The 996905-nt window shown below is 36.0% G+C and overlaps 2 protein-coding genes, 1 long non-coding RNA gene and 1 pseudogene across 17 annotated transcripts; 2 read left to right on the forward strand and 2 right to left on the reverse strand.

The window, feature by feature from the left end:
• Window positions 1-22246: 22246 nt before the first annotated feature.
• LOC140845385 (uncharacterized) lies at window positions 22247-24744 on the forward strand. Its single transcript, XR_012124188.1, has 3 exons — window positions 22247-22376; window positions 24047-24173; window positions 24465-24744. It is a non-coding gene; the product is annotated as an uncharacterized lncRNA (long non-coding RNA).
• A 38703-nt stretch (window positions 24745-63447) lies between these two features.
• VPS13B (vacuolar protein sorting 13 homolog B) lies at window positions 63448-925050 on the forward strand. 15 transcript variants are annotated; one of them, XM_073229878.1, is made up of 62 exons: window positions 63448-63586; window positions 64163-64337; window positions 93072-93215; window positions 112115-112235; window positions 121725-121892; window positions 127004-127185; window positions 141912-142086; window positions 154239-154507; window positions 161291-161386; window positions 161850-161972; window positions 162440-162577; window positions 163395-163482; window positions 177574-177765; window positions 197974-198143; window positions 201013-201207; window positions 207638-207762; window positions 235963-236144; window positions 333384-333518; window positions 334261-334434; window positions 433015-433124; window positions 437821-437968; window positions 467808-467935; window positions 477555-477789; window positions 508606-508826; window positions 522645-522848; window positions 555916-556087; window positions 556666-556780; window positions 559077-559218; window positions 562312-562720; window positions 571010-571121; window positions 614380-614583; window positions 628539-628665; window positions 630713-630856; window positions 698184-698871; window positions 735999-736136; window positions 769981-770376; window positions 786541-786743; window positions 788333-788540; window positions 788834-789018; window positions 827800-827996; window positions 836311-836492; window positions 837741-838090; window positions 843176-843337; window positions 866316-866471; window positions 874822-875085; window positions 875730-875813; window positions 875991-876166; window positions 876653-876823; window positions 877176-877377; window positions 878425-878613; window positions 881017-881163; window positions 883057-883340; window positions 885654-885781; window positions 886016-886215; window positions 900619-900737; window positions 904472-905277; window positions 909239-909415; window positions 911146-911316; window positions 917693-917869; window positions 919993-920095; window positions 920659-920908; window positions 924795-925050. In XM_073229878.1, the coding sequence occupies exons 2-62, from the start codon at window positions 64191-64193 to the stop codon at window positions 925041-925043; spliced, it is 12057 nt and encodes a 4018-aa protein (XP_073085979.1). In that variant the 5' UTR covers window positions 63448-63586; window positions 64163-64190; the 3' UTR covers window positions 925044-925050. The 15 variants fall into 15 exon arrangements, 12 of the variants coding, with proteins under 12 accessions (XP_073085979.1, XP_073085982.1, XP_073085978.1 ...); XM_073229881.1 differs by lacking the exons at window positions 63448-63586; window positions 559077-559218 and adding exons at window positions 63593-63728; window positions 558453-558519; XM_073229877.1 differs by lacking the exon at window positions 63448-63586 and adding an exon at window positions 63593-63728.
• Window positions 221442-231800, reverse strand: LOC140848096 (Y-box-binding protein 1 pseudogene; annotated as a pseudogene).
• A 1896-nt stretch (window positions 925051-926946) lies between the features above and the next one.
• On the reverse strand, window positions 926947-961675 carry COX6C (cytochrome c oxidase subunit 6C). Its single transcript, XM_036995308.2, has 4 exons — window positions 961533-961675; window positions 960263-960389; window positions 955309-955437; window positions 926947-927066 (listed from the first exon to the last, which is right to left on the reverse strand). The coding sequence occupies exons 2-3, from the start codon at window positions 960374-960376 to the stop codon at window positions 955324-955326; spliced, it is 228 nt and encodes a 75-aa protein (XP_036851203.1). The 5' UTR covers window positions 960377-960389; window positions 961533-961675; the 3' UTR covers window positions 926947-927066; window positions 955309-955323.
• Between the last annotated feature and the right edge of the window lie 35230 nt (window positions 961676-996905).

A 996905-nucleotide genomic window follows, 5' to 3' on the forward strand; every position in this document is an offset into this window, starting at 1 on the left:
ACTCTTGTCGACTTGATCAACATTTCATTTCCTGCCCAGGTCAAAAGAATAAAAAGAAATAGCTTTAACCAACCATCTCCATAGAAATATAGGCAAGTGAGTCAGATATTGTGGCCTAGACTAGTGACATTGAAGATACATATTCCTTCAATACAGTGATCCCTTTTGAGAAACTCAAGCATATCTGTAGAAAGAGACATGAGCAAGAATATTGCTTGAAAAATTGTTAATAGTAAAGAAAAACTCCAAAGAACGTAAACGCCCAGTAATGGGAAAATGGGTAAATAAATCATGAATTTTCACGTAGTGGAATAGTTGTTAAAATGGATTAAAGCATTAATGTATCAGCATGGATTAATCTTAAGTACATAATGTGTGAAGGAAAAAAGGCAAGTTGCAAAATGACATCTATTATTCATGTAACATTTGAAGACAAGATATGTAATTTATATAAATATAGTAAAAGTATAAAATGTTTTTGAAAATGATAAACACTAAGTCCCAGTTTGTAGTTAGCTTTGGGGAGAATGAGGAAAGAAATCAGGGAATGGTACACATGAGTGAGGACTTCAGTTGTATTTATTATATTTTATTTCTTAAAAAAAAAGACTGAAGTAAATATAGAAATTAAGTCTCGATAAAACTGAGTGATGCACGCAGGAGTGTTTATTATTTAGTCTCTGCTTTTCTACATGCTTGGAAATTTTCACACTGAATTTTTTTCCCAAAAAAGAATCAGATTTTATCACTGAAAGAGACTTTAGGAACCATCTAATATTGGGTATTTAATAAGCAATTACTCTAATGCTAGAAATACACTGGTATTGTAGAGAAGTGAGTTCTCTATAGCCTTGGAGCTTGCATTCTACTGGAAAGGGGCCATATAAAAAAAGTAAACATGTAAATATACAAAAGCAAATATTAATAAGAACTACATAGAGTGTTTCATTTCATTTGAGGATGAAGCAATTGACTGAATAAAAGATAAGGGATTTTCCCAAGGTGCAAACCATTTCTAGAACTTTGCTTTCCCTTTCTGCCTTCCCACCTACTTCTATTTTCCCCTGGTCACTCCCTCACGTAATGTTTTTCTAATTATTGGTGCTGTTAGGCACAAGCACATTGACAATGCCTCATTTATTTTGAGCCATCTCTATTTTAAGATATAAGGTCAAAGGTACAGATTTATCAAACACTAATATTTAACCAAATAAGGTTTAAAATTATTGGCAAATTCTGAACATGACATTAAATTCATACAACTTGCTTATTAGGTAGGTCAGCATTATCTTCATTTCATGGGTGAGGAAAGAAATGAATGGGGGCGTAGTACAGGGGTGAAGTAAATGCCTAAGGCTCTGTAGGAAATAAGAGTGACAGGTTCTGGATCAGAATTCACAACTCTGACTAATCTAGTGCAAAATCTCGAATACCTTTCTTTCTGATCTTTCCTTTCAGGTTAATGTGCTTCACTTTCATACATTCCTTAAAGCCAACACTACTCTTTTGAAAATTAAAAGGGCCCATAACACTAATATGTTCATTGACAAATTGAGTATTTTTTCGCCTTCAAAGTTGTTAATTGATTGCTTAAATGTTTTATGTAAGCTTTGTGACTATATAAGTGTTCAAACCGTTCTCTCCAGATGGTCTCAAAGAACGTTCAGGGAAATAATTTTCCAGATTGCAACTATTCTACTCAAAGCTTTGAAGACAGATTTCAGGTGCGTTTTATCTACTGTCGGCAAATAGAGGGAGCCAAAGAACAGAATGATTATGGTGACCTAATCTACCTATATGGCGTTATAATATTCATTCTACATATAAAGTTCTATCATTTATAAAGTTTCTATTAATATAATTGTCTTTATTTCTGTCAATTAAAATAATAGTTTTAATATTATGACAGCCAAAGGTGATTGTTTCAGCTTCTTTTTCCGGTATTCATTAAAAAAAACAACTGTCACTTGAAGTCCTTATGAGGAAAATTATTCCAAGCAGAACTTAAATATTGAAAATCAGAAGGTAGTATAGTTTAATGCAATTGGTACCCAGGAGTCTTTACCCCTGTGGACTACATATTTCCCTACAAAGCTGATTATAGGTTTATGTTGTAAGTGCTCGATATTGACTGACTGGTACAGGAATACTCAAGTTACTTATTATCTTCATTTTCCAATGAATTCTTTCTTCCCTTGGCTGATGTGTGAAGCTAGGCTTCTAAGGACTTCTTCAGTGTCCTTATTAAGAACATCTGTAAAGAGCATCAGAATGAAGTGTTGAATTTCACCCATTTGGATTTCATTAAAGTGTCTATAGTTGTCAAGCATTTAGAAAGTCAAGACACTAACAGTTTGGGGTTTGACCCAAAGGAAATTGGTCCTCATTTTAAAGCTAAACAGGAGGGATAAGTGAGCCAAAGTTTTTTAGGCAATTAAAAAAAAATCATTCCTTTCAGATACATGCCCCTAAAGAATGAAAACTTAAACAATCATACTTTCTAATGGTAAGTTTTCCATTTTGCAAAGTGTGCGTTTATTGCAGAGGTTCTTAACACAGAGTTCATGGACTTCTAGTGGGTCCATACGCAGACCTCAGTGAGTCCATAAACTCTGCAAAACTGTAGCAAAATTTCATGTGCATATGCACACGTGTTTTTTTTTTTTCAGGGAAGAGGAAGCTGTTAGCTTTCATCAGATTTTTAGAGACATCTGTGATTCAAAAAAGGTTAAGAAATGGTTTATTTTCATATGTATTTAGGTATCTCAAAATTTTCAAATTACCTGAGCTAGCAGAGCTTTTATTTTACCTTTTTACTAAAGCACATTATGCACGTAAATGTATATAAGTTTTAAAATGCTAATAAGGTAAACTAAATTTTAAATATTAACAAATGACCAGAATTTTGTGAGATCCCAGTGATGACTCAATTCACCTACCTATGCACTCTGATCCAACCAGTTTAACAAAAGTAATCTGACTATTAGGAATAAATAACAAAAAGAGTAATTTGGTTGAAAAGTGAAAATATGTTGTACTGTTGTTACAAAGAGGTAAATAAAGCAGCTTGAAATTTTTCCATCATATTTAATAGTAATAATAATAATACTCTTTGTTCGGTTAATTAATTATGCTCTAATTACAGTAAAGTGGCATGAATTAATTTATATTGTGACTCAATCCACTTTGAGTAAAAACAGCAATTCCATTTTATAAAAAAACACTAAGTGAAATAAATTCTCATGTGAAAAATCCACTGGGTATTTTTAAGCTTTGTAACATTTAAAATGACTGCCAAATAATCTGATCATCATTACACTTATTCTAGTTACATTTATACTTGGAACAGTTGGTAAAATTTAAGAGGTCATATTTTATATTCAAATACATTACATTATTTCTTCTCTGCATGTGATTTTTTAAAAAGTGTTGTTTTAACTGGATCCTATAATTACATTTGTCTTTAAAAATAGTTTAGCATATGTTGAGCTAACAACATTTTTTCAGTGTGGTTTTCCTGGTGAATCATCCATTTCAATTGGACTCAAAACACAGAATGCAGAAAAACAGCATGAATCTTTGATTAATAGGCCTTCTGCCACTTGTCTTTGTTTTATATCACAAGAATATACAGAAGTTATTTTTTCCCTTGAGTTAAACTTCAGGCATCAGTCTATTTGGATTTATATTTGCTCCTTGTGCAGCAAGCCTTCTTTGGCCACCTTCTTGAATTACCTATCCTCTCAGCAGTTCTTCAGCTTATTATATGTGAACTTGGCTTGTTTCCAAATTAGCTTGGCTAGTCTCTTAATCTTTCCCATCCTCTCTCAAAAGCCCTGATCCACCCTCTTTATACTTACCAAATCAAAGTTAGTTTCCAGGCTTCACACACCCGGGTCTCCCTACACCCCCTTGATATATATATGTTGTGTATCATCAACCTTTCTTTTCTGATATTATTTTTCAGATTCCCTTATTCTCTCCTTAAATGTCATCTCTCCAACTTTGCACAAAATAGTTTCTTCTTTTTGATCTGTCTTCAAAACATAAATTTAAATATTAGTGAAATATGAACTCTTAAGAGTTGCTTATTTGTTTTAAAGTTAAGGCTTTTTCTTTTCTTCAGCATTAAGTTTATCTCTTACTTTTTATATAAGGTTAAAAATCAGTAAGGTTATAGTATGCGAATTACATCTAAGGCTATTGTTTTTAAAAAAACAGAGAACAGTGAAGCAGAGGGAAAAAAGAATAAAGTAAAGGAATTTACATGAAAGTGTTTTGAAAGCTATTAATTGCAATATGGATCCTAGATAGTTATCATTATTATAATTACTATTACATGCCCTATTTAGCTTTACAAATTCTCTGAAGCCTTCCTAAAAGCCAGTAATTTAAACTCCTCCGCTAACTCACTGCCTCTAAATATCTAAATCCAAACTAGGCGAAATCTTCTAGGAAAATGGCTGGCATATAACAGGTGCCTAATAAATGTTAAAAACAAAAAAAAAGTTAAAGTACTACTGCTAGAGTAAAGATGTGCATATTAGTATAGGGTTTAAAGGCTAGAAGAATTTAACCTATGCCAAGAAGTCAGAAGTCAATTTAACATTATAAAAAGTCTTATTCTTTTATATAAGTAGTAATACATGCTGTTACACAGTAACATAGTTGGAAAACATCAGATTGAAAATTGATTTTTTAGGCCTTTCTAAGAGTACTGTTATTAAATAGCAGTTCAAAGTTGATTTTGTCTAGTAATATGATTTTTCCCAATAAGCTTTCTTCTCATTGTGGGACTCTCACAGTTCTGGTGACCAGAATATTTATTCCAACTTGGTTCTTCCTTTTGGAGATGGAGCAACTACTAAATGTTCTGTTAAAGTATTCAATGAATGCAGTGAATATGTAGTGCAAGAAGTTTTAGTAACTCATTTTGTTTTTTTCTACATTTCAACCCCACCCCACCCTCTCAGGTTCTCAGAACCAATACTTTGAAACATTACTTATCAAAGAAGGTAAGGACCCGAGCTGATGGAACGCACTGGTTTGTTAGGACGTCTAGCTTATTTTCAAAGTTGTGGTCTTCATTATGCGTCAAGTATAGTAATGTTTGGGGATTGGAAAGAACTTCAGAAGTGTTTTTGTCCATCCTTTACACTGTATTATTAATAACATGAGCATTCACTATTTTGTGAAGCCACAGTTTTCATTGTTAGATAACTCTGAATGTAAGACAGTCTTATACTCAATCAAAAATATACCTCATTGCACCTTCCAGTGATTGGTCCCAGCTCTGCCCTTTACTTGAGCTATACTGTAAACTTCAGGGAGGAGAAATCCCCTTATATAAGCAGACTAAATGTTTAAGTTGAACTTAGTAAAATGGTTAGAGTTGTTAGAGAATGGTGTTGTCACACCATCAGGTTCTCAAAACTACATTGCTTATTCTTTCTTTATTGAGATTCTAGACTAGTAAATTTTCATCTCTCTCATCCAAATATGCCAGTGAATTTAGCAAATTTTCCGTCTTCCTGGTAGAGCTGCCAAAAATTACCAATGAATCAATGTTAGTACAACTTATGGGAGGAGGAAGAAGGAATTAGAAGTTTCATAGTTTTATTTCCTCCTCTGGTGGTATGGTAGGAAGGACGAGGATTAACTGGTTAGAGCTGAAGCTTTACTGAATCTTTTAAACCCTGGCCCAGATTAACAGAATGATCCCAGAGTTGAGCACACTGATTGTCAAGAGTACTTGTATCACACTGATTTACCTAATAACTAATCTGTTTGCAACCTCCTCCACGTTTAATGAGGAGGTTCTATTGTCCTCATCTTGCAAATTCTGACATGTTATATTCCTATCTTGATTAAAAATGATCTGAATTGCATGATAGTATCTCAAGCTGTCAAAGGCCACAGTTTCTTCATTTAAAAAAAAAAGGAATTATTACAGATCACACAGAACTCTTAGAGTGTACACCTGGATGGCTCTTCCTCATCTATTTATTCATCCAAATAATGCCTTGAAAAACAGTAAGAAAAAAAAGTCACCCTGCTTCCAAGCCTGAGATAATGTATATGAGCTTTGATCACATGCTGTGAGGTTTGGGAAAATAAATTATTATAAACTGGGTGTCATCCTCAGTTCTTCCCTGGAAACACTTTTCTTAAATGTTGCTTTTGATCATATTTTTAAGATGTAATTAAGGATTCCTTTACCCTAGTCATGTTTTCTCTCTTGAGCTAAAACCTTATGGAAACAATCCAATGGAATTACGCAGCTATGGTTCCACTCACAGGAGCTCTTGGTAATGATTAAGGTTGCCTGGACAAAAGGATATGGAATAGGTGCTTGCCTAGTGGGTGTGTCAACAGAGGGGGAGCCCTTTTTATTTTCCTGCAACCTGAGGTCTTATGAGGTCTTATGAGGCATACCTGCAATCAAGAAATTCCTCTGATCGAATTTATATTTTTTCTCAATACTTCTCATTCATTTGATAGCTATTCAACAAATATTTGGGTATCTGATGTGTTAGGCACTGTATTAATCTAGTCTTTATTTGAGAGACAAATAAAAAAAGAAAAATACAAATAGAAATAAATATGTTATGATCCAGATATATGTTGATTTTTATGGCAGTATGTGGAAGTTTTCCTTGTCAGTGAGGCAGGAAGGGAGGGGATAAGGTGAATGTGATTTCAATGATGAGAGAGCATTCAAATGACTTTCCCCAGTGGAATACGCTATTCCAGTGATGATCAGATACCAGCGGCAAGTAGCAGTTTTCTTTAAAGCATAATTCATGACACAAAAGTCTCTTTAGACTCTCTACGACAAAAAGGATTTTGTAGTAAAATACAACTGAAACTTCACAATGCACATTAACAGTTAACATCTCTGAGAAGCCCAGTAATAAAAAGACCTGATTAACAAAGTGTAACCCAGAATTTCCCATATGGCCCCTGAGCACAACTCTCCTCTTTTTTTTTATTTGTTGGGGGGAGACCTATTGCCATCCTGATAGATGCCATTCAAATTCTTAGCCTAAAGAGGATCATTTCCCATGAAAAATGGATGTTATGGGTCAATGAAATAGATTTCAGCTTCTCTATGCTCCACAGGTAACTATTACCATAATAATGGTAATGGAGAAGATGACTTTTAAAGGGGGCAAATTTGGCCACAACTTGGAGTCTCTTGCTTATAGAAGCTCTATGTGTAGCCCTCAAAAAATCTGCATAGGATCCTCACCTTAGAGGTAAACCAAATGGAACTTTAGGGCAGAATATGTCTCTACATTCCTTGAAATAAGTGTGAAGAAACAAATAAAAGAACTGCCATTATGAATTGTACTAAAACCATGATCAAAAGCTTCTATACCTTGAAATACCTAATCATATTACAGGATTAAAAACACATGAGTGGACACTAACCAATAATTTATTCATTTCTGTATCTACTTACGTCTTTTAATTTTGAAAACATAAATTTTTGGTTCTTTCTTGATTATACTGACAAAATCTTTCTCATACTTTCAGCCTGGTAAGTCCTTTTGCCACACATCTTGCTGTTGTACTTGGACAATAGTCAGTTTCTGGCTTATCCCAACTCATTTTTCAGAGTGGTTTCTGAGTAGCAGCAGGCCTAGCAGTCGTGAAAGATTAAAAAGAGTTCATACAAGAAGGTTATCTTATTATGAAAAGAGTGTAACCCTAATATGAATATTGGGCTTGTTTTGTTGTGTTCTAATAAGGCTCTCCTGCTGAGGCCATAGTTGTATACACTCCTAGAGATAGACAAGATCCTCTCTAAAGAGAGTGGGCATCCCATATCAATCATCTGAAAGGGGTAGTTCCCCTAGACAGGTAACAGGACCTTGGAAGGTGGGTGTTGGACTGGAGCAAGAACTGCTGACTCCCTGTGGGATCTCACTTTTAGTGACTTTAAGGAGTATTGACTGATGATGCTCCTTGATGGTTTGGGAATGATGGCTTCTCCCAGGGCTCAGCAGGAAGGTGGGACTCCTGTAGGGGATTCTGAGATGACGTGATACACTTTCAGGTTGACTAGCTGTATGTGCTGTGTTCATTCCCATCTGGCTATGCTCAGATCTTTAGTAAAGGTTTATCATAACACCTTAGCCTGGTTCATGTCTCCATTGTGCACAAAGGACCTTTGAGTTTGGGATCCATGTTTAAGCCAAAGAGCTAAAAAAGAGACAGTAACACTCAATGTGACATAGTAATATATGGTTATGGTTATTAATAGGGATGATAACTATCAGAGTGCCCACTCTCTGCCAGGTATTTACATATATATGTTAAGTCATATAGTCTTCACAATAATCTATTTTAGTCCTGTTCTGAGGATAAGGAAATCAAGACTCAGAAAGATCACCTATTGTACATATCCCATAGCTATTGGGAAGTAGGATTTCAATCTAGGTTTTATCTGACTCCAGAAGCTGAACATACTCTAGTCAAATTACTTAACTTCTCCAAACTTAAGTTTTTCTATTTGAAAATATCTACCTTCTAGGATTGCTGTAAGCATTCAGTGAAATAATGTATGTAAAGATCCCAGGCCATTGACTAGAAGATAACGATATCTCCAAAATGGTACTTATCATTGTATTTTCCTTCTGCCTTTCTGGAAATTCCTTCTTAATAACCTATAAGACTTCTTTTTTTCTCTGATGGCCTACTAAAGTAGTCCTAAATTTGTTTTTCACTCTCCTTGAGTGACTTCAGTAAACCCAAGGCTTGAGCTACTATTTTTATGCTGGTGACTTCCAGTCTTTACCTTTAGCACAGATTGCTGTTGAACTCCATTCCCAGATATTTGTTCACCTGACATCTCCATTTGGATGTCTCTTAGACACACCAAATTCAACATGTCCCAAACTGAACATATCATCTTTCTGTTCCAATTCTCTCTCAGTAGGTGGCATCATCAAATCTCCAGACACCGAAGCTACAAGTGTGAGAATCTTTCTCTGTTCCTCATTCTCACGCATCTCTCACACTCAGTCATCAGGTTCTCTCAAGTCTCCTTTTTTTATATCTCTTTTATGAGTCCCTCCCTCTCCCGCTATCTTCCCTCAATTTCATTTTACAGCCACTATCACTGCCTAAATTCAGACTTTCATCACTTCTATCAGTCTACTAACTGTTTTCCCTATGATCTATCCACTGAACTCTCCTATGAGTCCTCAATATCACCATCAAAATAATCTTTCTAAAAGCAAATTGTATAATTTATTTCCTATTTAAAACCTTTCAAGGACCTCCTATAGCTTTTGGGATAAAGTTCAAACTCAGCACACAAGGCTTTTCCAGCCTCTTCATGCTTCTTCAGTGCAGTTCCCATTATTCTTTTTTCATCTTTACCATTTGTTTCTGCTTTAAAGGATTACATGAACTTCTCTAAAGGAAGCTACTTAATAACCTTGGGCCTTCAAGGCATGTCCTTTGGATGCCCACTCATTGCCCCCATTTGCCTAACTGTCCTCTTTCAACTGATTCTTTAAAGCTCAGCTTAAGAGGCACTCTCTGGAGAGCTTCTCCTTGATCTTGAGTCTGGTTCTTCTTCTTAATGCTCTCATGGCACCCATGGATAATTGTGTAATAGCACTTTTCATACTACTAGTATTTACATTCTCACTAGTCTGTAAACTGGAGCCCAAAGCTTGTTCAGCATAGCATCCCCAGCACCTAACCCCCAGTGCCTAGCTCATTAGATGCAGACTTTTGGTTAATGAATGAGTGAATTCAGCAAGAGTTTTTAAACCCTTGGCTATATTGTGTGTAAACCTAAGAAACTGAAGAAAGGTAAGGCTTTGAGCTAAGGTGGTAGTTAACCATTGCTGGAGATTCCTTTAACCTCATTTCTCTCTTCCCAACCCAGTCCTTTTTTCTCCATTTTACTTATAGCCAAGTTCCACCACTCACTGTAAGAACATTAAGAGATAACAGCATTTAGACACACCCGTGGAAAAAGCAGTTAAGATGCAGACTATTTCATTTGGCAGCCTAGGGAGATGAGATAGGATGATTGGGATCTACCAAATCAATACACACCCTGCCTCTACAAACTTGAGCTTCAGTGTTCCTCTGTAAATCTGAACCAGAGTCTTAGTTTTAAAAGGCTCTGTTTGGTTTTATTTGCACTGGGGAAATTGGATACTCTTTTTAAAAACATTACATTAATTGATCTCTTCACTTTATTTCTCCATTTTTTTTCAGATGTCTCTGTTCTGTCCTTTTTAATTTTAAGCTGTTTCCCACCAGTTCTTCTCTGAATGTAATAGAGGTAAAAAGGGTTAAGAAGAAAAGCAAAACCTACTAATTCAAAGCTAATTGCATTTTAAAAAGAGTCTTTTTGTGGAAAAAGACCAGAGGGATCACACAGCTTACCCAACAACTCTATGTAGTAAATGATGACGTGAAAGGAAAGGAAGAGTTAGTGACTTGCCCAAAACCATTTAACCAGTCGAGAGAGTATGAACTGTATTGTGGCCCTAGATTCCCAAAATTCCAGTCTTGGCAATTTCTTTTTCCTTGAAGGCCATCTCCACTTGTGCCCACAGGTAATACATTTCTGTTTTTGCAAGCCAGGTAATTGGTAAGAATATACTTATTACATATAATGTATAATTTTGAAAGAAAAAAACAAGGTTAACACACAGCAGAAAGAAGCCATGTAGTAGACTCTCAGGGCTTGGACGTGGCTCTCTATATTTTGTCCCTGGGATAAGAAAGGTTGCCAAGGGACTCCAGGCCCGCTGGACAGAGCCACTGTTCCTTTGGGGCATTTCTCCAAAGAGTGAGTTGAGGTGTAGAGGGAAAGCCATGGGTGCATCCGCCCTTTTCCAATGCCTGGTGCGAGAAAACTTCCAGGAGCTGGTTAGAAGGAAGAGTCTGCGGAGAGCTGGGCCGTTCTCACCTTGGATGCCAGTTCTCAGCTTCGGGGCCACAACTGCCGGGCTCCGGTGGGTGTTTGGCCCAAGTCCGAGGGACCTGGGCGTTTGCCCGCGGCGCTCTGCCAACGCCGGGGCAGGGGGGCCTGCCTGAGCTTCCTGCCGGTGGTGGGGCCCTTTATGAGCCTTGACCCCTGCCCCCAGGTTCTTACTGTCCTGCCTGTCACTTCTACGAGGCAGCCCGGGCCCTGTCTTTGAATCTTCAGAGCATGGGCTTTGCCCAGGTCAGAGGCCAAAAGAACACGGTCTGGTCAAGCAATGTAGAACTCTTTTGCACCGATGGCAAAACAGGACCTTCGAATGACCAACGGAGGAAAACTCGTTTGTGTAAGGATCCATTTCCTTTCGAGACTTTATTGGATATTTATGCAGTGCCCCGTGTATACCAGAAACTGTTTTATGTATCGTAGGTAAAAAAAAGATGACAAAAGGCTTTTACTCGGGTACAGTTAATTTCCATATATACTAAGAAACGATTAGGTTATAAGGTCGGGAGCAATCAGATAGATCTAAGGATGGGGGACAGAAGCAGGCGCGAGGGGCCTGCGGGAGCAAGCGGGGAAACGGAGAGAAGACGGGAATGAGGAGGTTTGGAGAGGACAGAGCGAGGGAGGAGAGCCGGGGGAAACGGGAAGGCGAGAGGGCAAGAGAGAAAACAGGGCGGGTGGGGAAAGGACGAAGGGAGATTAGAGGCTGGTAGGGTGGGGAAAGGTAGGCGGGACCGGGGGAGAGGGAGGCCCAGTCTGTGTCCCGGAGGCCTCTCCTCATTGCCGGCGTCCATTATAAAAGCCTTGCAGCCCCCCAGTACGCTCCCGGGAAGCCTCCCAGCTTCGCGGAGCGCCTCCAGGCCCTTCCACCGCTCACGCTGTTTCCCCCCGAGACCAGCTGCGCGCGCACCTCGCCCTCGCCCGCGCCAGCCAATCTGGGGACCCGACGGCCCCCCGCCGGAACCAAACAGTTGGCCCTCTTCGACAGCCTTCCAACCCGCGTGGATGCTGCAAGCCAGGTGGGCGCGACGCGAGCGACTCCAGCGCGCCGTGGGAAGACTTGTGCCCGCGTCTTGGGCCTGGGAACGGAGGGGCTACCGGGAAGAAGCCCCTGTGGCGACGCTAGGCGCAGGCCCAGAACTTGGAGAAGCCGCGAACCCTGCGGACGCCCCGGCTGGAGACAGGGCCCAGGAGCTGGCTTCTCCCCAGTTAACACTTAGGTTACTTCTGTTTGTTTCGTCGTCGATAAGCGCCGTGGGAGATTAAAAAAGGACCGCAGCCGGCCGTGTGCCCGGGAGGTCGCAGGAAAGTAGAAGAGATAATATTTGGAGAGGAATCGACCGCGCGCGGGCGCGAGCTGCGGCGCCAGGGGCCTGGGCGCCCGAGGGGCGCCCCTCAGCGCGGCCGGCCGGAAGCTGGGGCACAGGAGGGCATGCGCGGCGCGCGGCCGCAGCAGTCTTTCCCGGCTGGGTAGGGGCGCGGAGTGCCCTTGGGGAGGCGTTGGGTACGGCCTGGGTAGGAGCAGCCCTGGGTGCCGGGCCTGACGTTGGTAGCGCAGTTGAGGCCACACGGAGGCCCCTGCATCCTGGCCCCCTGCCCTAGACGGGGCGTAGTCGGGCCCACTTTAGGCTCCTACTCCTCCAGGTGGAAGACCGGCCGCTCTGCCCATCGTCAGCCGCATGTTCCTGGCACCGGGCGGCGGGCGCCGAGGCCGCTTGCATTTTCCCGCCTTCTGCGCGCAGCCCCATCGCGAGCGCGCCCTGCTGCCCGGGCTAGAGAAGGGCAGCGGCGGGGCGGGCGGTGGAGTCCCGGAGGCAGCCTTCCCGGATTCCTCCACCCCCGCCGCGGCAGCGGCCTTCAGGACCGGCAGGAGGCGCTGTTCGGACGAATTAAAAAAGAAAAGATTTTTAGGGGTGTCGTTTTCGCATCCTAGGACGGGACTCCTTTTAGTTAAGTGACCCAATGCAGGCCTTCTTCACCTTCTCCCTCTCTGAAATGTATGTATGTTGAATTAGAAGGATGAAAAGTCAGCGAAAGAGGTGGAGAAGTAGTTTTAAAATTGCAGATTCTCTGAGGATAAACGTAGAAATTCTAATTTTTTACTATAAAGGACTCGCCTATCACTGCCATTGTTAAAATTCTAAGAATCTAATACTGTTTTATAAAACATATTCGTGGGGCTTGTTTCAATTTTGGAAATAAAGTGTATGGAGACCACTGCTTATGCTGTCTGTAAGACTGCAAAGCTAAGAGGAGCCAGGAGAAGTAATTCCGATATATAATTGAAATTCCAATATAATTATAAAAATACTGTGTGAAGGCCTTTATCAGGTCATAAAAAAAGCCTGTTATTTGTGAATATGTAGTCGTGTGACTCATTAGTGGATCAACAGGAATTGGAGCAGTTATGCAAAAATGAAATGTACTATTTAATTTACCATCATGTGGAAGTGTAGGGCTTATTCATAACAGTGAGTAATCTTCTTAAAACGCCAGTTAGAAATAAAGGGAAATCCCTGAACCTGTAGTATATATGATCAATTTAGACTCTCTAGTTACGCGTTAAGTGTTGGGCTCTGGAGGGATTAAATAGCACTGTCTCAGTCTTATTATATGTGTTCTCAGCCTCAGAGGATCAGCCTCACAGAGAGTGGCCTCCTGATAAAAGCTAGCATTCCTGGACTTCGGTTTTCAAAAGAGATTTAAGACATTTTGGGAATTATTCAGCGATAATCATAAATGAAGAAGGACTAAAGTGCATGGAATATAAAGAAACATTTTATTCTGTTAATTATTAGTGGAAGAACTCATTTCCAAACAAAACATATTTAAAAACCTAACATTTGTTTTATGGTAGTATGATTTGGAAGTGATGCTGTTCTAGCTAACAGCTATTTCAGGACCTCAGGATATTAAACTTGAAATCTGCATGAATTTCAGGGAAAAGGAAGAGTATATGGGTTAAACAGATGCTAATTATACTTGGCTAGACAATCCACAGTTTTGCTCAAATACAGTGCTTTAACCTGATGTGCAAGTTTCTGATAGTATGATTCTACCTCTTCTTTGAACATGTTAACCCCACAGTAGGTATAAAGTAAACCCTGGTTAAATAGGATTTATTTTTTTTAATTTAATTAAGATTAGGTTAGATAGGAAGGTAGTAACAATACATGGGAAGTTAAATATATAGTGATAATCACTTTACCTTTTTGTAGCATTTTGTAGCATATAAAGTGCTTTAAGATACATTTATTTATCTCATTTATTTCTCACAATAAACTTTCTGAAGTCGATGCCATTTTGTTGTTTTCATAATTCGGGAAACAGCCTCACAGTGGTGGCCCCAAGTTCACATAGCTTTGGGGCAGAGCTGGGTAGACATTTCTTTATATATATATATATATATTTATCTTTTAAATGGTACATTCTAAACATATGTTTTTAAACTTCGTGTAATCAAAGTTTCTTTCAAATTACTCAATCTAGATTATGGAAAGATCTATTTTACTTCAGGAAAGACACCACGAAGGTGTGAGTGAGTGAAATGTAGCAAAATTCACAAATAATTTGATTCATCAACACTTAAATATCTTCTATATTAAATAGGCATAATTCTGCAATTTCCCTCCTGTTATTTTTATGTTTTAGTTTAATGTAAGTTAGAGTATTAATTTTGTTTGTTATTTAGAATATACATGCCACTGGAAACAAATTCCATGAATGCAGAGAATAAATTTATACATCTTGTGAATAATTGTATCCTTAGTACCTTACATGTGCTAGAATTTAGTGGTTATAATCAATACATTATAAATAAATGATACTCATACCCTCCACCTCATCTCTTTGGAAATTCTATCCATCCTTCAAAGCCTGACTCAGATGCTACATCCTCTGTGAGGTTCTTCTCTGATCTCTCCCACTTGTAAATTCTTTTTGCGCTTTGTGTGACTCTCATGTACAGCATTCACCCATTTTAATTGCTCCCTATTTGTGTACATGTTTTTAATCTTGCCTCCTAGACTGTGAGTTTCTTGTGGGTAGAGACACCTTACCTAGCATAATGCCTTGTACCACAGAAACCATTAGTGTTAACTAAGTGAATAAAACCAGAACTGTCTACATGTACTATTCAATATGAATTTATATAACTTGATTGTAAGTTTTATGGTAAAGTTTATAAGCACATATAAATTTGTCCTAGCAAAATAAGTTACATGCTCAGTATTGGTCATAATCATTTTCATTACGGGTAGTCTACAATTTTTTACTTTGTGATATAAAACCAGCATTTAGCAAGTATACTTACTGTAACTTTTTAACATTAACTGTGTATCTAGGACAAAAGTTATAGGCATTTTCAGCATAACCTTTTATGACTAATAAAATTAATTTACTAAATTACAAACGATTTTTTCTCCAAACTATAAATAAAAAGATGTATGCTATAACCATACCATTGCACATATTTTCAGAGATGGAGGACTGATTAACATTTAGCATTTTTACAGTAGTTTTTTAACTCTTGAAATTAGCAGTTTAATGGCAAGATTTAAAAAAAACCTGAGTCATAAGCAACTGTTTTTGCTTCCTTTTTTTTTTTAACCCCTAGAACACAATTGGAGGCAAAAGGGACTTATTAACTTCATTTATTCTGCTTTCAAATTTGGAAATAATTTGATATCAATGGGAGGATATGATTTGGTCTCTGGAAAATTCTTGCTTTTCACATCAGTAATTTTACATATACCCTACTACCAGAAGTGTACCAGGGGTAGATACATTTATTGACTTAAATTTACTCCATACCCTTGCAGAATGTCACTATAAACTGGCTCTTCAGAATAGTATCCTTAGTAAGCTTGTGGACATTTGATACTTATATTTAATTCAATTAACTCTGCCATGCAACGGAGTAACCAGCAACCAGTAACATCTTGGTTTTCAAATTACATGGAAAACTGGGTGTTCCTGAGCCAAAGAAATGAATTTTAAGCCAGAGAATGCAGAAGCAAAGTTGTGATACAATTTTAAAGTGTGAGGTGTGTGTGGGAGAGGTAGATGGTGTTTCTTGTCTAAGAATTAATACAGAAAAGTACAAATTATGAATCCTTAAAAAGCAATAGTGTGATAGTTTTATAGCAAGATAGTACTGCTTTATTGAAAAAACTATGCAACTCAAAATTTAAAGTCACATGTCTTTTTTCATTAATTCACCTAAATGAAAGCAATTTGTAAAAGTTATGTCTTTAAACTTTGAAATGTAATATATTTTGGCCAGGTGACTTGAAATAGAAAACAGATAAAGATGACTTACTGGTTAGTGAAACACTGGTCTAAAACAGGCAACTTACTTTTTTCCTCTTCATTTCCCCTGGGCCAGCTGTTAATGTTTAACCTTCATTTACTACTTCAAAAGTCATATTTACACTTCTTCAGCAACATTTTATCCATATGTTCCTTGGCCTTAAACATTATATAAGGCCTTTTTAGGGCAACTTCCTAATCTTTGCATTAAGAAAATGTCACACTCACCCCAAATAACCCTATAGAAGATGTCAGATGATATCACCACTAAAATGACCCCATAGAAGATGTCATCTGATATCACTTACAAGCTTCCGTTCAGTTTTGCCAGTAATAGTCTTTGCCAGGTTGTTCCCATTCAGACAACTAGGACGTTTCCTTTTCTTTATTCAATTGATAGGGAAAGCTAAAAATGCTCCACAGTTCACTTGATATCAGATAATGAATATAGTTTCCATAAGAGGATCATAATGCAAAAATAATTTTTCATTGTCATCAATTGTCTTATCTGAAACAAGTGATCATTATTTGGTTCATAAATTTCATACTGGAAAGTTACTGCTTTTAGACTATGTAGGGGATATGATAAGAAAGAACAGAATGGACTTTACCTCTTGTCTGGTAACTTGCTTATTCCTTGGTCTTTATGTTCCAGAGATTGAAAGAATTGACAAGTAAGGGTTAGGAAGTGTTTTTATGAAAAAGTCAATCTCTTTATTTTTATTTCCTTGACTTCTTAAGGTAGTTACATATGTTGGGGGGAAAAGTCAGGTCAATGAATTTTCAAGTTGCTTTGTCTAGGTTTCATTATTAGTAGTTAGTGGTTAATTCAGGGAAGTTGGAGTTAAGACTCTTGTATTTAAAACTTGTAATAAAGTATTGATTATCTAACTGAGTTTTAACCACTCAATACTACCAGGTTCAGGGTTTTCATCTGTAAAATAGATATAGTCATATTTACCACCTTTGAGGAATATTAACTTATTTACTTAAGAAAGGCCAGATAAGTTCTATTATAAAAATAAATTTAATATATGATAACCAATTATTAGATCACTTGTATCTTTAAAGTTGACTGATTGACAAATAATGTGTGATGTGAGTGGATGTATCTCATTCCTCTCTGGTTTGTTCTTGGCTTGGGAAGATAATAACTTTTACCAGAATCTACCCCTCTTGTAAAGTAAGCCCAGTTGACAGAAAGTTGAACTGAAACTTCATTTTGTGAAAAGTAATGTCTTCTTTACATAGAGTTAGGTCGTCTTGTGTAGGACTATTCCCTGTATTGGTATGGTGCTGAATATCCATGGTTCTTACACTACTTCATTTTTATGTCTGTAGAGTCATTCCTAGGAGTGTCTATTTCTAGAATCAATGTGAATGAAACTCTGCCTAAATATCCATATATCTAAAAAAAGTTAGTGATTTTCTGTATAATCTTTTGTGACTAATAGAATTCTCTTACTAAGTTATACACTACTTCCTTTTGCCAATTTTGTTGTGCAATTTTGACAGCTCCTATTAAAGTAAATTACAGTTTTTTCACATTTAAACTTACACTCCCAATTCTGACATCCTTATTATCTGAATCATTAATTTTGGCACTTAATCACAGACTTACATTTTAACATTTGTTTATGTTTTGTTCCTCTTGAGACTGTAATGCTCCTGAGGGCAGGTTCTGTGTATTGTAAGATTGTTTTCATGCCTCCCAGCTCCTGAGCATAGTTTTGGCATATGGTATGTGTGCACTCAGTGAAGAATCCTTCAAAGAAACATTAACTGTTTTTATTGAGTGTTATGCAAAGCACTTTTCTAGGAATATGAAGAATTAAAATATACAATCTCTGTCCCTGTGATATATACAGTCATACTAAAATTCACATAATTTATTAGGTCTGCAATCCTTTATGTGTAAATCTGAAATCCAAAAAGCCCGGAAAACTTACTTCGTTATTTTTTTGGTAATGTATTTGGCAGTAAAATCTAACCCAAGATGAACTCATCTAGCTGAAAAAAAACTGACTTGAATTGAAGGGAAGCTATTTATAGACTTAATTTATTCCATTTAAGAAGAATATTCATATGGTTCAGAAATACTGATGCTTTTAATTATGGTGGTGTTATGTTTTACACGGTATATGTACTGTATTACCTTTTGAGATCTGAAAATTTCTGACAGCTAAAATACATTTGAACTTAAGCGTTTTGGTGATTGTGGATCTGTATAACATTCAAAAAGTTAAATTATAAAATATTTAAATAAAAACTAATATAATAGTAGAAATATCTCAAACCAGTACTGGAAAAGTGCCTAAAGGATTGTGGTGTCTCTGTTGGGGGTCCCAAATGGGCAGGTACTCAGTCTTGGAACCCAGGGGTGACAGGCAGATAGCATGGGAGTGTTTTCCTGACGTGCCCAGAAAGAAGACCTGGAGGGTCTGTACAAACCAAGTGCTTTATAGAGCACTAAAGATCAAAATCAGGGAAACCAAGTTCAGTTGTCAAGGTGGGTAAAAGATAGACTGAAAAATGAGCCAGAGAGACACTGAAATAGAAAGAGAAAGTGAGTACGGTGAGAGTCCTGGACAGGTGCTACAACCAAGAATGATAGCTCTGCAACCCTATGCCATGTAAGTGAATGACTTGGATGTAAAGCGTAGAGTTGGAATGGACTGGTACAGACAGTTGTTGCTTAGATCTGAAAGGAGCCTTTAAAGATAATTTATACCTGCACCTTCTCCCTATTTTACAAATGAGTGATCTGAAGTTCAATAATTATTTTTCGAACATCTAGTTAGTAGCTGAGCCACAACACAAACCAAGGTTTCATGTTGCCTATTTAATACTCTTTCCAGTACCAGAGAAAGATGGTACTTCAGTCTGGAGTGGTCATGAATGACATTTCAGAGAATATGATATTTGAATTGAATTATCATAGTAGTTTATCAAAATGTATATTTTTTCATTTTTTAGTACCTTGATGCATAGAACTGTCTTAATTTTTTAAATCCTTAGATTACCTAGGAAGTGTTTTGCATATCTATATTACACAATATAGAATGAGGAAAAAAAGGTTAAAGTGGAGGCAGACTAAGAATAAGTGTGTTTTATAGTGGGAAGAACACCACTGGGAATCGGAAGACCTGACTTCTATTCTAGTCCTGCACAGATTACCTGGATTACCTTGTGCAAATCACTGAGCCTCTTTGACATACCATTTGCACTGTTAAAAATGGTGGGGTCAACACCATCTCCTGGACTTGCCATAAGAATGAGGAGGGAGATGTCTAGGCTGGCATGTGCATACAGTGAGACAACGAATTTGACCGGATCTGTACTGTTGGAACTCAACCAGGAGTTGGGAGGGGTGCAAGTTGTAGCACTCCAAAATCTCATGACTATAGACTATCTATGGTTAAAAGAACATATGGGATGTGAACAGATCCCAGAAATGGGCTGCTTTAATTTGTCTGATGGTTCAAGTACAGTTGGACAATATCCATCATATCATAGATAAATTTTCACAAATGCCTAGGGTGCCTAAATGGTTTTCTTGGCTTCACTGGAGATGGATGGTAGTTATAGATTTGCTTTGTTTATGTCACCGTATTCCTATTATGTTAATATATGTGTGCAAATTAGTAGTTTAAAACCTATACATACTTAAGGTACTATACAAGAAGATATGTCAAAGAAATAATCAATCCTCCCAAGTTTCCTTCGTATGCTACATCTATAGCTTTTCTTCTTCCTTCCTAATTACAACCCTTAAATAGAATTCGTGCCTCATATCGAATTTACCGAGTATCATAATTCCTCCAGGTGGTAAAGATACCTTGAGACAAGTGCTGGGCATAGAAGCCACAGGGCATAAATCTGCAAAGAAGTAAAAAGCTAACCTTTGCAAACAATATGGCTTCTCTCTCACTTACCAACTTTACATTTCCCTGTATGGCCCCGGAAGATGACTGGTTAGCCAGAGACGGGTAAGATTCCTCAAGGGAGGAACAACCTAAGACAGGCACAGTCGCAGGGGGGCCATCAGGTGAGAATTTGGGGATCAACAGAGGTGAGGCTCAGAACCTCACCCCCCCTGCTTTGAGAGAAATCTTCTGCATCCGTGGATGTCTTGATGCCCTTGTCTAGCCTGGATTAATACTTAGTCCATAGGCACACACCTGATCATCTGATCATCTACATTTGCCTTCTTACAGCACTAAACTATGTTTTCTACCTTTATCTTGCATCTACCTACCACTTCAGCATTTTATTAAAAATAAAAATAATAATAATAGTAGGAGAAATGGGGGATCAACATATAGATCAAGTACAAAAATCAAACGAATATTCATATTTGACCTGATTGTTTATAGGTCATATTGCATGATCAAAACCGAAAGTTTCTGTGATGACTGCCCTTGTACTGTTCACCATGTAAGAATTTATTCACTATGTAAGAATTCGTTCACCATGTAAGAACTTGTTCGTTATGCTTCAGAAGATTGGAGACTGACGAGAATTAGGCTTGAGATGGATTAATGATTGTACATTGAGCGTTGACCCCCCTATACTGAATTTTACTGTTGTTAACAACCATTTGATCAATAAATATGAGAGATGCCCTCTAAAAAAAAAAAAAAAAAATGGTGGGGTCAAGTGAATTTAAATTCTCTTATTCTGTAATTTATGTCTGTGCCTGATTTTGCTAGGACAAAACGTTGCCATTAACACTTACTGGATTTAATTGCTTAAATATTACAAAGGTATAGATCGTATGAATTTAGATTTTCCAGGTACTCTATTTCTATATAGAGAGAACTCTGAATATATATGGAATATTAATTCAGATATTTTGGTAAAATAAGAATACAAAATAAATTCATATCAATACATTCAACAATAATCATTTAACATTCACTATGTGTATGCAAAGCATTGAATGGTCCTCTAACTTCAAGTTGTTTAGGATTTAGTAAGTGTTTACCTTAAATAGTTAAAACAGTAAGTAAACGTAACAAGCACTATGGAGCTCAGATATGTTTAGTCGGAATGAATCAGCCTCTTAAAGGGTGGTATGACTGGCTGTTCAACCTTTTGATGAGAATGTTTAAATTACTTAGCATTTCACAATGTAAATATTTTTATACCATGCCTTCCTTGATTAATATGAAAGTAGTTTACCATCTTTGAAGTAAACTTGTAACACTTACAAATCAACTCAGAGTACGTTTTTATTGAATATCATCTGGAATAACATAACTATATCCCCAAACCCCTTCTTCTGAGTCCCAGGCATGTTAGGGAAGTATCATATTCATTTCACTTCATGTTGTATTAACTAATGGTAAAAATATTTGGTTGGAACTGCAATAACATTGTGATTGACTGGTGAACATTATAATAAAAGAGATCTAAATAAAGATAACATTTTTCAAAAGAAGGACATTGCTGGTGCTTGACTACCTGTTCTGTAAGGCATTTTCTTTAGTCTTGTCAGTTAATTTAGATTAGAACATTTGAAGTTACCAGCTTGTGACGACCTTTATAGAAGGAACCATTTCGTGAAAATCTCTTGTAGGTATTTTCCTAAACAAAGGCTTTATTCAAACTCTTGACTGTGATCCACAGTATGAAATAAACTTTGCATTGTGATCCAGAACATATATACATATATAGTTAACTGAAGCAAAACTTTCATATATCAATACTTATCTTACTATGTATGATGCACAGTGAGTTTTTTATTCTGTTCTATTTAATCCTTTTAAAATAATTGGTCAGAAACCCAGTAAGTTGATTCATAACTCTCTAAATGGTCATAATCTGCATCTTGGAAAGCTTGACCTAAACACTTTTTTGAGGACGGACAGTTACTATACTTTTATTCCTCAGTGCCTAGGTCTTTGCTTAGCATATAGATGGAACTCAAATGATGTTTGTTGAATGCTTTGTTCTTGATCTAGTTTCAGAACTGTTACTTTATCAGTGAAGTTTATCTGAAGCAGCTGCATGAAAATATTGAAAGAAATTAGAAGAAAATTAGTAAATAGAAGATGAAGGTAAACCATGCACGAGAAAAGGCAAAGTCACCATACATGTAAGCAAAAAATCCATATTAACAGTGTGATAGTTCTCTAAGAAGTTAGAGAATCAAGTGCTGACGTGTATTTTTTTTGGTAACTATTTTAAATTCAGTATTCATTCCTCTAATAATTTTATCTTGAAATTATCACCTGACAACTATATAGTGACTTTCTCCTAAATGCTTTTATGTGTATGTGTATGTGTGAAGCTTAACTTTGATTAGGTGTTATTTTCCTAAAAAGTATTTATATCTTACAAACTTTAACTTATTTTTTATTACTATTCTTTAAACAATACTCTAAGCCAAATACTATTTGTGTATAAATCACAAATTTTTTTTGTCTTCTGATAGTACACATTTTTTCCCATAGTAATTTTACTTGATTTTTATCTTAACTATGGTCATTAATAATTTAAACTTTTCTATTCATACTCATTAATAACTTCAGGAGGATTTTGGCAAATATTTTGGTTCTTTTTAAGTTCAACTTATATAAAATTTTACTACAGCAAATGTAATTAGAACAGAAATTTCTGAAAGATTACCTGGTATTTTCTAGCTATTGACTTTTTTCTTTGTAGCAGTAATTTGTATAATGGGGTTTCTGTTAGGCAAATAGCTCAATAAAATTTTCTGGGATTTGATTAATCCAAATAAATAAAAATACATAATTTATTACCATCAAAGTTGAGCAAAGTTAAATTATATAAACTGATGAGGTGATTTTCACAACCTTTTTTACACTGGTGATACATCATTTTATAATTATTCTCAAAATTAATGTTTTATTCTCAGCCAGATACTAAGTTCTCCAATGGAATCTTCTCTTCTTCCCTTTTTTCTTTTTCTAAAAATATTCCAGTTTTTCCTTTTTGTTTCTTTTTGTATCACACAAATGCTTTGGTCCTTTATACAATATAGAAACTTGAATGCTTGCTGATTATCTTTGAGTTATTTCCTAAAACATTTAGGATCACTGTTAAGCTCTCTGATATGTTAAGCGGATAATGAATTAGGGTTAGAAGTTAAAAAACTAGGTTCATAATTCTTTTTACTAACTCAGTGATTTTAATGTCCATGTCCTTTTATATTCTCATCTGTAATTTACATAGGGCTAATAATTGCTTTTGTCTTTTGTCTGTTTCATAGCACAATATGAAAATCATATGAAATAATTTTAAGAATGCTTTTTGAAAACTTGGTTGTGATTAAATGAGATGATGTATGCAAAATGACCAACAGAGTGCTTAACACAAAGTAAGCACTTAATAATGTGGCTACTGTTAATATTAACTTGCATATATACTTATGAATTTCAGTTATTGTATATTTCACATTTTAAAATTTAATAGTCTAACAATACTAACTCTTTGTAAATCTTTTTTTCATGCTTCTCATTTTCTATGGTTCTCTTCAAATCTGGTCTGTTGTTTTTTTATATCTACTTGCCATTTATGTTTTACATTTAAAATAGTTAAAATATATAACTGGATAATTGAAAATAAAAATTTTAAAGTGACTGTTTAATTTGACAGTTATTCTATGAGGTTGAATATTTTGAATTCTGAAAACCTGAATTATTCAATATACAGTAATGTAATGACAGGACATTTGGTTATTTGAGTAATAGCAGTTGCTTTGAATTACACAATTTGGATTAATTATATTTTGTCCTCTTTCAGACAAATAAAATTTATATTGCATTACTTACAAGCAACAGATATTTTACCCACAAGGGGAAATTCTAGCCAGTTGAAGATAAATAAGGGACAAAAGCATCTTAAACTTAGCAACTTAGATCTCATACAGGTAATTATCTTTTTCTTATTTATAACATACTGCTATACTTCATACTTTCTCTCAAATTATTATTTTTTGTTTTCCCTATCAAAACAAGTAATCTCATTAGAGTGACTGGAGACTTCTTTCTTTAAACATTAAAGATAATTCATGCATTTGCAATTCAAAATTATATAAATGGGAGTTAGTCAAATAGTTTAACTCTTCCTAAAGAGAAAACAAGTGTGTTCATGTGTGCATATTTATGTGTGTGCATGTGTGTGACTTAACTAAATTAAGATTCTTTTTATTTCCTTGCAGGAACATTTCCCCAGAGGTTAGAAGAGGGATAGAAAAACACTTGCAACTTTTGTTTCACTTGGTGAACCAGTCAGGAACTGTTTGTGCAAAATAATCCAAAATCTGCTTAAGTTTTTTGGCTGGGTTTTCACAAGAGCAAGAAAAGATTTTGCTTCCAGTTCCTCCACATTATTGTTATTTTTTTATTGGCTGGTTGGATTTCCTATTCAGCACTGCTTTACTTCATTCTTTTGGTCAGTAATCTGTTCATTTTGGAAGAATAAGTAATTAAACAGTTTTGAAAAGATTTTTGTGTGTGTGTGTGTGTGTGTGTGATTTTTTGTTGGCGCATCTACAAAAGCAATAAAAATACTTGTCCAAACTCTCAAGATGCAGATGGTGTCATGAATGTTTTGAAGGCAGGAAACCATGCAGTCCTATTTTAAGAAATTCTGTTTATTTTTAAGTCAAATAAAAATTTTTCCTCCTCTTTAAAATACCTAACTGGCAAGAGCATTTCTATGGCATCCATTTATGGGGGAAACTCCCCCACAAAAAACCCTTATTCTTCTAGTAGATTTGAATACCACAGCTCTTGGAGACATAGATATCTAGGACTTCATTTGGAGTTAGCTTATGTTTTCACCTACTTATTTGCTGACTTGAAAAATGTGTTAGTTTTTCATGTATTTTTCTATTTCCTTCAGTATAATTACATCATCTTCTTAAACAGGAGAACTGCTGTCTGCTTCTCAGCTCTGTATCATTAGTGAAGATCTCTGTGTTGGGTTTCCTTGGTACAGGTTAGTACTTGACTTTCAGTTTGCTCAGATTCATTATCAAGATTTTTATAACTGTATTATCAGTGCTTTACTTCTTTTTTTATTTGTTTACTTCTTTCCTAAAATTTTTGTATTATATTTTCTTATTTCTGTTCTCTACTTTATCTTTCATAGAGGTTCTAATAAAAACTGACCAAACAACCAAAAAATAAAAATAAAAATCCCAACTTTTCCTGCTTTCTGAAAATCTTGACTCTCTCCTTAGTTTCCCTTTTATTTCATTCCTAAGTATTACTACTTGCAAAAATTGCTTGGAGTCTTTTCTTAATCCCTCTAGGTAATGCTCTCATTATTCCTAATGTTTCTTAAATCTGTCCTTTCCATATCAATATCAGCACGGTTTCCAGAGTCTAACAAAGTGATCCATCTAAAACAAAAACATGAACAGATTGTTCCTCCTTAAAAACCATTTAACGACTCTCTATCACCTACGGAATGAAATAAATCTTACCATTGAATTCAATGATCTAGCCCCTGCCTACCTCCCCAACACTTATTTTGGTGTCAGTATAATTATATCATGTCCTTAAGCAGGAAATCTACTAATGCTGTTTTCTCACCTCTGTAACTTGGCTCATGTTTTTCCTTGCCTAAAATGTTCTTTCTCTCTCATTCCTTCCTTGCCTGTCTAGGAAGGAAGACTTCCATCTTTCAAGACAATGTTTGTGTATCATTACTTCCAGGAAATTTTATCTGCTGGTTATGTGACCTTGTCTCATTCAATTTTCCATTGCAGTCTTTTGCTGTATCATACCATTTAGCTGTTTATCTATTGCTGTCATTGATTAGAGAATGAACTTTTCAAGGGCAGGGGACAAACTGTAGTTGGCTTTGTGACTGACAGTGTTGTAAAAAATACATATTGAACTTTTCTCAACTCCTGTAAAAAAGTTGGATGTTCTATGAAAGGTGTTATAAAAAACAAAACAATTTGCCAAACACAACAGCACATTATAAATTCTGATAGCTTTCATGATAGAAGGCAACTGCTCCAACAGCCTACACATCTAACTTTTTCCTGTTCTGAATCCATTCATGAAGAAGGAGAGGGCCATACTACACCCTGAAAAGCCTGGATCAGGGAATTTTCTCTGTTTGCTTTGTGGAACTGTCTGACAGATAGTTTTGGCAAGACAGTTTTGGCAATTCACAGATCATTTTAGAAGTGATAAGCTGTGGGTAGCAGGTTTATTTCCCAGTATATGCTAAGAACAGAAAGAAAAAATACAGCTAACGCATTCAGGCTACAGAACCCAGCCATTCTCCAAAAACCTATGGCAGGAGATATTTTGGAATGCTCTGTCCATGATTTGGGAAAGACAGCAATAGGAAAAAAGTTGCTTTTATCAGGCCAGGTTTGTACATTTCTTCAGTTCTTGAAGTTTAACCTTTCAAAGAATTTGAAAAGGCAACAGAATTTTAAACACATTTATGAAAGCACATTGACATTAATCTCTACTTCCACCCATTCTCACAAAACTTGACTTATTTTCCATATATTTCTGGGAGAAGAATTTCCCTAGAATTTATGGAGAATAAGCATTTTAAAACTAATGAGGATCATATACAGTTTGAAGGGTACACATGCACTTGTGTATATACATTTATTTATAACAGGAAGGATAAAAGTAAGACATGCTCTATAGTTTATTGTGAGTTAAAACAGTTCTCCACTGCATTTTTGCTAACTTGTTCAATTAAACCTATTTTAAAAGCGATTTACTTAGGAGCATATGAAGTCATCTTATGTTATTTTAAAAGTGAAATAATTATTTCTTAGATACAGTTAAAATTTATTTCTGACTGACTAATAATTATACTGATTATTATCTCATGCTGTGTTTAATTATCTAGCGTTGTCCAATAAAACTTCCTGTGATGATGTAAATGTTCTGTCTGCGACCATCCAACAGGGTAGCTAATAGATGCATGTGGCTATGAACAATTGAAATATGGCTAGTGTGAGTGATTAACTGAATTAATAGTTGTATTTAACTTTAATTAATTAAAATTTAAATTTAAATAGCCACATGTGGCTAGAGGCTATCATGTTGGATAGTGCAGATATAGGACATAAAATATCATCAGAAAAGTTTTTTTTTTAAATAAAACACTGGGGTATAAGGCAACTATTACCCATAATCAGCTGATCCATAATCTATAATGCTGATATGTCTTCCTATTATGGAGATGCAAATTTTTGTATCAAAAATATCTTCATGACCTGAAAAGCTCAATGTATTTGATATATTTAAGAGAACTGGACATCTTAAAAAGATACTATCATTATTATTTAGAAGGGGTCTAGATATAGTAAATACAATGAATGGTTCTAGCTCTGAATCAATAATATTATTCCAGACTAACTGGCACATTTCCTAAGATTCCTTCATTATATTTGCTGAGATTGTCTAAGACCTGATTAACATTTTTGGAAAACAGAGAATAAGAAATTTTACATACTAATCACCATCTAAGAATTTCACTATTATGGTGATGTAATCAAACAATTTTGTTAAATTCAAGACTGCACATTGTGGTTAAGGGTAGAGGGAATAACCAAAGGGAGGAAGTTAAAGGGTAAGAACAGAGGAAAAATGAGGTCAGGAAACTAATTTGACTTAGGAACTCTGACAGGATTGAGAGTATATACATAAATTTTTTAAACTTGTCTCTATTGTGAGCCTCAATTACTTTAGAGTTTTGGGCAGATGGATGTTAGAGAAGTGAGAAAACAAGAAAAAACTGACTGGAAGACATTATTGATGAGACAGAGGAGATGAGATTAGTGGACTGCCTTAACAGTCCATAGTTATCATCATCATCATTATCATCAGTGTGGTCTAACCCTGTTTAGTAATTCTGTTGAATTGGAATTAAAATCACCTTTAATCATCACCCTTTCAACTGGTTGTTTATTCCCACTTTGTAGAAGATTATTGTGTTCAACTGAAGTACAGGATATGGTTGCTGTATAACATTTTAATGTTTCTTGGTTGGTGCCTAAAGAAGGTTTGCTATGTGAAAAGCTACTGTCACCCTTATCTGCCGCACACTCCTAGAGAAGGCAAATAAGGAAACCAACTACAGTAAATTTTCCTGCACCCACAGAGGTGAAAGTTCCACCAATCTGACCCTGTTAGCCATTTAAAACAGTGGGAATACATTATTGCACAGTAAATAAATGCTGACTTAAGTCTTTACCCTTAATTAAAATAAAACTCATTTAAGTAATGTACAGCATGGGGAATATAGTCAATAATATTGTAACAACTGTGTATGGTGACAGATGGTAACTAGCCTGTCATGGGGACCATTTCATAATATATAAAAATAATGAATCTCCGTGATGTACACCTAAAACTAATAGGACATTGTATGTCAATGATACTTAACTAAAAAAGATTTGATTAACTTTCTCTTGGAGTCATATTAAATTTTTGATGATGTGCTTGTACCTCTGAGCAGGCAGGTTCTGTTGAGATTTCTCAAGACATTCTTGGTACATTTGAAGATGGAGAGTGCCAAAAAATTTCATGAGAAGAAGACAACCTGCTTTCTCAAGATTTCTACTGTAGCTAAGGGGAAATCAAGAAGGAGATTCTTAACTTCTAGTATTACCTGTAGTTTGTGGAAGAGAAACCAAAGAACAGAAGTTAAGTAACAGAAAGCGGAATAGTAAAAGGGTATTTCTACCTACTTCTTTGCTTGATGGAAGAGAAGGATAGAGTGTGTGTGTGTGTGTGTGTGTGTGTGTGTGTGTGTGTGTGTGTGTGTGTGTGTATGTGTGTGTGCTTGCACGCAGGAGTATAGGTATAAAGTGCAGGCCTTCAGAGGCTCCAGGTGAGTCAAAATAGTGAGTATGAAGCTGACTTGCTTCCAATTTCCAATTTGTTTCCAATTTAAAAAGTGGTTTAATAAACATCAAGTACTCCATATCGTAATATCCTTTTTACTAGTCAGCATCTTTCTTATTTATCTTTCTTCAAACCATAACAAGGGTTTCATTAAGCAGTAATACCAAGACAAAAACAAATCTACAGATATTTTAAGTCAAAATTTTATTTTTTAGATCTGGCATTTTTATTTGCATTCACATATTAATCCACTTTTCTTGTCTCATAGCAAATTTTCATTCCTTTTAAGCCACATCCTTATGTATGGCTTTGGTTTCCTTTATTTTTCCATTTCATGATTGATGTTATATCAGAAATTTACACAAAAGTAGCAATTTGTGAAATGAAACTTAATTTTCTTTGTTTTTCCATGTATTCGATTAGTTTTTCATTTCCATTTCTCTTCCACCCACCTCTCATCTTTTATTCTTTTATAACAATTCCTCAGAAGAAAGCAAACGTTTATTATATGCCTTCTCTTTAGCAAGCTCTCTGCTTTTCACATTTATAGATAAGAAAATGGAGGCTTAAAGAACTTATGTACTTAAAAAAAAAAGGAAGTTATATACTCGCCTAAGGCCATACAGATCATTAGTGAATGAGCTGTTTAAATCCACATCTGACTCCTTCTCTCTTCAGTATGCCTTGTTTTACCTCTACGTAGGCATTCTTCAACTACTCATGATTCTTGTCCTTCCTCCCTTCTCTTCCCTCTTTGAGTTTTCCTCCTTCCATATTTTTTCCCAGCTTTCTCTCACTACCTCTCAGACTTACTTTTCTCCTAAATTACAGTTTGGTTTTCTTCTAGTGGGAATGATTGCATTTTTGCATTAAATGTCTTATAATTGTTTATATCTCCTGGCCTTGTAATTCTAAATTTATTCTAAAGAAATCATCAGAGATGTATTCAAAATGTATATACAAGGAAAAAAATCCAAGCATTATTTATAATTCTGAAAAGTAGGAATAATTTCAATGCCCACCATTAACATTAAACATAGGTTAAATAAATCCTAGAAAATCTATATTGGACTCTTACAGAGTTAGGTAAGTTAATGAGTAATTAATGACATAGATAAATGTTCATCATATATTATTTTGAAAACTAATTTATTACAAAAAAAACTCATGTATTATAAAGGTATCCTTTCTACAAAAGGAAATTAAAATATATATTTAAGGGAAAAAGAATACCTATGTTATCTACCACCTACTTACACCAATTTATTTAAATCCCCCTATATGATACCATATGATGGTAAGTGCAAGAAACAAAAAGCATTTTAGAAAGTAATATATAAAAATATAAAAATGATAATAGTTTGTTCAGTATAACTTAATTTAGTGAAAAATATGTATGTATAGAAGAAGATGGGGGATATATACACTAAAATGTTAGTTGTTACCTCAGGTTGATGGCATTGTAGGTGAATTTTTTAAAATTTCTAATTCTTTGTTTCATTCTTTTCCAGTGAACATTTATCAGGTTTATAACAAAATACATAACTAATATTTTATATATACATGTAACTTTTTATTATTATCTTCTTTAGTGAAAAATATAGATTGAAAAGTCAAGAAAGTTGTTTTTTCCTGTGAGGCTGGGAGGACTAGAATCAGAGATTGGACAGTAAAAAAGATTGTTTATAATTTGTCATCAAACACAAAATCCTTAAATTATCATTCTTAATCAGTATAACAATATTAATTCTTTTTTGCAGCAAGCTCCGTACTAAGTGAATAGTACAAATAGTACTAAGTGAATAGTATTCTTCTTTTTCACCAAGTGAAACGAACCATAAGTGTAAGAGCCCTTGGTATTCAGATTAGACAGAGTAGGAGATCCTCTCTAGTTGCAGCGGTCAAAAAATTTATCAAGGAGGAAGGCTTTGATTTGGACTGTAAATGTTATAGAAGATTTAGATCAGCATTGTCAAACACTTTGGCCTTAGGACCCTTTTATAATACTGTTAAAAATTATTAAGAAGCCCAAAGAGTTGTTGTTTGTGTGGGTTATATCTATCTGTACTTACCGTATTAGAAATTAGAATCAGAAAAATTTAAAGCTGTTGATTAATTTATTTTAAAATAAATTACATGTTAACATAAATAACCTATTTTTATGAAAAACAACTTTTCCAAAATAAAACCATCGCATAAGGAAAGTTTTACATTTTTCTCATACTATTTCCAACATACTATTGTTTTACATTTTTGTATTTAATATATGGTTTATGGAAAACAGCTGGGTTCTCAGATGTGCTTCTGTTGTGATATTACATGTCATGTAGCCTCTGGAAAACTCCACTGTACACTTGTGAGTGAAAAGGCAAACAGCATCTAGTGTTACTATGAATGTAGTATTGACATTGTGAGTCCCTGAGAACCGCTTTGAGAATTACTGATTAAATAGATTGAGGGCAAAATAGAGGGATGGCATGATCTCAGAGGAGGAAAGCGTAAGGCACATCAGAGTCCAGACCAATCTGGTAGTTGTGAAAGATCCATGGGGGGGTAGATGGGAGAGAGATGTCTGGAGATGTAGGTTGAGGGAATCATATGTCAATTAAAACATACCAGATTCCTTATTTATGACAATAGTCACTGACCTTTACATTTGGCTTCAGAAAGGTCTGGGGCAGGAGTGAGAGAAAGAAATGCCTACTTGTTCCAGGCAATACTAAGCTATGTGGCTAGCAGTATTCTTACTGATTTATTCATTGCTTTATTCATTCTATTTATTTAGTGCTTACTACATTCCAAGCATCAAGGTAAGAACTAGTGATACAGAGATGGAAATGCCATAATTTCTACCCAGTAACAGTTCTCAATTAAGTGGAAGGTTCAGATATTAAAAGATAAGTAATACATTCTTTAAACTGGAGGAACACAGGGGAGGGAGCAGCTAACTTGACTGGGAGGTGTGGTGGACAGGTTTTGGCGTAGACAGGAAGTCTTAAAGGTTAAAATCCCAAATACCAACATCCAGTCACATCTAACGATGCTGAGAAATACTAGAAGCATAGGGATGACAAATATAATATTAGAGGTAATACGGTAGATCTAGGGAGATGGTCAGATAGTAATATAGAATAATTTCCTGAACATATTTTCTCTCTTAGAAAATACAAGTGTACAGTTTTTCCCCCTAAATCCCTACAGAATCTTTCCAGTTGCAGGCTTAGAGACACCAATTATTCTAATGTCTCTCTTTTTTTCACTTGGATCACCTTTTTCAGTCTTTTATGCTCTCCTCTGTGACTCAGTAACTAGAGTGAAGGGGAGAAGAACATATAGATAGTTACAATTTTAAACCAAGTACTGAGAACACCCTCACTGATCCAAATAATTTTGATTAAATAAGTAAATAAATGAAGAACCTGTCTCCCAGCACCACCTGCAGGGAATGAAGAAGTCTGCAACAGGAATCAATACTCTGCCAGAATATCTTTAAGCCTGCATTCCTTTATTGAGCATCTACTAAGTAAAGACCTTGATTTTAGTAGCTGAAGAGAATGCAAAGATTAATAAGACACCATCCACTCACACTCTAAGGAACATTATTAGAACTTGGGGCTTTTTGTGGTGACTAGAGTAGCTTGGAAGGAACTGATTAAATCTAAGAGAATCAGGGTTATTTTTCGTGCAGATTGAATAGTAAAGCAAATATTGCATTGCCTTTTTACATCTTCCATTGATAGAAACTAAAAACAAAGGTGATTTCATTTTAAGTAATTAAGTCATGAAGTCTGCTTTTGAGACTTCAAGTCTGTTGAACAGACCTGTATTGTACTTCACTTCATGTGGGCCAGTTAAAACTGCTCTTTTCCTAATTTAAAGTTATTCCCAGACAAGTGTCTTATGGGATAGCTCTCTGTTGCCCATAGAGGGATCAGATGGAAGAAGATGCATGGCTTAGTATAACTCCGTAATAACCTATTTAAAATAAACTCCAAGCGTATCCTAGTAAGAACCTTTTATTTTCCTTATCAAATCATGTCCAAGAAGCTAGGAAGAAAGAGGTTTTCAAAAGTTCCTAGCCTTTTATAGTCATGCAAACAAGTAAAAAATATTTTTCTGATTTCTAGCATTTTAAATAAAACAGAATGCACCAGATACTCAAGGAGCAAAATAAGTGCAATGAACATTCATTATAATACCCTTAGAATAAAGAAAGACTTCTGCTGAGTGAATGATAAAGGATATGAATAAGGCTGATCTGCAGGATTGCTTTCAATATTTTTCTTTGTCTAGATTTGGAGTCTTCCTATATATACAGGCAGGATTTTTAGGGGGACAGCCAGTCAGGTAAACTGTTGCCCATCCCACAGCCTCAGGCAATGCTTACATGACTTTTGAGTATTTATATTCTGTGTTTTCAAAGTCTCTCTCACTAGGCATTTGAACTACCTAATGTGGATTAAGTCCTGAATCAACACTCTCAATTATACCTCTTTCCAAAATCACAGTGCTAGTTATAAAAGTAATGACATGAATTGGTAAGTAAAATAATACACTGTCAGAGGTAAGAGAATCTTAGATATCATGTAGTCTAATATTTTTCAAAGTGTGGGTCCTCTATCTGCAGAAGAATTTCTTACTCATTACATCAAACCTAATCAATTTCAGTCCCTGAGAGTGGCCAGGGAACTGTGTTTTTAACAGGCTCCTTAAGTTGTTATGTACAGTAAGATTTGGGAACTACTCATTTAGTCAAACTATTTCATATTACAGATGAGGAAATAATATCAGAAAAGTCAAGTGATTTGGCCAAAATGACACAGCCAATCCGAGGCAGAAACATGACTCAGACTCACATCTTTTGACTCCCAGGTTAGAATTTGTTCAACTCTAAGTAGTTTGTATTTACTTGTAAATTCCCAATATATCTCAGTGAAAAGGGAATTTATTTGAGGTCTTCATTCCTTGACATTCCCCCCAAATTTAATATTAATAATTTACCATTTGTGGGTGCCCAGTACTTGCTAAGTAAACCATTACCTTGAAATTTAGGGAATGTCAACTATAGAGACTCATGGACAAAGGTATTTTGATATCTTGTTACTGTTAATCCCCCACCACAATAAGACAAGCAAGATCATTTATTAATAAGAGCATATACTAATTTTTCTCAAATCACAGGACAACAATAAAAAGTAAATAGAAAACCCTGCTACTAGTGTTAAACAAGAAAATCCCACCTTCTAGAACAACATACCATATGGTATTTCCCTACCTTGTTCAGTATTTAACCTAACAATTTATTGCTAGGCGTCTTGGCAGCAAGCTGTGCAAGCTGAAGTGGAATCTGATTGAGGTGAGTTAATTAATGTGGTGGCAGCTTGGAATGTTGTCCAGCTGCCAGTGAGAATTATGTTTGTTTGCCTTTGGTCCAAGTGTGAAATGGCTGGCTGTTGATTTCAGAAGTGTGAGTGTACATTTTTATATCTTACACGAATGAATACATTTTTTGTATCCTACACATTTGGGGAAATGCTAAAATTTACTGGGCAATGTTATTTACCACTTGTGTGGCAGAAAGAGAAAAGTGGAATTTTGCCCCAGAGGTTGACTTTGCATCTGTAGAAAAAGCAAATGCAGGTGGCATATAAATCTATGAGCAAGTAAATAAACCATCTGAAATTAGTTCATCTAGGCTAATGTTTTCAGGAATAATTTTTAAAAGACAGTAAGCAAAATTTGAGCCAGAAAAGAATAACTCTTGTAATGATGAAAGGATTCTGAAAGTAGAAAACATAGTTTTAAATTTCTCTTGAAAGGAATGGCTTTTGGATTTACTATTTACTTACATTTAGAATTATTATTATTTTTCACCAAATGCAAACCTCTATTGAAGGCATTGTCTCTGTGCACTCTTTCTTCCTATCAGTAACTGATTTTGTGATTCCTGTGAAGCATTTTTGATGTTAAAGTTATTACATAGTTTTGACTGGTTGTTACAGATGTGGGCAGGGGTTCTCCAACTCAAGTAGTCAATAACTGACACTAAACCAACACAGTTCAAAGTATATTTGAAGGGTGTCAGATATTTGTTCCCCTATTATTAACATAAAATGGCTTGACAAAAATTTACTTTAGTCGATTAAGAAGATGAGTATTTGAAAATTTAATGTATACACACATTTCTTTCTTTTATTCCACCATTTTGAGGAAATCTAAAATACACTGAAACTACAAAGGAAATGGCAGGCAGGAAATATAAGTGGATATGTTATGAAGACAAGTTTGCAAATGTAACAAAACAAGTATTACCAGACATCCTTTTTGATGATAAAAAGATTTCCTTAAATTTTGATGTTGCCTTGAAAATATTAACAATGTTTAAAACAAGAGTGGTTACACTTTGAAGAAACTAAACAAAATTAGTTTGTCAGGTAAAAATCTAGCAAAAATGGTGTTTTAAGTGTAGAAGTGTATAGAAAAAAACGGTGCAGTTCTTACCACATACAAACTTTTAATCAAAGAAAGTATGATGATATCTTTAAAACTTTTATCAAGTAGGTGAGAGGTACTTTGAGGTTTAGACTTCATTTTATTTGAAGTTGGAGAAAGGTAATTCTTTTGGTCACATGCTAAATAATAGAATGTGAGGATGTTTTCATTATTCTCAAGAGTATTTGCTATGGTATTATTTGTGATGCTTTTTCTATGCTAAAATTTTTTAGTAATAAAAGATGTTATTATAACTACACATAAAGATATAGTTAGCTTTATGTTATTATTTACTCTTATCAAATATTTACTTTTATCAAATATAGACATTTGGTGCCTACCTTTCACATAAAAAGAAAAAAAGTGGTAAACATTATTGTACTCTTTAGATTATAGGGTAATCATATATTTGACTTTCTAAATCTTGTTTTAGATTATATTATTGCCAGAGTGAATAAGAAATCAAACATTGTAATCTAATGTATACCATATAATGTACACCTATAAGGTCAGACTTATCACAGATAGCTGGCCTGAGAAGGAACTTTCATAAATTATTTAGTTGTTATTGAAAAAAAAATTTAATTTAATTTGGCATAGGTATATTACACACAATGTTTTCCCCTTAAGATTTTCTGATGTTTATGGTATGTTTACAAGTATATAATGACTATGGAAGATATCCTACCCTAAATTTATTATTGTTATCAACTTTAAATTTAAAAAGATAATGTGTTAAATACTTTTGATGAAATGCTAAGTTTAAAAGTGTGTTTTTTTTAAAGAAAAACCAGGACCAATTAATGATAGGTCCTCAAATAATTCTAGCATCAGGAGATTAAATAACACTACATTATAGGTTTTCAAAATTAGAGAAAAATGTGTATCTTCTGTTTACAAAAATGATGTACCAATGGAGATAGTGAGGCAATTTATAAGAAGCTTTCACTGTCTTTAGTTACTGAGTTCTGCCTTCACTTTCACAGCCTTGTAAGTTATATATGATAACATTTGAGTTATTATACTGAAATGAGAGTAATAAAAATTTGTTCTCATTTTAATGAATTTGACACTTTATTAAGCATTAAGAAATGTGTATGCTTTATTTTCCCATAGGCTCCTTTCAGATTAACTAGATCAGTGTCAGTAATAAAATCATGTATTTACTGAACCTTAGACTTGAAAGAGACTTGACATCTCTCAGTCTGTGAAATATAAGAAGAGTAAACTAATGTCTATAGATTTAAAGCAACATACTGAAATTATGAAGCAAATCATAAGTAGAGCCAGGCTTTGGACTCAAATCTGTAAGTCCAGTGTGATTCCTAAATGTATTAAATAGTGTCCTAAATAATTACATAAATATTTTGTTTTAGAGCAGTTTTAGATTTACAGGAAAATTCTGTAGTTCAGAGAGTTTTCTTATACCACACACCCACTCTCCCCTATAATTAACATCATACATTAATATGGTATATTTGTTACTGTCAACAAATCCATATTCATCCATTATTATTTACTAGAAAAGTCCATAAAATTTCAAACTTTATTTTGTGCCTAATGTGCTCTTTCTGTTGCAAGGATCATGACATTGGTTGTCATGTCTATGCTCCCCTTGGTGATGACAGTTTCTTAGACTTCCCTTGTTTTCAATGACATTGACAGTTTTGAGGAGTACTCTAAGGTATTTCGTAGAATATCCTCTCAATTGGGAACTGTGTGATGTTTTTCTCATGATTATATTGGTTATGGGTTTTTAGGAGAAAGACCACAGAGGTAAAGTGCCATTTCATCAGTCACATCAAGGGTACATACTGTAAATGTGACACCACTGTGGGTGTTGACTTTAATTGGACAGTAGTATCTGTCAGATTTTCCCACTGTGAAATTACTCTCCTTTTTCATCTTTTCATATTTTACTCTAAAAGAATTCACTATGTACAGTAAGGAGTTCTGCTCTAACTCCTAGAGGGTGAAGTATATGTATAAATTTAGAATTCTTTTGCAAAGGAGATTTGTCTTTTCTCCTTCATTAATGTATTAATTTATTCTACTATTTACTAAAGTCAGTATGGGCTCAAGGATATTTATTTTATGCTTTGGATTATAATCTAGTACAGGTATCACCCACTTTTTGAAAGTTTGTGTTATGCAACTTTGCTTTTACAAAAGACTTACATTAGTACCTATTTCTGCTAACTGAAAGAAATCCAAAGAGGATTTTTGCTTTTATGGAATAAGGAGAAAAGCAAAAATAGCATTTAGTGTTTGTTTTGAAGGAAGCCTTATTGAGCAACTAGAATGGCACTGCTAAGCTCCTTCCTGGGGAACTATAATCAGCCTCTCAGTGTCAAGCTGCCATGGTTTTGAACTGTGCCTATGAGCATCTGTGCTTTATCTTGATTTATTTTGTGTATCCACTAGTGAGATGTGTCCTAAAGTATCAGAAAAGTCTAAGAGAGGTTGTTTTTTTGGTTTGGGATGCTAAATATTTTTCCATATACATTAATGGTTAAGTACTTCTTCACTTTAAGCCATTTTGGCTTATGAAAGGTTTCATAGGAAGCTCTACTGTTGGATAGTGGAGGAAACCTGTACTACTTTATTTAGCTCTTGACACAAATTGTTCCAGCATGGTTAATTGGGAGCTCTTGCAGTTGGCTCCTATGCCCTTTTGACACACCCCTATCACCCTGTGTGTGTGTGTGTGTGTGTGTGTGTGTGTGTGTGTGTGTGTGTGTGTGTGTGTATCACTTTCCCACTCTGGCTTTACAAGATGCCCAACACTTATCTTGCATATGTCCTGCTTGAGTCCTAAAATCAGGTCTCCAAAGAGCTCTGAGTCCTGTTATTGCGGAATGGTATTAGAAACCAGGAGGTGGGCACTGAGTGAGGTTATTGTTTACTGGTGTGTCATTACATCTACTTTTCAACTGACAAAGCAAGGAAATACATGTGTGCACACCAGTCTGTGTACATACACCTGTCTATAAATATTTATGCAACCAACTGCGTCTGTAGTAAGCTAAACATGAGTTCATACTAATATTTTCAACAATGATTCAATACATATATATTTTTCTTTTATTAGTTTATTTTTATTTTCTTAATTTTTTAATTTTGTTATCATTAATCCAATTACAGGGAGAACATTAAGCATTAAGTTTACCAGGCTCTCCCCTACCCCAAGTCTCCTCCACAAACCCCATTACAGTCACTGTCCATCAGCATAGTAAGATGTTGTAGAATCACTACTTGTCTGTGTTGCACAGCCCTCCCGTTTCCCCCATGCCCACATGATACGTCCTAATCATAGTACCCCCTTTCTTCTTCCCCGCCCTTATACCTCCCTACCCTCCCATTCTCCCCAGTCTCTTTCCCTTTGGTACCTGTTAGTCCATTCATGGGTTCTGTGATTATGCTTCAGTTTTGTTCCTTCAGTTTTTCCTTTGTTCTTATACTCCACAGTATGAGTGAAATCATTTGGTATTTGTCTTTCTCCACTTGGCTTATTTCACTGAGCATAATACCCACTGGCTCCATCCATGTTGTTGCAAATGGTAGGATTTGTTTTCTTCTTATGGCTGAATAATATTCCATAGTAATATATGTACCACATCTTCTTTATCCATTCATCTACTGATGGACACTTAGGTTGCTTCCATTTCTTGGCTATTGTAAATAGTGCTGCGATAAACATAGGGGTGCATCTGTCTTTTTCAAACTGGAGTGCTGCATTCTTAGGGTAAATTCCTAGAAGTGGAAATCTTGGGTCAAATGGTATGCCTATTTTGAGCATTTTGAGGAAACTCCATACTGCTTTCCACAATGGTTGAACTAATTTACATTGCCACCAGCAGTGTAGGAGGGTTCCCCTTTGTCCACATCCTCGCCAACATTTGTTGTTGTTTGTCTTTTGGATGGTAGGCATCCTTACTGGTGTGAGCTGATATCTCATTGTGGTTTTAATTTGCATTTCTCTGATAACTAGCAATGTGGAGCATCTTTTCATGTGTCTGTTGGCCATCTGAATTTCTTCCTTGGAGAACTATCTGTTCAGCTCCTCTGCCCATTTTTTAATTGGATTATTTGCTTTTTGTTTGTTGAGGTGCATGAGCTCTTTATATATTTTGGATGTCAAGCCTTTATCGGATCTGTCATTTATGAATATATTCTCCCATACTGTAGGGTACCTTATTGTTCTATTGATGGTGTCCTTTGCTGTACAGAAGCTTTTCAGCTTGATATAGTCCCACTTGTTCATTTTTGCTTTTGTTTTCCTTGCCCAGGGAGATATGTTCATGAAGAAGTCACTACTGTTTATGTCTAAGAGATTTTTGCCTATGTTTTTTCTTAAGAGTTTTATGGTTTTATGACTTACATTCAGGTCTTGTTTCCACTTTGAATTTACTTTTGTGTGTGGGGTTAGACAGTGATCCAGTTTCATTCTCTTACATGTAGCTGTCCAGTTTTGCCAGCACCATCTGTTGAAGAGACTGTCATTTCCCCATTGTATGTCCATGGCTTCTTTATTGAATATTAATTGACCATATATGTTTGGGTTAATGTCTGGAGTCTCTCATCTGTTCCACTGGTCTGTGGCTCTGTTCTTGTGCCAGTACCAAATTGTCTTGATTACTATGGCTTTGTAGTAGAGCTTGAAGTTGGGGAGTGAGATCCCCCCCACTTTATTCTTCTTTCTCAGGATTGCTTTGGCTATTTGGGGTCTTTGGTGTTTCCATATGAATTTTTGAACTATTTGTTCCAGTTCGTTGAAGAATGTTGCTGGTAATTTGATAGGGATTGCATCAAACCTGCACATTGCTTTGGGCAGGATGGCCATTTTGACAATATTAATTCTTCCTAGCCATGAGCATCATGGGATGAGTTTCCATTTGTTAGTGTCCCCTTTAATTTCTCTTAAGAGTGTCTTGTAGTTTTCAGGGTATAGGTCTTTCACTTCTTTGGTTAGGTTTATTCCTAGGGATTTTATTCTTTTTGATGCAATTGTGAATGGAATTGTTTTCCTGATTTCTCTTTCTATTGGTTCATTGTTAGTGTATAGGAAAGCCACAGATTTATGTGGGTTAATTTTGTATCCTGCAACTTTGCTGTATTCTGATATCAATTCTAGTAGTTTTGGAGTGGAGTCTTCAGGGTTTTTTATGTACAATATCATGTCATCTTCAAATAGTGACAGTTTAACTTCTTCTTTACCAATCTGGATGCCTTCTATTTCTTTGTTTTGTCTGACTGCCGTGGCCGGGACCTCCAGTACTACGTTGAATAACAGTGGGGAGAGTGGGCATCCCTGTCTTGTTCCCGATCTCAGAGGAAATGCTTTCAGCTTCTCGCTGTTCAGTATGATGTTGGCTGTGGGTTTATCACATATGGCCTTTATTATGTTGAGGTACTTGCCCTCTATGCCCATTTTGTTGAGAGTTTTTATCATGAATGGATGTTGAATTTTGTCAGATGCTTTTTCAGCATCTATGGAGATGATCATGTGGTTTTTGTCTTTCTTTTTGTTGATGTGATGGATGATGTTGATGGATTTTTGAATGTTGTACCATCCTTGCATCCCTGGGATGAATCCCAGTTGGTCGTGGTGTACGATCCTTTTGATATATTTTTGAATTTGGGTTGCTAATATTTTATTGAGTATTTTTGTATCTACGTTCATCAGGGATATTGGTGTGTAGTTTTCTTTTTTGGTGGGGTCTTTGCCTGGCTTTGGTATTAGGGTGATGTCGGCTTCATAGAATGAGTTTGGGAGTATTCCCTCCTCTTCTATTTTTTGGAAAACTTTAAGGAGAATGGGTATTATATCTTCTCTGTATGTCTGATGAAATTCTGAGGTAAATCCTTCTGGTCTGGGGGTTTTCTTCTTGGGTAGTTTTTGATTACTGCTTCAATTTCTTTGCTGGTAGTTGGTTTGCTTAGATTTTGTGTTTCTTTCTTGGTCAGTCTTGGAAGGTTGTATTTTTCTAGGAAGTTGTCCATTTCTTCTAGGTTTTCCAGCTTCTTAGTATATAGGTTTTCATAGTGGTCTCTAGTAATTCTTTGTAGTTCTGTTGGGTCCATTGTGATGATTCCTTTCTTGTTTCTGATTCTGTTGATGTGTGTTGATTCTCTTTTTCTCTTAATTATTCTGGCTAGAGGCTTATCTATTTTGTTTATTTTCTCAAAGAACCAGCTCTTGTTTTCATTGATTTTTTCTATTGTTTTATTCTTCTCAGTTTTGTTTATTTCTTCTCTGCTCTTTATTATGTCCCTCCCTCTGCTGACTTTAGGCCTCATTTGTTCTTCTTTTTCCAATTTTGATAATTGTGATGTTAGACTATTCATTTGGGTTTGTTCTTTCTTCTTTAAATATGCCTGGGTTGCTATATACTTTCCTCTTAAGACTGCTTTCGCTGCATCCCACCAAAGTTGGGGCTTTGTATTGTTGTTGTCATTTATTTCCATATATTGCTGGATCTCCATTTTAATTTGGTCATTGATCCATTGACTATATAGAAGCGTGTTGTTAGGTCTCCATGTGTTTGTGAGCCTTTTTGCTTTCTTTGTACAATTTATTTCTAGTTTTATACCTTTGTGGTCTGAAAAATTGGTTGGTAGGATTTCAATCTTTTTGAATTTACTGAGGCTCTTTTTGTGGCCTATTGTGTGGACTATTCTGGAGAATGTTCCATGTGCTCTTGAGAAGAATGTGTATCCTGTTGCTTTTGGGTGTAGAGTTCTATAGATGTCTATTAGGTCCATCTGTTGTAGTGTGTTGTTCAGTACCTCTGTGTCCTTACTTATTTTCTCTCTGGTGGATCTGTCCTTTAGAGTGAATGGTGTGTTGAAGTCTCCTAAAATGAATGCATTGCATTCTATTTCCTCCTTTAGTTCTATTAGTATTTGTTTCACATATGCTGGTACTCCTGTGTTGGGTGCATATATGTTTATAATGGTTATATCCTCTTGTTGGACTGAGCCCTTTATCATTATGTAATGTCCTTGTTTATCTCTTGTTACTTTCTTTGTTTTGAAGTCTATTTTGTCTGATACTTGTACTGCAACACCTGCTTTTTTCTCCCTATTGTTTGCATGAAATATCTTTTTCCATCCCTTCACTTTTAGTCTGTGCATGTCTTTGGGTTTGAGTGAAGTTTCTTGTAAGCAGCATATAGATAGGTCTTGTTTTTTAATCCATTCAGTGACTCTATGTCTTTTGATTGGTGCATTCTGTCCATTTACATTTAGGGTGATTATCTATAGGTATGTACTTATTGCCATTTCAGGCTGTAGATTCATGGTTACCAAATATTCCATGTTACTTTCCTTACTATCTAAGAGTCTAACTTAACTCACTTAGTATGCTGTTACAAATGCAATCTAAAGGTTCATTTCTCTTTCTCCTCCTTTTTCTTCCTCCTACATTATTTGTATATTAGGTACCAAATTCTGTACTTTTTGTCTATCCCTTGATTGACTTTGGGGATAGTCAATTTAATTTTGCATTTGCCTCACAATCAGCTGCTCCACCCTCCCTACCATGGTTTTACTACCTCTGGTGACAGCTAGCCAACCCTATGAACACTTCCATCTATAGCAGTCCCTCCAAAATAGACTATAGAGATGGTTTGTGGGAGGTAAACTCTCTCAGCTTTTGCTTATCTGGAAATTGTTTAATCCCTCCTTCAAATTTAAATGATAATCTTGCCGGATAAAGTAATCTTGGTTCAAGGCCCTTCTGCTTCATCATGCCACTCCCTTCATCAAATACATCATGCCACTCCCTTCTGGCCTGTAAGGTTTCTGCTGAGAAGTCTGATACTAGCCTGATGGGCTTTCCTTTGTATGTGATCTTATTTCTGCCTCTGGCTGCTTTTAACAGTCTGTCCTTATCCTTGATCTTTCCCATTTTAATTACTATGTGTCTTGGTTTTTCTTCCTTGGATCCCTTGTGTTGGGAGATCTGTGGATCTCCATGGCCTGAGAGACTATCTCCTTCCTCAGATTGGGGAAGTTTTCAGCAACTACCTCCTCAAAGACACTTTCTATCCCTTTCTCTTTCTCTTCTTCTGGTATCCCTATAATGCAAATATTGTTCCACTTGGACTGGTCACAGATTTCTCTCAATATTCTTTCATTTTTAGAGATCCTTTTTTCTCTCTGTGCCTCAGCTTCTTTGTATTCCTCTTCTCTAGTTTCTATTTGATTTATTGTCTCCTCCACTGTATCCAACCTGCTTTTAATACCTCCGTCATGCTCTTCAACAATTGGATCTCCGACCTGAATTCATTCCTTAGTTCTTGGATGTCTTTCGGTACCTCCATTAGAATCTGGATGATTTTTATTTTGAACTCCCTTTCTGGAAGAGTCACGAGGTCCATATCATTTAAATCTTTCTCGGAAGTTGTATTAATAATTTTACTCTGGACAAGGTTCCTTTGGTGTTTCATGTTTGTATATGGCGCCCTCTAGTGTCAAGAAGCTCTATTCTGGAGCTGCTTGGCCCCTGAAGCAATGTCGGGGGTTGCAGGGGAGCTGTACTGGTGCCTGGGGTTAGGAAAGAGCTGTTCCCCGCCTCCGGCTGCTGTGCCTGTCTCCACTGCCTGAGCCAGTGGGCCAGTCACACAGTTATAAGTTTTTGTCCCAGAGCAGCCGGATATGGATCCCTGCTTTCCACAAGCAGCCGGAATCCCAGTCTCCCCAGGAACTCTGCCTGTATTAACTTTCCAACCCGGTAGTCATGCGAGTCTCATGAAAGCAACATGAAATGTAGGTTTGTGCTCCCAGTGCAGATCTCCAGAGCTAGGTATTCAGCAGTCCCAGGCCTTCCACTCTCCCTCCCCGTTCATTGAGGTCTGCTCTTTTCTCCAGGTGTGTGCAGTCTGACGCCATCTTCTTTCTTGTTGCTCTCTCAGGATTTGTTGCACCAATTAAATTTTCTAATTGTATCCAGTTTTAGGAGGAAGCCTCTACCTCTCCTTTCATGCCCCCATCTTTAATCCCTTCTCTTTTATTAGTTATATATTATAAATGTATGTCCTTTTTATTAAAGTGAAATTCACATAACAGAAGTAACCAGTTTAATGTGTACAGTTCAGTGGCACTTAGTACATTAACAGATGTACAACAACCACCTCTGTTTAATTCATAACCCCTCAAAAAAACCTTATACACAGAAGGCAGTCACTTCCTGTACCCCTAGGAACCACTAGTCTGCTTTCTGTCTCTATGGATTTACCTATTCTGGATATTTATAATAAATGTAATCACATATTATGTGACCTCTTGTGTTCTTTAACTTAGCATAATGTTGGGCAATTCATACAGGTTGTAGTATGTATCAGAATGTCCTTCCTCTTGTGACTGAATGATTCTCCTTATATGTACCTATTACATTCTGTCTCCATTCCTATGTTTATGGACATTGGGTTGCTTCCATATTCTGGCTACTATAAATAATACTGCTATGCATATAGGCATATCAGTTTTTTGTTTGAGTCTCTGTTATCAATTTGTTCGGGTATCTACTTAGGAGTGGAATTGGTGAGTCATATGGAATACTATGTTTAATTTTTTTTTTGAATTGACATCCTGTTTTCCACAACAGCTGCACCATTTTATATTCCTACCAGCAATGTATGAGGATTCCAACTTCCAAACCCTCACCAATACTTTTTATTTTATTTTTTTTAAAAGTATGGCTATCCTAACTGTTAGGAAGTGGTATCTCATTATGGTTTTGGTTTTCATTTCCATAATAACTAATGATGTTGAGCATCTATCATGTGCTTGGTTATTGGCCATTTGTTTGTCTTCCTTGAAGAAACGTCTTTTCAAATCCTTTGCCCATTTTAAAATCAGGTTGTTTGTCTTTTTGCTGTTGAGTTGTAAGAGTTCTTCCTATATTATGGATATTAAACCCTTGCCAGAATTATTACTTACAAATATTTTCTCCTGTTCTTGGGTTGTCTTTTGATTCCCTTTCTACTGTTTTTTTATGCACATAAGTTTTGAATTTTAATGAAGTCCCACTTATGTACTTTTTTTCTTTTTTGCCTGTGCTTCTGTGTCATATTTAAGAAACACTGTCAAATCCCATACGTTTTCTTCAAAGACTTTTATACTTTTTAATAACAGAGCAAAACTGAGGGGACAAAACAGCAGCAAACTCACAAACTCCAAGAAGAGACAAGCATTTACTAAAGGGAAGGCGGTGGGGAGTGTGGGTGGGGAGGGAGGGAGAAGGGGATTAAAGGGCATTATGATTAATGTAGGCAGGTCACAGAGGAGGCAGTATAGCACAGAGAAGACAAGTAGTGACTCTGTAGCATCTTACTATACTGATGAACAGTGACTGCAATAGGGTGTCAGGGGGGACTTGATAATATGGTGAATGTAGTAACCACAGTGTTGCTCATGTGAAACCTTCATAAGATTGTATATGACCTACACCTTAATTTAAAAAAAGCTTTATATTTTAACTCTTAAAATTAAATATTTGATCTACTTTGAGCTAATTTTTATATATGGTATGAGATAAGGGTCTAATTACATTCATTTGCATGTGCATATCCAGGTTTCTCAGCCCATTTGTTGAAGATTGTTCTTTCCCCATTGAGTGGTCTTGGAATCTTTGTTGAAAATCAGTTAACCATTAATGTGAGTTTATTTCTGGACTCTTAATAATTTTATTCCATTGATTTATATGTCTACCCTTATGCCAGTACCACATTATTTTACTTACTATAACTTTGTCTTTTTAAATGTATTTTTTTTACTGAAGTATCATTGATATACAGTCTTATATTGGTTTCAAGTATACAACATAGTGGTTCAATAATTACCCATATTAAATCCTCACCCCCTCTAGAGCAGTTATTATCTGTTGACATAGAAAGATGTCACAGAATCATTGGCTTTATTCTCCATGTAGTACTACCATCCCTGTGACCAACTTACATTATGATTTACAATTCTTGTCCCACTTTATCCCCATACCCTCTCCACCTACACACTCCCAACGCATTCTGCATGGAAACCACCATTCATTTCTCAGTGTCTATAAGATTGCTGCTGTTTTGTTCATTTTGTGTTGCTTTGTTTTTATATTCCACAAATAAGTGAAATCATATGGTATTTGGCTTTCTCTGCCTAGCTTAACTCACTTAGCATAATGCCATCTAGATCCATCCATGTTGTTGAAATAGCAGAATTTCTTTCTTTTTTTTTAGCTGAATAATATTCCACAACTTCTTTCGCCATTCATCTACTGATGGACATTTGGGTGGCTTCCACATCTTGCCTTTGTAAATAATGTGGCTATAAACATAGGGGTGCATATATTCAAATCAGAGATTTCCTTTTCTCTGAGTAAATTCCTAGAAGTGGAATTACTGGGTCATATGGTACTTCTATTTTTAGTTTTTTGAGGAACCTCTATACTGCTTTCCACAGGGGGTGCACCAATTGACATTCCCACCAACAGTGAAGAAAGGTTCCCTTTTCTCCACATCCTCTTCAACACTTGTTACTTCTTGTCCTTTGGGTAGTGGCCGTTTGGACTGGTGTGAGGTGATATTTCACTGTGGCTTTGATTTTCATTTCCTTGATGATTAGAGATGTGGAGAATCTTTTCATGTGCCTGTTGACCATCTGAAATTCTTCATTGGAGAATTGTTTGTTCATACCCCCCACCCATTTTTTAATTGGGTTATTTGCTTTTTGGTTGTTGAGGCATGTCAGTTCTTTATATATTTTGGATGTTAACCCCTTGTTGGATATGTCATTTACAAATATACTCTCCCATATTGTAGGATGCTTTTCTGTTCTGCTGATGGTGTCCTTTCTTGTACAGAAGCTTTTTAGTTGATTTAGTCACATTGTTAATTTTTAATTTTGTTTCCCTTGCTCGAGGGAGATGCATTCAGGAAAAAGTTGCTCATGTTTATACTGAGGAGATTTTTGCCTATGTTTTCTTCAAGGAGTTTTATGGTTTCATGACTTACATTCAAGTCTTTGATCCATTTTGAGTTTACTTTTGTGTATGGGGTTAGGCAATAATCCAGTTTCATTCCCTTGCATGTAGCTATCCAGTTTTGCCAACACCAGTTGTTGAAGAGGCTCTCATTTCCCCATTGTATGTCCATGGCTCCTTTATCATATATTAATTGACCATATATGCTTGGGGTTATATCTGGGATCTCTATTCTGTTCCACTGGTCTATGGGTCTGTTTTTGTGCCTGTACCAAATTGTCTTGATGACTGCAGCTTTGTAGTAGAACTTGAAGTTGGGAAGCATAATCCACCCAGCTTTATTCTTCCTTCTCAGGATTGCTTTGGCTATTCAGGGTCTTCTGTGGTTCCATATGAATCTTAGAATGATTTGTTCTAGTTCACTGAAGAATGCTGTTGGTATTTTGATAGTGATTGCATTGAACCTGTAGATTGCTTTAGACAGGATGGCCATTTTGACAATATTAATTTTTCCTATCCATGGGCACAGGCTGTATTTCTATGTATTGGTATCTTCCTTAATTTCTCTCATGAGTGTCTTGTAGTTTTCAGGGCATAGATCTTTCACTTCTTTCATTAGGTTTATTCCTAGGTATTTTATTCTTTTTGATGCAATTGGGAAGGGAATTGTTTTCCTGATTTCTCTTTCAGCTAGTTCATCACTATTGTATAGGAATGCAACAGATTTCTGTGCATTAATTTTGTATCCTGCAGCTTTGCTGAATTCAGATATTCTAGTAGTTTTGGAGCAATTCTTTAGGGTTTTTTATTTATAATATCATGTAACCTGCAAACAGTGACAGTTTAACTTGTTATTTACCGACCTGGATGCCTTTTATTTCTTTGTGTTGCCTGATTGCCATGACTAGGACCTCCAGAACTATGTTGAATAAAAGTGGGGAAAGTGAGCATCCTTGTCTTGTTCCCCATCTTAATGGGAAAGCTTTCAGCTTCTAGCTGTTATATATGATGTTGGCTGTGGGTGTCTCATATGTGGCCTTTATTATGTTGAGGTAATTGCCCTCTATACCCATTTTGTTGAGAGTTTTTATCATGAGTGGATGTTGAATTTTGTCAAATGCTTTTCCAGCATCTATGGAGATGACCATGTGTTTTTTGTCCTTCCGTTTGTTGATGTGGTGGATGATGTTGATAGATTTTCTAATACTGTTCCATCTTTGCATCCCTGGAGTAAATCGTACTTGATCATAATGGGTGATCTTTTTGGTGTATTTTTGAATTTGGTTTGCTAATGTTTTGTTGAGTAGTTTTGCATCTATGTTCCTCAGGAATATTGGTCTGTAATTTTCTTTTTCTGTGGTGTCTTTGCCTGGTTTTGGTATTAGAGTGATGCTGGCCTTGTAGAATGAGTTTGGAAGTATTCTCTCTTCTACATTTTGGAAAACTTTAAGGAAGATGGGTATTAGTTCTTCACTAAATGTTTGATAAAATTCAGTGGTGAAGCCATTTGGTCCAGAACTTTTGTTCTTAGGTAATTTTTAAATTATCAATTCAATTTTGTTGCTGGTAATTGGTCTGTTCAGATTTCTGTTTCTTCTTGGGTCAGCCTTGAAAGGTTGTATTTTCCTAGAAAGTTGTCCATTTCTTCTAGCTTATCCAGTTTGTTACCATATAACTTTTCATAGTATTCTCTAATAATTCTTTGTATTTCTGTGGTGTCCATAGTGATTTTTCCTTTCTCATTACAGATTCTGTTTATGTGGGTATACTCTATTTTTTCTTGATATGTCTGGCTAGGGTTTTATCTATTTTGTTTATTTTCTCAAAGAACCAGCTTCTGCTTTCATTGATTCTTTCTAGTGTCTTATTCTTCTCGATTTTATTTATTTCTGCTTTAATCTTTATCATGTCCCTCCTTCCACTGACTTTGGGTCTTATTTGTTCTTCTTTTTCTACTTTCATTTATTGTCAGTTTAGACTGTTCATAAGGGATTGCTCTTCTTTCCTGAGGTAGGACTGTATTGCAATATGCTTTCCTCTTAGCACGGCCTACAATGTGTCCCACAGATTTAGCGGTGTTGAATTATTGCTGTCATTTGTCTCCATATATTGCTTGATATCTGTATTAATTTGGTCATTGACCCATTGGTTATTTAGGAGCATGTTGTCAAGCCTCCAAGTATTTGTGGGATTTTTGTTTTCTTTGCATAATTTATTTCTAGTTTCATACTTTTGTGGTCTGAGAAGCTGGTTGGTACAATTTCAATCTTTTTGAATTTACTGAGGCTCTTTTTGTGGCCTTGTATATGATCTATTCTAGAAAATGTTCTATGTGCACTTGAGAAGAATGTGTATCCTGCTGCCTTTGGGTGGAGTGTTCTGTAGATGTCTGTTAGGTCCATCTGTTCTAATGTGGCGCTCAGTGCCTGTGTCTCCTTACTTATTTTCTGTCTGGTTGATCTGTCCTTTGGAGTGAGTGGAGTGTTTAAGTCTCCTAGAATGAATGCATTGCATTCTATTTCCCCTTTTAATTCTGTTTGTATTTGTTTCACATATGTTGGTGCTCCTGTGTTGGGCACATAAATATTTATAATGGTCATATCTTCTAGTTGGATTGACCCCTTTATCATTATGTAATGTCCTCTTTGTCTCATGTCACTTTCTTTGTTTTGAAGTCTATTTTGTCTGATACAAGTACTGCAACTCCCATTTTTTTTCTATTAGCTGATGAAATATCTGTTTCCATCCCTTAACTTTTAGTCTGTATATGTCTTTGGGTTTAAAGTGAGTCTGTTGTAGGCAGCATTTCGATGGGTCTTGTTTTTTTATCCATTCAATGACTCTATGTATTTTGATTGGTGCATTCATTCCATTTACATTTAGGATGATTATCAATAGGTATGTCCTTATTGCCATTGTAGACTTTAGATTCATGGTTACCAAAGGTTCAAGGTTAACTTCCTTACTATCTAAGAGTCTAACTTAACTCACTTAACATGCTGTTACAAATACAATCTGAAGGTTCTTTTCTATTTCTCCTCCTTTTTCTTCCTCCTCCATTCTTTATATATTAGGTATCATATTCTGTACTGCTTGTCTATCCCTTGATTGACTTTGGGTATAGTTAATTTAATTTTTCATCTGCTTAGTAATTAGCTTTCCTATTTTCTTTACTGTGGTTTTATTACCTCTGGTGATAGCTATTAAACCTTAGGAACACTTCCATCTAATATAGGCTATAGAGATGGTTTGTGGGAGGTAAATTCTCTCAGCTTTTGCTTATCTGGAAATTGTTTAATCCCTCCTTCAAATTTAAATGATAATCTTACCAGATAAAGTAATCTTGGTTCAAGGCTCTTCTGCTTCATTGCATTAAATACATCATGCTACTCCCTTCTGGACTGTAAGGTTTCTGCTGAGAAGTCTGATGTTAGTCTGATGGCCTTTCCTTTGTATGTGATCTTATTTCTCTCTCTGGCTGCTTTTAGTAGTCTGACCTTATCCTCGACCTTTGCCATTTTAATTACTATATGTCTTGGTGTTGTCTTCCTTGGGTTGGGAGATCTGTGCATGTTCATGGCCTGAGAGACTATCTCCTTCCCCAGATTGGGGAAGTTTTCTGCAATTACCTCCTCAAAGACACTTTCTATCCCTTTCTCTTTCTATTCTTTTTCTGGTACCCCTATAATGCATATTGTTCCATTTTGATTGGTCACAGAGTTTTCTCAATGTTCTTTTATTCCTAGACATCGTTTTTTCTCTTGTGCCTCAGATTCTTTGTATACCTCTTCTCCAGTTTCTATTCCATTTACTGTCTCCTCCAGTGTATCTTATCTGCCTTTAAATCCCTCCATTGTATGGTTCTTTTCTGATAGTGTATTCTGTGATGATTGAATCTCTGTCTTGAATTCTTTCCTGAGTTCTTGAATATTTTTCTCTAACTCCATGAGCATGTTTATGATTTTCAGTTTGAAATCTCTTTTAGGAAGATTGATGAATTCAGTTTCCCTGGTCCTTTTTTCTGGTGTTTGTGGGATTTTGGTTCAACCAGGTTCCTTTGACATTTCATATTTGTATGTGGTGCCCTCTAGTGCTCAAAAGCTCTACTCTCTGGAGCTGCTCAGTCCCTGGAGTGATGTCGGGGATTGCAAGGGAGCAGTGCTTATGCCTGGGGGGAGGAAAGAGCTCCTTCCTGCTTCCTGGATGCTATGCCTGTTTCCACTGACAGTTCTAGTGGGCTGAGCACACAGGTGTAACACTCTGTGCTTTGCTTTTGTAGCTGCTGTAGGCAGGGCTTCTCTCTGGCTAGCCTGATGCCAGGGCAGGGGCTGCTGGTTTGTGAGCCAGGTGCAGGTCAGCTGGGAAGAAGTTGCAGCAGTCTGTGTATCATGGTGGGGGACCTTGGAGCTGTGTAGCAAGCCAGAGGGATGGAGTGCCTGAAGCTCCTGAAAGTTCCCAACCTGCTGGGCAGAGTATGCCTAGACAATTTTTTGCATCTGTCTTTTCTCCTGAGCAGTAATCTCTGTTCAGTCCTTGCCCTTTTGCAGCCCTCTCATGGTTATAAAGTCTCTCAGATTGTCCACCTTTCTTTTTCCTAGAGTAGCCAGATGTAGAGCCGTTTTCCACAAGCATCTGGAATCTCAGTCTCTCCAGGTATTCAACCTATCTTGGCTTTTCAACCCCGCTAATCACCAAAGCACCATGAAATGTAGGTTTTTCCTTCCAGAGCAGTTCTCCAGGCCTGGGTGTTCAGCAGTCCTAGGCTTCCACTCGCTCTCCACTCCATTTCTCTTCCTGCTGTCAGTGCACTGATGTGGTTGAAGGGCTTGGGTCCTGCTGGATCATGGCTTTGGTATGTTACCCTGTTCCATGAGGTCTGTTCTTTTCTCCAGGTGTATGCAGTATGGCACAGCCTTCTTTCTTGTTGCTCTTTCAGAATTAGTTGTATTAATTATATTTTCATATTATATGTGGTTTTGGGAGGAGTTCTCTGTCTCACCTCTCATACCGCCATCTTTAATCCTCTCGACAATAGTGTTGTTATAAATTATTTCATAACATCCTGTAGTGACTCCTAGGAAAGTTGGGGTTTTTGTCATATTAAGGCATCCCAATCAGAAATATCACTTGTTGGAGCAGGTGCATCTGCATATTAGTGATCTATTTTTGTGCAAGAAATCACCCCCAAATGTGACAGAATAAAATAATAAACACTCATTATTTCACAATTTCTTCTGTGGTTTAAGAATTCAGGAGGCTGTTAGCTGGGTGGTTTAAGAATTCAGGAGGATGTTATCTGGATGGTTCTTGCTCAGCGTCATGGGGTTGCAGTGAAGATGTCAGCCAGAGGTGCAGTCATTTTAAGGCCAACTTTTGACAGAAATATCCAGTTTCTTCCTTGCTTTTGGCAGAAGGCCTCAATTTCTTGTCATGTGAACTCTTTTCTAGTGCAACTTGAGTGTCCTCATGTCATGTCAGCTGTCTTTTCCCAGAGCAAATAATCCAAGTGAAAGGGCCAGGAAGAAGCCATAATATGTTTTATGTCCTAATTGCAGAAATCACCCAATGACACTTCTGCCTCCTTGTATCTCTTAAAAGTGAATCATTAAAATACAATCTATACTCAAAGGGCAGGGAGTATAAGGGTTACTCCCACCTTGTAAAAGGGTTACTATTAAGAATTAGTAGATATGGATGTATTTTAAAACAACTGCCACCAACAGGGAAATTTGTGCAGAAAAGGAGTTTTTAATGGTGTTTCTGGTGCTGCTCACTTAGGAAAGAAAATTATTCAGTCCTTACCTTTCTAACAAAGTTTCTGCATAGAGATTTCCTAGAAAATCATCACACCAATCTTTTTCACCTGTTTTCTTCCTAAAATATTGGGCCCACCACAGGTAAAGGAATGTTTCAGTTATTTAATTGTCATGAAATACTGGTCTTGTGGAGAGATAGTCAGACTTGTCCTGTAAAAGAGTTTCCACTGGAGTTCTGTCTAAAGAGCTTTGGCCTTCAAAATAAGATTTTAATTTATATTTTTCTGCTAACTCAGGGTTAGTTTCCATGTTATATGAAGATCATATCTCCTCCCAATCTGGCCTAGTATATTAGTTTACTATGTCTGCTGTAAAAAGTTACTACGGACTGGGTTGGTTAAGGTGACAAAATTTCTTCTCTTGTAGTTCTGTAGGCCAGAAGTCCAAAGTCAAGGTTTCAGCAGGCTGCATTCCCTCTGGAGGCGGTAGAGAAAGACTCTATTTATGCATCTTCCAATTTCCATTGGCTCTTGGCATTCTTTGACTCAGCTGCATTATTCTAGCCTCTGCTTCTATGGTCACATTGTTCCTTTCCTGTCTCTGCTATCTTCCTTTGTATCATTCTTTCTCTGTCTTTTAAATAATAACATCTTATCTCCAAAGTTTCAGAATTTTACTTATAAATGTGGAATTTCATCCAAGGTTGTCACCAGGTTACAAAAGAAGGAGTCAAGAAATCAAGGCCTCTTGAATCGTCAGGGCCTACCTATTATTTTTAAAGACTTTAATGCTTATGATGCATGAATTGGTAATGTAGGCCCATTACAAATTTCAATTTTAGCCAACTGATCTCCTTTACTTTTTAAAAGCCGTTTATGGAAAATTCAATTCAACCACATATCTACGTAAGGTAATATGGGCAAAGACTTTGTAAACTAGTGAAAATTGTGCAACTCAAATTATTAACATCTGCATGTAGTTGCAAGTGAAAGAATACATTTTATTTCTTTATTTTTATTGTTGCATTATCCTTTTTTATTGAAGTATAATTGACATACAGTATCATATTAGTTTCAGGTATACATCATAGTGATTCAGTATTTTTATACATTACAAAATGATCCCAATAAATATAATTACCACTGATGTTATTGTATGATTATATTATTGAGTATATTTCCTTTGATATGCTATACATTATATCCCTGTGACTTATTTATTTTGTAACTGGAAGTTTATAGCTCTTAATTCCCTTTATCTGTTTTGCTCACCCTCTATACTTTCTCCTCTGTTAATGAACTGTTTGTTGCCTATCTCTGTGAATCCACTTCTGTCTTGTTTGTCCATTTTTGTTTTTTAGATTTAGAAATCTCATAGTATTTGCTTTTCTTTGTCTGACTTATTTCACTTAGTATAATACCCTCCAGGTCTATCCAGGTTGTTGCAAATGAAAATATTTCTTTTTTTATGGGTAATATTTCATTGCTTACATATATATGTATCTCATTATCTTCCTTATTCATTCATCTACCAATGGACACTTAGGTTGCCTTTATATCTTAGCTATTGGAAATAATAATCCAGGAGAAGTTCCTCTTCTCAAAATTCTTAATCACACATTTTGCAATATAAGGTAATACTGAAAGGCTGTGAGGATTAGGATGTTGCCATATCTTTTGTGGGGCCACCATTCATATCACTACACCTGGTACCACTACTAATTCATCTGGCAAAATAGGTGAACAAAAAGATCAAGATAGCCCCTAAAATATGTCTAAATTTTTTGTTTCTTTAAAATATACTGTAAATGATTAAGATAATCAAATGTCTATAAATACATAAATGACTTCTTAGAAAAAGTTGAATTTATGATTCTTCAAAGGTGTGATATAAGTTGAGAAATATTTGTCCGCTTTGTTATCAAGTGTTTTGTAGATATATACAAAAATAGCTTTGTAATCACTACCTAACTCGATCAAATATTAATATTTTGCCTCATTTTAAAATAAAATATTACAGATACAGTTGAAGTACCTTGTCTTCCCTTCTCTTCTATCTCTTCTTCTTCAAAAGTAGTTACTGTCCTGAATTTGGTGTTTATCTTTGTTATAAAAATGTTTAATACTATTTCCAAATATGTATGTAGCTATCCCAGTATAAAGCATTTCTTAGAATACCATATATATGTATGTGTATGTATTATAGTACATATGCTATACTTTCTGTATTACTTATTTTTACTGAATGTTGTATTTTTCAGACTTATTACTGTTGATAAATAAGTACCTTTGCTCAGTTTTTTATGATTGTGAGCTGCAAACGTTTAGTAGCTGACAGTATCAATTCAGTAGACCATGAACTACTTTAGAAAAAAATTGAATGATAGAGAAAATAGAATGTATTACATGCACTCAATTGAAGCATAGTTTTGTGAGAGTTTTCAACATATGTATGTGTATTGACTCATGGTGTAAACTACATTTCAAATTGTAGGTAAAACATTTGAAAGACATAGCTGTAGCTCATTCTTTTTCACTATGGTATATTATTTCATTATTTGAAAATACAACATTTTAGTTTTTAGTTTTAACCACTTTTCCTGTTGACGATTCAATTGTTTTCACTATTTCACTACTACAAACAATGCTACAAAATACTGTTAAACATGGGTTTTAACCACTTTTCCTGTTGACGATTCAATTGTTTTCACTATTTTACTACTACAAACAATGCTACAAAATACTGTTAAACATGTCTCCTTGTGCACATTTGCAAGACTTTTCTATACTTACAGGTGGAACTGCTAGAGTATATGCATCTTAAGCTTTGCTGGATAATGCTAAATTCCTCTCCACTGTTTTCACTAGCAGGGTAGATATCATTCCATATCACTGACATAACACATGAAAATCTTGTCTTTGTTCAGTCCCATTGGTATACTTACCTATTCTTCCAGTTTATTTTGATCTACTAGTGGTTTGTAGGATTGTTTCTGTCTCCAAACAGGAATTTAAACTAGGTCATTCCACTTATAATAGCATTCATTTATTGTAGTAAAAATTACAAACAGGGAGTTTCCTGATTTTCTTTGAAGGACTTAGTGAAAAAGTACATTGTTTTGCATGTGGGTAGATATTGAATTCTGCCTAATTCTCCTACTTTCTGATACTCTGGAGAATCATACTACTTTAATAGAGGTAACATTAAAATACCATCCATAGTGGGTATTTCCTCTCTTAAGCCTTGATTGATTTTTCTCACATAGGTCTAAATTATTTTTTCACATCCCACAGTACTTTGATTTTGCTTAATCATGTATTTTAATTAATCATTTATCTCTGTGTTTCCAATGAAACCGAGCTCCTTCCATATATGCATTCCTTAGTGCATACAGCATGGTGTTTGTTACTCAGTGGCATTCAAAAAATGTGAGTTAATGAGTAAATTTAGAATTCCAAACTAATACATTTAAATAATTTGAAGCATCTTTGATTATTATGGACTTCTTACCAATTGGACTTCTTAGGAATTATATTTTCTCAGTCTTCAAGGGAGATAATACTTACAGGACTTGCACAGATTCTTGTTTTTAGTTAATTCTGAGCCTACATTAAACATCTTTAACATGCCATAACTCTTGAGGAAGCTAGTTAGAAGTTTTGTGTAGCTACTTAATGTGTTACTTTAAACCCAGAGAGCTTTCCTTATTGTTCTATTATCATAGTAGTGAATGTTTTTTTTCTTTATCTCAAAAGGGGAGAAATGGAGACTCGATGTCATGAATTGGGTTGATTGGCTGTAACCACAGGTAGTTCACTTAACCTTTCTAGGTCTGAACTTCTCACCTTCCATACTTTTGTTATAAAAGGAACAAGTATAACATGTAAACAGTATTTAATCACTAACTCAGCGATTTTCTAGTTACATATATTTTAAAATTTAATTAAACAATGATAATTTTATGAGTAAAGTTACAATTTTAATGTTCCTGAAGTAACAAAATTGAATAGAGTTCAGCTCATGTCTATTATCTATTTACTATGAGTTACTTAAAATAACACTTTCTGCTTGTCTTGCCAATGGGTTTCAGCTCCCTGGCAAGTTCGCTATGGATTCGATGTGACCAAAGAGATTGACAGCACAACGCTCTTTGGGGTGAAAGGGTTATACCCAACTTTATTTCCAGGGGGCAGATCAGTCACTAGAATCCCATTCACTCAGAGCGAGTCTGTATGCAGCAAGCCGGTCTCTGCCTCTGGGCCCCTCTGTCCACACAGCCATCTCATGCAGCCATCCTCTGGGCCTCTCTGCACAGTCATCTGGCACAGCGGTCCTCTGGGCCTCTGTCCTCAGCACTGCCACCACTCAGCCTCTGCTTTGCTCTCCTGCAGCCTTGCAGCCCTGCCACTGTGTTGTGCCCAGAGCACTGGGTGGAGCTCTTTTTATAGAGTCAACAGCCATGTATTGCCCACAGGTGTGCAGTGAGCTAGTCCCACAGCCAGGTGAGAATCCTGGCCACAGGAACTCTCATTTTATTCACACTGCTGTAATAGATAAAAAAAAAATCTATGCTATAAATAGTTCTCAATCATGCAAAATGCTAATAGATACTAGTAGTCAGCAGTTTGTGTTCTTCTGGGGAATGATTCAGACTCAGTCTCCTATTTTTTTTTTTGTCTTTGGCATCTCCTTAATCCTCTGTTTCATCCTATTTGTCTAGCTTGATGATGGGGGAGAATAAGGTTATTTCATAGAAGGCTTCTATGAGCCAGACCTGTACCTACATCATTTCTATCCACATTCAGGTGGTCAGAACTCATTACTTGACAACACTGACTGCAAGAGAGCCTGAATAACAATCCAGCCATGTGCACAGGAGGAAAGGAAAAGAGATTTATTCAATAATTGTTAAAAGTCAATAATGCCACAACCTATTAAGTACCAAATAAAATGCAAGGCACTAGGGATACAAGTTCCAAAACTTGAAAATCTCACACTTACACCACACATAATAGAAAAGTAAATAATAAAGGAAGTCTTTCTCTGCTTTTTTCAATCTTTTAAACACCATGCAAGTATTTAAAAACTTCACCTGAGACTTTCAGTTTCTGGTCCAGTATGTAAGTAGCTTAGAAGTCACCTGTCTTGCCAATGGGATTCAGCCCTGGACAAGTTCACAATGGATTCAGTGTGACCAAAGAAATGACAATAGAACATTCTTGGGGTGAAAGGGTTATACCCAACTTTATTCCCATGGTGGCAGGTCAATCACTAGAATCCTGTCCACTCAGAGCGAGTCTGCATGCACGAAGCTGGTCTCTGCCTCTGGGCCTCTTTGCCACCGCAGCCATCTCAGTCTCTGTCTTTGGAGATGTCACCACTACAGTCTCATCTCTGCTCTCCTGGAGCTTTGCAGCCATGCCACCATGTCTCCCAGAGCACTGGGCGGAGTTCTTTATATAGTCAATAACAACATACTGCCTACACGTGTGTAGTGAGCTAGCCAGCAAGGGCCAGGTGAGAATCCTGGCCACAGGAACCTTCACTTTATCCACATGCCACTCCATCTTAACAACAAGTAAAAAGCTGAACAAACTCAAATAGCACCAACTCTTCTTAGATCCATCAAAGAATTGAGGTCACAGGGCAAACCACTGCTGCCCAAATTGGAGAGACAGGTGAATATAGAGAACTACAACTTAACAGCAGCAGGAACGCATGAGCAGAAATCTAGGGAATCAGTGTCAGAGTAGGAAAACCCAAATCATAATTGACAAATTGCTGAAGGCTCAGTGTGGACATATCTGAGGGTTTAAAAATTCTAGGGGGACCCAGTCATAGGGAGGTCCCTACATTTTTGTGACTGTTACCTCTATGAGTTCTACTAGGTCATCACAATTAATATTAGAGAAAAATTCCCCTATGTTTCTGGCAGGGGAATGGGAAAAGGTGCCATTTTGAAATACACTGGAGTATTTTGTTCTTGATAAGGCCTGCCCTCAGAAGAACTATTATAGTTTCCTATATTCCTATATATTTTATAGTTATAGTTTCCTATACAGCCAAACCTGTTGGGGTTTTATCAGAGCCCAAATCACATAGGGGGAAGGGAATTACACAACTTCAGCTCCCTCTAGCCTTCCTCTCCAGGGGAAAAGGGAATACCCAACTTCAGGACCCTTTAAAATGGATGAAGAGAGAAGACTCAACTATATGTTGTCTACAAGAAATCAGTTTTAAATATAAGGACATAGATAGATTAAAAATAAATGGATGGAGAAAAATGAACCATGCTTACACTAACCAAAATAAAGTAGGAGTAACTATATTTAGACAGAGCTGACTTTGAAGCAAGGGAAGTTATCAAGGATAGAAAAGGGCATTATGTAATGATAGAGGCATTAATTATCTAAGACAACAAATCTTATTGCCTAACAATAGGGTATCAAACTATAGGAGGCAAAAACTAATAGAAGTGCAAAGGGAAATAGACACACTTAAACATAATTAACTGATTTTTGACAAAGAGCAAAGGCAATACAATGGAGCAAAGACAGTATTTTCAACAAATGGTGCTGCAGCAACTGGACATCAACATGCAAAAAAATCTGGATGCAAACCTACACCCTTCACAAAAATAACTCAGAATGGACCATAGACCTAAGTACAAAAGAAATGAACAAAACAATAAAGTCCTTAGAAGATAACGGAAAACCTAGATGATAATGGTTATGGTGAAGACTTTTTATATACAACACAAAAGACACAGCCCATGAAAAAACAATTGACAAGATGGACTTCATTAAAGTTAAAAACTTCTCTGCAATAATCTCAAGAGAATGAGAAGACAAACCACAGACTAGGAGAACATATGTGCAAAACACATATCTGCTAAAAGACTTTTACACAAATTGAAGAACTCTTAACATTCAACAATAGGAAAATAAACCACATGATTAAAAATGGGCAAAACACATGAATAGACACCACACCAATGAAGATATATAGATGAGAAGTAAGCATATGAAAAGATGTCCAACATTATATGTCACTAAGGAATTGCAAATTAAAACAGTAACTATACACACATATCAGAATGGCCAAAATGTGGAAGACTGACAACAGAAAATGCTGGCAAGAATGTGAAGCAACAGGAACTCTCATTTATTCTTGGTTGGAATGAAAAATAATATAGATACTTCAGTAGACAGTTTGGCAATTTCCTGCAAAACTAAACATACTCTTACCATACGATCCAGCAATCATGCTCATTACCATTTATATTAACGAGCTGAAAATTTATGTCTACACAAAAATATGCACATGGATGTTTATAGCAGCTTTATTCACAATTGCCCAAAATTAGAAGCAACCAAGATGTCCCTCACTAAGTAAATGAGTAAGGAAACTGTAATACATCCATACAATGGACTATTATTCAACACTAAAAAGAAGAGCTATCAAGCCATGAAAAGCCATGGAAGAAATTTAAGTGCATATTACTAAATGAAAGAAGCCAATCTCAAAAGGTTACACACTGTGTGATTGCAACTATGTGACATTTTGGAAAAGACAAAAACTATGAAGATAGTAAAAAGTTCAGTGGTTGCAAGAGATTTGGGGGAGGGATGAATAGGCACAGAAGAAATTTAGGGTTGTGACACTGTTCTGCGTAAAGTGGATGGATACATGTCATTACATATTTGTCAAAATCCATAGAATCGCAATACCAAGAGTGAATCCTAATGTCAACTGTGGACTTTGGGTGATAATGATGTATCAGTGTAGGTTCATCAATTATAATAAATGTACAATTGTGGTGGGGGATATTGATAGTGGGGAAGGTTTTATGTGTGTAGGGACAGGGAGTATATGGAAATTCTCTGTACTTCCAGCTCAGTTTTGCTGTAACCTACAACTGCTCTAAAAAATAAAGCTTATTAATTAATAAAATTAAGAAAATTTAAAGAAAAACAAAACACCTCTGCAGGACTATTGCCTTTATAACCAACCTGCCTGTAGGGAAAATGGAAGAGCCAATGGCCAGGATCCTCACCTGACCCTAATTTACTTGCCCACTGCTCATGTGCTTGCACATTTCTTGGCAATGAGCCATTGCTATGTTGCTGTACAAAGAGCTCTACCCAGTGCAAAGAAGGCGTGAGGCCAAGGCAAAGATGGATTGCAGAGACTTGCTGGCTGCATATGATTCTAGTGCTCCACCTGACATCATGAGAATAAAGCCCCAAAGGTTCTGCTGTTGTTATTCCATCTCACTGGATCCAGAGTGAACTTGTTGGGAGCTGAACTCTCCCTCCCCCACAGCGAGACACTGCCTCAAAGGCTTTTTAAGATTTAAAAAATATTAAAAAAATGTTACAATGAAAAGAAATATAATAGTAGGAGATTTGGGAAAGTCTGCTTATTTGATATTAAAATATGAGTGATGAATGAAACATATTAGTGAAAAAGGAATTATAATAACTTTATCTTGACTGGTTAAAGAACAGGGGACATGAAAACACACGTTAAAAACCACTATTTTCTGATTCTTAAAATCAAATTAAAAAAACAGTGCCCAAACAATTTTCCCAAGGCAGGAATTTGGCAATTTTTTTTGTTGGCTCCAAGAGAAAAATGGCATACTAGAAGGAAAAAAGTTTAGTATACTATGTTTACTATTCTGTTTATACAATAAAGAAACCTACTATATAAGTATCTGGCTTATTTTTCTTAATATGGTGGTGTTTATTGAATTCCCACACAAATGAGTCAGCCTTTTTCTTTCTCTAAAAAAATAACAAGACTCAGAGCTCCTGTTTTGGACCACCTAGGACTTTTATATAATTTGTGAAACAATTTTCTTTATATTACTTCTGAGTCATGGCTTCAAAGTGCTCACTTTTCAGATCAATCAGATAGCTAAGAAATTACTTAGCTAATTTACTTGGCTAATTTGGTAGGTTTTAATAAGACCCAGATTATTTGGGTATTCAAGGCTTTTTGTGAGGGGACAGTTGTTCTGAATTAGCAACTAGCTGCTTTTTAAAAAAATAGTTCACTATTTTCATTAACAAAATAAATTTAAACCCTTGGCATCCTCATTATGCCTCTTTTCTGAAACTCTTTCAAGAAATCATAACTTGAATTCCAATAAAGAATTTTAGGAGTTTCCTTCTTGTTAAGTATTTCCAATTAAATACAAGGACAACATAGGTGGTATTATAATAACTTAATAAGCATTTTCAAAATGCAGTGGTAGGTTACTGTCTTCAAAGGTTATCAAAATTAAGAGATAATGGCAAAAAATTAGGCAGCATGTCCTATGTTATTTCTTTAAGCCTAGTGTTTATTTTTCTGAATTAGCTGTTTGACGTTCTTGACTTTAACAAAGTACTAGAAATGTAAAGCAAAGTAATGTTTTATGTATCTATTTCAGCCTAATAAGACCGACACTGCCTCTTAAAACTCTTTAATTTCTTCCCAATTGGCTGTTCTTTCCACTTTGTCTCTAGGAGTCGCATGTCCTTTTTTTCTTCTATTTCCTCCTTTTTTTCTTGAGTTTGATATCAGACAGCAATCCAATGGTTCTCCACAATCTTTTACCATTCTTTCTCCACCTCGCATCAGCAAATTTAGGAATGCCTAACCACTGCTTTGCAAAAGTAAAAACGCGAGAGCTTGCCTATATGTTTGGTAACAAAGCATTCTTATAAACTACAAATTCGAATCCCTTCTATTTCTCTTTCCAGTCCACCCTTCTTCCAGCAAAACAACGTCACATCTAATAATCTGCCCTCCCACCTCCCACCTCCCACCTCATTTCTCCAACCTGCGGCCTTATTTTTATTGCCTGCCCACTGAACCCAAGTTCCTATTCCTAGGCCTTCCCTTTCCCAAGGGAAACAATAACCACTTGTTTTTCAGGATTTTAGACACCAGGATCCGTTTTCTGCCTCCTCATCGCACCTGCAGCCTCCCGTGCTTCCCCAGGGGTACAGGACCTCCAACCGCAGCCACTTTCTCCCCCAGGCGCCACTTCCGGATCTCCGGTGTCTCCACTTTACCGGTCCGCCCACCACCGGGCACTTCCTCGAGCTTTGTCTTAACCACTGGCGGGGTCGAAGCGGCGACGCTAGGCTACCCGAGCCTGAGAAGTCTCCTGCTAGAGGACGCGGAATGCCTTCTCCAGCCTGAGGACTCCAGTCCTGCTGCGGAGGCGAGTGGCGGCGGTGGAGGAACAGTTTGTTCTGAGCACCGAATGGGGCATACCCGGAAGTGGCGCCTTACAGGAGCCGCGCCGGCGCCGGGGCCGGGTGGCAGTACCGGGAGGTGAAGGGGACGCTACTGTACTGCATGGCGTGAGTGTCAGGCGAGGATGGAGTAGGGCGAGGGGCGTGAGTCCGCCAGATTCCAGCTCCGTTCTCCAGTGGTAGATTGGGCTCGGTTGCGAAGAGCAAGGGCCTCGTGGGGCGGCAGGGCCACTGAAGGGGTGCTGCGGACGAAGGGGAGTCCAACTCGCTACATTCTCCCACTCCAGGGCACCCGCTGTCCTTAGATTACCACCTGTTCCTCCCCCTATCGGCCTGCCAAATTGAGAGGGGTTGTGGTAGTGAGAAAGTCGCAGCTGGAGCAGAGCAGTCCACTTGAGGTTTCCCTGCTTCTGGGAGGAGGCAAGCGGCAGCTTTGGTGGGGGCTGTTGTTTTTCAGCCTCTTCAGTCCCTGAGAAATGCTTTTTCTTTCGCGGCACCTCCGACTCAATTACTTCTAATGTTTCTGTCTTTACCCCCTTCAGCTTCTTTGACTCCACGGCACCCTAAAAGATGCTGGAGTCGTATGTGACTCCAATTTTAATGAGCTATGTGAATCGCTACATCAAGAATTTGAAGCCATCAGATCTACAGCTTTCACTATGGGGGGGAGACGTGGTTCTCAGCAAGCTCGAGTTAAAGTTGGATGTGCTGGAACAGGTAAGCTGTGTAGCTGTCACTGACTGGAAACATTTTCAACTTCTTTAGGAATAATTCAGTGTTTCCTACACTTTGACATAATGCTTTAAAACTTGATTTTTCTGTCTACATATTTTTGGCTGTGCTGAAACTAGAGACTTACCTTTAGAGTAATTTTTTTATGGGTTGATAGACCTGGATTTCCAAAAGTTGCCTCAGTAGATAGAGGTAAACAATTTTATTGCACTTGTCAGAGTACTCAATTCTCAAGCATTATCGAATAAACTAATTTGCATTGCTAAGGTTCTGTTTGAAGTTGGAAAATATTACATTCTCGTTCTCCTTTTTGGGGAATGGATGGGTCCGAAAAACAACAAGGTAAGATCTTGAAGAAAGTTTTTTCTCTTAGTAGGAAAGAGACATTACCATGGCATCCTCACAGTATTGAATAGACACAGATTGTGAATGCTAGTAAAGTTGAAAACTTCTTTCGTAATCACTGTTTTTAGTTTCTTTTAACATGAGGATGGTTGATGCAAATGAACTGTAACTTCATAGATCAGATACTTATTCATTCATTTAGTGTATTTATTATTAACATATGCCAGGCAACTATTGGACAAGAGGGTAGAAAAATTCTTTGAAACTCAGAAGAGTCAGAGACCAACTTCCTTTTGGGTTGGAAAACTTAATCTGATGGTGATGATTATCTATGATTTTTATATTTCACAGTTCATTATTGAAAAATCTGGAGTTAATTTTGGTTCCTTCTCCTTCCTCTCTCCAAGTCTAGTTATCTTAATATTTTCATTAAAAAAATGAGCACATATCTTAACTACACAGCTCAATGTTTACATATGTATACACCTGTATACCACTATGCAGATCAAGAAATAAATATTTCTTCCACTCCAAGTGGCTCCTCTATGCCCCTTTGTAATTAGTAGCTGCACCCTTAAAACAGGTGACTGATATTCTGACTTAGATCAACACAGATTAGCTTCAAAAATAGGTGAAACTTCACTAAATTGGAATCACTTGTGTCTTGGTTCATTTGTTTAACTTTATGGATAACATTAAGCCATGTTGCAGGAGTGGTAGTTCTTTATATATTTGTAGTATTTCATTGTATAAAGACTCACAATTTATACTTATTTTCCTGTTGATGTACATTTGGGTTGTTTCTACTTTTGGCTATTATGAAGAGTGATCTTATGAACATTTTGTCCATATATTTTGGTGGACATAGGTATTAATTTCCCTTAGATGTATACCTAGGAGAGATAGGCATATGTTTACTTTTAATGGATACTGCCAAATAGTTGTATCAATTTAGAGCTCACCAACAATGCGTTGAGTTTCAGTGACTTCACCTTTCTGCTATTACTTGATGTATATATTTTTTCATTTTAGCCTTTCTGGTGGGTATATAGTGGTATTTCATTTTAATTTAAATTTGTATTTCCCTAATGACTAATGATGAGCACTTTTTCATATACTGCTTGAGGACTATTTGGATATTCACTTTTAAAATTTCTAATTCTTTGGCTTTTTTTGTAAAATTGGGTTTTCCATCTTTTTCATAGGGGTGGTTCTTTATATATATATTGAAAATGAGTTCTTTGCCAGACAGATCTGTTTTGCAGTATTTTCTCCTAGTGTGTGGCTTGTCTTTTTATTTTTTTAAAGATATCATTTAATGAGCAGAAGTTCATAATTTTATGGAGGTCTAATTTTCTCAGTCTTTTCCTTTATGGTTAATACTTTTCATATCTTGTTTAAGAAGTTTATGCTTGTGCCAACGTCATGATGAAACTTTTTTTCTTTTAGAAGCTTCATTGTATTCTGTGATTTATCTAAAATTAGTTTTTCTTCACGTGTGAAGTAGAGGTTGATATTCATTTTTTTCCATTGATATTCAGTTAAGTGTCATTTGTGGAAATATTCTTTCCCTACTGAATTGCAGTAAATCTTTGTTGTAAATCGGGTGTCACGTGTGTGGATGTATATCTGAACTCCTTGTCTGTTCAGTGATACATTTGTCTGTTCTGTGTCACTACCATATTGTCTTTCACATCTTACGATCTAATTTGTACTACTTGGTTCTTTTATCCTTCAAGATTGTCTTTAACTATTGTAGGTCCTTTGTATTTCCATTTCCATTTTAATTAGCTTGTAAATTTTGTAACTTCCCATAAAAGGGAATCCGTTGATGTTTTTATTAAGGTTACACTGAATATAATAGATTAATTTGGGAGGAATTAACATATTAACATATATTGTGTTGACAAAGTATTGAGTTTTTGAATCTACACGACATTGCTTTCTGTATTTTTACATCTTTAATTTTTCTCAGGAATGATTATGAAGTTTTCAGAGGTTTTGCACATATTTCATTACATTTTATCTTTTTTTTGATGTTATAGGCAACATTATTTATTTTTTAAATTTCATTCTCTAATGGTTTGTTACCAGTACAAAGATAGTTGATTTTAGTATATTAAACTTATATCAAGTGGCTTTTCTAACTTGTCTAATACCTTTTGGTGGGTTCTTTTGGATTGTCTGTATACACAGTCATGTCATCTACAACTAATGACAGTTTTACATATTTTTTTCTAGTGCTTGGACTTTTTATTTCTTTTTCTTTCATTATTGCACTGCAGAGTAGAGATAATGAGAGTACACCATTCTTTTTTCCCAACTAAAGTGGAAAGCATTCAGTATTTTACTAAATGTGTTAGCTGTTAATACTCTTTATTGGGCTAAGAAAACTTTGTATTATATTCCTGCTTTTCCAACAAGTTTTTAAAATCTTAAATGGGTATTGAATTTTATCAAATATCACATTTACGGAGTGGATTTGATTTTTCTCTTTCATTTTGTTAATGTGGTGAATTACATTAATTGAGTTTTCAGATGAAGTTTGCATTTGTGGAATAAACCATACTTATTAAACCATACATATCCTTTTTATATGTGGTTAGAATTGATTTGGTAAATTTTTCTTTAGTGTTGTTGCATGTATGTTTATAGGTGATACTGGCCTGTGATTTTTTCTTTCCTTGTCATGTCCTTATCAGGTTTTGATTATCATAGATACGTTGGCCTCATTAAATAATTTGTGAACTTCCTCTTTTGTAATCTGAGTTTGTATAAGATTGGTATTAATAGTTTTGTTCTTTTTGTTATGGTAAAATAGAAAAAAAACATAAAACTTACCATTTTAGGCATTTTTGATTGTGCAATTCTGTGGCATTGCTTACATTTACATTGTTCTGCAGCCATCACCACCATCCATCTCTGGAATGTTTTCAGTTTCCCAAACTGAATCTCTCTGCATTAAGCATTAACTCCCATTCTCTCCTTTTAGCTCCTGGCAACCACCACTCTGTTTTATGTTTTTATGAATTTGACTACTCATATAAGTGGAAATAAATGACATTTATCTTTTGTGACTGGCTTATTTCACTTAGCACAGTGAAATAAGCTTCAGGCTTCATGTTGTGGCATGTGTCAGAATTTCCTTCCTTTTTAAGGCTGAATAATATTCCATTGTGTGTCTGTAACGTTTTTCTTACCCATTCATACATCAATGCACATTTGGGTTGCTTCCACTTTTTGGCTGTTATGAATACTGCTGTGAACAGGGGTGTATAAATATCTGTTTGAGTTCCTGCTTTTAGTTCTTTCGGGTACATACCCAAAAGTGGAATTGTGTAGTAATTCTGTGTTTAATACTTTGAGTAATTGTCATACTGTATTCCAGAGCAGGTGTACAATTTGTATTCCTACCAGCAGTGCACATAGATTCCAATTGTTTCTTGTCCTCACCAAAATTATTGTCTGTCTTTTGATTATAGTTATCCTAATGTGTGTGATGTCGTATCATCTCATTGTGGTTTTAATTTTAATTTTCCTAATGATTAGTGACATGTTGAACATCTTTTCATGTGCTTTTTGGCCATTTGTATATCTTTGAAGAAGTATCTATTCAAGTCCTTGCCTATTAAAAATTTTTTTTTGTTATTGAGTTGTAGGAATTACTTACAAATTCTGGATATCAATCCCTTAGATACATGATCTGCAAATATTTTCTCGTGGGTTGCCTTTGACTCTGTTGATAGTATCCTTTGAAAGGAAGTTTTAAATTTTGATAAAGTGTACCTTAACCAATATTTTCTTTTGATGCCTGGGCTTTTGGTGTTATACTCAAGAAATCATTGTCAAATCTAATGTCATGAAGCTTTTCCTCTTTTTTGTCTTAGAGTTTTAAAGTTTTAGCTCTTACATTTAGGTCTTTAATCTCTTTTGAGTTAATTTTTGTATGTGGTATAAGGTTTGTTTTTGCTTGTTTGTTTTTGCATGTGGATGTCCAGTTTTCCCAAGACCATTTGCTGAAGACAGTCCTTTTCTCATTGAACAGCCTTGGCACCCTTCTTGAAAATCAAATGGCCATAAATATGAGGGTTTATGTATGGGCTCTCAATACAGTTCCTTTGGTCTGTATGTTTGTCTTTATGTCAGTATCACATTGTTTTGATTACCATAACTTTGTAGTAAGTTTTGAAGTCAGGAAATGTGAGATTTCCAACTTTCATTTAATGTTAGAAAAAATTAATCATGAAGTCATGTGAGTTAGGAGTTTTATTTAAGTGTAAAGTTTTAAATTACTGATTTAATTTTTTTAAACAGATACAGGACTATTTTGATTTTCTTTCTCCTTTTGTTTTGGTTAGTAGTGTTTTTCAAGGCCTTTCTTCGTTTCCTTAAAATCAAGGATCAGCAAACAATAGTCTGGGCCTACTTTTGTAAATTTTTTTTGGAGCACAGTTATTCTCATTTGTTTACGTATTGTCTTGTGGCTGTGGCTGTATCTTGTGACTGCAAAAGCAAATTGAAAAGGCAGAGTTGAGTAGCTGGGACTGAAGTTGCATGGCTTGCCAAAGCCTAAAATAATTTGCTTTCTGGCCCTTACTAAAAAAGTGTGCCTGCCCCCGCTCAAAATTGCCATACTTAAGCTATAACATCAGTTTTTTTGTTGTTTATTTTAAAGTTGACCTAATTAAAAAAAACAATCTGGGATTTGTTGTGATAGCATCTCTTCATTGCTGATGTTGTCATTTGCACTTTCTTCATCAATATTGTTAGGATTTTACTAATAGTAAAACCAACTTAAATGTTTTTGTATTGTATTTCTGCTGTCTGTATGATTACAATTTGCAAAAAACCAACTTAAATATTTTTCTATTGTATTTCTTCTCTTTGTCATGTATTTTTGCTCTTAATTTTATTACTTCTTTCACTTTCTTTGGATATGATTTGCTAATGTTTTTCTCTAGCTTCCTGAGGTGGAAGCTTAGGTCGTTGGTTATTTTTTTTCCCTACCCTTTTTAGCTCAAATATGTTTATTTAATGTTATAAATTTCTCTCTAATCACCAATTTAGCTATATGGCACAAACTTTTTTGTTGTCTTTTATTCAGTTCAAAAGAATTTTAATTTCCATTTTGATTTCTTCATTGATCATGGGTTATTTAGAAGTGTTCCAAACATTTGTGGGGACTTACTAATTATCTTTTGTTATTGATTTCTAATTCCACTGAGGTCAGTACATTCTCTGTATGATTACAATCCATTATAACTTATGACTTAGTACATGGTCTATTTTTATAAATATTCCATGTGCAATTGATTAAGAAGTATGTATTCTGCAGTTGTTGTATTCCTCCATAAATGTCAGTTACTTCAAATTGGTTGAGTCCTTCAAATCTTGTAAATCCATATGGATTTTCATTGTCTGCTTGTACTATCAGTTACTAAGAGGGGTATGTTAATATCTCGAAGTATGAGGATCTGTCTACTTCCTTTTTTAAGTTTTGTCAACTTTCACTTTATCTTGAAGTTATGGTACTAAGTGCATATAAATTTAGTATTGTGATACCTTATTATAGAATATACTTAAAAAAATCATTCTGAATGTGTACTTCTTTCACTCTAGTAATTCTTCTTGTCTTAATGTCTTTTTAATTAGTCTTTTACAAGTTAGTTGCTTACCCTAAAGATGACAGGATGCATATTTGACTTTCTGGAGTCTACCTTAGGTTAATACTTCTACCATTTCCTGAACAGTAGCAGTTTAACTGCATATGCCCTCCCCCTTCCATGCCTTTTTTTGGTTTGTGGTTATTGTTTTTGCTTGTTTAGTTTGGGCTAGCTTATTTAGTTGGATTTAGCTTATTTTTCTACTGTCTTCAATTAGAAGCCTAGGTTATTGATTTGAGATACTTGTTTTTATTATAGGCATTTATAGTATAAATTTCTTTAGCTGCATCCCATAAATTTTGGTATGTTGCCTTTTCATTCAGTTCAAATGTTTTCTGATTTTTTCTTGAGATAAATGTGTATTTTTGCAGTTGTTGGAGTGACTGGTTGATAGTGTTGTTCTGGTCTTCTCTATCTTTGATTTCCTGTCTATTGTTCTGTTTGTTGTTGTGAGGTATTAAAGTCTTCATGATTGTTGAATTATTTCTCTCTACACTTTTGTCTGTTTTTGTGTTACGTATTTTGGGGTTTTGTTGCTATGTTCATATATGTTTTATATTTTCTTGAGTTGACTGTTCTGTCATTATAAATGTCTCGTGTTATCTTTTGTAACATTTTTTTCTTGAGGTCTCTTTTGTCTGATGATGGTATAATTATTCCAGTTCTCTTATGGTTACTGTTTGCGTGGTACAACTTTTTCTTTCCCTCAGTACACTGCATTCCTAACTACTGCTAACCAGTTTTGCCTTGTGTTTTGTTTCATTACACCTAGTTTCATACTGTTTGAAAGTTTTACTAGCATGTTATTTAGTTTTAACTATGTCTTTGACATTTCATATTGTTAATTGTAGTTTCAACCCATGACTGAGATAAGTTATTTGCATTGGAGAATAATCATATGAAAAATGAAGGAAAATATTGATGGAAACTAAGATCATAGAAATGAAAAAATTTTTTATATTCCTAAAATAGAATCCTATGCCATTTCCCAAATAGCAAGAAAATGTTGTGATTTGAGATATTCAAGGCAAGATGCTGGATTCCATGACTTTCTGGGGTCTAGTTTACTTTCTAAAATTGAGGTATAATTGCCATATTAGTTTCATGTGTACAACATGATTCAGTGTTCCTATGTATTGCAAAATGATCACCACAATAAGTCTAGTTGATATACATCAACATAGAGTTAAAAAAATTTTTCTTGTGATAACTTTTTAAGATATACTCTTAGCAACTATCAAATATACAATACAGCATGGTGGCTGTACTCATGTTTTTTATTACATACTCATGATGTTCATTTTTACAATGGAAATTTGTTCATTTTACAAATGCAACTTTGTTCCTTTGACCTTTTTCACTTGTTTTGCCCACCCTCAACCCCAGTTTATCTGTATGGAAAAGACATCTTTAAAAACAAATTTTTTTAAACCTTTTAAATTCAACCTATTTGTGTTGTTAAATCTAAATTACGTTTCAGTAGACAGTGTACAGCTGGATCTTGTTATTTTTAAAAAATTCAATCTGATAGTCTTTGCCTTTTGATTGGAGTATTTTATCCATTCACATTTCATATTTTTTTTAATAAGGTTGGAGTTCCATCTACCATTTTGCTGTTTTCTGTGTCACATGTATTTTTTCTTTCATAATCCTTTCCTGCCTTTTATATTAAGTAGATATTTTATAGTGTCCTATTTTAATGCCTTTGTTAACTTTCAAATTATTTTTGAGTTATTTTCTTGGTGGTTGCTCAAAGGATTACAATATGCATCTAATTTATCACAATCGATTGGAGATTAATGCAACTTAATTCCATTAAAATACAGAAACTTTCTTCACTCTAGCTATATTCCTCCTCCTTTGTGCTATTATTGCATATATTGCATGTAACAAAATATATAATGATATATATATTGACTTTGTCATGAGTCAAATAGAATTTTATACTTGTTTTATGTAATTGCCTTTTATATATTTATTTTAAAATTTTTTATTAAGGTATGATTTTATTAAGGTAAGATATACATTCTTATGAAGGTGTCACATGAAAAAACAATGTGGTAACTACATTTACTCATATTATCAAGTACCCACCCATACCCCAATGCAGTCACTGTCCATCAGTGCAGCAAGATGCCAGAGATCCACTATGTCCCTTCTCTGTGATACACTGTTCTCCCGTGATCCCTACACCATTTGTACAAACATAATACCCCTCAGTCCCCTTCTCCTTCCCTCCCCACCCGCCCTCCCACACCCCTCCCCTATGGTAACCACTAGTTCATTTCTGGAGTGTCTGAGTCTGCTGCCATTTTGTTCCTTCAGTTTTGCTTCATTGTTATACTCCACAAATGAGGGAAATAATTTGGTATTTGTCTTTCTCTGCCTGGCTTACTTCACTGAGCATAATGTTCTCCATCTCCATCCATGTTGTTGCAAATGGTAGATTTGTTTCTCTGTTATGGCTGAATAGTATTCCATTGTATATATGTACCACCTCTTCTTTATCCATTCATCTACAGATGGACACTTAGGTTGCTTCCTTACCTTGGCTATTGTAAAAAGTGCTGCAATAAACATAGGGGTGCATATGTCTTTCTGAATCTGAGAAGTTGTATTCTTTGGGTATATTCCTAGGAGTGGGATTCCTGGGTCAAATGGTATTTCTATTTTTAGTTTTTTGAGGAACCTCCATATTGCTTTGCACATGGTTGAACTAGCTTACATTCCCACCAGCAGTGTAGGAGATTCCCTTTTCTCCGCATCCTTGCCATCATTTGTTGTTCTTAGTCTTTGCGATGCTGGCCATCCTTATTGGTGTGAGATGATACTTATTTTGGTTTTAATTTGCATTTCCCTGATGATTGCTGATGTGGAGCATCTTTTCATGTGTCTGTGGCCATCTGAATTTTTTCATCAGAGAACTGTCTCTTCATATCCTCTGCCCATTTGTTAATCAGGTTATTTGCTTTTTAAGTGTTGAGGTGTGTAAGTTCTTTATATATTTTGAATGTTAACCCCTTGTCGGGTATGTCATTTACAAATATATTCTCCCGGAGTGTAGGATGCCTTTTTGTTTTGTTGATGATATCCTTTCCCATACAAAAACTTTTTAGTTTTATGTAGTCCCATGAGTTCATTTTTGCTTTTGTTTCCCCTTCTCGAGGAGATGTGTTCAGAAAGAAGTTGCTCATGCTTATATTCAGGAGATGTTTGCCTATGTTGTCTTCTAAGAGTTTTATGGTTTCATGACTTACATTCAAGTCTTTAATCCATTTCAAGTTTACTTTTGTGTATGGGGTTAAACACTAATCGAGTTTTATTCTCTTGCATGTAGCTGTCCAGTTTTGCCAACACCAGCTGTTGTAGAGGCTGTCATTTCCCCATTGTATGTCCATGGCTCCTTTATCATATATTAATTGACCATATATGGTTGGGTTTATATCAGGGCTCTCTAGGCTCTCTTTTTGTGCCAGTACCAAATTGTCTTGATTACTGTGGCTTTGTAGTAGAGCTTGAAGTTAGGGAGCATAATCCCCCCTGCTTTATTCTTCCTTCTCAGGATTGCTCTGGCTATTCGGGGTCTTTTGTGGTTCCATATGAATTTTAGGATGATTTTCTCTAGTTTGTTGAAGAATGCTGTTGGTATTTTGATAGGAATTGAATTGAATCCATAGATTGCTTTAGGCAGGATGGCCATTTTGACAATATTAATTCTTCCTATACTTGAGCATGGGATGTTTCCATTTATTGGTATCTTCTTTAATTTCTCTCGTCAGTGTCTTGTAGTTTTCAGAGTATAGGTCTTTCACTTCCTTGGTTAGGTTTATTCCTAGGTATTTTATTCTTTTTGATGTAATTGTGAATGGAATTGTTTTCCTGATTTCTCTCTCTGCTAGTTCATTGTTAGTGTATAGGAATGCCACAGATTTCTGTGTATTAATTTTGTATCCTGCAACTTTGCTGAATTCAGATACTAGATCTAGTAGTTTTGAAGTGGATTCTTTAGAGTTTTTTATGTACAATATCATGTCATCTGCAAACAGGGACAGTTTGACTTCTTCCTTGCCGATCTGGTTGCCTTTTATTTCTTTGTGTTGTCTGATTGCCATGGCTAGAACCTCCAGAACTATGTTGAATGAAAGCAGGGAGAGTGGGCATCCTTGTCTTGTTCCCTATCTTAAAGGAAAAGCTTTCAGCTTCTTGCTGTTCAGTATGATATTGGCTGTGGGTTTGTCATATATGGCCTTTATTATGTTGAGGTACTTGCCCTCTATACCCATTTTGTTGAGAGTTTTTATCATGAATAGATACTGAATTTTGTCCAATGCTTTTTCAGCATCTATGGAGATGATCATGTGGTTTTTGTCCTTCTTTTTGTTGATGTGGTGGATGATGATGGTGGATTTTTGAATGTAGTACCATCCTTGCATCCCTGGGATGAATCCCACTTGGTCATGGTGTATTATCCTCTTAATATATTTTTGAATTTGGTTTGCTAATATTTTGTTGAGTATTTTTTACATCTGTGTTCCTCAGGGATATTGGTCTGTAATTTTCTTTTTGTGGTGTCTTTGCCTGGTTTTGGTATTAGAGTGATGCTAGCCTCATAGAATGAATTTGGAAGTATTCCCTCCTCTTCTGTTTTTTGGAAAACTTTAAGGAGAATGGGTATTAGGTCTTCACTGAATGTTTAATAAAATTTAGTGGTGAGGCCATCTGGTCCTGGGATTTAGTTCTTAGGTAGGTTTTTGATTACCAGTTCAATTTCTTTGCTGGTAATTGGTCTGTTCAGATTTTCTGTTTCTTCCTGGGTCAGCCTTGGAAGGTTGTATTTTTCTACAAAGTTGTCCATTTCATCTAGGTTATCCAGTTTGTTAGCATATCATATAATTTTTCATACTTTTCTCCAATAATTCTTTGTATTTCTGTGGTGTACATAGTGATTTTTCCTTTCTCTTTTCTGATTCTGTTTATGTGTGTAGACTCTCTTTTTTTCTTGGTAAGTCTGGCAAGGGGTTTATCTATTTTGTTTATTTTCTCGAAGAGCCAGCTCTTGCTTTCATTGATTCTTTCTATTGTTTTATTCCTCTCTTTTATTTATTTCTCCTCTAATCTTCATTATGTCTTGCATGTAGCTGTCCAGTTTTAGAAGTTTAAAAGCTGTCCAGTTTAAAAGGGTTTAAAGTGAGTGTCCTTATACTGGCTTTGGGCTTCATTTGTTGTTCATTTTCTAGGTTCATTAATCTTGAGTTTAGACTGCTTATATGGGATTGTTCTTTCTTGTGGTAGGCCTGTATTGCAATATACTTTCCTCTTAGCACAGCCTTGGCTGTGTCCCACAGATTTTGCGGTGTTGAATTGTTGTCATTTGTCTCCAGATATTGCTTGATCTCGGTATTAATTTGGTCATTGATCCATTGGTTATTTAGGAGCATGTTGTGAAGCCTCTATGTGTTTGTGGGATTTTTCATTTTCTTTGCGTAACTTATTTCTAGTTTCATACCTTAGTGGTTTGAGAAACTGGTTGGTACAATTTCAATCTTTTTGAATTTACTGAGGCTCTTTTTGTGTCCTAGTATACCATCTGTTCTTGAAAATGGCCCATATGTACTTGAGAAGAATCTGTATTCTGTTGCTTTTGGGTGTAGAGTTCTGTAGATGTCTGTTAGGTCCATCTGTTCTATTGTGTTGTTCAGTGCCTCTGTCTCCGTACTTATCTTCTGTCTGGCTGATCTGTACTTCAGAATGAGTGGAGTGTTTAAGTCTCCTAGAATGAATGCATTACATTCTATTTCCCCCTTTAATTCTATTAGTATTTGTTTCACATATGTGGGTGCTCCTGTGTTGGGAGCATAGATATTTATAATGGTTATATCTTCTTGTTGGATTGACCCCTTTATCATTATGTAATGTCCTTCTTTGTCCCTTGTTACTTTCTGTGTTTTGAAGTCTATTTTGTCTCATACAAGTACTGGAACTCCTGCTTTTTTCTCCCTGTTAGTTTGCATGAAATACCTTTTTCCATCCCTTAGCTTTAGTCTGTGTATGTCTTTGGGTTTAAGGTGAGTGTCTTGTAGGCAGCATATAGATGGTTCTTGTTTTTTTATCCATTCAGTGATTCTGTGTCTTTTGATTGGTGCATTCAGTCCATTTACATTTAGGATGATTATCGATAGGTATGTACTTATTGCCATTGCAGGCTTTAGATTCATAGTTACCAAAGGTTCAAGGTTAATTTCCTTTCTACCTAAGAGTCTTAACAACTCACTTAATATGCTGTTAGAAACACAATCTAAAGGTTCTTTTCTTTTTCTCCTCCTTTTTTTCCTCCTCCATTCTTAATATATTAGGTATCATATTCAGTATTCTTTGTCTATCCCTCGATTGACTTTGGGGATAGTTAATTTAATTTTTCATTTGCTTAGTAATTAGCTGTTCTACTTTCTTTACTGTGGTTTTATTACGTCTGGTGCAGCTATTAAAACTTAGGAATGCTTCCATCTGTAGCAGTCCCTCCAAAATGAACTGTAGGGATGGTTTGTGGGAGGTAAATACTCTCAGCTGTTGCTTATCTGGAAATTGTTTAATCCCTCCTTCAAATTTAAATGATAATCTTGCTGGATAAAGTTCCAGGCCCTTTTGCTTCATTGCATTAAATACATCATGCCACTCCCTTCTGGCTTGTTTAAGTTTCTGCTGAGAAGTCTGATGTTAGCTTGATCGCTTTTTCTTTGTATGTGATCTTAGTCGTCTTTCTCGCTGCTTGTAATAGTCTCTTCTTATCCTTGATCTTTGCCAGTTTTTATTACTGTATGTCTTGGTGTTGTCTTCCTTGGGTCCCTTATGTCGGGAGATCTGTGGATCTCCATGGCCTGAGAGACTATCTCCTTCCCCAGATTGGGGAACTTTTCAGCAACTACCTCCTCAAAGACACTTTCTATCCCTTTCTCTCTCTCTCCTTCTTGTATCCCTATAATGCGGATATTGTTCTGTTTGGATTGGTCACAGAGTTCTCTCAATATTCTTTCATTCTTAGAGATCCTTTTTTCTCTTGGTGCCTCAGCTTCTTTGTATTCCTCTTCTCTAGTTTCTATTTCATTTATCATCTTCTCCACCATATCCAAGCTGCTTTTAATACCCTCCACTGTGCTTTTCAACTATTGGATCTCTGACCGGAATTCATTCCTGAGTTCTTGGATATCTTTCCGTACCTCCATTAGCATGTTCATGATTTTTATTTTGAACTCCCTTTCAGGAAGAGTCATAAGGTCCATGTCATTTAAATCTTTCTCCGGAGTTACATTAATTTTACTCTGGGCCAGTTTCCTTTGGCATTTCATATTTGTATATGGCGCCCTCTAGTGTCCAGAAGGTCTACTCTCTGGAGGTGCTCAGCCCCTGAAGCAATTTCGGGGGTCGCAGGGGAGCGGTATTTGTGCCTGGGGGTAGGAAATACCTGTTTCCTGCTTCCCATCTGCTATGCCTGTCTCCAGTGCCTTAACCAGTGGGCTGAGCACACAGGTATAAGGTTTTGTCCCCAACCAGCTGGATATGGATCCCTGCTTTCCCCAAGTGACTGTAATCTCAGTCTCAGTCTCTCCGGGAATTCTGCCTGTATTAGCTTTTCAACCCTGTAATCATGCGAGTATCATGAAAGCATCATGAAATGTAGGTTTGTGCTCCCACCGCAGATCTCCAGTGCTACATATTCAGCAGTCCGAGGCCTTCCACTCCCTCCCTGCTCAGTTTCTCTTCCTCCCGCCTGAGAGCTGGGGTGGGGGAAGGGCTCGGGTCCCTCCGAGCCACAGCTTTGGTACGTTACCCTGTTCTGTGAGGTCTGCTCTTTTCTCCTAGTGTATGCAGTCTGGCTCAGTCCTCTTTCCTGTTGCTCTCTCGCACCAACTATATTTTGTAAGGAGGAAGCCTCTGTTTCTCCTCTCACGCCACCACCATCTTTCTGTAATTGCCTTTTAAATTAGGAGAAAAAAGAAAAATGCATTTATAATAGTCTTTAATAATTATCTACATGATTATATTTTTGGTGCTCTTTGTGTGGGTTTGAGTTACTGTCTTGTGTAACTTCCTTTCAGTCTGAAGAACTTTTAATATTCTGTTAGTTATTAATTATTTGAGTATTTGGGTGTACCTTTTTTTGAAGAATGTTTTTTCTGGATATAGATTTCTTGGTTGACAGTTATTTTCTTTTGTTATTTGAATGTCATCTGCCTTTTTTGCCATTATTGTTTGTAACGAGAACTTAGCTGATAAACTAAGACTTTCCTTGTCTGTTACAGGTTGATTTTCTTTTTGTGCTTTCAAGATTTTCTTTTTGTCATCTGGCTTTCAGTGTTTTACTATGATGTGTCTGGGGGTGGATTTTCTCTTTCTTTCATCTGCTACCCAAAGTCTGAGGTTGACATCTTTTAGTGAATTTTACATTCATTTATTGTGCTTTTCAACTCCAAAATTTCCATTTGGTTCTTCTTTGTAATTTATATTTGCTGAATCATTGTCATGTGTTCCTTTAATTATGCAAATATGGTTTCCTTAATTTTTTAGGTATTTCTAATAGATGTTTTGAGGTCTTTGTGTACTAAGTCCTACATTTGAGCCCCCTCAGATAGTTTCTATTGACTACTTTGTATGCTTTTCATGTTTTGTAATTTTTCTTGAAAATTGGATGTTTTGGATAATGTAGCAACTCTAAATTCTGATTTCCTTTCAGGGTATGGTTGCTTTTGTTTTTGGTTTATTTATTTGTGTGCTGACTATTATTCTTTACTGCCTGAACTAAATTTGTGATGTCTGTCCTGCAATGCATGGCCTCTGATGTCTCTGCTCATTAATTTTTCCGCCAAATTCTTTTTGTTTTTAGGCCTGGCTCTCTAGGGTTTACCTCTGACTCACTTTAACTTAGTCATCAGTCAGTGATTCGTTAAAGGGTACTTAATTCTTTGAATCAGTAAAGATTTCCACTCTTTCGCATGGGACATATGCATGTGCTGGATAATGCTTTGAAAGTTCAGGGAGTTTACAGGTCTGATTTTTTCTTTTCTTTTCTTACTGTGTTTATAAGGTCTCTTGTTTAACCACATAGCTTGTTAGGCCCCTCTTCGGTATCTCCTAAGGAAGCACCACCTGTTACATGCATATAGCTTTCCAGATTACCAGGAATATGTGAGGTCATAGCAAGGCTATATTTGGCTGTCTTGTTCTCCGGTTCTCTCTTAACTTTCTAACTGGTCTTCAGAAACTTCTATTGGGACCTCAGGCTAGTCTCCCTTTTTGCCCCAATTTTTCTGTTTCTGACAACTTTGCTCAGTTTTGTCATTGCTTTTGGGAGAGGATTGGCCAACCTCCTGGCTCAAAATTCTTGAAGCCCTGTCTTGTATTCAATTTTACTCTATGTTAAAAAGCAAAGTAACACAAAATTTACCATTTTAACTATTTTTGAATATACAGTAATGTTAACTGTATGCACCTTATTGTTCAAGAGATCTCCAGAACTTTTTTTTATCATGCAAAGCTTAAATTCTATACATTTTAACAAAATCCCTTTTCCTTTCTTCAACCTCTAGCAACCACCATTCTGTTTTCTGTTTCTGAGAATTTAACTACCTTAGATACCTTTTATTAGTGGAATCATATAATATTTGTCTTTTTCCACTTAGCATAATGTCCTCAACTTTCATCCATGTTGTAGCATTTGATAAAATTCCATTTTAAAGACAGAATAGTATTTTATTGTATGTAAATACCACATTTTCCTTATGGGTTTAAGTTTTCATTTACATTTAGGCTGTTTCCACCTCTTAACTCTTGTGAATAATGCTGCAGTGAACATGGTTTTGCAAAGATCTTTTCAAGATCCTGATTTCAGTTTTTTTTACATATACCCAGAACCAAGATTGATGGATGATATGGTAATTCTATTTTTAATTTCTTGAGGAATCTCCATACTGTTTTCTGTAGTGGTTATACCATTTAAAAATTTCAGCAACAATGAATAAATGTTCCAATTTCTCTACACTAACACTTACTAGTTAATTTTTTTTTATTCTTTTTGTTTTTATTTTTTATTTTGATATCATTAATGTACAATTACTTGAACATTTTGGTTACTAGACTCCCCCCATTATCAAATCCCCGCCACATACCCCATTATAGTCACGTTCCATCAGTGTAGTAAGATTCTATAGAGTCACTACTTGTCTTCACTGTATAACCTGCCTTTCCTATGCCCCCCCCCACCCACTACATTATGTGTGCTAATTGTAATGCCCCCTTTTCCTCCTTATCCCTCCCTTCCCACTCATCCTCCCCACTCCCTTTCCCTTTGGTAACTATTAGTCCATTCTTGGGTCCTGTCAGTCTGCTGCTGTTTGGTTCCTTCAGTTTTTCCTTTGTTCTTATACTCTACTCCACGTATGAGTGAAATCATTTGGTACTTGTCTTTCTCCGCCTGGCTTATTTCACTGAGCATAATACCCTCTAGCTCCATCCATGTTGTTGCAAATGGTAGGATTTGTTTTCTTCTTATGGGTCCATTCTCTCTGTGTACCACAGCATCTTTATCCATTCATCTACCGATGGACACTTAGGTTGCTTCCATTTCTTGGCTATTGTAAATAGTGCTGCAATGAACATAGGGGTGCATGTGTCTCTTTCAAATTGGGCTGCTGTATTCTTTGGGGAAATTCCTAGAAGTGGGATTCCTGGGTCAAATGGTATTTCTATTTTGAGTTTTTTGAGGAACCTCCATACTGCTTTCCACAATGGTTGAACTAATTTACATTCCCACCAGCAGTGTAGGAGGGTTCCCCTTTCTCCACATCCTCGCCAACATTTGTTGTTGTTTGTCTTTTGGATGTTGGCCATCCTAACTGGTGTGAGGTGATATCTCATTGTGGTTTTAATGTGCATTTCTCTGATTATTAGCAATGTGGAACATCTTTTCATGTGCCTGTTGGCCATCTGAATTTCTTCTTTGGAGAAGTGTCTGTTCAGCTCCTCTGCCCATTTTTTATTTGGATTATTTGCTTTTTGTTGAGGTGCGTGAGCTCTTTATATATTTTGGATGTCAACCCCTTATCAGATATGTCATTTATGAATATATTCTCCCATACTGTAGGATGTCTTTTTGTTCTACTGATGGTATCCTTTGCTGTACAGAAGCATTTTAGTTTGATGTAGTCCTACTTGTTCATTTTTGCTTTAGTTTCCCTTGTCTGGGGAGATATGTTCATGAAGAAGTTGCTCATGTTTATGTCCAAGAGGTTTTTACCTATATTTTTTTCTAAAAGTTTTATTGTTCATGACTTACATTCAGGTCTTTGATCCATTTTCAGTTTACTTTTGTGTACGGGGTTAGACAATAATCCAGTTTCATTCTCTTACATGTAGCTGTCCAGTTTTGCCAACACCAGCTATTGAAGAGGCTGTCATTTCCCCATTATATATCCATGGCTCCTTTATTGTATATTAATTGACCATATATGCATGAGTTCTTATCTGGACTCTCTATTCTGTTCCACTGGTCTATGGGTCTGTTGTTGTGCCGGTACCAAATTGTCTTGATTACTGTGACTTTGCAGTAGGGCTTGAGGTCAGTGAGCGTAATTTCCCCTGCTTTATTCTTCCTTCTCAGGATTGCTTTGGCTTTTCTGGGTCTTTTATCATTCCATATGAATTTTAGAACTATTTGCTCTAGTTCATTGAAGAATGCTGTAGGTCTTTTGATAGGAATTGCATTGAATCTGTAGATTGCTTTAGGCAGGATGGTCATTTTGAAAATATTAATTCTTCCTAGCCAAGAGCATGGGATGAATTTCCATTTATTAGTGTCCTCTTAATTTTCTCTTAAGAGTGTCTCGTAGTTTTCAGGGTATAGGTCTTTCACTTCCCTGGTTAGGTTTATTCTTAAGTATTTTATTCTTTTTGATGCAATTGTGAATGGAATTGTTTTCCTGATTTCTCTTTCTGCTAGTTCATTGTTAGTGTATAGGAATGCAACAGATTTCTTTGTATTAATTTTGTATCCCCCAACTTTGCTGAATTCAGATATTAATCTAGTAGTTTTGGAATGGATTCTTTAGGGTTTTTTATGTATAATATCATGTCATCTGCAAACAGGGACAGTTTGACTTCCTCCTTGTCAATCTTGATGCCTTTTATTTCTTTGTGTTGTCTGATTGCCGTGGCTAGGACCTCCAGAACTATGTTGAATAAAAGTGGGGAGAGTGGGAATCCTTGTCTTATTCTGATCTTAAAGGAAAAGCTGTTTGCTTCTCGGTGTTAAGTAGAATGTTGGCTGTGGGTTTGTCACATGTGGCCTTTATTATGTTGAGGTACTTGCTCTCTGTACCCGTTTTTTTGAAAGTTTTTGTCATGAATGGATGTTGCATTTTGTCCAGTGCTTTTTTAGCATCTATGGAGATGATCATGTGGTTTTTGTCCTTTCTGTTGATGTGGTGGATGATGTTGATTGACTTTTGAATGTTGTACCATTTTTGCATCCCTAGGATGAATCCCACTTGATCATGATGGATGATCTTTCTTTTTGTATTTTTGAATTTGGTTTGCTAATTCTTTGAATATTTTTGCATCTATGTTCATCAGGGATATTGGTTATAATTTCTTTTTGTGTGGTGTCTTTGCCTGGTTTTGGTATTAGAGTGATGTTGGCCTCCTAGAATGAGTCTGAGAGTATTCCCTCCTCTTCTACTTTTTGGGAAACTTTAATGAGGATGGGTATTAGGGCTTCATCAAATGTTTGATAAAATTCAGCAGTGAAACCATGTGGTCCAGGAGTTTTGTTCTTAGGTCGTTTTTTGATTACCAATTCAATTTCTTTGCTGGTAATTGGTCTTTTCAGATTTTCTCTTTCTTTCTTATCAGCCTTGGAAGGTTGTATTTTTCTAGGAAGTTGTCCATTTCTTCTAGGTTGTAAATTTTTTGGCATATAATTTTTCATAGTATCCTCTAATAATTTTTTGTATTTCTGTGGTGTCCATAGTGATTTTTTCTTTCTCATTTCTGATTCTGTTTATGTTTGTATACTCTTTTTTTCTTGATAAGTCTGGCTGGGGGTTTATCTATTTGTTTATTTTCTTAAAGAACCAGCTCCTGCTTTCATTGATTCTCTCTATTGTTTTCTTCTTCTCAAGTTAATTTTTTTCTGCTTTAATCTTTATTATGTCCCTCCTTCTATTGACTTTGGGCCTCATTTGTTTTTCCTTTTCTAGTTTCATTAATTGTGAGTTTAGACTGTTCATTTGGGATTGTTCTTTCCTGAGGTAGGCCTGTATTGCAACATATTTCCCTCTTATCATGGCCTTTGGTGCACTCCACAGATTTTGTGTTGTTGAATCATTGTTATTTGTCTCCATATATTGCTCAGCTCTGTTTTTCTTTGGTCATTGGTCCATTCTGATTTTTTTTTATAGTGTCCATTCTAACAAGTGTAAATGATATGCCATTATGGTTTTGATTTGCATTTCCCTGATGATTAGTGATATTGAACATTTTTTCATATACTTGTTGGCCATCTGTTTTGTATTTTTATGTATTTTTTTAATTGAGCTATAGCTGATACACAGTATTACGTATGCATCAGTATATAATGCAGTGATTCATCATTTATAATAATTATGAAATCCTCACCCAAACTAGTACAGTCACTATCTGTCAGCAGAGGAAGATGTTACAGAAACAATGGCTATATTCTCCATGCTGTACTTCCATCTCTGTGACCAATTTATATTATGAGTGAGATTTTTGTGCCCCTTTATCCCCCTCAACCATGTCACCCATCCACGCAAATCCCTCCCGCATGTCACTTCTCAGTGTCTGAGTCCACTGCTGTTCATTTTGTTTTTAGATTCCACATGTAAGTCAAATCTTATGGTATTTTTCTTCTCCACCTGGCCTGTCTCACCTAGCATAGTACCCTCTAGATCCATCCATGTTGTCACAAATGACAGGATTTCTTTCTGTTTTATGGCTGAATGATTTCTGTTGTGTATATGTGCCACATATTTATCCTTTCATCTGTTGATGGACATTTTGGTTGCTTCCATATTTTGGCTATGGTAAATAAGGTGGCAATAAACATAGGGGTACATATATCTTTTTGAATCAGTGATGGATTTTTTTCTTTGCATGAGTTCCTAGAAATGGAATTAGCAGGGTGTATCATGTTTCTGTTTTTAGTTTTTTGAGGAACCTCCATAATGCTTTCCACAGCGGTTGCACCAGCTGACATTCCCAGTCAGTGTAGGAGGGTTCCCTTTTCTCCACATCCTCACCAATACTTGTTATTTCTTGTCTTTTGCACAGTGGCCCTTCTGACTCTTGTGAGGTGATAATCTCATTGTAGTTTTGATTTTCATTTCCCTGATGATTAGAGATGTGAGGAGTATGTTTACATGTGCCTATTGGACATCTGTATTTCTTCTTTAGGAAAATGTCTGTTCAGGTCCTCCACCCATTTCTTACTTGGGTTATTTCTTTTCTTGGTGTTGAGGCATATGAGCTCTTTATATATTTTGGATATTAACCCCTTACCAGATAAATCATTTGCCAAATATATTTTCCCATACTGTTGGTGGCCTTTTTCTGTTGAAGGTGTCCTTCGCTATTTAGTTTGATGCAGTCCATCTTGTTCATTTTTTATTTTGTTTCTCTTGCCCAGGGAGATGCGTCCTGAAAAAAAAATTGTTCATCCTTATGTTCAAGAGATTTTTGCCTATGTTTCCTTCTGAGAGTTTTATGGTTTCATGTCCTACATTCAGGTCTTTAATCCACTTTGAGTCTACTTTGTGTATGGAGTTAGACAGTGATCCAGTTTCATTCTCTTGCATGTAGCTCTCTATTTGCCCAGCAAAGTAGTTATTGATGAGACTGCCCTTTTCTGATTGTATGTTGATGGCTCCGTTATTGTATATTGGCCATATATGTGTGGGCTTATTTCTGACCTCTTTATTCTGTTCCATTGATTTGTTGGTCTGATCTTGTGCCATTACCATGCTGTTTAGCTTTGGAGTATAACTTGAAACCAGGTAGCATGATGCTCCCAGCTTTGTTCTTGTTTGTCAGGATTGCTTTTGCTATTTGAAGTATTTTGTGGTTAATAATAAATTTTAGATTATTTGCTCTAATTTATTGAAAATGCCTTTGGTATTTTGATAGGGTTTGCATTGAATCTGTTAATTGCTTTGGGCAGGAAGGCCATTTTGACAATATTAATTCTTCCTGTTCATGAACATGGGATAGAGTTCCATGATTTATGTCTTCAGATTCTTTCATCATTGTCTTACAGTTTCCAGAGTACAGGTCTTTCACCTCCCTGGTTAGGTTTATTCCTAGATATTTCATTGTTTTTGCTGCAACTGTAAATGGATTGGTTTTCCTCATTTCTTTTTCTGCTAGTTCATTCTTAGTATACAGGAATGCAATAGATTTCTGTGTATTAATTTTGTATCTTGCAACTTTGCTGAATCCTGTTATTATTTCTAATGGTTTTTTTTGTTTTGTTTTGGTGGAGTCTTTAGGGTTTTCTGTATATAGTATCATGTCGTCTGCAAATGGTGGCAGTTAAATCTTCCTGACAAATTTGGATGCCTTTTATCTGTTTAAATTGTCTGATTGTTGCGGCTAGGACTTCCAGTACTAGACTGCATAAAAGTGGTGAGAGTGGGCATCCTTGTCTTATTCCTGATGTTAGAGGAAAAGCATTTAGCTTTTCACCATTGAGTATGATGTTACTTGTGGGTTTGTCATATATGGCTTTATTATGTTGATGTACCTACCTTCTATATCCATTTTGTTGAGAGTTTTTTTAAATCACAATTCGATGTTGAATTTTGTCAAATGCTTTTTCCTCATGTATTGTGATAATCATACAGCTTTTGTCCTTCCTCTTTTAAATGTGTACAGTATTCTGTGATTTATGAATATTGTGCCATCCTTGTATCTCTGGAATAAATCCTACTTGGTCATCATGGATGATGATTCTTCTGTTGGGTTTTTGAATTCAGCTTCCTAATATTTTGTTGAGGATTTTTGCATCTCTGTTCATCAGTGATATTGGTCTATAATTTTATTTTTTTGTCTGTATAGTCTTTGTTTTTGGTGTTAGAGTAATGCTGTCCTCATAGGATGAGTTCGGAAGTACTCTCCTCTCTTCTATATTTTGGAATATTTTAAGAAGGATGGATATTATCTCTTCTTTAAATATTTGGTAGAATTCAGCTGTGAAGCCATGTGTTCCTGGAATTATGTTTGTTGTGTGTTTTTTGATTACCCATTCAACTTTGTTGCTGGTAATGGGTCTATTCAGATTTTCCATTTCTTCCTGGGTCAGTCTTGGATAATTATATTTTTCTAGGTATTTGTCCATTTCTTTTAGGTTGTCCAATTTATTGGCATATAATTTTTCATACAATTCTCAAATAATTCTTTTTTATTTCTGTGGTGTCAATTTTAACTTTCTCCTTTTTGTTTCTGATCTTCTTTGTTTGTGTCTTCTTTCTTTTTTTCTTGATAAGTCTGGCTAGGGATTTGTCTCTTTTGTTTCTCTTCTCAAAGGACCAGCTCATGGTTTCATTGATTTTTTTTTTAATCGTTTCATTTTTTTCTATTCTTATTTACTTCTGCTCTGATCTTTATTATGTCCCTCCTTCTGCTAACTTTGGGTTTCATTTGTTCTTTTTCTACTTTGTTCCATTGTGAGTTTAGACTGTTTACTTGGGATTATTCTTGTTTCTTGAGGTAGGCCTCTATTCCTATATACTTTACTCTTAGAACTGCTTTTGTGGTGTCCCACATATTTTGAACTGCTCTATTTTTTGTTTACATAATTTTCCATCTAACTCTTGATTTCTTTTATTCGTTGATCCCTTTGATTCTTTAGAAGCATGTTTTCCCTGCACTTGGTTGTCTTTGCTTTTTTTCCTTCATGTTATTGATTTCTAGTTTCATACTGTTGTGATCTGAAAAGATGATTGATACAATTCCAATCTTTTTGAATATATTGAGGCTTACTTTGCTTCCTGATATGTGATCTATTCTGGACAATCTTCCATGTGCACTTGAGAAAAATGTTTATATATTGCTGCTTTTTGGTGTAATGTTCTGTATATATCTTAAATCCATCTCATCTAATGTATTGTTCAATGCCATGTTTTCTTTATTTTTCTGTCTGGGTGATCTGAGAATTGTTTTAAGTGGGGTGTTATAGTCTCCTAATATAATTGTGTTGCTCTTTCCCTCTTTAGGTCTATTAGTATTTGTTTTATACATTTATATATATCCTATGTTGGTTGTATAGATATTTACAATTGTTCTATCCTCTTGTTGGACTGATTCCTTTATCATTAATTAATGTCCATCTTTGTCTCCTGTTACTTTCTTTGTTTTGAAATCTATTTTGTCTGCTAGAAGTACTGCTACTCCTGCTTTTTTCTCTTTTATTTGTATGAAATATGTTTTTCCATCCCTTCACTTTCAGTATATGTATGTCTTGGTTTGTGAATTTAGTCTATTTACATTTAAAGTAATTATTGATAGGTATACATATTGCCATTTCATTAACTCTTTTCTGGTTATTTTTGTAGTTCCTCTATGATCCTTTTTCCCTCTCATATATTTCTCTTGTGATTTGGTAGTTTTCTTTAGTGTTATGCTTAGATTTCCTTTTTTCTCCTATGTTTGTGTATCTATTACAGGATTTTGGTTTGTAGTTATCATAAGGTTCATAGTTTCCTAAATATATAACAGTGACATTAAGTTGATGACTGCTACATTTTGAACACAATCTAAAAGTGCTAGTTTGTAATTCCTCCTCCTCCACATTTTTATGTATAAGATGTCATAATCTATATCTTTTGTGTATCCCCTGACTGATTTGGTGTATAGTTGATTCTACTACTTTTGTTTTATTAACTTCATACCTTCTTTATATTTTACTTGGTCTACTCCCTTTACAGTAGTTTAATTTTAAATATACAGTAGTATATTTAAACTTAATATACATCTAAAGAAGTCCTTTAAAAATATCCTGTAAGGAGTGATGGTGAATTCTTTTAACTTTCATTTATCATGGAATATTTTAATCTCTCCTTCATTTCTGAATGATAACCTTGTTGGATTCAGGATCTTGGTTATAGATTCTTCCTTTTTAATGCATTATATAGATTATGCCACTCCCTTCTTGCTTGTAATGTTTCTGCTGATAGGCTTATGGAGTTTCCGTTATAGGTAACTGTATGCCTCTCTCTTCCTGCTTTTAAGATTCTTTTTATTTTTAATCTTTGATATTTTAATTACTATATGTATTGACTTTGTGTTCCTGGGGTTCTTTTTGTTATGGGCTCTCTGTGCTTCCAGGACCTGAGTGTCTGTTTCCTTCCACAGATTGGCAAAGTTTTCAGCTATTATTTCTTCAAAGACACTTCCTATTCCTTTGTCTCTTCTCTTTCTGGGACCTTCAAATAATATTTGAATATTGTTTTGTTTGGAGTTGTCATACAGTTCTCTCAGCATCCTCCATTTTTTGAAATGCTTTTTTCTCTCAGTTCTTCAGTTTGGTTGTTTTTCTGTTCTTTACTTTCCATGTTAATTGATTTTTCTACTTCCAGTAGTCTGCTATTCATTCCCTCTATTGTATTTTTCATTTTAATTATTATATTCCTAAGCTCGCATGGTCTTTTTAAAATCTGTCTCTTTGTTGAAGTTCTCCTTGAGATTGTCAGTTCCTTTCCTCATGTCAGTGAGCATCTTTATGACTGTGTGAAATCTTTATCAAGAAGATTGGTGATCTCTGTTTTATTTAGCCCTCTTTCTGGTGTCTTATCCTGTAATTTTTTGGGAACATATTCTTCTCCCTCCTCATTTTGTCTGGATTTCTGTGTTAGAAAGATCCAGTATGCCTCTTAGGCTGAAAAGTAATAGCTTTATGAAGAAGTTATACTGTTGTTGTCCAGAATCTCAAGAGTCTTTGCTCATCAACAGGTCCTCTTTTGCAGTGGAGCCACAGTTGCTCTTGGTGAGCTGTGGGCAGGGCCACTTTTCTGCCTGACTGAGGGCAGTGGTGGATCTCTGTCAGTAGAGGCTAATAGCTAGCCTCAGTGTTCCCTTTGTGTGCCCTGTGGTCCTTGTGTTGGGATCGTTGTGTATGGCATTGCTCTCTTCCTGCTGGTCAGCAATGGCACTACTGCTGGGATGGGTGTGGCAGGTATGCAGATGAGTGCTGCTGTGAGTGTTAGCTGCCAGTGAGGAAGATGGAGTGTTTGGAGCTGGCTTCCTTAGAAATCTCACCTTTTGGGCTGAGAGAGGGCCAGGAAATCTGGAAAAGCCTGTTTCTGCCTTTCAGGCAGCAAAGTCTGAGGCCTGCTGGGTGACTGTTTGCACAGGGAAGCATGCTGTGGGGCTGAGCTGCCAGTGAGGGAGATAGAGCTTTTGGAGCTGCCTCCCGTGAGCACCTGGCCAGCTAGTCTGAGGGAAAGCTGTGGGAATGTAGTCCACTTTCCCTTTCTCCTCTGGAGGGAGCTTCCTCTGACCTCCACCCCTCTGGCACACTTCTCGCTGCTTGTAAATGTTTCAAACTGCCATCTCTGGTTGGGTCTCAGTGGGACTGATGGGATGTGCCTGTCCTCCATAAGTGACAGGAGTCTCAGCAACCCAGAGTACTCCAACTCTCCCTGGTGTCCAGCCCCATTAATCACCAAAGCTCAATGCAGTATGGACTCCTGTTCCCAGAGCAGATCTCCTGGGCCAGGTGTTCAGGATTCTTCAGCGCTTCTTCCCTCCCTGCTCCATTCCTCTCCCTCCTGCTTGTGGAATGGAGAAGGGCTTGTGTCAATGGATTGTGCCTCTGCCACTTTACCCTTCCCAACGTTGTCTTCTCTTTTTCACCAGGTGTAAATGATTTGTCCTGCAGTCTTCAGGTCATTTACGGAGTTAGATTTATTTGCTGTAGTTGCTTCCATGGTTTGTGCATGGGAGGAGGTTTCTGCCTTGCCTTCCTATTCTGCCCATTCTTTTCTATCACTTTCTACTTGTTGGCCATTTGTATAAGTTCTTGTATAATCAACTCATTTACCCAGTTTTAAATTGGATTATTATTTTATTATTTTGGTGGTGGTTGTTTTAGTTCTGTATGTGTTCTAGATATTAACCCATTGTCAGATATATGGTTTGGAAATATTGTCTCACCTTCCATAGATTGCCTTTTTACTCTATTGAATGTTTTCTTTGATGCATGAAAGTTTTTTGTTTGATTTGCTTATTTTTTCTTTTGTTGCCTTTTATAGTCATTTTTAAAGTATCTTTTTTCTGTATTAGGATATTTTGTAACCACCTACTACAGTTAGATTTTTGAGCATTATGCAACCTTCTTAAATTCTTAGCTATTAATATCTTTTGTGTAGTCATATGTGTTTTGGTTTTAGGGATGCATTTCTCCTAATGTGTACATATTAACATATAATGTATTTTGAGAAGAAAAGGAATGAAAAAGTCATTTGTTTTTGGTTATCTTAAGGATGATCTAATAATCCACATTTTTGTATTTCTTTTTGAAGGCATAAAATCTATTTGTCAGAGCAACTGCATGATGAGGAAATGTAAAGGATATAATGTAGTAAGATGACCAATAAGTGTTGAACTTCAAGTAGGTCTCCAAAATGGACCATATGATTCAAAACAATATATTCTAGAATAATATGTTCAAGAATGCTTCCTCTTGTTAATGTTTGGTTAGTAGTTTAGTTGATTAGTAGCATTTTTGAAGACACCAAGGTCTTGAGTTTGATTGAGGTGGTTTTAAAAATTAAAATTTTTTATATTAAAGTATAGTCAATGTACATTTCTTAGTGTACAGCTTGTGAATTTTGACATCTGTCAAAATATACTCATGTAACTGTCAGCCAGGTCAATATATCAAATATTCTCAGTAATTTCTCCCTACTCTTTACCTATTTCACCTGTCACCTTACTCCCCTGCTCTGTGGCAACTACCATTCTGTTTTTAATTCAGGTCTTTTTTAACTTCTCCCTAAAAAATCCAGATTGGGCCCACAGAGTGCAATTTTAGTAGCCATTTCACAAATGCATCATTGTTACACTAGTCAAGAGTAATAGAGTGGATATTTTGGCTCATTATCCAAATAGATGTATAACCTATGGAGCAGTATTCAATGCTAATAGTGGAAGTATAGATGCAGTATAATAGTGGTTAAGAGCAAAAGCTCTGGCATCATATTTTCCAGTTTTCAGTCTGGCTTTCCTAGATAGTCATTTTGGGAAGTTACTTGACCTTTCCAGGCCTCAGGTTCTTCATCTGCAAAATGGGTATAATAATATTTACCTTTTGGGGTTCTTAAGGAGTATATAATTGCATGAGAGTAAAGTGCTTAGAAGAGTACCTGGTACATAGTAAATGCTCATTAAACATTGTCTTTGTTACAGACACTGATCAAACTATAGTCTGTGCCAGTTAATTTATACTTGAAGAAATTAACCGCATCTTTAAAATTATGGTACTCAGAAATATTTCATTAGAACTGTATAGTAGAAATAGATTTTTAGTATTCTGTCCTGTTTAAAAAAAAAGAATGTGAAGACATTCATTAATTAGGTTCACATATTTGTTTTTATAGTAGTACTAGTAGTAATAATTGTTAGCATCTGTATAATGATCTTTGAGGAAGACAGTGTTTTAAGTAATTAATGTAAATTTGTTAGTTAATCCTTAAAGACATAGTTATCCAAATTTTATAGATAATCCAAGGCATAGATACATTAAACAAATTGCCCAATATCATTCCGCTAGCAAGTGGCAAAGGTAGGATTTAAATCCATGTGGATTGGCTCCAAAGTTACTGCCTATATTTGGCTATTTTGCTACTATGTTGCTAAACCAAGTAAGTGGACAATTATTCGTTGAAGGAATAACCTTAATGTTTCCTAACTTTCAGGGATAGGTACAATAATGTTGAAAGTGTGATTTAAATAAAATTTGTTTTTTTTTCTTTGTTGATATGTAACAAAAATTCTATCAGGAAGTGAAATAGGTTATTAGTGTAAGGTGGTTATGGTGATACTTATGTTTCCAATTCTGATCTTCTTTCTAATAATAAGGGAAACCAGCCAGAAAACATTTAAAATTTATGGCCACTTAGTATCCAGGTATAATTTTATAATTAGGTAAAAAGCTCAGTAAGTTACCCCTCCCCAAGAATGGTCAGTTTTTATTTTGGCAGGTCACTCTAATTCAGCTCTCCTTTCAAGTTGCCTTCTTGTCCTCTTTGGTTAGTTTAAAATACATTTTGAGTTCATTTATTCAGATGTAGATTTTAAATAATATGCCATTCAGTTATCAAAATTACTGCTGTGTACCACTATATCTATTGCTCCCACTACCATATGTGAGTCTTTTTCGTATACCAGGTATTGTATATTGTTTCCATTCAACAGAGTAGGAAACACAGTTTTAGATTAAATATTTTATTAAGTGTAACTTGCACTATGTTTTTAAAGTTTATTATTAATGATAATTTAACAAATTATTTGCTAGTTTTTAATGAACAATAAATCTCAAAATATTTTTGTGTCAAATTTCATTTCTCTTTTCAGAAAGTAATTTCAATTTTAGAATGAAAAAATATTAGTTACTTACTAATTTTTATTTAATATTTTGTGTTTTAAGGAATTGAAGTTACCATTCACTTTTTTAAGTGGACATATTCACGAATTAAGGATCCATGTACCATGGACAAAACTGGGTTCAGAACCAGTGGTAATTACCATCAATACAATGGAATGCATTTTGAAACTTAAAGATGGAATGCAGGTATGAAATTATTGAACCTAGTTGTTTGTTAACCAATTTTAAGTTTTACTAGCATTTTATATTTCTTTAATTTTTGGTATATGTCAGTTTTTACATAAGCAAATCTTATATACTTACTGTTTTTTACATGCCTATTGAAGTAATATAATTAATAGCAAAAGGGTGTTCTTAAATTTGGATAAACATCCCAACAGATATTCTCATACTGATTTTACTTAATTTAATCACAGCCCTAATAAGGATCATGTAGATTGCTTATTACCTTTATCAACTAGAATTAGGGCCCTGATTGTATCCAATTTTTAGGTGAAGGTTTTTGAATTTTTGCTAAAAAACTATAATTTTTATTTACATGACATTTCTAAATGATGTGAAAATTTATCAAGTTGTTTTTTTGAGAAGATGAAAATATATACCATATACTTTTTACCAAATTTCACTGTGTCTGAAATTTTAGCATCAGAAGCTGATTTTTTTTCTGACATTTACTTTTTTCTCTGGTCCATGTTACATTAAAAAAAAATTTTTTTTTGTTAAAGTGTACTTTTTTTTAATAGGCATTTTTATAAAAAATTTTCCAATCTAGGAAGCAAACAGGTCTAGACAGCAGCACATTGTGATTAATTTTTTGACTTTTATCTTACAGAAAAGTGTTTCTTTCATTTCTACTTTTTTCCTTAGCTCATATTTAACTTTCAGTTAGACTCAAGTGCGTTGATGAGTATTATTAAATTGACTCTTTTTGTAAGCACCTTTAATCAATTTGTATATCTTAAATATAACTTCAATCTCTGTGAAATTAGATTATTTATGAATTGTTAAAATCATTTCCTATTTTAAGTAGATACTTTGAGTATCATATCAACCACTGGGCTTTAGTTTTTTCCTTTTATAAAATCTTTGATTCTAAACCTTTATTACCAATTTAACTAATAGAGTTCCTGGAAGTAAGTAGACCAATTCTACAGTCTCATGAAAATTTATTTTGTGAATTTTAAATATTTTGGAGATTGAGTTAGAAATCTGTAGATAGTTATATTGCAGTAGAGTTTTATTTTCCATTTATATTTGCTAATACTTAAATGGTTCTTAATCATCATCTGTCCTTGGAATTTAATTTTTTGAGAAGAGTCTGGACTTGGTTATGCCATCTATGCAGTGATCCATACTAAGAAAAAGAAAAATCCAGACACTAAGTATTTTTCAATGGGGAGGTGGAAGTTTCAAGGCCAGCCAGATGTCCCGTAAGAAACAGATTTTAAAAAAGGCAAATTATAACTAATTATAGAGTCTACAGAAAGAGATTTGTAACACATGGCTTAGTGCAACCTAGAACTAATATTTGATATTGGACCAATGCAGATGGCTACTGCAGGAATGATCAGATTTCTTCCTTGCATCTTGCATGGTATTTGAGACTTGAATTTTGTGGTGTTGGTACAGCAAAAGGTCAGGTCTCGTGAATGTAAACAACTCTCAAAACAAGTATTTTTTTACAGATGTTTGAAACTTTGAGGTAGAAAGGATTTTTGAAAATTGCAGTTGACATTTGAACAAGTTATTCAGCAATATATATCCGTGGAGAGTAATATTTGGGTTAGTTATTGGAATTAATTTTTCAGTAAAACATTATAGATGAAACATATTTTTAAACAGTTTATTTTCCTATTTTAAGCATTGGTTAATATAGTGGGAAATTAAGTTTAAAAAAATGTATTGGTACAACTAAGCCCATACATAGTTTATTTCAAGTTGTTGCTTTGTAGAATCAGAATGAAGAAAAGACTTTTCCAAATAAAATTAATGTGGGATGGTAGATTAAATGAAAGGGCCTTTGGTGTTACAGATATGAATCTGTTAAAAATCATACTATTAATATATGAGGATGCAATAAAATAAAATTTAAAAGTTAGAAACCTGAGGTTTCATTCAGAAAACATCATTACAAAAATAAGATACTGCTAAATGCCTTGATAAGAGGGCATGTCTAGATTGTAAAGTTCAATTTAATTTTACCAGTATTTGTTGATTTTCTACCCTTCAATGGACTGACAAGTGTTTCTAAGATTATTTATGTAATATGTTTGTATAATTTTCTCTGAAAAAGATACTTAGAGATTTAGCAGGATTGTGACTCTAGTGACAATAGTTAACAATATACTTATTGCCTTATATGTCTTTGTAATCAGTTTTAATTATAGATTTTTAAAAATAAGATCAACTTGTATTAGGTAAAATAAAGGCCACTTTGATGTTGACACTGAATTATTTTTAATATATTGTTATTTCACTGAGAAAATATTAAATACTATTTATTCTGAGAGACATATCTGTGTCAGTCATTATACCTATCAGATCCTGCAGATTTGTTACTTGTGAACTGATTTTTTGGACTTGAGATTTGGAATTTGATTCATGACACATCATCAATGGTCCAGGTCTGACTTTATTTAGCTAGTTTAGTCTGCTCTAGTCTCATCTAGTAAATACTTATGGATTCAGCACACAGCTCAAGAATGAAGACATTATCAGTTCCTACAGTTTATCACTTGTTCCTCTCCTTTTGTGTATTCTTGTTCAGCATCTGTGGAACTCATCTGTAAAATAGGGCAAAACTTGCTACATAGTTCTTCTATTTTGTGACTGACTGGATATGCTTTCTTTGGTCATTGTGTTAAGTCTTAAAAAAAGCTGCTTCAACCTAGAGAGTAGTGCGTTTGTTTTTTGAAAGTAGTTTTTCTGGTCTTTCTACTACTTAGAAACTAAACTTTAAAAATCTTTTGGCGTAATAAATGTAATCATTTGGAAGGCTATTTATAGAAGTAACACTGATTCATAAAAAAAACTTAGAAAATCTTTTCAACCTAAATCAGAATTTTAAAATATCATTAAAAATTTGAGGTAAATAATTAATCTTTTGGTTAATGTATGTACTTTTAATCCATGATTAGTTGGAATGATAGGATAATCTTACTGGTCCACTTTCCTTGCATGTTTGGTGTTATAGAATCTTTTTTGACTTAAGTAGTTTCAAAGAGAATAGAGAAGTGTCATGTATTGTTCTTAAAATTTGGGTACTACTATGCTGGAGGAAGTATTGGTTGAACTATGAACAATATTTATATGATTTTTTAGCACTTTAATTTTCTTAAGTGAGACTGGATGAATCTGATTGACTATTGCTGTGGTTTGAATGTTTTCTTTCGAAATTCTTATGATGAAATCCTAACTCTCAAAGATGAAGAGGTGTGGTCTTTGGGATATAATTTAGTCATGAGAGCTCCACTCTCAGGAATGAGTGAGTGGCTTATACAAGAGGTTCCAGAGAGCTAGTCCCTTCTACTATATGAGAGCACATTGAAGATACCAGCTGTGAACCAAGAAGTGGCCCTTCAACAGACCAAGTTGACACCCTGGTCTTGTACTTCCCAGCCTCCAGAACTGAGAGAAATGAGTTTCTGTTGTTTATAAGCTACCCAGTCTGTGGTATTTCATTATAGCAGCCCTAAAGCTACCTTTTCAGAAATTCAGGTGGAGCTCACCTTACATAGTTACCTTTTTCCTTTTTTTTTGGTGAGAATGCTTAATCTCTTAGCAAATTTCAAGTACATATACTTTCAATATAGTATTTTTAACTATTGTCACCATGCTGTACATTGGATCCTTAGATATTACTGAGCTTAGTACTCTTTGACTAACTTTGCCCGTTTCCCCCAGGCCCTGGCAACCACCATTCTAATCTCTGTTTCTGTGAGTTTGACTTTTTTTTTAATTTTTAAGATTCCATTTATGTGATATACAGTATTTGTCTTTGGCTTATTTTACTTAGCATAATGCCCTCCAGGTTCATCTATATTGTAAAAAATGGCAGAATTACTTTCTTTTTCATAGCTGAACAATATTCCATCATATGTATACATGTATATTTATGTTTGTGTGTGTGTATATATATATATATGTGTATATATATATACACCACATTTTCTTTATGTCAGTGGACCCTTAGGTTGTTTCTGTATCTTGGCTATTGTGACTAATGCTGCAGTGAACATGGGAGTGCAGATACTTCTTCAAGACAGTGACTTTTTTTGTTACATTTCCTTTGCTGTGCAGTAGCTTTTTTTAGTATGATGTAGTCCCTTTTATTTTCTTGCTTTTGTTGCCTGTACTTTTGGTATTATCCAAAATATCATCAAGACTGATATTAAGGACTGTGTTTTCTTCTAGTAGTTATATAATTTCAGGTCTTACATTTAATGCTTTAATCCATTTCAAGTTAAATTTTGGGGGTGGTGTAAGGTAATGGTATTAAAAGTTAATTATTTTTTTTTTTGCATGTGGAGTTTTCCCAGCACCATTTATTGAAGAAACTCTGTCCATTGTGTGTTCTTGGTGCCTTTGTCAAAGATTAATTGACCATATATGTATGGGTTTACATTTTGGTTTCATTGATCTGTATGTCTGTTTTTAATGCCAGTGCCATACTGTTTTTGTATATAGCTTTGTAATATAGTTTCAAATCAGAAAGTTGGATGCCTCTAGCTTTATTCTTCTTTCTTAAGATTGCTTTGGCAATTCAAGATCTTTTGTGGTTCTGCATGAATTTTAGGATTGTTTTTCCTATTTGTGTGAAAAAATGCCATTGGAATTCTTCTAGGGATAGCATTGACTCTCTAGATTACTTTGGGGTAGTATGGACATTTTAACAATGTCCTTCCAATCTGGGAACATGAGAGATCTTGTCATTTATTTGCATCTTCATCTATTTCTTTTGTCAGTGTCTTAGTTTTCAGTGTATAGATGTATCACCTTCTTGGTTGAATTTATTCCCAAGTATTTTATTGTTTTTGATGCTTTTGTAAATGAGGATGCTTTCTTTTCTTTCTGATAGTTATTAGTATATAGGAATGCTACTGAGATTTGTATATTGTTAATTTGTATCCTATAACGACTGAATTTGTTTATTCTGTTTTTTGTAAGAGTCTTTAGGGTTTTCTGTATGTAAGAAATGTCATCTGCAAGTAGAGATAATTTTACTTCTTTTCCAGTTTGGATACTTTCTGTTTATTTTTCTTGCCTAATTGCTCTGGTGAGGACTTTCAGTAGTATGTTGAATAGAAATGGTGAGAATGGGCATATTTGTCTTGTTCCTGATGTTAGAGGAAAAGCTTTTAGATTTTCACTGTTGAGTATGATGTTAGTTGTGGTGGTGTCATATATGGCCTTTAACATGTAGAGGGACAATCCTTCCAAACCTAATTTGTTGACAGTTTTTATGGTGAAAGGATATTGAATTTTGTCAGATGTTTTTTCAGCATCTAATGGGCTGATCATATGATTTTTGTCCTTCATTTGTTAATGTGATGTATTACTACTGATTATCTATGTTGAACCATTCTTGCATCCTGATAATCCCACTTGATCATGGTGTATGATCCCTTTTAATGTGCTGTTGAATTCAGTTTGATAGTATTTTTTAAATGATTTTTACATCTTTGATATTAGCCAATAATTTTTTTCTTGTAGTGTCCTTGTTTGGTTTTGGTATTAGGGTAATGCTGGCCTTGTAAAACAACTTTGGAAGTGTTTCCATTCTGTTGCATGTTTTGGAAGAGTTTGACAAGGCATGGTGTTATTTCTTCTTGAAATATTTGGTAGAATTCACCAGTGAAGCTCTGTTACTGGGGTTTTCTTTGATTGCAGATTTTTGATTACTGATTCAGTGTCTTTACTAATTATAGGTATGTTCAGATTTATGTTTTCTTGATCAGTCTTGATAGGTTATATATTTCTAGGAATTTATCCATCTCTTCTAGGTTAACCAGTTTGTTGGTGTTCATAGTAGTCTCTTACCCTTTATGTTTCTGTAGTATCAGTTGTCATGTCTTGTCTTTCATTTCTGATTTTATTTACTGGAATATTTTTTTTTCTTAGTCTAGCTGAAGGTTTGTCAATTTTGTTATTGTTTAAACAGTTCTGTTGGTAGTTTCTGTTATCTTTGTAGTTGATTTCACTTATTTCTGTTTGGATCTTTGTAATTTCCTCCTTCTGATATCTTTGCACTTAGTTGGTTCTTTTTCTAGTTCCTTGGAGGGTAATACTGGGTTGAGATATTTTTTTCTTAATGCAGGTATTTATTGGTATAAAATCCTCTTATTACTGCTTTAGCTGAATTCCATAAGTTTTGGCATATTGTTTCCACTTTTGTTTGAAGATAGTTTTTTGATTTTACATTTAAAAAAATTATAGATTTTAATAAAGTTGGAACAATTTAAGAGAGAGGAGCAATTCTTTATTCATTCATACATCTGTTTCAATCTAAACCAATCTCAGATGATAGGGCCTCTTTTCTTAACATAATACTACTAGAGCTGTAACAGAAACTTTACTTCTACTAGGAATTTACCCTATGATGATATTATTATTATTTAAAAAATTTTTATTAAGGTATTATTGATACACACTCTTACAAAGGTTTCACATGAAAAAACAATGTGGTTACTACAATTACCCATATTATCAAGTCCCCACCCATACGCCAATGCAGGCACTGTCCATCAGAGTAGTAAGATGCTGCATATTCACTATTTGCCTCCTCTGTGCTACTCTGTCTTCTCCGTGACCCCCCAGACCATGTATACTAAACATAATACCCCTCAATGCCCATCTCCATCCCTCCCCATCCACCCTCCCACACTCCTCCCCTTTGGTAACCACTGGTCCCTTGGAGTCAGTGTTTGCTGCTATTTTGTTCCTTCAGTTTTGCTTCATTGTTATACTCTACAAATGAGGGAAATCATTTGGCACTTTTCTTTCTCCACCTGGCTTAATACCCTCTAGCTCCATCCATGTTGTTGCAAATGGTAGGATTTGTTTCTTTCTTATGGCTGAATAGTATTCCATTGGGTATATGTACCACATCTTCTTTATTCATTCATTTACTGATGGACACTTAGGTTGCTTCCATATCTTGGCTATTGTAAATAGTGCTGCAATAAGCATAGGGGTGCATATGTCTTTTTGAGTCTGATAAGTTGTATTCTTTGGGAAAATTCCAAGGAGTGGGATTCCAGGGTCAAATGGTATTTCTATTTTTAGTTTTTTGAGGAACCTCCATATTGCTTTCCACAATGGTTGAACTAGCTTACATTCCCACCAGCAGTGTAGGAGGGTTCCCCTCTCTTCACATTCTCGCCAGCATTTGCTGTTCTTAGTCTTTGCGATGCTGGCCATCCTTACTGGTGTGAGGTGATATTTATTGTGGTTTCAATTTGCATTTCCCTGATGATTACTGATATGGAGCATCTTTTCATGTGTCTGTTGGCCATCTGAATTTCTTCTTTGGTGAATTATCTCTTCATATCCTCTCCCCATTTTTTAACCAGGTTATTTGTTTTTTGGGTGTTGAGCTCTGTGAGTTCTTTATATATTTTCCATGTTAAACCCTTGTTGGATATGTCATATACAAATATATTCTTCCATACTGTAGGAAGCCTTTTTGTTCTGTTAATGGGATCCTTTGCTGAACAGAAAGTTTTTAGTTAGATGTAGTCCCATGTGTTCATTTTTGCTTTTTTCCCCTTGCTTGAGGAGATGCGTTCAGGAAGAAGTTGCTCATGCTTATATTCAGGAGATTTTTGCCCATGTTGTCTTCTAAGAATTTTATGGTTTCATGACTTACATTCAGGTCTTTGATCCATTTCATTTACTTTTGTGTGTGTGTGTGTAATCAAGTTTCATTATCTTGCATGTAGCTGTCCAGTTTTGCTAACACCAGTTGTTGCAGAGGCTCTCATTTCCCCATTGTATGTCCATGGCTCCTTTATTGTATATTAATTGACCATATATGGTTGGGTTTATATCTGGGTTCTCTAGTGTGTTCCATTGGTCTATGGTTTTGTTCTTGTGCCAGTACCAAATTGCCTTGATTACCGTGGCTTTGTAGTAGAGCTGGAAGTTGGGAGCATGATCCCCACAGCTTTATTCTTCCTTCTCAGGATTGAGGTGGGATGGGGGGAGTGCTCAGGTCTTGCTGGGTCATGGCTTTGTATCCTACCGTTTTCCATGAGATGTTAGGTTCTCACAGATGTAGCCTGGCTCGTGTGCTGTTGCTTCCATTTTCTCTTTTAGGAATAGTTGTATTCACTGTATTTTCAAAATATATATGATTTTGGGAGGAGATTTCTGCCACCTTACTCATGCTGCCAGCTTTAGAATCTCCTTTTCAATGATAAATAATATTAAATAAATAAATAATATTTGCAGTGCGAACAACAATGTCATGAAAAGGCAGAAATGTTATTTAGGTTTCTCTCCCTTAAGTGATTCACATTTACAAAGATTTTCATTGGTATTAAATGAATGCTGATAAGTGATTAGATATACCTGTATGAAACAAAATCAGAGAAGAAAGGGCATCAAAATTGTTAAGTAAAATGTTTCACTATTTGTGGATGACATAATATTATATATATAGAAAACCCTAAAGATTCCACCAAAAAAACCATTACAGCTATTCACAATACAGTAAAGTTGCAGGATACAAAATTATTATACAGAAATCTGTTGCATTTTTATATGCTAATAATGATGATTACTGTTAGCAGAAAGAGAAATTAAGAAAATCCCATTTGCAATTGCATAAAAATAGTAAAATATCTAGAATAAATTTATCCAAGAAGGTGTAAGAACTGTACTCTGAAAACTAACACAATAATGAGAGAAATTAAAGAAGACGTAAATTAATGGAACTCTATCCCATGCTCATGGATAAGAAGAATTAATATTATTAAATTGTCCATTCTACTCAAAGTAATGTGCAGTTTCAGTGCAATCCCGATGAAAATATCAGTAGTATTTTTAATAGTATTAGAGTAAATAATCCTAAAATTTATGTGGAACCAAAAAAGACCCCAAATAGCCAAAGCAATCCTGAGAAAGAACAAAGCTTGAGGTATCACATGCCCTAATTCAGACTATAGTAGGAAGCTATAGTAATCAAAACAATGTGGTACTGGCACAAAAAGAGACACAGATAAATCAAACAAAATAGCCCAGAAAAAACTGATGGCTTATATGATCAATTAATCTATGATAAAGGTAAGAATACACAATGGAAAAAAAAGTCTCTTCAATAACTGATGTTAGGAAAACTGGACATCTACATGCACAAGAATGAACATGGACCATTTTCTTAAACCATACACATAAGTAAACTCAATGCAGATTAAGGAAACTGTAAAACTCCTAAAAGAAAACATAGGCAGCAATCATTTGGTTGTTGGCCTTAATGTAATTTTTCTGGATTTGTCTCTTCAGACAAGGGAATTAAAATAAAAAAATGCTTAAACAAGTGGACTACATCAAACTAAAGAGCTTTTGCACAATGAAGGAAACAATTAAAATGAAAGGTGGAAAGGGCAATATACTTGAATAGAAGATATTTTCAGTGATATGTCTGATAAGCTGTTAGTATCCAAAATATATAAAGACCTCATACAGCTCCACAGTCAAAAAATAAATGTGATTAAACAATGGCAGAGGACCTGAATAAACATTTCCCAAAGAAGACATTCAGATGACCAACAGACACATGAAAAGATAATCAACATCAATAATTGTCAGGGAAATACAACTCAAAACCACAATGAGATATCACCTCATACTAGTCAGAATGGCCACTATCCAAAAGATAAGAAGTAACAAGTTGGGAAGGATGTGGAGGAAAGGGATCCCTTTTACACCGCTGATGGGATTGAAAAAAGGTGCAGCCACTATGTATAGCAGTATGAATATTTCTCAAACTAAAAATACAAATACTATATGACCCAGCAATTCCATTTCTGGGAGTTTATCTAAAGAAAATGAAATCATTAATTCAAAAAGATATTTGTACTCCTAAGTTTATTGCAACATTATTTACTATAGCCAAGATGTGGAAACATCCAAAGCGTCCCTCAATAGATGAGTGTATAAAGAAGATGTGGTACATATATATAATGGAATATTACTCAGCCATAGAAAGCAATTTGGCCATTTGTGATAATACGGTTGGACCTAGAGGATATTATGTTAAGTGAAATAAGAAAGATGAATACTCTGGTTTCACCTATATTTGGAATCTGAAAAACAAAACAAATGAACAAATGAAACAGAAATAGAGTTATAAATAGAGATGGATGGTTGGTGACCATAGGGAAGGGATGGGTGAAATAGGTGAAGGGGTAAAATGTACAAACTTCAAATCATAAAATAATCACAAGGATGGAAGTATATCATAGGGAATATAGCTCATATTGCAGTATCTTTGTATGGTGACATATGGTAGTTACCCTTATGGTGAGAATTTAGTAATGTATAGAACTACAACTACAAAAAGATTTCAACTACAAAATCTATGAGTGTTTCTTATATAAACAAGAATATAGTAAACATATTTTCTCTTTGTTTTTAGCAACATGCTCATAGCATTTCTTTAGGAGCCAAAGTCCCCTTCACAGCTAAAGTTAAGTATGTCATTATAATCTGTATACTGAAGAGTTTGTAAGTTTTATTTCTGTTAATATTATTATAGTGTATAATTTAACTTTTAACCTTCAGTTCCTTTTTGTAATTCTTTAAAATTTCATTTGGTTTCAGTACTATTGACCATGTGCTCATGGTACTATTGAGAAAATTCTGTGCTTTACTGAAAATTTATCTGAAATGCATTCTTCTTATATACTGAATATTCCTGACTTATTTATTTTTTGGATTTATGTATGATTAGAAGGTGTTTCCAGTCCTCCTCCCCCAAACTTACGTATCTTATTCCAAAGTTACTTTTAGATTTCATTTTCTTTATTATGGTGTTCAGATTTTAACTTTTACTATTGGGTATATTTAGAATATACTGTTTTGATAATATGCATCATTACATATATTATCTCTTTCCAGAAATGTCCATATTTCTTTTTGGCCTGTTGAATCTTCTTCACCCTGTTTTCTTACTGACACTTGTTTTCCTCTTATTAAACTTTTTCTTTTTCATTAGCAATTAAAGGGATAACAGTACAAACATCTTTTCTTAATACTTTTGCCAAGCAAAAATTTTGTGCCTTTTACTTCCTTGTTATTCTTTAGATCTCCTCAAAATTTAGATGTAATTTTGATCCAAATTTTTGCCTTCTTTGATAAAAACACTGGATTACAAAGGTTGAATAATTATACTGTACACTTTTACTAAGACAAGTGTTTTAAAGCAGGGATCATCCATGACCTGTGAGCCTACTGCCTGTAAACACAGCCACTCTTACTATTTATATATTGTGTGTAGCAGTTTTCATGCTTCAGTGGGCAATGGCAGAATTGAGTAGTTGCGATAGAGTCTGTATGGTTTGCAAAACTAAAATATTTACCTGGCCTTTTGTAGAAAGTTTTAAAGTATATGATCATTTAAAAATTGACATTTAATTCTATTAAAATTAAGAGTGTAAAATAATAACATATCCTAGTGCCTCTTCTAGATTGATATTATGTAAGGAATTTGCATGTTTGTGATTACTAAAAGTTTAAAGAGCCTGTAGATATTTATGTGGAGGAGTTGACATTTTCAGTGTGGACAGTCTAGTTATTGCATACGCTTACATTATCTTTATGCAGATATAGATGATTTAAAAGGCAAAGTTACTTAGTGTTAAATTACCAGATACCTTGACTTAAGTAATACTCAAATAATTTGTGCCCTTAAATAAATGAAATCATTTCTTTAGAGACATGAAGAAAACAAGCTAATATTGAGTGACCAGAAGTAAAATTATTAAGAATATATATGTGAGTATATGTGTATGTGTGTGTTCATGTGTAGTGTAAGGCAGGAGTATGGCTAATCAGTTCTCCTTGTACCATTTGAAAGGTCCCTCTTCTTCACTGACTTATAATACCACCTCTGTCATAACTCAGGTATTCAGATCTGTCTGGTTCTGTTTCTGGGCTCTCTTCTGTTCCGCTGGTTTATTTGTTTAAATTACTATAGTTCTATAATGATAACATTGAAGGAGGCAACAGTGTTCCCACTTCCTTGATGTGTTATATGTGTGTATGTAAATAGATAGTATACATTTCTCTCTGTGGGGATCCTAATATATTAATTTAAAAATCTGTTAAGGCTGTTCTAGAAAATTAATTTTACTGTGCCCAAATTTCTTTTATTACTTTAGTTTTCTTGGCATTAGATTTCTTTGTGTGCTTTAGAATAGTGGTTTGTAAGCTTATTTTGAGTAGGAGGTTACTATCTCTTTATTTCACTGTTTTCTCTCTATCTAGCCCTTCATTTGCTCATCCCTTCTTTTCAGGTAGTTTCAAAGTTATTTCCTCTGGTCTCTCGTCTGAAATCAGGTCTGTCTTTGGGAGTTCTTGGCCCCTGCAGCATTGAGGTTGGGTGATACTTGCCTCAATTCTTATTTGTGAGGTTTGTTTCCTTCTAACACCCTTGCCATGTAGCTTCATGTTAAGTTCTAGGCCAGCTCTTTCTGGCATCCTTTCAAGAACTGGAGGTATTACTACATTACTTGTTTCAAGTCCTGAGCCTGGTAAAGGTCTTCTGCCTTACATGGACAATTTTGAATCCTCTTTATTCCTCAGCTGCCTGTCAGCTTTTGCACTTGGAGTGTAACTGTGTCTCCTCTTCAGTCTGACTCACTGCTTTGAGCCTGCCTAAAATTGTACTTTTTAATTTTATTGTTAGCATTCACCTCCCTTGCCCTAAGTGTTTCCAGTTAATCTAGTCTGCAGTGTTATCCTTTTCTTGGAAATCTTCAAATATCACTTCTATTTGGATGAGTTCCAAAACTTTCTCAAGCTCTGTTGTTTTGATTTTAGTACCTGTTTGGTTCCCTTGTGGATGTATATATTGGTATGATGATACCTTCACCCAGAAATGTCATATATCTAAAATTGAATCCATTACTTTACTTAAGAAATTAGATTGAAAATGCTATTGCATATTTCCTGGATAATCTGGAGCATAGAGAGCAGTGTCATCCTATATGAGATTTATAGTCCAGCATCTCTTTCTACCCAGAAAATTTCAAAGCTCCTTAACATCATTTTGCAAAAGTTACAGCAGATATAAAAAGTATGTTTCACTTTCTTAGGAGACAGAGAAGATGCTAGTGTTACCGAATTAGGATGGAAAGGGCACAGTATATTTTTTTGGGAAATGGGAGTAAGGGAACAGAAACAGTCATTTGCGGAGTTTGAGTTTTGCTTTAAACATACTGAATTTGAGGTGCTAGCAGTTAAAAAAGTTATCATTGCTATTTCCTCATCATTTAATTGATTGGTATCTCTATTTTATTAATTGTTGAAACCTCTGCTTTTGCTTTCTCCCGTATAATGAGAAGATTCTTCTTCCTGAGTGAAGTGTTTCATCTTGTTAATCTCCCACTACCGAGTTTCATTGGTTTGCCAATATGTAGAATAAAGCTTAAATTTCTTAAACTGATGTTCATGGTAGAGACCATTTGCCTTAGCTTCTTTTTACACCCTAGTATTTCATTGCTACCTAAATTGAACTACTTACTCTTTTTTTTCTATAAGACACATACTTCCTTCCTAAACTTCTTTGTTCAACGTCCTTCTTTTTTTTTTGTCTTGCAGGCATAGTCTTTCAAGCCTCACATTTTCTTGATTACTTAAGCTCACTGTGATCTCTTCCTGCTTAGAATATGTGGTACTTAGTACTGTACTGTTTAGTTGGTCTTTTCTCATGGGGAGGCAGTGGAGCAACGTGGTTAAGATTGTGCTATTTAATAGCAGTGTGATTTTTGAACCACTTAATCTCTTTGTTTTCCTCATCTTTATGATGGAACCTTGCATGGGAATAGTGTAACTCATAGGGTTGTTAAGGGGATTAAAAAATATGAGTGTAATATCATTAGCAGGAGATGACACATTGGAAGTGCCGTAAGTAAAAAAAAAAAAAACTTTTTCCCATTTGTCTTGTTTTTTCTTCCCTCTCTGCCTTTTTTTTTCCCCCCTTCATTTTTGCTTTCCTGTCTTTCTTTCAGGTTTAGTGGTTATAGGCTTTTCCACCAGATCTGGGTGTTCATGCCAGCTGTTACTTCTTATCTTTCTGACCTTGGAAACTGAAACCTTGTTTTTCTCATCCTTAAGAGACTTGAGGCTTATCACATACAGGTGCTCAATAAAGATCACTGTTGTTTTTTTGTGATACATGTAATTGTTGGCTAACCTCAGTTGCTCTTAACCTATTTAAAGTATTGTTCCTCAAGTTAGGTAAGTAGTACCTGATTGAGGGTACCATCAATTTATACTACTTATTTTTTCTCAAAATGCTGAACACATACTTTTCTTTGTTATTTGCTGAGGGATGTTGTATATAAGAAAACGAACTACAGTTTGATTAGTCTGTTTCAGCACCCAATTCCCCCCAGTGAATTCTGGTAAACATTAGATGGTAGAATGTGGTTTAGAACAGAATGCCTCTGTATATACTTTTGTTCTTTTTTCCCTTAATTTCTGCCTATTTCACTTTCAGATTTAAGAGTGGGCATAACCACTTCAATCCAGTAGTTAAAAAGAAGGGAGGAGGAGAGATTGGCAGTATGATATATACATAGTAATACCAAGGGCAAGGGAAGTCATGGGCAATAATAAAGAACAACTTTTCCTTAAATGTGTTGCTGTTAACTGGCATAGTTTGTTCTCTGGCTGGTGCAGTATCTTAGGTCAGGGGGCTGTGTGTGTGTGTGTGTGTGTGTGTGTGTGTGTGTGTGTGTGTGAAAAGAGGACAGGAGAGATGGCTAATTTGGGGGAAATGGCTCTGGTCCTGTTACTGAGTAGCATGGTCTCAGAGATCAGAGAGGGGCTCCATCACACAGGTGTTTATACTTAGTACAGTGATCTCTTCCACTATTAAAATGTGGCCTAATGAATGTTCAACTTTGGCCTACCAGGTCAGCCGTTCCTCCTTTTGGGCGGATCAAGTCAAAGACCGCAAGGGAGCATCAGCTCTCTTCTCCAGCCTGTGCTAATCCCTTATCCTCACCCTTGATGGGAGAGAAGTTGGAAGCAACAGCCTTGTGGGCTGAAGTTGATCTGTGAAGAGATTGGGAGCATATACATTCCTCCTTTACTAAAGCTTGCTTGGTATTTTTTTTTAATGACTTAAATTAAGCTTATTAACATTACTGTCAGGGTAGAGATGAACCAGAGTTTCCCATTTTGACCACAAAAGCTAGTGAATGTATTTTCCCTGATTTACTTTTGTGTTCTGCTGCAGTACTTCTGTATTGGTGACTAGACTATATGGCTCTCCATTCTCCAAAGGATAGTGTTACTCTTAGAGATTTGTTGCATCTGACAATTGCCTTTGTACCTGCTACTGGAGACGACAGAGGGGTCAGTCCTTTAGAACTTTGTACCAGTCCATTTTCAAAAGCCTCACACTCTGTTTCAGGAGCTTTTGGTGACCAGGGCTGCCAGATGAACTTTATTTCTTTTTTACTTGCCACATTTGGTGCCACACGCTGAAGAACATAAAAAGCGCATCACTTCTTAGTACTACCTTCCAAGTTTTACTTCAACTCTTTCTTTCATTTTAACCTCTTTGTTTTCAAACAAGGACTTGGAATGATTCAGTCACCTGTTTTAAAGTTTTGTCCTTAATCTTATTCATATCTTTGTGAATCTGGGAGTTGATGGTTTTCAGATTTTAATTGAGCAGCCCTGTGAAGGCTAAGGTGAAAAGTATGCAACATGATCTGTCAGTATGAAAGTCATGGATTTACTTACATGCAGTGTGTGCCACATTTTCCCTCTGTTAGGAACTTTTGTAAGGAAATGACATTCTTGCTTGTTTCATGAGGAGCAAAGGGCAGTATTTTCAGAAATAGCTATGTGGTCCCCAAGAGAAAACATTCTTTTGCCATGAAACATACTTACCAGACATTTTGGAAAAATTGCAACCTAAATAAGAAAGATATAATTGTAATGTGTTTGGGGTTGAAAATTATCTCAAAACATTTTAGTTAGCATTTTTGAGAACAGTGTTTCTTTTATTAGAAATCCATTTTCAATGAAGTAAAACATGTAATAGTTCTAAGTGATACATACTGGTTAAAAGCAGATGAACTCAAATGACAGAAGTAATTCCAGTTTTGATAGTCAATATTATAATTTTTTTGCTTCATTTTTATTTAGTTGCTGCAGGATTTGGATGGAAACTGATTTTTAATTGATACAATTAAAATGTAATTGAAATGAAAAGAAGTTCAAATTATCAAAAGGATTATTTTCTAATTATATATATGCAACCTTAATTCCTAACCATAATTAAGAAAGAAGTATTTACACAGTTGTTAATGTTTGTTTCATAGTATATATTCCTATGGGTACCATAATTAGTGCTCATTTTAAAAGCACACTAAAATTTTAGATTTATTATAAATTTTTTAAAGCAAATAATTTAGTTTGTTCTTCTTTTGAATAATAAAAATGTGTAGTTCATAGGGAAGCTTTATTCACTGTTTTTTTTTCTGAACTATTTGAAAACTATTCTGCACTTTACACTTTTTTGCTGGTAGTAACTTTTTGAAAATAAGATAAAAATAATTTGTTCTTTCTTTTGGTTTAAAATGTTTGTCATCTCATGTATGCCAAATTTATTGGACTGCAATAGTTTTAGTGCATTTTGGCTGCAATGTTTATTATGACATCACTGTAATCTATATACAGTATGTGATTTCAGATGGTTTCAGTGTTAAATATTTTCATAATTATGCTAGTTTTGGCAATTCACTTGGAACTTTTTCACATCTCTTTAATGAACATGTTTTACTTCTGGGCTTTTGAAACAACCATATGTTTCAAAAGTTAATAGTGTACTTTTAATGTTAATGTTGTACAGAAGTGTATGACTACAGACAATTTTAAGGATGTAAGTTGAAGTAAAAGTAATTACAGTAAGGTTTTCACAGTAGTAGTCTTGTAGTATTTAGAGACTATAACATCTCCTCCAAATAACAGAGGGTGTCATTATAAAGATTGAATAGTGGAGTTTTTTTGTGGAATGAAACACTGTGAAGTTTGTTTTTCATTAACTTATAATGAATATAAGTTCATGTGAAATTCTTTTTATTGTTCATGGCGAATCTCTTTTTACTTCTATTGAAGTTTCAAATAGATTGTTTTTCTTTGCTAATAATATATCTCTAATATCTGAAACCATCTTGTAAACGATTGCTATCTTGTAAATGATTTGTCTTTTATTATGTATAATTTTCTTAATATGCTATTTAATGAGAATTTTTTTCTAAAGTTGTCTAAATTTTTGTTTTAATTTCCTTTAGAACCCTATTAGACTGGTAAATTTAGTGGTTATCCTTTTTATTCTTGAAATTTCTCTACAAATACTTAAAATAGAAAAACTAAATTTATTACCATTCTTATATTATAAAATAGTTTTATTATTGATTAATGAGTTGGTGATGCACACAGTATACCATCAGTTACTCTTTGTGTTGGTATCTTTGATCTCTCACTTACCATATGCTTCTATCCTTCAAGCAAAATATGCTTTTTTATCCCCAAAAAGGACTAAGAAGATGTCAGATGCCTTTTACTTCTTTGCTACTCCATCTGTTTCTGCCTTGTAATGCCTGTCTTCTTGAAATAGCAGTCTTTGTCTATTGTTTCTACTTTAATGTCTCATTCATTCTTTGTACTATTTACTATTCTACTCCTGTCCCTCTACTGTAACCTGTTAAATCTCCTTTCTTGTAGGTTATTCACATCTTCCTCCTATTTACCAAATCTTGAAACATGTCAACTAGAACGAAGACTGAGGACATTTCTATAGTTCTTAACATTACCCCATTTTTATTGAACTGGTCCATGCCTTTAGCTTTTGGTATTATTCTGACATCTTAAAAATTATGTTCTTTAGCTTTATTTGAATAATCATTATTCCTTGTACATGCTATACATATTTATATTGTTTTGCTTTTGCGTATAGTTTCCTCCCTACTTAGCCTCCATTCTTAACCTAAAACATTCCTATACTCATTAAGGGTGTGACTAACTTCTCTAGTTCTTGCAAATAGAATGACTCTGTTTGTGTCTCTAACTTAAAAATGAACAAAAAGGTCCTCTGTAGAATAAGTTGTATGTGTTTTCAATAGATTCTAAACTCCTTGAGGAAAGGTATATATATAATTTATTTCTGTAAGTCTAGCAGTTTAGCACATAAGAGCATATATAAACTTTTGAATCAAGGCAGGAAACAAGTATTGACTTGCACTGTGTAATTAAGGGAATAAATTTCAAAGGTATGTATGATTTATTGAAGTTTCTTTGTTGCACATATCAAAACCCAATTAAACTGTATGTCTAATTTGAATAATTCAGTAAACATTACTAAGGATACAAAGATTTTAAGGATGATTAAGATTAATCATTAAAAATTATTAACAGCTTACTTGGATTCTTAGTTTAAATTGTAAAATAATGAGGGCCTTAACATGTAAATAACAAATAGGGGAAAATTAAGACCATTTCCACTTAGTTTGTGCTCAGAGATGGAAAGTGTTTAAAATGTCCATTGAATAGTCTTTTGCTAAAGCCATATATGAATTCTTTTGACATTATAAAGTGGTTTGTTTAGATATCAACTAGAGAAATGAAGAATTTGTGATTTTAAACTACTAGTTATTTTAAAATGCTGTTTGAGAATGCAAATTAGGAAAATTGGCTACATAGTTTTTTAGAGCTAAAAAATAAAATTAGAGTAGTCTAGTTAATCACATTTAGTAACCATAAACTGCATATTTCCAACAAACTTTTCCTAATTCTTAAATGGTGATTGATGCTTTTCTTATTTTTCTTTAAAATAAAAATAGGATGACCATGAAAGCTGTGGTTCTAATTCTACCAACCGTAGTACTACTGACAACACAAAATCATCAGTAAAACCCCGAAGAATTCAGCAGGTTGCTCCCACAGATCCTGACTTACCACCAGGTAACTTTTAATGGGATTGATGAAGCCAAAACTTCAGTTGTTATTAATCACTGTTGTAGCCCTTTATAAAAATACACGTTCAGTATTCTTTAATGTCATAAAATATTTAGACTGTATGTGCATGATGTGAGAACAAATTGAGTTCAGAGTCCTCACTAACATCTTCCATTCAAATTTCAGTGCTCTTTTGCAGTATGTTGTTCCTTAAGTTTCTTTCTTAACATTTTCTCCAAGCAAAGACTTCCATCTGGTTTTCTCACTCATAGTATCTCTGTTCCCCTTGCTTCTTGATAAACAGAGGAAGACACTAGATTGTTCTGAGTTTCTGGAAGCTATAAAACTCACTACCAGAATCACAGAATTTTTTAACTGGAGGAGACTATCTTCATTTTCTGAAATTTTTATTTATTTGAAACAGCAGTGGCTTACAAATAACAAACTCTTTGTAAATATTTAATGAAGGAAAAAAAATGATCCTTAATCTTTACGTGTCACCTTTTGGCCAAAGTACATGCTGCCTTTTTAGTTAGGAATTGGTTATCAGTCTCTTCTCTTTTGATTTTATCACTTTTTTTCTCTGAATTTAGTTGACCTTGGTATAGGCTTGTTTTGTGTGCCAAAGGTTTGTAGACTTTCTGCTGGTTTTAATCCAGTTTATTTTTGCTAGTCTTCTGGCACCATCTGCTTTACTTGTAAGAGCCAGGAGTTAGGTACACCATTTAATAGCAATTCTTTCAGATAGGTGTTCTAAGTTATATTTGAATTGAATGTTTCTTTTTATTTTCTTCTTTTTTTAATTGAGTTGTTTTATTAAAAAATTCTGGCTTCTCTTTATTTTTTGAAATTGGGCATTATTCTTTTTGTGTGTATGTGGGGATGTCGTGTAGCAGATATCATGGATCACCTCTTATAGCAATGATTTTTTTTATGTTGAGGTACATACAATACAATGCACAAATTTTAATGTAGAGCTTAATGAATTTTAACATGTGTATACGCTCATGTAACCATTGTCCAGACCAACATATCAAGTATTCTTGTTAATTTTTTTTTCCCTTCACCTATTTCACCCATCCCTCTGCACTCTTCCCCTATGGTAACCACTAGTCTGTACTGTATTTATGAGTCTATTTCAGTTTTGTTTGTTCATTTGTTGAACTGTTCATTGTTGAAATGTTCAATTGAACATTTCAAACTAATGTTATAATTATGTTAATGCTGATGCTTGTATTCTTTAGAACTGTACTAAACAGGTCTCTGTAATCCCTCTGGCTTTAAAATGGATTAATTGCTATAGCGGGAGAAAGTGCCAGAAAGAAGAAACTTTACTTCTGAATGCTTCTAATGTTAGAGTACTGTGATGGTTCCAGAACTTTCTAAATTTTTTCTTACTGAGGAATTGGGAAAAACCCCTGCTGAATTAAATTTAATTGTAAATTAAATTAAACTGTAGCTTATTCTTATTTTTGAAATGGGTAACCCTATACCCCTGCAAATTTAAGACTACATGTCCCCTCAAAATTTCTTATACCAGCTCATTGTATAGAATACTCTCCATCAAAATTCTGGCAAAGAATAATCAGGTTTAGGTGCAACTGTGACATCTTGTTACAGTTTTTTTTCTTTAAAGAAAGACTTGTTTAAGAAAAATTTAAAGCTTTGGTCAGTTGTTTCTTTCACTGATAAAAATTTTCTATGGGCTAACCTGCATATACTCAAAACAGGTCCCAGACTTTTAATGATCATTTAGAGGCTGTATTAGAATTTATACTGATACTCAGAATTGGGAGAACTGGCCTATTTTTTAGGATCATAGAACATAAGAACATAAATATAACATAAGACATCGTATTTTTAGTGGCAAAAAACAGAGTTGTCTTCTACCTGAACTACTTGAGGTTGCTTTTGGATTAGCACGTGCTTTTCTGCTTTACCTAATAGGAGGACTCATGTCCTCTTTATAGTGACATAAGTCACACTTAGTTTAGGAAGTAAATGAACTTGTTGGGTGATTACTAGGAGGTAGAGCAGCTACATTTAATTGTGATATCAGTAAAAAGAAAAAAAAGGATAATTTGAGAATCCAGTTGGATAATGGTAAATCATTTTATTTAAAGGTTAACTTATATGATTATTTGAGGACTCATTTATGGCAACTTTATGCTGCCTGGGAACCACATTAAGGTTCTTTTATGGTAGAGATGAATTCCTGTTTACAATTTTCTAGGGCAAAGTTACTTATCTCTGGTTATAATTTTGGAATTTGAACATTTACATAGATCCAGAGATGCTGTTGGAGAAAAGTTTTAGTGTTAGCAGTAGTTATTTGTTGGATATCTTTGAAGGATGGGTGGCTCTATAATAGGGAAAGGATCTAAGTCAATATCTTTGTCTTCTTTGCAATCTCTGTTTTTGGTATCTAGAACAGTCTTTTTCATCTTATGGATCCTGACCAATAAACGCATTGTGAAAACAATTTTGTGGTTCATGGCAAGCATTTAGAAAATATATGGCATAGAACAGAAAACTTCATAGCATGTAGTAAAGATTAATAGTAGTTCAAGAAAATTGGGTTTATGTGTACACTTGTGCTGGATTATGATACGATATTTCTCACTGGGAGAGAAGTCAGAAGAGTAAATCTGACTGATTCAAAGTATACACATTTTCTTTCAGTTTATGATATAAAGTCTGGGATCTTCAGTTACTGCTCATAACAGTTCTGAATTGTGAGTTTAGCATGTCCTGTAAAATACGCTGACAATTCCTATTTAGAGAGAAAGTTTAAGGATGTTTACTTCTTTGTTCATCATTCTTTCCTTGGTATTCTTATTTCTATGAAGTGAGACTACTTCTAAACTAGATATGTAGATTATTCAGTTCTGTGTTCTCTGAAGTGTATATAGCCTTTGGCTTTTATTGAAGATCATTTAAAAACGTCCTTTATGGCTGTTTCTGCATTTGCTTTAAAATGGCTTTCAAGAGTATTGTCCTTTAATTTATTCATGGTCTTTGAATTAACTGGTATGTTTTTCCTTATTAAATAGTCATTCATCAAAAAGAATTCCTACTTGTTTACTAGGAATCTCAGAGATAAATTTTGTGTTCCATTTGCATAGCTTCCTTTTTCTTGTTTTTGTCATATAATTATCTCTTCCATACTCTCACTCAGAATATATACATATATATATGTATGCATGCATATGGTTTAATAGAAATATTCAGAGTACAGATAAACTAAAAACTATGTTGTCCACTGGATCTGAAGTTATGACTTAGTCATCTTTGATCTTCATCATCTAACATAGAGGTTGGCAAATATTTTCTGTAAACGGCCAGTTATTAAGTATTTTAGGCTTTGCAAGCCATGTATTTTCTGTTGCAGCTGTTCCACTCTTTTGATGTAGCATGAAATCAGCAATAAATGATAAGTAAACATGTACATGGCTGTGTTCCAGTAAAACTTTATTTACAAAAACATGATATAGACCTCATCTTGCCAGCCCCAATCTAATACAATGTCTGGTTCGTAATAGGCATTTATGTATTTATTGCACTGCACAAAAATTGAGCTGTACAAAGATCACTGTTTTCAGACTTTAATAATCAGAGTTATAGAGTCATTGAAATATGGAATAAGAAGCTACTTTAGATTTTCTGTTCTAGCAGTCTAGCTTTTTTTGGGACATAGACCCTTGAAAATCAGTTGTAAAGGTTATAGACTCACAATGCACATTCAAAATTTGCATGTAACTTCAGGGTGTTCACATACCCTCTGAAGTCCATCTGTAGACTCCAACTAAGCCTCTGTTCTAGCCCACATTTTGTGGATAGAAAATGGAAACTCAGATATTTAGATGTACATGAGAGCTATTATTAAATTAGTAGGCATTTACTAAAAATTTTGTTTTCTGCAGAAAATAATATGAGATGGAAGAATAATTGTGCATGTTTAAATGCTTGCTATTTGGGCTGCTAAGGCTTGATTTTCTGAAAATTCTCTTGAAGGGATTTTAATAGTAGTTGTAGAATATATCAGATAATTTAAGAATATTTGTGTATATCAACTGTTCAAAGACCCTGAGCCCAAAATGGCAGTGCATTATAGAAGATAGCATTATCATTTCCTATTTACCTGTGGGAAGTGCACATGAATTTAAATCTTATCTAATCACTGTCTCTTTCTAGAACTGTTGAGAGTAGAGAAGACCTCATTGCAAATAAAAAAGAATTGTATAGCTTATTTCATATCTATTTTTGTGCTTTTATTATTTTAATATCTTCCATTAACATTTTCTGGAAAAGCCATTTTTTAAATAACTGGCAAATTGTATTAGTTAGGTGCACATGTTAACCTCTACTTTCAGTGAGTTGACACAGCAAAGTGTTACGTTTTCTTTATGTACCAGTCCAAAGACTAGGTTCTAGCTGAAGCTCAGGCTCCTTTTTCCTTGAGGCTCTGCTCTGAATCTGTTGCTTTTAACCTTTGCAAGAGGAGAGCCTGGAGAAGACCTGTCTACTTCTTAATACCTCCAGGCTGGACACGATACATTTCTTCTGCCCAAATTTCATTGTGGAATACTATTTGCATGGACATTATGTATGTCTTAAAAGTCATGTATCAGTAACAATTCTACATTTTCAAGGGAAAACACAAAATATTGATGATAGCTAGCTATTTCTGCCACGCAGATGTTCTTTCTCATTTATATATTGAACCTTTAAAAGTTGGATATGCCTCAAACTGATTTTGTCAATAGTTTTAAAGATATCTAATGTTTATACTTTATTACAGAGAAGGTTAAAATTGGAAAGCTTTTATTTTATTCTAATTAGATTAAATTTTAAAGCATTGCTTAGTGAAGGCAGACTGTTCAATTCCCTAAATCTTTTTTGCTGTATAAATGAGAATATGCTAGAGCAGCTCATTGTACGCTACCCTTCCTCTCAAAGAATTAATTGCTTAGTATAGGAGACTTTGTGAACCACTAACTGCAGTGCAAAGCCAAAGCAAAGAGGATCTCTAAGGAAGTACAAGTAATATTTTTAGGGTACTAAAAGGAAGGAGTGTTTAAGTCCAGGCTTCCAAAACACACAGGTAAAATAGAGAAGCAATAAGAGATTGAAAATGAAAGGGTGGGAAATGACATAACAGACAAATATGATCCAAAAATAAATCTGTATTTATGGCATAAAAATCAGGCAAAATGAAACTTAAGGCAAAAGCATTAACTGAGATACATAATAGATAATAAATTATAATAAAAGGTACAGTTCTACAAAAAAAATACATGATTACTGTGTGCTTAACAACTTACTTTTGAAATGTGATAGATCAGGCAGAAAAATCCCAAAACTGGATCTTTGAATATGAAAATTAAAAAGGTTGGTTTGGTAGATACATGAAAACCTCTGTCCCCGGCAGATAAGATGTACATTTTTTTTGTGCACACACTGGTTATCTACAGACATTGAAAAAGACTTGGTCAAAAAGAAGTCTTGACAAGTTTCAAAAAGTCATTATAATAAATACCATCCTTTCTGGCCATGATACAATTAAATTAGAATGTAGTTACTGATACATTTAAATTAACCTTTACCATTTAATTTTTTGTTTTATCTCTGTAAGCTCAGATTTTCATTCTTCTATTTCCAGTCTCATGCTGATCATTTACTTTTCAGATTCCTGAAATAGTTGCTCCATATATTCTTTACAGGTTTTATGGCTGCATTCAGTGGAAAAGACAGAGTGGAATGCACTTTATCTTACCCCAAACTGGCACCTGTTAACCTGTTGCACAACTTTCAGATCTTTTTCAGTATGGTGTACATACACATACACACAGACATTTTCTTTTGTAACTTGAATTTTTTACTTCATATTAGGAACATGTTTGTAGGACATTAACATTTTTCACATTGTTATTTCAATCACTGGCATGTATTACATTTTATAATTCTATAGTTTATTCCCTTTTTGTTTTGACATTTAGGTTATTTTTCATTTTGTAAAATGCTTTAACAAATATACTGGTGGGTAAATATGCAGGCACGCTTGTTTATTTTCTTAGGAGAAATTCTTACCAATTTATAGAATCAAAATTTATGAGTAATTTTAAGGTTTTTGTATGTATGGCCAAATTACCCTGTGAAAAAATAATATTTTCTTCCAACCACATTTTTTTGTCCACTGCTGTTTTTTATTATTAAAAAATATTTATTTGGAACTCCTGTAGATGGAAAATGCTGTCATTTATTTCATTGCTACTTGGGATTACCATTTTTTAATATTTTATTCTCTTCACTATGTAGGAAAGCTGATTTTTACATTTTGTTAGCTGATGAGTATTCACTTGAGTCTTTTGCAACTTCTGAACTGCATCTTTTGCATTTTCTATATAAAAAATACATTCATTCTTTGTGTAATGATAATTTGGTTTTCCTTGTCTGTACTTATTTCTCTTTTTTACCTTTATTTAGTTGTTTAGAATTTCTGTGACATCTTAAATAATACTGATAGTGAGTATCCTCAACTCAAAGCTATTTCTTTTTTAGTTCCTACAGTAACTCCCCTGTTATCTTATAATTACCAAGTCTGATAGATGCTTTTTTAATTCATGTTTTATTGATCCTGTCTACTATATTCACATTAAAGAATCTTATTCATCCCTTAACCTTTTAAAAGCGTTTTACTTTGAAATAATTTGAATGTTCCAAAAAAGGCAAGAATCATTATGAGGAACTTATTTTCCCTAAGTTGCCTATATGATGCTGCATAACTCCCAAATAAATTTTACACCAAAAACTTGATCAAGACATTTTTAGGTACTGTAACCAAGTCATCAACCATGGAATTTCTGATTTTGAGCAACTTGGCTTCCCAGTGACCATATTAAGATAAATTGATTTCAGATGTTGTTTCTTTGTATCCAGAATTATTTGATACATGCCATTAATTTAAGAATGGCAGAGAAATAGATATAATTTTTGCCCTCTAGGACTTCATAGTTTAACAGACAAGGTAAGTACACATGAACACACTCAAGTCGCTGTAGAAACATAAGCCTAAGAAAAGTGGTAAAGACAGTCTCCTTAGTGTTGATATAGCGGGGACCATTAGAGAAGAGGATATAGGGAAGAGGACATTCATACGTGGCCTGAATGAGAAGGTAGAATAGACAAAAAACGATTCTAAACAGAAGGAAGAATATGAATTCATGAAGTCAATGACAATTCATAGTGTTTTATCTGCTCCTCTGGGCATAGAAGTATGTGTTTGGAGGAATGGGATTTGTGGGTTGGAGAGTGTTGGATATTGATGGTAATTTCTGGGAAGATAACTAGGTTGTTGTTTTACAGCCACTTACTAGGATGGTTCTTAGCTCCAGAGTGACCTTGAATTTTCAAATGTGGAATGGATCTTGATTACTCTTGTCATTTGAACAGACTTCCAGGGAATATCTATGAGAGCTTTTGGATCTGCTGTTTGATACTCTTCTGTAGCTCATGTAGTTATTAGTTATTAGATCACTTAGTATTAATTTAGTTATTATGAGGGATTAAAGAGATGATGTGTTATTGAGTTCATCAGTTAGTCACTGTTACTTTAGGGTTGCATTTTTAATAAGGGAACATCAACAGTCTTCTATAGAAGTAGTTTTTCTTTTGAGATGTTCTTTCACTTCGGTAAAACAGTTGGCTTATACTTTTGAGATGAGTGGCTTATCTCAATTTGTCAGTTTTACAATGAGATACTGAAGGAAAATATTAAAAAATACTTGAAAAATCCATCAGTAGTGTTATGTCAGTAAAAGTATTTATAGTTATATGTTTCTATGACTCCCAATCTATCTTTGAGAGTTTTTGTTGTGAAGATAATGGAAGCCCAAGAGCTCTTAAGAGATTTTATGAATTCCTTATTGATGACACATTTTTCAAAAATAGGACAAACAATATTAGTTACATTTCTAGACTACTTAGAAACAGGATGTTAATTTTTGTTTTTATTGTTAACATCTGTGTTGAGTAGCATAAGGGAATATACATTCTAAGGTTGAAAATTTTGATATTTAAAATTTCTTTTGGAAGCTTAATTTGTTAGGCATTCAACTATTTACACTTACTAATCATAATCTCGTACAAGAGTATTTGTTGCCATAAGTTTATGATATTTCGTATGTTAATTTCTAGCATATGATAATTGGCACTCTAAAAGTTGCTGATAGTTTTTGTATATGACAAAAATTTGAACTTAGTAATTTACATTTCTTTTCTTTTTTATCTATTGGGAATGAATAAGGAGTTAGTCTTTGCAAACATGTTATGGTTGAATATTTAAATACACTTTCTCCCAGCAGGCTTTGGTGTAGATGTTAATAATGTCAGTTGCTGACAGAAGTTGATTCTGTTTTGTCCAGTAAAGAACACAAGATTATTATGTTATGAAATAGCTAAAAATTTAATTAGCTTTTAAATAGGTTTTATAGTGGAAACTACATTTGAATAAAGTGAAGTTTTTAATCTTGTATGTCTTTTTAATGCTCCTTATATTTGTATTTTCAGTTAAATTCCTGAATAATATATCTATACAAGTATATATAGTGTGAGAAACTTCCACACTAGCATGAAAGTAAAGGAACCCTTTTGTAGATTTTGGGCAAACTTTGGGATAAGAGAATGTTCACTGGTTCTGTGGTTTTGAATTTTTTTTTTTTTTTTGAGAGGGCATCTCTCATATGTGGTTTTGAATTTTTAAAAAATTATTTCAGTTTCTCTTTTATTTCCCTGTGTTCTCATTAAGCATTCTCTTTCCTTCTATACATTTCTTTTTTCTTCATTGTGTTCTTTTTTTCTCCTTCTTTCTTTAATTCTCTCTGTATTTTCTTCCTCATTCATACTCTCTCCCCATCCTGTTTCAATATTGTATATTAGTAAGTGGAAATAGTTGAAACCATTATGATGGTCATGTTTATCCTTTCTTTCTTCTTCCAGGCCTAACTTTGAAATATTTTTATGGCTATTAAAGTAGGAAGACAAGATGGCAGCTGGTTCAAAAAGAAAAAAGAAGCTTAAATAATCTATTCTTCTTCTACTGTATTATATAATCAGCATATAGTAACATTGTTTGATTTGGCAAAATGTTTATAAAATAAGCAGAAACCATACAGAATACTTTTGTAGTATAGGATTATTATAGGCATCTAGTTTTATGTTATTCAAAAGGTATGATCTCTGTGATTTCTCTTAGTATATGAGTACTTCACTATATAGAACTTCTCAGTAATGATTTTTGTTGGTCTGGATTTGCTACTTATTAGCTGTGTCATTCTGGCAAGCCTGTTTTTGCCTGTCTGATTGTTAAGTTTCCTCTTTGCAAAATATGCTAAATGATACTCAACTTTCACATACATTAAGATCATTGACACTTAAAGAATAATTATTGATAAGGCATGTGACTGATTTAATCCTTTTTTTCTCCCTCTTTTATAGGTTATGTGCAAAGTCTGATTAGACGAGTTGTAAATAATGTAAATATTGTTATAAATAATCTCATACTGAAATATGTTGAAGATGATATTGTTCTTTCAGTCAATATTACTTCTGCAGAATGCTATACAGTAGGTGAATTATGGGATCGTGCATTCATGGATATTTCTGGTGAGTTTCAAGGATAGTATAGATTTTTTTCACTATTGAAACAGTTGTCTTGGATTTTAAACCTTTTTGGGCCAACTGGCTCTTTGATAAATCTTTATACCTACAGCCTGGAAAAATGCACATATGTAACATTTATCATTAATTGCAGGAGGTTCATAAACCCTCAGATTAAAAAACCCTTGTTCTTTAGTATCCTTAATCTTTATTCTTTCTTAAGTATCACATGCTTGTTTCAAAAGTGATACATAATGTTTTACGATACTGTGGGTTGTAATAATAAAAATTAAATAATTTTAAAATAAATAATTTAGTTAAAAATTTTAATGTTTTTGAAGGAGAAAAGGGATCATATTGATTTTGCATAACTCAGTAATGGTAAAACAATGTATCTGACCGACTTATATTTTAGGTTTGTATATTCTAGTGCATATTAGGGACTTCTGGATAGTCCTGAAGCCCTCTTGAAATAACTACCACTTATTACCATTTTATTTACTATGTTCTATATGTTAGACACTGTAAGCATTGAAAAGAGAGCTACAAAAGAAATAGACACTGCTTCTTACTTTTGTCAGAGATGTTAAATAAGTACTCATATTTTCTGTTACATGCTCTTATAGGTTAATGAGTAGATATTTTTGGAAAATATAGTAAGGAGATTATTGTGAGCACCTTTTGTTTGTGACTTGCCATGCTACATTATTTGTTAAAAGTGCTTGCACTAAAGTTAGACTACCTGAGAGTTTGAATCCTAGCTTTCCCACTTGGTAGAGATGTATGACGTCAGGTCAGTTACTCTAATGTACTGTTTCTCAGTTTCCTCATTTGTAAAATGGGTATAAAATAGGATCCTCCTTATAGAGTTATTAAGTTAATTAATGCACTGAAGGGAATACAAAAATGTCCTATCATAGTCATTGTTCAGAAAATGAGCTGCTGTAATTATTCTTTGTATTCTTTTTCTCAAATTCTCATAACTCCAGAAGATGATATCCTTTCTTGTTCATTTAGTCATATATTTATGTATTTATCTTAAGTCATACTTAAAGGAAAGCAAAATGAAGTTGGGTCTCAGGGCTCCTTAACTTGCCTAGTTAAGGCATACCACTAGGAATCAGCAGAGGTAGTACACAGGTACATTTTTGTGTTGTCCAAGTTTCAGCCATCACATTCTAAAAAATGAAGAATAATCCTGATCTCACAACTCTGTGATGCATAAATAAGAGTCTATGCAAAGGCTGAAGCATTGTTTCTGAGACATTTTTGTTTTTTTGTAAAGTATAGTTTATATTCAAATTAGTTTCAGGTGTATAACTTAGTGATGCAATCATTACATACATTACAGATGCTCACTATGATAAGTGCAGTTACTATCTGCCACCCTACAAAGTTATCACAGTGTTATTGACTATATTCCCTATAGCTGTACTTTTCATCCTCTTGACTTACTTATTTTATAACTGAAAGTTTGTACCTTTTTATCTACCTCATCTGCTTTACCTGTCTCCTATCCCTCCTTCCTCTGGCAGCCACCAGTTTATTCCATTTATTTATGACTTTATTTCTGTTTTGTTTGTTCATTTGCTTTATTTTTTAGATTCTACATATATGTGAAATCATATGGTATTTGTCTTTCTCTGTCTGACTTCACTTAGCATAATACCCTCTAGGTACATCCATGTTGTGGCAACTTTTTTATGGCTGAGTAATATTCCATTGCATGTATTTACTACATCTTCCATTCATCTCTTGATGGATGCTTAGGTTGCTCCCATACCTTGGCTATTGTAAATAATGCTGCAATAAACATAGGGGTGCCTATATCTTTAGAGCTAGTGAATGTTTTCTTTGGGTATATACCCAGAAATTTAATTACTGCATTGTGTGGTATTCAAAAATTTTTTTAGCAACTTCCATACTGCTTTCCATAGTGGCTAAACCAGTTTACAACCCACCAACAATGCACAGGGGTCCCCCTTCTGTCTACATCCTCACCAGATGCCTCCTTCTCATCCTGTGTGGAAAGAAATACTTGATAAAAAGGTCAGAAGAAGAAGTTATGAAAAATAGGTAGAAAATGGAACTGGATAATGCAGGATTGAATAAAGGAGTTGACATTTTAGAGGAAGAAATTTCATGTAGAGTTTTAATATAGGAGTAAAGAAAATATTTCAAAAAATATGGGATGTAACAATGAGTTAGAAAGAATCTTAGACTGAAGGTTAGGGGATCTTTGTTTGAATCTTCCTTCCATCATCACTAGCCTTGGGTGAGTCATTTGTAAGTATGGATTATCATTAGTGCCAACCTGCCAATGTATCATGTATTTATGAGAATCAAATATGATACCACAAGAAAATTCATTATGATGGTGGTGATAATGACAGTTGAATAGCATCTTCCATTTATTGAATGCTTGTGAACTGCTGGGCCTGGATGCTGTGCCTTTTACATCATCTTGTAATTCTTTATCTTTCTGAGTTAGATGTTACTATTTCCCCTTTTATTAATTTTTAATGCAACATTTGATATTTAAAAAGGGTGTTATGTAACAAATATTCGTTACAAGACAATTTAAGGATCACCTAACCTCTGGGTAACTCCCACTAACATGCATTTCCCTATCCCATCCTTTTGCTTCATCCTAGAATTAATTGTTGTATGAAATTTTATTCAGTTTTGCTTAAAAAAAAAGTGATATAAAAAGAAATGAAGTTCTGATATATTCTATAGCATGGATGGACCGTGAAAACATTATGCTAAATGAAAAAATCCAGACAGCAGATGTATATTGTATGATTCCATATATATGAACAATGCAGAATAGGGATATCTATACCCATAGAAAGTAGACTAGTTGATTGCTTAGGGATTGGGGAGTGGGGATGGCAAAGAGAGGATTTGATATCTAGAGGGTACAGAGTTTCTTTTTTGAGGTGATGCAAAAGTTTCAAGATGGATTGTAGTGGTGTTCTACAACAATGTCAGTATGTTAAATGCTGCTCTGTTGTACACTTTAAATTTGTTAATTTTATATTATGTGAATTTTAGTTTAATTAAAGTTTTATCAGGTGTGAATATATACATAAAGTATTTAGTTATACATATTTTTGAGCTTTGTAAAAATAGTGTTCTTTACGTTGACAATTTGAGGTTGGAGTAAAACCTCAAAGGTTTGCTGTTTTCAATCAGCATTTTGCCTTTAATAATTTTCCATATTGTTGCATGAATTTGTAGATCACTTGTTTTACTTATGAATAATATCTGTTTAAATTTGCCAAACTTAATTATCTGTTCTCTTGATAATGGGCATTTTGGATGTTTTCTGATTTTTGCAATTACAGACAGTGCTGCTATGACTGTTTTTGTTTATATCTTTTGATGGATATGTGTAAGCATGTCTTTAAGACATATGCTTAGGAGTGGGTTTGTTAGATGGGAGGATGTTCAACTGTTCACATTTCAAAATAATGCCATTTTTCAGAGTGCTTATTGGGTAGGCATTATTTTTCCCATTTTATAGATTAAATTGCAGCACATTATCAAAAGTAAAGATTCATTTTGTAAGGTTTTAAAAGACAGTTTCTGTTATATTTAGTGTTTAAAAAAAACATTTTCAAAGCTCAATACCTTCCTTTCTCAATGAATAATTTTCTAGAGTATCCTTGAAATATGACCATTGTGCTCTTACAGCATAATAGATGAGAACATGTTCTCTGGAGTAAGATTGCCAGAGTTCAAATTACAGCTTTGCTCTTTGTAAACTTTCTAACATTAGATTATTTCCCCTTATTGTGCTTCCATTTTCACATCTTTTAAACACAGCCATATAAATATAAGAGATAATGGATGTAAAGACTTAGAATAGTATCGAATAGCAAATACTCAGTAAATTAAAATTCTAAAGAGAGCAAAAGAAGCAATTAGAGGGTTTCCTTCATTTCCAGTCTTATATTTTCTTTAATTTGTGTACATGTATATAATATCAGTAACTAAATCACATATATATGATGTAAAATTAAGTAAGGTGTGTGTAATTTTTTTCAGCTAAAACAAAGTTTATTTGCTAATAAAATTTTGCTTTTTTCACATATGTGCCTACTCTTTAATTTTTACATCTAAAAACTTAAATCCAAAAAAGGAAAAGAAAATTAAAGGTTGCATTAATCAGTGGTTGCCAGAATGTACTGAGAAATAGTGTCACAGAATGGAATAAAGCATATTTTATTGTTTTAAAGGTTCCCATGTCCATAGCGTGGGGGTAGCTGCTAACTTAAAATCACTGACCAAGGAGATTTGGACCTACTATTTGCCTAGAAATTGCTTATTAAAAATAAAAGTACTATTTGCTGAAGGTTTCACTTTCTAGTTTGACACTCTACCTGGAATTGTTTCATTCTCATTTTCTTCAAACAAATCTTTATACTCTTATTTTTTAATTTGATAATTTGTTCCTTGGTAATTCATTATTTAGAGCAGGGCTACCCACTAGAATTTTCTGTGACGGGAGTGTTTTATATCTTTAACGCCCAGTACTGTAGCCACTGTAGCCACATGTGGGTATTGAGCAATTGAAAAGGGGCTAATGCAACCAAGGATCTGAAATTTTATTTTTATATAATTTTAATTAACTCATACATAAATTTAAATAGCTGTATTCCAGTGATGACTACCGTATTGGAGAGTAGTACCAGTACACACGTTGGTGTAAGATAAATATTAAATGTTATTCAGAATATTCTTTTTAATATGGTTTCCGAAGTACTTTATTATTAAATATTTCATTACATGTAGCAAAATGTGGAAGTTTTCATAAATTTTGCTTTAAATCTGTTAGGTGTCAAGCAAATTGGTCACAAACGACTTCATTTCTCTGGCTTCTATTTGATTCTTCATCCATAAAATGAGGATTATTTTGCCTATTTTATAAGGTTGATGGAAAATTTAAGTGATATAATAAATGCGAAGTTCTTTGCACAGGTTCTGGCATTAAGAATTGAATGTTCTATTAATATTATTTCCACCATTTTTATTATTTTTACTAATAAATTGTAGTTGCCTTTTTTCTCTAACTTTCCTTTTTACTTAAAATGTTTTTCTTGTCTTTTTAGCAACTGATCTGGTGCTGAGAAAGGTTATCAATTTTTCCGACTGTACAGTTTGCCTTGATAAACGAAATGCTAGTGGTAAAATAGAATTTTACCAGGATCCTTTATTGTACAAATGTTCCTTCAGAACTCGTCTGCATTTTACATATGACAACCTAAATTCCAAGATGCCATCTGTTATTAAAGTAGGTGTTCCTTTTTCTAGTAGTAGAGTTGCATGTCTTCATTTTGTTTATTGGTTCTTTTGTGTGCTAATACAAAACAAAGAAGAAATTAATCTTATATATTCCATTAGTTTTTGTAAAGTTTTTACAAGTATTTGTTACTGTTATTTGTTATATATTTATAACTTATTGTATTATGTACTTTAGTGGAGATATTTTGGGGATAAGTTTTTTTCTCCCTGTGACTGTAGTTTCATTTTTAGTTTGCCTCGCTGTCTATTAGTGTTTTTCTCTTTAAGTAGATAAAGGTGATCATATAAAAAAGTATATTTATACCCACTCTGGACTGAATATAAATCTATATTTCAATCCTTATAATTTGTTTTGCATGATCTCATAACTATAGTTATTATCCCTTCTCTTTCTTAGATAACTTTGCTAGGCTGAATTTGCTTACCTAATATCTTAGTTTATTGATTCAGGAAATTTCAGCTTTAGAGCTATGGTTTCAAAATGCAATTACAATGTTAGAGTATGGAAATTTTTCAGGTAATGTTTTGTTCAATATGAAAATTTGTTCTCCAAGGTATTGGTATATATATTCAATGTATATAGTTAGTCTCTAAGTGTAAATCATGTACTTTATTAGGTAACAGTTTTCTAAACCTCTATCTGTATATCTACTTATCAGCCTTTAAAAAGGCATTCACACAGTGACTTGTGATATTGTTATAATATGGAATTAATTTTTATTGCTGAATTGCATGTGTTTGAGTATTAAAGTTCTATAATGGAAAAACAGGTCTTAACTGAACATGGTATTGACTACTCTGCCTGTCTGAGTACAGATGTTTAAATTATTTTTTTATATTATGTCTTTTGAAGACATATAACACTTATTATTTTACTTACCTTTACTATATATGTATATTTTTAAATTCATTTTATTATCATTAATCTACAATCACATGAAGAACATTTTGGTTACTAGACTGCCCCTTCACCAAGTCCCCACCACAAACTCCACTACAGCCAATGTCCACCAGTGCAGCAAGATGCCGCAGACTCAACTATTTGTCTTCTCTGTGCTGCACATCCCTCCCTATTCCCCGCCCACATTATACATGCTAATCGTAAGGCCCCTTTTCTTTTTCCCTGCCCTTATCCCTCCCTTCCCACCCCTCCTGCCCAGTCCCTTTCCCTTTGGTAACCGTTAGCCCATTCTTGGGTTCTGTGATTCTGCTGCTGTTTTGTTCCTTCAGTTTTTCTTTGTTTTATACTCCACATATGAGTGAAATCATTTGGTACTTGTCTTTCTCCACTGGCGTATTTCACTGAGCATAATACCCTCTAGCTCCATCCATGTTGTTGCAAATGGTAGGATTTGTTTTCTTCTTATGGCTGAATAATATTCCATTGTGTATATGTACCACTTCTTCTTTATCCATTCATCTATTGATGGACACTTAGGTTGCATCCATTTCTTGGCTGCTGTAAATAGTGCTGCAATAAACATAGGGGTGCATCTGTCTTTTTCAAACTGGGCTGCTGCATTCTTGGGGGAAATTCCTAGAAGTGGAATTCCTGGTCAAATGGTATTTCTATTTTGAGCTTTTTGAGGAACCTCCATACTGCTTTCCACAATGGCTGAACTAATTTGCATTCCCACCAGCAGTGTAGGAGGGTTACCCTTTCTCCGCAACCTTGCCAACATTTGTTGTTGTTTGTCTTTTGGATGGTGCAGATCCATACTTGTGTGAGGTGATAATCTCATTGTGGTTTTAATTTGCATTTCTCTGATGACACGCAATGTGGAGCATCTTTTCATGTGTCTGCTGGCCATCAGAATTTCTTCTTTGGAGAACTGTCTATTCAGCTCCTCTGCCCATTTCTTAATTGGATTATTTGCTTTTTGTTTGTTGATGTGCATGAGCTCTTTATATATTTTGGATGTCAAACCTTTATCGGATCTCACATTTATGAATATATTCTCCAATACTGTAGGGTACCTTTTTGTTTTATTGATGGTGTCCATTGCTGTACAGAAGCTTTTCTGCTTGATATAGTCCCACTTGTTCATTTTTACTTTTGTTTCCCTTGCCTGGGGAGATATGTTCATGAAGATGTCGCTCATGTTTATGACCAAGAGATTTTTGCTTATGTTTTTTTCTAAGAGTTTTATGGTTTCATGACTTACATTCAGGTCTTTGATCCATTTCGAATTTACTTTTGTGTGTGGGGTTAGACAGTGATCCAGTTTCATTCTCTTACATGTAGCTGTCCAGTTTTGCCAGCACAATCTGTTGAAGAGACTGTCATTTCCCCATTGTATGTCCATGGCTCCTTTATCATATGTTAATTGACCAAATATATTTGGGTCAATATCTGGGGTCTCTATTCTGTTCCACTGGTCTCTGGGTCTGTTCTTGTGCCTATACCAAACTGTCTTGATTACTGTGGCTTTGTAGTAGAGCTTGAAGTTGGGGAGTGAGATCCCCCCACTTTATTCTTTCTTCTCAGGATTGCTTTGGCTATTTGGGGTCTTTTGTGTTTCCATATGAATTTTTAAATGATTTGATCTAGTCCATTGAAGAATGTTGTTGGTAATTTGATAGGGATTGCATCCAATCTGTATATTGTATTGCTTTGGGCAGGATGGCCATTTTGACGATATTAATTCTTCCTAGCCAGGAGCATGGGATGAGTTTCCATTTGTTAGTGTCCTTTTTAATTTCTCTTAAGAGTGTCTTATAGTTTTCAGGTATAGGTCTTTCACTTCCTTGGTAAGATTATTCCTAAGTATTTTATTCTTTTTATGCAATTGTGAATGGAATTGTTTTCCTGATTTCTCTTTCTGTTAGTTCATGGTTAGTGTATAGGAAAGCCACAGATTTCTGTGTGTTAATTTTGTATCCTGCAACTTTGCTGTATTCTGATATCAGTTCTAATAGTTTTGGAGTGGAGTCTTTAGGGTTTTTTTTATGTATACTATCATGTCATCTGCAAATAGTGACAGTTTAACTTCTTCTTTACCAATCTGGATGCCTTCTATTTCTTTGTTTTGTCTGACTGCCGTGGCCAGGACCTCCAGTACTATGTTGAATAACAGTGGGGAGAGTGGGCATCCCTGTGCTGTTCCCGATCTCAGAGGAAAAGCTATCAGCTTTTCACTGTTCAGTATGATGTTTGCTGTGGGCTTCTCATATCTGGCCTTTATTACGTTGAGGTACCTGCCCTCTATGCCATTTTGTTGAGAGTTTTTATCATGAATGGATGTTGAATTTTGTCAGATGCTTTTTCAGCATCTATGGAGATGATCATGTGGTTTTTGTCCTTTTTGTTTATGTGGTGGATGATGTTGATGGATTTTCAAATGTTGTACCATCCTTGCATCCCTGGGATGAATCCCACTTGGTCATGGTGTATGATCCTTTTGATGTATTTTTGAATTCTGTTTGCTAATATTTTGTTGAGTATTTTTGCATCTACATTCATCAGGGATATTGGTCTGTAATTTTCTTTTTTGTTGGGGTCTTTCCCTTGTTTTGGTATTAGGGTGATGTCGGCTTCATAGAATGAGTTTGGGAGTATTCCCTTCTCTTCTATTTTTTGGAAAACTTTAAGGAGAATGGGTATTATATCTTCTCTGTATGTCTGATGAAATTCTGAGGTAAATCCTTCTGGCCTGGGGGTTTTCTTCTTGGGTAGTTTTTGATTACTGCTTCAATTTCTTTGCTGGTAGTTGCTTTGCTTAGATTTTGTGTTTCTTCCTTGGTCAGTCTTGGAAGGTTGTATTTTTCTAGGAAGTTGTCCATTTCTTCTAGGTTTTCCAGCTTCTTAGTATATAGGTTTTCATAGTGGTCTCTAGTAATTCTTTGTAGTTCTGTTGGGTCCATTGTGATGATTCCTTTCTTGTTTCTGATTCTGTTGATGTGTGTTGATTCTCTTTTTCTCTTAATTATTCTGGCTAGAGGCTTATCTATTTTGTTTATTTTCTCAAAGAACCAGCTCTTGTTTTCATTGATTTTTTTCTATTGTTTTATTCTTCTCAGTTTTGTTTATTTCTTCTCTGCTCTTTATTATGTCCCTCCCTCTGCTGACTTTAGGCCTCATTTGTTCTTCTTTTTCCAATTTTGATAATTGTGATGTTAGACTATTCATTTGGGTTTGTTCTTTCTTCTTTAAATATGCCTGGGTTGCTATATCCTTTCCTCTTAAGACTGCTTTCGCTGCATCCCACCAAAGTTGGGGCTTTGTATTGTTGTTGTCATTTATTTCCATATATTGCTGGATCTCCATTTTAATTTGGTCATTGATCCATTGACTATATAGAAGCATGTTGTTAGGTCTCCATGTGTTTGTGAGCCTTTTTGCTTTCTTTGTACAATTTATTTCCAGTTTTATACCTTTGTGGTCTGAAAAGTTGGTTGGTAGAATTTCAATCTTTTGGAATTTACTAAGGCTCTTTTTGTGGCCTAGTATGTGGTCTACTGTGGAGAATGTTCAATGTGCACTTGAGAAGAATGTGTATCCTGTTGCTTTTGAATGTAGAGTTCTATAGATGTCTATTAGGTCCATCTGTTTTAGTGTGCTGTTCAGTGCTTCTGTGTCCTTACTTATTTTCTGTCTGGCAGATCTGTCCTTTGGAGTAGTGAGTGGTATGTTAACGTCTCCCAAAATGAATGCATTGCATTCTATTTCCTCCTTTTATTCTGTTAGTATTTGTTTCAGATATATTGGTGCTCCTGTATTGGGTGCATATATATTTATAATGGTAATATCCTCTTCTTGGACTGAGCCCTTTATCATTGTGTAATGTCCTTCTTTATCTCTTATTAATTTATTTATTTTGAAGTCTATTTTGTCTGATACTAGTATTGCAACACCTGCTTTTTCTGTTTGCGTGCAATATCTTTCTCCATCCCTTGACTTTTAATCTGTGCATGTCTTTGGGTTTAAGGTGAGTCTCTTGTAAGCAGCATATAGATGGGTCTTGCTTTTTTATCCATTCAATTACTCTATGTCTTTTGATTGGTGCATTCTGTCCATTTACATTTAGGGTGATTATTGAAAGATACATACTTATTGCCATTGCAGGGTTTAGATTTGTGGTTACCAAAGGTTCAAGGTTAGCTTCTTTACTACCTTACTGTCTAACTTAGCTTGCTTATTGAGCTATTAAAAACACAGTCTCATGGTTATTTCTCTCCCTTCTTATTCCTCTTCTTCCATTCTTCTTATGTTGGGTGTTTTGTTCTGTGCTCTTTTTAGGAGTGTTCCCATCTGGAGGAGTCCCTCTAAGATACCCTGTAGAGGTTGTTTGTGGGAGGCAAATTCCCTCACCTTTTGCTTGTCTGGGAATTGTTTAATCCCTCCTTCATATTTAAAATGATAATCATGCTGAATACAGTATCCTTGGTTCAAGGCCCTTCTGTTTCATTATGTTAAATATATCATGCCATTCTCTTCTGGCCTGTAAGGTTTCTGTTGAGAAGTCTGATGATAGCCTGATGGGTTTTCCTTTGTAGGTGACCTTTTTTCTCTCTCTGTCTGCCTTTAATACTCTGTCCTTGTCCTTGATCTTTGTCATTTTAATTATTATGTGTCTTGGTGTTGTCCTCGTTGGGTCACATCTCTCGGGATTTCTGTGTGCCTCCATAGTCTGAGCAACTATTTCCTCTCTCAGTTTTGGGAAGTTCTCAGGAATTATTTCTTCAGATGCACTTTCTATCCCTTTTTTCTCTCTCTTGTTCTTCTGGTACCCCTGTAATGTGGATATTGTTCCTCTTGGATTGGTCTCACAGTTCTCTTAATATTGTTTCATTCCTGGAGATCCTTACATCTCTCTCTGTGTCAGCTTCTATGTGTTCCTGTTCTCTGGTTTCTATTCCATCAATGGCCTCTTGTATCTTATCCATTCTGCTTATAAATCCTTCCAGAGTTTCTTTCACTTCTGTTATCTCCCTCTGGATGTCTGTAATCTCCCTCTGGACTTCATCCCTTAGCTCTTGCATATTTCTCTGCAGCTCTGTCAGCATGTTTATGATTTTTATTTTGAATTCTTTTTCAGGGAGACTGGTTAGGTCTGTCTCTGCACCTCCTCTCTTAGGTGTTGTCTGAAGTAGCTTGGACTGGACTAAATTTTTTTGCCTTTTCATGGTGATAGCGGTGGCTGTAGGCAGGTTGCCGGTGTGTCAGCTGGGAGAAGAATGTCCTTTCATTCTTGCTGGATGCCTTGCCCTTCTCCACTTCCTGTGTCAGTTACCCGCACTCCTGGAGCAGCCACCGGGTTAGTCCCCTAAGCTGCTGTGGGCGGGGTCTCCATCAGAGCAGTGCGGAGCCCTGTGGGGAGTGGCAGGCACGCCAGGTGTGCTCCTCCTTGATAGTGGCGCCCCTGCCGGGCAGTTGTGTTCCAGCAGCAGACTTCGGGTCTGGCCCGGGTGGCTGCTGGGAGCACACCTGCTCCCTCTGGCTCTTCTGCAGGTGTGTGCAGGGCTCTTCCGCGTGGGCCTCTACCGGGCTCCTCTGGCTCCATTGCTGCTGGTGCATGCAAACCATACCTGGGATGTTTGGTCGCCGCCGCTGCGGTCTCGCACAAGTCTCTCCCGGTCCCCTGTGGTGCTTTTGGAGCACCTGATCTGCTCCCAGTCCCTTCTGGCGCCATCACCCCTGTCACACGCTGCCACTCTCCCGCTACTGGAACGGTGTGTCAGGGTCCGCGCCAGTTGGAGGAATGACTGGCAGGCTGCTTAGTGCTGTCAGGGGCTTCAGAGCTGTGCTGCCTTCCCTGGGTTTAGGGTGCCTAAGTTTCCCCGGGATTCCCAGCTGCTGGCTAAGTGTGCTGGGCAACTTTGTCCAGCTATGGGGTTCCTGTCTTTTTAAAACTTGCAGAAAGCACTCGCTTTTCTTTTGTCTCAGGGGCGCCGGTTGCGGGGACCTGCCCACAGGTTTTGCTTTTCCATTTCTCTAATACCCAGCACCCCATGCACCTTGTGTCTGTGCTCTGGGTGCGGATTTCTAGAGCTGGTTGTTTAGCAGTCCTGGGCTTTCACTCCCTCCTCATTCCGACTCCTTTCTTCCTGCCGGGTTCTGGGGTAGGGGAGCGTTCATGTCCCGTCTGGCCACGGCTTGTATCTTACCCCCTTCATGTGGTGTTGCGTTCTCGCAGATGTGGATGTATCCTAGCTGTTGTACTACATTCGCTGGTGTCTCTTTTAGGAATAGTTGTATTTTCATAAATATATATGTTTTGGGAAAGAGATTTCCTCTGAACTACTCACGCTGCCATCTTCCAGTGATCCTTTTTTCCTTCTAATTTTGAATTAGCTTTTTTGACAATGATGTAAATGGAGTAATGGAAAAGTAGTAATTCAGTGGTATTGATATATCTTTCTTAGGATAATGGGTTAATTTTCCTTCTTTAGCCTTCAGTCTGCTTGTAAAGTAGGCAATGTTAATGGTAAATTCAAGATACAGGCATAACATGGAGATACTGCAGGTTCTGTTCCGGACCACTGCAGTAAACCTAATACCACAATAAAATGGGTCAAGTGAATTTTTTTGTTTCCTTGTGCATATAAAAGTTGTTTACACTGTATTTTAATTTGTTAAGTATGCAAAAACATTATGTTTTAAGAAAACAAGGTGCATACCTCGTTTAAAATATTGCTAAAAAGTGTGAGCCATCATCTGAGCTTTTAGTGAGTCATAATCTTTGTGCTCTTGTTGAGTTATGTATGCCTTGATTGGATGGCTGTTGATTAATCAAGGCGGTGGTTCCTTAAGGTTGGGCTGGCTGTGGCAATTTCTTAAAATAAGAAAACAGTGAAATTTGCTCCATCAGTTGACTCTTCCTTTCATGAATGATTTCTCTGTGGCATGTGATGCTGCCTGATAGTATTTTACCCATAGTAGAATGTCTTTCAAAATCGGAGTCAACCCCTCCACTCCAAAACTACTAGAACTAATATCTGAGTTCATCAAAGTTGCAGTATACAAAATTTATGCACAGAAATCTGTTGCTTTCTAGTACACTAATGATGAACTAGCAGAAAGAGAAATCAGGAAAACAATTCCATTCACAATTGCATCAAAAAGAACAAAATACCTAGGAATAAACCTAACTAAGGAAGTGAAAGACTTTACTTTCCTGAAAACTACAAGACACTCTTAAGAGAAATTGAAGAGGACACTAACAAATGGAAACTCATCCCATGCTCTTGGCTAGGAAGAATTAATATTGTCAAAATGGCCATCCTGCCTAAAGCAATATACAGATTCAATGCAATGCCTACCAAAATACCAACAGCATTGTTCGATGAACTGGAACAAATAGCTTTAAAATTCATATGGAAGTGCCAAAGACCCTGAATAGCCAAAGCAATCCTGAGAAGGAAGAATAAAGTGGGGGGGATCTTGCTACCTACCTTCAAGATCTACTACAAAGCTGCAGTAATCAAGACAATTTGGTACTAGCACAAGAACAGACCCACAGACCAGTGGAACAGAATAGCGAGTCCAGATATTAACCCAAATATATATGATCAATTAATATATGATAAAGGAGCTATGGACATACAATGGGGAAATGACAGTCTCTTCAACAGATTGTGCTGGCAAAACTGGACAGTTACATGTAAGAGAATGAAACTGGATCATTGTGTAACACCATACACAAATGCAAATTTGAAATGGATCAAAGACCTGAATGTAAGTCATGAAACCATAAAACTCTTAGGAAAAAACATAGGCAAAAATCTCTTGGACATAACAATGAACAACTTCTTCATGAACATATCTCCCCAGGCAAGGGAAACAAAAGCAAAAATGAACAAGTGGGACTACATCAAACTGAAAAGCTTCTGTACAGCAAAGGACACTATCAATAGAACAAAAAGGCATGCTACAGTATGGGAATATATTCATAAATGACAGATCCAATAAAGGGTTGACATCCAGAATATATAAAGAGCTCACACACCTCATCAAACAAAAAGCAAATAATCCAATTAAAAAATGGGCAGAGTAGCTGAACAGACAGTTCTACAAAGAATTAATTCAGATGGCCAACAGACACATGGAAAGATGTTTCACATCGCTTATCATCAGAGAAATGCAAAGTAAAACCACAATGAGATATCACCTCACACCAATAAGGATTGCCACCATTCAAAAGACAAAGAAACAACAAATGTTGGCCACGATGCGGAGAAAGGGGAACCCTCCTACACTGCTGGTGGGAATGTAAATTAGTTCAATTATTGTGGAAAGCAGTGGAGGTTCCTCAAAAAACTCAAAATAGAAATACCATTTGACCCAGGAATTCTACTCTTAGGAATTTACCCTAAGAATACAGCAGCCCAGTTTGAAAAAGAGAGATGCTCCCCTATGTTTATTGCAGCACTATTTACAATAGCCAAGAAATGGAAGCAACCTAAGTCTCCATTGGTAGATGAGTGGATAACGAAGATATGGTAGATATTAACAAAAGAATATTATTCAGCCATAAGAAGAAAACAAATCCTACCATTTGCAACAACATGGATGGAGCTAGAGGGTATTATGCTCAGTGAAATAGCCAGGCAGAGAAAGATAAGTATCAAGTGATTTCACTCACAAGTGGAGTATAAGAACAAAGAAAAAACTAAAGGAGCAAAACAGCAGTGGTCTCATAGAACCCAAGAATGGACTAACAGTTCCCAAAGGAAAAAGGACTGTGGAGAATTGGTGGGAATGGAGATGTAAGGGTGGGGTTGAAGGAAAGGGGACCTTATGATTAGCATGTGTATTGTGGTGGTGGGGCACAGGGAGGGCTGTACAGCACAGAGAAGACAAATAGTGATTCTGTAGCATCTTACTATGCTGATGGACAGTGACTGTAATGGGGTATGTGGGGGGAACTTGCTGATGGGGGGAGTCTAGTAAACATAATGTCCCTTATGTAATTGTAGATTAATGATACCAAAAAAGAAAATTGGAGTCAACACTCTCAAACCTTCTGTTGCTTTGTCCACTAAGTTTATGGATATTTCAAATTGCTCTCTATTCAGTAGTCTTGGCCATCTTTGCCAGGAGTAGATTCCATCTCAAGGAACCATTTTCTTTTTCATCTGTAAGAATTCCTCATCTATTCACGTTTTATCATGAGATTGCAGCAACTCAGTCACATTTTCAGGCTGCACTTCAATTCTAGTTCTCTTGATATGTTTGCAGTTACTTAAGGGACAATAAGTGCAGTTTCTTTCACTGGTAATAAAGTCTTGACCAGAGCCCTCAGAGTCATCCATGATGGGTCGAATAGATTTCTTTCAAATTCCTGTTAATGTTGATATTTTGACCTCTTCCTATGAATCATGAATGTTCTTAATGGCACCTAGAATGGTGAATCCTTTCAAAAAAATTTTCAGTTTGTTTTGTCCAGATCCATTAGAGAAATTACCTTCTGTTGCAGCTATAGCATTAATTATAGAAAATGTATTTATTGAATAGTAATACTTGAAAGTTGAAGTGACTTCTTGATCCATGGGCTGCAGAATGGATGTTGTATTAGCAGACCTGAAATAAAAATTCTCATACATCTCCATCAGAACTCCTGGTCAGCCAGGTGCATTGTCAAGGAGCAGTAATATTTTGAAAGGGATCTTTGCTCGTAAAGACTTATAGGTCTAAACAGTGGGATTCAAATATTCAGTAAACCATGTTGTAACAGATTGCTGTCATTCAGGCTTTGTTGTTTCATTTATAGGGCACGGGCAGTGGAGATTGAGCATTATTCTTAAGGGCCCTAGGATTGCCAGAATATTCAGTCAGGATTGGCTTCAGCTTAAAGTTACCATCTGCATTAGCCCCTAACGAGAGAGTAAGCCTGTTCTGTGAAGCTTTGAAACCACGCATTGACTTCTCTTCTCTAGATGTGAAAGATGTATGTCTTTTCCCAGTATAAAGCTTTGTCATATGCACTGATAATCATTTAGTGTAGCTGTTAATGATCTTAGCTAGATTTTCTTATTATCATTAATGCTTAGCTAGATCTTCTGGGTAACTTGCTGTAGCTTCTGCATCAGCACTTGCTGCTTTACCTTAGACTTGATGTTATGGAGATGACTTCTTTCCTTCAACTTCATGAACCAACCAACCTCTTCTAGCTTCCAACTTTCCTTCTGCAGCTTCCTCACTTCTTTTAGCTTTATCGAATTGAAGAGAGCTAGGGTCTTGCTCTGGATGAGGCTTTGGCCTGAGGGGATGTTATAAATGGTTTGATCTTCTATCCAGACCACTAAAACTTTCTCCATTTCTGCAGTAAGGCTGTTTTGCTTTGTTATCATTCATATATTCCCTGGAGTCGCAATTTTAATGTCCTTCAAGAACTTTTCCTTTGCATTCACAACTAGGCTAATTGGGGCAAGAGGCCTAGGTTTGCCCTATCTTGTCTTTTGACATACCTTTCTCATTAAGCTTAATCATTTCTAGCTTTTGATTTAAAGTGAGAGATGTGTGATTTTTCCTTTCATTTGAGTACTTATAGGGTGATTAATTGGCCTAATATCAATATTGTTGTGTCTTAGGAAAAGGGGAGTCCTAAGGAAAGGGAGAGAGATGGAGGAAGAGCCAGTCAGTGGAGCAGTCAGATTACACTCAAAACTTACCAATTAAATTTGCTGTCTTATATGGGCATGGTTCATGGAACCCCAAAACAATTACAATAGTAACATCAGAGTTCACTGTAAAAGTGTGTAATATTGCAGTTATTACCAAAATGTGACAGAGACATGAAGTGAGCAAATGCTTTTGGAAAAATGGTGCCAATAAGCTTGCTTGATACAGCGTTGTCACAAACCTTCAATTGTAAAAGAACACATTCTCTGTGAAATGCAACAAAGTGAATCCTTATAAAACAAGATATGTTTGTATATTTTGAAAGTAAGTAATGGATACATGGTAAATATAAAATAATCTTACTGATCACAAGTACAAACTCAGTTACACATTTTAGGGTGCGGCTAGGAGGAAGGTAAAAATAAATGAACTTGAAGAAACCTTAGTGTTAGCAAATGAGTAATTTTTTGTTCTTAAAATTGATTAGCCATGATATTTCATTGTAAAATCACCTTAATATAAATAAACTTATTAACATAATGGTTTTTCACTCTTGAAATCATCAAGTATAAGATACCCTTATGCTTAGCTGAAATAAAATTTTGAGTTCAGTTAATAGTATTGTGATGTAAGATTTACCATTTTGAGTTAGACCCATCATTCTTGCAACTCTTATCCTAGGAAATATGAAATAGACATGGTTAACTTTATTGATCACCTAAAAGATGTGATTTCCCAAAATGTTCCAGCTACCCTAATTGTTTGTGTAAGCTTCTTAAATATGTGTGTTTATGTGGCTTTTGAATTTATATTTTGGGCAGGCCTTTTATAATTTTCTATCTTTTGTGAAAAACTATGTTTTAAAGATTTTGTTGTCTATAAGAAAAATATATCAAGTGAGTGTATTATTTAAGATCTTGCCCCATTTTTAAAATTTTACTTTAAAAAAATATTTTAGAGTAGTGAAAGTCTGCACATAAATCTTTGACCATATGTCTGACAAATTCCTTAGGAAAGATTTCTGTAATTGCAAATATTTTCTTAATGGGTTTAAAATTATTTAAGGCCTGTGATCTGTAATGCAAAGTTGCTTCTGGAAATGTTTAGCCAGTGTATATGTTCATAAACATTAAGATGAGTACCTGTATTACATTCTTGATATCCTTTAATGTGATCATGTTTAAAGTGTCCATCAGTAGAGGAATGGATAAAGAAGATGTGGTACATATATACAATGGAGTATTACTCAGCCATAAGAAGAATACAAATCCTGCCATTTGCAGCAACATGGATGGAGCTAGAGGGAATTCTCAGTGAAATAAGCCAGGCAGAGAAAGACAAGTACCAAATGATTTCACTCATATGTGTCATATGTGGAGTGTAAGAACAAAGAAAAACTGACAAAACAATAGCAGAATCACCGAACCCAAGAATGGACTAACAGTTACCAAAGGGAAAGGGACTGGAGAGGATGGATGGGAAGGGAGGGATAAGGGCAGGGAAAAAGAAAGGGGGCATTACGATTAGCATGTATAATGTGGGGGGGCATGGGTGAGCTGTACAAAACAGAGAAGACAAGTAGTGATTCTACAGCATCTTACTACACTGATGGACAGTGTCTGTAATGGGGATTGTGGGGAGGACTTGGTGAAGGGGGGAGCCTAGTAAACATAATGTTCTGCATGTAAAAAAAAAACACAATTTGACAAAATATGTATTTTAATTAACATTTATTTGATTATTAGTGAAATGAGGTTTTTGAAAATAACTTCAGTGGCCCCATTCAGGTTCTTTGTCCATTTTTCTGTTGTGGATTAATCTTATATATATGTATGTATAGTAAATCAATATGTATGATACATATGTATTTATATGTATTATACTTTAGAAGATATAAAATCTCATTTTAAAGAAAGATATTTATATATAAAATTGTTCACATGTGTGTGTATATAAATGGTTGAGTCTTTGTCATTGGTTTTGCTGAGCCTGCTTATCATTGGTGGTATTGGTGCCATATAATATTTAAAAGAATGTGACAGAGAAATCTGAGATTAAGAAGAGCTTGGTAGTCTTCCACTGTACATGCCTCCCTTCCTGTACCCACTCATCCCATTTTCTTATCTCTGCATGGTCTATTCAGTATATGATTTTTAGGTCAGTTTTGGAAAAAACCTGTATTCATATTTGAATGTGGCATTTTACACCCTGCCATCCCACAATGCAATTTTTTTGCCTGCAAATTCAAGTTTTTGCAGCTTTAGTCCTAGAAGTATGATGATTACCATTATTTCTTTTTCATGTTTCATAGACACTCAAATACCAGTTAGTCAAAATAAACCTCCAAGAGACTTGACTTTATGACTTAATTGGTTTTATTCCATGTTTATGTAACAGCAGGAAGCCATTACATTGAGGTTGTGTTTATATTCCATTGATGTCTTTTTCTATAAGGAAAACTCTGATTGACTGCACTGTAGCCTATTTGCTAGCAATTAATCTTATTTTTTTTTCTTATAGTTGATTCATGTAATAAATTTTATGTCATGTGTAAATCTCTTATTTAACATTTGTTTGAAGAAATTTCCTGAACATATGTTTCACTTGGTTTTATATATTTGACAGTAAAAATTTTATTACGTCCATACTTCTATAGTTATAGTGTTAGTAATTTTCCCACTTAACGTATGTTTTTAGGATCTGCATGTGTTCTTTTTTGGTTAATAAAGCTGGAAAGGGCAGTTGAACTTTTACTCAAATGACATTGTGAAATTTTTGTTCTTGATTGTGAGACACCTGTCTGTTTTCTTTTGTGGGGGGGTCCTATCATATTCATGTTATAGAGTGGATATTTTGGTTACATAACCTCTCTGGAAAAGTTAAATGGAAATTTATTTGACTATATCATTTCTATTTGTATTTATATAATTTGACTTGATGTAGTTTCTGTCTAAAATGTACTGGTCATCATAGCAAAGTTTGTTTTCTTTGTTAAGGTTTTAGAGTAAATTTATTTTGCCTTAAGTATTAGAAATGTTTGGGCATCGCTATTTCTCTTACGGTATTTCATTTTAAGACTTCTAATATTTCTCTGTGTTAAAAGATATTTTTTTGAACATGTTTTTGTTGATGTTTTTGTTTTCAACATACAGATTCATACATTAGTGGAGAGTTTGAAACTTTCTATCACAGATCAACAACTACCTATGTTTATCCGTATAATGCAACTTGGGATTGCTCTTTACTATGGAGAAATAGGCAATTTTAAAGATGGAGAAACAGAAGATCCTTTCTGTCACAATAAAGATATGTTAGGAAACATTACAGGTAAATATAACAAAAATACAACTTTATTTTAGAACTATTCTTCTTACAAAGTGTTTTTGCCATTGTGAAACTTAAAAAAATAAAACATTGGGTTGAGTTTTGCAGTATTCTAATGTGGCTGTATTCTAAAATCATGGGATGATTGTATTTTGGTTGTTTGACACTACATTGATGTTTTTATTCTTTTCTACCTGCTGGATACAATTCTGATTTTCATTTTTCGACCTGTTAAAAATAACCTTTGTATTTATTATAGGTGTAGATATTCAGAATGTACATTATATAAAAGTTAAGATAGTTGCAACATCAAGATTTTGTAGTGTGATATAATGAGTTATAAGAAATACATATTCGGTTGTTCATATGACCAGATATATATTTCCCAGATATATTTAGTCTTCATCCACAGTTCCTGAAAACACTGCAGTCTTAAGGGTGAAACAGGTGTTTTGTCATGTTAATGAGAGATTTTGGACCCCTACCCAAGGGCATGGGTTGGAGGCTGAATCAGCCAATGGCCAATAATTTAGTCAATCATGACTGTGCAATGAAGCCCTCATAAAACCCATGAGAGTGGGTTCTCTTGGTCTCTGCTCTGCTTTGCCGGCTCTGCTCAGTTGGATCCTGCTTCTTGGTCAGAGAGCTTCTATGCTTGAGGAACCAGAATGCCTCCATGTACCACTGAGCCAGGCCGCCCAGCACCACAAAAATAGAAGCTCCTTTATTTGGCACCTTGCCCTATGTCTCTCTTCATCTGGCTGTTAACTTGTTTCCTTTATTAAACTGGTAAACCCCAAGTGTTTTCCTGAGTTCTGTGAGCCATTCTAGCAAATTAATTGAACCTAAGGGGGAGGTCGTGGGAACCTCTGTAGCTGGTAGGTCAGAAGCACATGTAACTGCCTGGGTTTTGCAACCTGTGTCTGGAATTGGGAGTGGAGGGCAGTACTGTAGGATGGAGCTTTTAACCTGGGAATCTGGTGCTGTCTCCAGGCAGATAGCATCAGAATTGAGTTGAGTTCTCCAGCACCCTGCTGGTGTTGGAGAATTGCTTGATTTAAGTATGTGCGGGAAGAACTCCTCTCACATACTTACAACACATTGGAATCAGGTCCGGGGACCTGAATGAAGTAGCGCTATTACTGCTGTGTATAATATTGTTGTTGTTATACATGTATGTAGGGAAAAAATACACCATGGCATTTGGTGTCAGAGACATGACACCTAGTAAACTCTGGTGTTGTTTATTTTTCTGCAGAGGCTCTCCGAGAGTTATTTCAACTAATTGTTGTATATATACTTGATGAATCCTTAATTATTTGTAATTATCATTAGCAACTTTAAATTTAATGAACTACATGGTTCATTGGAGGATATCTAGTTAATTAATTGGAACATTAATTAATGAAGTACATCTCATTAAAGGATATGTAATGGGTTAGCTTGCATTATGCAATTCATTATACTTTTAGTAAAGTCTATTATATATAAGACATTATTCATAATGTGGGAAAATACAGCGATAAAATGATATGTTCTTCTCCCTTAAAATCTTAAGGTACAGTGGAGTGGACATACATGTGAACAATTAGTTTAGTACGATGTGTGGTAAAATGATATGATGTTTGGTTAAATAGAGGTATGAATGAATGATCTGACGTAGAAAGATGATAAAAGAAATGATCGACTTTCACTTGGCATAGGGCCTGAGACTCAAGAAAAACTTGGGGAATATGATTAGTTTCTGTTGTTAGAGCCTTTAGAAAAGGACATTTAAAAGTTAGGAACAAATAACTCATTAAAAAATGAACAAAATACCTGAGCAGACATTTATCCAAAAAAGATATGTGAATGGAAACAAGCACATTCATTCAAAGATGCTCAACATCATTAGTTACAAGGGGGCATACAAATCAAACCATAGTGAGATACCATTTCATAGCAAGTAGCATGGTTGTAATCAAAAGACTTAAAATAAGTATTGTCAAGGATGTGGAGAAATTTGAATTTTTTTGCTGGTGGGAATGTAAAATGATATAGCTGGTTTGGATAACAATTTGGTTATTAGAAAAGTTGAACATAGACTTACCATATGACCTATCAATTCTGTTCCTGTGTATATATGCAAGAGAATTGTTATGTCCACATAAAAACTTGTATGTAATGTTCATGGCAATATTATTTGTAATAAATGAAAAATGAAACAAATGTTTATCAGCTAATGAATTGATAAATAATAGTGGTATATCCAGACTTTGGAATATTATTCAGCCATGTAAAGGAATGAAATACTGATACATGATATAACATAATGAACATAGAAAACATTATTTTAAGTGAAAGCAGCCTCCAGTCAAAAAGGAACACATTTCATGATACCACTTATATGGTAATAGGCATTTTCTGTAGAGGGTGAAAGTAGATTAGTAATCTGGGCCTAGGTGGATAAGGGATAGGGGAGTCACTGCTCACAGGTAGAGGCTTTTCTCTTGAAGCAAGGAAAATGTTCTAAAATTAAATAGGGATGCATGTTGCATGACTTTGTGACTATACTAAAAACCACTGAATTGTACACTTTTAAAGGCTAAATTTGACAGTTTATTTAAAACTTATTACTTAAAAAAATTAGGTGACTATATTAATACACATATGTGGGGATAAAACACCTTTGTTTCATACTAGACAGTGAATACCTGCTGGGTAATTAATTCCTAGGAGCAATGTCTCACACTTAGAACAAAAACTAGCACATAGAAGGTGTTCAACTCATTTTTTTCCAACATGCTATTATGACAAACTTCAAATATATACAAAAGTTGAAAGTATTATTCAGTAGAGACCACTATATGCATCTAGATTCTACAATTGTTTTTTACATTTGCTTTATCATATAGTTGTTCATCTAACCCCTCTCTTTCTTGATCAGTTCAACCAGTATTTCTGATGCCTTTCTAAGTTATAGGCTTCAGTACACTTTACCCCTAGTAAGCAGCATTAACTAGAGTTTATATTTATTTATCTTTTTTCTTTTTTTATTGAAGTATCATTGATATACAAACTTACATTAGTTTCACACATGCAACACAGTTCAACACTTACCCATATTAAATCCTCACCCTCACAAATGCAGTTGCTGTCTGTCAACATAGGAAGCTGTTAGAGAATCATTGGCTATATTCCCAATATTATACTACTATCCCTGTGACCAACTTATGTTATGATTGAGAAATTTTGTGCCACTTCATCCCCCTCACCCTCTCCACCCACCCACTCCCAACCCCTTCTGTGTGGTAGCCACCATTCATTTCTCAGTGTTATGAGTCTGCTGCTGTTTTGTTCATTTTGTTTTGCTTTGTTTTTATGCTTCAGAAATAAGTGAAATCATTTGGTGTTTGTCTTTCCCTGCCTTCTTTCACTTACCATAATACCCTCTAGATCCATCCATGTTGTTGCAAATAGCAGTATTTCTTTTTTAATGGCTGAGTAATATTCCATTGTGTGTGTGTGTACCACATCTTGATCTACTGATGGACCCTTAGGTTGCTTCCATATCTTGGCTGTCGTAAATAATGATGTGATAAACACAGGTGTGCATAATACTTTTTGAATCAGGGATTTTGCTTCCTTTGGGTAAATTTCTAGAAGTGGAATTACTGAATTGAATGCTATTTCTATTTTTAGTTTTTTTGAGTTTCTGCTTTCAACACTGGCTGCACCAATTTACATTCCCACTAGCAGTGTAGGAGGGTTTCCTTGATTACAGGTCTTTCACCTCCTTGGTTAGTTTTAGTCCTAGGTATTTTATTCTTTTTGATGCAATTATAAATGGAATTGTTTTCCTGATTTCTCTTTCAGCTAATTTGTTATTAGTATATAGAAATGGAACAGATTACTGTGCATAAATTTTGTGTCCTGCAACTTTGCTGCACCCAGTAAATTAGTTCTAATAGTGTTTTGGTTTCATCTTTAGGGTTTTCTATGTATAACATCATGTCATCTGCAAATAGTGACAGTTTAAGTTCTTCATTACTGATTTGGATGCTTTTTATCTCTTTGTGTTGTCTGATTGCTGTGGCTAGGACCTGTTGAATAAAAGCGGGGAGAGTGGGCATCATTGTCTAAGTTACTTAACTTAGAGGAAAAGCTTTCAGTTTTTCGCTGTTAAGTATGATGTTAGCTGTGAGTTTGTCATATATGTCCTTTATATATTGAGGTATATACTCTCTATGTCCATTTTGTTGGGAGTTTTTATCATGAATGGGTGTTGAATTTTGTAAAATGCTTTTGAGCATCTGTTGAGATGATCAAGTGGTTTTTATCCTTCTTTCTGTTAATGTGGTGTATGATATTGATTGATTTATGAATATTATACCATCCTTGCATCCCTTAGTCCCACTTGGATGAATAAATCCCACTTGGTCATCATGCATTATCCTCTTGATGTATTTTTTATTTTGTTTTGCTGATTTTTTGATGTTTTTGCATCTGTGTTTATCAGGGATATTGGTCTATAATTTTCTGTTTTTTTTGTAGTGTTTCTGTCTTGTGATGTATTCAAGTGATGCTGGCTTCATAGAATGACTTTGGAAGTATTCTGTCGTCTTCTACTTTTTGGAATACTTTAAGAAGAATGTGTATTAACTATTTTTTAAATATTTGGTAGAATTGAGTGTTTATCTATTTTCTTATTTTCTCAAAGAACTAACCCTTGGTTTTGTTGATTTTTTTCTCTTGTTTTACTCTTCTCTATTTTATTTATTTCTGCTCTGATCTTTATTATGTCCTTACTACTAATTTTGGTTTTCATTTTTTTTTGTTTTTCTAGTTTCTGTGAATTTAGACTCTGTATTTGGGATTGTTCTTGTTTCTTGATAGGCATGTGTTGTTATGTATACTCCCATCTTAGAACCACTTTTGCAGCACCCCACAAATTTTGGACTGTTGAATTTTTGTTTTCCTTTGTCTCCATGTATTGCTTCATTTCTCTTTTAATTTTTTCATTAATCCATTGATTATTTAGAAGCGTGTTGTTTAGTCTCATGTTTTTGTAGGCTTTTTTGTTTTTTTTTCAGGTAATTTACTTCTAATTTCATATCATCTTGGTCTGAGAAGTTGCATAATACAATTTCAGTCTTTCTCAATTTATTGAGGCTCTTTTTGTGGCTTCATTTGTGACCTGTTCTAGAGAATGGTCAATGTACTCTTGAGAAAAATGTGCATACTGCTGGTTTTGGGTGGAGTGTTCTATAATCTGTTAAGTCCATCTGATCTAATGTGCTGTTCAGTGCCTCTGTTTCCTTATTTATTTTTTGTCTGACTGATCTGTCTATAGTGTCTTTTGACATGAGTGGTGTGTAAAAGTCTCCTAAAATAAACGAGCTACAATCTGTTTCCCCCTTTAATTCTGTTAGTATTAGTTTAACATATTTAGGTGCTCCTATGTTGGCTGCATAGATATTTATAATGGTTATATCCTCTTTTTGGTTTGATCCCTTTATCATTATATAGTGTCCTTCTTTGTCTCTTGTTCCTTTCTTTGTTTTGAAGTCTGTTTTGTCTGATATAAGGACTGTTACTCCTGCTTTCATCTCCCTATGATTTGCATGAAATACCTTTTTCCATCCCTTCACTTTTAGTCTGTTTATGTCTTTGGGTCTGAAATTAGTCTCTTGTAGGCAGCATATAGATGGTTCTTTCTTCTTTATCCATCCTGTCACCCTATAATTTTTGATTGCTGCCTTCAGTCCATTTACATTTAAGATAATTAGTGATAGGTATGTACTTACTGCCATTTTATTAATTGTTTTCTGGTTATTTTTATAGTTTCTCTCTGTTCCTTTCTTTGTGTCTTATACTCTTCTCTTGTTATTTGATGGTTTTCTTTCTAGTGTTGTGATTGATTTCTCTTTTAAAATTTTTTGTGTATCTATCATAGGCTTTAGGTTTGTGGTTACCATAAAGTTCAAGGATAGCTTCCTAACTATATAACAGTCTATATTAAGTTGCTGATGTGTTTCAAACAACCTGAAAGTATTTCTTTATTTTCTTTTTCCTCCACACTATATGTATTAGGAATCATAATCTGCACTTTTCGTATGTCCCTTGCCTGATTTTGTTTATAAAAAGTTTTACTATTTCATACTTGCTTGGTAAGTAATTGGTCTACTATCCTTACTGTGGGTTTATTTTCATTGGTAAACTATTTAGGTTTAGTAATGTTTCCATCTACGTTAAGTCCCTTTAACGTATCCTGTAATGCTGGTTATAGTGGTTATAAATTCCTTCAGCCTTCATTTATCTGGAAAATGTTTTATCCTTCAATTTGAATGATAATCTTGCTGGGTAGATTCTTGAGGGATGCTCCTTCTGTTTCAATACATTAACTATTTCATTCCATTCCCTTGTGACCTGTACAGTTTCTGCTGAGAAATCTGCTGGTAGCCTGTTGGGGTTTCCCTTACAATTAATCTTTTTCTACTTCTCTCTGGCAGTTTTCAATACTCCTTCCTTATCCTAATTTTTCTCATTTTAATTTATATGTCTTGGTGTTGACTTTCTTGGGTTCTTTTTGTTAGATGTGCTCTGTGCTTCCATGCCTTGGCTGTCTGTTTCCTTCCCCTGATTGGGGAAATTTTCAACAATTATTTCCTCAAAGAGACTTTTTATCCCCTTTTTCTCTCTCTCCTCCTTCTGATAACCCTATTATGTGAATATTGTTTCATTAGGATTTGTTGCACAGGTCTGTTATCATGCTTCATTCCTAGAGATTCTTTTTTTTTCTCAGCTTCGTTGTGTCACTGTTTTCTAATTTCCACCTCATTGATCATCTCCTCTTCTTGAAGCAATCTGTTATTCATTCTCTCCATTGTAAATTTCATTTCAGTTATTTTATTCTTAAAGTCTGAGTGGCTCTTTTTCTGTGTTTCTCTTTGCTGCCATCCTCCCTGAGATCTTCAAAACTTTTCTGCAGATCAGTGAGCATATTTATGACTGTTACTTTGAAATCCTTACCAAGAAGATTGGTAATCTCTGTTTCATTTAGCTGTCTTTTTGGTGTCTCATCTTGTAGTTTTGTTTGGAACATACTTGTTTGTCTTCTCATTTAGTCAGGGTTTCTGTGTTTCTTCCTTTTTGTTGGATGTATCTGCTATGCTTCCTTGTGTAGACAGTAATGGTTTTTATGAAGAAGGCATCCTGTGGTGATCAGAAACTCATAACTTCTTAGTGTTCAGTGCCTGGTTCTCCTTTGTAGTAGAGCCCCAGTTTCTGTTGGTGGGCAGTGGGTGGGGTCACCTTTTAGTGTGTCTGCTGGCAGTGGTCTGTCTCCCTCACCTTTGGTGGCATTTTGCCTCAGCAGACCCTTTGTGATAAGAGCAGTGGCTTCTGCTGGGATTCTTGTTTGGGGCCACCCTCTGCCTGCCCTGCTGCCATGGTGGTTCTGCTGGGCCAGTGGGGTGGGCAGGTTGGGCTCTGACACAGGTCACTAGGTGGGGAGTTGGGTGGCTTCAGGGCATCCAGGAGCTCAGTGGCAGCAAGCTGTGTGCATGCATGGCACCAGCAAGTCCCGGAGCTTATGTTTATTAATGTTTTTTTTGTTGTATTTTTGAAGGTTATATTTACAATGTGAAATGTCATCATTTTTACTATTCACATTTTGAGAAATATGTGCACCTATGTAATGCAAAACACTCATCAAGATATAGATCATTACATCTCAGAGTGTTTTCTCATGCCTCTCTCCAGTCATTCCCACCCTCCATCCCTACTCTGCAGAAAACAGTTTTGAATTTCAAAAATGCATTGATTTGTTTTGCTTGTTCTAGAATTTCTTATAAATAAACTCATATGCAGTATGTACTCTTGTGAAAGTATTCTTTCAATAGTGTAATAATACACATTAAGAAAATACTGTTTTTTACTTATAATTTTTTTAACATTGTGTTTGAGACTGTTTTTTTAGAGCAGTTTTAGGTTCAAAGCAACATTGAAGGGTAAATACAGGGATTTCCCTTATACCCCATGCTGTCACACATTTATTCATTGTATGAATATACCATATGATTGTACCAGAGTTTACTTAGCATTCTCCTGTTGATGGATGCCTCAGCAGTTTCCCATTTTGGCTATTATAAATAAAGCCAAATTTTCTACAGGTTTCTTGTGGACATATGCTATTGTTTTTCTTGGGTGAAAAGCAAAGAGTAGAATTGCATGTTTAGTTTCTCTTACCCACCTTTTTCAGAAGTGGTGTGCCATTTTGTTCCCATCAGCATTATATGAGAGTTCTGATTTCTCCACATCCTTGTCAACATTTGGTGTTACCAGTTTTTCCTTTTTTAAGTTTGTCATTCTGATGGATTTGTTGTTGTATCTCCTTGTAGTTTTAATTTGCATTCCCCTGATAAGCAATTATTTTGAACTTTTTCATGTGGTTATTGACACTGATACCTTTTTGAAGAGTATGTTAAATATTTGTCTTTTTTTAAACCTTTTTTATGTTTTATTACTGATTTGTAATTCTTTATTCTGAATTGAAGTCCTTTGTCATATATATATTTTGGGAATATTTTTTTGCTTCTACTTTCCTAATTCATTTTTTAAAATTTAGGTATCATTGACATACACTCTTATGAAGGTTTCACAAGAAAAAAAATGTGGTTCTTATATTCACCCTTATTATCAAGTCCCTCCCCATACCCTATTGCAGTCACTGTCCATCAGTGTAATAAGATGCCACAGAGTCCCTATTTGTCTTCTCTGAGCTACACTGTCTTCATTGTGAGCCACCCCACCCCCCATATATAGACACAGACACACACACATAGAAAAATTTTGGCATTATTTCTTCAAAGTTTTTTTCAGTTCCCCCTCTTCTCTGGGGACTTCAGTTACATGACATTAGGCTGCTTGAAATTCAGTAGAGTTCTCTCATGCTCTGTTCATTTTTTTTCTTCATTTTTCCTTCTATTTTCTGTGTTTCATTTTTGATGTTTCTATTTCTGTTCAAGTTCTCTCATCTTCTGTATCTATATTCCCATTTCATTTATATTTCATTATAGATACTGTTTTCATCTATAGAAGTTCAATTTGTATTTAAAAAAATCTGTTGTATCGTTCCTTGTTTATGGTTTTTTGAATTTTATATTTTACTTATATAGCTATTTTAATATTCTTGTTTACTAATGCTGTGAATTGTGTCATACCTAGGTCTTTTTCTGACTGACTTTTTTCCTCATCGTATGTTATACAGATGATCCTTGGAGAGCATGGGAGTTGGGGAACTGATGCCCCACACAGTTGAAAATCCATGTATAACTCTTTAACTCCTCAAAAACTTAAATACTAATAAAGCCTACCCTTGACAGTTGGAAGGCTGATTACATATCACATAAACAGTGAACACATAGTTCATATGTTATATATGTTACATACTGTATTATTACAGTAAGGTAACCTAGAGAAAGTAAAACACTTTTCAAATTGTTGGAAATCTCCAAATACTTTTCCATTATATTTATTGAGAAAAACTGCATGAAAGTGGACCAGCACAATTCAAACTTGTGTTGTTCATAGGTCATCTGTATTTCCTGTTTCTTTGCATGTCTGAGTATTTTTAATTGGGTGCCAGATACTGTGATTTTTGTCTTGTTGGGTGGTGAATATTTTTGTATTTTTAAGTAACAGTTCAGTTACTTGGAAACAATTTAATTCACTTATGTTGCTTTAAAGGTTTTTTTAGATGGGATCAGAGCAGCCAGTAGCTTATACCCAGTTTTGTTTCAGTACCTAGATGATTATGCTTTTGAGTACTTTGCCTGATACTTTGTGAATTAAAGGTTTTTCTTTCTTGCTGAAGGGAACACAGACTATTCCCAATTCTGTATTAAGTCTTGGGGATTGTTTTCTTTGCTTCATTCTGGGTGTTCTTTTCATAGCTTCTGTCGTTTCCTTACGTGAAACTGATTATACTCAACTGACGACTGGAATGGGACCCTCTGAAGATCTCTGGACCTCTTTTTGAGCAGGTCTTTCTTGTTTGTACTCTGCCTTGTAAACTTTAGTCACTTTAGTCTCTGTGGACTCACTCCTTTGTCTTCTCATCTAAGGAGACTTCCTTAAATGAGTTCTGCTTGGATTCCCTCTTCTTTGGCCATGGATTTTCTGGCAGGTAGCTGGGGCAATCTGAGGGCTCATTTCTCTTATTTCCTGTTTCTCACTGGCCTTTGACTGCCTGATACCCAGTGTCTGAAAATCATTATTTCATATATTTTATCTTCTTTGTGTTTTTCTATGTGCTTCTATGTTAACATTAAATAACCAAACATAGTAGGAAGTCTAATAGCTATCATAGTTTCAAACTAGTAATGTGTATAAATGACATTTTGAGTTAGCTTCACAACTGATATATCTGTGATTTCTATAGTTTCAGCATTGAGGGTACTGCTGATATAACTGTGATTTCTTACCTAGGTTCACAATTAGAAGAGTGCTTCATTTTAGTTAAATACTTAATATATATTTTCCACTGAAATTCATGGAACTCCTGAATTTTGTCAAATTGCCCATGTTAAGGTGCACTGTTCCAAAGGAAAACAGTGTTTTAGAAAAATCTGACCTGAGATCAAGGTGATGGGAGATGTTATTTTCTTTTCCAGGCCCTAATTTTTTATTATACAAAGCAGTCAGCAAAGATTTGGAAACTTAAAAGCATCTTTTATAAAAATTCCTTTTAATTTTTAATAATAAATATAAATTATAGTGACTCTCTTAGTGATTCTTCCTTTTGTTTCAAAAGATCAGGCAATGGATACTCCTTTTGTTTTAATGGTTTAGGCAAGAATGGTCCAGAGTCCAGCTGTGTGGGTCTAACCTGTCACAGGGTTGAGGTTACCTGACTGTTTTATAACCAAGATGGTATTCAGTGATGATGACCATTTTGATATCTTAGTAGGTACAGTTGTTAACAGGCTTTACTTATTCCCGAATAGAAAGTTACATAATGTTTATAGTTAAATAGCAAGATAGAAAGATTATGCAAAACATTTTCTGGGTTTATAACTTTCATAATTCATTTTGAAGTAAAATGGCTAAGGTCTCTTGCCACTATATTTCAGGCACTCTAGTTACTACTTATCAAGTATTTTCCTTCCCAGGTGAAAGAGGATAAATGGCCATGTGTGATAACCTTTATGTGTAGGATGTTCCAAGAGTCTCCTGTCATAAGGATTAAGGAAGTTAGGAAGTTTTTCTAGCCAGATAACCTTGAAATGGAACTGAATGTGGATATTTAACAGAGTGTGTATATTATTGATTTATCACTGAATGTTAGATATGCTTGAATCTGCTGAGAGTGTTTATACCATTAATATTTTTCTTTTAAATGTATATATTTTTAATTCCATGATATACCTCTTTTTTTTGTATTGTTAGAATAATATTAAGGGACTTTGATGGCATATATCTTTACAAAGATGGAATAAGTTAGAGTGGTTAGAATTTAAATCCTTAATCTTCCAGTTTCTAATCAAGTAAAAGTTCTTTGCTGTAATTTTTTCATGTGTAGAATAGGGAAGAAACTAATTTCTGTTACCCACTAGTAAGAGTCACCAACATTGTTTTTCTTAATTACATATAAGAATAATTTCATTATAGGTTTTACTTCATCCTTAGGGATAATTCATTTTCTGGGGGATACATTTTGCCTGGGAGCACTTGCCATTCTCTTTGTACACTGGGTGTGTTAGGAAATCAAGAGCTTCTCTTGGATCTTTCTGATGATTATGTTTCTGAGAAAAACCAGTTTTCAGCACTTTTAGCCTTATTTTTGGGAGGTAAGTTTCTGTTGTTTTTAAATTAATGAGTGAAACACTAAAGAAGGAATTTATTCTTTGTATTTATCAAGTATACTTGAAATTGTGATAAACTACTCCCCACATAATGTTAATGTGGACTCTGAGAAGAGGTAGATACAGTACAACATGTAGAAACTCGGAAATGGTGATGTTAGTTTATTGGTTTCAAATAATAATAACCAATATATGATTTATTCATACTTTATATGTAGAAAGAAGGATGTGGGAGAAACACTTTTCTATAATTTTTCTCTTAGTTAAATCCTCTTGATTTATTTAAGATGACTTTATTTTGATTGATAGGTGCTGAAGATGAAACAAGAATAGATATGCAGTATCCTGCTCAGTATAAAGGCCAAGAGCTATATTCACAGCAAGAGGATGAGCAGCCACAGGGTTGGGTATCATGGGCCTGGTCATTTGTGCCTGCAATTGTGAGTTACGACGATGGTGAGGAAGACTACCTTGGGAACGATCCTGCCTTGACCACACATCAGCAAAAAGCACAGACTTTGAAGGATCCTATTGTTTCCATAGGATTTTACTGTACAAAGGCAACTGTGACTTTCAAAGTAGGTTTCCTTTTTCTTGCTAGCCATGTCTCAGTCAAGTTTAATGCTGAAGTTTGGATTTCTGATAAGGATCTAGCTTAAAGTTTGTTTTACACTCAGTAGATGTAAGGTAGTGTCTAACAATCCTTACTTCATAAACATATGTCTCCTTATCTGCAATCTGTGAATTTTGATCTTCTTAAAGATTTCTCTACTTTCCTTTTTTAAAATCAGCCTAATGGAAGGTTTTTCTCTCCCTTCTTAGTCTTTCAATTGGTTACAAAGATGTCTTCATATTTCCATAAAAAATTCAATTAAAAAATCTCCCATGGGTTAATATACTTCTCCAACTACTGTTTCCTATTTGTGCTCTCTTTCATTGCAAGATTTCTTTAAACAGCTGTTTATATATACTTTATCTTTTTCCTCACCTCTCAGTCTTCAAGATGGTCCAATTTCTTTTCTAGGTCCTCATCTAATGCTTTTTCATCAGTAATACACTTTGACTACTTCCTCCATTAGCAAATGCATGAAAATATATACTTAAAACAATTACATAACAGCTATTTTTATGTTAAAACATGATAAAGTGAAGCCCTTTTATTTTTATTTTTATTTATTTATTTTTTTATCTATACTTACATGAAGAATACTATGTTTACTATGCTCTCCCCTATATCAGGTCCCCCCTAACAACCACATTACGGTTACTGTCTATCAGCTTAGCAAAATGTTGTAGAGTCACTACTTGTCCTCTCTTGTGTTGTGCAGCCCACCCTCCCCTTTCTCCCTCCCCCCCATGCATGCTAATCTTAATACCCCCCTTGTTCTTTCCCCCCCCCCTTATCCCTCCCTGCCCATCCATCCTCCCCAGTTCCTTTCCCTTTGGTACCTGTTAGTCCATTTTTGGGTTCTGTAATTCCGCTGCTGTTTTGTTCTTCAGTTTTTCCTTTGTTCCTATACTCCTCAGATGAGTGAAATCATTTGGTATTTCTCTTTCTCCGCTTGGCTTATTTCACTGACCATAATACTCTCCAGCTCCATCCATGTTGCTGCAAATGGTTGGATTTTTCCACTTCTTATGGCTGAGTAGTATTCCATTGTGTATATGTACCACATTTTCTTTATCCATTCATCTACCGATGGACATTTAGGTTGCTTCCAATTCTTGGCTATTGTAAATAGTGCTGCGATAAACATAGGGGTGCATCTGTCTTTCTCAAACTTGATTGCTGCATTCTGAGGGTAAATCCCTAGGAGTGGAATTCCTGGGTCAAATGGTAGGTCTGTTTTGAGCATTTTGAGGAACCTCCATACTGCTTTCCACAATGGTTGAACTAATTTACATTCCCACCAGCAGTGTAGGAGGGTTCCCCTTTCTCCACAGCCTTGCCAACATTTGTTGTTGTTTGTCTTTTGGATGGCAGCTATCCTTACTGGTGTGAGGTGATACCTCATTGTAGTTTTAATTTGCATTTCTCTGATAATTAGCGATGTGGAGCATCTTTTCATGTGTCTCTTGGCCATCTGTATTTCTTTTTTAGAGAACTGTCTGTTCAGTTCCTCTGCCCATTTTTTAATTGGGTTATTTGTTTTTTGTTTGTTGAGGCTTGTGAGCTCTTTATATATTCTGGACGTCAAGCCTTTATCGGATGTGTCATTTTCAAATATATTCTCCCATACTGTACAGTTCCTTTTTTGTTCTATTGATGGTGTCTTTCGCTGTACAGAAGCTTTTCAGCTTAATGTAGTCCCACTTGCTCATTTTTGCTGTTGTTTTCCTTGCCCGGGGAGATACGTTCAAGAAGAGGTCACTCATGTTTATGTCTAAGAGGTTTTTGCCTATGTTTTTTTCCAAGAGTTTAATGGTTTCATGACTTACATTTAGGTCTTTGATCCATTTTGAGTTTACCTTTGTATATGGGGTTAGACAATGGTCGAGTTTCATTCTCCTACATGTAGCTGTCCAGTTTTGCCAACACCATCTGTTGAAGAGACTGTCATTTTGCCATTGTATGTCCATGGCTCCTTTATCAAATATTAATTGACCATATATGTTTGGGTTAATGTCTGGAGTCTCTAATCTATTCCACTGGTCTGTGGCTCTGTTCTTGGGTCAGTACCAAATGGTCTGTGGCTCTGTTCTTGGGTCAGTACCAAATTGTCTTGATTACTATGGCTTTGTAGTAGAGCTTGAAGTTGGGGAGTGAGATCCCCCCTACTTTATTCTTTTTCAGGATTGCTTTGGCTGAAGCCCTTTTATTTTAAGAATTATAAAATTACTGGTACTTTGACACTCGTTATGTGTTCTTCTTTGATCATATATTGTCTTCTCTGCCCCTCAAATATAACCCAACCTTAATTTTTTTTATTGCTTGGCTTTTTGTAATAGTATTACCACACATGTAATATTCCAGAATAGTATATAATTCATTCAACAAATATAAATACCAGCTATATGCCAGGCACTGTTTTGTCTTTAGCGATTCCATAGTGAACAGATCAGATATATATACCTGCTTCTTAAAGTGTAAACTGTTACTATAAACAAATAAGATATATAGTATACCCAATGATAAGGGTTATGTAGAAAAAATAGAGGGAAGAGGAATAGTGAATGTTTCTACTACATGGAGGGAGATGATGCGATTTAAAATTGGGTTATTGGAGAAGTTCTTAGAGGGAAGAGAGTGTTTAAGCAAAGACCTGTTAAAGAGGAAGCTTTATAGATATGTGGGACAAACATCCTAGGAATTGCAAATGTTAAAGCCTCAAAAGTTCCAGGAACAGCAGGAAGAACAGTGGACCAAGAAAAAAATGTGCTAATGTTGGAAGTAGGATAGAGTCAGGTCAGAGAGGTAATGAAGTTGAGAGAGGTCCATAAATTGTAAAACCGTGTAAGTCATTTTAGCAACTTTGTTGTTAATCCTGATTGAGATAGAAATTTTTCAACAATGTTTAGCACAGTAGCTAGGATGATCTGAGTTATGTTTTAAACTGCATCACTCTGATTGCTGTGTTGAGAATAGATTTTAAGGAGATGAAAGGCTGTCAGAAGACTGCAGTTGTCATGCAAGAGCGATGATTGGTTGTTGTAGGGTGGAGCAAGTGGAGGGGGGAAAAGGAACTGCAAGTTGGATGTGTTTTGAAGGTCAAGAGGACAGGACTTCCTGATAGATTTTGTGAGACAGAAATGAGAAAGGACCCAATTAGAACAATTAGGAGATCTGAGCTCTGATTTTCTAAGATGAGGACAACTGTGAGAGCATTAGATTTGAGGTAGGTATCAGGAGTTTGGTTTTGGGCAAGTCTGAGTTGCCCACTGTATATTCAGGTCGAGCTATCCAGTTGGATTAATGAATCTGGAGTTCAGATTAGAAGTTTGGTCTTAGTATAAATTTGAGAGTCAGGGTTTTACTAAGTTAAGAATCATTGTGGCTAGAAAAAAGCAAAGGACCAAGCCCTGGGTCACTGTGCTATTAAATGTTTGGAAAGACAAGGAAGAAACAGGGTGGGAAATTGAGAATAAATGATCAGTGATGCAGCCAGAGAACTAATAGTGTGTCTGTCTTGAAACTAAATGCCACAAATACTTTTAAGTGGAGGGGGTAGATGAGTTGTAAGAATGAATGGTTGGATTTGGCAATGTGGAAATTGTTAGTTCTCTTGACCAGAACAGAGATTGGGCACCAGTGTAATCTTACTTAGAGTGGACTAAAAACAAATATGGGAAGACTGGTGGGAATGTAAAATGTGCAGTTACTGAGGAAGATAGTTTGGTGTATCATAAAGTATAACAGAATTATCATATATGACCCAGCAATTCTATTTCTATGTATATACTCAAGAGAATTGAGAAGTGTACTCTAACAAATAGATGTACATTATGTTCCTAGAAGTACTATTTATAATGGCCAAAAAGTATAGACAACCCAAATGTCCATCAGTGGAGAAAGGAATAATAGCCTTTTCAGAAAATTGTGGATCTTGTTTTCTGAAAGTTCACCAAACTCATTAAGTTGTAATTATTAAGAGAAAGAAGTTGCCTGGTACATATTCAACAAACAAACATTTGTTAAATTAATCCACCCATCCATCATCCATCTATCTACTCATCCCCTCATCTGCTTTCTGTCTTCCAAATTTTTGGATCCTCTTTTAGAATTTATTTCTTCAGTTTTATTTGTCTTTATAGGTTTATGTTTTTTTCAGGGAGGCATTTTTCTGAAGGAGATGAACTCATGTGTCCCACCTGTGAAGTGGTATTAAAGGTATTAGTTTAGGCAACTTGTTAGATACTGGAAATATAGCAGGGAAAAAACGTCAAGTTTCTGCTGTATGGTATTTTAATTTAGTTTGGATTGTTTGACTACTTGAAATTAATTTTTCAGTCAGTAGTAAAGCTATACAATTTCTAACTACAGCAGATGATAGATGAATAGTATTTAAAAGTAGGTAATCTTTACAGATTTTTTTAGTTGAAATCATTCAATATTTTTTTTATGACAAAACTTGATTTATTAAATGACTATGGGTCAGTCTGCAAAATTAAAAATTATAAAACAATAAAATCTTTAAAAACAAAAAGCCGCATCTTACTACACTGATAGACAGTGACTGCAGTGGGGCATGGGGGGGCACTCGATAATGTGGGTAAATGTAGTAACCACATTGTTTTCCATGTGAAAGCTTCATAAGAGTGTATATGAATGATATCTTAATTAAAAAAAAGAAAAGCCATGTTACCAACTGCTTTCAGATACATTGCCAGTTTTAGATATCTAAATGAAGTTATTTTTAAGTTTGTGGGGAAAGTTAAAGATTGCTAGAAAGGAGTACCTTTTCTGGTGATATTTGCATATTTACTTTAAAATTTGAAATTATTTTGGTACATTTTTATCCATTGATGAAAAGAATTGCATTTAACTGGGTCAGAATAGGCATTTATATATAAAACTTTTTAGGCTTTTGGGGCAGTGTTTGTCATTGGTTAATACATCTTTTTAAAAATTTGAAATAATCATATTTGACCTGATTGTTTATAGTTCATGATGCATGATCAAATCGAAAGTTTCTGTGATGACTGCCTTTGCACTGTTCACCATGTAAGAACTTATTCACTATGTAAGAACTTGTTCACCATGTAAGAACTTGTTCGTTATGCTTCAGAAGATTGGAGAGTGTTGAGAATTAGGCTTCGGGTTGATTAATGATTGTGCATTGAGTCCCCTATACAGAATTTTATTGTTGTTAACCATATGATCAATGAATATGAGAGATGCCCTCTCAAAAAAAAAATTTGAAATGTCTAAGATTTATAAGGGAAATATTTTGATATTTAGATGGAAAACATTAGTATTCATTGTTCAGATTGGATTTGAATGTATGGAATTAATTGTGGTTCATATTTTTGTCAGAAAGTAAGGTCATGTTCTACATTAGCATTCTGAAACAGTTTATATCAATCCAACAAAAATCATGTCAAATTAAATGTAGCGTTTAAAAATCATGTTGAAAATTGTTCTTGTAATGCTTGAGTCCTTTTAATCAATTAATTGCTTTTCTCTACAATAATTGTACACAGCTGAAGGGTGATCAGGTTTAAAATATTCAGCTTCACTTTTTTAGATTATAGAATTGTACTTTAATATAGCCACCTTGTGTATAGCAGTTCCAAAAGTATCCAATAAATAAGGGCTTATATAAAACACTTTGTTATAAAAAATGAAAATAATTGATTTTCAATATAAATATGGTTACCATGCTTAAAATAAAAACTTTTCAGTTTAATAAGTTTTATTTGACCTAACTTGAATACAGATTTTTAAAAAAAGATTTGATATTTGATTTTGCATTGAAGTATGAAAATATATATTTTATAAGAATGAGGGTTGCTGAAACATTAGCAAACATGGACAGAATATCTTTTTAAAAAAATCTCTACTTGGAACAGTTTTAGGTTTAAAAAAAATGGCAGAGATAATAAGAGAGTTCAGATATACTCTTCTCCAGTTTCCCGTTGTTAATGTCTTTTGCTGTCACAGTAGTTGTGAAAATGAGGAAACCAACATTGATGCTTTACTGTTTAATTCCTGACTTCAATTGAATTTCATAATGTCCTTTTGGGTAACATGATTCAAACCAGGATACCACACTGCATTTAGAAAAGTACCCTTTAAAATTAATTATCTAATTTTGGATACATATAGTATGCTGTAAGCTTCAGGGGAGTTAAGAATATTTTTTTTGATCAGCATCTAGATTAGTACTTGTTATCTAGCATGTATTCAGTATTTGCCTGATTGAGTGAATCTGTGAGACATACTATGAGACACATACTTTGAAAGTAGACACCCATGAATCTACTTCCCTCACAGAAATAGGTTCTGTTGAATCTGTTTTTGTTTTTTTCACAGCTTTCTTCCTGATTACAAATGGGAAGAAATCTTAGAAGTGATTGAATATATAATATGAATTGAGGTTAAAATATATGCAAATGTTTGGCAGACTATATGAGCCATTATAGCTACACTGCTTTCATCTTTTTAAGCAATGTAGTTAAGAGAAAGGAGTTAAAGTAAGATGGCATTTAAATTCTCTGTATGAGCTTAGATTGGTGTATTCAACCTTTATACCATGGATAATTTGTTACAGCTGTTTTTGCTGCACCTGTTTTCCTGCTTAATAATGAAATTTCCGGAATCTTAAAGTTGGTCTTGTTTCCATCAAATCATCATAATAATGACAGTTTATTGCCATTTAATCTTAATATGATTGACTTTTTATTCTTATATTGTTTCTTAGCTCACTGAAATGCAAGCTGAGAGTAGTTATTACAGCCCTCAAAAAGTAAAATCTAAAGAAGCATTGTGTTGGGAGCAGGAAGGAACTACAGTTGAGGTAATATTGCAACACTGAATGTATGTTTTTAAAATCTTTTGAATGGTCCTTAAAGTTAATATTTAATAAACACAGGCTTTTATCATAAGTGGTATGTTTAAAAAATACGTAATTTCATATTTCTGTTTAAGTGGTCAGTAGTGTTGATTGAAATTATTCCTTTAACAAAGATTTTACTTTGTAATATGCAGTTTAATTCTTTAATTTAGCTTGTGTGTGGTCATATGTATGTTTATGGATTAATGTTTATGAAGTACCAGTCATTGAGGATACAAAGGTTTGAGGATACATAGACAGTTAAGATGTTTCTTACTTTAACAGGGTTTATGATCCAAGGAGAATAAATTTGGGAAAGCCATAATCCTAAAAAAGTTTCATCTAATTTAGATATGCTATAAGGAAAACATGTAATTTTTTAATGAAATTGAAGTTCTTAGTTGTAATGTTTCCTTTCCTCTTATAGGCCCTTATGATGGGAGAGCCTTTCTTTGATTGCCAGATTGGTTTTGTAGGTTGCAGAGCCATATGCCTTAAAGGAATTATGGGTGTTAAAGATTTTGAAGAGAATATAAATAGAAGTGAAACTGTAAGTCAAAGTCTACCTTCCCCCTTTTCTGGATTGAATGCAGGGATAATGAAGTGCTTATTGAAGTGTTTAACTATACCAAAAAATCTGTTAAGACTACATATATAACTTTGGTTTGAGAGAGGAACTTTACTGTTTTTTCCTCTAAGAAATAATAGAGTTCAGGAGACTTTAGAAAGTTGGTAGCAGTTAACACCTGGACAGTAGGTCCAAATATTTTCCAATTCCTAAATGTTTTTTCTATTTTGTTTATGGTGGCTGTTTGCAGTTCCTTTTTGGTTTGTTAAAAAGTTCTTTGCCAAAATAGGAACTGAAGATGGAGACAGCATTCCTTGTCTTTTTTACAGGACTTCATGTTGTAGTGATTTCTCTTGACTACTTGCTGGGTGTTACCAAACCAAGGTTTTATTTTCTTTAATAGTCTGATGATTTTTCCTCCTGTTTAAAAATTTTGCTTGTATTTTCAGGAAGCCTGTTTCTTCATTTGTGGTGAAAGTTTGAGTATGAAAGGTTTAACATACCTTACAAATTCATTGTTTGATTACCGAAGCCCAGAAAATAATGGTACTCGTGCAGAATTTATCTTGGATGCAGCTCATCATAAGGTCAGATAATATATATTTGAGCCAAATTCTAGGCTGTGTTTGGGTGGAAACTTTGTGTGGGTACTTGTGTTTGCCATCTTTCTTCTTAATAATTCTGAATGCAAGTTGTTTAATGAAATATTCAGAATATTTTCATCAAGCTTCTACATCTAGAAAGGTTTGAGGAGTGCACAAAGATCTCTACTTTTATATAGTATGTGACCACAGTTACTTTAGGGGAGTGGGGTAAATAGGCAATGATGAAGAATTTCACATTTTACTATATATATATATATGTCTTAGTATTGTTTGACTTTTTCATATAAGAGTATATTACTGTACTTAAGCAATAAATTGAAAAATTCAGTTCCCTGAAGATATTATAACCCTTCCCTCTATAGATTTACTTTTAGGTTCAAATTAAAAGATTTAATTTTGGCTTGCATAATTAACATACATCTTAAATATTTAAGTATATCTTAGTGTTTCAACTGTTTCAGGTAAGTGTAATGATATATTTAAGGATTAACTCTTTGAGAGTATATGATATTAGACAGTTTTATGATAGTGATAAAGGTCAAGAGTACTATCCTGTACTGTTATAGGAATTCATTAACCAGAGATTATTGGTAAGGTGATCAAAATATCTGGTAGAATTATGAATTTTGTGTGTGTGGAGACTATATAGTAAAGGTAACATTTTGTAGAAGTGAATTCTTTGGATAACCTCTCTTGTTTTGGTAATCCTTTGAGTTGATACATATTCTATGTAAGGATGTGTGTCTGACTGTTAACTTGTCAGGTTTTAACATTCTCTTTGTTTTGCTTTGTTTCACAGGAGACATATACTGAGATGGCTGGAATTCAAAGATTTGGGGCTTTTTACATGGATTATCTCTATACATTGGAGAACACCAGTGGCAAAGGTACTGGTTTCTTTCCTTTATGTTTGCTTTTCATTGAACAACAGAAAAAAAAGGCTTCTTCAGAATCAGTGGGTCCTTAGCTGGTTGTACTCTGTTACATCAGATATACTTTCTGTTACTTTGGAGAATGGTTTAATTTTAATGTCATGTTAGAATTTTGTTGGATTGTAGACATTTTTAGTCCTTTCCTTGAGCAGCTGAGAGGACATTTTTTATTATCAACTAGAATTAGTTCTAATATATACCAAATATGAAAGATTTAATATATCAAATTTCATATTAAGCTGCAAGAAACCTAAACATTGTCTTTTATGTATGAAGTACATTTTGAAACTTGTATGCCTCTTTTTACCAAAAAAGCTTGTTTTAAGTAGAAAAGTAGTTGTCCTAGAAACTATGGACAGAATCTTTCATTATTTTATTATGTGTTTCATTTTATTATGTTAGCAATCAACTTTAACTATTTGATATATTATGTGCACATCCATATACTATGTTGTGACTATTATTCCAGTCTTTTTTCATATTGAAAATGTAATGAAAATAGGTTCACCTTTTTTCTTGTTAATTTTTCATATTTTAATGAATGATTTGTGTGTTAGGAATGAATTAGATACTGTGAATGCAAAGACCAAGGCATTTCTCAAGAGACCAATAGGTAGTGTTTAACTATACACTTAAATAAGTGATTATAATACAGCATATTAAGAACAGTGGTGTAACAGAGAGCTAAGGTAGTTCCAGGTAAGAAAGTGACTACTTTTGTCTGTGAGGTCAGGTGTCACAGAGGAGGTGGTCTTGAAGATTCATTAAGTTTTGTTAGATGAAAACGGAAGGAAGAACAGTAATTTTTTGCTTCCTCCTTTTGTAATGGATTTCTAAATGTTGGCATTCTCATTGACCAAACCTTGGATTCACTTCTTCCTCTAAACTCTTTCTTGAAGTAATCTTACTCTTTTCCATATACTAAGTATCTTTTATAAGTATCTTTAATATTTTGTTGATATTTGTATTTTTTAAAATTTTTACAATTTTTAAAATTAAGTATTAGTGATATACACTCTTACGAAGGTTTCACATGAAATACATTCTGGTTACTACATTCACCCATATTATTGAGTGCTCCCCCATACCCCATTGCAGTCACTGTCCATCAGTTCAGTAAGATGCCAGAGTCACTACTTGTCTTCTCTGTGCTACAGTGTCTTCCCCATGATCCCCCCCACACACCATGTGCACTAATCATAATAACCCTCAATCCCCATTTTCCTCCCTCCCCACCAGCCCTCCCACACCCCTCCCCTTTGGAACCACTAGTCCCTTGTTGGAGTCTGTGAGTCTCCTGCTGTTTTATTCCTTCCGTTTTGCTTTGTTGTTATACTCCACAAATGAGGGTAATGATATTTGTGTTTTTTAGTCTAAACTTTTTCAAGATTTACAATTAAATATCCAATGCATACTTGACATTTTAATTCTGTACCCCACAAATGTCTCAAAACTGAGTATGTCCAAATTGAATTATTAATATCCCTGACCACCTACTGCATGTTGCTTCTCCTTTATTTTCAGTCTTCTCAGAAAATTTTTCTACTGTTTTCTAGTTGCTCAAGTCAGAAACCTGGGAATTGTCATGACACATTCCTTTTCTCCTAGCATCCAGTCTATCAACACATTCTATCAAATTTTCTCTCCAAAATCTATCTTGAATTCATCCACATCTTGTAAGCTCCACTGTTATCACTCTCACCCAGTCTCCTATCATCTCTAGACTAAAATAATTTTTTTACTGGCTTCCTGCTTTCACTCTTGCCTTCCTATAATCCATACTGTAGTCAGATAAGGTTTAATTCCATGCTTTAATTCAATTCCTTTGCATTGCTTTATTTAAAAATAAAGTTTAAATAGTTTATCACATTTTGGTCTTGAGGTACTTGTTGGATGGTGATAACCACTAAGGAAGATGAGAGACAAGAAGGGAAGATTTTTTGTGGTACCTGTGAGCATCAAGGTAGAGATGTTCAGGAGACAGTTAGGTATGTGAAATTTCAGCTCAGAAGCCTATGTTCTAAGGGTTTTGCAAATTTTTATGGTGCTATGGTTGACAAATGTAAGCTGGTAAGGTTCTTCTTGTTCAGTATGATGCCTCATGCATGTGCTATGGATTTGTTATCTTGTGAGGAGGTGGAGTGTGAAGTTGCCTTTTAAGTAAAGGAAACTTTGCATTAAAATTTTTGTTATTTTACACAAGCTGCTTCTATAGTTTTAAAAAAGATATATACATGATTATATTTGCTAGGGGGTTTATGTATTTTCTGTCTGAGAAGCTGTAATTTGTTTGCTTTTGAATTCTTATTTTTCATTTCTGTGAATAATACACAATGTCACAGATAATAGTCCTTCACTTTATTTTAAACAAAATGTTGGATGATAAGACACAAAAAGGTTCTATACATTTATGTACGGAATAGCAAAGTTCTATGCATTTATAAAGTAAACACCTGTGTATTTTTCACAGAAGCAAGAAATAAGACAGTGTCAACATCTGATAAGATTCCTGTGTTTTCTTTTCTATCATACTCTCCTCCCTCCCTCATTCACTAGAGCAAACTGTTATTCTGAGATCTGTGATCATCATTTTCTTGCTTTTGGTTTACAGCTTTCATATCTACTTAGTCAGTGGTACAAGCAGATAATTTATTTTTGAGGAAATAACATTCCACTATTAATTTTTGTGAATGGCACATGTACTTTAAGAATGTGTTCATTCATTCACTTGATAATCTCTTCCTTCATTCCTTATCTGCTTTTAGGTAGCTATGTTTATGTTTGTTTCTCATTGTGAATCTGCATTCATAGTGACGGTGATGGTGTTGATAATAAGTAGCTAATACTTACTCAATGGCTTTAAATACAAGGCAATATTTTGGTGTTTTACAGGTATTAGCTTCTTTAATCCTCATAATAACCCTGTAAAGTAGAAAACATTTTACATTTTAGAGATAAGGAAAAATCCAGTCCAAGACTTCATACTTATGTGAAATTTGACAACATAGCCCGTATTCATAATCACCGTGTTTAGATTTTCTTCTTTCTTGAACTACTGGAAACAAGAAACTTCTAGAATTTTTATTGTTTAAAGAACCTAAGGTATTTTGAACTCTCACAAGAGGTAATTTTATGTACTTCAAAGAAATATTTTATCTAAAATTCTTGGTTTGTAATGACTCGACACATATTGGTTCTGTGGTCCAAACTGATAAAAAGTGCCCTGAGTTTTATCTAGGTATCTAAATAACTAAAAATTTCACAAAGTTTCTAGTGAGTTCTGAATTTTCAAAGCAGATTTGATTGGTTTAACGAAGCTTGTAATACTATTCTAATTAACATAAGAAACCAGTAAATGCAGTAAGGAAAAGAGCTTGTATTATTTGTTTATGTTGATAAATGATTTAGTAGTATTTTACCCACATTATAAAATGGCATATAAATTAAACTTCAGTTAACATGTTTCCTGTGGTACTGCTTGATATTGATAAGCACCGTCTGACAATTATTTTGTTTTTGTTACCTTACTCAAAAGCATTCAAACAATGTTTTAAAGACCAAATTGAAATATTTCTTACTAATATAACTGCCTGTTTAGGAAGTTACTGCAAATGTTTTTATGGACCTTAAGTAGATAGATGAAAGCATACTTTTTAAGAATTTTGGTATGATTAATCTACAATTACATGAGCAACATTTTAACATTTTGGTTACTAGTCCCCACCACCTACTCCATTACAGTTACTGTCCATCAGCAAAGTAAGATGCTATAGAATCACTACTTGTCTTCTCTGTGTTGTACTGCCTTCCCTGTGCCCCACCCCCACATTATGTCTGCTAATCATAATGCCCCTTTTTCCCCCTTGTCCCTCCCTTCCTACCTATCCTCCTCAGTCCTTTTCCCTTTGGTACTTGTTAGTCCATTCTTGGGTTCTGTGAGTCTGCTGCTGTTTTGTTCCTTCAGTTTTTTTCTTTGTTCTTATACTCCACAGATGAGTGAAATCATTTGATACTTGTCTTTCTCCGCCTGGCTTATTTCAGTGGGCATAATACCCTCTAGCTCCATCCATGTTGTTGCAAATGGTAGGATTTGTTTACTTCTTATGGCTGAATAATATTCTTTTGTTTATATCTACCATATCTTCTTTATCCACTCATCTACCAATGGAGACTTAGGTTGCTTCCATTTCTTGGCTATTGTGAATAGTGCTATGATAAACATAGGGGTGCATCTGTCTTTTTCTAATTGGGCTGCTGCATTCTTAGGGTAAATTCCTAGAAGTGGGATTCCTGGGTCAAATGGTATTTCTATTTTGAGCTTCTTGAGGAACCTCCATATTGCTTTCCACAATGGTTGAACTAATTTACATTCCCACCAGCAGTGTAGGAGGGTTCCCCTTTCTCCACAACCACGCCAACATTTGTTGTTGTTTGTCTTTTGGATGGTGGCCATCCTTACTGGTGTGAGGTGATATCTCATTGTGGTTTTAATTTGCATTTCCCTTATAATTAGTGATGTGGAGCATCTTTTCATGTGCTTGTTGGCCATCTGAATTTCTCCTTTGGAGAACTGTCTGTTCAGCTCCTCTGCCCATTTTTTAATTGGATTATTTGCTTTTTGTTTGTTGAGGTGTGTGAGCTCTTTATATATTTTGGATGTCAATCCTTTATAGAATATGTCATTTATGAATATATTCTCCCATACTGTAGGGTCCTTTTTTGTTCTATTGATGGTGTTCTTTGCTGTACAGAAGCTTTTCAGCTTGATATAGTTCCACTTGTTCATTTTTGCTTTTGTTTCCCTTGTCCGGGGAGATATGTTCATGAAGAAATTGTTCATTTTTATGTCCAAGAGATTTTTGCTTATGTTTTCTCTAAGAGTTTTATGGTTTCATGACTTACATTCAGGCCTTCGATCCATTTTGAGTTTACTTTTGTGTATGGGGTTAGACAATGATCCAGTTTCATTCTCTTACATGTAGCTGTCCAATTTTGGCAAGACCAGCTGTTGAAGAGGCTGTCATTTCCTCATTGTATATCCATGGCTCCTTTATTGTTTATTAATTGACCGTATATGTTTCAGTTAATATCTGGACTCCCTATTCTGTTCCACTGGTCTGTGGGTCTGTTTTTGTGCCATTACCAAATTGTCTTGATTACTGTGGCTTTGTAGTAGAGCTTGAGATTGGGAAGCGAGATCCCTCCTGCTTTATTTTTCCTTCTCAGGATTGCTTTGGCTATTTGGGGTCTTTTGTGGTTCCTTATGAATTTTAGAATGATTCATTCCAGTTCATTGAAGAATGCTGTTGGTATTTTGATATGGATTGCATTGAATCTGTAGATTGCTTTAGGCAGGATGGCCGTTTTGACAATATTAATTCTTCCTAGACAAAAGCGTGGGATGAATTTCCATTTGTTAATGTCCTCTTTAGTTTCTCTTAGGAGTGTCTTGTAGTTTTCAGGGTATAGGTCTTTCACTTCCTTGGTTAGGTTTATTCGTAGGTATTTTATTCTTTTTGTGTTTTAATTTTGTATCCTGTAACTTTTCTGAAATCAGATATTAGGCTAGTAGTTTTGGAGTGGAGTCTTTAGGGTTTTTTATTTTTTATTTTTATTAAGGTGTTATTGATATAAACTCTTATAAAGGTTTCACATGAAAAAACAATGTGGTTACTACATTCACCCATATTACCAAGTCCCCACCCATACCCCAATGCAGTCACTGTCCATCAGTGCAGTAAGATGCCACAGATCCACTATTTGCCTTCTCTATGCTACAGTGTTCTCCCTGTGATTACCCACATCATGTGTACTGAACATAATACCCCTTAATCCCCTTCTCCCTCCCTCCTCACCTGCTGTCCCACACCCCTCCCCTTTCATAACCACTATATCCTTCTTAGAATCTCTGAGTCTGCTGCTATTTAGTTCCTTCAGTTTTGATTTGTTGTTCCCAAATAACGGAAATCATTTGGCACTTGTCTTTCTCCGCCTGCCTTTTTTCACTGATCATAATGTCCTCCAGCTCCATCCATGTGGTTGCAAATGGATTTCTTTCTTTCTTATGGCTGAATAGTATTCCATTGTGGATATGTACCCCATCTTTATCCATTCATCTACTGATGGATGCATAGGTTGCCTCCATATCTTGGCTATGTAAAAAGTGCTGTGATAAACATAGGGGTGCATATGTCTTTTTGAGTCTGAGAAGTTGTATTCTTTGGGTAAATTCCAAGGAGTGGGATTCCTAGGTCAAATGGTATTTCTATTTTTAGTTTTTTGAGGAACCCCAGTATTGCTTTCCACAATGATTGAACTAGCTTACATTCCCACCAGCAGTGAAGGAGGGTTCTCTTTCTTCCTCCTTGTCGCCATCATTTGTTGTTCTTAGTCTTTTTCATGCTGGTCATTCTTACTGGTGGGTGGTGATATCTCATTGTGGTTTTACTTTGCATTTCCCTGATGATAAGTGATGTGGAGCATCTTTTCATGTGTCTGTTTGCCATCTGAATTTCTTCTTTGGAGAACTGTCTCTTCATATCCTTTGCCCATTTTTTAATCAGGTTATTTGCTTTTTGGTGTTCAGGCATCTAAGTTCTTTATATATTTTGGATGTTAACCTCTTGTCAGATATGTCATTTACAAATATATTCTCCCATACTGTAGGATGCCTTTTTGTTCTGTTGATGGTGTCCTTTGCCATACAGAAACTTTTTAGTTTGATGTAGTCCCTTGAGTTTATTTTTGCTTTTGTTTCCCTTACCTGAGGAGATGCGTTCAGGAAGAAGTTGCTCATGCTTATGTTCAGGAGATGTTTGCCTATGTTGTCTTCTAAGTGTTTTATGATTTCATGACTTACTTTTAGTTCTTTGATCCATTTCAAGTTTACTTTTGTGTATGGGATTAAACAATAATCGAGTTTTATTATCTTGCATGTAGTTGTCCAGTTTTGTCAACACCAGCTGTTGAAGAAGCTGTCATTTCCCCATTGTATGTCTATGGCTCCTTTATCATATATTAACTGATGATATATGGTTGGGTTTTTACCAGGGCTCTCTTGTCTGTTCCATTGGTCTATGGCTCTGTTCTTGTGCCAATGCCAAATTGTCTTGATTACTGTGGCTTTGTAGTAGAGCTTGAAGTCGGGGAGCATAATCCCCCCAGCTTTATTCTTCCTTCTCAGTTTTGCTTTGGGTATTCAGGTTCTTTTATTGTTCAGTGTGAATTTTAGAATGATTTTCTCTGGTTCGTTGAAGGATGCTGTTGGTATTTTGATAGGAATTGCTTTGAATCTGTAGATTGCTTTAGGCAGGATGGCCATTTTGACAATATTAATTCTTCCTATCCATGAGTACAGGGTGTGTTTCTGTTTATTGGTATCTTTTTATATTTCTCTCTTCAGTGTCTTGTAGTTTTCAGAGTATAGGTCTTTCACTTCCTTGGTTAGGTTTATTCCTTGGTATTTTATTGTTTTTGATGCAACTGTGAATAGAATTGTTTTCTTGATTTCTCTTATAGTTCATTATTCATGTATAGGAATGCCACAGATTTCTGTGTGTTAATTTTGTATACTGCACCTTTGTTGAATTCAGATATTAGATCTAGTAGTTTTGGAGGGGATTGTTTAGGGTTTTTTATGTACAGTGTCATGTCATCTGCAAACAGGGACAGTTTAACTTCTTCCATACCAATCTGGATGCCTTTTATTTCTTTGTTTTGTCTGATTCCTGTGGCTAGGACCTCCAGAACTATGTTGAATAGAAGTGGGGAGAGTGGGCATCCCTGTCTTGTTCCTGATCTGTAAGGAAAAGCTTTCAGCTTCTTGCTGTCAAGTATGATGTTGGCTGTGTGTTTGTCATATATGGCCTTCATTATGTTGAGGTACTTAAGCTCTATACCCATTTTGTTGAGTTTCTATCATGAATGGATGTTGAATTTTGTCGAATGCATTTTTAGCATCTATGGAGAGGATCATGTGGTTTTTGTCCTTCTTTTCATTGATGTGGTGGATGATGTTGATGAATTTTTGAATGTTGTACCATCCTTGCAGCCCTGGAATAAATCCTACTTGATCATGATGGATGATCTTATTGATGTATTTTTGAATTTGGTTTGCTATTTTGTTGCATATATTTGCATCTGTGTTCATCAGGGATATTGGTTTGTAATTTTCTTTTTTTGTGATGTCTGTACCTGGTTTTGGTATTAGAGTGATGCTGGCCTCATAGAATGAGTTTGGAAGCATTCCCTCTTCTTCTACTCTTTGGAAAACTTTAAGAAGGATGGGTATTAGGTCTTCATAAAATCTTTGATGAAATACAGCAGTGAAGCCATCTGGTCCATGGGTTTTGTTCTTAGGTAGATTTTTTATTACCGGTTCAATTTCTTTGCCTGTAACAGGTCTGTTCAGATTTTCTGTATCTTTCTGGGTCAGCCTTGGAAGGTTGTATTTTTCTAGAAAGTTGTCCATTTCTTTTAGATTATCCAGTTTGTTATCATATAATTTTTCATAGTATTTCTGATAATTCTGTGTGTTTCTGTGGTGTCCATAGTGGTTTTTCCTTTCTCATTCTGATTCTGTTTAGGTGAGTAGACTCTCTTTTTTTCTTGAAAAGTTTGGCTAGTGGTTTATCTATTTTGTTTATTTTCTCAAAGAATCAGCTCTTGCTTTCATTCTTTCTTTTGTTTCATTCTTCTCTACTTTTTTTATTTCTGCTCTAATCTTTATTATGTTCCTCCTTCTACTGACTTTGCGCCTCATTTATTTTTCTTTTTCTAGTTTCGTTAATTGTGAGTTTAGACTGCTTATATGGGATTGTTCTTCTTTCCTGAAGTAGGCCTGTATTGCAATATACTTTTCTCTCAGCACTGCCTTTACTGTATCCCTCAGATTTTGCAGTGTTGAATTATTGTTGTCATTTGTCTCCATATATTGCTGGATCTCTGTTTTTATTTGGTCATTGATCCATTGTTTGTTTAGGAGCATGTTGTGAAATCTCCATGTGTTTGTGAGCCTTTTTGTTTTCTTTGTACAATTTATTTCTAGTTTTATACCTGTGTGATCTGAGAAGTTGTTTGGTAGAATTTCAGTCTTTTTGAATTCACTTAGGTTCTTTTTGTGCCCTAGTATATCGCCTGTTCTCAAAAATGTTCTATGTTCGCTTGAGAAGAATGTGTATCCTGCTGCTTTTGGGTGTAGAATTCTGTAGATGTCTGTTAGTTCCATCTGTTCTAGTGTGTTGTTCAGTGCCTGTATGTCCTTACTTATTTTATGTCTGGTTGATCTGTCCTTTTGAGTGAGTGGTGTGTTGAAGTCTCCTAGAATGAATGCATTACATTCTGTTTCCTCGTTTAATACTGCTAATGTTTGGTTCAAATATGTCGGTGCTCCTCTGTTGGTTCCATATGTATGTATAATGGTTATATCCTCTTGTTGGACTGTCCCCTTTATTACTATGCAATGTCCTTCTTTATCTTTTCTTTCTTTCTTTGTTTTGGAGTCTATTTTGTGTGATACAATACTGTAACACCTGCTTGTTTCTCCCTATTGTTTGCATCAAATATCTTTTTCCATCCCTTTACTTTTAGTGTGTGTATATCTTTGGGTTTGAGGTGAATCCCTTGTAAGGGGCATATAGTTGTGTCTTGCTTTTTAATCCATTTTATTACTCTGTGTCTTTTGATTGGTGCCTTCAGTTCATTTACATTTAGGATGATTATTAATATATATGTACTTATTTCCTTTGCAGGCTTTGGATTTGTGGTTCCCAAGTTTCAAGGGTAGCGTCTTTTTTGTCTAACCATCTAACTTAACTCTCCCATTATGCCATTATATACACAGTCTGATGATTCTTTGTTTCTCTCCCTTCTTATTCTTCCTCCTCCACTCTTTATATTTTAGGTGTTACCTTTGACTGCTTTTGTGGATAGTTGATTTTATTTTTTGCCTTTAGTTAGTATTTGATTGGTCTGCTTTCTTTGCTGTGATTTTATTTTCTCTAGTGACATCTATTTAGCCTTAGGTGTGCTTCCATCTTGAGCAGTCCCTAGAAAATCCCCTGTAGACCTGGTTTGTGGAAGCAAATACCTCAACTTTTCTTGTCTGGAAATTGTTTAGTCCGTCCTTCAAATTTAAATAATAATCTTGCTGGATACCGTATTCTTCATTCAATGCCCTTCTGTTTCACTGCATTATATCATGCCATTCTTTTCTGGTCTGTAAGATTCCTGTTAAGAAGTTTGATGATAGCCTGGTGGGTTTCCCTGTGTAGGTGATTGTTTTTTCTCTCTCTGGCTGCCTTTAATACTCTGTCCTTTTCTTTGATCTTTGCCATTTTCATTATTATATGTTTTGGTGTAGTCTTCCTTGGGTCCCTTGTGTTGGGAAGTCTGTGGGCTTACATGGTCTGACAGACTATTTCCTTCCCCAGATTGGTGAAGTTTTCAGCAATTATTTCTTCAAAGACACTTTCTATCTGTTTTCTCTGTCTTTTTTTTCTCATTCTTCTATAATGTGAATATTGTTCCATTTGGATTGGTCACACAGTTCTCTTAATATTCTTTCATTTCTGGACATCCTTTTGTCTCTCTTTGCCTCAGTTTCTCTGTATTCCTGTTCTCTCATATCTATTCCACTCGTAGTCTCTTGCATCTGGTCTAGTCTGCTGTTTCATCCCTTAGCTCTTGCATATTTCTCTGCACGTCCATCAGCATGGTTATGACTTTTATTTTGAATTCTTTTTCAGGAAAATTCCTTATCTCTCTCAGTAGACCTTCTCTCTGGGGTTGTCTAATTGATTTTTGATGACCAGATTCTCCTGCCTTTTCATGGCAAGTGGTTGCAGGCAGGTGGCATGTGTGTCTGCTGGGAGAACAAAGTTCCTTCCTGCTTGTTGGTCACCTTGTCGTTCTCCGCTGCCTGTGCTGTGTTCCCCACACCAGGAGCAGCCTCTGGGATAATCTCCTGAGTTCCCAGGGGCAGGGTAGCCCTTGGGATAGTCTAGTGCACTGCGGGGGTTGTAGCCACGCTGGATGTGTTTTCCTGTGAGAATGGCATCCCTTTGTACCTTCCTGACCTTGCTCTGGTATCCACTGCCTGTGCCAGTTACCAGCACAGCAGGGAGCAGTCTCTGGGATAATCTGAGCCGCAGTGAGCGGGGCTGCCCTTGGGCTAGCCTTGAGCACTATGGGTAGTTGCAGCTGCGCCTGGTGTGTTCTGCTGTGAGAACGGCACCCCCTTGCTCTGTCTTCTGCTGCCTGTCCCGATTAGCTGTGCGCTTGGAGGAGACTCTGTGTGGTTGCTGTGGGCATGGCTGCTCTCCTTCTACTCCTCAGCTGTGGTGGGTCAGCCATTATGCTTGCAGCCTTGGTTGGGGGGAATAAATGGTTAGCTGTTTATCGCCATAAGGGGCTTCGAGGTTGTCTTACCCCCTCATGGGGTTAAGGGGCCCGACATTCCTCAGGATTCCCTGCTTGCTGGCCTGAGTGTGCTGCAACGATTTTGTTCAGCTTTTGAGCCCTGTCCCTTTAAGACTTTTAAAAAGCGCTTGCTTTCTTTTGTCCTAGGAGAGCTGGCTGTGGGGATCCACTTGCAGTCTCCATCTCGTACCCTACCCTTCCATTTCTGTAATACCTAGTACACCACGCAATGTGTGTCTGTGCTCCTGGTGCAGATTAATAGCGCTGGTTATTTAGCAATCCTGTGCTTTCCCTCCCCCCAACTCTGACTGTTTTCCTCCTGCCTGTGAGCTGGGTTGGGGGAGGTGCTTGGGTCCTGCTGGGTCACGGCTTCGTATCTTACCCCCTTCGTGAGATGCTGAGTTCTCTAAGATGTTGATGTAGCCTGATTGTTATATTATATCTTCTGGTTTCTCTTTTAGGAATAGTTGTATTTGTTGTGTTTTCAAAAATATATATTGTTTTTGGAGGAGATTTCAGCTGCCCTACTCATGATGCCATCTTGAGCCCCTCCTGAAAGTATAATTTACAATGGGAAGATTTTAGAGACAGAGACAATTGAAACAGTTCAGTTACTGGAATGAGGAAAAGAATGAGAACAGCATTAATATTCACTGCCCTTTTGAATTTGGATGTCTTGGGAGACTGTTGGTGTTAATTTAGGGGAATGCTGGAGTAGAAGGATTCCTGATTACTACATTAGTCTACTTAAGGATTAATTTTTTAGTTTCTTAGGTATAGCTAAGATAGGCTTTTTTTTCTTTAAAGCTGTGGGTTTTATACAAAGATTTAGACTTAATAAAAGCTTTATATAAGTTATACAAGCAAACTTGAATAAGAACCAGTGGGGTAATAAAGCTGGTGAATCTCCAGGAGAGGACAAGTGGGGATATATAATTTTTCCCTAGTGAAAGTAAGAGTTCCTTTCACTCTGAGATCACCAGTGGTTGGTGAAATTGTTTTGTTAGCTTTCAGATTTCTCTTCAGATAGGAAGAAGATTAATTTTCTATCAGTAGGTATAAAAATATAGACAGATTTGGACACTGTAGGTTCTGATGGTTCTGGCTATCCTGGAGAGACTGACAAGTCCTTCCTTTTTGTTGGGCTAGCTGGGTGTTACTTTGACTCTTAATACGTGTAATGAAATATTCAGGGGGCTAGAGTGAGCGAACATATTGAAGGTGGCACCAGTAAATATTTTGCTGAAAAAATATAGTTAAAACCCTGTCACAATTTTACATTTCAGAGAAGCCTATAGTGTGTATACTTAAACTGCATTATAATTAAGTTGTATTATCTGGAACAAAAAAAGTAGCCCATAAGCTCCTATTAGACGTAATTTGATGTCTAAAAATAGGGTCTTTTTATACAGTAACATTTGCTTAGGAAGCCAGATAGCCCCTTTAGGACTCAAAGCAGGGCATTTTCCTAGTTTTTGAATATTGCGTTTTGCACCCAAAGTTCTGGTTGTATTCAAGTGACCTCATCCTAACAGGTAACTCTGGAAAAGGTCTGGTTTGGCTGTGGTAGGTAATGGTTTTATATGTGAATTGTGTGTTACTTAATCCTAATTTCTAATGTGTCTTCATTATTTATGCATATCATAAAATATGTATAAGATTAACTTTGTATGTTTTATTTGACATGACATTAAGTCTGTGTGTGGTCGTTTTAAGAATATGTAAATAAATTATTTTTTCTGTAGTACTGAGACTGAAGATTGAACTGAGCTCCCTTGTTTGGAATTTATTTTTGAAAAAGTTATTAGAAGGTGTAGATACAGAATTTTTGTGTTTAATTGGGCAGTCCTAAAATCTAGAGTTATTAAATGCTGGAAAGCCTGCATTTCTTTTTTTGTTTGAGTTAACAAACTCAGCTTAAGAATTAATAGTTACTTTCTTGTCACTTAACTATAGTGGATTTATGTATTAATACCAAATCCCTCATATAAGGAATGTACATATAAGATAAGGAAAAGAAGTAGCTGTAGGTAGAGCCAGGCTTTTCTTTAGAAGATAATTTTGGTTCTTCAACATGTAGGCATATAAAGGATTGAAAAAGTTGTTTTGCACTAAGGAACATAGCCATAATTTATTCAGGAAAAAGTTCAAATCAGTTAATACTATTGTTTATTTCTATTGTTATTGTAAAACTCTAATGACACTCTGAGAACATGTAATTTTAAACAATCTATTTTTTCAGTGAAAATTGAGACAAAATAGTAGTAAAGTGCAACTTTTTCTCCCTTCCCAGCCTTCATAATGGTATTGTGTATGGAATTATTGGATATAAGCCAATTAGAGTTTAGAGAATAATTTTCTAAGAATAATAATTTCAGTTCTATAGCAGTTCTTATAATCTTAGATAGATAACAGGAATAATTGTTTTTTGAGTCAATAGCATTTGTTGATGATATTTGTATAGAGAAAAATTTAGGCTGACAGGGTTCTTTGTATCTAACTGATGGAGAATTGTTTTTAAGGCATTAATCTATAAACTAAAAAGATAGATGTACAAAGTATGTATTTTAATATTACTCTTCTCTGACTGATGCTTCAAATATTAATATAAAATGTGGCTTCTTGTAGGTTCTGGAAATCAACAAGACTTTTCTTCAGGAAAAAGTGAAGATTTGGGAACAGTTCAGGAGAAGTCTACCAAAAGCCTTGTTATAGGTCCTCTTGATTTTCGCTTGGATAGTAGTTCAGTACATAGAATTTTGAAAATGATTGCTTGTGCATTGGAACACGAATATGAACCATATAGCAGGCTAAAACCAGGTTTGTTTTTGGCTTAATTTTGAATCTCTTGCAAGTTGATTATAGTGATTAATCTAATTTGTTGTATTTTGCTAACTTACCATTTTGCCTGTTGACTTTCATATACTTAGATGTGAATTTAAAGGGTACATTTATGTGTGGAAGTTATGAGAGGTCAAAATTTGGAAGTTATTGACATAAGTACTTTCTTTGCCAGTATTTGTGTTTTATTGTCATACCTTTATTTATTAATTTTTTATTTTGGTATCATTAATCTACAATAACATGAAGAACATTATGTTTACTAGGCTTCCCCTTTCACCAAGTCCCCCCCACAAACCCCATTATAGTCACTGTCCATCAGTGTTGTAAGATGCTGCAGAATCCCTACTCGTCTTCTCTGTGTTGTACAGCCCTCCCCCTGCGCCCAACCCCCCACTACACCTGCTAATCGTAATGCCCCCTTTCTTTTTCCCCACCCTTATCCCTCCCTTCCCACCCACATCCTCCTCAGTCCCTTTCCCTTTTGTAACTGTTAGTCCATTCTTGGGTTCAGTGATTCTGCTGCTGTTTTGTTCCTTCAGTTTTTCATTGTTCTTATACTCCACAGATGAGTGAAATCATTTGATACTTGTCTTTCTCTGCCTGGCTTATATCACTGAGTATAATATCCTCTAGCTCCATCCATGTTGTTGCAAATGTTAGGATTTGTCTTCTTCTTATGGCTGAGTAATATTCCATTGTGTATACGTACCACATCTTCTTTATCCATTCATCTACTGATGGATACTTGAGTTGCTTCCATTTCCTGGCTATTGTAAATAGTGCTGTGATAAACATGGGGGTGCATCTGTCTTTTTCAAACTGGGCTGCTGCATTCTTAGGGTAAATTCCTAGAAGTGGAATTCCTGGGTCAAATGGTATTTCTATTTTGAGCATTTTGAGAAATCTCCATACTGCTTTACACAATGGTTGAACTAATTTACCTTCCCACCAGCAGTGTAGGAGGGTTCCCCTTTCTCCGCAACCTCACCAACATTTGTTGTTGTCTGTCTTTTGGATGGTAGCCATCCTTACTGGTGTGAGGTGATATCTCATTATGGTTTTTTTTTTTTTTTGAGAGGGCATCTGTCATATTTATTGATCAAATGGTTGTTAACAACAATAAAATTCTGTATAGGGGACTCTATGCACAATCATTCATCAACCCCAAGCCTAATTCTCAACAGTCTGCAATATCCTGAAGCATAACAAACAAGTTCTTACATGGTGAACAAGTTCTTACATAGCGACTAAGTTCTTACATGGTGAACAGTGCAAGGGCAGTCATATCACAGAAACTTTTGGTTTTGATCACGCATCATGAACTATATAAACAATCAAGTCATATATGATTATTCATTTGATTTTTATACTTGATTTATATGTGAATCCCACATTTCTCCCTTATTATTACTATTATTATTTTTTAAATAAAATGCTGAAGTGGGAGGTAGATGCAAGATAAAGGTAGAAAACGTAATTTAGTGCTGTAAGAGGGCGAATGTAGATGATCAGGTCTGTGCCTATAGACTAAGTATTAATCCAAGCTAGACAAGGGCACAAAATATCCATGGATGCAGAAGATTTCTCTCAAACAGGGGGGGTTAGGTTCTAAGCTTCACCTCTGTTGATCCCCAATTTCTCTCCTGATGGCCCCCCTGTGACTGTGCCTGTCTTAGCTTGTTCCTCCCTTGAGGAATCTTACCCGTCTCTGGCTGACCAGTCATCTTCCAGGGCCATACAGGGAAATGTAAACTTGGTAAGTGAGAGAGAAGCCATATTGTTTGAAAAGGTTAGCTTTTTACTTCTTTGCAGATTTATGCCCTGTGGCTTCTATGCCCAGCATTTGTCTTGAGGTATCTTTACCACTTGGAAGAATTATGATACTTGGTAATTTTCGATATGAGGCATGAATTCTACTAAAAGGTTGTAATTAGGAAGGAAGAAGAAAAGCAGAAGTAGCAGACAGAAGAAAACATGGGAAGATTGATTATTTCTTTGACATATCTTCTTGTGGAGTAACATAAGCATGTATAGGTTTTAAACTACTAATTAAATTGTGTACACACATTAACATAATAGGAATACAGCTACATAACAAAAGCAGACCTACAATTACCAGCCACATCCAGTGAAACTAAGAAAACCAGTTAGGTACCCGAGGCATTTGTGAAAACTTATCAATGATATGATGGATATTGTCTAACTGAATTTGAATAGTTTGAGAAAAATCAGACAAATTAAAACAACACATTCCTGGGAACTGTTCACATCTCATATGTTCTTTTAACAGTAGATAGTCTATAGTCACACAACGTTGGAGCACTGCAACTTGCACTTCTCCTAATTCTTGGACAGTGTAGATCCAGTCAAATTTGTTGTTTTACTGTATGCACAGGCCAGCGTAGATATCTCCTTCTTAATTCCAATGACAAGTCCAGGAACTGGTGGCATGAATTCAGCTATAACTGCAACAGTGCCAGGATCTTTGTTGAAGTTTATTGATGATCATCTTCTGGAATAACCCTTCCAGAGGATGTTGATGTTGGAAGTTCTTCATATCATATCTTAATTCATTTTCTGGGTAGGCAAATTACACTTTGATCCTCTGTATAAACACAAAAAAACCCTTTGCCCACACTTTGATATGACCTTTATACCATTGTGAAGAACCTATTGGAGATCACCACACAGGAACTGCTTTTTTTCTTTTTTAAGAGAAAGGAATATTACCAGAAAAATGTACTTCCATAGCTGATCATCTGACACCCTTTAAAAGATCAAAATTAAGGATATGTAAAGCATGCATTAATCATTGTTTTGCAGTTAGTTTTATCCTATCAGGGAGTAATCCCCCTTTTCTTTCTGTTTTTTTTTTTGTAATCATTAATCTACAATTACATGAAGACTGTTATGTGTACTAGGCTCTCCCCTATACCAAGTTCCCACCACAAACCTCATTACAGTCACTGTCCATCAGCATAGCAAAATGTTGTAGAATCACTACTTGTCTTCTCTGTGTTGCACAGCCCTCCCCTTTCTCCCACGCCCCACATTATGTATGCTAATCATAATTCCCCCTTTCTTCTTCCCCATCTTATACCTCCCTCCCTACCCACCCATCCTCCCCAGTCCCTTTCTCTTTGGTAACTGTTAGTCCATTCTTGGGTTCTGTGATTGTGCTGCTGTTTTGTTCCTTCAGTTTTTCTTTATTCTTATACTCCACATATGAGTGAAATCATTTGATACTTGTCTTTCTCCACCTGACTTATTTCACTGAGCATAATACCCTCTAGCTCCATCTATGTTGTTGCAAATGGTAGGATTTGTTTTCTTCTTATGGCTGAATAATATTCCATTGTGTATATGTACCACATCTTCTTTATCCATTCATCTACTGATGGACAGTTAGGTTGCTTCCAATTACTGGCTATTGTAAATAGTGCTGCTATAAACATAGGGGTGCATCTGTCTTTTTCAAACTGGAGTGCTGCATTCTTAGGGTAAATTCCTAGGAGTGGAATTCCTGGGTCAAATGGTAACTCTATGTTGAGCATTTTGAGGAACCTCCATACTGCTTTCTACAATGGCTGAAATAATTTACATTCCTACCAGCAGTGTAGGAGGGTTCCCGTTTCTCCACAACCTCGCCAGTATTTGTTGTTGTTTGTCTTTTGGATGGTAACTATCCTTACTGGTGTGAGGTGATATCTCATTGTGGTTTTAATTTGCATTTCTCTGATGACAAGCAATGTGGAGCATCCTTTCATGTGTCTGTTGGCCATCTGAATTTCTTTTTTGGAGAACTGTCTGTTCAGTTCCTTTGTGCATTTTTTAATTGGATTATTTGTTTTTTTGTTTGTTGAGATGATTGAGCTCTTTATATATTTTGGATGTCAATCCTTTATCGGATCTGTCATTTACAAATATATTCTCCCATACGGTAGGGTACCTTTTTGTTCTATTGATGGTGTCTTTTGCTGTATAGAAGCTTTTCAGCTTAATATAGTCTCACTTGTTCATTTTTGCTGTTGTTTTGCTTGCCCAGGGAGATATGTTCAAGAAGAGGTTACTCATGTTTATGTCTAAGAGATTTTTGCCTATGTTTTTTTCTAAGAGTTTTATGGTTTCATGTCTTACATTCAGGTCTTTGATCCATTTTGAATTTACTTTTGTGTATGGGGTTAGACAATGGTCCAGTTTCATTCTCTTACATGTAGCTGTCCAGTTTTGCCAGCACCATCTGTTGAAGAGACTCTCATTTCCCCATTTTATGTCTATGGCTCCTTTATTGAATATTAATTGACCATATATGTTTGGGTCAATGTCTGGAGTCTCTAATCTGTTCCACTGGTCTGTGGCTCTGTTCTTGTGCTGGTACCGAATTGTCTTGATTACTATGGCTTTGTAGTAGAGCTTGAAGCTGGGGAGTGAGATTCCCCCCCGTCCCGACTTTATTCTTCCTTCTCAGGATTGCTTTGGCTATTTGGGGTCTTTAGTGTTTCCATATGAGTTTTTGAACTATTTGTTCCTGTTTGTTGAAAAATGCTTTTGGTCATTTGATAGGGATTGGATCAAATCTGTTAATTGCTTTGGGCAGGATGGCCATTTTGACAATATTAATTCTTCTTAGCTAGGAGCATGGGATGAGTTTCCAATTGTTAGTGTCCTCTTTAATTTCTCTTAAAAGTGTCTTATAGTTTTCAGGGTATAGGTCTTTCACTTCCTTGGTTAGGTTTATTCCTAGTTATTTTATTCTTTTTGATATAATTGTGAATGGAATTATTTTCCTGATTTCTCTTTCTATTAGTTCATTGTTAGTTTATAGGAAAGCCACAGATTTCTGTGTGTTAATTTTGTATTGTGCAACTTTGCTGAATTCTGATATTAGTTCTAATAGTTTTGGTGTGGAGTCTTTAGGGTTTTTTATGTATATCATGTCATCTGCAAATAGTGACAGTTTAACTTCTTTAACAATCTGGATTCTTTGTATTTCTTTGTTTTGTCTAACTGCTGTGGCTCGTACCTCCAGTACTATGTTGAATAACAATGGGGAGAGTGGGCATCCCTGTTTTTTTCCATATCTCAGAGGAAAAGCTTTCAGCTTCTCGCTGTCAGTATCATGTTGGCTGTGGGCTTCTCATATCTGGCCTTTATCATGTTGAGGTACTTGCCCTGTATACCCATTTTGCTGAGAGTTTTTATCATAAATTGATATTGATTTTTGTCAAATGCTTTTTCAGCATCTATGGAGATGATCATGTGGTTTTTGTCTTTCTTTTTGTTTATATGGAGGATGATGTTGATGGATTTTCGAATGTTGTACCATCCTTGCATCCCTGGGATGAATCCCACTTGGTCATGGTGTATGATCCTTTTGATATACTGTTGAATTCTGTTTGCTAATATTTTGTTGAGTATTTTTGCATCTACGTTCATCAGGGATATTGGTCTGTAATTTTCTTTTTTGGTATGGCCTTTGCCTCATTTTGGTATTAGGGTGATGTTGGCTTCATAGAACGAGTTTGGGAGTATTTGCTCCTCTTCTGTTTTTTGGAAATGTTTTAGGAGAATGGATATTGTGTCTTCTCTGTATGTCTGATAAAATTCCTAGGTAAATCCATCTGGCCTGGGGATTTTGTTCTTGGGTAGTTTTTGGATTACCGCCTCAATTTCTTTGCTGGTAATTGATGTGTTTAGGTTTTGTGTTTCTTCCTTGGTCAATCTTGGAAGGTTGTATTTTTCTACAAAGTTGTCCATTTCTTCTAGGTTTTCCAGCTTCTTAGCATATAGGTTTTAATAGTATTCTCTAATAATTCTGTGTATTTTGTGGGGTCTGTTGTGATGTTTCCTTTCTCATTTCTGATTCTGTTGATTTGTGTTGATTCTCTTTTTCTCTTAATAAGTTTGCCTAGAGGTTTATCTATTTTGTTTATTTTTTCAAAGAACCGTCTCATGGTTTCATTGATTTTTGTATTGTTTTTTACTCTTCTCAATTTTGTTTATTTCTTCTCTGATCTTTATTATGTCCCTCCTTCTGCTCACTTTAGGCCTCATTTATTCTTTTTCAATTTCAATAATTGTGACATTAGACTATTCATTTGGGATTGTTCTTCCTTCTTTAAATATGCCTCGATTGCTGTATACTTTACTGTTAAGACTGCTTTCGCTGTGTCCCACAGAAGTTGGGGCTTTGTGTTGTTGTTATTTGTTTCCATATATTGCTGGATCTCTATTTTAATTTGGTTATTGATCCATTGATTATTTAAGAGAATGTTGGTAAGCCTCTGTGTGTTTGTGAGCCTTTTTACTTTATTTTTACAATTTGTTTCTAGTTTTATACCTTCGTGGTCTGAAAAGTTGGTTGGTATGATTTCAATCTTTTTGAATTCATTGAGGTTCTTTTTGTGTCCTAGTATGTGGTTTATTCTGGAGAATGTGTATCCTGTTGCTTTTGGATGTAGAGTTCTTTAGATATATGTTAGGTCCATCTGTTCTAGTGTGCTTCTCAGTGCCTGTTTGTCCTTTCTTATTTTCTGTTTTGTGGATCTATCCTTTGGAGTGAGTAGTGTGTTGAAGTCTCCGAAAATGAATGCATTGCATTCTTTTTCCTCCTTGAATTCTGTTAGTATTTGTTTCACATATGCTGGTGCTCCCATATTGGGTGCATATATTTTTATAATGTTTATATCCTCTTGTTGGACTGAGCCCTTTATCATTATATAATGTCCTTTATCTCTTGTTACTTTCTTTGTTTTGAGGTCTATTTTGTCTGATACTAGTACTGCAACACCTCCTTTGTTCTCCCTGTTGTTTGCATGAAATATCTTTTTCCATCCCTTGACTTTTAGTCTTTTCATGTGTTTGGGTTTGAGGTGGGTCTCTTATAATCATCATATAGATAGGTCTTGCCTTTTTATCCATTCTATTAGTCTGTGTCTTTTCATTTGTGCATTTAGTCCATTTACATTTAGGGTGATTATTGAAAGGTATGAACTTATTGCCATTTCAGGCTTTAAGTTTGTGGTTACCAAAGGTTCAGGGTTCGCTTCTTTACTATCTTACTGTCTAACTTAACTCACTTATTGAGCTATTATAAACACAGTCTGCTGATTCTTTATTTCTCTCTCTTCTTATTCCTCCTCCTACATTCTTCATATGTTGGGTGTTTTATTCTCTGCTCTTTTGTGTTTTCTTTGACTGCTTTTGTGTGTAGTTGATTTTATGTTTTGTCTTTAGTTAGTATTTCATTGGTCTTCTTTCTTTGCTGTTGTTTTATTTTCTCTGAGACTTCTATTTAGCCTTAGGAGTGCTCCCATCTATAGCAGTCCCTCTAAAATACTCTGTAGAGGTTATTTGTGGGAGGGAAATTCCCTCAACTTTTGCTTGTCTGGGAATTGTTTAATCTCTCCTTCATATTTAAATCATAATCGTGCTGCATGCAGCATTCTTAGTTCAAGGCCCTTCTGTTTTCATTCATTTAATATATCATGCCATTTTCTTCTGTCCTGTAAGGTTTCTGTTGAGAAATCTGATGATAGCCTGATGGGTTTTCCTTTGTAGGTGACCTTTTTCCTCTCTCTTGTGGCCTTTAATCCTCTGTCCTTATCCTTGGTCTTTGCCATTTTAATTATTATATGTCTTGGTGTTTTCATGGTTGGGTCCCTTCTGTTGGGAGTTTTGTGTGCTTCCATGGTCTGAGCAACTATTTTCTCCCTGAATTTGGGGAAGTTTTCAGCAATTATTTCTTCAAAGACACTTGTGTCCTTTTTTCTCTCTCTTCTTCTTCTGGTACCCCTATAATGCGAACATTTTTCCTTTTGAATTTGTCACACAGTTCTCCTAACATTCTTTCATTCCTGGAGATCCTTTTATGTCTCTCTGCATCAGCTTCTCTGTGTTCCTGTTCTTTGATTTCTATTCTATTAACGGACTCTTGCACCTCATCCAGTCTGATCTTTAATCCTTCCAGAGATTGTTTCATTTCTGTTATCTCCCTCTGGAGTTCATCCCTTAGCTCTTGCATATTTCTCTGAAGATGCATCTGCATAGTTATGACCTTTATTTTGAACTCTTTTTTGAGGAGATTGGTCAGGTCTATGTTCCCTGGCCCTCACTCAGGTGTTGTCTGGACTATTTTGTACTGGTCTAAATTCTTCTGCGTTTTCATGGTGATAGAGGTTGCTGTAGGCCAATAGCACGTTTGTCAGGTGGGAGAACAAAGTCCTTTCCTGATAGCTGGTCACCTTGCCCTTCTCCACTGCCTGTGTCTGTTATCCGCACTTTTGGAGCAGCTTCTGGGTTAATCCCCTAAGCTGCTTTGGGTGGGTTCTCCATCAGAGTAGCACAGAGCCCTGTGGGGTATGGCATGCGTGCCAGGTGCACTGTCCTGCAGAAGTGGTACCCCTGCTGGGCATCTTTGTGTCGGAAGCGGCCTTTGCTTCTGGCCCAGGTGGCTGTGCCCCGGGATGAGTGGCTACTGGGGGTGTGTCTGCCCCTCCTCTGGCTCGTCCAGGCCGCTCCCAGGCCCCTCTGGTGCCACCATGAGCTTGCGCAGGTCTGTCCCGTGCCCCTCCGGTGCCGCCACTGCCGGCACATGCAGGCTGCTGCCAGGTAGCTCGGTCGCCACTACCGCGGGCTCATGTAGACCGCTCCCAGTCCCCTCTGATGCTGCTGCCACGGGCTTGTGCAGGCCGCTCGCGCTTTATTCCGGTGCTGCTGTCACGGGCTCACGCGGGCCACTCTGTTGCTGCTGCTGCCAGTCCATGCATGCCAGTCCCGGGCCACTCAGGTCCCGCTGCTTCAGGCTTGCGTGGTTCGCTCTATCACTGCCACCGCCATTGGCTCACACGTGCCGTCCCTGGGCCGTTCGGCCACTGCCACTGCGCAGTGCAGGCCGTTCACGGGCCCCTATGTCGCCTCCTCCCTCGGTGCGTGCTGCCACTCTCTCACTACTGTTCTGGTATGTCGGGGTTCGCACCAGTTTGGGGAATGACTGGCATACTGCTTATCATCGTGAGGGTCTTCAGAGCTGCGCTTCCACCCAGGGAGTTAGTTCGCCTAGAGTTCCCTGGATTCCCTGGTGCTGGGGTGCGTTTGTGGGGATGACTTTGTCCAGCTGTGAGGTCCCTGTCCCTTTAAGATTTGCAAAAAGCACTGGCTTTTCTTTTGTCTCAGGGGCGCCAGTTGTGGGAACCTGCTGGCAGGTTTTGCTTTTTCGTTTGTCTGATATCCAGCACCCCGTGTACTGTGTGTTTGTGCTCCTGGTACAGATTTCTAGAGCTGGTTGTTTAGCAGTCCTGGGCTTTCACTCCCTCCTCGCTCCAACTCCTTTGTTCCCGCTGGGGTCTGGGGTATGGCGTGTTTGGGTCCTGCTGGGCTGCGGCTTATATTTTACCCCTTTGGTGTTATGCTGAGTTCTCGTAGATGTAGATGTAGCCTGGCTGTTGTACTGTATCTACTGGTGTCTATTTTAGGAATAGTTGTATTTGTTGCATTTTCAACAATATATATGTTTTTGGGATGAGATTTCTGTTGAACTAGTCAAACATCCATCTTGGGCATTCCTTTGTCTTACCTTTTGACATTCTTTCCAATGTATATTCTTGACATATGACTATTTTGCCACTTTAGTGGACTCTAAAGAGCAGGCATGAAGATGGCTCCAAACATACAAATTTAACATTCGAGAAAACTTATGTCTTACTGGTTAAAAAAATTAATTTTTTCTGTAGTAATTTTTCTTCATAGTATGAAGATATGGTTATCACAGTTTCATAAAAATAAGTTCATTTTTTTATGCAGTAAACAACTCTGGAGTAGGATATAATAGCAGAATGAGGGGATACTGGATAGTAGAGAACTTATCCTATGGGGTCAGATAGACTAGGGTTTGAATTCTGAGCCCTCACTTCTTATTGACCTTAGGAAATTTAATTAACAAGATTGATTTCCACTTCTCTATATCATCTCTATAATGAGTTTAATTAATTGTGACAGAGATGGCTAAACTATCTTGCCAATAGACAGACATTCTCCTTTTATTTTATAGTAATAGAAATTTCCATGTAGAGACTTTTATGATAGAAATAAAGTCTACACATCCCAAATATAGTCATATGACTAGGTTCTGGCTACCAAAATGGGGTACAACTTTAAGTGAATTTTTGGGCCAGGGCTTAAAAGGAAAAGAGCATACCTGCTGGTTTTTTTTTTTTTTTTCATCTTCCTTCTTTCTGGAAAGCGATTTAATGGCAGGGTTTGGAGTTGCCATCTCAGCTGAGATGCCATTTCACTCTGAGGTGAAAGCTGCATGCTGTGGATGACAGAGCAACAGGATTAAAGATCCTTGGTCTTTGGTAGTGTGGTAACACCATGTCACCTCTGGATACTTTAGACTGAGCATGTTGTGTGAAAGAGAGATAAACTTTTGTTTTTGTTGAAGCTTCTTTTTTATTTTTCTCACAGTAAATTTACTGTTGTCCTTAATGATATGTTAACAAGACCTTCCAAAGATTAGTGGACATAAATGCCTGTAATGCAGTGCTTAGTGCATAGTAAGTGCCTTGTTCATGCATTCATTTGTTGCACTTTGCTTGAATGCCTCACCCATGCCAGACACTTATATAAATGCTAGGGTAATATGTACAGAATGGCTAAAATGAAAAACAGGGACAGCACCAAATGTTGGGGAGTACTTGAAGAAACTGGATCACTCATTCGGTGCTGGTGGTACTATAAAATGGCTTAACCATGCCTGAAAACTGCTTGGCTGTTTCGTGAAAAAGTACACGTAAAACTACCATATAGCCTAGCAACTGCACTCCCGGGCATTGATCCCAGAGAAATGAAAACTTAGGTTCACCCCAAGAAAAGTACATAATATATTGGTTTTTCTCATGTAAAAGTCTAAGTTGGTAGGTACTCCAGGGAATTAGGATGACTGTTTCATGAGGTGACTGTGTTTCATGTCTCAGACCCAGAGTTCTTCTATCTTGTTATTCTAACATCCTCCATGATACCATGGCCAGTACACCAATGCAATGTCTACTTTTAACAAACAGGAAGGGGGAATAAGAGAAAATGGTAGGCATGTAGTTTCATTTAATGACATGGCTCTGTCATCCTATTGACAAACTCAATAATGTGTCACTATACCTAGCAACAAGGGAGGCTGGAAATTGTAATCTCCAGGAGTCCTACTACCTATTTAAATTCAGAGGGTCTTATTCCTAAAAGAAAGATGAGGAAATTGCAGGTAGGAATCTTCCACAGTGGGATTATGCTATAAACACATACACGGAGATATGTTTGTGTGTGTGTATGTGTGTATGTATGTAAAATGTGAATTTCTATTTGATGTACTTCTTAATGTCATACATATACATATATATAAATTGCTGCTAGCTGACTTTAATGTACAGGCAGTTCTCACTTTGCATGGTAGGTAGGGACCATAAAAATATGCAAGCTGAAATCATGTAAAGTGATCATCATGATGGTACAAACTACTGTTCTGCACTTTTAGATATTTTTGTCAGAATACTAAGAATTCTTTCTCTTGGTATAAATATATGTAGAAGCAATATAAATGGTATAAAGAATAGTAAAAAAGTAAGGGTTTTATTTCTTTGTAAAAAAAAAAACCTATGGAGTAGTTTGAATAGTGCTTGACTCCTAGTTTCATAACTTACTGTATGGAGTCTTTCAGATACCTTGGCAAATTGCCATACTCCTAAGCTTGATTCAGATTCCAAGATTTTATTCTATACAATTTCAATATGGTGAAAACTTTGAGATCTTCTTTTAGGGGAGGTATATGGCTCGCATCATTTCCTCTGGGGTATCTTCACCATTTCTATCACAGCCACTTTCCCCATCTACAAGGTAAGTTTGTCTTCACTGTAGTTCTCTAGCTACGTGTTTAGAGTCTCTTCAGTGGTGCAGTGTCTACATTCCCATGGTCAGCTTTTTCTTCTGCAGCTCTATTTATGTTGCATTAGAATTTTACTTGCAGCATTAGCAGTTTGTGTTTCTTTGCTGTACTTTGTCTTTGCCATCTCTATTTGTTATCCATTTTTGTAAAATGTGTGGGTTTATTGCTGTCAAATAAGGCAGCAATACACAACTGCATGCTTTGCTGTCAGTGTATGGGCTAAATAACAGATAACCAGTAACCAGAAATCAAACCTGACAGACTTTGGAAGAAGTGACATGATTGGTCATGGATCATGATACTTACCTCTTTTTTATGTAATGGTTTGTGGACTGAAGAACTAACAGTGAAGTTTTGATGTTATGTAGTTATTTACAGTTATTATATACTGTGGTAATTGATATTTGAGCTGTGCTTTTTGGGGGCTGGCATTTTTTTTTTAAACTAAAAAAAGATATCTGAAATTCATGCGTATCAGAATTATGCTAGGTGAGAGCTGCCTGTAAGTGCACATTGAATGCATATGTATTAAATCTAAGTAGTTAGCAGTTCTTCACTTTTTCTTTTTTACTACACATTGAAGTATGAAATACTTATTGGAAAACACACAAAACCTAAGGGTATATAGTTCTGTGAATTTTGCAAACTTAACCACATCTGTGTAACTGTTCAATAAATGGAACCTTAATAGCTCTCCAGAAGTCCCCTTTGTGCTGTCTTCTGGTTACTGCTCTGACCCTAAGGGTAACAACTCTCCTTACTTCTAACATGATAGATTTAGTTTTGCTAATTCTTGATTCTTGTAAATGGAATCACACAGTATGTACTCTTTTGTCTGTGGCTTTAGCTTACATTGTGTTTATGAGATTAATTCTCTTTGCTGTATAGAATCACATTGTGTGAATATACTGTAACTTATCCATACACTGTTTATGAATATTTGATTCATTTATGGTTTTTGGTTATTCTGGTAGTGATGGTACAAGCTTTCTAATTCATGCCTTTTGGAAAACATATGTACTCATTTCTGGTGGGCATTTAAGACTGAAATTATTTAGGTAAAAGGTCATCTTCACCTTAAGTAGGTATTTCCAAACTTTTCTCAAATGGTTGAACCACTTTGCACTCCTACCCAACAGTATAGGAGAATTTTAGTTGCTCTTGATCAGGGTTTGAAAAACTGATTTACTTCTTTTTGTACTGTTCTTTTTGTACATGAGCTGGTAATTGGTTTTCCATTTTAAATATTTGGAAAAAAATACAAAAGAGAATCATTTTATGACACATGAAAACTATTTGAAATTTGATTTTTAGTTTCCATAGTTTTACTGGAACAAAAGCTCATTCATTTATGTATTATCTGTGGCTGCTTTTGTATTACAGTGGCAGAGTTGGGTAATTGTGACAGACACTGTATAGGCCACAAAGTCAAAAAAACTTTCTGTATGGCTTTTCGTAGAAAAGGATTGCTTATGTTTGCTCTGCATGCTTGCCAGCACTGAGTATTCTTAGTTTTTTTTCATTTTTGCCATTCCAGTAGGTCTGTAGTGCTGTTACAATGTGACTTTATTTGATACCTAATGATGTTAACTAGCTTTTGGTAGAATCTTTGGCCATTTGAATATAGTACCTATTGCTTGTTCAAGGTCTTTTTGCTAACTTTTCTACTGAATTCAGTAGCTTAATGATTTTTAGGTTTAAAATTAAAAAGATTAATATGCAAGTCCTTTGTGGAGATATCTATGAATCAATCTATGGCAAATATTAATTTCTTTCCTAGTCTGTGGCCAGCGTTATTTATTAATTTATCTACCTTTTTAAAATTATTTATTTTTTTAATTTTGTTATCTTTAATCTACAATTACATGAAGAACATTATGTTTACTAGGGTCCCCCTTCACCAAGTCCCCCCACACACCCCATTACAGTCCAGCCTAGTAAAATGCTGTAGAATCACTACTTGACTTCACTGTATTGCACAGCCCTCCCCATGCCCCCCCCACATGATAATTATACATGCTAATCATAATACCCCCTTTCTTTTTCCAAACCCTTATCCCTTCCTTCCCACCCATCCTCCCCAGTCCCTTTCCCTTTGGTAACTGTTAGTCCATTCTTGGATTCTGTGATTGTGCTGCTGTTGTTCCTTCAGTTTTTCTTTATTCTTACACTCCACATATGAGTGAAATAATTTGATACTTGTCTTTCTCCACCTGACTTATTTCACTGAGCATAATACCCTCTAGCTCCATCTATGTTGTTGCAAATGGTAGGATTTGTTTTCTTCTTATGGCTGAATAATATTCCATTGTGTATATGTACCACATCTTCTTTATCCATTCATCTACTGATGGACACTTAGGTTGTTTCCATTTCCTGGCTATTGCAAATAATGCTGTGATAAACAGGGGTCCATCTGTCTTTTTCAGACTGGGCTGCTGCATTCTTAGGGTAAATTCCTAGAAGTGGAATTCCTGGGTCAAATGGTATGTCTATTTTGAGCTTTTTGAGGAACATCCATACTGCTTTCCACAGTGGTTGAACAAATTTACATTCTCACTAGCATTGTAGGAGGGTTCCCCTTTCTCCACAACCTTGCCAACATGTGTTGCTGTTTGTCTTTTGGATGGTGGCGATCCTAACTGGTGTGAGGTGATATCTCATCGTGGTTTTAATTTGCATTTTTCTCTAATGACTAGCAATGTGGAGCATCTTTTCATGTGTCTGTTGGCCATCTGAATTTCTTATTTGGAGAAGTGTCTGTTCAGCTCCTCTGCCCATTTTTTAATTGGATTATTTGCTTTTTGTTTGTTGAGGTGAGCTCTTTATATATTTTGGATGTCAACCCTTTATCGGATCTGTCATTTATGAATATATTCTCCCCTACTGTAGGGTACCTTTTTGTTCTATTGATGGTGTCCTTTGCTGTACAGAAGCTTTTCAGCTTGATATAGTCTCACTTGTCCAGTTTTGCTTTTGTTTCCCTTGCCTGGGGAGATATGCTCATGAAGAAGTCACTCATATTTATGTCTAAGAGATTTTTGCGTATGCTTTTTTCTAGGAATTTTATGGTTTCATGACTTACATTCAGGTCTTTGATCCATTTCGAATTTACTTTTGTGTTTGGGTAAGACAGTGATCCAGTTTCATTCTCTTACATGTAGCTGTCCAGTTTTGCCAGCACCATCTGTTGAAGAGACTCTCATTTCTCCATTGTATGTCCATGGATCCTTTATCCAATATTAATTGACCATATATGTTTGGGTTAATGTCTGGAGTCTCTATTTTGTTCCACTGGTCTGTGGCTCTGTTCTTGTGTCAATACCAAATTGTCTTGATTGCTGTGGCTTTGTAGTAGAGCTTGAAGTTGGGGAGTGAGATACCCCCCGCTTTATTCTTCCTTCTCAGGATTGCTTTGGCTATTTGGGGTCTTTGGTGTTTCCATATGAATTTTTGAACTATTTGTTCCTGTTCGTTGAAGAATGCTTTTGGTAATTTGATAGGGATTGCATCAAATCTGTATATTGTTATGGCAGAATGGCCATTTTGACGATATTAATTTTTCCTAGCGAAGAGCATGGGATGAGTTTCCATTTGCTAGTATCCTCTTTAATTTCTCTTAGGAGAGTCTTATAGTTTTCAGGGTATAGGTCTTTCACTTCCTTGGTTAGGTTTATTCCTAGGTATTTTATTCTTTTTGATACAATTGTGAATGGAATTGTTTTCTTGATTTCTCTACTAGTTCATTGTTAGTGTATAGGAAAGTCACAGATTTCTGTGTGTTACTTTTGTATCCTGCAACTTTGCTGTATTCTGATATCAGTTCTAGTAGTTTTGGAGTGCACTCTTTAGGGTTTTTTATGTACAGTATCATGTCGTCTGCAAATAGTGACAGTTTAACTTCTTCTTTACCAATTTGAATTGGTTGTATTTCTTTGTTTTGTCTAATCGCTGTGGCTAGGACCTCCTGTACTATGTTGAATAACAGTGGAGAGAGTGGGCATTCCTGTCTTGTTTCATGTCTCAGAGGAAAAGCTTTCAGCTTTTCACTGTTCAGTATGATGTTGGCTGTGGGCTTATCATATCTGGCCTTTATTATGTTGAGGTACTTGCCCTGTATACCCAATTTGCTGAGAGTTTTTACAATGAATGGATGTCGATTTTTGTCAAATGCTTTTTCAGCGTCTATGGAATGATCATGTGGTTTTTGTCTTTCTTTTTGTTTATGTGGTGGATGATGTTGATGGACTTTCGAATGTTGTACCATCTTTGCATCCCTGGGATGAATCCCACTTGGTCATGGTGTATGATCCTTTTGATGTATTTTTGAATTCAGTTTGCTAATATTTTGTTGGGTATTTTTGCATCTACATTCATCAGGGATATTGGTCTGTAATTTTCTTTTTTGGTATGGTCTTTGCCTGGTTTTGGTATTAGGGTGATGTTGGTTTTATTGAATGAGTTTGGGAGTATTCCCTCCTCTTCTATTTTTTGGAAATCTTTAGGGAGAATGGGTATTATGTCTTCTCTGTATGTCTGATAAAATTCCTAGGTACATCCATCTGGCCTGGGGGTTTTGTTCCTGGGTAGTTTTTTGATTACCACTTCGATTTCTTTGCTGGTAATTGGTGTGTTTAGGTTTTGTGTTTCTTTCTTGGTCAGTCTTGGAAGGTTGTATTTTTCTACGAAGTTGTCCATTTCTTCTAGGTTTTCCAGCTTCTTATTATATAGGTTTTAATAGTAGTGTCCAATAATTCTTTGTATTTCTGTGGGGTCTGTTGTGATGTTTCCTTTCTCGTTTCTGATCTGTTGATGTGTGTTGATTCTCTTTTTCTCTCAATAAGTCTGGCTAGAGGCCTATTTTGTTTATTTTCTCAAACAACCAGCTTTTGGTTTTGTTGATTTTTTTTTTTTGTATTGCTTTACTCTTCTCAATTTTATTTATTTCTTCCCTGTTCTTTATTATGTCCCTCCTTCTGCTGACATTAGGTGTTGTTCTTCTTTTTCCAGTTTTGATAATTGTGAGGTTAGACTGTTCATTTGGGGTTGTTCTTCCTTCTTTATATATGCCTGGATTGCTATATACTTTCCTCTTAAGACTGCTTTTGCTGTGTGCCACAGAAATTGTGGCTTTGTATTGTTGTTTTCATTTGTTTCCATATTTTGCTGTATCTCCATTTTAATTGGGTCGTTGATCCATTGATTATTTAGGAGCATGTTTTTAAGCCTCCGTGTGTTTGTGAGCCTTTTTGCTTTCTTTGTATAATTTATTTCTTGTTTTATACCTTTGTGGTCTGAAAAGTTGGTTGGTAGAATTTCAATCTTTTTGAATTTATTAAGGCTCTTTTTGTGGCCTAGTATGTGTCTATTCTGGAGAATGTTCCATGTGTACTTGAGAAGAATGTGTATCCTGTTGCTTTGGGATGTAGAGCTCTATAGATGTCTATTAGGTCCATCTGTTCTAGTGTGTTGTTCAGTGCCTGTGTGTCCTTACTTATTTTCTGTCTGGTGGATCTATCCTTTGGAATGAGTGGTGTGTTGAAGTCTCCCGAAATGAATGCATTGCATTCTATTCCTTCCTTTAGTTCTGTTAGTATTTGTTTCACATATGCTGGTGCTCCTGTGTTTGGTTCATGTATATTTATAATGGTTACATCCTCTTGTTGGAGTGAGCCCTTTATCATTATGTAATGTCCTTCTTTATCTGTTGTTCCTTTCTTTGTTTTAAAGTCTATCTTGTCTGATATTAGTACTGCAACACCTGCTTTTTTCTCCCTATTGTTTGCATTAAATGTCTTTTTCCATCCCTTGACTCTTAGTCTGTGTATATCTTTGGGTTTCTTGTAAGCAGCATATAGATAGGTCTTGCTTTTTTATCCATTCTATCAGTCTGTGTCTTTTGATTGGTGCATTCAGTCCATTTACATTTAGGGTGATTATTGAAAGATATGTACTTCTTGCCATTGCAGGCTCTAGATTCGTGGTTACCAAATGTTCAAGGTTAGCTTTTTTAGTATCTTACTGCCTAACTTAACTTGCTTATTGAGCTATTATAGACACTGTCTGGTGATTCTTTATTTCTCTCTCTTCTTATTCCTCCTCCTCCATTCTTTGTATGTCGGGTGTTTTATTCTGTGCTCTTTTGTGTTTCCTTTAACTGCTTTTGTGGGTAGTTGATTTTCGTTTTTGCCTTTAGTTAATATTTTGGTTTATCTGCTTTCTTTGCTGTGATTTCATTTTCTCTGGTGACATCTGTTTAGCCTGAGGAGTGCTCCCATCTATAGCAGTCCCTCTATAATACCCTGTAGAGGTGATTTGTGGGAGGGAAATTCCCTCAACTTTTGCTTGTCTGGGATTTGTTTAATCACTCCTTCATATTTAAATCATAATCGTGCTGCAATAGCATTCTTAGTTCAAGGCCTTTCTGTTTCATTGCATTTAATGTATCATGCCATTCTCTTCTGTCCTGTAAGGTTTCTGTTGAGAAATCTGATGATAGCCTGATGGGTTTTCCTTTGTAGGTGACCTTTTTCCTCTCTCTTGCAGCTTTTAATCCTCTGTCCTTGTCCTTGGTCTTTGCCATTTTAATTATTATATGTCTTGATGTTTTCATGGTTGGGTCCCTTCTGTTGGGAGTTTTGTGTGCTTCCATGGTCTGAGCAACTATTTTCTCCCTGAATTTGGGGAAGTTTTCAGCAATTATTTCTTCAAAGACACTTTGTGTCCTTTTTTCTCTCCCTTCTTCTTCTGGTACCCCTATAATGCGAATATTGTTCCTTTTGGATTGGTGACAAAGTTCTCTTAATATTGATTCATTCCTGGAGATCCTTTTCTCTCTCTCTGCATCAGCTTCTATGCATTCCTTTTCTCTGGTTTCTGTTCCATCAGTAGCCTCTTGCATCTCCTCCATTCTCCTTATAAGTCCTTCCAGAGATTTTTTCATTTCTGTAATCTCCTTCTAGATGTCATGTCTTAGGTCTTGCATATTTCTCTGCAGCTCCATCTGCATGGTTATCCATTTATTTTGAAGTCTTTTTCTGGGTGATTGGTAGGTCTATCTCCCCAGATTCCTTCTCAGGGTGACTGTCTGGGTTAGTCTGGTCTGTATCAAATTTTTCTGCCTTTTCATTGCAATAGAGGTAGTTGTGGGAAGCTGGTGTATGTGTCGGCTGGGAGAACGTCCTTTCTTGCTGGTTTGTGGCCTTCCTTTCCTGGGAAAATAGCAACCCCTAGCGGCTTGTGCTGGGCAGCTGAGTGCAAATGACATTTCTATTTCTTGCCCGCCACTGTTAAAGAATCTCTGCCCTTCCTCTGTGAGTGTGGCCAGCCTCAGGCTGCTGCTCCACTATGGTGGAGTTGAGTTGGAGGGGAAATGGGTGGGAGGCTGTTTATCACTGTGAGGGGCCTCCAACGTGTGCGGCTGCCCATGGGGTTCGGGTACCTGCAGTTCCCCTGGATTCCCAGCTGCTGGGCTAAGTGTCCCGGGGCTTTTCTGTCCAGCTTTGGGGGCCCTGGCCCTTTAAGTCTTTCGAAAAGGACTCACTTTTCTTTGTTCCAGGGGCGCCGGCTGCAGGGACCTGTTCACAGGTCTTACTGTCCTGTTTCCCTAGCATCCAGCACACCACGCAGTGTGTGTCTGTGCTCCAGTGCGGATGCCTAGGGCTGGGTGTTTAACAGTCCTGGGCTCCCTCTCTCTCCCTGCTCTGACTCCTCTCCTCCCGTAGGGAGCTGGGGTGCGGGGTGCTCGGGTCCTGCCTTGCCTTGGCTTGTATCTTACCCACTTCGCAAGGCGCTGGAGTGTTGCAGGTGTAGATGTAGTCTGGCTGTTGTCCTGTGTCTTCTGGTCTCTCTTTTAGGAATAGTTGTATTTGTTATATTTTCAAAAATATATATGGTTTTGGGAGGAGATTTCCACTGCTCTACTCACGCCGCCGTCTTGTCTCCGCCTCTGTGGCTAGCTTTTATATTATCTCAATGATATTTTTTATGCACAGAACTGTTATTCTATTAATGAAAGAGACTAAGAATTTCTTTAAGATTTGGAAATCAGAATGTTAAATTTTCATGTAGCAAAATCACACATTTATATTCCAGAGTAGCATAATTTATATTTGTTAAAGGTAACACATTATTTTATTATTGCTTCATTGCTAAAAGAAAAATAGTATTTGACTTTAAAATTTGGGGAACCAATTAATTAAATTTTCAGTTACTTAATATTAATTGTGATAAAATTGTTTTCATCATTTTAGATATTAAGGATGAAAATGATACAGTACTGAATACTGAGGAGGTGGCATCTTTGGAGGAATATATTCCTACTCGACATACAAGTGTTACTCTACTCAAATGTACCTGCACAGTTTCCATGGCTGAATTCAACTTGCTGGATCATTTACTACCTGTCATTATGGGAAAAAAGGTATATTTTGCTATTGACTACTTGTTTTCTCATATATGCATATTTTTTTGTCCTGTGATATTGTACTGGGAAGGTAACTAAGTAAAAGAATATCTTTTCACTATACTAAGAATATAGTATTCCACGATGAAGTTACTAAACCAATGTAACTGATTAATTCTTAAAAAATAATTTGTGTATAAATACATAAATACATATATACACACATATATATATATGTATACATATGTATTTTAAAGAAAAGCTAAGACTATACAAAGAAATATTGAAGAACATGGGCCTAGAAGTCACACCATATACTATCTATGACACCTTATGATACCATGCTTTAATCTTTAAGGTTATTTTCCTTTTCTGAAAAATAATACGGACTTATATTTCTCAGGTAGCTGACAGATTCATCCAGTAAATAAACAACAAGTCTAGATAATATTCAGATAGTTTATTAGTTATATAGACAGCAAAAGCAAATCAGTAGTGGTGTCAGCTTGCTTATCCCTTAAGGACAACCCTCAAACCAGAGGGTCAAATGACATGCAACACACATGGTAGTATACTGTGTTGACGGGAATTCAAATCCACACTGCAGCTAAGCAGTTATATAGCCTACAGCTGTGCTCTAAGAGGGTGAGTAGAAAGTCCCATATCTCACCTGAATGAGGAATGTTGATGAGAAAAATGTCTCATATATAAATGAGAAGGAAAGTGAGAAATAGTCTTAGCAGATCCTCAGAAGATCATATACCTTCCCTGATTCTGAGAGTGTCACAGAATGTTCTACCAAGGCATGGGTCTGCTGTGGTTGATCCTTGCCTTTGTGATCTGAAGGGATTTGTGTAAGATTGTCACGGTGTTGGCACAGAGCACTGCCCCTACCATACCTAGCTCCTTGTATTACTTTTAATATTCAGTGAGATAATGCATGTAAACCATTTTGCATATATTAGGAACCAAGTGATTACTACTGTTAATGTTAATGAGAATGTATTAGATGCTTAATATTTGTTTAAGGTCCATATACACTGCTTTCTAGATATGTTGGCATATACATATAAGGTATTATCTGTTACTCTTATTTTTTTGATTACATTTTATTTAATATCTATGTAATGATGATGATGATTATAGATGTAAAAGTGTCCTGACATTAAATAAGAACTTGTGGAAGTTTGACAAGCAATTGACTATGATGCAGTTGTTTCATTTTGTATATATATATTTTGTATGTTATATATATGTTCTCTATTGGCCACTCATAATTATGTTGCTGGTTAAAGAGATCTGCAGGTGAAAATTTCAATAGAGAAAATTAAAACATTTTACTGAATATTTTAAGTCGTGAACTTTAAAAAATATGAGTGATTAATGAGTTGAGGAAGGAGACAAAAAGAATATTTGAAAAAACATCTTAGTCCATAGGAAAAAAAAAAAGAATCAAATGAAATTTTGAAACTGAAAACTAATGCCACTTAAAAGTAAAAGGATGGGAAAAGGTACGTCATAAATTGTAATCAAAGGAAAAAGTAGTGGAGCTATTTTAAAGCCAAAAAATGTAGAAATAAAAAGAGCCAATTTATAATGATAAAGGTGTCAACTCAAAGAAGGAACAGCCTAGGTAATACTCATAGATGTTATATTGAATGAAAGCAGTAGGCATGAGTATAAACTATATGATGATCTAAAACTGATCCATGGTGATGGAAATGAGAATGTTGGCTACTGCTGGTGGGGATTCGATATATCCTAAGAAGGGACATGGGAGAGCCTTACTGGATGCTTGAAACATATGGTCGTTTATATATATATAGTTGGTTTATATATATAGTTGAGCTCTACATTTGATGTTTGTGTGCCCTACATATGTTATACCTCAATAATCCAAAATAAAGTCACTTAAAAAAGTAAAGTAATTGTCCAGGAAGTGGTGTTTTAAAAATTACTAATAATAAGTCATAAAAGCAGGATTATATATTCAACTTAGTTGATTTTAGGAACAGTGTTTCTCAGTAATGGCATATTGGCTTTTTGGACTGGAGAAGTATTATGTAGCATTTACTAACAGTCAGAGCCTGCTAAATGCCAGTACTGTGCCCCAATTATTGTGACAATGAAAGACAGACAAAACAAAACAATGAAGCAGCTCTTCCCACATATTTTGTATACCTCTGGATGAAAGAACTTTTTCTTATTGAGAACTACTGGTATGGCATTATAAGGGAGTAACTTCTAGGACAGGAAAGGGTTGCTTGCTAATCAGGGTTCACACTCTGGACATTTTGAAACTTACATGCATTTATTTGGAAGATTAGAAAAGATCTGTAACACTGAAAATGCAAAGCCCACCTTGATATTCTTAACTTTTTTGAGCCTTTAGCATGTGTATCATTAATAGATACGATATGGGTCAAAAATATTTCTTTCCTGCAAACTTTGCTGCTTGTGACTAATTTTGAAACATCAGGATTGGTCCACTTAATCATATAAATGTGAATAAAGGGAACAAAGATAAAAGGTGGCTGGCTCTGGGATATCTAGGAAATATTTTGGAATGATTGAGCATAAGAAAATAATCTTAATGTAGTGAGTCACTGGTGAAATATTCCAGTTGACTGGAAAAATAAAAAGCTTGGGCTAAAAGGGCAGTGATAAATTTACAATAAACATGCATTCTTTGAAATCTGGGACATAGCTTGAAAATATGTAGAAGGTGTTTGTATTTGGGTTATGATAAGAGAGTCCCATAGAAAGGCATCATTTCTGGATTGATTTGATAACACTGCAAAATGTACTAGTCTGAACCTTATCTAGAAGGCATTGCACATCAGTAACTGTTCTTTTGAAATATAAAGTGAACATTGTTATTTTTCAGAGTTCAAGTAACTTCATGAATACCACCAACTTCCAGTCTCTTCGGCCCTTGCCATCCATTCAGATATTGGTGGATAAAATTAATCTGGAACATTCTGTGCCAATGTATGCTGAGCAGTTGGTGCCTGTGGTCAGCAGCCTTTCTCAGCCTTCTGATAATCTGCTTCACTATTGCTATTCACACTGCTACCTTAAGGTATGAAAGGTGAATTTTCTCATTTATTAGTGTCTGGTTGGCTTTGGAAGAATGAAATCTTTTCTCTTGGAGTTGTAATTTCACAAAATCAGTGGCTCATAATATAATATTGAAAATAAAATATATTCATTATTCAACATAATTAAGTAAAATGAAAGTGTACCTGTTTTAAAGATATTTCAGTTACTTGGGATTAATAGCTTGATGTTTGTAAGATAATAACAGTTTGTGAAGATTTTATGTATCGATGATATTTATCAACTGTTGAAAGAGCACTTAGTTTTTAAGAATGCTTTAAAAGACTCATGATTTCTTGGAGGGGAACATTTATTGTGAGACTGTTTTTTAAAGAGGGTTTAACACATTTCTATTACAGTCCCTTTCCTCTTACTGAACTCCTGTCAATTTCTTGATGCAGAGGGAAAATTTATTTATTGCTTTAAATTAAATTATGTAAGGTTAATTTTTGAGGGCTTTGCTCAGCTCGTCCATATCTTTTTTTTTTTGGGAAATAAATAATACATTCCCCACATAGGTACATACAAAAAGATAAAACTCAAATGTTGAGTAGTAAATGTGTTTACTAAGCAAACACAGATGTGTAGTCTAAGTAGAGACAACATATACATAATCATTAAATTTTGTTTTATGGACTAAAGGAAACTATATAAGTTGCATTCATGAATAAGTGCTAAAAATACCCTAAATTTCATGTAAGAACTAACAAATTAGAGGACTCCAAAAATAGACTCCTGACTTTACTGGTTTGTGCTTTATTGTTTGACATTTCAAAGTTCTTAAATATTTGCCTTTTGCAAAGGAAAAAGAAACCAATTTAAAAGTATCAGTTTTAGATCACCCCCAGGTATATTCAGATGTAAAATTTGACCATTTTCAAACCATGTAGAGTAGATGGAGGACTGACAGTATCATGTTATGAAGGGGTGTAGACAGGCAAGTGTGATTCTTTGAGGGTCCCTTTTATAATAGTCTGTCAGTGTTTTGTGTCATGCAGAGAGTAGCAGAAAGTATTTTGGAAAACTAGATATGTAGATAATGTTTTCTACATTTGTATTTTTTTTCAATCCCACAATACACTGAGGTGTATGAGTTTGAAAAAATATTGATACAACTTGAATAATGTTGGGAATATTTGCCTTGTTTTGTTGAAACAGATCTAATTTTTGGCAATTCACTAATCATTCCAAGGTACTCTACCTATGTAGGATTCATTAATTTGGTAAACATTAAGTTCCTCATATATTGCAGACATGCAGCCTTAAAGGTGAATAATGCATGCCCATCCTCAAGGAAAATGGTCACGAAAGCCATTGGTCAGCAATATTGTTGTCATCCATACTGACAAAGAAGTTATTGGAGTAGTTGTTTATCACTACTATTTGTTACTATGTTAAAAGCTCACTTAAATTTTCAGGGTAGTGTGAAAGTTACAGTGAAGCTCAGATAAATTGTGTTTTGGCAACAGGTCTCTTGGTACACATGCTGTCTAGTTGTCTTTTGTGTTTTGGTTAGTTTGACTTTAGCAATCCACAGTGGATAAATTAAACGTCCCAGGAAGTTAGGTGTTTGGCAGACAAACTTTTCATTGGTATTAAGAATACTGAATATTTACAAAAATAAAGCTTTGAGTGTTAAATACTTCATTGTGTTTTTGATGCTAGTTCAGTGGCCGTGTACATTTTAAAGCTTTCAGGATTTAGTAGAGTGTTTTAGTTTGTATTACTATTTGGAACTGACTCAAAATACCAATTTGTTATAAGGTTAATAGTAGTTCATGTAACTTGGGATGATTACTATAACCTTTGAAGAAATTTTCAAAGTTTAATTTTCAATATTATAGTGTTACAATATTACAGTAGAGGATTTAAATGTCTTTCATGTACGTGTGGCATATTATATTCTAAGTAATTTCAATCAAGTGCTCAAATGCTTAAGTTTTAACTTTGTGCACCTAAATTTGCCTATTTCATGTAATGAAATTTATTAATTAAGAGAGTTGGGCATGGATGTGTGAGGAAAACATGCAGATGAAACTTTCATCTTTTAGCAAATCTCTATTTAGCTGTTATTGAATATATATGGCACTAGGTAGCTAAGACTGCAAAGCATTTGATGTTACAAACATGCGGAAAATAAGTTAGTGAAAGTATGTTATAAATTGTAGAATAATATGTAAATTTAAGGCCTTTTTACATGGATCAGCTCTGTCAGATGCTTCAAAGAGAGATCAAGGAGGTTTATGGTAGAATCAAAACCCTTTGGATTTTTTAGATTTGACAATTTTTTGACCTCTATCAGTTTTCTCTGGGCATTTGGAGGAATGGTGCTTTCATATACAGCTGGTGGGTGTATAAATTGATACCATTTTGGAGAATACTTTTTGCAAGGTCTAATAGATTTTAAAACACATCGTACACCTATCCATTCTAATTTTCAGTACACCTTCTACAGTAGGGGTTAGCAAACTTATCTCTAATATGCTAGATAGTAAATATTTTAGGCTTTATGGGCCAAGAGACAAAATTTGAGATATCATGTAGGTACTGAAATAATGAGAGAACAAATTTCCATAAAGTTTGAGTTGATGAAATTCAAAATATAATACTCTTTTTGTAAAACAGTTTTACTAATGAGAAGAATAGAATCATTTTTCTTGGGATAATAGTTTACCTTACTGGGGTTCCAACTTGGTGTCCCCTATCATCAAATCGATTATAAATGTTCATTTATAAAAATTATTTTTAGGTTGTAGACAATATGAAACAGGCAGTGGGTAGAATTTGACCTGTGGGCTGTAGTTTGCTAACCTCTGACCGAGAGAAATTTTTCATATGGAGATATATACAATAGAGGTCTATGTATGCTCACGTGAATAGCTCTCTACCACAAAATTTTTGGTGGGAATATCAGGAAGCATAAAGGTATATATAGTATGATGCCATTTATGAGAATGAAGAGAACAAAATAATGTTAAAAGTTATTCACAGATATAAAGTAGTTTATAAAAATATAACAAATGGACAAGATATATTCTAAACTGAAAGTGGATTTAGCTGATCTGGTGTGGTTGGGGGTGTGTAGTGGGATGGTAAAGGTCATGGTTAAAGTAGTCTTTAGCTGTGGTGTAAGGTTTTTTATTTTTTAAATATGACTATTGAGATAATTTATATATTATAAATCCTCCTTTGTTAAGTAATAGAAATTAGTGATTTTTAGTATCAACAACTCAAATTGTTGGTGGAAAAAAAACAAGAGAAAATACTTAATTTCATAAGAAAAGAATACAAGTATCAGTGTCAGTTTAGGGTTTATTTTTGTTTCAATAGCTACAAAACCAGTAACTAGGTTTAGAGGGTGTAAGAAATGAGTAGGCAATGAGAAAAAATGTAGCCTTCTACAGGCTTCTCTTTATAAAGATATTTGCTGATGAAAGGTGAGAAATGGAATGTTACTAATGGTTTGATGTGAGCTGGTGGTGAGAAAGAATGTTTCTTTAAGAATAAGTGGAGAATCAACCATACTTTTTTGGAGAGGGAAAGGAGGAAATGTAGAGAGGAAACAAGACAGAGTGAAATTATGAGCTAATAGATGAGCTAAATCAAATGAAACATCATGTTGCTGTTCTGGCAATATGTAATTCTGAAGAAGTCTTACATCCTTTTGGACTTCATTTTCCTCATATGTGAAATGAGGTAATTTAGCTCAACAGTTTTAGCTCTAAAGTTAAAAATTTTAATCAACTATGTCTGATTCTATCATAGTCCCCTGAAAGCTTTCCTTTGTAAAATGTTTATTATTATGCTGTAGAATTCTGGTTATAATCATTCTTCAGTTTTTATGTGTCCAGTGTATTACTGTATACAGATTAACTTTTGACCTGAAGGTAAGTGCTTGATTTTTCTTTTCCCCTTAAGAAAGGCACAAATCTTTAGGATGCTGGTTTTATTATTTTACTACTGGGTGTCTTACAATGGCAACAGCATAAAAATGATTTGTTTTATATCATAATGATTATGTGTTTTTATTGTCATTTACAGTTAGTGTGTGCTTTTTATAGCATTTGTCTTTTTGCCATTGTAAATCCTAATTTAGCATACCAACTTTTATTAAAAACTTGAAGTTTTGTTTCTAAATACAGTTTCTTCTACTCGAGATGTTGTTTCAATAACAGTTGTAAAGTATTAAAATACAGATGCTGTATTTTTTTATTTTCTAATTGGGTTTTAAAAAGTTTATATATTTAACTTTTCAATATGATGTGATTATTCAACTTAACATTTCCTTCAGCTAAAATTTCCATTAGTAATTACACTTACTGCTTTACATACTCCTCCCACTTCAGACTATTTGTAGTGTTCAGTACTTTTATTCTATTTGTAAATGTTTGAACTGTCCTTGCTGAGAGCAACCTTAATTCATACTGTGCTGGTTTTCCTTTTTCTACATAAAGTATTTGTAATCTTGGTTAGGAGTTGTTGAGAAATTATTAGATCATTTAGGTATTGTAAATCTATATATCATTGCTGTAATTTAAAAGAGTTGAAAGTTGGTTATTTTGAAATAATTATTTTTGATGTGGTAGATAGGCTGTTTTTCATTATAACTTATACTTGCTTGAATGTTCCCTTAGAAGTATCCCTGGACAATATGTAATTTAGTAAAAGCTTTAAAAAAATTACGGAATAGTTTCCCCAGAGTCATTTGCAGTTATGCAAACAACCAGCAGGGGATCTCCTCTACACCCAGTTTCCATCTGAGAGTAGCTAGTGATAGTGTCTGTGATTATACTGTTGGGGCATTTTATAGAATATTACAAAGTAGCTTGAGAGTGTTCTTAGTTGAACATAGATAATCTAATGTGATAAAATCTTATCCTAATTCATACTCTAGAAAAACTTCAAGGTTGGGCAGTTTTAGTGTTTTTTATTAAGTGCTATTAACAATTGTAAATCTCAGAATCCTTTAAATAATGGAGATTTCAGAATAAATATGAAATGTTATAATTGAACAATGCCCAGAAGTTCTTTGCATACATTTTTGCTCAGAACAAGTCTTCAAAAATAATGAATATAAAAAAATTTTTTTTTTAAGGTTGGTTATTTAAATATTAGAAACATGTTTTTTTCTTTCTCTTCCTCAATTCTGTACTTCTTGCCACTTGGCTATTAGTGGAACTTACAGAAATTAATAGTGTATCATTTTCATTTTCCTTGATAGGTAAGTAGGTACTTTGAAATGCAGTTTTCTCTGAAAATATGTAACTCTAACTAGTGTCTTATTTCCAAAAAATTATTTTGTTCACTGAAAACTGATTTTAGAGGAAAGGATTTGGCGTTGTCAGTTTGATGAATGATAGGGGCATAATGGCTTTTTGAAACTATTTGGAAGTAGCTTAATACTTTATAACAAATTGATTAGCTTATGCTCATTAAATGAAAGTTGTTTTGAAAATTAGTTACTGAAAAATTTTAAACATGTACAATGTAGCAGTTAATATTAGTCTTAGAGATAGGGAAGTCAGTGCTTTATAAACTCAAGGAATAAAAAATGAGAGAGAAATGGGGTTAACCTGCTTTTGCATGTTGTTGGAAAATAGTAACTGTTTGTTTTGTGTCCTTGTGTGTCAGTGTTTTCTGTTTTGAGACATTTATCTTTACCTTAAAGGAAATAATTGGAGCAGAAATATCACAGTCAGTTCTGTGCAATGTTTCATGTAAAATGTGATGTAGTTATTCTTCCTATTAAGGCAAATACAGTGTTCAGGAATTTCAGGGAATGCTTTTAAAAATTTTTAGTGTAATCTGCTTGTTTTAAGTATAAACATGAAAAGTAATATATGCCATGTACCAAATTTCCTGGGGTGAAACACCTCAGATCTACAATTGTTTTCACAAAAGAAACGGGAAAGATGTCACATTTTAAGGCATATTTGCATATCCCTTTTGTGCCTGCTTAATGTAAGTTCAAGGTAAAATACATTTTTAAGATTGTTCTTCTAGTTACTGTTCTTTTAGGCATAAAATGATTATTAGGAACTTACTGAAGTTCATATCTACAATGTGCACAGTGCAGTCAGTTGTTTATATAATAGAAAATTTGCATTTTACCAGTGAAACACTAAATGAACATTATGTATAGGAATAAAATGTGAAACTTAAAGTCAGTTAAAAAAAATAAACACAGATCTTTCAGGGATGTGGAAGAAATACTGTATGTTAAATCTCTTAATTCTGACTTAGTTAATGTCAAATTGAGTAAAAGAAAATGTTAATGTTTGGGAAGTGGAAAAAGACATTGGAACATATTTAGTGTGCAGCTGTTGTAGAGCAAATTGAAACTGACGTATTTCACCCTGTGCTTATTAAAACTTAGTCTCTGTGAACATGTGGATCTTTTCTTTTTGTTTCAGATATTTGGTTTCCAGGCAGGACTGATGTCTTTGGATTGTAGGGGATCTTACTGCTTACCTGTACCGATTATTCCCTCTTTCAGCACTGCTCTTTATGGTAAACTTCTGAAACTACCCACATGCTGGTAAGTATTATGTTAAAATGTGGTTTACAGTAATTTTCATTTATTTCCTTAGGAGGGGAAAAATCCAATTGTATCTGTCTTACGCCAGTGCATTAGTTTTATACAAAGCTTTAGAAAATTATCTTAAGCTATATTGTCCTTTACTGAGACACTAAAATCTCTTTTTAGATCATAGTATGTTTTGTCATAGTGATAACTGTTGTTGTAATAACTGTTAATCCATGTTGGAGCTGTAGTAAAATGTTGCTGCTTCATGCTGTAATAGGAATTGCAAGAGTACATACCTTTTTTTTTCCCTTTTTGAGAAAATACTTTTTTTTTAAAGTTGCAAATTAATACCAAGGCCAAAGTATTTATCATCTAAATAGTAAGTCATGTGTATTCACAGCCACCGAGGATGTGTACCCACGATATAGATTTGGAATATTTGACATGTCTACATATAGTCACTGCAGTTTGGATGAAACTTATTTTTGTCCTTATATTTATTCAGTATTGGGTTACTTTATTAGGAGGTCCTATTTCCTTAAATTCAAAGAGATTTATAGAAAGAAAGCCAGTAGTTACTAAACATCTTTTTTTTTTAGTTGAAAGCAATACTTTTAATGTATCAAAAAAATAGTTGTTTAAACATATGAAATAAGGTTTAAGTATGTGAAATTATATTCTTGTGAAATATTCCTACATTTTAAAATTTAGATTACTTCAATTATTTGGAATGTACTTTTGCTTTTTTATCCTCATTAGTAAGCTTATTATTACAGGATGTATTTCCACTGGTTATTTAAGAAAAACAGCATAACTTTCAAAAAGTAGATATTAATCACTTTATCTAAAATACCTCATTTGCTGAAAATTTGTTTCTTTAGTAGTTTAAAACTTTGAAATGAAATTTGTATAGTAAATGCTTACATCTTCAGTGAACTTTGTCTATTGATCCAGAAAATTAAAAAATACAGAGTTGCAGGTAGTTAAGTCTTGGAACCAGTTCTTCTATAAAATAAAGCCATTATTAAGTGATTGTTCTTAATTTCATTGATGTTTAATTTTGTCCTTAGTCATCCACATTCCTCATGTCATTTCTTATGCTGTACAGTGATTCACTTTTTAACTTTTTATTTGTATGTATACACATGTTGCATGTAAGCCAAGTTTTATATCCTGATCTGCTAAGTACCTTAGATTTGTCCCAGTTGATATGTTGATAGCAACTTTAATAGATACTTCTGAATAGATATTTTTGAATCTGTTGTGTGCCGATTTATTTATCATTCATAACACTGAAATTTTATTAGAAACAGTGCAATTTACTACAGAAGATACATAATAACTTTTAAAAAAAGAAAGCCAAAATTTCCAAAATGAATTATAGCCTTCCTGTGAAAAAAATTGAGTATTTAAATAGGGAAGGCTTATTTTAAGAATGTATAGAGCTCACTGTAAATATTGTCAAATGTGGTTTAAAATATGTCTGCTGACATTTAAAAGAAAGTGTTCTAATTAAATACTAAAAGCATGAGATCACAGTGCTAATATTTATTTGGATGTCATTTGTTTTTTTGTAGTTAAGACTACTACTGCATTATTTCAGTGACATTTTTGCCATGATTTACAGAAGTACATTGCTTTGAAATAGTTTCTTAAATTGTTTTCCTTAATAGACAGTAAACTATGATTAATCTTTCTTAGTAACTCTAAATTGAAAGTAATAAGTACAAAACTCAGTTAATTGAGATGTATCTTAATTAAATGAAGTGAATAAAATACCAGATAAAATACATCATATAATGCTTGAATTAAATAAAAATCATATTAAAACTGAGAATTTTATTTAACTCATTCAGTGAGTGAGGATTATTTTAGTAAGGCCACCCTGGTTGTGTCATTAAATGTCAGCTGTTCCCATTCATATTCTCTCCTTCCTCAAATTATACATTTTCATTTGGATTTTTAAAATTCACATTCCAGAGTTTCTTAAAATTACATAAATGGTGCAATGGTGCAGTGTATATATTTCTTTTGATAATGGGAAGAGCATATTTACCACAGGCCACCGCTTTTGAAACAAAGATATTTATAGGACAGTGAAAAAAATTTTAGGTGGTTTGAGTTAGCAATGAAAACCTGGATTTCATGTAAATCAGAAAAATAGTTTATATTTTGTTTAAAAATATTTTTGTATTCAGCTATTAATTATATATGAAGTTTCAATTTAACTAGGTTTGCTGATAAATTTTTAAAAATATGTGGTTTCAGTAACATGGAAAACAAGTTATTTTCCTCTCATTTGTGTTCCTATTATGTTTTAGCTTCAGTGAATAAGAAGATATTAGTAAATTCCAGTTTCTTAGAATTAATTTTTTCCAAAACATTTTAGTTACATTTTATGTTTCATTCTGTATTACAGATTTTCCAACATAGAAATAAACTTTCCAAAAAATTTTTTTCCTCATTGTTTTACATCAGGTTAACATTTAGTTCTTTTAGTCCCTTAGAACAGGATTGAAATATGTCTGTGGGGCATAGTGGGAAAGACACAGTGAGAGTAGTATTATTGAAATTCCAGAGCAATTCATTTAAATTTTAAATGCACCTCTTTTTTAAAAATAAGAGGTTATTTAGTAAGGGCATCCGAGGGTTGGTTTTAAAGGGTAATGCAGTATCATAACCTTGTCATTGCTCGCAGAATTAAGCCTTTATCTTCTGTCGACAGTTACTTTTAATATCTCCATAGTAATGCTTTTAGTCTTGTAGATACATTCTTGGACTGAACTTTTTTTTCAGAACAGAGAAACTATAATATTTCAACTCTATTTAAAAAATTTTTAATTGATGCCTTAATATCTTATAGAAAAGTTCATCTATTATGGTAGTTTATAACTGAACTGAATATTGGTAACTAGCTGAAAGATCTAGAAACAGTATGTTAACTAGCATCCCCAAAGCTTCTCTGTTCACCCTCTTCCAGGGTGAACCATTATCTTGAATTCCAATATGTAAGATAGTTTGTCCCCTCTTAAATTAAATATAAATGAAATCTTCCAACGGGTATTCCTGTTTGACTGGCTTCTGTCGCTCAAAGTAATATTTATGAAATTTATCCATATTGTAGAATGCAGTTTTTAGATTTCTTTTGCCACTATACAATATCCTGTTATATGAACATTGACAATTTATACACTTATGATCTGCAATTTTGATTTAAAATTAGGTACCTGAAGTTTATGTCAATTTTTTATTCCTTTGCCATTTTCGTTAAGCTTCAAGTATATTAGGGGAGTTAAGATGTCATTCATTAAATATTGTTTGATTTTCTATGTTTAAATAAGCATTGTGCTATGTGTTGGGATTGGGAAAAGAACTAAGCAGAATGCAATGAAGACAAGAGATATCCCTTGACCATACAGTGTAGTGGGGGAGGGACACTAGACACATGTGAAAACAGTTGTCTTTAAATAACAAAATTGATGCTGAAGCAGAATGTCCTGTTAAAGAAAGTAGAAAATTTCCCTGGGACATCAGGGATGGCTTCAGAAAAGAAGTGACATTAGAATTGGGCTTTAATGGTTAAATCATATAGATACCCAGGTATCGAGAGGTTGGTTGGGATAATACTGTCTGATGTACCAAGTTAGGGTTGGTACATTGAATCTGTGAATGGATACAGTGGGGGAGGAATTTGGAAAGGTATTTAGGGCCTAGACTTGTACATGAATAAGGATGTTGAAGCTTCTTAATATGAACACTTAGGAATAGTTAAACCAGTTAAATATTCATTAGCTCTGTTTCTTCTCAATCAGGCTTGTTAAACTGCAGTCATAAGACAGTTTTAAGTTACTTTCTCCTATGATTGAGGGTTCAAGAATGTAATCTTAATCTTAGATACATGCAACATACTTTGGAAAAAGTTCAGAGAAAAATTACTTTGGCTTAGAAAGTCATGGAGAACGTGAAGAAAGTCATTGTTAAGCAGGTTATTAAAGAACGAGTAAGATTTGAAAGAGAATACTATACTTTTTAATACAGTGTCAGATACTTAGTTTGACAAAATTTCCATATCCTGTAAGATGATATTCTGTCCTAGAAAACTAAAACTCAGAGAGATTACATAACTTGTACACAGTTTACACAGTGGCTGGACAAGGATTCTCATGGAGGGTTATCAGGTATCAAAGTCCTTGATCCTTTTCTTACCTGAAGGAGTGAAGATGTGCGTTAGCCTTTGTTAATCACCTTTGAGGGCTCAGTGTGCTTCTTGCCTTATAGTGAACGTATATTTCCATAAGTTGGGAGGCTAGTTATGATAGCACAGCTAATAAATCTGAACTCTTCTAGTACCAGTTAATAGTATGTAGATATTACTGTGATGCTGATCTCATAGAACCATAGGTATTTGGGTTAGGTGGAATCTTATGTATTACCTCAATTTCTGAGTCTGTGACAGAGCTTTAATTTACAGTTATCTATCCTTGAATATTTTATTCAAAGGGAGTTAGTTACTGTGTGAGGCAGCCAGATTCATTGTTGGGCAGCTCTAAATTCTTCCTTTTATTGAATCAAAATCTGTTTTCATGTTTCTTCTTTTTCATAATTATTGCTTATATATGCCATGAACCATTTCTGTACTCATAGGAATGTGGGGAAACACATTTCTTTACAAGACTGAGGGATCCCTCTTAAGTACATTCCTTACTTGACACAGTGCCAGATAGTTTGGTTTTGGCTAGTAAGGTTATTGAACAATTAATTGGTTTGAGGAAGATGCTTCTGTGGAATCTGTGTTTGAGTTCATGTTAATTAGGAAATATAGGATTTGGTGCCGGAGGCTCATGATATTAATGAGTCTATAGGATTGTTTTTGTTGTTGAGTAGTAGGTGTTCCTTATATATTCTGTATATTAATCCCTTATTATACATATATGATTTGCAAGTTTTTTCTCCAAATTCTGTAGGAACACATTGCTTTTCAATGTTAAGTCTATCTTAATCTAACTTGAGAGTCAGAAGCTGAGTTTACTTCTTTTTTATTTTTTGCTTTTTGTTTGAAATAGTTATCCTTTAGATTTGACACAGTTTGTCTTAAAAATTGGCATAATTTGAACAGGTAAAAAGTATGTATTTGGAATACTGCTTAATTTGGGAAAGAGGGGAGACAAATTTTTTAGAATTCTTTGGGTTGTCAGATATTTTTACCTTGTTAGTTTTTGCTTTTACTGTTTACAGGGATGGCTGATTTATAACAGATTGTTTCTACAGGATGATTTTATAGATTCCTACAGTATAATGAGATCTTCTGCTTAATTTTCTCATTTTAAACATGTTTTAAAGATATGTATCTGTTAAGCAATTCAAAAGGTACAATGCTTGGCAGTTTTGAGATTACAGTCAAGTTCAGTACTATGAAACAATCAAAATTAAAGCAAGTGAACAACCAATTAAATGACCATTTCATTTTGTCACTTTATTTCATTCAGGATGGGCTTTAGGAGGACATAGAGGTTTTAGAAATAGTAGAGGAAGATTGGAATCTTAGTAACTATTTTTAATGTGAATTTGTGAACACCTCATGTTTCCCATACATCTGGGCTGAGACATATATATGTTTTGGAATACATATACATATTGGCTTCATCACCTTTTGTTATTAGTAGTAGTACTTCTTAATTATTAGAAAATGGAAATATTGAAAAATGGTAATATGAAAGGAATCCAAAATTTATTTTTGTTAGCATTATTCATTAAAAAGATACTATCATAAGTCAATGCTCATCGTTTTTCAGTTTGAAATCTAAGAGAATGCTGAAATATAGCTCTTTGAGGTATTATTAAGTGGTGAATCAATTCAGCTAACACACTTCATGTTCTGATTATAAGACTATTTCTCTAATGATGGATGTTAATGTTAATTTTAACAATCTGATGAAAGAATATATTTTAAATCCAAGTATATATGAACACTATTTTGTGTATGATCACATAGCTAGACATTCAGGATAGACTGGGATTTATATGTTAGTCTCTGAAAAATCTAGCATCGTTTGATTTTTAGCTCTGTCACATATTCTTGAAACTGGCATACTCTGCTGGTGCAGGTTTTTACTTGAAAGGAGATGAATCAAGTATGACTCATTCATCCAAGTAAGATTCAACTCATTAAAATGTATGAATGACTTCTGAAAATATAACCTATTTTAGTCAAATGGCTCTATAATTCTTAAAAACTTACAGATCTTTTAAATATGCTTAAGGGCAGTTGAGAGTGAAAAATATAGCAATCTTCATTATCTTTGGCCTCATTCATGTATCCATTTTACATTTGAACTTCAGTTTCCTAAAAAGATGCTCTTCTATGCCCATCTAAAGTTTTAGATTAACCACATAAGAATCAATTATCATAAGACCTTAAGGGTGAGGTGTTTAAGTTCAAATTTTACTGACTTTTCTTTTTAAAAGAAACAAAATATACATGCTTTATTTTTTCTCATTAGCCTATATGTTAGAGGTGGTTAAGCATGATCACAGTGAAAATATCTCATCTTGATCAATTCTCCATTACATCATACGCTAAATTGATTTAGTAAGTTCATAATACAACTCTTTTTATACCAGTTTTCACTTTTGATTTAGGTAACTGTTGTTGAAATACTTTTTTTCCTGCTTTTGTATGTAACAACTCCCTTTGTATCAGATTAGCTCAGTTTAAAACAAATTTCTTAAAGCAAATTGTTAGGTCTTACTAGTACTATCCACTAAAGTGTGGGATATTTTTATTTGAACTGTGATCTCATGTTAGGCATACAACAGTGGACCGTATGCCAGATGACTCTGTACATGAGGTAACTTAGTCTTCCATCTCAGGGGATTCTGTGTTGTGTGACTTGGGGGGGGGGCACAGTTGCCCCCTTGCCTTGTCTTGTTAATGAAACTGTCTTTCCATTATTGATCAAGCATTTCCTTGTGTATTTCTCAGAGCCTATCTTTGTTTTGCTCATAAGTTCTGTTTTTGTCTTTAACTTTTTAATGCTTAATTGCTTTGTATCCTTATTGGGATGGTTAAAGCAGGGAAGGATCACCAGAGTAGACAGGGTGCATATTTTTTCAATTTTGAACAATGTTCAAATGAACATTTGTTGTTCAGTGAACAACATTCTCGAGTCTCAGTTCTTTTTCTAAACTCCAGGGAGTTTTTCCACTATGTTTCTATGTCTTTTCACATGCTTCAGATTGTTCTTAGTTCAGATTTATTCCACAGATATGTGATGAATGTCCACTATGGGCCAGACACTCTGTAGGGCCCTGGCTGGAGATGTACCAATAAACAAAGTAGGCAAGATACCTGCCCTCGTGGCAGTAGAAAATACACATTCTACTAGTAAAATGAATTTTAAGAAGAGAAAAATTGTTTTAAGAGGTAGTATATATTGTCTCCTAAAACCTTATTATAAAATTATCCTTTTTGCTGTCTTGAGCCTTGGAAGGAGATGTTTACATAGTTTTTGATCACATAATACTTTTCTATTTGATTTTTCTTAGTTTTCAATGCAAGTATGAATCATTATCTAATTATTAGTGGAGCAAACAGTAATAGGAACTGTTTCCTATACTGACAGGAATGGATTCCTACAGATAAATGAAAACTTATTGAAAATTAAATATATCATCATTTTCCTTTCCAACTTTTTGCAGACATTCTCCAGCTATGAAAGATTTTGTAGAGTATACTTGATAATTCTCGACATAATGTAAGCATTTCTAAATATTCTTTTTCTTGGCAGTTATTTTAACATGTATCATAATGTCTAATATTTATAGAGGTTAACTTGTATTACAGTCTTAAAAACCTATTTATAAGTATACATATTTTAAATTTCCATCTTTGCCTTAATACTTGTAATTACCATTTTTCTACAGTATAATGTTTAGTTTGAATAAATCTATAAAGTCTAATTAAACATTTTTTATTATAACATTTAAAAATGTATATTCATATGAAGATATATTCTCTTTGATTATAAATTACTGGGATTAATTTTTTTGATAAGACTTTCAGAATGTATCACTGCCTGTTATCACATCTCATGCTAATAGTTATTTTTTAATATTTCTAATTTGCATATGACTTAAATTTGAAAAACTAATGAACAGAATTTTTCATCTTTTGTAACTGATGTGAGAAATTTATTGGGAGAGTTTTAATAATTCAGAATTAATGTTAATAGCAATGTGTGCAGAAGCAGTCTAAAATCTTACATGCATTATCTCATCTTCATAGTATCCCTGTTATACATACCTTTGTCTTAACTTACTAGTGCTCATAAATAAAGTAATTAGTGGAGTTGGAATTCTATTTTGGGTCTATTTGAATGAAGTCCCAATATTAGCAGTCCCTTCCACCACTGATAAGAGAGTGTATTGTAAATTGGCATTGTTTGCATCCTTCCACTGTAATACCTTTGATAATTTGTATTTCTTTTTTTTATAACAGCTTTATTGAGGTACCCTTTATATAGCATAAAATTCACCCATCCTAAGTATACAAGGCAGTGATTTTTGGTAACTTTACTGAAAGGTGCAACTGTTACCATAAGTCAGTTTTAGAACATTTTCACCCCCCCAGTGCTCATTTACAGATACTACCAATTTTCAACCCCAGTTAACCACTGATCCTTTCTCCACAAATTTGTCTTTTATGGCATGTAAGTGGATCATAGTGCCCTGTATCTGGCTTCTTTTACTCAGCGTAATGTTTTTGAGGTTCATCTTTGACATAGCATGAGTCAGTACCTAGCTTGTTTTTTTATTCTACATTCTCTGTGTAGCTTTCCTTAACCAAGTAAAATGTATTCAGGCTTACAAGTAAGTATCCCTACTTTTATTTAGAGATATTTAACTTCCGGAGTTGGATGAGGGGTTTCCTAACCTCGTTACAGTTGATTCTGTATCTATGACTTTGGAATGTTTTTAAGAATGCCCTTTGGTGTCATTTGTCCCCTCTTCAACCTCAAATAGACGTAATTTCTGAGTTGGGACTGTTGTTTGGGTTCCTTCTTGCTCTGTGATTACTGGTATTAAAGTTCATTAAAATGTAGAATTTAACTTGTGTCAGACTTGTCTGCCTTTCTCAGGAAGATGAAGAGCTGGCACTGAATATGTTTTTTTAAAATAATTGTTTGCTAACTTAACTCACTTTGAAAATGCCTGTCTTGTCATTTTTAAGACTTAGTTATTTTTACATCTGGACTAGTATTATTCGTATTTGCATTTATGCTCCAGGACCAAGTGTATAGTTGCTTTTCAGTAACTGTTAACTATAATGAAACTGAACTGTAATTTAATTAATTCTATTATAATTTTTAGATCAGTTAATTGAAGTTTTGAAGACATTAGAAAAAAGAACAGGCATATTCGATCATATTAATGTTCAAGGAAGAGAAGGTAGCTGAAAAGCCCAAATTCAGTTTCCTTTTTGGTTCATCTTTAATTTTTTTAATTACTGAAGGTTTAATGTTCTAAAGCAAATAGAGGCATACCTCAGACATACTGTGGGTTTAGTTCCTGACCTCTCTAATATAATGAATATTTCAATAAAGTGAGTCAAATGAATGTTTTGGTTTCCCAGTGCATATAAAATTAAGTTTATACTTCACTGTAGTCTGGTAAGTGTGCAATAATAGCATTGTCTAAAAATGTATATACCTTAATTAAAAAAAAAACTAGATAAAAGGTACTAACATGTGAGATTTCAACAAGTCATAATCATTGATCACAGATCACCATAACAAATGTAGTAATACTGAAAAACTTTGAAATATTGGGAGAATTACCAAAATGTGACACTGAGACATGAAATAAGCAAATGCTGTTGGAAAAATGTTGCCGATAGATTTGCTTGATGCAAGGTTGCCACAGACCTTTAGTTTGTAAAAAAAAGCTGTCTGTGGTATGTAAGAAAGTAAAGTGCAATAAAATGAGGTATGCTTATCTTGTATTAGATGGTAGTGTCTGAAGAGAAATACAAGTTAAGTGTTAGTCTCACAACGTTCTTTATTTTTTTAGAGAGAATAATATTTGAAGATAAACACTTAATTTTTCATACTTAATTTATTAAAGTACTACTTTTTCTCATAAAATCCCTGTGAGTAATTTGAAAAATTGTAAAAGCACTTAGAGGTTTGGCTGTATCTGAAAATACAATATAACTGTAGTAAGCTTTCAGAGTACGTTAGAATTATGTAGAATGTGGTTTATAGAAGTTCTCCATAATACACTATTTTATGGATCATACCAGTGTTTTCAGTGACGTTGTTTTCATTTTAAAGTTACACTTTAATTATAGCAAACTTCAACAATTTTATGTGTACAATTCAGTGATTTTTTTTTCTTTTCACTGAACAAGTATTTATTAAGCTTTTTTTTTTTTTTGAGAGGGCATCTCATATTTATTGATCAAATGGTTGTTAACAACAATAAAATTCTGTATAGGGGAGTCAATGCTCAATGCACAATCATTAATCCATCTCAAGCCTAATTCTCATTGTTGTTTAGTTCCTCTCTGTCCTTACTTATTTTCTGTCTGCCAGATCTGTCCTTTGGAGTGAATGGTGTGTTGAAGTCTCCTAAAATGAATGCATTGCAGTCTATTTCCTCCTTTAGTTCTGTTAGTATATGTTTCACATATGCTGGTGCTCCTGTGTTGGGTGCATATATATTTATAATGTTCATATCCTCTTGTTGGACTGAGCCCTTTATCATTATGTAACATCCTTCTTTATCTCTTTTTACTTTCATTGTTTTGAAATCTATTTTGTCTCATACTAGTACTGCAACACCTGCTTTTTTCTCCCTATTGTTTGCATGAAATATCTTTTTTCATCCCTTGACTTTTAGTCTGTGCCTGTCTTTGGGTTTGAGGTGGGTCTCATGTAAGCAGCATATAGAGCGGTCTTGTTTTTTTTATCCATTCAGTGACTATGTCTTTTGATTGGTGCATTCAGTCCATTTACATTTAGGGTGATTATTGAAAGATATGTACTTGCTGCCATTGCAGCATTTAGCTTTGTGGTTTCCAAAGGTTTAAGGTTAGCTTCTTTACTATCTTACTGTCTAACTTAAGTCACTTATTGAGCTATTATAAACACAGTCTAATGAATCTTTATTTTTCTCCCTTCTTATTCCTCCTCCTTCATTCTTTGTATGTTAGGTATTTTTTTTTGTGTGTGTGTGTTTGTTCTTTTGTATTTCCTTTGACTGCTTTTGTGTGTAGTTGATTTTATTTTTTGCCTTTACTTAGTATTTGATTATTCCACTTTCTTTGCTGTGATTTTTTTTTCTCTGGTGACATCTGTTTAGCCTTAGGAGTGCTTTCTTCTGCAGCAGTCTCTCTAAAATATCATGTAGAGGTGGTTTGTGGTTGACAAATTCCCTCAACTTTTGCTTCTCTGGGATTGGTTTAATTCCTCCGTGTGTTTAAATGATAATTGTGCTGGATACAGTATCCTTGTTTCTAGGCCCTTCTGTTTCATTGCATTAAATATATCATTCCATTCTCTTCTGGTCCGTCAGGTTTCTGTTGAGAAATTTGATGAAAGGCTGATAGGTTTTCCTTTGTAGGTAACCTTTTTTCTCTCTCTGGCTGCCTTTATTACCCTGTCCTTGTCGTTGATCTTTGCCATTTCAATTATTATATGTCTTGGTGTTGTCCTCCTTGTTTCCATTGTGTTGGGAGTTCTGTGTCATTCCGTGGTCTAAGAGGCTATTTTGTCCCCCAGTTTGGGGAAGTAGTAAGCAATTATTTCTTCAAAGACACTTTCTATCCCTTTTTCTCTCTCTTATTCTCTTGTACCCCTATAATGCAGATATTGTTCCATTTGGATTGTTCACACAATTCTCTTAATATTCTTTCATTCCTGGAGATCCTTTTGTCTCTCTCTGTGTCAGCTTCTCTGGTACCTGTTCTCTGATTTCTATTCCATCAATGGCCTCTTGCATCTTGTCCATTCTGATTTTAACTCCTTGCAGAGATTGTTTCATTTCTTTATTCTCCCTCTTTAGCTGTTACATATTTCACTGCAAGTCCATCAGAATGGTTATGACGTTTATTTTGATTTCTTTTTTGGGATGATTGCTCAGATCTATCTCCCCAGGTTCCTTCTCAGGGGAGAATTTCTGTGTGATTCTGGTCTGAATCAAATTCTTCTGCCTTTTCATGGCTATGGACAGATGGTGTGTGTGTCAGCTGGGAGAACAAAATCCCTTTCTGCTTGCTCCTTGCTTTCCTTTCCTGGGAGAACAGCAACCCCTAGCGGCTTGTGTTGGGCAGTTGCTCGCAGACGGGGTCTCTGATTCTTGCCCAGGCTGCTGTTGAGTAAGCTCCACGTGGTTCCTGTGCGCGTGGCCACTTTCAGACTTCTGCTCCACTATGGCAGGGCGGCGCCTGAGGGGAACAGGTGGGAGGCTGTTTATTGCTGTGAGGGGCATCCAAGCTGTACTGCCACCTAGGGGGTTAGGGCGCCCGGAGTTTACCAGGTTTCCCAGTTGCTGGGCTGAGTGTTCTGGGAGGACGCTTCCATCAGCTCTGAGGCCCCTGTCCCCTTAAGACTTTGAAAAAGCACTTGCTTTTCTTTTGTCCCAGGGGCGCTGGCTGCGGGGACCCGCTCACAGGTTTTACTGTCCCATTTCCCTAATATCCAGCACTCCATGCACTGTGTATCTGTGCTCCTGGTGTGGATGCCTAGTGCTGGGTATTTAGCAGTCCTGGGCTCCCTCTCCCTCTCCCTCTCCACTCCGACTCCTCTCCTCCCACCGGGGAGCTGGGGTAGGGGAGGGGCTTGGGTCCCTCCCGGCTGCAGTTTGTATCTTACCCTCTTTGCTAGGCACTGGCTTCTCGCAGTTGTATATGTAGCCTGGCTGTTGTCGTGTATCTTCTGGTCTCTCTTTAAGGAATAGTTGTATTTGTTGTATTTTCAAAAATATATGTTTTTGGGAGGACATTTCTGCTGTCCTACTCACTCCGCCATCTTGGCTCCTCCTCTGTTCTATCATTTTTTTAAAGAGCATATGTACATGGAATTAAAAAGATGGGGAAAATGCAACTTTACGTACATATGTACATGGAGTTAGATATGAAAAATGCAACGTTAGGTATATACTCTCTGTGTGTATATCATTTAGATTTTGCCCTTTGATTTTTTACGTAAGGACTTGAAGAGTATTTCACACATGTTAACAACCAGACAGCATTGGTAGAATGGAAACAGAGGGTTTTTCTTTGATTTTGGTTTGGAAAACTTGACATTTTCCATATTGAATTTTATGATCAATTGGGTGGGAAGTTGCATAGGTAAGTTGATCCATTTATTCCCTTTTTAAAAGTTTTAAACTTGATAAAATAGTTTGTTTATTGTTTCCCAAAAGAGCATTTACAATTCATTTTTGGATTATTGCCTTTCCATTTGATATTTGAGATACTAGGAAATATTATTATAAGACGTATATGTCTTTCTGTGATCAGAATTACACTAGCTTTTTCTTATTTGGTTTTATCTATGTACAACTGCAGGAGAATATTGTCCTGTGACAACATTTTATTCTAGTTACCCAATCTTTTAAATATGTCTGTGTCTCATTATTTTTTGGGATCTGAAACTTGAATATATTATTAATTAGAGTTGCAAGTTATCAACATATTTATTAAAACAAATGTCATAGAAATCACTAAATTTAGTCTGTTTTTTAAAATCATTGCCTCTAAATTTCCTTCTTAACTATGTATGATGATTTAATCTCTGTAATGTGTAGATTTGAAAGTTAGGAACAGATAAATCATTGTCAGTTCCAATATTCAAAAGGTCATACCATGTATATTTAGTGCCAGTAGAAAAATCTCTTAAGAACATCATAGTGCTCTTGCATAGCATTTTGTATTTACCTAATTCCACTACATGCAAGGATTTATTTGAACCTCACAACCAACGTTTGTAACAAATGAGTCAGGTATTACTATCTCTATTTTATTGATGTGGAAATAAGGATTAGATCAGTTGATAATGATGAATCTAAAGAGATGAAGTGACTGTTCTAGACATCTTTTAATTTATTGGTGATGAAGCCATTCCTACTATGTAGGTAACTATTAGCAAGTTCTTGACGTTAATACTGTATTCATTGTTATGATTTATAACTGAAAAATATTGCCACTTTTGTAGATGAATCTGTTAATTCTTAGCATTTTTCAAGTTTTAGCTGAATGATGAATAATTTATTTGTTTTAAAAATATATATTTTAGGCACCTATCAGGTTCAAACTGTTTTGTTTTAGTTCTTGGATCCCAGTATGAGTAACATGTGACCTTTACCGTTTCTTTTTCTTTTGTTATTATTATTTAAGGCCTTTTTTAGCAGATGCTGTTGTCTGTTGACTTTTTGGAAAAAAATCAAATTGAAAACTTTTTTTATAAGTTAAAAATGAGGTTCTAAAAAATCTCAACTTGACCAGTTATAAAACAATTTAAAAACCTTTAAAGGTGTACTGAGAAAAACCAGGCTTTAAAAAATTTTTTTATTTAAAAAACACCATATTTGTTATTACCAAAAAGTGTCATCTGTAGGTAAGAATAATAAAAACTCATGCTACACAGATAATGCAGATAGTTCTGGTTATCTGGTCAGTGGGCAAAAAGCAAACACTTAAGGTCTTCACTTCAGTCTTCTGTTCATTTCTTCTGGAATTTCATGTTCAGTTCTTCTTGTTGGATTACTAAACCAGGTGATGGTAGAGATGGTAAGTGGGCATTTACTCAGCCATGCCCTGCTCAGCCTTGGGAGCAATGGAATTCTCAGCTGGTGGATCGGCTGCTTTTGTCTCTTTGCCATCTTGTGGTTTAGGGTTTTCTGGGCATCTGCATTGGTAATTGAAGTTGAAGCAGTACCAACATTGAGGTGACTTCTGACCTTGGGTCTCATCTCCTTGATCTTCCTTATCCTCTTCATTGCTGTCCTCTCTCGGCTGTGGCTGGTGAGGAAGACCCCTGTTGAATTGTGATCTGTAACCCCAGTACATATTCTGTCACACTGGCCACCTTGCTCTCCTGCACCTCAGTTGTCAGCACCCTCCTTCACTTCTCCCTATACAGGAGAGTTGGAACACTGTGGTCTGCATGTTGTAAGGTGGGAACTGTCACCTGTGGTGGTAGGGCTGGCGCTGTTGGGTCTGGCCTTTGAGAGCACTCTCCCACCCCTCATCCTTTTCCTCATTCTTGCTATTCTGGCAGTTCTGGTGATTGAGTGGAGGACCCCTGCGATGTGCATAGTGTCTATAATGGTTAAAGCTGCTGCATATTTACTGCCTTGCACTGGAATTCACCAGAGCCTGTAACTTTTGCTGCCCTCATGTGCCTTTTTCTCCTTCAACAACATCAAACTCTTCATCTTCTACACTGCGAAGGTACTTCCTGGCATTATTATTTATGTTAGTCTGGTACACAAATACATCTTCCTTTGTTTCATTCCTATTGATGAAGCCATATGCCTTTCTTACATTGAACCATTTCACTGTTGCTGACACTCTTGTTTGGTGATACCAACGTGAGCCCAGCGGGGCCACCTTCCCTGTGCCACTGAGTGAGGTGTGGGGCTTGGTTCCGCATCACTGAGGGCTAGGGTGGCGGGTGGCTACTCATGGCTGTGGTGATGGTGACTGGGGTTGGGTCCGGAAGCTGCAGCTCCTTCTGGGGTGTGCTGGTAACTGAGATGTGATAATAACTAGACTGCTGGCAGTGGTGGGACTGCTCAGGGGTCTCTGGGCTCCATTCTCTGCTCTCACTACCATCTTTGCTCTAAGTATTTAGAGAATTGTTCTTAATCACCAGCTAACTCATACATCTGCAGCCAGTTGTGGTTTATTGGTAGGGGTGCGCTCCGTGATCAGGCTCCTTCTTGGCTGTCTAGATTATTCTGTATCTCTTACCTCCTTTCACCTTATTCCTTTTTCAATTTGTCTTATTTCAGCCAAGTCTTCCATAAAATGTTTTACTAGTCAATAACCTAAATAATCTTTACTCATCCATCAGGTATTGGCCTAGTTGATACTTTTTCTGACTAGGACACATCCCCTCACATATTTTTCCATGGGATATTGTTTCTGTTTTTTACTGTACTTCCATAGTACAGATTTTACACTGCTTTGTGTGATTATTTAGTAGCTTTTCAGTTCTTTAAGGACCATCTCTTTTCAGTGGAGGACATTTATCTTTAAAACTTTGAATCTGTGGTAGCCACAAGTAAATATTTACTGACATGCAGGTGGTAATTTCTTTAGCAGTTTAAGTATTTTTGGTTGTCTGATTAATGAGGTTTTAGATGGTATGCTTTTTTGACAACCAAGTGTGTCTCCTATTTACTTATATAATACATGTAAATTGAGCCCTTGGCCAAAGCAAAACCCAATGACTTTAATTAGGTACTGAAATTGTCCTAAAATTTTAGTGATTTTCCTAATCATAATTCTGAAAGTTATGCTTAAATATTATTAATTACATGTATAAAATATATTGGCTAAGCACACTCTTGTTCTCTTTTTTCCTGTATAGTTAAATGATTTTATTTAAGTAGGTGAATTGATTATCTATGTTGAATAACTTGTCTAGGAGATGATGAGATTAATGAAGAGACAACATTTTGCTCTTTTTATGTTTGTCTGTCTGCCAGCATCCATAATAGTTCCTTGTAAGATTTTGGACTTTACATATTTTAGTAGTCAAGGTATTCAGTGTATTTCAGTTTTCATAATAGACAAATTTTTCTTTCCATTTTCTCTGTGCATTATCTAACATTTGAACTAATGATTTATTTATTTCAGAAATTTGAAAGATGTTAAAATGTTTTCATATCTCAACATAATAGGATATAAGTTGTATTTCACAGCTATTTGCAAATGCTAAAATCATTGTACTTAAAAATAGTTAATCCTGGTGGGGATGTTGAGAAAGGGGATATTGTGATACATGGCTGATGAATGTGAAACTTGATTCACACAGTGTATGTCAGGCACACATTAAAAAGATCAATGTAAAAGCATGTGTACTGATGTAGAAAGAGCTTGACGATCTCTAAAATTTGTCATTTAGTCATAAAAAGCTGTAGGCATATACATACAAATATAAATGTCTGTTAAAATTATGAGTATCCATGAATGCATGAAATCAGTAGACAGACCTGTAGGTATTTATGCTAAACTCATAAAAAGTGATGATCTATAGGGAGTGGAGTGGGCTCTGCATGAGGAAAAAGGAGATTTAACTTTTCATTTTACCTATCATTTAATTAAAAATTGTTTTTTCTTTTCATTGAGTATTGGTGTCTTATGTAAGTTAAAGAGAGACTGTATACAGAACTAAATATAAATTTCTTACATTTTAAACTGCTTTCATTTCTGAGTTGAGTTAGTAAAGTTTTGTATTCATTTTATTTTGGAAAAAGTGATCTAGTTTATTTTACTGTGCAGGATATGAGTAATAACACAAATACATTTTTGGAACCAATTTGTAGGTTCAAACTTTGCATTTGGGGACTCTATATAAATCTTTAGATCCAGCTGTTGCTTAACATATTCTTTGAATTTCTATGAGGTGTGTTGATTTTAAAAGAGTGGATGACTGTTTCTCAAGTCTATATGTAGGAAAAATTTTATGTATTCCTGTGAACATGAATGAATTGTTTAAGTTAATTCTTCTGCATTGAGTAATAAGCACTTCCACATTTTTTATTTAAAATTTTGAAGAAAGAATTTTCTTACAGAAATGCCAGATTGGTCCAAAATTTCATCAGCTCTGTATTTCAGTTTGTCAGTAGATGGTCAAGCAGAGTCTTTAAAAATATTTGTTAATTAGGGCATATTCATTTTCAGCCTTTGCTACCACACAATCAAGACCTTCTTGTTTTTATTCTTTAAATTTATCCTGGAGTTTTTCCAAGTTGAGTTTTAATGAGTTGTTTATCCCACTAGTTACATTAAGATTTATTTTACCCTAGAGAGTAATGTTTGAATTGATAGTTCAAAAATGTATTCTGTAAAATGAACATATGTTAAGCCTAGGACTTCTGCATATGTGGAATAGGCATTTGTTGAATAATTTTATTTTCACCAATTTAACTTGTTAAAATGTAGACCTGGTGATATTTCAAAAGAAATAATTGAATAAGTCCAAAAGTTGTTAGATAATTTTAGCATGAATTTTATTCAGCTAAATAAAGTTGAATAGCTAAATAAAGTTTAAATAGATTTGTAATGGTACAGATCACAAGAAAAATTATATTTTTATTGTGCATTTTCATGGTATTCTAATGATTTGTTAAAAAGTTCCTGAAGCAGGTACATAATGTTATGGTTGAAAAATTGGATTTGATGAGATGGCTATATGGGTATTTATTATTTTCTATACTCATTAACATGTTAGAAATATTTTTAAATTGACAAAATCAAAAGGGAAAAATAATTATCTAAATCTGTATTGTTACATTAACAGGTACATTGTATAATATACTATCTATTGCCATATTATTTTTAAATAGTTTATTTTTGTTCAAATGCTACTGGAGTACTTAACAGAAGCATGATAAAACATTCTTTTACTTGTAGTTGGTTACATCTGGAAAGTAAACCACAAAACATGTCCTATGTGTATGATATAATTTACTTGTTTAGTATTGAATTCTGGCATTTGTACAAAGTGAGTTATTTCCTTTGGTGTTAAGTTAAATCTGAAGGAGAGAATTGTCCCTCACCCTTGGGGATTGTTAAAATGTAGAATAGATTTCTCTTTTTGAATTTGCATATGTTTAAGTTTTTATTTAAGACTACGTTATCCATTTGGGAACCATTTAATGTGGCGTATGATGGCTTGAAAGTTACAGTGCCATATATATTAGCTGAATTTGTTATGAAATAATAAAGACCCAGTTGTGAAAGAGAATCCCGACTATAATTTTGCCTTACAAATAATTATTGCTGTAGTTATAAGAAAATGGCTCTTTTACACTGTAGGGTTTCCTAAATGCCACAGAGGAGCTGACTAAAGATAAAGTGGCCAGATTAATTGTATATTTTTATATTGTATTTCAGATGTCTATTTTTTTTTTTTTTTTTACTTAGTATCTTTTTTTTTTTTTGGTCAGGAATTTTGAGAAATTTGAGAACAGTAGAGATACAATCACTTCTCAATTTTTAAACCCTTAAAAAAGAGAATAAAATGATTTAAAAAATGGCTGAAATGTTGGAAAAGCAAAGGAACTAATAATGATAATGAAGTAAAATTCGTGAGTTGGGTCCTATTCATTTTTCCTTCTCTCTCTTTTGATCATTACTGTTTTACCTGTTTGGTTTAAAGAATCTTTTACTCAGTGCATGTTTACTTCCTCATCTATTAATTCAAGTCATTTGGTTTTATGGTAAAATTTGGCCAAGATTGTGGATTGAAGGGTAAATATAAGTAGAGCCACATATTGCTGTTAAGTATGTGAAAACTGTATAGATGAAATGGTAGATATCTTAATGTGCAACTGTATATTTAAATTACTTGATAATGGTAATTGAGAAAGACAGGTCATTCCAGGATTTTGTTTTTGTTGTTTTGATATTTTTATGTGAGAGAGGGCAATGGTTAGTTGCTTGGACCAGAGTTCGTAGAAACAGAGTTCTGAACACTTAAGGGAGATTTTTTTTTTGGTTTTACTGAGATACAATCCATATAACATAAAATTCACCATTTTAATAATTTTAAATTGTACAATTTGTTGGTCTTTTGTATTCACATTGTAGTGCAATCATTATCACTATCCAATTATAGAACATTTTCAAAGCCCCAATATACAAACCCTGTCTCTGAATATGACACTGACATTTCATGTAAACGTAATTGTACAATATGTGGCATCTTCTGTCTTCTTTCATTTAGCATGTTTTCAAGGTTCATTCATGTTGTAGCATGTATCAGTACTCCATTCTTTTTATGGCTGAATAATATTTCTTTGTGTGGATATACCACACTTTGGTTATCCATTTATCTATTATTATATTTTTGGGTTGTTTCCACTTTTTTTGCTATTAAGAATAATGCTATGAACATGCATGTGTGTTCCTTTGATATATGTTCATGTATGTGTTTATATGTACATGCGTTTAATTCTCTTGGGTATATACCTAGCAGTATAATTGCTGGGTCATATAATAATTCTGTATTTGCCTGATGAACTGCCAAATTGTTTTACACAGTGGCTGTACCACTGTACATTCCTACTTCCAATGTATGAAGGTTCCAACTCCTCCCCATCCTTGCTAACATTTGTTATTTTCTGTTCTTTTTTCCTTCTTTTATTATAGCACTCTTACTGGGTGTGAAGTGGAATCTTCCTTAATATGAATTTCCTTAATATGATATGGAATTATGATAAACAGGATAAACTTAATATGCCTTCAAATCTCAACCAGGCAGTTTGCAATTCTGCCTTTTTTTCTTGTGCAGACCCTAAAAATCAGCCAGTAGCGAGAGCTCAAAATGTTTCTCTGGTCTTCCTCTGCAAGTGCATAGCCCTGAGCATGTGTATTGCCTGTTTTCCCAGGAAGATGTTGGAGCTTTTCAACTTTTTTCTCCTCCAAATCATCACTTCCCAGGCTTTCCTTTCAAAATTTTGGTTAGTTTATTTTTTGGCCCTTCTTGTATCCACTGTTCCAGGCTCCAAGGACTAATCTAATACACTTGCCTGTAATGATTTCTGCAATTGCCCCTGGGCAGTTGTATCAGTACTGGTAGAATTTTGAATTAGAACAGATAAAGCAAGCTCTTTGAATTTAGTTAGCCACCAGACAGGTTAAAACAAATAATCACAATTCCTTGTGAATAAGGCCTGTTTTACTTTCTATGTTACTTCTACCTGTTCAGGGTCAGTGCTGAGCAGGGAGAAGACAATGTAACACAGGTAAGTAAAAACACCACAAAGCTCACACTGTTCCTACTGAGATTAGCTGTTTTGTTTTTCCTTTCCTCTTTTCCTCCCTTAAGTGTTCCCCTGTTTGCTACAGGCTTTTGGTTAGTTTCCAGAGTTCTGAAAATGCTAAATCTTTAGTTTTTACTAGCTTTTTTGTTGATTATATGGAGGGGCAGATTTGGTGTACCTTACTCTGCCAGTTTTGCTGATATCATTCCTCATTAGGGAGATTAAAAAATTTTTTTATGAAGGTATCATTGCTATAAACACTTACGAAGGTTTCATAAGAAAAACAATGTGGCTATTAAATTCACCCTTATTATGGAGTCCCCACCCATACCTCATTGCAGTCACTGTCCATCGGTGTAGTAAGATGCCACAGAGTCCCTATTTGTCTTCTCTGAGCTACACTGTCTTCCCTGTGACACCCCACACACCATGTGCACTAATCATGGTACCCCACAATCCCCGTCTCCCCCTCTCCTCCTCTCCCCACCCACCCTCCCCCACCCATCCCTTTCAGTAACCGCTAGTCCCTTCTTGGAGTCTGTGAGTCTGCTGCTATTTTGTTCCTTCAGTTTTGCTTCATTGTTATACTCCACAAATGAGGGAAATCATTTGGAATTTGTCTTTCTCTGCCTGACTTATTTCACTGAGCATAATGTCCTCTAGCTCCATCCATGTTGTTGCAAATGGTAGGATCTGTTTCTTTCTTATGGCTGAATAGTTTTCCATTGTGAATATGTACCACCTCTTCTTTATCCATTCATCTACCGATGGACTGTTAGGTTGCTTCCATTTTAAATCTTTTTATTTTGTGTATCCCTTGAGTAATTATTGTAGGTCCAGATGATTTGGTCACTTTTGTCTCTTAACCTTCTTACTAGCTATGTAGTTAGTTGTTCCACTACCTTTACTATATGTTTACCAGTGAGATTTTTTCCTTTCATAATTTTCTGATTTCTGGTTATGACCTTTACCATTTAAGGAATGCCCATTAACATTTCTTGCAATACCACTTTGGTGTTGATGAACTATTTTAGCTTTTGCTTTTCTGCGAAACCCTATATCTCTTGTTTAATTCTGAATGATGACCTAGCCAGGTAGAGGATTCTTGGTTGTAGGTTTTTTCTTCTGGTACTGTGAATATATTGTGCCACTCTTTTCTGACCGGTAAAGTTACTGCTAAAAAATTAGTTAATGATCTCATGCTGTCTCTTTTGTTTCATCTTACTTGGAACCCTGTGCTTCCTGGACTTGGATATTGGTTTCCTTTGCCAGGTTATAGAATTATTCAGCCATTATATTTTCAAACAGGTTTCCTGTCCATTGTCTCCCCTCTTTCTGGGTTCCCTTTAATGCAGATGTTAATATGCTTGAAATTATTTGAGTATGCTTAAACTATCATTCTTTTTTCTGTTCTGATTGGGTGATTTCTAGTATGTGCTCTTCTGCATCATCTAATCTACTGTTGACTCCCTGTGGTGTATTTTTCACTTCATTTGCTGTATTCTTTAGCTCTGATTTATTGTTTTTTATAATCTCTGTCCCTTTGTTGAAGTTCTCACTGTGTTCATTCTTCTCTGGAGTTTGGTGAGCAATTTTATGTCAATGACTTTGAGCTCTGAGAGATTGCTTATCTCTGTTTCATTTGTTTTTGTTTCTGAGGTTCTGTCTTGTTTTTTCATTTGGAAAGATTCTTGAGCACACTGGTGGGTGGAGCTGGTGCCTTACAGATGATCTAGTGTGTAGGGATGGTCCTTTGGGGGTATGTGGCTACTTTGGAGGGGCACCAGTGCCAGCTGAGGCTGCCTACCAGGTGTGGCTGGATAGGGGCTGCTTGGGAGGCACACTAGTTTGGGACAATCTAGTAGCTGGGTAAGGCAAGTCAGTAGGAGATTACAAGGGCAGGGCAGGTGGTGGTAGCACAATAGATGGTGCTAGCACACTAATTGCTCTTGCCAGTGCTGAGTCAGCTAAATAGAAGGGGAATTAAAAAAAAACTAAAGGTGCCTGCCAGTGCCCTGTCCTTGGACAACGTTCCAACAGATCCCTGTTCTGTGTCACACACCCTAAAATTAGCCAGTGGATCTCCTTCACATGTAACCTGGCTCTTTTTGAACTGCTGCTTCTATGTTGGGACATGGAGCTAGTGAAAATTTATGTGTGCCCTTTTGGAACAGAGTTCCAGTTTCCTACTGTCCTTCAGCTCTCCTAGATGTAAGAACTGCTGGCTTTCAAAATTGAATGGGATGGGGGCTTGTCTTTCTATGTCAGGTCTCCCTGTCTGGGCAACCTGATGTTGTGCTCAAACATACCATTCCTTAGGGAATTCCTCTATTGTGTGATACCATCCTGCTTGTACGTCACTGCTCCAGAGGTGTGGGTCCTGACTACACCCAGATTCTGCCCCTCATACCCTTCTCAATGTGTCTTTTTCTTAGTGTCCTTGCTTGTAAGGACTGTTGTACACTTCTTCGGTTTATTCTCAGATATAGTTGTTCTGTGTGTACAGGCATACCTTGGAGATATTATAGGTTTGGTTCTACACCAGTATAATAAAGTGAATAATATCACAATAATGAGTTTTTTGGTTTCCCAGTGCACATAAAAGTTAAAACACTATACTAAAGTATATTAAGTATGTGGTAGCATTATGTCTTAAAACACAGTGTTACATACCTTAATTAAAAAATGTGTTATTGCTAAAACATCTGAGCTTTCAGTGAATTGTAATCTTTTTGCTGGTGGGGTGTTTTGCTTTGATGTGGATGGCTGTTCATTGATCAGCCTGGTTGCTGAAAGACTGGGGTGACTGGCAATTTCTTAAAATAAGACAACAGTGAAGTTTGCTGCATTGATTAACTCTTCCTTTCATGAATGATCTTTGTAGCATGTGATGCTGTTAGATAGTATTTTACCCACAGTAGAACTTCTCTCAAATTGGAATTTATCTCACACTCTGCCACTGCTTTACCAACTAAGTTTATGTAACATTCTAGACCATTTGTTGTCATTTCAACAGTCTTCACAGTATCTTCACTAGGGGTAGTTTCCATCTTGACTAACCACTTCCTTTGCTCATACATAAGAAGCAGCTCCTCATTTGTTCAAGTTTTACCATGAGATGCAGCAGTGCAGTCACATCTTCAGGTTCTGCTAATTCTAGTTCTCTTGCTATTTCCACCATATCTGTAGTTATTTCCTCCACTGAAGTCTTGAACCCTTCAAAGTCATCCATGAGGGCTGGAATCAACTTCTCCCAAACTCCTGTTAATGCTGGTATTTTGACCTCTTCCTGTGAATTACGAATTTTCTTAATGGCGTATAAGATGGTGAATACTCTTAAAGGTTTTCAGTTTGCTTTGTCCAGATCCATCAGAGGAATCACTACATATGGCAGCTATTGCCTTACAAAATGTATTTCTTCAATACTGGACTTCAAAGTCTGAATGACTCCTTGATTAATTGGACAGAAAAATGAATGTTGTGTTAGCAGGCATGAAAATAACATTAATCTTGAACATCTCCATCAGAGCTCTTGGGTGAAGAGGTGCATTGTTAAGGAGCAGTAATATTTTGAAAGGAATCTTTTTTCCTGAGCAGTGGGCTTAAATACTTAGTAAACCATGTTGTAAACAGATGTGCTGTCATCCAGGCTTTGTTGTTCCATTTATAGAGCACAGGTAGTGGAGACTGAGCATAATTCTTAGGAGCCCTAGGATTTTCAGGATGGCCAATGAGCATTGGATTAAACTGAAAAGTCGCCAGGTGCAATGGCCTCTAACAAGAGAGTTAGCCTTTCTTTGTAGCTTTGAAGCCAGGCATTGACTTTCACTTGCATAGATGGTATCTTCTTCCAATATAAGGCTACTTTGTCTATATTGAAAATCTGTTTTTTAGTGTTGCCACCTTCATTAATTCTTGTAGGTAGATTTCTGGATTAACTTGCTGCTTCACCATGCATTTTGGTGTTATGGGGACAGTTTCCTTTTTTCAACCTCAGGAAAGAGGGTAGCTTGGAATTTTTCTTCTGCAGCTTCATCACCTTTCTCAATCTTCATAGAATTGAATAGAGTTGGGGGCCTTGTTCTGGATTAGACTTTGGTTAAGGGAATGTTGTGACTGGTTTAATCTTCTATCCAGACCACTAAAACTTTCTCCATATTTGCAAATTAAGACTATCTTGCTTCCTTATAATTTGTATGTTCACTGGAATAGCATTTTAAATTTTATTTAAGAATTCTTCTTTAGCATTAGCAACTTGGCTATTTGGTGCCTAGCTTTTAGCCCTTCTTGGCTATCTCAGACATATGCCACTTCAGTAAGTTTAATAATTTTTAGCTTTTGATGGAAACTGAAGGACGTGTGGCTCCTCCTTTCACTTGAATACTTAAAGAGGCCATTGTAGACTTATTAATTAGCCCCCAATATTAATTTCAGTATTGTGATGTCCCAGAGAAAAGGGAGACCCAAGCAAAGGGAGAGAGATGGGGAAAATGGCTGGTCAGCAGAGCAGTCAGACCACATACAGTTTATCAATTGTTTGCTGTCTTGCATGGGTGTGGTTCGTAGCACCCCAAAACAATTACAATGGTAACATCAAATATCACTGAGCAGAGCTCACCTAAACAGATATAATAAAAATGAAGTTTGAAATAATTGTGAGAATTACAAAATGTGACAACAGAGACACAAAATGAGCACTGATAGTCTTGCTTCATGCAGGGTTGCCACAAACTTTCAATTTGTAAAAAACTAAAACTAAACCGGCAGTAGTTATGAAGGGCAATAAAGCCAAGTGCAATACTTTGTTAACTTGTTGCTCACAGTGTTCGCTTACTTTGAAGCATTGCTTTTTGGAAAAATTAGATAAGGCACCTTTTTCAAATATGGAACCAGACAAATAAATCATCAATGAATTAGATATTCCAGGCAGAGCTTTTAAAAATTATTTTTGTGTTACCATCAAGTGGGAACCTGGGTATAATATAAGTACTTGATAAGTACTTATGAGATGAAATATAGGGTAGAGAGCTCTGGATCAGATTGCCCAGACTTAAATTTCCTACTTTTTCATTTATTAGTTGTATGATATTTGACACCTTAATTTATCTCATTGTGTCTTAGTTTCTTCAACAGCAAAATGAAGTTAATGATAATACCTCCCTTGAAGAGTATTTTGATAGGATTCAGTGAGTTAATATTAGACATTTTAGAACAATGCAGATCTGCTAGTAAATCTTTAATGTTAGTGTTATTTTCATGGTTATTTTTGGTGATTGACTTGATTGAAAAGGTATAATTACTTGAGCAGAATATATGAATACATGTGAATGGATATTATTCTGGTTTGAATTTTTATTTTTTATTGTAAGAGGTTCTGAAGTAGTGAATCTTTAAGTTAGTAGAATTGCCTGTTTGATTTAATTCTGCTTTTAAAAAGTTTTTATTTTATCTTCTGCATCTGTGGTTGTTTTATTGCCCTTGTCTAGCTTGGATTAACACTTAGTCTACAGGCACACACCTGATCATCTACATTTGCTCTCTTACAGCACTAAACTATGTTTTCTACCTTTATCTTGCAATTACCTACCACTTCAGCATTTTATTTAAAAAAGAAAAAAAAAATAATAATAAGGGAGAAATGTGGGATTCACATATAAATCAAGTATAAAAATCAAACGAATATTCATATTTGACCTGATTGTTTATAGTTTATAATGTGTGATCAAAACTGAAAGTTTCTGTGATGACTGCCCTTGCACTGTTCACCATGTAAGAACTTATTCACTATGTAAGAACTTGTTCACCATGTAAGAACTTGTTCGTTATGCTTCAGAAGATTGGAGACTGACGAGAATTAGGCTTGGGGTGGATTAATAATTGTACATTGAGCATTGAGTCCCCTATACAGAATTTTATTGTTGTTAACAACCATTTGATCAATAAATATGAGAGATGCCCTCTCAAAAAAAAAAAAAGATAAGGGAGCTGAAATCCACAAAGAATTGACAAAATGGCTCTCACTTGATCCTTTTACCCCATTCTTTCCAACATTTCCAAACAACAAACACTATTTACACTATAGCCTTCTAGGTACTATGAATGAAGTAAATAAACTTTTAAATATAATCAGTTATTATCTTTGAAACTTGTGTTCTATTTGGGAAAGAAAGAACTAATTTCAATGGAATGATTGAAAAACAACTAAGTGAGAAACTGTAATATGAATGGTTATGAGATGAACTGTGTACCCCCCCCACCCCCCAAAGTGGTATGGGTGAAATCCTAATCCCCAGTATCTCAGAATGTGACTGTATTTGATGAAAGTATCTTTAAGGAGGTAATTAAGTTCACATTAAACCTTTTAAAGGGACCTTACTCAACTACGACCGGTTCTTTAAGAAGAGATCATAGAAAGGTGGGGCCACGTGGAGACCCAGGGGGAGACGGCCAGCCACAGAGCCAAGAAGAGACGTGTGGGCAGAAGCCAATCAGGCTGCCAACAGCCTCCAGACTTCCTGTTTCCAGAGGAATGAAGAAATGAATTTCTATTGCTTAAGCCACCAGCCTGGGGTCCTTTGGGTACAGCAGCCCTAGCAAATATGCATGGGCTCTGTTGAGGAATGATATCAGGGCAGGGGTACTCGAGGAAGTCTTTGTGTAGGTTATGGTGTCAGAACTGAACAGAAACAAAAATTAAGTAGAGGCAGAAAACTCAGTGAGGTGAGCATAATAATTGGTAGAGAAAATAATGTAGTCACTGGCAGCAGTCTCTAAAACCAGTGAACCTTTGTTAATTTTTCATATTACATGTTCACATATTTCTACTAATGTATATATCCAGTTACATTGGATAGGAAATTTAAACATACACCTGCATTATGGTTAAAAGAGCTACAATGACATTTATGTGAATGTATACTATTTACTATACATGTTAAAGCTTGAAATCCATAGCCAACTGAAAAATGTTTGTGATTCAGGTCGAAATACCATTGAAGCACTATAAATTCAACTGTATTTTATATGTTTTTTCATATGTGCACAGGAGCCATATGTGTAAAATGAGAAAGGGAAGATACCCTTAATACATGGTATTAAAAAAAGTGAAAAAAAAAAGTTTGTATTTTTTCCTTTGCAACCTACTGCATTTTATATGTTGTTGTTTGCAAATATTATTTACCATATTGTTATTTTTTCTCTTTTCTTATGCAGGGCCCAAAGATCTCAGATTGCTATAAATGAAGGCATATTTGAACTTCCAAATCTCACAATTCAAGCTACCAGGGCACAGACACTTCTGCTGCAAGCAGTATATCAAAGTTGGTCTCATATTGGAAATGTCAGCTCTTCAGCAGTGAATGAAGTTTTGATGAATGAAGTTTTCCAAAGTATAGGTAGGAGCACAATCTTTTTGACAAGTATATGGAAAATTCTCATTAGTGGTCACTAATATTTTATCCTTCAAATCCATATGTATAGCATGCTCAACTTAAATTGTGTAGTGTATTTCTGCTAAAATAGATATTTATAGCTCCTGTGTAAAACCCCAGATATGACTTAAGCCATTCTGTTTTGTTCCCTGCTGCCAATTTCTGGCTATATTTTATAGTTGCAAGAGATTATTTTTCACCAATTCCTTGTTCATTTGACCTTTTGTTTGGTGTTACATGGAAAACTTTTGAGTGATCAGGTATGTATGTGAAATGATAACCAAATCAAGTATTAAGTACATTAAGTTTGATTATGCTGGTAAAGTGGAATAAAATTCTTAATCATGCTTTAAGACTTGGTAAGCTCTTTTGGTGAAAAACAGTCTTACACCCTGAATTAGTGAATTAACTACCAAAAGTAAAAAATCTGCTTTGATGCCAGAGATGTTATCTTCATCTTGTTCCTCACTTTGCATGTAAACAAAAATACAGGTGGCTTGAGTATTTTAGTTTCAGATCAAAATAATCATGTTACTTTTGTTAGTAACAAAAAAGTTTTTAAGGAAGGATATATTTTTATGAAGTGTAATCACGCTTAAAATAACCTTTTTCTCATCATTTGCCCGTGAAAATAAAAAGTTGGTTTTTGTTTATATGCTTTTGAAGATTTAAATTTCAGACATTACTATGGAGAATATATTATCAAATCTAAAAAATACATTATAATTAGAGCCTTTTTATTTGATATAGCCATTGACTAATGTAAAATTTAAAGTTGATTTTTATCAGGTATTATGATTGTATAAAGAATGGCAAGACAAATGCTTCATTAGTCTGGAAGTTCTAAACTTGTGGCTTATATGAAAGTGTTAATTTGCAAAGTCCCTCAAAATAATTGGTAGACTTTAGTTATCTTATAAACATATCGTCCCCCACCCCCACCATATGCATACTTCTCTCTCTTTTTAAATTGATTATTTTGTTAAATATAGTGAGTCTGTCCCTGTCTTTTGATTTACATCTGTTTTTCCTTATATTAACATGGTTACAGTTAACTTTTCTGTGGTTAGAATTTGCCTGGTTTCCTTTTACATTCTTTTACTTAAAATCTGTTTTTATGCTTAGGTGTATGTTTTGGAAATAGCATATACCTAGATATTTTAGATCAGATTTCATGATCTGCCTTTTAGGTAGTAAATTCAATCCATTAATATTAGTCTGATTGTTGTTTTTGACTTTTTTTCTGTCATCCTGCTCATGTCCTCCTGTAGTATATTAGCTCTCTTTTTTAAAAATTGCCGTTTCTTATTTCAGTTTTCTCTATTTGTTTGGAATTTGTATATTCCTGTTGAGTTATTAACTTATAAAATAACTGATGCTGATTTGGAAAACAATCTGGTTATTCTCCAGGAAGTAAAATTTTAAAGTTACCGTATGACCCAGCAAGTTTACTCCTAGGTATACACCCAAGAATTAAAAATACATGTCCACACAAAATCTTGTACATGAATGTTTTTATCATTATTCTTTTTGCATGTGAAAGTCTTTAATTTTTAATGAATATTCTATGTATTTAAATTGTGTAACTTGATGTTCTGATATTCTGAAAGGATGGCTATAGTTAAACTGATCAACATAAAATCTCCTGACGTAGTTACCATCTTTTTCTGTGGTGAGTGCCCACTGAAATCCACTGTATTAGCAAATTTCCATTTACAATACAGTATTATTAATTATAGTCATCATGCTTTACACTAGATTCCACATAAAAAGGAGATCACATAGTGTTATTCTTAACAGCAAAAAGTAGAAAGACCACAAATGTCTATTAACTGATGAATTGATAAACAAAATGTGTTGTATCTGTACAATAGAAAATTATTCAGACATAAAAGGGAATAAAGTACTGATACATGGTTTAATATGGCTGAATCTTGGAAACAGTATGCTAAGTAGAAGCAGCCAGATACAAAAAGTCACATGCTATGATTCCATTTGTATGAAATGCTTAGAATAGGCAAATCCGTAAAGACAGAAAATAGATTAATGGCTGCCAGAGTGGGGAAAAGGAGGAATGGGGAGTGACTGCTATTGGGCATAAGTATCTTTTGGGGTGGTGAAAATGTTCTGGGAGTAGATAGTGGTGATGTTTTCACACTTGTGGATATGCTAAATTCCATTGAATTGTACACTGTAAAAGGGTGAGTTTATGTCATATGAATTTTATTTCACTCCAGAATTTTAAAAAAATTAATGAATATTTTAAGTATACTAAATTAGGTGCTATTGCCTGAGTGTTGTGTTCTTCCAAATTTCATATATTGAAATTCTAATGGTCAATGTGATTGTGTTAGGAGGTAGGGCCTCTGAGAGATAATAGGTAATAAAGATGGAGTCCTCATAAAAAAAAAAAAGAGTTCAAAGAGAGTGCCGTTGCCCTTGTGAGGACACAGTGAGAAGCCAGCAGTCTGCCACCTGAAAGAGCTTCTCACAAGAACCTGACCAGTCTGACTCCCTCATCTTTGTCTTTCAGTCTCCATAACTGTGAGAAATACATTTCTGTTTTGTATAAGCTACCCATTATGTTGTATTTTGTTATAGCAAACCAAATGGAGTACGATATTATGTTGTTGTCATTCACAAGGCCATTGTTTGATGTGGAATTACTGTACGAAACTTTTCCTTTTAGATACTCATCCATAAGGCCTATAGTGAGGGCTTTGTTGGCAATGGCATTTCATCACTATCTGAAATTATCTAATTCATTTTTTTGTTTATTTGTCAAATTTCTTTTTCTTGTGATATTCTCTCCAGAGTTGTTTTGGTTTACTCTCTCACAATATTAGTATCTCTCTTGATTTGAATTTTCGTTTTTGTCAACTGGCTTAGCTAAAATTCATATTAATATACAGGTGGTGGTGTTACTTACTTTTGTATTTTGCCTTTTTTCTAACCGAACTAATTCCCTATTTCTTTTTCTGAATTTATCAAATAGTGAAGGAACATTTTATTTAAAATGTCGTATTCTGGGGATATTCTGTCTTAACAGAATGATGGCACAAATATTTTAAAAAATGACCTGACAAGCAACCACAGATTAAGTGATTCACAACCTGATCTGTCATTTGAGAGGCCTCAAATTAGTGAAACTAATTTTTTCAAATTAGGGAGATTGAGGAAAGTGAATGATTTTAGTAAGTTTTACGAGGGAATTTGTCAGGAAATTTTATTTCTATCAAATTAAGCAGCTATAAAATTTACAATAGATAAATTAAAAGGACCAGCTGAATATTTTTAAAAAGCCAGATTCTTAGGTGTCCAGTTCTCTTATTTTGTTGCCTACCCCCCCAGTCTTACTTTGTTATTTATTCTGAGTAGAGTGCTTGTAATATTGGGTCTCTAAATTTTCTATCTTAACATCCAGGGAGGATACATTTAAGGCATAAAGTTTAAGCATTTGGTTATCTTGCATCAATAGACAAAATTCTGCCCTTGCAAACTTTGATATGTTTTGTTTAAGCATGTGATCCTTTACATTACAACTAATTCTCATTTACTGTGTCAATGAGTGACTATGCCATGTACATTCTTGGACCCCTCATACTTATATTCTGATTTAATGTGTGGAAGAACAGTTATTCTTCCATTCTACAACTGACTGTAAGCCAAATACTTTTCTTGAACATTTTTGCCTCACCTTCAGTTGCAATCTTGTGCCTCTAGCCTACATTCCTGCTTTGTCCTGTCCTACTGATAGTTACTAACCCACAGCATCCAGTTTTCTCCTGTCCTTTACCCTAGTGGCTTTTCCCTCTGTCTCTATTGAACATAATTCTGATTTGGCAACATTCTCCTACCTTATCCATTTTTGTTTGATAACTAGTTCTTTAACACAACACAAGTCAACACAAGTTGGATTTAATATTACACTAATATATTCTACTTGTTCTTCAGAAAAACTGAATTATTTTCCACATTTATGTCTTTGTCCAGGGTTACTCCTCTCTTCCAAGCCAGGATAGTTTTCTTGAGATATAATTAATATACGATACAGTTTACCCTTTTCAGGTACCCATTATTTAGCTTGTAGCATATTCAGTTCTGCATCTACCACCACAATCATTTTTAGAACATTTTCATTGCCCCAGAAAGAAGTCCCACATTCTTTAGCCATTACTCCCCAAATCTCCCTCCCTGCAGCCCTAGACAAATACTAATCTAGTTTTGTCTCTATGGATTTACCTATTCTGGACATTTTTTATAAGCGAACCATATGAAAATACAGTCCTTTGTGACTGAATTCCTTCACTTAGCATCCTGGTTTTGAAATTTGTCCATATTGTAGCATGAACCAGTACTTCATTTCTTTTTATTGTCGAGTAATGCCCCATTGTACATATATGCCATATTTTGTTCACCCATTCATCAATTGACAGATATTTGGGTTGTTTGTAGTTTGAACAGTATGAATATTGCTGCCATGAGCATTCATGTACAAATTTTTGTGTGGACATTTGCTTTTATTTCTCTTGGGTGTGTATCTAGGACTGTAATTGCTGGGTCATGTGGTAGTTCTATCTGTAACCTTTTGAGGAATTGCCAGAATGTTTTACAAAGCATCTGCACCATTGTATATTCCAACCTGAAGTATAAGAGGGTACCAGTTTTTCCACATCCTCACCTTACTGTTGTTACCTGTCTTTTTTGGTTCGAGCCATCCTAGTGGGTGTTTAGTGCCACATTGTGGTTTTGATTTGTATTTTTATATTGGCTAGTGATATTGAGCATTTTTTCATGTGCTTATTGGCTATTTTGTATGTATATATAAATATATATATATCCTGTGGAGAAAGTCTCCATATTGAAGCTATTTATTTTTTAATTGGCCTGTTTATCTTTTTCTTTTGAGTTGTGAGAATCCTTTATAAATTAGAGATACAAGTCCCTTATCAGATATGTGGTTTGCAAATGTTTTCTGCAATCCTATAGGTTGTTTTTTCATTTTCCTGATGGTGACTTTCTAATTTTTTTCTTAATTGTAGTCTCAAATTCATCTTTATATTAGACCTTGTTAACATTTATATATGCTTTGTTTCTTTGTTACTGATCCTGATTCCTGGTCTTCATCAGTACATGTGGCTCTTTCAACTATTTTAAACTTCTTTAGGTCACAGAATCCTTCTTGCTCTTACTACTCAGCTTGATCCCCAAGGTCAGCAATTTCAGTGATACTAACCGTCATATTCATTTCTTCCTTTCTCTTTTCACCTTTTTTCATCCATGCCTGTTTCTGCAACATGTTCTTGTGAATAAGAAATTTCTGTATGTTTATATATAATTTATATATTTCCGCTGCCACAAAAACAAGATTAATCCTGTCTGAACTTAACTGTTACTGATTCTTGACATTTTTAGAGAAACTCATTTGTAATTGCATTCCTGTTATACTGTCTCATTAACTGGAGGTTCTAACTTACAAGGACAGTTTGAAATCAACTTTGTTTGTTACTACTAAGAGTTTGAAAATAATAAAATGCATGTAATGTAGTAAGAGAAAGTGTTATATTTATTATATTTATAAACATGAAAGGTGCACATGGTTGTAAATACAGGTACTGCTCTAATTTTTTTCTTGGTAAGAAGAGAAATTAAAATTCTGTGCAATTGCTTCTTGAATAGTTGAGTTCTAGAAACCGAGAGGACAGGAGAAGGCCCAGATAACATCAACAAACAAATGGGGAAAACCTTAAAATGTTTCTAAAGAAAAAGAGTTTTATATTAATGACATGCTTTTCAAAATCTAAAATTCCTCAGCTAGAAGATACAGTATTGATTTTTATGCCAGTTAAGAGGTGGCAGGGATCATTGGCAAAATACTTACTTGTATACATAAAGTAAAAGACATTCCTAAAAAATTTTAAATGTGAAAAATGTTCATTCTGAAATCATGATACTTAAGAAAATATAGTTATTGATTCCCTAATTATAATAACACATATTGTGTTATTATATGTGTTACTATTGTGATCAATGTCAATTTGTGAAATAATATGAATACTAATCTTTAAGGAAATAAATTCTTTGATAGTTAAGTTTTCTATGTGTCCTTTTCATTTTTTTATAAAGAAAACCAAGGACAGAAAAACATTTTATTTTTGATTTACAGGGATAGAATTATATATCTATTTTACTGAATAGATATTTTAAAAATATCTAGTATCCCTCTTTTTTCCTTTTAGTAGCTGACGCTGTTAAACAGGACGCTATATAAAATCAAGTAACAATAGGTTGTTGAATTTCATTGTGTCTTAAAACAGAATATGCAACAGCTTTGTGCCTAAGTGTTCTCATTCTAAATGTTGGGTTAATAATGTGATGTCAAATTTAATTTCAAGCATCAAAACTGCAAAATGCCTTTAAAAAGAAAAGGTGTTTTCTTTAGCAAACTCTATTATGTCACATAAACGAGATAATTTTTGTTGAATCAGTTTTTTCTATTTTGTGAAAGTTTAAGGTTTAAGAGAATACCTATGTGAATATTGAATTTTATTACTATCTTTGAAGCTATAGTAATGAATTTTTCTTCCTCAACTCTTGCAAAAATCAGAATGAAATCAAAATACACTAAATTAATGAAAATGTCTATGCTAATGCTTCTTAGAGATTTAATTTCTGCATTGAATTAATCTGTATTTTACATGTAGATATTGGTGTAATGAATATCTCTGTCACATAATAATAATATTTTCACTTTCAACTATTGAAATTTAGGAAAGAGCACTGAATTGTAATGTGGAAATCCTGTCCGTATCTGGTTATATGGTACTGGAAGGAAGGAGGGTCGGGTCCATTTATTTCACTGAGTTTCAGTTAACTTTGTCATCTGTAAAATGGTGATGATATATGTCTATTCATAGAGTTCTTGTGAGTGCTAAATACAGTATAGTTTGTGGAGTTGATTTGTTACTCTTGTCTGGATAGAATCCTACTGGAATCTTACATACGGGGTTATTACCTATGGAGGTGGTTCTTGGGTGTGGGGTTCTTGGAGACTGAGATAACCCCTGTCAGAATTGGAGTTTTGTGATCCATCCAGTATTTTATCTAAAGATAGAGGGCAAAGGTAAATTCAAAGGTAAGACAAGAAAGTAAATAGGATAATGAGTATGTAGAATCCTACTGGAATCTTACATACGGGGTTATTACCTGTGGAGGTGGTTCTTGGGTGTGGGGTTCTTGGAGACTGAGATAACCCCTGTCAGAATTGGAGTTTTGTGGTCAGTCCAGTATTTTATCTGGAAAGATAGAGAGCAAAGGTAAATTCAAAGGGTAAGACAAGAAAGTAAATAGGATAATGAGTAGTGAACTTCATGAGAGGAGAATAAAATTCAAGAAATTGGTTACATTCAATTTGGAGTTATTGAAGAAACTGTGTGTTGTGCCTCTTTAATATAACTGTTTACAAGAGAGGCCACACTAGGCTCACAGAAACCTCTAATGAACCATATATTCTCTCTTCTGCTAGGAGAGTGGGACAACAGACCTATGAATATGACCTATGCAATGCAGTGCAATAATAGAAATATGAAACCCTATCCTTTTATCTACTTTTTAGGTACTTTACAGCTGTGTCTTAAGCATTTTTCCTCTAATGAGCTGCATAATGTAGAACTGGATACTATAAAACTTACTTGAATAGTCTGAATTGGCTCACCATTTTTAGGTTGATGATTCTCATGCATTAATTTCCCTGGCTTACCAGTAATACTGATGTTGGTAGGTTAAATATCCAGTGTTATACATATGAAAATTTATGCTTATGACGATTTGGTGTTTTCCTTAAATATTGTCTCACAGATATTTGCTGATAAAAGTGTCTTTTAAAGCTAGCCCTTTGGGCCTTTCTATTACTATTATTTCTGTTCTATCAAACACTCTCGAGTGAATGAGACCAGCAATACAGTAAGATCTTTAAGTTTACTATTGCATTGGAAATTACGTAATGAAAGAAAAGCAAATATCCAAAATTGAATTAAAAAATAAAGAAATTATAAAGAATAAAACATGTTAATGTTAGAACTAAATATGTATAAATTGGAATTGTTGAATTACATATTTTTATGTTTCTCATGATGTGCAAATCACAGAAATTATAACCCTTGTCACTTTGCCAGAAGATAAAATATAGTCTCATATGACTGTATTTGCTCAAGAAAACAAGGAATTGCTACAACCTTTTCCCTATTCAGGTAGTTCATTGTTTTGTTAATAGTCTACTTCTGTTAATCTGGTATTTGTAGGAAAATAATTTACAGACTTAAAAAATCTGTGCTGAAGGCAATCAAATAGACATTTGAATCCCTCTTTTAAGTGATGTCTTAATGTTAAGATAAAAATCTACTTTCCATAATGTAACTGTAAAAGTATTTTATGCAAGATTTCATGTGGGATACCTTAATGGTTGAATAATAAATTTTACCTCATAAAATTGAAACTCAATAATACAGTAGCTTTCTCAGCTCAGTAGCATCTGGTCTATTCTCATGAGAGCCAATATTTTCCAACTCATTAGGATCATGTCGTTTTGTATGTCGTCAACATTGACTTAGCCAAGCTACCTTTACTTACATAACCGCCAAACTATTAAATAGGTCTCTTGTGGAGTGAAGTCAAATATTCCTCTTACTTTACTTCTGCCTTAGAAGAGGGGAAGAAAATGTACATACTGTAGCATTTAAACATCTGGTCTAAAACCACATCAGTGTAACTTGGAGCAAAGTTACAGATTCGGTATTCTTACCAGGTGTGCATATAAAAGGGATTTTTGAGTTGTTGAATAGTTCTTTAACCAGTTAGGAAAAAGATTGAGATATAAGGGTATGCTTTTTCTGTTCTTCTGTTTTCAAACTATCTTTTTGCCTCCCTCATATTTATATGTCCTAAAATATATATTTTTGAGCTGTCATAAAATTTTCTTCCCAGATAGAGGCAGTGACTATAAATTTATCCTTGTCTAAAAATAAGTTGAGTTAGATTTGTATGAAGAACTACCAATAAGACTTCTTGATATTTAAATTGGAGTAAAAAAGACATTACTTTTGGAAATCCTGTGAGTTTCAAATATAAAGTGCCCTGTGTGAATTTTGCATAATATGTTTACCAAATTTAAGGATTCCCTTTCATTTGAATTCATGTGAAATATTGAAAGCTCATTTACAGTTTATGTGATAATTAAGAAATAATCACATACATAAACATCTATTTTTCTTTAGTATAGTTTAAAGAGTTAAGAAGGTACTAAACATATCCTGAATATGAGCACAGTCCTAAGTAATAAATCAGATGGCCTGGTTCTGTGATTAAGTGAATAAAAAGAAGAGGGCAGATGAATGTATCACCAGAATCTTCTTTCCTTTATTTAGCCTCACTTTTACATATATGTTCTGGGAATCAGTAATCCCTGTCATATGAATAATTTTCTAAAACAGTAGCTCATTTTACACTGGAAATTCATTGTGCCCCACCTCTGATCCTTCCAGCAGATTCTTTTATTGACCCTAGTGTTCTGAGACTTACCTTCCATTGAGCTATGCTCTTTTGAGATATACTTTTATAGCACTCTACTTAGCTCTAAATGTATTTCCATCTTGGCCACCATTGGATTTCACTGGATCTGATCTGAAGTTGTTTTTGCAGTGGTTGGTGTACAAACAGTATATACTCACATTTAGTATCCTTGTTAGAACCATCTTTTGGAAAGTTGAAATGTCTAGAAGTTGAACAATTTACATGTTGTAAGGACTTAAAAAATAAAAATTTCTAACTCTCTTTGATACCGGTTTTACATTCTTTGGGTTATGAAATTAAGAGTGATTGTGAGAACTATCTCAGGTGGCCAGTGACTGTGAGACAGGCAGTGGTGCTTAGTTGTAGGAACCTACCAGACTTGGCCACTTTCCACACTCCCACTGATTCTTACCCTTACTCTCATCCTTGTTGCCTTGATTGTAAGGTGGGGCAGTCATTGCTACAGAGGAAATTGTCCGTCTTTAGTCATGACCACATGTTCTTTATCCATTTATCTGTTGATGCAAAAATACACTAACTTTTCCACATACAGGGTGATTATACAGATATCCTCATGTAATGGGCAAAAGTTAAAATTGTATGAAAGCTATGGGACTTCTCTGTTATGCTAATATAGTGATTTTCCTCCTTTAATTTTTTTATTGGGTTACAATTGACAGCATTGTATGAGTTTAATGTGGCCAGCATAATGATATGACTTAGAGATATTATGAAATGATTACAATAGTAAGGTTAGTTGCCTCATACAGATAAAAAAATACTTTTCCTTTCGATGTAACTTTTTAGGATTTACTCTTTTAGCAGCTTGCAAATATACCATACAGTAGTGTTAACTATAGTCATCATGTTGTACATTACATCCCAGTACTTACTTATTTGTTTGTTTGATTGTTTATTGGAGCAACCAGCACAATTTTTATTTTCTATTTTATTTTATTTTTATTAAGGTATTATTGATATACTCTCTTATGAAGGTATCACATGAAAAAACAATGTGGTTACTACATTTACCTGTATTATCAAGTCCCCACCCATAGCCCATTGCAGTCACTGTCCACAGTGTAGTAAGATACCACAGCTTCACTATTTGCCTTCTCTGAGCTACACTGTCTTCTCTGTGACTCCCTCACACCATGTGTACTAAACATAGTACTCCTCAATCTCCTTCTCCCGCCCTCCCCACTCCTCCCCTTTGGTAACCGCTAGTCTCTTCTTGGAGTCTGTGACTCTGCTGCTGTTTTGTTCCTTCAGTTTTGCTTAGTCGTTTTACTCCACAAATGAGGAAAATCATCTGGCACTTGCCTTTCTCCACCTGACTTATTTCACTGAGCATAATGTCCTCTAGCTCCATCCATGTTGTTGCAAATGGTAGGATTTGTTTCTTTCTTATGGCAGAATAGTATTCCATTGTGTGTATGTACCACCTCTTCTTTATCCATTCATCTACTGATGGAAGCATCTACTTACGTTGCTTCCATATCTTGCCTATTGTAAATAGTGCTGGGATAAACATGACGGTGCATATGTCTTTTTGAATCTGAGAAGTTGTATTCTTTGGGTAAATTCCAAGGAGTGGAATTCCCAGGTCAAATGGTATTTCTATTTTGAGTGTTTGAGGAACCTCCATATTGCTTTCCACAATGGTTGAACTAGCTTACATTCCCACCAGAAGTGTAGGAGGGTTCCCCTTTCTCCACATCCTCGCCAGGATTTATTTGTTCTTAGTCTTTTCGATGCTGGCCATCCTAATTGGTGTGAGGTGATATCTCATTGTGGTTTTAATTTGCATTTCCCTGATGATTACTGATGTGTAGCATCTTTTCATGTGCCTGTTGGCCATCTGAATTTCTTCTTTGGAGAATTGTCTGTTCATATCCTCTGCCCATTTTTTAATCAGGTTATTTGCTTTTTGGGTGTTGAGGTGTGTGAGTTCTTTATATATTTTGGATGTTAACCCCTTGTTGGATATGTCACTTACAAATATATTCTCCCATACTGTAGGATGCATTTTGTTCTGTTGATGGTGTCCTTTGCTGTACAGAAGCTTTTTAGTTTGATATAGTCCCATGTGCTCATTTTTGCTTTTGTTTCCCTTGCTTGAGGAGATGCGTTCAGGAAGAAGTTGTTGATGTTTATATTCAAGAGATTTTTGCCTATGTTTTCTTCTAAGAGTTTTATGGTTTAGTGACTTACATTCAGGTTTTTGATCCATTTCGAGTTTACTATTGTGTATGGGGTTAAACAGTAATCCAGTTTCATTCCCTTGCATGTAGCTATCCAGTTTTGCTAACACCAGTTGTTGAAGAGGCTGTCATTTCCCCATTGTATGTATGTCCATGGCTCCTTTATCATATATTAATTGACCATATATGCTTGGGTTTATATCTGGGCTCTTTAGTCTGTTTCATTGGTCTATTGTTCTGTTCTTGTGCCAGTACCAAATTGTCTTGATTACAGTGGCTTTGTAATAGAGCTTGAGGTTGGAGAACATAATCCCTCCAGCTTTATTCTTCCTTCTCAGGATTGCTTTGGCTATTCGGGGTCTTTTGTGGTTCCTTAAGAATTTTAAAATGATTTTCTCTAGTTTATTGAAGAATGTTGTTGGTATTTTGATAGGAATTGCATTGAATCTTTCAATTGCTTTGGGCAGGATGGCTATTTTAACAATATTAATTCTTCCTATCCATGAGCATGGGATGTGTTTCCATTTATTGGTATCTTCTTTGATTTCTCTCATGAGTGTCTTGTAGTTTTCAAAGTACAGGTCTTTCACTCTCTTCTTTAGGTTTATTCCTAGCTATTTTATTCTTTTTGATGCAGTTGTGAATGGAATTGTTTCTCTGATTTCTCTCTCTGCTACTTCACCGTTAGTGTATAGGAATGCAACAGATTTCTGTGTATTAATTTTGTATCCTGCAACTTTGCTGAATTCAGGTATTAGATCTAGTACTTTTGGAGTGGATTCCTTAGGGATTTTTATGTTCAATATCATGTCATCTGCAAAAAGTGACAGTTTAACTTCTTCCTTACCAATCTGGATGCCTTTTATTTCTTTATGTTGTCTGATTGCCGTGGCTAGGACCTCCAGTACTATATTAAATAAAAGTGGTGAGAGTGGACATCCTTGTCTTGTTCCCGATCTTAGGTGAAAAGCTTTCAGCTTCTCACTGTAGGTATGATATTGGCTGTGGGTTTGTCATATGTGGCTTTCATGTTGAGGTGCTTGCCCTATATAACCATTTTGTTAAGAGTTTTTATCATGAATGGATGTTGAATTTTGTCAAATGCTTTTCAGCATCTATGGAGATGATCATGTGGTTTTTGTCCTTCTTTTTGTTAATGTGGTGGATGATGTTGATGGATTTTCGAATGTTGTACCATCTTTGCATCCCTGAGATGAATCCCACTTGGTCATTGTGTATGATCCTCTTGATGTATTTTTAAATTTGATTAACTAATATTTTTTTGAGTGTTTTTGCATGTATGTTCATCTGAGATATTGGTCTGTAATTTTCTTCTTTTGTGGTGTCTTTGTCTGGTTTTGGTATTAGAGGGATGCTGGCCCATAGAATGAGTATGGGAGTATTCCCTCCTCTTCTACTTTTTGGAAAACTTTGAGGATGGGTATTAGGTTTTCGTTAAATGTTTGATAAAATTCAGCAGTGAAGGTGTCTTTTCCTGGCATTTTGTTCCTTGGTAGTGGTCTGATTACCAATTCAATTTCATTGCTGCTAATTGGCATATTCAGTTTTGCATTTTCTTTCTGGGTCATCCTTGGAAGGTTGTATTTTTCTAGAAAGTTGTCCATTTCTTCTAGGTTTTCCAGTTTATTGGCATGGATTTTTTCATGCTCTATTAATTCTTTGTATTTCTGTTGTATCTATAATGATTTTTCCTTTCTCATTTCTGATTCTGTTTATCTGTGTATACTCTCTTTTTTTCTTTGTACATCTTGCTAGGTCTATTTTTTAAAATTTTATTGAAGAAACAGCTCTTGCTTTCATTGATTCTTTCTATTGTTTTATTCTTCTTGATTTTATTTATTTTTACTCTAATCTTTATTATGTCCCTCCTTCTGCTAACTTCGGGCCTCATTTGTTCTTCTTTTTCTAGTTTCGTTAATTGTGAGTTTAGACTATTCATATGGGATTGTTCTTCTTTCCTGTGGTAGATCTGTTATTGCAGTATACTTTCCTGTTAGTACGGCCTTTGATGCGTCTCACGGATTTTGCAGTCTTGAATTATTGCTGTCATTTGTTTCCATATATTGCTTGATATCTGTTTTTATTTGTCATTGATCCACTGGTTATTTAGGAGCACATTGTGAAGCCTCCATGTGTTTGTGCGATTTTTCTTTTTTTTGCGTAATTTATTTCTAGTTTCATAGCCTTGTGATCTGAGAAGCTCATTGGTACAATTTCAATCTTTTTAAATTTTCCAAGGCTCTTTTTGTGACCTAGTATATGATCTATTCTTGAAAATGTTCCATGTGCACTTGAGAAGAACGTGTATTCTGCCGCTTTTGGGTGTAGAGTTCTGTAGATGTCTTTTAGGTCCATCTGTTCTAATGTGCTGTTCAATGCCTCTGTCTCTTTACTTATTTTCTTTCTAGTTGATGTGTCCTTTGGAGTGAGTGGAGTGATTAAGTCTCCTAGAATGAATGCATTGCATTCTATATCCCCTTTTAATTCTGTTAGTATTTGTTTCAAATATGTAGGTGCCCCAGTGTTCAGTGCATAGATATTTATAATGATTGTATCTTCTTGTTAGATTGACCCCTTTATCATTATGTAATGTCCTTCTTTTTCTCTTGTGACTTTGTTTTGAAATCTATTTTGTCTCGTACAAGTACTGCAGTTCCTGCTTTTTTCTCCCTATGAGTTTCATGCAATATCTTTTTCTATCCCTTCACTTTTAGTCTGTGTATGTCTTTGGGTTTAAAGTGAGTCTCTTATAGATAGCATTCAGTGACTGTGTCTTTTGATTGGTGCATTGAGACCATTTACATTTAGGGTGATTATCGATGGGTATGTACTTATTACCATTTCAAGCTTTAGATTCATGGTTACCAAAGGTTCAAAGTTAACTTCCTTTCTATCTCAGAGTCTAACTTAATTCACTTAATATAATATTATGAACACAATCTGAAGGTTCTTTTTTTCTACTCCTGTTTCTTCCTCCTCCATTCTTTACATATTGGGGATCATATTCTGTACTCTTTGTCTATCCCTTGATTGACTTTGAAGGTAGTTTATTTAATTTTGCAAATGCTTGGTGATTAACTGTGATAGTTCGCTTACTGTGGTTTTATTACCTCTGGTGACAGCTATTAAACCTTAGGAACACTTCCATGTATAGCAGTCCCTCCAAGAAACAGCATAGAGATTGTTTGTGGGGAGTAAATTCTCTCAGCTTTTGCTTATCTGGAATTATTCATTCCCTCTTCAAATTTAAATGATAATCTTGCTGGATAAGGTATTCTTGGTTTGAGGCCCTTCTGCTTCATTGCATTAACTATATCATACCACTCCCTTCTTGCCTGTAAGGTTTCTGCTGAGAAGTCTGCTGATAGTCTGATGTCCTTTCCTTTGTATGTGATCTTTCTCTGGCTTCTTTTAATAGTCTGTTCTGATCCTTGATCTTTACCATTTCATTTTTATATGTCTTAGTGTTGTCTTCCTTTGGTCCCTTGTGTTGAGAGATTTGTGCACCTTCATGGCCTGACAGACTGTCTCCTTCCCCAGATTGCAGAAGTTTCCAGTAATCACCTCTTCAATGGCACTTTCTATCCCTTTGTCTCTCCTTCTTCTGGTACCCCTATAATATGAATAGTGTTCCTTTTGGATTGACCACACATTTCTTTCAATATTTGTTCATTCTTAGAGATCCTTTTTTCTCTCTGTGCCTCTGCTTCTTTGTATTCCTCTTCTCTAATTTGTTTCATTTATCTTCTCCTCCACCGTAGCTAATCTGCTTTTAAAACCTTCCACTGTAGGTTTCATTTCTGAGACTGTGGCCTGTAATATTTGAATCTGCAACTGGAATTCATTCCTGAGGCCTTGAATATTTTTCTGTACCTCCATGAGCATGTTTATGATTTTTGTTCTGAAATCTCTTTCACAAAGACTCATTATATTGGTTTCATTTGACTGTTTATCTGGTGTATGTAAGATTTTGGTTTGAACTAGGTTCGTTTGACATTGTATTTGTATATCTGGCACCTTGTAGTGCCCAGAAGCTCTACTATCTGGAGCTATTCAGCCCCTGGAGCAATGTCGGAGGTTGCAGGGGAGTGGTGTTATTGCCCTGTTCCGTGTGGTCTATTCTTTTGTCCAGGTGTATGCAGTCTGGTGCTTCCTCTTTCCTGTTGCTCTTTCAGGAATAGTTGTATTAATTATATTTTCATATTATATGTGGTTTTTGGAGGAGGCCTCTCTCACCTGTTACCCCCATCTTTAATCCACCTGCAAAGTTTTTAATGAGGAATGAAAAGGAAAGAAAAGGACTCCCACTAATTGGGTATGGTTCTACTAGAGGACATCAGTGCTTACTTATTTTACATGTGGAAGTTTGTACATTTTGACCACCTCCATCCACGTCTTCTACCCTACCCCTCATCTCTCACTTCTGGTGCTCATAAAGATGATCTTTTTCTGTGAATTTCTTTTTTTGCCCCAGATTCCATATGTAAGTGAGATTAAACAGAATTTCTCTTTGTATGACTTATTTCACTAGGATAATGCCTGTATGGTCCATCTATGTTGTTGTTGTAAATCACAGGATTTCCTTCTTTTTTATGACTCAATAGTATTGTAGTATACATGTGTACCACATTTTGTTTATCCACTTGTCTGTTGATGGTCTCTTAGGTTGTTCTCGTGTCCTTGTTATTGTGAATAGTGCTTTTGTTAGCACGGGATCGTACATATCTCTTCAACATAGTGATTTTATTTTCTTTGGGTATTGAAACAATAAAATAATTGCTGGATCATTTATCAGTTATATTTTTTAGGCAGTTGCATACTCCTTTCTGTTGTGATCATACTGATTTGCAACCCCATGAACAGTGCACAAGTGTTCCCTTTCTCCAATTCCTGTCAGCATTTGTTATCTCTTGTCTTTGTGATGAAGACTGTTCTAACAAATGTGATGTGCTATCTCCTTGTGGTTTTGATTTGTATTTCTCTGATGACTAGTGGTGTTGAGCACCTTTTTTCATACCTGCTGGCCATTTGTATATCTTCTTTGGAAAAATATCTATTCAGGTCTTTTTCCTATTTTTAATTGAATTATTTGTTTTTCTGCTAATGAGTTAAAGGAGTTCTCAATATATTTTGGATGTTAACCTCTCAGATGATTTGCAAATATATTCACTCATTCTGTAGGTTGAATTTTTATTTTGTTGATTATTTACTTTGCTGGGGAGAAGCTTTTTAGTTTGAGGTTGTTTCACTTGTTTACTTTTGATTTTTGTTTATTGTGTTTTAGGTATCATACCCCAAAGTTCATTGCCAAAACTCCATATCATGGGTCTTTTTTCTGCATGTTTTCTTCTAGGTGTTTCATGGTTTCATGTCTTATAATTAAGTCTTTAATTCATTTTGAGTTCACTTTTGTGAATGGTGTAAAATAAAGGTCTAATTTCATTCTAAAATATCCATTTTCCCTTGCAACATCTGTTGAGGAGGCTCTCTTTCTCCATTGAATATTCTTGGCTCCCTTGTCAAATATTAGTTGACTGTATATGCATAAGGTTTGTTTCTAGCCCTCAAATTCTGTTCATTGGTCTACATATCTGTTTTTATGCCAGTACTATACTGTTTTGATTATTTTATATTTGTAATATAAGTTGAAATCAGGAAGTATAAAACCTCCCACTTTGTTCCTTCTCAGGATGGCTTCAGCTATTTGGGGGTTCTTCGTTCTTCCCTGTAAATTCTAGGATTGTTTTTCTACTTTTGTAAAAGAAAATGACTTTGGAATTTTGATAAGAATTACACTGAATCTGTGGTTGGCTTTGAGTAGTATGGACATTTTAAGAATATTAATTCTTCTTATCTATGAACACTGGATGTTTTTCCATTTGTGTCTTACTTGATTTCTTTCATCACTGTCTTACATTTTTCTGTGTAGAGATCTTTCACCTTCTTGGTTAAGTATTCATAAATATTCATTTTTTTGATGCTATTGTAAAGGGATCATTTTCTTATTTTTTTCAGATAATATGTCATTAGTGTATACAAGTGCTACCCATAGTTTGTGTGTTAATTTTGTTTTGTGAAACTACTGAATTTGTTGATTAGATAAGGTTGTTTGGTAGAGTCTTTAGGAATTTCTGTATATAAAATCATCATCTGCAAATAGTGACAGTTTTACTTTTTCCTTTCCAATTCCGATGCTTTTTGTTTCTTTCTTGCCTGATTGCACTGGCTGGGCCTTCAGTACTGTGCTGAGTATGAGTGGTGAGAGTGGGCACCCTTGTCTTATTCCTGATCTTAGAGTAAAAGCTTTCAGTCTTTCATCATTGAGTCTGATGGTGTCTGTGGTTTGTCATTCATGGCCTTCATTATGTTGAGGTACATTCCTTCTATATCTAATGTGTTGAGAGTGTGTATCATGAATGGATATTGAATTTTGTCAGATGCTTTTTCCGAGTCTATTGATATGATCATATTTTTTTCTTTCATTCCATTAATTTTATGTATCGCATTTATTGACTTGTGTATTTTGAACTGTTCTTGCGCCCCAGGGGCAAATCCCGTTTGATTATGGTGAATGGTCCTTTTAATTCTGCTGAATTCTTTTTGTTAGTATTTTATTGAGAATATTTGCATCTGTATTCATCCGGGACATTGGCTTGTAGTTCTTGTAGTGAATTTATCTAGTTTTAGTATCAGGGTACTGCTGGCATCATAAAATGTATTTGAAAGTGTCCCCTCTGGATTTTTTGAAAGAGTTTAAGAACCCAGTTGTGAACCCTGGGGCCCAACTTGTCAAAACTTTCTGCTGTCTTGTTGAGGGAATATGAATGGGTGGATGATGGATGGTGGATGGATGGCTATCTTGGGATTCACAGTGCTTTACACACACACGTGTACACAAACCACTGAGTCATCATGATAGCCTGGTACAGGAGTATATGTGTATCTTTGTGCACAAAATCTTTACATTTAACGTTTGGACATATTTAAGAGGGAATATCATGGAAGCAGCAAAACTAAGGACAGAGCCACTTTTGGATTCTGAATCTCAGCATGTGAGAAAGACTGTACTTGAAAGCCCTCATGAGTCATCTTTGGGTCCTTGGTTCAATAAAGCACTGAGGGAGTTGAGTAATGAGCATGCTGTCCTGTGGGGCCTCTTGAGAAGACCACAGTAGATCCTGATGGTGGGACTGGGACTAGGTGCAGGTCAGTGGATTGGGATTGGAAAACTCTTTTTTCTTTTTTTTGAGAGGGCATCTCTCATATTTATTGATCAAATGGTTGTTAACAACAATAAAATTCTGTGTAGGGGGGTCAATGCTCAATGCACAGTCATTAATCCATCTCAAGCCTAATTCTCATCAGTCTCCAATCTTCTGAAGCATAACGAACAAGTTCTTACATGGTGAACGAATTCTTACCTAGTGAATAAATTCTTACATGGTGAACAGTACAAGGGCATTCATCACAGAAACTTTCGGTTTTGATCACGCATTATGAACTATAAACAATCAGGTCAAATATGAATATTCATTTGATTTTTATACTTGATTTATATGTGGATCCCACATTTCTCCCTTTATTATTATTATTATTTTTATTTTTAATAAAATGCTGCAGTGGTAGGTAGATGCAAGATAAAGGTAGAAAACATAGTTTAGTGCTGTAAGAGGGCAAATGTAGATGATCTGGTGTGTGCCTATGGACTAAGTATTAATCCAAGCTAGACAAGGGCAGCAAAACATCCACGGATGCAGAAGATTTCTCTCAAAACAGGGGGGGTGAGGTTCTGAGCCTCACCTCTGTTGATTCCCAATTTCTCACCTGATGGCCCCCCTGCGACTGTGCCTGTCTTAGGTTGTTCCTCCCTTGAGGAATCTTACCCGTCTCTGGCTACCCAGTGATCTTCCGGGGCCATACACGGAAATGTAAAGTTGGTAAGTGAGAGAGAAGTCATATTGATTGAAAAGGTTAGCTTTTTACTTCTTAGCAGATTTATGCCCTGTGGGTTCTATGCCCAGCACTTGTCTCGAGGTATCTTTACCACCTGGAGGAATTATGATACTCGGTTAATTCTATATGAGGCACGAATTCTATTTAAGGGTTGTAATTAGGAAGGAAGAAGAAAAGCTATAGAGGTAGCATATGGAAGAAAACATGGGAGGATTGATTATTTCTTTGACATATCTTCTTGTAGAGTACCTTAAGCATGTATAGGTTTTAAACTACCAACTAATTTGCGCTCACGTATTAACATAATAGGAATACGGTGACATAAACCAAGCAAATCTATAATTACCATCCATCTCCAGTGAAGCCAAGAAAACCATTTAGGCACCCTAGGCATTTGTGAAAATTTGTCTATGATATGATGGATGTTGTCCAACTGTACTTGAACAGTCTGAGAGAAATCAGACAAATTAAAGCAGCCCATTTCTGGGATCTGTTCACATCCCATATGTTCTTTTAACCATATATAGTCTATAGTCTTAAGATTTTGGAGTGCTACAACTTGCACCCCTCCCAACTCCTGGTTGAGTGCCAACAGTACAGATCCGGTCAAATTCGTTGTCTCACTGTATGCACATGCCAGCCTAGACATCTCCCTCCTCATTCCAATGGCAAGTCCAGGAAAAGGTGGGGTGGATGCAGCCACAACTGCAGCATCGCCCAGATCCCTGTGGAGGCTTTTTGATGATCATCCCCCTGGCACAAGTCTTCCAGAGAGTGCTGATACCGGAAGCTCCTCCTCATATCGTATCTTAGTTCATTTTCTGGGTATCCAAGCTAGGCCTTGATCTTCTGCATAGAAACAAACAGACCCTTTGCCCACACTTTGACATGCCCTCTATTCCACTGTGCAGAACTCATTGGAGGTCAGCACACAGGAACTGCTTTTTTTTTTTAATTAAGAGAAAGGAATACTATCAGAAAAGAGTAGCTCCATAGCTGATCATCTGACACCACTTAAGTGATCAACATTAAGGATATTTAAAGCATGCGTTGATCTTTGATTTACCAATAGTTTTATCCTATCAAGGAGTAATCACCCCTTTTCTTTCTTTCTTTCTTTTTTTGTTTTAATCTATAATCTGCACTTACATGAAGAGTACTATGTTTACTATGCTCTCCCCTATATCAGGTCCCCCCTAACAACCACATTACGGTTACTGTCCATCAGCTTAGCAAAATGTTGTAGAATCCCTACTTGTCGTCTCTGTGTTGTGCAGCCCACCCTCCCCTTTCTCCCTCCCCCCGCATGCATGCTAATCTTAATACCCCCCTTCTTCTTCCCCCCCCTTATCCCTCCCTGCCCACCCATCCTCCCCAGTTCCTTTCCCTTTGGTACCTGTTAGTCCATTTTTGGGTTCTGTAATTCTGCTGCTGTTTTGTTCCTTCAGTTTTTCCTTTGTTCTTATACTCCTCAGATGAGTGAAATCATTTGGTATTTCTCTTTCTCCGCTTCGCTTATTTCACTGAGCATAATACTCTCCATTTCCATCCATGTTGCTGCAAATGGTTGGATTTTTCCACTTCTTATGGCTGAGTAGTATTCCATTGTGTATACGTACCACATCTTCTTTATCCATTTATCTACCGATGGACATTTAGGTTGCTTCCAATTCTTGGCTATTGTAAATAGTGCTGCTATGAACATAGGGGTGCATCTGTCTTTCTCAAACTTGATTGCTGCATTCTTAGGGTTAATTCCTAGGAGTGGAATTCCTGCGTCAAACGATAGGTCTGTTTTGAGCATTTTGATGAACCTCCATACTGCTTTCCACAATGGTTGAACTAATTTACATTCCCACCAGCAGTGTAGGAGGGTTCCCCTTTCTCCACAGCCTCGCCAACATTTGTTGTTGTTTGTCTTTTGGATGGCAGCTATCCTTACTGGTGTGAGGTGATACCTCATTGTAGTTTTAATTTGCATTTCTCTGATAATTAGCGATGTGGAGCATCTTTTCATGTGTCTCTTGGCCATCTGTATTTCTTTTTTAGAGAACTGTCTGTTCAGTTCCTCTGCCCATTTTTTAATTAGGTTATTTGTTTTTCATTTGTTGAGGTGTGTGAGCTCTTTATATATTCTGAACGTCAAGCCTTTATCAGATCTGTCCTTTTCAAATGTATTCTCCCATACTGTAGGGTTCCTTTTTGTTCTATTGATGGTGTCTTTCACGGTACAGAAGCTTTTCAGCTTAATGTAGTACCACTTGCTCATTTTTGCTGTTGTTTTCCTTGCCCAGGGAGATATGTTCAAGAAGAGGTCACTCATGTTTATGTCTAAGAGGTTTTTGCCTATGTTTTTTTCCAAGAGTTTAATGGTTTCATAACTTACATTCAGGTCTTTGCTCCATTCTGAGTTTACCTTTGTATATGGAGTTAGACAATGGTCCAGTTTCATTCTCCTACATGTAGCTGTCCAGTTTTGCCAACACCATCTGTTGAAGAGACTGTCATTTTGCCATTGTATGTCCATGGCTCCTTTATCAAATATTAATTGACCATATTTGTTTGGGTTAATGTCTGGAGTCTCTAATCTGTTCCACTGGTCTGTGGCTCTGTTCTTGTGCCAGTACCAATTGTCTTGATTACTATGGCTTTGTAGTAGAGCTTGAAGTTGGGGAGTGAGATCCCCCCTACTTTATTCTTCTTTTTCAGGATTGCTTTGGCTATTCGGGGTCTTCGGTGTTTCCATATGTATTTTTGAATTACTTGTTCCAATTCATTGAAGAATGTTGCTGGTAATTTGATAGGGATTGCATCAAATCTGTATATTGCTTTGGGCAGGATGGCCATTTTGACGATATTAATTATTCCTAGCCATGAGCATGGGATGAGTTTCCATTTATTAGTGTCCCCTTTAATTTCTCTTAAGAGTGACTTGTAGTTTTCAGAGTATAAGTCTTTCACCTTTTTGGTTAGGTTTATTCCTAGGTATTTTATTCTTTTTGATGCAATGGTGAATGGAATTGTTTTCCTGATTTCTCTTTCTATTGATTCATTGTTAGTGTATAGGAAAGCTACAGATTTCTGTGTGTTAATTTTGTATCCTGCAAATTTGCTGTATTCCGATATCAGTTCTAGTAGTTTTGGAGTGGAGTCTTTAGGGTTTTTTATGTACAGTATCATATCATCTGCAAATAGTGACAGTTTAACTTCTTCTTTACCAATGTGGATTCCTTGTATTTCTTTGTTTTGTCTGATTGCCATGGCTGGGACCTCCAGTACTATGTTAAATAACAGTGGGGAGAGTGGGCGTCCCTGTCTAGTTCCCGATCTCAGAGGAAATGCTTTCAGCTTCTCGCTGTTCAGGATAATGCTGGCTGTGGTTTTATCATGTATGGACTTTATTATGTTGAGGTACTTCACCTTTATTCCCATTTTGCTGAGAGTTTTTATCATGAATGGATGTTGAATTTTGTCAAATGCTTTTTCAGCATCTATGGATATGATCATGTGCTTTTTGTCTTTCTTTTTGTTGATGTGGTGGATGATGTTGATGGATTTTCGAATTTTGTGCCATCCTTGCATCCCTGGGATGAATCCCACTTGGTCATGGTGTATGATCCTTTTGATATACTGTTGAATTCTGTTTGCTAATATTTTATTGAGTATTTTTGCATCTACATTCATCAGGGATATTGGTCTGTAATTTTCTTTTTTGGTGGAGTCCTTGCCTGGTTTTGGTATTAGGGTGATGTTGGCTTCATAGAATGAGTTTGGGAGTATTCCCTCTTCTTCTATTTTGTGTAACACTTTAAGGCGAATGGGTATTATGTCTTCTCTGTGTGTCTGATAAAATTCAGAGGTAAATCCGTCTGGCCCCGGGGTTTTGTTCTTGGGTAGTTTTTTGATTACCGTTTCAATTTCTTTGCTCGTAATTGGTTTGTTCAACTTTTGTGTTTCTTCCTTGGTCAGTCTTGGGAGGTTGTATTTTTCTAGGAAGTTGTCCATTTCTTGTAGGTTTTCCAGCTTGTTGGCATATAGGTTTTCATAGTAGTCCTTAATAATTTGTATTTCTGTGGAGTGTGTCGTGATTTTTCCATTCTCATTTCTGATTCTGTTGATTTGTGTTGATTCTCTTTTTCTCTTAATAAGTTGGGCTAGAGGCTTGTCTATTTTGTTTATTTTCTCAAAGAACCAGCTCTTTGTTTCGTTGATTTTTGCTATTGTTTTATTCTTCTCAATTTTGTTTGTTTCTTCTCTGATCTTTGTTATGTCCATCCTTCTGCTGACTTTAGGCCTCATTTGTTCTTCTTTTTCCAGTTTTGATAATTGTGATGTTAGACTATTCATTTGGGATTGTTCTTCCTTCCTCAAGTTTGCCTGGATTGCTATATACTTTCCTCTTAAGACTGCTTTTGCTGCGGCCCACAGAAGTTGGGGCTTTTGGATGTAGAGTTCTATAGATGTCTATTAGGTCCATCTGTTCTAGTGTGCTGTTCAGTGCCTGTGTGTCCTTACTTGTTTTCTGCCCGGTGGATCTATCCTTTGGGGTGAGTGGTGTGTTGAAATCTCCTAAAATGAATGCATTGCAGGCTATTTCCCCCTTTAGTTATGTTAGTATTTGCTTCACATATGCTGGTGCTCCTGTATTGGGTGCATATATATTTAGAATGGTTATATCGTCTTGTTGGACTGAGCCCTTTATCATTATGTAGTATCCTTCTTTATATCTTGTTACTTTCTTTGTTTTGAAGTCTATTTTGTCTGATATTAGTACTGCAACCCCTGCTTTCTTCTCACTGTTTTTTGCCTGAAATATGTTTTTCCATTCCTTGGCTTTTAGTCTATGCTTGTCTTTGGGTTTGAGGTGAGTTTCTTGTAAGCAGTGTATAGATGGGTCTTGCTTTTTTATCCATTCTATTACTCTGTGTCTTTTGATTGGTGCATTAAGTCCATTTACATTTAGGGTGACTATTGAGAGATATGTACTTATTGCCATTGCAGGCTTTAGATTCGTGGTTACTAAAGGTTCAAGGTTAGCTTCTTTAGTATCTTACTGCCTAACTTAGCTCGCTTAGTGAGCTGTTATATACACTGTCTGGAGGTTCTTTTCTTCTCTCCCTTCTTATTCCTCCTCCTCCATTCTTCATATGTTGTGTGTTTTGTTCTGTGCTCTTTTTAGGAGTGCTCCCATCTAGAGCAGTCCCTGTAGGATGCGCTGTAGAGCTGGTTTGTGGGAAGCAAATTCCCTCAGCTTTTGCTTGTCTGGGAATTGTTTAATCCTGCCATCATATTTAAATTATAGTTGTGCTGTATACAGTATCCTTGGTTCAAGGCCCTTCTGTTTCATTGCATTACGTATATCATGCCATTCTCTACTGGCCTGTAGAGTTTCTGTCGAGAAGTCTGATGTTAGCCTGATGGGTTTTCCTTTATAGGTGACCTTTTTCTCTCTAGCTGCCTTTAAAACTCTTTCCTTGTCCTTGATCCTTGCCATTTTAATTACTATGTGTCTTGGTGTGTTGTCCTCCTTGGATCCTTTCTGTTCGGGGTTCTGTGTAATTCCGTGGTGTGTTCGATTATTTCCTCCCCCAGTTTGGGGAAGTTTTCAGCAATTATTTCTTCAAAGGGACTTTCTATCCCTTTTCCTCTTTCTTCTTCTTCTGGTATCCCTATAATACGAATATTATTCCTTTTGGCTTGGTCACCTAGTTCTCTTAGTGTTGTTTTATTCCTGGAGATCCTTTTATCTCTCTCTATGTCAGCTTTTATACGTTCCTGTTCTCTGGTTTCTATTTCTTCAGTGTCCTCTTGCATCTTATCCATTCTGCTTATAAATCCTTCCAGGGATTGTTTCACTTCTGTGATCTCCTTCCTGACATCTGTGATCTCCCTCCGGACTTCATCCCATTGCTTTTGCACTTTTCTCTGCATCTCATCCCGTTACTCTTGCATTTTTCTCTGCATCTCTGTCAGCATGTTCATGATTTTTATTTTGAATTCTTTTTCAGGAGGACTGGTTAAGTCTGTGTCCTTCTCAGGTGTTGTCTCTGTTATCTTTGTCTGCCTGTAGCTTTGCCTTTTCATGGTGATAGAAATAGTTTGCAGAGCTGGTACGAGTGACCGCTGGAAGAGCTTCCCTTCTTGTTGTTTTGTGGCCTTCCTCTCCTGGGAGGATAGCGATCTCTATTGGCTTTTGCTGTTCAGCCTTGTGGAGACAGGGCTTCTGCTTCCTGCCCGTTTGCTATGGAGTTCATCTCCGCTGTTGCAGTGGGCGTGGCCTGGCTGGGTGTGCTCCTCCAACATGGTGGAGCCCCGTTGGAGGGGGAGCGGCTGGGAGGCTATTTATCTCCTTTAGGGGCCTCTGTGCTCCCTGTTGCCCAGGGTGTTAGAGTGCCCAGAGATCCCCAGATTCCCTGCCTCTGGTGTAAGTGTCCTGTCCTGCCCCTTTAAGACTTCCAAAAAGCACTCTCCAAACCAAAACAACAACAGCAACATTGAGAGAGGGAAGAGAAAAAAAAAAAAAAAGGAGAAAGCACTTGATTTTTTTTGTCCTCAGGCGCCGGTCCCAGGCACCCACCCACCGGTTCTGCCGCCCTGCCTCCCTAGCACTGGGGTCCCCATCCCTCCAAGGCCTCCAAAAAACACTCGCCAAAAAAAAAAGGGAGAAACGCACGACCCTCTCCGTCCCCACATGCTGGTCCCAGGCAGTTGCTCACCAGCCCTGCCGCCCTGCCTCCCTGGCACTGGGTTCCCTGTTCCCCTAACGCCTCCAAAAGGCACTTGCTAAAAAGAAAAAAACGGGAGAAACTCGTGATTTTCTTTGTCCTCAGGCACCGGCCCCAGGCCCCCTTCCAGTGGTCCCACCGCCCTGCCTCCCTAGTATTGGGAAAAAACCCCGATTTTCTTTGTCCTCAGGCGCCGGTGTCAGCCACCTGCTCACCAGTCTTGGTGTCCTGTTTCGCTGGTGTTGGTGTCCCTGTCCCCTTAAGTTTTCCAAAAAGCACTCGCCAAAAAGAGAAAAAAAAATTTGAAAACGCACGATTTCCTCCGTCCTCAGGTGCCGGTCTCATGCACCCGCCCACCGGTCCCGCAGGGAAAAATGCGCGATATTCTTTGTCCTCAGGCGCCAGTCCTGGGCACCCGCTCACCGTTCCTACTTCTCTGCCTCCCTAGCACCGGGGTCCCTGTCCCTTTAAGGCTTCCAAAAACACTCGCCAAAGAAAGAAAAAAAAGGGGAAAAACGCGTGATTTCCTCCGTCCTCAGGCGCCGGTATCAGGCACCCGCCCACCAGTCCCGCAGGGAAAAACGCGTGATATTCTTTGTCCTCAGGCGCCGGTCCCAGGCACCCGCTCACCAGTCCCGGCGCCCTGCCTCCCTAGCACCGGGGTGCCTGTTCCTTTAAGGCTTCCAAAGAGCACTCGCCAAAAAAACAAAAAACCGCTCCGGTTTCTTTCCACCCGCCGGGAACCGGGGGGAGGGGCGCTCAGGTCCCGCTGGGCCGGGGCTTGTATCTTACCCCCTTCGCAAGGCGCTGTGTTCTTGCAGGTGTGGATGTGGTCTGAATGTTGTCCTGTGTCCTCTGGTCTCTATTTTAGGAAGAGTTTTCTTTGTTATATTTTCATAGATCTATGTGTTTTTGGGAGGAGATTTCCACTGCTCTACTCATGCCGCCATCCTGGCTCCGCCCCGAAAAACTCTTTGAGTGGGTAGCCTCATGCTCTTTGTACCCACTTCCCTTGAATGGGTTGCTGCCGAGAATGGATTTAGCCTCCGCTTTCCCCTCGTCTGGTTACTCAGACACTTCTGAGCTCACCCTTCCCAAACATTGTACCAGGAAGACAAGCGTGACCCCATCACTATTGTCCTCAAGAATTGTCAGTGGCTCTTCACTGCCCTCAGGATAATCAATAAGACTCCTGGTATGGCTCTCAGGACCTGGGCCTTCCCCAGCTTCATTCCTCTCTTCTCACTGAATCAAATCCTATATACCTTCCTCTTCAGATTTCCTTGTCTTTGCTGGTGTTTGGCAGGTGTGGAGTACTGATTGATTACCTGTTTCCTATTTGAAATGTAATACTAATATAGTGTTAAGTATTAGCATTTCCCTTTCCTCTGAGAATACTTTCATTCACCCAGAGTTAATTATTTTCTTCTTTGTTGTATCATTGTGATTAATTTATCAGCCCAGTTCAACAGATACTTAGTACCTAGCAAGTGCTAGATTTGGACCCTGTTTTCAAAAATCTTTCAGTCTACCAGGAAATATTTAATCTGTGATTACATACATCATTCTGCATTGTAGTTACTTTTATACTGAGCTTGTCTGATAAAATCTAATGTGCTGTAATAGAGCACATTGTTTAGACAAATCTGATGTGAAGTATGTTTTAGTTATTACTACTTATAATAGCTGGATTAAAAATTTATTGCAAATATCGAATTAAATTTAATGGGTCATTGGTTTTAAGGATCTAATACAATAACATTTATTGCAGATTTTAACATTAAAAGTAAGTAAGTCTTTTGATATTTTTTTAATAGTATGTAATTTGAAACAGCTTTATTCTGTTTTGTTAAAATGTATTGACTATGAAAAGAAAACATTAGAAAATTTCATGTAATGTTAGGTTAATATTTATAAATTGGAAAGCAGAACTTATCCATAAAATAGCTAGTAATTTCTTCTCTATCTGACTTGACCTGCTTTTGTAAATCTTTCCCCCATGATATGTAGTCACTTTTTAATCATTGTTTATTTCTCTAAAAACCTGCTTGATAATTCACACCTATCTACTCTTTTCAGATAGAATCACTTGATTTCTGCATTTTTTTCAGCCCTTCCTCAGATCTGGGTCTGATCCTCTCATTAATCTGTAAAAGATTGAAGGAATATACATGCAGGAGACTCAGGGACATCTATTCCACTTTGAAGTTGATCTTACTTTGACTATGTTCCTTAGCTCTATTGATTGAACTTCTGCTTGAGTTGACCAAGTTGCTGTGGTGAACTGTCTTGTTAGTTGCTGAATGCCGGGTTGTTCTGCTAAGCCAATTCCCTGACTCATCAAAAACTAAGCTCGTGAATTTCCCTTTCCAGACTGGCAAAAGTTCTGGAGATTTCACCCTTGTGGATGTGGTACTCCCTACTAACTGTTATCAGACCTGTTTGAAGGCATCTACCTGCTGACTACCCATTTTACTTTTCTTCTTTCTAATTGTTACTTGCTGAGATAAGTACTGCATTCTTTTTTATTGGATATTGTATATGATCTGACTGACCACTTACCTCAACCTTTGCATTTTTTTTCATTCTTTATATCAGGGTTTGGTAAATTTGGCTCACTAATTGTTTTTGTAAATCAAATTTTATTGCACCATTACTATGCTTCCTTCAAGTATTTTTCATGGTTGCTTTTGTTCAACAATGGCAGGATTAAATAGCTGTAGCAGAGTTGTTATATTCCACAAAGCCAAAAACATGTACTATCTCACCCTTTACCAGAAAACTCTTGTTGACCCTTCGTATGGTGTATATCCTTGTAGTTTTTCATTTGATGCCTATTTAAAATACTGTTCTTTTTATTTTTTAAAGATTTTATGACAAAATTAGCATATGTATTCTTTTGATTTCCATGTAATTTTCAAATCACTTAATCAAGAATTAGGCAGAAGAGCTCCTGGACTTAACATAGTATTCATTTTTACCTTAAAAAAATTTTTAACTATTATTTTGTTAAAGAAAAGTATATCATCCAAAATAGATAGGATTAAGTGATTATGGTGATTGCTTTTTACCTATATTTAATCATGTACCTATAGTACATGGGTATTTATCAATTACCAAGTATTTCCAGATTTATTTTCCAAGTACTTTTATAGTACATCTGTTTCTCTCCATCTTTACCACTGTCACTCTAGGCAACTCCATTTATTTTTTCAACTCTGTTAATACACAACACAAAAGAAACTGTGTTAATACTGTTTACTTGTGTCTCTCCTTTTCCAGAGGAATATATTCTCATATAGCACATCATATCTGGTTCATTGTCTAGAGTGAGCATTGAAGAATTTAAATGTGATCGTAGCATTTGCCCTTTATTGACTTCCTTTTAATTGTATGATAAAGACTCAAATCTGGTTCTGTACTCCATTAACATTTCAGTTTCTCAAAAGAGCTGTGCTTCTTTTTGTCTTAGGGCTTTTCTCACGCTATTCCATTTTTTTTGCAGTGCTCTTCTCCATTTCACTTATTTGTATCAGTTCATCATTCAGAGCCCAGCTCTAATGTTAGTTCCTTGGAGGATCCTTTCAGTAGGTAATAGGTTCCATCAGGACAGGTATCATGTCTCATTTAGTCCCTTGCTATATCCCTAGCAACTAGTTTTTATTTTGGAGAATGTCTAAAGATGATAAGTGTTTGTATGACTCCTTTTTTGGAGTCATACATACATTCAGAATGTAAATAGTTTGTAAATTCTTAAGATTACCTCCAATTTTGCTCTCCATGACACTGTCTATAGTATAGTGGATGGGAGCCAGGAGATCTGTCTTTGTTAGTAAATAAGCAAAGTAAACCACTTAAAATAATGGATATAATTAAATTATGGGAGATAATTGTTGGAAAATACTGTGATTTAAGTTTCCTGTGAAAATTTTTAAAAATAGAATTGCTATATGGGTTCTTTTCTCTGGTATCCCCAAGTCCCATATTATTGGAGATGCTCTAGAAGAACTCAGTTGTACTCGTTAAGATTTATTATAGTAAGTAGTAAGGATACATGTTAGATTAGAAAGGAAGAGAGACATAGGTAGTTTGGAGAAATCCATATACAAGCTTTCTTATGCTCTCTACCTCCTATGAGGGATTACAGTTGAATGTGCCCTAAAGCAGGTATTAAGTAGAAAGGATATTTTTTGTACAAAAGTCTAAGTGCAGTAAACTATTCTAATAGAGATGGAGACAAGCTAAGTTCCCCAAGGGTGCCAATCAAAGGCCAGTTTTCCAAGGGAGCCTTTCTACCTTGTTATTGTTACATCTTCTCTGCACAATTCTGAAAATAATATTTATATTACCTAATAATATTTGCTTTTTATTCTATTTAGGAAGGTGAGTGTTTTTAGCTAGATACTTTCCTATGCTGAACAGAGTTGGAAAGCCAAGAAAGAGAGATGAATTTTAGGTAGACAGCTACTAATCTATTTAATATTTTTTTCAAGTCTCCCCTAGGGAAAATTTGAATACCCGATGGGGCAAGTCATGAGTGACACTTAATCTTGCTCAGTGTGACTACCACGTTGGTCTTCATTCCGTTCAAGTACTCTATGAAGTCTCTTCTGCTTCAGAGCTTTTACCGTGTCCTCTTTTTCTGTCATGTCCTTCCCTTTTACCGTGTCCTCTTTTTCTGTCATGTCTTTCCCACACTTATCTTTTGTGTTTCACTTTAGACTTCATCTATCTTTATCTCATTAACCTCTCTTCTTAAGGCTGTTAGAGTAGCTGTTCCCAGATCACTTTGCAACTGTGTTAATACTGTTTACTTGTGTCTCTCCTTTTCCAGAGGAATATATTCTCATATAGTACATCATATGAGTGAATGAAAAACGAACTAAATATTGGGGTGAGGGAAGAAAGGGGATGACTAGAGGAGGGGTAGGGAGAGGGGGATTAAAAATTGTGTAACATTTTTGAGAATTATGTTTTTAGTAATTCAGAATTGTGCTATCCAGTATGGTTGCCACTAGCCACATGTGGCTAGCTGTAAGTGTGAAATATTTATGAGGTCCAAACAGTTTGTATAAAACAGAAGAATGTAAAAGACCAATTTTTTGCATTAATTAAATACTAAATAATAACATCTTACATATTTGGTTAAATTAATGTTATTAAAATTAACTTCACCTATTTTTACTTTTTTACTGTGGTTACTACAAAATTATAAATTACGTGTGCGGCTTACATTATAACTATATTAGCACTTATTCAGAAAGTGAAACATTGATGTTTTACCTTAGTGGGAGGTGATACAAATTTACACTTTTGGCTGTTACCAAGAAAAAGTAACCAACTGAAAAATAACACGTTAGGTTTTTTAAAAAAAATACTGTTGTAGAACTTGTTTTGGGGAAAAATTGACACAAAATTTGCTATTTTTTCATTTAAATGATCAAACCAATTAGAAGGGATCACTTGACAGGTTTATTATAATGTATATGTATACCTCCTCTAATAATAATTAGTAATTAATACATAAGTGATTCTGTGTGTAGCATTTATTTTAAGTGCTTTGTATGTATTAACCCATTTAAATCCTTAAAATGGCTCTTTCTTGGTTATACACTTATTCCTTTTTTCCAGATGAGGAAACTGGGGCACAGAGGCATTAAGTAACATCTCAGTAACATCTCAAGTACACAGTATGTTTGAATCTTAATTTCCATGGTGATGACAGTATCTCAAAAGGTGATTTGTAGGGTTGAATGAGATAATATACTTTCAGATCTCTGGCCATCTGACTTAGCACATACTAGTTGTTCATTATTTTTGATGTGAATCAAATCGAGATTGTGTAGTTTTTACACTTTCCAGGTATAGTACATGTGGATGTTTTAATGTTCTTTAGTCTTAGTAATATGGTAATGAATCTCATAATACAAAAGAACACAAATACGAAGTTGGCAAACTAACACTCCCAGGCCATATCTGGCCTGTGGCCTGTTCTTGAGGAGCCACAAACAATTTTTTTGTGACAATTCTAAATGCTTGGATGAAAACAAAAAGACTGTGAGACAGGTCATATGCTTGCACAAAGTCTAAAATATTTACTGACCTCTTGTCCAGGGTAGTATTAGGCAGAATTATGAGAATAGCCTTGAATTCTGCTCACTGAGCTGGTTTACACATTGTTAGAACTAAGGCTGGACATCAGTAATAGCACAGTGGACACCATTATGTTTTACTTTAGTTGAACTTCCAATGATCAGATCTACGCATTTGGTGAACTTGTATGTATCAAATGTCCCATTTAACTTTGCTTCAAGCTCTGGAGTGGAAATTAAGGTTCCTCCAAGGGGTAGCTCCATTTGTTCATGTAAATCCAAAATGCTGCAAGGGCCAAGCCAGATATGATCTTCAATTTGCTTTTTCCATTTGACTAGTGGTAGGCACCTTACCGAAGCTGAGTCACTTGTGGTGCCTACCAGTGAATTAAAAGTCCACAAGTCCCGGAAGAGAATAGAGAGTCCAGGTAAAAACCCATGCATATATGGCCAATTAGTACATCAGAAAGAAGTCATGAATGTACAATGGGGAAAAGACAGCCTCTTCAATAACTGGTGTTGGGAAAACTGGATAGCTATGTACATGAGAAAAAAATGTATTACTCCCTAACTACATACACAAAAGTAAACTTGAAATGTATCAAAGACCTGAATGTAAGACATGAAACCATAAAACTCTTAGAAGAAAACATAGGCAAAATCTTTTGAATGTAAGCATGAGCAAATTTTTCCTGGACACATCTCCTTAGGTAAGGGAAACAAAATCTAAAATGAACAAGTGGGACTACATCAAACTAAAAAACAAAGGACACCATCAGCAGAACAAAAAGGCAGCCTACAGTATGGGAAGATATATTAGTAAACAATTACCCAATAAGGAGTTAATATCCAAAATATATAAAGAACTCATATGCCTCAACATCAAAAAAAAAATACAGATGGCCAACAGACACATGAAGAGATGTTCCCTATTGCTAATCATCAGAGAAGTGCCAATCAAAACCATGAGACACCACCTCAGAACAGTCAGAATGGTCACTATTATTCAAAGGACAAGAAGTAACAAGTGTTGGTGAGGATGTGGAGAAATGGGAACCCTCCTACACTGTTGGTGGCAGTGTCACTTGGTGCGGCCACTGTGGAAAGCACTGTACTGTTTCCTAAAAAACTAAAAATAGAAATACCATTTGACCCAGTAATTCCACTTTTAGGATTTTACCCATAGAAAATTAAATCCCTGATCCATGTGTACCCCTATGTTTCTTGCAGCACTTTTTACAAAAGCCAAATTATGGAAGTAACCTAAGTGTCCATCAACATATGAATGGATAAAGAAGAAGTGGTGTATATATATATAGATATATATATATATACATACATACATACAAGTGAATATTATTCAGCCATAAAAAAAATAATTGTGCCATTTGCAACAACATGGATTGATCTAGAGGGTTTCATGCTCAGTGAAATAAGCCAGGTGGAGAAAGACAAAAACCATGAAATTTCACTTAATTGTGGAATATAAGTACAAAGCAAAACAGAGTGAGCAAAACAGCATTACAGTAGACTCATAGACATTAAGAAGGGACTGGTATTTACCATGGGAATAGGGTTGGGGTGGGTGGGTGGGAAGGGTGAGTGGGATAAAGGGGTACAAAAATTCTTAATCATAGATAGGTTGGTCATAGGAATAGTAGTGCAGCATGGAGAATATAGTTAATGATTCTGTAACACCGTCCTTTGTTGACAGATAGTAGCTGTATTAGTTGGGGTGAGGATTTAATAATATGGGTAACTGTTGAACCATGTGTTGTATACTTCAAACTAATATAAGATTGCATATCAATTAAAAAATGTAAACTAGTACAGCAAAGAAATATAAGTCCACAAGTCCCAGATTAGCCCAGTCAGAATCTTTTTCTAGAAATGTTGAACTTGGAACCAAAGAAAATGAGTTTAATTTTTTCTAGTGCTGAGCAAAGACATAAGATTTAGGAATTGGAAGTTACCATTGTTTGTTTCCTACCTTGGTGAGAAATCAGATCTGCAGAGAATTAAACTGATCTAAAAAGACAGGGAAACAAATTTTCTGGAGTCATTTGAGATCTCAGTTACCAGTTGTTTTGAGGCTTTGTGTTTTCCTTATCACTGGGCTGTCAACCGTTCTTGGTATTCTATAAGCCAATTAATCACATCCTTTTGTTCAAAGTTGTTGGAGTTGATTTTTGTTTTTGACCTATATGAGTTCTAACAAATACCTATCACTGTGTTATGCCAGATATAATTATTGCTGGTTTGGCATCTTCATCTGAGATATATTAATTGGTATTTCACCATGACCTACTTCTACTTATTTATAGTGATGTCATGGAGGAAAGAATGAAAAATATATACTCATTACCTGTTACACCTAAATAGATTAGAGTTGTTATTCAGATAAAAGAAGTGTAAAACATTAAAATGTGTTTTGGATTAAAATAATAAAACTAGAAAGCAGATTTGATTGGAACAAAAAGACATATTATGGTATTTTATTGTACATATAGTGAATATAAACCCATAGCTTAAATACACATCAGTACATTGGTGAAACAGCTCACATCATTTTGGACTGATTCCAAATAAAACTCAGGAGGAAATGAGAGACTCTTCTTAATTTTATTCTTTATTAATAAGGATTATGAGCAACATTTCTGATTACACATGAGAAAATATTTAAAAAAATACTTAACAGGTTTCAAATAAACTATTTTGACCATGAACAGTCTATATTCACAACTGGAAAAAGAAGAACAAATGAGACCCAAAGTCAGCAGTAGGAGGGATATAATAAAGATTAGAGAAGAAATAAATAAAATTGAGAAGAATAAAGCAATAGAAAAAAAATCAATGAAAGCAAGAGCTGGGTTTTTGAGAAAAATAAACAAAATAGATAAGCTCCTAGCCAGAATTATCAAGAAAAACAGAGTCTACACACATAAACAAAATCAGAAATGAAAAAGGAAAAGTCACTATGGACAAAACAGAAATATGAAGAATTATTAGAGAATACTGTGAAAAATTATAAGCTAACAAACTGAATAACCTAGGAGAAATGGACAACTCTCTAGAAAAATACAACTTTCCAAGGCTGACACGGGAAGTAACAGAAAATCTGAACAGACCAATTACCAACAATGAAATTGAACTGGTAATCAAAAAACTAACTAAAAAAACAAAACCTCTGGACCATATGGCTTCACTGCTGAATTTTATCAAACATTTAATGAAGACCTAATACCCATCATCAAAGTTTTCCAAAAAGTAGAAGAGGAGGGAATACCTTTAAACTCATTCTATGAGACCAGCATCACTCTAATATGAAAACCAGGCAAAGACCCCACCAAAAAACAAAATTACAGACCAATATCCCTGATGAATTTAGATGTATAAACACTCAACAAAATATTAGCAAACCGAATTAAAAAATACATCAAAAGTAAACTTGAACTGGATCAGAGATCCAAATGTGTCATGAAACCATAAAACTCTTAGAAGAAAATATAGGCAAAAATCTCGAATATAAACATCAGCAACTTTTTCCTGAACACATCTCTTCGGGCAAGGGAACCAAAAGCAAAAATGAACAAGTGAGACTACATCAAGCTAAAAAGTTTCTGTACAGCAAAGGACACTACCAGCAGAACAAAAAGGCATCCCAGGGTATGGAACAATATATTTGTAAATGTAAACAACATATCTGACAAGGGTTTAACATCCAAAATATATAAAGAACTCACATGCCTCAACAACCAAAAAGCAAATAACTCAATTAAAAAATGGTGGAGCATATGGACAGTTCTCCACAGAAGAAATTCAGATGGCCAATGGGCATCTGAAAAGATGCTCCACATCATTAATTATCAGAGAAATGCAAATTAAAACCACAATAAGATACCACCTCACATCAGTTAGGATGGCCAACATCAAAAAGACTAGGAACAACAAATGCTGGAGAGGATGTGGAGAAAGGGGTACCTTCCTATAGTGTAAATGGCAATGTAAATTAGTTCAACCATTGTGCAAAACAGTATGGAGGTTCCTCAAAAAACTAAAAATAGAAAGACCATTTGACCTAGGAATTTACCCAAAGAAAACAAGATAATACCTGATTCAAAAAGACATATGCATCCCTATGTTTATTGCAGCACTATTTACAGTAGCCAAGATATGGAAGCAACCTAAGTGTCCATCAGCAGATGAATGGATGAAGAAGAATTGGTACATATATACAATGGAATACTATTCAGTCATAAGAAAGAAACAAATCCTACCATTTGCAGCAACATGAATGGAGCCAGAGGGTATTATGCTCAGTGAAAAAAGTCAGGCAGAGAAAGACAAATACCAGATGATTTCCGTTATTTGTGGGGTATAATAATGAATCAAAACTTAATGTGCAAAACAGCAGAGGACTCACAGCCTCCAAGAAGGGGCTAGCGGTTACCAAAGGAGAAGGGTGGGGGAGGGTTGGTGGGGAAGGAGGGAGACAGGATTGAGGGGTATTATAATTAGTACACATGGTGTTGGGTGGGATCATGGGGAAGACAGTGTAGCTCAGAGAAGACAAGTAGTGACTCTGTGTCATCTTACTACACTGATGGACAGTGACTTCATTGGGGTATGGATGGGTTGATAATATGGGTGAGTGTAGTAACCACATTGTTTTTCATGTGAAATCTTCATAAGAGTATATATATCAGCGATGCCTTAATAATAATAATAATAAAGATATTTTCCTAAGCTAAAAAGAAAACAAAAACAATAAAACAAATAAGCTATTTGAAAAGAAAGCAAATTTAGAAAATTCTTGAGTAAGAAAAATATAGTTTTCTGAAGCCAGAGAGAGGCTTTAGTGACTGTTCTCTAAAGCATTGTCTTTGAGACTTATTCTGTTACACTGAAAACAAAACATATATCCAAATGACTTGCTTTTCTGAGAAATTTTTTTGGTCACTACTTTCCAGTTCATAGACACTGCCATGTACACAGGTAAAAACCTCTAAAATTTTATTTATAGTCAATTTACCATATACGCAAGGAAATTGGCATCTTTGTTTTAAATACTTCTTTTAAAGAGTGCCAGTGAGAAAACGTAATATAATTTTGTGTTTTATGCAGAGCAATGCCTTGGGTTAGACTTTAAAGATTTGTTGGAATCCAGTGCTACTCATCTTCCCTACAGTTCTCTGAATGCTATTTATATCTTTCATATTTCTTTTAGCTCACTCCCTTAAATAATAAAAAAATCTGGCGTCATTGGGACAGTTCAGAACGGTGACTCGTGGGCCCTAAGTGTAGCTGTAAATAAGGCATATGAAAAATACTTTGATCAGTGAAACATTGGTAGTTAGCTTATTACTGCTTTGAAGCATAGTTCTTGGTATCTGTTAATTCATGTTAGCATAGTCCATAACCTTATGGTTTAAATCCCACTTCCATTCAACCTCCTCTTCCCCATTGCCATATGCCAGTTGTGGTATCTGAGGCATGTTGCTTAGATTCTTGAAGTTTCAATTTCTTTGTTGTGAAATATGCATAATAATACATTTTTTGTTATTGTGATAAATCACATTCATCACAGTACCTGGCTTGATGTCTTGTGGCTACTATTATTACAATGTAATAATCTATTATTACTAATAATAAAATGTCTAATATTTCATGATTTTATAAAAGGTAAGGTCACAGCATTTTCTAATTCTATAAAGGAAGAAATGTGCAAAGGGGAGGAGGATTATAGTTTGATGGAAAGAAGAACCAGTGGGATTTTTAAATCCCTGATATTAGAATGGAACAGGCTGACAGTTATTCATGGAATGACTGTGCATTATTTGTTTTTCTAATATTCTTTCCCTACAGAAAGCATTGTGTTTTTGTCTTGTAATATTTAGCAATGTAGTTACTATAGGATATCAGTCATTTAAATTGCTCCATTTCCTTTGAGTGGATTTTTAATTTTTTTCTGAGGCTCATAGTTATTAATATTATGGAAAAAGTTGGCCCTTATATATAGTTACTAGGTGTTCACTGCTGGGGCAATATCACTGTATCACTGTTGGCATTGGAGATGACTTTAAGTAGTATGTTGGAAACTTTGTTTTTAATTATAAAAATTACTTATTTTACTGTGTTTTAGGAAAAAATATATGTTATACCCATGATTTCTTTGGATAATAGTGGAATAAGAGTATGCTCATGAAATAAATTTATCATGAAGTAAAAGTAAAAAATTGTGGTAAAGTTAGAGAAAAATATTAACCATAGTGTTAATTAATTATTTGGTGCTCACTATGTGATAGGTACTCTTCTAAGTGCTTGATATCTATTGAATCATTTAATGCTCCCACCATTTTTGAGAGGAAGGTACTATTATTCTCCTTATTGTGCAAATGAGAAACTGAAGCATAGATTAACTGTCTTGCCTTTGTTTATAGATATAGTAAATGGCAGAGCTGGAATATTGATCTTTGTTCTCTGACAGCATCGAAGCTTTTAGCCACTGTGTAACACTGCTGTTTCTTTACTTCATCAAGTAAGTAATAGTACCAAAGGTACTTGGATAGGGTAGTAATAATAACTTTGGTACACAAGTGCATAATGTTTGTGAAAAGTACAGTAGATAGTAATTCTAATCTATAAAAATATATTTTCATATATTCCATATATAGAATTAAATATAGATACAGTTAAGGTATGTGTCATGTTATTCTCAGTGTTAAATGAAGCATTATTATTTTATCATGTCTTTATTATAATGAAATAGTGCTTTATTTAAAAAAATGAAATGTATTGTGAGGTATAGTGTTTTTTCACCAGTTCTACACCTGTTTCTGTGAAAAGGAAGTGTTCATATAACTAGAGAAAGTTAGTTTTTTAAGTCATTCACAACTGTACTCCAAACTGTTTGATATTTTAGTTTCAGGATTTAACTTCCTAAGAAAAGTCATGTGACATCAGCAGCGAGGTGCAATGAGAGCTCTCTTAGGAATACTCTTAATAGAAAGGAAGATTTTTGGGTCTGTGAGGTTGTGTGGGCTTGAATGTGATTTTTATTTGATATATGAGCTGTGACATAACTATTGCATGACTGAGATGTACTTGTAAGTGCCGTACTATGCAGATGGGTTTTTTCTGAAACAAAGCCAGAAACAGAATCTTGAATGTGTTCATTTAGTGGGGAAAGAATACTTCATAGAAACATATGGAAACACTTCTAAGTTTTTTCATTAAATGAGCCTTTTACTTTCTAAGCATTTTTATGATTGTTCAAGTTAATATGTCATTTGCTCATATTTTCCAAGTTTAGTGAAATATGAAAGTCTTAATGGAACTGTGATGTTTTGAAACAACCAGATCATTTTTATGAATACACATTTGAGAATTAGATGATCATTAAAAAATTAGGGTTGAATTTTGGGTTTATTTTTCTTTAAATTTTTAATCACAAGACTATCCATCTCTGAGTAATTATTTTAACATTATGATGGGATTTGGTAAGGAGATATTTAGAGTGGTTATTCTCTTTCTACTCATTTTTAAACTGTAAAAGCATAGGACAAACTAAAGGAAATCATAAAAGGAAAAAAAGGCACAAGTATAATATGACTTTTTAAAATTTTCCATGTTCCCTTCTAACCCATGTCATTATGTATAAGGTTTTATATGGTTCTATTTATTATGTATATACCAGTTTATGTTTTTCTTTTATAACATTACAGTAAATATTTTTTTCCTTCTTGGTGGTCACATTCTTTTGTCTCTCCCATTGTGAAAAGCATACAAAGAAAATTTCCTTATATTCTAAGTCCCTTTCAGCCTCTCATTTATCTTCCTCTTTTCCTTCACAGAGAAATAACTTAGAATGATGTATAGTTGCTTTTCCACTTAGCTTCGATGCTGAATCCAGTATTAATTTTGTAGTTTCTGTCTTCTTTGACTACATATTTGACGCACATAGAGCTCTCTTCTTGATTTGTGGTTTCTTTTCCTTTGTCTTTTATCCTTGACCTTGGAAGTACTTGGACTCATCTCTTTCTCCTATGTGGCTTCAACTACCACCCTTACACCAATAATGCTTCATTCATTTCTCTAGCAGAACTTTTTCCTGAGACTGATAAATTCATTTGGATGTGCCAAGGTATCTAAAACTCACTGTATTCGAAATGAAACTTAACTCATTGTCTATCATACCTAATGGTATCACCATTCACCCATCGTTTTATACAAAACACCTAAGAGTCATGTGTTCTGTCAGTTCTTTCTCTTAAATCTTCCTGATTTCTGTGTTACAATGTCTTTATTTCCAGCTGGGATTGTTGTAGGATCTTCTTAGTGATCTCACAGTCCTATCTTGCTCTTTCCCGTTTTTTTTCTTTTCTCAATTCTATTCTAATTCTGTTCTCCTTTGCAGTTTCAGTGATCTTTATGACATGCAGTTCTGATTATGTCCTTTAGTCGTTTCCTATTTGTCTTCAAGATAAAATTCGAGCTTCTTTGCATGTAAGTACAAGGTCATTTTATGATTTCAGATTCATCTCTGGAAACTTTCTTCAAGTCCTTTCCTTTATGTGTTTTGAACTAAGAGTCTCTCATACCTCCTTGCTGTTGTGCATGAGTTTGGATCTTTTGGAACTCCTTTCCTGCTCTCGTATCTATTTCCTCCTCTTTTCTGCTTAACTACTTCTTTCCTTAAAGACTTAACTGAAGCTTTATTTTGTGGTTTGAGTTAGGTGTGCTCCTTTTATATTCCCAGAGTATGCTAACATACCAGATATGTAGTATATGCCTCAAAAAAGTTTTTTAATTGAATTATTAAACATTATTCCATTGAATTAATTTTAACACTTGGAATTTAGGTGACTGATAGTTGTTTATTAGATAAAGCATTTTTCATCTCCTGCATCTTAATATTTTTACAAGTTATTTCCCTATGAAAATATACCAAGAAATATTTAATCCAAGATAGGGACACTTTTTATCATTCTTGGACATCATTGTTTGGGTACTGATTCTTAAAATAATCTTGCCCAAAAATGTAGTTATAGAATAGGTAGAGTAATTTTCAGACTATTGGTGCTGGTAACATTTTTTCTGTCTAGAAATTTTTTATCCATCCAAAAAATTGATCTTGGGATGTTCATTAATTATTGCATTTAGTAAAACATATGTGGGCACCTTGTATGCCACTCTTTGTGCCAGAGAACACAAATATAGTAAGACTCTTCTCTGTGATTCCTTTCTTGGTTAATTGCAAAGTAGGTTTACTAAAAACTTTGAATAGTAATATATATCATATAACTCATAGAGGTTTATTCCACCAATTAGAGCTGCCTATTAATATGAAGACAAATCAATGTTCAATTTAACCTATTAATGCCAAAAGTTTTAACACATTTTGTTTATATTTGAGAGTGGCTTAATTACTTGAAATCTTGCCTTTTTCCCATATTATTGTATTTTTGCTTTTAGCCCTTATGTTGGAGGAAGATTGTTTCACATAGGATCTGATTTTAATGAGTTATAAAAATGAAGTGTTTTTTGTTAGAAAATATAATGAATAGATTGCTGAGTGAAATTCAGTTTTTTAAAAACTTGAACTATCAGTATTTGTAATATACTTACCTGTTTATTTCTTTAACTGGTATATTTCATATTTCAGTATTAAAATGTAAGTGGATGGTTATAATATTTCTTTGTACATCAAATCCACACAAGAACTCTTTGTACTGTTGGCGGTACTGTAACACAGTTCCTTGCTACAGTAAGTAAATACATTACCTCAACTCTTAATCAGCCTACTATTGCCACTGATGACCCAATGCTTAAGCTGTAACACTATGCTGCTGACCCAGACTCTAGGGGCTTATTTTATTTTATTTTATTTTTTGATGCATTGCTGTAGGCAATTTTAAGGGTGTGGAACCAAGCCATGTTCTCCCTTGGACTCATTTCCACTTTTATTTCCTATGGGAGGTTTAGCCGTCCTTTAAAATACCAGGATGTTTAAATTGTTCACCTAGTCTGTGATTGCTGGGTGGAGGAGTGATGATGCCTGCCTGTTTTAACACAGTGAATTAAAAAAAAAAAATTAGTATGGCTTAACCATCGGTGTTAAACAATTCTCAAAATTAAAAATTTTAAATTTGTAAAATGCCTTTCAGATAGACACTTTTATTCTTTTGTGTGTGTGTGTGTTTTTCATGGTTTAGTTTTATTTTATGCTTCTATGCTAGGAATGTTTGGCCTGATTTTGTCCCAGGAGGGCGTAACTGAGAACTGACAGGTTATATGAAGTTGAAAAGAAATTTAATGAGTTGTAAAAACCAGTGTTTCATTTTTCTTTGGTAACTAATACATTATTTGTAAGGAAGTGTCTGAAGAAGTTCAAAATGAATAGGCCTCTAAGTTGCCTAGTAGCTCTCAATTTTAACATTAATAACTGCCTCTTAAAAACAAAATGAAGTTCATTCACTAAGAAGAATAAAGTTATTTTGTTATAAGAATATGTTAGTGTTTGGGCCTTGAATATGCTGACCATAGTTACTCAGGCTTGTTAAATTATGTAAAAATAATTGGCTTTTTAAAAGGTTTTTAAAAATTTTTTAGTTCATTTCCCTTCTTCATCAGGAAATTTATAGAATATCTTCCCTGAACCAGGTACATAATAAGGCTTTGGGGTTATTAACGAGAGGCAGGCACACAGTGAAGCATCTCTATCCTTAATAGGGAAAGGAACATAAGCACAGAATTACATGGTAGGTACTGCTAGATGTTCAAAAGGCAGCCACGTAAAAGAGCAGTTGCTTGTATAGGGGAGGTAACATTTGAAATAAGACATATGTAAATAAAGTAACAATCTGCTAAGTGCCATGTGGGTAGGAGGTGGGGGAGTGTGGGTGTGTCTGTTGTTTTCTGTATGAATGTTAGTGGGAAGTGTGAGTGGTGCTAGCTATTTCATCAGATGCTTATAGAATCTGTATAGAATGAATGCTTTGTGCACTGTTAAATATGACCATGGCAATGAAAAGTACAGCATAGGGAATATAAGGAAAAAAATGGCCATTTTAATTTGTAGGCATGAGTGATTTTTAAAAATGGAAACAGTGTTGCTTGGGTTCTCCAGGAAGTAGACACTGAGATGGGGAGTTATGACTACAAATGATTTCCTGGGGAGTAACACCTGTGGAAAGAAAAGAATGGGAGCAGGATTGGTCAAGAGCAGTTGTCGCATTGTAAAGTCAACTTGACAAAGTCATTGCCAACCCAACAGAGACCTTTGGATAAAGGTTGGAGGGGTCTTGCACGTGGTGGAAATGACTAGGCCTTTCAACCATCGTTTTTTCGGTGTTTGCTGTGAACTTCCTTGAGAGGAGTATGTCTTGACTGGAAAGCTAAGGGAAGCTCTGTAAAGAGGCTAACAGCTGAAGAGTGTCAGCAGATCACACTTGTTATAGCGGGGCAGTGTATCCTTTGTTGAAAGATGATCTATAAAGAGCATATTTATCTGTCTGTCAGAAGAAACCAGGGTGGAGTGGGCCTTGGGGTGATAATCATTCATTCATTTGGTCAGTCAATAAATATTGGATATTTACTATGTGCTAGGAATAGTGCTGGGCATGGGTGATGTTAGCAAAGCAGATATATCCCTGTTCTCATGTAGGGCAAGGTTCTGAAGAATATTCCAAGCAAAAGGAACATTGGGTATAAAACCCCTGTTACGGGCAACAGCTTGGCAAAAAGTAGACAAAGGTCTCTTAAATTGGATAGTCCTGGCAGAGGGAGAGAAAGAGAGAGGGAGAGAGGGAGAAAGGTAGGGGAGCAGTAGAGTGAGGGAGGGAGGGAATAAATGATGCAGGAGAGTTTGGTGGGAGCTGCTACAGCATTGCAAGCCACAGTGAGGACTTTGAGTTTTCTAATTGCAGTGGGGGATCATTGGAGGATTTCAACCAGAGGAGTGATACAGTTTGACTTAATGGTTTGAAAGTTTATTCCTGCTTCCCAGTTTCCACATTTAACTGTCATAATGCAGATATGTCTTGCTTTCTAATTTATACTATGTAGTCACTTGGAGAATTTTTACTTTGCTGGCAGTGGTATAACATTTACAGAAAAGATAACATACATCAGTAATTCCATTAGCAGTTTGTTTTACTCATTTTCCATATTTCTGAGGTAACTCTTTAATCAATCAATTCTTTCATTTTTAAGCATTCATTACTCAATTATAAGAGACATGCTAATTCAAATTTTTAGTTGACTGTATGTAGAATTTGTTCTTTTTTTTTTTGCCTGTTCTCAACTTTGAGAATAGCAAACTGTAGGAATTCATTTAGGTATTTGAAACTCTTCAGGAGAATGTGTTGAGTTTTTAAAGTTTCACTAGTCCTTCACTGGATCCTCATATAGCTCTCGGGTGTAGTATGGGACAAAATCTAAAGATTCAAGGTTTATTGCTTATGGCAGAGACCTATATATACATTGTTGACTTTCCAGAACTGCTCTTATTTTTCTTGGGATCAGAAATTTGCCCTTCTACCATAGGAATTTTTAGGACTCTACTTTCACCCCATATATTAACGTGTCCAATGAGAATGATTTTAGTTATCTGTGACTTATTTAAGGATTGTATTATTTACTGACAATTAAGTTTCAGTTTTGAGAAGTATCTTCTCAGAGCTAAAGTTTGAACCTTGGCCCCACCATTTATTAACCCTGTGACTCAAGCAAGTCTCTTTACCTCTTTGAGACTTACTTTCCCTCTCTGTAGAATGGGGAAGACCAGCAGTACTTATTTTATAGGCCTATAGAGAGAAAGAAGTAAAATAAATATAGAATGCCTGGTCTATAAGGAATATAGAGTACCATGACTGTTCTATAAATGAAACCTATTGCTCTTTTTTACTGCTACTTAAATGTGATTATTGCTTTATTAGGGTTGTATGGAAGTACAGATTCAGTTTGGGTATTCATCTAAAATCTGCTCTTTGGCTTTAGCTTTGGCTTCAGCCTTTGAAAGATTGAATAGCAGAATAGCCATTTCAGTGGCATTTCTGACATCCTTAAATTTGTGTGTACAAATGCTTACCATCACATCCAATAACTTAAAATGGCATCAGTTTAATAAATGATGCATGCCAATTGGATTTATTATTGTCTCAATTTTCACTTTTAATTACAGGTAACTATTCTATGTGTAACCAAGAATGATAATTTTCTCATTGGTTTTATATGTTAAAATTCTATTGTAGTTGGAGTATAAAAGTATATTATGAGAGTAAAATACTACAAGTACCAGTGGTTGTAAAAATTGTTCATTTTATGTACAAAAGTATTATTTCAAAAGTTCAATAATTAGGTAAAAAAGTATTGATACTTACCATGAATATTACTAGACTATGTTATTTAGATATTATGAAGGTCTTTATAATTTTTCTAGGTTAAAAATGTTCTTAAACCTTTAAAAATAACATTAATAGAACTTGGATTATGTCATTTATAGAATCTGTAGAATTTTTTAATGTACTTGCATTAATAAAAGTTTGAAGTTGTATTCATTTTCTAGTTATTTAACTTTATTTTAGCAACAAGTCTGTCAAGTTAAGTTCCTATTTGGGAATTCTTCACATCTTATAAGGTTGAATGAAAGGCATAAATCAAAGTGTTTGAGGAGGGATAACTCAAAATGATGTCCAATAATTTCTAAGAGAATCCTTGATTCAAATTATAATAATGAAAAAATATAGAAAGTATGAAAAAGAGAAAGTGTTAGAGAAAAATGAGGTATCTAGAGCACATCTTATTTTCTCAGTGAGAGTTACAGGCTTTTAACAAGAATACAACCATTACTATGGAGATTTTAAATTACTATTATTCTAGAGGAAGGAAAGCTTAATATAATAACTGATACAAACATCAGCATCAACAATGTTAGCCAAAAAAAATGTTGATCCCCATCTACTTCAGTTGGAATTGAACATTTATGTAGTGCAAATGTGTGTAGACTAGAGACTATAGAAAGGTGACAAATGGGAAATTGTGTACTGTTCTGTCACAGCAAAGGTCAGCTCTTAAGGTGCTTCATCAAAATTTTTAATGGTCATTTTTAAATTAGAATTTATATTTACTCTTATATTCTAGACATTCATTGTATGATTATGATATTTGGCTTTGGCCCTAGCTGAGCACTATGCTATATTTTAATAGGAAAGCAGTGAAATCTTTTTTTTCCTTCTATGTGTCTAACATATTTATCAGTTTATTGAAAGTATACAGAATATCGGGTAATTTTAGAAGAAGGTACTGTTAACACCAAAATCTTAGATTTTCATTCTAAACTTTTTCAGAGGCTTGTTTCTATTTTAATTAATTCAGTAAATTGCATATTACATACAGAATTTGAAGGACTGCTTGGTAGTGTTAACATGTATAATCAGAATCATTGCCAAATGTTTCTCTTAACTAAGATGCATTACATTAAATTAATAATAAAAAAGAAACCAAAGTACCTTCCAACATAATGTATATACAAAGAATACTGCCATGAAAATACTACTGTTTCTCTGTAATTTCATTTTCCCCTTGGGTTAATGCATACAGTATTCACTCTCAGTTCTTTCATAAGATAGAATTATTAAAACCCTTACTGTGAAACATGGTGATCTATAAATAAAGCAAAATTTTGCTTTTTTGTCTTTGCTGCACCAGCACACTGGTAACCACTTCTTGATTCCATTACCAATAGATGAAACAGAATAGTGTGTACTATAGGTGTGGGACAAAGATCTTAAAGTTTAAAAGCATTTGTGTGGTATCCAAATATACATATATGGACACATTTTAACAGTATTAGAACCAGTTTAATTTAATTAGCTGTGGTTTAATATGGTGTGCATCTTCCTCATGGTAAACCATAGTGGCATTTACTGTCTGATGCTTCAAAGCACTACTTGTTTCTTTGTTCACTTTCATTAGCAAAATGTCATAGAGACATATCTAAGGTCTGGAAAAAAGTCCTCATGGATTTTGCTTTAATGATCAATCTAATATAGAGTTCATTTGTTAATATCAATTCAGTGGGCTTTCTAAAATCTGTTTTTGATTTACTGTTTAGTATGAAACTATAATTATGTTACCTGTTTGCTGAAGCAGAGAGCAGATGAAATAGATTTGTTTCTAGCTATAGTCAGTAATGATTATCATGACCTATTACATTCACCCTATAAAATAGCCTATATTGCTAAAAGAAGGCAAGTGGAGGATGGAGAAAAAAGATGGCATTTTTTTTGATATATATGAAATATTCTGGAAATTCTTAATACCATTTCCTGATGTTGTGTCAACTGTCATAGACATAGAGCAGTTACAAAAATTCCAGTTCTATAACCATATTTTAAGTTTTAGAGTATATAAAGTATCAGCATTTTTTTCCTGCAGATGTTTAGCTTTGCTTTTACAGATTTATTTTGGATTACTTGATAAAAACTTCACAGATTGCTATGAAAATAGAGGATTATAATTCTAACATTATGTCACCGTCATATTTCAATATGTTGCCAATGCAAGGGTAACGATTGAGCCTGTTGTGAAAATGGGGGAAAATGACTAGGATAATATTTTAGCAAACAGGAAAACAGGTCATGAAACTGTATTGTCAGTGAGAAATGGGAAGTGAATAAATATTTAATAGTCCTGATTAAAACAGTGTAATGTGTATCTTTGGACAATAGAGAACACTATAGAGATACGGGCTTAATTTAGGAAGTATGGTATTTCTGTAACCTTACTATAATACGCAGTTTTGGTTGATCTTTTTTTTAACTTCGAAATGGCTGAACCCCTTACAGAACTCTTAAAGGTAACCATTTCTTCAGCTTCAGCTCATACCTGTGTCACGCCCATCCTTGAATAATTTCTACTTCTACTGAGCTTCTAGAATAGCTCCTGTAGACATCGTCTCTCTTTCCTCGGGTTCATGGCTCGTGCCTTTCCATTGCAAGAGTACTCCAGTTCACTTTACTCTCACTCCTTTTTCTGGCTTCTTATCTTTTCATCTCATTTCTTTAGATCAGGCTAGGTGCTCCTTTCTATATAATTTAAAAGTGCTCTATACTTTTAACATAGTATTTATCACATTTCACTGTAATTCCTTATTTAATTAGCATTTCTCTAAATTAGTTTAAGATTTTGTAGGAAAAGACAATGTCTTTGGGTTAGTAAGCAGAAAATAAGTATGTTATGAATGAATGGATTTTGGTTTTAATATTTACCAGTTTTTAAATATAGGAAACATTTATTAAATACTTAAATATTACCTCTTAGTTCAGTCTGGTGGGCTCTTCTGGTGGGAGAATAACTTTCTTTTAATATTGGTTATTCTTTGATTATATATTGCTTATAAAAGATACAAAGCTTAGGCATTTACTTGTTTTATTTTTAATTCTATAAATTAAAGTAACCATGAGGCAAGATTAGGTGAAAAGATGGTGGCTTGTACTGAAATTTGGAGGGTGAGTGAATCCGGACCTGGTAGCTGGTTAAAAAAATAGATTAAATTTTGGTAGGAAGTTTTTCTCCTGTGTATTCTGGCACTAGTTTATAGAATAGAAAAGAAGCCAAAGGATATTAGCCTATAATAAAGATTATATTGGGAAAAATGAAAATTTCATAAGAAATTAATTTCAAATTAAAAATCTAAAAAAAAAATCTGAAATGTGAGAATGCTTCATATTACTATTGGCAGTTATTGACCAGTTTATTTTACTTCACTTCATAGTAAACTAAAGAGTTAAAACAGTTAGCTTTAAGTACTAAGAGATTAACTGGGTAATAAAGAATAAATAGCATCAGATACAAAATATATATCCTATGATGTCATTTTGCTGTTCTGTAGTGATTTATTTAGTCTAGTGAATAACATTATGTTTTAGATACGTTTGTCCTTTGGTTAAACTTGTCTTTAGGATTTTACAAAACCTCTCTTCCCTTCAAAAGATTCTTCTCAGCGAGGAAGATATTTGACTTAGCCAAATAACACAGAGAAATATCTCAAACTTTCATCTGCATGAAAATCACCTGGACATGGTGCTAAAGTGTACGTTTTCAGGCCCATCCTATTTTGTAGAAGAGGCCTTTGCATTTGACTTCTGGTAAACATCCAGGCAATTCTGATACTAGTGTTTGATCCTTATTCTTCTGACTATGTAAGTGGCAGGGCTGACACATACTATATAAATCTGAAGTTCTTTTGAACAGTTATAGCCATTCTTTCATGAATTTTGAATTCTCTTAAGTACATTAGATGGGATATTATTATTTGAATTCATGAAGCTTACTAGGTGGATTGATAAAACCATCCTGTGGGTACCTAACTTTGCAGAATAAATTACTACAACCGTTTTTTCTTATAGTCTGTGGAAAAATAAAAATGAACAATATTACATAAATGTCTGCAATGTCCAATAATCTGAAGAATAATAGTTTTCTACTGTACAGGTTACTTTGGTATTTCTGGCATTACACTAATGCCATATCCTGATAACAATTATGTTTTAATAGTCTCTGTGATAAACTGTCTGTTTTTTTTTTTTTTTTGAGAGGGAATCTCTCATATTTACTGATCAAATGGTTGTTAACAACAATAAAATTCACTATAGGGGGGTCAATGCTCAATGTACAATCATTAATCCATCTCAAGCCTAACTCTCATCAGTCTCCAATCTTCTGAAGCATAACGAACAAGTTCTTACATGGTGAACAAATTCTTACATAGTGAATAAATTCTTACATGGTGAACAGTACAAGGGCATTCATCACAGAAACTTTCGGTTTTGATCACGCATTATGAAGTATAAACAATCAGGTCAAATATGAATATTCGTTTGATTTTTATACTTGATTTATATGTTGATCCCACATTTCTCCCTTTATTATTATTATTATTTTTATTTTTAATAAAATGCTGAAGTGGTAGGTAGATGCAAGATAAAGGTAGAAAACATAGTTTAGTGTTGTAAGAGAGCAATTGGAGATGATCAGGTGTGTGCCTGTAGACTATGTGTTAATCCAAGCTAGACAAGGGCAATAAATCATCCACGGATGCAGAAGATTTCTTTCAAAGCATGGGGGATGAGGTTCTGAGCGTCACCTCTGTTGATCCCCAATTTCTCACCTGATGGCCCCCCTGCAACTGTGCCTGTCTTAGGTTGTTCCTCCCTTGAGGAATCTTACCCGTCTCTGGCTAACCAGTCATCTTCCAGGGCTATACAGGGAAATGTAAAGTTGGTAAGTGAGAGAGAAGCCATATTGTTTGAAAAGGTTAGCTTTTTACTTCTTTGCAGATTTATGCCCTGTGGCTTCTATGCCCAGCACTTGTCTCGAGGTATCTTTACCACCTGGAGGAATTATGATACTCGGTAACTTCGATATGAGGCACGAATTCTACTTAAGGGTTGTAATTAGGAAGGAAGAAGAAAAGCTATAGAGGTAGCGTATGAAAGAAAACATGGGAGGATTGATTATTTCTTTGACATATCTTCTTGTAGAGTACCTTAAGTATGTATAGGTTTCAAACTACTAACTAATTTGCACACACATATTAACATAATAGGAATACGGTGACATAAACCAAGCAAATCTATAATTACCATCCATCTCCAGTGAATCCAAGAAAACCAGGCACCCTAGGCATTTGTGAAAATTTGTCTATGATATGATGGATATTGTCCAACTGTACTTGAACAGTCTGAGAAAAATCAGACAAATTAAAGCAGCCCATTTCTGGGGTCTGTTCACCTCCCATATGTTCTTTTAACCGTAGATAGTCTATAGTCATAAGATTTTGGAGTGCTACAACTTGCACCCCTCCCAACTCCTGGTTGAGTTCCAACAGTACAGATCCGGTCAAATTCGTTGTCTCACTGTATGCACATGCCAGCCTAGACATCTCCCTCCTCATTCCAATGGCAAGTCCAGGAAACGGTGGGATGGCTGAAGCCACAGCTGCAGCATCGCCCAGATCCCTGTGGAGGCTTTTTGATGATCATCCCCCGGCACAAGTCCTCCAGAGAGTGCTGATGCCAGAAGCTCCTCCTCATATCATATCTTAGTTCATTTTCTGGGTATCCAAGCTAGGCCTTGATCTTCTGCATAGAAACAAACAGACCCTTTGCCCACACTTTGACATGCCCTCTATACCACTGTGCAGAACTTATTGGAGGTCAGCACACAGGAACCGCTTTTTTTTTTTTTTAATAAGAGAAAGGAATATTGTCAGAAAAGAGTACCTCCATAGCTGAACATCTGACACCATTTAAGTGTTCAACATTAAGGATATTTAAAGCATGCGTTGATCTTTGATTTACCAATAGTTTTATCCTATCAAGGAGTAATCCCCCTTTTCTTTCTTTCTTTCTTTTTTTTTTTTAATCTTTAATCTACACTTACATGAAGAGTACTATGTTTACTATGCTCTCCCCTGTATCAGGTCCCCCCTAACAACCACATTACGGTTACTGTCCATCAGTTTAGCAAAATGTTTTAGAATCCCTACTTGTCCTCTCTGTGTTGTGCAGCCCACCCTCCCCTTTCTCCCTCCCTCCCCAGGCATGCTAATCTTAATACCCCCCTTCTTCCCCCCCCCCCCTTATCCCTCCCTGCCCACCCATCCTCCTCAGTTCCTTTCCCTTTGGTACCTGTTAGTCCATTTTTGGGTTCTGTAATTCCGCTGGTGTTTTGTTCCTTCAGTTTTTCCTTTGTTCTTATACTCCTCAGATGAGTGAAATCATTTGGTATTTCTTTTTCTCTGCTTGGCTTATTTCACTGAGCATAATATTCTCCAGCTCCATCCATGTTCCTGCAATGGTTGGATTTTTCCACTTCTTATGGCTGAGTAGTATTCCATTGTGTATATGCACCACCTCTTCTTTATCCATTCATCTACCGATGGACATTTAGGTTGCTTCCAATTCTTGGCTATTGTAAATAGTGCTGTGATAAACATAGGGGTGCATCTGTCTTTCTCAAACTTGATTGCTGTGTTCTTAGGGTAAATTCCTAGGAGTGGAATTCCTGGGTCGAATGGTAGGTCTGTTTTGAGCATTTTGATGAACCTCCAAACTGCTTTCCACAGTGGTTGAACTAATTTACATTCCCACCAGCAGTGTAGGAGGGTTCCCCTTTCTCCACAGCCTCGCCAACATTTGTTGTTGTTTGTCTTTTGGATGGCAGCTATTCTTACTGGTGTGAGGTGATACCTCATTGTAGTTTTAATTTGCATTTCTCTGATAATTAGTGATGTGGAGCATCTTTTCATGTGTCTCTTGGCCATCTGTATTTCTTTTTTAGAGAACTGTCTGTTCAGTTCCTCTGCCCATTTTTTAATTGGGTTATTTGTTTTTTGTTTGTTGAGGCGTGTGAGCTCTTTATATATTCTGGACGTCAAGCCTTTATCGGATCTGTTATTTTCAAATATATTCTCCCATACTGTAGGGTTCCTTTTTGTTCTATTGATGGTGTCTTTCGCTGTACAGAAGCTTTTCAGCTTAATGTAGTCCCATTTGCTCATTTTTGCTGTTGTTTTCCTTGCCCGGGTAGATATGTTCAAGAAGAGGTCACTCATGTTTATGTTTAAGAGGTTTTTGCCTATGTTTTTTTCCAAGAGTTTAATGGTTTCATGACTTACATTCAGGTCTTTGATCTGTTTTGAGTTTACTTTTGTATATGGGGTTAGACAACGGTCCAGTTTCATTCTCCTACATGTAGCTGTCCAGTTTTGCCAGCACCATCTGTTGAAGAGACTGTCATTTTGCCATTGTATGTCCATGGCTTCTTTATCAAATATTAATTGACCATATATGTTTGGGTTAATGTCTGGAGTCTCTAATCTGTTCCACTGGTCTGTGTGTCTGTTCTTGTGCCAGTACCAAATTGTCTTGGTTACTATGGCTTTGTAGTAGAGCTTGAAGTTGGGGAGTGAGATCCCCCCTACTTTATTCTTCTTTCTGCGGATTGCTTTGGCTATTCGGGGTCTTTGGTGTTTCCATATGAATTTTTGAATTATTTGTTCCAATTCATTGAAGAATGTTGCTGGTAATTTGAGAGGTATTGCATCAAATCTGTATATTGCTTTGGGCAGGATGGCCATTTTGACGATATTAATTCTTCCTAGCCATGAGCATGGGATGAGTTTCCCTTTATTAGTGTCCCCTTTAATTTCTCTTAAGAGTGACTTATAGTTTTCAGAGTATAAGTCTTTCACTTGTTTGGTTAGGTTTATTCCTAGGTATTTTATTCTTTTTGATGCAATGGTGAATGGAATTGTTTTCCTGATTTCTCTTTCTATTGGTTCATTGTTAGTGTATACGAAAGCTAGAGATTTCTGTGTGTTAATTTTGTATCCTGCAACTTTGCTGTATTCCGATATCAGTTCTAGTAGTTTTGGAGTGGAGTCTTTAGGGTTTTTTATGTACAGTATCATATCATCTGCAAATAGTGACAGTTTAACTTTTTCTTTACCAATGTGGATTCCTTGTATTTCTTTGTTTTGTCTGATTGCCATGGCTAGGACCTCCAGTACTATGTTAAATAACAGTGGGGAGAGTGGGCATCCCTGTCTAGTTCCCGATCTCAGAGGAAATGCTTTCAGCTTCTCGCTGTTCAGTATAATGCTGGCTGTGGGTTTATCATATATGGCCTTTATTATGTTGAGGTACTTGCCCTCTATTCCCATTTTGCTGAGAGTTTTTATCATGAATGGATGTTGAATTTTGTCAAATGCTTTTTCAGCATCTATCGAGATGATCAAGGGGGTTTTGTCTTTCTTTTTGTTGATGTGGTGGATGATGTTGATGGATTTTCGAATTTTGTGCCATCCTTGCATCCCTGGGATGAATCCCACTTGGTCATGGTGTATGATCCTTTTGATATACTGTTGAATTCTGTTTGCTAATATTTTATTGAGTATTTTTGCATCTACATTCATCAGGGATATTGGTCTGTAATTTTCTTTTTTGGTGGGGTCTTTTCCTGGTTTTGGTATTAGGGTGATGTTGGCTTCATAGAATGAGTTTGGGAGTTTTCCCTCTTCTTCTATTTTTTGGAACACTTTAAGGAGAATGGGTATTATGTCTTCTCTGTGTGTCTAATAAAATTCCGAGGTAAATCCGTCCGGCCCCGGGGTTTTGTTCTTGGGTAGTTTTTTGATTACCGTTTCAATTTCTTTGCTCTTAATTGGTTTGTTTAACTTTTGTGTTTCTTCCTTGGTCAGTCTTGGGAGGTTGTATTTTTCTAGGAAGTTGTCCATTTCTTGTAGTTTTTCCAGCTTGTTGGCATATAGGTTTTCATAGTAGTCTTTAATAATTCTTTGTATTTCTGTGGAGTGTGTCATGATTTTTCCATTCTCATTTCTGATTCTGTTGATTTGTGTTGATTCTCTTTTTCTCTTAATAAGTTTGTCTAGAGGCTTATCTATTTTGTTTATTTTCTCAAAGAACCAGCTCTTGGTTTCGTTGATTTTTGCTATTGTTTTATTCTTCTCAATTTTGTTTATTTCTTCTCTGATCTTTATTATGTCCCTCCTTCTGCTGACTTTAGGCCTCATTTGTTCTTCTTTTCCAGTTTTGATAATTGTGATGTTAGACTATTCATTTGGGATTGTTCTTCCTTCTTCAAGTGTGCCTGGATTGCTATATACTTTCCTCTTAAGACTGCTTTCACTGTGGCCCACAGAAGTTGGGGCTTAGTGTTGTTGTTGTCATTTGGTTCTATATATTCCTTGATCTCTATTTTGATTCGTTCATTGAACCACTGATTATTTAGTAGCATGTTGTTAAGCCTCCATGTGTTTGTGAGCCTTTTTGTTTTCTTTGTAGAATTTATTTCTAGTTTTATACCTTTGTGGTCTGAAAAATTGGTTGGTAGAATTTCAATATTTTGGAATTTACTGAGGCTGTTTTTGTGAGCTAGTATGTGGTCTATTCTGGAGAATTTTCCATGTGCACTTGAGAAGAATATTTATCCTGTTGCTTTTGGATGCAGAGTTTTATAGATGTCTATTAGGTCCATCTGTTCTAGTGTGTTGTTCAGTGCCTGTGTGTCCTTACTTATTTTCTGCCCGGTTGATCTATCCTTTGGGGTGAGTGGTGTGTTGAAGTCTCCTAAAATGAATGCATTGCAGTGTATTTCCCTCTTTAGTTGTGTAAGTATTTGCTTCACATACGCTGCTGCTCCTGTATTGGGTGCATATATATTTAGAATGGTTATATCCTCTTGTTGGACTGAGCCCTGTATCATTATGTACTATCCTTCTTTATGTTTTGTTACTTTCTTTGTTTTGAAGTCTATTTTGTCTGATATTAGTACTGCAACCCCTGCTTTGTTCTCACTGTTTTTTGCCTGAAATATGTTTTTCCATCCCTTGGCTTTTAGTCTATGCTTGTCTTTCGGTTTAAGGTGAGTTTCTTGTAAGCAGCATATAGATGGGTCTTGCTTTTTTATCCATTCTATTACTCTGTGTCTTTTGATTGGTGATTTAAGTCCATTTACATTTAGGGTGACTATTGAGAGATATGTACTTATTGCCATTGCAGGCTTTAGATTCGTGGTTACCAAAGGTTCAAGGTTAGCTTCTTTAGTATCTTACTGCCTAACTTAGCTTGCTTATTGAGCTGTTATATACACTGTCTGGAGATTCTTTTCTTCTCTCCCTTCTTATTCCTCCTCCTCCATTCTTCATGTTGTGTGTTTTGTTCTGTGCTCTTTTTAGGAGTGCTCCCATCTAGAGCAGTCCCTGTAGGATGCCCTGTAGAGGTGGTTTGTGGGAAGCAAATTCCCTCAGCTTTTTCTTGTCTGGGAATTGTTTAATCCCGCCATCATATTTAAATTATAGTTGTGCTGTATACAGTATCCTTGGTTCAAGGCCCTTCTGTTTCATTGCATTAAGTATATCATGCCATTCTCTTCTGGCCTGTAGGGTTTCTGTCGAGAAGTCTGATGTTAGCCTGATGGGTTTTCCTTTATAGGTGACCTTTTTCTCTCTAGCTGCCTTTAAAACTCTTTCCTTGTCCTTGATCCTTGCCATTTTAATTACTATGCATCTTGGTGTTGTCCTCTTTGGATCCTTTCTGTTCGGGGTTCTGTGTAATTCCGTGGTGTGTTCGATTATTTCCTCCCCCAGTTTGGGGAAGTTTTCAGCAATTATTTCTTCAAAGGGACTTTCTATCCCTTTTCGTGTTTCTTCTTCTTCTGGTACCCCTATAATACGAATATTATTCCTTTTGGCTTGGTCACCTAGTTCTCTTAGTGTTGTTTCATTCCTGGAGATCCTTTTATCTCTCTCTATGTCATCTTGTATACGTTCCTGTTCTCTGGCTTCTATTCCTTCAGTGGCCTCTTACATCTTATCCATTCTGCTTATAAATCCTTCCAGGGATTGTTTCACTTCTGTGATCTCCTTCCTGACATCTGTGATCTCCCTCCGGATTTCATCCCATTGCTCTTGCATTTTTCTCTGCATCTCATCCCATTGCTCTTGCATTTTTCTCTGCATCTCTCAGCATGTTCATGATTTTTATTTTGAATTCTTTTTCAGGAGGACTGGTTAGGTCTGTCTCCTTCTCAGGTGTTGTCTCTGTGATCTTTGTCTGCCTGTAGTTTTGTCTTTTCATGGTGATAGAGATAGTTTGCAGAGCTGGTACAAGTGACCGCTGGAAGAGCTTCCCTTCTAGTTGGTTTGTGGCCTTCCTCTCTTGGGAGAATAGCGGCCTCTAGTGGCTTATACTTGTCAGCTGTGTGCAGAGAGGTCTTCTGCTACCTGCCCATTTGCTGTGGAGTTTATCTCTGCTGTTGCTGTGGGCGTGGCCTGGCTGGGGCTGCTCCTCCAAATTGGTGGAGCCTCATTGTAGGGGGAGCGGCTGGGAGGCTATTTATCTCTGTAAGGGGCCTCTGTGCTCTCTTTTACCCTGGAGGTTATTTTGCCCAGAGATTCCCAGATTCCCTGCGTCTGGTCTAAGTGTCCTGTCTTGCCCCTTTAAGACTTCCAAAAAGCACTCTCTAATCCAAAACAAGAACAGCAACAATGAGAGAGGGAACAGAAAAAAAAAAAAAAGGAGAAAACACGCGATTTTTTTTTTTTTTTCCTCAGGCGCCCGTCCTAGATACCCAGTCACTGGTCCTGCTGCCCTGCCTCCCTAGCATCGGGTTCTCTGTCCCTTCAAGGCTTCGAAAAAGCACCTGCCCACCGGTCCCGCAGGGAAAATCGCGCGATATTCTTTGTCTTCATTCGCCGGTCCCAGGCACCCGCTCCCCAGTCCTGCTGCTCTGCGTCCCTAGCACCAGGGTCCCTGTCCCTTTAAGGCTTCCAAAAAGCACTCGCCAAAAAGAAAAAAAAAAAAAGAAAGATGCGTGATTTCCTACGTCCGCAGGCGCCAGTCTCAGGCACACGCCTACAGGTCTTGCAGGGAGAAACGCGCGATATTGTTTGCGCTCAGGCGCTGGTCGCAGGCACCCGGTCACCGGTCCTGCTGCCCTGCCTCCCTAGCACCAGGGTCCCTGTCCCTTTAAGGCTTCCAAAAAGTACTCGCCAAAAAGAGAAAAAAAAAGGGGAAAAACACGTGATTTTCTCCGTCCTCAGTTGCCGGTCTGAGGCACCTGCCCTCCGGTCCCGCAGACAAGAACACGGGTTATTCTTTGTCCTCAGGCGCCGGTCCCAGGCAACTGCTCACCGGTCCCTCCGCCCTGCCTCCCTAGCACTGGGGTCCCTGTCCCTTTAAGGCTTCCAAAAAGCACTCACCAAAAAGAGAAAAAAAAAGGGGGGAAAAACACGCGATTTCCTCCTTCCTCAGGCGCCAGTCTCAGGCACTCGCCCACTGGGTCCCCCTTCGCAAGGCGCTGGGTTCTTGCAGGTGTGCATGTCGTCTGGATGTTGTCCTGTGTCCTCTGGTCTCTATTTTAGGAAGAGTTTTCTTTGTTATATTTTCATAGCTCTATGTGTTTTTGGGAGGAGATTTCCACTGCTCTACTCATGCCGCCATCCTGGCTCCGCCCCCTAAACTGTCTGTTTTTAAAAGAATAGTCACTTAAAAAAAGGTAGTTGGTAGCATATTTCCCTGACTTTAAGAGAGTAACTTTTCTTTTTTATTTTGGATATTCGTTGATTTTATATATTTCTTATAAGAGATACAATGCTTATGCATTTCCTGTATTATGTTTTTAAACTCTTTATGAAATTAAGTAATATATGTTATTTTAACATGAGAAGGAATTTGTGGGTAAAGAAAAAATTTTTTTAAAGTTAATTTCCTTTTGCTTCTAACTTTTCCCACTTCACTTCCTCAATGCTTATACGAACATATTTGTAGTTTAAATGAGATGGTATGCATATTTTGGAACTTGCCCTTTACACTTAATCGCACGTTATGGTTATTGTTCCAGCATAATAGTAGAAGTATCACTTGTCCTTCCTAATAGCTGCACATTACCTTATAGTATAGGAAAATAGTATAGGAGTTCTATTATTTTTTCGGTCTTTCCTCTCGATGAATATTTATTAGTTTTTCTGTAGATGGATGTTAAATGTGCCATTGTAGGTCAATAAGAACACGTATTTCAGCTTAATTAATTGCCTTGGAAAGATATGTAAAGTTTTATATAACTTTTTATTACAAAAATAGATTGTAGAATGCAGGAATTACTAGAAAGCACATAGAATAAAATAAAAATTATCCATAAGTTTACCAAAACATAATTGATATTATAAATTGGAGCACCTTTCCAATTATTTTTCTGATTTACTATTTTTTTTCCAATTCACTGTATCAGTTGTGCTATGCACAGCTAGGTCTTATTTTTACGTAATGAGGAAGATTATGCAAAATTATTTCAAGTTCCTCATTTTCGTATTCTTTCTTTTAAGACCTATAACTTTTTAGTGCAGTTTTGTCTTTTTCTCTCCTCCTACTATTGCTTAGAAAGGATAGCTAAAGACTTCCAATAAAATTTGTAATCCAGTCTAGAAAGTACACTATTAAAAAGGAAAAATGACTTTTCAATTAAAACTGAGAAAGCTTTGGTTCTTGATGTTGCTTCTGCCTGATTAGTCATGGGATTTTGCTTAAATTACTTGACCTCTCAGAACCTCAGTTTCCTCTGTTGTTTCCAACTGTGGAGAATAATCACTTAGTATTTTGAGAGTTATGTATTTCTACCTGAGAAAAAAATAGCAAAGATATTATTAAATGGTCTATTGACACATGGTCTTATTCTGTGTCTTAGAATCAAATGAAGTTTACCAGACTCAACATTAGTGAGCTTCTTTATGTTCCCTTGAAAGTCAATCCTGATCATCCCATGGCTAGTTCTTGTTATGATTTCTGTAACTACAGTTAGTTTTGCCCATTTTTGAACTTCATATAAATGGAATCATACAGTACATACTCTTGTTTATATGGTTCATTGACGTTTTTGTATGAATGTATTTTGTATATTTATATCAATATATAAAATATATCAATATGCTATGCTATTTAATATTAGTCATTATTAAAATAGGGTAGGTTGATAGGTTCTAAGTAAAAAGTAAGTTGCAGGCTAGTATGAGCAGCACCTTACCACCTTCATTTTTTAAATTTTATTTTGGTATCATTAATATACAATTACATGAGCAACATTATGGTGACTAGACTCCCCCTATTATCAAGTCCCCACCACGTACCCCATTACAATTACTGTCCATCAGTATAGTAAGATGCTTTAGAATTACTACTTGTCTTCTCTGTGTTATATTGCCTTACACATGTCCTGCACCCCTACATTATGTGTGCCAATTGTAATGTCCCCTTTTCCCCCTTATCCCTCCCTTCCCACCCATCCTCCCCAGTCCCTTTCCCTTTGGTAACTGTTAGTACATTCTTGGGTTCTGTGAGTCTGGTGCTGTTTTATTCTTTCAGTTTTTTCTTTGTTCTTATACTCCACAGATGAGTGAAATCATTTGATACCTGTCTTTCTCCACCTGGCTTATTTCACTGAGCATAATACTCTCTAGCTCCATCCATATTGTTACAAATGGTAGTATTTTTTTTTCTTCTTATTGCTGAATCATATTCCATTGTGTATATATACCATATCTTCTTAATCCATTCATCTACTGATGGACACTGAGGTTGCTTCCATATCTTGGCTATTGTAAATAGTGCTGCAATAAACATAGGGGAGCATATGTCTTTTTCATACTGGTCTGCTGTATTCTTTGGGGGAATTCCTAGAAGTGGAATTCCTGGGTCAAATGGTATTTCTATTTTTAGATTTTTGAGGAACCTCCAAACAGTTTTCCACAATGTTTGAACTAATTTACATTACCAATAACAGTGGAGGAGGGTTCCCCTTTCTCCACATCCTCACCAACACTTGTTGTTGTTTGTCTTTTGGATGTTGGCCATCCTAATTGGTGTGAGGTGGCATCTCATTGCGGTTTTAATTTACATTTCTCTGATGATTAGTCTTGTGGAGCATCTTTTCATGTGCCTGTTGGCCATCTGAATTTCTTCTTTGGAGAAGTGTCTGTTCAGATCCTCTGCCCATTTTTTAATTGGATTATTTGCTTTTTGTTTGTTGAGGTGCGTGAGCTCTTTATATAATTTGGAAGTCAACCCCTTATTGGATATGTCATTTATGAATATATTCTCCTATACTGTGGGATGTCTTTTGTTTTACTGATGGTGTTCTTTGCTGTAGAGAAGCTTTTAGTTTGATATAGTCCCACTTGTTCATTTTTACTTTTGTTTCCCTTGCCCAGGGAGGGAGATATGTTCATGAAGAAGTTGCTCATGTTTATGTTCAAGAGATTTTTGCCTATGTTTTTTCTAAGAGTTTTATGATTTCATGACTTACATTCAGGTCTTTGATCCATTTGGAGTTTACTTTTGTATATGGGGTTAGACAATAATGCAGTTTCATTCTCTTGCATGTCGCTGTTCAGTTTTGCCAACACCAGTTGAAGAGGCTGTCATTTCCCCATTGTATATCCATGGCTCCTTTATCATATATTAATTTACCATATATGCTTGAGTTTATGTCTGGGCTCTCTGCTTTGTTCCATTGGTCTATGGCTCTGTTCTTGTGCCAGTACCAAATTGTCTTGATTACTGTGGCTTTGTAGTAGAGCTTGAAGTCATGGAGTGTTATTCCCCCTGCTTTATTCTTCCTACTCAGAATTTCTTTGGCTATTTGGGCTCTTTTATGGTTCCATATGAAATTTACAACTATTTTCTCTAGTTCGTTGAATAATGCTGTTGGTATTTTGATAGGGATTGCATTGAATCTTTCAATTGCTTTAGGCAGGATGGCTATTTTGACAATATTATTTCTTCCTATCCATGAACAAAGGATGTGTTTCTGTTTATTGGTATCTTCTTTAATTTCTCTCATGAGTGTCTTGTAGTTTTCAGAGTATAGGTCTTTCACTTCCTTGGTTAGGTTTATTCCTTGGTATTTTATCTTTTTGATGCAGTTGTGAATGGAACTGTTTTCCTAATTTCTCTTTCTGCTAGTTCATCATTAGTGAATAGGAATGCAACAGATTTCTGTGTATTAATTTTGTATCCTGCAACTTTGCTGAATTCAGATATTAATCTAGCAGTTTTGGAGTGGATCCTTTAGGGTTTTTTATGTACAGTATCCTGTCATCTGCCAATAATGACAGCTTAACTTCTTCCTTACCAATCTAGATGCCTTTTATTTCTTTGTGTTTTCTGATTGCCATGGCTAGGATCTCCAGAACTATGTTGAATAGAAGTGGGGAGAGTGGGCATCCTTGTCTTATTCCCGATCTTCAGCTTCTCTCTGTGAAGTATAATGTTGACTGTGGGTTTGTCATATATGGTCTTTATTATGTTGAGGTCCATGCCCTATATATACATTTTGTTTAGAGTTTTTATCATGAATGGATGTTGAATTTTGTTGAATGCTTTTTTCAGCATCTGTGGAGATGATCATGTGGTTTTTGTCCTTCTTTTTGTTCATGTGGTGGATGATGTTGATGGATTTTCAAATGTTGTCCCATCCTTGCATCCCTGGGATGAATCCCACTTAATCATAGTGGATGATCTTTTGATGTATTTTTGAATTTGGTTTGCTAATATTTTGTTGCATATTTTTGCATCTGTGTTCATCAGGGATATTGGTCTGTAATTTTCTTTGTCTGTGGAGTCTTTGCCTGGTTTTGGTGTTACAGTGATGTTGGCCTCGTAGAATGAATTTGGGACTATTCTTTCCCATTGTACTTTTTGGAAAAGTTTACAAAGGATGGGTATTAGGTTTTCACTAAATGTTTGATAAAATTCAGCAATGAAACCATCTGATCCAGGGATTTTCTTCTTAGGTAGTTTTTTGTTTACCAATTCAGTTTCCTTGGTATTAATTGGTCTATTCAGATTTTGTGTTTCTTCCTGGGTCAGCCTTGGAAGGTTCCATTTTTCTGGAAAGTTGTCCATTTCTTCTAGGTTATCCAGTGTTTTAGCTTATAATTTTTCATAGTATTCTCTTGTAATTCTTTGTATTTTTGTGCTGTCCATATTGATTTTTCCTTTCTCATTTCTGATTCTGTTTATGTGTGTAGTCTCTGTTTTTTTCTTGATAAGTCTGGCCAGGGGGTTTATCTATTTTGTTTATTTTCTCGAAGAACCAGCTCCTGCTTTCATAGATTCTTTCTATTGTTTTATTCTTCTGAATTTTTGTTATTCTCTAATCTTTATTATGACCCTCCTTCTACTAACTTTGGGCCTCATTTGTTCTTCCTTTTCTAGTTTCATTAATTGTAAGTTAGACTGTTCATTTGGGGTTCTTTTCTGAGATAGGCCTGTATTGCAATATATTTCCCTCTTAGCATGCCTTGGCTGCATCCTACAGATTTTGTGGTGTTGAGTTATTGTTGTCATTCATCTCCATATATTCATTGTTCTCTGTTTTTATTGGTCATTGATCCATTGATTATTTAGGTGCCTGTTATTAAGCCCCTCCATGCATTTCTGGGCTTTTTCATTTTGTTTGTGTCATTTACTTCTAGTTTCATACCTTTGTGATCTGAGAAGATAGTTGGTACAATTTCAGTATTTTTGAATTCACTGAGGCTCTTTTTGTGGTCTAGTATATGATCTATTCTTGAAAATGTTCCAGGTGCCTTTGAGAAGAATGTGTATCCTGTTGCTTTTGCATGGAGTGTTCTGTAGATGTCTGTTAGGTCCATCTGTTCCAATGTGTTGTTTAGTGCCTCTGTGTCCTTACTTATTTTCTGTCTGGTTGATCTGTCCTTTGGAGTGAGTGGTGTGTTGAAGTCTCCTAAAATGAATGCATCACATTCTATTTCCCCCTTTAATTCTGTTAGTATTTGTTTCATATAATTAAGTGCTCCTGTGTTGGGTGCATAGATATTTATAATAGTTATATCCTCTTGCTGGACTGACCCTTTTATCATTATGTAATGTCCTTCTTTGTCTCATAACTTTCTTTGTTTTGAAGTCTATTTTGTCTGATACAAGTACTGCAACTCCTGCTTTTTTCTTCCTATTAGTTGCATGAAATATCTTTTTCCATACCTTTACTTTCAGTCTATGTATGTCTTTGGGTTTGAAGTGAGTCTCTTTTAGGCAGCATATAGCTGGGCCTTGTTTTTTTATTCATTCAGTGCCTCTCTGTCTTTTGATTGGTGCATTCAGACCATTTACATTTAGGGTGATTGTCGATAGGTATCTACTGATTGCCATTGCAGGCTTTAGATTTGTGGTTACCAAAGGTTCGCTCTATGTCTTTTGAATGGTTCATTCAGTCCATTTACATTTATGGTAATTACTGATAGATATATACTTATTGCCATTTTATTAGTAATTTTATGTTTGTTTTTATAGTTCTCTGTTCCTTTTCCCTCTCATATACTCTTCTCTTGTTATTTGATGGTTTTCTTTAGTTTTGTGATTGGATTTTTCTTTCTTAATTTTTTGTGTATCTATTACAGGCTTTAGTTTTGTAGTTACCCTAAGTTTCAAGGATATCCTCCTAACTATATAATAGTTTATAATAAGTTGATAATCGCTCCCTTTCAAACATAATCTAAAAGTACTTCTTTTTTTTTCTTTTTTCTCTACCCCACTTTATGTGTTTGATTTCATCATCTCTATTTTGTGTATTGCTTTACTGATTTTGTGTATATTTGGTTTCACTACTTTTGTTTTCATTTGTTTTAAATTCATACTTGCTTGGTATATAATTGGCCTACTACTTTACTGTGGGTTTATTTTCACTTGTGAAAACTATTTGGCCCTAGGAACATTTCCATCTACAGGAGTCCCTTTAACATATCTGTAATGCTGTTTTAGTGGTGGTGAATTCCTTCAGCCCTCGTTTATCTCGGAAATATTTAATCTCTCCTAAAATTTGAGTGATAATTTTGCTGGTAGAGGACTCTTGGTTGAAGGTTGTTCTGTTTCAGTATATTCAATATTTAATGACACTCCTGTTTGACCTATAGTTTTTTCTGAGAAGTCTGCTGGTAGCCTGATGTGGTTTTCTTTATATGTAATCTTTCTTCTCTCTTTGCTTCCAGTACTCTGTCCTTATCCTTATCTTTTCCATTTTAATTAGTATATGTCTTGGTGTTGTCTTTCTGGGGTTCTTTTTGTTAGGGTTTGTTTGTGCTTCCATGACCTGGGTGTCTGTTTCCTTCCTCAGGTTAGGGAAATTTTCAACAATTATTTCTTCAAAGAGACTTTTCTACCCCTTTTTCTCTGTCTTCTCCTTCTAGTACCCTTATTATGCAAATATTGTTTTGTTTGGATTTGTCACACAGGTCTGTTATCATTCTTTCATTTGTAGAGATGTTTTTTTCTCTCAGCTTCTTTGTGTTCCTATTCTGTCATTTCTACCCTACCTCATTGTCTCCTCTACTTGAAGCTATTATTCATTCCCTGTATTGTAAATTTCATTTCAGTTACTGTTTTCTTCAGCTCTGAGTGGCTTTTTCTCAGTTTTTGTGTCTTTTTATTGAAGCCATATCTGAGATCTTCAGTACTTTTCCACCCAGTGAGCATATTTTGACTGTTACTTTGAAATCCTTATTAAGAAGATTGGTGATCTCTGTTTCATTTAGTGCTTTTTCTGGTGTCTTGTCCTGTAGTTTTGTCTGGAGCATATTCCTCTGCCTTTTTATTTTGTAAGGTTTCTGCATTTCTCCTTTTGTATTAGATGACTCTGCTATGCTTCCTGGTCTATAGAGTAATGCCTTTATGAAGAAGGTGTCCTGTGGTTCCCAGAAGGCTGTTTACTGTCCAGTGCCTGGTTCCCCTCTGCAGTGGAGCCCCAGTTGCTGTTGGTTGGCAATGGGTAGAGTTGCCTTTTTGCTTGTTTGCCAGAAGTGGTCTATCTCAGTCTGCTGTGGGTGGGACTTTAGCTGTCCGTTTCTGAGCCTGATGCTTCTGCTGGGATCATTGTGTTTGACGCTGCCCTCTTTCTGCCCTGCAGTGAGGGTGGGGTGGATTAATGCCGTTACTGGGGTGGTTGCATGGCTCTGAGGGAGGTACAAGGTGGCAGGGAGTAGTGCGGCCTTGGGGTGGGTCACCCAAGAGGAGAAAGGAAAATTTGGAACTGGCTCCTGCAGGTGCTTCTCTAAATATGCTGAGACAGGGTGGAAACCCTGGGAAAGCCTCCTGTTTCCTGTCAGGCAGCAAAGTCTGATGCTGCTGACTGAGTGGGCTGGCATTCCTGTGGTATGTAAGGAAGCACCTTTAGTCAGAGTTGCCAGCGAGGGGGATGGAGTATTTGGGGCTCCCGGGAGTGCCTGACCTGTTGGTCCACAGGATGCGTGAGGAAGCAGTCTGCCTGCCCCTTTCTTTAGTGGAGAGAGCTCCATCCAGTACTTGCCTCTCTGGTGCCCCCCCTGTTTCTGACAAAACTTTCAAACTACTGCCTCTGTTTTGGGTTTCAGCAGGACTGACAGAGTGTGCCTGTCCTCTGCAATCGCCTGGAGACTCAGCTTCCCAGAGTGCTCCAACTCTTCCTGGTGTCTATTTCTGCCAATCACCAGAACCCAGTACAATGGGGACTTGTGTTCTCAGAGCAGATCTCCTGGGCCATGTTTGCAGATTTCCTGAGCACCTATCCCCTTCCCCACTCTGTTCCTCTTCCTCCTGTCTGTGGGCTGGGTTGAGGGAAGGGCTTGGGTCCCACTCAACCCAGCTTTGCCACTTTACCCTTCTCTGTGTGGTCTTCTTCCCCAGGTGTAGGTGGTCTGCTCTGCAGTCTTCAGGTGGTTTTCAGGTATAACTGTATTTGCTGTAGTGAGTGAGTGAGTGAGTGTGTGTGTGTGTGTGCGTGCGCGCGCGCCTGTTGTGTGTGTATGGGAGGAGGTTTCCACCTTGCCTTCCTGCTCTGCCATCTTTTCTCCCCCCTCTCTTTTGTCATTTTTTGTTTAAGTATTTTTTGAAATGGGATGAGGGTAGAACATAATCTTACCAAATAAATAGAAACTTTATTTCCCCTTTTTTTCTTGATCTCTCCCTTCTTTATTCTTTTATCTCATAAAAATTCTAATTATATGGAGAAATGTATTCTTTGGTTTAGCTTTTAGTATTATAAGGATTACTCTTAGCCTCCCATATACAAGTGTTTTATGCCTATTACGGTTTGTCATGTGTCTTGTCTGTTTATGTTTGTGTAGCTAGCTGACTATTTCTATTATAATTAACCCTGCTTTCCCTGACTCCCAGTTCCTTTAATGAAAGGGAGCTTTTAAAACTCCTACTAATTATTTACTAAGTATAGAAAGTTTAAGCATGTGAGATAGGATTTATTTAGGTAAGTTCAAACTTCTTAATATTTGGCTGTAAATATTTTAAACCCTTAAAGATAGATCTTTTTCGGTGACTGAATCAAACTTGCAATGTTAATGTTTGGATTTTAAAAATAGAGGCAGAATTAGAATAAAACTAGGGTAGTTTTAACTTCCAAGGAGTCAGTGAAACCAACTTGAAAAAAAAAATGAAATGTAAGTCATTTCTTACTGTCCTTTCTTCACTGTAGTTTATAATCAAATACATGCATATTAATATTAATAGCAAATAACAAAATAATTAAAAAGATAAAACATTAAAATATTAACACATTAATTTCTAGCCAAAAATACAACATACTTTTTAAAACGACGTTATGACTAATCTGAGTTACCCAGTTTCCATAGATGTCCATGAATCACGCTTCTTACATGGTAGCTGGCTTTCCTCAGAGCAGATATTCCAAGTGACTAAGGCAGTACTGCAAGCCTTCTTTTTGAAGTCCAGTGTCCCTGGGACTGTCTTTTCATAAGGAGCCCAAGATGGTCACATAGACTAATAATATAAAAAAGGAGTGAGAGAGGCCTATCTCGCTCCCAACTCTTCAGTTGTGTTGGCTGAAGAATCTGACATATGTGATGAAACCATCTAGGATCTTTAGCTCAACTGAAACTTCAGATGATTCCAACCCAGCCACCATCTGACTGCAGCTGCATGAGAGAGACACAGGCAAGAACCACTCAGATGTGTCCAGAAAATCCACAGAACTCTAAAAGAGATAAAAATAGTGTTGCTTTAAGTCACTAAGTTTTGGAGTAGTTCCACAGCAATAAATAACTGGAGCAGATACTGTTAACTAAAATTTGTTTTAATTGTGTTTTATTGTGGACATGAAAGACCAAGATATTTTACTCACCCTCATCATTGGACACTTTACTTGATAACAGTATTTTGAGCCAAAAGATACTGATGTAATGTTTGAAACAGAATTGCAGATTAAGAATTATTCTGAGGTTCAGACCACAGTGCAGCCAGATTAACCCTGGAGCATTTAAGGCTACTAGGAAGCTTTAAAGAGCAATAAATCACACCTCAAGGACCCATCAGTAATACAGGGATCCCAGCTGAATTTCAAGTATTTCCTATTGATAGTTACATAAAATAAAATTAGACATGAGATAATTTAAAGTAAACTAATAATTATATAAGCCTGGCCCTACTTCCCCCTTGGTTATTTTATCTTTTCCTACTTTCGATCATATTTTTGTGACTCATTTACAGTAGTATTTAATAAACTTCGGCCCCATGTAGAAGGATGGGATTTGTATCAAGCTGATGCATTTTAAGTTTCTTTATACCTTCCAGATACAAGAAAACATGAATCCCCCAATGTCAGAGACTGCTAGTGTTTCTTGATTACAAACTCTTTGACCTTAGGTTCACTGAAGATTAGTATATTAGGCATAATGCATTCAAACTCATTTTCTAAGTTATCTTTCATGTTTTGTCATCTGCCAGGTGGACTTTGAGCATTTTAGGAGAAATGTGCTTTTAAGAGTCATAATTATCCACTGCATCTAGGGCTTACCTGGTATTTAAAAGAATATTAGTAAAGTCACATTTCATTTGGTTGGGAGCTTTCACGTGATTGCAAAATGGTCATGTCGTATATTTTCATTTATATCTGTAGATGTTGGTAGGTTAATATATTTTCAAATTTGAGAACTAAATATTTGTTGACATTCTATTAATATAGCTTGTAACCTCTCATAGCCAATTCTTCTGTATAATTTTACACACAAATAAGCTTGCATTGGCAGGTTCATCTTAAATGTATATGAATTGAAAAGTAGAATTATAAATGTAATAATATAGACCTGGTAAATTCTTTAAGGTATACTGATTATGATGTGTAAACATTATAGCCAAGGTATGCTATTGCATTGACTTCCAAAAACCAGACAAATTTGAAAACTTTTTCACATTTTGCACTTAATAAACTAATGTATAGATTATTGCTTATATTTAAACCTAAACAAATTTTCTCTAGCCTTTCTAACAAAAACCTAATAAGTAGGTATTGCTTTAAAAATGACCAAATCTACCAGTTATTTGGTAAGACCAGCATATTCATAAATTTCTCATCCATGCTTTTTCCAAAAATACTAACCCATATTGTTCTCCCTGGACCTGTTGTAGAGATGACTAATCCAACTGCTGAGGTCTCCCTTTATGTGTTTGATGGAACACTTGGCTTGCTGGACTACAGCTGTGTGTTTATGTGTAGTGCACACCTGCAGGGGCCTGACAAATAGCTGTAGTATGCAGAGGATACAAAATTACCCTGGCAGTGCCGCAAATAAGGAAGTTTCTGTTTTGAAGTCCATATGTGTGTGTGCTTGAGATGCCAGCTGGTGTATTTATGTTGCATGCACAGATGTAAAACTGCAAACTGATTTTATACCAAATAAAGTCTAATCTTTTTATACATACTTTGTGTCAAAGTTATGGAGTGGTACAGAAGAATGTTCTCACGACTTAGGTCTTTTAAAATAAAAGGTGCTATTAAAAATACGAATTCATGTCATAACTGGGAAAGAGGGTAGTGACATAAATGGTATTAACTACTAACGTTGTATGGAAGAATGTTAGTGCTATATCATTATATAAATAAATAAAGACTTGATTTATTATAATCATTAATATATATCCTCTTTTGTGGCTAGTCAGTCAGGCCTGTGTTTAACCCAATTTATGAATACTGAAATGTGGAAGGCAAATTTACATAGTTACTTGAAGGCTTTACCCTATTTCTTTTTTCAGTATACTTAATTTAACAAGTTGAAATGATTGTGTATTTTGGGTGACATTTTACCAATGTATTTAATTTTTCTGAAAGAAGTTAACAGTATATACAGGGATAGTATTTTCCAAGTCTATGCAAATTTAAACACCAAGACAAAATAGTAGGAAAGTTGTTTATTCAAAATAACCTTTGAAAAGGCATTTTTTTTTTCTTTTAACTTGTCCCTCTAACTAAACAAAGTCCATTTTTTTTAGTATGTACACCCTTAAGAATAATGATTTCATATTTGGATCAAATTGAATCTTCAAATTAATATTTACAAATTAGACCTCTCATATCTGTTCCTTAACTGCAGACTTATTTTAAAGTTGGAATTCTTCTTTTTTATTAGTGTTTGATATAGTCATTTTTTTCTAAGAACTATCATAGGTTACCAGCTAATGAACTTTTTCAGTATATAATTTCTAGTGTTAATGGGCATGTTTCAGTTGAAGTATATTCAAAAGTACAGTTGACCCTTGAGAAATGCAGGCTTTAGATGTGCCAACTCCTCATGTAGTCAAAAATCCATGTATAACTTTTGATTCTCCCAAAACTTAACTATTAGCCTGCTGTAGACTGAAAGCCTTATTGACATATTAAAGATATTTTTTTATGTGTCAAGCACATGTATGTATATGTATTATATGCTGTATTCTTGCAATAAAATAAGCTAGAGGAAAGAAAATGTTTTTTGAAATTTTTTCAAATTCCAAAACATTTTCCAGTATGTTTATTGAAAAACATTTGCATCTATGTGAACTCATGCAGTTCAAACCCTGTTCATAGGTCAACTGTATTGTCTTTCATTATATTTGAAATATGTGTATAAATTAAGAATTCTTAGTCGTTGCACAATGAGAACTGGTTATCTGAATTTCTATAGTTAGTTTTGTATTTTCTATGACTTCTTAAGGGTATTTAATCTTACCCTAGTTGATAAGTACTGGCATATAAAGTATTTGCAGGTAGAGAGGAGTTCAAATCCTATCCCAAAGCATATTAATTTTAATTAGAAAAATTTAATGATGCTATAAAGATATGTTGGCCTATAATCTTCAGTCCAACACTGTATGTGTATTTCACACATGTACACCTAAATATATTAAATATTCTTCTGACCTTGATGGAAGTTTGTTGTAATTTGTATTTGTAGAACTGCCTTATCCTAGTTCCTTATTTGATTTTATTTGTGCTGATATTTTGTATGCTTTACTAATTATCCATTCTTGGTTATTAATAATAGCAATCTTGTAAATATTTTAAGTAATGCCTTTATTTTTATTAAGTATTACTTTAGTAGCCATGGTTTATCTTTCTTCAGAATAATAGTATGCTTTATTTTATCATAAAAGGATGTGCATTTGCTATTTCTGACATAATTTTACTTGAATTTAATTGTCATCTGATTTCAAATGTGGGAAGGGTCTGAGGTTTTAGCATTGTCCTTCAGTCTTAAAAGTATGAATTTTGATTGAGTTAGGCTTCTCAATTCATGAAGACAGCTTGATTTGCATTAATTTTTATATAATGAGACAAAGGAGGTATAGAAACCACATCTCCTAATGGCTAACCTGAGGGATAGAATGGTTCTGGCAAAATGTACAGTTATTCACACATTAAAAGTACATCAAGAGGCTACAAAATTCCCAGGAGGAAACAAAAGGCAGAGCAGAATGGCAGTTTAGTATAGTTGAATGCACTTTTGATCAGGAGACAGACAGACCCCAACATTGTTATTCCCATTGTGTGATGTTAGGTTAGATTCCTGGAGCTTCAGTTTTCTCACTAGAGAAAGGGAAGAGTAGTCCTGATTTAATAAAGTTGATGTAAGTGTTAATAAGGTAATAAACATAAAGCTCTTCCTAAAGCTAGGATGTGAAACATGTAGTAGGTATTGATTATTGACTTTTTTTTTGTAGCTTTCGTAGTACGAGCAGTTTGATGTAAATTAATGACATGGGAAATAAAAAATATATGTTAACTCAGAAAAGAATGTAAACAGGAAAGATTAATTGTAGGTTTATATTTTTCCTCAAAGAATATTGTAAAGAAAGGACCAACCCTCAAGTTTTACAACTACAAGACAGAATCTTTTATTACTCATTTGAGAGATTATGTTCCATACATTGCTGGTTACTTAGTGCCAGGGCCAACTTCTTTTAGTAGGGTATCACTTCAAACACTGCTGCCGCCACTGCAGGTTGCAAGCACATGATTGAAAGCTTCTAGTTCTCAGCTCATGCCCAGATGTCTTTCAATAACCATAGCTAGTAATTTCTTCAAATTGCTCACTTTATCAGCAGCACATGTCATCAATCCTCAAGTGGTTGCTCAAGTCAAACTGCAGAATCTTTTGCTTACATATGCAGCTGCAAACAGGTGAACAGGCAGAAAGTAATTTGTGCAGCTTGGTGGCTGTCAGACGAAAGACAGACAATCTGTGTTTAAAACAGATTGCAGGCCCTGTATGGGCCAGACAAAAGGGTTTCTCTAACTGCAAATAATTCCAAGGTTAACGTATTTTCCTTTCTGCCATTAGGTGATTTGTTAAAATTGGAAACAATGAGCATTATAAATCTACACAGAAACTGGAGACAAGATGAAAGAAAATCAGATCACTAAATAGGTTTACATTTGTCTTTCCAGAGAAGTATAGCTGGCATTCATATATGATATTTTCTCACAAATTAAGCCAAGTTATAAAATAATTATCTGAAACTTATAAATTTATAACTGTTTCAGGTTGCATTAAGAATTACTGATATTAAAAACAATGAAGTCTGAGTCAATACAGTTTTTATAATAAATATTTCAGTTTCTAGAGTTAATTCAATTTGTGCATGTTATAATTTGCATTTTTCAAATGTTTAGTATTTCCCTTAAAACTTCATTAATGTAGATTTCAAAAAGTAGGATATGCCAGCTCTACCAAGGTGTTCAGCACATAAGGTTCAATCTTGGTTACAAAACAAAAATTCTTATGGAGAAAACATTTGTGTAGACTTACACATTTAAAAAAGTTATTCTCAATATTCTCCTGGGAGTTACTGGAACCTAACTCTGAAATATATCTTAATCTATTTGTAAGATAGTCATATTTTAGAAGATCATTTCCTAATAACATTAAGAATATTCATCATTTGTCCATGTATCCCAAATTGATAAACTGTTTAAAGATCCTAGAGGAGCAGCACATTACTTGTCTATATTTGTCCATATGAGTGCTTTTATGCAATAAACAGTAAGAAGGACTATTATTACATTAGCTTTGCTAGTACTTCATCATGAAAAACTGCTGGAGAGGATATGCAGACATGTTTATATATTTAAAATATGTGTATATGATTGCGTGTGGGTAGCACACAAGAAGTGAAAGATTAGTCAGTCCTTCTTTGTTATTATCTGTCAGAGCTCCTCTCTATGATAGAGAGCATAACTATAAATGAATATGACTGATTTTTCTCTTACTCACTGGGTCTTTTGTGCTTTCTCTCTCATTTCGTAGTCACTTTAGTGTTGTAATTGTTTGTAATGGGTAATCTTTTAAACACAGTGTTTAAGAACATAGTCTTCAGTGTTAAACTGGATTCAAGACCCAGTTTGGTCATATTGTATGATCTTAGACAAGCTACCTAACTCCCAGTCCTCAGCTTTTCAGTGATGGTAGTGATATTTATCAAATATTTATAATATTTATAATGTTTTAATAATATTTCAGGGAAAAAAATCATTGTGGGTGTTGCCTTGCATATTTTTAAAGTTTAACAAACCTTACTATTTTCTGGTAGAATTTAAACATCCTGAGGAGAAGGAATGTGTTTGTCTTGTTTCTGGCTGTTTCCTAAGTGTTTGTTAATAGGCCTTGAACATGTAAGAACTTGGTAACTAATTGGAATAATTATAATTGGTTCTGTAAATTTCAGAGTCCATTTTGCTGATTTAACTTTAGTGGTAAAAGTTCTTCTGCTCCAGATACCCCAACTTTCAATTTTGATTTGCTTTTTGAGTATAAATAAAATAAAAGAATGTATGTTAATTTTTCTTGTTTTACTTTACCTAACACTAAGAATTTATTCTTTTTAAAAAAAATTAGTTTATTGAGGTACATGCAATAAAAATGCACAAATATTCGTGTACAGATGAATGAATTTTGACATGTGTATACACTCATTTGGCCATCTCCCAGATCAAGATACCAAATGTTCTAATTATTTTTTCCTCTTCACCTATTTCACCCGTTCATCATCCTTCCCCTGTATAACCACTTGTCTGCTTTCTCTGTTTATGAGTCTAAGAAATTGCTCTTGATTATAGTTATTTTTCAGATATCGATTTTTTAGCTTCATTGAGGTATAAGTGACAATATAATTGTAAGATTTAACGTGTTGTATTTGAAAATTGTGATGATTTGATATAAGTATACATTGTGAAAAGATTAAACAAATCCACCACACACACACACACACACACACACACACACACACATATATATATATATATATGTATATGGTGAGAACATTTAAATTCCATTTTTAGCAAATTTCAATTATCCAGTACAGTGTTCTTAACTCTAGTTACCATGCTATACATTAGCTCCTTAGATTTTACTCATCTTATAGCTGAAAGTTTGTACCTGTTTAGGAACTTCCCCCACCCTACTGCCCTTGGCAACCACTTTTTTACTGTTTCTTTGTGCTTGCCTTTTTTTGTTTTAGAATTCTACATATAAGTGATACAGTGTAGTTTTCTGTCAGCCTTAATTCACTGAGCATAATGCCCTCAAGATCCATCCATGTTGTTGCAAATGGCAGGAATTCCTCCTCCTTGGCTGTATAACCTTCCATTGCATATCTATACCACATCTTTATCCATTTATTCATTGATGGACACTTGGGTTGTTTCCATTTATTGATTATTGTAAATAATGGTGCAACCAACATAAGAGTGTAGATCCATTCTTTAAATATTTTTAATTCTTAAAAAATATTACTGATTTTTATTGTCCAATTATTTTGTGAATATAAGCCTCTTGATTTTCAGAGTGACCTGCCATTGTTCTTCCTTCTCTCCATTTTCAGGCCCAAAACTGATGGGTGCTAAAACGTAAATCTTAATTTTATGTCCTGTAATTGTCATATCAAAATTTCTTTGCCTCTAGAGTAGTAGTTGGAGCTTTTAAAATATACTGATGTGCAGGCCCTACACAAGACTTCTTATTTTGGAATCTCTGAGGGTGTGGCTTGAATGTTGGTCATATAAAAAAATTGTTTGTGTTTATCTAATGCAGATCTAGGGTTGAGAACAGATCCCCTCGAACAAAGATTGGCAAGGGATGACCTATGGAACAAATTGAGGCCACCGCCTGGTTTTCAGTGGTACAGAACCACTGTAATTTGGTTATTTATTGTCTGTGGTGCTACGGTATTACAACAACAGAGTTGATAAAGTACAATAGAGACCTTATAACTCATAAAGCCTAAAACATTTGTTATCTACCCTTTTCCAGGAAAATTTGGCCAACAGTTGCCTTAGATTTTAGCTTTGATTATCACAGCTTTGCTAATTTCCTTGATTTCTTATTGTACTTGATGTGTTTGTTAGTGAATTAGCTAGATTTTTGGTTATTTTTTTATTTCTTGCCTTATGGATTATGAATTATTGGAGGGCAGGCACTATATTTTATAGCTATTTGAATACTTCAATACTTAATATAGTTAAAACTGTATAGTTGGGTGTAAGGAAATGTCCGTTATTTGATGCTAGCTATTGGCTTAAGGTTATTGCCTGAGGGTACCAGCAAGGGGCAGTATGGAGTTTTTGCCTTGAATACATTCAGTTTCTTATGTTTTATTCATTGTTTTGTAGTAGTATGTTAAAATAAATATTACAGTATTTTACAATATTACCAAATCATAATTTTATAATTATGGCAAATCTAATTTTTTTCTAATTCTTTCCCTTCAATTTTCATTATTCTTTTAATCAGTGGTACCTAAGTTTTAGATATGTCTCAGCTACAAAATAGAATACCACATTTCCTTAATTACTTTCTAAAAAATTTGCGCTCATTCATGTTTTGGAAAGTTTTGGCAATGAGTAGGGTATTTATGTCTTGAAAATACTTGGGGTCTGACAGATAAGAGGTTGATCCAATTTTAATAATAGTTTGATCCCACTTCCAGGCCTTTCATGGGTCCAAATTAACTTACCTTTTTTTTGCTAGTGTGGTTATAATAGTTTTCTAATTGTAGGTTGCTCAGTAGAGAAGACATAAAGGCATCCCATATAGGCTTCTGTTTTCTCTTAGAATGATGTGTTCAATAAATTTTTAACTGTTACTGCAAAAATATTGTTCAAGGATGTGTCTCAACATTTGTACTCCCATTAGTACACATGCATTTGTTATGTATTTATTAAGAAAGTAAGATCACCATCTTAAAAATATTTTCTCATTTTAGTGGAATAAAGTGAGTATGTTATGTAGGGCAAGGAAAAAAAATAAGGCACTCAGGCAGGTTGCTGACTGCAGTCCAAATGGCTGATTGGAGAGTCTTTATATGCATTGGTAATGTGTTGTGCAATATAAGCTGAAATATATTCCACAAGGGAGGAAAACGGAATAGGTTACATACGCTGTTCCTAAGTGCAATGAATATAAAACTCCATTACTCACTTTAGGCAGGTGCTTTTTATATGAGGTTTTAAAGAAATATAAAACTGCTGGTGAAATGATCGGTTTGTACAGATATCACTTAGCTTCTAGTGCTTTGACCAGATAAAGAAGCTAAAAGTACTCTTGCAAACTTTTCTTGAGTGGTTCAGGGATTGAAGGTTAATATTCTCTTGGTGTAATAACCTATTAGTATCAACATTGTGTAGCATGAAATTTGTTGCTGACTTGGCTGATAAAAATTATTTTCAGGGACACAGGAATAATTTTCTAGTTTTAATAATAAAAAATGCCATTTACCACAATTTCTTTTTAAGATCCATATATGAATTTAAAAGTAGTTTTAAAAATCTTAAATAATATTTCCTTGTAGTTTTCAGTATTTGCTCTCCAAGAACTAGATCATTTTATAGGCCTTAAGACTGCATACATTTTGGATTGTAAAATAGCTCTTTTAGGGTAGGTCTAAAATAAGTTGATGAAGATCATTAAGAATTGAAAGGTATACTTACTAGTCTATAAAGGTTCATAGTGGTCCCTTCTACATATGCAAATGCCTGTATTTCTCTTCCCTTCAACTCTTAGAACAAACACCTGCTAATAGTTTAAGCCTGGGAATTCTTCATTAAATGAATTTTCATGAACATGAACTAAAAGGGAGATTGAAAGGGTAATATATAGGTATTCAGATATGTTTTACGTTTGAAATATGTGAACCAATGGATTTTCTTTTTAAACTTGTTCTAGATTGATTTCTTTCTGTTCTCTCTCTGTATTATTAAGGTGAAATTCACATAACATACAATTAACAATTATAAAGTGTACAATTCAGTGGTATTGATTGTTTTTACACTGTGGTGTAAACGCCAGTTCTTTCGGGTTTAAAAACCTTTCCTTTGCACTATATCCTTCAAATAACCATTCCTTCACCCCTTCTCTGCCTCATCTGGTAAGCTCTAGTCTACTTTTTGTTTCTATAGATTTGCCTATTCTGGGCATACCATATAAACAGAATCTCTAATAATATGTGATTTTTTGGAATTTGGCTTTTTTCTGTCAGCTCAATTCTCTGGAAATCTTTCCAAGTTGTTGTGTGTATCAATAATTTTATTGCATCATATTCTATGGCATGGATATATCAAAATTTGTTTAGCCATATTGCTGTGAACATATGGGTTGTATTCAGTTTTTGTTTATTACTGACCAAGTTGCTGTGAACATTTGGTGTACTGGTTTTTGTATGAACATAAGTTTTCATTTTTCTGGGATAAATATCCAGGCATGTAGTTGTTGGGCTATATGGTAGTTGCATGTTTAGTTTTAAAAGAAATTGCCAGACATTTTCAGGAGTGGCTGAGCTATTTTATGTTTCCACCAGCAATGTATGAATGATCCATTTTCTAACATACTCACCATCATTTCATTTTATCCCTGTATTTTATTTTAGTTGATCGGATAGGTGTATAATGATATCTCATTGTGGTTATAATTTGCATTTCTCTGATAGAAATGCAGATGATATTGAATATCTTTTTAGATGCTTATTTGCTATTTATATATCCCCTCAGTGAAATATCTGTTTATGTCTTCAGCACACTTCTTAATTGGGTTGTTTTTGTTCTTACAGTTGAGTTTTGAGAGTTCTTTATGTATTTTACATACTAGTCCTTTGTCATATATGTGGTTTGTAGAATCTTTTCTCAGTCTTCAGCTTTTCTTTTTTCACCCTCTCAAAAGCATTTCACAAAGCAAGATTTTTAATTGTGGTGAGATCAAAACTTTTCCTTTGTGGATTGTGCTTTTGCTGAGAAGTCAGGGAACTCTGCCTTGCCCTACATTCTGAAGATTTTCTCCTGTATTTTTTTTTTCTTGAATGTTTATTGTTTAACATTTACATTTAAGTCCATGATTCATTTTGGCTTTTAAAAATAAGATGTTAGACCTAAGTTGAAGTTTTTTTCTTTGTTTTTTTTTTTTAGCCTATTGATATTCATCTGTTATAGAACTGTTTGGTGAAAAGGCTGTCTTTGTTTCATGGAACTGCATTTGTAGCTTGGTCAAAAATTATTTGACATATTTGTGTGTGTCTCAGTTCTCCATTCTGTTCCATTGATCTGTATATCTGTTCTTCCACCAGTGCCATACAGTGTTGATTACTGTAGCTGTGTAATAAGTCTTGCAATTAGGTGGACTGATTCCTCCCACTTCTTTTTTTGGAATTATTTTAGCTATTGTTTTTCTTTGCTTTTCCATAAATATTTTAGAAAAAATTATCTGTGTCTGAAAAAAATCTTTACTGAGTGAACACTATATGTCCCTTCATTTATGTAGATCTTATTTAATCTCATCAGCATTCTTTTCAGTATACAAATCCTCTACATGTTTTATTAATTTTATCCTAAGTAGTTCATTTCTTCAATTACTGTAAATGATATTATATGTTTAACTTCAGTGTGCATACATATTCATTGCTAATGTATAAAAATACACAGATTTTTCTATTTTTATTTTATATCCTCCAACCTTACTAAGCTCAGTAAGTAGGTCGAGAAGTTTTTAAAAATATTACTTGGGCTTTGTACATAATTACATCACCTGCACATAGGGATGGGCTTTTTGGTTTTTGTTTTTACTTTCTCATCTATATTCCTCTTATTTTTCTTTATTGTCTTATTGCACTATCTAGAACGTCTAGCATTATGTTCAATAACAGCAGTGAGAGCCAACATCTTTGTCTTTGTCTCAATTATAGTGTGAATGTGTTCAGTCATTCACCATTAAGAGCTTTGGATTATTTTGTAAATGTTCGTTCAGGACCTTCTTTTCTATTTCTGTTTACCTGGAAGTTTTAGTCATGAATGGTTGTGAAATTGTCAAGTGTATTTTCTGCATTGACACATGATTTTACTTCTTTAGTGTGTTAATATGGTGGGTTACATTGATTTGCCAATATTGAACTAAACATTCATTCCTGAAAATAAACCACACTTGGTCATAGTGTATTTGTATTTATATTTATACACACTCAAACTTATTGCAGAATTCTATTATCTAATATTTTATATTTTCACATGTATATTGATGAAGAATATGTGTATGTGGTTTTTTTGGGAAGGCTTTGTTTTAGAATTGGGGTAATTCTAGCTAGCTTCATAAAATGAAATGGGAAATGTTTCCTTTTTTTTCTTTGTCCTGGAAGAGATTGTATAGAAGAGATATCAGTTCCCTTGAAAGATTTGTTATAATTCTCGGTCTTTCCCTGGAGATTACTTTTTGGGAATGTTTTTGTTTTTTATCTTGATTTATTGGTCCTTATCATCAAAGTTGTCAAATTCTCAGTACAGAATTGTTTGTGGTATTTCCTGATTAACCTTTTGGTATCTGCAGAGTCTGTGGTAATATCCTGTTTCATTCCTGAAATTGGCAATTTATGGCTTCTAGTTTTCTTTTTTTCCTTTGTTAGCCCTACTAGATGTTTGTCAGTGTTACTAATTTTAAAAAAAACTACTTTAAATAAATTTTGTTCATTTCTATCATCTTTAAATAACTAAAGACTAGTTTAAATTTAATTGGTTTCTGCTATTTGGGATTTTATTGCTCTTTAGTCTACTTTAATCTCATGTTAATACAATCATTTCTGCTTTTTAAATAAACTAAGATTAAATCCACATAACACAACATTTACCATTTAGTTATTTTAAGGTGTGCAGTTCGGGGGCTTTTATTATATTAATAAAGTTATGCAACCATTACCATTGTCTATAGTTAGAAAATTTATCACCAAAAGGGATATCTCATACCTTTATTAGACACCCCCATTCCCACTTACCTCCATCCCTTGGCAATAACTAATTTACTCTGTATTTCTGGATTTACCTATCTGATTATTTCCTGAAAGTAGAATAATGCAATATGTAACCTTTTCTGTCTGACTTCAGTTAGCATGATATTTTCAAGGTCATCCATCTTATGGCATGTATTAGTACTTCTTTTCTTTTTGTGTCAGAATAATATTCCGTAGTTCTGATATACTACATTTTGTGTATCCATCATTGGTTGGTGGACAGTTATTTCTACTTTTTGACTATTATGACCATCCTTATATAAGCTTTTGTGTGGACATATGTTTTTAGTTCTCTTGTGTATTTACATAGGAGTGGAATTGCTTGGTCATATGGATCTCTAAGTTTAATTTTTTGAAGAAGTGCCAAGTTGTTTTCTATAGCAGCTACACCATTTTACGTTCCCACCATCAGTGTATGAGAATTCCAGTTTCTCCACATTCATACCAATACTTGTTGTCTTTATTTAAATGGCCATTCTATTTGATGTGAAGTGGTATCGTAAGAATTTCTGTTTTCTTTTGATTAATATTTGTATGGTTTACCTTTTCCTAAACATTTACCTACCTGCAGCCTGCCTACATACTTACATTTGAACTGAGTCTCTTTTAGACAGTGTAGAGTTTGGTCATATTTTTACTCCAGTCTGCCAATCTTTTCTTTTAATTTCTATATTTAGAACATTTACATTTAATGTAACTGCAGGTAGGTTAGGCCTGAAGCCTGCCTTTTAAGTTTTTATTTTCTGTTTGATCTTTCTTTTAAAAATATTTTTTTTTCTTTCTTCTTGTCAGTTACTTGAACATTATTTAGAATACATTTTGACTTATGTTCAGTTATTTTGAGTGTATCTTGTTGTGAAGCTTTTTATTATTATTATTATTTTTTGGTATCATTAGTATACAATCAAATGAGCAACATTGTGTTTACTAGATACCCCCCATTATGAAGTCCCCACCACATACCCCATTACAGTCACTGTCCATCAGCATAGTAAGATGCTACAGAGTCACTACTTGTCTTCTCTGTCCTGTAGTGCCTTCCCCGAGCCCCCCTTACATTATGTGTGCTAATCATAATGCCCCTTATTCCCCTTCTCCCTCCCTTCCCACCCATCTTCCCCAGTCCCTTTCCCTTTGGTAACTGTTAGTCCATTCTTGGGTTCTGTGAGTCTGCTGCTGTTTTGTTCCTTCAGTTTATTCTTTGTTCTTATGCTCCATAGATGAGTGAAATCATTTGGTGCTAGTCTTTCTCCGCCTGGCTTATTTCACTGAGCATAATACCCTCTAGCTCCATCCATATTGTTGCAAATGGTAGGATTTGTTTTCTTCTTATGGCTGAATAATATTCCATTGTGTATATGTACCACTTCTTCTTTATCCATTCATCTACTGATGGACATGTAGGTTGCTTGCATTTCTTGACTATTGTAAATAGTGCTGTGATAAACATAGGGGTGCATATGTCTTTTTGAAAGTGGACTTCTGCATTCTTAGGGTAAATTTCAAGGAGTGGAATTCCTGGGTCAAGTGGTATTTCTATGTTTAGTTTTTTGAGGAACATTAATACTGCTTTCCACAATGGTTGAACTAATTTACATTCCCACCAGCAGTGTAGGAGGTTTCCCCTTTCTCTGCATCATCACCTGCATTTGTTGTTCCTCATCTTTTCTATGTTGGCCATCCCAGCTGGTATGAGGTGATATCTCATTGTGGTTTTAATTTACATTTCCCTGATAATTAGCAATGTGGAACATCTTTTCATATGTCTGTTGGCCATCTGAATTTCTCTGGAGAGTTGTCTGGTTGTATTCTCCACCCATTTTTTTTTTGAGAGGGTATCTCTCATATTTATTGATCAAATGGTTGTTAATAACAAGAAAATTCTGTATAGGGGGGTCAATGCTCAATGCACAGTCATTAATCCATCTCAAGCCTAATTCTCATCAGTCTCCAATCTTCTGAAGCATAATGAACAAGTTCTTACATGGTGAACGAATTCTTACATAGTGAATAAGTTCTTACATGGTGAACAGTAGAAGGGCATTCATCACAGAAACTTTCGGTTTTGATCACGCATTATGAAGTATAAACAATCAGGTCAAATATGAATATTCGTTTGATTTTTATACTTGATTTATATATGGATCCCACATTTCTCCCTTTATTATTATTATTATTTTTATTTTTAATAAACTGCTGAAGTGGTAGGTAGATGCAAGATAAAGGTAGAAAACATAGTTTAGTGTTGTAAGAGAGCAATTGTATATGATCAGGTGTGTGCCTGTAGATTATGTGTTAATTCAAGCTAGACAAAGGCAATAAAACATCCACAGATGCAGAAGCTTTCTTTCAAAACAGGGGTGTGAGGTTCTAAGCTTCACCACTGTTGTTCCCCGATTTCTCACCTGATGGCCCCCCTGCGACTGTGCCTGTCTTAGGTTGTTCCTCCCTTGAGGAATCTTACCCGTCTTTGGCTAACCAGTCATCTTCCGGGGCCATACAGGGAAATGTAAAGTTGGTAAGTGAGAGAGAAGCCATATTGTTTGAAAAGGTTAGCTTTTTACTTCTTTGCAGATTTATGCCCTGTGGCTTCTATGCCCAGCACTTGTCTCGAGGTATCTTTACCACCTGGAGGAATTATGATACTCGCTAACTTCGATATGAGGCACGAATTCTATTTAAGGGTTGTAATTAGGAAGGAAGAAGAAAAGCTATAGAGGTAGCATATGGAAGAAAACATGGGAGGATTGATTATTTCTTTGACATATCTTCTTGTCGAGTACCTTAAGCATGTATAGGTTTTAAACTACTAACTAACTTGCGCACACATATTAACATAATAGGAATACGGTGACATAAACCAAGCAAATCTATAATTACCATCCATCTCCAGTGAAGCGAAGAAAACCAGTTAGGCACCCTAGGCATTTGTGAAAATTTGTCTATGATATGATGGATATTGTCCAACTGTACTTGAACAGTCTGAGAGAAATCAGATAAATTAAAGCAACCCATTTCTGGGACCTGTTCACATCCCATATGTTCTTTTAACCGTAGATAGTCTATAGTCGTAAGATTTTGGAGCATGACAGCTTGCACCCCTCCCAACTCCTGGTTGAGTTCCAACAGTACAGATCCAGTCAAATTCGTTGTCTCACTGTATGCACATGCCAGCCTAGACATCTCCCTCCTCATTCCAATGGCAAGTCCAGGAAATGGTGGGATGGACGCAGCCACAGCTGCAGCATCGCCCAGATCCCTGTGGAGGCTTTTTGATGATCATCCCCCGGCACGAGTCCTCCAGAGAGTGCTGATGCCGGAAGCTCCTTCTCATATCGTATCTTAGTTCATTTTCTGGGTTAGCCAAGCTAGGCTTTGATCTTCTGTATAAAAACAAACAGACCCTTTGCCCACACTTTGACATGCCCTCTATACCACTGTGTAGAACTCATTGGAGGTCAGCACACAGGAACTGCTTTTTTATTTTTTATTTTATTTTATTTTTACTTTTTTATTTTTATTTTTATTAAGAGAAAGGCATATTATCAGAAAAGAGTACCTCCATAGCTGATCATCTGACACCCTTTAAGTGATCAAAATTAAGGATATTTAAAGCGTGCGTTAATCTTTGATTTACCAATAGTTTTATCCTATCAATCTCCACCCAGTTTTTTAATGAAGGTTATTTTTTTTTTGGGTGTTGAGGTGTGTGAGTTTGTTACATATTTTGGATGTTAACCCCTTGTCGGATATGTCCTTTATGAATATATTCTCTCATACTGTAGGATGCCTTTTTGTTCTGCTGATGATGTCCTTTGCTGTACAGGAGCTTTTTAGCGTGATGTAGTCCCATTTGTTTTTAATTTTGAGGAGATGTGTTCAGGAAAAAGCTGCTCATGTTTATATTGAGATTTTTCCCTATATTGTCTTTGAAGAGTTTTATGGTTTCATGATTTTCATTCAGGTCTTTTATCCATTTTGAGTTTGCTTTTGTTTATGGGCTTAGACGATCCAGTTTCATTCTCTTGCATGTAGCTGTCCAGCTTTGCCAACACCAGTTGTTGAAGAGGCTGTCATTTCCCCATTGCATGTCCATGGCTCCTTTATTGTGTATTAATTGACCATATATACTTGGGTTTATATCTGGGCCTTCTAGTCTTTTCCATTGGTCTATGGGCCTGTCCTTGTGCCAGTACCAAATTGTCTTGATTACTGTGGCTTTGTAGTAGAGCTTGAAGTCATCAGGGAAGCATAATCCCCCCAGCTTTATTCTTCCTTCTCAGTATTTCTTTTTCTATTTGGGGTCTTTTGTGGTTCTATATGAATTTTAGAATGTGAAGCTGTTTTAGTGATAGTTTTAGGCTTATTCTTTCATATATCTAACTTATTACAGTCTACTATATTACAGTCTACTAGTGTTATCATTTTTCCAATTCAAGTGATGAGTAGAACCCATACTTACCTTTGTATTTTTTTACCTTCCACTATTTCTAATATAATTCTCTTAAATATTTCATCTATATATTTTGACACCCACATCATATATTCTTCTTATTTTTGTGTCAATATGAAATGTAGTATAGAAAGCTTGATAAGGAAAGTCTGTTATACTCACCTTATTTTTGCTTATTGTTTTTTTCTTTTTTCCCCATACTATAACATTCCTTATTTTATCCTTTCTGTTTGGACTTACTTTAACTTTTGGGTAAGTCCTCTACTTAAAAGTTTGTGCCTTCTAAAGTTAAAGCTCCAAACCTAAAAGTTCCATTAAGATGAATGCTTAATAATATAATGCAAATTTTCTTAGCTTTACTTACCTGAGAGGACTGGTTTTCCCCTTCAGTCCTGAAGGATATGTTTAATAGTTGAAAATGTTCTCCTGTTTCCTGTTGAAGTTTATTGTTTCTTATGAAAATTCATTTGAATTTTTTTCCCTTTATGGGTAAAGGTGTCACTACTCTTTTGCTCCTTTCAAGATTATTCCTCTGTCTTTAATTTCAGAAGTTTATCTATAAAGTGTTTTGATTTCTTTGAGTACCCTGAGGCTAGCTCAGCTTAATCTTCAGGGTTATGCGTTTGCAAAATTTGGGAAGTTTTCAGCTATTATTTCTTCATGTATTTTTTAGCCCCATCTTTCTTCTCTCCTTCTGGGACTCTGATAACATGAGTGTGAGATCTTTTGTTATGATCCCACAGATCCTGAGATTCTGGTCTGTCTTTTCTTTTCTTTTTTTTTTCTTACAGTACAGATTGGGTAATTTTTATTGTTCTGTCTTCCACTTTAGTGTTCTTTCCTTTGTCTTCTTCATTCTGGAATTGAACCCATCCATTGAGTTTCTAATTTCTGTTACTGTGTTTTTCAATTCAGAATTTCTTTTTGTTGGCTCTTTATGTGACTGTTGTTTCTTTCTCCCTTTGTCTTCCCTTCCTCCTTTTTTATTTATTTGCTATATCTTTTTCATCTGTTTCAAGCATGCTTATAATTGCTTATTTGAAATAGCTTTATGATGGCTGTTTAAAAGCCTGTCAGTTCTAACATCTCTGTTGTCTTAGTGGCATATATTAATTGTCTTTGCTCATTCAGTTTGGATCTTGGTTTTTGATATGACAAGTGATTTCAACTGAAATCTGGATATTTTGAGTATTGTTTTCAGAGACTCAGGATTTTACTTAAACCTGTTGTTTTATCTGGCTTCATCTGATAATGTTCCAACAGTGGAAGGTGACATGCACCCTTATTACTGACAGGTGGGGGCAGAAGCCCAGGCTTTTCACTTGGCTTCCATTGTTATTGAAGAAAAGGGGGATCCTAGTAACTTCTGGCCTATGGTGGGAATTCTGACTTTCATTTTGATTTCCACTGAATCCATTTGGAATGGTTGGATTTCTGCCTCATTGCTGCTTCTCATGAGGCGCCTCCACTGAGGTCCCTTGTCTTGGTGGTGCTGGTTAGGGGTAGTGAGGCAGCTCATTGTTGCTGGGAGTTGGTGAAAGTCTTAGACCACAGTTTTTTTCTATGGTGTTTGGCTGGAGTAGAACTGTTACCTAAACATTTTGTCTTACTGGGATACTTGTTACAGTTCCTTGGTGAGGGAGAACTGGCTTTTGTTGGGAATTTTTTGTCTGTACCCTTCGGCCTTTCTGGGTTGTTGGTTTCTTTAGCTTCAAATCTGGTGTATATTAGGCAAAAACAAAACTTCACATTGTTTCTTTCTTTGCGTCCTGAGGGTCCCTAACTGGTTTGCCTTCTTCTTTCCATCTTTTAGTCTTCTTATTTTTGTTTAATATGTATTGTTGGGTTTTTAGTTGTACTTAGCATGAGCAGTAGGGAAAAGTCTACCATGTTTTCCTGGAAGACAGGATATGGAAATAGTTCATTTGTATAATGAATCATGAAAAAGTACCTTTTTAAATATCTTAATTACGTTTTTTCTTTGATTAGAATTAGGGTGAATGTGGCCTTGAGTAGTCATCTGTTTGTTGATGCTCTTATTTGTTTGGTGTGGTTAAGCAAACAAATTGGCTATAGTGACATTTATTCTTTAGGGATATGTCCTATACTGATTTCTGAATAATTTAGAGCTCAGTTTATGTTAGAGATTGCATCATCATTTGTTCTTCCTCTCCTTGCACATTACTTTTAAATGTATTTCTTATAGTCATGACATCATCATCTATTTTATTTTTATATTTGGGCTATTCACTGGAAAAGCTTAGTGTTATTTGTAAATTTATATTTTGTACTCTATCCCCTTTCATTTCATTTATGTGTTTATATACACACACACACATATATGCATATACATATACATACACATATACATATACATATATACACACTACACACATACACACACATATAAATTAGTAGGGGTTGTTTTTGTTCCTGATTCTATCTACAGTGATTACAGAGCATAATTTATTTATTTAATAATAGAGTAGTTATTAATAAAGTAATAATAAGAGTACTTAATATGAAACCTTATTATGTGATAGTATTTAAGTTTCCAAACTTAGTCTTTAGATTATTTAGAAGTTTAACAAAATTTCATTTTTCTACATTAATTTCAATTTCTATATAATTTCTAATATTTTTCCATGTGTAGTTTTCACACAATTGTAACCATATTTCATGTACCATTTTATGTTCTATTGCTTGATATAACATTTCTTAATATATTTTGTATGCTTTTACATAAACATTAAGTAACAGTTTTTTAATAATAATAATAATAATAGTAATAATAGTAATATATTTCATAACATACCTAACCATTTTCCTCTCTTGTGACATTTGTTTTCTGACTTTTTTGCTGACATGTAATTAATATTGCTATAAGCATTTTCTTCTTCTTTTAGTTATTTCTTTGAGATAAATTCCCTAGAATATGTTGGTGATAAATTATAAACATTTAGAATTAATATAATATGTATTGCTTCTCAAATCATTCCATGAATATATAATACAACTGGTAAACAAGGGTAGTAACTATTCTAATGAGGCCTCAACAATATTAAATATTGTAGATTGTATGTATGTACAGATACTTCACATTTCCTTTAATTCACTTTTCTTTATAGTAAATTGATCTTCTGTCATATATCTTTTAATTACTTCTGTTTCCTCTTACTTGAATTTGCTTTTATATTCTTTGCCATTCACTGATTCATGAATTCACTTATTCATTCAACAAATGTCTAAGTGCTTTTTGATGTGATTGATAAAAATTTTAATGTATTTTTCAAAGAAATTTTGAAAGTTTGTGTGAAGTCTTTGGCTTCTCCCTATGAATATTTATACAATAAAAATGGAAATGTTGACTTGTCAAAGAGGGCTGGTCACATTTGATTTCTATTTATAACAATAACTTTTGCTTATAGGTTTTGTATACTTACTAGTCTCATTATTATTATTACCACCTTTATGAAAATAACATGTGGTGGTATATTGTCTTTTGAATGGTGTTCACACCAGCCATCTGTTTGCTATCCTGGTTATGACATTGTGTCTAGGCAGAGACAGTATTGCATGAGTGAGATACCTTTACCCCAGTTCCTTCTTTTGACTAACTCCTTTGAAGTAGCTTAAGTGGTGTTTTCTTAAGACTCCCAAGACTAATTTAATCCCTTCCCTCATGTTTTTATAGCATTCTAAACTTCCCATTTTTGGCTCTTTTTGTAGTATTATGTAGGTACATATTTGTGTAGTTATTGGTTTAATGGCCAATAATACTTCTCTCACTAGATTGTGCATTTCATGAGAGAAGAGCCTAAATTGGTCTTGTTTACCCCTATAGTCCTAGATTCTGCTTGACATATAGCAGGGTATAGTAAATACTTACTACGTGAATGAATGAGTGATACATGTGAGTCCATGTGTAGCATGAGGGAGCCTTTGGAGATAATCATGCATGGGTGCAGACAAAAACTCACCTCCATAAACCAGGATTAAAGAAAGTCCAGTGTTATATGCAGGAGCGCTTTGATTTTGTCATGGATTGGAGGCCAGTGATTGAAGTAGCAAGATCGAATCTTGGTTGCATGCAGTCATAGTTCATACAGTCAAAGAATAGCTTATCAGAGCCAAAGTTTCATAGTGGTCAGATGGTTACCTTGGTAATTGTACGATACTGTAGAGGTAAGGGTGTGTCCTGGCAGAATATAAGTTAACCTAAGGCAGGAAGAGTCATCTTGTCCCACACGCAGTGAGTGGATATGTCGCATTTGTTTTTATTCTGATGCGAATGCAAACCTTTACCACCAACCTGCACACACACACACATATACACACACACGATGTTTTCTTAATTTAAAAGATAGTTTTTCCTTTCATTATGGCTTCTTTTACTTTGTCAGCTAGTCATTTAGCATCTTTATCCACATTTAAAAAATGTAAAAAAATCTTTGCCACAGTTTCCCTTTTCTATTTATAATAAGGCCTTTCAAAATAGACTCTACACTTACTGCATGGTATTTTTAAATGATCTCATTTCATTTTTGCTGTAATGTCTACATTGTTTTGTTTATTAATCTAGTGACCAAGAGTGGTGATTTCCTCCACTCTTTCCCCCTTTGGCTGTCAGAATATGGAGTTTAATATAATCAACTTTTGCATAATAGCTGTCCTTTGGATATTCCCACCAGTGGTTATTACTGAGAATTTAGTTTCACGTATTTTCTCCTTATATGTGTTATGAAATTACCTAATCTAAGAAGCAGGAACTTTGATTTTTCTAAGCATTTTATTTTCATATCCAAGTGTTATCTTTTAAGTTCATGTATGGGGATAATACTAAATAATCATAACTAATAATTGGATATTACTTATTTTTTCAACCCAGAACTTATATATACATTTAAAAAACTCTTAAATTGCATCACTTTGTTATTTATATAATAAAGAAAAATTATCATTTTTCATATATTACATAGTTCTTAGAGGCTAGTGGAAAATATAAAAAGTTTAAGAAATTATCCTTGCTGTATCATTTAATAAACAAGTTTTTAGTTCTTTTAAATTTTTTCATCTTTCACTGAAATTGCTGACTTTGCCTAGTCATAATTTTTTCTACCATATCTACAAAAACATATTAACTGCTTCATTTAGTGTAAATTTTCTTTGTCTTTAAAAAAATACTGACAGTATTATGACAATATTGCTCCCTTCAAAGACCACTTTTCTGTATCCCATCATATAGTATTTAATCTCCTTTCACTACAGCTGATCATTGGCTTTCAGAGCAATGGAAACTTAGTTATAATTGAATCCAACTACTCACTTTTTCATATGAAGAACCTGAACCACAAAGGTTTTAAATCCAAGATGACAGCTGTTTCATGGAAGAGCAGAGTTTATACTAGAGTAAAGGTCTAGTGATTAATATATCTTTCAGTAAACTTCCTTATTGGTCCTTAATATTTGTAAACTCAATTTCCCTAATCCAAGCATGTGTACTGTTTGTAGTAATAGTAACAATAGTGAGAATATACTAGCTGATTTTTTACTGAACCGCTTACATGCCAACTGCTCTGTTAACCACTGTCCATTTATTATTAGAGTGCTCATGATTATTCTGTAAGGCAGCTAGTGACATATACTCACTTTACAGAGAAGGAAACTAAAACAGTGTAGTTAAGTACATTTTGGGGTTTATAACGTGTTTAATATCTCTGCATATCCTGCACTGTTTAACCTAAAAAATACTTGTTGCTTCCTCTTCTATCATGAGTGAAATCTTAGGAGAAAATTCATTTATAAACTACATTTACTTAAGAAACATATAGCATATCATGATGTGACTTTTATTCCTGGCAGCATGGGATACTAGTTAACTGAAAACCTTTCCTCTACAAACACTCATGCTTGATAACATATAACACATAAATTCTAAGTGAGTTGCTGAACCTGCATGAAAGAAAAAACGAGGAGGAAACTGAAAACCAAGAGTGGGAAATAGGCACTCAAGCTTTGACTGAACTAATGGGTTCTAGCAACCTCGTTATCAGGGGGCTTGGCTTTCAATCACCAAAAGGGGGTTGGGACAAGAAGGGAGAAGGGGTGTTCTGTTTCCCTACCCTCATCACTACCAAAGACCAGTGAAAAGGTGAACTGTTTCAAAAATCGGCCACACTTTGAATTTAATAAAGAAGCTTCTTTGTTTTGGCCTTGATGAGGCAGTGGGAAGGGTGCATTCCCTGAGAATTTGTGACCACAGTCCTGTCATCAGTCAGATGTTAATTTCTTGTATCACCTAGGGTCAGTCAAACTAGTAAGTTAACTTGCCATGTGATACTGCACAGGCTGTTTACCTAGCGGTTAACTGCAGGATATCTAGCAGTTACAGGTATTTGCTGTGGCAGATACCTTCGTTTCTGGTAGTGTATTTGAAATGTAGACTCAGAATTCAAAAATTACCAAGAGTTTGAAAATAATCCACCAAAAGCAAGAGTTAACAGAGACCTCCAATGGCCAATTTAGACTCCTAGGATTTCAGATAATGTAATTATCAGAAACAATATAAATGACTGTTTAAAATATTTAAAGAAGCAAAAAGTGGAGTTGAAAATATGGAGAGGCACAGATACTGTAAATAAAGACTAGAGAATTTAAAATATATATATAAGCTTTGGAAATTAAAAGTCATTGAATGGATTAAATAGCAGATTAGACACAGCCAAGAATACTATTAGTGAACTTGAAGGTCATTATAAAGAAATTACCCAGAATGCAGCACTGAAAAATAGAGATGAAAATATGAAAATATAGGCCAGTAAATCAGGGCACTAGAATGAGTCTACTTCCTTCTGAAATAAGACTTTCAGAAGGAGAAACTAAGAGAAGGCAATATTTAGAGACTGTTTTACCCCACAAAATTATTATAAGATGGGAATCTTTAGATTTAAGAAACATAAATCTGAAACTGGAAAAATAAGCCAAAATCCTTAAGATACGTTGTGGTGAAACCCTAGTTGCTAAAAGATTTCCAATATAAATTTCCAATATAAATCTTTAAGAACAGCTCAAGGGAAGAGAAATTAGTGACAGGATCTGCCAACATTAATGTCAGTTTTTTTTTAGTTTCCCATACTTGATAATGAAGATATTAAAGATATAGAGATTTTTTTGTTCTTGAATATCTATTATATTTGAGGCACAGTGCTAAGGTATCTGGAATTCTCTTCTTTTATGCCCATAGAACAGATAGATCACATAGACCATGGAGCCTAGTGATCCTCTCTTTTCCAACCAAAATGAGTTTATTGAATCTTGTCAGACTACCTCCAGAAGTTGTAAGTTCTTCAGTATTCCAACCAGGTTCTGCCCCCTTCCAAATGAAAATATTTATTTTTCTAGTTGGTTATACCCAGAACTGTCCAAATTTCCATACCTGTAATCATAATACAGTAGAGCAATCAAAGTAAGTAAGTAAACTTGAAGAAGAACAGGTTAATTCTTAATAATGCAAATTAGTTTTCCAGCAATGTCCATGGTTAATATGACACAGACATGTAGGAGCAAGACTGATTCATAGGATTTTAGTTAGAAGCAAATTTTATTTTGTTAATCTTTATATTAAGATATGTCATAAAATATGTGGCAGAATATATTGCTTTAAATTAAGGCATCACTTTTATTATTCTGACAGTATGAAGCTGAGTCTTGTCAAATGTTTATATGCCATTGTTGATACTAAAAAAAGTTAAGAATCAGAGAAGCAGATCTATAGAAACATATTAGTCATTATTAAATGCTTGTTGACTCTCTTTTTTGCTGTTAATTCCAGCAGTTTGGGCACGGATTGCTGAGATGCAAGTGAGGGTGGAGCAATGAAAAATAATACTGTTCTTGCTATAAAAGACTTTGTGTTTTGTTTCTTGTGAATATATAAAGATCAATTCTGTCACCTAATTATCACTGTGAGCTACACTTTTGAGATTACTTTTTATTTCATGCTGTTAAATTGATTATAGTTCAATAGTTATATTTTATATCTATTATTTTATTCATACATTTTGGTTTAACTCAGCCCTAGATTACCACTTCACTTTCTTTTCCATGTTAAAAACATTATCAACAATGAAAAGGCAACCACTGCCTTTTAAAGTTTGCTGTCTCCTATTTGCTTGTCTCATCAGAGAGAGCCATTTGCAATCTTTGTCACATATTGAGTCTTAGAAGCCAGATTTCTTGGTACATCTATCTTTCCTGTTCTAACTACTCTTATTCTGACTCCCACTTTCTTATGTGATGTATCTTCCTCTCATTTCATTTTCTCCTTGTATTTTTCCCCTGATGTTAATGCTTTCCTTTTACTGTAGTATCAACCATTTGGGGAGTCTTTGCTATTTTTATTTTGTATAATTTAGGTCCTTTATAACTCTGCTAAGGTGGTTTATCCCTTCAATGTATATGTTAAAAGAATTTACCTCCTTCCCCTTTTAGAAACCTCAATTATTGGTTCACTATCCTGTGCTTTTTACTGTTTTTGTTTATCAAGCATGAGTCCTGACTGCTTGACCATCCTGAATGACATTTTATTTTATTATAGTTTTGCATATATTTACCTCTAAATTTCTAAATAAAATGCTTATATTGAAATTTTCTTACTTTTCATGTTTAGATATTATCTACATATTTTCTGTTGCTACAAACTTAATGCCTTAAACAACATAAATTTATTCCTAAAATTCTGTAGTTTAGAAGTCTGAAATGAGTCTCATACAAAAATCAAGGTGTCAGAATGGCTATGTTTCTTTATGAAGTCCTAGGAGAGAATCCATTTCCTTGCCTTTTCCACTTTCTGTAAGCCACTTGCTTGCTTTCCTTGGCATGTGGCCTTCTTTCTGTCATGTGTCTTTCTCTGACTCTCCTCTTCTGCTTCCTTCTTTCATTTTTAAGGTCTCTGGTGATAGTATTCTCCCTATTTCAGATCAGCTGCTTGGTAACTTCAATTCCATCTACAACCTTAATTCTCGTTTGACAAGTATGGTAACATATTCACAGGTCCTGGTATTAGGATGTAGACATTTTTTGCAAGGTGGGGCAGGATGATACTGCCTACCAAAGAGGATTTAGCTTTTAGAGCCAATACTCACTATCTCTTTTTCTATTCTTACCTAAATTATATAATATAGTATCACAATTTTAACTTAAGTTTATGTTTAATAGTATTATATTATGACCATATATGAATTATAATGTACTACCATTAAGTATTTTTTTCTTAAGCAACTTTTATTCTCTCTTCTCTTCCTCTAATGGACTGTATGGCAGCAGTATTTGAGTATATGTATGTAGGAGTGCTTTGTAAAGGCAGTGTTTCAAATGCAAAATACTGTCACTATCTTCGTGGTTGTCCTATTGACTCATGCCAGCTGACTATACATCTTACCAAAATACTGAAGTTCCTCTTTAAGTTCTGTGTGAAGTTCATATGATTTCTCATAAAAAAAGTTACTTGAAGAGTAACTACAGTATTTTGGCCTCCACTTGTAACAATTATAAATAGTGGCCTGCATTGTTAACTAATATTCGTAATACTGCCTATATCCAAGCCATGGTTTTTTAGTTTCAGTGCTTTTGTTCTTTTTGTTTAACCATGTTGCATCCCTAACAGATTTTCTTTCACAATTTCAGAAAGCAGCATTCATGTAGAACACAATGTGAGTGGTACCGTGAGTTGTGTAATGCCAAGACTCTGTTCTTCTCTACATTCCAGTGCTTATTACATTTGGGACATTTTACAGTTTTGGTTTGAAAGTGGAATGGAAAGAAACCCAGGTTATTTTATTAAGACTTTTGTTTTTAGAGCAGTTCTAGGTTCACAGCAAAATTGAGAAGGTACAGAGATTTTCCATATACCTTCTGTCTCCATACCTGCATAGCCCCCCCAATATCAATGTACCCCACCAGAGTGGCACATTATTTGTTACAATTGATGAACTTACATTGACACATCATAATAACCCAAAGTCCATGGTTTACATTACCAAGATTGTTTTTTACTAGCAACTTTTCTCCATTGTTGAAGTCTATCAAGAGATGACTCCAATTTATTTTTTAAAAATCTGAGCTTGTGGCATTAAAAACAAACTATAAAAAAGGCTTTCTTGTGAAATTACACATAACATGTTTTAGCTATTAGAAGAAGTTTTAAAATAGAAGTGGAATGATCATAAAAATATGAACTAAGTTCTTGATACTGTTAATCTAAACCAAGGTGCATTATATAGGTATATGAAATTGTTATCATATTAACAATTTTGATATTGTTTCAAATATTAAGCAACCTCTTTTGATAAAAGTCTTATATATAAATGCATTAGGTATTAACAAAGACCTACCATTTGTGACTGAATTTAGAGTCCTAAACTTTGTATACTGTGAAAGAAACTATGGCATCATTTAATCTTCTGAGTGAGTTTTTTGAGTCACAGATTTTGAGAATCTGATAAAATTACAGAAAAGTGTATAAATACATAACATTTTAGAGTCTTGTTCTGAGGATAGTAGATACCACTTCAAATGGAAACAACACAGGTGGTGAATATTAGAAAATAGCAGCCAATTAATATTTGTTTATGTAACAATCAAATAGATATTAGTCAATTGGGAGGTCTTTCTGAAGTAAGGGTTAGTAATGGGAAGGTGTTTCTTGATGATGTCCTTTAACTATTTGTAATCATGTACTGTGTTAGTTAATTACAGATTCTTGGGCCCCATCTCAGGAAAACTGTTGGGGGTTATGGGACTTCCTGACCTCATTAAGGTTATTAAAGATAAAAGATTTCAGAATAATGTTTAATATATCTATCATAGGAAGTTTATGATTTTTGTTTTATTTGAAAGTCCTTTAAGAGGAACTATTATATAAATAGTGAATAATATATATTTAATCAAAATCTGGAATGGGGAAAAGAAGGGAAATTATGTTGGTAGACTTTCATGAATATAGGCAAAATGATGGGTACAGTCTTCTGTGCGGGGATCAAATTGTATTATACACCTTAGCTCTTTGACTAACTATAGAACTTGAGCAAAAAGTTACTTAATTCCTTTAATCTGTTGTATCTTAATCTGAAAATGAGGATAATGAACATTTTTATTGTTGGCCTGTTATGAGGGTTGAACGAGAGAGATAGATATGAGCTTAAAATAACATAAGTCCTCAGTAAATATTAGTTGATTAGAGTTTTTCATCTTTATCATTATCATTTTAGTGGTTTAAAATATTGTTAATGTAATATTCTTTAAGTTTCCCTGACTGTTTAATCCTCACCTACCATTTCAGGCCAAAATGAATTTCTCCCTTCTAAATTAAAATTTTTCTACCATTTATTTTATGATAATTATTCCCTTCTTTACTTTTATGTCCTTCCACAATAGCATATAATAGAGATGTTAATGCTCACTTTTGGTGAATTGATATAGAATTCCTTTGATTCTTTTATCTACACATGGCATGTCAGTTTTGTTTATAAGCTATTGTATTTTAACTTGGTTGCCATTTTGAGATACCTTGTTTCTTTCTCATCAACCCACCTGACCAGGATATTTTGAGGAGTCTGTTTACCCTAAAAGTTTCCTGTTGAAATAAGATGTCTCAGCCTAAATGAAACTCAATTTATAAATTACATTTGTTAAAAATCTTGTTCTTGTATTCTAAAACTAAATATGATTTATTAGTCTCCTGTTTTGTTAAAACACGTGATTATTTAAGATATTTACTTCTTGAGCTTGACTAATCAAGAGCTGACTACATAACTGTAGTTATGAGAATTCAGCCCATTTATTTTAAACTTGCATCCTTCCACCTCCTAAACACTGAACTATGAAACCTAACACAAATACTGTAAGAACATCTGAGGCAGATAATTAAAGTATAATTAAGTTTAAATGCCTTGGTGAAGGAATATAAAAATTATTTAAATTCAATCAGCTAGTACATTTGCAGTTTTCTTTTATTAGGTGTGAAATCTAAGAATCCCCTGCCAACTCTTGAGGGCTCAGTCCAGAATGTTGAACTGAAGTACTGCAGTACATCATTGGTCAGATGTGCCTCTGGGACCATGGGATCAATAAAAATTTGTGCCAAAGCCCCAGGTATGTGCAGCTGGACCGTGTAAAACTTTATTGCCTGTATAGGAGAATTGGCCTTGCATTTTATAAGGAACGTTACTGAAACAAGAATTTGCTCATTGTTCCTACAGAGGTTTTAAATTTTTTCTTTTTTACTTGAAAAAATGTTTTAAATTGTGCCAGGATGATACTTCTTTTTAAATAAATTAATTTCCATTTAATGAAAAATACTTTCTTTGAATAGTTTTAAGAATGGTAATGAGGGAGAACAACTAAACTTCATTCTTATACTTTTTGGGGAGGATAGGAGATACAGATATATATGACAGTTAAAATTAAATTAAAATGTTAGTATAATAAAAAAAAAACCCAGCTGTTTTTCAATTTAAGGTTGTAATATACTTCACCTTCTTACCAATACTTATTTCATAATACTTTCCTTAAACTATTTGTAATTTTTTTCAGTGCAAATTAAATTTCTTGAGAAATTTAAAGAGGTACAAATCCACTGAATATTTAGAATATACTGTATTTCCTTTTTGTAAGCTTACTGAACATGTTCTACATTAATTAGGTAAATTTTAAAACTTAATTTTTAAGAGTTAAATGTGCTTTTATATTAGTCATATTTTTTTAGAGAATAAATGTACAGCTAAAATGACCAAATATTGAAATGTTATATTATGATAGTATGTTTCAAGATCAAGCATCCTCACGCTACTTCTATATTTTATATGATTTTTTTTTCATTAATATTTCTATTCAGGTGATAGTGGAAAGGAGAAGTTGATTCCATTGCTTCAGGGTCCTTCTGACACTAAAGACCTTCATAGCAGCAAGTGGCTCAATGAGAGTAGAAAGCCAGAATCTCTCTTAGCTCCAGATTTGATAGTCTTCACAGTCCAAGTTCCACAATATATAGACTACTGCCATAATTCTGGTAAGTACAAACTTAATCATCATCACCTTTTTGCATAAGGTTTTTAAAAATTGGACTTAAAAAAAATAAGGGCCTCTTCTTTTTTCTTTTTTCTAAATAATTTGTGTCCATTGGGATGCTCTCTGTAGTGTGTCATTTTGATAAATGACCTATGTTTACAAACACGGTTTTATTTTATGTGAGAGATATTTCAGCTGTATGTATAACATTTTTAGATTCTTCTAAATCCAACTGAGTTTTAAAATACACTATATAACATGCAGGAAGGAGTAAAAGAAATTTAAAACATTGCAATGAAAGAAATATTTTTTGGGGGGATAGTAACACTTTGTGACCCATAGTTTGCCATATTAAAATTAGGTGTTTGGGCTTCCTGTAGTTTTGCAAAAAGGAAAAGGTGTTGGTAGAACCAAGAAAAAACTAAGAGGTCAAGATCTTATTCCTTAGTTATATATTTTTCTAGTAGTATTTTTCTAGAATCGGTTTCATTTCATTCACCACCATAATAGCAGAGCCATACCTCTCATGTTGAGAGGAGATGCCAGAGGATCAATGAAGACTGGAGAAAAAAAAGGTATGATAAAAAGAGACTAATATCTCCCATGAGTTCAGTTAGCCAGGATGTGGTTAGTAAAGCCAAGGTGGTCAGTCACTGAGGTTAGAAATAAGATAGCTGCATACAGAGTTCTTAAAAGAGTAGGGCACCTGAATTTTTTTTAGAGTTAATTGGCCCATGAGGAAGTGGTTTCAAATAGCTGTCTAAGAGTAGAGCTCCATTAAAATTATTCAACAAGTAATATAGCTTATAGAAAATGTTGTTCATCATTGCATGAGTTCAAAGTAAAAACCATGAAAGATCTGTAATTAACTAGACGAACTATGTGGAGGTGAATGTTCCAATCATTGTGCAAGTGTCCATATGCAGGAATACAAAAGATATTTGAAAGATGAATTTTGTTACAGTAGCATTTGCAGCTGAATGACATCCACGTTACAAACTGGAAATTAGTATTTGAAAGGTGAGCCTGAAGACCCCATCAGCATGATTCTAAAGACAACACTCCTCAAAAAGAAGTTATCAGCCTGGTGAGAATGGATATGGAACACTAAGGAAAAAGTGGATGAGGATGAGGGTAAACCCAAACTAAGACTGTACCTATGGATAAAAGATTTTACCAATCTTTTAAGGCAGGGATTGGGCAAATATTTTAATAAAGGGGCAGATAACTAGTATTTTAGGCTTTGTGGACCATATGTCTCTGTCTCAACTATTCAGTTTTGCTGTTTTAGCACAAAAATAACCATAGACAATATGTAAATATGAAAGGGTGTGACTTTCCAATAAAACTTTATTCACAAAAATGGGAGGTGGACCAGACTTAGCCAATGTGGTTTGCCTACTCCTGTTTTAGGGAGAAGGGATTGCTAGTTAAAAAAACATCATGCTTTTGTTAATGCTTATTTAATCAGGTTCCTTTTGGTAAACTTCTTTACATAATTATCTCTATAGCAGTTTTTGATAGGTTTTGTTTTCAAATCACCAAATCATTAAAAATATTATTAAAATAACCAGACCATTCAGTTATAATTTTGATACTTAAGAAGGGATTAAGCTTATTTGAAACTACCACATATTTTTTAATTGGATAGGGAATCCTAATTTTTTGTTTTGCCATATATTCGGAATGATTAATGTCTCAAGCTTATTTAAATAATAATCTGATCTTTCCTAGAACAATATATTATTATTTGTAATTTAAATGCGTTTCTGGGGTCAGAAAAATATATTTGTATTTCTAGCCTTTTGGGCCTAAAAGTAAACTGTTATTAAAAAAATTATACCTATGATATTTCTACGGTGAACTTTTATGTTTTTTTCATGGTGCTAAGGAAATTCACCTAGTCTTCAACACTAGTGTTATATTTAGTGATATGTTTATGGATTTGTGTGTATAATTGTGATGTGATAATGTATGTGGTGCTTTGAAAATATTTCTTTGGATATGTTTTAATCCTAAAACATGATATGTTTAAACTACATTCACATACTTTATTTCAGACATTTTAAAATTTAAATTTTCCATCCACCAGGCAGTTGCCACCTACAGTCATGACTCAAATATTTGTGATATGAGTATGACAGAGCTCATAAGTATTATTTTTTTAAAGCCAGTTTAAAAATAATACTGATCAATCTATGTTCCTGTAACAAGATTTAATTTGGAGATGTGTGTGTGTCTGTATATTTAATTGATGTTGTAGACAAATCATAAATTTTAAATGAAATAATTTATTAACAGTCTTTCCCGACTTCACTAAAATATCACCCTATTTTCCTGATCACTGTACATAAGTTTTTTTCTTGCATATGTGTATGCACATACATGTGTTGATACACACTTATTCCCCCCACCTTTTTTTTTAGTTTTTCTTTGTGCTTACCACAGTCTTTCATACTATATATATATATATTACTGAATTAACTTGTTGATATTTTTCCCCAGTAGAATTTATGCTTCATTTGGGAAGAGATTTTTGTCTCTTTTGGTCGCTGCTGTATTCCTAGTATCTAGAACAATACCATATATAGTAGGTTATCAACAAATATTAACAAATGAATGAGTAAGTAAGTGCTGACTACATTTACTTTTCTTTGGTTTTTGAGGCTGGAGCACCTAAGGGAAATGACACAGGAGTCTTTCCTGATATTTAAAATGAAAAATGCTGGGTAGTTAAGCCCTTATAGGTGAATAATAAAAAGGAATCACAGGTAATCTCTGCTGTTCTTTCACAAATAGACAGATATCCTGCGGAGGTTGTTAAAAAACTTTTCTCATAGGTTTATAGAACTGAATGAGATGTATTTGAATATAGAGTAGTAAGTGATCAGCTAAGAGACAAATTGTGTATTTTTAAAGGAGTTTGGTTATCATTCTAACAGGCACTTGAATATTATGGGTTGATATGTGGAAGACAGCTGCCTTTATGCATATGCTCTCAAATTGAATGTAGGGGATTAAAACTGGGAGCCAGCAAATGTTGTGGATTTATTATAGAAGTCAGGAAGTAAGTTTTGAGAGAAGCTTAATTGGAATAGAGGTAGAGTTTTTTTCTCTGGCTTCAGAGTATGAGGGAATGGACAGCTTTAGTGATGGGAATTAGGTATTAGTATGACTGAAAGAAATGCTAATGGTATTAGCAAAACTTACAAAAAAGATACCTTACAATTTAAAAATCACTTTCATATAAATTCTTTTGTTTGTTTTCAAAAACAAGACTGTTTTTGGCATAGTAAATGTTATCTGAGTCTTACAGTAAGGAAATAAGAGACCTAGAAGTCTAAGTCATCAGACACTGAACTTGAACTTGGGGCTTCTAACTATATAACATTTTCCCACTATCCTAGACTATTTATAATATTGCCTTTTACTTAGGATCCATATTTCTAAACATTACCTACTAAAACCTTTGAATGTACTTAACTGAAGACTCTTGCCTTAGTGCATATTAAACACTGTCGGAAGAGCCACCCTTTCATGATGTCACAACATTGCTTTGTCTTTAAAGTCTCAATAACTCTCTTTGCACTTTTCTCTTTTCCCCCTTGATTGTGTTCTTGCTTTACTAGACTGACTTGGATTACAGTGAAGTATCTGAAGGTTTTTGTGGGAGTGCAGTGTGCCAGCCCACATTTTGTATCATTATTAACTATGCATGAGAACCATTTAATGACATTTCTGGTTCTTATATTTGTGTAGATATTAGGGGTCAAATAGATAAACAAGATGTGTCTTTGGTTCATTCAGAGGTAGAAGCAGTTTGTGACTTTAATTTATGTATGTAAAATATTTTTAAATGGGCTGTAAGCATTTTTCTTTCTTTACCCTTTAGGTACAGGCTTAGGCTCTTCCTCATATGTTGTGTTTTCCCTAAGATTTCTAACAGGTTCTGCTTGTTAAAAAGTTGTGGGTCTATGTTAATCCTGGTATTAATCTACACATAAATTTGGGATTTCTTCTATTTAAGACTATAAAATGATCACAAAGTTCTATAAACTTAGAATCAAAGAATTTAGAGGTGAGTGTCAGGAGCCCTTTTTATGTGTCTCCCTCTTTCTGTATGTTCCAGTTCTCTTGGCCTTCTTTCAGCCTCTCAGTGGCAATTATGCTTTTGCTCTTTTTTCAGTCTGGAATTCTCACAAATATCCTTATTCTTTCACCTGAAACTGTTTAACTCCAGCTCAGTCTTAGGATCTTAGCTCAACTACTGCCTCTTGAAGGAAGCCCTCCCTGATGTTAGCTTCCCCTATCCGCCACCACTCAACTAGATTAAGTACCTATGTTACATTCATTTTCATAGTTCACTGTACTTTTCTTTCATAGCACTTCTGACAGTGTACATTTATATAGTGTGTGATTGTCTGTCTGTAACACTTGACAGTGAGTTCTTTGAGGGAAGAATTAGTCACTGGTTGCTTATCATTTATCTACAGAGCCTAACATTGTCTTACACATAGAGAAATGCTCGAGAAATTATTTGTTGAATAAATGAGTAAATGAACATGGTCAAGAGTATGAATGTGTTTGATAGAATTAAGTGGTAAGTCCTTAATACATGTTAACCACATTCCCATTTCTCTTTCTGTGTTTCTTTCTCCTCATGTATATATCTACCATTGGAGAAAATATCTACCAGAATCTTTCTTTGTTAGTTCTAATTACTATTAGATCCTCTGTTTTACTGTAATATCCATTCTTGGTCTAGTTTTATTCTTATAAGTGACATGAAATAATATGTCAGCTCTAAATATACCTGAAAAAAATGTATTATCTTATATTTCTTAATTTTATTTCCCTTTCTCATTATTCAACTTTTTCAGTCTTTGGCATTTATCATATGACCATACCCTTTCTGTTGAAACAGTCTCTCTTGGCCTCCAGGTATTAAGAGACAACTCGCTATAGGTTTTCAAGTTTTTGCATATCTTGTGAATGGGAGTTTTTGTGTATCTTGTGAACTGACTGCTCTTTGTTTTAGACTGTCTCTTAAAGGATTTTAGTTTAGTTTAAATCTGTCTTGAAAGACAGATCTAGTTTCCCTCAGCAGCCAATGAATGGAAGGCATGTTTAATTCCCATTATAAAAGATTTGACTCCTCAGCTAGGGGTTTTTCGCTTATCATGTATGGCACTTCATGTGCTAGCACCCTCCTTAATGCCTCTTAGTCATCCTTCTGGAACTTGAGGGCTAAAGGAACTGATGCACACATGTTGATACTCTTGCTGCTTGTTGTGCCGTGAATAATAAAGTCCTTGTCTCTGACTTGGGAGTCTCCTTCTATATCATTTATGAAACTATAGCAGGGTAAAATCTTAGGCTTACAATTCTTAATACCAGAACAATATAGTTTTTTGGTTCTCCTTGCTGAACCATGTTCAGTCCCTCCTCAAATACAGTAGTTTCCTCCATCTGGGTGAGACACATTCCAGGATACCCATTGCTGCCTGGGTACCAAACCCTGTATATAGTATGTTTTTCCTATACAAACATACCTATGATACAGTTTAATTTATAAATTATACACAGTAAGAGATTAACAAAAATAGGACAGTTATAACAATATACTGTAATAAAAGTAGGGTGACTGTAGTCTCTCTTTCAAAATATCTCATTGTACTCACCCCTCTTGTGATGATGTGAAATGATAAAATGCCTGCACGATGAAACGAAGTGAGGTGAGTGGTGTAGGCATTGTATTGTAGCATTAGGCCATTATTAACCTTTTGATGGCACGTCAGAAGTAGGATGATCTGCTTCTAGACTGTAGTTGAATGTGGGGATCCAGAGTTGGGGAAAGTGAAACCAGATATAGGGGGACAACTTTACATTTCTTTCCTTTGTGCCGTAACTATAGGTTGTTCCCAAGATTATGTTATTCGTTCTCTTCTGCTTGGATGATTTAATCAAAAGTCCTATTTTTAGCAATCAACCATATATATGTATCTCTCTCTATGTGCATTTACTTTTTTTGAGAGCCAGATTCCAAATTTCAGCCACCTCTTGACCATTTTCCTAATGGTAACTGACATGTTTAAAACTAAACTCAATTCCCCCCCCCACCCCATTTCATAATCCATTATTCACTATATCAATTAATGGGACTTGTTCCCTCTTAAAGCTCTAAACTCCAGCATTAGCTCAGTTGTTCCTTTTTTACTTCTCAGTGTATATAGATGTTCCACAAAAATAAAAAAAAACTAAATAGTCCTGGCTAAACATAATTCATTAGTTTTAGTCATTTGCCATATATATGATTTGTCTTCATATTCATTGCCATTTTGATTACTTCTACTTACTACACATTTCAAAATGTCTGTTTCAAAATTTAACACAATGCTCTATGTAACACAAAGTATAGAGTGTATTCCCAGATTTGTGTAGTGAAGTGAACTTTATTGAGTTACTGTTTGTTTTGAGCTTAATATGCTAGTGGAAACCAGAGTTCCTTTTGACATAACTGCTCTTAATACAGTTTTCCATATTGTGTATATCTATATTAGTTTATGAATTTACATGAAGAACTTCATACTTATTCCTAAGAAATTTCATCTAATTGAAATTGGTCCACCATTAAGAAGGTATGTTTGACTGTAATTACTTGTGCAAGTAGGATAAGCATGCTATTTTTGATTTTAATATATAAAATGTACAATTACTTAAGATTAGAGAAGTAGAATTTTGTGATTATGGTGTTATTTTAAAATAATCGGAAACAAGTGTTCCTCTTAAAATGCGATTTAAATATAATACAGTTTAAGCCGATCATCTTGTTCCCCAGTGTAATCAGTTTCAGAAATAAATATGAAGTTTTTAACTGAACTAGATTGTCGTATATTAAAAGTTATTTTATATTTTACCCATGAAATATAGGCAACTTTTGATCATTGTTATTGGAAAGTCACAGTTACAATTCTAATCTCTGGAAATTCATAGTTAAATTAAGGGGTAATTCTCTTCTTGATTAAAACATACAAGCAAACCTACACACATTCTTGTTTCACCAGAGTTCATTGGTTAGTATAGCAATTGTTAAGGAGTTTCTAAAATGGTGACAGTAGTTTGTAAACTTTATGAGAAATTTTTTTTATTCCTCAAATTCTCCTTATAATGTGGAATTAAGCAAATTGCCTTGAAGTTATGTTTTTATTTTACTATTTTTGACAGGACACATGAGCAAGAATGCTTATATATTGTAGCAATTAAAGACAATTCACATTTGTGGTTTGGGCAAAATGTGTAAAAATTATACCCATCTATCATATTACATTTCCTTTCCTCCTCCCCAAGGACTTTACTATGTACTTTATCTGTAATTGTTGCCAGTTTTCTATCATGTTCCCACTGGGCTTCTGGTGCAAAAAATCTTATCCTCTTGATGACAGAGCTTGCCTGAATGATTTCATGCTCCTAGCATTTTTGTTCACGGGAATTAGGGGCAAAATGTAACTACAGCCAAACAGAGCATCTATTTTTGTAATTTTGGAGTTTAGGCTCTGTTATTGGAACTAAATGAAGAGATGCAGGTGTTCTCCAGTCCAAGCCCTTTGGGAGTTTTGATGGTAGATGCTTGAAAAGAAAATGCATGTGTTTCTAGAGTCAAACAGCAGCTGTGAGACAAGGATTTATGTATTTCTCAGAACTTTGGGATTTCAAAATGTTACATTTAATCACAAGCACAGAAAGGGGAGCAAATGTTAAAGATGTTACGCATAAAAGTAAGTTTACTGATCTCTTTACCATACGAACTAGCTGTGGGAATATAGGAGCAAAGTGATTTTTAATCATAATACAAACAATTTCCACAGGATTGTGATAGTTACCAGGACATAGCTTTTTGAGAACTTTGCATTTGTAGCACAGAGAATTTTTATCCTACTTTTTAACTTTTTTTTTCTATTTGGACACATACATTTTTATATACATAACACACATACACGATGAAAGGTTTAGTAAATTGTTTGCTAAATGCATTTTGATTATAACTAGTTTAGAAAATTAAGTAAATATTTTGTAATAACACAATATGATGTTTCATATAAAAGATAAATAAACTTTTCTCTAAAGATAAAGGACTTTCCAGGTATATTTAAAACATTTATACTTACACATATTAAAGCAAATATATAGTCAAAACATTTTTTTCTTTTTCAAATTATGAAGTTACTCAGTGTTGTGGTTAATTCTCAAATTTATCTTCATTGAAATAAAGGCATACTTTTTAATATTTCCTTGCCATTCTCATATTTTTACTGCTTTTTTTAGTTTAATCATTAGTTCATTCATCCAACTAATATTTATTGCGAATTTTCTGTGTATAGAAATATGACGCATCAAAGTCTACTTTAAAAAACTTCTAGTATACTGAGATGGGCATATAAATATCAAGGTTGAATGAAGAAAGGCTTATGTTCTGAGTTCAGTTTCATCGATTGTAAACTATATTGTTTTGAGCAAGTCAACCTTTCTGAGTATTGGTTTCTCACCTATAAAATGAGGATAGTCTTATCTGATCACTAGGATTATTATATAGGTTAAGTTAAGTACTATATCCTCAAGCACACTTTAAACTGTAAAACATAATGCATACTTTAAGTATTAGCTACCCTGTCCAAAATAATACCCTGTATTAATTACTTTCTCTTTCAAAACTTAGGGTTTTTCTCATGAGTCTTATCGTTTCTTACTTTGTTCTCTGCATCTAACTGATCCTATTTACTTTAAATTTTTCTTCGAGTTAGCTCTGTAATTCTGTGGGAATGCAGTCCTGAAGCTAGGAGCAAATCCTTTTCCTAGTCCCAGACTCTAATCTCCTTCCAAATGTAAATGTCTCCTGGATGCCACGATGCTTAGAGTCAGGAACAGGCGCAATAGCAACAGGAAATTACTTTGCTTGCTCCTTCGAAAGGTCCCAGATTCTGGAAGGAAGCCAATGGGAGAAATCCCTTGAGTCTGGTGGGTTGCCAGTTGTTTCTCTCATTTATAGCATGAGGTCAAAATTTTGCATTTTTTACTGCTTGTATAGTTAAAGGAAACTGGTATTCAAAGTAAGTAGTAGCTTTATTTGTAAATTTTAAATTACTAAATGAGAAGGATTTCAGGTTGTAATGGGCCTCAGTTGAACACCATAAAACATGTAATGTTTCTTATATGTTTATATGGATAAAAAAGCTATCATTATTAACTCAGTTCATTTTATATTTTAGAAAATGATGTCTTCAAAGTGAGTTTTTGTTTGTGCAAGTTAGCCATATCCTAGCTGTCATATTAGCCAAATGTGGTGTAGAATCTTCTGTGAACCAGTAGGAGTTGACTTAGAATACACTTAGGAGGGAGATTCACATCAGTCTTTGCTACCTGACTCTTCCCCTAATTGTTCCATCCTTTCTAGAAGAAACTTGATTTCACAATAGCTCTTGCATCCCTTTTACTCAGTACAGTACATAGGAATCATCCTATGCCACTGCTTTGTTTTGTAATGATGAGAGTCAGTTGTCCATTAATGTGTGAGCATTTAAGCACATTTTTGAGAATTATTATTTTCATCTTCCACTGCCTTTCACCCTTACTCTTCCTCCCTTTCCTTTCTCCTCCCTTCCCAATCAGTTATTCTCTTCCAAGCAACACCACAGCACTTTGACCATATCACACAGCAAACAGTCATACCTGTTCATAAGATTCCTTCCCCATGAAACTAGGAGTTCCTAACGGTAGGGATCATGAAAAGTAGATGATAGGTATGCAGTAATACCAGATGGTCCAAAGGAAATGATTTTTGCCATTTCGGTGTATTCTTATTGTCTACAGGCTCACATCATTTATTTTATATTATTTTTTATTATTTTTTATTTTGTTATCATTAATCTACAATTATATGAAGAACATTATGTTTACTAGGGTCCCTCCTTCACCAAGTCCCCCAGACAAACCCCATTACAGTCACAGTCCATTAGCGTAGTAAGATGCTATAGACTCACTACTTGTCTTCTCTGTGTTGCACATCCCTCCCTGTGTCCCCCCCACCCCACATTATACATGCTAATCGTAAGGCCCCCTTTCTTTTTCCCTGCCCTTATCCCTCCCTTCCCAACCCTCCTGCCCAGTCCCTTTCCCTTTGGTAACTGTTAGTCCATTCTTGGGTTCTGTGATTCTGCTATTTTGCTCCTTCAGTTTTTCTTTGTTCTTATACTCCACATATGAGTGAAATCATTTGGTATTTGTCTTTCTCCACTTGGCTTATTTCACTGAGCATAATACCCTCTAGCTCCATCTATGTTGTTGCAAATGGTAGGATTTGTTTTCTTTTTACAGCAGAATAATATTCCATTGTGTATATGTATCACATCTTCTTTATCCATTCATCTACTGATGGACATTTAGTTTGCTTCCATTTCTTGGCTATTGTAAATAGTGCTGTGATAAACATAGGGGTGCATCTGTCTTTTTCAAACTGGGCTGCTGCATTTTTAGGGTAAATTCCTAGAAGTGGAATTCCTGGGTCAATTGGTAAGTCTATTTTGAGCATTTTGAGGAACCTCCATACTGCTTTCCACAATGGTTGAACTATTTTACATTCCCACCAGCAGTGTAGGAAGGTTCCTCTTTCTCCACAACCACCCCAACATTTGTTGTTGTTTGTCTTTTGGATGGTAGCCATCCTTACTGGTGTGAGGTGATATCTCATTGTGGTTTTAATTTGCATTTCTCTGATAACTAGCTATGTGGAGCATCTTTTCATGTGTCTGTTGGATAGGCTCACATCATTTTATTTCTATATTGGTATGTGGGGAAAAATGTAGTCCAGCTTTAGCCTGTTAAAAGAATAATTAAAAAATAGTAATATCATGACTCTCATATAGCTATAAAATGGACAAATGTTTAAGATTATTAACATCATTATCAATGAGAGAACCAGGCAGATGTTACAACCAGATCAAAGGAAAATTTAAAACAAGACATTTATAGGTCAGTAATACTGTAATCAATTAGGAAATGGACATAAAACTCATTTCTTCCACAGTGGAAAAGGGAGGTCAATTGAACTTTTGCCTTAGAGAATTTATTTGTATATATAGTTAAGAATTACTTTTGGTTTGCTGTCAGTTATCCATAGTTTACAGATATATGTAAGAAAGCTCAAAGGCAATGAAAGGTGCAGCAGAGTCCCCATGGAATCAGACTCAAGTCCCTGGAAGGTTGTACTCCACACAATGCAGAGCTTTTCACTGAAGAAGTTTTTTTTCCTAGGAGCCTTACTAAATTCCAGATGGCTAGGCTATTTTTAGCTGTGGGTGATTTAAATATAGAGGCAGGTCAGAAGAAATTTTGTGAGGCCAAGATTCAGTACATGGAGTGAAAATTAAAGGGAAATAATACCACCGGCAGAGGGCAGTGATGAAGTAACTGTTTCCTCATGTGCTAAGGAGGTATTTGTTATTCAGTAATTGTGGGATCATCCTATGGACTGTAACTTTAATTTTTGAGATCTTGTCATATTAAGTTCCCTTCAGCCAGATGCTTTGTCAGTATCTACAATTTTCAGTGAAAGGTGTTTTGTTTTTTGTTAATGAAGTAAATAAATAAAATGTTCTAACCTGGTTTCAAGGTAAATAATGTGTTCCACTTTAATAGGAAGCTTTCTTGGGGAAAAATATTTATACAGTGAATATTTTAATGCCTACTCTATGTCAGCCACTGATTTAGGTATTGAGAGAGAGAGTGTGTGTGTATACATACATACAAGAAAGAGGAGTTCCTAAACTTCACAGAAGTAACATTCTTTTAATTATGATATTTCAATTTTAGTGGATAGTTTAATTGTATTTTTTTCTTATGAGAATTACATGCTTCATATAGTATTACCTAAAATATAAGAAGCCTCTTTTCAAATGTAAAAATTATATCTTGCCTGATTTTTCCAGTTACAAGAGGAAATTCTGAAATACTTTTAAAGTATTTATAAGAATATAGTAGACAAAGTTGTATAGAACTCAGTTACAGATAAATAACAAGAAAAACAAAAATAGAAATACACCACAGGAAATGGCCAAAGGAGATAAAAAAGATGCAAGTGATCAAAAATACATGAAAAAATTCAAACTAAGAAGTAGTCAAAGAAATGGGTATTAGAATAATAAGGAACAACTTTTACCTGTGAAATTGATATTAATATATTATAAAATTGAAAGCTGAGAAATGTGTGAGATCAACACACTCATAGAAGTCTGGTAGAACTGCGAATTTGTTATAGACTCTCCAGAAATCAATTTAAGAGAGTTTATTAAGGATCAGAAGAATGGTCATCCTTCATTATCCCATTTCCAAGACTATATCCTAAAAAAATAATCAAAGGTGCATTTAAAGACTTGTATTTAAAATGTAAGGGTATTCACATCAGCTTATTTATAATGATAATAAATCATCTTTGTTGTCCAAGAAGTAGGGAAAATTGTAAAACAAAATTGAGTATATCCATTGAACAGCATCTTTGAAATCAGTCATTTGAAATGTGTATCATAGGAAAATGTTGATATTAAAAACTTGGGTGAAAAAATGCAACATATAATAAAGTTGTAATTAGTTTTTAACATTTTCTCTCAACATATACCTGTGAATATATATATATAGTTATATTATTTTCATATAAAAATTACTTTTAACAGTGATTTTCAATACTTGATGGAATTATGAGTCATTTCCCTTTCATGTTTATACTCTACTATGGTATTTGATATTTTCTGCAAACATAGACATCTTTTTTAAATATATTTTTTCTAAAGTACTAATTTTCAACTTTCCATATTTATTTATTTATGAATTAGTATGGTTATTTTGCTCTTCTCATTAATTCTCATATAATCTTTAATATTTAAATAAAATTTCACTTTGAAAGCACATGTGCCTTGAAGGAACAGAGTCTATAGCTTAGTTTTAAAGATACTTTTGTGATCTTAGTGTGTTTTTGAATAAAATAACAGATTTCAAGATAGCAAACTAATAAGCATTTCTTCTTAGTTTTAGTCTAGTGATTAAATGTTTCTTTTTCCTATAATGTGTTCTCTATTTATAATTAAAATGTATTCTCTTCAAAATACAGTTGAAATTTTATCATTAATCAAATATCTGGGATAGTACAAAACAGAAAACTTTCAGTGGGTTTGATTTTAGTGTTCACTTGAAAGTTAGCTCCTTGAATAGTTGAATATGTTTTTATATAGGAACAAAATTGTCATAGCTAAAAGTCCAAGGTCAACCCATAAAATTCCTTTTTTTTTGTTAAGCTCAAAATAAAGTTGAAATATTTTAAATTTTTAATGAAAAGTAGTAGGAGTCAGTACTCTAGGAATAGTGCTTTATTGAAAGGATAAATTAAAAAATTCATAAATTTAGTATTTAAAATCATTCTGTTTTGAAAAGTAAAAGTAGAATTAGGAGAATGGAATAGTAAAAAGATACTTTTAGAGAGATACTTAAGGATATTTATTGGCATTTCCAGGGCATCAGATTGATCACAATACATCTTTCTGTTGTTTTTCCTGTCATTTCCAAATAGTTCCTTCTTTCTTGATCTAAGCATTATTTATGATTATTAGTATGATAAGGGTTATTTCTGGACTCAAGTAGAGAAATAGAATATTTTCTAGGAGATAAATTATTGGCGCCAAACTCCCTAGGTGTGTCTGCCCACGAGACACCCTATCTTGCAAGACCGTCATTAAAGCCTCGCTCCGCTGTTCTCTTTGTCTCCATGTCCACTTACTGAATTTGGACCAGTGAGTGTGTTTCTAACAAGTATTTAAAATCATTCTGTTTTGAAAAGTAAACGTAGAATTAGGAGAATGGAATAGTAAAAAAATATTTTTAGAGAGATACTTAAAGTTATTTATTGGCATTTCCAGGGCATCAGATTGATCACAATGCATCTTTCTATTGTTTTTCCTGTCATTTCCAAATAATTCCTTCTTTCCTGATCTAAGCATTATTTATGATTATTAGTATGATAAGGGTTATTTCTGGACTCAAGTAGAGAAATAGAACATTTTCTTGAGGTGACTGGATAGGAGTTGATAGAGGGGTAGGAAGAATAAATGTCAGGAATTGAAGGAAGATTCATTTCTGTAAGTGAGGATGAAATTTTCTAAAATACTGAGTTATAGTTGATGAAAAGGAGGCAGACTTTAGAGAATGATCTTTGGGGAAGAAAGGAGGTGATGGGCCTAAATCTCTCTGACAAGGTAATGGGCAGCCACTAAATGGAGAAGTAAGAGGGAAGGAAGAACAGGTAACATTAAACTAGCAGTTACTTGGTAAGAGGTTCTTCTTTAAAAATCAACTTGGTATTGTTAAATCATTAATTGCCAGTTATCCTAAAAATAGAATTTTGTTATAATTACTAATCCTGTGTAGAAGAATACATAGAATTTAAGGAGGAGAGAATTTCAAGATCATTTCTAGTGAAAAAGAAAAGCAAACATTTTACAAGTGGTTAAATGTTGTCATTAGAGTCAAGCAGCTAATGAGTAGAAGAGGTAAGACTGTCTCTTGTTCTTTTTGTCATGTATATTCATTTAAATGTCCCTTTTTTGGGTAACCAGGTAGTTATCTTTATTCATTCAGCACATACATACTTTGTGCTAGAACTTTGGGATATAAAGATGATAAAGACCCTTTTCTTATTAATAAGCTTATAGTTCATTGAGGGAGACATATACGTAAGCTAATAACTATAAGGTAGTTAAAATGTTGCTCTAAAACAAGGTAGTATCTGTTCACATTAAAGGAAACCCATTACCCAGATTTGGGGCATGGCAAAGGATTCCCTGAATCAGTCATGTTCAAAATGAGATCTGAATTACGAGCTAAAGGAGAAACACTGGGTTAGATTTGGGGAAAGTGCAAATACGTTCCATGCCAAGTGCCTATTAGAATGGAATGGGAACACAGTAAGAGATACTGCCTGATGAGATTAACAAGCCCCTCAGATTATAAAACGTCTTGAAAGGCATTTTAAAGATTTGAATTGATGCCAGTGGGAGCAACTGAAAAATTTATCATATTATACTTCAGAAACCAACTTTGGCTGCAGTGTAGATCAAGGAAAAGGACAGGAGACAGGGCGATCAGGTAAGAGGATGTTGCAGTGAAGAAAGTGATAATGTCAATAGAATTAATTTGTGGGATTCTAATCTGTTAGAATCAGAAGTTGTTGATTAATTGAATAGGATGGCAAAGGGAAAGGGTACAGTAGCAAGCACCAGTGTTCTAGTTTAGATGCTGGGTACACATTAGGGTGCCTTTTACTGAGATGAGGAGCAAAGGAACGAGAATTAACTTTTATTTGGGGTGGCAGAGACATTTGGTGTATTATTAGTTTTCTAGTTCTTCCTAGGGGACAGGTATTATTCTATGCATTTAAATAGAACCCAAAACAGTGTGACTATAGAACTAATACTCTTAACCATTTCACCGAAGAGCAAAGACTACAGAGAAATTTAGACCCTAAATCATTGATGATTTAGTTAGTCAAATTCTATTTAATTTTATTTTTGGCTGTTAGCTGCATGCAATTGCTAGAGTCTGATATAAAAAGGGCCCCATTGAGTAGTGTATACATATAACTAATTCTAAAAACAAGCTTAACATTAATGAATGCTGTAATTGATTAGGAGAAAAGTATCTCTATCTGAAAATAGAGGGGCAAGATTAATTTGAATGTAATACTTACTTGATACCAAATAAGTAGGAAAGGTGTCTCAAACATGGATTGATATTTAAACCTATCATGACAGAAGACTTATGACTTGAAAATTATGTTTGAGTTGAAAATTCTTACTGTTTAAGCATTGCAGATATTTTCATTTGGCTTACATTTAAGTGTTTGGTAATTGTTAGTTCAAGTCCATGTTTCTGTAAAAGTATAAAATGTATAATTGTTAAAAAGTGTTTAGTACACATTTATGGTAAGTTAGCAGAACTTATAAAGTATTTCATTATGTTCATATAACTATAATCAGAAAGTTGTATATAAGATTTTTTATCTTACAATGAGATTTTAAAGTATAAAATATTTTCAATACTTAATATGACTGGTTTTGTTTTTAAGATGAATTTTTAAAATTAAAATGAATATTGGGATCATTAAGTTGTATTTATTTCATGTGATTTAGCTTGGAGTTAATTATTAAGCAGAACTTGAATTTTAGCCTTGGAAAAACAAATGCAGAAGTTAATAAACCTTTTTTAAAAAATTGGATTCACTGTTAACAAAGCATAGCGTAAGTAAGCCTCAGTCAGCCTGTGAAAGGGATGACTTAACACAACTGTTGATGTATTTGGAGTAAAACATCTTTATCAAGTTAATACAAGAAGCAGTCATGCCCTACTTGAATTACTCATTTATAATAGTTGAACAGCAGCCTGCATGTGGACTTTGAAATCCTGGGAAAATAAGATGCCTGCATACATCCAAATGTTGAAAGTCTTTACTCTTCTAACAGCTGGAAAATGTTGAGCTCTTTTGCCATCCACTAAGTTTTTGGCCTTCAGGGAGATGTGATCAATTTAATTACTGACCAGTTTTATCCATTACTTTTAATGATTATAGCCTCTGAAGTAAGCCTCTGAATGTGGTCGCTTAAAAGATCATGTTTAGATATTGTATGTTTAAAATTTAAATATTAAACACATTGACTTACATTATACTTTGGTCATGTTTATCACATATACTCAGATCACTAAAAATATAGCATAATTTAGATGTAGTAATATAGATTAGTTTAAATGCAGTCTAAACTGTGTATTTAAGAGCCACAAATGTTCTGGGGTAAATACTACATATTAGGTCATTTATATATAAAATTTTTCTATTTCCCCTAAAATGTGGGATGTGTTTTACTTTGAATTACAACTGCTCATTAAACAAAGAAACTAATTATTTGTGCTTCTTGTTTATCTACTTTTCACTACTCTTTTGATGTTTGTCCATGGAGGATTTTTAGAAAATAATATGGAGTGATAGATTATAGCTAAGAAACAATTCATGTTAAATGAAAAATATATCTGTAACTTTGAGGCTGCTACTCTGGAATTCTAACTCTAACTCTGGAACCCAATTGTTGTACAAATCACTTGACCTCACTTTGTTTCTTGATCTATTAAATGATTGCAACACTAAGCACTGATATATTAACATAGTGCCTTTGTGTTGTCTCTTGAATAAAGGCACCCTTTAAAGAGGTCACCATGCCATAAACTAAGTGAATTTGTTTATTAATGTTATTATTTATTACAGTAACTTTCAAGCTGCTGACAGTGAAATTATTGTTCTAGCAAAATTGATGTATTATGACAGTATTGAATAATGTAAGTAAAATTGAGGAAGGTACCATGTAGCTGGTTGGTAACTATAGGCAATACTGAAGATACTGTGTTTTGCTAGTTTGTTTAAGTTGATATGTTAAAAATTGTCAGTGTTAAAAGTGTAAGATATCCTCATCATTGACAACTAATCATATATTTAGAGGAATTATGCTGGTGACATATTGAGAAGACTTTAAAGATATGCATAATAACTAAGCAGTAGAGAAGAGTTATGGAGATATATCAAAAGTTAATACATATGATAGTTTTTTGCTGATGTAATAACTTTTTGCACAGATTAATGATATGCTTATTAACAATATAATTGGAAAAGATCTAATGAGTATATTTTGAATTGTGTTATAAAAAACATTAAATAATTTTTATAATCAGAAGGGACCTGTTCTGAATTTTAAAGAAAGGAAAATCTGAATGGTCCGGAATAATGTCAAAATAAGAGAAACCAAACATGTTTACATGTATATAATGTACAGATTTATTAACACTGAAAATGGGTTTAGAGTTGATTCACTTGTCTTTTTTCTGACTGTCCATGTATCCAGATATTACAACTATACCTAGTGTTACTGTTCCAGACCAGATCAAAGATATGTGGAGCATATGTTGTTCTACTACCCATAAACATTTTTTTTTATTTTGGTATCATTAATCTACAATTACATGAGGAACATTATGTTTACGAGACTCCCCCCATCACCAAGAACCCCCCAAATACCCATTACAGTCAGTGTTCATCACAGTAGTAAGATGCTACAGAGTCACTACTTGTCTTCTCTGTGTTGTACAGCCTTCCCCATGTCCCCCCTCATTATACATGCTAATCATAATGACCCCTTCCTTCTCCCTAACCCCCTTATCACTCCCTTCCCACCCATCCTCCCCAGTCCCTTTCTCTTTGGTAACTGTTAGTCCATTCTTGGGTTCTGTGAGTCTGCTGCTGTTTTGTTCCTTCAGTTTTTGCTTTGTTCTTATACTCCACAGATGAGTGAAATCATTTGATACTTGTCTTTCTCCACCTGGCTTATTTCACTGAGCATAATACCCTCTAGCTCCATCCATGTTGTTGCATGTGGTAGTATTTGTTTTCTTCTTATGGTTGAATAATATTCCATTGCGTTTATGTACCACATCTTCTTTCTCCATTCATCTACTGATGAACACTTAGGTTGCTTCCATTTCTTGGCTATTGTAAATAGTGCTGTGATAAACATAGGGGAGCATATGTCTTTTTCAAACTGGGCAGCAGCATTCTTAGGGTAAATTCCTAGAAGTGGAATTCCTGGGTCCAATGGTATTTCTATTTTGAACATTTTGAGGAGCCTCTATACTGCTTTCCACAATGGTTGAACTAGTTTACATTCCCACCAGCAGTGCAGGAGGGTTCCTCTTTCTCCACAACCTCGCCAACATTTGTTGTTGTTTGTCTTTTGGATGGTAGCCATCCTTACTGGTGTGAGGTGATATATCATTGTGGTTCTAATTTGCATTTCTCTGATAATTAGCAATGTGGAACATATTTTCATGTGTCTGTTGGCCATCTGTATTTCTTTTTTGGAGAACTGTCTGTGCAGCTCCTCTGCCCATTTTTCATGTGGATTGTTTGTTTTTTGTTTGTTGAGGTTGGTGAGCTCTTTATATATTTTGGATGTCAAGCCTTTATCGGATCTGTCATTTTCAAATATATTCTCCCATACTGTAGGGTTACTTTTTGTTCTATTGATGGTGTCTTTTGCTCTACAGAAGCTTTTCAGCTTAATATAGTCCCACTTGTTCATTTTTGCTGTTGTTTTCCTTGCCCAGGGAGATATGTTCAAGAAGAGGTTACTCATGTTTATGTCTAAAAGGTTTTTGCCTATGTTTTTTTCTAAGAGTTTTATGGTTTCATGACTTACATTCAGGTCTTTAATCCATTTTGAATTTACTTTGTGTATGTGGTTAGACAATAATCCAGTTTCATTCACTTACATGTAGCTGTCCAGTTTTGCCAACACCAGCTGTTGAAGAGGCTGTCATTTCCCCATTGTATGTCAATGGCTCCTTTAATTTATATTAATTGACCATATATGATTGGGTTAATATCTGAACTCTCTATCTTTTCCACTAGTCTGTGGGTCTGTTCTTGTGCCAGTACCAAATTGTCTTGATTACTGTGGCTTTGTAGTAGAACTTGAAATTGGGAAGTGAGATCCCCCCTATTTTATTCTTCCTACCCAGGATTGCTTTGGTCATTTGTGGTCTTTTGTGGTTCCATATGAATTTTAGAACTATTTGTTCCAGTTCATTAAAGAATGCTATTGGTATTTTGATAGGGATTGCATTGAATCTGTAGATTGCTTTAGGCAGGATGGCCATTTTGACAATATTAATTCTTCCTAGCCAAGAGCATGGGATGAGTTTCCATTTGTTAGTGTCCCCTTTAATTTCTCTTAAGATTGTCTTGTAGTTTTCAGGGTATAGGTCTTTCAATTCCTTGGTTAGGTTTTATTCCTAGGTATTTTATTCTTTTTGATGCAATTGTGAATGGAATTTTTTTCCTGATTTCTCTTTCTATTGGTTCATTGTCAGTGTATACGACAGAGTTCTGTGTTATTTTTGTATTCTGCAACTTTGCTGAATTCAGATATTTGTTCTAGTAGTTTTGGAGTGGTGTCTTTAGGGTTTTTAATTTACAGTATCATGTCATCTGCAAGTAATGACAGTTTGACTTCTTCTTTACCAATCTGGATACCTTGTATTTCTTTGATTTGTCTGATTGCCATGGCTAGGTCCTCCAGTACTATGTTGAATAAAAGTGAGGAGAGTGGGTATCCCTGTATTGTTCTCAATCTTGAAGGAAACACTTTTAGCTTCTCAATGTTAAGTATGATGTTGGCTGTGGGTTTGTCATATATGGCCTTTATTTTGTTGAGGTACTTGGCTTGTATACCCATTTTGTTGAGAGTTTTTATCATGAATGGATGATGAATTTTGTAAAATGCTTTTTCATCATCTATGGAGACGATCATGTGGGTTTTGTCCTTCTTTTTGTTAATGTGGTGGGTTATGTTGATGGATTTTCAGTTCTGTACCAACCTTGCATCCCTGAGAGGAATCCCACTTGGTCATGGTGTACAATCCTTTTGATGTATTTTTGAATTCAGTTTGCTAATATTTCATTGAGTATTTTTGCATCTATGTTCATCAGGGATATTGGTCTGTAATTTTCTTTATTTGTGGTATCTTTGCCTCATTTTGGTATTAGAGTGATGCTGGCTACATAGAATGAGTTTGACAGTATTCCCTCCTCTTCTATTTTTTGGAAAACTTTAAGGAGAATGGGTATTATATCTTCTCTATATGTCTGACAAAATGCAGAGGTAAATCCGTCTGGCCTGGGGGTTTTGTTCTTGGGTAGTTTTTGACTACCTTTTCAATTTCATTGACGGTCATTGGTCTGTTTAGATTTTCTGTTCCTTCTTTGGTCAGTCTTAGAAGGTTGTATTTTTCTAGGAAGTTGTCTGTCCATTTCTTCTAGGTTATCCAGCTTGTTAGCATATAGATTTTCATAATATTCTCTAATAATTTTTTGTATTTCTGTGTGGTCCATTGTGATTTTTCCTTTCTCATCTCTGATTCTGTTTATGTGTGTTGATTCTCTTTTTCTCTTAATAAGTCTGGCTAGGGGTTTATCTATTTTGTTTATTTTCTCAAAGAGCCAGCTCTTGATTTCATTGATTTTATCTATTGTTTTATTCTCAGTTTTATTTATTACCTCTCTGATCTTTATTATGTTCCTCCTGCTGACTTTTGGCCTCATTTGTTCTTCTTTTTCCAATTTCAGTAATTGTGACTTCAGACTATTTATTTGGGATTGTTCTTCCTTCTTTTGATAGGTCTGGGGTGCTATACACTTTCCTCTTAAGACTGCTTTCGCTGCGTCCCAGAGAAGTTGGGACTTTGTGCTGTTGTATTTGTCTCTATATATTGCTTGATCTCTAGTTTAATTTGGTTATTGATCCATTGATTACTTAGGAGCATGTTGTTAAGCCTCCATATGTTTGTGAGCCTTTTTGTTTTCTTTGTACAATGTATTTCTAGTTTTATACCTTTGTGGTCTGAAAAGTTGGTTGGTAGAATTTCAGTCTTTTTGAATTTACTGAGGCTCTTTTTGTGGCCTAGTATGTTGTCTGTTCTTGAAAATGTTCTGTGTGCACTTGAGAGGAATGTGTATCCTGCTGCTTTTGGTTGTAGAGTTCTGTAGTTGTCTATTAGATCCATCGTTCTGCTGTGTTGTTCAGTGCCTCTGTGTGTCCTTACTTATTTTGTGTCTGCTGGATCTGTCCTTTCGAGTGAGTGGTGTTTTGAAGTCTCCTAGAGTGAATGCATTGCGTTCTATTTCTTTCTTTAGTTCTGTTAGTATTTCTTTCACATATGTTGGTGCTCCTGTATTGGGTGCATATATATTTGTAATGGTTATATCGTCTTATTGGACTTACCCCTTTATCATTATGTAATGTCCTTCTTTATCTCTTGTTTCTTTGTTTTGAAGTCTATTTTATCTAATACAAGTACTGCAACACCTGCTTTTTTCTCCCTATTGTTTGCATGAAATATCTTTTTCCATCCCTTAACTTTTAGTCTGTGTATGTCTTTGGGTTTGAGGGGAGTCTCTTGTAATCAGCATATAGATGATTCTTGCTTTTTTATCCATTCTATTACTCTGTGTCTTTTGATTGTTGCATTCAGTTCATTTACATTTACGGTGATTATGGAAGGATATGTATTTATTGCCATTGCAGGCTTTGGATTCGTGGTCCCCAAAGGTTCAAGGGTATCTTCTTTACTATCTAACTGTCTAACTTAACCCGCTTTTCAGCTATTATAAACACAGTCTGATGATTCTTTATTTTTCTCCCTGTTTATTCCTCCTCCTCTGTTCTTTATATGTTTGGTGTTTTATTCTGTACTCTTTTGTGTTTCCTTCGACTGCTTTTGTGAATAGTTGATTTTATTTTTTTGCCTTTAGTTAGTATTTGGTTGGTCTCCTTTCTTTGCTGTGATTTTATTTTCTCTGGTGACATCTATTTAGCCTTAGGAGTGCCTCCGTCTAGAGCAGTCCCTTTAAAATATCCTGTAGATGTTCTTTGTGGGAGGCAAATTCCCTCAACTTTTGCTTGTCGGGGCATTGTTTAATCCCTACTCATTTACATGATAATTGTGGTAGATACAGTATTCTTGGTTCAAGGCCCTTCTGTTTTATTTCATTAAATATATCATGACATTCTCTTCTGGACTGTAAGGTTTCTGCTGAGAAGTCTGATGATAGCCTGATGGGTTTTCCTTTGTAGACCATCTTTTTTCTCTCTCTGGCTGCCTTTAATACTCTGTCCTTGTCTTTGATCCTCGCCAATTTAATTATTATCTGTCTTGTTGTTGTCCTTTTTGGGTCCCTTGTGTTAGGAGATCTGTGGGCTTCCATGGTCTGAGAGACTATTTCCTCCTCCAGTTTTGGGAAGTTTTCAGCAATTATTTCTTCAAAGACACTTTCTACCCCTCTTTCTTTCTCTTCTTCTTCTGGTACCCCTATAATGCGAATATTGTTCTGTTTGGTTTGGTTTCTTAATATTCATTCATTCCTGGATATCCTTTTATCTCTGTCTGCCTCAGCTTCTCTCTATTCCTGTTCTCCTATTTCTATTCCATTAATAGTCTCTTGCACCTCATCCAGTCTGCTCTTAAGTCCTCCCAGAGATTATTTTATTTCTGTATTCTCCCTCCTAACTTGATCCTTTAACTCTTACATATTTCTGTGCTGCTTCATCAGTATGGTTATGACCTTTATTTTGAATTCTTTTTCAGGAAGATTGGTTGTGTCCATGTCCCCAGGTCCTCTCCCAGGGGTTGTCTTGGTGATTCTAGACTGGGCCAAAATTTTCTGCCTTTTCATGATGATACAGTTACTTGTAGGCCGGTGGTGCATGTATCATGTGGGAGAATAATGTCCCTTTCTGCTTGCTGGTCAGCCTGCCCTTCTTTGCTGTCTGTGTTGGTTACTCGCACACCTGGAGCAGCCCTCGCCATTGCCCAGAGCCCTGTAGGGGGAGGCAGGTGCACTGGGTGTGCTCTCCTGTGAGAATAGTGCCCCTTTGCACCTTGCCCTGGCTCCCTCTGTCTGTTATCGGCAGTTGCATGCCAGTGGCGGCCCCAGGTCTGTACTGGGCGGCTGCATGCTGGAAGGAGACTCTGGGTGGCTGCTGTGGGCATGGCCACTCTCAGGCTGCTCTGTCCTTGTATCGGGGTGGCACCAGAGGGGGAATGAATGGTGGGCTGTTTATCGCTGCAAGGGGCTTCAGAGCTGTCCTACCTCCCACCTGCTTGAGGCGCCTGAAGCTCCTCAGGATTCCCAGCCTGCTGCACTGAGTGTGCTGGGATGATTCCTTCCATCTGTGAAGCCCCTATCCCTTAAAGACTTTCAAAAAGCCCTTGCTTTTCTTTTGTCCCAGGGGAGCTGCCTGCAGGAACCCGCTTGCAGATTTTACTGTTCTCTTTCCCTAATATCCAACACACCATGCAGTGTTGGTCTGCGCTCCTGATGCGGATTACTAGGGCTAGTTATTTAGAAGTCCTGTGCTTCCACTCCCTCTCCGCTCCAACTCCTTTCCTCCCGCCAGGGAGCTGAGGTAGGGGGAGTGCTTTGGTCCCGCTGGGCTGTGGCTTGTATCTTACTGCCTTCGTGGGGTGCTGAGTTGTTACAGATGTAGATGTATTCTGGCTGTCGTACTGTATCCTCTGGTTTCTCTTTTAGGAATAGTTGTATTTGTTGTATTTTCAAAAATATATATGGTTTTGGGAGGAGATTTAAGCTTCCCTACTCACCCCACCATCTTGGCTCCTCCCCCATAAGCTTTTTATAACTTTTGTAATCATGTTTATAAATTTCTGGAGGGTAAAATTTGGAAGCTCTTTTAGCTACTTTTGTTCAACTAACACGTTTTTTTGAAAATTGTCTTATGGATCAACTAGGTTTACAAAAGTTCTTGTAACATACATCATTACTGAGCATGTTCATATGGAATGAATGTAAAATTGTTCACTTTTTTTCATAAATAAAAATACTCTTCTTACTGTTATTAAAGTTTATTGGAGAAATTAGAGCAGAAAAATATATGAAACATTATGTATCATCCAAAATAGTATGATGTAAAAGCTTAACTAGTGACATATTTTTGCAAACATCCTTTCAGATAATTTTTCTATGCTTCTATATATAAATACACAATTATGCCACATATTTTACGCTTGCTTTTTCACTCCTTCCATTGGTTTGATACCATTTTGCTGTGCCAATAAAAGCATCTTTTCATCCTATTTTTAAATGACATCTTAACATTCCTTCTTATTTTGTATACCTACTTTGAAATTAGTGTCAGTGTCTTCTTGGTGGATATTATGATTTTTCTAATTATGTACTAATATAAAGGCTTATGTGAACAATTTTCTTCACATTCATCTTTGTGAACTTGCCTTACAAATTATTAAAGGTATATTATTTTGACACCCGTGAACCCTTCAAAGCTTCTTTTTCAAATACTTACTTAGTGCTAAACAAGCATAAAGTCAAATTTTAAAGTGCAGATAGTCACTGTTGCAGAGAATTAAAATGTGTCTATCTTGTTTATATGATAACAAATAATTTTTCTTTGACAGCAAGATGCTATTTGGAAATTTGTGAGATCTCATATGGGTAGCTCAGTTTTTTTTTTCTAATGTGTCATTGATATACAGTCTTTTGAAAGTTTCACATGAGCAACATTGTGGTTTCAACATTCACCCATATTATCAAACACCCCCTCCCCACCCCATTGCAATCACTGTCCCATCAGCTTAGTAAAATGCAACAGAATCACTGCTTGTCTTCTCTGTGCTGTATTTTCTTCCTTGTTACCTACCTATATTGTTTGTAGTATTTATAGTGCCCTTTAATCTCCTTCTCCATCCCTCCCCACGTACTCTACCCAATCCCTTCCCTTTGGTAACTGCTAGTCCCTTCTTGGACTCTGTGAGTCTGCTGGTATTTTGTTCCTTCAGTTTTACTTCATTATTATACTCCACAAATGAATTAAATCATTTGGTACTTGTCTTTCTCCCCCTGGCTTATTTCACTGAACATCATACCCTCTAGCTCCATCCATGTTGTTGCAAATGGGATGATTTGTTTTCTTTTTATGGCTGAAGAATATTCCACTGTGTGTATGTACCATGTCTTTTTTATCCATTCATCTACTGATGGACACTTAGCTTGCTTCCATGTCTAGGCTATTGTAAATAGTGCTGTGTTAAACATAGGGGTGAATATGTCTTTTTGAATCAGGGATCTTGTTTTCATTGGCTAAATTCCTGGGAGTGGAATTCCTGGGTCAAATGGTATTTCTATTTGAGGAACCTCCATATTGCTTTCCGCAATGGCTGAACTAATTTACATTCCGATCAACAGTATAGGTGGGTTTCCCTGTGTCTGCATCCTCACCAGCATTTGTTTTTCTTTGTCTTTTGGATGTTGGCCAGCCTAGCTGGTGTGAGGTGATATCTCATTGTAGTTATAATTTGCATTTCTCTGATGACTAGCAATGTGGAGCATCTTTACATGTGCCTGGTGGCCATCTTAATTTCTTCTTTGGAGAAGTGTCTGTTTACATCCTGTCGCGTGCCCTGTCCTCGCCGGCAAGAACAGCATGCAACAACAGCAGGATTCTTCTGCAGAAAGCTTTATTCTTCAGCTCTTTGTGAAACAAATGAGTTGGGCAGGACCCAGAGGGGAAGGAGAGGCTTGCTTATATAGTTCTCATGCTCTGACCTGGTTGGTGCGGCTCCATATGCCTTATTAGCATAACCATTTGGTGGGTCTCATTGGTCCTTATGCCAAGGCGCAATTAGCATGTAGTTTAGTGGTGTGGGATGATTTGTCATTAGGAAGTTCGGGGCCTTCCGGCTGCCCTGCATTGGGCGCTATTTTCTGAGTGCGGCTGCCAACATCTCCCCCTTTTTTGTCTAACAGAAGCTCAAGGCGGAACTTGCCAGCAGAGGCGGAGACAGAGGCCTGACCTCCATCATACTTTCTGATGCCCCCTTTTTGGAGAGGGGTTCTGGGCATCTACCCCTATGCAGTCAGGCATGCCTCTCAGAGGGGTCCAAGACCTCTTGCAGTGCTTTGCCTCGCATCCTCTGGCTGGCGTTGGGACCGCTTGGTACAAAGGGTTTGGACCCTTTTTCTCAACCCTCTTGCACCATGAGCTTCTTAAAGAAAGCTGTGATTAAGCATTGAGGTACTCGGGCCTGGTGCAGTGCCACATGGGCTCAGGGTGCAAGAGCTACCTCAAGCTAAAGCCGAGCTTCCTTCTTAAGCATGTTGAGCCACACTTGGGGAGAGGCGCCAATGTCTATCGCCATTAGGGCTTGAGCAAGGATCACCTTGTCCTGCTTATGTTGGTTGCGGAGTCTGCATAACAACCAGAGTAAGAGCATGAGACCTCCAAGCAGGAACACGCCCATCCCAGCCATGCCCGCCCACTCCTTGACGTGGGAGAGAGCTCTGAGGAACCAGGAAGAGAGTCCTTCCGCTACGGAGATATCTAGACGGGTGGAGTTGATGTGGATAATTTCTCGCCGCAGCTCTTCTAGTGTCCCATCGAAGTCTTGGGACCAGTTTCCTGAAAGATACTGGGACAGGTCTCGTGACAGATTAGCTGCCCGTGTAAAATTTTCATATTGAATGCTAGTGATGCAGAGGGCACGGTATTTCCGCTCACATCCCAATTGGGCCATTTGCCAGAGCACCTCTATTTGTTCCTCCACGAGATCTATGCGTTGATTGAGGATCATTATTCCTCCTTTCAGTTTGCCATCAAGTGTGGACTGTTGGTCCAGGGCAGAAGCTACTGAGGCTGCAAGGTTATTGAGCTCTGTAGCCGATTTGATGGAGGTGTCTAAAGCTATACCAGCGGCGGTGGCTGCGACCGCGGTCGCGGAGATCAGGAGCACTATGGCGGCTGTAACACCGAAATCGCGCCTTTCTCGAAACAGAGTCATGGTGTTAGGGGCGTCTACGGGAACAGGGACCCAACGGGGGATGCGGACTACCAAAGCATTGGTAAAGTTACACGCATCCCAACACTGAGACAGAAAGCAGGTTTCATTGGAGCAGGAGTCAAAGCTACTATTGGATAAGATAAACAGAAATGGGGGGTATACGCATACTGGAGAAGGTGGAAAAAGGGAATTAGGTGACTCTGGACCTGATTTTGCTGAACACGTGTAGTTCTCGTTGTTATGGGTCATGGTCATGTTCCAGTGTGCGCGCGTGTGGTTGTTCTCGCACCAAAAGGTGATATTTTTTACACCGATTCCCCCACCCTGGAGGGCGGAAAAGGGGGAGAGGTCGGTACACGAGCCATTGACTCCACACAGCATCCATTTATGGAAGGGGTTCATGCTCAGCTGCTGACGAAACTCGCCTTTGAGTACCTTTACTGGCCACCAAGCCTCATTGGCTGGCCGTCCCTCCATATCTGGGGAGATGGTAAACTCCTGCCTCTCAGTTGCCCACGTTACTACAGTTGACTGACAGTCAGTCCAGGGCCACAGCTCTCCCTCATAGTCACCCACACAATGGGAGGCATATTTGGGTTGACGAGGCCTGTCGGTGGAATTGTTCCTGGGAGAGTGTACAAATGTGCCATTGATCCAGAGAACCATCTGGTGGATAGTCATGTTCTTATAGGGCGGGCTCCCTTCCTTATTAGGCCCTTCAAATTTAGCTGACATAACGGGGAGGCTACTGGCCTCTAGAATTATGTCACTGAACCATCCGTATTTCCTCCGTTTCAGGGAGATACAGCCAGCTAGATTCTGAGTGGTGAAGCATAATGACCCATTAGTTACGAAGGATCGGTTTTCTCCCAGGGGAGCTACTAGGGTGTCTTTAACTAAGTAGGGCAAGTTCATACTAGCATTAGTAGTGAAAAAGCGCGGAAAAACGGCTGCATTGAAACGGACAGGCATAGGCTTAGGAAAGGCAGACAGGATTCCCCATCTCAATACTCCCTGAGTCGGGGTCTCCAGTGTCAGGAGCAGGGTCAGGAGGTATAGCGAAGTCATCTCCTTTGTTTAGGACTTTCCTCGTTAGGCGCTCCGGGATCCAGAAGGGATTTTCTTCACCCTGGGGGAAAACACACACAGCTCCCCTGGATCTGATTATGATTGGATCCGGGCCCTTCCATTGGTTAGATAACACGTCCTTCCATTTTACTAGTTCTTGTGGGTCTTTTGGCCACTGATTATGGCGATCCGCTGCTGTATGGCCTTGAGCATCCAGATTCAAAAAATTTATAGTGAAAAGTGCTAGGGCTATGGCAGTTTTTGGTGTGGGGGGTATATCTTCAATTCCCCCTTTTTGTTTAAGTAAATAGGATTTGAGTGTGCGGTTCGCGCGTTCCACAATCCCTTGACCCTGTGGGTTGTAGGGAAGGCCAGTGATATGTTTTATCCCCATGTGATGACAAAATTGAGCAAATTTTGTAGAGGTATAGGCTGGGCCATTGTCTGTTTTCAGAATCTGTGGTAACCCCCATGCGCTCCAAGCCTCAAGGCAGTGCTGGATGACATGGGAAGCTTTCTCTCCTGATGATGGGGAGGCAAAGATGACTCCTGAACAAGTATCCACGGATACATGTACATATTTCAGTTTCCCAAAAGACGAAATATGCGTCACATCCATTTGCCAAACTTGTAAAGGCCTAATACCTCTGGGGTTGATCCCAACATGAGGTGTGGGAAGGAAGCTGCAGCAATGTTGGCAGCTAAGGACAATGTTCCTAGCTTCGGCCCTGGTTATGCTAAACCGCTTGCGCAGTGTTTTGGCAGTGACATGAAATTGTGTATGGAATTTTGAAGCTGCAGTGATAGGGTCTAGCATGGGAAAAGCTATATTTCTGGTTGCGAGGTCTGCCAGGTGGTTGCCTTGGGTCATAGGCCCGGGAAGGCCTGAATGTGCTCTGATATGAGTTATATACAAAGGAGATTGCCTATGAAGTAGTGCTGATTGTATCTGTTTGAACAAAGTGGCTACTGGGCTGGACGCTTTGATTAGCCCGGCCACTTCTAGAGATTTGACTGCATTAACTACATAACAGGAGTCAGACACAATATTTAAAGGTTCAGGAAAGATTTGTAGGACCTCTAAGACTATGCGACATTCCACTATTTGTGGAGTGTCAGGCGTGTAGCCTTTTGTCACAACTTTGCCATCATGGACATAGGCACCTGTGCCTGTCTTAGACCCGTCCGTGTAAACTGTTTTTCCATGAGGCAGCAGGGTTAGGCTAGTGACCCGAGGAAATACTAGGAGATGATTTTTGGCGAAGTTGATGAGGGGATGTTTAGGGAAATGATTATCAAAGGTTCCTGAGAAACTGTAAGCAAGTATGGCCCAATCATCATTCATAGCACATAATACTTGTATCTGTTCTACGCTGTAAGGGGTTATAATTTTAGCTGGAGCCTCTCCGAAATGTGTCATGGAGGTTTTTACTCCTCTCAAAGCAAGTTTGGCCACGGCTGCCGGATAGTACTCTATTGTCCTAGCCTGAGAGGCTTGGGGATGGATCCAGATCAGTGGGCCGTGCTGCCATAAAACTGCTGTTGGCAGCTCCGGGGTGGGAAGCACACACAACTCAAAGGGTTCATTCGATTTCACTCTATTTAATTGTGCTGTCATCAAAGCCTGTTCTACTTTGCGAATGGCTTGTAATGCCTCAGGTGTGAGGGAGCGCGGTGACGTTAGTTGTGGGTCTCCTTCTAGGGTTTTAAATAGTGGAGTCAATTCAGTGGTGGGTATCTTTAAGTATGGGCGCAACCAATTAATATCCCCTAGGAGTTTTTGGAAGTCATTCAAATTTCGCAATTGATTATGTCTTATCTCAAGCTTTTGGGGGCAAATTACATCTGTGTAAATGGTTGCTCCTAGGAATTTGCTAACACTAGATTTTTGGACCTTCTCGCTTGCTATATTCAGTCTCCAATTTTCTAGGGATCTAGTGAGATCTATATATGCTTCTTCTATTTCTGCTGGTTGTGGGGAGCAAAGAAGGATGTCATCCATGTAATGGATGATCTTTAGCGTGGGATAGGTCTTACGAATTGGGTCTAGCGCTCGCTGAACGTACAGTTGACATATGGTGGGGCTATTTGCCATTCCTTGAGGGAGGACCTTCCACTGAAATCTGGCATCGGGTTGTTCATGGTTAATAGCTGGCAAAGTAAAAGCAAATCTTTCCCTGTCCTTGGAGCTTAGAGGTATAGAAAAGAAACAATCTTTAATATCTATTATGAGCACTTTCCATTCTTTGGGTAAGGCAGAGAGGAGTGGCAGTCCCTGTTGTACGGGTCCAAGCATTCTCATTTGAGCATTTACTGCTCTCAGATCATGAAGCAACCTCCATGATCCTGACTTTTTCCTGATTACAAATATGGGTGTGTTCCATGGGGACACAGAGGGTTGTAGGTGTCCCACTTGGAGCTTCTCTTGCACTAAGCAATGAGCTGCTTCTAATTTTTCAGAGGATAGGGGCCACTGAGGAACCCATACGGCCTCCTCTGTGAGCCAAGGTATGGGCATGGCATCTTCAATGGCCCCTATGAAAAACCCAGGCCATGACGGTCATTCTTTACTTTGGGCAGGATGGGCTCTATGTGTCCCTGTTGGTGTTTCCCCAGTCCCTTGCCAGGGATGTATCCCATGTCCATCATCATGCCTTGGGCGGGGGTGGAGTATTCATTAATGAGTTTGAGGCCTAAGTCTCTCATGACATCCCTCCCCCATAAATTGACCGGTAGAGGGAGTACATAAGGGATGACTGTACCCTCTTGTCCTTCAGGGGCTCGCCATTTCAATGGTTTGGCACTAATTGAAGGGCTTGACTCATATCCTAAACCTTGTAATGAATGTGAGGATTGGGTCACAGGCCACTTGGAGGGCCACCAGGTTGCAGAGATAATACTTTTATCTCCTCCAGTGTCTAGGATTCCCTCAAAGCTCTTTCCCTCTATTTGAAGAGTTAATTTTGGTCTGTCTGCTAAATCTAATACTATGAAGGCTGAATCCCAGTCAGAGGAGCCGAAGCCCCTTTCTCCCCTCTCCGTGTTGGTAGCAGGATAATTGGCGTGGAGACTAGGTAAAACTAAGAGCTGGGCTATGCGGTCTCCCGGGGATATAGGATAGATTCCTCTGGGAGCCGAACACATGATTTTTACCTGTCCTCCATAATCTTGATCTATAACTCCGGGATGAACTACCAGGCCTTTCAATGCAGCAGAAGAGCGCCCTAGGAGTAACCCAATGGTATTTGGTGGTAGGGGGCCTTTAAAGTCTGAAGGGATAGGCTGAACTCCCATCTGTGGAGTTAACACTATTCTGGTGGTGGCACGGATGTCCAATCCCGCGGAACCTGAAGTGGCTCTCCTTGGGGGGCCTGGTTGTTCCCGAATGACACTTGCGTGCTGGTTGCCCCATATATTTGCGGGCCCTGGTGACGGGGGCCCCTCTGGGCGTTTTTTTGCAGTTCTAAGGGTTTCCCTTCTATATCTTTAATAGACCGGCACTCATTGGCCCAATGCCTGCCTTTCTTACACTTAGGGCACAACCCAGGGGTCTTTTGGGTTGTTTGTTCTGAAGCTGGGCTCCTACACTCTCTCTTTATATGTCCTAATTTCCCGCATTGAAAGCATTTGATACTTCTGTTAGTGATCCTGGCTTGTTTGTGGCTCTGTAATATGGCCGCGGCTAGGCCCGCATTGGTGAGTGGCCCTCCTATTTCTCTACAGGCTTTCAACCAGGCATGTATCCCTTTTTGTTTCCAGGGTGTTATTGCCTGTCTGCATTCCTTGGTACATTGTTCAAATACTAATTGCTCCACTAGGGGCATTGCTTGTTCCTGATCTCCAAATATTCTGCCTGCGGCCTCCATCATACGAGCGACAAAGTCAGAAAATGGCTCGCTCAGCCCCTGAATAATTTTTGTCAAATTGCCTGATACTTCTCCTTTGTTGGTGAGGGCTTTCCATGCCTTGGCGGCGCACGTGTTTATTTGTGCGTATACCTGTAAGGGGAAGGCGGTCTGGTTGGCTACCCACTGTCCTTGGCCCGTCAGCATATCATATGACCACGCAGGCTGTCCTTCGGCCGCGTTTGCGCGTGCCTGGGTCATGCTGATATCATGCCACAATGCCTTCCATTCTATGTATTGCCCCATACTAGAAAGGCATGCCTTAGTTACATATTGCCAGTCTGCGGGTGTCATGGCTGTCTCTGTTAATCTCTCAACTTGTGCTATGGTATAGTTAGCACTGACTCCATAAGCCCGAACGGATTCTGCTAACTCCTTAACTTGTTTATGGCTCAGGGGCTGGTGAGAGCGTACGCCATTATCCTCAAATACAGGAAACATTTGTCTAATTGCCTGAAGAGTATCTGGGTGGCAAAAGGAGAGTGCGCCACTCACGTAAGGTGGCGGGGCAACGGGCGTCGGGGGACACCCTGCTTTCATTTTTTCCTTGGTCCGCTTTTCAACTTTGCTGGTTCCCTTACTTCTGCACTCTGCGGTTTTATTCTCTTCCCCTTCCTCTGCGGACGTTAATTCCTCCTCAGATTCCCTATTGGAGAGTTGGAGGTCCCTCAACTCTTTCCAGGGGTATTTACTATTTTCTCCGAGGCGATCGTCACTCGCTTCTCGGAGCTCTTTCGCTTTTGCCCTAGGCGGGCTTTCTCCCTCACTCTGAGGTTTCTTTACCTTCGTTTTTGTGGCCTTTTTTCGGCCGCGCGCGCTCTCTGTTTCCCGTTCCGTTTCTGACATGCTCTCTTGGATATCTGTCAATGCTCTCTGACCTTCTTTTATTACCTTTTCACATCTCTCATCTTGCAGACAAGCTCTAATCAGTTTCCAGAGGGGCCTGGTGCCTCCCCTCAGGCTACCCTCCTCCTCCTCTCTATCAAGATCTTTCCCCAGTTTGTCCCAGCTCGGGATTGAGAGGGACCCTGAACAAATGAACCAGGGGGCCACACGGTCTATCTCCTTCACAAAAGATCCTAAGACTTTGCTGGAGACCTTCAAGTTTCGCTCTTTGAGAGCTGTCTGCAGCGCCGTGACTAATGACGGTGCATTCCCCATGGTGCCTCCTTATTTACAGAGAACCATCAACCATCATCCTAAAAAGCAGGGGCCTCTCGGAACTTACCCCTCCGGGCTTTCTTCTGACCTGCAGTTCTGAATCCTCTCCAGATGTCTGAAGGGTCCTCCCTGTGCCGGTGATGTTCTGGTTCCCGGGATTCGGCACCACTTGTCGCGTGCCCTGTCCTCGCCGGCAAGAACAGCATGCAACAACAGCAGGATTCTTCTGCAGAAAGCTTTATTCTTCAGCTCTTTGTGAAACAAATGAGTTGGGCAGGACCCAGAGGGGAAGGAGAGGCTTGCTTATATAGTTCTCATGCTCTGACCTGGTTGGTGCGGCTCCATATGCCTTATTAGCATAACCATTTGGTGGGTCTCATTGGTCCTTATGCCAAGGCGCAATTAGCATGTAGTTTAGTGGTGTGGGATGATTTGTCATTAGGAAGTTCGGGGCCTTCCGGCTGCCCTGCATTGGGCGCTATTTTCTGAGCGCGGCTGCCAACAACATCCTCTGTCCATTTTTTAATCGGGTTATTTGTTTTTTGGGTTTTGAGGTGTGTATGCCCTTTATTTTATTGTTAGATGTTTAGATGTTTACCCCTTATCAGATAAATTGTTTATGAATATATTCTCCCATACTGTAGGATGCCTTTTTGTTCTGCTGATTGTGTCCTTTGCTGTAGAGAAGCTTTTTAGTTTGATGTAGTCCCATTTGTTTATTTTTGCTTTTGTTTCCCTTGCCCAAGGAGAGGTATTCAGGAAAAAGTTTCCCATGTTTATATGTTAGAGATTTTTTCCTATGTCTTCTTTGAAAAGTTTTATAGTTTCATGACTTAAATTCTTATCTTTGATCCATTTTGAGCTTACTTTTGTGTATGGAGTTAGACAATGATCCAGTTTCATTCTCTTACATGTAGCTGTCCAGTTTTGCCAACAGCAGTTGTTGAAGAGGATGTCATTTCCACATTGTATATCCATGGCTCCTTTATCATATATTAATTGACCATATATGTGTGGGTTTATATCAGGGCTCTCTAGTCTTTTCCATTGGTCTATGGGTCTGTTCTTGTGCCAGTACCAATTTTTCTTGATTACAGTGACTTTAGTAGAGATTGATGTCAGAGGGCCTAATCTCCCCATTTTATTCTTCCTTCTCAGGATTGCTTTGGCTCTTCGGGGTCTTTTGTGGTTTCATATGAATTTTATAATAATTTGCTCTATTTCACTGAAGAATGCTGTTGTTATTTTTATAGGGATTACATTGAATCTGTAGATTTCTTTAGGCTACATGGCCAATTTGACAGTATTAGTACTTCCTAGCCATGATCATGGGATATATTTCCATTTATTGGTATCTTCTTTAATTTGTCTCATGAGTTTCTTGTAGTTTTCAGGGTATAGGTCTTTCACCTCGTTGGTTAGGTTTATTTCTGGGTATTTTATTCTTTTTGGTGAAATTGTGAATGGAATTGTTTTCCTGATTTCTCTTCCTGCTAGTTCCTTGTTAGTATATAGGAATGCAACAGATTTCTGTATGTTGATTTTGTATTTTGTAACTTTGCTGAATTCAGTGATTAGTTCTCATAGTTTTGTGGTACATTCTTTAGGATTTTTTTTAATACACTATCATGTCATCTGCAAAATAGTGACAGTTTAACTTCTTCCTTGCCAATGTGGATGCCTTTTATTTCCTTGTGTTGCCTGATTCCCATGGCTAGGACCTCCAGTATTGTGTTGAATAAAAGTGGAGGGAGTAGGGATCTTTGTCTTATTACTGATCTTAGAGGAAAAGCTTTTCACTTTTCACCATTATGTATGATGTTGGCTGTGGGTCTGTCTTATATATGGCCTTTATTATGTTGAGGTGATTGTGCTCTGTACACATTTTGTTGAGAGTTTTTCTCATGAATGGATGTTGAATTTTGTTGAATGCTTTTTCAGCATATATTGAGGTAATCATGTGATTTTTGTCCCTTTTTGTTGATGTGTGCTGTTACTTTTGAATAGTGTACCTTCCTTACATCCCTTGAATAAATCCCATGTAATCATGATGGATGATATTTTTGATGTATTTTTGAATTTGGTTTGCTAATATTTTGTTGATGCTTTTTTTTGTAAAAAAGTTCTGTTTACATAATGACACATTAGTGCTTTAAGCATCTTTTCTCATTTTATCCTCACAGTAACTCTATGGAACAGAAACTTAATTTTTAAAAAAAGTTGAAGATAGTAATTGTATGTAATGCATTACTGATGTTTATGTAGGATGAAACAGAAATTGAATTTGAAATCCTTGGTTCTATCTACTTTAAAAGATTATTGAATGAATGTGCATTTGTCTTTTATGTTTGAATAAGGTGTTTAATATATAGATGCATTCATTATTATGATTTCTCATTTTATTTGGCTATATTTCCCCAATCAACTGAATACTGCTCATGTTGTAGAATCAGAGGACTTCTACTATAGTTCTGTCTCTGTAGTAGAATAGTTACATAGTTATCTCTAAAAGTCAATAATGTAGGGGCATTCAGATTTTCTGCTGTAGGAAGGCTGCTGTAAAGTCATTATCTGGGGTTTTTAAGATACTAAATTTTTTCTACTCTGGACATTCTTTGCTCCATACTCTCCAGGCAGATTTCTAAGGCAATCCCCAGTAATGTGTAGTAATACCTAGTGCCTCAGATTAGCACTTCAACACCTTGATGCTGAGTACCTGTCAAAATTGTGCTGAGCAATATGAAGAAAAGGTCCTGCTCTGTTACTTGAAAGCAGTTTAGAAGGAGAAGATGAAGTATTATTATTTTTCAAAATTGATCCTAGAAATAATGGACACATATTCCTCATATGGTGCAGATTTCACTGTAATTCATATTGTGCTTTAGCTTCATAACTAGCCATATTTACTTTATTGTGATATCACCATTAAAAGAACTTTGGTGGCATTAAGAATGAATAATGCTTTAAATATTTAAGGGGCTGGTGCATTCTAGGATCAATGAATCCTAAAGTGGAATTCCAGTAGTAGCAAATAATAAGAAGCAGCTTGCAGAAATCCTGTGTATAGCCCCACACACAATGCAGTATTAGTGTGCTTGTTTCATTTATGTGACTGCTTAGTAATGCTCAGTGTGGCTGTGTGCCTGAAAAGAAATTTATACTACTTAGTGATGTCTGACTAAGGAGATCTGCTTTTCCATTTACGTTCGTATTTATTTATTTGTTTCTATCTATAGTTCCCCGTAGCTTCTGAATAAATGTTGATGTTTGATAAATCAATAATCCCTAATGATTAGAGTAATATCATTTATGACACATGTCATAGTATAATGGTTAAAAGCCTGGGCTTTGAAATCAGACTGATTTTTCGCTCTACTACATGGTATGTTATAATCATGGGCAAGTTTCTGGATTCTTTAACTTTATTTTCTCATTGTTAAGATGGGAATAATAATAGTGTATCTCACTGGCTTGTCCTGAAGGTTAAGTGAATTCATGCAAGAAAAGCATTTAGTGTAAGATTTGGCACATGCAAATGTTAGTAGTTATCATTGTAATGGCAAAAGTTTGGGACTGGAACCCCAAAACTAGAAATAAAGTAATCTTTATTTTCTGAATTATCAGAAATTACTTTCTATAAGAGCTTTATTCATGTATAAGGGAAGAAGGAAATTTTTAATCAAGTTCCATTGGGAATTTGTTCTGTTGCTGTGTTAAAAATGTTTGCAAATACAATTGCTTTAAAAGAAAGAATTTTTTTTTCATGGAATAAAGCACTGTATCCAATGGCTCAAAGGAATTGATATGTGCCACGCATTGGATAATTCTAATCAGTTCTGTAAAGAAAAAATGTTATATTTGTGCTGTCCCTTAATATTTGTAGTGCCACCATTTTCCCTGACAGCAGAAGAATTTTTGGTTTTGCATGGAAAATTTTCTCTAGTATTCCCTGTATCAGTGAATGGTTGCATTTATCATTCCAGTTAGAGACTCTAAGTCCAATAACCTTACTCTAAACCCTCCCTTCATTTTCCATCTTTCCTGTTAGCCCTGTTACTAAATCCTATGACTTTTTTATAAAACTTTTCTGTAAGACAAATCTGATGCTTTCTTCCTTTTAAAATATTTTTTAAATGGCTTCCTAATTCTTTCTGGATAAGTTTATTCTTAGCAGGATGTACAACTCTATACTTATGTCCTGTAAGTGTTTTTACATTGTATGGCATCCTCCAACTTTGTGGAACTGTTTTCAATTCCACAAACATGCTGTTCTCCCTTACCATTTTCATTTGTATAGACAATTTTCAATGCAGGAGAAGCACCTTGCTTTTTTCCTCTCCATTCTGTTAAACTAAAACAGCATTCTATTCAACTGAAACATTATTTCCATTGAAAATGTATATACAAATTTCCTTCCCAAGAAAGGTAAGTGCCCTTTATATTTGTTTCTCTTCTGTATTTTGTAACCTCTTATGAATATTTCATTAAAGCACTTATCAAAAATTATGATGATTAATTTTTGTCAGTGTCTTCCACTAAAATAATGAGTAGTTCAAATGCAGGGACTATCTAGAAATGTTTAATACTTAATTTTAGAAATATGGTTGCTGTTTAGTAAAAGTCTGTGGAACTAATAAATGGTTTTGAGTGGGAGCAAATCTTTGGTACAGTCACCTGGTAAACCTGGTTTTAATGGGAGATAATGAGAATTGCTAATAATTATTCTCAAGAGGCAAAAATAAGGAAATGGATGAAAATCCAATCTTTTTCCCATCTGACACTGGTCATTCTGTTAGTTTCTTCCTCTTATTTATTTATCACTTTGGTCTTGTCTTCTTTCTTATGTACTGGTCATAGTGAAAAAGTGCCCGTCCCTCACATAACCTATTTACAGCATCATTCCATTTTTAATTCTTAATTTTTTGTAATTAATGCTATTTACTGATTTTGTTTCATCAGATTACTAAAAATACAAAAGTTTCCTCCCAGATTTTGCATATTCATTGTAGTGAATGTGAAGTGGGTTTATTGAGCTGATTTAAGGACATCTGGCAATTTGGTTAGGATGACTAGTCCTTGGGAGTTAACCCTGAGAGTAGGGAAGTGGCTGAGAATCCATTATACAGAGGTCAGGACTGTGTGGATAGGAGAGAAGTAAAAGTGATATCTAGAGTGCTAGAAAGGCCATTGTGGAAGGGGTTATATGTCTTCATTATTGTTTAGGGGTGTCTGACTTTTTAAGTGAGTAGAGAATGCTATTTGTGGGACGCTGGCCTTGGGGAACAGTGAATTCCCATTAGAAGTTAAAAAGCAAATAAATAGTGGACACATGGGCTCTCGTAGTGGAATACTAGTTATGGTTATTGTTCTGACCATGTTTAAGACTACTTGTTTTTGTCTATGAATAACCGAGTTCAACCTAGGCCTTAATCAAAAGCAAGTGACTAACGTTCTGATTTGTTTAGTGACTAAACTTGAGTAGTTTTCGTGCCACTGGCGGAACAAATTAAACTTTCCCTGGTTGAGTGCTTATACCTACATGGTATAGTGTGGGAGGATTATCAGCTAGTTTGTCTTATTAGTTTAATTGGCAGCAGAAAACCCTTAAGCTGAGTTTTCCCATGCAAGGGGTATCTTACTTGAAATCCCAGAACTTTTACTAAAAATTTATGAAGTGGGATGACAGTAAATTACTGAAGTATCATCAAAGCAAGTATGTTATTAATTGACAATTCATTGACTTCATCCCATAGTCCAGTTTAAAGAAAAGGGAGGAAAGTTTAGATTTCAGGCTATACTTTGAATGTTGTGTGAGGTCTGTTTGAGATATTTTGGTTAGGCTGTGATTAATTAACTCAATTAAACAAGTATTAGTACATGAGTAAAAGTACACTGTCTTATAGATCTGTCAGAAAGGCAGTAATGGGTCAGTACTGATAATTGTGAATTTGAATCTGTTTAATATGATGGGACACACAAAAATTCACCAGTCTTTAATCTTTTGATAAGGAGCAGCAACAATACAGAGATACATATGTATATTCTGTATCTTTTAATATATGTCTTTTTGTATTTTTATGTATTTATTTGACTTAGATAATGGGATAAAACTTTAAACTTCTGTTTTAATTATAATTCAAAATATTTACTTTTTAGCTTGACTCTTAAAAATTGTTAGAAATTAAATCATTGGTCTTTATAGCTTGTGCAATGATATAATATCATTAATATACACAAAGGCAAAGAGAGGTTTTGAGACTCTCCATCTTTAAATATTCCTTAAGAGGTCCTTCCAGTTTATGAAAAAGAATTCTAAGTGTATTTCTCTAGCTAGAACTTGTTTTTTTCCTCCTTTGAAAACCCATGAATGTTGAGATATGAATCCTTTTTGTTCTGTTCTCTAAGTACAATTTCATTTGTTTTCATTAATTCTGATAGCATTTATTTGCTATTTCATTGGTTATTAGTTTCACAACTTTCCATATTTTAACATCTCTGAATTTAGGAGTCCTTATATAATGACTGATATCTTTTACAATCGTAATGACCTGAGTTGAGGTCAAGTACTGCCATAGAGGTTAACTGTTTGCTTCTGCTGTTCATCTGTGACACTGAAACTTGAGACTACCTTAAGTAAAATTGTTTGCTTAAGAATTTTTTGGACTTCATGGGTAGTGTGGATTCAGCCTGTAAATCTACATGATACCAGCTTATGATTCAAATGCCCAAATATTTGTTTTTTTCTCTCTATCCAATGTAAAGCTTAAGTCATACAAGGTACCTTTTTGCTTAGTGGCTTTATTTCTCATTTCCTGTTACACTGGCAATTTTGATGTGTCAGCTTTATGCAGGACTTTTCTACTATGCTGTCTTAATAATGTCTTAGAGATAATGAAATGTTGGGGTAGTGGTGTAACCAGTAAGCAACTGCATATAGGTAACAGGAAATGGTAAATAGCCTTGGAGCTACTTTACAGGTGGCATAAAATGGACCTTGTATTGTCATCTTTTGTGGTGTTGACTGGTAGTGAGTTCATTTGCTGTATTGCTTGCCATGTTTATAAGCAAAACCTGTTTGACTGTGATCACAGATCTGGCAGTCCAACATAGTGTTGTATCTTGCATAATCATTTAGTGCGAAGCCCTTGACCTGTACTTTAGAAAATGATCTAGAGAAGCTGAACCATTAAATTATATAACCATAGATTATGTAACTAAGTGGCATCTTAGTTTTGTATTTTAAGTAAGAGATAATAGAGGGATTGTTCACAGTTAATAAGGATTTGTAATGGAACAAGAATTGTCTGATTCATTCCTTTGAAAAAGTTTTGTCATTGATCTAGGTCTATGAACCAACATGTACTGTAAAATCCATGAGATAGTACAGGACATCTGTTTTTCATAGATGTTTCCAAACAACTATTGCATTTTTTTCTTAGGAAAATTTGGGGACCCTTGAAAAATGTTAATTCGCAGTTAACATTTTAAACCTTTAGTTTTCAAACTCAGATATTAAGCTGATGCCATTGTATGCCTACTCTAATTTGCTGCATCTGCAAATTAAGTTTTCTTCTTATGAATTTTTATATTGGTTGGGGTAGTAATTGGGACTATATTCTCAATCAAAAATTATTATGAATAGAAAGCATTTATGAAATCTTTGGCATATTTGAATTATTTGGTTTATGAACATAATAAAAATGCTATGGAATCAATTCTGTGAATTAATATTCATTGAACACTTGCTGGGAAATATGTTAAGTAAAAGATATTGATAAAAAAATTCCAGTAATAAAATATAACCTCTTTATTATACTTCTAGTTTGGCTATTCCTGTCCTACATGGATCTCATTTTAAGACAGAAAAAAGTATGTACAAATTTATATTATAGAATAAGAAACTTCAGTTCAACATAAGGAAATGTCCTGCTATTAGAAGTAACTTATCTGAAAGTCTTCTTTAATAGAGTTGAATCTTGTAATTGGGATAGTTCCAGTTGTATTACTTAAGGCCAAGGATAGAACCTAGTTCGTGTTGCAGTTAGCAGCACAGTGATAGTATAGTGGTACTCAGCCCCGTCGATCTAGGGCTCTTTTCTAGAACATCTATTTCCTAATGGCCCTTTACTTTCTTGATATAAAATACATAGTTAATGTACCAAGATGATAACTTATGGAGAATTCAACATAATGCCATAATCTTTAAGGGAGAAATAAGAGGAAAGCAACTATGTATTTCAGTATCTAGAGTATAACTAGAGTAGAAGACATGCTGAGGTGCTCAGGTAAGACTTTGAGCTTGCCACATGTATTACATTGGGATAGTTAGAAATCTTGCCTGCCTGCATGCTTGATAAATTGACAATGCAAATATTCTAATGGAATAGTCATGAGTGATGTGATTTTCTGAAATGGTAAACACTTTTTGGTCATATTCTCAATGATTAATAAGTTTTCTCATATTCCTGATAGTCAAATTTCTGGAACTTTCGGGGTTTATTAAAAGTGATTGAAAACCACTGTGTTTAGATGTAAACTGAGTTAGATTCTAGGTTTAAGTAAGTATAACAGATTTTTCACTCATGTATGTCTGGCAGGATATCTGGAAATTGTGTAGGACGCAGGACCATTCTTTGTTGTGCAGGGACTATTTTGAGCATTGAGCATGAGAAATACTAATGTCCAAAAATGTCTCTAGAGGGTGGTTCAATACGTATAGAATCTACTAGCTGTAGAATAAAGAGCATGAGCTATAGCAAGAGTCACAATCTTGAATTTCATTTTAAATTGTACTTACTGAGTTGTTACTAACTTTGCGTTGTTGGGCAAGTGAGTTACTGCTCATAGCCTCAGTTTCCTTTCTGGAAAACTAGAAAGATAATATCTTAAAAAAATTTTAAGTGGATAAAAATATTATATATTAGGTACTCGACATGTGCCTCATGTGGAATGGGACTATGGCTCTTACATTCACCAATTTATTTTCCAATACTAGTTAGCACTTAATAAATGTTTACACATCATTATTTAACTCCTGTGTATCACAGTGTGTCCAATATTAAAGCATGTGAGAGAATGATGCTTATTAATATGCTCCACGGCTATTATCTGTGTCTTTACTCTCATGAACTTGTGAATCTTAGCTGAGAATGCTAGCTCTTTGGGATTATGACCTCCAGTTTCCAAGAGTATGTTAAATTAACAATATGATAGTTTGCTATTGAAAGAGACCTGTGGGATAAGGGTCTACCTCAGTAAGTGCATTAGTTTCCCAGAATCCTAATGTTTTCCTTATTCATAGTGGGGGATGTGGTAAAAGGCTAAGGACCTTCTGATCTTTGTTACACAGATTTTTAAAAATACAGCATCTATAATTTCTTGCTGTTTTCCAGCTCTCTTTTTCCTCCTCCTGTGACTTTTGCCAGTTAAAGTTATATATTTTGTGTTCTTAGTAAATATTTGCTATGTCCTTTTGTTTGACTTGCTTAACTTAACTAAAATGGAATAGTTAGTTCTGGCAATTTTAATGGCACTGATTACTGGGAAAATGTTGGAAGGGGAGCCTTAGTCTTCCTTTTTTAATTGCCATCCAATTTATATAAAAGAAGAAGCACTTAATCTGTAAATGCCATTGTATATTTCATAGAATGGTGAATTTCACTACTGAGGTTTTCCTCAAATGTTCATTAAAAATTTAACTCACATTAACAGATGATGATTATCATCAACAAAAGTTTTTAAAGCAATCACTTAGCTTTGATATTTGCAGTGTGAAAAGCTAAAATTTCCCGTTTTCCTTTGATTCCTCTAGGTCAGTTTTGGGTCAGGCATTGCTGCTTTTGCAAATCTGCTTGCCCTTGCCCTTTGGTTACTCAGAGTTTAAGTTTGGGTTTGAGCCAGTGAATGCTGAAACCTTTAAAACTAAACAAATGTTTAACATTCATCTGATTTGACCAATTGTCTTCTTTAAATAAACATTCAGTCACTTCCACAAGAAAAGTATTCTCAGTTACAGACTCTATTGCCAGTCTCATTCTGGAGCATTCTATAAAATTACTGGAAACCTATTTGATTATAATTCAGATTGGTTCAGATGGTTTTATGATATTTTCAAACTAAAGATTCTTTTATGCACAATTTTTAATGAGCTTAAATTAAGGCAGATGACTGTATTAGATAAAAACCATGTTTTTTTCTATAAGAAGTTAAAAAAATTTTTTAAATGTTCCGTTTTTATAGTTTTATCAGATAAGCTATTTCATGGCTGAGAATGTGAATTTTAAATTTGCATTTGAATAGCACTTACAATTTCACTTTACTTGCAAATAAATATTTTTTTTAGTAAGATTATGGACCATTTATCTGACTCCTACCATACAAGAAATGTGATGTGGGATATTGAGATGATTAAAACTTAGACATAATACATAGTTAATTGTATTCAATTTCATTTCTATCTCTTTGCAATGCAAGGGGTTTTTAGACTTCCTAAAATTCTTTTGTATATGCAGAAAAGAGGGTGGGATTTTGTGTTTTTTGAGTTGCTGATCAAAGTGTAAATTCCTAGGAAGGTTATTTTTGCCTTCTGTCTCACAATTATTGTAGGAAGCCACAGAGACTGCTCTTACATGTTAGAGAACACAATAAAATCAGGATCTGTTTGCTTGTGCCCAGAGACCCTGTGCTCGTCCTTTAGTTGTATCATTCTGATGGAAGCCCTAATTTTCCTTACTTTTATCTTATTTTGTCATACTTATTTCCAGGTTTCTTTACTTTTGTCTTTATTTCTATAACTTGGTTCTCTTCTTACAGCCAATTGTTACTGACTGCGTTTTACTAATAGTATGGAATAAAATAGCCATCTTGTTTATGACATCTGAGATCTATGATATCACTAAATGTATATGTATAAAATGCTCTATTTAAATGTATTTAGTAAGACCAAATTGAATCACGAGGTTTACTGTTCTACTTGATCACTAGTGTTTTCACTTAATTGAAGGAAATAGTTTATTCCTGAATTAGAGACTCTTGTCTGAGGTTTTGAGGACCCAAGACTATGCTGTTGTTCTCTATGTTGCTCTGGATGTATAAACATAATTTTACATATAAAACAGTCTCCAGATCATTACTTAAGAGACAGAAGAGGGAAATGAAAGTAAATTTTTAATTGAGTGGTAATGGTTTTTGGTCATATTAATCTAATGTAAACAATAGTTACAGTATTTTAATTGAATTTTTAATATCAATTTTCTTTTAGATTTGTTTTGCCTGTGAGATTGAGAGCATGATTGCTCATTTAATTGTGGAATAAGGAATTTAATATGAATGCAATCCATGTCTGTTTCAAAGATTTGCATATTTTTTACTAGAGATGGGAAACAGATATGCAAAGGCTTAGCTATTCCAAGAGTCCTATGTCGGTTCCCTTTCCTGTTCTAAATGTTATCTGCATTTACAAAGGATTTTGGAAAAATTGGAATGGATTCAAAGGAATAGCAATTATTAGGATGAGAATGAGGACACATGCAGAGCATACCATCAATAGTTCTTAAATATTTTGTCTTAATTCCTTAATAATTCATTCTGATGTGTTCTCTGCACCCTATTCTAAGTCATAAAGGTCATTAGCATGACCTACACAAATACTACTTTAATGCAAAAACTATTGAATAGATTCAGAGTATGAACTACTTTCCTTTGGGAAACTGGTGTTGGACAGTGTGAATCTGACCTGTCATGTCATTTCCTTAGACTGTACACATTATTTGATTTGGGACCCTCATCGTTCCTGCCCATTTTTGTGGTAAAGACAGTTTCAGACCTGAAAAAGTGGTTGTCCTGTCTAAGTCCCGATGACAATTCTGAGAAAGCCATAATACCTCATACTCAATAGTTGTCCAATAAATATTTAATGAGGGAGCTCTTAGGCAACTATCTCTAACCCAGACCGGAATGTAGGTTTCAGGTTTCATTGGAATTAATTTCTGTGCATCTTGGGAGTCTACAAGTGGTTCAAGTCCACTGTGAAGGTTCTTCAGTAGGTCTGTAGCACAGTCAACAGAAAAGTGTAAAGATATATTCAAGCATGGACTATTCTACTTCAGGATACTTATTGAGGACATGATTATCCAACATGGTTTAATAATTGTGAAGAAAGCCAAATACAATGGCAGTGATCATCAACTTAGAAGGGTGCACAGGCTTGGTCAATTAATATTCTGTCAATCCTGTTGAGCAAAGGAAAAAGTAGTGCAAGTGGATATGTTTAATAGGTGTATTTTCACTTAAGTGAGTGCCACAAACTGTCCCTTTCACTTTTTCCCTTTCACACTCACCCTGACTTTCTTAACGCCATGACTTGTGAATGCAGAGACGAGATTTCTTACTTATTATCTCCTTAGAGAGAGTAGAGAGTTTGAACAACAGCTCTTACTAAAGTTGGCAATTTTCTATCTCCACAAAGCATAGAGGGAATGAAACTAACAATTCCTGAACATTAACTATCACTACTATTATCAAGCACTATGCTTGGTGCTTTTCTTGATGCATCTTTTAAAAATCAAAATAGCCCAATGAAGAAAGAATTGTTTCTTTTTTACACTGAGAAAACAGACTTAGGAAGGTTCTTAACCAGCTCAAAGGTACGTATGTATTAATAAGTGGCAGAACCAGAATTTTAAACTAGTATGTATATGTCTCCAAGACTCTCTAATATTTATCATGCTGTTTCAAATCAGGTATCTGAATGATTTAAATGGTTGTAATAGAGAATAAAGTATAACTGTAATAGGCACAATTACTAAACTGAGATAGGCTAAGAGGTATATTTGAAGTCATACTGCTTTACCCTCCCTCCATAAGGTTGTAGTTCTAATTAATCAGCTTGTGTTCTGATTAATCTTGATTGTGCTCTTATACAAATTTTTACCTTTATTTGACTTGCAACCTGCTTTATAGAGTTAGTGATTTATTAAATATCTTGGAAGCAAGTTCTTGACAGGCAGTATTTTAAGGTGAAATTGCTGTGTGAGGATTTTGTTAACCTGACATTTTGTGGTTTCGCCTCATAAAACTGGCAAAGGACTCCCAGTGTGGAATGTTAATGGGGTGAAGTAATGAATGCAGGCTGGAATACAAGCAGCCAGACATCAGCAATCCTATAGTTCATACTCCATGATTCTTGGGGGAGGTCTTTGTAGGTGGTAGCTTTACTAAAAGATAAAAGCAGTCAGAGATCTTTGTAACTTGGCAGTTGATGAAACTCGTTTTCTGAAATTTTGGCTTAGAAGCCAAGCAGTTGTATGAACGTGAGAAAGTAGTTAAAAGTTAAGTGTAATCTCTCATGATAATTTTCACTTTCTCAAGCTGTTGAAGTAAATAATTATTGAGTACCTATTTCTTCTAACCAAATATTAGCCTTTTAGTTCCATTCAGTTTTTAAGTACTTCCTGTTTCACTTGTGTATCTCAATCTGACAATAAGATAATCAAGTTAATTTTTAAAGTTAGTTATGCAGATTTTATTCCATTGTACTAAAGCTATAACTGAGGTTTTCTTTTAATGTTAATTTTATTTTAAAACTGTGCTTTGCAAAGTGCAAAGGTTTTTTAGAGTTGCCCCATGGGGTGGGGCTCTGGACCCTCATTTCTAGGTTCCATAAAAGAATCTGTGCTTATTTCTGATTTATCTGTTGGACTACCCTGTAAGATTTTGTTTGAAAAAAGATTTCTCCTAAGAAAATTTTAAAGCCACATGTTCAGCTACTATTTATTATAAAAGTTTATTGGTTTTAAAATATATTTTCAAATTTTGTGCTCATGTATATCAAATGATAGAGCAGAAGGGTATATAGATTACCTTGAATCTTTAATTCTAAAGAAGAGAAATGATTGTTTATAGTTTGAGGGGAATTTTAGAGACTAGTTATCAACAATAAGTTTTGTAAGATTATCTCTAGTTGCAGGGATTATAAATGGTTTTAAAATAATATTTTTTGTTATATTTTGTTATTTTGCTTTTAATTAAAGTCTTTCTCTTTCCACTGGATAAGCTATTAAGGTTTCTTGTAGGTAAAATCTGAAGTATTGATTAATTATTGTCATTTTCATTTAGGCCCTCAATGAGTGAACTAGTATTATTACTCTCAAACAGCTAATGAATATTTTAACCTATGCTCTCCTTTACTGCTTATTCAATTAGTCAATAGGTCTAAAATTTTTCTTAAGACTCTTTTATAAAAATTTATCCCTACTTCCTATGTATACTTTAGACTAGATTGGCAGCATCAGTCAGAATGGCTTGGAGAGTTAGAATGTTCTCTTGCTAATTTTGCCTCCTTGTTTCTTTCATTTTGTATAAATTGTCCATTGATTTTTAGTGCTTGAAACCACATAGTGATATCCTTGTTATCTGTCAGATGGAATCCAAATGTTTCAATTGTTTTGAGCTGCTCATATATTAATCATCTAACTTAGTGAGACAAACCAGTTTAATTTTATGCTTAATGTGTTCTTCAAAGTGTTATCTTGTAGGCTAAAAAGCATTGACACTTTGGCATACCTCTTATTTATTTATGGTATTATTGATATACACTCTTACGAAGGATTCACATGAAAAACAATGTGGTTACTACATTCACCCATATTATCGAGTCCCCCTCTATACCCCATTGCAGTCACTGTCCATCAGTGTAGTATGAATGACACTTCAGCCTACTTCTTAAAGGCAATTTTATAAAATTTGTTACTAAGAGCAACCTTAGCAGAGTAATTCTAATCTGTATGTATGTATGGCTCAGGTTAAAATTTCAATCAACATAAATCTGGTATCTCCAGAAAGAGTTATGATTGAGTTCTCTTAAGAGCATTATTTTACAAGATCAGCAAGAACCTAATCAAGATGTTAGAAAACATCACTTTTGGTAGGAAACAAGTCTATTAACTTTCAGTTATCAGCCAATTTCCTGGTTGGTTCTTTATACAAGTGCCTATCAAGTCTTACAGTACTTTTTACGTTATTCCTTTGTATCTACCTTCCAAATACTTAAATTGTGCTTTCTTTTCAAGATCATTACTTGATCTCAACAAAAGTAGTATATTCTTTCTTTGGATTTTTTACCCTCATTAAATTATTTACTATTTACCATAGGTAGATATGGCATTTGGGGACCATTTCTCTATGTTGCCATAGTTGTACTTTAATGATTGGCTTATTTTTCTTTGCCACTAGTTTGTTGATATTAAATGGCTGTTTTACTCATCACTTTTTCTTCTCATTGATTCTATACTGGATTCCCTTCTTTCTTGCACAACTAAAATAATAATCATATATCATACCTGGAAGAATTGAGAAAATAGTCACTCACATAATTTTCCATGTTTTATGGTTCAGATGAGGAACCCTAGTTGAAAAGACTTCATGCTCCCTGACATATATAACAGGTATTCAGTATTTACAGTGAGTGAGTAAACTTGTGTTACTTGCATTTAATGTTTGAGATGTATAGCTTGTTTGCAGCCAGCTTTTAAGTTTTACAAGAGCAAAGACAATGTCTTCTTCTGGTATGCGAAATGCTGCAGTTGTTGAATAAGTAAATAGTTTGTGAAAAGCTTAAATAATTAAGTATAAGGTAGAATTTGTTTCTACCCAATTCCTTAAAAATAGATTAGTCTGTAATCATAATTTTGCTGAAAATGGAATTTGACAGTTTGATAAACTAAGATATTACTTGCAAGAGTTGAAGAGATACTTGAGAAATAAAAATATTCTTATATGAAATAAATTTTGATTAGTGGACATATAAAGAGTATAGTGCAACTAAATTGTGTACCAATAAATGCCTAAGGGTTTACTCTCTTTTTTGGACAGAATCTTAGAGAAGAACAAATAGGATAGAACTAAGCTGCTTTTAGCCATGTATTAAAAATTTAAGATGGTCAAAAGAAGACTCAAGTGGATACATGTTAGAGATTCTATTTGAAGAGGGTTGTTTTGGTGAAAGTGTGTGGAGAGACTGATTTTTATCACCAGTCAGATTTAAAACTACATGATGCGGTATTTAAAAAGTATTTTCATGGACTCCTCCCATATTTATAATGAAATTTTATGTATTTATTTGTCTCTTACAAATACATCATCTTTCACACTTAATTTGTGCTATTTTTTTAATCAATTCTGAGGTATATTTTCCCCCAGATTGTAACATTTCTGAAATTAAGCTGCATCTTAAATAAATGGCCTTTTACTATTACTATTGGCCTCAGCCAAAGTCTAGTTCTTAGAGAGGAAGTTTGTGTTTGTTTCTGTCAGTCATCACAGACAGCATCACTGATGGTGAGACAACTTTGAATTAAGATAGTTGTTATATGACTTTTGGATTTCTCTGGTAGTGTGAATTGACTGCCTTAACTGCTTGAGTATTCGGTTGTGGTTTAAATTGTCTATGGAGATTTTATCCCCCACCCTTCACCTAGTGCAAAGGTTAATTCATGAGTTTTGTTGCTAATCCTGTCAACTAGGAGGGTTTAGTTCTCTTTGATCTTCACAGAGGTGTCCCTGGAGTGTTCCAACTGTGTGCACATGTAAAGTAATGGTGTGTCCTTTACTGATAGTGTCTTAGATAAGAAATACACTCTTATAGTCAACACAATTGGGTAAAATGACAACAGTGTGAAATTGAGTCAGCTCAATTCGTTTTGAATTTTGAAGCTTATGAATGACTAAAAAAAGAAATAGTATTAAACAATAATGATTTTTATTTGGGATTACTCTTTCAAGATGGAAATTACACTAGTACAGTATTTAGCCTTACTCATTAACTGTATGCATTGTTGCAAAAAGTAGTATATTCTCAAATATATGAAATAGCTCATACTTTCCAGACATGTTTCCCTTTGGTAGTTTTAATAATTTTATTACAAAGTCTTAATTTAAAAAATTTAAAGACCATTACTTTGAATATAAGAAAGTTCTGTTAATTTAAATTAACATCACATGTGTGCTAGATAGAGAAAAATAGACAGTCTTTTCTTTCTGTGGAATAAAAACCTCTTTCACATAGTACAATGGGTTAGCTCAGATCACAAGCCCACCTTTGAGCCAGTATTAATAGCCATGGAATTATATGTGCTGATCAGCTTTGGTTTCTGCTTCTTGAGCTAGTCAAGGGGGACGACATTGCCATAAAAAGTTAGACCTAGAGTGTAGGTTGCAGTAGTTTCTGGGTTCCTGAATAAAGTTGGGATTCTGTTCAGAAGGAAGAAGAGGGTAACTGCTGGGACGAACCAGCAGGATCCTCTATAGGGCTTAATACTTACATAAATGCTTTGAATTTCACCCCCTTAAATTTCTTTGAAGAAATTACCACCTTTCAGACAATATTAAAAGAGCTCTTAGTTGGTATGGACTTTTTAAAAACAATTTGTGTTTCCTGTTATGATGTAATATCAATACTGAAACTTTCTACTTTGATTTTGTTAATCCTAATACATACTGAGCTTCACATACTATGATTTAAGAGGAAGTTGATATAAAGTATATATAGTAAAATATTTAAAGTATATAAAGTAAAATATAAATAAAGATTGATAAATTTATATCTTCTCTAATAGAAGTAGACACTTGGTGAAGTAAAGAGGAGCAAAAAAGTCCAGGGCTGTGTTTACATCAGATGTCCTCCACTCGATATGAAAGAGTCATATTGAGCTTTTGTAAAAATCTGGTTGTTAGACTGTTATAAGTAGGTCTTACTGTGTATGCATAATCTCTTCACAAAAAGTCAGGCTAACAAAATCCTCACACAGCAATTTTACTTTAAAATACTGCTTGTCATGAATTTGCTTCCAGGATACTCAATGAATCACTAACTCTAAAAGCTGTTTGCAAGTCAAATAAATGCAATTTATTTGCATCATAACACCATCAAGTTTAATCAGGACCCAAGTGAGAAGCAAGAGGATAGAGATAAGGCATTCAGCATACAAAAGGTTTGATGCTTGTGGGATAGACCACACTACCAGCACCATGTGGCATGTGATGTTTATGTTTTGTTTCTCACCCCCTGCCTTTACAGATTAATTGACTGACTATATTTAACCTGTCTTGTACATTCCGCCTGTGTTTCTTAAGCTGCTGGTTTACTTACATATTTTGTGAGTTCTTCCAATATCTCATAAAATACTAGTTAATTTACTGTGTATAGTTAACATTTCTTAGGAGTTTTATCCATCCCATTTTTCTTCATTTTGGTGTAATGGAATAGTCTCAAACAAGACATAAAATGCACCTTATAGAAATTCTTTATCAGTCAAGGTTTAATCAAAGAAGTAGACCATTAGGAGATACACCTATAAGGGATTTATTTCAAAGATTGCTCCATACACCATTGTGGGAGCTGTTTAAACAGTCTGTGGAAGTTACTTCTTTTGTGCTTGGTGTTGTTACTTGAACTCAGCAAGGCAGAAAGTCAAGAAGGGGAGATGGACAGGTAATAAGGGGAAGCAAAGATAAATGGGAACCCGTGAGGTTTAATGGAATCTGGTCTGTGGCTATTTCCAACTTGGATGATGTAGGTACCTTGTGATAGAGTATAGCATCCTTCCTCATGCAGGTAACAGTGAACAGTACTCCTGGCCCAGGAGTCAGAAGTTGAATGAGGATATTGGCAAAAGCTGGAGTGGCTATGGGGACTGTGGCTATGTGTGCCAAGTAGGTAAGCCAGTAGATAAGCAGAAATGTGTATGAATAGCAAAATCACCTCTTACCATGCCAACATCCTGAGTGTGAAAATAACATGGCTATTATTTCACCTATACCTTCCAAATCTTGCTCTAAACATGTTTTTAGCCTGCACTAAGTCTGAGCTATCTAGAGAAGAGAATTTTAAGAAAGGTAGTTCTAGCTTAGGTTAACATATACAAATCCACCATATGTTCTACTTGGAATTAAGTTGTCTTAAATTGATTCAACTCCTTTTTGAATAACAATGGTAAGTAATTTCTGAGCACTTACTATGCTCAGTGCATATATTAGTTATTTAAATATCAGAACTATCCTATGAGGTTTACCTACTTTTCTTTTTTTTTAAGGTGAGAAAACCATAGCACGTAGAGGCTATTTAGCTTACCTAAGATCAAGCTATAGCTAGTCAGTTATGGATAGTTCTATCTCAGGAAGTTTAATAACAGTGGTCATGCTATTTGCTAGATATAAACACCAAAGGAGGGCTGCAGCAGTGAGGATGGATTGGTACAGCATTCTGCCAAGTAAAAGGTTATGTAGAGCCTTTGATAGCTGGAGAGAAGAATGTTCAAAGTAAACCCAGTGAATTGGCACTAGTAGAGTGGTAGGTTAATTGTATATCATTTAATACCATTGCTACTTTAATCAATTAATTAATTATTTAATAGGTTAGATGGCTCCTCAGTTAAGACCTATTGTGCTTACTGTGTCACTTTAATTACTTGTAGGCTTACTTTGTATATGCCTGAAGAGCATAAGTTCCCTTTGATAAAGTTCAGTTTAGGATGGTTTGTAAGGTTCCACTCAGTTGGTTTATCTTGGATCATAGGACTTTTCTGCCTGTGAAGTATTAGCTTACCAACTTTTATGTGAGACATATTGAGTGAAATTTTAATACTCATGGCATTGTTTTGAGAGGTCTAAACTCTATATTTTAGTTCTGGGCATATTCTAAACATCCTTGAATTCAATAAATATTATTTTAGCAGGTTCTGTGATTAGGGATCTGTGCTATTTCAAAGGATGTATTTTAGTAAAATGAATACTTTTAAAAAGATGTATTTTAAAGATATTCTAGAAGGACAGTTTGATCTATGTATTTTCTTTTGACAGAAATCGCCTTAAGGAATGTGAACAAAATTTTATGTCCACATTTTATGCCTTGACAAGTAGTGTGTGTTTTTAGTGGTTCAAGGAAATCTTATCTACTTTAAAGGAAAAAATGCTGTTTGTTTAGATTATATATAAAATCGATATTTTTGCAGTGTTACTGCCAATTACAGTTTTGAAGCAACTTATTTCTTTCTGAGGCATTAACTGCAGGGGAGTACAGTAGACATAACCACTAAGCATATCAGCGATCTTTCCCTTCATGTTCCATGACAATATTGTCTCTGCAATTTCACTAGTCTTCCTTATCATCTTGACAGATTCTAATAAGAGACTACAACACAGTAATTCTAACAGTGAACAGTTCCTTAAAAGCAAAAATTATTTTTTGACATTGGCTCTGTTGACATTTTTGATGAGATGATTGCTTAGTGTGGAGACTGTCTTGTGCATTTTAGTATGTTTTGCAGCATCCCTAGTCTCTACCCCTAGATATTAATAGTATCTTCCAAACTGTGACAACCAAGTGTTTCCAGACAGTGCCCAAAAAGTTACCCATTTGAGAGAACCACTTCTTTAGTGTGTAAGTTTCGTTCTGTCATACATATTACCCTATTAGAGATAGTTATTTAGAAGTATGTCCCTTGGATTTTAGAAAAGTTAAAAATATCAAAGTTTTGCTAGTCTTATAAAATGAGTTGGTAAGACTTTTTTATTTTAATTTCTCTGGGAGAGTTCATAAAACATTGTGAGTGCTCTTTAAAGTTTCATGGAATTTTTCTTAGAACTATTTGCTTCTGCCCTTCCCTCCCCTATTTTCTTTCCACCCTTCTTACCTTCTTCCTTCTTTTTTAAAAAAATCTCTGTGATTTTTCCTTTCTACCATTGCAGTCTCCTCTTCCCTCTTTTCCCCCCACCCCTTTCTGCCTCCTGCTTTTAATAATTTAAACTCCTATTTCAATTCCTCTAATAAATACAGAAATTCATATTTCCTGTTAAGTTAGTTTTGATAAGTTAATTTTTTTAGGCAGCTGTCTAGCAAGTTTGCCTTAGTTATCATTATTTTAAATTTGAATGGTAATTTATCTGGGTATAAAATACTGCCTTGGCATTTTCTTTTTTCATTTGAGAAGTCAGCTTTAGTCTAATCATCATTCTTTTTTAGGTAATATGTCTGTTTTCTCCACTTGTTTTTAAATGTTTTGGTCATAGTTATTTTAGGTAATTTAACCCCTATTCATCTACTTGTGGTTTTCATTTTGCCTATCTTACTTGAGAATTATTTTGCTACCTGAATCTGAGAATTTGTGTCTTTCATCAATTTTGAAAATTTTTCAGCTGTTACTTCCTCATATATTTCTTTCTGGTCTTCTCCTTCTGAAATTTTGATAAAACATATTGGATACTATCATTCAATCATTCTTATCATTCTACTTTCATATTTTTAGTCATTTTCTATGTCTGTTACATTTTGAGTGATTTCTTTTGGTACCTTTTCATCTTCACTCATTCTTTTATTGTATGGTCTGCTATGTAATTTATCCATTGTGTTTATAATTCCAGTGAGTATTTTTAAAAATTCATTTTGTACCTCCTTAGTTTGTAGTTTTTTTTTTTTTGAGAGGGCATCTCTCATATTTATTGATCAAATGGTTGTTAACAGTTAACAACAATAAAATTCTGTACAGGGGACTCAATGCACAATCATTAATCCACCCCAAGTCTAATTCTCATCAGTCTTGGATCTTCTGAAGCACAATGAACAAGTTCTTACATGGTGTACAAATTCTTACATAGTCAATAAGTTCTTACATGGTGAACAGTACAAGGGCAGTCGTCACAGAAACTTTCGGTTTTGATCATGCATTATGAACTATAAATAATCAGGTCAAATATGAATATTTGTTGGATTTTTATACCTAATTTATATGTGAATCCCACATTTCTCCCTTATTATTATTATTATTATTATTTTTAATAAAATGCTGAAGTGGTAGGTAGATGCAAGATAAAGGTAGAAAACATAGTTTAGTGCTGTAAGAAAGCAAATGCAGATGATCAGGTGTGTGCCTATAAGATAAGTATTAATCCAAGCTAGACAAGGGCAACAAAACATCCACAGATGCAGAAGATTTCTCTCAAAATAGGGGGGGTGAGGTTTTAAGCCTCACCTCTCTTGATCCCCAATTTCTCACCTGATGGCCCCCCTGCGACTGTGCCTGTCTTAGGTTGTTCCTCCCTTGAGGAATCTTACCCGTCTCTGGCTAACCAGTCATCTTCCGGGGCTATACAGGGAAATGTAAAGTTGGTAAGTGAGATAGAAGCCATATTGTTTGAAAAGGTTAGTTTTTTACTTCTTTGCAGATTTATGCCCTGTGGCTTCTATGCCGAGCATTTGTCTTGAGGTATCTTTACCACTTGGAGGAATTAATGATACTCGGTGAATTCGATATGAGGCACAAATTCTATATAAGGGTTGTAATTAGGAAGGAAGAGAAAAGCTAGTGAGGTAGCAGACGGAAGAAAACATGGGAGGATTGATTATTTCTTTGACATACCTTCTTGTAGAGTAACTTCACCATGTATAGGTTTTAAACTACTAATTAAATTGCACACACACATTAACATAATAGGAGTACAGTTACGTAACCAAAGCATACCTATAATTACCAGCCATCCCCAGTGAAGCCAAGAAAACCAGTTAGGCACTCTAGGCATTTGTGAAAATTTGTCTATGATATAATGGATATTGTCCAACTGTACTTGAACACTCTGAGAGAAATCAGACAAATTAAAACAACCCATTCCTGAGAACTGTTCACATCCCGTATGTTCTTTTAACAGTAGATAGTCTGTAGTTGTAAGATTTTGGAGCATTACAACTTGCACTTCTCCTAATTCTTGGTTGAGTTCCAACAGTATAGATCTAGTCAAATTTGTTATTTCACTGTATGCACAGGCCAGCTTAGATAACTCATTCTTCATTCCAATGGCAATTCCAGGAACCAGTGGGATGAATGCAGCTATGACTGCAACAGTGCCAGGATCTTTGTTGACGTTTTTTGATGATCATGTTCTGGAATGATTCTTCCAGAGTATGTTGATGTTGGAACTTCTTCATATCGTATCTTAGTTCATTTTCTGGGTAGCCAAATTAGGCTTTGATCCTCTCTAGAAACACAAATTGTCCACGCTTTGATATGCCTTTTACCATTGTGAAGAACTTATTAGAGATTACCACACAGGAACTGGTTTTTTTTTTGTTTAAGAGAAAGGAATATTATCAGAAAAATGTACTTCCATAGCTGATCATCTGACACCCTTTAAATGATCAAAATTAAGGATATTTAAAGCATGCATTAGTCGTTGATTTACAGTTAGTTTTATCCTATCAGGGAGTAATCCCCCTTTCTTTTTTTTCTTTTTTTTGTTATCATTAATCTACAATTACATGAAGAATGTTATGTTTACTAGGCTCTCCCCTATACCAGGTCCCACCTATAAACCCCTTTACAGTCACTGTCCATCAGCGTAGCAAAATGCTGTAGAATCACTACTTGTCTTCTCTGTGTTGTACAGTCCTCCCCTTTCTCCCACCCCCCCATTATGCATGCTAATCTTAATACCCCCCTTTGCATTCCCCCCCTATCCCTCCCTACTCGCCCATCCTCCCCAGTCCCTTTCCCTTTGGTACCTGGTAGTCCAATCTTGGGTTCTGTGATTCTGCTGCTGTTTTGTTCCTTCAGTTTTTCCTTTGTTCTTATACTCCACAGATGAGTGATATCATTTGGTATTTCTCTTTCTACGCTTGGCTTATTTCACTGAGCATAATGCCCTCTAGCTCCATCCATGTTGTTGCAAATGGTAGGATTTGTTTTCTTCTTATGGCTGAGTAATATTCCATTGTGTATATGTACCACATATTCTTTATCCAATCATCTACTGATGGACACTTAGGTTGCTTCCAATTCTTGGCTATTGTAAATAGTGCTGCGATAAACATAGGGGTGCATCTGTCTTTCTCAAACTTGGCTGCTGCGTTTCTAGGGTAAATTCCTAGGAGTGGAATTCCTGTGTCAAATGGTAAGTCTATTTTGAGCATTTTGAGGAACCTCCATACTGCTTTCCACAATGGTTGAACTAATTTACATTCCCACCAGCAGTGTAGGAGGGTTCCCCTTTCTCCACAGCCTCACCAACATTTGTTGTTGTTTGTCTTTTGGATGGTAGCCATCCTTACTGGTGTGAGGTGATATATCATTGTGGTTCTAATTTGCATTTCTCTGATAATTAGCAATGTGGAACATATTTTCATGTGTCTGTTGGCCATCTGTATTTCTTTTTTGGAGAACTGTCTGTGCAGCTCCTCTGCCCATTTTTCATGTGGATTGTTTGTTTTTTGTTTGTTGAGGTTGGTGAGCTCTTTATATATTTTGGATGTCAAGCCTTTATCGGATCTGTCATTTTCAAATATATTCTCCCATACTGTAGGGTTACTTTTTGTTCTATTGATGGTGTCTTTTGCTCTACAGAAGCTTTTCAGCTTAATATAGTCCCACTTGTTCATTTTTGCTGTTGTTTTCCTTGCCCAGGGAGATATGTTCAAGAAGAGGTTACTCATGTTTATGTCTAAAAGGTTTTTGCCTATGTTTTTTTCTAAGAGTTTTATGGTTTCATGACTTGCATTCAGATCTTTGATACATTTTGAAATTACTTTTGTGTATGGGGTTAGACAATGGTCTAGTTTCATTCTCCTACATGTAGCTGTCCAGTTTTGCCAGCACCATCTGTTGAAGAGACTGTCATTTCGCCATTGTATGTCCATGGCTCCTTTATCAAGTATTAATTGACCATATATGTTTGGGTTAATGTCTGGAGTCTCTAATCTGTTCCACTGCTCTGTGGCTCTGTTCTTGTGCCAGTACCAAATTGTCTTGATTACTATGGCTTTGTAGTAGAGCTTGAAGTTGGGGAGTGAGATCCCCTCTACTTTATTCTTCTTTTTCAGGATTGCTTTGGCTATTCAGGTTCTTTGGTGTTTCCATATGAATTTTTGAACTATTTGTTCCAGTTCGTTGAAGAATGTTGCTGGTAATTTGATAGGGATTGCATCAAATCTGTATATTGCTTTGGGTAAGATGACCATTTTGACTATATTAATTCTTCCTAGTCATGAGCATCATGGGATGAGTTTCCATTTGTTAGTGTCCCCTTTAATTTCTTTTAAGAGTGTCTTGTAGTTCTCAGGGTATAGGTCTTTCACTTCTTTGGTTAGGTTTATTCCTAGGTATTTTATTCTTTTTGATGCTGTTGTGAATGGAATTGTTTTCCTGATTTCTCTTTCTATTGGTTCATTGTTTGTGTATAGGAAAGCTACAGATTTCTGTGTGTTAATTTTGTATCGTACAACTTTGCTGTATTCCGATATCAGTTCTAGTAGTTTTGGAGTGGAGTCTTTAGGGTTTTTTATGTACAATATCATGTCAACTGCAAATAGTGACAGTTTAACTTCTTCTTTACCAATCTGGATTCCTTGTATTTCTTTGTTTTGTCTGATTGCCATGGCTGGGACCTGCAGTACTATGTTAAATAACAGTGGGGAGAGTGCGCATTCCTGTCTAGTTCCCAATCTCAGAGGAAAAGCTTTCAGCTTTTCACTGTTCAGTATGATGTTTGCTGTGGGCTTATCATATCTGGCCTTTATTATGTTGAGGTACTTGCCCTGTATACCCATTTTGCTGAAAGTTTTTACAACGAATGGTTGTCGATTTTTTTCAAATGCTTTTTCAGCGTCTGTGGAGATGATCATGTGGTTTTTGTCTTTCTTTTTATTTATGTGGTGGATGATGTTGATGGATTTTTGAATGTTGTACCATCCTTGCATCCCTGGGATGAATCCCACTTGGTCAAGGTGTATGATCCTTTTGATATACTTTGAATTCGGTTTGCTAATATTTTATTGAGTATTTTTGCATCTACATTCATCAGGGATATTGGTCTGTAATTTTCTTTTTTGGTGGGGTCTTTGCCTGGTTTTGGTATTAGGGTGATGTTGGCTTCATAGAATGAGTTTGGGAGTATTCCCTCCTCTTCTATTTTTTGGAAAACTTTAAGGAGAATGGGTATTATGTCTTCTCTGTGTCTGATAAAATTCCGAGGTAAATACGTCCGGCCCGGGGGTTTTGTTCTTGGGTAGTTTTTTGATTACCGTTTCAATTTCTTTGCTCGTAATTGGTTTGTTTAACTTTTGTGTTTCTTCCTTGGTCAGTCTTGGGAGGTTGTATTTTTCTTGGAAGTTGTCCATTTCTTGTAGGTTTTCCAGCTTGTTGGCATATAGGTTTTCATAGTAGTCTTTAATAATTCTTTGTATTTCTGTGGAGTCTGTCGTGATTTTTCCGTTCTCATTTCTGATTCTGTTGATTTGTGTTGAGTCTCTTTTTCTCTTAATAAGTTTGGCTAGAGGCTTGTCTTTTTTGTTTTTTCTCTCAAAGAACCAGCTCTTGGTTTCGCTGATTTTTGCTGTTGTTTTATTCTTCTCAATTTTGTTTATTTCTTCTCTGATCTTTATTATGTTCCCCCCTTCTGCTGACTTTAGGCCTCATTTGTTCTTCTTTTTCCAGTTTTGATAATTGTGATGTTAGACTATTCATTTGGGATTGTTCTTCCTTCTTCAAGTGTGCCTGGATTGCTATATACTTTCCTCTTAAGACTGCTTTCGCTGCGTCCCACAGAAGTTGGGGCTTTGTGTTGTTGTTGTCATTTGTTTCTATATATTCCTTGATCTCTATTTTGCTCATTGATCCATTGATTATTTAGGAACATCTTGTTAGGTCTCCATGTGTTTGTAAGCCTTTTTGTTTTCTTTGTAGAATTTATTTCTAGTTTTAAAGCTTTGTGGACTGAAAAATTGGTTGGTAGAATTTCAATATTTTGGAATTTACTGAGGCTCTTTTTGTGGCCTAGTATGTGGTCTATTCTGAAGAGTGTTCCATGTGTGAGAAGAATATATATCCTGTTACTTTTGGATGTAGAGTTCTATAGATGTTTATTAGGTCCATCTGTTCTACTGTGTTGTTCAGTGCCTCTGTGTCCTTATTTTCTGCCCGATGGATGTATCCTTTGGGGTGAGTGGTGTGTTGAAGTCTCCTAAAAAGAATGCATTGCAGTCTATTTCCGCCTTTAGTTCTGTTAGTATTTGTTTCACATATGTTGGTGCTCCTGTGTTCGGTGCATATATATTTAGAATGGTTATATCCTCTTGTTGGACTGAGCCCTTTATCATTATGTAGTGTCCTTCTTTAAGTTTTGTTACTTTCTTTGTTTTGAAGTCTATTTTGTCTGATATTAGTACTGCAACCCCTGCTTTCTTCTCACTGTTGTTTGCCTGAAATATGTTTTTCCATCCCTTGAGTTTCAGTCTGTGCATGCCTTTGGGTTTGAGGTGAGTTTCTTGTAAGCAGCATATAGATGGGTCTTGCTTATTTATCCATTCTGTTACTCTGTGTCTTTTGATTGGTGCGTTATGTCCATTTACATTTAGGGTGACTATTGAGTGATTTGTACTTGCTGCCATTGCAGGCTTTAAATTGTTGGTTACCAAATGTTCAAGGTTAGCCTCTTTAGTATCTTACTGCCTAACTTAGCTCGCTTATTGAGCTGTTATATACACCGTCTGGAGATTCTTTTCTTCTCTCCCTTCTTATTCCTCCTCCTCCATTCTTAATATGTTGGGTGTTTTGTTCTGTTCTCTTTTTAGGAGTGCTCCCATCTAGAGCAGTCCCTGTAATATGCCCTGTAGAGGTGGTTTGTGGGAAGCAAATTCCCTCAGCTTTTGCTTGTCTGGGAATTGTTTAATCCTGCCATTATATTTAAATGCAAGTCATGCTGGATACAGTGTCCTTGGTTCAAGGCCCTTCTGTTTCATTGCATTAAATACATCATGCCATTCTCTTCTGGCCTGTTGGGTTTCTTTTGAGAAGTCTGATGATAGCCTGACGGGTTTTCCTTTATAGATGACCTTTTTTCTCTAGCTGCGTTTTGAAACTTTCCTTGTCTTTGATATTTGCCAGTTTAATTATTATGTGTCTTGGTGTTGCCCTCCTTGGATCCTTTCTACTGGGTGTTCTGTGTATTTCCGTGGTCTGTTCGATTATTTCCTTCCCCAGTTTGGGGACGTTTTCAGCAATTATTTCTTCAAAGAGACTTTCTATCCCTTTTCCTCTCTCTTCTTCTTCTATAATACAGATATTGTTCCTTTTGGATTGGTCACACAGTTCTCTTAATATTGTTTCAATCCTGGAGATCCTTTTATCTCTCTCTGTGTCAGCTTCTATACGTTCCTGTTCTCTGGTTTCTATTCCATCAATGGCCTCTTGCATCTGATCCATTCTGCTTATAAATCCTTCCAGAGTTTGTTTCTCTTCTGTGATCTCCTTCCTGGCATCTGTGATCTCCCTCCAGACTTCATCCCACTGCTCTTGCATTTTTCTCTCCATCTCCGTCAGCATGTTTATGATTTTTATTTTGAATTCTTTTTCAGGGAGACTGGTTAGGTCTGTCTCCTCTGGTTTTGCCTCTGTGATCTTGTTTTGCCTGTAATTTTGCCTTTTCATGGTGATAGAAATATTTTGGAGAGCTGAAACAAATGACGGCTCGAAGAACTTCCCTTCTTGTTGGTTTTTGGCCTTATCCTGGAAAAACAGCGACCTCGAGTGGCTTGTGGTGGGCAGCTCTGTGCAGACAGGGCTTCTGCTTCCTGCCCAGTTGTTATGGAGTGTATCTCCACTGTTACGGTGGGCGTGGCCTGGCTCGGGTTGCTGCTCCAAAATGGTGGAGCCCCGTTGGATGGGGAGCGGCCAGGAGGCTATTTATCTTGGTAAGGGGCCTCCGTGTTCCATGCTGCCCAGGGGGTTAGAGTGCCCTGTGATCCCCAGATTCCCTACCTCTGGACTAATTGTCCCACCTTGCCCCTTTAAGATTTCCAAAAAGCACTCGCCAAACAAAACAACAACAACAACAACAACGAAATTTTTTTATAAATAATTAAGAAATAAAACGCTCACTTTTCTTTGTCCTCAGGCGCCGGCCTCAGGCACCGGCCTCAGGCACCTGTTCACTGGTCTTGCTGCTCTGTTTCCCTACTATTGGGGTCCCTGTCCCTTTAAGACTTCCAAAAAGCACTCGCCAAAAAAAGAAAAAAGAAAAAAAGAAAATGTCCGCTTGCATTTCTTTCTTCTCCGGTGCCAGCCTGAGTCACCCGCTCACCTATCTTGCTGCCCTGTTTCCTTAGTATTGGGGTCCCTGTCCCTTTAAGAATTTGAAAAAGCACTCGCCAAGAGAAAACAACAACATCACAACAAAAAATGGCCGGTCGCGTTTCTTTCTTCTCCGGCGCCGGCCTCAGGCACCCGCTCGCCGGTCTTGCTGGCCTGTTTCCCTAGTGTCCAGGACCCCACGCATGCACTGTGTCTGCTCTCCGGTGCGGATGGCTGGGGCTGGGTGTTCAGCAGTCCTGGGCTCCCTCTCCCTCCCTCTCTGACTCCTCTCCTTCCTCCAGGAGCCGTGGGGAGAAGTGCTCAGGTCCCGCCGGGCCTGGCCTTGTATCTTACCCCCTTTGTGAGGCACTGGATTCTCACAGGTGTGGATGTGGTCTGGATGTTGTCCTGTGTCCTCTGGTCTCTGTTCTAGGAAGAGTTGTCTTTGTTATATTTTCATACATATATGTGGTTTTGGGAGGAGATTTTCACTTCTCTACTCACGCCGCCATCTTGGCTCCACCTTCCAGTTTGTAGTCTTTTTAAAAAAATTATTTTGGTTCTCCTTTCCATCTTTTAGTTCTTCAATTAATTCAAAGATTGTTAAATTATAATCTACATTTAATAATGTTGTAATTTAAAGTTTGGGTAGTTCTGTTTCTGCTGCTATTTGTTTTTTGATCATAGATCATGATAGCTTATTTCCTCTCATTTTTGCAATTTTGAATTATTAGCCCATAGTACATTATCTAAATTAGTGTTTTTTAATCTGTTTTGACCATGTACATCTTTGAACAGGTTTTGCTTTTTTTCTCCCAGGTGCCAGATTTTACCAATTCAGTTCCTTTTTATTGTCATGTCTTTTTGCTTTTTCTAATTATGCAGATAATGTAAAATTGATACTCTAATTCACTGGGATTTTATAAATAATGACATTTTCTATTTTGCAGTCTGTGTTTAGTAATATTTGTTGATGGACCTTTATCATATCCTTGTTTTATAGAAATTCCCTTTTAATTCCTTTTATTGCTTATTTTTACAATGAAATTAAATATACTTAAAGGTGTAAGAATTTATTTTACAAGAATGCCCATAAACCCTTCTTTTAACTTTTGCAGTGAAAAACTCTAAATATATTTAAAGCCCCCTCTATATTTTTCCCTTTTCCTATTTTCCTTCTCCAAAGAAAGATTTGGTCACTCTGCTCAACCTGTCATTTTTATTATGCATATTGTCATACTTTTGTTAAGTGTGTATGTATGCATGTATGTTTCATTAAATCATATATAGTGTTTTTGTGTATGATTTTAGTGTTAAAGAAATGATATTGTAGTAGGTTATAAAAATTGATACAGATTTCCTTTATGTGACTTTTGTACTGTCACATTGTAGCTCTTCCCATAAAATGTAATCTGTTTCTCCATCCCTTTAATTTGGCTTGGGCATGTGACATGCTTCTGCCAAAAGGAACATTAGCAGACATGACAAAGCAGAGATTAGAAAAGCACTTGAAGTTTAGAGCTTGGCGGATAAAGACAAGTACCAAATGATTTCACTCATATGTGGAGTATAAGAACAAAGAAAAACTGAAGGAACAAAACAGCAGCAGAATCACAGAACCCAAGAATGGACTAATGGTTACCAAAGGGAAAGGGACTGGGCAGGAGGGGTGGTTTTTCTGCTGCATCTGGAGCTGTGACACCGCCATGTGAACAAGTATGTGCCAAATCATGAGAAACCATGTTGAGGAGAACTAACGTGCCCTAGCCCAGAGGCAGTCAGTATCAGGTGATCTGCAAGTGACTACAAATGTCAGCTTCAGCAGGATGAGCTAGGTTACCAAGACAATCTTCCAGTGGAAGGTACACCAAAAAGGTGACCTGCAGGATAATCTAAATAAATAATAGTTGTTTTAATCCTCTTGAGTTTTGGTGTGATGTATTTTTTGTATTCATTTAAATATCATTAATCGACAATTATATGAAGAACATTATGGTTGCTAGACTCCCCCCTTTACCAAGTCCCACCCCCACAAGCCCCATTACAGTCACTGTCCATCAGTGTAATAAGATGCTATAGACTCACTGTGTTGCACATCCCTCCTTGTGCGCCCCCCCCCCACATTATAGATGGTAATCGTAAGGTCCCCTTTCTTTTTCCCTTCCCTTATCCCTCCCTTCCCAACCCTCCTGCCCAGTCCCTTTCCCTTTGGTAACCGTTAGTCCATTCTTGAGTTCTGTGCTTCTGCTGCTGTTTTATTCCTTCAGTTTTTCTTTTTTCTTATACTCCACATATGAGTGACATCATTTGTTACTTGTCTTTCTCCACCTGGCTTATTTCACTGAGCCTAATACCCTCTAGCTCCATCCATATTGTTGCAAATGGTAGGATTTCTTTTCTTCTTATGACTGAATAATATTCCATTGTGTATATATACTGCATCTTCTTTATCCATTCATCTATTGATGGACACTTAGGTTGCTTCCATTTCTTGGTTATTGTATATAGTGCTGCGATAAACATGGGGGTGCATCTGTCTTTTTCAAACAGGCCTGATGCATTCTTAGGGTAAATTCCTAGAAGTGGAATTCCTGGGTCAAATGGTATTTCTATTTTGAGCTATTTGAGGAACCTCCATACTGCTTTCCACAATGGTTGAACTAATTTACATTCCCATCAGCAGTGTAGGAGGGTTCCCCTTTCTCAACAACCTTGCCAACATTTGTTGTTGTTTGTCTTTTGGATGGCGGCAATGATTACTGGTGTGCGGTGATATTGTGGTTCTAATTTGCATTTCTCTGAAGACAAGCGATGTGGAGCATCTTTTCATGTGTCCGTTGGCCATCTGAATTTCTTCTTTGGAGAACTGTTCAGCTCCTCTGCCCATTTTTTTAATTGGATTATTTGCTTTTTTTTTGTTGAGGTGCATGAGCTCTTTATATATTTTGGATGTCAACCCGTTATCGGATCTGTCATTTATGAATATATTCTCCCATACTGTAGGGTACCTTTTTATTTTATTGATGGTGTCCTTTGCTGTACAGAAGCTTTTCAGCTTGATATAGTCCCACTTGTTCATTCTTGCTTTTGTTTCCCTTGCCCGGGGAGATATGTTCATGAAGAAGTCGCTCATGTTTATGTGCAAGAGATTTTTGCCTATGTTTTCTTCTAAGAGTTTTATGGTTTCATGACTTACATTCAGGTCTTTGATCCATTTCGAATTTCCTTTGGTGTATGGAGTTAGACAGTGACCCAGTTTCATTCTCTTACATATAGCTGTCCAGTTTTGCCAGCACCATCTGTTGAAGAGACTGTCATTTCCCTATTGTATCATAGCTCCGTTTTCATATATTATTTGACCATATATGTTTGGGTTAATATCTGGGGTCTCTATTCTGTTCCACTGGTCTCTGGCTCTGTTCTTGTGCCAGTACCAAACTGTCTTGATTACTGAGGCTTTGTAGTGGAGCTTTAAGTTGGGGAGCGAGTTTGCCCCCACTTTATTCTTCCTTCTCAGGATTGCTTTGGCTATTCAGGGTCTTTGGTGATTCCATATAAATTTTTTAACTATTTGTTCCAGTTCATTGAAGAATGTTGTTGGTAATTTGATAGGGATTGAATCAAATCTGTATATTGCTTTGTTCAGGATGGCCATTTTGACTATATTAATTTTTCCTAGCAGGAGCATGGGATGAGTTTCCATTTGTTTGTGACCTCTTTAATTTCTCTTAAGAGTGTCTTGTAGTTTTCAGTGTATAGGTCTTTCACTTCCTTGGTAAGATTTATTCCTAAGGATTTTATTCTTTTTGATGCAATTGTGAATGGAATTGTTTTTGTGGTTTTTTTTCTATTAGTTCATTGTTAATGTATAGGAAAGCCACAGATTGCTGTGTGTTAATTTTGTATCCTGCAACTTTGCTGTATTCCGATATCAGTTCTAGTATTTTGGGGGTGGAGTCTTTAAGGTTTTTTTATCTATAATATCATGTCATCTACAAATAGTGACTGTTTAACTTCTTCTTTACCAATGTGGATTCCTTGTATTTCTTTGTTTTGTCTGATTGCTGTGGCTAGGACCTCCAGTACTGTGTTGAATAACAGTGGGGAGAGTGGGCATTCCTGTCTAGTTCCCAGTCTCAGAGGAAAAGCTTTCAGCTTTTCACTGTTCAGTGTGATGTTGGCTGTGGGTTTATCATATGTGGCCTGTATTATGTTGAGGTACTTGCCCTCTCTTCCCATTTTGTTAAGAGTTTTTATCATGCATGAATATTGAATTTTGTCGAGTGCTTTTTAAGCATCTATGGAGATGATCATGTGGTGTTTGTCCTTTTTGTCGATGTGGTGGATGATGTTGATTGATTTTCAGATGTTGTACCATCCTTGCATCCCTGGGATGAATCCCACTTGGTCATGGTATATGATCCTTTTGATGTATTTTTGAATTAGTTTTGCTAATATTTTGTTGAGTATTTTTCATCTACATTCGTCAGGGATATTGGTCTGTGCTGTTCTTTTTTGGTGGGGTCTTTCCCTTGTTTTGGTGTTAGGGTGTTGTTGGCTTCATAGAATGAATTTGGGAGTATTCCCTCCTCTTCTATTTTTGGAAAACTTTAAGGAGAATGGGTATTTTATCTTCTCTGTATGTCTCATAATTTTCCGAGGTAAATCCATCTGGCCCATGGGTTTTTTTCTTGGCTATTTTTTTGATTACCACTTTAGTTTCTTTGCTGGTAATTGGTTTGTTTTGATTTTGTGTTTCTTCCTTGGTCAGTCTTGGAAGGTTGTATTTTTCTAGGAAGTTGGCCTTTTTTTCTAGGTTTCGCAGCTTGTTAGCATATAGGTTTTCCTAGTATTCTCTAATAATTCTTTGTAGTTCTGTTGGGTCCATTGTGATGATTCCTTTCTAGTTTCTGATTCTGTTGATGTGTGTTGATTCTCTTTTTCTCTTAAGAAGTCTGGCTAGAGGCTTATCTATTTTATTTATTTTCTCAGTAAACCAGCTCTTGGTTCCATTGATTTTTCCTATTGTCTTATTCTTCTCAATTTTGTTTATTTCTTCTCTGATCTTTATTATGTCCCTCCTTCTGCTGACCTTGGGCCTCATTTGTTCTTCTTTTTCCAGTTTCGATAATTGTGACATTAGACTATTATTTGAGTTTGTTCTTCCTTCTTTAAGCCTGGATTGCTACATAATTTCCTTTTAAGACTGCTTTTGCTGCATCCCACACAAGTTGGGTCTTTGTATTGTTGTTGTCATTTATTTCCATATATTGCTGGTTCTCATTTTAATTTGTTCATTGATCCATTGACTATTTAGGAGCATGTTGTTAAGTCTCCATGTGTTTCTGTGCCTTTTTGCTTTCTTTGTACAATTTATTTCTAGTTTTATACCTTTGTGGTCTGAAAACTTGGTTGGAAGAATTTCAGTCTTTTTGAATTTTCTGAGGCTGGTTTTGTGGCCTTGTATATCTCTTCTGGAGAATGTTCCATGTGGACTTGTGAAGAATGTGTGTCTTGTTGCTTTTGGGTGTAGAGTTCTATAGATGTCTATTAGGTCCATCTGTTGTAGTGTGTTGTGCAGTGTCTCTGTGTCCTTACTTATTTTCTGTCTGGTGGATCTGTCCTTTGGAGTGAATGGTGTGTTGAAGTCTCCTAAAATGAGTGCATTGCATTCTATTTCCTCCTTTAGTTCTGTTAATATTTGTTTCACATATGCTGGTGCTCCTGTGTTGGGTGCATGTATGTTTATAATGGTTATATCCTCTTGTTGGACTGAGCCCTTTATAATTATGTAATGTCCTTTTTTATCCCTTGTTACTTTCTTCGTTTTGGAGTGTATTTTGTCTCATACTAGTACTGCAACACCTGCTTTTTTTCTCCCTGTTGTTTGCATGAAATATCTTCTTCCATCCCTTGACTTTTAGTCTGTCTAAAAGTCACACATGTCTTTGTGTTTGAGGTGAGTCTCTTGTTAGCAGCATATAGATGCGTCTTGTTTTTTTATCCATTCAGTGACTCTATGTCTTTTGATTGGTGCATTCAGTCCGTTTACATTTAGGATGATTATTGATAAGTATGTACGTATGGCCATTTCAGGCTTTAGATTCGTGGTTACAGAAGGTTCCAGGTTTCTTTCCTTACTATCTAAGAGTCTCACTTAACTCACTTAGTATGCTGTTACAGACACAATCTAAAGGTTCTTTTCTATTTCTCCTCCTTCTTCCTCCTTAATTCTTTATGTATTAGGTATCAAATTCTGTACTTTTTTCTATCTCTTGTTTGACTTTGGGGATAGTTAATTTAATTTTGCATTTGCTTCATAATTAGCTGTTTTACTTTCTTTACGGTGGTTTTATTACTTCTGCTGACAGGTATTCAACCTTAGGAACACTTCTGTGTATAGCAGTCCCTCCAAAATAGACTGTAGAGATGGTTTGTGGGAGGTAAATTCAGCTTTTGCTTATCTGGAAATTGTTTAATCCCTCCTTCAAATTTAAATGATAATCTTGCTGGATAAAGTCATCTTGTTTCCAGGCCCTTCTGCTTCATGGCATCAAATACATCATGCCACTCCCTTCTGGCCTGTAAGGTTTCTGGTGAGAAGTCTGATGTTATCCTGGTGGGCTTTCCTTTGTATGTGATCTTATTTCTGTTTCTGGCTGCTTTTAACAGCCTGTTCTTATCCTTGATCTTTCCCATTTTAATTACTGTGTGTCTTGGTTTTGTCTTCCTTGGGTCCCTTGTTTTGGGAGATCTGTGGATCTCCATGGCCTGAGAGACTATCTCCTTCCCCATATTGCGGACGTTTTCAGCAACTATCTTCTCAAAGACACTTTCTATCCCTTTTTCTCTCTTCTTCTTCTGGTATCCCTATAACACGAATATTGTTCCATTTGTATTGGTCACACATTTCTCTCAATATTCTTTCATTTTTAGAGATCCTTTTTTCTCTCTGTGCCTCAGCTTCTTTATATTCCTCTTCTCTAGTTTCTATTTTATTTACCGGTCTCTTCCACCATATCCAACCTGCTTTTAATACCCTCCATTGTGTTCTTTAACGATTGGATCTCTGACCTGAATTCATTCCTGAGTTCTTGGATATCTTTCTGTACCTCCATTAGAATCTTGATGATTTTTATTTTGAACTCCCTTTCAGGAAGAGTCACGAGGTCCATATAATTTAAATCTTTCTCAGGAGTTGTATTAATAATTTTATTCTGGACAAGTTTCTTTTGGCATTTCATGTTTGTATATGGCGCCCTCTAGTGTCCAGAAGCTCTATTTTGGAGCTGCTCAGCCCCTGAAACAATGTCAGGGGTCACAGGGGAGTCGTATTGGTGCCTGGGTGGAGGAAAGAGCTGTTCCTCCCGGCTGCTCTGCCTGTCTGCACTGCCTGAGCCAGTGGGCCAGTCACACAGGTATAAGTTTTTGCCCCAGTGCCACCAGATATGGATCCGTGCTTTTCACAAGCGGCCCGAATCCCTGTCCCCCCAGGAACTCTGCCTGTGTTAACTTTCCAACCTGGTAGTCATGCAAATCTCATGAAAGCACCATGAAATGTATGTTTGTGTTCCCAGAGCAGATCTCCAGAGCTGGGTATTCAGCAGTCCCAAGCCTTCCACTCCCTCCCTTCTCCGTTTCTCTTCCTCCCACTGGTGAGCTGGGGTGGGGGAAGGGCTTGGGTCCCTCAGAGCATTACCCCGTTTGGTGAGGTCTGCTCTTTTCTTCAGGTGTATGCAGTCTGATGCCGTCCTCTTTCCTGTTGCTCTCTCAGGATTAGTTGTGCCAATTTTATTTTCTAATTGTATCCAGTTTTAGGAGGAAGCCTGTGTCTCTCCTCTCACGCTGCCATCTTTAATCTCTGATGGTGTGATGTGTTTTATACAGCAAAAATTACCTCTATAGGTGTCATGATATTTATATTATTTCTCTAACTTCATTTTCTTGTTCAACTTGTGCTGCATGTTTCATAACTATGTTACTTCAGTTCATTCATTTTCTCCCCTTATATTTAATTTTATCATACGAATGTATATTTTCAGTCTTCTTTTAGTAATTAAAGTTGTTTCCACTTAAAAAAATTATTATAAATAATGCTCTCATGAATATTCTTATACATGTGTCCTTATATACATGTGCAAGAATGTCAATAATCTTTTAAGTTTTAGATCTAATTAAAAAAATAATTTAGAAATTGGGAAATATTTTTCAGATGATGATATAAGTTTACCCTGTTTATTTCAGTAAGTCTTGATTATCTGAATTGGTGCTATTGCCTATACCAGACAGTTGTCATTTTATTGTCATAACCTTCTGCTCTGGTAAAAGTCATACCTCTGAGGTGCATGTCCTAAGATTTTTCTGGTTGTTACTATAATTAATTTTATGGCTCTAAGTATTTCTTTTTCCCCAGCTTTGTTGATGTATAATTTAAAAATAAGTGGTTTATGTTTCAAAGTTGCTAAAAAATAAAATCTATTTCCGGCCCATATTTTTAGCACATCAGTTTCTGATTGTAGATAAAAATCAAAGTGTTAAATAAAGCAGTCATGAAAATAAACTTTTTCAGATGACATGTAAAAGTTTACTTGTTTTATCTCTGTAGTGCTACACGCCATGAACATAAATTAGATGATGCTGTTTCCCCTTTGTAACCGTTTAAAACAACTCTATTCTAAAACTTAAATAAGGTGATTTTCATCGGATTACTACACATGGCATTAACATTTAAAACTTTTCTTTAAATGATGTAAAAATGGCCACATGATTTTATCTTCATGAAATTATGTTCAGTCATAAGGAGCCATTATTGTAGTGAGGAAGCTCTAAAAATGCATTTATTTTTCAGTTATTTATAGAATGTTTTATTCTTAATGTTAAGTTTTTTTATTTTATACAGTTTTAATGATAAAATGTTATTCCATAGTTTCATTATTTTGAAATAATGAAACTGAATGAAACACAAAACTGAATCAGAGGACTTTTTTTATCGCATGAAAACATTCTGTGTAATGCCCATCTTTGAATGTTATTTTAAGAAAATTTGCATCTCTCAAAATTTACCAGTGTTTCATACTTAAAATAGATTATTTTCTGCCTCGTGAAAAGGAGTATAAAAATTCACTTTTAAATGATATAGGACCCTGTATAGTTAATAGTAGCATGCTTTTTCAATTTCTTCCTCATGTTACTTATAATTCCTTATGGAAGGTATAATTCAGTATCGCTTGGGAATATGTTTAACATAAAATCTAGAATCCTTAATAGAGAAAATAAAATCTAGGCCATATGTATATGTGATTAGAGTTGCAAATAAAATACAGAATGCCTAATTAAATTTGAATTTCTGATAACAAATAGTATGGGGTCAACTTTTTTAAAATTGAAATATAGTAATAATACAATATTGGATTCAAGTATATCATAGTGTTACACATTATTAAATCCTCACACACATTATTAAATCCTTACCCTAACTAGTGCATTTACTATCTCTAAGCACAGAAAGATGTTACAGAATCATTGGCTATATTCTCCGTGCTGTACTGCCATTCCTCTGACCAACTTATAGTATGATTGTGAATTTGTGTGCCCTTTTATCCCCCTCATCCTCCCCACCCCTCCACCCACCACCTTCCCTGTGATAACCACCAGTCCCTTCTCAGTGTCTATGATTCTACTGTTGTTTTGTTCATTTTGTTTTGCTTTGTTTTTATATTCCACAAATAAGTGAAATCATATGGTATATGTCATTCTCAGCCTGGCTTTTTTTCATTGAGGATAACATCCTCTAGGTCCATCCATTTTGTCACAAATGGTATGATTTCTTTCTTTTTATGCCTGGATAATAATCTGTGGTGGTATGTACCACATCTTCTTTATCCATTCATCTATGATGGACACTTGGGTTGCTTCCATATCTTGGCTATTGTAAATAATGAGGCAATAAACAGTGCAGTGCATATATCTTTTTGAATCAGGGATTTTGTTTTCTTTGGGTAATTTCCTAGGAATGGAGTTAGTGGGTCATATTGTATTTCTGTTTTCATATTTTTGAGGGACCTCCATACTGCCTTTCATAGTGGCTGCACCAATTTACATTCTCACCAACAGTGTATGAGGATATTGATATATACTTATATTAAATGATATTGTTTATCTGAAATTTGAATTTAGCTGATCATCTATTGGAAAAATAGATTTCTTGATTTGAAAATACTATTCTAAAATAAGGCCATTTGTCAACTAAACAATTCCTAAATGTATTTATGCTCTTGTTTATTCTAATATTTATTCTACAATAGTTATAGCCTATTTGTTATGTTTTTATGTCTCATTAATCACTTATTCATCTAGTGACCCACATACATTCTGATCAGATAATTTCTTTGTTTCAAAATCTTTTGTGGATCCCTATTGCCCACAAGAATTAAGTTTAAGTTTAATTTTAAGAGTTGTATCATCTGTTTACTTTTACCTTCTTGACCAATTTACATTCATTATTTTTTTGTTCTTAAATGTGTGTGTGTGTGTATGCACATGCACATTTTAGTGCATTAGTATGTTTAAGTGTGCTCACTTTTCCTCAGGAATCATTTTTAGTCTGGAAAAGACTGACTACATTTTCTAGATCCAGATCAAACATCTCTCTTAAAACATGACTACTTCTTGCAGGACTTAGCAGTTACCTCTATCAAATTTATCTAAATTTTCATAGAGTCCTATTTTATATTTATACTACATAATATCATGTGTACTTTAATTACTGGTTCAAAAATTTATTTCCATCAAATGTTAGTTTTGAAGAAGACTCAATGTGTGATAGTTCAGTGAACTTTTGTTATGAGTCCACTTATAATGGTGGTGATGAAAAAGTCATCAAACATATTAATACCTAAAGGGAAGAGAGAGATACATATCTTATTGCAAATCAGTCTGGTAGTATTATACAGTATGAAATATTCTTGGGAATGGGAGAGAGGGAATGGTCAGTTTTGACTGTAGAATCAGTTCATCTTCATAGAGGAGCTCACCTGATCTTAATACTTTTTAACTTAATATTATTGTTCATCATTTTTATGTCATATCAAATGGACTATTTTTTCCTGCCCTCTTCCTGTGGAGTCAGCATTTCCAAGCATTTATAAAGGAAATAGAGCAGGAGCTATAAAATGGGTCCACCTCCATAGTTTAAAACTCTTGATTTCAAAGTTATACTAGTAGTAGATTATAGGCAGTCTTCCCCTTCGTAATTTTGTTTCCAATAATATTAAATGTATAGTCTCTGACAGGTGATACCATGCTGTGATTATTCCTATTACTGATAGTAGGCAGACTTTACACAAATGAAATAACCTTATTCAGTGTAATTTGGGAAGAGTTCCATCCCCTTATTCCCGGCCTCAGTTTGTTTCTGCAGCCTTCTTGCTCAGCATGTAGATTGCTTAGTTTTTAAATAACTCCAAAGAGTTTATTCCAAGAAATGGGGAGTAATAAGAAAGAAGTTAGATTTAAAAAGATGTAAGGAATACTTGTATATGACCAAGAAAAGTTGAGCTTTGGCTAACACGTTAGAGAGCATGACTTTTTATGCTCTTATTGAAAAATAGAATTTTCCTTTAAGAAGGCAAATTCTAAAAAACTTTATGCAAGAGCATAATTGGAATCAGTGCTTTTTATTCTAAATTCTAAGTTCTAATAGTTCACTTAAAAGCAAAAAACAGAGAAACCAACAATATAACTGCTGTTCTTGATAGTCACATCTGTATCAGTCCTGGAAGAAAAAGAACTGATAGAAGGGAAAAATAGTTCTAGTGAATATTCTAAGGAAAATTTCCTGACAGAAGCTTGTATAGTTAAACATTTAATCTTGTAAAATTAGAAGAAGTCACCCCAATATTCTAGTCCTTTGACATTGCAAAGCAGTGTGTAGTGAGAGATTAAAGGGTGTTTTATTACAGGACAAACAAACATTATCTCATTAATTTTAAAGGCAAGCATACCTCAGGTGTAATTTGAAGTCCTTGTTTTAAGGAGCTGTAATTTCTTAATATAGCAGACAAAATTCTTACCCCCAAAACAATGTAGAACACTTATTTACTAATGTTTTCACTTATAACACTGGAGGCATTTCTGGATCTGTTTTTTATTTTTCCATTTATTTGACCTAAGCATCCCCAAAGTCTATGTTTTAAGTTACTGAAAATATTTCCAGAATAAGTTCTGTATTCCATATCCTTGATGAAGGCTTCTTAGTGATTTGTAGCAGTTAAAGCAATTATGAAGAACAAGATAAGTACTTTGAAGAGTACACTGTGCTATTGTCTAATATTATCTATGATTTTATGTGATTGTTTTTCACTCTATAAAAATCTTTATTTTGTAGTTTATAGGTGTGCCACTTATAATTGATTAAACATGATTATATTTGTTTCCAGAATTATCAAATACATGATTAGGAAAGTAACCTGATATATGTTACCTTTGTTTCTATGAGAAAATGAGATTTGACTTGTCATTTCAACTCACAGTTTTATTTGTAATTTTAAAAATGCTGTGACTATGAGGACTTTTTAGAGGACTAAAAATAGCATTGCAGATTAGTATTGGGAAAACATTTGTTTAAGTTGAGAAGTGTTTTAATTTTTACTCTTAATAATTGAAAACTTAACAACTTTGGGGGAACATGATTGGTATGAGCTTGCTACTCTTTTTCCCTTTAATATTTCAAAATCTGTGTTTCTAAACAATAGAGAAAAAATTCTCTGTTGTATCTCCAGGATACAAAGAAATGAAACTTACACCAAAATTGGATATTTCATCAGATTCCTCAGAATGGTTTTAATTTTCCATAGATGTTTTAGTGTGCTCACATGCTAGGAATTTGAATGTCTTTGAATATTTATTCTCAAACTGCATAAAAATTTGCCTACATTCTGAAAGCATGTCCAAATTGGATTTTGAAATGCAATTGCCTATTATAGTCTAGGTTATCTTTAGAATTTTCTTGTGTAGGACAAATCATACTGTTCAGAAATCTGTGTATTGTGGAGATGTCTTTTTAATTGCCTTTGTCCAGAATTAAAGCTTTTTAAAGTATCAAGAATGTTTAATGCAGACAATGTCAATAGCCTTTCTGAGACAGAAATCCATCTGTCTTTTGAGTAGTGTCCAGAATGTACTTTTAGCCCAGGCAGAGGAAAAGGAAAAGGCACAGAACAAAGAAAGGAAAAAAATGTCTAGTTGTGGGATAAGGAAAGTTGGAAAGTGAGCTGTGCAAGAATGCTAACTACAAGTCTTAGAACCTCTAGAAGAGGGCAAATAATTTTATCAGAACCTCCTCTCCTTTGCTGTTACTTGTTGGACAGGAAGCTCCCTCAGGTACTTGGGCTGGGGAAAAGGTTAAGAACTGCTAGACCACTTTAGCTCAAGTTGGTGTCTCTGCTTCCAAGCTTGCTCTACTGTCACACTCAGTGATTTCCCCCTCTACTATAAATAAGCTTATATTATTCCTTACTCTCTCTTTGCATTGAGAACAAGACATTCCAGTTGCTATTCCCATTTGAAAAAAAAAAAATCCCCTACCTTCCTCTTTGATCTAACTTATGACTCTGATCCTTTCGCACTATGTTCTGGCTACACTCTCTTTATGTTTCTGTTTATGGCTTTTGTTCTAGCTGTATCTTCTGTTTGGAATGGTTGTCTTATCGCTTGCACTTGGCTGACTCTGTGTCATTTACATGTCAATTTAATAGAGAAGTCTTCATGACCACCCAATATTAAGGAGCCACGCAGTCATTCTCTTTCCTTTATTGTATTCTAATTCTTTGAATTATACTTATCAGTATCTGATGCGTTCTTATGAGCTTGCTTTCTAGTTTATAGTATTAAGTACTCTATCTTTAGTGCCTAGAATAGTGCTTGGCATAGTTGGTGCTTAGTAAATACTTACTGGATAAAAGAATGTAGGATCTACTACTGTAGGGCTAGGTCTCATGTAATATCAGTGTATCTGGTCCAAGTAACTGTCCATACTTTTCAGAAATTTTGTTTGCACTGTATATTTTATTTGTAATTAAAATAAAAATCTAATAGTAACAGTGAAAGAGAATTTTTAGTTGAAAGTCTGGAAAATTGGGTTTGAATCTTAGCACTTTCAATTATAAATTAGGCTTAGTCTGTATACTTCTGAGACTATATTCCTTTTTCTGCAAAGTAACTTCTCACAGGGTTGTTCTCAGGTTTAAATGAAATCATATATTTAGGATTATTTTTGAAGCACCACAGTTTATTATTTTTAAGTTCTCTCTTATCCCCCCAAAATAAATCCAATACATTTACTTTTTTTGATGATACACTTTAAAAGATGAGCTTTAGTTTTGTGTTAGAATTTTATTATGTTATACATAATAACATATGTTTGTTATTTTTTTTGATTATATTATATATATATATTATATTATATATAAATATCAAAAAAATATCAAAAAAATAACATATGTATGTATGTTATACAATTGATTATATTATATATATATTATATTATATATAAATATCAAAAAAATATCAAAAAAAATAACATATGTATGTATGTTATACAATGATGCAATTTAAAATTAAATACCATAAAAAACTGATGGTATTGTTGTTGAATATGTAAAGAATTGCAGACTGGTCAACAATAATTTCTTCAATTTTTTTCCCTGTTAGTTTTTAAATTCCTGTTTTTCTTCTGTTTCTTTCTGTCACAATTAGCCAATTTTCTTTTGATTGGTTCTTTATGTAATTTGAAATTGAGTTTATTTTTTGTTTTCTGAATTATTTAATTAGAAAATGTAACTAATTACTAAAATGTGGATATATATATTTTTCATCTCTAGGCTTTGAGGGCTGTGTAAGAATAAACACCCATTCAGCTTTTTTGTTAATTTTTCTGTGAAAACATTGTGTTTGATCACATTGATCAATTCATGAACACAATTTGCACTTTTCTGTTCACACATTTCCAGTCACATATTATTAAGCTGTTCACAATGCTTTTTCCTCTTCCATGTCACCTATTCAAACCTCTCTATCCATATAAAGGTTCAGTTAATATCTACCTTTTTTCTCTAGTGACTTTACCAGCCTGTTGTATCTGAGATGATTACTTTTTTTTTTTAAGTCTTATGTCAGTTATTGTTTGTGATTAATCATATTTTACCCTCCCTAATATCTTATTTTGGTTTCTTTAGTCATTGGTAATTAATCATTTTACTTTTTCTACTATCATCTTTTTTGGTTTTTAACTGTCTTATGTTTTTCAAGTTAATGAACTGTATATTCCCATCTAGATCTCAAACTTTTTGAGGTCTCTCCATAGTGTCTGTTGTAGCACTTTTACTCATTTTATGTGCTTAAGAAAAGTTTTTTTGTGTGTCTGTGTGTGTGTTTAAAACCCATTAAGCAGTCATTTATTTTAATCTCAAAGGAAATAGTTGTGTATGTTATGAGTGGCTATATTGTGAAGTAGTTACTTATTGTAGCCACTTGGTTTAGATTATATTCCCATCTTTACTACTTCATAGTTGTAAGACCTTGGGAAAGTCACTCAGCCTCCCTGTGCTTCAGTTTTTTCTTCTGTAATGAAGAAAATAATATCTTTTAGGTTTGTTGTGTGGATTAACTGAGAAAATGGATGTAAAATGCTTAGTACGTTGTTTGACACATAGTTGCATGCCACTCAGTGTATACTAGCTATGCTCATCAGTGTCAGCATGATTTTTTTATGGCTTAGTGGAAAGAGGTTTTGAAGTCAGTCCTTGTTGATTGTGACCCTGAGTAACTTTCTTTAATTTTCTAAAACTCAGTTTGGGCATTGGTAAAATGGGGATTATATATTTTGAGGATTATATGTTATTTTATATATAAATGTGTGTGTGTATAAAACAAATAGATATATGTACTGGGCACATACATGAAGTGATAACATACAACTCTCTCTCTTTCTTTATTCTGAACTGCAGTTGTATTTCTGGAGCCAGACCACTGCTTTTTTTCCTTTCTTCCATCCTTTCTTCTTTCTTTCCTTCCTTGCTTCCTTTAGTTCTTCTCTCCTTCCCTCTATTCTAACCATCCACATATCCAACCTTGTGTCTGCCTGACAGGGACTAAAAGCAAATCAAGGGAGGATGACTCCAGAAGTTGGTTTAATATCTTTAGAACCTGAATTGTGGGAAAGCCTAACATGTTTTTCTGACAGTCCATTACACTCATAGGATGAATAAGTATGCAGAAATAAGGAAACATTTAACTGGGAAATCCATTTTCGCTTTTTGAATATGGGCTTCATAATATGGACTGTGTTTTTTTTTTAAATCACTTGTACTTGTGTCCCACATAAGAACACTATTGATAAAAAAGCCTTAGTTTGTGCATGAAGAGTAGTTCATTCATTAAGTATAACTTAGTTATTTCATCTGACAGTAGTATAAAGACAGTTGCTTGTGGAGTTACCTTTTCATATAAAATATTTTAACTATATGAAAATGTTGATGCAAACCAATTGTTAATTCTAGAGGGATTTAAATTAAAAATGTTTCCTACTACCAACAATAAAAACCTTTGAAAATTACTAATGTTTTGATTTTTCTCTTAGACCAGAGAATGTTATAGTTGGTCTTCACCCTGTGTTTTGGGGACTCCCACCTTAGTCCTTTCTTAAAACAAGCAGCAGTTGTCTGTCTAGCCAGTTATGAGAGGATATTAGCACCACCTTGTGGTGCCTACTACACCCTGCCATTTACTTTTGTTGCCCCATCATTATTACACAGATCATGATAATCAGGAAAGGAAAAGTAAAGAATACCTCAACTTGGCAATTATCTTTCCACATCCTGATCATTTGACACTTCCTACTATTGATCTCTTAACATTTCCATAATTTTTTAATTTCAAATTTTGTCTGTTGTGGTAATAATTCATTTTAAGTGCTTTCACATTCCTAGGCATATATACCAAGGTACCTTCAAAAGTGTAAGAATAATATTTGAGACTGCTCTGCTAGACATTACTTTGTTTTTCTCTGAATTACATAAGGTTAATGTAAAATAAGTCCTTTACTATCTTAAAATTACTTTAGAAATAAATGAGTATTTGTTGAATTTTGTCTAGACTACATTGTAACATATACTATATAAACTGATATAGTTTATATTAGTTTGAAATAGAGTTGTATGCAAATTTTAAAAGACATTTTTAATATTTGTTGAACAAAATTATGTAGTATGAAATAGCTTTGACTTCTAAAAGCAATATATTCATAAAAGTCAGAGTATTAATTTTCTTTCAAGGGCTTATTTTTTGCTTTTATATTTTGAATAATTGGTTCCTTAATGTTACTTTCCACTAGAATATTTTTAGATCATTCTAGTTTGTCTGCAAAGCAAAAAATATCAGTTGTGTTCAGGATTATGGGTTCTATATATTTCTAAAAAACAGTGCTTTTGATGGGTTTATATAAAGGATAGGAAGCATAATATGGGTATCATAAAGACATTTTACATTTAAGACAATAAAATATACTATATATGCTGAGTCTTTCATGTAACTAAAAAAAAATGTATGTTTGCTCTTTAACATGTAGATTTCCAAATGTATTCCTCAACCTTAAATATTTGCAATAAAACTAAAGAACAGTGTAAGTGTAGATTTTAATAAAATTTGCCTAATTCAATACATGAGTTAGGCATGTAGTATTTATGCAGTAAATGGTATGCTTATTCTAATCAAAAAATATGGCTACTAGGGTATAAATCACTGTGCAACCAAATCCATGCTTTAGTATTACTTGATTACAAAGGAAGTTCATTGTTTTTTTCCTTTCAAAACATTGTTTAAAGTTGAAGATATTATAACTAAGAGAATGCTGACTTTTTAAATAATAAAACTATATATATTTTTGAATACCATTTTCTTTTGTCAAAAAGGAAATTTAAAAAACTTTACTATTTAAAATCACCTGCCCTTCATAAAACAAAGGGCATGGAAAAATTTTTTAAATTTTAACATTTCTAAAGGATAGGAGGTATAGGAGACTATGGGAGGAAGATGGTAGAGTAGGATGGCAAAATGAAAACCTTCTCCCACACGTGCAATGAGGAAGCAACTTTAGCAAATGAAACTAGCCTTGAAAATGACCTGAAGACAGCAGAACAGACCATCTATACAAGGTGAAGAAGAGAAGACCACACTGAGAAGGGTAAAGGGCAGAGCCATGATGAATCAGGAAACAAACCCTTCCCTCATCTAGTCCACAAAGCAGGAGAGAGAGGAATGGAGTGAGGAGGGGATAAATGCTCAGGAAGCCAGGATACCTGGCTGTGGAGATCTGCTCCAGGAATAAGAGTGCACACGGCATTGGGCTTTGATGATTAACGGACTGGACAGCAGGGAGAGTTGGAGCGCTGTGGGGGACCAAGATTCCTGTCCTTTGTATAAGACCAGTACACTTTGTCAGTCTTGCTGAGATACAGCACAGAGGTGTCAGTTTGAAAGATTTGCCATCAGCAGGAAGTGTGTGGAGGGCTGGGGGTTGGAGGGGGATTTCTCCTGAGTAGAAAGGGTAAACAGACACTTTCCCAGCCCTCCCTCACCCCAGCTGGTCAGGTACTTGAGGGAGCCAGATCTGAAACTCCCCATCTGCCTCACTGGTGGCTCAGCCTTGGTGGCAGAGCTTCCCTGCTTACCCACCCCTCCTGACCTGCTCAGCTCAGCAGCACTCTGATTTTGCTGACTGTCAAGGGAAGGGCTTACAACACCTTTTTGGCCTTCCCACACTCCCTTAGTGCAACTGGCCGGATGCTTACAGGAGCGAGGTCTGAAACACCACCTGCTTTGCTGGCTCAGCCCCAGCGTCCACATGTGTATCAGCACCAGTCTGACATTGCTGACTGGCCCTGCTCATAAGAAACCAAACAGAAATGCCGAATGTTACACAAGGGACACAGAGGCCAGCTGTGAGGATCAGCTATTGCTGGGAGATAGGCAGAAATGTGGGACCTGCCCACAGCCCACCAACCGCAACCATGGCTCAGCTGCAACAGACAACAACCAGGCTATGGTGAGCAGAGGGTCTTGAGCTTCTGAGCACCACAGGACACTAACTTCTTAAAACCATTACTTTCAGACCAGGAGGCATAGCTGATCTGTCTAATACAAAGGAAGAAGGAGATACCTGGACAAAATGAGGCAGAGGAATACATTCCAAACAAAAGAATAAGATAAAACACCAGGAAAATGACTAAATGAAATGGAGATTAGTAATCTTCCTGATAAAGAATTCAAAGTAACAGTCTAAAGATGCTCACTTAAATGGGGAAATCAATTCAGGATCTCAAAGAGAATTCAAAAAAAAGGTTGGAAATATGAAAAAGAGCCATTCAGACCTGAAGAATATAATGACTAAAATGAAAAATACAATAGAGGGAGTAAATAGCAGACTTCTGGAAGCAGAGGAAAAAGAATCAGTGTGATGGAAGATAGAGAACTTCAGAGAAACCAAGCTGAGGAACAGAGAGGAACAAGATTTCTAGAAGTGAGAAGATACTAAAAGAAACTGCAAACAAAAAGTATTCACATAATAGGGGTCCCAAAAGGAGAAGAGAGACTGAAGGATTGAAAGTCTGTTTGAAGAAATAATAGCTGAAAATTTCCCCATTCTGGGTAAGGAAATAGACACCCAAGTCCTGGAACGACAGAGAGCAGCAAGATGAACCTCAGGAGGACAACACCAAGACATATAGTAGCTAAAATGGCAAACATTAAAGATAAAGAGGTAATCTTAAAAGCAACAAGAGAAAGGCAGAGTTACCTGTCAGGGAAACTCTATAAAGCTATAAGCAGATTTCTCAGCAGAAACGTTATAGGCAAGAAGGGAGTCATATGAAATATTTAAAGTATTGAAAGGGAAGAAACTACAACCAAGAATTCTCTACCCAGCAAGGTTTTCTCTCAGAAGTGGAGTAGAGATTAAAAGTTTCCCAGATAAAGGAGAGTTAAAAGAATTGACTACCACTAAACTGGCCTTACAAGGTATGTTAAAGGAGCTCCTTTAGGTAGAAATGTTCTTAACCATAAATATTTTTCATAAGTGTAAAGAACCCTACAGTAAAGGTAGTAGACAAATTACAAAGTAAGTATGAAGTTGAAAAAACAAAAGTAGTAAAACTCTACACAAAATTAGTCAATGGATACACTAAAAATGTAGATTATGACATCATATACATAAAATGTGGAGAAGGAAGAATAATAATAAAGGTACTTTAAGGATGTGTTTGAAATTGAGCTACCATTGACTTAATATTGGCTGTTGTATATTGAAGAAACTCTATGAACTTTATAGAATCACAAACCTAAGGCCTGTAATAGATACACAAAAAAATTAAAGAAATTCAAGCATAGTACTAAATAAAACCATCAAATCACAAGAGAAGAGTTTAAGAGAGGAAGAAAGGGACAGAGAGGAACTATAAAATCAATCAGAAAATGATTAGTAAAATGGCAATAAGTGCGTACCTATCAATAACTACCTTAAATGTAAATGGACTAAATGCACCAATCAAAAGACATATGATGGGAGAATGGATAAAAAATAAGACCTATCTATCTATTTGCTGCCTACAGGGGACTCATTTCAGACCTAAAGACATATATAGACTGAAGTGAAAGGATGGAAGAAGATATTTTATTCAAACTAAAAGGAGTAAAAAGCAGTACTTATGTCAGATGAAATAGATGCCACAACAGAGAAAAAAGAAACAAAGAAGGACATTACATAATCATAAAGGGATTAGTCCAAAAGAGAATATAACAATTGTAAATATCTATGTACCCAATACAGGAGCACCTAAATATATAAAGCAAATACTAACAGACCTAAAGGGAGAAATAGATTGCAACACAATAATACAGGGGATTTTTAGCACCCCACTTACATCAACGTGTAGTTCATCCAGATGGAAAACAAATAAGGAAGCAGAGGCATTGAGTGACACATTAGATCAAATAGACTTAATAGTTATATACAGAACATTCCACCCCCAAGCAGCAGAATACACATTCTTCTCAAGTACACATGGAATGTTCTCCAGAACAGATCACATTTTAGGCCACAGAAAAGTCAATAAAAAGAAGATTGAAATTGTATCAAGCATCTTTTCTACAATAGTATGAAACTATAAATCAATTACATGAAGAAAACCCAAAAAATACAAATACATGGGAGCTAAACAACATGCTTCTAAATAATAAGTGGATCAATGAACAAATCAAAAAAGAAACTACCTGGAGAGAAATTAAAACAAACACTATGGTTCAAAATATGTGGGATTCAGCAAACTCATTTGTAAGAGGGAAGAACATAACAATACAGGCCTATCTGAAGAAACATGGACAATCCTAAATAATCAAACCTTACAACTCAATGAACTAGAAAAAGAAGAACAAAACCCAAAGTTAGAAGGAGGCACATAATAAAGATCAGAGCAAGAATAAATAAAATAGAGAAGACAATAGAATACATTAGAAAAAAATAATGAAGCAAAAAGCTTATTCTTTGGAAGATAAAACAAAATTGACAAACTCCCTATGCAGACTTTTCAAGAAAAAGAGAGGACAGAAATAACCTCAGAAACAGAAAAAATTTACAGTGGACACCACAGAAATTAAAAGAATTAAAAGAGAATTCTATAAAAAATTATATGCCAATAAATTGGACAACCTAGAAAAAAACTGGACAAAATCCTAGAAACATACAATCTTCCAGCACTGAGCCAGAAATGAACAAAAATATGAACAGACCGATTACCAGTAAGGAAATTGAATTGTTAATCAAAAAACTCTGAACAAATAAATGTCCAGAAGTAGATGGCTTCAAAACTGAATTCTACCAAACATTGAAAAATATCTAATACCCATCATCCTTAAAGTATTCCAAAAACAGAAGAGAGGAATACATCCAAACTCACTCTATGGGAACAGTGTCTCTTTTATACTAAAACGAGTGAAAGACAATACAAAATAAAAAAAACTTACAGGCCAATATCCCTGATGAACAGAGATGCAAAATCATCAACAAAATATTAGCAAATTAAATTCAAAAATACATCAAAAGGATCATCTATCATGACCAAGTGGGATTTATTCCAGGGATGCAAAGGTGGTACAGTATTTATAAATCCATCAATGTCATACACCATATCAACCAAAGGAAGGATAAAAATTATATCGCCTTAACAGATGCTGAAAAAGCTTTTGACAAAATTCAGCCACCAGTCATGATGAAAAGATCCCACACACAAAAAAATTACAGACCAATAGCCCTGATTAACATAGATGCAAAATCCTCAACAAAAATATTAGCAAACTGAATTCAGGAATACATAAAAAAGATCATCCATCATGACCAAGTGGAAATTATTCCAGGGATGCAAGGTGATACAGTATTCATAAATCAGTCAATATCATACACCAAATTAATAAAAAGAAGGATAACCACATGATCATCTCCATAGATGCTGAAAAAGCATTTGACAAAATTCAACACCCATTCATGATAAAAGCTCTCAACAAAATGGGTATGGGGGTATGTACCTATACATAATAAAGGCCATATATGACAAGACCACAGCCAATATTATACTCAACAGTGAGAAGTTGAAAGCATTTATTCTAAGAATGGGAACAATATAAGGATGCCCACTCTCACCACTTTTATTCAACATAGTACTGGAGGTCCTAGCCACATCAATCAGACAAATGCAATAAAATGCATCCAAATTGGCAAGGAGTAAATTATTTAAAACAAACTGTCACTATTTACTGATGACATGATATTATAAATAGAAAACCCTAAGGACTCCACCAAAAACTATTAGAATAACTTAATTCAATGTTGCAGGATACAAAATAAATACACAGAAGTCTGTCACATTGCTATAAACTAGCAGCAACCTGCAGAAAGAGAAATTAGGAAAACAATTCCATTCACAATTGCATCAAAAATAATAAAATACCTAGAAATAAATCTAACCAAGGAGGTGAAAGACCTGTACTCTGAAAACTATAAGACCCTCATGAGAAAAGTTAAAGAACACAGCAATAAACAGAAATCTATCCCATGCTCATGGATAGGAAGAATTAATATTGTCAAAATGGCCACCCTGTCCAAAGCAATTTACAGATTCAGTGCATTCTTCAACAAACTGAACCAACAGTTTTAAAATTCATGTGCAGAGACCCTGAATAGCAAAACAATCCTGAGAAGGAAGAAAAAAGCTGGGGGGAAACCTGGGCAGCTACGTCCAAGAAAATGAAACTGGATACTGTCAAACTTCATCAGAAAAGTAAATTCAAGTTGTTCATATCCTCTGCACATTTTTTGATAGGATTATTTGCCGTTTGGGTGTTGAGACTTAAGAGTTCTTTATCTATTTTGGATGTTAAGCCCTTGTTGGATCTGTCATATACAAATATATTCTCCCATACGGTAGGATGCCTTTTTGTTCTGCTGATGGTGTCCTTTGCTGTACAGAGGCTTTTTAGCTTGATGTAGTCCTACTTGTTCACTTTTTATTTTGTTTCCCTTGCCTGAGGAGATGCGTTCAGGAAAAAGTTGCTCATGTTTATATTCAAGAGATTTTTGCCTATGTTTTCCTCTAAGGATTTTATGGTGTCATGACTTACATTCATGTCTTTGATCCATTTTAAGTTTACTTTTGTGTATGGGGTTAGGCAATAATCCAGTTTCATTCTCTTGCATGTAGCTGTACAGTTTTGCCAGCACAAGTTATTGAAGAAGCTGTTATTTCCCCATTCTATGTCCATGGCTCCCATAGTGTATATTAATTGACCATATGTGCTTGGGTTTATATTTGGGCACTCTAGTCTGTTCCACTGGTCTATGGGTCTGTTCTTGTGCCAGTACCAAATTGTGTTGATTACTGTAGCTTTGTAAGTGATGCCCAACAGGCACATGAGAAGATGTTCCACATCACTAATTACCAGGGAAATGCAAATTAATACCACCATGAGATATCACCTCACATCAGTTAGGATGGCCAACATCCAAAAGACTAGTTTGGAACAACAAATGCTGGCGAGGATGTGGAGAAAGGGGAACTCTTTTACACTGCTGGTGGGAATGTAAACTAGTTCAACCATTGTGGAAAGCAGTGTGGAGGTTCCTCAAAAAACTAAAAATAGAAATACCATTTGACCTGGGAATTCTACTAAGCATTTGCCCAAAGAAAACAAGTTCTCAGATTCAGAAGGACACATGCACTGCTATGTTTATTACAGCACTATTTACAATAGCCAAGACATGGAAGCAACCTAAGTGTCCATCAGTAGATGAATGGCTAAAGAAGATGTGGTACATATACACAATGGAATACTATTCAGCCATAAGGAAGAAACATCCTACCATTTGCAATAACATGGATGGAGCTAGAGGATATGCTCAGTGAAATAAGTCAGGCAGAGAAAGACAAATACCAAATAATTTCCATCATTTGTGGAGTGTAACAATGAAGCAAAACTGAAGGAAGAAAATAGCAGCAGACTCACAGACTTTTAAGAAGGGACTAGTGGTTACCAAAGGGGAGGGGTGAGGGAAGGCAGGTGGGGAGGGAGGGAGAAGAGGATTGAGGGGTATCATGATTAGTGCATATGGTGTGTGTGGGGTCACAGGGAAGACAGTGTAGCACAGAGAAGACATGTAGGGACTTTCTGGCATCTTACTACACTGATGGACAGTGACTTCAATGGAGTATGGAGGGGGCTCAATAATGAGGGTGAATGTAGTAACCCTATTATTTTTCTTGTGAAACCTTCATAAGATTGTATATCAATTATACTTTAATAAAAAAGTATTAATAATAAAAAAATTTTAAAGAAGTAAATTCAAGTTGTATCTAAGATATGAAATCTAAACTCTTTGGAGAAAACAGGCAAAAATTTTTTGAACATAAGTATGAGTAATTTTGTTATGAATATGTTTCTCTGAGCAACGGAACAAAAGCAAATATTAACATGTGGCAGTACATCAAACAAAAAAAGCTTCTGAACAGCAAAGGAGACTATCAACAGAATGAAAAGGCATCCTATGGTATAGGAGAATATATGTGCTAATGATATATCTGATAAGGTGCTAAAATCCAAAATATATAAAGAACTTTTATGACTCAACATGAAAAAAATCACTAACCTGATTAAAAAATGGGCAGAGGACCAGAATAGACTTTTTTCCAAAGAAGATATTCTGATGGCCAGTAGGCACATGAAAAGATGCTCCACATCACTGATCGTTAGGGAATTCAAATCAAAACTACAATGAGGTGTCACCTCACACCAGTCAGAATGGCCACTATCCAAATGTCAAGAAATAGTAAGTGTTGGCAAGGATGAGGAGAAAAGGGAACCCTGGTACACTGTAAATTGGTGTAGCCTCTGTGGAAAGCAGTATGGAGGTTCTTCAAAAAACTAAAAATAGAAATACCATACAATAGGTATTTTTGGGAAATAGGCTAAATTAAACACGCAGATTTGTGTTTTACCGTAGTCATCATTTTTTCCCCTAATAGGCCAACCAAGTTATGGGGAAAAAATGCATTTATTCTCAGGTTACTTTATAAAAAACATAAATATTGGGGATTTTTTCCTTCAGATGGTTTTAATACATGCAGTAAAAATTTTATAAATTCTCTTTGATGGTTGGAACCTGGTGATCCTCGGGTTCTTGAATAAATAGCACCTTAGCTTCTGAAAAAAACTGAAAGAAATATCTTGGCTGGAGAAGGATGACTGATGGAATGGAGGGCAGTATCCTAGACTGAGGAATGCCAGAAATCAATCCTATGATTTATGCTGCAATATTTTAGATGAAATGAGATGTAATGATGCTAAGTATCAGAAAATGCATGCTTGTCTGGTCTAGATAAAAAATAATCATTGCTTTTAATTTCTAAGTTAAGATTTATTACTAATAAAAAATTTCAGTATTCAAGGATTTGATAATGAAAATGTATACTCTGTCTCTTAGCTTAGTCTGTTGAATATTGTCATGATTTTGAAATAGTCCTTTACAGCCTCTGCTGGTACATGGAATTTACAAACACTGTCTAGTATGGCTGACCTGAAAATTCTTCCAGTTCATTTTAAGAATCATTATAATTCAAAATGTTTACTAAGCTTCCTGTTAGAATGTATAAAAAGAAATACATGTATATTATCCTTCACTCTGCATACTTTTAATTTAAGCCAGATGTGGATAACTTAATGTAATCAGGAAAATGAAAATGTTAAATCAGTACAATAAAAATTATTTAAAATAAAGCATGATCAGAGATGATCTATATTGGCTTTAAATTACTTAAGCCAAAAGAAATATAAATGCTCTTTTTTCAAGTTATTATATATCAATTCATATTTTATACATCATTTTTTCAAGAGGTAATTCTGTTGTTTTCAGTGCCTTTACACTGCTCATAGTCTTAAGTCATTTAATGTATACTAATACATTTAAGATATATGTTAGAATATTGCTTCTATTTACAAAAATATATAAAAATATGAAATTAATAAAACTATCATAGTATTGGGTCATAGTCATTTCACTGAGGTGTGTTAATCAATTTTATAATGTATATATGTTGATTTATAATCCATTTTTTATTACATTTTCCTCTAAAATTCAGTTTAAATTAGAAAATTGATTTTAAAAGTTATCTTTAGTTTAAGACCCTAAATTTATTCATATTGATTTGGTACTGGAATACTGATAAAAGAGAGACTTTTCTTACATCTAATAATTTTCTAAATGGTTTTTACTTGGAGTGAATCAAATTTTTGCTTTTGTTTCTTGTATAAACCAAAGGATTCATTGAAATTCAAAATTGATTCTTAAAATGAACTGGAAGAATTTTCAGGTCAGCCATACTAGACAGTGTTTGTAAATTCCATGTACCAGCAGAGGCTGTAAAGGACTATTTCAAAATCATGACAATATTCAACAGACTAAGCTAAGGAAAATGCTGATGTAATTTCCTTGTTGTAGAATAAAAATAATATTATAATATGTTATTTTCAAGTCATGAAGTTATTTATTTTTTCTACCTTGGTTTGTTTACAACATGGTTCACACACTTGCACGTCCTTTTCTGCAGTGTAGCTCATGTATATTCACCCACATACACTCAGATATGTCATTTAGGTTTAAATCTTCATGCATATTAAATAAGCATATTTTGTTTTTTCATACATATGTTTCTAACACCTGAAATTTCTGTGCCATACACTTGTGTCTGCACTTAGCTTTTTTCACACTGAATATACTATTCTGGACTGATTTTTGTGTCATTACATATATCTCTAGTTCATCATTCACTAGCTGAAAGGTGTTCCATTCAAAGATTGTCATTGTCTATAGACATTGATGGTGTTTACATATTTGTGTTCTTGTAAATACTACTATAAATGAACTCTTTGTGCATTTATCATTAGGATCATCTGTAGGTGTTAGTGTAGGATTCTAAGAACTAAAATTGCTGGATCAGTGAGTATGTACATTTAAAATTTTAATAAGTAATTCCAAAATAACCTTCAAAAAGATTGTACAAATTTGCATTTTTTCAGCAGTGCATGACAGTGCATTATCCATCATAGCTTTATCGGTAATAGAATTTCATTTATTTATGCTTTTGGTAATCTATCATTGGAAACAATTCATCTTTTTGTTTTACTTTGAATGCCTGGTTGTTAGTGATGTTGAGCATTAATGATAGCTGGTAGTATTTATTCTGTGATTTGTCTTATATCCTTTACGCGTTTTTCTGTTTGGTTGTATGTCTTTTTTTGTTAGTAATTTTTATGAGGTTTTCCTATGTCAAGAATATTATGTTTGTATTTTTCCAATATTTTCTTCTAACTTTACCTTTTATTTTGTTTATGGCATCTTATATCATTTAGGAGCTCTAAGCTTTTCATTATAAAGATGTATATAATTACCTTTATGGTTTTAGGGTTTTATATCAATATAAAGTTAGAGGACAAAACTTTGAAATACCACAAAGTATTAATTACTGACACTTATGGTTTAAAGTTACCTTTAAATCTCATTTGTACATTCTTTGCCAGTTGAGAAATAAGACATACGAGTCAGATAGAAAGAGACCAATTATTAACTTAATATTTGATAAAATTGATTAACTATTTTATCTGGTAAAGGAAAGAAAAACAACAGCAGAAAAAATAAACACACACACACACAGTAATGATGAAATCCAGTTCTGCCTTCTCTGTGTCTGAACTGGACTGGAGAAAAACAGAATCAGGATGAGTTGACTCACTTTGAATTCATCACAGAATACAAATGGGTCCTTCATGTTGTTGAGCAACAAAAACATGTCACTATTTCACACATTCTCCTGTTTCCTAAAGCACTCATAACCTACTCTGCCATTCCTATTCTCAGCTGATGACATTCTTACTTACTGAGAAAACTGAATTGAGTCAGTGACTAAAATGAGCTTTATGTACTCAGTGTTATAGTTGGCCAGAGAATGGAAAGGTCAGTGGTGGGTAGGAAGCCTGAGTGGTAGAGTCTAATTTGGATCAAAGGATTTGCAGAATTTGGATAGATGGAAAGAAGAAAATAATATATTTGTGTTTAGTATCATTATTTGATTTGTATTAGGCTTGACAGTAACATTGGCTAGTTCAGTGGACAGTGAAGGAATCTCCAATAAGCTGAAAAATACGATAAATCCATTGTTACGTATTTTACTTCCAGTTACCACTATCCTGTTCCTTCTCCTCTATGAGCATATATTTTACTTCTTTGTGCAATATGGGATCCACATTGCGGTGTTACTGTGTCTACTTTAAACAGTCGAGTGTTTTTAAAGAGATTTAAAGATACATATACATATATCTTCTTAAGAATTCCTCTTATTTAGCAACAAATTTAGTCTTTCTGGTGTCCTTCATTCCTTTTCTAGACTTTAGCTTCTATCTGGTATAATTTGCTTTTAACCTAAAGCATTTCTCTAGTAATTTCTAGTAGTGCAAGCCTTTTTGGAAAAAAATTTTCATTTTGTTTTTGTCTAATTTTTTAAAGGATATTTTCAGTGCAGATATAGATAGATAGATAGATAGATAGATAGATAGATAGATAGATAGATAGATAGATAGAGAGGTATTTATCTATATCAAGGTAGTCTTTTTTCTTTCAGCAGTTTGAAGATAGTCCAGTGTCTCTGGTCACCATTATTTCTGATGAGAAATTATCCTTATGGTTCCCTTTACGTGTATTATGTCCTTTTTTCCTCTGAGTGATTTCAAAATTTTTTCCATCTTTGGGTTTCTTTTTTATTTATTATTCTTGGAGTTTGCAGAGCTTTTCATATGTACCAGTCATTTCTGTTGATCAGCTTTGGAAAGAATTTTTTAAAGAATTCTTCACCTTCAATATTGTATTTTAAAAATTCTAGTGTTTCTATTTGGCTCTTTTTGAGTTTCTGTCTCTCTGCTGAGGGCCCCTTCATTTCATACATGTTGTCTACCCTTTTCACTACATTCTTCAGCATATTTATTTATCAGAGTTGTTTTAAAGTCCCTGTTTGATAATTCCAGTATCTGTACCACCTTTGGGACTAGTATTGTTGACTGTTTTTTTTTTAAATAATGAGTCATTTCTTCTTGTTTTACTCTGTTTCATACTTTTTTGTTTATTGATTGCCAAACATTGTGTATAAAAAGAATAGTAGAACCTATGGTAAATAATGTTTATGCCCATAAAAGGGCATGTTGCTTCTTTTGTCATGTTTTTAGTGTAGTTGTTTTGCTATATGTTTTGTAATTGAGCTGGACTGGTTCTTTACTCACATTAAATATACTGCAGACTTCAGATTTTGAGAGTAGAATCAAAATCTTTCTTTTAGTATAGTGTGTGATTTTCTCTGTTCTCCTGACCTGCCCTCATGCTTTAGTATGCCTGGTCCACCTGTCCTTACAGAGGGATCTCTCTTAGTTTCTCATCCCCTTCTCCTGGTTACAGATCACCCTTCTTGATGCTCACTGAAAAGCTCAGAGCGCCTGTAGGGTTTCTTTTCATTTCTCCTTCATTGTACCCAAACTTCATCAGGCTCCATATGCCTGCATCTCAGTGGGGTCTTTCTCGTGTCTCCTGTCCTGTCTCGTCATTCTCATAAGCATTTGGTGGAGCCTTGTTGAGGAGAGATGGTAGGTGGGTGGACTCCCTTTGTGTCTAGGGTTCTTAAGAGATTCTAAACTGTCTTGCCATCCCCCAAGTAGGTATAAACACTTGTTAAAAGTTCAGGTTATTTCCTTCTTATCACCTTTATTCTCCTCCTCCTCCTGTGCCAAGAATGAAAGTTGTTATTCATTCCTTTTCTCTTGTGAGTGACCTTCCACTTATATGACTTTATTTGGTTTCCTTGTGAAGTCTGTCTGATGAATGTTAAAAAGTTTTTGTAAGTTACATGGCTTGTTCTTATTGTTATGATGGAATAGGGTTGTTTTGTGATTTTCTATATCCTAAAAGATGGAGAAGTAATTGTTAATTAAGTAACATGAGCTACCATATATACACATACCTAATAATCTTATGATTCATTTATACTAAATTTGACAGTTACCTTGGTTAGTTTCCCGTAGTTGGTAGCTCATCCGTGCTCTGTCATTTCTTAACCTCTGATTACTCCATCTTGCCTTTATTCCCCCCATCTTGTTTTTGGAGTATTGCTTTTTCCTTTTTGTTTACTTAACTATAAATCCAAAATTCTTGAAATTATTCTTAAAAATAAGAGTAGCAAATAATTTTTTAACAGGTATACAAATCTAAAATATTCTTTACTATAGCTGTCTAGTAGGAAAATAGTGAGTTTTAGCCACTTAAATTTAGATGAAGATCAGTATATCTGTGCTTTTTATCTCATTCATTGGTTCAAGATAAAATGCAGGGCACTTTGTTCCTTTTATAACTTGATAATTTACAAGACGATCTCATTGGTTGACAAGGTTTCTGTGGATGATAAGAAGCATCTATGTTTAATTTTAATCCTGTACAATTTTGGTCTCTAACCCTTACTTCACTTCTCATTCTTCAGTTTAGGATGTAACTGAAAATGACAGTGGTGCCTTCGTTTAACTAATTGTTGAAGTCTGAACGGAATGTGCATAAGTGAGCCATTTTGGCAGTGAGTGGAGAAGAAAAGCACACTTTTCTCATTAGTTTAGAAGTCTTCCAGGCTAAAATTAAACAGAATAATGTATTGCCAAATTTTAGTGATTTATGGGGGATCTGTTCTGAGTCAACTCAGTATCACACTAATTGTCTGCACACTAATGTGTCAGAACTTGTGTGTTATTTTTAAAGCCAATATATCAGAAATTGAGGATAATATGAAAATATGCCTTTATATTTTCAGTTATCTCTAATTATAATTTCAAGTAAATTCACATTAAATTAGGACTTTTCATAGGACTCACTTAATATTCATAAAGTTCAAGCCTGGTTGCAAGTTGTTTAGTCATTTTTGTGTAATGTAATCATATAATGAATGTCAAAGTATTTTTTTCATTATAATAAAATAAGTCTTTTAAGATTAAATTTCCATGTCAAAATATTTATTATATTTTTTTCTTTATCCTTTCTCTAAAATTTCAGTTAAAAAGGTAAGCTAATAGCTTATTGAGCAAGTTTTAAAAATTGTACTCAACACCTTTAGTTTTTGGCACATCTGAACAGACTTAAAATATAACTTGCCCAACGGAGAGAGTGTCTGTAATTTCCTTCTCCTTTGTCTTTTGCAGTTTGCATACTTATAAATTTATGTACTGTTCTAAAGGCTTTTTGGTGTATTTTTCATCATAATTTAAAAAGAAGTTTGTATGTGGCTTGTATTTGAGTGTATAATATTAGAACAAAACTTATCTTGATTTATTTATTTCAGAATATCTGCTTTCTTCTTTGTTACATTTTAAATATTACATTTTGTGCAAACAAAAGAATATATGTAATGTGTAACTTCTTAAGTAAAATCATATAATAAATACCATTAACTATATGCAAAGAAGCGGATTTTCAATTTATTTCCTTTTTTGTTCCCCAGGTGATCTTTTGCATTTGGGGTGCTTTTCTGAACTTCTTTTCCTCTTGTGTTTTGTAGCTGCTGATGCTTTTGTTTTGTTTTGTTGTAGGTCTATTTTTAGTTATGTAGTTTGGGTACATTGGGCTTCTTCATTTGAGTCTTACTGTCTTCCAACAGTTCTGTAAAATTTTCAGCTATTATCTTTTTAACAATATTGCTTCTTCCCCATTTCTTACTATGTCCCTCTGGAATCTAATTAGACATATGTTTGTTTTCTTTCTCAGTCCTCATATCTCTTAACCTCATTTTAATCATCTTCTTTCATTTTCTATCTCAGATACATTCTGAATGATCTCATTGTACTTATTCCATTTCACTGATTTTCTCTTTATCTGTTGTTTAACCTGTCCAGTGAGTTTTTTTACTTCAGCAGTTAAATCTGTTATTTCTATAATTTCCATTTTTCTTTAAAATGTGTTCTTTGCTGATACTTTCTCATTGTTTGTTTCTCTTCATCATTTCATACTTTTGTTTTGTAAACATTTTGTATACAGGTGTTTTATGTTCCATATTCAAATATCCTTAGTGCTTAAAGGTCTACATTAGTTGTTTGTTGATTTTTCTGAGTCTCACTCAGTTTCTTGCTTTCCACAGTGCTTGCCGATTTTTTGTTACAGGAACCATACACAGACCTTAATTTGTGGCTGTTACTTGACAATGAATTGGAGAAATTTTTGGAGAGAAATTTTTATTCTGCTTTTTTGCTAGAGGGATATGCCTCAGCAAGAAAACCAAAGTCTCATCCAACTTTCTTCTTTGTTATCCACAGTTCAAGAATTCCAATTATATTCTTCTTCATGGAAAATGCACCTACTTTTTTAATGTTCCCTTTTCAAGAGGCAACTTGTATCAGATCTTTCAGTAATTAATTTGGTGTTTACTTCCATATTTTTAAATGAGCTTTTCTTTCTCTTTGTTCATTTTAGAGTATTATTTATTGATGTCCTGTGGAAATAGTAATTGGCTTGGCCAGCTTTCACCCTCTCCAACTCCCACTACACATTTGTCTTACACACCCATACTCCCACTGTTGTTATATCCTAAGTTTCATTAATCAATTCATTTATTTTTTCAGAATTTACATAGTCCTGTCTATAAATATTATTCATGGCACAGTCATGTTGTATCCTATGATTAGTTATCTTTTCCTTTATAACATTGGTTTTTCCTGTATTTAAGAATCGTTCATTGTTGTCACTAACTTTTCCCTGTACCTGTCCCTAATTCACAGCTGTCCCTCTGGCGGTTCCCAGCACTCTTCTCCTGTGTTGGATCCTTTGTCTTCTGGATTCCAGTGCCTTCCTTTATGTAATTCCTTCTTTTACTCTATTGTTAATTAATCATCTGTTGTTTGTGGTGTCTTGAATTTTTATGTGATACTAATTATGAAACAAATTATACTGCAGTGGGCTCATGTGACAGGAAGGAATTTATAGTGATTTAAATCTAATTGTAATTTCATTTATATGGATTTTAGAAAAGTATTTTAACCTTTAAGGTTTAACTATATATTCTTGAATTTAAATAAATTTTTAAAGCCCTTTGTTTAAATGTGTTCAACTCATTTTTTTGCAATAAAACTTTTTTAATAAAGGATTTTTCATATTTGGGGGCAAATTCTGTTTCTCACATAACATTTTTGTACAGAAAAAACTATAAAACATTATTCAAACTAACTCTTGTACACTGTAATACTGTATTTTTTAGTTTTGGGAGATGATTGATAGAGCTGCTGGAAATGTTTGAAAACTGCATATAATTTTGGGGAAGTCTTATCTTTATTTCTTTTAATATAAGATAGTATTTTAAAGCCTTTATTCTAGCGGCATTTGAGAAATAGAAGAATTTAGGTCCATATGAGGAATTTGCACTCTATTACAGGAAAAAATATATATTAAATCGTATTTTCCCATTGACCTGAATTTTGACTCCCAGTTTGTAATCATCTTGTGTTTAGCTTCTCTCTATCATTCCTTCCTGTGTGTGTTTCAGTGAATCATTGTTTACCAGCACTTGCATTAGTACATGGAAGGTGGTATTGCATCTGTTCTCTCAGCATGCTGCCTAGGGATCTGATTCTGGGTCTGTGGGAGAAGCAGTGCTATAAGGTGGAACCAGGAGTCTACATGAAAAATTTTGCTTTTGAAAATTCTGTGAAAAGCCTTGAAAAACAGAAATTTCTCTTTCTCTTGCTTCCCCTTCTGTATCTTTCTAATCTCCATCCCGGTGTGATTCACTTTTCTTAGGACTTGGTATTAACAATACTTTTATTTATACTAATTGTTCCAGTTGTTTAAATAATTTGCAAGATTAAAGAACAAATGGGCTTTTTTTTTAATAGCTATCCTGAGAACCTATCTATTATTTATTGTGACTTTTTTTCAGCTCCTACCCTATGGCAAGTACTTTTCTAGATGCTGGAGACAGAGTTCAGAGCAAAACTGACAGATACTCCTTCCTTCATATTCTGAGTTTCCTAGTGGAGCTAGTAATACTTTTATTGAAAAATATAGATAGAAATGCAGAAACATATGGATGTAAATAACCTGCATGTAAATTAAGAATGGGATATCCTGCTTTAGTTGAGTCAACGTGAGCTATATCAAAGGGGCAAAAATATTTTAGCTAGTAGGATGAAATTGCAACTTATTACACTTCAGCTTATGTTTTATATCCGAATGTTAGCCTGCATTTCATCTAGGCAGCCACTTCTCTTTGTTAATGAACAATTAGCTGTAATTAACAATGATTTATTGAGTCGTTATAAAATGCTTCCTTTCGCATCATGAATTAGTCCTGTAATATAAACAAAAAGGAGATAATATTCCATTGGCATGGTCGTTTTTGAAATTATTTGCCTAGAAATTAAGCTTAGTATTTTTTAGACAAATTCACTTTTAATGAGATATAATTCACATTTCATAAAATTGATTATTTTAAAGTGCATAGTTTAGTGGTTTGTATCCATTTTCAAAGTTGTGCAACAAACACCATTTTCTAATTCCAGAATATTTCATCACTTACAAAAGAACCACATAGCAGCTATTTCCCATTCTACTCTCTCCCTGGGCCCTGGCATCCACTCATCGATGGTTTTGTCTGTTCCAGCCATTTCATATAAATGGAATTACATAATATGTGGTTATCTGCGACTGGCTTCTTACATTAGCATGCTTTCAAGGCTTATCCATGTTTCAGCATGTGTCAGTACTTCATTCCTTTTTATGGATAATTTTCCATTGCATGGCTGTATCACATATTGTTTATTCAACAATTTGTGAACATTGATGTACCTACTTTTTAGCTACTGTGAGTAATGCTGCTTTGAAAATTTGTGTACAAGATTTTCTGTGGACATATGATTTAAATTCTGTTGGTATATACATAGGAATAGAATTATTGGGCCATATTGTAATTGTATGTTTCACTTCTTGAGGAAATGCCACACTGTTTTCCAGAGCATTTGTACCATTTTACATTCCACTGGCAATGTATAAGGGTTTGAGTTTCTCTCCATCTTTGTCAACACTTGTTATTGTTTGTCTTTCATTGTAGCTATACTAATTGATTTGAAGTGATAATTAAGCTTATTTTTTATGAGGATTAATAACAATTTAAAATCTTTTTTTTTTAGGTGCTGTTCTTCTTTGTAGTATACAAGGACTAGCAGTTAATATTGACCCAGTCTTATATACTTGGCTCACTTATCAACCTCAGAAACGAGCCAATAGACATATGCAGCAGGTGAGAAATATATATAATTTACTCCTACTGAATAAATCTTTTTCTCTATTTATTAGAGTTATATATTTCCTCTATTTTATTTATGGATATATCAGAATTCCTCTGTCCCCCACTCCACCCCTTTCAGGCAATTCCATTCCTTAATTTCTGTACAGGAAATTACAGCTCAAAGTACAATTTCATTAACTATTAAAGTAGATTTCTGTACAATTAGTTGTAGATACATTAGGGAGACTATCTTAGGTAATCCTATTTTACTGGCCCGTTTTCTTTCATAGTGCCTTGATGTTTGTTCTCAGAGTATCTGCTATATAAGAATGGCTTAGTAAATATTAGCTTTCATTTTCATTATCTCTGTATTTCTTCTTTATCCTTAGGCTTATTCAGCAAATATGCATTAAGTGCCTAACCCTGGGATTGAGATGGCTGGTCCAAAAGAGTTGGGATATGTGTTTATTTAAAAGAGTATAAATTACAAAGTAAAAAGTAGCTAATTGTAGTTTCTAGAATACTTAAGTATAATTCTCTGTGTCATGATACTAAAATGTAGTTCTGACAGATGAATTTAACATCCCCTTTTAAAGATAAAGAAACTGATGCTTATTGATGTTTACTTACCTGTTGTCACACATCTAATAAATGGCAGAACTAAGAATTTTTGAGGCCAAATTTATGCTATATTGAATTGCATTTTCACACTGACTTAAGTGCAATTTTGTATTCTACTTGAAATAGCTTGGAATATTTTTTCTGAATTAACTTAAAGGTGGCTGATAAAAAACACAATTTTGTAATTACATAAGAATATTAAAGTTAACTAGAAAATACAACTCATGTCTCAAGGAGCATCTTTTAAAGGTTTTTTTCATTTTGTTCTAATTGCATTTGAAACTTCTGCCATCTCTCCCCTATTTCATTCTTCCTTTTATCAAATAGTTACAGAATATGAGGCAGTATGCTAGATACTAGGGTTACAGAAATAAAAGTTATTGAGAATATTCTTCTCAAGGTATTTAGTGTATTTGACAATATGCAGGAGTAAAGTTATGCTATTCTTAGTAATTACAACATTAGATGTATGTACAGGATTATGTGTAAACAAAATAATGTCATTCTGATGAGCAGATGAGGATGTTAAAAGGAGGAATTTATAATTGAGCTGAGTATCATAGGAGTAGAAAAGACACGGCGTTGTTGTAGATCAAATTATGTGAGTATTGGCCAAGAAGATGCAGTAACATGGTAAGAAAAGAATGTTCAGTGTTTCTAGATTAAAGCCAAAATTCTTAAAGAGAATGGTAGAAGTCTAAAACCAATCCCTAAAAAATTTTATTTGTAATTCCAATTGTTTGAGACTTTATCCTGAAGCCATAAAGAAGTATAGGAAACTGATATAGATTTGTATTTTAGAAAGTTTACTGTAACAATGTAGAATATAGTGATGGAAAAGTAAAACTAATGGCAAGGACCATTTGAGAAAGATTTTGGCTGTAGATATTTTTTAAATTGAGAAATAATTAACATATAACTATATTTTCAGGTGTACACTGATTTGTTATATGTATATTACAAAATGTTCACCACAATAAGTCTAACATAGGTCACTGCACATAATTACAAATATTCTTTTCCTCTGGTGATGAGAACTTTTAAGATCTACTCTGTTAGCAACATTCAATATTTGAATGCAGTAATAATACAATATTATTAACTGTAATCACCATACTGTACATTGTATCCCATGACTTACTTGTTTATAACCTTTTATATTTTTTAATATTTGTATTAATTTTTACACTATGTATTTGATAATTTTATAAGATTGTACCTTTTGATCACCTTCATCCATTCCACCCCCATCTTCTGAGTTCAGTTTTTGTTGTTGTTATTGTTCTACATAGATAAGCTAATATGTCATTTTTCTTCCTCTGTCTTATTTCACTTAGCATAATGCCTTAAAGGTTTACCCAAGTTGTCACAAATAGCAAGATTCTCTTTTTTATGGCTTAATAATATTCCACTGTGCTATTAAGTCTTCACTGGTTATTTTATAAGTGATGCAGTTATCTCCAGTACACCACAGATATTTCTGAAAATCAAGTGTTCTAGCAGTTTAAGTGATTTAGACATTCATATATTAGAACATCTATATATATTTTTCCAAAACAAATGTTATGTATATATGTGTGTTTGTATATACATTTCAACAACCCTTGAAATATATATGCATATGCATATATATATATGTTATGTGTATATATGTATGTATATTTATATATATGTATGTGTATTTTAAGGGTTGTTTTGGAAGAATATGCATATGTGCTGTCATATTGCATTATCCTTGGGAAATTAGTTATTTTGTAAATATAATTTGAGACATCTAAATTAAGACCTATTGTGTATATGTATTTTAAAGATTGTTCTGATATACACATATGTATGTATGCATATTTTAAGGGTTGTTTTGTAAAAATATACATTGATGCTCTCATATTGCATCTATCTATACAGTGTGTGTGAGTGTAAGTAAATATAGGTGTGAGAAATTAATTTGATGGATTGTGTCAGATCAGAATTGTAATTGATTCTGGGAGGAATGGGTATTGATTAACAGTCAGGTTTTAGCTTTATCTTTAATGTTTATCTCCTTTTAAAAAAGGAAGCAAATATAAAAATGTTAATAGCCAGTAATTATTGGAAATAATAGGATTATGGTTGTCATTTTATTCTTTATAATTTCCTCTATTTTACATTTATTAAATTAACAAATTAAAGGAAGGAAAATTTTATACGAAGAGGGACAAAGGCTTGGGTATTTAGGGGTGATGAGATACTGATTGGACAAGGATGGGACAGATCTAGAGCAATATCCAGTATTAGAAGGTAGAAAAATTTAGAGCAATGGGAGGTTTCTTAAACTAAATAATGCTTGATATTTTTGACTTGGGTAGCTATTATTTACAGGAAAGTGGAGGGATCACTCATCTTCCTTATCCAGTATCTCTTCATGCCTGATATGTAGCACCTTTATTAGCGATCATTCAGCAAATATTTATGGAGTTTCTGTTGGATTTGTAGGTATTGCAGTACTGCTGTGTTGAAGGCATACAAGAGACTTGCTCTCTTTGTTAGAAAGGGTTTTTGTTTGACTTTTTAAGGTATTTCTACCCATGTGAAAATGCATCCAGGGTTTCAGCCATCAAAAGAAAAATTTTCTTTGTTGTTAGGCAATACTAATACCATGGCCTTCATTGATCTCATTTTTCAGCTATTGTGCTAGAATTCAGTATCATACTATGCAGCACACAATTTTCCTCTGATTATTTATTATTTATTAATTTTGATTCTGAACTTGGTTGTAATTTCTTAGGCTGCTTGGACACATTCCAGATGTATAAATGATAGCCAAAAATTTTAAGTCACTAAATATAGGAGGATAAAGGAGTGCTTCAGTATATATCTTCACCCCCTTATTTTATAGTTGAGGAATTTTAAATGAATGAAAACTTACAATATGCCAAGCATTTTTTACCTAGGTCTTAAATACCATCAGTTTTACTAACTACTTAATGTGAAGGCAGATATTCTATATTGTGATGTTTACAATATATTTAAGGTATTAATTTTCTCACTATCATCTTTCTTGTTTTTTACTCAGCCTAAGTAGTAACTTGTAAAATAATTTGCCTTTCCCTATCTCATAACTTCATTGATTATATTACTTAGTCTTATAATGTACATGTTCACATTGAGGTATTTATTTACAATCTAAGTAATATTAAATAAGTATTTTAAGTTGAGTGAGGCTTAAAGTTGGTTCTGTAAAAGTGTGGCTGTGGTGGTGTTGAGGGTAACATTAGACTTCACTACAGCCTAATCAGCTCCTCCAGATTCATCATCTCATGTAGCTAGCTGTATTACCGTTGTCACCTGTTGTTCCCAAATTGCAATTTCCTTCTCAGTTTGTGGCTAAACCAAAATTTGATGATTGTTTTCCACCCAATTCAACATTGATCTTTGATCCTGCAGCAAATTTAAAAATACCTTTTTTTTTTTTTTTACCAAAAATCTGATGAGATTTTATGGGCGTCATCGACAGTAACATCAGACTTTATGTCAGCGAATAAAGATGAAAACAGCTGCTTTATTGTCCAACTCAGCACTCATGCATTCAATATAGGATCATAATGTTTTCCAGCTTTCTTTAACTATCGATATTTTTCTATGCTTTCTACATATGTTGTGGGTATCTCTTTGTCCAGTAATTCCTAAAAAGATTGGTCTGTCCATATTAACAAGTAAATAGTCAGGTTATAGAAATATATCCTTAAAAATACAATTGTATGAGGATATTTTACTTTCTAGTAATAATTTTCATTGTTTTATTTTTGATTTTCTATCACCATGTTGTCTTATACTTCTGACTAAAATTTGAATTTTAATTATTTCTAGGCTCTTGGTTTTCACAAAGAATTGTAATTTCAAATTTAAATTAAGTGTCCCTGTGTGTGTTGTTGGAGAGACAGACGGAAACAAAAAGGGAGAAAAGAACTGAGGGAGAGATTGATTGACAGATTTAAAATAATAAAGCCTTAATCCCAATTTATGAAGAACTTTTGTCAGTGATGCCATGTTTAACATTCACTGCTTAAGAAACAGTAAATAAGTCAGTTTTTGATTTGACTTTCACCAGCAGCCTGTGGTAGCTGTTCCTCTTGTTATGCCAGTTTGCAGAAGGAAAGAAGATGAGGTGTCTGTTGGAAGTGCGCCCTTGGCAAAGCAACAATCATATCAGGCCTCTGAATATGCCAGCAGCCCTATAAAAACAAAAACAGTAACAGGTATGTGTCAAGAACTCTGTAAAGGGTCTGTGATTTTGCCTTGCCTCCAAGCTAAGAAGTTGTCAAGTTATTCAGACCACTATTTCATGAATGCTTGAAACTCCTAGAGTGGAGACAAATGACTTCATTATTACAGTGTAGGCAGTAAGCAGAATATTAGCATTTTCTTGTGTCCTTGTCCTAAGCCTCAATCTCACAAGATGGCACAAAGAAGGCCAGGTGATACCCATATACAGTGGATTATGCTTCAGGAGAGGAAACCTCATTGTAGAGAACCTGAACCTCTTATAATGAGTAGTGAGTATGCCTGCAGTTTTCTCTAGAGGGGGACATGCTGTGTGTACCTTTCAAGACTTTAAGCAAACTTGCCCTTTACTCAGAATGAGGACAATATCTCTTTTTTGAGTTTGTACACTGTGCAAATATCCTTGAAAACACAATTGGGAACAAAGGCTTCTATTTGTAAGACATGCAAAGCACAGAAGACCCAGGAAGAATTGTCTCCCAATAGTATGTTCCTTCTTAAAGTGAATTCTTGCAAACCATAATACCTGTCAATCTTCCTCCCTCCTCTCACTTTCTTAACTAGATCATCTATGCAAATAGGAAACATAAATATTCTTCCATAAAACAATTCTTTCCTTTTGTGTAATAAAAAATGCTCTTTATCATTGTATTTTAAGTGGTATTTTTCCCTTTATCTTCAAATGTTTGTGATGATGGGCACCTGTCTTCAGGTGATTTTATATTTTTCTTCAATGTTCAGCTTTTTCATATAACTCATATTCCCCCCCATGTTGAAAAAGATTTTATGTTTTTAATGAATCAAAAACTTACAGAATGTAATGGGCAAGACTCTATTGTAAATGATATTAAAGGTAGAATTATTAGTGAGACATCCCTGCCCTTGAGGAATTTAAAATATGTTCATATACAAAAGAAAGTTCAAAGTAACATTGAAGGAAAATTAGTATTTCCTTACCATATTTAATAACAATAATAAAAATGCTAATATACATTTTTGTGCCATTTTAAACATAACTATTACTAGTCTTTGCTCTATTATTTCTCTTAAAATATGATGTTATATATATGTAATCATTAGACTCCTGCCTGTCAGTGTCCATAAGCCTTTTACTTTGTTGACTTTTTTCATCAATTGACAAAAATACCTTTACATATTTTTTTAATTTTTATTTATTTTTTTACTAAAGTATCATTGATATACAATCTTATGTTGGTTTCAAATATACAGCACAGTAGTTCAACAGTTTACCTATATTATTAAATCCTTCCACCCTCTAGTATGGTCTAGTAACATAATAAGATGTTACGGAATCATTAACTGTATTCCCCATGCTACTACCATCCCCATGACCACCTTCTATTGTGATTGTGAATTATTGTACCTATGCATACATTTTATATTGTAGGAAGATGATCTGTCAATGAGTGTTGAGTTTTTCATGTAAAATAAGTATTATTTCCTTTATAAACCATGCTAAGTTTTAGACTTTAGATTTCTTGAACTGGTAATTTACAGAAAGGTTTTTAAATATCATCTCTTAGTAAAATAAAACAAATGTCCACTATAGTGTCAATTGATAAAAATAAATTTAATCTTGTATGAATATTTGCCACATATTCTGATCTCCTGTTTTATTGTTTAATCCTATTCCTTAAATCACATTTGGTGATTGATTTACAATAATTAGGAGTAATGATGCAGAAAATGCTTATGTTTTAAATGAAATTACATAACAGAACTATACAGAAAATATGTTCATAGATTTTAGGATGCATTTGTTATGCATGGAGAAATTTTATATATAAATTCACCTGTTCTTTAAGTTGCATACCATCTCACAAATGATATCAGTTAATATCTAAGATTTATTTTGATTTCTTATACTTCACCATTTTTATAAGAAATTTAATTTTAGATTGAGTAAATCAGTTTGAAAACATAATTTGCATTACTTTTTACTTATAGGATATGAAGTTACATACAAACAATACCTTGTTCTTATTTCAAATTATAGATGTGAACTATAGGTCTTTGCTTTTTAAGTTGTGGGTATTTGCTTTTTCTGTCTTTCATGTTTCCCAATCTCTAGAACCCTTAGATTAGATATCCAATTGGTATCATTACAGGTAAGGACATCATTATTTCACCAAATATAGATTCATACTCAACCTAGCTTAACAGTTAACATTCTCAGTTAATGACCATACCTGACTTGTTTTGGGAGTGTGAGCATTTATAGAAGGTAAAAACACCTGGGTATAACATTTATTCTTTATGATTTACATGTCTTCCTCCTTAGATGTACCCCCATTTTTATTTTTTACTTGGTAGTAGTACTCTCTTTTCTTGAGAATGCTCTGTGCTATTTTCTTTACGTAGAATTAAGTTTCAAAAAATTATTATATTTAATTAGAGTTTGCAGTTCCTATTTTGATTTTAATTTAAGAACTGTTTTATGAGTCATTTGAATTTGTACCTACTTTTAAAGGGTTGTCACTGTTTTATTATTTACATTGTACTATAAACTGTAATGAATTTGATAAAGTGCTTTTCTGTTTTTGTTTTACCATTTTAACTTTTTTAAGCATGCAGTTTAGTAGTGTTAAGTACATTCACATTGTTGTGAAATGCACAGTTTACTTTTTAACTGAATTTTACAGTAGAGAAATAATAAATGTCTAAATTTTTGTTAAAATAATTTTTTAATTTTTACATTCTCAACTTAAAGCCCAATGTTGGTCTTAAGTTCATTCCCAACAAGTTATGTAATATTTTTGGCACATGAATACCAAAGCTTGGTGATATTACACTGGGCTTGATTTTGCTTTTTAATTATTCAACAAGAAGCAGACATCTTCCTCTCCCAGTCTCAATTAACCAATGTTAAGTAGCTGGCTGTAGGGGGAACATGTGCTTGATGGCTGGAAACGTGTTGACAGCAGAACAGCACTGTTTCAGTGGTACATAGACGCATAAGGCAGGCCAAGCCAGAAAAAAGCATGTTTCACATGAAGATAATATATTATCACAAAATTCTAAATAATGTTCTAGACAATCTGTTTATCCTTCAAAACAAGGAAACCTCTAAAAGCTATGATGACATCTGTTTACACTGTTTTGGGAATGTTACGAAAATTAATTTGGAACTCGTCGAAAATGTCTGCAATGGAAATGAAAACTTTAGAAAAGGAGGATACTAAATAAATGATAGATAATTCTTTAAAAACACTAGCCATTTTTTCTTACACTTATATATTCTCAAGTCTAAGGCATTATAGTGAGTACACAGTTAAAATAATAGAAGGTTTTTAATTTGAGTCCTCAAATGCTACCGAGATAATAATAAATTAAGAAGTGAAAATTAATGACATAAATTTCAGTAGATAATATTACAAATTAGAAGTTTGAAACTTTAGTTTCTAACCATGATGGACTAGATTTATATTCCGACTATAAATAACTAATAAATTGGTCAAAATATGTGAAAGAAAAATAAGTTTAGCCCTAGCATCACCCTGGCTTTATGCCTGAAGGCATATTCCAGGCTACAGAGCATGGTGGGTTATATGAAGCTGAGCTCCACTCTCTTGCTGAATTGAAGTTTGGGGAGGTAGAGGTATTGAAGTATAATAAAGCAGAGATGACTGGAAATAATGGGATAAAGTTCTAGGGAAAAAAAGCTATGCAATAAAAGAGCTCCAGAAATCAGCAGTAGAGTTCTCTTTGAGTATTTGCTGAATAGTAAGATGTGCATACACAGGATGAGACTCCACGAGGTTTGGCAAAGGATGACCAAGGAGCTGTGACCTGAATGATTCCCAGGGCTCACACAGGGCTGGGGGACATATTCACGCTCCTATTATCCATAGTATACAATATCCATTGATCATTCAGGACATTCAGTAGAGACCCCAGAAAGGCCATGCCTCAGTAGTGGAGCTAAACTATCCATAAAGCAAAGGCTATCCACCTTAAAATCCTTTAAAAAGAGCCTTTGAAGGAACTAAAACAGTGTAAGTTTACTGCTGGCAAAATGAATGTCATCAGCGTTAAGAGGAATACAGTAAGACCCAGACATGTCACAACTTAAAAATCACATGTCAAGCATTCAGTCAAAAACTAAGAGATGCAAGGAAACAGGAAACTGACCAGGAGAAAAACTAGTAATAGAAGTAAACTGACAAATGCCATAGATGATGGAATTAACATGTATATTAAATACTTGTGTATTAAAACAGGTATTATAACTGTATGTTCAGGTATTAAAGGAAAGGAAAGATGAATACATTTTGAAGGGAAATGAAAGATATAGAAAGAACCAGTCCTAACTCTAGAGATGAAAAATATAATATCTGAAATGAGAAACTCACTGAGTGGAATTAGCAGTAGAGCAGACATTGCAGAAGAAGTCAATAAACTTGACTCAGTGATAGAAACATGCCAAAATGAAGCACAAAGAAAACAAAGGGGAAAAATTATAGAGTTTTATTGAACTATGGAATGATAATTAGAGTAGTCAGGGTAGGGTAGGTCTCACTAAAAGTTTGTATTTGACCAGATAATTGAAGCAGATGAGGGAGTGAGACTTGTGGATATCTTAAGAAAAAACATATAAGATTATATATATAACTATAAATGAGTTATCTAATAGAGCCCTTTTACTTTATATTAAAGGAGATTGAATCATAAAGAGGCCAAGCAACTTATCCAAAGTTAATGAGACTTGTTTTTAATGAAAACTCCAGATTATAATAGTCATTCTGTGATTATTAGTTGCCTTCTTTCATTCCTTACTGTCATAACCAGGTCTAAAAACCAGGTCTCCTCTGCAACTGTTATCCTCTCTCTAATATGTAATGTATAACCAACCAACTTCAGAGTGGTTTTTTTTTCTTTGTCAAAGAATCACTCTACATTTTCAGCCCAGTTTCATAGGACTAAGATAGTAAAGAATTTTGCATCAGAGCTACCAACATGCATATACTGGGAAACACCTAACCTTTGTGATGATATGGAAAGTTCTGCCTCTCTTTAATTTGTAGATTAAATGCCTTCAATCAAATAACTTTCATTAGTAGATTAATAACTTCAATGGTGCAGTTAAGTTCCTGTATGACACTGAAAAGTGAAACACTACTGGCATATATTTTCTTCCCTGATATATCCTCAAATATATCCCAGGGTCATTGATGCTTCTAGCAAAATAACAAATTTATGATGTTTCAGACATTCTATTTTTTGTCAGTCATATGAAAATTCTATCTTACTTAGTTTTCAAAGAGAATTAAATAGGGATAATTCTGAAATTTAGAATAGCACAGATAATACATTACAGATACTGAAGGGTTTCAGAATCTTTCTTTTGACAATGAACTTAGGTTATTATGTAGGATATTTCTAATCACATTTTTTTTAACTTATTGCAAAATAACATTATTTTTATATTAAACAGGAGCTTAATAATATAGCTATGATATTTAAGATTGAGTTAAATTTGGCTTAAAATATCAAAAAATTTGGCTGAGAATACATGTGTAACTCTTGGGGGAAAATATGTTCCCAGCCGGGGACAAATGGTCTTTGAAACTGAAATCAGGCAAAGGGAGAAATAAAGTGGGAGGAACCCATTTATTGCCTACAAGCAGTGGTCTACTTCTGCTTGTCTGCGTCTCTCATGACCCAGCTGCTAAAAATACCAGATCAAACCTCTCCAGTCCCAGTGTGCACTTGCTCCCACACCTTTTGTAATCACCTATTGATACGGAAATGCACTGGGGCCAGGCGAGAGATTCTGGAAATACTACAATTTTACCTACAACATGATCTCTGAGGGAGAGCATACACAGCAAGATAAGAAGAAAGCCCAAAATTAAATTTGGAGCTGTGTTTTCATTAAGGAGTGAGGACTGGGAGCCACTGGAGAAGATTGAGAAGCATCATTCTGAGAATCAGGCAACAAAATAACATACATACATACATACACACACACACACACACATATATATATATATATATATATATATATATAAACACACAATTGAAGGGAGTTTCCAGATAAGTGAGTAATTAGTTACGTGCTGTAGAGTTATCAAGAACAATGAGGCCAAGAAACGTCAGTTGGCTGGAGGAGCTTTAGTGTTTTGGAAATGAATGGGAATTGAGCAAATTTATTGAGAAATGAATAAAGAGACAACCTGTGTTAACCACTCTTTCAAGAAATTTTGACTATCCAGACACTATTATATCTATAGCTATAGAGAGGTAAAGAGGAGAGAAGAAAAAATTGGGGATACAGTAAAGTTGGGGGTAATTTCTAAAGAGAGACCAGAGATGAAGAATATACAATTTTATAAACAGACGTAGGATTTAACAGAATTGCTGCTTCTTTGAGCCAGAAATAAAAAGGTAAGAGTATGTTAATTTAGTTAATTTTCTCCCCACAAACAAGTATTTATATAAGATACATATTGTTTTCCTTGCATTGTTTCAGAGAATGTAAGATATTGGGAGATGTGTAATTTTTTCAGAAGACAAGCCTCTTGTTTTTCACATACAAGGGTATGTTCCTTCTAAGAAAACAAGACATGACATTACACCTTATATTCAGTTTTTAAAAATATATAGTTTAATATGTTATTCCAAGTTTGAAATTTTTTCAGATCTTTAAAAAAAATCATTCTATCCACAGGCAGTGTAACTTCTAGGATGGTTTTAAGTAGGGAGATAATTTTTGCTAGTAATAGTTGCTCCTAAAGGCACTGGCTTATTTTGATTCAAATTTTTAAGAGTTGTAGATTATAAGTTAAATGGGTCCCACCAACATAGTTATTCATATAAAAATATGTAAGCCATCCTTAATTTGATTATGTTTGAATGATGAATGTTGAGAAGACATGTTCCTAATTACACTGTGGAATTAATATTAATGTAGAAGAAATAAGCTTTTTGTGGATTTGCATAAGAAGTTGCTCTCTTTAGTCATCTATTTTAGCATATAATTCCATTCTTTTGTGATTAGATATTTAATTTCATTGGAAAATATTAAAATATGAGAGTAGACAGTAATGCATAATGTGATTTATTCTCTCAGGAACAAAATGCTTAAAAAATATTTTCCCCTTTGGGAATATAGAAAGGTTCAAAATAAAATGAAGTTTATCTAATGAAGTACATGTTAGAAAAGACTTGAAAATATCATTCAGAAAGTAATCAGAGAACTTGATGAAAATATAAATACCCTAAATTGCTTTTTCCCTTTTGTACTTTGTAAAAAAAATTTTTTTATCTCTAAACCTAAATTTATAGGAAAAAGTATTAGCATTCTGCAGATCTTAAAAATGGTATTTAGTATTCAAATTATAAGTTGCTTCTACACTGTTTTGGGCAATGTGCATAATTTACAATCATAAAACATTCTAAGCTTAACTTCCTAATTTAAGGAAGTTAAGATTTCAAAATGTGCCAGATGATCATTCGATGTATCAGTCCAGTCTTAACGGTTGTAGTCGTAGATCAGTTGGTTTTTTTAAGCACTGAATTTGTTTTACGAAATATTCCTTGATCGTTTGATGAGCATCTTCTGTAGCTGCGTCTGAGCTCGCGCCGCTCGGTCGCGCGGGCACGTGCTCGGGTTTCTTGTGATGCTGATGTTCATCTGAAGAGTCCTGAAGGAAAATAAATGTGATGTATAAATTTGGTGTGTCTTTCAGTGCGTCCAATAAAATGTCTTAGAGTTAATGTTTGTGGATTAATTCCAAGAATATGTTGTTTGTTAAACAAACTAGGTTTATTGATTTTTATTTTTAAATGTATTACAGTTTGTGTAGGATGGACATGTTTTTCTTCTTAGAACCATAATTCTTGAGAATTAGACCAGTTATTATTTCATATTTAATTTCTCTTTCTCTTCCTTGACTCATTTTTTTCTTTTTCTAGGACTATAGAGCATATTTATTTATGTATGGTTTCTTTTATTATATTCAAATCTTCCTCTCACTTTTACTTTGAAAGAATATAGACGCCACTGAATTTAGTCAGAGGAGATGGCTTTAGAAGGCAAATTATTTTAATTTTGAGACATTACCTTTAAATTCTATATTCTATTATAGTTATTTACTTTGATTCACTGTTGTCACTGTCTCACTCCTTTCCCATTTCATTGTCCTAACCCAAGCCTGGATGAAAACAAAACAAAGGAGAAAAAACAAACAAAACCGCTGTTTCTGGTTTTCTTGAACACAGTTGAGTTAGGCTCACATTTTGTTAAAACCATTACTAAGTAATAAGAGAGAATGAATTGAAACCAGTGAAGACCGTTTCACCTGAGGGTTTCAGCCCTGTGCAAGTTCACTATGGATTTGTTGAGACCGAAAAATGACAACAGAAAGTTGGGGGTAAAAAGGGGCCCATAATCAAGCTTTATTCTCTGCCTGGAAGGTCAAGCACTAGAATCATGTTCACCTCTGCATGCAGCAAGCCCGTCGCAGTCTCTGCTCCCCTAGCTCAGCCTCTGCTCCAGGCACTGCCTCTCCTCTCCTGCTTTCCTCTCACTTACTTTTGTAGGATCTGCTCTTAGCATCCGGGGAACTCTTTATAACAATATCAGCAGTAATGTATTATTGCCAGCAGGTATGGAAACATGCACCTGTGCAGTAGGCTAAGTATTACCTCATTGCACACACACAACAGGTATCAGGTAAGGATCTTGGCCATGGAACTTCGATTTTCCCAAGAAGCACACAAAACTATATGAAAATAGTTCTTTAGAGTAGTAGCCCTCAAACGTTTTCCTAGTGCATTCCTATTAGTAAAAAATTTTCAGCAAGCATCTGTAGTATATAATTTATTAATTTATGTATTAATTTATGTGTATCATATAAAGCATGAAAGATAATTTTATTAAAATTTAAATCTTATTTTAATAGAACTTACGATATATCATTATTTCATTGAGAATAATATTGTACTTCATTTGTTTTTTTAATTTTTACTTTTATTTGCACATGGGATGACATTTGAAAGGTCTTTGGAGACAGCAAGTTATTTTAATATTTTATTTTTTAGTTGATATACATTCTGTATTAATTTCAAGTATACAACACAGTGGTTCAAGTTACCCATATTATTAAATCCCCACCCCCACTAATGCAGCTACTATCTGTCAACATAGAAAGATGTTACAGAATCATTGGCTGTATTCTCCATACTGTATTACTATTCCTGTGACAATCTACATTATGATTGAGAAGTTTTGTGCCCTTTTCCCCCTCACACTCCTCATCCACCTACCCACTCATGTGCTTCATTTTTTAAAATAAAGTTTAATACTTTCTTAAAATAGCTTAAAGGTTTAGTTCTTAATTCAGTTTATTTCAGTGGTTGGTTTTAGTGGCTGACATAATTGAAATGCCACTTCACTGAGATACTTAGATACAAGAGGGAAAAAAGCATCATTGACACTCCCAGGACACTTATTTGTTTTTCAGTCCCGTCTGTTTTGCAAAGGTCTTTGTTGACGTAATGCTAGTATGTTTCTGCCTTTTTATATCAGTAACATATTGTTCCAAATTAATGGAAAGGGGTTGTTTTTGCCTTTTAAACAAATTAGTGGTTTCTTTAATCCATGTATATGGATGCTTATTTTTACAAGTACCTTTGACAAGTGTATATCCAAATTGTGAGGACTGATTTAGCTGAAATAGATAACAGAATTTGTAAATCTGATTAACTGTGTATATATAAATTGTTATATGCCACAGTTAATTGAAAATAAGTGGGTGAAGGGCTCTTGCCAGTTTCTTCTTATTATTGAATCTACTCTTCCTTCAGTACACTTAGCATAGTGTTATATGTGGCCTTATGTCATGGAGAAGGGCCTCAAGTCATTCTATTTTACTAAATATTAACAAACTCTGTCTTTCTCATTTTTAGATAGAAGTAAATATGAATATATATTATTCACATTTGTCCCAACAGCTCAGTGGCTGTTCTTGTATTTTGTGTACTACATTTCTGGAGGGCACTGCTATATTGGGATGTTATCTGAAAGTTTAGGGTTACCTAGGGAAAGTCTCCTATATAGGGCCCATGTAAGAGGGTGCAAAGGAGCCAGGTTAAAGTGAGAAAAGTATTGGCTAATGTAGTTCAAGAAATTTCTGGGGATAGAGAATAGAGAGGGGAGTAAAAAAATCAATAATATCTCCAGATACACAGACATAGGCATAGAGTCATTGGGGTAATGACGAGTGAATATTATGGTGGGAGGCGTGAGAAACATGTAAACTAGGTAGGCAGTGAAGTTGAGTAGTTCTTTAGGAAGTAAACCTGGGAATTGGTGCAGTAAACCCCGTGAGGAGCTTAAAACATTTCGGGGCATGTTGTGCAGGCTGTGTAATGACATTGTGAGGGAGGGGCAGGTACAACTAGTAACATTGCCTGGGTTTCCCCTTAATTGATGGGTGATTACTTTGCTGTGAAAGACACATTTATAAATTAGAAAGTACTCTGATTTCAAGAGACAGAAACAATATTCAAATGATTTTAAAAAGAAAGGGGAATGTTTATTGATTCCTATAACCAAAATGGTAAGAAAGCCAAAGATACATCTTTTCTTTGGAGTGACTTAGAATCAGAAACTCCACACCATCAGGACTCAAGTCTTTTCCTATTGGCTTAACTTTGTCTTACAGAACACAGGTTTCTTAATTTATTGGTGTATATGTCTGTGGTATCTCTGGACTAACATACTTAACTCTGTATGATAAAAGAGAAAGAGATCTGGTCTGAGGAGGAGGGTTTTGTTTGGCCTGTCTTGGACTGTGTGTGCACATCTTGGTCAGCCACTGTTGCCAGTGGGGTGAGGTACTGTGATTGGGCTAGTGGCAGCCCAGGTGAGGTCATATATCCACCTCGATGTTCAGGGCCGTGAGGTGTGGTACCAGATAATAGCAGAAACATGGCTCCTGAGGATAATTGGTGACAATCAGTCAGCAATTCTGATTTATGTCTACTAATTATTCATTTTACAATTAGTTACAGCAGGTTTAAAACACAAAATGTTGTTTATTACATTCACACCTTTCTATTTTGAGAATAATAAGGTAAATAGGTTATGAAAGTATTGTATGCATGAACTAGGTGGAGGGAAAAACAATCTAGAAAGATATGGAATGCTTAGGACTTCACAACTTTGCAGACTTTACAATAGGCTTTTGTTTTTTAACCTGTAATTTATTCATTTGGGGGAAAGGAATTAGGTGTTTTTGTTGTATACAATTTTGAACAACACAGTTCTGCTTTGCACAATTTTTTAATATTGCAATTTGTTTCATTATAAAGAATTTTCTTCTAGTTATTCACCAGTCTGAGTTATAGCATGATTTAAAATGTCAGTTAATTTTAAAGTTCTTTGAGAAAACATTGTGATGTTAATAAGTACATTGAAAGGTTTTTGAATAGAGTTCTTCTTTGGAAGTAGTTTTTACACTACTGGCAAGAATTCAGAAAAATTCAACCAAATTATTTTGTATGCAGTCTTTTTTCATCTTTTTAGCAGTCAGAACAAGATTATAGTTTCCAGATGAAATTCTAAATGTCACATAGTGATGACATATATTTTCCTGGTTGGCTCAGCATGAGATGCAATTTTGCATGCCATGTCACGCTGACTTGCAGAATCCAAAAGCCATTATTTCCCAAGGGGCTTTCAGGAGTGATAATATCAAATATAGTTTGTATCTTGATGAAAATTCTCAGGCATTATTTCAGTTTTAAGGCAAGTTTGCTTAAAGCTTTACATATTCTATAAACTCTAGAAATTTAAAAATACTATTACAAGTATTTAAACAAGTGCTTAAAGAGCACTTGTTTCTTCAAGTTGGTTAAATTTATATGCCAAATAAAGTTGCTAAAAAAAATGATCAGTGTAAAATATAGATCAGGTTAGGAAGGTATGGTAGAAAAACCAGTAGACTAGAAACCCTTTTTGATCCTATCCCCACTCCCATTGTCAAGCTGACTTCATATACCTGCATTTTCTCCGTTTATAAAATAGCAATAAGTATACGCAACCATGTCTCACACACTTAAGTCTCATTAGAAGACTCAAAAATATGTGATGAGTTCTATAAAATGATAAAAAACAATTCAGATACAAAGTAAAGATCACGTTTTTGATATGTTTACATTTTAAAAGGAAAGTTACATGTTTCAAGCAAGATGGAGCTTTTTTTTTTCTTTTTTCTTTTTATTAAGGTATCATTAATATACAACTTATGCTCAGGTTTCACATGAGCAACATTGTGGTTACTACTATTATCGAGTCTCCACCACATACCCCATTACAGTCACTGTCCATCCGCACAGTAAGATGCCACAGAGTCACTACTTGTCTTCTCTGTGCTATACTGCCTTCCCCGTCCGCCACCCCTACATTATGTGTGTTAATCATAATGTCCCTTACTCCCCTTCTCCCTCCATCCCACCTTCCCCTTTGGTAACTGCTAGTCCCTTCTTGGAGTCTGTGAGTCTGCTGCTGTTTTGTTCCTTCAGTTTTTGCTTTATTCTTATGCTCCACAGATGAATGAAATCATTTGGTACTTGTCTTTCTCTGCTTGGCTTATTTCACTGAGCATATACCAAGAAGAAGCTTATTTTTATCTACTAGCTCATGACCATGCAGTGTAGTTTTATTTTTGTATTTTTTCTCCTTGATCTTAATCATCTTCAAGTTGCCTTAAAATCTTTCCATTCATGCCTATATAATATTTACTTCACACTGATGATCTATTTTATGTCTGTCTTCACTGACTTGCTTATTAATAATTTTTTAATGACCTTTTAATTAACAGTGTTTTCCTCCCTCCCTTCCTTCCTTCCTTTCTTCTTCTTTTTTTTTTTTTCCTCAAGGTGTCATATATCTAGTTGCCTACATTTCTGTTAGGTATCTTCAGGCAGCTCAAGCCTAACATGTGAAATCTATGTGACAACATACCTTCCCCCTCGCTCCCCACTACTGACTGTGTTGCTCAAGTCTGAAACCTAGGATTCATACTTACTGTCCCCTCTTCTTGTCCATTCAGTGTTTGTAGGCAGCATCTCTAGTCAGAGTCATATAACTTCTTATACAGAATAATGTAATAACTGGTCCTAACCAGTCTCAATTATGTCATTTCCAAATTATCTCATCATCTGATCTCAGTTACCCTAATCCATTATCCAGATGACAGCAAGAATCATCTCATTAAAAATCTAAATTGGATCATTTTATTCCCTGTTTAAAACACTTTAGTGGCTTCTTTTTGCACTTAAGGTAAAATCCAAACTCCTTACCATTCCCTAGAAAGTTTGACCTAACTTAGCCTCTGTCAAGTCTTTCCATTGTCTTGTCATTTTTCCTTACACTGATCCTCTTTCATTTCTTCAAACCTGCCATGCTTTTTCATGCCTGGGATCTTTTGCATATGCTGCTTCCACTGTTTCCATTACTCTTTTCATACTATGTACTTTTCATACTCCAAGTCTTAGTTTAAATGTTATCCATTCTGTAAAGAAACCTTCCCTATTCAGTCTTTCTAAAATAGGTCTGTGCCACACTTAGCAGATTCCTTACCTTAGCACCGGTTTTCTGTCATCATAACACCTATTAAGTTTTCCATTCTTTTTTTTTTAATGTCTCTTTGTCTAGAAAATATGTCAAGGCCCATATCTGACTTCCTTGTTTTTAATTGAGATACAGGGACATACAACATTATATGAGCTTCAGGTATACAACATAATGATTTGATATTTGATAAATTGTGAAATCACCACAGTATAGTTAATATACATCACCATGCATATTACCAAAAATATTTTTTCCTGTTATGAGAACTTTTAAGATTTACTCTTTTAGCAATTTCCAAATATGCACTGCAGTATTATTAACTGTAGTTACCGTATTATATATTACATATCCTAACTTATTTTATAACTGGAAGTTTGTACTTTTAGAACCCCTTAACCCATCTATCCCCATGCACCTCCCTCCTCTGGCAACACCAACCTGTTCTCTATAGGCTTGTTTCTTTTTTTTCTGTTATTGTTTTCTTTTGCTTTTAGATTCTACATGTAAGTGAGATTATATGTTGTTTGTCTTTCTGACTTATTTCACTTACATAATGCCCACTGTGTCCATCCACAAGATTTCCTTCTTTTTTTTAAATGACTGAAAAATATTCCATGTGTGTGTGTATGTGGACACATTTGTGTACATATATGTATATGTATCACATTTTCTTTATCCATCAGTGGAAACAACACTCAGATTGTTTCTCTATCTTGGCTATTGTAAGTAGTGCTGCAGTGAACATGGGGATGCAAATGACAAGTATTCTATGGTCTTTAGATAGACAGAAGTGGAATTGCTGGATCATATGGTAGCTCTATTTTTAATTTTTTGAGGAACGTCCATACTGTTTTCATAGTGGTTGTACCAGTTTACGATCTTCCCAAGAGTGCACAAAAGTTCCCTTTCCTGTACATCCTTACCAACACTTGGTATCTCGTCTCTTTTATGCCATTCTGACAGGTGTGAGGTGCTATGTCACTGTGGCTTTGATTTGCATTTTCTAATGATTAGTGACATTGAGCTTCTTTTTGTGTGTCTATTGGCCATCTGTATGCCTTTTTTAGAAAAATGTCTACTCAGTTCCTGTCTATTTTTAATCAGATTGTGTAACTTTTCTATTAACATATATGAATTCTTTTATATATTTTGGATATTAACCCCTTATCAGATATATGACTTGCAAATATTTTCTCCTATTCAGTACTTTGTCTCTTTTCATTTTCTTGATGGTTTCTTTTGCTGTGTGTAAGCTTTTTAGTTTCACACTTGTTTATTTTTGCTTTTGTTGCCTTTGCTTTTAGTTTCAGATTTAAAAAAATCATTACCAAGACCAGTGCCAAAGAGTTTACTGCCTTTGCTTTCATTCAGGAGTTTTATGGTTTCAGTTCTTACATTGAAGTTTTAAATCCATTTTGAGTTGTTTTTGTATATGGTGTAAGATGGAGGTCTAGTTTAATTCTTTTGGATATGGCTGCCCAGTTTTCCCAACACCATTTATTGGAGAGACTGCTCTTTCCTCCAGACTTGTTCGTTTTTGTGTTCCTAGAATCTAACAACTACGTCTGGCATTGAGCAGATACCAATAATTGTGTGAGTGAATAAAACCTTTTTCTCTGGCTTTTAAAATTTAGGATCATAAATATCATATACCTTAAACTTTTGTCCCCCTTTCTTTAATTTATTTAAATTAATGTCCTGTAACTTTGCATGTCTCTTCCTAGAATTCCCAGGGATATTTATCAAATATTTGGGAGAAGTTAGCAGCTTGCAGTACATTTTAAATTGGTGCACATAATCTTATGGTATTCTCAGTACATTAGAAATTTAGGTATATTTTAAAATGTTGAATTCTGTAAGAATAGTCCAAGTACAGCACAAGATATTGAGGTTAGATTTATCTTCAGTCAGATAATCAGTAAGTATAACCTTGAGACTGTGCAGTGTATTTAACTCTGTGCTAACAGCTTTGGGAAATTGAAAGCAGTAAATGATATGTCTCCTGTTCTCATGAACTTTATGTTTTATTTTATTTATTTTCTTTAAAAATTTTTTATAAAGGTATTATTGATATGCACTCTTATGAAGGTTTCACATGAAAAAACAATGTGGTTACTATATTTACCCATATTATCAAGTCCCCACCCATACCCTAATGCAGTCACTATCCATCAATGTAGTAAGATAGCACATATTCACTGTTTACCTTCTCTTTGCTACACTGGTTCCCTGTGACCCCCACACCATGTGTACCTCACATAATACCCCTCAGTCCCCTTCTGGCTCACTCCCGACCTGCCCTCCCACAACCCTTCCCTTTAGGAACCACTAGTCCCTTCTTGGAGTCTGTGAGTCTGCTGCTATGTTTTTCCTTAAGTTTTGCTTCATTGTTATACTCCACAAATGAGGGAAATTATTGGGCACTTGAGTTTCTCCACCTGGCTTATTTCACTAAGCATAATATTCTCCAGCTCCATCCATGTTGTTGCAAATGGTAGGTCTTATGGCTGAATAGTATTCCATTGTGTATATGTACCATCTCTTCTTTATCCATTCATCTACTGATGGACACTTAGGTTGCTTCCATTTCTTGGCTATTGTAAATAGTGCTGCAATAAACATCGGGGTGCATATGTCTTTTTGAGTCTGAGAAATTGTATTCTTTGGGTAAATTCCAAGGAATGGGATTCCTGGGTCAAATGGTACTTCTATTTTTAGTTTTTTGAGGCACCTCCTTATTGCTTTCCACAATGGTTGAACTAGCTTACATTCCCACCAGCAATGTAGGAGGGTTCCCCTTTCTCTGCATCCTCACCAGCATTTGTTGTTCTTAGTCTTTTCTATGCTGGCAGTCATTACTGGTGTGAGGTGATTATGTTATTGTGGTTTTAATTTGCATTTCCCTGATGATTACTGATGTGGAGCATCTTTTCATGTGTCTATTGGCCATCTGAATTTCTTCGTTAGAGAACTGTCTCTTCATATCCTCTGCCCATTTGTTAATCAGGTTATTTACTTTTTGGGTGTTGAGGTGTGTGAGTTCTTTATATATTTTGGATGTTAATCCATTGTCGGATATGTCATTTACGAATATATTCTCCCATACTGTAGGATGCCTTTTTGTTCTGTTGATGATATCCTTTGCCATACAGAAAGTTTTTAGTTTGATGTAGTCCCCTGTGTTCATTTTTGCTTTTGTTTCCCTTGCTTGAGGAGATGCGTTCAGGAAGAAATTGCTCATGCTTATATTCAGGAGATTTTTGCCTATGTTGTTTTCTATGAGTTTTATGATTTCATGACTTACATACAGGGCTTTGATCCATTTGGAGTTTACTTTTGTGTGTGGGGTTAGACAATAATCCACTTTCATTCTCTTGCATGTAGCTCTCCACCAGTTGTAGAAGAGGCTGCCATTTCCCCATTGTATGTCCATGGCTTCTTTATTGTATATTAATTGACCATATATGCTTGGGTTTATATCTGGGCTCTCTAGTCTGTTCCATTGGTTTGTGGGTCTGTTCTTGTGCCAGTACCAAATTGTCTTGATAACTCTGGCTTTGTAGTAGAGCTTGAAGTTGGGGAGCATAATCCCCCCAGCTTTATTCTTCCTTTGCAGGATTGCTTTGGCTATTCAGGGTCTTTTGTGGTTCCATATGAATTTTAGAACAATTTGCCCTAGTTCATTGAAGAAAGCTGTTGGTATTTTGATAGGAATTGCATTGAATCTGTAGATTGCTTTAGGCAGGATAACCATTTTGACAATATTAATTCTTCCTATCCATGAGCATGGATGTGTTTCCATTTATTGGTATCTTCTTTAATTTCTTTCATCAGTGTCTGTAGTTTTCAGAGTATAGGTCTTTCACTTCCTTGGTTAGGTTTATTCCTAGGTATTTTATTCTTTTTGATGCAACTGTGAATGGAATTGTTTTCCTGATTTCTCTTTCTGCTAGTTTATCATTAGTATATAGGAATGCAACAGATTTCTGTGTATTAATTTTGTATCCTGCAACTTTGCTGAATTCAGATATTAGATCTAGTAGTTTTGGAGTGGATTCTTTAGGGTTTTTTATGTACAGTATCATGTCATCTGCAAACAGGGACAATTTAACTTCTTTCTTGCCAATCTGGATGCCTTTTATTTCTTTGTTTTGTCTGATTGCCGTGGCTAGGACCTCCAGTACTATGTTGAATAAAAGTGGGGAAAGTTGGCGTCCTTGTCTTGTTCTCAATCTTAAAGGAAAAGCTTTCAGCTTCTCGTTGTTAAGTCTAATGTTTGCTGTGGATTTATTATATATGGCCCTTATTATGTTGAGGTACTTGCCCTCTATACCCATTTTGTTGAGAGTTTTTATCATGAATGGATGTTGAATTTTGTCAAATGCTTTTTCAGCATCTTTGGAGATGATCATGTAGTTTTTGTCCTTCTTTTTGTTGATGTGGTGGATGATATTGATGGATTTTGAATGTTGTACTGTCCTTGCATCCCTGGAGTAAGTCCTACTTGATCATGATGGGTGATCTTCTTGATGTATTTTTGAATTTTGTTTGCTAATATTTTGTTGAGTATTTTTGCATCTATGTTCATGAAGGATATTGGTCTGTAAAATTTTTTTTTGTGTGTGGTGTCTTTGTCTCATTTTGGTATTAGAGGATCCTGGCCTCATAGAATGAGTTTGGAAGTATTCCGTCTTCTTCTACTATATGGAAAACTTTAAGGAGGATTGCTATTAGGTCTTCACTAAATGATTATAACTTTAGGTTTTAACTAGAAAGAAAAAGTAATATGCAATGTGGTATTCTTTGTAGAACTGAGGAAAATTTAGGGATAGGAGCCATTACTATATAGACTTTAGAAATTAGAAATAGTTTCATTGAAGAAGTACAACTTGAGGAACGTTCTTAAATAGATAGGCTTTGCAATAATCAAGAAGTGCCAGTCAACTTGGGTGGGAACAACAGGGTGGAGACATTGACTGGAGTGAAGATTTCAGTGAACATAGTGGAAAATAAGTTTTAACAGATTCAGAGAGGCAAGACTGGCTTATACAGTGCTTTGAAAACCACTTAGGGTCCTTCGGTTTTCCATCTAAGATGTTATTCATTCTTCAATAGTACCCTATGGAAAGAGTCTAGGATGGAACTGAAGATACACTGAAGAAATATTAGTCTACTTTATAGTGTTGAAGATTTTCAGCCGGTTGGTAGCCATGGAAGTAGAGAAAAAACTAGAGAGTTTATTTTTGAACCTGAAAGTTGACTTTTTTTCCTTATCTGTGCAAAAGGTATATTTCTAGTGTCACTAAAATCATGATTAGGATTATGAATGAGTAATAGCTCTTTTCCATAGCTATACATATGTGGTATCTATAGTTGTACATATGTGGAGTGATAGGTTATTAAAATGCAGTGCTTCTACAATTATTGTACTTCTGCATTATTATAAAATTTTCCTAAATAGGTCTTGACTGTCTATTTATTACCCTTCCATTTCCTTCTTTTGTTTTTTTTTTTCTTTTGGTATCATTAATATACAATTACATGAGCAATATTGTGGTTACTAGACTCCCCCCATCACCAAGTCCCCCCCTACAAACCCCATTACAGTCACTGTCCATCAGTGTAGTAAGATGCTGCAGAATCACTACTGCCCTCCATTTTCTTCTTTTGAATGGAAGCTGCTCAAAAGCAGACCCCTGTCTTATATATCTTTGTTTCCCTGGGTCCTTGTACAAGAAGCCACTCAGTAATGCTTATTAAATTGAACTAAGAAACTTTTCCATAGCTCATAAGTCTTGGAAGAGGCCACTGTTTTCCTTCTTCTCAGTTTCAGGTGTTTTCCCAGCCACACCAACAGAATTGAAGAATAGCACTATAAGATTCAGAAACCACCTTCTTTATGTAGTTTTGTTGAAATTCCCTAATCTTTCTGAGATTCTCGCAGACTTGTGGGAATGTGGTATTGAGAGGGTGGTGGGGGGTGAACCTAGTATTTTTCCCAGTATTTGTGCTCCCAAGGAACAGTAAGGATAGCAACCTGGTTGGAGCAAAGAGGGCACTGGGAAGAAAGGTGGAAAGAGAAGTAGAAAAGACAGTGGAGAAAACAGATCCTGTAAGGGATTCTAGGGTCTCTGACTACTAACAGAGAGTAAAATGGGAATGCCATAGAAGAGTTTTGATAAGAGTTATGATGTGACCAGTTTTCACTATTTTAGTAGTATCATTGTGGGTGCTGTGTTGAGAATAGACTACAGGGAGGAAAATGATCAGGATGACTTGGACCAGGGTAGTATCACTAGAAGACATAAGGCCAAATTAATGATATATTTTTAAACATCCAATAGAATCATGTCAGTTATCTCTGTGTGTCATGTGGTGTTGTGGGGGTGGGTCTGTTTTTTTCACCTGAGCTACTGGAAAGGTAGATTTGCTATTTACTGAGACTTGAAGGAGTATAAAAGGAAAGGTGTGGGGACAGAGGGAGACTCAAGAGTTTTGCTTTGGCCATGTTAAGTTTGAGATTCCTATTAAATATCCAAATGGAAGTGTTGAATAGACAGTTGGATAAATAATCTGGAGTTTGGAGAACAGATCCAGACTATTATTCCCTGGGGATTGGCACTGTGAAGAAGATACTTAAAGCTATGACATGGAGTGAGATGATCAAAGAGAAGAAAAATGGTCCAAAAACGGAATCTTTGGATATTCCAATATTTAAAGGTCTGGAAAATGAAGAAGTAGCAAGAAACCAAGAAAGCTGCCAGTGAGGTAGTAATGAAACATAGACACAGTGGTGTCCAGAAGAGAGTGTTTCAAGAAGGGGGCAATGATCAACTGTTTCAGATTCCTCAAGTAGGTCCTGTTAGTGTTACCCATTGGCTCTATAAATAACACCACCTTGGTGTTTTGACACAATATGTACAAAGAAAGTGCAATGTTGTGTTCAGTTTCTTAACTCTCTCCCAAGCAGTGGCTCAGGTACCTTTCCTTTAGTCACACAGCTGATCCTCTGGGTGCTCTGCATTCAGCCAGCAGATAAACAGAGAGAAGAAAAGCACACTTTTAATTGCCTCCAAAGCTTAGAAGCACCGCTTCACTTTAGGCCTTATTTTTATTGGTGAGAATTAATCTCATGGCTTTGTCTAGCTCCCGTCTAAGTAATATAGGGGAGCAGGTGGACTGTATGATGAATATAATTGTCTCTGGCATAGTGAGTAGCAGTGATCCTGAAGCTAAAAATCTTCAAAGAAAGAGGGGGTTGGGGTCCTGACCTTTGGATCAGATAGATTATTGCAATAAGGGTGATAGGTGTGCTGTTGGGTAGTAAAATTCACAGTGATGCTTTTTTTGGGAGAAGGTACAAAAATAAACTGGAAGTGACAATGAGGATCAGGGAAGCCATCAGGTGGGGGTTTATACAGATCTCTTTGCTATGAGGATCTTGGATAGTAATGGGTATTCTTGGAATTTTGGGCTCCTGTGGTTGATGTAAATGGGGATAAAGGGCATGAAGTAATAAACCCTGGTATTTGTAAGGCAGAATCTAAGTGACAAGGCTGTGAGTGTTGGGGGCTGGAGGGATATAGTTTTCCCAGGATCACTGAGGTTGTGTTATTCTACTTTTGTTATGTCTGTATACATATTAGGCACAATTCTCAGTTCTATAATCAGGTGTGTAAACTGTAACTTAATTTTTTTGTAGTAGACATACAGAACTTGTCTTTGATCCTCAGTTCTGCTTGGTGAAAGAAGTGAAGTAATAGTCAAAATCTTTTAGCTTATTATTAACATGATTCCTTTCTACACTCCTTCATTTCCTCTCTTCCCTTTTTTCTCCTTCAGTTTTCCAAAACAAATGTGAACATTAATATTATAATAGCTGCCTGATTAACAGAAATTTTTTCATTTCTTTTTTCTGTAATCCCCTGGTTGGCTGATCTTCAGTTTCTCTCTGAACTCCTGTAACTATAAAGATCAAAGTTTGGGTAGGACTTATCTATAGAAGGTGAAACAGTGTAAAGGTGCTTGTGAAGGATGAGCATAAAATATTGACACCAATTTCATAGAACTACATAAAAATCAGTTTCATTGTTTTAGAGTTGCACTTTGAATAATTTTATTTTTTTTATTGAACCTTTGTCCTGAGTGTAAATATGTGGGAAAGAGCCTTGTTATATTTATAACAAAAGTTATAAATATAAGCAAAGACTGCCTCTTGGAGTCTCAAAATTCTTGATGCCCCTCCAAGAGATTACGATGTTATCTGGAAGTGCTTTAGCTCATGTTCTACCCTGTGCTGTCATTTCTGGTAGTACTGTTATGGGGGTAAGTACATTAAGAAAAGTCATGAAAGATCAAACTTTTTGTCATTATTTGCTTTCTTTTGGAATTAAGGCCAAGGTGAAAGAATGTTAATAGTCTCAATGGATCAATTTGGTAATCTATAAATAACTTGAAGGGTAAAGTCTAGAGACATTCATATCTTCACTTTACTGCTTTATCAGGATGGTGTTCCCGAGTGATCTTTTTCTCTCTCTCTTCTGTCCTTCCTCACCGTGCTTCTTCCCTTCTTCCCTCCCTACCTCCCCTGCTTTCCTCTCCTTCCTTTTCTCTTCTCTTTATTTCTTCTTTCTTAATAGATAGCAGAAATCTTCCCTGTACCATTGTTTTCCAGTGAGATTTGGGCAGTTTTTAATGTTTTTCTCCTGAAAGTTATAGATGAGAAAAATGAAACTTAAATAGCTGAAGTGATTCTAAAATGACACATCTTGAATTCATAGAATAAAATGTGGTACCTAAGTTTTCTGATAGAATGTTCATGCTTTGTGGAAGCTTTTTATTGTTTTATTTATATAAATATATTTATCCCACTGATGTGTGAAATTCTACCACTAAAGAGTGTTTTGTTTGTTCTGTAAATCAGCTTCCATATGTAGATATAGGCTCCATGAGTGTGGAGACCTTCTCTGTTCTGTTCACCATGGTATTCCCAGTTCCTAACATAGACCCTAAAACACAGCAGGTGTTCCTTATGTAGTTTCTAATGACTTTTATGGGATATTAAAGTTTGTTCGCTTGTTTGCTGGTTTGTTTTCTTCTTACTTCCTTTCCTCCTCCCAGATTCATTTTTCTGATTTTTCACCTATTAACATGTATTAATTCTGTAATGAAATTCTTTCAAAAAATAGCAGGTGTCAGCAAGAGAACACTTTAAGCCCATTAACATCTAGCACTTTAATCTTTTACGATGTCACCGGGAATAAGATACTGAGATGTGGCACTGCATATCACTGTTGTGTCGGGGGCTGTTGTCTCTTCTGAGGGATTTACCCATCAGAAATCCCTGCCCAGAAATCTAGAAAATATGCCCTTCTCGACAGCCTGGTGTTTGCCACCCACTCTTAAGCTTTCTTAATTTATAATGAAACAACTCTGTTGCCCTGCTTCAAGTCCTACCGAAGCATGTCTGTCTTTCCTAATGGAGCATTGATTTCCCTTATGGGCTCTTGTTTGGTAGTCATCTTCTCTCTTTGTTTATGACTCTTTAAAGCATGCTGCCTATTCAGGATGATCTACAGCCTGAGTTTGCAAGGCTTATTCTCGGGAAGTTTTTTTTATTTTTATCTATTAAGTTTCCTTTTGGATGATAATTCAACTTTGTTTAAGGCAGCTACCACCTGGCACAGTATTGTCATGGCTGTGAGTAAGTACATGGCTGAACAGCTTGATTTCCCATGAACATAAAAGAGGAATAAGGATTGACTGACACACTTTGCTTCTTAGTGATTATTTAAAATTTCAAATAAGAATGAAGTAATAAATCATAAATATGTAGCTTATACAAAGTTACCTTTTTTTAAAACAAAATGTCAAATATTATGCTGTTAGAAAAAGATTTCAAGAAAGTACACGTGTGAATTTTTTATCTTTTTAAAAAGATGTCAACTGATTGATTTAACCAATCCTGATGAATGTGATCCTATACTGTTTCAAAGTAACACATGATATAAACAGATAAAGGACACATGGATTGTCTTTTCAATGAAATGAATATCATCTTGCCATCAGCACTGTTTCCAATAAAGTGCACAAATACTTAAATTGATGATTAGACATCTTAAGGTTAAAGGAAAATTGCTATAGGAATTTTTGTTATTACTTTCCTATTAGAAGTCATTCACCCTTGCTGACGAAGTATAAAACAACCTACTTTCATGATAGCATCTCTCTAAGGCTTATATGCAGCAGATGATAAAAACTTGAAACAGGGCTTAATTCTGAGAAGCACTTACTATGAGAAATGAATTATCTTACTGTAACTGAACAAATGTTTTTTTGCCTCACTGACATCATGAAATAACCTAGTTATTTTGAGAATCTTGAACTTCAAGAAGATAAAACATTTGGTATCAAATACTAGTATTTGGTGCCTCTGGTTTGTATATGCTATAGGATACTTTGAGTTACCATTTAACCATTGACATCATTACTCAAACCTTCAAAATAAGAACAGAGGTTCCTGACATACTAACTTTGAGTAATTGTTACCACGTTCCAGTTCAACCTTAAGAAGGTAAAGGAATGTTATGATAAAAATGATTGTTATATGAAGGCAAAAAATATTGTCATTTAATTCTGTGTCGTTGAGTTTCTAACTTTATGCTTTTTCAGCCAATTCTGTCTTAATTGGTGTTAGGTTAATATATATGTACATAAAGATTATTTCTCACTGGAAGAGCAAACGTAGGTGGTGGCAGAACCCACAACATATATTCATAGTCCAAATATTAAACCACAACCATTTATTGCTATGCCGTAACTAACTGCTAGTTTTGGAAAGACAAATATTCAAATGTTTAATATTATACCATGAAAAATTAAATATGTTATACAGAATTATGTCAGAATTCTCTGAGATTATAGAGGAAAGACCAAATCGAATTTGGGGAAGTCAGTGACCATTTCTCAGAGGAAATGGCATTTAAGGTAGAACTAAAACAATAAGGTTGATTGTGATAGAAAAGGATAATTGCGTTTAAGATCTGGTTACCCTCAAGTTCTTTCTATACATTATAGTCAGTTAATTTTTTAAATTACTATTTCTCATATAATACTTCCATGAATTTTTTTTGTGTACATTCCAACATTTAAAGTGAAGAGTATTCTTGGTATTAGATGTAAGTGTTGTTAACTTATGACACTTTGATTCAATTGCTTTCCTCAAGTATTATGGCAAGTAGGATAGCTGAACCATTAACTCCAGCTGACTCCAAGTGCAATCCGTTTTCCACGGCACAGACATGAGGGAGTACTGTTGTACCAAGTTGTATGGTTCATGCCCAAGAAATGATTGTTGATAGTATTTTAATAGTAAAGTTTGGGATTTCAAATTACTGTTGAAAACAAGAAGTGTAATAAATACAGACTACCATGTTAAATGTAGGTTTTATATATATGATGGGAATGGGTAAATCTTCTGTTTTCTGAACTATCTGTGATACATGATCCTTAGTAGAAATATGACACATTTGTTATATATTTGGTAGAACTAGAAGCATTGCACAAGGTTTGAAAAACAGAAGAGGCACCATAGCATAGGATTAAAAGTATGGACTTTGGAGGCAGACTGCCTAGATTCACATCCCTGTTTTGCAAACATACCAGCTGAGTGACTGAAGATAAATTACTTACCTATGATCAGTTTCCTTATCTGAAAATGGTGATAATAAGCGTCTGAATAATAGCGTTTTCTTCATAGAGCTGTTACGAAGTTAAATTTTTAACAAAGCTAGTATTTACAAAGCATGGACAGCAGTACCTGGCATGTAGTAGGTGTTACAGAGGTTTTGGTTAAATAAAATACAGATGAAGATTGACAAGAGTTTTATAAAGTGTACATAGCCTACCAACAAAATATACATAACTACAGAGAAGTTCTTTTTTTCTAACAAATTTGTATTCCCATTATCTTTTAGAAAATATGATGGACTGAAAATCAGTACAGTGTATCCAAAAGAGTGTGATTTTATACTCCAATAGATTGTTATTTAATGAGAAGTTTTAACTGCTTATGTTTTTTATTGCTTTTTGGATAGCACTTATAAGCAACATATAGATTGCAGTGCCTTCTTTAGTTTTGTTTATTAAATCATTGTATCAGAATATAGCATTTACAATAACCATGTGGCTATTTTGGTTAGTGACTTGAAATACTGCTTCACAGTCATGTAATGGTGTCCAAACTGCTTGGTAATATTAGCATTAATTAGATAGATTTATTTTTAAATTGAAATAATGGTATTTATATAAAAGCTAATATTCTGTATCAGTAGATTTTAAAAAGTTAACCATAGGCACCTTTTATGGAAACCTTTGGTAGTGATTGTTTTGAAGAGTTGTAGATGTTCATTTTATTCTGCATTTAAAAAATAAAAATAAAAAATAACATTTGGTCTGTGTTTTAAAAAATTATTTTTATAGAATTTTATAGAATATGTTTCAGAGCAGTTTTAGCTTCACAGCAAAATTGAGGGGAAGGTACAGAGATTTTTCCATGTATCCTTTGCTTCCATCATGCATAGCCTTTCCCATTATCAACATCCCCCACCAAAGAGGTACATTGTTATAATTGATTAACTTATATTGATACATCTTTATCATCCAAAGTCCATAGTTTACATTAGGGTTCACTTATGGTGTTATACATTCTATAGGTAAGGACAAATTTTTAATGACACGTATCCACCATTATAGTATTAAACACAGCAGTTTCACTGCCCTAAATATCTCTGTGCTCTACCTGTTCCTCCCTTTCTTTTCCCTAACTCCTGGCAACTACTGATATGTTTACTGTTTCCATAGTTTTGCCTTCTCCAGGATGACCTGTAGTTGGAATTATATGGTATGTAGCTTTTTCAGATTGGCTTCTTTCACGTAGTAGTATACATTTGTATTTCCTCCGTGTGTTTTCATGGCTTAATAGCCTCTTTTAAGTGGTGAATAATATTCCATTTCTGGATGTACTGCAGTTTATCTATCTACTGAAGGACATCTTGGTTGCTTCCAAATTTTGGCAATTATGAATAAAGTTTCCATAAACATCTGTATTTTTTTGTGTGGTTGGTCTATATTTAAGTCAATTATTCAATTGGAAGAGTTCTATAATAAATTTAAAATAAAGGTAACTATTTTCTTCTCTATTAATGTACAAAAGAAAAGCAAAGACGTTCAAGTGAGTAGAAAGTAAATTAGTGTGTTTCATTAAAAATATTATTAACAAGTATTCATTATTGTAAAACATTTAATTAATTCTGAAAAATACAGAGTAAAGAATTAAAAACCCCTCCTTCTTTCTCCTCATCAATTCCATTTTATCCTCTTCAGACGTAACCTCTGTCAGGGGTTTAGTCTTCTGTAACTTTTTTGTATGGGTAGACAAACACCCACTCAAACTCACACACTGTTTTAAATACATATTTGAATTATACCACACGTATTTTTTATTTAACAAAATATCAAAAATATGCTTTCTGTCTACCTTTAGTTCTTCATTTTTAAATGATTGAATTAAAATCTTTATTACAGGTATTCCAAAGTTAATTTAGCCATTTCTTTTTCAGTTGGCAGATAAGTTGCATAATATTTTCTTTCTCCCCTTCCCTTCCTTTTCTCCTTTCCTTCTTCTTTTTTTTCTTCTGTTTTAAATCATAGTGCTGATCCTGAACATCCTCTTTAAGTTGTTTATATGCATGTACTCTCATGTTTTCATGTTTCTTTAGCTTAGATTCTTAGAAATGAGTTATTTATAGCAAAAGGTGCATATTTAAATTTTGCTGGATATAAATTGCTCTCTGTTGCAATTCCACTCTGTAGAGCATACTTATTTATATTCTTTTTATATGAAAAATTCTCACAAGAGGCTTAACAATGACACATTTTGTAAATACACAAAATAACTCTTTAAAATGTTTGCCAATGTGACCACTGAAAAGGATATCCGATTGTTGCCTAAAGTTTTATTTCTTTGTTAGTAAAGTTGAGCATCTCTTGATAAGTTTATTGGTCCAATTACATTTTTCTGTGAATTATCTGTTTGTATTCTTTTCCACAGACTTATAGTTGTTTGTCACCTTGATATCTTCATTTGAATGTCTAATAGGAATCTTAACTTGACAGGCCTAAAACTGTGATTCTTTTCCTCTCAATTCTTCTCTTCCTACAGTTCCATTCTTCCAGTTACTCAGACCTAAGACCTTGAAGTCCTCCGTGCTTCACTCCTGTCTCTCACAGTACATCTAGTCCCATCAGTTGGACCTGTTGGCTTTATCTTTGAATTGGATACAGAATTTTGTCACTACAGCCTTCACTGCTGCCACCTTCTCTCACAGCTACCTACCTGCTTTAATACTCGATCCACATAGTCAGTTTTCTGCACAGTAGCCAGAGAAATTCTTTCAAAATATTTCCAGTAATTTCATGATGGTTTAGAATTCATTATCCTGTCCTACTTTCCTCAAACAAAAGCCAGTCTCCATACAATAACCTATATAAGCTCTGTATGATTGGTCCCTATTTAGAGTTCCGACTTTATCTCCTACTTCTCTCATTCTCACTCTGCTCTAGCCATCCTTGTATACTTTGTCTTTTTTAAACATTGAGGTACAAATCTTAGTGTACTGCTTGATGTAGTTTGACATGTGTATATACCCAGGTAATCATCACCCATATCTAGATACTAAATATTTCACTAATTTTTCCCCTTCACCTATTTCACTCCTTCTCCTACCTCCCTTCCCTATGGCAACTACCAGCCTGTAGTTTGTATCTATGAACCTATTTCTGTTTTGTTCATTCATTTGTTTCGAATTTTAGAGTCCATGTATAAGTGAACTCATATGGTATTTTTCTTTCTCTGACTTATTTCATTTAGCATCATACCGCCTAGGTCCATCTGCTGTTGTAAATGGCAGGATTTCATACTTTTTTATGGCTGAGTATACTGTTTCTTGAAAATACTAAATGCACACCTAATGTAGGACTTTAGTATTTTATCTGCTCCTGAATATCTCCATGGATCTCTCTCAAACTTTTTTTTTAACGTATTTTTAAATTTCTAATATACAAAACTTGGTAGACTACAGGATTATGAGGAAAAAGGTTTTTGTTCCTTTCCATCTAAGTATTGTAAGTTGAGTATAAATGCAAATATATGAATCAAGTTTGGAGTAAGGGGAAAGTCTGAGTAGATACAGCAACTGTACTTTGTATAGTGGTGATATGGCAGCACTTATTGTGGAGAGAGAGCATCCTAGGATCATCAAACTTAATTTGGTAGAAGTCTTGAAAGGCAAGATCTGACTTAGTTTATTTTATGCTACTTAAAATGTACTGTAAGAGACTACATATAAATTATATGTTTGCTTTAACATAAAATGTTGAAATGTATATGGATCTGTTTAGATACAATATGTATTGTTATATGAATTATTATTAAATTACTTAAAGTAATTCCTGAAATTTTATTTTATAAAAATTGTTGAAATTCTGTAACTTCTTTATTTTAGATTAAGGAAAATTTTAATAATGTATTATAGAGAGTGGAGTATCACATTTCATTTTCTTAATTCATAAATTTGCCTTAAATGTAATCAAATACTTCTTTTGGTTACTATCAAAATCAATTTTTTTTAAATTGAGAGATTCTATAAGTAAGCTTTTGTTTTCAGGAAAATTCACATATGGGAGTATCCATTCCTTATCAGTTTAGATGAATCATCTGTTTTGTAATTGAATTTCTGTTTTTTTCCCCAAGTAACCTTTTTTTGTGTGTGTGGTATTACCATTATATTGAGAAACAGACAAATTTTGGGTTATGACTTAATGAATTTTCACCAAGTGAATATATCCTTGTATTCAATAAATAGAACCTTAGAATATAACATTGCTCCACAAAGCCACCTCCCAAGCACCAATATCCCTGACCAGATTAACCAATGCTCTCCTGCCTTATACAGATTAGTTTTGCTTACTTTTGAAGAGTTACAAAAATCAGTAAAACTATAAGATAAAATGATCTAATATGATACTTTGTAATTTCCCTAAGTTTTACTTTTAAGCCAGGAGAGCAGTAGTCTTGAAAATATTTTTGTATACTTTTGTAAAACTTTAAGGTACATTTCTGCTAAATAACTAGCTCTTCTTACATTTAGAATCCCGACCATTGTCAGTTCCTGTGAAAGCTATACTGAATATATCTGAAGGCTGTGGAAGTCCTGAAGAAAGAATGAAAGAATTTATTGGAGTAGTATGGAATGCTGTGAAGAGTCTCACATTGCAGGTAAAATAGAAGTTAGAAATATCGTGGTTTTAATGTTTATGATCCTTTCTGATCTTCAGCACCTTGAATACTGGTTATGTGGTTATGTTCCCTAATTGTTGTATATCATGCTAGATCCTGAAGAGACTACATAATAATTCTTTTGGTCTAGCTGGAAAGAAATAAGGAGCCATTCTATGAAGCATCTTGTAGGGAGCCATTTTTAGAGGGTTCCCTTAAAATCTCTTACGGTCCAAAAGAGAAATGGAGATGCCAAGATAAATGTCATTTACAGAAAAGATTCCTAGGGTATGCACTTTCTGGTTCATGATGAATTTAGGTACTTTTCTCACATGAGAATTTATTGATTTGTAGAATAACTAGATGACACTATTACATTGTCTAGAATATAATAGCTATCAAAAATATTTAGCTGTTTGAAGTTTACTTTGATCCTAAATGCTATTTCATGATGATGTAAGTAGTTGATTAAAAGTAACTTCATTCCCTTTTATCCATTCCACAGAAAACCTAGTTTATTGTAATTGCCATTTTTGGTATCATTCTATGTAGCTATATAACAGGATAGGAAACATGATAATTTGATAGCTGTCTGAAAATCTTCAACTTTAAGATTCCAAGTGATATGAGAAATCATTATGATGTTTGTAAGCTAACAAGTAGGCATATAAATAGTTCTATAACATATGATATACTGGAGAATAACCTCCTCTGCCCAGCTTGAGGTAACAGGGGCCAGATTTATCTTGCTGCCTAAAATGACAAAAAAGTGGACAAAGTATATTAAACAATGTTTTCAAAACGCTAGACTATAGGTCAGTTTGGACAGTGATCCCTGAGAGACTTAAGGTAAAATCAGCTTTACCTCATTACTAATGGATTTGGGGAATAAAAAAAGGAGACTGTCTAAGCAGTGTTCTAGGTTCTGGTTTTTGTGTTTGAGAGGATAGTGATGCCCTTAAATGATAGAAGCAGCAGCTTTTTAAGGTTAGGGGAAAAAAGGAAGTTTGAGTTTTGTACATGTATTTAAAATACCTGTGAGGTATCTCCAGGTATCTGTTAGACAGTAGAAAAATATTCATATTTTTAGATTGTGGAAGAGATTCACAGTAGAGATATAACTTTTGGACACATCTGCAGAGAAAGCAGGAGAATAGGTCTTTCAAAAATATGTTAAGTTGAAAGAGCAATTGATGAAAGTAGTAGGAGGGAAATTGTCCTTGAAGGAAATCGTAAGAGAGTGATGTGATGTTTAACAGGAAGGGCTGGACAATAAATTGATCAACCTAGAAGAAATGGACAGCCTTATGGAAAAATTCAACCGTCCAAGACTGACCCAGAGAGAAGCAGAAGAACTGGACAGATCAATTGCCAGCAGTGAAATTGAATTGATAATCAAAAGACTACGTAAAAACAAAACCCAGGACCAGATGGCTTCACAGCTGAATTCTGTGAAACACTTAAAGAGCTAATACACATCCTTCTCAAAGTATTCCAAAAAGTAGAAGAGGAGGAAATACTTCCAAACTCATTCTACGAAGCCAATATCACTCTAATACCAAAAGCAAAGACCACAGAAAAAGAAGATTACAGACCAATATCCCTGATGAACATAAATGTAAAAATTCTCAACAAAAATTATCAAACTGAATTCAAAAACATCAAAAAGACTATCTGTCATGACTAAATGGGATTTATTCCACGGATGCAAAAATAGTGCAGTATTTGAAAATCAATCAATATCATACATCACTTAACAAAAAGAATGGTAAAAATCACATGATCACCTCAATAGATCCTGAAAAAGCATGTGACAAAATTCAACATCCATTCATGATAAAAACTCTGAACAAAATGGGTAGAGAGAGTATGTATCTCAGCCTAATAAAGGCCACATATAACAAACCCACAGCCAACATCATACTTAATAGTGAAAAGCTGAAACTTGTCCTCTAAGATCAGTGACAAGGATGCCTACTCTTACCGCTTTTATTCAACACAGTACTAGAGGTCCTAGCTATGGCAATCAGACAAGAGACAGAGATAAAAGGCACGCAAATCGGTAAAGAAGAAATTAAACTGTCACTATTTGCAGATGACATATTATACATAGAAAGCCCTCAAGACACCAAAAAACTATTAGAACTAATAACTGAGTTCAGCAAAGTTGCTAGACCCAAAAGTAATACTCAGAAATCTGTCACATTGCTGTATACTAAGAATGAACTAGCAGAAAAAGAAATGAGGGAAACAACTCCATTTACAATTGCATCAAAAAGGATAAAATACCTAGGAATAAACCTAACCAAGGAGATGTAAATACATTCCATGCTAATGGATAGGAAGAATTAATATTATCAAAATGGCCACCCTGCCCAAAGCAATTTATAGATTCAATGCAATCCCTGTCAGAATATCATTCTTCAATGAACTAGAACAAATAGTTCTAAAATTCACAGGAAACCACAAATGACCCTAAATAGTCAAAGCGATCCTGAGAAAGAAGAACAAAGCTCAGGGGATTACCCTCCCTGGCTTCAAGCTCTACGACAAAGCTACAGTAATCAAAACAATTTGGTACTGGCACAATTGGGCAATTAATATATGATAAAGGAGCCATAAATATAAATGCTGAAAAGACAGCCTCTTCAACAACTGGTGTTGGGGAGACTGGACAGCTACATGTAAGACAGTGAAACTGGATTATTGTCTGACCCCATACACAAAAGTAAACTCTAAATGGATCAAGGACCTGAATGTAAGACATGAAACCATAAAACTCTTAGAAGTAAATATAGGCAAAAATCTCTTGAATATAAACATGAACAATTTTTTCCTGTACACATCTCCTTGGGCAAGGGAAACAAACAAAATAAAAAATGAACAAATGGGACTACATCAAACTAAAAAGCTTCTGTTCAGCAAAGGACACCGTCAGTAAAATAAAAAGGCATCCCATGGTATGGGAAATATATTCATAAATAACTCATTTAATAAAGGGTTAACATCCAAAATATGTAAAGAACTCAACACCCAGAAAACAAGTAATCTGATCAAAAAATGGGTGAAGGATATGAACAGACACTTACCCCCCAAAAAATACAAATGGTCAACAGACATATGAGAAGATGCTTCACATCACTAAGTATCAGGGAAGTGCAAATTAAAACCACAGTGAAGTATCTCCTTGCACTAGTTAGGATGGCCACTATCTAATAAAAAGAAATAACAAATGTTGGCGATGATGCAGAGAAATGGGAACCCTCCTACACTGTTGGTGGGAATGTCAATTGGTACACCTGCTGTGGAAAGCAATATGGAGGTTCCTCAAAAAAGTACAAGTAGAAATACCATTTGACCTAGTAATTTCACTCTAGGAATTTACCCAAAGAGAACAAAATACCGGATTCAAAAAACATATGCACCCCTGTGTTTATCACTGCACTATTTGCAATAGCCAATATATGGAAGCAGCCTAAGTGTCCATCAATAGATGAATGGATAAAGAAGAGGTGGTACATATATACAATAGAATATTATTCAGCCACAAAAAGAAACAGTCCTCCCATTTGCAGCAAATGGATCGATCTAGAGGGTATTATGCTCAGTGAAATAAGCCAGGCAGAGAAAGACAAATACCATGTGATTTTACTTATTTGTGGAGTATAAAAACAAAGCAGAACAGAAGGAACAAAATAGCAGCAGACTCACAGACACTGAGAAGGGACTAGTTGTTACCAAGGGAAAGGGGTTGGGGAGAGTGGGAAGGGGAGGGTGAAGGAGATACAAGGCCACAATAATTCGCCATCACAGTATAAATTGGTCATGGGGATGGTAGAACAGCTTAGAGAACATAGTGATTCTGTAACATCTTAGTACCTTGATAGATAGTAACCACACTAGATGTGGTGTGGATTTAATAATATGGGTAACTGTTGAACGACTGTGTTGTGTATATTTGAGACCAACATAAGATTATATATAATACTTTAATAAAAAAATGAAAATAAAAAAAAATAAGAGGAAAGACTGGAGAATTCATAGAAACCCATGGTGTGCAGAATTTCACAGACCCAGTAGTCAACAGTATCAAATTCTGGATGTTAACTATGGACTTAACTTTGCTTATCTGTAATTGAAAATGGCTAGGGTCAATAATGTTTAAGGTTTTTTCTAATTCTTATATTCCTGTGGGATTGTTTTATTCTTTGGCTTTTTTTTTATAATGATGCAGTACCTTCATTAGCTTTATCATCAGCAATGGACTATATTTTCTATTTCATTGTGGGATTAGGTGTAAGCAGAGATACTGATTTTTTTTTTTTCTTTAATTTTTAAGGTAAAATACACATAGCAAAATTTACCATCTGAGCCATTTTTAAGTCTACAGTTTAGACTAATGTTCTTCATTTGACTAAGCTCATTGAGTATAAACTGACAGGTAATTATAGGAGTATAGGTTATTCTGAATATGATCTAGGCACCTTGCTTTCCTCACCCCTAGTCCCATCCTTGTGTTGTACTTACTGTGTATTTAGACATTTCCAGACTTTAATGTAATCTGAAAAGTTGAAGATAAAATGTGATTCTGATTAAATGATTAAAATTTACCCTCCCCCAAATTATGAGTTTTAAAAAAATGCAGTGTCCATTTCCCAGATGTTTATGGACAATATGTAAAACAGAAAACCCTGAAGTAGTCATCAGATAAAACAGAACATCATAACTTTAAGCCATCAAAGGATTATTCTTTTAGTGGAAGTTTGAGCAAGTAAATGTGTCTTGAATCAGAGTTTCTGGAAAGTTGATTTTGGAGCTAAAGTTGATATTTGCTAAGTCCAAGTTCTTTTTTACATGATAGAAAGACTTACATTGCATAAAGACCCAATATTTGCTATAAAGTACTTGTTCTTCAGTGGGAAAAGGAACTTCCACACCTCATTGTAATGGATTATTTTATAGTGCTATATGTAGTCTTGAACAGTTTTTTAAAAAATATGAACTTATTTGGGGGCCTTTTCCTAATAGATTAGCATAAACTCAGTTCTTTGCAGTTTTCTCTCTCTCTGCTGGTCAGCAAAGATCCTATCTATTTCACTTCAAAAACTACATTTTTATTCTAGAAGCACATAATTGGCAATGTCATGTAGTTGACAAAATAGAAATACTTTGGTTTAGAATTCACTAAAAACGGAGAATATTTCCACGGTTTTTGTCAAACTCAGTTTTCTTGTCTGTTACAATGAAGATCATGTTGCTGCCCTCTGGCACTTCTTGGGTGTTTTTTGTAGTTTCTGAAATCTTCTTAAAGGATAATATCATCATGTAATGGAACTTTATTTTCCATACCAAGCATCCTGGTCTCCGTCTTTGCTAATAATGATCTGTTATTCCTGTAGGGAACTACTTCCCACGTTCTGTTTGGTTTTGATGAGAGTGTCAAAGTTTCTTAACCAGTTAAGCTCATCAATTGAATTCTCTCTTCTAGGAAGTACATATGGAGTATGACTAGTGATATAGTAGTCATATTTTGTGGTACAATTAATGTCTTCATATCTAGTGAACTTCCTGGCCCATCTCCAGAATTAAATAAGATTAGACACTTCAGGCGTGACAGATCAACTGTCAATCACCTTAACTGTAAAAATAGTTATATTGAATACTTAACATTTTGCACTCAGGACCATGTTTTTATTTATAGGCATTGAGAAAGTGTACAGCAATTGGATAGTATTTTGTTAGAAGGAGAAACTCTGGAATACAAATCTAGGAATTTTTTCATGTCTTCCTTCAGCAAGTATTTATGGGAAAAGTATAGAGGTTTTTAACATTTACTCTGGAAAAGAAGACAACCAGTGTTCACTTTTGAGGGTTTTAGGTTAAAGTTCTAAATTTATATTTAGATTTCTACAAAGATATAAAAAATATTTTCATAATGTATCTACAGTTTATACAATAGGAAAACCAATTTGGGCAATAGTTTATGTATTTGTTGTAGAGCAAATGAACATTGCTTATTTTGGTGACTGCTATGTACAGAAACTGTAAGCAACAGCATTTTTAATAAGAAGACTGTGAACATCTTTTATAAATCCATGAGGGCCAATATTTGGATCTGGCATATAGTATATATTCTGTGTATGTTCATTGACTTTATTTAGCAAACATTAATGCATTACATCTTTACATCAAAGCCGATTTGCCGCCATTTACAAATGAGGAAACTGAAGTTATGGGGAGATTAAATAACTCATCAAAGTTTCCACAGCTGGAGTTGAACCCATGTGGCTGACAAGTCCATTTTATTTATTACCCTACTAGGTTGTCTCTGGAATGAAGTGATGAGCAACATGCATGAAACAGTTATTTTAGTTAGCTTCAATATCTGATGCTAATAAAAATAATTATGTTCAGTTATTTAATAATCATTTGTTTAATACCTACACATGCTGGTCTATGTACTGAGACATTAGATAGAATAAAACAAGCAGTGTCTGACATCATAGACCTTACATTCTAGTGATGATTCTGTAAGGCTATTAGTATTTTAACATCCTCAAGATTTTTAATCACTGGAACTATATTTTTTTGTCTGTGTATTCCTGACTTCCAGCTCAGTTGGTAGTAGGTATTAGAGAAAGCACGAATAAAGGAAAGAAAAGGTAATGAAAATATGGCATGCAGTGTTTTTTCATTTTTGTTTTTCAGTTGAAACTGTTACCTAAAGAATATGTTTATATAGAAAACATTACATTCAGTAGAAATTTTGCAAAATGTAATCATCACTGAAGTTTCAAGTTTAAAAGAAAGGAAAGCATATTATTTGGGAATAGGAAATAGAAACGTTACTCAAAGGAAAGAAAATATGCTATAACATTTTAAAGCATTTTTATATAAAGTGTTCTGTATGATAGTGGGATAAATAGTTTAAATTGTGTAAATGAAATATCATCTCTTCCTTTTAACTGAGTTATGATCAAAGTTACAGAGCACACCCGTTAGAAAATCTAAGCATACCAAACCTAACATATGGGGTACAGGGATACACAATGGCATATATCTTTTCAAATGGTACATAAACTTGGAACTTTAGAAAAAAAATAACAATCATTTTACTTTAAAAAAGAATACCAAATAATTTCTACGTTAGATAGATGTTTAGATCTATATGATGTTTAGATATGAGCCCTTGACCTACTGAAATAAAAATAGAGGTGGTTCTATTTCAAGTATTTGTAATAATCCCTTCACTTTAACACATGAATGTGTTCAATATTGGCGAAAGAACACGTTGCTACCAAAACTGAAATAAGATCCCTGAAACAGAAAGGATGTTGCCATGGAAAAATGAAGTAACACTTAGTGCAGCTGTGATGCATTAATGAATAGGATATTTTTTTTAAAAGATCATTTGTGTTTGGTGTGGCTCAGAGGGTCCCAACCAGATGGTTTCCATGAACACGATCTGACCCCCAGTTTGAGGACTTCTTACTGGCAGATTACTTCATTTTCTTTCCCTTGGATTGTCAGATCCTTACATTAATGCAAAATTTAGTGCTACAGATTTATATTCACTTACATAAATCACTCAACATTTTACATTAAAACCACAGTTTTAAACATACAGTTTAACAGTTATTTTTAATGTGTAAAAAGATTTATGTGATAGCTTTAGTATATATAATAGATGTAACATTATAATAAATTTGAGCAGTTTGGATTATGTGTATGTTTTGGTTCTTACTGTTAAAGGAATCGCCACAACACATATCATATCTTAGGAAGTTTATTATTTTGTTACTTATTTCAGGGTGATATACTACTGTTGATTCTGTAACCATTGCTCAATTGTTGTTTAAATTTGATAAAATAATTTATTTCTGAATTAGTGGAATATTGGAATATTTGTGATTTTTGGATATTTTGGCACAATTTAAATTTATTTCTTCGGACATGTGTGTATATATTTGTATAGAATAGCATACTATACTAATTACCTCACATTGTTGAAAGCATTTTTCAACTAGCATCAATACTGACATGAAGCGTTAAATACTGATTCTTCATACTTTGACCTTATAACCATAATTAATATAGGAGAACATGCTGTCAGTGTGCCATTTTAACTTGTGTACTTGAACATCACTAAAGAATATGTTAAATATTTTAAATGTAATATAATGCATTTGAGACAATATATACTTCTATTTCAGAGTAAAAAAATGTTGTGATCATAATCAATGAGCTACTTAACACATCAACACTTAAATTATCTGTGCTTGAAGATAAAAATCTGTAACTAAAAAATGAGCTCATACTCCATGAACTGATATATTTATTTTTTGCAAAATTTTATTAATATTTTTCTTCACTGAATTCATCTATTTGCCCATGCACAGAAATATTGAAGCAAAGAGGAGTAACTTTGCTTATTTATAAGGCTGGCAAATTATTTATTGTATCAAGGAATTCCAGACCTGTTACATGTCATGCTTTTGCTGAGGAATATATTTGTCCTAAAGGAAGTGATACTACTATTTGCTTACTTACCTTTTATAAAATATAGTCCCTTTGTTAATGTAATTTGCTAGAATATCCAACCATTTATCAAGCAAACAAATATAGTATCTTTGTAAGCCAAATATTTCATAGAAAATTAACAGTTGATATTTTGTATTTTCTTAAAAATAGGCTAAGCTGCTTGGGCAATTAACTAATCAAGTACAGAATATTACTTTGTGAGAGTCAACTAAGACTAATAAACTTTAACCTACATTGCTGTTGAATTAATTGCTCATGATGAATTCAGTTTTTTATTTAGGCTTGCTTAGTCTTATTTTTAATCTTTAGGGGCCTGGCAACTTAAGTAACTATACTAGGGATAGAGGAGCATGAAAGTTTGACATGCAATCACAATTTAGATGATGTCAGGTATGATAAAAGCAAAGAATAACGGAATGATTTTTGAATCTTCATAATTTTCTTTACTATTTATTTTTATATATAACAAATGTGATAGATATATATATATAAATACAGGTATCTATAGAAATCTTTATATATAAACATGAATCTTGCTATATATGTGTAAAAAAGAACATATGTGATAGAAACATTATATTTTAATGTTTGTCTCGAGATATATTCTGAACATTTAAACCATTTTTTCTTATATTTTAGTCTGTTAAGTAAAAAAGAGCCAGAACCTAGAAATAGCTGTTTCTGGTTTTTTTTACAATAAGAAAAATAAAATGCTAATCAGTCTGAGGCCTTAGCTGGTGTTAACAAAATTTAATGAACTGCAACAGAAGGAGGATTTTTCTCACCTTTTTTTGCCAGCACATTTATAACTCAGTCATGTTTCTTGGAAAGAAACTGTGGAACGGCAGATATTTTTTCATTTCATGTCACTGTGCCTTTTTGATTAGGTTTATAGCCAGAAACAACACCTTTTCAAGGGTCTATTGTGTTCGTTAGTAAAAGTAACTCAGAAGACATAAGTATGGCATATTTCCTTTTTTGACTTTACTGTTTATTCTGGTAAAAATGTTAGGTATTTGAGGGTATGTTTACTCCCAAATTCTGTTCCAAATATTTTAATTCTGCTTTTCTTTTCTAGCTTGAAGTACAATCTTGTTGTGTGTTCATTCCAAATGATAGCCTGCCTTCCCCAAGTACAATTGTATTTGGAGACATTCCTGGAACAGTAAGAAGTTGGTACCATGGACAAACCATCATGCCAGGAACACTTGTCCTCTGTTTGCCTCAAATAAAGATTATTAGTGCTGGCCACAAGTATATGGAACCTCTGCAGGAGATTCCATTTGTCATCCCACGACCCATCCTTGAAGAAGGTACATTTAAAAAGATTATTCCTATGGTTATTTTACTGATATCTTTAGTTTTTTTTTATTTAATATGCTAGTGCTATTGTAAATTAACCGTTTTCATTGAATGGTCTGCATTAAATGGAACTAAGTGATCTACAAAGTAGATTTAGAAAGAAAGATATATAAAGTGAATGAGCTAAGTGATGCTGTTGACATCTGCACCTTCTAATCATACATATTCATATATATATGTAAATGGAGACTGTCTACAAATGATCATGTGCAATATGGTATAATCACTAAAACTAAGCATAGGTAAAATTAACTTGAGAAGTAAGTTGGTGTTTGCATTAGGCTGAACGAAGAATGATAAGTAGTAGGTTGATTTTAATTTAAGCTATGTGACTTATGAATGGATATATTATATATAAATAAAAAAGTGGATATATTATTTTCATCAAGCATATTTCCAGATTTCTCAGTTTTTAAAACAGATAATTGTGTGATAATTGGCACTGTGGCTCTTTCTTTAATAAATACTTACTTTTTAATATGGTGTTTTCAGTTGCAAATTCATACCCTGTTGAACTTTGACATATTCATCTCAAACAATATGTGAACTTTTAAAAGTTTTGAGTCACTAAGTATGTGACTCTATATTTTAATAATAAGGCTCAAGTTTTTTACAGTGCTAAACAGTTCAACACCTTGTTCATATTATTAGGATGTAGAGTATGAATCCTGATATCATTCAGATTACTACACATGTTGTTACTGAAAAGCAGATAGTCTGTGCAGTTTTTGACTCTGACTTGATACTGATTCCTTTCTCCTTTTCTATGTATTGATTTTCCAAACAAATTGTTTTCTTAGATTATGAGAAATAGGCATGATTTTACTGCCAGAAATTAATGTTGATACCATTATATTATAGTATAAAATCATAACATTTATGATTTTATCATAAAACTATAGATTTCTAAGGATTAGAATATATGATGTTTGTTTTGATATAAGGATCCTTTCTATAATATATTGGACATACCTATTCTTTGATACTTGCTTTTGGTTATAGGGAATTCTTTATTATCACATAGCTATTGTATATCATATCAAGGATATACTAGCCTCATAAAGTGAGTTGGGAGTGCTTATTCATTTTTTGTTAATTGTTTTAATTCTGGAATAATTCTTGTAGGATTAAAATAATTTTTCCCTTAATTTTTTGTTAAAACTCATTAATATTTATGTAACAGATTTTTAAGATATAATTTGCATTTTGTAATATTCTCTTTTGAAGTATACAGTTAGGTGATTGTTAGTAAATTTAGTTTTGTGCAACCATCACTACTATTACATTATAGAAGTTTCATCGCTCCTCCAAAAATCAGTACGCCTTCAGCAGTTACTCCTCATTCTTCCTTTCCCCTAATCTTTTTGTCTCTATGAATTTGCCTATTGTAGGCATTTCATATGTACAGAATCACATAATGTGTGGTCTTCTGTGTCTGGCTTCTTTCATTTACTGTAATATTTTCAATGTCATTTCATGTTGTAGCATGCATCTACATTCCTTATGGCAGAATTATATTATGTTTTATGAATATATTACATTTTCTTTATCTGCTCATCAATTGATGAACATTGGGTCATTTCCACTTTTTGACTTATGAATAAGACTGCTATGGTCATTCTTGTATACTTTTTTCCATGGTATATGTTTAAATCCCAGTATTGTGCCTATACTCCACAGTATTCTTTGTACATTGTTTCTTTGTTTCTTTTTAGAGGGTAGGATCTACTTATTTTCCTAGGAAATTTCTCTCTGGAAATTTTTTGAAAGCAAGCTGAAAGACTGCTTATGTGCATGTTTGAATTTACTTCTGACGCATTGGGTGCATTATCATTTCAGGACACGTTGAGACTAAATTCTTGGTTAGAGGATTTTATGACACTTAAAATAAAAAATGAAGTTATAAACTCTTACAAGGCTTGGTTTGTGATCATGAGTGTTTTTCTTCCTCTGTTCAAGGCTAAGTTTTCTGGTAGAGTTTGTAATAGGCTCACCACAGAAAGGGGAAAAATAGAGCAGTTTCATTTGTAGTTTACCCTAACATTAATGTTGTAGCTATTTGCATATGAGCCTTCTTATGTCAATTTAGGTTCAATACTGCAAGTGGGCTTACGGTTTTTAATCAGTCTGAGTTGTCTTTAATTTTACACAGTTTTGGAATGCTTTAAGTCATTTGTTTTGCTTACTTCTGAGTTTCTGGCTTTCTTCAGTCTGTGGTTTTAATAATACTTACTTTTTTTGGAAAATCATTAATGCATTTAAGAAAGTGTATGTGTAAACCAATCTACAAATTTTATTTAGAGGATGTGCTGTATATAAACATTTTATAAATAAAATTATCATTTTTATTTGTTTTTAGCACAAGCATCATTCAGGGCACTAAATCTACCAGGGAAATAGAATCCCTCAGTGTTTTAATGACTGTGATAATATTATACTCCCTTTTATCTAATGGTCTTTATGAAAGGGCTGATAAATCTTACTCCACTATTCTTTATCTCTTCAATACTCATGTAAAATCTCTCTTATTTCTACATTCCTGATAGCTTCTGTTTGTCCTTTTTAATGATAAATTACTCTCATCTTTTAAAAATACATTATAAATGACTTAAGAACTACAGAAGTCTCCATTTTTAAATCATAAGATGTTATATTTTGTTTTTCCCCCCTAGAACTGAGTTAAATAGCATCCTAACTTATTTTGAACTTTTTAAGAAAGTCACATACCAGATGGAGAGAGCTCAAATCAAATACAAACTCCAAAAGTCTATTTTTCATACTCCCTATGAGAATATAGAGTGACAATATAGTCAACACTGAAATCTAAAGTAGAAACAATTTTTTAACCATATGGTTGTTTTCATTGGCTAAGCTTACCCTGAGGAAAGGAGATTATCTCAAGATACTTAAATCTTCTTTCAGTATTAAAAAACTATAGATATTAACTTCTTTTGGGGGACCGTAATTTAACTTTTTTCTTCATTTAGAAGGTTGGTGCTTTATAACTTAACTCTCTGGGCCTCAGTCATTTGCTATTTATCATTATTTTTCCATGTTTAAAATGTTTGTGGTAGTTCTTATCTACTGTCATGTCTTCTTCCTTTGTCAAAGTCATTTTGATTTATAGGGCTTTTATAAAAATTCCACTCTCTTTTGCTGGTTTCAGAACATAGATAAATATTTTCAGTCATTCATGTTCAACCTGATATTGACTGTCTAAATCTATTACCACCTTACCATTACACTCCTTTCTACACAGCCTCTCTGATGCTCTTGTTCCATGATCAGCTCATTTTTGTTTGGTAAATGTTTTTTGTTAAGTGTTGAGGATGGATTTTGTAGGGTGTGGATCAAGGTGAAGATAGGAAAAGTGGAGGCAAAGAAATGAATTAGATATTGCAGCTAGCTATTGTTATTGTGTAGAAATGCGACTGTCAGAACCAGGATTGTTGTGATAGGAGTGGAGAGAATGGGAAAGAACAGGGAAATATTTAAGAGGTTAACAAAAAATTGGCAAAATTTTGTGACCAGGTTACTAATGGATATTGAAGGGCAAGTAATTGTGTGGAGTGACTCCATGGTTCCTGGCTTGGATATCTGTGTAGATGTTTATATTGTTAATATTTGATTACAAATAGAGAGGTTTAGTTTTTGGTGTGGAAGGTGAGAAAGATGATTTAGGATGGGCATATTGTGAAGTGCTTGTGACATTTAGGTAAATGCATCTAATGAGCTGTTGCATATATAGGTTTGGGGCTCAAATGAGAGATCATTGTTAGAGATACATATTGATCTGAGAGAAAACCATGAAAAAAGATGTGATTACCCAAAGTAACTTAGTGACAAACAAGTGGAATCCAAATAGAAAAAGGGAGGAACACTAATGTGTTTCGGGTGATAAGCAAAGGAATTATCTATGACGGAAACTGCAAATAAAAGGTAAGTAAAGAAAAAACGATGAGGCAATGACATTGCAAAAGATAAATAATTGTATCATTTCAAATGTGGCAGAGATGCCCAGTAAGGACAAAAGGTATCAAAGGATTTGACAATTTTAGGTGCTTGTTTTCTCTTAATGCAATACTTTCAGAAAAATGGTGTCAATACAAGATGATGGTAGCTTAAAGACTAAACAAAATGCAGAATTTTTTTGTTGAATTGTAATTGACATAATATTATTATGTTAGTTTCAAGTGTACAAGATAATGATTCAGTATATTTTGCATTATGAAATAATCACCACATAAGGTCTATTTACCATGCTGTACTATACAAAGTTTCTACTATATTCCCTATGTTGTACATTACAACCCTTGACTTATTTTTTTTATAACCAGAAGTTTGTACCTATTAATTCCCTTTACCTGTTTCACCCTTCTACCTACCTTCCTACCCCAGTCCTCTCTGGCAGTCATGAGTTTGTTCTTTATATCTGAGTCTGTTTCTGTTTTGTTTATTTGTTTTGATTTCACCTATAAGTGAAAAGGTGTTTATCTTTCACTGACTGACTCATTTAACTTAACACCCTCTAGGCCCAACCATGTAGTCATGAATGGCAACATTTCATTCTTCTTTATGGCTGTGTAATAGTCTGTTAGTATGTAAACCACATTTTTTTTTATCCATTCATCCATCCATGGGCATTTAGGATGTTTCCATGACTTGGCTATTGTAAATAATGCCTTTGATGGACATGGTGAGGGGGGTGGCTGGGCAGGTATCTTTTCAAGTTAATGTACTCATTTTCTTCAAATAAATACCCAGAAGTGGAATTCTGGATCATAAGGTAGCTTTATTTTCAATTTTTTGAGGAAGCTACATACTGTTTTCCATAGTGGCTGCACCTATTTACATTCCTAACAACAGTGCAAGAGGGTTCCTTTTTCTTCACATCCTCATCGACACTTGTTATTTCTTGTCTTTTGATAAAGGCATTCTGACAGATGTAAAATGATGTCTCACTCTGTTTTTGATTTGCATTTCCTTGATAATTAGTGTTGCACACTAATTAGTGACAATCCTGTGCACAGTTGAAAACACTCATAAAACTTTTGATTCCCCCAAAACTTAACTACTAATAGTTTGCTGTTGACCAAAAACCTTACCAATAATCTTTTCACATGCCTCTTTCCCTTCTATATATCCTTTTTACCTCAGCCTCTGCTCATGTTTTAATCAGGTTGTTTTTTTTTGTTATTGAATTGTATGATTTCTTTTTATATTTTGCATATTAACCATTTATCAAATATGTAACTTGCAAGTTATCTTCTCCCATTCAGTAAGTTGCCTGTTTGTTTTGTTGTTTTCCTTCATTGTGAAAAACCTTTTAAGTTTGATAATAATGTCATTTATTCATTTATTTATTTTTGTTGCCATTGCCTAAAGAAACATATCCAGAAAAATATTGCTAAGATCAATGTCAAAGAACTTACTGCCTTTGTTTTCTTCTAGGAGTTTTACAGTTTCAGATCTTATAAGTTTTTAATCCATTTTGGGTTTGTTTTTGTGTATGGTACAAGAAAGTGGCCCTGTTTCATTCTTATGCATATGGCTGTCCAGTTATCTCCACACCATTTATTGAAGAAACTATCTTTTCCCCATTGTATGTTCTTGCCTTCTTTGTCAAGGATTAATTACCATGTAAGCATGGGTTTATTTTATGGTTCTCTATTCGTTCTACTTATCTGTGTGCCTATTTTTGTGCCATTATCATACTGTTTTGATTACTATGGCTTTGTAATGTAGTTTGAAATCAGGGAGTGTGAATCTCTAGCATTTTTCTCATTTTTAGAGATTTCTTTGGTTATTTGAGGTCTTTTGTGGCTCCATAGAAAGTGTAGGAGCATAGCTGACCCTTAAATGTCATGGGGTTTAGGAGTGACAATCCTGTGCACAGTTGGAAACCCTCATAAAACTTTTGACTCCCCCAAAACTTAACTACTAATAGTCTGCTGTTGACCAAAAACCTTACCAATAATGTGAACCATGGATTAACCATTTTATGTTGTATACATTATATGCTGTATTCATACAATACAGTATATTAAAGTAAGCTAGAGAAAAATTTTCTTTCAAAATACGCCCAATTCAAACCCATGTTGTGTCATTTGTATGTTGATAGGGATTAAATTGAATATGTAGATTGCTTTAGTTAGTGGGATGCTTTAACAATATTAATTCTTCGAGTCTGTAAGCATGTTACATTTTTCTATTTATTTGTGTCATCAATTCTTTTCATCAATGCCTGATAGTGTTTCTACTACAGGTCTTTCACCTCCTTGGTTAAATTTATCCCTAGGCATTTTATTCTTCTTGAAGTAATTTTAAATAGGATTGTTTTCTTAATTTTCTCTTCTAGTTTCTAATTAGTATAGAAATGCAATGAATTTCTTCATATTAATTTTTTATCCCTCAACTTTACTTAATTCATTTATTCTGATAGTGTTTGGCGAAGTCTTTTGTGTTTTCTATATAGTATCATGTCATCTGCAAATAGTGACAGATTTACTTCTTTCCTTCCAGTTGGGATGCCTTTTCTTTCTCTTGTTTCATGGCTGTGGCTAGGACTTCCCTTGCAGTGGCAAGAGTGAACATTCTTGTCTTGTTCCTCATTTTAGAGGAAAAGCTTCCATCTTTTCACCATTGCATAAGATGTTAGCTGTGGGCTTGTCATATATGGCCTATATTATATTGAGGTATGTTCTTTCTGTATAGAATTTGTTGAGAGTGTATTACAAATGGATGATAAATTTTGTCAAATGCTTTTTCTGCATCTATTGAGATGATCATATGATTTGTATCCTTTATTTTGTTAATGTGTATTTTGATTGATTTGCAGATGTTGAATCATCCTTGCATCTCTGGAATAAATTTCACTTGGTCATGGTGTATGATCCTTTTGATGTATTGTTGAATTTTGTTTATTAGTATTTTGTTAAGGGGTTTTATTTCTATGTTCATTAGGGATATTGGCCTGTAATTTCCTTTTTTGTGGTGTCCTTGTCTGGTTTTAGTATCAGAGTAATACAATAAAGAATTTGGAAACTTTTCTTCCCCTTCAATGTTTTTGAAGAGTTGAGAAGGATTGTTATTAAATCTAATTTGAATGTTGTATAGAATTCATCAGTGAAGCCATCTGGTTCTGGACTTTTGTTTGTTGGAAGGATTTTGATTGCTGATTCAATTTTCCTTACTAGTAACTGGTCTTTTCAGATTTTTTTATTACTTTATTATTCAGTCTTGGAAGGCTGTAAATTCCTGAGAATTTTTAATTTTTTCTAGGTTTTTCAACTTGTTGGTACAAAATTGTTCATAGTAGTCTCTTATGATCCCTTATGTATTTGATCTCTTAGGTATTACTGTGGTTTCAGTTGTAATTTTTCCTGTTTCATTTCTGTTTTTTTTTTATTTGGGTGCTTTCTTTTTCTCTTGATGAATCTGACCAAAGGCTTGTTGATACTGTATCTCTTTATTCATAGAACCTGCTCTTAGTTTCACTGATCTTTTCTATTGTTTTTTAGTCTCTATTTGATTTATTCTACTCTGATCTTTTTTATTTCATTCTTTCTATTAACTTAGGGCTTTGTTCCTTTTCTAGGTCCTTTAAAGGTATAGATTATATTGAGCTTTTTCTTTTTTTCTTGACATAGGCCTGTATGCTTATGAACTTCCCTCTTATAACTCTTTTTGCTGCATCCCAAAGATTTTGGAATGTTGTGTTTCCATTTTCATTTATCTCAAAGTATTTTTTAATCTTCTCTTTAATTTCTTCTTTGACCCATTAGTTCTTTAGCCTCCATGTGTTTGCATTTTTTCCTTGTAATGTTTTTGCATTTTTTCATGTAATTTATTTCTAGTTTCATACCATTATGGTTCAAAAAGATGTTTGATATGATTACAGTCTTCTTAAATTCATTGCATTTTGACTTACGTTCTTATATATGATGTATCCTAGAGAATGTGATAATCTCCTTAACTTTTTTTTGTCTGGAAAACTCTCAATATCTCCACTTCTGAATATAACCTTACATAGTAGAGAATCTAAGTTGCAATATTTTTTTCTTTTTAACACTTGAATATGTCATGCAACTGTTTTCTGGTCTGTAAAGTTTCTGCTGAAAAATCCACTGATAGCCTTATGGGATTTCCTTTGTATGTAATATGTTGCTTTTTTCTTGCTACTTTTAAGAGACTCTCTTTAACCTTAACTTTTACCATTTTAATTATAATGTACATTGGTGTATTTTTCTTTGGTTCATTTTGTTTGGAACTTCCTGGGCTTTCCTGACCTAACCTTAACTTTTACAATTTTAATTATAATGTACCTTGGTGTGTTTTTCTTTGGTTCATTTTGTTTGGAACTTCCTGGGCTTTCCTGACCTTGATATCTATTTCCTTCTGAAAATATAGGGAAATTTTTACTCATTATTTCATCATATAATTTTTCTCATCCTTTCTCTCTTTCATATCCTCTGTGTTCCTATATTATGAACAATATTCTGATTGATATCCTAGATGTCTTTTAAGGCATGCTGACTCCTTTTTAATTCTCTTATTTACTTACCTGCTCTTTCTTGTGTTTTCCATTGTTTTGTCTTCCAGCTCACTGATTCTTCTATTTCATTCCTTCTGTTGTTGAATCACTCTGTTGTATTTTCCAGTACAGGTATAACTTCTTTTTGGTATCTTTTATATTTTTTGTCTGCTTGTGTTCCTCCATTATTCTCCTGAGATCACTGAGCACCTTTATGACCATTACTTGGAACTCTTTTATCAGGTAGCTTGCTTATTTCCTTTTCATTATGATCTTTTTCTGGGACTTTGCCTTGTTCTCTGAACATATTCTTCTGTCTATTTATTTCACCTGTCTCTCTGTGTTTGTATGTATAAAGCTGAACAGCTACCTCCCTCAAACCTGAAACAGTGGTCTTATATAAGAGCTTTTCCATGTGACCCAGAAGCACTATCTCATGGCCATCAGAGCCAAACATTGTGTGGCCATTATGCTTGTGAGCTGCATGTGCCTGTGGACTGTGATAGGACTGAGATGCTGTGCAGGGAGGGCAGGGCCCATTGACCACTGCATGGGAACAGAAGTTTGAGCTGCTTGCCCATCCAGCTTTCAGGTTGGCTCTTGTGGGTTTGGCAGGGCTTGGGACACTTGCCAAAACCTGTTGTGGTTGGGATGCTGAATGGAGTGGGCAGGGTATGGGTGCCCACCCACCCCAGTTACTAGTGCAGGGTGAGCAGTACATATCCACCAGTACTAGCAGGCTTGACAGAGATCACCAAAAATAGTACCCATTGCCTCTGTCACCAGCTAGTTAGGATAAGATTTCAAAAATGGTGTCTGCAAGTGCTTCCATCCCTGGATAAAGTCTGTAGATCCCTGCCTCTCTAACAGTCACTTTAAAATTAATATCTTCATTTCCCACATTTATGGTCTAGGTGCTTTTAATCTGTTGCTTTTGTGCTGAATCATCTGGCAAGTAGGTTTTCATGCAAGCATTTTAAGAGCAAGATCTCTTTTCCCTGTGGTTCTGTGATTCTTCTGGTCTTAATCCCTGTTGAAATACAAAACCAGATATTTTGGTGTCTTGTCTTCCTGGTGCCATTATCCAGTATTGGGGTGCCTGGTATGTGACATAGTCCTTTCATTCCTCAAGGGATTGTCCTTCATTTTGTTTATCCTTCCTGCTTGTGTGGTCACTGCATCTGGGTTTGGGTCCCAGGTGAAGCGGTTTTTTTGACTGTCCTACTGTCTTACCAATCTTATGTGTCTCTTTTGTAATTTGCTGTGGAGGCACTGCTCATACAGTTATTAGATTCTTTTGAGAGGACAATTAGTCCATATAAAGCTGCAAATTTCTTTTGTTCTGTATGAGGAGGTGGGTTTAGGATCTTACTGTGCCACCATTTTGAATTTCTCTTGAAGGATTAATAGAACAAATCTACAGTGTGTTTTTAAAAAATTATTTGAGAAATTCAAGAGATGGAGGATGGTATTTAGATGCCAGGATATTGTTTGATTGTAAGCAACAGAAATCAAGTCAGGATAATTTATAAAAAAATGTAACTTAGTGCTCACTGTCAAAATTCTAATATAGATAGCAGCTTTGTTTTTTAGTTTAAATTTTAATATAATCTCACCATTTTACTTTGGTAATTATGAAAAGCATGTTTGGAATTAAAGCTTTATTTTGTTTCTCTGTCTTTTATACTCAGAACTCCTTTGAAATTATTTTTCTTTTGTTCTTTGTCTTTGATGTTGTTCAGTTATCATATAAAGTTCTAAATTTCTATTAAAAATATAATTTATTCAAGGCAAGTTATTTTGATTCATAATGAATTAAGAACAAAGAATATAATTTGTAACTAAGGTTTTATTCATTAAACCTTAGATTTTGACAGCAATAGTAAATAGTATGTTTTGATGAAAATATATCAGTGTATTTTATATTGTATGTATATGTATACACACACAATGATCGAGAAAGAAAATTCAAATCCAGAGGTTTAGGAAAAAAAAAATAGAGCCACTCCCCCCCCTCCTAGTTACTGCCCAGTCTGGGCTCCAGCGCCAGCAGCCTCTCTGCGTTGCTTGATCAGGGACAGCTGTGCCCTGTCAGCGCCTTGACTTCTTCTGAACCTCTTCTCCAGTCTTCCTGCCCCTCATCCATCAGGCTTCAGGTTTACTTCACTTTCCAGGTACCCCTGTTCTGTGCTCTCATTGCACCTGACTCATCACTCTTTCTACCTTTATCCCAATTTTAATTATTTTTGTTAATCATTTGATTCTCCCACTAGGGTGAAAAGGGCAAGAAACAAATCTGTCTTGTTCACTGTTCTATTCCTATCATCTCACAGAATGCATAGCACAAAATAGTAGCTCAGTAATAATTACAAAATACAATATTTAGTAAATAACTTTTGTTAACATAAGGAGAAAAAAACTTTACCTTGTGTTCAGGTTCATAAACAACTGAAAAAGAATTCTTAGTCATTATGATAAAAAAAAAATGAACACCACAGCATTACAAAAATGATCTATAGGATGAACCAGAAGGGTCTCATTATAGACCTGAAGCTCCCTCTGTCCTGGCCTTGGACTTCTAATGCTCAAAATGAAGTGTTTGTTGAAATGTGTCACTTCCTTTCAGTTGCCGTGGAAAGGGAGAGATGATCTCTAATGTATCCAGATCTAATCTCTGTAGGGTTTTTGGGTCAAAATCAACATCTTGAGTCTCAATAGGGAGCAATTACAGTGAGGCTTGCAGATATAATTTGCTACATCCAACTCACACTGCTCAGCCGATGAGTTTCTACAGTGTGCCTAGGAGAGGTTTGTTTTTTCTTCTTTGAAGAGTTGCATGCAACTTTTTATAAAATATTTTGACTGAAATGGAATATTGAGATCATTTATAAATTTAAGCTTTGCTTATTGGATTTAGTAAGTCTTAACATAACTGATGTTAAAATTTTTGAGCATCTGTGAAAATCACAAGGGCTGTTTTTCCATTTCTGGTTCACCCTGATGGTTTATTAGTATTGTTCTATTTTATATTTTTTGATATACTTTGATAATCATGATTTTCACTTGTTCTGAAACATGGTGATATACCCATGCAATAGTTTCTTGACAGTTTTATTCAGTGTCTGTGACTTTAATCCTTAAGCCAAATATAAATGAGATTCCTTGGGGAAAAGAGAAAGCCCAGAAAAGAGCTTCAGATTTGTTTTTGAGGCTGTTGTTTTTAAATAAATCTCCTGGAAACCATCATGTGTGATTGCAAATGGAGCTAAACTGTTAAACTGCCCAAATGTAGTTAATATAATTGCTGTAGACATCATTCTCTTCCAAGTGCCCTACTGTCCTGCTTAATCATTTGTTTAGCTATGGGTTTTGCGACCTTTTTTTTAATTGAAATATAGTTGAAATGTATCAGTTTTAGGTGTACAATATAGTTAATTCAACATTTATATATGTGACAGAATGATAAGAGTAGTTACCATTTGTCACCAAAGTTATTACATTATTATGGACTATATTCCCTGTGCTGAATTTTTTATCCCCATGACTTACTTTATAATTGGAAGTTTGTACACTTTTAAAGACTTTAAAAGGAAACTTATTTATTCTCTGTCAATTTTAAATTCCCCTACCCACACACTTATTTCAAAAACAAAAATCATGCTGTCATTTTTCCTGATGAACTTTTTAAAGTTAACTGTATAATTTACATTGCCTTGAGATCTTGAAAATGTGTTTTTTAAATCATCCCAAGGAAATGTATTCTCATTAAAGAAAATTTGGGATTTTTTATTGAGATATAATTAATATATAACATTGTGGAAGTATAAGGTATACAGTGCATTTGACACATTTACATATTTTCAATATGAGTACCACCATGGTATTAGGTAACACTTATGTTAGTCACATAATTATTTCTTTTATATGGTGAGAACATTTAAGATTTAGTTTCTTAGCAACATTGAGGTATGTAACACAATTTTATTGACTATAGTCACTATTCTGTACATTATATCTTCAGAACTTACCCATCTTGTAGTTGCAAGTATGTTAACATCTCCCCATTTTCCCCTGCCCCGACCTCAGGAAACCATCATTCTAAACTCTGTTTCTATCTATGAGTTTGGCTTTTTTAGATTCTGCATACAAGTGAGATACAATATTTTTCTTTCTTTCTCTGACTTATCTTGCTTAGCATGCCCTCATTAAAGGAAATTTGGAAAACAAGGAACATATGCAGAACAAAAGAAATCACTCTGATGATAACCATTATCAAAAATTTAGAGTTGAGTTTCTTCCGAGGGCTTATTTATTCTTTGAATTATGTGTGCTGTGTATATACAGACATACTCATATAAAATATTCATTGTATAGAATTAGTATATCCATTATCTATAATTAAGATAATAATGACTAACAGATTTTCAGTCCTGTTTTTTCTTTTACTGTTCTATCATGAACATTTTATATGGACTTAACATTTTTAAAATCCGTTTTCATCGTAAGGTAAAAGGATATTTAAAAATCATTAACTCTTCCATAGTGTTTACTAAATGTAGACTTTCTCCCTTGTGTATGTTGTGTTTTCTCAGGTTACAAGGAAGAGAGGAAGTTATCTAAAGGAACAGGGGTTCAGTGACCTCTGAAGGTCAAAAGAAGAGCATTAGAGGTAGTCTTAAATGGCCAGAGTGTGCCAGACGGAGAGTGGAATGTGCATCAGGATTTAACAGTTGCTGTAATACTGCACTCAGAAGCTGGGCTTGACTTTTCCATTTCTACTACTCTCATATTTTTAAACACTCTTATTGAAGTATAATTTACATATAGTGTCATTCTCTCATTGCAAGAGTACAATTCATTGCAAGATTTTTAGTAAATGTATAAAATAAATTGACAAATTTAATGTTTACTAAATTTATAAATTTATCATCTCAGTCTTCCCTTATGTCCAATTTGTAACTAATTCCTGCTCCCCCATACCTCAGCCCTAGGCACCACTCATCTGCTTTCTCTCTCTGTAAATTTGCCTTTTCTGGACATTTATTATAATGGAATCATGTAATATGTACTTTTTTGCATCTGACTTCTTTCACTTAATACAGCATTTTTAAGGTTCATCCATTATGTAGCAGGTATCAGTAGTTTGTTACTTTGTATCGCTGAGTAGCTTTCACTTTGTGATTATGCCACATTTTGTTTATTAATTTACCAGTTGATATGCAACTGCATTATTCAGTTATTGACTGTTTTTAACGGTGTGAGGAACATTTGGGTACATGTATTTGTATGGACAAATGATACAGTTTATCATGGATAGCACCTTTAGAGTGGAATTACTGGTTCTCATGGTAAGTTTATGTTGAGCATTTCAAGAAACTGCCATTAGTTTCCAACATGACTATACTGTTTACATTCCCACTGTAATGTATTATGACTGTAGTTTCTACATATCTTTGCCACACTTCATATTTTCGCCATTCTAGTGGTATGTAGTTGGACCTTATTATGGTGTTGGTTTTCATTTCTGTAATGACTAATGATGTTGACTGTGTTTTCATGTACTTAATAACTGTTTATTTATCTTCCTTACTGAAATGTTTTTTTTTATTAAGATATCATTGATATACACTCTTATGAAGGTGTCACAAGAAAAACAATGCGGTTGCTATACATTCACCGATATTATCAAGTCATCCCCCATACCCCAGTGCAGTCACCATCAGTGTAGTAAGATGTCACAGAATCACTACTTGTCTTCTCCGTGCTACACTGTCTTCCCCATGACCCTCCCCCAATGCATGTGAATTAATCATAATACCCCTCAATCCCCATCTCCCTCCCTCCCCACTGGCCCTCCTCCACCCCTCCTCTTTGGTAACTGCTAGTCCCTTCTTGGAGTCTGGGAGTCTGCTGCTCTCTTGTTCCTTCGGTTTTGCTTTGTTGTTATACTCCACAGATGAGGGAAATCATTTGGTATTTGTCTTTCTCTGCCTGACTAAATGAAATGTTTTTTAAATCATTTGTCTATTTTTGATTTGTTTTCATATTTTTGAGTGGTAAGAGTTCTTTATATGTTCTAGATTTATGTCCTCTTTCAGATATGTTATTTGCTAATTCTTCATGGCTGGGAATGGTAGTTTCATTTTCTTAATGGTAACTTTTGAAGCCTATATTTTAAAATTTGATGAACTCTGCTTTATCAATTTTCTTGCATTAACTGTGAAAGGTGTTATAGTTTTATCTCTTAAAGTTAATTCTGTAATCCATTTTGATATATTTTTTAATATGGTGTGAGTTGAGAGTCTTAAGTTCATTTTAGTGCATCATGGATATTCAGTTTTCCCAATATAATTTGTTCAAAAGACTATCCCTTCTCCACTGAATTGTGTTGGCATATATGTTAAAAATCAATCAACAATAAATCCTAAATTTTTTGTTTTTCATTTTTTATTTTTGTCTGGACTCTCATTTTTATTCCATTATTGAAAATGCCTATCCTTACTCTAATACCATACATGCTTGATTACTGTGCTGTTATATTAAGTTTTGAAATTAGGTAATAAAAATTATCCAACTTTCATCTTTTTTACAATTTGCATTCTTAGACAAATTTTATCATACGTTTTTCACAAAAAACTTTTTTTTGTTAGGAATTTGATGGGAATTGAATTCAATTTATAGATCAGTATGGGGAGATTTGCCTTCTTGACAATACTGTGTACTTCAGTCAATGATTATAGAATGTTTTTCTATTTGCATCTTCTTCCCCTTCATTCAGCAATATTTTGCAGCTTTCTGTGTACAAGGCTTGCATAGCCTTTGTTTTCAAAATGCATTTTATTTATTTGGTGTTGTTGTGAATGGAGTTATTTTATTTTCATTTTTGTATTTTTCATTGCTTGTTACATAAAAATATAATGTTGTTTATTTATTTCGTATTTTGGGACCACATTGAATTTGTTTCTTTCTAGTTGTTTTTGCAGATTCTTTCAAATTTTTATATATTGAATCATGCCATCTGTGAATGAAGGCTGTTTTACTTCTTTTTTTCCAATCTAAATTGCAGTAAATTTTTGTTTTGTTTTATTTTAGTACATTGGCTAGAATCTCTAGTATGATGCTGCATTGAACTAGTGAGACTAAATATCCTTGCTTTGTTTCCTAATCTGAGAAAAAGCATTTAGACTTTCATCATTAAATATGATGGTAGCTGTGGATTTTTTTACATGCCCTTCATTGGGTTGAGAAAGATCTATTATATTCCTAATTTATTGATACTTTTTGCCGTAAGTTAGTTTTTCATTTTCTCAAATGCTTTTATAAGTTTGTTGAGTTTAATGTGTCTGTAATTTTCCCCACTTCATAATGTTAATGTTGTATATTACATTAATTAGTTTTACATAATTAATTGATAAAATGATTAATCTTGGATTTGGGGATATATTCCATTTAGCCATGATGTATCATCTCTTTATATTGTGCTAGAGACAGTTTGCTTTTTTAATGTTTTCTAAGGATTTTTTATCTGTATTCATGAGAGGTTTTAGTCTAGTTTTTTGGCAATGTCTATGTCTGGTTTTAATAACAGGGTAGTGCTGGCCTCATTGAGTGAGCTGGGAAGTGTTTTCCCCTCCTCTACTTCTGGAAGAGTTTGTGGAGGATATTATTTCTTTAAGGGTGTGATAGAATTTATCACTGAAGCCATGTTGAATTGGTGGATCCCTTTTTTGGAAAGTTCAAAAAATTTTTTATATTAGAACAAAGTTGATACAGAATAATACATTGGTTTCACATGTACCACATAGTGAATAATTATATACATTACTAAATACTCACCATGGTAAGTGTAGTTACCCTGTTATTACACAAATATATTTATAATATTATTGGTTGTATTCTTTATGCTGTACTTCCATTACTGTGACTAATTTATTTTATAATTTGAATTTTGTACCTCTTTATCCTCTTCACGCACCTCACCTACTCCCCACCCCTTACCCGTATGGTGACCGATAGTCTGTTGTCAGTATTTATGGGTCTATTTCATTTTTGTTTTTTTTGTTTTGAGATTCTACATATAACTGAAATCATATGATGTTTTCTTCCTCTGACTTATTTCAGTTGGCAAGGTACCCTCTAGGTCCACCCTTGTCACACAAATGGCAAGATTTACTTCTTTTTAAAAGATGAGTAATATTCCATTTGGTACACATACCACCTTTTCTTTATCCATTCATCTATTGATGGAGATGGATTATTTCCATATTTTGGCTATTGTGCTTTATGCTACAATAAACATAAATGTGCATATATCTTTTCAAATCAATGATTTTGTTTTGTGTAAATTCCCAGAGGTGGAATTGCTGGTATTTCAATTTTTGTTTTCTTTAGAAACCTCCTACTGCTTTCCATAGTGGTTGCACCAATTTACGATCCACCAACAGTGTTTGAAGGTTCCCTTCTCTCCACATCCAGGGCAGCACTTGTTATTTTCTGTCTTGTTGATAGCCATTCTGACTGGTATGAGGTGATATATCACTGCAGTTTAGATTGACATTCTCTGATGATTAGTGACATTGAACATCTTTTCACATGTCTGTTGGACATTGTATATCTCCTTTGGAAAAATGTCTATTCAGTTCTTCTCATTTTTAAATTGGATTTTGGGGTTTTCTTGGTGTTTGTTGAATTGCATGCATTCTTTATATATTTTGGATATTATCCCCTTATCAGATGTGTTGCATTTGCAAATATATTCTCCCATACAGTAGGTTGCTTTTCAGTTTATTGATTTGTAGAAGCTTTTAGTTTTATGTAGTTCCCCTTGTATATTTTTGCTTTTGTTTCCCTTCCCTGAGGAGACATATCCAGAAGAAATGTCTGATGTTGATATTGAATAATAGTTTAGTGTCTGTGTTTTCTTCTACCAGTTTTATGATTTCACATTTTGTATTTAGGTCTTTAATCCATTTTGAGTTTATTTTTCTGTATGGTGTAAGGCAATGATCCAGTTCTATTCCCTTGTTTGCAGCTGTCCAGTTTTCCCAAAACCACTTATTGAAGGGACTGTCATTTCCCCATTGTATATTCTTGCCTTCTTTGTCATATATTAATTGACCATTGGGTTTATTACTGGTTTCTCGATTCTTTTCCATTGGTGTATGTATCTGTCCTTGTGCCAGTAACATTTTTGTTGCTTTGTAATACAGTTTGAAATCAGGGAACATGATACCTTTAGCTGTGTTCTTCTTTCTCAAGATTGGCTGTTCAGGGTCTTTTGTGGTCCCATACAAATATTAGGATTGTTTGCTCTAGCTCAGGGAAAAATGCCATTGATATTTTGATAAGGATTTCATTGAATCTATAAAATGCTTCTGACAGTGTGACTATTTTAACATTATTAATGCTTCCTTTTATTGAGCATGGAGCAGCTTTCCATTTATTTGGTTCCTCTTTTATGAGTGTTTCATAATTTTCAGAGAACAGGTCTTTCACCTTCTTAGATTTATTCCTAGATACATTATTTTTTTGATGCAATTTAAATGGGATTGTTTTCTTAATTACTCTTTTTGCTAGTTCAGTATTTACATATAGAAATGCAACAGATTTCTGTACATTGATTTTGTATCTGTGACTCTACTGAGTTCATTTATTAATTTTAATAGTGTTCTAGTGGCATCTTTAGTTTTTCTACATATAATATTGTGTCATCTGTAAATAGTGATGATTTTACATCTTTGCCATTTTGGTTGCCTTTCATTTCTTGTCTGATTGCTGTGGCTAGGATTTCTAGGACTGTATTGAATAAAGGTGGTGAGAATAGTTACTCTTTGTCATGTTTCTGATCTTAACAGGAAAAGCTTTCAGCTTTTTGCTGTTAAGTATGATATAAGCTGTCATTTTGTCATATATGGCCTTTATTATGTTGTGATATGTCCCTCTATACCCACTTTGTTGAGAGTTTTTATCATGAAAGAATGTCAAACTTTGTCAAAAGCTTTTTCAGCATCTATTGAGAACGACTATTTGATTTTATTAATGTGGTGTATACCATCGATTGATTTGCAGTTGTCAAACCATCCTTGCATTCCTAGGATACATCCTACTTGACTGTGGTGAATAGTCTTTTTAATGTGTTTTTGTATTTGGTTTGCTGATATTTTGTTGAGGATTTTTGCCATGTATGTTCATCAGGAATATTGGTCTGTAATTTCCTTTTTTTTTTTTTTCAGTGTTTTTGTCTTGTTTTGGTATCAAGGTGATGCTGGCCTTGTAGAATGAATTTGTATGCTTTCCTTCCTCTTCAATATTTTGGAACAGTTTGAGTAAGAAGGTACTAACTATTCTTTAAATGTTTGGTAGAATTTGCCTGTGAAATCTGGGCTTAGACATTTATTTGCTGGGGTTTTTTTTTTTGATTACTGATATGATTTTGTTATTAGTAATTGGTCTGTTCAGGATTTCTATTTCTTCCTGGTTCAGTCATGGAAAAATTTGTATGTTAGTATGAATTTATCCATTTCTTTAATGTTGTCCAATTTGTTGGCATATAAATTTTCATAGTAATCTCTTATAATTGTATTTCTATGGTGGAGACTGTAAGTAATCCTCTATCATTTCTGATTTTATTTGATACTTTTATCTTGTTTTCTTGATGAGTCTGGTTAAAAATTTATCAATTTTATTTTTTTTCAAAGAACCAGCTCTTAGTTTCCTTGATCTTTTGCATTTTATAAAGTATTTCATTTATTTCTGCTCTCATATTTACTATTTCCTTTCTTCTAGTAATTTTTTACTTTCTTTGTTCTTTTTCTAGTTCTTTTAGCTGTAGGGTTAATTTGTTTATTAGAGATGTTTCTTCTTAAGGTGGGCTTGCATCACTGTAAACTTTCCTCTTAGGACTGCTTTTCCTACATCCCAGAGATTTGTAACTTTTGGGTTTCTGTTTTCATTATTTAAAAAATTTTTCCTGATATCCTCTTTGATTTCTTCAATGAACCATTTGTTGCTTAGCCTCCATGTGCTTGTTTTTATTCTCATTTTTTTCTTATAGTTGATTTCTAGTTTCATAGCATTGTGGTTAGAAAAGATGATTGATATGATTGCAGTCTTCTTAAATTCATTGAGACTTGCTTTGTCTCAATGTGTATTCTGGAGAATGTTCCTTGTGCTCTTGAAAAGATTGTACATACTCCATTGTTTCAGGATGTAATGTCCCTTATATATCTTTTAAGTCCAGGTGGTCTAATATGTCATTCAAAGCCTTGTGTACTTGTTCATTTTCTCTCCAGATGATCTATCCATTGATGTAATTGGGATGTTAAAAATCCCCAACTATTACTGTGTTACTGTCAGTCTCTCTTTATGTCTGTTCAAATTTGCTTTATGTATTTAGGTGCTCCTCTGTTGCATATGCAGATTATATACAGTTGTTAATGCCTTTTTGCTGGATTGAGCCCTGAATGTTTATGTAATGTTGTTCTTTGTCTTTTGTTGCAGCCTTTGTTGTAAGGTCTTTTTTGTCTGATGTAAGTACTGGTACTCCAACTTTTACTTCATTCGTATTTTCATAGAATATCTGTTTCCATGATTTCAGTTTCAGTCTGTGTGTGTCTGTAGGTCTAAAGTGAGTCTCTTCTAGGCAGGAATTAAATGGTCTTGTTCTGTCACCCATCCAGTCACCCTGTGTCTTTTGATTGTAACAGTCCATCTTCATTTGAAGAAATTATTGATAGGTATGTAGTTACTGTCATTTTGTTAAGTGTTCCCTGGTTGTTTTTATTGTTCTTCTTAGATCCTTTTTTCCTCTCTTGCTCTCCCCTCATGCATTATGACTTTCTTTAGTGTTATGTTTGGATTCAATTTTGTTGTTGGTTTTTTTTTTGTATCCCTTATAGATTTTTGGCTTGTTTTTACTATGGGGTTTTTATTTTTTACGTGACCTCCTACATTCATAGCAGTCTATGATAAGTTGATGGTCACTTAAGGTCAAACATTCTAGCAACATTACATTTTTTACTACCCGTCCTCCACATTTTATATATATGATGCCTTCTTTTACACCATTTAATTTAGTGACTCCCTTAACTAATTTTTAGATGTGATTATTATACTACTTTTGTCTTTTTGATCTTCACACTAGCTTTTAAGTGGCTGAGCTGCTGCCTCTGGTATATGTTTGCTATTACCAGTGAAATTTTTACTTTCATATTTTTCTTGCTTCTGGTTAAGGTCTTCTCTTTTCTTCTTAAAGAATACCCTTTAACATTTCTTGTAAGACGAGTTCAGTGGTGGTGAACTCTTTTAACCTATGTTTATCCGTGAAGTTCTTTATATCCTGTCCATTCTGAATGATAACATTGGTGGGTAGAGTATTCCTGGTTGGAGGTTTTTTCTCTTTCAGCACTTTGAGTATGTCATGCCACTCCTTTCTGGCCTGAACAGTTTTACTGAAAGCTAAATGAATGGCCTTATGTGGTAACTCTTTGCTTTTCCCTTGGTGCTTTTAAGATTCTCTCTTTGTCTGTGATTCTTTGGCATTTTAATTATAATGTGTCTTAAGATATAACTCCTTGGGTTCATCCTATTTGGAGCTCTCTGTGCCTCCTGGACATGGAAGACTGTTTCCTTCCTTAGGTTAGGAAAGTTTTCAGCTATTACTTCTTCAAATACATGTCTACTTTCTTTCTCTTCCTTCTGGGGCTCCTGTAAGTGACTGTTTGGATGTTTGATATTGTTCTGGATCTCCCTTAACATATCCTCATGTCATTTATTATTTTTCTTTCTGCTGTTAAAGTTGAGTGTTTACATTACTCTGTCTTCCAGATCACTGAAACATTCTTCTGCTCTGTTGTTGATTCCCTTTAGTGCATTTTGCACTTCATTTATTGTTTTCTTCTTCTCCATTTGGTTCTGTTTATATTTTCTATCTCTTTGTAGAGGTTATTACTGAGTTCCTCCACTCTTCTATAAAGTCTGGTGAGCATTTTTGTTATCATTAATGAATTCTTTATCCAGTTATTTGCTTAAGTGTGTTTTAATTAGTTTCTTTTTCTGCATTTTTGTCATGTTCTTTTGTTTCAAGAATATTCTTTTGTCTCCTCATTTTGTTTGACTCTCTGTGCTTTAGTCTATGAATTAGAAAGGACCAGCTCTCCCAATCTTGAAAGGTTGGCTCTCTATAGACAGGTTCCCTTGTATCTCTGTGTGCCTGGTGGTTTTGGCTCATAGGAGACCAAGTGAGCATGAGATGGTCTTTTTCTTGCTGCTAGGACTCTCTGGGCATGGTCCTGTGGTGGTATGGAAGTCCCATTGGAAGGGCTTTTGGGTGGAAAATGAGTGGGGTCTGTGCTGTGTGGGGATGGTGGTGAGCCAGCAACATGTTGGTGGCATACTCTTGGTACCAGCTGAGTACCCTGTGTCCCCTTACTTGTAGGCCAGTACATGCTGTGGACTACTCTGGGGAATTCAGGAATCCTTGCTGTTGGTCCTGCTGGCTGGGCAGTAACAGGCCCTGTGCACCCTCCCCAGTGTTCCTGTGTGTTCTCTGTGGAACTCTGGGTTTGTCAGAGTCTGGGTTTCCACTGGGGAGACAGTAGCAGGTCCTCTTCATACTTACTCATGTGCCTGTGTGCACTCTGGGCTACTCTGGGTACCCTGTTGGTGGGTTGGTTGCAGCACCATGCACACCCCCTTTCAGCCTAGGGATTTTTCTGTTAACACTGCTGGCTCTGTGCAGCAAGGACCGACTACTGAAGCTTAGGTGTGGCTATTTGATAACCAGGGCAGGTTCAGTTAGCTGCCTAGGCCAAGTCTGAAATTGCCATGTGACCCTGACCCCTTTTCCTGGCAACAGTAACATGTGCAGAAGGAATGCAAATAATGGCCAGCACCTCTGATTTCTAGTCCATTCTGGTAGGGCCACTTTCCCATGGCAGGTGCTTTCATTTTGAAAATTGTGTTCTTTCAGAGTTTTTTCCTGTGTCCCAGGGCAGGGATTCTGCTCTTGTCTCTCTCAGCAATATTCCCCCCCTCCACCATAGGTCACTGTGCTGGGGGTAGTATTCCTGTCATTATAGTGTCTTTCTTTCTCCTGTTGTTTTTTATGTGAATTTTCTATTCCTCATTGTATAGAAGGTATTAACATTGGTCTCAGTTCTTGTTCAGGATGAAATGCTCTGTGTATGGAGGTGTAGATTTGGCATGTGGGTGGGAGAAGGTGGGTTCCTACTCTCTCTACTCCACTTTCTTCCCAGAATCCTCTCAAAAGTTTTTAATTAATAATTCACTATCTTTATTTTTTATTGATCTATTCAGATTTTCTGCTTTTTCAGTCATTTTCATGAAATTGTGTCTTTCTATAAATTTGTCCTCATCTAAGTTACCTAACTTTGGGGGGACATATAGAGCTGTTCATAATACTGTCTTTTAATCCTTTATATATTTTTTAGAGTTGATAGTGCTATTCCTTCTTTAATTCCTGATTTTCCTAACCTCTGGGCTTCTCTTCTTTGAGTTTAGCTTAGCTAAGGAGTTGTCAGGTTGCTGATCTGTTCATAGAACCAACTTACAGTTTTCTTGTTTGGTTGGGGTTTTTGTTTTTTTCTGTTTCATTGATTTATGATCAAATCTTAATTTTTTTTCCCTACTTACTTTGTTGTAGTTTCATCTTATTTTTTTTTCTAATTTCTTAAGGAGAAACCTTAGGTTCTTGATTTTAGAAATAGGTTCTTATGTAATACAGGCATTAAATGCTATGAATTTTTCTTTAAGCATTACTTTAGCTGCATGCATCCCAGAAATTTTGTTTCCTTTTTATTTACTTCATAGTATTTTGTGATTTTCCATATGATTTCTTCTCTGATCCCTAAATTATTTAGAAGTGTGTTGTTTAACTTCCAAATATTTGAAAATTTCACAGATTTCTTTTAGTTGCTGTTTTCTATTCTAATTCCATTGTGTTCTAGAACATAGATTGTATGATTTTAGTCCTGTCAAATTTATCAGGACTTGCGTTGTGGTCTAGCCTGTGTTCTATTTGGAGAATGATCCATACGTGCTTGAATGGTGATTCTGTAGTAGTTGGGTGCAAAATCCTATATACATGTCAGTTAGGTTGAGTTGGTTGATATCATTGTTAAACTCTTGTGTAAACTTACTTACTCTCTGTCCGGTTATTCTATCATTTATTGAGAATGGAGTATTGGAATATTCAAGTCTTATTTAGTTATCCATTTTTTCTTTAAATGGATATTTTTGCTTTGACAGATTGTTGTATGCCTTTCTTTGACTTACACAGTACTTAAACATTTGCTTTGTTTTGTTGTTAAGTCAATTATGTCCAGCTTGTAGTTTGTTTTTGGGAGGAGAATTTGTTATCCTCCTCATTTGGCCATAACTACAAATCTCACCTGATAGCCCTTCTCTTATCAGTGCACTTCATAGGCTACTAGTTTTCTTCAGATTCAGCCTGGAAGTAGTTACATTTCATTATTTCCTCCTTTGGGCCACATTGAGTCAGACAACACAATGCATAGTGACTTATGCTTTAAAGAAATAGCCGTGAATGTTTTATATAGAACAAGAATATGAATATGGTGGGCACTTAAGAGTTTTAATTACTGTATAGTACATATACTGTGTATAATATGATATGTTTAATATATTCTTGTGGATTCTCAATTTCTTGAAATGAAGTACAGCCTTGGATCATACCAACTGTTTGACATCTGAGCTGCTTTTCTGAAGTACCTGACAATTTGTTGGAAAAATTTTTTCTGGCCCTTACTGATAATATTGTCACCTTTTTTATAATTCTTTTAATGTCTTTCCATTCTTTATAACAGCTATTATAAACTTTCATAACTTACCTCAACTTTATCCAATTATTTTACCTGCTCAATACATGACCTCCTATTAATTTAATGAAAACAGTGACATCTTCCCATCCAAACATGTACCCATTGTAGGGCTTTTGCACTTACTGTTCCCCTTCTCAAATACTTTTCTTCCAAATAAGGGCATGGCTCACAGCTTTGTAAAGTTTCATTTGATCAGAGTGATTTTACTGGCCTATCTGATCTGAAATGGCAGCACTATCGCCTGTCCCACTATCCTGCTTAATTGTTCTTTAAAGAACTTACCACCATTAGCACAATAATATTTTATTATTAGTTTATCTTCTTTCTTTCCACAACTAGAATGCAAGCTCTATGAGAACAGTGTTTGTATTGTTCACCACTGTATTGCTAGGTCCTAGAATGATATCTAGCATATAGTTTTTACCTCAGTAAATATTTGTTGGACAAGTGAATTTTTCTTAACTGAAAGCAGTCTTTAGTCTACTGCCAGTGTTGAACCCAGCCATTTTTACCTATTTGTCCCTCTCCCTCCCTCCCTCCTCTCATAAAACAAATATTTATTGACTACATAGTCTATGCTATACACTTTGTTTCTGAGGAACTTGCTTCATCAATTATAACCTTCTTATTTTATCCCTTGTTGGCTTATGAAATGTTAAAATTTCTTTACATCTTATTAAGCTAACAAAACAAACTTCTTAGTTACCAAAAACAGTAGAAACCTTTTAACCCTTGATGTTTTTGATTTCTTCTGGCAATTCTTTCCTGACTTCTGGGTAACCACTCTTTTTGGTTTGTTTTTTATGGATCATGTCCACTTCTGAATATCCTTCAAGGGCTCCTTTTCCTTTGCTTTTTCCTTAAATACAGATGTTCTTCCTATTTATAGGGTATTCTCATCTGTACCTATGCTTTAGCTCTCACCTTTTCACTGATAGTACAAGTCTATAATATTATCACATACCTGGCTTCTTTGTTCCTTTCTTATATGCCCAAATATCTGTTCAACCAAGACTGTCCATCATATGGCACTGAAAATATGATAGAATATTGTGTGGCAGAGTAGCAGGAATCTTTAATACCAAAAATGGCTCTATTTCTAATTTCACAGCTAGTTCCTGGTAACAACCGTCAGCTTTAGTATGTCTTTGAGTATGTCTTTGAAGTAGTTCACCTGAGCCCCAGAGCATTAAATCACAAGTCAGGCAGTAAGTTATGGATAAACATGATCTCAAGAACTCTGGTTTCCTTCCACCCAGTTCTCTTTTTAATGAGGTTTTCAGGAAGTAGAAATTAATTCAAGCTACATCATTTACAATTTGGAATCATTTCTTGAACTGAAAGAGCCCCAGGGCAATCCATAAACTTACTTTTCAAAAAAATTTTTTACTAATACCAAGTAATGATAAGAAGTAAAACTCATCAGGACTTTACTTTTTACCTTTTGCTTTACTCTTTATTCCTCCTTTCTTTTGTCACTAAGTTGGTTCTTTCTATAATGAAGTATTCCACTTCTGCTTATCAACAGAAAAGGCACGAAATGGGTAAAAACTGTATGTGAAAAGCTGAGCATTTAGGAATAATCATTTTCCCCCTAACACTAAGGGACAGGTAAAGCTAGGATTTTTATCTAGGTCTGTCTGATTTAAAATCTAGGCTCGTTTTGCTGTACCTGGCGTGTTACAGTTTCCTGATGTACTCAGTAAACCAATTAATAAACATAAATTGATATAGTCTTTCAGTAATAAAAAAGAAAATACAAATGTATGTCTTTCATTCCTAATGAGTACTCATTTATTAGAAGAGTTAAAGTTGCAAAGCTTTTTATATTAGTTAATCTTGACTTTCAACTAATGGCAGTAAACACTTCTTTTGTAGAAGTCTTGGGAAGGTTTTGTATTTTTCTCAAATTCACTAAAATTATAGGCACAATGTGTTGTGTTAAGAAAAAAGATTATATCTAATTATATCTAGTACTTTTGTCTTGCAGATGTTTATAACTTAATTTTTATTATAAATATGTATATAGCTGAAAATATTTTGAAAATGGGATAGGGTCTTAAACATCCTTCTAATCTGTTATTAAATTTTTGAGAACATGTTTATAAAATACATATTCAGTTATATAGCATAATAAAGGATAAATAGCTATTCAGTTATTTAAAAAAAGATAAAATAAGTAACAAGAAACAAAAAACAATTTTAAATAAGGATATTTATACCCTATAGTTTCAAGTTATAACCCACTTATCATATCACTGAACTGTGAGACTCAAAAACTATTTTATGTTAATGTTTCCTCAATTATTTAGGATTCTTTTTATTAGGTGAGATAAAGAGGACCATTTGTTTAGTTGTAAGTCATTTTAGAAAATAAGCGGAATTGTAATATTTTTGACAACCTATAGAAACTGAAGGTGTGTATTGCTAGATGACTGTATGACCCTAAATATGTCCTGCATTCTTACAATATTTACATCTTTTTTAAAATTGTGAAATGTTTACTAATACCTTAATTGCCTAAAGGACAGTGCTATTATTCTTTGAGTCCCCTTCTTGTTTTAAAATCAGTAATTGTTATGGTTTTGCATTGTTATAACTGAAATTATAAGTTTTAGACAATCTTAAAAACCAGTATTATTCTTTATGCAGCAATTAAATTTTTATTATTAACTTATTAAACCAGTAATATCTTTCAGAAGTGAATAGTAGTTTTCACAGTGAATTCTTGGGTTTCTAGATACAAACCTTTATTTAAAAAATTTAAAGTCAGTTATCCATTATTTTATCATGATTATTACATTTTGTACATGTAATACATTTCACATTTCTTAATACGAAACAGTATTTTTTTCCAGAATTAGAAACTTGGTTACAGAGCAAATAAAACTATAGGTTCCTCATTCTCATTTCCCTCTTTCTAGTCATCTCAGCTGTTCTTCTCTGCCAGGGAAATTGATTACACTTAATAGCATTTTTAATGCATTCATTCCTTGAAAGTACCCATTACTTAAAAACATAACTTCAAATTAAAAAACCTTTTATCTTAACTGCTTTTAAATCAATGAATACTAAATGGTTTGGGGAAACAATGTCAGCAGTGTTGGCTCATTTGTGCTTGTATACAGTATCTGTCTCCAAAGTGTTAAGCCTCATGGTAGTAAAATATTCCTGGTTACACTAATTCACATTTGAACTAAAAACCTGCCTGAGTCATACTGGATGTCCCATACTGTCCAGTTATATGTCCCATATTGGACATAAAGGGAAAAAATTAAGAAGGTGCTTTTTTGTTTCTAAACATATCTAATGACTATAAGATTACAAAAGCAAAGAAAACTGGGGAAGGTATCTCCAATACTGACCAACTTTCTTTCTGCATTTGCCACTTTGATGTTTGTGAAGTGATTCACATTGGCCCCAATTAACATACACAGTATAGAGGTGCATCTTAAGAAAGAGAAAGACTAACTCTCTTCTAGAACATTGATCCCTACCCCCCAAGATTAAAGCTCATAAATTAGAAGTATATGATAACCATCTGTATAATTAGTCACTGTTCACTAACCTCAACATTAATAAATTTTTTGATACATGTGTGTATATATGTATATACACATGTGTGTATATATAGAAAGACAGCAGTATATATAGTTGTTTATTTAGAATGTCTTCTTTTGTTATCTAAACCAGTCCTTTAACTTCTGCTTCTAGTGTTGTGTAAAAAGCAGCATGTGATAGAATGTGAGGGAATCCATATGCTAAAGATTTCCCTCCATTTTAATTAAATACTGTGTGTTGAAGTCCCCACTCCCTGTCGTTGACACATGTGGCACATAGTTTCACTAAATTTTCTTTATTCATTTTTTCCCAAATCTCTATCACATTCATTCTCACATTATTTTACATGAATTACATCAGTGTTTGCTTATCATTTTCTTGATAATTATTTTATTGGTATTTGTTTCTCTGTTGATAATACACAGGTTTCACGAATTCACACCGAAGTGGAATTCTCAATCTTCTTGATTTCTTTTTCTTTCTTCTTTTTCTTTAGACTATTTGTTTCAAAATTTATGAATTCTGCCAGCCGTAGTTTATCTAAAATTAAAGAACCATCTTATTGTATTAGGACTTTCCAATTAAAGTGAAAATACTAATGTTGAGGGTCTTAGAATAATACATGGTTCTGACCTGTCATGACTATCTGAGCATATTTTAGGGAGTCCTCAGAACATTAATAATATTGCCAGTGTTATAAATAGATAAGGTGTTTTTATTGCATTTTGTGTACATAATATATGTAGGTGTGGTAAGAGGAATACTTGTGCAGTTAATTATTTGTTTTGGTAATTTTTTTTTCCCCAGTGAGTAACTATGGGAACTTTTATCATTAGATGTTAATCTTTCATCTTCTAGGTAGGGTGTGCTTTTTAAAACAATGCATGCTAAATAAATGGACATAAAGGTATTACCTTAAAAGGTTCTACTTAAGACTTAAAAGATGATATATCCAATTTCAATTTATTGGTCTGATTCCAAAGAAGCAGCAGAGTCTGACATAGTACAAACATCATTTGGGATTTTTTAAATTTAATCAATTTGTATGTGGTACTCCTCATCCAACATAGTCACCAACTAGCATTTCTTGTATAACATTAAATTATAACACTATATATAGCTCACTACCAGTTATAAAATGTGTAACCTAAAATCATTCCAAAGTATTTTAAGACAAATTTTGGCAAACCCTTTATTTTGTAAATAGCATGAAACTTTGTGTAGGTTTTAAAATAGTTTTTGAATTAGTTACAGATGATTTAAAGTTTGTCATTCCTTCTTGGGGGCAAAATATTTTAAGTCTTAAAACCGGCAGAGTATCACAGTGCTGACCACATATTATTAGGCAGTTTGCTTTGTTCCCAGTCAGGTTATTGTGGACTATCCTGTAGCTAGATTTATTTTACTATCCAAGTCTCAATTTCAAAGTTTCTAATTTTAATTATATTAACTATAATTGGTCAAGACATTTTGAATGTTCAGACTTAAGAGAGTCTACCTTGTAGCATCCACTAAGTATCATCATTCAAATTCAAATGCATGTTTGGATTTCTTTAATGTGTATGTATATAGTACAATCTGTTTAGTAGTTCACTGTGTTTTTTTTTTTTACCATTGAAAAATAACATGAAAATAAAACTATGGTGTGATCCTGTTTCTAACTCGGTGTGGGCATGTCCAATAACAGAGGGGGATAAAAGACTTGAAGGAAATATAGCAATGTTAATAGTGCTTATTATGGGGAGTGGCAGTGTAGAAGGTGGGTTATGACTGGTTTTGGTTTTTTTTCTTTATATGTATTTTCCAAAGTATCATAAGTGAGATACTAGTACCTTTAATTAGAAAATATTTTCAACTTATAAAATAATTTATTTGAAAAGAAGTCTGTACTATACTATGTATATTGACAAATGCTAATAGAATTGCAAAGTCAAAAATAGAAGTCATAGGAACATATTTTTCATCAAATTGGGATCCTAGTAATAAATGTTCATAAATATCCTAATATGGAATAAATTTTAAAAATTTACTCCACAAAGCACTTTATCTATAGCCACAATAAAAAAGGTGGTGTTATGTCATGTTTATATTAATGAATTAACTCTGATAACTAAAGAAAAGAAAAAAGTATAAAAGAAGAAAAGAAAGTTGGCTTTTAATCCCGAATTTATGAGTATTAATTTTTTTATCAAGCATATTAAAAAAAGTAACATTATATATAAGAACCACCACAGTTGTGTCAAAATGCATCCTGGGTCTCACCACCAAAGTTTCTGATGAAGTAGGTCTAAGCAGAAACCAGGAAACTCTTATTTTATATAAACACCCACAAGTTTCTGGTGCAGGTGGTCTACAAGACCATTGTAGACTGTTTATTTTTTCCTCTCATTCCACAGCCACATCTGTGGTTACCATGCAGAGATTACTGCATTTTTCCTATTTTAACATATTTTCTATGGTCTTCAAGATATAGTGCATACATCCCCAGCACTTGCACAAAACAACACACTGGGATGAGGGAATTGGGAGTTAGAGCTTGTATTTATATTTTTATCTCATTTCCTTAATTTCTATTTCTTTGTGTTTTATAATATTGATAAAATAGTATGTTATAATAAATACAAATATAATTTTAAAATAACTTAAAGTGCATGTAAATTGTTTAGCATAATGATTGTTTTGCACAACCACTTTTTATGATGCTGTATTAAATATTTTATATCTCAAATACAGTTTAATAGCTTACTTTAAAGTGGCAATTAACTATATATTTGTATGTGTGCTTACCTACCCACTTTTGTCCCCAATATCAGGTGATGCTTTTCCTTGGACTATCAGCTTGCATCATTTCAGCTTATATACCCTTTTCGGAAAACAAGTGACACTTTGCTTAGTGGAACCTATGGGTTGTACCTCTACTCTGGCTGTCACATCTCAGAAACTACTTGTTACAGGACCTGATACAAGGCATTCATTTGTTGTCTGTCTCCATGTTGACCTAGAGTCACTTGAGATAAAATGCTCAAACCCTCAGGTTGGTATATTTGATTTATGAAAGGAAATTTAAAATAATGTGATTTAAGAACAATTGTTACCCATTTTGTTAAAGGGTTTCTCTTCTATTAAGTGTCCTAAATTATTTTTAATAGGGCCATCAAGATCAGAATGGTTAGATTAAGTATTGCTTTGAAGCTCTCTCAAGTTTTGTAATTTGAACTCTTCTAAAAATGTAATGGTTGCAGCATAAACGCATCTTTTAGCTGATGGAATGAAATCAGTTGCAGATGTAAAGGTTTTAAACTTAAAGCTGAAAAACTGCTTTACTGTCGGAATGGAAGAGGCTGTTGAAATGATTAAATGTAATTTTCAATCAGATTCTTACTCAGAATTTCTTTGGCTCCATATGTAATATTTTTTAAAAGCACTGTTTACTACTTTAAAAAGGCGTTTTTTTAGTCTCAGAACATTTTAGTTGTTATAGGCCAAATATGTATGCTGCAGTTTTACAATTTAATATGAACACAGATCTCCTGGGTTTATAAAAATTATTAATTGCATACAATTTAATACTTGTTTATTTGATTTCAAGCAGACTATAACACTTTCCACATAAACTGTCAGTGTTGAATACTATTTGAAATTATATTTTTAGAACAATACTTTTTAGAATATTACTAGATCTGACAGGTTAGTGTTGATACATCTGTGTTTATCCTAGCATTAAGTGGTTATAAACCAGTTTTTCAAGTTTATTTTTTAAATTGGGTCAAATATTCCATATTTTATAGAGCCTCCTTACTGATAGCATCCTCCTTTCTCTTCTTCCTGCCTCTTTCCTCCTACTGTACAATATATGGAGTGTGTGTGTATAGTTATTAAAAATATGTATTTGTGTATATATTCATTTTGAAAAGATTGGATCTAATATATTGGTGAGGCCTTATTATTGTAACACATAGAATTATGATGAGGCAGTTACATTAAGTGAACATTGTCATAACTTCTAAAAGCTCAAAGTCATTTCTTGCGTGATTGGTAGTAAATGCTTTTGAACACTAAATGTTCCAGTTTAGTGGCCATTTGCCATTCTCTTATGACCGACAGTGGTATAGAAGAACATAATTTTGAAATGACTTGCCCTCCTTAGCTTATTCTCTGAATGCTGCTGCTGCTGATGGTTGCTGAAGCTCATTTCCTGGAGGAAGGGAAACTATTATGGATTGAATTGTGTCCCACCCAAAAGATATTTTGAATTCCTAGCACCCCAGTATAAGGTATACTAACGGATGTGACCTCATCTGGTAATAGAGTCATTACAGAAGTTATCAGGTTAAAATCAGGTCATTATGGCGTGCCCTAATTCAGGGTGACTGGTATCCTTGTAAAAAGGGGGAGATTGGGACCCAGACACACACAGAGGGAAGTTGATGTGAAGATGGGTAGGGAGAGTGTCACGTGATGATGGAGGCAGAGACTGGGCTGATCTAGCAGCAAGTCAGAGAACACAAGGATTCCTGGCTACCACCAGAAGCAAGGGGGAGAGGCCCTGAAGCGTTCGTTCTACTTAGGCTTAAGGGGGAATGGTCCTACTAATGCCGCGATTAGGGATGTTAACCACCAAAACCACAAAACAACTAATTCCTGATGTTTTATGTCTGCCACCTAGTTTACTAGCTCTAGCAAACTGATTTTAGAAAAACAGATTCACTTTCTTTAGATCCTTTATCACAGTGTTAAAAAGAAAACCATAACAGATCCAGCTCTAGCATGGCAACAGAAGTCTACCTCAGCCCATCCACCCTACTGATTATTTCTATATATTCTGGAGAAAAATGCAAAAATTAACCACACAAATGATTGTTTCCAATTTGTTTTAAAATAATTGAATCGCAAAATATGCTTTAGAACAGCTATTATAATTTTTTCATGAGGTATAAAAATGAAAAAGGTAAGAATTCTCAATGGAAAAATAGAAAGTATAAAAAGAATCAAATGGAATTTCAGAACTTAAAATACAGTACCTGAAAAAAAATACCTTATTGGCTTGAAGGTGGCTTGTATATGATAAAAGAGTCACTGATCTTGAAGATAGAGCATAGAAATGACTGAATTTGAAAAAAAAAGAGAAAAAAGCATTATTGAAAAGGATCAGAGCCTCAGTGGCTGTGGGACAAAATACTCTAGTGTATGTGTGATCAGAATTCCAGAAGGTAAGGAGAAAAAGATGGGGACAGAAAAAATTGAACAAGTAATTGTAGAAGATCTCAAATTTTGCAGAAAGAAATAAGCTTTTATATATTCAAGTTCACCCAATTCTCAGCATGTTTATCATTAAGGATAAATGCAAAGAAAATCATGCTTGGGCACATTGTGATTACAATAACTAAAAACCAAAGGTATTTAAAAAAATCTTGAGAGCAGCTATGAGAAGACACATTATATATAGGCTTACGGTGATTTGAATGAGTGAACATTTCTCATTAAAAACCAAAGAAACAGAAGACATTGGAACAATATCTTTAAAGTACTAACAGAAAAAAACTGTCAAGCCAGTGAAGAAATCCTACAGAAATCAAATGAAATGAAGGCTGTGTAGGTGAAAGGAAACTAAGAGAATTTGCCATTAGCAGTTCTGTTTTACAGTTCGTGCTAAAAGAAGTTCAGGGTAAAGGAGAATGATACCAGATGAAAATTTGAATTTTGAGAAGTAAAGACAATCCAAGGAAATGGTAAATAGCTTGGTAATATTTTTCTATACATTAAAAAAATATGTATAACTGTTTATACTTATAAATATATAAGTTATATATATGTATTATACTTAGAATAACTGCTAAAAAGTGCAAAAATACAAAGAGATATAACCAAAGAGCCAATAGGTTAATTAAAATGAAATACTAAAAATATTAGATCAATTTAAAGTTAGGAAATGCTAAGAGTTACAAAAAACAGGATAGTAACAGGAAACAAAAAAAAAGTGGTAGGGCTGAGCCAACCTAATCAATTACTTGATTAAATATTAATGATGTTAGCTAGAAGTGTTTAGAACAGAAGATAGCAAACTAAGGCCTGCAGGCCATTTTGGCCACACCTATTTTTTATATGTTGTCTAAGGTTGCTGTAGGGTCACAACTGCAGACTTAAGTAGCAGCAGCAGAGAATGCAGTGATTCACAAAGCCTATTACACAGAAAAAGTTTACTGATCCCTGGTCTAACTACTACTATTAAAAGGCAAAGATTTATAAAGCAGGGGAAAAAGCAAATACTACTATATATTGCCTAAGAGAAACAATTGAAATAATGAAACAATATAAATAAATGCCTAGGGAAAAATATACACACAGATTAAAGGGTTGGACTTGGTTATTTTAATATTTTGAATAAAATAGACATAAAGAAAATTATTACCAGAGCTGAAGAAGGATATGAAACAAACTGAACAGAATTAAAGGAAAAAATAGCTAATTTTATTCAGTCATAGTAGGAAATTTTTATGCCATCTCTCTCAACAATTATAAAACATCGATGAAAAATAAATAATTGGAGATGTAGAAGATATGAAAAAAACAGTTAATACCACAGTCACAGTAGGAAATTTTTATAACATCTTTTTTAGCAAGTGATAAAACAGTTAGATAAAAATAAATCAGTATTTCAACATACAATCAACAATGTACATGACCTAACCATAGTCAAATTGCATTAGAAATCAATACTAAATTAGCTAGAAGAGTTCATACATATCTGGACATTAAACAACATTCTTTAAATAATCTGTGAGTCAAAGATAAAATCACTTGGATATTAGAAAATATTTTGGTTGAATGACGATAAAAGTGTATATAGCTAAAGTATGTTTAGTGGAAACATAATGTTAAACACATGGAAAGGAAGGGCAATCTTAAATCATCTGCTTAAGTTTCCACTTTAGGAAGCTAAGAAAACAAGGTAAACCCAAATTAAGCAAAAATGTTAAGAAAAAATAATAAAGATAAGAGTAGAGTTAACAGGAACGGTAAAAAAAGAGAAAATACAAATCACCAATATCAGGAATGAAGGGGGAGGTTATCACCACAGATCCTATAGACATTAAAAACGTAAGAGAATAATGATCAATTTTATGCCTACAAATGAAATAATTTAGATAAAATAGAAATTTTTATTGAAAAAACTGTACAAAGGAAGATACAGAAAAATAGAAAATATGAATATCTCTACATAAATTAAAGAAATTGAATGTGATATAAAAAATTTTCCCATAAAATTTCAGGCCCAGATGAATGAATTTTAATCACACATTAAAGGAAAAAAATATAAAATTTTCACAATTTTTTCTGTAAATAGAGAATGAAGGGTTCCTGCCCAACTTGTATTATGAAGCCAGTATAACACTATTCTCAAATCCTGAAAATGACTTTACGAAAGAAGGAATTAGAAATCAATATCTCTCATGAACATAGATGTAAAAATTCTTAAACAAATATTTGCAAAAAAATTTAACAATATTAAAAAAAAATGACCAACTAGGATTCATCTTAGACATGCAAATTTGTTTTAATATTAAAAAATCATGCAGTATAATCCACTAAATTAATAAATTAGTAAAGATCAGGATAATCTCAATAGGTGCATGTAAAACATTTGACAAAATTTAACACCCTTTTATGATGAAAATTCTCAGCAAATTTAAGGAACTTGAAAAAACTGATAAAGCACATGTATGAGAAACCAAATACTACTTAAGGGTAAAATACTGAATTATTTTCCTCAGAGATCAGGACAAAGCCTAGAAAGCCTACTTTCACTACTTGTTCTATATCATACTGGATGGCCTAGCCATTGCAATAAACCAAGCAAAATCAAGAAAAAGCATAAAGATAAGAAAAGAAGTGAAACTCTCCTTAGGACTAATAAGCTTATCAAGATTACAGGAGACAAGGTTAATGTATAAAAAAATTGTGTTTTCATGTACTGGCAGCAAGCAATTAGAACATATAATGAAATTAGTTCAAATTTCTTTGGTGCCAAGAAACATGAACAAAAGAAAAGGTGTCCAAGACCTCTTCCCCTAAAACCACTAAGCACTGATGAGAGAATTTAAAGACACCTCACTGGAAAGAAACACCCAATTATAGAATGGAAGACTCCGTATTGTTAAGGTGCAGTGCTCCCCAAATTGATCTTGATATTGGGCGTAATCAAGTTTAAAAACATTTTCTTTGAAAGATACATTAAGATAGCAGAAAGCCAGATACTTGGAGAAACTGTTCTCCAGAGTGTTTGAAGAGTCCTTTCTGCTTGATAACATGAAGATAAAGAACAACACATAAAATAACATGAAGACAAATAGTGGGGAAAAGATGTGAGCATACATTTATCACACAAGATGTGTGACTGGTGAAATGAGCACGTGAAAAGATGCTCAACACATTATTCAGCAGGGGGAAAACAAAATAAAACAGGAAGACATACCACTACACACCTATTAGATTGGCTAAAATAAAAAGGCTGAGTTTTGTGAACTAACTAGAACTCTCTGTATACTGCTAGTGGGAATGTAAAAATTACGTAACAACTTTGGACACAACTTGGAATTTCTGAAAAAGAACAACCTGCATGGACCATAGGGCCCAGCCATTCCTCCCTGTGTATTTTCTCAGATAAACAAAAATAATGCCCCTACAACGACCTTTACGTGGATGTATTTACCAGCTTTATTTGTGTAGCCGAAAACAGAATACAACCTAAATGGTCATCAATAATAAACAAATTATGGCCTACCCATACAATGTAACACTACTCAGCTCCAAAAAGGACTGAATTATTGATAAAATGCAGCAGTATGGATGAATATCACAATCATCATGCTGAGTGAAGGAAGCCAGACAAAAAAGGAGTACTTATTGCATAATTCCATTTATATAAAATATGCAAACTACTACATTGTGACAGAAAGAAAGCAGGTTCCTTATTGCCTGGAGGCAGGACAGGGCATGGGAGGAGGGAATGATCGGAAGGACAGATTACAAAGAGAGATGAGGAAACTTTGAAAATAATAGAAACAATTTTTTATTCATGGTTTATATTTAATAGTAGCTTAATCCTTATATAATAGACTGCTAACTGCTACCTGGGGTTGTCTATCAGAGACTTTATATTTTAGGGAATTATGAAAGATCATCATAGCTTTGGGAGGAAATGTCCTACTCTACACGTTCTGGATATCCATAGCCATCCTAGCTGAGAAGAAGTTGTTACCATTGTTGTTTTTCACCTGGGACTCCACTATTATTAATCTTTGAAATATTTTTTCTTTTACTTGGAGACACTTGATAGTATTGGGATTTTTATGGAATCTAAGTGTAATGAGGAGGCTCCAAACTAGACCTCTGGTAAATCTTCTTTAGATAGCCACCATGTTTGGAACTAAGCTCAGGTCTTGTTTAAATATAAACCAGTTCTAATTATTCATCACACAGATCAAGCATATGTTTGGCCTGGTAATTCCTTTTTTGTGGGCTCCCTCCTTTTCTCCTTTCCTCCATTACCTGGTTCCCAGGGCTTCTTTGCTGCTGCTCCCCAAATACCAAGGACCTTTTTTTGAGAATTAAACTAAGGCTGAATGAACCTCATGCCCCAAGAATCCCTTTCACCCAAAATGAAATAATACTTACCTATTACTTAATTCTACTTTATCTTCTTGGCAAGTCCTCATGAACCTACTTTTGTTAAGTTGTTATTGGATGCTATAATCAAAGTTAATCACAAGGTTGTTGGGAAGTTTCAGTGAGATGAGAATGGCAGAAAGAAGTGGAGAGGTGGAAGCCAGTAACCTTTCCAAGTCCATTTACACCCACTTGTTGCCTAAAATGAGAATACCGTGCCAGGAAATCCCCAAGGCTGATGCCTGCACAAAGGACACTGAGATATGTCCCAGAATGATTTTGGCCCATTCACATGATCATTAGATTGGGTCCCACCCCCATGGGTTTTTCTGTATGCATTATGGGTTAGAGTATGTGCAGAGCCAGAGCAGTTATATAATCTGATCCTGTCAATCAAGTAGTCACACCTTAACCCACCCCTTACACTTTACTGTAAAACCAACAAGTATTTGATAATAAGAATAAGCAGAATAAGCAGAACTGGTCCTGACCTCTCAGGCCACCCACTCTTTCTTCAAGAGAGTATAGCTAAATAAAACTGTCTTCTAAGCCTTCTTATTTTGCTGCATGTTCCTTGTCCCAGTACATCGAAGGAGGGGTGAGAAAGACTCCTCCCTGTAAGAGAAACACCTTGTCAGCTCTGAAATGCTACATGAATACCATTTTGTTAGTTTAGGTTGACTCTGATACAAAGTGTGAGAGCTTCTTTGTAAATTGGTGTGAATATCCCTTGTGGAATGTAATGGCATTCCTGATGGGATAGGAAGTCACAAAACAATATAGCACTTTGAAGAATCAATGTATACCTGAAGATTTGGTAAGAGATTATGACTTTTTTAATATCATTGTATGTCAGATTAATCTAAATTTTAATGATAAAACATGAAACTCCCCAAAAAATCTCTTTCTTATGAGAGGTATTTTTAACTTATGCTTCCAGACTCCCTCTGTGTTCTGTCAAAATTACAAGAATGATTTGATTTTTTTTTCCAAGTGAATTCAGCAAATATATTTTGAGTACTACAAATCCAGATACCTCATCCAGAAATGAGGGGAAAGAAGATAAGATAAACACACGAAGAAGGCCGTGTCTACATGCTTCATAATCTAACTGTTGAAAGCTACAGATAGAGAGCAAATCTTGAAAAGTATCATGAGAAAAATGACACATTGTATACCAAAGAACCAAGATTTGAGTATTAGCTTATTTCTCATATAAGAAACTATAGTGGTCAGAAGAGCGACATCTTTAAATTGTGGTAATAAATACATAAAGCCTTTCAAGCTAGAATTCAAAATTTGAAATAAAGTTATGAATGAAGAATAAATAAAGACATTTTCCGTAAAAGGATCTATCACCAATAGAACTGCATTACAAGAAATCCTACAGGAAGTCTTTCATGCTGAAGGGAAACGAAACCAGATGTCTGAGCATCATTTCAAATGTTTATTAGCCAGTCAGGTTGCTCTTTTATGAATTGATAATTCATATCATTTACCCAATTTTTCTATAAAATTTCTTAGCAATTTGAATTATTTGCCTTATACTCTATAATTACAAATACCTGTATCTATAATGCAGGTATGACTTTAAACTTCATGGCATCTTTTGCCCAAAGTCTAATCTTTCTTAATGAAATCTGTATATTTCTTTTTACTTTCTGGTATTCTACCTTATAAAAAGAGTATCATGGGCCCCTAAAATACAAATATCCATATGCATATAGACTCCTAAAATTTATTTTACTATTATTATTTTTTCTTTTAAGATTTATGATTCAAACCTTTTTTTTGAGTGGTTGCTCACTATTTCATCTGCTTTGTTTTCGTGAAGGACCGTACATCTTATCATTTTTTCTGCCATGGACTTCTTTGAAAATCTGATAAAAACTAGGATCCTTTTCCCCAGAACAATGTATATGCCCACTAAATTTTGCATGTACTGTTGCCATTCGGCGTCTGGGAAGGCTCTCCCTGTCCACCAGGTGAAAACCTCAATCTAGACTGGGGAGGATTCTTGATGCTGAGCAATAAAGAATTCTCGAGCAGGTCAGACAATAGTACGTAAGGAAAGAATTCATGAGAGCGAGAGTAGAAATGAATGGCAGCATCTCTGCAGGGGGCTGAGAGCAGGAAAATGCAGAGGTAAAGAGAGAAAGTTCGCTGAACATTTTCTTGGTTTAGAGCAGATTGCCTTGCCATCTGTTAAAGCCAGGGTCACTTGACATCCCGTGTCCGCTTGGATCTGCACTGCATGAGGGTTAGCCCCTACCACCCCAGGATTTGGGGAGCTGCGGAGCATGGGATGGAGTGAAATTATGTTCTGAGAACTCCCCAAAGAAGGGAGATTTTCAGGCCGGCTCCTGCAGCTGCAGTTTCCCAAACAATAGGAATTTGCAGGCCCGAATCTGAGCTCTCAGCAGCCCCTCCCTACTTCTCAGGAGTAAAGTGGAGACAGAGTGAAGACTTGGAAGTAGAATGAAATAGCAAAGAGACAAAATGCAATAATTTGAGGAGTGAGAAAACTTTATTTAAAAGTATGCATTTAAAGAAAGGAAAGTATGCACCTCAGAGAGGAGGTACACCAAAAGGCTGGGGATTCTGTCTTTTAAGGTTTTCAAGAATGGGGCAAAGGCCAGTGGGGGGTGTTGTTGGGCATAGGCTTGACTTGTGGTCTCATGATGTCTCTCTCCAGTGAAGGACAGTATGCCGTCATCCATAGTCAGTCCTCCAGATAATTCTGTAAGATAAGCTTAACACAAGGTATTTATTGATCTTGTTTCTCTCCAAGATAGTCGTTCCCTCAAGCACTGGGAACATATTAGTTAAGACTGTTTGCCCTGCCTTAAAATAGGGTGGGTTATTGTCTGATTACTAAAGAATATGTTAGAAATTTCTCTTACCTCCTGACTCTGGTTTTTAAAATGAAATTTTAGCCTTAAGATGGTGTCTCTCCTGTTCTTATTAATGCCATTTATATCTTGGCTTTTAAAAAAAATTAGTCGTGATGCTTGTCCTATGCCTCTGCCCTAACTCAGTACCATCAGAAGTTTGTGAACTTTTGACTGTAGCCAGTGTATAAGTTTCTTGATTCCATTTTAAGAAAATAATTCCTACTTAAATACCATTCTTTTGTTTATCTACTAGAGTGACATTTAATTTGGTTTATTATTGCTCAGATAGTTAGCTCTCAACTAGTTTATATACTTTAATGTAATATAATGCAAGCTCTATCTGTAGGGCAGGCCCAGAGCAAATTAGTTGTCATGTCAGACAGTGTAGTAGGTTTCTGGATCAACTATGGAGACCTGAACTACTATGTCAATTCCTAAAACTCATTGCCATTCAAGGGTCTAAGACACTACAAATATTTAACCTGGTTAAATAGTTTTGTTCTTGGGAATGTTTTCCATCAACTCTTGCCTTTATCTTAATTGTTTTACCGAAGTTACCCAATTCCCCTTAATGTTCCCCTTCAGACACTTGTCTCTCTGACCGTAAAAGTGTGCTCACTCTAAAATTAAATGATTTTGTAAATCCTCTTTTTAATGTAATAAAATTTCAGTTTACCTCAACCAACATATTCATATACTTTGTTTTCATATAATGCATTCTCAGGAACATAAACTTTTTTTTTTTAAGTACGTTGAACTAGAGAAAGATTGTGTTTGATGTTAATTTCCTATCCATTCATAGTTGTTGTTGATATGTTCAGTTTTCATCAAGGCAGTGGGATTTGGTCTTACTAAGAACACAAGCATTGAGCTCAGACAAAACTGGATTTGTATTCTGGTAACACTCACTTTTAAAAAATTTCTCAGAGCTCCTGATTTTCATTTTTACCTTTCTCACAAAGTTAGACTAAGTATAATGCTCTATTATGAAAAGGAGTGTTTTTCCTTTTTCTTTGCAAAAATTTGTTCTTTTGAAACTGAGTTTAATGATTAGTAACAACCTGAATACTAAACAAAGTAAGCTTTCTAGATTTGTATTCTCTTAGGGCTCTTTGCTGTTCAACAGAGACCAGTAATTGCTTGTTGAAATTGCATTCATGCTTGGTTTCTTTTGCCACTGTATGTCCATGGTTTTTCTTCTTTGTTTTTACATTTATGTTTACTCTCCTGACTCTTTCTTCTGATACCCTGCAAAACAAGTCCTTGCTCTCTCACTAGATGAGACTTTTCACTGTCCATACACCGTGTCTTGATCACTTCCTACACTTGACTATTGTTCTTGCTCTTCTTATGAACTGGAATGGCTTGTTGCACCCACCTAAATCCTGTCTGTTCTTCAGGAATGTATCTCCTTGAGCTTATCTCAGCCTGTCCAGTCCATTAACTCTCCTGTCTGATTGTTTGTAGATTAAATGAGAAAATTTATGTGAAATTAATTTTTAAACACCATAAAACCATCCCCACAATGAAGGTAATACATGAATCCACCATTCTTCAAAGTTTATTTGTGCCCCTTGTAATCATCCCTTTCATTCTTCCCTCCATCCCAGGCAACCACTAATTCTGTCATTATATATTAATTTTCCTTAGCTAGGATTCTGTATAAAAGGAATTATACAGTTGTATCTTCTCTCTCTCTCTCTTTTTTGCCTAGCTTCTTTCATTCAGCATGATTATTTTGAGGTTAATCCATGGTTTTGCATGAATCCATAGTTTATTTCTTTTTGTTGCTAAGTTTCATTCTTTTGTATGAGTACACTACAAATTATTTGTTCATTTATTGGTGAACATTTGAGATTTGGACTATTACAAGTAAAACTGTATATACATTTGTATACAGGGCTTTGGGTGTACGTAGACTTTAATTTTTCTTGGGGGAAACACTTAGGAGGCAAATGGCCAGATCATATGGTATGTACATGTCTTTATCAGAAACTGCTGAGCTGTGTTCTACATTTTGCATTCCCGTTGTTTCGGATTGAATTTGTTCTCCTTGATGTTGTTCCTGCCGCAGTGAAGAATTGAAAGGCAGAGACACAATAGCGAAGCATAGGGAAAGTTTTTTTATAGTACATTCCAAGGGGGGAGCATGTCGGAATCGTGGTGGACAAAGGTCTTGATCTGTTAGGTAGGAGGCCTATATATTGCATTTTGGCTAGGAAGCGGTTCTTTGATTGACAAGGTGGGTTTATTTGACAGGTCCACCTGTATAGCCATCCCTCTCAAGTGTGCTTGTCCTTTCCTATGATGAAGCATGTTTTGGCCAGTCCTTTGTTTTGTTCGATTTTGCCCACTTTGAGATGAGGTTGGGACCAGTTTGTTCTGGTCCTGATAGGCAAAGAAGCTACCTCCCTGCAAAGCCTTTGTTGTCTTCACGTGGGACTCCCTACCTGGGCAGAGTTTGGGCAGTTTTTCCTTGAACCTTCTCTTCCCCTTCCCTAGCTGCTCATGTCTGTCTTTCTACCAAACACCATCAGCAGTAAATGAGAATTTCAGTTGCTATACATCTTTTCAATACTTGGTATGGTTAGGCTTTTAAATTTTAGACATTTTAATAGGTGGGTAGTGGTAACTCATTGTGGCTGTAATTGACATACTTTTCAGTACAACCTTGATAGACAGAAGTTGAACATTTATCTTCCAATTTTTTTGCCTTATTTTTTTAAACCTCTGAATTCTGTGATAGTAAGTTTCTTCCTTGAAAACAAAATATGTTTAAAGTTTGTGCCAGTATTTGCTTGGCATGTTAAATACACTGTATATTTAGTTACATACACAATTATTTAAGAGTAACAGGTAAAGGAAATCAGAAGTAGTGATGAAAAAAGCATCAGTTTTCTTAGGTAAATAAGCCTTATGCCCTTAAAACTATTTAGAACCTGTTTTCCTTGGTTTATGTTTCCTTTGTCAGTTCTAATTGTTTTAGAAAAAGTAAAATGATCATTGTAAAAAATTTGACTTGTAACAAAATTGTTTCTTTGAGAGGGAATTTATTCGAAAGAATTTAAACTGAAGTTTTTCTGAGTTTATTGTAAGATCTCTAGCCATTAGATTTTTTTTAACTTAAAGAGCTATGACCTGAGATTTGAGCCTTTATCACACAAAAAAACAGGAGAAAACTGTAATGCAAGTACTGTTTTATATCAAATAAGGATTGACAACACTGTTTTTATGCATCTGCTCTGCCCACATAAGAAGCCAGCTTTATCATCTGGATGTGTCCTGGGGCTGAAACGTCTTATAAATATGAGAATTTTGCTTTTTTTCTTTAATGGCAAGCAGAATATGGTATCCAGCTGTGGATTTGCTTATATATTATGTTTGCATTTTTTCCCTTGGGCTTGTTTTATACAGTATATGGCAATATGTTGTCATACAAATTCCATGATTAATGCTTATTTATAAAATCTTGTGTAAATATCTTAGAACTTAGTCAAACAATGTGCAAGTTAAACAGTTTTTTTCTCTGAATATTGAAATGACAAATCTGAAGGGAATAGTAGGTTGGATAGTTTATGTTCTTTATCTATAGAAAAGTCTTATATGCAACATTTTCCTTTTACTGTTCTGTTAATGTGATTCTTTTTCACTTTATTTTGCTGGGCAAGAAATCCAGTTTCAGCTTTATACCTCAGAAAAATAGAATTTAAATGTGGAAAGCATTCCAAAATGAGAATGGCAACTATTTCATATATACCTAAATAATCATATTTGCTAGGATATATATGATTTCTGATTTTGTTCCTGAACTCTGTTTAAGAAGCATTCATTTGTGTTTGTTCTATTAGTGATATATTAAAAGTCTATCCAATAATAAACTGCTTTACTGACGTTAGTAATATTATTTTCCTATAAAATGCTAAGTTGCTTATAAACTAGCACAGTGTGAATATGTGGCAAGTTTCAAGTGTAAATAAATTCATTGTATCTAGTTCAATTTCAGAACATAACAAAATGCTTAAAATTGTAAATTTTTAATATTCATTTTCCCTGTATATCTCATCAGAATCAGTATCATGATAAAATATTCATAATCATATATAACAGTACATATATAATAATAAAGCTATAGATTATAGATCATGATAAGATATAATGATTAGAGATACATTGATATGTTTTGTTTCATATATTCTTGTTTCTCTGCATTGTTTTCATTTTTTACAATATTTTAGTTGTGACTATAAGTCAAAAGACTTGTTTTTCCTTTTTTTTCTTTTCCTTTTCCTCAGGTGCAGCTTTTATATGAACTAACTGATATCATGAATAAGGTCTGGAATAAGATTCAAAAGAGAGGCAGTCTCAGCCTTCCTTCAGCCTATGCAGAGAGCATGGCAGGGCCTGTCCCGGGCTCTCCAGTCAGGAGCAGCATAGGCACAGCTCCTCCAGACACCAGCACATGCAGCCCATCTGCTGATGTTGGAACTACTACTGAGGTAAGTGTTTCTGAAAAATTCTGTTAACCAAATGAGGGGTGGTATATACTGCAGAGTTCACTATTGGGACTGCGAGTGAAGATGACCTCACCTCTATGGAAGCTGGCAGGTCCAGAGGCTCATGAGGAGCTGTGGTAAACAGGACCGTTCCTTTTCAGTCCAAGGATTTGAATCACTTTGAGTAGGTAGTGGTGGGTAGTTCAGGACAGTGGGGGTTCTGCAAAATGGTAAAAACTGAGACCCAGTAAGTCTCAGTTTCCTCAGAAGTATGGAAACTTAGAAGCTGAGTGATTAGAGGCTTATGCTCCCCCTGCTTCCCAAGCCCTCTCTGCCTCTGCCGATTGTTATCTTTGGATTAGTGGTGTTCAGTCCTGTTAGACCCAAAGTCCTCTCCTTCCTCCTTCCAATTGTAGAAACCTTTCTTTTTATTTATTTATTTATTTTATTTTTATTTATTTTATTTTTTTTGAGAGGGCATCTCTCATATTTATTGATCAAATGGTTGTTAACAACAATAAAATTCTGTATAGGGGAGTCAATGCTCAATGCACAATCATTAATCCATCTCAAGCCTAATTCTCGTTGGTCTCCAATCTTCTGAAGCATAACGAACAAGTTCTTACATGGTGAACGAATTCTTACATAGTGAATAAGTTCTTATATGGTGAACAGTGCAAGGGCAGTCATCACAGAAACTTTCGGTTTTGATCACACATTATGAACTATAAACAATCAGGTCAAATATGAATATTCGTTTGATTTTCATACTTGATTTATATGTGGTTCCCACATTTCTCCCTTTATTATTATTGTTATTTTTATTTTTAATAAAATGCTGAAGTGGTAGGTAGATGCAAGATAAAGGTAGAAAACATAGTTTAGTGTTGTAAGAGAGCAACTGTAGATGATTAGGTGTGTGCCTGTAGACTATCTGTTAATCCAAGCTAGACAAGGGCCTTAAAACATCCACGGATGCAGAAGATTTCTCTCATAACAGGGGGGAGTGAGGTTCTAAGCCTCACCACTGTTGATCCCCAATTTCTCACCTGATGGCCCCCCTGCAACTGTGCCTGTCTTAGGTTATTCCTCCCTTGAGGAATCTTACCCGTCTCTGGCTAACCAGTCATCTTCCGGGGCCATACAGGGAAATGTAAAGTTGGTAAGTGAGAGAGAAGCCATATTGTTTGAAAAGGTTAGCTTTTTACTTCTTTGCAATTTCTTTTTATTTTTAATGTCCTACTCTCTTCCAATATTCCCGTGGCCTTTTTTATAGCAAATATTTTATAATGCCTCCTTTACTCTCCTAAAATGAAAATAAAAATACAACCCTTGTTTTTTTTTAGTTTAGTTTCTTTTCTTGCTTTCAAGAAAACATTTATGTCGAGGTCAAGATTAAGTATGTATGCACCTAGGTTTAAATCTATGTCTTTGAGAATCCTTGATAAATTGAGAATCCTTGATAAATTGCTAGGCAAGTGTAGTTTTAAAAATATTTGAAACTATGCATATAGTTTTAAAAATATTTAATGTCTTAGAGGGTTAAAGGAAAGTAATTAAAGGTACAGTAATATGTATTTCAATACATAGTGCTCAGGCATGACTACATTAGAAGACATAAGGAAGTAGAGCACATGTAATTGCTGGGAATGTGACTGACACAAACAGACTTGCGTAGGTGTATGTTTAGATGCCACAAGTACTGCTGTTGTGGTTGCATGATTTTATAAAATAGTGGCAAATTTGGTAACATTCCAAACAAAATAAAGTTCATTCTTCCTTTCATTTCAGTAGTTGAATATCTGGAACTCTTAGTGTATAATAAAATGCAGAAATGCAAAAAAAAAGTGTACAGATTTAAAACAATTTGATTTTGTGCCTAGTGTTTATAAACAGAACTTTCACCTATGTGATCTGTGAGATACTCCTCTTTTTTAAGGACTGTCCTATTTATCATAGGACCTTTGATCCCTTAATTCCTAACCCTTAAATGTCAGTAGTGTTTATCAGTCATTGAGTCAATGAAAGACACTAATACATTTCTAAAACACCCCTTACAGAGCTTAACTTTTACCACTAAGAACTAGTATAATAGATGGAGGTAGAAGTTATGTTTTTGTTTTTGCATAAAGACATCTGTTCCTCTGGAAACAAAGCTATGGCCAAAATACAGAATGGGAAAAAGAAGCAAAGAGGATTTTTTTTTTCCTTACAAATCAATTAAGGCAAACAAACTCAGTTAAAAGGGCAATTTTTTTTTTTTTTACTTGCTTTGAGGCTTTAACACATTGGAGCAAATCTATTTGACCCTTGAACAAGCAACTTCTGTATCCTTGCTCATTCCAAATCTTAAGAAACACAATGACTTGAGTGATGGGATAACTTCCCCCCCTACCTCCAAATGAAGCATAAGCAGAGAATCTAGAAATATACCCTTATGAAGTCACTGGGACATGTCCCTTATAGGGTAAAAGTCGTGAATTCTTTCTTGGAGATTCCTAACATTGTTAGGATACAAAAGCTCCTGCAGTAAAGAAAACTAACTTTATTGAATGCAGTGGTTTCCAAATGTATTTAAAGACCCTTTTTTCATATCTTACATATTAACATTGCACAGAATACTCTGTGCAAAATATTTTGGTAGAATAATCAAAGCTTGGAGTGATAAATTGCTAGGCAACTGTAGTACAAATGAAATTGATATATGAAGTTAACTTTTAGCGACACTTCAGGGGCAAAAAGGAGAGTGTTCCGACAATTATTTGCTAAGTACTGTATTTACTGGGTTGTTGAGATGAACATAACTACTTAATTTTGGTCTTTTAGAAGGCCCAAACTACTTGTGTGTAGTCTTTTAAAAAGAGGCATTTAAAAAACATTGCAGTACCGTAAGCATTCTTCAACAAACTGAAACAAATAGTTCTAAAATTCATATGGAACCACAAAAGACCCCGAATAGCCAAAGCAACCCTGAGAAGGAAGAATAAAGTAGGGGGGATCTCGCTTCCCAACTTCAAGCTCTACTACAAAGCCACAGTAATCAAGACAATTTTGTACTGGCACAAGAACAGACCCATAGACCAATGGAACAGACTAGAGAGCCCTGATATTAGCCCAAGCATATATGGTCAATTAATATACGATCAAGGAGCTATGGACATACAATAGGGAAATGACAGCCTCTTCAACAGCTGGTGTTGACAAGGACAGCTACATGTAAGAGAATGAAACTGGATTACTGTCTAACTCCATACACAAAAGTAAACTCAAAATGGATCAAAGACTTGAAAGTAAGTCATGAAGCCATAAAACTCTTAGAAGAAAATATAGGCAAAACTCTCTTGAATATAAACATGAGCAACTTTTTCATGAACATATCTCCCAGGCAAGGGAAACAAAAGCAAAAATGAACAAGTGGGACTGAATCAAACTAAAAAGCTCCTTTAAAAGCAAAGGACACCATCAGTAGAACAAAAAGGCATCCTGCAGTATGGGAGAATATAATCATAAATGACATAGCTGATAAGGGGTTGACATCCAAAATATACAAAGACTCATGTACCTCAACAAACAAAAAGCAAATAATCTGATTAAAAAATGGGCACAGGATATGAACAGACACTTCTCCAAAGAAGAAATTCAGATGGCCAACAGGCACATGAAAACATGCTCCACATTGCTAATCATCAGAGAAATACAAATTATGAACACAATGAGATATCAACTCACACCAGTTAGGATCGCCACTATACAAAAGACAAACAATAACAAATGTAGGCAAGAATGTGGAGAAAGGGGAACCCTCCTACACCAATGGTGGGAATATAAACTAGTTCAACCATTGTGGAAAGCAGTATGGAGGTTCCTTGAAAGACTAAAAATAGAAATACCATTTGACCCAGGAATTCCACTCCTAGGAATTTACCCTAAGAATACAGCAGCCCAGTTTGAAAAAGACATATCCACCCCTATGTTTATTGTAGCACTATTTACAATAGCCAAGAAATGGAAGAAACCTAAGTAAATGAATGGATAAAGAAGATGTTGTACATATACACAGTGGAATATTATTCAGCCATAAGAAGAAAACAAATCCTACCATTTGCAACAACATGGATGGAACTCTAAGGTATCATGCTCAGTGAAATAAGCCAGGCGGAGAAAGACAAGTATCAAGTGATTTCACTCATCTGTGGAGTATAAGAACAAAGCAAAAACTGAAGGAACAGAACAGCAGCAGACTCATAGATTCCAAGAAAGGACTAGTGGTTACCAAAGGGATGGGTTTGGGGAAGGTACGTGGGGAGGGACGGAGAAGGGGATTAGAGGGTATTATGATTAGCATACATAATGTAGGGGGTGCACAGAGAAGGCAATATAGCACGGAAAATACAAGTAGTGACTCTATAGCATCTTATTATGTTGATGGACAGTGACTGTAATGGGGTGTGGGGTGGGACTTGATAATGTTGTAGCCATAATGTTGTAGCCATAATGTTGCTTATGTGAAACTTTCATAAGATTTTATAGCAATGATACCTTAAAAAAAAACTGTAAGTCCAAAAAAGACAGGGCTCACATGAAATGGTCACACACGTTGGTCATATGTTGAGGGACTGCCAATCACACAAAGCACAGTATGAATAGTGCTCTCTATTTTACACTGTCCAGTCTACACAAAAAGACATGGTGGCCCTGATATGAGATATAATAGTGATGAACATGCCCTGAAATTTTAGAGGATTGATTAACAAATTCATTCTAAGTTGGTATTTTGCATAGGAAGTAACATTTGAGGTGGATCTTAAAAAATGAATAAGATCTTACCAATACTTTGTTTTCATAAGTATATAATGAATATGATAGACTAGAAGAATGGGCCTTCATTAGCCAAAGTGAGGAAGTTAAGAAAGGGAGAGATTAACAAAGAGAGAGAGGTTTTCTCAATCCCTTAAAAAGAAATTACTTCTGATTTTAATAATAAGTTTCTTACATGACTGCAATTTAAATTTAGTATTTTGAGTATCTTTTTTGTATTGTATTATAAAGGTAAATAATGAAAATGCTTTCAGTGGATTTGTTAGTTTTGTGTTAGCTATGGATTTAAATGTGATCTGTGTGGAAAGAGCTGGAAATGAAAGAATCCTAATTCAAAGAAAAGATTTATTTATGAATATTCAAGAGACACCATGTAAAATAGTCTACAAAAGGTAACACAGGCTTGTGGTGGGGGGAAGTGGTGAATATTTTAAAAATGTATCCTTTTTGATATTTGCATAATGTGGTCAGGAAAAGAGGTGAATGATTACTAGTAATCCAATATGGATTGGAAACCTGCGATCACTTGGAAAGCTTGTTTCCCTGAGAATAACCTGCCATATTTAAATGATTTGTTTTCTTTAAAGGACAGGAAGGTTTTTGTGAAGACTGTTATGATGATCAATGTTAAGGCTTTGATCTAACTTTACAACTTAGAAGGAGAATTTTGTATATTGAATATTTCATGCTTAGTTTCTTTTCTTGCTCTCAAGAAAATATTTATGTCGAGGTCAAGATTAACTATGTATGCATCTAAGTTTAAATCTGCGTCTTTGAGAATTAACCAGTAAATGATGACATTAGAAAATATAGTCATCGTTTTCTCCTGTGTGTATGAATGCTTCATCTGTGACTCAGTCTGTGGTTGTTTAATTCATTCAGAATTCAAAATTTGTGTCCAAGCTTTTATTTCTCATTTCCCTTTGTTTATAGCACTGCTAGAATTGTGTGAATTACCTTTGTAATTTTCATTCTTTTTATTTTGAGTTCTAGTATTGTAGGTATGTTATTATGACCCTTTGAATTCTCATTAAAAAATATTTTTGTGATTTTGAAGAATTTGCCTGCTAATTGAAATGTGTTTCTTACTGAATGGAAGTAAGATCTGGTTCTCTCAGTGAAGAAGCTACTTAATAAATGGGGCTAGGGAGGACAGTGGGAAGAATATACATATATTTTGTTTTAATTTATTTAGAAGTCTTTATGCCTGTGTGAGCATGGCATTCCTGGAAAGCTCTAGCAACCCTTTGCCTCTTGGTAAGCACTGTCCCAGTGATCTTTTGGTTATAATAAAATATTCTATGAGCAATACTACCATGCAAGCAACAGACTTTCCTGTATACAAATTGAAACATAGAGTATGTATTTTGTGATTAGTGATAGCAGTGTTTCCCTGTTTTTCATGTCATTCATTACACATATAGAAAATGATATTTGCATGTGGAGTAATCAGAAAAAGCTCTAAGTCTTTGAAACCTCTGTTCACCCCAGGCATCTGCTAGAGACTCTGAGGGCCTAGGACTCCATGTGTCAGTACAGTTGTGACGTATCCTGTGGTGTCTTAGCACACTAGTGAGGAAGCTCTGAGTTACAGTACTACATTGATAAATGTATTCTCATTTTTTATTATTGCTTCAGTAACAGAGTAACAGGGTATTGATAAATTTAAATAAAATTGTTGCATTGAAAATGTTTTATAATCATATTCTATCCCCTCTTCCATTATAACAAAGTTGTAGTATTTTAACAGGGTAGGACTACTGTGGTATGCTAGTTAGTGTGACAGGCTCTTCAGGCAGCCAGGACTAAGAAGAATATTAAAAGTTAAATTGAAATGACAAGATTATTTTATTCCTAATAGGTTTTAGAAACTCTGTTAATAAGTTACATGGAGCATATGACTGACTACTTGACTACTTAATTCTGAGTAAATCCCATTGTTGTCCTTGTCTTTGCAAAAGCTGGGCACTTAAAAGGAATACCCTTGATTAAACTGCAAATGTTTAAATTACAGTGCTTACATATAGAAATTTGCCTGTACTTAGGGCCTACTGCAAAAATTTTGTCAAGCGGCTATACATCAGCTTTATACTTCGGAGTTTCCACTAAACTGAACATTTACAAACATTATCTTTTTAAATTCTCAAACCAATATTATGAAGTGGTTAGTAGTATTTCCATTTTTGATAGTGAAGAATCTGGCTACAGGATACTAATTAATTTGTTCAAGGTCATACAGATTATAAGTGGCAAAGCTAAAATAAAAACCTGTGCATTATGTCTGCATAGTCCCTAATGTATATTATCATATGAGTCCTAGGACTTGATCCACTGATAAATCTTCCTATTTAAAGTAAATTGTTACCAAGTGCAGATATGTTCTTTATCATCCTCAGCACTTGAGGATTTGTGGAATCCTCTTCGATTCTGGGAAGTTCTTACATATTATTGCCTGAGAAAGTACTTCCTGTACATTATTTTTAGTCTTTCGTTCTTCCATATTATTACCTGAGAAAGTATTTCCTCTACATTACCTTTAGTCTTTCTGGAAGTCACTTTTTGTCTCCATGTTTTTGAACCACTAGTGTTTTGTTTGTTTTGTTTTTGTTTCCCTCCTTTTTTTCACTTTTGTTAGCTTTCTGCATTTATTTCTGGGTCATTTCCTCAATTCCCTTTTACTGTTCCAGTTTCCTAAATCTCTGTTTAGTTATTTCTAACTCATTTGGTTTCAGTCATAGGCTGTACAGGCAGATCGGAGGTGAGAGATGAGAGAGGTGGTGTTTTTCTTTCTTGTTTCCTTCAAACTTCAGTGCCCCAAATGGAAAACATCCATGACAGATCTCCATTCTGGTGTGAAACCTCATGTGGCTTGTGGCTTTGGCTGAAGAAGCAGCCCTTTGTGGCTCCAGACTTCAACTCACACTCTAAGCTTTATCTCTAGTTCCTGAAGGAGTGTTAAAATGGCATTGCTCAATCCCTAGATTTTTACCTGAGTGTGACACTTCCATTTACTACCATGGGCTCAGTTTCCACTCATTGCCCTAACTTTGTGTTTCCTCTTCATTTCTGACACCTCAGGACTTGCCTTTATTTCAAGTTTGGCTATTAGTTGGAAAAAGATGGCATTTTCATATTGGGCAGTTTAGGAGTATTTAACAACAGGACAAAAATGTTGACTGAGAAGGGAAACTGCAGAGGGTAGTATGGTACCTGGAGTGAGTAATACTGGGATGTAGTTGCCACCAGTAACCTTAAAGGTGTGGAGAACAGGGAATAAATACCCTCACTTCATTCTCCTCCCCACTTTCTGTCTCCTGCTACAGTTCCTCATTAGCTGAAATCAACCAGAGAACAGAGGACAAGACTATCCTTACATATTGTTCATAGAAGGTTAGCTTCCCAAGCACAGAGGGTTGTAAAGGGTGGAGAGTAGTTCTAGAAAGCCAAAGAAAAGTATACAACACTTTAGTGTAATAAAACATATTCTTACTGTATTTTATCTAGAATGTCTATGCTTTTGTAGTAGAAAAGGAAAAAGGTCATTTCAGCTTAGTCTGCCATGTTGCTTGAATTTAAATTTCTTTAACATCATTGAGTACTAAGAACCAGTCTTTTGAATCTTTATTTTTCTCTCCCTGTCTTATACACATTATATTGGGTTCTCAATAGCATTGGTTAACATTTTTTTTTTTTGGTGATTATCTATCACATCTATCTATCTAATGTGTTGTGCAACCAAAATAACTACCATAGTTTGTTTGATATCACATATGATATCATTATCATATAATAACTATTTCATCATTTCAAACCAAAGCTCTTACCCATTAAGCAAGGATTTCCCATCCTCCCCTTCTCCTATCCCCACCCCTTGTAACCTCTGTTTTACTCTCTGTCTCTGAATTTGTCTATTCTGGGTACCTCATATAAAAGGAATCATACAGTATTTATCCTTTTGTGTATGGCTTATTTTATTTAGTATAATGTTTATAAGATTCATCCATATAGTAAAACATATAAGAATTTCATTTCTTTCATGGCTGATATTCCATTATATATATGAAGCATATTTTGTTTATTCATTGATCTGTTAATATCTGAGTTGTTTCCTTCTTTTGGCTAGTATGGATAATGCTTCTATGAATATTGGTGTGTATGGATTAAATTTAATGAAATAATTTTGCCCTGGAGAAATTATATGCAGTTTATGTATTGTGCCTGATAAACCATTTCAAAGTAAATACCAGAAATGCTATTTTAATTTTTCTTTACCTGTTGAAATATGTTGATAATGGAGATACTTGGTATAAACAATAGGGGTGGAGAGAAGAAAATGAATGCAGAATCTTTAAAGATACTTTATTTAGTACTGATTTTCTTACTGAGAAGAGCGCATTTCTATCATTTTAATGTAATTTGCTTAGTACCAGGATGGATGGTATAGAGTTATAGTGACACTTAATTTAATCCCCAAATGTGTTCAAGCATATTTCAAAGTTTTGGCAGAAAATATGGGTACCAAAAGGAAAAAAAGGAAAATTAGAGAAGTGTGTTTAGTTTTCAAAGTAAACTTCCAACAGAAAAATAAAAGTTAGTACTTTATTTTCTCTAGAGTGTATTTTTTTTTTCTCCCAGGGAAAAAGTACTAAATTATGTCTGCTGTTTCCTACTCCATGTCATAGACTCTCTTGTCAGCCCTAAGAACTGCCTTCCTCTGACTTTTGTATAATTTTGCAGAGTTTGACAAATAAACATGTTTCTCTTAATTCTATCAATTTACAGTTGTTTATTGAAAGAAGTTGTTGGAGAGATCATTTAGACCAGCATCCTCATTGTAAATAATGAAAATTAAAGTGAATTGAAGTTAGTATCACACAAAGTAGGGACTGTGCCAACTCATCTTCATGTGATTCTAAGTTAACAGACTGTGGAGGAGACTTTGGAATCTGACAAACTTGAGTTTTTATCTCTGCAACATATGATCACATTATTTAATTTCTATGCCTTAGCTTCATCCCTCTAAAAATGAGAATAGTGTTAGTATTCATCTTAGTACAAATATTAACTGACTACGTACAGTTTGTTTTTTTGTGCTATGAATATGATATGTCCCTCTATGTGTTCTTTAATTGCAATAAGATTTTAATTTTAGTGGTATTGATCATTTTTTAATAGATGTATTCTTCAATATTTGATGCTTTTATTCAATTGAGGTGATTACATACTTGCTTTTTCTCCTTCATTCTTTCAGTGTGACTAATTACAATTAATTTTCAAATGTTAAGCTGATCTTGCATTTCTGGAACAAACCGAATTTGGTCGTGATAAAATATTTTCCTTTTAATATCTTGCTGGATTGTGTTGGCTAATATTTTATTTAGGATTTTGATATCTATAGTCATGAGTGATATTGGCCTTTAACTTTTCTTTCTCATAATATCTTAGTCATATTTCAGTTTCATGATTATATTGTTTTCATAAAATGAGTTGGGTACTGTTCCCTTTTCTTTTATTTTCTGGAAAAGTATACATTTTGTGTGAAAATTCTCACAATCACTTTATATTCCCATGATAATCCATAAGGTAATCCTGGTTGAAAAGGCAATTGGGTATAACACATACCTCATTTAAATTGGAGGTCTTTGTGTGTTATTTAGATATAGAAGTTTTAACTTAAAAGATTATAAGAAAAGAAGGAGAATGAAATGCTAAGGACCGGATGGACAAAAGACACTAATATAATTATTGTAAAAGGAACACATGCAAGCATCTTTATAGTCTCCCCATGCCAACACTAATCTTTCTATATTCCTAGAAAATGAATTTTATATCACTCAGTGATAAAGTAATACTCAGTGATAAAATTAAGATTTGAATCCCACTTCAGTGACCCAATCTATGTAAGATTAAACTAATAAACATTTATTGTATATGCTAAGCAAATATATATTTTTATTACCTTAGAGTTACGATTTTATGTTCCAGATAGCTTTTTTATGTCATTTTTTATTGTGCTAAAATATACACAACATAAAATTACATCTTAAACATAAAATTACATTTTAACCATTTTTAAGTGTGCCATTCTGTGGCATTAAGTATTTTCACATTGTTGTGCAACTATCACTGTCATGCATCTCCAAAACTTTTTCATTTTCCCCAACTGAAATTACCCATTTTAACATTAAGTCTTCCAATCCATGAACTCAGGATGTCTTTGCATTTATATGTGTCTTCTTTCCTTTTAGCAATATTTTGTAGTTTTTAGTACAAGTCTTAAACTTCGTTGGATGAGTTTATTTGTAAGTATTTTGTCCTTTTTGATGCTTATAAATAGGATTGGTTTATTAATTTCCTTTTCTGATTGTGCAGTTACTGTTTAGAAAAGCAACTGTTTTTTTTTTTTTAAGAAAAACTGGTTTTTGTGTGGGTTTTTATCCTATGACTTTGCAGAATTTATTAGTTTAACAGTTTATTTGTGGAACCTTTAGGGTTTTCTACATATTAGGTCATGTCATCTGTGAACAAAGGTAATTTTGCTTCTTCCTTTCCAATTTGGCTGCTTTTATTTCCTTTTCTTACCTAATTGCTTTGGCTAGGACTTGCAGCAATATACTGAATAAATATTCCACTTAATTTAAAAAACATTAGGCTATATTTTCAAGTAGAATGTAATATTCTCTTTTGACAGTAATTCTGTGTGAAGGAAAATATTTAGCATGTTTTAGCCCCAGTAAATTCTGTACAAATAGCAAGAGACACTGAAAAATTGACACTTTGTTGCTTTTTCTATTTCCATATTAATTATTGTCTTTGCTGTTTTTTCCTCCATCTGAAATGTGTTGTCAAATACTGTAAATTAGAAATGAAAAAATTTAGACTGAGAGACTTCCACTGGCTCAGAAATAAAAGTATCAAATAATGATTTTATTGTTTCAGTGCTGGATATGGAATATAAACTTTTCACAACCCTCCATCACATTTATTTATCTTCATTATCAGAGGATAACCATAGTTTAAGCACCCAGTACAGTCCTTGGTACAGACAAGGTTTGAAATATATTGTTATTGAATATATGGATGTTAAATGATTCAGGACTATCAAGTCATTACGATTAAATTACATCAGCTTTATTATGGTGCAGGGCATAGAAATGTATATATTCATTAAGTCACTACAAATATATTTTGATATAAAGTCGTAAAACTATGCATATAATAAGTTTATGTTTTCACTTTGTTTTTGTGTCTTCAGTTGTTTTAAACATAATTGTTTTGTACTGCCAAATATGTTATCTGAATTTCCTGAAAGTTAATCCTATTGTTTGTTGTGTTCTTCACTATTGCTCACCACAGATTGTTTTCTGTGTATTATATAATCTTATATTTGGACTTATTCATTAGTGTGATTTTGTCTATAAGGCTTTTACATAGTGTTTGAGGGCCTATTTCCCAAAGGGGATTTTATGTATTTGCTTTTTTAAGGTTCTCCAAGGGGTGTCACTATCCTGGGCCTCCTTTACTGTTAATTTCATTGCTAGATATTCTTGAAACACTTTGGCAGTATGAAATCAAGCTCTCAAACGTACATGTACACCAGGGTTGTGTTTAAAATATTTAAAGGGTTACTTTTCCCCTTACCTGAGCTAAGATACTGCTTTTTTTCTCGAGTGTATTCTGTTTTTCTGATTTCTTAAGTTTGAAATTCAGCTTAATAATGTTCTCTTTCTACTTGTTTGTTATGCTTCAGAAGATTGGAGACTGACAACATTAGGCTTGGGGTGGATTAATGATTGTGCATTGAGCATTGACCCCCCCTACCATTTGATCAATAAATATGAGAGATGCCCTCACACACACAAAAAAAAGTACACACTTCCAATTGTAAAATAAATAACTGGGATGTAATGTATAGGATAAGGAATATAGTCAAAGTATTCTAACAACTTGGTATGGTGATAGCTGGTATCTAGAATTATCATGTATATAAATGTTGAATTACTGTGTTGTATACCTGAAACTAATGTAATACTGTGTGTCAACTACCCTTCAATAAAAAATACTTATCTAAAAAATAATAATAATAATGTTCTCTTTCTAAAAAAATGTAAGCATTAAAGACATAGTCTTTTATCCTTAGAAGAATTTTTAATATTTGAGTTGGAGCATGGGTATATGTATACACATGATATATGGGTCGGTTGGGATATTTAGCCTATAACTGGATTGCTGCTTCAAAAGCATTTGTTGGATAAATATAATCTATTAATCTGAGGTCTGCTTATTTATATCAATTATATATCTAGGGATCACTTTGACATTGCATTTTGAACTTTTTTTATTTCTAATACTTGCATTCAAATGAGTTTTTGAAAATTTTAAAACATTTACTATTTAAAGTATTGTTTGTATTTCTGAGTTGAGTCAAAATTATTTTTAGGAAATTATTTGACTATAAATAATTCATTATAAATCCAGTTTTAGTGAGCCACACTCGTAACAATTATTTGTATTAAGTAGAAGAGAAGTATTTGTTTATATGCTCCTTGGATGATTTATACTTTAAACTATGAGTAATTATTTTTTGACGACATGTTGATAGGGAGCACCATACTTTTCAGTGAATATAGCTCTAGCTTCCTGATATCAATCTGGGTGGTGGTTGGGCGGGAGGGGGTGGGAGGGGGAGATATGAATGAGAGGCTTAAATACTGAGCTTAAAAACAGTTAATCATTTTTCCTACCCTTGCATTGAAATGGTGAGAGCAAAGGTAGTGGAACCCACAGCAGGCCACTTGTTACTGTTGACTTAAGTACAAACAGTGGTGGAAGTGTTTAGCCCTTTGGGAAGTTTTGTGATTGAACAGGAATGTTGGAGTTATTTTGATAAGGGAGAATAGCAGTGTGGCCAAAACTATGATCATCCCTGAGTTCTGAAGCAGGCCAAGGATGAAGGGCTGAAGTGTTTGCTCTTTCAGATGAACAAAGATAAATTCAGCTAGGAAAATAAACTCACTATTTGGGTCAATTTGCAACAAAATGGTGAAAGAATTGAACTGTGTATTTTAGATCTTGGCATAAGAAGGTGTGGGAAAATAGTTCTGCATCTCCAATTATGGCTCGATTTTTGCTATAGATTTGGAAGTAGAGCAGAACATTAATGCACAAACATATTTAACAATACCACATCAAATGTTGTAAATGCAAAATGAAAATTGGAACTCTGTGAGGAAGGAAAACAAAACTTGTTCTCAATAGTACTTTCTTATGATCTTTGAAGCCATGGTTTTCATAGCATTTCTACTGACTATACCTAATAATGTTAAAAATCTAGGTCTCATAGATTTGAGATGTTGTTTTCTCTATGATTTGTATCTTGGGATTATGATATTCTAAATGTTGGCAGGAAAATTTAATTTATTTAAATTTTTAATGCTTATACTGTAAGATCCTATCCATAAAGAAAAACATTATGAATTTATTATTATATTTCATTGAATTTGATTTTGTAAAATATATTCCTTTTTGGGATTATTTTGTGCTTTTTATTAGATGTCGTGTTACTTTAGATAGTTAAAACCTGAATTTTTTGTACCTTCTCAAATACTAAGAATTTCAGTTATAGCAGAGTTAGGATGACTTATTTCAGAAAAGCGTTTCTATGAAAACAATATAAACAGTGAATTGTTTCCTTTTTTTGGTGTTTTTGGAATGAGGAATGACTGTATTATTCTAAAATTTGAGTCTATAATTTTCTGTTACAGTAAATCACAGGACACTATTTGCTGTGCTTGGTGCCTGACTATTGCAACAATAAAAACTTGCCTGTTCTTTTGGGAGAATCTTCCCCATTTGGTATCCTGGGAATTTAAGAAAATTGAATTTTCCTATGATAAAAAGGTGTTGTATAATTGAGGTCAGGTTGAAAACTTCAAGGATACCATCAACAAAATGAAAAGACAATGAACTGTATGGGAGAATATATTTGCAAATGATATATCTGATAAGGGGCTAATATCCAAAGTACATGAACTATGCAGCTCAACACAAATAACAAGTAATCCAATTTGGTTACAGTAAACAGGCATGCCTTTCCAGTTTCCTCTGAAAGTGTATAAGATCCACAACAAGTTAGGGTCACATTGATGAGTATTTCCTTACAGAGTATTGTCTACAAGCTAGAGCCAAGGCCAAATCTGGCTCCTTTTAGAAATAAAGTTATACTAGATCACATTCACATCCGTTCATTTATTTATTTCTTATGGCAGCTATTTAGCAGAGTTAAGTAGTTGCAATAGAAATGCTATGGTCAACAAATCCTAAAATATTTACTGTCTAGCCATGTACCCAAGGAAAAGTTTGTCTACTCCTGCTATAGAGTAGTTACATTAGTTACATATGAATAAAAAATAACCGTAGAAAAATGATTAGCATAATTAGCACTGTTTAAGAAAGATCAAAGCATTTATCATGTCTCATATATTTTAACATAAGCAGACATTAAAATGTTAGAACATTTGACAGATTTTTAATAATGGCTTACATGGTTAAAAATCTCACCTGGATGAACAGATTATGAGTTTTTTCAATTCAACAAATACATGCTGAATTCTGGATACGTATTATGTCTAAATATAGTATTAACAAACTTTCTGTAAAAGATTTCTTGGGTGGTTGTTTCTTTTTTTATATGTATCTTTTCAGCAGCTACTGGTATCCTGGCAAATAATTAATACTGCTTTGGAGTTGAATAGCTTCAGTCTCAAAGGCAGGAAGAGGTGGTGCCAGAGATAGTGATCACTCATTCATGTATTCTGTTCTTTCTGGGTTAACTATCAAGTATTTGTGTTTTTAAAATGCCAACTCTGCTATCCATTGAAAACCTTGAAAAAACTCAGGAGCCTAACCCATTCTCTTAGATATGATCCAAGTGTATTAAAGCATAATTATGTATTTAAAAGATAAGTATGTATATACATATATTTAAATATTAGTTACATGTACATAAGCTTAGTCTCAAAGGCAGCATGATGTACTAGGTTACGGACTTCAGACACTGGCCATGTGATTTAAACTCAGTTTATTTCCTCTTCTGCATAATGGTTATTTACCATAGTGAATTTATCTTGCAGAGTTGTTAAGATTAAATAAGAATAGATATGTAAAGTGATTATATATAATAATTCATAAATAGTAGATATGATTATCACCATCAAGATGAGCTACTACTTAGACATTGCACATTCATAGCCTCAGAGACTTTGGTAACCTATATACTCGTGTATGTCTCATTATGTCATCTTTCTGACTTTAACACATTTTCCTTTGTCGTATATCCTCAGTGTCTAAAAGTTCATTGTTGCTTTGGATGTCTCAAACAAAACATTCATTTCCTATGCTATGGAGTCATGACCGGCAGTCAACAGCTAAAACAGAAAGTCCTTTAAAGACTTCTGTGAAGATGGCAGCATAGAGACAGCTTGAACCCACCTCTTCCCACCTTCACACCAAATTTGCACCTGCACACACAGCACTTCATCTTGAGGAGCACTGAGGACTGAATGCACACTTTTTGTACAAGGAGGAATCACATAAAAAACATCAGTAGTAACAGAAGAAATGCCACCCCCAGTGGTACTAACAGCAGTAAGGAGGTATATCAATGGACGAGGAAACAGATTCCATGCCCTGGGGCATAGGAAAAAGCCATTCTTTAAGGTACATCTAGACTATAAATGAAAAAAAAAAACCCATTTGGTGAGGGAATGGCTATAACTCCCTCCAAATCAGAGGTCTGGAGTGTGCCATTTTTGCACTCCTTTCCTACGCTGATTGTGACATGGGGAGCTTGGTTGTGTGCACACACTAGTTTCAGATTTGGTTTAGGCAGCTTCCCAGCCCTTGCCCATATCCAGTTATGTCAGTCAGGAGTGCATTGAGGGGACAGTTGCAATAGAAATGCTATGGTCCACAAATCCTATTTGCTCTGCTTGGTACCTGACTATTGCAACAATAAAAACTTGCCTAGGAATAAACCTAAATTCACATCTACCCAAGGGCACAGAGCCAGTTGCTGCCACATTTGGAGAGTGCACCCTAGCCATCAATGCACTGTGGGGGCATTGACCCAGTAACTGTAGAGGTGGGGCCTCACATGAGCCAGCTTGGCTGCTCATGTCCCAGCCACTGCTGCATCAAGGACTTGGGCTCTTAGTCAGCAGCTGTTGGGGCAGAGCTTCCCCTGGGGCCAGTCCTCAGCCTTGGACTGCATCACAGGTACTGAGCCAGTTGCCCACTACTGGAAAGCATTCCTGGAACAGTGCTGTACTATATCCCATAGAAAGTAGCATGAGAGGAGAGCTTTCCTTGGGGGTAGGCCTGGGCTGGGGGCTGCACTGCTGCTGCACAGCCAATTGCTGTCCACCCATAAAGAATGATCCTGAATCAGTGATACACCATGGGTATAGAGCCAGTTACTTAGTAGGGGTGGCATTTCTGGAGACTGTCTTAGCCTACTGCCTTTCTGCCAGGGTAGACACCATGTGTATCCACTCAGGAAACCCTCAAATTGGACCTTTATAATTGTGTCCCTCAAACCATTCCCTGAAAGCCCTGACAACAGGATGCCTCAAGTTTATGCTCACAGGGCCCCCAAACAGCCAGCCAGAACCACTAGGCATTTGAAGTACACTTAGTGGACCTTCTCTACACAAGGCCAGTCCTTCACAACTCGGAGAGTTAACACTTTTTACTAATTTATGGAATCAACCACAGAAGTCAAACAAAAGGAGGAGAATAAAGAATATGCTTCAAACCAAAGAACATGACAAAACTTCAGAAAAAAACAAATTAAACAGGTTTAAGCAATTTACTGGATAAAGATTCATTACTGATAATAAAGATGCTAACCAGACTTAATAAAAGTGTGGAGAAACTCAGTGAGAACCTTGACAAAGAGAGACAAAATACAAAACAGCCAAAGGGAGAAGAAGGAAACAGTATCTGAAGTGAAAAATGCACTAGAGGAAATCAACAGCAGGGCAGAGGATGCAGAAGAAAGTTTCAGGGATCTGGAAGACAGAGTAATGTAAACACTCAACCTGAAGAGCTGAAAGAAAAGAATAAAAAGACAGAATAAAAAGTGAGGATAAAAAAATTACACAAACAAAATGAAAAAGCTCATAAACACACAGAGGCTTAATAACATGCTCCTAAATAATCAATGGATCAATAACCAAATAAAAACAGAAATCAAGCATATATGGAGAAAATAACAATAATTAAACACTGCAAAATCTGTGGGATGCAGCAAAGGCCATGCTAGAGGGAAGTATATTGCAATACAGGCCTACCTCAGGAAAGAAGAACAATCCTATATGAACAGGCTAAATTCACAATTAACGAAACTAAAAAAAGAAGAACAAATGAGGCCCAAAGTCAGATGAAGGATGGACATAATAAGATAAGAGCAGAAATAAATAAAATTGAGAAGAATAAAAGAATAGAAAGAATCAATGAAAGCAGGAGGTGGTTCTTTGAGAAAATAAAATAGATAAACCCCTAGACAGACTCATCAAGAAAAAAAGAGTCTGCACACATAAACAGAATCACAAATGAGAAAGGAAAAATCACTACACAACAGAAATACAAAAAATTATAACAGAATACTATGAAAAATTACATGCTAACAAACTGGATAACCTAGAAGAAATGAACAACTTTCTAGAAAAATACAACCTTACAAGGGTGACCTAAGAAGAAACAGAACATCTGAATAAACCAATTACCATCAAGGAAATTGAATTGGTACTCAAAAAACTACCTAAAACAAAACCTGTGGACCAGATGGTTTCACTGCTGAATTTTATCAGACATTTAGTGAAGACCTAATTCCCATCCTCTGTAAAGTTTTCCAAAAAGTAGAAGAGGAGGAGGGAATACTCATAAATGCATTCTGCAAGGTCAGCACAACTCTAAAACCAAAACAAGACAAAGACACCACAAAAGAAAATTACAGACCAATATCCCTGAGATGCAAAAATCCTCAAAAAATATTAGCAAACCAAATTCAAAAATACATCAAAAGGATCATACACCATGACCAAGTGGGATTCATCCCAGGGATGCAAGAATGGTACAACATTCAAAAATCCATCAACATCATCCACCACATAACAAAAAGGACAAAAACCACATGATCATCTCCATAGATGCTGAAAAAGCATTTGACAAAATTCAACATCCATTCATGATAAAAACTCTCAACAAAATGGGTATAGAGGGCAAGTATCTCAACATAATAAAGGCCATATATGATAAACCCACAGCCAACATCATACTAAACAGCGAGAAGCTGAAAGCTTTTCCTCTAAGATTGGGAACAAGACAGGGATGCTCACTCTCTCCACTGCTATTCAACATAGTACTGGAGGTCCTAGCCACAGCAGTTAGACAAAACAAAGAAATAAAAGGCATCCAGATTTGTAAAGAAGAAGTTAAACTGTCACTATTTTCAAATGACATGATATTGTACATAAAGAACCCTAAAGACTCCACTCCAGAACTACTAGAACTAATATCAGAATTCAGCAAAGTTGCAAGATACAAAACTAATACATAGAAATCTGCGACTTTCCTATACACTAACAATGAACTAGAAGAAAGAGAAATCAGGAAAGCAATTCCATTCACAATAGCATCGAAAAGAATAAAATACCTAGGAATAAACCTAACCAAGAAAGTGAAAGACCTACACTCTGAAAACTACAAGACACTCTTAAGAGAAATTAAAGAGGTCACTAACAAATGGAAACTCATCCCATGCTCCTGGCTAGGAAGAATTAATATTGTCAAAATGGCCGTCCTGCCCAAAGCAATATACAGATTCGATGCAATCCCTATCAAATTACGAACAGCATTCTTCAATGAACTGGAACAAATAGTTCAAAAATTCATATGGAAACGCCAAAGACCCCAAACAGCCAAAACAACGCTGAAAAGGAAAAATAAATTGGGGGGTGTGGCAGGAATCTTGCTCCCCAACTTGAAGTTCTACTACAAAACCACAGTAATCAAGACAATTTGGTACTGGCACAAGAACAGAGCCACAGACTAGTGGAACAGAATAGAGACTCCAGACATTAACCCAAACATATATGGTCAATTAGTATGTGATAAAGGAGCCATGGACTTACAATGGGGAAATGACAGTCTCTTCAACAGTTGGTGCAGGCAAAACTGGACAGCTACATGTAAGAGAATGAAACTGGATCACTGTCTAACCCTATACACAAAAGTAAACTCAAAATGAATCAAACACCTGAATGTAAGTCATGAAACCATAAAACTTTTAGAAAAAAACATAGGCAATAATCTCTTGGACATCAACATAAGTGACTTCTTCATGAACATATCTCCCCAGGCAAGGGCAACAAAAGCAAAAATGAATGAGTGGGACTGTATCAAGCTGAAAAGTTTCTGTACAGCAAAGGACACCATCAATAGAACCGAAAGGCTTCCTACAGTATGGGAGAATATATTCATAAATGACAGGTCCGATAAAGGGTTGACATCCAAAATATATAAAGAGCTCACATACCTCAACAAACAAAAAGCAAATAATCCAATTAAAAAATAGGAAGAGGAGCTGAACAGTTCTCCAAAGAAGAAATTCAGATGGCCAACAGACACATGAAAATATGCTCCACATCACTTGTCATCAGTGAAATGCTAATTAAAGCCACAATGAGATATCACCTCACAACAATAAGGATCACCACCATCAAAAAGACAAACAACAACACATGTTGGCAAGGTTGTGGAGAAAGGGGAACCCTCCTATACTGCTGGTGGGAATGTAAATTAGTTAAACCATTGTGGAAAGCAATATGGAGGTTCCTCAAAATGCTCAAAATAGAAATACCATTTGACCCAGGAATTCCACTTCTAGGAATTTACCCAAAGAATACAGCAGCCCAGTTTGAAAAGACATATGCACCCCTATGTTTATCACAGCACTATTTACAATAGCCAAGAAATGGAAGCAACCTAAGTGTCCATCAGTAGATGAATGGATAACGAAGATGTGGTACATATACACAATGGAATAATATTATTCAGCCATAAGAAGAAAACAAATCCTACTATTTGCAACAACATGGATGGAGCTAGAGGGTATTATGCTCAGTGAAATAAGCCAGGCAGAGAAAGACAAGTACCAAATGATTTCACTCATATGTGGAGTATAAGAACAAAGAAAAACTGATGGAACAAAACAGCAGCAGAATCACAGAACCCAAGAATGGACTATAAGTTACCAAAGGGAAAGAAACTGGGGAGGATGGGTGGGAGGGGAGGGATAAGCATGGGGAAAAAGAAAGGGGGCATTATGATTGGCATGTATAATGTGGGGTAGGGCATGGGGAGGGCTGTGCAACACAGAGAAGACAAGTAGTGATTTCACAGCGTGTTACTATGCTGATGGACAGTGACTGTAATAGGGTTAGTTGGGGGGACTTGGTGATGTGGGGAGTCTAGTAAACATAATGTTCTTCATGTAATTATATGTTAATGATACCAAAAAAATTATGATAATACAATAAAAAAAATTAGGAAACTGAATTAAAAAGTACATCAAAAAGATCATCCATCATGATCAATAGGATTTATTCCAAGGATGCAAGGAACAGTATTTGAAAATCCATCAATGTCATCCATCACATAAACAAAAATAAGGACAAAAACCACAAGATCATCTCCATAGATGCTGAAAAAGCATTCAACAAAATTCAACATCCATTCATGATAAAAATTCTCAATAAAGTGAGTGTAGAGAGCATATACCTCAACATAATAAAGGCCATATATGAGAGACACATAGTGAACATCATACTTAACAGCAAGAAACTGAAAGCTTTTCCTTTAAATAGGGAACAAGACAAGGATGCCCACACTCACCACTTTTATTCAGCATAGTTCTCGAGGTCGTAATCAAACAACACAAAGAAATAAAGGGCATCAAGACTGTCAAGGAGGAAGTTAAACTGTCCCTGTTTGCAGATGACATGATATTGTACATAGAAAACCCTAAAAATCCACTCCAAAACTACTAGAACTAGTACCTGAATTCAGGAAAGTTGCAGAATACAAAATTAATACACAGAAATCTGTTGCATTCCTACACAGTAATGATGAACTAGGAAAAAGAGAAATCAGGAAAACAATTCCATTCACAGTTGCATCAAAAAGAATAAAATACCTAGGAATAAACCTAACCAATGAAGTGAAAGACCTACACTCTGAAAACTACAAGACACTCATGAGAGAAATTAAAGAAGATACCAATAAATGGAAACACATCCCATGCTCATTGATAGAAAGAATTAATATTGTCAAAATGGCCATCCTCCCAAAAGCAATCTATAGATTAAAATTCATATGGAACCACGAAAGACCCCGAAATAGCCAAAGCAATACTGAGAAGGAAGAATAAAGCAAGGGGAATTATGCTCCCCAACTTCAAGCTCTACTACAAAGCCACACTAATGAAGACAATTTGGTACTGGCACCAGAACAGACCCATAGACCAATGGAACACACTAGGGAGCCCAGATATAAACCCAAGCATATATGGTCGATTAGTATATGATAAAGGAGCCATGGACATAGAATGGGGAAATGACAGCTTCTTTAACAACTGATGTTGGAAAAACTGGACAGCTACATGCAAGAGAATGAAACTGGATTATTATCTAACCCCATATACAAAAGTAAACATCAAATGAATCAAAACCCTGAATGTAAGTCATGAAACCATAAACTCTTAGAAGAAAACATAGGCAAAACTTTCTTAAATATAAACATGAGCACCTTCTTCCTGAACGCATCTGCTTGGACAAGGGAAAAATATAACAACAAACAAGTGGGACTACATCAAGCTACAAAACTTCTGTACAGGAAAGGACACCATCAACAGAACTAAAAGGCATCCTACAGTATGGGAGAATATATTTGTAAATGATAAATCCAACAAGGGTTAACATCCAAAGTATATAAGGAACTCACAAGCATCAATACCCAAAAAGCAAATAACCCTATTAAAAAATGGGCAGAGAATATGAAGAGACAGTTCTCCAATGAAGAAATTCAGATGGCCAACAGGCAAATGAAAAGATGCTACACATTGCTAATTATCAGAGAAATGCAAATTAAAACCACAATGAGATATCACCTCACACCAGTTTGGATGGCCAACATCCAAAATACAAGGAACAACAAATGCTGGCAAGGATGTGGAGAAAGGGGAACCCTCCTACACTGCTACTAGGAATGTAAGGTAGTTCAACCATTGTGGAAAGCAATATGGAGGTGCCTCACAAAACTAAAAATAGAAATACCATTTGACCCAGGAATTCACTCCTATGAATTTACCTAAGAATGCAGGATCCCAGTTTCAAAAAGACATAGGCAGTCCTGTTTATAGCAGCACAATTTACAGTATCCAAGAAATGGAAGCAAGGTTAGTGTCCATTAGTAGATGTATGGATAAGGAAGATGTGGTGTATATACACAATGAAATATTATTCAGCCATCAGAAGAAAACAGATCCTACCATTTGCAACAACATGGATGAAGCTGGAGGGTATTATGCTCTGTGAAATAAACCAGAAGGAGAAAGACAAGTACCAAATGATTTCACTCATCTGTGGAGTATAAGAACAAAGCAAAAACTGAAGCAACGAAACAGCAGTAGACTCATAGTACCCAAGAATGGACTAACAGTTACCAAAGGGAAAGGGACTGGGGAGGGTGGGTGGAAGGGAGGGAGAAGGGGGATTAGGGACATTATGATTGGCACACATAACCGTAGTGGGGGACATGGGCAATGCAGTATAGCACAGAGAAGACAAGTACTGACTTTTTAGCATCCTACTATGCTGATGGACAGTGAATGTAATGGGGTTTGTGGTGGGGACTTGATAATGGGGGGAATCTAGTAATTACAATGTTGGTCATGTGATTTTTATATTAATGATACCAAAAAAAAAAGAGGACATAAGGATATGTTAAGGGAGATCTTATACAATGTGAAACATCCAAACAGTCACATTATAGAAGTTGCAGAAGAAGTAAAAAGAGAGAAAGAAGTTAGAAACTAATTTGAAGAAGTAATTGCTGAAAAATTCCATAACTTAAGGAAGGAAACATTCTTCCAGGTTCAGGAATCACAGAGAGCCCCAAATAGGATGAACCCAAGGAGGTACACATGAAGACACATCATAATGAACATGCCAAAGAATCAAAGACAGAGAATCTTAAAAGCACCAAGGTAAAGACAATGAGTTACCCCATAATTCTATCCACTTAGTTTTCAGTATAAATTGTACAGGCCAGAAAGGAGTGTCATGACGTATTCAATGTGCTGAAAATGAAAAACCTCCAACTAAGAATACTCTACCTAGAAGGTTATCATTCAGAATGGACAGTGTATAAAGAACTTCACCAATAAACATAGGTTAAAAGAGTTCACCACCACTGAACTGGTCTTACAAGAAATGTTAAAGGGTCTTTAAGAAGAAAGGAAAAGACCCTAACTAGAAGCAAAAAAATATGAAAGTGAAAGTTTCACTGGTAATAAGAAAACATATACCAGAGGCAGTAGCTCAATCAGTTAAAAAGTTAGTATTAAGGTCAAATAGACAAAAGTAGTATAATCAATCACGTCAAAAAATTAGTTTTTGAGTCCCTAAATAAAAAGGTGTAAAAAGAGGTCATTATACATATAAAATGTGGAGGACGGGTCATAAAAACTGTAATGTTGCCAGAATGTGTTTGAACTTAAGTAACCATCAACTTAGACTGCTATAAATGTAGGATGTCATGTAAAAAATAAAACCCCATGGTATTGACAAGCCAAAAACCTGTAACAGGCACTCAAAAAATCAAATAGAATTGAATCCAAAGATAGCACTAAAGAAAGTCATAATATACAAGGGGAGAGCAAGGAAGTAGGGATCTGAGAAGAACAATAGAAACAACCAGGAAACAGTTAACAAAATGGCCATAACTACATATGTATAAATAATCACTTCAAATGTAGATGGACTAAATGTTGCAATCAAATGACAGGGTTATTGAATGGATAACAGAACAAGACCCATTTATTTGCTATCTACCATAGACTCACTTTAGACCTAGAGACACATACAGAATGAAACTGAAGGTGTGGAAAAAGATATTCCATCTATATATGAATGAAGGAAAATCTGGAGTGCCAGGACTTTTATCAGACAAAATTGACATTAAAGGCTGTAACAAAAGGTAAAGAAGAACATTATATAAGGATTTTAGGCTCAATCCATCAAGAATACATAACAACTGTAATATCTGTGTACCTAGTAGAAGAGCATGTCAATATATAAAGAAAATTTGAACATACATAAAGGGAGAGTTTGACGGTAATACAATAATACTTGGGGAGTTTAATACTGCCTACACCAATGAATAGATCATCCAGACAGAAAATCAATAAGGGAAAAGTGATTTTGAATGAAACATTAGATCAAATGGAATTAATACTTATAAACAGAACAATACATCCCCAAACAGTAAAAAACACATTCAAGTTCACATGGAACATTCTGTAGAACAGACCACATGTTGGGACACAAAGCAGTCTCAATGAATTTAAGAGGATTGTAATCATTTCAAGCATCTTTTCTGACCACAATATCATGGAAATTGAAATCAAGTAGTACAAGGGAGAAAACACACACAGAGTCTAAACAGTATGCTTCTAAATAATCAATGTTTCATCAAAGATATCAAAATAGAATTAAAAAAAGACTTTGAGAAGAATTAAAATAGATATATGAAAGTTCAAAATCTCTGGGATGCAGGAAAAGCAGTCATAAGAGAAAGTTTATAGCAATACAGGCCTCCCTCATGAAGAAAGAACCATCTCAAAGATTAAACTCAATACCTAAAGGAACTAAAAGAAAGAAGAAGAAAGCGCAAAGTTAATAGAAGAAAGGAAATAGCAAAGATCAGAGTGGAAATTAATCAAAGTCTTAAAAAAATGCAAAAGATCAATGAAACTTAAACGTGGTTCATTGAAAAGGTAAACAAAATGGATAAACCTTTAGGTAGACTTATGAAAAATAAAGGAATCAAATAAAATCAGAAATAAAAGAGGGTAAGTTACAACTGACACTACAGAAATACAGTTATATGAGATTACTATGAAAACTTATACACCAACAAAATGGACAACTTACCAGTGGAAAATTTCATAGTAACATACAATCTTCTAAGACTGAATCAGGAAGAAATCGAAAGTCTGCAGACCAATTTATTAGTGGCAAAATCAAATCAATAATTAAAAAGCTCCCCAAAAAAGAAAGTGTAGATGACTTCACAGGTGAATTCTACCAAACATTTAAAGAAGAGTTAATACCTGTCCTTCTCAAACTGTTGCAAAATATTAAAGATGAAGGAAAGCACCCAAATTCATTCTACAATGCCAGTATCGCTCTGATACCAAAAGAAGACAAAGCACTACAAAAATAAAGAAAAGAAAGTTACAGTTCAATATCCTTGATGGACATATAAACAAAAATCTTCCAGAAAATATTAGCAAACTGAATTCAAAAACATATCAAGAAGACCCTTCACTACAGTGAATTAGAATGTATCCTAGGGATGCAAGGATGGTTCAATCTCTGCAAATCAGTGTGAAAAAGGAGTGACAAAAACAATAAGAAAAGTAGTGATAAAAACCGTAATAATCATCTCAATAGATGCTGAAAAATCTTTTAACAAAGTTCAACTTCCATGATAAGAACTCTCAACAGAGTTGGTATAGAGGTCACTTACCTCAACATAGTAAAGGCTGTATATTACAAACTCCCAGCTACCATCATATTCAATGTCAAAAAGCTGAAAGCTTTTTCTCTAAGAGTAGGAACATGGCAAGGGTGTGCACTTTACCACTTTTGTTCAACACAGTCTTAGAAGTGCTAGCCACAACAATCAGACAAGGAAAATAAATCAAAGACATCCAAATTGGTAAGGAAGATGTAAAATTGTCACTATTTACAGATGATAAAATACTATGTATATAGAAGACTCTAAAATGCCATCAGAAAACTATTAGTATTAATAAATGAATTCAGTAAAGTTTCAGGACACAAAATCAATGTGCAGAAATCTGTTGCACTTCTATTAAAAATACTGAATTTGCATGAATAGAAAGAAATTAGGAAAACAGTCACTTACAATTGCATAAAAAAGAATAACATCTATGAATAAATCTAAACAGGTGAAAAAACTGTACTCTGGAAATTATGGAACACTGATGAAAGAAATTAAAGATGACCCACATAAACAGAAAATTACAGTGTGCTCATGGATAGGAAGATTTAATATTCTTAAAATGGCCATGCTTCCCAAAGCAATCTATAGATACAATGCCATTCCTGTCAAAATACTAATGGCATTTTTCCAGAAGTAGAGCAAAGCATCCTAAAATTTGCATGGTATCACAAAAGACCCCAAATAGCCAAGCAGTCCTATATTTATTTTTTATTAAGGTATCATTGATATACAATCTAATGAAGATTTCACATGAAAAGCATTGTGGTTACTACATTATTATCCAGTACCCCCCACATCCCATTGCAGTCATTGTCCATCAGTGTAGAAATATGCCACAGAGTCACTACTTGTCTTCTCTGTGCTACACTGTCTTCCCTGTGATCCTCCCAAACACAATGTGTGCCAATCATAATACCCCTAAATCCCCTTCTCCCTTCTTCCCTACCCTCCCTCCCCCATCCCTCCCCTTTGGTAACCACTAGTCCCTTCTTGGAGTCTGTGAGTCTGCTGCTGTTTTGTTCCTTCAGTTTTGCTTCATTGTTATACTCCACAAATGAGGGAAATCGTATGGTATTTTTCTTCTGCCTGGACGATTTCACTGACCATAATACCCTCCACCTGCATCCATGTTGTTGCAAATGATAGGATTCGTTTTCTTTTTATAGTGGATAAAATTCCATTGTGTATATGTACCACATCTTCTTTATCCATTGATCTACTGATGGACACTTAGATTGCTTCTGTATCTTGGCTATTGTAAATAGTGCTACAGTAAACATTGGGTTGCATGTATCTTTTTGAATCTGAGATCTTGCTTTCTTTGGGTAAATTCCTAGGAGTGGAATTCCTGGATCAAATGGTATTTCTATTCTTAGTTTTTTGAGGCACCTCCATGTAACTTTCCCTAATGGTTGAACTAATTTACATTCCCAACAGCAGTGTAGGAGGGTTCCCCTTTCTCCACATTCTCACCAGCATTTGTTATTCCTTATCTTTTGGATGTTGGCCATCCTAACTGGTGTGAGGTGATATTTCATTGTGGTTTCAATTTGCATTTCCCTGATAATTGGCAGTGTGGAGCATCCTCTCATGTGCCTGTTGGCCATCTTAATTTTTTCTTTGGAGAAGTGTCCATTCATATCCTCTGCCCATTTTTTAATTGGATAATTTGCTTTTTGGGTGTTGAGGCATGTGAGTTCTTTATATAGTTTGGATTTTAACCACTTGTTGAATATGGCATTTACAAATACATTCTTCCGTACTGTAGGATGCCTTTTTGTTCTGTTGATGTTGTCCTTTGCTTTACAAAAGCTTTTTAGCTTGATGTCATCACATTTGTTCATTTTTTATTTTGTTTTCCTTGCCTGAGGAGATGCATTCAGGAAAAAGTTTCTCATGTTTATATTCAAGAGATTTTTGCCTATGTTTTTTTGTAATATGTTTATGGTTTCATGACTTACATTCAGATCTTTGATCCATTTCAAGTTTACTTTTGTGTATGCGGATAGACAATAATCCAGTTTCATTCTCTTGCATGTAGCTGTCCAGTGTTCCCAAAGTGAGTTTTTGAAGATGCTGTCATTTCCATTTGTAGTCCATGGCCCCATTATCATATATTAATATACCATATTTGCTTGGGTTTATATCTGGGTTGTCTAGTCTGTTCCATTGGTCTGTGGGTCTGTTCTTGTGCCAGTACCAAATTGTCTTGATTACTGTAGCTTTGTAGTAGAGCTTGAAATCAGGGATTGTAATCCCTCCAGGTTTACTCTTCCTTCTCAGGACTGTTTTGGCTATTCGGGGTCTTTTGTGGTTCCATATGAATTTTATAATGATTTGCTCTAGTTTGTTGAAGAATGCCATTGGTATTTTGATAGGGGTTGCATTGAATCTATAGATTGCTTTAGGCAGGCTTTAGGCCATTTTGACAATATTAATTCTTCCTATCAATGAGCATGGGATGTATTTCCATTTATTGGTATCTTCTTTAATTTCTGTCATGAATGTCTTGTAGTTTTCAGGGTATAGGTCTTTCACTTCCTTGTATTTTATTCTTTTGGATGCAACTGTGACTAGAATTGTTTTCCTGATTTCTCTTTCTGCTAGTTCATTGTTAGTATATAGGAATGCAACAGATTTCTGTATTGATTTTGTATCCTGCAACTTTGCTGAATTCAGATATTAGTTTTAGTAGTTTTGGGGTGGATTCTTTAGGGTTTTTTATGTACAATAACATGTCATCTGTACACAGTGACAATTTAACTTCTTCCTTACCAATCTGGATGCCTTTTATTTCTTTGTGTCATCTAATTGTGGTGGGTAAGACCTCCAGTAATGTGTCAAATAAAAGTGGTGAGAGTGGGCATCCTTGTCTTGTTCCCTATCTTAAAGGAAAAGCTTTCAGGTTTTCACTGTTAAATATGTTGTGGTCTGTGGGTTTGCCATATATGGCCTTTATTATGTTGAGGTACTTGCCCTCTATACCCATTTTGTTGAGAATTTTTATTATGAATGGATGTTGAATTTTGTCAAATGCTTTTTCAGGTTCTACGTAGATGATCATGTGATATTTGTACTTCTTTGTGTTAATGTGGTGTATAGTGTTGATGGGTTTTCTAATATTGTACCATCCTTGCATCCCTCGAATAAATCTGACTTGATCACGATGGATGATCTTTTTGATATATTATCGAATTTGGTTTGCTAATGTTTTGTTAAAAATTTTTACATCTATCTTCATCAAGGATGTCAGTTTGTAATTTTCTTTTTTTGTGGTGTCTCTGCCTAGTTTTGGTACTAGAGTGATGCCAGTCTCATAGAATTACTTGGGAAGTATTTCCTTCTCTTCTAGTTTTTGGAAAATTTTAAGGAGGATTGGTATTAGTTCTTCACTAAATGTTTCATAAAATTCATCAGTGAAGCCATCTGTGCCAGGAGTTTTGTTCTTAGGTAATTTTTTGATTACCAGTTCAATTATGTTGCTGGTAATTGGTCTCCTAGGATTTTCTGTTTCTTCTTGGGTCAGCCGTGGAGTAGCCAAGCCGTCTTGTAAGAAGAACACATCAAGTAGTATGCTCCCTGACTTCAACTGTATTACAAAGCAATAAAAATGGTAGTGGCACAAGAATAGATACATACACCAATGGTACAGAATAGATAAACCAAAAATAAACCCACACTCATATGATCTGTTAGTATATGACAAAGAAGGCATGAGTATACAATGGTCAATGACAGTTTCTTCAATAAATAGTTTTGGGAAAACTGGACATCTGCATGCAAGATAATGCAATGGGAGCTTTACCTTATACCATATAGAAAAATAAACAAAATAGATTAAACACCTAACTATAAGATGTGAAACCTTAAAACTCCTAGAAGAAAACATAAGACACTAAACTCTTGGACATTAATATTAGATATTTCTTTTGTATAAGTTTCCCCAGGGAAGGGAAATAAAAGTAGAAAAAGGAGTAGGACTACCTTAAACTGAAAGTTTCTGCAAAGCAATGGTAACTTCAATAAAATGAAAAGGCAGTCCACTCTATGGGACAATATATTTGCAAATGGTATATATGATAAGGGCTAATATATCCAAAATTTCTAAAGAACTTATACAACTCAACACCAGAAAAGCAAGTGATTCAATTAAAACAATGAGCAGAGGACCTGAATATACAATTTTTTAAAGAAGACATGCACATGCCCATATGTGCATGAAAGGTGCTCAACATCACTAATCATCAGGTAATGCCAATCTAAATTATAGTAAGATATCACCTCACATCATCCAGGATGGTAGTATCAATAAAATAAAAAATGAAAAGTGGTGGTGCGGATGTGGATAAAGGGAATCCTGGTATACTGCTGGTGGGGGTTTAAATTGATGTAGCCACTACAGAAAGCAATAGGAGGTTTCTCAAAAAAGAAAATTTATATACTGTGTGACCCAGCAATTCAATTTTTGGGAATTTACCAGTGGAAAAAGAAATCATTAATTTGAAGAAGATATTTATACCCTTATGTTTATTGCATAACAAAATATGATAGCCAACATCTGGGAGCAATGGAAGTTCCATCGATAGCTGAATGGATAAATAAGGTGTGCTACATATATACAGTGTGATATTATTCAGCCATAAAAAAAGAAGGAAACTTGCTATTTGAGAGAATGTGGATGGGCCTAGAGAGTATTATGGTATACAAGTGATACAAGTGATACAAGTCAAAGAAAGATGAATACCCTTTGTGTGCCATGTGGAACCTTAAAAACAAAAGAAACAACATAGAACTGGACTCTTATAAGCACAGAAAACAGACAAGTTGGTTATCATGTGACAGTGAGAGCAGGTGAAATAGGTGAAGGGTATAAAGAGGTGCAAACTTCAGTTTATAAAATAACCTAGTCACAGGGATGGAATTATGGCATAGGCAATACACCTCATAATATTTTATATGGTGATAGATTGTTACTACTCTTACGGTGAGCATTTAGTAATATATATAATTGAAGAATGACTAAGTTCACCTGAAACCAATATAACATATATAAACTATATTCCAACTTAAAAAATGATTGATTGATGACTAAGTGGAATAAATCAAAAAGGAATTATAAAATTAAAAAACACACAAAAAAAACCTCCCTTAAAATTTCATAGAAAGTATAACATGATCAGTATACTGTTTTCTGTGGACATTTTCTCATAACAGAAGCCTGTAATCTCTTATTCAAGCCATTACTCTTAACACTCAAAATTAGGGAAGACAAGTAAAACTTTATTGAAAACAAAACAAAAAATCCTGCTCTTATTATCATAGACATGCCTTCTATTTAGGTATATTCACTTCCTGTATGTATTTTATTTTAATTTTTGTGTGAAGGCCAACAATAAATTGCACAAGTCTTAATGCATAGTTTGTTGAATTTGGCATGTGTATACACTCATGTAACCACCTAGATCAAGATATCAAACATTATATTTTGCCCCCCTCACCTGATTCACCAGTCCCCTTCCCTTCCTCTCCCATGGGAAACACCAAGTCTGTTCTCTGTGCTTATGAGTCTATTTCTGTTTGGTTTCTTTGTTCATTTGTTTTGTTTTTAGATTGCACATATAAGTGAACTCATACGATATTTTTCTTTCTCTATCTTGACTTAGTTCATATAGCATAACACCCTCTAGGTCTATCCACATTGTTGCAAATGGCGAGATTCCACTCTCTTTCATGGCTGATTAATATCCCATTTTATATACCGCATCTTGTTTATCCATTTAGCTATTGATGAGCAATTTAGGTTATTTCCATAGGTTGGATATTGTAAGTAATGCAACAATACACAGGAGAGTGCATATATCTTTTCAAATCAGTGATTTGTTTTCTTTGGATAGATTCCTGAAAGTGGAATTGCTGGGTCATATAATATTTCTACTTTTAGTTTCTTGAGAAGCTGCCCATGGCTTTCCATAGTGGCTGCACCAATTTACATTCCCACCAGCAGTATATGGGAGTCCCCGTTTCTCCACATCCAACTGAAGATGTGTTACTTTTTGTCATGTTGATAGCCATCCTGACTGGTGTGAGAGATATGATTAGCCATGTTGTGCATCTTTTCATATGTCTGTTGGCCATCTGTGTATCTTCTTTGGCAAACTGTCTATTCAGGTCTTCTGTCCAATTTTTTTGTAACTATAGAAACCATGTAATTAGTATATGTTCATATTATTAGCATTACATATTAGAATAAGCATTTATATGATTAACCTTAGACTATGATATGTAAAAATTATAAGTAATAATTGCAGATTTAAAATTACAATGTATTTTAGTTATTTTTATTTAAATGAGAACATGTTGTTGTTGTTTTTCACTCCAGGGAGATTCTGTGCAAGCAGGTGATGACTCACCATTCTCAGATTCTGTTACCTTGGAACAAACTACAAGTAACATTGGTGGGTCCAGTGGACGTGTTAGTCTGTGGATGCAGTGGGTGCTCCCTAAAATTACTGTAAAGCTCTTTGCTCCGCATCCTGAAAATAAAGGCTCAGGTACAGGATTACTTTTCTTCTTTACTGAAAAGATAAAATATTAAACATTGTTTGTAGAATAAATGGTAGACTTAATTTTGTTTATTATTGTCATTTAAATTAAATAAACATCGCTGGCTCTAATACAAGTGATTTCTATTAGCAATATCAACATATTGAATGTAATACCTGAAATTTTTCCTGTTTATATTAAAATGTATTCCAGAAGCCATGAGGTAATTTCTTCGATGATCATATTGATACATTATAGCATTGTCACTCAAAGTGTTGCAAATATAAAGTGGAATCAGATACAGCAATTCAGATATTAACTGTGATTTCCTCTGTCTTGAAATAGGTATATTATGTTAATTCCGAGAACTATATTTATATTAATTTTCTTATTATTGCAGACTCTTAATGATTCTAAAGTCTCAGGCCCTCTGTAAATGTCAAGGATATATATATATATATATATATATATATATATATATATATATATATATATATATATATATATCAGCATTAAATGCAAATAGAAAGTTTTAGTGAGAACTGTGAGGCCTATACTGACATTAGTGTTTGCTTCTTTATTGCAGAACTTTGTATAGTCAGTGAACTAGAAGATCTCAGTGCTTCCATAGATGTCCAGGATGTATATACCAAAGTGAAATGTAAAATAGAAAGTTTCAATATTGATCACTATAGAAGCAGGTAAATAATGAATAATGAATATGGGAAGACTATAATTTTCTTTGAACAAAACCTGTATAAGAATTATTATATTTTAATTTGATAAGCTATTTTTTAAAAATATTATACTTATTCCCAAAGAGGTTTCTTAACAAAAAAATGGTTAATTTTACTTGATAATCATTTACATATGAATATAATAAAGTTTTATTCATAAGATGGCAAATCCATTCAGAAGTATTCACATTGCCATATTAAACAAAATAGGCTGCTTTTACTAGTCACCTGACACAGTGTGTTGTGATGTGATATATTTACTAAGACTCCTGGGACATAGTTGATAGCTAAAGCTTTTGCTATATACACCCCATCAATTCCCTATACCAGAGATTGAAATGGAGCCACATCTTATGTTCGTTTGCACTTAGGAGACATACCTTATCTCATCTGTGGTTAACATACATTGAAGTATGGTGGTGGGTGTTCCTAAAACCATATTTTTCCTTCCCTAGTACATTTCTATCAAAATTTTAATTATAAACAAATCGTATTTGCTTATAATAATAATCATTGGTGGTAAAAAAAAAGTAAAGTGTTAAATATTTCATAAAACTATATAACAATTTTTTCATTAATTTTTTCAAAATAGAAATATAAGTGCTTTCTGGTTTTTTTGCTTTATACTACTACCCTGGAGTTTGTTTTTTTTAAATTAAATATAATTCACATACCATAAAACTCAAGCATGTGTTTTTAAGTTTATTTTTTAAACAGCATCGTATTTTCAATTTCATATTATTTTGGCTTAGAAACAGCCTTGAAGTCCAAATTTTCCTGGATTCATTATATTTATTCAAGAATAATTTATTGAATGCACAGGTTTCTGCACCATTATTGCTGCTTTATATAACCTCAAAACAGTTTTTTAATTTAATAGGCTTCTAATTCTACATTAAAAACATTTGAATTTTTATTCTTTATTACATATATCATATCAGATCAGTCACAGCTGAAAAATTGTGTCATAAATGTGAAGTTCAAAATATTTTATTGGATATATATAAGACCTGTTATAGTAGTATTCTTTCCAAGCATAGCATTATTTTTGTTCTGTTAACAGTGAATTATTAATTGATTTTTGATAATGGGATGTTTAACTTTTAAGTACCTTTTTGAATGGTATATCTATACAAAATGATCTTTGTAAATGATCTATGACACTTATATTCTAGAATTAATTTCTTGATGTGAATATTGCAGTCTATGTTCTAGATGACTTTACTGTTATATTTGTATAAGTTTTATATATTTAGATAATTTATTCATTCATATAATGGAAATATCTGTTAAGTGTGTATTATGTGCCAGGCACTATTCCAAGCACTGAGGATATAGTGCTTAACAAAAATAAACATAAATAATTCCTTTCTGAATCTTAACAGTCTCATGGGTGGAAAAGAAAGAAAGAACCAATCAAATAAATATACAATTTACCATTAAGATAAATGCCTCTTTGTAAAACTACCATGCTATGATGCTAATATAAGTTGTTCTATTGATTGCATTGTTAGATCCACGTTTTAGTTCAGTGTAGTGTTGTTTACATCATAACTTTTGAAATGGTTAAATATGCTCAATTTTTTTAACTCAGAAAAATTGAAGAGAATAGATAAGGTGAACTTATGTTTTCCAGGCCAGGGGAAGGTTGGCAGTCAGGACATTTTGAAGGAGTATTTCTACAGTGCAAAGAAAAACCTGTGGTGAGACTCATTTAGTAATTATAATTTTTGAAAATATATTATAAGCCGTTTATCTTTGTTCTTTCATGCAATAGGACTAATGGTTACAAAAATTAGAGCTCAGAGTAAATTCTTTTTGACCTGTTCTTTCAGGATTACATTATTAAATAAAACTGTTATTCCTTTAAGCTGCTTGTGTTTTGTAACCATTTTCCTGTTATAGCAATTAAGTTTTCCAAAGGCTAACGTAGGGTTACTTTTATTAATATACTTTATCATTAATGTATTGTTGTGTTAACTTTTTAGAAATGTTCCCATTCATAAGTAAGTTCATGCGGGATCGTCCTTCATCATGAACTAAAAGTAGTAATTTTACACTAAAAACAATGATTATTTTTGTTTACTCTCATTAACAATGCTTTTGCAGAAGATGGTCCAGACAGAGGCTATATCTTGCAGTGGCTCAAACCTAAATCTTTGCAAACTTGAGCAGAATTTAAATTATCCAGATTTTTTTGCTTATGGCTTTTATCGCTTTTTGTCTTTTCACCTTCTTTGCTCCTGTCCATCACCTCAAGCCTTGGGGAAGAGTGTTGGTCTCTGGGGCATTGTGGAGGTGTCTTCCTTTCCTGTACTGACAAGCTGAACAGACGCACCTTGTTGGTTCGACCCATCACCAAGCAGGACCCTTTCAGTAATTGCTCTGGCTTCTTTCCTTCTGTAAGAAATCATTTTTAAATTATGCTACAGAACTCCCATTAACAGGAACCCAGAGAAGCAATTGAAGTATCCATAGAGTCAACTCTTGATTTTCATCTCCCTCAATATCATCCACATAGTAAATGAACTATAGTGTATTTTTAAATTATAGACTGATTTTCCACTATAATTTGTTTCTGGGTTACTTGCATATGCTATTTGTACTCTGGTTTTCTAATTATGAACTAATTTTACCATCAGCATAAGAAAGTCAAATTAAGACATTAAAATATAATGTTTTTTAAATTGTGCATGCATTGAATGATCAAGAGTTGACCATACCGCTTTTGTCATTTCTACTATGATTCTTATTTAAATTGCTATTTTTTCCTTCCTATTATTATGCCATTGCTTTCTCACAACCAATTCAAAATACCTTATTTAGTGCTCTCTTGAATCTGGACAGGGCTGTACATCTATCATTGACTGGATAGAAGATGAACACTAGACTGTACATAAGTGGCTTTTAGAAGTTTAGAACCTTGTTTTTCCTAATGCTACAATATAACTGAATATCTTATTAAGCTAATACATTTAATGGAATTACTTAAGTCAATGAAGATGCATATAATTTAAAAATATTAAAAGTAATTATCACAATGGTAATAGCAATTCTCTTAAAAATTTATTTAGTACAAATGTTACTAGATATTCTCTTAGCCTGTGTGAACTATTTGCTTATTTTTCCCCTCTTGTAGTTAAAAAGGTATTTAAGATCTATGTATTTAAAAAGATTATAAAAACTAACCAAATACTTAAATAATAATGGTCCTAGAGTTAATGTTCACTACTATATTTGCATAGCAAATACTATTTTCTGATTTGATTTTTGAATTTTTTCTAGCCTACCTTGGAAAAAAAAAAGTCTCTAAGTTTGGTTTTTATGTCAGTGGAAGTTCTGTTTAGATTTATTTTCTTCTCTTTGAATGTTCATTAGTGTCCATGAGAAACATTCTTAATAATTTTAGCATGTTCCTGAAAGGAAAAACGAATTACTATTAATGCCTTCAAAAATTTTTTGCTGTTTTTCTAAATTTTAAATTTTTATAAACATTTCTTTAGTTATCAGTTTTTGAACTTTTCATTTTAAATAGTACAAAATATTATTAGTATATGAGAAGTAATATTTAGATTAGCTGTAGCTAGTATTCATACTTTCATTTTTTCCCCCTTGTGTTAAGGGAGGGGCACAGCAGCTCAGCAAGCAAACTTTCTTTCATGGGAGTTTACCTTTCAAGAGTAACTACATTCAATATGTTTAAAAATATTTTTCCAAATCAAAATACTTACACATTGAAACACCTTTTATACTATTTGCAGACTTCAGATGTTTCCATTAATGAAGATTTCATTTGGGTTATTTACATTATTGGTTGATTCTACCCTCCTCCCCAAAGTTCAGCTTAGACACCTACAGACAATCAGTGTTGTTGTGGCCTCTTCCACTAGGGCCATACCACTGCCACCCTTCGCCATCCACTGTTTCCTGAAGCCTGGCAGCATGGGGGAAAGACTGGTAGCATTGTTTCTTACTGTGTTTCCTTTTGTTTTGACTATAGAAAGCAGAAGGGAAGGGAGATTACAATAGAGGCAGTTAGAAAGTTGGAAAACAGTACAAAATGCTCTGAACATAGGGCAATTAAAAGAAAATATATATTGCACATCCATTTAATGACTGTTTCAAGTTTTTTTAATGGTCATAAAATTAACTTAAAAAAAGTATATTAAGGGAAAATGTTATTAACCCATTCTTTACAGTCCTGATTAAAAACAAAATTCACGGTGCTAACTGAATTGCGTACTGTTTTTCTCTCACCATGCCATTGGGTGATAGGCATCAATAAGAGAGGAATAAAATGGAAGCAAAATGGAGGTTTACTAATGATGGGATAACATAGTCTCAAGACACATTGCTGCTTTGCTACTCCTAACTTTTTCTTCCTTTCTATGTGACTATATTTCCTTTTATTTTTCTTCTTCCTCACTTCACTAACTCTTTTAACATCACTCTTTGGACCCTAATAACCTAAACAACTTTATCAGTCCTTGGGAAAGGAGGTTGGGAATATGGAGTATAAAAATTTAACTCTAATTTTGTGTTGGGTAATTTGCAACATAGGATTTTATATACATTGATGGGTTCACAAAACCTTTCTCAGGATCTGTACTTTCAGTATGTTGAGAAATACAAAGTATGCATTTCACTTTACTCTTAAAACTATGCTATTTTACTATAATTTTTTTATAGTGTGCAGTTTGAACATGAGTTAATTGAAGAAGCTTAGTCTGAAATAGTATATATATTAATGTAATATTAATCCCAAGGAATATGAATTGTTGGAAAGTTCATAGTTATTTTTTGTAAGTAACATGATAGCCATTGAAAACAGGAAAGTTCTAAAAACAGATGTTTTATTTTTGTGTCATGTTACCATTTCCAGTAAACATGCAGTAAATGTTTAGTTCATTTATCAAAGCATGGTATCAATAAAGCTCTTTTTATGGGCTCAGTCTTCATATAAATTAGCCAAATTATCAAAGCAAAAGCTCTGCTCCTTAAATGTTAAGCAAAATCAATTATCTTTTCTATTCATTTTGTTGATTACAAATGGAAATAGATAATGTGGTTATTTCAATTTCACCTCCATAAACAACCCTTCTGTGTATATTTTGATAGCATATTACTACTCTTAATGAAAAATTGTCAAGATTGAAAAGTTAAAATCTAGAGATGATCTGTTCCACATTCTGAAAAACAGAAAATTTATTTTTACTTTTCTGTAATAACAGAAAATGTGGAAATCACAGACACAGGCACAAAGAGATAACCTCTCTTAAGATCTAGAACTAGAACTCAGGATTCCTAACTTTATGCTTAGTCATTCTAACAGTCTTAGAAGGTTTTGCCCCATCTACAGAATTAATCATTAATGTGTTCATTAAGAGGTGTAGACATAATAAAAGTTTATAATACCAACTGAGATCATTTTCTATTTTCAAATAATTTCTTTTTTTTAATTAAATGTGTATTGTGATTTCCTTTTTCTGGAACAGACAACTGCAAAGCTTCTAGATGGCTCTCATCAGCAGCATGGATTTCTCTCTTTGACATATACAAAAGCTGTAACAAAAAATGTCCGCCACAAGTTAACATCAAGAAATGAGCGAAGAAGTTTTCATAAGTTATCTGAAGGTTTAACGGATGGTTCCCCTCATTTTCTTCATGAAATTCTTCTTTCAGCACAAGCTTTTGATATTGTCCTTTGTTTTCCTTTACTTAATGCCATTGCAAGTATATTTCAAGCAAAACTACCAAGGACCCAAAAAGAGAAAAGAAAATCTCCTGGTCAGCCTATGAGGACCCATACACTGACTTCACGCAATTTACCTTTGATTTATATCAACACAAGTGTAATTAGAATTTTTGTTCCAAAAACAGAAGAAATGCAGGCAACTATTGAAGGTATTGTCTTCAGAAGTTCTTTTTATGGTTTGCTCTTAAATAACTTTCAGCTTAGGACTTTAGTTTTCTTTTTTTTTTTTTTTCAATATGGTATAATTGGCTGTAGTTTGCAGTTCGGTGTCTTTTAGGAAGAATAAGCATGTTAAAGTCATTCTACAACTAAATCTTTTAAGAGATATGTTAGAATACTGGATATGTTTCTGTCTTTATTGCTAAAGTAAGAAGTAGAATTTTTTCTTCAGGGCTCTTGCTAATAAAGCTTGTTCTTTCTGTCATTTGTTTTATTAAATTCAAATATTGGGTTCTATATACCTAAAATAACTAAAAATTAGTTAAAAAAATTAGCCAATATACCAAGATTTTTATGGGTTCTTTCAGGCTCCTAAGTGCCCACTGAAATTATTATAGGTTTTAAAATGAAGGGAATTGATAATCCTACTGCTTCCACCGAAGAGTGACTTAAAAATTTTTAGTTTCCTCCATGCAATTAAAGAATGAGGAATTTTAAGGATTTTGAGTGAAGTTATAGCACAGTGGTTAATGGTATAGACTTTGGAATTATGGAGACTTGAGTTTAATCCCAGCCTTTCCAGTTATGAACTGAAATCTTGAGCAAGTTAGTCAAAAGTTCCTGTGTGTAAAATGGTAATAATGGGCCTTATTGATAGCTTACTTTCCAATGATGACTGCCTGAGACTATGTACACTCTGCCAATCCCATAGCAACTCCCTATGAGAGTCTTACCAGAAGAAGGTTGTGTCCTTTCTTTTAAAGTAGGATTTCTGGAATTCCCACATTTCACTACTGCTTACAACTCGTTGGCCAAAACCTAAGTCATGTGGCTACATCCCAATGTAAGAGAGGCTGAGAAACATTACCTGGGTGGTGGGTGCCCAGCTAATTAATTAAGGCCCTGTGAATTTGAGAAAGAAGAGACAATGGATATTTGAGGGATAGATAATTGCCTCTGCTATGTGGGAACTGCAAAACTCTTTGATTTTTCCTTTTAGTTAGAGGGGGAAGATGTAAATGGTCAGTGATAATAAATAACAATAACAAAAAGAGACCCACTTGCATTCTCTTTCTTTGCAGAGTCTAGTGTATCTCTTGCTCTCTCTTCCAAAGACAAATGATCTTATTAGGGAAGTATTCTGCCTAATTCATCAATAATCAAGATTTATTCAAAGTAATGTTTTTCAACATTTCTACATAAAAAAAATTGTAGAGCTGTATAGTTTCTAGTTATCAAGATGTATAGAGATAAATTCAGTGTATTATACTTACAGATTCCTATTCTTTTCATTCTAAGTTTTGCTAGGAACCGTCATAAAATGGATTACTTTGAGCTGTGAAATTAGTATTTTCTGCATATTCTATATTCTGACAGCATTCTACAGTTTTCGTCTGTTCAGATGGTTTGTCGAAACATATGTACGGTAAAGAATACAGTCTTTATTGAGCAATTACAGTGACATGAGAAGCAAACCACTAACCAGAAAAGATGCTATATATTCATTGCAGAGACAATGACTTTTATGCTTTTTCCTTTATTATTGTCATTATTATGTGAATATGTAATGAATGTTTAGGTAATATAATTCATATTTAAGTTACATAGGTTAAAAAAGAAACCTACGTTTTCACACAGTTCTCTGAGAACCAAGTTGAGAGTCATAATAATATTTTCTCATAACCATACAAGAAGAGGAACAGACATAAAAGGTTACTGAAATTTTAAAACCATATTTTTGATTTTCCAACTGAGAACTGGGGGAAACACTATCAAAAAAAATAGTTTGGCTTTGTAATTACAAAGTTAATTATTCATTATTTTGGGAAATTAATCATAAAATTAATCATTGCTTTGTGAAGAGTCAGGAGTAGTACACTAAATTTTAGAAATAGCATATTACTGTATATTTTACTGCATATTAATGAACTTTTTCCATTAAAATTACAGAAATTTTGTATCTAGATAAAAATAAACACGATATATTACAAAATCTCCAACATTTTTTTAAACAATTAAAGGCATTATTTTTCATAAATATCTCTTAGGTATAAAAACATTCATTTTCCTAACTAAAGCGAGTTCCTATAATTTCTTTTAAAAAGATATTTTAGTAAGCTTTTATGATTTTCTGAAAAATGTGTATGTTCCCATTCCATAATCTAATTGTACTCACTTAAATGTAAACAATTAGTGTTGCTAAAATTTCATTGAAATATAAGGAAAAAGTAATATTGGAGGTGAGAGGTTAGGATGAGGTAGAGAGATATACAGGGAGAATACTCTATGAAAAAATAGGGGAAGGACATGCAGACAAATCAGGAAGTAAAGCAACATATCTGATTGATACTTTTTCATTAGTATAGAAATTCAGTAATTTCATATCATCCTAGGATTATATGACCTAACTGGTCTCTATGTAGCAGTTGCATATTAACTAACCCTATGTTGAGTCCTTTTTCCTCTTACTATCCCCTAGACTATTTTAATTAAAGGCTTCAGACCTTAAGTTTCACACCATAAAATACCAGTATTGATCACAAATACAAATAAAAAAATAAACTAAATGCATATGCTTCTACTCCCATTTAAGCTTTGAAATTAGGTCTAGCAGTATCAGTATGTTGTTTTTTCTAGTTGAGCCAGTCTGGCTAAGACTTTTAAGTAAGTGTCCATTAGTGTTTGTACCAAATCCTTCTGAATCAGACATTTTATCTGTTTGATGTACTGAATGCTTCTGCATGTCCTTGCTGTTAGTATTACAGAGCTCCTTTAAGTATACAGCCCCTTAAGTACAGAGCTCCTTTGTGAGAGAGTTTATATGACTAACTTATTTCACAGTCCATGTCAGTGCCGTAGACCTTAGGTGACTTAGATCACTAGGAGGATCTATTTATAGTGTTAAATGTTTCTGCTTTGACAGAGTTTGCCTATAAAATGTAAAATATCTTGGCCATTGAATTCGAAGTCTTTTTTTCATTTTTATTGTGATAAAATTTCTGTAACAAAATATTTTCCATTTCTAACCATTTTAATTCTATAACAAAATATTTTCCATTTCTAACCATTTTAAATGTACATTAATAGGTTAAGTTACATTAACAATGTTTTATAGCCATCACCACTCTATTTCCAAAATGTTTCATCATCCCAAACACCAGTTCCTACCCTTCAAGCAGTAACTACCCTCAGCCCTTTGTGACCTCTGATTTATTTTCTGTCTCTATGAATTTGCCTTCTCTAGATATTTCAGATAAGTGGAAGCAGAGACTATTTGTCCTCTTGTGTGTGACTTATTTCAGTTAGCATAATGTTTTCAAGGTCCATCTGTGTTGTAGCATGTATCAGAACCTCATTCCTTTTTAGGGTTGAATAATACTGTGTGGATGTAGCACATTCTGTTTATCCATTCAGCTATCAGACACTTAGGTTATTTCTACTTTGGGTTGTCCATTGTGAGTAATGAACACTACTAGCATGCAAGTATCTGTTCGAGCCTATTTTCAGTTCTTTTGGGTGTGAACCTAGCCATGGAAGTGCTGGATCATATAGTAATTCTTTGTTTAGAATTCCATTTTTTCAGGAACTGCCAATCTACTTGAAAGCCCTTCTGACTAGAGCAAGATCTGTGATACTTTCTGAGTAACACGAATGTGCAGGGATAGTTTAGTCAACAAGAAAAGCAATGGGAGCTCACTGATTAAGGGTGGTAGCACCTGTGTGAGCACCTCAGCAATGAGGCAGTTATCAGAAGTTCACTGGTTAACTGTAGCTTCATTTTTCTATCATACTGAGTGATTTGTTGCAACAGTCCTGCACTTCACTGATTTGTGTACATGACAGAAGGAATAAAGTGACTATTTGAGAAAAGGGAAAGAAAAGAACAGCTTTATTTCCTTTGTGTGCTTGTTTGGTTTGTTTGTTGTTTTGGCTTATGTGTTATAACCATTAACTAATACTGAATATCATACAGTTTTGTTGATGTTTTAAATTTCCCATTTGGCTTCTATAATTAAGGAGATCCCCAATTAATTATAATTGCAAAAATATTTCCAGACTTTTATGAAATTATTCTTAAAGATTTTTCTTTTCTTTTTTTAGTGATGTTATAGTGGGATTTTAAGGCATAATTCCAAATTCAAATTCAATGCATAAGTTCTTCCTGAGCAGGTAACCTTTAGTAAGAGCATGTGGGACAGTGGTCTATTGTTTCCAAAGCCATCTTTGGAAAATACAGTCTGCTACATTTCTCTGTGGACTTTTGGTTAATGTTATTCCTTTGCTTATGATGAATCCTTTTTGCAATAAACACCTTTTTTACTGGTATTTTTCATGACTTGAGTGAGTGTATATATAGATATAAATTCCTAGCAATAGGATTGCTATATCAAAGGGCAAATACCTTTAAAATTATATAAGGGATGTCAGATTGTCCTCCTAAATGACTGCACCAGTTTATACTAATTCCTTACTCATTCTAACAGAGGTGTATCAAACTTTTTGGTCTTTTATAGTCCCATAATGAAAAGTCCATCTTTTTTCTAAAGAGTTGCTCATCTTTCCCTTGTCAGTTAATAAGAGCTTTTTGTATCAAGCCTTTTGTCTGACCTGCATTGCATTGTATGTATTTTTTCATTTTTGTTTTTGTTTCTGCCTCTGTGTGTGTGTGTGTGTATGTGTGTATACATGTGCATGCACACATCTTTATGTGCATCTATATTTATATTTACATGTACATATCTTTACTTTTGTCTGTACTTACATCTGTTATCTATCTGAGGTGTTTTGAGTTGCCAGAATATATGCCTATCCAAAAAATACAAAAATAAAAATGAGGGTCAAAGGTTCACAGGTTTTGGCACATTATGTTAGATTTTTTTGACACTTCATCTTCTATCATTGCTACTCTTAATTCAAGTGATCATAATTCACCCATGAAAAAAATTTTTATTGCAGTAAAATCCATATAATATAAAATTCACCATTTAATCATTTTAAAATAAAGACAAATCTTTAAATGTATTTTTAATATATGTGAAAGATTGAATGTTTCCATTTAATACATTTTTAAAGATATAATCTGACTAAATAAGGAAAACATGATTGAATTAGCAATTCCATTAGAAATAAATATGATTAATTAAATGACTGCAGTAATCTAGTAAGAATGAAGAGCATTATATTCATTTTACTTCAGAAAAGCTTTAAAAATTTTTCTTGAGTAATATTTCATGAGATTAATTAAACTGAAAATATGTGTAAACTGTCTTAATGAGTGTGATAACATAGCTAAATATCGTACTTCTCAGCAGAAACTGAATTATAAAAATATCTCCAGCAATTTGTTCTTATATGTGAGAGATGATTGGCAAACTAGATGCAACTATTTTTCCCAATAATATACATAACATTAAGTTACACATTTATTGAACCTTCTCTCTCTTCAACTGCTAATATGGCAGTAACTAATAACACCTTTTGTTGATAGCTTCCACTACAATTCTGAGTTTACTAAAGGATAACATTGCACAGTGGCAAGTTCCAATACTCTTTCTTGACTTTAGATGTTTTACTATATTGAGTTTATATTTAGAATCTTAAAGGAAAGTTGAAGTCTCCAGAAACACTTTTATTTCATGCTGGATTTAAGAAAACTTCATTATAAGCAAGTCTTATGTTACTTGACAATTGCATAAAAATGCTGCTCTTTAATTTAGCTCTTTGTTCCTTATACAAGCCCTTAACTTCACATTTGTTCATAGCCTTTTAATTTTCAATACACACTCTCTTTCCCCTAGAAAAGATAAAATCTTTCAGACTTATATTTCATATTACATTAAATGTAGAAGTTTTTATTAGTTCATGTGTAAAATCAGTTAATAATATGAAAGATATATTTAACATTTTAATGTTTCATTTAAAGAAGTGATATTGAAAATCTAGTCTCAACTTGAATATTGTTTGCATTATTGCAGTTATTATCAAGATTCTATATCTGCAGGTGTTTGACTTCCAGCTTAAACTATTTATTTCAGAAGACAGGACCATTTTTTTGGATCTAGTATGAGTCTTCTAGAGTGAGTAGTTCCTCATGAGGCTCAAGTTTTTAAAAATACAGTCAAAGCAAAGAAGGAAGGCATTCATTTTCATGTTGAAATACTTCTAAAAGGAACATTTCCTCATAAGGTCCAACTATTAAATGTAGGTGAAATAAACCAAAAAAGGAAGCTTTTTCCTCCCAACAATAAAGTAACTGAAGAAATAACTCAAGGCACTTTCTTGTATAAATACATAATTTTATTATTTTTTCTTATATCTTAAATACACATTTTGATTATGTAAATACTTTCTGTAATAAAGTTGATTAATCTAGTTTGTGAATGATATGCATTAAGTGCCTTTTTTATTATAACTTCATAGTCAGTATAATCTAGTGAGAACACTTTTGGCTTTAGCAGAAACAGAATTCTGTTCCTAGATCTGGCTTTGTGTGTAACACCAAGTACGTCATTTTTCTTCCATATGTACCTCATTTACTGCAGTGTTTCTATTACGTTTCAGACTTTCATATGGCGGGTAGTATCTGTAGCCTAGAAGAACAGTTAGCAAGTACACTAATTGCACTTCTGTGGTATGGTCTATTCTCCAGGCTTACTATTTATTGATTTAATTGATGTCTGCTGTTTAATCAGAGGTTTTACTCACATGGAACTGTTTGATAAGCTTGACATAAAATGCAAGATCTGTGAAATGCAAACAGTGTTCATAGTATAAGGACCTATAATCAAGTCAGACCTCTAGTCATTTGAAAATAGTGCAGCTGCATGAGAAGTAGTTTTCTATTTGATCTTTTTTTGCTGTGGACATTTAAAAGTACTGTCTTTATTATGCTATCCACATGCTAATATTTATTATAATAGTTCGTCTCTTTTTTTCCCGTTTTGCCCTCCTTCCTGTCTCCCCACCACCCCAAACCGCCATTTTGCCACTCCCTTTATGTAAGTCTTATTCTGGTCCCTTTTTTCCTCATTGAATGTCTTTCTTTTTACTTTTTCTGATTTTCTTAGTTTTGACTTTACATTTTAGACTAATATAAGTTAAACCATACCGAGTGTACTGCTGCAGCAGCTGGAAATAATCTCTAAGCTTTTGCATTCTTTGGGCACTACAGTTTGGGAAATATGGATTGTATGTCTTTGTAGGCATGTTCTGTTCAGGGTATTCCTGAAGTCTTGCAGCCAGTCCTTTTCTATTTGTAGCAGAAGATTGGTCCTTGAGAGAAATTATGAGTTTTAGTATGTTTTCTTCAAAACCCAGAAATTTATATATTGTTAGCAATTTTTAAACAGTTACAAGAATCTGTGAGGAGTAAAATTTAATATAAATTAGTGGGGCCATAGGAATCCCTCTCTGTTCCAAATGATCCTTAGAAAAGACATCAGATTAGCTGGTGATTTATAGAAAAATTGTTGAGCTTTATGAGATTTAAAAAAATGGCAAAGTACTGTTTTTTCAGTACAAAGATTCAGAATTGATATATCTTTTTACCCTATATATTGTTTAAGACTCTATTAGGAGATAGAACTTTTATAGAGGTGTGAAATTACTATTCTCAAGCAATTTTAAAATAGAAATTATTAAAACTGAAAGTGCCTACAATAACAAGACAAATGCTTTATATATGAAATGATTTCTTGGTTTTTTTCTTTCTTTACCATTGTAGCCATAATATTTCTTTTGGATTTTCTGATATGTAACAGCTTAAGGTGCTATATTGTGAGTGTGTGAGTGTGTGAGTGTGTGTGTGTGTGTGTGTGTGTGTGTGTGTTGTATTTAATAATTGAACATGTAAACATAAATGTCTTTAAGAATTTGTTACTGATTTTGTGGTATACTTTAAGATAAAGATAAAATCCTTTATTAAAAACCTACGGCTGACAATCACTTGGGAGAAAGATGCAGTAGTATAAGATTATGAAATTAAATAAACATACTGCTTCAGTACTATTCATATATATTTAATATATGTTTTAATGTTTGAGTTTAATTGGTTTTTTATTGCCATTTTAATTGTGTAAACAGAAAACGCCTTAATGGGATATAAATGAAACAGTTAAGAAAAGCATCAAATATTTTTATTGTAGATGTAATTTTTTCCTTGTCCTCCTTTATTGGTTTATCTTAATGTGTCTCTACCCCATTATTCAAAGATCTCTCCTTACATATGAAACGATGCACAGATCCACTTATACCTCATGAATCAATTTCTTTTGTTGCAGTTAATCAGGCATCAAAAGAAGACACCATGGTTTTGAAGATTGGCTCTGTTGCTATGGCTCCCCAGGCTGACAATCCCCTTGGCAGATCTGTCCTCAGGAAAGATATTTACCAGTAAGTTTATTGTCTTATGTTCAGTCTTGCAACAATTTCATCCTGCAAAGAAGTGCACTGATCAATAAAACTTGCTTAGTGTGGCCCATAGGAATACTTTTCATTCAGGATCTTTGATATTTAAAACCAGGTTTTTCTGATTTTCTTCAGTTGTGGTTTTTTAAATTCGCTCAAACAAATCAAGTATTTCTGTGAAGTGTTGATGAATAACAGAATGTAAGTACCAAATCACTATAAAACTGAAGAGGGGCAGTTTGGAAAATTTCATCAGACTTTAAATTTGACCAAATCTCTAATCACATAAGAAAATGAGGTCCCCTTACCACATCCTACTGTAGTCATGTTGTATCAAATTGAAGCATTTTCTTTATTTAACTGTAAGTCATTATTTGAATTGTAGGACTGTAGATGTCATATGGATCAAAGCTGTAAGGAAAAGCAAACTTCTAAGGCGAAATTTCACAGTAAACACTTTCTGTGAAAACGCCATGCTCTGGATTTTGTCACCAAGTATTTTGCAAACCACACCAAGCATAAATGGACATCTAAACTGGTGAACATATGTAATCAACATGATAAAAAAAATACATTATCCTTACTGAAGTTGGCACTGCTGCCAGACATAAAAGTACAGTTGCAAATAATACCAAGTGAGAAAAGTCACAGAAATACAGATGAACAAGCGTCTTGTTCTTTCTGCTGCTCTGTTTTTCAGATATCATAATCTCTCTTAAAAATAAATTTCAATGTCCTTTAATAAACGTTACTGCTAGGAAAGATTCTGATTTTTGTGGTATGTTTACCACTTAGAGGGTGACAGCTATTTTTACTTTAAATGGACCTAGGGATTTCATTTTCTCAAAATTTTCTGCTACATGAGTTGATTTTTTTTTCCCCTTGAATAAATATCAAGCTCTCATTTCTGTATTACTTTTTTGGTAGCTTATAGTATTCATCCTTAAATAAGTTTTTATTTTGCTAGTTTATGTAAAATCTCAGTATGTCAGAATTAAAGGAGACCTTAGAAATTATCCAATCCAACTTACTTTATTTTGTGGATTAGGAAACTGAGAGTCCAAAAGAATATTCCCTACTCAAGATCACAACTGGTCAAGAGTCAAGATCTTTTGACTTCCTCAGTCTCTAGGGAAAGAATTACAGTAGAATCCTTTCTGGGTGACAATAATCTAATTTTCTAACATTTGGTAATTCTTTCAGGCATATTTATCTATTCCACTTCAAAAGTAAGTGGTCCTCAAAAAAGACCTGTAGCCAGGGCAGTTAGGCAAGAAACTGGAATAAAAGGCGTTCCAGACAGTAAGAAAAAAAGAAAATTACCTTTCTGTAGATGAGATGATCTTATATATATATAGGAAATCCTATATATTCCAATATAAAATGAATCCACTGAAAAACTTAAATAAGTGCAAATAAATTTTCCAAGAGGAGTGCAGACTTACACTCTGAAAACTACATAAGATTGTTGAAAGAAATTTAAAAAGATCTAAATAAATAGAATTATATCCCATTTACATAAATCAGAAGACTTAGTATTGTTCAGTGGGAGTACTTCTCAAAATGATCTGCAGGTTCAACAAAATCCCCACTAAATTCCACCTAGTTTCTTTGCAGAACTTGACAAGGTGAAACTGAATTCATATGGAAATTATTCATATTGAAATTCAAGGGCTCCAGAATAGCCAAAACAGTCTTGGAAAAGAAGAACAAAGTTGGAGGACTCACATTTCCTGATTTCAAAACCTGTGATAGAACAATAGCAAACAAGACAGTAGAGTACTGGCCTGAGGATGGACGTGCAAATCAATGAATGGAATCGAAAAGCCAGAAATAAACCATTACATATACTGTCAGTAGGTTTTTGGTAAAGGAGCAAAGATAATTCAGTGGTAAAGAATAGTCTTTTTCAAATGGTACTCAGACTACTGGATATCCATGTGAAGGTGAACCCTTACTTACCACCATACACAAAAATTAACTCAAAATGGATCAGAAACTTAAATATAAGAACTAAATTCTGAAACTTATAGGAAGAAACATAAGAGTACTTAATCTTTGTGACCTTAGATTAGGTAATGGTTTCTTCAAAATGACACCAAAAACACAGGGAACAAAAAAATAGATAAATTGAACTTTATCAAAATTATTAACTTTGTACTGTAAAATACTATATCAAGAAAGTGACAATCCACAAAATATGAGAAAATATTTACAAATTATGTATCTCATTAGAGACTTGTATCCAGAATAATTTGTAAAGAACTCTTAATACTCAATAATAGAAGAACGACCCAATTAAAAAATGGACAAATGATTTAAATACACACACACACACACACACACACACACACACACACCAAGAAGATATAAACATGGCTAATAAGCACATGAAAGTATGTTCAAACCAATTAATCATTAGGAAAATGCAAGTCAAAACTACACTAGAATAGCAATAAGCAAAAGGACAACGTATTTGGAGAAATCAGGAACCTCGCACATTCTTCGTAGGAATATAAAATGGTGCATTATTGGGGAAACTGGCAATTTCTCCTAAGCTTAAATACAGAGTTTAACCATATGGAGCAGCAATTCTACTCTTAGGTTTGTACTCAAGAAAATTGAAAACATGTCCATACAAAAGCATGCACATAATTGTTCATAGCAGCATTTGGTTATTCATGATAGCCAAAAAGTGGAAAATACCCGGAGTTCATCATGTGATGAATGAATAAACAAAATGTGGCATACCCATTCAATAGAATATTCTGCATAGAAAATAATGAAGTATATGCTGTAAGATGAATCAGCCTAGAAAACAGGCAAAGTGAAAGAAGTCAGACACCAACAACCACATGTTAAATGATTCCACTTAGATAAAATGGCCACAATGGACAAATACATAGAGACATAAAGTAGATAGTGATTTCTAGGAGGGAAGAGAATGACTGCTAATGGGTGTAGGGTTTCATTCTGGGCTGATAAAAATGATCTGGAATTAGTAATGTACAATGAAATGTACAGTACGTGCTTGTACAATGAATTATGTATAATGAGAACAATGAGCATACATTAAAAAATACTGAATTTCACACATCAAAAGATAAATTTTATGGGAAGTCAATTATATCTCAATAAAGCTTATTTTAAAAAAGTCTCCAAGACTGATGTCATAGAGAGGGGAAGAGGAAGTAAATTCCAGAGAGAGAGAAATACCTTTATTAGGCACATGGAGATTGGGTACACTTTACAACTCTGAAATTATTTGCCCTGTTTGGCTAAATGCACAGGGATTTTGTGAGAAGTAAAAGTCAAGGGGCATTTATCAGTCATGTGGGCTACAATGAATTGGAATCTGGAGAAGCCCCAGATACTTTGTAGTGGTTTTTCTGAGTGTTGGGTAGGGAGAGGAAGCTGACAAGAAGAAATTGCATTTCTCAAAGTTTCACATTCCTTAAAACAGACATTCTAGAGATGTACTGTTCAGCACGGCAGCCACTGACTACATGTGGCTACTCTGTTTTTGAAATGTGGCTGGTCCAAACTGAGATGTTCTCTAAGTATGAATATACACAAGATTTTGAAGAATTAAGAATGTAAAGTAAAATATCTCAATAATCTTTACATTGTTATAATAATATTTTACTATTAAGTATATTACTACTATTTTTCACTATTTTTTAAGTTTAGGAAACTTTAATATGCATAGGTGGGTCAAATGTGTGGCTTGCATTGTATGTCTTTTGAATACTACAACACTGTTGGGAGAGGCCTACAGCAAACACAGGACAAGTCTTGCCCTTGAGACCTTTGAAGCCAAAGGAGAATTGAGTTTCAGTTGCAAACTAACTTCAACCTAGCCTAATTAATGATTGGATTGAAATGATCCACACATTGGCCATTGTGCCTGGCAGGAACAGATGTGCCATTTCTGGGAGAAAATAGCACTGGCTTTTGGACTATTATTAGTATTTTTAAGAAAAAATGTTAAACAGATGGAAGATTCTATAGAAATGAGCTCTATTTAAAATTAATATGAAAATTGAATTATACAATATGTGAAGCTAAGGACTCATTGGATAGTCAGAACAGCAGATGCACAGAACAGAATATAAGATTAGAGGGTTTAGAGATAAAAGAATAGAAATTATCAAAAGTGAAGAACAGAGAATCATCAGACTGTGTTTATAATAGCTTAATAAGAGAGTTAAATTAGATGGTTAGATAGTAAAGAAGCTACCATTGAACCTTTGGTAACCATGAATCCAAAGCCTGTAATGGCAACAAGTACATATCTTTTGATAATCACCCTAAATGTAAATGGATGGAAAGCAACAATCAAAAGACACGGAGTAATAGAATGGATAAGAAAACAAGATCCATCTATATGCTGCTTACAAGAGACTCACCTAAAACCCAAAGATATACACAGACTAAAAGTGAAGGGATGGGAAAAGATATTTCATGCAAACAATGGGGAGAAAAAAGCATGTGTTGCTGTACTTGTATCAGACAGAAAAAGACTTCAAAACAAAGAAAGTAACAAGAGATAAAGAAGGACATTACATAATGATAAAGGGGTCAGTCCAACAAGAGGATATAACCATTATAAATATATATGCACCCAATACAGGAGCACCAGCATATGTGAAACAAATACTAGCAGAACTAAAGGAGGAAATAGAATGCAATGCATTCATTTTAGGAGACTTCAACACACCATTCACTCCAAAGGACAGATCCACCAGACAGAAAATAAGTAAGGACACAGAGGCACTGAACAACATACTAGAACACATGGACCTAATAGACATCTATAGAACTCTACACCCAAAAGCCACAGGACACACATTCTACTCAGGTGCACATGGAAAATTTCCCAGAATAGACCACATAGAAGGCCACAAAAAGAACCTCCGTAAATTCTAAAAGATTGAAATTCTACCATCCCACTTCTCAGATTGCAAAGGTATAAAACTAGAAATAAATTGTACAAAGAAAACAAAAAGGCCCACAAACACATGGAGGTTTGACAACATGCTCCTAAACAATCAGTGGATCAATGACCAAATTAAAACAAAGATTAAACAATATATGGAGACAAATGACAACAACAACACAAAGCCACAACTTCTCTGGGACTCAGTGAAGTCAGTTTTAAGAGGAAAATATATTGCAATCCAGGCCTATTTAAAGAAGGAAGAACAATCCCAAATGAATAGTCTAAAGTCACAATTATTGAAATTGGAAAAAGAAGAACAAATGAGGCCTAAAGTCAGCAGAAGGAGGGACAAAATAAAGATCAGAGAAGAAATAAATAAAATTGAGAAGAGTAAAACAATAGAAAAAATCAGTGAAGACAAGAGCTGGTTCTTTAAGAAAATAAACAAAATAGATAAACCACTAGCCACACTTACTAAGAGAAAAAGAGAATCAATACACATCAACAGAATCAGAAATGAGAAAGTAAAAATCATGATGGACCCCACAGAAAGACAAATTATTAGAGAATTATTAGAGAATATTATGAAAATCTATATGCTAGCAATCTGGAAAACCTAGAAGAAATGGACAACTTCCTAGAAAAATAACCTTCCAAGACTGACCAAGGAAGAAGCAGAAAACCTAAACAGACCAGTTACAAGCAACAAAATTGAATTGATAATCAAAAAACTACCCAAGAACAAAACCCCGTACCAGATGGATTCACTGCTGAATTTTACCAGACATATAGAGAAGACATGATACCCATTCTCCTTAAAGTTTTCCAAAAAATAGAAGAGGAGGGAATATTTCCAAACTCATTCTATGAAGCCAGCATTCCTCTAATATCAAAGCCAGGCAAGACACCACAAAAAAAGAAAATTACAGACCAATATCCCTGATGAACATAAATGCAAAAATACTTAACAAATCAGCAAACTGAATTCAAAAATACATCAAGAGGATCATAACACCATGATCAAGTGGGATTTATCTCAGGGATGCAAGGATGGTACAATATTCAGAAGTCCATCAAGGTCATCCACCACATAAACAAAAAGAAGGAAAAAAAACACATGATCATCTCCATAGATGCTGAAAAAGCATTCGACAAAATTCAACATCCATTCATGATAAAAACTCTCAACAAAATGGGTATAGAGGACAAGTACCTCAACATAATAAAGGCCATATATGACAAACCCACAGCCAACATCATACTGAACAGTAAAAAGCTGAAAGCTTTTCACCTAAGATCGGGAACAAGACAGGGATACCCACTTTCCTCACTGTTATTCAACATAGTACTAAAGGTCTGAGCCAATGCAATTAGACAACACAAAGAAATACAAGGCATCCAGATCGGTAAAGAAGAAGTTAAACTGTCACTATTTTCAGATGGCATATTGTACATAAAAAACCCTAAAGACTCCACTCCAGAACTACTAGACCTAATGTCAAAATTCAGCAAAGTTGCAGAATACAAAATTAATACACAGAAATATGTGGCTTTCCTATACACTAATGATGAACCAGCAAAAAGAGAAATCAGGAAAACAATTCCATTCACAGTTGCATCACAAAATATAAAATACCTAAGAATAAACCTAACCAAGGAAGTGAAAGACCTACTCTGAAAACTATACGACATGCCTCAGAGAAATTGAAGAGGACACTAACAAATGGAAATTCATCCCATGGTCTTGGCTAGGAAGAATTAATATCATCAAAATCACCATCCTGTCTAAAGCAATCTACAGATTCAATACAATCCCTATCAAAATACCAACAGCATTCTTCAACAAACTGGAACAAATAGTTCTAAAATTCATATGGAATCACAAAAGACTCTGAATAGCCAAAGCAATCCTGAGAGGGAAGAAGAAAGCAGGTGGAATTATGCTCCATGACTTCAAGCTCTACTGAAAAGTCACAGTAATCAAGACAATTTAGTACTGGCACAAGAACAGATCCATAGACCAATGGAACAGACTAGAGCCCAGATATAAAACCAATCATATATGGTGAATTAATACACTATAAAGGAGCCATGGATATACAGTGGGGAAATGACAGCCTCTTCAACAGGTGCTGTTGGCAAAACTGGACAGCTACATGTAAGAGAATGAAACTGCATTATTGTCTAACCCCATACACAAAAGTAAACTCAAAATGCATCAAAGACCTGAATGTAAGTCATAAAACCATAAAACTCTTAGAAAAAAACATAGGCAAAAATCTCTTCAACATAAACATGAACACCTTCTTCATGAACACATCTCCTCGGGCAAGGGAAACAAAAGCAAAGATGAACAAGTGGGACTATACCAATATGAAAAGTTTCTGTACAGCAAAGGACGTCATCAATAGAACAAAAAGACATCTTCCAGTATGGGAGAATGCATTCATAAATGACATATCCGATAAAGGATTGACATCCAAAATATATAAAGAGCTCACCCAACTCAACAAACAAAAAGCAAATAATCCAATTAAAAATGGGCAGAGGAGCTGAACAGACACTTCTCCAAGGAAGAAATTCAGATGGCGAACAGGCACATGATAAGATTCTCCACATCGCTAATCATCAGAGAAATGCAAATTAAAACGACAATAAGATATCACCTCACACCAGTAAGGATGGCCACCATCCAACAGACAACCAACAACAAATGTTGGTGAGGATGTGGAGAAAGGGGAACCCTCCTACTCTGCTGGTGGGAATGTAAACTAGTTCAACCATTGTGGAAAGCAATATGGAGGTTCCTCAAAAAACTCAGAATAGAAATACCATTTGACCCAGGAATTCCACTTCTAGGAATTTACCCTAAGAATGCAGGAACCCAATTTGAAAAAGACATATGCACCCCTATGTTTATTGCAACACTTTTTACAGTAGCCAAGAAATGGAAGCAACGTGTGTCCATCAGTAGATGAATGGATAAAGAAGATGTGGTACATATACACAATGGAATATTATTCAGCCATAAGAAGAAAACAAATCCTACCATTTGCAACAACATGGATGGAGCTAGAGGGTATTATGGTCAGTGAAATAAGCCAGGTGGAAAAAGACGTGTACCAAATGATTTCACTCATATGTTGTGTATAAGAACAAAGAAAAAAACTGAAGGAACAAAACAGCAGCAGACTCACAGAACCCAAGAACGGACTGACAGTTACCAGAGGGATCGGGACTACGGAGGATGGGTGGAAGGGGAGGGACAAAGGGAGAAAAAGGGCATTACCATTAGCATATATAATGTAGGGGGTGGGCATGGGGAGTGCTGTACAACACAGAGAAGACAAGTAGTGATTCTTACTATGCTGATGGACAGTGACTGTAATGGGGTATGTGTGGGGGACTTGATGTTGGGGGGAGTCTAGTAACCATAATGTCATTCATGTAATTGTAGATTAATGATGCCAAAAAAAAAAAGTGAAGCACAGATATGCTATAAAAAAGAATAGAAAACAAAGAAAGGAAAAAGAAAATAAACTGTAGTGCAAAGAAAACTACACCCAGGCCTAACACTGTCATTTTACTGAAAAGCAAAATTAAAGACTTTTGTCTGATTGGCTGAGGGACGACGCCGAGCAAGGAGAGAGAGAATGCAACATCTGCCTTCCCCAGCACAGGTTTCAAGGCCTCAGACAGTACTTAGGTGAAAAAGCTCTTATCTTTAATAAAGTTTGACATTTTAATTATCAAAAAAAGAAGAAATGCAAACCAGTAAAAATGAAAAGAGATGACATTTTCTTTCAAATTACGAAAGTCTAATAATAAATGGGGCTATTCATTTTTATTCAGTAAATGTGTATTAGGAGCCTGCATCAGGCTTTATATTATAGGTATTGGGTGTACATCAGTGAATAAGACAGAAAAATCCAAGCTCTCATGGAACTTATGTTTACTAAATTAGAGAGTTACAAACAAATATATATTCTAACAGTATATAGTAGGTGGTATGGAGGCAACACAGCAGGGAAGAAGATAGGAATGGGGAGTTAATCCTAATCAGAGATTAGGGAGAAAGCACAAGGATCCTGAAGCATGGGTGTGCAAAAGAAGCCAGTGGCAGCTGTGGCGACATGTGCTGGGGGAATATAGTAGGCTGTGAGGTAAGAGACATTGTGGAGGAAACTTAAAGACCATTGTGAGGACTTTTGCTATTATTTTGACTGAGTTGTTGTTGAAAGGGTAAATAATCCACACGTGCAGAATTTTGAAATAATGCTTTTGTTCTTTACCAAATACCCACCTGCAGAAAGAAGTGAAGGAGTCACCAGCAGGTACTAAAGATATACATATGAAAAGAGGTGAAAGATGCATTTAAAAACAAAGGGATTAATAGTTCAGAAGAACAAATGGGAGTTTTATATTGACATTAGGGAATCATGTTAAGGATTATTTCTGTTATTTAAACTAATTGAGTATATAAGATGAAGTTCATTTGATTATTGAGGAGTTGATTTATTCATCAAATGGAAGGCCTTGGGAGGGTTTGAGCAGAGAAGTGACATGAACAAATTTAAATTTAAGCAGATAATTCAGGTCAACACATGGAAGAACAGACTACTTGCAGGGAAGGGCAAGGGTTTGTGACTATTGCAATCGGCTTGACAGGAGATGACCATTTGGCCGAGGGTAGTGGCTGTGAAGATGGTGAGAAATGGTCAGATTCTGGAAATACTTTAGAGGTAAACCAAGAGAATTTGCAGATAGATTGCACATGGTGTCTGAGACAAAGGAGATAAGGATAATTCAGTTGTATGGCTTAAGCAACTAGAAGGATGAAATTAACTGAGGGAAGGAAACTGGAGGATTGAGTTGGAGTTGGCAGGTGGAGATGAGTTGACTATCTCATTAGGAACTGAGCTCCTCCTCACTGATGGAGCAGAGGCTGATCAACCCATAGAAAGCTTAGAGGGGATTATTTATGTTGAATTAGACCAATGCTTCTTAAATTTAATGTGCACACAAATCACCTGGGGATCTTGTTAAAATGCAGGCTTTGATGTGGGCAGTCTGGAATGAGGCCTGAAGTTGCATATTTCTGCCAATCTCCAAAGTGATTGGGTATGACACTGACAATGGGGACACTGATGTACTGCTTTGAGGACCACACCTTGTGTAACAAATTAGATCAATGGTCAACAAAGCGGTATTTTTAAAATATATACTTTGAATAAGTGTTAATAAATTTTAATGCTAAAAAATCGAACATTGTGAAAGACTCTATGACAAAAGTGAGTATCGTCCATTCCCACATTCTCCTACTCCCTAACAAAATCCCTCAGTGGAGTTAGTTTTTAACATCAACATTTTCACAGACTTTTAGTTAATAGTGATTGTTACTTTTGGAATCTGTAATTCAGGGAATGTAAAATAGCAAAGGCTCTGTTAAGTTACCATCTTATTTGAATTGCACTTTATTACTTTCAAAAGATCTGTTCCTCTAGAAAACAGCAAAGCATACATGTTATTTATTCTGTGTTCATGCCCAGATATATGTTGTCATGTGAGCTGCTCTCTTAACCCTCTGCTCTCTATATGTGCCTCCTCCTTGCCTTCTGATCTCAAATTTGCATTTGCTAATTCCTGAACAAGATGAAATCCTCATTTCCTTTTAACTCAGTTTGAGATTCTCCTATTTTGTGATGTTGAAGACAGTTCTTTCCCTGACTTATACTGAAGCTCTGAGGAACAGTCTGGCCTGATAGATTTTCCTTTATCTTAACACAACCTCTTTTTCTGAGAGATGATTCAGTTTCTTGTCTCAAGCTAAAAGAGAAGCAGAGAAACGGTTAAGGATAAGAGATTACAAAGACAGATTTTTTTTAAATTACCTATGCTGAGAGTGTTCCTTCATAGACTGATTTAAGGAAATTAAAATAAAATAGGGATTATAAAGAAGTAGAACTAAAGTGTTTAAATGTGTTTATAAGTTAAGGATATTAAGAATTTAATAAATTTGGTTACAATTTTCTCACATAAATGGTTTATATTTTTTTGGAAACATACGTTCTACTTGATACTTTCAATGCCATGCTTTGGGGGAGTTGGGGTTCCTATGGCCAGGATCCTCAGTGAACTTAAACCATTTGATGATGTAACTGGTCTATTGCTATACTGCTGCTTCCACACTCGTAGACAATAAGGTATTACTGCACTATATAAAGAGTTGGCCCAGTGCTCTGGGTGGAGGCAGAGACGGTAGTGCTCACCTACTGCCAGGAGAACAAGCCAGGTAATAAACCTTTCACCCCAAGAACGTTCTACTGTCATTTCTTTGGTCACAGTGAATCCATAGCAAACTTGCCCGGGGCTGAAACCATTGGCAAGGCACATGGATATCTCACAATATCACTAAGGGTTAGGTATTGTAGATTATCTGTATTTTTGAGATGAAAACCTGAGTCTATGGACATTAAATAATTTATCTTGGGTTAAATGAAGTTAGTGACTGAGCTAGTTCCTGTTTTCCCAGGGCTTTTAACCAATACATCATACTGCCTGTAACTAAGTTTACTGTGAGATACCTGACTTTAGCTAATTTATAGTTAACTCATGTTTAACTTTGAAGTTTAAAACTCAATTTTTAAAATTTTCACAGTCATAGTACATTACATTTTATTATTGTTTAGATGAGATTTGTTTTCTAACAACGTTCTTGTTAACAGTGAGTAAATTGAAAAAAAACTACTAGGTACAAATTCTAGTGCCTTTCCTTAGGTTCCCCAATAAAGCTGGGATTAACTTAATATACATATTAGAACCAGAATTTATGATAAAAACTCTTATAAAGATAATGTTTGAGTTCTTTGGTCCTTGAGGGTACTTGAACACATAATTTATTTTAAAAGTTTTCATTAAGTTGTACTTAACATTTCATTTGATGGACAGAAAATAACTCTCTATTTGCATCCCTAGCTAGTGATTTTATATATATATAGGTATCATTGATCTACAGTTACATGAAGAACATTAAGTTTACTAGGCTCTCCGCTTCACCAAGTCTATTACAGTCACTGTTCATCAACTTAGGAAGATGCTGTAGAATTACTACTTGTCTTCTCTGTGTTGCACAGCCTTCCCTGTGCCCTCCCCCCCACACACATTGTACGTGCTAATTGTAATGCCCCCTTTTCTTTTTCCACACGCTTATGCCTCCCTTTTCACTCATCCTCCCCATTCCTGGGTTCTGTGATTCTGCTGCTGTTTTGTTCCTTCACTTTTCCTTTGTTCTTATACTCCACATATGAGTGAAATCATGTGGTATTTGTCTTTCTCCACCTGGCTTATTTCACTAAGTATAATACCCTCTAGCTCCATCCATGTTGTTGCAAATGGTAGGATTTGTTTTCTTCTTTAGGCTGAATAATATTCCATTGTGTATATGTACCACATCTTCTTTATCTATTCATCTACTGATGGACACTTAGGTTGCTTCCATTTCTTGGCTATTGTAAATAGTGTGCAATAAACATAGGGGCACATATGTCTTTTCAAACTGCTGCTGTATTCTTAGGGTAAATTCCTAGGAGTGGAATTCCTGGGTCAAATGGTATTTCTATTATGAGTTTTTTGAGGAACCTCCATATTGCTTTCCACAATGGTTGAACTAATTTACATTCCCACCAGCAGTGTAGGAGGGTTCCCCTTTCTTCACAACCTTGCCAACTGCTCTTGTTTGTCTTTTGGATGGTGGCAATCCTTACTGGTGTGAGGTGATATCTCATTGTGGTTTTAATTTGCATTTCTCTGATGACAAGCAATGTGGAGCATCTTTTCATGTGCCTGGTGGCCATCTGGATTTCTTCTTTGGAGAGCTGTCTGTTCAGTTCCTCTGCCCATTTTTTAATTGGATTATTTGCTTTTTGTTTGTTGAGGCGTGTGAGCTCTTTATATATTTTGGATGTCAACCGTTTATCGGATCTGTCATTTATGAATATATTCTCCCATACTGTAGGATGCCTTTTTATTCTACTGATGGTGTCCATTGCTACACAGAAGCTTTTCAGCTTAATATAGTCCTACTTGATCATTTTTGCTTTTGTTTCCCTTGCCCAGGGAGATATATTCATGAAGAAGTGCTCATGTTTATGTCCAGGAGATTTTTGCCTATATATTTTTTTTAGGAGTTTTATGGTTTCATGACTTACATTCAGGTCTTTGATCCATTTCAGATTTATTTTTATGTATGGGGTTAGACAACGGTCCAGTTTCATTCTCTTACATGTAGCTGTCCAGTTTTGTCAGCACCAACTGTTGAAGAGACTGTCATTTCCCCATTGTTTGTCCATGGCTCCTTTATCATATATTAATTGACTGTATATGTTTGGGTTAATGTCTGGAGTCTCTATTCTGTTCCACTGGTCTGTGGCTCTGTTCTTATGCCAATACCAAATTGTCTTGATTACTGTGGCTTTGTAGTAGAGCTTGAAGTTGGGGAGCAAGATAGCCCCCCCCCCCACTTAATTCTTCCTTCTCAGGACTACTTTGGCTATTCAGGGTCTTTTGGTTCCATATGAATTTTAGAACTATTTGTTCCAGTTTCTTGAAGAATGCTGTTGGTATTTTGATAGGGATTGCATTGAATCTGTATATTGCTTTGGACAGGATGGCCATTTTGATTATATTAATTCTTCATAGCCAGGAGCATGGGATGAGTTTCCATTTGTTATTGTCCTCTTTAATTTCTTTTAAGAGTGTCTTATAGTTTTCAGGGTATACGTCTTTCACTTCCTTGGTTAGGTTTATTCCTGGGTATTTTATTCTTTTTGATGCTATTGTGAATGCAGTTATTCTGATTTCTCTTTCTGTTGGTTCATTGTTAGTGTATAGGAAAGCCACAGATTTCTGTGTGTTAATTTTGTATCCTGCAACTTCGCTGAATTACAATATTAGTTCTAGTAGTTTTAGAGTGGAGTCCTTAGGATTTTTTATGTACAATATCATGTCATCTGCAAATAGTGACAGTTTAACTTCTTCTTTACCAGTGTGAATTCCTTGTGTTTCTTTGTTTTGTCTAATTGCCTTGAGGAGGACCTCCAGTGCTATGCTGAATAACAGTGGGGAGAGTGGGCATCCCTGTCTTGTTCCTGATCTCAGAGGAAAAGCTTTCAGCTTCTCACTGTTCAGTATGATGTTGGTTGTGGGTTTATAATATATGGCCTTTATTATGTTGGGTTACTTCCCTCTATGATAGTTTTTATCATGAATGGATGTTGAATTTTGTCAAATGATTTTTCAGCATCTATGGAAATGATCATGTGGTTTCTTTCCTTCTTTCTGTTGATGTGGTAGATGATGTTGATGGACTTTCAAATGTTGTACCTCCTTGCACCCTGGGATGAATTCCACTTGGTCATGGTGTATGATCCTTTTGATGTATTTTTGAATTCAGTTTTCTCAGTATTTTTACATCTACGTTCATAAGGGATATTGGTCTGTAGTTTTCTTTCTTGGTGGGGTCTTTGCCTGGTTTTGGTATTAGGGTAATGTTGGCTTCATAGAATGAGTTTGGGAGTATTCCCTCCTCTTCTATTTTTTGGAAAACTTTAAGGAGAATGGGTATTGTGTCTTCTCTGTATGTCTGATAAATTCTGAGGAAAATCCATCTGGGTAGTTTTGTTCTTGGGTAGTTTTTTGATTACCGCTTCAATTTTGTTGCTGGTAATTGGTCTGTTTAGATTTTCTGTTTCTTCCTGGGTCAGTCTTGGACGGTATTTTTCTAGGAAGTTGTCCATTTCTTCTAGGTTTTCCAGCTTGTTAGTATATAAGTTTTCATAGTATACTCTAATATAAAATAATTATTAATTATTTGTATTTCTGTGGGGTCCATTGTGATTTTTCCTTTCTCGTTTCTGTTGATGTGTCTCGATTCTCTTTTTCTCTTAGTAAGTCTGGCTAGAGGCTTATCTATTTTGTTTCTTTTCTCGAAGAACCAGCTCTTAGTTTCATTGATTTTTGCTATTGTTTTATTCTTCTCAATTTTGTTTATTTCTTCTATAATCTTTATTATGTCCCTGCTACTGCTGACTTTAGGCCTCATTTGTTCTTCTTTTTCCAATTTCGATAATTGTGATGTTAGACTATTCATTTGGGATTGTTCTTCCTTCTTTAAATATGCCTGGATTGCTATATGCTTTCCTCTTAAGACTGCTTTCACTGCGTCCCACAGAAGTTGGTTCTTTGTGTTGTTGTTATTTGTTCCCATGTATTGCTTGATCTCTTTTAATTTGGTCATTGATCCATTGATTATTTAGGATCATGTTGTTAAGCCTCCATGTGTTTGCGAGCCTTTTTGCTTTCTTTGTACAATTTATTTGTAGTTTTATACCTTTGTGGTCTGAAATGTTGGTTGGTAGGATTTCAGTCTTTTTTAATTTACTCAGGCTCTTTCTGTGGCCTAGTATGTGGTCTATTTTGGAGAATGTTCCATGTGCACTTGAGAAGAATGTGTATCCTGTTGCTTTTGGATGTAGATTTCTATAGATGTCAGTTAGGTCCATTTATTCTAGTGTGTTGTTCATTGCCTCTGTGTCCTTACTTATTTTCTGTCTGGTGGATCTGTCCTTTGGAGTGAGTGGTGTGTTGAAGTCTCCCAAAATGAATGCATTGCATTCTCTTTCCTCCTTTAATTATGTTAGTATTTGTTTCACATATGCTGTTGCTCCTTTATTGGGTGCATATATATTTATAATGGTTTATCCTCTTGTTGGATTGACCCCTTTATAATGATGTCATGTCATTCTTTATCTCTTGTTACTTTAATTGTTTGAAGTTTTTTTGTCTGATACTAGTACTGCAACACCTGCTTTTTTCTCTCTGTTGTTTACATGAAATATCTTTTTCCATCCTTTGACTTAGTCTGTGTATGTCTTCGGGTTTGAGATGAGTCTCTTGTAAGCAGCATATAGATGGATCTTGCTTTTTTATCCATTCTATTTCTCTGTGTCTTTTGATTGGTGCATTCTGTCCATTTACATTTAGGGTGATTATTGAAAGATATGTACTTATTGCTGTTGCAGGTTTTAGGTTCGTGGTTACCAAAGGTTCAAGGTTAGCTTCTTCTCTATCTTACTGTCTAACTTAACCCACTTATTGAGCTGTTATAAACACTGTGTGGTTATTCTTTATTTCTCTCCCTTCTTATTCCTCTTCCTCCATTCTTCATATGTTGGGTGTTTTGTTCTGTGCTCTTTTGTGTTTCCTTTGACTGCTTTTGTGTGTAGTTGCATTTTATTTTTTGCCTTTAATTAGTATTTAGTTGGTCTGCTTTCTTTGCTGTGATTTTATTTTCTCTGGTGACATCTATTTAGCCTTAGGAGTGCTCTCTTCTAGAGCAGTCCCTCTAAAATATCCTTTAGAGGTAGTTTGTGGGAGACAGATTCCCTCAACTTTTGCTTGTCTGAGAATTGTTTAATCCCTCCTTCATATTGAAATGATAATCGTGCTGGATACAGTATTCTTGGTTCAAGGCCCTTCTGTTTCATTGCATTAAGTATATCATGCCATTCTCTTCTGGCCTGTAAGGTTTCTGTTGAGAAGTCTGATGATAGCCTGATGGGTTTTCCTTTGTAGGTGACCTTTTTTCTCTCTCTGACTGCCTTTAATACTCTGTCCTTGTCCTTGATCTTTGCCATTTTAATTATTATGTGTCTTAGTGGTGTCCTCCTTGCATCCCTTCTGTTGGGAGTTCTGTGTGCTTCCGTGGTCTGAGCCACTATTTCCCCCCTCAGTTTGGGGAAGTTTTCAGCAATTATTTCTTCAAAGACACTTTCTATCCCTTTTTCTCTCTCTTCTTCTGGTACCCCTATAATGCATATATTGTTCCTTTTTGATTGGTCACACAGTTCTCTAAATATTATTTCATTTCTGGTCTTTTTACCTTTCTGTGCATCAGCCTCTATCCATTCATGTTCTCTGGTTTCTAATCCATTAATGGCCTCTTGCATCTTGTCCATTCTGCTTTTAAGTCCTTCCCCAGATTGTTTTATTTCTGTAGTCTCCGACCCTACTTTGTCTGTTATCTCTTGCATTTTTCTCTGCAGCTCCTTCAACATGGTTATGACCTTTATTTTGAATTTTTTTTCTGGAAGATTGGTTAGGTCTATCTCCCAAGTTTCCCTCTCAGGGGAGGATTTCTGTGTGCTTCTGGTCTGGATCAAATTCTTCTGCCTTTTCATGGCAATAGAGGTAGTTGTGGGGAGTTAGAATGTGTGTCAGCTGGAAGAACGTCCCTTCTTGCTCATTTGTGGCCTTCCTCTCCCGGGAGAACAGCGACCTCTAGCGGCTTGTGCTGGGCAGCTGCACGCAGACAGGGTCTCTGATTCTCGCCCGGCTGTTGTGAAAGAAGCTCTGCCCGGCTTCTGTGGGCGTGGCTGTCCGCCGGCTGCTGCTCTGCTATGGCGGAGCGCTCTGGAGAGGGAACGGGCATGAAGCTGTTTATTGCCGTGAGGGGCCTCCGAGCTGCACTGCCTCCCAGGGGCTTAGGGTGCCCAGAGTTCCCCGGGGTTCCCAGCCCTTGCTAGTGATTTTGCTTGTCATTAAGCTTTTTCTTACATCTATTATGATCTCCAAAATGAGTCATAACCAGATCTTAACATAGATTTGCTGATTAATAAATTCAATATATTTTTGTGATTTTCTTTCATAAGAGATATTTTAAATCATTTCAAAACATATGTATAAATCTTCTTCTTACCTTAGTATAATTCAGTTATTACTTTAGTTCTGTCTCAAATTTTTGGAAGAAAAGATTAACGTTTTTCTTTTTTATATTTCTGTTTTCTTCCTGGAATATTCTTACATATCACTATTTTTTTCTTGAAATTATGTTGAAGAAAATATTCATTTTGTTATTTTAAAAAGGTATGTACAATTCACAAATATTTTTCAGACACTAAAATTGTATCACAGTTGAATTAGTATATTATGAAGGTGGCTAATAATTTGGGATTTTTCTCTAATCCTGTGCAATTAGGAAATATTGTGTTTAAACTACATGTTTGAATATAGGGTTTATAAAATAAGATACATAAATTTAGAAGATATTAGAGATTATATGTTGACTCCCTATATCATTGCTCTGTCATATTGTCTAAAAATTTACAAGGTTTTTTACTACCTATTCTAAAAGACTTCAAATCAAGATTATAACAATAAAATCCATGGTTTTTTCTAAAATATTTTGTTAAAAGAATTTAAAATATTCAAATTTAAGTGTTCAGTACAGAACTTGTTTCTTTATAGTATTTTTAATTACAGCATTTTTTAACTTTCATCATTTAGTTGAGAGAATTATATCCTTTTTGTAATTGGGTGTTTGTGAACTTCTGCATACAGCTTTTGTTTCATGCCATAAATATTTGTGGGTCTTCTGATCTCCCTTCTGGGATTTTATCTGTGACTAATTTATCCCGTAGCTTTTTAAAAACTTTGTCAGTTGTTGAGTTTTTCAGCATTTTTTTTGCAGACATTTGCTAATCCTTTTTAGTGCATTTAGTACTTAATAGATTTTAATGTAGAATTGGGTTTCAGTTTTTCTCCAAAGAGAATTTCTTTCTCTTCATATTTCCTTCAAGCATTATATGAAATATCTGTGTTTTTTGGCAAATTTTTTAAAGACATATTTTATAAATGAGGCTTCTGACAGGTGTACCCTATCTGTGGCAGTTTAATTCATAGACTTCTACCTTTAAATAATTATATAAGTTAGGGGAGCTGACTGTTTTTCACTTTTAGAATACTTGCATTAGTAGAATTCTTCCAGCATCATATACACAACTGGTTTTCCATCTGTTTATTGCTTTTTTTATGGGCAATTTCTACAACAGAGTGATTGCTCTCCATTTCTCAGTGTGAACTTGATGTGATGCCACCAATCACAGGAATAGTGGAAAAACATGCTTTGTTTTTACGTAGTTGAGAAAATTTAACTTTCATTATAAATATTCACTTGAGGACTATTATTTCACTAGCATAAACAAAAAAAAACACATATCTCCTAAATGGAAGCCTTATTGGGAGCTTGTTAAACTAAGCAGAATTTTTTTTCAAACCGCTATAAAATGTCTTTTTAACTTTTTATTGATTTTGATGTATAATCAATTTACTGAGATTTAAAAAACTATATAGTTTACTAAAAATCAGGAATCAATATCATAAGGTTTGAAATAAGAAGGCCTTGATATAATACAAGATACAAACATTTGTAGACAATAGAATTAACATACATTAAAACCTTGATAATATCTTTTTGTGACTTTTAACCTATGCTGCTTGTCTTCATTTCTCAAAGGGCTAATGTTCCCTTTATAAGCTAACATTAAATTGATGTGACCAGTGAAAATTATGGTTGAGATTAAATTAATTTTTGCCATGTTTTTCATGTATAATTCAACAGTATATATAGGCCCAACAATTGATAACTGAAGCATTTGACCAATAGAAATTCATAGGTGAGGCCAACATTCTTTCATAAATGAGCTTACATGAATAATTATACATATATGCTTTGAAAAATTACCTGAAAAACAATAATCTTGAAATGTTAACAGTTGTCTTTATTCCTGATGAATATGCAGCTTAAGGGATGGCACTTTTCTTTATGTTTTTACAGTTTTTTTAAAAATCTAGGTTATCATCCATGTTAATATTGAGCTATAGTTCCCAGATACATTATAAAGATTAAGTTCTACAAACCTCCACAAAACTATGCCCTACCCTTCCCAACCTTTAATTTCTAATTTTTTTTCTCTATACATGTTCTCAAAATAACCATTGTGTTGGTTTTTGGCAAGGTATTGTTTCATATCTAGTGACGTTATGTCTCTAATCCTATAATGCTTAGTGTTGGTTTCAAATAACTCCCTTTTAGCAAATCAGAGAGATTGAGATAGTAGGTATTCAGAATAACTTGCCTAAAAAGCTTTGTTTGAAAATACTACTGGCAGATTTTTAGTCCCTGTCGTGTTCTTGAGCTGATCGAGTGTGAAGGCTTTGGATTTATATTTGGCCCTCACCAAAGCAACTGTGTCTTTTGTGGCTTCCTGTAGCAGGATGTAGGTTTCCATGAATGTGTTTCTATTTGCTGCCAAAAGCTACCTCAATAACAGTGTTGAAAATGACTGTAAGTTTTACTGTCATAAATTTTGGAGGTTACATTAAATGTATTTAACTTTTTTACTGATGTATTTGATGCTTTCCTCTAGAAATTCATGTTCCAAAGAAGCTACAGAATAACAGATTATTTTTGGATTCACACTATTACAGTTTTACTATGAACTTAGAATATCTATCTTCTATTTCTTTCAAATACATGCTGGCTGTATAAAGTACACTGGATATGTAATTTCTTATTATATGCTATCCTGATTGTGTTTTTTCACTGAGGCACTATCATTATATCCTGTGAAATTATTATCTAAATACTTCTAGGCTTGAAGACAAGTGAGATAAAGCATAGTGTACCTTTAAGACACATTTCCAGAGTTCCCAAAATGACTGTTCCCCAGAACCACTGACATGCCAGACAACTCTTTAAAAAAGAGTGAAACATTGTGCTACTCTATAAGTGCTATAAAGGAGGAAGTACATTTTTTTCTCTTTAATAACAGAGAATATTGTAACTGAAGAGTAACCTGCATGTTTATCTCAGTTATTCATATAATGTACCGTACGTATCATCCTCAAAAGATGAGGAGGAGAGACAGCTGAGAGAGGGAGGGGTCTTCAAGTTTAAGAAACCTGTGTATTCGCTAGCTGCCGTGGTGGCTTCGTAATGGCAATTTGAGGAAGACCCATTTCGCCCTTTGTTGACTAGTGTCTGTTTTCAGTAAAGACCTTCTTGTCCCCATCACAGATATTGAAGCTAATTAGAAAACAAGTTAGGAAACAATCAGTTAGGCATTCATTTAAATATATTTGATGAAAAATAAATTACCTCTACACATCATGTAAGAGCACTTGCTAACCACTTATAAGATGCTACTGCCCAAAACAAATCCTTATAATTTTTCCATGAGTTCAAGTAAATTATTTTCTATAGAATCAATTTAAACAACAGCTATAACATACACATCTTTATTTCCTATTTTATTCTGTGTCCGCTGAAATCACTGTCCTAAAATAATCAGTACAATTTTACCTGTTTTATGTGCTAGAAATACTCTCTGTTTGGAGACTATGCATCCTCTTTGCTGAAAACAGGTATTTTCTCAATTTCATATTCTTTCTTTGCCCATCATTTCTAACAATGGCTTTGAACAAAAAATAGATACCTGAAAATCATTCCACATTACAAAGGTAATGAAAAATACAAATGTAGTTATAAAAATAGTTAAAAGTTAAATCAGCAGATAGCTGATTTTTTCTGACTTGTACTTTTTTTGCATCTTTTTATTTTTTATTGGGGGTATATCTTAAATTCAGAAAAGTGAATTAATCATTTGTGTATAGCTCAGTTAATTTTACATACATATGTAGCCATGGTACTACAATACCCCAGAAACTCCTCATTTCCCTCTCACCCAGTACTCTGCACTCCCAATACAACCACTAGTCTAACTTCTGTAACCATAGATTAGTTTTGACTTAATTAAATGTTAAAATGAATTTTAAAGTCATAAAAACTTTTTCTCAACATAGTTTATCATTTTTTAAGTCTACTGGGCCTGGTTTTTGCGCCCATATCAAACCATACAATCAAAATATACATGATTTTGACCTGAATTAAAATATAACTTTTAACTTCAGTTGCTCATACCTTAATATAGGCTTGTATATTCATCCACTATATTTTCCATGTAAATTGCTAATGAATGTAAGGAAAAAATTAAAACTGTATATGAAGAGTAAATGGTTTTATTAATAAACATCTGTTATTAGACAAATTCCTGGGATACACCTTAATAATTATGGTTGTAATGTGAACTTTTGAACCTACTTCTATGACTTGTATTTGTTGCTACAGTTTGGTACAGGTTGTCACATACACATGTATGTGGCATTTATACATATACAGCTTCTCAAAAGGAAATAATGCTTCATATTCCAGGACTCCATTGTCCTCTGAACTGAGTGTCATCCGGTCTGGGTTTGATAAACTGACCCAACAGTGAAGAGAATCCCTGTCCCATGTCAGCTTATCAGACACACTTTGGACAGCATGCCTTCAGCATTGAACTTATTCCCAGTCATTTAAGTTCTCAATAGAAATCACAAAGCTTTTGTTTCATGAAACACAGCCTCACTATTTCCAGGTGATTTTAAAGAACACCTGATAAAACTGAGGTATAATATCAATAAACTTTAACAACTGTTTTAAAAACTAGGGAAAGAAAACCATGCATAGGGTTTCTGCATTGCAATGTCATTGATTCACTTGGTGATGGAGTAATTATTAATGAAATATACAATAGTGACTTAGGAGCTTCTCATTCCGGTAAAACTGCCAAATTATGCTGTAAACATTTATATTGTAGAATAAAACAATAAAATCAAATATGTTTTTATTTTTCTATACTAGTTCATATTACAACAGTCTGAATCTCAATATTTTTTCCCAACTTATTTCAATTTTTTTTCAATTTTTTTATTTTGGTATCATTAATCTACAATTACATGAGGAACATTATGTTTACTAGGTTTCTGCCTTCACCAAGTCCTCCCAACAACCCCCATTACAGTCACTGTCCATCAGCACAGTAAGATGCTGTAGAATCACTACTTGTCTTCTCTATGTTGCACAGCCCTCCCTGTGCCTCCCCCTACATTATACATGCTAATGGTAATGCCCCTTTCTTTCCCTCCTGCCTTATCCCTCCCTTCCCACCCATCCTCCCCAGTCCCTTTCCCTTTGGTAACTGTTAGTCCATTCTTGAGTTCTGTGTTCTGCTGCTGTTTTGTTCCTTCATTTTTTTATTTGTTCTTATACTCCACATATGAGTGAAATCATTTGGTACTTGTCTTTCTCCATCTGGCTTATTTCACTGAGCATAATACCCTCTAGCTCCATCCATGTTGTTGCAAATGGTAGGATTTGTTTTCTTCTTATGATGGAATAATATTCCATTGTGTATATGTACATCTTTATCCATTCATCTACTGATGGACACTTAGGTTGCTTCCATTTCTTGGCTATTGTAAATAGTGCTGCGATTAGGGGTACATCTGTCTTTTCAAACTAGGCTGCTGTATTCTTAGGGTAAATTCCTAGAAGTGGAATTCCTGGGTCAAATGGTATTTCTATTTTGAGCTTTTTGAAGAACCTCCGTACTGCTTTCCACAATGGTTGAACTTATTTACATTCCCACCAGCAGTGCAGGAGGGTTCCCCTTTCTTCACAACCTCACCGACATTTGTTGTTGTTTGTCTTTTGGATGGTGGTGATCCTTACTGGTGTGAGGTGATATCTCATTGTGGTTTTAATTTGCATTTCTCTGATGACTAGCGATATGGAGCATCTTTTCATGTGTCTGTTGGCTGTCTGAATTTCTTCTTTGGAGAACTGTCTGTTCAGGTCCTCTGCCCATTTTTTAATTGGATTATTTGCTTTTCGTTTGTTGAGGTGTGTGAGCTCTTTATATATTTTAGATGTCAAACCTTTATTGGATCTGTCATTTATGAATATATTCTCCCATACTGTAGGATGCCTTTTTGTTCTATTGATGGTGTCCTTTGCTGTACAGAAGCTTTTCATCTTGATATAGCCCTACTTGTTCATATTTGCTTTTGTTTCCCTTGCCCTTATTTTAATTTTTTTTATATGAAAATGTTCATCCTCAGAAATTTAGCAGCGTTCATTTTGAACAGTGCACCAGAATCATTTGTACATTTTCCAGGTTAAGTATGGCATATTAAAAAGAGATTCTTTAAAGATTTATTCTTAGTGCCACAAATATACTCTTGTGAAAAGCCAACTTAAAAGGTGATATCGGTCAAAACATTCACTTACATATTTAATATTGTATCTGTATAATAGTTATATCCATAATATTTATGCGTTACATATGCCTGATATGTCATATAAAATGTGAAAACATTCTAAGTGTATTTTCTATGCCTTTTTAACCCTTCAAGGAAGAAATTGCATTATGCAGTTATAGTGCCTCATCAGTGGAGCCCCATTTCTATGCTGCAAGGATATATTTTCATATATTTTACACTGAGGAAACAGAGAAAGACCTAAACTTTTAAAACAGTATGTGAAGACTTAAAGATTAATCTAGTACAGCAGTGCTGAGCAGAAGTTGCTCTCCTCTTTGGAGAAAACTGCAATATCCAAGAGCTTTTTTAACAAGGGGCTACTTTTAAATATGTCTGGTCACCTCAAAGGATACGTAGAGCATTTCCTGCAGGAGGATTAAAGGAAGAAAGTGCCAGGCCAAAATGTTTGATGTGTGATGTACTCTAATTCCTTTCATGTGTTTGGTGACTTTTATATGTTGATCAATGTTCTACCAATTGTGACCCTGGTGTGGTCCATGTCTGACCTTCCTTAATGTGTAGAGTCATTAACTATACCTAGCAGCATTATTGTAATTAAGGATACTGTTCTCTTTTAAAAAACCACCTCATTTTCATTAAAATATTGAACTTTCATGATTGAATAATCCTTAGAGACTGATTCTCATGAAGACATGATGCAGTGATTGCCAGTACTGACCTTACTGTAGATAGTTGTTCTTTAGGTTTCCTCACCTTACCTTTTTTGCCTGGTATTTAAATCATCATTTTGTTTCCATAGTCTCCTATGGGCATGTAAAGTTCTAGATAGAAACTAGCTTTTATAGTGCAGTTTTCCTGGGTATGAGTCTTACAGACAGTCAGTATTGATATAATCTCTATGAGCAGTGTTACATACCTTTCATGAAACAAAGTTAATGGTTACACATGCTGTTTAATGTTTTAAGATCACATTCAAAAGAATAAAGTCCTCAACTGCTGTAGGTTTAGGCTGTTTTTCAAACAGTTGAGTAACAGTGGCTGATTATAATGGCAAAGATTTAATAACAGTCTCAATGCTCACCTCTAGAGGATCGGTTAATATTAATAGTATATCGAGTGAAATTATAAGGAACCATCACAAAGGACAATATGTGTGCATATTTATTAACATGAGACATAACTTAGGTATTTGTTAAGTGAACAAACAGGTTTTGATAACTGCGTGTATACTATAATCTTATCTATACACATATACATCATTTACATGTTAGTGGAAAACAGCCTGAATGGTTACACACCAAATCGTCACAACAGTTACTTCTGATTATTGGTTTATTAGAAGTTTTTTCTTATTTTTCTATATAGATATTTTCTAGATTTTTTAGACTAATTTGAATTTCATAATTGTAGCTTTAAAAAGTAGAAAAAATGGCAGTTTTATATCCATTATTAATTAATCTTAAAGTCTTCACATACTGTTTTAAATGTTTAGGTCTTTTTCTGTTTCCTCAGTGTAAAATATATGAAAATGAATCCTTTTTTTTCTTTCATATTTATCTTTTCTATGCTCTTTATATTTGCTTTTTGGATCTTTGTAAACTTTACTTTTAGTATGATATCAGTAGCTCTTCTCTTTGTGATTCAGCACTTGACAATGGTGGCTCTAAAGAAATACACACTCTATGCCAGGGTGTGTGTGCTTATGTGTGTGTCTGTGTGTAGAAGGTTATTTTGTTGATTTATTAAGAAGCCAGTTCAATTTTTTCCCCTTATATGAGTATTTGTATTTGTTTCTCTCTTTCAGTGCTTGTGTTGGATATATTATTAATACATTAATTTGATTAAGACTACAGGCATGCACTAGCTGCCAAACAGGCCTTTTTAATGTTGAAATAATAAGTTGTCCTACCTTACATAATAAATCAGTTTTATTATGTCATTTATTTATTCCTTAAAAATATTTGTGAATGCTTACCATTTACCAGCTAGATGTAGGGCTATACTATATCTAAAAAATATAATAAAAGTATTCATCAATTTTACCTTCATGGACCATAGTTTATAATCATCTTTATAATTATACTTAAAGTGTATTAGTTGATTTTTTTTAACATCATTTTCTCTAGGTAAAGAAATACATGGCACATTTAAAATATAAAGGAAGAACTCACTGAACTTTTTTATTCTTAGTATACCAATGTAGCATCTGCGTTTATTTTGTAAGAAAATGTTTCATTAGTTTTGTAAGTTAAAGTTATTGTCACCATAGTTTAAGTGATTTTCAGATCAGGGTTTATGATGTTAACATTTAAGATAAAAATAATGATTGTAAGCATAATAGTATATAAAATAAAACAAATTTTAATCACTAAAATTTTTCACCTTTTGTAAACAGTTATTAGCACATTTAACAAGAGGTGCAGCAATTTTCTGCACACTTTTGCATTTTTTGCACCATGTTAAGATACAGATATACAACATGTATAATTCAAAAACATGTTAATGTTTATTGAGAATTTTATATTTTAATATAAATGTGATTGTATGTACCCACACAAAATGCAAATAGCATATAGTGTGGGTATTTGGAGAACAAAGTATTTATATAAAATAAAACCAATATAAAGAATAAATATAGTAGATAATTGTAAGAGAATTTGGTGATAGAAAAGATGCTTAGAAGTTACGTATAATAATGTCTCCTGTTATTTGAAGCAGCCACTTTTAGTGAAGTTATATTTTATTGCTCCTTTTTGGTACCCTAATGCAGAAAACACATCTTTATTTCTGTAAACAGTTATATTTTTTAAGGAATGATTTTATAGTGCTCACAGAAAAAAAGGATTTGAAAAATCATCACCAGCTGAATTGGGAGACATTTTGTAACATCTCTCCAACAGCTGTTTGGCTTCATTATTTCTCAGTTCATAAATTTTATTTTGAATGCTTTTGTCTCAACACACATGCTAAGGTGTGAAAAATGTCCTCTTTTCTGCCACTTTCATGTCTCAGTTTTACTGGTAAAATATATCCTAGCTTTTCTCCCACTTTTGACTATCTCTTTTTCAGAACTAAATTTTTGAATTTGAAGAACTCATAAGTAATATAAAATGTTATCTAAGTCAGTTATTTTTGTATTCCCTCTGCGAGATGCAAACACTTTTTTATATTTATATTGTAACCCAAACCTAAAAGCTACATAATTGTTCTCTGAATTTTTACTGTAGTCTTGAGTCCCTGTTTTGAGTAACATCACTTCTGTGTTTTATATGGTGGTCTGTGCTATTGCTCAACATTTTCTTTTCTTTTTACAAAGTTATTTTCTTAAAATGTCATAGTATAGGAGCACAAATACTAAAGATTAAATATTTTTTGTAGTCATTCTATTTATAAACACTGCCAAATTTGCATTATGAGATTGCTTATATGTTGCTTTTTGGCTTTTTGTTTAGAAACTATATTATGTATTTAATATTACTTCTCTGACTTTAAGATTATAAAGGAATATTTTTCTCTTGAATCAACTAAAACTTAAGTTAATTAGTAGAATAAACAGTATAACCTAAGTAGTTTAGTGAAAATACTGACTAAAGTCAGTGCTGTTATGGCATGATACTTGATCAACTGTTGATATACTATTAAGAATAAGCACATAACATTTATTATCTCTCTATTTTTATACTTCTTGCCATGTTAGGACATTGATGCCCAAATTAAATAAAAGTGTGTCTCTACTTTGGTGAATAAGATAGGGGAGAAGATTTTTATGTTCTTATTTTCCTAAAGGGAAAGAACAATCTTCATATTAGGAATAGCATGATAGTGTTTCACTTCCTGAGTGAAATAAGTAGTGATTTATTTTTGGCTTTATTAGTATCTGAATTTAGGGGTAAAATACTATATTTGGAAATCTTACCTATAATGACCTATAATATTTTATATTTAATTATTTCCAGAAATTTTTAAAAAATGTTTGGTCCGAGATTGAATGGAGATCTGTCTAGAACCTTATCTCCTGAGATTTAAGTTTCTATAGAGAGAAGTTTTCAAAGAAAATTCTGATGCCAAAGTTTGGAAACAGTACATACTTTGACAGAATATGTATTTATTATTGACAGGGATATCCCAGAATTTCCTTGTTGTGGCATTGCTGTTTAGAATCACAGTCTTAATTCACGTTCATGTAATTAATTGCATCTTAATTATAGATGTTATTTAAGGGAGATTTTTCTCAGAGAAGTCTTTTGGGCTATGGTAGGCAGAGGGAATCCCCATGGAAGAGTTAGAACTAAGAGAGAGAGGTGGGAAACAGTGATTGAGATCCGATGCTGCAAGCTTGAATGCCAGGTTAAGGAATTTGTGCTTCATTACCTGGGGGAATGGGGAGGTACTGAATACTTTGATCAGGTTTTCATTGGCTTTGGAGGATTAAACACAGCATCGGGCATCTAACATGTGCTTAGAAAGAGCACAGATTCTGGTACCAGACTGCCTGGACTCAAGTTCCAACTTTTCTTCTCACCAGCCAAATGCCCTTGGCCAACAACATAAAGTACTTAAACTACCTAAATTCTCTTATCTGTGAATGCAGGGATAATACTGCCTCCTTACAGGGTTGTTTCGGGGATTCTATAAATTAATGCATGCAAAGCACTTAGAATTTGTCATTTAGTAAGCAGAAATATTTACTGAATACTTATTTCAATTAGCTATTGTAATTATTATAATTGATGAGTATTTTTTAAATAATCTGTGTTGATAAATTGTAGAAAGGATTCCACCTCTAGACCCTTATGCAAAATTAAATAGGTAAAATATCACTAACAGATAAGGAATTGTAATTTTTATGTACCAGAAAAAAATCACATCCCACCTTATCCCATGTACCCAAGAGGTTTATGTCAGTTTAAGTTTCCCAGATAATTTTCTGTTTGTAATTTTAAGCCCTACTTCATACTAGCTAACATTTCATAGCATTTTATAGTTTACAGAGTACTTTCACTTATTTTATCTTATTTAATTTTCACTGCAGCCCTAGGTACCACTTACTACTATTATTTACATTTTACAGGGGAGAAAATGGAGCTCAGGATTGTTCAAGATCACACAGCTTGAGTTCTTAACTACTACATTGTAATTCTCCTTGGCCTTTTTATTGAAACAATTATGTTACAACAGTACAGAGAATAATAAAATGCATTCTATACCCACCATCAACCACTGTCCTGAAACTTGCTTTTTAAACTCTATCTTATGCATATTAAGACTCATCACTTGGATATTCATAATCTTGTGCATTTATTTTTACTATTATTTAATAGTCTGTGAATATGCCAGGTTATTTATCTTTCCTTGTAATAATGGACATTTAAGTTTTTAATTTTTCTTTGCTTCATAAAGTGATAAAATTATTCTTCAACATTTCCTTGTAATACATACCCAGTAGTTTTTAGAGCCGTGCTTTACAAAAAATTTCCTGCAATGATAGAAATGTCTATGTCGGCCCTGTCTAATATGGGAGCCCTTATCCAAAGGTGTAGTAGAGCACATTGAGTGACTACTACAACAAAGGAACTAAAATTTTTTAATTTTTTTGTATTTTAATAGACACATGCAGCTAGTAGCTATTGGATTGAACACGGCATGCCTCTACGATATATATGTAGGAGTGAAGTTGCTAAGTCATGGTTATGCGTAGCCTCACTGTTGCTAAATATCAACAAATTTTTATCCAAAGTGATTGTATCAGCTTTACATTCCCAGTAGACTAGTGTGAGAGTTATGCTGTACGTTCTGCATTTAGCATTAATATTGTTGTATTAGACATTACAACAAGGATTGTTTTAGGACTGGATGTGAGTGGAAGACCCTTAAGAAAAAAAACTTGGTTTCTACGCTATGAGGTCCTAATATGATTGTGTGTACAGATATATGTCCTCTAATGTATGCTGATAGAAAAGTACAAACACACCATACAATAGGGAAAATATACCAGATTTTAAATCAAATGTGAGACTAAACTGTAGAAGGTTCTTTATTGGTACCTTTCCTTAAACAATCTTAATTTTAATTATTTTGCATGTTGAGATATCTATATTTTTAACATCACATAGTAATAGATTTTCTGGACTATTGCTGCAGAGTTGTTTAATGATTATCGTATGTAAATTTGAGAACCTTGCTCCTGGTCCCTGTTTCTTCTTTGAATAATTTTGTAATATTTGTAGATCTGAAGCAACTCTATACATTAAAAATTATATAAATTAAATAATATGACTTTTTTTAAAAAAGGAGTTGATTTGTTATATACCAAATTTAAAGGTTCCTGCTCCCACCCCAGAATTCTTGTAAATCTGTTCTAGTCCATAGTCTCAGAAATACTGTCTTCATTAAGTTTAATTTGAAATCTGTTTTTCACCCAACTCTATATCATACACAAACCTTTTAAAAAAGTTTAACTTTATGTTTTCTTTCTTTGACAACTAGTTATCATATTGTTAAGTATAGAAGAGGCAAGAGAGAGAATTGAATGTGTAGTCAGATGGTGTGGTTCCTAGATTGGACTCTGATGTTCCCCTACCTACTTATCTAAATCATCAACATCTGTAAAATGGAATCTGCCTACCCCACCCTGTGGGTGGTTATTTTCCTGAGATGTTAAAAGACCTTTGCAAACCATCAAACTGTATGCAGATGTAGAACGGTATTCATGTTATTACTATCATGCATGTATTTATTTTGCACTGCAAACTACTTTATAGTTTGGTAAGAGAATCAGAATGATGTGAAATAAATGAATGTAGTTGAAGAGAAAAAGGCTTAAATAACAGAATGAGATAGTTAAAGAACTAGAGGCATACTAACAAAAATAACTTTGGTAAGCTATAAATGAAGATTTCTTTGTTAAAATTTTTATTAAAGATTTCTCAAGCAATTTAGAGGTAGGACTATTTTACATGCAGTCCAACTAATTCAGCTGCAGTTTGGTTTTTAAAATACTTTTATGGGGTTTATAAGTTTTTTTCTTACTGTAGAAAGTATTTAGGAAATTTAAAAGAATATCCCTTTTCCTAAGTGATAGTGTACTATGAACATTTTTCTGTCATCAAGTACTCTTAAAACTTGGTTTTTAATTACTCACCACTCTGTTTAAATGCGATGATCATTGCTGACAGTCTTTAGCTGAGATTTGGAATAAAGGGGAGCCAGTTCTCAATCCTGATTTAAATGATTTTTGAAAGGGAATCCTCATAAACATTATTTTAGAAGTGGGAGCTGATGGGAAATGACCGACTAGAGAAAGAGGAAATCTTAGAAACACTAGGAGAATTTCATAGGAATCGTGAAATAAGGATACTCAAATTGAATTTGGAAGTAAATAGGGAGTGTGTTAACTACCAAAACCAATTGTTTTGAGTAAATGAAAAAATTTGAATAAAGATATGAAGAAAATGTCTGAATGAGAAAGATGCTAAACAGAATAGAGTAGTAGAATAAAGTAGAATGAAGTCTGGGTGGTTTATGATTTGTATAATAGGAGTTGAGTTGCAGCCATGGTAGATTTTATAGAAGAATCCTAAATCAGGAGTGTTGCCAGAGATAGGGGACAGAAACATTAGAAGTAAGTAGGTGGTCTGACTATATCTTAATAAAGATATATTATAAATTTGATCTATTAATTCGATTACTTGCCATCTTTAGAAATCTGAAGAAACCTAAATAAAGGGTTTTACTAAATTTACAGTTATCATTTCAAAGTCTCCTATGTGGGAATTGCAGTAAGCTTCACTGCTAAGCAAGACCATTCTGGACTCTAATATATAAAAGAAGTTAACTTTTATGCCAAGTGCTTGCAAGTTTTAGAAATCCATGAGGGTTTTATGTAAACACACCTGTAATTTATTATTATAACATTCTGAAAAACTTTCTCCAATCCCATGTTGTCAATGAATTATTATTATTTGAATTGAAGGTATGCAAGTAAAATTCCATTCTAAAGTTTTGTTTGAACATTAATGAATGATTAGTGTTTATGAATTGTACTATTTTCTTGTAATAAGGAAGAGATTGCCTAATCCTAGGAAACTTTATAGTATGTGTGTGTGGTGTGTGTTATGCTGTTTAAAAACTGAAAAACTGGAATGATACATGACAGTGCATTTGGTATTTCTCTTCTTTCTCCTAAGCCAGCCTAACTTTTCTAGGCTTTCCTTTGCTGTTCTTGCCTTGTGAAGTATTGTCAAGCCAGCTCCTTCACATCCCATACTTGGAGTTGGCTATTTGAACCTATGTATGGAATTTTGCATTTCCCTTAAAATTTTATCTTACTGGTTTTGACTGCGTTCCAGTATTTTGAGATACTTTAGAATCCTTATTCTGTCACTCACTGTATTAGCTGTATTTCCCAACTTTGTTATCTGAAGATTTGATAAGACTGATTTATATGAATTCATTAAAATTAATGATAAAAGCTATAAACTTGAGCCAAATCCTCTGGCATGTTTAATAGAGACCTGACTCCAAATAGATATTATTTGGATCTGGTGTTAAACCAGCTCTAAATCCATTTTCCTGTTGTTTTCATCAGGTCTGTATTTCTCTAATATATTAAAAAAGAATCTAAATATCGTTATTATACATCTTTATAACATCACATTCCATAGTATCGGTGCTGTTGTTTCATTTGTTGTCATGTAATACAACAAAAAAAAGCAATAGGTTTGGCTTGATTTATTCTTAGTTAATTCATGTAACTCCTAATATATACCACTTCCTATTCTAAGAGCTCAAAAACCTTATGATAAATGAATAATCAATTTTGTTGAAGATCAACATCATAATGAATTTTTTTTACAAAATTTAGGCAACACTTGTCATTTGTATTGTTGTCCATATCTTTCTCAGTAATTTCTCTGAGCTCACACTGGGTGCTTTGATCACATCAATGGTTTTTCAATGCAGTGCATGTTCAGATAGTGCATTTCTTTAGAACATATTTATAAATGAGAGAAGAGTTTGGTATACTTTTCACATTGTCACCATATGCTTTATACCCTATATCTTCTTAAATTATCTTGTATATATGTCCCATTTATAACATTAATGAGCAAAAGAGGACTTATCAGCTGTGACTGCTGAGGAAAAAAAAACAAACTTCAAGATAGACTGAAAATCTAGTTTCTTAGTTGTTTAACCAGAGAGAAATTTTGAGAATCTTCAGGCGTAAAGAGGTAATTCACACTATAATGAAATTGCCTATAATTATGTCATCAAAAAGCAAATATTGCTGTTGGCAGTAATAATACTGCTATCATGTCATTATTTGTACTTGTGGATTTGTACACATAAATCATTTAATATTTGTATAAGTGAAAAAAAGATGAGTTTTATTGCCCCATCAAAGAACCATTTGTTTATGTAAAATTGTTTATCTAAAAATTTTTGTTAATTAAAAATTAATTTTACCTTCTTTAAAGTATGAAATTCTTAGAAAATAATTTTAATAATTGGGTAATTCTATTTTCTTTCACTTTTAGAAACCCCTTCATTCTTTTGAGAATATGAAATACCTAATGAATGTTCTAGTATTAATTTATCACTTGGACTAGAAATACAGTGAAGTGATTTTCTTATAATGTTTTGTTTCAACTCAAGGAATTATTATAGGGCCCATTTGTTTATACTGAAGTCTCTATCTTCAGTGTATTTTTGGATTTTATAGTACAGAGTAAGTGAGACCAATGGATTCAGTCCAAAAGCAGACCAGCTGGCTTCTTTCTTATCCACTGTAGTAATAACAATAAGAGGTGTCATTTATTGATACTAAGCATGTTAATTAAAATTACTACATTTACTCACAAAGAAAACCTATGTAGCTGGGTACCATTATCCCCACACAGAGGAAACTGATATTCACTGGGTTAGTTGGCTTCTGCAAATGTACTTACCTTATACGTGGTAGGACCAGAATTTGCACATAAATGTGATGTTGAAATTCATGCTGCTAATACAGTGTTATTATACTGTACTCTCTTTGACCATGAAACCCTAATGGTAGCCAACTGTCTTGCATTGTAGAATGGACTGAGCCAGAGAATGTAAGGGGAGCCTTGGAAACCTAACTCCTTCATAGGAGGTATAATTGAGAAGTACATTTGTGAATCAGTTGTGCTTCTGATGCATATAAAGCATAAAATAAAACTGATGGAGCATGGGTGGTCACTCATACTGAAGGAGGAAACTGAAGAAAAGAATCTAGTAAAGGAAATTAAAGAACGGCAGTTAAGGGATTATGGTACCACACAAACTCCTGGAGTAAAATTTCAAGAATGAGCAAGATTGAGTATATAATATATAGCTTCTAGTTTATATTAATCACTTACTCTATGTCATATATGGCTTTTCATGCATTAACTTATTTGACTCCCTTCGATGATTTCACTTTTCAGATGAGTGAAATGAAACACTGAAACTTTAATTTGCCCAAAGCCACCCAGTGGTAGGTGGCAGAGCTGGAATTATGGGTCCAAGCAGGCTAAATGTGCATTCTATGTTCTTCATTACCATGCTATACTACCATTTTGAATTATCTAATGCCCAGAAAGGTGAGTTAATGACTGATAATTGTTCATTGGATCCAGTAATTAGAAAATCAGATGGAGATTGTTTCCAGGAAAACTTCAGAGGAGTGGTAGAGATGACACCTGAGGAAATAGAAATACCGAGATAAAAATAAGATTGTCAGGGAATGTCAGAGAAAGGGTGGTAGCTAGAGAGGGATGCCGGGTCTTATGGAGAGAGGCTTTCTCTTTTATATAAGAATAACCTGATCGTATTTTTAGTCAGAAGGATAAAGTTGCAAGAGAGAAAAAGGAAAACTGATTGAGTCAAGTTCCCAAGGGAAGTGAGGGAAGAAAGAATATTCGTTATTTTTTCAACTTTTATGTATTAAAAGTCTACTGTGTGCCAAGCCTTGTGGCAAAGTACATGGAGGTGAGAAAACAGACACTGACTGGGAGAAGGGCATATTCCTGAATCCTATCTAGTTCAGACCTGCTGAATCAGAATTTCTGCTGGTGGGAAGCTAACATTATTAACAAGCTCCTGGGTGATTCTTCTATATGCTGAAGATGAGAACTCTTGCCTTATGTTGTTGGTCATGGATAATAGCACTTGGTCTCAGCCTGATGCTCAATTATTTATATCTCCTGTCCTATATACTCTCAAAATTACTGTCACTTATGGAAACTTGGTGATGAAAATGTAGAAATTTAATTTAATCAAGGCATGTAAATTTTACTGCTTTTTACATTCCTGTTTTCTGGCTTTTTAAACATTTTTTAGATCTCAATTGAGCTGTAAGTAATGAATTTTACTTTTTACAGTGAGCTCCCAAGATATGCGTATTCAGCATTGACCAATATAAATGATTCAACATGAGCTGTTCCTTATGTAAACATACAAAAGGCCTGACCCAGACTAAATCAATTTTAAAAGAACATTAAAGCAATGTTTCCTGTTTTATACTTAAAGTTTTCTTTGGTTCCTTATGATTATTGACCAATGTCGCAGACATCAGTTTATCCTCCTACACCACCTGCTTCATGGTTCAAGTGGTATGGGAGATGAATTTCAGAAAAGAAAAGCAATTACAATTATAATTCCTATATTTGAGGCAGTGCTAAGGATAAGGAAGTTATGGACATCTTGATTCACCCCCCCTTTCCTAATTTGAATTGCTAGAAGGTTTTAAAGACTGCAGTAAGGAGGGAGAGCAAGATTCATAGAGCTTTTAGAAGTATATGAATTTGAGACAAAAAATATTCCTATTTATTATCAAACATTTCTAGGGAAAATTCAATTAAGAAATGAAACTACATATAGCTTTTCCTATTATTAAGGTATTTTCATTGTATTTTTCCGAACTTTATTGAGGCATAATTGATAAATAAAAATGCATATATTTAAGGTATATAAAGTGATTTGATATACATTGTGAAATTATTACCACAATCAAGCTAATTAACACATCCATTATCTTACATACTTTTTTTTAATGAGAACTCTTAAGGTCTACACATTTAACAAATTACAAATATACAAAAAGTATTATTAACTACAGTCACCATACTATATACTAGATCTCCAGAGCTTACTCATAACTGAAAGTTTTTGTGTATATCGTTTTTTTCTTCATTTTATTGAAAAATAATTGAAGTATATCCTAGTAAAAACTTAAGGTGCATAACTTGGTATTTGATTTGAATGTATTGTGAAATGATTGCTACAGTAAATTCAGCTAACATCTACCTTCTTATATAGATAAAATAAAAAAAGAAGAATAAAGGAAAAAAAATTTCTCCTTATAATGAGAATGCTTAGGATGTACTCTCCTAGCAACTTTCCTACATATCATTCAGCAGTGTTAGCAGTAGTCATAGTGTTGTGTGTTACACTCCTAGTACTTATCTTACAACTGGGAGTTTGAACCTTTTGACCGCCTCCCTCCAATTCCTTCCTCTGGTAAACACAAGTGAGATCATATAGTATTTGTCTTTTCTCTGTTTGACTTTTTTTTCACTTAGCAGTATGCCTTTCAGTGTCTGCCCATATTTTGGCAAAAGGTAGGATTTCCTTGTTTTTTAATGGCTGAATAATAATCTATTCTGTGTGTGTGTATATCACAACTTTATCTACTCATCCATTGATGGACACTTAGGTTCAATATATTTTTAAAGGCAAACATTGTTAATGTTAGGATTTGTGGTCCTCACTGAAACCAACATTATTTTCCCATGATGAGTTCCCTAGGAAAGTATCATCATATTTGAATTTTTTGTTCTAATGATTCTGCAGTTGTTTCTTGTGCTGTGAAAACATAGTGTGCTGAATCAAAGCTCTCTTTAGTAAAAGATACTTCTCATTTTCGGCTTTGCAGTCAGATTGGTTTTCACTCGTAACAGGCTATTTTTAGGTTATTAAGTATTTTACTGATGGAAAGTAGCATTTTAAAAGTGTAAAATGATTTCCAACCCTTGAAAAGATAATGTTAAAATCTTACATCTATAACCATTTATGTATTCATATGTTTAAAAGAGATCTAGTGTACCATAGATGTGAAATATCTTTTACAAGACATTTTGCTCTAACAGTGCTTAATAAAAGTTAATGTATGGTATTTGAATGAAAATATTTTGAATGTTTTCTTAATTCAGTATTGAAAAACAAAGCAAAGCACCTTGAATATACTATTTTGCAATGACTGTAATTGGTTTTAAGTATGCATTAAAAAAGTGGGTTTATTTTTATACTTGAAAGATTAGTGAACCTTTGAAGTTGAAAAAAAAACTCAGGTACTTTTGAGAAAATCAAGTAAATCAGTGTGCCATTATATGTTTTCTGTCTTTAAAGAATTGAAAATAAATCATAGGGTCATGTAATAAGAAAGAAAAATTAAATTTTGTTTTCTAAGTCAGAAAACAGTTTTCCTGTATTTATTTTTATCAGAGAAAAATCCAACTAAACTTGTAAATTTGTAAATATTAGCTAATTCTTTAAAGTTTGTAAATGTTAGCTAATTTTTTAAATATATGTAATCTTTATATTAAATAACCTAAACTAATAAGTCACATGGGCTAATCTTTATTATTTGTGTAATAGTAATGAAATTTTACACTTGGGAATCTGTAGAGTAAATGCATTGTTTACTGGATGTAATATCTCAGAAAGCTAAAAAATGGAAGAAAGTGTGTTTTTTAAATATGCTACTGTACTTTTAATTGGCCTAAATATTCCAAGATAAACTGTTTCTTATCTTAGAAAGAAAGGGGTTTATTTCATACTAACCAGCATGCTATTTAAATGTTTTTAGATTAGGTAACCAATCAAATTTGAAAATTTGGGTGGAATTCACTCAGTTTGAATAATCATACTGAGGGTTAGTGGTGCTGTTTGCTCAGGCTTTTGCTTTTTTGTCAGAGCTTTAATGGGCGCTTTATCTGGGTGAGCCTCTCTTTCTCTCACTTCCCTGTCATTTCACTTCTATTTAACACTTTATACAAAGGTTGAGGAGAGAAGGTAGGTTGATTTTTTTCCTAACACTAAGGTTTTAATGATGTGGCAAGTTCTGTGGTAGGCTCTTTATATATTGTCTCACTGAACTTTTATAATTAAAAGACAAACTCAGGTCTTTCTCTTCTTTTGACTACTGTACTATCATAATTCCTGTAACCTCTTTGGCAGAGGAGAAAATGCCCAGTTTGCTAGGCAAGCTTGACTTGTGAGTCGCATCTTTCACCACAAAGGCTGGGCTTTTTTGCAGTTCTCTGGCACTGTGAGACGGGCCTGTCTTTGGCTTGAAGCTTCCATAGTCTTACGGCTTTACTTCCTTTTATGTCTCTTTTCACACCAACCTTTCTGAGCCAGTTCAGGGTTTCTGGATATGCTGCTCTCTCACACCTTTGGGCTTTTGAACCTGCTGCTCCATCTGCTTGAGATACTTTCTTCATTGTATGAAAGCAGATTAGTACGCATTTTTGAACTCCTGTAAACGTTACTTCCTCATTTCTGGGCTCCCAGATCTGGGTCAGGTATTCCCCTGTATGCTCCAATTGCATTCTATATCTAAACTTTTATAACATTAACTGTTTTGTAAATTGCCTCTCAATCTCCAGCTTTTTCTGATTTTTTGCTTTTCTTACATTCTAATTTTTACTCCACTTATTTGAAAGTTATATATTCCAAAGTTAACTATGTTAGTGGTTTGTCTAGCCATGTTACCATGTGTACCTAATGAACTCTGGAGTTAGGATCTTTGTTTTCCTCCTCCAAAACCCAGGATTTTAGAACACATTATCTCAAATTACCTGGTCCCCTACTTTATATCTTATCATTGTCCAGTGTCTTTTTTTTTTCAGTTTGTTTTCTCCTAATAATTGTGGCATAATGTAATACTTTAAAGATTATGTTTGTTTAGCTTTACCCATGTATTGACCAATTTCTTCCTTATTCTGGGAATTTGGACACTGCCTAGATCTAAGGTTTGGCATTTTTCAACAAGTATAGAATAACATCTCTTCAAATATTGACTCCTTCTCATTCACTGTATTATCTCCCTGAAACTCCAATTATGTGTATTTTAGATGTTCTCTTTGTATATGTCATGTATCTTAACTCTGATCTGCAGTATTTCTTTGTCATTTTATATTACATTCTAGATTTTTTGGATCTTTCAATTCACTAATTACCTCTTCAGTTGGCTTAGTCTACTTGAGTTTTAAATTTAAGTAATTATGTTTTCATTTGTAATTCTACATAGTTCTTATTATTAAAATCTTACTACCTGCTAATATTTTTTGAAATACTAAATTTTTTTACATCAGTTATGGGTTTACAATAAAATTGAGGGGAAAGTACAGAGATTTCCCATATACCCCTGCCCCATACATGCATAACCTCCCTTATTATCAGCATCCCCCACTAGCATAGTACATTGTTACAATTAATGAATCTACATCATAATCACCCAAAATCCCTGGTGTACATTAGGATTCAGTCTTGGTATCATACATTCTGTGGATTTGGACAAATTTATAATGATGTATATCCATCATTATAATATCATACACAGTATTTTCATGGCCCTAAAAACCTCTGAGCTCTGCCTGTTCCTTCCTTCTCCCAACCAACCCCTGTTCTTTTTATTGTCTCTATAGTTTTCCCTTTTCCACAGTGACATATAGTTCAAATTACATGGTATGTTGCCTTTTCAGCTTGGCTTCTTTTGGCAATCATGAATAAAGCTTCTGTAAACTTCTACGTGGAGGCTTTTGTGTGGACATGAGTTTTTAAATCCTTTGGATAAATACTAAGGAGTGTGATTTCTGGATCATATGGTAAGAGTATGTTTGGTTTGGTTAGAAACTGCCAAACTGCCTTTTTAAGGTGTCTGGTACTTTTTTCATTCCCACCAGCAATGAATGAGTGTTCCTGTTGTTCCACATCCTTGTCAGCGTTTGGTATTGTCAATGTTCTTTTGGCCTTTCTAATATATGTGTAGTGATATCTCTGTTTTAATTTGTGTTTCACATATGGAACATCTTTTCATATACTTATTTTCTATCTGTATATCTTCTTTGGTCTTGATCTTATTTTGAAGATTTAAAAAAATTTTTTAATAATTATATTTTGGGTGTATTAATCCAGTCTGTGAAGTCTTTGAGGTTCTATTTCTTGTGTTTCACTCAAGGTACCTTATTATCTTGTGTGAATTGTGAATTTTGTCTGTTAGTGTCTCATTTCATTTGGAACCTAATCTGTAGAAATTCTTTGAGTTGAAATATAGTTCATCTTAAGAGAATTTGCTTTTACTTTTGCATTTGCCTGTTATCTGGTGACACTATCTACCTGGAGCAAGCCTTTCCAAATTGGGTATTATACCAGATTTGAAACTCAAACTCCCAAACACCATATTGTGATTGAAAAATCTTAGAGGAATTTTTTTTTTTGCCTCTCTACCCATTGCTAAGGCAAAGGCCAAGGTTGGTAAATTGGTAAGTTTCCTTGTCCTTGTCTGCATGAGCATTATGAGGGCTTTTTTTCTTTTTTAATTTTTAGTTTGAAATACAGATCGACAGAAATTGCAAATATGTATAAATATGTGAATGGAAGTCCTGTGAGCCTTTTCTTCCCTCAGTATAACTTTTTTTTTCAGCTTACTGAGGTATAATTGACAATTTTTTAAGATATTTGAAGTGTGTGATGTGATGTTTTGATATACATATACATCATGAAAGGATTCACCCCATGGAGTTGAATTAACATACCCATCTCCATCACCTCACATATTTCTTTTTTTTTTTTTTTTGGTAAGAACATTTAAATTCTACTCTCTTATAAAATGTTAATTATATAATACAGTGTTATTGACTATAATTGCCATGTTATACATTAGATCCTCAGACCATATCCACAGTCTGACCGTGGGTGTGTGCTCTTACCAGCCTTTCATCATTTCCCCCACTCCTCAGTCCCTGGCAATCACTTCTCTATTCTCTGAGTTTTTGAGTTTGACTTTTTTTTAAGATTCTCAAAGTATTTTAATTCACCTTAAAACATATGTTTAGGGAATTTATTTAAAATGTAAAAGGACTGGTCAGTTTAAAATAAGTAAATGTAACTTTTATATGGGGAATCATAATCTAAGGAAATAGGCTAGGTCACCAGTTGTCCAGATTATTTGCTGTATGTCAGAATTTTATATGGATATGAATCAGAAGTTTACTGTTTAAGGACTGTGTGTTCTTACTGCTGTGGACAGATAGGTTCTTCAGGTGATATTTGTAAAGATTTGTATTAGTTCAGATCATTGAACTGAAACAGCATTTATTGATTTCTTGATAGGAGAGCTGATTCCTGACTTCACGAAATAATATGGTATACTGGAAAAGACTGATAAGCATGGTGATGTTTATCATACTTACAAGTATTGAGAGACCCTATGAGCCCAGCTTTAGGGGAGAAGGAGTTTGCAGAAAGGGTGGTCAGGAAAGTCCTCACAGAAAGTGAAGTCTAAGCTGGGTCTTTAGGAATCAGCAGAATTATACCAATATTCAAATGAGAGCATTCTACTACCAAAACAGGGACACTCAAAATGTTACTCCTGCCCATCTGCATGTCCTTCCTTCTCCCTTTTCTTTACCTTCATTAGACCAACTTAAAGGAGTTCATGGCCCACTTTATATTGGCCCTATTTCTATTGCAGATACAGAGTTCAAGTAAAACTTTAGGCCATTTTCTTTGTGTGCCCATTCCTAGATGGTAATTTTTCTAAGTTAGGAAAGAAAATCAGGTTTAGCTCTTTCCTTAGGAATAATGAGAACCCATCATCTCTGTTTCTCAGCTCCTACTATGGCTTATCCATGAATGCCTCTTTTGCTGTTTCCTTCTTGTAACTTTCTCTGATCTCTCTGATGTCCCTCTGATTGAGCTGCCTGCTCTTTCAATTCCAATCCTCTCCATGCTCCTCTCTCCATTGGAATTCATTACCTCAGCCCTCACCTTGCCTGGCCCAATGCATGTGATCTCCATTCCTGAGCAGCTGGCCCAGACACTGCCATCTCCAGTCATCCACCCTCCATCGGGGTCTGAATAGCCTCTGAGCATGGTCTCACCCACACTCCTTAAAAGCAAGGTATAGTCTTAATAAGATTCTTACCATCTTTTTGTAATTTTCACACTAGGACCCAAAGCTTCACCTCTACTCCAGTTAGTTTCATTAGTATTCAGTTGATACAATGAATTTACTTGTATTTCTTCTAATATCTGAAATTGAAGGTTTTTTTTCAACATTTGTAGTAAAACTATTTTTGTCCTCTATGTTATTTTAATTTTTTGTGATGATTGAAGCTTTCATATGGGCTGAATATTTTTTCCTTTTGATACCTTACTTTAAAATATTTGTGAACCACAAAAATGAAGAAGGCCCACACTCACACAAACAGCTTTATCTGGCTCCAAAAACCCTGAACCCCATTCTTTCCATCCTACCATATTGCCTTGCTATTTTCTAAAACCTCCATAAAAAGTTTAACCATTTACTTCCTCTAACGTAGCTTTAAACTGCTCATAATTTTATTTAGCTGCTTATGGTGGGTTCGGTTAGATCAAAGTTCCATGTCTTACGGGCCAGTAATCCTGAGTTTCTCCATCAGTAAACAATATAGTCTTCTCAACAATTTTGTCTATATGACAATCGGATTGTATAAAGAATCAAAGGCAAGGGTAAGGGAGTGAAATAGATCAAAAGACTCTCACATTTCCTAATAACATCAAAGGGCTGAGGAAGTTAAGTGGTTAGCCTTGTAAAGAAGAGTAGGCTTAGAGTCAGAAACCTGGTGGAAGATGCAGCCTTGTCATGTATTACCTAGTTATCTTAAGTCTTTCAACCTCGCTGTAATATTTTTTCTTTAGTAAAAATGGAGATAATAAAACCATACCACATCGCAAGGATCGAAATCATGTAAAAATTTTTTAGAAAAAAAATTTAGAAAAACTTAGAAAACCAGAGTAATGCTGGGAATAACATTAGAAATTATTATAGGGAATACTACTGTAAGTGATAAATTTTGGATACATTTTCAATTTGTAATATGTGATAACTTTCTAAAATACCTGCCTCATAGATAAGATTAACCAGTGTGTGTATTCCCCAAATTCAAAGAAAAAATGATAATGATACTATGTTAGTGTGCAAAATAAACAGAATATTAATTTTATCTATTTACTTTTTCACTGCCTTTATAGGAAAGCACTGAATTTAGGAATTCTTCGAGACCCGGGATCAGAAATTGAAGATAGACAATATCAAATAGACCTGCAATCCATCAATATTGGTACTGCACAGTGGGATCAACTAAAACCAGAGAAGGAAGGTGGCACAGGAGGGGTGCTAAAAGAGAGTGAAAGAAATTCTCAAAATCCAGCCCTTGAGTGGAATATGGCCAGCAGGTAGGAAATGACTGAGAAAAGAATATTTCATTGCCAGAACAGCTGGTGATATAATCTTTACCATGTCCAACCTATGTGTTTTGGTACTGCTTCTGCATTTCATGACAAACATAACATGTATTTTATAATCACAGCTGATGACCTGCTAGTCCTACCACTGTTATGCTGTAATTAATAGAAATTTAAGATTATGTGAGCATTTTTTTTTAACTTGCTATTCAAGGAAGGTTCCACTTCAGGCTTATTATACATTCACATTTTTTTTTGAAATCCATTGTATTCAAAGTCATTTTTTATTTTTTAAAGTTTCTTCTTTCTGCTTATTATAATAGAAGAGTCTCTTGGGTTTTTTTTTTAAGTCCACTTTAACTAAAAGCAGCTGTATTCACAGAGAACATTTTTAAAGGAATTAATCCTAAATGTGAGCTATAAGATTTGTAGAGAACCACTGCCATCTTACCCAGGCTCTTCTTGATTTCGTATCAGAGAGTTAGAATTGTTTGCTAGAACAAAGGTATAAACATTAAGGATATTTTTATATTGTAAAACTGGAGGTCTTTATGATTTTAAGAAAGTGTTCATTATTTTTCATCCTCTTTTTTTTTTAAATAAAATTCAATAACATCTGTTGCTTACAACACATCATGGTGGTTTGTTGACTGGATTTCTTAAAACATTGTTTATAGAGTTTGTTGTATGCCTTCCTGCAAAGCTGATTACTTTGGGGTTCTGCCCCTTTACCACCAAAACTATGTTTGTCTATGTCTTGCCATTAATAATAATGACAACACTAATAATGGATTATGTAATACTTATCACTTTACCTGACTTTAGTTTTCACAGTAATGCTGGGTTTTCTTAATAACACATAAAGAAACTGAGGCCTAGACAAGATAAATAATTTCCCTAAAATCAAATACCAAGTGGTATGCTCAGTCTATACTCTTTATAAAGTTCTTTTGTCAGGTTCTAACAATTTTTTCTACCATCATTGTGTGCTATTCATAATGAGCTGTTTTCAGCTTCCGAAAAATATGATTCAGCACTGGTTACTAGTCCTTCTTATGTGATCTCCTCTTTACCTGGAGCTCTTAAGCCACCCTTTTCATTTGCCTCATTCCTATCATTCGTCAAGTTTCAGAGCAGGTATCATGTTTTCCAGAAAGTCTCCCAAGTTCTCACGAAAGCAGGTTAAGTTCTCCTTTTGTGTGTTCTTATCAAATCACTTAGCATATTTAATTCTAGTTATCTATATACTTTGGGTCCTGAGGACAGAGATCATCACCATCCTGCCCATTGATGTATCCCCAGCACAAAGCAATTTCATGATATAAAATGTACAGCACTTCACTGACAGGTGATTGAATGGCCTCTCAGTAGGGGTGTAAATTTGGGTGAAGAATATCCCACAGCTGGTGAAGGTATGTTTCAGGAGAGGGATGCAAGTATTGAGCCATTCACAGGTGACACTCCTGGCGGCTGGGAGAATGAGTGTTTTGATCTTGAAGGGAAGATCTGGGTACACACACAACACATCTGCAATACCAGTTGTGATTCCTTAACATCACATAGTATCAGGCAGGATCATATCCCCTCATTCTTCCACTTCACTCAGTTTTCAGATTTAGGAGGTACCAGCTTACAGAATTACAGGTCATCATTTCTTAAAAACCACAAATTCTACCAACAAAGACGAGAAGCCTTATTTTCCTAGGAAACTTTATGACCACCTAGCCTTAAATCAGCTATATCTCTGCTGTTTATCTTTTTATTCATTTAATAAATAGTTTCCGTATTTTAATAATTGATTGAGTTGAAACTCATATAAAATTAACCATTTAAAGTGAACAGTTAAGTGGCAATTTGTACATTCATAATATTGTATAGCCACCACCTCTTACCTAGTTCTGCAACATTTTCTTTACCCCAAAGTAAAAATCCTTAACCATTAAGCAGTTTCTTCTGCATCCTTCTCCCTCCTCGTAGCCCTTGGCAACTGCCAGTATGCTTTCTATATTTATGGATTTTTCTGTTCTAGATATTTCATGTAAGTGAATATGCATCTGGCTCATTCACTTAACATAATGTTTTGAAAGTTTATCCATATGGTAACATTCATTCATTATGGTACTTCATTCTTTTTCACTGCTGGATAATATTCCACTATATAAAGAACCATAGTTTTCTTTATCCATTCATCTTTGGTGGACATTTGGGCTCTTTCCACTTTTGGCTATTGTGAATTGGACATTTGTGTACAGTTCCTGCTTGAGTACCTATTTTCAGGTATTTTGGATATACACCTAAGAGAATTACAAGGTCTCATGGTAATTCCATATTTAACTTTTTGAGGAGCTGCCACACTATTTTCCACAGTGGCTGAACCATTTTCCATTCCCATTAGGCTTCCAATTTTGCCACACTCTGACCAACACTCATTTTCCTTTTTTTTTTTTTTTTTTTTTTTATTATAACCATCCTTCTGGGTGTGGGTGCACTTCCATAACAATTTATAATGTTGAGCAACCCTTCATGTGCTTGTTGGCTATTTATATATCTTTGAAAAAATGTTTATTCAAGTCTTTTGCCCATTTTTTAGTTGAGTCACTTGTCTTTTTGTTGATTATTTGTAGGAGTTCTTTGTTCTGGCTTATATGTATCATTTACAAATGATGTTTTCATTTCCTTGAAATTTTCATTTTAATGATGTAATTATCTTTGCTAAAGGTTTTAATTTTGACAAAGTCCAGTTGATCAGTTTTTTTCTCTTTTGTTGCCTGTGATTTTTCATGCCATATCTAAGAATCCATTGTCAAATCCAAAGTCATGAAGATTTATGCCTATTTCAAGGATTATATCAGTTTACTCTTGTAATTAGGTTGTTGATCCATTTTGAGGGTATTTTTTGTTTTTTTGTTTGTTTTTGTGTATGGTATGAAGTAAAGGTTCAACTTCATTCTTTCTCATGTGCATATCCTGCTGTCTCGGCACCATTTATTGGAAAGACTGTTCTTTTCCCCACTGGACATTCTTAGCAACCTTGTCACAAATTAACAGATTTTTGAATATTCCGAAATAACATGGAATGTCTTTTACACTAGAGAAATCAAATGAAATAATTTGTAATATGTGCCTATCCCTTATAGAGCTCTGCATCCAATCAGAGAGATAGACTAGTTAATTAACTAGAGTACAGTGTGGAAAGTGCTATGATAGACATAAATGTAGGATCCTTAGGATTACAGAAGAGCTATATGAAATCAGATAAACACATTACATGCACATAGGAAATCTCAGGCTAATAGATAAGACAGACACATAAGCAAAATAATAGTCTAAAATCAACATAGGTTTAAAACAGAAATTAGAGAAAGAAGTTAATGATTAACTCCAATGAGTGGGTTTTCAGGGAAGGTTTCATGGAGTTCACAGCTTCTGAATTTGTTTCCATAGAGTATGAGTGGCAGGAGCAAGAAGGGAGCATTTTGAATTATGAAAGCAGTAGATCTAAAAGCTGAATATGAAAATGTGGCTTCTTTTATTCATGTCTGAATACCTCTCACACAGTATCATGCTTGGCACATATGGGTACTCAATGAAGGTCTGAGTAATTAAAGATTGTATGATTAGATGATTAACTAGAGCTAACAAATCAAGTAACTATATATGTGCATGTTTCTGAGAAATATCAATTCAGATGAAGACAGAAAATTTTTTATCTGATATAGTTTAGTTCTGATTAATAAAAACCTTAATTACGCTTCTGTTTCTTAGTAGGTATTACAGATAAAATTCAAAAGATCCAGAAAGATACACAGTGAAGAATAATTTGCTCACTCTCCTGACCAATATTAAATGACAAACTTTACAATGGTTTCCATTCATTGCTCCTGAGTACATTACTCAGATTTTGTGTTTAATCAAAATGTGTGTCTATGTGTATGTTGGGGAGACAGAACAGGGAAGTTAAGCATAAAGAATCAACAAATTTTAAAACTTGTAGATCTTCTTCGAAAACCTTTAATTTTCAGGCAAGAGAATACCATCATCAGGGTTCAGTGAGGGCAACAGAACCACTGTAAATATTACAGCCTAAGTGATCTATTTTAAGAATAAGACCATATCTAATTGGGAAGAAGCTGGGAAGTGATGATTAAAAAGCAGAAGATGGTGGATAAGAGAAATGTCACTCTGTAACCCTCTTGATCACATGACCTGGGTAAAATGTCTGTAGCTCCCTAGGGAACCCAGGGAATGAGGCACACCCAGCAGCTGGTGGGCCCACTGGAGGCTGGTACACAAGTCCATGGGAGGCTGTTTCCTCTGTGTCTGGGGGTGAGCCTGCAATTGCTGCTGATCACAGAGACAGGAAGAGGGGAGGAAGAGTAGAATCTGCCAGCACCTTTTCATCAGAATTTCACTGCATTTAAAACAACATGACTTTCGGAGAACATCAGCTACTATTTCCCTTTTACCTTACAAGTTGCATGCAAATTTCTCTCTAAACTCCGAACTATTCTTAGCAAGTTATTGCAGAACAAAGCTACCACAAGAAACTAAGTGTGAGAGGTTCCCTGGTTTTGTCCAGTGTCAAAGATACAGCCAAGTATGGGACCCTGGTTTGCTTCCTCTGAGTCAACTTTCCACTAAATGTTCTAACCCCTACACAAAGTTCATTGTTAATCATTTTTTTTCTTCTTCTCTTACTAAGCATTTTTACCACATCTGGGTTTATTTTATATTTGAGGAAATGAAGTACTGAGAACCTAAAATAACCGTACTGATACCTGCCATATGCAGGTTATACATTCAAATCACTATAGCTGTTTTACATGGTAATTAGTGCTTTGAGGGGCATTTGAGGGGGGAGATAGTGGAAAAATGTTATCTTCTAATTTCCTGAAAATACCAGTAAGCTTTAATCCTCCAAGTTAGTATCAATATAACTTTCTTGTTTATAAATTGAAAGATATAATTTGAATAGACTTGAAAACAGTACTTGAAAAATAATTTACTTTTTATCACATACTTGTTTTGTCCTTATAACTATGTATGTTTCATTTCCTTGCATAGTTTCTTCACTGTCAGAAAAATAGAGCACAATAATTTGTTTAAATATTTTGATATACATGCACCAATTACATATACTACTTCATAGGCCTCTTTTCCCCACATAGCATTTTAAACGAATTTTCATTACTGTGTTTTCTTAGCAAACTGAATTTACATTCAACACATTCCTAAAATCAGTTAGGCTTGTGCTTCACAGAATTATAGCATTGAGTATGTAGAATTATGGCTTTGTGTTGATACTAATGAAAGTATCTGAAGTATATATTACTAGCCTTAAGGCTGAGAGATTGTGACTATTCCATTTGTCTTTTGATCACTTATATTTTTATATTTTTATTTTATTGATTTTTTATTAAAGTGTCTTTGATTTATAATCTTATGATGGTTTCACATGAACAGTACAGTCGTTTCAACTTTCACCTGTATTATCAAGTACTTAACCCCTCTATTGCAGTTACTGTCTTTTACCATAGTAGAGTCATTAATTGTCTTTTCCATGCCATACTGCCTTCCCCGTGACTTACTGACATTGGTATCACTAATTATAGTGCCCCTTAGTCCCCTTCTTCCCCCTACCCACCTTTCCCAACCCCTCCCCTTTGGTAACCACTAGTCCCTTCTCAGTGTCTGTGAGTCCACTGCTGTTTTGTTCCTTCAATTTTGCTTTGTTTTTATACTCCACAAATAAGTGAAGTTATTTGTTATTTGTCTTACTCCATCTGGCTTATTTCACTTAGCATAATACCCTTTAGATCCATCCATGTTGTTGCAAATGGTAAGATTTGTTTTCTTTTTATGACTGAATAATTTTCCATTCTGTCTATGTACCACATCTTCTTTATGCATTCATCTATGATGGACACTTAGGCTGCTTCCATATCTTGGCTATTGTAAATAGTGCTGTGATAAGCATAGAGGTGCATATGTCTATTTGAATCGGGGATCTTGTTTTCTTCAGGTAAATTCCTAGGAGTGGAATTCCTGGGTCAAATGGTATTTCTATTTTTAGTTTTTTGAGAAACTCCCATATTGCTGTCCACAATAGTTGAACTAATTTACATTCCCACCAACAGTGTAGGAAGATTCCCCTTTCTCCACATCCTCACCAACACTGGTTGTTTCTTGTCTTTTGGATATTGGCCATCCTACTGGTGTGAGGTGATATCTCATTGTAGTTTTAATTTGCATTTCCCTGATGATTAGGGATGTGAAGCATCTTCTCATGTGCCTGTTGGCCATCTGAATTTCTTTGGAGAAGTGTCTGTTCAGATCTTCTGCTCATTTTTTAATTGGGTTATTTGTTTTTTGGGTGTTGAGGCATGTAAACTCTTTATTCTCCCATATGTGGATGCCTTTTTTTTCTGCTGATGGTGCCCTTTCCTGTACAGATATTTTTCTTTTTTGAAGTGAAGTGGTAACCATATGTTCACAGGATCCCTTGCATACCTTAATTTGTGATAAACATGAGATTTTTCCAGAATTACACCTGAAATCATAAAGAAGAATGTGGAAGGAAATCATTTGCTTTTTTACTCTTTAACCTGACAATCATCACTTTCGTCTTACTAATTTGTGAGGAAGTCAAGCTAAATGCCTAAACAAAATTATAGAAGTTAGTCTAATTCCCATAGACTCATCAATTAATGCCTGGAATGACCTACATCTACCTGAATTACATGGTTTTATAATAATTCCCTTAAACTCTGCCATGGCTTTACATGAGAGAATGTGGTTTCTCATTCTGCCTAGAGAACCCGGGAAGTGGGTGTGATAGGCAAAGTGATACTGATGCGGCATGAAGGATCTATCAGGTTTTCCTTCCCAACAGCCAGCCAGTATTTCCTTCCTTACACATTGGCTGAGAGTGTCCTTGGCAACCTGTAAAGATAGCCGAGATAAAAGGACAAAGATCTGTCTTGCTCAGTCTTATTCTTCTTTGTGTCTTAGCATAGTTATTGACAGACAAAAGATACTCAAGTCAGAAAATATCTAAATTGAATACAGTCATCATAATGGTATATTATAAAAATTTTAAACCTCCAATATCTTTAATTATTTTATAGTCTTCTACAGCTTCAAATGTCATAACACACACACACACACACATATATATATATGTATCTGTATATATATATAATCTGTGTGTATATGTATGTGTGTGTGTATATATATATATATGTAATGTGTGTAAATACATTATATATGTATGTGTGTAAATACATTTAATAATAACCTGATCCAAACCCAAAAGACCAAAGCCCTAAATACAGATTCCCCTCCTTCCACGTTTTGTTTTTGAAAGAAGGAACCAAACAAGAGGGTATGAAAATTTACTTAAAAGCATATTTAAAGCATATAACTTCTTTACATTATCCTGTATAATTCTGTGATCACTCTGACTGATATATTAATACATGTCATTAAAGTTTTAAAAATGAAATAAAACAGCATAAATCTCCCGACCATTTGTCCCTTGGTGGATTCCTATTTATATCCTCAACACACAATTTCTAATGTGCTGTTCTCTGAGAAATTTTCATCAATCATCTGATTTCTCCCTCCATGAAGCTTGTTTTGTTGAAGAGCTATTGAGTAGAATTAGATTCAGGAGCCCCAGAGTGTAGAGAAAAACAACTGGAAACTATAACTAGAGCTATTAACCCATTGAACATCTCAGCAAAATTGAATTAAGTTGATATTTCAGTATAGTTGTGCTTATAAGACTTTCTTGTAAGACTTAGAGGCTTTAATAAATAGCATTTATGTCTCCATCACAAACATATTAACCATAGTTTAATTTGTTATTTTGTGAGGGGAGATTTTTTGGGTCCTTTTTTTTTAAAGAATGGGAATATTTTTAACATTATATAACTTAGCCAAACAAATGTGTACTACTATTTTATTCAAATGTACCTTTAAAGCACCCTAATTTCAAGCTGTGGTTCTTATAACACCATTCACAGATACTTTCAATGTCTTTACAAATTAATTCCTTATATAAGTTGAGAACCTTGAGATAAAAGACCAGGTCTGTTCTTTCCTTATTGTTGTACTTGTCCTACCTTATGATTATTTAGAGTAGTTTTTTTTTTTTTCCTACTAAATTGTTCTTCATCTTTGCAGTTGTATTCCCAGCTCCTAGCAGAGGGCCTAACATGACAGTGGACACTCAGTCCATGTTATCAAAATTTCAGAGAGTGATAAATGCTATGAAAATAATATGATGGTATAATGAGATAAGGATAACTGGGAGATTTCCATCGATCAGGACTCAGGGAAGGCCTCTTTTAATACCTGAATAACAGGAATGAGCTCTCCCTGCAAATCCCTCTGAGTGTTTGTGCCAGGAGTGTGCTGAGCAGAGCAAAGACCCTTGAGTAGGAATAAGTTTAACAGATTTAAGGGTGTCTGGTTGGGAAAAGAAAAATAATAGATGTAGTTTTAGGTAGGGAAGAATCAGATTATGAATGGTTTTATAGGTCAGAGGGAGTTTGGATTTTATTTTAATTGCATTAGAAAGTCACTGGATAGTTCTTCGGGAGCAAAAACACCAAAATGGGTTTAAACTTTTAACTAAATATTTGATTTTAAAGTTACTATAGAATTCAAATTATTTATTCTTATGACTACCTAAAGATTAAAGGAATTTTTACTATATTTAATCAAATTATAACAAATAGTTTTCCAAATAGCATATTGTTTATATTAAATGTTCATGAGTATTACTGCTTTTCATATTTAAGAATAACCACTGTAAAGGATTATCTCAGCAGATTACCAGACAAGTCTTAAGTATCTTCTGTCTGCAGCTCAGCTATAATGCCATACCGAGAAAGTCTTCATATTGCTCAAGAACTATTCTGAGTACACAAATCATGTAGCTCTTTTTGTTTCGTCTTTTTGGTAGAATATTTTGGAAACCTTAGTACCATTTTTCTACTTCTAGTCTCTCATACTATGCTATTTTTGAAGTATGGCTCTTAAACTGCTTTAATATTTCCCACAAAGTCATACCCAAATGTATGGAAAATAGACAAAAATCCTTAGCATAAATATGCTGAGCCCAAGAAAAATGACCACATGGCCAACAGGCACATGAAAAGATGCTCACATTGCTAATCATCAGGGAAATGCAAATCAAATCCACAATGAGGTATCACCTCAAAAGACAGGAAATAACAAGTGTTGGTGAGGAAGTGAAGAAAAGGGAACCCTCCTACACTGTTAGAGGGAGTGTTAATTAATGCAGCCACTGTGTAAAGCAGTATGGAGGTTCCTCAAAAAACTAAAAGAAATACCATACAACCAAGTAATTCCACTTCTAGAAGTTACCCAAAAAAAACAAAATCCCTGATTCAAAAATATATATGCACCCCTATGTTCATTGCCTTATTATTTGCAAAAGCCAAGATAGGGAAGTAACCCAAGTGTCCATCAATAGATAAATGGATAAAGAAGAGGTGGTACATATATATAGTGGAATGTTATTTGGCCATGAAAAAGGAATCCTGCCATTTGTGACAACATGGATGGACCTAGAGGGTATTATGAAAGAAAAATACCATATGATTTCACTTACTTGTAGAATGTAAAAAAAAAAACAGAACAAAATGAACAAAATAGCAGTATTCTCATAGACACTGAAAAGTGATGGGTGGTTACCATGGGGGAGGGGTGTAAGATAAAAGGGCATACAAATTGGTCACAGGGATAGTAGTACATCATGGAGAATATAGCTAATGATTCTGCAGTACCTTTCTATGTTGACAGATAGTAACTGCACTAGTGGGGGTGAGGATTTAAATATGTGTAACTGTTAAATCACTGTGTTGTATATTTGAAACCAATATAAGATTGTATATCAACTACACTTCAATTAAAGAGAACGATTCTTATAAAAAATGACCACAGCCTTCCTAATAAACATGTATTTCCATGAACGCATGTGGCATATACCTATGCCTTCTTGCTTAGTAACAACTTCAGAAAACTTTTTCTTATTTACGATCTACTCCTTCCCTCCCAGAGCTTGACAGTTGTTTTGTTAACATATATGATTACAATTGACCCTTGAGCAACACTGTTTTGATCTGCTTGGGGCCACTTACACACAAATTTTTTTCAATAAATATATAATATCTGTAATTGGATGTGAGGCAACAGAGCCACAGGTGATGTGGTCAATAGAAATGGAAAAGAAAAAATGTATGTAGTAGCCTACAAGCATCAAATCCTAAACCTTGGCTTTGTTAGCACCTTGCTCCAACCTACACAGATAACCAGCTGTTATCTGAACCAGACAGAAGTCCTGGGATCTGAGAGGAGCAGAGGACCTGAGGCCCAGATCCAATAACACAGAGGAAGGAGGCTGGAAACCTTTGCCCTTTGGAAGTGTGCCCCTCCCAACCCAGGCCCTGTCTACCTTAATGAAGGTGTCAACTCTGGCAGGGACAGGTAGAGCAGCTAATTCACCCTCTGTTTGCTTTCTTTACTCTGTTGGACCCTAAAACCCTCCCATGGCTTTTCTACTTTTCTATTCTGTTACATCTGAAGTTAAAGGACCCATTTTATATACAGGAAGCTTCTAGTAGTTAGTTTTGGGGAGTCAAAAGTTATATGTGGATTTTTGACTGCATGGGGGTCAGTGTCTCTAACCCCCATGTTCAAGGGTCAGTACAGATTGCCACCATTTCTTGTTATTGTGGACAACATAGAGCTATAGTAAATCATTGTTATATTAGAGTATATGACAGAAATATTTCTTCCACAGTTCTCCTAACCTCATATGCTTTAGCATACTATGTATAATGTTTTCTCTAGCCGATTTTATTGTCTTTTATTCATCATAGGTGAACAGTTCTTTCACCAAGAGATGTCTAATTGTGAATTTTACTGAATTTGAATCAGGACTCATTGTGTCCTCTGAATCTGTAGTTTCCTATATTTTATCAGTTCTGGAGAATTCTCAGCCATTATCTCTTTAATTTTGCCCCTTTTCCTTTTGTTCTCATTCTGGAATGCCAGTTAAAACTGTCAGACTTGTTCCCCCCATGACTCTTTACTTCTCTTTTGAACTGTTCATTTTAAAATTTACTGTAGTATATTCTTGGAATTTTCCTAAACCTATATTCTAGTTTACTAACTTTGAAAAGTTAGCACTATGTATCAGCTATCTAAAATGCTATTTATCTATCAATTACCCATTTAATATTAGTAACTATATTTTTCATTTCTGGAAGGTCTGTTTGGTTTTTTGCCTTTTTTGATAGTACCTTGGATTTTTTTCCTCAATTTTCATTCTATCCTATATGTCTTTAATAATTTTATATGTTTATTGTCCATATGTGGTAGTTCCATTTTCAAAAGTTCTTGATAATAAATTTGTTAATGGGGTTGAATTTTCCTCTTGCTAATAAAGAGTAATTTGAGAGTGAAAGTATATAAAATAAGCTGTTGTAGAACATATCTTCAGTGGTCCTTGTCCCTGAGAATCATTTTTCTTGGTTTGAGCACAAGTTTTTCCAGAGAGGTTTTGCATTTGTTTCTCACAGATGCCCCAGGTTATCAAAGGTCTAATGCCACTTTTATGTAAATAACTCAGAATGGGTATTCTTGGGCCAACATGGTAATATGAATTACAGCTACCAAACGCAGGGGATTTCCCATTATTTTTAATTTTCCAGGGAGGTCTGTTTTTGTAACAACAAAATTTCTTGGCAAAACATGCAAACTTCCTCATTCTTCCCGATTTCTAATAGAAAAATGTTTTACTAGTGTTTTAAGGACCTCAGATCTAGGTAGACAGCTCATTTCCAAATCCTTGCCTATCAGATTTAAGAATTAGATGTCACACTATGGCTATTAAAAATTTATTCCCTTGGTTTACTGTGAGTGGCTAAGACACTGAAATCATTAACACTGTCATTTAATACTTTGGGTTTTACTTGCCTCTTTTGTTACTTTAAACCCTAAACTCTTATCTAGTAAAATATTGGCAGAATTTAATTATTTTTATAGTTATTTCTTTAGTGTTTTTTTTTCTTTTGAATTCATCCTTGAAAATATTTGAACCTACAAAAATATTTTAATGATTTAAAAATGTCCTTACCCCATACACTTACCAAAGATAACACAAAATAAAAGTTACTCCTATATACCAAAAACATTATAATTTTATAGAACTGGCTTAAATTTTTTTCTGAAGCCATAGACCTTTCACATTTCATGTTACTGATTTAATTCATGATATAATGGGGAGAAATTATGATATGGACAAGTACTTACCCCCTCTACCTCCCACTGGGTGTTTTAGCTAATGTTTGCTCTTATTTGGTTCCCTGCCATCTTTTCCATTTTAAGGTATTTTTAATACATCATATATTTTAGTATGCCCCTATGAGAGCACATCACATGTTCCTCAGACTGGCCATTTTGTGGAATTTGAGCTATTAGGCTATAATTATGGTGTCTCTCAGGATCTCAACCTTTTTCCTCTGTATTCACATATTTTAATACTTCTTCCTGTTACCCTTCAGACACCAGATCTCTTAATTCTTTAAAATTGACTTTCTTGAAATCCAATACTTATGTGTCACAGAACCAGATGATCCAATTTGCTTCTTTGGCAGACAACATATAAAGCTCTGCCCAATGCAAAGTTCAACAAAAGATACTAATATTCTCTAGACTGCTCTGGTAGAAAGCTATGTAGAAAGACTTGAATTTTATGTTTTTTTTTGTGTGTGGTATAACTCATGCTAGTTTCCTGATCTTAACTTATCATTTTATAATATAAGAGAATAAAAGGGAAATATTCATAAGGAATATTTTTGGTTCCAAGGAACTTCTGAGGTACAGCTTGCTAGTAAAACATAGAATTATATTATTTCATAAAATGAAATCTTAATATATGGATGGTAGACTTAAAGATCTGCACTAGCAAAAGCTTTGGAGCAATTTTGACTCTCATTCTGTGCTGCACTGGCTCAAGCAACGTTTTCCAATTTCATCTTCTATCGTGTATGCAATACTTCCTTTGAAATTTATAGCAGTTAGTGATATTGAATATAGAGTAGAAATTTTGTACTAAATAACTGATTAAAGGTGAGAATGTATAAAGAAGAAATAAAATAGAGGCCTGATGATGGTCTGATGGCAATTTGCTCTTCAGGCCTGGTTGTGGAACCTTTGTTCCTGCTGGATGACCTTCGTCCAGCCCCTGAACCTCATTTTCTCACAGGTAATGTGAGGTAGTTATGGTCTTTACTTCACATACAGGGATTTTATGAAGAAGGATTCAGTATCAAAGTCACAAAAGCTGTTTCATGAAGTATATATGCAGTAATAATCCATAAACTCGGATGGTTCTTAGAACATTAAAAAAAAAGATCAATGTTGCTCGTGTGACACCTTCAAAAGATTGTATATCAATGATACCTGAATAAAGAAAAAAGATAGAAGATGAACAGGATATGGTTGTAAACTTAACAACAATTGGAAAGAAAACAATTGTCAACCACAAGGTCAGAAATATTAAAAAGAGGAAATTAAATATTATTACAACATAGATTATTACTGGTAACAAAAGACATACTAAGGTATTTGCAAGAATAAAGGAAAGAAAAAGGTTAAGTCTCCTAGGATGCCACTAATATGAAATTAATTACATATGAATCACTCCATGATTTTTTTGCTGTCTTTTATAAATCTGAAGTTAAAAACAGAAGTTAGCAAAAAAAGACAATAAAATATACAAATAGACACTCTCAAAATAATAATGTAATTTTGCCATACATGTTTGTAGTACAAAGACGTGTACAAATTTAATGAAAATTAACCTTGAAAAAAATGAAATGGCTAATAATTATTTCTTTATCATTTAGTATACAGCATCATCAAGAAAGAAGAGCAATTTTGACTCCCATTTTAACAGATTTTTCTGTCCGAATAACTGGAGCACCTGCCATCATTTTCGCCAGAGTAATTTCTCCAGAAAATATGCATACTGAGGTTAGAATTTAATTTAGGTTTCATTTTAATCTAAATAATGGAGCAGTTTCCCTTTGTATGCTTGGAGTTTTCATAGTTTTAGTGCATAGGATATCAAGTTAGCTTACTATTAATGAGTTATTTTTATAACTAATAATTATTGAGTACTTTCTAGTACTGTTGTTACTGCTTTTCACCTAATAGCTCATGTAATCCTCATAATAATTCTATTAGCCTCTCCTAGTATCTTCATTTTATAGATGAGGAAACTGAAGCACTGAGAAGCTAACCCAGATTTTCAGAGGTAGTAGTAGTAACAGAACATGTTATTAACCCAACTGGTCTGAATACAGGTGATGTGCTCCTCTTTCTAAGGAAAGCAACAGTAGTAGTGGCAGCTTGGAATTCTCACATGGATTATTCTACATAGAATTCTGCATGGATTACCTTACTTAGTCTTTGCGATATCTTTGAGATAGATGCTATTAATATCCATGCTTTATAGATGAGGAAACTGGTATCAAAAGTAACTTGACCAATATCACTAGCCAATTACTAGTAAATCTAGATTTCAAGTCTCATCACTATAGTATATGCCTCCATGCCTAGAATAGAAATGTAATAGTAATGTAATCCATCACAACTTAAAAATATTCTTCAGAGAAATTTATGTTTTGCTAAAACTTTATAAACTTTTTGATAACTCACAGAGTTACAGGCAATTTTTATGAAAAGTTCGGAAAAAATAGGTACAGATTAAATATGTTAATCCAAGCTCATGAAATTTATATTCCTTCTCTGAATTTTTTTAAATAATGTCCTTGTATATGTTATCTTAATTTATGTTTGTAACAGCCCCATAGGGAAAGTTAGATTAGGTGTGATCTCTTACATATCCACAAATGGTGTATAAAAATTAAATCTACTAATATCTTACAGTTACTTAGTAACACAATTGATTTATAATACATGATAATATTCCTTTCCATCATTATTTGAGGAATAAAAAAAGAATTCTAACTATAATGAGTAAATACAGGGAACTTGTGGAGGGGGGAAGGTTTTTTAACAGAAAACAAGAATAATCATTTCCGACAGGCTATTCTTTATGGCTTTATTAAAAGCTTCTCTGAGCTGGTAATGAAGCAGTCATAAGTCTCCTTAAATTCATTCCCTTGGATTACACTAATAAAGAAAAGGTTTGTTGAGTGTTTCCAAGCATTTGAATGTTGTCCACATGCACTTCATGACAAGAGGCAGGACTTCTTCTTATTAAGTGAAGCTTCTGGATTGTTTTTCATTTCTGTTTTCCTTCTCAGAATGGTTTTCCAATGATGAATGTTCAAGTGACTCAGTTATTTAGAACAGCACCAGTTAAATAGTGGACATCTACCTAATGCTGCCAAGATTTTAGCAGTTTGAGGAAGAAGTGAAATTAATTAGTCTAGCTATCTTTGGCTGCAGCACTCTATTTTGTTATAAATCTTTTGGAGAATGCTCAGACCATACCACTTGTGATTACGCCTGTCTACTTAGTTGCCTGTTTACATTTGTCTGCCCAACTAGATTGTAACCTCTTCAAGAGCAGGGTGCCCTTCGAGCCCAATCTTATTCTTTATGATATTCCTAGCACTCTAGTATAGTGCATGGTATATTTAGGAGATTACTTAGCTCAGTAAATATTTGTTGGTTGGAATTAATGAACAATTACTTCTTTGGATTATGCTAAAGAATTACATCATAACATACATTGAAATGATGATAATAATTTGAGGCATTAAAAAGTCAAATGTATATGAAATGATGAATAACTCTTATTGTTAGTTTGTTGCCCTATAACTAACACAGAGCTTGGCACATGGTAGACCCTCATAAATGTTTATTAAATTAATTCACTAAACCATGTTGAGTGACTGTACTCACCCATTACTGCTATTCTCATTAACATATGAACTTGAGTCCCAGGAGAATTCATCAACATAGTAAAGGTCAAATAAGTAAGAATGATAAATTATCATCTAATGGCTATCATGTTTCTTTATTTGTATTCAACCTTTTTTTCTTTCAGGAGATTTTAGTGTGTGGCCATTCCTTAGAAGTGAATATAACCACAAACCTGGACTTCTTCCTAAGTGTGGCTCAAGTTCAACTCTTACATCAGTTAATAGTAGCAAATATGACTGGACTGGAACCGTCAAGCAAGGCCACAGAGGTAACTATTACCTGATCTTGATTAGGCCTACTGCATTTGTGCCAGCTTTACATTCACAGTAGGAAAACAATAATTAAATTAAATGCTTTCGGCTAATTATTCTATATTTAATTCTATTCAAATATGGCCATAAATCATTTTGGATTGGTGTTCATTATTCTTGAAATTTGTTTGGTCTCTTTTTCTATAATTTATCGTGCACCTTTGTAAAATTGCTGTGGCCTAGCCTCAGAAAAGCCTCTGTTAAAAGTATAAGTCTATTAAACTACTGCAATTTTTAAAGCACAATGAAAGAAACCTGGTATAGCTTTCACTTACTTCAGTACATTACAGGGATAGGGCCTCTTTTGGAAATGAACTTTCTGTAAGAGTACTCTGGGAATATCTTCAATAAATAACTTAAAAAGAATTCATTTTTTATGCCCAGTGAAGAATGGACACAATCATAGAAGTTGAATGCCTGCCTGGAATTTTAATTTTGATCCAGTGTTCATTCGAAGCCTACACTGCAACCACAAAGCATGTCAGTGTGAAACAAAGAAAGCTGATTGTTAGATGCTTCCCAAGATATGATTTCTTTGCTTTTGGTTTCCATACATCTATAATAATATCTGTACTTACAGTAAATCTGTAAAAACTCAATTGAAGAAATCAGTTATCTATGAAAAAGACATAGCTTTTTATCTTGTCTCTGTATACTAAGAAGTAAGAGAAGGAGGAGGTATTCACTGACAACTACTTGATGCTAGGCAGTGTGCCAGGCATTTTTATGTAAGTTAACTCATATATGTTCAGGTATGTTTTCACAGCAACTCTGTGAGGTAGATAATGAGCATTATCACCATTTGAGATTTTGGGGCTTACAGATGGTACGTGACCTGCCTGAAATCATACACATGTGGCTAAAAAATGGTGAATCTGAAATTTTAACTTAAGTCTTTCAAGTCAGCACTCTTTCCATTCTGTCAGTTTGTATAGTATTGGTACATTACCTATCTTCTTTATTTTTAATAAATTATTTTAAACTGATAACACTTTTGTAAATGAACATTCTCTAACTAGGTCATCTACCACCCATGATATCTTTTATACAATATCTTTTTAAAAAGGACTATAGATATATGTAAGTCTCTATAATACTGACTTTTTTCCAGTATATATTTAAGTTAGACAATCTATAAAAACATAATTACATGGCACAAAAATAAGCAGAGCAAAAAATATTTCCCCATGGCATTTTTAATTAAGGCCTTGAAGCAAGTTGTGTTGGAAATAATATTTTACATTCCTATACTATTTGTGCCAATTTATGACTCTCAAACATCAGTAAAATCTAACTCATAGATTTCTTATGTATTTTAGGAATTTATGCAACTTATCAAGCTGATTGTTAACTATAATGCCTGTTACTAGGATATGATTTCAGTAAACAGACACTCAGTTCAATCACTAACATCCCTAAGCTGAATGTTGAGTCGTCCCTCATATTTCCATAAATGAGTGAGGCATTGTTTGTGCTGTTTTAATAATTTGCCTGTGGATCTTTGTTCCTTCTTGTAGATGATATTAAAAGTACAGACATATACTGAAATACATTACAGACAATATGCTGAAAAATGGTAAAGATGGTAAATTTTATATGCATTTTACGATGATTTTTTAAAAAGCACAGACTCTGGGGGTGGAGCCAAGATGGCGGCGTGAGTAGGACAGTGGGAATCTCCTCCCAAAAACATATGTATTTTTGAAAATACTACAAATACAACTATCCCTCAAAGAGAGACCAGAAGACACAGGACAACAGCCAGACTACATCCACACCTGTGAGAACCCAGCGCCTGGTGAAATGGGTAAGATACAAGCCGCAGCCCGGCGGGACCCTAGTCCCCTCACCCCAGCTCCTGGCGGGAGGAGAGGAGTCGGAGCAGGGAGGGAGAGGGAACCCAGGACTGCTAAACACCCAGCGCTAGCCATCCGCACCAGAGTGCAGACACAGTGCATGCATGTTGTGCCGGAAACTAGGGAAGCAGGACAGTAAGACCTGTGAGTGGGTCCCGCAGCCGGCGATCCTGGGACAAAGAAAAGCGAGTGCTTTTTGAAAGTCTTAAAGGGACAGGGACCCCACAGCTGGATGGAAGCATCTCGGGTCACAGTCCAGCAGCTGAAAATTCCAGGGAACTCCGGGCGCACTAACCCCCTGGGTAACAGCTCTGAGACCCCTCACGGAGGTAAACAGCCAAACAGCCCCCCGTCCATTACCCCTCTGGGCCCCCGCCATAGCAGAGCAGCAGCCTGAGGCTGGCCACGCCCTAGCAATGGAGCTTCCTCCATACTGGCCGGGCAAGATACAGAGACCCAATCTACACGCAATTGCCTAACACAAGCCACTAGGGGTCACAGTTGTCCCAGTAAAGAAAGGCCAGGAGCACTTGGAAAAAGTCTAGGCTCTCCCAGCTGACAGACGCATCAATAGCTCACCATTGCACCTATCAACATGAAAAGGCAAAAAAATTTGATCTAGACAAGACTAACCCAGACAGTTTTGACATCTTTTACATCTTCCACATCTTCCCCTAAGAAGGAACCTGGAGAGATAGATTTAACCAGTCTTCCTGAAAAAGAATTCATAACAAAAGTCATAACCATGCTGATGGACTTGCAGAGAAATATGCAAGAACTAAGGAGGGAAAATACAGAAATAGAAAAATCTCTAGAAGGACTTCAAAACAGAATGGACAGTATGCAAGAGACCACTAATGGAATAGAAAACAGAGAACAGGAACGCAGAGAAGCTGATGCAGAGAGAGATAAAAGGATCTCCAGGAATGAAAGAATTTTAAGAGAACTGTGTGACCAATCGAAACGGAACAATATCTGCATTATAGGGGTAGAGAAGAAGAAGAGAGAGAAAAAAGGATAGAAAGTGTCTTTGAAGAAATAATTGCTGAAAACTTCCCCAAACTAGGGGAGGAAATGGCCTCTCAGACCACAGAGGTACACAGAACTCCCATGACAAGAGATCCAAGGAGGGCAACACCAAGACACATAATAATTAAAATGGCAAAGATCAAAGACAAGGACAAAGTATTAAAGGCAGCCAGAGAGTAAAAGAAGGTCACCTACAAAGGAAAACCCATCAGGCTATCATCAGACTTCTCAACAGAAACCTTACAGGCCAAAAGAGAATGGCATGATATACTTCATGCAAGGAAACAGAAGGGCCTTGAACCAAGAATACTGTATCCAGCACGATTATCATTTAAATATGAAGGAGGGATTAAACAATTCCCAGACAAGCAAAAGTTGAAGGAATTTGCCTCCCACAAAGCACCTTACAGGGACTCCTCTAGATGGGAGCACTCCTAAAAAGAGCACAGAACAAAACACCCAGCATAAAAAGAATGGAGGAGGAGGACTAAGAAGGGAGAGAAGAAAAGAATCTCCAGACAGTGTATATAACAGCTCAATAAGCGAGCTAAGTAGGGCAGTGAGATACTAAAGAGGCTAACCTTGAACCTTTGGTAACCACAACTTAAAGGCTGCAATGGCAATAAGTACAAAGACTTGAATATAAGTCTTGAAACTATAAAACTCTTAGAAAAAAACATAGGCAAAAATCTCTTAGACATAAACATGAGTGACCTCTTCTTGAACATATCTCCCCAGGCAAGGGAAACAAAAGCAAAAATGAACAAATGGGACTATATCAAGCTGAAAAGCTTCTGTACAGCAAAGGACATCATCAGTAGAACAAAAAGTATCCTACAGTATGGGAGAATATATTCATAAATGACGGATCCGATAAAGGATTGACATCCAAAATATATAAAGAGCTCACACAGCTCAACAAATAAAAAGCAAATAATCCAATTAAAAAATGGGCAGAGGAGCTGACTAGACAGTTCTCTAAAGAAGAAATTCAGATGGCCAACAGACACATGAAAAGATGTTCCACATCGCTTGTCATCAGAGAAATGCAAATTAAAACCACAATGAGATATCATCTCACACCAGTAATGATGGCTACCATCCAAAAGACAAACAACAACAAATGTTGGTGAGGTTGTGGAGAAAGGGGAACCCTCCTACAATGCTGGTGGGAATGTAAATTAGTTCAACCATTGTGGAAAGCAGTATGGAGGTTCTTCAAAATGCTCAAAATAGAAATACCATTTGACCCAGGAATTCCACTTCTAGGAATTTAGCCTAAGAATGCAGCACTCCAGTTTGAAAAAGACAGATGCACCCCTATGTTTAACGCTGCACTATTTACAATAGCCAAGATATGGAAGCAACCTAAATGTCCATCAGTATATGAATGGATAAAGAAGATGTGGTACATATACACAATGGGATATTACTCAGCTGTATGAAAAAACTAATCCTACCATTTGCAACAACATGGATGGAGCTAGAGGGTATTACGCTCAGCGAAATAAACCATCAGAGAAAGACAAGTACCAAATGATTTCACTCATATGTGGAGTATAAGAACAAAAGAAAACTTAAGGAACAAAACAGCAGCAGAAGCACAGAACTGAAGAATGGACTAACAGTTACCAAAGGGAAAGGGACTGGGGAGGACAGGTGGGAAGGGAGGGATAAGGGTGGGAAAAAAGAAAGGGGCATTACGATTAACATGTATAGTGTGGTGGGGGCACGTGGAGGGCTGTGCAGCACAGAGAAGACAAGTAGTGATTTTACAGCATCTTATTATGTTGATAGACAGTGACTGTGAACGGGTATGTGGGGGGGACTTGGTGAAGGGGGGAACCTAGTAAACATAATGTCCTTCATGTAATTGTAGATTAATGATACCAAAATAAAATTTTAAAAAAAAAGCGGAGACTCTGATGAGGAAAGGCAAGTTGACCAGTTCTCCAGCCTTAGTGGGTTATGTCTGTGAAAATTTCAATACTAAAAGAAGACCTTTAATGAACTGAAAGAATAGTTTTCCATTCATAACTAATTAGCAGAGCTCACATTTGAGAGTCTAAGAACATAAAGATGTTTTAGCTACACAGACTTATAATAAGTCATAATATATTTTGAAAGGGGTGGTTACCTTTAAAACAACCATCCTAGTATGGTTTTCTAAAATTTTTCTGAGGAATTTAGTAAAAAGGAAGATTGACTATGTCTGAGTTATTGGGGAAGTGGAGGAAGGGGCATGTGTTAAAAATGTATATCCTGACATTATGAATAATTACTATTTCAGAAAAATACATTAATAATGGAAATCGTATTGGTCAGGATTCTAGAAAGAACCCTGTGAATTATAGGCCATTTAACATCATATCTCTTCTGCGCCCACCATAAGAACATAAGTACATGGCACAGAAATAAGCAGAGCAAAAAATCTGACCTGATATTCATGGCAATATTTATGTGGCATATTTCAATAATAAGACATCATATATATTTAATATATTACAAGTTTTTGAGGGTGTTAGTATTTTTAAAGACTTTTTTTGTAGCAGTTTAGGTTTAGAGCAAAATTTAGAGGCAGGTACAGAGATTTTCTGTATATTCCTGCCCCCACACATGCATAACCTCACTTATTATCAACATTGCTCATCAGAATGATACATTTTTTTTACCAAGGATAAGCCTACATTGACACATTATAGTCACCCAAATTCCATAGTTTAACTTAGAGTTCACTTCTTTGTACATTCTATGAGTTTAGACAAATCTATAATGACACGTATTGATCATTGTAATATCATATGACATATTTTCACTGCCCTAAAAGTCCTCTTTGCTCTGCCTTTTGATCTCTCCCCACCAGCCACCCCTGGGAAGCATGGAACTTTTCCATAATTGTGCCTTTTCCAGAATGTCATATCGTTGCACTAGTACAGTATGTAGCCCTTTCAGATTGGCTTCTTCCCCATAATAATATGCCTTGAAGACTCCTCCATGTTTTTTCATGGTTTGATAGCTCATTTCTTTTTTCGTACTAAATAATACTCCATTTTCTGGATATACCATAGTTTATCCATTCACCTACTGAAGGACATCTTGGTTGCTTCCAAGGTTTGGCAAGTATGAGTAAAGCTGCTAAAAACATCCATGTGCAGGTTTTTGTGTGGACATGAGTTTTCAAATCCTTTGGGTAAATATCAAGGGGTGAAATTGCTGGATCATATTATAAGAGTGTGTTTAGTTTTATAAGAAACTACTAAGGAATCTTCCAAAGTGGCTTGTATTCCCACCAGCAGTGCTCCACATCCTTGCCAGCATTTGGTGTTATTAGTGGTCCAGATTTGGGGCATTCTAATAAGTGTGTAGTGGTATCATTTGTTATCTTTATTTGCATTGCCCTGACGACATGATGTGGAGCGTTTGATCATGTGCTTATCTGCCCTCTGTGTGTCTACTGTGATGAGGTGTCTATAAAGTCTTTGGCCCGTTTTTTAATTGGGTTGTTTGTTTTCTGAATTTTGAGTTTTAAGAGTTCCTTGTCTATCCTGGATAACATTCCTTTATCAGTTGTTCCTTCTGTGAATATTTTCTCCAAGTTTGTGGTGTCTCTCTTCTAATTCTCTTGATAAACTCTTGTGCAGAGCAGAAGTTTTAAATTTTAATGAAGTCCAGCTTATCAATTATTTGTTTCATTGGTCATTTTTTGATGTTGTATCTGCTTTGAGGCGTATTAATGTGACTGATCTTTTTAAGGAATCAGCTTTTGGGTTTGTTGATATCCTTTACTGATTTCCTGTTTTCAGTTTAATTGATTTCTGCCCTAATTCTTTTTTTCTTCTTCTGCTTACTTTAGATGGTGTTAATATTTTCAGACAATTTTTGACAAGGTTTCATTTGAAACATTTTAAAAATTATTCAAGAATGTGATGGAGTAAGTTTGGTAGTAGAGGAAACATTTACACTATAAACATAGGGGAAGAAAGATGGACAAGTCTTTGGAAATAGAACTGAAAACAGTGGGACTATCTAATGATTATTGCTGGAATCAATGTTCAATCTTAATAATATAGAAAAATCAACACATAATGAAATTTTGAATGCATAAATAAAAGAGAAGCACTTAAGTTAATTAGATGACTAGTTGATTGGTGTAGGCAAATTCTCTTCCAGAAAACATTTCAAAACATTTTTGCCCTGAAAAGTATGCTCTAGATGAGGTAAAGCCACTGATATCAGCTTGTGTTTATACTTCTTGATTTTTCAGTGTCCCCTTTGCCAGGACTTCTATTATTGCTGGCTCCCAGAATAGTTAAGTTTCCCCATTTTAAATTAACCTTTTCTTGTTGTCTTTATAGATATTATGACAGGCTGAGGAAGTACATAAGAAAAATTAACATGTAATATTCATTTAATATTAAAAATGCACTCCATAGTACAAAGTACATGTCCTTCTGTATTTCGTTCTGTAGTTCATATCTCTATAACAACATGTATCTCTGTAGCCTAGTAGAACAGGAATGTTGTTTCTTATATCCTAGTTCCTGCCATTTATATGAGATGGGAGTCAACCTTTTAGATTACTTCGTAGTCAAATCCAATGTCCAATTCTAACTTTTTTCCAAAAATAGAGTAGCTTCACTATTTTTCCTTGATTTCTTTCTCAGTGTTTAGCAGGGCTGTAGTGATTGACACGATTGGTTTACCCTTTGGAAGATTCTTCACTTTCTTGCAAGATGGCATTGGTTCCATAAAGGCCTAATTATATAAAAGTGGTCATTATAAATATAAAGTTAATATTCATGTAGTAAGAATTAATAAGAGAGATGTTCCGGGTACCAGTAAGTGTCAGGAAACTTTTGAAAGGGAAAATGAATAAACAAAGAATTTTAGTTTGTGCAAGTCTATTTATGGGGTAATAATGCAGGCCATTTTTATATGGTAAGAAAAAGGAAACTTAAATCATTCTAAGTTTTCCTGAAGCAGTTGGCATGAAGGACCTTGTAGGGAATTGTTCAAAAAAAGAAAGAAATCCTACCTTTATATCATTTATTTCAGTCGCAATCACACAAAATATACACCATAATGAAAGTTTGTACAGAATTTTAAAGTATTAGAGTGATTTAAACTCAGCAAATAAAATCTGAGCATTCTATATGAAATCTGTAAAAAGATAAATAATAATATCTGTAAGATTCCAAGCCAGCTGGTTAACTTGAAATGGTTAGTATTTTATAACATGATGCTATTTTTATCAGTATAATATATTAATTTTAACCAACAACTGTTGCTAACTAAAAACGAAGTGTCAGTCCCCTGAGAACTGCATCTCATCCTGCTTAGCCACTTTAACTTCATAAGTGGTTTCTTCTGGTGTTTATCTCCGTATTCCTGACTAAAATGAATAGACTGCCGTCTCTTGATTTTTCTCATTTTACTATTACCTGTTCAGTTGTTATATATTGTAGATGAAGTTTCCATCTCTTTTACACATATCTTCTACTCTTCAATCTTCCCAATACTATTTTTTTAAATCAGTACAAATTGTTTTCATTATAAGGACTATGTATATATTGTTCACTGTACAGTGAAGTAATATCATGTGATTATATTTCCTGTCTTTCACTCTTTTGTTTTTCCTGAAGTTAATCATTACCACATTTTTTATTTGCTCAGTTTTCTTAAAAATCTTAACTCTTCCTCTCAACTCCACCCCCAACTCCCACCAGTGATTCTACATATGCCCAGCCACTCATTTTTCACACTTTGAAACTTACAAAATGATGTCACCTCTGTTTTTCTACTTTGAACCATTCTTCCTAAAATCTTTCTTCCTTTTCCATTCTGAACTGGTAGTTCTCTAAATTTCCTGTGTACTTGACACAAAAGAGCCAGATGAGAGAAGATAATAATTTTTGAGGTTAATGTAAAGAGTGTTGGAGAAAATATAGGGTATCAAGTAGGTAAAGTTTTTCTATGAATATGAATTAGTAAAATTGCCAGTATCTTCATCCCACCATTCTAAAATACTATTTTTGAGTTCTTATAGAACATTATAATAGTATAGAAAACTGTTGTAAAAATGTTTGTTATAAGAACCTAATTAGTTTTATTGGACTATTTTACAGTTTGCTGTAAAATAGAATGTAATATGCTGGGCTCTTTTGCTATGAACTATGATTGAGTATATGTCCTATGGAATGGTGGTGAAGGTTGCTTTCTTTGATGCCATTATTACTCTTTTATCTTGAAAATAATTTGTTTTGGAGATGTGCTTCATTTTAGGAATGGAAATTCTTGTTTTTAGTCATTGGTGAAAAATTCTTGCAACCCATACTTGACCAACCTGAGAATTGCTAGGGGTAATTGGAAGTAGGAACTTAAGAGTAAAGAAGAGGGGAAGGGACTGGGAGTGGTGGTATAGTAGCAGATGTTTTTTGGAGTAGGACTTTAAACAAGACGAGGGAAAAAGAGGCAAAGTATGCTGTGGAACACATATGAGTAGAGGTAGGGTTTGAAAGTAGGAACTGAGACTGGTATGGGAGCAGATGTCACCATTCTGGTCTGTCTTGATGCTTTCTATCTTGAGGTAGGGATGGAAAGGCTGTATCAGAGTTACATATTTCTGTATTTAGAAAAGGAGGAGGGAATTTCGGATGAAGTGTATGTTGTGACTTTCCATTGATACTGCTATGCTGAGTATTTGTTTCTCTTCAGAGGCACCTGGATCAACTTCTTGTGGCCAGGCAATAAACACAGCCTCCAATAAAATATGGATTCAGCAGAGCCTTAAATGGATAAGAGATCAGTGAGGATACACTCTGACTTTCTTAAAATCTAGACCTGGAAAAAATATTAAGTATTTTACTGCATATTCTCTCCAAGGAAGGACTTCTCAGGTACATTGAATGATCTGTCACATCTGTCTCAGTTTTATTTAGGCTTTGCAAATGTTAAGTATAGCAGAGTTTGCTTTCAATAATCAAGCTTATGCTTAGAAACACATCATAGTTGCCTCAAAGTAGATGCTTAATGTCAAAAAACAATAAAATTTTATTTTCCTGTGGATGTTTTTCCTGTATAGATTTCTTGACCAGAAATCCAGTAAATACATTGTTTTCCTAAGGTACTGTTGAACTGTCTATTCTAGTCTTATTTTGCAATATAAATCAATGAGGGTTTACTATAAACCAGAAACACTGGCTACAGACTGACTGAGATATGAAAAATAAATACACTCTGATCCCTGCTTTCTAGGATATTATAATCTAGTTGAGAAACAAAACAATGACAAATGAACTTATAACTAAGAAGCCTGAGCAGTAAATGAAAAGTATTAAATATGCTCTCTGGGAATTAGTACTATAAAAACAATTCAGAATAGAAAGAAGAGAAAACTTTAGGCTAGGTGGTCAGAGATCTAGTTTCATGGAGACATTGAAATTGAATGGGCAGAGAGGAGTGACCTATTTATTTGCTCACTAAATATTGACCCCTAGGAAGGGATTAAATACTATTATGGATTTAAAGTGGCAGCATTAAACAAAAGAGATAAAAGTTTCTGTTTTTATGTTCTAGTGCTTGTATATTTAGCGAGGGATAATTGAATCTAGAGATATACATACATAATGGAATCTAGAGATATACATACATACACACACACTAGTTGTATACATCAGTTATGTTTACTTTTCATCAGCTCAAAGTTAGTCATCTGGTAACACCTAGCTGCAAGGGAGGCTGAGAAATGTAGTCTTTCTAATACATGGCCATGCACCCTGCTAAAATCATTCACTATGAAAGAAGTGGATAATCAACATTGGGGTACAACTGACATTCTCAGCCACAGAGATTTCAGAGTTACTTGGTAGCCAAAACTAGAATATTCCTCAGAAAGCAGCTTTGGATCTCTTCAGTACTTTGAACATATCCTCAGTTAGAGACCAAAGTCCTATACTATATAATATGGCAGAAATAATATTGGCTTGCCAATTGTGCAGCGCTGCTGTGAGATAAATACTGTTGTTCCCAGTGTTCCTCCTCTTCTTCATCTGATAGCAGAACTCCCCTTCCTTTGGCCAAACATCGTTCTCCTATTCTATGTGGTTTTAATGGGGATTCCCATCAATAGTTCCCATCAAAAAAAGGTAGACTGACACGCAGGCCTGACCAATCATTATACTTCATCCCCTAGACCCAGTTATTTGTCCAGGTAGGAAAATACTGAGAAGAATAAACTTTTCTGCAGATCATTTAGTTCAGATGTTACCAGCCTGGAGCTTACTTTGGTCATGCCCCCTCTCTCTTCCTTCACCACTATCTCTATCCCAAAAAAGGGTCTAACTCAAACCTGAAAGGTTGAGAGAGAAAGTCTTTGACATCATCTGACTCTTGAACACAGTTTCCTTCAATGAGATAAAAGTGTTCTACAAATTTTTGGGAACTTCTTTATGTTCTTCCTTTTCCTCCTTTTTGGAATAATGGTGATGAAAATGATTGGCCACTTGTGACCAAACGTAAGGAAAGGAACCACACACTAAGTGGATTGATAAAACAATCCTGAGACATGAGTGACATTATGGAGCCACTGTGACCAGCCCTGCACTTTAGGTTATGTGAGGAAAAGAAAAATAAATTGTTAAGTCACTTGTATTTGACTTTCTGTTACCTAAGGCCAAACACAATCCTCACTGTTAAAGACACTGTTGGCAATATTCTTAGATGGAGATGATAAAGTCCAAGGAAAGTGCTGAGCACACATGAGAATTTGATGCTGAATGAATGCTTGCAGTATGGATTAAAAAATGGATTCCTTAAATCATAGGAATTGTTATTTCTGTTCATAGAAAAGATAAAATGTATACAACATACACTTGAAAAGAATTGGAAGAAATTGATGTTTAACTGTATGTTTGACCAAGACAGGTTGGGTACATAATCAGGGATGGCTTTGAAAACCAGGCCAAAATGTTTAAGTAGGCAATAGGGAGGAGCTGAAATTAGTTAACTAGAGAGTGACTCAAACAGGTGTGCTTTGAAACTCAGATCCATTTTAGGCTGAACCTCTCAGTTGAACACACATGTTGATAGTATAATGCATGATGTTCAAACATAAATATCAGAGATACATTTTCCTCTATTATAGTAGAATATATTAGATACCATCAAGTAATTTCACTTAGGATTTGAAATACCTGTAGCATGTAATATCACCCATTGTTTCCAGAAGGTACAGTTCTTCTTTAAAAAAAAAAGTGCACTTTTAAAATCGAATAATAGAAGAATAAGAGGGCTAAGATTGCCATCAGTTATGTTCATTTAGCTGCAGTAATTATTCTGTTATTCCTGATTAGCAAGTAATTATCTTATTAAGCCTATTACATAGGTAGTGTATATAAGGAGTAACACATGCTCATTTTCAAATAAATGTTTTAGAGTAAATAAAACTTTTGTAGCAGAATAAAAACCATATTTTTAGGGACAAAAATAAAAGAATGACATCATTGGGGATCTGAAGGTGGGGATTCTTCGATCTGCACACTGCATATCCTCAAGAAGAATGTAGATATCTTGTAACACTAATTGCCCATTTTTTCCTTTTCCTTCTCTCCCTCCTCCTCCTCCACTTAACCACTTGGTTTTAGGCACTTCCTTAGCTCTGCTGCCCTTTCAGTCTCCAGTATAATGCCTCACTTGGTAACCTGTGCCATGAATGCTTGGTACGTGTTGATTTACACTGTCTTTGACAGCTGAAAATCATGGTTTTCAAGAAAAATCTCATTCATAAAAAAATTACTTTAGCCATCATAAAATATACTTAGTCCCTGTTTCTTGAACATTTCTGACATAATAGATACTTCCACCAAAGTAAAGTTTCTATTTCCCCAGGATTTTTGCTGTTATTTATTGTATTTGGCTTTTCTACAACTATCAAAAGAATAAAGAACTACAGAAAGCACTATATCCAACTGTCTGTGAAGCATAATGAAGTTGCATTTAAAGAAATAATGTTACAGTCAAGCAGGTCAGAACAGGGAAAGCCCCCTCTGCTCCAGCACTGTCTTCGCCTTCAGTCAGCTCCTGTCCGCTCTCATCTGTTCTCCCAGGCCTTCTGCATCTGTTCTTTTTTTTATAATTTTTTATTAAGGTATGATTGATATACACTCTCATGAAGGTTTCACTTGAAAAAACAATGTGGTTACTACATTTACCCATATTATCAAGTCCCCACCCATACCCCAATGCAGTCACTGTCCATCAGTGCAGCAAGATGCCACAGATCCACCATGTCCCTTCTCTGTGCTACACTGTTCTCCCCGTGATCCCCACACCATGTGTATTAAACATAATACCCCTCAGTCCCCTTCTCCCTCCCTTCCCACCCGCCCTCCCACACCCCTCCCCTTTGGTAACCACTGGTTCATACTTGGAGTCTCTGAGTCTGCTGCCATTTTGTTCCTTCAGTTTCCGCATCTGTTCTTCTGTGTTTACATTTCTCCCTATCTGTGCTAAGTTATAAGTCTTTTCTCTGTCCTTGAAATCTCTCTCTTCAATAACTGTTCCTTTCTCACATATTTTGTTCAAATTTCCAGTGCTATCTTTTAATATCAAATTCCTCATGACCTACAAAAATTCTTGTATAAAAGAAGGAAAGCTCTATGAAAATAGTTTATAACTAATTCATTATCATCTATTCTTAGTAAAAATATGATAAATGAGCTGGCTGTTCAAAATAACTGAGGGACCATGGTTTGCTTGGTTCGCTATCTGACAGTTTGTACTTTTCTAATAGGCAAACTTCTTGGCTTTTCAGTTACTATTACATAAAAAAATCAACTTTTTAAAAATATTAACATCAGAGCCATGGGAATGTATATAATTTTCATCTAAGGTTTCATACATTTTGAAATTGCTTATTTCTAGAACTTTGGCTCTTCGTCAGAGGTTTTCTGCAGCAAATGACTAAAAACCCTCTCACAGAGTATAGAGATATAAAATAAACACCAAAGCCTAAACCCAGTAATTTTCCTCCTTTTTAAGATTTCCTGGACTTCTGTAAATATGCCATAGATGGTTTCCCACCTTTTTGGGTTTTTTTCCTCCTAAAAATTGGCCCATGAGTAATGCACTTTTGGAATATACAAAGGTGCACTGGAGAGATGGAAGTATTCTATATCTTGATTGTGGCATTAGTTCCACAACTATATACATTTGTTAAAGCCCACCCAACTATACATTTTTAAAGAATGAATTTTATTACTTACAAATTAACAGGTAAACCTAGCTTTAAAAAAATGTTTGGCCAGTAACACAGCTTTGGAAGACACAGAAGTCCTCTAGCAAGAGTAATTTCCATTAATGTCAGTGTGTCTCTTCCTGAGGTAGCTACCCAGAATCTATAACAGTTACGGAGTACTCACTATATGCCAGATGGTCTAACTGTTTCATATGGCTTAATTCCTTTAGTCCTCACAATAACCCTCTGAGTTGGGAGCTGTTTTTTGGATTATGCAGATATGGAAACTGAGTCTCAAGATAGTTCCCCTAGTTGCCCAAGATTACATAACTAATAAGTGTCAAAGTCAGGCTGTTTCCACCCCCCTCCATTCTGCAAATTTATTGGTTGGAAGAGCTATTAGAGGTAGGTCCATGGCCTAACTGGTATGGATATGTGTGTTTATAGGGAGAATTAAGCAAAAGCTAGTTTATACAAGGCCTCAATTGTTATTACATAAAATTTACCTTTTATTGTATTGCGATGGTAAGGCATTGAAGGATCTAAAACAAGAGCATGACATGATCAGATTCACGTCTGGAATAGTGACAGATGGATGGAGGTAGGGAGACCACTGGTGATCCAGATGACAAGAGTCTGAATTGAAGCAATTGATTTAGGGAATAAAGGGAAAACCAGTAATGGGCTAACTATGCATTGGCTTGAAAGGATGTATATAAGGAAGAAAACACTAGGAAAGTGGGTTATAACTAACTCATTATCATCCTTCCAGAGTAAAAATATAGTACATGAGTTGGTTCATCTTAGCACTTGTGTTAAGGAAAGAAGGTGCCCTAGATCCCTCTTTCTCTAGCTGTTCTCAATTGGATGACAGAGAGTAATGACTCTCCTGCTATATGTTTGTACCCAAGCATACACTATTCCTAACTATGAAGGCCATCGGGTGGGATCTCTCTGCACTTTACATCTTCTTGAACTCTTGACCAGCTGAGTGTTTTATTTATGCCTCCAAATAAAAATGTTGGACTCGATTGTTGTTCTTTAAATGTTCAAGAGAGGGTTATTATTTCTTTATTGGATTTATTTTTAAATATGAAAAAGACAAAAGACAAGCACGTTAAAATGTTATTGGGAAGGATTCACTTAGAAGAGAGGGTGAAGTATATTGGGATGAGAAAGAAGAATCAATAGCATAACATTCTAGGATAATGAGAAAATAGTATCCCACAAATGAAAGGTAGAGGGATTGACTGTAGGATGAAGGACACTTGATATAACAATAGAACGGAGGAAAGAGAAGGTGGTCACAGATTTTAGATTCAAGAATTTAGTAAGAGGGAGTTGAGGAGGTGCCCATTTGATTATTTTTCCCTCAACTTTTGCTTATCTGGGAATAGTTTAATCCCTCTTCAAATTTAAATAATAATCTTACTGAGTAGAGTATTCTTGGGTCAAGGCCCTTCTGTTTCATTGCATTGAATATATCATGGCACTCCCTTCTGGCCTGTAAGGTTTCTGCTGAGAAGTCTGATGATAGCCTGATGGGTTTTCCTTTATAGGTGATCTTTTTTCTCTGCTGGCTGCTTTTAATACTCTGTCCTTATCCTTGATCTTTGCCATTTTAATTATTGTATGTCTTGCTGTTGTCTTCCTTGGGTCCCTTGTGCACTTCCACAGCCTGAGGGACTATTTCCTTCCCAAGATTGGGGGAATTTTCAGCAATTATTTCTTCAAAGACACTATCTTTCTCTTTTTCTCTGTCTTCTGGTATCCCTATAATGCAAATATTGTTCCATTTGGATTGTCACGCAGTTCTCTAATATTCTTCGTTCCTAGAAATCCTTTTTTCTGTCTGTTCCTCCTCTTCTTTGTATTCCTCTTCTCTAATTTCTATTCTATTTACTTTTTCCTCTACCTCATCTAATCTGTTTTTAAGTCCCTCCATTGTATGTTTCATTTCAGCTACTGTATTTTTTAAGTCACTGTCTCCCTCCTAAATTCATCCCTTAGCTCTTGAATATTTTTCTTTAGCTCCATTAGCATGCTTGTGACTTTCATTTTGAATTCTTTTACATGAAGATTGTTGAATACAGTCTCTGTGATCCCTCTTTCTGGTGTTTGAGGGATTTTGGATTGAATAAGGTTCTTCTGCCTTTTAATAATCCTATTGGATAGTGAGAAATATTAAGTTTGTGTAGTCAGTGCCCTCTAGTGCCCAGAAGCTCTACTCTTCAGAGCTTCCCAGTACCTGGAATGATGGCAGTGGTTTCAGGCAGGCTGTGCTGGTGCCTACCCTAAAGAGTGTGCCCTTTCCTACTTCTGGGTGCAGTGCCTGCCTCCGCTGTCCAGGGCCAGTAAGCCATACAGGGAGCAGCTTCTGCATTAAGTCCCAATGCTGTCATGGGCGGGGCTGCCCTCTGGCTGGCTTGGAGCTATGGTGGAGTTCACAGGTGATTGGTGCTGGGAGGACAGAGTGTTTTCCTTCTTCTTGGCTGCAGTGCCTGCCTCTGCTGTCAGGGCCATGCACAGGGACCGCCTCTCCATTAAGCCATGTAGTTGCTGTAGGTGGGGCTTCTCTATGGTTGGTCTGGAGCCATTGCAGGGTCAGTAGGTTTGTGTGCAGGTACCAGTGTTGGAGGAAGAAGTGGCAGGCTACTTATTGCAGTTTGGGGTCTTGGGTCTGCATTGCCAGCCAGGGGGATGGAGCGCCTGTAGCTTCTGAAAGTTCCCAACTTGCTGGACTGACTGTGCTAGGATGATTTTGTCCACCTGTTCCTTCTCCTGAATCCTTGCCATTTAGCACCGCTCTCACTGTTGGGAAGTCTTTCAAAGTGCCTGCCTTTCTTTTGTCCCATGGTAGCTGGTTGTGGGATCTTGTTCACAGCCTTAGTCTCTGACTTAGGTTTTCAGCCTAAGTGCTAATCTCCATAGCACCATGCAATGTGGGTTTGTGATCCCAGAGTAGATTTCTAGCACTGGGTATTTAGCAGTCCTGGGCTTCTACTCCTTCCTCACTCTGATTCTCTTCCTCCCGCTGGTGAGCTGGGGTGTGGGGAGTGCTCTGGTCCTGCCACGTCACAGTTTTACTGCTTTACCCTTTTCTGTGAGATGTTCTCTTTTCATAGATGTAGACTGGCTGGTGCAATCTTATTTCTGGTCACTCTTTTAGAAATAGTTGTGTTTGCCATATTCTTGTATTATATTTGGTTTTGGGAGGAGATTTCTGCCTTACTTCTCATGCTGCCCTCTTTTTTCCTCCTCGATTCTTAACATTTTTAAACTTCAATTTCCACAGCTGTAAAGTGGAAGTAAGAGTAGCAGCTCTTAGCTTTCCATAACTTTTTGAGGGCCATAAATAGTTCTGGCAGCTTGTGAGGATAAATGAAGTAAAGTGCTTAGTGAAATTTCTGGTACCTAGAAGTGCTCAATAAGTGATAATGTCTATGGCAATGATGATAACAAAGTGAAGTGGCTCTCACTGACTTACTGCATTACTGGCCATTAAGCCCTTACTCTGCAGCAACACTAAGCATCTTTCTAACTGTTCTGCCTGCTCTCTCATGTTAAGCCAGTCCAATATATTCATTATACATTGTAGCCTAGAGTAATTATCCTGAAGTTTATTCAAGGTCATATAACTCCTTTGTTCAAAAACCTGCAATGTTCTTCCTTTGCCTACTGAATTAAAGAAGAGTTCAGCCTGATACTGAAGGCTCCTACTTACGTCTCTGACTATGTTTCCTACACAGAAACCTGGGTAGTTCTCATGTTGGAGGCTGGGAGTGGAAGGGCAGGAGAGTGGATAGAGTTGTCTGGAAATACCTTAGGTTGTCAGAGTTACTGAGGATCCACAACCTGCATTTAGAGTGTTGGGGCCAGGGATGTTTCAGGTCATTCCCTGAGTGTCACGGTCTCAACACAAGGTCTCCCTCAAATGAGAGTAGTCACCTTGTTCTATCTCCTGCTCCCTAAATATTCTCTCTATTTTCCTGTCATCATTCCTCTGTCCTGCTACTTATTTGGAATTTTCTATCTCTTCTCCTAGCTCTGTGGTTGTCATGTTAGCTAGACTTCAAGGCCAAGTTTAAATATCACTTATATTCTTAGATCCCTCCAGTTTCTACCTGAACCACCTTTATATGTTTTTTAATATTTACCTCTTAAACCTCTTAAATCTCTTTCCTCTTTATACCTGTGTACAATTATTTTTAGTGAAGAAGATATTTACTACCCTGCAACTTTTTTTGAAAACAGGCTCAAAGTCTGACTCATCTTTGTCCCAAAAATGTATAGTACTGTATGTTATACCTTATAGGTGTTTCTGAAGGTCGACCCTATTTTGAATTCTTTGAGAATAAACATTATGTTATTTATCTCACCATTGATGGTGGCTTGCATAGTGCCAGGCCAGTATTGGTGATAAATTCATGTTTTCATCTCACTAGACTGGAAGTTTTGGGAGGCAATTAAAGCAATAGCTGTTATTTGTTTACTTATTTACATTCTTATTTGCCTGTCTTTCAATTCATCTAACCCCTGCTTAATCCAACAAAACTGAAAATGCTGACAGAAGCAGCATCCTTATTTCACTCCATCTATCAAGCTGTTGACACCATCATTCCTTTAATGTACCAGATATTTAATATGTTTTGTTAACGTGGGCCAGGTAGTAGCCTGTAACATAAACCAAAGGTGGCAATGTTTTCATGCCTTCATACTGTTTGGTGGATGAGTATCCTAGGTATCAGTAGCACCTCAGGACCTCAGGACCTGAATGATAAGTTATGTAAATGTAAAGCTAAGTAAATACAGTTAATTTTGACATGTTGGCATTTTATCAATAAGGTATATACACTGAGCAAACCATTTTCTATCCTGGAAAAAATGCCCAAGAAAATAGTGGATTTGTCTTTATCTATATAAGAGCCTCTTATTATTTACTTTATTTCCACTCCTCCTCAATTAAAGAAACAAGAAATTAAATGACAAATTCAAGGGATTACCGAGATGTACATTTAGAGATTACTTGTAGTCTGCGTAGGATAATGAAATTTCAATCAAGAAAAATAACTCCATGAAAAATCTTTTACTTTAAATTATCATTCTTTAATAAGATTGTTTAAACACAACAAGGATGTCTCATGGGTAGAGTGATTTTAACCTGAATGTTGTAAGGGGATTTGTTCTTTATTTCGATCATTTAAAAATAGCTCTACATTATTTTATTATTTAAAAGAGAACTTTACGCTTTCATTATTTGGATTAAATGTAAATTTATTTTATTGTGTCTCATATGAAAGTGATAATCTAGCAAAAAAAAGGAGATGCCTCTACTAAGTTTCATTTTAAAATTTTTGCTTGCCAAAATCAGTGTCAGGATTTTTTCATATTAAAATTTGCCTTTTTTATAATGCAATAATTAGTCATGTAGTTATATTACCAGTCATCTTCTAAATAAAGTAATACAACATAGTGCAAAAAGAAAGAATGATTAGAAAACCTGGGTTATAATCCTAGTACAACCACTTAGTATCTTTGAAACTGATTTATCTGAGCCTCATCTGTAAATTTGAGGTAATATTCCTTCATTCTTAATCTTATTGTGAGGCCTAGATGAAATTAAGCAGTTAGAAAAAAGAAATATTTAGGCTTGGCTCTAGTGAATGGCCCACAAATATTGCAGTAGTGACCACTGCTGAGATTTACTACTATTGATTAATTTACAAGTTTTTAAAAAGTTTGATAAGGGCAACTGTATATTTAAATATGTTTCAGCAGTTTATGATTGATTAATTTCCTAAATTTATTTTGGATTTTTCCAAAAGTATAAATTACAACTTACACACTGTGATATTATGGAAATAATCTGAACATAGGCATCAGAGAAATTGCTGTAAAATTTGTATTGTCACTAATGATAGAATCTTGGTCAAGATACCACTGTGGGATATAGTTTCTCATTGTATAAAATGAGAGTTAGGGCAAAGGAGTTATGATAAGTTAAAGTAAGCCTCTTTCAACTCTAGAATTAGTGATTAATTTTGGAATATTATCATTCTGATTCATTCTGAAGGTCCAACTTTTCAATTTTTATTTTTCTTGTTTTGTATTTGATGTTAATATATATTATCTTATATGTAGTATATATCCATATGTGTAAATGGGTGTTTAAATTCGATGATAATCACCAAGGGTGCTTATGAAAAATGGGTAAAAATCTCTATAGATTCTGATTCAGTAAACCTGGAGAAGGCCCCAGGAATCAGTACTTATTAAGTGTCCGTGTTAATTCTTATCATCAGTCAAATTTAGACTGCTGTGTTCTTTTACTTCATTTTATCTAAAAGCTAATTTGGACTTTTCTACTTTTGGGTGGGGGGAAGAGGAAGAACCTATATCTTGGGATGCTGAGAGCCAGTCTCTGGACATGTATTTTATTCAACAAATGTTTATTGTACATTTACAGTGCCAGATAATAAAGGAGTGTACTAGCAAGTTGGAGAATTTAGTAATTAACACAACAGTGAGTAACAGATACATTAAAAAGGGATGAGGAGCACAGAGAAGGAAGTAATCAGTTCTACCTACAGTGGTTGAGGACATATCAGGCAGCAATTTGTAAGAAGAGATAACATGTAGGGTAAACTTTGAAAGATAAATAGGCATTTCTCCAGCAGAAAATTTGGGGAATGGTATTATAAGAAGGGAGAACATTCTGAACAAGAATATGTAAGAATGCTAGATGGATCTGAACATTTTTGAGCAATGTGATCAATGGGACGGGAGAGATAGGCTAGAGAAAAAGCAGACTTTAGAGTAGAAGGGGCTGTTACTATAATGTTAAAAGGTTGGACTTCATTCTGAGAATCATATGATGGAAGAAATGGAGAGGCACATAGGAATGTGTGTTTTCTAAAGTTCACTGTGCCCAGGGTACATTTGAGGAGTAACTACAAACAAGAAGACCCAGTTAGAAGGCAACTCTAGTCTCTGTTAGGAAGCAGTACTAGTTATTGTGAAGAGCCCAACCCTTGGAGTCAGGCTACCTGGCCTTGGATTCTGGTCCTCTAATTTACTAGCACATTTCAAAATATTCTCATCTATATATGTGCCTAAATTTTCTCATCTATAAACTGCAACATAATTCTACTATTTATTGTCTAGAGTTGTGAGGATGAAATAAAATAATGTTTAGCACTTCAGGTGGTTCCCATAGTAAACATTACATCATTGTTAGCTGCTGTCTTTATTGTTGCTGGTGTTTATTCAGAATTATAAGGGCCATGACTAGACTAAAGGGAGCAAGAAAAGAGAAGCAAAAATAACAGAAAAGATTTTCAAGGAATTGGTGATACTTTAAATATCTGAGATTTGGTGGACAGAGATGAATCAAAAAAGATTACCAGGTATTTTAGTTTGAGTAACTGAATGCCATTTAACTTATTCCAGTCGTTCAAAAATGATATTTCATAAACAGACACATTAGCTCATGCATTCAGTGCTGCATGGAATCACAGAGGCACCATCAATCACAATCTGCTTTTGAGAAAATTTCCTTAGAAAATGTAATTATTAAAACCATCCTGTCAGTATTGTTATTCTTAAACTATTAAAATCTTACAACTGGAACACCTTGAGATATTATTTAATTAATGAGCTGTTTACTGATGAATACATTAACACCCAGATTACAAATTACAAATCATTATACCAGCCGAATGAAAAATGGAGGGTCTAGGTGTTCTGAGGCAAGAAGCAATCTTCTCTAACCTACAAACCAACCTAGCATATGAGGAAAACCTGGAATCTTGTATGTAAACAAATGGACAATATGATGAAGAGATAATGATATTCTTTTTTTTATTTTTTATTTTGGTATCATTAATCTACAATTACATGAAGAACATTATGTTTACTAGGCTCCCCCCTTCACCAAGACCCCACACATACCCCTTCACAGTCACTGTCCATTTGCATAGTAAGATGCCGTAAAATCACTACTTGTCTTCTCTGTGTTGCACAGCCCTCCCCATGCCCCCCACACACTATACATGCTAATTGTAATGCCCTCTTTCTTTTTTCCCGCCCTTATCCCTCCCTTCCCACACATCCTCCCCAGTCCCTTTCCCTTTGGTAACTGTTAATCCATTCTTGGGTTCTGTGATTCTGCTGCTGTTTTGTTCCTTCAGTTTTCCTTTGTTCTTATACTCCACATATGAGAGAAATCATTTGGTACTTGTCTTACTCCGCCTGGCTTATTTCACTGAGCATAATACCCTCTACCTCCATCCATGTTGTTGCAAATGGTAGGATCTATTTTTTTCTTATGGCTGAGTAATATTCCATTGTGTATATGTACCACATCTTCTTTATCCATTCATCTACTGATGGACATTTGGTTGCTTCCATATCTTGGCTATTGTAAACAGTGCAGCAATAAACATAAGGGTGCATCTGTCTTTTTCAAACTGGAGTGCAGCATTCTTAGGGTAAATTCCTAGAAGTGGAATTCCTGGGTCAAATGGTATTTCTATTTTGAGCATTCTGAGGAACCTCTATCCTGCTTTCCACAATGGTTGAACTAATTTACATTCCCACCAGCAGTGTAGGTGGGTTCCCCTTTCTCCACAACCTCACCAGCATTTGTTGTTGTTTGTCTTTTTGATGATGGCGATCCTTACTGGTGTGAGGTGATATCTCATTGTGGTTTTAATTTGTATTTCTCTGATGGTTAGCGATGTGGAGTATCTTTTCATGTGCCTGTTGGCTATCTGGATTTCTTCTTTAGAGAACTGTCTATTCAGATCCTCTGCCCATTTTTTAATTGGATTATTTGCTTTTTGTTTGTTGAGGCATGTCAGCTCTTTATATATTTTGGATGTCAATCCTTTATTGGATCTGTCATTTATGAATATATTCTCCCATACTGTAGGATACCTTTTGTTCTATTGATGGTGTCCTTTGCTGTACAGAAGCTTTTCAGCTTGATTTAGTCCCACTTGTTCATTTTTGCTTTTGTTTCCCTTGCCCTGGGAGATATGTTCATGAAGAAGTCATTCATGTTTATGTCCATGAGATTTTTGCCTATGTTTTTTTCTAAGAGTTTTATGGTTTCATGATTTACATTCAGGTCTTTGATCCATTTCAAATTTACTTTTGTGTATGGGGTTAGACAGTGATCCAGTCTCATTCTCCTACATGTAGCTGTCCAGTTTTGCCAGCACCATCTGTTGAAGAGACTGTCATTTCCCCATTGTATGTCCATGACTCCTTTATCATATATTAATTGGCCATCTATGTTTCTTTGGGTTAATGTCTGGAGTCTCTATTCTGTTCCACTGGTCTGTGGCTCTGTTCTTGTGCCAGTACCAAATAGTCTTGATTATGGTGGCTTTGTAGTAGGGCTTGAAGTTGGGGAGCAAGATCCCCCCTACTTTATTCTTCCTTCTCAGGATTGCTTTAGCTATTCAGGGTCTTTGGCAGTTCCATATGAATTTTTTAACTATTTGTTCCAGTTTATTGAAGAATGCTGCTGGTAATTTGATAGGGATTGTATCAATTCTGTATATTGCTTTGGGCAGGATGGCCATTTTGACGATATTAATTCTTCCTAGCCAGGAGCATGGGATGAGTTTCCATTAGTTAGTGACCTCTTTAATTTCTCTTAAGAGTGCCTTGTAGTTGTCAGGGTATAGGTCTTTCACTTCCTTGGTTAGATTTATTCCTAGGTATTTTATTCTTTTTGATGCTATTGGGAATGGAATTGTTTTCCTGATTTCTCTTTCTATTAGTCCATTGTTAGTGTATAGGAAAGCTACAGATTAATGTGTGTTGCAGATTTTGTATCCTGCAACTTTGCTGAATTCCGATATTCTGGTAGTTTTGCAGTGGAGTCTTTAGGGTTTTTTATGTACAATATCATGTCATCTGCAAATAGTGACAGTTTGACTTCTTCTTTACCAATCTGGATTCCTTGTATTTCTTTGTTTTGTCTGATTGCCGTGGCTAGGACCTCCAGTACTATGTTGAATAACAGTGGGGAGAGTGGGCATCCCTGTCTTGTTCCTGATCTCAGAGCAAAAGGTTTCAGCCTCTCACTATTCCATATGATGTTAGCTGTGGGTTTATCATATATGGCCTTTATTATGTTGAGGTACTTGCCCTCTATGCCCATGTTGTTGAGAGTTTTTATCATGAATGGATGTTGAATTTTGTTGAATGCTTTTTCAGCATCTATGGAGATGATCATGTGGTTTTTGTCCTTCTTTTTGTTGATGTGGTGGATGATGTTGATAGATTTTCAGATGTTGTACCATCCTTGCATCCCTGGGATGAATCTCACTTGGTCATGGTGTATGATCCTCTTGATGTATTTTTGAATTTGGTTTGCTAATATTTTGTGGAGTATTTTTGCATCTATGTTCATCAGGGATATTGGTCTGTAGATTTCTTTTTTGGTGGAATCTTTGCCTGGTTTTGGTATTAGGGTGATTTTTGCTTCATAGAATGAGTTTGGGAGTATTCCATCCTTTTCTATTTTTTGGAAAACTTTAAGGAGAATGGGTATTATATCTTCTCTGTATATCTGATAAAATTCTGAGGAAAATCCATCTGGCCCCAGGGTTTTGTTCTTGGGTAGGTTTTTGATTACTGATTCAATTTTGTTGCTGGTAATTGGTCTGTTTAGATTTTCTGTTTCTTTCTGTGTCAGTCTTGGAAGGTTGTATTTTTCTAGGAAGTTGTCCATTTCTCCTAGGTTTTCCAGCTTGTTAGCATATAGGTTTTCATAGTACTCTCTAGTAATTCTTTGTATTTCTGTGGGGTCCGTCATGATGTTTCCTTTCTCGTTTCTGATTCTGTTGATGTCTGTTGACTCTCTTTTTCTCTTAATAAGTCTTGCTAGAGGCTTATATATTTTGCTTATATTCTCGAAGAAGCAGCTCTTGGTTTCATTGATTTTTTTCTATTGTTTTATTCTCAATTTTATTTATTTCTTCTCTGATCTTTATTATGTCCCTCCATCTGCTGACCTTGGGCCTCATTTGTTCTTCTTTTTCCAATTTCAATAATTGTGACTTTAGACTATTCATTTGGGATTGTTCTTCATTCTTTAAATATTCTTGGATTGCTATATACTTTCCTCTTGAAACTGCTTATGCTGCGTCCCACAGAAGTTGGGGCCTTGTGTTTTTGTTCTTACTTGTTTCCATATATTGCTGGATCTCCATTTTAAATTGGTCATTGATCCATTGATTATTTAGGAGCATGTTGTTAAGCCTCCATGTGTTTGTGAGCCTTTTTGCTTTCTTTGTACAATTTACTTCTAGTTTTATACCTTTGTGGTCTGAAAAGTTGGTTGGTAGGATTTCAATCTTTTGGAATTTACTGAGGCTCTTTTTGTGGCCTAGTATGTGGTCTATTCTGGAGAATGTTCCATGTGCACTTGAGAAGAATGTGTATCCGGTTGCTTTTGGATGTAGAGTTCTATAGATGTCTATTAGGTCCATCTGTTCTAGTGTGCTGTTCAGTGCCTCTGTGTCCTTACTTATTTTCTGTCTGGTGGATCTGTCCTTTGGAGTGAATGGTGTGTTAAAGTCTCCCAAAATGAATGCATTGCATTCTATTTCCTCCTTTAATTCTGTTAGTATTTGTTTCACATATGTTGGTGCTCCTGTATTGGGTGCATATATATTTATAATGGTTATATCCTCTTGTTGGACTGAGCCCTTTATCATTATGTGATGTCCTTCTTTATCTCTTGTTACTTTCTTTGTTTTGAAGTCTATTTTGTCTGATACTAGTATTGCTACACCTGCTTTTTTCTCTCTGTTGTTTGCATGAAATATCTTTTTCCATCCCTTGACTTTTAATCTGTGCTTGTCTTTGGGTTTGAGGTGAGTCTCTTGTAGGTAGCATATAAATGGGTCTTGCTTTTTATCCATTCTATTACTCTGTGTCTTTTGATTGGAGCATTCAGTCCATTTACATTTAGGGTGATTATTGAAATATATGTACTTACTGCCATTGTAGGCTCTAGATTCGTGGTTACCAAAGGTTCAAGGTTAGCTTGTTTACTACCTTACTGTCTAACTTTACTCGCTTATTGAGCTATTATAAACACAGTCTGATGATTATTTCTCTCCCTTCTTATTCCTCCTCCTCCTTTCTTCGTATGTTGGGTGTTTTATTCTGTGCTCTTTTTAGGAGTGCTCCCATTTAGAGTAATCCCTCTAAGATACCCTGTAGAGGTGGTTTGTGGGAGGCAAATTCCCTGAACTGTTGCTTGTCTGGGAATTGTTTAATCCCTCCTTCATATTTAAATGATAATCGTGCTGGATACAGTATCCTTGGTTCAAGGCCCTTCTGTTTCCTTGCATGAAGTATATCATGCCATTCTCTTCTGGCCTGTACGGTTTCTGTTGAGAAGTCTGATGATAGCCTGATGGGTTTTCCTTTGTAGGTGACCTTTTTTCTCTCTCTGACTGCCTTTAATACTCTGTCCTTGTCCTTGATCTTTGCCATTTTAATTATTATTTTTCTTGGTGCTGTCCTCTGTGGGTCCAATCTCTTGGGAGTTCTGTGTGCCTCCATATTCTGAGCAACTTTTGCCTCCCCCAGTTTGGGGAAGTTCTCAGAAATTATTTCTTCAAAGACACTTTCTATCCCTTTTTCTCTCTTCTTCTTCTGCTACCCCTATAATGCAGATATTGTTCCTTTTGGATTGGTCACACAGTTCTCTTAATATTGTTTCATTCCTGGAGATCCTCTTATATCTCTGTGCGTCAGCTTGTATGTGTTCCTGTTCTCTGGTTTCTATTCCATCAATGGCCTCTTGCATCTTATCCATTCTGCTTATAAATCCTTCCAGTTTGTTTCACTTCTGTGATCTCCCTCCGGACGTCTGTAATCTCCCTCCGGACGTCTTCCCTTAGCTGTTGCATATTTCTCTGCAGCTCTGTCAGCATGTTTATGATTTTTATTTTGAATTCTTTTACAGGGAAACTGGTTAGGTCTGTCTCTGAAGATCCTCTCTCAGGTGTTGTCTGAACTATCTTGGACTGGACTAAATTTTTTTGCCTTTTCATGGTGATAGTGGTGGCAGTAGGCAGGTTGCAGGTATGTCAATTGGGAGAAAAAAGTCCTTTCCTGCTTGCTGGATGCCTTGCCCTTCTCCACTGCTTGTGTCGGTTACCCACACTCCTGGAGCAGCCACCGGGTTAGTCCCCTAAGCTTCTGTGGGCAGGGTCTCCGTCAGAGCAGCGTGGAGCCCTGCGGGGAGTGGCAGGCACACCAGGTGTGCTCCTCCGTGATAGCAGCACCCCTGCCGGGAAGCTGTGTGGCAGCAGCGGCCTTTGGGTCTGGCCCAGGTGCCTGTGCGTTGGCCTGGGATTCCGGTCAGCTGCTGGGAGCGCACCTGATCCCTCTGGCTCCGCTGCAGGTGTGCACGGGGCTCTCCTGCATGGGCCTCTACCGGGCTCCTCTGGCTCCACTGCTGCTCGGTTGCTGCTGCTGCGGGCTCGCACAAGCCTCTTCTGTTCCCCTCTGGCGCCGTTGGTGTATGCGATCTGCTCCCGGTTCCTTCCGGCGCTGCCACCCCTGGCACGCGCTGCCACTCTCCCACTACTGGGCTGATGTGTCAGGGTCTGCGGCAGTTGGAGGAGCGACTGGCAGGCTGCTTAGTGCCATGAGGAGCTTCAGAGCTGTGCTGCCTCCCTGGTGTTTAGGGCGCTTAAGGTTCCCCGGGATTCCCAGATGCTGGGTAAGTGTGCCGGGATGACTTCATCCAACTATGGGGTCCTTGTCTCTTTAAGTGTTGCAGAAAGCACTCGCTTTTCTTTTGTCTCAGGGGTGCCGGTTGCGGGGACCTGCCCACAGATTTTGCTTTTCCGTTACTCTAATATCCAGTACCCCATCCACCTTGTGTCTGTGCTCCGGGTGCGGATTTCTAGAGCTGGTTGTTTAGCAGTCCTGAGCTTTCACTCCCTCCCCGTTCTGACTCCTTTCCTCCCACCGGATTCCAGGGTTGGGGAACGTTCGGGTCCTGCCTGGCTGCAGCTTGTATCTTACCCCCTTCATGTGATGTTGAGTTCTCACAGATGTAGATGTATCCTGGCTGTTGTACTGCATCCACTGGTGTCTCTTTTAGGAATGGTTGTATTTATTGTATTTTCATAAATATATGTGTTTTGGGCAGGAGATTTCCTCTGAACTACTCACGCAGCCATCTTTCTGTGAACTCCAGTGATGTTCTTTATATAGTTAATATAAATATAAACATCCACCATGATCTTAATAGATAGAGCATAAAAGACATACACAAGCAGGAGGAAATAAATATAGGCAATAATTATATGAAAAAGCTATTCAATCTAACTAGTGATCATATCTTACCTAGTGATGATATCAACCACTACAAAATATATTTTAGAAAGTATTTTGGTAGTATGTGAAATTCTCACAGTTTTGTCTCATAATTTTATTTCCAAGAAACTATCCTAAGCCAGAGTTAGAAATGTAGGATTAGTATTTATATATAAAGTTATGCTTTGTAAATATATTATTTTTAATATAAGTATACATTGGATGCCCAAATACATTAAAAAAGTAGATTAAATAATTCATATATGTACATATATACATAATATACACATACACTAATATAAATTTAGTCAACAAATATTTATTAGGAATTAAACAGATGAGGTTTGTACACTGGAATGGTCCATTAAGAGAAAATTTTACAATGGGACTTTTAAAGGATAATTCACTTTTTTAAAACAACAACAACAATAAATTTCAATGTTGTAAGTTCAGGGCAGTAATAAATGAAATTATAATTTTATGACCATGGGTAACTATTAGATTATTTCCATATATTTCCTTCCATATTCCCCTTCTCTGTTTCATTATATATCTGATCATCTATCAGTTTCATCAATCCACCCATGTAAAAAGTGAGCCAGTGTCATTTTATTTGCACCTAGCTATTGAATTAGCACCCTTTTTTTAATTTAAGAAAATGAGAAACTTCAAAGGGTATTGCCTTGGAAATAGAAATTAGCCACAGATTAAACACAATCCTAGCCCCATCCATAAAAGCCTAAAAATAAGAATTGAAGGATCAAACTATTTTCAAGCAATATAACTGCATTGCAGAACAAATTTTTACAGGTGTTTTTAAAAAATAAGATATTTAGAGGAGTATAGAAATGCCTTGCTTCAAACAAATTTAAATTAATAATGTCTGGCATTCAGTAAAAATATGAAGTGTGAAGAGAAGCAAAAAAATATGACCTATATTAAGGAGAAAAATTACTCAATACCGACAGACCCAGAATTGACAAAGATGATAGACAGGACATTACAACAATTATTATAACATATGTCATCTGTAAAAGACAGGAAGGGAAAATATGAACATGTTGAGAGGAAACAAAAAGATTTAAAAAATTGAACTTCTAGAGATACAAAGTAAAATATTTGAGATAAAATCTAAGCTGAATGGAATTTACAGCAGATAAGGTACTGCAGAAGGAAATATTAGTGATCTCTAAGATACAACAATAAAAACTATCCAAAATAAGGCACAGAAAATAAAAATACTGGGGTGGGGAAAGAACAGGATTGGTAAGCTGTAAGAAATGTCAAACAGCCTAATAAATGTGTAATGGTGGTTGGTACTGAAAGGACAGGGCAGAGGCAGAGAACGACAAAAACTTTGAAGAAACAGTGACTGAATGTTTCCTAATTTAATGAAAACTATAAACCTGGGATTTCAAAGTTCATAAATCCAAAGCATCAGAAATATGAAGAAATACTGTGTTGTCAACTTGCTTAAAACCATTGATAAGGAAACCATCTTTATAGTAGCCAGAGGAAAAAAGATGCAAAGATGATAATGACTGTAGATGTCTTGTTAGAAATACAAGCCAAAAGACAGAAACGCAGCATCTTTGAAGTACAGAAAAACAAAAATGTCAACTAAGAATTCTATATCAACAATATTTTTTTTAAACTAAGGCAAGTAAAGATATCCTTCAGATGTATAAAAGCTGAAATAATAGATTAAAGAAGGCAGCTTGGGTGTTGAGACAGAGGCTTCCTCCTAAAACTGCATATAATACAAAAAGATAACTAATACATCTAATCCTGAATGAGCAACAGGAAAGAGGACTGTGCCAGAATGCATACACCTGGAGAAGAGAGCCGACCTCACAGAACAGGGTAACATACCAAAGCTGTGACCCAGTGGGACCCAAGCCCTTCCCATACCCCAGCTCACCGGCAGGAGGGAAAGAAACAGTGGGGAGGGAGTGGAGGCCTGGAACTGCTGAATACCTAACTCTGGAGATCTGCTCTGGGAGCACAAACCAACATTTCATGGTGCTTGCATAGTACTCTCGTGATTAGGGGGTTGGAAAGCTAAGAAAGGCAGAATTCCTGGAGGGACTGAGACTCCAGCTGCATGTGGAAAGCAGGGATCCATATCCAGCTTCTTTGGGACAAAAGAAAACCAGGCAGTCTGAAGGACTTCCTAACAAGGAAGCCCTTAGCAAGAGGGCTGATAAAGAGGCAAGGATTGCACAGAGCTTATTGCTCAGGAGAAAGGACAGATAGACATAATTTTCCATGTGTACTCTGCCCAGCAGGTTGGGAGCTTTAACGATCTTCAGGTGCTCCACCTCCCTGGCTGGCTACACAGCTCCAAGGACCCCCTCCATGATAGGCAGCATACTGTGCCTTTCTCCCACCCAGCCCCACCTGGCTTGCAAACTGGGAAACCTTACCCAGGTGTTAGGTCAGCCAGAGAGACAATCTGTCTACAGCAACTACAAATGCAAAGCATAGAGGCTTATACCTGTGTGCTCGGACTACTGGTTCAGACAGTGGAGACAGGCATAGCAGCTGGGAAGCAGGAAACAGTTCTTGCCTCCCCGGAGGCACCAATACCACTCCCCTGTGACCCCTCACATTGCTTCAGGGACTGAGCAGCTCCAGAGAGTAGAGCTTCTGGACACTAGAGGGCACCATATACAAATATGAATGCCGAAGGAACCTGGTTCAGAGTGAAATTATGAATACAACTCCTGAGAAAGATTTAAATGACATTAACCTCGTGAATCTTCCTGAAAGGAAGTTCAAAATAAAAATCATTAACATGCTCATGGAGGTATGGAAAGATATTCAAGAACTCAGGAATGAATTCCGGTCAGAGATCCAACTGTTGAAGAGCACAATGGAGGGTATTAAAAGCAGATTAGATATGGTGGAGGAGACTATAAATGAAATAGAAACAAGAAAAAAGGAAAACAAAGAAGCTGAGGCACAGAGAGAATAAAGGATCTCTAAGAATGAAAGAATATTGAGAGAAATGTGTGACCAATCCAAATGGAACAGTATTCTCACTATAGGGTACCAGAAGAAGAAGAGACAGAGAAAGGGCTAGAAAGTATCTCTGAGGAGGTAATTGCTGAAAACTTCCCCAATCTGGGGAAGGAGATAGTATCTGAGGCCATGAAGATGCACAGACCTCCCAACACAAGAGACCCACGGAAGACAACACCAAAACATATAGTAATTAAAAGGGCAAAGATCAAGGGTAAGGACAGACTATTAAAAGCACCCAGAGAGAGAAATAAGATCACATACAAAGGAAAGCCTATCAGGCTATCATCAGACTTCTCAGCAGAAACCTTACAGGCCAGAAGGGAGTGGCATGATGTATTTAATGCAATGAAGCAGAAGGGCCTTGAACCAATAATACTTTATCTGGCAGGATTATCATTTAAATTTGAAGGAGGGATTAAATAATTTCAACATAAGCAAAAGCTGAGAGAATTTACCTCCTACAAACCATCTTTACAGTGTATTTTGGATGGACTACTATAGATGGAAGTGTTCCTAAGGTTTAATAGCTGTCACTAGAGGTAATAAAACCACAGTAAAGAAAGTAGAACAGCTAATTACTAAGAAAATGCAAACTTAATTAACTATCCCCAAAGTCAATCAAAGGATAGACAAAGAGTACAGAATATGATACCTAATATATAAAGAATGGAGGAGGAAGAAAAAGGAGGAGGGAAAAAAAAAGAACTTTTTGATTATGTTTGTAAAGCATATTAAGTGAGTTAACTTAGACTTTTAGATAGTAAGGAAGTTAACCTTGAACCTTTGGTAATCATGAATCTAAAGTCTACAATGGAAATAAGTGCATACCTATCGATAATCACTCTAAATGTAAATGGACTGAATGCACCAATCAAAAGACATGGAGTCACTGAATGGATTAAAAAACAAGACCCATCTATATGCTGCAAACAAGAGACTCACTTTACACCCAAAGACACAACAGACTAAAAGTGAAGGGATAGAAAAAGATATTTTATGCAACTAATAGGGAGAAAAAAGCAGGAGTTGCAGTATTTGTATCAGACAAAATAGACTTCAAAACAAAGAAAGTCACAAACAACAAAGAAGGACATTACATAATGATAACAGGGTCAATCCAACAAGACGATATAACCATTATAAATATCTATCCACCCAGCACAGGAGCACCTACATATGTGAAACAAATACTAACAGAATTAAAAGAGGAAATAGAATGCAATGCATTCATTCTAGGAGACTTCAACACTCTACTAACTCTGAAGGACAGATCGACCAGACAGATAATAAGCAAGGAAACAGAGGCACTGAACAACACATTAGAACAGATGGACCTAACAGACATCTACAGAACTCTACACCCAAAAGCAACAGAATAGACATTCATCTCAAGTGCACATGCAACATTTTCAAGAATAGATCATATACTAGGCCACAAAAAGAGCCTCAGTAAATTTAAAAAGATTGAAAGTATACCAACCAGTTTCTCAGACCACAAAGGTATGAAACTAGAAATACATTATGCAAAGAAAATGAAAAGCCCCACAAACATAAGGAAGCTTCACAACATGCTCCTAAATAACCAATGTATCAACGACCAAATAAAAGCAGAGATCAAACATATATGGAGAGAGATGACAACAATAATTCAGCACCACAAAAACCTGTGGGACGCAGCGAAGGCTGTGCTAAGAGGAAAGTATATTGCAATACAGGACTACCTCAGAAAAGAAAAACAATCCCATAAGAGCAGTCTAAACTCACAATTAACAAAACTGGAGAAAAAAGAACAAATGAGGCCCAAAGTCAGTAGAAAGAGGGACATAATAAAGATTAGAGCAGAAATAAATAAAATCAAGTAGAATAAAATAATAGAAAGAATCAGTGAAAGCAAGAACTGGTTCTTTGAGAAAAAAAATAGATAAACCCCTAGCCAGACTTATCAAGAAAAAAAAGAGTCTACTCACATAAACAGAATCAGAAATGAGAAAGGAAAAACCACTACGGACACCACAGAAATACACAGAATTATTAGAGAATACTATGAAAAATTATATGATAACAAACTGGATAACCTAGAATAAATGCACAACTCTCTAGAAAAATACAACCTTCCAAGGCTGACCCAGAAAGATACAGAAAATCTGAACAGACCAATTACAGGCAAAGAAATTGAACTGGTAATCAAAAACCTACCTAAGAACAAAACCTTTGGACCAGATGGGTTCACTGCTGAATTTTATCAAAGATTTTATGAAGACCTAATACCCAACCTTCTTAAAGTTTTCCAAAGAGGAGAAGAAGAGGGAATGTTTCCAAACTCATTCTATGAGTCCAGCATTACTCTAATACCAAAACCAGGTACAGACATCACAAAAAAAGAAAATTACAGACCAATATCCGTGATGAACATACATGCAAAAATACTCAACGAAATGTTAGCAAACCGAATTCAAAAATACATCAAAAGATCATGTGTCATGATCAATTAGGATTTATTCTAGGGATTCAAAGATGGTACAACATTCAAAAATCCATCAACGTCATCCACCACATCAACAAAAAGAAGGACAAGAACCACATGATCATCTCCATAGATGCTGAAAAAGCATTAGACAAAATTCAGCATCCATTCATGATAAAAACTCTCAACAAAATGAGTATACAGGGCAAGTACGTCAACATAATACTGTACATAATAAACCCACAGCCAACATCATACTTTACAGTGAGAAGCTGAGAGCTTTTCCTTTAAGATCGGAAACAAGACAAGGATGCCCACTCTCCCCACTTCTATTCAACATAGTCCTGGAGGTACTAGTAATGGCAATCTGACAACCCAAAGAAATGAAAGGCATCCAGATTAGCAAGGAAGAAGTTAAACTGTCCCTGTTTACAGATGACATGATATTGTACATAAAAAACTCTAAAGGATCCACTCCAAAAGTACTAGATCTAATATCTGAATTCAGCAAAGTTGCAGGATACAAAATTAATACACAGAAATCTGTGATAATCCTATATACTAACAATGAACCAGCAGAGAGAGAAATCAAGAAAACAATTCCAATCACAGTTGCATCAAAAAGAATAAAAAACCTAGGAATTAAGCTAACCAAGGAAGTGAAAGACCTATACTCTGAAAACTACAAGACACTCATGAGAGAAATTAAAGAAGATAGCAATAAATGGAAACACATCCTGTGGTCATAGATAGGAAGAATTAATATTGTCAAAATGGCCATCCTGCCTAAAGCAATCTACAGATTCAATGCAATGCCTATCAAAATACCAACAGCATTCTTCAATGAACTAGAGAAAATCATCCTAAAATTCATATGGAACCACAAAAGACCTTGAATAGCCGAAACAATCCTCAAAAGGAAGAATAAAGCTGGGGGGATTATGCTCCCTAACTTCAAGCTCTACTACAAAGCCACAGTAATCAAGACAATTTGGTATTGGCACAAGAACAGACCCATAGACCAATGGAACAGACTAGAGACCCCTGATATAAGCCCAACCATATATAGTGAATTAATATATGATAAAGGAGCCATGGACATACAATAGGGTAATGGAAGCCTCTTCAAAAGCTGGTGTGGGCAAAACTGGACAACTACATGCAAGAGAATAAAACTGGATTATTGTTTAACTCCATACACAAAAGTAAACTCGAAACGGATCAAAGACCTGAATGTAAGTCATGAAACCATAAAACTCTTAGAAGACAATGTATAAGCATGAGCAACTTCTTCCTGAACGCATCTCCTCGAGAAAGGGAAACAAAAGCAAAAATGAACTCAATGGACAACATCAAACTAAAAAGTGTCTGTATGGCAAAGGACACCATTAACAGAACAAAAACACATCCTACAGTATGGGAGAATATATTTGTGAATGACATAACCGACAAGGGGTTAACATCCAAAATACATAAAGAACTTACATGCCTCAACACCCAAAAAGCAAATAACCTGATTAACAAATGGGCAGAAGGTATGAAGAGACAGTTCTCCAAAGAAGAAATTCAGATGGCCAACAAACACGAAAAGATCCTCCACATTACTAATCATCAGGGAAATGCAAATTCAAACCACAAAGAGATATCACCTCACACCAGTAAGAATGGCCAGCATCGAAAAGACTAAGAATAAATGCCGGTGAGGATTCAGAGAAAGGGGAACCCTCCTACACTGCTGATGGAAATGTAAGCTAGTTCAACCATTGTGGAAAGCAATATGGAGGTTCCTCAAAAACTAAAAATAGAAATACCATTTGACCCTGGAATCCCACTCCTTGGAATTTACCCAAAGAATACAACTCAGATTCAGAAAGACATATGCTCTGCTATGTTTTCACAGCACTTTTTACAATAGCAAAGATATAGAAACAACCTAAATGTCTATTAGTAGATGAATGAATAAAGAAGAGGTGGTACTTATGCACAATGGAATACTATTCAGCCATAAGAAAGAAACAAATCTACCATTTGCATCAACATAGATGGAGCTGGAGGCCGTTATGCTCAGTGAAATAAGCGGGGTGGAGAAAGACAAGTGCCAAATGATTTCCCTCATTTGTGGAGTATGACAAAGCTAAACTGAAGGAACAAAATAGCAGCAGGCTCAAAGACTCCAAGAATGAAATAGTGGTTACCAAATGGGAGGGGGGTGGGAGGGTGGGTGGAGAGGGAGGGAGAAGGGGATTCAGGGGTGTTATGTTTAGTACACATGCTGTGGGGGATCACGGGGAAAACAGTGTAGCACAGAAAAGGCAAATAGTGAATCTGTGGCATCTTACTGCACTGATGGACAGTGACTGCATTGGGGTATGGGTGGGGACTTGAGAATATGGGTAAATGTAATAACCACATTGTTTTTTCATGTGAAACCTTCATAAGAGTGTCTATCAATAATACCTTAATAAAAATTTTTTAAAAAAGAGAAACTTGTAGTTCACCACTAGCAAGCCTGCACTACTAAGAATTATAAGGCAATTTAAAAAGAAGGATAACAATACAGATAGAAATTTGCCTCTACACAAAAGAATGAAATCACTGAAAATGGTAACTGGATAACTGAAGAAGATTCCCTCCCTCACTTTTTAAATGTCTTTCAAAGACAATTGACTGTTTGAAGCTCAAATAACAGCAGTGTAATAGGGGAAGTAAAATGTATAGCAAGAAATAGTACAAAGGCTGAGAGAGGAAGAATTGTATACTGTTGTACAGTGCTTAAACTATACACAAACTGGTATAATATTATTTGAACACAGATTCTGATGTTTTTAAAAACGATTTTAACACAGATACACACAAACAACAATTGAAGAGTAAACTTGGAATTAAGAATTGCATTTTACCTGTATTTCAAACGTAATTCATGTATTTGCTTGATCATTTCTAAGGCTAAAAATGAAGGTTGATAGTATGCGATACCTATAAATAATATTGCTTTGAAATTGTAAAACCTAGACGTTATTTATTTTTTTGCACATAACTTGCTTTGGATAGAGTGTGACTCCTATAAGAAACAAGAGGACAGTATGAGCCTGTACTTAGACATCCATCACACTGAAAGATTTATAAACAGCTTTTCTACCCTTATTTCTGCTCGGCTTTGTTGGTTTAAGGCAAAGTGAATAAATAGTGCCAGTCTTGGCTCAGGCAGAATTGTGAACCAGAAGAAATGTGTTGTCCATCCCCTTTCCTCTCCTACTTTTGTTGGCTATCAACTTTATTCTTGGCTCTGGCAGGTGATCCATCATCTCTCAGCTGTACCCATCTTGGTATGCTACCCTTTGCTTTCCAATGTAATAAGCATTTAGCTGTACATTAATGACATAGCTCTTTGGAGAACTGCTCTCTGCTCCGTCAGCACCATGGGTCAACCAGCTAGGAAGGAGAAGAGGAAAAGGGCAAATGATTTACTTCTTCCAATTTTGGCAATTTTTAATTACTGTTTATTTTTTAATAGCGACTGGTTTTTACTTTAATATTTTTTTATTTCTTTAAGTATAGTTGATATACAATTTTATTTTATTTCATGTATACAACACAGCGTTTCAGCAGTTACCCATATTACTAACTCCTCACCCCAACTAATGCAGTTACTGTCAACATAGAAAGTACTGTACTGCTATCCCCATGACAAATTTATATTGTGACAGAATTTTTATCCTCCTCATCCTTCCCACCCACCCACCCACCCCAAACCCTCCCCGATGTAACCTCAGTGTTTGTGAGTCTACTACTATTTTGTTCATTTTCTGTTTTGTTTTTACATTGCACAAATAAGTGAAATCATGGTATTTGTCTTTCTCCACTTGGCTTATTTCACTGAGCATAATACCCTCTAGGTCCATCCATGTTGTCACAAATGGCAGGATTTCTTTCCTTTTTATGGCTAAACAGTGTTCCATTGTGTATATGTAGCACATCTTCTTTATCCATTCATCTATTAATGGACACCTTGGTTGCTTCCATATCTTAGCTATTGTAAATAATGTGGTGATAAACATAGGTGCATATATCTTTTTGAATCAGAGATTTTGTTTTCTTTGGGTGTATTCCAAGAAGTAGAATTACTGGGTCCTATGGTATTTCTGTTTTTTGAGGAAACTCCATACTGCTTTTCACAATGGCTGCACCAATTTACATTCCCACCAACAGTGTAGGAGGATTCCCATTTTCCCACATCCTCACCAACACTTGTTATTTCTTGTCTTTTGGGTTGTGGCCATTCTAATTGGTATGAGATGGTATCTCATTGTGGTTTTGATTGCATTTCCATGATGATTAGCAGTATGGAGCATCTTCTTATGTGCCTGTTGGCCATCTGGATTTCTTCTTTGGAGAAATGTTCAGGTTCTACCACCCATTTTTTAATCATTATTTTTTTTTTAGTGTTAAGGTATGTGGGTTCTTTATATATTTGGAATGTTAACCCCTTATCAGATAAATCATTTACAAATATATTTGTCCATACTGTAGGATGCCTTTTTGTTCTTTTGATGGTGTCCTTTGCTGAACAGAAGCTTTTTAGTTCGATGTAGTCCCGATTGTTTTTTCTTGCCCAGGGAGATGTGTCCAGAAAAAAAATGCTCATGTTTATGTTCAAGAGATTTTTTTCCCTATGTTTTCTTCTAGGAGTTTTATGGTTTATGTCTTACATTCAGATCTTTCGTCCATTTCGAGTTTTCTTTGCGAATGGAGAAGGGAGTAATCCAGTTTTATTCTCTTGCATGTAGCTTGTCCAGTTTTCCCAGCACCAGTTATTGAACAGACTGCCTTTTCCCCATTGTATATTCATGGCTCCTTTATCGCATATTAATTGATGATATATGCATGGGTTTATATCTGGGCTTTCTATTCTGTTCCCTTGAACTATGGGTTTGTCCTTATGCCAGTACCATACTGTTTTCCTTACTGTAGCTTTGTAGTATAGCTTGACATCCCCATCCCCAGCTTTGTTCTTTTTCAGGATTGTTTTGGCTATTCATATCTTCTGTGGTTCCATATGAATTTTAGGATTATTTGCTCTAGTTCACTGAAAAATGCCACTGGTATTTTGATAGGGATTTCATTGAATCTGTAAATTGCAATGGACAGGATGGCCATTTTGATAATATTAATTCTTCCTATCATAGGATAGATTTCCATTTATTTGTGTCTTTCATTTCTTCCATCAGTATCTTATAAGTTTTCACAGTGCAGGTCTTTTACCTCCTAGGATAGGTTGGTTCTGAAGTATTTTATTCTTTTTGAGGTAATTATAGTTGCAGTTGTTTTCCTGACTTTTCTTGCTGCTAGTTCATTGGTAGTATATAGGAACACACAGATTTCTGTGTATTAATTTTGTATCCTGCAACTTTGCTGAATCCAGTTATTCATTCTAAATAGTATTTTGTTGGTATCTTTAGGGTTTCTATATATAGTATCATGTCATCTGCAAATAGTGACAGTCTAATTTCTTCCTGACCAATTTGGATGTGTTTTATCTCTCTTGTATGATAACCATGGCTAGGACCTCCAGTGCTACATAGAATGAAAGTGGTGATATTGGGCATCCTTGTCTTGTTCCTAATCTTAGAGGAAAAGCTTTTAGCTTTTCACCATTGAGTATGATATTAGCTGTGGGTTTCTTATATATAACCTTTATTATGTTGAGGTGGTACCATCTATACCCATTTTGCTGAGTTTTTATCATGAATGGATGTTGAATTTTGTCCAATGCTTTTTCAGCATCTACTGAGGTGATTGTATGGTTTTTTTACCTTTATTTTTGTTAAAGTGGTATATCACAGTGATTGATTTATGAATATTCTACCATCCTTACATTCCTGGAATAAACCCCACTTGGTCTTGAGAGGTGATCCTTTTCATGTATTTTTTAATTCAGTTTACTAATATTTTATTGAAGATTTTTGCATCTATGTTCATCAGGGATATTGGTCTATAATTTTTTTTGTTTAAGTGTCTCTGGTTTTGGTTCTAGAGTGATACTGGTCTCATAGAATGAGTTTAGAAGTTTTCCCTCCTTTTCTATTTTTTGGAATACTTTAAGCAGGTTGGGTATTAATTTTTTAAATGTTTGGTAGAATTCAGCTGTGAGGCCATCTGGTTCTGTACTTTTGTTTCTTGGTAGTTTTTTCATTACCCATTCCATTTTATTACTGGCATTTGGTCTGTTCACATGTTCTGTTTCTTCCTGGGTCAGTCTTGGAAAGTTGTACTTTTCTAGGTGTTTATCCATTTCCTCTAGGTTGTCAAATTTATTGGCATATAATTTTTTCATAGTATTCTCTAATAATTATTTTTATTTCTGTGTTATCCGTTATGACTGTTCCTTCTATGTTTCTGATTTTGTTTACTCTCTTTTTTAAGTCTGGCTAAGGGTTTATCTATTTTGTTTATCTTCTTAAAGCACTAGCTCTTAGTTTCATTGATTTTTGTCTATTATTTTATTCTCTATTTTATTTATTACCACTTTGAACTTTTATGTCCCTCTTTCTACTAACTTTGGGTGTCATTTGTTTTTCTTTTCTAGTTTCTTTAATTGTGATATTAGACTTTATTTGGAATTGTTGTTTCTTTAGGTAGGCATGCATTTCTGTGTACTTCTCTCACGTAACTGCTTTGCAATGTCTCACATATTTTCAACTGTTGTATTTTTGTTTTCATTTGTCTCCATACATTGCTTGATTTCTTCTTTGATTTGCCCATTGATCCATTGATTATTTGGAAGTATGTTCTTTAGCATCCATGTATTTGTGGGGTTTTTGTTTTCTTTGTGCAATTTATTTCTAGTTTCCTACCATTGTGACTGAAAAGATGCTTGATACAATTTCAGTCTTTTTGCATTTATTGATGCTCTTTTTTTTGTCCTAAATATGTGATCTGTTCTGGAGAACATTCCATGTACACTTGAGAAAAATATGTATCCTGCTGATTTGGGAAGTTCTGTATATATCTGTTAAGTCCATCTGATCTAGTATGCTGTTCAGTGGAACTGTTTCCACATTTATTTTCTGTTTGATCTGTCCATTTATGTAAGTGGTGTGTTAAATCCCCCTAATATGTTGCATTCTGTTTCTCCCTTTTGTTCTCTTAGAATTTGTTTTACATATTTAGATGCTCCTATGTTGATTGCATTGATGAGTATAATTGTTATATCCTCTTGTTGGACTGATCCCTTTATCATTATATAATGTCCTTCTTTGTCTCATTAGTTTCTTTGTTTTTAAGTCTACTTTATGTGCTATAAGGAGTGCCTCTCCTGCTTTATTTTTCCCTACTATTTGCACAAAATATCTGTTTCCTCCCCTTCCATTTCAGTCTATGTATTTAGGTCTGAAATGAGTCTCTTGTAGGCAGCATGTAGATGGGTCTTGTTTCTTTATCCATTCTGCCATCCTGTGTCTTTTGATTGGTTAATTCTATCCATTTACATTTAAGGTAATTATTGATAGGTATGCAGTTATTACCATTACATCAACTGTTTTCTGGTTGTTTTTATAGTTGTTCTCTAATCCTTTCTTCCTCTCTTAAACTCTTTGTCTTGTTATTTGATGGTTTTCTTTAGTGCTGTAATTGGATTTCTTCTTTTAAATTTTTTGTGTATCTATTGTAGACTTAAGGCTTTTGGTTACCATAGGTACATAGTTTCCTAAATAGATAATGGTCTATATTAAGTTTATGGTCACTCTATTTTGAACAAATATTCAAACAGTTTATATTTTAGTTGTAATAATGCAATGAGACAAAAATATGTGAGACATTGCATCTTCTACAGTTTATGTATTAGATGTAATAATCTGTATTTTTTGTGTATCCATTGACTGATTTTGTGTACAGTTGATTTTACTTTTGAGATGAGATTTTTTTTAACTTCATACTTGTTTTGTTAGTAATTGCTCTACTATCTTTACTGTGAGTTTATTTTCACTGATGAAAATACTTAGGTTTAAGAACATTTCCATCTACAGAAGTCCCTTTAACATATCCTGTATGACTATTTTAGTGGTGAATTCTTTTAACTTTTGTTTATTTGGAAAACTTTTAATCTCCCATTCAGTTCTGTGTAATAACCTTGCTGGGTAGAGGGTTCTTGGTTTAAGGTCCTTCTGTTTCAATACATTAAGTATTTCATGCCTCTCCCTTCTGGCCTGTAAGGTAACTGCTGAGAAAACTGCTGATAGCAATAAGGTTTCCCTCATGAATAAATTTTGCCTCTTTCTAGCTGCTTTGAATATCCTCTCTTTATCCTTATTTTTTATCATTTTAATTATTATATGACTTGGTACTCTCTTCCTCTGGTACCTTTTGCTAGGGGTTCCCTGTGTTTCCATGACCTGGGGAAGGAAATATCCCCCAGATTGGGGAAGTTTTTGGCAATTATTTTTTCAAAAAGACTTTCTACTCCTTTGTTTCTCTCTTCTCCTTCTGGTACCCCTATTATGCAAATATGGATTCATTTGGAGTTGTCACACAGTCTCTAAGCAACCTGTTGTTTCTAGAGATTCTTTTTCCTCTGTTACTCAGCTTCATTGTTTTCCTGTTTCCCTAATTTCCGTCTATTTGTCTCCTGTACTTGCAGCAGTCTACTGTTCATTCTCTCCATTGTATTTTTCATTTCAGTTACTGTATTCTTCAGCTCTGAGTAGCTCTTTTCAACTCTTGTATCTCCTCATTGAAGTTCTCCCTGCGATTATTACTACTTTTCTACAAATCAGTGAACATATTTTGACTGTTACTTAGAAATCTTTATCATAAAGATTGGTGATCTCTGTTTCATTTAGCCCTCTTTGTGGTTTCTTATTCTGTTCTTTTGTTTGGAACATATTCCTCTGCCTCCTCATTTTTGTCTGGGTTTCTGTGTTTCCGCCTTTGTATAAGATGGATCTGCTATGCCTTCTGGTCTGGCAAGTAATGGGTTGTTGAAGAAGATGTCCTGTGGTGTCCAGAGGCTCAAGACATTTTGCTCACCAATGCCTGGTTCTCCTTTGCAGTGGAGCCACAGTTGTTGTTGGTGTGCAGTGGGTGGGGCCGCCTTTCTGCTTGTCTTCCCACAGTAGCTGATCTCTGTCATCAGAGGCCCTTTGTCAGTGTGCAGTGGTGTTTCTGCTGAATTCGTTGTGTGGGGGACTACCCACTGCCTGCCCTGCAGTAATGGGGTTGCTACTGGTTCATTGGGGTGGGCAGGGTGGGTGCTCAGGGGAGCACGAAGTGGGCTCCTTCCACCAGTAAGGAGGAAGGAGCATTTGCTTCTGGCCATTATAGTCACATCCCCAGTTTGGCTAAGAGAGGGCCAGGAAAGCTGGAAAAGCCTCCTTCCACCTGCCAGGCAGCAAAGTCTGACCACTGCTGAGCTGAGCTGGCAGAGTAGGCAGGCAGTCTAGTAGATGGATGCACAGAGAAATGCCTCAGGGCTGAGTCACCAGTGAGGGATGGGCATTTGGGGCTGCCTCCCACACATGCCCTACCAGTTGTCCTGAGGGAGGGCTTAGGAAGTGTTGTCCATCTGCTCTTTCTCCAATGGAGAAAGCTTGGTCCAATCCCTGCCCTCTGGTACCCTTCCCACTGCTGATAAATCTTTCAAAATGTTGCCTCTGTGTTGGGTCTCAGTGGGACCCTTGGGGTGGGCCTGTCCTTCACAAGCGGAAGGACTGTCGTCCTCCCAGAGTGCTCCAACTGCCTCTGACGTCCAGCCCCACTAATCACCAAGGCCTGATGCAATGTGGACTTGTCCAGAGCAGATCTCCAGGGCCAGGGGTACAGAGTTCCTGAATGCTTGTCCCTTCCCCACTCTGTTCCTCTCCCTCCCACTTGTGGGCCAGGATGGGAGAAGGACTTGGGTCCAGATGGATCACGGCTCTGCCACTTTATCCTTCTCTGTGTGGTCTTCTCTTCTTCACCATGTGTAGATGGTGTGTTCTACATTCTTCAGCAATGGTGACTGATTCTTAAAACACCATTATACCAATGAGCAATAGCTAACATATTGTATTATTTCCTTAATAATGATTCCTCATGTTTGTATTTCACAAATATTTTATCATTTGCTCCTCAGAGCAATCCAAGGGATTTTCAGGTTTGGAAAACTGCATCCAAGAAGAGGAAATGACAAAGATAATTAGACAGAGCCTGAACTAGAACCTAGGTCTGCTGGCTTCTAGTTAATTGAAGTCTCAAAAACAGAAGGAGAAGTGTTGTCCTAGGGTGACAAGTGGTTTGTATGTGGGGGACTATTGGCAAGAAAGCATCTCAACCTTTTTTTAAAAATTTTTTATTAAGGTATGATTGATATACACTCTTATGAAGGTTTCACATGAAAAAACAATGTGGTTACTGCATTTACTGATATTATCAAGTACCTATCCATACCCCAATGCAGTCACTGTCCATCAGTACAGCAAGTTGCTAGAGATCCACTATGTCCCTTCTCTGTGATACACTGTTCTCCCCATGATCCCCACACCATGTGTACTAAACATAATACCCCTCAATCCCCTTCTCCCTCCCTCACCACCCGCCCTCCCACACCTCTCCCCTTTGTTAACCATTAGTTCATTCTTGGAGCCTCTGAGTCTGCTGCCATTTTGTTCCTTCAGTTTTGCTTCATTGTTACACTCCACAAATGAGGAAAATCATTTGGCATTTGTCTTTCACCACCTGGCTTATTTCACTGAGCATAATGTTCTCCAGCTCCATCCATGTTGTTGCAAATGGTAGGATTTGTTTCTTTCTTATGACTGAATAGTATTCCATTGTATATATGTACCACATCTTCTTTATCCATTTATCTACTGATGGACACTTAGGTTGCTTCCGTATCTTGGCTATTGTAAAAAGGGCTGTGATAAACATAGGGGTGCATATGTCTTTTTGAATCTGAGAAGTTGTATTTTTGGGTATATTCCAAGGAGTGGGATTCTAGGGTCAAATGTTATTTCTATTTTTAGTTTTTTGAGGAACCTCCACATTGCTTTCCACAATGGTTGAACTAGCTTACATTCCCACCAGCAGTGTAGGAGGGTTCCCCTTTCTCCATCCTCACCAGCATTTGTTGTTCTTAGTCTTTTCAATGCCGGCCATCCTTACTGGTGTGAGGTGATATCTCATTGTGGTTTTAATTTGAATTTCCCTAATGATTAGTGATGTGGAGCATCTTTTCATATTTCTGTTGGCCATCTGAATTTGTTCTTTGGAGAACTGTCTCTTTATATCTTCTGCCCATTTGTTAATCGGGTTATTTGCTTTTTGGGTGTTGAGGTGTGTAAGTTCTTTATATATTTTGGATGTTAACCCCTTGTTGGATATGTCATTTACAAATATATTCTCCCATAATGTGGGGTGTCTTTTTGTTTTGTTGATGATGTTCTTTGCTGTACAGACACTTTTTAGTTTGATGTAGTCCCATGAGTTCATTTTTGCTTTTGTTTCCCTTTCTCGAGGAGATACATTCAGGAAGAAGTTGCTCATGCTTATATTCAGGAGATGTTTGCCTATGTTTTCTTCTAGGAGTGTTATGGTTTCATGACTTACATTCAAGTCTTTAATCCATTTCGAGTTTACTTGTGTGTATGGGGTTAAACAGTAGTCAAGTTTCATTCTCTTGCATGTAGCTGTCCAGTTTTGCCAACACCAGCTGTTGAAGAGGCTGTCATTTCCCCATTGTATGTCCATGGCTGTTTTATCATATATTAATTCACCATATATGGTTGGGCTTATATCAGGGGTCTCTAGTCTGTTCCATTGGTCTATGGGTCTGTTCTTGTGCCAATACCAAATTGTCTTGATTACTGTGGCTTTGTAGTAGAGCTTGAAGTTAGGGAGCATAATCCCCCCAGCTTTATTCTTCCTTCTGAGGATTGCTTTGGCTATTCAAGGTCTTTTGTGGTTCCATATGAATTTTAGGATGATTTTCTCTAGTTCATTGAAGAATGCTGCTGGTATTTTGATAGGAATTATATTGAATCTGTAGATTGCTTTAGGCAGGATGGCCATTTTGACAATATTAATTCTTCCTATCCATGAGCATGGAATGTGTTTCCATTTATTGGTACTAGTTTTCAGAGTATAGGTCTTTCACTTCCTTGGTTAGGTTTATTCCTAGGTATTTTATTCTTTTTGATACAATTGTGAATAGAATTGTTTTCCTGATTTCTCTGTCTGCTAGTTCATTGTTAGTTTATAGGAATGCCACAGATTTCTGTGTATTAATTTTGTATCCAGCAACTTTACTCAATTCATATAGTAGATCTAGTAGTTTTGGAGTAGATTCTTTAGGGTTTTTTATGTACAATATCATGTCTCTGTAAACAGGGACAGTTTAACTTCTTCCTTTCCAATCTGGATGCCTTTTTAGTTCTTTGTGTTGTCTGATTGCCATGGCTAGGCCCTCCAGTACTATGTTGAATAGACATCTAAACTTTTTAAAGCCTGACTAGAATTCATTCCTTTTAAACTTTGATGGAAATAAAAGGACTGTTCTTCAAGGAAGGCCTTAGAGTCAGGATAGTGCCGCTGATCTTGCTAAATCTATTCCTGGATGTGAAGGTCAACAAAATACCTCCTTATTCACTGCAGCCCCTTCAGTTCAGTGGATTTTTCATAATGGCTCTGTGAATATAATCCTATAACCATGTCATCTTTTAGCTCTTAATTTTGTGTTTAAAGTGTTATTCTTGTTTTCCCTATCAGCTATGATGTCTGTGGCTACAAGCAACAGAAAACCTGAAGAGTCTTATATAGTAAGGAAATTTTTGGCTCTCATAACTTGAACTCCAGGGGTAGGGATACTTGAATGTTACCTCAGTTTAATTCAGTTTCTTTTCTACTGACTTCCTCTCCTATGCTTTCCTAAACATGTTGCTTTCATCTGTAGACTGCTTTCCTCATGGTGTCCATGGCCATGATAGTTCCCAGGTACATGTCTGCATCTCATGGCATCCAGTTGTATCCCAAAGCTGTCCTGTAAGGGTGAGGAAGTTTCTCCCTGAAAGCCCTGAGAAAATAACTTCCCATGAATTATTAAACCAAATTGAGTTGCATGCCTGTTCCTGAACCAAGCCCTATGATTTAGGCAGTTTCTTATCTGAGTGGCTTAGGCTTGTATTTCTGAACCAATCACAGGAAAGGGATCTGTTACACACCCCTGGATCCTAGGGGTGGGGTTAATTTTCCCTGGGACACACAGGATGACGTGGAAAATTTTGAGAAAAATTACATTTATTTTAAGATAGGGGAAATTAAAATGGATGATGGATCAGTGTCTGCTTCAAATGTTTGCTTTTATTTTTTTCTTTTAGCTTTTAGGATCAGTATGGAATATTAAAGAGTAAGAGCTTTGGTGTATGTCTAGCTTTCAGAAACATGCTCTAGCACTTGGCTGGGTTCCTTAACCTTCTAAGCCTCAATTTCCCTGTAGGAATTTTGTAAGGATTAGAAATTAGGTAGGTAAGAGACTTACCACATAAAGACTAAATAAACATGATTGTTAGTAACATTTTTGTTGACTTTTTAAATTGTAAACAACAGTGAAATAAAGTGCCTTTTTTCCCTGCTAAGATCCTTTCCATCCCTAGATAGTTATTAAAGCAAGTGAACAAGAAAATGTTCATTAGAGAATATCATTGGTAGTTATACAGATGCTTACTATAAAATTCTTTCATCTTTTTTTTGTGTTTGAATATTTTCACAATGACATGTTAAAAATAATGAATTTACAAGAATGACAGTTTTGCAATAAAAACCATGAGGGTGACTCAGAACTCAAAGCCAAAATTCCTCTTCTCAAGACAACAATGTGTAACCTAAATGGCAGTTCAGATGAATTGCTAGAATGATCCTGTCCTCTTATGTGTCCAGCATTTCATTTTTTTATGGGGAAATGCATGGTCTGAAATTCTGGATTTCTTGCCATGAAATTTTCGCATGGCATTAACCATTTTGTGTGATCAGTCTAGGACACAAAAAGATAAGGAAGTGTACTAAAAGAGTTCTGAAATTAGCTGTTCAGAAATGAAGGGTGAGAGGAAAAGCTGTACATAGAAGGAGAATCAGGAAAGTGACTTTTACTGGCTGTTTTATGTATGCCAGAGGCTCTGTGGTTATAAGCATGAATATAAATAATATCTTCGCAACCTTGAGAGAGTGCAGGCCTGTGTCAGAAGACACCCCATCAGTAAATAATTATGGTACACAATAAGAAATGCCATAATAAAATTGTGTCTGGAAGCCTAGTGGAGAAAGAATTACTTAAGGATCTTCATAGGTCTTCCAGATTCCTCCAGATTACTTCCTAGCGAGATTTGTTTTTTGTTCGTTTAGAACACAGGAACCTATTCTGTTGCCAATTTACTAAGATTTCTTAAGAAATTTAGACTCCACCTCCAAAAATTGGTACCTCCCTTCCTTTGCCAGCAAAAGTCTCTCAGCATATGATGATACGGTTGAGTAAGATTACCTGCATACCCTCTCTTCTCCATAAATAAGAATGAAGGGCCATCAAGCCAAAGTTCTTATAAAATAAATTGACAATAGTCAAGGTCACCTTGACATTAATCCCCATTACCTCCTCTTTTCCCTTTTCTGCTATAGATCATCATTCTCATCTCCCACTGGCTATATTAAGAGTCTGCTCTATTCTGACCCCAGCATTTTGGAATCAGTCCTGTTTATTCTTCTAGTAACATATACCATGGCCCACTTTTACTGATGTTTCTAGTTTACCATGCTGCCTCTTACTACTTTACAAAGGCTTCTTTTTTTGTACTTTCATTTCAGTGAATGTTTTGTTATAAAATTCATTATAATGGAATCAGTCCTATGTAAATTAAGTCATTTTTGTAACCATTGTCTAGGCAGCTCTTAGAAAGGCTGATGAATGAAGAAGCCCCCAGAAAACTTTAAAGAAGTTTTTCACTAGTGTAAGAGATAATTCTAAGAACTTGTATCTACATTCATTCCTTTTCATAAGATGGTGGGATGAATAAATGAATACATGAATGAGCAAAAACAATAGAAAAGTCATGTGCAAGTTTTTTGGCAAGGTATAAATATTCTAACATTGGTGTAACTCTCTACAATACATGAAACTTTTTCACTTACATAATTTGATTTAATCTTGCACCATCCTAATAAAGAAGGTATTTCATTCACTTTATGTTGTCATCGGTATAATAGAAAGATCTAAAGGTCCCATCACAGGTGATTGGAAGAGCCAAACTTTGACGTACGGGCTTTCTGATTCTGATTCCAGAGTCATTTCATCCCCCCGAATTGTTCTTGAAACTAGGTGACAAGAAGCTATAAACACATTTGCTTTTGATAAGTGAAAGGCAAGCAGGAATTTCTTTGTTCTTAACTGGTGGACTAGAATTTTCACCTACTTCAGTGACAGAAATGTTAGCCCTAATGAATAAAAGATATTTTCTATAAGTTCTCCAATACAATTCTAGCTAGAATGCCTAGAAAATAAGAGGCCATAGATTTATTTTTAATCTACAAATAAACATATGATGAGGAGAATGAACTGGGATCATAATGTGAAGATTATGGCATTTCACTTTAAATGTTCAAAATGGAACTCTCCTGATCTTTCTCTTCCTCCAAACCTACTCCACCCATAGCCTTTTCTCCTATCAGTCATTGGCAACTTCCATTTTTCCAGTTGCTAAGGCCAGAATTTATGAAGTCATACTCACCTGTCTTTTTCTATTATACATCACATCTAATCTGCCTGGGAGTCCTGTTGGCTTAACCTTCATATACATCAGAAATCCGCGGCTTCTTACCACCTTCACTTTTTGCCCTGGTCCAGATCACCATTATCTATCCCTCACCTAGATACCGAGGAGATAGCTAGCTTACTGACTGATTTTTTTGCATATTATTCTCCCTGCCTTGTATTCTCAAAACAACGGCAGAGTGATTCCTTTAAAACCTAAGCTCAGTTTCCTCAAAACCTTTCTTCACTGGCTCCTCTTTCTCTTAGAGAAAAGCCGAAGTCTTTACAATAATGACTTTCTAGGCCCTCTCTGTTCGGGACCCTCCCTTGCTCCCTTGCTCTCTGACGTCCTCTCCGGCTTCGCTCCCCACTCTGTGCTCTGCTCTAGCCACACTGTCTCCTTGCTGCTCCTTGCACATGCCTGGTGTGATTCCTGTCTCCAGGCCTTTGAAGGGGTCTTCCCTAGCAGCTCTTCAAGTCTGTACTTAAACGTCTCCTTCTTAAGGAGGCCTGCTATGACCACCCTATTTAGAATAGCTGTCCTTCCTCAAAACTCCTGGTCTCCTTTACCTTGCTTTTCTCGTACCACATATGATTTACTAATTTGTTATGTTTATTACTTCTCCTACCTTCTTAGAATATAGGCTGCACAGGACAGGTTTTTGGGCTTTGTTTTCATTTGATATTTTGTTCACTGATACATCCTTAGTGCCTAAAATTAATGTGTACATACTAAGAGCTCATTACCAATTTGTTAAATGAGTAATAATAGATGTATTTAATGAATGCCTCTAAGAATTCAGTTATTGAGGAGGTAATGCTATGCTTCTGGCAGCAGTGGACCAATATAAAGCCCTGTGTGATAAAACTACCAGTAGTGGTGATAGAAGTGAGAGAGATCAATAGGGCTGAACAAGGTTCAGTTACAACACTCCTCAAGTAAAGGCTAATGGTGTTTGTTTTTAAATGGAAAGGAGAATGTATAATGAAATTGCTGTGGCTTCCTAAATAGATTACTTATATAACACTTGATATGATATGATATCTGTAAGGAAACCAGTTATTTTGCATTCATTCATTCAACAAGTATTTTTCAATATACCTAATAAGCGCCAGGCACTATGTACCTAATTTCAAGTTGGAACTGCAGCAACTACAAAGAATATGCTTTAGTGTATTTGTATTTAATGTAGAAAAATGAGTTTCACTGTTTTTGTCAGTTTAGCTTACCAGCATTGCTTGTATGCATTCCCTCAGCTTTTTGAAAATGAGATACTCTCCACAAGCAGGACAGCATTATTCACCTGTCAGCAGTAGAACACGCACTTAGAATTGGAATTGTTCTTTTGCAATAATAACATGAATAATGGCTCACATTTGTAAGACTGTTAACCAAAACTAGGGATGTAGGCTATGTCTATGAAACAGACTGTTTTTGTATGAATCTAATTTCACTGGCCAAATACTAAGTCAGTTAACTTGCCTGGACATCCCTTATGTAAGCTCATGAAACAGAGAGATTAGAAAAGGTCACTAGTGGGTTAGGTGTGTCAGTTGGTGACCAGTGCAAGTTTGATCCAAACAGTGTTTTTCTAATGCTCTGGCCAGCCCAGTTCTTTGGTGTTAAAGCACCATTTCCATTTTAGTGTAGTAAGCACATTTTCCCCTATAAAATAGCCCATTCTTTGAAATGGAAACAGCATTAGGTCTTTGTAACTTGGGTAGTTTTTAGCACTGGATTGTTTCATTTGTAAAAATATTTGATTTAGACTGAGCTTGTGACCTGATGATGTTTAGAAGAGTGCCAAAGTGTAACTCATAGAAGATGCCAGTAAAAACCACAGTTGGAAGAGGTGAATAATGGTTGTGTCATTTTCCTGGTAGGTGTAACCAGGCCTGAAAATCCATCACTGCCATTTTTTAAGTGTGTTCCGAAGAATAAAGTCAACTGGTATTCTGTGAACCACATTAAGTATCAAAATAAAATATCTGCCAGTGCCTTGAGTCACTGTCACACTGTCTTTACATTGTTAAGGAAGCTTGGTTTCATCATTGTGTTTTATTGCCAAAAACAAGTCATATTTTTCCCTGATTTTAAATGAGCATATTTGTTCCAGTGAAAACCTTGAACACACCAAGTTTTTCATTGTGATTTAACTTTGGTATCAAGCAAATTCTTGTTAACAAACAAGTTCTTATAAAGTGTTTTAAAGCATCAGTTCCTAAAATATCTTCTCTTAAGTAAAGACCAATATAGCAAGAAAAAAATAAGCACATTTGGTTAAAATAAAATGAAATCTTGTGAGTAACATGCAATAATCCAGGCCAACACAACCGATCAGATTTCTATACTAATAAAGTACAAACAAAACAGCTCAGAATTCAAATGAAGTGCATTAAAATGTGTTTCATTCTCCTTGATCAGTACAGGGTTCTTTTAGAAATGTTGAATGTACACTTATCTGACTCCTATTGTGAATGAAATACACTGCAATAATTGATAAAATGTTTATTTGCATGTATGCCTTAGGCTGTGTTAGGAGAAGCTGAGGTGCTGAAGTTGATGGATTTACAGAACCATCTCTTGCCCCTTGGAGAGTATGGTTCTAGGGCAGAGTAGGAAATGGACAAATAGAATGGAAGGTGAATTACTGGCCTTCGATAGATTTGGGTATACTGATTAGGGCCTGGGAGGCAGGTAGCCAAAGGGAGTGTTGTAATCACTGTTCGATCTTAAGCCCTTAGACCTCAAACCTCTTTTTTAAGGGAAGAGATACCCTTCTCCTTCAGAATGATCCTAGGACGTGCCCCTTCATTGAGGAAGAGTGGGTGCACAGGCATAGTTGGAGAAGAAAATACAGGGTTCTGCCCCATGGGAAAGTCATGAACACAGGCCGCTTTATCCACAGCAGTTCTTGGGAATATTTCCCTACAATCTCAGCTACAGTTTATACTTATTTATAAAAGAATAAAAAGAACAGAATAAGAGAGAGAGAGGCAAGTGAAGACTAACTCTCTTACTTCATTAGTTAGTGAGCATTCTCATAAACTTTTTTTTCCCCAACAGTCTGACTGCAAGTGTGTCTCTTTCATCCTATGTTTTTATTGTTCTTATTTCACTTTTTTACTTTATACCCAGGGCCAGAACCACAAGGAACACCCAGATAGAAGGGACTGGAAAGGAGGTGAATAGAACATACAGAAAGTCTAGTTTCAGACTGGAGCTGTTAGTACAGTGACCATATAACTCATCATCTGAACAGAAACATTTTTAGAATAAAGTGAGCTATTAATTAAACAATAGGTATGAAATAAAATTGGCTCAAGCCAGGCATTCAGTCATTTGAATGGAGGAATGGGTAGGAAGCCACTGTTTCTTCAAGTCCAAACTCCTCACTTTTTCTAAGGTGTTTGTAAAATACTGAAGGAGAGATAAAAAAAACAGTAAGGGAAAATCAACAGACCCAAGTCTAGATTCTTTGTAAAGATCAGCAAAACTGACAAACTCTGAGCTAGACTGACCAAGAAAAAGAAGACTCAAATTACTAAAATCTGAAATGAAAGAGAGGACGTTAATATTGACCTTAGAGAAATAAAAAGGATTAGAAGAAAATACTATCATATATCATATATAAAATTAACACAAAATGGATCAAGAGCTGGATGTAAGAGATAAAACTATGATGAATCTCTTAAAAGGAAATATAAGACTAAATTTTTCTGACCTTAGGTTAGGGAATGGCTTCATAGATATAACACAAAAAGAACAAGCAACCTATTTAATTAATAGGACTTCAAAATGGAGAAAGTGAAAAGGTAGCCCACAGAATGAGTGAAAATATTTTCAAATCACATATCTCATAAGAGACTTGTATCTAGGATGTAAAAAGAATCCTTACATGTCAATAACAAAAAGAAAACTCAATTAAAAACTCACAAAATATCAGAATACACATTTCTCCAAAAAAGATATACAAATGACTGTTAAGTACATGAAAAACTACCAATATCATTTAGCCATCAGGGAAATTACACAACTCTGTAAATATACTCAAAAAACGATGGTTTGTACACTTTAAGTAGATTATATGGTATGTGAATAATCTCAGTATCAAATCAACATTACAGTGAGATACTGCTTTACACCCACGAGGATGGCTGTGATCATATAAACAGATGATAGCAAGTGTTGGTGAAGATGTGGGAAAATTGGAACCTCTGTTTACTTGGTGAGAATAAAAAATGTTGCAGCTGTCTTAGAAACAGTTGGGCAGTTCCTCAAAACATCAAACATAAAAATATGTATAACCCAACAATTCCATTCCTAGATGTATAACCAAAAGAAATGAAAACATGTCTGAACAAAAAGTTTTACTTGTTTGTAGAAGCACTATTCATAATAGCTAAAAAGTGGAAGCAACCCGTGTCCATAAGCTAATGAATGGATGAATGACTAAAATGTAGTGCATCCGTACAATGGAATATTACCCAGCCATGAAAAGGATTGAAGTACTGTTGCATGCTACAACATGAATGAGGCCTGCAAACATTGTGCAAAGTAATAGAAGCCAGTCACAAAAGACTGCATACTGTTAATTGCCACTTATTTGAAATATCTGGAATAGGCAAATCTATAGAGACAGAAGTAGTGGTTGGTAAGGGAAGAAAGTAGGGTAGCAGGTAGTAAAGGAAGCTGACTGCTCATGGGCACGGGGTTTCTTTTGGGAGTGATAAAAATCTTCTAAAATTGATTGTGGTTATAGTTACATGACTCTGTAAATATACTCGAAAAACAATGATTTGTACACTTTCAGTAGATTATATGGTATGTGAATAATCATCCTCAATAAAGTTATTTAAAATTTTATCAACCTGTAGCAGATTCGAGCTTTGTGGCCCTCAAATCAAATGCATACACGTTGATGACACAACCCTCTTGTCCCAATGTTGCTTTTATCTGTTTTACAAATTGCCTGCTACCCCTTACCCATGACCTACTTGCTCCATAAGATTTTCTTTGAAAAAAGCATACTATGGCTAAAAAGTAGTTTGGAAATCCCTGGAAACAATGAGTTCCAGAACCTCTTCCAGCTCTAACAAGTCATGATTTTGATGCATTGAGCTGACAATTCGAACTTGGCCTTGGTTACTCCATTTTAACTCCATATTGACAAAAGGAAAGCAGTGAACAAAGACAGTTTCCCCCCACCCCACGTTGCTGCACACAGGTGTGACTTGGTGGAAACCGTGGAACTCAGCCAGGTGTTCAGTTCTCTAGTGCAGTGCTCTGTCTCCAAGCTCTGCTTCCTGTTCTTGAATAGTGATTTGCCAAAATAGAAACACCTGGTCCCAGCACCTTGCAAATGGATTTTTCATTTCAGCATTTCAAAATACAATCATATATTGATGAAGGCTTTCTTTGGAAAGTCATTTGTCTGAAATCTGTAATAAAAAACCTCATTTGTCCTTTATATATTCATAATGGTATCTGTTGCTTCATTCCTCTACTTTCTTCTCCTTTTGTTTTATCTGTTCATTCATTTATTTTAAAAGCATATATTTATGGAGCATCCATGTGTCCAGCATGAGATATTAGCAGTGAACAGAATTAACTAGTTCCTGCAATTATGGATCTTGCCATCTAGCTTGAAGACATACTAACAACAAAAAGTTTTCAAAATTTCAAATTCTGGTAAGGACTCTGAAAGAAACCAATAAGGTTCTAAGATGGAGACTCTGTAGTTCGTGATTTTAAAATGAGCTTTGAAATCATTTTGCCAGTTCATCATTTATTAGCTGTGTGATTGTGAGTAAGTTATTTAACTTATCTGGGCCTACTTTCTAGACTTGTTCTGAGGATTAAATGAGTTGCTATAGAAAAATGCCTAATATATTCTAAGTGCACATAGAAAAGTTCCTGACACATTCTAAGTATCCAGTAAGCATTATTTATGTATTGATATTGTTGCTTTAGAGAATCTCAGGGAGTCAGCTAGTTTGGTCATCATTGTTTCCATCTTAACACCATCATCACTGTCATCCACATACACTTACCTCATATACGTGCTTTGTGCAGAGGATTTACAAAAGTAGACATGGTGCAGTTCAGGACTTAAGAATATTGCAATCTAGTTAAAAGACGGAACGTAAGGATTAAAAGAAAATAGCAAGTGAAGGTAACATATGCTATGTACCAGATGTGTGATAAAGATAATATGCCCTACAGGACTGGAGTAGAGAGAGCAGTTATGTGGGCTTCTGAAGGGAAGGCTTCATAGAGGAAATGGACCCTTAAGAAGGAGGGCATTCCAGGCTGGGAGAGCAGTACCAGGGAAGATGTGGAGGCGAAAGAGTGAATGTGAAGTTCTAGAATGGAGAATTTAATAGAGGAGTAGAGAGGGATTGGTTAGAAAGGGGGTCCCACAATATTAGTTAAATTACTCAGTAGGCGCTGGTTAGTATTAGTTATTCAGCAGTTCAGGAATTCTGAACTGCGGTGGTCAAATAAGATTTCCTTGATTCATGTCCTGAGGCCCACTACTCCATGTTTTACTTTATTTCACATGCCCATCATTGTCAAATGGCTAATTGTTCTCTAGCTGGTGGCGCTACTTGTTATCCTGTGCTCTCCAGCCTGTACTCCCACTGCACATTTTGATCACGTTAATATTTCTCAAGCACCATTTTGTCATTTATTTGCTTAGGAAGTTTTTAGAGTTTTCTGTTGTTTATAACTGTTTCTCAGCTATTAGTGTGCATAAAAGTTACTTGGAGTTTTTTTTAAGTGCAGGTCACATATACCACCTTCAGGTAAAATACTTCTGGCATGGAGCCTGAGAATTGTAACAGGTGCCCTAGGTAGTGCTCATTCGGGTAATCAAGAGGCTCTGCTTGAGGAAAAATGGTATAAAACTAAGAATTAAAGTTTCTTAACTTGCCACCTAGAATTTGCTTTATCATGCCTTTTCAACCTCATATTCCTCTATTACCATTAATACATCTTTTATTTGAGCCAAATGGGGCATTTCCTTTTCCACATATTTAGCCATGCTCTTTTTTGTTTTTTTGTCTCTTTTTCATTTATGTGGTTCCTTAAGCCTCAGTGTCATTACTGTCATTTCAAGAAGTCCACATCCTGGCTTCTGTCAGTCTTGGTTCAGATGTGTCCTGAAAGCATCTTTATTTACTTGGAGACAGGCTCCAAGTCTAACTGGTCCTTCTATCTAGTTCCCCACCTAAATGAGCACCTTGAAAATGATTCAGTTCATTTGAGTCCTTTCTTAATTCATTCATTAAATATTTACTGAGTGCCTGCTATGTATGACACCCTGTTCTGAGTGCTGGTGATAAAGTAGAAAAATAAAAAACACTGACAAAATCTCTGTTTTCATGGACCTTACATTCTAGTGGGACAAACATAAATACTTAAAAGTGTTTTAAGAGTAATCTGGTAGTGTTATATGGATAAGTTAGGAATGGGAAAGACCAGTGAAGGAAACTAATTAAGGAACTGTCGCATTGAGTGGGAAAGTCCAGTGAGGAAAGAAAATACAAAGAAAATAGCAAGAGTAGTGAAGGAATGACCAGCAGTATTTGGTTGGGACCAGAAAGGTATATTTAATATTTGAGCCTTTTGAGAAGGAACAAATAAGTAAAAAGTTAAGGTATAAAGGTGATACTTTGGGAAAAATGTATTTTTAAATGTTTTGGTGATCTTTTAGATGATTGATACTGATAATGGAACATTCAAGTAAAAATGTTCAATAGCAATTAGAAATATGGAGGTTTTATAAAAGTCCAGCCCTCTCTTCTTTTCTCCTTATCCAATTCATTATTTCTATCAGTCTCAGCTCTTCTAGAGCCAGAAGCCTCCCAAGAAATATTCTGTGTCTCATTTATTTGATTTTCTGGGGATGTGGCATGACTCCATGTCCTGGCCCATCTCTCTGTCCTCCAAGTGTTTGTATAGAATGAGGCCTAGGCCTAGCCCCAGAAAACTGTATCTAATCATAGCCCTCCTTAAAAGTGTTCTAGCTGAGTGGGAGTTTGGTTTGGTGGAGGAACTAGGAATGCATCATGATTGATCTAGAGTCCTTTAAAATTGGTTATGGTGGTGAGATGGTTGAGATTCACAATATTCTCTATGTGATAATCACTGTGGTCATTTATGATTCTTGGGAAAACATGCAAATTTTGGAAAAGCAGATTGTTAAAGCATTGGCATAACACATAGGTTGGGAAACTGCTTATGTAGCCTGGGAAATAATCGTACAGACCAGAGGACTCAAATAATACCCCACATCCCAGCCATCAGTAAATACAGTGTGAATGTGTGTATGTGTTATATAAAATTTTGTGGTCTGACTTCCCCAGTAGAAAGTGAAGTCCATGAAGGCAAGGTCTTTGTTTCTACTATCTCCCTAGCCAGTGCCTACAACATAATATATGCTCACTAAAATTTGTTGAGTAAATGAATAGTATGAAATATTTTATTCCACATTTTGCTTAGTAATTGTGACATTGGCTCTGTCTTCAAGAAACTCAGGAAATATTTTATTCCAATAAAATTATAAACCTAACACCCAAGCATTAACTATACTTGATTGAATGTTACCTTAAAAATGCCATTACGAAAATAGAAACTTTATTCCTTAACTAGTTTAGAGACTTGTAAGCTTTAAAGGCTAAGGACACTCCTCTTTAATGGCTCTAGTGTGGTAATGTTGTGAATGTAATCTTCTAAAATTTAGCATTAGCAAGACACTCAGATAAGATCAGCTAGTAATTACATACCAGCTGTGGTCAAATATACCAAGAATATATTTAAGGTAAGGGTTGGATTACCTCCATTAATATGCAGAAAGTTGCTTTCTTAAGACAGCAAGAATTATTTGAGTCATATCAGCATATGAAAATTTACCGATGTTAAGGGCTCACGGACCAGAGCTATTGCTAAGGATATTTACATGATTTAGAGAATATTTCAATTTTCTAAGGATTGAAGGGAAAGATTGATATGATCAAAGCAGTCTGTGTGGCAGGTTATTTTGGCCTAGTGATGATTTTTATAGAGTAGCAGAGAAAAACAAAGTTCGTCTAATGGAAAAGAAGAATTGGCTGCAGTGCATAAGCAAATGTTTCTAACATCTTGACCATTTTGCAGTTCAAGTCTGTTGTATCATAAAGGTATTGATAACATGATATACACAGAATCAGTATATCATTTAGTTCAGTTTGAATTTGATCTGCCATCGTGAAGCTAAAGGGTAGCCAATAAAATTTTGTAAATGACCCTCTATTCTATAATGTCTTGATGGATTTTAATAAAAGCAGATACATGGTAGAGAATGCTGAGATTCATGTTTCTTTTGAAGAGAACCTACAGTTAATTGAACCAAGTTTGTTTAGATTTAGTAAATAGAATATATATAATAATGAAAGTCAACTCAGTATTTTTGTTAATTACATTGTTTGGCAAAGAAAACCAGCTACTGAATAAAGTTAATTATGGCTATGCTTGAATTATTTTCATTAATTTTTCAAATTATACTGAATATTAGGGGGAAATTAGTTAAGAGCATGTTCTTGCTTTATTTCCATAAACCCTAACTAGCTTCTTTAAAGGGGTATATGTGATTTCAGCGATAAAATAATCAAATAAAGGTTTGTATGTATTTTTATCGATAGAAATTTCTCCAAGTTCAACTATAGTTTTATCCAAAAATCAAGTTCATAGTTGAAAGGCAAAGACCTACTGGAATAGTTAATAAGCATATTCTACTTCTGCATTTGCTGCAAAAACTAAATGCAAACTTCTCTGTGACTTACAGAGAATGCATAGGCTGGATAAACTTTCATCTGCTTCAGGGTCAGGGCTGATTCAATCTTACTGCAAGTTTATGAGAGTGGCTGATGCAATACAGTTGTTTCTAGTAAAAATCAGACTAGCTCTAAGGAGCCAATCTAAGTCAGTCTCTGGGTAAAATTCTATGAGAAACAGACTCCAACTCAGACACAATTGTAAAGCCTGATATAATAAGGACTTGCAGCTGATTTAATCCTATTGAAAATCTTTAAGCAACCATGGGACAAAATGGTTTCCACATTGACAGCAGTGGAAAGAACCTTGGATTTCATCAGTATGAAGAGTAGTTACCTTGTACACACAGTAGCCACTTTTTTTAAGAATTAACATCATGGCCATTCCAAAGCAGCTTGTTGTTTCTGATATAGAGGCATCTGTTTTTATTAAGGTCCAAGTTCCCAGAATGTGTTGTTTTATTTTTTTAAAATTGAATTCATTACAAAAAGCAAACAAGTCAAACCTAACCTCAGAAGTTAGTATACATCAATTAAATCTAGAATAAAATGACCAAACTTTAGTCGCGAACAAAAATGACCAACCTATTCCAATTTATATGTGACAGACAGAGAGAAAGAGGGAGAGAGAAAATGAGAACTGTTTCTGTGTTAAGACCTTGTATGTAAAGTTTCACCTGGAATTAATTTTTCCATGAATTTAGAAGCCCCTGAAAATAAGCTTATTCTGTGAAATCATATATGTGTAAGAGGACAGACAGACACAAAAGTTTAAAGGTCAACACTGCAGATAAAATCTCAGTAACTAAGATTTGAACTTAGCTTGTATAGGTAGGCTGGTGTGTATACTTTTTCTTGTTTGGTTTGCTTTATCATATTTAAACAGACACTGATAATGATCTAGGTGTTATGGTCAGTTTAGCACTAGAACTGGTCTCTTTTCATAATTTACAACTTAAATGAGAACAGTAGACCTAGCTTGCATTACAGTAAAACACAACCTTGCCTGGACTCTCTCCGTGCTTCTCTTATTGCAGTTAGTACTATTCTTGAAATGTGAATATTTGAACTGATACTTAGCAGGTAGTAGTGGCCTTATACTGTTACTTCAAAGAGCCAGAAAAGTAACTTCATGAAAGGGAAAACTGGAAACTACTATAGTCCTTACCATTCTATTTGTTAAGCAGTGATGGGTATCATTAGTTCTGCTCTTTTGCATAATTACTGCAGTATTGTGAAAACTTCTTTTGCCATCCAACTGGGAACAATTATGTTATGTGGGATCTTGTATAACATTTGGCTTAGAGAAATAAAATTTAAAAAGCCCTTGTTTTTAAGCACTCTGTATCTGTAGTACCCAAATGCATACAGTGTTTCTTCAAGTTTGTTTTTCAAATAAAAAATAACATGGATTAGTGACACTGAAGGTTTTCTCATATTGAAGTCAATGTATTCTTTATAATTTTTTTAGTTAATTTAATGTCCTTAAATTTTACTTGGCACATCACTGAGTTGCAAGGGTAATGCATGTATAAAATGATAAAAATTTATGAAGTACAATACCAATCACTGAAAAATTGAGACTTAAAAATATGCTTTTGTTGTTTACTTGATTGAAATCATCAGGTAGAAATGAGGTATTTCTGATTGTTAATTCATCGGGTAGAAATATCAGGTAGAAATGAGTTATTTCTGATTGTTAAAGTAATTTGCTGTTTATGTAAAACTCCCAGAGTATCTCTGTATTAAAGGCATAAAACGACTTCTCCCAGCTGCACCACCCGACCCCATACCAAAAACCAAACTTATGAAAATATAGTAGAAGAGTATGCTTACAGATATTTACATAATGATGTGAACTTTTTTCAAGTTTATTCAAATTATTTCACATAATGGTTTCAAGTTTAGAAAAATTCTCCCTTGTAATTCTAGTATTCGATACCATTAAAGTACTATACCCATTTTTTTTTATTATATTTGATTTTGTAGGATCTTTCTTTGAAAATACTACTGCATTTCATCAGGGCAGTAAAATTAGAATAAATGTCATAGTGATATACAGATGTGATTGTCACTATGCTTTTGTGGTTTCACACTTGACTTTTTCATAATTTATAAGATTTGAAATATGATCCCATGATTGGCAAAAGACACTTTGATCAAGGTTAATGTGTAACTGTTGCATGTTAGAACTATTATTTCAGTTTTGCTGTTATATAAGCATAGTTATCATAAGATAGGAAAGTATGTTAATATGTTGGTGTATAGTTAAGATTTCCTTGGACAAATTAAAAGAAAGTGAATTGAAATATTGGAATAAATGCTTATTACCCTTTCTTGTCAGCCATCAAAACCAAAATTTTGTTTTAGCCCTTGTTATTTTCCAGAGACTGATTTCTACGTAGATCTCCTTAAAATTTTGAATATCCATAATTTGCAGCATTCTTATTAATGAAGCTGACTTTTGAATGTGCTCATAAAAATGTTGATAAGGCCAAAGAAGAAATTTCAGTCAAGCTTATCTTTCTCTCCTCCAAAGTGCTACTGAAGAATATCTAAATATGGTTTTAGCCACCACTCTTGAGGTACTGTGGCTCCTACCAGACTCCTGAGTGAGTGGACTTACCTATCTCTGCACACTCAAAGGAGGAATCAAGCTGCAGTGCCCTCGCTGCTAGTGCAGCTTTCAGCACCTTCTCCATGATGGCTAGTATCTGTGTCATATATAGCTGTGAAAGGGTGGGGAAATGCCCTGAAATGATCTAAGAAGTAAACTGTCAACTTGACATGTTTTCCTAGCTATTGAAAATCTTCTTATATTGAAACCCATTGATAGTGAAACTGTAGAATTCCTCTGATTTAAGTACCATCTGGTTGTGTTCAAGGCTTTAAAGCTGTTATCTCCGCATACAATTTCAGAGTCCTATACTTTTTTTCTTCATCAAACTATCCATTTTTAAGCCACAAATATTTTTCCAGCTCTTTTCTGATTTTATCTAAAAGTATATTTTAACAGTATTTAAATAGTTCTTAAACAATAACAATTTATCTTGATAGATGGCATGCTGTGTTTTTTCATTTTATTTTAATTAGCCATTGTGGAACCAAATTCTCTTTTGTTTTAGTCTTTTGAATATTGTTTAATTATAGTTATCATGCCAGATATCTTAAAGGTTATTTTACCAATACAGTTTCATTTAACATAACCCATATGGAATCAATAGCCCAGTTTCCTAAAGTGAATGCTTGGAAAATCTTACATTCATATGTTAAGAGTACACATCCTTTCCTCATTAGTTGGAGAGTACGGGATTTTGGCACAGGTTCTGTGTGGAAGCATTGTGCAGCTTTTATATGGATTTTGTTTTTAGCCTTTGATGACACTGTTTAGAATAGGAAGTATCTAATAAGTAAAGCATTTTGTCTCAAGTGCTGCCAGTGTGTTTAATATATGCCTGGAGGTCTGAAACATTATCTTCTTCACTACAGTAATATGCATTTAATTCTCTGAAAGCAGAAGGTCGAACTTTTAAAAGGGACGCAAAGTACATTTTCAAACAGAATAATTCAAAACATATGGAAGAGGGGACCAGAATAATATACAGTTGGTTTTTATGGTTTAATCATGATCATGTTAATGCACACCAGTAGCTAATTAAAGAAAACTTTTATTGTTCATTTTAAATGAGTTAGGTAAAGAGTGGGAGAGATGATGTAACAGCACTGCCCAGAGATACATACATGTTTCTGCCTCGTTTACTAACAGGAAGCAGATACTGCTATTTTTGACAACTTGAATTATTAGTCCCCTTGGACAATAATAAAGCAAAAGTTATTTTCAAACTTACTACATTGTGAACTTCTCTTTTTCACAAAGGAATACTAAATTGATGCCCAAGTTTAGGGCTTAGAACATGTAATTAATTATAAAACTTTTCTCCGTAGCAGGCCAGGTACTCTTCTATGTATGATGGATAAATGCAGTGAACTGGTGACAAACCAATGGATTTTTAAATATGTCTCAGAAATCACCAGCTTATTTATTTCAGTTCTACAAATAGTGTGGAAACTTAGAAAAATGGATAAAGTCTTAGCTTTTAACCCAGTTTGAACAACTTAGTTTTCTAGTACTATGAAAGTTGTGCTTTTCTTTTTCTCTCAAGGAGAGTCAGTCTTTCATCTCTGGGTCATTGGTTCAAATTCCATTCTGCTCAGTAGTGGCTAGAATTAGTTACCATCTGACTTCTGTTCAGTAACCTACATGATCCCAGATGATAGCTGCCATCCCACCCCCTGTTGGCTATTTATATCTCAAGATCAGGCCACTTGACATTCACTAGAGTCTAATGTGGCAATCTCAACACATTAGGGCCGGACACTAAATTTCTTTATCTTCACCTACAGATGGTCTCTTTTGTCATGTTAACACTGATGGAGAACACTTAATTCACTTTAAAGAAGGAGAGACTAGATTTTAAATACAAATCCGGAAACCAGAAGAAGAAAATATAAATACTCTGTGCATAGAAAGCATAGTATCATATAGTTAATTGTGGTTGCTTTTCCTGACTGAGAGAATGAAAGTAGTTGAGTTCTTGATTTGAGTTTGCCATGGAGCTCAACATAAAGGCGTTTTGTTATGCTGTGTACAGATACTTAGTTTGTAATGCTTCAAACTGTGGCAGTAAATCCTAGACTACTTATTACTTCATTTCATTATTTTTTCACATATAATTTGAGAATTCCTAGTTGATAATGGATTTGGGGGTATATTTGAAATTTTTATACTAGGGATAACTAAAAGCTTTACGGTTAAACTGTCAGTCTGATAAGTGCCTTAATTATTCTTCACTGAGTTTTTGTATTACATATGTTTATTTATTCAGTCAGCACATAGTTGCCAAGCTGTACTATGTGACAAGCAGTATGGTGTGTGCTAGGAATGCTAATGGTCATTCTCCCTTACCACAGCCTACCGCCTCTGACTGACCTTGGGCCTACTGATTGATGTGTTTAAGCCTCAGTTTCCTCAGTTGTAAAATGGGATAACAACCCTTCAAAGGGTTGTAATACCTAGTAAAGGAAATGTATATAATGTGCTAACGATGTTTGGCAAATAATAAACATACTCAGTGGTATCTTATTTTTTTATCTTCAATTACAATCTCTGAAACAGAACACAGTGTGAAAAGTGCTATAATAATATTAGTGTGTTACAACAGCATAAAAGCTGGAAAGAGTAGCACCATTTGGAAGGATGAAGAATGTTCACAAAGGTGACTTCTTTTTTTAACTTACCTTACTGAGTATTCAATAAGTTAATCCATTTAATGCTGCTGTAGCAGCTCTGTGGGTTGGTATTAATGTCCCCAGTGAGAGAATGAGGACCCAGCAGAGACAGAGGATTACTTGGAAGTATGATCAGACCATAAGGTGGAGGATGTAGATCAGGAAAGAGCCCATGAATGTATCTGAAAAGACCTTAAAGAGTACAGCATATGGGGAGTCTGTGTCCACATATATTTACATATTAACAGTCAGAAATTCTAGTCTGCACAGCAACTTTTTTCATTTACTTTTCTGTCAGAAACTGACATACCCTCAAACATTAATGGATCCTCTTTTCAATGTGCCGGGCGTTGCATGACTCCTTAGTGATTACTAAGAAGCAAAAATTATATGGTCAGTCCCTCCAGCAGTTCTTCACCTAGTAAAAGAGACAAACACATAACATCTCCCAATTATTGGAAATTTACTGTATGCCAGGTACTGTTCTGACCTCTTTAGACACATCAGTTCATTGAATCCTTATATTAACCCTTTGAGGTCAAATTCATTATCCTTATTTTACAGATGAAGTTATGTAGCCTTAGGTTCATTATTTGTCCAAAATCAATTAGAAAGTGTTGACCTTAACCCTACATCTGACTCCAAATCCTAAAGATTATTTTAACACTATCTGATGCTGCCACCTCAAAACATTTGGGAGAAAATAATACACTCTAAAATAGACATATGAGTAAAGTCCTAGGATCACCCAGAAAGAAAAGAGGGAGAGAACAGTGTCATTTGTTGTGAGTGTGGATGGGTAGCTAGATGTTCTCCCACTAGGGCAAGCTCAGAAGGGGCCATCCAGGCAGGGAAACAGCACCATAGAATGGTTTAAAAGACTGTGATGTCTTCAAAGAACACAGAAAAGTTATTTCACTTTCAAACAGCTCATGCTGGATTTTTCAAACAGCAGTGTGTATCTCCCTCAACAACTTTAAAATTAGTAAGAAATATTCTTTGAAAAATTTTAATGTTAACAATCCTTTAACATTTTCACAAGCATCTTATAATAATTTGTAGCATGTGGAAAAATGATACTATACTTAACAATTAAATTAAGGATGAGCCTGAAACATGGTCAGCAATGTCCAGTACTTTAGGGAGTGTTTTTTCATTGCCTGTGGCATAGCCTTTTTCAAAATTAGTGCAGCCTTTTTGGAAAGGTATTGGCAATATTTGATAACCTTACATATACATAGTAATTCCACTTCAAGGAGCCTGCCTAAGGAAATACCATTAGATGTTTGTCATAGATGTTTGTTGGCAAAAATTGAAAACTTTAATGCCCATGCATATGGGTATAGTTGACCAAACTGTTCCTAACACTAAGTGAAATACTATACAGATTTTTAAAGTAGCATTTATGAAGTGTATATTAGCGTGTAAAATAATTGGGTTACAAATTTGTCTTCACAGTATGATTATAACCATAATGGGATAGGGAGGGGGGAACAGGTAAGGAAAAAAAGACTGAAAAGAAATGCACTATTACCATTGCTTATGTTTGGTGATAAGATGGGGGTTTTTTCCTCAAAATTTTCCATGGTTTCTTTAATGAATTTGTATTACTGCAATGAAAAAGCAGGTGAAACGTGTAGAGGTCTGGAATAGCCTATCCCAAACTGGTGGTTGGGAGGCCCAGAAAGGGGAACCAAAGAACAAAGCTGGAGGTCTTGGAGTTGTGCTGCCACAGGATCATGACTGCCGCTGCCGCCAAGCTGCTCTTTGTCCTCTGCAGAGGGGATAGTTCACGGAACATTTTGAGAACAAGTAGCCTTTAGTGCACAAAGGAAAAATCCACCTTCGAGGGCTTTGTTTACTTATCTTCTGCCTGATCACTTACGTTTACTCTTGTTTGAAGTCCTATTGTTGTGGAAAATAAACATTTTGAATGGTCTACATTATTTTAGGTGACTTTTCTTTGTCCTTCATAATTTAGAACTACTGACTTTTCCCTCTCTTACTATTGAAAAGCCTATAAATCAGTTTTATAATGACAAGGGTAAATAATATAAGCTACTCCTATCTAAAATATAATTTCAACCAATAGTAATCATGATTTAGAAACAGTTTATTGTACTACATGGAAGAAATCACTGTAAAGAAACCAATATAATTCTTTACAGAGGCATTTTTTAATATATACTACTTTGTATCAGTCCAAAGAAAGAATGTCTGACACTCAAAAGTATATTTTAATGATATAAATGCACATTTGATGCTTTTTCTCAAGTTTTTCCTTGGCATTTTAATAGGAATAATTTATTTGAATGGGACACCTACTTTATTTTTATGATTACTGTGTTTTTAGTTATACTAGATCAATCTTTTAACAACTTGTTTATGTAATACCCTTTACACAATGACAAACAAAAGGTATTATTTTTTCTTACAGGTCTGTAAGCAAGAACAGAAAAAAATGGATACATTTGATGGAAGCATGACTGAAACTTCATCTCGGTATAGTGGTGCTCAGGATAGTGGAATTGGCAGTGACAGTGTTAAAATCAGAATAGTACAAATCGAGCAGCACAGTGGTACCAGTCAGCACCGCATTGCCCGTCCATCACGCCATTCATCGATTGTAAAAAATCTAAATTTTATTCCCTTCGACGTGTTTATTACTGCAAGTAGAATCTCATTAATGACCTATTCCTGTACAGCCTTACCCAAATCGAAATTGCAAGAACATAAGGATAATGAAAACACAGGCAAGAGTTCATTAAATCTCCCAGAAGTTGATTCAGATGTTGCTAAGCCCAGCCAGGCATGTATTTCCACGGTAACAGCAGAAGATCTCTTAAGCAGCACCATGTCTTTTCCTTCGGGGAAAAAGATAGGGGTCATCTCTCTCGAAAGCCTTCATGCAGCCACAAGGTCATCTGCTAGACAAGCACTTGGGGTAACTATTGTACGGCAGCCTGGGCGAAGAGGAACTGGAGACTTGCTGCTAGAACCCTTTTTGTACTTCGTTCTGTCCCAGCCTTCTTTGCTTCTGAGTTGTCATCACAGAAAGCAGCGAGTGGAAATATCCATTTTCGATGCTGTGCTTAAAGGGGTATCCTCTGATTACAAATGTACAGGTAAGAGCTTTCAAGTTTACTAGAGTACCAATAACTACTACTGCATATTAAGTTTTATTCCCAACAGAAACCAGCTGGCAGACCAAACAAGACTTCTTTCTCTGCAGAATATGTATCTTTCTCTGCAGAATATGTAAAGTGCATGTCCCATACTGAATCACAGTTAAGTAAATGTTTGAAATGTTTCATGGTTTAGGCTTAGTGTTTTTACTGTGCCTCTGAATTTTCCTTTTTTTTTTTCAGGAGCTAAATGCAGTGGGCTCTTTCTAAGCTACAGAAATGCTTAACGATTTCCAGTGATTAGAAAACAAAGCTTTTCTTCATAGTAATGGCCCATAGTTATGCTTTCCATGTTAATACAACTGTTCAAGTAAAAAAAGAAAACTGAGAAAATGAAGTTTATTGTTTTGGTATTCTTTTGATTTAATTATCTTCCTATAATGGCATAATATTAAATATATTTGAGAAGGTTTGTTGCTAAAGATGATCTAAAGGTTTTTATACATCTACAGTAAACTCCTTCATTAGTGCTGTTGGACAACTGGCCCTTGTAGGCCCCATCCATATCTTTCTTATAACCAGAAAGCATCCTGTATTATAATAATTACATTGGACTAAGGCTTGTTGCCTATTAAGACTAGGAAAGTGATCACAGGTTCAGATTTAAAACATACTGGCTTGAAGTAACAAGAGCTAATGGAAACAGTGTCAAACAAGGTATAGAGACCTTTTTCCTGAGTTCATGTAGAATTAGAGATTTGGCCAGAAAGACTGGAGAGGGTAGCTGGGTCATCTAAGACTTGATATTGGAAAAGAGTTCTAGCAAGCTCAGATATACTTCAGGAATTTTATTGCTATCAGGTGATCCCATCTAGCAGCTGGAAGCCAGCAAGCAGACATTTAGAGAATTTGTCCAATCTGGGAGTCAGGCTGGGTCATTCTTGGTATTAAAGAGAACCATTTTATACAGCAGACTCCTGGAAAGTAGATAGCAGGTGTGAGGATCAGGATTCAGCCCAAGGAAGTAGGGTCAAAGGCGCCCTTGGCTCTCACTGAGGTGTAGTACAAGTCCTCTGCTTTAGAAAAGGGTAACCTGCCAGTTGCCAAGGAGTAACCTAGACTGCCTGCTGGCCCTCTGTCCACTGGTATGCTGGAGCTGGCTCACACTGACTTGCAAGAGCTGATTGTTAAGTTTAGGAACTTTAAAAGATAGTTGTTAAACCACCGGTAGTTTAAATTGGCCATAGTAAGAGTATTAATGCCACAGATATTGGCAAATGCTATTAATCAGCTCTCCTACTTAGAAAGCCAGTTGTTAAACATTTGCTAGCACATACTACCTCCCTTCTCCAAACATGTTCTCATTTACTGAGTGCTGCTACAATAAGCACATCGGGGCACTGGAGAGGGGAATAGTGATAAGGTAGTTGATGTTGCATGATTCAAGGACTCATGCCTGTATACCAGATACCTGTTTGGGAGTCTGCTTAGCATTTGCCAAAACTAGGTGCAAGACTGGGAGAGTAAATCTTGATTCCAAGTCCATCCGATTATTTTGGCTACAGTTGCTTTATATAGGTGGGTTTCACTGGACACTACTAAGAGATATTGATACTAAGTTCATCCAAGTTATTGGCACATATCAGAGATGTGCATTTAAATTATAACCAGTTCTTAAGTTGCAATAATAAAGTACTTTTTGTTTTAAAAAAAATCACTGTTTTACAAACAATGTGATAAAGCTTAGAGTAAAGGTTTTGGGGTAGATTTGGTATAGGAGATCACAGGTGGGGGGAAAAAGGCTTACACACCTTCTAAGGAACATCCATTCCATAAGATTCTTGTGGGTATCTTTTCCTAGATAAAAAGAATCTACTTGGACATTTATACCCTCCAAACAGTTATCAATATAGACTATCATGTTTCTTAAAAATGAATTTAGCAACTTAAAGAAATTTATCAGAGAACAAGTAAAGTAAAATGGCTAAAATAATGCAACTAGCATTTATTGAGTAGTCAGTCTGTGCCAGACATTGTACTAACTACTTTAAATGTATTATCTCACTTAATCTTTATAACAGCTCAATAGGAAATGTTATACCCCTATCTTAAAGATAAGGAAACTAAAGTTTGGAGCAGTTAAATAACTTGTCCAAGATCACAGACTTAGCAGTAAATAGAGCTAAGATTCAAAATCAAAATTTACTGAACTCCTGAGTCTGATTTCTCAATTTGCATGGATCTGTGGAGTGGAGAGAAATATGTGAATCCACAGTTCTCCCAGCCAGCCTCCCAACACTGTCCATTCTAGTTCCAAAGTTTTATCTTTCTGTAATTTGGAATTCATCTCCCCATACCTATCTTCCTAAAAATATTTAAACTATACTGCTTTGGTCTCAGGGAGTTGACATCTATAAGTGACTACTCTGTCAGATTAAAATTTATTTTAATTTGTTTTGAAGATGCAGATTTTCAACTTGATATTCTAGTTGAACACTCCAGACCATGCAAATGATTCCCTCTTTAAGTGGTGAATTTGTGTATATTAAATATGTTCATGATATGTCTATACAGTATAGCCTCTCTTGATGGTATGACAAACCTGAGTTCAAATTCTAACCCTGTCAAGTATAAAATGTATTCCTATCTCATATGGTGATTGTGAAATTAAAAGAGATAATTCATGAGAGTATAGCAAGTAGTGCCCCCTCATAAATGTTGGCTGCTATTGCTTTAGCTGTTGTTATTATATAGTAGAAAAACAATTAAACTAGAAATCAGAAAGCCTGGGATTTAACATTGACCCTGCCAATAATGAATGAGCAGAGTGCTTTCAGCCCAGGAGTCTACTTCTTCAGATTTCTGTTTCCTTACCTGTAAAATATGATGATTATAACAGATAACACTGTCCATTCTAGTTCCAAAGTTTTATCTTTCTGTAATTTGGAATTCATCTCCCCATACCTATCTTCCTAAAAATATTTAAACTATACTGCTTTGGCCTCAGGGAGTTGACATCTATAAGTGACTACTCTGTCAGATTAAAATTTATTTTGATTTGTTTTGAAGATGCAGATTTTCTCTTGATATTCTAGTTGAACACTAATTAGTTTATTCAGTGTTTTAATACATAAATTTTATTAAATGTTAATGAAGTTATTTATCAAAAACTGATCTGGGGAATTTCTGTTTTAAATTCATCTACTTGAATGAACTATCCAAGTCCCTTTACCAATTTAGTTATCCAAAAATACTTCATATAGCACTTTCCACCCTGAAGAAAGCACTGTTCCATGTCCAAGATTCTTTTCAAGCCCTGAAATAATAACAGTGTGGTTAAGAAAAAAGAGAGAAGTGTGAAAGGCTAAATATTAACATTTATGGGACAGAGGAGCATTCAGGTGGAGATGGCCAGGTCCATTTCCAGATCTTTAAATTAGAGAGTCTTAATTGGAGGGACAAAAAAAGTGTATCACCATGAAGCTAACTTTCTGAGAAAGATCAATGAAAGGATAAAGACATCGTAAGTTAAAAATGAAAAAAGTAACATATTATGTCTTTCTACAGTGTTCATATTTTCTCTTTTGTAAAAATTTATTGATGTATGATTGACATACAATATTATATTAGTTTCAAGTATATAATGTAGTGATTCAACGTTCTTTTATACACTGCAAAATGGTCACCACAATAAGGCCAGTTACCATCTGCCACCTTACAAAGTTAATATATTATTGGCTATATTCCCTGTGCTGTACATTAAATCCCAATGACTATAACTGGAAGTTTATACTTCTTAATCTCCTTCACCCATTTCAAACCCAACCCCCCTCTAGCAACCACCAATCCATTCTGTGTATCTATGAGTCTGGGTTTTGTGTTGTTTGTTTTGTTTTTTAGATTCTACATGTAATCATATTGTGTTTGTCTTTTTGTGACTTATTTCACTTAGCATAATCCCTTCAAGGACCATCCATGTTGTTATGAATGGCAAGACTTTATTCTTTTTTATGGCTGTGTGTGTGTATATACATATGCACATATATACCACATCCACTTTATTCAAAAAACAATTGATACAGATTGTTTCTGTATCTTGGCTATTGTAAATAATGCTGCAGTAAACATGGGTGTGCATATATCTTTTCGAGGTAGTGTTTTAGTTTTCTTCAGATAGATACTTAGAAATGGTACTGCTAGATCATATGGTAGTTCTAATTATTTTCCTTCTTTTTTTTCATACATGTATATTTTTTATTTTGGTATTAATATACAATCACATGAGCAACACTGTGGTTACTAGATTCCCCCAATACCAAGTCCCTACCGCATACCCCATTACACTCACTATCCATCAGCATAGTAAGATGCTATAGAGTCGCTACTTGTCTTCACTGTGCTATACTGCCTTCCGCATGCCCCCCCACTTACGTTATGTGTGCTAATCATAATGTCCCTTATTCCCCATCTCCCTCCCTCCCTAGTCCCTTTCCCTTTGGCAACTGTTAGTCCATTCTTGGGTTCTGTGTCTGCTGCTGTTTTGTTCCTTCAGTTTTTGGTTTGTTCTTATGCTCCACAGATGAGTGAAATCATTTGGTATTTGTCTTTCTCCACTTGGCTTATTTCACTGAGCATAATACCCTCTAGCTCTGTCTATGTTGTTGCAAATGGTAGGATTTATTTTGTTCTTATGGCTGAATAGTACTCCATTGTGTAATGTACCACATCTTCCCTCATCCATTCATCTACTGATGGACACTTCAGTTGCTTCCATTTCTTGGCTATTGTAAATAGTACTGCAATAAACATAGGGCTGCATATGTCTTTTTCAAACTGGGCTCCTGCATTCTTAGGCTAAATTCCTAGGAGTGGAATTCCTCGGTCAAATGGTATTTCTATTCTTAGTTTTTTGAGGAACCTCCTTACTGCTTTCCACAATGGTTGAACTAATTTACATTCCCACCAGCAGTGTAGGAGGGTTCCCCTTTCTCCACATCCTCACCAGCACTTGTTGTTCCTAGTCTTTTCTGTATGGGCCATCCTAACTGGTGTGAGGTGATATCTCATTGTGGTTTTAATTTGCATTTTCCTGATAATTAGCGATGTGGAACATCTTTTCATATGCCTGTTGGCCATCTGAATTTCTTCTATGGAGGAATGTCTGTTCATATCCTCCACCCATTTTGTAATATGGTTATTTTCTTTTTGGTATTGAGGCTTGTGAGTTCTTTATATATTATGGATGTTAACCCTTTGTCAGATATGTCATTTACAAATATATTGTCCCATACTGTAGGATGCCTCTTTGTTTTGCTGATGCTGTCCTTTGCTATACAGAAGCTTTTTAGCATGATGTCATCCCACTTGTTCATTTTTTATTTTGTTTCCCTTGCCCAAGGAGATGCATTCAAGAAGAAGTTGCTCATGTTTATATCTAAGAGATTTTTGCCTGTGTTGTTTTATAGTTTCATGACTTACATTCAGATCTTTGATCAATTTTGAGTTTACTTTTGTGTATGGTGTTTGACAGCAATCCAGTTTCATTCTCTTGCATGTAGCTGTCCAGTTTTGCCAACACCAACTGTTGAAGAGGCTGTCACTTCCCCATTGTATGTCCATGGCTCCTTTATCATATATTAATTGACCATATATTCTTGGGTTTATATCTGGGCTTTCTAGTCTGTTCCATTGGTCTATGGGTGTGTTCTTATGCCAGTACCAAACTGTCTTGATTACTGGGGCTTTGTAGTAGAGCTTGAGTTTGGGGAGTGTTATCCACCTCCCCCACTCTATTCTTCCTTTTCAGGATTGCTTTGGCTATTTGGGGTCTTTTGTGGTTTCATATGAAATTTAAAACTATTTGCTCTAATTCATTGAAGCATGCTGCTGGTATTTTGATAGAGATTGCAGTGAATTTATAGATTACTTTAGGCAGGATGGCCATTTTGACAATATTCTTCCTATCCATTAGAACGGGATGTGTTTCCATTTACTGGTATCTTCTTTAATATCTCTCATGAGTGTCATAGTTTTCAGAGTATCGGTTTTTCACTTCCTTGGTTATGTTTATTCCTAGGTATTTTATTCTTCTTGATGCAACTGTGAATGGAATTGTTTTCCTGATTACTCTTTCTGCTAGTTCATTGTTAGTGTGTGGGAATACAACAGATTTCTGTGTATTAATTTTGCATCCTGCAACTCTGCTGAATTCAGATATTAGATCTAGTAGTTTTGGAGTGAATTTTTTACAGTTTTTTATGTACGATATATCACCTCATCTGCAAACAGGAACAGTTTAACTTCTTACTTGCCAATCTGTATGCCTTTTATTTCTTTGTGGTGTCTGATTGCCATGGCTAAGACCTCCAGAACTATGTCGAATAAAAGTGGGGAGAGTGGGCATCTTTGTCTTGTTCCCGATCTTAAAGGAAAAGCTTTTAGCTTCTTGCTGTTACGTATAATGTTGGCTGTGGGTTTGTCATTTATGGCCTTTATTATGTTAAGGTAATTGACCTCTATACCCATTTTGTTGAGAGTTTTTATCATGAATGGATGTTGAATTTTGTTGAATACTTTTTCAGCATTTATGGAGAAGATCATGTGATTTTGTCATTTTTTTGTTGATGTGGTGGATGATGTTGATGGATTTTCAAATACTGTATGATCCTTGCAGCCCTGGAATAAATCCTACTTGATCATGAAGGATGAACTTTTTGATGTATTTTTGAATTCAGTTTGCTAATATTTTGTTGAATATTTTCGCATCTGTGCTCTTCAGGGATATCGGTCTGTAATTTTCTTTTTTGTGTGATGTCTTTGCCTAGTTTTGGTATTAGAATGATGCTGGGCTAATAGAATGAGTTTGGGAGTATTCCCTCCTCTTTCTCTTTGGAAAACTTTAAGGAGGATGAGTATGAGGTCTTCACTAAATGTTTGATAAAATTCCACAGGGAAACCATCTGGTACAGGGTTTTTTTCCTTAGGTAGTTTTTTGATTACCAATTCAATTTCCTTGCTCGTAATTGGTCTATTCAGATTTTCTGTTTCTTCCTGGGTCAGCCCTGGAAGGTTGTATTTTTCTAGGAAGTTGTCCATTTCTTCTAGGTTATCCAGTTTGTTAGCATATAATTTTTTGTAGTACTCTCTAATAATCCTTTGTATTTCTGTTGTGTCTGTAGTGATTTTTCCTTTCTCATTTCTCATTCTGTTTATGTGTGTAGACTGTCTTTTTTTCTTGATAAGTCTGGCTAAGGGTTTATCTATTTTGTTTATTTTCTTGAAGAACCAGCTCCTTGTTTCATTGATTCTTTCTATTGTTTTTTTATTCTTCTTGATTTTATTGGTAGTTCTAATTTTTTAAGGAACTTTTACAGTGTTTTCCATAATGGCTGCTCCTGTTTACATTCCCACCAACAGTGTAGAAGTATCTCTGTTTCTACACAAACTTGCCAACATTGTTATTTCTTGCCTTTTTAATACTAGCCCTGTGACACATGCAATGTACCAACTCATTGTGGTTTTGATTTGCATTTCCCTCATGATTAACAAAGTTGGGTGTCTTTTCTTGTGCCTGTTGGCCATCTGTATGTCTTCTTAGGAAAAATTTCTATTCAAATCCCCTGCCTATTTTTTAATTGTGTTGTTGCTGTTTTTTTTTTTTTTGCTTCCTAGCTGTATGAGTTCTTTATATATTTTGGATATTAACCTTTATCAGATAATATTATTTACAGATATCTTCTCCCATTCAACAGGTTGCCTTTTTGTCTTTTTGATGGTTTCCCTCACTGTGCAGAAACTTTTTAGCTTGATGGACTCCTATTTGTTTATTTTTGCTTTTGTTTCCTTTGCTTTTGGAGTCAGATCCAAAAAAAAACAAAAATCACTAATATTGATGTCAGGAAGCTTACCACCTGTGTTTTCTTCTAGGAGTTTTATGGTTTGGGGTCTCATATTTAGGGCTTCAGTCCATTTTTAATATGTTTTTGAGTATGGTTTAAGACAATTATCTAATCTCATTCTCTTGCATGTAGCTGTCCAGTTTTCCCAGTACCATTTATGAAAGAGACTTTCATATCCCTATTATATATTCTTGCCTTCTTTGTTATAAATTAATGTACCATATATGCTTAGGTTTATTTCTAAGCTCTCTGTGTTATTCCATTGATCTGTGTGCCTGTTTTTATGTCAGTATCATACTGTTTTGATTGATTGCTTTGTAGTATACTTTGAAATCAGGGAGCATGAAACCTCCAGCTTTATTCTTTCTCAAGATTGTTTTGGCTTCAGGGTCTTTTGTGGTTCTCTACAAATTTTAGGATTATTCTCATTCTGTGAAAAATATTACTAGAATTATGAGAGAGATTACATCGAATCTGTAGATTGCTTTGATTAGTATGGCCATTTTAACAATATTAATTCCTCTGACCCATGACAATGGAATATTTTCCCATTTACTGGTGTCTTCTTCAGTTTCTTTCATCAGTGTCTTGCAGTTTCCAGTATACAGGTCTTTTACCTTCTTGTTAAATTTATTCCTAGGTATTTTATTCTTTTTTGATGTAGCTGTAAATAGGGCTGTTTTCTTGATTTCTCTTTCTGATAGTTCCCATTATTAGTGTAGAATAATGCAACAGATATTTGTGTACTGATTTTGTATCCTGCAACTTTACTGAATTCATTTATTCTAACAGATTTTTGGTGGATTTTTTTTTTTAGGATTTTCTTTATATAGGATCATGTCATCTGTAAATAGTGACAGTTTTACTTCTTTCTTTCCAATTTCAATACATCTTATTTCTTACTCTTATTTATTGCTGTGTCTAGGACTACCAGTACTGTGTTGAATACAAGTGTCAAAAATGGGCATCCTTGTCTTGTTTCTGACCTTAGAGAAAAAGGTTTCAGCTTTTTACCCCTGAGTATAATATTAGCATATATGGTGTTTATTATGTTAAGGTCTGTTCTTTCTATATCCACATCATTGAGAATTTTTATCATAAATAGTTGTTGAATTTCATCAAATGCTTTTACTGCCTCTATTAAGATGATCAAATGATTATCTTTCATTTTGCTAATGTGGTATATCACTTTGATTGATTTGTGGATGTCGAACCATCCTGGAATCACTACCTTAAATCTAGTAGTATATGATCATTTTAATATTTTGTTGAGCTTGCTTTGCTAATATTTTGTTGAGGATTTCTGCACCTGTGGTCATCCGGGATACTGGCCTGTAAATTTCTTTTTCAGTGCTGTCCTTATCTGATTTTGGTATCATGGTAATGGTGGCCTCATAAAAGGAGTCTGAAAGTGTTCCTTTCACTTTGATTTTTTGAAAGACTTTGAGAAGGATAAGTGTTAAATCTTCTTTGAACATTTAGTAGAATTCACCAGTAAAATCATCTTGTACTGAGATTTTGTTTGTTGGGATGTTTTTGATTACTAATTCAATCTCCTTACTATTAATTGGTCTATTGAGATTTTCTGTATCTTCATAATTTAGTTCTTGGAAGATTGTGTGTTTGCAGGAATTTACCCATTTCTTCTGAGTTGTCCAATCCGTTGGCAAATAATTACCCATAGTGGTCTCTTACGGTCCTTTGTATATCTGTGGTATCAATTTTAACATCTTTCATTTCTGATTTCATTTACTTGAGCCCCCTGTCTTTTTTTTTTTCTTGGTGAGTCTGTCAATTTTGTTTATCTTTTCAAAGAATCAGCTCTTAGTTTCTTTGATCTCTTGTTTTGTCTTTTTAGTCTCTATTTCAATTATTTCTGCTCTGATCTTTATTATGTCCTGACTTCTTGTAACTTTGGGCATTGCTTGTTCTTTTGCTAGTTCCATTAGGTGTAAAGTTATGATACAAATCTTCTTGAATTTATTGAGGTTTGTTTTGTGTCCTAATATGTGATCTTTTCTGAAGAATATTCTGTGTGCACTTGAGAAGAATGTGTATTCTTCTGCTGGTGTTTGGAATATTCTTTATATATCTTTTAAGTACTTCTGCTCTAATGTGTTGTTTAAAGCCAGTTTTTCCTGTCTGGATTACCTTTCCATTAATGTAAGTGGGGTGGTAAAAATTTCCTACTATTACTGTGTTACATTCAGTTTCTCCCCTTAGGTCTGTTAATATTTGCTTTGTGTATTCTGGTGCTCCTATGTTGAGTGCATATGTATTTAAAAATGTTACATCTTCTTGCTAGATTTACTGACCCCTTTATGTAGTGCCCTTCTTCACCTTTTATTACAGTCTTTGTTTTGAAATCTATTATATCTGATATAAGTATAGCTACACCAGGACTCTTTGGGTTTCTGTTTGCATCAGATATCTTTTTCCATCCCTTCACTTTCAGTCTGTGTGTGTCCTTACATTTGAAGTGAATCTCTTGCAGGATGTATATAGATGTGTCTTGGTGTTTTTTTTTTTAACCCATTCAGCTGCTTTGTGTCTTTTGCTTGGAGAGTTTAGTCCATTTACATTTAAAGTAATTATTGATAGATATTTTCTTGCCATTTTGTTGTTTTTCTGGCTGTTTTTGTAGTTCCTCTCTGTTCCTTTCTTTTTCTCTTTCTGTCTTCTCTTATGGTTTAATTACTTTCTTTACTGTTATATTTAGATTTCTAACTTTCTTTCGTATATTTATTATAAGTTCTTTTTTTGTAGTTACTTTGAAGTTCAAGTATATTATCATATACTTATAACAGTCTATGTGATTTGATAGCAACTTAAATTGCAGCACATTCCAAAAGTACATTTTTACTTCCCTTCCCTACATTTTATGTTTTTATTTCACTTCTACATATTTTTATTTTATGTATCCTTTAACTGATTTTGTAGTTTTAAATTTGTCCTTTAACCTTCTTAGTAGCTTTATAAGTAATTAATCCACTTCCCTTACTATATGTTCACCTTTTCTATTGAGATTTTAACTTTTATATGTTTTCTTATTATTAATTAGTGCCATTTCTTTTCAGCTTAAAGAAGTCCCTTTAAAATTACCAGTAAGGTTAATTTAGCAGTGATGAACTCCTTTAGCTCTTTAGCTTTTGTTTATCTGGAAAACTCTTTCTCTGACCTTCAAATCTGAATGATAACATTTCCAGGTAAAGTATTCTGGGTTGGAAGGTTTTTCCTTTTATCACTCTTGAATATATCATTGTCACTCTCTTCTGACTTACAGAATTTCTGCAGAGAAATCTGATAGCTTTGTGGGGATTGCTTTGTACAGAACAATTTTTTTAATTATGGTATCATTAATCTACAGTTATGTGAAGAACATTATGTTTACTAGGCTCCCCCCTTCACCAAGTCCCCCCCACATACCCCTTCACAGTCACTGTCCATCAGTGTAGTAAGATGCTATAAAATCACTACTTGTCTTCTCTGTGTTGCACAGCCCTCCGCATGCCCCACACACACTATACATGCTGATCATAATGCCCCCTTTCTTTTTGTTGTTGACGTTCTACTTGTTCTTGAGGCAATCAAGGGTTTTTCCCTCTTGCTGCTTTTAAGATTCTCTATCTTTGACTTTTGCTATTTTAATTACAATGTATCTGTTGTGTGACTCTCTTTAGGTTCATCTTATTTGGAACTTCTGGGCTTCTTGGACCTGGATATCTATTTCCTTCTCTAGGTTAGGGAACTTTTCAACTGTTATTTTTTCAAGTAAATGTTCTATCCCTTTCTCTCTCTCAGTCTCCTCATGAGACCCCTATATTACAAATGTTATTCCACTTGATGTTGTCTTATAGTTCACTTAAGTTATCCTCGTTTTGTTATTTTTTTTCCCTCTGCTTCATCTAGGTGAGTTCCATTGCTTTATCTTCCAGCTCACTGATCTGTTTTTCTACTTCATGCAGTCTGCTGTTTAACCCTCCTAGTGTATCTCTCAGATTAGCTCTTGTATTCTTCAGCTCTTTTAACTTCTGTTTGGTACTTTCTTATAATTTCTTGTCTGTTTGTTGAAGTTTTCACTGTGTTTGTCCATGCTCTCACAAGTTCTTTGAGCAGCTTTATGACCATTACTTTGAATTCTTTATCAGGTAAATCACATGCCTGTCATTAAGGTTGTTTTCTGAGATTCTACTTGTTCTTTAGTTTGGAACATATTTCTTTTTCTTCAGTACGCTTCACTCTCTGTGTTTCCATATATTAGATGAAAGAGCTGCCTCTTAGTCTTGGTGGAATGGCCTTGTGTAAGTTTATTGTTAAACTTGCGCTAGCTCTTGATTGTCTCTTGAAGCTTTGAGATTGTCTAAACATCCTGAGCTTTAGCAAGGCTAAGGGGGTATGCAAGGACAGCACCTCCCTGCTGATATTCCCTGGGATGACCACCTTTACTTCTGTATTTGTGGAAAATCTGAAGCCTGTCTCTCATCCTGAGGCTCCAGGCTAAGTTAGTAGGCCTTTTTCTCAGGAAGGCTGGGTTGTGTTTCAGTCTGCTGTCTGCGTGGTACCCAGGGGTTAGTGGCCTGCCAATACTCTCTTTCTGATTGTACAGACCTGTGGAGCTCTGGAACACCATCCCTTTTGGCCACCATGGTCAGGCAGTCAAGGGTTGTTCCTAGTGGATTGTGCATATCCACTGGTCTTAGCATGGTAGCTGGAGGGTGCAGAGGGTGACACATCATCACTGGCTTCAAAAATGTACTTGGTAAGTGTTTTGACAGCTTATGACCTTGGGCTTCAACATTGCAGGAGAGTGCCCTGTCTGTGTGACATACCAGCTTTAGACTGAGAATGACAGAATTTCACAAGCACTCACTTTTGCCAGCCTCGGCTAGTGGGTAGGGGAGTATTGCTCACAGACTTTAGCTAGGGAGCAGAAGAACTCCACAATCATTCATGCTCTCTGGGCTCAGCAAGTGCTTTTTATTGCTCACTTGCACCTGTCCCAGCCAGGTGGCAGGAGAGTGAGTTTGCTGGCCTGTGCTAGTAGGATATGTGGAGAGGTCAACAGTGGCATCTGTTCTTCAGGGAGCATCTCAACTGTCCCCTGGCCTTCTAGCTTATGCCCCAAGATCACCACTGAATCTCTGTCATATATTGTCCAGGCACTTTTCAAACTACTGTTTGTTTCCTGGGTCTCAGGGTAAACAAGATGACACACAAGCCCTCAAAGAGGGGGATCTTAGTTACTTAAAGCACTTTGGGACCCTCCAGTCATCAGCCACATTGGTTTTACAAGCCAGACATTCTGGGGACTTGTCTCTCTGGTGCAGATCCCAGGAGCTGGTGTGCACAATGTGGGGCACAGCCCTGTCCTCCAGAAGAAGCACCTGTCTGGGGTAATGCCTCCATATTGTGTGTTGCCATATAAGGGTGGGGTTTTTCCAAGACCGTGTCTTTGCTTCTTCTACCCATCTCAAGAGTTCTTTTATCCTTTGTTATAGAGAACAGAACATCTAGTTTTCAGATCTTATTCAGAGGGAAATGACACACATATAGCTGTATATTTGGTGTGTCTGATGTAGGAGGTGATTTCAGGATCTTCCTAGCTGCCATTTTGTATCCCCTTCTTCTATATTTCTTGATACTAAAATTAATACTTTTCTATAAAGTAACTCAAGTGGCAGCCAACTGCTATTGATTGCAGTACATATATGTGCTTCTCAGTGATTGTCCCATTTCAGCATGTTAGACATACCTGAGGTTGTTCTGGATATAGTGGGTTTCTTTTTTGAAGGGACAAAAATACTTTATTGTAAAACAATTCTAGCACAGTGTGGTTTGTAATTAATTGTTTACTGTTTCCTAGGGAAGTCGTAAAGCATTACTGCATGTACTCATGTTCCTTTATATGGAAATCATATGGAACTAAAAGTAAACAAAGGATTTTATTTCACTCTTAAAAAAGACTTGTATGTTTAGAGGTTGATTAAAAAACCATTGTTTTATAAATATGAAATTAACATGTCAAAGATTATATTTAACTCATTAATTATTAAGGAAATTGTAAGAACATTGCAAAAGAGTTCATATACATGAGACTTCTCAGAGATTGTGATTCTCTAATTGATTAGAGTCCTAAAAATGGTAAGAGCCACTTGATCATGGGCTTTATTCATTGTTAAAGCATAGCTCTAGGTGATTCTAGGAAATGGAAAAATTTTAACACTAAATTATGAAGATTTCATTTCATTTCACATGTTCAGGAGACTGCAGTGAAGACCTTGAAAGCAAATACTGAAACTCCTTTGAGCATTGTCAGAATATAGTGTACTATCTCAAGGTGCCTACTTTAACTTATTGACATGGTTTTTAAAATCACACTTACCCTAACATCATGTACAATCAGGTTGACAGTAATTCAAAATGGACTCCTTATCCTTATTGTGTTTTCATTTCTACATTCAAACATACTTTAGAAATATTCATTCATTCCATTTGAACACTGACTTTTTAGCATATGTTGAAGATTCCGAGGAACTAGTAATGAGACCCAGTTTCTGCCTGGAGGTACCTCTCTTTATTTAATAATTACACTCATTATGATTAATGATGAAATTTAGCATAATATGGATCCTCACAACATGGAGGGATGTGAAACACATAAATGAGTTAAGAGCTATAACTTGCAAAATAGAAATTTAGAAAAACAGTATCATTTAGGTGGATGGTTTAAGGAAAACTGCTTTGATACAAAGGAATGAAATAGGACTACTCTTCAAATTTATTTTCCAATAGTAGTAGATCCAGTGCTAGCTACAATTCAGAATTATTTTTAGTATTCTATTTATCTCATTGCTTTTTAGCTTTATTTCCTTGTAGTATATCTTGTTGGTTGCCCTGGGATTTCCAATATATATGCCTAATCTTTCACAGTCTGTTTAGCACTAATGTTTTATCACTTCAAGGAAAATGTAAAAGCCTTAACAGTCATATAGGTTCCTTAACCTTCTCCATTTATGTTAAAAGTATATATTACATATACTTATATTGGAAACCTACCAGATAAAATTTTGATCTTTGTTTAAATAATCTTTCATATTTAAAAGAACCAAAGAGGAAAAAACTAGTATATTGTATATATCCCAGGTATTTACCATGTCCAGAGCCCTTCCTGAAGTTCCAAGTTTTCCTCTGGTACATTGTCCTTCAGCATTAAAAACTTTCACTAGTATTTCTTTTAGAGAAGGCTGGATGACAATGATTTCTCTTAGTTTCCCATCAGCTGAAAGTATTTTTTTTTCTCTCTTTTGTTCCTGAAGGATATTTTTGCTGGATATAGAATTTTGGGTTGACATTTATTGCAGCGCTTTGGAGATACTGTTCTGTCTTCTGTTCTCTATGGTTTCTGTTGATAAACCCATGGTAATTAAAATCATTGTTTTCATATATGTAATGTGTTATTTTTCTCTAGCAGCTTTCAAGATTTTTTTCTTTAGCTTTCGTTTTCTGTGGGTTGATTATGATGTGTCTGGGCTTGATTTCTTTGAATTTATCCTGTTTGAGGTTCTCCAAGCTTCTTGACTCTGTAAATAAATGTTTTTTAAACTAAATTTAAAACTTTTTGGCTATTATTTCTTTAATCTTCCTGCACCAAACTTTCTCCTCCCTTTTTGGGACTCCAGTGTTAAGCTTTTTAAAATTACCACACAGATCCCTTATATTCCATTTCTTTTTCTTTTTTCTTTTTCCATTTCTGTTTTTCATATTGGAAAATTTCTACTGACTGTTTCAGTTCTAAAATTTCCATTTATTCTTATTTTTAGTTTCAATTTCTCTTTTGAGAAATTCTATATTTCCATTCATTTCAAGTGTGCTTATGTTTATAACTCATGAAACATAACACCTTCTAAAGTCGTAAATACTCATTTCACTGTCGCCGTAGCATAGCCATTGCACATGCACATGCTCACACACACACACACACACACACACACACACACACACACACACACAGGGCCCATCCTTGGGGTAAAATAATCTTGAAACCAGAGGAGCCTTATTTCCCAGTCAGGGTTTCTGTTGGACTTTTGGCTGTTCTTGTCACATTGCACCACAACGTAAGACTCACTCTCAAGACATAGTTGCAAAAGGAAAGAGGAAAAACAAAGCACAATGAGAAACTCACTAGTGTGTGGGTCAAATCCACAAGTTTGATTCCCCTGCCCATTATGCATTATTCTTGTTTACTTTTTATATTTTAAAGAAATTTTATTTTTGTGATTAAAGCTAATTAATACCTTTTATGTTTTATAAAAGTGTTTAGCCTATTTTCTTGAAAATACCATAGACTTTTTCTTGCAGTCTTGTTTATTTTTAGAGTGCTCAGTTATTTTTTTTTAAGTTTTTAATTGTAAGTTGTATGAGCTATTAGGCTGCAGTGAGTTTATTCCAATTTCTGCTACCAGAAATTTTGCAACTTTAAAGTAATAAAAACATTATCTAGTCCGTTAGCTAAGACATGCTTTTCTGAGAAAGTTAATGTAAGATTTCCTCCAAAAGTGATACTTTAATATCTTTACATCTTTGAACACAGATCAGTTAAATATATTATAATGAACAATAACTGCTCCTAGGGAGTTGTCAGGATTAATTTGATTCTGCCCTTGTCACCGTTAAGCAAAGAACATGCCCAAATACTAAAAAAGTGGTAATAGTGTTTTCTATGTGTGTTCCTTATGGATATCCTTTGATTTATTATAAAGACAAGTTGGAAAGGAAATGCTGTGACTTGTCCCTCATGTTAATCAGTCTTCTCAGTACATGTAACTGACATATATTCATGTGTGTGTGTTATATACCATTTATACATGTATATTAAAAAGCCTAAATTCTATATGAGATGCTACCTAGAACAAATAGATGATGAACAGAATCTGTATTTGTATCTGTACCTACATCTATTTTAGAAACCTGAAGCGAATTAGAAATTATGAAAATTGCTTACAATTTTGAAAATGTTATTAAAAAATTATTACCCCCAACCTGCATAATTTAGTCACCTTAACTTATGCCAGCTATTTACACAATTTGAAAATGGCAGATTACTCAAACACTAAATTGTCAACTTGAATTTCTTTTATGACAATTTGATATTCATAACCTATAAATGGTTTTCCATCTTGTCCAGGTAGATAATACATCTATGAGTTAACAGGTTTCTTTTTAAAACACTAAAATAGTAGGGCAGGGAGTTTTTCTGTGCCTTCTCACCTGGAGCAACCTCTAACAGAAATGAGATCTGCCAAGCACCTTTATGTGTAGCAGCTGTATTATTGGCAGTTCTCATTTAAATAAAGATGTATGTAGTTGTTTTTAACATAATTGTATTAGTTGTGTTTATAAATATTTAAAAATTGGTATTTGTTTTGTTTAAGGTAATGGAGTCCAGATTTCAGATTGCCTCATATCTTGACTATGCAGCCCAAGCAGCTTCAAAAAGTCATTTTTCTTCTTATTTGTTTGGGGCTTTTTGTTTGTTTTTGAAGAAATGGCTGTGCCATCTGGTCAATTATGAAAGAGTTGAACCATTCTGAGAGAGTTTAACTAACCCCCACACTTCCTTAGTTCAGTCAGTTAGTCTAGTATCTCATTACTCACTAATGTATGCTAGGAACTAACAAACCAATTTGAAAACAATTGCTTCTTCCCCCTTGCAACTTCTTCCATTATTCTAAGTTTTAAAGCATCAATTAAACTAAAATACCTAAATCAAAGTTAATTAGAATATATCATATTGAAAAAAATAGGTTATAACACACTTCTGTGCAGGACAGAAGCATCAACAATAGCATCGTATGTCTAGTATGGGACACTTTCTGCATTTATAAGTTTTATAAATGTTTCAAATGTGAAACAATTGCAGGTCTAACTAAGAGGCAAGCTTGAGGTTCCAGCTCTGCTACTTATAACTGTGTTACTTTAGGCAAGTTATTTAACTTTTCTTATCCTCGGTTCTTTGTCTATCATATGAGGATAATACAGGTAGCAATCCTGAGAGGGCAGCTAAGTGTGTAGCACAAGGCTCAATGATTATTAATGTTGTCGGTGTTGCTTTTATCATCTTTGTTAATACCTTTAGGCTGATTTTAAAATAGTGGTTATAATCACCAGAAAACAATTCACATCATTCAGTGCAATTATAGCTATTGTATAGTTTAAAAATTGTCAGTTACAGTAATTGGCTTCTTTACCCTTTCATGAATAGGTCTGCAGAAAATGTGCCAAAGACATTTGAGTAAACCAACAGTTGGAAAATCATAAATGGCTTCTTACACCTCATAAATCATATCTTGATTTCATTTAGCTATTGTGACTTTAAGAGGATTGAATTGCATGTCTCTTTAGAACTAAAGGTTTTGCTAATGTTGCTGGAAAGGCTTATAATTAACCTATGACTTTAATGTCATAATGATAACAATTTGAACATTTATCTGAAAATATAGCTGCTGGGAACATTTTTTGCTGGCCAATAATAGGAAATGAAATTACTGCTTTGACAGGAATCAGCAAGTAAGAAGTTCTCTTAAATGAAAGGCACTCTAATACATCATTCAGGGAGAGTTGTGGTGACAAAGTTAAATAAGTGACCCAGCTAGTGGGGAGAATTAATGTATGGGGAAAGGTATTGGAACTGAAATCAGAAATTTTGACATTGAGTCTTGGCTCTAATGCCAAGACTTTTGATGCAAATAACTGAATCGGTGCTTTAGTTTTCCTACCTCTAAAATGGGTACAGTAACATCTGGCCTTTGTATTTTAATGGTTTAATATGAGTTCCAAATAAGATAATATTTATGAAATGACATAGAACCATAAAATATTCAACTGTAAGTTGATACTTATTAGCAGTAGAAGGGAGAGCTTCATAATCATTCCTTTTTGGACATGAGGAAAATATTAGTGACCTGGTCTGATAACCATTTTAATCATCAACATTTTTTATAGTGAATGAAAAATGAGAAGATTTATGTAAGCCACTGGATTGGCTTTCAGTGTTACAGAACCCAGATTTTGCTCTGAGCAGAGAAATGGCTTACGGTTGGAATCAAGTTGATCTTCCTTGGAAATATATGGCTACATTTTTTTTTTTTCCTGGAAGCACCCTGTGTTTACTTGCACTAAATTTTAATAAAATGTTGTCCTGCAAAACATCAGAAACCTACATTAGAATTTAACATGAAAACAGTCAAATAGGAAAGAGATTAAGAAGACCACAGAACAGTATAGAAAGTAAATTAAAAGGAATTCATTAAAATGATATTTTATGTATTAGCTGCTGGTTAGCATCATTAAGGAGAAAGAATGTACTTCTAGCAAAATACAGAACCCTTGGTTCTACAAGAAATTGCTAATGCACACTGATGATTACACATCCCACCAGCCACTTCAATGCTTTCCTCTTCCTTTTCCTATGGGCTCTAGGTTTGGGTTTCAAACCAGTAAATCTTTTCTTCTCCTTCCCTTCAATGGTAAAGAGATGCAGAGTACAGAGGATGGGAAAAGGTGTCTATGCAGTTAGCTAAAATGCCTGAGTACCGGCAGGGAGATGGTGATGCTTACCTTACTACATCCAGAGCAATTTAGAATTGGTTTCTTGGTTTCTTGGTTTATTTTACTATCCTGATGTGAATTTTTACTGTTTTATGGATCTACATTCCTTCATGATTTAATTTGCAGGTGTTGTAAGTGCTTCTGTGGCTACATTTAAAAAAAAAAGAGAAAGATAGTCATTTCACCTAAGGATCAAAGAAATATAAAAAAAAATATAAGAAATCCAGTAAGTCTACAGCTTTGCCTTTTACGTATACATGGTCAGACAGTGACCGCTAGGATAGTGACCTCATTGCAGGGAGTTGCACTTCCACCCACTGAGCATAGCCAAAACCAGGCACAACCAGGACTTCTGAAAGAAGCGCCTTTGGAGCTTTAACAACATCAATTTTATGAATAGAGGCAAATAGATCTAGTACATGGGATCCTCCCACAGTGCTTTCCCTTAAATTTGATTCAAATTCTTTAAAGAAAAACCTTTGTTGTATTCTTGGCTGCTCATAAGAGGATTAAAGCTAAAGGACCATCTAGGAACATCTTGTCAGTGAAGAGAGAGGAAGGGGGGAGGGAATTTCCAAGTCCTTACCTACTACCCTGATTCCTCCTTAGTTATTTTCTCCCTCCCTACTCTGGCTAGCTACTTGATCTTCAAAAAATAAAGCTGTATGAAATTGAAATCCTGATGCACTCACCATGTTTACTTGTAAATTATTTTGAAATGTCATTTTAATTTCTTCTTTGTATAAAGGTTGATAGGCCCAGACAGCTTCATAAAAGGAGTCTCTAATTTCTAGTTTACTAAATAAAACAGTCTCTTTGGCTTGCAGATAATTTACTTCCTTGATTCATATGTAGGCCAAATATTTCTAAGGCATAGGAGAGAAGGTAAGAATATAATTTTGATAATTATCAGAACCAAAGCACAGGGAAGTTGTCAGGTCTAAAATTCTCCTGAGCCAGAAGTACTTAATAGGAAAGTAAAATATGTTGACTAGTATTTCAAACTTCAAGAACTATTATTTTCTAATTTAAATATAAGTAAGCTTACTACTAGTTTTAAATTTCAAAATTGGGTATAAACAAAGCTTTTTATTTTTTGTCTTTTATATTCCTTTTATTTTAGATTGCCGATAAAAGAAGATTAAATTAAAAAACCAAAACTAGAAAGAGCAGACATTTAAAAGACACACCACACACACATACTCTAGTTTTGCATAGTTTGTGTTTAAGAAACAAAATAGTGACTCTTTATTCAACTCTAAACTTGACGTGTCCCATACAAACCACATGACATATATTATCTGATATGACATTCTCAACAACTCCACAGTTTGGTTGATTATCCCCATTTTGGAAATAAACTGGGATTTAGTGAAGTTAAATTTACTCAGTTCGAGGAATTAGGACTTATATCTGTCCCGTCCAGCGGGACTTAGTTATTTGTGGGGACGAGGGGGATCCGACCTGAAAGAAAATGGGGGCGAGAGAAGAGCGAAGGCAAGACAGTATTCTGATCAAGCCTTCAAATTTTATTGTAAGACGGGGGTAGATATACACCAGTGTTCAGGGGCAGAGTGGGCCATAGGATACTTGTAGGCAGGGGATTGGCTGCATAGCAGGGGTGGCGCAGCGAGTTACATTCTGATTGGTATATGATAATGGGGAAGGAGGGGGAGAAGAGTATCTCTTGGCGCGCGCGGGCTTCTTTGTTGGCGCGCGCGGGCTCGTAGCTAATCTCCAAGAAGTGAAGCAGGAACCTCATGAACTGTGGCCATCTTGTTGTCTTTGTGTGGCTCCCAACATCTCCTCTCTTTCTATTTATTTTAGAAAGGTGGGCCTTAATCGAGTGAGGGAATAGAGGCCTGGCTCCTCCAGCAGGGTAACATCCTGCAAATGCTCTCGGTATCTTTTAAGGAGGAGAGGCAGAGCTGAAAGCCAAATTGACCTTAATATATCAAGGCTTTATGTACATATGGATACCAACCTCTATGCAAGCCAGGCGTATTCTCAGGGAGGACCAGAGAGGTTCTAGGAAGAACCCTCCCTTGCGGTACTTTGTCTCGCACTCATCTCGATGCCCATACCCTCATAGTTAGGGGTATGTCTGGCTCTGGCTGACCAGCATATAGGCCACATTAAGTACGGTGCCAGAATCGATGGTACCATGGTTGAGGCGCCTGTAAAGTTGAAAACCGGAGACCGGGAGCATTGGTTGGCTCGGTGTAAGACTCTTCATCACAGGCTGTAAGTCTGTGATAATGAACAGCAACCGCTGGCTTGACGAGCTGGTCAACTTGCTCTCGAATAAAAACTGTCAGTTTTCTTAAGGCCCAAGGGCCAAGAGACACTAAAAGGAAGAATCCTGCCAAGGGTCCAAGGATGGTGGGGATCAGAGTAGTTAACCAAGGGGTGGCAGAGGTCCAGTTTTTATACCAGGCCTCATCCTTTTCTCTTTGTTTTTGCCTGGCTTCTAGGTTTTTCTTAACTTTATCAATGCTATCCTGCACTAACCCTGTTTTGTCTTTATAGAAGCAACATTCTTCTTTAAGAGCAGTGCAGAGACCTCCTTCTTTCAGGAAAAGGAGGTCTAACCCTCGGCGATTTTGGAGCACTACTTCAGAGAGAGAGACAACAGATTCTTTCAGGCTGTCTAAACCCTCTTGCAGATTTTGTATGTCTTTATCAATAGCCTGACTAAGAGCATAATATTGTTGTTTAGAAGTAATTATGGAGGCAATGCCTGTTCCAGCCCCAGCTGCTCCTAATCCTAATAATACAGATAAGGTAATGGCGGTTACTGGCTCACGCTTAGTGCGAGTAGAGCCCGAGTAATATGGAAGGAGGTCTTCGGTGGGATGTATGGAAATCTTGGGCATGAGCATGACTAAAACACAATATTCATTGTTAGATATTAATAAGCGCGGGTTAACGGAGGGCGTTATGCCAAAGGAGCAAGCAAAATAAGTACCGTTGGGCGCGACAAGGAATTCATAGGACAGCGGGGGTGAGAAGGAGCTGTTACAAATGGGTACTAGCTGAGGGGGTAGACGCAAGAGGGGGCTATGTATACAGAGGCCTATTCCCGAAAGCTGCGTCAATGTGAGACCCGGAGAGGTTTCTGAAAAACGGGAGGGGTCTGACCAGCGAGTCTTGCTGGAGTCATTGGTAAGTATGAGGTCTGCTGAGGTGTTTACTGAAACTGCTATCCCTTCGTAAAACGGGGGAACGGGGGAGAAACATAACCAGCACTCGCTATATCCAGTGGAGTTAAGGGATTTTGCAGTCACATTAGCCAGGCCTTTAAGGATTTCGCCTGTGGAGGGTAAAACCGGGGGGAGCAAGGCCTGGAAAATAGTACTAGTAGACAGGGGAGAAGGGTTAGAAGGTCTTGGGTCTCTTGCCTTAGGGGCAATAGGGCCAAGGACAACGTGCTTGTTGGCGTTTGGAATGGATCGAATTAATTTGATTTTAAAAGTGAGCCCAGGGTCCTTTCCTGAAACATAAAGCCTTAGCCCCCATTCATGTCCCCTGAGCCATCCATCAATAGGGGCCCTTTTTCCCTTGTCAGTAAAGGTAATGGAGAGCGGTGTACATCGCCCCCTTGTGGATTGGGTGCTTTGACATTCTGGGGTAACAGTTGAGTTAGGCTTGGGATTCCAATCCCTATTTACAGTTATATAATCCCAGGTGGAGCTAGGCTTCCAACTAGCATCTCCCGTAGTCTCACACCCCCAGGAGTCACAGAAATAGGAGTCTCTATATCCACATTTATAGTTAAGGGCTCGATCTCTATGAGCTCCCGGGCAGACATAAAATTCTGTTTCTCTGAGGTAGGTTCTCCTAGGGGTGTTGTTACACCCAGGAGAGGTGGTAGATTGTCCCTCAGGGTAGGTCTCAGGGGAGGTGGAAAAAGGAAAGTAAATGTCTGGGGTCCCCCAGGCCGCAGAAGCTCCAGCGGCCAAGTCACAGAGATCAGGGGCAAGAACAGGCCATGGGGGGGTACTTGCTAAGGTGGAAGAACTGAAAACGACGTCTCCTGCTTCATTGGTGACTGTCCAGGTGAAATTGGAAATCTGATGGGTCCAAACGGGGCGAAAGGTCATGACGAGGGTCAATAGTGTACATATCTTCATTTTTGCCTCCTGAAAATAAACAGAAAGGGAAGGCTTCTCAGGGGTTAATATGCCCTGGACTGGAATTATTATTGTTTCTGCCTCTATTTGTGTCTAGGAGTTTAATGAGCCTATCTGGGAGCCATCGGGCATTTTGTGCCTTAGCATCATATATACAAGCATGTCCTTTCCCCCATATGAGCACAGGGTCAGGCCCGTGCCATGTATTGGTCATCGGATCTCTCCACATAGCTTGAGCATAATTATCTGCCGTGGAGGGATGCCAAAGGCGATCAGCAGCGGTTTTACCCGCGGAGTCATAAGTAAGGAAATTGAGAACAAACAGTGCATGATTTAGGAGTGTCTTTGCATTACCTGTTCTCGGATAGAGTACTTCTCCCCCCGACTGAAGTTTGAATAACATGTTTTTAAGGGTTAAGTGGGCTCTTTCAACAATGCCTTGGCCTTGGGGATTATAGGGAATTCCTGTTACGTGCTTAATATCTAACTGCGCACAGAACTGTTTAAAGCTAGAGCTGGCGTATCCAGGCCCATTGTCAGTTTTTAAGATTTTAGGTGGTGGTAGATATGCCAGGCATGAGAGAACATGGGTAATAACATTTTTAGTTGCCTCTCCCGTTTGCAAGGATGCACATAGGAAACCACTACATGTGTCAATAGACACATGGATATATTTTAATTTACCAAAGGGAGGGTAATGAGTGACATCCATTTGCCATATCTCTCCTGGAACTAACCCCCGGGGGTTGATTCCGTTATGAGGCTCTGGGAGGAGAGTTAGACATCCTTGACATTGTCGAACTATTTGGCGGGCCTGTTCTCGGGTGATTGAAAATTTGAGTCTAAGAGTGTGAGCATTGAGATGATGTAGTTCATGAGCCCGTTGGGCTGCAGCCAAGGGTGAGTCTGGCGTGACAGAGGCTACTAATTGAGTCGCCAGATCAACCCTGTCATTGCCTTTGGCAAGCGGCCCTGGAAGGCCAGTGTGAGCGCGTATGTGCCCAATGAAAAAAGGGGCATCGCGGCTTAAAATTAATTTTTGCAATTTTGCGAATAGGGGGGAAGCATTTGTAGAGGGACGTATGTAAGGCACTGTCTCTAATAGGGGAACAGAGGTTGCTACATAGGCACTATCAGTGTAAAGGTTAAAGGGGGCATCTATTAAAAGCTCAAAAACCTTGATTATTGCAGTTAGTTCAACAAGTTGTGCAGAAGAGAGGTCTGTCTGTATTCGAGTAACTTGCCCATTAATACTGAAAGCGGCTATACCGGAGGAGGACCCATCAGAGAACACCATTACAGCCCCAGCAATTGGCGTGGTTTTAGTCCTTTTGGGAAAGACAACCGGGGTCTTTTGAAGGAACTGGACTAATCTGTCTGCAGGGTAATGATTGTCTATTGTCCCCTGGAAGGAGGTGCAGCTAATTGCCCAATCATCATCATGTTGAATAAGCCATTGTAATTGAGATGTATTGTATGGGAGGGTTATAACTTCAGGGTCTCTCCCAAACAACTTGAGAGCTGCCTCTCGGCCTAAACGTAAGAGGGCAGCAACTAATTGAGGATAGGTAGCTAAGACTCTAGGGGGGGAGGCTGGCAAATGAACCCAAAATAGTGGATGGTTCTGCCAAAGGACTCCTGTAGGGGAGAAGGGGGTAGGGAAAATGAGCAGCCACAAACTTAGATGTGGAGAGAAGTAGCTAATGGTCTGTTCAGAAATAGCCCGCTCTACAATGGTTAGTGCCCTTTGTGCTTCTGATGAAAGCGAGCGGGGGGAGGAAGGATCAGGGTCTCCACGTAGGACATCAAACAAAGGCTTTAACTCTCCGGTGGTCAGCTTTAAATAAGGCCTGAGCCAGTTGATGTCTCCTAGCAGACGCTGAAAATCATTAAGAGTGTTTAAGGAGCTTCTCTTTAACTGAATTTTTTGAGTGAGGATTTTATTAGAAAATAATTCAAAGCCTAAAAATAGTTGGGGGGGGTGGACCTGGACCTTTTCTGGGGAAATTTGTAGTCCTCGATCTCGGAGGGCAGTGACTAGCTGTTGACTGGCCGCATAGAGCTGTTGCTGGTCAGGACCGGCAAGAAGAATATCGTCCATATAATGGATAATATACAAAGTGGGGAAGAGCAACCTAAAGGGGTCTATAGTCTGGGCTACAAACTTTTGGCAAAGAGTAGGGCTGTTGGCCATTCCTTGTGGGAGAACTCTCCACTGAAACCGGGGAGAAGGCCCTACACAATTGGTAATGGGTATACTAAAGGCAAAACGTTTGCAATCATCAGGATGCAAAGGTATGGAGAAAAAGCAATCTTTTAGATCAATTACTAATTTGACATACCCTTTAGGAATGGCTATTGGAGAGGGAATTCCCGGTTGTAATGCACCCATAGGGACCATGGTCTTATTAACCGCCCTGAGGTCTTGTAGGAGCCTCCACTTGCCTGATTTCTTTTGGATCACAAAGATTGGGGTGTTCCAAGGGGATGTAGAAGGTTCAATATGTCCAGCAGCCAGCTGTTCCTGCACTAACTCTATGGCTGCATTTAATTTTGTAGTGGTAAGGGGCCATTGATCGATCCAGACAGGAACATCACTTTTCCAAGTAATCTTGTCTGCCTGGAGTGCAGGAGGAGCAACGGCCCTTACGAAAAATGTTTTTCAAACCCTAAACCTGAGCGGTCTATCTTAGGCGTGGCCAGTATCGGGTTGGGATCTCCCTGTTTTAGTTTGCCCAACCCCTGACCAGGGAGGTAACCCTGTGAAAGCATCTGCTGTGTTACAACTTCATTAGGGCTACACATGATGACTTTCATTTGAGAAAGGATATCTCTTCCCCAAAGATTTACTGGCAACCCAGGAACTACGAAGGGTTGAATGAATCCGGTATTTCCTTCTTCGTCTTCCCAGTTTAGTAACTGTGAGCTCTGTAAGGTGTTTCTTGACTGTCCAATTCCTTGTAGATGGGTCAAGGAAGCGTGTAAGGGCCAGCTGGAGGGCCATGAAGCCTGAGATATGACCGTAGAGTCGGCCCCCGAATCTAAAATTCCTTCAAATACTTTTCCTTGGATCTTAAGCTTAAGAGTGGGGCGTTCTTTAGTAATGGCTTGGATCCAATATAAGTCTGAAGAACCTGGGGTAGAGGAGCCTCGCTTCTTATGAATAGCAGGGTGAGATGTACTTAAAGGGAGGGGGAGTGCCTGCGCAAGGCGCTGACCTTTCATAATGCTGACAGGGCACTGGGGAGCACTAGCAAGAATTTTTATTTCTCCAGTATAGTCATTGTCAACTAAGGAAGGGTGGACAATAAGGCCGTTTATTGTGGTGGAAGCTCGCCCTAAAATTAGAAAATAAGTATCTTTGGGAGGTGGGCCATAAATTCCTGTGGAAATAATTGTAACTCCCTCTTCAGGCGTTAATATTGTTGAGGAGGAGGCACAGAGGTCAAGTCCTGCACTCCCGGGTGTGGCCCGATAGAGGGCGGGAGTGCTACAGCTAGGCTGTTCCCCGAGGCCGGCTGAAATGGAATTGGCTGGGGGGCCCGGGGCTGGCCCCTCAGCCCGTTTCCCTGAAAAGGGGGGGTGAAAGGATTTGTGGTACTGTAAAAAGGATTTGTTGGATTGTTACGGCACTCTTTGGCCCAGTGCCGCCCCTTATGGCAGCGAGGGCAAATACCGGGGACTGACCCAACTCTAGGAGGAGGAGCTGTGGTAGGGCATTGGCGAGCGAAATGGCCTGGCTGTCCACATTTAAAGCAGTTACGCATAGGCGGTGCGCCCCTGGGGAAGGAAGGAGGATAAGAAGCCGGGGGAGTCTGAACAGCGGCACCTACAGCTAAAAGGGCTTGGACTTTGGATGTAAAAGGATCGACATCTCTACACATTCTCAGCATTTCGTCAAGAGTTTTGTCTCGAGTCTTACCGCGGAGGACGGCTCGACATGCCGAATTGGCGTTTTCATAGGCTAGCTGTTTTACAATCTTATCATTGGCAGCCGCGGAACCAAGGGTCCTTTCGGCGGCCTCTAACAGTCTGCTAACAAATTCGCTATAGTCTTCTTGCGAGCTTTGAGTGATCTTAGTTAGAGGAGTGTTAGCAGTCCCGGAAGCAGGGAGTGATATCCAAGCGCCCAAAGCGGCATCTTTCACTTGAGATAAAAGACCAAGGGGAAGGCGCTGCTGTCTGGTTTCAGAGATATATCTGCCCTGTCCCGTAAGCTTATCAAACGTCCAGGACGCTGTTGGGGAATGAGGGTCTTTTACATTGGCAGCAGCGATGGTCTGACAGCGGTCAGCAAAATCTGCTTTCCAAGTTAGAAACTGACCACGGGTAAGCACAGCCTGGACTATACGCAGCCATTCACCTGGGAGTAAATGTCCTCCTCGAGACAGCGAATCAAGAACAGAAAGAGTAAAAGGGGCATTGGGGCCATAAGCTTTAACGGCCGCGTTCAGCTCTTTTAAGCTTTTGAAATGGATTTTGTGAAATTCTCTAGGGCCATCGGCAGGCTCGGCCGGCTCTGGCTCAGCCTGCTCTTCCCCCTCACTTTCTAATTCCTGAGCAGCAGGGGCGTCCTCACCATCGCTTTCAAGATCGCCCTCTTCCGGACTACGTGTTGTGGAGGTGGGGCCAGAGCGGGCGGAGGCCCGGGTAAGAACAGGAAAGAGCAGTTTTTTGGGTTTTGTGGCTGTAAGCGGTTTCTTAGAGAGGCTCCTTTGCGAAGGTAATGAGGGACGAACTGGTTGGGAGACAACCAATTTTTGGAGATGGCAAGTTATTCTTTGTTCTACTATCTGTGCTATTAGGTCTTCAGTGCTGGTAGGGGGGCTAACAGGACCGGGAGCCGGAGGGGGTAGCGGAGGGGCCGACGGGGGCAAAAAGGCCGAGGCGCAAACATTGGGAGGCCGAATAGGGGGAGTGTAAGAAGGGGGGTTAAGCGACGGGGCGGCAAGGGGCCAATCTGGGTTGTGATACCTGGCCGCCTCGTCTTCTAGTTCGGCCGCGTCTCCCGGATCTAAAGGTTCGCTATTTTGGCTCTTAGTCACGACCGGAAAAACCTTTTGTGTATCGACAAAGTCCGAATCTCGAGGGAGAGGCGGATAAATGCAACATTTGGGAGGGGTATCATGGAGGGCACCGAGCAAAGATGGTGTTAGGCTAGGGGAGGGGGATTTAGCTGATTTTGGAGCAGGGGGATCACTCGAAAGAGACGATTTTGAGGCCGCTCGAGATAGGGGGCGGAGGCAATATTCTGCCACTGACAAGAGTTGACGTTTATCAGGGTCAGTATTTTCAACAATATCTCTGATAAGACTCCAATAGGAAAATACTGAAACAGGAACAGAGTCAGGGCCGTTTTTGATAAGATAATCATTTAAATCTCTACCTACTTTCTGCCATTTTTTAGGATGAATTTCGGGGCCATTAACAATAAACCACGGACAGACTTCATCAACAAAAATAAAAAACTTTACCAAGTCTTTCTTTTTAACTCGAACTCCTCTCTCCCTAAGCGAACTTTTTAGGTCTCTTATGAAGACCGCTTCTTTACTTAATCTAGTTCCCATTTTCTTATAAGGCGGCCGGTACTCACCAGGGATGACGACCTCCGTGAGCGGCGAAAGGCGTCTCCTATTGTTTCATCAAGAAGGGGTCTGGCCAGACGATATCTTACTCGGGGGTCCGCCTGCGAAGGATCCGCGCCTCTGGCCCCACGTTGGGCGCCACTTGTCCCGTCCAGCGGGACTTAGTTATTTGTGGGGACGAGGGGGATCCGACCTGAAAGAAAATGGGGGCGAGAGAAGAGCGAAGGCAAGACAGTATTCTGATCAAGCCTTCAAATTTTATTGTAAGACGGGGGTAGATATACACCAGTGTTCAGGGGCAGAGTGGGCCATAGGATACTTGTAGGCAGGGGATTGGCTGCATAGCAGGGGTGGCGCAGCGAGTTACATTCTGATTGGTATATGATAATGGGGAAGGAGGGGGAGAAGAGTATCTCTTGGCGCGCGCGGGCTTCTTTGTTGGCGCGCGCGGGCTCGTAGCTAATCTCCAAGAAGTGAAGCAGGAACCTCATGAACTGTGGCCATCTTGTTGTCTTTGTGTGGCTCCCAACATATATCCAGATCTGTCTACCTCCAAAGTACACATTCTTTTCATTACCTTGACTTTTCTCCTGTGTTGTAAACTGGTATAAACCCTCCTATAGAATAAAATGTAAGAAAGCTCCATGAATGTAAGGCTGTTTTCCATAAGCCCTGGGTTAGTGACAAACTATTTCACAAACATCTTCTGTATGACAGTGTCATATCACCTGCCAGTATCCCTCAAGAGTTCATAGTCACTTATTTCATACACATGACAACCCTGTGTACCTCAAGCCAAAGAGAACCAATGTTCCAAAGCAACCATAGATGCCACTCTGTTTCTGTGGCAACCTGGGACGGGTCTGGGTTCATTAACTATGGCAGGCTTCAGTGTGCTTATAACCCACAATATGTCACTGAAGAATTTCCAAAAAAGTGAGTAAAACATAAAAGTCTGTTATTTCTTTTTAAGAAACCAAATGGTAGATCCTTCTGGACTTTCTGGAAGCGATAAAATGGAGAGGAAAGTAAATCTTGAGGCTATTTGTGGTGCTATATTACTCAACATATATTTTATGCTTCTGAGGAATTTGTGCTATTTTTATCATATACTATTATCAGAAAGAAAATACATTGGAATATGTCATCAAAGCAACAAGTTACTGAAGTTTAAATCTACAATGGTACTTTAAGGGACACATTAATTTTAACTGTAATGATTAGTAATACTAACATTAGCATCAGTAGGACTGGAAATTAAAGCATGATGTAATTTCAAAGGTTGATAATATTGAGCAAGATTTTGTTACCCAGGATTGCAGGCAGCAACAGGGTCAGATTAGTACAGCAAGAAGCTAATACCAGGAGTAAGATGACAAACTATTTACTGAAGAAACCATGGTTAAAATGAGATAGACCAAAATCTAATTATTAAAGTTTATTTTTCAGGGCTTGTCCCCAAATTTCAATTAGTATGACTTTTTCTGGTAACACAAGTTTATGAGAACTCTCCACCATGGGAAAATTTTGTTTCCTTGACATTGCTCCATACTTAAGTTAGCATTCATTTTCCACAGAAATGTAAGAGACAAGGAAGGGTATCACAAGGAAATTGAATCAAAGTGTCAAAAATGTGACTATAGTTACTTGCATCTGCCACAACAAAAACTGTGCCTGGAACTTCCAGGGAAAACAACTATTTCAGCTTTTCCTTAACCAATTTACTTATACAGGTGTTCTTGAGCATAAAAGTGACTAAGAGAAAGCAGAAAGAGGTACAGATTATCAACTCTTTTGGAAACCTGTGGTTGAATAAAATAACTGTTAGGGAAGATAGAGGAGGGTGAGGAATAAAATTATTTTGGTTTAGAGGCTCATCCTCATTCTCTTTACAATTGATATTTAGCTTTCAAACAATAGATTGTTATGGCAATAAGCTTTTTTAAAATTCAAAGTTCTTTATTCATATGGCAAAAAAAATAAACTTCATGTCTCCATGTTGGTTATCTGGTGTAAAAGTAACTGGACTTCATTTAATGTTATATCCATCTTGAAATGAGGAAATTATTACTGAAATCTATGGGAAAATGTCTTCTCAGTGGGACCTTAGTAAGCATTCAATTTATTATGAGAAAGAAGTATCCTGCCACATAGTAGAACAAAGCAGGTAATAATAAAACTAACAAAATCTGGAGTAGCTTTTTTATATGAGCTTGGAAAACAGTTTTTTTATTGTTAAGTAGAAGATTGCACAGAAAATAAGTTCATTTTTCAAGTTTCATTTTGAGTTGGTTATGCCAAATCATGTTATATTTTATGTAATTCAAAATTTTTATTCAAGTATAGTTGATATATAATACTGGTTTCAGGTATACAGCATAGTGATTTGACTAAATTCTCCCTCAATAAGTATAGTTACCATCTGTCACCACACAGTTATTACAATATTATTGACTGTGTTTCCTATACTTTACTTTTCATCCCCATGACTAATTTATTTTATAATTGGAAGTTTGTACCTCTTTATCGCCTTCATGTATTTTGCCCATCCTCCCACCCCTATGGCAACCACCAGTTTGTTGTTTGTACTTATGAGTCTAGTTCTGTTTTGTTTGCTTGTTTTTTAGATTCCACATATAAATGAAATCATATGGTATTTGTCTTTGATTTCATTTAGGATAATACCCTTTAGGGCCATCCATATTGTCACAAATGACAAGATTTCATTCTTTTTTCTGGCTGAGCACTAGTCCGTTGTATATGTGTTGAGCAAAGACATACTTAACTGTGAATATTTACTCGGGGTTAAAACATAATAATGAGCAGCACTACAAAGACCACTTTTATCAGATTCAGAAGAAGACCTTCTGTTGCCAGGCAGGTGCATCTGGGGAGGTTGCTCCCTGCTCACTAAGTGAAGCATTAGGAGAAACCCCAGCCTGGTTGGGGGAAGCTTCTTGACTCTGGGCAAGAAAGAATTCTCAAACAGGTCATACAAGTGTAGGTAAGGAAGGAATTCAGTAAAGCAAGAGCAGCAGGGAACGGCAGCTGCTTTGCAGGCAGCAGAAAACAGGAAAGTGCAGGGGGGAAGTTCTCGGCCTAGGGCAGATTCCCTTCCCAACTCTGAAGCCAAGGGTCACCTGGCATCCTGTGTCCCCTTGGATCTGAACAGCATGGGGACTAGCCCCTACCACTCCAGGATCTGGGGGAGCCATGGAGCACAGGATGGAGTGAGATTAAGTTTTGGGAACTTCTCAAAGAAAGGAGATTTTCAGGTAGGCTACTAAGAGCAGATTGTAGAGCTGCAGTTCTATCCAGGTTACTCAGGGTATGAAAACATGCAGGCCCAAATCTGAGCTCTTAGCAGCCCCTTCCTACTTGTCAGGAGTAAAGCAGAGACAGAGTGAAGACTTGGAAATAAAACGTAATAGCAAAAAGACAAAACAGTAATTGGAGCAGTGATAAAGTTTTATTTGACAGTACGCATTTAAAGAAAGGAAAGTGTGGGCATCCTTAGGAGGTGCACTGAAAGTTTGGGGATTCTGTCTTTTAAGGCTTTCAAGAATGGGACAAAAGGCAGAGGAGAGGTTGTTGGGTATAGGCTTGACTTGTCATGTCAAGATGCTTATCTCTCGTGAGAGACACCATGTCTCCTCTCCTCTGTTATCAGTCCCCCAGCTAATTTTGCTAAATAAATGGAACACAAGGGATTTATTTATTCTGTTCTTCTCCAAGATAGTGGTTACCCTCAAGCAGTGGGGACGTATCAGTTAAGACTGCCTGCCCTGCCTTAAGGTAGGTTGTTGGGTTGTTATCTGATTACCAGAGAATACATTAAGAATTTTACTTCTCAACTCTCTGCTTTTTAAAATGGAATCTTAGCCTTAAGATGGGTTCTCTCCTGTTCTTATTATACTGTTTTTATCTCAGAACTTTTCATCATAGGCAGGAAAAATTAATCATGATGCTTGTCCCATGTCCCTGCCCTGCCTCCATGCAGTTAGTGAAATGGAGATTTTGTGAAGAAGAGCAAAATAATCTACAAGCACAAAGAATACATTATGACCCAAGTCTCTGAAAGCCAGTATTACCTCCATCTCCCCTAGAATGGGCCTCAGACTTTCGGAGTTATCTCTGTGAGTGTTCCTAGTGACATGACGTGAAGTCATTTCTTCTGGAGGCCGGGTTAACTAACCAGAGAAAAACAAATATAACTTTGTCGATACCAATATCTTACTGAAGTGAATTCTGACTTTGAGCAAGATCTGTGGCAATAAACAATGTGTCATTTTTTTCTAACCCACTTCCCACACTCTCTCCTAATATATGACTATCTCCTGTTTCATTGGCTTAGAGACAACAGAATGAATGTGCTCATTAACAGCAGAAAGAGAGTATTCTTTTTGAGAGCTTCTTCTCAAATAAATAGGTGTTCTAAGTATGGGAAAGAAAATTAGTTAAGAGAGCATAAGGGACTAAATAGTGATTCTTGTGCAAACCTGAACTATTTCTCTGAGATTCTGACATGCCTTTCTGTTACTGCTGCTGCTTCCTCTAACCACAGTGACTACGGCATTTCCAAAGTAGAGAGATTTTAGTCAAACGGGGAGAGCAGCCACCAGCTGTGTCATACATTCAGTATTCATCAGCCACATAACCTGTACTTCCCTGGATTTTTCTCATTTCAATTATTATGTTTGGTCAGCCCTATAAATACAGCTGTACTTTTCAAGTCAGTTGTGTGTAATATTAAACCAAAAATATCATTAAATCAGTCATATATTGTTGGGGAAAACTCATTGAAATTTTGGCTTCCTTGAATCGATTTCCTAGACTTTTTCTTTAATTTTTCTATTAATTTTCTTGAATTCCTAGTTCCTATTCTCCATCCTACTTTTGCCAGTTCATTTATTTTATCTCTGTTAAGTTATATTCCCCTGTAATTGCCCTGGGCTGGGGCCAGAGGACCAGGCCCTCTAACTTGTACCAAAAGAGAAGAAACCTGCATAAAACCCATTTCCCCTACTTGGTAAACTCTCATTTGCATTGTCAGAATTTGCTGCTTCCCACCCACCCCACCTATCCCTTGATGAGGGAGGACCCTCATCAAATATCCTTAAAATGCTTAAATATTTCTTTAAGGTAGAGTGGTAGTGATGGCCTTTCTAATTGCAAGGGCATGGATATTTAGAATTTTGGTAGACACTTTTAATCCTCTCCCAGCCCATACAAAAATACTGTATTTATATATACGCTTATCCACCATACAAGGAAGGATCCATTTCTCCTTCTTTTCCACATATTAATCTTTTTAATTTATGTAAATCTAGTGAAAAATTGTATTTTATCTGTATATGCTTGATTAATAGTGAGGCTCGGCAGATTTTTGCTCTTCATAAAACAATGCTCTCCAGAAGGATTAAATGGCTGAAGGTAAAAACAAAATCTTAAAAATGCTTCAAGAAACTATAGGAAAATACATAATCTCCTAGGGATAAATCCATCGAATAAAAGTTAATAGATTGTTTTAGCACATTTATTTAAAAAACAAGTATGCATGCAAAAAGCATCAAAATATAGCTAAAATACAACTAACATACCAAGAGGAAACATTGGCTACATATAGCAAACAAAACGTTAATAATACCCATAATATATAAGATGCTAATACAAATCAGTAAGGAAAAAAACCCAATAGGAAATTGAGTAAATAAGTATCTTGTAGGAGAGGAATCTTTAATGGTCAGTAAATGAAAAGATTTTTAACCTGATTTGTTTTTTACTATCAACAATATATAATAACTGTCTTGTATCAATATACATACTGATCTTCTTGATTCTTTTAAACAATTGTGTGGATTACCATTGTTTATTTAAACATTAGTGGATGGGTAGGTTGTTTTCTAGTTTTTGCTGTGATTAATAATTTACAATGAATGTGCATGTGTATGTTGTACAGACATTATAATTTTTTTTAGTCTTGACCTATCTGATAGTTACTCATTTTAAAATATTATTTTCTTTATTTCTGAGATTTAGTATCTTTTATGTTTATATTTTTAAATGTTTATATGCCATTATAACCAAATGGCATATTTCATTTAACTGTTTATTCTGTCCTCTACCCATTTTACTATTAGTATCTATGTTGATTATATGAACTCTATGTTAATGATATCCCTTTTCTGTCATACAAGTTTGCGGATGTGATTTCCATAATTTCTTTATCATCCTAAGGTTTACTTGCCAGTTTTTTACACATCATATTAATATTTCCATAGCAGTTTAATTCATCTGTTTATTATTTAGTTACATCACTTACATCTGTTTTCTCTATTAGATCATTGTTCTCTTGAGATTGTATTCTCTTCAAGACAAAAAAATTATGTCTTTTCATATAGGTCTGGCACAGTACCACTTACTTGATAATAACTACTTATTGGTGGTGGCTATAGGTGACACCCTAGAAATAGACATTTGGATCCTGGCAGGTTATGTAGCTCCTACAAACTATTTATAGATCCTACCGGCAATAGACTTTTGCCATTGTTTCACCAGACTCGACCATTATATTTGAAGGTGAGAAGAGTATAATATTACAATGTAATGGATCTACTATGCATATACTCACTGTTTTCAATTCATGGATCATATAAAAAGAGAAGAATGCACTAGCTTAATGTTTGATCTTTACCACATAGATCTAATGTCACAATCAATCGCCTTCAGTGTTTTCTTTGAAATCACATAAAGGTTCATATGTACCAAATTTCATAAGGATCAGATGATAAGGTCAAGAAATACAAATTCCAAGGCAGAATTTATATGTCCAGTTCACATATGACAGCAATACTATATAACCATATGTTGAATATAATACACTATATGTAAATGCTGTTTTGAAAGCAATCCAATCAATAAAACCTAAAATAAATAACACTTTAATAACAAATTTCAAATTGACTAAAAATGGAGTAGATGGACTCTATGGCAAGAACATCCCTATAAAATCGACATTCAGAGGCCATTAGAACACAGATGGTAAAACAATCTTAAAACTAAAGAAAAATTGTGAATATTTAGAAGTTCTAAAAGAGCCTACTACATTGTATGCCAAGATACAGCAGTCGTTTTTATTTAAAGAGCTATTTCAATAAAAACTGGATCGCAAAGCATTAAAAAGCAAATTCCGTTTGCCATTACCAATAGCTAAAAAATAGTTTTAAAAAACATATAGTATTAACCAGAAAAAAGTAAAAGCTACATAGTAATTAATAGAAAAGGTCAAAACAGAAAAAGTCAAGTTTTAGTCATAATTGAGACTAATAAAAGTTTGACCAATTTTTGCCTTTTAAAGAAGGTTATGGGAAAGCTACTGAAGTTAACTTCAAAAGCCGAGCAGTAAAAAGTGATTGTCACGTCAGTAAACTCTGAAACAGATCAAAAAAGCCCTGTGTAGTACTAATCCACTGCATCTTTGAACATCTTATATGCCTTTTTTTTTTAAGCTGAGAAGGTTGCCCTCTTTCTCTTTAATTTGTTTCCAACTTCCCATTAAAAAAAAATAAAAGAAATCTAACTATTCAGCTGTTAACAGTCAGCAGCTCAGAGTACAGAAAGTTTATCTTCACTCAAAGATGATGTGAGTTAAGATATAAAATGTCTTTTCCTTTTTGGCCTGGTCCTAGAAAACACGGCTTCATAATTCGTCATTCGTCATTGTACAGAGAGAGTTTCTCTTTCTCCAGACAAGTATTTGTTTACTGAGTATGTACAAGCACATAAATCATTGAAGGTTACATTAAATAGCCATTTTCCCTCATACTTATCAGCTGAAAGTCTTACACCAAAATGAGATGTTTGTGGTGTAATTAACATTTTTAATTTCAATTCTGTCACTTCAGATCCTGGGAAGACTCTCCCTGAAGCCCTTGATTACTGCACAGTTTGGCTGCAGACAGTGCCTGGAGAAATAGACAGCAAAAGTGGTATTCCACCTTCCCTTGTAACCCTACAAATTAAAGACTTTCTTAATGGACCAGGTAAGAAAGCCCGTAATTCAAAATGTGTGTACATTTTTTTTCATATGAGTATATTTAACATGTAGCATAAGGTCTGTTACTAATCTTGACATTCCATGCCAATACTGAATATTTCATTTATTTTCCAAAAGTGTACTCTTCTCAGGCTACCCATTCTAGAAATTGAAAGGCAAATACTAATATGCATTAAAAATGATCTTTCATCTGACAAAAAGTGGTTATCAGTTAAGGAATAATTGACTGGAAGCCAAAGATCCAGGATTTTATTTTTACCTTTTCTACAAATTAACCAGGTGACTTTAGGCAGTTGATCTAATCTCCCATTCCTCAGTTTCCTTACCTGTAAACAAAGAAAATAAAATGGATGGATGGATGATGGATGGGTGGATGGATGGACAGATGGATGGATGGACGGACAGATGATGGATGGATGGATGATGGATGGATAGATGGATGATGGATGGGTGGATGGATAGACGGATGGATGGATGGATGGATGGACGGACGGATAATGGATGGATGGATGATGGATGGATGGATGGACGGATGATGGATGGATGATGGATGGATGATGGATGGATGGATAGATAATGGATGGATGATGGATGGATGGGTGGATGGATGGATGATAGATGGATGATGGATGGATGGATGGATGGATGGATGGATGGATGGATGGATGGATGGATGGATGATGGATGGGTGGATGGATAGACGGATGGATGGATGGATGGATGGATGGATGGATGGATGGACGGATGATGGATGGATGATGGATGGATGGATAGATAATGGATGGATGATGGATGGATGGGTGGATGGATGGATGATGGATGGATGGGTGGATGGATGGATGATGGATGGATGGATGGATGGGTGGATGATAGATGGATGATGGATGGATGGATGGATGGATGATGGATGGGTGGATGGATAGACGGATGGATGGATGGATGGATGGACGGATGATGGATGGATGATGGATGGATGATGGATGGATGGATAGATAATGGATGGATGATGAATGGATGGGTGGATGGATGGATGATAGATGGATGATGGATGGATGGATGGATGGATGGATGGATGGATGGATGATGGATGGATGATGGATGGATGGATGGATAGATGGATGGATGGATGGATGGATGGATGGATGGATGATGGATGGATGATGGATGGATGGATGGATAGATGGATGGATGGATGGATAGATGATGGATGGATGGATGGATGGATGGATGGATGATGGATGGATGGATGGATGATGGATGGATGAGATACATGATATATGTACATAAGATGTATATGGATACATAGATTCAATTAAATACACTTATTCAAATGCTTAGAAAAGTGCTTGAGACATGTTAACACTCAGTTTTAGATGGTAGATATAGATATCAAAATGTATTGAATGCATATTAGTCCCAGGTACTAAGCACTTTATATACTCATATAGACCTAGGAGTAATTACTCCTATGAATAAAAAGCTAAGACTTAGAAAAGTGAAGTAAATTGCCCAAGGTCTTAGTGGCAAAGAAGCCATTCAAGCCCGGTCTTTATGACTCCAAAGACCTAAATTACTTACGAATTAATTTTAGCTGACCTAAATATTATTCCTCTCTTCTTTTCCTCTTCCTCTTTTCCCTGCTTTATTTCTTCTTCCTTCATTTTATGTTCCTTCTGTTTATTATTCTTCCTCACCTCAGCAAGAGCAAAGCTGTTTATTTAACAAAAATTACTACATTTCAGCTTTCCTTTTGTTATTTTATCCTTGCAGTGCTTCAGAACATATTAGTTATCCAAAGAATGTTAATTGATTCTTCATTAAGAATTTAAAACAATGATGTTGCCCTGTCTTAAGATATCTAGTAGTATTCTGCAAGGCATGGATTTGGTAAGTGAAAAATACTGCCAAGCGGCCCCGGTTAAGTTTGTGTGCCAGGGCATGCCTGTGCACTTCTCCGTGACTACAGATGGAGAAGGCAGCCCATCTACCTGTCTGGAGTACACAGAGCCTGAAACCACTTCACTGGAGGCCAGTTCTTTGTAAGCATGTTTCTCTAACATTGGGACTTAAACGATACAGAAATATGAAGAACTATTTCTAATCATTAAAAGTATCTAGACATGGTTTTAAAGACTCGAAAGGGTGGATGGATTGAGAGCAGTGTGAGTCCTTGTACTGGGCTGATGAATGTGAAGTACCACATTTCATTGAATTTAAGCCACCATCAGTTGCAGGAAGAAACATGTATCACTAAGAAAAAAAAAATGTGTGCTATTTAAACCATGGTACAGTGTTTTCTCATTGCATCACTTGCAGGACACTTCCTGACTTCAGAGTTGTCACACGTTAAAGACTGAACATGTTAGAATGGATGCTAGGGTGAGAACATACGGTTATTTCATGGAGAAGTGAGAGGGAAACATGGGTTTACCCCTTATTAACCTTTCTTAGTGTCAGATTTCTTTTGTTTTTAGGTACAATTTTCTATTTGCTCTGACTATAAAGTTCTCTCCTAGTTTACATTTGATTAATTTGTTTGTAATACAGATGGAATTGGCAAATCAATTGTAAATTGTGTACAATATTTTCATAGGAACCAGATAAGTTGAATTTTAACAGGAATGTCAGTGAATGAATAAAAAAGTCATATGTTTATAATTCTCACATTTAATGTGACTCTGTAGTAGAAGCATAATTTTTTTAAATAGTTGTACCTCTGTGTTTCTTATGCTTTCTAAAATTGAAAATTATGTGTCATTTATAATTTTATGTTGGTTCAATAATAGTGATAATCTCTGGAGATTAAAACTTTTAAATAAACAAATGAATTAGGATAATTATTTTGTAACAGCACTTATCAAACTTGAGTGTGCACTTGAAGCACCTCTGGTGAGCTTGTTAATGTGGAAATATGATCTAATAGTTCTACATAGTAAAGATGAGATTCTACATTTCTAACAAGTTTCCAGGTACGTGGGTGCTGTTGGTCTGGGAACTGTACTTTTTGTGCAGGTTTAATATGACTCATAAAATTAAAATATATATGTTTATCATATATATATATATATGATTTTCTTAATAGCATCAGTTACAGGTATTAAAAGCCAACCTGCAGATACTTGGGGGCACAGGACAGGGGAACAATACAAAGAATGATGAGTGGTTTTTAAAATAATACTTTTATCATGAAAATCAAATACATCATCTGATGAATGGTATAAGTTCTTCAAAATCTAAAATATTTTAACCACGAGTACTTTTCTTTCATAAATTATTTGAGGGAAGATTAGTTTGAATGAGATACAAACTGTGTGGGATACCACTAAAACACTAACCTAACAGTCTTAAACTGCTCCAGAATTTACTTAGATAAAAAATTTCCTTACTGTGAACAATTTGTCATTTAAAATATGTAAGTACATGTTATGCTATAGAATAATCATATAGTCTCACTACCCAACCAGACTGCCACTCTGTATCAATTTAGAGATCAATAGGAATAACAGTACACTTTAAAGCATTTCCTGCCATAAGGTTGTATTATCTTACAGATTTTTGGCACCTCAAGAAAATGGTATTTTTTCCAGATGTAGGTAATAAGATACTAAAAGGAGTATCATTTATGCTAAGAATGGGGGAGCAAACTTAATAATATCTTTTTATAACAAACTTTATAATATTCCTTGAAAAATAAAAAGGCTTATTTTTAGTACTGCAAAAATGCTACTAATTATATACAGTATTTTTATTAATAATACTTTGCTACTAGTTTCTTAATCTATAGGCACATTTTAAATATCATTACCAAAGAGTATTTTATGCTACCTCTATAGAATAGTGTTTTCATTTATTTTTTTCTTGCTCTTGAATTAAGGTTGCAGTAGCAATAAAAGTTTCAATCCTGAAGAGTAGAAGAAATACTGATTGTAACTATCCAACCTTAAATTTTCTTCATAAAGGTGCAAACATAACAGCTTTTGAATTCAGCCTTTCAGATTTATTTTTCTGAGGTTATTTTACCTAGACAAAGTGATACACATGCTGTTCTTAAGCATTTGGTTTTGGAAAAATAATTCAGAGTTCTTGAGTATTCCCTAATTTCCTCTGTTAACTTAGCAGTACCTTAGAGCAAATGGTAGTTCCAAACTTCTACATCAAAAACCCCTTCAAAGCTCTCTCACCCCCACCTCTTGCCTTCAGAGGCAACAATTGTACCCATTAGCAAGGTCAGTGGCTTGGAGAAACCTGGAAAACAGCAGCTACCAGAAACCCACTAGAATAATATCTCCAGCAGGTGATAGATTAGTTGGAACAAATTGGAACCATTGCAGTTCAGCAATCCTGGTTTCTTTCAAGCTGTTTTTAAAATGTCGTCATTTTAATACACAATTTAAGCCCTGCGGAACAGTCCACAGCAGGTTAATTTGAATCATATGATGTGTCACTGCCCTCAGCTGACATGAGCTCTATTCCATGTGTGAAGCCACAATAAATCCATTCCCAACCAAGGAAAATTCCCCGTGAGAAGGTGAACTAATCCAGGCCTCACAGTGGCATGCTAGCCCTCCATAATTGAAAGCAGGGCCACCTGTTCCTAGCACAGTTAACCTATAGAGAAAAAATTAGTATTAGATCAGATACTTCTTATATTGAAAAATAATTCATACTTCTTATAAATTCAAATTCAGCTATGAACTGCTTGGTATGACCTCATACAGAAACGTAGGAATGTGCCCACTTGATCTCTGTTTAAAAGTTTTGTTAACCATAGGATTTCTTAAGAGTTTTTTTTTAATTTAATGAGAGCTGACATGTGAGAAGAACTGGGAAGGGTGCATATTTTTCTAATTAAGTCAGGGTCATTTGCAAAAACATTTGAGCTCCCTGGTATTTTATCATCGTTCTATGCAGATACATTTTTGAACACTGGCACCAAAGTCATGAAATGACATCTAAATGACAATGAAGAAGAAAAAATGCCAAATTCGGAGAACATCCTACATCATTTATGTTTTATTATAAATTCATTAACATACCACAATATTCATATAGTTTAAGCAACACAGTTATATCAAACACAAAGTTATGACTGCAATTTCACATTTCTTCTTTGAGTACACACAGTGTAGCTAGTTAAAACACAGCCACTGGTATTTCTTTCTCTCAATAAAATCATTTCTTTAGTCTCTCCTTATTTGACATGTTTATCAATTTACCAAGGTAGTTTTCAGTTTTTGTGATCTCATTTGAGCTTTGGATTGGTTTCGTCTCTGGTTTCATTTATTTTTGCTTTAAGAATTTATTTAACTTGTAACTGGTTATAATCCTACTTTGGATTGACTTTGAAAAATTCCTGAATATCCTAGAATTACCCATTTCTATGAAACACTTTGGTTTGAATGAAAATATACACTTAAATAATGTAAGATACTACTTTTAAAAACTCATATACAGTAACACCAAAGAAGTTTATTTATATTAATACAAAGAAGAAATTTTAAGTTGTTTATCTCCCAGATGTGTGTATTTTAGAAATGTTTTCATTTGGCATGGTGGACTCTCTTTTTTTATGTTCTGTTACCACTGATTTCATTACTCAGTGAGGATTAATTCAGACGTATCTTTAAAGGTGACAGGTTCAGGGGAATTAAGACATCTGAGAAAGATGACCAAATGACCTCCTGATTTTTCTGGAGTGGAGAATGAAGAATAAGGAATACGATTTTTAAATGCAAGAAGATTGAAAGTAAAACAAAGCATCTTTAAGAAGCTAATTTTAATTAATTTATTTCTTTTAATGCTGCCATGATAGGTAACTCTTTGCCTCTTCTCTTTCTAGAAATAAGGCCAAGGCCCATACTCTAATCACTGGAGTCCTGTCTTGTTCTTAATTCAATTTTATAGCCATACTATCAGGCTATCTTCTACATTTAAATGTAAACTAGTTAATAAAACTGTAAGAACCTTGACTCTAGCATTTCCTGAGTTTTATGGTTTTCAATTTGCAGCGTCAGCATTGTGTTACCTTAGTTTGTTTTCCCATGATTTATCAAAATGAAGCAGTGAAGTTGATATCTGGGTGTCAAATAGGGAATGGACCAAGAATTATAAAATGCAGGAAAGCCTCTCATTATTTCAACCTTGCTTTTTCAACTGTAACTTGTGTTTTGGGGAGAAATGAGAAAAATGGATGATTTTTAATTAATGGGTTTTTTAATTTTTTTCTTTTATTCAGATAACAACCTAATTTTAATACCAGGTTAATTTTCCACCATAGAATCAGTAAGCCATAAAATTCCTTACCAGCACTGTAGAATGAAGGGACTTTAAGTTGTCTTTGAATGTCGGGCTGACAGCGGTGCCTCCACTGGACTTGGCTAAGTAATAGGAGCCAGGGAGCCACAGAAGCCGGTTGCCGGGAGAGCACAATGGTCAGAGGCCAACACAAGGCCTCTTGCAGGGAGGTCAGCGGTGTGGCAGCTAGGTTCTTTATTTCTTCATTCACTCCAATTCTGTCAGAATTCTTTACCGGGGAGAATGAGGGTAATTGTGGGATATCTTTCAAGGAACATGGAGTAGGCTAAGGCAGAAGAGAAAAAGAACATGTAACTTTTCCAAACCCTAACTCCCCAGTTTGTGCTTGCCTATGGCTCTTCTTCCCAGTACCTTCCCAAGGACACAGTCTTTGGCCTTCTATTCATATCTTTGTACAGACAATAACCTTCACTATCCCTTTTGTGCTAACAGCTCTCAAATGCCTAGCTCTGGTTTTGACTTGTTTTCCAGTTGTAGGGCTCTTTCTCCATCTGTCTACTAGACATGTTTAGTTATTTAAAATTCAGTGTGTTCACATTAAGTTAAACCATTTTTCTCCCCTCTTCTTACTCAGCCCTGCACTTAGTATAGCCTTCATATTTCTTTACATGTGCTTGTGATACCAACATTATTCCAGTCATGCCCTCCCTCTCACAGTTTTACTATCCCCTTTGATTAATCACTTGGTTAATTCCAAGTCCTTTAGTTTCTCCTTTGAAATGGTCCCGCATTATGCCTGTTACCTCCTTGGTTTAGTTTTATGCCCTCATTACTTCCTCAGTCTGTTGCCTGGCAGCCCTCACTTCAGATTCTCCTTTTACTCAGCAGTCCTGCTCCCCGTGCCCTTGCTAAATTAGCTTCCCTTGCCAAACCCCTATAATCTTGAGCACCCACCTCCCTCAGTCCATCACATTAAAACTTTCCTCAGCCTTCTGTAATGTGTTACCATCTGGACAGTCCAAATTTAGCTGTCACCACACAAGTAAGCCTAAGTAAGATCACTTTGCTTCTTTGAGCCTCAGTATTTTACTCTATAAGGGAGATGCTCTATAGTTCCTTCAAGTTTTAAAATAATGGCTGTAATCTCCAATGCAATGCTTTATTTATTTTCACAACAAATGTTTATGAGCAATTAACAGTATTCTGAGTGTGCTTCTAAGCATTGGAAAAAGTGGTGAACAAAAGATAGTCCCTTTTCTCAAGATACACATACAACCTAGTAGAAAAGAAAGAATTTGGTTACTAAATAGTGCCACAAAGTAATAAAAGTAATATATAATTATGAGCTAATGTAAGTGTCATGAAATTCTACAGATTCATAAAAGAATAGAAATTTAGAGAAGCTTCTCTGAGTAAGACAACTGAACTGAGTTGTTGCACAGGATGAAAAGGAGTTAACCAAGGACCATGGAGGGAAGGGTGGGTTTCTAGGAGAATGTGTACAAAAGCCGCTGTGGGGAGCGGGATCGTGGCACATTGAAGGAAGTGAAAATAGGGAAAAGTGAGGGCACAAGGGTAAGAGGTGAGGCTGTAGAGAGTAGAGGCCAGGACTTACTGGCCACAATAAAGGAATTTATGATTTTTGTCTTAAGAGCTATGGGGAATCATTGAAAAACTGGACATTAAGCAGGACAGGTATGTGGTGGGAGGAGGGGTGTGTGTGTGTGTGTGTGTATGTGTGTGCACATACACACATTGGTATATTTGCATTTTGTAAACAACTACACTTGCATGGTAAAGAACAGATAAGAGGGGGCTAGAATATAGGTGCAAGAGATCAATAGGAGAATATTGCAGTAGCACTAGTAAGAGATAGTTGTAAATGGATCAGGGAATAGTGATAGAAATAAGGAGAAGTGAAGGATTTGTAGATATTGGAGAGGCAGAATCTACAGCCTGAGGTAATGGAGTAATGGGTGATGAAGGGAGATGAAATGTGACTTTTGGGTCTCTGACTGGTCTAACTGAATGGACGGTGCTCTGGCCCCACAAAAATGCATATGTTAAAGCCCTAATCCCCACTGTGATGGCATTTGGAAATGGGGCCTTTAGGAGATAATTAGGTTTAGATAAGGTCATGAGAATGTGGTTCCTCATGATGGAATAGTGTGCTTTAAGAAGAGGTACCAGAGAGTATGCTCTCTTTCTCTGCCCTGTGAGGACAGAACAAGAAGGTAGCAGTCTGCAAGCCAGAAGGGGAGCCTTCGCCAGAAACCAACCCTGTTGTTTAAGCCACCCAGTCTATGGTACTTTATTATGGCAGCCCGTACTAAGACAGGTGATAGTCCTTTCTACTGAGACGGAAAATACTTGAAGAGAACTACACTGATTTTGTTTTGTTATTTTAATTTGTGAGAGTGGGGAGAGATCATGAGTTTTGCCTTGGGTACATTGAGTTTGTGGCAATTGTATGTTTGTATGTGTATCTGGAGCTTGCAAGAGAGACTAAGACTAGTAATAAAGGATAGGATATTCTGGAGTCTTTGGGATATAGGTGCTAACTCGAGCCAGGGCATGGATGGGATCAGGGATGTAAGTCGATGAGGAGTAAAGAGCCTAAGGCTTTATCTTGAAGAAGTTCAGTCAGTATTTACTGAGCAGGAGGAGAAGGAAGATCCTAAAATGAAGGTAAAGACTAAGAGGAAAATTGAGAGAGTTTAATGTCAAAGAAGCCAAAGAAAAAATGTGTTTCAAAAAGAAAGAAAGAATTGACAGTGTCAAGTAGCACTTTGAGAGACAGAAAGATGTGAAATTGAAAATAATCTAACTGGTTTATTGACATTGTGACTATAAGTAGCTTTCTCCCCACTGGATTAATCACAATGTATTCTTCCTAGAATGCAATGAGGAGTAAGCAGGGGGAAAGAAACAGAAGCAGAGAGTATAAATAAGCAGTTTGGCTATAAAGAAGAATAAGAACGATAGAATATGAAGGGGCATCTGGGATGAGGGTTCTTGGGTTTTATTTTTATAATGAAAGAGACTTCGATTTTATCTTGTTTAAATTTTAGCAGGAGGAATCCAGTTGAGAGAAGAACTGGATAAACTAAAAAAAAATAAAAGACAAAGGTAGGGTCATTAGAGGGAAGGTAAAGAATCCAATACTCATGTGAAAGAACCAGTTTTAGGTTAGAGAAGCTGCTTCTCTATTTTATAAAACACTTACAGAAGGGAAGGAAAACAGCATTGCAGATAACTTTTTAGTTTGGTAGCAAGAAATTGAGGGAAATTTAATGGCTTCAACTTTCTCCATGAAGCTAGAAGCAAAGTCACCTGTTGAAGGGATGAGAGGGATTTGATAATTTAGAGGCAAATGTCTTGACATCACCTGCCAGTATTACTTATTTATATGCCATGCTCATTCTCATCTCTATGCCTTCTAAAAACTTTTTACTATGGAAAGATTCAAGTATATACAAAAGTAGACTGAATATAAAACCTCCTAGTAAAACAAGTGCCAGTTTATAACCAATACATTTCTTACATATTCCTGTCCACTTCCTCACCTTTTGTAGTATTACAGTGCAAATCCCATGTATCATATCATCTGTAATATTTTACTATGTATCTCTAAATGATAAGAACTTTTAAAAACATAACCATAATAACATTATCAAGCCTAGAGACAGTAATTCTTTGATATCATCAAATATCTAGTCAATGTTCAAATTTTCCATTATCTTATAAATACAATGTCTGTGGATGTGTGTGGGAGTTTGTTTGTTTTTTTAACCAGAAGCCAGAGACTATCTATGCATCACTATTGGTTGATATGTCTTTGAAGTTTCTTTTAATCAATATGTTTCCCTCCTTTTTTTCATCTCTTGCAATCTATATACTGAAGATACCAAATCACCTATCATTTATCGTGTAGACTTTATTACAGTTTGGATTTTGTCTGTGCCCCTGTCTTCTATATTCCTATACATAAATTGGTAGTTGGCTTAATCTATTCAGGTTTTCTTTTTTTTTAAGTAGGACTGTTTTGTAAATTGTATTTATTGTTCCTTCAGAAGACACATAATGTCTGAAGGTGTCTTTTTGTAATATTAAAAGCTGTTGACATTCAATGCCAAAATTCACTAGAGGTTGCAGCAGTAATATTTTAATTCTAACACTGCTTCTTCTTAAAATAGCTAGAATACTTTTATAAAGAGAAACATTCCCTGATCTACTACTCTGTTACTCAGTAGTATTGTTCATCTAAAAAAGCTAGAATAAATGCTTAATTGTTCCGCTTTTTTACCCATTTTCAAAAGTGAGTGGGTTCTCTAGGTGGAAGGAATTTTTTCACAGATATATGTATATTGGATCGGCACAATGTACATTTTTGTTTTGTTGATGGTTTCCTTTGCTGTGCAGAGCTGTATAATTTGACATAGTCCCCTTCTTTATTTTTGCTTTTGTTTCCCTTCTGTGGGGAAATATATCAAAAAATTGTTAATATTCAAGAGTTTTCTATGTTTTCTTCTAGGAGTTTTATGGTTTTGGGTCTTATATTTAAGTGTTTAATCCATGTTGAGTTTGTTTTTGTGTATGATGTAAGACAATCCAGTTTCATTCTCTTGCATGTAGCTGTCCAGTTTTCCCAATACCACTTATTGAAGAGACTGTATTTTCCCCATTATGTATTCTTGCATCCTTTGTCATTCATATATTAATTGATCTTACTGGTGTGGGTGTATTTCTGGCATCTCTGTTTTGTTCCATTGGTCTTATGTATCTTTTCTTGTCCCAGTACCATATGGTTTTGATTACTGTACCTGTAGTATAGTTTGATATCAGGGAGTGTGATACCTCTCTGGCTTTGTTCTTCATTTTCCCCATTGCTTTGGCTAGTTGAGTTCTTCTGTGCTTCCATATGAATTTTAGGATTATTTGCTCTAGTTCATTGAACAATGCCATTGGTATTTTGAAAGGATTGCATTGAAACAGTAGATTGCTTTGGGCAGTATGGCCATTTTAACAGTATTAATTCTTCTTTTCCATGAGCATGGAAGAGTGTTTCATTTATTTGTGTCATCTACAACTTCTTCCATCAATGTTTTAAATTTTTCAGAATACAGGTCTTTCACCTCCTTGGTCAGATTTACTCCTAGGTATGTTATTATTTTGATGCAATTATAGAAGGGATTATTTCTTAATTCTCTTTCTGCTACTTCATTATTGATGTATAGAATGCAACAGATTTCTGTACATTGATTTTGTATACTGCAACTTTACTGAATTTGTTTATTCTAAAAGATTTTTTGATGGAATCTTTAGGGTCCTCTCTATATAGTATCATATCATCTGCAAATATTGACAGTTTTACTTCTTGAACTTTATCAATTTGGATGCTTTTTATTTCTTTTTTTTGCCTGATTGCAGTGGCTATGACTTCTAGGACTATGTTGGAAAAGTGATGAGAGTGGACATCCTTGTTTTGTTATGATCTTAGAAGAAAAGCTTTCAGCTTTTTGCCATTGAGTGTGATGTCTGTCACACATGGCCTTTATTATGCTGAGTTATGTGCCCTCTATATACTTTTGTTGAGAGTTTTTATCATGAATGGATATTGAACTTTGTCAAATGCTTTTCAGCATCTATTGAGATAATGATATGGTTTTTATACCTCTATTTGTTCTTATGATGTATCACATTGATTTGTGGATACTGTGCCATCTTTACATCCTGTGATATGTCCCACTTGAGTGTGGTGAATGAACTTTTCAATGTGTTTTTTGAATTTGGTTTGCTAATATTTTGTTGAGAATGTTTGCATCTATGTTCATCAGTATACTGGTCTGTAATTTTGTTTTTTTGTAGTGTCCTTGCCTGGCTTGGTACCAGAGTGATGCTGGCCTTGTAGAATGAATTTGGAAGTTTTCTTTCCTCTTCAATTTTTTGTAATAGTTTGCTAATAGTGTTATTAACTTTTCTTTAAATATTTGGTAGAATTCCCCTGTGAAGCCATGTGATCCTGGGATTTTGATTACTTGGAGTTTTTTTATTATTGATTCAATTTCATTATTAGTAATTGTTCTATTCAAATATTATATTTCTTCATGGTTGAATCTTGAAAGATTGTATATATCTAGGAATTTATCTATTTCTTCTAAGTTGTCCAGTTTGTTGCCATGCAGTTTCATAATACTCTTATAATTTTGTGTATTTCTTTGGTGTTCATTGTAACTTTTCCTCTTTCGTTTATTATTTTATTTATTTGAGTCCTCTCTCCTTTTTTCTTGATTCTAACTAAAGGTTTATCAATTTTGCTTATCTTTCCAAAGAACAAGCTCTTAATTTCATTGATCTCTTATATTGTTTTTTTAATCTCTATTTCATTTATTTCCACTCTGATCTTTGTTATTTCTTTCTTTATTAACTTTGGGCTATGTTCTTCTTTTTCTAAGTTCCTTTAGGTGTTGGGTTAGATTGTTCATTTGAGATGTTTTTTGCTTTTTGAGGTAGACCTGTATTGCTATAAACTTGCCTCTGAGGACTGCTTTTCCTACATCCTACAGATATTTTGAGCCTTTGTATTTTTATCTTCATTATTCTCCAAGTTTTTTTAACTTTCTGCTTTGATTTCTTTGATTACCTGTTGGTTATTTAGAAACATCCTGTTAACCTCTATGTATTTGTGCTTTTTCTGTTTTATTTTTCTTGTAATTGATGTCTAGTTTCATACCATTGTGGTCAGAAAAGATACTTGATATGACTTTAGTCCTAAATTTATTGAGAATCACTTTATGGCCTAACATTTAATCTTGTTCTTGAGAATATTTCATATGTGCTTGAAAAGAATATGTATTCTACTGTTTTTGAATGTAATGTTCTGTATGTATCTGTTAATTCCATTTGGTCTAATGTTTCAAATCTACTATTTCCTTACTGCTTTTCCATCTGATATATAATACTGCTTATAAATTTAGGTGCTTCTCTGTTGTGTATGTTCATATTTACAGTTGTTATATCTTCTTGCTGAATTGTACCCTTAATCATTATATAATGTTCTTCTTTGTCTCTTGTTGCAGTCTTTGTTTTAAAGTCTATTTTGTCTGATACAAGTATTGGCACCCCCAGTTTTTTTTTAATTCCTGTTGTCATGGAATATCTTTTTCCATGCCTTCAGTTTCAGAATAAATGGGTCTTATTTTTATATCCATTCAGTTACCCTCTGCCTTTGTTGTGGCATTTAGTCCATTTACATTTAAAGTAATTATTCACAGATATGTAGTTAGTGCTATTCTGTTAAATGTTCCATGCTAGTTTTGTTGTTCTCTGATCCTTTCCTCCTCTCTTGCTCTTCCCTAGCGTATTATGACTTTCTTTAGTGTTATTTAGATTTCCTTCTCTTTGTTTTTTGTGTATGCATTATAGGTTTTTGGCTTGGGGTTACTGTGGGGTTTTTATATATCCTACATATATAACAATCTATGATAAGTTGATGGTTGCTTAAGTTTGAACACATTCTAACAATGCTACACTTTTTACTCCCCTTTCTCTACATTTTATGTATATGATACCTTCGTTTACATCTTTTTATTTGGTGACTCCCTTATCTAATTTTTAGATGTGATTGATTATACTACTTTTGTCTTTTTGATCTTCATACTAGCTTTTAAGTAAGTGGGCTGCTACTTCTGGTATATGTTGGCTTTTACCAGTGAAATTTTCACTTTCGTATTTTCCTTGCTTCTAGTTAGGGTCTTATCTTTTCCTCTTAAAGAAGACCCTTTAACATTTCTTGTAAGGCCAGTGTAGTGGTGGTGAACTCTTTTAATATATGTTTATCTGTGAAGCTCATTATGTGCCATTCTGAATAATAACCTTGCCAGGGAAAGTATTCTTGGTTGGAGGTTTTTCTTTCAGCCCTTTGAATATATCATGCCATCCACTCTGACCTGCAGAGTTTCTGCTGAAAAATCAGCAGATAGCCTTATGGGGTTTCCCTTGGGAGTAGTTCATTGCTTTTCTCTTGGTGCTTTTAAGATTCTCTCTTTGTCTTTGATCTTTGACATTTTAATTATGATGTGTCTTGGCATAGAACTTCTTTGGTTTATCTTGTTTGGGGCTCTCCCTGCTGCCTGGACCTGGATATCACTTCCCTTCCCTAGGTTAGGGAAATTTTCAGCTATTATTTGTTCAAATAATTTTCTATTTCTCTCTCTCTCTCTCCTCTGGGACTCCTAGAATGCAAATCTTTGGACATTTGATACTGTCCTAGAACTCCCTTAGCCTATCCTCATTTCTTATTATTTTTCTTTCTGCTGTTCAGCTTGAGTGATTTGCATTATTCTGTCTTCCAGATCGCTAATCCATTATTTTGCATCCTCTACTATTGATTCCCTCTAATGCATTTTTCCTTTTGTTTATTGTATTTATTCTTCATCTCAGTTTCTGTTTTATATTTTCTGTCTTCTTGTGGAGGTTCTCACTGAGTTTCTCCAGTCTTCTCTCAAGTCTACTGAGCATCTTTATAATAGTTAATCTGAACTCTTCATCTGATAGATTTTTAAACTCTCTTTTATTTAGTTCTTTTTCTGAAGTTTGTTCATGGTTTTTTGTTTCAAGCATATTCCTCTGTATCCTCATTTTGTTTGACTTTCTGTGCTCAATTTTATGAATTAGTAGAAAGGGCTACCTCTCCAGTCTCGGAGGATTGACTTGTATAACAAAGGTCCCCTGGGTAGACTATGTGCACCTGGTGGTTTGGGCTGGCTGGCTGGAGGCCTTGTGAGTGTTAGCCGGGGGTGTCCTGTTGTCAAGGCTCTCAGGACATGGTTTGAAGTAGGAATGGTCAGAGAGGTCTAATCAGAGGGTTCCTGAGTGGATAACAATGTAGTTCATGCTGACAGGGAGGCAGTGAGCCCTAACGGTCTCCAGAAAAGCCCCACCTCCACAACTACTAGCCCTGCACCCATGATGCAGCAGTATCTCAGGCTCCCTCTCCAGGGGTAGGCAGTGACCAGCCCTGCATCTGCAGTGCAGCCCCAAGGCCAGGTATAGCCCCTAGGAAAGCCCCAGCTCTGCAGCTGCTGGCTTCTCTGTGCCCTCAGGGGAGCTGCGGCCTGAATGCACTCTCAGTGCACTCTCTGGCCGACACATCTGGGTGTGGGTGGGGGCTGGAAATCTGCCTAGACCAAATGTGAAATTGGTGTGTATGCCCCAACTCTGTTGTCCATGTCACTATCAATGTGGGGAAGGAGTGCAAACAATGGTGATCACCAGACCTCCCATTCAGAGAGAGTTCCAACCATTCCCCCACCAGGTGGCAGGTGCTTTAGTTCTATAAATCAGGTTTTTTTTTACTTAGAGTCTAGATGCACTTTAAAACAGGATTTTCTTTCTCCTATGACCTGAGACATGGAATCTGTGTCCAGATCTTTTAGCAATATCTGTCCCCTCTGTGGATCATGGTGCTAAGGGTGGGTTTCCCTCTGTTACTGTGTCTTTGTCTCTCCTACTGTTCTTATGTGATGTTTCTATCCCTCTTGCAAAAGGGGCTCATTCAGTCCTCAGTTTTTCCTCAGAAGAATTCCCTTATGTGTAGATGTAAATTCAGTGTGAAGGTAAGAGTAGATGGGGTAAAGCTCTCTCTTTGCCATCATCTTCTCAGAAATCTGTTTTTAATCTTTATGTTTGTAATCTTCCTACAGTCTAGAATCCTTACTCCCTTTTCTCAAAACAATATTTGGATATTCCCAAAATTCAGATCCACTGTCTTCAACCAATGATGAGTATATACCATCAATGAGAATAGAAAAAAAAAGGACATAGACATCAAAAAAGCTGCCAAAAAATAATTTATTGGCTCAATGGGATGTACTTAACCTCTTCTAATGACTACTTGGAGGGAAAGATTCTTATTTAGATTAGTTCAGTTCAATACATTCATTTTAGAAGAACCAGTATGTACAATTATACTATAATCAGAAATTTTATGTTATATTGGGATAGAGTGAGGTCAAAAAAGTCAATGCTTGATCATAACAATATCTGCATAAGTAATTATACTAGTATTGATGATACCCAAATCCCAGTGATAAGCACCATGAACTGCTTCTGGCTGACTCAGTCAAGTGCATGTGTCAGTCTATGTCTCTGAGCCTCCTGAACATTTGGGACAGTTTATACCCAGTTCCACTCGGTATAGCATATTAATTGAAGCACTCATGTCTGCCACCACTCAGGTCTTTACACTTCCTACCTTCAATGAAAAGACATCGATCTCATTGTCATGGGCAACTTTGCAGGTTTCTGGCTCTCATACCTGTGAATACTCAGTCTTCACTGTCCATTATCATTATAAATAGCTTTTCTTGGACACTGTAACAAAATCTGAATTTGAATTGCTGAATAAGAAGAAAAAATGTAGTATGACCTAATAATAAAGTATATTTTTATTAGAGCTACTATAATATATAACGTTAAGCTTGATAATAGATGTGTTCTGTGTTTTGCATTTGCCTCCCTCAGGTGGCAGAAAAACACCATCATTCCTGTGTCTGTTCATAGCTATCCATGCATGCACTGTTTTCCTTGTAAACCTTGCTTGTCTCAAAAAAAAATTGTCTTTTACAAATAAAATTCCAAAGGAAGAAACACTTCAACAAAGAAGTTTTCTTTCATAAATGTTATGATTTGGGTATAACAAGCCATATTGAATCCATTGGGTTTTTGGTAATAGATTTCAAAATACATCATAAATGTAAGTAATATGATGACTAATGGGTCATGTAAAGTTGGAGCATTGTAAAGGGGAAAATAGCTGGAACAGTTTTCAGGAAACTTTTCCAGTTGATGTTTGGTCTCCCACAAGGTGTGTATTAACATAAACTTAAGGGAATCACCTCCGGGGCTTGAATTCCCTCTCTGATTTCATTATTACAATATGATTCTTTTCCTTTCACTATTAAGTCATCTCCTCGGGTGATGGGAGTATAAAATAAGTGTAATTTATTGTATTTGTCTAATCTCCTCTTAACTCAATTATAATTCCATCATTCTATTTCCTGGTAGCTGTTCACAAAGTTTTCAAGGGTATGTAGAATCTAATAATTGACAGGCATAGGTTAACTTAATTTAAAGATAGAGGATATATTCTGGGGATGGTGAACAATTATATCTGGCAGAGGAATAGATGGCTCAACTGGAAGATTCTCTATTACTACATATTCTTAAATCTAAATTTTGGAAGTAATCCATTTATTAAAGTTCAAGGATGATTATGAAAAAATTGTAAATCCTTTAAAACAAAAAGCTGATAATAATTGGAATAAAATCCACATTAATAATCTATACCTGGTTCTTTATGCAGTTATATTTTCAGTTCTTATAAAAGATAATTCTGTATAGCTCCCACTGTGTCTCTTGAAAAAAACTTCTCTAGTCCATTTCTTTATTGTTTTCATCATAATAAAAGGTTAATGTTTTTCATCAATTTATTTAAAAGTATAAAAGAAAACTAGAAAATATAGTGCTCAATTTTTTATGTTTAAAAATGCCAAACTTTTTTGTTACATAATTTTTTCCATTGTAAAATTAATCTTCCTGTCATTGTAAGACTGCAAATATTTACAATAAAGGCACTAACTTCCTACCCAAAAAAGTGCCCAGCTAGTTCAAGGATGTGAGTGTCTAGAGACACTGGATAATAAAAGTAATAATACAAATTTGTTGAGTTATCAAATATGACAATGAGTTCATGATTTTAGTTGAGTCACACATGTTGATGGATTCATTTGTGGTGTTTCTTATATATTCTGGCGCATGCTTCCTGCTTCTTGGTGAATCTTGTACTTTTGAAATGAACAGTATAACCTATTTTCAGCTCTGTTTTTTGGGCTCTTGGCCTAGAGTACTTGAATTACCCAAATGGGACTGCCCCAACCCTTCTATTTATACATAGTACAGGATGTGTTCTGCAAGCAGTGCGGCTCAGCACTCTAGCTATGGAGGGATGGGGGTGAAGGGTTCCATGGCCAATGGAACACCATGCATAGGTGTTGCACTGTATGTGGACAAACATACAAAATCATTTACAAGGTAAATTATTGAAATATTTTCAATAGCAGTATGTTTCTTAAAAAATGTTAACACCTTTCTTGTATACTAGGTATATAGCTATACTAGATTTTTGAACTTTCTAAAACCTTTCATCAGCTGCTGTTCAGTGACTGAGAGGTTACATTTTTACTCTGAATTTTAGATCACCAGAAGAGTGAAGTTTTGATGCACACATAACAGTTTTGACATAACCCCATAGAGAAGATAGATCAAATCATGGACGTGTCCAAATAAGAAGACCTGCTTTACCAATCCACTGGTCTGAGAAAGGGTTATCAGAAACCAGTACCACAAAAAATTAACATTGAAAATTGACATTTCAAATTCATGAAACAGAAGAAATATATAAGAAATTTAAATAAACTCAACTGATTTTTTAAATCTGTAGCATTTATGCATCTGATGTTATGAAAGTTTAAAATACACTGACACTTTTTGATACTATGATATTGCTTCATATTTTCTTATTCTCAAAATTTATTGAGTCCTAGTTAATCATTATATATAAACCATAATGGAGATTTATGACACTTTAGAGATAGAACAAGACAGGCAACTGTAATTATGTATTTACCATCTCCATTTTGAGCTATTAGGCTTTTCCTGAATAAATATTGTGGGTTGCCTTTGATGTTGCTTTGGGTAATGGTTTTGATTTCAGACTACTTAGTAAAGTTACATTTGGCAGAATAAGGTCAATAATATCGTTACTCAGATTCATAGTTGAAATATACCAGTATGATTAGTTTTCAGTATACATTTCTTTTTCTGAATTATCAGCATTTGACCTCTACTTACTCAAAGGTAGCTTCTTTTAAAGTTTATTTTGTAATATGAGTCAAGTCATATGAAAAAACACATTCTCTCTCATAATTAAATCACTTTGGATGGCAATAAACTGACCTGTGCTTTTGAGTTTTACTGGCTTAACTGACTCTAGTTCATCTGTTGAAGCCCCTAATTTCAATGTGACATCATTTGTAATCAGTAGGATCAGGAATTGTCCTGTGGCTTCCTTGATGTTCAGGAGTAGCATTCTATCTTTTTCACTTTCTATAGAGGAGCCCCCCTGATCTCTGCGCATGCTTCCTGGTATTAGCATAAGTGTTCTACTGCCTTGTTGGAGGGACCATGGAGAGTAGAAAATAAACCTGAAAAATTGACCCAGTGCAGAGATGGTAACACTTACATCTGAAGTGGGCTGCTTCTACCTTTATGAGCCATGGATGCATTCAAGCCCTTCAGTCTTTTGGGAAACATACACAAGGGGAAAAATTACTGAAGTTGGAAAAGCAAGCCTATGAAGCATATGATAAAAAGTCATTGAAATAATTTCTTTATTTTTCAAGTTTAATATGCAATATAATTGTATAATATAATTTTTGGCATATAGTTCTGTGAGTTTTAATACATGAATAGATTCATGTAACCACCACCACAGCCAGGATATAGAAAGTCTGTCATCCCAAAGAACTCTCATGGTATTCCTTTAATATTATATCCTCCCACAAGACCTAATCTCTGACAACTACTGCTTTCCGTCACTTCAGGGATTTTGTTTATTGTTTTACCTTTTTTGAGAATGTCATAGAAATGGAATCATAAAGTATGTAACATTTTCAGACTGGCTTCTTTCACTAATCTACTACCTTTGAGATTCCTCCAAGTTGTTGCATGTGTCTGCAGTACGTACCTCTTTATTGCTGAGTATTCTTCATCATGTGGATCACCACACATTAACAATTCATCCATTGAAGGACATTTAAGTTGTTTCCAAATTTAGTGATTAGGATTAGAGCTACTTTAAACCTTTGTGAGTAAGTGTTGTGTGAACATAAATTTTCATTCCTCTATGATAAATAGCTAGGTGTGGGACTGGTGGTTCATACAATTCATATAACAAACTGCAAAAATGTTTTCCAGAGTGGCTGTATCATTTAACTTTCCCACCAGCAATGTATGAGAATCTCACTAACTCCATATTCTCTCCAGCACTTTGTATTGTCAGTATTTTTCTCTTAGCCATTCTGATAGCTGTCTCGTTATCATTTTAATTTGACTTTTCTAATGACTAGAGTTGTTGAAAGTCTTTGTGTGTGTTTATCTGCCATTCATATATGTTATTTGGTGAAGTATTCAAGTCCTCTACCCCTTTTAAAATTGGACTGTTTCTTATTCATGGATTTTGAAAGTTCATTGTATATTCTGGATACAAGTCTTCTATTAGATACATGATTTGCAAATATTTTCTCGATGTACATAGCTTCTCTTTTCATTCTCTTAACACTATTTTTCTCAAAGGAAAGGTTTTTAGTTATAAAGTCCAATTGATAATTTTTTTAAATGAAATCATGTCATTTTTTGATACTGCATATAAGAACTCTGCCTAACCCCAGGACTTGTAGATTTTCTCCTATCTTTTCATGTAAAAAAATTTTATAATTTTATATGTTATACTTAGATCCATTTGTATTTATATTTTATATTTAGATTCACATGATGCATTTTGAGTTAATTTTGTATGACTTAAAAAGTTGAGTTCAAGGTACTTTTTTTTTTTCTGCTTATGGATGTCCAACATCACTTATTGGTAAAATGATCCTGTCTTCATTGAATCACCTTTGCACCTTTTCAAAAATTGTTTGATAGTATTCATTTGGGCTGTATCTGGACTCTGTTATGTCCCACTGGTACATGTGCACATCCCTTCTCCAAGACTTTATTGTCTCAATCATGGTAGCTTCATAATAAGTCTTAAAATCAAGTGATGTAAGTCTGCCAATGTTATTCTTCTCCTTCAAAAGTATTTTGGCTATTCTAGTTCCTTTGCTTTCCTTTTTAAATTTTAGAATCAGCTTTTGTATATCTATAATAAATAATTGCTGGGAATTTTACTGGAATTGTGTTAATTTGGAGAGAATTGACAGCTTTACTATGTTGTCTTCTAATGCATGACTTTGTTATATGTATGGCATATCTCTCCATTTACTTAAGTCTTTTTTTATTTTTCATTCGCATTTTATAGTTTCAGCATATAGATCCTGTAAATGTTTTATTAGATTTAACCTATATTTATTCTACTTGGAACTATTTGATTTTTTGTTTTGTTCTTTAAAATTTTTTATTCCAGCTGCACACTGCACACATGATTTTCATGTTATGGTCTTGAATTGTAAAATCTTGCCAAATACACTTACTAGGCCCAAGAGTTTTTCTGTAGATTCCATGGAGTTTTCTTTGTAAGTAGTCATGTGCTCTGGGAAGAGATACCATTTTATGTCTGCCTTTCCACTCTTCGTGCCTTTTTATTTTTCTTCCCTTATTGCACTGCCTTGGACTTCTAATATTAATGTTGAATATGAGTAGTGAGAATTTATATCCTTGCCTTTTTTCTTTTCTTAGGGAGAAAGCATTCAATCCTTCATAATTAAGTACAATGTTAGCTGCAGGTTTTTCATCTATAAATTTTATCAGATTAAGGAAATTCCTCTCTATTTATAGTGGCTCAGAGTTCTTATCAGAAAAGGACACTGAATTTTTCAAAAGTTTTTTCTGCAACAATTGGGTTTTTGTTTTGTAAGTGATTAATATCATCACTTTGATTTTCTAATATTTAACCAACCTTATAGCCCCAGGATAAACCGCTCTTAGTCATGGTATATTACTAGTACTGTAAGTTCCAGGATTTCATTTCTAATTTTTTTGAGGATTTTTATGTCTCTATTCCTTGAGGGACATTGGTCTATAGTTTTCTTTCACTGTCTTTGTCTGGTTTTGGTATCAGGGATAATAGTTCCATAAAATGAAATGAGGAATATTCTCTCCTATTTTCTGGGTCACAAGAAAATGAAGAAAAGAAAGAAGGGAAAAAATGGGGAATTTTCATTATCTCTGAGCATTAGATATTACTTTCCCACTTCTTGAAGCCAGAAACAATGTCCATTTCTAGTTGTTGGGTGCTTTTAGTTCAGGTCAGGGGATGAAGGAGGCAAAAGAGAAACTGACCACCATTTTGGTGATATTTTTAAATCTAGTTATCTTCTCAAGTCTACCTGTTCCCATTTCCTTTTCAGTTCCTCAAATAGCTGTTTTGTGTAGCTTTAGTTTTTCCACATTTTGTACCTGTGTAGACTGGGAGACAGGGTTCCACCTTTCCTGAAACCCTGAAATAATTCTTAAAGACATGGAATTAGCAACTAACAAAGAGATGAACAAAGTATATTAGATGTTTTTGCTTTGGGGGAAAAGATCAAAGAAGCTGAGGCAAACATTCCTAGGCCTAGAAATGTTATATGGGTAGATATATACATGACATTTTTGTTAGTTTTCTACTGATGCATAACAAATTACCACAATGTAGTGACTTACAGCTACAAAAATTTATTATCCCATAACAATATAAATCAGAAATTCAGTGGTTTGGCTAGATTCTCTGATCAGAATCTTACAAGGCAGAAACCAAGGTATCAGTGGTTTGGGATCTAATCTGGAGGCTCCAGGGAGGAATCCACTTCCAAACTCATCCCAGTTTACATAATCCAGTTCTTTGTGGTTATGGGATTGAGATCCCCAACTCCCTGTTAGCTGTTGGCCAGGGTTTCCCTCAGCTCTACAGCCACCCATTACTTCTCACATGATCCGACCATCCTCAAAGAATCAATGACACAAAATAGAGCCCTTCTCACACTTTGTATATGACTTTCCCTATGCCTCCTTCATGTGCCTTTTAAAGGGCTCATATAATTATTTGAGGCCCACCAGGTCATGGCTGTTTTTAATTCAGCTGACCCGGGTTTCTATCACAATTATAATCCCTTCACAGTACTGCAGCACTTACATTAATGTTTGAGTCAATAACCAGGAAAGGGATTAAAGATGGCAGCGTGAGAGGTGAGACAGAAACATTCTCCCAAACCCGCATATACTATAAAAATATAGCAAATACATCAAATCTGGAAAGAGCAACAGGAAAGAAGGCTATGGCAGACTATCTACACCTGGGGAAACCAGCAGACCTCAAGGAAAAGGGTAAAGTACCAAAACCATGATCCAGAGGGACCGAAGAACTTCCCTCACCCCAGCTCACTTGAGGGAGGAAGATAAACTGAGCAGGGAGAGGGAGGAGGCCCAGGAGTGCTGAACATCCAGCCTTGGAGATCTGCTCTGGGAGCATGAACTTCGTGCTCTGAAGATTACTGGGGTGGGAAAGCTAAGACAGGCGAAAGACTTGGAGAGACTGAAATTCAAGCCGCTTGTGGAAAACACGGATACACATCTGGCCACTCTGGGACAAAAGAAAGGTGGGCAGTCTGAGAGACTTCCTAACAGCGAGAGGGCTGCTAAAGGGGCAAGGATTGTACAGAGCTTACTGCTTAGGAGAAAGGACAGGTGGGCAAAATTGTCTGAATGCACTTTGCCCAGCAGTTTGGGAACTTTGAGGAGCTTCAGGTGCTCCATCCTCCTGGCTGGCTATACTGTTCCGAGGCCACCTACCGTGATACTGCACCTTCCTCCTAGACATCACTGGCTTGCACAACAGCTGCTCCCACCATTGCTCCAGGCCAGTCAGAGGGCAGCAACACTTACAGTAGCTACAAGTGCAAAGCAAAGAGGCTTCTCCCTGCATGCTCACGGCACTGGCCCTGGCAGGAGAGACAGGCACTGCAGCTGGGAAGCAAGAAAGACTTCTTTCCTCCTGACAGGCACTAGTACCACTTGCCTGCAACCCCCACCATCACTCCAGGAGCTGAGCAGCTCCAGAGAGTAGAGCTTCTTGGCACTAGAGGGCACCACCTACAAATATGAACCATCAAAAGAACTTGGTTCAAACCAAAATCCCACAAACACCAGAAAGGAAGCCAAATGAAACTAAACTCATCAATCTTCCTGAAAGAGATTTCAAAATAAAAATCATAAACATGCTCACATAACTACAGAAAAATATTAAAGAACTCAGGAAGGAATTCAAGAATGAGACACAAATGATGAAGAATACAGTATCTGAAATGAAATGTAAATGGAGGGATTTAAAAACAGATTAGATGAAGTAGAGGAGAGAGTAAATGAAATAGAAATTAGAGAACAGGAATACAAAGAAGCTGAGGCACAGAGAGGAAAAAAGGATCTCTAGCAATGAAAGACTATTGAGAGAACTGTGTGACTAATCCAAATGGAATGATATTTGTATTATAGGGGTACCAAAAGAAGAAGAGAGAGAAAAAGGGATAGAAAGTGTCTTTGAGAAGGTAATTGCTGAAAACTTCCCCAGTCTGGGAAAGGAGATAGTCTCTCAGGCCATGAAGGTGCACAGATCTCCCAACACAAGGGGCTTCAAGGAAGAAAACACCAAGACATATAATAATTAAAATGGAAAAGATCAAGGATAAAGATAGACTATTAAAAGCAGCCAGAGAGAGAAAAAATATTACATACAAAGGAAAATCCATCAGGCTATCATGTGACTTCTCAACAGAAACATTCCAGGCCAGAAGGGAGTGGCATGACAAATTTAATGCAGTGAAGCAGAAGGGCCTTGAACCAAAAATACTCTACCAGGCAAGATTATCATTTTGAAGGAGAGATTAAACAATTTTGAGATAAGCAAAAGCTGAGAGAATTTACCTCCCACAAACAGTCTCTACAGTGTATTTTGGAGGGACTGCTACAGATGGAAGTGTTTTAAGGCTAAATAGCTGTCACCAGAGGAAATAAAAGCACAGTAAAGAAAGTTAACCAATTAATTACCTACAGATGCAAAATCAAATCAACCAACCCCAAAGTCATTCAAGGGATAGACAAAGATTACAGAATATGATACATAATATATAAAGAATGGAGGAGGAAAAAAAAGAACCTTTAGATTGTGTTTGTAATAGCATACTAAATGAGTTAAATTAGACTGTTAGATAGTAAGGAAGTTCCCTTTGAACCTTTGGTAACCATGAATCTAAAGCCTGCAATGACACTAAGTACTTATCTATCCATAATCACCCTAAATGAAAATGGTCTGAATGCACCAATCAAAAGAAATAGCATCAAGGAATACATAAAAAAACAAGACCTGTCTATATGCTGCCTACAAAGGCTCACTTCAAACCCAAAGACATACACAGGCTAAAAGTGAAGGGATGGAAAAAGATAATTCCTGGAACTAATAGGGAGAAGAAAGGAGGAGTTCCAGTACTTGTATCAGACAAAAAAGACGTCAAAACAAAAGAAAGTAGCAAGAGACGAAGAAGGACATTACATAATAATAAAGGGGTCAATCCAACAAGAAGATATAACCATTATAAATATCTATGCTCCCAACACAGGAGCACCTACATTTGTGAAATAAATACTAACAAAATTAAATAGGGAAATAAATGCAATGCATTCATTTTAGGAGACTTCAACACACCACTCACTCCAAAGGACTGATCAACGAGACAGAAAATAAGTAAGGAAACAGAAGCACTGAACACCACATTAGAACAGATAGACCTAACAGACATCTACAGAACACTCCATCTAAAAGCAGCAGGATACACATTCTTCTCAAGTGCACATTGGAACATTTTCTAAAACAAATCATATACTAGGCCACAAAAAGAGCCTCAACAAATCCAAAACTGAAATTGTACCAACTAACTTCTCAGATCCAAACCAATGAAACTAGAAATAAATTACACAGAGAAAACAAAAAGGCTCACAAACACGTGGAGGCTTAACAACATGCTCCTAAATAATCAAAGGATCAATGACCAAATAAAAACAGAGATCAAGCAATACATGGAGACAAATGACAACAATAACTCAACACCACAAAACCTGTGGGACCCAGTGAAGGCTGTGCTAAGAGGGAAGTATATTGCTATACAGGGTTACCTCAGGAAAGAAGAACAATCCCATATGAACAGTCTAAACTCACAATTAATGAAATTTAAAAAAGAAGAACAAATGAGGCCTAAACTCAGTAGAAGGAGGGACATAATAAAGATTAGAGCAGAAATTAATAAAATTGAGAAGAATAAAACTATAGAAAGAATCAATGAAAGCAGGAGCTGTTTCTTTGAGAAAATAACAAAATAGATAAACCCCTAGCCAGACTTATCAATAAAAAAGAGACTCTGCACACAAAAACAGAATCAAATGAGAAAGGAAAAATCATTATGGATACATAGAAATACAAAGATTAGAGAATACAATGAAAGATTATATGCTAACAAACTGGATATCCTAGAAGAAATGGACAACTTTCTAGAAAAATACAACCTTCCAAGGCTGACCCAGAAAGAAACAGAAAATCTGAATAGACCAATTACCAGCAATGAAGTTAAATTGGTAATCAAAAAACTATCCAAGAACAAAAACCCTGGACAAGATAGCTTCACACCTTAATTTTATCAAACATTTAGTAAAGACCTAATACCCATCCTCCTTAAAGTTTTCCAAAGAGTAGAAGAGGAGGGAATACTTCCAAACTCATTCTATGAAGCCAGCATTACTCCAATACCAAAACCAGGCAAAGACACCACAAAAAAGAAAATTATAGACCAATATCCCTGATGAACATATCTGCAAAAATACTCAACAAAATATTAGGAAATCAATTTCAAAAATACATTAAAAATATCATCCATCATGATCAAGTAGGGTTTATCACAGGGGATGCAAGGATAGTACAATATTCAAATATCCATCAGCATCATCCACCATATCAACAAAAAGGACAAAAACCACGTGATCATCTGCATAGATGTGGAGAAAGCATTCAATAAAATACAATATCCATTCATAACAAAATCAGTATAGAGGGAGTACCCCAACACAATAAAGGCCATATATGACAAACACACAGTTAACATCATATTTAACATTGGCTGAAAGCTTTTCCTTTTACATCGGGAACAAAACATGAATGCCCACTCTCCCCACTTTTATTTAACATAGTTCTGGAGGTTGTAGCCTTGGCAATCAAACAACACAATGAAATAAAAGGCAGCCAGATTGGTAAGGAAGAAGTGAAACCATCACTGTTTGCAGATGACATGATACTATACATAAAAAAACCTTAAAGAATCCACCCCAAAATTACTGGAATAACTGAATTCAACAAAGTTGCAGGATACAAAATACACAGAAATCTGTTGCATTCCTATATATACTAATGATGAATTAGCAGAAAGAGAAATCAAGGAAACAATTGCATCAAAAAGAATAAAATACCTAGGGATAAACCTAAGCAAGGAAGTGAAAGACATACACTCTGAAAACTACAAGACACTCTTAAGAGAAATTAAAGAAGATACCAATATATGGCAAGACATCCCATGCTCATGGATTGGAAGAATTAATATTGTCAAACATGACCATGCTGCCTAAAGCAATCTACAGATTCAATGCAATCCCTACCAAACCACCAATGACATTCTTCAATGAACTGGAACAAATAGTTCTAAAATTCATGTGGCACCACAAAAGACCCCGAATAGCCAAAGAAATCCTGAGAAGGAAGAATAAAGCTGGGGGGATTATGCTCCCCAACTTCAAGCTCTATTACAAAGCCACAGTAATCAAGACAATTTGGTACTGGCACAAGAACAGATCCAGAGATCAATGGAACAGAATAGATAGCCCAGATATAAACCCAAGTATACATGGTCAATTAATATATGATAAAAGAGCCATGGTTAAACAATGGGGAAATGACAACCTCTTCAACGACTGGTGTTGGCAAAACTGGACAGCTACATGTAAGAGAATTAAACTGGATTATTGTCTAACTCTATACACAAAAGTAAACTCAAAATGGATCAAAGATCTGAATGTAAGTAATGAAACCATAAAACTCTTAGAAGGAAACAGAGGCAAAAATCTCTTGAATATAAGCATGAGCAGCTTTTTCCTAAATACATCTCCTCGGGCAAGAGAAACAAAAGCAAAAAATGAACTAATGGAACTACATTAAGCTAAAAAACTTCTGTACAGCAAAGGACACCATCAGTAGAACAAAATGTCATCCTTCAGTATGGGAGAATATATTTGTTAGTGACATATCTGACAAGGGGTTAACATCCAAAATATATAAAGAACTCACTCACCTCAACACCCAAAAAGCAAATAACCCGATTAAAGAATGGACAAAGGATATGAACAGACAGTTTTCCAAAGAAGAAATTCATATGGCCACAGGCATATGAAAAGATGCTCCACATCACTAATTATCAGGGCTATGCAAATTAAAACCAAAATGAGATATCAACCGCACATCAATTAGGATGGCCAACATCAAAAAGACTAGGAACAACAAATGCTGATGAGGATTCAGAGAAAGGGGAACCCTCCTACACTGCTGATCAAATGTAAGCTAGTTCAACCATTGTAGAAAGCAATATAGATGTTCCTCAAAAAACTAAAAATATAAATACCATTTTACCTGGGAATTATACCCCAGGAATTTACCCAAAGAAAACAAGTTCTCAGATTCAAAAAGATATATGCACCCCTATATTTAATACAGCACTATTTACAATAGCCAAGGAAAGGAAGCAACCTAAGTGTCCATCAGTAGATGAATGGATAAAGAAGATGTGGTACATATACACAATGGAATACTATTCAGCCAAAGAAGTAAATAAATCCTACCTTTTGCAACAACATGGATGGAGCTAGAGGGTATTATGCTCAGTAAAGTAAGCCAGGCGGAGAAAGACAAGTGCCAAATGATTTCCCTCATTTGTGGAGTATAACAATGAAGCAACACTGAAAGAACAAAACAGCAGCAGACTCACAGACTCCAAGAAGGAACTAATGGTTACCAGAGGGTAGGGGTGTGTGAGGGTGGTTGGGGAGAGAGGGAGAAGGGAATTGAGGGGTATTATGATTAGTACACATTGTGGAGGGTTGGGGTCACGGGGAAAACAGTATAGCACAAAGAGAAGTAGTGACTCTGTGGCATCTCATTACAGTGATGAACAATGACTTCAATGGGGCATGCGGGGGGACTTGATAATATGGGTGAATATAGTAACCAGAATGTTTTTCATGTGAAACTTTCATAAGAGTGTGTATATCAATGATACCTTAATAAAAAAAAATAATAATAAAATAACCAGGGGAGAGGAATCTAGGGGAACGAGGTTGTATTTCAGAATTCTGCTTACCACAGACCCATATTACAATGTGCTCCAGCATGAATTGACCAAACATGTACTTCTTGCTGAATCTGATGTCTGATGCTCAGTATTAAAGATGAAAAATGTGCACTTAAGGATCCTCTTGATTGGTGGGAAGTATAGTCTCAAAAAGACACTTGTGCAGCACCAGTTTTATGAGTCAGCTTCTTGGAGAAAAAGCAGACTAATATACTGAAGTTTAGGCATTAGACAAAGAAAAGGCCACAGCAGAGAAAGGAGCAACATGAGCCGAGACCTAGTGGTGTGACATAGCATAGGTTGGGGGAAAGTGGCTTTACAAACTCTTTGATATTTCTGGAGCTGTAATGTGTGAGACAGGCAATGACTGCAGAGAAGGAAAGGTAGGACCTTTTTTCCATTCTAAGGAGCTTCGTCTTTTATCCCATAGGTAAATAAGAGCCATTAAAGAGTTTTAATCAGGAGTGAGCTAATCAGGATTACATGTGAAACAAATTATTTGGAAATTGCTCTGGAGCCTTGATTAATGGGAATCAGTAAACTAAGAAACCATTTAGGAGGCTTTATAATAGCTTAACAGTGTCAAAGGTGTCAAGGGAAAAACGGGGGAGTAGCTGGAATGCTGGAGAGAAGAAGATTGGGCTGAAGCAATATTTTGGAAGTAAAATTTACAGAACTTAATCATTGAATGAATTTGGACAAGGAAAAAAGAGAATTAAATGAGTCAAGAAGTCAGATTTCTGATTTGAGCCACTTGGTAGATTACAGAGTTATTAACTGAGACAGGGAATATGACATGTATGAGAGGAACTAATGGTTTGTTCTGGATGAATTGATTTGTTGAGCCTGTGGAAGTTCAGTAGAAAGAAAAAATTCATTCATTTTTCCTTCATTACATCATTAAATACTCATTTACTGTTCAAGTATTTAATACTGTGGACCAGACAATAGTTTAGGCACTCAGAATATTAAGATGTAGTACATTCCTAACTGTCCATGGGCTCGCAGTTTAGTAGTCTATGACAGATACCTAAGCAGGTAGCTCTAACAATAGTATAATCCCGTGCCTGATGATGGCATAATGCACAGGATATTCTGAAAGCAATGAGTAAGAGGAACCTCCTTCAGCCACAGGAGTCAAGAAAGATTTCCTGAAGGAAATCTCAAGGACTAAGTCTCAAAGACTAAGTCTGAAGACAAGTTAAGAAAATTAACCAGAGGTATAAAAAGTTTTTTCTGTGCCACAGTGAAACCTGACATAATGAGGATCTGTATCAAAATTGTAGTTAGCAATTCTCATACATACCATCCCATTGATGCTTTGCCAGTCTACAGTCAGGGATAATGTCCCTTTATGTTCAGCAGTTGGTTTAGATACATTTTTGGGCAACTGCCCAGGTAGGTCACTAAATTGCTACTATGGCTGCATGTTAAGCACTCTGATCCTTAGTTTAAGTCTGCATGTGAAATATCCAGGAAAAAGCAGATAGCTTCCGGCCCCAACATCTGGGTCTTCCTTCAGCTTGAGCTTTGTTTTGTTTTTCTGGTGTTGATATCATCTGTTAAGATTGTTCTTTTTTTTCATTATAGTTAAGGGTGGCATATTCTGTGAGGCCACAGAATTTAGAAGTTCACATAAAAGGATGTGGATCAGGTATACATATGGATCATTTTTGAACCACCCAATTTCCCTAAAATATTTTGCCCACCAGCCTCTTTCAGTACCCCTGTACACATCAAAAATAATGCCTTCACTGGTATAACTGTTATCTCCATGCAAAATAATGAAACTGGACCTCTACCTGGCACAATACACAAAAGTTCATTCAGAAACAATCATGGGCCAAAATGTAAGAGTTAGAACTATAAAACTTATAGAAGAAAACATAGGTGTAAACTGTTGTGATCTTGGGTTAAGCAATGGTTTCTTGATATGCCAAAAGCACAAGCAAAATGAGATTGGAGTTCACAAAAGGTAAAATCTTTTATGCTGCAAATGATTTCATCAAAAAAAATGAAAAGACAAAAACTACAAAATAGGAGAAAATATTTCCAAATCCTGTATCTGATGGGGTCATGTATCCAGAATATATAAAGAACTTATAAAATTCAATAATAAAATGACCCAATTTAAAACTGAGCAAAGGATATGAATAGACATTTCTCCAAAAATATGTACAAATGGCCAAGAAGCATACGAAGAAATGTTTAACATCATTAGTCATTAGGGAAATACAAATCAAAATCACATTTGAATGCCACTTCATACCCACTAGGATGACTGTAGTCAAACATGAACCAGCAGTCCCACTCCTAGGTAGGTACCAGAGAGAATTGAAAATATGTTCACATAAAAATTTGCACATGTATGTTCACAACAGCATTATTTAGAATCACCAAAAGGTGAAAACAACCCAAATGTCCATAAAATGATAATGGATAAACAAAATGTGGTATATCCGTATGGTGGAGTATTATTCAGTCACAGAAAGGAATGAAGTACTTTGATGCATGTTTCAAACATGAATGAACCTTAAAAACATTTATTATGCAACATGAAAGAAACCAGAAACAAAAGGCCAGTTATTGTATGATTCCATTTATATGAAATATCCAGAATAGGCAAATCTATAGTGGCAGACATTAGGTTAGTGGTTGCCTGATGCTAGAGGTAGGGAATGGGTGAGGAGTGACTACTGAGTGATATGAAGTGTGTGTGTGGTGATAATGTTCTAGTAGTATGGTAATGATTGCACAATCTTGTGAGTATACTAAAAGTCATTGAATGATGTACTTTAAATAGGTAAGTTATATGGTATGTGAGTTGATATATCAATAAGATGTTAAAAAACAATTCCTTTAAGTTAGGGTGTTTTTTCCAGTTAAAAAAAAAAACATGGGAGTAGGGAACATTTTAGTACTGCAGAAGGGTGACTCAAATGGCTGATTCCTTGCAGCAAACAACTAGCTAGAAGTAGAACTCTCAGAATTTTGCTAGACCTGATTAAAGAAACAGAAGGGAAGGCATACTTAATAGGGATGGTGTGCGGAGGAAGCCTAGGGAGCCAGGAGCCACCCCTAAGGTGCTGACATTGCAGAAGGTAGGAAGAGGCCCTCCATACAAAGAAAGGTAGAATAGTAGCTTTATTAAGGAAAATTTTAGTCAAGTATAGTTGATATACAATATTATATTGGTTCTGGATGAACAACATAGAGATTTGACAATTGTGTATGTTACCAAATTTTCACCATGATAAGCATAGTTAACATCTGTCACCATACAAACTATGACAATATTATTAGCTATATTCCATATGCTGTACTTCAATCCCTGTGACTAATTTATTTTATAACTTGAAGTTTGTGCCTCTTTATCCTCTTTGCCTATTTCACCTAATAGAATATTAACTTTACCTGCTTACTACCTTTGTTATTCCTAGCTTCATCTGGTTTTGTGTCTTGTATTACATCTTCAGGCTCCAAGGAAAGGAACACTTGTTAGGTTCGTCTGAGCTCAAACATTTATTGGACACATGCACACATGAGACACACTGTGCCCACTACCAGGTGTGGCAGGCTCTGCCTTCACTATACTTAGAGTCATCTATGTCTTACTAATGATAAAAATAGAAGTGAGAAGGCAAAAACAAATAATAAGGCTAAGTTTTAATGTCAGATAGCTAAGTGGCAAATAAGGACAATATCTGGTATATAGTACATACAAAATGGGCTATAGGTTTTAAGACATCTCAGTGTACCTATGTTACACTGAATGAGGTATTTGAAATTATATCAATACCAATTATAGGAAAAGATGTAGAAACTCTTGTTTGCAGCAGGTCACAAAGGGGAAAGAAACATTTTCTGCATGTACATGCTCAAAGAATGGTAGAGGAAGCGGCTTCAGTTAATCAGTTAAATATTCATACTAGCATTTATGTCAAACATTGTAGGGATACTAGAGGGGGTTCCTTTTACCTTGGAGGAGAGAATGCCAGGCCAAGTAACAAACTAGAAAGGCTGCTTAATTTTGCCTCAGAGTCGGAGGGAATAAGTCTATGTCCATATCTGGCCTTCACTCTGTCAAGAACAGTCAGTCACTTGGGTTGAAACAGGAATACAGGCGTGTAAGTAGTCCAGGCAGTTTCTTCAAGCAACTACATGGAAAGAATAGGTAGGTGATGAGTAAAAGAATTATAACATCTGGCATCCTAATGAGTCCACAATATGGATGTTTAGAAACTTAAATAGGAGCTTGACAGGGAAGTAAAGGTTTATATTCAATAAGAGAGCTTCAATAATTTTCTTATCTTTTCAATTCTGTAGCAGACATCAACTTGGACATAGCAAAGCCTTTGAAAGCAAACCTGAGTTTTACCAAGCTGGACCAGATAAACCATTTTTTAAAGAAGATAAAAAATGTACACAGCAAAGAGACATCAGCCTTGTTGGACACCATGCTGAATCAAGATGAGCTTGCAGACTCTAAATGTTACCGTGGAAAGTTGTCTAAACCTAAAGTTCGTGGTGATGGAACACAAAAGATTCCATTTCAAGAAAACTTGTGGAGAACTATTTCCTGCTTTCAAAAAATTTCTGTCCATACTACTCAAATTGTGGTCTCCATGGAAACTGTCCCCCATCCTAACAAACCATGCCTGTTAGCATCTTTATCAGCCTTCAGTGGGAGCCTGAATGTCAAAGCAGCACAAAAAGTACCTGGTAAGTCACAGAAAAGGTGGAGAGGCAGGGACATGACAGTATGACTTGTTAACACCTAAAAATGTATGAATTTGAAGAAAAATGAGGTTAAAAGTTTTAAGAATCATTAGAGATAAAGACATTTCTGACTTATGACCTTATTTAAGGGATAATTTTATAACAGTCCTTTGAACCTAAGTATTTAAAGGCCCTGAATTAAACTGTTCCTCTCCACCTCTTTAGACATGTTCCTACAAATGTCTGTAAAACTTCCTGAATTTCTTTTTACATAAAATAGCTGTAGCAGAACAATAGTGTCAAGTTTTGTGAGCAATTCAAGTGGTGGTTCTCCAAGTACTATCTCAGAACCAACAGCATCATTCCCTCCTCCCCCTACCCCAACCCCAAACTTATTAGAAATGTAAATTCTCATTCCCTGACCTTTTGAATCAGAAACTCTAAGCATGAGCCCCAAAAATCTGTTTCAAGTCTGACGGGCAATTCTGATGCATTACATTCTGTCACTGATAACAGTTTCTTTAAAAAAGAAAAATTGCTCTGGTGACAGGTATGCTACACAGAGTATAACAGAAGCTGGGGTTGAACTTGCAAGGACAGTGCTGTTGGCAACGCCAGCAACATGCAGCAAGGACCGGCTGTGCTTCTGTGCCTAGCCTAGCAAAGCGGGGCAGGGACTCTGCAAACTGAGTGTCACTGATGGGTGGGCAGGTGAGAAATGAATGGGCAGTGCTGTCTGCATTTCCCTCCTTTGTTACTGTGATGGAATTATGTGCTTTTCACTTTGAATCCAGAAGGGTAGGGTAAGTAGAAGGAATGTGAGAAGGGAAAGAGAAAAGACAACATACAGGTGGGAAAGGGCAGTTTTCAATCACAGGCGGCACTGCTGTGAAAGTTTAGGCACAAGGCCAGAAATTTTACTTTGCAAGTAGAAGTAGCGAAAGGGAAACATTTTTTCCAACTTAATTCTCAGGAAAGAGTTGGGCCTAGAGGGGCAGAACCAGGAATGAAGTAAATCTTGCAACTATATGCAACTTAGTTGCTTACTGAAGAGTAATTAAGTGGCTGCTGGAGACTAACTGTAACCTAGTTCCATGTAGCCGGTTTGGGCACTTTTGTTTGAGAGAGAAATAAAAAGATTACAGTTGAGAAGTATGAATTTTAGGCCAAAAAATAGATGGTTTATTTCTTTCTCATCAGAAATATTTGTGACCAAGCCAGCTAAGCTAAAAGCACTGTATTTTTTTTTTGTTAACTATCCTAAACGTTAGAAATGAAAAATGTAAGGTCGATGGGACATGAAAGACTATGAAACACTGGAGGCTCCAATGTCTGATTTATCCCCAAATAAATTGCAACCCAGACAACACTGGGTCTGTTCCCATGCTTTTCCAGTCATACCTTAATCATAACAGGGAAAGGTTAGACTCAGAGTGAAAGAATTTAAATGTACCGTAGTCAATTCTACGTCCTTTTGTTTATTCATCTTCATTTCTGTTTTATTCATTGACTGTTTTTGTTTTTCCTACTTAATGCTGTCTATCCTTGGTAAACATCTCTAGAAAAGCCCCTCACTAAGTTCTACAAAATAGTAAACTCATTCTATAACTTGCTTTTTCCCCTTCATACTAGAAAAACTACACACCCTTATTCCTTTTAAAATTATGCTCTTAAATCTAGTTAAAGACAAAAATAGAAACTATAACTTCAACTAAGACCTACTTTATACAACTTTAACGTGTAGTGTCCCACAAATGTTCTAAAGTAGGTATTTGTATCAACATATCAAATCAAATTGAAGTTAGCTATTTAATGGGAACAATTTAACAAACACATCTGTTTTCTTTACATTTCTGCTTAATTAGTGTCATATTCAAACACTGTAAGAAGATAACCAAGTTAGCAAAATAATAATAAATTAAAGTTAAGTGAAATAAGGTTGTATTAAGTTCTAGTTATTGCTGAAAGATGATTTCTAAGAAATTATAATTGAGAGATTATTACATACCTTTCAAAAGTTGATTTTTAGCTTAGCAAAACTTTTTAAAAATATATAATTTAAGCTTTGAAAATTATATAGTTGAGTATCTTAAATTCATGCTTTACAAGTTGGATGAAATACATGCAAATATATATTCAAGGTATATTTTTGGTAAGTGGAGACAAGTACCCCCACATACCAAAAAAGAGCTCTCCTACCAGTAGTCACATTTCTGTTTCATATTTTTCAAGTGACATTGTTCTGCATTCAACCAGAGTTTTTTATGGTACATCTTTGAGCTCAATGGAGTTAATGTCAGATTTTTATAGTTTGAATCTAATACAGAAATACTTAACTGTGTCTTTGATTTTACAGTTTATATAACTATTGCGACCATCTGCAGCAGCTGCACTTTTCAAATTATTCACTGAACCAAATTGAGCACAGTGACAAAAGTAGTCATCTCAGATGTACTATTAAACATAGAAAGAAAAAGGAGCCTTGCCTTGGTACAGTATAGCCATCTGCTGTACAGATGTTATTGTATATAGAATGACTTAAGATAAAATAATTGTAGAAAATTTTCATTAAAACCTCAACAATTTGCACTTGTTTATGCAAATCTGCATAACTCCCCAATGAGACAACATGCTTGGGGTTTCTTTGGTTCTCACTCACTTTCTCTTTGATCCTTTTTGATGTGCTGACTTTAATAAACACAGTCAAAAACACTGTGCAAAAACATCATGGAAAAAACTACAAAGGAACAATTATAGCAGCAGAAACTACTCTAATCCCTAACTTACGCAAGCTATTTTTAGCGAAATATTTTTTTAACACTCTTTATGTGACAATGTTATATAAACAGGGTAAAATGGTCCTTTCCAGATGAGTTTTAATTTAGGAGCTGAAATGCCAGAGGAATCTTACGTTCTAAGTAATATTTTGAGAAACACTATTGGGGATGTATGGTAGGCATGTTTCCTCACTTCTGAGATAATAATAATTAAAAAAATAATTGAGTTCACCTAGTGATATTTTTTTTCCTCTGAACTGTCATTAGCTTATAGGAATTGTATGGGAAAAAAAGAATAAAAGAAAAGCGAAAGGGGAAAGTTCATTTCCTTCCCAAGATATTGCCAATACATATAAATCTGAAATGTTTTCATAGTCATTTACTGTTTTTACAACAAAATATGTAGAGATTATTCACTGAATTGTTTTCATCATTTTTAACAAAATGAAATGGTTAAATATTTTCCACTTTAAAAAACCCTACAAGTTCTTCTTAGCCTCCTGTACTATTTAGTGACCCTGAACTACAGGTTTCAAGGGACTTGATTTTTTTTAAATTCTGCTCTACAGATGCTAGTGTAACAGTGACTTATAATAACCTAACTAATATTTCTGCTAGAATACTTAGGTTCTCCCATATGTCTTTGGTAAAATGGCCCTTGAAGTTCTGATTTTAGTAGATGTAATACTTGTATTATTGAAGTTGGTATATAATATTGCAAAAAATAATCAAATGAATCTCATTTAGAAATCACATCTTATTTTCTGAAACATCTTAAGGCAGATGATACTTCTTTTGCTGTTCATTAAGTCCATCCCATTCTATAGTATGTTCTTTTTAAAAGCAACACACTTTCCCCCACATACACTCACAACACAGTCTTTTTTGCTGTTTGAAATATGTTGTTTTGGAGAAACCGTAAGTATGTAGCTATAAATTCTGAACTAGCAGTGTAGCACTTTCCACAGGCAGGATGGGGAGTGAGCTGCAGACTTTAGCTCCCCTTGTCGGAGTAAATTATGGCTCTATTAGGGCGGCACTCCTTAGATTACAGTAAAGGAGGGTACACAGTTCAAGCTGTGAAATACCGTACTTCAGGCTGCCTTGTTCTTCCTCAGGGGCCCTTAGATTGGCAGCCTCCATGTAGGTAGGAAAAGGGAAATAGGAGATGAACAAGCGAGGTGACACAAAGCTTCGCAAGAAGAGCCTAAATGAGGCCATCTTGGCTGGCATTTGAGTCAGAATTAGGAAAACATTGCAAAAATCACCTTTCCATAGGGTCTTAGGGAACTTTTCACCCATGTAGAAAAGCGATGAGTTGAACTCTCCTAGTCAAAGAGCTGTGGTTTAAATAACTTTCACTACTGCAGCCTCTGTTACCCAGATGTACTTATCTTTGTGTATAAACAAAAGTAGAAAGCATAACCACAGTATTTTTCACATGTACAAGTGCCTCTTCTCAGGTTCACCAAATTCAGGACTAATAAAATGTAAAGAACCTAGAGTTCCTTTTCTTGTATTAAAAAGTAAAACTAGGCCATTAATTGATTCAAAGCAGAGTTTCAGCTTTTCATTCCATAGTTAACTGATCTCCTGAGGGAAATCTCTTAAAGCATCATCATAGCCGTTGGGTGCTGCAGAAGTGCAAGTAAGCCCAAGGGGAACTAAAACTCTAAATTAGATATGACTACCTAAACTAATATGTTGCAGTAACAAGCCATTTACAGTACCCCAAAGACTTTTGTTACTTTTAAAAAGAAGTAGCATCTCTTTCCAGTGCTTGAACAATGGGAAATGAATTCTTTGACAGTTAAAGCCAAAAGACAAACTTAACGTTTAAGCAGCCCCTGAGAATTGAAGTGGAAGTATACAAATCACAAACAAATCTTAATGAATATTGGGTGTAGGTATTAGGGTCCTGTCATTTTTGACACTGTGTCCCAAGTAGCTTAAACCCAACACTTAAGGAAAGGTAGAGACCTCATTGGGTCTGTAACATCTGGGATTTTATTTGTCATTTTGGCATACTTCTCAAGCGCAAAAGAGTAAAAGGGGATTATCTTGACAATGAAATGAGTTACTGAATCTTGTGATAATGAAAAGCAGAAGAATCCTAATGCCTTTCTATAGTCCCTGAGGTAGAGGTGCGTTTATAGTTCTGCAGAAGTAAAATGCAGGCAGGCAGAACAGATGGCCTACAGTTCGTGAAACATGACACCCCTCATCCCCAAATTTGAGTACTACTTTTAATCCTGGTCAGATTCCTCCTATTACTTTATAACAAGGTTCAAAGTTGCTACTGATGAACCAGCATGGCATGTCCCTCTATTTTTACTCTTAAATTACCTGTAGATTACTGTTCATTTTTTCAATAGTAATTTTTTTGGTACATACTGGTGGACTGTTGAGACATTCAAATATGTAGAATAGGAAGTTCTAAAAATTGAATGGAAAATAGAAAAATTTAAATTCTCATAACTTTTTTTCAAAATAATGTCTCATTTTTTTCTCTAATATCATAAGAAATAAGAACCATAAATGTGTAGGTTATTTTCTTGGGGAGTAATTTCCTTGACTTCTTAGAAATGAATGCAGTAAAGAAGAAATCCCAACAGACATTTTATTCTCCTTGCTCTATTTGTTGTCATAATACATGTTTAGATAGAATTTTGGACAATAAGCAATATTAATGATACTATCTTAGAAATGATCTTTTTTCATGCCCTCAAAGAGAGAAGTAAAAAACTAAGAATGTTTGACGTTTAATAAAACCACTAGTATTTATATACTGTTCAGGCATGTTTATATAGCCACTTACCCTTTTGTTTAACCAAATTGTGTTAATGCAGTCTTTTACACCTTTTGTTTAGGATATTTAAATTTTTCTGTGATAAAAGGCTTGTGCACTTTTTAAACCTCTAATATGTGATTATTTTTCATGTAAATTTTTTGTTTTACTGCTGTATGGTTACTGTAGTTGTTTTGGATTCCAGTGGGAAGCCTGCAAAATACATAGGATAATAACTTCAGAAATTAAGAAGGTAACAGGTTGAATTTTTGATGTGTTAATTTCCAGGCTGCAGGAAAAGTAAAAATCATCTAGTAAGCAACCAGATTAGGCTGTCAGAGCATCTCATGTGCTGTGGTGCAGTGAACACGATGTACCTGCCCAGCCTTTCCTAGAGGGAGATGAGCTCATCACAGAGAGATAACTATCTCTGAGTTTTCCTTCTGATTCATCACCGACCTGAACTCCATTTGAACTTTGTTAGACAAAAAACAAGCAGAATTCCTGGCCCAAACTATAAAATATAATTAAGCCCTTTTGAAATGATGTGTAAAAGAACATTGCTATACCCCCACTTATAACCACTACCACCACCACAACCAATAAAGTTAAATCAAGCACTGCCTGTAATGGATTAAAATAATAAATGTTCCTGGATTTCAGTGTTTGAAGTACTTGAAGAAAACAGGCTCCCAGCAGCCCGGGTAGCTGAATGCAAGAGAGACATTTATTAATGACGAGTTCAAGGATTTGGCCTGTTTAAGATCATTACTTTCTGTTTACCGTGTGCTACACGTCTTTTATATTTTTACACAGCCCACATGCATCCACATGCAATAATGGAAGCTGTTTTTTTTTTCAACAAAAGAATTGTTAATTGTGTAATATGTTTCTCTTGGGAAATGTGAAGTCCTCATAAGACTCTGCTCCCCTCTAATGAGAAATCCAGTACAGTTAATTATACTCTTCCACGTATTTCCATGTTCAAATCTTGTGTCTAGTTAAATTAATCCACTTCTCCCTGTCGTTTTTAGTTAACAAATTCCAAACTTAATCTAGACTCCTGGAAAACTGTTGACCTTAGATTATATATTTTAGAATTGTGTTCCACTGCCCTGAACTTTATGTGTCTTATGTACTATAGGGGAAAAAAGTCAATGCTTTTTGTTTCTCCTAGTTTTAACAAACTTATGGTAAATAACCATTTCTCTAGGTTTAAATATATTTGGGGGAGGAGGGAGGACAACTGATAAAAATTTCCCATATACACTTATTAAAACTGTTCCTTGGATGGGAGGAAAAAGGGCCTTTGAGACAACAAAAATGCTATCAGTTAACATAAAGTTATTTTAGTATGCAAAATACTATTGAAGTCAAAAAGTTTCCAGTCCTAGTAATTAAATACTAGAGATCTTTTTCTTAATAACTTTCTCTCTGCATCCTGTGATAGCACTGTAGAGGTTAGTATTAGGTGATATGGACTAGAACTGCAGCCCCAGCACGGAGACTGTGAAAAGAGAAGGTTAGAAGTAAACCTCTGTCCCACACTACTGAATTTGTGACCGCTTTTGGTTTGGCCCGTGGTCGTAGCAAATCACCCTCTCATCCACGGAAGCCAGCAGGCTGTTGGTGAGGGAAGTTTGTGGCAAAGCAGCCCTATCAGCGATGAGTGACTAAAGACACATCTAAGATGTTCTTTCGCTCCCTGGCTGGGACCCTGGACCTGTAGGCTATGTTGGCATAACATACTGAGGCCATGCTAAACAGCTGGAGACAGGGAAGAGCATTTATTCACAACCCTGTTACCAACTGGAAAAATGAAACTACTAAGAGTAAACTAATAGCAGTAGTTTTTATAAGGCAACATGGTGCTGAATCCCAGCCCTGCTACTTACTGGAGTTGATTGTGGTAAAAGTTATAACACAGCTCATTTGCAAAATGAACTCAGAATTACCTAATACACAGGGCTTTTGAGAGGATTGGGTGAGATAATGTACACAGAGTACCCCACACATTCCTTAGCACAAATTTATTAAGCTCCTCAATAAATATTGGTCTTTTTTGTATCTTCCTCCTCCACCCCTCCCTCTCCTAACTCAGTCACACTACATGAATGCTGATGTCATAGGTCATTAAATTTTAGAACTGAAAATTATTAAAGGTTGTCTTTTTCTTTAGCAAGAACCCTTTTTATCCTTTTCTCTCATGAACTCATAATTGCAAATGGACTGCATTTAGGATTAGAGAGCTAATATGACTGTAACTGAAAATAAAAACTTTAGTATTCCTCTGCAGCCATATCTCAGACTAATTCATGATCTCTTTCAGGCTTCTTGAAATGCTGAAAATGCCTCATGGAGCACCATTACTATGTGGGACTCCCTCAATGTTGAAGAACACTTGGTTGAGGCCTTCTGAGCTTGTCCTAACTCCCTCATTGAGATAAGTTAAGGGTAGACAGATTAAGTGTTTTGCCCAGGGATATTCTGATATAGTGGAGACTGTAACACATGTCTCCTGACTTCTGGTCTATTGTACCACTCTTAAAAAAAGAAAAAAACAGGATCATATAGATCAAGACCAATTTCTAAGCCATTGCAGTTAGTTATTTAGGAACTCATTTGGTTTCAACATTCTTTGTGTAAGTTTTTACCAGTTCTTCCATCCATGTGACTTCCTTTTTAAAAAAACTGATTCACTAGCAGTTTCCCATGTGATTAATCAGCTACTGTATTCATCGAAGAAACTTTTGAAGTATGTATTTATTGTTGTTTTTTCCTCTGTAAGAAGGTTGTCATACACTTTTCTAATATGCATAGTCAGATCTCCAGTCCGCTTTTTTTTTTTTAAACATAGCCACATGAGCCAATCAAGTTTTATTTTTCTAGTAAAGTGATACAACTGTAAAAACAGTGGGCCTGGTGGCAGACTGGAGGGGAGGAAAGAGGCAAAGCATATCTTCTAGCACCCTTTGGTATTTTTAGTTTAGTTTTTCTAGGATCCAAGAGCTTTAAAACGTCTCTCAAAAAATACCTTTCCCAGACAAGGGCCAAGTATAAATAGCCAACTCAGTAGACAGTTTCATCTTTCATGAGTATTTCTCCCTTTTTGTGAAAGTTAAAAAAAAACATCCTGTTCCTGCTGCTTGTCATCTTATTATGTCCAAAAGAAGAGGTTTAGGTCAGTGTAGGGGTTGCAGCTTCACTCCAAAGAAGGACTGGGTGCATGTTCCTGGGGACTGGAAGTCCCACGGGTGAGCAGTCAGCAGGTGCTGTGGAGAAGGAACACATGCTAGCATGGTGACCACCCAATTGAGGTCTCATTTTAGCAGCTAGACTTTTCAGTACATTTGTTGGGGAGCATTGGCATCCCTTTGAGCTTAACTGTTGCTGTTCACGGAGTTCCTTACATTTGTGATGTTTTGTACCATACATTAATCTTATGCTGTATTTTAGTCTACTATATTAATAGGCACAAATGTATAGGCTTATTAAAAAATAGAATGTAATTAAATAGAATCTGATGAATGGGGAGAAAATTTTTTTTTCATGGTTGAAATGCCCAAGTGCCATTTTTATGTATTTCAACACAACCAGTTGAAGGAACTAGAAATGGAAAGATTTCTGGTCATCTCTTTATGGACCATACTTAAAAAATTTTTTCTGGTCACTTATGGTCATCTTTATGGCTCATACTTACAAATACTGTTTTCTCCTTCACTTTTTGAGACATCCTGATGCTTCCCTTCTATGCAAATTGACTTGTAGCTATATTTAACACATGCTTGGTGATTTACTAGTAGCTTTAGATTATTTCCAGCTGTGTAAAAAAATACCTGGATATGCTTTCCTAGCACATGTCATCATCGAGTACCCTTTCTAATGACATACAGAAGCTTCATTAGATCGCATTTTGTGCAGTCAGCATGTAGCAAATAGGAGCCTTCCTAAGGGTCTAGTAGAGACTGAAGATGTAGGGCTGGCAACATTTTGTAAACACTCTGCAAAACAAGTGTTTTGCATTTATTAGTCTTATGAGGGAGTATTTTAAAGGACATGAAACTATTTTTTCCTTGAACTAGATTTTTACACTCAATGAAAAGTATGTCAGTATGCAAACAAAGCAAAACTATTTCTGTTTATGACACCAGTTGTTTCTGACATTACTTCTCAATGTTGCTACACCTCATTTAATTTAATTAAATATCTGTCATTAGTTTGCTAGAGCAGAAATTAAAAATATAAACACAGATTGTTAAAAGAGGCCAATGGAAAAATCAGGCTGCAAAATATTCTGTTGAATAGAAAGAGGTAGAAGAAGTCATATGCTGGGTCAGAATGACCTGATCACACTGCTGCATGTGGTGTGGGGTTCTGGGTTGGATCCTGGAATAGGAAACATGAGGACATGAGGGAAAAAGTAGTGAAATCAAATAAGGTCTATAAGTAGGATGATATCAATGTCAATTTTTTCGGCTTTTAAGAATTATACTATAGTTTATTAAGTTATTAACATTAAAGGAAGCTGGTCGAAGGATAGCAACTTTGCTGAAAGCCCAAAATTATTACAAAATTAAAAATTTTAAAAAATGACCTTACTAGTGATTGAGTAAATAACTTTAATAATATTCATGTTTTAAAAGTTGAAGGGATCATTTTAAGTCTTACTCAACATATTTCCTTAATTTTTTTTCTTATTTTTGGAAATATAGAGGAAAAAATTAAAAGTACAGGAAGTATAAAGGTCAACGTATCTGACCAGCTAGGACAAATGTAAACATTTTGTCCTATTTGCAGTACATACACACACACAGAGGAAGAGACATAAAACTCACAGAATCATTCAGCCTTTTCCAATGTCCCAGTGCTCTTTTAGAATTTTTATTTGCTGTCAATTTGTCCAGCAATACATTCGTCCATTAGGAAGAAGAATAACTCGTGCCTTAATTCATTTTCTGTTGTCATTTATACCGGAGTTTAAATGTATTAATATTCAGCTCACATGAACTCTAAGTATTATCTGTGGCTCTGGGTTTATGTAGGTGGTGATATATAAAATAAGATTCATTTTATCCAAATAAAAATATTTAGTATGTTTCTTGATGAAAAAAACAAAAAGGAGGAGATGGTGTCCTCATAGGCTGCCTTCTGACAGAGTGAAAGAAAGGGGAAAGGAGAATTAATAACCCTTTCTTGAGTCCCAGGATAATTTTCGTATTTTGTGGTAGAAGTGTGCAGTTTGATTTACTGTTTATAAATGTCCCTTTGTGAAATTCATCACCACTCTTTATTATTAAGTCTCTTATTACTGATCACCATAGTCTCTTATTACTGTTCATTTACACAAAGGTTAAAACTACTTGAACTAACAAGTTTTTCTACTATTTTGTTGTAGTTTTTTAAATATGTAGCAGAAAAGTGTTGAAAAGGAAACTGAGACTATTTTAAAGTTAAAACTGGTACTTGTGGGTAAACCTTTCTGTGGTGCCATAACTGGATCCCCTCAGTAAGGAGTCAGGCCACAGCAGGCTAGTATGTGTAGCAAGTGTGGGGGCAGTAGGCACATGGGGATGAGCTAGATCAGTGTGTAAGCTTAAAAGTGAACTGCACCTAACTTCCTTGTAGGGGCATGGCACAGAAGAAAAGAAAGGGATGAAAGAAACAGGGCGGGCACACGCGTATCCTTCTGTCATGCGTTCTGTCAGTGTCTCTGGGCAGTGCCACTCCTGTGTCCCGTGTCGACGTCGGCACCACCTGTGTGTTTAAACAAGCCCATGATCAATGCTGGTAGATCTGAGGTATAGGCAAGTGCAACCTATAAAAGCAGTAAAGAAAGTAAGAATAGAGTGAGGGGTGAGCTGTTGGGGAAAAGAAAAGAAAATGAACAGCAGCTGACACACATAGGTACTCAAATAGTTGATGAGAGTGAAAGAATTGACAGCACATAAACACAAAGAAGCAAAAAAGGAAAGGGTTTGTCTGATAAGAGGCAAGTTTTCATGTTTTTCAGCAGTTCACTTGCTTCACAGAGTGAATATTGTAAAGGTTGCTGGCTTTTTTTTTTCCCTCTAGCACTTAATGAGATATCAGAACTTGAGGCTAGCAGATGGCTAAGGAAACAGATAACTGTGTTGTGAAAGAAAATTGCAGATTGCTCACTTGATCTTTATATACTCAGAATGTGGTAGATAACCAGTAAATGTTGGTTGAATGATGAATACATGCATGCAGAAGTATCAGTTCAGAGGTTATCAAGGACATCCAGATTCCTTACAGACAGAAGCATGGAGTAGCGCTTCTTTAAGAAATTAGATGTGGTTATGTATACTGTCCTAAGAAATTATCCTTAAAGTCATGAGACTATAGAAGTTCACTGAAATACAAGATTGGATGTGCTGGGGAAGAACAGAAACTGAGAATTACCCCAGGTAATTTACTTAAAGAACACATATCAGTTGACATGCTTTAAGTTATAAATGACAGAAAATCCAAATTAAACCAATTTAAGCAGCCTCATGTGGGTGAACAGTCTGGGAGCGGTGCTGTCCTGAAGTGGCGGAATCTGTGAGCCCTTCCTCTGTGTTAACACGGCTTCGGCCTCAAGCTCCTCAGAGAAGCTGCCAGCACCTTTATTTTCTTACCTTCAAAACCAGGGAGCAAGAGGAACAACTTGCCCCAAAATATTATTGTACCTCATCAGTTTTCACTGAGTCTTCTGTTAATCTGTGAACCAGATCAAACTCCAGAGAGCATCAAACATGAAAATCTAGAAAGTTTGGCAAGTTCCCAGCCTTCCTAGTCTACCTCCTGGGTAACCAGTCGTTAGATCATGCTGTTGCTGGGATATAGCTAGAGCTGGGCCGGTGTGTGTCTCAGCTGCAAGGTTTCTCTCTTGGGCACATTGTGTAGTAGAAATATCTAATAAGATTCACATTCGATAAGTATGTAGTTACATCTATGAAGAAGATTTTATCATATGCTTACAAATATCTTTGCATAAATGAAAGCTGCTGTAGAGTGAGAATGGTGATCTCATTCATCTGTGTGCTCCAGACAAAATTTTGTCAAGCCAATTCCTAATGAGATTGCTAGTGATGAATACCAGTCTTTTTTTTTTATAGATAATTACCTACACTTCCACAAGATTGTCCTTTATGTCTCTCTTTGTTCTTTTGCCTTAATTTTGACCACTCACTCCAAAGTAATGTTTTAGGGATGATTATAAATCAACACATCAGAAGGTGCAGGTTTCTCACTTCATAGGAAGAGGCTACAAATAAGGAACAGGAGCAGCTAGAAACCACCCTGTGGTTGCATTAGAACCAGAGGTATCAGTATGAATTCATGATGTTTAATATATTTACTGATGGATAGATAGAGAAATATACAGGGGTAGTATACCTACATATACTTCTTAGCCCTCTCTGCTGAGAGGGCCTAGAAGCAGTGAGCGTACCTACCACCCAGATCCTGGTTTCTAGCTGTCATTCTTCAGCAAAAGAAAACAGGCCTCTTCAAAGAAATGTCTGATGCAAAAGATGAGATGCAAGAAATACAAAATGAGCCTGAACCATCTTATGGCCAGAAACCAAGAAGACGTCAAAAATTAATGGGGGTGTATCCACAGGACACAGGAACCAGCTTGGCGTGGTTTCCAATGGCTGGTTCAATTTAAGCAGCAAAGTAAATAATGATAGTATTGGATTATAACTCATAAAATAAATATCCATGAGTCCATACTGATATAAATAAATAATTGAACTAATAAATAAATGGGGTGGAAGGGACAGCTCTTTTTGCATAGAATACTAATTAATGAATGAATAAGAGAAATAGGAAATCAACCTTATCACACACCACAATAATAATCATTGCAGACAAGAACAGTTGATGGGTACTAACTGTCATAGGTAGAAGTTTGATGTAAAAGAGGATACTTGCATAATCTCCAAAAATCTCCCCACAAGATATTTATTACTTACAAATGAAAAATTCACTTTACAGTGGCCAAACCTGGCACACACACTTCAGCCATGTGATCAAAGTTAATGTTACCAGTAATAAAGTATCAGTACCACTTACCCTTTTATCGTGCACTGAGAAGGCATCACTTTTTTGGTATTCTTGCCAAAGATGTATAACCTCATTCTAGTGAGAAAACATCAGATAAACCCTCATTGAGTAAAATTCTACAAAATAATTGGTCTGGACTAGCCAAGAGTATCAAGGTTCATGAAAGACAAAACTGGAGAATCTGTCACAGCTTAAAGGAGACTAAAGAGACTTGACAGCTAAGTTTAGTAGGGATCCTAGGTTGGATCCCGGACCAAAAAAAGGAAAATGGCAACGTTTAAATAAGATCTGTAGATTACCTAATAGTATCACATCAGTGTGGATTCCCTGATTGCATATTTGTACTCTGGTTATACAGCAAGGTGAAGGTCATTGGGAACTTGGTATATTTTTGCAACTTTTAGGTAGCTCTAATGTTATTTCAAAATAAAAAAGGTTTTGTGTGATTGTGTTTTTAGAGGAAAGGGACTTTGAATAGATGGCTTCTAAAGTCTCTTCCATCCAGGCCTTATTATTCTGTGGTACGGTGATGCAAAGTGAAGAATGACAAAGATTTAAGCACTTTTCCTAACTGTCTGTCCGTTGAGACAGCTGAAAATAGGGTCAGATTCTAAACTGACAACTCAGTTCAGTGAGATAAGTCCAGAACAGCTGCTGTTGTGCTCAGTGCTGTACTGAATGAGATGGCCCTTGCCTCCAGGAAGGTCACAGTCTACTGGACCTTGAAAATGATGTGGTCTTCCTTTTCAATCACCTAGATTACTAAGGTCTCTCTTCCTTGATGTTTTTAAATAATGGAATTGGATAGAATGATACAGAAATTGGTAAGTCTTGAAATCTATCCAAGAGATTAAGAGACCCCAAAGAGGGCCCCTAAATTATTCATTGTGGGTGCCTGATGAGATAATGATAAACATTAAATAAATACGCAACCTAGGAGACCTTTGGGGTTAAACACTTTGTGTATGAGGGACCAATAGGATATTCACATTAAGAATACTAACAGATACTAGGTATTTCACTGTAGGGTGAATAGTGTGAAGATGCATGTAGTTGAGAATAAAAAGCAGTATATAATCTTGATAATCCTTTAAGGCTCATTAGCTAGATGATTGTACTGAATTAAGCCTATACTTTTATAATCCCATTGTAACACATTTCTGAATAATGAGTTAGTATGTCTCATTTAGCAGATACTTACTGTTGAGAAGTAAATATTTCAAGAAATGTCATGCAGTTAAGTAAGGAAGTTATGACATAAGTTCTAAACTCCATTATTAAAGATGTTTTTGATTCTTGGGTATTTGGAACCTGCTTTTATTTTTTTTCTTTCTGTTTTATTTTTTCATCAGTCTAAGTGAAATGTCACTTTAAATAAAGGAAATTGTATAAATGAATTAGAAGTCTTAGTGCCACAATATATTTGATGAAAAAATTTAAGAACTTTATTTCAACCATCATAATTTTTAACAGAAGTCTTAGCCCTAACACTTTTGTGGGTGTGATGTCTTCTGTGGGAAGATTAGAAGTTGTATATCTTATTTCTACAATAGGAACATGCAACATGTATGAAGTTTTCAAGTCTCCACAGAATTGCAAAGTCACTGTGGGTACTGTACTTTGAAACATATATACTGTGGGCCTAAGGTGTTTTTTAATCTTTCATCTCTTTTAAGGATCAAATATCATTAGAAAAATAAGCCAGGAGCATTACAAATGTGCTCTGGTGAAATTCAGTATTCACAATGACAATTCAGAATATGAGCTCCTTGGGGGAAAGTTAACCCACCATTGCTAACTTTGCATCCAAATATTTTAGAGTGTGCCATTGGTTTTATGAAAAGGTTTTGATCTACACTTCTAGTTTAAGTTCAAAAGAAAACCTACATCTTAAAGTGTATTCCTTTTCTGGGTATATTTACTTTGAACTATAGAATATAGTTTTTCTCATAAATCTAACCTGCCACTATCTGTTTTTAAGACTTTGTGAACTTCAAGTGGTTATGATGTGTGAAGTTTGGATTAAACTAAAATTTTTAGAAAACACATGTTATATATTTTGATTGTTTTGAATTTTAACATGGGCCAGTCAAAAGCATGAGTCTCTAGAAAAGTAATATACTATACTCTGTTACTGTTAAGAAATCACAGAAAATTGCCCTTTCTCATCATGTTAACAATAGACAAATGAAGCAGCTGTTCGTGTTCTGAGTGTAGTTGTTTGAAAAACTTGCACAATTTAATGAAAATGTCTCTACTCATAAAACTTAAAATGCTCACACATGGAAAAAGTCATAATGTTTTGGCAAATATTGCTTTGTTAGGAATGTGAATGAGGTATACCTGCTTCATAACTGGAATTCTATATAAGGGGCAGAAAACTCTGGGGGAAAGCCAGCTGACAAAGAAGACTCTGACAAAGGATGAATTCATGCTCTTCAAAAATACAGATAGTTCCTGCCCAAACATACTTTTTTGACAAAGAAAAATTGTAATACGTGCCCCTCTTCATTTCTTTTTTTTTTTCAGGCTTCATTCTTGGGTCATCATTTCTACTCAGCATAAATGATTTTCTCCTTAAAACAAATCTCCGAGAAAGAAGTCGGATTCTGATGGGACCATGTTGTGCTACTGCCAATCTGGAAGCAAAATGGTGTAAACACAGTGGCAGTCTAGGCCCGGAACAGTCTGTACCAAAAATATCCATTGATTTAAGAGGAGGTCTGCTACAGGTCTGTAGGGATTAGCCACGTTTTTTGCATAAGTTTTTAACTGGACTTTGATCATTTCTTGAACCGTTTCACTAAGTTTTAAGTAATGATGTGGTGACCTTTTATGCATTTGATTTATAAAGTATGAAAGGTATGAATGTATTCAACTTATTTCTTGATAACCCTCCATTTGGGTAAATTTGAATGTGTTCTTTATATGATTTGGTGGCCTCTTCAGATTTGACATGAATCCAAAAAGCTTGAGAAATTCACAATTATAAAATACAGAAATAACTAAGGAGGCATATTATATATGAATTTCTTGTGTTCACCTAAAAGTTGTGCTGCCTCAACCTTTTTACCATATTTCTTACACAGAGCTAAATGTGGGGACATCCTGATAACTTACTCCTTTCTATTGCTTTGGAGATTTTCAGCATCTATAAGAAATCTTCATATATTTTAACAATAAGCATGCAGTTCTGTGTTGTTTTATCAAGACTATGAATTGTATTACTGCTTCTCCATGGCAGCAAATTATCTCACATTGAAAACAATAATAAAAGCAAAAACAAAGTACATCATCTCTACATTATAAAGTCACTGACTGTCTCTTGACACTTTAAAGACTAGAGCACAGTGTTCAACTCCCCAGCTTGACTTTTTACCTATCTCTGTTTTTCAGAATTCAGTGAAAATAATATTGATGAGAGAAAAACAGATTTAATATCTCTTACCTTCATTTCTAAGATACCTTAATTGCAGAAAGCAGTATCTACACTCAGGGTTTAAACTCTGTGTTATCTGGTTCTCTTAAAAATGATGGTTGTTTTGCCTTTACCCAGCATAATTCAGAAAAAAATCTAACATGATTAGAATTTTGAGTCCTCTGACATCAATCATTCTTACCCACTGGTCATTCTTCTGTTAAATGGACTAATGTTCTTCACATGCAGAAAAGGGGACTTGATTCTCTCTCTGAGAGGAAACACCAAGGCCTTTGTTCTGAAATTCTGCTGTAGCTCCTCTATAGTTGATTCCCAAGGGCTGTTGAATACGGTGCTGGCACATTCTCACTAAACAAGGAAGTTGGGAACCTTCTAAGTTCAGGTTCATTGAACATATCCCCTCTCTTTTTCTCTGAAGAGTAAAAGTGCAAAGAAAGGAACCCTATAATCAAGATGTGTTATTTAATCACATGACAAAATGTAGGAAACTATTCCACAAAATTGTTGTTACTATCTTGTGAACATTTTGGCTTAGCTCTTCATTGCCTTCTCTTAGACAGTAATAGGTGTTCTTTTCTGTCTTTACTAAGCTAATTCATAAACATTACATCACATCACATAATTCCATTGTTAATTCAGCTTTTAAAATTGATTTTTATTCATATAATATATGATGTAATTGCTTTTCTTGTTTTATATATTTACTCAAGTAATAGAATTTCATCCCATAGGTCAGTTACTTCTTAGAAATTGTAATTATTGTCTGTAATTAAATTGAAAATGATTACAGTCTTGCAGTAATTGAAATATGATGGTACCTAACTATTCTCATGAAATGTATGTATTTAAAATCCACTGACATTTTTTCATATGATTTTAAAGGTTTTCTGGGGTCAAGAACATTTGAATTGTTTAGTTCTTCTATATGAGTTACTCAGTGGATACCTTAATGAGCAGGAAAATTTTGAAGCACAAGTTTCTGAAGCAATACTACAAATGTCATCTCTTGTGGAAAAGAATCAGATGTTTAAAAGTGAACAAAGTTCAGATGACCTACGGACAGGTCTATTTCAGTATATACGAGATGCTGGTAAGTAGCCACAGCTTCAGTATGAGTGTGTGTGTGTTTGTTTTAACTGCACATTCATTAAATGGTAACACATCAAGATCACTTGAAAAGTACATTAGTATCTGCAGTGCAAAAATAGCGCATAACCATTCAGTCTCTCTTCAGGGAAAAGATATTCAAACTATAAAAGAATGTGTCAAACTATATAAAAATGACCAAGCTTCTTCATATTCTTTAATCCTCATAATTTTCTTGCTATAAGTCAACATGCTCCCTTTCAAAAACATTCTATTAATTATACTTTCATTTAACAGAACCTTTGAAAATGCCTGGTGTCTATGAAGTCCTGTTTTATAATGAAACTGAAGATAACCCAGGGATGATGTTATGGAGATATCCAGAACCTAGAGTGCTCACTCTTGTTCGAATAACTCCCGTGCCCTTCAACACCACAGAGGATCCAGATATTAGCACAGCAGACCTTGGTGATATGCTGCAGGTATGTGATGACTATTCATTTTAAATAAAAACATTGTGGGAAAGTCCTGATTAGATACTGGAAAATGTTCGGAGCATACCTTACTTTTTCTGTCAGTAGTATCAGAGAAAAATATACACATGTGTATATTTATATATGAACACACAATAAATAAGAAATAATATGATTCATATTCATGGTGCATGGTTCTACTCAGTTCTGTTGTAGATAGGTTATGTCATATGGTCTCTGCCTCTAATGAGACAAACAGGTGTCAATTCAGTTCACTACACATTTTTTGAGTACTTACTATGCTCTCACATTCTTCAGCATTTCTATAACTAGTCTATGAAATATATATGTCCACATAAGGCCCTAGTGGATAACTCAGTTTTTATTTTCTTTCCAGACCTGAAAGTGGTCTTGGGGCTTGAGGTAGGCTGATAGGAAAATCATCTAACTAGTGATAAAATTCTATATGATTTTTGAGTTTGTTGGTTGTCAGTTTCCTGAGTTTAATGTAAAGTTTACTGTGAATATCACTATATTGTCATTCTACTTATTAATATTCTGTGGATCTGAACTCATACAATTTATTTTTCTCTCAATTTTCCACCTAATAACAAATACTTAGTATTCCGCACATCCATCCTCTCAAAGCTTAGGAATTATTCCTGATTGCTCTTTCCCTAACTCCCCATGTCTAATTTACCAACATGTCCTATTAGTTCTACTTCTAAGATATGTCTGTATTCCATCTATCCATCTACTTCTCTGTTTCTATGGGTACAACTTGAGTCCAAGCTACCGTCTTCTGTTCCCTAATACCTTAACTTTCTAACTGATCTCTGTGACTCTGTTCTTGACTTCCTGTAATGTATATGCCAAACAGCAGCTTAAGTGATCTTATAAAAATGTGGATCATGTCAGATCACTCCCCTAATTTAAAACCTGATGGTGGCTTCTCCCACAAGATCCCAATATCTTCCTATGGCATCTAAGGACCTTTGAGCTGTGCCCTGCCTGCTTCTCTCTCTGACTTGATCTCATACCTGTCTCCCTGTTTCTCTCTATGCTCTTGCCACCCCAGTCTCCTTTTTCTCCTTGAGTGTGTACCTCTTCAGTCATTTCTCGGGCTCTGCTTCCTACCTTTGTTAAGTGAGTACCAGCTCAAATGTTATATCCTAGCTAGTAATGAGCATATTATTACCACTACTTTACTCTGTATTACATTACCTTATTTTATTTTCTTCATAGTTCTTATTTCTATTCAAAATTATTCTATACATTTATATATTGACTTGCTTATGGTCTTTCTCTCTACCATTAGAAAATAGGTTCCTTGTATGTCTTGATCACTTATTTATCTCTAGCCCTTGGTACATAAAGATATTCACCAATTTTTTTAAATGACCTATACTTAACAAATCAGAGTACTAATACAAATCAGAGGAGTCCAAGACCATAGGTATTATTATACTCATATAATTCTTGTTTTAATTTCTGATTGTAATACATTTAGTCAGATACTCACCTTCTGAACTGAGAACAGTGAAATGTACTGTCATTTTTCCAAGTGAACTAGAGTGCACAGAGCTATGCAATTTGCCAAGATGTCAACAGTCTCTACTTTGGTTTTTTTTCTTTTGATGAGAACTTTAAGACCTACTCTCTTAGCAACTCTACTTCAATTTTTAAATCCTCAAATTTGTTTCCCTTCCTGTCAATATCATATTCACAATTACCTTTTCTACCACTATTCTTGGATTATTTTTGCTAAATAAAATAAGAATATCTTTGAATCCAGCTCTCTGTTAGACTTGCCCAAATGCAGAATATCTGTGGTATTTTCAGCCAAAATTAAAATACTTACATACAAAGTTCCACCATCATGTAAGGGCTTCTTTCTAACTGACCCTTGTATTCAGATTTATAGCTGGATATAAGCACATTTATTAACAGAAGTCTGATAACTCACTACTCATGGTAATATTGTGCTGGTTATCTTAAAGAGGGCATTTAAGGTAGTAAGTAGATTCACTAGTGACACATTCTTCATCTTCTCATGCCATTGGAGAGGCAGGAAAGCCTAGTGGTGAAGAGGATGAGCTACAGCCAGAATACCTGGTTCAGATTCTGGCTCTGACACTTGAAAATGGTGTCTCCTTAGACAAGTAACTTAATTACTCAGCTTCAGGGTTTTCTGTTTTGCTTTTTTTTTCACCAATAAAATAAGGCTGTTAATAATGTGATGATTATGAGAATTAATATGTAGAAGACACAAAGAACAATGCCTGGCACATAGCCAGTGCTATGTAAGTATTAGTACCACCACTACTGTGATGACTATTGTCAAAACTCTTCATCAAGCAGGTTAGACCAGAGAGAGCTGTGGTCTCATGCCTCTACCAACCAGCTAGAGTATCCAGGAGATCTGGAATAGTCCCAGGGGCCTAGGCAGTGGACTTGGCACATAAGCAAACCAGTACATGAAGAAGCCTGGCAGGATTCAATAAGCAGAGTTGGTAGCAGAGAGGTCCTGTCATATTTCATATCTTATTGGAGAGATAGGAACTGAGATGTGGGCTGAATTCAAAGACAGGGATCCTGGCCTCATAAGCATGACAGAGTTGCATCTAATGTAAGTTGAAAGGGAGAGCTTGATCCCAGTGATGAGAAAGAACACTTAGAATGGTCACCTGGAATGGATGACAGAACAAGACTGGCAGAAGGTTGCCGTGCTGCTGAGCTTCTGATCTAATCCTTGTATTCCCCTGACTAGGAGCCCAGTTTGTCCCAGGTGGGGTTGAGCCTCATCTGTGAAAATAACTCTCTGGGTTGCAGTCTTAGAACTATACAAACTATTTTGTTTCCTTGGAGCTTCTGTTGAGAATAGAAAATAAGGTACATGAATCACAGGGTTAATTCAATTGGACAGCTTTTTCCTTGAACGCTTGGAGTGCCAGGCTCAGGGCATGTACCTGGAAATTCAGTTTCTAAACTGGACACTAGAGTTAATGTTATTTACCTTTCAGCATTGTCACAAGAATCAAATGAAATATTATAGCTGAAACAAATAAATGCCTTACACATAATGAACTCTTACTAAATGTTCATTTCCTCCCCTCCACAAGCAAATGCCCAGACCACTAAAAGAGCCTCCTAAAGGGAATTCCAGCCTTCAATCTCTCTTCCTTCCAACTTGTCCTACAAAGTTCTTAACGAAACAAGTGGATTATTTCACTTAACCCTAGAAAAACCTTCAGTGGTTTTATAACCATGCTAGACTGACCTTGAGAGCCCTGTATAACCTTCCCACCTCCACATCCAACTTTGTCTTTTACTCCCTTACACATGATCTCAGTGCTACTCAAACTGGCCTATTCACATTCCCCAAGCCAGCCTGGGACATCCCACTTTCATACTGTTCCCTCTTCATGTGAGTCTCTCCCTTCTCTGCTGAAGTCCTATCCATGCTTCCAGATGGTTAAATGCCATCTGTTCCATGAAGCCTCTCCTGGACACTATCTCCAAGCATATCACCTTCCTCCAAAGTCCTGTAACACACCATGGCACAACTTTTTTGCTATTTCTTAACTTACTGCTCACATTTTAACTATGTGTTCATCTGTTGTCTTCCCCTTAGATTCTGGTTTCCAAAGGAAATGATCATATCTAATTTGTCATTATGTCCCTGTAGTATCCACTGCAGTGGAGATGCTCAGTATAGTGAATGGATGAATGAATGCATGAATGTCCATATTCCTCTCTTGTATTACTCAAAAGTATTATATTGTTTGTCATTACTTTATGGGGCTACTGAGTGAGTTTCGGTTTTACAAACTGAATTATGTCAGGATGCATTGTGTTATGCTTCAGTGGTAATATCTACTGTAAACACACAATCTAATGTCATTATGTTACACTGGCTTTTGGTGACATCAGTGAATATTCTGCCAACCTTAGAGGCTAGTTCTTAAATACAAAGATAAGTTAATCTCCTTGGTTTTAGTCCAAAAGACAGAATCAACTTTGATGACTTTTTCCTTCAGGACCTTTCAGTTCATAAAACTGACCTTACAAAGTTCACTTATACAGAACCCTCAAATTTATCTGTTTATTTGTCTTTCCATGGTTGATAGTGGGGTTTATAAACAGGTTCCCCATATAACTTTTTAGAATTTATTTAGCAATTGTAATGAAAAACATGTCTATAATATTAAACTAAGCACAGGTTCTGAAAGAAGGCCTTGAAATTAATGTTCACAGAAAGCAAAAAGGAGCTTATTTTGTGGTCAGTTTATATATTTATATAGTTTATCACGTTAAGTTTTAAGTGTTAGTATCATAATTAGATGTCAATAAAATTCGGACTGTAAGGTATCATAATGCCATCATCGTGGAAGGAATGTTGTACAGTTTAAATGAGCTTAAATAGAAGTTTCTGGCAGTGTATCTGGGCACATAATGTTTTCCTCTCTCATGCTGTTGTGTACCCTGCCTACTGAATATTTTGTTTGGAGGTCCTCCTGTTCCCAGAATGTTAAATTTTAATCCTTCCTTTGTAATAGAATTGGTAATGGATATTTTAATTCTCATACAGATTTGCCATACTTCTTAATCTTGTCTCAGTACTACAATATTCTTCTTTTCACATTAATTTTTGTCTTTGTGTTGCATAAATTTTTAGATATCTTCATTGGTAAATGACAGTAGGCCAAACATGCCCTCTTTCCCTGAAGGTCTTAAGAGTATAAAGCTTGAGCATTACAATTCAAGACAAATGCTAAATGGATTAGGATCACTGAACCAGTTTAAACAAATGGGAAGCAAAGTTTAAGAAGTAATATGGAGGATGAATTTGGCATTGGTAACAAATTGTATGGATTAAAAAGAAAGAAGAGCTAAAGCTGGGAATTGCTTTAATGCAAGGAATATCTAGGGTACACATAGGATTCCTGATGCTAAAGTCAGAGAAAAAGGGAAGAGTTAGGATTTAGGAAAAATTAACCTAGCTTCAGAAAACTTTATATTAGAAAAATTAAATAGACACTTAGATTCAGATCAACACCTTCAGAAAATGTGAATACAATTAACAAATGAGGTAAACATACCTGTTATTTTTACTTCCAGTTTACAGCATTTCTCATCAACCAATAATTATTGAATATCTTCTCAGTATCAGTACTACTGGTATGGTACTACAAGGTACAGACGTGAGGATATAGAGATAGAAGATCTGTCACGACTCTAATAAGGTTTATAATTTGAAAAGAGAGGGCATAATTGTATATGCAAACTCATAAACTAGATTTGCTGAATATATATTAAGATAGACCTATATATTTATATAGGAGGAAACATATAATTTGGGGAATTCTGACTTCTAAAGAGTAAATTGAGTTAATTGGGAAAAAAGAAATTTGTTACTAAAGCTGTATGATTTCATAGAACTTTTCAGTTAAAAAGGTTTTCAAGCTTAAGAATTTGATGCAGGATTCTTATATGAAAAAATCATGACTAGAGTCCTTAAAAGATACCCTCACAATGATAACAGGAAGAAAAGGCCAAAACAAGCTGTGTCATCTGGTTATTTCTGGTGGAGGAGAACAGTTAGCCAAAGAAATCCAAACACTGATGCCCACTGCACTTTGTTTATCCAGTTTGAAGGTCAGGAAATTAGTTTTTAAATTAACACTAATATGATAAAGATCAAAGTGAAACTACTGGAAGAATAATGAACAAGATACTGCATATTTAAAAACCAAGAAGAATCTACATGGTTGAGATATGTGTTATTTTTGTTTCAGTGTGTTAAGATCATCTTTTGTTTTACACCCAGCACTATGCTAGGTTCTTGGCATTATAACCTCATTAAATTTCATTTTATTCTGTGAGGTGGGTATTATCCCCATTTTATAAGTGGGGAAACTGAGGCTACAAGAAATTAACTGGTCTTGAATCATAAAACTTAAAAGTCAGAGAACCAGAATTTCATGTCACGTTTTTCTGGCTCCAAAACCTACGTTATTTATGCTTTTTGTAAAACACTAGGTAGTAATATTGTAGATTATACATTCAAGTGATAGTGAGCCATTCTGTTGTGAAATGTGGAAAGAAGGAAAATAAAATTCTCCTTTTACTTCAGACTGATAAATCATGAAATAATGAATCAGACCAAAGATATACAAAATAACCTTAAATAAGTAAAAGGACTACCAGACACCCAAGATGGATTGGGTCTTATGATATCTAAAGAAAAAAATGTCTCCTTCGAGAGAACTGCTCAGCTCTAGAAGCCTAGGAGGGCCACAGAAGCATTCGTTGGCACAAGTCCTCCTGGCAGCCTGCAAAGAAATGGTGCCCAAGCATCTGGTTCACCTGGTAGCTGAACCACCTTAATAGAGACGAATGTAGGAGCTGTCAAATTTCTGTGTCTAACGTTCAAATCATCTAACCACCCAAACAACCTTCTAACAGTTTGGCTCCTGGTGCAGTGTGTCTATGGAGGGAGAGTCATGCATTGCTCAGGCCAGCCCCGTATCCAGGCTGCTTGGCAGTTACACATCGCATGGTAAATTAATAACTTGGCATCTGGCTTATGTATCAGTCTCTAGTGAACTTTGCTGCATGACTCAGCATTCCGAAGTCTAGTCACTGCCAGGACACCATGGAAATTTTCTGAGATTGCAAGACCAATGGCCAGATCCTGAATCATGGTGAATCCATCATGCTAAGTGCCCTCCTGTGGCTCCTTGCCTTCCAAGTAGGCCGGCCTTTCCCAAATGACATCTCTATTATGCAATGGGTTGCAAACCTTTCCAAGGAAGATTCTATTCTCCCTACCTTGAAGGCTTCAGAGGAGAGAGAATGTGGGGTAAAGTGCCTAGCATAGTGCCTTACATGGTAAAAGGCTCAGCATAATATTACAACACTCAATAAATGGTGGCTGCTCTTACCACCATCATCATCATTGTCATCCTGCCAGCTGATTGAAGAACATGGATCCTACTGTGGCAGACCAAGAAACCCTGTTTTCTGAGAGGGATACTCTTTGTGTTTATAGTCTATTAGTGTCATAATAACTAAGAGTGCTGGCTCTGCATGTGATTAATGGGATGCTTTCACTGACTGAGAATAGCTGCTGTAAGAGTCACCGTCTTCCTACAGCCACATGATCGGTGGCCTCCAAGGTAGTATGTCAATGACAGTCCTCTAAGATGCAGGTAGCAGAAACTCCACTGAAGCTGGCTTAATGAAAAATAGAGGGATCTAGTGTTAGGCTACAGTAGGGAATCCTAGAGGCCATGGGCACAATGCAGCTGGGTCTCTAGAAGGAGGGACATAGAAATGGAAGACAGGAACCAGAGGAGTCTTTACTCACTATCACTTTTCTCTGCTCCTTTCTCCATATTTGCTTTATTCTTCCTATTCAATAGACTAGCTATTCCCCACCTGCCCCTGCTTCTCAGGCTGCCTAGTAGTCTCCCTATAAGCCCCAGATCTCCCAGAGTCACAATTACCAGTCCAACCTCCAATCCAGTACCATGGTCCTGATTGACCTGGGGTGGTGTCAGGTGCTTTTGGGCACATTCAGCTATGCCCACGGAATGGGGTCACATTCACCAATGTGGCTGTGAACCGGGTCATTGTGAGCTCTGCAGGTATCCCCGTAGGAATCTATTCTATGCTACATCTCTTTTCTCTGATTTCCACTTTGACTAGCTTGACCCAACTCATGGTCTTCCCAATCTGACTGACTCTAAATGTCTGTACAATGTATTCTCTGTCTAAGAGGGAAGCCTTTTATGTATGGTCTATAGTTTTGGCAAAGAACCACCACTGGCAGAGGGTTTCTAGAAGAACTTGCTCCCTAAAAAAATTTACCCCTTTTGCTATGGTTTTTCTAGCTTTTCCCTTTGCAAATATCTGGCAAAGCTGTTTCTCTGCACACATCAAAGGCCATCTGCATCTGGAGAAAAGCCCCATATCACTTTTTAAATCTTCTCATTGCCCTCCTTTAGCATCCTCCCCAAAATACAGATTAGGTAAGATCATATGTTTTATGCGTGTGAGACATTTTCTCATCCCCAAGATCTTAAAATCAGTACCTTTCTTGGTCAGTGCTTCCTTTTTAATGCAGTGACTATGTAGCCCATTAGCATCTTCACAGATTCTGTAAATACCCTCCCAGTTCTATGGATCCATGAGAGCTCTATGTATGGAACAATTTTCAATTTTTGAAATTGAGTTTACAATGTGTTGCTTAATATCTGTAGCTTAGTGGTGATTAATTGTGTGTAGTTTTCTAATAATATTTTATCCTATATACTTATCCATAGACTGAACCTTATAGGTGTGTGCATTTTATTATTTTTCATAATTACTTGGGAAAGTGTTCCAATTCAGGCAGTAATATTTGATATTACCCAAAAAATTAAAAACTAGACTTTTGCTGCTTTAAACTTGAATTTATAAGTTTCCTGTAATTCTAAAGCACATGGACCTGATAGGCAAAGGTTATCATATTAGCACATGGTGAGAATCCGAGAGTTATGTGCAAGCTAATAGGATTTGCCTCTTCCATGCACGGCTTAAAAAGAATGAAAGGAAGTGTTCTTGGGTGTTTCTTTTCAGCTGTGTTGGGCGGTACACTTATAGCTGCAAATAAGTTCCCAGAATCCTGAGCCTTTTTCTTTTATAAGCACCTCCTGCTCACTGGCAGCTGTATTAATGTGTCCCAGAAGGCTTTGCTCCTATCCATCATCTTTAGGAAGAGGTGCTCAAAGCCCAGATATGAAATTCATTCTTGCTGAAATGCAGAAAAGAAAAAGAAGTCTTGAGGGCTCTAGGGAAGTAAGAGACTGAGCCAGACTCTTAGGAAATGAAGGAAAAGAAAAAGTCCTATGTACCCAATGGACACAGTAATAAACGGTTTTGAATGATGGGTAGCAGTACTGGAGCAGCTACTAAGTGTTTTGCATCCAGAAGCCATTGCCTCCTTTTTTGGACAATGAGGGGAATCTAAAATAGAGTAGTCCCTGAATACACTTTCAATCATTCTGTCTTCATAGTGTTGTAAAAGTTTCAAAAAAGAATCTAAGAATATGTTGAAAAGATTTCTGCCTGAAAATTTTGAGGTCAACTCAGTAAATACAGATAAAAGGGCCTGGGCTAGGGCTATGGGAAATACAAAGGTGGAAAGGGCCCTAGCTCTGCCCTCAAGGCAGCTACAGTCTTTTAGGAGGATAACAAGTCCCCAAAATAAGACCAGGGAGAACTGTGATGCACCATGGCAGACACACAGAGAATGTTCCTTCTTCAGCAAGGAGCATTTACACCTGACTGGAAACACCAGAAAGGCTTCACAGAGGAGAAGGCAACTGAGGGGATCCTTGAAGGCTGAGAAGGATTTTAACAGGTAAAATGGGAGAAAGGATATATGAAGAAAAAAATCAGTTTGAGCAAAATTTCAGACTTGAATAAAAGAAAACAGAACTTATATCTGGGAGGTGGCAAATAATCTGGTTTGAGCTGCACAGGTTATAGAAGTAAGAAATGAGTGGAACAGTGATAAGCTGCAGACGTGGCTTTTTAGTCTGTGTCCTTGTCATCGAGGGAAAAAAGAAAAAAGAAGGTAACACATTTATTGAGCCCCTAGTATGTACCAGGCACCAACTTTGTCCTTTTATGTGGCGTGTCTCTCCCATCCTCACTATAGTAATATTAACTCTGTGCAGTAGGTTCTATTATCTCTGTTAGAACTAAGATAACTTAGGTTATGAGAAGTTATATAATTTCCCAAGATCACAAAGCAAGTAAAGAGGTAAGACCAGAACTCAAACCTAAGTTTGTGTGAATCCATAATTATTCTTCTTGTGTTGTGCTGCCTTCACTAGAGTGTAGTGTTTGTATTTCATTTGAGAGGCATTACAGAACCATTGACAATCCAGAACTTGAGATAAATTAATCTGGTAGTCTGGTAGAAAGCAGAGTGAGGTACAGAGAAACCAGAACTGAGAACACCTGTTAGGGTTCTTAGAGAGGAGATGACAAAGGCTAAGCTGAGGGCTAGTAGTGGGTATGGGGACTAAGCAATGAATTGGGAGACACTGTAAAGAAGAAATCTATGTTCTTAACGATTAATATGGTAATTTAATAAGAGAAAGTACGAGAAGTCATAGAAGATTGCCAGATTTAAGCTCAATGGGAAATGCAGGGTTTTTTTAGTTTTGGAAATTAGGAGGTGTACCTCTTCACTAGGCACTATTCGCTGTGCTACACATGGCATACAGGTTATATCTCCTCCTGCAATAAGCTCTGCAGAGGTGAGCGTTCTCCCCTTCTTATGGAGCAGAAAGCTGACAATCTGAAAAGTTAAATGTATTGTCATGGGCCTCTTTTCCGTGAAGTGCTTATATGCACACAAGATTTAATAATACAAAAATTTATAGATTCCTCTAAATTATGTGTGAATCTTTGATGAGGAGTCCCACAGCATAGAGACACAGCATAAAGAGGACAGCTCCTTGTCAGTGAGAATTAGTCTCACATGTGTGAGACAGAAAATACAAAATGACAGCAGCTTAAACAAAACAAGCTTCTTTTCCCATCCCCCATGAAAATAGTCTGAAGATAGACTGTCTAGGACTGCAAGTATCTCTACAAAGTCATGAAGGCCCAGGCACCTTCTTGCTTCCTGCCGCTCTGCTGGCCCACATTTGATTTCCCTTCGTGGTCTGAGATGGCTACACAGGTTTCAAACCTCTTGTCCCCATTCCAGCCACAGGAGGACGAGGAGACAAAAACGAGCGTATCTCCTTCCTTTAGGGATATTTCATAGAACCCACGCTCTGCACACTTTGTTGCCAGTGTCCCCGAGTCCAGAATTGCATCACATGGCTACTCCTAGATAAAAGGGAAATTCGGACTCATTTGCTGAAGAAGAAGGGAAAAGAGCTTATTGGGGACAGCTCGCCATCCCTGCTGGCATCACAGCCATAACTCCTGAGCACCCAGGTCCACAGCCTTTGCTGGGCTAGTCACCCCTGTCATCCACTTGGGCTTCTTGCCTGTTTGTGAAATTCATTGCTTATGAATAGGATGCAGTAAGAGAACTCACTTTATAGTTTGTTAGTGAATGGTCTGCTGAAGCAGACCTTACAGAGAAAACTGAACAAGCAAATGAGATTTTTTGAAATAAAAATAAATAGTTTGAAATGCTAGCTTTGCTTGCCCTTCAAAAAAGTAAAAAATACAGAAGGCATCTGTCAATACAACCTGCTTTTAAAGTAAATGGAAAATATTTGCAGACTGGAAGAATACTGAAGTCATTTTTGTCCTGTCACTTTATTTGGTGGTAGAAATTTTATTAGTCTATTTCTCTTTTCCTGTTAAATGCTCTTGTATTAAATGTGGGGGCGGGGGGCTGGCAGAAGCAGTTCTTCCTGGAAATGAAAAGCTATGTTTAGCAATCAGTGTGTTTGATATTTACTGTTCAGTATTAAAAATGTTTGGGGTGTAAAAATAATGAAAGTTTAGTAAGTATGAATTGATGGTCTTTGATCATCTTTTTATGAATTATTCTCCCCAAATAGTTATTTTCCCCCTGTGAAAGTAACAGTAAAAAATAATTACATATAAAGTAGAAATTCTTTCTTGAAAGCACATTGTTGAAGAAAGTAAACAGAAGAAGAGTGAAGTGCAGAGAGGCAATAGAGGCCGGTTGTTAAGAGCAAAGATGCTGGAACTAAAATCTCTGGGTCCAGATCCAAGGTCAGGCAAGAGACTTAACTTCTGTGCAGTTCAGCTTCCTCGTTTATAAATTACTTATAATAATAGTTTATACCTCTTTAAGTTGTTGGGGGGAATAAATGCTTGCTAGATATAAAAAACACTTAAAACAATGTCTTGCACATAGTGCTTTATAAATATTAGCACTTTCTACTTTCTCTATAGCTTACCATCTCCAGATGCCAGCTTGGCTCTTGCTCTGCCCTAGATTATTGATGTTTGAGAAAAACTGAGTTTTGATTAGAAACTACAGTTTCTTTATCCCTTTACCCATTCTTTCATAAAACCATTCGTCTGAAAAACTAACTTTTGTCATATACTTTCAAGTATGCATGCCTTCCCATTTTTTTATACAACTCCTAGTTAGAAAAAAAAGTCAAACTTGAGAACTTCACATGTTTTATAGCAACATCTTCAAATGCTACATTGAAGAATCGTGGTTCTTAAAGGCCAAGCACTTTTTTCAGCAGCTTTATTGAAATACAATTCACATCGCATACAGTTCACCCACTTAAAGGGTATAATTCAGTGGTTTGTAGTATACACACAGAGTTGTGCAGTCTTTACTACAGTCTATTTCAGAATGTTTTCATCATCTCTAAAAGAAACCTGGTACCCTTTAGCTATCACTCTCCAGTCACCTCATCCCCCAGCCCTAAGCAATCACTAATTTACTTTCTGTTTCTATATTATTCTGTGCACTTCATATGAATGGAATCATACAATTTGTGGTCTTTGGTGACTGTCTTTCTGTCATTTAGCATAAAGTTTTCACAGTTCACCTATGCTGTATCATGGATCAGTATATCATTTTCATTGCTCAATAGTATTCCATTCCATGGTATACCACATTTTGCTTACTTACCATTTACCAGTTGTCAGGCATTTACATGTTTGCACTTCTTGCATCCTTACCATTTACTTAGTCTCTGTTCTGTCCTACGAACTTGAGGAGAAGGACCAAAATGTGATTGTGCAGATTAATAATATTTACAAGGTGTTCTTAACAAGAATTATCTCAAAGAGCTTAGAAAGCAAGCTTTGTGAAACAAATACACAGGCAGTTATCATCTAGTATTATACAGTAAGTTTTAATGGAAGTGCAAAGAAGGAAGTTAATATAGTATTTTATAAGCTTGAAAAGTAAGCTTAAAGCCATATAGAGAAGGATTTTAAATGCTATCCTGAGACATGTGAGCTTTATTCCATAAGCACTTTATTCTGTAAGCATAGTCATTGAAATCATCAAGCTGAGCAATGACCATGGCTGATAACAGAAGGATGGACTAGAGAATACTATAGGTCAGCTGCATGGAGACTTATTCAGAGCACAGCTATTCAACAATAATGAGAATGACAGTTGGAATGGGAAAGAGAAAATGAATGTAAGAGAAAGATATCTGGATGGTAGAATAAATAGATTTTAATGTCTGGATGCAGATATAATAGAAGGGAAACTTAAATGACTTTGTGGATCTAGCCTAGATGACCAGATGAATGGGCCACCATTAATGAGGTCTAGAAATGTCAGAGAAAAAAAAATGGGGTAGACAGGACTGTGGAAGAGGTACTAAAATCCACATTGAACCCTTGCAATTTTAGGTTTTAAAGGAATAATCATGATGAAATGCCTACCACAAGTTTGGATATCTGAGCTGACAAGTCAGAAGAGGGTCAGGTTATTTTAGGAATGGTTTGTAGAGTCATCCTCATAGAAGAAAATTGAAGTCGTAAAAGTAAAACAGAAGTTACATTCAGAAAGAGTGAAGAGTTCAAAGATTAGAGAACTGGGAATAGATCCATGAGAACTCTCTCTATGTCCAGTAAATAAATAGTCCATTAGGAATGGGGTGAGTTGAATAGTGTCCCCCCCAAAATTCATTTCTACCCAGAACCTGAGAATGTGACTTAATTTGGAAATAGGGTCTTTGCAGCTGTAGTTAAGTTATAATAAGGTCATATTAGATTTGTAATTTGATGACTGGTATCCTTATAAGAAGGAAATTTGGATAGAGACAAAAACTTGCAGCGGAGAAGGCCATGTAAAGACAGAGGCAGAGACTGAAATGATACAGCTACATGCCAAGTAATGCAAAGGATTGCTGGGAGCCAGAAAAGGAAAGGAAGCGCTCTTCCCAAAAACCTTCAGAGGAGCGTGACCCTGCTGACACCTTGATGTTGGACTTAAATTTCTGTTGTTTTAAGCCACCAAATTTGTGGTAAGTTGGTGTGGAACCCCTAGGAAACGTATAAAGAAATAAACAAAGAAGTGGCCAGTGAGGAAGGCCTAGGAGACTGCAATGTCAGCAAATTCAGGCATAGTGAAAACCAGGGATTTGGGGGAACTCAGAGTATCATAAATACAAATAGAGTACATTTTGAAGTGGAAAAATAGAAAGCTATGAATTGGATAACTTTAAGGCACTGTTGACTAGGAGAGAAGCTTTAGTCATCAGGGCTCTAAGGCAGAGCCATTTCCCTGCTGAAGCCCATCCTTTTCTTGGATTCTGTGCTCTGGCCACACTGGACTTAATTGTTTGACATCTTCACCAGACAGTAAGTTTCATGACAATAGATGCCCTATCCCTTATTCATCAATGTTTCCCTCTCATCCAGAAGCTAGAACATAGTAGTTCCTCAGAAAATATTTGTGGAAGGAATTGGAGGATGGAGAAAAGAAGTTAGGGATTAAAAAAGAATGGAATATTATTCAGCCATAAGAAGAAAATAAATCCTACCATTTGCAACAAAATAGATGGAGCTAGAGGGTATTATGCTCAGTAAAATAAACCAGGTGGAGAAAGACAAGTACCAAATGATTTCACTCATATGTGGATTATAAGAACAAAGAAAAACTGAAGGAACAAAATGGCAGCAGAATCACAGAACCCAAGAATGGACTAACAGTTACCAAAGGGAAAGGGACTGGGGAGGATGGGTGGGAAGGGAGGGATAAGGGGGGGAAAAAGAAAAGGGGCATTACGATTAGCATGTATAATGTGGGGGGGGGCATGGTGGGGGCTGTACAACACAGAGAAGACAAGTGGTGATTCTACAGCATCTTACTATGCTGATGGACAGTGACTGTAATGGGGATTGTGGAGGGGACTTGGTGAAGGGAAGTTGGAATGGGAAAGAGAAAATGAATGTAAGAGAAAGACATCTGGATTGTAGAATAAATAGATTTTAATGTCTGGATGCAGATATAATAGAAGGGAAAACTTAAATGTTTCCCTAGTAAACATAATGTTCTGCATGTAATTGTAGATTAAGGATAACAAAATAAATAAATAACTAAATAAATAAATGAATAAATAAATAAATAAAAGGTAGAAAACAAAAAAAATGAAGTTATTTAGTTTACAACTGATTCTATGGAGGAAGTTATTGGTAGGAGGGCTTTTAAGTAGTTAATGGAGTTGTAAGATTCATTCCTTAGAGATGGAAGAAATTAGAAACAAGGTGTCAATTTTTAAAAGGAGATCATAAGATGACAATAACAGGGCCTAGATGAAATTGGCCTATATCCCTATGCTGTCGTGTACTAGGCAGCAAACCCTGATAAATGGTAGACAAAAAAACAAACTTGGAAAAAGATCCCAATGTTTCAGCTTGGAAGCAGTAATTTTGTACTTCTTGGGGGCTCTCACTTTCTGTTTTCTTATTTAGTGCCAATCATTGTGCTAAGAGCATTATGTGATTATCTCAACCTCACAGTGCTACAAACACTGTTATCATTCACATTTTACAGCTGAGGAAACTAAGGCTCAAAGAGGTAAAATGACTTTGCCAAGGGCACACCCTACTAAAGAGCAAAGCCAGGCATTCTTACTCCAGAGCCTACCTTCATAACTATAGGGGATGAATGTATACTTGTAGACTGTTGAAAACAATCTATGTCATATGGAATCTGAAGTACTTCAGGCCATCCTATTGAGGATGTCTATGAAACACACTTCTACATGTGATCAGTGTTTCTTAAATTTTGCCTGTCCACGGGGTGGTCCAAAACGGCAACCTCCTCCAAGCACAAACTTTTTTTGAAATCACTTCTTTTTTGCCCTGTTTTTTATAGCTCTCCTCTTTTCCCATTTTCCTTTTTTCTTGATTGGGTACAAATCTGGCCTTTTCTAAGATATGTGCATGGTTTCATCACAATTTCTATTACATGGGCTCTATCCTCTAGAATGATTCTTAACCTGATTTTGAAGGAAACTTCAAGTAATTTTTTAAAACTATATAATTGATATGCTTATTATATTTTTCCTAACAAAGACTTCTACCATTTGATCAGTTTTAGTTGGGGAGAACAAAAATCTGACAGGACCCCTTGAAAAAAAAAATTCAAGTCTCTGTCATGAAAAATTTCAAATATACAAGAGTAGAGAGATGAGTGTAATAAACTGTGTATCTCTCACACGTCTTTAGTAATTACCGATATTCTGTTGTCCTCCTTACATCTCTTCCCCTCACTACTTTTTGTTGATATTGTTACTGTTTTCCTGGAGTATTAAAGGAAGTCCCAGATATCTCATCATTTCACCCATAAACATTTGAGTAAGCATTGCAAGCAAGTAAGTAGTTGTAAACAACCTCACTCTCTCTATCACAGCCAACAAAATTAACAATAACTCCGTAACATCATATAGTAGCTGTATTTAATCAAAAACATTTCTTTAGTTGGTTTGTTTGAATCAGGATCCCACGGAAGTCCACACATTACATTTGATTGATAAGGTTCTTAAATCTCTTTTAATCCGTAATAGTTCCCTCTTTTCTCTCCCTTATGTCTTTTATTTGTTGAAGAAATTGGATCGTTTGACCTGTGGAATTTCCTACATTCTGGATTTTGGCCCACTTTGTCTTTTAATATTTAATGTTTTCCTCAATCCCCCATATTTTCTGTAATCTTGTAGTTGTTAGGGAGGCCATTAAATTTATTGCCTTTTTTTAAAAATCCCAAACAACACAATATTCTTCCTATTGCATCAGCGATAGGAAGTACATGATGTATGTATACCCATTTCACTTTAAGCCAGCTTCAAATTAATCAGATGGTATCAGGCCAATCCATCATTATAAAGTGCCCCATCGAACTTCACACATTGGTTTTAACATCCACTGATGCATACTATAACTTGGCAGTAATTTCTCTAATCCACAGAAATAAAATTCAGCAATTAATTCCTCACTAAGAAGAAAAGGCAGCTTGCTTTTTTTTTTTCAGCAATTTCTATGTGGCAGAAATTGTGCTTAGCAGTTTACCTACCTTTTTTCCTTTACCTTTCCAACACTGTATACATTCCATATGATCATTCTAACTTAATAGGTAAGTAAACTGCAAATAGAATTTGCTCTAGGTCATATAGCTAGTAAATGAACCCAATTATGTGGGTTTTAAGAGTTGTTTTTATGAAAAATTAACCTAGAAAAACATTAATTTCATTCATATATGGAAATAGATAAGATTCAAAACCAAACTGAATGAGAATAACAACATCTATAGCATTTGTATTACTGCCAGTAAAGTAATGCTAATGTCATATTAGCTAAGTACTTCCCTTGTCCCAACTCTGGACTGCTAGAGCCCAGCAAATAATTAATTTCAATTCTAAGTATTCCTTTAATGAACTAAAAATATAAGTTATATTGTAGTTCATTTTATAGAAAGTCATAATGTCTGTGAAATAACACTTTTATAAAATGAAAACTTTAGCATAAAGCATTTTCTAATAGGCGAACTTAGCACTCCAATGTTGGTGAGAGAAATCTTGAAATCTCCTCCACACATCTTTAAACATCATTTGTCTTCATGGTTTGGAGTGAGTCGTGTCCAGAACAGCAAGTTGATGTCTATATGACCTCCCAAAGTCCTTTTCAGTGCTGCGATTCTCACACTAATGAATTCAAACAGAATAGGATCACTGCGCCAAAACTCAGAGTATCTTCAGAGCCAGAATGCAGGAAAAGTTACAAAATACAGATGTCTGTCAGGGATGAGGTCCAAAGGGAGAAGCAGGCCAGAAGTTAGAAAAAGATATGTTATTATACAAAAAAAATTTTTTTAAGTTTTGAATTTGGCTTTTAGCCAGAAGAAATTTTTTTACTACTTAGATCAAACTATTAAGCCATAATATTCAGCTGAGATAAAGCAAGTCCTGTGGTTGAGGATATATAATTGGTGTGTAGTTGAAAAAAATCATAGTTAATTACATTCAAGAAAATGCAGACAATCTCTGAGTTCTCTAGACCTGTGCCAGATTTTACCTTTTAGAGGATCTATAATCCTATACTTTTCATCTAGGAGTAAAATCATTCTGATGCTCTTTGGAATTGTCAATTTTTACATACCCAGAGTTATAGATAAAAATCAAAACCCATAAAATATTGTATAGTTGTGTAAGATGTGGCAGAATTGTTTACAATTTTTAACCCTAAAGTAAGCCATTCTTTTTATTTGTATTTTTGTTGCAAAAGAATTTAAAATTAATACCATTGATTTTCATTGCTTACTCAATTTTGGAGAATTGGATATATTAGGGAATATAAAAGAACTTGTTCTCTGTGTCTTTACTTTCTTAAGAGTGTCACGTTCCAAGAATACTGTTTTCCCTTGGGCCGCAGGGTCCGGGGTGGAGGATCAGGATGGGAACACCCAGGAAGGCGCCTGGTCAGTCTGCATGAATAGAAAAACTCATCTATGGGCACAACTGGTTCTTGAGTTTTGTTTTGTTTTATAACCCCTGTCCATACTATTTGTTAGTTTTTCTATTTTGCGTTTTTATTTTTTTCTTTTCATGAATCTCAAGAGAAAAAGTTACCACATCAAGTCTGTGTTGTACCCCTAAAAAGCAAATTAGGTGTCTGTGGCTCTTATTCTAGTCTATGATGTATTATAAATTTAACTAAATTGTCTAAAAAGCATTCCCAAAACTCATCTTTTCCACATTACATTCTTTCTACATGATGATTCACTTAATAGGACATAGGTCACCACCAAATAATGGTGGTCAGTACAGCCAGAAATTCTATCTGCAAATATATGAAGAGCCAGTCATTCCAGCCCAGAAAATTAGCCTCTCTAGATTTTCTAAGAGATGATGTTGTAAGACTTAGAAAATTATAGATAACTATGAGAGCCTTCTTTGTTCCCTTAGCCACCTGAAACCTGAAAATAAACCAAGTGAAGAGAGCTGTGCTTTGATATATTCAGTTGGTATGTAAATAGACATATTTTCTAACACCCTATGGCTGTTCTTAATGGTCAGGAAAGTACAAAGTTAAGAGTATTGGCACTAAACTACTTTAAGTCATTATTTCAGGCAAATTTGACATGACAGCTAATAGGAAAAGACTCATAATCAGTGCCAAAGACATTCATGTTTCCTTGTAAGGGTATATATCATGGATGTGCCTGACCACTTTTCTTGTTGCATTCCACTTTGGAGCTACAGTGTTGAGTGGTCATTTGAGAATATGGTTATTTTAGGAAACTATACAGTTAAAGTTTAGTCATGTTTGCTTTATCAGATTCAAACATATATTTTAAAATTCCAAATAGTTTTATGTGTTGTGAATAAAATTTAGTTATATACATAATGACAAAAAAGTTAATGCTTCTTTATTTTCAAGTTTATATTCAAATACATCTTATCCATTTCTAAAAATGGATGCTCCACAATGGTTTATGCCAATTATATTGTCATTTTTTGTCAGTTGCATTTATGTATATTTTTGAATATTTATGAAATATGACATTTATAAAATATGACAGCTCACATTTCATTTAAATTTATTTTATATTCTTTCATAATGTAATATTTCTGAGGTAGGTAAGACCTTAAGTTGAATCCTGAAAAGATAAAGCACAGCTTGTACATGTATGAATTTAAGTTATTTGTAATACATTCCTTTCTTGACCCTTCTTCTAGGAAGCCTTCCCTGATCACCTCTATCTCTACCCAGGCTGGGAAAATTGTCCCTCTTTAGAGCACCCATATTACTCTGGGCCTATGCATATTACTGAGCTTCTTGATGACAGAATTTGTATAATACTTAGCTGTGATCTCCAGTGCCTAACATAGTATTTAATTGTTGCTGACTGTGACTGAGTGAAAGCTTAAAATGAAATAGAATAAGATCAGCTTAATGCATTGAGACTGTCTCCTAAAGGTAAATTGCCCAAGTAAGGCCCTGCGTGCATATTTACTGTAGTCTTGGCTTCTCATACTGTTGTCAAAATCTGTTTGGTGGCACTGTGAAGCCTACTGAATGAGCAGGCTGCAGACAAGAAGACTGTTGCAATATTTCTGGTAAAAGGTTTGAACAAAGAGAATAGAAACTGGGATTAGTGCTTATTCTGCAAGGGTTCCATTGAGGAGAGGCAGGGATCACAAAGGTACACAAACTGGAGTTTCTGTATACACAGGCATGTACAAAAATCTGCAACGGAACATAATGTGCTAAGTGTCATCCAAAGAGTTTGAGCTATGTGTGTCTTGGGAGTTGAGAAGAGAAATCCCTTCTTAATCTGGATGATTAGAAGAGGGCTTTTGCTTTGTTTTCTTTGTTTTTCTGTAAGGAGGTAAAGAGAATAGTTTTGAAAGATGGATTGGATTTCAGGAAGCACTGATGAAGACAAACTGATGGCAGGCTTAGTTGCTGTTTTTTCTTTTTCTTCTTTTCCCTTTCTGTTACCTGCTTACAAATAATTCTTCCCATCTTACCTCCATCAGAGTCAAAATCACATGAATCACTCTTGCCTACTTACTAATAGCTCTATAGAGGATTTGGTGAAAAGATAGTATGAAATTATGGACTTATGCTTTGAGAGGATGAACTCTTCCACTGATAAAAAACTGTATCACATTAATTTGGACTATAAAGACAGATTCAAATTTACCAGAAAAGTATAGAGCATTGATGAAAAAAAAACCCCACACATTTTAAATCATTTCTGGCAACACCAGGAACTTAACTATTTGTGTATTACTTAATTGTGAGTTCCATGAAGTCAGGAGCCATGCCTGTCTTGCTGACTATTGTGTCTCCAGCTTTCCCTGGTGTTAGAAACAGGAAGTAGTCAATGAAGAAATTATGTATAATTGATAGACTAATTAATCTCATTCTTATACATACACTAATACATGTGTGTGAAACATTTCTTTTGGAAATAAGAAATAATTGGCTGAAGAAATTAAGTGTAATTGACAGGCTAATTAGTCTCATTCTTATACATACACGTATATATGTGTGTGATACATGTGATACATATAAAATATATATAAAAGTATAGGTATTGCCAAAAAATGTTAAGAGTCTTCAGTTTTACCCTATTTGCAAGTTAACAACTTAGCCTGCCACACTATCATTGATGCTGATAGAAAACATGGGAGTGCTGGGTCAGAGATGCACAGTTTATTACCTATATCAGAGTGTCTGCATGTGCCAGTTCCTCAAGACTCTGTTCCCTTGGATGACATGAAGAGAGCTAGGTGACGTGTACACACAGAGAGTCACATTACAGGAGAGGAACACTGACCTTGGGGAACCCACACCTTTTCTAATGGGCAGTAAGCATGCTTGCCTTTTTTTTTTAATAGGGAGACACTATCTCTGTCTTCTAATAGTTGTTTGCTATACATATATCCTTGAAAAGATTATCTGGAATAAAGACAATACCTATACTCTAAGCTGTGTGGAAATGTGATAGACTGTGGAGAATTATCTCCCACCATACATGTACTTGAAAGGGCCTCTGTAAGGGCAACACTTTTCATCTAATCAAGGGATCAGCAAACTACAACCTGTAGGCCCAATCCAGCCCACCACCTGTTTCTGTGGGAAATTTTGTGGGAACACAGGCACAGTCATTTAGGTAATATCTGCATGCTACAATAGGCAAAGTTAAGTAGTTGCCTGTGTGAAAAGTTGTTGCAAAGTTAAATAGAGCACACAAAACTCAAGTATTTGCTGTGCAGCCTTTTACAGAAAAACTTTGTTGACCCCTCTGATGTAGTCTAAACATTTAACTTTATGACAGGTAGTGAGTTCCCTGGTTTCTAGAATCCAGCAGTGCAGGCTCTATAACATTATCACTGAAGTCCTTAGCAAATTGTTCTAACCCTTCTGAACTTTATTGTCCTCATATGAAAAATGGATATACTCTTACTAACTTACAGAATTACCATTAAGATTGAATAAATTTTGGCACATAGTATGCACTTTAAAATATAAACTCTCTTACTAAAATATGACCTTAAAAAAACAAATCCTCTGTTTATATATTGCTTTAGAATTGGAAAGAGCTAGAGTTATCTTACTGATCCTCACATTTTTCATGGATAAGAAAATTGAGGCTTAGACTGGTTAAGTGACTTAAGACTTTTTCTCTTTAAGGAAACATATTATGTTGAAAGATGTCATATTACACACCTGCATTTGCTTGAAACTTGGTAAATTGATAAATTGATAAGATAACTGGGTCATATGTTAAGGTTTTTGAAAAACAAACTCAAACATAGATCCTAATAAAAGAATGTCAAATATTTCCTTTTAAAGGCTAGAAAGTATTTCTCAGGGCTCTTAAATTACCATATTTTGATACCAAGGGAAAATAAAATCTGGACCTAGAGTCTTGTTTGTACTTACAGGGTTTTCCAGCCAGGAAGGCAGTCTTGCTGCAATGCAGTAAACCACAATACCAGTGGGGCATTACAGGTGAAAAATCTGCAGCTGTACACCCCTTCACCACAATGTATTACAACTGTATGCTGGAATATATCCTGTACAGAAATAGGGTTTGGTTAACTTTGTTTCCCAAGAGTAGATCACATTAAAATGTTATAAAATCATGATTTCCTGCATTTGAATACTTGTGGTTTCTCAACTGGTTCCAATATGTTAAGGTTTTGTGTGTGTGTGTGTGTGTGTGTGTGTGTGTGTGTGTGTGTGTGTGTGTGCAACTTCTATTACTTGAAGATGTATAGATGCTTTTCTTTTCCTTCAAAATTGACTGAAAAGCAGATACAAAAAAGCAATAATATTGTAAGCTAAAACATTTGAGATTGCAAATGCTTGGAAGTAGAAACACACACATACATACAAAAAATAAACAGCAAATGCCATTATCAGAATACATTTTTAATTATTAATTATTGAAAAGTATCTCTACTCAATTGTATTTGTTCTGTCTGATTACAGTGTTTCTCATGTTGTAATTATAAATAACTGAGGCAAATGTTCTTTAAAAGGAAGGTTAAGTCAATCACAGTCATAAATAGAAATCTCTTCTGTGTTATATTGAGGCAAAGCTGTTTGTTGAACTTATTAAGTCTTAATGATTAAGTAGCTGTCCATTTGTCCTAATTTCCATATATATACACTGTCTCTTACAGTCACCCATCAATCCACCATTTCATGCTCAGACCCGACATTCTGTATTTCAACTATCCACTGATTTTTCTCTTCCAGTCATCAGTTAAAAACTCTTTTAACCTGCCTACCTCTAATCTCGCCAATGCATTCCCCACTGAGGAATATATTTGGTCTTATCACCACCTTGACATCGTTATAAATGCAGTACATACTTTTGCTTGGTTAATGAGGTAAAATAACTTTCCATTGACAAAATAAGAATTTCACAATAACTATTCTTTTAGAAGTTATCAACTAGGAACGTTCCATTATGAAAAACCTTCCCCCACAATATGTATGTCAAAAAGAATTTAAGGAAATTGATTAGTTTCAGACTGATTGAAGCACTGGATAACTAGATAAACTTTACCCAGCTAAAAAGCTTACAAGGAAAAGCTGGGGAATGAGATGTTCACAGGGACTTTGAAAACCTCCAGTAGATTCTTGGGAAACTAGAAAGCCATGCACATGTATAGGGCTGTTCACTTGCCCTGGACTCTATACATCCTCTAGATTGACCTAAGGAGGACCTATGCTCTCATCTCTGACTGACCTTATTAAGGTTGTGTGCAAACAGGAGGGGAAGGCTAAGGCAGAGTTGAAGGCATGCCTCAGTGGGCACACAGAGCCCCATTGCAAGGATGAGGACTCAGTGGTTCCAGGCCTTTAAGGAAATCTCTGTCTAATCAACTGACTACTAAGCTCACCAGGTAGAGACTTCAGAGGCCACATGACAAAGAATACATAGCCCTGGGGGAGGGAAAGAATCTGATTTCTACTGTGGCCATTATTTATTAATAATAAAATAATATTAATACAGTTAACATTCACTAATACAATAAAAACTTATATAATTTAGATGTACAGTTTCCAACAAAATGTATGTGATATGCAAAAGCAAGAGATGTTAATCACTTATTTTACATAATGTTCAAAGAATCTAAAGTTATGTCTAAAGAACTAAAGGATAGGGACTCTGTGGCATCTTACTACACTGATCGAGAGTGACTGCACTGGAGTATGCAGGGGGACTCGATAATAAGGGTGAATGTAATAACTGTAATAACCACATTGTTTTTCTTGTGAAACCTTCATAAGAGAGTATATCAATGATACCTTAATAAAAAAATTAAAAAATAAATCAGACATAAAGAAAAAGAACTAAAGGAAAATATAAGAATTATCCCTCCCCAAATAGACATTATCAGTAAAGAGTTAGAAATTATGAAGAAGAAAGCCAAATAGAAATCCTGAACTTGGAATGTATAACTAAATGAAAAATTGGATTGGGTAGACAGAAGACAGAATTAGTGAGCCTAAATAGGTCAATTGAGATTATCAAGTGTAAAGATCAGAAAGAAAAAGAATGAGGACAAATGAACAGAACCTCAGAGACTGGAGAATCCCATTATGTTTATTAACATATGCATGATGGGAGTCCTAGAAGAAGAAAAGGGGAAGAAAGAATGGCTGATCACTACTCAAATGTCTACACATCCAATAAGTTCAGTGAACTCCTAGAACAAATTCAAAGATTTCCACACCAAACACAAGCTGTCAAAAGACAGCCTCGAGTCCAACAAGGGAGAAATAAATGACCCATCGTATTCAAGGATACTCCCTAAGTTAACAACTGCCTTCTCACCAGCAACCATGGAAGGCAAAGCAGAGACACAACACATTGAAGGTGCTAAAAGACGAAGACTGCTAAAGAGAACATTTTCCAAAATAAGTAACTGAGATAAATAGTGAAGATCAAAATGCATTCTACATTCAAATTTCTTCCTAATAATCCACTTTAACGAAACTGGAACTGAGAGCTGTAAATAACACATTATGGGGCTTGTTTTTCTTCTTCACTCTAAAGGTCATTAGTTTAAAGAGTATGGGACTTAGAGCCAAAAAATCAGCTACTTACTGAACGTGTTATCTTGAATGTGTTACCCAACTTCTCTGAGCCACAGTTAATTTAGCTGTGAGGAAGGAATAATATTTTCCTAAGATAATTTATAAGAAAAATCTTTGTAAATTCTGGAGGGCTGTTCACGAAGTAGTTTCTCTTGCCACAGCTGCCATCAGTGTTATTATCATTGCTACTACCAAAAATACGGGTGATGATGGAAAAGCAGCTGTTCTTCCCCCTAATGTACCTGTTGATTTAGTGTCCTGGGCAATCTGCACTTGTGGTGCGAGGAGTGACAAAGATGTTGTCACCTGCTGCGACCAGGCTTCACTTAGTCCTGAATGCAGGTGCTAGCTTTGTACTCACTCCTCAGTCCTACCCAGTCAGCAATCCTGCTTTTATTTATCATAACACAAAAGAAAGGACAGTTGAAGCAGACATAGAGTATGTCACTTGAAAAATTTCTTCTCTACCTACCAGCTCTTTATTATTATGCACAAACATACAGAGGAGACATTTCTTCTGTATCCTTTTCATAGGTTGGTTAGTGGAGCTGATTGGGCAAAGGGACAATAGACCAGCTTCAGCAGCCCTTGCACAAAGAAATCAGAACTATTTATCTATGTGGATAGAAGGGCATTTGCAACCCTGCTAATAGTCCTAGCAATACTGTTAAGTAATAAAAACAAATTAAGTGCCAAAATATTTTGTGTACCAAAAATATTTTTAAATGGCCAACACACATGCAAGTCTTCCCAAATTAGGCATCAAATGGAAACAAATTGTGGAATAACATTTTAAATGCAAAAAATACATGTGTTCTTACCAACTGGCAGATATACAACCTAAAATGCATTCATATGAAAAGACCACATATGCTAAGAGTTCAGTTTATTATATATGGCTGGCTAATTTTTTAGGGTCTGTCAAATAATGGATAGGAAAACAAAATGTAATAAAAATATATATAATCTTGACAGTCATTTGAAATGTACCATGTGTTACATGTGGAATGTTTTCCAGTGAAACCGAATTTACTTGTTCCCACTTCCCATGACTCAGTAGTAGATATTCAGGCTTTCTAAACTATTTTTTGGCAACCAAACTTTCTTGGAAAAGTCATCTTTCCTTCAAGTTATTCAGTGCAGGCATTAATAATAAATCCTAAGTTATAGATATGTAACTAAAGATCATTCACATCATCTCTTTCAAACCTAAAAGGACATAATAAAGTTATTTTAAATAGATCACACAAAATAGAGCCCAGAAGTTATTCCTAGAGAATAATTAATTGCTGCCATATGAAGGGACAGTATGACTGCATTAGATTTTTAGTTTAATTACGTTACTACTAACCTAGATATTAGCTGGGCTAACTTCTAACTAAAGTCAAAGGAAGATTAATGAGCCAGTGGAAAGTTTGTTAAAATGGGTGCGATTGTAAAATAATTCGAAAAGAAGGCTCAATATATAAAACAAGACCTTTTAAGAAGACTATAAAAAAAAGAAAAGATTGTGAGCTTTTCAGCACCTACCTTCATTAACTTCATAAATTCATTAATTTAAAAACTATTCGCTGAGCATATACCATGTATCAGACTTTGTGCTATGAGTTGATTGGAAAAATAGCTGGAGTTCTTTAAGAATATTTGCCAGAGAATACACAGAATCCAACTACTTTTAGAACCACAACCATTGTCTCTACCCCTCAAATCAGGACTCAGTTCCAACACATGCCTCACTTGCCTCTTTCCTAGTCGCTACCCAAGCTATAAGATTTATTCTCTCTCTTGTCTAGATGCTGATTTGCATTCCTTTTTACTCCTCTTACCAACCTCCTTCCCCCGCTGCCTCCCACACCCTTCCAGTGAACCCTGCAGTGCCTACTCTAAGATTAGTGAACTCCCCTTGAGGTCGGAGATGAGATGTTTTCCTTGCTCACCAGTGCCACTTGCCTTTACTCTTCTATCATCCTGTAAAATCCTCCTGCTTCTTGGAGACTCTGTCTGTCTACTTCACTTGTCTTTGTTGTTGCCATCTACTAAGTTGTTGGCCTCTCTCCCTCATTCTCAGAAGTCTCTGGCCCATGGCCTGTAACTTCCAGCCTTTTTCCTCACTGCCGTCAACATCCGCATAAATGACCCAACCAAACCCCAGCTTGATTCCCTCCCTCTCGTGATGCTCTTCATTCTCCACTCCACCTGACTACTCACTCTCACACACGAGCCCTGGGTCCTGTCATCATTCAGAATTGCTCTGCCTCCTAAATCATTCATTCCAGCATCCAAATCTCACTCGCCTCTTCCCAGTCTCTCCAGCATGACCACTCAACAAGCTCCACTTGTCATTCATAAATACAGTTTACATAAATATTCATTAAATATAGTTCTCTCCTTACTCCCTTCATCAGTTTACTCTGTTTTCACATCCTCTTTTATCCAGTTTATATTCTTAACCCACCATTTGAAACACCCGCTTGCAAATAAATACTATAAACTTCATTGCTCTCTGTCTCTGTTACACTCTTCTTACAAAAGGCTAACAACCCTGGACAAACCTCTATGTCTCAACACAGTTAACTCCCTACCCGCTCTCCCAAACAGCCAATTGCTTCGTCAAGATTTCCACATAGATAGTTCATTGGTGCCTCCCTCAGCTTGTCTAAAAATGAACTCATGATCTCCCCTCCTCCACCCCATGCATACCACAAACCTACTCCCCAGCAAGACAAATCAGTCTTACCCATCCCAGTAAATGACATCAGCAGCCACACAATTGCTAGAGCCAGAAACCTAGGAGTCATCATTGAGACCTCCCTCTGCTCATATCTCATTAGTCAACATGTTTTTGTAACCCAAGAATCTCCCCAATTCAACCCCACTGCCACCAACCACCCTCTACACCTGCATTTCTTGCTTAGCCCACTTCCCTAGCCTTCTGGTTGGTCCTTTCACATTGGGCTTGCCTCTTTTACATACATTCTCTACACACTATCTTCAAGCTTTTAAAAACATAAATTTGACTGCATAGCTAATTTGCTTAAAATCCTTCAAAGATAGCCCATTGACATTAAGATAAAGTCCAAAATCATTATTTGGCCTAAAAATGATACAGTTTTTATTACCTACATTTCACAAGTGACAAAACTGAGGCTTGGTCATTAAATGGGTTGCTCAAGGTTGTACAACAATGATTTAAGTGTCAGGACCAGTGTTTTATCCTAAGTGAGTATAACACTAGCATGATTTTTTTTTATGATGAAGAAATAAGAAAATATGAAGATTATATGGTTTATAAGTGTATGGCTCAGTATACATTTTGAATGGATAGTTGACTGAAATTACCTTGAATGTACTAATTGTTCTCATTATTAGCTTTTCTTTAGATGCTTTGAAGGCAAATATGTTCTTATAAGTGGGGGAAAGGATTAACATGTGACTTTGCAAATGCACTGACAGACATACAATTTAAATTTTTTTCAACAGTCATTTCATTTGGAGTGAATTTATTAATGCCCTTTTATTAACCAAGGAAAATAGGGTGTATAAAGGAAAGTCCTCACAAACACATAACTAACATACTTTGGGAAATATTTCTATAGTAGTGTTCTATTGTTTTCTGAATTTCCAGAGTAGCCTGGAATGTTCCAGTTGAAGTGTATAACCACAGAGCCAGCCTCACACAAAATTGTGTACTAAATAAAGTTTTTCCTTGGCTTTCTTCCAAATCTCTCTTTGAGCTTCCACAATTCCTCCTTCCCTAAGCTCCAGCTTTCGTACAGTCCACTTCCATTGCCCTTAAACTGCCCAGGCTGCTCACAGTGGTTTGCCTGAGATCATGAACCAATTCCAACCCTTGCCTTGCACAACAAAACTTCTTAGTATGTTTTCCTCAAGGCTCCACTCTGCTTTCCAGTGTGACAGCTAATATTCATAAACTGTTATATGTTTTAGTGGAGAACTGCTGGACACAATACCAGAAACAGCATTTTTTTCCACCCTATTTTCTCTGTAACATCTCTCTTAAGAAGATGATTTTGAATGTTATATTTTATTACTTGTATTACAAAACAATATACTAAATGTGCTTTTTCTAAACTCATTTGCCCTCTTCACTGAGCTTCTTGGTGTCGTACCCACTTCCCATACTGTGTACCCACTTCAGGTTGTGACTGTCCTAAGCCAAAGGACTGACTCATTGGCCATTCCTGGCAGTCCAGAGAGGAGTTAAGCAATGAGCTACTCCTTCCTCTTTCTCAAGTCATAGCCAACATTTGCATATGTGTGCAGCAGAAACTTTATTGAACTATGATTACAATTGTCCTGAATATCCAGGTTTAAGATATATTATTTTCTTCCCACAAGTTCAACCCTTTGTTAGAATATCTAACAAGCAGGACTTTTATTATTAGATACTGTTAGCAGAATCACAACTACCTGATTCTGATAACAAGCTTTAGAAGTTTTATTTGAGCATGAGAAGCATAAACAATTCATCTCTAACATTTTTTAAGCTTTTACTATGTGATATTAAAGGAGATGCATTGTCTCAATGGATAGTTCTCTTATTATCTCTTCTTTAGAGATGGGAAGTGAAGTTAGATAAGTTAATTTGCCAACAGACTTGTAGCTAATGGAGGTCGGAATTGAATCTCATTAGGTCTGACTCCAGAGTTCATTCTTTCATCTTCCATACCTCTTTGTGGAAAATTTTTAATATGCCAGAGATGGACTGAATCATTCCATATGTATATATTCATTCATTCTTTCATGAATTATTCATTCATTCAGCAACTGGTTTTGAACATTCACTGTATACATTTGCCAGGTGCTGTGGAAATCCAAAGCTTAGCTAAATGGAAATCATTCCCTCAAGGAATGTGTGTACCAGGGAAGATGTCATGTATAGAAATAACTATAACATGAGATATACAATGATAAGAACTATGAAACAGCTTCCCATTTTTAAAAAGTATGGAGTTCAGAAAAGGGCTAATATTTCTCCATCTGGATTAAGTGAAAAGGCTCAAAGAAAGATGGTATTTCATTGCAACCTTGATAGATGAGAAAGATTTAAACATGAGAGACTGAGAAACTCGGGACTCTACAAATATATTTGGAAAAAAAGACCTAGAGACAGGAAATTTAGGGAAAATCATGTCAGAGAAAGCAAGAAGAGAGAGAATTCTAAAAAATGGTAGCTAAAAATGGAATACTATGGATATGTTACTTTTCCTTATCATTAAGCAGGACATATATGCCTCTGTTTCATTACACTGTTAGTCTCTTCTGCATACCCATTTTGTTCCTCTCTCTTCCACTTAGCATCTCTCCAAACATGGATGCTCAAGTCCCTATTTAAAGAAAAGAAACCGTCAATGGGGGAGGTAAAAATCTGTTACCAATGAAAGAATAAGAATCACTTCTTTAGGAAATAAAGGTTAAGGAGAAATCTCTTCATTCACAAAGCTTTTTTATTAAGATACTATTATGTCCCACAAACTATGTTAGATGCTAAGAACATTTTAAAAAGTAGTGTGCCGTTTTTGCCTCAAGGGTCTTGAAGTCAACTAAAGGAGACAAACATGTGAATATTAAATCACAAAGTGTAGGGAGTTCTATGATAAAGGAGTGTATTAGATATTGAAGGGATACAACAGAGGCAGTGATCAGCTCTGATCATGACAGAATGCTTTCAAAAGAACCCAGTCTTTTTTTAAGACAAATAGGATCAGTCCACATGATCTCTTTTAAAAGCTTAATTTTGCTTAATAAGGATAGGATATCTTTTCTATTAGTATATATAGATATTTCTTATTCATTTATTCATTTTTTAGTAAGGTATTATTGATATACACTCTTATGAATGTTTCACATGAAAAAAGGATGTGATTACTACATTTACCCATATTATCAAGTCCTCACCCATACCCCATTGCAGTCACTGTCCATCAGTGGAGTAAGTCACCACAGAATCACTATTTGCCTTCTCTATGCTACACTGTTTTCCCCATGACCCCTCACACCATATGTTCTAAACATAATAACCCTCAATCCCCTTCTCCCTCCCTCCCAACCCGCTGTCCCACACCCCTCCCCTTTGGTAACCCCTAGTCCCTTCTTGAAGCTGTGACTCTGCTGCTGTTTTGTTCCTTCAGTTTTGCTTCACTGTTATACTCCACAAATGAGGGAAATCATTTGGCACTTGTCTTTCTCCACCTGGCCTATTTCACTGAGCATAATGTCCTCCAGCTCCATCGATGTTGTTGCAAATGGTAGAATTTGTTTCTTTCTTATGGCTGAACATTATTCCATTGTGTATATGTACCACCTCTTCTTTGTCCATTCATCTACTGATGGACACTTAGGCTGCTTTCATATCTTGGCTATTATAAATAATGCTGACATAAACAAAAGGGTGCATATGTTTTTTTGAATCTGAGAACTTGTATTCTTTGGGTAAATTCCAAGGAGTGGGATTCCCAGGTCAAATGATATTTCCATTTTTAGTTTTTTAAGGAACCTCCATATTGCTTTCTGCAGTGGTTGAAGTAGCTTACATTCCCACCAGAAGTGTAGGAGGGTTCCCCTTTCTCCAAATCCTCACCAGCATTTGTTATTCATAAGTCTTTTCAATGCTGGCCATCCTACTGGTGTGAGTTGATATCTCATTCTGGTTTTAATTCACATTTCCCTCAAGATTAGTGATGTGGAGCATCTTTATGTGTCTGTTGGCCATCTGAATTTCTTCTTTGGACAATTGTCTGTTGTTATCCTCTGCCATTTGTTAATCAGGTTATTTGCTTTTTTGGGTGTTGAGGCTTGTGAGTTCTTTATATATTTTGGATGTTAACCTCTTGTCGGATATCATTTACAAATACATTCTCCCATACGGTAGGATGCCTTTTTGTTCTGCTGATGGTGTCCTTTGCTATACAGAAGCTTTTTGGTTTGATGTAGTTCCATGTGTTCATTTTTGCTTTTGTTTCCCTTGCTCAAGGAGATGTGTTAAGGAAGAAGTTGCTCATGTTTAAATTCAGGAGATTTTTGCCTATGTTGTCTTCTAAGAGTTTCATGGTTTCTTGACTTACATTCAGGTCTTTGATCCATTTCGAGTTTACTTTTGTGTATGGGGTTAAACAATAATCCAGTTTCATTGTCTTGCATGTAGCTGTCCAGTTTTGCTGACACCAGTTGTTGAAGAGGCTGTCATTTCCCAAGTGTATACCCATGGCTCCTTTATCATATATCATTTGACCATATATGGTCAGGTTTATATCTCGGGCCATCTATTCTGTTCCATTGATCTGTATGGGTCTATTCTTGTGCCCGTACCAAATTGTCTTGATTACTGTGGCTTTGTAGTAGAGCTTGAAGTTGGGGAGCATAATTCCCCCTGCTTTATTCTTCCTTCTCAGGATTGCTTTGGCTATTCGAGGTCTTTTGTGGTTCCATATGAATTTTAGGATGAATTTGCTCTAGTTCATTGAAGAATACTGTTAGTATTTTAATAGGTATTGCATTGAATCTGTAGATTGCTTTAGGCAGGATGGCCATTTTGACAATATTAATTCTTCCTGTCCATGAGCACAGGATGTGTTTTCATTTATTGGTATCTTCCTTAATTTCTCTCATGAGTGTCTTGTAGTTTTCAGAATATAGGTCTTTCACTTCCTTGGTTAGGTTTATTCCTAGGTATTTTATCCTTTTTGAGGAAATTCTGAATGGAATTGTTTTCCTGATTTCTCTTTCTACTATTCCATTCTTAGTGTATAGGAATGCAACAGATTTCTGTGTATTAATTTTGTATCCTGCAACTTTGCTCAGTTCAGATATTAGATCTAGTTGTTTTGGAGTGGATTCTTTAGGGTTTTTTATGTGCAATATCATATAATCTGTAAACAGGACAGTTTAACTTCTTCCTTGCCAATCTGGATACCTTTTATTTCTTGTTGTTATCTGATTGCCATGGCTAGGACCTCCAGAAATATGTTGAATAGAAGTGGTGAGAGTGGGCATCCTTGTCTTGTTCCCAATCTTGAAGGAAAAGTTTTCAGTTTCTCATTGTTAAGTATAATGTTTGCTGTGGGTTTGTCATATATGGCCTTTATTATGTTGAGGTACTTGCCTTCCATACCCATTTTGTTCAGAGTTTTTATCATGAATGGATGTTGAATTTTGTCAAGTGCTTTTTCAGCATCTATGGAGATCATCATATGGTTTTTGTCCTTCTTTTTGTCAATGTGGTGGATGATGTTGATGGATTTTCAAATGTTGTACCATCCTTGCATCCCTGACATAAATCCTACTCGATCATGATGGATGATCTTTTTGATGTATTTTTGAATTTGGTTTGCTAATATGTTGAATATTTTTGCATCTATATTCATCAGGGATTTTGGTCTGTAATTTTTTTTTTGTTTTTGTGGTGTCTTTGCCTAGTTTTGTTATTGGAGTGATGCTGGCCTCATAGAATGAGTTCAGAAGTATTCCCTCTTCTTCTACTCTTTGGAAAACTTTAAGGAGGATGGGTATGAGGTCTTCACTAAATGTTTGATAAAATTCAGTGGTAAAGCCATCTGGTCCACGGATTTTGTTCTAAGGTAGGTTTTTGATTACCAGTTCAGTTTTGTTGCTGGTAATTGGTATGTTCAGATTTTCTGTTTCTTCCTGGGTCATCCTTGGAAGGTTGTATTTTTCTAGAAAGTTGACCATTTCTTCTAGGTTATTCAAGTTTGTTACCATATTTTTCATAGCATTCTCTAATAATTCTTTGTCTGTGGTGTCCGTAGTGGTTTTTCCCTTCTCATTTCTGATTCCGTTTATCTGTGTAGACTCTCCTTTTTTCTTTATAAGTCTGAGATAGGGGTTTATCTATTTTATTTATCTTGCTTTCATTGATTTTGTTTCTATTTTCTAGATTTTATTTATTTCTGCTCTAATCTTTATTATGTCCCTCTTTCTACTGACTTTGGCCTTATTTGTTCTTCTTTTTCTAGTTTCGTTAATTGTGAGTTTAGACTGTTCATATGGGATTGTTTTTCTTTCCTCAGTTAGGCCTGTATTGTAGTATACTTTCCTCTTAGCACAGCCTTTGATGCATCCCACAGATTTTGCCATGTTGAATTATTATTGTCATTTGTCTGCATATATTGTTTGATCTCTGTTTTTATTTTGTCATTGATACATTGGTTATTTAGGAGCATGTCATGTAGCCTCCATGTGTTTGTGGGATTTTTCATTTTCTTTGCATAATTTATTTCTAGTTTCATACCTTTGTGGTAGGAGAAACTGGTTGGTACAATTTCAATCTTTTTTAATTTACCAAGACTCTTCTTGTGGCCTAGTATATGATCTATTCTTGAAAATGTTCCATGTGCAGTTGAGAAGAATGTGTATCCTGCTGCTTTTGGGTATAGAGTTCTGTAGAAGTCTGTTAGGTCCATCTGTTCTAATGTGTTGTTCAGTGCCTCTGTCTCCTTACTTATCTTCTGTCTGGCTGATCTGTCCTTTGTAGTGAGTGGAGTGTTGAAGTCGCCTAGAATGAATGCATTGCATTCTGTTTCCTCTTTTAATTCTGTTAGTAATTGTTTCACGTATGTAGGTGCTCCTATGCTGGGTGCATAGATACTTATAATGGTTATATCCTCTTGTCGGACTGGCCCATTTATCATTATGTAATGTCCTTCTTTGTCTCTTGTGACTCTCTTTGTTTTGAAGTCTATTTTGTCTGAAACAAGTACTGCAAGTCCTGCTTTTTTTCTCCCTATCAGTTGCACGAAATACCTTTTTCAATCCCTTCACTTTTAGTCTGTGTATGTCTTTGGGTTTAAAGTAAGTCTCTTGTTTGCAGCATACAGATGGGTCTTGTTTTTTTATCAATTTATTGACTCTGTGTCTTTTGATTGGTTCATTCAGACTATTTACATTTAGGGTGATTATCAGTAGGTATGTACTTATAGCCATTGTGGGCTTTAGATTAATGGTTACCAAAGGTTCAAGGTTAACTTCTTTACCATCTAAGAGTCTACCTTAAATCACTTATTACACTATTATAAACACAATCTGAAGATTCTTCTCCCCCCACCTTCTTTTTCTTCCTCCTCCTCTCTTTATATGTTAGGTGTCATATTCTGTACTCTTTTTCAATCCCTTGATTGACTTTGGGGGTAGTTGATTTGATTCTGTATTTGCTTAGTAATTAACTGTTCTACTTTCTTTACTGTGGTTTTATTACCTCTCATGACAGCTATTAAACCTTAGGAACACTTCCATCTATAGCAGTCCCTCCAAAATACACTGTAAAGATGGTTTGTGGGGGGTAAATTCTCTCAGCTTTTGCTTATCTCGAAATTGTTTAATCTCTCCTTCAAATTTAAATGATAATCTTGCCAGATAAACTATTCTTGATTCGAGGCCCTTCTGCTTCATTGCATGAAATACATCATGCCACTCCCTTCTGGTCTGTAAGGTTTCTGCTGAGAAGTCTGATGATAGTCTGATGGGCTTTCCTTTGTAAGTGATCTTATCTCTCTCTCTGGCTTCTTATAATAGTCTATCCTTATCCTTGATCTTTGCCATTTTAATTATTATATGTCTTGGTGTTGACTTCCTTGGGTCCCTTGTATGGAGAGATCTGTGTACCTTCATGGCCTGAGAGACTATCTCCTTCCCCAAATTGGGGAAGTTTTCAGCAATTACTTTCTCAAAGACACTTTCTATCCCTTTTTCTCTCTCTTCTTCTTGTGGTACACCTATAATGCGAATATTGTTCCGTTTGAATTGGTCACACAGTGCTTTTCAGTATTATTTCATTCTTAGAGATCCTTTTTTCTCTCTGTGCCTCAGCTTCTTTGTATTCCTCTTCTCTAATTTCTATGTCATTTATCATCTCCTCCATTGTATCTTTTCTGCTTTTAAAACCTTCCGCTGTATGTTTCATTTCTTATACTGTGTTCCATAATGATTGAATCTCTTACTGAAATTCATTCCTGTATTCTTGAATATATTTCTATACATCCATAAGCATGCTAATGATTTTTATTTTAAAATCTCTTTCATGAAGATTCATGAGGTCCTTTTCATTTGACTCTTTCTCTGGTGTATTCACAGTTTTGCTTTGTGCCAGGTTCCTTTGCGTTTCATATTTGTATGTGGCGCCATCTAGAACCACCCCAAAGCTCTACTCCCTGGAGCTGCTCAGCCCTTGGAGTAATGTCCAGGGTTGCAGGGAGTGGTGTTGGTGCCTGGGGGGAAGAAAGAGTTGTTTCCTGCTTCCTGGCTGCTATGCCTGTCTCCACTGCCAGAACTAGTGGGCCAAGCACACAGGTATAAGACTCTATCTAGGCTTTGTGTTTGTAGCTGCTGTATGCGGAGCTTCCTTCTGGCTGGCCTAATGCCAGGGTAGGGTTTTCCAGTTTGCGAGCCAGGTGGGGCTGCCCGGGAGGAAGGCACAGTAGGCTGCGTATTACGGAGGGGGGCCTTGGACCTGCATAGACAGCCAGGGAACTGGAGCACCTGAAGATCATGAAAGTTCCCAACCTGCTTGGCAGAGTGCACCTGGAAATTTTGTCTACCTGTCCTTTCTCCTGAGCAGTAAGCTCTATGCAATCCTTGCCTCTTTAGCAGCCCTCTCACTGTTAGGAAGTCTCTCAGACTGCCTGCCTTTCTTTTGTCCCTGAGCAGCTGGATATGGATCCCTGTTTTCCATAAGTGGCTGGAATCTCAGTTAGCTTTCCAACCCCCCTAATCATGAGAGCACCATGAACTGTAGGTTTGTTCTCCCAGGGCAGATCTCCAGAGCTAGATGTTCAGCAGTCCCAGGCCTCCACTCACTTCCTGCTCTGTTTCTCTTCCTCCTGCCAGTGAACTGGAGTGGGGGAACGTCTTGGGTCCCACCCAGCTATGGCTTTGGTACGTTACCCTGTTCCATGAGGTTTATTCTTTTCTCGAGGTTTATGCAGTCTGACACAGCCTTCTTTCCTGTTGCTCTTTCAGGATTAGTTGTATTAATTATATTTTTGTATTATATGTGGTTTTAGGAGGAAGCCTCTGTCTCACCTCTCATGCCATCTTTAATCCTCTAATATTCCTTATTCATTTTAATTGTACAGTAATCCATTCTATAGATCTGCATCTTATATTTAATCCCCTATTGATGGATACTTGAGTAGCTTCCAATTTCTTACTAATACATACAGTACTGAAGTAAATACACATGCACATAGTTACATTGGATCTCTATAAAACAAATTCTTAGACTTATACTCTAAGCATTTAATAGATATTGCCAATTTACCCTCCAAAAATGATCCTGTAGAAATGCTTCTTCCCTTACCTCTCCAAAAATTGAAACATCAGTCATTTAAAACTGACAGACTAATAAATATATTACATTATTTAAATTTCCTTAAGTATTAATGAAGTTGAATATCTCTTCATGTTTACTGGCTGGCTTTAGTTTTGTGGGACTAATTGCTGTCTGAGTCTGGAACTTTATCTAATGCAAGCTAATAAATTCTCCTGTTAGTGTTTCATGGATGCTGGCAGAAGGCATGAGTCTTGGGTCCAAAACAAAGAATATTACTACTCATGGCACAGCAAACAAAGTGACCATCATGTTTGCATTGGTTCGTCTTGCCCTTGAGTCACACGAAGATGGTGCAGAAGGACCCCCAGGGGGATGCCATGCATGTAAAACAGATACATGGCATAGCTGAGGAACATGGAGCTTGTCAAATCCACTTGTTTTAGAGAAATTCTGCTTTTTGTCCTGGAGAGAGCCTTTACCTCATCCCTCAAGGTTGCTCTCTGCAAACACAACCTGTGAAATGATCCCAGTTAACAGCTTTCAGGGTCTTGCATCCTATGCACACTTAGCAAGAACATGATGGAATGTTCAGGGCCATGGTTAATCACCTCTTCCAACAATTGCCTTTACTATTTTTCTGTATGCTTCCTTATTTTCTCATTGATTTGTAAGAGCTCTTTGCTATCATAACAACTGTTCCTACATCTGTCATTGAATATTACCTGTCTTATCTACTTTGCTTTTTTTTATTTGATTTTGTCATTAGTGTGTGGGTTTTTTTCCCATCCATGGGTTTCATGCCACCCATAGAAAAGGCTGCCCTATTATGATAAAAACAGTAGCTCATTTTTTCTTTTATGCTCTCAGTTTTAGCCTTTAACATTTTGAGCCTTTTGTAATTTACTTTCATGTAGAAATGATATAGGGACCCACTTTGGTTTTACCAAATGGCAGGCTAGTTCTTGCAACCTCATTTCCCAACTTGCCTCTACTTGTTTGAAAAGGGACCTTTATTACCTATTAAAATGTATCTTATACTATTTTTTATTCTGTTCTTCTAATCTATATGTTTCTCTTTTATCTATGTAATCTATATGTTTATCTCTGGCCTTATCTTTTAATCACCATAGCTTTATAGTACACTTAACACCTGGTAGAATTTTGTTTCCCATTGTTTCTCTTTTATTTAAAAACTTTCTTGGCTTTTTAAGGTAGGTAAACAGGGTGAATATATGAAAAATTCTAAACCTGTCTCTTATTACCTTATTCCCTTTTAAAAGTTTTATTAATGTTATAACTTTTGTGGTTTAATTTGCATTTCAACAAATATAAAAACATAGTTTCTATTTGCAACTTCTAAAATCTTCTTCATTTTAATATAGATTCCTTGTAGTTTGGAATACTGGGATGAACTCCAGAAGGTTTTCGTTGCATTTCGAGAATTTAGTCTGTCTGAAAGCAAAGTGTGTGAACTGCAGTTGCCAGATATCAATCTTGTGAATGACCAGAAGAAACTGGTATCCTCGGATCTTTGGAGAATTGTCTTGAACAGCAGTCAGAGTGCAGCTGATGACCAAAGGTAACTCAGTAAAAAATGAAATAGTGGCATTGTACAAGGAACAGTCGTTCAGTCATCCTATCCAGTGACCCCTCACTTGGCTTTACCTTAGCTGTCTTGCAGCTGCCTCTGTCTGAATCACAGGTGAGAACCGGGAGGCAAGCTAGAAACTAAAAATCCTGTTTTACTCATAATATAGCCCTGTGAGCACTCACTAAGAATGTGTTCCTTAAATATAAAAAGAACACAGTGCCAAAAACAAACTGCAAAAAAAAAAAAAAATCCAGTCATCCTGAATGAAAAAGTATAGAAGAAAAGAGCTGTACACACCTCAATATTATCTTAATGACAGTAATAAATATATCTAATGATAACCTTGGGGCATTAAAAGAAAGGTCAAATAAATTTAATTATCTTCTAAAAAGATAGATTTTGGAAATATTTCCTTCTTAAATGGTGTTTAAAAAACTTTAAGTGACAAACCTCCAGACATTAGAAAAAGTTGGCTAACCAAAGTAATTCATACCCAAAGGATTTCAGATGGCTGAAGTTTTATCCAGCTCTGGAATCTGTTTGGCCCTAGTGAATCTCTAGAGCTGTAGGCTTCAGGTACTCTGAATCATGTCCCCACAACTTCCTGTTCCACAGCTGCTAAAGGATACCTGGTTAGTGGCAAAACAGGGCCAGATTGTCCCTGTTTCCAATGTTTGTCTGCTTAATACATCCAATTACTTGGAGTAGAGAAAAAAGTGGCTTCAGCAACTTATTCTTTAGCATTTGTTGTAGTTTACATTAAAAGCCTTTCTGTTCATGCTCCCTAAAATACAAGAAAAAGACACTGAATTATAATCAGTGGAAGAGTTTTTTGGGTCATATGATATGATGGTACTGTGGGCCTATGCCCATCTTGCTGTATACAACTTTCAATGTCCTACCTTCCAATTCTCTTGGTGAGTTGGCCTTAGCATTATCTTATTCCTTTTTATGTTCTTTTTTTTTTCTCCAAACAACATCTGACACCAACAGAAAAAAACCCACTATACCAAGACCCTGTATATTAACTGGTTTTCTTTTACCTTTATTTTTGCCATTATAGGTTATAATCATAGGACATCATTTTGTATTCTGATTCATACTTTACATTATAAATAATGTTTTCTCTTTTTTTATTAGTGAATGATTTCTCTTTTTTTATTAGTAATAATATGTATTCATTGGAGAACAGTTAGGAAAACACCACCACCCATAATCATACCACACTGAGATAACCTCTGCTAACATTTTAGTCTGTAGCCTCAGTTTTTTTCATTTATTATTGTTCATGCTTAATACTAACATTATATACTCTGTATTTCCTATTTCTAGGTCATTTGGCCTCTCTCCTTCCCAATAAATTACCAAGTAATGTACAATTAGTGAAAATAGAGGAGTGGAGTCTTGATTTTACCTCTATGTAATGCAGCAAAACAGAACACCTACCCTGTGAGGAGTAAGCAGATTAGATTGCCTAAAAGAAAGATTGCCTATTCTAAGTATAGATTTATCTAATCAGAAACCAGGAAATCTCAGAAAATAGAGCTATATATATATAATTAAATTGATTTTTTTAAATCTAAGTTTCATTAATAGTACCAAGTTAGAAGTCATTTCTTGATTCTAATTATGAAAGAATGCATTTTCATCATTGAAAGAAGAATTTTAGTCAAGATTAATTCCTCTGAATCTGAAACATTAATAAAAACTGCTTTTGTGGTAAGGTTAACATCACAGAAATGTAGAACTTTAAGGATTCAGGCAATTTTTCACCAAGGTTTTGACATTGTAACCACAGATCTTTTGTCTTCACCTTGGATTTTTCCACTTACCTAATATTTCACAACTGATTTTGCTTTAAATTGTTTGACACTAACCATTTTTCAGATAGAAATTAGTATTAATGTCATTAAATTTAAAGACATGATTTAAAAGTCAACACAACACATTCCTAAGACAATTTTTGAAGGAGACAATAAATGAATTTTATCCATTTTCCAGAAAGAAAACATCAATGCTTTATTAATGTCAACGTTTCATTAAAGAAGAAAACTGCTACAGTTAGCTCCAGTATATTCTTCTTAAGAAATCTAGAACTAGACAAAAACCTGACATGATTAGAGATTGTCTTATCATAAGTAATAGTCTCAGTAGTTTGAGGAGGATATGCATTAGATTGTTGCATTCCGGGAAGAAAGTTCATAAGAATAAGTCCATGAAGCTTAATCTTTAAAAAAAGGCAGTTTGGCCATAATTGGCAAGAGGTTGCAACAGTATAGGGAAGGTCAGTGGTAATGGCACCACAGAAGCACCACTTAACAGAGAATTTCAAATTAGAAGACCTGAGTTTAAGTCCTGGCTCCATCACCAACTAGTTATTTGGCCTTAAAAAACGGATTTTTAAGTTGAGACTGTAAGAAATGAATAGGACCTAAGTGAGAGATGGCAAGTAGCCTTCAGTACAAAGGATGATAAATAAAAGATTCAATTAAACCATCATCTGTTTATCCCATACAAGTGTATTATCTTTCATTCAATTCCTGTGTGTTTGTAATAATTACATTCCACTATCTTTAACTACAGGTTTGCTTGACCATATGCAAATGAATGAGTGGTAATTATGTTTTTTTGAAGGTAGCATTTGAAATACAGTAACTTCAAATTTAGTTTCCACAATAGTATTAATCTTTAGCAGACTTCTGTTTGTTGAGCAGTGTACTTGGAGACAAAAGATAAAACCTTTAAGTCTTGATCAGGATATCCATTGCAGCTTATTTAGCTTTAATCGCATCATCTATATGTTTGCCCACACGCACTGCCCATGCTGAAGCCTGTGTAAATCACCTTCATCAGTAGGTCCTGACAAGAAACAGATGGCACCCTCAAACTAGGTGGTGGAGGAGAGTTCAGTGAAAGGACTTAACAAAAGCGTGGGCCTGGCTGAGGGGTAGTAGAGTGCCCTGGAGCAAGGAACCCTGGGGAACCATCCCACTCTTAGGCCTGAAGGATCCAGGTGACAGCGCCTTTACCAAACTCAGAGCTGGTGGTTATACCTGCTTCTAAAAGAGGGAAACAGTCATACATGGAGGTAACGCCAGGAGATCCAGGAGAATACATACCCCTACCCTACTCACCTGCCTTCTTACTCTGGTGGGCACCTCCCACTGGCTGAACCAGAGGACAAGCCTGAGGACAAAGCAGCTTGTTGTACAGTCCAGAGGCAGAGAAGAGGATGGAGAAGGGTAGAAAGTAGATCTAGAAAGCAAACAGAAAATAGCCAGCAAGCACACACTCTCTTTAGAATTTACACATTCTTACTGAGTGACTGGCCATAGGAGGAAAAAAAAGGAAATGGAGTGGTGGACCCAAGTCTCAGGCCTTGGACCACCCTGCTCCTGCTAGGATTCCTGGGTTTGATATCAATTACATGTCTTCTGATGGACCAGAGCAACTTTCTCCTTTGTTTCTTCCCATACCCTCACCCCAAACGGCTAACTCCAGAAGTATGTGGCTTTGTGAAGCAACATGAAGTATGGGCAGTTGTCATGTAGGACAATAATGTCCAGTTAACTTCATTGCAAGTTGTTTGATGATAGTGTTGAGCTCTGTTCAGCTGTGCCAAGTCTTTGGCGGTTTGTTGTTCGTATTGCATGGTCATTTTTTCACAACATTAAAACCTGTGAGAGTAGCTTGCTTACAGTCCCCACCTGCAAAATGCCAGTTCATAGAGGAAGGCATCTTGGAAAGGGAAATGGCTTGAGGGTATGTGGCTCTTTCTTATGCAGTGAAAATTGACACTCTGCTGAGTTTTTGGATTACTTTCATCTTTGGATATGCCAAATAAATTTTTTTCTCCTATCCCTAAAGATTCCATAAAAGAAGTGACTGTCCATTCATATTTGGTAATCTTTGAGATAGTGGTCCACAGCTTTTTTATGTGGGGAGATGCTTTTCATTCCCCAAAGCCTTGATCCTTGCATATATGGACAGTGTAGAAATTAGAGAAAGCACGTTGTGGTCGATCCCTGGATCATTTCTTTTCTCCACAAGTTGAACTTTCTCCTACGAAAAGGTGACCGTGGCCTCCATATGTTGCTCCCCCCCATTCAGCTTCTTGGACCCACACTTCTACACGTGCCTAAATTAATTGGATACCATTTTAAAAAATTGTTTGTCTTCCGTGAACCAGTAAGACATAAACTTTGACATTTAGAACTGCTTTCTCACCTGTGTTTCCGGTCATACAATGATACAGTCAGGATTTATCCAGAAAATTCTTTCTTAAAGCTAAACATAAATTTCTGCCTTCTCTTCCTTAGGTAGAAGGAATGCTTGCATTTTTCCCCAAGCGGCTTTTTAAAGCCTTTTACTACTTCCTTTTAGTTGGGGTTTGAACTCTATGTAATAACCCCTCCTGGGAAATCATCTTTTGCTGGCTTCTCCCTTACACATTCCTGAGAATGCTGTGTCCTCAGGCTTTTCCTCAAGTCTAGGCTGATGGTATTAACAAAGTCTCTGTGTCATGGTGCTTATTCTCTAAACCAGAGAGATTACTCCCTTTCTTTTTTTTTAAGTCTGATATAAATGAGTCCTTTACCTAAGGGGCCCTTGAAGCCAATTTTTTAAAACCATAGGTTGTAACCCATTAATGGGTTGTGAAATCAGTTTAGCAGGTTGCAGCCAAAAAAAATTTTTTAAGAAAATAGAAAATATCAGTGTAGAAAGAACAAATATGTATAATTTCACTTATATGAGATCCCAAGGGTAGTCAGATTTATAAAGATAAAGTAGAATGGTGGTTGCCAGAGGCTGAGGGAGAGAGAAATGGGGAGTTACTGTTTAAGGGATATGGAGGGAACTGTATAATTTTAAATGGTTAAAACTGTAAATTTTATGTTATATATATTTTACAATTAAAAAAAATTAAAGTGTATCATATTTTCAGTAAATCTCCCCCTCCCCCCACTTCTCATTTTATCTGTGTACTAGGTTTCAATTAAAGTGTATTTCTTATCTTGGGTTAAAGTTAAAGCATTTCAAACACGATGATTGTGAGGGGTAGAGAGAACATGGGGCAGCAGGTACACACGTCCCCCCAGTGCACTCTCCGCACTTAGGATGGACAGAGAAGTGTTTCTGCAGCAGGCGGGAGAGCGTTGCGGTAAACCGGTGCTGAGGAGTATAGCGCTGAGGTGAACGTCAGTGTGCCCTTCTGAGATCCCTCTCTTGGGAGCTAAGCGTAATCAAGGACAGTTAACAGTAAACCGAGTAACCAGTATGGCACTGTTTCCCAGCCAGAAAAAGAGGGAAGGATTTCTTTCTGTTATGGAGTGTTAGGCGTTATGCTAGCAGTTTCTATGCAGTATATTACTAATATTCAACATGTAGGTCCTGTTACTGTACTTACTTTACAGATAAGAAAACAGATTTAACTAGTTGAAATAACTTACCCAAGATTACAGTATAAGTAATTGCAGTGTGAACATTTTCACCCAGGTTCTATTATCCCTGTCCTCCTTTGCCTAGTCTCTAAGCTATACTATGAAATCCTACTACCACAGAGGGGTCCAGAGAAAAGCTCAAGCCTTCATCTGTCAAGTCTGATCACGGTTGGGTACCTGCAGTGCTGCAGGGGTTCATCTCAGTATGACACACAGGGGTGAATTTTTAAGGATTATGCCTCAGTCCCCACAGTGCCTGTGGATCAACCAAGCTCTCAATTTAGAAAAACATTCCTTGGTGAAAGAATTGATACCCCTCTGTAGGTCACCATGGCAGTTGATAAAGTAACCCATTGGGTAAAATGAAGGTACGGTGTGTAAAACTCCTGCTGTATTTTCCTACTTTTTCAAATAGTTCCATTATTCTAAAAATTTAAGTTTCTATTAAGAATTTATTAATACTTGAACAAACTATTGAATCTTGAGTTCTGTGTATTACTATTTGAGAGACCTTGTCCCTAGGAGCCATTTTACTTTCTTCTCTGTTTCTGTTACACACCCCATGTATTACATTTTTCCTTTTGCTATCTGGATCAGATTAAAGCCAGGAATTAAGGAAATCATGTAAATTGTATACTTAAGGAAATTATGCAAAGGTAGCTACTCTAAATATCCCTAGTAGGAACCTCACTCTCATATTTATAGCTGTTTAGCTCTATTACACTGAGATTTTTTTAATCCTTATGTGTAAGGTAAGCAAATATATATGCTTTTATCATATGTAATGATCAAATTAAGTTGAGTATCGAAATATTATTTTTGTGATTCAAATTATAGTTAAAAAATATTCATATTTTACATACCATACTAATTTTGTGTTTAAGAAATTTTAATTTTGATATGACTCCAATTTTTAAGTAAAAGTCTAAATTTTTAAATGTAAATTAACATAGTAACCATTTTAGTCAGGATTTCAAGATTGAAAGAATATTGCTGACTACTTGAGTATGTTTGGAGTTACAATATATACTTTAAAATATCTCTTTTTAAAATTAATTTGTACATTTAACTTAGGAAAAGTGAAGAATTAATTTGTTGTAAATAAAGATTGTGATTACTATGTTTTAGCAAGGTTTTTCAATATGTTATAGTATCTGCTACTCTCAAGAGAGAAAATAAATCTTGCAAAATCTCAAGAGTGTCAAAAATTACAGCTGACAAGAAAAGTGCTTCAGATAAATCCCTCAAATAGTATACTCACTGTTTTAAAAGTGATCTCATAGAACTCTCACCTGGATTTTTAAGAATATTTTGACTAATATTGTACCCTATTTCTAACAACTTCCTCAAGTAGTATGAGTTCATATGTATAAAACACTGTACAACTAATAAATTTTGCTCTTTCTGAATAAATACAAATTATAATTTTACCTTGCCAATGAAATCTTTTACTTGTAACTTCACATATAAATTCCTAGAAAGCTGTTTAGTGTGCACATTCATAAGAAGTTTTAAGAATATACTTAGCTGCATTTTTGCATGCAACATTTAGTCAGTGACATACTGCCCCAGAGTTTGTGTTTTCTTTGTATGCAATGGAGATTTACTAACACTGCAGTAAGTACCACCACGTAGCTATGAACTCCTTGAAGTTAAATGCTCCATAAATGTGTTGGAATACTCCTAGCTTTCATTTTCACCAGCCTTTTCACAACCTTTTTTAAAACTCAGCTGAAGAGTCACACTCTGAGAATCCTGCGTGATTCACCCCATACCATTCTTAGTTCCTTTTATGTTTCCACTCTGGCAGCACTTGTGACTTTCCTATTCCTGGGTGGTTGTTCTGTTTTATAATGTTTCTAAATGTCCACATATTTGTATCACCAGTTAGACTGTGAGTTTTTTGAAATCCAAGAATTTATTTCTTTAATTTTTCCTGTAATAGTTCTACTGAGGACACTCTAAGTCCGTGTTTGTTCTCTAGACTTCTCATGGATTTGTGAGCCAGGGTACCATAGATAGAGAGCAAATTTCAGATTTGGGAGGAAGAGAGTAGAAGAGGAGGAGGAGGAACAGAGCAGCATCTGGTCAGTGGCCCACAGTTACCAGAGGGCACCGTGTCCCATCCCAAACCCCAGCTCCCATGCTTCTGCTGGCACTGAGGCAAGGCAGCTCAGTAGCATGTTTCCCATGCACCCAGCAGCCGCCATGGACGAACTTCCGCCCTCCTACAGATGCCTTCTGTACTCCCTTTAATCAGATCTTATTTGTACAAAATGGTGCTGGGAGGACAGGCAGGTGAAGAGAAGACCCACGCACTGCAGTTATCCATGGGGCCTTGGCTCTTCTGGCCACAGTCGTAACTTTCATGGCAACTAATGTGCAGTGGGTATACCCCCATAAAGGGTATTGACTGACTCATGGGGTAGTATGGAATAGCTGATCTGGAAAAATAAAGCACAAATGAAACATTTATGATAGCACTGAAAGTATTGGATTTTTTCAACAGCAGAGTCATTTCTCTGAACTGTGCTAAACTACTATGAGAACAACTTATCCATAAGTTATGTGAGATGAGGATGGAAGAAAGTTGGATTGGAGGTAGGTCAACATAGCCTACAGTTTGAGGATTGCTTTGAAGTTTGTCCACTAATAACTCATAGAGTATAATCAAAAATTAAAAACTTAATTTTTAAAAAACAACTAGTTTATGAGTCAATACAGAAGATTTGATAGTAACATATTGACTATAGGATTATAAACTGACTAGGCACTTTAAAACCCATACAGAAAAACATTTCATTTATATGATACTGGGAAAGGTAAGCTATTGGACTAATTTTATTACTTATTTCCCATAGCTCTGCAAGTGAATCTGGTTCTCAAAGCACTTGTGACCAACTTGTAACCCCACCAGCCCTGGCTGCATGTACCAGAGTCGACTCCTGCTTTACCCCGTGGTTTGTCCCATCTCTCAGCATTTCCTTCCAGTTTGCTCACCTGGAGTTCCGTCTTTGTCATCACCTTGATCAACTGGGCACAGGTAATCTCTTTACTTTAGCATCAGAATAACATCCATTTAAAATACCTATTGTTTTGTCTTGAATGTTCTCAAGACACAATTCCTCAATTTTACCCTGGTAATTTATTTTCTTGAAGTAAAAAGTCTGGGAGGGGTTGCCATTTTGTGTACAACAGTGTCAGCGGTGTTCCACAGTGCTGTGATGGCTCATCATTTCCCCCACCAAAAGCTCCTTGGCTGCTCATCACCACCCACATGGTGGTGGAAATTTTAGAAGTGCCATTCATTTCTCCCAACAACACTGGCAAAGTTATTCTGAGGTTGATTTCATGTAACAGGTGTATCCCTTACTTTTGAACCATCATATACACCTGTTATATAGCTTTCCAGTTGTATGGAACTGACATGATTTTGCATGCTTCCTAATGAGAATTCTCAAGAAGTTACAAAAATTGCAGGTTTTCCTGTTATCCCAATTACGATTTTTTTGAAAGAAATGTATCTGTTTTTGTTCTGTATCCTGAGTCATTACATTAATGACAAATAGATCCCCAAAGTACTTGATTTCAAAAATATCATTACCTTCTATAAAAGACTGGCAAATTCTCCATTAATTTAAAGGACTAGCATTTTTAAAAGTTTGTAAGGTAGAAGATTTAATTTTCCCATATACCAAAAGTGGCCTCTATAAACTTGCTTAGTTTACATGAATAATTATTGCTAGAAGTCTGTACAACCTTGTCTAGTTAATACATTTTGATCCAGGTATTAGATTTTCAAGCTACATGTAATGGAAAAAGGAAAAAAAATAAGATAAAAAAATCAGACTATAACTAAACACAGCTGCTGTTAAGCATCTTGCCTTTTCAGCAAAAATGGAGTTTAATCTGCTTTTTCTAACTCTCTTTGAGTCATGTTTTTGTTTTTGAGATTTGGTTGGTAGATAAAGAGCATTTCTATAAAACTCTCCTTAGGTATTTGCCTCCTCTTCATTTTATTTGTTGTCTTCTGCAATCAGATTTTTGTCTGGGAAAGTGAGTATAACCTTCGGAGAATATATACACAAGAGACCTGCTGAATGAACAGTTTTTTTTGCAAATATCAAATGGTAATTCAAATATTGGGACATCTCCAGGAGAATGTTTAAATTTATTAAATGCAAACATTGAATCCCATAACCAGAAAAGTGAATAAATTAAATGTCGTTTCTTTATTTCCATAAAATATTGACTCATCAGTTGCTGTTTTTCTTGTTTACTTCTTCAACAGCTCCACCACAATACCTGCGGCCATTTCTTTCTGATAAAAATGTGCCATCAGAACTAGAATACATGATTGTTTCCTTCAGAGAACCACACCTGTATCTTCGGCAGTGGAACAATAGTTCTACCTGTCAGGAGATCCAATTCTCAGCTCAAGCAGACTGTAAACTTCTGGAGTGCAGAAATGCCACGATGCAAAGCATGGTGAAGCCCTTCAGCATCTTTGGACAGATTGCAGTTTCCAGTTATGCAGTAGAAAAGCTGCTTGACTGCACCATCACCATTGACTCTGTATTTGTAAACTTTGGGCAACATGTAGTTCATTCTCTCAGCACTGCAATACAAGCTTGGCAACAGGTATGCACATTCTAGAACAGTTTACAGTTTGTCCGCATTTGATCTTTTACTAGGCACTCTGTTATCACTTCTAATTGTAAGTTAAGCACAAATAAAAATGCAAGAGAATGAAGAATTTGATGGGCACCATAATATTTGGGGCCTTCTCTGTTTTGGCAAGGTATAATGCATATTATTTTTAAAAACTTTGGAGAATTTGGGTTCTCTACACATGCATCAGAGATCATGCCCACATTTTTGTGACTAATGTACCACATCTGTGTGGAAAGTAACATATTCCCAGAAATTTTTTCCAAGTATTATGGCTTCAGTTTGCCAAGGCTTCAACTGAGCTATGTATCAAATTGCCTGAGCATCTCCCTCAGAAATGAAGAACCTGCGTGAGCCTTGCTGATAATAAGCATTCCATCTTTCCAAAGAGGAAAATCAGTGAGAGGAAATATGTGAGCATAACGTGATCTTAGTCTCTCTCCCGCCAATCATTAGGCCATTTAGATCAAGTAAAAAGCACTTGATAATAGATTTTTTTAATTACTTGAAGACTCTTGATGAACAATTTTTTACTCTTCTCCCTTGTCAGAAATTAGCCATATCAAAAAGGGGGTGAAGTATATAGTCTGTGCTGAATGGCAAATTTAAGGTGAGGAACCTGTCCATGTCCACTAGCATGAAAATAATTTCATAGGATATTTGGACAATAAGCTCAGCAATTGAAGAGCAAATCACTTCTGTGTCCCTTACTGATTTTCAGTATAATATTTTATTTCTGTAAAGTTTATGTTGCTATTTAAGCTGAGACATTTTCTCATATTTTGTATGTTGTGCATATATTTGTGTGTAGCTGGCTTCCCAAGAGAAATGGCCCTTCATCCTTCACTGACCTCCTGTGGAGACAGGAGCAGTGAAGACAGGAGAGGCTTGAGGTCTCTAACTTAAGAATTTTTATGGGAATAAACTCTTTTCTTTATATGCATGAAGACCTATACACGACTAAGGAATTAATTACCTAACATGGCACTACAATAGCAAAGGGAAAGAAGATAACACATCTGTTTTCTATTTTGAAATTCTTTTTTAAGGGCATTCCATGGTTTTCTTGTTGCAGAGGACATGCGTAAAATAAGAGCTAGTGTGATCTAAATCTTTGCAGCTGGTTCAAATAGCAATGTGAAAAAAACCTCTATGGCTCCAATTTCTGTTTTTTGTCATATTTTGAACAATGCATTTAATAAAAAACAAACTTAGAAAATATAAAAGAGTCACTGATAGAGCATTTAAACCTAGGATATTTTTGTCTTGGTATCAGGGCCATTATAAGAGGGCTCATGTGTAGCAACTACTGCAAAATGGCCTTCAGAAATATCGGTTTCCTCCCAGGGTAAAAATACTCTCTTAGACACAGCTATACATAAAAATAAAATACGGTGTATAAATATTTAAATGCTTTAAACCACATCAGAGTGTGAATGACTGGCTAACACAGTGCCTTGAAGGAATATTCTGCGTTTTTTTAAAAATGGAATTGTATATTTGATTAAGTAGAGCCATATGTCACGTAGCATATTGCTGACAGGTACATTCTATGAATAGTTGGTTCTGATTTATACAGGGATTTGGCAGTGTTAACATGAGCCACAGGAGGATATACTTCTGTAATTGTTGCTGTAATTTTCTTGTTTCCTCCCATGTCAAGGGTACTTGCCACCAAGTTTTAATGTGGTAGGCACCTAACCCTGTGGATTCTGAAGTAAATATAAAAATGTACTACTTTGAAATTATAGGACATCTGACATTGGAAGGGGCTTATAGAGGGTTGTTAAATTCATTAGTTTCCAAGATGCTCTGAATGTGGCTTATTCCCTTTAAAGGAGGAAACTTGATTTCCCAGGCTTGGATTTTATTGTGTGTATAACACTCAAATACAGTATAATTATTGCCAATGAGAAATAAAAATTTAATAAGAAGGATAAGTGATTTGAGTTCTCCACATACTTTTTATCAGATTCGTATCTGAGAGAAGAAGTCTTTCCTATCCAGTGTGGATGGGCCAGACAGTTGAAGCATGAAACAGTTTGGCCTTTCACCTTCAGATCCCAAGTTCAGGATTAACAGAAGCCTTCATCAGTGTCTGACTTCCCTGACTGTAGATTATTTTTTCTCTTTTGTAAATGATAAAGCCACTTGTAGTTTGCTTTATATTTCTATGTCACATTCCCACCTTTAGACAAAAGAGCATTTAAATGGGATTTTTATATGAAAATCAAGGTTATGCTCATGTGTCTTATCTTACACCAAAGTGATGTCTGTTAAAGTGCAAATGCCAGTACAATACTCCAGCTCAAATCTTAAATATAAATAAGCCATCTTTTAATTACAAGTCTGAAGGAGCATTCTGAGGTGTAACCTATGTGATATCATATAAAATCTGTATGAATTTTTTTATACAATACCAGAATTTAAAAGATTCCAAGATATGCTTAAACTTCTTCCTGTTCCAATGAACTCCACAGATGAAGGAGCAGTAGAGGAACAATTACCTAAGGACTTTGAATATCCTTTAGAAAAATGTAAACAACCGCCTTGTGTTCTTTCATTTATATTTTTTCTAAAACCGTGGTCATTTATTAAAGGTCAGTTTTTAGAGATGAGAAAAGTAATGTGATTTTTTTTTTCTATTCAAGCTCCATCTGGTAACTTAACCTCTTGGTTACCAGCAAATTGATCACAATTCATTCAGAAAACTGAATTTCAGTCTCAGGATGTTGAAGTAGGAGTTTGGAATTATATCCTTTTCTTCATGTTTATACTCTTGGACCTAAAGGAGAGAAAAATGTTTACAAGGAGAGCAGTTAATGTTGATTATATAATGCGAAATGGAAAAATCTCATCAAAACTAATTATACACTGTGACTCCAGATTAAGGATTTACAAACCTTTAAATACGTAAGATATGTAAGATAGAATTGGATAGAATAGACTAGAATAGGAACAGGCAAAGACACTCAGAAGAGAAAAACTGCTGGAAAAAAATTTACCAAAATGTTAACAGCAATTATCTCTGAGTGTAAAAACAGAGCCTTTTTTAAAAATTCACACTTTTACATTTTCTGATTTTTCTGCTCAGAACATATTCTACATTTATAATTTTAATAATTAAATTTACTCCTGTATTTGTTTCATAAGTGTTTATTGATTACTTATGTGTCAGGCATTATGCTGAGTACTAGAGATAAAGCTGGAAATAACACAGACCTGGGCCCTGCTTTTATGCAGCATAGAGTCTAATGGTGGAGACAATACTGAATCCCTAATCATAAGAGTAATTACTTTGTCCCATTAGGGGTAAGTGCTGTGAAGGTGAAATATTGAGTGTTATGTGAGCATAAAATAGTGGGACCTAACCTGGTCCAGAATGGACCTCAGAAGGCTACTTGGAGGAAGTAACTTGAAAGCAGGAACCTGAAAGCTGAGTAGAAAGCATTAGTCACACAGGGAAGAGCTCCACACAGAGAAAAGGAGTCGGGAGGAGTTTGAAGTGTTGGAGGAACTGGAAGGGGACCAGTGTAGCGTAGGAGATGCAAACGGCCGGTGGGGCTAGCGTGTAGTGAGCAAATGGAGAACAGCTCAGGATGCAGCAGGGCCAAGATTAGGCAGGACCCGCAGTTAAGTTTTGAAATCAAAGCTGATGATTAAAAGCCACAGCACAGTGTAATGGTAGACAGCAGGTAATTGTTGGTTGTAATTGCTTTGGTCTCACTTAGCCAGAGACTCTTTTTGTAACCAGTGTGATTGTCAAGCAAGGTTCTGCTCCTTGAGAATAGAATAGGGAGGTTTGGTGAGAACAGATGGATGATAAAACAAGGGCTTAGAAGTCCCCAAGGGTATGTGTGCCTCTACACCAACTGAGCCATAGAACACTGCGCACCTGCTTTGGGGGCCTTCTGTATGCCTGGGAGGGGATTCAGCCTGTCCTGGATGAGGTTCAAGGTGGGTCCAGGCTGGATTCCAGGTACATTCATCCATAGACTCCTTGGCTTCAGGCCTCACAATCACTTAAACCGCTGTGCTCATGAGTAATATATTCTCTTTCAGTACCTCCCCTCAGTAAAATGGCAAATGATAGAGTGGGACATTATGACATTATTATTTAAATCCCCAGCCAGGAAATAAAAGCCAACTGGAGGAGCATCAGTTATATATTACCTCCCATTGTCTGCAATTTGATTGGCTAATTAAGAATTTTGAGCCATAACCTAACCAGTGTGATAAAGAGTAAGCACAGAAATGCTCTATCATTCTGCCAGTGTTTTGATATAACAGTAACCAGTGGAGACACCATTAAGTTGAAAAGAAGGTATCAACACAGGAACATATTACTACTCTGTTGAGCTTTAGCAGATTAATGGGAGACATGAGCTGATTGATGACTGTTAGCTGAAACAGACACCAACAACTATTTTTCAACTGACATTATTTCCTTGCAAACTGCATCTTGGCGTACACTGATCTGGAGTTGATCTGCTTTGTGTGTTCAGCCTCTTAGCAATGGAGGGAAAGTTATGGTTTTATTTACGTCTCTCCCTGAGCAGATTTATACACACACATCCACCCTCCCCCTCAAGGGATCCGGGGATGTATTACCTAAATGATCCTTACTTTCTGTAGGGTACAAACTGTGGCTTTGGTAATTGGTCTTGATTGTCAAGTTTAGAAGGCCAGGAACATGGTAATTCTAGCCTCCAGTACTCTGCTTAAAATGTGCACTACCCACTACAGCGTTCTTTGTAGCATGTTAATTCATTTTAAAATGTTAAAAGTTTGAGGGATCTCATTGTTCTATTACTCTTCTGTGTGTATGATTTATTTTGCAGGAATATAAATCAAAACATATTCTTGGAACATGTAAGATCTCTTTAAGGTATTTTCTGTGCTTATCCTGGAAGTATAGAATAGTTTGTATACCAGAGCTAATGACAACAGATCTTGTAGTGTTTCTGTGTTGTAGCAATCGCCACTGGGCAGACAGCTGCCAAACATCTTGCAATTAATCTGATGCATGTTGGCTTTCAATTCTTTTTCTTTCAGAACAAATGCCCTGAGGTAGAGGAGCTGGTCTTCAGCCATTTTGTGATCTGTAATGACACACAGGAGACACTGCGGTTTGGCCAGGTGGATTCTGATGAAAATATTCTGCTGGCGAGTCTCCATAGTCACCAGTACAGCTGGCGCTCTCACAAATCCCCACAGGTATTTGAGAAACAGCCTTACAAACACTGCAATTGTTAAGGTTGGGGACTCATTTATTCTGCACTTGTGTGCCTGTGTCCAGTTAGTTCCCTTTTTAAGTCTCCCAGGGAACCACACCGTGTAGCTCCAGCTGACGTAAACTCAGGATGTTTGGGGTAAGAGCACAGGGTGCCCACAATTCTCATGGAAGGGACCGTTCTCCCTTTCAGCAGGGGTGCTGTTCAGGCAGCAGGCTGTGATGACCAGGAGGCTGCTGTCTAGGCTGGAATCTGGCCCCGGGCAACCTTGCTTTGCTTTCTGTGCCTTGGTGTCCTCATATGTGAAGTGGGGATGATAATAGCACCTATTTTATAGGGCCGTGAGAAGTAAACAATTTGTATAAGGTACTAAAATAGTGCTTGACATACCGTAAGCATTATGTGCTGGGTAATGTTATTCATTTATTCCCATTTTTACTGTGTACGTACTCTGTGCCACGCATGTGCTAGGTACTAGGAATTCAGACAGGGAAGTCACAGTCCTTGTCCTCCAAGGACAGCTCAGAATATGTGGAAAGTGAGCACAATGACAAAATACGCTCAAGGGAGCACTGAGTAAAGCCATACCAAAGGACGTCTGTTTTCCAAGCAGTATAATCCCATTTTCCTGTCACTTTAGATGGGAATAATTAGAGGGATCTGCCCTGCAGGGGTAATATGAGGATGAATTAAATACAAAGAGGTGGCCTTAAATGAGTAGAATAAATCCTAGGAAGTACTCTCAAGAATAATGTATTTCTAAAACTCCGGGTAATAAGGAAACTACTGTCTGCTTGTTATTAAAACAAAGTCACTAGATGAGAGAACAAGCATCTGGTCTATAGAGCAGCTTCAGAATATGTTATACCCTCAGGCTTCCTCTTGCTTTTTTCCCCCTCCCAGTAGCTAGGCTCTGATTTCTTACTTGCTTTTTCATCATATTGCCACACTGTTAGTATAAAATTTGGAAAAGGAGGGAAAGTGTACTTCTTCTTATATAACTATCTTTATCTAATTTCAATTAATCTGACAAGACATTAAAACTACATAAATCCTTTTTTAAATCAAAGTTCTTACAAAGATTTTTCATGAGGTGATACTGCACTCATGTTTATAAAGTGAATGATATGCCCTTATTTTCTAATTTTCCTCTTGAGAAATTTCCATGATAGAGTTTTTAAGTTACTGTTTGCTGTTTATACACATAAAGGGTAGTTTGTTTCAAAATAAGTGTTTTTTTCCCTTACTAATTGCAAATGTGAGAAAATACAGATGTATAGACCAAAAAAAAAAGAAAATGACCACCTGTAATTTCAGCCACTCAGAGACAACCCATGTGAATCTTTGTTTATAGCCTTTTAGATATTTGAAAGGGTTCCTTGATCACTGCTTTCCCACCAATGAACTAGTAATGATAGGAAACAAACCTCTGAGAAGCTGCAGTACGGTGTGATCGTCTGCATAGTTCAGCCACGTCACCCACTCACATGCCACAGCTCAGGCCATGTGGAAAGCAAAGCAGAGGAAACTTAACTCCCTCACAGTCATTCGAAGATGCATAGACACCTATGGTCCATGGTGACCCTCAATATTCCATGGATACTGGAGGCAGAGCGGGAAGGGTGTTCTTTGTAAGAACAGCTGGCTCAGGATATAGAGGCAGGTGTCTCCATTTTACGGACATGCAGTGACTGAGTGGGAAGGAGATAAATAGGAGAGAAGGACGGACCACCACACCACTACACCTTTCACAGCTACACTCTTGCACTTTTTTCAAGGTCTTTTTTGTGTGCATTACTAGCTTAGCTTTCACAATATCCCTATGTGATTTGAGTTATTGTTAGGCCTATTTTATAGCTAAGGAGACAAACAGAAATGTTAAGCTAAGATGGTGGTGGAGTTGGGACTGAATCCCATGTCTTTTGATTCTCAGTATAGTGTTATTTCCACAACACTGCCAAACTCTCCTAGGTTTTGGCAGTTATTTGTCTATAGGAATAAACAGGCTGTGAGGTTTTAAGAAAGGGCCTGAAAAATCACTAGTATAATATGCCACATTTAAAGCTAGACTAATATGGAATTCTTAGTCCAAGCATGAATCCATGCAAAGCCTTAACTGTATTACCAAAAACATTAATAATGTTTTCATGACAAACTGGAAACAAGACAGGTGCCTGCTAAATGTTTTTTCTTTTTAATTTGTAACTGAATCCTCTGTATAAAATTTTAAGATGAGCTGTTGACATTAAGATCTTTAAGCTAAAACTTGGATCAAATCTGTAAAAAAAAACACAGTTTCTCTTTACTACAGCCACATTGGCTGAAGGAAATGTATTTTAGGACCCTCTGAAGCCAGAGATCTTAATCAGCCCAGGGGGTCTTCATGGGATTCCTTAACATCCACAACTGCAAGGTCTGCTGTATTCTAATGCAAGGTTACATCTGAGGATCAGAAAAACTAGCTTGACACAGCACCTGGAAGCAGTCAGAGACTCACAAGTGAGCAAACTGTTCCTTTTTCCAGACTCCAAGTCATATCCTGCATTGCCCAGCAGGCTTGGTTTTAGGAACATTTGTGTCTGCATGTTTATGCTACCTTGGGTGTTAGTCAGTTCATAGTCTCAGGGAGGATTTCTCAAGTTCATAGAATTTAACTCCACTAAACAATGAAGCTTGTATTGCCGACATCAAGAAAGTGGCGATGGCACCTGGAAAGGTTTCAAAGAGGTCAACTTATCTTAGAACCACACAGGAGGTTGCTAACAACATTGAGTCCCAACAGGATGAGAAGAAACACAGGCACAACCAATTCCAGACATCCAAAGCTGAAAAACTTTTTTAGAACTGAAAAGTTACAAACTCTCCTTATAGTTTATAACATGCTCTGAGGCAAAATCACTTAAAATGCTGGATATCCCACAACAGTTGCTTGCCTACACAAACAAAGTAAGAACACAACTATTTCCAAGGGAATAATGGAGCATATTCAGCTGCACAGTCATATATGCCACCGCAAAGGGCCCTTAAACATCCCAGTGCGGGCGACTTCAGATCAGCTTGGGCAAGAACAAAAACCAGTAAGGGACTGGTCTTCAAAGAAGTACTTCACATGTAAAGCTGATCTAAGGACTGAAAGTATGAGTTTTTGGAATCTTTCCCCAGAATATGGACATTATGTGCAGCTTAGAATCATGGGAAGCTTGGTATAATTTAGCCAAACTGAAGGTAGTGACAATTCCATCACCTAGTAGGGTTTGTGTATGGGCTGTTCAAGGTAACTTCCTTCCTGACTAAATAGAAAGCACTGTTGGCTAAGTTTTTAGTGGTCAAACCATCAGGCAGGGTGAAAATGGGCTCTAGACAGAGCTTGAGAAAATAGTAAAATATTGCTCCAAAATAAATGTAAGAAAAAGTTCCATGAATTCATTAAGTGGCAGATATTTTAAAATGCAAAATGTAACAAGGTAAGAATTAATTTTGAAAAGCAGCAGAGCATCTGGGAAATACTCATTAAAGTAATCAAATTTAGTGGAGAAAATATAAATCATAACATTACTTCAAGGCAGAGGTTGGCAAACTTTTCCTGTGTAGTAAGTGTTTTAAGCTTTGAGGGCCTTTACATTCTTTCTTGTAGGTATTCAACTCTTTACAAAAGCAGTTATAACAAATGAGTGCGATGTGTTCCAATAAAATTTTATTTATAGACAATGAAATTTGAATTTCAATAATTTTCGCATATCACGAAATAGTATTCTTCTTCGATTTTTTTCAACCATTTCAAAATGTAAAAACAATTGTTAGCTCATAGGCTATACAAGAATACGCAGTGCAACCAAATTTGGCCCACAAGCCATAGTTTGCCATCTCCTGCTTTTAAGGTCTCAGTTGACAAAATTCGATAGACGATAAACTAAAGGTTTGATATTAAGTCGTTCTCACTCTGATCTAAATGGTATTCTTATCACTGGTAATCTTGGTAAGCTGTTTCAGAATTAAGAAACGACTGCTAATAGTTTAAATCTAACACTTAAGTAATCAATCTCTACTCACCACATAACTAAAATATTTTTATTGTACTTGCTCTGGGCCTGTATAGACAAGAAGTTCTCTGGTTCCCTTTTCTGGATATAAAAATATTTTAAAGTAAGATCTGATCATTTTCCCTCTAAAGGGAAAATAATAAGTTTTTAGTATTTGCCTGTCACATAGTGATTCCAGTTGTCAGTTCCACCGACTAGACTACTGCTCACCCGACTGCCACTCCCCCCCCGCCACCCACCCATGCCCAGTTATATAACCCGCTTGCTCATACCCACATTCCTTGTAGCTACAGTTACAATTTTAAAAATTTAAAAGCAAACTTAATGAAGGCAAGGACATATTCTGTGTTGGCAAAACTGTTCAAACTGGTAAACTTTTTGGGTGTTCACCTCTGCTGTTATATGGTGCATGGTATGTATGGTGAAGTGTTCACAAAGGGCAAATGAAAAGAGAATCTTAAAAACAGAAGGTACAAGTGGAACTGATTCTTTCTAGAAAACAATTTAATAAGCAGCATTGAAGCTCTTAAAGTCGCCTTAGCCTTTGACCCAGTAAATCTCCTACTAGTAAACCTACTCTCAGGAAATAATCCAAACTAAAACAAAGGTTTATACAGAAAAATGCTTATCACAATTTTATTTTTAGTATCAGAAATTCAAATGTTCAATAAAATCTGGCATATCTGTAAGATGAACTATTAATAGGACCTTTAAATTTTTATATAGAAAAGGGAAGTGCTACCATATCATATCAACCAGAAAACCGGAATATGAGATTCTATATATACAATATGGTCTTAACAACATAAGAAAAATGCTGTGTAGAAAAATGCTGGAAGGAAGTATGTCAGAATATTACTAGTGGGTGCCTCTGAATTGTGGGTTAAGTTGATATTTTTCCATTTTATTAATGTTTTTATATATTTCTCAACTTTTTAAATAAGTGATATAGATTTTTAAATCAGAAGTTAAGTAAAAACACTGGAAAATATATACACATACTAAAAGGAATTTAAGTGCTAACTAGAACAGTAGCCAGTGTAATGATATATCAAGAATGGTTATGCTGTCTTTGTTACTTCTCATATGAACTATTGCAATAGTTTTCTCATTTATTCTTAGTTACAGCACTGCCCTACTCCAGTCTATCTTGCAGACTACATCTCAAGTAATTTTCCTAAATAATGTTTTGATTATTACACTTCACACTCTTAAACTCTTCATACCCCCCCACACATCATCTATTAAATATATCCAAATTATCTAGCGTCCAACACCCAGTGTGCTCGCAAGCCTGCCTGTCTGCCATTATTTCTCTTTAGCTGCTTATTTAGTCTCCTACCCTGCCATTCCTTTTTTAATCACTAAATGTTACTTTATTGTGACCTATTGAATGTAGTTAAATATGTACATTCTTCTAAAGAACTTACTTTCTAATGAGGGAATCAGAAAAGTAAACAAATTATACACATGATCAGTATTTATCAAGAGATTGTTGCAAGAGTTCCAGACATGAAGAAATGGTGGATAACTGAATAAGAACACTGGTCATAAGGAAGAAAAGCAAGAGAATCGGGGAAAAAATCAGTTTCATCTGGCAAGATCTTAATGAGAACTCAAAGAAAACATTTCTAAATGTAACATGAGGATGGGAATCTGGGGGATCTCGCAAGGCTTCCTGGTGGAAGGGATATTTGTAGTGAATTTTAATGTTTAAATAAGAGTGACTTCCAATGAAGTGAGAATGAGGATAGTGTTCCATATAAGTGAACCAACATGTGTGAAAGCCACAGAGAAATGAAACAATGTGGCATGATAGGACAAATTGACTAATTTGGCTACAGGGTAGAGTACATGGGTGGAACTGCAAGAGGGGAAAGTGTGTGAGGGCCACAAGGGCCACTGTAGGCTGTGCTAAGCAGTTTTAATGCTGTCTTGAGGCAGTGGCAGCACAAAGGCAGGGTAGACTATATACCCAGAGAGGTCAAAGTTGGCTTTCCACAGAGGCTGTGTTTGAAGGATGAGTAAAAGTATGCCTAGTGGGCAGTAGTGGAAGAGGCACATGAGGCTGAACAGGGGAAGAGGACTGGGCAGGAGCAGACAGGGAAAATGAAGCAGTATGTCAAGGGAATTGAGGTTTTGTTCAGAATAACTCAGGCATAAGAACTGTCATGCTGAGGAGATGTGGGCTAGTGAATTGGCTCTTTGGTGGTGGTAAAGATGCACTGATTTGTAGGGATGGCCAATTTTCATGGCGCAAGTACTGCACCATAGTTGATTTCAAGGTACCAATGATTCAACAACCAGCTCACAAAATTCCGACATACTTGGCATTTCTTTTCTACCAGTCATGAGCCAGCCTCAGCGCACCCTGAGGGGCCTGGCACTCCATTTTGAGGAGATGCACCTGTATGTGATGGGCAGTTTTGGCTCCTGAGGGTTTGAAGTAGATCACAGGATCACCGTTGCATTGTGGAAAGATTCCTGTGAAAGCAGCGAGTTGAGCCTGGAGGAGTTTGAGAATCCAGGCGGAGGCTCTGTGCCTGCCACTCAGGCAGGAGTGAGGGAGGTGGCGGTACCTGAGTCAAGGGAGAGGAGATGTCGTCGACTGGTGCCAGTGCCTAACAAATTGCTCTCTCTGAAGAACAGCTATGAAGTTGGACAAAAACAAAAAACTGCCTCTGGAGACTGAACAAAAAGGCATGCAGATTTTGGAGGGGAATTGAAACTTTGAGCAAATAGTCTGTAGAGTGAATTTCCCGTTTTTTGTGGCTTTGCCCCGAGGGCAGCTTCGGTTGTGGCTGCGCAGAGGTAGAGATCATCTTTCTGGCCCAGGGTACCCAGGGAAAGAGCCCTGTGAAGCAAGGCTGTTAGTTAGAAGACCCTTGTAAAAGAGAAAGCCAGAAAGTGGGGAAAGTAATATGTTTAAATTTGGCCCAACTGTCTGCTGACCTCTGAATCACACATGCATGGGCAAACTGGAAGTAGCTGAGACCCAAGGCTTAAGGAACTGAACTGAGCTGAGCTGCCACTCACCCAAGTGTGTTTTCAACTGAATCTCAACAAGTTAATTATTTGTTAATAAAAAACATTGACACTGTGGAGCAATTGTAAGAGCATTCAGAGTCCCCACCATATCACCCAAAACTAACTTGACAGGTCGCAAGAATCTAAAAAAAGAGAAGAAGTTACTCAGTTTCAAGGGAAAGGTATTTAACAGATGCCAACCCCATGATGATCCAGGAGCTGGAATTATCAGACTTATACTTTGAAGCAACTGTGGCAAATATAAAGAGACTGTACATACGTAATTAGGGCCCACGGTTAGTTGATTTTTAATTAATCAAAAGACAGGTAATTCTGCTTGGGGCTTGGGTCTCACTTAATCAGATAAAAGTCTTTAAAAGGGACTGAGCCTTTTTGTGGGGAGAGAGAACAAACAAGCCATAAGCTCCTGCTGGCTTTGAAGAAGCAAGCAAATTGCCTGCTGTGGCTGACTATGAAAGGGCCACGGGGCAGGGAGCTGCAACAAGCCTCCGGGACCTGCAGGGGGGCTGCCACTGCCAGTCATTAGGAAGTCAGGGCCCTCACCATACTATTCAAGGGGAATAAATTCTTCCAGCACCCTAAATGAGCTTGGAAGGGACTTCTTCCCATATTGGGCCACCAGGTAAGAATGCAGCCTAGCTGACACCTCAGTTGCAGTCATGTGAGTTCCTCCGTAGAGGACCCAGCTAAGCTATGCTTGGACCCCTGGCTCCCAGACACTGCAAGATTATATATAAATGGGTGTTGTTTTAAAATGGTAAATTTGTGATAACTTGTCACTCAACAATAGAAATATAATAAATACAACATGACAGAAGAAAAAGTCAGCTAACTAAGAAAGATCAATAGAAATCATCCAATCTGAAGAAGAGAGGGAAAAAAAGATCTGAACAAAACAAATAAGAATGCAGGGACCCATGGGACAATTTCAAAGGGTATAATATATGAGTAGTTGGAACCAAGAATGAGAGGAGATAGAAAGGCCAAAACAATTAAAGAAATAATCCCAGAAACCTTCACAAATTTTATAAAAGAAATTTACAGACCCAGGCACTCTGAAAACTCCAGACAGGGGTTTCAAAAAAATTCGCACCCAGACACATCATAATAAAACTACAAAAATAAATAAATAGTAAAGAGAAAATTTTGAAAGGAGCCAAAGGGAAACTATGGGGGAGACAACAGTTCAAATAACTATGGATTTCTCTTTAGATATACGGGAGGCTAAAAGGCAGAAGAACAAAATCTGTAAAGTGCTGAGAAAAGGTTTGAATTAGGAGAGATGTATATGGGAGGTTAGAATCACTAACCTTTGAGAGGTTTGGTCATTGGTAATGGAAGAGAAGGGCCTAGTTTGACTCTGAGGATTCAGACTTGAAGGGGACAAGTTCGTAGTGTTGCTATTGGTCAAGACAAGGAACTGAGTACAAACAACAATGTTTTTGAGACACAAAAGGGGGCAGGATGAGAACACAACAGGGTGATTCTAAAATAAAAGGAGAAGGGGACTTAATTAGTTAGCTCTTGCTGTAGAATAATGTACAATAGTGATCTACTATAGACACTCCCATTCATAAAAGGAGAAAAAAGGTTGATGCCTAGGAGTTACTGGTCCATAGAAATTCTGAAATCCAACCAGGTAAATGTTGAAAGTTTCTTGACTAGTAACCATTCATACTCCTGCTTGGGAATAATTCTGCATGGCTCATGGCCTTGGACTCTTGGCTCAAGCCTCTGAGTCATCCATCCTTTCCATGAAAAGTATACTTTGTTTGCACATAGTTTTTTTCAGCATGCTTTCTACCAGTAGAATTTGGAAGCCTCAGAGTCCTCTATGTTTTGTACTATTTTTGTCTCTTTCAGTCTAAAGTGGCAGAGTTCTGCCAATACAATTCATGAAACAGCTTTGTGCATTTCTTGTCAACCTTATTCAGGTTCACTACAGTAGACAAAATCACACCCATGTATCTCTTCAATATAATCCTTCTCTGCTTTTGGATTCTGACATTTTTGAGGGACATCACCTTTAGGGTACCCTAAGAAGCCCTGTTGTTGAATAGTTTGTGGAGTTACCAGTTGAGATCTTTCTAAAATCTTAACTAAGGATTTTATAGCCACATCCTTAGCTTCATCCCTCAACCTAACTTTCCTGGTTGTATTCTGGATTTGATTTTTGCCTAGAAGGCATTTCTTGATTTTAGCATCATTTGTCATCTGGAAGGCTAGGAATTTTTAAAACTAGCCACTCCTGGCTCCTTTTTATCTAACAGCCCTTTCTCAAACTTATATTGCTCCTCTTGGACTTTAATATAAGCAGCAGATAGAGGCCAGGAAGCACTTCACCACTGCCTGGAAATCTCCTTTACAAGATCACGTAGCTAGATCTCATAGCATATTAGGCACATTTTCTACTTAAAATGCTACTGCAGGTTATAGCTTTGCTACAGGTTAGAGTGTAGTCTGCCACTACATAATAAGGATCACCTTCCCTCCAGTTTCCAGTAACATTTTCCTCACTTCCTCCCTGCAGCCCCCTCCAAGGCCATCAAGTTTCTAATAATAATATCTTTGAGGCACCTTAGACATTTACTAACACTCTCCTCAAGTCTTTCCAGTTACTACCCGCTTGCCTGCTCCAGAGCTCCTCCCACATTTTAGGCGTTTGTTATAGTAGTACCCCATTTGCAGATATCAAAATCTCAGTTAGTTATGTATTGCTGTTTAACAGATTACCCAAAACTTGCATAAATAAAAACAACAAACATTATTTCAGTTTCATTAGCTAAGAATTTCTGGACTGGTTTAATTGAATGTTTCTAGCTCAGAGTCTCTGGTAAGCCTGTAGTCAGGATATGAGCCGGAGCTGCCAACATGTAAAGACTTGACTGGGTTGGAGGATCCGTTTCAAAACGGCTCACTCCCATGGCTCTTGGCTTCAGCTCCTTGCTACAGGGATCTCTCCATAGAGCTGCTTGAATATCTTAATGACATTGCAGCAGGCTCAGAAGTCATTCATTGCTATTTCTGTAGTAGCTCTGTGGTTACACAGATCAGCCCTATTCAGGAGGGGACTGCACAAAGGCAAAAGTAACAGGAGGCAAGGATCTCTGGAGATGGGCTGCCATGAGGACTAATAGAGTTTAGGGGTTAGGCTGAGGAATCGGAACCACTGAGGAGGAATAAGAGGCATGAAGAAAACTAAGACACAGCAGGAAAACTAGGACATAATGGCATTCTGAGAACCAAGAAAGGTGATATCTAAAGGGATAGAATTATCAGTTTTGTCAGATGCCATAAGGAGACTGAGTGACACAAGAATTGAAAAGACCATTGTATCTGGCAATTGGGAGGTCACTGATGGCTCATGGGAGGCATTTTCAGTGGCAAGATAGGGATAGAAGCTGGACTGAAGTGGACTGAGAAATGAATGGGAAGTGAGGATGTGAAGAGAATGAGCATGCATTTTCTTTTAAATCTGGATTGGGTGTTAGGTGGAGAAAGCTGCAGGGTCAGTGAAGGGTTTTAAGTGGAAGAAACTTAGGCATGTCTGTATGTAAGAGGAAATAAATAGAACGGTTGATGATGCAGAAGAGAGGAAGAATGATTAATGGCAGAAGGTCTTAGAAGGAGAGAAGAGGAAGGAATACAGATCATAAAAGTATTGACCCTGGATGGGAAGAAGTTTACACCAAATACTTACTGCTACTTAACAAACCACTCCAAAATTTAGTGACATAAAAAAATACATTAGCTCATTAGTCTTTTGGTCAGAAACCTACATGCACTCAGGTTTTCTGTGCTGGTCTCTCCTGGGCTCGCTCATGGGGCTGCAGTCAGCTGGTAGGCCAGCTGGAGCTGGGTGGTCCGAGAGGCCTCACCTGTGTATTTGGTAGTTGGCAGGCTGTGGGCCAGGGCACTCCTGGTTCCCTTCCACGTGACCTCTCCAGCAGGCTAGCCCAGGCAGGAGAGCAAGAGCAGAAACGGTGAAGCCTGTGGAGCCTAGGCCCAAAACTCACACAGCTTCTGCCACATTCTATTAGGCAGAGCAAATCACAAGATTTGAACAGATCCAAAGGATAGGGAACTAGATTTTACCTCTTGATGAAAGCTGCCGAGGGACTCTGTGGCCATTTACAGTTTCCACAAATGCCTCCTCCTACTGTGAGATAGGAGGGAGAGAATGAGGGTGAATGTGAAGGTCAGTGACATTGTAGTGGGTATTTGTTGAAAGTACAAAGAAAGAAAAGAGTAGGAGGCTTTAAAAAAGTGACTTTCCACAATGTCTAATCCTTTATCTTGGTCATAATAGGCATGTGATAAATGTTCACTGAATAAATACATATCCAGATTTCTCATGTTTCTGACAGTCCTCGAGAACATAGATTAGAAGCTTAATTATTTTAACAATATGAAAATTATGAACAGTGTTCTTTGCATCATGTTGGATGCTTTTGTGTCTATTATACAGACACACAAAAAGAGGTCCTCTGATCTCCAAATGCATATATAAGTCATTATACCATCAATGCAATTGGACTCTTAATTAAGAGCAGCCCCTGGTCTCTCCTACCTCCACCCCTTTGGTCTCCCAATGACCTCTAGTAAGAACTATTATAAAATAAAAGATGGTACAGGAGGGTATCCACAGTACATTTGAAATGAGACCAACTTTCAGGTCCACAGGTACGTCCAACTCTTCCCAATTTTGTTCTGTAAAAATGTTTATTGTTTATCATAAACTAAAAGTACATCATACATTTCTCAAATATTAGTGACTTACAGTAGGCATCATTTCAAGTTAGATTTGCCACATACTGTCTCTCTCTAATCATGGAAATAGATTCCCAGAAACCTCCAGTATCACCTTTAAGATGTGGAGAGCACAGCTGTCTGCACTTAGCAATTCCGTTTGCGGGAAAGGATTGTAATGCTTTTGCTCCCTGGTGGCAGTAACAAGCTTCTTTTTATTGTTGCTGATATTAAGATAACTAAAATCAACAGTGAGGTAAACACTGCTGGGGACCACCTGGCAAGGATTTTAATCCAAAATATTTTGTAAACACTGACCCCATTTGAGTACCCAGGACCTACCGTCCCGTCGCCATCAACTGCATTTTTAGTTCAGTTTTAAGCCATAATTGAAACAGCAAAATAGTCTGACCATAGACCCAGTCCCTTCACCTTTCTTTCTTAAAATAACTTCAGTTTCTCAAGAGATTCCAGGAAACTCGCATTCTCTGAGGAAGCTTATAATGCCTTGTGAAGTCACCAGTAGAAGTAAATGGGGCCCTAACAGTCTTGGTCGTTAAGTATCTAGTGGATAGAACATATATGTAGTTTCTTCATTTTCTGTTGGAAAACAGATTTACTATAAGTGAGAGGCAGAAGTTTGGGATTGAGTTTTCTTTTTCCTGTGTATTTCAGAGTTTCTTCTTAAAAATTGTTTGCAATATGACCTGATTAAGACTGCTTAAGTCTTTGACAAGAAATGGCAAAGATAGGATTGTGCTAGGACACTTTATCCAGTCCTGACGCTGATTTCTAGAGTTTTCTACAAGCCTTCATCAAAGAGAACAACTGGGGATTATTTCAGCTGGGAAACACCCAGAAGAATGAATGCTGGTGCTGCTAATGGTCTCTCTGTCCCTCCTCTGGCAGTAAATTTTAGATATTGAAATACAGCTTTGGAGAAAAATGTACTGAAGATTCCTTAAGCTTTTTACAAGACACTCAAAGGCTTTTCACAAGCCTGTGCTCTGCAATGTGAAGTCTTGATGTCTAAACATAAAGGTTCTTTACTGAACTAATTTTAAATGTGAATTTTAATACAGAGTGCTTGGAGAAAGAGAATGCAGCTGGACCATTAAAGCATGGTATTTTGCCATTTTTAAGTAATGGGAAATACTGATTAAGAATGGTAAAAAGATTTCAGCATACATAATGTGATTGTCTTTAATCATAACCTATTACCACAAGTCTGTGTAACAAAAGCATTAACTCTATTAAAGACAATGGCATACCTATTATACTATGGCACTTTTTAATTATTTCCATGCTGAACAGGATGTTGAAGAGCTTATTATCTAAAGGTCAGAATAATGCCCAAAACATGGCCAAGCCCAATGAGTGTCAGATGCATGGAATGTTGGATGACTTCATAGTTATGAAATTATTTCATTTCCCATGATAATTCCTGACTTGCCAAGTTAGTGAATTTTAAGAACTCTGAAAGCAGATTTTAAGATAAATGTGAAATAATCCATACTTTTGGAGTCAAGGACTTCCCTTCAGGCATTAGTTCATATTTGACTTGCTTGACTTACACTTGGGGATAAAATGAGTTAGGACAAGGTCTGAGATACCACATTCCCTCAACTGGGAGAGAAAACCACCTCGCACAGTTTTGGCTGGCTCATGTTTCTTGTTATACAGGCACTAAGAAGCAGCGGTTGCCATAAAATACTTTATTTAACCTTTACAAAAATGTTTTCTTAGTATGGCAAGGCAGTTTAGTTAAATGAAAATAAATAACTGTAAAAATTTTGGATTTATTTTATATCCATCTGTTGACTTCTTTTTTTTTTCTTTTTTGCTAATTAAAGTTTGGGGCAATTATTATAATTGTCTAAATTACCATGAAGAACAAACTTAAGTTTAAGATTGTATAAAACTACTTTTCTTAGGACACATGCTGACATGTCTTCTATTTTACATTAAACTAAATTTGCTGAATGATGAATGTTACACTTGAGAACAATTTAAAAGAGTTTTATTCAAACTTTGTTAGATTTCTCTATTGTTTATATTTTTATTTAGTCAGAAGTGATTTTCAAACAAACAAAGTCTGACAGTTTGGCACACAAACTCAGAATATTTATCTAAATCTGAGTGACTGTTAAACAATATCTCTAGTTTCTTATCTTTTTGGCTTCCATTTCTCTGTTCACCTACATTATTCTTTATTATTTTCATCTAACATACTCTTATTTCTTTCACTGAAGAATTGAGTCTATCCAAGAGCAGGACGACCACTGACTATCATTCTATCAAGAGAGTGAAAGCTACATAGCACCAAAATCTCCCAGCTGTTAGTACAACTCAATTAAGGAATTAAAGCTTTTATTTATTTTATTTAATTATTTAAAAAGACAGTATGAATTATTTCATATTTTAGAGACAGATCATTTCTGTAACACAGATATGTACATACCAAATTTCTTTGAATTTTCACTTTTCCACCCTTTGTGGTATTATCAAGGGTGAACAGTCTCAAAGACTGTCACACAATTCTGGATATAAGGCAGCTGTTAGTATCACAGCTCATGTTTTTCCAAGTCACACATCATTTAAATACAGGGAAGCCCACACCCTTTAGAAACATGAAAACAATAGATATGTGTAATGTTGAAATGACCCCTTTAAAACAAGATTATGTATCATTTCATACTTCTTTTTTTTGCAGAATGCATTTATATCTGATTTCATGATTGATGTGTTCCAAATAAGTTATGTATAAAATTTTAAGTATGTAAATTTCAACCAGAGATAAAAGAGAGAGTAATGTCAGAGCAGTGGAAAACCATAAATAAGTTCTTGAATTTAGATTTCTGTTTATAGTTACTTACGAAAAAGAAATCTTTTTTAATTCTAAAAAGATTCCATAACTTGAGTATAGATATGTTGAAACTTAAGCCTTAATGTTAGCTAGAAATGTGTGACATTTGGCATCCTATTTACACATGTAAATTCAAATGATTTATCATAAACCATACAATGAAATGACACAATGCACTGTTTTAAAACTATGAAGAATGTAGATATGAATAGCATTATTTCTATTTTGTATTATGTGTATATTGTTTTTCTTTCATGATTATGACATTTTTCTCTCATATTTCTTCATCTATTGTCCCTTTGCTTTGCATTATAAAGGTTTGCAAGTTTTTCTCCAATAGTAGTTGTTCATACTTGCCTTTCTTCCATCAGTGTAGGTTGTTATTCTGCAAATGCATTCTTAGTCTCCTTGCATTTATTTCTTACCTAATTCCATTTTTATATCATCTAATTTGTTTTTTAACTTCAGGCTGTTTTCTGTTTATACCAGGCTGTTCTTTCCTCTCAACATTTTTCTACAGTTTTGTAGAAATTGTGTTTTTTTCATACTTTTGAGAAAACCAAAAGCCTTACTGATATTTTTCTTTCCTGAATTTCACCCCAAGGTGCTTGCATTAATAGACTTTCTTCCCTTCATTTTTTTGGATGGTATTGTCTTTCCTTTGCTTTGCAGTATTTTTCTGTAGGCTTTTTAATGTCCTTTTTACTATTTATTAATGATTATATTATATGGATTGCCTTGCTTATATTCTGTTATCACTTGATAAATGAGATTTTTATTTTCCTGTCTCCAGCTATGGAGCAGGATGATAAAACCAATTCCAATTTCACTTCCCACTTTCTAGCTGGCATTTCCTAATATTTCTTAACTCTGCAGAGGTGAAAGCTTCTTCTACATGCTTTCATGCTTCTCTAATATTCCAAATTGTCAAAATACCAGATTTTCCAAATTGTGAAAAACTAGTTTCTTCTGTTCACAACTACCGTATTTATTTTGTTTTTCCTTATTTTTTCATCTGTAGTGTTTGTCTTCTGATGACCACTCATAAAATACAGCACTGTGCTGCTAGAATCTGTTGTTTCCTGGGAGCTACTATCTCTCAGTAGATACAGAAAGACCAGGGAGATAATGAATAGTATTAATTCCAACAGCCCAACAACTGTCACTTTGTTTCACTGCCTTTAACACTTCAGTCCCTGTTGTTTACTGCTGGTTGATGCTCTGAGAGGAAATGTCCATTAGTGACCTAAGAATTCACTGCCTCTTGAGCTTCCCTTTCTGTACACTCTCTCAGGCAGGTACTCTCCCTAACTCTCACCTTTCCTCATCTTCAAGAGTCTACACACATGCCTCTTGGCTGCCCATGAGCAAGATCTGATCTCCTAAAACAACGATTTTGTTCCACTATGAATCCTACCTTTCCAGGATCAAAATTCAATGGTTCCATTTGGCTTATGATCAAACCTATTAGAGGAATGAAAGCTGATGAGTTCATAATATAAAGTTAATTTTCCTAATTTCATTGACAATAAGTTGTTTATACAAATGGTTTGAAGCCATAGCTTGCTACTTTTATGTCTTATCTTTGTAATGAAATTAAGGTTCTTTGTAGACATTAATTTTATATGCAAAGAACCTCTCCAAGTTAGGCTGTTGCTGCTTTTGTTTACTGGAAATAGCAGTCCTATATATCTTTTACTGTATTTCAGAATGTCTTTTTTCATGTTATTTATTTGGGTAAGTAAAATATGTGCTCTCATCAGTCTTTTAACTTCCCAAAACAGATACCCCTGGAGTCCTACAATTTTCTCCTTCCTCCCATAAAATTTTGCAGTGTAGTTTTTCTTGTTAAATATCTTTTTCTTCTACCACTATATTGTGAGAATTTTCAGTGCAAGTAATGATCTCATTCGTCTCTATCTCCATCTACCATGAATAGTACAATAAGTTGACTTACGGTAAACATTTCATAGATGTAGATCCTAAAAATATTTGCCAAACTGAAAAAAACAGAACAAAACTATTTTCCTGGGAATGAAAACTCAAATAATTACATTAAACTGCTCCAAACATCATGTGAATAAGGAATGTAGCAAGCCAGACCCTTTGCAACGTGCTGCAGAGATGAACTGAGGATCATGTCACCCTTTCATCAAAATCCTAACAGTACAAATGGGAAAGCCATGACACTGAGCGCGACACATGGAGACACGTCATGTGGGAGGCTGAATTTGAGTTTTTAAAATAGAATGTATGATTTCTTTTTACTTGAAATTCAGGCGCTGTGTGCTTTCTATTAGGCATTTTTCATTTTAATAGCATTATTTTTTATCTGATTGCAAAATAATACATATTTATAGTATGAAAATTGGAAATTACATAAAAGCACACAAAACACACATGCAAAAAGAAAACTTAAAACATATAACCCTCACAAATGGTTAGCCCAAGATAACCACTGTTAGCATTCTGACATATTTCTACCCATTTTCTTCTTTAGGAATAAGCATATATACTTCTCATTCATTTTACAAAAAGTGGGATGTGTACTCAAGACATCTTTTTGTAATGTATTTTTTTTCAGTTAATCTTTTGCTCATTCATATTAACATTTTTTCATGCTCTGATTTTTTTCAATGGCTTGAGAGGATTCTACAGTATAAGTATGGTTAAGAATAGAGGCTCTGAATCTGAATGTGAAACCTTCATAAGAGTGTATGTCAATTAAAAAAAAGAATAGAGGCTCTGAGTAAGCACAGCTCAGTTCAAATCTTGTATTTTGCTCTCCTTAGCACAGTGGCCCTGAGTAGTCACTTAATCACTCTGTAACTCAGTTTGTTTTATCATCTTTTAAATGTAACAAAAGTATCGACCTTAATAGATTGTTTTAAGAAAGAAATAAGAAAATACTTAAAAAGCACTCAGCCCAATACTTAGCACATAGTATGTGTTTAATAAGTGATAACTGTATTGTTTTTACTACATTTTATTTGACCAATTTCCTAGTAATGCCAAATTTTTATTATTAAAACAATGCTGGAATAAACATATGTCTAGGTAAATCTTTGCATGTATCTCTACTTATTACCTTGGGTTAAATTCCTGTGTAGAATGGATGAGTCAGTGAGTATCCAAAGCTAAGGTTTTTGATACAAGGATCAAACTACACTTTTCATTGTAACCAGCATTTTGTGAGTGTTCCAGATTGCCCTCTTTTGTAAGAGGTTGTTTTAAATTTATTCTACAGTATAGGTGACCCTTGAGAAACACAGGGCTTGGAACTCTGAGCCACCAAGCAGTTGAGTCTGAGTATAACTTACGACTCCCTAATAACTACAAATAGTCTACTGTTGACCAGAAGTCTTACTAATAACAGTTATTTTGTGTGTTCTATGTATTATATAGTGTATTCTAACAATAAAGTAAGCTAGAGAAAAGAAAATGTTCCTTCAAATTTTCACAAATCTGCAAACATTTTTCCAAAATATTTATTGACAAAAAAAATCCACCTGTAAATGGACCCGTGCCATTCAAACTCATGCTGTTCAAGGGACAACAGTGTTTCTGACCTTCACTGAATTCAAGCAGTCTTCAGAGAAAATCTATAAGCACTCATATTTTGTGGAACAGTAAATCACCCCACACCTCTTTGATGACAGTGAAGTCTGCATTATATCGCCTCCTGAAAGATTGATTTGGAAAGCTTTCTTACCCTTTCTCCTTTTTTCGTCCAAAATACTCTGCATCAAAGAGTATAACTTACCCAATAGAAAATAATTCAATTTGATTTATTTCCACTTTATCATCCTTTTAGGTGTGGGACTATGTCCTATAGGTCCTAAGAGTCCCAAAATTGAATCAGATCATTAGACAAGCATTAGACATTATCTAGAAACTTTTCTACATGGTTTTTAATATTTTTTCAGATACTCTGAGTATCCTGAAGTTCAACTACCTTGAAAAAACAATAATGAGCAACATATTTCATTTTATTTTTATGTTCATTTATTGGTGTGAAATATACTCTAAGTTCCACTTATACATTCCAAACACTTTGATCTGTTTAATTTGATCTATAGCTTTCCAGATATTAGTTTAGATAGACAAGAGCTTTTAAAAATATTTTTTTTATTAAGGTATCATTGATAAACAATCTTATGAAGGTTTCAGATGAGCAACATTATGGTTATAACATTCACCCATTTTATCACATCTACCCCCCCACCCCACACACACACCCTATTGCAGTCACTGTCCATCAGTGAAGTAAGATGTTATAAAGTCACTACTTTTGTCTTCTCGGGCTGTACTGCCTTCCCCATGAGTGACCTATATTGTGTGTGCTAATTATGATGTCCCTTAATCCCCGTTTTCCTCCCTCCACACCCACCCTCCCTAAACTCTTCTTTTTGATAACTGCTAGTCCTTTCTTGGAGTCTGTCAGTCTGTCAGTCTGTGAGTCTGTGAGTCTGTTCCTTCAGTTTTGCTTTGTTGAAATACTCCACAAATGAGGGAGATCATTTGGTAATTCTTCCTCCACCTGCTTCACTGAGCATAATACCCTTTTAACTCCATCCATGTTGTCGCAATTGGTAGGATTTGTTTTGTTCTTATGGCTGAGTAATAGTCCATTGTGTATATGTACGACCTCTTCTTCATCCATTCATCTGTTGATGGACACTTAGGCAGCTTCCTTATACTGCCTATTATAAATAATGCTGCAATAAACATAGGGGTGCATATGTCTTTTTGAATCAGTTGAATTTTGTCAAATCTTGTTTTCTTCAGGTAAATTCCTAGGATTGGAATTCCTGGGTCAGTTCAGGAATTCTCCCTTTGAACATGCCTGTGGGTGGTCCTGAGAGCTGGACTGCAACCCCCTGATCAGTAATTCAATTTTAAGTTTTATTTTGTATTGAAAAAAGAAATGAGTGGAAGCTGTGTCTGCTCCCATTGGAGGTCTTCAGTGGGAAAACTGCAAATTTAGTCTGGCTGCCAGTGTAGCACTCGGGGGGGTCTGCAGGAAAAAAAGGAAATGTAGCCCCTTGGGACCTTCCAACAAGTGTGGCCACTGTACAACCAGCTTTATTGCTTAGTTTCAGTTACCACTGAAAAGTTCAAATTAGAGTGGTTCCTATGTGACATTTTCTTTCCCCAATGGAAAATATTAGACACTTGCTAAATAGGCCAAAGAGAATGAGAAACCTGAATAGAAAAGATGGTGAAGGAAGTGAGTTGGTAAGGGAAACTTCATATAAAAGAGGGGAGAGAAAATCTCCAAACTGATAGAGAACATAAAATACCTTGGGCTCCAGGCATAGAGGGATAGTGATTGTTAAGCGCACTGCCCCCTCCTCTTCGTGTTTCTAGCCCCACTGCCTCTCATCTTGGCTCTTGCAGTTGCCCTCCTACCTCCACACTTGCCATCCTTTCAACACATCCCTCACTTACCCATGCTGGAGGCTTCAGTGGCTACCTACTAATTCCAGAATAAACCAGATTCCTTATTTTAGTAAATCCACACTGGCCACAATCTAGATCTACCTGTCTGACCTGCTCGCTCACTCCTTTTTCATGTGCCCTTCCTTCAGCAGTCGAGATTAAACTTTGCCCCAAGCATACCGTCTAACTTTCACGTCTCAGATGATCTCTTTGACCCAGGAATAAATGGCCATCTTTGCCAGTTGAAATCCTAGCCTAACTCTGAGATTCAGCTGCTCATGAAGCTGCCCTGGTCACAGCAGCCTACAGTAAGCCCTTCCTTCTCTAGACTCCTGTAGCATTTTCTGCCTCTTCTCATGCCTCTCGTTAGTTACTTGTGCATGTCTTATTTTCTCTTTTAGATCTTACGCTCCTTGAGGGACAAAGAACACAACTCTTCCTCTTCATTTTGTCCATATTATGCCTAGCATATTGCCTTCCTTATAATACCTGAATAATAAAAATGCATTAGATGAATGATAGCAATCCCATTAGGATCATATAGTCTAAATCAAATTTCAAAATGTTATGACTGATTTTGTAGTTCCTTTTGTATAGAAATAAAAATAGGTATATGAGTATTTCTTACTAAATGGAGACTTTTCAGTACCTATAAGCAGTGATGTCTATGGGAATCAGCACTACTGTCTAGTGGCCAAATCAGTTACCCAATGGCAGGAGGTCCAAAGTGCTGCTTGGTCTCCTGAATTCCTTTTTGTAGATTTCCTTTCCTAGTAAACTATATACATGTAATTGCCAATGATATTTAGATTTTTAACAGTAGACCCACACATTGCAAATATTCTACTGGTGATGCATGTGGGGAAAGGTATTATGTTTTTCTCCCACTTAACTTTTCTGTGTGAACTAAATCCAAGTATCTGTATTTTCATAATTCAAAGAAAATATCTGTGCCAATATTCTGAGAACAAATAGCTGCTAGTGAAACATGACAGTATATTCCTTGGTGACAATCAGTCATTAAAAGATGTGTTGCTCAGAGCAAGCAGCTACCTTAAACTGAGCTCATATGCAAATGTGAACACTCCAATTAAAATTACATGGCATACATTAAAACTTTCCTGATAGAGGCTATGGAGCTTTCCACAGAAATAGAGCTGAGTTCAACCTTAAGTACTCTGCCTCATTATTTTTTTGTCATTTCCAGCTATAGCCTCTCCAAAGAAAACAACTTTGTAGTTCTGTTCAGTTTTGTGTGTGCTCTGAGCTTTATGCCCGATTGCTGCTGCAGAAAACCGAAATAGATCCAAATACTGCTGTTGTTTTCCTTTTTTCTTTAATATTTAGACATCGAAGATACTCCAGTACTTTTATGTTGTAGAGTGTATATGAGACCAGTTTTCCCTAAGGGTGTTTGCTGTCCCAGATGGTTTGTTTTGTTTTGTTGTAGCTGTTAGTCTCCCTTTTTAGAAGTCATCTGAGTAGTAGCTTGTAGATTTCACAGGATCGCTGGTGGTTCTGTGGAGGAAGAACTGGAGTGAGGCCATCTTAAAAGCAGGGAGATGAATTAATAATTCGGAGATTTTTTAAAATATTTTTTTAAGAAATTGAAAACTAAAAACAAAAAAGCCCTCCCTTAATTTCCCACTAAAAATCATATGTGATGACTAATGGCCTTGGGAAATTTTTTAATTTAAGCACTCTTCCTAATGCTAAAACTAAAAGATAATCTTCACATCAAAGACTTTTACTGTTATGGCAATTCCCATCTAAATCCTTTATGTATTTATTTTAAGGCCCTATTATGATAGCTTTTAGAGAATGTTTTCAAAGTTTTATCCATTCTTTTTAACTGGGAAAATGTTTCATGTGATTAGACTTTGGTTAGCACCTTTAAAAATTATACATGACATGAATGAAAATATTTTTTGTGTAGTATATCTATTTGTCATTTAATCTCCTTATTTTTAGTAATCACATACAACACTTTATTTTCATTTAAATCCATATCCTAAAGAATCAGTAATCATTATGGTACTTTGGAATACTTGTTCCATTAAACTGATTTTCTTACTTGCAATTAGTGGGTAGGAGTATAAATAGAAAATATTTGATGACCATGAAAGAGATCTAATTATAAGCAAACGTGTCAGTGCTATGTGAATAAATAGGAAAGTGAATCAGGCCAACTTGGTCACAATAAACATATACTAGGAAAAGTAAAGTTAATAATAAATACATACTAGGAAAATAATAGAACTAAGACATTTTCTCATACATTCAAAATGTTGAAGGTGTATCTAATTTGATATCTGTGATCTTATAAGGAGAGTATATTAAATGAAAAAATTGCTGTTTTGTTCTTTATCAAAGGAAAAAAAATAAGGAATGGCAATTTAGGCTCAAAAAATAATGCCATAAACCAAATTTAGCTTTAATTACTGTCTAGCCATTAGGAGGAGTAAACTATCAATCACGATCATAGGTCTTTGATCTCACATTTCAACTTCCTTGTTCTCCAGATGAATGAAATGGTCTTTTCTCAAATGTTCAACAGGCCTTTTACCATTTGATAGGACAATTATTTTTAAGAAGGTTTAAAATGTGATCTGGAAAACCACATTGATTCTATGTGGCATATTTGCTATTCTTAGCCTGGTTGAATAAGCTGGAAGTGGATGAATAATGCAGGTTAGAAAGAAAACAGATGCTGAATATTACAAATAGGAAGGTTTTCCAGCAATGAGACTTTGATTTTAAGACTAGATTTTTGTTGGCACTTTTGGCCTTATGACGATTATTGTTTTTCTCGGCAGCTGTTGCACATCTGTATTGAAGGTTGGGGCAATTGGCGTTGGTCAGAGCCCTTCAGTGTGGACCATGTTGGGACTTTCATTAGAACTATTCAGTACAAGGGCCGAACTGCTTCACTCATCATCAAGGTTCAGCAGTTCAGTGGAGTGCAAAAACAGGTAAGTTCCTTTGTCTTCATACCCCAGATAACTCTTAATTATTTGATGTAATTAATGAAATTTAAAAATTTCATAAGAATATGAAAATAACTGATAATTTTAAAAATCACAGAGATATGCCTAGTTATACCTACTACTATCATGCGTGTGAGCTCTTAGTAAATGCACTGTCAATGACCCTGATGCTGGTGATGGCTTCAAACCCCTAGTCCCATGGCTTTTACAAGAGCTGCTAACGAGCAGTAAAATTTACTGATTTAGTTTCACCTCTTCTCCCTGTCACCACCTACCTACTGGTGGAGGTGCTAATGAGCTGTGAAATGGCCGAAAGGCCTTCACTGAGAAGGAAAAGAAGCAAAGGGTGGTGGGTGGGGCCTTTGGATAATCCGCCAGTAGGTAACCAGGAGTTGGTTCCCATACATGGAAAAATAATCTGCAAGAAAATGTTGTGATACTTCCCATGGCAGAATGGGCCTGGGTCTCCAGCAGGCTTTCTTTTCCTACGAGTTAATATAACTGCAGTAAAAATTCACTGCAGTCTAACTCTTGGCATATAAAACCTCAGCTCTCAGCACATATTTTACGTATTTTATAAAACTTCCTTTTGGCTGTTTTTGAAGTCCTAAGACTGCAAAGGGAAAAAAAGTATCTGACACTTTTTTTGTGTTCTTAAGATGTGAAAATGTGGTTTTTAAAAGATGTTTTTCAAGCGTGGAGCATATGACAAGAGCAGAAAGAAAAAAAGGAAGTATTAAAATCTGAAAACCGGCTTCACTGCACACATAATAACTGGATTTGTCATAAGAGTTTTAACATATACATCTGCGTCTGGATTATAACAGTTTATCCAGAGCTTATGTGAACTGAGGACATGATAGAAACAGCACTCGGTCACAGAAAAAGAAAAGGGGAGCTTTCTGTGTGGAGCCTCAGAGGTTACTCTATTGCTGCATGCCAAGGGGCGAGCAGGAAGCCACTGGGGAGGTGAACAGCAGGTCCCATACCATGTACATTCTTGGTGTGCACCTAATCAGGGAACTGGACTTCATGTTCTCATTATTGTAGGTAACCGAGGTGAAAAGACAGCATAGCTGAAGAGTCTTCCCAAGTAGCTGCCTATTCCTCTAAGTGTTGTTGATTGCCTACAGTGGAATGGGGTGAATGAAAGACACTAAGAATGTGGCACAATCTTTGCTCTTAAACTGCAGATTCACATAAACCAACAGTGTATAAAACTGACAGTGTGAAGGGCATTTAGAAGTTTCACCAAGAAGGTGTGACTTGAGCTGAGCTTTGGAAAACATGTAGCATTTGGATTAAGAGAGGGCATTGCAAGTAGGCAGTATTGAAGCATAAATGAAGATACAAATATGGGACAAATGAGTCTTACCCAAGTACTCATGATGGGACCAGCCTAGCTCTGGGAGCTTTGAGCTGGGAAGTCGTAAGAACAAGAAGTGTCCCTGACTCCTGTCTCCTCGCAGAACTCTCTTACTTGAATACACTTTTGACAAATCTCTGCCCAATTAATACATACCAGTTTTCTGATTCTGTTACCCGTGGTCTTTCAGGAATGCCTTGTCCACTTTCCCATTCCCCAGCATTTCTGAGAAATGGTCGTTCAGCATCTGTTTGAATACTCCAGATAATGAGAGGCTCGTTCCCTCACACAGCAGCCCTTTCCACTGTTAGCTGCTTCCAGTTATTAATGAATTGTTTCCTAATTTTGATCCAAAATCTGTCACCATTCAGCCAGTTTTTACCATTTCTCAGAACTTCTGAGGCATACACAACACACAGGAACTTGTGAGAACTTCACAAGTTACCTCTCCTCTGTATTACAGCCCTTCAAAAACGTAAGGCAAGCTAGAATGTTTCCCTTTAGCTTCCTTCTTTCTAGGCCAGTGGTTCTCAAATTTGAGTCTGTATCAGAAACCCCTGGAGGGCTTGTTAAAACACAGACTGCTGGGTTCCACTCCCAGAGTTCCAGATTCAATAGGTCTTGGGTGTGACATGATAATTTATATTTCTAAAAAACTCTGAGGAGATGCCAGTACTGCTGGTCCAGGGTCCACACTTTGACTACCTTAGCTCTCGTCTAAACTTTCCCAGTTCATTCAGCTCTTTCACTTATCATTGCTGGAATAATTATCAGTTAGTGAAATGGCAGACTCACTCCATAGAGAAATGGTTTTCATGGTGTATCCTGGTGATTAAGATCATAGGCAACCTGGCTATGTCCCCTTGCTAGCTGTGTGATCATCAGCAAGTTGTTTAACCTCTTCAAGAATTCAATTTTCCTTATCTGTAAAATGGGGATAATCGTTGTCCCTTCCTCATGAAGTTAAGTGTGAGGATTAATTGCGTTTGTGTATATAAAATGCTTCAAACAGTGCCTGGCCCACTGTCATACCCAATGCACTTTAGTTACAATTATAGTAATGAAATACCCCTTTTTTAGTATTACTACAAAGTGCCTCATGCTTCCATAGATATTATGTATTTTCAAGGAATGATGTTAAATTTCAAAGAATAATGAATATATATAATGTTCCTGAGCAGATATTACACAATGCAGCAATAGGCCATAAATCAAAAGAGATGGTTGTGAAAAATAGCTTTTTCACAGTCTTGTAAAATCTACCTATCTTTTTCCTGATTGTGAAAGACTTCCCAGCCCCAGTATTTATTACGTAGATGATCTTAGGCAAATTTCTTAACCTTTCTATGCTTCATATTCCTTTTGTAAAATATTAGTTATTTTCATGTTGACTATTATAAAATGCTTCTGAAAACACAAAAGTCTAATGAAGAAAATTAAAATTACCCGTAACTCTACCACCCAAAGATAAATACTATTTTTACTTTGGTGTGTGTTTTCTACTCAATTCTTCTAAGCAGATCTTTTTTAACGAACCTGAGATCTGATTGTAATTGCTGTTTTTCAACTTGTTTTTTCACTTAACATTATATAATATTTATCTTCTCATTTTATCTAAAATTTCTGAAATTATCCTTTTACTGATTGCATAATAATTTACCATAAGGCATATGTAAACACATTTAGACATTCTGCTGTTATTATACTTTTAGATAATTTCCAATTTGCTGTCAAAATAAATCCTTAAGTAAATATCTTCGTGTAGAACTGTCTAAATTTCTGAGTCTGCCCTTAAAGTAATGTGTTGCAAATTTAAATTACCTAAGCAAGAGTATGAATGTTTTTGTTATACTTGGTACATATTCCTGAACTAAAATGATGTACTTTATTCTTTACCAAAATACGTTGTTTTGTCTTGCCAAATTCTTGGTAGGGCTACACTAATCTTTTAAACAACTAAGTATATATTAGTCCCAAAAGTTCTGCTGATTTTCTAACTTTTTCAGACTATTAGCATTTTTTTTAATCTTAAGGAGGGATTCAAATCAAGACTTACAAAAAGATTGCCTTGTGTTGGAAGTCTAAAGAATCCTTGTAATCATCCTCTGTTAATGTCAAATATACAGATGTGCCAAATCACATTTCAGGATTTTTCCAAATATTATTTGTACTATTGAATGTTAATAATCCTTTTCTATAGGGACTGCCTCTCATACTTCTCTCTGTGTCTATCCTATTTATAAAATACTTCTAAATTTGTTTAAAAAGGTAAGATCTAGCCAAACAGGAAAGGGCTACTTTGAGAGCAAAAGTGAGAGCATAAGCAGCCCTCAGATTGCACTTGCCTTTTGAAAGAAGTGCCATCGTCTCCCACAGGAACTGGGAAATTCCTTTCTGTATTCCCACTGTCATGGAAGGCATATACACACATAATTTATTTTAAAGTTTTAACATTTATTATCGTAGTCAAGTGAAATTGAGCTTTAAGTTTTAGCATTTATTGTCATAGTCAAATGAGATTTTAGCTTTTTAAAAACTTAATGGAATAGTGGAAACTGAAAGAAACAGCAGTTCATTTAACCTAGAATAAAGAAGAAGGGAAATGGGTTATACTGAACTCAAGTAATACTGAAAGGTTCAGCAGACAGTCACCCTCAGAAGAACTGCTACATGTATCACATGTATCAAGTTGTGGAAAATATTTCTCCTTATTCAGTTAGATTTAGTTTTTTATTGTCAGGGTAGATTGACTAAAATTCAGATTAGCTCTAGTGAAAGTTACATCACAGACACAGGATTTCCTCCATTAGCCAAGTTGGGAAGGGAGATAGGAACCAAGCTTCCAGAAGGGCTTCTGAGATTCCTGCTCCCTCACATCTTGGCTTCTTTCCTTCTGGGCCTGGAAGTTTGCAATAAATCTCAGCTGCCTAATTAGCCAAACCTCATTTGGGGAGGTGAGTGTGTGCATCTCCCTGTTGGGAACTGGCCAGTGCTCGTTTGAACAGTGACACTTGGTTGTCTGTACCTTATTTAACCAACTGAATGAGAACTGACCACATACAAAATTTCTCAAGAACTTTGTACATCATTCAACTACTCATGTACCTGTATTTGCTTCCATGTTTCCCATCTCTTCACTGAAGAAAGCTTTGCCACTCTAAAAACATAAATGTACGTGTGTGTGTGTGTGTGTGTGTGTGTGTGTGTGTGTGTGTGTATTTGTATCTTTATACATACACTTTTAATCATGGCGAAGATATCATTTTCCAGTGCATCTGGTGCTCTGGAGTTACTCTTTAATATCACTATTCTTCTTGGCACTGATCTAATAAGAGTCCTGAAACCTGCTAAGTAAAATCATATGTGGAAATCTTCAGTACACATCTTTGTGGCTTTGGGGAAAGAGGGGAATTAGTGTGAAACCTGTAAATGTGTATTAAAGAGAAACCTTACATTAAAAAAAATGAAGTAGCTGTCTTCAACTGATAAATTAATCATGAAATTCTAGCCATAATTTTCAAAATAAAGGCATTATAAGTGTTGCCACTTGGAAGGAACACAGACCTCGCTCTCACTGAACCGTGCGCGGAGCAGCCACGAAGAGCACCATGCTGAGGAGCAGCCATTTTGGAGTTTCCTTCATCTAAGTAGCCTTCCTTTTCTGGCCACTTTTAAGAGTTTTCTTTTTATCAAATTTGAAAGTCTATTTAACAGGCTTTTAGTTGGAAATGAAACTATAAAAACCCACCAAGAGGATCTTTGTCTTTAAAGAAAGTGAGTCCCAGATGGTTGCAAAGATTCTGTGGTTTCTCTGAGAGACAGCAAAATTCTCTTCTAGATCTCATGGGGCCCAAAGGTTTTGAAGCAAGAGCAGTGTGCATGCACTGCCAGTCCTGGGCACGTTGAGAATCACAACAGAGTTAAATACTGCCTCAGAGCTTCCAAACGTTTATTTGAAGTTAGGTGTTGCTTGGCATCATAAGACTATCATGAGTGTCTAGTAACCCCTAGCATATACTAAAGAAAAACTTGTTGCTAATTAAGGACTCATAGTTCAATTGACTTCTGTTTTTGTCGTTGTGGCAACATTGTTTTAAAAGATTCCAATGGCCAGAGTATCTAGCAGAAATGTGACAGTTAAGCACAACTTGGTTTTTACAGATGTGTTCCTTCTAAAGAAAATTCAGAGGAATAGATAGTTGGAAATAAATGTTTAAGAAAATACTAAACCTCACTATTTAAAAAATGCAAATTGAAACAACAATGACATTTAATTTTTGGCCTCCCAATCTAGCAGGTTTGTTTTGGGTAGAAGTTCATTAATAGATATTCATATTTATTTGTGTAAATAATAATATTTTAAATGATGGTTACAAAGTATTAATGCCATAGGAAAATTATCATTTGGGATGTTGCAGCTTGAAGTTACAAAGTAGGCCTTTTAATCTTCATAGCCAGTGAATGAGGATGGTACTATTATTGTTCCTATTTTAGATCTATTATCTCATGTAACAGGAAGGAAGAAGGCAGGTTTGCTGTCAGTTAATCACGCAGCTCAGTGCTGGATCTGTTTCCCTGCTGCCCTCTTGGATTTGCCTTCCTTGTCTCAACGTGGCTGCAAAAGCAGAATGTGTCCTAATATCTCCCACAACAGAAAGGAAGGAGGGCTTTCTCTTCCCAAAGTGTCTCCCTTATTATCAAAGAGTAAGACCTTTCCCTTTTCATATCCGTAGTCATGTTCACCCCTAACCTGATCATTGGCAAAAGGAGAATGCAATCGATCGGATTAGCCGGGCTCGCGACAGTACGGCCTCTGAGGGCCATGGGAGATACCCACGTTTCCTGGGTACCTTGCTGCTTTTTGATACCTAAACCAAATCAGGGTTTTTACAGCAAGGGACCAGCTATTTGGAGTGGAACCAAGGGTGGCTGCCATATTTATGTTATGATAGCAGCCTATATTCTCTTTTCTCTAGTTTCTAAGTTTTCTTAATTAGTGGGTATTAATTTTACAAGAGACAGCAGAAAAACAGATCCAGCACTGAGTTGCTTAATTAACTGACACCGAACCTGCCTTCTTCATTCCTATTACATGAAATAATAAATGTAAAATAGGAACAATAATAGTATAGTCTTATCAGGGTGATTAAAACACACCTATCACCACAGGGGATTGTCTGGGTCAGAGGATCCGAGTAACAGCAGGCAAGTTATTCAACATCTCTGTGCCTCCGTTTTCCCTTGTTAAGAAGTCTTTTATATGGTTACTATGAGAATAAAAGAGTTAATTTGCAACAAGGCTTTGTATTGGGTTTCTCCAAAGAAACAGAGCCAATAGGATGTATGTGTGTGTGTGTGTGTGTGTGTGTGTGTGTGTGTGTGTACACATACACATATATATATACATATATATATATATGTACATATATAGACTAAGGAGAGGGAGAGATTTATTATAAATTGGCTTACATGGTTATGGAGGCTGAAAAGCCCAAAAACCTACCATCTGCAAGTTGTAGCCCCACCGGAGTGTATAGTCCCAGTCTGAAAGCCAGCAGGCGAGAGACCCAAGAAGAGCCAGTGTTTCGGTCCGTGTCCAATATCCAGGAAAACCCACGTCCTCGCTTGAACAGCCAGTCAGGGCAAGTTCCTTCTTACTCAGCCTCTTTGTTCTAGTCAGTCTTCAGTTGATAGGATGAGGTCCACCCATATTAAGGCCAACAATCTGCTTTACCCAATTTGCCAATTCAGAAACACCTTCTGAACCTCCTCCAGAAACACCTTCAAAGACACACACAGAATAATGTTTGACCAGATATCTGTATGCCCCATGGCCCACTCAAGTTGACACAAAATTAATCATCACATGCTGAGACCTGTAAGTGTATATGTCTGTGTGTTTATGTGTATATGTGTGTGTAATAATAATATATATATGTGTGTGTGTGTGATTATTATTTTATAATCTGGAAATATATTACAAATAAGGACATCCAGTATGTGAAAGTTCTGTGTTCCCCAATCATGGTGAATATTTGTATTACAGAAGAATTTGCTTTCTTAAAGTATTCACTTCATAAGAATAAATTTTGCATTGTCTTTTCAATTTCAACTAATTTAAGAGATATTCTTAATACCTACTATGAAGTATATACTCTTAGCTGCATAAAAAAGTTGTATAATCCACAGGTTTAATAATTCTGTGTGTTTTATAAAGATACATGCTTCTACACTATAGGAAAAACCTGAATAAAAAAATTCAGGTTTTTAGGTAGGTATCTGAGTTAACAGTTGTTTTCTACTACGAGTTCATGAGAGATCTCTTATTGCACAGAGTACAAGTCCTTGGAAATCAGCTTTAGGGGACAGACTAATCACAATTTCCTCTCAGCTGCTAGAGCTGAAGTCTTGTTTTCAATCCCTACCCATTTTGACCTCCACATTGTTTGATACCATTGACCACTGCCTCCTGTTCAATCTCTTCTCTTGTGGCTTCATCAACACTACTTTCTCCTGGTTCACCGCTACACTCCTTTACCCTTTCTGCAGCCCTTTCTCTGGCTTCTCGCCTCTGCATCTGACCCTAAAGTGTTGGTCAGTTGCTGGGTTTGAGCCTCCAGCCTCTTTTCTAGGTAAACTATCTTCTGTCCATTTGCCATTTGCAAGACTTTCATTCCACAACTCTTATTTCCAGTCCCACCTTCACTATCAAGCACATGACCAGTATTTCCAGCTGTGTATGGACCCTGCTTCTGTTTCTGTGCTTTGAGTACCGCAAACACAACCAAATCAAAATCCCTTCTTTCGTTCCAAGGTTCTTTTTCTTCTGGTACTCTCTAAATAAGCTAATGACTTCATTTTCACTCCATTAAAATCTACATAGTTTGCTGTGTGAATGATTACATATTTCCAATTCATGAAATCTGGATTGATGGAGCCATATTTGTTTATTCATTTACTGTCTTTTAGATTATCATCTTTGGAAGACAGATCATCTGTAGTTACTTATCTCAAAGCATAGAACTAAAGGTCGTTCAGCATTATGTTGGTCAAGATGGACAAGCTGTAGTTCGAGAACATTTTGACTGCCTCACAGCCAAACAGAAATTGCCTTCATACATCCTAGAAAACAGTGAACTGACAGAGTTGTGTGTGAAGGCCAAAGGTGATGAAGACTGGTCAAGAGATGTGTGCCTGGAATCCAAGGCCCCTGAGTATAACATTGTCATTCAGGTAGGAGGAGTCTAGAATTGGGCAAACTTCTCACTATGCTATTTATTCAATATAGTCCTTAATTTTTTTTAAGTGGTCTGTACAAAAGAGGGAGATCTGAAATAATATAAAAAAGCTTTGAACATTACTTCTCAAACTATTTCCTCCCCATCTCACAACTCATTTGTATCAGTTCCAGTAGTTAGTATAGCCAAGACACTACCCCTCCCAGATAGAGGCAAGTTGTATTTTGGAAAAGATTCTGAAGCCCCAGGGTTGGGGCGTGGCAGGAGGAGGAGTTTGGGTACAGGGTCCCACCGGGGTATCTTCATGATGGTCTGTGACTTTCTGCTCTTCCTCATTCTCCACCATCATCACTTTGATTCCCACAAAGGACCTGACCTCTCATTCTCCCACTCAGTCTTACATCAGTCTCTCCTCATTTAAACTCCTTCATCTTTATGGAAAGCATTAGCCCCATTGACTCACTGCACATTCACTTCATGCCATAATGAATCTGCTTTTGCTTAGTTATTCTCTTTTTTAATGGCTCCTTTCTATAACTTCAAACTTTTTAATCCTCCAAACTGTTGCTGTAAATGTGCCTTATTTTGATTAGTGAATTGTTTAATATTGACTAGGACTCTCTTCTGGCTCATCTGCAGGTGCCATCTTCAAACAGTTCCATAATTTATGTCTGGTGCACAGTTTTGACTTTAGAACCCAACTCTCCAGTGCAACAACGAATGGTGAGTGCTTTCCAGCCCTAAAATATGGTATATGACTCTGACCTTTCCTGTTCTGAAATAAATTAAGGTCAAAGTGACCCAGAGAAGAGATTTATTGCAAGTCTGTTTCAGCATCAAACAGCTGGAATACTGCAACAAAGCAAATATGAATGTTGTTCTGTCCTTTTATTTTTATAGATTGTGTTCAGCCCTCTTTTTATCATGAGGAGTCATCTTCCAGACCCCATTATCATACATTTGGAGAAAAGGAGTCTGGGATTGAGTGAAACACAGATTATTCCAGGAAAAGGACAGGAAAAACCTCTGCAAAACATAGAACCTGACCTTGTACATCACCTAACATTTCAAGCAAGGTACTGGAAAAGTCCTTACATTTTTCTAAGAGAGATTCAGTAGAATAGTAGTCTTGTACTATTGAGAGGGGAGGGAGGAAGGAGTTTTTTTGTATGATTTCTTATGAGACTGTTATTTTAAAGTTGCTCTGCCTGATCTTATCTTGTGCTTTTCTATTGTTTTAGATAAAATTCAGCCTCTTTTGTTAAGCTTAGAAATAAACAAGAGGGATCATCAGAAAATTTAACTGATATATCATTTCTCTAATGGAAGAAAATACGAACAGAGATCTCACCCAAGCACTGGGGTGGGGAGCAGTCAGGGGTAGAGGGAGAGGAAAAGTCAGGGCCCAGATCATCCAAAAGCTGTGTCATCAATCCCTAAATCACCAAAAATTTACTCAGTATCACAAAAAAATGGTCTATAATGCATTCATAGATTTTTCTCAATAAATTGTACACAGCTTTAAAAATCTGATATTCTTATTTTTTCTTCCCATTTTCTAGAGAAGAAGATGATCCTTCACATTGTGCAGTTCCCATCTCAACATCCCTCATTAAGCAAATAACCACTAAGATACACCCTGGAGGCACAGTTAATCAGATCCTTGATGAATTTTATGGGCCAGAAAAATCCCTTCAACCCATGTGGCCCTATAATAAAAAGGATTCTGACAGGTAATGTTCTGCAATCTTTTTCTACCAACATATCCCAATATTATTAAGAAATGATCATTCACAAAAGTGTTAGATACCATGAAAGGTGTTTTAACAAGGATATTTGCACATATCTGTCAGATTCTGACCATTTATCATCTAGTAGATGTATTTTGTAGATTGTATCACTCATAATCTAGAACATAATTTCATGAAAAGTTTCTTTCTCCTGGGTGCAAATTCAGCTTTGGATAACTCTGGTATGAAGAGGTGTCATATAGGAGTGTTGTGTGTCTGGAATCCTTAAACGTATTTCATGAATACTGCAGTCATCATATTTCATTGAGCCTGTTGGATGTGGTATTTGGAACAGGAATGAACAGCTGAGTCAGTGGGATAGCCCGATGCGAGTGAAGCTGTCAGTCTGGAAGCCATATGTTAGAACCTTGTTGATAGAACTTCTGCCCTGGGCCCTGCTTGTCAATCAGTCCAAGTGGGACCTCTGGCTCTTTGAAGGAGAGAAGATTGTTCTCCAGGTTCCTGCTGGCAAAATTATTATCCCTCCTAATTTTCAGGTACTATAACTTTTTTTTAACTAATATGAATTCTTTTCTTTCAACAACTAGCTTTTATTCTGAGGTTGCATTTATGTTCTTAATAGAATGAATCAGTTGTGGAAAACTGTCCTCTTAGATGTATATGTATGGAGTATGGAATGTTCTTTGATATTCAAAGACATTTCAGATGTCTTTTTTTTTCCTTATCAGCAGTTTCCATGCTTGAGTTATCATTACATTTGATAACTCGTATTAGTTACATTCTCATTTCCATTGTGTACAGGATATTTGACAAGCATCAGGATTGGCCAACTTAGGATATGTTAAGGATATAGAGCCATATCCCTTGCTCACTCACCTCCTAGGTATTTTTGTGGTTCTTAAAAAAAAAAATTACCTGAGATCTGCAGTATGGGTAAGAATTGAGGATTTCTGAGCAACCATTTTTGTCAGGGCCCCTTTTCCTTTATAAGTGGATTTAGATGTCCACAATCATGGATGCCCACCCAGTTGTTGACAATAACAATGTGGAATCAGTCCTGACAGGAGGGAAAAACAAAGCTATAGAACAGAATTTCACAGAAGATTTTATATCCATCACAAGAGAACTTTCCTGATAAGGCTAACCCATTTCAAAAAGGCACATAAATCTATAAGAAAATAGTGTACAAAGAACTCTTATATAAAATACATTCCTTATACAAAAAGTCCTATCATTTTTTTTAGCTCTAATACATAACCATCTTTATTCAATTGCATTTTTCCTTTTTTTTTTTAAATAATAAGATGATGTTACCTTATGGAATTGGAATGTTGACCTACATGTAACTAATATCACATATTATTATTTTGTCAAATGAAATGAAACCTTCAGTTTTCACGCCTTTGGTGAAAACATCGGAAACCAAAATAAAATGTGTGTTGCTATTACAAGAAGAAAAAAATATATAAAGGGGTTTGGTTGCCTAAGTAGACCTACTATATAATATAAAAAATTCCTGCTAATTGAAGTAAACATTCCAAAGTAAAAAAAAATACTTTATAATCAAGGCATTATTTTTCCAGGAAGCTTTTCAAATTGGAATATACTGGGCAAGTACAAATACTGTGCACAAGTCAGTAGCAATTAAACTGGTCCATAACCTGACTTCTCCAAAGTGGAAAGATGGAGGTAATGGTGAAGTTGTATCTTTGGATGAAGATGGGTCCGTTGATGCTGAAATAAGACTTGGTGCTTTCCCAGGACATCAGAAGGTAGGAACCAAATCTGTGTAGCTCAGGAGAAATAGCATGCCATCCCTTCAACCCATTTTAAAATCAGGCTACCCTTTTTTTTTTTTAATCCCTTTTTGATATTACTTGTTCTACACAATTTGTAACAGTGAAATACATGATTTCTTAGACCTGTTTTGCTTTTTTTCCCATTACCAGTGATAAAAGCTGTATCACATAATTTATCCAATATCTGCTCATTTCAGAACACTGGGAAGTCTCTTGATTAATCATATGTGGGGAAAAATGAACTTACTCCAAAATATCCACAAATTGTAGTTGACCTTTTTTAGAGCAGGAAATTGAATTGCTGACTTCCTGAACACTGAGTGGAAAGGACAGAAGCTCCTGTAGCAAAGATTATATTCCTGGAAAGGGCATGGTGAGCAGAATGATGTGGATCGATTCTGATTGCCTCATAGAGCCAGGTGTTACTAGAGGGCATTGTATTCTTCAATGAGGGACTGCTACCCATGTTTGTAAAGATATAAACACAAAAAACATATTTAATCAGTTATTTCACTAAATATAAATGGCATGTGGTTTCTGCATAAATCTTTTCTAAAGTCTATGAAAACCAATTAAGCTGAATAATATAGTAATGAATCACATTAAATAACACATTTAATAAATAAATAAAAATAAATCACATTTCATACATATTGTGTATGAAAGTACAGTATTACAGTGTACCAAACAGAGGTTTCATGCTATACTTAACAATATTTGTTAATCTAGCCCTCCCAAATCAGAAAAAGAAGGGATACTTCATCAGAGTATTATAATTCAGAATGACCTTTCTCGGGGGAGAAGTTAGATTTTGACAGGCATCTTTGAAGAGCCTCTTGAGAAAAGTTAGGGTCATTTGGTGACTTTTTAAAAATAAATTTCTCTGATACAAAGAACCTGGTCTTCCCTCAGTATTCAGGGCTGGTATCCATTTCCTCAGAGTTGTCTGGGAAACACATGTTTATGCTCTGCCAGCCAAAATACTGTAACATGGGTGTAAGTGGCAAAGAGTTGTAAGCGTGAATCACCCTAAGTTGAATAATAGCAAGTTGAGAACTACCATCAAAACCTGGAAAGAATGTTATGATACATAGTCAAACACCCAATACCTCCAGCACCTCACAAAGTTGCCACAGCAAGTGCTGAATAAATGTTGTGAAGAAATAAACCAACTGTTGGAAAATATACTGTTATATATATTCCTATCTCATTGGTCTTTAGTAGTGCTTCTCAAACTTTTTAGTCTCAGGATTCCTATACACTCTTAAAAATTATTGAGGACCTCCAAAAAGTATTTCTTTATGTGGGTTATATCTATGGATATTTATCAAATTAGAAATTAAAATAAAACTGTAAAACATAAGAATATACAAACATATGTTCCATTAGCCATGAGAGCAATAGCATCATACTTCATATGACATCTGGAAAACTCCACCATACACTCATGAAAGAATTAGAGTGAAAAGATAAATAGCATCTTAGTATTATTAGAAAATAGTTTTAACCTTTGGACCTCCTGAAAGGATCTTGAAGACCCCCCATCAGGGTCTCCAGACCACACATTGAGAACTGCTGTCCTGACATTACCACTTAGTAGATGGGTATCATTAGGCAAGTAATAACATGTCTGAATATCAGTTCCTCATACTACATGAGATAGGTAATGAGATGATACATGTGGTCGAGAGCAGCAACATAGAACCAGGCTGCATAGTTTCCAGCCCCAGCCAGACCCTCCTGACTTTGCTACCTTGGGTATCTTACTAACCTCTTTGTGCCTCTTTTTCCTCATCTGTAAAATGGGGATAATAGTAGCTTACCATGCGTGGATGTTGAGGATTCTGTGAGTTAATACACATAAGTACTTAAAACAGGTGGCACACAATAAAGCAATATATGAGGTCAGTCATTATTGTTTTCTTCTTCCTCGTCATTATTAGAGTTCTCTCAGAACTGCCCTTGGTCCATAATAGGCGTTCAGCAAGATAGCTACTGAGATGGCCATGAGGAAAAGAAGAAAGAATGCTTAACTGAATTATTTTATGTTGAAAAAGACAAATGGCATCTGTTTATATATAAGTATTTTGTAAAAAAAATATTTTGTGAGGGAATTGGTTGAAAAACAAGTCATTACAGAGTAGCAGCAAAAATAACTGATTTGCTAAAATACTTTGTTATACAGAGTATATAGTGGCCCCTTTAAGGGGCTAGGACATCTTTGAGACTGAGAGGGGACTCTCTTAAATACTCTGAAACAAAAGGTAAAATTGGTACTGTCCCAGGCAAACCAATAGATAAAATGACCTAAAAACAAGAGATTTTTATATGCTTTGCAATATTTTTCAAATTACTCTCTCCTCAATTGTCTTGCAGTTATGTCAGTTCTGCATTTCTTCCATGATACAGCAAGGCATACAAATTATTCAGATTGAAGATAAAACTACCATAATCAATAATACGCCATATCAGATATTTTATAAACCACAATTATCTGTCTCCAAGCCCCATTCTGGAAAGGAGGTAAGCAGTTCATGGCATGATTGATTTGTCTCAAGGTTTGCCAAATTAACAATAAATAGAATCAACTTTTTTTTAACCTAAAAAAATGAAAAGTTAACACTGAATACAGGTAAAGAGAAATTCATTTATTTGTGCTTTAATTAAAGCCATGGGTGTCAGGTTCAGTGCTTCCAAGGTAATGAATGAGCTGAAATCCTATGAAGCGGCAGGTCCTGCCACACGGCTGGGTTAGTACTGCCTGCGCCGCATCTGCTCAGAGGCTGCAGCACACTCATCTGGCACGCTCGCTAACCCAAAGGACTGGCTCCGAGGCTGTGGAAAAGAACATCTGCCTCCCAGCCATGGTGCCTGACAGAGCTGTGCGGGAGACCCTGGGCCCCTTCTAAGCCACAGGTCCGGGAGCACTGAGCTCCGAGGAAATGTGAAATGTGCCAGCTCATTTTGTCAGCTTCTCAATCAGAATATGCAGAAAATAAATCCAAGAAGGATTTTTGATTCAGGTCTTTATACAATCAAAATAAAAGTTTTATTTTGAAAGAATAAGGAGATATTTTAAAAGGACTTAGAAACAATGTGCTAAGTGGTCTGCTGTTGTTTCAGTGGTCTGCTATTGAAGCTCTCATATAGGAAGTATTATCTTTCTTTACTTTCGTCTGCATTTATTGTCATCCCTTACCTTTACCTCCTAAAAATTACACTAGACCAATAAAACAGGCTGAAAGTTTTACTCTGCTAAGTGTACAGTTCACTGTAGAATTTAGAAAAATGTCACAATAGAATGCCACCTTGGTTCATTGAAGTATTGATAAAATAAATAGGTGACCAGAAGCACCCGGGTGGGAAATAGAGTATGTATACTATGGGTGAGAATTTGACAGATGTCCTGGAAATTCTCCTGCTGCTCCCGACCCTGGGGCTTCCTGAAACAGAGGGTCAGCGCTTCCATCATGACACACCCTCGGCTGAAGACGGGCATAATTTTGCATGCCTTGCGGGTCTGTGGTGAAGATTAAATGAGGTACTGTGAGTTAAGGGTACTGAGCAAGTGTCACAGCCAGCAGCATCACTGAGCTCCTGATGCGCCTCAGCTTCCAGGAGAGACAGGGAAGGCCCACGTTCTTCCCTGCAGCTGAGGAGCGGCCCTCTTTTCAACCCTGCCCCTGCTGTAGGCAGCTGTGAGGATTTTTTTTTAAGACATGATAATCCACACTGTTCCAGTGTGGGACAGTGGGAAAGCACCAAACTGGAGGCAGGGAGCTGGCCACTGGTCGGCTCTATAGTTGGACAAGTCGTCGCCTCTGGAAGGCAGCTTCCTGCACTGGGGAAGAGGAGGTTCAAATAAATTATCTCTAAAGGTTTTTTTCATGTCTAAAATTCTGGCTCTCTAATATGCCAGAAACCATGTGGAATTCCAACAGACGGTTGGAATCAGGTTCCATCTCCCTCAGGATGAGCCTTAAACAAAACTTGTCTCCTGAGCTCTTCATTCACTGTTGTATATCCCAGCAAATCTTTTCTTCCCAAGGTCCCCCAGAGTGCCACACTCAGTTCAGCCGGACCTGCCGAAGAGGAGTCCCTCCTCGCCAGGCGGCACATCTGCCCCTACAGCATCTGGGTTTTTGCAGTTCCTGGGGGATCCTGAGAACTCTTAAATTCCCCCATCCTTACCATGTTCCATTATGTCTAGAAAAGCAGACCCTAATCCCACTGCTTATAATTGTCCCATTAGGGCTTTCAGATGGGAACAAGATTTCTGATTCCCATGTCCCCCAACCTGGCTGCCTCCTGAGAATACATAGTTATGGATTCTTAGAAGCTGTGCTTTAAAAAGCTTGACTTCTCTGTATTGCTATATTAAATGTGCTCTCTCTGCGTTGTCCTTTCTTTTTCCAGTATTTTCCCATTCCAGATAGTGCTACATTCAGCGTCTGCCCAGGTGGAGAGCAGCGTGCTGTGAAATCCAGCTCCCTGCCTTGCTGGGACTTAAGGCCTGACATCAGTCAGTTGCCTTTGGATGCATCCCTGCTTCAGAAGCAGATCTTGCTGGCCTTTGCTCCTGACGCAGGTGCTGACCACTCACGGGGCTGGAGCCTGCCAGCGATGGTTAGGCAAGACTTTCCCAGGCAAAGTGTGGCTGTGCCCTTCCAGAATTGTAGGGAAAATGGATTTTGTACCAGGTATTTTCCATAAATGTGAATGCCCTTCTTTGCTTGTCCTGATAGCTATTCATCAGGGTGCCAGGAGAGACTGGAGAGTAGTTGCAGTGCTCACCACACGTAAAACTAAGTTCCACATTTACTTTTAATGGCTTCTAGACATTGTATATGATTGGTCAAATGTTATAATCACATATGAGTTCCCCCAGTGTGCTAGTGATGAGCTTTTTTTCCCTTATGCAGCTTATACTGGAAAGAAATGATGGTGTTTCTCCAAAGAATAGCAGCAATACATCATAATGAAAAGATTGCCTTCTTTTATGACTTTTAGCTTCTGTCAAATGATGAGAAATAAGGGTTAAAATATAAGAGGCTCAAGTTGGAAAAACTTTTTCTTTTCCCATATTTTGCTTTTACTTCAAAATGGAATTTTTCTTTAAAAGTCATTAAGAAAGATAACTTAGATAAACACAAGTCACAGAAGACTCTGTTCTGTGGTTGTTCCTGCACACAAGTTACTCCAATTACTGATTACCAATTATGCAAATAACAACCACAGAGTCAAGCCAGAGACATGTAACTGTTTGTTCAAACTGGACTTCTATTTTATGGTTGTTTTGCATGCAATATGTCCTTTCTGTTACTGTCAGAAGTAACTTATTTATGGTATATGTGAGGAGCACTAAAGAAAACATTGTGATTCATGAGAGGTAGCTTATTATTCTCATGATTATGAATTTGTAGACTGAGATTTTCACTGTCCTAACTTTTTGATGTGTGCAGAGATTTCTAGTAGTACTATTTTCACAGGTAACTTCCTAATTCAAGTAATCCATAATAGTAAGCCTGTTCTCTACACACATCCCTTCTTCCTTCATTACGTTCAGAGACATCCCGTTTTATAAACAGTCGTCATCCCTAACTCTGGAGTGGAGTGGTTATCCTTATAGTCTCATTGGAGGAGTTAAGTGTGGTAAGTTTCAGGAAGTACTGTTCAAAGTGGTATAAACCTATGTAGGTCTAGAAAACAAAACTTTTATATTTAAAACTGAAACAGAATTTTAAGTAAGATTTCATTTAGAAATAATCTTTAAAATTCTAAGAATTATAAGACATGATTGTATTAGTATAATTTAATCATATCTATTAAGATATATTAATATAAATATATACAGTATGAATGTAAATATAAACCTATAAATACTAAGGCATTAGATTGAAAATACCACAAGTCCTGGCTCGCAGCTTTGTTGGCAGTAAAAAAGAAATTCTCTGAGGTCGGCTTGCGCAGCTCTTTCAGAGTCAGGCTGGGGAGGGAACGTTGGTGTCAATCCAAGGACTGCTCGGAAAGTGAATTCGCCTCCTGCTCCCCTTCCTCTCTCCCCCCCACCTCGGTCTAACAGCGCACTCTAATGGTGGTGTTATTAATGTTATTTCCCCAAATATTAACCTCGGCATTTGCGGGCAAATAAAATCTCTGGGAAGGACACACACTGGTGAACAGGATAAATGGAAAATGGAAAAATCTTTAGTGCATTGTTGACCCCTTTTCATCGGCATGCAGTGAGGCAAATACCTGATTTTTTTATTAATTTGAACAATCAGTCTATGTAGTTTAAATTCCAGAATTATTTTTTCCTGCAATGATATGAAATATTGTTTGGTAGTCTACAGGTCTAAATTGGGACATTTCTCTCTCTCCATTGTAGAGGGTAGCTTGTGCCCACACAGCAATTTTTCTAATGCCAATTAATGCATCTTTGCTCCTGGTAGTCAAAATGGAGATCCTGTAAAATATAATCTTGTGAAAATTGACAACAAACATTTTGAGTTACCTCCCTTTAGAATTAAAAAAAGTAAAAAGCACCTGAATTCCCTAGTAGTCTCTCTAAAAACACATCAGCTCCTCCTTTGCCAAAATGTACCACTTTGCCAAAAAGTACCAAGCACTTTTGAGGAAGAAGGCACTCCATCTGAAGAGTGTGAGCACATTTGCATAGAGGAAAAATGAGCAGGAAAGGTCAGCACAAGGTTAGCTGAAATCTCAGGTGGTAGTAGTTATATGTTTTTTTCTTTTAAGTAATTGTTCACACTTTTTAAATATTTTATGATGAAAATGTGTAACTATTGTCAGAAAAAAAGATCAGTAAACCTATCATTAGGGCATGGCAGTTGCCAGATGAGAGGATGGCCTTCTTAGGAAAACATTTCCTCTGATTTACAAAGGAGAAGGTGTTAACAGAGTTCTGAATATTGCAAATCTAAGTAAACATATCCCAGAAGAGAAAGCATTCTTCTAAACCATTTCTGTTATCTGATTTTATTCCATTCTAGGGCTATCGCACTGACATATCAAGAGCACTTTGGGGTGATCTATTTAACCCTCTCAGAAGACCCAAGTCCTCGAATAATCTTCCATAACAGATGTCCAGTAACGATACTTATAAAGGAAAATCTTAAAGGTATCCTCTATAACATTGAATTTAAATAAAACAAAACCTACATTCTTTCTGGAGATTTTAAACTTAGCAGTTACCCGTGACCCTATGAAGAATGTTTGAATAAAATTATTGCTCATCCCTCTTTGAGGAGTTTTTCTTGGCACATTATATTTAATATCCCTAAGTCTTTGTCTGCAAGGCCTAACTAAGTCTGCATATCCCTTTTCTTTCTCTCTTTTTCTTCTTTTTTTTCAGATATTCCAAAGTTTGAGGTTTATTGCAGAAAAGTTCCTTCTGAGTGCTCCATTCATCATGAGCTATATCATCAGATTTCCAGTTATCCGGACTGCAAGACCAAAGACTCTCTTCCTAGCCTCCTTTTGAGAGTAGACTTGCTGGATGGAACGACAACGGAATGGAGTGATGCCATTGACATCAACAGTCAGGGAACACAGGTCAGCGAGAGGCGGACGACCCCGCCAAGGCCCAAGGAAAAATTCCCTTTTCTAAAGTTTCAGTGCCTATTTTTAAACATAGTTCTCTAAATGTTGAACTCCTTGTCTTTGTGTGAGGGGCATGTGTATACATTTTTACTTCCTATTAAGTTATAAATTCTCAAACACAAATATGTATCTCCAGGGTCTACTATATAACAGTTTACCAGAGAGAAGCACTTGATATAATGTCCTGATTTATCTCTGTCTTTCTCTGGTGTTAGTAGTGTTATTTTTGTTGAAAATAGCACATGAACCTAGCATTTTGTTCCTGCTGTACCTAAGATTTACATTTTTAAGTGTATAATTTCGTGGCATTAAACACATTCACAATGTTGTACAACTATCATCACTATCTATTCTATTATCCCAACTGAAACTATACACATTAACTCCCCATTCTCCTTTGCAGTCAACCCCTGGTAGCCACTATTGTGCTTTCTGTCTCTGAATTTGCCTGTTCTAGGCACCTCGTATAATTTGAATCATACAATATTTGTCCTTTTGTATCTGGTTTCTTTCACTTAGCGTTATTTTCAAGGTTCACCCATCTTGTAGCATGTGTCAGACTTTCATTCCATTTTATGAATGAACAATACTGTACTATACTTCCTGAAAGTTTCTTCACATCTATTAGGTAAATCATTTGATCTTCACAACAAGCTGGTGAAGTAGGTCCTTTTGTAATGGTTATAAAATACATATTAAAGTTATAAATATATTTATGGTAATAATAATGATTATCCTTTAATAATTGTATGCCAGGCATTGTACCAAGCACTTTACATTCATTCATACCTAACCTTTATAATCCAAGGTTGCATGTTACAGAGATGTAAACTGAGACCTCAGGGCATAAAGTGGCCTAATTCCCATGTGTGAACAGAGAAGGGCCTGGGGTTTGATCCAGACCTGCCTGACTCCGACATGTGTGCTCTGAACCACGTGCTAGGGATGAAGCTCCTTAGCTGGATTCCTTCCCTGCTGTCCTCCCCAGTCCCCCTGACACATTCTTTCTCAACTACCAAGACATTCTCTCTCTTCACTCCATGAAGTCTCTCCCCACAGCCCAGCCCCTCTACATGCTCCAGTAATATTTGTAACATTTGACTGCAGTTATTTCTTTAAATAACTTCCTACCAAGTCAAGATCCCTGGCCTTATTCATCCTCAGCCCTACAGCAGAGTGCCTATCAACACAGTAAAATCTTAATAAATATCAAATGAATAAATGAGTGACTGATGAAATGAATGAGAGATGAGGTTACCGAGGGAGATTGTGCAGGAGGAAAAGAATCCCAGGCTTCACCCCGGGCAACTCCAACATACAAGAACAGCGCAGCAGGAGAGGCTGGGCGGGAACAGGCAGAGTGTCGGGAAGAGCTGGGGCGGGGCAGGAGCACGGGCGCCCCCCGGAGGAGGTTCACAGGGTGTGAAATGGAAACACGGAAGCAAGATAACGCTTGGAAATTGTAAGTTCAGAGTGAATGTACGTGAGGAAGTAAAGGAACAGGTAGAATTGCTCCTTCGAGGAGCCAGCAGGGCGTGAAGCAGTGAGATCGGTGAGAAGGAGGCTCTTTCCATGCTGTGGGAGAGGGGTCAGTCAAGGAGCGGGAGATGTGGGGGGGTTTGCCCGCAGAGCCGGGTCCAAGGCACAGCGAGTGTGACTCCACTTGAACAGAAGGACCACATCCTCCTCTCTGACACAGGTCAGGAGAGAAACTTGGAGGCATGGGGCCAGGAAACTGAGTGAATTGATACTCAGTGGCCCTAAATTTGTTGGCAAGTATGGAATGAATCATCTAAGAGAGAGGCAATAGGGATGGAGGCCGTGGAGAGCATTATCTGTGGAAAGAGGTGAAGAACGTGGCCAGGGGACAGATGCAAGAACGGCTGAGCAGCCTGGGGGCCACACTCGCCTTGAAGACTTGAATTTGTAGTCAACCCAGACCACCCAGGGGTGTGATTTCCATCTACAGGCCTCATTTGATGAACACTGACAATCTGCTGAATCTGTGCAGCCTAGGAGATGTTCCTGGTCTTGTGAATTTACAAAATAATTGTTGCAGGCTTCTCAAGGGTCTCCAAACTCCCTGCCATCGGTTTGAAGATTTTTGAAGCCTCTCTTATATATGTCTAGGGAATTCTTTACAATAGGCATTCTGCCTGCCACACCTTATTTTGGGGATTCCCATTCCCTTTAAATTTCCTCAAACCTTTGTAGTCAGGGATACTTCAAAGCTAGGAGGAGGTGCTCTTCCCAACACCCTTATCATCCCTGGTCTGAGAACCAGCAGTCTTGGGTTCCCATTAATCTTTGAGGAACTGTGTGCCATCTGTCCTGCAGACCACGGTTTACTTCCTACTCTGGAGGAAGATTTGTTTCAGGCCCTCACCGACATCTCCTCAGTAATAGACCAGGGCACATAAATCACTGGGGGGCCCAGGGAGCCGTGTCCTCTGATGAAAGGAAGCAGCCCTTCTGTCGGAGGAGTTCATCTTCCAGGAGCCCTTCTCAGCGCTTGGTCTGAGGCACACGATGTGAATTTCAAAGCTTAGCTTAAAAAGCAGAATTAAAACACTATAAAATCCCCATTTTCCGCCAGGGAAAAAAAAACTCCTTTAGCTTTTGCCAGTCATGAAAAGCCCCTGCCTTGGTTTTGTGAGTAGGGCAGTGCCATGTATACTTTTGAAGTGGAATATGAAAGGGACTATACAGAAAATAACTTTATAATCACACAAAGATGTATTCTTTGGATCGAGAGTTATTGGGAGGACCTGATAGCATGTAGACCACAAAGTTCTGATTGTGAGCTGGTGTGGGTTTTCTGGGGCCATGTCCCTGGCTCACACCTGGTTAGAAGACATCGTATGGCTGTTCAGCCAAAGGCCCTATAGTAGCAACTGGTGCTCTTACCCATAATTTTACAGTGGATGATAGGCTGACATTAGGGAGAAAAATCTTTAGATATTCAGCAAATAAGTGTAGGCATAAAAAATAAGCTTACATTGATCATTTTATGTCATAATTTTGATCTTATCAGGGAGTTAGTGTTTAGAGCCCTAACATAGTTTATAGATTTCAGTTTCTGATAGGAGCCTTATTTTTGTCAGAATTAGGCAACATTCTTTTGAAAATTTTAAAACAAATAAACAGTACAAAGAAAACATAACAGTTATCATTTAACTAACATCATAAAGCATGCTCTGTCATCAATCCACAAATACTGAGTTTCTAATATGTGCCAGACATTATAACTTTGTACAGGGACTACATAAAATATAGCGAACAACAATGGAATGCAGCCATTGCCCTCAAGGAGATAACGTGTGGAGACAAGAGGGCAAGCGAGTCATCACACAAGTCATTGTACTGTGAACTCTGGTGAGAGCTGTCAAGGAGAGGTAGCATTGCACTGCTAGGGTGTACAGCAGCCTAGTTTGAGAGGCCAAGGGTGGTGTCTCCGGGCAAGAGACCTTGCCTTCAAGGATGAACAGACATTAAGTAGAGAAGAAAGGGGGAGATTTTTCTAGACAGAACAGCATATTTGAAGCTTTGGTGCTCAGAGAGGTCGCCTGGTCGTTTCAGGGGTCGAGATGCCAGGGTGGCAGTAATGTTCGTGAAGGAAAGCAGGGTGGAGGGAGGAGGCTAGTGCAGCAATTCAAGACCAGACCTTGCACGATCCAGTCAAGGATTTTGGTTTTTATCTTAATAGCCATGGGATGTCATTGAGTTGTTTATGAAAAGCAATTTCTGAGCCATTGAAATTGCAAAGAAGAATGAGCAGCTGAACTCCAAAAGGCAGATTAAAATTATCCCTTTTTTGCAGGTGAATTCTCTTCTAAGAAGATCCCAGAATTCTCATGATCTTTGGCTCTTAGTAGAACATAGTGGAGTCATTGTCGCTACTCTCTCTCAAGTGCTGTGCGGGTGGGGGAGGGGAAACTGACAGCTTCCACTCGTCCACAGTGTTTTCATACTCAGTTTCTGTTCTCTCATTCATTTATCTACCAAACCTTAAGTGAGGAACTGTCAAGGGCCAAACCCTTTGCCCTGAATAAGGCATTAACTCCTGCCCTCAAGGACCTAAGTGACTAAATAAATGCAGTCAAGTGTAGTCAGTCCTGAGACAAAGCCTGGTGAATTTTGATCACCACAAAAATCCTAAGATAGTCAAGGCAATAATTTTTATGTTTATTTTATCGATGAAAGGCTTGAGGCTTAAAGAGTAGTCAGTCAGCTGGTTTTAGATGGTTTATAACTAAGCAAGATCAGGCTGGAACCTGGATCTGTACATGCGACCCAGTCTTGTTTTTCCTACAGCAAGCTGAGGTCAGTACCTACCTCTGAAGTCCTGCCCCGGCTACAAATATTGCTACCTAAAAGTTCATGAAAGCACAGGTTAGGAGAGGTTTTCTCATTCCCTCTTTCACCTAGTGCAAGAGTCCCTTGCACAGCATCTCGCCTCGGAAAATTCCCAATGTCACATTCGCGGCTTATTTCAGCAGTGACTCAGAAAGTTTCTGTCTATGTCAGGCTGGAAACTATCCCTCTGTAGCATCTACTCATTCATCCTTGTTTTACCCTCTGGGACATTACAGATTATTTACTTCCTTTTTAATACAGCAACACTGCAAGTATTTTAAGGCAGCTTCAGCGTCTTCTCTAAGTGTTCCTTGAATTATTTCTTCACTGAATGTGATTTCCAGACCCATCACCATAGTTACCCTCATCTGCACACTAGTGTATTATGTTCCCTTTTACAAATCTGGCAGCCAGAATGACACATAGTATTCCAAATGTGGTCTAACCAGTTATTACCTCCCTATGCTTCCATTAATAAAGTAGAAGATTGACTTAGCTTTTTATTAATGAGTTCAGATTGTTTGTTATTATTGAACTTGTGGTCAACCACATCCCCCAGGTCTTTATCGTATGATTTGCTCTACAGTTGACCTTTTGAACCCAATGACAAGACCTTGTATTTATCCCCAATACATTAAATCTCATTGCTACTGGCATAGTCCAGTTTGAAGTCATTTTTTAAAAAATATTTGTGATGCTATCATCCAGCATATTAAGAATCCCAGTAGTGTATGTCATCTATAGGTATGGTAAGCATACATTCTACATGTTCATCCAAGTCATTAATAAATATGTCAAATAGGACAAGTCAAGGTCTACACTCTGAGGAATCACTAGACACTGCCCTAATGCCTGGGTTCAGTAGGCCACAAACACACCAAAGCATACTGTCATCTAGCCCACATTTCTTAAATACAAAAATGCTTCTAAAAGCACTTTTTCAACTATACTGTATAAGATATTTCTTATCTTGCTTGCAAGAATATCATGAGACACTCGGTAAGTGCCTTGATGAACCAGGACTCAAATGTGTAGTTAGTCCATTTGGTGCAGATCAGAGGTAACCCTGAGCACTATAGAGCATGTTGTCATTTTCAGACATCCTTAGGTGCCATCCAGTAATTTTTACATAGACAAAATTTAGCAATCAAGTATCTGATTTATAAAATGTTCAGTACAGGCTTCTTGCTTTCTTCACTCACCTTCCCACAGACAGCTTATCAGGCCACAACAGACATAAGCAAGTTGGTACCCACTTCTGAACATCTACCAAGTGCCCTGGTCTAGAGTCTTCTACATATTTACAGTTTGTTTTGGCTGAGTCATAACTGCTTCCAAAGACACTTTGAGAGTAGGGATTTCCCTAAAATATTTTTCAGCAAATATACAGAGAGAAGAATTATACCCAGAATATCTGCTATTTTCTTTTCATCCTCATCCAGTCTTCTCTTCCTTAATCATCTTAGAAATTCATCTCCCTTTTTTTCCTCCCTGGAAGATCTAACTCATCTTACAGCTTTAGCTACCAACCATCACCCAGTCACTCCCAGATACCTATCTCTGCACCTACATCCTTCCTAAGCTCCAAACCTGTGTTTCCAGCTACCCACCAGACATCTCAGGCTGAAACCTACAAGCTTCTCAAAGTCAACATGTTTGAGTTTGATCATTCTCCATTCTACAAGCCAGCTTCTCCAAGAGCCTCTGCTTCAGTTCATGCCATCACTATTTTGTCAGTATAAAAAAAACTTAAACAACATTGACACACATTTGTATTGAATGTCTGCTGTATGTCAGGCACGCTGCAAATATTGTCACAGTCCCCACCATGTCCACTAAAGGTGGATGTTACCCGAAACTCAGAGATGTTAATTTGCACAAAGCAAGTGGACTTGGGATTCAAACCCAGGTTTGACTGGCTTCTAAGCCTGTCTTTTTTCCTACTGCATCCCAGTATTTTCCTTCTCTCTCTTCTTCCACACACCCAGTAAGTCACCAGTTCTGGCAGAAAATCCTCAGAAATGTGTCTGGATCTGCCCCTTCTGTCTGTGACCAGGGTCTACTTCAGGCCTTGTATTCATCAGCCCTCTCCCAGATTTTAGCAATAACCCCTTGTTATTATTAGGGTCTCTGTTGCCAGCCTCCACATTCAAATCTGTCTCCACAACTTCCACCAAGGTGATTACTAAAATATGTAGAATCCAGCCCAGAAAAGGCTCTCCAGTCCGCTAGACTGCTTAACACAGACCAAAGCCTGAGACCAAGCAGGCCACATCTCACTCCCTTACTCCCTCTACAGGTTAGGGTTCAATCCTGTAACATACATGAAAATCTCTTCCCTTCAAAGTGTAAGTTTTGAATTCTTCCATATCATGGCTTTCCTTCTTAAGATATTCTTTTACAAACTACTTGATCTGGATTAGAAATAGTAACTTTTAAATTTATTCTTTCCCAAAAGAGGTACAAAATTTATTATGAAGAATGAATTTTAGCCAAAAGTCAAAACAAAGTGAGTAGTTAGCTTATCTTTAGATCTATTTATGGATGCTGAGAAGTCCCACAGTCTACTATCTGCAAGCTGGAGACCCAGGGAAACTATGGTGGGATTTAATCTGAGTCCCAAGGCTTGAGAACCAAGGGAGCCAATGGCATAATTCCAGTTCAAGGCAAAAGATGACATGAGATGTCCCAGTTCAACATTGAAGCAGGGGTTTTTCAACATTGAGACAGCTTAAGGACTTTTAATAACAGGTATTGTTATGATTTAAGTTTAACTCAGCTACAGTGCTGGAATGCTTTATAACTCCCTCTAGACTATCCCTGGATTGTCATATACAGCCTGTAAGGAAAAAGAGGGAGAGAAAAGAAGAAAGGCTTTCAAGAATGCATTCCATTACTTCCTTGTATCTTAATAAATTAAATTGGTATAATTTTTTAAAATATCATTTGTTGAATAATGACTCTATAGCATCTTACTACGCTGATGGACGGTGATTGCAATGGGTTATGGGTTGGGGGGGACTTGACAACATGGGTGAATGTTGAAACCATAATGTTGCTCATATAAAACCTTCATAAGAGTGTATATCAATGATACCTTAATTTAAAATATATATATATATATATATAATTTGTTGGATATAAATAATCATTTTAATAAAAGTGACTGAATATAGAGAAAAACACAAGTTATATTTGTAATTGTAAAAGACAAAGTACTAAGTGGAAGGCAGGGCACAGGTCTTGAATGGTATTTTTTTTCCATTCATTCATTTTTGTTGTTGTTGATACATTTTTTATTGAGGTGTAGTTGATAGAGATTATTATATATTCACCCCAACTAATGTAGTCACCATCTGTCAACAAAGAAAGATGTTACAGAATTACTGACTATATTCTCTGTGCTGTACTTTCATCCCCATGACTAATCTATATTATGATTGAGATTTTGTGCATCTTTATCCCTTTCAGTTCTTTCACCCTCCCACCCTAGCCTTTCCTCCATGGTAACCACCAGCCACTTCTCATTGTGTATGAGTCCACTGCTGTTTGTTCATTTTGTTTTGTTTTTATATTCTACAAATGAGTGAAATCATACAGTATTTGTCTTTCTCTGCCTGGCTTATTTCACTTAGCATGATACATTCTAGATTCATCCATGTTGTTGCAAATGGCAGTATTTCTTTCTTTTCTATGGCTGAATAATATTCCATGGTGTATATGTTCCACCCCACATTTTCTTTAGCCATTCATCTATTGATGGGCACTTGGGTTGCTTCCATGTCTTGGCTATCGGAAATAATGCAGCAATAAACATAGGGGTCCATACATCTTTTCAAATTAGGACTTATCTTTTCTTCTTTCTAGATAAATTCTTAGAATTGGGATTACTGGGTCATATGATATTTCTGTTTTTAATTTTTTGAGGAACCTTCATACTGCTCTCCATAGTGGCTGTACCAATTTACATTCACATCAACAGTGTAGGAGGGGTCCCTTTTCTCCACATCCTAATCAACACTGTTATTTCTTATCTTTTAGATAATAGCCATTCTAACTGGTATGAGGTGATATCTCACTGTGGTTTTGATTTGCATTTCCTTGATGATTAGTGATGTAGAGCATTTTTTCATGTGCCTGTTGACCATCTGTATTTCTTCTTTGGAAAAATGTCTGTTCTGCTCATTTTTTATCAGGTTAGTTGTCTTTTTGGTGTTGAGGTATATGAGTTCTTTATATATTATGGTTTTTAACCTCTTATCTGATATATCATTTATGAATATATTCTTCCATACTGTAAGTTATCTTTTTATTTGTTTGTTGATGGTATCCTTTGCTTTACAGAAGCTTTTTAATTTGAAGTAGTCCCAATTATTTATTTATTTTTGCCTTTGTTTTCCCTTTCCTGGGGCAATGTGTCCAGAAAAACATAGCTCATGCTTATGTTTGAGAGATTTTTGCCTATGTTTTCTTCTAAGAATTTTATAGTTTCATGTCTTATACTTAGGTATTTAATCTATTTCAAGTTTACTGTTGTGTATGCTTTTATACAGTAATCATTTCATCCTCTTGCATGTAGCTGTCCACTTTTCCCCACACCATTTATTTAAGAGACTGTCTTTTCAACATTGTATATTCATGGCTCCTTTGTCATACATTAATTGACCATCTATGTATGGGTTTACTTCTGGGCTCTCTATTCTGTTCCATTGATCTATGGATCTGTTCCTGTGCCAGCACCATACTGTTTTGATTACTGTAGCTTTGTAAGATAGCTTGAAGTCGGGGAGCATAATACCTCCAGCTTGTTCTTCTTCTCAAAATTGCTTTGGCTATTCAGGGTCTTTTGTGTTTCCATATGAATTTTAGGATTATTTGTGGCAGTTCATTGAAAAAAGCTATTGATATTTTGATAGGAATTTCATTGAATCTATAAATTTCTTTGGGCAGGATTGAATGCCATTCTTCTACCTACATACGTAAGACAAAGTCTTATTGGTCAAAGCGCTCTAACACATACAAATGGCAAAATACAGAGTATCCCCAAAATGTTTTGTGGTTAAAGCAGGAAGTGTCTTACTCTGTGTTGCCTCTCCACACTTTGCGCACATACTCCACACTACCAGTGTGAAGTGAAGAAAGTAAAAAAATAGTAAACAACAGCATTGATCAGGACTGGCTAAATTATTCTGCAATAACAGAGTACTCAAACAAAAAAACAAAAATCCCCTGGCCATCAGTCACTTAATTCATTCTTTTTCCCACACTTAGAACAAACATATCTCCTCCCAGGTTCTAAAAAGTCACCACATCCAGGCGGAAATCCAGCACCTCTGAGTGATGCTCGGAGTCTGGGATGTGGCTCCTTTCCATCTGTAGACCTGTGATGTGCTCTCTCCTTCTCTCTGCCATTTTTTGGGACAGAATAACAGTAATAATCCCTCCAAACTGGAAAGAGGAAGAACAAGAGACACACAGCAGCTTCTCATCCATGACAATTGTGAAATTTTTCTGAGCATATATTGTGGGGTTTATACCCAGGAAACAAGGAACAGTACTTAAGCCCTGTTTCTGCTCTTGGAAGAGTTCTCTTCCCACTATTCCTCCAATCCCTGCATCTACCCTCAGAGATCATCTTTGGCCACATCTGAAGCTTGTATTGAGTCTCAAATAATCATAGTCTCTTTCAGTCTAGGTTCATGAGTTTCTTAGGCAGTAGTCATTTCTCAAAATTCAGGAGACTTTGCTAATAACCAGAGAATTGCTAATAACCATACTATTGGTCCTATTTTAAAGACATATTTCTGTGCTATCTTGCTTCCTTACCTCTCTCTGGATTTAAGAGAGCTTCTGTGGCAAAGTTATACTCTTAAGCTGAACTTTTTTCTGAGTCACTTTGACAACGAAGAAGTTTTAACATTGAGTGTGGTGCCTATACATAGCCCTGAGGCTGAGTAGTAATCTGCCTTCATAGTCAAAGACTAAATTTTATCTCTGATGTTTGAGGTTTAAAAGCATTTCTGACTTTGCAAGGTCCTGAATTTCTGGAATCTCTCTATTCTCTTTCATTTTATTTGTAAACTGGCCAATACTTTCCCAGCTCATTTCCTCTTCATAATATATTGCCAGACATTGCCAATAGCAGCCAACACACACTAATGTTTTGTTTTCAAACTTCATCTTCTAGAGGTATAAATCTATTAGGTTTATAATCTATATCCCAAGTAATCTCAGACAAGAGTTTTACTAAATGTCCTGCCACTTCATAACATGAATCCCTTTTTCTGTAGCTCTCAATGTCAGTTTCCACTGTCTGACCATTAAGCCAAGGACTCATATTTTAGATTTTTGCTGGAACCCTACCTCTATTACCAATATCACTATTAGTTAGTACAGGCTAGTTTATGCTTCCTGTGATAATCCTAGAATATACTTCTTGCTCATGCTACACTCCTCGTGTTTGTCATTAGGAGGATTGTGTTCCACATCACAGTCATGTAAGGATCAGCGCTGATGGAGGCTTCATCACCTCCTCTCTACACCATTAGAGCAGCCCACCCCCAACTCCTAGAGGCTTGAAATGATAAAGGATTTGATTGGGTGATTTTTCTGCAGGATGAGCTTGGGATCATTCATGCAGCTGCATGCAGTTGGAGGGTTGGCTGAGGGATGAGTTCAGCTGGGAAGTCTGGGCATCTCTCCCACATGGTCTTTCCTTTTAGGGAGACTAGACCAGGCTTCCTCGCATGACGGCAAGAGGGCAAACCTCAGTAAGCAGTCGTGTGCTGATACCTCATTAGCTGAAGAAAGTCACATAGCCAAGCTGTCAGTCTTGGAAGAGACTAAACACACATGGATACTGGGATGTACAATCCCTTGGTTATGTAAGAATCTACCATAACCATTGTTGTAGAACATGAATCAGCAAACTTTTTTGTCAAGGTCTAGATAATAAATATTTTATTCTTGGAGCCCATACAGTCTCTGTCAGAGTTTCTCAATTTTGCTATCAGAGACAATATATAAATATTGTACTGTGTTTCAGTACAATATTAACAGGCAGCAGATTGGATTTGGACCATTACTCATAGGGAACATAAAGCCTTTATCCAGTTTCTGCAGCAATGGAAGAAGACTGGCTCTTTTATATTTTGGCTCAGAAGTAATACATGTCAATTCTGCCTTTTAGCCCATTGACCAAAACTAGTCACACAGCCATACCTAACTGTAAGGGGACGAGGAATATAGTTCTGCACTGTGTCTGGAAGAAAGGGGGAGCTAGACGTGGGTGGGCACTAGAAGTATCTACCACAGGAGCCACGTTGAGGTGATATCCACTCAAATCTGTACTGAGTACCAAGCACTGGTTATAAGTACTAAATATAATGGACACAAAACCATCGCCCTCATGAGCTTATACAGAGACCATGATGGTTAATAGACTAAGAAGGAGAAGCACCCTATACATCTCTGCCCTGGAACCATTTGTTATCTCATGTGTGTACTTAGGTTCTTTACCACCTGGGATGTGAGCAACTTGGGGGCAGGATTTTATCTTCTCAGTACCTACTACAGAGACTGGCTCTTTGTAGGTATACTTTAAGTATTGAATAATTGATTGGGTGATTAAATGAACAAGCCATCAGACTAAATCAAGGATTTATTTTGTTTCTGGAGGACCTGGTTTAGCTGTGCCTAATTTCTGTGGCCAGGCACTTAGGTACCCAACTCCCTAATCCCTAGAGCTGCCACTGCACAAAGTACTTGATCTTGTGAGTTATTTCTCCACATTTGAAAAGACACAGGATAGGCTCCAAGAATTAAAGTCCGTTTCTTCCATTCTAGTGGTGAGTGAAAGGGATACCAGCAAAATTTCTCTCTAGAGCCCAGATTTTTGGCTAGCAGAAGTACCTTAAAGGTTTAGGTTAATTCACTTGCTTTCAAAGTCCCTTGGGCAGTTAACAGAAACCGTCATCTTGCCTTATCTTTACTATCTTAGTGCAAGTATCTTCATTCCATAATGTCTGAAGAATACTTTGAGAATGAGCAAAACAATAAATATTTCCCTCTTTTGATGCCCTCCTGTCTCCTTTGATGGGTGGTAGTTCCAGTGTTTAACATTCTCTGCTAAAACCCTAGGGTACACACTGAAGTTATGGACAGTTACTGAGAGAAGGGAATATAAACAGTAACATAGGACCTTCAAAAGGTTTATGCCTTTCTGTGGACAAATCTCATGTCTGTAAGCCTAGTAAAAAAAGCATTTGACATACATTACATATCATATAAAAATAATTACTTTTATAAATGTGAGTGTTTCTCAAAAAATACCTGCTTTGTTTTAAATTCATGAACTAAGTCATTTTTTAAGTTGGCTAAATTCCAAATTTTATCGGTCAAGTTCAATTCTTACCACTGGAACAAATAGGGCAAATTCAGGATGCAGAATCTTTTGAACAGGTATGTTTCCAAAACAATCCATTTGGGAAACATGTCTGTAAAGAATGCAGACTGACTCTTCTGTCCTTAAGACGCTGACAATCTAGTGATTAAGTCAGGTGTATAAACAGTGACTATAATACAAGCAATAATATTTGTGATCAAATAGAAATAATGTTAAAAGTACTTGAGGAATATAGGAGTAGGTATCAAACTGAGGAAAGGAATAGAAAAATTAGAGAGTACCTTCATGGAATTAGGTGTTCTTAAGTTAATGTGCAAAGACACACTGGATTTGCGAAGGACTTACCCAGTGAAAGTGCGTTCTCAGCACAGGGAGTGCTGAATGGCAGACAAGGGCCTGAGCTGGAGCAGTGGCTGTAGGGCGAAAAAGAAGGCACTAGAGGAGCTGGTGGCTGCCGGCCTGCAGATGAGGAGGAAGGAGGCAGAGATGATATCCGGTGCCCCGGATATGGAACACAGTCAGAATTTCTGGAGGAGGAGCCACTGTACAAGAAAGAAGCCCAGTGTCTTTGAAGTCACTTCAGACTTGAGTCTCTGACTCTTCCGGGTGGTTCTGTGTACACTCTTCCTGCTACCTATTCATTTGGTCAAAATCAGAATACATTCTTTGTATCTGAAAGCAGGCACCCAGCTTTGTTCCTTCACCCAGGAGTTTTCAGTCCTTCTGCTTTTATTTGCTGTCCTAGTAATAATTAAGGGCCCAGACTTGGACTGAATAGATATTTCAAATCATCAGAATCAACATTCCTACACATAAGGAGGTTCTTGCCCCTGCCTACAGGTAATGCTGGTTGTGAGCATGATGTTCTTGGAGTTGTTTTTCAAATAGTTCTGTTCTGTTTTCAAATATTTATCCATTGAAGCAGTGTGAGTATTTAATGCTGAAAGGACATCTGTTCTGCTGGCCTGGCACCTGGTTTCTGAGGTAGAACTTTTTTTAGGTCTTAGTCCACCTTCTCATAGAAGAAAAATTAGTTTTGACTCCAAGCAAATGAAGTTATCTGACATTCTTGTTACAAGTTATGTGAGGGTTGCTGAAGGGATTATGGCATGTCTTACTGGCAGGTTTGGGGGTATATTTTGTGTCCCCAGCACAAAAGGGCTTCCTTGTAATAGGAAGTCAACTCTCAAGAGCCTGGAAGTTTTTTGCACATTGCATTTCAAGTACTTAGTTGTTGGGCTTTTTCCACAGAGATTCATATGCACACACAAAGCTGGCCCATGGCCGGGCTCCCGCCCGCACAGAGCTACTTGCCAGTTCCAAAGAAGCAGGGAATGAAGACACTCATGCCCTGTCATCCATCGTTTTTTTTTTCTATGAACCTTACAGCTGGATATTGAAAAATCTGGATTTGATCTTTCTTTCCTTTTTTTTTTTTGCTTTCAAGTCAGCTGAATAGCCTGTACACATGGATATTAAGAAATATAACCAGGAAGTATTGTCGTATTGAATCAGAGCATAAGACATTTGAAGTCAGCCATATCAGTTGTGTTTCTTACTTCTTTTTACTCAGATTTTTAATATTCTTTTTATAGGTTGTGTTCCTGATTGGCTTTGGCTGTGTATATGTGGACATTGTCCATCAGTGTGGCACAGTCTTCATCACTGTGGCCCCAGAAGGAAAAGCAGGACCTATTTTAACCAATACCAACAGGTAGGCTTAATGATTATCCCAGCAGCAGTTATAGTAAGCTTTCCCATTATTAATTTGTAAACCTACTGTTTACCTTATTTTGTCATCCCTAGATATACATTGAAACTTTTGGTTAATTATTGTGGAATCCATAGGATAGGGTTATTAGTATTAATCCTACCTATAATAAGTAGCAATATATCATCTTCCTTGGGTACCCCTTCCAGTTCTTCTGCGTGAAATTTAACAGACTGACTTACAAACTATGGCATGCATCTTAGGATCTATATTATCATTAGCATGAAATGTAAATTAATACTTCTGTGTTCTCATGACAACCTAGTAATTAGGCTTAGCAATTAGAGGTACATTAACCACTTAGAACCACATTTTCCTCCCTTAAGCTGAGTGCTGCCACCATTTCTTACTAACATAAACCAAAGAGTTAATATCCTTAATTTAAGAGAGCACACATAGTTCAGTAGGAATGATATGAAGACAGCTCCTCCTTCCAGAAGTAAAATAAGGTCACACACATGAAAAGAAAATTCTAGGAAGAGGAAATATAAGTAATGAAAGAAATGCAAATTTAAATAAGACATTATTTGTCAAATTGACAATGATGTTCCCTTATGTGCAGTCCTAAAAGAAGTGTCAATTATTACCATTTTCTGGAAAGCACTTTAGCCACATGTATATTAAGACCTTTAAAATCCCTTTGGCTAGGAAATTCCACTTTTAAGAGTTTTAAGAATTTAAGAATTAGAGCAGTAATTATAAAAGTAGGTAAAGACATGTGGAGAGAGAGATTTATCACATTACTAATTACAATGGCAAAATATTCAGAGTACAAATGCCCATCAGTAGGGAAATGGATGATACATAAATATACCATAAATGGTATAGCCACAGAAAAGAGGCTTATAGGATTATAGTGGAATAGAAAAATGTATATGATAAATCTAAAATAAAACAAACGAAACATAAAATTAAATATATAAATATCCTTGTGTGTCATATGTACGCATATACATGTAAGTACATAAATGCACACATTCTGTCGCATGCACACATGCACAGAACATTCCTAGAAATAAAAAGAAAAAGAATTAAAATTGTTAACAGAGTCAGGTTATAAGTATTTTAATAATTTTCTATACTTTAACTTTCTATAATAAGTATATAATCAGAAAGTTTATTATTAATTCTAAAATTAAGTTAAAATATAAAACAATACCAACTTTCATACACTGGTTTAAGCGCTCTTTTAAGAAAGTTCCTTGCTTTTCATATATGGTTTAGAAACTCCTTAATGTGGACCCTGCCAAACTACTATTAATTTGAATTTATAGTATTGCAAAGCAAGGTTGTATTGAATGTTTTCTTTGCCCAGAAGTATTTGTAAAAAATTAATAGTATAACAAAATTGGAGACTACATTTTAAATTGCAGTTAACACAAAATTTCAAGCCTATATAATTTTAGAAACATTTTATGTAGGGCAATAGTAGGACATTGTTAATGACAAGAACAGCAATCCATATATTCAATGGTAGAAATAAGAAAGGCAAAAATCTTTACTTGTATCCCCTTAATTCATTTACTTAACAAATATTTTCAAAGTGCTTAGTGGTTACCAATTACTGTTCTAGGAATGGGTTACATTGGTGACTAAAAAGACCAAAACCCCTGCCCTTGAGGAGATGATCACGTTCTTTTCTGTGTGGAATGGGTAGACACAGAATAACATAATAAAAAAGGAAATGTTTTGGCACAGTAGAGGTTGGCATCCTAGAGGGACAGAAACAGGGCCCAGTAAGAAGGACTGCATGTGCCAGGGCACAGGGACTGAGAACAGTCTGAGAAAATGGGTCCAGGGAGGCCTCACCAAGAAGGCAGCATTGGAGCTAAGACTGGCAAGCAGCAGGGGTGTTAGTGGTGTGATTCCTTGGGGAGGGCTTCCCAGACAGACGGCACAGAGACTCAAAGGTCTGAGGCAGTGGGCCTGGCTTATTGGAGGAGCAGAGAAGGGGCCAGTGTGGCCACAAGTGGGTGAAGTGGGTAGTAGTGCCTGAGGCCAGAGAGGTAAGGGCTGGAAGGCGGGAGCACATTGTGAAGGGCTAGTTTTAATTCTGATTGAAATGGGGAAATCCTTGGAGCATTTTGAACAGAGAAGTGACATGATCTGACCTAAATTTTTAGATTGGTCGCTCTATTGAAGTAGACTGCAGAGAAGCCGGGTGGAAGCAGGGAGACTAGTTAGGAGATTACACTAGTACCTCCCCCCACAGTGAGAGATGCCGATGACCTTGACTACAGTGGCTTCAGTGGGAGTGGTATGAAGTGGTCAGATTATGGATATACTTTTTAAAGAAAAGCCAAGGGGATTTCCCTGATACACTGATAAGGGTTAAAAAGAGAAACATCAAGGAGGACTCTGAAAAGTTTGATATAATCAGCTGGTAGCATGTGGGTGCCATTAACTGAAACAGGAAAGTCTGTGTATAGCTTTAGGGGTGAAATCAAGAGTTTGACTAGACATGACAAGTTGAGATGTCTTTTAGACATAGAAATGACTGTGGATAGGCAGATACATAAGCTTGGAGTTCAGGGATAGTTCTTGCATAATTGTGACTTTGGAAGTCATCAGCATATAGATGGAGTGTCAAGCCATGACATTGGGTGATATCTCCATGGGAAGTGAGTGAGGATGAGAAAAGAAGGGGCCCAAGGCCTGAGTTGGGCCTTGGGCACCTCAACTTTAAGAGGCCTGGGAGAAGAGGGAGAAACACAAGTGACTGAAAAATGGTGACCAGAGGCAGAAGAGTCCAGAGAGACATGGAAAGAAAGTGTTCCCAGGAGGAGGGAGCTGTTAACAGTGTCAGATGCCATCCTAGGTTAAGGGAGCCACAAACCGAACGTCCATCATTTGCTTTACCCGTGTGGAGGTCACTGGTGGCCTTGATGAGAGTTGCTCTGATAGGTGGGATTGGGGGATAGCAGAGCAGCAGCCGGCGTGGAGCAAGATGAAGAAAGAATGGACAAAGAGGAATGAAAAGGAGACAATGTGTATAGAAAGTGTTTGGAGTTTTTATGTAAGGGCATCAGAAAAATGAGTGATAGCTAGAGCAGCAAGTGGGGTTCCAAAAGGAATTTTTAAGATTGGAGAAATGCCATCAGGTTTGCAAGCTGCCAGCAGTGAAGAAAAAGTGATGCTGTGGGAGAGGACTGCAGTACTGGAGTGCTGCCTGCAGGGAGGTAAGCACAGAGCAACAGTGCACAGCAGCCAGGTGTTCCTGGCAGGAGTGCAGGCAGGCCCGCTGGAGAGATGGTGCGTGAGCTGAGCCAAGGCTCTGGCCAGCCGACAGGCTGTGGTGGGTGTCCATGGTGCGAAGCTTTCTTCTGCTTGCTGTACTTCTTCAATTTAAGGAGTCCTGGTTATTTTACTGTGTTTCCTGCCTTGTGGTGATCATGATGGGGAATTAGCACACAAAGCCTAGAGGGATTTTGGAGTAAAAATCTGGTGTTGATGGGAGAAACACATACAGAAGCATGGCCAGAACTTGACTGGGAGCATTGCCCAGCCCTGCTGGAGTGTGGTCAGCTCCATGTCCAGATATGATGTACTGAAAGCTGAAGTCTTACATGTTTCTTAGGAGGCTCTGATGGGCTATCAGAAGGTGCTTAATAAGGCACCATCATCTAGAAGAGAAAGAATGCCAGGGAGACTAATGTCCCTTTCCCTTTCTCCTCTAGAACCCTGGAGAAGATTGTGACGCTCAAAGGGCTCATCACTCAGTTGAGCCTGGCAGTCTTTGATGACCTGACCCACCACAAAGCATCATCGGAGCTCCTGAGGCTCACACTGGACGGAGTCTTTCTCCACGTGGCCCCTGCAGCGGGCCACCTCCCCGGGGACGAGCCTGCTGCCGCGCTCTGTGAGCTCTACTGCGTGGAGGTCTACTGTGGGGACCTGCAGTTGGACAACCAGCTGTATAACAAGTCCAACTTCCACTTTGCTGTCTTGGTCTGCCAGGAAGAGAAAACAGAACCTACTCTGTGCTCCCAAATGCAGAGTCTCTTTGTGTCCGGCAAAGATTTGGAAGAGTACAAGAAAAATTGTTTTATCAAACTTTGTCTCACCTTAACTGAGGGCGAGAGCTGCATGTTTGATATTAATGAGCTCAGTTTTGAATTGAAACCTGCCCGGTTATATGTGGAAGATACATTTGTATATTATGTCAAAACTTTGTTTGAGACCTACCTTCCTAGCAGTGACCCGGCGGGTCGCCCCACGAGACTCCGGGGCGGCGCACAGGTGCTGCCCATGCAGGTTCGACAGCATGCCAGGGCCTTGGTGAATCCTGTGAAGTTGCGAAAACTGGTGATACAGCCAGTGAGTCTCCTCGTCAGCATCCATGCTTCCCTCAAGCTGTACATAGCCTCTGACCACACCCCGCTCTCCTTCTCGGTGTTTGAACGAGGCCCCATCTTCACTACAGCCAGGCAGCTCGTCCACGCCCTGGCAATGCACTATGCCGCTGGGGCGCTTTTCAGAGCAGGTGAGGACACAGGCTGAGGGCGAGCGATGAGCTAGAGCCTGGGCACAAAGGAAGCGCTCTGGGCTAGTGCGTTACTGACTTGAGTTCACAGGAAAGTAGTGGGGGAGGCAAAGAAGTGGGTCTTGCCACTAGCACAGGATTCAAAGCTAGATTCTGCCACTGCTAGCTGTCAGGCTTTAGGCGAGTTAATGAACTGGCCCAAGACTGTGTCATCTGTAAAATGGGTTTTAAGAGTTTTGAGAGGATAGAATGAAAGTATATAAAGTACCCTGCATTTTGCTTGACACTTACCACTCAAGCAATCGTAGCTGTTACATTCACTGTTATGTAACAGAATCTTTAATTCCATTTAGCAAACACTTCTTTAGCCCCATGTGGGTACAAGGCTCTCTATGAACACACTAGTACAGCCAGGAAAACTAGCCCAGGCTCTCAGCCCCTGGGCCTAAAAGAAATCCACCTCTAGGTTGTTAGCTTTCTTCATTACAGTCAATGAATAGTTGCAGGTGAGAAATTCAGAGGATTTGTGTGCTCATAAGATGCATAAAGAGCCTTCTACCTACCTAGCACAGCCCTGCCTGTCTAGACAAATCTCAAAAAGAAGGCTGTTGGTATCTCAGCTTCTCCACAGACCTGAGATGGAGACTGTGGGGGGTGGTATGCTTTTGTGTATAAGATGTTGTATGGGGGGTGCTATGCACTGAAAGGTAAGTGCTGGGAGCAGAGTGGGCCCCAAGTACTCCATGGTAGTTGGCATCGGGGCTCATGTTCCTGACCTGAGTTCACTGTAAAGCAGTTCAGTTTCATTATCAGCTGCCCTACCTTCCCACAAATTCAAGCCACAGACACCAGCCAGGGTTGGTCTTGTGGGCCCTTGCTGGTAAGAAACATGGAAGTCTTACTTTCTGAGAGTAACTGAGGAGACTTGTAACATGGCACTTGGTGAATGCATATATAAGATTCACACTGTAGCAGTAAATGATCCATGCTGTTGTCATCCTGGTAAGATTACATTTTCTCCATAGTGAAATTCATAGAGTGGGTGGGGCTACCCAGAACTCTTAACTGAAAATGACCTGATGGGAGTCTGGGGGTAAGGAACCCTGCAGAAAGTGTTATTTTAAGAGTTTGCACAATAGTGAAGAAACTGTTAGGTCTTGTTAAGAAGTCATTTAAAACTAAGCAGTTAACATTTCAAATTTAATAGACAGGTATATTTATAAACAATTTCAGAAACTTAACTCTTTTGAGCAGCTTTTCCTTTTAACACGAGAAACAGGCATGCACGTAGCTTTTGAGCTCTGCTCTGGGGCCTGGGAAGGAATAAGCCTCTGTCTGGTCCAGTCAGCACACAGTGCTGAGGTGTGGGGAGCAGCCATATGTGTAATGAGCTGGCGAAGAAAGTCCAGCTGTAGCACCAAGCGACCGTGTCCTTGTAGCCTGTGTGCTAAAAATGCTCTCTCTGTTTCATGTTTTTAATGAGCTTTCACAAGGACATTCTGTTTGGATTTTTTGTAATCCACCTAAAAATCCTCTAAGCTGTTGTCAGCCTCACTGTACACCAAGGCAAGAAATTCTAATATAGAGGGCCAAGTTTTTAGGGCCTGTTGGGAATTCTGTCACTAAAAACAAAAGCCTACAGACAATCTGAAGATTATCTGAGGAGAGCAGTGATGGAAAGACCTGGAAATGGGGAGATAGTAGGTCACCAGCCCGCAGGAAGAAGAGTCTAAAGAGAATGTACTGGCATCCGGGTAGGGCTGGGAGAGGGCCGGCCTGGGAGCGGACGACATGCCTCTGCACCCCATGTGGGCCAGGGTTCCCCACCTGGGCCTGATCAGGACATTCCTGTGGGATGGTCAAAATACCTGAACCTCATCTCTGGGGAAGATTGTGGAGTCACCTTGGCGAGGTGTTAAAAGTGAAGAATAGTAAAGTAATTAGGAATGAGTAACTAACCCTATGTGGCCTTTATAATTCCCTGGGGTCCCTCTCAAACCCAAGTCTCAGTTTGATGAGAAGGGAGACAGACAGCCCTTTTCCAACAAAATTTCCAGATAAGTAAGCAAAAGATACATTTGTTTTTGGAGGAAAATAACTAAAGAACAGTGCCCTTGGATGCTTGCTGCCTTTTACTGAACAGCTGAGATGCCACTGAGTAGCAGCTCTGGCCCACACATAGCCCTCCAGTCCGGCAGTGGCCCTAATCCGGGAGATTCCACAGAGAGTCCACTCACGCCACCCATTGTGCTGCCTGCACTGCCCCATTGTAGAGTAGCCTTTGCTTGGCAATAGGTACTGTCCTTCCATTATTTCTATGTGGCATCTTTGGAGAGAAGGGGAGTTAAGATGTTTCTAGACCAACCTTTTGTTTCCAGGTTGAACCTTACAACTATTTCAGACTAAAGAAAATCTGCTGTTTCTTTACCTCCCAGAGAGGGCCCTCCAAGAAGGAATAGTACACAGCCTTCCACAATACCCTGCCTACTCACAGACAGAGTGGGCAGGCTTCAGAATCAGGTGCACCTAGGTTGGAAACCTAGGCCATGTGTCCAACCAGCAGAGAGATTGTGAACAATCCCACATCTCCTTTTCCTACCTCCGTGTGAGACAGGACCCCCAGGCTGGATCTGCCGCATCCCCCTAGTGCCATCCTGACCCTGAGCAGAGGCTCAGCCATGAACTCATCTGAATTTACATAAAGGGAAGTAGTAGTACTTCTCGTGCACAGTTGCTGTGAGGAATAAATGAGTTGAATGCCTGGTACCCATAGGCCCTCCCATTTATAATCTTCATCTTCTGGAAATAATTTTCCTCTTTAACCTAGTGTTATTCTCTTAATGTTCCAATGAAGAGAGGTGGACTCAAATTTAAGAATGTCCCCCTGCACAAGGGCTGGATACCTTTTGGGCCTTGGCTTGGCTCTCGCACCCCTACCATCCTGACCCCCCCAGGACTAGTGACTTGGCTGGATTTCTCTGCTACAAACTTGTCCCCAAGAATCTGCTGGCAAGGCCAGATTGGCTCCCACACTGGCCTGTCCCTGCCGTCTCCCCATTCAAGCACTTTCAGCCCTAGGCTGAGAAAGTTGCCTGTCCAGAATCCTGCTCTCCTAAGCCCTTAGCCCTTGCCGGCACTTCTAGCCCAGTGGGGGGTGGGGGGGTGGCGCTGTTAGCGCCCACCCCAGGAAGGAAGGCAAAAGGACGCCACCCCACAGCCATGTTCCCACAGTGCAGTCGGGTCACTGAACAGCTCTGGCCAGCCCCAGCTCAAATAGGAAAGCAGATCCAAAGCTCCCCTCCTGGGACATTTTCAGGGAACGCTCCCCTCTCACTAACCTAATCTGTGTGTCCATGTCACTGAGGTTTGCACGAGTGAAGCTGGGACTGAAGGGAGGAGAGAGACATTTGTCTGGCTCCAACTCTGCTCCAAAGGGAAGCACTCAGCTTGGTAGGATTGGGAAAGATTAAAAGTAACTCCTCCATCCTTGTCAGAACTTTGCATCCCCTTTGCAACACCCCCTTTAGCATCTGGCCTCATGCCCCAACCAGACATCTCCTCCTCATCCTGGTGCCTCCACTGCCCCAAGAAAGTAAAGATAACTTCCCAGCCTGCAAACACCTGCAGCTTGAGGGACTGCCTTTCCTTGGGTGGGTAGGAGCATGTGCCCTGCTGCACACAGGTCCCTTTTAGCAAGAATGCACAAGGCTCAGGCAGGAAAATCGTATTAAAGCTATTTGTGAGGCTGCCAAAAGGATCACTTTGATTTATAAAGTATGAAAGTTTGCCATTTATGAATTCACAGGGAATGAGTTATTTCCCATATTTTGCTCAGAGGAGCTTATTGCATTCTCAATTCTAGTGTGAAAAACGAGTTGCAGGGAAAATGGGTCACTTTTCCCATATGCTGAAAGTGCTATATTTAAGGTTATGGTAACCCACTCCCTTTGGTCTCCTGCAGGCTGGGTGGTTGGATCTCTGGAAATCCTCGGCAGCCCAGCCAGTTTGGTGAGAAGCATTGGGAATGGGATCGCCGACTTTTTTAGGCTTCCGTATGAGGGGCTGACCCGAGGCCCAGGAGCCTTTGTGAGTGGAGTTTCCAGAGGGACGACATCATTTGTAAAGCACATTTCCAAAGGTAGCTATTTTGGTTCTTGTAATAATGCCTTATTTTCATTCCTTCCCTTATTTTTTATTTCTAAAAAACATGTTAAAGTTGTCAGTGCATTAAGTTTGCCTCTAGCTTTGTGTGACTTTTTAGCTCGCAGTGAAATGTTGGATTTGTAACAAAGCTCATATATAATGTCTTATGTTTTAAACAGATCACTACTTGCCTGTAGTGTGTGAAAATGTTTCAGAAACTTCAGAATTTCAAACCTCCCGTTGGGAGAACAAGGATTGGCTCAACTGTTATTCCATGTGATAAATGCAGAAATATTAAAGGTGTTCAGGACTTCTGCTAACCATCAGAAATCCTACACCCTGTTGCTTCATCACAATATTTTAAATGTAGATACAGTTGTCATGACTTTTGTAAGGATATGGATACATTTTGACGTGGAAACTGATTTGGAGGCGAAAGAGCCAACTTTTCTCTAGCTCGCCACGCAAACAGCGCCATCTTGTGGTCCCAACGATCACCAGGCACTGAAAGCAGCTGCTGCCCATGAGAATTCATGTTACCCGTGTATTTGCTTCGTATTTCGGTCAGGTTGGCAGTGACCTGGGAAGGAACTAACAAGGTCCATCTGAGTCCTCTTCTCTTCTCAAGGGGCAGGGAAAACAGGCAAAGGGCTTTTAATGTCAATAAGTGCTGCAACTCTGTTAGGAGTGGCCAGGTTATAAGTCTCTAGAAGGCTCGAAAGAAGACTTGAGCTCTTGAGCTAGAAGGACCCATGGTCCAGAGAGGGGGGCTGGCAAGGGAACAGCAAAGGCAATAAGCCAAATCCAATGGGCAGTGGCAGGACCACTCCCGCAGCTCCCAGTCACCAAGGAGGCCTCCAAGCTGAGCTCAAGGAACTTGCAGATGTGTCACTGAGGAATTTCTCACTCTTAACACTGAGTCTTTGTGGTTCTGTTGTTTTTATTTTAAAATAAGACAACCAACACCTGCTAAATTGAGCCCAGTGGTAATTTTAGCATACTGACTCACTGTTTTTTTACTCTTATTCTCCCCTACCCATACCCAAGCAAAATCTGTTTGGTCTGATGGTATACGTGTGTGCATGTGTGCATGCACATGGACTTTCTTAGGAAAACCAGACGGAATCATGGTTTTCGTGTGATTTATTTCCTTTATTGTCCTCACTTTTTTCAGTTAATATCCTGAAAATCAAAATTGCCCATATTCTCTGCAGCACAATGGTTAGTTCCTCAGAATGTCAAATGATAAAGCTTAGTGTCTTCCTTTACTGTGACTGAAGTAATAAGAAGGGAATAAATTTTATTCCTAAAGTGGGAACATTTCTTTAGCATCAGTCGAAAATTCATCAACATAACCTTAATGTTTAAAATCAGAGCCGGCAAATTTAAACCTTAAATATTGGGCCTCATTGAGGACATCAAAACTAACCAGGCCCTGACAGTCCCATGATAGTGAATGATAGTTCCATAGGAAACTCTCAGCATTTTTTGGTAACAGAAATTCTTGTCCTAGCCCTTTTGAGAAGTGCCATCACCCTCATAAGCAAGTGTCAATCTTCACCTATTTCCTTAAGGCTGTTGCTCCCACTGCCCATGAGGAAGCCCCCGTCACTCACCACTTGGGCATGTCCGCAAGGCACAGGTATGCCTCCAGCACCCCTCCTCCCTCTCCTGCAGCCCTCCAGGGACCACCATGTGACCAACCCATGTGCTCTGCACCCACAGGCACCCTCACCTCCATCACCAACCTGGCCACCAGCCTCGCCCGGAACATGGACCGGCTCTCGCTGGACGAGGAGCACTGCACCCGGCAGGAGGAGTGGCGGCGGCAGCTCCCAGAGAGCCTGGGCGAAGGGCTGCGGCAGGGCCTGTCCCGCCTGGGCATCAGCCTCCTGGGTAAGGTGCTGCCGGGACTGCAGGGACTGCATGCTCCAACCCTGCAGGCAGGCCGAGGGGCACGGGCTCCAGGGACTGGGGGTGCTGTGAAGTGTAATTCTTTCCTTAGATGAAATTGAGGCTCAGAAGGATAAGGTGCCCACTCTGGTTCCCACTGTGAATCCCTGAGGTGCTGGAACAGGACCCCCTTTCTAGAGCCATCGTGCAGCTATGACAGGCCATCCCAGGACCTGTCCTGTCAGAGATTTACCTGCTCAAATAGTTGTGCTCTGCCTCCCATTGCTTCTGGTATAAAATGGGCCTCTGGCCTTAGTGTGGTGCCCCAAAAATATCATTCCATAGCAGGCCGCCTGGGCGTTGGGACATCAACACACTGACAGTGGTGCGCAGCCTCCTGGAGCACCCCCTCACTACCACAGATAATGCAGGTGCTTGCTTTTGTTTGAGTAGCACTTAAGCAACGTGCAAATGTCATGTAAACTTCAGTGAGGAGCTTGCGTTTTCCTTTTATTTTTTTAAGAGTGCCAGATCAGCCTGACTCAGAGTAATTACCGTTTGTCAGACAGCCAGATGGTATAGCTAGAGGTGAAGATTGCTACGGATATTTCCAAATGTTTGAAAAATAAGTGGCTTTGGAAAAATCTATAAAAAGGAAGCTTTAGAGCTGAAATTTTGCAGAGCAGGATTTTCAAGGGTATCTTTTGTTTATTTGTTTGCAAAGGAATTTAAAACTGTATTGCTTGGCGGGATGCCTGCCGAGCATCTGAAGGAGTGTTCGTCTTCCAGAGATCAAAGTACCCCAAAGCAGGGAAAGCTAAGGTCAGAAAAGATGAGCTTGAAAGGATCTGTCCTCTCTTCAGTGTGTAGTTCTATACACAAAGCCCTCAACTCAGCACAGCCAGCTGAGCCCCTGAGAGGAAGTAGTCAGATGTTACAAGTTCAGGTTAAGTTCTAGGAGTTGTTATAACATTCAGTGGTGTGGGGCACCATCATTGGATAATGCGTGGAAACCGGCAGACTAATGACCTGGCATGGAACTGCTGGGTAAAGGAGCGACCCCAAAGCAGTGGAGGCTGCTCTGGGGAAGGCATGTGGTGTGAGGGTGGGCCTCGTTCCTCAGGAGCCAGCAGACTTCAGGCTGTGGTGTCCAGGTCCTTTGTATGTAACTGAAGGCAAGTGCTTATTTTCTCTGAATCTGGGTTTCTCTTTAGTAAATTGGGGCAAGTCATACCATTATTAGAAATTATGATGGTCTGTCATGTGCCAGGCAGAGGGTCCCTGTTTGGTAAACAGCATCGCTCATTATTATGTGGTGGTAGCGAAGGAACTGTGAGAATTGCATGATTTCGAAGACTGTCCCAGCCAAGAGAGACATGTGAGCAATGGCAGGAACTTTTTCACTTTAGTTTTAGTTCAGGGGGTTAAGTTGTTGTACCCATAGGAAATGACAATGAAATTACCTTGGGGGCCTTGAGTCATTGTTTGGGGACTGTGGAACCTCTTTTTGCTGAGAATTGTGGGCTTTCTTTTCCCCTTCACTGGACAAAGAGCTTCTTTCCCTCCATCCAAGCTCTTCTTGGAGCTTACAGGTGCTCAGCAGAGGAGACATGAGCTGGCTGGCATGTGGCTGTTCTATCCAGACTCTTCCCACCCAGAGAAGCCCACACCCACTACCCAGCTTCTACTCTATAAAATTGTACCTGATGGTAAAAATTAGTTACATGAGGAGCCATGATTCACCTTTGTGATGTCACCTTTGGGCATGGCTCCTGGTGCTCACCAGGGTGAAGTCTGAAAGCTTTGATCTTTGCTGTAGTCATGGTGTGTTACACATCCTCAGCTGTGTGAGGGAGTCGAGCCTGTCTGTGGGAACTGCAGTGTGCTCACAGAGTCTCTGCACTTCTGGTAATTTCCAAAAACCTAGGAGTTCCAGAGGTAATGCAAATCCCTCCTCGGTATATACCAATCACACGAGCAAGTGCTGGCCTGAGCCTGGGGCCCTGAAAGCGGCACTTCCAGCAGTGCACCGTGAGCTGGGCGGCCATTTCTGTGCTCCACAGACTTTAGTGCACAGTGGGTATCTCAAGGTTGACCCAAACCAGCTTCCTTTTCTCTAAGAGTTCAAGAACTCTCTGTATCCCACATAATAACTGGGTCATCTCAAAATATCTGGTCCTAGGATGCCTGATAGGTAGCAGGAGGAAGGGTGGTGAGGAGGGCCAAGCCCCATCACATGGGAAAGTATAGATTTTTCACCAATTAATCCATCCCCAGAAATGGTGTTTAAAACTGCTAAATGCAATTAAGTGCCTAACTGAAGTTGGAGCTATTATAATAGTTTGAAATGCATGCTTAGTGAAATAAGAATATTAGTCTTCTGCTGCTACTTTTACAAGACAGAAACATTAGCGATCAGGTTAGTAAAGATGTATTTCAAGAGCACGTCAGAGCTGACAAAGTGCTTTCACTTGTGTCATCCTGCTTGGTCTTCAAACCTAGGCATGAATGAGGTGCGCCACTTGCCCAGGTCAGACCTCCAGCCTGGATGAGCACCTGGGCCTTTCCACGTGTCATGCACCCTGGAAGGCACCAAACCTGCAAACGGTCAGGATGTGGGGAGACTGAACAATCAGAAGTTTCAGCATAGGGAAAAAACACATTTCCCCAAAATGTTTATGGGTTTACTGGGCCTTCTTGACTCTGCTTCATCCTCATGGGCACACTTGGGTGTGTTCAGAGGCACTTGAAAAATCAGAGGAAGTCTTTAGCTGCCATGCCCAGCCGCATCGCCCCAGGTCCGTGAGGAAAAGTGTCAGCCGGCCAGGCCCGAGACGAGGCTGAGAGAGGCCGACAAGGCTCCTGGATGAGCTGCACGGCAGTTTTCGGAAAGCAAAGGCTTTTAGAGAAACTGTTTAGCCTGCAGACTTGGCACCAGGCTTGCCCGCACTTAGCAGATCTGTTCCCCAAGCCCCCACCCGCCTTTGCACCCCTCCCTGGAGTCTGCGCTGAGGGCGGATATGAGCTGTTGCAACCCCCCTCACGCTCGCTCCCAGATGGAGGAACTACTCTCGTGCGTACACACCCAAGGCAGGCTGTCCGAGCTTGCGTCCCCTGGGCGGCCGCCTGACTTAGGATGCGTTCCTCAGTTTCCCAGCAGCCACGCCTTCGTCCTCTCGCCCGCACGGGCCGCCGCTTGGGGTCCAGCGGAGCGACCCCCGCCGGGGGACTCAGGGCGGGCCCCCACCAGCGCGTGCGGAGGCGGCCCGCGCGAGGAGCCCCCTGCCCCGTTGCCCTATCCGCCAGGAGCAGATGGGTCTGCAGTTAGGGGGGAACTCAGGAACCCAAGTGCTTTCTGCTTGGTTGGCTGATCTGTCGCCCCCCACCAAAAAAGCCAGCTTCAAGCTGGACTCCCAAATGCGTTCCGCGGGTCTTTCTTGTCTCCGGAATGGTGAGCTGGAAGTGGTGTCCCAGCTTCGGCCTGTACATGTGTTACTGTGATTTTTTTTATTAGTGCCCAAAATAAAATTACGACGTGGTAAGGGCTGCCCCAAAATAGTCATCTAGACAGGAAATTTCCTAGATCAGTGACCCTGTGTGTTTTGCAAAAGGCCAGAGAACAAGTCATAGAAGAGGGAGGGAGGGCCCTTCTGGTTCCCTTGCTCTGAAGAAAGCCCTCCTCCAACCAAAGAGTAGGAAAGGACACACCTCCCCAGTCTTCGGCTCTGCCCGGCGCCCGTTAGCAGCCCTGGAAACTCCTGTCCAGGGCCCGCTCTTCCATCCTTGCCTCACTTCATCACATCACAGCCGTTTCCATGTGCCGCCCACCCGGTGGGCCTGACGCCAGCACGCAGGGTTGGGGATCGATTTCCACTACTTACGGCCTTAGAGCAGTTTGAGTATATGACAGTAAATAATTTACCAGCTGTGGGATTTAGCCGGATTATACTTAATAAGAGAGACTTCTAAAGTCCTAAGAGAAGTGCCTCTCCCGCGGCACAGCTGCAGACCCGGTGAAATGGCTGCTGTTCTCTCACGGCCGGTTCTCCAACTCGCACCTGGTGACCAGTGAGGGGCCGGTGTGCGTGACGGGCCGGCTTTCCCGCTGCAGGGCCTGGCGCCGGGTGAGGGTATGTGGTCTGACAGCTCCTTCTCTACTTGGCAGACTCTAACACCTTGTCATGGCTTCAGGCTTTCCACGTTTTGGGCTGCCCAAATAGTTTATGTATCAAAGCCGCAGGAACTGAGCTTGCCCTGTGGCCGTGGCTGGAGAAGGAGAAGATCAAAGGGAAGTTTCACTGTGATACCTGTGGGCACTTAGGCAGATAGAAGTTAGAGTCCTGTGTGGATAGGCCCGGTTTTCAAGGCTCCGTGTGCCCTGGGCAGGCTAGGCCTAGGCCTGGCATAATAAAAGGGAGCAGGACTCTCAGTGATGTGACCACCTGCCCCACTCAGTTTTAATAATTTTCATGGAAATCTGCACTTGAGAAAAGACATTTCTACCAGAAATACAGGAGATGATTTTATTTATTGGTGATTTTAATACCCCAGTTTTTCTACTCTTAAATATGAAGACTTTTCAACGAAGTTAGATGATCAAATCACACAAATTGTATTCTTTGATTTGATGCTGTTCACTTCAAACTGTCTGCTCTGAAATGATTTGAAGAGAAAACCCCAAGGCCTTGCCTCTCCCATGCACTGATGGCGGCCACCACCCCCAGCCTGTCCAGTTCTGTTAACACCTCCCAGTTGCTCTGACTCCCGACCTCAGAGATGGGGAGCAAAGCATCAGATTTCTCAGACTGAAACCCAAGTGTCAAGGGGGTGCAGGGGTGCTGTGCGGCATGTGGTCACTGAAACAGCGATTCCTCTTCTCTCAATAGCCAGGGCGCTGGGCCCACTGTGAGCAGCATCCTCTGCTTCCTGAATCATTTCTTTAGAAGATTTGGGAAGTGCTGGTCTAGGCTGGGAAACAGACCTTTTGCCTCAGGCCATTCTTAATCTATCAATACAAAAATTTTAATTGCTGTCAAAATTTGGAGGAATGGAATCCTTTACAACTGACCTGAAGAAATTGGCCTTTTGTTTTACTGAATTTTGTTCAATGGAATATTGCTTGGAATTAGCAGGGCATTAACTGAGACCTGGAAATTTCCATTTACCCCAAAGACTTTGCATTAGTGACGTATGGAATAATGCGGTTTGACATGTATGAAAATTTCTACTAGGGGACTGTGCATTTTCATTACTCGCAGGTTTGAGTTGAAAATAGTGAATTCTGTTAAGACTTGTGATGAAATTTTTACCTCTCACTGAGTTAGGGAACCTTCCATTCCATCACTAAGGAAACCGGGACTCATGAGGCCTTTACTAGGTCACATCATTAACCCCTGAAAGTAAGAGGAGCAAAGAGGAAGGACCAGTAGGAGGCTAAAGGGTTGCCCTCTGGCTTGGTGCTTGATAGTTAGGGCAGAGTGGTTTTGCAGAGAGCTTTCTAAAGTGAAGGGTACATGGCCAAACCTCAGTTGAAGTGAGAGAATAGAATGTTTTTCCAATATTGGCAAAGGAAGGAACCTATTTTATAAACAGGATCAGTGAATAGCTTGGTAGTTAAGAGCTAAGATGTGACTCCAGCTCCTTAGACTCAAATCCTGGCTCAAGCACGGGACAGCTGGGTGACCTTGGGAAAAACTTAACCTCCCTGTGCTTTAGTGGCCTTATCTAGGAAGTGAATATAAAAACCATGCCTGACTCCTAGGATTATGGGGATTAATGATCTCAGACAAATCAAACTTTTAGCACAGTCCCCAGCACATAGTCAGCACTCAGAACAGATTAGCGAGAATGGGAATAATTACTGTATCAACATTACTCTCATTATTAAATCATTACTGACACATTAATATTAAATTATTATTAAATAATTGCTTTTATTATTGTTGAAATGGAGAACATGGAAAAGGACCTGCCCCATCCAGTCTTTTCATCCTCCTGATTCAGAAAACTTGTTAGGCTGAGAAAGCTCGCTCACTTCCTAAAGAGCTTTTAGCTCTCCTCCCTTAACTGTGTTGCCCAGTTTCTGGAGAAAGGTGTTTGAGTGTCACTTTGGAATACTCTGACATGTTTATTAAATTCTGAACTGAACTTCGCAGATCCTGATGGTGATGGACCAAACCTCATCTAACAGTGTTTTGGAGATAATGTCTATCTTAAACAGCCCTCAGTGAACTTAGATTAAATAAATGTATAGTAAAGAACTTTATGATGAAGGTGGGGTTTCATTTTCAGTTCAAATAAAACTGTGTTTCTTGGCTGGTTTTCACTGTCTCCTGATGTTAAGCCTCAGCTCTTATTGGGGGCTTTTGTTGTTTTTCAGGTGCGATTGCTGGTATTGTTGATCAGCCAATGCAGAACTTCCAGAAAACATCTGAGGCTCATGCTTCAGCAGGACACAAGGCCAAGGGTGTCATCTCAGGCGTGGGGAAAGGAATCATGGGGGTGTTCACAAAGCCCATTGGAGGAGCTGCTGAGCTTGTGTCCCAAACTGGCTACGGTGAGTCTGGTGGAAAGCCTTCCAGGCAAACTCAGGCATCACCCATAATTTGCATTATAATACCAAGGATTTCCCAAGACAATCTAGCCCTTCCCATGGCAAAGGAATGACAAAAAAATGGGGATACATATGCAGATATATAGTATCTTTCTCACCACCTTAAGCTTATTTACACGGAGTAGAATTGTACTAATAGTAAATAATAATTATTATAGAACCAGGAATTAGTTTTGTTTTATGTATGTCATATATTTTTACAGAACATTATTAATAAAGTAGACTTTAATGAGAAGTAATGGTTCGGAGGTTGAGAGCAGTATGTATAATACATGGAAGCAGAGAAGAGAAGTACTACTTTTTCTGGTGAGCAATTTGAAAGGAAGAATAAGTTATAAGACAGGAAGGTGTCTTTAATTGACAATGTGGATGTACTTTGAGAAAGTGAGAGAGGAGCGTGCACTGCCCACAGAGCCGCCACTTGCATGGCTTTCTCACCTCTTATGCGCAGGCTGAGTCTCCTGCCAGTGGCAGTAGAGGTGCGAGATCTACACCCGGAAACCTTTTCCCCAAGCAGGCAGCTGGGGAGAACTTGGGATCTGGGATTACTCGTGCTTGGATGGTGGAATGCCAGGGCCGCTCCTCAAGACAGGGCTGCGTACATGGGAGTGATGGGTGCATGTGTGAGGAAACCGCCCCTCCCACGCCTGTTCTCTGCATTCTTGGCAGAGCACATTAACATGACTTAAAAAACAGGCGACAGAACTGTTACCTTTTTACCTTAGTGTCATTGTTTTGGTCATTTGGGCTGTTTAGCTGGTATCAATCACTACAGGTAGGCTCTCCCATTTGTCAGACCTGTGAGCACTACATGTCTGAATCTGGCCCTCAGGTCTGCGGAGTGCATTTCTCTGCAGGCATCCTGCACCTCAGTAGATCTGGCAAGAGGCAGCCAGATCAGGCATAAAATCTGTCTGAAAGAAGACAGTCAGAGACAAATGCCCGCACCCAGGCAACCATCCGGAGGGGTTCCTGTAAGAGACCACACAGGCACAAACACGTGTTTCTTCTTCATTACCCCTCACCTCCTCCCTCTCTATTTCTGTCTCTCCTTCTGTGAATGACATTTTCACTCCCAGGGAAACTGACAAAAAGAACTGCAGCAACTAAGTAGACAAAGTTAAATGCTTCCTTATCAAATGCTTGCTTACACATTAATAAAAACAGTACTACTACTTTTGCTATAGACTCCAGTGAGTAAAGTCAACTCCTAAGTTGATAAATTCCTTTGGTTTTGAAAATGCCGTTGTCCCTCACTGTGCATTTCCCAGGGCTGAGGAATTCTGTGTTATGTAAGAGCCTCTCAGAACAGAGCTTCACATGGCCTCGTTGGTTTCCATCACTCTTGTAAAACTTTTATTACCACACTGAGGGTTTTACAGACCACTAACTCTTAGTCTAATGACTGAGCCTCATTTATAAACATTTACAAGCCCCCAAAAGCACACAAGCTGTACCATCTTCAGTTCTGGCGAGTCTCTTTGGAGTCCCGCATGGCAGCTGCTGGGTGCCCTCATTTGGTGCTGGCACTGGGGAGAACGTGTAATAAACCAAGGCCCCCAGAGTGCTCATAAATGTATATGGATTCATGTTTAACAGCTGGATTAAGTCACTTAAATACTGTCTCTAGGCAGACCATGTGCCTTTGTGTGCATCTATGTGTTGTGTTTTCTATTATCTGAGCAGCCACAGCACAGATACAGAAGTATTGTATGATTCAGCTAGGAAGTCAACCAACAATTGACTTTTTTATCACATAAAAAATGATGTGTAAGCTGTTGCTCAGGACCAACTACTCCCAGGAGCATTATGCTTCCTCTAACTGCCTATCTATGCTTGGACTTTCAGCTCATTCACATTTCATTCAGTTCATAGTTAATATTAGATCACCAGGGTTAAGAGCACTGCAACATTTAATGGTTATCTGTACACTTGTTTCCAAAGATGTAACATCATTTTTAAGTCTGTGGCATTTTATGGATGGTTCTAAGCAGATGACATCACTGTAGCATAGAACTGTTTTCCAGAAAACAACTAGTAAAACTCCCTTACTTCTCTTACCACAGGTATTTTACATGGAGCTGGACTTTCTCAGCTTCCCAAACAGCGCTACCAGCCAAGTGATCTACATGCTGACCAGGCTCCAAATAGCCACGTCAAATATGTCTGGTAAAATTATCTAGACGCCTGTTCAACTGTGCATGTGCACTGTATGTTAACAGGGCCTGGCTTGCTCTCAAGCTGACAGGCCATGCTTCCTAAGGAGCCCAAGAGGAATAGCCTCTTTCACGTTTTCAGCATGTCCAGCAGCACAAGAGTATCCTCGAGCCAGGGAAAGGCTTCAGGGAAAGGCTGCAGAACTCCCCTGCCCACAATGTACCACTCAGGGAGGGTGCACACTGGCCGAGAAGCCCAGGCCTGCAAGAGGGTCTGAGATGCCCTGTGAACCAGCATAGTAACTCAGGGTGACATTTCTAAAGGGAAGAGAAGGAGCTAACCAGAGCCAAATGGAAAGCTTTGTCCCCAAGTGGATCTGGATTCTTTTGATCAGAATTAGTTTGAGAATTAAAGTGACAAAATAACATTTCAAGCTGAAATTTAGTAAGCAGATTGGTAAGGGCCCTTCGCTCTTGGGAAACATTGTGTGGGACTGCCCCTGCCCTTGGTACAAACAGCACTGCTATGTGACCATCTTTTCCAACCTCACTCCTAGCCTTTCTCTTTGGAAACAGGAAAATGCTGCAGTCTCTGGGCAGACCAGAGGTCCACATGGCCCTGGATGTGGTTCTGGTGAGGGGCTCAGGCCAGGAGCATGAAGGGTGCTTGCTGCTGACATCAGAAGTGCTCTTCGTGGTGAGTGTCAGCGAGGACACACAGCAGCAGGCCTTCCCCGTCACGGAGATCGACTGTGCACAAGACGGCAAGCAGAGCAACCTGCTGATCATGCAGCTGAAGCAGCCAAGAGTGGCTTGTGATGTGGAGGTATGTTTCAGAAAACAGGGTGCCTGCTAGCTGCCAGCCAAGTTGAGACACTGGTGTCAGACACTGGTGAGCCCTCAGCCTCTGCAGGGGCTGCTGGAGACCAGGAAGACTGCAAGAGGGAGGAGCGAGCGAGGCAAGTGGGCCACTGCAGAGGGGGTTGGGAGGCCCCACCCCAGGTGTGCAGGTGAGCTTTCATAGGAGAGCCCAGCCATAGGCCAGTGGACTCATGGCCTGGTGTTAAGCTACAGTGTGGACTAAACAAGGCTTGGTTGTCATGGGGCTGTGGTGAGGGAGTGGCCAGGACAGGACAGTGGAGCTCCTAAGTGAGCAGGTTTGTTCTAGGGCCAGGATGGAGGCAGCAATTCCATGCAACTACTACACAGAGCAGGCCCGTGTCTGCACGTGGCCTGGGAGTGGCTGCAGCAGTCCACGGGGACAGGCGAGGACTGCCATAGAAGTGAGACGTATCATAAGTGAAACAAGTGCAGGCAGTAAGCCAGACCTTTGCAAGTTCACAAACCAGGAGGTCTAACTCCCTCCCGCCCCCCATTCCCACAACACTGTACATTAACAGGGCCTGGCTTGCTCTCAAGAGAAGCCCAAGAGTAGTAGCTGTTTTCAGCATCTCAGGCAGCACAAGGGCATCAGCAGTCAAAATTGTGTGCATAGATATCCCTCCTCTCCACTGCTCTGCATTCAGTGTGGCTCTGGGTTCCCTTTCCAGTAAGACAGATTCCCATCCCCTCAGTACTGGGGATACCTCCTGGGGATGCTGGCTGCTGGCTCCTGGCCACACGTGTTGATGTGGAGGTTCAGGCCGGACATACTGGGTGTCAGGGACCAGAGGTGAGCCCTGACAAAAGTGGCACTAGCTTCCTGCAGTCCAGCCCAGGCTAAGCAGGTGCACCCACTGGAACACTGCTCTCAGCACCTGCCTCCCTGGTGACTGCCTGATCCACAGAGCCCAGCTGACCTCACAAACAGACATCTTTTCCCTTTCGACAAGATGAGTGTGGATCAGGCAAACTAGAGCCTGATGGCCCTAACCTGGGGACTGAGTGGCCCCAGGAAAGGACAGCAAACCAGCCTCCAGCAGGTCCTGCCTGATTCCTTCATCGTTTCCTTCCTGGTATGGGAGCCTGTGTCTCCCTCACACCACTGTTTGGGTAACATTATCTGAGAAGATGGAAGGCAGCCAACCACAACAACTCCGAGATCTCTCTGGTTTCTTGGATCATAATCAGTCAGGCTGTAAGCTGGGCTTTGGCACTAGGACCACACTGCCGTTTCAAGTTGATGACTTTCTGGGAATAAACAGAGGTCAGATGTCCAGGCTGACTTTATTAGATCTGCCAAAATCTTCTGATCCATTTGACAATAAAGCAGTGGTGTTCTGGCTACAGAATTTGGCAGGGGATATTATCATTATCTTCAAGTCCTCAGTCCTTGACAAGAAACTTCCAAGGTCTTGAGGCCAATCTGTGTCCATAGATAGTCCTTAGCTGCTTGGGAAATATTTCACATCTTAAACTGAGACTGGAGATTTCATCTTTTGCTGTGAAAACTGTCTCTACAGTCTTCCAATTGTGATCCTCCTTTTTGGCTTTTCTGCTTAAGGTACTGTGGGGAATTCTTTCTGGTGAGGAACAGCCCTGTTTCTCTAAGTTCCTGAAATGTTATCTGGAGTCACCACCCGCAGAAGTTGCCCAGGCTGACTGGACCCTGGGATCAGAGAGGCAGAAGCACTGACTCCTGAAACCAAGCTTGATGCTGGTTTTCCATTGCTGTTCAAGGACAGCAGAGGGTTGGGGTTAAGGGATGGCTAAAACAGGCAGGACAGCAGACTGCGAGCAGAAATTCTGCAGGGCAGCTATAGAGCACACAGCAGCACCTAGCACTGGACAGGAAGGGTAGCTTGCCAGTACACCTTCAGCCTCCAAATTCAGCTACTCTATTCCACTTTACCTCTCTCCTTATCTCCTCATGAGAAAATAAGAACTGCCCCCTTCATCCTGTGTCCAAACCCTAACTTCCCCTGCTCACCCCATGGAACACCTAAGCTGTAGAACAAAATGCTCGTCTCTTTTGTCTGAGAGGCAGCACGCACTTCCAGGGAAGTGCTGTAACCTAGCGTTTCCAAAATGAGCAAGGGCAGCTCCCCAACAGCACTGCCCAACAGTGGGTTCTCCTCAGTTGCTGTACTCGTGCCAGGGCACCCCAGCCTGATCCACAGGTGTAAAGCTGGGTTAAGAAGCCTATCCACTGTGTTCCAGGGAAAACTAAACAGAATTTTAAGATCTTTACATAAAATGGCTTTTTGTATTTTTTTTTTTTTTTTTTGCTTTAGAAGCAAGGAAGCATAGCTCCTTTGAATTTTGGAAGGAATTAATTTATAGATGACATCATTCAGTATAATGTGTCAGGATTCAGATTTTTTAAAATCAGCATTTGCTTTTCTTGGTTAAATGCAGCCATTTTTAGAGTAATAATTGCTTAATATGCCTGGCACATTACTGAAGTCCCTTATGAGAAACTCAGAATGAGTCAGAAGGTCAATTTATTCCTTGGCCAGGTTCCTTTCACAGCACGGGTTTTCCTGTGCTGCTGTTCAGGAGGAGCAATTAAGACTTTGTGTATTCAGAGCTTTCCAGCTGAATTCTGACCCCATCAAATGATATCATCAGAGCTCTGGCTTTTGCATGGTGGTGCACAGCTTTCATCTGTCAGTGAATCTTTAGGGGCATTTATTTTCTTTCCTAAGCTTTAAAATCTGAGGCCCAACCTCTAACGCATGCCCTCCTTATTTCTCTGGAAGGTCCCTTTATTCTATTTACCACCCCACTGGCTTTCCACAGCTTTTAAGACACTCATGGCTGTTTCTGTGCCCTACACAGAAATGTATAGAAATTCTTTACATTATTGCTTTGAGAACTAAAAGGTCATTGTTAAATGTAATTTTCCCAGCATGGTCTTGCCAACATTTGGTAGGTAAAAACACTGAAAAGTCAATGCCTTCCTGAGGCCCACGGATCAGTAGCTTACATTGGAAACTTCCTACTCCACTTGATCTACACACTAGATGATAACCACAGAATTTCAGGATGGGAAGAATTTATAACTTCCAACTGCCTTTGATGGGTGCTTTCTCAGAAAATCTCACTACAAATTTAGGTAGTATATCTTAGTTCTCCTATTTGAGTTCCACTGAAGATGAGCCAGACTTTTATGAACCATAAATGTACTTTACATCCTCCCTTTTATTTCCATAAAAATTTCCCCTTCCTTTGCCCAGCTTTTTATTTTCTCTGGCTTTAAATGCTAGCATTTATAAAAACAGAAAATGTTACAGTTCAAAAGGTATTTTTTTAAATGCTCTGTCCAAAGACACTAGTTTGAAATAGGTGCTCTTCTCCACTTTTCTGTGAGACTGAAGAGGTTCAAGGAGATAGATAGGCAAATGGAGCTTTTATTTCAGGATGCTAAGTTGATATTAGTTTAAGCAGAGGAAACATACTTTTCTCCTTTGTTTCTGGGCTTGTTAGTAAAGAGCAGTGACAAGATGTTTTAATAGTTAATGAGTAAAATGTTATGAAATCTACTTCAACGTGGCAATTTTGTACATCACCAAATGCTTAGTCAAAGGAGGCTGTCCTGAGATTCCTGTGCAGAACGTCTGTTATGCTGCTGAAACTACAGTGTTATCGTTGCCACAGCTCAGAGGACAAATAAAAGGAAGCACTGTTTGGGGTAAAATAGCTTTATTAGATGACCTAAAAGACATGATGTACAAATGTGTCAAGGCACAAGAGAAGGACTGATTTTGTTGTTATGGAAGGGAGTCTCATTACCAGTTTGCAACTAAAGAGTCTTTATTTTTGGATCCCAGGTGGACGGAGTCCGCGAGAAACTGTCTGAGCAACAGTACAACAGACTCGTGGACTACATCACAAAGACGTCCTGTCACCTGGCTCCCAGCTGCTCTTACATGCAGACACCATGCCCTGTAGTGGCTATGGAACCTCTCCCCTCCACTGTGAAAACATACCATTATATGGTTGATCCACATTTTGCTCAAGTCTTTGTTAGTAAATTTACTATGGTGAAAAATAAAGCCCTGCGGAAAGGCTTCCCTTGAGTCCCAGCTAAGGAACTGCAGCTGTGCAATTTGTTTTTGAAAAAGAAACCAAACTAGCACTAACATCTGATACGGACACAAGGCCAACACTTTTCTATAGTTTTATAGGTATAGTAATTTTCTAGCATCTTCTAAAGTTAATTCAGATTCTTATCCCTAAAATTAAGAAGATACTTTACTTTAAAATGGAGTGATTAAAAAACACATTCCTTTCTCACCTGGGAACAACAATTAACAAAATCTAAGTGTTGTAGTCTTGTCACACAGAAAATGTATATTCTTTTTTGCTCTGTAATGGTATTTGCTAAAATTTTGACTATAGTTAGGATCTTTTATATAATTAGGATCTCTCTGCTATAATGGAAAATATGGTCAGGCTTTAGAATGGGAACTTCACCCCCAGTTGTATCTGTCTTTAGGATGAGACATGATCTTTGCCTTATACCCTCATCTGCAAAGGTTTGGATTCTTCAAATTAAATTAAATGCTTAGGATTTTGTTTAATTGAGTAAATCTGTGACTTAAATGCAATGCTGTCCTTTAATTGAAAGCTGCTATGTGTAGTTTTTAAATATAGTTTTAAAAAAAACAGTCTGCATTTTACTGAAATTTACAAAACATTTTGACAAACTGTCAGATACACTGTGGAAAAAATGTCTTTCCAGTTTGTTTTAGTAGGCAAACTTAGATATTAATCTTGTGTCTACTGATGAAAATAGACCCAAAGTGCTCAGGTGAGTTTCTTTGTTTCTATAAATAAAACATACTGCTAAGCACTCCCTTTGACAGGCCCCTGCGGAAAGGGTCTGAGGATTCACATACCCTGGTGCACCATGTACCCTGGTGCACCACGTACGCTGGAGCCAAGAACACCGTCAACCTTAACAATGTACCAGTCCAAGTAGTTTATTTTGCTGAACTGACTTGATCAAGCATAAAAGTATTCCTCATGTCTGATACTATTTTTCATTTAAGGATGGGTTTGGCTCAAGATCCTGGGTCACCAAGTAGCTTCAATATTCAAATATCTTACACACTGATTAAAACACATTTTTACTGATTACTTCGAAACCTGGGCCTATAATCTGTTACCAACAACTGTGAGATGGTAGGAAAACTCAGTTTCAAATGCCCACTGATCTTTAAGTTTCACATATTATTGGGCATAAGAAGTCACTGCATAGTTGTTTCTGGAAGAGACTTAATGGACAATTCAGGCTGAGTATAGAAAATGGTTCCTCCACTAGTCTGCTGTGTCATACTCATTCAGGAAAGTGACAGTTTGGTCAATTAACTTCAAGAATAACTATTTTTAAGAATATAAATATTCTTGTATCTTTTACGGTGATTTTGCATACTACTTCTAAGAATTGTTAAATAAAATTGTTTCAAATAAAAGGAATCCTTGAATTACCACACATAAGTGTATTACCACATATTTTTAAAGTGCAGGTTTTCACTGATAACTAGGTTTAAAACTGCTCATATTATTAAGACAAGAATTTTGCACATGAGTTAAAGTTTTTGTTATCCTAATAAAATGGAGAAAGGTCCTGTTAGCTTTTCGTTAAAGCAATATGGGGTAAAGAACTTTAAATTTCAACTGTCTATTCCCTCTGTCTGGTTGACCAACAGGGCTACCAAGCAGTAACAATGAAGCCCACAGACCTATTTTATTGAAAAAGAGTCTCTATCCCTTCTGAAACCCCACAGTATAGACACATGGTCTCAGGACCAAGAAACTGTGCCTAGCAGTATCATAACATACAACAAGGAAATTTTTAAGAAAGCTTGAATCAAGTTATCCTCACAAAGTTTAAAAACACATTTAAAACCCCTAACCAAATCTGATGCACATGCCTGGGAGTTGTCAGTAAAAATAATTGAGCAAAGACTTACTGTCCACAGTGTATATTAACTTTATTTATCAAGGGGAACTATTCTTTACCCCAATTATTCAGGTTGCATACTTCAGGAACACAGGTCAGTGAAAAACTTCCATGGAATGCGACCCAAAGAAATTCTGTGGAGAAAAAAATAGTGGATATGTTTATGACAAGCACTCTTTCAATACCTCATCACCTCTGAGACCACCTGAGGCCTATTCCTACTGGTGGAGTCCACACTGTGTCACTCCCCTTCAGCCTGGGAGAAGCCCAGTTCAGGCTGCCTGGGCCCTTTCTCTGCCAAGGTCCTGATTACCCTCTTTTTCATCTGGGACACACACATCTTAATCTGGTTTCTTGCTCTCATTTAACCAAATTCTGCTTTTTCTTCCCCTCTCTCAATCCACTGCTCTCTCTTCCCTTCTCATACTGCATACTGTTCTAAACAATGCTTCTACAACTGTCTCCAAATGTTTTTCTTACTGATTTTTAAACACAACTTCTTTTAAATAAGAAAGTAAAAATCTAACAAATATTTAAAAACTAGCCTGTTAACATCTGATTATGAAATGCATATCCACTGTGGAAAACTTGGAAATTTCAGTTACAAAAAATAGCCATGTAAGATTGCACACAGAACCATTATTTTCATTTTATCTGTGTGATTTTTATTTACCAGATAGATTGCCTTTTATATAAACCATTACTTTCTATTATATATTTCTTCATACTACTTTGTGTATATCATTTCTAATGGATGTAACGTCCATGAAAAAGTTATTCCTTACCAATTTTCCAAACACTGAAAATAGTTATACTTTTCTATTTATAAATAATTCTGTGGCTACTTCATACATGCATCTACCTGAATTCTGGATATGTCCTTAAGATAAACAACTATAGAAACGGAATATTTCACAATTGAATTCTAAATTAGGCAAAAATTACTTAAATTCAAAATTATCCTTCAGTCTTTTAGAAAACTGATATAATTCCAATGCAGCAGGTCTCCCCTATCCCGTGCCCCAGATTTTGAGAAAGATCATATATATATATACACACACACACACTCACACACAGAAAGATCATATATATATACACAGTGGGAATACTCATTCACTGACAGTCTGACTGAAAAAAACAGATTCACATTCCTCTTGTCATATCAAGCTCATACAAGGGTAGTAGTAGATTCTTTAACTCTACTTAAATGATTCTATCTTGCTTTTTTGTTCAGCTTGAATGAATACATGGTTAAAATTCCAGAGTATGAATAGTTTCATCAGGTACCTAACACATGCTTTCAAATCAATTTAGCAGGTGAGTTCTCATCAGCACACACAAGTCACTCCTTTTCTAGACAAAGAATCTTAATTCACATTGTCCATGAAACATAAGGACTTTATGAATATGATGAACCAAACCAGAATCTGTCAAAAGCCACCAAGTCACTTATGGACACCTAGCTAGCTAACTGTCAAAACACAAGTCAAACATTTGTTTGTTTTCAAATCACCTCTAAAAGAGTGATCTTCCTAATGCCAAAACATGTGAAATGATTTTGAACACAGAAAGTAATTTAACACATCAGTGGGATGGTGGGCTACAAAGCTCTAGACCACCTCTCCCAAACAGAAAAAGCAGCAATACATGGACCAAAGTGTCTCCTTAAGAACTCTAGAAGCCAAGTGAGAGGCTGCAGCAACCAAACACCTGAACAAGAAAAAGCCACACTCAGAAGGAAATGAAAATTTTCCTCACCATTGCCCACCCCTTCCTCAGTGCAGGAGAGGATGGTCAAGACGACACTGAACAACAACTGGCTCCTCTCTCAGGCAGAAGGAAAAGCATGGAAATTTCTTGCAATGTTCTGGCTTATATGAGGGCTTCCAAAGGACTGTTTTCAATCTTGTGTATCTCAGAGCACTGACAGAAATGGTGACATAGTTTAGACATCAGATTGCACGCTGCTGAAAGCACTGGTGACTCTCATGACACAAGAGCTGCAGAAGGACTGCAGACTCACAGGCACCTACAGGCAAGACATTATGGACAGAGGCATGCAACAGAATAGCTAAAGCTCCTGGAGGAAGCAGGGCTGAGACTTTTAGGAAAATTGTAACACTTAAAAATGACTAAGTATACACAAAAACAAGAACTAAAGTACACACACAGGGTCAGAGAAGGTGAGTCCCCAGAGAAAGTTTGAGATGACCCTGAGCCTTTCTGCCAAGTTGTTTTATTAGTAAAGATCTTCTGTGTGGAGGTTATCTACAATAAATGGATACAAAGGTGACTGTTTATTAAAATGTCCAAATTTCAACAAAAGATCACAAGACATACAAATAGAGGGAAACATGCAAAGGAAAACTCCAGAAATCAACAATAATGAAACACGTGCCTCTGACTTTCAAAAAACTTTTAAGTGTCTGAAGCATGGTCCATGACTAAAAGGAGAACTCAGACAACTAAGTGAAATCAGGAAACAATTCATGGACAAAATGGGAATCTGTACAAAGAGAAATTATTTTTAAAAAATCAAAATTCTAAAGCACAAAAATATAATAAATGAATTGAAAAGTAGAAGGGTTCAACAGCAGACTCAGAAGAATCAGCAAATTTGGAAACAGTTCTTCTGAATTACTGAGTCAGTGAAGCAAGAAGAAAAAGCATGACAGTGCTTAAGAGACTTATGGGACATCATCTAGAAGACCAGTACGTACACTACAGAAGTTCTAGAAGAAGGAAGGAAGGGGCAAAGAGCTGACTTGAAGAAATAATAGCTGAAAACTCTGCAAATTTGAAGAAAGAAATGGATATATAAACACAGAAGTTACTTGGAAATAGGATGCACATGATGAGAAACTCACACTAAGATATTATAATCAAGCTGTCAAAAACCAGACAACCAACCCATCAAAGAAAATGGATCTTGAAAGCAGCAAAAGAAAACTGATTCATCACAATCTCTGTAAGTTTATCAGTAGAGTGGGGTGGAGCCAAGATGGCGGCGTGAGTAGAGCAGCGGAAATCTCCTCCCCAAACCACATATATTTATGAAAATATAACAAAGACAACTGTTCTTAAAAGAGAGACCAGAAGACACAGGACAACATCCAATCCACATCCACACCTGCGAGAACCCAGTGCCTCGCGAAAGGGGTAAGATACAAGCCACAGCCCGGCGGGACCTGAGCACCCCACACCCCAGCTCCCGGCGGGAGGAGAGGAGTTGGAGCGGGGAGGGAGAGGGAGCCCAGGGCTGCTAAACACCCAGACGTAGCCATCCGGTCCAGAGGGCAGACACAGTGCATGCGTGGGGTCCTGGATACTAGGGAAACAGGACAGTAAGACCTGTGACTGGTACCTGAGGCCAGCACCCTGGAGACAAAGAAAAGCAAGTGCTTTTTGAAGTCTTAAAGGGACAGGGACCCCAAAACCGGATGGAAGCGTCCTGGGACACTTAGTCCAGAAGCAGGGAATCTGGGGAACTGGGGGCACTCTAACCCCCTGGGCAGCAGGGAGCACGGAGGCCCCTCACGGAGATAAATAGCCTCCCAGCCGCTCCCCCTCCAATGCGGCTCCACCATATCAGAGCAGAAGCCCGAGACAGGCCATACCCACTGCAACAGCGGAGATAAACTCCATTGCAGCCGGGCAGGAATCAGAAGCCCTATCGGCACGCAGCTGCCCAGCACAAGCCACTAGAGGTCGCGGTTCTCCCAGGAGAGGAAGGCCACAAACCAACAAGAAGGAAAGTTCTCCCAGCTGTCACTTGTGCCAGCTCTGCAAACTACCTCTATCGCCATGAAAAGGCAAAATTTCAGGAAGACCAAGATAACAGAGTCAACACCTGAGAAGGAGACAGACCTAACCAGTCTTCCTGAAAAAGAATTCAAAATAAAAATCATAAACATGCTGACGGAGATGCAGAGAAATATATAACAGCTAAGGGATGAAGTCCGGAGGGAGATTACAGACACCCGGAGGAAGATGACAGATGTCTGAAAGGAGATTACAGAAGGGAAACAAACTCTGGAAGGATATATAAGCAGAATGGATAAGATGCAAGAGGCCATTGATGGAATAGAAACAAGAGAACAGGAATGCATAGAGGCTGACACAGAGAGAGATAAAAGGATCTCCAGGAATGAAACAGTATTAAGAGCTAGCTGACACAGAGAGAGATAAAAGGATCTCCAGGAATGAAACAATATTAAGAGAACTGTGTGACCAATCCAAAAGAAACAATATCCATATTATAGGGGTACCAGAAGAAGAGAGAAAACGGGATAGAAAGTGTCTCTGAAGAAATAATTGCTGAAAACTTCCCCAAAATGGGGGAGGAAATAATCAAACAGACCACGGAAATACACAGAACTCCCAACAGAAAGGACCCAAGGAGGAAAACACCAAGACGCATAATAATTAAAATGGCAAAGATCAAGGACAAGGAAAGAGTTTTAAAGGCAGCTGGAGAGAAAAAGGTCACCTATAAAGGAAAAACCATCAGGCTATCATCAGACTTCTCAAAAGAAACCTTACAGGCCAGAAGAGAATGGCATGATATATTTAATGCAATGACACAGAAGGGCCTTGAACCAAGGATACTGTATGCAGCACAATTATCATTTAAATATGAAGGAGGGATTAAACAATTCCCAGACAAGCAAAAGTGGAGGGAATTTGCCTCCCACAAACCACCTCTCCAGGGTATTTAGGAGGGATTGTTCTCGACGTGAGCACTCCTAAGACTAAACAGATGTCACCAGAGAAAATACAATCACAGCAAAGAAAGCAGACCAACCAAATACTAACTAAAGGCAAAAAATAAAATCAACTACCCACTAAAAGCAGTTAAAGGAAACACGAAAGAGCACAGAATAAAACAACCAACATATAAAGAATGGAGGAGGAGGAATAAGAAGGGAGAGAAGACAAGAATATCCAGACAGTGTATATAACAGCTCAATAAGCAAGCTAAGTTAGGCAGTAAGATACTAAAGAGGCTAACCTTGAACCTTGGTAACCACAAATCTAAAGCCTGCAATGGCAATAAGTACATATCTTTCAATTGTCACCCTAAATTTAAATGGACTGAATGCATGAATCAAAAGACAAAGATTAATAGAATGGATAAAAAAGCAAGACCCACCTATATGCTGCTTACAAGAAACTCACCTCAAACCCAAAGACATGCACAGACTAAAAGTCAAGGGATGGAAAAACATACTTCAAGCAAACAACAGAGAGAAGAAAGCAGGGGTTACAATACTAATATCAGACAAAATAGACTTCATAACAAAGAAAGTAACAAGAGATAAAGAAGGACATTACATAATGATAAAGGGCTCAGTCCAACAAGAGGATATAACCATTCTAAATATATATGCACTGAACACAGGAGCACCAGCATATGTGAAACAAACACTAACAGAACTAAAGGGGGAAACAGAATGCAATGCACTCATTTTAGGAGACTTCAACATGCCACTCACCCCAAAGGATAGATACACTGGGCAGAAAATAAGTAAGGACATGGAGGCACTGAACAACACAGTAGAACAGATGGACCTAATGGACATCTATACAACTCTACATCCAAAAGCAACAGGATATACATTCTTCTCAAGTGCACATGGAACATTCTCCAGAATAGACCACATACTAGCTCACAAAAACAGCCTCAGTAAATTCCAAAAGATTGAAATTCTACCAACCAACTTTTCAGACCACAAAGGTATAAAACTAGAAATAAATTCTACAAAGAAAACAAAAAGGCTCACAAATACATGGAGGCTTAACAACATGCTCCTAAATAATCAATGGATCAAGGAACAAATTAAAATAGAGATCAAGGAATATATGGAAACAAATGACAACAACAACATAAAGCCCCGACTTCTGTGGGCTGCAGCGAAAGCAGTCTTAAGAGGAAAGTATATAGCGATCCAGGCACACTTGAAGAAGGAAGAACAATCCCAAATGAATAGTCTAACATCACAATTCTCAAAATTGGAAAAAGAAGAATAAATGAGGCCTAAAGTCAGCAGAAGAAGGGACATAATAAAGATCAGAGAAGAAATAAACAAAATTGAGAAGAATAAAACAATAGCAAAAATCAATGAAACCAAGAGCTGGTTCTTTGAGAAAATAAACAAAATAGGTAAGCCTCTAGCCAGACTTATTAAGAGAAAAAGAGAATCAACACACATCAACAGAATCAGAAATGAGAATGGAAAAATCACAACAGACTCCACAGGAATACAAAGAATTATTAAAGACTACTATGAAAACCTATATGCTAACAAGCTGGAAAACCTAGAAATGGACAACTTCCTAGAAAAGTAAAACCTTCCAAGACTGACCAAGGAAGAAACACAAAAGTTAAACAAACCAATTACGAGCAAAGAAATTGAAACAGTAATCAAAAAGCTACCCAAGAACAAAACCCGCGGGCCAGACAGATTTACCTCGGAATTTTATCAGACACATAGAGAAGACATAATACCCATTCTCTTTAAAGTTTTCCAAAAAATAGAAGAGGAGGGAATACTCCCCAACTCATTCTATGAAGCCAACATCACCCTAATACCAAAACCAGGCAAAGACCCCACCAAAAAAGAAAATTACAGACCAATATCCCTGATGAATGTAGATGCAAAAATACTCCACAAAATATTAGCAAACAGAATTCAACAGCATATCAAAAGGATCATACACCATGACCAAGTGGGATTCAACCCAGGGATGCAAGGATGGTACAACATTCGAAAATCCATCAATATCATCCACCACATCAACAAAAAGAAGGACAAAAACCACATGAGCATCTCCATAGATGCTGAAAAAGCATTCAACAAAATTCAACATCCATTCATGATAAAAACTCTCAGTAAATGGGTATAGAGGGCAAGTACCTCAACATAATAAAGGCCATATAAGATAAACCCACAGCCAAAATCATACTGAACAGTGAGAAGCTGAAAGCTCTTCCTCTGAGATCAGGAACAAGACGGGATGCCCACTCTCCCCACTGTTATTTAACATAGTACTAGAGGTCCTAGCCATGCAATCCGACAAAACAAAGAAATACAAGGAATCCAGATTGGTAAAGAGGAAGTTAAACTGTAACTATTTGCAGATGACATGATATTGTACATAAAAAACCCTAAAGACTCCACTCCAAAACTACTAGAACTGATATTGGAATACAGCAAAGTTGCAGGACACAAAATTAACGCACAAAAATCTGTGGCTTTCCTATATACTAACAATGAACCAATAGAAAGAGAAATCAGGAAAACAACTCCATTCACAATTGTATCAAAAAGAATAAAATACCTACCAATAAACCTAACCAAAGAAGTGAAAGACCTATACCCTGAAAACTACAAGTCACTCTTAAGAGAAATTAAAGGGGACACTAACAAATGGAAACTCATCTCATGCTTGTGGCTAGGAAGAATTAATATCATCAAAATGGCATCCTGCCCAAAGCAATATACAGATTTGATGCAATCCCTATCAAATTACCAGCAACATTCTTCAATGAACTGGAACAAATAGTTCAAAAATTCATATGGAAACACCAAAGACCCCGAATAGCTAAAGCAATCCTGAGAAGGAAGAATAAAGTGGGGGGGATCTCACTCCCCAACTTCAAGCTCTACTACAAAGCCATAGTAATCAAGACAATTTGGTACTGGCACAAGAACAGAGCCACAGACCAGTGGAACAGATTAGAGACTCCAGACATTAATCCAAACATATATAGTCAACTAATATTCGATAAAGGGGCCATGGACATACAATGGGGAAATGACAGTCTCTTCAACAGATGGTGCTGGCAAAACTGGACAGCTATATGTAAGAGAATGAAACTGGACCATTGTCTAACCCCATACACAAAAGTAAATTCGAAATGGATCAAAGACCTGAATGTAAGTCATGAAACCATAAAACTCTTAGAAAAAAACATAGGCAAAAATCTCTCAGACATAAACATGAGTGACCTCTTCTTGAACATATCTCCCCGGGCAAGGGAAACCAAAGCAAAGATGAACAAGTGGGACTATATTAAGCTGAAAAGCTTGTACAGCAAGGGACACCATAAATAGAACAAGGTACCCTGCAGTATGGGAGAATGTATTTGTAAATGACAGATCCGATAAAGGCTTGACATCCAAAATATATAAAGAGCTCACCCACCTCAACAAACAAAAAATAAATAATCCAATTAAAAAATGGGCAGAGGAACTGAACAGACAGTTCTCCAAAAAAGAAATTCAGATGGCCAACAGACACATGAAAGGATGCTCCACATCGCTAATTATCAGAGAAATGCAAATTAAAACCACAATGAGATATCACCTCACACCAGTAAGTATGGCTACCATTCAAAAGACAAACAACAACAAATGTTGGCGAGGTTGTGGAGAAAGGGGAGCCCTCCTACACTGCTGGAGGGAATGTAAATTGGTTCAACCATTGTGGAGAGCAGTATGGAGGTTCCTCAAGATGCTCAAAATGGACTTACCATTTGACCCAGGAATTCCACTCCTAGGAATTTTCCCTAAGAATGCAGCAGTCAAGTTTGAAAAGGACAGATGCACCCCTATGTTAACCGCAGCACTATTTACAACAGCCAAGAATTGGAAGCAACCTGGGTGTCCATCAGTGCATGATGAATGGATAAAGATATGGTTCATATACACAATGGAATATTATTCAGCCATAAGAAGAAAGCAAATCCTACCATTTGCAACAACATGGATGGTACTGGAGGGTATTATGCTCAGTGAAATAAGCCAAGCGGAGAAAGAGAAATACCAAGTGATTTCACTCATCTGTGGAGTATAAGAACAAAGGAGAAACTGAAGGAACAAAGCAGCAGCAGAATCACAGAACCCAGGAATGGACTAACAGGTACCAAAGGGAGCGGAACTGGGGAGGATGGGTGGGTGAGGAGGGATAAGAGGGGGGAAGAAGAGGGGGAGTATTGTGATTGGTATGCATAATGGGGGGGGTTAGGGGAGGGCTGTGCGGCACAGAGAGGACAAGTGGTGGTTCTGCGTTTTGCTGTGCTGATGGACGGTGACTGTGGTGGGGTTTTTGGGGGGGACCTGGTATACGGGTGAGCCTGGTGGACATGATGTTCTTCATATGATTGTGGATTAATGATAACAAAAAAAAAAAAGAGAGAGAAAGAAAAGGGGGATTACTCCCTGATAGGATAAAACTGCAAATCAACAATTAATGCATACTTTACATTTGCTTAATTTTGATCTTTTAAAGGGTGTCAGATGATCAGCTATGGAAGTACATTTTTCTGATAATATTCCTTTCTCTTAAAAAAAAAAGCAGTGCCTGTGTGGTGATCTCCAATAAGTTCTTCACAAGGTATAAAGGTAACATCAAAGTGTGGGCAAAGGGTTTGTTTGTGTTTATACAGAGGATCAATGCCTAATTTGACTACCCAGAAAACGAATTAAGATATGATATGAACAAGAACTTCCAACATCAACATCCTCTGGAAGAGTCATTCCAGAAGATGATCATCAAAAACCTTCAACAAAGATCCTGGCGTTGTTGCAGTTGTAGCTGCATTCATCCAACCAGTTCCTGGACTTGCCACTGGAATGAGAAGTAGATATCTAAGCTGGCCTGTGCATACAGTAAAACAACAAATTTGACTGGGTCTATACTGTTGGAACTCAACCAGGAATTAGGAGAAGTGCAAGTTGCAGTGCTCCAAAATTGTGCAACTATAGACGATTTACTGTTAAAAGAACATATGGGGGGCGGAGCCAGGATGGCGGCGTGAGTAGAGCAGTGGAAATCTCCTCCCAAAAACACATAGAGCTATGAAAATATAACAAAGAAAAATCTTCCTAAAATAGAGACCACAGGACACAGGACAACATCCAGACCACATCCACACCTGCAAGGAACCAGCGCCTTGCGAAGGGGGTAAGATACAAGCCCCGGCCCGGCGGGACCCGAGCGCCCCTCCCCCCGGCTCCCGGCGGGTGGAGAGAAACCGGAGCGGTTTTTTTTTTTTTTTTTTTTGGCGACCGCTTTTTGGAAGCCTTAGAGGGACGGGCCCCCGTTGCTGGGGAGGCAGGGTGGCGGGACCGGTGAGCAGGTGCCTGGGAACGGCGCCGGAGGACAAAGAATATCCCGCGTTTCTCCCTGTGGGACCGGCGGGCGGGTGCCTGAGACCGGTGCCTGAGGACGGAGGAGGTCGCGCGTTTTTCCTTTTTTTTTTTTTCTCTTTTTGGCGAGCGCTTTTTGGAAGCCTTGAAGGGACGGGGACCCCGGTGCTAGGGAGGCAGGGTGGCGGGACTGGTGAGCGGGTGCCTGGGACCGGCGCCTGAGGACAAAGAATATCCCACGTTTTTCCCTGCGGGACCGGTGGGCGGGTGCCTGAGACCGGCACTTGAGGACAGAGGAAATCGCGCGTTTTTCCCCTTTTTTTTTCTCTTTTCTGCGAGTGCTTTTTGGAAGCCTAAAAGGGACAGGGACCCCGGTGCTAGGGAGGCAGGGCGGCGGGACTGGTGAGCGGGTGCCTGGGACCGGCACCTGAGGACAAAGAATATCCCGCGTTTTTCCCTGTGGGACCGGTGGGTGGGTGCCTGAGACCGGCACCTGAAGACAGAAGAAATCGCGTGTTTTTCCCCTTTTTTTCTCTCTTTTTGGCGAGTGCTTTTTGGAAGCCTTGAAGGGACAGGGACCCCGGTGCTAGGGAGGCAGGGCGGCGGGACTGGTGAGCGGGTGCCTGGGACCAGTGCCTGAGGACAAAGAATATCGAGCGTTGCTTCCCTGCGGGACCGGTGGGTGGGTGCTTTTTGGAAACCTTGAAAGGACAGGGACCCTGGTGCTAGGGAGACAGGGCAGCAGGACCAGTGAGCGGGTGCCTGGGACCGGCACCTGAGGAAAAAAAAAAAAAAACAAATCGCTTGTTTTTTCCATTTTTTTTTTTCTTTCTTTCTGTTCCCTCTCTCATTGTTGCTGTTGTTGTTTTGGTTTGGAGAGTGCTTTTTGGAAGTCTTAAAGGGGCAGGACAGGTCACTTAGACCAGAGGCAGGGAATCTGGGGATCTCTGGGCACTCTAACCCCCTGGGCAGCAGGGAGCACAGAGGCCCCTTACGGAGATAAATAGCCTCCTGGCCGCTCCCCATCCAACGGGGCTCCACCATTTTGGAGGAACAGCCCCAGCCAGGCCAAGCCCACAGCAACAGCGGAGATAAACCCCAAAGCAACTGGGCGGGAAGCAGAAACCCTGTCTGCGCACAGCTGCCCAGCACAAGCAACTAGAGGTCGCTATTCTCCCAGGAAAAGGCTACAAACCAACAAGAAGGGAAGCTCTTCCAGCGGTCACTTGTACCAGCTCTGCAAACTATCTCTATCACCATGAAAAGGCAAAACTACAGGCAGACAAAGATCACAGAGACAACACCTGAGAAGGAAACAGACCTAACTAGTCCTCCTGAAAAAGAATTCAAAATAAAAATCATGAACATGCTGACAGAGATGCAGAGAAAAATGCAAGAGCAATGGGATGAGATGCAGAGAAAAATGCAAGAGCAGTGGGATGAGATGCAGAGAAAAATGCAAGAGCAGTGGGATGAGATGCAGAGAAAAATGCAAGAGCAGTGGGATGAAGTCCGGAAGGAGATCACAGATGTCAGGAAAGAGATCACAGAAGTGAAACAATCCCTGGAAGGATTTATAAGCAGAATGGATAAGATGCAAGAGGCCATTGAAGGAATAGAAGCCAGAGAACAGGAACGTATAGAAGCTGACATAGAGAGAGATAAAAGGATCTCCAGGAATGAAACAACACTAAGAGAAATATGTGACCAATACAAAAGGAAAAACATTCGTATTATAGGGATACCAGAAGAGGAAGAAAGAGGAAAAGGGATAGAAAGTGTCTTTGAAGAAATAATTGCTGAAAACTTCCCCAAACTGGGGGAGGAAATAATCGAACAGACCATGGAATTACACAGAACCCCCAACAGAAAGGATCCAAGGAGGACAACACCAAGACACATAATAATTAAAATGGCAAGGATCAAGGACAAGGAAAGAGTTTTAAAGGCAGCTAGAGAGAAAAAGGTTACCTATAAAGGAAAACCAATCAGGCTAACATCAGACTTCTCAACAGAAACCCTACAGGCCAGAAGAGAATGGCATGATATACTTAATGCAATGAAACAGAAGGGCCTTGAACCAAGGATACTGTATCCAGCACGACTATCACTTAAATATGATGGTGGGATTAAACAATTCCCAGACAAGCAAAAGCTGAGGGAATTTGCTTCCCACAAACCACCTCTACAGGGCATCCTACAGGGACTGCTCTAGATGGGAGCACCCCTAAAAAGAGCACAGAACAAAACACACAACATATGAAGAATGGAGGAGGAGGAATAAGAAGGGAGAGAAGAAAAGAATCTCCAGACAGTGTATATAACAGCTCAATAAGCGAGCTAAGTTAGGCAGTAAGATACTAAAGAAGCTAACCGTGAACCTTTGGTAACCACGAATCTAAAGCCTGAAATGGCAATAAGTACATATCTCTCACTAGTCACCCTAAATGTAAATGGACTTAATGCACCAATCAAAAGACATAGAGTAATAGAATGGATAAAAAAGCAAGACCCATCTATATGCTGCTTACAAGAAACTCACCTTAAACCCAAAGATAAGCACAGACTAAAAGGCAAGGGATGGAAAAACATATTTCAGGCAAACAACAGTGAGAAGAAAGCAGGGGTTGCAGTACTAATATCAGACAAAATAGACTTCAAAACAAAGAAAGTAACAAGAGATAAAGAAGGCCACTACATAATGATAAAGGGCTCAGTCCAACAAGAGGATATAACCATTCTAAATATATATGCACCCAATACAGGAGCACCAGCATATGTGAAGCAAATACTAACAGAACTAAAGAGGGAAATAGACTGCAATGCATTCATTGTAGGAGACTTCAACACACCACTCACCCCAAAGGATAGATCCACCGGGCAGAAAATAAGTAAAGACACACAGGCACTGAACAACACACTAGAACAGATGGACCTAATAGACATCTATAGAACTCTACATCCAAAAGCAACAGGATATACATTCTTCTCAAGTGCACATGGAACATTCTCCAGAATAGACCACATACTAGCTCACAAAAAGAGCCTCAGTAAATTCCAAAATATTGAAATTCTACCAACCAATTTTTCAGACCACAAAGGTATGAAAGTAGAAATAAATTCTACAAAGAAAACAAAAAGGCTCACAAACACATGGAGGCTTAACAACATGCTACTAAATAATCAATGGATCAATGAACAAATCAAAACAGAGATCAAGGAATATATAGAAACAAATGACAACAACAACACTAAGCCCCAACTTCTGTGGGATGCAGCGAAAGCAGTCTTAAGAGGAAAGTATATAGCAATCCAGGCACACTTGAAGAAGGAAGAACAATCCCAAATGAATAGTCTAACATCACAATTATTAAAACTGGAAAAAGAAGAACAAATGAGGCCTAAAGTCAGCAGAAGGAGGGACATAATAAAGATCAGAGAAGAAATAAACAAAATTGAGAAGAATAAAACAATAGCAAAAATCAACGAAACCAAGAGCTGGTTCTTTGAGAAAATAAACAAAATAGATAAGCCTCTAGCCCAACTTATTAAGAGAAAAAGAGAGTCAACACAAATCAACATAATCAGAAATGAGAATGGAAAAATCACGACAGACTCCACAGAAATACAAAGAATTATTAAAGACTACTATGAAAACCTATATGCCAACAAGCTGGAAAACCTAGAAGAAATGGACAACTTCCTAGAAAAATACAACCTCCCAAGACTGACCAAGGAAGAAACACAAAAGTTAAACAAACCAATTACAAGCAAAGAAATTGAAACAGTAATCAAAAAACTACCCAAGAACAAAACCCCGGGGCCGGACGGATTTACCTCGGAATTTTATCAGACACACAGAGAAGACATAATACCCATTCTCCTTAAAGTGTTCCACAAAATAGAAGAAGAGGGAATACTCCCAAACTCATTCTATGAAGCCAACATAACCCTAATACCAAAACCAGGAAAAGACCCCACCAAAAAAGAAAATTACAGACCAATATCCCTGATGAATGTAGATGCAAAAATACTCAATAAAATATTAGCAAACAGAATTCAACACTATATCAAAAGGATCATACACCATGACCAAGTGGGGTTCATCCCAGGGATGCAAGGATGGTACAACATTCGAATATCCATCAACATCATCCACCACATCAACAAAAAGAAAGACAAAAACCACATGATCATCTCCATAGATGCTGAAAAAGCATTTGACAAAATTCAACATCCATTCATGATAAAAACTCTCAGCAAAATGGGAATAGAGGGCAAGTACCTCAACATAATAAAGGCCATATATGATAAACCCACAGCCAGCATTATACTGAACAGCGAGAAGCTGAAAGCATTTCCACTGAGATCGGGAACCAGACAGGGATGCCCACTCTCCCCACTGTTATTTAACATAGTACTGGAGGTCCTAGCCACGGCAATCAGACAAAACAAAGAAATACAAGGAATCCAGATTGGTAAAGAAGAAGTTAAACTGTCACTATTTGCAGATGATATGATACTGTACATAAAAACCCTAAAGACTCCACTCCAAAACTACTAGAACTGATATCGGAATACAGCAAAGTTGCAGGATACAAAATTAACACACAGAAATCTGTAGCTTTCCTATACACTAACAACGAATCAATAGAAAGAGAAATCAGGAAAACAATTCCATTCACCATTGCATCAAAAAGAATAAAATACCTAGGAATAAACTTAACCAAAGAAGTGAAAGACTTATACTCTGAAAACTACAAGTCACTCTTAAGAGAAATTAAAGGGGACACTAATAAATGGAAACTCATCCCATGCTCATGGCTAGGAAGAATTAATATCGTCAAAATGGCCATCCTGCCCAAAGCAATATACAGATTTGATGCAATCCCTCTCAAATTACCAGCAACATTCTTCAATGAATTGGAACAAATAATTCAAAAATTCATATGGAAACACCAAAGACCCCGAATAGCCAAAGCAATCCTGAAAAAGAAGAATAAAGTAGGGGGGATCTCACTCCCCAACTTCAAGCTCTACTACAAAGCCATAGTAATCAAGACAATTTGGTACTGGCACAAGAACAGAGCCACAGACCAGTGGAACAGATTAGAGACCCCAGAAATTAACCCAAACATATATGGTCAATTAATATTTGATAAAGGAGCCATGGACATACAATGGCAAAATGACAGTCTCTTCAACAGATGGTGCTGGCAAAACTGGACAGCTACATGTAGGAGAATGAAACTGGACCATTGTCTAACCCCATATACAAAGGTAAACTCAAAATGGATCAAAGACCTGAATGTAAGTCATGAAACCATTAAACTCTTGGAAAAAAACATAGGCAAAAACCTCTTAGACATAAACATGAGTGATCTCTTCTTTAACATATCTCCCCGGGCAAGGAAAACAACAGCAAAAATGAGCAAGTGGGACTACATTAAGCTGAAAAGCTTCTGTACAGCGAAAGACACCATCAATAGAACAAAAAGGAACCCTACAGTATGGGAGAATATATTTGAAAATGACAGATCCGATAAAGGCTTCACATCCAGAATATATAAAGAGCTCACACGCCTCAACAAACAAAAAACAAATAACCCAATTAAAAAATGGGCAGAGGAACTGAACAGACAGTTCTCCAAAAAAGAAATACAGATGGCCAAGAGACACATGAAAAGATGCTCCACATCGCTAATTATCAGAGAAATGCAAATTAAAACTACAATGAGGTATCACCTCACACCAGTAAGGATAGCTGCCATCCAAAAGACAAACAACAACAAATGTTGGCGAGGCTGTGGAGAAAGGGGAACCCTCCTACACTGCTGGTGGGAATGTAAATTAGTTCAACCATTGTGGAAAGCAGTATGGAGGTGCATCAAAATGCTCAAAACAGACCTACCATTTGACCCAGGAATTCCACTCCTAGGAATTTACCCTAAGAACGCAGCAATCAAGTTTGAGAAAGACAGATGCACTCCTATGTTTATCGCAGCACTATTTACAATAGCCAAGAATTGGAAGCAACCTAAATGCCCATCGGTAGATGAATGGATAAAGAAGATGTGGTACATATACACAATGGAATACTACTCAGCCATAAGAAGTGGAAAAATCCAACCATTTGCAGCAACATGGATGGAGCTGGAGAGTATTATGCTCAGTGAAATAAGCCAAGCGGAGAAAGAGAAATACCAAATGATGTCACTCATCTGAGGAGTATAGGAACAAAGGAAAAACTGAAGGAACAAAACAGCAGTGGAATTACAGAACCCAAAAATGGACTAACAGGTACCAAAGGGAAAGGAACTGGGAGGATGGGTGGGCAGGGAGGGATAAGGGGGGTGAAGAAGAAGAGGGGTATTAAGATTAGCATGCATGTGGGGGAGGGAGCAAGGGGAGGGTGGGCTGCACAACACAGAGAGGACAAGTAGTGACTCTACAACATTTTGCTAAGCTGATGGACAGTAACCGTAATGTGGTTGTTAGGGGGGACCTGATATAGGGGAGAGCATAGTTAACATAGTATTCTTCATGTAAGTGTAGATTAAAAATTTAAAAAAAAAAAAAAAAAAGAAAGAAAGAAAGAAAGAAAAGGGGGATTACTCCTTAACAGGATAAAACTATTGGTAAATCAAAGATCAACGCATGCTTTAAATATCCTTAATGTTGATCACTTAAAGGGTGTCAGATGATCAGCTATGGAGGTACTCTTTTCTGATAATATTCCTTTCTCTTAATTTAAAAAAAAAAAAAAAAAAGCAGTTACTGTGTGCTGACCTCCAATGAGTTCTGCACAGTGGTATAGAGGGCATGTCAAAGTGTGGGCAAAGGGTCTCTTTGTTTCTATGCAGAAGATCAAGGCCTAGCTTGGATACCCAGAAAATGAACTAAGATACGATATGAGGAGGAGCTTCCGGCATCAGCACTCTCTGGAGGACTTGTGCCAGGGGGATGATCATCAAAAAGCCTCCACAGGGATCCGGACGATGCTGCGGTTGTGGCTGCATCCAGCCCACCGTCTCCTGGACTTGCCATAAGAATGAGGAGGGAGATGTCTAGGCTGGCATGTGCATACAGTGAGACAACGAATTTGACCGGATCTGTACTGTTGGAACTCAACCAGGAGTTGGGAGGGGTGCAAGTTGTACCACTCCAAAATCTCATGACTATAGACTATCTATGGTTAAAAGAACATATGGGATGTGAACAGATCCCAGAAATGGGCTGCTTTAATTTGTCTGATGGTTCAAGTACAGTTGGACAATATCCATCATATCATAGATAAATTTTCACAAATGCCTAGGGTGCCTAACTGGTTTTCTTGGCTTCACTGGAGATGGATGGTAATTATAGATTTGCTTTGTTTATGTCACCGTATTCCTATTATGTTAATATGTGTGTGCAAATTAGTTAGTAGTTTAATACCTATACATACTTAAGGTACTATACAAGAAGATATGTCAAAGAAATAATCAATCCTCCCAAGTTTCCTTCATATGCTACATCTATAGCTTTTCTTCTTCCTTCCTAATTACAACCCTTAAATAGAATTCGTGCCTCAGATCGAATTTACCGAGTATCATAATTCCTCCAGGTGGTAAAGATACCTCGAGACAAGTGCTGGGCATAGAAGCCACAGGGCATAAATCTGCAAAGAAGTAAAAAGCTAACCTTTTCAAACAATATGGCTTCTCTCTCACTTACCAACTTTACATTTCCCTGTATGGCCCCGGAAGATGACTGGTTAGCCAGAGACAGGTAAGATTCCTCAAGGGAGGAACAACCTAAGACAGGCACAGTCGCAGGGGGGCCATCAGGTGAGAATTTGGGGATCAACAGAGGTGAGGCTCAGAACCTCACCCCCCCTGCTTTGAGAGAAATCTTCTGCATCCGTGGATGTCTTGCTGCCCTTGTCTAGCCTGGATTAATACTTAGTCCATAGGCACACACCTGATCATCTGATCATCTACATTTGCCTTCTTACAGCACTAAACTATGCTTTCTACCTTTATCTTGCATCTACCTACCACTTCAGCATTTTATTAAAAATAAAAATAATAATAATAATAGGAGAAATGTGGGATCAACATATAAATCAAGTACAAAAATCAAACGAATATTCATATTTGACCTGATTGTTTATAGGTCATAATGCATGATCAAAACCGAAAGTTTCTGTGATGACTGCCCTTGTACTGTTCACCATGTAAGAATTTATTCACTATGTAAGAATTCGTTCACCATGTAAGAACTTGTTCGTTATGCTTCAGAAGATTGGAGACTGACGAGAATTAGGCTTGAGATGGATTAATGATTGTACATTGAGCGTTGACCCCCCTATACTGAATTTTATTGTTGTTAACAACCATTTGATCAATAAATATGAGAGATGCCCTCTCAAAAAAAAAAAAAAAAAAAAAAGAACATATGGGATGTGAACAATTCCCAGGAATGTGTTGTTTTGTCTGATTTTTCTCAAACTATTCAAATTCAGTTAGACAATATCCATCATATCATTGATGAGTTTTCACAAATGCATAGGGTACCTAACTGGTTTTCTTGGTTTCACTGGAGATGGCTGGTAATTGTAGGTCTGCTTTTGTTATGTAGCTGTATTCCTATTATGTCAATGTGTGTACACAATTTAATTAGTAGTTTAACATACATTCTTATGTTACTCTACAAGAGGATATGTCAAAGAAATAATCAATCTTCCCATGTTTTCTTCCGTCTGCTACTTCTATAGCTTTTCTTCTTCCTTCCTAATTGCAACCCTTTAGTAGAATTCGTGCCTCATATCGAAATTACCGAGTATCATAATTCTTCCAAGTGGTAAAGATACCTCAAGACAAATGCTGGGCATAGAAGCCACAGGGCATAAATCTGCAAAGTAAAAAGCTAACCTTTTCAAACAATATTGCTTCTCTCTCACTTACCAACTTTACATGTCCCTGTATGGCCCGGGAAGATGACTGGTTAGCCAGAGACGGGTAAGATTCCTCACGGGAGGAACAACCTAAGACAGGCACAGTGCAGGGGGGCCATCAGGTGAGAAATTGGGGATCAACAGAGGTGAGGCTTAGAACCTCACCCCCCATTTTGAGAGAAATCTTCTGCATCCATGGATGTTTTGTTGCCCTTGTCTAGTTTGGATTAATCCTTAGTCTATAGGCACACACCTGATCATCTACATTTGCCCTCTTACAGCACTAAACTGTTTTCTACCTTTATCTTGCATCTACCTACCATTTCAGCATTTTATTAAAAATAATAATAATAATAATAATAATAATAATAATAATAATGGAGAAATGTGGGATCCACATATAAATCAAGTATAAAAATCAAACAAATAATCATATTTGACCTGACTGTTTTTAACAACCATTGACCAATAAATATGAGAGATGCCCTCTCAAAAAAAAAAAAGATTATCAGTAGATTTCTCAACAGAAACCTTGCAGGTCAGAAGGTTGTCAGATATATTAAAGGTGCTGACCAAAAATGCTTATCAAACGAGAAGACTATATCCAGCAAAACTGCCTTTTAAAGGAAGAAATTAAAATATTCCTAGATAGATAAAAGCTAAAGGATAGGAGTTCACTACCACTAGATATGCAATGAGAGTTCTTCGAGTTGAAACAAAAGTATAGTAGAGAGTACCTCAAAGCTATGTGAAAACAGAAAGTTGTCTCTAAAATTCATATGGAAGAAAAAAGACCCCAAAAGCCAAAGCAAACCTGAGAAGGAAGAATAAAGCAGGGAGGATCTCACTCCCCAACTTCAAGCTCTACTACAAAGCCACAGTAATCAAGACAATTTGGTACTGGCACAAGAACAGACCCACAGACCAGTGGAACAGGATAGAGTCCAGATATTAACCCAAGCATATATGGTCAATTCATATACAGTAAAGGAGTCATGGATATACAATGGGGAAATGGCAGCCTCTTCAACATTTGGTGTTGGCAAAACTGGATGGCTACATGCAAGAGAATGAAACTGGATTATTGTCTTACCCCATGCACAAAAGTAAACTCGAAATGGATCAAAAACCTGAAAGTAAGTCATGAAACCATCAAACTCTTAGAAGACAACATAAACAAAAATCTCTTGGACATAAACACGAACAACTTCTTCATGAACATAACTCCCCAGGCAAGGGAAACAAAAGCAAAAATGAACAAGTGGGAATATATCAAACTAAAAAGCTTCTGTATAGCAAAGGACACCATCAGTAGAACAAAAAGACATCCTACAGTATGGGAGAATATATTCATAAATGACATATCCAATAAGGAGTTGACATCCAAAATATATAAAGACCTCGTGCACCTCAACAAACAAGAAGCAAATAATCCAATTAATATATGGGCAGAGGATCTGAACAGACACTTCTCCAGAGAAGAAATTCAGATGGCCAACAGGCACATGAAAAGATGCTCCACGTTGCTAATCATCAGAGAAATGCAAATTAAAACCACAATGAGATATCACCTCACACCAGTTAGGATGGTCAACATCCAAAAGACAAACAACAAATGTTGGCGAGGATGTGGAGAAAGGGGAACCCTCCTACATTGCTGGTGGGAATGTAAATTAGTTCAACCATTGTGGAAAGCAGTATGGAGGTTCCTCAAAAACACTCAAAATAGAAATACCATTTGACCCAGGAATTCCACTCCTAGGAATTTACCATAAGAATGCAGGAGCCCAGTTTGAAAAAGACATATGCACCCCTATGTTTATCACAGCACTATTTACAATAGCCAAGGAATGGAATCAACCTAAGCGTCCATCAGTAGATAAATAGATAAAGAAGAGGTGGCACATACACACAGTAGAATATTATTCAGCCATAAGAAGAAAACAAATCCTACCATTTGCAACAACATGGATGGAGCTAGAGGGTATTATTATGCTCAGTGAAATAAGCCAAGTGAGGAAAGACAAGCACTAATGATTTCACTCATCTGTGGAGTATAAGAACAAAGAGAAAACTGAAGGACCAAAACAGCAGCAGACTCACAGAAACGAAGAATGGACTAACAGTCACCAAAGGGAAAGCGACTGGAGCGGAGGATGGAAGAGGGAAAAAAGGGCATTACGATTAGCACACATAATGTGGGCAGGGGGGGCGAGCACAGGGAAGGCAGTACAATACACAGAAGAGAAGTAGTGACTCTATAGCATCTTACTACACTGACAGACAGTGACTGTAATGGGGTATGTGGTAGGGACTTCATAATGGGTGGAGTCTAGTAACCATAATGTTGCTTATGTAATTTACATTAATGATACCAAAATTTAAAAAAAAAGAAACCAAACACCCTAAAAAAAAAGAAAATATAAAGTTCTCTGGTAAAGATAAATAGATGGGGAGAGGGACAAAAAGATGGAAGAGTAGGAAGGCAAGGCAGAAACATCCTCCCACATACACATCAAAGAAAGGACTATAGCAAGTACAACGAACCCTAAAATCAACCTGAAGACTGCAGAACAGACCACCTACACCTAGTGAAGAACAGAAGACCATACAGAGAAAGATAAAGAGGCAGAGCCACTGTCATTTGGGACCCCAGCCCTTCCCCCTTCCCAGCCCATAGGCAGGAGGAACAACAGAGTGGGGAAGGGATAGGTGCTCAGGAACTCTGCACATCTGGCCCTGGAGATCTGCTCTAGGAATACAAGTCCACACTGCACTGGGCTTTGGCGGTCAGTGGGGCAGGATACCATGGACAATTGAACACTGTCAGTGGCTGAGACTTTTGTCACTTGTAGAGGACAGGCTCTGCAGGTCCTGCTGAGACCCAACACACAGAAGGCAGTTTGAAAATTTTACCAGAAGTGGGAAGGGTGCCAGAGGGATGAGGGTTGGCTGGAGCTCTTTCTGCAGGAGAAAGGGCAGCTGGATGACACTTCCCCAGCACTACCTCAGCCAAACTGATCAGGCACTCATGGGAGCCCCAAATGCTTCCCTACACATCCACGCCCAGCTCAGCCTGGCACCATCAGACTTTGCTACCAAGCAGGCATTCAGAAGCTTTCTCAGCTTTCTTGGCCCTCTCAGCCCAATGGGATGTACCTGTGGGAGCCACCTCCAAGTGCTCCTTCCTCCTTGCTGGCAGCCCAGCCCACCCAGTTAGCCCAGCAGATCCACCAGCACTGCAGGGCAGGCAGAGGGTGGCCCCACCCAGAATAATCTCAGCAGAAGCACCGCTCCTCAGAATCACAAAGGGCCAACTGAGGTGAGCTGCCATCCACAGTGGTCTGAGATAGACCACTACAAGAAGACAAGATGATGCCCCACCCATAGCCCACCAACAGAAACTGGGGATTCACTGCAAAGGAAAACCAAGTACTGATTAGTAAAGACTCTTGAGCTATGAGCACCACAGGATGGTTTCTTCATAAAGCCATTACTCTCTAGACCAAGATGCATAGAGGTTCTACCTAATACAAAGGAAGAAACACAGAAACCCCAACAGAATGAGGTGACAAAGGAATTATGTTTTAAACAAAAGTACAAGATAAAACACCAGAAAGAGGACTAAATGAAATGGTATCACATATCTTCTTGATAAAGATTTGAAATAACAATGGTAAATATGCTCACTGATCTCTAGAGGACTTCAAAAAAAAGAGTCGAAAAAGAGCCACTCAGAATACAGTAACTGAAATGAAAAATACAATGGAAGGAATGAATAATAAGATTGCTGTAAGTAAAAGCAGACAATGAGATTGAAATTAGAGAATGGGGAACCAAGGAAGCTCAGGAACAGAGGAAAAAGAATCTCTGGAAATGAGAGGATACTGAGAGAGCTGTGTGACAACTCCAAACAAAACAATATTCACATAATGGGGTACCAAAAGGAAAAGAGAGAGACAAAGGAGTAGAAAGTCTCTTTGAAGAAATAATTGTTGAAAACTTCCCCAATCTGGAAAAGGAAACAGATACCCAGGTCATGGAAGCACAGAGAGCCCCTAAAAGGAGCCCCAGGAAGATAACACCAAGACATACAATAATTAAAATGACAAAGAGTAAAGATAAGGGGGTGGTGGTGGTACTGAATGCAACCATAGAGAAAAAATATTGTAAGGGAAAATCCATCAGGCTATCAGCAGATTTCTCAGCAGAAACTTTACAGGTCAGAAGGCAGTAGCATGAATATTTAATGTATTGAAAAGGACGTTCAACCAAGAATTCTTTACCCAGCAAGGTTATCATTCAAAAATTGAAGGAAAGATTAAAAATTTCCCAGAAAAATGAAGGCTGAAGGAATTTATAACCACTAAGCCAGCATTACAGAATACGCTAAAGGGACTTCTGTAGGTGGATGTTCCTAAGCCTAAATATTTCTCACCAGTGAAAATAATCCCACAGTAAAGGCAGTAAGCCAATTACTTACCAAGCAAGTATGAAATTAAAACAAAATTAGTAAAACCAACTATACACAAAATCAGTCAAGGGATACACAAAATATTCAGATTGTGACATCTAGTACATAAAGTGTGGAAAAGGAAGAGTACTAAAAAGTACTTTCAGATTGTGTTTGGTATAGAGCAATCATCAACTAGATTGTTATATAGTTAACTATTCATGAACCTTCTGGCAACCACCTAAAGCCTATAATAGATACACAGAAAGTATTTTTTAAAAAGAAATTTAATCACAACAGTAAAGAAAACCACCATAAAACAAAAGATGAGTATAAAAGGAAGAAAGAACAGGGAGGAACTATAAAAACAACTAGAAAACAATTTATAAAATGGCAATAAGTACATACCTATCAAAAATTACTTCAAATGTAAATGGACTGAATGCACCAATAAAAAAACGCAGGGTGGCAGAATGCATAAAGAAACCAAACCCTCTATATGCTGCCTATAGGAGACTCATTTCAGACTTAAAGACATAGACTGAAAGTGAAGGGATGGAAAAACATATTTCATGCAAAAAGCAAGAGTAGCAGTACTTGTATCAAACAAAATAGATTTCAAAATAAAGTAACAACAGACAAAGGACATTATATATTGATATAGGGATGAATCCAACAATTATAAATACCTATGCACCCAGCACAGAAGCACCTAAATATGTAAAACAAATACTAACAGAACTAAAGAGGGAAACTGACTGCAACTCATTGATATTTAGAGATTTTAACATGCCACTTACATCAATGGACAGATAACCAGACAGAAAATAAGAAAAACAGAAGAACTGAACAACACATTAGACAGATGGACTTAACAGATATCTATAGAACATTCCACCCAAAAGCAGCAGGGTACAAATTTTTCTAAAGTGTACATGGAACGTTCTCCAGAACAGATCCCATACTAGGTCACAAAAAGAGCCATGAAACCATGGATAGTATTGAACCCTTTATATACTTTTTTTTCCCCTATACATAATGTACCTATGATAAAGTTCAATTTATAAATTAGGCACAGTAAGAGATTAACAATAAAATAGAACAATTATACTCTAGTAAGTTATGTGCATATGATCTCTTTCTCTCAAATTACCTTATTGTTCTGTACTCACCCTTCTTTTTTGTTATGATGTGAAATGATAAGTGCCTACATGATGAGATGAAGGGAAGTGATGATATAAGCATTGTGACACAGCATAAAGCTACTACTGACCTTCTGAAGATATGTCTGAAAAAGACTCATGAGCTTCTGGACCATGGTTTACCTCAGGTAACTATACCTTGGATGTACAAAACTGTGGATAAGGGAGGATTACTGTAACAGTTAGAAGAGCCAGACAGATCATTAAGAAAACAGAGGACTTGAAAACACTATAGACCAACAGGACCTATTAGACAAACACCAAATATTCTACCCAAAAACAGAACACACATTTTTTCTCAAGTGCATATAAAACATTCTCCAGGACAGGTCATATGGTAGGCCACAAAACAAGACAATAGATTTTAAAAGATTGAAATCATACAAAGTATCTCTTTCCTGATCACAATGGAATGAAACTAGAATACCAGAAGGAAAAGAGAAAAATCCACAAAAATGTTGAAATTAATAAACACTTCAACAACCAATGGATCAAAGAGGACATCACAAGGGAAATTTAAAAAGATCTCAGATCAACAACCTAAGGTTAACAACACCTTGAAAGCTAGAAAAAGCAAACTAAACCCAAAGCTAGCAGTAATAAGGAAACAAGGAATAGCAATAAACAAAATAGAGAACAGAAAGACAATAGAGATAAATCAGCAAAATCAAGACGTGGTTATCTGCAAAGGTCAATAAGACTGATAAACCTAGACAGAAATACAAGGGAGAATTACTCACATTACTAAAAACAGAAATGAAAGGGTTCATTATAAGTGATTTCACAGAAATGAAAAGGATTATAGGAGAGGGCCATAAAAAACTGTGAGTCAAGATAGATAACTGAAATGAAACAGATTAATTCATAGAAACACACAACCAAAAAATGAATCAGGAACACTTAATATAAATATAAACAGACCCAGAACTAGTAAGGACATTGAATCAGGACATTGAATCAGCAATCAAAAACCTTCCAACAAAGAAAAGCCACTACCACATGGCTTCACAGGTGAATTCTACCAAACATTTAAAAAAAGAAATACCACCAAGCTCTTCCCCAAAAAACTGAAGAGGAGGGAACACTGCCAAATTCACTCTATTTATTGTATATATTTTTATTTTCTATATATTAAAATATACTTGATGTCTAGGAGATTGCCCCTACCATATCTTCCACAGCCTCTCCTATGTCTCCTCTTAAAGCCACACCTGATTGACCATATCTCATTAAAGAATACAAAGTATTCTACAAGGCCAGCATTACCGATACTAAAGCCAAATAAAGATAATACAAAAAAACTATAGAACAATATCCCTGATGAATATAGATGCAAAAATCCTTAGCAAAATACTAGCAAAGAGAATTCAACAGCTCACAGAAAGGATTATATACTATGACCAAGTGGGGTTTCTTGTTGGAATACAAGGATGATTTAACTTACAAAAATCAATGTCACACACAACAGAAGAACAAAAACCATATTATTTATCATCTCAACTGATACAGAAAAAGCATTTGAGAAACTCAATATCGTTTTATGATAAAAACACTCAGCAAAGAAGGAAACTACCTCAACATAATAAAAGCCATATATGAAAAGCCCAGAGCTATTTCATATTCAATGATCAAAGACTGAATGTATTTCCTCTAAGATCAAGAAAACACAAAGATGCCTGCTGCTCCTACCACTTCCATTCAGCATCACACTGGAAGTCCTAGCAAGAGCAATTAGGCAAGAAAAAAAAAATACATCCAGACTGGAAAGGAAGAAGTATAAGTATCTGTTTGCACATGACCTGAGCTTATACACTGAAAACCCTAAAGACCACCAAAAAAACAGAATAAACTAACTCAGGAAAGCTGCAGGACACAAAATCGTAAGTCAGTTGTTTTTCTGTACACTAACAATCAATAATCAGAAAAGAAAACTAAGAAAATAATTTCAATTATAAGAGCATCAAAACAATAAGATAATTAGGAATAAACGAAATCAAGGAGGCAAAAGCCATTTATATGGAAAACTACAAAACACTGCTGAAAGATACAAATAAATGGAAAGACATTTCATATTCATGGATTGGAATACTTACAATTGTTAAGATGTCCATACTACCTGAATCTACATATATAATACAATCCCTATCAGCATTTTTGCACAAGTAGAAAAACTCACCCTAAAATTCACATGGATTATCAAGAGACCCTGACCACTCAAAATAATCTTGAGAAAGAAGACAAAGTTGGAGGACTAACACTTCCTGATTTCAAACCTTACTATAAAGCTGCAGAAGTCACAATATTCTGGTAGGGACATAAAGAAATAAAAGCCACTGCAACAGAATATAGCCCAAAACAAAGCCTCACATACACAGGTAAAAAGTTACCAATAAAGGTGCCAGTGCCAATCATCTAATGGGGAAAGGACAGTCTTTTCAACAAATGCAGCTAGGAAAACTGGACAGTCACATGCCAAAGAACAAGGCTGGTCCCTTCCCTTACATCATATCTAAAAATTAACTCAAAAAAGACCTAAAGGTAAGAGTTAAAATTACAAAACTCTTAGAAGAAAATACAACAGAAGCTTTATGACACCAGATTTGGCAATGATTTCTTGGGTCTTACACTAGAAGCAAAAGCAACAAAAGAAAAATTACATCAACTAGACTCCATCCAAATTTTAAAAGTCTGTGCATCAAAGGATACAATCAAAGGAGTGAAAAGGCAATCTACAAAATGGTAAAAAATATTTGCAAATTATTTATGTCATAAGGAGTTTAAAGAATGCCTACAACTCAACAACAAAGACCAACCCAATCAGAACAGGCAAAGAGCTTAGATATTTCCCCAAAGAGGATATACAAACATTCAACAGGCACAGTAATAGATACTCAACATCATTAATCACTAGGGAAATACAAATCAAAATAAAAATGAGATACCACCTCACACCCATGGCTACTACCCAAAAAAACCCAAACAAACCAGAAAACAAGTGAAGAAATTGGTACCTTATGCACTGTTGTAAAATGGTGCAACTGTTATGTAAAACAGCATGGCAGTTCCTTAAAAAATTAAAAATAGAACAGCAACTCCACTTCTGGATACATATTCAAAAGTATTGAAAGCACTATCTCCAAGAGATATCTGCACACTTCATAGCAACATTAATTCACAATAGTCAAAAGGTAGAAGCAATTCAAAAGTCCATCAAAGATGAAAAAATTTGCAAAATGTGGTATATACAAAAAATGGAATACTATTTAGCCTTAGAAAGGAAGGAAACTGACACATGCTATAATGGATGAACCCTGAGAACATTACATTAAGTGAAATAAGCCAGACACAAAGACCAATACTGTATGATTCCACTTACTGAGGTACCTAGAGGCAGAAACAGAGTAGAATGGTGGTTGCCAGAGGCTGGGGGCACTGGGGAATGGAGTTGTTTAATGAGTACAGTTTTGCAAGATGAAAAGAGTTTTAGAGAAACAAAAATGTATATACAAAAATGTCAATGTACTTAATACTGAACTATACATGTAAAAATAGTGAAGACAGTATAAATTTTGTTAGGTATATTTTGCCACAATTTAAACTGAAAACAGTAACTGCAACAGCCATATTACCTTCACATTCCAAAATCATTTTGCACTCTGAAAGATACCAGCCTTCCTCATCTCCTCAAAATCTTTCATGGAATCATAATTTCTGTAGAAATCTGCATACGCCTTCTTTCTTGGTTCAGCCACTGCAAACTAAAAAGTAACAAATCCCATTAGGGCTTATTTTTTAGGTTATTAGAAACTCAGTATATAAAGACAATGTAAATTACAATATATTCGTATTCACCTTTAACTTGAACCCTTTATTTCCTAAGACTGGTGTTGACATAGATGTAAGGAAAAAGAAAGCAACTTCAGGGAAACTACTCAGCAAGAGGGGTCTTCCTTGCCTAGGGACAAATGATTCCTTTTGTTGAGTGTGGGAGTGTACATTTTGGGGGAGAGGTGGGAAAGTGTATGTGCAGACTGGGAAGAGCCAAAGGAAGATACCCAGAAGCTAAAAGATTTTAGGGAGAATATAGATAGTAGCCTTCCCTCCAGGAAAACCTATGTATCCCCACATCTAAGACACTTTTCTAAAAGGAGGCCCAAATTAAGTTACAATATTAATCTCAAAGATGTCTTGAGATAAATTCAGTAACCATTTGCCTCTGAAAGGCACAGTGAGTTTCCTATATGGCAAGAACAGTCCTAGGTAATTTACACTTCAACAGCACTTAAAGTCCTTAGTGTAAACACTGATCTATTTTGCAATAAGGAAATTCACTCAAGAGTTTAAGTGACTTATTAAGGTTTAGTCAGAAGTCTGCCACTGGTAGGTAGGTGGCTCAATGAGGATTCAAACCCCAATCTGTCATACGGCAAATATTTTATTCTCCACAAAACATGGCCTGGTGGATTTCAATGTGTGGTTCATAAATGAAATCCAAATCCCACCCTGCAAATAAAAACCAGTAATAATTCTTCAAGTGCCAATCCACATTAGTTAAGGTGCTGCAGAAAAATATGGCATCATGGTACTTGATGCTTGATCTTAATAAACCTGAACAGTGTTAACTACATTTATTTTAACTCCCAACTTCCTCCAGTAAGACCAACTAGCAAGAAGCACCAATGCAACCCCATGAACTGAGATCTGAAGGGGCCGATCACCCACAAGGCAACTGTAAGCATTTCTTGTTAGAACAAGAAAAATATATTTTTTTAAATATCAAATACTAAGACAGAGAGAAAGTAGCAGGCTCAGTGAACCCAAGAAATAAAGCAAATGGATTTTATAATTCCACCTAAATTATTTTGTTGCCTGAATTTTTTAAATATATTTTTAGGTTTTTTTAAGTTTGAAAAATCTGGACTTCAGTAACAAGAGAATATTATCAATTTAGGTCTACTACATCACCAGTAACTTAAAAGCCATAAAAAATCTATACATGAGGCCTATACATATAAGCAAATACTTGACAATTTAGGACAATCCTAATTTATATGACAGCAAATGGTGAACCTAGTGGGCAAATCCCATTCAGGATAAGCACTATATTCATTTGCCTCTTAAAACCCAAACCATATTCATGAATTTAGGTTTACCAGATTAATTGAACTACTTCACGTAAAAAACAGAAGCTGACTGAAATTGTGAAAATAAGTGAAAACTAGAAACAAAATAGAGGCCAAATCTTTAAAAGCACTCAACACTAACTGGATAGAGTAAGTGAAAGAGGAGAGCATCTACAAAGTGAACCAAATTTACACCTGCCTTATTCTTCAATAAGAATCTGATTCCTTCCAATGAAACACTAATAACTATACACAAGCACTCTAATTTACCAAGCATTTATTTTCTTTTCATTCAGAAGACACTGACTATGAGTCTGGCATGGTCCCAGCTCTTAATTTCATAGCAGAGACAGACCCTAAAGCAAATATGACTTAAAATACAATGTGCCCAATACTGTAAAATAGTATGGTACAAAGTAACTGAGAACCCAGCAGACCACAATCAACACATCTGTAAAATTAGGCTTTGGAAAATATGTTTTTCAAAGAGGAAAACATTTGAGTGGCCCTTGAAGGATGGACTGGAATTTGCCAGACAATGAAAAAGATTCCTGTTATGTACAAAAGGATGGGAGATAGTAGAACTGGGTAACAGCACACAGTTATGAAGGACTACAGAGCTGGGCATTATTAGTACTGATCGGGATGATGATGATAAGGCAGAGGGCAAATCAGAAAGTGTCTTAAAATCAAGACTAAGTTTTAGCAGGTTGCCCACAACCCAGTAGTTAATGGTGAAATCAATTTAGAAGGTTGTAGCCAATACTTAATTCTTACAGTAGGTCAAAAGTTTGGAAGCCACTGTACCTTGAGCACTGTGTAGCCCCATGACATAAAAAGTTCTGTTCTAGAAGCTAACAGTTAAAAGCAGCAAAAATCCATATAAAAAGTTACAAAGGTCTGAACTTTGAGCGTGACAATGAGGACAGAGTCAAGAAATGAGTTCTCTCTTTACCTCCACTTTATTTATCCATCCATGCTTTCTCTGACAGACATTTATTTCATGCCCACTATGTGCCAGGTAGCAAGGATCTCAAGACATTTCATCAGACATTCTCTCATCATCAGAGAATTCTCTCATCTAGAATAATGGCTAAACTATCCCAAATTTCATGAAAAATATCAATATAAACATCAAAAAAGTTCAATGAATCACAAGATGAACTCAAAGAAGCCCACACCAGAACATAAACTTCAAAGCCAAAGATAAAAAGAATCTTCAGAGTATCAAGACCAATGCAATTAGTCACATACAAGGGATCCTCAATTAAATTCTGAGCAGATTTCTCATCAGGAACTACAGAGGCCAGAAGGTAGTGGGCTGACATATTCAGTGATAAAAAGAAAAAAATGTCAACCAAGAATCCTAGCTCCAGCAAAACAGTTTTTCAAGAGTGAGGGAGAAGAAACTAAGACACTCCCAAAAAAACAAATCTGAGGTAATTCATTACCACTACATCAGCCCTGCAAGGGAGTCCTCTGGGAGAAATGAAAGGACACTAGACAGTAACTTGAAGCCATACAAAGAAATAAAGATCTCAATAATGGCAAATACACAGGCAATTATAAAAGCTCGTATTATTTAATAATGGTTTGTAACTCCACTTTTTACTTTCCAGATGATTTAAGGCACTAATGAACTTTTTAAAACATTAAGTCTGAAAACTAGTGTTACTGTAACTTTGACCTGTTACTCCACATGTTGTTTTTTACATAATTTAAGAGACTGTTTAAAAGAATTATTACTTATGTTTTGGGGAATACAACATATAAAGATATAATTTAGTGACATCAACTAAAAGGATTGGGGACAGAGCTATAAAGGAGTAAAGTCTTTGTATGTTATTGAAGTTAATGTCGTATTAATTCAAATTAGTGTTATAACTTTAGGATGTTAAATGTACTCCCCATGGTAACCACAAAGAAAAGCACTAAAGAATACACACAACAGAAAATGAAAGTCATTTAAACATTTCATTACAAAAATCACCTAGGCACAAAAAGTGACAGAAATGCAGGATATGAAGGACAAAAAACTACAAGTCATAAAGAAAAAAACAGTAAAATGATAGAAGAAAGGTCCCTTGTTATCAATGAGTACTTTAAATGTAAATGGATTAAACTCTCTAATCAAAGGACAAGAGACTGGCAGAATGGGTAAAAACATAATCCAACTATATGCTGTCTACAACAGGCTCACTTCAGATCCAAAGACACAGACTGAAAGTGAATCTTTCAGTACATCCATGTTCATAGCAACATTATTCACAACAGCTAAACCACAGAAGTGTCCATCAAAGGTGAATGAATAAGCAAAATGTGGTAAACAAATATAATGGATTATTAAGTCATAAAAAGGAAATTCTGACATTACAACATGGATGAACCCTGAGGACATTATGCTAGTGAAATAAGCCGGTTACAATAAACAAATATTGTATGATTCCATTTACATGAGGTACCTAGAGTAGTCAAATCAGATATAGGAAGTAGAATTGTGGTTCCATGGGCTGTAAGTCAGTGTGGGAGAGGGGGAGAAAGTAGGAAATGGAAGTGTGTTATTTTTAACGGGTACTGAGTTACAGTTTTACAAGATCAAGACAATTATGGAAATGGATGGTAATGATGGTTGCACATTTTCAATGTTTTTAATACCACTTAACTATACACTTAAAAATGATTCAATTTTGTTATGTGTACTTTATCACAATAAAATTTATTTTAAAAAACCCAAAGGGCATAACCTTAAAATCCACAGAAGGCAGAGTTAAAAAGCAATTCTGTGGCAACAATTATCCAAGATACCAAACACTACTACTGCCTTTCCCATCCCTTTATTGAAAAAGCAATTATAGTCTGTTTTACAGGCTGAGCTGTAACTCCCCAAACTCATGTATTGAAGTCTTAACTCCATAGTAACTCAACAATATAACAGTATTTGGAGATACGGTCTTTAAGAGGTAATTAAGTTAAAATGAGGTCTTTGGGGTGGGCCCTAAGCCATTATGACTAAGCATCCTCCTAAGAAGAAATTTAGACAATGACAGGCTAACTAACACACAGGGGACCAATGTGAAGAGAAAAGAAGAAAGCCATCCACAAACTAAGGAGAGAGGCCTCAAAAGAAATCAACCCTGCAGCCACCTTGATCTGGAATGCCTAGCCTCCATAACAGAAAATAAATTTCTATTGTTTAAGACCTGCAGTTTGTGGAAATTTGTTACACCAGCTTTGGCAAAATAACACGGTTTCATTTAAAGATGGAGGACAAGCTACCAGGGGAATATGAGGTACTTTCCTGCCACACTGAGGAAAGTGGGGAGAAAGGTAAGAGGAAGGGAGCATATTAAAGACGGGGTTTCTTTATAAAGACTGAACTGCTTATGAAAATGAAGTACACTTTTTAATTCAAAACACACATATTTGGACCATAAGCACAAAGTAAAAAACAAATACATACCTTATAGAAAGCTGCAACCCCCAGGGATACAATGAATGCTCCAACAATATGAAATCGCAGGCGCTTGGCCAAAAGGCCGCGCATCTGAGGTTTCGTCAAAGCACTGGAAGCCATGGTAATTCTTATCCTTGGTAGATAATATAATAATAGAAGAAAACTCTTAGATCATAATAAAATATCTAAAGAACTCTTATGCATAATGCATTTTAGTGTCTATAAAGGCCCAGGCAGGATAGTGGACTGACCCCTCCCACAAAGCCTAAGGCGCTTAAGGCCTTAGCCTGCTCATTTTTTTTTCCCTCTCGCATACTGCCTGCCTGACTGCGCTAAATAAGCAAGGTGACTGCGGCAAAATAGCAACCGGGGCGGGGGCAAAAAACTACAAACAAAAATCTCTCCCAACTACAGAAAACATAAGCAGTGGCTCTAGACTGACAAATGTAAATGGGTTTATATCATTTATTCTTCTATAAATACACTATCATCTCATTTACGCTTCCAGACAAGCGCGTGAGACAGTTGTTATTCCCAGCTTATTGATGAGAAAACTCGGGGGCACTAAGGTAACGTTAACTTTCCCAAAGTCACGCAGTAAACGATCAAAACTAGGACAGGAATCCAACAGACACCTCGAGAGCCCACCCGGCGGCCGCCGCGCTGCACGGCCTCAGCCCACACCTACGGCCGGGGCGGCGGGCCGTCCCCGCGATTCCCCCAGGGCGGGAGAGTGAGGAGCACCCGGGCGCGCCGAGGGAAGCTGCAGGGGGCCGCCTCTGCCCTCCCGCCACAGGTACGGGGACCCTTTGGCAGCTTCTCAAGGTTGACTTCAAACGGTACTACCGAGCCCACACCGAACGAGCGCCGACGCCGCAGGGGGCGCCACCGACGCTGACCCCTATGCCTCAAGAGCGACTGAAGAAAAGACCACCACAGCCTTTGCACAAGAGAGAACATAGGGCCGCACAGGTCAAACGTCCAACCAAGGTCACACTGCCTGGGGGGAGGGCGCAGCGGAGCCCGGGGCCGGGCCAGCTGCCTCGGAAGCCTGGCTGGCTCTTCGCGGCCCCCGGCAGCCCACCGCGCCCCCGCGGGTCCCCGTCGGCCGCCCGCCGCCCTCCTCAGGCCGCGGTGGACGCGCGTTGGAGACAGCCGAAGCAAAGGTGTTCAGCTCCCCGGCCGCAAGAGCGAGTCACGACTCGACTCCCAGAGCAGGCGGCGGGAAGCAACTATGGGAACCTGAACGAAGAACTCACGGAGCAACCTCACTCACCCCGACACCAACGACCCTCCTAACCTACGCGGAAATGGACGGCCTCGGGCAGCGCGCAGGCGTAGAAAGAGAGGAAGCGCTGAGGACTCGGCGACGGTGGCGGAGAGAGTTCAAAAGAGTTCGGCACGCCTACCGCCGTTGACAGCTGGAGTACAGCAGATTAGCTGCTCTCCAGTGTAGTTTTGGACAAGGGCTTGTCCTTCTGAGTCAGTTTCCTTAGTAAATTGGCGATCTTAATCTTATGTACGGAGTTGATGTGATATAAAAAGATTTAATAGGTGGATTTTTTAATGTACTCTACAAATATAATACAAATCATTTGCCCGAACCATGTGCACAGACATTTTCATTGTAACTACCTTGTGTGAATAACCGCTTGGTTTGAGGAAGAGGTGATAAAACAGCCGAGTTCTAGGTGCTCAGAATCCAGCATATGAGACGAAACATTACTACCTATCCCAAATGATAGGCGCTACCACAGGCAGGTTACCTGCCTTTAAGTTACTGAAGAAGCAATTACCTGCCTGCAAGAGCTGAGCAAGTTCTGATGGAAGTATTGTGTGAGTTTTTTACACAAGGCACTAAAGGAAGGTGTCTTGCCAATGGATTTCAGCCCCGGGCAAGTTCGCTATGGATTCAATGTGACCAAAGAAATTGACAGCAAAACATTCTTTGGGGTGAAAGGGTTTATTACCCGGCTTGTTCTCCAGCGGTAGGTTAAGCACTAGCATCTCTGCGTCCGCCCAGAGCACTGGGCCGAGCTCTCTATATAGTGCAATAATAGCTTATTGCCTAAAGGTATGGAAGCGGTAGCTGAGCAATAGGCCAGTTACATCATCAGGTGGTTTAAGTTCAGTGAGGATCCTGGCATTAGGAACCCCAAATTCCCCACAGAAGGGAACTAGAAGTTTATGGAATGTGGTGTGTAAGGGTAAGGCTCTTGTGTTTAGCAGTGTCAGGTTTATTTTTTTTTAAATAACCTGGATTTGTAAGATATATTTAAGTCAACTCAGCAAGCACTGTGGAAAATACACTGGGACACAAAAGATTCATGATATTTATTCAACATATATTGATAGAGCATTTCCTATGTCCCAGGCTCTTCTATGTCATAGGACAGATCTTCAAAACTTCTTGTCAGAGTCTTTGTCCTCAACTTGTTAACTGACACTCTGGAAAATGGAACCTTTCAGCTGCACAAAAATGTGGCTGTGTTAGGATTTCACCCTAACTGAGGGTCAAGGTGGGTTTGTACCCCAGCTTTTTCAGTCCTCTTCTCCAGGTTCTACCCACCTGAAAATCTTTACAAGGATAAATTTGTTCCCTATTCCTTTTCATCCCCAATCCCATGAATGGCCCAGAGAATAATCAGTGAATTTCAGAGTTCACAAGGACCGTTGTGTTGAATCATCAGGGAAAGCTTACTGGAAGTCATGGAAGAAATGGAAGCGAAGGTGAGCCTCAGTCTAATGGAGAGACCTGAAGAAGTGGAGAGATGCTAAGGGACAAACTGGTCAGGAGAATGTAGCAAAGACAGACACAGGAACAGAGCCTGACTGAGATGGAGTGCTGAATGGTTATTTAGAAATACTGTGTGGGTAGAGAAGCACAGAGCCAATCACAATAATCCACAGGGATTGATTGAAGGAGTTAAATGAATCAAACCTGAATGGTGAGGGTGAATAGAGAAGATGGCATACTTGGGCTCTGTTCTAGAGCTTACTAGGCCTGGATTTGAGACTCAGATCATAACCTCTAGCTTCTTAACTTCAGTCTGCTTTCTCCTCTCTAAAATGTCATCCATTTTTACCTTGATGGGTTGTGGTACAAATTAAATGAGATAATCCATGTATAGTTCTCGACAGACAGACATTCTTAATGTGCATTTCTCAGTCTGTCCTTTTTGCCTGCCCTGCACTCCTTCCTTCCTTCTTCTAGTAGCAGTACTTGATTGTCCTTCCAGGAACCACCCCTTCCGACTTCCAGCTACGTGGTTCTAGAAGAGTCAAACCCTACTCTAGCTGGCATATGACCAGAAGTGGCCAACCAATGTAGCCCACCTTTGGCCACAGTGATTGGTTGGGGTCAGACTCAGGACACTGGCCAGGCCAATGAGACTCAATTCTCCAACTTCTGTTAAAACTAGTGGTAAAAAGGCTTTCTTTCCTTCTGAGGGTGTAGTGGGATAGAGCAGGAGTCTCACTCATCACTAAGGGTGTGAGACCAGAGAGTATTGTTCAAACCCCCAACCAGGTACTGTTCAAATGAAAAAAAAGAAGCTTGCCCTTATGAAGCTTACATTATAGTGGGCCTGGAGGAAAGGACAGACAATAAACAAAAATGTCAGATGATAGTAAGTGTAATGAAAAAAATAGAGTAGAATAGGGACACCTAAAGTCTATGTGAAGAGGTATCTGTTTTATAATAGAAGTTTGAAGAAGATGTGGGCAATCAGACTTGAGCCCATGGTCAACACTAGGTTAAAAGATGGCTCACTGGAAGGATTGGGCTTGTTCTGCATGGTCCCAGGGAATAAAGTAGGATGTGTTGGTGTAAGATGCTGGGAGTAAGATTTCAGTTAAGTATTCATAATGGCTGGAAGTCAGACCCCTTCAAGATCATCCTCAACAGGCACATATCCAGCTCAGGGAGGTGAGGATCCCTTGATTGGGAAGCAAAGCAACAGTCTTGCTTCTACATCTTTTCATCCTGGTCTTGACAATTACCAAGTCAATGTGTTACCTTAAAGGTTGTTGAAAAGATGCCATTTTTGGAATATGGGCTTAGGGAAGCTTCTATTGTGGCTTCTCCATTACTGCTCTGCTCTCAAGGTGTTTCTGAGAGGACCTGGCCCTCTCACCTGTGCTCAGCCCCTCACAGGCTGGAAAATGTGCACAATACATAGAAAGGCAATTACAACTCCATGAGCTAAAATAAATGAATGGATTCTGAAACAAATTACGCACTTTTTCCAAAAAGTGGGAATCTATTTCAATCCTTTCAGCCATAAGATGTATCAATGATATAGCATCAAAAGGAAAGAATAATTTTTTGGATTAAGAAACTGTGAAGGACTGAGAAGTTAAACAACAATGCCAACAAGACCAACTTCTCTGTGAGGTAAAGTAGCAGCAGTTACAGTATTGGACAAACTTGGGGCCCATCATTGGCTCTTTTACATATAACTTACTTTTACTTTCAAATTTAATAAATAATGAAAGATTGTTAAGTCAGAGTTAGATATGGACCATCACAAAGGTTAGGTCAGGAGTACTTTTTTTACCTGCCATATCCAGAATGTAGATAAGGATCCAAGGGAAATTTTAGGAACTGGTAAAATGATACTATGGTTTCTTCCTGGAGACCTTGCTGTTGACTAATCAAATGTGGTGAGTGACCAACTGAAAATGACCTCCTGTTCTGAGAAACTAACAACATTCAACATAGTTCCAGATGATTCAGAGGCCTTGTTGGCTCTGCATGCTTCCAGAAAGGCATTCTCTGATGGAGAGATCTTCCAGTGATCTTTGATGCTGTCTGGTACAGATAGCTTAGGAGGCACAGAAGGACATAATGAGCTTTAAGGAGGGAACTGGTTGAGTGTAACAGGTTAGAGGCATCACTGGGCCCAGCCCTAACCTCTTAAAGAAACTATGAAGTTCTCAAGGAAGCCCTCAATTTTATAATAGAACTTGTCTGCTGCTTAATAAGAGTCCTCCAGCTGCTGGCCCAAGAGAACTTAGGATATTTGGGCCTCTCAGAAGGTATGTGTCTGAGGCATCAGCTCCCTAAGACTTCATAGGCTGTTAGGGTACTGTATTATAGAAGCCTCTGGACTCCTCCAGAGTTGTATGTGGATCAGGGATATGTTTTCTGGCCACTCCAAGACTGAGTTGTTGCTTCACTTAGCACCTAGTAGTTTATAAAACATGTCACATGTGTGTTTTCATTGTTCTTTGAATAATTTCATGAGATGAGGAAGGGTTCTTATTTTCTAGATAAAGACACTGAAGGTCATAGTGGTAGAAAAAATAGCAGCACTGGAAATAGAATCTAGAGTGGGATTCATCCCACACAAGAGCTTTGGAGAACACCTCCAGAGAAACAAGTCTACCTCAGTGAATACCACTCATTAACCTATGATGACTTGTTGAGCACCTGCTTTGTGCTCTATGTTGCTGTCTCTCATGGCTGAGAGTATAGTCCCCAAAAGCCACTGAGGACAGTTCCCAAATTAGTAGATTGTTTCATAACCTTCCACTTACCTTTAGTTGAATAGATATATCTTCCTTGGTCCCATTTGGAAAATATAAGAGGTTATTTATTCAGAGTAATCATGTTGTGCAATAACTAAATACCAGATATTGGTGCTTCTCTGGCCATTTCAGAGCCAGCAGTAATTAAAAACAATTTTCCCAGAACTGAGCTGGCATCAGTCTCAGAAACCATACACAGAGATTTCTGGCCTGACAAAAGCCTTTAGGAAATGAAGCTGTTAAATGAAATGGGACAGTCAGGCTAAACTCAGCTGCATTAATACAGAGAAAGCAAATTAATAAATAAAAGCTTGCTACAATATTATTCAGCCATAAGAAGAAAACAAATCCTACCATTTGCAACAACATGGATGGAACTAGAGGGTATTATGCTCAGTGAAATAAGCCAGGCAGAGAAAGACAAGTATCAAATGATTTCACTCATCTGTGGAGCATAAGAACAAAGAAAAAAACTGAAGGAACAAAACATCAGCAGACTCACAGCACCCACGAATGGACTAACAGTTATCAAAGGGAAAGGGACTGGGTGGGAAGGGAGGGATAAGGGGAAAAATAAAAGGGCATTACTGTTAGCAGATATAATGTAGGGGGGGTGCACGAGGAGGGCTGTACAACACAGAGAAGACAAGTAGTGAGTCTACAGCATCTTACTACACTGATAGACAGTGACTGTAATGGGGTATGTGGGGGGGACTTGGTGATTGGGGGAACCTAGTAAACATAATGTTCTTCATGTAATTGTAGATTAATGATACCAAAATAAAAAATAAAATAATAAAATAAAATAATAGAAAAAAAAGCTTGCTGCATAGAACAAAATCAAGAGAAGTGGTAAATAATATATTTGACTTCCAAAAGGAAACAACAGAGCCAAAAGATGCAAATTGTCATTCTAAGAGAGGACACTTGATAGGACTTTTGATAAGAAAAAGAGGATCTCTTAGTAGTTATTTTGGGATGCCACTTTGAACTTATGTTGATTTTAATGTATGGATATGGTGAACTAATCAAACCCAATGACACAGATGTCTTTAGCATCCAAATGTTCCTGCAGGTGCACAACCGCCATGTGCTGGCAGCACACAGCCAACAAAGGGCAACACGGTCACCCTGACTCTGGGTCACACTGAAAGTCAGGGGCCCTAAGCAAACCTTTCAGGAAGGACCACCTCACCCTTATTAACTGAAAAGGGTAGACCTAGCCCCTTTTGCAAATCCCCCCACCTCACATTTACCTTTAGCCTTCTGGGTTACAAAAGTCTGAATTTAAAATGTACTCAATATTAAATTATAGCATATGAAGGATGAACAAATCTATATGTGATATTTTAAGCATCATTTAAGGAATAAGCTAAATCAGATATCTAATTCCCACTATAATTAAAAAAGTATTTACTGAGCACTTACTATGTTCCCTGATCTGTGCAAGCCATTATGGGAGATGGTAAGAAACTATGAAAACCCAGCTCCTGTGCTCCAGTAGCTGCTATTTTCATGAAGCTACTTAATACAAGAAAAGAAAGTTCAGACCAAAATAAGATGGAAATTGTTAATGCAGAAGAAAGTTTGGGAGATGAGAGATCAATGTGAGATCATTCATTCATTGAACAAATATTTGCTAACTATCAACTGCATGCCAAGCACTATTCTACATGCTAGAGATACACACAAAAAAGACAAAGTTCTTGCTCTTGTGGAGTTCATGTTTTCACATGGGACACAGACGGTACACACGTAAACACATAAGTGCATGCTACAACTCCTGACAGTGGAGTGCTGTGAAGAAAGAAACAGAGTGCTGGTGGGGTGCCCTTTCGAATGGGGCCAGGAATGCTGCCTCTGAGGAAGTGATCTTTGAGCAGAATCCCTACTGACTCCAAGTGAGCCCCATGAAGATCTGGGAGAAGAGTGTTCTCTGCAAAGATGACTGCAAAGATGTCACAGCAAGGTGACAAGGGTTAGTGTTCCAGAACAGCAAAAGGGCCACTGGGGCAGGAGCTCAGTAAACAGATAGAAGAGGACCAACCTGGCCCAGAAGACTTCTCTCAGGAGGTGACACCTGACGTGGGATTAGCTTGTCAGGCTGATAAAATGTGGAGAGCATTCCAGTTAAATTTTCACCGCCTGGTGGAATTAGGACTTATAATTAGGTTGATTAGAGAAAAGTAAAGAGAATTAGAGTCACATTTCCTACATATCTACAAGGCTTACATTAGATGGCTCAGGTTAACAGGTCCTACGTCATATTCTATCATTTACTCCTTTATCAGCTACTTTGGGTTTTAAGTGTTTGTACTTTTTTAAACCTTTTTAAAATTTATGATGATAAAGGGAGCAAAATGGGAGTGAATAATCCTGTATTCACACTACATTCTGTAAGTAGTGGTAATGGTCCTGCTTCTTTGAAGAGCTTTACGATTCCTTTGAAAGCCTCTAAACTCAATTTAGAGGAAATACTAGGGACAGAGGAACATATTAAACATGAACACACGGATGTAGTTGGCAGAATCTAGACAGTGAGAAACTGTAAAGACAACCTGGTTTCTTTAAAAAACTTGCATATTATAATGACAGAGTTACTATAGTAACGACTTGACCCACAGTCACTATCTGGCCCTTTTTAGAAATAGTTTGTTGACCCCTGATTTTGTTCCAAGGAACAGAGAGAGAGAGAGAGAGAGAGAGAGAGAGAGAAATGCAGGAAAAAACCTGTACGTTAAAAGGGACTTCAAGAACTTTTCAGCCAATCACAATGTGTGGAACTTACTCAGATTCTGATTCAAACAAACCATAAAGAAGAAAGACAAAAAACATGAAAAGATGTATGACCTGGAGGAGTTGGAAATTCAAACACTAATTGGCTATTTATGATATTAAGGAAGTACTGTAAAATCTCTTTTTAGGAGTGGTAATGGAATAATGGTTTAGAAATATATACTGAAATATTTCCCAATAAAATGAGATGATTTCTAACATGAAAGCAGCCACAGGCAAAATATAAAGAAATAAGAATAACTGTGTTCCAATAAAACTTAATAAAAACAGGTGGTAGGCTGGACTTGGCCTCTGGGCCATAATTTGCTGACCCTCGGTAAAATGATTATTATTTTGGTTGGATCATAGTTACATAGCACATAGTTATGGGGGAATTCACTACACTATTCTGTCTACTTTTGCATGTTTGATGTTTTCCATAATAAAATATTTAAAGCAAGTGAGTATATTTGGCATTATTAGCAAGCCTCAGATCATTCTTGAGGTCTCTTGGCATTATTTTGCAGGTGAGTGTCCTTCTTACCTGATTTGGATCACATTCCTTCCATATTCCCTTTTGTATGTAGGCTTTTAAACACTGAACTCACCTGAGAGTGCCCTTGACAGCCCACATTAATTTCATTTGGCCCCTCATCTGTCTGCCATGTTGAGATTATCCATAAATACATTTAAAATTTTTGTTTTATTTCCACTTCTCAGTCCTCTCATTCCTCTTAAGCCATGCCATTTAAATGCAATCAGACCACAACCAACATTTCTCTAAATAACTTAGGAAATATAAAAATCTGCTGTGCCTCAATTTAAGGTGCTTGTTCTACAAATGTTTACTGAGACTACTATGGGCCAGATTGGCCATTTCTGTGGAAGCAGAGATGAACGCCATTCAGTCCTGAACCTTGGGGGCTCCCAGAGTCCTACAATCCTTCCTTTCTCATTCATAACACCCAAACACTGTCCTCTAAGCTTCTCATCCCAATAAAACCAGCTAGTCTTATTATTAGTAGAATTAAGGGCAGTGTATCAATTATCTGTGCTTTCCCTCTGTCTTCTAGAAAGATACACCGACTCGGAACAAGCAGGCATGAGTGCAGCCCCAGCAGAAGGGTGTTAGCTCACCTGAAGCCAAATCTAGAGTTTCTAATCTTCCATGATCTGCACACCCTACACTATCACTTACTTAACACTTAGTGAAGTAGACTCATTTTTAAAAAATCAATGTAGCTGGTAATATTTGGAGAAACTAACTGGGCTTTCCCACTCCCCTTACCTCAACCATCACCTGGGCAGAAGAGCTTTCCATATACAGTGTCCTCAGGGTGGTCAACTTGTTGAAATGATTTTAAACCTCACAGCTGGCAAATAATCTTAAAAGCCACAGCTTTTGATTACTGTGAGCTTTCTAAGGAAAAAGAAGTTTTAGAGAATCACAACTGAGTCCACCAGGCAGCAGAAGTATAAAGAAAGTGGATTATATGTCCAAAATATGCACAATTCCCTAGTCAAAGGAAAATGGAGAGGTGGGAGGAGGAGAAACAGAGAAGAGGTTACTGGAGGTGAATGCTTCTTGGGAGGCAGAAAGAGGGTTCAGCTCAATTCTGCCAGGAGCTGAAGAGGCATACTTCTTACACTTTAAGGTGCATGCAGATTCTGACTCTAGGCCTGGGGTGGGGCCTAAGATTCTGCATTTTTCATGAGCTCCCAAGAGATGCTGGTGTTGCTCACCCACAAACTATATTTTGATTAGCAAGGCTGTAGAACATCCTAAAAGTTTATAGTCTACTGACGAGGGTCTGCTCTGAGATTGAGCTGCAGGCCCCAAGGATCCCAAAGATGGGTGAGAAGGACAAAAATCAGACTTCAGGATCTGGGGCTGGGGCGATTTCCTGTGCTACCCACCCCCACCCCCATTACTGCAGCCCCTGGCAACCACCATTCTACTCTCTGTCTCTATGAATGCGACTCTTCTAGGGACCTCATTCAAGTAGGATCATGCAGTATGGGTCTTTTGCGACTTACCTCATTTTATATGTCTTCAAGTTTCATCCATGCTGCAGCATGTGACAGAAGTTTTGTCTATTCCTTCTGTCCTTCCTTCCTTCCCTCCTCTTTAAAGGCCATTGTACATATACACCATACTTTGTTAATCCATCCGTCAATGGACATTGCAGTTGCCTCCACTCTTTGGCTTTTGTGAACAATGCTGCTATGGCATATATATAATCTGAGGACTTATAAATTGTTTAAGTTTTTTATATGAATCATCTCCTAGGGAGTAACTTTTATCTTTAATATTGTGTTCTGTCTCTATAGATTTTGGTTGCCCATCCATGTTCAGGAATGAGGCAGTATAAAAGCTCACCATTAGTGCTATGTCCATGGCAGGACTTGTCACCTGGCAGGTGTCATTTTAGGTGAACAGGGAGTAGCCATTAGGCTTTTGGACCTTATAAAATGGAAAGAGGATGGCTGTGTGCTAAGAAACCAGCTCACACACTCACTAACCCCATCTCTCACCAGACAATTCTTTCCATACCTTTATTTTTTGGTGTTTTTAAACAATAAATGTGTTTGAAATTCCCCCATCCCCCATTTTACTGAGGTATAATTGACAAATAAAAAGTATACATATTTGGCTTACAAATTTTTTTTCTGTCTTTTTAAGATGTGCAATGTGTTGATTTAATATATGTATACCTTGTGGAATTGCATAGAAGGAATATGATTTATCCATAGAGGAGGTAATCCTGCTGTTTGTGACAACATGAATGGGCCTTGGGGGTATTATATTAAGTGAAATAAGCCAGACACAGAAGAACAAATACTGAATGACTTCAGTTATATATGGAACCTACAAAAGTCAAACTCATAGACATAGAGAGAATGTTGGTTGCCAGAGACTGGGAGGTTGGGGTAATGAGGACATGTTGGTAAAAGGGTACCAATTCTCAACTACAAGATGAAAAAGTTCTGGGGGACATCAAAATCACATGGGGGGATTAAAGATGGTGGTGTGAGAGGTGAGACAGAGGCTTCCTCCTAAAACCACATACAATATGAAAATATAATTAATACAACTAATCCTGAGAGAGCAACAAGAAAGAGGACTGTGCCAGACTGCATACACCTGGAGAAAAGAGCAGACCTCACGGAACAGGGTAATGTACCAAAGCTGTGGCCAGGTGGGACACAATCCTTTCCCCCACCCCAGCTCACTTGGCAGGAGGAAGAGAAACTGAGCAGGGAGGGAGTGGAGGCCTGGGACTGAAGAATACCTAACTACAGAGATCTGCTCTGGGAGCACAAACCTACATTTCATGGTGCTTTCATGACACTCTTGTGGTTATGAGGTTGGAAAGTTAAGACAGGCAGAATTCCTGGAGAGACTGAGATTCCAGCTGCTTATGGAAAGCAGGAATCCATATCTGGCTGCTCTGGGACAAAAGCTTATACCCGTGTGCTCGGCCCACTGGTTCAGGCAGTGGAGACAGGTATAGCAGCCAGGAAGGAGAAACAAATCTTTCCTCCCACCAGGCACCATTCCCACTCCCCTGCAACTCCCGACATTGCTTCAGGGACTAAGCAGCTTGAGAGAGTAGAGCTTCTGGACACTAGAGGGCACCATACACAAATATGAAATGCCAAAGGAACCTGGTACAGAGTAAAATTAATATAACCCCTGAGAAAGATGACATGGACCTCATGACTCTTCCTGAAAGGGAGTTCAAAATAAAAATCATTAACATGCTAATGGAGGTATGGAAAGATATTCAAGAACTCAGGAATGAATTCCAGTCAGAGATCCAATTGTTGAAGAGCGCAATGGAGGGAATTAAAAGCATATTGGATATGGTGGAGGAGATGATAAATGAAATAGAAAATAGAGAAGAGGTATACAAAGAAGCTGAGGCACAGAGACAAAAAAGGATCTCTAAGAATGAAAGAATACTGAGAGAACTGTGTGACCAATCCAAAAGGAACAATATTCACATTATATGGGTACCAGAAGAAGAAGAAGAGAGAGAAAGGGATAGAAAGTATCTTTGAGGAGGTAATTGCTGAAAACTTCCCCAATATGGGGAAGGAGATAGTCTCTCAGACCATGGAGATCCACAGATCTTCCAACACAAGGGACCCAAGGAAGACAACACCAATACACATAGTAATTAAAACAACAAAGATCAAGGATAAGGACAGACTGTTAAAAGCAGTCAGAGATAGAAATAAGATCCCCTACAAAAGAAATCCCATCAACCTAACATCAGACTTCTCAGCAGAAACCTTACAGGCCAGAAGGGAGTGGCATGATGTATTTAATGAAATGAAGCAGAAGGGCCTGGAACCAAGATTACTTTACCCAGTCAGTTTATCATTTAAATTTGAAGGAGGGATTAAACAATTTCCAGATAAGCAAAAGCTGAGAGAATTTACCTCCCACAAACCATCTCTACAGTCCATTTTGGAGGGACGGCTATAGATGGAGGTGTTCCTAAGGTTGAATAGCTGTCACCACAGGTAATAAAACCACAGTAAAGAAAGTAGAACAGCTAATTACGAAGCAAATGCAAAATTAAATTAACTATCCCCAAAGTCGATCAAGGGATAGACAAAGAGTACAGAATATGATACCTAATATATAAAGAATGGAGGAGGAAGAAAAAGGAGAAAAAGAAAAGAACCCTTAGATTGTGTTTGTAAAGCATATTAAGTGAGTTAAGTTAGACTCCTACATAGCAAGGAAGTTAACCTTGAACCCTTGGTAACCACAAATCTAAAGTCTGTAATGGCAATAAGTACATACCTATCTATAATCACCTTAAATGTAAATGGACTGAATGCATGAATCAAAACACATAGAGTAACTGAATGGATAAATAAACAAGACCTGTCTATATGCTGCCTACAAGAGACTCACTTTAAACCCAAAGACACAACAGACTAAAAGTGAAGGGATGGAAAAGATATTTCATGCAACTAATAGAGAGAAAAAAGCAGGAGTTGCAGTACTTGTATCAGACAAAATAGACATCAAAACAAAGAAAGTCACAAGAGATAAAGAAGGACATTACATAATGATAAAGGGGTCAATCCAACAAAAAGATATAACCATTATAAATTGAAGAGTGCAATGGAGGGAATTAAAAGCATATTGGATATGGTGGAGGAGATGATAAATGAAATAGAAAATAGAGAAGAGGTATACAAAGAAGCTGAGGCACAGAGACAAAAAGTGAAGAGTGCAGGAGCACCTAACACAGGAGCACCTAAATATGGCAAACAAATGGTAACTGAATTAATAGGGGAAATAGAATGCCATGCATTCATTTTAGGAGACTTCAACACTCCACTCACTACAAAGGACAGATCTGCCAGACAGAAAATAAGTAAGCACACAGAGGCACTGAACAATGCATTAGAACAGATGGACCTAACAGACATCTACAGAACTCTACACCCAAAAGCAGCAGAATACACATTCTTCTCAAGTGCACATGGAACATTTTCAAGAATAGATCATATACTCGGCCACAAAAAGAGCGTCGATAAATTCAAAAATATTGAAATTGCACCAACCAGTTTCTCAGACCACAAAGGTATGAAACTAGAAATAAATTATGCAAAGAGAATGAAAAATCCCACAAACACATGGAGGCTTCACAACATGCTCCTAAATAACCAATGGATCAATGACCAAATAAAAACAGAGATCAAGAAATATATGGAGACAAATGACAACAATAATTCAACACCGCAAAATCTGTGGAAGGCAGCCAAGGCCATGCTAAGGGGAAAATATATTGCAATACAGGCCTACCTCAGGAAAGAAGAACAATCCCACATAAACAGTCTAAACTCACAATTAATAAAACTAGAAAAAGAACAAATGAGGCCCAAAGTCAGTAGAAGGAGGAACATAATAAAGATTAGAGTAGAAATAAATAAAATTGAGAAGAATAAAACAATAGAAAGAATCAATGAAAGCAAGAGGTGGTTCTTTGAGAAAATAAACAAAATAGATAAACCCCTAGCCAGACTTATCAAGAAAAAAAGAGAGTCTACACACATAAACAGAATCAGAACTGAGAAAGGAAAAATCACTATGGACACCATAGAAATACAAAGAATTATGAGAGAACAATATGAAAAATTATATGCTAACAAACTGATGAAATGGACAACTTTCTAGAAAAATACAACCTTCCAAGCTTGACCAAGGAACAAACAGAAAATCTGAACAGACCAATTACCAGCAACAAAATTGAACTGGTAATCAAAAAACTACCTAAGAACAAAACCCCTGGACCAGATGGCTTCACCGCTGAATTTTATCAAACATTTAGTGAAGACCTAATACCCATGCTCCTTAAAGTTTTCCAAATAATAGAAGAGGAGGGAATACTTCCAAACTCATTCTATGTGGTCAGCATCAGTCTAATACCAAAACCAGGCAAAGACACCACAAAAAAAGAAAATTACAGACCAATATTCCTGAAGAACAAAGATGCAAAAATACTCAACAAAATAATAGCAAACCAAATTCAAAAATATATCAAAAAGATCATCCATCATGACCAAGTAGGATTTATTCCAGGGATGCAAGGATGGTACAACATTCAAAAGTCCATCAACATCATCTACCATATCAACAAAAAAGAAGGACAAGAACCACATTTTCATCTCCATAGATGCTGAAAAAAGCATTTGACAAAATTCAACATCCATTCATGATAAAAACTCTCAACAAAATGGGTATAGAGGGCAAGTACCTCAACACAATAAAGGCCATATATGACAAATGCACAGCCAACATCATTCTTAACAGTGAGAAGCTGAAAGCTTTTCCTTTAAGATCGGGAAAAGACAAGGATGCCCACTTTCCCCACTTCTATTCAACATAGTACTGGAGGTCCTAGCCACAGCAATCAGACAACACAAAGAAATAAAAGGCATCCACATTGGAAAGGAAGGAGTTAAACTGTCCCTGTTTGCAGATGACATGATATTGTACATAAAAAGCCCTAAAGAATCCACTCCAAAACTACTAGATCTAATATCTGAATTCAGCAAAGTTGCAGGATACAAAATTAATACACAGAAAACTGTGGCATTCATATACACTAACAATGAACTAGCAGAGAGAGAAATCAGGGAAACAATTCCATTCATAGTTGCATCAAAAAGAATAAAATATGTAGGAATAAACCTAACCAAGGAAGTGAAAGACATATACCCTGAAAACTACAAGACACTCTTAAGAGAAATTAAAGAAGATCCCAATAAATGGAAACTCATCCCATGCTCATGGATCGGAAGAATTAATATCGTCAAAATGGCCATCCTGCCTAAAGCAATCTACAGATTCAATGCAATGCCTATCTAAATGCCAACAGCATTCTTCAATGAACTGGAACAAATAGTTTTAAAATTCATATGGAACCACAAAAGACCCCAAAGAGCCAAAGCTATTCTGAGAAGGAAGAATAAAGCAGGGGGCATTATGTTCCCCTACTTCAAACTCTACTAAAAAGCCACAGTAATCAAGACAATTTGGTACTGGCAGAAGAAAAGACCCATAGACCAATGGAACAGACTAAAGAGCCCTGATATAACCCAAGCATATATGGTCAATTAATATACGATAAAGGTGCCATGGATATACAATGGGGAAATGATTGCCTCTTCAACAGCTGGTGTTGGCAAAACTGAACAGTTACATTCAAGAGAATGAAACTGAATTATTGTTTAACCCCATACACAAAAGTAAACTTGAAATGGATTAAATACTTGAATGTAAGTAATGAAACCATAAAACTCTTAGAAGACAACGTAGGCAAACATCTCCTGAATATAAGCATGAGCAACTTCTTCCTGTATGCATCTCCTTGAGCAAGGGAAACAAAAGCAAAAATGTACTCATGGGACTACATCAAACTAGAAAGTTTCTGTATGGCAAAGGACACCATCAACAGAACAAAAAGGCATCCTACAGTATGGGAGAATATATTTGTGAATGACATAACCGACAAGGGGTTAACATACAAAATACATAAAGAACTTAGATGCCTCAACACCCAAAAAGCAAATAACCTGATTAACAAATGGGCAGAGGATATAAAGAGACAGTTCTCCAAAGAAGAAATTCAGATGGCCAACAGACACATGAAAAGATGCTCCACATCACCAATCATCAGGGAAATGCAAATTAAAACCACAATGAGATATCACCTCACACTAGTAAGGATAGCCAGTATCAAAAAGATTAAGAACAACAAATGCTGGCAAGGATGCGGAGAAAGAGGAATCCTCCTACACTGCTGGTGGGAACATAAGCTAGTTCAACCATTGTGGAAAGCAATATGGAGGTTCCTCAAAAAACTCAAAATAGAAATGCCATTTGACCCAGGAAACCCACTCCTTGGAATTTACCCAAAGAATACAAGTTCTCAGATTCAAAAAGACATATGCACCCCTATGTTTATCGCAGCACTTTTTACAATAGCCAAGATATGGAAGCAACCTAAGTGTCCATCAGTAGATGAATGAATAAAGAAGAGGTGGTACATATGCACAATGGAATACTATTCAGCCATAAGAAAGAAACAAATCCTACCATTTGTAACAACATGGATGGAGCTGGAGGACATTATGCTCAGTGAAATAAGCCAGGCGGAGAAAGACAAATGCCAAATGATTTCCCTCATTTGTGGATTATAACAATGAAGCAAAACTGAAGGAACAAAATAGCAGCAGACTCAGAGACTCCAAGAATGAACTAGTGGTTACCAAAGGGGAGGGGTGTGGGGCAGCGGATGGGGAGGGGGGAGAAGGGGACCGAGGGGTATTATGTTTAGTACACAGGGTGTAGGGGATCACGGGGAGAACAGTATAGCACAGAGAAGGCACATAGTGGATATGTGCCATCTTGCTGCACTGATGGACAGTGACTGCATTGGGGTATGGGGGGACTTGATAATATGGGTAAATGTAGTGACCACATTGTTTTTTCATGTGAAACCTTCATAAGAGTGTATATCAATCATACATTAATAAAAAAAGAAAAGAAAAGAAAAAAAACATCTATAGACAATATGGAAACAAAAGAGCATGGGTGTTCCAATAAAACTAAATTCACAAAAAAAAAGTTCTAGGGATCTAATATACAACATGGTAACTATAGTTAATACTATATTATATCTTGAAATTCACTGAAATTCTTAGGTGTTCTCACCACACACACAAATGTTATCTTCCAATTTCTTTTGAAACTAAATCAAAGGAATCTCTCCCTCTCACACTTGCTGTCTCCGTCTCCCCTTCTCTCTCTGCTTGGCGAGCGTGATGCATCCTCTGCAGAGATGTGTATGTGTTGACTATTCTGCCTACAGACCTTCCAGTAACTCCTCTGTTTTAAGACCCATGTTTTTTTCTCTCTACAGACCTGGCACTTCTGAGTTCCAAGCCTCTCCAGGCTTCTACGGAAAGTTGTACATTCTCTTAAACTCAGTCTTATCTACCATGCATTATTTTAAGTAAGGGTTCCTCCTCCCTGCCGCATTCAATACTTACTCCATTATGCACTTTCAGTCTCCAGAATATGTTGAAACCTCTGATCAATTGATCCCCTCGATTTATTTTTATGGGTTTATAACATTGTCTTTTACAGCAGTTTTCAGGGGTTCAGGGAGAGTAGAGCTAAACACATGTGCTTCATCAACTATACTGAGTCTGAAAGTTCAGTTTAAAAATCTGAGCATTTCCAGTGCTCCTCCTCCTGCAGATGCAGGCTCCCATCTGGGATCGTTTCTATTCAGCCCTAGGAACTTCCTAAGTATTTTCTGCAGTGCGGGTCTAGTGCCAATATATTCTCTCAGCTTTTGCTTTTCTGAAAATGCCTGTCTTTGGTCATTATTTTTCTATTTCTTAAAATTTTTACTTTGAATTCATTTTAAACTTACAGGAAATTGCAAGAATAACACAAAGAACTCCCAAGTACCTGGTAACTTCAATTAACTGGTAACACTTTAAAAACTCTTAAACTGGTAACATTTAATCAACATTTTGCCGCATTTGTTTAATAATCTTACTCATCTATCTTTCTCTCTATATGTTTATATACATCTTATAATTTTTTATATTCTATATAATACTTGATTTTTGTATAAATATATACTTGATTTTTGAACATTTGAAATTCTAGATATAAACACCCAGATTATTGGCTGACTACTAGGTGGTACAGATCCAAAGGTGATTTTTAGGAAGCAAGGTTAAAAGTAAAAGCAAGAATATTTTAAAAAACTGGTACAGAGACATAAGAAGTGCACACTGTAGAATAATTTCCTCCATAGAATTAGTCCAGGCAAGTCACTAAACAAATAAAACTACAACAACCCCCTAAGGTTGGGGTGAATCAGAATCCGGAGATACTACAATATATTATCTAAAATGTCAAGTTTAAACAATACTATGATCTTATCTACAGATCTCACTCAGATTTCACTGATTATCCTGATAATGTTCTTTATAAATCTAGAACTCAATCCAGGATAACATACTGCATTTAGTTACCATATCTCTTTAAATTCTTTCAATCTGGATGATTACTGTTTCTGTCCTTCATGACCTTGACATTTTGAAGAGTCTATGCCAGTTATTCATCACTTTGGGTCCGTCTAATATATCCATTATTCATGAGATGTGTTTTTGTTTGTTTGTTTGTTTGTCAGGAATAACATAAAATGACACTGTGTTCTGCTCAGTGCATCCTATCAGTAAGTACATAATGCAAATGTCCTCATTACTGGTAGTGTTATTTTTACTACTTGGTTGAAATGGTGTATATATCTAAATGGCCAAAACAATCTTCAGGAAAAAGGACAAAGTTGGAAGACTCACACTTCCCATTTACATGCTCTAGTAATCGAAACAGTGTGATACTGGTATAAGGACACACAGAGTAATGAAATAAAGTGCCTCCAAATAATCCCTCAGAGGACACAGAGAGGAAAATCCATAAATTCACAAAAATAGAGCTAAAACATCAACAAGCCTCCTAAGTAGTATCTAATCCACCTAAGTAGTAGTATTTTGGAATGTGTGGGCAATTTAATAATTTTGGAATATGTGGGCAATTTAATAATGCCATTCTCTTTTAACTACTAGGTGTAAAATTGAATCTAGTGGAAAATGGCAGCTACTAAGCCCTAAAAATCCCTTAGGTAGAAGGAATGTATATAGTGAATTAGGAACATTTTACACTTTGTACGAAACTGCAGATAATCATAACCCAGTTGTACTTCTGCCTTTTTGCTCTGCTTTCCAAAAAATGTATTCATTCCCAACTGTGGCAGAGACAATGTTATGTATTCACCAAAACTCCATTTTATTTCACTTTATAGGCACACTGGAGTTCAATTTCTACATTTCCCCTTACCATATAATTGTGTTAGGGCAACGTGATAGAATCTAGCCAATAGGATGTGGGTGGAAGTGACATACACTATTTCCAGGCCTGATATGAAGTGTGCCTCTCTCCTTCCACTCCTGTATAATTGCCTCAACCTCTCCTCCCCTTCCACAGTGACCCTGAGCTCATGCTTCTGATGTGACCACATCACAAGATGGAAGGAACTGCAAGTCAGAGCCACTGTTTGAAGGAGAGCCATGAAGGAAAGTTGACTGGCCCACTAAGACTGTGACTGGTAAAACAAGCAAAAACCTTGTGATTTTAAGCCTCTTGGATTTCAAGGTTTATTACAATAGGATAGCCTGGCCTATCTTGACAAATGTACCAAAGCATGCAATAAAACTCTTTTTAACAAGTAAAAAGGAAGCAACATCGCATCCCTATTGTTATCACTCATGAATAACAATACCGTGAGCATAATTTTTACTGATGAAAGAATGTAGAACAACCTGGTATATAATAATCATTTAATAAATGTTAGCAATCATTATCATGAATAATATCATCACCACTATCAGGAAGGAAATTCAGATGTTATTAGTATTCACCACAACTTTGTTATCTACTTTGTAAAAGAATGTGAAAAAGAATGTAAGGAATACATTTTATTATTTTGAGTCTTTCCATCTCCTTTTGTAAAATACAAGTATTGCTATAAATGGCAGACATGTTAAAGTGCTTGAGAATTGTGACAGGTGTTTTAAAAGTAGAAGTCAAGGAATACAATTTTGAAATAGACTTACTTGTATTTCAAGAGAAATTTTCAGTTAAATGCTAGAAAAATCAGAGCATGCCATCTTGGAAAATATATTTTTAAATTATGAGGAAAACAGCCTTAAGCAAGCCACACACAGGTTTTTTTTCCTCATACTTTCTTAAACTGTTGTTCTGGAACCAACTTGTCATTCCTTTGTGTTTACACACACACACACACACACACACACACACACACGAACACAGGGCTATGTTAACACAGATAATACTGCCAACTAGACTTAAGGCAAATGTATTATAAATTATCTTTTCTTTAGTTATCCTGGATCCCCAGGTTCTTGGAAGTATGGTGGAATCACATTTATCAGAAGATCTCATGGGACACATAAAGCTTTCGAGTAGTGAGGATTTGGATAATAAGGTAACCTGGCAAATAGAGCTTTGAACTTGGCAGTAGTATAGGTTGCTACATCTACACTACAGATTCACAAAGTATCCTTTCCATCTCCCTTGGTTTACAGCCTGCCAACTAATGTGGCCAAGTCAGCCTACTAAACAAGTGTTATGTTCCAGGCTCACTGAATTTAGAGTTTCAAGAGTAGATTGTTTATCCTCTTCATCAGATAGCTAGGGTTGCAGAAATTCAAGTAAAAACCTTAACTCTAACCTCAGGAGCTGTAGTATTTATAAAAACCACCCAACTATTTCTTCAAAGGTTTTAAACGTACTAAAAGGTTGGCTCCTATATGCTGCTCAAAAAAAACCACTAAATTAACATGTACTGGCACCATCACAAGACAGAATAAAGATAAGATGACCTCAGAATCAACCATAAATATATGGCACTCTCTGGATCTGCTAAAAGCTTACTGGGAAAATTAACATAAGTAATTTTAGGCTTATTTAATTACAACAAAAATATGATGGCATTGACCAAAATCTTTGGAGAAGTTGGTCATGGACAAAGCTGGTTCAAGCATAAAGCTGCAAATCTGAGCTTGGCTGTCTGTACAGGATACCGAGGCAGGCCAAAGACCTATGGAACTGGGATTTATACCTTAAATTAGTATTGCTTAATACATTCATAAGGGATTTACAAAGGCCATGGAATTGTCCATTTTATAAAGCTGGAATTCTCTTGGCTTAAACATTACTTGGGACTTTAAAGAAAAATAATAAAAAGACCCGTTTTTACTTTATTGTTTTTTCTTGAAAAAAATCTAATTAGGAAAAAAGTAGATCTCATATTTCTGTTGCATTGAAAGGTTTGAGCTTCATGATTAATAGTACTGGCAGCAGATAGTGTAAACAGTCCTCCTTAAATGCATTTTGATTAAATGCACTTAGAGTTCCACTTAAGATGCATTTTGCCATGTTCAATATGGTGCTAGACATGGGTGAAAAAACAGCAGATATTTTTCTAAGCATGAGGCATGAGATTGCTAAAATCCTCAGCCTTCACCACAACATTAATTAGCATGTTTCACCAACCAAGGCTGTAAGATTTGTAAATGAAATTCTAGAAGGGGCATCAAGCTAGAACAGGATATGGAAGCCAAATGGAAAACATGAACCAATAAAAGAAAAAAGCTAAACTAGCTAGAAGTCTAAGTTAAGTCTTTGAAGTCAGTTCAACTCTTACATGCTTTAATTCTGATGTAATCTTAAAATGGTGGGTACAAACAAGAACTCAGAAACAGCTTTTGTAACTTTAGGGCCAACTGCACATGAATCGGTTTGTTGATGGCTACAATGATTACACAGTGGTCTTTGCTGAATTACATCTGAATTAAAACCATTACTCTCCTTAGGCTGAAATTTAATAATGAACACTTATTAACAAGAATAGTCATCCTCCAAACACATACAACCACCCACCTCACACACACATTTCTACAAATTTTTACACAGTATTTTACATTTTGTTGATCTTTCATATTATTTGTCTTAACAGAAGTAATGCACAAGCTCTTGCACGCTAGCACATTCTTCCTTTATGACAATGTGTTTGTTTCGTGTTTGTCCTGTCATTTGTCTCATTTCACATTCTAGTTAATGAGATGATTGCTTTTCTGTGTGCAACAATATTTTTCTAAGAAGAGAAAATCTCTTGATTTGAAAAAAATTGTATTTCTGGCAGGATGGAAACTTCAAACACATATGGCATAAAAGGACCTAACCCATAATAGTTTTGGTGAATAAAAAAATTCTTCAATTAGAATCCTAATCTATGAAGTGCATTCTTCTTGTCTGCCGAGAAGCCCTAAAAATGTAAACAAAACAGTATACAAAATGAAAAAAGGTACTGAATTTTTCGAACAATATTTCAAGTCTTCAGATGAAGCATTATCACTGTTATAGTGTTTTTCATATAAGCCAAATATTGGAAATTCAAGCTTATTTTCTTCTTTTGATGATAAAATAGTATATAAATGTTTCTTTAACTTTAAAAGGATATATGAAAGATAAAACAAATTTGACTAAAATTACTATGCATGATCTCAATAATGTATGATGGTAATAGGTATGTTTATATTTATTTATATAATGTACATGTGAATAATTAACAAATAAGAGCAACTAATAACTACAATCATAAAGGAATAGGGCACCCTGTGTGTACAGTGCAGAGCAATGCAGTGGTGGTGCCATTGTATTTAGACACTAGAAAATAGCCCACAAGAGTGAGAAGACAAAGCCATTGCCATGATTGTCCAGTGGGCAATGACAAAGTTTCAGTCTCATTAAATTATTGAGTGTTTAATAAGTGCTGAGGATATGAATAAGACATGCAAACAAAAAGTGTAACACAACTGATAAGCACTATAGCAAGATATGTGCATGGTACCATGGCAAGACAAAGAGAAAAAGATAATGTTTGGGGAGGAAAGGGTCAGGGAAAGCTTTGAGGAAAGAATATTTGAATTGGGACTTTGAAATTGGGCAGGAGCTCTGCAGATGGAAGAGGAAAGGTTCCCAGGCAGATATGAAAGTTTCCCAGAACATGTATGAAACTGCTTGTTTCATACCTGTGAAGTTTGAGAGTCGTAAGTAATTTGTTTAGTGGTTCTCAAAGTGTGGTCTACGAATGCCTCATGCAGTCCATGAAGTGAAAACTATTTTCATAGTAATACTAAAATGTTATGTACCTTTTTCACTGTGTTGATATTTGTACTGATGATGCTAATGCAATGGTGGGTAAAACTGCTGGCCCCTTTATATGTATTAAAGAAGTAGCACCCCCAAAAAATTGTATTTTATGAAGAAAAAAGGCAGTTTCACTTAAGAATGTCCAAAAGTATTGCTTACCCTTGAGTACACATTTTTTAATATTCTAATTGGTGAAATGGGAAGTAAGGAGAAAGCATGCCTGCCACATACCAAAGTATAATGGTTATCTCCAGAAAAAGCACTTGTGCAATTGAGTTGCCACCTGACCTAGCCACTTTTTCATGGAACACTATTTTCACTTGACAGTACTGACATACAAATTGAAATCTAGTTGGGTATCTGGCAAGTGTTTTCTCAAAAATGTACAAAATAAGACTGTTACATAAAGGAAAATATCATCAGAAAATAGTGTGTTTTGGATGATAAAATACAAGCTTACAAGTGAATATCAGAATTCTGGAAAACTTTTATCTACCACTCTGTGTTTGACAGCTTCTGATACTTAAAAGATTTTTCTGATGAGACTGGTGGTGGTTTCTTGATATTGTACAATAAAATATCAACATTTGAAACTGCATAACAAAGCCAAACACTTTATTTCTTTTAAACACCAATGCATGATGTGACAAAATCACACATGGATGAAAGACTCATTCAAAGAGAACACAAACCAGTGGATTTTCATGTGAGGTTATGGAAAGTATTGATAAGGTTTCAGATTCCATATTTAACTAACCTTTATGAATCTACCAGTTTTCAAGTGTAAGTATAGTAAAAAAAATACCCATAATTACCTAATAAGGCCACTCAAATACTCGTCCCTTTTCCAACTCTGTATGTGTGAGGCAGATTTTCCTCATATAGTTTGACCAAGACAACATATCACAACAGATTGAAGAAACTGGATATAAGAATTCAGCCATCTTTTATTAAGGCAGACATTGAAGAAATTTGCAAAAATGTAAAACAGTGCTACTCTTTTCCCTAAATTCTCAAAAATATAGAATTTTAAAATAAAAATGTGTAACTTATGCTGACATGCTTATGGTTAATATATTATTACTATTTTAATAAACTTTTTGGAAAGTTCTCAATTTTAATCTCTAATTCAGTAAATATTAATAGACATAAACAACATAACCAAAAGATTTTGGGGTCTCTAATAATTCTTGGGAGAATAAAAGTTACTTGAGACCAAAAAGGTTAAGAATGTCTGATTTGACAGCATACAAGGAGAGATGATAGACATGGATGGAGGTGTGAAATAATACAGGGGAATGTACTTGATGCTAAGGCCTATGGTCTTTTTCCTGTAGGAAAAGGAATCATTGTAATAGCTTCTTTTTTTTTCTGGTCTCATTAATGTACAATTACATGAGCAACATTTTGGTTACTAGACTCCACCCATTATCAAGTCCCCTGCATAAAACCCATTACACTCACTGTCCATCAGCGTGGTAACATGCTATAGAATCACTACTTGTCTTCTCTGTGTTGTACAGCCCTCCCTGTGCCCCCACTACATTATGTCTGCTAAATGTAATGCCCCTTTCCCCCCTTGTCCCTCCCTTCCCACCCATATGTCCCAGTCTTTTTCCCTATGGTAGTCCATTCTTGGGTTCTGTGAGTCTGCTGCTGTTTTGTTCCTTCAGTTTTTGCTTTGTTATACTCCACAGATGAGTGAAATCATTTGGCACTTGTCTTTCTCTGCATGGCTTATTTCACTGAGCATAATACCCTCTAGCTCCATCCATGTTGTTGCAAATTGTAGGATTTGTTTTCTTCTTATGGCTGAAGCTGAATAATATTCCATCCTGTCTATGTACCACATCATCTTTATCCATTCATCTACTGATAGACACTTAGGTTGCTTCCATTTCTTGGTTATTGGAAATAGTGCTGCGATAAACATAGGGGTGCATATGTCTTTTTCAATCTGGGCTCCTGCATTCTTAGGGTAAATTTCTAGAGGTGGAATTCCTGGGTCAAATGGTATTTCTATTTTGAGAACCTCCATACTGCTTTCCACAATAATTGAACTAGTTTATATTCCCACCAGCAGTGTAGGAGGGTTCCCCTTTTTCCACATTCTCACCAACATTTGTTGTTGCTTGTCTTTTGTATGGTGGCCATCCTTACTGGTGTGAGGTGATATCTCATTGTGGTTTTAATTTGCATTTCTCTGATGATTAGCAAGGTGGAGCATCTTTTCATGTGCCTGTTGGCCATCTGAATTTCTTTGGAGACATGTCTATTCAGATCCTCTGCACATTTTTTAATTGGATTATTTGCTTTTTGTTTATTGAGGTGCATGAGCTCTTTATATATTTTGGATGTCAACCCTTTATTGGATATGTCAATTATGAGTATATTTTCCCATACTGTAGGATACCTTTTTGTTCTATTGATGGTGTACTTTGCTGTACAGAAGCTTTTCGGCTTGATATAGCCCCACTTGCTCATTTTTGCTTTTGTTTCCCTTGCTCAGGGAGATATGTTCATGAAGAAGTTGCTCATGTTTATGTCCAAGAGATTTTTGCCTATGTTTTTCTAAGAGTTTTATGGTTTCATGACTTACATTCAGATTTTAGATCCATTTCGAGTTTACCTTTGTGTATGGGGTTAGACAATAATCGTTTCATTCTCCTACATGTAGCTGTCCAGTTTTGCCAACACCAGCTGTTGAAGAGGCTGTCATTTCCCCATTGTATATCTATGACTCCATTATCATATATTAATTGACCATATATGCTTGGGTTAATATCTGGACTCTCTATTCTGTTCCACTGGTCTGTGGGTCTGTTCTTGTGCCAGTACCAAATTGTCTCGATTACTGTGGCTTTGTACTAGAGCTTGAAGTTGGGAAATGAGATCCCCCCTGCTTTGTTCTCCCTTCTCAGGATTGCTTTGACTATTCGGGGTCTTTCATAGTTCCATATGAATTTTAGAACTATTTATTCCAGTTTGTTGAAGAATGCTGTTGGTACTTTGATATGAATTGCATTGAATCTGTAGACTGTTTAGGCAGGATGGCCATTTTGACAATATTAATTCTTCCTACCCTAGAGCATGGGATGAATTTCCATTTATTAGTGTCCTCTTTAATTTCTCTTAAGAGTTTTCAGGGTATAGGTCTTTCACTTCCTTGGTTAGGTTTATTCCTAGGTATTCTATTCTTTATGATGCAATTATGAATGGAATTGTTTTTCTAATTTCTCTTTCTGCTAGTTCATCATTAGTGTATAGGAATTTCTGTGTATGAATTTTGTATCCTCCAACTTTGATGAATTCACATATTAGTTCTAGTAGTTTGGAGTGGATTCTTTAGGGTTTATGTACAATATCCTGTCATCTGCAAATAGTGACAGTTTGTCTTCTTCCTTACCAATCTGGATGCATTTTATTTCTTTGTTTTGTCTGATTGCCATGGCTAGGACCTCCAGTATTATGTTGAATAAAAGTGGGGAGCATGGGCATCCCTGCCTTGTTTGTGATACTAGGTACAAAGCTTTCAGCTTCTTGTTGTTAAGTACGATGTTGGCTGTGGGTTTGTCATATATGCCCTTTACCCCGTTAAGGTACTTGCCTTCTATACCCATTTTGTTGAGAGTTTTTATCATGAATGGATGTTGAATGTTGTCAAATGCTTTTTCAGCATTTATGGAGGTGATCAGGTAGTCTTTGTCCTTCTTTTTGTTGATGTGGTGGATGACATTGCTGGATTTTCGAATGTTGTACCATCCTTGCTTCCCTGAGATGAATCCCACTTGATCATGATGGATGATCTTTTTGAGGTATTTTTGAATATGGTTTGCTAATATTTTGTTGAGTATTTTTGCATCTTTGTTCTTCAGGGATATTAGTCTGTAATTTTCTTTTTTTGTGGGGTCTGTGCCTGATTTTGGTATTAGAGTTATGCTGGCTTCATAGAATGATTTTGGAAGTATTCCCTCCTCTTCTACTTTTTGGAAAACTTTACAGAGAATAGGTATTATGTCTTCTGGTCTGATAAAATTCAGCAGTGAATCCATCTGGTCTGGTATTTTTGTTCTTGGGTAGTTTTTTGATTACCAATTCAATTTCATTGCTGGTAATTGGTCTGTTTAGATTTTCTGTTTCTTCCTTGGTCAGTCTTGCAATGTTGTATTTTTCTAGAAAGTCCATTTCTTCTAGGTTATCCAGCTTGTTAGCATACAGATTTTCATAATATTCTGTAATAATTCTCTGTATTTCTGTGGTGTCCATCATGATTTTTCCTTTCTCAGTTCTGATTCTGTTTATGTGTGTAGATTCTCTTTTTCTCTTAAAAAGTCAGGCTAGGGATTTATCTATTTCTCAAAGAACCAGCTCTTGTTTTCACTAATTTTTTCTATTGTTTTATTCTTATGCATTTTATTTCTTCTCTGATCTTTATTATGTCCCTCCTTCTGCTGACTTTGGGCCTCATTTGTTCTTCTTTTTCCAGTTTCAATAATTGTGATTTTAGATGATTCATTTGGGATTGTTCTTCCTTCTTTAAATAGGCCTGGATTGCTGTATACTTTCCTCTTAGAACTGCTTTCACTGTGTCCCACAGATGTTGGGGCTTTGTTCTGTTGTTTTCATTTGTCTCCATATATTGCTTGATCTCTGTTTTAATTTGGTCATTGATCCATTGATTATTTAGGAGCAAGTTATTAAGCCTCCATGTGTTTGTGAGCCCTTTTGTTCTCTTTGTACAATTTATTTCTAGTTTTATACCTTTGTGATCTGAGAAGCTGGTTGGTAGAATTTCAATCTTTTTGAATTTACTGTGGCTCTTTTTGCGGCCTAGTATGTGGTCTATTCTGGAAAATGTTCCATGTGCACAAGAAAAGAATGTGTATCCTGCTGCTTTTGGGTGTAGAGTTCTGTAGATGTCTGTTAGGTCCATCTTTTCTAGTGTGTTGTTCAGTGCCTCTGTGTCCTTACTTATTTTCTGTCTGGTGGATCTTTCCTTTGGAGTGAGTGGTGTGTTGAAGTCTCCTAAAATGAATGCATTGCATTCTATTTCCTCTTTTAATTCTGTTAATATTTTTGCACATATGTTGGTGCTCCTGTGTTGGATGCACAGATATTTATAATGGTTATATCCTCTTGTTGGACAAACTCCTTTATCATTATGTAATGTCCTTCTTTATCCCTTGTTACTTTCTTTGTTTTGAAGTCTACTGTATCTGATACAAGTACTGCAACACCCACTTTTTTCTCACTATTGTTTGCATGAAATATCTTTTTCCATCCCTGCACTTTTAGTCTGTGTATGTCTTTGGGTTTGAGGTGAGTCTCTTGTAAGCAGCATATAGATGGGTCTTGCTTTTTTACCCATTCTATTATTTTGTCTTTTGATTGGTGCATTCAAGCCATTTACATTTAGGGTGATTATCGATAGCTATGTATTTATTGCCATTGCAGGCTTTGGGTTCATGGTTAGCAAAGGTTCAAGGGTAGCTTCTTTACTATCTAACGGTCCAACTTAACTCACTTATTATGCTATTATAAACACAGTCTTATGATTCTTTATTTCTCTCCCTTCTTATTCTTCCTCCTCCACTCTTTATATGTTAGGTGTTTTATTCTGTACTCTTTTGTGTTTCCCTTGACTGCTTTTGTGGACAGCTGATATCATTTTTTGCCTTAGTTTGTGTTTGGTTGGTCTGCTTTCTTTGCTGTGATTTTATTTTCTCTGGTGACATCTATTTAGCCTTAGGGTTGCTTCCATCTAGAGCAGTCCCTTTCAAATAACCTGCATAAGTGGTTTGTGGGAGATAATTCCCTCAGTTTTTGCTTATCTGGAAATTGTTTATTCCCTCCTTCAAATTTAAGTGATAATCTTGCTGGATACAGTATTGTTGTTTCAAGGCCCCTCTGTTTCATTGCATTAAATATATCAATGCATTCTCTTTTGGCCTGTACGGTTTCTGTTGAGAAGTCTGATGATAGCCTGATGGGTTTTCCTTTGTAGGTGATCTTTTTTCTCTCTCTGGCTGCTTTTAATACCCTGTCCTTGCTTTGATCTTTGCCATTTTAATTAGTATATGTCTTAGTGTTTTCCTCTTTGGTTCCCTTGTGTTGGGAGGTCTGTGGGCTTCCATAGTCACAGAGGCTTTTTCCTTCCCCAGCTTGGGGTAGTTTTCAGCAATTATTTCTCCAAAGACACTTTCTATCCCCTTTTCTCTCTCTTCTTCTTCTGGTACCCTATTATGTGAATATTGTTCCATTTGGATTGGTCACACAGTTCTCTTAATACTCTTTGATCCCTAGAGATCCTTTTATCTCTCTCTGCCTGAGCTTCTTTGTATTCCTATTCTCTGATTTCTATTCCATTAACAGTCTCTTGCACCTCATGCAGTCTGCTCTTAAGTCCTTCCATTTATTGTTTCATTTCTGTTATTTCCCTCCAGACTTCATCCCTTAGCTCTTGCATATTTCTCTGCAGCTCCATCAGCATGGTTAAAACTTTTATTTTGAATTCTTTTTCAGGAAGAGTGGTTATAACTGTCTCACCAGGCTCTCTCTCTGGCATTTGAGTGATTTTGCACTGGACAAGGTTTTTCTACCTTTTCATGCTGATAGAAGTGATCTCCAGTGAGTGGCATGTGTGTCAGCTGGGAGAACAAAGTCCCTTCCTGCTTGCTGGTCACCTTGTACTTCTCTGTTTCCTGTGTTGGTTAACTACACACAGGGAGCCATCTCTGGGTTAATCCCCTGAGCTGCCATGGGTGAGGTGGCCCTCAGGATAGGCTAGGGTGCTTGCAGAGGTCCCAGATGAGCAGCGTGTGTTGTTCTGTGAGAATGGCACCCCTTCATGCCTTCCGGACTTTTGCACCAGCTTCCTCTGCCTCTGCTGGGCAGCTGCATGCAGGGGACAGCCTCTGGGTCTGGCCCAGTTAGCTGTGCACTGGGAGAAGACTCTATGTGGTTGTTCTGGGCAGGCCTACTACCCGCTGGTCCACAGCAATGGCGGGTCAGCCTGTGCTTGCAGTGCTGGGGGAGGTAATGAACAGCAAGATGTTTATCACTGTGAGGGACTTCGGAACTGTGTTGCCACCTACGGGGTTATGGCACCTGAAGTTCCTTAAAATTCTCATCCTGCTGGGATCAGTGTGCCAGGACAATTTTTTCCACCTGTTAAGTCCTTGTCCCTTTAAGACTTTTAAAGTGCCTGCTTTTCTTTTGTCCCAGGGTAGCCTGTTGTGGGGACCCACTCGCAGTCTCCATCTCGGATTTGACTTTTCCAGTTCTCTAGTATGCAGTACACCATGCAATGTGTGTCTGTGCTCCTGGTGCAGATTACTAGGGCTGGTTATTTAGCAGTCCTGTGCTTCCACTCCCTCCCAACTCTGATTTTTTTCCTCCCACCAGTGAGCTGGGGTGGGAGTGTCCCGCCAGGTCACAGGTTTGTATCTTACCCTTTTTGTGAGATGCTGAGGTCTCGCAGATGTAGATGTAGCCTGGTTGTTGTACTGTATCTTCTGGTCTCTCTTTTAGGAATAGTTGAATTTGCTGTATGTTCAAAATATATATGGTTGGGAGGAGATTTCTGCCACCCTACTCACACCACCATCTTGAGAAACCTCCTCTGTAATGGCTTTTTGATAATACCAGGAACACTTCAAACACAAATGAAAAAGATACGACACACACACTTGTTTAGTAGTGTGTGTGTGATTTAGTAATTAAGCATTTTGTAAATGGCATTATGGTGATACAAATTCACTCATTTTCAGATTTCAACGATTTTTCAGCAACTCTATAAAGTTTTGCAATCATCACCATACTCATTTTAGAACATTTCCATCACCCCAGGGATACCTTATGCCCATGTACAGTTAACCTTATTTCCACCTTCAGCCCCAGGCAATTGCTAATCTAATTTCTCTCTCTACAGATTTGCCCTTTCTGAAAATTTTACGTAAATGGAATCACATAATAACTGCTGTTTGTTGTCTTCTCAGCATAATGTTTTTGAGGTTTATGTACATTGTGGCAGGTAATGGTAGTTTTTTCCTTTTTATTGCTGGATAGTAGTCCATTGCATATGTGCACATTTTGCCTATTCATTTCAGTTGATTGATTTCTGTACAGTGTTTACATTTTAACTATTATCAATAATGTTGCTATAAATATTACCATATAAATTTTGAGTGGAAATGTTTTCACTTCTCTTGAGTGTTAGGAGTTGAATTACTAAGTAGTATAGTAAATATAAGTTTAAGTTCTTAAGGAACTGACAAATTTCTCCAAAGTGCCAGTTAAATTTCCACTAATGAGGGTTCTAGTTTCTCTACAACTTGCTAACACTTACTGTCTTTTTTATTATAGCCATCCTAGTGATTTGACATTTCACTGTGGTTTTCACTTGCATTTCCCTAATGACTAATGATGTTGAAAAGCCGTCTGTGCACTTATTGGCCATGCATATTTTTTGGTGAAATGTTATTCCAATATTTTGCTCATTTTAAAATTGGGTTGTCTTATTACTGAATTGTAAGAATTCTTCATATATTCTAGATGTAAGTCCTTTGGCAGATATATGGTTTACAAATACTTTCTTCCAATCCTTGGTTTGTCAATGCATTTTTTAATGGGATCTTTTGAAGTATGAAAGTTTAAAAATTTTATGAAGTGCTATTTCTCCATTATTTTCTTTTATGGATCTTCTACATAGTTGATTTAGTATTGAGAAAATCTTTGCCTGGCCCAAAGTCATGATTTTTTCTCCCATTTTTTCTCAAAAGTTTCAGTATTATCACTTATAGTTAGGTCTGTGAACAATTCTGAGGAAGATTTTGTGTATCATGCAAGATAATTTCTCATTACCTTGACACTTTCATTGAAAATCAATCAATGATAAAAATAAGGATTTAAACTTCCAGACTCTCAATTCTATCACACTGATCTATATGTCTATCCTGATGCCAATATCAGATTGTCTTGATTACTATAGCTCTAGAGTATATTTTGAAATCGGAAAGCATAAGTCTCCCAACATTGCTTTATCAAAAGTATAGGGAAATACAATTGATTTTGTATATTGATCATGAGTTCTGCAACCTTGCTGAACTCATATTAACTAACTCTAGATTTTATGGATTACTTAGAATTTTCTACACACTATGTCATGCCATTTACAAATAAGAGTTTTACTTCTTCCTTTCCCATCTGAATGCATTTTCTTTTTCTTGCCTGATTGTACTGGCTAGAATTTCTAGCACAATGACAGACAGAAGTGTAAAGAGTGGACATACTTGCCTTGGCTCCAATCTTAGGGAAAAGGCTTTAGTGTTTCACCATTAAATATGTTTCCTATAAGTTTTTTGTAGATGCTTTTTATTAGTTTGAGGAAGTTCCTTTTGTTCCTAATTTGTTGAGAGCTTATTAGAATGGGTGACAGATTTTGCCAAATGCTTCTTTGCCTACTTAAATGGTCATTTGGTTTTTTCTCTTATTAATACAGTGCATTACATGAAATGATCTTTGGATTTTAAGCCAACATTGTATCCAATTTGCTTTTGAGCTTCTTGGATGTATTAGTGTTTTCTATTAATTTAGGGATGCTTTTGTCCACTACTAAATTTTTTATTGTACTTTCTCTCTTCTGTCGCTTCTTTTCATGCTTATGTTTTGTGCTTAATGGTGTTCTACAGTTACTTGTAGCTCTGTTCATTTATTTTCATTCTTTTTTTTCATTCTGTCCTTTGGTTTGACTAGTCTCTGTTACCCACCTCCAAGTTCACTGATTGTTTTTCCGCCAGCTCAGACCTGCTGTTGAACCTAGTGAGCTTTTTCATTTGTTATTGAACTTTTCAACCCCAGAATTCCCACGTCTTAAACTTTGTTCTTTTTATTGATATTCTCTATTTAATTATTGTCAGCATTCTTTAATTTTTTTAAGTTTCCTTTGGTTATTTAAGCATATTTACAATAGTTGATTGGAAGTCCTTCTGCCAGGTCCAACTTGAGGGCCCCTCCAAGTTTCTATTGACTTTTTTTTCCTGTTGACTTTTTTTTCCTATTGACTTTCCTATTTCTTTACAGGTCTTCTAATTCCTTTGTTGAAAACTTGACATTTTAGATAATATATTGTAGTATCTCTGGATTCTGATTCACCCCCAACCTTAGGGGGTTGTTGTAGTTTTATTTGTTTAGTGACTTGCCTGGACTAATTCTATGGAGGAAATTATTCTACAGTGTGCACTTCTTATGTCTCTGTACCAGTTTTTTAAAATATTCTTGCTTTTACTTTTAACCTTGCTTCCTAAAAATCACCTTTGGATCTGTACCACCTAGTAGTCAGCCAATAATTAGTCAAAAGTTTCACTTAAATGTTCTGAGTTGGTAAGGTTTCCATTCTTTGCTGATGCATCAATATGTGGTTTACAGTCTGCATTCAAAGTTTAGGCAGTCTATAAGTTAGCTCCAAACTTCTGCTTTCTGAGGAAACAGGCCTCAGATTCTACAAGCAATGAGTAGATAGAGTTATCTCAGATCTCTCTTCAGCCTGTGTGGAGCCCTGCATAAGCCAACCATCTTCCAAACCAGGGAATGTTAAAACTCATGAATGACCAGTATGGATCTCTCTTTCCAGATTTCTGTTATATTTCTAGCTGGTTTACAAATAAGCTGCTTGCCCCAACCAGTGACATGACCTTAGTCTAGTTGTAAGGTTGGCCTTCCTAGATGTTTGTTATTGTTCCTGGATTATCCACTGTTTTGACAGATCTCCTGGGCATGAGCTTTTCCATGTTCCAATCTAGATCAAATCAAGCAAGGCTGCTTGTCTTTATGGCCTGCCCCATTCTTGTAGAACTACTACAACATGGAATAAGATGTGAGGGATCTAAGCAGCTCTAGACCAAAATGCCTCAGACTCCCAACTATTCCTACTGAGGTTCAGTATTTTTTTTTTTTAATAAACACTTCTCAATCTGTTGTATATCTTTTCTCAATTTTCAGAATTCTCAAGTGGTTGTTTTGACAAATTTTCCCGTTGTTCCTTTTTGGTGAGATGATTTGTTGAACGTCTAAGCATTTTAGAAGTCTCACCCTAAATATTCAGCAATTTACTACTTCTTAAAAAGTTGCTAAAGATACAAATTTTGATATGTCAAAAGTAAGTATATACTTTATAACACCTTCTTATGAAAACCCCACAGGTATGATAATAAAGAAGCCAAAGAGAATGACTATATAACACAGTAATGAGGATGGAAAAGGAACTATCAGTGGACCAAAGTTTTGACAATGTAGAAGCTGATGGGAATATGTTGACATATAAACAAGAGCAGAGAACAGAACCAATACAATTAGGATGTTTTGAAAAGGGAAAAATATTCAACACAGAGTAGTCACAGTTCATCTTCTCAGCAGGAATTGTGAAAAACACTTTGTACAATAGACTGAATGTGGATGTTTCCCCACTCCCAAATTCCTATGTTGAAATTCTAATCCTCTGTGTGATAGTATAGAAGACAGAGCCTTTGGAAGGTGATTAGGTCATGAGAATGGAGTCCTCATGCATGAGATTAGTGCCCTTATAAAAGAGACCCTGAAGTACTCCATTCTTCCCTCCATCATATCAGCACAAAGCAAGAAACTGTCTATGAATCAGGAAACGAAATGGTTCTCACCAGACACTGAAACCACTGGCACCTTGATCTTGTACTTCCAGCCTCCTGAACTGTGGGAAATAAATTTGTTTATAAGCCACCCAGTCTATGGTATTCTATTATAGTAGCCCAAACAAGATACCTTGTTAGTTCCTGATTCTATTCTATTAGAGAAACTCCCTTGTCCCCAGTCCTCAGCGGATCCTGACTTTGCCTTTTGAGAAAATTTTCCTTATCTATTGTCTTTTAGGCTGTACCTGAAGTTAGCATTGAAAACTGAGCCTGTTGACAGACTGCACAAATTTCACAGTCTGCTTTCTGATGATGCAAATTTGAGGGACTGGTGGTTGTTTTATAGATTGAAAAACTACAGGCATTTTCAGGCCAGGTTTTCTTGTTGAGAATACAATTCCATCAAAATTTAGTAAGCTTTCAGTCCATTTACTACCAGTTGGTTCCATGTCAAAATCTCCTGGTCACAGTTCTTAAGCCTGCCAACCTCTTATTTTTTTTATTTACATTTGTGCTTAGCACATTTCCCTCTCTGTTATTTTAATGGTGCCTATTTCAAAGTTATCTAAAACAACAGGCTAGATTGGGAAGGTAATACCTCCACTTTGACCTTTGTTACAGAGCCAGCACTGGTGAGATGAAAAGTCTTAATGAGAAACTTTTGAAAAGAGCATTAACCAAATGCTCTGCTTTATGGGCCACACTTGCAGTTGATTTTCCCAACTTTGAGCATTGAAATTAACAGATCTTATATCAAGTTTAACTGCAAACCAAAGTCAGGGAATGTGACTCCCTTAACTTCCCTTTCTACATTAAATGGGTTAATTCCTGCCATATCTCTTATGGCACCTTGCTAAAAGCAGCAAGGAGCAACCAACACATAAGCACACAAATATTCTACTTTTGTGTGTGTGTGTACACAATACAGTAGGTACACGATTTGCCCTCCAAGTTACCAGGAGTAACAATTTCAGCAATTATTTTGCCATGACATTACAAAGGTTACTAGCTTTCAGGTCTTCAATTATCTGTTTCCTTGCTCCCCACTGACCAACTGTTTAATCAATGTCACATATTTTAGGTTTTTGCCATGGCAGTACTCTACTTCTGGTAGCAATTTTTTTATTAGCTAAGGGATAGGATTGTTGTTATAACAAAAAGACCAAGAATAAAGCAACTCAAACAAGATATGGATTGGTTTTTCTCTCACATAGCAGTCCAGAGAGAGAGATCTCCCCCTCAGGAGGTCATCCAGAGACCCATGCTACCTATTCCTTAGGGAGGTGCCCCATGTACATGGGGGGACCAGCACCACGACTGCGATCCAGCT

This window comes from Manis javanica, chromosome 2 (genome assembly GCF_040802235.1).
Source record: "Manis javanica isolate MJ-LG chromosome 2, MJ_LKY, whole genome shotgun sequence".
NCBI lineage: Eukaryota > Metazoa > Chordata > Mammalia > Pholidota > Manidae > Manis > Manis javanica.

Excerpts from the sequence above, each read along its gene's own strand:
- COX6C (XM_036995308.2), bottom strand. The coding sequence starts at position 960,376 with ATGGCTTCCAGTGCTTTGACGAAACCTCAGATGCGCGGCCTTTTGGCC. Across the intron at positions 955,438-960,262 it reads GGGTTGCAGCTTTCTATAAG|TTTGCAGTGGCTGAACCAAG; the intron begins GTATGTATTTGT and ends GTTACTTTTTAG.
- VPS13B (XM_073229878.1), top strand. The coding sequence starts at position 64,191 with ATGCTGGAGTCGTATGTGACTCCAATTTTAATGAGCTATGTGAATCGC. Across the intron at positions 571,122-614,379 it reads CTCAGGAAAGATATTTACCA|GAAAGCACTGAATTTAGGAA; the intron begins GTAAGTTTATTG and ends CTGCCTTTATAG. Across the intron at positions 917,870-919,992 it reads TGTGTCCCAAACTGGCTACG|GTATTTTACATGGAGCTGGA; the intron begins GTGAGTCTGGTG and ends CTCTTACCACAG.